This window comes from Lycorma delicatula, chromosome 4 (genome assembly GCF_047948215.1).
Source record: "Lycorma delicatula isolate Av1 chromosome 4, ASM4794821v1, whole genome shotgun sequence".
Lineage (NCBI taxonomy): Eukaryota > Metazoa > Arthropoda > Insecta > Hemiptera > Fulgoridae > Lycorma > Lycorma delicatula.
Window position 1 is genome coordinate 177,619,126 of NC_134458.1, and position 1,153,433 is coordinate 178,772,558.

At 30.3% G+C, this 1,153,433-nt stretch overlaps 10 protein-coding genes and 2 long non-coding RNA genes across 24 annotated transcripts in view; 6 read left to right on the forward strand and 6 right to left on the reverse strand.

The window, feature by feature from the left end:
* Nucleotides 1–34,977: 34,977 nt before the first annotated feature.
* Nucleotides 34,978–82,757, reverse strand: Hyccin (PI4KA lipid kinase complex subunit hyccin). Its single transcript, XM_075362077.1, has 9 exons — nt 82,650–82,757; nt 74,598–74,867; nt 67,736–67,870; nt 60,687–60,812; nt 58,989–59,206; nt 53,000–53,131; nt 42,947–43,077; nt 36,679–36,795; nt 34,978–35,988 (listed from the first exon to the last, which is right to left on the reverse strand). The coding sequence occupies exons 2-9, from the start codon at nt 74,745–74,747 to the stop codon at nt 35,513–35,515; spliced, it is 1,485 nt and encodes a 494-aa protein (XP_075218192.1). The 5' UTR covers nt 74,748–74,867; nt 82,650–82,757; the 3' UTR covers nt 34,978–35,512.
* Nucleotides 82,758–82,992: 235 nt separating this feature from the next.
* On the forward strand, nt 82,993–106,726 carry geminin (geminin DNA replication inhibitor). The gene is made up of 5 exons (XM_075364758.1): nt 82,993–83,172; nt 84,036–84,163; nt 87,317–87,414; nt 101,208–101,380; nt 102,575–106,726. The coding sequence occupies exons 1-5, from the start codon at nt 83,113–83,115 to the stop codon at nt 102,602–102,604; spliced, it is 489 nt and encodes a 162-aa protein (XP_075220873.1). The 5' UTR covers nt 82,993–83,112; the 3' UTR covers nt 102,605–106,726.
* A 3,376-nt stretch (nt 106,727–110,102) lies between these two features.
* Nucleotides 110,103–121,672, forward strand: LOC142324108 (uncharacterized). Its single transcript, XM_075364764.1, has 5 exons — nt 110,103–110,316; nt 111,038–111,219; nt 116,890–117,034; nt 119,621–119,778; nt 121,449–121,672. The coding sequence occupies exons 1-5, from the start codon at nt 110,215–110,217 to the stop codon at nt 121,531–121,533; spliced, it is 672 nt and encodes a 223-aa protein (XP_075220879.1). The 5' UTR covers nt 110,103–110,214; the 3' UTR covers nt 121,534–121,672.
* A 16,734-nt stretch (nt 121,673–138,406) lies between these two features.
* Nucleotides 138,407–261,258, forward strand: HPS4 (Hermansky-Pudlak syndrome 4 protein). Of its 4 annotated transcripts, XM_075364760.1 has the most exons (14): nt 138,407–138,603; nt 153,299–153,391; nt 191,753–191,987; nt 200,066–200,296; nt 203,935–204,029; nt 205,957–206,026; nt 210,064–210,231; nt 212,588–212,997; nt 215,489–215,718; nt 227,253–227,378; nt 234,207–234,568; nt 243,582–243,814; nt 246,385–246,586; nt 248,088–261,258. In XM_075364760.1, the coding sequence occupies exons 1-13, from the start codon at nt 138,545–138,547 to the stop codon at nt 246,560–246,562; spliced, it is 2,490 nt and encodes an 829-aa protein (XP_075220875.1). In that variant the 5' UTR covers nt 138,407–138,544; the 3' UTR covers nt 246,563–246,586; nt 248,088–261,258. The 4 variants fall into 4 exon arrangements, with proteins under 4 accessions (XP_075220875.1, XP_075220876.1, XP_075220877.1 ...); XM_075364761.1 differs by lacking the exon at nt 227,253–227,378; XM_075364762.1 differs by lacking the exons at nt 138,407–138,603; nt 153,299–153,391 and adding an exon at nt 180,394–180,528.
* A 10,370-nt stretch (nt 261,259–271,628) lies between these two features.
* On the forward strand, nt 271,629–656,900 carry Picot (putative inorganic phosphate cotransporter protein picot). Of its 3 annotated transcripts, none has more exons than XM_075364767.1 (9): nt 271,629–271,931; nt 605,506–605,690; nt 614,332–614,580; nt 617,358–617,445; nt 627,559–627,785; nt 628,693–628,842; nt 630,313–630,445; nt 634,345–634,586; nt 635,744–656,900. In XM_075364767.1, the coding sequence occupies exons 1-9, from the start codon at nt 271,859–271,861 to the stop codon at nt 635,915–635,917; spliced, it is 1,521 nt and encodes a 506-aa protein (XP_075220882.1). In that variant the 5' UTR covers nt 271,629–271,858; the 3' UTR covers nt 635,918–656,900. The 3 variants fall into 3 exon arrangements, with proteins under 3 accessions (XP_075220882.1, XP_075220880.1, XP_075220881.1); XM_075364765.1 differs by lacking the exon at nt 271,629–271,931 and adding an exon at nt 438,606–438,798; XM_075364766.1 differs by lacking the exon at nt 271,629–271,931 and adding an exon at nt 475,974–476,153.
* Nucleotides 444,433–475,561, reverse strand: LOC142322983 (uncharacterized). The gene is made up of 3 exons (XR_012755988.1): nt 475,424–475,561; nt 448,612–449,074; nt 444,433–444,658 (listed from the first exon to the last, which is right to left on the reverse strand). It is a non-coding gene; the product is annotated as an uncharacterized LOC142322983 (long non-coding RNA).
* A 17,508-nt stretch (nt 656,901–674,408) lies between the features above and the next one.
* Nucleotides 674,409–782,445, forward strand: Prp8 (pre-mRNA processing factor 8). 2 transcript variants are annotated; one of them, XM_075364770.1, is made up of 43 exons: nt 674,424–674,524; nt 678,293–678,467; nt 683,771–684,085; nt 688,813–688,981; nt 692,818–692,982; nt 695,320–695,535; nt 696,308–696,520; nt 698,093–698,218; nt 704,142–704,247; nt 707,445–707,592; nt 710,115–710,277; nt 713,846–714,063; nt 716,580–716,806; nt 717,711–717,920; nt 724,734–724,850; nt 726,997–727,203; nt 728,996–729,159; nt 732,045–732,171; nt 732,663–732,855; nt 735,211–735,398; nt 738,009–738,247; nt 739,576–739,722; nt 740,776–740,926; nt 744,720–744,896; nt 748,116–748,352; nt 751,620–751,810; nt 754,089–754,224; nt 754,340–754,509; nt 756,705–756,852; nt 758,594–758,722; nt 762,638–762,798; nt 762,894–763,085; nt 764,117–764,311; nt 766,344–766,515; nt 767,797–767,910; nt 769,693–769,866; nt 771,640–771,833; nt 775,098–775,313; nt 775,576–775,741; nt 775,935–776,138; nt 776,714–776,838; nt 778,927–779,081; nt 781,866–782,445. In XM_075364770.1, the coding sequence occupies exons 3-43, from the start codon at nt 683,791–683,793 to the stop codon at nt 782,018–782,020; spliced, it is 7,200 nt and encodes a 2,399-aa protein (XP_075220885.1). In that variant the 5' UTR covers nt 674,424–674,524; nt 678,293–678,467; nt 683,771–683,790; the 3' UTR covers nt 782,021–782,445. The 2 variants fall into 2 exon arrangements, with proteins under 2 accessions (XP_075220884.1, XP_075220885.1); XM_075364769.1 differs by lacking the exon at nt 678,293–678,467 and having other exon boundaries at nt 674,409–674,524.
* Nucleotides 782,446–794,864: 12,419 nt separating this feature from the next.
* LOC142324111 (G-protein coupled receptor Mth2-like) lies at nt 794,865–877,524 on the reverse strand. 4 transcript variants are annotated; one of them, XM_075364772.1, is made up of 5 exons: nt 876,690–877,524; nt 805,980–806,058; nt 804,362–804,570; nt 798,150–798,315; nt 794,865–795,799 (listed from the first exon to the last, which is right to left on the reverse strand). In XM_075364772.1, the coding sequence occupies exons 1-5, from the start codon at nt 877,450–877,452 to the stop codon at nt 795,313–795,315; spliced, it is 1,704 nt and encodes a 567-aa protein (XP_075220887.1). In that variant the 5' UTR covers nt 877,453–877,524; the 3' UTR covers nt 794,865–795,312. The 4 variants fall into 4 exon arrangements, with proteins under 4 accessions (XP_075220887.1, XP_075220886.1, XP_075220888.1 ...); XM_075364771.1 differs by lacking the exon at nt 876,690–877,524 and adding an exon at nt 873,435–874,325; XM_075364773.1 differs by lacking the exon at nt 876,690–877,524 and adding an exon at nt 836,365–837,156.
* Nucleotides 877,525–918,054: 40,530 nt separating this feature from the next.
* LOC142324112 (G-protein coupled receptor Mth2-like) lies at nt 918,055–1,060,111 on the reverse strand. 3 transcript variants are annotated; one of them, XM_075364775.1, is made up of 5 exons: nt 1,059,060–1,060,111; nt 957,047–957,125; nt 931,514–931,698; nt 929,667–929,832; nt 918,055–923,020 (listed from the first exon to the last, which is right to left on the reverse strand). In XM_075364775.1, the coding sequence occupies exons 1-5, from the start codon at nt 1,059,847–1,059,849 to the stop codon at nt 922,651–922,653; spliced, it is 1,590 nt and encodes a 529-aa protein (XP_075220890.1). In that variant the 5' UTR covers nt 1,059,850–1,060,111; the 3' UTR covers nt 918,055–922,650. The 3 variants fall into 3 exon arrangements, with proteins under 3 accessions (XP_075220890.1, XP_075220891.1, XP_075220892.1); XM_075364776.1 differs by lacking the exon at nt 1,059,060–1,060,111 and adding an exon at nt 1,016,290–1,017,075; XM_075364777.1 differs by lacking the exon at nt 1,059,060–1,060,111 and adding an exon at nt 988,752–989,537.
* LOC142324113 (uncharacterized) lies at nt 938,387–965,043 on the forward strand. Its single transcript, XR_012756218.1, has 3 exons — nt 938,387–938,574; nt 962,460–962,548; nt 964,492–965,043. It is a non-coding gene; the product is annotated as an uncharacterized LOC142324113 (long non-coding RNA).
* Nucleotides 1,060,112–1,079,644: 19,533 nt separating the features above from the next.
* Nucleotides 1,079,645–1,131,740, reverse strand: LOC142324114 (G-protein coupled receptor Mth2-like). Of its 2 annotated transcripts, none has more exons than XM_075364779.1 (5): nt 1,130,774–1,131,740; nt 1,089,687–1,089,765; nt 1,087,513–1,087,697; nt 1,084,838–1,085,003; nt 1,079,645–1,080,863 (listed from the first exon to the last, which is right to left on the reverse strand). In XM_075364779.1, the coding sequence occupies exons 1-5, from the start codon at nt 1,131,654–1,131,656 to the stop codon at nt 1,080,488–1,080,490; spliced, it is 1,689 nt and encodes a 562-aa protein (XP_075220894.1). In that variant the 5' UTR covers nt 1,131,657–1,131,740; the 3' UTR covers nt 1,079,645–1,080,487. The 2 variants fall into 2 exon arrangements, with proteins under 2 accessions (XP_075220894.1, XP_075220895.1); XM_075364780.1 differs by lacking the exon at nt 1,130,774–1,131,740 and adding an exon at nt 1,113,314–1,114,331.
* A 20,705-nt stretch (nt 1,131,741–1,152,445) lies between these two features.
* The window catches only part of LOC142324115 (G-protein coupled receptor Mth-like), a 16,515-nt gene continuing 15,527 nt past the window's right edge, over nt 1,152,446–1,153,433 (reverse strand). Inside the window, exon 2 of the mRNA XM_075364781.1 lies at nt 1,152,446–1,152,770. Coding sequence (XP_075220896.1) covers nt 1,152,727–1,152,770 — 44 coding nt within the window. The 3' untranslated portion in view covers nt 1,152,446–1,152,726. The remainder of the gene's footprint in view (nt 1,152,771–1,153,433) is intronic.

Consider the following 1,153,433-nt stretch of genomic DNA (forward strand, 5'->3'; position numbering starts at 1 on the left):
TACAAACCAACTATTCCTTCTCCTCCAACTGAAAGACATGTTTTGATTGCCTTCAAGAGGAACAGATGTGTTACAAAAAACTTTCAGAACAGTTAGGATGCAAAGCTGCCTAAAGGAAATGCACAAAGGCTGCTTCAAAATGTTGTGAGGCATGCAACCTTACTTATCGTATGTCTTGTTTTTTTGAGGTACATAAAGTAAAATAAACTGCCATGAATTCAATAGTGATTTATTTGTACGAGGTTTATCCATAAAGTGAAGACCGCTGGGAAATTTCTGTCCTTATGATGGCGAATCTGTGTCGTTCATGGTCACGCTAGTTATGTACACACTGCATTGTTGTCTGTAAGTTGTCGCGTTGTAGTATCTTTGATTACGTGTGAATTATTTCGTTACAAAATGCCAGAAGAATCGATGTTGCCGCCGACGTGAAATACGCGGAGTCATACGTTTTTTAAACCATCAAAACGTTAAGCCGGCCGAAATTCATAAGCAGTTGGTTGCTGTGTACGGTGTAATGAATAAAAGATTCGTCCGAAAATAGTGTGATAGGTTTAGAAATAACAGAATTAATATGCACGAAAAGAACGTTCGGCGAGACCCTCGATAATCACAGAGGACTTGTTGAAACGCATCGATGATGAAATCAGAAAAGATCGTCGCTCAACGATTTCGGACCTGATCGTTCTTTTTCCAAATGTTTCAAGAGCTGTTATCGATCGCATTGTTCATGACTATTGAGGCTTCAGAAATGTTTGTGCACGTTGGGTGCCGCAAGTCTTAACGGAACGTCACAAAAGAATCCGAATGGGATCTGCTTTGGAATTTTTGACGCGCTATACAGAAAAAGTTGATGAGTTCCTTAATTCAGTTGTTACCGGCGATGAAACATGGATTTCGTATTACAGGCCAGAGAGAAAACGGCAGTAAAGTGAATGACAGTCATCCTCAATCACCAAAAAAGGTTAAGCTACAGCCATTTGGACGCAAACTGATGGCCACAATCTTTTGGGATTGGTTTGGCATAAGGCTGATTGATTGCCTCGGCGAACGACTATAAATGCAGAAGCCTACTGCAAAAGTCTACGTAAGTTAAGGCGCACCATTCAAAATAGGCGACGTGGGCTGCTGACTGACTGCGTGCGTCGTCCTACTGCACGATAATGTACCTCCACATGTGGGTCCGATACGTGATTTAACGAGAACATTTGGATGGGAAATTTACTATCACCCACGATATAATTCAGATGTAGCTACTTCTGATTACCATTTGTTTGGAAAATTGAAAGAATTTTTAAGTGGTAAGCAATTCACGTGACACAAAAATGCTGTTAATCAATGGCTAAATGGACTGGTGACGGAAGAATACGAGGGTATATTGAAACTGTGTATCGCTACGAAATAATCTGGAGATTATATAAGGTTTGTAGTTTAAGAAAAATAACCGTTTTAAAATAAAACAGATTTTACTTTAGACATAATCTCTCGTATAACTTGTTTTCTTAATTTTTTAGGAACATGAAAGCTTATATTTCATATGTAACTACTAAGTATGTATTATGTCTTTGTATACTGTTTTAAAATTTTTGTAATTTACAATCTTGATAAAAAATATTTATATAATCACATAATTACTGCTATTATTATTTTATATTATTGTAGAAATTGCCTATTTATTGATAAAAATATCTAATAAAACTAGTTTTTCAATTTTATGTGAGACACATCAGTTTAGTCCTACTATTATGTGCAAATTTGTTAATTTTACTGTTTTTTTAAATACACGATCAGTCTCTCAACTAAAAAAGTTCAATTTCTTACACATAAAACGCTCATAGCATCCATTATAAATGTGCGAGTGTTTTGAGCAAAATGGTGAAAATTGCTTTAGGAGTCAACCTATAAATGAAAATTAAATCTTGTGTGTTAAGATACAATTTCTTTAATAGTAGTAGAAGAAAACTAAATGTGAAATTGAGTATCACTTTACTTGCTCATCAGACTGTAAATCAATAGTGCAGACTGGAAATTATGCTGTCTTGACAATTTTATAACTGTTTCTTAATTTTTGCACATTCCTTAAACAATTTTTCATATCACAGCTCAATTGATTTGAAGTAAATAAGGTCTAATTTTATTCATGATAGAAGGATTTACAATTTACATAATAAATTATTTGGTAAAACAATCTTTACATTGTTATTAATGATAAAAAATTTTAAAGAGCTGCTAAGATTTTCAAACTTGATTTTTTTAAATGTTATTGAGTACATAGGTATAAATTTTTATTGAAAAAACAAAATTGCGAAGAGGGAAAATAAAGCAGAGCATTTGTGCCTTGATTGATGTTGAAAATCAGACCAAAACTGTAATATATATATATATATATAGATTTATGTAGTAATATAGATTTAGCTTAAATCTCAACTTTTTTAGTTAATGGGTTTTCAAGATATGATCTTGAAAATTGTTCAATAATAATGTTGAATTATCTTCTGCTCCTAATTTTGATAACTTATTCATCTTACTAAAGCTTGATTGATGTTGAAAATCAGACCAAAACTGTAATATATATATATATATATAGATTTATGTAGTAATATAGATTTAGCTTAAATCTCAACTTTTTTAGTTAATGGGTTTTCAAGATATGATCTTGAAAATTGTTCAATAATAATGTTGAATTATCTTCTGCTCCTAATTTTGATAACTTATTCATCTTACTAAAGCTAGACTTTCTTCTATAACCACTATGTAAAAAAACAAAGTGAAAAGATTTAGGATTCAAATATTGGAGGTGGGGTCATAAAACACGTGATTTAGATTTGCAAAAGATGACTTTGATTTTTGGACTGATATGTATAATTTCTGATTATAGCAATAGAGCTATAGCCAGGAAAATAAAATTCAGTATATATTCTATAATATAATTAACATTTTTTCTGTTAAAAATCCTTTGTCATATATATATATATATATATATAATTAATAATTGCTTTTTTATATTAAAGTATTATATAATAATAAATTTATTTTTTAATATTAATCGCATATGAACATACAAAAATTGTAAAGTTAATTACTAGATTATATAATAAGCATTTTTTAAATCCACAGATTCATTTATTAAAATACTTTTTCAAGTATTTTAATAAAGTATTCAAGTATTACCATAATGAGGGTAATGTATTGTCTGCCACTTTAAAGTGATGGTGAATCCATGGGTGTGAAAAGTGCTTTTTATATAAACTGTTATTTTCTCATAAATAAGTTTGCTACTTTAGCGTGGTCATAAGTTATTTCTGTTAACAATTAATAATTGTTACACACTAGACAAAATGTTTAATAAATTATTTTTTTTTATTGAATAGTTAATGCCCTCCTTTCTTTTAAATTCTGTCCAATATTTAATTTAACACAGCTTGTACAACAAAATTAGTTTTTAATTATTTACTTTTCTTCTTTTTAATTATCTGTTACATCAGCTCATTCATTGCATGGAATTATGTTAAACTCAGAAAGAATATCATAATTGTTTTGTCCAGTTTCTCAGTTTAGCAGACCAAAATTAATCAGATACATTGATCTTTCTTTATCCAGTGTCAAATCTATATGAGGACAATATAATTTAAAAAGTGGTAGAAAGCAAAATAAATTTTAAAAAAATCAGTCGATTAGATGTAAAGTAAATCACAGTATAAAAAATTCTGACTGCAACTTAATTCAAAAACCCTTAAATCTTAAACTACTTGAAACCTTTTTTTTAAAAGTATGCAATAATATTAAACTCTGAATACAAGACAAATTGCAATACACATGCTTTTAGCAATCAATGAATAAAACTAAATATGCGATAGGTTTGATGCAGTTCTCCAAGATTCCCATCTAGTTCCAGTCGTCTCATGTTGGTATACCCTCTACATCCTATATCCCTAACAATTTGTTTTACATATTACAAATATTGCCTGCCTGCACAATTTTTTCCTTCTGCCTGTCCATCCAATGTCAAAGCACCTCTTCCAGGATGCCTTTAAGTCTGTCTCTTCTTTTAACTATATCTTTCCAAATGCTTATTTCATCAATTTGCCACAACACCTGTTCATTTATCACTTTATTCATCCATCTGATTTTTAACATTCTCCTATAACACCAAATTTCAAAAGCATCTAATCTTTTCTTTTCAGGTACTTTGATTGTCCAAGCTTCACTTCCATATAAAGTTATGCGCCAAACATATACTTTCAAAAATGTTTTCCTGATGTTTAAATTAATTTTTGATGTAAGCAAATTATATTTCTGACTGAAAGCTCATTTTATCTGTGCTATTCATCATTTTATATCGCTCCTGCTTCACCCATCTTTAGTAATTTTACATCCCAAATTACAAAATTCTTCTACCTCCATAATCTTTTCTCTTCCTATTTTTATATTCAGTGGTCGTCCATTTACATTATTCCTACTACATTTCATTACTTTCGTTTTTTTTCTTGTTTATTTTCATGCGGTAGTTCATCATCCATGCCATTCATTGTTTCTTCTAATTTTTTTTTACTCGCAGCCATAATTAATATCATCAGCAAATCATAGCATCATTATCTTTTTACCTTGCACTGTTACACCAGATCTAAATTGTTCTTTAACATCATTAATTGCTAGTTCTATGTAAAAATTAAAAAGTAACGGGGATAGGGAACATCCCTCTCAGACTTTTTATGGCTTCTTTCTTATGCTCTTCGATTATTACTGTTGCAGTTTGGTTCCTGTAAATGTTAGCAATTGTTCTTCTATCTCTATACTTGAAGACAAATTTTTTTAAATGCTGAAGATTTTATTCCAGTCTATGTTATCAAATTCTATAAATGCCATGTGTGTTGGTTGGCTTTTCTTTAATCTTCCTTCTATTATTAATCTGAGGCCTAAAATTGCTTCCTTTGTCCCTATACTTTTCCTGAAACCAAACTGGTCTTCTAATTCTTCTTCCACTCTCCTCTCAATTCTTCTGTACAGAATTCTAGTTAAAATTTTTGATGCACGAGTAGTTAAGCTACATGTTCTGTATTTGTCATATTTATCTGCTTCTGCTTTCTTTCGTATCATGACAATAACACTTTTTTTGAAGTCTGACAGAACTTCCCCTTTTTCATAAATTTTACACACCAGTTTGTATAATCTATATATCACTTTCGCATCTGCTCTGCACAGTAATTCTGCAAGTATCCCGTCTATCCTAGGAGCCTTTCTGCCATTCAAATCTTTTAATGCTCTATTAAATTCACATCTCAGTACTGTACCTCCCTTTTCATCCTCTATAGCACCAGTTTCTTATTCATTTCCTCCGTATAACTCAATATATTCCACCCACCCATCGACCTTTTATTTTGTATTATAAATTGGTGTACAATCTTTATTTAACACATTATTAGATTTTAACTTATGTACCACAAAATTCTCCTTAACTTTACTGTTTGCTCTATTTTACCAATGACCATTTCTTTTTACACTTTTCTGTAATCTACTCTTCCGCTAATTTGCACTTCCTGTTTTAGTATTTTTTAACTGTCGATAGTTCCTTTTACCTTCTTCATCACTAGCATTCTTATATTTTCTACGTTCATCCATCATCTGCAATATATCGTCTGAAATCCAAGGTTTTCTACCAGTTCTCTTTGTTCTGCCTAAATTTGCATCTGCCGATTTAAGAATTTTCTTTTAACATTCTTCTATATTTCCTACCTTATATTTTTTATTCACACCTCTTGAGATGTCCTCCTCAAAAATCTTCTTTACCTCCTCTTCCTCAAGCTTCTCTAACTTCTACAAATTCATCTGACACCTTTTCTTTGGGTTTTTAAACTCCAGTCTACATTTCATTATCACTAAATTATGGTTGTTATCAATGTCTGCTCCTGGATATGCTTTGCAGTCAATGAGTTGTTTTCTAAATCTTTGTTTAACCATGATATAACCTATCTGATACCTTGCAGTATCACCTGGCTTTTTCCATGTATATATTCTTCTATGATTTTTAAACTGGGTGTTGGCAATTACTAAATTATACTTCATGCAGAACTGCTGGTCCCTTCTTTCATTTCTTTTGCCCAGCCTGTAGTTACACAATATTTCCTTCCTTGCCTTTTCTGATGCTTGGATTCCAATCTCCAACTATTATTAAATTGTCATCCCCTTTTAAGTGTTTAATCAATCTCTTTGTATATACATTCTACCTCATCATCATGGGTACTTGTAGGCATATAAACATTAAGAATCATTGTTGGCGTAGGTTTTGATTTTATCCTTATTGCAATGATTCTATCGTTAAGCTTTTTGCTTCCCTATCTTCTTGTTCATTACAAAACCAACTACTGCCTGTCCTTTATTTGAAGCTGTGTTAATTATTCTAAAATCACCTGATCAAAAGTCGTTCTCCTCTTCCCACCAAACCTCGCTAATTCCTACTAAATCTACATTTAACCTATCAAATTTCCTCTTTAATTCTCTAACCTACTACCCTTTTTAGACGTCCAACATTCCACACTCCAACTCATAGAATGTTATTTTTTTAATTTCTGGTGACCCCTTCCTTAGTAGTCCCCACCTGGAGATCTGGATGGGGGACAGCTTACCTCTGGAATTTTTTACCAAGGAAGACGCCTCTATCTTTATGGAATGAAAATGCAGAGCTACATTTTCTTGGGGAAAAAAAACAGCTGTAGTTTTCCATTGATTTCATCTGCGCAGTACTCAGAAGACTGAGTGATTTTGATATGGTCGTTTAAGCTGCTGCCCTCTTTCAGAATCATTCTTTAGTTTGGCTCTCAACAGATGCCTCTCCGATATGGTTGCACCTTCGGTCCACCTACTCTGTATCACTGAGCACCCAAGCCTCCTTACAATCGGCAAGGTCTCATAATTCATATTGGAATATTAAATATGTAATTGACACAAATATGGAAAAAAATAATCATCCTTATGGAAGTACTGTTTTTCCTGTAGATGAAATAAACTACAATCATCCATTATTATTTATAATTTACATTGTAATACAGTTAAAATCACCTATACTTTAATTCTGAGCCTTTAGATCCTACAGAAAATTTTTATGTTAATTATTGCAGATGTTAAATATATAGATTAGGCTGTACTGAATTTTCTGTTTCAATCTCTGTTTGAAACAGAAAATTCCGTACAATATTTATTACTATATAAAGTGATTGACTAAATAACTATCGTGTTCCTTATTCTTTCAGATTCTTCAGCTTGGTTCAATACTAGGCTGAGGAATACAAACAAATTGCGAGCAGATATCATTGGCACTTGAAATAGATTGTAATAGATGCCATAAAAACTTATTACGCTGATGAAAATTATGGTGGCAAATTTTCTTTCTGTTATATAGTAGTCCAAACAAATATTTCTTATTATAATCAGAACTTATGAAAAGCTTAAAAAGACTAACAGAAAAAATGGATATATTAAACATGGATTTTATTAGGAGTTTTAAAATAGTGGAATTATTGCTTTTAGGTAGCATCACAGTAAATTATTGTTTTGTAAAATAACAATTCTACCTGTTGCTGTTATAAATGTTCAACAAGTTCTGTTTGAAAAGATAGAAAAATTGCATAGATAAAACAGACCTAACGTTCTATTAATAATATTCACATGGATGACAATCCATGTAAATATTACACTACTTTATTATATTTTTTTTTAAGTTTCAGATTCCTCACTGTAATCACTGTAGGTGGTTAATCTAAATCTAATTTTATCAAAATTGTTTTCTGTTTTAAAATTTTTCAAATTTATTATGAACATATATGCAAATTCTGCTGTCCAGTACTGGAATCAACTGTAATTTCAGTTGAAAACAATTTAAAAAAAAAAATTACACATTATAAAATTAATGTTTTAACGTAGTTATAGAATTCAATTCCAACTGAAGATGTGGGATCCTGTGAAAATTGATTATTAGAAATTAATATTTCCATTTCAATTATAACAAACAGAAAAAGTAGAATAATGTGCGAGGAAAAACAACATAATATACGAGACATGTATAACAACATTCTTCTCACCAAAGAGGTTCTCTTTGATGACAGATGATAATGCAGTCTGTTAGTAAAATCAAATTTTATTTTTCAAAAAATATGTAACTAGTATTACACTATTTAACTATTATGATTAGTTATACACATGTATAAGACTAAAATTTGTTCTTCTTTTCATGGACAAGGAATTAGGTATTATTCTGAAAAAATGAAAAAAATAAATAAATAAATAAACGTAAAAGATGACATCACAAATTTTAATATTTTATACTGTGCTACAGCAACTATTTTGCTTTTTACCGTTAACCTTAATAGACAAACTAACAATACTAAAAAAAGGGGAAAAACAAAGCCCAAGTTTTGTGTTACATGTTCTAAAAAGTAAAATAATACAGAAATAATTAAGATAAACTCAGATTTTTTTCTTATACTTCATCAGTCACTTGCCCAATATGATGTACTTTTCAGGTCCTCCTACAATACAATAATCTCTTTTTTCAATAATATATGTTTTATATATATTACAATTTGAACTATCTGGTTTTGTAAAACTATAAACAAACTGTAATCGTCTGTAAAATTACATTACCAAAATTATTCCGTACTTTACATAATGCTTGTTTTTTTATTCAAAGTTTCCCAAACTCCACATTACAATAATATATCATAAGAAAATAACAAAATCATAAAGAAAAATTATTTGAAATAAAATAAAAATTGTATAACGGCATAAATAATGCCTTTAATAAATATTCAAATATAATTTCACTATAATTATACGAACTTGCCTTCTGATGCAATTTTATATATATATATATAAAATTGCATGTGTGTGCACAAGAAAAATTTCCTGAGAATCCGCCTAAAAGAATAATAGAGGCATTTAAGGAATAAGTTGATAAAAGAATACTGTAAACAAGTGTACAACATAACAAAAACTACCAAATAAATTAAACCAAAGTACAGCAGTAATCACCTCCATTTACAGTCTTATTTATGTGAATTCACTAGCATGGTTTTAAAGTCAATTCACTGGTGTCCAACTGTGAGGGACAAAATCATAAAAGCTTATATGTTTTTTAAATATATTCACATATAAATTTGTTAAATGTGTTGCAAGAGAGCTAGGTCAGTTATAGGCCTCCTATTAGAAGTTGTTAAAGTATAACGAGAAATAGAAATAGCCACTCTTGCACATTTTGCCTATCCACAATGGATTCCTTAAGTAGCATGCACTGGAGTTCAACAATCTAACAGGCAACAAACAATACAAAATTTTAATTGAACATTACATACAGTGGTGGCTCGCGTATAGGCACTGTGGAACTGCAGCACCCCCTAGTTCCACTTGATATTTATAACACTTAATATGAGTCCTTTTTTAGATTATTTTTTTACACTAGCACAATATACAATCCTTAAGCTTAATGTCAGTAGCCATTCTTCAGTTTATGAAAAAGATACAAGAATTTTTGTATGGAATTGTGCACTTCACAGTTCCAGAGAGGGGGAGAGAGCACTGTCACTTCCACAGTGCCGATCCTAGTGTGTTGGTGGAAGATAGTTTATTTATTACTCCGTGTGTGCATGGAACGTTCCTTGTTTGTTCCCTTTTCTAGTTTAGTCGGTGGAAGGAATATGGAAGTGGTTTAGTTGTTTCTTCAGTAGTGATCAGAAAGATGGCGGATAACAAAGGCTTTTTGATTGCCAAATCTGTCTTTAACATGCTGGAAGGGCGAAAGAAAAGATAATTAGTAAAAACTAATTATGTATTTGTTATTGGACTAAGTGTATAGTTTTTAAGAACAATGTGCTTAAAAACCGTGTACCATATTCTTGAATGGGATAAAGTGTAGAATTGGATTATTATCCTGCTTCCAGCTATTCTATTTGATTCATTTTTTTTTCGGTTCTTTTATTTTACAAAAAAACTTTAACCATGGCCTTGAAAAGAAAGTCCTAGAAAAAAATTTTCTGGAGCAGCATCACCATTAATTTTAGGTATGAACCATCACTGATTACATATGTACACAAAAATTGCAGTAATAATATTATCCAAAGTGGTAACAATCCAAATTAAGTTAAATTAAAATTTTGAAAATGGTGAAAAATGTTAAAGTTGTTGCTCTGTTTTACATACTAAACAGACTTACAATACATATGAGATGTCTCCGTACATCTCCTTATAACTATCACTGTTGGAGTATGCAGGTACAATGTTGAGGATATATTAGTCTTGTTAGGGTGCATGAATGATGATACAATACATATGGCAAAGAAGACCTTACATAATGAATCTATTTTATGAATGCTCTAACAAGGCCCCCCACCTCATAAAGCAACAATGCTTAATCGGGAAAATGTGTCTGGAAGCTTTAAAGGCAGGCTGTGTAGACTGAGCAGTTTCCAATTAAATTTACTTGTAAACAAATAACCAAATTTAATATACTGCAGTCAATAATACATGATCATATTAAAAAAAAAGACTTGAACATGAAACCATTTTGACCAACTTTTGAGAGTGTATTATAAGATGGAGACTTGGAAGTGTGTGTTGCACAGCTTGCTGTACTGTAATAACACATCTTAATATATACTATGTCTACATAATGTGTCCCACACAAGTGTTGTTTTCAGATGAATTATGCAATTTTTTGCAGTTCAGAAGTGTGGTTTTCTGGGCTAAGGAAAATCTTCATTTTGTACATGAGCTGGAAAGGAATCCTCCTCATGTGTTATGATGAGGGTCAGGATGACATTGTGATAGTTATTTGGACCATATTTTTTTTAAAAGAGTTTATGAAAGGTAATTAGTATTTGCAAATCTTAGAAAGATTATTAATAAACACTGGGTAAATAATTTGTAAGAAGAAATGTATATATGCTAAATGTTCAAAATATATTTGTGTATGGGTATGGAACTTCTTGAACGTACTATACTGTTAAAATAATTAAAAAATTCATAATTTTTTAATAGAAATAAATTAATTAAAGAAGCTACACACAATTAAAAAATGATGAAATATGCAATATCACAATATTAAAATTTAATACAGTTGATTGAGAATAAGAAATGTATCGATATGAACAGATACAAATATGCAAACCAAAGCATCGTCAATATTTATTCAATCAGCTAAAACTTGACAGTAACAATACTTATGAACAAAAACACTGGAAGTTTATCAGGATAAACTAGTCTGATAAAATAAAAACAATATGATATGACAGAATATTAAATTTATCAGTGAGGCTGCATGCAACAAATGATGAAGGTAGTGGTTCAAATTTTTAAAATTATGTGAAGGTTTTATTGATGAAAATGGCTACTTACCCCAACAAGTTGATACACAGATAAAAACAGATTATACTGGAGTTATATAATGGATTTGAAGTAAACTATGATAAAAAAATATTGGAAAAGCAGCAATTAGAAGGTGAAGGATTTAGCGACTTAATTATTTCCATTATAGAAGAACTACAATCAGAAGATACTAATCTTATAATAGAAGTAGAGGACATGAAATTTGAAAAAATAAGGCTTTAGGAAAGAAATACCTAATATATTTATCAGTGAAAAATAAAACAAATAATTTCTATGATTAAAATTGACACTGATATAATGAAAGAAATGGCTGAATTCCTGGAAGCCTAACTTATTTGCAACAATAAAATATAATAGCTAATCAGTGGACTGAAGCAACAAAAGAAGATTTAACAAGTAAGAACAACTGATAAAATTATTAGCAAGTATTAAAATTATAACTACTTCAACTTTATATAAAGTTATATAACCCTATTTATGGAATTTTCATTTATATCCAAGTTTTACAGAAGCAATCAACCATGTGAATGGGGTGATTACTGTGTGTGTGTGTGTGTGTGTGTGTGTGTGTGTGGATAGGAACATGCTTATATATATGTATATATACACATACCATGTTCCTCTTGTTTAATGGCAGTAGTTGTCTAATATGAAAGAAAAAAAGTAAAACAACTTAAGGAGGAATGGGCATATAAATAGGATAATCAAAACAATAGCAAAACGGCAAACATGGAAGGAAATTCATCATATGGCAAAGATAAAAATCACGGTCTTAAAGAAGCAAGGAATAATCAAGATAAGGTATATTATGAGCCGGCCTCCATGACGCGAGTGGTTGCGTCTTGGCCTTTCATCCAGAGGTTCTGGGTTCGAAACCCGGTCAGGCATAGCACTTTCACATGCTACAAATCATTCACCTCTGAAGCAATACCTAATGGTGGTCCTGGGGTTTAAAAAAAAAATTTAAATCCCCGAAGTGATATGAACAAATATTACACATTCTGGTGGCTGCTCTTTAGCATTCATTACTACTTTTTAAATAAAAAAAACAGCTATACCGATGAAAAATGAAATAAATTTTTTTATAACAATTTACATACTGTATAAAAAAAATTATTTCTCAAAGAAAATATTATACTTCTGTATAAATAAATATTTATTATTTTTTTTCTAATTAAGTAAACATAAATTAAAAAACCAAATACAATAAGATAAAGGGAAGAACCTTCACAAAAAATGTACAGCTTCACAGAATTACTCGATTAGATTTTTAAAAATAAAATTTCATAAAAACTTTGTCATAAAAATAACTACCAGTATTTGATAAATAATATATATAACCTTGATCACAATAAATAAATAGTAATTTGGACAAAAATCTTATTTCCTATGCCAATAATTAAAAAACAAATGCAAAACCTACAAGCTCTACAATCAACATGTCATAGGAGGCTACATTTTAAGAGGTTATATTAAGAGCACTTTTTCAAAAGACCGATGTACTTTTATCTATAAGGTACAAAAAGAAAAGCATACAATGAAAAAAAGAAAATTCACATAAGACACCAAAATATATATATGTGTCATGGACACAAATTGTTATTTACATTCGTCGTTCAATAAATTGTTAAATACAATATTTACAATATGTAAGATATATAATATAGTAATCTAATATACAATATTTATAATAACCACTTAAAATTTAAATCACTTATTTTATTGCTCAATTTATAGTATTAAACATGGATGAAAAATATAGATCTTTATAATAGTAAAATACAAAATAATATAAAATATTTTTTAAATAGTTTTATCACTTATTAATCAGACAAATACAAAGATAATTATATAACATTATATATAGACACGTATCAACAAGATATAATACATACACAACTAATATTTAAATTAATAGACATTTCACAATATAACAATTATTTCCAATTTAACAAGATAATACAATATAATAAATTTTCAATATTTATATGTATATTTAAATATCCAATATAAAAAGAATAACAGCAAGAATAAATAAAGATGCGTAAAAAAATAACAAGCAAGTCATGCCTTGATAAATACTACTTCTGAATATCTGTTCTCAGTTAAAAATATATTATCATAATCAAATATGATAATATAAACTGCTAAGATTTTAATTAAAAAAACATGTTTACTTTGAACCAATTTTAATCATTTTAAAACTGAAAATTTAAAACTTTGTATGAAACATTTTCTTAGTATATTTAAAAAAAAATTTAACATCATTTTCTTAAAACACTTTATTCATTAAATACTAAAATATAAAATTGGGATCTCTGTAAATGATTCCCTGATCAGACAACTAGGAACTTTTTATAAAATCCATGACGTTTATTTGTTGCAATTTCTTAAAAAGTGTCTATAATTCTATTAACAATGATATTTTCTAAACACAAGAAACAATTAAAATTATTCATCAATCACAGCAAGGCAAATTATTTCCCAATAAAAAAAGAATTTCTGCATTTTAATGAAAGAAACTATCAATAGTTTTTAATATAAGACTTTATTGCTAGTAATACAATAAACTCATCAATTATAAGTGCTCCTTCCATCAACTGTACCTGTTGTGAAATTTTTCATTTTAATAATCATCAAAATATAACTAAGAATATCAGATTAACGATAATTAATACAAGGAGCTTTTACAGATTATTACACACTGATATAAAATACTTTGATCAGTTTGCTGCCTAAAGGATCACCAATGCTATTCAAACATGCTTGAATACTAACTGTACATTATTTTTTTCCCTGCATGTTGGTACAACTGTTAGAAGGTGCCACATGAAATTGCACATCATTCCTTCTTGCAGTTAGCTGTAGGCAGCTGTCTGAATCAGTTGCGGTGCGTGTGTTAGAAATAGAGAAAATAAAGTATCATGCAGTGATAAAATTCGTTGTAAAAGGTTTGACACGGACTGAAATTCATTCGAGGATTGTAAATGTGTATGAGGACTCTTCTCCTTTAATTTCTACCATAAAGAAATGGGCAACTGAGTTTAAACGTGGCCATGAAAGCATCCAAAATGATCTATGTGAAAGACGTCTGAAAAGTACAACCACAATGGAAATCATTGAAAAAGTGCACGATATGATTTTGGAAGATCTGCATATGAAGATGCATGAAATTGCTAAGACTGTAGGGATTTCAAACGAACGCGTCAGTTAAATTTTACATGAAGAATTGCACATGAAAAAGGTTTGCGCAAGATGGGTGCCGCATGTGCTCACAGCAGATCAAAACTGCATTTGCACGACACTTTCTGAACAATGCTTGGTGTGTTTTACAATAAACAAAATTGATTTTCTGCATCCACATGTGACAATGGATGAAACATGGATTTACCATTACACATCAGAATCAAAACAACAATCCATGCAGTGAACAGAAACCGGTTCTTCAGCTCTGAAGAAGGTGAAGATGGTGCCATTGGTGAGAAAGGCCATGGCATTGGTTTTTTGGGATGCAAGAGGAATTTTGTTAATTGACTATCTTGAAAAAATAAAACAATAACTGGGGAATATTCTAACCTTCTAATGAAACTGGACGCAAAAATTCGTGAAAACAGACCTGGCTTGCAGAAGAAAAATCGGACAATGCACCTGCCCACAAAAGTGTCTTAGCAAAGACAAAATTGAGGGATTTACACTACAAAGCGCTAGAACACCCACCCTATTCCTTAGATTTGGCTCACTTGGATTTCCATTACTTACATCTCTTCCCAAAACTCAAAATCTTCCTTGCTGGTCACAGTCTTTCGTCTAATCAAGAAGTGGATTGTGGCTGAAGGTGGGTACTTTAGAGCACTTCTGCAGGATCACTACAGAGACGGGATAATGGGGCTGGATGAAATGTATTAATATTAAAGAAGATTATGTTGAAAAGTAAAATGTTTTTGAAAACATAAATTCTCATTTTCACTATCAGACTGAGAACTTTTAAGACCACCCTCATACTTAACACATCTGCAGTCAACATGTCATTAATTTATAATAATTTTCATCACAACAAATTGCAGATTGTTTCATTTAGGAAGCAGCTTATTCTTGAAATGTAGAATGTTTATTAGGCTAGTTAAATAATCATCACACATGTATCAGAGGATAGTAAAGAATGACAAACAAATTCTAGAAGAAATTACAAAAAAAGACAGCAAAACAGAAGAATAAAATGTTTTAATTGTTACATAAAACCTATAAATAAAGCAGATGGTTGTGCAGAAGTGCAAAAAGCTTATCAACTTAAGTTGGTGATTGAGAGAGAAGTGTTTATGAAAAATTCATGTTTTACTAAATATTCTACTGATTTAAAAAGTAAATAACTGAACTGGATAAAAAATTCTTTTTTTTAATAATAAATTCATATAATTTGTCATAATAAATTTATATATATATATATATACACATTAAATTCATATAAATTGTTGGTAAAAAAAAGAAAAGAAAATCTGCTATGTTTTGTCTGTAACAGTTGGTAATATTAATTAAAAATGTAAACTTATACAATGACAAACTGAACTAAATTTCTTAAGATTGGTTTCAAAAACCTCAAATCTTTTATTGTAAAATTTAGTTTGGTTTATTATTGAAAAGTTTATAATAGTTTTTTATAAAATACGCACTAAATAAGAAAAATAAAACTTATAGAAATTCAAATAGTAAATAAAACTAAATATGTAAACAAAGATGATCCTCAAGACATGAATGAAATGTTACTGTGACACAATTTTTGTATTTAATTTAAGAAAAAATAATGTACAATGTTTTTCAAATAGTTCCCTTTTTTTGTCTCAGGCAAAAACTATTTGTTTATACCATGGTTGTAATATGTTCCAAAGATGAATTCTTAAAATTTGAAAATGTTTTATTTTCATTAAGATTATTCTTGCTGTTATAATTTTTATTAATTCAATAATAATTTTTATTTATTTATTTTTTTTTTCTGTAGTAAGTTAAATACCAAATGCAGAATTAAGTAAACAGAACTCAACAATTATGAGACAACTTTTGATCCTTAGATTATCACATTAATCTTGATTTTTAATTATAATTTACTTACAATTTATGTAGAAAAAAAGGTTTTTGGTATTTTTTCTAATATGCTTATGCCACTTTATTTTTTATATTTTGATTACTTGGAGTTTAATTCATTAAATTCTAACATCTCATTCATTATAATTGGCTTTATTTTCGAGATTTTTATCAACAATTAGATTTAGTATACTTTTATTTCAAACAGATAAATGATAATATAATTCAATGGAACTGATGTGTAAGTTAGGCAAATGTTTATGCAACCCTGAATTCAATAAACCTACTGAAGTAGGAAATTTGCTTTTAGGTTGGCACTAATGGGTGGGTTAGTAATGTATGACCTTATAGCAATAACATATTCACAACAATTAAGTAATCTGTCCTTATTTAGAAACTACATATAGATACAAGTTACTATGATGATTTTTTTTATTAAACTTTTATAATTTATCAAGCAATAATAAATGTGGTTACGTAAATAAACAAACCTTGGAATGTTTAAAAACTAGATTTGAAATAGTAGTCTACAATATGGTGATACACAAGGAAAGGCAAATGAAAATAAAATGAATTAACATTTTTAAAAACATTGGAATTTGTTTTCTATATTAAAAGTATGAAAAATAAAATAAAAATGTAAAAATAATACAGAATCTAGAATCTTGCAGGAAAAATTTGGAGAAACTTTATGGAACCTACAGTTTCACAAGTGTATCAGTTGTTCATAGCTTACCATTCAGTATAAATTCATTGATGTGCAATAAAAATGGAATCTAACAAAGTTTCCTGTTGCTAATAAAATGGATCCTACAGGTATACCAACTGCATTCCAAAGATCTTACGTATGTTGAACAACTCTTGATTGCTTAAGTATAACTAATAATTCAAGATTACAGAGTGAAAACAAGATGGCATCTTGGTCAATATATACCAGGGTAACATTGTTAATATTGGTCAAAATATAATCAAAATAGTCTATACTTTATACCAGCTTCATTATGTACGATAGTTGTAAGAAGAGAAGGTGTAAATAGGTAATACAATTTTCATGTAAGATGTGATGGGATACTAAGAGCATTGATTTTTCTGGAAAAAAAATTAAAGCGACATGATTATTGATATGGAAAAAATACCTCAGCTTTCATTATTAGTTCAACAATGGTTGAACAATGAGATGAATCAAAATGGCTACTGACTATTGCTAATGAAATTTGAATAGTTTCATAACCTATAATAAAAATATACGTGTGAAACCAATTTGAAAATCATTCCATAATGTAAATATTTGTATATTTTTCAAAAGTCAATCATATAAGTTGATCATTAATAAATTATATTTACATTAAAATTTAATGATCATTTCAATTCAAATTGAATATATAAATAGCAAATGAATTAAAATCACTGGCACTGCACATTTGTTTGTAAGATATTCCTAGTAATAATTAATCATAAAAATTAATTAAATAATATTATCAACATTAATGTTAATTTAATTTTTGACTATAATGTAATATTCTTAACACCTGATGATGACTTTCAAGAAAGCCGAAAGAGCTAGAGCTTATCTCAATGTGGTGGTAAGGTGGATTTTAATTGTTAATATTATTTAATTAATTAACATATCAGCAGTGCCATGTTTGATAAATTAATTAATCATAAAAATTAAATTATAATACAAAAGTATGACTGAAGATGCTGATGCTTTTGAGATCAAAAGGTGTCTCTTAAATGGCAAGTTCTGTTTACATTATTATTTACATTCAAAAGGATATAATATTAATGTTTAATAATTTAAAAACTATACCTTATCCATGTACATATACTTCTAACAACTGGTAACTCAACTTATATGCTTTAACTATATTCTTTATAATAATAATATTAACAATTTAATTTGAATTTATATACATAATAAAGTGGTGATGTAACAATATATCTGTAACAATTACAATGTATTATACCCTAATAAATTAACACTTTGAGGATAATTAATTAATAACCTGAATATTATGAAAAGATAATATTTTTTCATAATTTCACAATAATTATTCAACTGATTCTTAATACATTTAAGATAATACAGATACATAAAGGTCTGACATCACAGGGAGGGAGATATTTCAGTCAATTTATTTTTTTATATAAGTAAAGGAATAAAAAGAAAAACATATAAATAACATTATTATTATTAATATATTACTATTTTATTATTTTATAATATTCAAATTAATGAATCCAACTAGACAACTTAAAACATATGTAAGGAAGGTATTTTCTTTATTATTAAATCAATCTGCTTTTTCCTTTAATACTGAATTAAATATTTTTAGAGAGATATTCTATTCTTAAATGTCAGTAAAATCTAAAAAATCACTTGTTTGAAATATTAAAAAATATAAATTAATACTTAAAAAAAACCACATTACTTGTCTAAATGTTCTATGCTTTCTTAGCTTTCATAGTTTAAACTATGTTTATTGCTACTGTAACAATACAGCCAATATAATAAGTGTTATTTTTAAAAAAATTATTTTAATAAAACATTCTTGTATACTAATGACTGTGAATTCAATAATTAATGTTTATTTCTAAATTTGCTATGTTTTCTAATTGGTGTTCTAAATTGGAAAATAGACATAAATGATGAATTCTCAGTAAAGAGAGTTATAAGAAGGATATCTTATTTAATAAACTTAAGAAGGGATCATGTCATTGTAATGGCTATACTAAATAGTGAATTCAATTATGAGGAAGATTTTGAAACAGTAATAATGCCTTTTCTACATGATAAAGTTTTTCTATATAAAAGTTTGATTTAATAATTTAAAAATATCTTCCTCTTGTTGCTTAGATGTATTTCATTGATTTGATTGTAAAAATAGTTTAGAACTGCAGTATTAAATTGAATGTCATGAAAACTAAACACTGATGATTTCCATAAACAATTTTTTTTTAATAATAATAATGTTTTAATAATATTTAGCTTTTAGTACAATTATCAGTATGCACTTTTTCTATAAGTTGTAAATGGTATAAAACAGTATTAATAAAAAAAAAACAAGTTCTTTTTTGTTATTCAATCACATCTTTATAACACAATATCAATTTCAAACTAATATAGTATTTAAAGATTATGCTAATGACAGGTTAATAACTGTAAAATGAGGCATTACAAACACAATATAATAAATAAGACAATAAGATGGCACTTATAAATATATGCAATGAGCTTTTACAGTTTTCAAGTTATTAACAGTAATAATTAAAAAAAAAACTGTCATGATTTTTCACGAAAACAAATTTGTAGATAAAGGGATTAAGAAATGTAGGTTCTACGTGTAATACAATAAAAAAAAATCTGACTCAAAGTCAGGAAGGCCCTTTCCCAACTAAGTCACTTTAAGAACTTTTTTCTACCCATCTGCAAAATTTGTTGGTTTGAAAACAATGATATAGAGTAATTTACAGCTCTCTGATCATTTATGAGTCTGGCAATTGAAATGTTGGAATTAAGAAGTGTGTTAATTACAAAACTCATAGTATTTATAATAAAAAAAAATTGTTATAAGAAATAAGTAATGATATTGAAAAGAAGTGTTTGAGAATGATTTTCTTGAAATTACAAAGATTAAAAGAATAAAAAAATTGTGAATTCTAATCCTCAAAAGTGTCCATAGAATTCTACATCCTAAGATAAACAGTTAAGAGGTTTGAAAAAAAAATTCTTATTACTTTAGTAATATTGTCTGATAAATGAATCACAATAAATAGAAATTAAAGTTTAGCATCAGTAGTTCACACGAAAACCATCTTCACAAAATTAAATGAAATGTACAGCAACTAGCAAAGAGGCACACAATACAATGTTTTGAATATTTTCTAACATTATATATATATATAGTCATATATTTACATAATTACAATAAAGAAAATAAAAATTATATACAAACAATAGAAAAATGTTATATATAAGTAGCAACTAGATTTCAGATTCTTAACCAATTCTGACAGTTGTTGCACTTCTATAATAAGAAAAAAACAATAAAAATAATGAAACATCTTCAACATCTCACACAGAGGTTGTAAAGAATATAGCTGCCGCTATCGTTTACAAAGAATGACAAATTATCGTTAGGGAGCTTGCCGCATATCTAGACATTTCAGTTGGCAGCACGTTTTCGATTTTGCACAATGATTTGGCCATGCGACGCGTGTCTTGTAGACGGGTGACATGCCTGCTCACACCAGAGCAAATGCAACATCGTGTCAAGACCTGTTATCGCGGGGTTTGGTGGGGAAGCAAATGAAGAAATGAATCAAATCATAACCGCATATGAATCTTGGATGTATCACTACGATCTGGAACTGAAACAACAAAGTTCTCAACGGAAAAGAGTGCAGTTGCCACCTCTGAAAAAGTAAAGATGAGTCGCAGTGCTACTAAGGTTATTATATCTTCTTCGATTCCGAGGGTTTTTAGTACAATCATACTGTCCCTCAAGGCCAGATAATCAAGGCAGATCATTAAAAAATCAGTTTTGATCACAATGTTGTGTCATTTTAAAAAAAATGACCATACAAGAACATTAACAAAATTTTACTGCATCATGACAATGCACAGCCCCATGTCGCTCAGACTGTAGTTGATTTCCTGAACACTCACGGCATCGCAACTGCACCACACCTACCATACAGACCAGATTTGGCCCCCTTTGACTTCTGGCTGTTCCCCGAAGTCAAGTTTCTGCTCAGAGGAAGGAAATTAAAGACCAATCATGAGGTCATCAAAGCTGTGGAGGCGTACTGTAAGGAGCTCGAGAAAGATGGTCTGGCGTTCATGTTTAAAAAGTGGCAGGAACGATAGGAATAATGTATTAGAACCAAGGAGGGTTACTTTGTAAAACAGCATGTCGGTTTGAAAGGCTGAATAAATATTTTTTTCTGTAGAGTGTTTCTATCATTACTTTTTGAACAGCCTCCATATAAATATTAATTTAGTAAAATAAATTCTTTTTTTGTACATATAAATTTTGTTTATGCTTTTAGAATATATATATATATATTTTGTACATTTTATTTAATAATATACAATGGTCTTCTTACTTTATACACTTATTTTACTGATGTTTAAATAGTTTTATTACGGAAAATTGTAAAATCTTTAACCCAAAAAAATAGTTTCAACAACTACAGCAAAAGATAATTATTAAGACAACTTAAAAGGATTCATTAGGACTGATACAAAAAAGAAGCATAACTATAAAAATTCTCAAAGCATTAGCACCAATGTTAAATACAATTTAACAACTTGAACAATTTTAATACAAATTTTTAAAAGAGAAAAACAATTTTCTCTTCTTAAATAAAAAGGATAACTATTTACAGTAGAAATTAGGAATGTTTTTATGAAAATATAACAAAATAAAACTTTTGTAGTGGTAAATTCATAATGGCAAAAACACATTTTGATTAATTCATTAATATATATTTTAATATAAAAATTACACTTAATAAACAAAAGACTTTAATAAATGCATTTGATAATGAGAATATTTTACATTTAAGTCAAAGTACATCAAAATGCTGTTTATATAATAAAAATATGAAATTCTAATAATTTATTTTAATATATAAAATAAGAACAAAATTTTATCCTATCATAATTTTAACAGTGTAAATTCATTAACAATCTCTTTCTATTCAAAGAAAACTGCTTATAACTTTATTGTGGAAGAGTTGAGTCACTTTTTGTTATCACTTCCTAAAAATCTAATGTTTTTTCCAATAGCAGTATCTTTAAACACAATGTATAATAAATCTGTATATATATATATACACACACACACAGGGTGATATTTAAGTATGGGAACAACTTTATACAGTATATCTAAGAGGTACTTGGAGGCAGAAAGAAATGGTGGTTATACATAGTTGAAAAAACTGCATTATAGTGGGTTTTTAATGTTTGTTCACCATCTTGTATGTGACATAATCAATCTTAATTAAATGTCTTTGTTATCGTGTTACAATAATTCAAAGTTACAATGATGAAAAAATTGTGTAAACAATAAACTGAGGTAAAATGCGCTGCTTGAACAATTTTGTTGCACTTTACATTCATAATGCATACAATAACAAACTTTAAACAGTGCTATATAATTGATAATAATAAACAATAACTAATAATTAATAACACAACAAATTAAATGGCTATATCAACTGATTTTATTTTCTAAATAAAAATTAACTTCTAGTGTTAATATCAGCTGATATTTGTTACTTATAGTAAATGAAACAAATAAGCTGGAAATACTTTAAAAAATTTCAGATTTAGTTGAATAAATCAGCTGTTAATTTAAAACAATCCAGTTTGTATTACACTGAATCAATGTCACTTATTAACTCCTAATTTCAGTTTTTACTTCAATGTATTTGTAATAGTAAAATTGAATAGTGCCAGTAAAAATTAAGTTGTAGGCCTAGTGGTTCAAATTTGTTTTTTGGTAAAAGTTTTATTATTAGTTTCTTCATTCATTTATTTAATTTTATTAAATCTTCAAATAACAATGCCTTCTTAAAGTGAAACCGAAAGAATAACTCTGTTGATGATATATAGGTACGGTGACAGAGTTTGGTCTTACAAGTATGCGATTTATTTAATAATAGATTTCCAAACAGAGAATCAATAAGTAAATAAACTATGATCAAGATAGTAGAGCGCTTGAAGAAATCAGTACTATAAGGAAATGTCCTCTTACCAGTAGACCAAGAACTGTCACAACTATGTCATTAAACGTATTGCAGACCTTTGTTGAAGACCTTCATCATTCATCGATTTGGAAAACTGGTGTTCAACATGACATCAGTCATTTTTCACTCCAAAAAATTTTTAAAACAAATAAATTTCATCCTTATAAGCTACACCTGGTGCAAGAACTTTCGTAAGATGAATTTTACCGCCCAGTTGAGTAATGATATAATAATGCAAAAATTAGACGTAGACGTAAATTTTTCTAATTCAATAATATTTACTGATGAAGCAATTATGTTAAATGGCCATGTGAATAAGCAAAACTGTCAATATTGGAGCAATAATAATTCCAGATGGGTGTTGGAAGCTCGTACACAGCACCCTCAGAAAGTGAACATTTGGGCAGGAATAGTTGGTCATTGTATTATAGGGCCTTTAATTCAGATGAAAATTTTACAGAAGATGCTTATTGTAACTTGTAAGCTGATAGGATTTTACCAAATATCTGAAAAAAATGTTGGATAAGAATTTAGTAATAATGTATGGTTTCAGCAAGATAAGGCACCACCTTATTATCATCTAAGGGCACAGCAAATTTTAAATGAACAATTTCTAAATCGCTGGATAGGTTGTAGAGGAGCCATAGAATAGCCTGACAGGTCCCCAGACCTGTATCCTCTGGATTACTTTTTTTGGGGTGTCTGAAATAAGTTTACAAAACAAAATCTACAGACACTGATGAATTAAAAAGAAGAATAACTGATGAATTAGCTCATATACAACCAGTCATGATACAAGTCACAAACAGATATTACTTGAGGTCAGCACACTACACTGCCAAGCTGTAGAAGGGAAGCATTTGGAACATTTATTGTAAAATTGTATGTTTTCAAAATTTATTTCATTAGCAATTTACGATCAAAAACATTTTTAAAAAGTTTTAAAATAAATATTGTAATATTTAAAGTAAATGATATGAGTTGATAGAGCCATTTAATTTGTTCTTGTGTTATTATTATTAGTTTTGTTTATTATTAACAATTTTATAGCACTGTGCTTGCAATTCGATAATGAAGGCATTAACAGAAAAACAGGTTTCACCACTGTTTTTCTTGTAAGATTTTAAATCGAAATCATGTAATGTTTGTCCACATTCCTATTCAAAAAATTAAATTTGATTATCGCAGATCAAGATTGTAGACAAAAATTAAAAACCCACCATAATGCATTATAGAACCTCATTTCTTTCTGCTTCCAATACCTCTAAGATATATATATAAGCTGTTTCCATACTTAAATATCATCTGGTATATTTTAAATTCAATTAATATAAACCTAATAGTACATAATATTGAGATAATAAGATAAAAAAGAGAAAAATTAGATAGCAACAATTTGTTAATAGTCAAATCAGATAAACAATTACACCAGTCACCATGGCAATTGAAAAATATAATAACTTAATGAAACAATATACTCATATTGTTGATAATAAATTTGAGGAAATTAATGACTAAACTAATAAAAATTTCTTAAATAAACAAAAAGTTTAATAAAAGAAAAATTCAGACCAATTTTTAATTATAACTATAATTTAAAATATAATTCTAGATTATATCCTTTTGAACTGAGTTGTTAACTGGACTACCAAAAATTGTTAAATTAAACATCCTAATGTGACTTTTGATCAATTTTAAATCTGCCCCTGTTATATTCAAAATAATACATTAAATCTAATACATTAAATACAAAATATGATTATGAATAAATGAAAAAGTTTATATGTAAATAAAAACACTAGAATGATTAGTTATGACATAACTAACATGTATCCTAGCATACCTATAGACCATAACATAAAAATAATAAAAAACAAATTACAAAGCAACCAAGAATATCCAAAATTTATTAAAGCTATTATTATCTCAATATTTTGTACTAGGTGGTTTATATTAATTGAATTCAAAATATAATTTAACAGTACAGAGGAATACAATATGAATCTTAAAAAGATTAATTTAAGTAAAAGTATACATAAATAAAATTTTATATGAAAATATGATTACGAGTTTTACTTGTAATTAATGATACTTTTGTAAACATTATGTTATTTTATTATTTTTAATAAAAATGTAATGTGATAAAAGTTTTCCTGAGAGGAACTTTTTAAAATAAATAATACATTAAATTACAAAAGTATTAGAGTAGTACTTCCCATATCCGCCTCTGTATAACAAATTCCTTAGTATATCCAACCAACACAGTACTTTATGTAGCTCCATATTTACATCTATGCTTAAACTTGTCTTAGTGCTGAATCACCACAACTGATTATGTCATACTATTTGACTTTATGTTTAGTATAGTGTACATTGTGAAAGTAATAATAGCAGAAATTATATCTGCTATTGTTTTTTATGTTATTTAGTACCAACATAAGCACAAAAATTAGTATTAAAAATTCTTAAGTTGATTAAAAAAGAAAATGTGGCTATAGTGATACAATATTTTTATGTACATTATACTGCACACTAAGTCTGAAGAAGTTAAAGAAAAAACAATGGTTTTGTACAAGAAACTAAGGGGAATATGAAAAATTCACAGCAAGTGAGGGATAGGTTCACAAGGTGGAAGAAGCGCCATGGAATTTGACAAGAGGATATTGTTGGGGAAAGATTGTAAGATGATGCCGCTGCAAGCAAATTTACGGTAAAATTTAAAAAGCTGGTTGAAGATAACCTGAAATCCAACCAACTGTACAATATTGATGAGACTGCCTGTTTATTATTGTAACCAGGATTCTACCTGGATAGACAATCTTCTTAAGAACTCATTTTACAATTTGTATAATTAGTTGAAAAGAATCTAAAAATCAAAAAAATTTCATTTAATGCTCTTCTTCTTTTGGATAATGCACCTAGTTACCCAAAAGAAAATGAATTACAAAAAAGAGAAATTAAAGCAATATTTCTACCAGCTCATATCATACCTCTCATCCAACCTATGGATCAGGGCTTACTGCACAGCTGAAAAAAAGTGGAAAATATATTTGATATTTTCTTTAAACAGCAGAGGAGAGCTACGACCTTTTTAAAGCAATGAAACAACTAAAAACATTAAAGATGTGATTTACATGGTCACAGAAGCCTGGTAGTAAATGACTGAAACAACATTAAAAAAAAAATCATGGGGGAAACTGTGTCCAAGTGTGGAGCCAGAAAACAATTTCCACAGAAAATGAAGCCGGTGATTATGACATAATGGCCCAAGATCTACAAGCTATATAGAGTATTACTGAACACAGTGACATAATAGAATGGCTTACTGAAAGAGATGTTGATAAGGCTAACTTAATGAAGAATTTAATAATAATCAGATAATTGCTAAAGTTGTGCAACAGGACCCAAACAATGAAAATTATGAAGAAGACGCCCAAAGGTTTCTCACACAGAAGTCAAGCTTGCATTCAATATTGCTCTAACTAGAACAGCACACTATTTCAACACCTACGGATATTTTATGGGCAAATAAGTTGAGACATAGCAGCCAAATCCTAGGATGACAACTTTAAAACAGAAAATTAAAGATTTTTTCCATTAACAATAAATCTGTTTTAAAGTACAGTTAATTTTTTATTATGTTAATAGGCTATAATCGAGATAAAGAGTTTTAACATGTAGTGTTTTTTAAACAATTATACAGTAATACAGCACTGTACAGCATATGTATTGTATTTTACTTTTATTATGAGTTTTCTTTTAAAAAAACTACAATATTTTAATCTGTTGCATCAGTATTCATCTCTTCAATAATAATAATAATAATAATAAAATATTTTGCACAATAACATCACGTAAGTAAAATCAAATATTTTTTCCTTAATTTACAATTCTTTAGAATACCATCATAATAAATCCTGATTTTAATTTTCTTTCCCTTTTAATGACTTTTTTACTCCTTCCAACACTCAACAATATGCCAACAGCCTGAAGAGAAATTCTAGACAGCATTAATTTCAGTAACCTATGGGACTGGATTATTAAACATGAGTTTAGCTGATAACATTATATCTTTATTTCACATCTTTTTCCAGTACTGGAAGGTACTTGAAGGTAAAAACAACTTAATATATTCCCTAATGGGACAATTAAAAATATAAAAATTAAATGTTTGTGAATCAAATTTAGACAAGGCTTTAAGTGATGTTGAGGGGGTTGAGACTAAAATGAATAACAAATTTCAAATGTTTAAAGAAGAACTGGAATTAGATTTAGTCAATAAGAATGTTGGAGAAGTGCAAGTGGAGATGGTACCAGAGTTCTACAATGAGCACAGGGAACCACATCCAAAAACATTTTTAGATCATCTAAAGATGAATTTTAAACAAAAAAGATGGAAATGGGAATACAAAATTGCAAGTATGAGAAGATATTTTAAAGGAGAATCCGAACTTTGGTTTGAGGCACACTATAGAGAATGAGAAGAGTTTGATGAATTTAAGGTATCATTTTTGAAACGATTTTGGTCAGAAGAGAAGCAAGAGGACTTAAGAGGCAGGATAATGGGGGGTAGTAAGTTTATGGGTCATTACCGGGATGTACATAGTTACGTAGTAAGAACTTACAATCAGTCACAATATTTGGATCCGCCTATGCCGAATGCCACGTTTGTAAGAAGTATTACAAGGCAGTTACCAGAAAATTTAAGACTAGTATTATTGGCAGCACGGCCTGAAAATTTAGATACATTAGAGAACCTGATTATGGGATGGCAGGAGGACCAGAAATTTAATAATAGGAGTGAACACAGAGGTTTTAGATATAATGACGAGCAAAGTTATGTCAAACATGATAACTATGAAAGGTATGATAGGAACAGAGGAGGGAAAAACAGACAAGGTATGGAAACAATAATGCGCAAAGTAGTAATAGAATTGATCAAAGCAGTAGTGGAAGGATGTATCGCAATGAAGCTCAAAGGGAGTAAGAGGAGACGGAGAGCACCAAAATACGGGAAACGGGGTGAGACAGCATTGAGGGAGGCCTGTACAATGTTGTCAGAAGGTCTTAGGCCTATTAAAGAAAATAAGAGTAATAAATCGTAATTCTGAAAATTAGTTTTAAGTGAATGTTAGTTATAGTAATATTAGTATTTGTTGAGTATCAGAATGTTTTGTTGTTATATCTAATATAACTGGTGCTTTTATGAAGACAGTGAAATGTAATCTATTAAAGGTTATATAAAAGGGAATTATGTAATTTGTTTGTTATTAAATATTAAGTCAAATAAACCTATAATGTAATAGAATTAAGAAAATATTATGTACCAGTAGATTAGATGAAATCTGACTTTATAAAAAAGATGTTGTCAACCTGTAATAGAATGAACAGAAGTATTTGTTTGTAGAATTTATTACAAATTTGTTTTGTTATGTTTTGTAATATGTATTCTGTTGAGATTGTGATTAAATTATAAACTGAAGATGATTAACATATGTAAGTCTTGAGATATTGTTAGTTATACAAATGATTTTTATTCAAGGATTGTTATGTAAATTTTTTATTATTTCTTGTATAAAAACAAAATTTGGTTATTTTATTAATTTTTTTGTTGTTCTGATTGGTAAGCCATTCATCAAAACAACAAAAAAGGGGGGTTCTGTAACCATTCTAAATTTTGTTGGTTACGAACGATATATATATATTATGTCGTAAAGAAAAAAGTTTCAATATTTTCAAAAGTAGTTAATATTCATTTGGCTTAGCTGATATTAAAAACAGAAAATAGGCAATAGTATTATATTATTTTAATAGTTAAATAAACGTAATTAGTTTGATAAGAAATTGTATTACATAACTTTGTTTTTTGATGTATGACATGGTCTGGATAGCCAGACGGTGATGTCATCGTGGACTGGTGTGAGCATATACATTCTCAGAAAAAAGTGTGTACGTAGATATATATGAACGGGCGTCTGGCGGGGAAAGCCAGACTGACATTCTTTGTTTTCGGGGCTAGTGTGAATTTAGCAGTCATGGAGTAGAGACGTGATTTGAATTGGCTCGCACGGAAGTGGTGATGTGTTCTTTGTTCGATGAGACAGGACAGTGAGACTGGGTAAACAGGTGTATTCGATGCGAGGTCATCATTATTTTTATATGTGCAGGAAAGCAGGAAAGTATCCTTATGTATATGAAGAGAAAAATTAATGATATGATTCCATATAATTCTGATATAAATAATATGTTTAACTAATGTTAAAAAAATTATTTTCTTGTATTGTTAATGTTAATTACTTTATTTTATATTTTTTTAAATATGACAGACTAGTAGTGTGGAAATGTGTTTTCTATGATTCCATATATATGATTCAAAATAATTTTGATATGCTTAATATGTTCAATTTATGTTAAAAAATTATTTTTTTTTGTATTGTTAATGTTAATTATTTTTTTATTTTAATAATATACATGTGATCAGACTACATAGCCCTAGTACATTTTTTCGTTGTTTTCCCCTTAATTTTAATTGTTTTGTGATTGAGCTTTTATTTTATATTGATTCTACAATGAGCTTTTCAAATTAAATTCTTTTTTTTTTTTAATTTGGAAGCAAGTTCACACACTGTTTATTCATTTATTATTTTAAATCCTAACAAATATGACATTTTTTATTGTAAATTTTTTCAAAAATTTAAATTCTTACTTATGTATTTTAATGGATATCTTCTTTCCACATTCTTTAAAGTCTAACTTTTGTTTAATGATTGGTACAGTTTAAATTACTCATGCATACTGTTTTAAATGAAAATATGTTATGGCTGTTATTATTCTTATTCTTAGTATAATCATTAGCTATTTACTCTAAATAATAATAATAAATTAAGTGTTATTATAAGGAGAAACCAAATCTTTAACGAGTATCTTTTTTCTAAGTTCTTAGATATCATAAAGTCTGATTTCAGATGAGATTTCTGTGAAACAAATGCTACTTGCTTGAGTCCCAAGGTATCATTTGTGATAACCAGCTGAAATTTTTGGCAGACTGAAATTTTTTTTTTTGGTTGGAAGTCACTATTTACAAGGTAAGTGTACAGGTAAGTCAATAATTCATTTAAGTTTTTCAGTTTTAAACTTTTAGGACTGAAGAGGTTATGTTGGCAATACCAATAAGTGCCGAACGGAAAAGAGGTTGGCTGGCAGATGTGGAATAGTAAGTGAACAAATATAACATGACTGTTGTTGTGATTGCAGTAGTACTATTGTGACAGTTTATGCTTTATCAGTGTTTTGCTTTAAATAGAACATTTTTAATTACTGCTGGACTTTGTGAAAAGATATCCTAAGCTGGTATTTATAGGTAGACAATTAGCCAGAGTACAGACAGCGATGATGGGTCCTTGGCTAATTTGATTACAAAAAAATAATATGAGTCTTAAAATTAGTAATTTTGACTTAGACCTAATGGATGTAGATGTGAGTGACAATGATGATCATGATTTAGATCCAGATTATTTTCCGGCTTGTGATATTGAGTGTTGTAAGAAAAATGTTTACTGTCATTGTTATATCTGCAGTCATGTTCTGTTTAAAGATCACATAACTAAAAGTTCTTGTGAAGATGGCCATAAATTAGATTTTTTTAAACAGACCCCTGAAGAAGCTATAGTAATTAAAAAAACATACCAAAGACCTTGTATTACAAATAGAGATACAAAATGACACTGAAAAAACTTCATCTAGGCCTAACAATAATGCTATCAAGTCATATGGCTACTAATTCCACAAATGATCAACAACTTAATAGCTGTGAAATAGATGTTTGCAAGAAAGAGGCTTATTCCAATTGCCTACTATATTACTGTTATCTTTCTTATGATCATCTTGATAAAAGTGAAATTAAAGAAAATTGTACAGTAACTATTAACCCAATAAAACCTAAATCAGGAAAGAAAAGATCACCTAGACCAATCAATAATTAAACTGGTATGCTGCCTGAATCATTCGAAGTTGATGGAAACAGAAAGGAGAGTACCTCTGAGAGTATTGAACTACAGAAACCTAACAAAAGAAATAAAAAAAAAAAAAAAAACAGCAAATGGGCAGAGAAATAAAGGTTAAGAATATGTTAGTGTTATGACAAATAAAACCGATCCTGTTAGAAATAAATGTAAAGAAAGGTTAAATAAAGAAGTTTGTAAAATATTTGGTCATAAGTGTAAAAATATCTGATAAAGAAAGGAAAATAATTTAAAGACATTTTTTGGAAATCGAAACCTACAGCTTCAGAGAGGATATGTAGCGATGTATGTAAAACAAAAAGACAAAGAAAAAAATAAGCAATAAAGAAGACTCTAGATGAAGATAAACTTTAAAGCATTTTTTGCCGAAAGAAAACTGTGAAATGTTAGTTTGTAAAAAACTATTTTTAAACACATTGGGTGTTTCTGAATGAAATGTTTATACAGCACTGTTGAAGATAATACAATCTAGCACTACAGAATGGGAGTCGCTCAGCAGAGTTAAAAAACTGGGACAAAGCTATCCGTGAAGCAATAAAGGTGCATATCAACAGATTTCCACACATGAAGTCACATTATTGCCATTCATTTACTTCAAAAAATACTTGCATCCAGACCTACCTAAATCTGTATAAAACAGTGAATATGTCAAGCAGCAAATGTAAGTCAACAAGAATCATGACTAGTTACTATACCTACAGAAATGAGTTTAATGAGAAGATGAATCTTGGTCCCATCATCCTAAGAAGGACCATGTACACTTTGTAATGTGGTGGCAATGGGGAAAAAACGAAGAGCTAGAAAATTGATATCAAAGCCACACTGCTGAAAAATTGGCAGCAAGACAGATGAAAATTTATACTGAAAGAAAATCTGGTGGATGAAACATGCATAAGTGCCATTTTCAATTTAGAACAAGTTGTATTGCTACCTGTAGCTGTAAAGAGTCAGCTTTTCTATCACAAAAGACTTATTAAGTACAACCTTTCAGTTTACAACATTGGGAAAAAATATTATGTTTGTTTTGTGTAGCATGAAGGCTTAAGCTGAAAGAGATCTTTAGAGATTGCCACATGTCATTGTAAGTTCCTTTGTAAAGTTGACTGTAGGAATATTGTAAGGGAAGTTTTTTGTTCTCTGACAGTTGCTGTGACAGAAAAGAATTCAGCCACTGCCACAATGTTGCTTCATGCTGTAAGCACCTTTAAGATATATAACTTCAATATCTTTAAAATTTTTTAAACTTTCCTGTACTTTCTTTAACATGGTACTTTTCTGTACCACAGACAGAATTAGGAAGACTCAGCATATAGTGCTATTCATTTAGTATTGAGTAAAGCTGGTACCATATTCCTACCTGTCCAAAGCATGGGAAACTTAGATTTCAGACTTTAAGAGGCAAGCTAGAAAACTTAAGAATCCTTTTCGTGTGGGATGATGACGAAGATGAGAAGCTCAACTGGCCTACCATGATAGAATAAATGGTTTTAAAAAAAGAACCAAACAAAATCTTTTTTGAATCAAACCATCTAAGTGGTGAATACAGAAGTTTGACCAATCCAAGACTGACACCCCCGTGTGAAACCAAATAGACTTTACAAAGAAAACCAACCTCAATTAAGCAAAGAAAAATATGATGACTTGATGGGACTCTGTACTGGTGCAAAGCCTATCAATAGGGGAGAAGAAAACTTGAATTTCAAGTCAATGGAATTTAAATCCAACTAACCTTTTTTGATAGTACTACAGTGTTTTATATGTTTCTGTACTTAAATAAAATAATTATTCAGTTTTAAAAATTATATTTTCTCTTTTTCCCCAATGTCTTTTCTTATATTATTTTACATTTTTTTCTACAAAAATAATTATTCTGTGGGATAACACAAGCTAAATAAAAAAAATGTAGTGACTTAGTACTGTCATTTTTTTATACTGCTGTATCTGTTTTAAAATGCCAAGGAAGAAGAAAAAAGAGAATTTGAATCTTGAACATTACATTAATGCCCATATCTTTAAATATCTTAAGCTAAAATTTCCTTACACTACGGTTGCTTACATAAGAATTTACAAGTTAAAAATATGCTTTTCCTTAAATTGCTCTCCTGAAAAGTTACCATTTTGCAGTTATGACACTATCTATTGTTCAACAAAATAGCGGGAAGTATTAATTACCATGCGTAAGCTTCACTTTTTTTTAAATTGATGTGGTCTTGTTAATAAGGTAAATTTCATAAGTTTTTCCTCAGTGAAGTGCTTGCCTTTTATGACTATACCATTACTGTTTAGAACTCAAAGAAGGAGAACATTATTTATATTTTGTCAGATAGTATTTCTGTATAATGTATCAATACTGTACTATAAAATGTAAGATACAAAAATTTATTTTATGACAATATTTTATCATTGAAAAACAGAATTGCAAATATAAAATTTTATGTATAAAAATCACACAATAATCTTAACTATATTGATTTTGATAATCCTTCTGACAATATATGAAAAGTATAGAATCTCAAGAAACAAAATGCTTGTTTTACATCTATTAAGTTAAATAAAATTACCACATTTTAAACAGTACTTGGTTAATATAGAATAGAAAAATTTTAAATTTGATTAACATTACAAAAATTAATCTGGATACAACAAAATTCATTTGTACAAATTAAGTCTGTTTAGCCTAAGTACACAACCACATAAAATTGAAATTGTATATAAAGACTACATAAATCAAGGGATTATTTCTATAATTTATTTCAATCATAAAAATAGTTTCTCTAATTATAATGTGTTACATAAGTGAATGATTTTTCATTCACTTGAAAATACTTCATTTAAATTACTATAGTAAAGTGCTTTTAGCTAGTACTAATAAAATTAAAAAATCAATCATAAAGAGAAAATTAAATATAGACTATAAATTTTTATCATAAAAACAACTTAGATCTTATATAAGAAAAGTTCTATAAACTAAATCTAAAAATTAATGCAAGTACACTGTTACCAATACATAGAATACAGGTGTATGGTTCATTAAACAATGTGCCCTACTGATCGTACCATAAACTTAAAAACAGTACACACTCTTGATTGATAATAATGAGTGATTGTGTGATTGAACATACTTTTAAGGAGTAAAAGAACTGTCAACAGAAATTCCTAATCTAGTACAATTAGCAGTTAAGCCTGTTTTGAGTAAGAGCTTATATAATATATATATGTAGATGTAACTTACCTCAAACACTTCAGAATTGCTTTCCTTGGTAAAACTTTTGTGGTATGGTTTAGTAATTTATTTAAAAATTTAATAAATAAATTTGATTTTAAACATTTATCCTTAGAAAAATAAAAATAACAACTGAATCACTTCCTTTAAAACTACACTAAAAACGAAATCTCTATGAATGAAACCATGTTAGAAATTGCAACAGAAATTTTGTTCAGATCACACTTAAAATACTACCATAAATATATATGGTAGTATTTTATATACAAACTTGATACTAGCCTGTAATCATTATTGTTAACATCTTTATTGTAACTTCTTTTAAAAATGATTTCCATGTAGCTGAGATTGTAATAGTCATCTAAACCGATATAAATATTACTTCTTCAACAGACAACTAATTTTTACAGAAGCTATAAATCTCTTCTGTACGTTCAAAATTTTCTAAATTTTGATGTAAATATTGTAATGTAACAAAGTATATAAAATAAAAACTACATAAAAAAAACTGTACCTAAGAAAAAACTCTATACCAATTCTACAAACTTGAAATGTCTTTTTACATGCAAACTTATTCAACAAGACAAAAACACAGCTTAAGATCAGCATAATACTGAAATGTAATAGGAAATACAGTTGACATTATACCTATAATGAATGTTTTAACTACCTTCACATAGAAAATGTGAGATTCCAATAATTAAATTTTACTGGTTGTAGTGGAAATAATTACATGGTAAAATAAACAATGAAAATGTTGATAATCTGTTTAAATAATAGGCTTCATCAGATTATAAACTATATACTCAAGGCCATGAAATAGGTGAAACTGATGTCATATGCGCTCTTTTAATAACGACAATATGACAAGATTAAGGATAAGCCTACAACAAAATAAAATAAGTGATTAATTGGAAAACAATGGTCGACATTGAATTTTGGATGTCTGTTTAAAAGTGGTGAACATACGTTGATTCTAAAGTCCGAATCAAGGTATATGTTAAAGAAGAACAAATAGTAAAGATATTATGAAAGGGAGAATACAAAATGCTTCTTTTTCATCTTAAACAGTGCTTATTTGTAGAGATCGGCTGACATCAAGATCAATCACAGCATTATTACTGTTACTGATTTGCTGTAAATTCTTTTTAACATTTACTGGAGTCAACATATCAGTAGATCCATTATCACTAATACTTAGTGAACTCATTTCAGTGCCGCTAATGTCACAGTTTTCTTCTGGTTCTGATATATCACCAGAACCATTAACCACCAGACTACTACCTGAACTAGGTTTCCCTCCTCCACTGGCATTTTTATTACTATTACTGCTACTGTTGCTACTAATACTCGTTTTAATAGTTAACTTCTCTTTTGTTTTCTTTCCAAAATTTACCGCCATTTTTGGAAGACTTCGTCTTGTTGCAACTTCAGGAGTAATACCAACAACAAAATTTCCTATATTACCATCTTCTCTTTCTTCTGTAATTGAACCTAAGCCTCCATCGCTATCTTTAGGAACCTGAATTGGAATGTCATCTAAAAAGAGAGAATAGAATAATATTAAGTTACAAATAAATTTAAAAAAAAAGAAGGTGATAGAAATTAAAATCTGAATTGGAAAGTGAAGATATTTTTACCCTTTTAGATGTATTAAGTGGAAATATGACTGCCTTAATTGCTATAAAACATTCTCAAGTGAATGGATTTCTATAAGAGAAACTCAACAAGATTTGGGCATGTGGTGTGAATCATTTAAAAAAAAAATTTACTGTATTTTACTTACTGAAAGAGTGTTGGAAGGCATTTTTACTATTTTGGACATAATTAGCAAAAATAAGATTGCTTTTAACATATGAACTTAGCTTTTATAGTAATGATTTTGATAAATTATGCTTCTCACAGTCTGTTAAATCACTGTAATCAGCTTATGTCAGTTACATTGGAGAGATCTAAAAATCACAGTGTTACGCTTATATAAATATTGGGACAGACCTTCATTTAGTGAGCACACTTCCTATTCTGATCTGTAGTTGCTAGCATGACTTAAGTAATTCTGTTATTGGTTGCACACTAATACATTTATACAAACATCTTGAAAACTATAAGTATATGCAAACCATAAAAACAATGGAAAACTTTAACTCCACAATACAATTTGATTAGACATATCAACGATTGTAAAATATTCTTCTTAAATAAAAACTAAATAAAATTTCAAAATCATACCTGGTAATTTTTTAGTCCTGAATGATGCATTCGTGATCATGGATTTTGAAACGGTCGTTGTGTTTGTTGCCGGAGATATGGCCATACTTATACCCATTGGTGCATCACTGGTTTGACCTATTAAAATAAAAAAACAATTTAGATACTTATATTGTTTACACAAAACAAAAACTACACAAATATTAACTGAAATCAGTGTTCATTTTGAAAGGATGGAAACCATACGTAATCTCAGGGCCAAAGGTTTTTCTACACTATGATGAAGAAATATATCCAATAATGGACAGAAGTAATAATATTAAACTGATTACCATATGTTTTTCAGGGCTGTCTATCTTACAGATTTTCTTTATTCTAATGTTTTCAGCAAATTCTTCTTCTTTAGGGTGCATAATCATCTCACCAAACATAAAACCCAATTTTCTAATAATGATTAATTAAAATAACAGGATGATCATCCTTTAGTGTTATTGTTGATAATTTTCATTTAAAATAATGATCTATCTACAATGTAGAAAGCAGCACCTACTTTAATAATACACATTTACAGATCATTTTTATTCATGTAATAAACTGAGTTCCTTATTAGATAGAATTTTTACTTGAATCATGATCATCATGAAAATACCAGTATTCAAATGATTTTCTTCTGAGAACAGACTAAAATAGGCAATCATTTTTATACATCAATAAAAATTACCGTAAGGTTTTCTATATTCATAGAACACTTTTTTCAGCATCATCATGTTTTTTTATACCTCACTTTATTACAATATAGAACTCACAATAAAAAACCTAAAAATTGCTTATACAATTTTTATCTAAACACTGGCTAACTTCTGGCAGATTGGTAGCATCTCTGTCTTTTATCCTGAATAATCTGGATTTGAATCCTATTTGGGTTTGGAAATACATATGGAATTTTCACATACAATTTTTCAGGTTTGCTATCCCCAATAAAGATGGTTCTCAACTTTTCTTACTCAGAATGCCGTTCTAATCACAATATTTATATTTCAAGATCATGTGAGCCAGAACAATCCAGCTGCATTATCTACCTCACTAGCTAACACAAACAAAGTAAAGAATTACATTTGTTAATGCAAAGCATATATATGCAGAAATATGTTCATAAAATATTTCTCTAGGTAGTAAACAAAGATATGTAGTAAAGTATTAACAGTGACAAAAAATATGAATAATAAATAAAATGCTTCCTATTAATGTAATAGGCAGCATTTTCTGTTCCTGAAAATATATGTATGCACAGCTTTTAGTACCAACTCTTAGGATTAAGCATGCTACAAAATTAAACAATGCAGTCACCAGCTTTAGAATTATGTGGTGCATTTTGTTCTTTCAGCATTAGGTTGGTTGCCCTGCAAGTTGGGTGTTGCTCAGTAATAAACCAAGACATCAGTTGTTGAATTGTGACTGAAAGTTGTGGGAAATGGAATGGTTCTTTCAGTAGAGGAATGCATTTTTCTCATTGAACACATCTTTTGTGAAGGTAACAAATATACTGATTTAGTATAGCACAAGTTTTCTGAAAAGTTTCCAATACTCCTGTTTCTCACAACAATGCAGTTGAACTCTTATTGAAAAATTTCAGGCAACAGACTCTGTTGAAGATGCTGATCAAAGTGGAAGACCACCTAATCTAAATGAATAGAAGCTACTTAATATTTCAGAAGCCACACCAAAAGTCTATCACAGTCATTGTGTAAGTTAGCACAGCAGTAAGATATTGGAATTGCTACTACAGATAAAGCTGTAAGAAAAGAACTGAAACTTTTCCACTACAAAATAATGGATGTTCAAGAACTGAAACCTTCAGATCATACCAAAATACTAAATTACTATCAAAGGTTTAAATGTTTTATTGACTAAAATTCTGTAGATATCCTCGACGTATGTTTTTTGTATATGAAATGTGGTTTCATCTGGGAGAGTATATTCACAAAATACACATGTCTGTAGTTGACAACCACAAAAAATCTTTACACAAAGCGAAAATTAGAGTCTGGTTCAGTGTGAGCATTGTGGGTCCAATCTTTTTTAAAAATACAGTTAACAGTGAAGAATACAGAACAATTAGTTTAACTAGTCATGTATCAAAAATCTTAACTAGAATTCTATACAGAAGAATTGAGAGGACAGTGGAAGAAGTGTTAGGAGAAGACCAATTTGGTTTCAGGAAAAGTATAGGGACAAGGGAAGCAATTTTAGGCCTCAGATTAATAGTAGAAGGAAGATTAAAGAAAAACAAACCAACATACTTGGGATTTATAGACCTAGAAAAGGCATTCGATAACATAGACTGGAATAAAATGTTCAGCATTTTAAAAAAATTAGGGTTCAAATACAGAGATAGAAGAACAATTGCTAAAATGTACAGGAACCAAACAGCAACAGTAATAATTGAAGAACATAAGAAAGAAGCCGTAATAAGAAAGGGAGTCCGACAAGGATGTTCCCTATCTCCGTTACTTTTTAATCTTTACATGGAACCAGCAGTTAATGATGTTAAAGAACAATTTAGATTTGGAGTAACAGTACAAGGTGAAAAGATAAAGATGCTACGATTTGCAGATGATATAGTAATTCTAGCCGAGAGTAAAAAGGATTTAGAAGAAACAATGAATGGCATAGATGAAGTCCTACGCAAGAACTATCTCATGAAAATAAACAAGAACAAAACAAAAGTAATGAAATGTAGTAGAAATAACAAAGATGGACCACTGAATGTGAAAATAGGAGGAGAAAAGATTATGGAGGTAGAAGAATTTTGTTATTTGGGAAGTAGAATTACTGAAGATGGACGAAGCAGGAGCGATATAAAATGCCGAATAGTACAAGCGAAACGAGCCTTCAGTCAGAAATATAATTTGTTTACATCAAAAATTAATTTAAATGTCAGGAAAAATTTTCGAAAGTATATGTTTGGAGTGTCGCTTTATATGGAAGTGAAGCTTGGACAATCGTAGTATCTGAGAAGAAAAGATTAGAAGCTTTTGAAATATGGTGCTATAGGAGAATGTTAAAAATCAGATGGGTGGATAAAGTGACAAATGAAGAGGTATTGCGGCAAATAGATGAAGAAAGAAGCATTTGGAAAAATATAGTTAAAAGAAGAGACAATCTTATAGGCCACATACTAAGGCATCCTAGAATAGTCTCTTTAATATTGGAAGAACAGGTAGAAGGAAAAAATTGTGTAGGCAGGCCACGTTTGGAATATGTAAAACAAATTGTTAGGGATGTAGGATGTAGAAGGTATACTGAAATGAAACGACTAGCACTAGATAGGGAATCTTGGAGAGCTGCATCAAACCAGTCAAATGACTGAAGACAAAAAAAAAAAGAAAAAAGTTAACAGTGATCATTATTGTGCTGTTTTAACAAACTTCATTAGTTATAACAGAAGTGGAAATCAACCATGGCTGGTTCCAACAAGATGGCAACACAGCATACACAGCTAACAAGTCACTGACTTTTTTACAAAATTTCTTTGGTGAATGAATCATTTCGAGTAGTTTGTGGCCTGCATGATCTGATTCCCCAGATAATTTTCTATGGGAGGGCAGCAAAACAAGCAGTGTTTTGCAACAGACCATGCATGATTGACAAACTAAAATCGCAATAATGGCATAAGTATAAGAAAATTCTAGTACACCAGAAAATAAATAAATTGAAATGTGTGTATTGTTGTATTGATGCTGGAGGAGGACGTTTTCAATTAGATTATTTTAAACATTTTACATTTATTATTTACCTATCAATTTACTTCTGGTATAGAGATTATATTTACAATATTAACCATATACTTAACTTCATTAATCATTTATTAACTTCATACTTTCATGTATATAAATAATGCAGTGAATATTATTTTACACAAAAATATATTGTTGTTCACATAAATTTTACAGCACAGCAGGTGTACAAATATGAGTAGCACCTCATTCTGACAAATATGTAGTTGAAAAGGTAAGATGTGTTTATAACTTTTTATGTAGTTTTTACAAATGTCAGTTAATAGAAAAAAAAGAAATAATGAAATACATAAGCTTTTGACAAATACTATAGGAACATATAACGATCACTAGCACAGATTCATGATTTTTTTTTTCAGTTACAGCTATTGATTATATATATATATATATATATAAAAAGGTAAACATAAAAAGCTTAGGGTTCAGTTTTGTAGGAAAAAATTGATAGCACATGAATCTGTAATTAAGTACAATTATAAACCCCTTGGTGGCCATAAAAAAACTGGTTTTCAACTTTTCCAAGTAGTAAATGACATGAATTCTATTATTTAAAAAATGAGATTACAAATAAGGAAATTTTATTTTAAACAATTTAATATCTTTTAATATTCTTTGATTAATCGTAAAAATTTTTCCAGCTGATTAAAATTAATATATTACCATTAACATAAACTTATTAAAACTCTTTGAGGCATGGTAGTACTTTAATTATACCACCTTTTTAAGATTTTTTCCTCAGCAGCACGGTGGTATATGTATATAACCAATTAGCTGAGCAGTTCCTATGGTTCTTATGAGTCGATCCCGATCGATCCAGCCATCTTATTTATTGTGCTCCTCATATTAATACCATTTTGAAATCTTGATTTTCAAGGTTACGCGAGTGTGTATCCTAATACCTGCTATTATTTGTAATTTAAGTGACAAAATTGGTTGGTGTGAATATAATTCCATGAAATATACGTACAAAAATGTAAGTACTATATACTTATTTCTTTTTTTTACTATATTTACTTCAATAATTATTATTAAAAGTGGTGCTATAAATTCTATAACACCATGCAACAATGGTACTTCCTATATAAAATTAAATTTATGGTTAATTTTCTATGAATTTTTGTGCTACTGTACAAACATGATTAATTTTTTATTTTCTTTTGCACAGATTCCAAGATGAATGGTTTTAATGATTTTGAAATAGCTGTGCTTCTTGAAGAAATACCTTCCAATGGAGAAAGGCCAGTCAAAAGGGGTTGCAAAGTGTGGATGCTTTGTTGTGAAAGTGGATATAATTATAAATTTGATGTGTATACAGAAAAAAGAAGTAACATTATAGAGAAAAACCTTGGAGCAAATGTTAAAAGGTTGATGGAAGTACTAGATGGTAAAAACCATAAAGTTTTCTTTGATAATTATTTAAATAATTATGAACTTAAGTTTTATATTATGCAGAAAAAGATATATGCATGCAGTACTGTACGGTAGAAAAGAAAATGCTTACCTTTTCTGAAAGCTGATAATGAGTTAGAAAGGGGTTTCTTACATAGATAGAGTGGAAGGTTAGTGATACAGGAATCCTTGTAAAATGGAAGGATAATAGATCTGTTAACATGCTATCTAACTACCACAGTCCATTTGATGTTAATGTTAACAGAAAATCTAAAGAAGGCACAGTACTTCAAAATCATTGTCCTTTAGCAATAAAAGATTATAATGCATAAATGAATAATATTGATAAATTCAATCAACTAAAAAAAAAACTATGGAATTGACAGACACAGTAAAAGGGGGTGGTTACAAATTTTTTGGCACTTAGTTGATGTTTCCATTGTAAATAGTTATCATCTGGAAAGAACTAGATGTTGAAAAATGTCTCTAAAAGATTTCAGATATAGTTTTTCTAGTAAATATGTTCATGCTTCGTTTGTCACCGGCCGTCCTTTGCAATCGCCTAAAGGGCCAGCACTCATAAAGAAAAATAGACCACAAGTCCCCAGAAATATAAGAACAAACAGCACCAGTCATCAACCTGAAAGAGGAAGTTATAGGTGTGTATTGTGCAGTACAAAAGCCAGACAAATTTGGACAATGTGGATGTGCACACAAGGCCCAAGTATCTCTTTACCTAAGCAAAGCAAAAACCTGCTTTCAATTATATCATAATTAATATCTATAACTTTTATTTTTAATTTTTAAGTGTTATTCTTACAAGATAAATTAGAAATTCATAATATCTTATGGGTTTTGTCATTTTTTATTCCCATAGTCTAGATTGTTCTCCAGGCATGGTGGTACAACTATACTACCTCTGATAAGGGTAAGTGACTGTGATAAAAAATATTTTGCATGATATTACATGTTCTTATACCAATATGACTTAAAAAAAGTAAAAAACATAATCTTCAATGATTTATTAAAATCTGTGTCTCAAAGAGTTAAATAAGAAAAATTATACAATATTTATTTACTACTATAAGAGAAATTCAATTTACCACTATGAGTCATTTGGGCACAATTTTTAATGGAATTTGTAACTAATAAAACATCAGTATAACACTGGTAACAAGCTCTCTGATGAAGATCTTCCACTGCCTGTATCGCAACGTAACCATAATCATTAAACCTTAAAAAAAATATTAACAAATATTACTATCACTATTTTAGCTAACACATTTAAAAGATAATAATAAAATTAAAATCATATAATAGTAAAATTAGAAGCATATTTGAACAGTTAAACAATCATCATCATTAGATACAAAAATAAATGCATCTATATGATTTTTCAAAATTGAAATGCACATCTAGTTTAGATTATTTTTTTTAACTTATGTTAAATAACAAAATTAAAACCTGGCCTGATTTAATTGGGGATACTAAGAAACTATACAGAACAAAACAAAAAACAAACATCAGAATAAATAACCGCAAAAGTAACACTGATAATATAGCATAAATAGATTAAAAAAGGATACATTAAACAATTAAATTATTATTCCATCAATTCTCAGTGGTAACCATCATGGACAACAAAAAAATTCAAATTAAAACAAAGTGCAATCCTTAAAAAGTTCTATATAATAATTAATTACATAATAAAATATACCTGTCAAAGAGTAATATTCTTTATACTTTATGTAACTTTTAAGTCACAATTGTTTTATGTGTTTAATTTAAGACATTATTATCAAACCATACTTTCATCTAAGTTTTAGTTTAATCAATTTCATATAAGAATGCACTCCTCTTGCTTTAACTGGTGTCATCTGCATATAAAAATTTATAAATACATTTTGTAATTTGGATTTGGGTGTTTTATGTATACAATTTTATTTCAATAACCATTTAGCAAAGAACTTTTCTCTAGTTATCCTAAAAATAATTTTATTCATTCTACATTACAGTACACTAAACGGTCTCCATTTTCATATTGATGACTTATAAATGTTAAAACAGCTACTCATTCTCACACCAACTTGATATAAACTGTTTAAACTTCCTGAAAATATCAGCTGTTTACTAGTTAAAATCAAAATCACAAGTTAGTTGCAACAAATTGCAACTAACTGCCGCTGGCTCTGAACAGTGGGTGCGCAAATGGATTGTGAATCTAGCGAAATTCTGTGCAAGTGACGTGTCATGAGAAAAAAATGCGGCGTTCAATTGAATAATGGTACACCATCAAATTTTATATGCCACTCAAAAAATGTAGGATGGAGACTTTTAACATGTTGCAGGTAGCGTTTGGATAACGAGTACCTGGAAAGAACACAGGTTTTTACTTGGTACAAGGCCTTCAAAGAGGGGAGAGAGGATGTGTAGGACGAAAAATGCATTGGTTGACCATCCACAACCAAAATGTGGATTATGTGCACAACCTTTTGAACATGATCAACGTATGAATAAGCAATTAATCATGGATGAGCTAAACTTGCCGAAAACCAAAGTTCACAAAATTGTGACGAATGAATTGGGCATGCAAAATGTGAGTGTAAAATTGGTGCCAGAAATTCTGACTGACCTCAACAAAAAGACATGTGACAATGTGTGACAAATTGTTAGGGTATGTGATAACAGAGCCAGACTTTATGCAGCGTGTGATCACAGGAGATGAATTCTGAGTCTTTCAACAGGGCAAACATCACAATCATTCAGCCTGAAGAAGCTTAGATGAGCAAGCTGGATGATCAAAACAATGCTTTTATTTTGTTCCACGATTCAAAAGGGTCATTCTCAAAAAGTTTGACTCCCCATGTCAGTGAATGCAGCTTTTTATGTCCAAGTGCTGAAAAGACTTCAAAAAACACATTGTTCGCGTCCATCTCAAGATCTTCCAACAGCTGGATCCTCCACCATACAATGCATTGAGGACCCTGTCAACGCATACTGCATTGACAATGAGGGAGTTTCAGACCTCAAGAAAATGCCAATGTTGCCACAGCCATCCTACAGCCCTGACCTGTCTCCCTGCAACTTCTTTTTGTTCCCTGGCTGAAAAGAGATATGAAAGGATATCGATTTGCAACTGTTGAAGCTGTTTAAGAGGCTGTGATAAGGAACCTCCGCAACAGGAGTTCTTGAAAACATACCAACAATGGAAAAATTGGTGGGAGTGCTGTGTGGCTGTACAAGGAGCCTATCTTGAAGATAGTTAAATGTATTTGCTCATATCTTCAGTAAAATGAGTTTGCCACTATCAATCTGGTTACTTTCAGAACAAACCCTGTATGGGTTTGTTCAATAATATTATAATATTTAGAGACATTAATTTTCTTAAAAACCATAGAACCTTTTTCAAGCATATTCATTTTATTTTTCAGTCTAATTCAACTTCTTACAGTTTTGCTAACATTCATCACAATTTTTTTTCAATCATCAAATTATTTACTGAAACATTCTCTTATAGTTAGTTAAATGTAAATATAATGCTTCTAATAAAATAAAATGGTTATAAAATTAATTGTTATATTATAATAAATTATGGAAGCTCATAATATAAGATAAATAATTTCATACAATTTACAATTTTGGATTTCATCTATACAGACTGCAAAAATCACACCATTCATTCTGAATTTTTATACAATCTATTATCTAAAAAAACAACATATATTTAAAATGTTTTTTATATGAAAACTCTAATAGAGGTGTGCAGATTTATTACATTGCTTCTAGTAAGTTCTAAATGCAGTGTGGCTCCAATATCTAATAGAAAAAATTCACCTCACAAGAAAACTATAAATTATTACACTCCTTACAGCAAACAATTTATTTAAATATACATTTTCTATGTAAAATATTAGGAATTTATAATCCTTTGCAATGTCAGACATTAAGGATATCTTTTAAAATGATTGTTTTCTAACATTTACAATAATCAATAAAAAATATATATATATATTAACCGCTATGCTAAATTAAATTAAAATTAATGAAATTTAAATCACCGAAACACAGTAAATAGATAAATTAAACTTACCAAATTAATATCAAGAATCAATTTTTGTGGGATCCTGCATTTTCAGTTGATGTTTAATTCTATAATTACATTAAAATCAATGGTTTTTTTTAATTTAAAATTTACAAATAGCTGAAATTGTTAGTGCTTTATAATCTTGAAGTTTGTTATGGATGAACATGTAATTCTGTTGCCCAGTACTGGAATGATGTAATATTTAAACGCTGCATTTTCTTTTGTTGATATCATTTTTGCCAATTCCATGGAATATCAAGGATATAGGTTCTACAAAGATATACCTTGGAGGCGGGTGTTGAAAAGTCTTCCACAGTTTAGAACAGGTTTTTTGGTCAGCCTCAAGATAATATACTCTGTACAAGAATTCAAGTCGCAATCCCCAAGTATCTCAACACACCCTAAAAGCATCTAATAAAATCTACACCATAACAGATGCCCATGTCCCCACTAATACTAAAACCAAATCTCTAAAAGACCGTAAAGAAACAGAAAAGTTCTGAGATCTACTCGACTATACCATAAATAACATCCCCAAAAATCACATTAAACAACTAATCGGAAACTTCAAAGCTCAATTAGGAAGAAAAAAAAGATATCATGAAATCGTTGGAAAATGGCTCATCCAAAAGAGAACAAATGAAAACATGACAGACTCATCAATCTCTCACCTAATCTAATCTTGAAATCCTTATATTTCGAGAGTAAACTAAGTATTGTTTATTACTCAAATGTTTACTACGTAGTCAAAATTAAAATTAAATTCACTCCCCAAAGGAAGGAACAAAACCAAAATCCTAAAATTAAAAGAAAAACAGACTCTATCCACCTAATCATTACCAAAAGCACACTAAAAAATAACAATCATGGATAAACTCACAGACCTATTCAACAACCTCAAACAAATAACAGAATTCTCACCAATAAAACCCTGTAAAAAGCATCAGTGGTGAAACAATGGCAACAAAACAGTACAGAAGAGATATCAAACATTGCTCTTAAACCAATCTTTCTAATAAAACAAAGAAAAGAAACAACCTAAACCCTAAGAATAATAAAAAGACAACACCACAAAGATACACTAAAATCAACAGAAGAAAAATTCAACAAAACACAGTTGGGAGACTACCACAAGACCTTCAAAAAAGAACTCAAAAAATACATACTCCTAACCCTTGTAATGAAGGATGAAAACCATAATCTGGCTCATAACAATAAAGACATGGAGATCCTAGTTAAATATTTCAACAAAATCCTGAATTTCAAAGAACCAACAGAATTCCTAAACCTTGACACCAGCAATCCAATAACAACACCACTGGAAAACATCAATCCTACCACAATAAAAGAAATTTACCAAGCACAGGGTGAGATGAAGAATTACAAAGTGGTGGGTGAAGATCAAACTTTTGTAGAGATCTGGAAACATGCAGGAAGATCAGCAAAGATTGCCCATCACCAACAGCTTATCAACATCTGGGATCAGAGAAGAACTGAAAGAACACTGGATGACAGCCCTCATCCATCCACTACACAAAAAATCAGATAAAACAGACCTTAACTACTACAAGGGAATCTCACTTCTAGACTCAACATACAAAATTCTTTCAACACTTATTCTTAACAGGATCGGTCTACAACTCAAGAAAGAACTAGGAGAATACCAGGAAGGTTTCAGACCCTAGAGGATCTGTCCAGATCAGATCAGGAGTCTCAAGCTAAAAATGGATTAAAACAGAAAAAGAAGCAGAGACGTGGTGATTTTGTAGACTTTAAGAAAGCATACAATTGACTTCAAGCATCCACAGAGAATCTCTACTAAAAATTCTAAGACATTGGACTACATCCCAAATTAATTAACAAACATGATAAAACTGATCCTCACAAACACAAAGTCAAAAGTGAAATTCAGGGGTGAAATCTTGGAACCATTTGAAATCAAATCAGGACTGTGCCAAGGTGATGGTTTCTCACTGCTACTATTCAACTGCACTCTGGGAATGGTAAGAGGAATGGCTCACAAAGGACCCCCCCCCCCCCGAAAAAAAAAAAAACTGCCTTGGTTTCGTTGACAACTTGGCACTGCTAGCAAATGAAATCAATGAAGCTAAAACACAGAAATGCTTTGCAAAACATTAAATAAAATTTACTTCAAAATATCATTCAAAAAGAGTGAAATATGCCCCAAAAACCAACACAATTAAAAGAAGTAAACATAAATGGTAATAAAGTCAAAAGAGTAACCCAATTTAAATACCTCAGAAAAATATGTGAATCAAATATAAATTGTAAATTATTTTTATAAATTTATTGATAAATAATATTCACAATTTATACCTTCATCATTTCCTATATAGTCTCCTGCATGATCTACACACTTTTACAAACAATTTGGAAGCTTGAATACTCCTTGTTCACAAAAAGTTTGAAGACGAGTCATCAACCAACTGCGCACATGCTCGCTCCTTGACATCAATCGTTCCTCTCCAAGCAATTCTTTCAAGGACGCAAACAAAAAAATAGTCGACAAATCTGGACTATAGGGAGGGTGGTTGAGGGTTTCCCAGTGCACTTTTTCCAATTTATCTCTTGTCAAAATCACAGTGTCTGGTCTGGTGTTGTCACGGAGAAGGGTGACATTTCTGATGGGCATATCTTGTCTTTTGTTTTGGTAGGCAGCTTTTGTTGATTGTAGCAGCTGGCAATAGTAAGCCACATTCACCGTTTGTTGATTGTGGAGAAAATCAATGAGTAAAACTCCCCTTGAGAAAGAAAAAAAAAATTGCAAGAATTTTTCCGGGCGACAGATGGGTTTTGGCTTTCACTGGGCAGCCCTCATCCTTCCTTCCCCACTCCTTACTCACCATTTTTTGACTCAAGTGTAATGACAGACCCATGTCTCATCACATGTGATGATGCGCCTCAAAAAATCGTCTCTTTCTTGCTGAAATCAATTCAGAAGTCTCTCACAAATCTCCAACCTGACCTGTTTTTGATTTACAGTCAACAACCTCAGAACCCATCAAGCACTAATTTTTCTAAAGCCAATATGATCAGTGATAATGGATTGAGCACTCCCATAGCTGATATAAACTTCTGACATGATTTCTTCAACAGTGAACCACCAATCAGCTTCAATAAGCTCTTGAATGGCACAAATGTTGTCAGCTGTGAGACTTGACCTTGGGCGTTGATCATGATTTTTGTTTTCTAAACTTTTTTGCTTTTCCTTAAATTGTCTGGTCCATGAATACACTTGGTTCTGGGACAGTGCAGGCATCCCCAAACTGTACCTTTAAGGAAGTTAAAATTTTTATAGGTTTAACACCTTTATTAGTCAAATACCTTATGCAACAGACGAAGAAACATCTTGCTCACTCGTGGTTGTACTGAAGATAGAACAGAATGGAGGAGGCTAACCAAGCTGGTTCCCCTCTCTAACATACTGAACATTAACCCCCCACACCACCATACAACTGTTTGCAACTGCTTGCTACATAAATAGCAAAATTACCACTTATATTTGATTCACCTTCGTAATAACAGGCAACCTAAATGAAAAAACCTAATCCAAACAAGAATGAAAAAATAGCTAAAGCACGAAAATAAACATTGTATACATCAGTAAAAAATGTCTATCCATAAACACAAAAATAAGACACTACAACACAGTTATAAAACCAGAAGCCACATACATATGCAGCAGAAATACTCTTCCACCTGAAGGAATAATCAAAGACCAACAGACTCCTGAAAATCGAAAAAAGAATTGAAAGAACCTGCATCAACAAAAAAATACCAGAAAGATGAGCAGTGGTGAATTGTGCCCAATAGTCATGTACAAAGAATTAGAACCCATCACCCATCACTGTAATAATGCGTAAGAAGAGTCTAGGATTCTTTGGATACATCATGAGGATGCAAGATCCGAAACTTCTGAAACAACTGGTATAGTAAACTCTCAACTCGAAAAACACAGACAGAATGCAAATGGATCAGAGAAATAAGAAAGGATCTGAAAGAAACTGGTCTTGCACCAGAAGACACGAGACAAGATAAAATTAAATGAAAAAATTAAGGACAAAGACAGTCTCTTCACACTCACAAGAAACTCAAACATGAACATTTTCAACACCAGAAGGGGCACGAAAATCGCAACGTATGAAAAAGTACTGGGAAGAACAGTCCCTTCAGAGACTTTGATAATGGACTGACTAAAATGATCCTATGCAGATATAAAAGATTGAAGTAATAAAAGTATGCTATTTTACAGTCTCTAAGGAAATAATATAAATAAAATTTATAATTTCATAAATATTTAATTTATTGACACCATTTTCATTTATTAGATAGAATGTGAATTAGTCAGACTCTAGCAGAATATTCAGGGTGGCTGAAATATAATGCACACTAAAATTTAACAGGAAAACAAAATGTTGTACAAAGAAACAAGTGTTGCCATCATGTAGTTTTCTGCTCCTATTACTAATATACCAAAATTTGTTGGCTCACTCCCTTTCAGTTACTGCTGGTTGTCATTGTTATGGCGTCAAGTACACCTGCTTTGTCAATGCATCTAAAACGAGCAGGGACTGAATTTTTAACAGTGGAAAAGTTATTATTAGTGACATTCATCAACTAAAAGTTGTTTATGATGATGAAACTACTGATCAAAGTACTGTGATAGGAGTGCAATAAAATTTTGTGCATCAGAAGCTGGTAAAGCGATTATTGAGCATGAACCTCACAAACCTCAATATGTGGCTGATAAGTACCAAATGAGGTGGATGAATTGATACAAAATGACCAATTCATCACACAACACATTGCCACCATATAGGCGTGACGAAAGAATGATTAGGAGAGATCATTTTGCATCTGGTACTGTAAAATCTGTTTGTGGTAGGTGCCACGAAACTTACAAAAAAGAATAAACAACAAAAGAAATATTGTAAACAGCTTCTGAAATGTTATCAAGATACTTTTTCAATATTGTGATGGGAGAAGAAACTTGATGCATCATTATGACCCAAAAGAAAAAAACATGAAACACTGATACCAAGTCATCACAATAAAAAAAATTTAAAAACACAACCCTGTGCAAAAAAAAATCTCCAGTGCTCTGAGATTATACTAACACTATGTAACTGGAAGCTGAATCGACAGTAAATTCTGTAAAAAATAAAAGAGATTTTAAAACAACTTAGGAGAAGTGTACGCCATGTTTGACAATCCACAGAGCCAATAATTCTGCAACATAATACTGCCTGATCTCAAACATTGTGTGCAACCAGCAACATTCATGAAGCTGAAATTTGAACCTATTCCAAACCCTTTATATACTAATCAGATTTGGCTGCCTGTGATTTTCACTTCATTTCACAATTAAAGAGGGATATTAAATACATTCATTTCACCATAGATGATGAACTAAAGGCTGCAGTGAAGTCACAGATCAAGAAAAATTATTAGCATTCTTCACTGAAGGAATGAGCAAATAGGTTCAACATAGGGAGAAATGCGTAGCTGTAAATGGTAACTATATGAAAAAATAAATGTAAGTATTTGTATAAAATAGAATGAACTATTATGTGATATTTGTTTTATTTGTCTATCTTTTTTCATTTGTGACTTATCTCATTTACAATGCTAAGAGCAAGTTACATGCATTACATTTCAGCCACCACTTGTAAAATTATATTTTTAATTTAACTGAAGATTTTGGAAAAATGTAAATAAATTTCTAATAGGATGTTGCAGCAAGTAACATTAAAAGTTCAAAACCAAAGTAAATTATAAAAATCCAAGCACATATGAAACTGCCAAAAAAGATGCGATGGGCATCTCAAACATTCTTGATAAAAGTAAATTTGACTATTAAAACAGGTCAGATTTATTTTTTATAACCAATATCAATAAATATGTAAAAAAAATATTATTTGTAGAGAAGCTTCTAGTAATAGAAAGTGCAGAAATAAAAAAAAAAAACAGAAAAATGAAGAATATAAATTAATACATTTAAAAAGAGAAAAATCCAGAAACAACAAAAAGAATTTCTAGAACGGTATAGAAAATAAAAACCATTACACTTGAATGAACAATAAATCTGTTACTGTTATGACAGGTCAAGTCCTACACCTGGAGCAACAAATATTGCAGAGGGTCAATAACAAATTGGACAGCGTCAAAAAATTTGAAGAGTGAGTGCAGTAACAGTCAAGCATCAGTCAAGAGAAATTCCATTTTGGGGTAGTATTATTTAGCGAGTTACGTATGAGAACCCGTTTGGTAAGTCTGTTGTGAACAGGAGACAAGGTGTCATTATTCACTGATAAGTGTAAGCTAGTTTTATTTTTGTAAGTAGTAGAAAAAAATAAATATTGTATAAGTTTATTCCTAATTTTGTTATCCGACTGCCATAAGCACTTCTTAATTTTGTTTTATTTTTTATTACTTATTGTAATATTCTACGCAAAGTCAAAATTGTTGTTTGTGACCTATATAATTTACTTATTTTGTAAATGGTAAGTTACAGAGTAAATAAATTGCATTAGTAAAAATTTTAGTACATGTAACCTTTCAATATTCTTTGTTGAACCAATAACATGAGACAATAAAAACACATATGCCTGCTAAAACATCAGCAGGCATTACACTGTTACTTTAACTTAGGCATAAATACCACTCTTACAAACTGTCTACCTGTAATTCTTTCTTGTAGAAATGTTAAGATATTTACTACTCTCTACACCTAATGTAAATCATCTATGTTATATTTTGCTTTGAAGTCATGAATAACAACTGAAGTCATGACTACTATCATCTTATTTATAAATGATAATTTTGTTTTACTTTTAAAAAGGTATCATTTCTGTTGTTATTCAAATTCTTTTAGTTTATACAATTGCTCTACAAAAAAATAAAATGTATTAAGATCTTGACTATAATTAAAGAAACAAAGACCAACATCAAGAAACAATCATCACTTCACGGTCAAGATATTCCATTGTGTTATAATAGAATTATTAATGTTATAAATATCAATTGGTTATTAATAAGATAATATAATTACATTGCAAAATAAACACTATGCAAAAGTTCAAGTAGAAGTTGCGGTGTAACTGGAATACGAGGAAGCACACGAGGTACTTCATTACTGTAAGATACTCTTTTACCAGGTTTGTTAAAACCTTGAGTTACAAGCCTGAAACAAAGTCAAAAAATAAATTAATCTCATTTTTAGTTTATAAATATATAACCAAAATATATTACTTACAAAATATTCAGGAAAGGACAATTACATTTTTGGTAGATATGAAATGTATATGAAAATTAACAAACAAGAAAATATTTCATCAATGTTAAGGCTTGTAATCAAGTTTATTTCTTCTTTATTTTGTTAAGAGTCCTGTGATCCTGTAATTTTCTTCCTTCTCACAATATATTAATTGTTGTACATGTACTATATTGTTCAATTCAGTTAAGATTTGGAATGCATTTGTTCATAATGTAGAATCCTAACCATTAACAGTCATTTATCTTATTTTTCAATTAAAGTATGATATATCAATCTATTTTATAAATCAAATGTACGTATTAACTTAATTCATAAAGGAAATTACAGGGCACAGGACTTCTAAACATTCTATTTATTTATTTGTTCTGAAAATAAATATCAATCAATCTTAAAATATTTTCTTTTACATTCATTTAAAGAATCAGCATTGGGGTACTAGCCACACAAATGAGCATAATAATTATTAATAAATCAATATTTTAAATTTAAAAAAAAAGGGAGATGAAGTGTGATTTGAACTGAGTCTCTTCCCCTTACAAGATCCAAATATTTCATTGATTAAAATTTAATTTGGCTATAACTATGGAACCAATGAAAATAAGTACCACTTATGATATATCATTGAAAAGTTGTCAATGAGAGCTTATTACTGCAGTTAAGAAAAAGTCCAAAATCCACATTTTTTTGGAACTTTTGGTTGTCAATTGTAATCAACAAGGGAAGTACACAACTAGATGTTCCAACAGTCCTAAATACAAAATTTCAACATCCTACGGCTAATCGTTTTGAGTTACGTGAGATACATTACGTATGTATGTATATGTACATACATACATACATACATACAGATGTCATACCAAAACTAGTTAAAATGGATATTTCCATTGAAATCTGAAAACCGAAATTTTTTGCGATTACAATATTTCCTTTACTTCATACAAGGAAGTAAAATTACAATATTACCTAAATGTTATAAAAAGGGTGGCCAAAATAATCTTGAATTTATTAGAACTAAAAATTAAAACTTGCTACAACAATAATTAAAAGATTTGAATTTAAAAACATAAAGGAATAAGATTGAGTTAATCAAATAGTTTAATACAGAAAACACACTAAATATGATAATGTAATATAGTAAGATCACAATAGCAATATACACTCAATGAAAACAATATTTCTAATATATGTCTTAGATCTAAGTTTCTAGTATCACTACCAGTTTTTTGCATATTTTTGTTTTTAGGCCTACATACAGACCTTTTGGCTCCCAGGTGTAATATGAATGTTTACAATGATACATTTTTGTATACAGCTATAATAAATAAATAAACCACACATAACATAATAAAAAGGGTAATCAAAGTAAAACATCATTAGAAACTCTTAAAGCAAGTGAAAATAATTTTAGAAAATTTCATACTGTGATATAAAAAGTTCCATAAATAAATGTTAGTCAATGGAAAGATATTTTTCTTCACCACAATCAAAAATGATCTTTTTTTCATATCCTTACAATACAACTGAAAAGAAAATTTTTTTTCTCTAAAAAAAATTATAGTTAAGAAATTTTTAAAATCTGATTAGGATGTATTCTGATAAATGTATTCTCAGAGAACCGAAGTTAAAGTTAGGTACAGTTTAATTAATAACTCTAGTATTTAACAGAAATACAAATTTTAATGTTGTACTAAACCAGTGATTTCTAAAGTGTACATTCTTACAATGGAGCTAGCTTCTTACAATGGAGTACATAGCAAACTGTATGAAACCCCATATAATGCATAACTCCATTCTACCAGATGCTTTAGATACGGTGAACATTATGATTGATGATTCTGCTGGGAAGCTTCTTTTATAAGTGCCTTTGTCAGTAACACCATTAATTGCAGAACACAGCTCATAACAAACGACCTCAATGATCAATTAATGAAGAATTAAAATGACAAGAGAATTTGGCTTGCAGCTGGATGAGGCTAAAAAAATAATGGTGCTCACTTGAGTTGACGTATACAGTTTACAGATGGCAATAACATTGTAGAAGACCTCTTCTTTAAAAGTTATCACTCCTAGTGCAATGATTCAAGATTTGTTCGAGATCCTTGATACTTTTATATTTTTAAATAGTTTGGAGTGTGCATCAGTGTCTATACTGATGGTGTTCATTCTATGTCTGGCAATTATGGAGGATTACAGTCTTTTATTTGAAACAAAGCCCCTGAAGAAGTACTGTAGACCCACTGCATTATTCATAGGGAAGCAGTTGCATCAAAATATCTGAGTCCTACATTGAACTAGGTCTTACTAAAGGCTTTTTACTTTTATACAGATTTGAATAGCAGATCATGGATACTGGTCTTATGTCATGTACTTTGGTGGTTGGGTTTCAATTAACCTCACATCTGAGGAATGGTTGACCTGAGACTGTACAAGACTACATTTCATTTACATTCATACGTATCATTCTCATTCATCCTCTGAAGTAATACCTTATGGTGGTTCTGAAAGCTAAACAGAAAAAGAAAAGGTCTTAGAATATACAGTGAATGTAGTAAACTTTATAAAAACTCGCCTGTTGAAGGCAAGACTTTCCAAAAAATTATGTAAGGATATGGGTTCCAAACAATGTCTTTCATGTACAACACTTTGCGATGTGTTTCTTGTGGTAATGTATGTTTGAACAGAAAAAAGATTTATATTTTCTTGATGATGTCTGGTATTTTTCATAGTAAACATTTTGTGAATGAAGAGTTTTAGGTAAAACTCATATTTATGTGACATTTTTGAAAAGATGAATGCTTTGAATCTCTCCCTGCAGGAAAGCAACATGCACCTTTTAAATCAATAAGAGAAAATTATTATAAATCAGAGGTTTTTTTACAGCCATTATGGTCATTTCCTATATCCTAATCTCCAAGCCTTCCTGTCCTAAGTCGCTTTGTCCAATAAACCACGCTCCTCCGTACTCTTCACCACATCATGACCCCATATCCTCTGTGGTCTTCCTCTCTTTATTCTGTTTGATGGCTGCAATTCCCAAACTTGAGTAGGCAATCTGTCTGGACCCATCCTGCACATATGGTCATACCATAGTGCCATCTAACTGCTACATTCTCTATCAAAGATGATGTGAAATTATGATACCTTCATAATTTCTCTTACTCTATCACTTCTGTTTTGATCCATCAGTGTAACTTGGCAAAATCTCTTCCAGTACATCATCTCTACAGCTGTCAGTATCTGTTTCATTCTTACATGTAGAGTCCATAACTCAGATCCATATGCCACACTGCTTTCAACTAGTTTTAAAAATATTATGTTTAATTTTCATTGGGATATGGTTATTCCATAAAACTGAATGCAACCCTCTTACAATTCCCTTCCCCTTTAAAAAAAAATTATGTCAGTATCTGTTTCATTCTTACATGTAGAGTCCATAACTCAGATCCATATGCCACACTGCTTTCAACTAGTTTTAAAAATATTATGTTTAATTTTCATTGGGATATGGTTATTCCATAAAACTGAATGCAACCCTCTTACAATTCCCTTCCCCTTTAAAAAAAAATTATGTATTAGAGAAAAATGAACAAAGACAAAGGCATGGAATACTACCCCTTGTTTCACCAATTTTAGACCTCCACTGGAGTTGATTTCTCTCAAGGTATGAAATCCATTTTCAAAGAATCATAAATCATCTGCTTTGAGAAATATCTTCAAAATGGTCATATTGATAAATCTGCATGAATTCAAGATCCATTTATGCCATTGTTCCATCTGAATTTACTGCTGCATACGATGAGTATATGGTTGAATTGTCTTGTGACATACATTGCAAATAAAATTTAGCAGCACGGAATTAACTGAATTTCAGGTATTAGTAAAAATATATGCCCATTCCTAAATGGTGAAGTTCAGAAGATTTTGATTCCATTTCCAACTTCTTATTTGTGTGAAACTGGCTCTTTGACAAAATCTAAGTATCGTGTGAAAATAAAAATGGAGAAGGAATGAGGATGGATGTGTCCAGTTTAACTCCACGATTTGAGAAAATGTACAGCAATCAATAGGCTCGTCTATTCTACTAAGTTATTAATTGAATTTGTTCAATTACATTTTTTTGCAATCTAAAATGTGTTTTATTTATTTTTACCAAACCCTTATAAAATATTATTAGCTATTTTGCGATGTGTACTAGTTAGAAGAATCAAACATAGCCAACTTGGGAAAATCTGGATTCAGCAAAGATTCAGAGAATCAAAAACATTTGGGAATAACAGCATTTAAATAAATTTGCTTCAAAATTATCCCAGAATAATTTATTTTACAAACATTTAAAAATTTGTATTTAAAAATTTCACATCACATTTCCTTCAAAGTAGTATCAATAAGCTGCTGCATATTAATAATATTCATAAAGGTTTTGAGAAGAAAAAAAAAAATATATATATATATATATATATATATATGCACATTACTACCATACTGTCATGCAACTAACAAACTAGTTTGTTTACAATTTTTCAGAATGCTACATTCTGACTTCATCCTACAGATAATCATTCATCATCAACAGTTCACTGCAAATAAAAAAAATATATCCCCCACATAACTCTTTCCTTTCTTCTGACATAAACAATATTTTATGTTTGCAAAGATAATTTCCATTCTGAAGACTGATGTTTTGTTTACAGATCATACATTATTACAGTCTTTTATACTGTAGTACTGCTCAGAAAACTGTCTGATCAGCTATAATGTTTCCTGCTAAACCCATTAAAGGTTTTTCTTTCTGTCTCTGGTCAGCAAGCAACATTTTTGGATCAATGCTTTGACAAACAAAATGCATTTTTTAAAAATAACTGTAAAGAATGATGTGGCTTCTCATTCTAAAAATTGAGATATTAAAATTTTTTAGCTATTTTCTCAACAGTTATCCTTTATCACTATGAACACAACCACTGCTCATTTATGATAGATAGTAAATGGGTATTCCTACAAAATACCTATAAACACAGGTTTGCCTCCATTCTTAACCTGTGTTTCTTTCATTATCATCTTACCATAGACTTTTTCAAATACAATTTTTTGAAGCAAAATACAAAACTTTCTATTTTTTTGGTCTACAAAGACAGACATTTTGAAATGCCATGATTAGATAAATACCCAGCTGTTGCTATCGTCAAGGAAAAAACAAGAACAAAAGTTAGTCACAATATGTCATGAACACTGCCGTCTAAAACAATAATTTCATTCAATATTACAATTTCTAACTCAATACTGGATGTAAGATCTTTTTTAAGCTGCTGTATAAAATTTCATGCATAATCTAATGCTTTTATTACAATTTTCATACCATAATCTATATTGTAATTATTATAAATAAATATAACTTATGTATTATTGTCCCAACAATATATTAATATTGAACAAGTTTTTAGAGGACATGTTTTTTATTCTCAATTGTGCTTTATTTATCATCAATAGGTAAACACTGTAATTCCCTTTATAGGTATCACAATTTTTAAAGAATATTACAATACTTTTTCTTGAAAAACTTAGAAAAGTTACAGGAAATCATAAAACTATTTAAAATAAATTTAATTTCTTTAAAAGAAATATGATTAAAAACTTATTAATATTAATTCTTAGCAAATGAAAAAAAAATTACATTAAAATAAAAGGATTTAAAATGGAAACAAACTATAATGGTAACAATAATTAAAATATTGAAGAAGAGGTAAAAAAAAAAGAAGAAAATACTAACTTGGATGCAACTTTACAGAGTTGTTCTAATGCAATTTTTGGCAAAAGACTGAGCTGCTGATTATATATAAATAATAATGCAGTGGTAACTGTTAATCTATTCTGGGCTACGATTCTTTCAACTTGAGGCAGTGGACCCCATCTTACTAGTTTCGTATTACATTCTTCTAACCTTCTCAATGCACTCTCTGTCAATGAAGCAGGTGCCAAACTCATCGGCTGAAAGTAATATTTTACCAGTATTAATATATTTAAATAACAATAAAAAGAAATGAAAATGAGTATAATTGTAACTCTATAAATTCAAGATGAAGGCAAAGAAAAAAACTTTAATAGTTTTTATTATATTCTATTTTTACAAAGAGCTGCAGATGTAATTTTTAAAATTTTGATAAGAAATCATGCAGAATAATTTCAAGAAAATCATCATTATAACACACCAATGTGTCAACTTTATGTGGAATATGATAAAATAGATATGACGGTCGTAACTAATTTCTAAGAGGGAGCTATTTATTTACAAGGAAATTTTTAGAAGAGTAACAATCCTGTAACCTTTAGGGTGTACTGTAAACTAAGTTTAAACAATATCTGGAATGCAGGTGTATTATTGGTCTTTAACTTTAGATTTTATAACTAATTTTCACACAGAACTATTACAAATCGCAGAATGACATCAAAGTATACATAATTAATTTATTACAATAAAAGTAATGATGATGACATATAAATATTAAAGACTAAAAGTAAAACTTAGCAATCCACTACAGTACAGAATCTAATAATATTTCTTACCTTATTATTATTTCTTCATTTGTTCATTCAAAAAGTGCATTCGAGGATTTTCCCTTGTCATCAATTGATCAAAAAATTAAAAATCACACATTAAAAATTAAAATCATGGGATATGTAGTGTAAAATATGCAGTAAAAATTAAAATTAAATCTTCTTAACATAAATTTTTTTTTCAATCTTTAAACATTTCCTATATATGCCTGTGGCCAGCCACTACATTACAGGTACTGTCTGTAGTTTTAAAGTTTTTAATTTTTTGATCAACTGACAAGAAAATATCCTCAAAAGCGCTTTTGATGTAGAAATGAAGAAGTAATAATAAGGTAACAAATATTATTAGATTCTGTACTGTGGTGGATTAGTTAGTTTTACTTTTAGTCTTTATTAAATTAATATACATAAAAATTGTCTCTGTAGATCATGCAATTATTAATTTAAAAAATCCTCCACTAAAGCTATCTAGAACAAAATTAACATTCAATAGAAAGTAACAGAGGAATTTCATCTATAAAATTAAAAAAAGAATAATCAGAAACAATGAACTTTTTAAAAAAAACAAGGGTTGAACATTAAAAAAACAGAACCTGCATCCATTTTTGAATTCTGTTAATAAAATATATATTTTTATTTCTCTAACTTCAATATTTAGTATAACCTTAAATCAAAACTTACCAAAAGGTTTGTCCCCAACATTCATTAATCAATGCACTTCATTAGTTCTCCAATAAGGAATATGTTTAGATGAAATGAGAAATATATATAATTTGCTACCTAAAAATCCTCAAGCCTATATTTTTAAAAACAACAGATTTCAGAAATAAATATCTTACTACATTTAAATACATATATAAGAAACGAATATGAAAAAGGAAATATAAAAAAGAACTTGAATTATTAACAATACCTCATGGTAGATAGAAGCCTGTGCAAGAGATGGTAAACGAAAAGATAACACTTTTGCTTGTCCATTATCATCTACTACCTGAGCATTATACATTCCCAACAGTAATGCTTCAACTGCTCTACAATTCTGAAACCAAACAAATAAATAAAACTGATAAAACATAAATTAAATTACATAGTTTCAATTAAATTTAAATAATCTCGTCAAACAATAAATTACATCAAAGAAATCCTTGAGAAAAATCAAATTTTCACCCAACTAGATTTAAGTTTCATTTTCAAATTAAAAACTTAGAAGCAATAATATTTTTGGTGACATAAAAGTAATTATGTAACTGCTAGCAACTTATGTATGTATAATGTATAAATGTTCTTCATGAGTAGAAACTTCCTTTTTTTAATTTCCTGTACAGAAAATATATAATACCTCCACACACAAAACAAAATTAATAAGCAGATGTTCATTCTTTGAGCCAGGAAACTGGTGTGCTTGTTTGGGACGGATTTAGCACAATGTATAACATTTTAAGTTTATTCAAGCTTTTGGAGCAACACTTACACACTGCTGAAGTCATCACCTTTATTTAAAAATACTTCCATTAATAGCAAGCAAGATAAATTTAAACAATATCTGGAAATCAGGAGTGTTTATTATTAATATTTTACTTCAGCTTTATAAACTAATTTTAAACAAAATTATAAATTGAAAAATGACATCAAAATACACATAATTACTTTATTACAATCTAATAAAAGTAATGACACAAATATATATTTTTTTAATAAATATTATACACATCACTATATCAAATAGATTATTTTATAAACAAATATTGAAATCCACCGGATACAGTTCAAAACTGAACTATATCTGGTAGATTTAAATATTTGTTTTTAAAATATATATAGTAAGTATTGTTTATGGTGACATTGGATATAATGAAATATCAGATATAGTGACCAGAAACTTGTCTCTTGGTTGGTTTGGTTTGCTGTTAATACCAGTAAGTATCGTTTTTTTAGTGACATCGGATATAATGTCATATCGGTTATTATGACTTATTTTCTCTACTGTAATGCAACATTTTATCACTTATAATGAAGGATGGAAGTGACTCGTCAGTAACATAGTAAATCTATATTGTAGCTACAGAAATATTTTAATGGTTAAAATGAGTCACCTTTTCCTTTTTACCTGCATATATACTATAGTTCTTTTTTTCTTATCTTCTTCCTGTACCAGATTATTGTAAACTAAAGCAGTAACATTCAGTTGTTATTAATCTTTTGCTGTGAGTGTATCATATCGTGCGGGTACAGTATTTATTTTATGTATCCGTGTAATTTATTTAATAGTGATTTAATTATGACTTCACGAAAAGCATTCAGGATAAGAGGAAAAGGCGCACATTATCTGGCGGTTAGAGAATGGTGAAATTAATAAGGATACTGCCCAAGAATTAGGTGTAGGTCATTTGACAATATCAAAGATATTGAAGTACTGTGAAAAAATTAAGAAAAATTTTGAAACAAATTCTATGAAATCAAAAAAAATTACGGCCTGTCAACATAATGATGTAGACCAAGTTCTGTTAGAATGGTTTAAATACTAGAGGGCTAGTGATATCGCTATTAGTGGCCCTATATTGCAAACTAAGGCGAACGATTTTCTGAAAAATTCAGTAAACCACGTGAAATAACTTCAGCTTGGATACAACGGTCCATCAGTGTCATGATATTGTGTCAGGAAGAATAAGTGGCTAGGCCACAGCAGCTCCAACCGGTGTGTTAGAAAAATGGCTAGAAACAATTTGGCCAAAATTAAAAGAGGGCTATTTAGACAAAAAATCTAATGCTGATGAATCCAGTCTTTTTTTTTAACTGTCGCCAGAAAGAACCCTTCGGTTTAAAGGTGAAACGTGTTCAGGGGAAAGTTATCAAAAGAAAGACTAACAGTACTAATTGCTACAGCTGGAACTGACAAAAAAACTTCTGGTTATAGGGAAAAGTGCTATATCACAATGTTTTAAAAATTTGATATTGCTTCTTGTTATGTATGAAAGTAACAAGAAAGCTTGGATGACAAGTGATATCTTTATGTCTTGGTTATGAAAATGGGACTGTGAATTAAAGATTGAAAATGACAAAATACTGCTGCTCATTGACAACTGTCCGGCTCATCCACACATTTAAAATCTTTCGTGTATAAAGTTAAGCTTCTTATCGCTGAAAACAACAGCAGTCTTACAGCCCTTAGATCAAGGTGTGATCAAGTCGGTAAAAGTCCACTACAAAAAACACCTAATGTGACAAATGATACAAGATTTAAATAAAAAAAAAAGGAAACACAAATAGCTATTCTGGATGCTATAATTTATGTTAGAAAGATCATGGAATGAGGTTTTTCTGCTGACTGTAAAAAATTGCTTTCGACATGCAGGAGTTTTACCACAGGCTGGTGAAGTTACTGACGCCGCATGTGAAGAAGAATCTTTGGCAGAATGGAGCAATAGTCTACAAAACCAATCATTGTCAAATGCATTGTTTGAAGATTACAAAGAAGTTGACAAAGATTTAGAAATGTGTGAAACTGTAACACATGATGTAGTGGCTTCAGTAATAGCAGAAATAGATGGGGACGTAGGTAATGACAACAAAGGTAACGATGAAGACATCAACCTGCCAAATTTCCAGAAGTTTTAGTGGCAATGAAAACCGTTTGCCAGTTTCTCAGTTTTACAGAAATTGCTAATGAAGAAACAAAGAGTATTTGTTTTCATTTAGAAAAGAAGCTTCAAAAACTGTATTACAACACAAAATGTATGAAACAAAGCAATATAACTGACTTTTTGTAGAAAAAGTAATTTTTACAATTTTTCTCATCTTTTACTTTACCATATTTGTACTTATATTGCATATTTTTGATTTTTATATTATTTTATTATGGAAATTATTATTATTATTTTTAATGATTATTATTTTACTGTATTACATTGTATAGATGGCATATTAAAGTAGTATCACTAAGCTTCCTGACATCAGTTTTTGTGACTATTGGTTATAATGACCTAAAATCATCGGTTCCTTGGTGGTCACTATAAGCGATATTTATTGTGTATATAATCTTTTAAAAACTCATATTATTCATTAATACATTGACCAGTGTGATAATAAAATTCAAACCACCAAAACAAATTAAATAAATAAGTTAAAAACTTACCACATTAATTCCAAGAATCGATTAAATTAAAGAATATATTAAATACAAGAAACAATATTATTGTATGTCAAACAAAGGGTTTTTACACCAATTTATTGATTTTCACCCCAGATTTCTCAAAACTACTGAGATACAGTTCTGGAACCTATTTTATTCTATCTGTCAAATCTATCTGTATTTGTCAAATACCAGAAATTACTAATTCTCCCCCTTAATTAACATCCTAAAAATTTCAGAACTTTATTTCAATGTGGTAGCTGAACTCTGAACAAAATCTTTCACTAGCTGTTTGCAAACAAAGCGTTTTAGAACATATGTTTATATGAACTTTTTCCATTATTTTCATGACGTTATGAAAGTCCTGGGAGAGCTTCGTAACACAGCTGTATATTTTATTAAACAGAATTCTGTTTAATAATATATATATATTTTTGTTTCTCTAACTTCAATACTTAGTACAACCTTAGTTCAAAGCTTGTCAAAAATGTTTCAGACACATCCCTTAATTGTGGCACTTTATCATTGATTAATACAGCTATTAATGAAATTCTGGTTAAGTGCTTTTGATGTGTGCTATAAACAAACAAATATCTATTATTCATGAGTGTATTGTACCTTGACCACAACTACCTAGGACATGTGGCCTTCATATATAAACATAAAAAAAGAAATACTGATGACGTGGACTTTATACAGATGATGATCAATTAATTATTCTATGTTTTTACCTCAAAAACAAGTTTGCACTCAAGATAGTGGAATTCATGATAATTTTGGCCAGTGATGGAAAAAAGGAGTATGAGATAAACAAAAATAGAAATCTAATGCATTTATGTAAATTTATATGGTGAAAACAGCATTTGAAGTGATTTACTTGAATAAATTAACCGTAAGAAAATAGTCTCATAGCAGCAAAATAAATGTTCATTACTGAATTAAAATATTAGTAATAGTAAATGTTATGAGTTATTAAGAATTAAATTTATTATTTTAAAATACATTGCATATAAGAAAAAAAAAGTTAAACACTGCTGAACTTCACCATTTGCAACCTGTTTTTGCATCAAATCAAAACAAATAAAACTTAACACCCCAACATTAAATCTGATGTGGGAAAACCAAAGAAACTGCTTAGTTCATACATTAGACACACATCTCCCATTCTTTATTCTGTACTTCTTGCAGCAATGAACATCAGACAACAAGGTTTATAATATTAATATTGTTTATACACATTATCCTTTATGACATCCACTTTATTCACGAACATATATTAATTGGTATTCCACCATGAAATAGAATTAATAAAACACAGAATACTGCATATTTGTACCAACAGAATCTAGACTTCTCCAGTGTACTCCAACTGATATATATTCTATGCTTGGTTTTACTGTACCTCCATTTCACTACAATGCATACGACTAATAATACGGAGGGGGGTCGCTAGCACCACCTCTGGCAAATATGACAACTTAACAAAAGAGGTAGCGGTGACGCTACCTCTATAATCTTTAAAATAGGTTTTTTGACACCTTCTGTACCTTCAAATTCATTTTATTAAATAAATAAGAATGATTTTGGATATATGAATTGTGTTTAAGAATCCTAAAAATAAAGATGTAATCTTATGCGAAAACAGTTTTTCATTAGCATTCTTGTATTTTTATTGGAGTGCTTCAAAGTTCCACAGTAACTACTCAAAAAATATTCAGACTTCAGAAGTGGTCCAACCAAGATGATCAGCTGATCCTGATTGGTCAAGAACAACTCAAACAATTTTCATCAAATTTTAACATGTATATCTAAATTCAATGAAATTGATGTAGTTTGGAGATCTTTGGGCCTCAAAATTTTTATATATATCTAAAACACATCCGGTCAAGTATTTTTCATGATTTATTCAATATTTATATTGTACACTGTTCACGCATACAACCATGCTTTTTCAAAACAGAAATTTGTCTCAAAATTTATTTTCAAAATTAGTGATCATTCTTTTTTTTTACAAAAAAAAATTATTTAGGAGAAAGTTAACTTTATCTACATGGATCTCCATCTTCAACTCTACACAAAAAATGAAATCAAAACACATTCAGTTACTTAAACTTTCATTCAATCATTTTCCTTCAACATAGTTTCATTTTTATCCAAATTTATTTTCAAAATTAGTGATCATTCATTTTTTTACAAAAAGATTATGTAGGAGCAGGTATGACTATGGTCTGCACTACATGGAACTCTGTGGACAGTTCCATCTTCAACTCTATGGAAAAAAATGAAATCAAAACATACTGTCAAGCTTAAACTTTCATTCAATCATTTTCCCACTACATGAAGTTTCTTTTATATCTCAATCTAAGACAATTTTGCTAGATACAATTCTATGTCTAAACATATTTATGTTGAGGTAATGTTTTTTCAAACCATTTATATATTAGATCTCAACAAAAGAGATGTGATGAAAAAAATATCACTAATTATTTTTAAATGGTATTCTTAACAGTATTTCGTATCCTACTGAATTCATCCTGTAGAATTTGTTGTAGGATAAAAACAACAATATGTATCTTATTTAGAGTGGTACCCCTACAGAAAAAAATGGAATCAACCAAGTAACCCACACTGTTACGAAATTTATTTTCAATCAAAAACACACAAGACTTCAACCATACTAGACTGGTCTGCCGAAAGAGATTTCAGAGTAAGTTATACTCTTATTTGGAAATAACTGGGTTGCTTAGATATGTGAAGTTTTTGTATTATAGTATGCGTTTAGAATTTTTGTATATATTTTATATTTTCATTTAGCAATGTAACTGATAAATGTGGAAAATTCAAATAATTCTAACATATGGTAGCCACTCCGATCTGACACTGATTTTATCACCTCTGTTAACTTCAGATTGCATGAAAGTTTGTGTATACCTGCTTGGACCAATATTTGTCCTTTTTTTAACTTCAGGTAAGCTCCATTTAAAATGCACAGGACACAGAGCAACCTAATTACCTGAATAAAAAGCATTTTTTTCAGTGAGTGCATTTCTAACATAAATCTTCTTGAAGGTGAAAAAGGTACGGAAGCACTGTTAATGAGAGAACTCATCTAATCCGATTATGTACAAAATTCAAACTATTCAAATGAAAAGATAAAAGTGAAAATCAGTAATTCATTAAAATTCTTAGCATTGTTGGTTAAAGTTATATTTTTTAGATGTTTCAATCTCTTTCAGTGGACAGGTCAAGTATGGTCAGATTCCCGTGTGTTTTCAATTGAAAATAAATCTAGTAACGGTGTGGGTTACTTGGTCATTTCTATTTTTTCTATAGGGATCCCATTTTAATGAGACATATTGTTTTTATCCTACAATGAACTCTACAGGATGAATTCAATAAGATATGAAACATTATTAACAATACTATATAAAAATAAGTTGTGATACAATTTGTTCTTCACATTTTTTTGTTGAGATCTAGTACATAAACTGTTTGCAAAAAACATTACCTCAACATATATATGTTTAAGCATAGAGGTATATGTAGAAAAAATGTCTTGTATCGAAATATAAATTCTGGGTAAGGGAACACATATGTGGCAAGCATAGTTACAGCACAATAAAGTTGGACATGTAAGTTTATGCATCTTATTTTAATTACACCAGGTGCATATCTCTTTCCTGATCACAATAAAATTGCATTTCACAAAAATGAATTTATACATGTATTATGGGTTATCTGAACTAGAAAACGTAAAAAAGAAATTCAGCACAGAGGATATATGTAAAAAAACTTTGTATCATGTTAATTACAAACAATAATTTTTACTTCACCTTTTTCTCTCCATGTGCAACTGCATTAAGATATACATAAATAAGTGTTGGTAAGAATAATAGTGTGAATCTCTGTAGGTCAACTTCTTCTGACCGATAGAACACATACAATGTCTTGCACACATCTTCAATCAACTGAACAACACAAAATAGTATGTTAATTTAGTTTATTTTTCTTTACTTGTTCATAACAATTTACACAAAAATTATATATAACATACTCAATAAACATATACAAGCAAATACAATAAATGTAATTCACATATTTTATATTATTAACATATATTTTAATGAAATTAATCTTTTAAGATTCATCTTATCTTTCTGTATTGTTAAATTATATTAATATAAAGCACACAGCATAGAATATCGAGATAAAACTTATCTTACCTTAATTTTATCAGGAGAGTACTTTCATGGGATAATAGAATTTAAAATATAATTAACATATACTTAAAAATAATCCTCATAAACTGTACATAATGATCCAATAAAAAATCATTAATAAACAGTTCTAATAGTGTTGCCACTATCAACACATATAAAACTAAAATAAAAAAATATGCAAAATAAATTGATGATAATTTAATCTCAGCAACAGTTTAACAACTTTTACCAAAAATTATCCGAGTGAATTTCTTGTATCTCTTTATAAAATAATAAAATAAATTTTTTTTTAAATCTATAATTTTATAAAAATAATAGCCCAAATGATATCAGCCAATCACAAATTAATTTGTTGCTTGATCATAAAAAAAAAATAATTAAAAATGGGATTTTTAATCTTCCTTATTTTCACTTATTTTTTTAATATTAAATTCACATAAAAATTCATAATACATGGTTATTTATAAATCAACCTCCGATCTGGAATTACTAATATAGCACATGCGCAGTGTTAATCAGCTATGCTTAAATATCATTACAGTTGCCACTTTGTTTTGTATCATTCAAGTAGTATATGATGAAATATAGAGGCAACTGTTGGAACTCCCGCCAGTTGTGGGATACATAGCATTATTTGTTTTTTGTATGCAAAAAGAATATCTGCAGCTACAATCCATAATTGGCAGTGCATAATTTATAATAATCATGTAATGAGTGACGGTTTTAGAAGAGAATGGTACAGGAAATTCAGGGAAAGGCGAACTATTCTACATGATAATTAAGAAAGAGGGTGACATTCCATTGTGAGTGATGAATTTTTTCTGAATTTTTGAACTTCATGCAAATTTTCTTCAAATTTCAAGGTCCATTATTAGAAAAAAATTTGGTTTTCATACGTATTGTGCACAAAAGGTACTGAAACAACTTACAGATACAAAGTAGAAAAAAATAGAAGATACCAGAGAAACAGGGATGAATTTCTTGACAGTATTGTTATTGTACATGAGACATGGATTTGTTCAAAATAACAGCCAAACAATGGATACAAACATACTTGCCAAACAAGCTCAAAAATTCAAATAAGCCAATTTGAACAAAAAATTGTGGCTGTGTTCCAAGGCTGTAAGTAATCTTGTTGACAAAATTTATTTAGCTGAGTGTAACAATAATCACAAATGTTTATTGTAAAATGTTGACAAAGCTTATGAGAGCAATACAAAATAAACGATAAGGGAAGCCAATGAAGAAGACTGTTTTTTTGCATGACAATGTATGGCATCACAACACTGCTTGCACTAAGGGTGTACTAAACACATGATTTGGCACCATCTATCTTCATCTGCTCACAAAACTGATGAATTGGCTGGCTACTAAACACTTCAAAAGCAATGATGATCTCATAGGTGGGTACTTGGGCAGCACCACTCTTTGACAAGGAAACAGACAAGTGGATATAACAATATGACAAATTTAAGCTGGGACTAAGTTGAGGAGTAAAAAGTATGTATATAACTTTTATATATAGTTAGTTTCTTCAGTTTACTTCATTTTTATTACTTGACTGCATGTTAGTTTATGTTTAGCCCTCCTACTTGATATTTATCCAATCAATATGTAACAAAATTAAATTTTGATTTAGATGATCAATTTTAATTTAATAACTAATCATAAGCCTTAAAAGCTTTCCATTAATTTATAATAAAAGTTTTATTGACAGTAAAATGGAAAAACATATAAATAAAAAATAAGACTATTTAATAATTTTACAAAACTAATTTTCATCTATTTTGAGAATTTCCCCCTGTGTAGATAGCTGTCTCGCTCCTGAAAATTTTAATATTAAGTTGTACCCAAATAGTAGTTCATTACATGGAATCTTAGGATTAAAAAGTCAATGTATTTTACAGTATTTGTGTTCAAATTAGCCATTTTAGACATGGATTCCATATTTGAAGGTAGCAAGTGAAATAAATTTTTCATTCAAAGTTTTTTTCAGAAAATAACCGACCAGTTTTAATTACGCACCAATGTAGATATTTAGTGATGTGTGGTTGGCAGCATTGTGTTCGGCATAACCTTCACCTTAACCACATGTTCTTGGATTGTTGATATCTCATTTAGTTTTCATGTTATTGTTATTTGAGAGCAACATGTTTAAGTGTTAGTAGCAATTTTTATAATGTTCGATTTTCAGGAGCAACGATACAACACAAGATTTTTGCGTGAACACAGGGAAATCTTTCACAGTTGCAACTTTTGAAACAAGCTTATGGAGATAATGCTCAGGGTTGTATGCAACATTACGAATGGTTTTCACAATTTGAAGTGATCATTAATCCATTGAAGATCACTCTCGACCAGGAAGACCTTTGACTTTAACTGATGACAACCACACTCAGAAAATCAACGATCTGATGCATGCAAATCGCTGACTGACTGTCAGAGAACTTGTAGAAGAAGGTAGCATCTCAATTGGATAATGCAGTGACATTTTGACTGAAATATCAACATGCCCTAAGTTGCAGCAAAGTTTGTTCCTAGTTTGATGACTGAATAGCAGAAAGAACATCAAGTGGACATGTATTGGCAACTTCTTGAACAAGCCAGTGACAATGAAACATTCATGCAAAAAATCATAACGGGAGACAAAAGCTGGATTTACAGCTACGACATCGAGAAAAAAGTTCAAACATCAAAAAATCTCACATTGCACGCTACTAACACTTATAACACGTTGCACTCAAATGATAACACAAAAACTAAATATATCAACAATCCAAGACCATGTGGTTACAGAAAAGGTTATGCAGAACACAATGTTGCCAATCGCACGTCACTAAATACCTCTGTTGGCGTGTAATTAAAAATTTTTGGTTATTTTTTTTTTAACAGATCTCGTACATTACATTCTTTCTTAGCCCTATTTGTAAAAATTGCAAGGCAACACTTAATAGTTTATTCCATTCTTAATATTTATGTTCATAAACAATGTTTATTTCATAACACTATAACAAATTTTAATTTTTCTACAACAATCACATGATAATTTTGTTAAAAAAAATCCTTTCACACATCCTCAAATCACTAATAAATCAGAATGTGTTTGTTACCTTCTATACCATGTTGTTATTTATTTATATTCTTTCAGTGTTTAGTTTATAGGGGTTGAAGACTTAATCTACATATTTTTTGTGCAATTAAATTTTTTTTAGTGAAATATGATAGTTATTAAGAAAACATGTGCATGAAAAATAAGTAGAAAATGTCTATGACAATGATAACCAGAATAATGTTGGGCAGGTACCACTAATAATAATAATAACAAACCTAACTTTTCTCATGTGAGATAGTGTTTTTTATTTAGTCTAAATAAAATAAAAAAATTTAATAAATAATAAAAAAAATATATAATAGAAATAAATTAAAAAAAAAAGATTACTATATATATTAAATTTGAAAGTTTAATATATAATAAAATTAATGTGGCTTAGACAAGTTTTTTTTAATCTAATTATAAACTGCACATAAATTTAGTTTGTTTTCATAGGTTAAAGAAATAAAAACCATAAAGTTAATGTGTTATAAAATTAAATATAACATAATACTATTATAGAATTTTTACCTTTACTTTGATGGGCTACATAGTATGTCAAATGAAAAATTTCAGATTAAGACCCTGTGCGACTACAAAAGTTTATATAATTAACTAGGTCATACAAATGCCTTAGATAGTGTTAAATACAATAAAAATGAAATATTGCTCTTCTTGTAGTCATAATGAAAGAAAAAATACTAAATTAAAAAAAAGATTATGCTATTTTTTAACAACATTTTTTGGATATTTAATTTATTCATAATGTGAAAGAAGTACAAAAAAGAAAAGTACATCAATTAAAAGAAAAATGATTGTTTCATAGGACGAACACTAATAATAATGTTATAAAATTTTATACAAGAGCTAATTTTATTAAAATAAATGTAGAAAGGTAAAAACCTGATAGCAATATGGAAATAAAATAAATTCCATTTCTAATCGTTCATATATACGGAATTACCATAAGAAAAGGTTGGCAGCAATTACAAGACGATTTCATTTGGATCTAAACAAAAACAATATCTGTACATCTTTTTCCCACACTGGGTGCTAGCAACAGTTTTTGCATGAAAATCATAAAGAACTAGCCAAGAGTCAGTGAACAGATTTTAGCAGTTAGAATAAAAAAATATTCCTCCAACAGAGGACATTTTTATTTACTTAAATAGTGTTATTTATAAGTGTAAATGAAACATTTAACTTTTACAAAAAGTATAATTGGGTTGGCTCATATCAAAAGGATACATCAAATGGAATAGTAAGCAAAATGGAATAATTTTTTTATTATTCTTTTGAGGATAATGGCCTTAGAATATTATCCTGAAATTTGTTGCTGTGGATATTATTGTTGTTATCATCTAAGTAAACGGTTGGGGGTTTCTTCTGGTTGTGTGATCTCTTTATAATACTATTGCTATACTTTGGTTTGTTTCAAATACAGCTTACACAGTGCAATCATTTTATCATGCACATCATGATAATAGACAATATAATTCCACTATGGACTATAATACAGAGATACTTACATTTAATTTGATTCATAGGATGTAGTTATGCACTCCTGGTAATGTCTTGCAGCAAGTGTCGGAAATGTCCACCATTCTCCTGAACTTGGGTTCAAACGGAACATATTTTCTGAACCCTTCATATGACACCAGGCTAACTGAATTCACCTCTGCAGTAATGGCTCAGTCCAGGTCTTGTGGAGTATGAGTTTGCTCGATATACATGTCCTTTCAAAAAACCCCAGGGAAAGGAGTCTGGTGACAATAAGTACGGGAAACAAGGGGGCCACATACTTTTTGAGATCATGCAGTCACCAAACTTTCTTCCAAAAATTCCATGGTGTTTTTGGATGTATGGCAAGTTGCCTCATCTTGTTGCAGGTAACAAGAGCATTCATCAGGCTTAAGAAGTTTCAAATTACATAATTATATCCTAGTATGCTGGATTGTTAAGGTTTTGTAAAAAAAAAAAAAATCGAGTCCACTATTCATTATCGAGAATCACACATCAAACTTCCTACCTTCTGTGAGAGGATTTAGTGTTGACCAATATCTCTTGTTCTGATGATTGATGTAACCGCTAAGGTGAAAATGCACCTCATCACTAAAAAAATACATTATGCAGTATGCCCATTCCATTACTATCCACCTGGTTGATAAACCACCAGCAGTACGTCTGGGGATTTCAGTTCCTGTATGCAATGTATTCAGTATGCATGTAGACTTAATTCCTTTATGGCTTTTCGTGTACTCCTGTATGATATTCCTGTCTGCGATGATAATTTACACAAAACTTTCCTTGGAGACTGTTTAAGTAATGCACACACTTCTTCCATTTTCCCTTCTGTCAATACTGAAGCACACATATTCTTCTTCTTGTCAGCAACACTTCTGGTCTCCCAAGAGTGATTAATGATTTGTGTTACTGTTGAATTGTTTGGGACAAGTGCACCTGGAAATCTAATACAAAACTGTTCTTTAACAAAGCAATATGACTTACTTTGAAGTACGCCTTGACAATAAACACCTGCTGCGCTATTGAAAACAGCATGATTATTCACACCACACCACAAGTGGTGTAATCACAAAAACCCATATGTTCTGTGTGCACAAAAATGATAATTCCATACTGCATGCTGATGCCACCTACCAGTAGGTTAGCTAACTATGTAGCCAACACCTTTTTACCTTTCTTTTTCTGTTTAACCTCCAAGAATTATCATTCAAATATTAATTCAGAGGATGAATGAGGATGATACGAGAGTGTAAATGAAGTACGGTCTTGCACAGTCTCAGTTAGACCATTCCTGAGATGTGTGGTTAATTGAAACCCCACCACCAAAGAACACAGGTATCCACGATCTAGTATTCAAATCCGAATAAAAATGCCTTTACTAGGACTTGGACAATGGAACTCTTGGCTTCCAAATGCAGCCAACATAAACTAACTTTAAAAAATTGCTAAACGTGTTTACTCAATGTCAGTATGCTCAAGACAAATGATGTGCACAATAAAATAATCACACTGTATTTGTGCTACTATATTTGCTTGAATGTATAAGACCCAAAATTTTTTTTGTGAAATTTGTTGAATTCTTTTTCAATTTTCAGAAAAATTACCTAACTGTTTTTATAGATTTGATGATTTGTAACTTGGATTTTTTTTGTAACAATAACCTACCTTGGGTTGTTATGCAAAATTTAATGATATTGTTTTCCAGATAATAATTAACTCCTTTAAGAGAGTGGAAGATAGTCTCTTGAGTTGTTTACCTTTATAAAAAATATGTTAACAGAGCATGAAAGTCCTATTGTTAAAACATTATTTCCCTGTATAAAAATAAAACATTAAATTATAGATAACTATTATACTAACATGTGAAAATTTGTGTCTCTCTTCTAAAACCGTATAGATGGCAGATATAACATCTTTATTGCTATGAACAGTACTGGCATATGTATGTAACTCTGCAGGAGTTAAAGCTTCAAAATCACTCAGCCACTCTGTAACTATTTGTTCAGTCATATCATAGCACCAATCATTAGCCACATAGCCAAACAAGAGACAATTATTTGATTACAGGATGCTTGTTATATAAAAAAAAATTCAATGCGACTTCTACTACAGCATATATCAAAACTAAATCTGAAACAAAAAATTAAAACATATTAATACAATATCTCATGACATTATCTCTAAAAAAAACTCGTATAAGAAAACTAATGGATAGTAGCTGAACTGAGAAAATCAAAATCCAGAAAACTCTAATCAGCAAAATGACAGTTTTCATACTATTAAAAATTCCCTATTAAAAAATTTGTATAAATAAATACCTCTCCATATTTTAATTTTTAAAAAAATTTTGATGTTTATGCAAAAGAATTAAATGTAGCGGAAAAAATAAACTGTTAAGTGAAAAAACTTCTCTTTTTTTATGCACGTATATTGGTTTCATCTCTTTTTTACTGATTGTAACACTATTCTGATCATGGGTTTTTCTTGATCAGACAGCAAACTACAAGGAACTATTGAAATTCAAGCTGTTATAATGTACTTCACTTTAAAAGATTTAACCCAAACAGACATACAAAAAGAGTTGGATTCTACTTTAAGAGATTATTTCCCTTTGTTTACAATGGTGGGAGCAGATGAAAGTGTGCCAAAGAAAGTGAAATTGGTTCTATCTACAGAAAAAGTTATGGCTATGAACATTTTTTAGGTTTCTCGTGGAGTAGAGCTCACAAATTATCAGGAAAAAGGCAGGACCATCACCAAGGAGTATTACACTTCACCACTGGAACTGAAGGATGCTATACAGCTAAATGTTCAAGTCAAAAAAAAAGTGCTTTTTCATCATGATAATGCACCTGCATTCAAGTCTCTGGTTGATACTTGAAAACTCAGTATCGGGAAGTAAAGGTTAATTGGGCTTATGCTTTAAAATGATTCCACATGTACCATATTTGCCAGATTGACTCCCAGCAATTAGTTGCTCTTCCTAAACCTAACGCGCTGTATGAAGTTTCACTTTAAATAATGAGGTCAAAGCTGAGACAACCACATATTTTGCAGAGTTGGACATATCCACACTATACTGAAGGTATTAAAAAGTTGCTGATCTAAATGCAGCGAATTGAAAAATGACTATGTTGAAAACAATTAAAAAAATATTTTTTTTAAATCTTGTGTTTTCTTCTGTCAGGCCAAGAACTTTCCAAATGACCCTCATACACTCTTTTTTAAGTTCTTTTGTAATGTTAAGTATGCATGTATGTTTTTAAGTTCTTTTGTAAATTTAAAATGGCATAAAAGGCTACCACTGAAGAGGAAAGAAATTACAATTAGCATTAATTAATAGTCAAAACAGCAACTGATAGGCAGAAGTATCTGTAAATTTACAAATAAGAAATAGGCATATAAAATTGTTATTTACATAACAGCTAAGTTTCCATGACCTTAAATGAATACTAATTAGCAAAGAATCAACATTTATATAACCTTGTTATAGAGTAATGAATATAATTATTAAAATAATAAAATAATAAAAAAGTAATTATAGTGAAAACACAATATAAAAAAAAAACAAAAAAACACCTGGTTTATTTACTTTATAAAACCAGTTTGATGCTGATAAAAAAAGCAGTATTTACAAAATTATCTGACCAACCAATTAATAAATATAATGGCATATTTTAATAAATAGCATAAGATATGGTTAAACCATCAAAAAGAAAAAACAATTGCTTTATTAATACAAAGTGTACATCCAATTTTTTTTTTTTGGGGGTGGCAGCTATTGCACAGGTTTTGTTTAAGTATGTTAGACACCTCTTTTGAGTTTATGGGGCTTGATTTGTAGTGATACGGGAATTCCTTTATAAGTAGGTAAATTAAGTAAAATTGATTTGTCATGTATTTATATTCATTTAATATTTTGTTTTAGAAAAATTTAGTTTTATAAATTTTACTTTCAACTTTTCCTATTTATTTATTACTTTTTGATATATGCCTAAAAGAAGATAAAAAAGGTGAATATTGTAGTTAATATCTTTGTATTACATTTTGTTTATAATTAATCTGCTATGGAGTATGCATCCATTTACCCAATGTAATATTTATTGTAGTTTGTGCAATTTAATTTGCATATTCCTCTGCCATATTTAAACAGTGTTTTATTAGTTTCTTTGTATGAACTTGGGTATTTTGTCTCTGGTTCTAAAAATAATTTATTTCCTGAAAACAATATTATTTAAATTATGAACCATTATTTTGTATTTATTTAAAAATCTGTATTTTGTGAAGTGTCAGTGCTGTGCAGTTTCTTCCAACAAGGTGGGTTTTTATGTTTTGTATTTAAGTAGTAATTTGTTTACTAGTATGCCATATTCATTAACTTACATTAGATTGTTCTTCCTTGCAGTTCTTAGATGAAACATCAAAACAACAATCGTGTAGCAGATTTTGTTATAGATTATAATTTTATCTAAGCCATTTATACTAATTATATATATATATATATATATATATATATATATATATTGATTATTCACTCTTAAATTAATTTGGTTAACTTAATCTTTTAGGTTGTATTACCAATTCACAATATTTATGATTATATTCATATAAAGATCTTGACAAGTGATCAGTTTTCTACCAGCTACTATATTAAAATAATATTAATGCAAAGAAGGCGTAATATGTTTGTATTTTCCACATTTACAACAGACAAAAGCTAAGGTTTTGCCTTATTCATACAACATTTATAAAAATTTTTCTGAACATTTTATGATTTGTCTTGTTAAATTTAATTGGTTTTGTTTCACAATCAAATCTTGTAGATAATTTATATTACAATTATGTCATTCTGCAAGCGATTTCAAGTACAGGTTTTACACCATCAGTAAAAGAAAAAGATAGAAAGGATATCTGAACACACTCAGCACAGCACTGTAAGTCATATACCGATCACCATGGCAGAGCCCTATTTACAAGCATAAACATCTAAGGCAATTAACAACACCAAGCCATCACAGTTGACTCTGGATACTTGTCATGTTGAACTCTGCATGATATAGTTTGCACAAACTATTACCAGCAAAACATTTTTTTTTTTTTAATATTTTTGATTAAAATACCTAAGCACTATTATGCTCAACTTTTTCTGTTGTTTATTTTCAGTAAACTCTTAATTTTTAATAAAACAATTAATTAGTTTTAATTTATAATTTTTTTGTCCCAACAAAATTTAACATGAACTGTAAACAAAAATAAATCAATTTTAATTTTTATATATCTATAAAAATGCATTCAGTCCAAGACACCTGTTGTGAAGCTTAAGGTTAAACAGCAATCAAATATTTAACTTATTTAAACTTTCTATCATTAGTCAAAGTTATTTTCCTCGCTTACAACTGCATCTACCATTTGTGTCAAATATTGTCTTTCATAAAAAGATTCAACCTTTTTTCCACAAAGTTGTAATGCATTTCCTTTACCAATCAACTTTTCAGCCACTCTGTTTCAACTCAACGTCACACCAACCCAATGATGAATCCACTGCTCAATTAATTAACCAACGTTTAGCATCATCCACCACTCTCTTTTGATACTAGTAAAATACAAAATGAGTTAGTTGTCTATTTTCCAAAATTATCAATAAAGAAATAACATTAGGAGTAGCACTATCCTGTACTCTACTTAATTTTTTTGTTGAGTATCCAGCTGCATTCTTTATTTCCATTTCTGTTCTCACATTGTTCTTTATTTAGTTACTGATTATCTGGCTGTATTCTTTGGCTCTCTTTTTTTCATCTTTCTGTTTTATTCCTCTCTTCTTTGGGATGTACATAACTTGTTCATGTCATTAGTGACTGAAACAGTCATTGTTCAATTTTCAGGCTGCTACAGTGCCTGAAATGGGTTAAGCATTTTTGACATATTTATTAAAGTTATTCTGTTCTCTTTAGATATAAATTATTATTTTTCCGTAAAATTATAATTTTTACAAATTTTTTATCTAACTAGTATTTCTATGAAAAAAATCTTGATTTTTGGTAAATTTGAGTAAAAGTAACCCTATTTTCACTGGCAAATAAAAAATATATTATTATACTCTTATACTTATTTATTCAAAATGAAAATAGAGAAAAAACACCATATTTACAGTGTATAAATATAAATAAAAATAACAGAAACACTGGGGTAAAAACACAAATTTAAAAAAAAAAAAACAATTCCCAGTTCCAGGTAGTTACGAACGATCTTCACAACAGCACAGTAAAAACAATTCTGGATGATTAAATAACACTATTGAGATACTATGTTGTTAAAAGCTATAAACATGAATAGGGGATTAGATGCAAATTGTGTAAATTTTTGACAAAAAAAAAGGAAAATTGTGGGCCAATTTAAAAAAAATTAAAAAAAGGATGGCGAGTGAAACAAGGATTGGTGTGTCACTGCTGCTTTACACTTGTAATACAAATAAAAAGAAATAAAATAAAAATCTAAGTAGAGTACTATCCAAGGAAAAGGAAATTCACTGTCAATCAGAAATCAAAACTGAGTAAGAAGAAATTCTGATTTATAATGAAAAATTCAGTTAGAGAAATAAGAGTAAAACACAAGCAGTGAAATGAGACAGAAAAGAAGCCAATGATGTAATTAAATAATAAGGTGGAGGACCATAATACTCCACGAGTTGTAAAATTATACTATTTAAGTAGTAAAATTAAAAAGGATGTACAAAACAGGATCTGCTAATATCAAATATGGTTCTAAAAATTGTAAAGATATTCTTAAAAATATTTGAATGAAGTGTAGCACTTAGTGGTATGAAACATGAACAACAGGAAGGGGCAAATTAGTAGAGATCTTTTTTGAAACGTTTATTACAGGATGATATTAAATTAAGTGGGTTGATAAAAGTATGAAATGAAGAACTGTTAAGATAAACAAAACAGGAGAGTAAAATTTTGTAATGGATGAACAGTGTTGAATGGCAATTCTGTTATGAATTAAATATCAAAGTTTAGTTAATTTGGTAATAAGGAGATAATTTTTCTTTGTAACGGGTAAAAAATTAAAGATGAAGACAAAGCTTGGGGAAAAACAAAAAAAGGAGATAATTGGGGACACATGATGTAGCAACTAATTATGATGTAGCACAGAACAGAAAGAAATTGAGAATTGTGGTACTCCTCAATTATCTAACTGACATTGCCAGATATTTATGAACTTGTGACATCTCTCAGTCTTGAGAAATTTATTCTGTGTTAGTATTTTTAATTGGATGACCACTTGAGATTAATTAGTTAGCTTGCCAGAACAAGAGATGGCCTATGAAAATGATAACATATGCAAAATAACCTATTATCTATTATTAATTAAGGAAATTTACAATTTAACTTAATTTACACATGGTACTACTCACTCATAAACAAGCTAATGAATCTTTCACCTGGTTTTTAATTTGAATCACAGAAAAAAGCTTCTCAAATCGTCAGAAATGTCACAAATAAACATATAAATGTAACAAATTATATAATGCAGAATTACCATGTCATAGTGCAGGTAACTTACAATGTGTTTTCTCATACTAAGAAAAAAGGCTGAAATCTTTTCATTCACTAAGCAATTGGTACTACTAAGAGAAGTTAATGTGACCCACAGCTAATAGTAACTTTCTAAATTCCTGTAATTAACATAATACCACGTTTAAGCAGATTTTCTTTACAGCAACACCAATCTCAGACTAATGAATATTAAATCAAAACTTTTAGAAGAAGTTGAAGTTGAAATGAAATTTTTTGGTATACATTTCTAAATAAGAATAAAACTAATTCTGCAAAATGAGATACCAAAAGCCTGCTGGTACTCAAACCCATGATCAGTTGAATGAGGATCTGGTTGGTAATCAAACACATAATCAGTTAAATGAGGAATTGGCATGTAGACCATAACTATACTTATAAATTTACATCCTGTTAATTACTCACATACATAAATAAACTGCAAAATTATAGGCTTAAATAGTTAAAAAATTACTCATATTAATGGAAAGGGTTAATATTTTCTAATATACCAGGTCATTCAAAAAGGACTTTACAACTTTAAAAGTATACAAAATTTTATTTAGGTAACTTGCAGATTTGGCTAAGGTCTCATTTCACAGCAAAACAAAAAGTTTTGCCATGTAACTCATTGGTACCGAATTTGCCCCCAGTGTTGTTAAAAATGTACATATTTAATGGTGCAGGAATGCTCACTGTGTATTTTGTTACAAGATTTGCAGTCGGCAACTGCAGTTCAAAATAATTTTTGTAGAGTACAATAGGGAGCCTCCTAGTAGGAATATTTACTTTTTGGACCTGCCTCAAAAAAAGTTCCATTGAGGCAGGTTGTTCTGTTTAACATACAAAATCACCAGGACACCCTGAACCTGCTGCGCTGCATGCGTCCCTGAAGCTGTTGCAATACGACTCTGAGAAAGCTTTGCATGTGGTCCAAAGGAATCAACTTGATGTGTCACGTAAGACTAGCATTCCACATACGACTGTTTTGTATGTATTACTTAAATGATTGCACTTAAGGCTATACAAACTAACCATGGTACAACACATTACAGATGATGACACAGTTCCTCAGCTGCAGTTTTATGTGGATATGATGGATATATTTGCAGACAATATATTTTTGGTGATGAATCAATGTTTCACATCTGTGACTACGTGAACTCCTATAACTGCCAGTTATGTTGTAGCAAAAACCCTCATGAAACTTTGCAGCACATTTGTGATAGCCCTAAGGTCAATGTTTTTTTGTGCTCTAAGTAAACAAAGACTGTACAATCTGTTTTTCTTCCAGAAGGCAACCATAAATGGTATCATTTATCTCGACATGGTTCAAAATTTTCTAATTCCTATTAGACGATGATGAACAAGATGGATGCCATAACAAACTCATTACTGCCTATAAGACCAACATTTTCTTGATACTTCACTCCCAGGCTGATGGATTGGTTGTGAAGGTCCAATTGCTCAATCACCTCACTAGATCTTTTCTAGTAGGAATCTTTTTAAAGATCAGGTTTACCTTTGCCTACTAACTTATTGGGCTAAAACTTTGAATTAACACCGCAGATGCAGAGGTAACGGCCAGCTAGCTAGCTAGTTTGAAATGAAATTGACTTCAGGTGGGATGTATGTCACATTACAAGTGGAAGCCATATCAAACCAAACTGAATGTTGGCTGACAGACTTGTGTTTTTCTATAAATGAGACCTCAATTGAATCTGTAAGTTATCTCAATAAATTTTCATATGCTTTTAAAGATGTTAAGTGGTTTTTAAATCACTGGCATTTAATGACACATTACCATACATAATTACTAACTTGTACTATTCATGGAAAAACAAAATAAATATATATTTGTAACACGTTTTCAAAAAAAAAAAAAAAAATTTAATTTTTTTCCTACAGTGAAAGTGCTCTATTCCATTTAAGTGAATAGAAACATATCTTGTTATATCTACAATACAGCCAAAGATATAAAATTTTAAGAGCTATCACAAAATGTACTTTACAAAATAAATGCAAAGTAATATTATTTTGCTGGCATTACTAATAAAAACAAAGATTTGTTCTCAAACTTGAATGTCATTTAACTAAAGAATAAATGGTAATAAATAATCGGAATACAAATTCATTTTTATAATTGTTTTCTTCCAAAACTGGTAGCAAAAAGCGACTTCTCATTCGAACTCAATCGTAGAAGTTGAAAGTCACTCTACATAGTTTTATTTATTCGTTTCTGAAGCAAACGTCAAAAAGGGTTAACGCCTTTTTTGAATAACAAAGAAATACAAAATACTATTAAAATTAAGCAAAGTTCTGTAAGAATTATAAAATAAAATCTGCTAAAATTTACCTATAGTTTCAAATCCTGATCATCAGCCAAAATTGATTCTCTGTACTCGAATGACAGCAAACCTTAATTCCCCACCAATACCGAACTCTATCCAGCTATAAGGACATCTTAGATCACAACCGACCAAATATCATCAAAGTAGAACAAAAATATTTAATCCAAAAAAGTACGTGAAGTACACTTATAAATTTATAATTAGGAGTTATTACTTAAAAATATATTCTGTTATCTGTATGAAAATATATCTTAATAAGTTTTTGTTTACCTAAAGTACAGATCATGGTATGATTCTTTAAGTTTAAGTTGGTACAGTGTTTGTTTAAATATTAGTCACATGTTGTAAGGTTCGCGGCATTATAGCATTACTTTCTGATGTTTTGGTTAGAAGTTGATCTTAACGTTATTGCTGCTTAAAGTTTTTAGATAAAAATAATTGTAACTTGAAACATATTGTACTGGTATTATGAAGATTGTTGTTTCAGAGAAAGTGACTGATTCTGAACCCAAAAATACACAAAACGTGGTAAGAGAATAACTTATATTTTTATGATTATTCAAAAATTTATTTAAACGTAGCCTTCTTGAAGCATAAAAATACTTAATTTTATTAAATTGACATTTTACACAAATCATGTACTATAATTTATTTAGTAACCGCTTTTTAACTGCCTCAAAATGTGCTTCCGGATACTTAAGCACCGTTAAATTACTCATTTGTAGTGTTCGAAGTCGTAAAAGTTTACAAAAGGAAGATTCTATCAAAATTTTTATTCAGTTCCTTTTTCAGCAAGTCTGACTGAATAAGAAAAACTTCTCCAAATATTCAGAACTTGAGCCATATATAACTTATAATTTTATAAAGAGTAAACTTTTACCTTTCCCAACACTATTTGAGGTAATCCTAGTCAGGATTTTGCTTCATTTATTACCCTTTTAATGTTCTTGCACTTAAAAGGATTATTCCTGTGTCTTTTTTATTGCTCAGTCATTCAGTATAATCTATTTAAATTTATAATTCAACAGTCATGTTTCAATATGCCTTATATATAAAAAAATAATTTGTGTTAAATTTTTTTCTCATTTACTTTACAGTTTTCCTAGTTAATTATAAGTGTAAATAATTTACTTCTCATATTATTTCTTCCTGAAGCTATAATTATTTCATGAATATGAATGAAATAATCATTTATAATGCCAGTCTTGGAAATCTATTATTAAAAGCAGTTATAAGTTTTATTTATCTTTGTTTAGGGTGTTTTATTTTCATATTAAAAAGAAAAAAATTGCACTATTGAAAGTGTTAATTAATTTTAATTTCTAGATTTATTTTTAAATTATACACATTGCATTGTGTACTTATCTTTCATTTTTGTTTTTTTTTCCTAGGAAAATATGAAAACTCGTAAAACTTTGCACCCATTACATCCTTTACAAGAATCTGCTGTTAATAAGGAAAATTTAGTTGGTGCCGGCAGAATGCCACCTAGTGGAAAAGATGCAGATAAATCTCACAGGTAGCCAACTTATGAAATAAAAGTTATATGATCTTGTATAATCTGTAGGGGTGTTTTTTTTACACCACCTCAGGATCACAATGATTAGAATTCTTTTTTGGTGATCCTTTCTTCTTTATACTGACCATGCTAGGCTTTTTAAGACCTTTTTTCCCTCTGAAATCAATATTCTTTCTGAAAAGAGATTGTCCAGTGTATGTTCTTTTGACATCTTAAGCAGTCTCTATGCATTGAAATTATTTGGTTTTAATTTTTTGTTTTCAAAAAAGTTAATCTCCTGTTTTCTATTCTATACAGATGTACGTAAAATTCTAATTTCTTTTCCTCAAAAGATATCAATTTACTCACAGTTTTTGTAAAGATCTTTTCTAAGTTTATAGTTTTCTTCCTCTAGAATCGCACCATAAATTTTTCAAAGTACCTTTTTTTTAATTTTTCTAATTTTTTCTTTTTTTGAAGAAATTCAAGCATTCAGGTCATATAAAATGTGGGAAAAATTACTGTCTTGTAGTTTCTAAGTTTATCATTTTTCAGTATTGTTTTTTTTTTGTGTGTATAAATTTGTGATGTTACATGATATCCTTTTTCCATTTTTGTACTGTTGCTTTCATGCTTTCTACTTCTAGAACATTAGGAGTGACTACCTCAGGGTATTTAAATTAATGTTCTTTTAATATTTTTATTCTTTCTTTTTTTCTGTTTAGCCTCTGGTAATTACCTTTCAGATAATACTTCAGTGGATGAATGAGGTAATATGTATGAGTGTAAATTAAATGTAGTCTTGTACAGTCTCAGTTCGGCCATTTCTGAGATGTGTGGTTAATTGAAACCCAACCACCAAAGAACACTACTACCCACCATCTAATATTCAAATCCATGTAAAAAAAAACTCACTTTGGTAGGACTTGAATGCTGGAACTTTCAACTTCCAAATCAGCTGATTTGGGAAGACACGTTCACCACTAGACCAACCTGCTGGGTTTTAATATTTTTATTAAATGTTTTAATTACATTGATTGAGCTTTTTGTGTTGGAAAGCCATTTTGTTTTTTATGATATTAGTAATCCTATTTTACTTGCTCAATTTTCTAATTCTACTACTTTAGTTTTTCTTCTGAGTTTGCAAAGATTACTAAATTATCGGAAAGTGAGATAATTGGTCAACAGAGATTTATTTTTAATATCAGTTTTTACAGAATCATAGATATTTAACTCTCTTTTAAGCTTCTTGATCCATTCTCTTATAATTTTTTCCAAAGCATTATTAAACACTATTAGTGAGACCACCTCTCAGTCGTACACCAGTTTTTATTTCATAAGGATCAGAAACTGTTAAGATTTTTGTTAATGTTAATTAACAAAATGTTCATTGTTAATGAACATTTAGGGTGCCAACAAAATATTTGTTTGAATTTGAGTTTTGAAGTTAAGCTTCCAGAATGCTCGGACTCCTCTTTTAAATCGAGTTTAGCAAAATCCAGGATGACAGGTTGAATACTTTTTGAGGTAGTATTCACCTCAAAAAGGTATTAATAAAGGTATTCACCTAATAAACGTATTAAATTCACTGTAAAGTGAATTTTTAGTACTTGCAGGTTTTTTCTTTAAAAAAACTTCATTGCTTACCATTGAAGTGTTAATTTGATAATACTCCCTGTGCAAGAAGAAACAACAGTAAGACTAGAATTTTCAACAGCTGTCCAATAAGGGAAACGAGCACTGACCAAAATTCTGCCCACTACAGAACAGATGCATTTAGATTTTGATTTGTGTTTTAGTCTGCAGGCTGTATTTTATTTCCTACCTACCCTACATATCTGTAAAGCCTTCCCCAATCCAACAACTGGTAGAGGAATACCCCCCCTAGGAATTTACAGGATTTTATTATGAAAGAATTAAGTTTTTTTATATTTTTGTCAATAATAGTCAACAAAGAAAATTATTTAATACTGTAAACCTTTGAAGTGACAAAACAAGGCTGATTTTATAAATGAAACATTTTAGTAGCTTATAAGGCGATTTTGAAAGTTCTTAGGTTGACATTGAAAACAAGATTTTTTCATTCAAATTTTTTAATACCTCCGGTATTAATGTGATTTGTCCAACAAATCACATAACATAATAAGTGCTTCTCTCTGCTTTGACCTCATCATTTAAAGTGAAACTTCATCCACAGAGTCATTTCTTCAGTTTTGGGAAGAGGAGAAATAATCATTGGGAGTCAAATATGATACGGTACATTAAAAACATTTCAAAGCATAAATAATGGGTGTTACCAATCTCGCATACCTTTAGTCAGCCATCATTTAATACGGGATTATGAATCTTTGTGACTATTTCATCGGCATAGTGGGTTTTGAGCATCCACTATGTTCATAATCTTGAATGGCTATAAGACTATGTTTAAATTCAGCAGCCCTCATTTTTGTTGAAAATGAAAGTAAAGAATCCTTTAAAGAAAAAACTAATTCTTTTTGTACACCCATCGGAGTTAAACCCTTTAAAACAAAGTACTTGATAACAACTTTAATTTCAATTTTATCCGTATTTCAGAAAATGTTAAAACTTGTTCGTTTTACACAATTGCCACAAACAAGTAACTAAATGCATGTGTCTGAAACGTCACAGCATGCTATTTAATGAATCATACTTGACAAATATCACATTCATTTTTACCTATTTCCCCCATCTGTATGTTAGGCCAAGAAATCCAAGGTACTCCAAAACATTTTCAGTCATCATTGCAATAGTCTTCTCCATCTGGAAACATTTTTTAGTAAGTTATTCAAAAATGGGTTAAGTTTGCTATTTCTAAAGTCATTGTTTTAAATTAAAAAGGGTAATGTTAACGAAACGTAACTAGATTTTTTCTTGTATTCCTAATGGTTGTATAATTAAACTTAATAAACTGCTCTGCTTTTTCCCCATTGGAAGCTTTATTGTGAAGGCTATTTTGATGTATTTAATTAAAATATTTGTTGTTTAAAATTAGTCGTACTATGTTCATTGAATACTCTGTTTTTATTGGTTTTGTTGTGTGTAAATTTTATCTTGTTTAGATGTATTTTGACCACATATATTGTTGAAGTTTTCTTTTAGAATGAATATTGGCTAATATAACTTATTGTTACTGTGTAAAATGCACTTTTGCAGAAAAATTGCAACTCCATCTTCTGTAAGTAAAATTGAAAAAAAGAAATATTCGTTGAAGACTGACAAAAAGATTACTGGTGAAGATCTCACATCACAAGGTAATGTTTTAATGTAATAGTACAAAGATATTGTCACAAAATTTACATCTTATTCTTCAGACAATTAAATTATAGAGAATAGTAGCCTATTGTAATCCTTATTTTTCTTTATTAATAAATTATTGTAGAATTTTTCTTCCTTGTATAGATCTTTTTTTACATTAACAAATAGTGATTAAGAATTAAAAGATTTTTTTTAATGTATGTTAGTTGCCATAATGGTTTTGGGTGGTCCAGATATAAATCACAATTATTGGCTCTTGAAAATGGCATAGCCACTCCATCCCAGGCCTCCTAGGGAAAGTAAAGAGTAAAATGATTTGTCTTTGCATTTGCCTCTTTTTCACTAAGCCAAGTACATTATAAGCGTATCAGTCCACCGGCATGCTAGAAATGTTCAGTCTAGTAGTGACCCTTTATTCTGTTTACCTCAGGGACTATTTGTTTAGTGAATGCTGACAATGTCTTTTTCTTTAAGACTTTGTGGATTGATGTTCCAACGGACCTAGCCTCTGCAGTTTTTTTTTTCAAACTAGAGACAGCTACTGAACCTTTTATATCAAACACATACACAATACCACAAATACTACGCAGTTTACAACATATACCCTTACAGAGCAACACAACTTCTTAGACTTTCACTCAGTGGTATTGTGACACCTTACAAAACGCAACCATATCCCAAGGTGGAAACTATCATGCTGATAAGTGGATGGCTGTATATAGTGAGTCTCGAATGATGTCCTCTGGGCAACTGGGCAAACCCAGTTGTATTTGACTCGAGCCTCCATGTGTGGGCTCTGCGGAGGTGATCCTGTATTTCCACAGTACTCATGGGACCAAAATTACTAGTTCTGAAATAATCCCTTTGATGGTTGGTGGTTCAACTGAAAAAAACCACCACAAGATGTCATGTGAAAAGACCTTGCTCACCTTTGTGTGATGAGGATAAAAACTCTATATAAAGTAATATATTAAATGGTGATGTATCTGTATAACAACATCAGATTTATAGTTCTCCAAAACAATCAGGAAGGTTGTTCACATCAAAAGGTCTCACCTTTTTTCATAAAGTAACTAATTCAAGTGATTCACTGAAAAACGTCAGTAAATTAAGAGATGGATTGGTATTGGTCAAGACGTTTAGTGATGAACAGAGTTGATCATTCTTGCGTCTTACCAATATTGGTGGTATCAACATAAAAGCAGTGTGCCACAAATCTTTGAATACCAGCCAAAGAGTTATCTATGCTGGGGCCTTTTAGAGATTGATATTATGGAGATTGCCAATAACCTCCATCCACAAGGTGTTGTAGAAGTGAAACATCACAGCAGAGTGTAAGAGCCTAGTCCCTCTCTTGTATGAGGATGAATCAGATTTAAACGGTAATTTTACTATTCTACACAACAAGCAGTTTCGAGCCAGATGGCAGAGTAAGGAGTTAATGTTCAGTGTGTTAGAGAGGGGGAACCAGCTTGGTTAGCTAGGCTCTGTTCTGTCATCAGTACAGTCATGAGTGAGCAAGAGGTTCCATCGTCTGTTGCTCAATGTATAATCATAAAACTTTTAATTAATGAAGGTGTTAAACCTGTGGAAATTTTAGCTTGTCTAAAAGTACAGTTTGGGGACTCTACGCTGTTCCAGAACTGAGTGTATACATGGGCCAGACAGTTTAAGGGTGGGTGAATTTCATTTTCTACACTTTCAGTGTAGTAAATGAAAGTCATGATCAACGCCCTAGGTCAAGTCTTGCGGCTAACAACATGCGTGACGTTCAAGAGCTTATCAAAGGTGATCGCTGATTCACTGTTGAAGAAATCATGTCAGAAGTGGGTATCAGCCATGGAAGTGCTCAATCCATTATCACTTATCGTCTTGGCTTTAGAAAAATTAGTGCATGATGCGTTCTGAAGTTTGTGACTGAAAATCAAAAACAGGTCAGGTTGGAGATTTGTGAGAGACTTCTGAATCGATTTTGGCAAGAAGGGGACAGTTTTTTGAGGCGCATTGTCACATGTGATGAGACATGGGTCCATCATTACATTCCAGAGTCAAAAATTGCAATAAGGAGTGGGGAAGGAAGAATGAGGATTGCCCAGTGAAGGCCAAAACCCGTCTGCCAGCTGGAAAAGTTCTTGCAACAATTTTTTTTGACTCAACATGAGTTTTACTCATTATTTTTCTTCACAATCAACAAACTGTGAATGCGGCTTACTATTGCCTGCTGCTGCAGTCAACAAAAGATGGGGTATGCCCATCAGAGATGTCATCCTTCTCCAGGCCACACACACTACAATTTTGACTAGAGATAAATTGAAAAACTTGCAATGGGAAACCCTCAACCACCCTCCCTACAGTCCAGATAGGTCCCCCTGTTACTATTTTTTGTTTGTGCTCTTGAAAGAATCTCTTGGAGGGGATCAATGAAGACGGTTGACGACTTATTCTCAAACTTTTTATTTTTTTATTTTTTTTGTCTTCAGTCATTTGACTGGTTTGATGCAGCTCTCCAAGATTCCCTATCTAGTGCTAGTCGTTTCATTTCAGTATACCCTCTACATCCTACATCCCCAACAATTTGTTTTACATACTCCAAACGTGGCCTGCCTACACAATTTTTCCCTTCTACCTGTCCTTCCAATATTAAAGCGACTATTCCAGGATGCCTTAGTATGTGGCCTATAAGTCTGTCTCTTCTTTTAACTATATTTTTCCAAATGCTTCTTTCTTCATCTATTTGCCGCAATACCTCTTCATTTGTCACTTTATCCACCCATCTGATTTTTAACATTCTCCTATAGCACCACATTTCAAAAGCTTCTATTCTTTTCTTCTCAGATATTCCGATTGTCCAAGTTTCGCTTCCATATAAAGCGACACTCCAAACATACACTTTCAAAAATCTTTTCCTGACATTTAAATTAATTTTTGATGTAAACAAATTATATTTCTTACTGAAGGCTCGTTTAGCTTGTGCTATTCGGCATTTTATATCGCTCCTGCTTCGTCCATCTTTAGTAATTTTACTTCCCAAATAACAAAATTCTTCTACCTCCATAATCTTTTCTCCTCCTATTTTCACATTCAGTGGTCCATCTTTGTTATTTCTACTACATTTCATTACTTTTGTTTTGTTCTTGTTTATTTTCATGCGATAGTTCTTGCGTAGGACTTCATCTATGCCGTTCATTGTTTCTTCTAAATCCTTTTTACTCTCGGCTAGAATTACTATATCATCAGCAAATCGTAGCATCTTTATCTTTTCACCTTGTACTGTTACTCCGAATCTAAATTGTTCTTTCACATCATTAATTGCTAGTTCCATGTAAAGATTAAATAGTAACGGAGATAGGGAACATCCTTGTCGGACTCCCTTTCTTATTAGGGCTTCTTTCTTATGTTCTTCAATTGTTATTGTTGCTGTTTGGTTCCTGTACATGTTAGCAATTGTTCTTCTATCTCTGTATTTGAACCCTAATTTTTTTAAAACGCTGAACATTATATTCCAATCTACGTTATCGAAAGCCTTTTCTAGGTCTATAAACGCCAAGTATGTTGGTTTGTTTTTCTTTAATCTTCCTTCTACTATTAATCTGAGGCCTAAAATTGCTTCCCTTGTCCCTATACTTTTTCTGAAACCAAATTGGTCTTCTCCTAACACTTCTTCCACTCTCCTCTCAATTCTTCTGTATAAAATTCTAGTTAAGATTTTTGATGCATGACTAGTTAAACTAATTGTTCTATATTCTTCACATTTATCTGCCCCTGCTTTCTTTGGTATCATAACTATAACACTTTTTTTGAAGTCTGATGGAAATTCCCCTTTTTCATAAATATTACACACCAGTTTGTATAATCTATCAATCGCTTCCTCACCTGCACTGCGCAGTAATTCTACAGGTATTCCGTCTATTCCAGGAGCCTTTCTGCCATTTAAATCTTTTAATGCTCTCTTAAATTCAGATCTCAGTATTGTTTCTCCCATTTCATCCTCCTCAACTTCCTCTTCTTCCTCTATAACACCATTTTCTAATTCATTTCCTCCGTATAACTCTTCAATATATTCCACCCATCTATCGACTTTACCTTTCGTATTATATATTGGTGTACCATCTTTGTTTAATACATTATTAGATTTTAATTTATGTACCCCAAAATTTTCCTTAACTTTCCTGTATGCTCCGTCTATTTTACCAATGTTCATTTCTCTTTCCACTTCTGAACACTTTTCTTTCGCCAGTTTGCACTTCCTATTTATAGCATTTCTTAATTGCCGATAGTTCCTTTTACTTTCTTCATCATTAGCATTCTTATATTTTCTACGTTCATCCATCAGCTGCAATATATCGTCTGAAACCCAAGGTTTTCTACCAGTTCTCTTTATTCCGCCTAAGTTTGCTTCTGCTGATTTAAGAATTTCCTTTTTAACATTCTCCCATTCTTCTTCTACATTTTCTACGTTATCTTTTTTTCTCAGACCTCTTGCGATGTCCTCCTCAAAAATCTTCTTTACCCCCTCTTCCTCAAGCTTCTCTAAATTCCACCGATTCATCTGACAACTTTTCTTCAGGTTTTTAAACCCCAATCTACATTTCATTATCACCAAATTATGGTCGCTATCAATGTCTGCTCCAGGGTAAGTTTTGCAGTCAACGAGTTGATTTCTAAATCTTTGCTTAACCATGATATAATCTATCTGATACCTTGCAGTATCGCCTGGCTTTTTCCAAGTGTATATTCTTCTATTATGATTTTTAAATTGGGTGTTGGCAATTACTAAATTATACTTCGTGCAAAACTCTATAAGTCGGTCCCCTCTTTCATTCCTTTTGCCCAGCCCGTATTCACCCACTATATTTCCTTCCTTGCCTTTTCCAATGCTTGCATTCCAATCTCCAACTATTATTAAATTTTCATCTCCTTTTACGTGTTTAATTGCTTCATCAATCTCTTCGTATACACACTCTACCTCATCATCATCATGGGCGCTTGTAGGCATATAAACGTTAACAATCGTTGTCGGTTTAGGTTTTGATTTTATCCTTATTACAATGATTCTATCGCTATGCGTTTTGAAATACTCCACTCTCCTCCCTATCTTCTTGTTCATCACGAAACCTACTCCTGCCTGCCCATTATTTGACGCTGAATTAATTACTCTAAAATCACCCGACCAAAAGTCGCCTTCCTCTTCCCACCGAACCTCACTAATTCCTACTATATCCACATTCACCCTATCCATTTCCCTTTTTAAATTTTCTAGCCTACCAACCTTTTTTAAGCTTCTAACATTCCACGCTCCGACTCGTAGAATGTTATTTTTTAATTTTCTGGTGACCCCTTCCTTAGTAGTCCCCACCCGGAGATCCGAACGGGGGACTATTTTACCTCCGGAATATTTTACCAAGGAAGGCGCCTCCATTATTGCTATGTGAAAATGCAGAGAGCCACATTTTCTTGGAAAATAAGCAGCTGTAGTTTTCCATTGCTTTCAGCTGCGCAGTACTCAGAGAACTGAGTGATGTTGATACGGCCGTTTAAGTCATTGTGACTCACGCCCCTAACAACTACTGAAAGAGCTGCTGCCCTCTTTCAGGAATCATTCCTTAGTCTGGCTCTCAACAGATACCTCTCTGATATGGTTGCACCTTCGGTCCAGCTACTCTGTATCCCTGAACACTCAAGCCCCCTCACCAACGGCAAGGTCTCATGATTCATAGAGGAGGAAACTTTTTATAAGCAAGGAATATTGAAGCTTCCAAATCATTGGCAAAAGTGTGTAGATTGTGTCAGAAATTATATTGAGAAATGATGGAGGTATGAATTGTCATATTATTAAACAAAAAAATTTATTAAAAAAAAATTCCTGTTTATATTTGATTCACCCTCATACTAATGTTCAACCTTCCTGTACCACCAGAGAAAATAATAGTAGGTTACCTGTCAGTTTGAGTACGACCATTCATCCCTAACCCATGATGATTTCCAGTGTCAAGGGTATGGCCACACTGCAGCACCTTGCACAAAAACTGCAGTATGTGCTCCAAGTACTAAAGATGTTCACAACAATACTAAATGTCAGAAGGAAGAAAAATATACTAACTATGGTACATAATATTCAGCTCATTCACGAGATTCAGTTCAGATATTATCTGATCTGGTTGCTTCGCTCACAGCCACTATTTCCGAGCTTACTAAGAATTCAGACATGAATTCTTAGTTAGAATTCATGTTCTAACTAAGAATTTAGAGTTTTATTGGAAAGACCAACAGTAGTTTACTGAAAACCACTTTTAGTTAGTTCACGACCAAATAAAATTCACACTGCACCAACAATGCAGCAAACTACCAAGATCCCTATGAAGGAATCTTAAAAAATTGTTGCCTGATAAGGAATCTCCAGCCTCCCCACCACCATCTCGAGGTCTCTTTGAGGATATGGAGGCCATTGAAATAGCCGAAGAAGCAAAGCACTTCCTAAAAGTTATCAATACCAAAAAGAAAAACCAGATAATATTTGACAAATAATCTGCAAGCAGTTTTGTATATAAAAAGAAGAGTATTTTTATGAGTACAAATATTATTCATTGGAATGTTTGTAGTCTCTGTACTCGCTGTGAGGATATTGAAAAAATACTAAAGGAAGAAAACCCTTTAATATTATGGCTACAGGAGATTCACCTTTGCCCCCAGGATGATGTGTCCTTTTGTGGTTACATTTGCAAAAGATGCGACCAACAAACTGAGGACAGAGGATGTGAAGGTGTGGCTGTTTTCCTAAAGAAAATCGTATTAGCCACCTGTATTTCACTAGTGACAAACATCCCTGCAGTCTCAGTGAAGATATTGACCCCTTTTAAAATGAGTATCTGCATCTTCCACCAAATCCCGATATTGTCACGATGATCTGTCCAGTCTGTTTTCACAGATTCCTTTACCTTCCTAATAATTGGCAATTTCAATTCCCATCACTATTCATGGGGCTCATAATCATGTTCTTCATGATGCTCATCATCATCTGCACTAGTTTGTGCTTGCTACTACTTCCGACTGACTGCACCACATCCTTGTGGATTGTATCTGTTATGTGGCATTACATCGCAAGTTTAAGCTGGGGGGCTAACATTCAAACTATTCTAGGGGATGATGAAACAAAGTTATCTTATGTTTTATGATTCCTTAGGGCCGTCTGTTTATTTTCAAATATATGAGTTACTGTGTTTAAGCTATTTATGCCATTTGCCATAAAGCACGTGGTAATGTTATTATCTTTATCACATGTATAGCGTGATTTATTTTTGTGTTTTTATTTTGATCTTAGCATATGCTACATGTTTTTCCATTTTAAGGTGTATTTTAAAGATGTTTTTGTTTTTAAATAATTTTTAATTGTGAATTTTTTTAACGCCATAGTGTTGTTCACCCAGAAAAAAAAATTCTTTGTTCTTCCCGAGGCACTGTAGTTGATTGATTGAGGCCAAAATTAAATCGCTGATTATTGTGTTGTACACATTTTTGACATCATCAGGTACATTTTTGTACATTGATCTGTCCTTTTGTTTAGCATGCCTACTCCCACAACTTACCTGGAATGTTTTGAAAAACTTCTTTGGAAGCACTCACAAATTGGTTTTTATCTCATTCGGTAATAGTGATTTGCCTCGGAGTCATTTGTGCAGATTGGTAGTTCGGAAAGTGGACTGGATCAGATACAAAGGTTCCTTTTGCCAATTAGACAGGAGTGGTAGCACAATCCACCAACTTGCCAAGTTTACACAGCTGATACTCATTAACGCAAATAAATTTATCCTGTTAACATCTGGAAAGCCAAGGAGGCCTGTTGTTCCTTGATGGGATGAAGATTGAAGGGGTGCACATTGCTTTATGTAATATCATTCAAAACCCTACTACTGAATTGGTCTGCGATGGCTGTATACCATCGAGTGTTTCAGAGTGCTAAATGGAAATCATTGCTGAATTATATCAATACCATTTCTCAGACAACTCTGTCATCAGTTTGTGGAGAAAAGTTTTGATTAGGCCAATTGGCCCAATCCAGACATGGCTGTGAAAAGTTCGGCTGCCAACTGGACTGAAATACAACAGCATCCTTGTCACTGCGCCAATTGATGTGGCATACATGTTTGGAAACTCATTTAGGTCAGTTTCACTTACATCATCATACTGTCCTGAGTTTATGAGGTTTAAGTTGCAGGTAGAAAATATCCTGTTTGTTATTGGAGACTCGTGAAATGAATTAAATGTTCAGTTCTCTTTTGATGAGCCAAGGTATGCCTTGAATAATTCCCATGACACTTCCCCTGGAAATGATATCAGACTCAATATATTATCTCACATACCAGATACTGCATTATGACATCTTTTATCTATAATAAAATATTCTCTGATCAGGTTTTTCCAGTATCTTGGTCAGAAGCATTGGTAATTCCCATACTGAAACCTGGTAAAGATAAATTGTGCCCTTCAACTTACCATCCTATCTCCTTGACCAGTACCCTGTGCAAAGTGATGGAATAAATGGTAAATCATTGTCTAATGTTTGGTACCTTGAGAGAAATGCCCTAATTGCTCTTGAACAATTCGGTTTTCACTAAGGTAGATTGTTTTCATTCATGTATTTGCCTTGGAATCTGTCATTCAAAACGTCTTCCTACTTTGCCAATGCCTCATTGCTGTATTTTTGGGTATGTGAAAGGTGTACAACATGGCGTGGTTGGAAGAGAGGAATCTTTAAATACACTACATGAATGAGGTATACAATGGAATCTCCTTGCATTTATCAGGGGTTTCCTAAGTAGTCGGTCCTTTCAAGTTCAAGTTGGAAATTCTGTATTCAAAGATTTTACACTAGAAAACAGAATCCTATGGGCAAGTGTCCTAAGTGTTACCTTGTTTGCCGTAACATAAATACTTTAACAAACTACTTGTTTAAAAACCTATTATGTGTTCATTATTCGTAAATGATTCAATTTACGTTCACTGTAGAACTTAAGCTACTGCCAAGAGGCTGCTCTAAAACAACCCGTTTAGAGCCATGATGTAAAACGACTAGATTCACATTTTCTTCAGAGAAAACAAAATGTATTTGTTTTTCTCACCTGAGGGAACATGTTGACCTTCAACTATTTTTACATGATGAATCAGAACACAAGTTAAACCATGTACTTGGGTTTGATTTTTAGGATTGTTGTTTGACTGATGACTAATGTAATACATTTAAAAGAGCTGAAGGTAAAATGTAGACATGCTGAGAGAGTTTATCTAATACTCGTTGGGGATCTGATTGAATAAGCATGTTGCACATCTACCAAGCTCTGGTTTGTTCCTGCTTAGACTACGGCTGCATGGCTTATTTGTCTGCACGGGCTACTGCTCTAAAGATGGTAGATGCAGTCCCCTTGTTTATCCGTCATCCTGCAGGTGTGTTTTGCTCAAGCCCTGTGAAGTCTACTAGTGGACAGTAGTGAGCCATCTCTTTGGAATAAATGAAGTCAAATGATCTGTTCCTATGTAGTATGGGTTAAAGTGCAATCAAATCATTCTAGCCTTGATGCAGTGTTCTCTAACCCATATCTTAATTGATAACAAGAATCGCCAATATCTACTGTTTCGCTAGTCATCAGAGCTCAGCACATTTTCTTAGCATTAGTATTCAGTTACCTCCAGTTCTTACTGTTAATCAATGTTATTTTCCTCCTTTGGCAGCTTTCTCCTGTAAATCTTTGCTTTAGTCTTTGTAGATATAAAAACTGCACAAATCTGGTTATGCAAGAAAAACTTTATAATATAAATAACTTAAATCCTGGTGCTACAGTTTATACAGACAACTAAACATGATAATTCTATTGGTAGTGATGTTCTGAAATTATATTTTCTATCTAGCATTATGTAGTAACAGTCCTTCTAACATTATGTGTGTTAAATAAAGACTGATAAGTACTGTAATCTGATCATACAGTCTTATCCAAATGCTTGCTGAAGCATTTTAAATGTCTGAAAGTTTTAACAGAGTTTGAAGCATAATTTAAGACAATTATGTTGTTCAAAATTTTTCATTTTCGCTCTTAAAAATTCAATGACAGTGTAATACATATGTTTACTCCAACTGTTGTAGCTCGAAAACTAAAATTGGTAACATAATGCATCAGATGATGTGTTCGTAAAAATTCTCCACTTGTTGGAATGCACGTCATGTACTGGTCGGTGCACTATTGTAAAGATTGCCCTTTTTTCAACACGTCTCATAAACTGACAACACCCCAAGCAGTTATAGAAATTTTTATTTTCTCCATGATCCTTTTAAATCCCATTAATTTAAATTTTTAAACTAATAATATAATTGTGTTACATACATAATAATTCAGTGCAAAAAATAATTACTATTTTTATAGATGGGCTTTTTGAAACCAGCCGTCACAAAATTAAAAAAAAAAAAAATTAATGGCAAACAAAATTATCTCTTAAATATATAGAATGTTGAAATTGCAATTCTAGGAAAGCATGTGAAAAATGTACTTTTTATGTGAATTTTACCAAATTCTAATGAATTATTAAAATAAATTCCAATTTACCACTTTAATGCAGAAAAAAAGAAGTTTTAGTATGCTATTAACTCAGTTTTTTTCTTCAAACTCGTTTGTATTGTTACTCCACAACTAGATTATTCTTTTATTTTGAATACTGTTAGTCATAATTGTTAACCATAACATATTAACATTCAGTAACATCATTTAATGTAAAAAAAATAAATAAAATAAAATAACTTTTTCCACTTAACTGTAAACTGAGAAGTCTGGCAAAATATACGACTGAGAAGTCGTATATTTTGCCCAATTCTGAGGTTTCATCATTTAATAAGCATAGTCAACTTCACAGTTTCAGATTTTTCTCAATGTTGTGCTTGCTAAAATAAATTGCCCTACGTGTAAGCTATTTAATAGTTCATGAATATATTTTTTAATTAATTTAAAAATAAAGATAATATTTTTCTAATTTATTTTTGTTATCATTACAGAAATGTAAACTTAAAGAAACAAGAAATATTAAAAATTGTGTCACTCTGGGAGACTGGTGGTGGTTTTGTATGATGTTTAAAATCATGCTTATAATTAAAACATCTTGCCATTAGTTATCATAGAGCAGTAGAGTTGTGCACATTTTGTGTTTGCAGTCAACATATTTTACAAGCATTATGTTCTATAATCATTGTAAATTAATTGTTAGTCAGTATAGAATTTGTTGGAAACATGTCTAGTCTGAAAAGGAACCTGATGAGGTATCATTCAAACTGCTCATATACTAGATAATATCACTGCTGCTGTAAAAATCCATAATGTTCAGTTTATATGTTGAAGGATATTGTCTCTATATTTAAAGTTCTATGTTTTCATTAACAGACCCTGAATATCAATTGATGCCCATTTCTACATGAATGTCTTGAGATTTGTAAGAAAACATTTTACTCGTGGGCCCAGTGAATTCCTGCTTAGTTACACCAGCACCTATATACAGCAATGAAGTTAGGATGCTGTGTACTATTGTCATGGTATAGGGTCACAGGTCACCAATTTTTTTTTATAATGATATGATTCTACGACTACTACAATGTCCATTTGGCATTTTCTCATATTGTAAATTTTTGTTGCTCACAAGTCTGTGAATATTCTACATCTGATGTCAACAAGATGGAGCATTGTTGTTACATACACTATGAATATTGATAACAGCTGTATGATAATTTTTTTGTAACCATGTAATCTAAAAACAGTGACATTTTATGCCTTTCAAGATCTCTTTAGCTGGCGATGTGCAGTGTCTTAAGAGCAAGATGTAGTCAGTAATGATCTGACAGAAAATGGCATAGATAAAAAATTAACTTAAAATATTATGTTGAGAAATTTGAAATGTCCTGAAGAGACTGCATGAGTTCTGCACAGTCATTTGAATATCATTTTCAATAAATAAATATTGATATATAAATCATCAATAACATGTTTTACTATCATTTTCATGAAGAAATGTATTTTAAAATAAGAGATGGGTTTTAAAGCAAGGTCCATTTTGAATTTTCCACCTATATATGTGATATTAACAGATGGCACATATGTAGCTCAGTTATTTCATTTAATGGTAAACTGTTGGCAACAACTGTTTAGTAATTTTGTTGTTTATATTCGTTCATTTATAATGAGTGTTACAATTCATGATCCAACCAAGTGTGAAGTACAAAGAGTAGTCTTGATTTTTTCTGACAAAAAACAATTTTGTTGCTGAAATTCATAGGTTATCTTTATATCTTTGACATTTATAGCCGAGATATTATGAATGACAATAATGTAAGACAATGCCCTTCATTTCAAGAACGGCAAATGAATGTTCATGGTGAAGAACATAGAGGCAGGCCGTCAATGATTATTGGATGATGAAGTTGATGAAAAAATTGAGAAAACTTGGGGGCTTCACTGTATCACAATTGTCTTTGATATTTCCAAATTTTTATTTATGAACTGAAAAATTGGGTTATAAAAGACTATGCCAGGTGGATGAATATGTTAACTGACACATACAAGGGAAAAGTCTTGCTGCAGCACATGATTTTTTTCTACACCGAAGAAGTTCAGATGTGAAAAATTGGTAAAACATCTTGTGGCTATTGTTTCTTAGGACAAAAAAATGTCTTGCTTGTCGAATTCAGTGATCGTGAACCTACTGTGAATGTCAGTATGCATTGCAAAATATTAAAAAATCTTAGAAGAGCTATAAAAAATTAATGACATTGGATTTTGTTTTTGCACGACTATGTCTGGCCACACACAGCAAATCAGACAGTGAGGCAATTGAAAAAATTTAATTAGAAAATCTTCAACATCCACGCAATAGGTCTAACACCTCCCAGTTATTATTTTCTTTTAAGCCACCTTAATCAGTGGCTTGATAAATTGAAAAATGGCATTACTGCATGGTTTAAGATTGATAATAACATTTCTTGAAGAGGAATGAAGAAAGTAGTGAAACGCTATGAAAACAATGTTGAAGTTGAAAGTAACTATGTAGAAAAGTAGTAAATAAGTATAGCTTTTATCTGTAAGTGACAAATTTTGTTCTTATTTTTCTTTTTATTTCAAACAAACTTTGCTTTAAAAACATACCTTGTACTTTCTTGCTGTATCAAAATACCCTATTTCTTTGATTGTTTGGATAATTAAAATTATAAGTATTTTAAAACATATATGCTGATGGAATTTATGTTAAAATTATAGTTTACTTATTTAAAAAATTTGCTATTATATTAAGACATAGTTTATCTATTACAAGTCATGCCTATTACAACTGGAAAATGTCACAGTGTATTAAATGCTACTGTTTTTTTTCTGTTTCTGGTATAATATCTTGCTGGTTGTTTTCTTATTAATACAAATAATATTTCCTCTTACCAACAATTTTTAGTATCAGTATCCAAGCACTTTCAGAGTCACTTCATCATCAGGGATTATTTGAAATTATTAATTTAATATTCATGTATATCATTTTTTATGTATAATTATAAATAAATTAAAGTTAAAATTGTTATGTTAAAAACAAACAAAAAATATTGTTTAGTTAAATTTTTTATTTGTAAAATTATTAGTTTATTCTGCAATATCTATCTTGTCTTAATGCAAACAGTAGTAGTTGTAAATATTTTAATTCTGGAATTTCACAAAGTATGTTCAGCTAAATTTGAAAGCATTAAAAGTATTTTTTTTGCCAAATTTATTTTAATTCGTTTCAGCTGGTCCTAGTGACCATTACTGGGAAGTTGTGGCTGAACGGCGTCGTGTTGCATTAGAAAGTGCATTGCAAGAAAACAGAGAGTTAAGTGAACGTATTACTCTCCTTGAGGAAGAAAATGAACAATGTAAACAGTTATTAGAAGAAAGTAAATTTCTTCTTAAAACATTAACGGTAAGATATTAATAATTTTTTATTTAAATCTTAAAATGATGTAAGTATATTGTTTAAAAACATCTTTGTTTTCAATTTACAGCTATAATTCAGAAAATACAGTTGCATTTGTTTTACATTAAGACAATTTACATCGGTAAAAAATATAACAACAATCTTTTGGAATACTTATCAAAATTATGTAAAAAAACTTTTAACACATATCAAAATATGAAAACTTAGAATCTAACATACTAAGTGGTGTAGCAGAGTTACATTACAAACAGTAGTAAGCAAGTAACTTATTAAGATCATATGTTTTGATCAAAAATTAAACTGTTCCAAACACAATCTGAAGAAAAATAAATCTTCAAAATTACTGTTTAGTAGAGTTCAACATAACATTGTCCATTAATTTTAGCCTAATAAAAAAGGAGAGAGAAAAAAGTGAAAGTATGCATAGATTCCAAACTCAGCAGCTGTGCTAAATAAATATTAATGAACTATAAACACACATAAAAATAATATTAGCAATAACAGTTAGTGAAATTTGATATTAATAAAATAACAAGGTATGTATATAAAAAATATATATATTTATGTGTGTGAGATAGTTAAACTTTTTTAGATTTACTGTCAGAACAAAAAATGCAGCATTAGCTGTGAACTTAGCATTCCACAGGCTGCACTCCTATTATTTACATGTTTTAGCCTTTGAAATTAGATTTAGTGTTGTTCATGCATCGGGCTTCTCCAGTTTCCAATCTAATTACTCTGTTTATTCACCTGAGAGATTCTTGATTCAATCCTTCCCTCTTCAGAGCCCAATAGTATCATAAATTTCCGTCAAGAGCACAAATGAGTTCCAGTTTCCTTGCGTGCTTCAGGCACAGCCACATTTGATGTGACATGGCCTCCAACAAATTCATTATGAGGTAAAACCACTCTTGCCAATAAGCAATGTTGACACACTTCTATTTTTCTTATATATCTATGTGTTCATATCCTCTGTGGACAATCAACCTTATAAATCTTAAAATACCTTATCTTTAAAGATAGACTTTTTCTTTTGCAACAAATTCCATAAATACATTTCCGCAAAATCATTTATTTGTTAAAATAAATTTACTTATCTTTTGTTATAAATAGTAAATCAAAATTTTTATTGAATTATTCTTTTGTGCAATAATCTAACTTGTGAATATCTATGTTTAGGAAATGTTAAATTCAAGTGAATCAGATTAGTCATTTGTAAGCGATACCAATGAAGATATCATAAGGCCACGTGATGAATAGCTTTTGTTTGTTAGTTTGATTTTAGTATTGTATTTAATTTTTATTTTTAAATTGTTTAATTCTAAATATTAATTATGCATTTGTGTTGATTTCTTATTTTGATGAAAACAAAATAAAAATATTTGACTTTAGAAGTTTTAAAGTCATGAAGTATCAGCCAAAAAGTAATACATTATTAATATAGATTATAATTCTGTTTAACAAGTGTTCATATTGTATACTCTGCACTTAAGAGAATAAAGTTTACTTCTAAACAACTAATTATCTACCTTATACAATACTACTTAAAAGTCCATGTCTGTTGAGTTTAATTTTTCTATTCCCCTTTTTTTTTGTAACTACTTATTGCCAATTAATCAACTGCTATTACCTTAATCTTTATATCAGCAAACCTACATTCTTTGTTTAGCATTGATTAATACTTAATGAGGAAGATTTTGTTTTGTAAAACATTTTCTAACTGTTAAGGTAGTTTCATCACAGAACCAATTATATAAGAATGGAAGACTTAATCCATGGATTTTTTAAAAATAAATAGGCACTGTATTTAAAAAAAAAAATTTTTTTTAGTTTTTTTCCGTTTGTGTTGATCAAGAAAGTTTCTCTTACTTTATTTTAGTTATATCCAATTTTCAATGCTTTTCTCAGGCTACCAGGATTTTTTTAGGTGACTAATTTTAATAGACTCTTGTCAATTCAACGTTCTGAAAATGCAAATATTTCATGAGCATACTGACCACTGTGCCAAATAACCTCAAACAACAACAAAAACAACCACCAAAGACAATAACAGAACTTAGAAACTAATACTAATAAAAAATATCCAACTTTTGCGGTATTCCACATCATCTGTTGGTACAAAATTCCAAAAATACATCAACAAAAATAAAAAATAAGTGAATAAAAACTAAAAACTGGAAATGAAGTTTATGTTTTCTAAGTTTTTAGTTTTTATTCATTTACTTTTGTTGATGTATTTTTGAAATTTTATACCGATTGATGATGCAGGATACCACAAAAGTTGACTTTTGGTAGTAATTTTCTAAGTTCTGTTACTGTGTTAGATGGTTGTTTTTGTTGTTATTCTTTAAATATGTTTGTTCATGGTGCCTGTAACTTTATTCTGATTATATTCAGTTTCTGGATTTCATACAGTTTCTTCTGTTTGAGCGCAGTCGCTGAAAAAGCCAAACTGAATTCTTCATTATAATCTAAATTCTCTCTGTTGTTTGTTTAATGTTTTTGCATATATCATTTTCCAATTAACAGGTTTCATTTTATATATATATATATAATACTAAGAACCTAAGAAAAGGCTTCTGATATATTTACAAAATTATATATTTCCTTATATTTTTTACTATGTCAGCTACTAACTATTGGTTTTTACTGCTATTAACTATCATCTTTCTGTTTCATTGTGATCCCTTCTCTAGTCCATTGTAGCTTACACCTAAATCATGTGCTGTGTTTTTAGTAGTTCCTCTATTATCAAGTTGTATCAAATCTTATTTGTAATGAAATAACTATTTCCTGTTACTACTCATGATGTAAAAGATTAAATTAAATACTATAAAAAAAAAAAAAATATTTAAAACAAATGCAATAAGTAAAATGTTTGTCATAAATATTTAAAATAGTTAGCAGAAAGTGTAGAATTGAAACATATACTGACTGAGAAATTTGTAGTACACAACTAATAGTAAAATTTTATATTGATTATTTATTCAATTGATCTATTTATTTAGACTACATTATTTGCATTTTATTGCTTATTTTCTTTAATTTAATTGTGTACATAACTTATATGAGCTTTTTTTGTAGTCAACAGCTCCTTTATGTGTGTGAAAATATGTATTTTTATTTCATTTTCTTTTATTTAACCTAATAATCTTTTATTTTTCCTAATATTTTCTTTTATTTAAGTGATAGAAATATGCAAGATTATTTATTTATGTAATAGACTCATAATTAAAAATAATAATTTTTGTTTGCTGCATTTTATAACTAAGTAGGCATATTTGTCAATTATTTAATCTTTGTATTTAGTTGAGTAATTCTTCCCATCTCATTCTAGAGTTATTTTAATAATTATAAAGATTTTTTTAGCACAGGAACAAATCTTTGTCACTTAATACAAAGATGTAAGCATTTTGCTTGTAGGCATGCAATGATTCATCATGATGTAATAAGTAATACCTGACTAATATTAATTGTATAAAAAAATCTAGAGTAAAACTTAATGTTGATGTAACTCTGTTAATGTATTATTTTTTAAATGTTGGTAAAACCCTTTTAAGACCAGTGTTTGTGATATTTCAAAACATTGAATAAAGAACAAATGGACTGTATACAATGAAATGACTGAATGACAGACAGTATTGCACTACGACGGCACACCTCCGTCTCTCATGAAATCACAACGCACACTGAGACTGTACGCTGGGCCCCCACCACAACAATCATACTTATCACACAACTACTCACACACACACACATGCAATAATAATATCTAACAACCAGCCTTTTTTTTGGTTATGTAATTTTGAAAAAGATTTTTTTGTTTATGTTTTCAATATTCTACATTTTATTAATTTCTTAAAACATATAATATTTAAACATTTTAAATCTATAATCAATACGTGTGATTTATTAAAGCAATAAATGTCAGACTTTTTTTGGGGGGGGCAGATTTTCTATATTTTCAGTTTTCTTATTAAGTATTCCTTAGTTTTATTCATAGTATTTGATTCTGAACAAACTTGCATACAGCCTTTCTTTATTTTATTGTATTTATTATGCTAAACTCATAATAATTGTAAAGAAATGCCATGAAGGTAATTTCTGTATTTTTATTGCTACTTACTTCTTTTTATGTATTTGACCATATACTTTTTTAATTACCAAATTACTAGAATTTCAGTGGGCTTACTGTGCTGATATGAAATAATATATCTGTGTTTATTGAAAAAGACAATGGGAAACCACTTTGCTCTTCACTTACCCTAGTTAGTATGTATGTTAGGGGATGTTAATATGGCCTTTTCTAAGTATAACAGATCTCTTAGATCAGGTTGCCTATAATTGTTTGGTTGTGTTATCTGAGAAAAACATTTTATTACTAAAATATAAAACTTAATGACACTGTTTAAAATTTCCAATTTTCTTCTAAATTATTTTTGAAAAGTTTGAAATTTTAAGAAATATGTGTACATCCTCAGATATTTTGATGTCCATAATTATTGTGATATCTACTGCACATATTTATAATCTTAAAAAATAATTAAGATTATAATAACATTATAATGTATTTAAAAACAGATTGTGAAGATGCTATTAATTCACAGTGGAATCATTCTAAACAAAGTTTTCAATCAAAAATCTAAGCTTAGTCCTGTTAAAAAAAAACTGTTTATTTCCAATTATAAATTCATGTTTAAAGTAAAATAACAGCTATTATAACATTGTAAATAAACCTAAAACCTGTAGAAATAACAGACTACTATAAGTATGGATAGAATAACTACACTTAAAAAAAATGTAACACTAAAAATAAAAAATCTTATAGATAATAAACTTTAAATATTTTTACACAAATATAGAAAGAATTCAACCATATATTGTAAATGCAAACATTGAGTAAGTATGTTAACAAAAAAAAAAGAAATGTAACAGATGTACAGTTGATAAACTTAACTAGTAAAAATAATTTTTTCTGTATGTTGTATAAAATAAATTTTGTGCCACCTAGTGGAAGTAATAAAAAAATTACACATTCACAAATATTTCTATTAAAAACATTTTGTAAAGTACTGATATCACAAATAAGCATAGTTTCATCTATTGAAATATTGTCTTAAAAAGGTAAGTGGAAATATAAATTGTATCATTTGATATATGTGAATTTTTTTAATTGCAAATAAAAATCATCTTTACAACCAAAATCAATAGTTTGAATTAATTGGTGAATAGTAAAATGAGATATTTATTAAATGTTTACTTAAATGTTTTTTTACTAACTGTGTGTACAGTAATTATGTATTTAATAATGAAATAAAAAAATATATTTTATTACTTTTTTTTTTTTTATAAAATTCATTCCCATCCTTCCTTTTTCCAGTTTTGTCTGGAGCTAAAAATTATGAATCGTTTTTATATGTTTAAAGCTTCTTGCACTTTGACTGTATATTTATATGAATGATAAATGTTAAGGTTTATATCATGATCCTTCATCCTTGGTAGAACACAAAAAAAAAGATCGTTAAGTTTCAATATCTTTATGTTTTCATATGTAGAAAAAAGAAACAGTTCTTCTGTTTAAATCACCAAACAGAAAAGAGTCAACATTAAGAATAAATACAGATAGAACAAGTGATGAAAAGGGAATATAGAGAGCTATAAAAGGCTAAATATTGCATAATATTTAAAAGTATCTCTGATTTACCAATCCTGATCAGTACATAAAAATACATTATGTAGATTACATCAATATAAGATAAATTATAAATACAGAAACAAATTATAAGTAAAAATTAGATATGTTTAAAGTCCATATTATTTTTTTAATTAACAAACACATGAAATAATATTAAAGTTCATACATAAAATATAAACATATGAAATTATTTTGAGCACATATTTATATTTATGCACATGTTGAACTGGATGCAGATAGTGGATTTTATAATTTGTGTTATTTAAAAATTCATAAACAGAATAATAATATTCCTGTAAAAGAAAATATTTTAATTGTATTTTATATAATTGTTGGGAAGAATTTTCAAATGATTCAGCAAATTTTTTTAAAAATGGCAATGTTAGCACAATAAGGCCCTATCTTGTAAGCCAAAGTATTGTGTTGAGTTATTAAAAAACAATTCCATTGTCTGCTTTGGTGAAGGTGGTAATTAATATTTTTTAAGTATAAGTGACCATTCTTTTTAGTTAAGATTGCACATTTAAGAATAACACAAGGATAAGTTACCATATTTAATTTTCTAAATATAGGTATACACAATTCTTTTTTACAGGTACCAAATAATGATTTGACAGCCCATTAAAAACTCATTCAGGTTTTTTGAGGGAGCCCAAAGAGAAGGCATTATACTTTATATGAGAATAAACAGTCATAAGCATATAATAATGATAAGTGTAGCATTTTATTAAGGCACTGTGATTGCCTCATTGTAGTAATGAGTTCAGTTTGGTCCATTCCACTAGAACTTCATTATGTAATAAAATACCCAGAAATTTTGTTTTGTGAGCAACAGAAATGCTATCATTAATGGGAATTCATCCGCAAAATCACCAATGTTATGTCTAACTGAGAAGCACAATCCAATTGTTTTATACATAGATGATTACAATCCATCCAGTTAATTATTTTTTTGAGCTGCTATCATACAATTTTCAATTACTTTTTAATAAAGTACTGTTAATTCAGAAATAGTAACCCAAAAGTTGAGTTTATAATAAAAGTTATAAACTATTACGTCATATTTCATTGAAAGTTAGAGTGCTTAGCAACTGGTTTGTTAAATATTTTCTGCCAACAGCAATAAAATTTAACTATACAAGTTAATAAATTCTGCTACAGATGGTGGCCAAACTAATGCAATAAAATTAGAACCAATCAGAAATATATGGTTTCAGTAGTACATTCATTAAAAATAATAATAAATTGTATGGCTTAAAATATTGAAAACCTGTAATTTCTGTCTGCTAGTCATATACACAATAATAAAAGTGACAAAAAATTGCAGATTTTTAATAACTACTTCTAACAGTGGTAATAAGAGACCTGTCTGTAGTCCTAATCTGCTCAGGTACACCAGCTTAATGGTAATAGAGAACTACCGTCAATTAAAACACCAGATATTATAAAGGGGATGTGAAACTAATTTTATGCATACACAATTTATGGGTGTCCTTAATTGGTTTAGATCTTACTTATCTAATAGGTAAGAAGAAAGTACCAAAAAATTTTTCTAATTTTCCTTAAGAATTGGAATTGAATATGGATTCACTGTCAGATTAAGATCAAGTTTTAATGATAGAAATGACTACTATGGTCATTAGTCTCTAATAGATGTCAGCACCTTGCAGTTGATCTATGAAAACCAGTTTAATATTAAACTTGTTTTGCTTGTTGGTATTTTAATCTTAACTGATACTTGGATTTTCAGATGTTGAAGATTACCTTAAATATATAATTAGCTTATTTTTTTAAGTGTCTGAGATTGCTTAGCCCTTTATACGAAGTAAAAGTTGGCAAACTAGAGAAGAATTATTACACTTGTTTTAGTACAAAACTTTGTGCACAATTATTGACTGATCAAATGAAAAGGTTAAAACTACTGAATTTAGGGAAAATTAGTGACTTATTAGTATTGACATTACAATTTAAACAAAACATATGTAGTCAACATTTTTAAGAAAAAATACCACCTCTAAACATTCATAAATTAACTTTCTAATGCCACTGATAACAAAATCAAATAGTAGTACATTTTATTCATTACTTACTTAATTTAATTTTTAAGTGCTCCATGAAATGGTGAAATTTAAAATTCACTTTTATTGCCAGTGTAAATGAAAAGGCTAATTTTAAATTCATTTACAAGAAAACTAAATAATTTTTTTCTACATTTTTTTTAAAAACGTTTTAGATAAAACAAAAAATCTGATGTGGACAGCACATGAGTTCCTTGTACGCTTATTAAATTACATTTTTTTTTTTAAATGAAAAGTATATAAATTTTATTTCATTAATAACTTGATTTTTTTTTATTGAAATATTTATTGTAATTTTTTTACAGTCAAGGTTAATAATTATTAATAAATCAATAATTTAAATTAAAAAAAAGAAGAGATGAAGTCGCATTTGAACCGATATGCCTTCCTCTTGTCCAAATATTTCATTAATTAAAATTTTATTTTATAACTGGAACAATGAAGGCGTATTACTGCAGTTAAGTACATAAATAAATTGTTTTTGGATTTTGGTCCAGTCGATTGCAATCAAAAGAGGAAGTATACAACTAAACGTTACAACAGTCCTAAATTCAAAATGTCAACATCTTACGCCTAATCGTGTTTGAGACATGTGAAATGCAGACGTCACGCCGAAATTAGTAAACATAAATATTTCCGTTGAAATCCGAAAACCGAAATTTTTCGACATCATATTTCGTACAAGGAAGTAAAAATAAAATCTGGTTTCATTGTAGTAATAGGGCTGGGTAACAATGAGAATTTTGCAGCTGACTACAGTTTGCATAAAAACATTTTTCACTAAATTTGACGTTTAGAATGAGCAATTAAAATTTTTTAATGAAAATTTCACTAATTTTTTATAAACATTATATGAAGTAAAAGTAAAAATCAATACTGTAGGTAAATATTACAAGACGAGGTTGGAAGGGTTGGCTGAATTGAACATTTTAGCCTTATTATTTTTAAAGGTTATGTTGTTTACGGCGATTGTTAGAGGAGGGTGAAATAAGAATTTTTGTTTGTTTACAGGATTTTTCTTTCTAAACAGAATTTTGTAGGAAAAGATGGTTACAAACACAGAGGATGATGATGATAGTCAAGAGGATGCCATAAATTACAAGGTCCAATACCGAAATTTGAAGAGGAAGCTGAAATTTCTTATTTATGTTAGTAATCTCCCGTTTTTTAACTTTATATTTTTGACGGTAATTACGATGCTTTTAAATTTACACGCCAAATTTTTTTATTTACTATCACTTTTTAATTTTCCCAAAGTATATTCAGTTATCAGACATTTACGTATTCTGTGATGTAATTAAGTTAAATTATACTTTATTATGTATTTGTAATTAAAGTTTAAGTAAAAAGTAGTTCTCTCGATTATTCTTCATGAACTTTAAATAATTTACGTCTAAGACGTAGCGCTGAGTTGGAAGGTCGATGGTTAACACTTATTTTTATGAATCAAACTATTTTTATTACCAGTTTGGGATCATGGATAAGGTTGCAGTATATAACTATTTTTTTTCTTTGCAAACTTGTCGGATAAAACTATATGGATGATCTAATTGAATGTAGTGAGTTTCCGAAATTATAAGCACGCTCGACTTTAATGGTAGAGTTGTACTTTCGGTAGGTTTCATTCTTGCTTCTTTAATGTTACACCAGAACATTAGAGAAATATAAAAATGCGAGTAATAAACACGAACAGTCTTTTAATGTTAGAAAATTCATCAAAAAAGAACATTAGGTTCAAGAATTGTGATCCCAGTACTGCCTAATTGTTAAACGATTAAAAATTTGAATTAAACAAAAATATGTAAATGGTATTAAAAATCTGATTGTTTTACACAAACCCATTTTTTTTAAATTTACATACAATTTCAGGAGAATGAGTGCTTTCAAGAAACTCTTCGTTCTACTCAGAGGCGATTGTTGAAAGCCAGCAGAGACAGAAGTTTTTTGCTTGATCGGTTGTTAGCTTTGGATAAAGTTGAGGGGTCTTCGAGTGAAGGTGAAGAAACTGAGTCTTCAGATGATGGGGAAGTTTTGCGTTCAGATGCAAAAAGGTATGCTTCTTGCTTATTTTTTTATTTTACCCAATATTAAATAATTTTTTTTGGATATTACAAGATGCCATTTGTTTAAAAATAATATTCAGTATTAAATTATTTACTTTCAAAATACTTGAACTCTTCCTTCTAAAGTTCCTTTGGAGCTAAATAGCATATTTTCAGTGGAAAAAATAATAAATATTTTGAGAATGCATGAACTTTAGTTTATTTTACTATTATAATTATGTTAAGTATTATATTGTAATTTACTCACTTCACACTTAGTGTTATTTTTTTATTTTAAAGAATGAGATTAATAATTATAAAAAAAGAAAAGAAAATTATATATTACTTAATCACAATAGGTTTATTGTGTGTATATATATATAAATATATATATATATTTTTTTTTCCAGATCAGTTATTGTTCGTATAATGAATTAAAAATCATTACTGTATGTTTTATTTTATATAAATAAATATTAAAATCCCAGTAACCCAGTTGAGTTTGTTAGGTACAAATTTGACCTGTTTCTTTTATAAAAATTACTGATTTGTTGATGTGGAATATGTACAAATTGAATTAAAAAATTGTTTTGCAGATTTGATCTTTTTCTATCCATTGTGTAATTTTAACTTATCATAATCAAATACCAAGTTATGTAAAAACTAACATATTTTAAGGAAGACTATTTAATAATGTTCAAAATTGTACACTGTACTTAAAGTTTATTTACAAAACACTTCATGTAGTGTTATTAATATATAGGTTTACAATTGTCATCAGTTGAATGATTTAATTGTTACATTTAAAGAAATATGAACTTCTTGAATATAAGAAAGAGCAACAATCAATAGTTTAAATAGTTAATTTAAAAAAAAAAAACAGATAAAGTATGTGAAATAAAACTATAATAGATGCAACCCCGCAGATCTTCACAAATAACTACAAGCTTCTTGACACTAAAATTTCTAGTACTGAATTAATGTTGAAATACACAAACAAAGTTCAACCACAGTCAACCGTTATCCAATAGTTTTAAAAATATCATTAACTCAGTAGGTAGTAAAGACAGCAACCACTTTTTTTATTACTTTGGAAGTTGTTTAGCAAATTTGATTGTTTAATCTTTAAGAAAACCTTATTATATAATTCATACTGCGATAAGTACATAAAAGAAAATGAAACTGTCTAGAAATCTTGTATCTGCTTAGAAGGGTCAGTAGAAGGAGAAAGGAAGTGAGGAAGAAGTAGGATTAATTTAAAAGATGAGGTGAAGACTGGAAATTACAAGGGGACAAAGGAGAAGGTTTGGGACAGATATGAATGAATACAGTGGTGGCGTAAGGGAACTGCCACTAGACAGAATACCAGATGATGGTGATTATACAATGTAGGGTGAAGAAATGCAACGTCTTCTGGAATGTAGTGTTAAAGAACTTATGTTGTTTAATTAAACAATTGACTGTTTAATTAATTTTATACTCTATTATTTTCAATCATATGATCAAAATTTCCACTCATTTTATAGAACAGCATGAGGACTTTACTGACAAGTATATTACGAAGAAGCACATGCATACTGATAAAAGATGTAAAGAAATACATTTATATACATAACTTAGACATTTCATGAACCACAATTTATGTAATGAAAGTAACTGTATCAGATGAGCTTTAAAAGTAGAAGTTCAGTAAACAACACTGTAATTTAAATTTTAGGTAATAAATACAAAATAGATTAAGACATAATATAGTGGCAATAAATCGTTGTTTTAAATAATAATAAAAATATTAATATAATTGACTTCAGATATCGTATGTGCATGTTCCAAGTTAGTTTATCATCTAACTATAACACCAAAACGTCTAACAGATTCTGTCTGTTAATAGTGTCATATGGATTAACTAATGAGAATTCAGTCTGTTTATGATATAATTATATATGATATAATAATATAATATAATTATATAATAATATAATTATATAATTATATATAATATAATAATATAATATAATATAGGAAAAGGGAAATAAGGATAAGGACAATTTTAAATATTTTGTTTTAGATTTATCTATTGCAAATTTATTATGAAAAAACCAATGTCCTAATAAATTTAAATCTTTGGATTTTGGTAAATAAATTACAACCATCATTAGATACATACTAATTAAATTACTCTATCATTCTCCAATGATGATAGCTAGTCCACATAGCTTTTTTCCAAACAGATCATTAATATATATATATATATATATATATATCTGTAGCATAGATGAGAAATAAAATCAGGATTAATACTGGTTCTTGTGGTAATACAACTCTAAAAGAAAATTTAACTTTTTGATTCTTCCACTCAACTCATTGTGTCTGGTTCTACGTAATTTTTCCAACAATATTATGTGGTTGACAGTGTCAAATGTTTTATTTATATCAATAAAAAGCCTTCAACCTTATTTCAATATAGATTTTTCAAAGTACTACAAATTTTACTCATAAAATCATTAAATACAAATTCAATACTCATTATCTTTGAAGCCAAACTAACTCAAGTTGGGTTTGTTAAAAAATTTTAAATTGTTAGTTAAATCATTTTTCTAGTAATTTGAAAAACCTAATAGCAGAGATTTAGGCCTGCAGTTTCCAGTGTCTTGTCTTAGAGCCACCTGTATGAGGTACCATGTTTGCTGATTAAGGAGTCTGGAAATATCCCTGTAGATATGGTAGTGTTGAAACATTCAGCTAAGATAGATGTAACTTTGGTAGCAATTTCTTTCGTAGTTCAGATGACACCACCAACAACCAGTGAATTACAACTTTTAATGATTATATGAGTTTTAATGACTTATCATTTGTAACTGAATGAAGAAGAAGAGTCTTGTCAAAAAAAGTCTGTAGAATGCTGTTTCTGCTCATTGGTGGCTTTTCCAAGTAATAAAACTATCCTTCTAGATACACCAATAAAATATTTAAGAATATTACTGACTTTAGCTATGAAACCCTAGAATTGGTTATAATTAATTTATCAGTTTGTATGATTGCAAGTATTTTTAAAAATTCTCCATTTCTTCCTAACAAGCATGTTACCAATATTTTGAAAATAACTTCAACTTTGCTTATTTAATCTAATTACTAATTTATCTTTAAATTTTCTGCACTTGCTTTTCAGTTTCAAATTATTTGGTTTTATTTAGCATATAGAACATTTTATTATTTTTAATTGCTAGTAAATATTTTTCTTGCGTTATGTTAATAAATTTGTATATGTAATGTGTTTAGTTATTATAGTCTGTAAGTAATTTAATTATAGAAGTTGAAAAAAAATTCACAACTAATACACATATTCCTTTTTCTTCGTCTGATTGGATTACCTTGGATTTTGGTTTTGCCATGGTTTTACTGTATTAGATTGTTTATTTTGACATTTAATTAAAAATACAAGGGTCGTTGGAAAGTTCTTGGCCTGACAAAGAAAGCATAAAATTTTTCAGAATTTTTTCCACATAGTCAGTCACCTTGCTCCCACAGTCAGTATAATGTGATTTGTCTTCTATACAAAATAAGTAGTTATCTCAGCTTTGAGCTCATCATTTGAAGTGAATCTTCCTTCACTTAGCCATTTCTTTAAGATTGGGAAGAAGAGGTAATCACTAGCAGCCAAATATGATGCATGTGGAAGCACTTTGGTCATAGTTTTGCAGCAACAACCTGTTGCAGACATGTGTGCAGGTGCTGCATTATAATGAAAAAGCACTTCCTTTTTGCGCAGATGTGGATGCTTAGCCTAAATAGCATACTTTTATTGGTCCAGTAGTGATCCATTTTATTTCCTGGTGATGGTCCTGCCTTTTTCCGTAGCCAGATTTTTCTAGACCATAGCCATGATTTTTTTACAGATTGAGCTATTTGCTTTCTTAGGCACACTTTAACTTGCTCCTATTCATTGTTTGGACTGCTGCTGTTTGTCTCTTGCATGGAATAGTGAAGCTGTGTTTCATCTACTGTTATAAAACAGTTCTGAGGAAACTCAGTGAATTTGCATTTAAATAAATCATAATTCTTTGAGAAGTGTTCAGTCAAATGTGTTTTTTTGTCAACTGTTAATAAACGAGGCATCCATTGAGCGTAAAGCTTTTTTTTACCTAAAACATGATGCAAAATATAGTGATCACGGTTTACCGAGATGTTTGCAGTATCAGCAAACTTGTTTACCTTCAGTTGATGATAATTTAATATGACATTGTGAAGTTTTGTGATTTTGTCACTTGTAACCCTGTTTTTAGGCATCCTGAGCATTTTTTAAATTCCACCACGTATTAAGTATAACCATGTTTAATTTCAGTAGTTCACTTTTTTTACCATCAAAAATGAAAGGGAAGAATTTTTAAAGAGAACTAATTTTTCTTTTTGTATCTGTCAGGATTAACCATTTAAAACAAAGTAATTTATAACAGCTCAAACTTTAATTTTATATATTTTTTTTTCAGAAAATGTCAAATTTTTTTGCTTTATTTGATTGCCACAAACACGCAATTAAATATTGTAAACTTTGAATCTTCATAGCACACCATCTAAAGAATCATACTTGACAAATATCATAATCACATGGTTATACTTGTGCCATCTGTTTCAAGCTTTCCAAATGACCCTGGTATAAGAATTGCAAATGAAACTGAATAATTATAAATGGGGAATTGAGTAAAATTATTTTGTAATATAAATTATTGTGTTCCAATTAAGAAGATGACAGACTAAATTTTGACATTAGAGGCATTTTTGGGCACTTTATTTCTTGGTAGCACAACTTATGCAGACTACATGGCTGTCATAAGTCTGTAATTTCTTATTAGTTTGTTGGTGGAATCCTGATCAGCTGGTTTAATAAAAGTGCTTGTTCATTGGCCCCACTAAAGTTAGGCTGATCCTGTTTGTCTCTCAGTTCTTTGTATAAAAACTTGAAATTCAATTAAAAATTTTCCTGTTGATGGTGTATATCCATGATTTTATATTGTTGAACTTCTTTCACTATCCTTAAAAAGATGTTATAAGTTGTGCACAGTGTGGTGCATTTTTCTGGATGTAACATAAACAAATAACAAAACTCCTATAGAATTATAAGATTGTACCATTTCATTTGTATTACAACTTTCACTTTCTTTAATGTTTCATCATCCTCATTTAAATGTTATGCAAGATCATGCCTGAGGTTATCAATAAACAGAAATAAGAAATTTGTTATAGAAATTTAGTCTTGGGTAATATTATATTTTACTGTATTTTTACACTTTACTGTTTCAGTTGAGAGATCTTTAGTTTTACTTGTTAAAGCAAGAGAAGCGAGCAACAAACCTATACAAATTAGTAAAGAGACTTAATACGTAACCATCTGTGAAGTAATATAGATCCTTGCATACACATTTTTATTTCTTAAAGTTAGAAGAAACAAAAATGAATAGTAGTTATTAAAATTTGTGTCATTTTCTCTACTAATCATTGCCAAAAAAATAATAAAAATATTGCTGCTTTTCTAATGTGTAAAACATAATTAAAAATGTCACTGTTAATAAGACATCTTTACTTTACAAATATAAACAAAATTACTTGATTTTAAATCTGTTTATAATTTATATAATCTACTAATCTACAGTTTTTTCAATAAGTTGACCAAATTATTATTTTCAGGAAAAAATTAGACTTCGGCTCACATAGTTACACTGCACTCATTAATTCTGGAAGTTCATCAAAGACTTCCAGTGTTAAGAAAAGGAAACCAGTTGTACCTAAAGTATCTAAGACTCAGAACAGCAGTATTCAGCAACCGCAGCCGGTAATGCAAACTTTTATTTGAATGCTTGGGGTTTTATGATTAATTTACCACATAATTCAAAAACTATGTATAGAAATATAGAATAGAAATCTTGAAACATAAAAAATGCTATGCCTGATCAGGATTGATAAAAAAATTAATTGTATATTCATTTTCATTATATTAGTGTTTGATGGTATGCTTTAAAGTACCACATCATTACTAGATGAAAGTATTTATTTTTTACCGGAAAAGATAAAAAGTGGTATTTCTAATTTATCTTTATTTTAAATGTGGATTGTACTCAGAAATATTAAAAGTATTTGTATGAATTTTATAATAGTATTTTTGTCTTGTAGGTATAAAAACAGATATTTTACTCAATATCTCTAGTAAAATATTGTGGATATATATATATATATATATACAGGGTCCAGCATATAAACCTGATGATTTTTGAGGGATAATAATTAAACTGTGTTTCGTACTATTAAAATATTTATATATCAAATTAAGATCAATTTTTGCGATTTATAGTGAATTACTTGCATAGATTTTTTTTTATTTGAATATTATGTCATCCAAATGTTTTCCATTACTTCTTACACACTCACTTAACCTCATTCTCAAATTTGGCATTGCTCGCTCAATCATCACTTGTGGAACTGCTTCAATTTCTCGTTGAATGGCCTCCTTGAGTTCTGCAATTGACTGTGGTCGACTACTGAAGACTTTTATGTTTGAGATACCCCAGAGATTTAATTGATTTACCTTAAAAATAAAACAAAGTAAACTGAATTTCATTAAGTGTGAAAAAATTATACCATTAAAATTGATATGCTTCTTAACTAGTTTCTGCAAATTTGTGTTTGCTCCTTTTGTCGCAAAACATCTTCACTTACTTTATGAGGGTAGCAAGATTTCAAATTAAAATGATGTCTTACTTGTTAATTTTGAGTTTGAGCCTCACTTTTCAACCCCATAAGAAGTAATATAATGGAGTTAGGCCTAGAGACCTTGGGCCCAAGTTAACATGTCCTGTATGATCACTCCATTTTCCAATAAAATGTTTGTTTAAAAATTCTGTTACAAGATGAATTGAATATGGAGGGGTTTTTCATGTTGAAAATATATGTCCATTTATTTTGACAGTGGTGTATTTTCCAGTAAGTAAAAGAATTCTGTAAAAATATTCTTTAACTTTGTTGATGTTGCAGTATGAAAAAACCATTTACTGTCAATCATTCCAAACTCTGCTTCACTGAAAAATCTATACTTAAAATTTGTATCTACAGTAGCATGTGAATTCTCTCCACCGACAAAGATTTCAGGTGTAGACAACATTATGGGTAAAAATACTTCATTTGTGAACAGTAATTGTGACACCATGCAGTGATTCACATTAAACCATTCACAAAATTGAAGTTGTGCAGTATATTTAATGACTGAAGATGGTGCACTTTCTGCATATAAAATGGAGGCGATTGATAAAAATGTAATGTTCACTGTACATGATTTTTTGGAGTATTAATTTGCTCTGGATATTCTTTGCAGAGTTGTGGGGGTGCTATATTCAAGTGCATGAAGTATATTTTCAACCTCATGACCAAGTTCACTTCGAGATGAAATATTAGCACTAGGAAGAAGTGCTAATATTTCACCACTTATTCTCTTGCTAAAAATCCTACTCAATATTTTATGGTCTGAAACTCTGCATCTAGGATACCTCATCGTTATTCTACAGTTGAATTGAATTTAGAATTTCCATTGCAAAATCGATATGTGTAAATTACATGCATATTCAGCATGAGTAAATAAGTAAGTGAGGCATTGTTGAAATTGAATATTAGTTTTTATAACAAACTAAATTTAAATTTTTAATGTAAATCCAACATAATTCAAAATTAAATTTTTGTCAGATTAAAAACAAAAATAATCACATTTCAGACAGCCAAGTAATTACCTACCTATGTAATACTTTAAGGAGTAGAAAACAATGGATTGCATTCAAATAAATTTCAATTCATTTGACTAACTGAATCAAACTAGTTAGTTGATTGAAGTAGTAAAATTTAATTGAAAATGTTTTATAATAATGAACTGATTTATAAATAAAATAGTTTTATTAAATTGAATTCTTATTTTTTTCTATTACTTTGACTTTTTTTCTAATTTTAATTAGAAGTAAATTTACAAAACTAGTAGTTAACATTTCCTGAATTTATTTACATCAATTTCTAAAAGTTAAATTCTCTACATGTTTTGAAAAGGTTTTTTTGTTTGTAATTTAACAAAGTTAATTTTTGTTAAACCTAAAAAATTGTGTTTTTGAGTTTCACCTTCTGAATATAATCAAAAGTGTAATATTTTCAAATTGTATGTGGCATTAATATAATTTTCTACAGTATTTTTAGAAATAAGCTAGAGTAGAAGTTATAAAGATGGTCTGCCATTAATTTTTCCTATTCTTACTGAATGCTCATTTATTTATTGATGTTCTTTCATTTTTCAGTAGGAAATGTTTAAAAGTTAAAAGCTAGCATGTTTATGTGAGTTACTTTTCACTCTCAACTGTTCTTATAGATATTTAATGATCTTTATTAACAGGTCCAAACAGTTGTTGCTTCCTCCGTTATTGGAGATAGTCATGTACTATCTGATGAAGTCGAACGCCACTTGGATTCTCGTCATCGTTACATGGATGTTGATAAGGCACCTGCAACTGTACCCCCTGAAATGTTCAGCAATGAACCATCTCTTGATAGGTAATAATAATAAAAAAATATCTCTGATTATATAATTCATTAGGTAAAATATTGTAATAAGCACTTCTCCTGTCTTAAGTGAAGTTTTTATTTCAAATGAAAAAGAGCTGAAAAATATGAATGAACTATTCAAAGCATCTACTTTACAGTTGCTTTAAAAATATATGAACTTAAAAAATAAAGATAAAAGAAAGTGAACATTTGCCATTTCTTACGCTGGGAAATGACAAATTAAGTTCTCACAGTTGGTGGTCACAGTGTATGTGACCATGATATCATGAAATATTTTGATAGTTACTTTTTAGGGATGAAATGGCACATAGTCAGGTATGTTTGGATTTTTTAATATATAATATAACATTTATATTCTTTCTTGACTTGAGTTCATACAGCAAGTGCTGACCATAAGTAAGATCATATTCCAGACTAAGTCTAAAACACCTACAGAATGTCCAGTTGGAGAAGACTTCTAAATAAACATTTGTTTTTTGTGATGAGGCTGAAGCACAGGATATTAGATATTAGAAAACTACGCCAAATAATTCCACCTCCACATTTATTGAAAGTTTCTGAATACATTACCATTCTTGGTAATCTTGATCTTTTGATAATCGGATAATCTTCCATCTTGAGCTTGTTGGATTAATGAAAATAAAGTGCATATAAAAGTACATATATGATGTATAACAGCAGTTTAAGTTCTTAGTTAAGTTGTAGTAAATTAAGTCATGTGATAAAGCAAAAACTACTGTCAAACTCATGTGAAATCTTTTTTTATATATAAAAAATGGTGTAGAAAGATTTTATTTTACCATAAGAAAAAACTTACAAAAATATTAACTGATTTACAGTGCTTTATGTTTCTGTTAATATATTTTTTATTTTGACCAAATTATTTTATTTTTTTTTGTTTCATCTTCTGAGAACTTGCCAGTAAGTGGTATAACATTGAATAAGACTGAATGTGTGTTCACCCATGAGATTGAAAAGTGGTCACAGTTACCCAGAATCTTTATTACCTAATGTGACAATAATGACAGCTTTACTAAATTATCAATCTATTTATAAAAAAATAAGTAAATAAGAACAAAAAAGAATTCCATTATATGCTAATGGTATATGTTGCATTAATAAGTAATTTTTCATCTGATAAAGCAGTATCTGTGAATGTACTGGGAGAAAAAGATCTGTAAATATTATAATTAGTGATTTATGTAAAATATATTTATTATGAAATATTTTTTGCCTTAAAGTAAACATGAAGTAGAAAAATTATTAAACATATTTTAAATAATGTGTTCAATCTCATGTGTTCACCCATGAGATTGAAAAGTGGTCACAGTTACCCAGAATCTTTATTACCTAATGTGACAATAATGACAGCTTTACTAAATTATCAATCTATTTATAAAAAAATAAGTAAATAAGAACAAAAAAGAATTCCATTATATGCTAATGGTATATGTTGCATTAATAAGTAATTTTTCATCTGATAAAGCAGTATCTGTGAATGTACTGGGAGAAAAAGATTGTAAATATTATAATTAGTGATTTATGTAAAATATATTTATTATGAAATATTTTTTGCCTTAAAGTAAACATGAAGTAGAAAAATTATTAAACATATTTTAATATTCCGTATAAGTTTTATAAACTTTTTTCTTTTTCAGTGAATCAAATGAAATTTGTGAAATGGAAGCGTCACCATCTAATATTGGTGATGATTGTCTGAGTGTTGATATGATACCTGAATAAGAACTGTACCATGAGTTACGTATTACAATATTTATTATTACAAATTTATTGATGTGTTTCATTGTAACTTGTGTTCTGTTCATATTTATTTATTGTTTATATAAATTTAATATGTAATTAAAAAAAAACATGTAATAAATTGTGTTCTTTGTTTAATATCCCCACACATTCCTAGAAGGGTCACTATTAATGGAGATTATTATTATAACTCTTAGAATCACCAAGTTGTCTTCATAACATCAATTACACTGATTACACTGGTTTGTTTGAAAACATTTTTAGAAATGATACACATCAAGATTTCTACAGCTACAGAAAAAAAAGCAATAATTAATTTTCTCTTGAGAAAAGCTATGATTTGCAAAATAAAAAAATAAAATTAAATATAAAAAATATAAAAAAGAAAGAGTATATAAAAAATTAAATCTACAATTTTAAATTATTAAAAACCTTTAAAACTGTGGGATTCCGTTAGTGTAAAAAAAAAATTGTTTAAAAATGTTTCGTTATTACAACCTTTGTTTTAAAATATTATTTTTAAAATCTTTCACTATTTTCAAGATATGTATGGAAAACTAGTCATAAAAATGGTGACATTACCATATTAAAAAAATGATTTTCTTTTTTGTTGGATTAGGTAAATTATTCACTGCTGTTATTCTAAAGAGATCAAAAATCTCTGTTAGTAAAAGTTCTGTTCTTATAGAAGTGTAAGCTGTATTTAGAGTAGCTTTACTCAATTACTGAAAATGTAACATAAGAAAACAAGAAAAACGAAAAAGGAATAAAAAATAAATTTTTTTTATCAGATGAGTAGGAGGTGAATTTTTCACAACTATTAATAGGCTATCATATTTTTTGTTCTGAAGTTTAATGCAGTAAAGAAGTTTTAAGTGGCAGTGAGGTTAAGTCAATGTGTTTCTTGTATTAATTTTTTTTATTAAGGATATATTGGATTATTTGGAGAATATAATTTAGAAAAGCAATTGAACATTACAACACTACTATTTCCAGATGATTTAGTCATAGTTGCATCAACTCCAAAGTCACTACAAGATTTAATAATTTAAAATAATACTGTGAATTATTGGAATACAAGAAAATAAAAAATTATGGTATTCCATTAGAATCATTCAGCAATTCATGAAAGCTGTTTTATAGTGATGAGGTTTCAAAATATTAGACGAATATGAATAGTTTGATGTAATATTTATTCTTTCATTGTTGTTTTTAGAGCTGGTTTGCAGACTCCATGTGTATATTGATAAAGTACCTTTTAACCAACCATAATTTGTTCAGCATTGCTCCAGTACATTTCTTCCTTTTCAGTAATTTGACAATTAAGTATAATCGATTAAAACAACTAAAAATATCCCCTAACTGACATCTAACGTTAGAGATTCATCCATGAATTAAAAATAGATTGCTTTTTCGAAGTAGCATTTGTTACTGTAATTTCCAGCTCTATAATAAAGTTCAACCAGTGACTTGCTGGTGTCATATGTTCTGCAATTAATTTAAAAAATCTTAGCATCCTTCATACCATTCCTGATTCGATTCTAATTTACAAAGAGGTTATATTGTTTTCTAAAAATTATGCTAGTGTATTAAAGTTGAAACCGAACTGAAGCCGCCTCGATTAAGCAGATGTTAAAAGCAACAAATTATTTTCTGTTATTTACATGAGAATTGTAAATATACTTGATGAGATAATGTCTGTTACAAGAGTACCAACAGACTCATGTGATGTCTCAAAAGATTCTTGCCAACATTCGCGTAAGTCTTGGTGAGGTAGAATCAGTTTATATTATTGTTTCCCATCTGAAAATTATCATCTGATTTTTTTATTTTAGAAGTAAAAACTGACTTAATATTCAAAATCACTCATAATTATTCATGACTTATTATGTAGAATAGATTTATACTGGTCAACTCTTCTTATGTCCTGTCGCCGAATGGCTTCAACGGCATGTAATTCATAACCTTGTGGTGGCCCTGAAAAGGGCTGTTTTTTTGGTGTTAGCTCTGAGAAGAGCTGTTGGTTCTGAAAGATGGACTCCGGTGAAGTCGGGGAGTTGCAGCTCGTCCATTGAAGTCTGATAGGACTTTCCCTCAGTGGCAGTTTGGTCCCCACAGTGTCGGTTGCTCTTCGCCGAGGCGGTTCTCCCCAAGAACTCCCACACTGGGGCGGCTCCTGCTGCTGACTTCACCAGCCAGGGTATTTGAAGCCTGGCGAGCTGGAGCGGGAAGGTAGCGTCCATGTCCAGTGGTTCCCTTGGCAGACTGGCCAGGCCTCCTGCTCCGATTGGGATGCTGGCATCCACTGGGGGTCCCACGTTGAGCCGGCTAGGGAACTTTTTCTATCTGCTTCCATCTTCTTCTTGGTCTTCTCCAGATGGTGGTTGATGATGAATTGCAAATTCACTCTCGTGCACACTCTTATATTGGAGCCTGAGAGTAGTGGGGCTGCAATGCCGCTATGGTGGGAGAACTGTGCGGTGGGAGTGATGCTTGTTTGTATCAGTGCGTCCATATACTGTGCGCCCGTTCGCATCTTGAGTTGCCATACCGTTTCGGCCGCCGATATTAAATTAGGCATATATGTGGTAACAGTCCTTACAATGGATCCAAATAATTCACCTACTGAACCGCCAACTTTTAAGTTAGTGTCTAATATTGTGAACCTTTTTTTGCTGTAATTACCCACAAAATTGTAGCTGATGTCCATGGCAGAATGGTAATGTCTCTGTCTTTCATCTGGAATATTCTGGATTCAAATCCTGGTCAGAGTTGGATTTTTACACACCACAAAATTCATTCTTAGTATCAGAATTTGTAATTGGTCAAAATATCTGTATTTAAAGAATGAAAATTGTTTATTTGCTTATACAAATTTTATCTCTGTCTTTAAACTATTATTTAAAAAAACAAAGGTTGTCGGCAGTGAACAATATTATTCATCCTTTTTAGTCAAATCTGCCTTGTTTACATCTTACGATTTCATTTCAATCTTGTGTGTTTTAGCACAAATATATTTTTAGTTTAATGAGGTAATTCATTTACAGACGTTTACTTGATGAGCTTTGTAAATTTGCTCATCATTGTATTCAGCGTAGGGATAAATCTTTTGTTGATTGATGCCGTACTAGTGTCAAGATTAGAAAAACAGAATCACAACATATATTTGTAAGCAAATGCATACCTATAAACTATAAAATTGTTCACTGTGCACACTTATCATATATGAAAAAGAGACAAAAATATAACAAGAAGACCAGGAAGAAAATGAAATGACATTATTTATATCACCAGAATAGGTAGCTGAATAAAAAAGGTTCAAGACAAAAGAAATATGAATGAGATCTACAAAAAATAAAACTGTGAAAATAATTATCAAAATCATAATTAATCAACTATTTGTTATTAATTAAAAATAAATAAATGTATAAATTAAATGAACATAATAAAATTAATAATTAAATTCAATGCTAAAAAAAATAATAAAAAATTATAGTCAACTAGATATTTTAATGGCAACCTTTGTCATTCTTCTAAACAATGTGCCAAAGCCCCATCGCATTTTCATACAGAAAGTTTTGGGTTCACACCCTAGTCAAATTAGGTATTTCTAATTATTTACAAAATTCATCACTCATTACCATCATGCATTTTATTGTCAGGCATTAACATGATTTTATTTTGGGGAAAAAAATAAGGAACCATGTAACAATACTTGTAAATAAAATTTTATGGAAGCTTAAAAAATGAACAGTTCCATAATAAAAAATTATAAATTTTGCCTCTTTTTTTTACCTTGTTAATGAATAATCTGAAACATCGATGCAATTGGAGCATCAATTTTTAACAGTACATTTTTTCCAAACTAATAAAATGTTTAATCACAAGAGAAAATGTAAACCCTGGTTTACAAAAATCACATGATAAAATATGTAGTTATCTTTATAGAATTGTTAAAAAGTTATAATTGTAGAAGATATGTTTGGAAAGGAATACGAGTTTTTTTATCATATAAAAAAAAAATAGCACATTAGTATCTAAAACAGTTTATCCATATGAGTTATAAATTTAACAATGCTGTAACAACCTAGAAATTATTAATAAATAAAGCTATTAAAAAAACATATAATAAATTTGCTAAAAGTGCTATGTTTGTTTTACAAGTGTAATCATTTAGCCTGTACAGTAGATATAATAAAGCTATACATAACAAGGCAACTGGAAAAGAATAACGGCATTCTTTACAATGCTAGTAAACATTTAACTACATTCAGTTCATTTGAACAGCAAATCTTGATTGCATTCATTATGTTATTAATATCATTACTATTTCTGTTCAGTATTAATGTTGACTTTTATGCATTTAGTTCTAGCACCCACCTCTGTTTACAGATTTTCCACTTAATTTTTCAGATATTGTGTTATAAATTTATCAGTAAATGGTAGTGCAAAGTATGTTAGTAATAAAAAAACATAATTTCAAGGCCTACATCATAGCTATTTACTAGAATTATACTGATCATAAACCATAAAAAATTAGCTTTAAAAGTGAGAAATTTAAAAAACATTTTATTGAACCTTGTTTATTAAGCAGTTCACTGTTGCTTGTTACACTAAAAGAAAGCAGCTTAAAAATCGAGATCGATTACTAAGTCAATATGATTTACTTAATATTAGAGAATAAGTTAGAAAAAAGTGCATTTTTGGGGAGAGAGAAGTAAGAAGCAGGATAAACAAAAATAAAAATTTGAAGGTTGTAATGAAAATGTCTCTTTACTTTGTTGATGACTTTTAAGTAATGCTATTTAAAACATTTTTTTAAAAAACCCTGAATTTTTTTTGGTCCTCTCAAAGAGCGGCACGGCAGCAAATTTAGCTGAAAAAGGATTAGGTTTTGAAGGCTCTATGATTTTATAAATCATACTTCACAAAAAAAACTTACAACATAAAAATGAAATAAACTATAGAAACTAAATGCTAAGTTACAGCTTGAAAGATTCTTTCTTTCTTAAAAAATTATAGATAATCAGAAATAATTGGAAATGATACTTTAAAATCCCATGTAAGTTAATAATGGAACTTGCAAGTTAAATGCTTGTTCTGCTTTCTTTGAAGTTTGGAGAGCAGTTCATACCAATTGGGGGCTTCGAATGAAGTACAAATGGTATAAAATATTATTGGTAGATTTTAGAACGAGGTTGGGCTGTATTTTCATAGATGATGAATGAAAACAATGCCTTCTAGCTTATTGAATAATGGTTTAATGAATTATTGTCTTATATAACTTGACATAACTACGTATAACTTGGCATATAAAAATAAAAAAAATATACAATTAAATAAAATATTAAAGCTAATGTTCATCCGAACAAAGAATGGAGTCCATCTGGACTAAGTGTATGACATGACTGCCTTGGATCAGATTCGAGCGCCGAAATGCTAGTAACTATGAGTAACACTGATTGTCCATCCGGACAAAATGAAAAAAGCGACCAAACTGCGTGGGATTCTAATGTAGAATGCTAGTACGGTTTAACTTTCCGGTGAGGGCTAGCACCCACTAGATCGCAGCACCGGACGGCCCAACATGGAACAGAACAATTATGTTGAGAGTCCAGCATCTCTTATTGTTATCTATGATTGGTGCCTATAGGACTGTCTCTCGAGAGGCAGTCCTTGTTGTTTCTGGAATTAAGCCCATTGATATCCTTAAAATTGAGCACCAGTTACGTGTTATGCTGTTAAGAAGGTAGACCAACTTACCTCTGGCGCATAAAAGAAATAGACGACCAAAGTTTCCAGTTATGGCAAGTCAGGTGGACTGAATCGTCCAATGGTCGTTACAAACATGATGGTATCTTTCTTGATATGAGAAGTATCCAGGTAGTTAGGTGGATTTCCCCCAATCAGCATATTACACAGTTTCTTTCTGGACATGATGCTTTTTGAGATAGATTGGACAGATTTGTTTTGATTAATTCAGGCTTGTGTTCGGAGTGTAGGGCCACTGATGTGTGCCATGTCTTACATGTCTGTCTCAGGTATGAAGCTGAAGTACCATAGTAGTTAGAGAGCTTGTGAGGATCAATTCTGGTTTTGATCTGTAAGCTAATTGGAAAACTGAAAGGGAATGGAATGTAGTTGCTGGCTTCCTTAGATTCTTAGCCCTGCAGAGTGAGTCTGATATTATTGATTTATAGATTGAATAGCAACCCAGGTGGCTAGGGGCCTGCGTGGGTGCTTACTTTGCCAAGGTAGACGTTTTGGCATCGAGCCCCAATTAGCTAAGATATTCACTTTTAGGATGAGATGAATGTGTGGAGAGCTCTTTGATAGAGCTGTGATGTGGGAGGGTATAAGCCAATGCCTGCACCCTTCTTCTGACCTTGCTCCCAAAAATGGACCATTTCTATTAAAACTCATTAAATACATCCAACCAAGCGAGACTTGTGGCATGCAAGGGTTGCACATTTAAAAGAGTGGAAAACATCCAATGAAGAACTTCTTCCTGGTCACAAAGAGGACTGGAAAACTTGAAGATCTCTGAATAGGTTTTGCTCAGGTATCACAAGACACAGGACAAACGTACAGAAGTGAGGTTTTACTGTGGACTATGTTGTGTGTAACTGCAGTGATACGCAGGCTACAGCTCATTTGCTTCAGTGTCATATTTACTCAGCCAAGTGCATACAGAAATACTGCTTGAAGTGTCAAAGAATGCACTTGATGTCACTAATTTTTGGTGCACTATTGTTTAATGGCCTGTGAACTGTGATGCGTGTATTATACTTTTGTTTTGATTTAAACCTTCAAATTAAATTTTTGATGTAATTTTTTTGTTTATTAAATTTAGATTCAGCTTAAAGTAATTTTAATTAATTTATTTAATAGTATTTTATGTTTTAATAGTAATTTTTATATGCTTTTGACAAAATAATAAATAAACTACTGTTCCATTCCTAGTTTGAGCCAGCTAGTGCTGCGCTCTAGTTTTTATTAGCGTTGGTCTGTGAGTCGGTTTCATACTTCCATTCGAGTGAAGAATCCCATCCGGTGCAGTCATGTGTTCTCTTAGTCTAATGTAACTTGTTTTGTATAGTATTTTAAGTGTGTCTAATGTGACAAAATTAAATTCAGCTATCCTAGAACAACATGGTTTTATCATTTCATCTGAATACCAATACAGTCCATGCTAGCTCTAAAGACTTAACATCAATTTTTGGTCCTCCGGGCCAGATGTTGTGGTATTTATAAGCAGTGTTAAATAGCATTACTTAATGTTTCATAAGAAATGTGTGAACATTAATTTTATCCAACAGTGTACATTCAAGGATACAAGTGGCATTACTAGGAAATGTGTAAAATCAAATACATTTTAAATAGCTTGTAACATGCAGTTATGCATAAGATTATAACAATAGTGGTTATACATTGTGGGTCTTCAATAATATCGGATTTGTAAGCTTCACTGTGTTAGAACTGTACTGCATACGCGCACTCATAGTCACAGTTCATATTACATTTATTGTTTCGTTTTTGATCTGAAGCAAGGCCAGTACCAGCAGATGACAGTATATCAAGTATATTGGAACAACCTTATTCACTCAACTTCTGATTATAAAATATAATTTAATAATATTACTTTATATTCAATATTATTTATTTTTAATAATATTATTTTATAATAATTCAAATTATAAATTTATTTAATTATCTCTGTCAATATGGAAGACTGGAATTCCAGTAAATCCATTTTGACAGTCAAAATGGATTGACTGGAATTTAAAGATCTAATTAAGAAATGAGGTATTATGAAAAATTGTATAGCAAAATTAAAAACTTTCATTGATCATTTTAATTCTGAATCAGATGATTATGAGCTGTTCACTATAAAATTTAATAAGCTGTTAGAATACGAAAAAACATTTTTTTTTAAATTCACTCTGGAATAGAATTGCATAAAGATGCAATAGATAAAGACTTAGAGGATAGAGACATATATGATAATATTTTTGATAAATTTAAATTAAAACATAAAAAACTAGAAAATCATTTCAAAAATTCAGATTTAACCGATTTAAATAATATAATTAACAAACCCAATCAAATTACAGTAAAACCTATACAAATTGAGCCCTTTCATGGTGATGTGAGAGCTTGACATAAGTTTTTTATCTTTTTAATAGTTTAGTCCGTAACTGCAAGGAATTGTTTCATGTTGAAAGATTTTACTACCTTACAAATTTCTTATGGGGTAATGCTCTAGATGTAATAAAGAATTTATCGGTAACATCTGAAAATTATGAAACTGCAATAAAATTACTTAAAGCTCGTTATGACAATAAACGGCTAATTTCAACTAAACATGCTATAGAAATTATTAATTATTAAACCATTAAAAAAGGAAAATTCTGAAAATTAATCCAACTTCATTGATCAAATTAATTAAAATATTAATGCATTAAAGAATCTAAATTTTAATCATTTAGAATTTATTATAATAAAATTAATTACTCAAAATTTAAATTTAGATACTTTAAAAGGCTGGGAAGAAACATTAGAAGATAATGAATTACTGAAGTTTGAACAACTTATTTCTTTCTTAGAATCTAAGCATAAATTACATGAATTCACCGACATTATTCAAGGTAATGAAAAAACTGATTTCACAGGCATTAATATAAATAGACTTAATAGGTGGCAGCTTATACAACAAATATTCAAAAACTTTTGGAAAACCTGGTCAAATGACTATACATTCCTTGCAGCAGAGGAATAAATGTAAGATCTCCAATAATAACATTTGTGTTGGCAGTGTAGTTATAGTGAAATAAAGTAATCTCCTTCCACTAATGTGGAAATTGGGAATAATTGTTAAGGTATATCCAGGTGATGATGGATTAGTTAGAGTAGCTGATGTAAAAACTAACAATACCATTGTAAAAATAACTATTAATAGATTAGTTATTCTTCAAAATTCAGATGTTTGTAATGACCTGAGTCATGCCAAATTTAATGAATGAAATTTTTTAATGTTATGTTCATTTATTTGTTTATTTTTAATTTTATTTTCTTTTGGATTTGTATTTAAGGTAACTTCAATTTCTTATGTACTTTCAAGATTTTTATGTAATAATTTTTATATATTACCTTTGCATTTTGTAATAATGTATCTTAGAATTATAATTTATTGTAATTATAATTGGTGGGCAGTGTGTTCCATTCGTAGTTTGAGCCAGCTAGTGCTGTGCTCTAGTTTCTATTAGCGCTGGCCTGCGAGTCAGTTTCATACTTTCATTTGAGTGACAAATCCCATCTGGTGTGGTCATGTCGCATTTCTTGGTCTAATGTGACTAGGATGCATTCGAGTGAAGAATCCCGTCCAGCGCGATCATGCATTCTCTTAGTCTAATGTGACTTGTTTTGTATAGTATTTTAAGTATGTCTAATGTGACAAAATTAAATTCAACTATCCTAGAAGAACATGGTTTAATCGTTTCATCCAAATACCAATGCAGTCCATGCTAGCTCTAAAGACTTAACAACTACTGAAAGGCCTGCTGCTCACTTTCAGGAATCACTTCTTTGTTTGACCTCCGCAGATAACCATCCATTAAGTTGGTGCAAAGGCATAGATGCTTCTGTATAATAATGTATAATAAGTAAGTCAGATTACTGACAGATGGCGAATACTAATCTTGAATTTGGAATGTTATGCTGATTTAACATATCTAAATGCAAGATTAGTCATCATAGTGTTATCAGATATGTCCTAAAACACTATATGTCAGATTTAGTTCCTTTTCATTTAAACTTTATCTAATCAATTACATAAGATTGCTGTAATGACATGCATCAACTTATATCATTTTAGTAAAAATCTAGACTCATAAGTAGACATAATATGGAGGTGCTGTTCAGGATCATAAACTTGGTGAACTGTAACATGGCTCATTTGCCTTTTCATATCATCTCCATGAATCCGTGTACCTTTAAAGAGGATTTTTTTTGTTTCTTTATAATCCTCTTTTTTCTTTTTAAAAAGATGAAGGTTGCCTTTATTACACAGTTACTATACTTATAGCTCACTGTTACTTTATGAGTTTACTATTATACTAATTATATTTTAATGGAAGATGTTAGTTAAAACCTTACAAAGAAGTTGTAAAATATCCTTTCATCCAGAAAATTTCCTTATTTCAAAATAATTATTTACTCTTCAGTAGTATATGAGAATCAATTTGGTGAAGGAATCTTAATGTCTGTTCTGATCTTAAAGCATCTATTGGCTGTATGTATGTATAGACTACATTACATTCTCTGGACGAAGACAGAACATAAGTTTCATTTGTTTTAAATCTGATTTTGCTATTGTGTTCATACATTTAGGTGTTTTTGATTAAGTTTAAAAATTTCAGCATTCTATGTTCTATAATTTTTAATTTGGAAAATGTACAAATGTAGAAAATATTGCAATGCTTTTAAGACTTGCTGCACTTATCTTAATGGCATTAAAAATTTATTCATGTTTCTACAAGATTTTACCCAATCTTAAATTTGTTGATATCTTCTCAATTATTTATAAAGACATATGAACAAATTGTATAATTTCATAAGATTTATTCTTTTTATAATTATATTGACAATTTATGTAGGATAGGCACTATGATTTCATAGTTTTATAATAGGCATTGAATGTAGAGGAAACATATTTGTTAAATGATTTTTTTTAAGAGTAGATTTAAGAATTTGTACAAAAAAATTTGTTAAAAGATTGTTTGTGTAATATAATAACATTTTGAGTTAGATAAAATATATAAATTACGTATGTTAAAATTTATTTTTAATTAAAATTATACAATCAAAATGTGTAGTGTTACATGTAAAAACATGAGATAACATAAGTACAAAGTATAAATGAAGTAACTAGGGATTTTGTGCATCAGTTATACAAAGATTATCAAGGCATTCTGTTGTAAAAATTACATAATCAAAAATTTTTTAAAATGCTATTTTATTGTAGCAGACAATAATGAATGATAGAAATTTCTTTTGGTTAGTTTCCAAAAGTAGCAAGAATATTAAACAGCATACAAAATGGTATCAGCCAATAACTACGCTGAATTATACAGCACTATCGTATTGTGCAATATCTGGCATATGTTAATACTATCCACACTGCCTTGCAGACAATATATTACATAAATTACAAAAAGAAATCAAAAGCATACTTAGTAATAAAAAATACATAAAAACCCTCAATACCTTCAAAATTACAAGCAAATACCAAAGATCATTGGACAAAATATATACACAGAGGTACCCATGATTAAACAAATTAAACTTTAGTAAATGCACTAAATACTACATCAGAAAGATTGAGCAAATATTCTACCGTAGATAGAGGAATTATTTACAAAGCATTGAAATAGGACACATTTTCACAGATATAAAAAGACAAAATTTTAATAAGTTCATGGAAATTAACATCTCAAATGTTAGAAAATATGAAATTTATAAACACCAAACTTCTCAAAAAACAATGTATTAACACAGAGTTAATGTATTTCAATAAAGGGGATTTCTCCAACTTTTCTAAGATGAATGCCATTAACATAAATGCTATCAATAAATCCACTGAAAGAACAACATAATTAGTACTAAATGCACTAATAGCTATTATCATTTTTATAATTGCTAAAAGCAACTTAATGAGACTGTTCATCTCAGATATGAAATACTCAAAAGGAATATGTCATAAAATTAGGTGTAATCTATCATGATAAAAATTAGAAAGGGATAACATAACTTTCCAGCCTTTGCCCTTGACAGATTTTTATTTCAAATAAACCACAAGGTTTTTTAACTTTTTAATATTAACAGCTTAAATTATGGAATATTTCAAGTAAATTGTAAAAAAAGATCAAAATGTTAGGTAAAAAAAAATTTGAGTCGAGTTGACCCCTTGATCAAATGACGATTTTACCATAATGATTACTGCTTAAAATGATAACTGAGAAAAAAATAAAAAAATGTAGCAAAAGATATTGGGTTGGCAGTTGAACCCCTTGACCAAATGACATTTTTGTCATAAAATTATAATATATTTACTCGTAATTTAAGGTACAAACTAACAAAAAACAAAAAAATAAATAAAAATATTTGGCTACTATTTGATCTCATTGTTCAACAGCTACCTCATATAACATTTTTTATAACAGTGCAGCTTGAAAAACAAATAAAGTATCAGAGATTATAAAAAACACAAAAACATTTTGTTGCTCCCATGAGATCCCTTTTTGAAAAGTTCCCATATCATCTATATTATTACAGTTGGATTTTTAATCTTGAAAATTGAAGTTTAAAAGAATGTTTTTTCTAAGTACAGGTCTCCTATTTTCAGCCCGCTTATTTTTTGAGGCTTAAAAGTTTACTTATTGGAATAATTATGTATATCATTAAATTGGCCCAATTCAGTGCCATGTCATTTAACAACGCTAGAAAAAGTTATAGTCTATTAAAAAGTTATAGTCTATTTAAAAAATGCATGGCTATTATGATGCTCCCTTGTTCGATGGGTCAAATATCAGCCCAAAGTTGGGGAAAATGTAAAGCCGAAAAATTTGTGCAGAATTTCAAGTTTTTCAGATATGAGGCAAATATTTATAAATAGCATTGAATATTACCCCATCCTTAAATCTGATTGAATTAAAAGTTTGCAATTTTAAATGACAATAAGTACTTTCATTATACTAAAGAACCAATTTTCTATGATCTCTATTTAAAAAGCCAAAAATTAAAATTGATGAAAATTATTCTTCCCACTTTTTTTAATTTTGCCACAATTCTACCCACACAAATTATTAACTGTAAATTAATAATAATTTTATCAGTAATTATAAGACCAGTCACAGGAATAAAACAACATCATTAAAAAAATGATATGTCTCATATAAAGAAATATTCTGAGACGTTTTCAAACAATTTAGGTTGAACCAATCCAGAGATATTAATCAAAATACAGGCAACACATCTATGTGTTGGGTTTTGGAAGATGTATATTCATACATCTTCCAAAACATTTTCATTCTTGTTATATGTATAAAAACAATTGTTTAGTTTATTTATGTGTTGGTATGTTATGTGCGTAGTGATACAAACCAAAATGAAATACAATTGAAATTAAAAAAAAAAAATTAAATTCGCACAAGTATTCTAGCCCAAAATAATTTTTAAATCGCTTAATATGTATGTTCTAATATGTGCTGACCTTGCCCAGCTGACAGAAGTATGTATTATACAGTATAATAACTTTGTAATCAAGGAACTGCATATTTTGTTTCTTATTTTGCATATTTTATGTACAAAACACCACAAATTTTGTTGCAATAATGTTATGATTCTTTATTGTCATTATTATTAAATTTTTAATTTAAAAATTATTATGTTGAAATTTTTGTATTGACATTGTTTAATAAATCTAATCAAATGTATTTAATGTAATAAATAATATTTTATGATAACTGCAGCCCATGCTCTGATAACAACTCATCCTTACTATTATTATTATATCATTAGTCACTCTTTACTATTATTATTATTATTTTAGATCAGGTCTAAACAAAATATTTTTATCGTGGCCCAAACAAAACTGGATGAGATTTAACCACAATGCATGACTAATGTGTAAAAAATAAAAAAAATGCTAAGTTTAAAAAAAATATTTTTTTTCTTGTTTGTATATATTACAACTGATATAAATTACATTTTGCAATAAAATCCTGATAATATAATGTTATTCCCAACAAAATTATTTTTTATATTATTTTGTTGATATAATATCTTTAAAAAATTAGATCATAATTGAGATAATGTTTTCAAAAATAAATTTTATTTTGGTATGAAAGAGTAATTACGAAATTACTTTTTTTTAATAACATCAGTAGATTAATCTCAGTATTTGTGACAATTAATGGCAAAAGAATATAACTTTTCCAAAATAACTAATAAAAAAAATTTTGGAATAAAAAATATTCCCAGATAATTTTTATTTGACAAATAATATAGTTAAACAATTCAATAAATATTATTTACCACTGGATTATTTTTAAAAAACTGAATTATTTAATACATTTTATAAATAATAAAACTTACTTAAAAGTTGACAGCAATGTTGAACTTTCTCAGGAATTGCATAAAGCTTAAAATTTAACATTCAACAGTGAATAAATTGAACACTATTTTTACATAAGTCCTGGTACTTTTAAAACCTATTCTACTCGTGAAAATAATGGAAAATGTTCATATAAACATATATCCTAAAATTCTTTGTTTGCGAATTATGGCTAGTGCAAGATTTCGTTCGGATTTGGGCTACCCCCGGTAAAATGAGGTCGTACTGAAATTTTTAGGATGTTAATTAAGAGGCGGAATTAATGATTTCTTATGATCTCTGACCTGAAATATTTAATAAAATAGGTGTCAAAACCATATCTGCAGTAGTTTTTGAGAATTCTGAGGTGAAATCCGATAACTTGGGGTAAAAACACTGTTTTTTTTTATGTTTGACGTACAACAACTTAGTTAAATGGATAATAAACGCCCTTGTATAGAATTTAATTCTGAACAAAATGGTGTACGATAAGTTGAATAAAACAAAGAAAAGTTTAAAAATTAGAATTTTATCTAGAAACAGTACATTGTAAGAAAAGTATTTATTTAATGTTTGGTGATGTGAAAAATTTGTAAAAACAAAATTTACTGTTAAAAATTGCTATGAAAAGATTTTAAAAAACTGGAAATTATACAACATTTGTAAAATAAAAATTACTGAGAAAATAGTTTTTTTATTAATGACAGAAATAGAACAAATTATTTGAAAAAATATTATTTCATAGTTAGCAATAAAATAACAACAGCTGTCAACAATGCGCAATACTGTATTAGTGTTTTTAAATAATTTTGTAAGGTACATTAATCATATTGGGTTCTGTGAAATGCACTGTAGTTAGCGAAAGATTTTCTGCAAATTTTAATTTGAACGTTAACGATTTGCTATTGAAGTAATGCCGTACTTATTTACAACATGGAGATACGCTGATATGGACTTCATTCTGGGTGTGTGTAATGATAATGCTGCAGTAGAATATGAAATATGTTTTCCGAATAGCTGAATTACAAATCCCAGAACAATTACCGCGACTTTTCGCAATCTTCAGGAAACAGGTTCACTACCTAATATTCGTACCAGCTGCGAACAATCTACCCAATATAACGTTATTGTTTTTGAAATTATCGGTGCGGTTCAGGGCAATCCAGGCGTCAGTACACGACATCTTTACAAGCGGATCGGAGTTTTACAATCTATGTTTTGGAGGACACAAATAAAACAAGTTTTATCCTTATACACAGCCAGTTCAACATCTACACCCAAGAGACCCGCTTTGCTTGTAGTTCTTTAACTGGTGGAATACAAATCAACTCTACAAGTATATTTTGTTTACTGACGAGGCAAATTTTATTCGATATGTAGTCAACAACTTACATAATGAGTATACATGGGGAGATATTGAAATAAATAAACTCTTGAAACTGTGGAAGGCAATTTTCAGCACTGATTTAGCGTCAGTGTATGGTGTGGCCTTCTTCACAATCAGCTGTTTGGACTGTTCATATTACCTAGCTGCTTAAATGCTGAGATCTACTTGCACTTTCTTCAAGAAGAGTTGCCTCAGCTGCTTGAAGATGTTCCTCTAATGCTGAGACGCAAATTATACTTTCAGCACAATGGCATGCCTTCCCACTTCTCAAGTAAATCTCCCTGAGAAATGGATTGGTCGTGGAAGTCCATATTCCTGGTCATCAAGACTGCCTGATCTAACACCTCTAGAATTTTATGTTTGGGGTTGTATGAAAAATATTTTATATAAAACAAAACAAAAATACATCTTTGTTAGGAATTAATTGTCCACATTATGGATGCGCCTGAGCAAGTTAAGGACAGCCCTGAAGAACTAAAAAGGTAACAAGAGCATTATAGTGTGTCAAGAAATATGTTGAAAATGGCAGGCTCATTTTTGACTATTTATTGTAAACTGGTATGAATAATACACTTTGGGTCGAGTGTACTGTTTCTAAATAAAATTGGAATTTTTCTAACCTTTCTTATTTCATTCAACTTATCTTACACAATTTTGTTCAGAATAAAATTCTTTAAAAGTTTTATGTGTTTATTACCCATTTAACAAGGTTATTATTGCACGTCAAACATAAAAAAAACAGGGTTTTTTACCCCAGATTTCTCAAAAATTACTGCAGATACGGTTCTGAGACCTATTTTATTTTATATTTCAGGTCAAAAACCATAAGAAATTACTTAATCTGCCCCTTAATTAATGTCCTAAAAATTTCAGTATGACCTCATTTCAACAGGGTAGTTGCAATCTGAGAGAAATTTTTCACTAGCTGTCACTCGCAAACAAAGAATTTTAGGACTATATATGAACTTTTTGCATTATTTTCACAAGTAGAATAAGTTATGAAAGTCCAGGGAGAACTTCATGATACACTCTGTATATATAAATAACATTAATTGTTATTATTGATGATGACTGAATGTACTATTAATAACTGAATTCTTTCACTGGTAATTATTTTATCACTTTTCAAAACTGATTACTGTAAATTTTTAAATTAACAAATAATCAAACAAAGATATTACTTATTAATTAAATAAATTGTTACTGCCATTAATGTAATATTAAAGCTGGAATACGTAGATTAAAACTAATATATCTCAGTTGTTAATGTATAAATGATAAGTTATATCAGTATATTTATTTGAATTGATGCTGAAATTTACATTTTATAATTTTAGTCTCTTTTCCTTTAATTGAGTTCATGATTTATTATTGGTGATAATAATGTAATATATTATTTTGTGTTAAAATAAAGTGGCAGTGTTAGAATCATTTTTATTTTTAGATTTTATTTTATGGGTAATTTAAATTCACACACTTTGGCACCTCGTGAAGCAAGACATTTCTTTAGAAGGTAACATATTATTATTATTTTACATGTTAAATTCAACTAATATTCAACTAATATAGACCACCTAATATATATAATACAGAATATTAATATATATATACCACCTAAACAAAGATACTATAAGAGAAATTTTATAAACACTGAATTATCCAATGCACATTTAAAATTGCAGAAAAGATTAGGACCACTCATTTTTGATTATATAAGTTATTTAATTGAAATTAATATGGAAAAACACAATATTCTGTATAAGGTGGTTTATTAAGAGAATTAAAAATATAATTTAATAGTACAGAATAATAATGTGAATTTTAAAAATATTAATTTCATTAAAATAATTATTGTTATTTTATTTTACAGTTAAAACCATACACGCAAAAATTAGTATAAGTGAATAAAATTATAAGTACTAGATTAATGTGTAAAAATTTCACAGGTCTGCGATGGTAAAATTGTCTGTAATCTATCTAGTGATTTCAATAAATTTTTTGGCACTGAAAATGGGAAAAATATTTTAACAATTTGATCTCATAAGTTTTTTTTCAATTTGTCATGTTTTGTTCTACCGGTAGATGTTAGCATATTATAAATGATCATTTTGTAAAACTGTTATTTAAATAAACAATCATAATTTTTTATTTATTTATGTAAATGCAATTAGTTGATATTCTGAATAAAAATATCTTTATCTATGCTAAAGAAGTTAAAATCAGTAGTAGATCTATAATATAGCCATTTTCATGTTACTACTACACGTCTGATCATTTACCAGTTACTTATCTGCCTCCCCACCATCATCAATCTAACTATTCACCTTACCCATTACCACCATCTGCTATTCTAGACAAAAAATTCAGTTCACTAACTTCTTTAGAACTGTGGTGTGCATTTGTGCTATTAGTTGGTGGCAACTTCATTCATATAACTTATAGTTTTTTTTATATTTTTTTATATATAATTTTTTTATTTACTTATATTTTCCAAGTAACTAAACTCATTATGTCTTATAAGTCATTTTATTAAATTAAATCCCAATGGCATCAAAAGTTCTGTCAATGCGCCCGGCTCTTTTTGCTAAATTTGTGGAAACTTTACTGTAAAAAAACAACAAAGAAACATTACAGAATTCATAAAAAAATATTTTGCATATTTTTGTATAAAATTAGGAGCCTAAGACAAATTCTGAGTTCCACATAAGGTTTGTTCAGTGTGTGTTGAAGAGCTCTTTGTCAGTGGACAAAAACAAAAAAAAAAACATTGTTTCCACTTTGAATAGAACCAAAGCAGTTTTTCAGTTATAGTTTGGAGAGAACCAACCAATCGTAGTGATGATTGTTACTGTGTTGTCCATGTATAATATAGAGATTCAATTTAAAAAACAGAAAGGCCATTTTTACCCAAACCTTTGATCACTGATATGTCCTATATCTCATGGATCAGAAGTATTACATGAAAAAAAATCAGATGATCTATGTAAAGAAGAAATGGCTTCACAGGCCTGTGCTAATGAACTGAATCATGAAAATTATAATTATGATCCTGGAAGTGATGAACAAAACCTGTTCAAGCAATCTGAATTAAATGGTTTGGTGAGGGACTTAAACCTTCCTAAGGATTCCACTGAACTTTTAGACTCGAGATTAAAGGAAAAAAAATTGTTTGCTTCTGGCAGTACTTTTTGCTGGTTTAAGAACAGAGAAAAAGACTGTTCAATATTTTTCTCTAGAAAATGCATTAGTTTACTGTAATAATGGACTTCGACTCATGAAACAATTTTACATTGATCAAAAATGTCTAATTGGAGACAGCTCATTGATTTGTCGAAAAAAAGTTTTAAGGCAGTTCTTTTGCACAATGGAAGTAAGTATGTTTCTTTACCAGTAATGCATTCTGTTCATTTTAAAGAGCGTTATGAAAATCTTGAGTTACTTTTAATTAAACTTCAGTGTAAGGATCAAGGTTGGACAATTTGTGGTGATTTAAAGGTTCTTTCTTTGTTAATTGGACAACATAGTGGTTATACCAAGTATCCATGTTTTTTGTGCGAATGGGATAGTCATAATAGAAAACAGCGTTATAATAAAAGAGTGCCACCAAGATAAACCGAAAAAGTTAGTATGAAAAATATTGAAAGAGAAAGTTTGTACAGCCAAGCAAAGTTTTGCTTTGTTTGTTACATAGTGAACTAGGCTAATGAAGCAATTTGTGAAAGCATTAAAAAAAAAGTTGAGTGTTTCAAGAATCTTTGTAGTTAGTTTCCTGGTTTATCAGAAACAAAGATAAAGAAGGGTGTTTTTGTTGGGCAAGATATAAGGAAGCTTTTGAGAGATGAAATATTTGAATTTAAAATGGAGAAAGTAGAAACACAAGCTTGGAAAGCCTTCAAGGATACAGTTACAAATTTTCTTGGCAACAAAAAAATGAATGTTATTAAAATATTATACAAAATATGTTAGAAAAATTAAATAAGTTAGGCTGTAAAATGAGCCTAAAGATGCATTTCTACATTTGCACCTTGGCTGCTTTCCTGAAAATCATGGTGCAGTTAATGAGGAGCAGAGGGAAAGATTCCATCTAGACATGAAAGAGACAAGGAAGATGGAATATGAGTATAATAACCGATTAGGATGTTAAAAAGGAAAGACCCACTGTGAGACCATGGAAGAAAAAGCATCAAAAGAAAAAAAAATGTATAAGGAAATAAAATGTGTTTTACTGTTTGTTTTCATTACTTTTAAAGATTATAAAGTACTTTTGTGTCCCAGTTCACTTGTAAATAAATTCTAAACTTAATTAAAAATTGGCTTTTAAATTTAAAAAAAAATTGAAATCTTTTTGTGAAAATTTGTTATATTGTTGAAAAACTGAGGTCATTTTTGGATTCAGCACCCAAAAATACATAAGCATTGGCTATAAAATTGAAAACAATTTTTTGATCATTAAAAAACAGAGGACTGTGTTACTAGTAATAAACAGAATTCACATAATCTTTTTTACTGAAACATGTAACTGGACTGATATTTAGCATGTATTTATATTTATATATTTATTTACATTTGATGTATAGTTTCTGTATTACTGATAAAGTAATGCACTGAGTAATACTGTTTTTCACATTTAAGTTCCCTTTTAAATTTGTTGTGATTGTTACTTCTAGTCTAACTATCTTCAGAAAGCTGGGGTGACATTAGTTTCATCCCCTTATAAAACGGATTATTTTTATAAAGAAAAAGTTTGCAATTTTCTGTGTAGGTTGTATTGTGCTATCTTATAAGACAACCATGAGTTTTTCTTTTATAACTTTAACTTCCACTGATTTAGCCCATAAGACAGATTCAGTTATAAATAAACATGGCTATGTTATTTTCCCTAAAGTATTCTTTACTTTCTTTCTTTTTCTGTTTAGCTTCTGGAACCACCGTAAGATAATACGGTGGTATTATGAGGATGATTTGTATGAATGTAAATGAAGTGCAGTCTTGTACAGTCTCAGGTCCATTCCTGAGATGTTTAAATATTTTTTACTTAACACTTTCTAACTACACTCTATTGCATTAACATTTTTTTAAAAGTTTATTGATGTAAACACCCTAGAATAGAATGAAATATGGAATGAGTGTGTAAAAGAATAACTATGTAATACATATTACTTTCAAATGATTTAATCAGCCCTTAATCATTAAGTTTATGTTTTGTGCTTAAATAAAAGTAAATATGATATATTGTTTTGTGGCTAAACCAACTTTTTTTTCTCTATTGTCATTTTAAAAAATTAGATAATGATTTAGAAGATTTTCTAATCAATTTCTTTAAAGTTAAATGAATATCAAATACTTATCTGTCGATGATCCCAAAACATAACAATACAAAATATTGTTAATATTAAAACATAAAATTGTTATTTTATTCTTTACTGATTTTAAATAGTTGTTTGATTATTATTACATAAATTATTTTTATATAATGAAATGGTCTATGACCAGTAAGTAGTATTTTTTAATAAACTTTAAGAAAATCAATGAGATTCTCAGTTCAACTTATTAGTGTTAATTTGTTGTGATATTGTTTTTTAAGTGTTTAAATCATTGACCAATTATCCATGTTTACCAATTCTAATGATTATTTTTTACTTTGTTGAGGTAGTTCCTCTGGTGTTATTATTCTAACAATCATTATTTCTTCAAAATAATATAATAAGTAAAAAAATTTTTAAAGTAAAAATTACATATGGTTACACAGTCAGTTTGATGATTTTTTTTACTTGTTTATAATCATTAATATAATCCTGAAGTCATTTTGGCATTCAAAAATTTTCACATGAAACTTTTAAGGAAATTAGCTAGAAAACTTGAAGTAAAAATAATAAATATTCTTGCATTTCAGGCAATCTTACCTCATGCTCAGTAGTAGTTACTTAACATTGCTTATATTCATCCCTTTTCTTTTTTCACAAGTTTCAGTCCTCAACTTTTGAATATGAGTGACTTGTTTTCATTCAGGTAAAATTTTAGTGTAAAAAGTGTATTTGTAATAAAATATACAAATTTAAAATAAAATAACCCTAAAATAATAGAACTAAATTCCAAAATCCCATTAAAAATTAATATTTTCAATTTGAGGGGGTTGGTGATCCTTCAAGATGAATACTAGATCAGTTTTTTTATGTTATTTGCAGAGTCGTACACTTAACAATTCCTAACATAAATTCATGCAATGTAACATAATTATTTTAAGAATAACTCTTCATTGCTTATTATTTTTTTCTCTTTTATTTTATATGGATCACTTTTGCAATGATTTTTGTTTTATCAAAATGTATGATTTAATCTTAAACTTAAGATTAAAAAGATTCTTAAAAAATTCTAAATACAAGAAAAGTGTGAATTTAATATCTCAGTCACTGATAAATTTCTTTAACATACCTTTACATTTTTAATTTTTTAAGTATGTTTTTTCCTGAAATTTCCATTTTCATATGTTCTGATGGAACAGATATTTCTGTGAAAGAACTCAACACAGAGAAAAAAAGTTGAAAATAAATGAACATTTATTTTCTTAATAATTATATTCTTTTGCCAAGATGTAGTTAGTTAGACTGTTTATTAATGGTATATATAGATTAATCTTTTATTCTAATTAATATATAATAATACAGGGTGTCCCATATAAAACGCAACCCAACCTTATATTGGTAGGTATTGAAATAATAAAAAGGCATGTGTAAATGTAATTTTTATTATTACCATCCATTACCTTACTTTTAGAGTAAGTGTTGGAAGTGGCCGCCATCTTCTTGAATATAAGCTTCAATTCTTTTTACAGCGTTTCTTGCAACTTTTTTTAAAGTTTGTGGCTGGATATTTAATACAGCTTGTTCAATATTGACTTTCAATCGTTCAAGTGTTCGTGGTTTGTTGCTGTAGGCTTTTTCTTTGAGGTAACCCCATAGAAAAAAATCCGCCGCAGTCAAATCTGGAGATCTTGGTGGCCACAAGCCTCGACCGATAACACCATTACCAAAGAATTCCTCAACGAAATCAGAAGTTGAACCTGCGTAGTGCGATGTTGCACAGTCATGTTGTAGCCAGCAGTGTCTGTCTTCCTCTTCCAAGAGTGCGATGAACTGAAATAAAATATCCTGATATCGTTCTGCATTAATGGTGTACTCGAAAAAAATAGGACAGATTATTTTCTTCCGCGATATCGCGCACCACACGTCCAACTTCTGCGGGTGTAATTGTTTTCGTGATAAACGTGGGAATTTTCAGCACTCCAAATTCTACTGTTTTGGCTGTTTACGTAACCATCCAAATGAAACCGTGCTTTATTTGTGAAAAATAACGAATCCATAACATTAATTCCCTCACCCAAAAATCGACGGAACCATTGACAATATTGTAGCCGTTTTTCTTTGTCGGGCTCAAGAAGTCGATGAACCGTTTGAATGCGATAAGGTCGTAATTGTAATTGTTTGGTCGCCCGATGAACAGTCGATTTAGACAAATTAATTTCAGCAGACAAACGTCTCATCGATTTATTTGGCGAGGCGAGTAATCGGTCTTTGATTTCAGTGACTGTATTTGTATTCAACACTGACGCAGATCTTTTGTGTTCCTTATTATTAACAAAACCAGTCTCTCTAAATTTTGCAACTAACCTTAATACTGATGTTTTGTTAGGAGCTAGTTTATCTGGGTACTTATGGCGAAACAAATCTTGCACTGCAACCACTGATTTCGTACTGAAGTACGACTTAACAATGAAAACACGTTTATCTAGCAAAACACCATCTTGTCTCTATCAATACACTGAACGTTATGATTGCATTGTTGTTACTATCGGTAGTGTTCTACTGCGTCGCCGCGATGTTCACATGTTGGACGAGTCCATTTCAGTAACGAGTAAGGGAGTAAGCTTGACTTTTTAAATTTCATGGATGAGTGATTGATGGGTTGCGTTTTATATGGGACACTCGGTATCTTTATATATAAAAATGTTAAGTTCGTTTGCGTACGCTTCAAAAACTCAAAATGTTCTGCACCGATTGAGCTCAAATTTTAGCACGACATATAACCCGCATAAAAGATTGTTTTTATCTATTTTTCGGGTTCGAGAAAATAGTTTTTTTAACGGTCAGCTGTATACCAGTGACTGTGCCATCTGCCGGAAGCGAGGGGAGCACTCGCCATACTAGCTAACGACAACCTCAGTCGCATGTGAAACAATATCTGTTCCCAATTACATTGTTTATTAACAAAAAAAAAAAAAAAACGTATCCAATTGCATCTGATTCAGATTATTGTACAATCTGAATATAATATTCACTTTAATCGAGGTACTTTTGTGTGATCGTGTCGTGACTGAGCTGCGCCTTTCACCAAATCGTAAGCAGAGGTTATGTTTTATATGAGAGATGGTCAGAAAAAATATTAATTTTTTATAATTATTATTTAACTATTTCATTTAACTAATATTTTACTTATTTATTTAAATTCATGTATTTAGTTAATATTATTAATTTTTAGCCACTTTTCAATACTGTCTGTCCTGTGTCTCATTGTTGTCGAGCGGCAGCTATGAGATCCACGAGAGATAGGTGAAAAATGTTTAAATACATTTTTTTGGCCTTTTCAAAATGAAAATTTTTCGTTATTAAACATTTTGTCCTTTCTGTCATGGTTTTCAACCTAGAGCTGTGAGAGACATAAGAGGTTATAATCCCTTCCTTCTATTCCAGTGAAAACCAAAATAATGCCTTGCAGAAAATCGAATCTGGGCCGTCGCACTCGCCACACAGAAGGATCAAGAAGACGCCTTTCGAATATGTCTGAGGAAGAGCGGGCATCCGTACGAGAGAGGAACAGACTAAGCGCCAACACAGTAACAGGAGACGATCAACTGAAGATGGCGGGAATTCGGCAACTATACACATGAAAAATGGCGATATTGATGTAGACAACCGTTGGGTCGTTCCATATTCGCCTCTGTTGTCAAAAACATACAAAGCCCACATAAACGTAGAATATTGCAATTCCGTCAAATCAATTAAATACATCTGTAAATATAGGCAGCGATATGGCAGTTTTAGTGTACAATCAGAAAATAGTAACAGAAATGCAGTACGAGATATCGATGAAATTGCACAATACCAGGCTGGAAGATACATAAGCAGCAATGAGGCTGCATGGCGAATTTTTTCATTTCCCATGCATGAACGCAATGCAGCTGTGGTTCACTTAGCAGTACATTTAGAGAATGGACAGCGTGTTTATTTCACAGATGCAAATGTGCAACAAAGAGCCCTTAATACACCTGGTACAACTGACTGCTTTTTTCACCTTATGCCAAGAAGACGCTTTCGCCAGAACACTGATGTATTCAGAAGTTCCCTCTTATTACACGTGGAATGTAACTAAAAAAGTATTCGTACGACGCAGACGAGGGGAGCCAGTCGACGGTCAACCTGCCATTTTCAGAGAAAATACAATTGGTAGACTTTATACAGTGCATCCCAATCAAGATGAATATTTTTCCTTCGCATGCTATTGGTAAATGTGCCTGGTTCTAGATCTTTTTAGCAATTGAAAATTGTTGACGGCGTCACACATGCCACTTTCCGCGCTGCGTGTCAAGCTCTGAATTTATTAGAAAACGACCAAAAGTGGGATATATGTATTAATGACGCGTGCAACACTGCACATCCAAACCAAATTAGCGCATTATTCGCAATTATATTGACCGCTTGGTTCCCTTCATCTCCCGCAGGGTTATGGGAAAGATATCGATCGTATATGGCTGAGGATATTTTGCATAGAGTACGCCTAGAAAATGCCAATATGACCATGGAATTTACAGAAGGATTTACAACGAAGCATTGATAAATATTGAAGACAAGTGCTTAGCTATTGCAAATAAAGTTCTTAGTCAATTGGGAATGCCAGCATCTACCCGAGCTGCGATTGCTTCATTTGATGTGGATTTACGCCATGAACAGAGTTACAACATTGGTGATCTTCAGTCATATGTCCAATCAAACATTCCCAAATTAACGCGTGAACAGAAAGGCATTTATGATCGCATAATGCAAATGATAAATGACGGAGTTGGGGGGACCTTCTTCTTGGATGCGCCAGGAGGAACTGGGAAAATATTCCTCATTAGATTGATTCTAGCAACGGTTCGATCAAAAAATGACATAGCCTTAGCTCTTGCTTTGTCTGGAATAGTTGCGACATTGTTACCAGGTGGAAGGACTGCGCATTCAGCTCTGAAGTTGCCATTAAACATGCAATTCTCGAGACTCCCACGTGCAATATTTCCAAAGCATTCTGTATGGGAAAAGTATTACAAAAATGTAAACTCATTGTTTGGGATGAATACACGATGGCACATAAAAAATCGCTTAAAGCTCTTGATCGATCGTTACGAGATTTGCGTGGAAACGTTCAACCATTCGGGAATGCTTTGATATTGCTCGCAGGAGATTTTAGGCAAACATTGCCTGTAATTTCTCGATCGACACCAGCAGACGAAATAAATGCTTGCCTGAAATATTCAACACTGTGGCGACACGTACGTACATTGCAGTTGACTACGAATATGCGTGTCCAGTTGCACAATGATCCATCACCTGAGGTATTTTCACGACAGTTACTGGACATTGGAAACGGACAGCTGCCAGTCGATGAGACGTCTAGACGAATATCATTTCCTGATAATTTTTGTAATTTAGTAACATCGAAAGAAGAACTGATCGAAAAAGTATTTCCTGATATTCAAATTAATCATAGAAATCACGATTGGCTCAGTGAACGAGCTATCCTTGCCGCAAAGAATAAAGATGTCTATCAACTTAATAATGTTATTCAATCCAGCATTCAAAGTGAGGAAATTACATATAAGTCGATAGACACCGTTGTGGAAGCAGATGAAGTAGTTAATAATCCAACGGAATTTTTAAACTCACTTGATCTACCAGGGATGCCACCACACATATTAAAATTAAAAATAGGTGTGCCAATTATCCTGTTGCGGAATTTTAATCAGCCAAAACTCTACAACGGCACGCGACTTGCAGTTAAGAAATTGATGAATAACGTAGTGGAAGGAACGATTTTAACGGGGCCTTTCAAAGGTGAAGATGTCTTCATTCCTCGAATACCCATGATCCCGACCGATACACCATTTCAATTTAAAAGACTGCAATTCCCAATTCGATTGGCATTTGCAATCACAATCAATAAAGCTCAAGGTCAATCTTTAGAATTGTGTGGTTTAGATTTAGATGCGGATTGCTTCTCACATGGACTACTGTATGTTGCGTGTTCCCGAGTCGGCAAACCAGATAGCCTTTACATCTACGCAGACAGTGGAAAAACAAAAAAAATATTGTATATCCACAAGTATTGCAAAATTAAACTTCTATGAAACGTATGCTTTGTTTTGTTTCTCATTTCTCATCCATGCAACCACAATGTGCCATAGCGAAGCGTGGCAAGGTACAGCTAGTATTATATAAATCACAGCAGGAGTGGGTATTTAAGCTGTACTACAGATAAAAAAGGAACTGCCATTTGACTGGATAGTCAAGGGAAGTAGTAGTAAAACTTTTATCACAGCAGTATCACAAAATGTAATTAATTATAAAATAAAAAATAGATATAATTAAAGAAGATATTAATTGCCCTAATAAACATAGTTTTTGAAATGAAAGTTTTATTGTGTTTCTAATGTAACTATTTATGCTGAATTCAAAAATGTAATCAGAATTTTTCTGTCATCCACAGTTTTTAAGTTTTGCTTTTGCAGAATTCTACATATTTTTTAAGGGATAACTTATGAACATAAAGGAATATTTTAAATGCTTAACAGAGGGTGGGTGCAAGCATAACATTATGAAGGCAATAGCTGTATACACATGATGATTGACTTACTTTAGGTTCTGACATGTCAGCACAGAGCAGTCCGAGTCATACAATCAACACACCAACATTTTTTAAACATTTGCTGTGTATGCACATACTCTGTTTTCATTCTCTTTTGTGTGATGTATAGTTCTTGTATCAAGTTTGTTGTGTTCGTGTAAAAATATGTCAAGGAATTTAGAGTGTAAATAATCCAAATAACTTCTGTTATGTGTGTGGGGATTTGAAATTTAAAGAACAATGATGAAGTTTAATTCTGCTAGTATGAACTGTGTTATGGCTATAAAACTGGGTCTCTCACAATAGCTGTTTGACCTGTGTGAAATGTCTGACAGACTGGGCAAGGGTAATCAGCAGATGAGTTTTGCCATTCCGTTGGAGTGGCATGAATCACAAGGCCATTTGTCAGACTGTTGTTTGTGTATTACAAACATAAAAGGAATAAGTAGAAATTGAAACACACAATGCAGGAACTGAATTTACAGTCTGCTATAAGGCCAGTGCCTCAAGGGAAGAACTTACCTGGACTGCATCCTCCAATACAGAAGATGAATCATAATATGAGGTAACCACTGAAGTTTGACATGAAGACTGAGATGATTTTACGTTTAAAGCAGAATTCTCTGCTAGTAAACCTCATCTGATGACTCAAGGTGAATTAAATGACCTTCTTTGAAATTTGAACTTGTCAAAGAAACAAGTCCAGTTTTTGGGATCAAGGCTGAAATCTTCACCATACTGTCACTAAAGTATGTTTATTTCATAATCATCACGAAGAGTTTCAAGTTTTATATTCTTAAGAAGATAGTTAAGTATACTGTAACAATATTTGTGTTCTCATGGATGCACTTCATCATGTATATAATGCTTGAGAAATGAGACTGTTCATTGATTCTTTGAAAACTAGTTTAAAGGCTGTCCTTTTGCACAGTGGTAAGAAATTTCTTTCTGTGTTGTTAGCTTATGCAACTAACATAAAAGAAACAAAAAATTCTGTTACAAAAACAATTTTATAATAAAAAATTCAGTTCAAGTACTGTTGAACTATATATTGTGATTAAAATGTTATTGCGTTATTAATGAGTTTGCAGCTTGGCTACACTAAATTTGTTGCTTGTTGTGCAAATGAGACAACAGGGACAAGACAAATCATTACATTAGGAAGGAATGACCAAAGTGTAAAGCATTTATCCCTGGACAGAAAAATGTTTTACATTTCCCACTAGTTAAATGATTCTACTTCCACTCCATACAAAATTAGGTCTTTTCAAAAACTGTTTTTAAGGTGATACATATAAATGGTGTTGAATTTCATTATTTGAAAGAAAGATTTCCTTATGTTATTCTAAAATAAAGGAGGGGATTTTTGTGGATGCTCAAATAAGAACTTTGATAAGAGATGAACAGTTCAAAGAACTGTTAAACCAAGTCAAAAAGTCAGTGTGGAAGTTATTTAAAGTGATGTTCAAAATATTTAGGCAAATCAACTAGTGTGACATTGCAGATGATTATTAGTCATACAAAGATGTGGTGTGTAATATGGCCTTAAAAATTCATTTCTTGGATTCACACCTGAATTTTTTTTCTGGAAAATCTTGATACCACTAGTGATGAGCATAAAGAATGCTTCCTGCAGCAAATCTCAGTCATGGAAAACAAGTACCAGCGACAAATATAAATAAACAAATATAAAAGGAACTCTTTTAAATGTAATTTAAATAAATCTGTGGTAAAATGTTTTAAATGGTTTGGTAATTTTATTAAAAATAGCAACAGAAGCATATAAGGCCCTTTCTCATAAACCAAAATATTTTCTTGTGTTACACAAAAACAGCAGTGTTTGATAGAAGTATAGTTATTTTCTAAGAATAAGTCAGTATTATTCTTAGTAAAGTTTGCATATTCTTAAATATACACATAAGAATAAATTAATATTTTTAGTTTTCGAAATATCAGTCTATATGATTCATACTTATGAATGCCAGACAATGATCTGCTAATTTATTTTTGTATCTTGAAAACTTGCTTTGACTTTCTGAAGGAACTGTTGTGAGGATATTATACTTTAGGTGGGATTATTGTAAGCAAAATAAATATTTAACAATGGTGATAAAGTTAGCATTCTATTAAGGCGCTTCAAGGCAAAAGAGTAGAGTTTGATTTTATTACATATGAAATCAAGTTGATCATCCCAAGAGAATTTGCCTTCTAATATTACACCCAGAAAGTTTGCTTTATGGGGAACAGAAATGCTATCATTATCATTAATGAGAATTCTATCTACATGATTAGCAATGTCTACCTGAGAAACACAATGAAATAGTTTTATTCATATTTAAATGGTTGCCATCCATCAAGTGAAAATCTTTTGAATTGCTAATATAAGATTTCAAGTTCTTTCAAATTTTATTATTATGTGTTGATCTAAATAAAATCAATAATTACCTATAAAAAAGTCACATTGCAGAGCAATAAATTGTAAAATCTGACTAGTTTCTTGGCTCTAATAACATAAACAGAAAAGAATTGCTTCTGGTAAAAAGAATAATGAATCTCCCATTCTCTGGATCGTTATACCTCTAAAAAAAATTGAGGTCCTGGGTTCAAAATATTTTAACCCATCAAAAAATATTATTATTGGAAATGCCATTGAAAAATAAAAATGAAATATCATAAAAACACTCTTCTTTAATTTATGTTAGTTTTAAATTTTGTAAACTTCTGATTGACAATCTATAAACTTGAAATATTCTATTATGCTTCTTGAAATTAAATGTCATCATGATGGTAAACATTGTCAGCCCAAATGTTGTCAATAGTAGGGAATAATACATTACATTCCTGGAAGTATTTGATCTATAATCGTTTTAATTTATTTATATATCATTTTTTATATTTTACTGAAATAATTTTTAACATTTATTAATGATCATGTGGAGTAACTAAAAAGTTTTTAACTGATTTTTTGTTTAAATGGCTCCAAACAAACATTAGTTTACAATGTTTTTTTTTTTATAAAACTTTAGGGCAGAATATCTATCATAGGCTTGAATTATAACTTTTTGTAGTTGATGTTGGGGAATTTAGCTGGTGAAACCGAACAGATTAAGGCAACAGTTGATATTGGGATATTTGTGATTTGTTTCTATGACTCATATGTATAACCTAAAAAATTATTTTCATACCACTACTGCCACTGGCTACAATGAATACACTAGATACTACATCAAACAGAATCATTATAGATAAAAAAGAATATATTTTTTGCAAATCACCTTATAATTACAAGATTTCCACTATTGAGTTGAAGCAGTGTTTATAACAGATTGTTTAATAATAGAAAGGAATACATTAAATTGTTGCTGTATGTTATCTACCTCAGTATGTCTTATGAATGTGATTTGTGTAAACCTCATGAGAGTACAAGTCTTATCAGTCACAGTTTTTTCTCTGAGAGTAATTTTATTCAGGAGAAGCTAGTTCCTGTATTGAACGGATTGAACCGTCACTTGTAGGACTAGATATCATCTGCATTTTGGAAGGTTTGGCATGCTGATATTGAACAATATCAGTAAAGATAATTCACTCCTCAATTTTTTTTGTAAGCCTGCATTGGATATAAAATATTCTTGAGAATGGCTAGTTGTTTTCAGGACAAACTTTTCACTCATATCAGATTGTCTATATCGTTATGGTTATGACACTTCTCATACACATACAAGATATTAAGCACAACTTGAAATAGCAATCAAATTTACATACAATCTGTAACCTGTAGAACCTATGAATTATATTATTGTTAAGTCAATATTTATCTGTTTTTTATCATATTATTTTTATAATATTTATTTTATTTTTGGTACTTATGTGTTGTAATGGCGCCACTATGGTTGTTTTAATTTTTTATAATAGGTCTGTAAATGAATGATGGTTATTGGAATCTGTTAGGATTAAAGTAGAAACACAAAACTAGAAATTTAACTATTTATTCAAATTAACCGAACCTAACGTAACCTGCAAAAATCTAACAGCTTCCTTTTCACAACATGGGAGATACCAAACTCTTAAGTTCACACATTTTACTTATAAGTTCACCATTAACTTTAACAAAAATGTTTATTCTATTGTCTTACTGATAAGAAGTAGAATGTAGTTATTTAACTCGCCAACAGTTGCGCTGGTTATAACCAACCAAAAATAGTGACGCCATTATAATACAAAAGTACCTTATTTTTTATTTAACTATTATAACATCTTAATTTTTTATGTTTAAGATTTCAAAAATATAAACCATGGGTTTTGGATATCAGTCTTCAAGATTCTTATCGTTTAACAATCACACAAAAATTTAAATCAGAAAATTCAAGGTAAATAAAATTATAATTATTTATAATCTTTGAAAATTATTCTTTTACTTTTGTGAGAATATTAAATCATCAAACCAGTATGTTTTATTTCGGATCTATAAACTTTGCTTCTCTGTCTGTATTAAGTTTTACACAAAGCAGAGTGTGCAACTGTTCATAACACTATAAAGAACACATAACATCGTTGTTGAATTACAGATAATCTCATGGAAACAACCAGACAGCAACATTAAAATCTTACACAGAAACAATGAGGGACAAAAACTAACCACACAAACAACTTAAAATATAAAAACCCAAATAAAAATTCTAAAAAATAAACAATTTAATTATTTATTCTCATTGAATCATGAACAACAAACAATTTTTACAACCTAATCTAAACACTAATGACATATTCAAAAGCACAACACTCAGCGCTGCCAGTGGTGCTGTCTAATAAGCTTGATTTAAAATAAAAGCTTGCTAAGGTTCTAGTAAAGCTATTACAATGTTTACCTTAAAGTAGGTTGTACTGTAATCAGGCAATTTAAAAATATCTCATTCCATCTAGAGATCATTAAAAAACTATTTTTCAAAAATCGCAGAGAAAATGTTCATAATTTGTGTATAAAACTGGATCCACTAATTCATCTACAATGTAGCGAAGACAGTCAGTCCTTCACTGATTCTGAAAAGCATTCATGAGAAGTTTTTTTTGTTTCACAATCTCACTGAATGATTTTGTTAGAACCAAGTAACCAATTCAATAAACAGGGATATATGTGTTAAGTAAAGAGGCCAAAAAAAAACAGAACCAGGTAGAGCTTAATGTGCACATCCACCAGATTGACTCTAGCTTCTCTGAGTAGGTCTGCAACCAAAGCTATTACCTACCAAGCAAGACAAATAACAAACATACAGTAAAAAAGTACTCAGAATGTTAGCATAGCTCCTGTAAGCATCTAGTCAAAATCCCCAGAACATCATTGAGAAGGGATCAGGGATAATGTAACAGGATATATAGTGAAAAGGGAGAATCATTCCATAGAAAGACTACAAAACAAGAAAAACAACCCCACCTAACAGAGTACTTAAGATTACACTTATTCTGCTCACAATTTCTTAGGAGATTAATATATTCTTATTCAGTAAGGGAGCAAATAATTACTAATTTATGATTTCAGCATCCTAATAAATTGCCTTTCATTTGAAATTAAAATTTTTATAACGACATATTGAGCCAAACTGTAAATAAAACATTTTTAAATAAGTTACTTCAAAAAAATTTTAGTTCTCAGAAACTGGTGGTGTTTACATATTGGTGTCAGCGAATGTTATTAATAGTGATTTATTTTCAATTAGCCAAATCTTTTAAAGACACGATAAAAAAATATGTACGATTTGAATTGTATCTGCTTATGTAGTATCTCTAATGTTGCATCATCTGTTGTTCTGTCTGGGGGCACGTTCCTTACACCATTGCTGCCTCCACTCATTTTTGGTCCCAGGCCTTCTCCTTCATCTGCTTATAGTTCCCAATTTTCGTCTCACCTGTTAACTTCATCCTTTTTCTTCCTTGCTTCCTTTCTCCTTCTACTGATTCTTCGAATACAGATGTCAAGATTCCACTTTCTCTTGGTCACATGTCCTAACCAGTTTCATCTTCTTTTGGGTAATTCTCTCATTAGTGCTCTTTCTTCTTTAATCTTGTTCATTACTCACTTTATCCATCCATCTTCCTTTCCTCATTCTTCTCCATACCCACATCTCAAAAGCCTCAATCCAACTCTTCTCCCTCTTTCTCATCATTCATGCTTACATTACATTTGGCTGACCTCTTCCTTAATTTTGTCCAAACATTTGCTACTTAGTAATTCCCTCTGCTTACTGAAGATTTGCTTTGATATTCTTCCTTTTATTTTCATTACTCTCTTCCAGTTCTCTGTCACCATAGTACCCAATATCTGTAATGCTTTACTTTTTCTATTCGTCCTTCACTTGTCCTTACTGCTAAATCCTCTTTGTTGTTTACTTCCATTTCTTTAGTTTTTCCAACATTTATTTTCATTTCACACTCTAGAGCTATTAAAGTCTTTGAAGTATGTGTATGTCAAAGATAGAATTATCATATCAACAACAAATCTTATGCATCTTAGTTTTCTCCCTTCTATACTTACAAAATGAGAAGCTGTTTTAACTCTGAAACATTTTACAGAAGAAGCCAGCATCATAGCATTCTCTAGTACTTTTAGAGAGGATATTTAATGTAAGTTTATGTATTTCATAATGTTCAAATATATTAAGGTTTGGTCCTTTTTTGTTTATGAAAATTATTAATGTTTTATGAACTACTACAAAAACATATGACAGCAATGTATTAAATCCACAGGCACAACTCAAATTGCACAAATTTTTCAGTTGCAATTAATATGTGTCCGTCTAACACAACAAAAAACCCCAGCAGTAACATTAGCTGATAGCAGTCTGAAAATGATGCCAGTCACTAAGGATACTCACAAAGATGATTGAAAAAATTTGAAGTAAGCTTTTTTTATGCATGTTACAAAAGTTTAAATTTCAAATCAATATTTTTGCCAAATGTCTCGGATAAGAGCATAACATAAGAAATTGTTTTCATACAGACTTTAAGAGCCACCTGAGAACAGGGTCAAGTTTCTCTAAGAAAAACCTTCCTCCATCTTCAGAAATGGATGAAAGAAGGATCTAAATTGAACTACCAGTTGAACCTGAACTGTTAACTTTTGAGGCAGAATGCTGCTTAGAGTGAGCCAGATCAATCTTATGTTTAGCTGCTGGGCTTCATGATTTGTATATATATATATATATCTTAAAAAATATTACATTACAATTTTGCACTATCCATATTTTAATAACACCTACTACCAGGTTAACAAAATTTAAGGAAAATAATTTATCTAGTAATCAAACAAATTTGTACAACTAGAATAACCACCATGTAGACAGAAATATATATACTCATGTATCCCTCTCTTTTCATAACACTAACAAACAATGAAAAACTGATAAAAATGGACTTGATCGTTAAACACCAGTGATGTAACAGGTGTTTTCCTGTACATTAATTATGTTTGTTACTTTATTTAGCTATCTTTTATAGTTAATTAATTAAAATTAACTGAAATTAAAAAGCTGAATGATTAAAATAAAAGGGAATAATGATTTTAGAAAAATGTTGATTATTAAAAAAAAAAGAAGATATTACTGTCATCCTTTGTTTATATATATTTTTCTGATATTCACACAGCTATAATTTGTGATAATTTCTTGCAATTATAACAAAAAAGGTGACAATAAAATTTTAATACTTTCTTGAAATTGATTATTTATTCTTATACAAAAAATCTTTTTTGTCTGCTTCCCCATCACCAAAATCACTTTTCAAGAATTTAAAAAAATGTTTTGATATTTACTATGTTAAATGAAAAAAAAAAGTAAAACAAGCATGCATGCATGTACTGAGCTTAATATAAAGTCGGTTATATTTGCAAAATTTTGAGAAAATTGACCCCACAAGCTATCTATTTTCACCCACATTACCCACCCCCTGGAAATATTGATCCCAAAACTTTACCAACAAACTCCCCATATGCACGAGTCTCTACAAAATTTCATCAAAATTGGTTTACCCAGTCAAAAGTTCTTAAGCTTAAAAAATGTATATGTATATATGACCACACTTTTTTTGTTTTTTTTGGAGTCCTCGGGTGATGAAATGCCAAAAAATTCAAAAATACCTGCACCCCATTTTTAATTGATTACCATACTATCCTTCTTACAGCATAGCTCTAAGCTATGATGCCAGGAAAGTAAAAATTGAATAAAGTTTACTGCAAACCACAATAAGTTTGAAGAGTAAGTGATTGAAATAGGAGAAGGAAGAAAGAACAAAGGAAGAAAAGTGGTGCTGGAAGTACTGTACTATGTACAAACATTGTTCTGAACTGCTACTTTTCAAATAAAAGCATAATGTTTCAATTCCGGATAACTCATCATCGCTTGCATCGTCACCGTAAGTATTTAAATCACAATAATCATTTTGTCAAGAATGCGCTTCTTATATTTAAACTTTATAACAAAACAGATTACCAAACAATGTGAATTCTGTTTTTGCCGTTGTGTAAAACAACATTTAATTTGTAATCTTCCCTCTAACTCAGTTATCGTCATAGATAATGGTTCATACCGTAACGTACACTGAACCGCGCTCCGAATTCGATCACGCGAAAATGAGACAAGAACGATTGGCTTATACAAAACAACGTGTCATTTACGAGTACAATGTTGAAACCACAATTGTTCAGTTTAATAAAACTGTCTAACCCGAATACAATATTATTTAAAATCGATTATATTCTATCGATTATATTCCACGGAATTAAATCCGATTGACAAAATTTGGGCGGTTTTAAAATAGTACGTCGCGAAAAAAATACCAATTTTAAATTAGATGATGTTATTCAATAAATGAATGAGCAAATTCATTTACGAATGCCGAATGTAAATCAAAGTGCGATATTGTCAAGAAAATAGAAACACCTTATTTGTGTAGTGACAGAAGGACAATCAGGCCCTCGGCTGGCCCCAATCTCGCTGCGGGCAGTTTCACATTTGTGGGCTTGCCCGACAAAATAGCAAACATCAGCGAGTAACTAGATAAATTAGCTTAGCTAATTTTATTCACTTAGAGAAGCATTGGGGAAGGTCTATTGTAGTCTCGAGCGTCTATGGGAAAACTCCTCTACTTCCATCTTTCATGATAAAGCGAAATTACAATATTACCTACGGTAAACTTATTGTAATCCAAAGAAACAGAATCCGTTAACAGCAGAAAATGAAAAAATTAAAAACTTGTGATGACGCCAATAATATTTGTAAACAAAACACAACACGCTGTTTTAAAAAACTGATATAATATACTAATACAGGCACGTAACAGAAGTACTACAACGGCGATGAAGCAACTGAACGAATGTATACTTCCACCGCCAAAAATGTGTTTGTGGAAACGCTTAAAGGACAGTTATTGTGGTTTACAAGCTCTACAGTACTTTAGTTCAGTACAGTACCCGGTAGAGCGAATGAAATAATGAGCTGTCTTCGATATCGATACATGATAAGGTTTAGCATTATGGATCGATTATAGTTTTGTAACTGAAATACGTCTTTCCAGGTTGCTACGGCTAATGCAAGCGTTTGCAGTGTTATTTGGTTACCTGCAAATGCGTTATTTAATTCTGACGTATAAAATAAGTATTTTACACAGAATTCTTGATGTTCATAGTTCTTAATTTGTAAATTTTAATAAAACTTTCAAGGATAACCGGAACGCGTTTGTTGTATTTCAGTGTTAACCTTTATTTTATTGAAGCTGTTTCTGATTGTATTATATTATTAGTAAAATGCCTATTTCGCGTTTATATGAGGAAAATTTGACACCAATAAAACCGTTTCCCATAGAAGTTTTAGAAAATGTGTTATTTTATTTAGATTTAGTTTCACTCCTGAGAGTGAGAAGAGTTTGTAAAACATGGGATTCCGCCTATCAGAATTTGTTAAAGCATAGAAATATATGCGAAGTATGTTGTAGGAGAGAAATCCCAGAACAGAGCTTATTACAAATTGTTGAAAAGTTGTATCCCATGTATCCAGTTAAAAAAATTGGAATAATTAATTGGTTTCTTGTTTATAAAAGTTGGTTTCTGTGGTTTAAATTTGAAAAGTGGAGTGCATTATCAGAGGTATGCCTAGAAGACTATTGTGACATAAAATGTATGAAACTTTCAGGTAATTGGGTAATATATGGTTCTGTTCGACCTGGATGTATTCAAGCTTATAATTTAAGGACAGAAGAGAAAATTGTTATTTATAATGGAATGCCTATTAAAGACTTTTGCTTATTAAATAAACCAAGTTGTCCCAATGAAGAATCAAAAATATTTCCTAATGATAAATTAATATTTTTCTCTGATACTTATGTTATTACTATCAACTTAGATGATATTGCAGATATTTTAAATGGTTCAAGGAATTTAACTGTAAATTATCACAATAAAAAAGACTTGCATTTGTCTTGGATGATTCAGTGGCTTTTTACTGTTAAAAATAGCTTCATTAATAAAATGCAATCTCTTGGGCTTTCTGTTAATGCAGCTGATGATAATTGGTGTTCAAAGGTTTCTATAATGCAAAATGTTAGAATTTATTCCTCGGGTGTTGTTCAGTTACTTCCCCTTGAAAGTGAAGTATATGATTCAGATGATTATTGTGATGTCAGGGAAGAAATTCGTCATTGGTTTCAGCTAGATTTGAATGTTTTATTTGGAATTGCAGTTAGAGTTTTTCATGTTGTGTTTTTTATTGTAGGTGATAAAATCAGAGTTCTTAAACCTCCTGATGAGCTGCTCATTATAAGAACAGCCTCATTGCATTGTAATGTACTCTTTCTTGGAAATAACAAAGGCACTATATTTGCATACAAATTAAAAAGTCTGGAAGATATTCTTACTATTAATTTATCAAAATATACTTGGAAATACAAACTCTGTTCTGAAGAAATTGTTTCTATCGAAGTGTATTATGGAGAAGAGCATAATCATAGTCTAATTGTAGCTTCTCAACACCATATTTATAAGTTATTATAAATTTTTTTATATGGGATTTTTTGTTCTATTTTCTCATGACGCAGGTTTCTTACCATATAATTTTCTTAATATTGGCTTTGCTAGTTATTAAGGAAGGTGTATTTAATACATTTATTAATAACATAAAAGACAGATTCTAATGACTGAAGTTAAAAGTTGCTGCTGCTTTTATTTAGTGTTCTGTTAATACTGCATTTATGTTTTTTATAATACACCTTTTTAAAAGTTTTTCATACCTTTTTTTTTAATTTGTTAAATTTTTCAATACGTTTTATCCTACTCTTTATAAAAAGAAACAGTACATTTTGAATGCATCAGTTCAAAATAATGGATGGTAAGCAGAATTTTAAAAAAAAAGAATATTCAGTTTTAATAATTGTAGGACTGGGAAAAAATGATAATTATAAGGCAACTGTTTATTTAATTGCTTATTTTAAAAATGAAACCAAAATATCCTTGTGTTTGTGTGTATGTCTGTATATATATATCAGTTTTGATTTTAAACTTACCTGTTTGATCTAAGATAATTGGAGAACAACCAAAAAATCAACAGCATGATTGTAAATGTGAAAAAGATGTTTTCCTTCTTTACAATAGTTACAAATGTAACTGTTATATTGATAAATATATATTTGGTTATTAATAATTTTTTTTATTGTATATTTTATAGCATTATTTTTTTCTCTACTTATAATAAATGCTAAATATGAGAAAGCTATTTTAGGAGACTATAACAAATTTATGTATATAGGATTGAGAATCTGACATGGCTGCCATGATGAAATTTGTGGAGTTGCTTACATTATAATTCTTTAGTTATTAGAAAATGTTGATATACAATTTTTAGTACCAAATATTGTGATAACTCAATTTGAACTTGATATATAGATTTTTCATTAATAAACACAAAATGGTGGACAGAACATGAACAAAGGAGAAAATCTTATTTTTTTATAAGATATATTTTGATTAGTAGAAAAAGAAAATGTATAGCTAGAGCCTACCATTTTTGGTAAATATGTTTATATATATTTTCATATACTAGCAATTATCATCATCTTTTTTATTTTTTGTAACAAACTACAAATTAGTAATTTTCATATCAGACACTATATTTTATTAATTCTTAATATAATTAATGTTTTAATTTATACTTTATTATTATTATTACCTTGATGCTGGCCTCTGACAGGATTTGTAGCATCTCAGCCTTTCATCCGGAGGTCCTGGGTTTGAATCCCGGTTAGGCATGGCATTTTTCACACACTACAAAATTGTCATTTCATCTCATCCTCTGATGCAATACCTAATGCTGGCTTCAGAGGCTAAAAAAAAAATATATTACTGTGATAGCTGTTTTATAATGGTACAGAAAATTATAAAAAAATTTGTCATTTTAAATGTAAAGTTTTCTGTTTAAATATTAAACCAAGTTTTATTTCATGTTATACCATACTTACTAACTGAACTTTTTTCTTTAATTTTCTTGTTTTTATTTGATAAATCAATATAAGTGTATATTTAACTATTTTTTATAAAAATTCAAATAATTCATTAACTTCAATATGCTAAGTGAATTATTTGAATTTTAAATAGCACAGTTTTATTACATTTTAATAGCAGTGTTCAATACCACTGTGCTATTAAAATTTAATATTAAATGAAATACACTCATAAGCCACCAAAACAGTAAATAGATAAGTTAAATTTACCATATTAATTCCAAGAATCGATTTTCACGGGTTCCTATATCTTCCGTTCTTATTAAACTATATAATTACATTAAAACATATATTTATAATTTTGTTAATTTGTTGAAATTGTTTTCTTTTTTGAAAAGTTTTGAAATTTATTATGGACAAATTCTGTTATCCAGTACTTTGCTTATTCGCCCATAATAATTTTCAAAAAAAAGAAAACAATTTTAACAAAATTATAAATAAATATGTTTTAATGTAATTATAGAATTTAATAAGAACTGAAGGTGCAGGATCCCTTGAAAATTGATTCTAAGAATTAATATGTTTAGTTTAACTTATCTATTTATTGTGGTTTATATTTCATTTAATATTAAATTGTATTTATTAAACTAATTGTATGTAATAAATTAATTTGAAATTAAAGATTTATTTTTTTGTTTTTATATACAATATATATTTTTTTTATATTGATGTTAACTTTCATAAATTGGTGTCTATCTAAATTACCGTACATGTTAGTAATCAGTCATTTAAAGATACTTGGAAGAAGCTGCCTTTAAGGGTGAGAGAAATTTTCTTGTCGGGAATACCATTTTTAGAATATTCTAACAGAACATTTTGTTATATAAGATTAATTTTATTATTATACTTATATAATATTACTTTTAAAATAATATTTTGTTGTAAATTATCATTAATTACTGCGTAGAAGAAGATTTTGTTAAAGAAAAAAATTGTGGTTCAATTTAACCATACTTTCAGAATCAGTATTACCCATGACTGTTCGGATTATCAACTATGTATTCTATGTGACTAAACAAGCTAAACGTTTAGCTTTTGTTTGTACAAATGTTATAAAATGTTTATTTACAAAGAGATTTAACTGTTAAGTTTAAACAAAAATATTAGCATTACAATCTGTTCATGGCTTATTAGTCGTTCAGTGTTTGAATAATTTTATTTTTCTGTTTTGAACTTTTTTGCAAACTTTTCCTCTCTATAATCAATTACTTATTAATAAAATATAAATAGCTTAATTAAACCGATGTTACTGTAATAAGTTATAAACAATACTGATACTGTTTTCTTTTTATTTAAATTTTAACTGAAATCAACTGCTATGGTCATTAACCGCAAGTACAGCCAGCAACCACAGCTACAGTGAAACTGCACCTACCATAATTTAACTTGGTGGTCCGTGGGTTTATTAATGGGTGACCTATAAAGAAGATTATTATACATTATACATGGCTTTGGCCTTTTTTCCTTATCTCACATTCTTCAATTTTGTGGCAGTGAACTGTCTGAACCTTCCAGGCAGACCAAGTTTTGTGGCCAATGAATTTTAGAATATTTCCTTTTCAAAGATAAAAGATCAAGAATAATGAAAAGGTAGAAGGCTACAGTAGACTTGCTAACTTCTCATATATTACCACTTGGGGATAGTCACTTCGTCTTTATTGTTGCCAAAGTTGAATTAATGAATCATACCTGAGCATTTGTATTGAGTTCTTCTCTTTCATTACACTGTAAAACACTGAAAGGTCTTATTTCTTCCCATGAATTTAATGTCATTGTGTTCAGTTTTGATTTTTGTATGTGATGGTAGTATAGAAAAAATGTTAATTAAGTAGTAAAATGATATGTTAGTTATGTGTATGTTAGATATGTTAATTAACTTTAATCATGTGTTATGTAGTAAAATGATATGGAGATTAATAATTGTTACTAGTAATAATAAATGTTAATATTTAATATATATTAATATTTATTTAATGAAAACATTTTTGTTGAAAAAAGCTTATATCTTTAAAAGTATTGAATTAATGTTAAATCTATTTTGTTTATTAACTATATCATCACAATCATAAATTTTATAAAACATTTTTAAAGTACATACATTTATTGATAAATTAAAATATCTTTCCTTTTTTTTTCTTTTTTTATTAAAAAGAAGTGTTCTCAAGAGGACTTATTAAATTATTTGCTAAATTTAAAACAGAATTAAAACTTGAAGTGGAGAAAGCAATTAAAAAATAAATTAAACTTCAGACAGATATTCTTACTATTATCTTAAAACAGAATACTGAAAAAATAAAATATTTGAAGACCAACACAAGTGCTGAATGAAAAACTCCTTTTTCTTGTAATCAATCTTAGGATTGGTTGCAAGTCTTCCTCCAGGCAGTTCAGTCATGTGCTAATCAATTTGTTTCCATGTATGTTTTACACTTAACATCCTGCAAGGTATGTTCAGTGTACCCTAGTCGTGGTCTTCCTCTTGCATTGTTTTCTTTAACTGTGCCCTATATTATGGTCTGTAAAAAACTAATATGCCTTAATACATGCCCTGTTCATGTGTCCTGCTGCTTCTTTAATAAACTCCATAAACATGACACTTCATCATTCTTTGTAACTCTTATTCATTGGCTATTTTCTCCTTTCATGTAATCTTCAACATCTGTCAGTAGCACCACTGCTTAAATGCATCTATTCTCCTTTTCCCTTTTGCTCTTATGGTCCGTGCTTTACTGTCATATAGGAAAACACTCCATATGAATGTCTTCATCAATTGCTTTTTCAATTTTTTGTTTATATTGTTTGAGGCGAATATCTTAATTTTCTTATTGAATGCTAATTTTGCTCGTTTTATTCTGCTAATAATCTTATTCTCTAATATAATATATCTTAATCTTATTCTGCTAATAAGGTAGGTGCTTTCAAGATAGGTGAATTCCTTCACACACTCTAATCTACTACCAATATCTTTGTTTTATCCGTATTTATTTTCATGTTTTGTTTGGATAATATGGTGTCATTGCTTCCTACTATCCTTTTCAATTCTGTTTTATTTTCGGCGAGTACAGCTATATCATCGGCAAAACTTAATACAGTTATTTTTTCTCCTTGTATACTTACTCCACTATTATCTCCTAACTGCATCTACTATCTCTTAATTCATTTATTCGTAGTTGTGAATATGCGTTGAACAACATAGCTGACAGTGAGTGCCCTTGCCTAACACTTATCTTTATCTTTGCTTCCTGTTGGTAGTCTCCACACCTCACAACTGCCACCTCATCCTTGTATACTTTCCACATCACCCAATGATACTGGTAATTAACTCCTATCATTCTCATTATATTAACAAAATGTCTCCTTTCTATCAAATATTTTTTCAGTCAATAAACGCAATGAATGTGTCCTTATTCGCTTCTCTGTTATCTGTCTTAAAGCTTCTTGTGAACCTTTTTCCTTCCTGAAGTAAAACTGATCTAAAAGTATACTCTCCACTTTCCCTACTAGTGTTTTTAAGATTATTGCTGTGAGGATTTTTGATGCATCGGGTATAGGGCTTATGGTACGGTACTATTCGCATTTCTTTGCTGAGAGTTTTTTGGTATTGGAGTGATAATATACATTTGAAATAGTCAGTCAATACACCAGCTTCATAGATTTTGCAGAGTAACTCATACATTAGATCCTTACATTGTTTCTTGCTGATTTTATTAGTTCTGCTGGTAGTTCACCAACTCCAGATACTTTCTTGTCTTTTATGACAAGGTTTGAACTGTTTGGTCAGTTTCACTTCTCAATATACTATTGCCCAATTCTTCAAAAGTTCACATTCTCTTCAACCTACATCACATCTTTCATGTCTGGTCCATCATATAATTTCTCTTAAGTATTCTTTCCATCTCTTCCTATTCATAAGCTATAGAGTTTTCTTCTTTCAAAATTCTATTGCACGCAATTCTCCTATCCCCAAAAAAGTGTTTTATAAGCTATTTCCAGACTGTTAGCTTAATTAATCCATGAACATCTTTGCATCATTCCTGTAGAAATCTCTCTGGCTTCCTTTGCTTTTCTATTAATAGCATTTTCTACTTTCCTGTATTCCCTTCTACCTTCCTCTGTTTCTGTCCTCTTTAGTTCCCTTCTGTGCTCTGTCATTTGGATCAGTTCTTTTGTAATCCACTCCCTTTGAATCATGCATTTTGGATTCCTAAGCACTTCCTCTGCTGTTTCTGATTATCACTTTTTGATCGCATCTCATTTCTTTTCTACAACTCCTTCACGATAATTCACTCTCCTTTCATCTGTCTTCTTTTCGTATTCTCTCTTTATAGATGAAGACGTCTCAGATTCCACTTGCCTTTTTCCTTGCTTCTCATTAGTCTTTTAAATTTCAGACTTCATTCACTTATAACCACATATTTATATCAGGACTGAATATGCTGTATAGTCTTTGACCTAATTCTTAAATCAACTTTGACCAAAATATAATCTGTCTGGTATCACCTTAGGTGTCCAGGAGTTATCCAAGTGTAACATCTATGTGGATGTTGCTGAAATAAAGTGTTAGCTACTATCAGTTTGTGTCTTGAACAGAACTTTACCAAACATTCTCCATCTTCATTTCTTTTCCCATACCACATGACCTGACCACTCCTTCCATTCCCTCTCCCACCACAGCATTAAGTCTTCCGTAATGATGAGATTTGAATCACTGTTTACAAGCTTAATGCCTTCATTCAGCTCATTATAAGCGATTATCAAAACATCCCCAGTCCTCTCTTCAACATCTCCCCCATCCCTCCCTGGTCTAGACTTTCCTCTATTCCCATGTGTATCACTTTATTTGGAGTGGGTAGTACAGACTACCCACTCCAAAAATCTCTTTTCTGCAATTCCAAGAAGATTCAGTTTCATCTTATTCATTTCTAGTTTTAGATTTTCAAGCTTCACATTGAAGCAATGTGCAGACATTCCATGTTCCTCATCTACTACCTGTCTCTTTCTTAGGTTTCTGCCTTGTTAGAGCTAGATCTTTAGTAGTTCCCAACTAGAGATCTGAATGGGGAAATATTACTTCGAAGACTTTAAAGCATGCCTTCCATAATTTCAACTGCTGATACTTTGAATATCCTTATGGACTAATGGAGTGGTTTCTTTCCTTTTCCATCCTACACTGTTGACCCTTCAGTTCATCCGTCTTTGAGGGTATTTCCCACCTCAAGGGGAAGATAGTGCCCTCTCCTTCATCTGTCCTTGTTTGAGGTCATTGGCACTTGATAGAGACACTTATCCCCGGAGACAATTAGTCCCTGCACTGGTCAACTGTTTAACAAATATTGCCTCCTTAAACAGCAGGAAATTTTATTTGGCAAACTTGTAAAAAATAGTAATCTAATAACATTGAAGAGTTGAAGAAAGTTGTGGCCCTCATTTGAAAACAGCAGTCGCAAAATCTTTTAAAAAATTTAGGAATACAGCTACAAAACCATAACATTAACAGTTTTTTAAAATGTTTAAATGGGATAAAATGGCAGCAGAGAAATGTCATCCAATAATTTTATTACTTTTTTCTGGCTGCATTAAATATGAGATTTTAAATAAATGTCTAAACTTTAGGGGAACAAAAATTTTTTCAGGAAGGAAGGGTCTTAACCAGAATGAAAGAAATTGTCATTTTTATTGGCCCTATTTTATAAATACCTCCATAATGAGGGCAGGAAAACAGTATTTAGAGAAAAGATAATTGGTAATGATTTTTTTTAACATAGAGAAGGCTACAGCAAGACTGCTATTAAGTGGTGACCTTGATAATAATTCTCAGGGTTATGAAACAGTCAAATGATAATAGAAAATTGAAAGGGAAATTAAATCCCATATTGCAAAAATAGGAAATTGCAGAGCCAAAACAGTGACTTGGTTATTTCTTTACATCCATGCACTGAATCAGTGAGATTGAATTGCCTCAACAGAAGTACTAGTAGGTAGAGTAAAGGAGGGACAGGGTAGCACTGAATTATTTTCTATCTCATCAGAAGGTCAAGATTTGATTGTTCTAGGTATAAACATTTTGTTTTGGATTGTTAACCTCTGTATCGGTATAAGTAGTCTGGAACAACTCGTGTATATTCCTATATGTGAAAAACAATCAAGCTTTATTCAAGCTTAATCAAGCTTTATCAAGTTTTATTTTAAATTGTTAAATCTGATTAAAGTAAGAACAGAAATTTTAAAATATAACAATGAAAACTGAAATATGTTTTGTAAAATAATTTTAATTATTGGTGATGAACTACTGAAAAATGGTATTTCATATTGCAAATTTGGCCTAGAATGATAAGAGTAATTTTTTTTTTAGTATGTGGAGAGAATTAAGTCAACTCCTTTGTAATACACATCTAGGAAACTGAAGATAATATTATTATTTGGAACTGAAGATAATATTAAAAATTGATATCATCAGCTTTGCCATATCCCTTGTTATATGGGATTCCATTGTTTATGTCCCAATTTTCTTTGAGCTTCATTATTTCAAACCATTTCCTTGTTCTTTCTCTGGTCAACTTACCATTTTCCTTCTGTCTTGCATTGAAAACCTTCTTTTTTTTCCACTCCAACTTCCAGATTTCTCTTCCAACATACTTAAGTCAGTTACAATATATGCTGTAGGTTTACCTACTAGTCACTTGCTTAGTTATCACACATCATATTGCTTATATCTCTCCAGTTCACTTACCTATAAATTATTTTAGGTCATTCTCTAGCCCTTTATCCTTCTCTACAGTTTATCCTTAGATATTTTGAATTTATTAGCAATCAGTAACTTTTCACCATGTAATGTTATAAAAAAAAAAACTACTTTTCCTTCAATATTTTTTGTTTGTGTATCTTTGTACCTCTGTAATTCTGATCCATTTTAAGTTTAAAATTAACATTTATAACATATTAACTTGTGCATATGTACATGTGTTCTTTTGATATTTTAAACTGAAAAGTAGTTCTGTTTTTAAAGATTAAGTCAACTAGAATTTCCAATTTTGATCATCATAGTATCATCGTTAGTTTTTCTGCTCAGAAATCTTCTCATGTTTGGCCTTCTCTAGATATTGTCTACAGTCAGGTATCTTTTTGTTATTTGTTTTCATTAACATTATTTTTTATACAATGCTTCAGTAAACAGTTTCTTCTCATTCCAACCCAACTACCTTTTCTATATCTTAACGTACTTGATATCCTTTGGTCTTAGATTCATTTTAGCAATTGCTTATTTTTCACCCCAAATTCCTAGACTATATCTTCCATTCTGTATTTTTAGCCAATTGTAATAAAACACAATAACATATTATAAACTTACAGAATCTTTATGTTAAAGATTCTCTAACATTGATGTTATAAATAAAACATTGTCCTGTCGCTTTTTCTAAAACAATCCTCTCAGTTGTGTATCACTATTACAAGCTTAGTATCTGTTATTTAACTAAATTAAAAAAAAATAAATAAATTGTAAACTAATCATTTTTATGGTCATACCAAAAACACTCTTATTATGCACTTTGTATTTTTTTCATTTCAGTTAACTTTGTTCTATGTTATGAATGTGTAGTATAATTATTCATTTTTTCCTTAGTTTAATTTATAACTGTTGTGTAATATACAAGTTTGTAATTTTAACTATAAATATGAAAATAAAACAATTAGTGTCATGAATACATTGAAACTTCCTTATTGTACTACCCTGACTAGATGACTAGATGCCACCATAATTAGATAGCTTCAGCTGTACACTCAAACACCCCTACCTACTGGCCAAAACGTCCCTTGTGCCTCTTTTTTGAAACATCATTCTTCCTTGTAATGTAAAACCTTGTAGACTAGTTATAACAGACCTCTTGACTCATAATCAGATATACCTGTAACTCATTTCAACAAAGTGGGAAGAATAGGAATGAAGACACTAGGGGTCATCTATAAAATTTTGTAGTTGTGACTGGAGTAATATAATCTAAAAAATTTTAATTATGTCTGATGATACTTGTTTTTTATTATAAACTATTCCTATTCACAGATCAGAATATATCTGTTTTAACAATGTATCAACAAAATGGTGTTCATTTTTGTAATATTAGATTTATGAATTTACATCAAATTTTGAGTTTTTCTCTTGTACTAATTGTTATTTTTAGTTGCATGTGTTACTAATACAAATGTAATTTTTGCAAATCATCCTGTATAAAAACCAAAATTAAACATATTGAGTGGTAGCATCTTTGTCTTTCATCCAGAAAATTCTGAGTTCATATCCCAATCAGACTTGGAATTTTTCACATGCTACAAATATTTTTATCATATCATATTCCTCCTATATACAAGACTTACTTAGGCGTATGTGATGAATAATCATCTAATATATATATTTTTTATTGAGGAAACATTCAAAGTTTGATTTAAATTCATAAATATAGTGCCAAAAAAATGGACAGTAGTTACTTGCATGTGTATCATTGAAACTAATTTTTTTTGCAGAAATGGTGGAATGAGGTAATGCTTAAATTTATCAATAACAGCAATTTTTTTCTATCCCTGCCATTATTATGTCATGACAGGATACCTGCTCTTAGTTTAAGTTAACTATTTTTATCAGAATTAGCTATAACTGCACAGGCTCTGCCTACAATCAATTTGCGAGCAGTTGCTTGGGAATATGGTAATTAAGAAATAAAACAATAATATTACAGCACAACAGGTTTTTTGATTAGTTTCTAATAACATTTTATAAAAATGATATGTTGGATGTCAGCTGGTGGGTGATATGAATTAAAGTTGGTAACTTGAACAAATATGGTTGAAAATTTAGTCCCTTATAGCAGTTCAAACTATTGAGAACATCATAGAAAAAAAAATAATGGAATTGTTTTTGTGTGTATAAAAGCAGATACAATTTTGATAATGAATGATATTCATACATTGTTGAAACCTGCACAAAGAATAATCAAGAAAAGATTTAGAATTTCTTAAAAAAATAAAAGGTGGGCAGTACTTTTTTAAAATATCAAGAAATACAATTATAATCTGTTAATATCAAAATATAATAATAAATTTATTAAACAGAAAAAAATTTTGTATTGAAAAAGTGTACATGTTAAGAAAAATGTTATGTGTATATGAAGAAATTAATAAACACATAAAAGGGGATGAAAATTTAATAATAGTTGGAGATTAGGATGTAAGTATTGCAAGGAAGGAAGTATAGTGGGTGAGTACAGGGTGGGCAAAAGGAATGAAAGAGGGGACCGACTTATCGAGTTTTGCATGAAATATAATTTAGTAATTGCCAACACCCACTTTAAAAATCATAATAGAAGAATATACACATGGAAAAAACCAGGTGATACTGCGAGATATCAGATAGATTATATCATGATTAAGCAAAGATTTAGAAATCAACTTGTTGACTGCAAAGCTTACGCTGGAGCAGACATTGATAGTGACCATAATTTAGTGATAATGAAATGTAGATTGGGGTTTACATGAAGAAAAGGTGTCAGATGAATCAGTGGAATTCAGAGAAGCTTGAGGAAGTGGAGGTACAGAAAATTTTTGAGGAGGACATTGCAAGAGGTCTGAGTAAAAAAGATAGGTAGAAAATGTAGAAGAAGAATGGGAGAATGTTAAAATGAAATTCTTAAATCAGCAGAAGCAAACTTAGGCCGAACAAAGAGAACTGGTAGAAAACCTTGGATTTCAGATGCTATATTTCAGCTGATGGATGAATGTAGAAAATATAAGAATGCTAGTGATAAGAAAGTAAAAGGAACTATTGACAATTAAGAAATACTACAAACAGGAAGTGCAAACCAGTAAAAGAAGACTGGATTAAAGAAAAGTGGAAAGAGAAATGAACATTGGTAAAATAGACGGAGGATACAGGAAAGTTAAGGAAAATTTTGGAGTAAATAAATTAAAATCTAATAATGTGTTAAACAAAGATGGTACACGATTTATAATACGAAAGGCAAAGTCGATAGGTGGTAGGATATATTGAAGAGTTATACGGAAGAAATGAATTAGAAAACGGTGTTACAGAGGAAGAAGTGTGAAAGGGGAGAAACAATACTGAGATCTGAATTTGAGAGAGCATTAAAAGATTTGAGTGGCAGAACCTGTAGAATTACTGCACAGTGCAGGTGAGAAAGTGATTGATAGATTATACAAACTAGTATGTAATATTTATGAAAAAGGTGAAGTTCCGTCAGACTTCATAAACAGTTATAGTCTTGATACCAAAGAAAGCAGGAATGGATAAATGTGAAGAATACAGAACAATTAGCTGAACTAGCCCTGCATCAAAAATCTTAACTAGAATTTTGTACAGAAGAATTGAGAGGAGAGTGGAAGAAGTTTTAGGAGAAGACCAATTTGGTTTCAGGAAAAGTATAGGGATAAGGGAAGCAATATTAGGGCTCAAATTAGTAGTAGAAGGAAGGTTAAAAAAAAACAAACCAACATACTTGGCATTTATAGACCTTGAAAAGGCATTCAATAACATAGACTGGAATAAAATCTTCAGTATTTTAAAAATATTAGGGTTCAAATAGAGAGATAGAAGAAAGATTGCTAACATTTACAGGAACCAAACAGCAACAGTAATAATGAAGAAGAACATAATAAAGAAGCTGCAATAAGAGAGGGAGTCCGACAAGGATGTTCCCTATCCCCGTTACTTTTTAATTTTTAGATAGAACTAGCAGCTAATGATGTTAAAGAACAATTTAGATCCAGAGTAACAGTATAAAGTGAAAAGATAAAGATGCTACAATTTGCTGATGATCTACAGGAACTGACAATCTGTGCAGTAGTAGACAAAAAGACAGTGTTCATTCAACCAGGATGCCCTTACTGGTGGATGAATACATGTTACGTAGTAATTATTTTTACTTCCTTGTACGAAGTAAAAGAAAACTTTTTTTTGATGTCCTACGCAAGAACTACCGCATGAAAATAAACAAGAACAAAACGAAAGTAATGAAATGTAGAAATAACGAAGATGGACCCTTGAATGTAAAAAGAGGAAGAGAAAAGATTATGGAGATAGAAGAATTTTGTTGTTTTGGAAGTAGAATTACTAAACATGGATGAAGCAGGAGTGATATAAAATGCCAAATAGCACAAGCGAAACAAGCCTTCAGTCAGAAATATAATTTGTTTACATCAAAAATTAATTTAAACATCTGGAAAACATTTTTGAAAGTATATGTTGGAGCATAGCTTTATATGGAAGTGAAACTTGGATGATCGGAGTACCAGAGAAAAATAGATTAGAAGCTTTTGAAATGTGGTGCTATAGGAGAATGTTAAAAATCAAATGGGTGGATAAAGTGACAAATGAAGAGGTATTGCGGCAAATTGATGAAGAAAGAAGCATTTGGAAAAATATAGTTAAAAGAAGTGACAAACTTATAGGCCAATATTAATTCATCCTGGAATAGTCGCTTTAATATTGGAGGGACAGGTAGAAGGAAAAAATTGTGCAGGCAGGCAATGTTTGGAATATGTAAAACAAATTGTTAAGGATGTAGGATGTAGGGGGTATACTGAAATGAAACGACTAGCATTAGATACGGAATCTTGGAGAGATGCATCAAACCAGTCAAATGTCTGCAGTCTAAGAAAAAAAAAAGGCATGTCAAGCCAGTTATTTTTACATGGATTTGAATGCTAGATCATGGATACCGGTGTTCTTTGGTGGTTGGGCTTCAATTAACCACACATCTCAGGATTGGTCGAACTGAGAATATACAAGACCACACTTAATTTACACTCATACATATCATCCTCATTCATCCTCTGAAGTATTATCTAAAAACGGTAGTTACCGGAGGCTAAACAGGAAAAAGAAGAGAGAAGAGAGAGAAGAAAAAAAAAAAGGAATCGATAAAAGAACTAATGCAAATTTCTTCTTAAGAATAAAAAATTAATTTAAAAATAAAGGTAATGATATATTTACTGTTTAAAGTAAATTCTTCAACCTTCTTTGTCTCTGTGCAAATTTCCCTTCAAGGCTTCTTTGTTTCTTGCTACCAGAACATCATCTGTATATGCCTGTACTTGAACCATTCTGTTTATGATAATTCCTCTCATATCAATGTTCTCCACTGCCTTTTGAAGTGCCAGGTTAAAGAGCATAGCTGAGAGCACATCCTCCTGCCTGACTCTGCTGTGTCAAACTCTACTCGTTCTTCCATCGCTCAATACCACACCTACACTATTGGACATGACCATTCTCGCCAACGTTTTGGGAATACCGTAACTCTCTAGAGCATTTAATACTTTAACTTTACTCAGCCTGTCAAAGGCTTGTCTAAAGTCAATAGATAACAAATGTAACTTAAGTCATGTTCATAGAACTTCTTTATGGTGTGCCATAGCACAAATATTTGATCTATGGTACCTCTACCAGGTTTAAATCCACACTGGTATTCTCTATCTATTCCTTCCACCAAAGTGCTTAATCTTAATTAATTAATTGTCAGGACTCTAGAGAAGACTTTGTAGGCTACATTCAACAGAGTAATGCCTCGGTGATTGGTGCAGGTCAACTTGTCACCTTTCTTGTATATAGGGTACACCAATCCTTTCCTCCAGTCTCTTGGCATCTTCTTCTCTCCAAATCAACAGGATCAGTTTGTGTATTCACCTTGCCAGTTCCTCTCTACCATACTTCCACATTTCTGCTATCATTGAATCCTCATAGCTGCCTTCCTGCTTTTCAGTTTTATCACCACCTCAATAACCTCCCCAAAGGCAGGCTCTGGCACTTCTTCAGCTGTACGGTACTCTGGTACCCAGTCTTCTACTTTCTGGGTATTTTTATTCTGTGAGCACAGCTGTTCAAAGTGTTCAGCTCATCTTTCCATTATCTTCCTTTCCTCTGCTATTATGTTTCCTTCCTTATCCTCATTCCCTGACATTAGTCCAGTATCCAGTATTCATTACTCTAATAGGTTTGTAGAATCTTCTCGACTCATTTGCTCTATTGAGTTCTTCTATGCTTTCTAACTTACTTTTCATGTACTCTCTCTTTTTCCTTCTTATTGCCGTATTAGCTGCTCTCCTAGCCTCTTTACTGAGTCCTGTTTCTCTCTGGATTATCGCCACTCTAAGCTGATTCTTTTTTAACACCATTTTTCTACACTCTCCAAACCATTCTATATTCCTTCCCATTCTTCTCTCTTCAATGGTCTCCTTTGCTGCTTTTAACATTGCCTGTTTCGTGGCATTCCACATCCTATCTACATCACCTTCTTCTCTCTATTTGCCTTTGGGCATCTTCGAGTTTTCCTTTCAGAGCATTCTGATACCTTTCCCTCCTTCCTCATCTATTAATTTCTCTATGTCCCATCTCAGTCTTCTTCATTTTAGTCTTCTATTAGTTATTGACATCTTTTGCAAAACTGCAGCTCTGATCATAAAATTATCACAAGGCCCCCAACTGTGACTGATCAGAGTGATGATCAGAGTCACAGTTGGGGCCTCGTGCTGTTCTAACATTTTCTATGGAGCTTGCATATCTTTTGGACACCAGCAAGTGGTCAATTTGGTTGACCATATGAGTTTCTGGCATTTTCCAGATACCCAGGAGTATCTTTTTATAATTGTTGTTGATAAGATAATTATTATTATCTTTTCTGCTAAGATTACTATAGTTTCTATGTTTAGTACTGCTTACCTTCCTTTCTTTTTTTTCCTGTTTAGCCTCCGGTAATTACCTTTCAGATAATACTTCAGAGGATGAATGAGGATAATATGTATGAGTGAAAATGAAGTGTAGTCTTGTAGAGTCTCAGTTCGACCATTCCTGAGGTGTGTGGTTAATTGAATCCCAACTACCAAAGAACACTGATATCCACGATCTAGTATTCAAATCCATGTAAAAATAACCGACTTTACTAGGACTTGAGTGCTAGAACTCTCAACTTCCAAATCAGCTGATTTGGGAAGACGTGTTCACCACTAGACCAACCTGGTGGGTTTGCTTACATATCTTACGCTTCATTTTTTATCACTTGTTGACACATTTTGAAACCACTCCATTGCCTATACTTACTATACTGGTACTTTTAAGTTTCTGTTAATCTTTAGTGTTTAGTCAACACCCCTCCCTATATTTGACATTATGCCTTATCTGACCTTCTTCTTATTTGTTATTAATGGTTATAGTTATCTTTTTACTTTATATATTTCCTGTTTTCAATAAATTGAGGTTCTTGAAAAGGACATCCACTTGATTGTTGATCTGTTCATTTATGATCGTTCTATTGTTACTTATTAATTAAAAGATTTCTAGATTTTCTAAAATGTTCATTCTTCTTTTAACACATTTGTGAATTAATTTCATTGATTTTTAAATTTTCATTTGGATACATGTTTCTTTTATTATGAGTTTCATTATTAGAATAATTTTTTTTGATTTTTAAAAGATCTCATGTGATTGTTATATCTTAATTTTAATGTTATTCCGTTTGTTCAGTGTTTGTTGCATTGCATTGCATTTACATTTTATTTTGTAAATACCTTTACTGTTGTATATATCTTTTTCTTCTATGTTACTATTAAAAATCTTTTTTAGTTTATTATTTGTATTTATAACCATTTTTATATTGTATTTACTAAAGAATTGTTTAATTGGGTAAATTTCTTTTCCAGTAAATGTTAATTTACTCCATTTAAAGGTTTCTTTCTTGTTTGATGTTTTAATTTCATTTATTTTTTATTTTTCTCATTTCTTTTTTATATGCTGATTTTTTTAATGGTAATTTATATAGTCTATCATGTATCTAATTTTTGCTCTGTTGGGTGATTTGAATCGTAAGCTGTGATGTTATATGTAATGGTTTCTTTTCTGTATATTTCAAAATCTAGATTACTATTATTTCCTTTTATTGTTAGATCTAAAAAATTAATAGTTTTGTCTTTCTCTTTTTCCATTGTATATTTAATGTTATGGTGGTATTTGTTAATTTATTCCAGAATCTCTTCTTCATTATTATTTATTTCTTTTTTAAGTACTAATAGAGTGTCATCCATACATCTAATATATTCAAAACATCTGTATTTTTTCATGATAATTGATATATTTTCTTTTCTTCCATATTTCAGATGGATTTTTTTATGTTCAAACACTGTGCTGGCAACTTGCCAGCACAGGTTGCTTCTGTGCCAGCATTCTTCTATTCTCATTGCTTTCTTCATGGAGTGTGTGCTTTCCTACTACTTCTGCTAGAAAAGGTTCCTTCCCTATTCTCGCGTTAAAATCTCCCAACAACAACAGCATATCATATTTTGGAATTCTGCAGCACACCCTGGCCAGATTTTCATAGAAGATTCCTTTTTCCACCTCTGTTGGCACAAAGGCTGAAGTCATAGTTATATTCCTGAATCATCCTTTAATTTTTGTTTTACATATGTGCTCAAAAGCCAACAGATGTCTTTTCACTTTTGCATTTAACATGAAAGCTATTCCACACCTGCCACATCTTTCTTCGTTTTCATTGTAATACAGGCTATAATCCTTTTTGTCCAGTCTACCCGTTCCTCTTCATCTGACCTCTCGTAGTGCTATTATATCAACATTATACTTTATTTCATCACCTACCTACATAATTTTCCCTGCTTTTAACATTTCATATTCCAGGATGGAATATTTAGAGTATGTTTCCATTTCCAGTCTCATTTTTTTGACATGTACATTTTTGTTATGTATAGTTCTAAAACTAATCAAAGGCTCATCATTTGGTTTCATAGCAGTTTTCTTTTCAAGGGTAGAGTTGGTAACACCAAGCCCAACCTGGAGAACCAGTGGAATTTCTTTTAAGAGTTCCATTCTCATAGAATTCCTCTCCAGTTTACATAGCTGTACCTACTGTAACTACCCTGGATTTTAATGGGTTATCTCCTTATGCTCATCCGCCCCTTCCATTGTTGGGAAGTATTCCTCTTTTACCTTCAGGGCCGTTGGCTATCCTCACTAGTTTTTGTCCACCCTGGGTATTTTATTTCCCTAGTACACTCCAACTAAATTTGGCGAGCACACCCCATCTCCAGGGGCAGCCCCTGATAGCTGATCCAACAACAGCCATCAAATTAACTTTAATTTGATTAAAGTTAAATAATACCACAGTGGTATTCATAACCAGTACAATAAAGAATGCATTTTTTATGCACATATTTTTTTTGAGCTAGGCTAATTACAAAGTTGTGAATGAATATGCAGATGTTTGAATAAATTTTTGGAACTATAAAAAAATATTTTGATAGTAAAATCATTTTACAGTTGATACACTAAGTGAATTTGTCAACGCAAATCAGCTGATTTCAAAGTCGATAGTTATAAGGTTCAAATCCTAGTAAAGGCAGTTACTTTTATACAGATTTGAACACCAGATTGTGGATACCAGTGTTCTTTGGTGGTTGGCTTTCAATTAACCACACATTTTGGGAATGGTCAACCTGAGACTGTACAATACTGTACTTCATTTACATTCATACATATATCTTCTGAAGTAATACCTTATATTGGTTCCAGAGGCAAAACAGAAAAAAGAAGAGTTAATACAGTTAAAATGTCTCTTCATTATTCTTATAAGAAAAGAAAAACATTCTTAATTTATTAAATTTTTTTATGCTGTAAAATAGTTTATTTTCAAGTAAAATAAACTTGAACGTTTATGTATTAAAAACAGTATTGAAGAGTAAATCACTACTTACCTTATCACTTTTTGTGACATGAACTTTAGTGCTTTTTGCAGCAAACATCTTTGTTCAGTAATTATATACAATTAGGGACGCGCCTCTGATTTTGATGAAATTTGAAATATATCATATTTAATTAATTATTATTCATTACAATTGAAATTATTCGTCAGAACCGCCGTTTCACCTGAGTTACATCCCTCATAAGTTAATATATCCTCACCAAAAATTTTGTAATTCAACACTATAAGTGGTAATGTGAGTCCCTAATTTTATATAATTAACTTTTTTTTCTCAGAATGTAGAATTAAATGAAATTAATATCCCATCTACATGAAAATGATTTTATTAATTTCTAGTTACTTGAATTGAATAAAACGAATTCTTCAACTAGATTGTAAGAGCCCCCAATGACCATGAAAGAAATTTATCAACATTATAAAGAAAAGTAGGTTTCCCTCGTCTGAATAATTAACGTGAATAACAAACTGGTTATATAGAGTGTTTCACGAGGAATCCGCAATACTTTACAGGCGTATTCCGCTTATCAAAACAATGAAAAAACTACATATAAACATATTTCTAGAAACGATTCGTTAGCGAGTTACGGCTAGCAAAAAATTACGCCGTCATGTTGGAAACATAATTCTTCGCGTTACCAGTGGAACATCCTCTAAAGATATAGGAAGCTCATTTTGAAGAAAATCTAGGTAGGCCTCACCACACAATCGATGATTAAGGACGTAAGGTCCCTAATCACAATATTTCCTACTACACCGCACCAGACATTTATCGAAAACCGAAATTGGTAGTTTGATTGTGAGGTGGCGTGCGGATTGGTGTCATTCCAAATATGATTGTTTATTGAATTGTTTATACCATTACGTGTAAGTGTTGCTTTATCACAAAGAAGTATTTGAGTTTCTAATACATTGTTACGCAGTAACTAATGGCAGAAATTAATTCTCTGATTGTGATCGCGTTCTTCTTGATGTACAGGCTGAAGATGATATGGATAATGATGTTCATGACGTAATGTTCTCCATATGCTAACACGCGGAATACGTACAAGCGCAGAAAATCTTCAAGTACTTGAAGGACTTCACTGTAACAATATCTGTTCGTGTCTTGCGTTCCCGTTCAGAATGTAATACAAATGACCCACGTTCTCTCAGATATCTGTAAATACCTGTCTGTTAGAAATAATTCGATTAGTAAGTAAATCGTATGCGATATAACTCAACAGCTTCATAAGCATTACCATTGCAGAACCCGTAGACAAATTGTATATCTGCTGTTCCTCGTTCGTAAATTTATTCGGCATTTTTTACGGTTATTGCAAATCAAGATTAACTTAACACAATAAAATAAAGTGAAATAAATATGAACGTTATTACACCAAAAATACTTAGTACCTAACAATTTCTACTCTTCTCAGTATTATTTCACTTGAACTTCATACCGCAGCACAAAACAAAACATTAGTTCAACAATGTGTAAAAACTACAGTTCTGCTAGCTAGTTATATTTAGTTGTATTTGGTTTTCAATAAAAACGAATGTGAACACATTGTGCTCAGCGTTCATTGACATTGATTACATCACTTTTTTAGGAATTAAATTATCTACAAGTTTTATAGAAAACGTTTATGCATTTAAAAGTTGTTTTTTGGACCCCTAATTTTGGGTTTTAAATCAGATATCTTAAAAACTAAAGGAGATACAGTTGTGAGAACTATCTTACTGAATTTTTCATGTCAAAAACCTGATTAATTAATTTCGCCTCTAAATTAACGTCCAAAAATTTCAGTACGACCTCATTTCACTAGGGGAGCTGAGATCCAGGCGTAATTTTTTGCTAGTCGTAACTGGCTAACGAAGCGTTTCTAGATCTCTGTTTATATGCAATTTTTTAATTGTTTTAATAGGCGGAATACGCCAGTAAAAATTTGCAGATTCCACGTGAAACACTTTGTATACTTTTGCAAAAGCAGCACTACATAGTAACTAGTAGCAGCCTAGTGTTTGTTCTCGGAGTTAAATGAAGCATTTGTTCATATGGCACGAGTCTTCTGCACATGTGCTTTTTTAGTGTTGAAGATAGGTTGTCAAAGTTGTGTTCTTGTGATTGAAAGGTTATACAATTTTAATATTTAGTTTTATTTCATAATTATAACGAGTATTCAAGTGTCATAAGCTTGGTTTAAAAGATTGCTGCCAATGGCAAAGTAAGTTCAAACGTATAGCGTCCTGTAACTTAAATTTAAGTTTTTTGCTGAATTTTGACGTAATTTTTGTGTTTGATTACAGTAAAGAGATAATTTGTAAATAACGTTAACATCTATTTAAAAGAAATGCTCTGGTAATTATATTTTTAGTAGATTTTCACAGTTTCATTGGTTATGTCGTTTTATTTAATGTTTAATATGTTAACTCCTGTTTTTAAGATTTAGCAATAATGCACGTATTTGTTTTGTAAAATCAGTTTTATATTTTAATTTACTTCTGGTCTTTTTCATAGCTTAAATGAAGTAATATACTGTAGTTATGTAATAAGAAACTGTGTTATGTAACAAAAATCCATAATTTTTTAATAACCATCATTGCTGAGATTTTAAAATGTTTTTTTACTTTAAAAGTAAATCTAATTAGAATGAATGAGTATATATATAATAACGATAGTAATTTGTGTATATTTATTTTCTCTTGTGCCAGAAAATTAATGTTATGTTGTGTATTTTATTTGAAGGTATTTGTTTAATTATGCAGTTGTTATTTCTTCAGTTACTGTAGCGTTCCATATTAAATTATAGTTTATTGTAGATTGTCATAAATTGTATAGGTTGCGTATAAAGCAAATTATATTTTGTAGTTTTGTGCAGTATTAGTCATACATACTTTATAAATTAGTTGAATTCTTAAAAGAATAAAGGGCAATAGGCGCTTAAATAAATAAATCTATAACTAATTAAATCCGTATTATAAATAGTTTAAATATTTCTTACAACTTCAATTTTTGTATTTAATTTTATTATTTCAGCAACTATTTTCTATTATTAGTTGTAATTATATTAATCAGTCTTTGTTGAATCTGTTTTGAAGAAGATATTATACTAAAAAATACACATTTTAGATGTGCCTGAAAAATTATTGAATAAGTTGGTTGCAACAGATTTGTTGTGGATGTAGTGTTTGCAGATCATTTTACGTTTCTATTGATGTTTTCTTTGATTATGTTCAAATGCACCTGCTTATAATGTTATACAAACTGTTTCCCTGATTGCATTCATTTATCTAGCTTTACTGTGAAAGTTAATGGGTATTACATTTTTTAGAAAAACATGCAATTATGATGATTTTATTTATTAAATGTAGTATACAGTTTGAATTGGTGGCTGTGATGTTATTTTAATATAGTTTTTAGAGCTCTCCCTCCTTCTTAATGTAATCATCACGGCAATAAGCTTATAAGTTCTTGAATATTATTATTTTTTTTTATCCTAGTTTTGAGTATTTTCTGAAATTAAGCTGGAAATATTTTCTAAAATATTGGTCATTTTGATTATATGATACCTTTTTGAATAATATCCGAAAGTGTATTTAGCTGAGATAAACTATTTCTGTTTCATCTCTATTCTGTTCATGAGTTAATGTGTTTCTATTAACATTTGTGTAGACTCACTGCATGCATGTGTTTTGTGTTAAAACAAATATTTAACATTCGGTTTATTTTCCATTCGGTTTAAAATATTAATTTTTTAATATTTTGTCTTCATCCATCATATTCTACAGATAAAAGTTAATGTAAGTTTTAAATATCTTTTCATTTCCTATGTGTCCTTTATTTAATACCTCACAGTATAAAAAGATGTTAAAAAATTGTTATTTCTTTTATATTGATTATCTGCTTGTTTGCATGTATATATGTTTGGAAGAATATCAATAAGATAAACATTGAATATCGTAAGAGGAACATTGAAACCATCTGGGAATTCCCGAAATCACCAATTGATTTTATTGATCAATATGATGCTCATAATATTATGTTTTATCAAGATGTGGTGTATCTGAGTGATACAGAGTGCTTTCTTAAGACTAAGCAAACTTTATGTGATAGGTACTTCAGCCATTAATCTTATATGCAATCATCAGACAAGGAAAAAATTGATGAACATCCATGGGCAGCCTCTTTATCAGATATCAAAACTAAACTGGCTCCTTCAGTCCCAACATCCTCAGCGGAGGAAACCTAACAGTTGGATGTATACTAGAGAACCAGTAATGAGAAAAAAGAAATCAAGGATAAGGAAAAGAGGTGAATGATGAAGAAGGACAATTTTCCTGACAAGATAGTTTGCCATCTTGTTTATTATCTCCTACAGAGTGTTAGCATTTGTTTTCTGCAAAGAGGTAGACTAGTTGAGGCCAGGCTAGTTATACGGGTGATCATAAATTATTCAGCATATTTTCTGTGTTAATAAAAAAAAAAACAAAGCAGTATACTTACCTGCATGTTTTATTGTTGAACAGGGAATTTCAAACAGTTTTGTTTACATTAGTTATTAACTTAAGACAAGTTCTACATGAGCAGCTTTTGTGGTATGTAAAATATCTAGACGATATTCGATTTCACGCCACACATTACAAAGATTATCTAGAGTTATTCCATTAATTACACATTTGATTCTTCTTTTTAGTTCTTTGATGTTGACAACCTTCATTACGTAAGCCCTGTCTTTGACAACCCCCCAAAACAAAGAAATCGAATGGCATAAAATCAGGGATTGAGGTAGCCAGGGAATTGGTCCATCATGGCCAATTCAATGTCGAGGAAATTATTCATGTAGGTAAACCTCAGTGTGGTAGTGTACCATCTTGTTGGAAGTGAACGTTGAACTACCAATGTTCAATTTGTGGTACACCTGTAACATATATAGATAATGAGCACTAATCGTTGGCTCAGCAAAGAAGAATGGTCTGGTCACCTCATAAGTAGTCAATACTCACCAAATGTTAATTTTCGGGCTATCATGTTGTGTTTGTTGAATGGCATGATCTTAAGAAAGCTGAATTAGGTGTCTGGTAACTTCCAGAATATTATATAAACCAATCGAACATTAAATATATATATATGTATGAGTATATATATATATATAAATGGCAAACAACTATAATTTAATACTTTGTATACAAATAGTATTGTATGTGTGTGTGTGTGTGTGTGTGTGTGTATATATATTTCAAGACCCATATCCCTCTGTACTAATATATTGTATATATAATCCAACTTCATCCACCTAAGTACAACAATTAAAAAGTAAATAAGATGATACTTATATTATTTTTTCATAACTTTACCATAGCCCTTTGTGGCAACCTACATTTTCAGTTGTGATTTTTGTTTTTTATGTTTATGTCAAACTACATATTAAACTCTAGACATTTAAAATATATATAAACATTTTTTGATAATATATGTAATTTATTTTTTTATGAAAATTAAGAATTGAAATAAAACAATTTTTAAAAAAATTACAATTTAAAACTTTTTTAAAATTATATATATATATATATTATATAAATTATACATACACTCACCCTCACCCTCACCCCCACCCGCACGCACACACACACGCACACGCGCGCACACACACACACACACAGACATACATACAGTGTCCCACAAAGAAAGAGAAAAACTTTCAGAACATGTTCTATTGGTGAAAATAATGAAAAAAGTTCATATTAACATAGGTCTAGAAACGCTTTGTTTTTTGTTACGGCTAGTGAAATATTTCACCTGGGTTTCAGCTCTTCTAATAAAACAAAGCCATACTGTAAATTTTGGGATTCAAATTAAAGATTACAGTTGGTGGTTCCTTATGTAATTTGGGCTGGGAAATAATAGGTCCTGGAACTGTAACTCTAGTAGTTTTTAAGATATCCGCTGTAAAACACAAAATCGGTGTCAAAGAACAAGTTTTTTTACATTTGTAGTACAGTAACTTTGTTAAATGACTAATAAATGTGGAAAATTTAGTAACAAGACTTGTAGAGAATTTAATTCTGGGAAAATTAATGTAAATACAGCCCATAAAAAGTTAATAAAAACTCTTGAAGTTTTTTATTGAAATAAAAATCGGTTTTTTTATTGAAGAAAAATAGATGAAAATCATATTATTCTTTCTGTACCTAATGAACATTCTTTTTAAACATGCTTTGGTGTTTCAGGACTTAACGAATGAATTGGTCATTTCCAATGTGTTTATTTTCTGTTAAACGCCAAGCAAATCATCGTGTTAATGATGAACATCGTATGATTCAGCATATTCAGTGTAGTCCAGGCACTAGTATATAAAAAAAATTTATGTTGCGCTCATTTGTCAAAAACAAAGTGGTGAATCCTACAGAAAGAAAATCTTTATCCTTTATGCTTGCAGAAGGATCAAATTTGCAGCTAACAGATTACCCCCCACCGGTAAAACTTGTGCCATTGGCTTCTAGACAATGCTGATAAGGTAAATTCAATTTTATTTACTGATGTAACCACTGTTATGAGAAATGGAATCTTCAGTTCTAAAAATAGTCATTTATGGAGTGAAGACAATCCACATGGTACTGTGGAAACAAGTTTCCAACATAGATTTCACATTAATGTTTGGTGTGACATTATTTATAACAAAATTCTGTGGCTGTTTGTTTTCAATGAAAACCTTATAGCATAAGTTCATTTCTTGAAAAATAATTTACCAGTTTTTTTGGAGGATGTACTTTTACAAACCAGATTGCAAATAATTTTTCAGCATGATTGTACAATGCCGCATTTTTATTTAGTAGCTAGAAATTGCTTAAATGCTCAGGTGACTGTGGTGACTTCATATATATTACTTCGGCCAATATATTACTTCATTTGGGGCTGTATGAAAACAATAGTGTACCAACAAAAAGTTAATAATAAAAAAGACATGATTAAAACATGAAATGCTATTAAGTTTACACAAAACAATCCTGAGATGATACGGAAATCCAGTGGAAATATTTTACATCAGGCATAGTGCTGTGTACATTGTGAAGGAGGAGATTTCAAACAATTGAGGTTTGTTATTCTGTTAACATTTATCATTTCATGTATTTTATTTTGTTGTTTTGCTATATTAAAAATAATGTTTATTAGGTACAGAAAGAAACGATTTTCTATCTTTTTTTCATCTATTTTGCTTCTCAATAAAAAACCGATTTTTAAAAGTTTGTATTTACTTTTTATTGGCTGTATTTACATTAATTCTCTCAGAATTAAATTCTTTACAAGCTCTGTTAAATCTTGCACATTTATTAGTCATTTGACAAAGCTATTGTACTACAAACCTAAAAAAACTTCTTTTTTGATACTGAATTTTGTGTTTTACGTCAGATAACTTAAAAATTACTGGAGTTACAGTTCTGGGACTTGCTTTTTCTCAGCTCAAATTTCATAAGAAACCACCAACTGTACTCTTTAATTTGGGTCCCAAAATTTACAGTGGGGCTTTGTTTTATTAGAAGAGCTGAAACCCAGGTGAAATATTTCACTAGCCGTAACAAAAAAACAAAGCGTTTCACCTGAGTAATGGATTCTTTACAATTAAGAAAAAAGTATGAGAAAATATTTATGAAAGGAATCCAGAAGGGTACTGAAAAGGGATTTTTTCTCTAGGCTAACAGGACCATTTAAAAATCGTGCTTTGTAATATTGTAAGTGGTACACCTGTAACAGCTGTTGTTTGATGAGAAGGGTTACTGGACCAGAGTAGGAATTTATGAGAAAATGTAAGGCGCGGATGACATGCTTCAACAGTTAAGAAATGTTGCGGTTCTACAAGTCAGGATATATAAGACTGCGTGGACCAGCGGAAAGTCAGTATGAAGCGAGCGCTGCGAGGTGTTCGACGTGATTGTGAAACTGTGTTATCGTCAGTGTGAAGTAACAACATGCAAAATGATGTCTCAAGCATTCCAGTGTGGATAGTGGGTGAATATAGGAAGTTGTTTGGTGAATTATTGCTAGACAGCTGTAAAAGTGATAGTATTAAATTCATTCATAGATTGTTAGGGTATTTCTATTGTAAACAGCAAAGTTATTTACAGTAAATGGAATTGTATGAACCTTAAACTTGTCTAATCTTATCTGGTTATACTAGTTAAAGGTGTTAATGTTAGTGGTTGTTATAATGGCTTTAGTCAATTGGTCTGTATTCTAGTTTTTATGATTTAACTACTTAAATAAAATCCTGTTCTTATCTGAAATATTATTTTGTATGTAATTTATTATTATTGTTTGTTGTTTATTATTTTCAGTCTATTAATATTGTCATTATTATTATTATTATTATTGATTTGTCTATTTTCATAAAAACTAATAAATTGTAAATATATAACCATTGTATTTGTTAGTCTCTCAATATCCTGGTTGAACCGTGAACACGTGACAATATATATTAAACACACTGTTCACTGTATTTTATGAGATTTTATACAGGTGGGTATAGTTTTAATCGCCACATATTACTATGATCAACTGTAATATATGCTTAAGTACATGTTACTTCTGCAATGGTTGAAGTTGGTTATAATGGTATAATAAAATTAATCATATAATTTTAATATTGCTATAATATTCTTAATGCAATAAAAATAAATAAGAATATACATTATGCAGTTAAACGATTGATTACTCACCCTAAAAAGAATAGAACTGAGGGCTGTTAGAGGTGATTTTGGGAATAATTTAGTGTTGTAGTTGGTACTTCATCAATAGAAATGTAAATGAAAAACATTCCTCCCTCTTTGACAGATATTTGCCATGCGTACTTAAAAAATGTTAATCTCTTTTTTAATATAATATTAGGCAACAAGTAAAAATCTTAAGATAGATTGGAAAATAATCCTGATACCTTAAGTTCAGAAATATAAAAAAAATATTCATAAAATAAATTTATTTATTAAATTTAATTAAAAATTTGTTTGCTTACTGCTTTTTTCTCTTTTGTCCCCTTCAGGTGATTTTACAAAAATCTTTAGAAGTGTTTTTTCTTTAATATGATAATAAAACGTCAAATTTTAAAACTGTGTGGCCATTGTTTATTACCTTAGTAATTGAAAAGAAAGAATTAATCTGCTGATAGAAAATGAAGCTTATCATTTTGGTACCATGTTTAAATATATTTTTTGTGCAAATTAAATTTTAATTGTTTAAATTAAATTTATTATTTCCTAAGCCAGTCTTCATTTTCAGATTTTACTTGTTCATTAATTATATACATTTTTCTCATTACTGTTATTTATATTTTCTTGATTGTGAGGATTTAAATTTATTGCTATTGGTTTTTTAAAATAATCATGTTTTTAAAAATAATTTTATATATATATATATAAAATTATTTTTATCTTTATATATTTTTTTATATATATATGTCTTAGGTATCTCAGTTAGACTACAGTTTTGCCATTTCAGTAGTAAAAATATTTATTTTAAATGAAAATTATTTTAATCCATTAAGTAATAGAATAAGGTTTCTTATAATATGCTCAATTTAAGAATGTATGTTTTGTTGTAACTTAACTGTTGTAGGTTGCCTGACATAAAATATAAGTTGTTTCTGTAAGACATCACTGACCCAAATATAATGTTGCATATCAGCTTGTAAAGCCCTCCTAAATGCAGATAATATTCACCCAAACACCTTCATTCTGTTTATCTGAGGTCTGTATAATGAACATAATTACTTCAGAGAGGAAACTTTGATTACTGCTAATTGTAACTTAAATGTTTTACAGCCTTAAGAAAGTCTGGGACAATTGGTGTAAAGCAACAGATTAATAGTATCCCATTCTTTGAGGTGAAAAAGTCATTATATAATCATTTTCAAAGTCTGTTAACTACATTCTTTTATCACTTTGTTAATAATTTTCAATCAATATTATTTCTATTAATAGCAATAAAATACAGGTAAAAAATATAATTACCTTTTGTAATAGGTTAAAAATTAAAAAAAAGTGCTGATATCTTAGCAGCTTGGCATTACAGTTAATCGCATCCTATACATCCTAAATGGTTATGTAGCACCTAAAAAATCTCTGAGAGTAATATCCTGGGAAATTGAAGGCTGTGAAATAAACTAAAATACCAGTTTCCAAACTTACACTGAATGAATCAATTTCCACAGATTATGTAAGTTAAGAATGATGGGTGTAATTAACTGCATTCTGTTGGCATTATTTTTTTGTAACTAATGTCCATAGTGGTCAGTACCACTTGAACAATTAATTAAAAACTTTTTGAAATATAATGTGAAATATATCACCTCATAGTGGAAGCATGAGCAATATTAATGTTTTATTTACTGTGATTTTATTGGAGAGAATATATGTACAAATTACATTTATAACAAAAATATAATGTGAAAGTCACGGTGCAGTTTTAATTTCTGTAACTTTTAAAGGAAAAAAGATTCAGATATCAAATAAATCTCAAGTTAATGGGTACTATTTTAAAGTTTCATCTTATATCCGATGAATTCAATGTGAGCCCTGCGAATTTCTTATACATATCATTGGCGTGTATATATTCCTGCTTTACCTGCTAAATATATCAGAATTAACAGCTGAGATTACCTCTGTGATTCATTGTTTCAAGTAGTAGCTTCCATAGATTTGTAGAATGTATACATTTTGAAAAACCCAAAAGTAGAAATAGAGAAATAAAATCCTGAGGGAACCAAGACCTCTACCTGTTCTGATCCATCATTGAAGTGCGCCATTGAGAAAATCACAAACACAGTTTGCATAGTATGGAGGAGGATTATCCTGTTGAAAGGTGACATCTGTTAGCTCCTGTTTGGTGAAATACAAACAGCAAACATTTCTAAGTAATTGTGAGATTTTATGATAAGTTTCATTATAGAAAAATTGATGTGATTACTTGTCTCACCTGAGTACAGCAATCTTTACATTCAAGGAATCATGTTTTTCATGTTCATTTTCTGTGGTGCTGGTGCTAATATTATGTGTGTGAATATGTCAAATGAAATACAAAAAGTGGCTTTGACACTGTCCAGTCTTGTCTAAAAACCTTTTTTCCAGTCACCATCTTGACTGCTGCAAGTGGCATTACCCACATTTATTTTGTTTACTCATTCCTCTGTCACTGTATTTCCTACTCAAAATTTTATAACACTATGAATCTTAAAAATATCTTTAATTTGGTGCTTGTTTCACGTCTCATACTTGTTTCATCACTTTTCCTTCCAAAGTTTTCAGAAATTTAAAATTGCACTGTGATTTTTATAAAGATGTAGAAAACTATACAAATTGCTCAGTTATTAGGTTACAAATTAACTTCTGGAGAATTTCTTTCAATTTATGTTTATTTTGTATTTATATTTTTATAAAATTAACAGTATTTATTAGTGAGTAGTAGTTATACCAATTAAATTAATGACAGGTCAACAAAAAAAAAAAATTTGGAACTGAGATAAAAGTAGGTGAATTAGAATGCATTTTTTATGCTGAATCTTAAAATGAAATCAGTTTTTCTTCGTCACCCTCAGATTTTTATTTATGACCTTTAAAATATTGAGAAGTTTCTTAAATAAAAGAATACAAGAATAATAACAATTATAATTAAAACCTTTATTTTGCAGATATTTCCATTTATTTTAATTTATTTTTTCTATTTTCCTTTTGTGTTCAGTAAAGTTTTCTCTTTTTATTATCCAGCAGTAGTCGCTCATCATAGATTCATCCTATTCGCCTTGATAATGTTGTTCCATTTGCAGTATATCTTGGTGGAATCTTTCTGCTTGTTCATTGCTGATTTCACGCAAGTTTAAAGGGAAAAAGTTCAAATGAGAATCTAAAAAATGAATTTTCAATGACATTCTGCAGCCTAAATTTTTGTAGTGCACTAAGAGTTCATTTTTAAGCTGATCATGGTTTTTTTAGCTTTCTTGTTTCCAAGAAAACCAGTAACATCTTTAAATAACTTCCATGCTGCTAGTTCTCTAGGGTTCAGTTTCGTGTCAAATATACTTTCACAAATTAATCTTCTTATTTGTGGCTCGATTAATATAACGTCTTTTAATTTGGCTTCACTTAATTGTGAAAAAACCTAACCTAAATATTTAAAGCCGTCTTCATCTTTATCTAATGCTTTTACAAAATTCTTCATCAGGCCCAGTTTTATGTGTAGAGGTGGTAAAATAATACGATCTACTTTGACAAGGGAAATATTGACAACATTTTCCCCTGGGGTAAACTCATTTCTTTTTGGCAAGTCTTTAACTGCACAGTGTTTATATGTAGCCTGAGTATCCCACAAATGCAAGAAACACGTATATTTTGTAAAGCCATTCTGGAGAACAAGAAGAAGCCCTATTGCTTTCAGGTCAGCAATGATTTACCATGAGTGTCATCATACTTAATAGCTTTTAAAATATTTGACATAGTTTCATATGTTTCTTTCATTCCTACAGCACGTGCTACCAATATAGAAGAAACTTTATTCAAGTTATGCAATAACACTGTCTTTAAGCTTCTTTTTGATGACTCTTATAAATAAACACCTATCATGAATAACATATTCAATGTCCAGTTCAGACATTAGCCCCCTAGAATTATGGCAGAAATAAATTAAAACATCTCTTCTAAAGTATTTCAGTAAATTTTCATTTCAATTTCTATATATTGAAATTTTAATATTCTTGTTTAATAAATTCCATTCTTTAAGATGTAAACCTAGGAGTTCTGTATGTCATTTCGACAAATACAAGTCACTCAGTTCTGCTTGTGTGATGAGGTGAGGTTCTGTATTTGATTCTTCTGGAATGTAATTAATATTTAATGAAGTTCAGGATTTATCGGTTGAGACTTCTGGGTAATCAGAAATTTCTTTCCAAGAAGTAGACCGAGCAGAATCACAAAATCAACACCATGAAGTACTGGTCTCATAGGTGAACAAACATTTGGGTTTGCAATACGGCTTCTATTGTTTGAATTGAAACCAGTAATATTTGTTAAGCAAAAATAGCAATTGTCATAATGGTTAGTAGGTTCTCGCCAAATTATAGTAAATGATCTTTCCCCAAAAAAAAAAAATGCCAAAAGGCAAATCCTCTTATGTATTAACTTATTTGTATTGTTTTTTTCATGAATGATGGAACAAATAAATTTAAGGGGTTATGCTTATGAACATTACGTGATGGGTTGTTTCAGAATACATATTTAGATTCAGCATATAAAATACTATATAGAACACCTACTCCCTTTTCAGTTCCAAATTTTATGTTGTCCAATGTAATTTATATTATTTATAACTTTTTTCCTAAAGTAAAGGCGTATTATACAGCATTTTTTAGTAATTAAAATGGGGAAGGAAATATATAATTGTGATATGTTGACTGTTTTATTTGTTTGTAGAGAATTAATTATTGCATTTGTATACGACCGTGAAATTTGTCAAAGAGAAGAGGATGATCCTCAACAAGCTGTACTTTATTTTTATCCAAGCTGGGTAACTGATGAACAGAGATTAATATTATGTGGTCAGTTAATCGGTGTTACACATTTTATTGAATCTACATTTTCTCCACCCTCTATTCTATCATTACAAAGTGGAAAATTTTCAATTAAAATTTGTGGACGTTATATTATGGTAAGTTAAATTATATATTATTTACATGTTAAATTATGCTCTAGATCCGACTTACATGTTAAATTGTGCTCTAGATCTGACTGTTAAATAATAACTTATTTTATAATTTAAGTCCATAAATAATAAATTCTTACCTTTTAATTTTTTCTCTTTTAATAAAATCCCATTCAGCTTCAGTTGTCTGTTGCCTTAATGACTGTAATCACAGAGCATATTCTAGCAATTTAACCTGTTTCTTGACAGAAAATTTCATTATTAAATTTATTATTAAATTTTATTATTAAATTTCATTACTCTCCTTTCTTTACTATCACTAAATATTCTGAGAAATACTGTGTGGGTTTTTGTTATGTACACATTCAAAAAATTAAAATATCTTTAGTGTTTATGATAGTTAAAGAATCTTCAGGTGAGCTGAGTTAAAAATATTATTTATATAGAATATTTAGATAAATATTTAGACAAATATGAACAAAAACTTTTGGTATTGACTTAAAAAAAAAAATTTATTTTAGTGTTTTTGTATATATTATTATTAAGAGGTTGAATTTTATTGTTATTAATTATTTCTATTACTTTTACTAAATTACTATAGCAGACTGATAAAAAAAGGTATTAAATTGATTTGTTCTGAAAATTATTAGTTATTTCAATTTTTCCTATTACCTTTTTCAGTGGATATCAAACAGTTTTTATTAAAAATGGTTGTATTTAAAAAAAAGTTAAAATAAAGTAAAAAAAGTACAGCATTAGCAGATACTGTACGTTTGGCAATAATGTGACTGCTGGAGTGGATGTATATAAATAAGGATTACTTTTGAAAATCACAATAACTTGCAATAAAAAAAAACATGCAGTTTTTTTCATATGCATTAGTTTATAAACGTGTTTATTGCTCTTTTGGTAATTTTTTGGGAAATACAATTTATTATCAATCAAAATTGATAATAATTTATTAGTTAGTGGTCAGTTGAGGTACTAACTTATGTAGCGAATATGCAAATAAGTCTGTGTAACTGCTAGGCGGCTAAATTGACTAAATGGGTTTCCCGCATGTAAACTGGAATCTCATTGGTAATAATATATATTTATCTAAGCATCTATAAAGTATTTATCATATTTTTGGACATTGCATTTTATTGTATTATATTTTTGTAGATCTCATTTTATTGTAGTAAAACTTCTATTATAAATTTATTATTTTTTTTTGTTTAACTTGTATTGGCTGGCACTGACTTCAAAAATAGTTATTTGTTGTAAATACTTTTATTTTAGTTGTTAAATAAAAATATAATTATTTGTAAATTTTTTAGTACTATTATTCTTTGAACTCTGTTTTTATTTATTTTTTAAAAATTATTTATTTCACAATTTTTAATGGTATCTAGTACCAATATATATTATTTAATATATTATATTATAACTATAATATATTATATTTAATATATATGTATATATATATAATAATTATTATTATTATTAATTTATTTAGATTAAATTTTCTTCTATATTCTATTTTTTTTTCTTTATTTTTCCTCTGTACGTTAAATGAGTATACAGAGTGATTCAGGAGGATAAGGCAATACTTTGACAACTCATTCTAGAGGCTAAAAATAAGAAAAAAGTCCATAGGTTCGAAAACGCTTCGTTAGCGAGTTATGCAGGGTGAAAGATTTCGCCCTAGTTTCAGTTCCTCCGGGTAAATTAAGGCTTTCTGAAATTCTGGTAAGGTCAATTAAGGGGCAAATTCAATTGTTTCTTATGGTTTTTGGGCTGGGAAATAAAAAAAAAAAATAGGTCCCAGAACTGTATCTCTCTTAGTTTCTAAGATATACCATGTAAAACGCCAAAAATAGGGTCAAAAAACACATTTTTTTATGTTTGACGTACAATAACTTGTTAAATTGGCAATAAATCATACATTTTTAAACATAAATTGTAGAGAATTTAATTATAAGAAGATTGGTATAAATAATGTCAACAATTTCACTTTTTTTAACAGACTTGATTTTTATGCACTGTAAAATGAATACAAAATTACACTTCTTAACAGTTTTCTGAAATTTTTACGATAAGAATTTGACATAATACTGCAAACACGATTGATCAGCGAAAGGTTATTTAACACATTACCACAATTAACTGACAACAATGAGTAGTATTTAAACAAATTGTGATGGAAAAAATCATTGTTGCCAACATGTTTTCCGTAGGTCTAAAATTATTGTACCTACTAGACACATCTGTTTTCTTTTTTTGTAACATTTTCTTCTATGTTTTCGTCGATTTTGTTGTTAATAAGAGTCAACATGTTTAAAATTTTATTTGTTTTCAGTTGACATTATTTACATCAATCTTCTTATAATTAAATTTTCTACAATTTATGTTTAAAAAATGTATGATTTATTGCCAATTTAACAACTTTATTGTACGTCAAACATACAAAAATATGTTTTTTGACCCTATTTTTGGCGTTTTACATGGGATATCTTAGAAACTAAGAGAGATACAATTCTTGGATTTATTTTTTTCGATTTCCCAGCCCAAAAACCATAAGAAACAATTGAATTTGCCTTACCAGAATTTCAGAAAGCCTTAATTTACCCGGAGGAACTGAAACTCGGGCGAAATCTTTCACCCTGTATAACTCGGTAAAGAAGCGTTTTCAGCGTTCATATGTTTATATGAACTTTTTCTTATTTTTAGCCTCCAGAATGAGTTGTCAAAGTATTGCCTTATCCTCCTGAATCACTCTGTATACTCATTTAACGTACAGAGGAAAAATAAAGAAAAAAAAATAGAATATAGAAAATTAATCAGATAAGGGAAATCCCATGTTAATGTTGGAAATCTGCTGTAATGTCAGAAATTTATCTGCAGGAATTTGAGAGTAGAATAGTCTATGGCATAAATCACGTATATAAAGTTTTATTATGGGTCAGATACGTGGATGATATTTTAGATATATATGAACCAATTATATATAACGAACATGAAGAAATTTTAAATAAATTAAATTCATATCATAAAACATTAAAATTTACATATTAAATGGAACATAATAGTAAAATAAATTATTTAAACGTAAATATTAAACAAATAAAAGCGATCAAATAATAACTGGAGTATATAAAATACCTACCTTAAATGAAATCATTATAAACAAGAATTCTAATCATCCTTGGTCCCAAAAAATTAATATTTTTAAAAACTTGATAAATAGAGCAATAAAATACATAAACGATAAACAGGAATTGTATCATGAAATAAATAATAAAAAAATACAGCTATAAAAAATGAATATCATACGTCATTGATTGATAATATATATAAAAAAATATAATCCAGAATTTTTCAATAACACAAACATTACTACATTAATACCTGTAAATAAAAATAAAAATAGTGAAAATATTTATATAAAGTACTCTTATACAAATAAAATTATAGAAAACTTGATTGATGTATATAATGATAAAAAATATAAGCCTGCTTATAAACCTGATAATCATGTAATAAAACATTTAAAATATAATAATAAAAAAGTAAAAAATAAATATGATTCTTCCAGTATTTATAAAATAAAATGCAACAATTGCAAAAAGATATATATTGGTAAAACAAATAGGTCTTTAATGATAGATTTAATGAACATTTTAGATTATTTAAAAATAAAAAAAATAGGTTTCTCAAATGTAGCTGACCATTTAATAAATAATAATCATAATATAACTAATTTAGAAGTAATCGAAAAAGTAAATATTGAACATGAAAATAGTAATTAAAAATTAGAAATTTTAGAAAAATTGTGTATGCATATATATATGTAAATTCAGCCTTATAAATCTGCAAATAGAATTTGGTGGGGACATTCTTATAAAAATTACTTAAGTTGGCGCACAAAAATAAGATATTGATAAGTGAATAGTTATTGCAATACTTTTTCATTCTCCTGACTGAACAAATACTTGTTCAGAATTTTTAAATTTTATTTATAACAATTTTTACGAAATAAAAGTAAAAAGATAAAGTTTAATGTGTAAATGTAAACAGATGAAGAATTATTAAAATTATTACTGAAGATGGGCTTAGGCTCGAAGGCCCAAAAACGTTTTGAACATAAAAAAGTATAGGTAAGAGTGTTCTATGATTCTGTACTTTGCGGAGGCTGAAAAAATATATTATTTATATAATTAAAATATGGGTAGAAAAATCAGATGGGTTGATAAAGTGACAAATGAAGAGGTGTTGCGGAAAATAGATGAAGAAGGAAGCATTTTGAAAAATATAGCTAAAAGAAGAGACAGACTTATAGGGCACATATTAAGGCATCCTGAAATAGCTGCTTTAATATTGGAGGGACAGGTAGAAGGAAAAAATTGTGTAGGCAGGCAACGTTTGGAATATGTAAAACAAATAGTTAGGGATGTAGGATGTAGGGGGTATACCGAAATGAAACGACTAGCAAAGATAAGGAATCTTGGAGAGCTGCATCAAACCAGTCAAATGACTGAAGACAAAAAAAAAAGGGTAACCTACTAAATGTGCTGCTCAAATGAGTCAGTGACATTTAACGTAAAGTTGACAAGAAAGGAATCATTGTTTAAGGAAAAATAGAGGAAGAAATACCATGAATATTTCTGCAGAGACTTCTCAACAATGAGAATGTAGACTCTCACAAATAAGAACATACAACAGTCGATTCTTATGGAGTGAAAGTCTAGAGAGTCATGCTTATCGTATCAGTTTAATACACAAACATTTGTCAAATGAAATGCAAGAGCAACATTCTCACTGCCTTGGCTTGATATACGAGGAAGAAGAGTTACTGCAAGCTGTACTCAAAATTTCATGAGGAGACTGTTGGTCTTAAAATGAAAGATGTTGATGGTTGTGTGTAGCCATTTTGCCAGTTTTTACAACATTCCAAATGACAAAGGGATATGGAAATGTTGAATGCAGACTGGTACTTCTAATATTAAGCTGCGGTGTAACTGTTCACAAAGTGCAGGGTACAACTCTTTGATAGGGCAGTGTTAGACTTGGCAAGAAAAATTTTCCTGAGGGGCAGATTTATGTTGCTGTTAGTTGAGTTAAAACTTTAGAGGACATCGCCTTGTCTGATTTGGATACAAACAAGTTATTAAGTAGTCCACATGATGAGAAAGCTGTGACAGTAATGATGAGGTTGTGTAATCTATTCAATTTGTAGGTTTCATTATTGGGAGTAGACATTTGGACAAGGTTTGCAACTACCTGGTTAAAAAGTGTTTATAATAACTATAGAATATTATTTATTGTAAAATTATAATATTTAACTCACTTCATACAGAGTGATGTCTGTTGGGATAACAATTCCCATATATTCATCCTTGTATGAATATTTGTCTAAAATTGCAAAATTAGAATTTATTATTCCATAATATAAATACAAATATTTATATTATAATTTTTCAATTAGGGATAGTACACTTTTTCACCATTTTATATAAATATTAAATGTAGGTTTAATATTTATGTGGAGTTAGAGGAAAGTAACCAAGAAAAAAAGGAGTGATCATTTTAAGGAAGAAAAATAGAGAAAAAATGCCATGAATATTTCCACAGAGACTAAACAATGATAATATAGACTGTTATTAATATCTTAGTCATACAGGGAACAGAAAGTAACACTGTGCTGGTTCGAGTGTTCAGGAGTGTTGAGCCATTCGGTATATTTTGTATTTTTCGTAAGATTATCATTGGATTTGGTTAAAATTTATATGGGACCACTGCACATACTCTAAAAAAAAATATCAAAATTGGTTTACTGATGTCAGAGTTATTGTGTAACATATATATTGTGTGTGTGTTTATATATACACAATATACATACAAACACACACACACACACACACACACACACAGTCAAATTTAGAACCTTATCCTTTTTTGAAGGCAGTTAAAAATAGTGAACAAATTCACATTTATATGTTTGTGTGAATGTACTTCTATCAACAGGTTGCTTGAGCGCATTCTTAGAAGTTATTGTACTCCTTTCTGTTGTAAAATAATGGTGTACAATGCCTTTACTCTTAATTAAACAAGCAAAGTTAGATCCTTTTTAATTTAGATCTTTTGGAATCTTATATGTTTGTTTATAAAAAAGTATTGTCAAATGCATTTTCTGATTTTTATGAAATTTTGCACTTTGGTCATAACTATTGTAGCAATTTTTTTAACGAATTTTCCATTTTAAAATGATGATCACTATCTTTCTTAAATGGATAAGAAGGAGAGGAGCTGTAAGGGGAAAGACTAAACACATGGTTTCCCTTCCACTCCTGATGCAAATCTGACTGATCCAATGTGACCTTTCCTTAAGACAGTATTCAATGCTTACATCACAACTGACTGTAAGTCTTATTTTCATATATCATATCTATTTGTATATTAAACTGTCATACTATCTAATTTTTCTGGTTTCATTCACTTTTGTATAAGGGTGAATCCATTTGAAGTGACCCAAGGGTGGTTGCTTGCTCAATTCAAAAAAAATTGAAACTTACCCACTTGTTTCCTACATGTTTCAGGACCTTAAAACTATCTTTTTAAAATTTTTTATTTAAGCAGTTTACCTGTGGTGGCCATTTTTCTTACAGTGTGCACACCTATTTTTGTGGTTGTAAGGGTTTATGGAAAAAATCATAACTAAAAAACTATTGATTCTGGAAGGATGAAACAAAGAAATTTATTCATATTTTCTAAAGGTAAACAATTGGTTTGGTGGTTTATTTACCCATCTCTCTTCTTTCTATGAGAAAATTACCAATAAAGTTGAACATGAAAAACGATGAAATTTCATGTTTGGTAATTTTTTCAAGAGGCATGGATGGCATACACAGTTTGAATTATTTTTTATATGTAGGTATATGTTAGTTGTTTTACCATAAATAATATTAATGGTGATATACTTGCCCCTAAATTTTTATGAATTTTTGAAAACTAATTTAAAAAAAAAATTCAAATTTTGACTTCAAATAACTCTGATGGGGCTGGTGATAAAAATGTAAAATTTGCACAATTTACAGTGTTTTTGTAGATGTTTATGGCAAATAAAAAAGTTTGTTGTATATTGTACTAATAAAAAAATTATAACCTCTCAAAAATCATGAAAACCTGTTAAAAGTGATACCAGTTTAACTCGCTAAATAAGTGCTCCAAGGGGGTTTCTTGCCTTCTTGTCACTTGAATATTTTTATACTTATTACTATACTCATAGTTGAAATAGAGTTGTTTGAACCGTTCGACAACTGCTTGTTTGAATGGTTCATATTATAACAGGCACCTGAAGTCATTTCCAGTCGGAGAATTCATGTTGCAGCACACTCATTTATGCTTGTTACATCATTTATCTTTGCAGTTACAGACTGGTCAGTCTGACATTAGTCAGTGATCTGTTCACATCTTTACCGAGTGTCTCAAATTTCATCCTGTGTTTGGAAGTGTTTATTAAATAAATAAGTTTTACGTAATAATATTATATTTTCAGATTTTAAAATCAGTTAAATTTTTATGTTATTTTCAAGTAATTTCATATAAAACAGTGGAAGAACAATGTTCCATAGGAATTTATGTGAATGAAGAGTGTCATAAAACAGTGTATGCTACAGTGTCAAAAGAACTCATTAAAATTTATGAATTTATTGTTGAAAACCAACAACTTATTTTTTTATGTGTTAATTCAGATGTCATTAGTGTTTGTAAATATCAAGAAAAACTTTCAGCATATCAAATTAGATTGAAAATTGCACTTTGTACTTTATTTAGTTTTCATCTTTTTAATCTGGTTTCATTATATATCTCAGTTGTTTAAATTCTATTCAAAATGAGTTAGACCTATGTTCCTAGAACTACTAGAAGTGTTAGTTACATGTGAGCCTAGGTGTTTCCCTTGGAGTATTGTAAGGCTGAGGAATAAATTTATTCAAATTTCACCAATCATGACTTAGAAACAATAATCACCATGAATATATGTTATAAAAAGTTTGTGTTATTTTACAAACTGTTTTCCATTTTTTTTTTTTTTTTTTTTGTAGTGTGTTGGCACAGATCGTAACATTCCAGATTCAGTTCTTCGTGCTCGAGCAAGTATATTATATCAACTTCTTCAGTTCTACCATGGGAATTTTGAGAAGCTTATATCAAATCATTCATCAACCCATCAAGAATTATATGAAAAGCTTAGTAGCATTTTTGAAATTTATTTACCGATAATGATTTTTGCTGGTAACATATTCAGCACAATACCTGTACTTACTTTACCAAAGGTTTGTTATAAATTATTATGTAAGCTGTAATCCTTTTTTTTATACAAATTATTAAATTTTATAAAAATAAAATTGTATGTATGAATATAAATGTTATATATTAAATCATGTTATTGTTTGAAGTTTTCTTTTTTTTATTTAAGATGCTACCAATAATTTCAAAAATAATAAGAATCGTATTTAATGTAACAGTTGGGAAATTTCAATGTATCAAACATATTGCTAATTTAATAATTAGAATGAAAAGAAAAAAGGAAACAAAAACTTTTTGTTAATCTGAAAACTAAAAATCAGACTTGTATCATTTATTGAAGTTATTACATGAAGTGGTCATCTAAGAATACTTCATATCTTATTCAAATGTAGATCTGTGCATTTAATTAAAAAATTAAGTTCAAAATTAACTAAAAATATCCAAAAATAGATTGCAGCACAAGATAATTATCTAAACTTTTAACCAAAACTTATTCATTAATCATCATAAACACAAAAATCAATTACGGAAACACTACAAATGAGAAACTAGCATAATTAGATATGAGGTCTGTTCAGAATAACCGAACATTCTTCATTAAGCACCATTGGAGATATTTAGTGACAAGCGGTTGGCAGCATTGAGTTCCGCATAACCTCCTTTGTAACCACATGTTCTTGGATTGTTGATATCTTGTTTAGTGTTCGTGTTATTGTTATTTGAGTGCAACGTGTTTAAGTGTTAGTAGCAATTTTTGTAATGTGCGATTTTCAGGTGCAATGATACAACATAAAATTTTACGTGAAACTGGGGAAAACTTTCACAGAAAAATTTAAACTTTTGAAACAAGCTTACGGAGATGATGTTCTTGGTTGTACACAATGTTATAAATGGTTTTCAGGATTTAAAAGTGTTCGTCAGTCAATTGAAGATGACCCTCGACCAGGAAGGCCTTTGACTTAACTGATGACACCCACGTTCAGAAAATCAATGATGTGGTGCATGCAAATTGCCAACTGATTGCCAGAGAACTTGCAGAAGAGGTTGGTATCTCATTTGGATTACGCCATGATATTTTGACTGAAAAAATTGATCGTTCATCAAGTTCCAGCAAAGTTTGTTTTTGGTTTGATGTTCAAACAGCAGAAAGAACATCAAGTGGACATTTGTTGGCAACTTCTTGAACAAGCCAATGATGATGAAACATTCTTGCAAAGGATCATAATGGGAGATGAAAGCTGGGTTTATGGCTACGACATTGAAACAAAAGTTCAATCATCACAATGAATTGGCAGAGGATCTCCACACCCCAAGAAAGCACATCAGTCTTGATCCAGTGTCAAAGTAATGCTCTCTGTTTTTTCGATTTTAATGGAGTTGTGTATTTTGAATTTTTGCCTCAAGGTAAAACAGTAAATCCGTGTGTCTATCAAAGCGTTTTACAACAGTTATGTGAAAAAAATCCACAGAAAGAGACCAGAGTTATGGTGAGACAACTCGGGGTTCCTTCACCACAACAATGCACCTGCACGCTCAGCTTAGTCAATTCATCAGTTTTGTGCCAAAAATCAGATGATTGTCCTTCCTCAGCCTCCCTGTTCTCCAAATCTGGCTCCTTGTGATTTTTCCTTATTTCTGATATTAAAATCAGTGATGAAAGGACACCATTTTGAGACTGTTGATGATATTAAAGCAAATTCATCATGAACCCTAAAGGCCATTTAAGTGAAGCTATCCAGGACTGCTTAATGAAGTGGAAACACCGCTGGAAAAATATATGAATAGGGGAGGGGAGTACTTTGAAGGGGACAAGGACCAGTAATCTATAAAATTAATAATGAAGATTAAAAAAAAAAAAAGTTCGGTTATTTTCTGAACAGACCTTGTGCAGTAAAACTTATTTTCCATAAAGTTGTTCTTTATCTCTATCAATTGACATAATTATTCAGTAGATGATTTAAAAATCAAAAATATTCACAAAGTTCATCATTAACAAAGTAAATATAAAGAAAGTAATCATTAATATCAATGTTAATGATTATCTTTCAGTTTGCATGTAGGAAATATTTTCTGTTTCATAATAATTTTGTTCAATTTTTAAACTGATAGTACTGCTTCCAATATTTGCTGGATGTTAAGAAAGTGTCTTTCTCAGCCATTTCGCTTACCAACATGCAAAATTTCAGTTTAATATCATGACTCATTTTCTCGTACAATTTGATTTTTTTTCCCCTAAAACAGCTTAATCAGATTGAGTTTAGTCTGCTAAAGTAATAATTTCAACATATTGTGACTGTCATAATCCAATATTTTGTCATAATGGTACTTTTTGTAGAGGACATATTTAATCACATTAATTCATGGTGTTCAGTTTTTAACATATCTCCTGAGCAAAGAATATCTGCTATGTAGCCAAACAGCTCTTACAGTACGTACTATTTGTGTTTGGTGCTTTGAGTAATTTCATATCATGATAGTGAGTGTTATCAGTTACCAAAACTGAACAAGATGGATAATTTGGTATTAACTTTGTTTTCAGCAAATTGTTGTAGTTTGAAGCATTAATTTCTTCCACTATTCTCCTTGCTTTGGCCAGATTTAAAAATCAAAAATGCATTCAGAATTTTTCCTTCAGCATTGTTGGCATGTGTCAATAGCTTTCATCCTTTGAATACCGGCATTTTGTAACCGTTAATTGAGTCATTAATCCATCCATAACTTTTTTCATGTTGCGTAAAATGGGCCGACAGGCCACAAAGGTCAACTTAGGTCAACTTTTTGAACATAAGATTTCTGGATTTATTTAATTTTTGATGTAAATGTTCATTGTTGTTTATTTGGTTTGACTTTTTAAAACCAATCCTCATCCTAATCTGCAGTTTGAGCTTGGCTGAGGCATTTCAAAGGTAAGCATTAATGAGAAGGTACTGTCAAAATATTTAAAAAAAAAGTGTTGTTGATGAGTATTGAAAATTACTGTTTATAAATAGAAATGAAGACCTCAAATTAACAAAATGAAAACAAAGTGACTGGTTTCTTGATACCTTTGACATTCTTTTGCAGTAAATTATCCCCTCCACTGTATAATTAGCAAGCCAACACTACTTTACATCCCCAGGTAGAAGTATTGCGCTTCTAGTTGTAAATGCTTTCTATAATTTGATGAGTAATACACATATACAAATATGTTAAACTTCATATTATTATTCCTTTGTACTGTTAGACTATATTTTAAATTCTACATAAACCACCTAATACAGAATACTGAGGTAAGACATAAAAGACACTGACGCTTGAAATAAAAGTAATAAAATGAACAATGAACTGTGTTATTAAATAATGTTCATTACACTTCTGTAATGAACATTCCATGTAATGCATATTCATTTTTATTTTAGTAACTCAGTATATTGTTTATTTTTTAAAATTTTTATTTAATGTGGAGCTTAATAAAATGAATTCAATCATGACTGAGGATAGTGCTGCGATATTTTGTGAGAAAGTTTTAGTTGGAAAATAATTGGTAAAGTGATATTGTAAGTTTGTTGTAATTTCTAGTTTGAGTAAATATCATGATTAATCATTGATTTTATTTTAATTTTAGATGAATCCATTTTGTAAATGCATTTTTACATTATTAATGTATAAATAATAATTGTTTTAGAGTGGAAGTAGCATTTTCCTTGAAGCTAGTCAGATTCTTCAGTATTTCCAAAGGAAACCTGGTATTCTTGGTGGAATCATATTATATCAAAACAAGTAAGTAAAATTTACATATTTGTTAATTTTTTTTGTATGTAGCTTATTTTAATGCTTAACTAGATTTAATTTGAAATAGTAATTAATTTAATAATTGTTATGTAGCTGTAAATTTTTTTAGATTTAGGCTAAACTAAGGACCTAAATTAATATATGTGGTTGAAACTTTGTGTCCTACCATTAAATTAATAAGTCTGAGTATGTAGAATCCCAACTGAAAAAATTCCATGAAAGCCATACACCAACTATATGCTACAAATTAACCTTAGAACTATTGGTCTGCTAATTAAGGTGGAATTGGTACAATTTGAATACGCTGATGATTAAACTTTCATGGTAGAAAGAAGAAAAATATAAAAATAAGGGTTGTATGCAACTCTGCCATGTATGTAATTGATTTTTCTAAACGTTTTTAGAACATTCTTTGATAATGTAATCCATTGATTTAGCCCAAATCCAAATTTAGAGGCAACAACAAAACTGAAGGCCATAGAAACTTTAACAGCATTTTGAAGCAGATGATGACCTCCTAAGAAGACCTGACAGAGACAAAACTTGGATCTACTGCTACCAACTAGAAATCAGGAAAGCAAGTAAGGAAGGAATAATGCTATAGGTTCTCACCAAAACCAAAGAAATTTGTTCATTAGCATTGGCAGGAAAGAATTATATTGACACTCTTGGAATAAACAAAGATTAATCTTGTAACATTATATACCCAGGGTGACACTGTTAGCAGTGCAATGTATGCAGTTAGTTCTCTTATCTGCATCCTGCATCCTGTAATCAAGTTGAGACAATTGGACTATTTAGTACGGTTGTTATGTTGCAACTGGACAGTGCTTGATGGTACTGCCCATCCCAGCTTAGCAATTATCCAAGATCTGCATGTTAAGAGTATTCTACATCTGCCATAGACAGCAGACCTTGTCCATGGTAATTTTCATGTCTTTGGGCCACTCAAAGAGAGGTGGAGGCAAATCCTTCAGGTCTGATGTAAGAATGAAATAGGTAGTTTGATGTTCAGCTACACTCATCCAAAAACGTTTTCTAGAGGTATCTTTTTTCCTTAGAAGTGTTAGAACACTTAACTCACTATATGACTTTGTAAAAAAAATGACATAAGTGTAACCTTTTGTATTCAGTAAATTACAAGATAAAAGTTATTTAGATTTCAATTCAGCTCTTTCTTGTATTTATCACTCTAAAACTGAAGGTAGAGGTGTAAGAACCAAAAATGATTTTTTTCAACTTATTTTATTAAAAGGTTATAAGTTACAACTTTTAATTTATTGAGTATGCATATTTATCAATTCAATTAAACATTTATTCTATTGGAAATTTATTTATATGTTTTTTGTTTCCTGTTTATCTAAAATTTATTTATGTGTGTTTTTTCGTTTCCTGTTCATCTGAAATTCAAACTGAAAAAGATTATAAGATACAGAATTGGTCGTTATATTGATTTATACATGTAAAAACTTATATATGTAAAATACTTGTTTTACTATTCCATTTGATTTATAAAAATTCTTTACATATTAGTGAATATGAATCGCTTATGAAGAATGGAGACTACTAAAGAACTAAAAAGATAAGGGTTAGGCCAGAAAGGGATGAAGATATCATTGGTGCAAGGGACCTGTGCCACGTAGAACAACAGATGATGGTGAACTACTTATTACAAAGAAAAAGATGTTTCAGTTATGCATCATTATATATATATATATATATATATATATATATATATATATATATATATATATATCCTTAAACAATATGTAAATTAAAAATCATAATTACATCTACATATAACGTATATTGATTTAAGGCCTAGTCCTAAATGTATTAATTATAAACTATTTCTAAGTACTCAGTTATTTTAAAATATTATAAAATGTAATATTAATATTAACATTCTGTTTAGAGTTGTTGTGTCTCAGTTGAGCAGTGAATTAACCAAAACACTTGTGATCAGTGATCCGTATAGAATAAAGGTATGTTTTATGTTTGTTCAAATGAATTCTTAATTTTTTGAGATTATAACTTGTTTTGAAGAATCTTCATTTTCTACTAATTTATCAAAATAATTATATCTTTAAAATGCTTGTACGAGGTTCAGCTGATAAATTTTGCACATGTATGCATAGCATGGGAATAAAAAGAGATATTAGAATGAAATAAAAAAATGATGAATAAAAGTACATTACCTTAACTATAAAATGCAATATTTATTTTTCAGTATAATCCCTAATTACACATACACTTTTTTCAATGTGGGACAGTTTTTGCATTCTGTCACCAACAAATTCTGGCGGTCTTTCTCGGATCCAAGTGGTCACTGCTTCCTTCACCTCATCGTCAGTGGTGTAATGATTACCTTTAGGATCCCTCTTGAGATGAGGGAAGAAATGGAGCTAAATCTGGCAAGTATGGTGGCGGATGCAGAATAGGCTCAAACTTCAGCTTGCGAAGAGCCTCTGTAGTGGCATGCGCGGTACCCATCATGCACAGATTTTACGGTAACCCAGTTGCTCGATAATATAGCCTACTCATTCTTTAGATATGCCTAACTGAATAGCAATGCATTGCTGGGTGATTTGCCGGTCACTTTGAAATAAATCATCCATCTCCTTTTGATGTTTCTCGTCAGTCACAGAAACTGGTCATCTGCTGCAAGGTACATCCTCAATTGTCGCTTTATTAGCTTCACATTCACGAAATTTCAATACACCCACCTATTCACAGTACTCTTGTCAACAGTTTTACTACTGTAAACCACTCTTAAACGATGAAAAATATTTGTAGGATTCACATTTTCTGCTGTTAAAAATTCAATCACTGTGCACTGTTTTAATTGTGTTGACTTATTGGCCATACTTGACTCCACTTTCACTAGTACTGAAAACAAACCAGCAAATGGATTTCAAATCATTATTGCAGGTTTGTATTGGGTGATTTTAGCAATCATGTGCTGCCACGTCCAACTCGATAGTACCTTTTGTCTCCATGTAATACGCTAGTGTGCAAAATTTATCAGCCGAGCCCAGTATTTCATCCAGTTCTTGTTAAATAACATGTAATTATAATTTTGACAACAGTGATTTGTTTACCATACTGTATACAATCAGTTAACTAATTGTAAGAAGAGGGTTAGTAATTCATATTTTATGTTTGAGGTGTAAAATTTTGGCTTAAAATATTTAATTGCAATTATATTTAATGTATACCATACAAATGAAAATGTTAATATAAAATTTACTGCATATAACAAAGTGGAAAATGTGATCAGTATCAGTAAAAATAATACTAATATCTTAGTACTATAGTTTATTTATAATAAACTATGATGGTGATTCTGTAATCACTGAAATTTTTATTGAACTGCAGGTGCAGTTTCTGAACTGTGCCTTATTTATCCTAAAAGTGTGAATTCCATTTAGGGTTATTAAAAATGTACATGTTTTGAATAAACAACTACAAGGATTGAGTCTTTCCATGCATACATTCTCCTCAGATAATACTTTATATAACTTGTGTTATATATTATAAATAATTTTTGTTGTTGCTTTTATTAATCTTAATCCAAGAGGACATATAATAGACATTAATTTTGAGAGAATCCAAGAAGACATTTATTTTGATTATCTGAAAAATAATTCAGTTTATTAAGTAATTGGGACCTTAAAAAAGACAAAAGCTCTATGTAAATAAACATAAGCATATAAATCAATGATAATAAATTCATAAATTCAGTTACAGGCCTCTTGACTATTTGGCATATCCTGCAACTAGTTTTAGGTTATGCCACAGCAAGCAGGCAGTGTTAAATCATTTGATGAATTGAAATTAAATGGAAAGAAGTTTTTATGTTTATATTTAAAATGTTAGAATGAACTATGATGGTCATTGATCATTAAGAAATAAAAGTACGGAGAATTGCACCTAGTGTTCATAACTTTGGACTGGGTCTACAGGAACTAGTTCATTGAATGTGGCATTGGCTGTTTACATTTTACCTTTATTCACACTTTTTTCAGTTTCCAAATTGTTGCAAATGCATCAGGTTCTAAGGGATGCAGTTTACCTCTGACAGTGAAATAAAATGAAATCCAGAAAAATTAAATATATCGCAAATGAATTTTATAATATGATTTTCAAACAGAAAAAAACAGCATAATGGTGTCTAAAACCCCCCTCATAAAGGTAACATATACTGGTAAAGTTAAAATATTTAGTAAATAATCAGTAACTTTGTTATTTTGTAGTCATAGAGTGATTAAGCATGCAAAAGTTGAGGTTTTGATATCAAGGTGGCCAAAACAACTGAACAAATGACGGACAAGTCAAAGTAGGAAATGAAGATTTTGAGCTAAAATACTGAATTATTAATGTATAACTGGTAATTCTAGATGATGTTTATTTTTGTTGGCAATGGTTTTCATTTTAAACAAATTTTAATATTTTTTGAATTTAATTATGCATTTTTTTTTGCTATGAATTGCGTTAAAAGTGATTTGTTATTACTTAAAATTAGAACAGAGCCGATCGATCATTCAAGCATCCAGAATACTCCATAAAATTTTGCAATGAAATTGCAAGTATCAAGTCTTACTCTGTTAACTGATTTTCATTAGCTAGTTCATGTGTTTGTTGATAAAATTTATGTGTGGATGTGGTTATCAGACATTCCATTCCAGTGATATCATTTATCATCCTGCAAATGATATCACAGTACCAAGGATGAAAATGATAAATCTGTAAAAGATACTGTTTTGAGAACATTGACTGTAAAACACCTGTCTGTTTTATTCAGCCACTGTTACAAACAGTTTATTATCTTAGAAGACAGTGATATAAATGCAAAAAAAAACTTTATATTTAAATGCTTTGTAAATGGGACTCGTTTGTAGTTTTTTGGAATCTATATTAGCAATATTTTTATTGGTTGTGTTTTCATCTCTTTTTTAGATTTAAGTGATCACCAATCCTTAGATTGATGAGACATCAATTCATGAAATTGTTATAACAAGAGATTACATGTTGTGTTTTTGTACATCTGTATAAGAACCACATTGACAGAATAGTACTAGAGTAGGTTATGGAGTAGGCTACATGGAATAAATCAGGTGTATATGTAAATAGTGACTATCTGTATTATTTGTTTTCACATGTAGTAATATTTTTTATTATCATCTTCTGAATAAACTAATTTAATGTCTTTCATTATTTACTTCTGTTCAAAGAATTCTGTGTTTTTGTAGACATTATGAAAAAATGAAATATAAATTTAGATCTAGTTAGAAGACTACCATTCTGAAAAGTTTTATAGTTTGTTACAAAAGTTTAATACTTTAAATCTTAGTCATTCGTCATACACATTGTCCTAGTTTCTTGGGCTTTCTAAGGTATTAGTAAATTATCTTTTTGAATTTCATGTTCTTTGTAAGCAGACTTATAAGTTATTTGGTTCAGTATAAAGTATTACTTATTTTAATTACAATAAAAGATGTATTTAGATGTCTGGAAAATTAAACATGACTGTCATATTTAATTAACACATTAATATTTTATGATGAGGACTTTTGCACTTGAAAATATTTGAATTGATAGAAGGAAATCTACTAAAAAAAATAGCATCAGAAGTTTAAATATGAATAGGAAGTAACCATTATATTCTTCACATTGATGTGAAAATAAATCATCATAGTAAATTTACTGTTCCAAAAATTTTGCCAGCTCATTGATCAATGATGTTGAATAAGTACCTTTTATACCATATAACATCTCTGGAGCCATACTTTCCAGAGAGAGTATGTTCTGCCATACTCTCCTGATTCGGTATCAGCTGGTTTGTTTATTCTGAAATTCTCTCTAAAAAGAAAGTTATACAACCTTGCCAATGATGTCACTGCCTAATGTAAAACTAATATAAATAGTTTACTAAATATATTCTGGGAACTTTGTGGTCCCACCTCATATTTGTTATTTAAAATATTCAAATTAAAAAACTTAGATACGCATTTTTTTTCAGACCCCAGCTTCTACTGTTAAAACACCATTTCATTTACCATTCAGAGTTCAATTATTAAATGTTTTTTTGACATCTAAACAGCTCCAGGAACTTGTAAATCAATCACAACAAATGTCTTCGGCTTTGAATTCTGTTCCTCTTTGGCAAGCCAATGATGCAGCTACTAAAGTATGTATTGTTTATTAAAAAATATACTAAATAAATAAATTATCATTGCAAAATAAATTACTTTTTTATGATTTAAGAGTTATGTTTTGTAAAGTATGTGTTATTTTACATAATATAGTAGTTTTTAACTGCTTATCTTATTATCATAATTAATCATTTAAGAATCATTAATATCATGTACTATATGTTCATACGTTTGAACATAATTTTGTTCAAACATTAAACATATGTTTTTAATATTGGTACTGTTTACAACAGTGATTGTATTTTTAGGTAATGATAAGTTAATAATAGTGTTAATAAGTAATCATAATAGAAACAGAATAATATTGTGGCATAAAGGTGGTAATTTTATGTAAAGTATTTATATATATTTTTTGAGAAAATTATTAATTTCCTGGATCACAAACAAATAGCATACTGCCTTCATTTACATCATTATTTAGAAAGGGTACCAGTCTCTAGATATTTTTTGCTACATCCTATGTACATTGAAACTCCTTGGGGTCATTTTGTTGTTGGCTAATGAAGAAAAGTTTTCAAATTCTTTTATCATAAGAATTAAAAAAAAAATTCTTTATGGAACACTCATGGAAGGAATAAATAGGTATGAGTTACATTGGCACTCATTATCATCAATGTATGTGAAATCAGTAATAGAAGATTTAATAATTAGAATTTGAAATATAAAGTACTTCTTTAACAATGAATATAGAACTGGTAGTATATTCATTATAATACAAGAATACCTCACTTTTTAGTTACCAAAAATAACAAATGTATATGGTAAGAGTTTATCTCAGTTTTATATATTATACTTACTTAATACCATAACTCAGAAATAAATAAAATATTGATAGATATTTCTGGGTTAAAAACCCCCTCAAAGAAGTACTAATTCTAGCAACTAACTATCAAAACATGAAGCAGAGTAACAACAACATACAATAGTATCCACAAAACTCAAATTCTTGTCATGTAATTAAAAAAAAATGCATTGACTACCAAGTATGTCAAACAGAATTGAAAAAGAGAAAATTATGGAATTTAATAGGCATGTTATCTAATTGATTTATATTATTACAAATTAGGTAATTAGTAATAAAAAAAATTCCTTTCAGCATGCTGGAAGGCAGGGTAGATTTAACCAGTGCTAAGTAGGGGATAAAAAAAAATTCCACCTTAAAGTTAAGAAAAACTTCAAATTTACTCAATACGACAATGGTTGCATTTGAAAAACCATTTCACATGTTTAGCATATGACAAGCCCCATCTTACAATTTCAGCAACATTTTGGTTATCCTTTGCTGTAAGGGTTGGTCATATCAAAAATTGTTTCAGACAAGTTTTAGGTAATGTTTAGAGGACTAACAACCACTTTAAACCGATTCAATACTGTGCCTATTAAAGAAAGGTATGTTTCTTTTTTGCCTTCAAAACCCAGTTTTTTCAACCCCCTGGGCCAATGGTTGGTGATATAAAAAAAAATTTACTTAGGTAAGTTTTAGGTCCTTATCCAAAAAATAGTAGGAACTTTAAATGAATTTGATATTTTACTTAATAAGAAAGTTATAGTTATATTTTGTTTTTTCGAAAAGCCCCCTCCCCCATTTCCACTCCCGTGGTATGATTTTGGTCATTAATGAACTTGATCAAGATTTTGGGACAAGTTATTTTTAAGGAACAATTTGAAAGTGATTGGCGCAAAATTACGGCAGTTTATCATGTCCACAAGAAAGTGAAATGTATATAAACCTTTATATAAGTTTATATAGCATATATAAACTTTTGAGCTGACATTGGTTTTGGGGGTCTGGGGGATGTGAAACATAAAGATATGTTGAAATTTTCCAGAAGTCGAATTATGGTACCCTTTACAATAGGTCGCTTTCTTATGAAATCTACCTAAAAGAAAGGGTTAAGTTATCCCATGAAATTGATGTTCACAGCTGAACTTTACAATTATCCCTAGATATTCTTGCCACCATTCACAAGAAACAGAAAATGAGTACAAAAATAGTTTCTTACTATAATTTTTTTGTGTTTTTCTTAAAAAATTAAAAAAAAAATGACTTCTGCTCAGAAGTGTTAGTTAACTATGGTTTAAAATGACATTAATGCCAACTGTTATTAATATATCAGGATGAGTGTCTGTCCACATTAATGATAAATTAATAAATAGATGGTTTCAGATTAATTTTAACTGATAATAGTTATAAATATCAATATTATAGAAATGATTTTGTTCAGTTAAGTTCAAGAGATGTAATTGTGACATGTTATTAGAGGTTAATTCTTTTAAGAATATTTTACTAGTATTTAGTTTTAAAAAAATCCATATTTTCCTTTTTTGTAGCAAAATCAAACACAACCAACACCAATTTTACCTACAAGTATGTCAATGAAACGTGATATGTCAAGGATTTTTACTGTACTCGAAGAAGAAGATGATGATGGTGGTGGTGGAGGTGGCGATGGTGGTGGTGGCGATGGTGGAGGGGGAGGAAAGAATAACATTGATTTTCAAATGAAAACTACACAGAAATATCCAAGTATTCAGTCAGCAGCAACATCAACAAATATAGATTCAAAAGCAGTTCCAGATGTAGTAAGGGATGCAATGCATGCACGATGGATATCTAGGTTACAGTCCATGACGCCAGCCAGTTTTGTTATACCAGAAATAAATGATAGATTATTTCCTAATTTAACTACTGATAATATACCGAATAGAATTGGTGGAACTTTTAATCTTATGCCAATTAGGTATGTTGTTTATTTTTAAATTTACGTTTTGGTTTTAGATTAAGCGTTTCTTTGCTATCATTATGTTTACTTATATAATATTAATTACAGATGAAAGTAATAATTTAGATTTTGAGGCTGTTTCATTAATGTTTATTGATAATGAAATTATATTTTGTTAATTATACATAATTTCTTACCAGTTTTTTTCCTAGTTTCAAACCTTTTTGTTTTTCCTCAAAAAAACTGATTTAAAAAAATGGTTATTTTTTTGAAGAGATTGTTGTTTTTTTAATGCCAATTTTCCTGAAAAATTATTGTTATGTTTATGAAAGTTTATTAATTATCTTAATTATGACTGAAATTAATTTGATAAAATGAGTAATTATGATTAATGTAAAAGGTAATGTAAAAATGCCAAATTATAAATACACAGTTCACAACACAGTAACAAAAATCTTGTATTAAAATGTTGAGATCAATATTACAGAGAGATTCACTAATTGAGTCAGGAAACTTAAAAATGAGGTATTATTAAAATAGTAATTATCCATAAAACTGCATTTAAATTAAAAGGTATATGGGTGAAAACTTCATATTAAAAAGTGTTTGTATTCAAAGTACAGTAGAAATTAAATGATTAAGAAACTTTGGAATGCAAAGCATTGTAAGAAGGAAGGTATAAAATACTAGGTCTATTAAGAAAATAACCAAACATTTTTAATTACATGCTTATAGAAATATTTAGTGCTGTGTGGTTGGCAGCATTGTGTTCAGCATAACCTCCTCTGTAACCAAATTTTCTTGGATTGTTGATATCTTGTTTAGTGTTCGTGTTATTGTTATTTGAGTGCAACGTGTTTAAGTGTTAGTAGCAATTTTTGTAATGTGCGATTTTCAGGTGCAATGATACAACATAAAATTTTACGTGAAACTGGGGAAAACTTTCACAGAAAAATTTAAACTTTTGAAACAAGCTTACGGAGATGATGTTCTTGGTTGTACACAATGTTATAAATGGTTTTCAGGATTTAAAAGTGTTCGTCAGTCAATTGAAGATGACCCTCGACCAGGAAGGCCTTTGACTTAACTGATGACACCCACGTTCAGAAAATTAATGTTCTGGGGCATTCAAATTGCTAATTGACTGCCAGAGAACTTGCAGAAGAGGTTAGCATCTCAATCGGATCATGCCATGACATTTTGACCAAAAAATTGATCATGCATCAAGTTGCAGCAAAGTTTGTTTCTTGTTTGATGTCCAAGCAGCAGAAAGAACATCGAGTGGGCGTTTGTTGGCAACTTCTTGAACAAGTCAAGGACAATGAAACATTTATGCAAAGGATCATAATGGGAAATGAAAGCTGGGTTTTGGTTTGAGACAAAAGTTCAGTCATCATAATGGATTGACAAAGGATCTCCACGCCCCAAGAAAGCACATCATTCTCGATCGAATGTCAAAGTAATGTTTGCTGTTTTTTTTTCAATTTTAATGGAATTGTGCATTTTGAATTGTGCCTCAAAGTAAAATGGTAAACCATACATACGATCAAGGCATTTTACAATAGTTATGTGAAAAAATCCGCAAAAAGAGACCAGAGTTGTGGTGAGACAACTCATGGTTCCTTCACAGTGACAATGCACCTGCACACTCAGCTCGGTCAGTTCATCAGTTTTGTGCCAAAAATCAGATGACTGTCCTTTTTCAGCCTCCCTACTCACCAGACCTGGCTCCTTGAGATTTTTTTCTTATTTCTGAAATTAAAATCAGTGATAAAAGGATGCCGTTTTGAGACTATTGATGACATTAAAGGAAATTCATCACAGACCTTAAAGGCCATTTCAAATGAAGCTATCCAGAAGTGGAAACACTACTGGTAAAAATATCTGAATAATGGAGGAGAGTACTTTGAAGGGGACAAGGACCAATAATCTGTAAAATTAATAATAAAGATTAAAAAAATAAAATTTGATTATTTTCTGATCAGTCATTGTATGTACACTTATAGAAGATCAAGTGAATAGACAAAAAAAAGCTTTTCTTTTGCTATCTATCAATAACTTTTTTTTTAGTAAATTAAGTAACAACCTCTTGTTTTTTAAGTGATTATAGTCATGCATGTTCTTATGATTTATATAATTATTAAAAATAAAGTTAATATTAATTTTTTTCTATTAATAATTTATTTATTTCATGCTTGATTAAGTACTTGTAAAGATTAATCTATTCTCACTCTTTTAGTGAATGAAAACAGCATGTTAATAATTCATGATATTAAAAAATTAAATAATAAAGAGTTAAGATCAACGTAATACTTACAAGTACATCAGTGTTGTACCACTTGCTATAAATGTACTCTACTTAATATTAGCTTGCCTTGATAAAAGAGTTTAAGACTAAATGATTTTTGTAATTTTTATTTTATTGAAGTTGTGTTGTATTTTATATGTATTTTTTGTGTGTAATGTATTTTATATAATTAACTATTATTTATTTTTTTGTGTTTTCTAGATATTATAGTTTAGGGCTCCCTCAAGTTAAAGATGAGTGGTGTAATAGAGAAGATTCTACATCACACAATTCATGTGAATTAATTAGGCCATATTATAACAGTATTTCCGATCCAGTTAATCCATTATTCCGTTCCAATGGATTGCCTGCCTCAAAATCATTATATCATGATAGACTGACAGATCACTACAGGCATTTTGATGCGTTATTTATTAAGAAAACGAATAAATGTGAGTGGAAATTTTTATGATGTAATTTTTTAAACTATTTTAATGATTTTTAATATGCATTCACCGCATATTAAAACGGATCAAATACACTATTTTTTAGATGTGTTTTCTTTAATACTGACGTTTACACTCAAGCGCTGTATTAAATATTGTGGTCGGAGCATAAGCCTCATTTGTGCACCGCATTTCATTTACGTACTAAATGATAATCAGATCCTATTCATTTCCCATCCGGAAATAATACTTTGTATCTATCTAATTTATAAATAAATCAACTAATCACAGCACAGCTTATGTATAGTTTTTTTGCTTTGTTTAGCAGTCGGTTAGTTTATACACTGTAGTTGTTAGATAAGTTAAAATGGTGGAACTTTTTTCTACAGTAAAATATAAATAGTGAAACTTACTTATTCCATTTATCCAGAAATAATGTTAAATATTGCTGTTTTACATCAAATTAAAAGTAAAATAACGGTCCATTAAAAAAATTGGTTTAAAAACTAACAAGTGCACAGATCAGATATTTAATGAATTTTTATCACATAGACACTAATTTGTTAGTCATATATCATTTTAATTTTTTTATTAACAATAATTTTATTTGAAAACATTATTATTTAATATGTTGTAGCGACAGCTTATTTGTTAAAGATGATTTAGTAAGTGTAATAGATAACTTGAATTAATTTGGTTGATTATAGAGAATTAACTCATTAAGATAGGTAAATAAAATTATATAATATGACTAGTTTATTTGTAAATACTAGAATACTATTAGATTATTATATATATTTTTTTACTAATATTAATACAGTTAACTCCTCATAATCTATGAGGTGTGGCTTTTAAATAAAGACTAATGCTGTAAAATATTTTATTTTAAATTTATACATATTTAGTTATTATGCCTTTCAATATACACCTTGCCTCTATCCCTACAATGCTCTATGTGAATTTTCCATTGTTTGAAACAGTGCTAGAAGTCTTCTTCTTTGAGTTCTTTCAATGACACCTGCCGCTCTTTCTTTCACAGCTTCAATGATCTGAAATCTTGTTCCTTTTAATGCAGATTTGACCTTGGGGAACAGATAAAAGTCACATGGTGCCAGGTCAGGCGAATAAGGTAGATGGTCTAACACTGGGATGTTATACTTGGCTATAAAATTCTTGACAGACAATGCAGTGTGAGCTGGTGCATTGCCCTAATGAAGACCTGTCAGGACTGTTCTCATGAGTTGTTCTTCCACAATTCAGGTCGTTTTTTTCTTATTTTTTCATGGAGTTGAGCAAGGACCTTGAATAAAAACAAGAATAGTTAACTGATGATAAGATTGGATCAGATTATCAATTTTTTCAATATTTTTATCTGTTTTTGACATGGAAGGGCAACCCAGGTGAACATCATCTTCAACGTCTTCTTGGCCATCTTGGAAATACTTAAACCACTCAAAAACCCATGCACGTGATAAACATTCATTACCATATACAGGGACATTCACGGGAACCGGATGATTTTTAAGTGGGTTGTACTCGGGCGTTCGTGGTGGGAGGGGCACATGGCTGGTGTCTGACGTTTCCTTTGTTCATAGCATTTACATTTTAGTTGTTGAGATGGAGCCGTGGACGCTAGACCAACGCCTGTACGCATATGACAGTTTTGTGCGAAATGACGAATCCGTAACTGTTGTTCAACAAGATTTCCGCCGTCAGTTTAATATCCATCGTAATGCAAGTGTCCCTTCTCGTAACACAATATTGTGATGGGTAAACAACCTTCGAACAAGTGGTTCAATATTGAAGAAAAAACCACCGGGTCCCCGACGAACTGCTAGCACTCCGGAGAACTTCGAACGAGTAAGGGAAGCCATTGTCAGAAGCCCACGCTGCTCTATTCAGAGCCATTCAGCAGCGCTTCAAATGAGCACAAGTACGGTAAGACAAATTCTGCATACAGACCTGCATTTCCATCCTTACAAGATAGCCGTCGTGCAGCAGTTAAACGAGCAAGATTTCTTGCAGCAAATTACAATTTTGTCGACAAATGCTTACCATTTTTGAAGAAAATGAAAATTTGTTATTGTTAATGAGTGACGAAGCCCATTTTCATCTGAATGGCTTCGCCAACAAACAGAATTGCCGGAATTGGGCAGAAAGAAACCCACATCAGCTTCATAGCCCAAAGGTAACCACTTCATAGCCCAAAGGTAACTGTCTGATGTGCGATGGGAAAGGTCAGTGTTATTGGACCATATTTTTTTGAAGAAAATGACGCTGCCGTAACTGTAACAGCTGATCGTTACATTGCGATGTTGAATACGTTTTTCATCCCTGAGTTACGAAACCGGGGAATCGATTTTCAAAATGTGTTATTCCAGCAGGATGGAGCTACAGCGCACACAGCGAGGGCAACGATGGCTGTTCTCCGTAACTTGTTTCTGGGACGGATCATTTCCAGATTCGGCGACATTCCTTGCCCCCCTTGGTCACCCTACTTGAGTAGTTGTGATTTTTTTCTGTCGGGGTTTCTGAAATCGCATGTGTACGGCAATAAACCGCGTACATTGGAGGACCTAAAGATCGCAATTCGTCATCACGTCACCCAGATTGATGTAGACATGCTGCAAAGAATTGAGGCCAGTTACCGTGAAAGGCTACAACAATGTATTGCCCAAAATGGACATCACTTGCTGGACATAATTTTTTGTTCATGAGTGTAAGTAACAAATGCTTTGATTTAACAAGTGTTTCAGTACCAATAAAATTTTTTTAAAGTAAATATTCAATTTTTTATGATCATTTTAAAAACATCCGGTTCCCAAGAATGACCCTGTACTTTTTTTTAATAAAAGATAAGTTTCAGTAGCAATTTTTCCAAGTTTCATATGAATTTCATGACAGTTCTGTGCTCTAATAAAACATTTATCATTCTTTTGGCAAAACAAAAAAAAAGCAGTCATTATCCAAACGAAGGCCACAGCCAGACTAATATGTCTATAGAAACTGGATTGGCAACAATTGAAAAAGAAGGCTTCACACTACACAGCTAGCTGTTGGTCATATGAATTTGGTGCATGCGCAGTTCTTCTATAGCAGCATTAGTCTTGTTATTTAATAGCCACACCTTGTATGATAACATGGTAATAAGGTAGAAGAGGATAAACTAAAATTTAAAAAAAAGTTTAATTAATCCTAATTCAGTTTTTAAATTATAAAAAACAAAAAAGTGGTAAGAGGTATTAAAAAAGGATAATTTATTTATAAAAAATCTACTATATTCTTCTTACTTTGATTTAGCCATTAATTAATTTAATTCGAGGTGTGTTTTTAAGTAAGTACCATTTTGATATATGTTGACTGCAGCAAAGCTATTGCTGTTTCGCACATATGCACTGAGTAACTACATCTGTTGGCTTGCTATAGACACCTATAGATTGGCAATCTATAGACACCTATGATTGTTACTCTTTATTTACAGTTTCCTGTGTGTGTTTAAAATGCCTGTGACTGTGGATAGTGCTGCCAGTTGTGAAATACATGCTGTAATTTGTTTTTAAATACAAAAGGTACGAAAGCAACCGAATTTCATTGATAGATTAGTGAAGTGTACAAGAATAACGCGATGTTCAATGGAATGATGAGAAAATGGATTAGGGCATTTAAAGAGGGCTGTACACAAACTTATTGATAGCCATCTGTCATTACTGATTACCTGGTGTCAAGAGTTTAAAGTCTGTGATAGTAGATGGTTTACTCATTTTTACTATGTAAATGAATTTCCTTTAATTTCATGAATTGTTTTCTATGAAATTGTGTACGTCCACTTATATTATCAGAAGTTATTTTCATGCTCAGTACCAAAATTGCACACCGAGTTGGACTAAAATAAAGGTCATTTCATGGAATGGAGACACTCAACATCTCCCAAGAAAGTGAGGTACAAGCAAACAATGTCAGCCTGGAAAATCACTATATTTTGCGATAGACAGGTGGCCTTTGCTTGTTGATTTTTTGCCTTGGGGTGAACGATAAATGCAGAGACATATGTGAGACCTTGACTAAACTGTATCACGCAATCCAGAACAGAAGGCATGGGATACTCAGTATGGGATTCGTGCTGTTTCATGTAAATGCTTGGTCACATGTGGCTTATCACGCTCAAGATCTCATTGCATCATTTGGCTGGGAACAAGTTGATCATCTACCATATAGTCCTGATGATCTGGTGCCCAGTGACTACTACTACTTGCATTTAAAGCAAGCAGCTTTAAATGCAAGTTTTCTACTTGTTCTTGCATTTAAAGCAGCAGCTTGGTGGTCAGCACTATGACAATGATGTCAAAACAGCTATTCAGGAATGTCTATCTTCTGAGGCAGCAGATTTCTATGAAGCTGCTGGATTACAGAAGCTGATCACATGGTACAAGTGCCTTAATGTAGGTGGAAATTAATTCAGGTTTTCAGGTGAATATAGATAAAAAAAATTGCTTATTACTTTTTATATCAAAATAGTACTAACTTAAAAAACATGCCTTGTACGTATTTCCTCCCAGTATGTAACAATTTTTTTGCATGCCATCAATGAAAAATTCAAGTGTCTATTCTTGATCCATGACTGTACTGTTTACTTCATCATGTGTTGAATTGACTAAGGCTGGCAATTTGAATTTTTTTCACCTGAGGTATAATTTGTGTTAATGTTACATGCTCTGCTTTTTTTTAAGGTTACCATAGTGCAACTAACTTTGAATCATCTGTCATAATATTTAAAAAGGATTTGTTCTCTTTTTCATGAAACCCAATTCAAAATTGTTTTGTTATCCTCCAACATACACATTTACACGTTAAACCCAATTCTTATTGAGATCAAGTTAATAACATGACTAACTTTCATTTTTTAGCCTGTTTCTTATGATGTATCTGTCAGAATGCAATGGTATTACTTAATCTCTTCATCAACTTGCATTTTAATTTTTTGAATCTGTTCAAGAAAATTCATTACTCATTTCAATTACTCAGTTCAAGAAAAATTATTACTCATTAATTCACTTTGCTACAGTTTTGTCAATTTTAATAAACATCTGCAGCTACTCTGATAAATGGATTATATTTTCTCACAACCCACTTAATTTCCTCTTTCTTGATTTCTTGTTTCCCATTATTAGTTAAGAGGATTCTGATCTGACTTTCTATGCCTTCCATGCTGAGACTGCCATGATCTAAAAGAACTAGTAGCGCATCCTTAATATTTGATTGTAGGCTGGACTGACTGGGGACTGTTTCATTCCAGTAGCTACAAACAAGCCTAATGATTGAAGTGCCTTTCAGGTGAAACCAGGCATCCTAATCACCCCCCCCAAAAAAAAAAAAAAACTTGTGAGTAATGATGAATTTCAATAGGAGTAATATTATCAAAACTTTCAGTAAAGGTCAATCACTGCATTTTTAATTTAATTGACAGTGACAGTATTTAACATTCCACTTCAAAACATACTGATCAAAAACATCTATAGTAACAAAACATGCTATGACATGATTTCAATTGCAGGATATAGAGATGACATCAATACTTTTAATTTTTTTTTGAAATAGGAGGGCTAATGTCTCTTGACATCATTAGGAATTTTGACAAAGGCACACTATGGTCTTTACATTAGTGCAAAAATTAGTTTTCTACCTTCTTTTCTCAGCCTCCTGTATTCTCTACTTTACTCTGGAGATACGTTTTGCTATAAAATCACTTTTTTCCATTGCTCATTTTAATTCTTCCATTGATATGTATTCTGATCAGTATGTAATTTGCGTACATTACAGGTCTTGTGCTTGCTGTTAACTATTTCATCGTTGGCTTACTAATTGTAATATAAGCATACATTGTGGTAAGCTTCATCTTACATTTTATTCCCCAGTTAGTACGTTATAACTATAGGACAATGACACTTCTCTAATGGTTTCTAGATATTTTATAATAGTGGATAAATCAAACTAGCCTTCAAATGTTCAGACTAGCCCCTACAGTTTCAATGGTATTAAGTATTTAATGTTTAAATATTACTAAAACATTTTATGGATTTTTGGATTTTGTTTTATAAAAATTGTATGTCTTTTGTATTCTTTTTTTAATATAATATGAAACAAATTGAAAAAGTTGGCTTACAGTCTGATTTAGTTGTGGTGTGCATTTCCTTTATTTTCAAGTCAAGAAATATAGGCCAGTGAGAAATATGCTGCAACGATCAATAAGTTATAACCAATTAAAAATTAACAGATGTAAATCTGTTATTTTGTTGGTGTTTGATTGGGATATAGTTGAGAATTAGGTGTATTTATTCCAAGCCTTATTTTTTTGTGATGCAGGTTTTATGAAAATTGATTGAGTAATTAATAATCATTTAGTTAATTTATTGTAGTTTAAAAATAAATTATAATTTCAATTTTAAATTTTATGTTTGAAATTATTAGTATGGTGTTGGGCTACTTTTTGTATATTTCATTCATCCACCTGGTTTTTTTTGTATAGTTCTTTATTTGGTTGAAGTTAAATTTTATTAATATTTTGTATCTCATATAATGAGTCAGTATTTTTTTTATTACATAATAACATTTTTTTATTATTTTATTGTTTAAAAATAAATAATTTTGCTTTTTTGTCTGTTCCTTAAAATTCTTATGCTGACTATCAAAATTTCCCCTAAATTCCATACCTTTATAAATGTTTAATATCTTTTCAGATTTCAGTTTGTTTCTAAAGCCTTCTTTCCAGTTAATTTTGCTTTAAAAAAATTTATCTGAAAATGAAAAACTGAACAGTTAACTCATGGAGTTATGCAGTTCAGTATAGACTGATTGTGAGTTACACTTAAAATGTTATCATTCTCTGACACACTGACAAATTCTATAATTATGAACATTTATTATTTTTTTTTTTTCAGATTTTATTAATCCCTTGTATTTATAGATCATGTTCATGATGTACTGAAAATACTTGATAGAACTACTTAATAATTATATAGGCCTTTGCAGTTTTTTGTTTATATATACATCATGGTCAATAAGAATAACACTGATAAACATAATTTTTGTTTCCTAACATGCGTTACATGATTCTAATTTGTTTTTTTATGCTGAAAACGAATATGAACTCAGAATCTTACTGTCACCCACCATTTTTGAAAAATTTTTTAATTTTAATTAAAGGATTTTTTTTTCATTTTTGAATGTATAGTTAGCATTTTAAGCTTTTGTATTGTATTCTGTTAGCTCATTTTTTATTGTTTTAATTTTGTTAACGTAATTTGTAAGCTAAAAATTAAAAGTAATAAACAAAGAATTAAATCATATCATAGTCACATATTATGACATCATATCTAATACTGAAGAGTGAGCCTTCTTGGACAAGAATAATCATGTCTGTGCAGGTCAAAATATGTAGCTGAAAACACAGCTGCATTGTTTGTATTAAGCACTGGATTTAGAAATGAATTAACTTTGTTCAGTCTTATTGCTGTCTTAAGTTTGTTATCAGTGCAGTGTCATAATGCCTCGAAACTGTGTAAATGATGTGGATGCCTTTTGTTATGTATGTGGTGAATTTAGTGTAGATCAAATAGAAAAAAACATTACACCTTTAATTAAAAAAGCATATCATTTGTTCTTTGAGTGTAAAATTACCTATTTTAATAGGATAAGATGTGGGGTCCTCATATAGTATGCACTAATTGTTCTGTTTATTTAAGAGGATGGCTGTAAGGTACATGGAAGGCTTTGCCATTTGGTATACCTATGGTTTGGCATGAACCAAAGGATCATGTAATGATAGTTGTTGATTTTGTTTAACACATGTGTCTGGAATTTCTAAAAAATCTAAACATACTGTAAAATATCCTTCACTGCAATCTGCAATCAGGCCTGTGCCTCACAGTGAAATTATTCTCGTTCCTGAGCCACCTGTGAATGTATGTTTCAAAAGCAGTGATGAAGAATCAGGCAATACTGAAGAAGACAATAATGATTTTGATTTTTAACTATCTTCCAATAAGCCACATCTTATATCACAAGGTGAATTAAATAACTTTGTTAGGAATTTAAAATTTATAAAAAAATCAAGCTGAACTGTTAGTATCAAGACTGCAAGGTTGGAATTTACTTAAAAAAAAAAAACACAAAAAATTTTGGGCTTTCGAAGCTGACAAAAAGAACTTTCTCAGTACATTATTGATGAAAATAATTTGGTTTATTGCACAAATATTGATGAGCTTATGACACTAATATTGATGAGCACTTGACAAGTTCATAAACCTGAGGACTGGCGCCTTTTCATAGATTTGTCCAAGTATAGTCTAAAAGTGGTTCTACTATACAATGGTAACAAATATCCTTCGATACCAATCACTTATGGTACTAATTTGAAAGAGACATATAATGTGATGAAAAATGTTCTTGAAAAAATAAATTATAAAAAACATAGCTGGAACATATGTGGTGATTTGAAAGTTATAGCTATTTTGTTAGGGATGCATATCGGCTATACTAAGTACATGTGTTTTCTTTGCGAATGGGACGACCAAGCTAGGGATAAAAATTATGTTCCCAAAGAGTTGAAGAAATAAGACAACTTAACTGCATATGGGAAAAGTATTACTCATGATCCTTTAGTTGAACCCAAAAAATATCTTTACTCTCTCACCACATCAAGCTAGGACTAATGAAAAATTTTGTAAAAGCAGTGAAGAAGGATAGTCCTGGATTTTTGTACATCAGGCAGAAATTTTCGAATGTAATTGAAGGAAACATTTAAAGAAGGAATATTTGTTGGTCCTCAAATAAGAGAGTTGGTTAAAGATGATGTATTTAACTCAATGTTAAATAATGTAGAAAGTGCAGCTTGGTCTTCATTTAACATTATTAATCAACTTCTTACTTCATACAGAGGTATGGGATGTAATATGTCTTTGAGAATACATTTCCTCCACTCACATCTAGATTTTTTCCCAGACAACCTTGGAAATGTAAGTGACAAACACAATGAACATTTCCATCAAGGCATTTCGATGATGGAAAGCCACTATAAAGGGAAATTGAATACTATCATGCTAGCCGATTACTGTTGGAGATTAATTTGGGATGTGCCTGAAGCTATTTATAAAAGAAAAGTATTAGTGAAATCATTCTAATACAGGTATGGCCGTGAAAATTATAAATTTTACAGATTTTAACTATATTTTCCCTTAATTTTTTTTGAAGCGTAATTTATTTAAAACTAAGGATGATAGAAAAAATGTATTTTCAAATCTGTAATGTATGCAATAAAGCAATTCAAGAAGTGGTATCACACTTAGAGAAACATTACATTTTTTTTTTGTCTATCAGTGTAATTAGAATATTTTATAAAAGTAAATTTTAAACACATAATAATAAAAAAATATTTATTTTGAATGTATAAAAATTAAGAAAATAACTTTTCTACACATTTACAATTTAATTAAACACTTACCATAACAAATCACTAGCTTTTCTGTGCAATCATAATTGAAATGAGCAAGTCAGTGACAGGTTTTTTCACCCTGTGAATTTATTATCTGTCATTAGCGAACCATATAAATTTCATTTTTATCCTCCCTTAATAAAAATTTTATTTTATCCTCTCATCATCAAACATTATTATGCACCATTTCCTCACAGTACATTCATTGATAACCTCATCCCTTCTCTTATTTTCATTTATTTCTACTGGGCATATTTTTCTTGCTTTTAAAAAGTTGGAGATCAGATCAATTTTCATAAGTGGCAATATTTTGTATTTATTTTTTTTTGCATATTTTAAATAGAAAGAAAACCAGTAATGATGTACTTAGTTATTAAAACTTTGTTCACATTGGGATGATAACAATGAAAACCTTCATACAACCTCATATTAATGGTTTGGCAATTGTAACTCCACTAATGAAGGAACTGCATGCTAACTTATAAATTTGAAAGATTACTTCTTGTGTTTAAAAGTAATTCATATTAGTTTTTTATCATGTGATTAATATACAATTAAACTATATACGCGATTAGTATAATAATTTTGTATTATGAAATTGGTGATTTATGTTTACAGCTACAAGGATATAAAATGGTTTTGTTTAGTTATAACTGTAATATACTAATATGAAGTCTATTGACCTGCCTGCATCTTTTTGTTTCCCCTCTCCAGATAACTGGGATAAAATGAAGTGCTTTTGTATAGGACAAATCTGTTTGGCAATTTTTTTTTAATCACGCTTCAAATTTGCTGTTGCATAAAAAATTTTAGCTTTCAGTTGATTGCAGTGCCTTTTCATCATATCACAGAAGAAGGTATCAGATTCATTAAAAATAAAATTTCCTTTCTAGGAAACAATTTTTCAGATTTTATAGATATTATATTAAATTGATTGCAATATGGTCATGTAAGAATGCCTTACAAAGTTGTAAAGAATATCTTGTTAAACTCCAAAATGAGTTTGCATTCCTTGTTGCAGAAATGTTTTTAATTTTATTTTGATGATTTACACTCTTGGAATGAATTTTAAGAAAAACTTTTAAGGCCTAAAGAAAGTCATATTTTAAAACAACTATGTAGAAAACATTTGGGGAACTGAGACTCAGTAGTAGATATCATACTCAGGTTATCTCAAATAACCAAACAAAATTCCCGTGTTGAGAGTCAGTGAGTATATATGCATTATTTTATGACAGAAAGAATATATATTTGTTGTTACTATATTTGCCCCACTCTGTCTTCTGGCTTTGCACATACAAAGTATCTGAGGTACAAATATCACTATTCTATTTGCTTTCTCTGTGATTAATAATCTCTGCTATGAACAGAATAGTTATTTTGAGTGTCATCTGCATTTAATTGGCCTTGCCATACTGAAGTATAATAGTTTAATATTAATAATGTAATAGTTATATTCAGTTTAATGATGAAGGCAAGGCAAAAAGTAAACTGTTTCATTCTCCACATTCCATGTAAGCCAGACATAGTGATTTTTTGTTCACTTTTAGTGTTCCTCATACTTGTATTGATTCTCCTAAAGCCAGTTTTGATTTGCCACCTAACATATCACCAGAACAAAGCTGGATAATTGAAATTGTATTACTCTTTAAAGATTACGAAATTCAGTTGACACATAGGTGCAAATGGATTATTGAGTTGGCTTTTTAGTATCTAAACATCCTATCACAGTATACTATCCCCTCTGTTGTACTGTTAGCAATGTCTACACTACTTCTGACACCTCACTTATAACTACTGTGTATCTATGTATTTATGCATTCTAAACTCTGACAAGTAATAAATATATACATAACTGAGTCCATAGCAAAAATGCCTATTATGTGTATTGCATTTTAATCACAATTTCATTATAATTTGAAGAAAATATTAACAAGTATTGATAATATTTCTGTTAAATTTATTATATATATTGGTACAAGTTAGTAGTTTGTTTTTAACCTCATCCCAGTTAATACCTACTTTTCTAATTTTATTTTACTTAATACGATAGCTGATAAACCAGAACAACCAACTACAGTTAAATTTAAGGAAAATTCTGAGGAAACATCAGTAAAACAGGAAAAACTAAAAAGAAATCTTAGTTTGTCACTGAATACTGCAGCTTCAACTGAATTTGGTATTAACAATTTAATAACTGCATGCAAATTACATGTGTGCATGAATTTATTAATTTTGCACTATTTGCATGAAAATGTTTGAATGATTTAGCCATGGTATTTTAAAAATTAATATATTTCATTTATATAATATTCAAATATTTTTAAGTATATTATACAGAATATTGTAGTTCAAATAATTTTATATTTATGTATGTATTTTTCTATGTTATATTGATTGCTAGATTTTATTTTGTATCTGCTTTAATATTAAAACAGTCAAATAAGCGATGGTTGATAATGATTTTGTAGCATGTAAAGTTTGTTTAATAGTTTTGAATTATTTTTCTTTGAATAGTGGTTGTTATAATTTGAAAATAATCTTAATGGCTAGATTATTATGCTTAATTTTTGTTGTCATTGTTATTTCATGTGGTTGTCTTTCTTTATAAAAAGTTTCCTATTTTAATGTCAAACAGGATTCAACTGTACAGCTGAAGTTATAATTTAATACTGTCAGTTCCTTGATTCTGTATCACAGTTTTTCTGTTGTTAGGCAGAATTAAAAAGCCATCTGATTTGATAATCTAGTTATGTAACAAACTTTAGGTATAATAAATACATGAAAAGAGATGAAGCTGGCTGGATGAAGCTGCTGAACTGAGATCTGAAGAATCTCAGTTCAGCAGACCTGCACTAAGTTTCCAGAAACTTTTACAATCATCATACAAATTAATTAATATATTATCATGTAAATCAGGACTTTAGTTCTAGTTATTTTTGTTGAAATACTGATTGATGTATTTTATCAGAATACATCCTAGCAGCAGAAAAATTTAATAAATATTTTAAAATACTAATTTAATTTTCATGATATTTTCTTTTTCTGTTGTGACGATTTTGTTCAATATGTTACTACTTTTTATCAGACAACACATAATCTTAAACAATAATCTTTTTGTGAATTTATATTTTAATATGTTAAAAACATAATTTATGAATGATAGACGTAAAAAACTTAAATTAAAAAAAATAATACACTTGTAAGTAATTCTTGTTAGTAATTTATATGAGTAGAAAGAAGGCATGGTAAAGGAACTGGTTGATATTTGTGAAAGAATTATCCTATTTATTAATTTTGGTGGTCTGATTTTAAAAATCGATTGTGAGGGATTATTATATGTAAACATTAGGTAATAGGTTACACATTATATGTGTTAAATTTTAGGTTAGTACATCTTAATGCCAGTTAGTCAAGACTAATATGTAGTCTCTTTAAGAGTGAAACTGAAATCATATATAGTAAAGGGTTCTTGAAGCTTAGCATTGTGTAAACTGAACCTGCTCCAGCTGATATTCTATTACACATTTAGTGTAATATACAGTTCGCTACGGAGTCGTCTATATATTTATACATTATGTAAAATTAGCACTACTAATATTTATTATTATTATCATCATTATTATTTCATTCATGTTAATATTAATTTTAATCATGTTGAGGATTGATACTAAATAATATTATATAATTAATCCATTTTTAATTGATAATGTACAGATATACCTGATGAAAGATTTTTTTTATTTCTCAGTTAATATTATGCTGATCCAGTGATGAATTTAATGAAGTGTAATTAACTGAAGTTATACAAGTGTTAAAATTAAAAATCTTAAAAACCCATGAAGCCCTTTTGAAGAAACATATCTACTGTAGTGCCCCCTGGTGGCTTATAATTGTAAAACTAAATCTAAGAACCTGCTTGAGGTGATACCTATGTAATATAATGAGGTGATACCTATGCATGCAAAAAACCACATCAAAATTGGTCCAATTGTTTAGAGAAACATATCTACTGCAACGCCCCCTGTTGGCCTATAACTAAAACATGTTTAAGAACCTGCTTTGAAGAAATACCTATGTAATGCAAAAAACCGTATCAAAATCGGTCCTATGATTTTTGAGGAAAATGGTGACACACACACACACACACTCAACCTCTTCTTACCCCAAACGCATATACCGTCTCTGTTCCTTCATGGGTAATAAATTGTTTTATAAATTTTTAGAAAAATAAAACGCTAAGTTACTGCACATTTTTCAGAAATTTAAATACTACATAAACTTTACAAAAATAAAATAAACACAACACTTTAGAAACTAAAGTGGTTGAACAACATCATCTACATCGCTAAAATTTGAATTTCCCATGTCATCACTTTCACTACCACTATCATCTTCCAAAAAAATATGAAAAGATTCTATAATGTCAATTATGTGCTCCTGTGTAATATATTCATCTTCATTTTTTTTATACTTTTTCACAGTAAGGTTTCCAATGCAATACATCCATTTTTGGCATTTCATTGAACATTGTTAATGTCAAAAGTGATATTATGGCTTCCAATGTATCTTACTTTGGACCAGACCATTTCAGTGGGGTTTAAGTCTGGGTGGTACTGGGGTAGTTTAACACTTCATATAATTTTTTCTTGGTAAGTTTTTAGAATATTATACATTTTGTATTTTTCTTTGTTCCTTTTAAGTGTGTAGTTAAGGTTGGAATGCAATAATTTCATAACCAGTCCTGCATTTCTTGTTTTCTTGTATTGGATGTGGGTAAATTTTTGCAGTGTTCTGTAATAGGATGTGTTGTCTAAAATTATTATGGAATTTTCAGGAAGATTTTTCATTAATTTTTCTACAGCTCATTTTAAGTAATTATTCGCATTCATTGTCTTGGTAGTTGTCAGTTGTTTCATGTGCTTGCTTTCCAGGTTAATGTGTCTGGAATAAATCCCATTTTACTTCCACCATATATAATAATCAGTCTACTGCCTTTAAAAATTGGAGTTAGTAGTACTCCCCTTGAAGCATTCTTCCATGATTTCATTGAGGTATAACTTGACAAAACATATGTTTCTTACAGTTATACAGTTTTCAGTTTTTTCCCGTTTGAAACCCAATTGTTGTAATACTCTTCTTAGGTTTCTTTTACTTCCTGAGAATCCTGTTGAAACCTTCAGATGTACCAGCAATTTTTGAATGGTTGGCAACTGTTTTTCTTTGAGATGAAATTCATTTATGGTCCTTCTCACTATGCACTTGTCGAAATCATTTAGGCCTGGCACTGGTTTGTCACAAATTTTATATTTTCTTGGTGTACTGAAAGAAGTAGAAGCCTCTGATAGGTTTTCTTTTAATTTTTTTAATAACTCTTTTTTTCTATTTACCCTTTGAACTTTCAATCCTGATATTTTATATGTAGTTGCTGTTATTTCTTCATATTTTTGAATTGGAATCATATGCTTGTTATCATTTCCAACTTTCCAAATTTAGTTGCTTCTTCTTTCATGAATTCGTACACATTATTGATTAACTCATGAGCTTGCTGATTTAATTTTCTGTGAGTCACAGTGGATTTAAGTTCATTCATTCTGCTTGCAACTTCAGATCAAATAAAAATTTGACCTATACTATATACACACTACTATAAATAAAAAAGCAAAATGTAGCATTGGCGAAATGCACTCAACAGATGAACAAAATAACTGAACATTATTATTACTCAAAAAGCTTTCAACTTTGATGTATTCTATAAATAGAATAAATATAATATTTGAATTTATTTTGTATATAATGCTTGCTATCAATGCATGTGTTTACTGTTAGTCAGTTAAATAGAATGATTCATTTATTGCAATAACATACTTACATCCCAACCCCGTAGGGAGAAGACACCTACCTTGTGACGTTACTGGTTGCCACACCACCCCCTCCATTCCAAGCCCTGAGGGGCTTTACTGGAGGTCGTCTTTAGACCCTCTAACTGATTACATCTCACAGTAATCAGCCAGGCCTCAGTCAGGATGCCACCGATGTAAATGCCTCGGCAGACATTTGCATCAGTAAAATATAAATCAAATTGTGCCTTCACATAGGCCTCAAATGGACATCTTCACATCCAACTTAACATGATTCCCTCAAACTAACTGACCGAAACCTCGGAAGTGCAAACCCTGTGCCTAGTAAAACTTATACTTAAAAAATTGTTTCATTTAAAAGGAAGTGTTGACTTTACATTTCTTAATTTTGTCAACATATACATCATTTGTAACTTTTAATTGCTAGGCCATAAATTATCATAATTACATTTATAAATACTTTTAACATTTTCAAACTATAATTAAAAGTGCAGTAATTCAGGATAATTTTATTTTAATTGAAATTAATATTATAAAATAAATTATTAAATTATACTTAATATCAATTTGGGATAACAATTTCTTGGTTAAGTAAATGTACTTTTAATAGAAATTTTAAAATAATTGAATTGAATCATGAACAGATTTAGTTTTGCATTTTCTAAACAGTACGAGAAATGTTCTTAGAATCATTGAAATACAGCATATTAGCTGCTTGACTACAAGCTTCAGATTTCATGTCCGCTACTGTACAAAGCTTTCTCATCATTAAATTTTATTACTTTTCCTGATACATGTAATTAGTTTTTATTTGCTGTAAAAGAACTGCTAAATGCTGTAATTTTATAGATAATAATAACAGCTTATCAAAACTGACTCAGCTGTAGTTTTTTACCTAAGAAAGTAAAGAATTTAAGAAATTTTTTAATACTTCTGAAATTGTTTGGTCAGTATAAAATATGATAGTGATAACAGTTTTATTTAAAAGCATGTCATCATGATATGGAATTTTCTCCTTCTTTCGTAACATTCGTAACTATATAAAACAACTAACTACTAGTTTTACTACTGGTTATCGTGTTTTGTTTATCAGCTTTTGTTGATGTCATTTGATGCTGCAAGATCCTAATTTTATTCTACCATATAAGAGTAACATGTAGGATATATCCATCCTGTGTTAAATATATATTTTCTTTAATTCTCAAGCAGCTGTTAGCTTTATTTTATAATAAGCAGGTCCAAGAAGGGAAGGGGGATTGTGTTCACTTACATTATCTAGCAGGCAGTTTTTTTATTGAAGCTTAATGGAAGAGTGATCTTGTGGAGTTGTTCAAGCAGTCTATTTCCTATCCTATTATTCTGAGGTTGTACAGAAAGCTAAACTAGTAATTAAAGTGCCTAGTGGATAAAGTCTGGCCTTCTACTTTTATAGACGATCCCGTTAGTCAATAGAAAATTTTTATCATTTTGAATACATTTTTATGTGTGCTTAACTGAAAAGAAAGCCTTCACTAATCTGTACCATAATAAAAAGTGACAAAAAAGGAATGGATGGAAAGAAAATGTTAACAATATATTTGTTTACATTCAAAGAATAAACTATTGTAAACAGTTATTGAAATAAGTTTGAAAGTAGAAAATACTCAGAACTGTTTGCAAAATTCTATTTGCAAAAAATGAATAACACTATGTATTTGCGACTGGCCAGCGCCACAGCAATCACCTCCATGTTCCCCACATACTACTCGAGCATTTCAGAACAAAATGGCAATTGACTGTATGTACACTATGTATTTGTCACACACAATGAGACAAATATTTAATTTAGCTAATGTCTACTGTGCATGCTATGTTGCTATGAAAACTAGTTTGTAATTGCCGACTGGAGGTTAGTTTACAAATAGCCTGTGTAACAAATCTAATAGTATGAAGTGGTAGAGCAATTAGTATCTTGTAAAAACATATAGTAAATTTAATTTAGAAGGTTACTTACTGCCCTTTTCCATTTTGGAGTAGATTGGGTGTAAATAGTTATTATTCATAGGTATTACTAAAAGATATATATATATATTGTTGCCAAATGGCTTCGATGGCATGTGACACTTACTAACCTTATGGTGGCCCTGAAAAGGGCCGTCTTTGTCTTCGATTAGCTTTGACAGCTCGTTGTAATTGCTAACCTTAGGGTAGCCCTGAGAAGGGTTTTTGTCGTCAAACAGCTTCGACAGTTCATAATCCATAATCTTGTGGTGGCCCTGAAAAGGGCCATTTTTTGCATTAGCTCTGAGAAGAGCTGTTGGGCCTGGAAGCTGGTCTCCGTCAAAGTCTGGGAGTTTCGGCTCATCCATTGAAATCCGACCGGGCTTTCCCTCAGCGGCAGTTGGTTTCCCAATACAGCGTGGCAGTGGTGGCTTCCAGAGCCCCGCAGTGTCGGGTCGGCGTCGGTCGTCGTTCGCAGGCGCGGCCAAGGCGGTTCTCCCCAAGCGATCCCACGCTGGGCTGGCTACTGCTGCCAAGTTCGCCGGCCAGGGCGATTGAAGCCCGGTGAGCTGGAGCGGAAGGTAGCATCCGCGTCCAGTGACTCACTTGTCGGGCCGGCCAGGCCTGCTGCTCCGGTGGGGATGTTGGCATCTGCTGGGAGGTCCCACGTTGAGCTGGCCAGGGAACTTCTGTCTTTCTCCATCTTCTTCTTCTTGGTCTTCTCCAGGTGGTGGTCGATGATGAATTGCATTCACTCTTGTGGTGCATGCTCTTTTATTGGAGCCTGAGAGTGGTGGGTTTGCAGCGCCGCTATGGTGGGAGAACTGCACGGCAGTAGTGATGCTTGTATCAGCACATTTGTATACTGTGGGCCAATTTGCATCTGAGTTGCTATACCGTGTTTGACCGCCGATATTGAATTAGGCATATATGTGGTAACAATGTGTGTGTGTGTGTGTGTTTATACATGTGCACACACATACTTCAAAGTAGTAGTAAAACATAATGAAGAAACTTTTGACATGATTTTTATCAGCTTTATACAAACTTATATAATTTTTTTCTGTTAATTAAATCTGTTGAATGTATCTTAGTTATGCTGATAAATGTTTGTAATTAATAATTGTTTCTCTTCTTATTTGTTTTCTAATTATTTTTTTATATAGGTATGGTTTCAGCATCAGATATGAAACAAAGCATTAATCAAGGTATACCATTAACACCATTAATGGCTAAACTTTCTGTATTAGCTAATGAAACTCAAACACCAATGACAAATGCACCATCCACTTCAACACCAAAAAGTTTAATAAGTAATAAACCATCAACATCATTCTCAAAAAACAAAAATTCTAAAAAGAATAATAGAGATAAAAATATTGATAATAATGTAGAAAGCAAAGATAATAAGGAGGAAAATTTGGAATTAAAAGAAGCTGTATTATTTGTATTTGGTGATAACAGTACATCATTAATGTTATTAATGGAACCACCAAGCAGTCAGGATCCTGATCAGATACACTGTCTTGTAAGTATATAATGTATTTTAATTCTTTAAAAAAAGTAAAAAACATATTTTTATATGTTTGTAAAAAATATTTGACACATTCATTGTTGCTGTGATGTTAAGTATTTAGACCAACTCATTGAAATGTCCCATTTGTTTCAAAGAATAAAAAATAAATTGTTTACTATAGGAAACTGAAAGAAACTATTTAAATATAAAGGAAAATCGTGGTGGAATTAGCGTCTCGGCCTTTCATCTAGAGGTCCTAGGTTTGAATCCCAGAAGGCCGTGGCATTTTTCATATGCTACAAAATTCCATTTCCATATGCCAAGCACAAGCTTATGTGACAATATCATCAAGAAAAAAAAAATATTTTAAAATTGTGTATAGATGGACTTTAATTTTATTTGTTAATTTCTAAATACATTTCATATAATTTGTTTATTATTTTTGTCTTTTATATGTAACCAGTATTAACGGTAATAAAAAGTATCATAATAAAAAAAAAATCTGATGTGGACACTACATGACTTCCTTGTACGCCTATTAAAGTACATATACACATTTTTTGCTATCAGAGGTTAATAATTATTAATAAATCAATATGTTTAAATTAAAAAACAAAAAATTAAAAAAAAAAGGAAATAAGTCTGATTCAAACTGATATGCCTTCCTCTTGTACGATCCAAATATTTGATTAATTAAAATTTTATTTGGCTATAATTCTGGAACCAATGAAAATAAGTACCACTGTGATATATCATTGAAAAGTTCTCTTAGGGCTGATGACTACAGTTGAGAAAAAGTCCAAAGTCCAAATTTTTTTTTGGATTTTGGGCTTTTTTAGACACTTTTGGTCCAGTTGATTGCAATCAAAAGGGAGGTGCACAACTAGATATTACAACAGTCCTAAATACAAAATTTCAACATTCTACGTTTTTGAGTTATGTGAAATACATACCCTTATATATCTTCCTTTCCTTCGTACAAGGAAGTAAAAATAATAAAACATACTTATATTTGTATCTGAAATTATGGTGCATTCATTTGTACGTACTACAAACACAATATTTTTAAATTACTTAGCACAATAATCAATAAAAATGACTGGAGGTTTCATTTTGTACTATGGCTAGGGTTGGACTTTTCTTGACAACTACTTGCATTAAACTTATGGCTGGATTCCCACTAATTTTTTAATGTTTTAAAATTAATGTATCATATTTGAAATGATACTTATTAGTTGACAAGGTGAGGTGCGTATTTAGAAAGTTTACTAACTATTGCTGTGTACATTCATATTCCAGTGGTACTAGTGAAGTAACTGCGACTTCTGCCATGAGATTAGATTAATGTTTTAAACATTATTGTCTATATTATGGATGCAGACGCATATCATGATAGTGGTACATAATATTATATTATTTATTAGGCTTTATTTATATTAATTTCATATTAATTAATTGATGTCATCTTAATCTCAATGTTTAATAATAAAACATCAGTTTTTCTTCTGTTTAATTATGGCTATTTTTGTATAAATAGTGAATTTTATCTTTTGCCCTGTTATTTTATAATAAGAGCAATTGTTTTCTTAGTCATTGTACTGACTAAACACATGCATGATTAGAATATATTGTACTAAAAAAAGTATATACTTTTTTTATTTACTAAGGTAAATAAAGTATAAATTTCTTACATGAATTGTTTTGGTTTAAGTAATGATATTATGACGAACTGAGATGGCCGAGTCATAGAATTATCAGTTAAAAGTTTGAAGTAGGTGTGTAGTTATAAGCTTTACATAGTTATGTGTTATTAGTAGTAAAAACAAATATTTTCTGTTCTTTGCATTGGAAATTGCAACAGTTGTTACTTAAAAGATGTCAAGTGAACATGGAAAACCTCTTCGCAGTCAAGCATGTCATCTTGCATTTGGAAATTGCAACAGTTGTTACTTAAAAGATGTCAAGTGAACATGGAAAACCTCTTCGCAGTCAAGCATGTCATCTTGCATTTAACATTATTAAGTTCATAGACAAAGAAAAAAATGGATTATTGGTGCCTCTTGTGAAAGTGATGGAATGTGCTTATAGAATGCTAAGCTTAAGCTGGTCTACAGTAATTGGCATCAGGAAAATTGGATACAAAGGAGAGGCTAGTGGTTGTCAAAGAAAAGAAGAAATATACTCCTCATACTAAATATGAAATAGATGATTTTGACAGATATGTTATTAGAAGAAAATTTCTTAAATATTTTGAATTCTAAAAGGAAATACATCCTATATGAAAATTATACAATTTTTGTCACGAGGAACTGAATTTTACTGCTAGTTAGAAAACACTAAGGAAAATTATAAAACATATGGGTTTTCAATTCAGGAAGTGTAAAAACAATAGACTGATTTTGTGTGAACGAGATGATGTAATCGCAAAACATGCATTTTTTCTTAGGTATCTGAGAAAGAATGCAACTTCTGAGTAAAAGAGACTGATCATATACTTAGATGAAACGTGGGTGCACACAAATTATACAGTAAAGAAGTGCTGGCAAATTGACTTGCTGACTTGTACATAATTTCAGTAGCAAACAGAAAGAAAGAAATTTACTGAAAATATATAAATATTCCTTTTCAAATGATGTACTTGGCCTAGGTGGATCAAATTAAAGTGTAGTTATGTAAAATTTAACATTTATAACTGGTTCAGAATTGTAGACAATTTGTTGTAAAGGTATGTCTACAGTATTAATTAGAGTGATGTGAAAATAAAAATATATGTTAATAATCATTTAATCTAAACATCTAGCTTAATTATATTATAAAATTTTGAAAAGGGTTAAAATTCAACTTAGAAAAGATAGAAAAGTCAAATAATCTTCAGAATATTGTAAAAAAAAGAAAGAGAAATTTTAATGATGAAAATTGGTTCAGTAATTATTGATATATTTGAGTTTTAAAAATAAAAAAAATAAAATAAAATTTTAATTGAAATAAGTAGCATTTTCAAAGAAATAAGGATTAAAACCATTAAATTATTTATTGTGTGAGAAAGTATCATTAAAATAGATTATGAATTCTTTGTGAAAAGATTATGAAATCTTAAAAAATGACAAATACAGAATATATATATGTATATATTTATTGAAAGTGAAATATTATTGCTATTAAAAAAAACTAAAATAGAAATAAAATTTATAAGTGTTAGAAAAAATAAGACCTTAAAATGCATCATGTAAATGTGAATCTGTATATTGTAATATCCTGTTTTCCATATGAATTATATAATTTAGATTCTGTTTCGTGGTAAAATATTATGGCTTATGTCTAAGATTGATGTGTCTCTTATAGAGGTTTAAAACTGTATAAATTTACCATTGTACAGGGTGCATGCATTCTGTACCACACACAAATATAGTAGAAAAAGTCCTTTTACCTCATTTACATCTCCTCACTGAAGTACTGAAAATTTTCAATTAATAAGTATCTATCTCTGGTGCTACCTGATTTTTTTTTATCTAGCTTTAAAAATATGATGTGAACTGTGTTAAGACTCACTCTCTTTTTCTTCGTATTAATTTATAAATTCATAAACTGTCTCGTTCTTCTTACTCTTTTCTAAAAGTAAATAAATTTGTATATTCAGCTAGCCTATTGTATCAGCTGATATTTTATATCTAATTCATTGTTATTATTAAAGCATTGTTCAGTCTAAATTTAATCTCATTCTGTCATGTACACTTTCACTAACAATGTAATCTTTTAATATAACAAACTAAAATTTAAAACATGTAATGATCATTATAACTTATTAAAATTAATATTTAATCATCAACTGGACAATGTCTTTTATTTATTACAAAATATGAACCAGCAAACTTAATATATAGAGTAATTACACCTAACTGAGGTACTACACCAAAGCGGTTAGTTATTTGAACAAACTGTGATAATTTTATATTTCCAGTTATAAAACATTATCATCTGAAATTGACAGAGATGGCATAGGACATGACTATATGACATTATATGCTACTTTCGTAGAATGCAACCTCAGTGGTTCCCAGGATCCGGCAATGCCATGCCCTGCGTGGGTCACTCACTCAGTAGGCTGGGACTCAGTTTTTTCTTTGTGCCATAGCTCAAACCAGTTCCCCTAGCCGGGTCTCCAGTCTTTTCATTTTTCGCCTAAACTAAAGGGGTCCTCAGCCACTCATCGAGAATGGTCCATCTCAGCAAACCGCCCTCTCATGAGCAGGGCAGCTCTTGTATTTCCTTACCTCCAGTATCAGTTCCCATTCCACTCCCTAGCGTCTCTCTCCTTGATTTGTATTCTGGTTACCATAGAGGCTACTTTATCCCATTCATGTTTTCCTTTTAGCATGTACTGCACCATGTTTTCCAGATGCAATTGACTTATCCTAAATGAGTGCCTAATCTCATCCCATCTATTACATCTGTGCACAGAGTGCTCTACTGAGTCAGTGTCATTACAGTATCAGCAGTCTGGGGGTTATCCGCCTACCAAAATGATGGAGGTAGGCCCCAAACTCACCGTGTCCAGTTAACAATTGTGTAAGATGGAAGCCCACCTCTCCATACCCCCTGTTTATCCATATGCTGACTTGGTATATTATCCTTGTGGTCTTGCCTCCAGTGTCTGATGTGCCTGCCATTCTTCAAGCATCTGTCTTTTAGCTTCACTTCTAGGTATCCCTCAGTTAACTCGTTGGAGCATCAGAACCCTAAGCCCGACAGAGGGTATTCACATTATGACTTCCACTGTGTTTTTTGATACCATCTTATATGCAGACACAATTCATATTGCTGCTCTCCTCTGCAGGGCGGATACGTTATTTAGGTTCTTCTTCTTATCAAAGGCCTCGGCCCATGCTGGGACCGCGTATAAAATAATTGTCATTGCAACTGACAGAATCAGTCTCCTTTTTGATGAACATGGACCCCTGTGACTGGTCATGAGCCTGCTTAATTTACCAATCACAACCTCAGCTTGCTGTGTTACCCTATTCAAGTGTTCCGTTTATAGCCTACTGGTTTGCAACCACACGCCTAGATACTTAATACATCTAGGTGTGGGGATTATCCTGTCACCTACTCTGACTCATATTTCTCTGATTTTTTCCAGCCTGTTAAGGGGACCGCTGTTGACTTATTAGGCGTTAATGTCAACCCTCTTTCTTCAAGCCACCTTTGTATACTATCGACCACAGCTGCTGCACAATCCTCTACTTCTTGTTCTGCGTCGTCTTGCCGGCGACTTTGAGAGCCAATTGGAGAGCCAATTTGTCGGCGTATGCTATCAGTTCGGTGTTCCCTTCAAACTCCAGTCTCAATACTCTGTCGAAGGTGAAGTTCCACAGGCTCAAGGACTGACGCCTGTGAAACCCCTCCGAATATCTCTACCGGAATTTTGCCCTCTTCAATACATACATGTGTTTTCCTCTGGTGCAGATAAGAGTTTATTATGCCCCTCAGATAATTACTAATATTCCTTTCTTGTAATGCTTCGTTGATTACAGGATAGGAGAGACAGCCAAAAGCGTTCCTGACGTCTAGGAGGGCTACTAACGGAATCCTCCTTCGACGCCAAGTGCCACCCGCTCTATCTGCAGACCAGCTAGTTACGTATTGTAAAGCATCTACCGTGGACCTCCACTTCATAAAACCGTATTGTCTAGGGGAGAATCTAACCGTCGTTTCTAACTCTGCCAATAACTATCAACAATCAGTCTTTCAAATAGTTTACCGATCGTGTTTAACAGATAGATTGGTCGATACGTGACCTCCATCACTGTACACCTCTTCTTAGGTATCAGAACCAGTCGTGCCTCTTTCCAGCACACCGGGAAACTAGAGACCTCTAGGGCCTGATTAAAGGCGTCTAACACAATCTAGGGGTGTCTGGCCACCATTTCCTTGACTATTTTACCTGGAACCAAATCTGGTCCTGGACTCTTGTTGTGATGTAATGTCACCACAGCAACCTTGAGCCTCCCCGATCGTGAATCTCGCATTGTGTTCAATTGTCATCTCTCGCCATCCTGACTCGACTACTGGGAAAAGTTCCTCTACAACTCGCAGCGCCACCACACTAGAAAAAATGGGGCTGGTCGTCCAAATCGGTCCATAACCATTTTGTAAGCACCCTCCAGGGGTTTTCTTCAAGATCTTCCAGCAGTTTGTGCCATGGTCTGACTTTGGCATCCTTTATTCCATTTGTTAATGCCTTCCTGGCATGGCAGTAATCTCCTCTTAACCCCTCGTCAACCCTACCGTTCCTCCTAGTATCTCGCTGCAGCCTCCTCCTCGAGGCAAGTGTTGCAGCTCTCCTCGAGGCTATGACAGAGGACCACCAATAGACTTTACGTTTACCCGGACCTTCCCTTGGTCCAGTACGTTTGCATACATTTTCTAAGTATTACGATAATCTTTGTGGCGTGATTTGGATATCTCCACAGAACGTACCCGAAACCTCGTTTATGACATCTCTTGTTACTCTGTAGGCTTCCAACGTGGAACTTATTATTTAAGTTTATTTATAACTTATTATTTAACTTATTATTAAGTTATTAGTTCAGGTCGAACTAGTTACGTATCTAACCATAACTGTGATTGCGTGGTGGTTCGTGGCTAATTCATGTTGTCTCACCATCCAGTTTCTTATATTCGGCACTATTCTTTCGGTCACAGTCATCACGTCCACGACCGAGCCACTACCTTGGGCAAAATAAGTGGGGACACGTCCCCTGTTGCATGCGACGAGTCCCACCGCCGCAAACATGATCGCTGTCAAGTATCCTTGACCTGTGGAAATCCTACACCCAGTTCTTGATATTCAGAGTTAAGTCTTTCATTAAAACTGTAAGCTTCCGGCTTCTTATCAATTCTTCTAGCTCGTCAATAAATTGGTGAAATCTTCCTGAATTTGGAGAAATATAATCCGAAATTAAAACTTGATCTGTTAACTCAATTGCAACAAACCCGTTTCTTCTAGTAACTCGTGACTGCGAACTGCCTCGAAACATTAAATATGGCTGCATCAGCATTTCGGTCAACTTTTCAAGTATGGGCTGCTACTCTCCTCAAATTGGCTCAGGAAATCAACTCCATCGTTCACTGCCATCCTCCAAATCAGATCATGCGCTATGGCACTACGATTTGCATTATATTCATTTTGTCGGTCGTTTACAGGCCCCACTATCGGTCCCAAGGCCCAACTGTGTTACATTTCAGACATTTTGGGAGTTAAGACTGTTTGACGGTATGGAGAAGATCTGCATATGTTCTACCCGATGATTTAATAGCCAGTGTAGTACTATCTGTTACTGTCGGAGTCGCTAGCTTTATCGCCGTAACCATCTCGCCTTGTACTTTTGCCGCCACAAGAGGTGTTACCATCCTGATATTTCCAATCCGCCCTCTGAAGGTATATATCAACATCCTTTTTACTGCTGCTCCCTGCTTTCCTTCCGGAAGCACGAATGTCGGTGACGGAGACTTTTCTACCACCTTCTTGACTGCCTTCAGAATAGCTCGTAATACTCTCCTGAACCCTCTTCTAGATCATAGAAGATCTTGTATTTCTCTCGAATAGATATGTCCTCGTTTCTCCCATTATTGATTTTTCCTTTATTATATCATCTGACATAATCTCTGGGGTCTGTGCAGCCATAGAACCCCGCCGACGTTCTATGTTTCTAAATTGGCAGATAATGCCCTCAGCCGATCCAGCATTGGGCACCTGTTGTACATACATTGACAGGTCAGTTGGCCACCTCATTGTCGCGAACCCAATCAGTTCTTCGTCTGCTAATTTTTCTTCTAGGATATTTTTCATATCGATTGTACGTGGTTCGTCCATCTGTGTTGCCTGTGTTACTAAATTTAATACAGTCAAAATTTCTAACAATGCCTGCAGCTCACTAAGTATTGATTGAAGTTCTCTCTCATGTGTATTGATAAAGTCGCTTAAACCAGTACCATGATTCTGTGTGAGTATGTATAGCGCAAGGCCCAGCCGATTTGTCAATTCCTTTAGGTTACCAGGTGGAGCGTCTTCCTCTTCCGTAAACCACTGTTTGACTTTCTTCCTTCCTTTCTCTTTTATGGCTGTTTTAGGAACGTTAGTCCCGGCCGAAGTTGCAGCTGATGGTTCATCCTCCATTACGTTTTTCTTTCCTCGTTGCCACAGGTGAAGTTTAACGTTTTTTAACTGTCACCAATGTTTACTACGCTCGATTACGCGTATTTTGATATCCCACGTGATAAGATTCAGGGTCAAAAAAAGGTGGAGTGGGGTGGTTTGTGGGGAGGTAGAATGTATAAAGTCAAAAAAGGGATAAAAAATTGGGGTGGGTCCTAAACTGTATCCCCTCAAAAATTGTGGGGAGGGGGTCAGGGGTTGGAGGGACATGGGGGGGGGGGATTTGGGGGTAGGATGGACAGGGAAGGAGATGTAGGCCAAAAGGTGTTTCCCCCTATATACAATCTAAACACTTAGAATATTTTACTTACCAGTAAACTTGGTAAAAATTTTCAAAGTCCTTGTTTACAGCATTGTCTTTTTGTACTGACTTGCAGAGCAAGAAATCGATCAATTGTAGACCTTATTACCATAAGCAATAAGGTCAAACTCACAAAAATCGTAATAAAAAAGTAGTCCATTGTCCAAAAATCTCGAAAATCACAAAACGCCCACAAAAATTTAAACCACAAGTTCCAATTGTACAAATCAATAAATTCTAAAAAAAATCTGCCCAAAAATACAAAAATTGAAGAACAAACTGTCAGCATGTCTGTCTGACATATTAAATATTTTGTTACACACTATGTCATTTAATTCACAACAGAGTATTACATACATGAAAAATGCTATCCAACTTTGCTATGTAGTGTTTATGATATGATAAAATGAAACTATAAAAAATTAAATCAAATGAAGTGAACTACATTCTCATTTTACTTTAATATATTTCTATATTTCTAAAAATATCTGTTGATTTAATTTTTACAGTGGGAGTCATGTACTAGCTTGCTTTCAGAACTAGAATCAAGGTTACGTAACTGCATGGAGCATTGTCCTAACACTGGTATGTCTGCAGTCGACTCATATAGCTTTCTGTGTGTAGAACCAGAATGGGGTACTACACAGCGGGGTGGATCTTGGACAGCCCCTCAACTAGAATTATTAACTACATTACACAGTGATTTAAATACAAGTCCAAATATCACTGATTTCATTGTCAGGTAAAATACCGATTATGTATTTTATATTCTCATAAATTTTAAAATGTAAAAGGATAACTATAATACTGTGTGCATAGCCTATTTCTTGGTTCAAAACTGTTTCCAAAGGAAAAAAATAAAATTGGTGTTTTTGAATTGACTTTGATATTCAGATGTCTAGAGCAAATAAAAGGGATGCAAAGGGGTGTAAATAGACAATCAGTTTTTAAAAGGATTATAAATAATATTATATAAATCTGCCACCCAGACATATGTACCTTTATCATCATAATGCTACCTTTAGGCAGCAGGTGTACATTTTGCTTAAATCCACTTGTACAGCAAGATCAGATTATTTAGAACTGAAAGAATGGAAGCAGCTTATCACTGGAAAATGATTTTTATCATCTAAAAATAATCTACAATTTGTTGCGTTTTCTCCAGAAGATCCAAAACCATGAAAACAGGGGTTCATTGCAATGAGGAACATTCAGATTTTAGCATGAAAAGTTCTATTATTGATCAAATTGTTATTGATTTTCATTATATAGTTAGCATAATCTTCTAATAACTGACTGCACAAATAATAATCTTCATGCCAGCTAGGTGGAATATTGAAATTGCAATTTTACTACATTGCCAATATACATAAATCGTCTCTTCCTTACCTTTTACCATAAAATATTTTAAAAAATTACACTTTCTTGTGGAAATGATATGTTGGTTGAAGTTTGTAGATCTGGATTAAATTTTTAAAATTGACTATTTTTTCAACTTTTTCAAAAGTTTTTAAACTTTAATGCTAACATTTTCATTTTTAGAAAAGTAATAAATCATGTAATAGAATGATTTTTATCCAAAAATAAAAAAAAAAGTTTTAATATTTTGAAAAGATAAAAGATGAATTAATTAAATAAAAAAAATAAGTCAATTTTGAAAGATGTAGAGTTCATCCTGTGAAATTTCTGATTCCAAAGGCCAGATATAAAACAAAAGATTAATCTGAATAGTAATTAAGACATTTAATTTTTTGAAAATAAAGTTTGTTAATGTTTAACTAGTTTTCTTGTTATATAAAAAAATATTCCTTTCTTAATATAAAAAATAAATTACCATTATTAATAATTTTATTTGATATTTGAAAATAAACTTATCTTGATGTTTACTGATCCAATCCGTTCACATAAATTAAAAACCCATACTAAAAAATATAGGATATTTTAAAAATTTGTTTGCTTAAAAAAAGTAATTTATTCTGATCTATCAACACAGATCGGACTGAAATCTTTACGAGTGATAATCCTCTTCACTGACATCATGGCTAGAGCTGGACTGTTGGAACCAGGGAGGATTTGTGAAAATGTTATAAAGAAACTATCGTATTTAAAATTAAAAATTATATTGCTTAAATGTAAAACAGCAAGAAGTAAAATTATAACTTGTAAATTATAATTTTAAACTTATAAAAAATTCCCTTTTTTGGAGGTTGCAATATGCTGATGGTGAACAAAAATAAAATAAAAAATTAATAATAAAATATAAAATTTAATACTTATTAAAGATTCAGTTCGCTTAAGTTACTGATGCCTTTGTTAATGATCTAATTGTTGATAGGGAAAAAATATATACTTAATGATATTTTTATCTAATTAAAACATTATATTACATAATTTGAAAACTGTTATAATTGAACTTACAGAAGAATGAAAAATATGAAATTAATTTTCAGAAAATTCTAAAGGCAATGAGATTTTCATTATGAAATCAGCCCAGTAGTTATTGAAATATTCAAGCTTGAAGTTTAAATAGATTTTAATTGTAATCGATAGCATTTTGAAGCGATAAGGTATAAAACTACATGCAGAAACATCGTTATCGTGTGGAATTATGTACAGTTAAAATGGGAATTAACTCTTTCTTTCTCCAGTAAAAAATTGAAAACTGTAAAAAAATGACAAAAATGTTTAAATTTGACCAGTTTGGCAAGTACTCAACCTATAAGAAGAAGGGAAGTGAATTTTGAAAATTGGTCCACAGGTTCAAAAGTTATAAGAATTTAAAATTTTTAATGCAAACAAAATACTATTTGACCTTTTATTTATTTAATAAAAAACCATTGGACCTTTATACTTCGTGATTGAAAGTTCCAAAATATAAATAAAATTTATAAAAAATTAAAAAGATGAAGTACTGAAGGCTAGCCAAAATGAAATACTTCAATAATGTCAATTTGAGGTTCAAAATTTCCAAATAGCTTTCTGGTTTAACAAGATTTGTAACTAGAGATTAATAAACATAATCTTAACATTACTGAAACAGTTTAAAATATTAATTATTAAATTAAGTTGTAATGCTTAATTTTAACTTAGGTTAAATTACTTTTATCAGATTTTTTTCTTTTTGTTTGGTAAATTCTGTATGTTAAAAAGTAAAATTTTATTTTTTCTCAAAATATTTGAGGTCACAATACATTGAATAATAAATTACAAGAAATTTTCCTGAGTAAGGTGATAAATTATATCCATGAAAATCTATATTTAAATTATAGTTATATGTGTATGTAAATAATTTTATTTTATTTTGTTTTATAGATGTGATGAAAGCATCGTTTATGCTTATCAGTGTGGTAAAAAACAAGTGTTTTATCAACAAAGTACTGGTGGTAATAATGCATTATCTGGATTACCTACACCATCTGATTTGATGGGAGTTGTACCGTTAAAAGCAAGAAGACGATTAGAAAGAGATCATAATATTATTATCTTATAAATCGTACAGTTCAGCTTCATCAAGGTATATTTTATTAAAATAAAAAATATTTTTTCTTGTCCACATTTAACTTTTCCTATTTATTGAACTTATTCAGTCTGAAATTGTAAGATTAAATACTAATAGCAAATTAGTATATCGATAGACAACATGCTGGTTGCTGTCTTTGCACGTCCTTAGCTTGTAAACTGTGATAATATTAATTTTCCAGTTCATATGCTGAATATATGCAAATAACGCATTAATGAGTGATCCAAGAACATGTTTGTTTACTAACAGTATCTGCTGTTGGAAATATATTTTAATATTTAGAATTATAATCTATTAGTTTTTATTCCAGTTGATTATGCATTTTTATACTTAAAATATCCTTTTAATTTTGTATACATTATGTAATGTATGCAAAAATATTCCTTGAATTAAGCTTAAAAATGTGTTTTGGTTGTTCATTTGACGTTAATGTATTGTTGGCTTCTAATTAACAAAAAAAAAAAAACTGTTATTCATTATTTTAACAAGCTTAGTAGTACTGTCTGCGTAGGTAAACAAATTTTTATTCACATGCATAAAATATTTTTATTAGTGATCAATAATTTATTTTATATCCTCGTAAAAGGCCGTTGTATAATTTAAATATTGCTAGTTTTATTACAATTCATTAATTTTTTTTCTGATTACTAATTTACCTGATAATAAAATGAATTTAAAAATAGAATATTTTTTATGACATTAAAAAAGATAATTCAATTAGAAGAAGGGTTTGAACATATGATGGTAATGTAAGTTTGAATGTATGATTGTAATACAAACTCAAGAAAAAGATCGGATAGACGATCATACCTGGTATCGGGTAGGGTGGAATATGTTTTAAAAAAGGTGATTAGGAGATTTATTGAGAAGACAGCATGCTAGTGTATAGTTTCTACAATCTTATTATTTAAGATTTCAAGATGAAGTTTTTTAATAACGGCTGGAAAACATGATCATTTAATATTATAGTGCTGTCCATATGCTTATTGAGACATGAGAGTGTATATCAAACATATGATGAAGTTCATGAAATGACTAGTTCTCAAAAAAATAAAAATAAATACTTATTTCTTAGTTGAAAGTGTAAGTGGATTTTGGAAGCGTGGAATAAAATTCTAGATGATCTATTTAAAAACATTTTTTAAAAATGCACCTCAAATGTTGTAGTAAATATAAATGAAGTGATGATGATATATTTTGGTAAGTGAGAAAGATACCAGTTAAGGATTTAAACATAGTAGTTTAATGTTCAATAAAATTATATAATAAACTTTTAATAAAGCTTAGAATAATTATTAAAGTTTACTTTTAAAAATTATGACGATCATAATAAAACTTTTAAATGCTGTAAGTTGTTTTATTATTTATAAAATGTTTGTATTTAACTCTTATATATACTTATATATATATATATATAACTCGTATATTTTTTTTATCTAGTTTCCTTTTTGATTCCTTTTTCATAAATAATTTTAATTTCTTTATTTTTTTCTAGGTATAAATTTTAATGCATTTGATAACTGGTTGAACAACTTTTTCTCACAATTCAAATATGAAAATTTTTAAGCTAAGATGAAGGAAAAAGATCAAAAACTTTCTGATTTTTAAAAATATTTTAATTTTAATCTGGTATGTATAGTTGGTATTATAATAATGGGATAGTATGCTGCATAGTAATCAATAAGATCCTTTATAGATTTCATATAAAAAGTAATTTATTGCAATAATATTCTTATTCGTTGGAATACTTGTACATAGTCCATAGTATTTATTATTCTTAATTTGGTATTATTAGAAAAAAAATAATGTTTTCAATAAAATAATACTTAATATTGTAGTTATTCTACAAATATTGATATTTATTAAAAATAAATTTTTGAAATTATATAACTGACTTTATTGTACTACACATTGGAAAATGTTTAAAATTAAAAACAAATTTTCAGTTAATACAAAATATTACTTCGATCATGGCCAATTCTGATACTTAAGTTATAATTTTATGAGTAACTGAGAAGTTTTACTTGGGAAATTTTGGTTTACACAAAATTGCTTATTAACAATTAATTTTTTTCTGTTAAAGATGTACATAAATCCATCCATATATGCCCAAAAACATGTCTTAGATTTAAAGATTACTTTCTTCCTCCAGGTTAGAAAGAAAATACAGTGTATGATATGTCTTGTACAGGATTTTGTTTTATTGTAATTGCTCTAGATATGATTAATCAAAACTCCTCCTTCTTGTAAAGTGGGTGGAATAAGGAGTGGAGGATAGATAGAATTTGGTTAATCTGCGGTATAGAGGATCCTGTTAATCAAGTGTCTGTCTTAAGACAGAACGATAAGCAGCTGTGGAGAAAAGAAAGGAGCAGTTTAATTGGAGCAGGTGATGAAGGTGATATAGGGAAGGAAAAATTTATTTTAGTGTAGTTGATTGACACCAACCTTGCAGACAAACAACACTGTAAAACTGGCCCAAACAACTTTGGTGCTGATATTGACTGGCAAGCAAAGTTCCTATGTCTTCTCAAAATGGATGGCAGACCGCTACTACTCACTTCTTACAGAGCTTCAAGCAAAACACAACTTCTAGTTTTTCCCTGCATTGCGTAGGTTTTGGTGGAACTGTTTGTCCATGCAGCAAGTAGAAAATTTTGTATATCAATCTGTGCCTACTACTTTCTAATAAACTGATTATAAGTAACCTAACCTCATTTCCGTAAGTGTGGTTTATTCATCCCCAAATTCATTATCTACTAAATTGCCATTAGTATAAATCTGAAGAAATTGAAACTGGATTTACATTTCCTTAATTATCTTTGTTTCACTGCTTTTCAGTTACATGGCATAGCTTTTGAGAAAAAAGCTATGCCATGTAACTGAAAAATTAAGATTTTATGTCATTTATAAATGTAAGATAGGTCTAGAACAATAAAACTGGTAAAAAAAAATTAATTCACATTGAGATAAGATAATCTACTGACCATTTTCATTTTATGTTAAACATTTTTCTAGTGTAATTTAATTAACTAATATGACATATTATTTTAACTTTAATAATTAATGAATATTTTAAAGCGTAACCAGCACTGAGTAGTAGTTAAGCAGCAAAAGTAGGACCTCAAAACCCTGTCTTATATAATCATACATAATTGTTATTATATTCTCTAATAATTTTATGAGCATAAAGATAAGTTAAATATCAGTAAATGAAAAGAAAATAACCCTAAAATCAAATAACTGTACCTCCTACATGTATCATATCAATTATAAATTTATGGATTGCTCATTAGACTAAGTAGAACTTATTTCCTTTTTTTTAAATAATTTAATTACTTAAATTTTTTTTAAAAATTGTATTTGTATGTAGTCTTTAAGTGACAAAATCCAGATTATTTTTAGTATGTAAGAAATTATGTTCAGATGTACTAGATAAATACACAATGTTTTATTTATTTCTTATTGAATATAATTAAAGAATTTTCTTTTCCATATCAAATATTTTATTAATCGCTATGTAAAATATGAAACGTTCTATAATTTCATATAGAATATGAAATATCATGTTGCAGTAAATCATTTGAATATTTTCATAAGGAAAGATGTAAGATTTGTTAAGATGTTTGTTTAATCTCCTTGTTTTTTTTTTATATTAGTTTTTAATTGAGGAACTTATCTAATAATTCTTCACTGTTTGCTGGGATTATGCTCTTTGCAATTGAAGCAAATTTCTAAAAAAAAACAAAAATCATAAATGGTGAGACTAGAAATATATAGAATGAAGTTTAATAGGTTTTTTACCTTAGCTGTGGGAACATACTCTGTAAAAATAATGTAACTGAGAAGCAATTTTTAGACTTTTTTTTAATTTGTTAAAAATGGTTTGACTATATTATTGATAATAAACGCAGTATATTTTATCTTAAATTATTCCAAATAATGAAAAATATAAATATTAAAAAAATTGTAACATGTTTTTGTAAAAAATGAATCGTACTGTCTCCTTTAAAGGAGGTCCATTGCACTATGTACCTACCTCAATTCTTTTTTATTTGGGTAATGGAAAATTGCTAAAAATCTGGATTAAAAAAAAATAAAAACAAGTAGATCTGCCAACTTAAAAAATTATTATTTTCTAAAATTAATTTTTAGTTTTTTGCAAATCACTATCATTTATCTGTATACACCCATTCATTCTCCCCTCCAAAAAAAGAAAGAATTCTCACTCTTCTTTTTACAGGTGTATCATGTAGTTCTCCCTGGACTTTCATAACCTATTCTACTCTTGAAAATAATGGAAAAAGTTCATATATATTTTAGTATCATATGCCCTAAAATGTTTTGCTTGTGAGTTATGTCTAATGATAGATTTCACTCAGATTTTTAGCTACACCAGTGAAATGAGGTCATACTGAAATTATTAGGACATTAATTAAGGGATAGAATATTAAGTGATTTGTATATAATTAAGGGATATCTTATTATTTTTGACCTAAAAAATCAAATAAAATAGGTCCTAGAACAGTATCTGTGGTAGTTGTTGAGAACTCTGGTTAAAACCAATAAATTGGGGTAAAAACCCTGTTTTTTATGTTTGACTTTCATAACATAACTTTGTTAAATGGGTAACAAACACGTGAAACTTTTAAACAAAACTTGTAGAGAATTTAATTCTGAACAAAATGGTTAAGATAAGTTGATTAAAACAAAGAAAAGTTAGAAAAATTTTAATTATATTTAGAAACAGAAACAGTACACTAGACCAGTGTTTCCCAACCTTTTACACCTGCAAACCGGTGATAATAGGAAAAATATTTCGTAGACTGGCATCAGCCAAAAAAAAAAAAAACTACATTAAGTAGATATTTCATTTATTAAATATAATGTTATAGAAATATAATTTTTAGTTAGTGCAACATTTGCTGCTCCTTATTTTTTAATAAATTTGATATACGTAGCTGCAGGTTTGTTTCTGCGAGATGAAGCACTGCATTAACATCCAGTAGATTTCTTTGGTTTTTATTGCTGACATAGTTGAAAACCTTTTTTCACGTAAATAAGAAGATGAAAAAAACGACCAACAATTTGGTAGCTTTATAACAGAGTGATGGAATTTTTTATCAAGAGATATCCAGAATTGAGACAATGATTGCATTTTATGTCTTGACACAAGAGTAACTTCAGGAGACAATTCAACTAGTACTTCCTTGTCATGAAAATCAAGTGGGCAAGAATTTACATCTTCCAAAAAAGGATTATTACTCTAGAGGTTACCTTTTCATGGATCTTCAGTTTCAGGGAAATACTCATCCAGGTAAGTCAAAATAACATAGAAGTTTTTCCCGTAAGTCTTTGTCGTCTATATCTCACGAAGCAGAGTAAGATAGCACGGATACTCATGTCAGTTGATTCAAGTTGAATCACAAAACATTTTGATTTCTTGATCCCTTCTACAACTTGTATTTCTATGTCAGTAGCCATGTCAGCAATTCTTCTCATTATAGTGTTATTCGAAAGTGGTATAGCTTCTAGTTTTTAGCTGCTTGAAGACCTAAAATTTCTTGTACAACATCTAAGATGCAAGGCTTTAATAACTCCTCCCCAGTTGTGTATGGTTTTTTAGCTACACTCGAAGATAAACTAAATAAGATGCATAAAGCAGAGATTTGTTACTAGTCCTCATTGTTTTTATGTGATGCTTTTGAGCTGACATCTGGTTACGTAATCGTAAAAAAAAAATCCAGTGACTTATCAGTGTAGTCTCTATGCTTTGAATGCAAATGACGAGTCAGTTTGGATGGTTTCATAGCATGATTTGAAAGAATTTTGTGGCACATTACAAATAAAGGTCTTGGTGATACTTCACTGCCAGGAGCTACAGCGAAACCAAGCTTTAAATAATCTTTATCATAATGCCTAATAGAGTCTTCTTTTTTCTTTTTGATTTCTGCTATACATTCTGAAATATCAACATATTTCTTTTTCTTTGTTTCTTCTAAACTTACAGCACTAGTACTTGGCATACTTTCAGGGCCAGCATTACCTTTCTCTTGAGTAATCCTTGTCAGTAACTATATAAGAAATGTTAAAAGAATTTGCTACCTGATCTTTTTTTTCATTCTGAGTTTTAAAATTTCATCAACAAAAAATTTGCTTAACACAAAAGTTACAAAAAATACAAGTGTGATAAAATAAGATTTATTACAAAGACCAAAGAGAAAGAAACTGCTAGCAACTTGTTTGTATTCATTCATTTTTCAGGGCCTGCACACTTTGTCTATATAATTGTCACATGCAGCCACCCTGAACTCATTCGAATGTGTTAGCAGTGCAGTGGTGTTATTCATTGAAAGAATTGTTGAATCGTGAACATGTGAAATATTTAATTATTCCAAATTAGGATGTATATTTAATATGTTCTCTTTTGATGTATACACTTGTTTATGTATTTAGGTTTATGTTTGTGTAAAGTAGTTGAGAGGTTCAAATAACCTTAGAAAGGACATTAAAATTTTTAAATTTTTTGTGGACTGGCACTGGTCTGCGGACCAGTGGTTGGGAAACACTGCACTAGACCAAAGTGCATCATAGATAGTTTGTAATAAGTGTTCAAAAATGAGCCTGCATTTTCAACACATTACTTGGCATGCTTCTGTACTACTTTTGTTGCTTGTTTTAGTTCTTCAGGCCTGTATTAAGTTGCTCAGCTACATTCGTAATGCGGACAATTAATTCCTCTAAAGAATGTATTTTTGTTTTGTGCACTATATTTTCATCCATCCCTAGATGCAAAAATTTAAAGGGTTAGATTAGGTGATCTTGGTGGCCAGGAATGTGGATCTCCACGACCGATCCATTTCTCAGGGAAATGATGATTTAAGCGAGTGAAAATGACACAAAAGAAGTGGGGAGGTGCTCCGTTGTGCTGGAAGTATACTTTGCGTCTCTGCGCTAGAGAAACACCTTAAAGCAGCTGCGGCAATTCATCTAGAAGAAAGTGCAAGTAGACCTCACCATTTAAATGGCCAGATAATATAAATGGTCCAAATGGCTGTTTGTGAAGAAGGCTGCACCATACATTGATGCAAAATTGCTTTCCACCGTTTCATGAAGATTTACTTGTTGTCAATTTGTATCCACCAGTTGCAGAATCCAAGTGAATCGGACCGTCCCTGTATGTAGATGTTGAACTACTTGTTTATTATAAGGATAAAACTTATTTTGTTTAAGTATCCTGCTAACCATTGAATGTGAAACTCCAATCCACTTGGAAAGACATCCTGTACTGATGCCTGGACTGTGCTGAACTGCATCGATAATAATGTCTTCGGTAACAGTGTCATGTTGGACAGCTCATTCATAGTTGGTATGAATACTAGGTAGTGAACCTGTTTCCCAAAGATTGCAAAACGTTGTGCTAATTTTTTGGGGATCTGGAATCCTGCTATTCGGAAAACATATTTCATATTCTACTGCAGCAGCTGTAGCATAAGATTAATGTGTCTATTGCCCAACAAAGTTATTGCACATCAAACATAAAAAATAGGGTTTTTTACCCCAATTTATTGGTTTTCACAGCAGATTTCAAAACCTGCTGCAGATAAGGTTCTGGAACCTATTTTATTTAATTTTTCAGATCAAAAACAATAAGAAATCACTAATTCTGCTCCTTAATTAACCCTACAAGTGCCCATTAATAACAGTCTGTGTTGCCAGCTCAAATTTATCTGTTTTTTAGCCTTCTGATTATTTCTTTACAACGTTGTTTATAGCAGCACTGTAAAATATAAGATATCAGATTATTCAAAGAGATTTCATCTTTCAAAACACTTAAATATCAGTAAAATAAGTAAAAGACTGTTCATTAAATGTAGCAATAAACATAAAAATTCATGAAACATACAGAAAAAAATAAGATTTGAGTACTCAGAGAATTATCCATAGACAGCAGGAATTTTCCAAAATATACATTTTGTTTTTTATGATTTTTTGTGTTTGTCTGTCAAAGTTTCATTGCAATAAATTGATATTAGTACAAGTTAGAAGCAAAAAACGTATCGCACTACAACATTCAGTTCACTACACTACTTGCCACTGAACAGAACAAAATACATTTATACTAACTTATAGGCTTGTTCAATAGAGTTGCACTGTTTACATTTTATTTATATTAGGATAATTAATAAATTTGTTAATTTTATTTCAGGCATTTTTCTGCCTTTTGTAACCTAATGGATCGTAATAATGATCTAGTTTTTGCCAGCAGTTGTGATGGATTCCTACATTACAACTTGGATCCCAAAATGTTGACCTATTTCTTTTATTTTCTGGACCACAGACAATACACTTTCTTTCCTGTCTATCTGGAAGTTTAGCAAAAAAATGGTTTTTTGTATCCTCGCTAGATTTTAAGTTTACCAGAGGTCCAGGTCTGAGAGGCACATCATCCTCATTATTGCCATAATATATTGCTTCAATAATATCCACTAGGAAATCATATCGGGGCAAAGGATTGTCTGTGTTACTACAGTAGATGATGTACATATTAAGAACTGCTTCATCGATTATATTTTAAATACTTTATTCCAGCACCTCCTTATACCACAGTTAGCAACATGATAGATCTTTTTGTCTTTTACATCAATACCACCCATGTTTTTATTGTATGTATCATGGATGGTTTTTTTATCCCTTTGCCAAATTTAATTTTATGTACTTCCATCTTTGCCACTTCAGCACAGGAAAGTGCTGCCACTACATCCTGTAGTTCCTCGACCACCTTTACCTGACTTGAGTTCCTGCAACTTTTTCCTGTTCCCGACTTTAAAAAAACAGCTCAAAGGACACCATTTTGGAACAGCAGAAAACATAAAAAAATAGTAACTGACCATCTGAAGGATATTCCGGTTTCTGAGTTCCAACACTGCTATGAAGAGTGGGAAAACCATTTGAAGCGTTATGTTACTTCCCAAGGGAACTATTTTGAAGGTGATAGAGTATTTGAAGATAATTGGATTGTAAATAAAAAGTTTTTTTGAACCAGTCTCAATATCTTATTTACAAACCTCGTATGATTCTAAACAAGTCATAAATATGAAGTCTATGACTTAATATGAAGTTTATTCTATAATATTTGTGTGTATGAAAGTGTTTCTTTATATGCATATGTTAATATTCTGGAGTCTATAGCTAATTATTAGTGATGTACAATCTAAAATAAAATTATATGGCGTGCATTGCAGAATGCAATCCTATCAGTCTTGTAACCAAATGCTACACAGGTGTCAAAGGGCTGATTTTCTTGAAAAAAAGAGTTAATCTTATGTGCTAAGGTGATTTTTCTGTCTTTATTAAAACTGTTTGTTCCATTATTCTCTCAATGTGAATCGTGATTTTCAGTAATATTTTTCCAAGCCATTTATAGTAATGATTTTATTTCTTTATCTTAATCTTCTATATTGTCTCAACAGAGTCTTATGATGTAATTTTTCCAACATCTGGTTATTAATAATTTTTTTATTGTACATTAAATAAATCTCAAAAATTCATGCTAATATGCCTTCTTAAAAGCATCTATAATAATGCATTTTCTAGTGGTTTGTAAGTATTGTTGTATTTAGTGGAAAAAATATTATGTCCACATTCACGTTATAAAACCTTATTATTCATTTTTCATTTTATAATTCTTTTAATTGTTTTACAAAATTGTGTACCAACAAAATCACAAATTAAAAATCCACAGATAGTGTGGGAATGCTATATTTTATTTTTAATTTAATTTGATGAAAATCTGTAATGACTGTCTATTTATACTTTAAAAAGATTTTTTAATTTTTTCAGGCATTATATAGTTCTATTAGAATAAAATTGATGTAAAATTTAAAATAAATAATTTTAAATATATGTATAAAGAAATAAGCACTTATTCTAATTATTTGTGAGTACTTAAGAAAGTTTTGATAAGGTAGAATAATATCATTTTATTCATTACATACCATTTCAAGGTTGATATATGATATCTGACAGTGTTTCTCATTTTGTGAGTATTGATGTTCCCTATACAAGCCATCCCTTTGGTAAATAGAGTGAATGTGTATGTTATTATTGAATATTACCTTTAGTGAGCTCACCTTGGTGTTGTATAAGGGTATGTTGGGCTTGGTATGATGTTAAAATAGTGCAGTGCCATAATAAACTCACTTTACATAGGATGCTTGACCAGTTTTTTGTTATGAGTCATATGTTTTTTATAAGGTTGATTTACCATTCTGTCTATGGTCCTAAATTGATACAAAGAAGTAACATAATGTACTGTAGATTGAATTAAATCTCTTTTGTACATTGTTATTTATTTTTTGTATTTTTAAATAGTTATTAATCACTCATACCTAACTTATAATGGTTATTAACATTTTAGTTTCATTCATTTATTCATAGTGTTCTGCCATTAGAGCAGGTCCTGTCACAGCTGCTGCTCTCTACCTTGTTCTATCCTTTGCTAACCTCTTTGTCTCTGCATATTTTCCCTTTTCCATAATCCCATCCATCATTTGAAATCTCTTCCTTCTTCCTTTCCTTCCATTTACCAAGTCTTCTATCGCATCCACTAATAAACACCTTCTCTCGTACAATGTCTAGCCCAGTGTTTCTCAGTGTGTGGGGCATACCTCCTTAGGGGGGTGTGATAACACTAAATGGGGGTTTTGAGTATAATGAGAAGAAATTATTATTATTAAAAAAATTTATTAATTTACTGAAAGGAAAGCAAAACAAAATACATTCTGACAATAAATAATAAAATACATATTTACACTGATATAATACACTTATAAATAGGATTATATTAGCACTGTACAATGTATTTAATAATTAACTTATCAATACTAAATTAAAAACAAGTTTAATAATTATTAGTGACTCCCTTGAACCTGTCTTGCAGAGCAGTTTTTCAAAGGAATGTTTAATATTAGAAATACACTCTGAGTTCTTTTTCTACATTTAGCTGAAATTCATATTTCATCTTCAAAGCAGTCATCGAAGAAAATCCTATTTTGCAAAAAATTAGGATGTTGAAAATGGTAATAGTGTACAAAATGTTCTTGTTTTCACTGCTGAAAACTCATCATCCACTCCTGGCCAAATTCAGAGTGATTTAGTACTAAATTGTCTTTTGATTTCACTACTTGCCATTAAGTCTATGAAGAATCCTTCTTCTGCAGTTGAGAGCCCTTTGGGAGTATTTTGAAATGGATTCCTACCCTCTTGTAACTTGCTACCTAGTAGCCGTCAGCAAAAAAATACATTTTAAAATTCTTTGCCAGCGTGTCTAAATGATTTTCAGTGGTTAGAAAAACAACTTTCATATGTTGTTCTTCAGTCTTGTAAGTCTTAACATATTCATCCACGTTTGCAAACATTTCTAGAGTCTTTTTGCTTTAAATTTCTGCTCTACAATACCAGTTTTTTACAAAAACCATTTGTCACTTGTGTACAACATATGTGTATTTGCTCCTTGGAGTTGAAGATTCAAGGTATTTAATTTCTCAAATATGTCGACAAAGTAGCTTAGTTCCATCACAAATAAACCATCTCGAAACTTCTCAGCTTCTGGTCAGTTTTCCACTTCTAGAAAAATGGCAATTTCATCTCTTAATTCCTAAATCCATTGCAAAAATTACCCACGTGATAACCATTTTGCCTCACAATAAAGTAGTAACACTGAATGTACTGTACCCATGTCTTTACAAAGTGCAGAAAAGATTCTTGATTTCAGGGGGTCTCATTTTTATATGATTTACTATGGTTATAACCATTATTAGCACAATATTCAGGCCAGGACCTATTTCTTTGGAATCCAGAGTTTTTTTGTGGATCATGCAATGTATCTAGACACTCTGCGGAGATTTTTGTTTCAAAAGTACTTGTTTAGTTTGGAATCTTCTAGACATTGAATAAGCACCATCTGTGTATATTCTAACTTAATTTTTCCACTCTATGTTTGCCTTGTTTATAAAATCATTTAAGATAGAAAATAATGCGAGTGCTGTTGCTATGAATTCTATTGGTTTGCAGAAAAGTAGTTCTACTACTGCTGACATACCATCACAAAATCGAACATAGGCAATGAAATGAGCATCTTTATTTCTATCTGCTGCCTCATCAATCTGAATTGAAAACAATTTTTCACATAACTTCTCGAAAAGCTGATGCTGTACATCTTCAGCTATGTCACCAATTTGACGGGCAGTGGTATCATTTGATAGAGGTGTGGACTCTAATTGTTTGACAAAATTATCTTCAAACATAGTTTCTACAATCTCAATTGCAGCTAGAAAAATAAGCTCTTCACCAGTGTTGTGAGGCTTTTTACATCTGGCTATTTTATATGAAACTTTATAAGAGGCAAGTAAAGCTTTTTCATTCACAGAGAGTTTTTTTAAAATGATGTTTCCTTTTCTTATGATTTTAATTTTAATTTGAAGAATTCTCAGGTTTGTTAATGTACTCACCATGAAATGTTTCCAAATATTGTTTAAGTTTATTAGGTTTAATGCTGTCTGCTGCCAAAATTTTTAAACAAATGACACACAGGGGCCTTTCTTCTTCATTTACTTCAGTGCTGCTAAACCTAAAATTTAAGTGTTCTTGAGAATATTTTCTTGATTTTATTTTCGGAACCACGCTTGTTTGTGCACTTGTTGATGCTTCACTATCGTCTAGTGCTTGCTTACGACCACTTAAAAATTTATCCATGATTCTGTATAAATCTATTGTTGTGAACATTTAATACCTTGAATTGCAATTAACATTCAAATTACAACATACACATTCACAATAGATTTGGCTGGATTGAACGAGGTGCAGCATTTATACACGTTTGTGCAGATAGCCACGCAGACATTCCAGAATGTTCAAGACAAATCAGAACTTCTCACAAAGCTGTGAGAATGTCTGATATGGTGGACATAAGACAGAGAGCAGTAGAGAGGCATTCATTCTGGTTTTGTCAATGCAGCAGATCGGTGTTGCCAAATATCAATAAATATACTTATTCTTGGTAATTTGTAAGGTTTATAATTAAGGTTGTAGTGTAGCTTTAGTGTCAAAATACATTATTATTGTATACATTGTTATTGTATGAGAGGAGGGTGCAATGAAAATTATGATTGAAAATTGGGTCGCAAATACTGAGAGGTTGAGAAACACTGCCCTAGCCAATTCCTTTACTTTTATTCAATTACATTTTGCATTTTCTTGTTCTCTCCGATTCTCCTTAATACTTCCTCATTTGTTTAACTTTCCACACAGCAGTCTTCCCTTCTTATTAAATGCTTGTTTACTTCTTGATGTTCTTGTTTTAATTTCTACTGTGCAAGTCAGGTCATCTCAGTTAAAAAGTCCCTAAGTACTGAAATTTCTTCATCTGCTCTAAAATTTCATTTCCTTTTTTAATCTCAATCCTCTCCTCATTTCCACCTCATACCATACATTTTGTCTTCTTTTTGTTGATTCTCATACCCTGACTTTCACAAGCTTCATTAACAAGTCTTCAATTACAAGTCTTAAGCATGTCATTTGATTTACTTGGGCTCTCCATCAGTACCACTATGTCATCAGCAAAACTTATATATTCTGTTCTTCTCCCCCTGATCTTTATTACTCTTTTCCCATTCAGACACTATCATCACACATCCTGCCACAACCAGATTGTGATCTGAATTTATATCTGCACTTGGATAAGCCTCTGTTTAGTGGTAACTTTACATTTTGATATTAATCTTATTATTCCATACTGATAGGTTTAATTTTTAAGTGATAAGGTGATATTATAAGATTAATTAACTGGGTTGGGTTGTGTGCCAAATACCAAAGCATTTATGCTATTCTACATAACACCTGTCTTTTTTTTTTTTTTTAATGTCCAGTATTTGGGAGGATGTTAAGTGTTAGGGTGGCTATTGGTTAAAAAGTTATTGTCTTAACTGTAGTGCAATATAATTAATTCCTTCCAGTAGCATTGCTAATTTTAATTAATATGTATTATATCTACTTTCTATTGAAAGTATATTAATTATTAATTGCATATTAATTTATATTATGTAAGTAATTGTTATTTAATATTTTTATAAATGTACAAGATTAGCTTATTATTTTTTTTGCTTTTAAGTGTATGAAGTAAGGTAATGGTATGTTGTATTTTAGTGTATTCTGTGAATATTTAGTGCTAGTTGTTAGAGATGATTACTTATAATGTATTACACTGAAATACTTAACTTTAGATGTGTTTATTTTGTTTAACTTTTTTCACGTTAAATTATGTTAAAAAGTATTAATTAAATTGTTTAAAAAAATTTTGTCAATTACAGGACAGATTGTTTGACATTCTATATACTAAGTATAAGCAAATTGTGTAAACATAAAATAACTAAAATAAGTAAAAAAAAAAAATTGTTGATAAATTGCAACATCTGTCTGATTGTTTAAAAAACTGTAAAACAAAATATAACTGATTATAATAGAAAAAATAATTTGGATTTAATTTAATTCTTTTCATTAATACAGCCAGTCCAATTATCCAAATTTATTCACTGTAAAACTCCATGGATATATGAAATGGATCTATTCAGTGTATGAGAAATAATCTAGCTTGACATGGAGGTTACCATTTGTAAAGGTTTATTTTAGTTTTAATTATACATAATCGTAGTATAATAATGGTAATGATAATATTACAATTAATATAATTTTTTTTTTGTAATTGTGTTATCTAGTCTTTTTCTTAATATTTATTTTTTTTAACTATTATTCTTTAATAGATTCAAAAAAAAGAATTTTAAACTATAAGTTATAAATTGGAAATCAATAAATGGTCAAAATCTTCAAAAGGTTTAATGTAAATAAAGTACAATAAATAATAATATTGTTTGCCAAATGCTCCTTTAAATATTAAAAAAAATATAAATCAGTGAAATTGGTTGTAGCCCAGTTTTGTTTGTAACAAAAATTAGTTTATTAGAAACAAAAATGTTTAAAAATGTATGTAATAAACAGAAATTAGTTGGGAAAATTAATTCTGTCAATAATGATGCAGAAAGCTCATAGTTAAATGATGATAGGGATTAATGTCTAATTGCCTTTTACAGATTTAAATTTATTAAAAAAATTTTTATGAGCATGTACGACCATAAGAACCATTTATTTAACTAATTGTTTTATGTATTTTATATCTCAGTATCCACTGACTACATTTATTTAATATTCAAAATGGCCATTTAGTTCAATATTTTGCCTAAAAATTATATTGTAAATGGCTTTAGAGTTTTACCATTTTCTTTTTTCCATTAAGAATATGAATTCTATTTTTTATTTCTTTTCTTCTTTTACACTTTTATTACAAATTTATACATTATTTCTCAAATAATATTTATTTTGATCATTACTGTTAAAGACCCTTCAATACAACTATAAAAATTGAACTTGCTACAGAATAAATTTATTTATTTAGATATAAAATTTCTTAAGAATATTAATTTTGCATTAAACAAAAAAAAAAAAAATCCATTGTATTTAAATTTTCTAACATTAAACTAGAAAAATACTGTCTGAAACTAGATCAGTAGATTCAATCATTTATCTAACAATAAATAACTATCAGTTAATATAATTATTTTATTCTTTTTTTGTTTTATAAACAGTATTCTGAATTAAAATTAATCAGTTTAAAATTATTTACAATATTTGTTATTTAATAATCATAATAATAATAATAATAATAATAATAATAATAATAATAATAATAATAATAATACTAACCATCAATATTTTTAAAAAATTATGTTTATATGTTAATATACATAGTAATATGACTTATATAAGTAACAAATGCGCTTGTGTTTTATAATTTATTTTTAAATGCCATTATTTCATTTACATTCATAAATTAAATTTGTTATTGATTTTTTCTTTTAACTAAGTTGATTCTTTTCTCCAAATGAAAAAGCATTTTTAATTGAATATAAAATTTTGTGTTTAATATTTTAATATATTTTTTTAGAATTTTAATATTTTGTGTGTATATATATATATATATATGTGTATGTGTGTGTGTGTGTGTGTGTGTGTGTGTGTGTGTGTGTGTGTGTGTGTGTGTGTGTGTGTGTGTGTGTGTGTCTGTGTGTGTGTGTGTGTGTGTGTGTGTGTGTGTGTGTGTGTGTGTGTGTGTGTGTGTGTGTGTGTGTGTGTGTGTGTGTGTGTGTGTGTTTTGAAGGTAACATTTTTTATTTATCTGCTAATCATTTAATCATTGAGGTGCCATTGTTGCCAATCAGGTGTTTATTACCTTGATCAGTGCTATTGTAGCTAAAAGTGTATTTTAATAAAGAAAGTGAAGCTGGCAATGTGGTTGTGAAACTTTCCCCATTGTATTTTTTTTCTATTTTGGCCTACTGAGAACCATGTGAAACAACATTCTCCATTCATTTCTCTTTCATCTGAGTGTTTTCTTTTCTGATCTTCCAATAGTTCAATATTTCACTTTTTTGCCTCCTCTCTTCTGACCGGATATTCTCTTCTTCTAGTTTCTCTTCTTTTTTCTCCTTCTCTTGGAACCCTTGAAATTTTGCACCAGTTTTCTGAACATTGTTCTATATTGTATTGTTTCTTCAGATATTTTAATTTTTTAGATCTTTTTGAACCAGTGAGGTCCATTGATTTCTGTTATTTTTGTTGTAAATGTGGTTGAAGATTTTTTGAAGAGCTTTTGAGAGGATTTTGTAAGTCATAGATAAGAAGGAAATCCCTCTATAGTTATTTGTATCTATTTTATAGATCTGATAAAACCCATTTTTCTTGTGTAATGGGTGTACAAGTATTAGTGTATTTTTCTAATCTTGTGGCATTTTTTTCAGTTTACCACATCTCTTCTAAAATTTTTTTCACTTCTCTTGGTTGCTTTCCTGATCTTTTCATAATTCTACTTTGATCAAGTCATCACCTCTTGCATTGTTCTTTAATTTCTGATGATTTAGTCTTATTTCAATTTCATTAGGTGGTTGAGTTTTTGGTTCTGATGATGGCTTCTGGAATTGGAAATTTCCTCAGATTCTTGGCAGTTGAATAAATTTTCTGAAGTATCTTGATTAAATTTAGCAGTTGCCTTTTTTGTTAAGGCATAATTCTCATCTTTATCCTTGAAGTAAAGGCTAGGTGGCTTGTATTTGGTAAGTTTTCCTCGATTGTTTTGTAGAAATCCCTCTTGTTGTTTTTCATGAAGTCCTCTTCAATCTGTTCAAGTTGATTCTTATACTTAATTTTAATTGAATAAGTTTGGATGATTATTTGTGGATTGCTCTAAATCTTAGATAGTTTGTGTTTGTCTTTGAGGAATCCCATTTTCAACAGGCTTTTTATCTTTAATTTATAGCTTCTTCACTTGTATCATTCCATCTGATTTTCTGTTTCTTTTTAGAGGGCAGATATCTTTTGGTTTTTCTGTTAGTTTAACCCTCAGTTCCCATTTTTGGCTTTACTGTATGACAGTTTTTCTTTGAAGTTGAATTAGTTTCTGGGTTGTTTCTTAAATTTTCAGTGTCACATCTGATTCTTTCGTAGTTTACCTTTTGTTAACTTTGGTTTTGGGATAATCTTATCTTATTTGTTGAGAGTCAGTGATCAGTTTCAATGTTTGCACCCTTTTTGACTTTGACATTTTTGATTTTTAGAATAATTGGCAAAGTGGTTAATTTGGAATTCTAAATTTGGCTGATAGAAGACCATGTTTTCTGTTGAGCTTTGCTTAAGAGGTGTGCATTAATTTGAGGTTAAATGCTTTACATTAGTTAGTCTTACCCAGTTTTTGTTTGTTCTTTTATGGGCTGGGAAGTTTCCTATGGTTTTCTGGTATTTGTTTTTGCCAATTTGTGTTTTAAGATCAAGTAAAATTTTGGTATAAATTTCATTTTCTAACAGTTCCCAAAATTGTACTTCTTTGTTTGGGTCTCTTTTATTATCTTCATTAACTGTAGTATGGTTAGTTATTAATGTGTAGCTTTTCCACATTTTATTGTTAGAAGGGCCAAATGGAAGGTAAATAGAAATTATGACTAAGTAATATTTTCTTGTTGATTATAAGGCTGTTCCCAAACATGGCATATTTATCATTATTCTTTTTCCAGTTTTCCCTTTGAAATTCTGTAGCTTTCTGAGGCTATTGTGTTTGGGGGTACTTATGAATCTTCTTTTTTGATGTGTGAGTACTAAGATTCTTGTTTATCTAAAATGTTCATTAGATCGTTATGATTTATGATTTTTATCAGGGAGTCAGTGTTTAGTATTCCAAAGAGATATTTGTCCTTTGGTCTTAATTTTGATGGTGAATTTCCAGCAGAAGGTCTGAGATTCTTTCTTGCATGTTAGTTTTTCCTCTCCAGAATCTGATAGCTCAAATCTGATCATTTATTGTCTTGGTAGATTCTTGTTTCCAATTACCTCCTGGAGCAAATATCTATTCCGAAAGTTTCCATCTTGTGTGTTTGTTGCTTGAAATTTTTTCTTTAAATATTAGTCTTTCCAATGTTACAACTATGGTTGTAAATGGTAGAGTTTTTCTTTTCTTTAGTTCAAATCCTCAACCTATAATTCATGATTATATGTTCATCAGACCAGCTACATCAAACAAAGTAGATATCAACGCATATAAATGTATCCATCCATACATCAAAGCAATGATGTTCTCTGAATCAAGTACAGAAAAAATAAAATGAGTTAATTAAATGTTAATTTACTACACTTATTTCCTTTTTCTTTTTTAGTATTTCAGAACTTTTGTTTATAGTTTTACCCAGCTTTCTGAACTATAATTATCTACAGAGACCAGTTCATTGAATCTGTCTTCTACCATTGACATTTTACCTTTTAACTTTGTTGCTCCATAATATATGCCAAGTGCTTTCGATCAGCTTGTAAGGGGATTTTTCATTGATTTGGTGCTTGTTGAAGTACTTATTCTTTGAACAGACAAAACAGAATTTTAAACTCCTTTTGTATTTTTTTATCCTTTAAAGGTCAAGAAAAAATTTTAGTCAGGTCAATTTAACTTAATGATAGGAAATCTCATATAATTTTTTCATATGATTTCTTAATTAATATCTGTACAAAATGTATACTTTATGTTCAGCTGTTAAAATATTCACAGAAACTAACTAATCATACATGGTTTTAATCTTTTCGGTTTTATTTCAAACTGCGCTCCTAATAATCTCACACATTTGCCTTATTTCTGTTTTGTTAGCACATCCCCTCCTTTTTTATGTACTTTCCTCCTACCTCATATGTTCTTTTTGGCTGTTGGGTCCATGACACTAATAATTAATTTCACTTCTGATACACATTGTATTATGTTTCTATTTATCATCATATTTTTTAAGCGATGTGTAATATATATTTTACAATATGTTCCTTGCTCAACCTTGATCAGTATTGTGATATTCTCTATGTTTACGACACATGTTTCCTTTCCTATTCAAAGATCACATTGTACAGTTTGTCAGTAACTGATTTAAAGCTTTCTAAGTTTTTGTTTAATTCACATTCATCATGTCATAAGTCAACAGAAAGTGTTTGACCATCTTTTATTCTTACCACAAGAAGAGACATATTCTCTTCTTGCTACAGATTTATTAGCAAACCTTTTGTGGTTTACCAAAGTGGAACGCTTTATTTGTTTATCCCCATTGTTGTTTTACATATCAAGTTAAGAGTTTATAAACTCTTGATGCTTTACTTTAGTGTAAATATTTATGTTACTGTTGACCATGCATTATTTTTAGGTTTGCAGTTCATTCATAAATTAAATAGGAAAACAAAATTATTTAACTTATTGATTATTTTATTAATCATTTTTTCCTATTTGAAACGGTTAAACAAACAATCACAATCGTTTTACAGGTAGTAAAATGGGAACCCAAAATTTCTTAAAGATATTGCTGGAGTTATTTAAATATTTTAAAATTACTTAAACTATATTCCTATTAAAGAGATGAAGCTGATTTTAGAATTAGATAATGTCTCGATATTATCAATTTTAACAAATTGCAAATTTTTAATATTATCGTGCTTGTTAATGGTTTTTTTCTTATTTTTGGCAAAATAAACAGTTACTGTTAAATTAGGATATTGCCATTTATTCATATAAACATAAAGTAGAAACTCTCCTCCTATAGAATAACTTTGTTTTTTTTTCAGTTATTACACAGTAAAAAAAATGTGAAATGTTATAAAGAACATTTTTTGCCTTTAATGTTGCTGTCGCTCGTGTTCTAACACAATGTTTTATTATTTTTTTTAACAGCTAAATATTACTAATTATTTGAAAATGTAATTATTTAAATAACATTTCTCATAGCTTTCATAGTTATCTTAAAATAAAATGGATTGTCTTAGCTTTAAGTAAAATTTATTCATATTTTTATAAAACAAGTTTATTTTATTACTCAAGAAAAAAATTACTCAATGGTTTTCTGTTTTTTATCATAAAATTGTTTAAAAAAACCATGGTTTTGTATCAGGATTACATTAGAATTCACATTATCTAAAAAAAATTTTAAAAGTATCTTTTTTCAATTTTTTTCATTTATAGTATTTAATTCACATGGTTACTAATAAAGGCTGTAGTTTAAAACTTGAACCAATATAGGAAAGCTTATTAGATTAGAAATTTTTAGTGCTTCATTTGTTCAAAGAATAATTTTTATTTTTTTTTAAATTTGGCAAAAAATCTTTTCTTTAACATAAACTGCAAACAGATTTATATTAACTCTGTTATACAAACAATTAAAAAAATATTTAAATAAATATAAATATATATTGTATCATTGTATTGGGTTATTCCCAAAAAGCTACGGATTTTCATGTAAACTTTATTTTGTCCATTTTCCCAATTTTAAAGCGTTTACAGTAAAGAAAGAAAAAGAAAATTATATGGAAACTTATTTAAAACTTTTGTTTTTGATTTTTTTTGTTAGATCCTTATTTTTTCGAGTCAGTCTTAAAAACAGTATTTTTTTATAAGTGGAATCAAAAAATGCAAAACTTGTAAGATTAAAGCTCTTTCATTTTAAATATAAAAGTAAAGAACAAATTGCAGCAAATTTTGAAGCTTTAAAGATGTTACATGACGTTTTTGCTAAAAATCAACAATTTTTGAGATGTGCAAAAACAGAAAAGAGAAGAAAGAAAAAAGAAAAGAAAGACAGTACACTGTTAAAGTTGTTTTTGTTTAGATGATAATTATCTTTTCTGCTAAGATCACTATAGTTTCTATATTTAGTACTGCTTACCAGGATTTTAAGATTTTTAAAATAATAGTTTTCTTATGTATATTTTTCTTTTTAGTGAAATTTATTTTATATTGTTGTAGATCTCTATTTTCATAGTTTTTCATTGTTATATATTAAGTTATTGTTTCATATTTAATATTACTTTATTTACATTATAATTGTTAAATCTCATCTAATACATTACTTACATAATTCCAATTAATAATTTATATTTGTTTAGTAATTTAATGCAAAAAAAGTAAATCAACATCCCTTTAAGAGAAAAAACATCATAGAATGCAATTATTTTAGAAGAAATATAAGAAAATTTAAAAGAAAATGAAAAATATAGTGGCAAAATGTAAATTATTACATTTAACTGTTTTAAGTAATATTATTTTCTTTTTAATAAATAGATAAAACGAAGCAGGTTCTTAACCAGTAACATCAAAAGAAATGAGAACTCTTATATTTGTATACTGGAAATAATAGTTTTAAAAGAATGAATTAACAATCAGCTCTTTCTACAAAAATACCTATATTATTAAAGTTTAAGAAACAACTAGGTTCAACGGAGGAAACGTTTTTTTTCGGCAAAGGGTGATCCAATCAATTTAGAAGCCGGGTCAGATTATAAGATTAAAATGATAGATTATTTGATGATGTTTGAATCACTAGACAGTGTACCGACATGTTACCTAAAGTAATGCTTATGATAAAAGCAAATATCCAACTTGTTTGGGTTCATTGTTGATGAAGCAGGTTTCCATTGTAAATGTATGTACATAACCAAAATTGAAAAAAAGCAGTTATTGTAAAACTTTTCTGGCTAAAATTATATATTAAATCATATAAGATTTAATGAAAATTGAAATTTGTAATTTTTTTTAATTTATGGGGAGGGGAAAGTTTTTCAGAAAAACTTTTTTTCCAAATATATCACTTGTACTGAAATGTAATGAACAGATAAGAAGGAAAATTACCCTTATTGAGATGACAATCACTATTATTGTATTTCCCTCCACCCTCTCAAATTAATATTTTAAACGATTTAATGATATTAATACGTCATAAATGCAACTATAATAAATTTCAAGTTTTTATATCGTTACTCATTTGAACCCCTTTTAAAATATTTACCAAATTAAAACTATGACATCCCTAAAAAACATGCCTACACTGATAATTAAAATTAATAAATTAACAATATAATTTATAAAACTAATATTCATAGGGAAGAGAATGGTTTTTTGTAAAAAAAATTATTTCACATAATAATTCTATTGAAAAGGTAAGAAAAAATTTACCCTTCAAAAATTTTTATAGAAATATAATGTCCACTCAATGGATATTTTCAAAAATTTTATGACATCAATCCCAAGTATGTACAAGTCATCGTTTCGAATTAAAGATTTTTACATTACCTACTTTCTAAGATTTTAAGAAAAATATGCGTAAACGTACATGCGCACATATTTTAATAAGTAGTTTTTTGCCAGATATTGACGTTTTAGGGCCCTTTAAGTCAGAAAGTACCAGGAAATGGACGGGTTTGAGCGCGTAATACTGAGAGCGCGGTGGTAGAAAAATGTCGTGGTGGGGATAGTTCTACTCACACAAGACGCTATTTCAGTAATAATGGTGCCGTGGAATTTGCAATATTGGATGTTCATGTATGACAATTTTGTTAGAAGTGGCGAGTCTGTTAGGGCTGTGCAGCGACTCTTTCATATTTAATTCAATCTTGGTCGCCATGGAGCTGTTCCGAGTCGTAATGCAATCCTCAGATGGGTGGAACATTTAAGATGAACCAGAAACATTATTAATAAGAAGCATAAAGGTCCGAGATGCAGTGTAACAACACCGAAAAACATAGCAAGGGTAAGGGAAGCGCTAGTCAAAAGCCCAGGACGTTCAGCTAGACGACATGCTTGTGAGTTAGCAATCAATCGTGTATCTGATAGACAAATTTTACACAAAGAAGTAAGTTTCCACCCGTATAAAATTCTTATTGTGTAACAGTTAAAAGTAGTGAGTCTGGTGCGCTGTTGGCTCTTTTTGCATTATCGGACCGTATTTTTTTTTTTGAGGAAAATGGCAGTAATGTCACTGTTAATTCGGCTCGATACACTCCCATGCTTCAATTTTCTTCAGGCCAAATCTGCGAAGACGAAGAATCGCTTTAAAAGATGTTTGGTTCCTGCAGGATGGTGCTACAGCACACACCACAAACGACTCTATGGAAATTCTTCGTCGCATGTTTCCTGGACACATCATCTCACGTTTTGGTTCGTAGCCTCTAATAACTCCCGACTTATGAGTTTGGAACTATTTTCTGTGGGGGTACCTAAAAGCCGTGTCTACAACCACAAACCCCGCAATTTGGACGAGTTAAAGAATGCCATAATTCAAAATTACTACATTTCTCCAGATATGTTGGCGAGTTTGATGTAGAATTTCGAGAAGAGACTTAAGAACTGCATTCAAATTGATGGATGTCATCGCGAGGACATTATTTTTTATAATAATTACATTCAAATGGCAAATTGAGCTATAATTTCGTGTCAATAAACATAATTTAACTGTAAAATTAACAGAGTATTGCTAATTCAAAAACCTGTGTCACCTGTATATCATTTTGATGAGTCATTTTCAACATTAGATATTCTACTTTTGCCTCTGTTATATTCTATAATAACCGAGAAAGTAGAAGTACGTTTAGTTTCAACAAAAGACCAAGTTTTTTTTTACACAGAATAGAATATATAACTGACTAAAGCTCTGCAATATAACTTGATAAAAAAATAAAATTAAGGACAATCTTCTTGCTAAGTCTCTTCTATTCTACGACATTAAACATGATTTTAGAAATATTTCAACAAAAAAGATTAAATTGGTGAAATGATACGTGGAAAAAATTTAGTTGCTTTCTTGAAATCGAATCTTAATTCAACTGATTTATGTAAAAAAAATTACAAGTGTGCAATATTAAGAGCTCAATTTACGATCAAGAGTTGATTAAATTGTTACAGCAAGAGGGTGAGTTTCTGTTGTAAATCGTGGTACCACGCCAAATTTCATAATTTTATGTTAAAAACCTTTTCCTAAGATACAAAGCCAAATAGAAGCCAGTAAATGATAATACACGTTTTGATACCAAGAGTTTTACTGCTTTAAATTTTGTTTTATTTGTGGGAACTCTAAACTTCGAAAAATACAACAAAAAATTAATCCAAAGCAGTCATATTCTATAGCAGCCGACTGAAGTTAAAAAATTACTTTAAAAAAATGTTTATAGGAAACGCAATTTTTAAACAAGAATTATTGAGCCAAGATATTACTAAAAATGTTTTTATTTTTATTGGTATTACGAAAATAAATTAAAAATTCGGATCCAGTTTTATTTAATTAAACATTAAAAACATTCTGTTATTGATACTTTTAATAAAAGTATACGTAGGTCGAAAAATAACAGTCTTTTGTTAGGTGTGACTTTTTGATATTGTTTAAGTTGGCATTATATTTGTAACATTAGTTAAAACGATGCATAGTTTCAGGTAGGTCACTGGTTAGTTTTGCTCGTCAGAAGGAGAGAGAAAATATTCTAAGTGGGGACAAAATAAAGAGATTGTCGCTATACAAAAAGATTAGAGTGGGAGAATGTATACACACAGCTGAGTTCTGCTTGCTATATTCTCCAGTAGTTGTAAATACAGCGCGCCTATATAAAACGATCGTCTGCCTTCGCTTATTCGTTGTACACGTTCAACCGGCTGCGTGTTGTTTTTGATCGGTCTATTGTTTTTATTAGTTTTCGTAATCGTATTTCGTAATTTTATTTTAACTTTTTTATTACTTAAAAATAAATTAATCTTTAATCGGATATAACGGAGTGTAATTTTAAAATAACTAATTTTTTTTTATAAATTTTAATTGGACGATTGTGAATATGGTTGTCAACAGGTTAAATCCGATTGAAAATGGAAATGATAACAGAAATTCTCAACCACCAGAATTAAAAGGTAAATTAAACTATTTTATCTTTTGTTGTCATAGTTTGGCGTAATTATATTCTTTAACAATGTAGTAGATGAATATGAAATGTTTAAGATCGTATGTGGGTGTTTCATAATTCATCGTGCAAGTTTTTTTTCTATTTAAATTTGAATTGAATAATGAAAATTCTGTTTTCGTTTTATATTAAATAAATATAAATATCCTTATAAAAAGTTTGGTATAAATATCATTATAAATATTATATTATATAATCATATTATATATTATATAATATTATATTATATTTACATAAATATAATTTTATAAATATCCTTATAAAATTAGAGTTTGGTCTTTATTTATGTAATCGAAAATACAAGAGATTAATTTTGGTTATTTTACTGTTGCGGTGAGTATTTTACGTAATCATCTCCTCAAAGGCTGATTTAAATTTAAATAGTATTAAAGAAATGATATCATTATTAAGAATTAATAATCTTGTAAATAAATATTACTACGTTACAAAGTAATGCTGTAATTATTAGTTCGCCAGGTTCATAATCAGAAGGATTTAACAACTTGTGCCCCTCGTGGAGTACGTGTGTGGGTGAATAAGTAACTTTTTTTTCTTCTGAGTAATAAATAATAACAATAAGACAATAGTTTTGAACAATATTGTTTCTCTTAGACGTTGTAATAAACCTCCAAACTTATCTTCTTTATTATACGTATATGTATTAATTAACATTTAAAATATAATATTTCATCTTAGGGCTACTACTAAATTTCGAGTTTTCAGGATAGAAATCTTTATTTAGGCGAATAAACGTGATTAAGTTCATTGAAAATTAAAAAAGTGATATGTACATACATTTATGTTAAATAACCTTAGTAACTTGGCAGAAAAAAATATGTAATCTATTCTTAAAAAGAAAAAAGAAATTAAGTTAACGTAACCTCGACTCTACGAAAAAGAACTAATTATGCTTCAGTCAACATTTTTACTTTCGCAGTTATATAGTTTACTATTTAGGGTGATTCAAAAGGGACTTCACAACTTTAAAAGCATATAAAAACGTATTGAGATAACTTACAGATTCGGTTGAAATCTCATTTCATAGAAAAATACATCAATTTTGTCACACAACATTCATTTTGGTTCGATATGGCTTCCATTTGTAATGCGACATACATTAGAAGTCGATTTCATTCCAGACTGTAGCCAGCAAATCTGCAGATGCAGCGTTAATTCGAAGTTTTAGCTCAACAAGATCAACAGACAAGGTTGTTGTATTAACCCGATCTTTAATGAAATTCCAAATGAAAGAATGTAAAAATGAAAGGGTGAAATCAGGAACGAGGTGGCCATGCAATTGGACCTTCGCAACCGATCCACCGAGCTGGGAATCGAGTATCAAGAAAATCTCGGATTTTTAGGCGGTAGTATGGTGGTGCCCCGTCTTGCTAACAGTAATGGCGTCCAACTTGGTCATCATCGTCTAACTGAAGAATTAGAAAATTTTGAAGCATGTCCAGATAAAAGATACCATTTACGGTTGCCTCCTGAAAAAAGAAGAATTAGTCTTTGTTTGCTTAGGGAACAAAAAACTGACCTTAGGGCTATCACGAATGTGCTGAAAAACTTTCTTGAAGGTTTTCGCGACCCCATATTCGGCAGTTATGGGTGTTCACCTTGCCACTGAAGTGAAACGTAGACTCGTCACTAAAATTTCACTGTATAAGAACGTATCGTTGTTTGCAGTTCTATCCATCATTTCCACACAAAACTGCAGCCGAGTAACTTTGTCGTCATTTTTAACGTGGTGAACCACGGTTAGTTTGTACGGCTTCAAGTTCAATCGTTTGCGTTAGACGCGTCAAACAGTCATTTGTGGAATGCCAGTCTCTCGTGACGCACGTTGAGTTGATTTCTTCGGACTATCTGCAAAGCTTTCTCCGAGTTTCCCACAACAGCTTCAGGGACGCGTGGCCATCCTGTTGATTTTGTGTGTTTATCAGAACAACTTGTCTCAACGAAGATTTGGTGCCAAGAAAAATTTGTATGCCTACTAGGAGGCTGTCTACCGTGCACTCTGTATGAAAATTACTTTGAATTGCAGTTGCTGACTGCAAATCGTGAAACCAAAGCACACGGCGAGCACGTTCCGTACCAGTAAGTGTATCAATTTTTAACAATGCTGTTGCTAATTCGGTACTAATGAACTTTGCGAGTCAACTTGATTTGTTTTGCAATGAAATGAGGCCTCAACCGAATCTGTAAGTTATCTCAATAGATTTTAATATGCTTTTAAAGTTGTGAAGTCCTTTTTGAATCACCAGGTATAAGCGGACGTAAGTTATAAAGTTAAATTTGGCACGCCGGGTTTTTTTTTGTAGATGTTATCGTTTCCATTACCCCTTCCCCTACAAAAATATACAGTTCTAATAATGAAAAATTCCGGAAGGTTTTATGTATCTACGTATTTATTTATTTCAAAATTTTACTTAAAGGTTAAGCAAATTTTTTTCATATAATTTAATGCTCCTTAAGGTTGTTAAAATACTTTGTAATAGTGATTGGTCTTACTCAAACCTTCATAAATGAGCAGGAAACAAACGCCTTTTTTGGACTTGATATTACATTCTTATATTAATTATATGATTCCATTATAATTTATTTATTCAGTGCTCAATCTATTGATACAATGTCATTAGATTTTTGGCCTTCCAGTACAATGTTCCATCAGACATGTTTCTGTAATCGATCAATTCTTACATACTCTAAAATGTTCTCAATTATATTATTGTAGTATTTATTTGGGAAATTTCATTCAGGAGTAGGGCATAAGCCTTTTTTTTCCTGGTTTTTAATAAATTTATTTATTCCGTTAAATACTAATACATGATCACCTCTTTCAGTACTATTAGTTAGTTGTGTAAAGGAAAAAATCGGTAGAATTACGATTAATTATAAATACAGAAATTAGGTTATAATTATTATATATAATAATATATATATAATAAATTATTCCTATATTATTTATTTGTTTGGTTAACTTTTTGTGATACTTCTATTTGTTTACAGTCTTCCGTTACGAATTGATCGCCCGAAATTTTTTACTTTATTACCGTTAAATGCTACATACTGTTTTTATTTTCTTGTTTAACCTCCGGGACCACCGTTAGGTGTTGCATCAGAGGATGAGATGAATGATTTGTAGCGTTAATGAAAAATCCCATGCCTGACCGGGATTCGAAACTGGGACCTCCGGATGAAAGTCCGAGACGCTACCACTCTACCATACTGTTTGGCTCTAGTAAGCTTAACTGGCCGATTATTACCAAATCTTTTACTATAAGAACTACTTGCTGTCATTTTCTCGTTATTTTATTTACTATCTTCTTAAATTATCTAATTTTGTGATATGAATTCTTTAAAAATTATATTTTATATATATATAAAATACTTACGATCTTTTTTTTTATTGTAATATTTCGTTATTGAATTTTTTTCTCAAAGACTAAAAAAAAAACAAAGGTTAACCTTTTCTGATTAATTTTTAAGCTAACACGGATTTATATCCATGTAAAACATTCATCGAATTGTAAAAGTATGCCAAATTGATTAATATAACTTTTTTTAATGTTCTCCTTCAATTGGAAAACCAGCAACCTAAAAAGGCGGAAATTAATCTAGGACTGTAAGAAATGAAAAATAAAGATATTTGGGAGTTTAATAATAGGAAATATTTTTGAATTATTTTTTAACGTTTCACAAGAGCATAAAAAAGTTTGGTAAAAAATATGACTACTTAATTTCTAGTATTTTTTAAATGAAAAATTTCAGTAATGAAGTGAAATTCCTTATGTTAGTATCAAATTGACTGGGAAGTAAAATAAGACCACCTACTAATTTTTTCCATAATTATGAAGCGAATTATTAAGCTGGAAACTCGTCGTTAAAGATAACGCATGCCAAGTGTAAACTAACATGCATAACGCGCAATTAATTACATATTTAAGTACTTATTACTTACCAACTTTTCAGGGAAATGTTGGAACAGTTCCAGTTTCTTTCTGTAATCAATGGAAATAGCATTTCTGTCATTCCTAACGTGATATATATATATATATATATTTCAATTATAATAAATTATATATATATATATATATATATATATATATATATATATATATATATATATATATATATATATATATACGTATATATTTTTAATACACTGATTACATTCTGATCTGAATAAACTATTTATTTGTACAGCTCTAGTCAGCATAGGGTAGGCATTAATTTATGAATATAAAAAAGAATTGCTGTTACTATTAGCCTGGAAGGTTCAGGGAATCTACGGGAACATTTTTATTATGATAAGAATTACTTTAATCTTAATTAAATTAAACGAGGAGGTCGCTCTTTTCACTTTCGTGGCAGAGTGATAGCGTCTCAGTCTTTCGTCGGGAAGGTCGCGGATTCGAATTCTGGTCAGGCATGCCATTTTTCATACACTAAATAATTTTCATTCTGTATTCCTATGCAAAAGCTTCAAGTTAATGGGGTAAATTAATCATAAAAAAAATTAATGCATGTGTATATTAAAAAATAAGTGGATGTCTTACCGTATTAATTAAAAATAGCAACGAAAAATGTTTATAATAAGAATTTTTCTTCCCGTAAAACGAAGTAGTAAGTATAGTAAGTATTGCTATTCGTTTGTTTTTTATCAACTTTAAAAATATTATTCTTGTTTTTCAAATAGCCCCTCCTGAATTTATGTTATTAACATCGATTAACTCACAATATTTACCGGGGGCCTTATCCCTTTTTGGCAAAACAAAAAAAAATTATATATGTATATATATATATATATATATATATATATATATATCATTGATCTTCCAATTAGAATACACTTTTTAAAATTAAAAAAATGAAATTAATTAACCGACTTTAAAATAGAAGAAGGTTCTCATTTAGATTCATATATTACTTTTTTCGCTCATGACTAATTTTTTTACGTTATCGTTTACGATGTTGCTTACTATTTTGTAGTGGAAGTTATTTTCGTAGTTCTATTGTAAGTCTTCACATATAATGTGCGGATGATTTTAAAAAAGTTAACGGTCAACCTTTTGGTTTGAAAATATTTCTCTCGTTTTCACTGTAACATTCATTTCCTCGAATACAATTCAAGAAAATTAATTGGGTAAAAAATTATACTTATTTTCTCTCACTGCAAAAAGTCTTAGTTCATACACAGAGTAATCTCTTAAAATCATTCTGGGCGATTCTTTTTTTATTTCAGGGTAATTTTTTTTATTTTCATAAATACAGTTTTCTCATCTTTACGATACTTGAAAGCGGAATTTTTAAAACACGTGCAGTAGTTTTTATAGGCCTTTGTTAGTTATAAATAAGTAAAACATTTAAAAGAAATAGTCTATAAAAATATAATTAAATTGGACGTCACTTCGGTATTTTCTTTCCGTTAAAAAAAAAATCAGCATTGTTAAAAAAATGAGAGGAAAAAACAAGTAATTTATATTTTTTGTAGGCACCACATTCAATAATAATCATTAATGTACCTAATTAAATAGTATTAACAGGTTTTAAATTATAACCTTGTAAACAAGTAACGAGATACGCCCGTATCGGCGTACGACTATTAGCTCACGGAAGCAAAACTATGTAACCATTACTTTTTATTGTTTAATTTTTCTTGGCTGTTACTGGCATTAAAATTAAACTATAAATAAATCGACGCATTTTGTGGCATTCGAAGCGCATTATCAACTTAAAATTAAGTTTTGAAAATTAATTTCAAAAAATATTTATAAAAAAAATGAAATATTTTATATTGTTTTTGGAAGATTATAAGGTCCCCGTTTTTACTTGATAACGGAGAATCGATCATAAAATAGAACGTTTAGTGTAGTTACTGGGTAGGAAACAAGTAGAGTCCTCAAATCGGACTATAGATAGAACCGTTCCTATCATCAATCCCTACAAATACCTAAGACAGTCTCTTAAATAGGTCCAAAAATTCTTAACGTGAAAATGTTTATTTACATAGATACACAACAGCTAAATGAAAAAAGCCGTCAATGAATTGCATAACTTGATGTTTAATTTTTCAAAAATGAAGTTATAATAATCAAAAATACGACAACATTCATATAGCCTAAAATATTAAACGAAAAAATGATTTTTAAATATCCAAAAAAATGAAAAATTTAAACTTAAGTAGCCGGCAGAATGAAAAGAAACAATGTACAAATGTGTTAAAAAAATATTAATTTAAATTATTCAATTTAGCCAGCTTATTTTTCTTCATCGATAAATTACAAAAAAAAAAAAAAAAAAAACATATATCGTAATAAATTTTAATGTTATTGATTTTTTTTTAAATTGTTTATATTAAATTTAAAATTACTTGTTAAATTATATTTAAATATTATAATTTTATTTTTTTCAAGCAAATATATTCAACAATATTAACGAATTACCAAAATTCTTAATATTAGTATTTTTTTTTTTTTTTTAACCTCCGGGTCCACCGTAGGGTATTGCTTCAGAGGATAAGATGAATGATCTGTATCGTGTGTGAAAATGCCATGCTTGACCGGGATTCGAACCCGGTACCTCCGGCTTAATATCAGTATATTAACATCACAATTTCGAAAAATATGTTTTCGACTTTTTGTAAATTTGGGGGCTCATGAATCAGGGGTTTTAATGATTTAAATATTCACAAATAAATCGAATATTCATTTAAATAAATCGAAATCGAGATTTTAAAAAAATCGTTTTTTTTTAATTTGGGAGCTCCCCTATCAGTGGAGGGTATTAGGCTACTTAAGTGACTTTGTTCACATTGAAATATAACATTAAGTAAAACGTTTTAGTAGTTTGTGACCTTGGTAAAAAAAAAACTTTAACTTTTGCAAGAAAGATATTTTGCTAAATTGCCCCAATAAAGATTATAAATTTTATTTGGCTAAAACACTCTTCCCCATCCTTGTTCCAACTTTTGCAAAGATTTAAAACATTCTTTTCTTCCGAAGGTTGTACCTGCCTACCAAGTTTGGAGAAAATCGGTCAACGGGACTAAGTTATAAGACCAAATATAAGCTAACATATTCACGTACGGAGGTCGCCTTTTAAGTTTTTACAAATAAAACGACCACTAGATGGCGCTATTAAAATATGACATTACTATTGTTGTAAAAATTTGACTTGTAATCGCGAAAATTTCGGTTTTCAGATTTTAATTTAAAAATTTTTGCAATCAGAGGTTAATAATTATTAATAAATCAATATATTTAAATTAAAAAAATAGTTAAAAAAATATATATACGTATATGAAGTCGGATTCGAACCGATGTGTGCATGGTTACGGATCCGACACATTCTCACTTACATCGCATATCTACTTAAGCGACATGAGACAAAATTAATATATAAAATGCTAAGGGACTTTTTAGGATCATTTTATTTTTTGAATATAATTGAATATTGCGTGTTAGTATTTTGTGATGAAGACACGTAAACAGTGTACTATTCACACACGCAATATGGTTCAAATCGGTGTCCCGAACCCCGCCCGTGTCTTCCCCTTGTTAGCTACAGTAATATGGATCTTAGATGCCTTATACTGATTTAACTTTTTAAAGAAAAAGGTCACTATAGTTATTTTCTTTCAGAATTAGAAATAATCTGCTTACGAAAAACAATTTTTTTTTAATCGTTAAGCACGATCTTAGTATATTAGAATAATTTTATTTCCAAACCTATCTTGTTTTACCTTTTACACATTCTCAAAAACTATTATCTGTAGAATATTGAAATTTTGTATTTAGGACTGTTGTAACATCTAGTTGTGCACCTCCCTTTTTGATTGCAATTGACTGGACAATCTACATTTAAAATAATTGAATGTTATGTCGGTAATATTATATCTGATTATTTAATGTTAATTGAAAATTATAATCTAGAAACGTATTATTTTTGGATTTTCTTAGCAAACCCTGCAAAAAAAAATTGTATATTTAAAAACATCATTCTATTTAGTTATTTGATGGAACAATAAATACAATGTTATGTTGGTATTAAGAGTACATTTTTAAATTGTATTCAATTTAAAGTGATTGTTGAAAATTATTTTATCGATTACCGTTGACATTTGAATTCAAATAATATATATATATTTTTTAAATATATTAAAGAATTGGAGGATCATATCTCACTTTCAAATGAAATAACTTTAAATGAAGTGCAGCAAAAAATGTATATATGTAATTTAATAGGCGTACAAGGAAGTCATGTAGCGTTCACATCAGATTATTTTTATTGTTACAATAGCTCAGAAAACAGCCGAATAGTTTGTTGAAAGTGACCATTTAAAAACAAAAAATCAGTTTTGTGAAAAAATGTAAATTTCACGTGAAGATTTTTATCGGATGATTTTTTACGATCTTCGTAAGGGCCTAACTCAACAAAAATGCCTCGAATCGCTTCGTTCAACTTTTGGTAATAAATCGCCATCAAAAAAGACTATTTACAACTGGTTTGCAGAACTTCGTCATGATCATGCTTCCGTCAGCGTTGAATCTGAAGGTCGACAAAAAAAAAAATCTGTTCCCGATGGATTTTTCCTAATTTGACCGTAGCTCAAAACAAGTTCGTGTCAATTGGTGTAAGGAAACGCTCAAAAAATTCGACCGAGGAAATGCAAAATCCGTATACAACATCGTAACAGGAGACGAAACTTGGATATATTCGTACCAGCCGGAAACTAAGCAACAATCAACCGTTTCGTTGTTCCAAGATGAACCGAATCCAACAAAAGTAGTTCGTTTGCAAAGCACTTTCAAGAAAATGATCGCTGGTTTCTTCGGATATACTGGACATGCAGCAACCGTTGCTTTAGAGGATCGAAGAACACAAGGATCAGAAGAATACTGAATGGTATACAACAATTTGTTAGCAAAAATTGGGAAAAACAACGGAAAACGTGGCATCATTCTTCATCATGACAATGCCAGTTCTCACATACTCGCACAGCACGTCAAACAATTGATTATTTGACGGGAAAAACCAGTAAATTAATGTCTCATTGCCCGTATTCACCTGATTTATCGCCTAACGACTTCTTTTTGTTTCCTAACATCAAACAAAGAATGCGTGGACAGCGATTTTTATCGCCTCAAGAAGCTGTTTTATCCTTCCAAAACCATGTTTTTGAGGTACCAACTTCAGTGTGGAAAAAATGTTTCGAGAACTGGTTTGAACACATGCAGAAGTGTATAAATCTTAAAGGCGAATATTTTGAGAAAAAAATGAAATGATTTGTACCAAAAAACCTTTTTTCTTTCGTTGTTTTTGTAAAAAACTTAAAAGGCGGTCCTCGTACATATATTTACGTCCGTGTAACAAAAAATATATCTTTTGGTCTTGGGACCTTGGGATAAAAAAATGTTTTTCGCAGACTATTTACAATTTATTTAAATATATTTTTTCCTTAAAGCACAACATTAAAAAGACAAATTTTTCTAGATTTAATATTTTATTGCTTATTTCTTTTAATGTAATTAAAATAACATCTTAATGTTAGATGAAGAATCTTGAGTAACGTATAACAAAATTTTTATTTGTTTTTACTCTTTTATATAGTACGTAATGTGATTTGATTTTTATGTAGGCAGTTATTCTAAAATGATAAAAAGTAACAAACGTAAATTGAATATCGATTAATATTTCCATATTGAAATTAAAAACTTAGTTTCATCTTTCTTTTATAGGTTTCATGAATTAATTAATATGATATTGTGCTGAAAAAAGTATATTTTTCGTCGATGTATTAATTTTTTTACCGACTTTTCTTCGAAAAGTACGATGTTACTTTATCTCGTGGTGGGCGTGGTAGGTGAATATGAATTTTCTTTACGTTTTGAGACATAAGGAGTTCGAAAATACCATTCACTTAAATTGTAGTTTCCTTATATATTTGTTTATTTATAGGATTATATATAAAATGTTGTGGATCGAAAATCTTCAAAACTACTTGATCGATTTCATTGAAATTTAAATATCTATCTTAGATATAGTAGTGCATCTGAAGTTCTGTGCATGTGAAAATGTTATTTTCACATACATAAGATTGGTCGAATCGTTCTTGAGTTACACTTAATTTAAGGTCGAAAAATTTGAGCGGGGAAAGTTAGTAGCGTGGTTCGTTATGATGCAAGTTGTAACGTTGACTTTTCTTTATCTGCGACATCTATTGCAATATTGTTCGGCGTATTCAGGTAGCCTTACCTGCTTTGATGATCGTGATGACTGGGTATGTGTTTTTTATCTAACGGATATGTTGACTGTGTAGTGTATTTTTCATACGCGCTTATGCAGTGAGTCACAATGTTGGCAAGTTGAACGATGCTTGTGTGTAGGGTCTACACGTTAATCGAACGTTTGTAGTGCGTTGTATTCTGAAAATCAGTGCCGTTTCTGACTGCGAAATATTGAGGGCGTCGAAATTATTAACTTAGTACTGATTTTCTTGTTACAGTTAATTAAAATTATTTCGTTATTATTATTTAATTTGAGTATAGTCTTATTTTATTCTAATTTGTTTCTTGATTGTTTACTTATTGATATGTGTGTTTCTATTTTTCTTATTTATTTCTTAATTCGTTTTCTTTGTAAAAGTTTAGATCAGTATGAGTTGATACTTTTTCAAAAGGAAACAAAAACTTATTATTTGGAAATAAAACTGCACAGGAGCTTTTTTTGTATTCATAAATGCAACAGAAAAAAGTGCAATAAAATATTTTCATTAGAATTATACTTGCTTCTAAAAATTGTACACGAGTCAATACAATATTCTGTATTGTAAGATATCGTCAATCGTGAATAAATCATGACAATTGATTTTTTCAATGATTACTTTATTTTTTAGAATTAAAAAACATTCATAATTATTAAACTCGTTATGCATATTATTTAGCTTGTTAAAGTTTAATGAATTTATTTTTTTTAGATTAAATCTGTAACAATGTTGCTAAACTTTCTCGATGTTTGAATAGAGCTTAAAATTATATCTTTTCGGTGATAATTTGAAAATTAACATTAAACTTTGGACGCTAATTTTTTTATCTTTATTTATTTACGCATTAATTTCCTTAATTAATGAAAAATAATTAAACAACGTAACATTCGAAATATATATTTTTTAAACAAGTGAATAAATATATATATTTTTAAATTACTCAATATTTTCTCTGTTTTTCGGTTTCTGCACCGCTCTTTATACGTTTTTGTATTTAAAAAATATAGAAATATTTAAAACTGATTATTGTTCACTAGTTGAACAGATTGCAACGTACACATTAAGAAAATAAAAAAAAGTTAAAGTAAATTTTATCTGAGTCGAAATAATCATGGAACTCAAAGAGGTTAAACCTTTGTCCAATTTTTGGATTAATTTTTTTTTTTGACGGGGGGTTGAAGAAATTACATTTTTTTGCTGTAGTATTAAAATAATATATAAATGTATGTATGTGTGTGTATATATATAAAAATGTCTCTCTCTCTCTCTCTCTCTCTCTCGCTTACTCTCTCTCTCGCTCTCTCTCTCTCTCTCTCTCTTTCTCTCTCTCTCTGTGTGTGTGTGTGTGTGTGTGTATTTATATAAAAATATACTAGTGGCTACTCGTGGCTTCGCACGCGTACTTCACGTGTAGCTTGAGTCCTTCGACGCTCATTTGATTGATCTTCAATCTCGGCAGCTCTGGATTCTTCATAAGTTTTCAGTTTGCGGGCTTTTTGTGACTTGTATGTTTCTCTATAAAAAGAAAATAATAAAAGATTAATCGAAATTGGTGCAGTACTATTTGCTGAATGAAAAGGTTTACACGTTTCACAAACATACATTTTTTTTAAAAATTGTATTTTTTCTTCACTTTTCGAAAAATGAACGTATTACATCGGGGTTTTTGAGGCCTATATATTTTTCTGTAAAAAAGAGAGAAAATGAAGGAAAAGATCCATCGAAATCGGTACCTGGAAGACCCATCTAGAAGATGGGTCTTCTATTCCAATTCTTATAAAATTGAATAGATTCAAGGCGCTCCATATGCAATGATTGGCCGCATCGATTTTTACGAATATACACATGAACATATTCTAAAGATACTAAATAAAATATGCTACTATACACATACACATGAGTGCATAATTACTTATTACTTTTTCATTTTTGGATTCGTTGGTTTTAGAAAAATGTTGAGAAATATTAGTAAAAAAAAAATCTGTTATTTAAAATGTACACCCAGTACCATACTTCCCCTTAAAATACTTTTTTTTTTACAGTAAGTAGCCCTTAAAAGAAAAATTAAAAAATGAACTAGCATAACAGTGCGTTTGTCGGATCGAGCTTATAGAAAAACTTCGGCTACTGCAGTATTAGCTTACATCTTCAAATTTATGTTGCAGTGTTTGATGCTTAAAAGAATTTTAATCGAGACTCGATGTTTAATTATCATATTTTTGGTGAATTGAGTTTAAAATCTTGCTAATACAGAATGTATAGATAGCTTTTAGTAATTATTAACAGTTACCGTTATGATTACTGTAATATACAGGTACCTAACCGATCGTGGTTAATGCTTCCTTTAGAACATTTCGATCTAAAAACCGCAAACGGCAAAGTATTAATCATATCCTAAATACGTAATACATTCCAAGATTAGAAAACATTACAATCAAATAACAACAATCAAAATTTGATAACAAAAAGTATATTAAAATAGTTTTTTTTTCAATATAGGATTCATTAAAAATATAATAAAATATGTTGCCATGAAACTGATGTTTATATTTAAAAAAGTATTATGTTATTATTATTATTATTTTTTTTTTTTTAATTAAAAGCATCAGTATTTTCTCAAATTTGTCAAACTGATAAAGTAGCTTTTATTTAACAAAATTCATTTTATTAATTATTATGTAAAAAAATAAAAAATAAAAACCACCTTCAAAAAATAATAGTACTAAAATGTTACAAATCATTATATTTTTATTAATTAATTAAAATAAAAGGATTTACAACAAATAGCTATTTTTGAAGTTGGAGCCAGCCAACAGAAGTTAAACAAAAAAGAAAAACTTGACAAAAAAGTATACGTATATGCATTAGCGAACTCGAGATGAGATATTGTCGTGACAAATCTATACGCTCTTGAGATCCCATTTCACATGTGGGAATCCCGTTTAGCCGTCTAGCGGTCGGTTGAGGTACTAACTTTACGTAACTGTATGTTTAATATTTTTGTGGTATCTAGTACCTATATATATCTATATTATATTTAACGCCAGTCCAGTCTTTATTCCAGTCTTTAATGGAATATTCCGACATGGCCGATGCGCATGATTAGGGCCTTTTTCGGAATATTCCAACGTCAACTTTTTGTCCAGTTACAATTCGTTCTGTCATAATATTCCGTCGATTTACGTATTTTATTTTAGTAGTACTCTGCAATGATAGATAACACTAGTTGTTAGTTTTAATACCATGTAAAGGATTTTCATGTGTATTTGATAATTTTCAGCTGACCCGGCTGTGTAATTATTAATAATAGTTTAATTTTGCAAAAATAGTTATTTGTTGTAAATACTTTTAATTTAGTTAAATAAAAATATAATTATTTGTAACTTTTTAGTAATATTATTTGTTGAAGTCGGTTTTTATTTTTATTTTTTATAAATTATTTTATAAAACCTCCTCCTGTACTGTGCGGACGGTTAGCGCCTAAGGGTGTCGAGCCATTCGGTTTTTTTGTATCATTCCTAAGATTATCATCGGATTTGGTTAAAATTTATACGGGACCATTCCGATAGTATTCTCTTTCGATTAAAAAAAATTATCAAAACCTCTTCACTAACGTCGAAGATATTACGAAATATACTCTAAAGATCGTTTTTTATATTTTTTTAAGATTATCATCGGATTTGGTTAAAATTTATATGGGACCACTCCGAAAGTATAATCTTTCGATTAAAAAAAAATTATCAAAATCGGTTAACTAACGTCGGAGATATTGCGTAAAATATATTAAAAAATCGTTTTTTTTTTGTTTTTTCTTAAGATTATCATCGGATTTGGTTAAAATTTATATGGGACCATTCCGAAAGTATACTCTTTCGATTAAAAAAAAATTATCAAAATCGGTTAACTAACGTCGGAGATATTGCGTAATATACATTAAAAAAATTGTCGAATTGCTAACCTCCTTTTTTGAAGTCGGTTAAAAAGGAAAAAAAAAATGTTTAAAAATAATGTTTACTTTTGCTGATTTAATAAGCTAAACATCTTTTAGAGCTTTGTTACTGTATTAAATAAATATTAGCAATTTTTAAACTTAAGGAATATTTTACAAGGAATCATAAAATATTATTTACAATTTACGTACAAAAACATTTTTTAATCGAATATTCTGAAATATTTTTTAAATATTTAGTACTTTGATGAAAATAGTCAACATTTAAAGAGCGATTGTCTTGTAAAAAATTATAATACCGATAAAAAATAGCGGATTTTTTGTACGCGAGAGAATGTCTTTATTGCTACAAGGACAGTCGTCAGTCATACTGTAATGTAATAATACCATTTAAAGCTGTCAAAAAAAAAAAAAACTATTTTATAATTAGTATATATAATTAGTATTTATTTTACACATTAAAACTGTAAAAAAGTTTATATATATATTTGATTACATTTTAAAATTTATTATTATTTACTGTTTTAATTAATAATTCGTAGGGAGAATATCAATAATTTATAAATGGTAGATTAGTAAAATCAATTTATAATATTAATTTTTTTTAAATTGAGTTTTAATTATTAAAGATAGTTATTTACATTGTATATCCTCATCCGCAAGCTTGGAGCTTATGTGAAAATAACGATTATTATTATAATAAATACTGGTCCCATAATAAAAAGTTAATCTTTGTTTTTCTTTTAAATATTATACACACACACACACACACATATATATATATATATATATATATATATATATATATATATATATATATATATATTAATCAATATATATATATATATATATTAGTCAATATATGATTATCTACAGTAGTTCCATTATGTAATATACAGTGTTCAAAAGGTTATGGGAAACTGAATGTCAATAGTAGTTGAAAGCGGCCTCCATTATGCGATTCACATAGTTGATTACGACGTTGCATATCATGTAACGATTGTTGAGGAATTGCAGCGACTGATCGTTCAATTTAGCTCTGAAATTCATGAATGGTGTGAGGATGAGTTTTGTAAGCAGAATCCTTAAGTTATCCCCACAAGAAAAAGTCAGAAGGGGATAAATCAGGTGATCGAGGGGGCCACAACCCCTTCAAAATCACCTGTCCATAAAAAAAAAGTACTCTTGCTGAAACCACGTGTACTCTAGCCGGTCTCCAGGTATAGTGTTTATAACTGTTGCACCATCTGTATGTAGCGCTTACTGTACACTGTGCCATAAAAGAATGTCATGAAGATTCGCTTAAGTGACATTGCACATCAAACACCCACTTTTTTTCGTGCAGCTGATGTGGATTTTCCGTAAACCAATGTAAGTCAATATTATATCACTTTTATCTCAAAGGACAATGGATATCACCTTTTCTGCTGATGGAACGGTTTTCGCCTTCTTTGGAGCACGTTTCCCGACTGCAACCTGCTGTTTTGGACTAGTCCGTGCTTTCAAGTAGATTGTAATATATCCATGTTTAAACAGCTCCAAATCATGCTTAAAAATGTGTATTCGTTCAAATGCTAGATCAGTTGTTAGTAAACACAGCGTCCATCTTTTGAACGAAGTTTCCTCATATATAAATAGTGTAAAATATGATGTAATCTTCGTTTGAGATGCCTGTCGTCTTAGCGATTCCATACACTTCCATTCTTCTATATCTATTACCGTATCAGGAGTTTCTCAATATTCTCTGTTGTAACTTCAACTTGCCGTCCAGAATTTTCAGCGAAATTTGTGCTCGTATGACCTCTTCGAGAATGACCAGACCATTTGTAAACTGTTCTAATCGTTAGAGATGATTCATCATAATGTTTATTCGTCTTGGCTTTAGTTTCATTTGCAGTTTTACCTTTCAAAAATTAATGTTTGATCAGCACACAAATTTCTGTTTCGTCCATTTTTCAAAAATCACAATGCTTCGTCGACTCGAACGACTGACAACAGAATTATGAATGTAACCAAAACTTGGTGTATGTTATTAGCGGAAATGCTAAAAATTAATTATGACCTTAATAATGTACTACGTACGAGCATCATCTCCTGAATTTGCACTAACATAAAAAAAATCTTGGTATTTTGTGTATTGTTTCAGTCTTCTTTTGTTTTAAACAATTCTGTTGTTTTTAATTTGCTAAACAGGAAAGTAGTATAGGGTGTTATAGTTTCAGCACAAAAAGTAAATTGCAATAAAACAAGAAGTATGTGTAATAGAAAAGGAATTTTTTTTATTATGAAGCTTACAGCATTACATTATGTTAGAAAAACAATATCATTCATATGGCCTCCACGGCTTTGCTTGACATATTCAAGACCTATCAACAAAATTTGTGTTCAAAAAAAACTATCATTCTAACAACAAAATTTTGCGTAACTCTCGCACAAATCGGCTTGAATTCCACTAATAATGCGTCAAATACTTTCAAATCAAATGGTTTCAGGTCATCAATCGTTAGTGGTTTGTTGCTACAGACTTGTGACTTTAACATAATCCCAGAGAAAAAATCTAAGGGAGTCAAATTTCACGATCTTGCTGGCCGATTAACATTACCATTTCGTGAAATTATCGAAACGCCAAACCTTTGATGTAATAACTGAATTGTTTCAGCAAATGTGTGGTACGTGACACCATCCTGCTGAAACCACATCTCGTTCAAATCAAAATTTCTCAAATTTACAAACAGGTAATCACGAATTATAGTCCTGCAGTGTTCACTATTTACTGTAACAGCATCTCTTTACTCATTTTCGGAAAAAAGGATCAAATGATGCCACGAGCCCATAATCCACACTAAACAGTGATTATTTTCGAATGTAATAGTCGCTGTTAAATAATTTTTGGATTGCAATCATCCAAAATACGGAAATTTTGCTTATTTACAAAGCCATCAAGCCAAAAATGACCCTCATCTGAAAGATGATTTTTTTTTTATGAAAATTTGGATCCACTTGGAGCTGCTGTAGAATTCACTCCGCAAACTGTCTACGCAAAGAACGATTCCGTGGCTTTAATTCTTGAGTTAATTGAATCTTATATGGGTGTAGACCAAGATCTTGACACAGCATTCGCCATATTGTTGTTGAAGAAACGCCCAATTCCAGTGAACGATATGAAACCGATAAATTTCGATTTTCAGTTCACCAAACGATGAATTATGCTTTTTTTGGCCAATTATGCACACCATAAATATCACGAAGTGCACGAAACATAGCTGTAACCGATCGCAAATTTCGTTAATACATTTTTATGATTTCTAAACGTTGTTGAGACGTGTAGCGTTCTATGATGATTTGTTATAAACTATTGTAAACAAACAATGGCTGAAAAAAAAAATCAACGTCACCACAGTCTGTCAATTTTTTGCGTTAAATTTGAAAGACTACTTATTAGCAGTAAATGTTGTCACTCTGCTGTTTAATTGCTGCTAAAGCAGAAGTGAATTATAGGTTTTTTTTTCTAACCTTCTTTAAAGTAAGAAAATTATTATCAAATATTTAAGGAATCATGGAGGAAGGTGGAAATTTTTTTTTAACACAAGGTTACATTTTGAAAAGATTCATACGGTAATTTTCACGTCGAACCAGTACATTCTAATACTATTGCTGTAGCTTACCAATCGTCCCTTTAAATGTAATTTTTATTTATTTTACCATTCAGTTTCAGCAGTATAGGATTTTAAACACGTTATAATATGTTAAATAAGTTAAATTAAGTTTGGTGTTTTTTTAAATACCATATTTCAGATTCATATTATTCTAAGGAATAATGGTTTTCACCAACTACCGAAGAGTTTAAAATAGCCATCCACGACTTAAAAAGTGGAAAAGCGTTTTTGACTGCATCCACCGGCCGGCACTTTGGAAGGCATTGGAGACAGAGCTCATACCTCCAAAAGTTATCAAGCTTCTCCAGGAAAGCTAAAATAGATCGTTGAGTCAGATACGCATTCGAAATGAGCTATCTGAGTAGTTTTCCATCCGGTCAGGAATCCGCCAGGGAGACGTTGCCTCTCACTCCTCTTTAACATCGCAGTTAGTTGACTTCATAATGCGACGAGTTTTCCTCGGCAGAAGAGGAATTCAGTTTGGAGAGGATAACTTACAGAGAGGTTAGCCGATTACAGTGGCGTGTTCACCGACAGTGATGCTGAGGATAAGACACATGTACTAACAACAGACGGCTCACACGCCGTCGTCCAACTGGATGGTGCAAATTGAACAACTACAAGAATTCAAATATTAGAGCTCACTGGTCCAGGAAAGAGAAAGCAGAAGGCATCGCAGTTCCAAATGCGATGCCTACGGCAGATCATCAGAGTCTCACTTCGCGATCACATCCAAAACGATGATATCCGCCATAACTGCCAACAACAGTTAACAATTGAGGAACGGATTCAAAAACGAAGACGCGATGGTTTGGTCATGTCTGCAGAGTGAGATGGAAACTGACTACCACACAAACTCCTCTGGTATGAACGACCCACCCGTTGGAGAGGCTAACAAGCATCTCCAACGTGGATCAAGCAGATCGATAATGATGTAAAAAACCGCAGGCTAAACCTTAATGAAGCCAGGAAAACGACCATGGATCGCCATGCATGGAAGCGTCTTGTTAGTGAAATCACAACCACCGGCACTCACAGCAGCGTGCGGGCTTAGCAGTCGATCCAATCTAGACGCCAGTTAGGGATTAAAAAAGGAAGAAGGATTCAAAGGTTCTTATTCTTTCAGTAAAATATTTATTACAATTCGAAGTATAAGTAATAAAACGTTCGCTGATTATTTTAAAAATTCAATTATGGTGTTGAATTTTTGTCGGGTAATGAAGGATGCTTTAATAATAAAATATTTCAAAATCTTATCTTCAACCATTTTTGTTTGGTCCATATTTAAAATTAATATAAATTTAAAAAAAATGAAAATGCTGCTTAAATAACTAACTTTTTCCTTTTAAGCTTGTAATAATTAAACTAAGGTTAGTAAATAACAGTTTTTTTACTATTTTATAAAGAAATAAAATTCCATATTCTACTAAATCGGAGGGAAAACGTTTGCGGATAATGTTTTTTGTTGCTTTGCAGATTCTACTATTTTTTCTTTTGGTAAAGATAAAATAGTTTAAAGATACTACTCTCGCTATAGGAGTTTAGAATTGTTACAAAACGATAGTTAGATCTATCGATTGTAGTAAGTACAGCTTTTAAAATATCGTGGTGTGCAAAACAAGAACAACTAAATCTGTTATCTTTACTAAATCTCCAACTAAAGTAGTTTTATTTTTTACAAATAAGAAGTTATTTAAAGCTTAGGTAAATATTAAATACCCAAGGGAATATAATTTTCACGTTCTTCTCTATAAGTTCTTCTATATAAGTTTCACGTAATTCTCTAGATCTTCCTGCCACAGCACCCCAAATAATGTAAATTTAAACTTATTTTATTTAGTGCCATAGGATTTTTTAATCAACAAAATTTTCTATTTAATTTTCTTAAAAATCTCTTTCATAATAACTATGTGATGTTTTAATTTTCTAGCAATTCAAGAAATTAGAAAATTAGTAATAAGTTAGGGAGGGCTTTTTATAATTGTAATGACAAAACTATTGCAAAAAATGTTAGAAAACCAGTCTTAGACTTTTATGTAATCTTTTGAGATAACCTGAATAATAACAAATAAAAGTAAACGTTATCGAAAAGTATTTTATATGAAAGTTGTTTTAACTTTTAAATTAATAATTATTTTTTTATAATGGGATATTCAAATATGAAAATGCCAATATAAAACTTCTGAAGAAAGAAATGATAACCCCAGCATATTTTTTCCCAATATTATGTTACCGTTTGAGTCAAGAGTTAGATCAAATCTAACAGTTTTATTAAAACCAAATAAGCGTTAAGGAGTGATGTCTAAACTGCAGCCTGCTGGACGGAAATTATATAATTATATTTATTTTAAAAATTAATTAAATTCCATTACGTACGTACTGAATGATTACTTTTTTATTACTTAACTATTAATTATTATTTATTAAAATATATATATATATATATATATCTAGGTAGTTTACATTACTTCAGTGACCGAAATACAGCATATAACAAGTATCCGTAGTTTTTTGAATATTGAGATAAGGTAATCACGGTGACCGTATCACATTAACCCGTTGACCTATTGTAATCAAAATTTAATGGCCTTATTGACCCATATTCAGAAGTTATCGACAAAATTTCATAAAAATTGGTTTATCCAGTCTGAAAATGTAAAGAAAAGCCGTAACTGACGGAAAAAAGTATATATATATATATATATATACCGGGTGATTCAAAAAGGATTTCTCAGCTTTAAAAGCATATAAGAATTTACTGAGATAACTTAGATTCGACTGAGTTCTCATTTCATAGAAAAACACATCAAGTTTTTCACTCAACATTCATTTAGGTTTGATGTGGCTTCCATTTGTAATGCGACATACATCCCACCTGAAGTCGATTTCATTCCAGACTGTAGCCAGCAAGTCGGGTGTTACCTCTGCAGCTGCAGTGTTAATTCGAAGTCTTCGCTCTAAAAGATCAGCAGGCAAAGGTGGTTCTTTAATGAAACTTCAAAAGAAAAAATCTCGCAGGGTGAAATCTGGGGAGCGAGTTAGCCATGCAATCGGACCTTCACAACCGATCTACCGACCTGGGAATCGAGTATCAAGAAAATCTTGGACTTCTAGGCGGTAGTGAGGTGGTATCCCGTTTTGCTGATGCTAATGGCGTCCAACTTCGTCATCATCGTATAACTGAGGAATGAGACAATTTTGAACCATGTCTAGATAAACGGTTACCTGAAAGAAGAAAGGGCCGTATAGTCTTTGTTTGCTTAGGGAACAAAAAAAAATTGACCTTAGGTCTATTACGAATGTAATGCAAAGTTTAATGAGGGTTTTTGCTACCGCATATTCGGCAGTTGTGGGTGTCCACCTTGCCACTAATGTGAAACGTTGACTACACTAAAAATTACATTGTCTAAAAATGTATCGTTGCCTGCAATTCTGTCCATCATTTCCACACAAAACTGCAGCCGAGTACTTTTTTCGTCATTTGTAATGGGTTGAACTTCGGTCATTTTGTACGGCTTCAAGTTCAATCGTTTACGTAATACGCGCCAAACAGTCATTTGTGGAATACCAGTCTCAAGTGACGCACGACGAGTTAATTTCTTCGGACTACGTGCGAAGCTTTCTCTGAGTCGCTCCAAAATAGCTTAAGAGACGCGTGGTCGTCCTGTTGATTTTGTATATTTAACAGAACAACCTCCTTAACGAAGGTTTGGTGCCAAGAGTAAATTGTGTGCTTACTAGAAGGCTTCCTGCAACCCACCGGGTTGGTCTAGTGGTGAACGCGTCTTCCCACATCAGCTGATTTGGAAGTCGAAACTTCCAGCGCTCAAGTCCTAGTAAAGCCGGTTATTTTTACACGGATTTGAATACTAGATCGTGGATACCGGTGTTCTTTGGTGGTTAGGTTTCAATTAACCACACATCTAAGGAATGGTCGAACTGAGAATGTACAAGACTACACTTCATTTACACTCATACATATCATCCTCATTCATCCTCTGAAGTATTATCTAAACGGTAGTTACCGGAGACTAAACAGGAAAATAAAAAATAAAAGGAGGCTTCCTGCAGTACTCTACGAATATTACGTTGAACTGCAGTAGTTTACTGCAAGTCGTGAAACCAAAACACACAACGAACACTTTCCATACCAGAAATTTGTATCCATTTTTAACAACACGGTGACAGCGCTGGTGGCCAAATTTGGTACTAATGAACCACGTGAGTAAAAACGTGATGTGTTTTTCTATGAAATGAGACCTCAACCGAATATGTAAGTTATATAAATAAGTTTTTATACGCCTTTAAATTTGTAAAGTCCTCTTTGAATAGCCGAGTATTAGATTTGTCAGCACCAACTCTTAATAAAATAGTCCGAATAGATAACTGAAGTGGCATATAAATGTAATGGCATCATATAATTTACCCAAGAATGTGATCTTAAGTCCAGAAACGACAAAAAAAAATTATCCCCACTCCTTTATGGATATTTGAATATAAACCAAACGTCATCAGAAAGTATCTAAGCTATCTATGGAGCATTAAAATATGTGCGATTAACCACCTTTTGAGTGAAATCTTGAGATACGGGACCTATTTTCCCGTATTTATTTACCTCCTTTACCAATTGCGATCAAAAATTAAATTACCCATATATAGAATTAATGGGGAAAAATTTCATCCAAATCGATACATCTAATCTGGAGTTATCAAATACATACATTCCTTCTGGAATGTATATATTTTTCATTGCTAAAATTATGTGTTTTAGTTAGAGTGTCATGAAATGTTATGATCTGCAAAAATCACGACATGCAAAATTTGAACAAATTAGCTTTCCTGGCCACGGTAAAGTTATGCAATTCATTTTTTAAATTCAATCATTTTAATCACTATTTGTATCTTTTGTTTTTCTCCAACCAGTTTTCCAGCTGCTGCCGAGTCTGTGTGTGTATAGGTAAACGCAGTTACCGCTACCGGCTGGCCAGGCCTGACGTAACTGCAATCTAAGTGTAAATGTATCGGTAAACATATAGCCTTGATCATAATTCAGGTCGACAACTCCTGAGACACGTGGTTAATTGAAACCCAATCACCAAAGAACACGGGTATCCACGCACTAAATCCGTATAAAAGCAAATCCATATAAAAGCAACTATCTTTATAAGGAGTCGAACTTAGAGGTCTCGACTTCGAAAATCAACTGATTTTGCGATGACGAGTCTGACCACCAGACTATCCCGGCGGATTATTTGTATCTTAATGATAAAATAATTCCTTTTATTGAAAAAACAATAACCGAAGTTATGAAATTTTTTTCACATTTTTATGCAAAAATGTTTATTTTTAATTTTATGGTTCGTAGTTAAATTAATAAACTGATATTTCTATACTTGATGAGGACTTAATGAGAATTGAGCTGTGGGACTATTGTTTCATATTATCATGAAAAATGATAAAATGTTTTTGATCATTTGGGTAAAGCAATGGGGTAAAATTAATTTCTAAGAAAGTAATCCCTAAGTGGTGATAATAAATTTAAAACAGAACCTTTTAAATTCTTTAAAAGGTACAAAGATATACCTATAATTATAAATACCATATCGACTAGTTTCGGCGTGACGTCTGTACGAACGTACGTATGTATCTCGCGCATAACTCAAAAACGATTAGCCGTAGGATGTTGAAATTTTGGATTTAGGACTATTGTAACATCTACTTGTGCACCTTCCCTTTTGATTGCAATCGACTGAGTGAAAAGTGTCCAAAAAAGCCCAAAATCCAAAACATTCGGATTTTGGACTTTTTGTTAACTGCAGTAATAAGCACTCATTGAGAGCTTTTGAACGATATATCATAAATGGTACTTATTTTCATTTGTTTCAGAGCTATAGCCAAATAAAGTTTTAATTAATGAAATATTTGGATCTTACAAGGGGAAGGCACATCGGTTCAGATCCGACTTCATCTCCTTTTTTTGTAACTTTTTTTTTTTAATTTAAATATGTTGATTTATTAATAATTATTAACCTCTTGTTTGTAAAAAAAGTTTTACAATAAATAATAATTCAAAAATGACAATAAAAAAAAAATACCATAACATATCTGAAGTTATTAATGAAATAAAATTTTATGTACTTTTCATTTAAAAAAAATGTTTATGTGTGATTTAATAGGCGTACAAGGAAGTCATGGAAGTTCACGTCAGATTTTTTTCTCTTAATTGTTCATAGTAACTCCTTGGTTTTTGAACTTAATCAACCAAGATATAAATATCAACATTAACTTAACGCATTTCAAGCCCTGAGTTTCTGTTATCTAAAGTACTGTACTCCAAAAAGAATTCGTTAAATTTATTTATAATATTTAAATCTACGTTTGATACTAGTAAATTCTTCCTTTGTAATAATCTGCTTTTAGAATCGCCCTTACAACGTTCAGCCATTGTTATTTTACTGTTTAAATTTAAAAAAATTCTTCTACATTATTATTTTTATATTACGTTCTATTACATTAACATTTAACTCACCATTACTTTTTGTCCCTTTATAAAAAAAATTCTAAAACGAATTTGGGTCATAATTTAATTTTAGAAACTGATGTGCTCAATGTTATATGAATCTCTACCATCCTTTGATCCAAAGAATAAAATTCCGTTATTGTATCCGAATCATGTATCCTACAGCTTCTTGTCTCAAGGCAAGATTCACGACACGAGCCGTATCATAAACTCCTATCGTTGCTTCTTGCAACAAAATAATATGGATACTCGTTATAAATACAACAGTTGATCTAGATTTTGATGTAATGAAAATCTAAGTATATCATCATATTTGATATTATTTTATTAAATGCTATAGATTAGTGTAATTTATAATGATTTTGCCCCGATCGAATGCTGTTTATATAATCGATTGAAATTTAATTTCTATAAACCGATCATGAAGTGTTTTATGAAAAGATATACAGTAAGCCCTTGGCGTATTACTAGTGATCGGCCGTCTCTAGATCTACGTAAAAATGTTAGAGTATTAATATAATCGATAATATCGGTAGAATATCGGTAGATAGTCGAAACGTTCATTGTTTCAGCGGAGTAAGGATTGAAGAATTCCTGGTGCTTATCGTTCAGAGCAAGTAGAAATCATATACTTTATAACCCAGGGTAAACTGTTTTTCTCGATCATCTATTAATTCAACCTGTCTTTTCGGACAGCGGCCTCTGTCTTGTACCTTTGCAGGGTAGACTTATCCTCTTACGTCATTTAACAGGAAGTCCAAGGACTTCCTGTTAAATGACTTGATGTCCAAGGACTTCCTATCGTTAGCCAAGGCTAACGTTAGGTTTGGTGCCCGTAATCGGTTGCTTATGCAAAGAGCTGATCTATCTTGAAAAATTTGCTGAAGTCTGAAGTCGGGGACCTTACCTTGTGGTAGATCCCGACTTGGTTCCACTCCGACAGAAATCCGTTGGGCTCGGCAGAACTTCATTACAAGCGGTCGTATGGGGATTAAAGTAATGCAATTAGGGAGGTATGTAATGTTCTAGGGACATTCTCATTTGTTGTTCCGTACTGCCGTTATGTAGGGATAAAACTGGTACGGGTGTACTTTGATTGATTTATAGCTACGTAATGTAAACGGATCGGCCAATCAAAGATAACTTATGTTTTCGGAGATGAAAAACTAATACGAACAGTTTTTCTTCCGCAACTTACAACGTTACGCCGTACTACCGTAATACTTTAAATTATTGTAACTCTTTTGCTATTTTTATATAATAATAGTAGCTTTCGTAATTATTACTTGTAACTTTATGAATAGTAAAACTATTCATAAAATATTCTTTTTCAAAAATATTAGAAACTGTAATTAAGGAGATAAATGAATTATCAATTAAATAATTATACAAGTATAGTATGTCGTTTCTCTTATCACAGTAGTCTGTTCTTGGTCATTGTTAGAGACGAATTAAAGTAGTTTATATGTAAATATAAATGCATACGATATCAGTAACTATAACATTTAAATGACAGAAAATAATGTTACCTAGTGAAAAAGTGTTATTAAGTTGTGATAAAAATATTAAAACTGCAGTAAAAAATTTGCAGTTGTGTAACCTTAAAAGCAATATATTTTATTAAAATGCATCAACTCTGTTTCATTTTGCAATGTTTCCTACAAAAGCAGTAAACTGGCTATAATAAGTTCCGTTCGCTCTTACACAAATAATTACAGTTACAAAAAAAAATCTGTTATGCAAATTCAAATTAAACTGGCAAGGTTGAGGTTGTTAATTCACAATTCTATAAATGAAATAATTCATTTATAATTACAGTATTTTAAATACGATTTTATTAAAGTAAAATTTAATAAATTATTTTTATTAATAATAAATATACATATTATTGTTTTTATTTTCATTATTGTATTATAATTGTTATTGTGTAAATAAATAAAATATAAAAAACGTAATTATTATTTTTACTGACTTATTATTATTTATATATTTTGTTATTTATTTTTTTAAGAAGATTTAATCTTTTTTAATAAATATATTTATAATTTTTTTTGGGAATATACCCCTTTTCAACGGACTTCTGAAAAGAACGAAGTATTCAATTCGATTTCTATGTATAAATATGTAAATATCCCGAAATGTGTTGGCCAAACTTTTAAGGAACTGATTCAGGACGTCAAAATAAACTGAAACGTTCTTGATGAACAAATCTCCTATCTCGCCTCATTTTCCTTCTATTTATATATATATATATATATATATATATATATATAGAGAGAGAGAGAGAGAGAGAGAGAGAGGGCCTTTGATATTTAGATTAATTATTGTGTGACAATTGAAGAAAATTACTTTTAATGGTAATGATAAAACATAAGGTATTTTTGGTTTTAATAAGTGGATTCTTTTTGTGTTTTTTACTTCCTTGTAATAAGTAAAGGAAGTATATGATCGCGAAAAATTTCGGTTTTCAGATTTGAACGGAAATATCCGTTTTGACCATCCCTGAATCCATTTTTACTAGTTTCGGCGTGATGTCTGTACGTACGTATGCACGTATATATCTCGCATAACTCAAAAACGATTAGGCGTAGGATGTTGAAATTTTGGATTTAGGACTATTGTAACATCTAGTTGTGCACCTTCCCTTTTGATTGCAGTCGACTGAACCAAAAGTGTCCAAAAAAGCCCAAAATCCAAAACATTTGGATTTTGGACTTTTCTTAACTAGTAATAAGCCATCATTGAGAGCTTTTCAGCGATATATCGTAAGTGGTACTTATTTTTATTGGTCTCAGAGTTATAGCCAAATAAAATTTTAATTAATAAAATATTTGGATCTCACAAGATAAGGCACATCAGTTTGAATCGGATTTCACCTCCTTTCTTTTTTTAATTTTAATACATTTTTTATTAATAATAATTATTAACCCGTAATTGTAAAAAAATGTTTAAAATAAATAATAATTCAACAGTAACAACAAAAAACATTTTCTTCCCCTTTATATTCATCTTCTTGCCGTTTTTTTTTGAGATATATTTCTTCATGTTATCTTTCTTCTTCCTGTATGATTGTTTCTTTTTCATTTTTAATTATTCAACAAATAATCCAGTAATAAAAACTGAATATTTTACACGTAAGGACGAAATTAGCATTTGTAACCAGTACACAGGAGTTTACTGAACGGAATAGTTTAATTATTACTAACTTTTATTTATACGATACACCAGAAATCTAAAACCTCTGTTAACCAGCAACTCACGAAGATACGAATAATATTGATCTAGTAATACGATTAATAAAGGGACTTTTACTCTATCCTAATATTTCATGTAAGATTGTTGAATTAATAATTGTATAAATATTTGATGTTAATAAAAACTAATATTTCAGCAATTGTGTAACTGTCCACTGTATTAAAGAATTGGAGAATCGTATCTCACTATCAAATGAAATAAGTTTAAACGAAGTGCAGCAAAAAATATGTATATGTAATTTAATAGGCGTACAAGGAAGTACGCTGGTGTCCGCATCAGATTTTTTTAAATAGATATCTATTTAATGATAAGTAGTTTTAGTTTTTAAGTTAATAAGAAAACTAATCAAAATAGAAATAAGTGAATTAATAAAAAATAGAAATAAAAAAAGTAAATTAATAAGAAAAATTAATCAGCATACTTATTGTCAGTTGGATAATTTAAATTTGGAGTCGACCTGAAAAAGTCGAAATGTAAAGGTGATTTGAATATTTGAATTTTTACTTTTTTTATCCATTTTTTTTTTTTTGAAATCCAATTCTATTTTTATTTATTTACTTTGTAAATTATGTTGTTTTTACTTTGAAAATTTAATTGCTTTTTTGATTCAACTAATTACGATATTATAACTTCTAGCGAAGGCCTGTTCTTTATTTATATTTCTAATACCCAAATTAATCAATATTTTCATTTATTTATTATTTAAATTTTTTTTATTTACAGTGTATATTTAAAACGATAATATTTTTTTATTATTTTACTACAAACGAATTAGTTATGTAATTAATTTTCCTTAAAGCGTAAAAATTAACCGTTTTTACAGCATATAGCAATGGAATAAATTTAAATATGTGGCAGTGTTAATTCAGTCTCAGATTTCAATGCATCACTTAAAAGTTAGGTTACTCTAATGTCAATTGAATCCATCAATCCGTTCTTGTTAAAAGGTTTTTTTTTGTTAATTATTTCCATAACTTTATTTGTATTCTTTTTCAGTCTGTATTGTGATTCTAATTAGCTGTAATACAGCTTTATTATATTAAAAGTAATTAACATATATACTTGATGTAATGCAGTTACGATGAGTCATAAATTATCTTTTAAACCATCTCCATTGTATATCTTGTAACGTGATAACTCTGATGTAGTTATCGATGGTGATGAATAATAAAAAAAAAATGCTGTTGATTTCAGAGCACAGAAATAAGTTTTTTTCTCTCTAGCTAATCGGTAAATAATTAGTTGTTAATTATTTAAGGTAATATGGAACCCATCGCCACCTGAAACATAGAATCACCTGATTCCAGTGCGTTAATCGGTATTTCATCACCTCAACAATGAAGTAAAATATTATTTTGGGAAATGAAAATAAATTTTTTTTTTCTATTAATATTCTTTGAATTTATGTGTAGCAAAAACAAATAAGGAAATATTCTACACATTGTATAAAAGTAATAAAAAAATAATTTTTGACGAACTTAACAGAACATACGTTGACACTTGCGTTGTATCAAACCTCAACCGGAAATGCCATCGATAAAAAATCATAAATTTCCTCATTTATAAAAATGAAAGTTATCGTAGAATACATAGAGATACCAGCCGATCAGGGTTCGCTCGCTCTCCCGACCGTCTAGCCCGCGGGGCCCCGCCCCCCTCCACCACCGACGCGTTCATTTTTCTCATGGTTGTGAGAATATTGAATATTTTACAGATCTTATTCACGAAAAAAAAATTAATCATTTTACTTCATTATAAATATAATTACTTCGTTAAATATAATTAAGTAAAAGGATTAATTTTTATTTCTTTAATGAATAGCTTTAATTCACAACTTCACCCCCAAGGGGGCTAGGGCTTCGATCTATGGCTTTATACCTTCCCTGGGATAATACGAACGTATCCTGAACATTTTAAAGAAATCTATTGGTTAGTCCTCGCCTGATGCTTTTGCAAACAAACAGGCAGATCGACAAAATTTCACATTTATGTATAAGATAAATCTAAATTATAAATTACGGTTAATTTCTTATAGAGTTAATTTTTAACGTATAAAAAAGAAATGACACGATCTAGCACCGGATGGAAGTTGATCACCAGTGTCGTTATTTTCCGATTGTATCCGGAAAGTAGTTTTTTCCGGTTATGTTTCCTCGAAAGCTATCAGTCCTCAATAATAAAATCAATTTTTTCCTTAAAAAAAAAAAAACTTTTTCAAATTAAATTCCAAATTTGACTGTATAAAGACTTGTTTAAAATATTTTATCAGTAATAATGTAATAAAAAAAAGAAGCAGAACTGAAATCCTCCATACAGATATAAAACTGAAAGCACTCATAACTAATTCTCTTGTGTCTTGATCGATATAGATCTGAGATTTGGAATAGTTATTCCAAATGAAATCCTCAGAAAAAAATAGTTTCATTAAGATTCTCTATAGAACGTAAAATATTTATCAATCGGGCAAAAAATCTATTCTTCTTGGTGAAAATATTTTTTTGGTATTTACACATTCAGGACACATTGATTTTTTTTTAACTAGTGTGTCTCCAAAGAGGAAAAATTTTTTAACCTCAGCTCTTTTGGTGGAACATTTTTTTTTAATTTACACGCTTACAATGGATTTAAAAAAAAATCAGCAAATAAGAATTGGATGTGAATCAACTTGAAAATTGTCATATTTTATTAGGGTAGCCGGCGAATGTACTCCTCTTTAGAAAATACTTTTTACGATATACTAGCTGAGGTTCTGTTTGTTGGTTTTGAGTTTATTTGTCTTGTCGTACGTGCTCACTTTTTTATTTTAGCTGCTACTGGCGCATAGTGGACCAATGGTAGTGCGCCGGGCGGCTGTACACGGCTCCCTCCACGACTCTCTCCCGTTAGTAGCAGTCCGCTGTCAATTAATTTACAGATTATTTAATTTAATTTCTAAGCGTTTATTATTTTTATTTATATTTTATATTTTTATTAATAAAAGAAATGGATTATTAGTTAATATTTACTAATAAAATTGTGACACAAAGCGGAACAATGGTGGTGCGCCAGGCGGCTGCACACGGCTCCCTTCACGACTCTTTTCCACTGGTAGCAGTCCGTTGTCGATTGATTTATAGGTTATTTAATTTAATTTCTAAGCATCATTATTTTTATATTTGTCCTTTTTTTACTTATTGTTATTTATTAATTTTATTTATTTAATTTTATTTATAAAAAAAAAAAGAAAAGGATTATTAGTTAGTATTTAGCAGTAAATGCTTACTTGATCGAACATACTCCCCGCCAAAAATATCATATGATTTTTTTTCTTAAATGTCTATAAACAATAAATAACAACAGTAATAATAATTATAAAATAAATTAATAAAAATTACTACCGTAATTCATTCATTCAGTATCGTAGCAAATCTTAAAACACAACTTTTCTCGATACAAATAAATCGATACTGAAAATACTATCGACTATCCATTTCGAATCTTATATGTATGATATTTTGGCCTTGTAGTTATAATTAAGGAACGGGATCCTATATTCAGTTATATTAAGTAAGGATTCCAACGCGGGGTCATACATCTAAATCAGTTCAGCCGTTGAGCTGTTACGGTGGAAAAAACAAACATACATACACCCTAAAAACATTACACTCATTTTTGGGCAGTCGTGTAAAAAAGCGTTGAACGCTCATCGTTATAATTAGTGAGAAGGTTTTGATTTTCTTTGAATGGAATTTTTAGTATATTCATTTTTTACATGGTAATGTTTGTTTAATCATTACAGCCATTTTTAATAGTAAACACCCGACCTTTTACTTTTAATCGCATAAACCAAACGTTATTTTGATGGTGTAAAATAAATATATATATATTGTTTTACTTTTAGTGAATTTTAAATATTAATATTATTTAATATTTTGTTAATAAACCAATGATTCTATGCCATCATACTTTCAGTATATTTACTTTTTATGTTGTATATTATTTCATTACTAACAAATTAATTGGTGTTATTAAAGACTGATTATCCTATTGTCAGCGCACTGACCGTTTCAAAATAATTGTAAGTCGATCGGATTATTGGAGAAACGATTGAAAAATTTAAGTGAAAGTTTTAATCCGAAAAGATAGGCAGTTTATATTATTAAATAAAAGCGAACAACATTTTTTCGCTGAAAAAATAATAAATTTACAAGTTAAGATTACCAAAAAAAAGTTTTATTAATATATTTATACCTCTGCTAAAATCGTCATAATTTTTATATTGAGTACAATTATCCGTCTTTCTTAGCTTCGTCATAATTGATTCGTTTCATTACTCGTAATTTTTGTAATATAAAGATTACCAAAAAAACTTAAAAATTTTTGCCTACTCGATATTAATATACCAATTTTCCGCCGAGATTTATTTTCTCGTTTTTACATTACTGTTAAACCAAGTATTTTTTTTTTTTTATTATTATTACATTTTAAAATTTTACAAAAGCTGTCATTAGTTTATTTGTTTTGCTGAATGTGCTTTACAGATCCAGTTTAATTTTATGGGTTTTTTACGATAGTTGTTTTGTGTAGTTTTGGCTACATTATATATAGGTCAAGATAGGTTATTTATTTCTTGTTTAAATTTAGCATATGTTGTCAGCTGATGTTATGCAACATATGTATTTATAAATTTTATACTATCCAAAAATATAATAAAAAGATAAATTATTTTTGGATATTTTTTTCTTTCTTTTTTTGATGAGAAATGGATCTTTTTAGCTAATGAAAAAATTAAATCTACAAGGATTTGAATCCTTGTGCAGAATGTTTGGCAAAAAGGTGAAGTATTACCTCGCCACGGATGTCGGCATGACAAATAAGTTAAATTATATCATAAAAATGTAATTCTTAAAAAATATTGGATTTTTATAATAGCTTTGTACAATAAATATCGCGATTTATTGACTGTGAAGGAGTTATTCTATTAATCATCAATCGATTCATTTCTCATCGATTGATGAATAACATCAGTTATCAAAAAAATTAGTACATATGTAAAATTATACATAGCATTATATGCGACGAGTATGGATGGAGCTATACATTGTTGTACATTAATTTACTAATCGTTAAGTCACAATGGTTCATTTCTTATTCATAATTTTATTTTTTACAAATATAGGTTACTATTACAGCTTATTGTGTAACTTTATTTAGAATATTAATGAATAATTGTTTAACGCAGACGATAGTCACAAACATATACTCTCGTACAAGTATGTCATTCCGATTATTAAAACTTTTATATGAATGGTATGTTTACAAATACAAGTAAATCCTATAATTTTAATTTTTAAAAATGACGTAATGATAAGGAATACTTTTTTATTAAAATTAAAAAAAACAAATCTGCTTTAATGAATTTGTCAAAAATCCGTCTTATGGATATTCGGAAAAGTAAATCCAAAATAAATTTAACGTAATGTTTTCTGTCTAACAAAAATACAACTTTTCGATGTTTTTATCTGAAATAAAACTTACTAAAAGGAATTATCTTAGAATGTAAAGAAAATGATAGATAGAATGTCCTTAACAAATTAATGAAAATTAAATAGTAAGAACAATGTTGATCTAACCGCCACGAGTATACTTTATTTTTTCTTAGTTCTACCCTCGTGTAAAGAAACTGATTTCACGGAGGTACTGCCTAGTCTATAACAAATTTCTAAATAATGTTCCGCAGTTAATGTTTCTGTAATGGGGCCGACCACTCTTCATCGCAAAATCGTACTAAACACAAACTTTTTGAGATTTCAATGATCTCTCTCAATAAATTGAGAATGTTGTCTGTAGGATTCACAGAACTAGATATCCTGTTATTTACATTGTTAATATATCCAGAAATAGAAGAAATTATGTTGAATTTGAATTAAAAAAACCGTCCAAAACACACACGATCTCAAATCAAACGTTCTAATCGGCTACAGTAATGAAGTCATTTGATAAAATCAGGTTCTTTAAGTATGCACGCTTCGAATTCGATACTGGTATAACTTGGGACTTTATGCAGCTCCGATTGAAAAACCAGTTTGCCGAGAAAATCTTACGACTTGACAAACATAAAAAGTCAGATGAATGTCGTGCAAATTGCAATTTTATAATTCTGACGGACAACCGCTACTTTTACGCTCAATTACATTTCCTGTTTCGTAAAATTTATAAATTAAACGAAAAATAATCTATTTATTTGATATTGCATAATGTAATTAATTAGCCTCAAAAACATTCTAGACTGAGTATTTAAAAACAATGTTACCCTATAAATATACGCCAAGTTTGTGAAAATGGAATTCTTTTGTAATCTTCGAAACTACTGATTGAGGCAAAGGGACGACGAGTCACGTAACGTATGAATTTTGATATTGTCGCAGCAAAATACCTGTTTCGTCGGGAACTATATAACAACAAACGTACAAGCTAGGAACGGCATCAGTTCTGATTTGCGTGACTTTATGAACGCTCTGTGCAATGCGTTTCTCTCTAGTCCCAGACATACTGCACGCATGGCGCATACTCATTGGCGATTGTTTGAGGAGCCAATTAGAAAATATTTTATGATGTCAATTTATTTAAAGGAGTATAAAAGTAATAATAAATATGATTTAATACCAAACCTAACGGCGAGTAGATAGATAATCTGTTACCTTTAATATATTGCTTAATTTACATATTTTTGTGAGTGTGTGTTTTCGTTTCGTGTTATCTTACGAATGATACATTTTATAATTAATAATATGTATACAAATATAATAAACTTAACTGAAAATTGTACCGCATCGTGTCTTTCTCAGCGCACTATTAAATACTTAATCTTACCGTGTTTTTCAATAAATTTATTTTTTATTGCTTTCCCTTCCGACATTTTATTTAGAAAGAGATTTCAAAAAAAAAATAAATGGAAATTAAAAAGTAATCTTAAGAACGTTGCTAAACTTTTCCAAGATATATCTTAAGATTAATTAAAGATTTAATGAAAGATGTTAAATAAGAGATTAAGATTTATTAAAGATTAATCTTAAGATTTTATTAATTAAATATTATTTAAAATTACGTGTATGCAGACACGTAATATTACACGCGTCAAGATTAAATAATTTTAGATTACTTGACTTCGAAAAATTATATTACTGAATGTGTAGATTTAATCCTTTTTTGAGAGGCTTTAATTTTTTATCTTGTAAAACATAATTCGAGAAAATTAATATTTTATGGAGCTCTTAATAATTAAAAAAATTTAATTATCGCAAATAACACACGGAATTTACATCGGTGGTCTGAAAAAATTCAAATGCTGTAGTCGAATCAAATTTCCAGCAACGATTGGGTGACGTTTGATGTGGCACGATCGATAACCAATTAATAGGCTCTTTCATATTAGAACAACAGGTCACGGGGAGAAATTATCTGACATTTTTAAAACAATGAATTTCTTACAGTGCTTGAAAATTTCTGATTGGCCAAACGAATTAAAATGTACTCTCAACTTGGTGGAGCGTCGTAAATTTATTTAGGAGTTAACATCGAAGATATTGTAGGAAGTAATATGATGATGCTATAAAATATCTTGTTGTTTCTTAAGAGGCCCGTGCATCTGTATTCGACTATTTAATAATTATTGAAATATGTTTTTTTTTTTTTTTAATATTGTATTACAATATTAAAGTTTTTTCCGGACGATGATAACGTGAAAGCGTTTTTCGCCCCTCCCCCCACAAAAAAAAAAACATTATACGACTGAAGTAAGAATTCTTAGATGAAAAGTTTACTGGTAAAAATGGATTACAGGCTGTTAAATTAGATACCTAGATCACCGGATCTTACACCCTTAGATTACTGTTTATGGGGATGGAGGAAATGCTAGGTATACAAGCAAAACGTAGACACACGTGATGAACTGACTGCTCGCATTCTGAATGCTGCTGCCCGTATCAAGGAACGCGAAAATATCAATAGGTTGGCGGCAGAAAAACTATCTGCCGCCAGGGGAAACTTGTTGAAGTGCATCGATGTCATTGGTAGAATTTACGAACATTTATTGTAAATTAATACAATATAAACCACAGTGAATATTTTAATTGTTTAAAGTTCTAAATTTATTGTACTAAATTCAGCTGTTTTTTATTTTTACAAATTCATAACATTTTTCTGTTGTCTTGTTTTTAATAATAAAAGTTAATTTTTTTTTTTTGTTTTTCATTGACTTTATTACATCAATCTCCTCAGAATTAAGTTCTTTACATGTTTTGATCATAAAATTTACGCATTTATTAGTCATTTATCAAAGTTATTGTACTTCAAAACTAAAAAAGTGTTCTTCGTCACTGAAGTTTTGTGTTTTACGTTGGATATCATGAAAACTACGGGAGATAGTTCTGGGACCTGTTTTATTCGAGTTTTGAGGTCAAAAAACATAAGAAACCCTATAAACATATGAAAAATCAAGTTTACCCCTTATATAATGCCTTAAAAGTTTCAGTATGACTCATTTCATCGGGGGAACTAAAATTCAGGCGAAGTTTTTCGTTATCCCTAACTCGATAACAAAGCGTTTACTTTCGGACAAATGTTGTATGAGTTTTTCCTTATTTCAAGCTGTAGAATCGTTTTCCAAATTATTTCCCTTTCTTCGTAAATCACTCTATAAATTGTATATACTATACTATAATTGCCCGATAATGAAAAAACATTTTTAAAAACTACATAAAAAAAGACGCGTGAAGATAGTAAAAATAGCTCTTCTAAGCAGTGATCAGTTAATGATGTCCGGTTTCTCTGGTAACAATGCTTACAATATTGTTAATTCAGAAGATTTCATGCAGAGATACACGCGTAGATTTTGATTTTTGGACTGTTGGTTTGTTTCACCCAGAACTGACGAATGGAGGGTGGATTAAAAACCGATTGTTAGACTGAAGGACCGATTAAATACCGTAAGCTTGTTACACTCGCTAGATGGCAGTTACAACTCTCATTCTTCCTCTTTTCTCTCTCTCTCTCTCTCTCTCTTTCTCTCTCTCTCTCTCTGTGTGTGTGTGTGTGTGTGTGTGTTAGAGGCTTCTCAGTCACATCATTGACCTATCAATTTGCGTAAAGTTATGCCAAAATTCTGGTATATAAGAAATTTCTGTGCGATATCCCCTTTCTTTCGGCTTTTCTTACGTATTGTTTGTAATACCATTTCTTAATTTCCTTTTTACGTAAAACGTAAATGAATATACAGCTCATCAGTTTCCAGCACTTAACAAATGTGCAAAAAAAGAAATAAAATTTCCCCTCGTCGCACCAGTTAGCAACTGTAAAAAGTACGATATGAAAGTAGTTACGACAGATAGAACTGACGATTGATGTTCGTTGTGTAAACACTGTTCGCTAAAAATAGATCGAAGGAATAAATTGTTCATATGTATGGGACCTAAAATTATTTTTGGCACTGGCTAAATCTTTAAACATCGATATTGATCGATATTTACGTATTGTACTTCATTTTAATTTTATTGCAGAACTCAATTTCTTTAATTCAATTCAAAACAAGTGATCACAGAATTCTACTGTTCACAAAATTAACAGTTTTTTTTTCTGATTGTATAGTTTTAATAATTTTTCATGATTTACCTTGATTTTAGAACCATTGCTTCATGTATTTATTCTATGTAACTATTTTTCGTAAAATATTACATCGTTATTATTTAAAATATATTTTTAAAATTTTAATTTAAGAAGCAATAACCTCTTACCTATTGGAAAACACTACATTAGTAAGAATGAGTCCTATTTTAAAGCAAAGATCTTTATTATAGTCTAATCAATTTGATGACGGTTGGAAATAGAGATGATAATTGTAAGGGGAAACAAAGATTAAGTTGACACATGCAAATTAGTTAAATGAAGTTGCAGGAAGTATTTAACTTCACTGAAATTATAAAGTAAAACTAGATAAAACCGATAAACTTCGTGATGAACAATTAAGTTAAACGTAGACCATTGAGGATACAATTTTTTTCATTTGTATCAAATACTCTACAGTCTGAAATGATTGTTTTACTAATAAGTGTGTTTTTAAAAGTTTTTATTTCTTTTTGATCAGTAAGACAATTTATAGGTTCTTTTTTTCCCTTGGTGAATAGAGTTTATTGCATCGCTAAGCAAACTTGACATAACGGCTGTTTGTCAACCGGATCTGACGTCACTAGTATATTATCTTCTTATGATAAATAGACTATTATTTGGTCTACAGAATATTCTGTACGTGATGCCTTTCAATGCTATTGTCTTTTTAACATCACGTACGTAGTGTTTGATATGACATTTAGTTGATATTACATACACATAATACGTACTCCAACACGTGCTCTGTTATTAACATAATATTTATGTTAAATGGTTTCTCCTTGATTTTCAGTTTGTTAACGATTAATTATGTTATATTAAAAGAACATATCTTCTATTATATAATGGTACAACATAACCTAATCGTATACATGCAGGACCAGCAAAAGAAACTGTACTTCTCTTTGTAAAATATCTCAATATTAGAAGGAGTAGTTAAATTTGCCTCGCCTGGATAAACGGTTAATTTGTCACATTATATGTAAAACGTATTGTTTCTCACAGAAGAAATACTTTAACTTGTTGCCTTGTACTTATTTTTCCAACCTCTTTTATTATTTTTACGCAAATAAACCTTTTGATTTTCTCTTATAATTGCTTGGAACAAGTCATTATTTCATTCTTTGTACAAGTAAATGATCTTCACAATATGGCTAATCTCTGTATAAAAATTTGTGAAAGTGTCACCTGAATTTTGGTGGGCGTACCATATTGATGAGCAGCAGTATAATCGGTTCAGTGAAGAAGACAATGAAAGACAGCCTCACTTCTTACTTTTCTTAGTAAAAAATATAGAACTGTTGTTATCCCTGAAAATAACTGGTGTCCCATATCAGATCGTCTACGAATGCCAGTTTTGACAGCTAATATTCAAATTATTTTTTCTTATTTTTTAATGCACGTTTTTATGATTATGAGGGGGTTCTTGAGGAGAATTATTTAATCATAAAAATAAATTTTAGTGTTTTTTTTTTTTTTAATTTTCATGAGTAAAATATCTTTTACTTGGTGATTTTAAACTAATTTTTCATGAACGTTGTCAGTGAAAATAGAACCAAACATTTCCTTTTTTGTTATTGTTCCTGTTCCTATAACTGAAGTGTTTTCATTAATATTTTAATCTTGTACATTCTTCATCTTCCGAGTTTCAAAAATAAATTCATCTTTTCCTAGGTCGATCCGAATCTCTTTTACGTGGTAAATTTATGTTGTAATTTTTTTATTATTATCTATGTGTTGAATTTTTATAGCTTGAGAACGTGATTAATTTGAATACTTCGTCATAACAAAAAAGATTTCCTCATTAATTATTTGAGGGTTTTTTTATCAGTTCATTGGTAATTTGAAGTATAACATATTTTTTTATTGTTTAATGAACCTCATTTTTGCTTTATTATTTTTAACCTCATAAAGTTCATTATTTTTATTTTTTTAACTGTATTAACATAATTTTCCACAATCTTATTTTGATAACTTTTTAATTATTATTAAAAAAACAAATCGAATCGCCCAGTATTCTTCCGAGTACCAGTTGTTATTTGTTGCTAGAACGAAGACAAAATTTTAAAAAAATATTTCTTACGAAAAATTGTTAAAAATTTTACTTAATTAATTTCTCCCTGAGATATTTTACTAACATACAACCACAGTAGGTAAATAAAAAAAAATTCGTGCAAGGTAGAGAAAAATTGTGTAAAAATGTGTTAAAAAGTATTTAAAGTAAAAGTATTTAAAATGAAAGGAAAATTCTAATTCGTTTGTTATAATAATATTAAAAAGTAAGCATTGAATCTCTATGTAAAAATTAAAGTTTTATAAATTTAAAACTTTACAAGACTGTTTTATAAAATTCAAACCCTATCATTTCCTTTATTACTGAATAATAAGCCTAGTAATCATTACGGTCGAAGGATTTCTTTTTAAGGCATTTCTTTGGATGTATTCATGAAAAATTAAAAGCAGTCCATGATAAGACAAGCCTAACGTTTTTTTCAATTTTGTATAGTATACAAAAAGGTAAAATGAAATATCTAGACAGAACTGAAAGCCTGTTCTTCCTAAAAATGGCATTACTTTTACTTCTGTAGACCAGTATTATGATGTATTAAACCACTAAAGTACCATGTAAAAGAATTTTTTAGCTTCCGTTTCATTCATTATTTATTTTTAGTTGCGATATAAAGACTATTGTGTTACAAAATCAACAAAGTTCTTATTTTGTTCAAAATTATCTCTTCTTTTGCCTTGTGATCAGCTTGTATATACATATTCTATTATTAGAGATATTTACGAAAAACTAAAAAAAATAACCGCCTTTTGTTCTAAACACACCATTGGAAATTGTGAAAAATGTTTTTTTTAGGAGATTTTTAAATAATTTGGAATTCGTTATTGCGCTCGGTCATGTTTATATAGATATTTATGTATAAGATTTTTTCGTCCGCTCTATCGGACACAAATCTTAACCGATTTTGATGAAACTTGGTGGGATGAGGTAAACCTATCGGGAATAGAGCCCTATCGGTTTTCAAGCGAATCGGTTCGCAGGAACCGGGGTTGGGGCTAAGAAACTTACTTTTTGGGTACGTTTTCAAGGTTAACTAAAACCGGAAATCCGCCCTTTTGACTAGTTTTTTAAATATATTAATCTATACAAAAAAAAAACCTTATGCAAAAATTCAACGGGTTTAGAATTTTTGTAAGGTTACATTCGTTGGGGTTTAAATTAATAAAAGTTTCTTACAGAATGTCGTTTATTAAAAATGATTAATTAAAGTTCACCAAAACTGGATAAATCTACAATTAAAAATCATCGTCAAATGTAATAATAATATTGGTTGAAGAATCGTTCAGATCCAAGCGGGTGAAAGCAATCTGTAGTACAAATAAATACACGTACATACATTATGGTTTACAATATAAATATTAATAAACAACAATTTTTTCCAGTGTAATAACACATAAAGTGCCGGTTTATTTTTGAAATATCTCTTTTTTATTGTCTGTTTCGTTCTTTTTTTCCTCACTTTCTAACGTAAATTAACTTATTGCATATCAACCTTGATTGTAATACATAACAGTAGTAAATTATACGTATTCAAGGATATTGAGAAGAATGTATGAATAAAATAAAAAGAAAAAATAAGAATTGAATAATAATAAAGTGCAGTATTGTAGTAAAAACGATAAATTCATGCATGAAAACATCTCAGTTAACAAATTACCTATTCATTATATCCGAATCAGCTAATTTATGTAATATTGCAGATTAAGAAGTGTTATTAAGCTGTCTTTATGTATTATTTTTTTCCTTAATTTATATAGTTTTATGTTTTATTTTATGTTTTATTCATATACACAAATAAACTGAATTACCCGCTTTTTCTCTTGATATCATTATTTGTTAGCTTGTATTACCCAAAATATAGTGTTATCGGTCAGAATTTCTCATATAATAGTTTCAGTTCAGTAAGTATTTTAATTCTTGTTCCTTGAAATATTTTGTTGAAACGTATTCACCAGCGATAAAAAAAAATTCAGCGTCATAGTATCTGAATAAGTCTGTATAAAAATAAAATTAACTATTCATTTTAAACCCTTATCCTACTCCTTCATTATAACGTATAAAATTTATTTTCCTTAAACATCTATTATGATTTATTTTGTAATAAAAAATAAAAATTCTATGATTTTTTTTTTAATTAACTACAAAATTAAATCAAACAGAATCCTGTGCTAACATGTTTTGCTTTAAATACTCGTATTAAAAAATTTAATTAAAAAAAAATCATAGTATTTTGAAGTACTAACATGAACTTTTTTTAATTAATATATCTACTCTCTTCCTTTTGTAATAAATATTGAAAATTACTTTCGCTTTGATAACGCATTATCTAGAAAAAAAAAGAAAAAAAAAAAAATATATATATATATATATATAAAATTTATACTCAATAATCCGGAAATAAATAAAAATTAAAATAAAATAAATACAATTTTTAATGTATGAAAGAGTTTATAAAACTTTCATTTATTTATATATTTTTTTAAATGTTGATTTTTAAAAAAGTAAATATTTTGGATAGTATTATTTATTAATAAGATTAAAAAAAATGCATGAATAAAATTTCAGGAGACCGATTTTCTTTGAAATACAGGAAAAGCTTGTGAAATATAGACACTAATATTACCTATAAGTGCATTTAAGGGGAAAACGGAGCATTTTTTACTCAGATTATAGCAGTACATAATTGATCAATGATTTTACAATACCTAGTTTAATAAATATATATTAAAGCAAAAAGTATTTATTCTCAAGAAAGTAAAGAATCATGCGATTACAGGTATCGAATTAAATGTTTTGCCTCTGAAACTGAAGAATACATTGTTTATTCTAAGGGTATATAGAGTGTGTTCGTTTTTTTTTTATTTCTTTAGAAATTAAATTAAATTTAAATTACGGAAATCCGTTCATTTATTTACGTTTCGTCGACTATGAAACGATTACATTTTACGTTCCGCCAATAAGAAAAGATTTTATGGAAGTATGAATCATTAGGCGAGCGGGACACCCCCAAAGAGTCGCTTAAAAACACGAAAAACCGATCAGCATCGTTCTAATCGATAATTTCCATTTTAATCTGTGGTTTTCGAGGGATTAAGAAGTTTATTTTGATCTAGAATTGGGGTAACATTGTCAAAATTGACTTCTTAGCCAAAAATGAAAAAAATCTATTTTTGAGATTTTTTATGTTTAACTAGCTGTATCTCAGCCGGATATTAATATTTCTTTACGAAATTTTAACTGTATAATTTTCTATCAATTCTTCGAAAAACAAGACCAGAGAAAATTTTCCAAAGCATTTTTGGGCTGAGTTATGATTTTTTTTTTAAATTTTAGGTGCATTTTCACGAATTAACACATTCAGTTGCAAAACTCGAGTGACGAAGTTTTGAATTTTCACTTTCAACCGGTACAGTATTAAAATTTAAGATATGAAGTTTTTCACTAAGTTTCAGCTCTTAATATACCATAAAAAAAAAGTTATGAAAATTTAAAGTACATCATCCGTAGCGCGGGCGGCGAGCGCTCGAGCGCACGTGAGCTACCTCTCGCGCCAGCTATTTGCACACGCGTACCGACTGATTAAAAAAAATACACATTACTGAATACTGTGTTGTAAGGAGTATTTTTATTTATTTTCATTGCTAATAAGACTATTTAATATCAAAATATACATTATTATATCTAAGTATTACTGATACATTTGAAAATTACTTTGAATTCAAGAAGCAAAGCAGCTTCTTCTGTATTTGCATTTTTTTTAGATAGACGTGTTTCGGTATCGATAAATTATTCAAAGTTTGTTTTGACTTTTCTTTTAGAACATTTATTGAAATTGAGTTTTTAATGTTTATACTTCTACCATCCGGAGTGTGCATTTATTAACTTATAGTCCCTCGCGGAAAACCGTGCGTTCCTTGACAGGTTTTACCGACTCATCTATGTAGCGTTACAGAACCGAAGTAGTTTTTTGGAGTTTTTTTTTATTCTTCTGTCGCTTACAAAGTGAAACAATGTGATAAATCTATACGTAATTTATTGAATAGATTGTACTTTGTGTGGATATAAGTATACGTTTGTGTTTCTTTCGTTAAACTGAACGTATAAATATAATCAAATAATGATTTTAATAGATATTTTTTGGCTCTTTGATAAAGATAGATAAATGGACCGATGAAGTATTCTATATATAATCAAGCATTTTTATCAATTACATTAATAAATAGTGATGCAGTTGAACGATAAATAAATATTTATAACGTAAAAGTGTAATTAAAATGTTATATTTGATTATTTTCGACGTAGATGAATTCACTTATAGTTTATCATGAAAATATGAACAATTTAACTTATAGCGGATTTATATGTAAAAAAAAAATAATAATTGTTAAATATATAATTTGTTTATTTTGTATCATAATAATGAAGATAACATGTCAAAAGACAAAGTAAAAACTCTGAAGATGTCCAATCGAGCAAACGCGTGTGCATTTTGGGATCGTCTTCATTTAATTGGTTGGATTTACGATTTCTTTGTGGAGAAAGAGAAAATCCGATGAAAAATATAAAACGTACGATTATATTACACAAAAAAGTCAAGATATCAGAGAAAAAGTGCAACGTGCTGCCGGTATTCGAAGTGGTACGGTTCTGCAAAATTTATTAGCTAGTGTAACGAATTTACACAATTGTGTAAATTCGTTACACTGGCTAATAAATTTTTATCGCTCGTTACTACGAGCGATATCATGTTATTTGTCACGCCCTTACTGTTGTGATAGTACATCATCACTCTATTTTACTGGAAAAAGACGTTAAAAATAATGTCAAACAAAGATTTAAACAATCTCGCCATTCTAAATAATGTACCTTTAGAAGATGCTTTAAATATTGTCAGCACTTTCATATTTTTTATACGATTCCAAAAAGAGTTCAAACTCTATTTGCAATGCCATCAGTTTGTTGAGATACAATTTAGCAATAGAAAAAAATTCTACCGTAGATAAACTGCTGCCTTCTAAGCCAGTACTTCACAAACATGTATTTAGAGCCATTTGGCAGATTAACGAATGGAAACAAGTGACACTTTCGAAGATAACTTCTAAAGATTGTAAAAGAACACGGATGGATAATCGATAACGGAATTTTGACATTTGATTATTACGAGAAGGTTTCAGCAATGGAATATTTAAAAAGATTATTTTGTTCCTATAAAGGCAAAAATGCATGCACAACAAATGCACATCCTTGCGTACAATCGAATTTAAAATGTGATATCTGCACATATCAAGATTCATGCACTAATAAAGTAGAAGTTGATGAAGAGATTAACAGGTAACGAAAAAATTAATTATCTATTTACGAAGTAAAAGACATTAAGAAAAATTGTACATATCATTATAAATATGTATAAACGTGTTAATGTTAATGCACTATTAATACAGTATTCGTGAATGATAAACTTTTAAGTGAATATATTTAGATATAATTATGTAAATTTTGTTATTAAATAGTGTGATTAGCGATGAAAATACATAAAAATACACCTTAAAACAAAGTATTCAGTTCTGTATATATTTTGTAATCAGTCGGCACGCGTGCGCAAACAACCGGCGTTCGAGTGCTCACCGCTCGCGCTACGTTCGGTGTACTTTTAATTTCCATAACCTTTTTTCTGTGGCATTTTAATAGCTGTAAATTTGTGAAAAACGTCATAACATCTTAAATTTCAATACTGTACGGGTTGAAAGTGGAAATTGAAAACTTCACTCAACTTTTGCAATTGAATGTGCTAATTCGTGAAAATGCACCTAAAATTTAAAAAAAGTCATTACCTACCAGGAAAATGCTATGGAAAATTTTCTCTGTTCTTATTTTTTGAAGAATCGCTTGAAAATCATACAGTTAAAATTTCGTTAAGAAATATTAATTTCCGGCTGAGATACAAACAAAACACAAAAAAATCATGAAAAAATATTTTTTTCAGTTTTGGCTAAAATGTCAATTTTGACAATGTTCCCCCAATTCTATATCAAAATAAACTTGATATTCAGATTCAGCACCCTCAAAAACATAAAGTAAGATGGAAATTAGTGATTAGAACGGTGCTGATCGATAATTTGTCATTTTGGTGGTAGTTCCTGCTCGCCTACATCTATATACGGTATCATTACTCGTATTTTTCGTTTGCTTTGGTTTACTTTACCAAATAAGGCATAAATCATGTTAGGTAACAAATATCTTTAAGGGTTAAATCTATAGATTATTATAAATAAATTATTATCATATGAAACAAAGGAAGTACGTAAGTACGGGTTCGTTAATTCAAAGGAGTTAAAATCAGTTAGTTATATTACGCAACTGTAGTCTAGTAACGGTATCGTTTAGGCCTACATTCAATTTCTTTTCATTGTAAGTTCTTTGAATAAATTAAATATTATCCATTTGTATAAAGCTATAAATATACTCTGCTTTCATATCTTAATATTATTATTATTAGTATTATGATCTAATTTAGCTTTTGTACGTTGATAGTTAATAATACGCGGCAGTTGCAATTTTAGATGTATATTAACGGATGAATGTAAATTGAATGATTTTATTATTATTTTTATTATGGTTTCAATTGATAATTAATTATTCCTTTTTTCCTTTATTCAATTACGATACAATAATTAATGTTTTCTTTACATATTTAATTCTGTACGTAAAAATGGGGCTGATAGTAAATAATTAGCAACACCAATTACAGTTTATAAAAATATCAGCTGATCAATAGAAAAGAGTTATATAAGATCAGAAATTGTTAAGAAGTGTCTTAATGGTGTTAAATATTTCATTTAAACGGGTGTAGTTATCAACTATAAAAGTGATATATAAAGTAATAATACAACTAGGAAATTTAGGAGTTTAGGTAGATTTCATAAGAAAGCTACCTGTTGTAATGGGTACCATGATTCGACTTCCGGAAAATTTCGACATATCTTCGCGTTTCACATCCCCCAGACCCCAAAACCACCGTCAGTTCAAAAGTTTATATATATATATATATATATATATATATATATATAAACTTGAGTGTTTCTAAATTTCTAAAATGGTAGGCTGGCTATACTTTTTCGGATTCTACATGTAAACTAAACAAAAAATGTTCTTAGGAAAAATGGTAATTTCTCCTTCGTTCTCCCACTGTCTGCCATTTTGTTATTTTTATATAATAATTTATATCTCAAGTTCGGATATCCGAATCACATTAATATTTGATAAGCGTCTTGGTAATAAAGTTTTAAAATTAGCAAAAAATCAGGACTTAAATACCTTCGCAAATTCAAAATGGCGGCCATTTTTTTCAATCCGTTATATCTCCATAAATATTAGTTTTATCAAAATTTATGTTATTTTTTGAAATATTAATCCTTTTATTTTGAAGAAAATGACATTTAATTTTTTTAAATCGGTTTACAAATAGTCGAGTTATGAGAGAAAATTGATGTAATTTTGTATCATTATTGTTAGGTCTATTATTATGAAAAAATTGTTACTTAATTTGATACTAATTTACAGTACTAAAATTAACAATAAATAAAAACAATTAATATTTCATCGAATTGAACGTAAAGTGGAAGACATGAAAACAGACACATAATTACATCAATTATATATATACTTATATATATATATATAATTATATATATACTTCACTTTCTTGTGGACACGATAGCTGCCGTAATTTTGCGCCAATCACTTTCAAATTGATACAGACAATATATCGACCTAAAGTCTCGGTTGAGTTCGTTAATGAACAAATTCGGACGGGGGAGTGGAAATGGGTGGGGCTTTTTCGAAAAAAAAATATCGCTATAACTTTCTTATTAAGTGAAATATATCGAATTCGTTTAAGGTTCCTACTATTCTTTGGGTAAGGGCCTAAAACCTTTATATGTAAAAGTTTTTTGATATCACTAACCATTGGTCCAGGGAGTGGAAAAAATGGGGTTTTGAAAACAAAAAAAACCATACCTCCCTTAATAGGCACAGTATCGAATCGGTTTAAAGTGGTCTTTAGTCCTCTAAACGTTACCTAAAACTTTTGTCTGAAACAATTTTTGATATGACCAACCCTTACGGCAAAGGATAACCAAAATATTGCTGGAATTGTAAGAAAATGGGGCTTGTCGTGCGCTAAATATGTGGAACTTTTTTTCACATGTAACCGTTGTCGTATTGAGTAAATTTGAAGTTTTTATTAACTTTAAGGTGGAAATCTTTTTTATACCCTACTTAGCACTGGTGAAATCTACCTCCGCCTTCCGGCGTGCCAAAAAATTTAATTGAGAAATATCTCAATTTTTGATGATTTTATTATCGGTGCTACATATCTTGTGCAAAAACTCACACTACCTGTACTATAGAAAACCATATAATAGTATCTAACGTGACGCATACATATAGAGTATCAGAATTCCCTTTGTCCCTGCCGGACAGCGAAAAAACGTTTTTTGTCAATTTTCAGACTGATTTTTGTGTCTAAAAAATTTTTTCAACAACACCGCGAAAACAGCTGCATCGATTGCAAGAAGATATATTTAAATCGGATTAATAGTTAAATGTTACGGGCAAACAAACATAAAAAAAATATACGGATCGAATACATACCTCCTTTTTTGAAGTCAGTTAAAAAAAATTCATTTTAAAGTTATATCTATTATACTGTGTACCTTATTTAGTTTCCCGTACATTTACTGTTTAAATCACGTTCATTTTTCGAGTTTATTTACTTTAAATATTTACATCGTAAAGCTGCCAAAAAACAATCATACAAAAGTTCTTTAATAAAGTTTTATTTATATAAATTCTTGAACTAGGAATTTAAAATTAAAAAAACCCAATCTGTAAGCCAAATAAAAAGCAATTTCCCTGCAAGAGGTTATAATAGAACATAACCAAGTAGCCGAGGTAACTCTTGGTTACTCAATTCGAAATGACAAAAAACGTTTTGGTTTAAAGGTTATTTCAAATTTAATTTTGGTCGGTAGACATTTTTTCGGAATTCATATTAATTACATTTCAAAAAACTGGTGAAAACCCTCATTGAAAATTTTAAAATGAAAAAATAAATTCAAAAAAGTTGTTTCAAATTGGTCCATTCAAATGCTTTTAATTTTTTAATATTATTTTTTTGAAAGCCATCATCAGTCTGAAAATATTTTTTTTAATCTCTCATCAAAATTGGTTGGAAGGAGTAGAACTAGTTTGACATTAAAAATATTTTCTTTATAAGTTATTTAACAAATTAATTTTTTTTTTCTTTTGGAATTTTTCCTTATCTCCTTCCTCAGCCAGTAATTCGAAAAAACTTCAATCATACCGATAATCAGGCTCTCGCCACTTATGAGTGGTCAGTTTTCCCCTTGACCTCTAAGTTCCAGGGTGTCCTGTATTCTGGCTCCCTCCAAGAGCTGGGCAGTCGAACATCATGTGGTCGTTCGACTGGACCTCCCCGAAGACGCACAGCTCATCAGCTGTCAGGCGGAACCAAAGCAAATATTGGCTCAAGTTCGCGTGGTTGAAGAGCACCTGGGCACCCGTTGCCCTTAAAAACAAAGGAGATGCATACCATCTCCTTCCCTTAGTCGTGACGTGCCATTCTTGCTGCCATGCATCCATCGCGAGGCTGTAGAGCCTCCTACGCAGGCGGGAGATCGGCAACTGTTCGAAATTTAAAACCGGTGCATTGAGATCTTCGTTCCGCTCCGGTACAGGCCCGGCTTGTAACCGCACCCCAAATATCTCGGCCTCTCTGCCTCTTCGCAAATTCCACATGGCTGAACTTTCACCATTAAATCGATTGGGAGAGCCTTCCCCAATATGATGGTAGCCTCGTAGGAGGTTGTTTTAAAAACACCAGTGCATACAATTAAGGCTCTGCGCTGGGCACTCCTTAAATTTTGAAGAAGTGCTCTATTCATATCCAACCTATGCGCCATAATGGGTGCCGCATAAAGGGTCATGCTCTCAAAGACACCATGTACATTTGACGGCCCGACAACCCATAGTCTTTCCGAGCAATCCTCCTAAGTTTGTGCATCACTGTGACGGCGTCCGCCGCTACTTGCTTAATGTGGTTGCTAAACAGCAACTTCTCATCAAACAAAACACCTAGGTACTTATGAACTCTAACTCGGCTGATTACACAGCCTTTATACTTAATGTAGGGGTTCCGACTGTACGATAATTTGTCTGAACCATTGAGAAGCATGTACTTCGACTTGGGTACAGAAATCTTTAAATTTTGCATGTCCATCCAGCCTTCTGCGGTTGACAAAACCGCATAAAATAATAAAAATAGTAATAATAATAAACAGAGATTATATACTTGTACAATACAGAATTTAAAGTAATCGTTAGGATTCATTCACAGGTAGATAAATAATGATAACCAGAATTCAGTCCCATTGACAAAAGACAGAGTGACCGCTAGTCTTGACACTTTTAACCACTAGTCTTGTATTAATAACAGTAGTACAATAGATAAAACAAGTATAAAGTTCTTTAACGGCAAATACCTTTGCTGTTCATAAAAAAAACGACCCTAACAGTTTATGAATGAAATCTAGTACATTATCTCTTTCACTTATAGTCTTACAGTAACTCACCGAATTATTTCTCGTTTTCGTGTACCAGGATTACTTGTGATGTCACCTTCATTGCGCCAACTTAGTTCACTTTGAAATTCGAACCTTCACTGACCTCCTCGCAGAATACTTTTGCTGACTGACATCGCAGATTCTCCTCGCGGAATTGATTTTTAACTGGTCTTCTCCGGAGTATTTGTATTCCTAGCCTCTTTACCTGCCGGACCGGACCCAACTTGAAGCGTGAGAACGATCGGCCGAGCCCTTTCGTTCCCATGCATTCCTAACCTTGGTCCGGTAATTCTTCTCTCGGAACGAACATCTGTTTAGAGTATCAGTGGGCAATATTACAAAAGACGATTTTTAAACGGACCTGTTACCTTTACTAAAAGGGTTTCTTTTAGCCTCTTTCTGGATTCCTTCCATTATTATATTTTCTACTGCTTTCTTCGTAATTGGCAGGAATCCGTTACTCAAGTCCTTTTACCAGTCTTGTTACACTATAATAAACAGATTTATTAAAAAATAAAAATAATCCGTCTTACATAAATACAGTTACTTTATAAATTATAATAATTAAGATCTTATGAAATGATCGTTGATGTAAACAACTAACTGCTGGAAGACAGTAACACTCTTAAAACTTGACTAAACAACGTGTTTGTGGTCGGAACATTTTAACAAGTTACTCGGTGTTCTGTTCTTCCATTCATTGATCATCCTCTCGCTCTACAAAGTTGATTACTACTATTTTACGATACTTTACATTTTTTCTTCCGGCAGTTTACCATCTGTCAAAAGCTAATCAGTAGGTTAATGTCTAAAATTACTATCGTTAAACTTTTACTCTATGAATAAACAGGTTTTAAATTGATTTTATTTGTGAATAGATAAAACCCTGATTTATCTAGCATAAGCGTTTGAGGTGTATACGTGTCTACTTTCTCTGCTTAACGTTAGTAACTATTCCCAATTTGTTCTACATACACTTCCGTTTTATTTATTTATTTGATATGACGAGATTTCTTTTGATTATTTCGTTTCCTTTTTACTGAGTAATTTTTCCTTTTGAAATTTTTCTCTTAAAATTATTCTGTAATAAATTGTTTATCTTAATAAAATAATAATAATTACATTAAATTATCACTATTTTAACAACAGACCAAACCAGATTTAATATATACTTTTTAAAAATTCACGAAATTAATTTAAAAATTCACGTGTTACTTTTGCAGCTATTCTAAAATTGCTACTTTTCTTATTCTGTTGTGCGTGTTTTTTTTTTTTTTTACCTTAACAACAAGATATATAAAATATGTAGCAGTTTTCTATCTATGGCCATACCTACCGTTCATTGTTACTACTGTTGTGCTGAATCTGGTATGAAGTTATATTAAGTAATTATTGGATCTTGAGGATGGATTTTAGAAGTAAAAAACAGCGGTTTTAATCGAAAAGTCTAACTAAATGCATCTTCTAATTGCGTTTAAACTATAATAGATTCGAGCTCTTCAAAATTTAATGGAGAAATAATAGTATGGTGATTCACTGAAGAGACAAGATTCTTCGCGAAGAGTAAAAGTTATGAGGATTTTATGCGAAATATATTAGAAAAAACGATCGAAAGATCCATCGATTTCCGTTTCTTTGTTTGATTTTGGGCCCGTACAAGTTTCCATACCTCTCCTGTTTTCTCTTTGGTTTCACGGTGGTAAAAATGAACAGGTATATATACTTTTGCGGGCATCCTGTGTAATGACATTACAGTAGATGAATGATAGAGAATATGTACCCAGGCCAAGGGGATCTTTCATATATATACCGCCCGATTCATCCTGATTTTAGCTCTGCAATCACCACTTATTTTTGAGTGCGATCACTGCTCTTTCTAGCAATACCGAACTGACATAATAGCATCAGATGGATTCTGGTAGATTTCAGACTAACTGTGTTATTAAAAAATCTAAATTTATTTTGATTGCAAAACATAATAATAATTAGAGTTTATTATATTAAATATAAATGGAAATAAAACTATTATTAGTATTATTATCCGATTCCTGATGTGCCTTAGTGCCCTAAGAAAAAATTTAATTCATCCGATCGGTATTGGCAATTAAAGTTCACTTTGTACTCAGTATGCCCCTAGTATAAGTAATTAATCAAATTTCGCATACGAGGCCAAACAACTGAGCCGCTTATTGCAGAATTAGGTATCCCTGATTGGATAGGGCTCCTGATATCCCAAGATTATAAATAAACAGACCCAATTCAGGTCCTACACATTTTTATACCTACATTCTCGTACATATCTTCATTTCAAAACAGAAAAGCCAGTATAACACCAGTTTACGCCGGAGTGAAAACCGTCGCATTTTTAGTCACAAAAACAATTAAAATTTATTAACTTGAGTTTTGAAAATTTAATGAAGACATTTTGTTTTTTTTTATGGTAGAATCTAAGTATTTTAAACCGTAGCGATTTTCCGTTTAAAATGTTATGTATAACTAACTGTATGTTTATCGTAGTAATCGTAACGAGTTAATATTTATTTGACATTGAGTTTAACGTTTACACGGGTCGTTAATGCAAGAATAGATATGTTTGAATTAAATATATTTTTCCTTATTTTTTTACATTCTTCTAACCGTTCGTGTAACGTGTAATTAATTTTTAGTTTGTTAAGACCAATATTTTTAGAGTTCTATCAGATTCTGTTTGATTTTATGATTATTACATTAATAAGACTGTTGTTTAAAAAGAAAATGTATAAATAATTCTTCTGTTTTTTTTATTTTTCTGAAGGAAAAAATTTCATTTTGTACATTACGCAACCGACTGCAATGTTAGTCACGTGTCAAATTATTGGATGAAGTTATTTTCCTTTCCTATATCGTAATTCTCCGACCTCAGGCTCTTAAAAAATATGGGAATTTCTCGTATTTTAGGAACTACAATTAGGGTAAATATTTTTAAATTTATTACATTTATTGTTATAAAATGACTCCCTTCGTTCAAAAATAAAAATAATACATAAATAAATTTTAAAGATATAATTACAATATTTATTAAAATAAATAAACGATTAAGTTAATTTTGAAGGACCGAGTGTTCATCCTAAGGGACTTCTGGTACTGTGCAAAAGCTAGGTATAAAAAATTAAACGTTTGAATATTGTTTATGTAATTTAGTATGAATACCTTTTGTTAATCTTTAACCATCTTGCTTATTGTTTGAAGTACGTATTATCTAATATAAAAATACATAATAATTTTGATGTGATGTAATATTAAATTAAAATATAAAACTAAATAAACTTATTTTGATATTTTCTGTTCCTATCCTTTTAAAGTTAATGTCTTCCTACATGCATTTAAATTAATAAATCGCACTAAAAAAAAAAAATTTTTTTTAAAAAATTATCCAGAAAAGTTCTGGTCTTTAACTTTATGTCTTCAATAGATGATAACTGAGATTAAAGTCATACTTCCACGACATGATAGCTGCGGCCGGACTAAAGAACTTACACGGTAGCTGGTGTTCAGTTAATTGGTTTAGAAAACTACAGTTTTGTGAAAATATTAATTATATGACTACCGTATTAATTAAAAAAATACATTGTTTAAATAGATATGAGAAGGATTAAATTACTGAATTTAAAGAAAAATCTCCGTTTTGGATGATGTAATACGCTGATGATGGACAAAAGTAAAGTAAAATAAAAATACTAGTAAAATATAATACTTATATATTTAGACAGAGAACGCGGATGCCTCAGAGATCTCTTTTCGGCCCTTGCTTTTCTTATTGATTATTAATGACCTTTTTAAAAATGTTAAACCATTCATTGTACCTTCACGTATGATACAACTTAATCTATATCTTAAGATAATTATTTAAAAGAATTGAGAATTCTACAATGGCGGTTCAACAAACTATTCGCTGGATAGATTATAACAATCTGTCTATAAATACGAATAAAATTGTTGCATTGTGCTTCTCAAGTAATATTGTGATGGCGTGTATAGAATTCCCATTAATGATAACGATTATACTAGTATTTCTGTCGGCCACAGAGCGAAATTTCTGAATGATTTATTTGGTAACAGTTCTCGTGGGATGATCAAATTGATTTCGTTTGCAATAAATAGAAATCGTACTGTTTTGCTTTGAAGCGCCTTATTAAAACGCTAAGTTTGTCATCATTATTAAATATTTATTACACTTGCATGTAATTTCGTCTAACGTAAAATGCTACTTCTTGAGGCTTCCTCAAAAAATTACAAGTTTTTAATATATAAAAATGGGTTGACATCTAGTGCCTGTAAGTATGAATCGACCGATATTTAGGAAATTAAAAATGTTAACTTCTTCTTTCAAAAAAATAACAATAGCCACTCCTACCAAATCAGTCAACGAAACTGTTTTCGTATAAGTCAACACGTACTTAAACTTAAGAGAAAGGGCCTTTGTAAAAGTTTATTATAGCTTATTACTTTCGCTTTCGGCGTATTTATAAGAAAACGGACCTATTATATTCTTATTTTATAACCTATACCGTTCGTCTTCTTTGTAGCCAAATTTTGAAAACATTTCATACGCTAGTAAATTTGTCAGAGTAACACTATAATTGGCTAAACGTTGTTAATCGTTTCACGTGGTCATATATATAATTGTTGCATATATCCTCGATCTTTTCAATTTAAATCGTTCAGTTATTAAGATTTTCAAAGGGAAAAATATTTTTCACGGGGATAATTTATATTTAAGACATTAAAAACGCGCGTTCATAAACCGCCATGCTGTAATAAAAATTAACTATCGTTTATTTAGTTATGTTTTTAATATAGCGGTCTGATTTTTCTCTTTCTCTCTGAATATGAATTAAGTAGAAGAGAGAATTTAAACCGCAAAACAAAATAAACGGATTTCTAAATTCGATAATTATAGAAATTAACATTTAACATCGATTTTTTACCGTGAAAAAGAATAAACATTAAACATTAATTTTCTATAACGTACTTAGCAACGATACATTGTAATTTCATATTAGTCACCGAGTAAAGTAAACTATAATGTCGTCTTTTAGCCGTATCTTTCTGGTCAAATTCGTGTATTAAAGCGATTCCTTAAACTGTAAAAATGAATGTCGAAACAATTTCCCAAAAGTTATATACTACGTTTCCTAATAACATCCTTTTTTAACCGGGTCCACCGTTAGGCATTCTTCAGAGGATAAGATGAATGATTTGCAGCGTGTGTGAAAATGCCATGCCTGACCGGGATTCGAACCCGGGACCTCCGGATGAAAGGCCGAGACGCTACCACTCGCGTCACGGAGGCCGGCTCCTAATAAAATCCTAACAAGATAATTAGTTAGGTTATTGTATTTGAATTGCTACCGACCGATCACCAAGTAGGACTATATATCTTAATCATGTCGGTCCCGCTTTAAAAACGTATCGAGATTAGTGACCGCTCACTCGGGTTGTGTTTGCGGCATGAATACAAGATTTAAAATTTTTAGAGGTGAAAATTCGTACCTTAGCAAAAACTAAAAACGATACCATTTTTAATGTATTACCGACCCGTTTGAAAAATCTCCTCGTTAATTTATTAAAGTACAATTTCTTTTTCGGAAACAAAAAGAATCGATGAATTTTTATATAATACTAATAGAAAAAAAATAGATTTTCTGCATCTGGTTCAATGTGTATATAATTATGTATTCAAAATAATTTTTATTAGCGGCTTCTGAATTGTGAATTATTTTGTAGTAATATTTTATATTTAATGCATGTACCTTAACATTATTTCGTGTGTTATATTTAAATAATTAATATGGATCTTAATTACATATATTTTTTATCTTATAATTAATGTTATACTCGTATTTATAATTTTTCTTACAATGACGTAATCTGTAAAATGTATTATTATGTACCGATCAGAATAAAAGATTTATTTATTTACTGTCGATGATTCAGAAAGTCCGGACTACTGCTCCTAATTAGTAATGCCTTTGGTAATGACCTTACACTGATAGAAAAATAAAAATATTCTCCAACGGTATTTTTTTTTATCAGATTAAAACATTTTACATTATCCTATTACAAAATTTGAAAAGGTTAAAACTAAATTTTTAGAAAAATGTTAACCATCAAAATAATCTAAAAATTAAAATCTAAACAAAATAAAATTGGAATGATAGAAATCGGTCCATTAATTATTGAAATATTTAAATTTAAAAAAATTAAAATAATTGAAATATAATCTTAATTGGAATTAATTTAATTTTGAAGGTATAAAATATAAAGTCAAATATAGAACGTATTTGCGTAGAAAACTATTTACTAAATTGAAACGGTTTAAATGAATTATAATCTCATTCTTTCGTTCAATAAACACATTTGGAAATTTAACTGCTCAACAGGTAAGTAGTACACGACGTTATAAAAAAAGAAAACCTGAATTATGAAAATCGGTCCACGAGTTCAAGAGTTATAAGGATTTACAAATTCTAATAGAAACAGAATTATTTGATGTAATTTTTACTGAAGGAAAGAACATTGACCTTTATTCTATATTCTTGAAATAAGATTAAAACAAAAGTAAAAATAACAAAATACATAAACAATGATAGAAGAAGGCCAGCCAAAATCAGATGCTACAATTCCTACTAGTTAACATTTAATCACAATTTTTTTTTTTTACTTAATTTCGTAATTTTTTGGGAAAAGCTTATACTCGTATGTATCAAACATAGCATGGTCATGTTTTTTTCAGAAAATTTGGTAGATACGTTTTTTCGTTGTTTATCTAATAGTCTTTTTATATACAAATTGTTTTACTTCCTAGATTATACAGACCAGTACTTGTTATGAAAAAATTTAACAAGTGGTGGTTGAAAAATCGATCGAATTTTATAGTAATGTAATAACTTTATAGGTTTAATGTATTTTTGAATTAGAGGAATCCCCAGTACTTACACTAAGCGCTGTTTAACTTGACGTAAAAAAAATTCGTAGAAAAAAAAATTAGACCGGACATATTAATCCATTTTTTCTGTGTAAAATATATAAAACGTCACTTGCACTCGTTTTCTTTTTCTTGACGTTAAAATGGAAAAGACGACGATTATTTAAAAAGTTTTTAGAAAAGTAAAATCTATAAAAAAATAACGTACGACGATAAAAAATTGATTTTGTAGCGTATTATTCATCTAATTCTTATTTATAACTCTGTCGAATACCAAATCTGTTAAACTATTTTTAAAACGCCCAAGGTGGTTTTAGAAAAATAAGTCCATTCCGGGATGACGGGCATTTTGCTGTTAATTTGGTATTGTTGGAACGGTCAATGTTGTATCGCAACGTTCGAGATATCGCTGTAAGCCGACTATCGAATCGAGGATGAGAATGATGATGTGGACAGTTTTTATTCTCCTTTTGTAATTGTTCATATGTTTTAATAAATAAATATTGTTTTATAATTTAAAAACGCGTGTATTCATTTTAATTAGAGATATAACAGTCGCTGCATCAAAACTTCGACTGCAACAGTTTGAAATTGAAATAAGATGATAGAGACGCGAGATGAACGTAGATTTCAGGATACTTCATGAATTAAAAAGGCATGCTTCAAAGGCAGTTTTTTTGGTTCAAGTAGTCTTGTAACATATTATGTATAAACCATTTTTTATTATTAACATGTTCACAAATTTTTCATACTATATTATTGATTTTTTGAACTCTATGTATTTGAACCCTATGTAGATAGTGAAAAAGGACGACCAACTTCAGATAAAACACATTACAAAACGAACGATCCCCACTTCAGAAGAAAGCAAAGGCCTCGTCAATGTACCGGGCGCCTATTCCAACCTTAATCCTAGAGAGATCGGGACGTTTTTAACTCAAATTAGAATAGGACATTGCTGATTAATGATTTTCCATTAAGAAATTTAAATAAATACTGAAATAAAAATTGTTTTAACCCACCGGGTTGGTAGTGGTAAACTCGTCGTCGTAAATCAGGTGGTTTCGAAGTCGAATTTCTCAGGTTCAAATCCCTTTTATTGGGAAAAAGTTACTTTTATTGGGATTTGAATACTAGATCGTGGATACCGGCGTTGTTTTGAGGTTGAGTTTCAATTAATCACACGGCTTAGTAGAGTAGTCAACCTGAGTTTGTTCAATAGTATAAATTTACCGGTACAGTTAGATTACACCGATAAGTCTCTAATGACTTTAATTGTTGATGCGACTATTACCCCATTCGGTCGTCCTAGAGCATAGACCAAATGTCCGTGCCAAAAACGGCTACTGTGCCTCTGAAACAGATTTGCGACCTCGTTTTCCTAAATGCTCCTAATGAGCTCCTAACTTGCATGAGCGGATTAAGCAGGGTGCCGTACAGCACCCGCTTAAGTGTTCCTACCGCTCACTTGTCCACATTAAAACTAAATCGGGGAGGCGCACCCCTTGTTACAAATTAAAACTATCTAGTTACATTAAAAGACGGCAATTTAAACCGCCACGCCTCGGTCGCTGTCAGCCAGCTAGTGCCTGTCCACCAATTAAAGCGCTTGGAGCTTTACTGGCTGGTGGCCAGCCATTATTTCAGAGAAAGACTTCCCACAGCTGCGCTATAGGAATCAGTAAAATCCAATTTAAATTAAAAAATCTAACGATGACGGTTGAACATTGCAACCTCATCGAGGAACTCCCACACGGTCCGACAATGCGGATCTCGCCACATTGACTCGTTTATGAGCGGCCAGTTTTCCCCCTGACCTCTAAGTTCCAGGGTGGCCCGGTCTCTGGCCCCCCAAGATCAGGGCAGTCGAACATCAGATGTTCATTCGACTGGACCTCCCCGCAGACACACAACTCATCAGCCGCTAGGCGAAACCTGAACAGATATTGCATCAATTTCACATGGTTGGTGAGCACTTGGGCACCCGCCGCCCTTAAATATGAATTCGAGGCATACCAACCCCCAGATCCTGTATAAATCTATACAGAGATCTTCACTTATTCGTGGTGTGCCATTCATGCTGCCATGCCACCGTCGCGAGGCTCCATAGCCTCTTCCGCAGGCGGGAAATGGGCAACTGTACGAAATTTGGACCCGGTGCATTGTGATAGCCGTTCCGCTCCGGTTCTAGCCCGGCTCGAAATCGCATCCCAAATACCTCGGTTTCCCGACCTCTTCGCAACTTCCACATGGCTGCTCGAACTTTCACCACTAAATCGATTGGGAGAGCCTTTCCCAATACGGTGGTAGCCTCGTAGGAGGTTGTTTTAAATACACCAGTGCATACTATTAAGGCTCTGCGCTGGGCACTCCTTAAATTAGTAAGTAAAAGTATTAAAAAAAAGAATGTTTTTCTGTAAGGAATCAAAAAACCATTTGTAAACAAATAAAGTGTTTAAAGGAACAAGTAAACCAATTCCGCAATTATGAGGTACGTAAAGGTTATAGAAAAAAATATTTTCCAGTGTGTAATTGAGTGGAGATGTATATAATTTCTTTCTAAAGTTAGTTAATGTTTTAGAGAATTCTACCTATATGTACCTCTATCCTTTTATTTCGGCGTGCTGTAAAACTGCAAAAATAAAAGTAAAAAATTAATCTTTCTTTACAAACTTGGTATAGTATTTTTGTCTGTAATTAATTAATTAATTTTTAAAAAACTCTTGATTTTACGTGAAACAATGATAGACTATTTTCTTTTTGCTATTATTATTATTTTTATTTGTTACAAGAATACTAGTTTTATTGAATGAATTAATTAATAAAATTATTTCAAAGTATGATGATTAATTTCATAATAATATTTATATTTTGGAAAAAACTTCCCTTCTTCGTTATAAACCTTTGCTGAATACTAAAAACTTCGCTTTAAATGTTTTTTTTTTTTGTATTACGAAATATACTACAGCGGAGGATGATGAACTGCAAGGAATTATATTATATTTACTATTTTAATAAGGAATGCAAAACTATTTCACAAATTAATTAGATTGCAGTTGCTACGCTAATCACATTTTAGTTTTACCATTGAATTCCTGAGTAGTATTGTATCATTATACTCGTATTATATGAACACGATTCAGAATAATATTTTTACTAAAAAATAATGAATAATTTTATGTATATAGTGATATATTTATGCAATTATCGATTTATTTAATTTCAAATTTAAATATTAAATGTTTAATACTATAGATTTATATGTTATAATTTTTATATACTGTGTTATAGTGAAACATAGGTTAATCCGATGACTTGTGTAAAATAGTGATTTAAACAAAATTACTGTAATTTACTCCGTTTTTTGCAGGTATATAAAAGAAATACTAGTATAATTATATAGAATTAGCTATTACTACATTATTTTTCAAATATATTTAAATATTTAAGAAAGTATATGAATCTTAACTTTTTCGTATTAAAAGAAACAAATCGAGTTAAGTATTTAAAAAAAAATTAATCAGTTATATTTCATTATTGAGATTTATTTCATAAAACTACAAAATTACCCATTTAACTTATTAAAATGTCCTATTAATTATTTAGAAATTTTGTCCTTCAGTTTTTTTTTTTTCAGTTGTTAATCATTTTTACTCTCCTGGCTATATATTTATACTGTATAGCTATAAAGTATACTATATAAAAGAAAGTTTGCTAATCGGAAAAAAATTTTGAATCTCTTCACGTAACTGAACAATCTACGTACGCATTTCCATAAGATATGTGGGTCTTAACGGGAAAAGTTTCTTTTTTAAATATCACCAAAAAAAGTTAAAGGATTGAAATCCTGGCTCAAAGGTGGCCTAGAGAAACCTCCATTGTGGCGGCCCGGATAGCGATTTTAAATTACGCAATTACCAAAAACTGAATTTAAAAAATCCCACACAACATAAGCGGTGCGAAGGATTGCACCATCTCGCATAAACCTCTGAGTACCTCTAAGCAAATCAGTAGCAAGCAGTTTGGGTAGAAATCATTCCTTAACATATCCAAATAGCGTTGAGAATTAACTGTATCGTCGTAAAACACTGGCTCTATCGATCTCTGACTGGATAAAGCTACCCAGACGGTTACTTTAAGCCCATGTTGTTGTTTTTCACGCACGATTTGTGGTGCTGCTCGCCCAAAAGGGGACATTCTGTTTGTTAACATTTCCATCAATATGAAAATAGGCCTCGTTTGAAAACCAAGAGTTGAATCTTTCCCTTCCGACCGCTGTCCAAACTCCAATCTTTTTTGCTTGTTAGGTCGTGTTACTTAATGCAGAACAGTCGATTTGCATGGAAACAACTTGAGATCACTGTGTAACATTCTTTATACTGTACGACGAGATATTCCCAATTCTCGTGAAGCTCGTCGTATAGATTTTCCTGGACTACGTTGCATGACCACTAGAAGCGCTTCGATATTTTCCGGAGAACGAGCAGAAGCTGCTTTAGGTCGTTTCTTTCGTTTTATGCTGTCTTCTTCCGCAAATTTACGGTATGAACGGAGAATGGTGTTTATTGCTGGAGTCCTATCCATCGAGTGTTAAAATCAGCTCGAAACTGCCAACGAGTCACTGTAACACCTTTTGATTCACCATAAAGAAGCAAAACTTTATCGCTCTGTGAATTAGACAAACCTCCGTGATCGGCCATAGCTCGACAATAACTGATGTGTTCCAGAGTCAAAAACGAATATAAAGACTAGGCGACATCTACCGGTATCTTTAAGAAATAGGAATTACGTATGCACAATATTAAACACCAGGTAAAAACACTTATTTATAATCGATTTTATAAATGTGTCAACTTGTGCGCCACTATATATATAATTTCAGATTGTTTGATCTTATTCAAAACAGCATAAAGATATGAAGCGCAAAACAGCCTATTTTCTTTTTCTATCGATTCTGGACTCAAAATCACATTCTTTTACCAATTAGTTGGTTACATTACATTAGTTGTCACTTTGGTTATGTGTTTGGGTGATTTAATTGGTGGTGAGGTGGAATAAGCCTAATTTTTTTTTCGGGAATATCTACAGACCGAATTAACCGGTTTTTATGAAATCTTGTTCCATGATTTCTGAATACGAGTCATTAATGTCACTTAATTTTACTTACAATTATAAAAGGATGTAGAGAGATTAACACTAGTTAACACATCTTAATTAACAAAAATAAATCACTTACCAAAAACTACTTTTTTTTTGTATCATTTTTTAGGTTTGGTCACCATGGGTCCAGTGTCTCAGAGTTTTATTTAAAAAGTAGAGTAATTTTTTTACATAATTCTTTACTTATATACTTTATAATTACGCTTAATTTTTTCCTAAATACTGGTAGTCTTATCTACGACGAAGCCTTCGGTACACAGAGTATAATTTTCCCGGTTAAGCCGAGAAAGTGCAACTTTTTTTTTTCTTATGCAACTACCCGGGTTTTTTCAATTAATATACTGTTTTAGTCAAGAATGATTATTTTAAAAAATTTGCATGTTCTTTTTGATAAGCCGAATAAAAATATGTTGTTTTTTTTAAGATTAAAAATAATCTTTTATTTATTATTATAACATAGATAGAATTGCTTATTAAAAAAGTGTAAGTAGAAAGTACTTAAAGATCGATTGAACATTTTTTTTTTTTTACTATACTTTGTAGTTTCTTTGTTTGAGATTGTTGAAAATAAATATTATTTAGAGTTCAGATTAATGTATTAAGTGTGTTAATATTTATTATGTTAATAAAAAAGACTTTTCTTTTTTAGTAAATAATGATAAAATTATATAGTATTTTCTTTAATAAATAATATGTATATATATTATTTTAAATTATAAATTAGATTCTAATTAAAAAGCTATGAAAAAAATAAATAAATAAAAGCAATGAATGTGTGTTTCAGGATATAAATCGACCTCTCTATTTTTATTCGTACGTTTGGTTCATCTCTACTTATAGCATCTCTCAGTTAATATTTATCATATTTTAATCAGTACAGTAAAATTTATTCAAAGAGCCATAAATTTTATCAATAATTTTTAACAGTAATTATGTCAATTTGTCCTACATGTCCAAGAGTATGTCAAAAAAATAAACAGTATTTACAAATAATATTGGTATCACAATACACAACTAAATATTAAATACAAAAAAATATTTTAAATTTAGTAACATTTAGACAATAATTGTTTGGACTTAGAATTAATGTGTATATGATAGAAAATAATTAGGCTAAATTAACTTTTAAGTAATAAATAAATCTGGTTTGACATTTGGTAATATATTATGATTTAAATAAATCAACAAATAAATAAATCAAATAAAAATCTATCAAACAGCAAAGGTCAAACGATGAAGTGTTTTCAAATTTTATTACCTGAAATAGCCTTGTTATTTAAATAAAATAAACTTTTATTTATTTTTATGATTTTGAATTTATTTTAATCTATTAGAAAGTAAAAAAGGATTCTTAGTAAAAAAAAGCAAACGTTTCTTTGAATCAACTTTTTGAGTAATTTCATATTGTTCTTCAGTTTTTCTTTCCTTTTCTTTGTTAATTTTTTTAATTCTACATAATTACTAAATTATACTCGTACATTCCAGTTATCTATTTTTTATATTCAAATCTTTATTTCCTTTACAGTTTTATCCTCTACAAACCCTCCTATTACGAAATTAGTTAAACCTTAATATCCTGAAGTACGGCGTACCGCCCTAATTTGTATTTGCAAAATTCTACCACAAACTTCTTTCCTCTTCTTTTTTTTTAAGACTTCCTCACTTCGTTCTTTATCAAACGACCTAATTTTCACTATTTCTTTTTAACGTCACATTTAAAAGGGTATTATTATTTCCTTTATGTTTTTCCCATCGTTTACGTTTCGTTACCATAAAGTATTAGTAGCTACGGGTTGGCAAGAAAGTAATTTCGATTTTGCAATGTAAAATAATAATCTATTTTTTTATTCAAAGAATGAACTTTATTCGGTTATATATTTTCCATTTTGTTCGATAATCTTTTTCCATATTTCTGGCAAATCATGATTCCGTGCTCATAGAACTTCTATTCTGGTCCTCATCAGCAAAAAACTGAACCGAGTTTTTGCGATTTCAGGTCATCATCATAATTAGTGAAAGTTTTACCATTCAAAGAATTTTGCAAACTTTGAAATAAATAGTGATCTCATGGTGCAGGATCAGAGCTATATGGTGGGTGAGACATCACTTTCCGACGGAGCTCCAATAATTTTCAACGAATTACCATAGATGTGTGAGGAGGCCTTGCATTATCTTGATGGAACACGATTCCATTGCGATTTGCCGTTCTGGCCGTATTTCTTTGATTGGTTACTCCAGTTTCATTATTCTTGATGGTAAACGTCCGAATTGATCGTTTGGTTCATTGGAAGCACTTTTATAATCCCACCAAATTGACAGCATGATCTGTTTTTGATGCGATTAGTTTTCCGTATGGCTTGTGCTGGTTCATTACACTGGGACCGTGATCGTTTTCGATTGATATTATTACAGACGATCCATTTTTCATCACCAGTGATGATTCGTTTCAAAAAAGGGTCAACTTCAATCGCGTTTGAAACGTATATTACAAATACTGATTCGTTATGTTAAATGAATCTCTTTCAATTCATGCAGAATCAAAATAACGAGTTTTTTTTAACGAGTGCAAGACATTCGATATTTTCAATCGTTGTATGCGATACATTTAACCTGTCTGCAATTTCTCACAGTTATATGACGATCCGATTCAGTTACGGCTTTGATCTGATCTTCATCTATTTCAGTAGATCGAACAGAACATTGGTCATCTTTGAGTGAAAAATCTTCAGAACAGAATTTTTTAAACCGATTCTGATACGTGCGTTCTGTTAGGCGATCAACGCCATAAACTTCACAGAACTCTTTGTGAGCCTTAGAAGCTTTCTTGTCTTTACGAAAATAAAAAAGTAAAATATGTCGAAAATGCTCAGTTTTGCACTCCATGTAAAAATTGATCATAAACTAGCAGGTTCAAACAAAATTAGAATTTGCGAATTGATTTTAAAGTATGCTAAACGTGACAGCTATCAAATGCCAAAAGAAAAAGATCATAACGTTGACGGAAGTTTTTCAAAACAAACATAAAGCTATCTATCTGTGAAAACCAAAATTGCTTCTTGCCAACTCCAATACAATCCATATAAATATTTTTCAAAATCTTTCTAATACTTAGATCTATATTAGGTATTAGCAGACTTCTTTTATTATAAATAATATTCGTACTAGTTTTGCTGGGTTTTTTTTATGTCTGCAATAAAACTACGCGACCCATAATTTCTTCTAATTAATTTTGGTTCTTATTTTAGTTTCTGTCAAATGAATAATGTCAAATCTGACAAATAATGGTGAGATTACAACATAAAACATTGATAAAACATTTTTATTTTCTTTTCATGGATAATTTGCTGCTGCACTGTCAAATTTATCGTTCGGTTCGTGTATTAATTTTTTATATACAAGTTGAAAAGTGATGAAGATCCTAGTCTCAGTCTTTTTTAACTCAAAGCTTTTCTTTCTGTAATATGGCAAATTCAAGGATGACTCAGGCGTGATCTTATCAACAATTTATTGAATATAAAATAATAAGCTCTTATATTTCTTCACCTTTTATTCTTATCCTTGTTATTTGATTTTAGTACAGATTTTCTCCAAGCCGTTTTTCATATATTGCAGTCCAGTTTTCTTTAAAATACTAAATATTTTGCTCCATTTCAAATTATTAAGGTAACAACATTTCCTGATCTATAAAAGTCACGTAAAACATCCTTTTTCATGACGTGTAAACTTTTGAAAAGTGTTTCTGACCGGCTGTTAGAATATAGGGTGTCCAAAACAACCGTTCCACCCCTTTTAAAACGACAAAAACTGGGTTTTTTCGAATGACTCATTGCTTCATATTAAGTAAATTGGGTATGCTCCATCGATTGCTGATATTAGCTTTCGATTCCCACCGGAAGTGAGTTAACCAAACCGGAAGTTCATTTTTAAAAAATAGAACATGCATATTTTGACCACGGATTTGGATTCTACGTTGGAAAATACGTAAGTTTTGTTTGAAACATTTTTTTATCAAAATGAAATTTTTTACCTCTAAATGACCTTTAAAGTTGACCTCGGGTCAAGTCACTATGAAAGTTCTTTCAACTTTGAAAAACGAATTTTAAGGGTAACAGCAATGATATCTACTAACCTTAGACCGAAATCATTCTTTCGAATAGCGATATTTTCAACTTCTGGCTCCTGTCGGAAGTGGTTATTCAGATTGGAAATTAAATTAACTTTAAAGTAATTAAATTCTAAACCTGAAAATGGTTTTTAGATATTTATATGAAGAGTTTGCAAGCCCAAATCTAGTGAGTATATCGTTTATTATAGTCTGAAATGGGAAAAATTTGCAATCATTATTCAAGTTCTTTTTACCTTTCTTCACTTCTTTCAAGTTTAAATTTCATAAAATCTAGAAATTAGTTTTTAGATATTCACATGAATATTACACATACCAAAGTTCAAGTTGATATCTTCTTCATTTATTACCAGAAATTCAGGAAATAGTAAATTTTATTGTTACTCCATTTTAACCTTTTAAACTCCTAATTTCAAAAAAATCATTTCTTAGCTTGCACTTACACCGTAAGAAGAAGGTGTACACAAATTTTCATCAATTTATCTTCAGTAGCTTTTTCCTGGCCGTTGATTGTGAATCACTCACGATACGTTGTTTTATATAAATATTCTTGTATACATATACTTTTATTAAGTTATACTAGCCGGGAAAGTCATGCAATACTTTGCCAGCTTTTTTCAAAAGAAAAATTTATGTAATAAAATGAAATTTAACCCAATAACAGAAAATTGATTCAAGAATAAAATACGACATCTTTCAGTAAAATATATTATGACAACTCTCGATATTTTACCGTTATTATGAAGCTACTGATTAATCTTAAAACTCATCAGTAAAATTAGAATAATTCTCTTAAATAAAATAATTTACGAATATTTTTAAATAAAATGTATATATATATATATATATATATATATATATATATATGAAAAATTTATGAGTGTATACCAACATTGTTCTAACTCGCAAAGTTACAATAATGTTCATGAATTTTATGAAAAAAATAAACTGTACAATTTTTTTCAGGTATTTGTCTGGCATTCTGCTTTAAAAAATTACTACACAAGATTTATCAATACACCTTACAATTACACCTTGTAAGTTATTTTTATTTTTAATTTTTGTCTTTAAACTAATTATAATTAAATGTTTAATTATAAAAAGCTTAACAGTTAAATAGTGCAATTATAGTTTGAATGTAAAAAAATAAACTGACAGTGAATTACGTAATAAATTATTATTATTATTATTTTTATGGGTGCTTGATTGGTATAAATATGTTATTTTTTTTTGCCTCCATTTTCAAGAGTGAATTGTAATTCACTCTGAAAATGAGACATGTAGTTATTCTAAATAATAAGTAGCTTACCGCGCCAGACTTACTGGGAAAAATGAAGAGTAAAGTAGTTTTCTACTCCCTTTTCAGTGGGAAGTATTAAATATATCCTGTTCAACATCAAGCCTACTAAATATCAGGATCTTGATATGTGTGTGTGTGTATATATATATATTATAATTATTATTATTAGGCTCAGAGAAAAAAAAACCCTTGGCTACTTACAGCTCAGTTGCTTTATACGGGTCATATTCGTAAGAACGGCAGTATCAGCTTTGCTTTAAGCGCTTCATACACGAAGGAAAATGTTAATGTACGTTTTTCTTGGAAAAAAAATTGCATTGTTATGTACGCTGCGTTATACTGTTGAGGAATTTCATTATCTATACAGTGTGCATATGAATATACAAAAAATATTCATAACGGATTTATATTTAAAGGAAGAATTAATGCGTAATATTTTCGTTGAATTTAAGCCTAATTTGTTTTTTTTCTTTATGATTTCGCCGGATAAGCTTGGAGCTTGTCCATGGAATATGAAAATGGAATTTTTTAGCGTGTGAAAAATGCTTGCCTGACCGGGATTCGAACCCGGGCCCTCCGGATGAAAGGCAGACACGCTACCCACTCCGCCACGGAGTTCGGCATTTTACAAGTGTTTTGTAATAAATTCTAGACCCGTTTATGAGAATGTGGCTGAATAATTTATAAAGACTTTTTTAATGTAATTTGCTTGTCAGATTTTTTTAGTCTACATGTAATTGATGTTTTAGACGCGGTGTTGACATTGTGTTCTAGAAACTGATATAGTTGATGGTCAGTCCGTTCTTCTTTCTTTTCTGCCTAGAAAATTTGGCAATATTGATAAATTATTATACCAACTATTCTTATCTTTCCTTTTAACGATCTTCTCTCATTAGAAATATTGTATTTTAGTTTTTTGGAAGATGTATATTTCCATATATTATACAATTGTATGATTAGGCAAAGATTTTTTTTGGGTAAGCTCGAAACCGTTCTTTCAGGTGATTCTTTAATATCTGTAGAAAAATATTAATCATCAAAATTTAGTAAGCTCAGCTGACTCGCAGGATGGGAATATATATTGCTGGACTCGCAACTGGCTTCATGGTATCTCTGACATCGGGTTAAATACCCCTTCAACGTGTACTATAAGCAGACATTCCAGGTAAAACTACTGTTCATCCTTATGTTTACGCTTTCTAAACTTTGACGAATAATCATTTATTTCATAATATATTTGACCTAATAACTGATCAGTAATATGATGCTCCTACCATGTCCTGGTTGAAGATACACTAATTTCTTGAGATGGATGATCTCTATCTGAAGATAAAACTCTAAACACTTCATGTTGATGAGTTATCTCTTTTAGCGGTCACTCTGCGATAAATTTCTTTTAAGCTTACTTACTATTTTTTCCTTCCGTTTGATGCAATTTTACTCGGTGGTATTCTGTTTAGTTTTCGCTAAATGCCGCTAATATTTTGCAATTAAAAAGCTTTTTTTTCTCTAATTTAAACATTAGATATTTATAGTAAGTGCTAAAGAAACGATTAAGTGAAATTAAAAAAATAATTATCTTTTACAACATAATTTAAAGTGTAAAATAAACAACTGAGGTAGAGTTTTTTATTTTTTGAAGTTTCGCTGTGCAGTTTTTAATAAAATGGTCGTTAAAATAGTGATAAACTTTAAATAATAACAACTTATTAAGTACTTAATACTACGGTTAAGATTTACAGCACTAACGTGAAAAAAATGATTTAGTAGTGAAGGGGAAATGTATCTCTGCTTGTGTGCGAACCAGTATTTTTATAGTACTACAATAAAGATAGTATTTAATGCTGTAAGGCTGTGTGCAATACCTCACTTTTTATAAAATGATGAGGGTTCATAAATTAAGTTATTCATAAAGTAGCACTTTAATTTTTAAATTAATTTTACGAAATGAGAAGTTTACGTATGTGTGTGTGTGTGTGTGTATATATATATATATATAAGACTGACTTAAGTACCAATTCATCTCATGAGCAAGATACAAGAAGTATATTACCGTTAAAAACTTATCTCTTGGGCGTTTCTTCAAAAAGACAGAAATTGATTTCAAGGTATTTTTCAAGATTATGATAATTAATCAGCATCCATAAATAATAATCATGATGACTGATATTTAATGAATTAAACATTTTCAGTTTTCCGTACTATATTAATAATAAAATAATAATCCAAAGCCAGAAATCGGAACTATTTTCACTTTAACATAGTGCAATATTTCGGCTCATGAGACTGGACCTATTTAAATTAACTTGCATTTTTAGCGGATGTCTAAAGAATTTATAGAAGTCGACGCCCGGTCAAATTTCCGAGGGGGTGCTTGAGGGAGATGGGCCCAACTTTTCTTTACGTTTTTGAGTCTCCTGAACACGATTCTGCAATATTTTATACATATGTATGTCTGCATGTATGTGTATGATTTTTCGTCCGCTCTACGGAACACAAATCTTAACCGATTTTGGTGGGGTGATTTTTCTGGGCGCAATTTTTAACCGATTTTGATAAAACTTAGTAGGATGATGTAAACATAGTAGGGATGGAACCCTATTGATTTTCAAGCGAATCGGTTCGTAGGAACCGGAATTAAAGGCAAAAAACTTGTTTTTTGGGTACGTTTTCAAGGTTTTCACGTTGTAACTTGAAGTGACATGCTAGAAAGGCAAATTTGATGTTTACGTGCCACACCAGGAGCTGGTTTCCCAGTGATCAAGTTTGAACAAAGTTTGACAAAACATCAAGTTTGAAGCCCAAATAAAATTTTTACGAGCTGGTTTCTCAATGATTAAAATTCAAAATGTCATGTTTGAAGCCAAGATCAGGTTTTTGCGAGCACCACCAGGTGCGAGCTAGTTTCGCTATAGTTCTTTAGGTTCACAATAATCCAAAATATGATCAAGTACGAAGGAAAGGGGTTGGTGTCCAAAAAATAAGTTTTGAAGTAGGGAGAAATACCCAGTACCGTACAATATTATAAAACACAAGATATTAACATAGCATGAAATGCAAAAACGGAAAACACCGAATGAAATGTAACTTTCAAAAATCATTACGGCAGTACAACATCCTCTCTTTCTTAACTAAAACCGGAAATTTATCCTTCTGATGCACTTACTGCAACAGAATTTTTCTTAAAATTAATCAACCTTATTAAAAATAAATATTTATCTGATCGGTACGTAAAAGTTCCTTTTATAAACGTCAGTATAAGATAAATTATAAATATAAAAAATAGATGTGTCCATATTAATTGTTTAAATACAAACACATGAAATAATAAAAAAAATATATACTACAAAATAATTCACAATTGAGAATAAATCTTGGTAATTAGTTTGATCACAAGTTTATATACATGTTGAACGGGATGCAGATGATTCGTACAAATCGCGATGCAGGCGTCTTGAACGTACAGATACCAAGGGATACTACCATTAAAGGTCGCTTGGCAATTGCAGAATATTGTGTTAATGGCGTTTGGTGAAAACCAAACAGAATACCAACGAGAAGAAACGGATCAAAAGGAAGGGAAAGAAGATGAACAGTAAGAAATGTAAAAGAAATTTATTCCAGAGTGATTGCCATAAAAAAAAGCTCTTGCGCAAATCTCCGCAAAATCGACTTTAATTTCTTTAGTTTTTTTTTAATCAGTATTATTTAAAACAGAGTAATATTGTTTCCGTAATAGAAAATATTTTAAATAAATTGGTGGGAAGATTTTTCAAATTTTTCAGTAGTTTATTAAAAATTGAAACAGTAGTATAATAGGGCCACTTCTCGTAAGCTGGAAGTATCGTGTTGTTATACGAAAACAGTTGTATTGTCTGGTTTGGTAAAGGTGGATATCATGGTTTTTTTTTAATAATAAATGGCTACTGTTATTAGCAAAGACTGCACATTCATAAATATAAACAAAAGGATAAGTTAAAATTTTTAATCTGTTGTATATGCACAATCTCGGTCTACGTGATTTATACGTATGGACGCCAGGTAATGATCTGATAGCTCATTTTTGTATCTAAAAACTCGTTCTGACTTTTTGTAGGAACCCCAAGACATAGCGTTTTACTTTAAATGGGAATATACGTAAGCATAATAAACATTTAATAAAGAAAGAAAAAGTTAGCGTTTTATTAAGGCGCTTTAGAGCAAAGTAGTAAAGCTTGATTCTGTTACGAACGAAATCAGTTAGATCTCCCACGAGAATTTGTTATCTAACAGCCAAAAATTTCGCTTTATGGACTATGGAAATACTATCTTTATTATTACTGGGTAAAAAATATCTTTGCATTATTATATTTAATAAATAAAATATTTTCTTTTCAATAACCGATATTAGTTTGTAAATGTAAATAGTGGAAATGATTTCAGCTAATAAGCTGAAATCATTTCCATTAATATTTTATAAAATTCTGTTTATACTGATTTTGTTTATTTAATACCTTCACATATTTTCTTTACATTATAGTTATATTATTATATCATTATTACTTTCACGGCGAAAGTAATAATGATATTAAAGGGAAAGTAGGTGATCATCCAGGCAAAAAAAATATATATATGTATGTACGTACGTATGCGTGTTGCACTGCTTTTGGCCTTATATCTCACGATTAACCAAACCGATATTCTTCAAATTTGCCTCAAATATTATTATATGGGACGTTGATCGTATTATTTTTTTCTAAAATTCAATAACTTGGGATATCACAGTATCGCAAAAAACTAATTTCGATTTTCTTCAGAGATATTTTAGAGAAAATCTTATTAAAGTAAATTTGTTACCTACAATGCATTTGTAAATAATCTTAAAAACCAATTTTTCAAATTATCAACCCTCCCTGTTAAAATTGAAATATATATATTTTGCTCGTTTGCCCTATCTTCCTACGATTTAAATATTTTTAAAAAATGTTTTGAATATTTATACTTCATATATAGAGCTATCAAAAAATGTCTACAATTTTTTTCAAAAGTATACACCTGTACCTAAAATGCAGAAACGTTTTTTGAAAATTTCCTTTTTGTAGTTTTAGCCTTTATTGAAGGGGGTGTTACATTTAGAGAAACCTTTACCGAAGTAAATTTGTTAAGGTTAATCTGTATATGTATTTTTTTCGAGAAATTCAAATAAAAAAAATCAAATAATACTGTACTAAGCTTTATTCTTATTTACTCTTCACGTTATTTCATTTTTCACTCTGTCCATTTAATCTTCACCAGCAGTTTTATTATCTCAAATAATGCTCTCTCTCTCTCTCTCTCTCTCTCTCTCTCTCTATATATATATATATATATATATATATATATATATATATATATATATATATATATATATATATATAGAGCATATTAGCTCTATAATTCATTATAATATATATAAATGGTAAAGCTCATTCGTGGAAACTGCCATGCCAGATACGGCCATTGTTTATATGATAGAGCTCATTGCTATACAGCAAGCTCTTCGCTACTCAGAACATTTCTGCGAAGAGAGATTGCTTATATGTTCCGACTCTTTAAGCGCACTAACTGCTATTCGTGTTTTAAGTACTCCTGACGTAAAAAATACTGTATCTTAATTACGGAATACATATTTATGCGTATCTGTATGTACAATGGCTTTTGTATTTTAGAAACAGTTAAACTTATAATCATAAAATTTACTGTCTGGTAGCTTGTTACTGCGGGATCGATTTAATAAAATATTTGAGAAAACTGAGTTTTTGATACGCTATAAAATTTTCATTTCATATTACCACGCCCAACCTTCGAACTTAGGTGGAGAAGAATTTATCGTAAAAACGTCATACTTAACTTTTTGGTAGAAGATTTTCCATTTATAGAAAAAAATAAAGAAGAAAATCGTATCTTTTGCGAAAAATGGCTTTCGTACATCTCTTTACCCCTTTTTTGTAAAAACGTGTATTTTTTTGTTTCGATCATCAAATATTCACGCTACAACATTTCCATTGCGAAATCGATACGCACAGCGCAGTCGGTAGGCTTGAAAGCCTGTAACAACTGTAAACGGTACGGACACATATGTAAGCGTTTTCTTAAAACATTCCGCACTGTCATCAGTAGCATTGCTAGTTCGCGGCCAGCCTTTCTCATAGATTTTTTAGGACTATGCTGGAAAGACTCCCTGACACGTTCAACATTTTCTTCAGACACCGCAATCGTTCCGTACTCTTCCCTTTACACAGACTAACGACTCGGTTCTTTCAAACTGATTATGCCATCGACGAATGTAATCACTCGGATGATTACCATAAAACTTGCTATGTAACGCATGTTGAACTGTAATTACCGATTCCTTTAGCAAACTACAAAAAACAGAATTCTTTCTGTTCAGAAGGCGTCATCTTTGCTAGCGGCTCTATCAAGCGGAAAGATAGGGAATCAATCTACGGCCATGCTTGCAAATATGTCCTTTTCTCTCTGTTTCATTCTAGCTTTGAATCAACACTGAACATCTCATTCAAGAGATATTAAAACCGCGATATTATTTTTGTACACCCGGTATATATAGTAGCAACGCTAAAAAATTTAAACATGAAGCAAAGTAAAAATGGAAAACGTAAAGGTGTAAAATGTAGGAAGAATGATGAGAAAAGAAAACGTTTTTAATGTGTACTCATTAATGAATCAGGCTATAAACAGAGTATTTATTTTTATTTTTAAAAAATAAGGAAATGCATTTTGTAAACTAAATTTTTCTTTAAAGCTTTTTATTCGTTTAATAAAATATATTTTTTTTAACATACTAAAATAAGATTAACCTGTAATTTGGTAAATATTAATCGCTAAAATTTAATTTTTAAACATAAATTCATTCAAAGAATATATTTTACTAAAGTGAGAGAGAAAGGAAGAATGTGTCAGAGAGAGAGAGAGAGAGAGAGAGATATTATTCCTGTTGCTATTACTTGTAATTAACGCTTCCTTGCGTGAGCTTTGTTTCAGTTGATCTTTAAACGATTTAATTTCAATCTACTCCATTATCAGTTTAGCTGACATAAAATTTATATTACGAAGTATTGTGTGGGTATAAACAGTTTGAGTTAGGATGACTCATTAATTATTGGAGATTTTTTTATTTTATTTTTATTTTTTTAAATAAATATGACTATCGTGATTCATATATCAGTGATATATTTTTAATTAAAACCACATATGTATTTTTATTTAAATTTTTATCGATATAAGACCAAATAATAATGTAATATTTAGATTGTTAAGATAAATTTAAGTGTATTATTATTTATATTACACAGTTATATACTTTAATTTTAATTAATTAATAAAATTGTTACTAGTAATGTTTACATATTTTAATCAAATAAATATTTTGACCTTCATTCTAATCGATAAACTTAGGTCATTAGTTCATAGAGTTTAATGTATCGGTTAGTTTATATAAAGTTTTTAACGATTGTTAAATTGGAAGTAATGAGAATTCACATTCCTTTTTGTTTGCGAATGAGTAGGTAGTGCTGACTAAGGACGAGAAAGATGTAAAGTACATGATAAGTATGCTTATTGAGGAGTATGATACGTAGGGACTGGAGGTTATATTAAAAAAAGAACAAAACATATAGTAGTTGGAAATACAGGACAGGATATTGTTGTATTTAATATATTCACTGCGGTTCTATTTCGCTTTTAACTTACGTCATGGGCTTTTTCCATCTACACTGTGTTTTTATATTACTGTTGTTTAGTTTTTAAATTCGTTTTTTATTATTTCTTTTTAATATTTGTATGTTTACTATATAAATATCGTTTCCGGTCACTGATAATGACACTTTGCTGTATGCTCAGGAAAAAAGAGGATATTGTTACAAATAAAGGAAAAATATAATTAGTTGGTTAGTTTAAATATCTGGGTACTATTCTAATATCAGATATAAGGGCAGATACTGATATTTTGGAAAATGTTGCTAAATTTAGAATGATCACGTAGCTCTTAATTCCTACTTTATGAAATTTTCGGATATCAAATAATACAAAGAAGGAGAGGAACCAAAGCACAAGGCAAATAGATATATATACTTTCTGTCTGTGACGATGAAGATGAAGTAGGAGCTATAGGAATTAAACGATATAAATGATAAAAAATGACGGTTTTCATAATATATTATGTAATTTATTTATCGTAGCGACGGTTTCCCTCATATAATTAAAGACATAATGGTTATTCTGACCGAAAAACTCAAGAAATTACATCCAGAAAATACCGTTATTATAATTGAAATTGGGTAGTTAATAATAAATTAAACTTATATACATATATAAAGATAATTACTGATATAGTTTTGACAAAAAATGTCTTAAGTTGGTAAAACTGCCATTATTGACGACAGTATCGATTATTGTGTCACGTAAACCAGTCTAGCAAATGAACGCTAGTTCTGTGGATAAGGCTTTTTATGTTTTGGAATTTCAAAGACACTATTACCTTGGTGTAGTGACATTCCACAACGAAGAACAATGAACCGCATCTACAAGTCAATCCGTATATGACCAGAATAAAGAATTTCAAAACAAGGGTGTTTTATTTAAAAGGAAATAATCTGTAAGATTGATCGTGTCATAGGAACAAGTCGATCACGTTCATGCCGCATACCTAAGTAGCCCAAGTAGATCGAATACAACGGTGAATTTCAAAATTTAAATTATTCAACCGGTTGTGTGGAAACGTTTGAAAATGACCCCTGTATAAATTGCTATAAATATACAGTTTAAGTTACGATAGAATCCTACGTAATTATTTTCTGTGTTTATATTCAGGAATTTGTCGTGGAAGACGATTTCCTTCATCGTCTGATTTTCGGTAACAACTGTATTTTTCACATTATGTGGAAGGAGACATAATGTAAAGATATAGGGAACAAAAAATTCTATAGCAACTATGCAGCATATGTGTGATATTCATCTAAAGTAAATGTATTTTGTACCATATCATATGAAAAGAATTATACCAAAGTTTACGTATCGTTTTTTTATTTATTTATTTATTTTATAAACAAACAGTAACTGGAGAAATTTATCTCTTGGTGAGTAGCTTTTACCTCAACTTCAAAAAGACTTTTATTCTCGAACAAGATGGAGCTCTACATCTGACTGTAGAGATTCCAAATTCATTTGGATAAGAACCTTCCGAGACGTTGAGTTGATCACTCGATAGAGAAAACATGACGGTGTATCGTCGCTTTCCAAGAAGTCTTCGGACTTAACATCTAGTGACTACTTTTTGTGAGGTTTTGTGCAAGTGTGCTGAAACAACGTATCACAACATCTGTTGCTAATGTTAAAAAAAGGAATGTGCTGCAACATGTTTGAGACGAGTTGGACTACCGTGTTGATGTCCGTAAAATGTACATGCTGAATACTAATAAATTTGTAGATGTAGTTAAAGAAATTCCCCGAAAAATTATGTAAATAATTATTTCTTTGTATAAATGTTTAATCTTTTATAAACTAGCAAAATGTCTATTTCATTTATAGCAATTTTATATAATAAAAGAATCATATAATACAGTAAATCTCGGCAAAATTACTGTATTTGATTGCGTAAGGTGCCGCTGTATAAGACGCGAAACAGAAAATTACGGGTCTAAATTTTTTAGAAAATAATTAGCATGTAAATATTTTTGTTAATTTCAATTTATTTTCTTTACAATAACAATAATTATCATTAAATTGTTTTACTACAAATAGAGTAAATACAGAAAGTTAAGTTAAGTGACCGCGTTAAGTGCGTTTGTATATCACCTCGTTTTTATATGACTGACAACGTTTTTATATCTGTTTGAAATACAATTCATGGAAACGAACCTACCTAGCAGATACTACATAAAGGTTTGTAAATGTTTTTTTAAGGATATCTGAAAACAAAATAAATGAGTCTACTGTAACATCATACAATCTGTGCGATCTTTAAACGCAATTAAAACACTAAAAAATCTGAACAAGGACATCATTCCAATTTTTATCTAATTTTCATCACTATTTGAATATTCTTTTTCAGGATATCGGAGTCCGTACTGCTACGTGCGAGCCCTTGGGATATTGGTATCGTGGGTCAGGCAGTACCTGAATTCCCGGCCCGGGTTAAATTTTTGGAACTTTCGTAGCAGAGGATCCACGTAAAAACCCTCGTCTAAGAGAATCTTTCTTCGAAATCGAAGAGAAAGAAGAGCGTCGAGTTTAGTGAAGAAATAAGATCGATTAAACCACGTTTTGATCTAAAGGTGGTGGTTCTATTCCAAAATATTTGGTCATCAAGAGAAAAGAAGGGAATTTCTCGAAGATTATTCCTTTTGTGATAGCTCGAAGCGTCACGGAAGCTGCAGGCGGACCCGTTAATGAAACAAGGAAGACTGGTATTGGACCGTTTGTAGAAACAGTCACAATCAATACGACTTCTTAAAGCTACGAAGATGTGAATATTAAGGTTACACCACATGGGACGTTAAATACCTGAAAAGGAGTGGTCGTCTGCAGAAACTTACTAAAGTGCACGGGGATGAAATCATCGAAGAGCTTTATGAACAAGGAATTATAGCATGTAGACAATTGAACACACGACGCAATGGAGAAGTTGTACCCTCCGCGTCGCATGTCCTGTCGTTCAACAAGCCCAAATGTCCAAAGGAAATAAAGGCTGATTTTCATCGATTGGATGTTCGTCCGTTCATCCCAACACTATTGGGGTGTTTCGCGTGCCAGATCATTTGGACATACAACAATGCTATTTACAAGAAACCAAATGTGTGTGTATGTGGTGAGCCGTTTCACCCTAATGACCCGTGCAGAGATCCATCGGTTGCGTCAATTACCATGGAAATCACTCAGCAAGATCACGTAACCGTCCAATTTACAAACAAGAGGTAACAATCCAGGAGGGGAAGACCTACAAAGGTCAGCTACTACTATGCTAAGAAGATTGTGAATAGCAGATCGCCGAAGATAGCGTCTTATGCTCAGGTCGCTGCTGCTCCAGCAGCTCCTGTAGCTTCTTTTAAAGCAGGAGACGTAATATCTGAATAGGCATCAGAATTAGCGAAGATGGTCGAACGAAAAGAAGCGAAAGAGCTTACGTTCTTCTTTTTTCTTTCTCCAGTCTTATATACGATTTCGAAACGTCATATTTACGGTGTGCTGAATGATTACCGATTTCCTCAGCTTGGCGAAAAGTTTTAATTTTTCATTAAATGAACACAATCCTTTTAAAGAATTAATTTGTATTAACTCGCCAAAAGTGTAAACTGAACATGCATTCAATCTTTGATTGATTAAATGGTATTGAATCAATGCATATTTCGCTGAGATTACAAATAAAGAAAAGAAAGGATGAATTCTTTTTTTTATTGAGTACAATTATCTACTTTTCTTATCTTCGTCGTGATTTAACTACGACGAAGCTAAGAAAGGTAGATAAATGTACTCAATATAAAAATTATGACGATCTTAGCAGAAAAAATTATATTTTAATAATAATTAAAATACATATATTCAATTTAAAATTATATATATTCTATTCTTTTGTAAGAAGCGAAAGCTCAGAGAAGATCTGAGTCAAATACAAAGCAAAAAGTTCAGATCGAGAAAAATCCTATTCAGGGATCTGAGAAACCCGAAGTAAAGATGCTAGAAGAAATGGATTCTGAAAAACCAATAATGAAGCCTTCAAAAGCACAGAGGCCTTTCGAAGGGCCTTTCGTGTGGAGTGAGTACTTTTGCTGCTCCACACGCTTTAGCGGGGAGTGCATCTGATGCACTGCTGACCGCACCATCGGAGCCGGTATCATCTGATGCCGGCGCAGGAGAATCCGTGATTTACTGCGGAGGATCAGAAGAATCCATCTCCGAGGCTTCAAACAACCGGGACTTCGACATCGAGGCCTTCAGGAAGATGAAAAAAAGATGGCGACAGATTTTAAGAAGTTAGTTTTTGACTCGGTTGTTGATTTAATGTTTTAATTTAGTTTTTTTTACTTTGTGAAAACATTTTGTTAGGAATGGTTTGTGCGTTGTAAGTATTTTAACGTGTTTTTAATGTGTTAGTTTTAGTTTTTATAAATGTTGCATATTTAAAAGGATTACCAAAATTATAAAATGAATTCCGGTATTTCGTTATTAGTAAATTTCAATTCACTGAAATATCCTAAATATTTAAAGGATAAAAAAAAAGGAAAAGGAAAAAGAAGAAAAAGAAAAAAAATTATTTACTGTACTCATGAATTAGAAATTATTTAAGTAGAATACTTATTCTAAAACAAGATAAGAAAATTATGTATGCCATTCTTTTTCCTTAAAGCAATTATCTATTTAATTAAAAAATTTATTGACTTTAATACGATAAAATTAACATTATAATATAATAAATATTAACCGTAAAATTTAATTTCTAATATTAAATTCATTCAAGAATATAATTCGCTGATGAAATTACTCTGCAAGAAGAGTATTACACTAATAAAGCGACGGAAAGTAACCTAATTACTTATGTTTTGTAGCGCTAAACACAAGCGCGCAATCTACGTTATTGATTTAAACTTTTTTTCTTTACTTAATAGTACATATTAAACTGTTACAAGAATGTAAACAGGAGTTGAAGAAACTTTACAAAAACAATACGTTGAACTCGGTAAAATTATAATGATGCAAGTTTATTGACTGGAATGTATCTCGTATCAGGTCGCCTTCAACTTTTTGTTTATAGCACTTAACGTATACAAATGTTATCTTCAAACCTTACTCTGTATTCAATAGGCCCATTTTAATGACTTATTATTTTTGTCATTGAAATTTCTCCGGTAGCCCAATACTAAGTTTCTTACTGTAACATTGGTATATTTTTTAAACGCAAAATTACTCGAAAACGATTAAAAGATATATACTTGTTTGTAATCTTAATTACTTAATGTTCGTTTCTTATAGCGTAATGATGTTCTGATATTCATAATACTTTTCCAAAAAAAAATTCCTTTTAAAAAGTGTTCAAAAGATTTGAGATAATAATTCCGTTTTAAATTAGGTAATAGTTAACTAACATGCGATTCTTCATTCTTTTTCTTATTTTTACTAACGAATCTTTTTGCCATACACCGAATTTATTTTAATTTTTTTGGAGGGTTACGAATATTTAATATAAAAATCTAACTAAAAAAAATTGAAAAAATGATCTTCAAAAATAAAATCGTTTTTAAAAACATAAAAAAACTTGTTAAAATTTCGACTTTTTGAAATTAACATTCAATTAAAAAAACTTTACCAACCTTGAACCTTGAACCGAATTTTGAAACTAGAGAATAAAAAAACATTTTTTTTTTTAAATTAGAAAAGCATTATTTTTACTTGGCAGTTTTTTAAAAGTGGTTATTGTATTTATACTTAGCCGGGTCAGGGCTTCCTTATCTCGCCTTTTCCGTCTAGCCAGGGGTTGCAACAAGCTTTCGTATTTATAAATTAGATATATACTCGTATCTATTTATATATTAATATTATAAATCTTATTACAATATACATATTATAGTATTTATATAATATATACATAAATGTATTATATATATATTTATATCTTTCCTGGTTATGCCGGTTAAGTTATCCAATTCTTTAACGAAATTGAAGTTTTTTTTTATTGAATTGAAAAAAATACTTTCTGGCGTATTTCAGTTGTTTAAACTCTATCTTTGTGACAAAATAATTCCTTTTTATTGAAAAACAATAATCAAAATTAGGATTTACTTTTTTTCACATTTTTATGTAAAAATATAATTTTTAATTTTATGATCATAGTTAAATAAATAAATAATAAGAAAAAATTGATTATTTCTATATTTGTTCAGGACTTAATGAAAGCTGAACGGTGGGACTATTTTGGGTTTTTGTTCTTTTCCAAACATATACGTCTTCTGTAGAGTCTAAATTATTTAAAAATATCACTGATAAACAAAAAAAGTTTTTTAATGTTTCTCTAAGTGTGATACCATTTCTTGAATTTCTTTTTTGCGTACATTACAGATCTGTAAATACAATTTTTCTATCACCCTTAGTTTTAAATAAATTACGCTTCAAAAAAAATTAAGGGAAAGTAATAATTGAAATCTGTAAAATTTATAATTTTGCACGGCCATACCTGTGTTAGAATGATTTCACTGATGCTTTTCTTTTATAAATAGGCTCAGGCACATCCCGAATTAATGTCCAACAGTAATCGGCTAACATGTTAGTATTTCTCTTTATAGCGGCTTCCCATCACCGAAATATCTTGGTGGAAACGTTCACCGTGTTCATCACTTAAGTCTCCGAGGTTGTCCGGGAAAAATCGAGATGTGATTGGAGGAAATGTATTTTCAAAGACATATTACATCCCATAGCTCTGTATAAAGTAAGAAGTTGATTAACAATATCGTGGTAATTGTCGGATTTTTGTTTGCTGAGAAAATGTTTGCAAACATCTTTAAATGAAACCCAAGCTGCACTTTTTACATTATTTAACATTAAGCTAAATACATCATCTTTGACCAACTCTCATATTTAAGGACCAACAAATATTCCTTCTTTAATTTTTCCTTCACTTAAATTCGGAAATTTCTGCCTGATGTACAAAAATCCGGGACTATCATTCTTCATTGCTTTTACAAAATTTTTCATTAGTCCTAACTTGATATGGAGAGGGAGTAAAAATATTTTTTTGGGTTCAACTAAGAGCTCATGAATAATATTTTTCCCATTTGGAGTTTCTCCTCTCTTCCACTCTTTGGTAACATAATTTTTATCCCCAGCTCGGCTGTCCCATTCGCAAAGAAAACAAATGTACTGTATAGCCTAACTGCATGCCTAACAAAGTAGCTATAATTTTCAAATCACCACATTTGTTCCAACTATGTTTTTTATAATTTATTTTTTCAAGAACGTCTTTCATCACATTATATGTCTCTTTCAAAGTATTACCATAAGCGATTGGTGTCGAAGGATATTTGTTACCGTTGTGTAGTAGAACCACTTTTAAACTATACTTGGACGAATCTATGAAAAGGCGCCAGTCATCAGGTTTATGAACTTGTTCCAAGTGCAACATAAGCTCATTAATATTTGTGCAATAAACCAAATTATTTTCATTAATTAAGTACTGAGAAAGTTCTTTTTGTCGGCTCCGAAAGCCCGAAACTTTTGTATTTTTTTGGAAGTAAATTCCAGCCTTGCAGTCTGGATCATAACAGTTCAGCTTGATTTTTTGATAAATTTAAATCCCCAACCAAGTCATTTAATTCACCTTGTGATGTAAGATGTGGTGTATGAAAGATAATTCAAAATGAAAATCATTGTTGTCTTCTTCAGTACTGCCTGATTCTTTATCGCTGCTTTGGAAACATGCATTCACCTGGCTCAGGAACTGGAATAATTTCGCTGTGAGGTACAGACCTGATTGCAGATTTTAATGAAGGATATTTTACAGTATGTTTAGATTTTTTAGAAATTCCACACACTTGTTAAACAAAAGTAACAATCCGTTACATGATCCTTTGGTTCACGCCAAACCAAAGGTACACCAAACGGCAAAGCCGTTGTGTGCCTTTCAGCATCCTCTTAAATATACAGAACAATTAGTGCATACTATATGAGGACCCCACGTCTTATCCTGACCACCAATTTTACACTGAAAGTACAAATGATATGCTTTTTTAATTAAAGGTGTAATGTTTTTTTCTATTTGATTTTACGGCAAACTCATCACATTCATAATAAAAGGCATCCGCATCATTTACACGGTTTCAAGGCATTAGGACACTGCACTATTAGCAAACTTAAGACAACAATAAGACTGAACAAAATTAATTCATTCGAAAAATCCAGTACTTAATACAAGCAATACAGCTGTGTTTTCAGCTACATGTTTTGACCTGCACAGACTTGATTAACTTGTCCATGAAGGCTTACTCTTTAGTATTAGATATGTCATAATATGCGACTATGACATGATTTCATACTTTGTCTAATATTGTTTATTTATAGCATACAAATTATGTTAACAAAGTTAAACAATAAAAAATGAGCTAAAAAAATACGATATATGGGCTTAAAATGCTAACTACGTTGAAAAATGAAAAAAAAATGTTTTAATTAGAATTACATTTTTTTTTAAAAATGGTGGGTGATAGAAATATTCTGAGTTCATATTCGTTTTCAGCATCAAAAAAAAGAGTAGCATCATGTATCTCATGTTAGGAAACAAAAATTATGTTTATCATTGTAATCATGCTATGAAAATTTTACGTGATCATTTCAGATTAAAAAGATTGTTTTTAATTACTATGAAACATACAGTAGTTCTATTTCAAAGTAATATTAGACTTATTACTTCTATTTCAAATATTAACACTCATACAATTTGAGAAATTAATGAGCCCTCCGCCTAGACCGAGTAAAGTTAGGCCCGACAGATACAAAGCAGTTGACTAGAATTAAATATTCGATTGTATAATGTCTACTTTAGCTTAGCTTGTAGTTATATTTTAGAAAATGACAACAACGTATGTTAGGAATAAAATAAAAATTGTTTTTTTCTTTATTTACCAAATTGTACAAAACAAAGTAATTATCCTACACAGAAAACTTTAAATTTGAAGCAGTATTTATAACAAAATTAAAACAATATATTTTTTTTTATTTAAAAATTTTTATAGAACACATTTTACGAGTATACATTAACATTTCAGTTTGAATTAATAAAATATGTTTAAGTTGCTTTACAACAGTTAATTTATTTGAGTTAACTTTGAACTCATTTTACTTACTCTTAAAATTGATATGACCAGCTACATGATCCATCTGAACAGCTACATGATCCTAGAAAGAACAGGAGTACTATAAATGCTCCAATTATTATCCAAAACACTAGTTCCATTCCTTTTTGTAGGATTGTATTTCGTTGATCAATATAATTTAACACTTTCGAAAATGTTTTCTTAAAAAATTTTGTTTAACAGTTTCTATCGTTTTAATAATTTATCATGTTAAAATGGTTACCATAGATAAATTTAAAAAAAAAAACAAAAAACATGACTAGACATATTGTTATTTGTAAATTTGAGATTTAATGAAGCGACATGATATCTGGTATCTGAAAAATTTTCCCTTAACATATTTTTCTCAATAGTAGATTAATAGGATGATCTAATTTTATTTTATAGATAGGGTTTTTGTACAGCTCTGTGTTTGCAAAATAAGAAATGAGTTCCTAGAATATAAACTGAAGAGGCTTTCTATTTTAAGTAAATAGCTGTTCAGCTGCTTACAATTGTTCGATCCTTATAGGCGCCGATGTTAATGCCAAGTCGTTTTTTGGCACAGTGGAATCACTGATTTTAGTGTTGAATTGGTTGAAGGTTTCATAGCGCAGCATGATTTTGAGGTCTTTAATGTTACAGACCAGTTGGCCATCTACGTCAGCGTGGTCGATGGACGGATGGCCTTTTGCGGCACTAATATTGATATTACCATTGGCAGAAATATCCTGTTAGGATCCTGGTCTGTAGTTGATGATTGCTGTAGCGATCATCGACTAATACTTTTTGAACTGGTGGATGGACTGAACGATGTTCATGGAAGGCATTTTCCTGTTTCGTAGGGGCGCTTCCTGCGCAGGAGGGCCGATTGGCCTAGATTTTCTAATTTTATTGAGTCCGAGCCTGGACGAGCTCTCATTAGATGACCTTTTCTTCCCTCTACTCCTCTACGTCTAAGTAAAATTTTACTTCTGTGGTGGTAACAGCTGCTGGTAGTTCCATTCTCCGGGGCTCTGGCCGGGAACTTGTAACAGGCTGGTGGACTCGGGGTTTGACTGTGATCAAACGGTCTGTGGTCTATTCAGGAGAGCCGCACAACGTGAAGGCGACAGAAAGATTGGCGCACGGCTCTACTTGAAAATTATTGCAGGGAGAGGGCCAGATACTATCATTATATTAGGTCCTCTGAGCGTAATTCCTAGCGCTTATTTGTTCAGGAGCAAGGAAATAAAGATCCTTTGGGGTGTTGTGTAGGAAGCGTGGAAGTACTTTTATCAGCCCTTTCGACTCAGGATGGTGTTGTGATGGACGAAGGTCGTGTCTTCCACATTATGTTAAATGATTTGCTTCCTGATGACACTGAGGCTGGTGAGACTGTGTGTCACCAATTTGTCCGTCAAGAAATTGCTGAGTTCCATACTGAAGTACAGTTTCTTGAGATTACCGAGGTGGAGGTTCGTCAGGTGGTCTGTAGTATGGCACGACATAAAGCCACCGGATATGATTGTATAACGGTGGAACTCCTTGTTCGCTCGTTGCCCGTGATTCTCGGTGTGGTGTAATCTAAATATTTTTGTATTTAGGTGTACATGTTTGTATTTTGGGTTTTTAACAGGATACTTTCTGCTGGATATTTCCCAGCATGTTGGAAGCATGGAGAATTGATATTGCTTTTTAAAGGTGGCGACAAGGACCCTACTGTTAGTTCTTTTCGGCATTTGACTCTCTTGCCTGTAATTGGAAAGATTTTTGAGAAAGTTTTGTTTCTCCGTATTATTAGTAGGTTTACTACTGAGCACTTATTGATGGACAGCCTTTCGGCCCGGCAAGAGAGAACGGAGGACGCCATATTGAAGGTGATGGATATTGCTTCCTCCAGTGAATGTAGGTATGTGCTAGGTGTTTTTCTGGATATATCCGGGGCTTTTAATAACGTATGGTGGCCCTCTGCCTTGTTTCAGATGCAGAAACTTGGTTGTACGTGGAATGAAGTAAAGATTCTCTCAGGTTATTTCAGTCATCGAACCGTCGCCCTCCGTGATAGCAGCTCGGAAGTAGGGAAGACCCTATCCAAAGAGTGCCCGCAGAGCAGTGTATTGAGTCAACTTCTTTGGATAATTGAGTTCGATTCTACGTTACGGTTGAGATTGCCTAGTGGTTTCCGCATTATTGCTTACGCGGATGATGGGCTATTGCTGCTTCAGGGGAACTCGTAGAACGAGATAGAACTCCGAGCTGCACGGGCAGCTCGGAGTTCTATCTCGCAATCCAAACTTCACAAACCGAATCAACGCCAGTCCAATAGAATCACCCAGCAGCAAAGGATGCAAGTCCGTATACTGCGAAAAGTAGGGGGGTATTGCACCCTCCAACATCCTTGCGTTCCGTTCCGGACAGGGTCAGTAGTTTTGCACGTTCGAGTTCGGTGCAGCAGGCGATAACACCGATAACAATAAATGTTTGTAACTACGACTGAAGCGTGCGTCAAGAGTATTCCATTTCGGACAGTGGTAGAAAACAATAAGCCGTTCGGTGAGTTATTTGTAGATAGGAGTGAAAGTGACAGAATTTTATTCAATCACAAAGTGTAGGGTAGGTCTTTTGTAAACAGTAAAAGTAATAATACTTGCAGAAAGCGAATTTTACGAATTTTAGATTTTTCTACTGTTATCTTGTTGTTAATGCAATATTAGTTTCTTTCAGTCATTGTAAAGCGTTTAGTAAATGGGATTGTACTGTGGTACTTATAATTTAATTAATATTAAATCAATTTAGTCTTTATTTGAATTACTATTTTGTATGTTATATACAACGTGACAGAAAAATCTGGAACTTTTGAAATACGTAGTGGCAGCCAGGTACAGTTGGCAGCACTGCTTTATGCGAAGGTAACTTTGACACTAGGTCATCATGGAGCAATGGAACGCCTACAGCGTGCTTTTGCCATAAAAATGTTTTCAAAACCGATAGTTTGATATGTGCACAGAGGGAATTCAAAAGTACCCGTTTTTTTTTTTGTCACCAATGTGTATTTATTATTATTTATTTTATTTTATATATGTTTGGAGTAATCAATTGTTATCTAAAAGAAATTTTTGCGTTTTTTAATCTCTCAAAATCCTTGTCGTACTACGAACACGCAATAATACGTATAATAGAACTGAAGTTAGTATAAAAAAAGGCTATTTAAATATTAAAAATTATAAACGACTTATTTTCAAATTAGTGGAAATATTCTTCCAAAGAAAACATCTTAACTGGAAGTACCGTCACAAAGTTTTCTGTAGAGTTTTGGAATTTAAATAAAATTGTGAATCGAGTGGTAAAGGTGAATTTGTAAGAAAAAATGAGTTAAAATTTTGGGTGGTTAAAAAAATGTCATTTTTAAAACCATTTGTATAACATTTTTTATATTTGGCTTATTATAAAATGTACACTTAGGAAAGATGATATGCTACATAAAATGTAAATAATTTACATAAAATTTGCATTTATCATAACGTTACACTTGCGTTACGTTTTTAACATACTGTAGTATTATAACACTCCATATGAATAAACTTCTTTTATTGACTGCCTAAATATACAGCATTACCAGGTAAGGTATGCGTATTGTGTAATAAATTTTATTTTAACCTTCTAATTTTTATTCATGTTAAGGCTAAACCTTGTAAAACTTACTGAAAATAGGTCTACGCTTCTTTAATTGTCTCGTCCATACTTAACGGAGGCGTAATATATTTAGGAATGTTTTAATCATTCTAATTATTATTTATTTATTTTTTTTTTTTACGCAACCGGTAAAATAGTTAACCCAGTCGTAATTTGTACTATTATTTATTTATTCTGAAATCAACACATGCTTATTACAGCAGCCAAATTACAGTCACTTACGAGAAATAAATTTTGTAGCTTATGAAAAATAAATCCCATCGGGATTCTAACCTAGAACCTTCCAGAAGAATAATATCGGGAAAGAAAAGCCGGAAGAAAAGCAAACTCCGTGCGGAGTTTAGCGGAATGGTAATATTTATTTTTTTTTCTTCCACTCCTCCGGTGAATCCCTCTCCTCCGAAGAAAAAACGTCAGGGGGTAGAAAAAGAAAGTGAAAATTCATATAGCGAATAATTAATAAGCTAATAGTTATTGCACACGTCAAACAAGAAGTAAACAGAAATAAAGAGAGAAAAAACGAAAAGTGTAATTTTAAAATTCGGGTTTTTTCTAATCTATTACGTGCATTGGTTTTTCATAGCAACGCCATCTTATTAACAATTGCAGTCATAGATCTTTAGAATTGTCTTCAGATTCAATTTAAACCTATTAACATCGTACTCAAAGAAATAGATATTCCGATAGTCAAATGATGTTCTGATATTAGGAGTTGTATTACGTTTCTTGCTTAAGTTATTACTTCTGTTTTTCCTGCATTATATTCATTTTTGAATATAAATATATTCCAATCGTCAATTAATGTTCTGATGTTAGGAGTTGTGTTACGTTTCTTGCGTAAGTTATTAATTTCTGTTTTTCCTGCATATTCATTTTTGAATATATATATATATATATATATATATATATATATATATTCTTTAACATCATTAACGATGTTAAAGAACAATTTAGATTCGGAGTAACAGTACAAGGTGAAAAGATAAAGATGCTACGATTTGCTGATGATATAGTAATTCTAGCCGAGAGTAAAAAGGATTTAGAAGAAACAATGAACGGCATAGATGAAGTCCTACGCAAGAACTATCGCATGAAAATAAACAAGAACAAAACAAAAGTAATGAAATGTAGTAGAAATAACAAAGATGGACCGCTGAATGTGAAAATAGGAGGAGAAAAGATTATGGAGGTAGAAGAATTTTGTTATTTGGGAAGTAAAATTACTAAAGATGGACGAAGCAGGAGCGATATAAAATGCCGAATAGCACAAGCTAAACGAGCCTTCAGTAAGAAATATAATTTGTTTACATCAAAAATTAATTTAAATGTCAGGAAAAGATTTTTGAAAGTGTATGTTTGGAGTGTCGCTTTATATGGAAGTGGAACTTGGACAATCGGAGTATCTGAGAAGAAAAGATTAGAAGCTTTTGAAATGTGGTGCTATAGGAGAATGTTAAAAATCAGATGGGTGGATAAAGTGACAAATGAAGAGGTATTGCGGCAAATAGATGAAGAAAGAAGCATTTGGAAAAATATAGTTAAAAGAAGAGACAGACTTAAAGGCCACATATTAAGGCATCCTGGAATAGTCGCTTTAATATTGGAAGGACAGGTAGAAGGGAAAAATTGTGTAGGCAGGCCACGTTTGGAGTATGTAAAACAAATTGTTGGGGATGTAGGATGTAGAGGGTATACTGAAATGAAACGACTAGCACTAGATAGGGAATCTTGGAGAGCTGCATCAAACCAGTCAAATGACTGAAGACAAAAAAAAAAATATATATATTCTAGGTCCTACATCCCCGTCTGGAGAAAACACGCCGAATTCACTCCAATATCCTTCCCTATGCTGCAGAAACCGATCGTACCCGTACACCGAGTGTTCTGGGGTGCCCTCCACCCCGCAATAATCGCATTTCGCAGAGGGTCTCAACGTCCGCGCACACAGGTATCCTTTAAAAGACCCGTGACCGGTAAGGAACTGGATCAACTCTTACCCCCAGTTCCCCATGTTTGCGTTCCAACAACCTCTGAATATCCGGGATTAATTTGTAGATACATCTGCCCTTCGTGGACTGATCCCATCCCTCCTGTCACCTGCGATGCCTCCGCATCCGCCTTTCTTGCTCACCTGTACATCTCCTCCCTCTTCTAAACGAGGAGATCCAGTGGTGCAAGTCCGGCCACTACGCCGACGACATAACCCGAGATGATCTTGTACCCGTAGCATACCCGGACCACTGAAAAATCTGATAAGGATATAGTGACGTTTAAGCTCTTTTTCCATAGACCTTAAAATATGAACTTTCCTCAGTAATAATTATTACTAAATATAAATTGTTGAATTTATTATTACAAATGTATTTATTTATTTTATAATTTATGTTAAAAAAGTTATATATAATAAATGTTTTTTATTTTCTCCAACCAATTTTCCAGCTACTGCCGGATTTGGGTGTATGTGTGTAGACAAATACAATTACTGCTACCGGCTTTCCAAGCCAGACATAGCTGCTGATGTAGTCATTGTAAGTGTAAATGTAACGGTAAACATGTACTCTGGAACAGGTTCAGTTCGATCACTCCTGAGACGTGTGGTTAATTGAAACCCGACCACCAAAGAACACCGGTATCCACAGTCTAGCATTCAAGTCCATATAAAAGTAACTGTCTTTACAAGGACTCGAATTTTAGAACTCTCGACTTCGAAAATCAGCTGATTTTGAGTAGCCCGAAGGGTATAAATATATATATTATCTCAGTCATTGAAATTAAAAAAACTATTTTGTTGTATCGGTAAAAACCATTATATATATATGATTATATATTATACTCAGTATAAATGTTAGTAAAATATATTGATAAATTTTTACCTAAAAAGATTTTTGTAAAAGTTTACCGTTATTGTTTGTGATACAGAGAAAATTTTTCAAGTTTTATTTATTTATGTGGGAATGTTAATTTTAATTAGATTAAAACATTAATTTTATTTAAGTATTTAAAGGTTCAATTAATATCCCTACCTTAAGACTAGTTGTAAACTCTTCTTTTTTTCTGTTTAGTCTCCGGAACCACCGTAAGGTATTACAGGATGAGGATGATTGAGGATATGTATGAAAATGAAGTGTTTTTTTGTACAGTCTCAGGTCGATCGTTCCTGAGATGTGTGGTTAATTGAAACCCGACAACCAAAGAACACCGGTATCCACGATCTAGTATTCAAATCCGTATAAAAGTTAGTGCCTTTACAAGGATTTGAACCTTGGAACTCTCGACTTAGAAATCAGCTGGTTTGCGATGACGAGTTCACCACTAGACCAACCCGATGGGTTAATTGTCTTAAACCTTTTTTTTAACCTCCGGGTCCACCGTTAGGTATTGCTTCAGAGGATGAGTGAATGATTTGTAGCGTATGTGAAAATGCCATGCCTGACCGGGATTCGAACCCGGGACCTGCGGATGAAAGACCGAGACGCTACCACTCGGGCCACGGAGGCCGGCTTAGTTGTCTTAAACTGGATACAGCAAACTGCCAAATTATAAGTGTATTTTTACAACCGTTTGTGAAACAATATTATTGCATTTATTTTATTTTTTTGGGGGTTTGATTACTTTAACTTAAAATCAGTGCAACGATTTTTTGTATAAAATGCTATCCCTTTTGATATATTTTGAAGAATATAATTTTAATGCTTTATTTTCACGATTCCGCTCTAAAAAAAAATTACAATAAAATTAATGTTCCACTAATTTTTCCTTTTTCTGATTTTATTGGACTATTAAGTTGTCTGATGGCAATTTTTAATTGTAAACAAGCTTCATCTTTGGTTACAATATCTTCCGCTGTATTCTTTAGTTCCCAGTTATTCATTTTTTAATCTATTACTTTGTTATTACTTGGAAAACTAATTACAGATATTCTTTATCTTTTAACTAATTAGATGTAAACATTGAATTCATCGAACAGCATGACAAAACGTCATATACTTTTTAATTATCAATAAAAATGTTAAAGGAAATGTTACTTTAAAATTATGGAATTGTTTCTCCAACCTTTTTTCGATAATAATTATCAGCATCTCCAATTAAGCTGTTTTCTTTGGAAGAATTTTCCATTAATTTGAAAGCATGTTGTATATAATTTATTTTAATATTTAAACAGAGGGTTGGCTTTTACCTACTTCAATTCCATTATATTGTATATTATCGAAAATGTCATTTACAAGAACGTAAATACTGTGCGGAATCTTTCTTTGAAAGATAATTCAGCATCTTCGAATTTTATAGTTTATTGTTATTATTATTATTTTAATATTAGGTATATTGCAGATGTATCTAAAATCATCTTTGCACCGTATTAGCAAATATATTATGAAAAAATTATGATGAACTTACCTTCGAATTATTCGTTTTTTTTCAGTTATTAACATTTGTTGAATTATTTCACCAAAAAATACAATTATTCTAATAGTTATTGGTTTCTTTTAATACTGTAATTTAATTCTATACTTTGAATAAAACTTTATTCTCTGGGAGCTAATAACAGATAATTTGAAATTTTGCACGATGACTTCTAAACACATTGGTCTTCTGAGTCATTGGTTCCAATTGATGAAGGTGATGGGGTGATACGGTTACCATGGTTTCCCCAGTAAAGTTATGCAACTCTTAACCGGATTTTTTTTATTACTAAGCTTTATTAATTAATAATGAAGCAGATATATACTTGGTTTTATAAAAAAAGAGGATTTCTGATTCGTCATTACATAAGTTGTTTTAATATAATAAATACTTCAATATTTAGCATTTACCACAGTTCATCTATTTATTTATTTTTTAACATTTAATGATTAAGAATGACGCACCTATCTTGATTTGTTACTTTATTTCATAAACACGTTTGTTAATTATTTTTTACGCTTTTTAGCGCTACCGTTAATTATAAAATCCTGTTTTTTAGACTGTTTTTGTTATAGAAACCATTTCTTTTAATCTATATATGTATAAGGCCATGCTGATCTCGTGAAATAGTGACAACGTTTCGGCTTTATCCGGAGGTCCCTTTTTCGAATCCCGGTCAGACATGGCATTTTTCACGCTCTATAAATGTATCATCCTTCGGTAACTGTAAACGGGCGTAAGCCTGTTGTTACTGAATAAATAAATATCTATGTTAGTTAATCGACCCGATACTATAGTTTTCCTTTTTAGAATGCGCCATCTCATCATTTTATAACCGTTAATTATTTTGGATGAGCATCTACTTATCAAGTTCGAAAGATCAGGAAATGTAGTTTGGCGTGTACCGGTAAAATATAGTAATTCAAATAAAATTAGTATAGTCATATAAATGCTCTACCGATTCATTTATTCTGGTCTCCAAATTGTAGCTCACCGTGCTTCATTTATCATTGCTTCCCGTTTCATTCTTTTACACATCCGCGGTTTACTTTCGTGTTTAAAACTGGATGGTATTTCTACGACCTGTTCTGCTATACTTTTAACTATTTCTGTAAAGATTCTCACCATCGTAATATATTATAGTCCTATCAGAATCAAGAATCGATTCTAGTTCTGATGATGCGATTTTAATAACTTATTATTATTATTGCGCTTATTCAGATTAGAACATTTAATAAATTATTATTTAAAATTTAATAAAACTGGCGACACTGTAAACAATAAATCACTATTTAAAATAATTACTGGGCTTATGTAACAATATTGCAGTTTCGTGGATAAAAACGTAAAATAATAATAATTTTTTTCTTAAGCTGTTTAATTTAATTTGTACTACTTAAAAAAATGAAGTAAAGGTGATTCGCTTACGTAGATGTTCAAAGAAAAAGAAAATTTGAACGGCCTTGTAAATCTGTCATGTAAGGCTTGCTGTAAAACTAAATATATAGTTTAATGATTTATTTATTTTTATTTTGTTTTTTCCCACTCCTTAATGTCTTTTTTTTTTTAAATGATTTTATTATTTTACGGTTTTTAGCAATTTTCTTTATATTTTCATTAATTATTTATTTATTTTTGCGTATGTCGTGAATGTAAACATTTTCTTAAATCATTTAATTTCTTATTCGTTGTTAATTCTTCCGTACAGATTTATAATTTTTTTTTATTTCTTCGATCTATGTATATAATTTTAAACTTTTAAATTTATTGCTGTCGTTCAGCATCCTCTTTAAGAATTTTAATTACATAAAAAATAATAGCCGTATAAAAGTTGGCCTACTTTACCTTACTTAGATTATATCTGGCAATCTGTTGGTAACATATCTATCAATCGGCTGAATCAGGGATTCGGAAGTTGGTAGCGTCGCTAATCTGAGTCTTTTAATATTAAACTTCGATAAAACTAAATATACCCCGGTTTCCACGAGTTTAAAAGGACTATAGAAAAAGTTACAATAATAAATGCAGGGTGTAGCAGAAAAGGCTGACAAGTTTTAGAATAATATAATACAGAAATTACAAAGAGCTAGTTTTTATTCACGGGCTAAACTTTAAGCCACGGAAAATAACACCTTGTAAATGTCTGTGGTGTGTACATATTCCTAGGCTGTACAGTAATCTGCTTTTTTATACTTGAAGTGGCAAGGATATTGGATAATTACCCTTGTTAAAACCAACACGTGTTCGGAATACTTGTTATCTATTTATATAAAATGGATTTCGTTGTCTGTTGCTCTTTCATGCAAAAGGTATTCGACGGTTTGAGCTGAAATTTTTCATAAACATAGTTTTTACACGTGAAAAGAACAGATTATTCTTAAGAAATGTTTCACCGTTTCAAGAATGTGGCCGTTTTAATTGCTTGCGGTAACAACCAGATTATCTTCCACGCTGATATTCAACTTTACTACGGCCAAACCGAATTCAGAAACCACTTGGAATATTTTAGATTAAGTTTTCTATAAAAAAGTTCTCTGTCTTTTTCGATATATCTTACGGTTATCGATAAACATACCTTTAAAGGTGCGACGGTGTACGGAGAATAGTCTTTACACTTGCCCTTCACTTTCAAGGGCCTCCAAAAAAAAAGTTGCTTTTTCGATTACAGTAAATAAGTCGCTAGGAAGACGCTTCATGTGGCTGGTCTTCACTCGGAAAGTCAATACTTTTTGCGTGGACAACTGTATATGGATTGTTCCAAAGTCCCCTGTGGAGACAATCTGTATTTGTAACTTCAGAATAAAAAGCTGTAAATATTATGTATAGTCAGCCCATTCCATAGATTATGTTGTTCACAAACCGCTTCACGAAAAAATTAAAAACATAAAAGAAAAAAGAAAAAAAAGAAAGAGAAATGAAGTTTGGAGACCTCCTCGTGGTATTTGTAGGGTAACGTTTAGAACCCTGCAAATTTTTTTTTTACCCGTATGAAGGACATTCTGAAACCTGCATCCTTCATAAAGTTTCAAGTCCTGTGCCGGTTAACAAATAATACACATTTTTACAAATTGAACAGGTTTTAATTGTTATTTATCAATATTATTCTCACAAGCATGAGAATAATGAATGATGTAGGTGTCCAGCGAACTAGATGGATGGTTGGGAAGGGAGACGGAAGTCCTGTGTGGCATAATATATATATGTAATATACATCTCTATGAGTTACTATATATCCGACACGGAATTCACGAAAACAGATTATGCAAGACTGTAGTACCCTGATCTTAAGGGAAAGGGAATTTATTCCCTTTCATATCTTTAATCTTTACTTCAATGAAGAGATACAGCAGTAAATGAGTCAGCTACTCTGTTAATTGCTTCGGGAAAGGTGGTAGGCAACTGACATCTCGATTCCCCCCCGAGGGGAGAAGATCCCACCTCATAGCGTGTCCGGCCCCTACACCACCCCCTCCATTCCTAGCCAGTAGTGGCTTTAACGGAGGACATCTTCTCGCCCTCAAACTGATTGCGCACCACAGCTTTCAGTTCAGGGCCCGCAGAGATGCCACCGATGCAAATGCCCCGAGGGACATCTGCATCGGTAAAGTTCACCCCGAGATAGTTTTGTGTGTTTATGCCTTCAGAAAGAAGACAACGGACACCTGCAGCTACCACGTCGTCCTCAGGAACTAAGCTAGAAGCCTAACCGCGGAATGAAGACCCCGCGCCTAGCACTAACTTTATTGAGCCAATTATCGAATGTCTCAGATCCGAGCATACTACCACTATAACAGAACTTTCCCACTAAAGTTTAACACAGCGAAATTTAGACCTTGTTCCCTTAAGAACCCCGCTTATTACTCGAAATGAGTTTCTTACTGACTCCGCTCCGGTCTGCCCGGGAGAGGAGAATTAACGCCTACTCCCACACAGCTCCATCGCGGAGTCCCGCGTGACATTCACCATCTTTCGTAACCGCCGCCGAAATGCCGCTGCATACCACCGAAGCGGCACCCAGAGACGCCCCGCCGACAGTGTCGTTAGCTTACAAAATGCCTCCGTCGAAGCGCGACCGCACTTCCGGGACAAGGATAACCATGCCCGTTGGCAGTGGCCGCAACTCCGCCGTCGGCTTTACTCCAACAAAATAACACCAATTATTCTAACCGAGGCACGCTGCCTTAAGGGCCTACCTTCGGCCAGTCAACTGCCCCGGCGGTCCCTAGCCACCCAGGTTCCTATCACCTACTAAATCCCTTCGGCAGTCCTGCTCAGGGCGAGGAAGCTAAGGAAGCCAGCAACTATAGTCCACTCTCTACGAGTCCTCCAGTTGACTCGTAGATCCAAAACAGAATTTACTCTCTCGAGTTCCCTAGTAACTCTGGTACGCTGAGCTTCGTACCTGGGACATATGTGTAGGACAAGGTCAACGGTGTCATCGACCCTACAGTCCGGACAGAAGCCGGAATCAACCAACCTGAACCTAGCCAATTTATCCCTAAAGGCACCATGTCCGGAGAGGAACTGTGTCGTGTGCCGATTGGGGGATACCCAGCTAACCGCTCGCAACTCTCTAACATTGGGGAATATATCATGCGTATAACGACCTGTCAAAGAAGTATTCCACCTATCTTGCCAAGAGTCGAAACCTTGGTCTTCAATCTCACGCATACGCCCAGAAGTAAGAAGGCCTCCCTTCTTTGCAATATACCGCTGGCTAAGTTCCGTAGCCGAAATATCCACAGGTTTGATGTCCGCGATCACAGTTACTGCCTCTCGCGAGACAGTCCTGTAACCACCGACAACCGCTAACAAAAGAAGACGCTGGGCTCGTAATAGAATGTCCCTATAACATTGGTACCGCAAACGATGAGCCCAGACGGGCGCAGCGTACAACATAATGGCCTCGCAAACATCTTTGTAAAGAATCCGCATGGTACGGAAATTCAACCCCCAATCGGGATGGACCACTCTACGGACGCCGAAGAAAGCATCAACTGCCTTCTTCGCCACATAGTGCAGGTTCTCCTTGAAGAGAAGCCTCTCATCAAGGATAACACCCAGATACTTTTGAAGAGTGACATACCTAATTGAACGGCCGTCCATCACAACCCGCGGATGGCGAGTTGCAGCTAGACGGCCCTTCAAAAACATCATAGTGGTTTTCTCCGCACTGAAAACCATCTTATGCTGAAGACTCCACAACCGCAAAGCCCTACATGCCTGTGCCGCTCTGAGCTCAATCTCAGCACGCGAACCACCCTCAACCAGCAGCAGCCCATCATCGGCATAAGCCACAACGCGACAGCCACCGGGCAAACATAGCCGCATGAGAGAGTCAAACTCGATGGTCCAGACGAGTGAACCTAATACACTGCCCTGTGGACATCCTTTTGACAGGGTCTTTCCTACTTGCGAACTGCCATCACGAAGGACAACAGTTCTTTCGCTGAAGTAACTCGAGAGAGTCCTAATTTCATCCCGCGTGCAACCACGCTTCTGCAATTGAAACAAGGCAGAGGGCCACCACAAGTTATTAAATGCCCCGGATATGTCCAAGAAGACACCGAGTACATATTTGTACTCACTGCCAGAAGCCAAATCCAGGACCCTAAGAATCGCGTCCTCTGTACTCTTACCGGGTCTAAAGCCATACTGGTCGTCTATCAGCATGTGATTCGAAGTCAGCCAGTAGGCTGACTAATATTATGACTATTAATGCGGAGGTAAAGTACCTTCTCGAAAACCTTTCCAACAACTGGTAAGAGCGTCAGAGGACGGTAAGAAGAACTAACGGTGGGGTCCTTGTCGCCACCTTTGAATAACAACTTAAAATTCCACGCTTCCAGCAAGCCGGGAAATACCCGGCGAATAAACACCTATTGAACACCCTAGTCAATGGGCCAAGAATTACAGGCAGGGTGCGAACAAGGAGCTCCACCGTAATACCATCATATCCGGGGGCTTTGTTCCTAGCCAGGCTACAGATTACTTGGCGGACTTCCGCCTCAGTAATCTCCAAAGACACAGAGTCTGTGTTGAAATCTACTACCGCCGCTCGAACTCTCCGGTGATACGAGGTCTCACCAACCTCGGTATCATCGGGGAGCAGATCGTCCATCAGAAGAGATAGAACACGATCTTTCTCAACTACAACGCCGTCTTGGGTCGAGAGAGCCGACAGAAGATTATCCTTTTTCCGCTTGTGACCAAGTACTCGATAAACAACACCCCAAGGGTCCTTATTTCCCTGCTCTTGATCAAAAGAGCGCCAGGAATCTCGCTTCGAAGTCCTAATTCTATGAAAATACTCGTTCTTTTTCTGACTATCGTCAGAAAAGGAACGAGTCAGATCATGGCGCCGGTCAGGATCACGCGCACGCTGTGCGGCTCTCCTGAGTCGGCCCACGGCCTGCTTTATCGCAGTCAAGTCCCGAGTCCACCAACCAGCTACTCTCTCTCGACCCGTACTTCGAGGGATAGAGAGTTCTGCGGCTTCAACCACCGCAGAAGAGAAATTCTCTGCCAGGATATCTAAAGGGACCTCGTCCAGGGTACGAGTGAACACTCGCATCCTGGCCGCAAGAATGTTAGAAAACTTGGGCCAATCCGCCCGCCTGTGCAAGAAGCGCCCCTGCTGAACAGGGGCGTCCGCCCTAATGACATCGCGCAGCCCACCTATCCAATCAAAAACTATGAGACGATGATCGCTTTCGCAATCATCGACTACAGACCAGTTCAGAATCCTACCAGGGATATCCTTACCTATGGTAACATCAATGTTGGTACCAAGGAAGGTCCTCCGCAATGCCACCGCGCCGGCGAAAGTAGCCTACTCGCCGGCGACATTGAACACTTCAAAACGGTGCTGCACGATGAAGCCTTCTAGTATTTCACCGCCGTCATCTGTGATCCCACTGTGCCAAAGAAGCGATTTGGCGTTCGCATCAACTCCTATAAGAATAGGACGACCCGCTATCAGCGGATGATAATTCTATCCCATCTTTCCAAGTGTAAGTCAGTGGGATCTCTGTACTGAAAGTACGAACTAACCACAACTAGGTCGAAACCATCCACAGCAAGCTTAACAACGACGTGATGCGTGTCAGAGGCTTGCCGTATAAAGACACTATTTATAGACGTCCTGCACAGTACGGCGGATTTACTTTCACCAACATGGAATTTATTCCAGCCTGAAAAACCTGGCAGGTCACCCTTGACAACGTACGGGTGTTGTAGAAGTAAAACATCGAGGCTCCGCTTTTCAACGACGTTACCTAACTCTACTTGGACCGCATAGGCACCCTGGGCATTGAGTTGACCGAAGCTAACCATCGAGCGAGTTGAAGTAGACCTCAACCGCTCTCAAATAACTGCCACACTCCCTACTATTGATGGAGTGCCTATGATTCTTGCGTAACCGCTTGCAGTTAACGTAAGTCGGAGCCTCCTTCTTTTGCGGACAATCGTCACGCTTGTGGCCCTCTTCACCACAATGCGCGCAGACCGACGCATACTTACAAAACTTGGCCCTGTGGCCAAACCTACAACATTTGAAACACCTCTGCACGTCAAGGTATACCTTGACACGACAAGAGGCAAAATCAACGAAGACCCTACCCTCGGACAAAAACTTCTGTTGGAGACCAGCACCTAATTCAAAAACTCCGTGATACCGAGAGGCATCACGCTTTCCAGTCTTGAAGACTAGTCTGCACTGCTCTTTGAACGAGGCCTCGTCCAAATCAGTATTCTGCTCCCGAATGAGAGACAGAACTTCTTCATTAGAGAGACTCCGCTCGATGTCATATATAATGACCCGGGGCTTCCTCAACCGCTTGGGGTCCACCTTAACCTCAAGCTTTTGTACCGCAGGAGAGTGCTTGATGACTTGGACCGTCTCCTTATTGTCCGCAACAACAACTAACCCTCTACTGGTCTCCTTTATATCACGAATTCTAAGCCGATTCCGATCACCACGAAGGGCTTCCCGGAAATCGCGCTTTAAGTCCTGACTCGTGGTCTTCGAGCCCTCTCCCTTATTCACAAAGATTACCTCCGCCTTCTTAACCGCCTTGCTGGCCTCGCGTTTGGTTTTCAGGACCTCAGCGTAGCGCCTGGGCTGCACTGGGGCCTGGACAACCACCTTGGGAGCCTTGACCTCGTGGGGCTTGGAGGCCAAGGCCTCAAAACCCTCACTAGCCGTCTTAAAAGCCTCAACTTGCCAAGTCGAGGGAGAATAGTTTTCCTCGCCCCCGAACTGACTCCGCCGGGAAGTGTCAGAAAATCTACTAAGTAGTCCAGGTCCTCCTGGACTACTTTCAACAACACGGCAGAACTGCCAGGTCTGCCCTTAGAATTCTGAAGGCCTCTACTACAGGGGAGGACCGCACCTGGGTAGGTGCCCCTGTATCCATCGCTTCGCTTACCTCGTCCTCTGAGGAGCTAGTCGATGGAACCGGCGCAGGTTTCCTCTTCCGCCTGGACTTCTTCACCTCTTGGAACTCCGACATGGCCGAAGATTCCCTAATTCCTGTTAACTAACGAGATTCTCGCTGTATTCCTATCGTACTAAGTTGGGCAAGCCCACAAGTGACAACTACCCGCAGCGAGTATGGGCAGCCGGAGACCCTTACGTTCTCCTGTCACGCTTCGCACCTTTAGCCGCTACTGGATCGGTTGATCGAAGCACTGGAAGTGCAGCTAAAAACCACTGATTACTGCCCTCGCTCTGACAAGAGCGCAGAAGTACTAAAAGGCACGGCAGTCGTTGCCACCCTTTTCGCCCCGATGAGGCAGGCACGCACCGAATAAACCTCCGCTAATCACTCCGCAGGAAGCCACATATGATAGTCTATAAGAATATGTGCAGTGCGAATACACATCTAACAGCAAGCCTCGATACTGTCGGCGGTACACACTCAACCAACAGCCAAGAAACACCGAAACCAAAGTATATTCTCACTAATCACTCGGCACACAAAGGGACCAGAGTGATGGTATGCAACTGACAGCTATTTCCTTAGAATAGATAACCTCTTCAGTTTATATTCTAGGAACTCATTCCTTATTTTTTAAACCGAGGGCTGTACAAACAGCATATCTAAAAAAAAGTCAGATCTTCCTACTAATCTACTATTGTGAAAAATATGTTAAGTGAAAAATTTTCAGATGCCAGTTACCATGTCTTCATTAAACTTCAAAGAACTTGCAAATAATATAATGTCTAGTTTTTAGTTTTTTTTTTTTTTTGTTTTAATTTATCTATGGTAACCATTACAATAATATAAATTATTAAAATAATAGAAACTGTTAAATTTGTTTAAGAAAATATTTTGGAAAGCTATGAATTATATTCAACAGTAATACAGTACTAAAAGAAGAAATGGAACCGGTGTTTTTGGCAATTATTGGGGTATTGATAGTAGTCCTGCTCTTCCTAGAAACATAGCTGTTCAGATGGATCATGTAGCTGGTCATATCAATTTTAAGAGCAAGTAAAATGAGTTCAAAGTTAACTCAAATAAATCAACTGTTGTGAAGCTACTTACGCATTTTTTATTCATTTAAATTGAAATGTAATGTATACTCATAAAATGGTTCCATAAAAATTTTAAAGTAAAAAAATATTGTGTTTTAAATTTTTTGTTATAAATACTGCTTCAAATTTAAAGTTTTCTGTATAGAATAATTACTTTGTTTTGTACAATTTATTTAGAAAACAACATTTCATTTTATTTCTAACATATGTTGTTATTTTCCAAAATATAACTGGAACTAAGCTAAAGTAGAAATTACATCATCGCATATTCAATTCTTGTTAACTGCTTCGTATCTGTTGGGACTGACTTTATCCAGTGCAAGCAGAAGGCTCATAAATATCTCAAATTGTAAGTGTTTATATTTGGGTACCATTTTCTTAGAATTTTTGTATAGTAAAAGAACTATATACTTCAGATTCTCTAAATATAAGGTCTATTTCACTATGAAGGTATATCTCTAAAGTGCATGTTACTTGCTAGTTGACATAATTTTAATCAATATTACCCTTGTTCACCAGAAATGAAAGTGTCAAGTTGGATAACAAATAGAGTAAGAGAGGAGATGCTAGATAATCTAGGCCTTAATATTACTCTGATATAGAATTACTGTATGTTTCTAATAATTAAAATCACTCTTTTTAATCTGAAAACATGAAATCTTCATATCTTGATTATTTTAGATATTTTTCATTCTATAGAATAATCAGTGCATCCTTTTTTGGTTGTCGGGTGATTTTAGTATTTGGAGGATTTTTGTATTTGTATGTGGAGAATTTTAGCTGTTAATGGATACATGCTTAACGTTCTCATAAAGTATTCTGTCAATTTAATGTTGACAATAAAACAATTATGCTTAGGCATTGCATCGATGAATTGTTTAGGAAGATTTTTCAGTTTCAGCACATATAATGTCACAGCTTTTTATAATAATTAAGTTCTTGTGATTGTCTTCTAAGTAATATATATATATATACTATATGACTGTTGTTAGTTACAACTACTGAATTGAATAATTAATGATTTTACTTTAAAAAACTTTCCGAGTAGTTTTAATCCTTGCTTTGTATTTTATAATTCTATTGTATTTAGATCTGACAGTTTCATTGAGATTGTTAGCATTACATTTTGAATTTCCACATCTGTTTCATACATTAGAAAACATATGGATCAGAACAGGCAAGCTCCATCACTCCGAACTATTCCTCACAAAGTGGTCCACATTATTATTGAAAACTGACTTATTACCTTTAAAAAGTAGTTAATGAAGGGAAAACTAATTAGGAAGAAAAATGTCGAAAATATTACTAAGTTAGGAAAAAATAATATATTAATAAAATACTACTTGTAATGTAGTACTGTCAACAATAAACATGGAGAAGTAGAGCAATATTTCAGATCAAGTTAACATCAGGATATCAGACGGACTGAGCTGCAAGTTGATCAGATCGCAAGGGTGATACTTATTCCATAGAGGAAGCCTCTACTAATCATAGAGGCTAGACTTAAGTCCCTTGCTGCTAGGTCTTTCTGATTATCGGGCTGGTATTTAATTATTTAATGGAGGTTGTATGTTATGTGTATTTTTAACGATGGATGGAATTTGGAACTGCGATCCAGACCTTGTAGATCAGGTTTGAATTTTTATTTTTGTTTTTACTTGGGTTATTCCTTGGAAGATTAGCAAAATATTTGCGTCTTTCTCCTGGCATGATTCCCCTTCAGTTCATCCACTGGAGTCCTTTTGGTCTAACAGGAATGCACCTGATGAGACCCTAATTTTTGGAAGGGGCAATCCACTCCCTTTGCGGAGGGAATCACATGTGATTCCCTCCTGTGATTCCTCTGATTCCAGTGGAGGGAATCAATAATTGTAAGATATGGAAGGAAGGAAGGATGAATGATGAACGTATGTTTTGTAGATTCTTCTTCACTATTTTCATCTTTGTCTTAATAGCTTGGAAGACATGGACCAAATTTACTATCGACTTTCTTCTTCTTTTGCCTGACTCCGTGTTTTTGGTTGTAAATATTTACAACCCTAACCTTAGAAAGTCCTACCCTGAGAAGGAATCACAATGAAGTGTGTAGGCCTCTTCGTCCTCTCCGTCGGACGGCTGCTTTGTTTCTTCTACAATCTTCATCGCTGTCTTTCAGAGGTCTTCATCATCTCTTTTAGGATAGAGGATTGTGGGGAGGACTCGCAAATAATATTGGGTAAATTCATTTGTGAGGATGTAGCTATTGCCTAATGTTTACCGTATACAGAAAACAACCATCAACATTTTCTTCTAGACACACGTGTATCTAGGAAGAGTTAGCTGGGACCGCGAGGGCAAGAAGGTGTCTTTGACAGTGTGATCACTGTTGTCAAGTCTGAAGCACACATAAAACCTGAAACATAAGAAAAGGAAGGGGAGGTGTTCTGTCTGGGGGTTGGCTGTTTTTTACATACACTCTATTCTACAGCCCTAACCTAGAGGGGGATGACTGATGACAAACCTCAGTCATCCTCTAAAATCTTACCTTTTGGGTAATCTTACCTTCTGACTTGGAGTCTTTCGGTGATTTCAGTCGGTTTTAATCTCTTACGTCATCTTAAAAAAAGGGATAGAACACTTGATATCGAAGCTCCCGGCCTGGTCTAGATTATCCGATTTCTCATGGCCTTTCCAATTACTGTGGTTCGATAAGGGGAGCGTATCCCACTATCTGTGGGATAGGATCCTCACAGCAGATATTTCTGGTGATCGGACATGGCAGCCCTTCTAAAGAGTCTCCGTGCTTGTGCAGTGTTGGTCTTTAGGCCGGCATCGTATTATAATGTGGCATTTCTGACGAACCTCGATGTTCCAATTATCGTTCGCAATACGTTTTTGGACGTTTCCAACTTTTTCTGGAGAGCGGGTCACATCAACGTCCGCCATGACGTGTAGGCGTAGATTAGAATTGGGGGACGTATAATAAGCAAATCAATACCTTCGTCGTTAAAGGGAAGGAGGCTTTCGCGGTTAAACAATGGGTGGGTATGGGGAGGCCTGGCCACCTTTGCCTTTTGGGTCACAAAATTTACATGTTCGCCTAAGGTAAACCATTTATCCAAGACCACTCCCAGGTACTTCACTTTCGTCGATATTGGGAATTTTCTGCCCTGAAACTTCCCATTGCCTGGCCGGAGCGCGTCGCTTGTATGTGAACAACACGGGCACAGATTTCTCTCCTTTGACCTGATTCTCCACCTGTCAACCCACGGCTCCACTAAGTTCAGCTGTCTTTAGAGTCTCGCTACCGCGTGTTCCACTTTCTGGGATTGGTTACATGCCTTATCGTCGGCGTTGACCCTTTCCCAGCGTGGCACACACAAGGAGTGAAAACACAGCCTCCTGAGGAACTCCAGTGGTTATTGCTCGGATGAAGAGGATAGCGATTCCTCCACGCGCACGGTGATTCTTCTTCCCCAGCAGGTATGATCGAAGCAATCTGACATGACGACCTGGAACTGTCGATCCGGCTACTTTGTATAAGTAGGTCGTCGTGCCAAACTTTGTTGAAGGCCTTGGCTACATCCAGAAAGCCGGCTTGGTTACCGCTTTCCTATTTAGGCCGTTAACAATGCTGTCGACGAGCCGCACCAGCGGGGGAGTTGTAGATAGCTCTTTCGAAACCCAAACTGTTGAGGCTGGATTTCCGGCCCCAGGTACCATTGGAGTCATTCGAGTAAAAACCCTCTCGAACAACTTCGATAGCAAATCGGTCTGTAGTCTCGGCGGTAAACTTTTCTCTGGTTTCGGTAAGCATACGACCTTTGCTGTTTTCCGGGAAGCTGGAAAGTATCCTAGGTACGGGATCGAAGAAAATAGGATTGAGATGGTCGCTATAATAGCCGGAGGCTCGTTTCAGTATTCTAGGCTTTCATCCCATCTATTCCCGGGGATTTGTCAGTTCTTGTATCCTTAATAGCCGCGGTTATCTCTTCCTCAGAGACACGGTCTATTTCGCGGGGTGTGCTCTACCTATTGGAAATAATCGTCGAGAAAAGTTTCTATCCGGGATCCGTGATTGTCATTAAGGTCGGAGCGTTTCGGGATGACCTGGTCTTACGAAGTGAGTGGGCTGCCTTTTCTGTAGTACTGTACATAAGAGCATTACTGATGGTTGATCGTGTCGTCGATTTCCTGTAGGTGTTCATAAATCTTTGTAGCGCCTCGTAAAGCCATCTCCAATTCACCGATCTTTTGGATATAGGGGTCCAAAAGTCGGGCCCAAACTTGGTTCAGTTTCAGTAGAACTAGTGAGTGGTCGGAGCTGAAGTTGTCTCCGTTAGTTTTTGTCGCATATGGGATTGCTACCGTCCTCAGAATCGCGATGTCGAGTACATCCGATCTCCACTGACATCTTGCGGAGATGAATGTGAACGTTTATGAACCTACGACGATTAACCCGCGGTCACGCGCCCGTTCAGATAGCATTCTGCCACTGGCGTTTACTTAGTTTGCTATTCCACAACATATACTTAGAATTGAGGAATACATATGAGTACGAAGGGCTCGTCCTAATTCTCCAGTAAGCATTCAAATGGCCGCCGAGTTCGGCCTGTTCTACGCCGATCAGTGGGTATACCGTGCCTACATGCATATAAGCTACATGCTCGCAGGTCTGCTCCATTACGACGGTTTGCATATCGACCTGCGTGAATATTTTTCGCCTGTGGACGTGGATAGCTGGATTCTCTGCTGGCGGGATAACGCTGCAGTGGAACAGAACCTAAGGATGTGGGGAAATAGATATCCCCTTATTCGTCGCAGAGCCTGGACATCAATCTCTTGCTGCTGGGTCTTTCCTAAAAATACCAGACCAGTATTTGCTTATTTAATGGCGGTTATATATTTGTTTTTTTTTTTGTAGACGAAATTTTGAATTACGTTCCGATCCTTACAGATCAATTTGTAAATACCATTACCTGGGTTATCCTTGGGAGACTAGCAAGATATCTGCGTCTTTTTTTCGGCGCAATTCTCCTTCAGTCATCCACTGATGACCTTTTGATGCTGCTAGTGCCTTTCGGTTTACCAGGAATGCGCCCGTAGGGACCCTACTTATTGGAGGGAGCAAGCACTGTAATATCGCCGTAGCGACAGTCGCTCGCGCCTTTTATAGCCCCTTTATATCGCGTGCGCAGAAATGTGGGGTAGTAAGTCTTTCTAAAAGATTCATTTCACCTTATCAGTTCTAAAGATTCTTTATTTAGGGGTTGTTGTATGCCTTTCTAATCCCGTTAGGGGATGATATTCGGGATGGTTTTTATTCCATTTTACCTTTTATACTTATATTGCATACTTATACCAAATTTTAGTCCTTTGTCTTATGGTGAAGAAGAAAAGCTATAAATTTCATATTAAGGAGTTGTATACCCTTTTTACCCCCTTAGGCGAGAATTTTTACATTGGTTTAATGTAGTTTTTCTTTTTACAATTTACTCGATACGTATGCCAAATTTCAGCCCTCTAACTTGTCGGGAAGATGGAGAACTAATATTCGGTTTATAAGGAATATAACTCCCTTTTCACCCTCTTAGGTATGAATTAAGGGATTTTGTAATTTAATCTTGTTTTTAAACTTGTACTTAATACACATGGCAAATTTCAGCTTTCTAATTTTTCGAAAAGTGGAATCCCGTTTATAGGGGATACATCCCCAATAAACGGGAAACCCCTACAACTACTAATTAAAAGTTATTCTAATTTATTTTTATCTTTCTTAGTATCTGAGGAGTACTTCTGCGGTAGTAGAATTATATCGTAAATATATAAAAAAAGTTGTAACTACATAAGACTTTTAAAACGCTTTTTATTTATTTTTTTAATTTACGAGTGCTGAAATTTTATTTTACATGAAAATATCTAAACGTGAAGTAATATCGGTAAAACTGCATCCGATTTCAAATTTATTTTTACGTAATAGAATTATTTTTAAATTTCTACATAATTGTAAGATACGCAATTTTCCGGTCACAGGATACCGCACATGAATCATATTCTTTTACTGTCATTTTATGCATTACACATTAGTTTACTGTTTTTGTTTTGTAAGATGCCGAGCATGTCTATATTTCAAGTACGTACCGATCTCATCTGTTTTTTTATTATTCCAATCCTTTTTTTTATATGTATTTTTATAGTCACGCTCTTAGGAAATTCATATGATGAACGACCAGTTCCTTTTCTCTTCATAATCATACATTGCTAACACTAATGGAGTGATATACTAACCAGATTAGCATATATGTAGTTAATACAATTTATATTTTGACTGAGTATAAGGGAGACCCGTGAATTGACGATTCTGTTCCTGAATACTAATATCTTATTTCCTCTTATTTATCTTTTCTCCCTTTCTTCTTCTCTAATTTCTCTTCCTCTTTTCCTTATTTTCTTTCCTTTTTCATCTCACTTTTTGTGTTTTCTTTTCCTTCTCCATCATCATATACTCCAATTTCTCATCTTCTTCCCATTTTTATACTATCCATGTTGTTTCCAACATATTTTTTTTTCATTTCTTCCGCTTTCTCCTTCCAAAGAGAAAGTAGATCATGTTGGCCTTTTTTTTCTTCTTTTATTAAGTAGTCCCGTTATCATACTTTTTCACATTCTGTCCTTCAAAACCGTTCTCCTCTGACCTTTGACTGTAAATTGTTCCCACCTGATAACTATCGGTTTTATAATGTATAATTAATTAATTTCTCATTATTGTACAAAACTCTTCCCACCAAGTACATACGACAATAAATCTCATATATATATATATATATATTGCAAAAATCCTTTTACAGAAATTGTTAGTTAATTATCGATTATTATTTTAATCAGTTATAATTAATAGTATAATTAATCATTTTAAAAAATTGTTTAATTTCTTTCATTTTTTTTTTGACGTCTATCTTTTTTCCATATTATTAAATCGATCATTTTTTTCAAATTTTTATAAGTACTGTCACTGTGTTTTATCCTCTCTTCTGTAAAAAATTATTATGAAAATAATATAAAATTATTATAAATCATTAAAATTAAACTTTTCATTTTTTTTATTCTAAATTAAATCAGTACACTTTTTAAAAGATAACATTAAAAATGTAAATATTTAATTATTATTTATAACTTAATTTTAAATATTTGATAAATTTACCTTTATCTAGCAATAAAATTAGCATACAATATAATAATACAGTTTAAATGTAATTTTTGAATAATATCTTTGTATTTAAATAAATTTTATTATCAATTTTAGTGACACTTTTCTTTTACAAACGAAAAATTATCTGTAATTTGTATTTAAATTATTAAAATAACTTAATTAACATTCTAGAATATTTTTTACTACACAATAGTTTTTTTTTTAAATTACTTTTTGCGTTGTAATAGTTAATAGAATAAATAATGTTTTAATATCTAAATAAGCTGTACATTTCTTTTTTTTATATCCAATAATATTTTATGACTACTAATGCAAACACAACAAACTTGTGCAATAAACTAGCACACTAGAAGCAGCAGTTGGCTAGGGGCATACATTCAGCTCACGTATTGTACGTGTTTCTTTTTTTTCCTTTTGTTTTTATTATTATTTTGTTTCTATTTCAAAGGATGTTTTATTACTAATTTTCTTGTCAATACATCATGGTCGTATATATTAGTAACAGGTATATCAGTAAATACATCGTTTAAAATAAATTTATTTTACACGGTTATAAAAATACTATTTATAAACTGTTTTATTCATAGCTGATGACATAATCCCTATTTATTACACAAAAAAACATAATATTTGTTTATAATATCGGTGGTATCTTATACACATACCGTATAAATCCATATACCACGCGCACCATTTTGTCTGTAATGATGGTTGCAAAAATAGCCTGCGCCTCGTGTATGGATTTTAATGTTTCACATTGATGATATGTAATCATTAAATTATATATATAAAATTCAACCCATACAGAGTTGTAATACAAACTGATCTTTTCTGACTACGTACCTACATCAGTGAAATAAAATAATTTAGATAAAACAAAAAATTGGCTAAAAGCAATTACTAATATTAGAAAACTAAAATCTTATCTACGGGTATGCAGTGAATGCAAGCAGGAAGTCAAATTCAGAGATCCGATGCCGATCGGCGAGACAAAATTTGCAATATTTTTAAACTTAAGCGCGCATAGTAGCGACAGGCACCGATGTCAACTTCCAGGTTGTCTGAGTCAGACGTTTTGTCGGAATGAAATGTTCCAGATTCTGGTTTCAGATTCGGTACTACAAGGAAGCGTGGACATTTAATAAGTGCACTGTCTTTTTTTAAGTGGTAAAAAATATATTTTAATAATTGTATGTTTTTGAACTTTTTGGGAAAGTGTTTTTTTGTTTTTATATAAAAACTTTATTAAAAAAAAAAATCTATAGGTATATAATTATCATATTCGTAACAGAATAAAACTGTAAATTGTAATATTATTGTGTGCCATAAATAATGGATATTGAAACTCTTAATTTCTAAAATAAGGTTGAAATCGGAAATTTGGAATAAAAAGCTTAAATTGCATTCCAACAGAATTGTTGTCGATCGCTGTCGGCAAGAAATAGCCAATGATATGGGTGTTCAAGATAAGTAATAAAATAAACAATAATTTTTAAATGTGACAGTACTTGCAGTAATATTTCTTTCTGCAATCCTTTTTTATTATTATCAATTGAGTAATAACAGAGTATCAGTTAATTGCAGTAAATATTATATTAATAACAGTTGAGCATTACTTTAAACAATACAGAATATTTTTTTAGTTTTAGTCATCATATAAAAAAGGAAATTTTTCCATGTAACAACTAAAAATGTTTCTTACACCTTTGGCGTCAGTCGGAAGGCTTCCACGTCTCTCCCAACTCCCAAGCTACTGATTCACCATCAACAGTAACATCGATTAAGCGCCTGTGAAACCCTTTTTTATCTATAATGATATTATGTAAAACACATTTGAAAATTGTTTCAGCTAAACCAATTTTTGTTTTAATGGCTTTCGAAAGAATACGCCATTTTGAATACAAAATTGCAAAAGCGCATTCTACAGATTTTATTGCCGTAGACAAGCGTTTGTTAAAGTTGGCCTTTTTTTGTCAAATTCTTGTTTTTATATGGTTTCATACGGTAAGGAAGCAAAGGATAAGCCTGATCTGCCAAGATAACGTAGGGAGCTTTCACATTAACGTGAGAGAGAAAGTCAGGTTCATTTTTCAATTCCAGTCGGTTCCATCTTTAACACACAACTACACGTACCTACGTATGTACGTAACGGCGTCATTCCAACCGTAAATTGAACGTAAGGAGAGAAAAAATTACTCACGATAAAGGGAAATCTACTCTGCTTCCGTTTTACGAGACCAGTAATCCTTTGTATAAGGCTCTTGCATCAAATATCGTGATACTTATTAAAAGTCATGTCCCAGGTATTTGAGGAATATATAAAAACTGATCTTATGCAAATCTTGCAAGCTTTATTTCATCATTCATATAATATATTTTTCGACAAAACTTCTTTTTATTTCGTTAAAAGGTTAAATTTTCAAATCACAGATTAGGGTATCGTTATTATCTTAACTTCATTATTAATAAATATTATTTATCAAAATGAGGTATTATAAATTATTTTAACATTCTTTTGTAGTCGATTTAAATACTCATAAAACTTATATAAAATGTGTACATAAATTCAAAATTATTACTTAAAATTTAATGAGAAAATATATTAGGTTAGCTCTGCAGTAAAAATCTGGGATTTTATTACAACTGTTCCTGATTCGAATTCTATTCTGGCCAGTTATTTTTTAACCTGATGATTGACCCTCTCAACCATAAAAGAATTTTAAAATTCACTAATTAAGAAAGTTACAGTCAGTGGAGGATGGTTTCAACATCACCCTTGTCTGTACCGTTAGCAGTGAAGTGAAGTAGAGTTATCTGAGAATTATATCTCTTAATCAAATAAAGAGAGATTTTTATTAAAAAATAAATTTTAGTGCGATTAATCTATTTAAAATTCTTTAAATATGATAAAACATTCAGTTTTATTAATTTTAATAATTAAAGATTACCGTCAATAATTTTTTTTAAAGAAAAAAGTTTAAAGATCAACGACCTATTAATAAAAACACAAAGTAAATTTTTTATAGAATTCGAAACGTGATCTTAAATAATTTAAATGCCAACAAGAAAGTAACAACTATAGGCTGTATTATATTTTTGTTGACTCATTTAAATTCTATCTACATTCCAATCCAGGTGACTAACAAATCGTTAAAAAAAACTAACAGATTAATAATCAATAAAACAGTTAATAAGAAATTTTTCTGTAGAGTAAACAAACATTGTAACTATGTAAAGAAAAACAGTAAATTGATTCTTCAGTTCATTTTAATAAATAAAAATGTATTTATATATATTTCGTGTGTGTTGTACATTAAATACCATAATTATAATAGTTTTATAAGTCCTCAAAAAGTCACTTCCGAAACAACCACCACCCGTTCCAGTTTTACTAGAAAATGTGAAGATTAAATACAGCTTTCCGTTCTCTTTCTTACCGCGACAAATAGCTATTGCAAATCATTATACAGAATAACCCACCGAAATGTAGGTAAAATTGAACCTTACAAATAGCACCTTCATTTTGTACACAACAGGACAGAGTGTATACTGAACATCATTATTCTTGGAGCAACGTAGTCGGATGTCTCTTGTACTTCAGTTATTTTATATGATCTCAGCAATTAGAAAGTTCAAGACAGATATTTCAGTAACAAGTTGATGTATTACTTTCTATATATATATATATATATATATATATATATATATATATATATATATATATATAGGATGTTAATAAAGTATGGGAATCCTTAAACTGCTTTCAACCATTAAAAGTAGAAAAATTAAATTTAGCGAATCATCTTGTCTCAAAACGGTCTTCATCTTCGATATCATACTGTCACATCCCAAGCTCTCTGGAACCAACATGGGAAGATAGCGATTCAAAGATTTTAAATGGAAAGAGTAGGATTGTGAGAAATAATTTTAAAGAGCATTGAAAAAGAAGACTTTTAACATAAAAGCCTTCTGGCTATATAACGCTAACCAAAATTGCGGTCATTAAATATTTTTCACACCTAATAACAAAAGTGGACCACAGTACACCTGAAGTAGTTGTTTCATACCGAAAAATTGATCGTTTTGAGATATGAGCAATTGTTAAATTTCGTTTTTCTATGTTTAACGTTCGAAAAGTAATTTAAAAGTTCCTATATTCATTACCACTGTACGATTTTTTGATTATAATTGGTTAAATTGCTTTTAATTTTTTGTAATTTTATAAAGATCAAATATAAGTATTAAAAGTAAAAAATAACAATAAACTATATGCGTTTTGATTTTTCTAATGATGTTTAATTTTTATATCGGTAAAAAAAAGATGGCAATGCATTGTTTCACTTTCCCGAATCCGCCGGTCAAGTCATAATTACCAAAATAAATTTAATCCCAAAAGTTCCCAAATTTTGAATAAAAAAAACGTTTGATTTTAAGGGGAAAACTTCTTACTTAAATTTAAATTCTTTACTTTATAGGGAAAATGTATTTTAAAAAAATTAAAAGAATTGTTTAAAAATATTGAAAAAATAAAGTATAACTTTTGTGAAAGTAATGAAAAAAATGTTTTTCATTTTGGATCCCGAATATAATTCAGGTGCCAAAGCTACTTTACTTTAAATAGCCCTTTAAGTTATGAAAAGAAATACAAAAAAAAAAAATAGTAATAGTAAAAATGAAAAGAGTTAGACCAAAAATTAAAAAACAAAACAAACAGAATATATCATTTTTAAAGTTAAGGAATAAATTTCCACAAAAACTTTTCTAAAAACAATAATTTATAGTTTAAGCTTTACAAATTTTCTTAAATAAAGTTTTCTATAACTCTAACACCCCCTATAAAGCTAAAAAAATTTAAAAAACATGCGATTAGTACTCCTAAAAAGGTTGTATTCAATCTAAAATTTAGGTTTTAATTAAATAATTACATACAATTTTAGTATTTAATAACTAACCGATTAAAAAAAAAAATTATATCTACTTAATAATTTATATCTATATCCCTAATTTCATTATATTGGATGGTTTATTTAATACATTTAATCATATGTAATGTAGTCAGTTGTCAGTTAACGTCACTTCTCAGATGTTAATTTTGTCAGTTTATTTGTGTATTTTTTGTTTCTTTTTAACAATCGTTCTTTGTAATACTGTCAATGGCACATCTGCAACAGCTGTTGTTTGATGAGAAGGGTGACCGGACCAGAGTAGGAATTTATGGGGAAAATGTAAGGACGCGAACGATAATTCTCACGCTTCAACAGTTAAGGAATGTGGCCGGTTCTGCAGGCCAGGGTATATAAGACTGCTCGGACATCAAGGAAAGTCGGTATTAAACGAGGAGTATGAAGCGAATATAAGCTAGAGGTTTGGTCGTCGCGATTATCAATCAGCGTGTAGTAGAACGAGTAAAGTGACGTCAAAAGCATTTCAGTATGGACAGTGAGTGGATGCAGGAAGTTGTTCGGTGAGTTACTGGTAGACCATAAGTGCAAGTGATCAGGTATTAGATTCATTCTAATATGTTAGGGTAGTTTTATTTGTAAAGAACAAAGTATATGCAGAGAATGGAATGAATGAACTTTAGATTTGTTTTATCTTGTTCATGCAACATTAGTTGTTAATATTAACGGTCATTATAATGCATTTAGTCAACGGGACTGTATTCTGGTTTTTATGATTTAACTACCACCTTTAAATAAATCCTGTCTTTATTTGAAATTCTATTTTGTATGTAATTTATTGATTTTTATTTTTGTCGTAGTTATTACTATTATTATTGTTTGTTGTTATTAATTTCCGCTTATTATTATTGGTTTGTCTTATTTTCTATATTCTTAAACTAATAAATTATTTTTATATAAACATTGTTTAATATCTTGATGTAGCTGCGAACACGCGACAATATATTTCAACTTTAAGAGGAGGGGATTGATTTTTTGGAGCATTTTTTTATTACTTATAAACTATTTTTATAACTTTTAACTTTTTTTATAACTTTATAATAAATTTACTTTAATAAACTTTTCTCCAAAATGCCTCTGAAGAAAATCGAAATTCAATCCTGAGATAAAAGGCCAAATGCAGTGCGACGTGCAACGTACATATGTGTTTTTTGTCTAGATGAAATAGTTGAACCCTAAAACGTAAAGATTTGCAAAAAACCCGATAACCCATTTTTGACATGACTGCCATTCATTTTCCTTTAATATAGCTGCTATTCTTGCAATATTCCCCGGGAAAATAAAATGAACAACATAGCAAACTGTATTGCCCCACAAAAATTATAATTATGCCTGTTGTAAGCTTTTGGAACTATTAATAAAAATAATATCTTAGAGATAAATATGGTAGTAATGTTACAGCAGATGTAGTATATTATTAGTTACTATGTATATAGAAGGTTGATTCCGAATTGGTTTACAATTTTTTAAATTTATTTTCTTGATGTTTGAGCATAATTGATTTTTTCTATATGTTCCATAATTAACGATTTTCCACACGTGTGATGAAATTGTTTTATTACGTTTATTTACGTCAATGGTTTTGAACGTTCCAAGAAAGATCATTTATTACAACTAAGAAATTCATTAGTAATTATTGACTGTTTTATTGTGTTATTACCTGTACAGAATCTACTCGCTATTTTTAATTATTTCATCAAATTACGTTTATAATAATTTAATTTTCTCATAAACAGAAAATTTGTTTTAATATTAAATAAAAAGTTATACCTCTTTTAGTTTTCTCATTTAATTTAAGTTTTATATAAAATAACGAAAAGTCGGTCTTCTTGCGCAGAACTTCGCAAGAATGTTTTTTAGTTAATTTTAGATTTTTTTAAAAGTTATTACATCTTATGTTTGTTATAAACTATAAAAAATTATTCCGGTTTATCCAGTCGTCCATTCTGATAAGTTAGAAAATATTATGAAATCATATGTTTGTTTTTTATTGAGAATTTACGTCACATTATCTTTAAAAATGTAATACCGTGTTATTAAGTACTAATTCTGTATAAATTTATAAATAGCTTTTTTGTAGTTGAGAGTTATTTTATTAGGAAACAACTATAATTATAATGACATATCTACATTATAATACCTGCTAGCAATAGTTTTTTTTTTTTAAGGACAGGAAATATAACCTTGAAATCTTCAACATGTTTCACTCGCTAGTTCTCAATGGGTTTTTTTTCATGAACCTTCTATCATCAATAGAATTGCTTTCTTCCTAACATACTATTACTTATTTTTTTTAAGATATCGCAATAGCTTTAATATTAACCAATTTTAACCTTGGTGTTTTGTATCATGATCTCATTTTTATTGATCTGACCTTGATTTGAAAAAATAATAGTAATAAAACTATTTTAAACTAATAATTTTTGAAAAATAATAGGAACATAATTAGACATTACAGAATTTAAGATTTTTTACTGTATTATATGATACCTTTTTTTTCCATGTGTATTATAATTTACAAGTACATGTATACAGATTTGAAATTAAATTTATAATTGCAAGTATAATTGTAATACCTGTTATATTTATTTATTTTTATTCTTTCCTAAACCATGTAAAAGCTTTGGAATAATTACTTTAAAAGATTCACAGACTTCTTTTGCTTCTTCCACGCGCCTCTTTATTTCTTTATTTTCAGCCTTTTCCTTTTTTTCTCTCATCTCTTTTTCTATATCTTCCACTTTCTTTCCCCTCTTTTCTTGTTCTACTCCTTTTTCTCCCATGATCTCTTCTTTATCCTTCTTCTTATTTATTTTCCTATTCCCTTTTTTCCTTTATTATATCCTCCCTCAATTATCCTCAATTGTCTTGTTTTCTCTAAAAATTTCAATCTTTCTCTTTCGCTAAATACTTTCTTCTTTTTGTTATATACTTTTCCCTTTTCTCCTCTTCATTAAAAAACTATCTTCAAGAAAATATTTAAAACTAAAAGTAGATGTCCATTTTTTCGATTGATAAACAATCGTCAGTGGATGCCCGGGAATTTGTATTACAAATAATAATAATTAACAAATAAAAAGTACTTATGAAATACTAACAAGTGAATATTTCTGCTAGTGTTTATAATATAAATAAAAAACAACTGTTGACCAAAGCAAGTTAAAAATTCCGTTTTAGGCAATTCCAGTGGAAAGTATATAGTTAGGTTAAAAGTAATATAAACAACTGATATCGCTGTGATCTAACACACGGCTACTTAAATTATGTTGGATTGGAAAAAAGTTTGTTTCCGAAAAGAGAGATAGCACGAACTTTAAATTAATCGAAGAATCTTTTTTTAAGAATACACTAATTCCTCAGTATCTTTTGATGATGATTATTTACCAATTGAAATTGCTATCTAGCATTAAATTTTAAGCAATCAATTTTTAAACAGCTTTTTAGTGTTTTGTTACTATGCAAGTAATATTTTAGTAACCGTTTAGTAGGTATAGCTTCTTATGATAAGGTTTGAAAACAACTCTCACGTTGTTCAATTTGTTTCAAAAAATATATTTTTGAAAATTTAAAGGTTAACTATGTTAACTAATCTTAACAATTTTAAGATTAATTATACAAAAAACCCTCGTTCCATAACCTCTCCCACCCGTGCGCACGCACAAACACACAATATTCATTGTCGTAATTAATTCCTGGAAAAGTACTAATTTTACTAATTATACTAATACTATTTATACTAATTTTCAATACTAGAATTAACAATAAATAAAAACAATTAATATTTAATCGAATTAAACGTAAAGTGAAACAGTAAGGCATGAAACAGAGTGTGGGCGTTATGCGCATGATCTTTTCCCTAATGTTGTTGATTTGCAGGACGCCTCTTGGGTACACTCGAACAAGTATGTGACGCAATTTCTTTCAGGGCATGGCGCTTTTCGAGGCAGACTACAGGAATTCGGCCTGGCGGACTGCGGTATGTGTCCGCAATGAAGATTGTTGGACGATGCTTATCATGTTATATATGAATGTGCTAGGTATGACTTAATGCGCACGGAGACCATTTGTCGGCCTGATATTATCGGGTCGACACGTGATCTCCGTGTTAACTGAAAAAGCCGGGGCGAATGGGTGATCGTAAAAATGTTTATTGCATATTTGGCGAAAGAAAGGATCGCTGAAGAGGTGTGATGTTCGCTTGGACTTTCCTTCTTTGTTGTTGTTATTTTGTTGCTGTTTTTGTTTCTGTTTGGTTATAGAATTTGTTTTTCGTTGGTTATGGTTTTATGTTAATGTTATGTTAACATTATTTATTGTTATGTTTTGTTAGTGTTTTTGTGTTGTGTTTTATGATTCGAAGTGTCGAACTCATTTTTACCTTTTGGGTAGAGTTCAGTTCCCTCGTTCTTAGAAAGTCATTCAGTCTTGTTTGAGACTTGGCTACATGTGTTTTGTTTGGAATTTATGTTAGTAGTACACCGATGGGAATATCGCTTGTGGCATTCGTATCGGTGGCATCCTGACTGAGACTTGACTGAATGATGTCATTGTCGAGGTACTGAAGATAACCTCCAGTAAAATCCATAACGGCTAACGTACAGAGAGGGTGGCTTGGCGACCGAAACCGTCACATGGAGGGTGTCTTCCCCTATGGGGTCAGGATGAGGTAGGAATATTTGCTAAATTTTATTATGTTTTTAGTGTTTCACTGTTAAACAGTTATTTAAGAGATAGGCCTACTGCATACAATTTTTGAAACTAGGCGTGAGAAATATATAAAAGCCGTCGTTTTGGTTTAAGTTGACTTAGCTCAAAATCTTTTACCTCAATTTTTTTCAGTACCTTTTAAAATTATGTGTTAAATGCGCTTCATTTTAAATATTTGAATTGCTCCCTCTGCATGGGAGCCACGGGTGTTAAGAGTTTCATATCTCAAAAGAGATCGTTTTTAAATAGGAGCATCTGCCAAATTTCATTTTTTTATTTTTTATGATTTTATTTTTATTATTTAAGGAGTCTCATACTTTACTAAGATTCTGAATGTCTATACATATGCTAAGCATTGGGTTACACAATCGTATCAGTGGATTGTATAAATTAATCACCGCTGCAAATCTCTTGGAGCTGAAAGACCTGAAATTAGCACGATAAAAATTAATAAACGATGAATTCTTGACTTCCACTTACTTACTTACTTGAGTCTAAAATTAATTTTTAACCGTTTCATATTAGTAATGTCGTCTATAACCTATTGTTATGGCATCTAATATATACATCTTCATATATTTGTGCAACTATGCTTTTACATTGAAATACAATGAATTGATACATAAAAGGAAAATATATAAATTATTTTAAACATCTTAATTTTCATTAAAACTTATTTTTCATACATAACTCATCGAAAGCGATAAGCAGTCGTATGAACTGGAACTGGTATTACGTTAGTTGAAATACAGAATATGTTGTGTATGTTTAGATTAAGATATATTGAAAGTAATGACTGTTCCGTAATCTGTTTTTCCAAAAATTTCGCAAACTGCGGAACTCAAATCAGATCGTTTTATTTGCATTGTTTTTTTTTTTGTTCCATATATTGCTCGCTGCTCCTCCATACGAGTAGTTTTAATAAAAATTGAAAAGTTTTATAATAATTTAACCACTGTCCACGTTGTTACCGACAGTGAAATTTGAGAAATAATTTTTCAATTTTTAAAATAGGATACCGTTTAAATTTAGAGGAAACTGGTTCTTTTTTATTACGTTAATACATGAATTACGAATTAAAAGGATATATGAAGATGGGGGATTGAAATAATGTGTAAATTAGCTAGATTATTACCTATTCTAAATACTAACAAAATTCATTTAATTTAATTTCGTTTTATAGGTTTTAAAATTACAGTTTAAAAAAATTTGGCAATTATAAACATGTATCAGTAGAATTACTAACAACATTCCAATGAATTTGTCAAAAATTATTTTAATTAAAATATAAAGAAACCATTAAAACCATTAATTTTGTCAGTCTATTAAAACTTTAAACAAATTAATGTGTTTTACAATTAATAATTGATAAGTGAAAAAAACATGCGACTATGACCATGAAATAATAACATTACAAATTCTAATTTATATACATATATTTAAAAACCTACATAAATGATAAGAAAACGATAAAGAAAAAACAATACTTTTTTAGTCCTTATTTAAATATTACATTTTAGAAGTCGGCGACTTTTAAAAAGCCGAATTTTTAAAACTTTTAGGAATTAAAAGATTATTAAAGTATCTTTTAATTTTTAGTAACGATTTTATGTTTTATTTTTAATTAAACCACTCCAAAATATAAAAAGTATTATTGAAATTGTCTGTTTGATAATAAATAATGCTTGAACATATATTAAAAAAATACAAATGGGTCAAATTGTGAAACTCCACCATTTTTTTGTTTGTTTTTTTTTATGAAAGTGGGTTTGTAAATATAAAGAACTAATTATTAGAATTTTACAGTCTATTGTTCTATCATTGAATAAATTTTATGCAGTATATGTTTGCGTTTAAAATTAGACATAATGTAAAAGAATATATTATATATAAAGTAATTTTACGGGGATTTACTATTTCATAAAGCTGTAGTTAATATATATTCTATTGATGTTCCGATTGGTATCGGACTTTGATCAATTAATCTCAACTGACAATCTTGACAGTATAAAATCGACTGGAAGAAAATTAATTTTTCAGTTGTTTTTAAACTTATTTACTTGCTGTCATTTAACATTAGAGTTTAATGAACGTAGCTTTTCTAGGGCTTTCCGTCTGAATTAACCATAGTTATTGCAAGCAAGCAAGCAAGCGAGCGCGCGCACACACACACACACATGATCCCGCTACAACATTTGCTAATGGAAGATTAAAAAAAATATATAATTTCTTTATTAAATAATGTTCGACAACGAACAGAAAATACGTGGATGAGGTACTACTATCTACTATCCATTCTGAAGCCCATTAGTCTCCATTAGTCCCAGCCCCTTTGAGTCGTTATGTCGGACTTACCATAGTTTCCAGATTTCTCCAACTTCTGTTTCCCTCACTTCAGCCAAAAAAAGGCCCATAAACTTGCCGTTGAGATATTGAACAGAAAACATTTCATTTTGGGGAGCCCCTTTCGCATTGTAAGAGTTTATGAGACTTTTTTAATCCCCAGACACGGACATTACGTATGTTAACTTATCTACCAAGAGAAATCTTGATTTATCTTTAAACACAGTACGATCAACAAAGCGTCTACTTCATGAAATACCATTTCCATTGTGAAGTAATAAGTACAGTGTATTCAGTAGGTCTCAAAGCTTGTAACAGTTGTAACGGTTACATAAGTAAAATGGTTGCATATGTAAGCGTTTCCTTAAAACATTCCAAACTGTCATCATAGCATTGCTAGCCTTAAATCAGCACTGTACACCTCATTCAAAAGATATTATAACTAATTAAAACCCGATATTCTTTGTGTACATCCGGTAGGTTTTAAAAACTGTACTAGTAATGTTACAACTTTGTCGATGAGTTTGATAAAAATAACTCGCTTCATAACTTTGGTAAGAACATTCAAGACGGTATTATTTTATTTTGTTAAACCTTTCTACGTAATCTGTGCTATTTTATCTTGATACTCAAATTGTTACTGTTGTTCAAAAGACAAGGCGTCAGGATTTTCTCGCGATAATTAATATTTTTTATCGCCCATATTGCCCCGAAGTATTTTATCATATTTTTTATTATCATTGTTGAGCTGAGAAATTTGGTTTTCACCTAATTTTTTTAAAGTGACTATATTAAATTATATATATATATATATGAATACTTACTTAGTATATACGTACACATATAAAATTATATACACTCTTTAAGTTGCTTTTTTGTAAAAAAATTCAGGATGTTCAGCTCGTCGTCGTGCATTGTCTTCAAATATTCATCATTATAGTTTTCAAAATTTAATGTTGCAAAGATTTTCATCATTTTAAGTCCTCTTACAGAATGACTTAATTGAAAGTCAAATTTTCGTACTGTATGAATAAAATTATTTAGAAAAATTTATTTCTATGAATAATGGAAAAATCAGTGATGACCAGGATGAGGCTGTAGGATAAAGGCATCATTCACTATCATATATATTTATTTCGTTAAAAATAATTTTTTTCTCTTGTACTGATTGAAATTATATCGACTTAACCTACATCTATTGTCTATGTGTAAAATGACAGTGTATATAAACAAATATCTTATCTTATATTTTTTAACGATGAAACTTTTGTGTTTCCATGTTTCAAATGGCTTTTAATAAATTTTAGAATTTGCAGAAGTGAATAAAATATCTTGGTTTTGCTGAGAAAGATTGACTCCTTATACAACAAAAATGTCAATAGGAACTGTACGAAATATATTTAGTTAAACGAAAATTTCCAAGGACGTTTACAATCCCTGATTTCTGGGGTCCCCTGAATTGACAGAGCACATTTTTTTTTTTCAGAGGGGTTTTAAAAAAAAAACAACAACGTAATCTGCTATTATTGAGAAAATTAAAACCAAAATCAAAGAGAAAATCAAAAATCTCTTTTTAAAATAATTCGTTTGACGTGCAGGATGGGATGAATTGCTGTACTGGCAACTAATTTCTTGCTACCTACAATGTTCTGGCTTAGTGCAGACACTATTGTATTATTGCTGTTGACAGCACTACTTCAGATACTCCTAGTTTTAACTAATACAGATCTACGTGTTTATACTTTTTAAACTTTTTCGAATAATGTATTACTTAGTTTCTTTATCAAATCCGTATCATATTAATAATATTAATATTTCAAACTGAAAATAATCGGTTGAAGCTTATACCTATATCATTTTACGTCTAAATGATACGGGTTGGTTCAAAAATGGCCCGTATCTCATATGTAGCATAAACATTATTAATAATGTGGTACAAGTATAAAAATTTAAATGTGAACGGACGTTAAAAGAATGCAATAATATTTGTGAAGAGATGAAGGTCATCAACTGCAAAATGTCATCATCAAGACTTGTTAATCGTTCAGTTCTTAATTTCATATTGTTTTACTATTCAATGTCAGGAATAATTCTATTTAAAATGTGTATTCATTACATAACATATAGAATAATCAATTTATGAATTAAAACTCTTTAACAATAATTAATTACTAAGTCTATTGTTTTATCATCGTGCATATTTGATAATTATTTTGTAATTTAACGTAACTTGTTACTTTTGTACTTAACTTGTTATATTTTTTAGAAAAAAAATATAACCTCTATTATACATTTAGGCGATAAAAAAGTTCAAGGGTTATTATAAATACAAGCAAATTTAGATAATTAAATAGTAAATATAAGTTACAAGAAGTAGGTTTATAGTATAAAAATACTTGAGCTGAATTATTTCAAAGGTGCAAACAGCCTTATAGTAGTATTAAATACTATCTTTATTGTAGTATTATAAAAATCTTGGTTAATGAACATCGCTCCCTTATACATATGTTTACACGTGAAACATATACACACTCTATCTTCCTTACAATCATTTTTTGGTACTTGAACGTTGTACGGCTTATACATGTGCAGAATACTTCTTGAAATATAGAATTTATCAAGCATGATTTCATTGAAAAATTGTAACTGAAATTTTACATTTAAAAAATAAATTTTTTCTACTTGCTCATCTATCTCTAAAAGATTCTAAAAATTATCATAAAAAAATTATTATACATTTAAAAAAAATTCTTTTTCCCCTGAAATTGTTACTTAAAAACTTATTTCTTTTAAAACAATAAAAAAAAAGAATTGTTCAAATCTATCAACTTGATCCCTATAGCATTTTTGAAATACAAAAAACTGTTACTTTGTTGTTAAAAATTATAATCTCTTAAAAGAAAACAATTTTCTTAAAAAAGAAAATTCTATATAATTCAATTGTTTTCTGCGCATTGAAGTCTATCACCAACAATCAATACTGAATACTTATGCAAAAAAATATTGTTTTATAGTATGCAGTAAATCCTTTTTACTTCCTTGTACGAAGTAAAGGAAGTATTGTAATCGCGAAAAATTTCGGTTTTTAGATTTCAACGGAAATGTCCATTTTGACCATCCCTGCATCCATTTTGACTAGTTTCGGCGTGACGTCTGTACGTACGTGTGTATCTCGCATAACTCAAAAACGATTAGCCGTAGGATGTTGGAATTTTGGATTTAGGACTTTTGTAACATCTAGTTGTGCATCTCCCCTTTTGATTGTAATCGACTGGACCAAAAGTGTACAAAAACGCCCCAAATCTCAAAATATAAATCCCAAAAATTTGGATTTTGGGCTTATTGAGAGCTTTTCAATGAGATATCATAAGTGGTACTTATTTTCACTGGTTCCAGAGTTATAGCCAAATAAAATTTTAATTAATGAAATATTTGGATCTTAAAAGGGGAAGGTACATGGTTCGAATCAGACTTCATATAGGTACATATACGAGTATTTTTTTAACTTTTTTTTTTAATTTTTAATATATTGATTTCTTAACCTCTGATTGTAAAAAAGATCTTTACAATGAATAATAATTCAATAACAATAAAAAAAAAATGAAAAAGTCAGACGGTATTAGTGAAGTAAAATTTTATGTACTTTTCATTTTAACTCAGAAATTTTACAGAGGTTAATAATTATTAATAAATCAATATATTTAAATTAAAAAAAAAAGTTGCGTTCAAGGAAGTCATGTGGTTCCACATCAGATTTTTTTAAATTTTAATAATATATTAAAAAAAATGTTTAAAATATAAAATTCTTTGTATGTATGTACTGTATACATTAGCAGAGTATTACACGATAAGATCAGCCCTTATATAAACCAAGTATTCCATTAGTTAAAACCCATAGAAAAATAACTGAAATAGTAACATAACATATATTTGGAAACGCGTTGTTTTAATTTACTTATTAATAAAGTCATATGATAGGATTAAGACGAGGGTATTTTGGTGAAGTTATCCAACCAAATGGAATAGAGTAGGAAGCAAACATCGTCAGGATCAATAAGATTCTAAAATCCTATGGCTTAACGAAGGACGTGTACAATAAGAAACTGATCTCAATGACGGGCAAAATCAGGCACTACACAAAGGTAATCCAACCAGGAGTTTTATTCGCGGCAAAATGCGTAGCTCTGAACCGCGGAGCTACTTTACTGGAGTTAGATAAAATCACGGAAGGAGAAGACTGGCATTCTACGGACGTCTGACAAAAAAGTATTCAAATAGGCTTACGAAGAGAATTTTTAACAAGTGTAACGGTGACAAGACAAGACAACCATTTAACAAGTTAAATGTTTCAAACAAGTTAAAGAGAACCAAAAGGTAGCAAACGTAAAAGTGACCGATTTAAAAGACAGAAATGTGCTTAGGAAAAAATCTTAGAATTCAAAGGGATCGAGAAGGAAAGAAAGAATGCGTTAATCTAAAGCGATCGGAAGAAAGAAGGAAGCGGCACAGTGAAATAATGAAGGAGTATTGGAGAGATAAAAAACTAACCAGAAGTTAACCTTTCTATGTGGTCCTACAGTGATCGGTGTCACTCAAAGAAAGAAGTGCTAATTCTAATAAAGAATCAGCGGAGTTCTGATTTGTTTTCTCAGACTTTTAATTAGGATATCTTTGTATTTTACAAAGATATTTTGAAAAAAAGTTTAAATTAAGGAGTTTTCTTGAGAAGATAAGAAAACTTCTTTCTTGAAAAAATCTTTGTAAAAATACAAAAATATCTTGATTAGGAATTGAGAAAAATTAAATACTGTTAATATTTCATGAGATAGAAATTTTGTTTGCTCTTGTAAAATCATTACGAATGTTTCTTAAGTGAATCTACACCTATTGAATTGAGACACGTATAAGTAATACATTAATTTACAACAGTAAAAAATAGTTAATTTGTTACTTTACGCAGTTTTTTTAAATCTGAAATCTCGGTAATCTTGACATGTAATAATATATTTAATTCGGTTAAGAACAGCTTACATTTATTGACTTCGACAGTAAGCCTGGGATGGGATATTTTTAAGATTTGCTATATGGATATAGCAATCCATATTTAAGATGGATATAGCAAATTTTAAGATTTTTGGATATGATTTGAGTATCTTGATCATTTTTAACCATTATGGTTTTGACTATTAAACAAAATAAACAGTGAATATTTTAAATTCCAATAATAATAACAATGATAAATATAATAGCAACATATAAAAGATTAATAAATATTGTAATGAACTGATTAAATATGAAGTAATTTGAACCGTATCTTTAAAGGACACGTTTTATATATCTACATAATACATTGTATCTTATATTATAAGGTTTGTATCTTATTATCCTTCCGACAGGAGATCATTTGTGTCTATATTACTTTAAACTTTAAAGGAAGGAATTTTGCTATTATGTTATTACAGACAATAAAACTACTAAACCCCTTCCCGCTATTGATGCTGCTCAATTCAAAAGATAGTCACATGAAGTTCAAAGACCCCTGCAATAATTTTTCTTTGTTTATTTTTTAAAGTATTAACTTGTTTCTTTTATGTAATTTTATTTTTACTATGAAATAAATTTAATATAAGATGCTACAAATTTTCTTTATTTCGTCAACACCTTTTTTTGTTTAATATCTATTACAAGAAGTTTTTAAATATATATTTTTTTACGATTTCGATCCTATTTTTAAAATTACAGAAGTGATTAATTGTAGTTAAATTCAGATCAATAATCCCTTTAAATAAAAAAAAAAACAAATTAACAGATATGTATAAACAATACTGAGATCCGTTTCAAACTTTTTAAAATATTTTATGGCTACACAGGTTGTATTTTAGTTCTATATTTAATAAAATTTATTACCAGTGTAATAGGGAAATTACTTATTTGATATTGAAATTATCTAACACTTGTTACCGCATGAGCTACGTACAAAGTTAAGGAAATAAAATTGCACAACTAACCATGACACAACGCTTTTTTTAAATAAAAAAATTATTTATTTTTAAGTACTCTAAAAAACTAAATTAAATTCTTTAATTCTGTTCTAGGAACTTTTGATAAGTTAAGCATTGCTTAAATTTATTAATAAAAAATGGTTTTTTGCATACGGTCTTTTGATAATAAATCTTTATAAATGCGTTTATAATATGCAGTAAAAATATTACACCATATTATTAAAACTATTTTTGAAAAAAAAAAAACGTTTATTGCATATTTTATACACTTGTGACTTTGTTCCGTACATATGTCTTAAAAGGTAAACTTTTTTTTAACATGATCAAAAATACAATTTTTGTAATATTAGTAAACCACTTTAATAAAAAAAGTATAAAAATGAGAAGAGATTTAACAAAGGATTTTATTTCTTGTTATTAATTAGAATGACTAGATGGATGGGAATTATTTTTTTCTTAATTTCTTTTTTAATAGAAAATTACCTAAGAAAGAATATTTTAAGATATTTACGCCAAGAAAGGTTTACACTTCCCGCTCAAAATTAATAAAAGGATTGCGGATAATGTGTGATTCTTCCATCCTAAAGTATTTTCATGCTAAATTAGATCAATCGTCAGTAGTTGCTGGTTTTATGTTTATTACGCGTATCTACATTGAGGATGACCAAAAGAAAAAAATTCAGCAATGATTCGAATAACTTTCCCGACTACGCCGTATGTGTTTTTTATTTGTTGAGATTTTTCAATTCACGTAGCATCTAGAACTTTAGCTACTAGTAAGAGGCTGCTCCAAAATACAATCACCCATTTAGAATGGTGTAAAACGACTTGATGTACGTTTTCTCTGGTGAAAACGAAATGCATTTGCTTTTCACGTTTGAAGGAAGATGTTGACCCTCAACTGTTTTTGCATGATGAACCAGTTAAACCGTGCACACGGGTTAAATTTTTAAGAATGTGTTTTGACCAACGATTAACGTGGGTAACACATTTAAAGGAGCCGAAGACAAAGTGTCTGAAAATGCTAGACATGCTGAGAGTTTTATCTAATACTCGTTGGGAAGCTGATCAAGTACGCATGTTGCGCTTCTGCCGAGCTCTCCGCTTGCCGAGTCCAACCATTCGGCTCCACGCAAGCCGAATCCAAGCTGCGCTGGATTACGGCTGCGTGGCTTATTCGTCCGCTCGGTCCACCGCTCTTAGAAGGCTAGATGCAGTCCATCATTCATTCATCCGTCTTGCTACAGGTGCATTTCACTCAAGCCTTGTGGTAAGTCTACTGGTGGAAAGTAGTGAGCCATCCCTTTGGAATAGACGAAACCAAATGTTTTGCATTTAAGTAGCTCATATTATAGCGCAGCGAAATTATCCAGCTTTTGATGCAGTGTTCTCTGATAGCATCTGATAGCAGGAGCAGCTGAGATCTTCTGTTCCGTTAGGCATCAGAGCTCAGCGCCTTTTGTTAACTGTAAATATACAATTACCTCCAGTTCTTACTGTTGCTCCACGTTAATTTGAGACAATATCAGTTCAGGTTCCGCCTGGCAACTGATGAGCTGTGCGTCTGCGGTCCAGTCAAATGAACATATGATGTTCGACTGCCCCATTCTTGGGGGGGGGGGGTGCAGAAATTGGGCCACCCTAGAACTTAGAGGTCAAGGGGAAAATTGGCCGCTCACAAACGGCAAGTCAGTGTGGTGTGAGCCGCATTATCGGACCGTGTGGGAGGTCCTTGATGCGGTTGCGTTGTTCAACCGGTATCAGTAGTTTATTAAAGAAAAAGGCTCCTATCGAGCTGCTGCAGTAGGCTACCTTCGAGGAATGGTCGGCCATTGGCCAATAGCTCCAAGCGCTATAAATGCTGAAGAGGTACTTGCTGATATTCAGCGACATAGGCGTGGCAGCGAATTGCTATCCTTAGATTTAAGTTGACCCGATAAATTTTATATTTATTATAGTCATATATTATAGTATAGACGGGGTGCGCATTCTCAGTTTTTGTTTAATATATGACAAGTGAATGGCTGGACAAAAGCTAATGGTGTATTTAACAAGCTTATACGGTACACACTATTAGGTTAGCTCTAGGAGCTAAATAGGATATTGGTCGCTTAAATTGTTTGAGGCACAGTAGCCCTTCGTAGCAGGGACATTCGGTCATATGCTGTAGGGCGACCGAATGTGGTGGCGGCGGGAGAAATGCCAGTAAACCAATCCGAAGTACTTTGAGGAATGAAACAATATTATGTACTCTTTTATGATTTATCAGGGCCGTCCGTTTATATTCAGATAGTTAATATTCAGTTGTAGTTTATACCATTTTCCGTATAGCAGTGGTATTTTTATTGTTTTAATTTAGTTTATCGATGTAATATCTCACTGAAGTTTTATTTCACTTTTTGGATTTTTAGTTTATCAATTAATTTTTAATACTTATTTACGTATTATATAAATATCGTGTCCAGGCGCTAATAACGATACTTCATTGTTTCCAGGAGAATGAAAAAAATTGACTACGCCGGTCAAGTTTCCCAAATTCAAGAGGGAGCATTCGGGTACAATTAATTTTTAAGAAAGTTATCCTTAAATGATGATAATAAATTTAAGAACAGAAAGTTTAAAAATTGTTTAAAAAATACAGTAGCTGAAAATTTTCAGCTAATTTTTTTAAAAGAAATACTAAAGAGTAAGGATTATCAAAAAATTAATTTTTTTACATTTTAAAACCAACAGCAAACTTGCGAGAAGGATTTAAATTTAAAATAAATTTTTTTAAATTAATTAAATAATATTTTTCGTTACCATGGACTATTGGAGTGGAATAAGCTAAAACATTTTATAATGGTTTGAAGGCCTATTGATTTGAAACATATGGATGCAAAAAACCTCGCATCAACTCCTTTTCTGAAGCAAGATATAACTAAAAAAAATAAAAAAAATATGAATCCATTTTTTCAGGAGGGGGTGAATATTAAATAAAAGTTTCTGGTAATTCGTGATTTTGATTAAAAAAAACCTCAACCTGTAAGAAAACGTTTTTGCTAAAGTGGTCCGGTAAATATTTGAAATTTTATCTCAGCCAAAACAGCTCTATCCATTTTTCCAATTTTTGCAAAAAATTTAATACATTCTTTTCTCCTCTGAAGGTAATACCTGTCTACCAAATTTGAAGAAAATCGGTCAATGGGTCCAGAGTTATAAAACCAAATAGAGGTCAACATATACATGCACAAAACATACGTACACATTCATTATTGTCCGTCTGACAAAAATATTTTTTTTTACACTAGGGAACATTGGATTAAAAACGTTTTTATATAGATTACTTACAATTCATTATTTTTTCTGTTAAAGGATTTTTTAATGTCTACTTAAGGCATAAAACTTAAAAAAATATCAAATTTAAAAAAAATTTTTTACCGCTCTATATACTTTCTCGTTATAACTAAAACAGCATATATCGCTATAACCGAGAAAGTATAAATTCACACTCGCATATATATTGCTGTTAATTACAGCATTTTACTTAATTAATTTTTTACTTATTCATTATGTTCACTATTTCTCACAGAATATTGTCTCATCCCATAAATTACATCATATTTCCGGAATCCTGTTAAAACTAGAATGATATTTATTAAATAATAATATTTAATTACGCGAGTTTTTTATTTTGTAAATTTGTTCGTATAATATTTAGACATGGATTTAATCATAGTAAAACATTTTCTATCCGGTGTAACGTACAAGTAAACGATAAGGTTAGCTTTAAATGTTCTTATTGGATCCATTTTAAGTAATTCGTTGATTAAACACATCCTTTTGATCGAAAGCAAGATATGATATAAAATTTAAAAACATTTCTGAATAAAGTTTGTATGTCCCTGAAATATTTGTGTTACTGACTTTACCTTTATTATGCAATAGATTATGGTTGTAAGTTTTTATCTCTGATTGTACTTGCGACAGAATAATGTGAATAGTTTGGAAAAAATAAGGTTTATTTTTTTACTTAGACGAAGTTTTTCATATATGGAAATATATTACGGTTCAAAATACAGCTTTAGGTAAGTTTTTATAACTGTTATTTTTTTTAATTCTACTTTGAAACAGGAGTTTGTTGATCTCATAATAAATAAAAAATAATAATATCTAAAACTATATTTCGATCTGATATATTCACACTCTATGAAGTGATAAGTTTATATTAGTATTTCTAACGCTGGATGAGATTCTACAAAACGGGAAATACGAAAAAACAAAGATTGTCGCGTATAGAATAATATGGAGAATGGCCATGACAAAATCTGCCTAATTGCCCAATAACAGACTACACTAAATGAATGAAATGAAATGTCCCGAAAAGAGAAGTTGCTGAGTTTGAACTTTATACTAAAACACATCAACAAATTTCTATTATATTTTTTCTTCATTTCCGGATTTCGCTAAAGTCCTTTGTACAACTCACCAGTCGGTGGTAAGGTCCTAACGGGTGTAGTAGGTTTGAAATTTTATTTCTATCTTTGTAGTTGCTGATCTCGGGTGACTCCCTTACTGAATTCATTCTTATTCTTCCTTCGTTGATTATGAATTTCAAGTGAGTATTACGGTGTATTTCCACGTATGAGACTAATGTCTCAGCTGTATAAAATACTATAATTGGTAAAGTAACGTGACAGATTAATGCATTTCTTTCATCGAGGAAACTTATATATTAATTATTTATTCTCAGTATCCAGTGGGGAAAGATTACCTTGATAAATTTAAAATAAGAGTCAATATGAATGCAAATACTTAATTTTATTAATATGGATAAGGTAAATTATTAACGAATTTTAAGAACTAGAGGGGGCGATTCGTGTAACTAGTAACAAAAGCGCGGCTTACGTTTTTATTTGGTAATAGTTAATTCATGTTGTATTTGGCCTTTCACATATCAGGCAGGTGTCTTATTACGGAGGATGAATTTTTATAATTAATTTTATGATGTATCTATTAGTTTAAAGTTTAATTCGGGCCGTTTCTTATTTTAATTAATTTTTTCTCTTAGTCGCTTGCAATAGATGCTAATGGTATAAATAATTTACGTGTCATATCTACATTTTTTATTTCTTTTAACACATAATAGATTTAAATTACAATAAAAATCATAATTAAAGTGAGCTTTCATTTTTATGATTTTACAGTTTTCTTAGTAGGATAAAGTAATAGTATATCCTTCTGGGTGCAGGAAAACTATATCAAAATAGCTGATAAGTTGATGCAGTGAGTATTTAAAATCTTTATTATCGGATTTTAAAAATTGAGTTCATTTATGATTAGTATAGTAAAGATAGATAAAACAGAGTCGTGTGGTTTTTTTGTTACTACAAACGGTATAGCTATTCTCAACAGTAAAATGAGTCATATATCAGGTTTACTAGGAAAAATGAGGAATGAAGTCGATTTAAAGTTTTTCACTAAAATCAATAGTTTCTGGGAGATTTGCAAAGAAATAAGTTTTTTTCATCCTTTTAGGACTGCATTAAGGAATGAGGTACCAAATATTTTTACTTTTCTGGTATCATAGCTCTAGAGTTGTGCTATAAGAAGGAAGGTATGGCAATCACTCAAAAAATGGGTTTTTGGTTCTTCAACGTTTTCATGACCCAGGGACCCCAAAAACAAAAACGTTGGGAGTAATGTTCGTACGTAGTACGTATGTTCGTGTGTTGGCGTGTTTGAAGCTTAATAATTTTTGATTGGTTTAACCGAGCTTGATGAAATTCGGCCAGAGATACATGAGGCAATGTACATGAGACAATTTGTTGGTAAAGGTGTGGAGGTCAATATCTCCTGGAGGTGGGATAAATAATTTCTTTGGGGTCGGTTTTCTCAAACATTTGCGAACATAATCCCACTTTATATTAAACTCAGAGCATGCGTATATGCTTATCTTACCATTTGAAAGGAAATTTATATTTTTAACCGATTTTTTTTAATTTCTTCCTAGGCATAGTAACTGTACAAACGATAAAAAAAAATTATGGGGTTGGGGGTAATATTGGGAGAACGCGAGCCGATAAAAGTTAAAAATTTACTTGTGGAAGTTTTAAAACTCTTTTTGTTTATTTAAACTTTGAATAATATTGCAATAAAATTTCATTATATTTCACCCCCACTCCCAAAAAAATCTATGTACTTCTGATAGGCTGTAGATTTTTCAGTTGAATTTTTTTAGTTTCTTCCAATTAACATATTAATCGTAGACTAATTAAAATATTCCCTTGGTAGCTGATTTTTTTAGCAGTTGCAAAACTGTAAAAAGTGAAAAAGATATCGATTTAAAAAAAAATTGTTTTTTTGTTCATGTATAACAATTAGCCACTATATAACAATTAGTAACCAATGCCAGGAAAGTATAAAAACTTTGTCGTCTGATTTTTTGACGCATTTTAAGGTAAAGAAATGTTATATATATATATATATATAAACTGGATTGTATGCAACATAAAAAACTTGAAATATGCATGAAAAATGCTTTAAATATGCATGAAAAGTTTCAAAATATGCAACTATAAATAATAAAAAAATAGTAATTTTTAGTTTTTTATTTCAAAATCAGCGTACAATTAGTAAGTAGTTGAATAACATATCGATAAATTCGATAATTAACAATTATTTATTTAACATTTTGTTACTTTTGTAAACATAAACAATCAGAGGTACTGTTCCGCGGCTGCTAAGAGCGCTTTAAGTCCGTGCAGCTAATAAGTTTTAATTAACCACACATCTCAGGAATGGTCGAACTGAGAATGTACAAGACTACACTTCATTTACACTCATACATATCATCCTCATTCATCCTCTGAAGTATTATCTAAACGGTAGTTACCGGAGGCTAAACAGGAAAAAAGAGGAGCTAATAAGTTTGGCCGGCTTCAACGTTAGATTTCATTTATTAACTAGGCACCCTACCGAAAAGTATTGTAAATATAACGAAAATATGCATCATCACTAGATTTTAAGGAAAATATGCAATAACCGGGGAGAATGGGCATAATATGCAAGTGCATATGCAAATGCATGTAATCCGGTCTCTAGTTATATAATACACCAATTGTGATTCATCCCAGTAATAAAATTATGATTTAGTAAAATCTCCATTCTAGACCTCAAAATTGGCTAATTTTATTTCTGTGCGCACGCCTGTGTAGTTATATGGGTTGTTTGAATAAATACACGATATGTAAAATGTAAAAGATCTACCGATTAAGTTTCATTCGACCATAAATTTCACAAACATCAAAAATTGATTAGCAGCCAACGAAATATTTATGTAAGTCCAAATGGACTGAAGCAATTACAACAACGCAACATGCAAATTATGGAGAGATATGTTAAAGAAAAAATGGAAAAGTTATTAATAATTTTATAAGATTTACATTTTGTGTGAGAGTGTGTTTTACGTTACAACATATCTAAGAATTTTTATCGTTAAATATTTCCAGGAACTTTTTTATTTACGTTTATTTATGTATCCTTTTTTGAACTTTGAGGTTAATATTCATAGTAATTTACAGAAAAAGGATTTTTGATTTCAAAAGCAGATAATGTTAAAACTGTAATCAGAATTTTTATTTATAACAATATTATTTTTCTATTCTAAAAAGCAATATAATTTAAAAATCTTTTTAACCTACAGTTCATAGTTTTTTGAAACTTGGCCAATAATAATTATAGTACTCTGCTGTATTAAAAAGATAATTTACGTTCCAGTCACGTTTTCTTTTCTTTTTTTTTTTGAATATATTATTTTTTGTTATATTGTATGTGACGGGACTTAAATCGCCTTGAAAGACACTCAAGAGTCAAGTAAAAGAAAAAAATAATAATTATAACCTGTTTCATATTCTTTACATGAGAATATTTTAATGAAAGACATAGTATTATTCCTTTTTTTGAATGTGTTACTCATTAATACATTTAGTTTAAATTTTTAAGAGAAAGTTTTAAAGATTTAGTTTCTTTTTCTTAAAAAAAAATAATAAAAAAAATTAACTGTTTCTGTAGTTTTTGTAAGTAAATAAATAATTCATGTTGAAATAACATAGATAATCAATGAGAAACGTTGTTATGTGTTAAAGTTTTATTTTTACTTTCCTGTGTATATCTCTATTACTGCTAAAGTAGTACAGCTTTAAAGGAAAAGTATACCGATCGGTCGGTACATTTTGGGTACCGAGGTTTTTTAAACGTCGACGTTTTAACAAACCTTCTTTCCAAGAAAACAAACAAAATAAGATTTATAAAACTTTCTAGAAGATGTGTACATGTGAAAATGTGTGAATGTGTAGTACGTATGGATGTGTGTACGTCTGGAAGATGTACAACAGTACGTGTGTTGGCCTGTATTCTAATTAATATGTCCGGACTGGTTTAACGTAAATCCTTCGAAAAAGGCTCAAAAACTTGCTGTATATTGGGCAATGATGGAATTAAATTACGAACAAAACTTAAAAGGAAGGAAGTATAGTTTTTGCCATTTTTTATTTTTAACGTAGTGGTCGTAAAGAATTTAGTTTATTACAATGAATCTACATATTAAGTTTAAAATTGCAAAGTTTAAGTCGATCGAGTTTAGGAATGGAGGATATTCAATTTCTAAAACGTTTTTGGTTCTTATCTTGAAAACTGATTGACCAAGAAGTAGACTTTTTTTTTAACAAAAGGTCCAATGGAACCCAGCTTGAAAATTTTAAAATTTGTTGTTATATTTAATATTTCATCTGTTTTTCAAGTTGTAGCTGTTATTAAAATTTTATATGAACTAGATATCGAGCAAGTGGGGTCAAATTGGACTTAAATTTTTTTACTGAATATTTTGACCGTTTTCGCAGTTGTACTTAAAATATTGCATAATTAAGTCAGTAATATTTAAAAATCCTACGTTCTCCTATTTGAAATAAAAATCTGTCAAGGGCGAAACCGGGAAAGTTATGCAAACTTTTGCCGGTTATTCTTCATGTTTATAGAAAGTACTATTCTCATTTTAAGATATTTAACTTACTACCTCATCACTGGTTATGTATAACTTTAATTGTAATATTTAGCCAAAGATTAGGAATTGATTTTTTTATCTTTATGATAGAGTGGTAGCGTTTCTGTTTTGCAATCCGACATACAGAAAATTCCGGGTTCGAATCCAGATCAAGCACAGCATATTTTACCTGCTAAAAATTACTCTTAGTAGGCTGACGTCAGGAAGATTAATTTGGGAACAAGAAATAAATATTAAAAATTAAAAAAACACGACTACCAAAAAAAAGCATTGCGTTTAAGTCCATAAAGTGTTCATCTATAAAGTCTTACAACTTTCCTTGTGTAATGGGTGAATTCATGCAATTTTCCATTATTTATGGATGTTTTCAGTTTTAAAACATTTGGTAAACTAAAAAAATCCCAAATTTTTTTCTAGAACATTTGGCAACATTTATTTTTAATTTTTGATGATTTAACTTTTTTTCATTCAATAAATTTTACAACTAATAATTAATATTATATAACTGTAGTTTCTAATCATAAGTAAGTTATATTAAAAATTGTCATTGTTTTTTTATGTTCCAGTTTGAATAAATACAAGGACAACGGTATCCGTTCAAATAAACAACTTAAATAATCATTGTTTTATGTCATAAGAAATAAATAAAACCTATGAACCATAAATAACACATATATATTTTTTAATTTTATTTTTGAACCAGTGACCTGAAAAATCATTCATTTATGCAGATTAATAATTAAATTATAATAACCTTTAAATTAAACTGAATTATCATTGATTACATTTTGTAGAGGATGTTTATTTCCTGCAAATTTATTTATTTATTTTTTTTTTTTTTTTTTACTCATAAAAACATATATAATAATTTTATGTTTACAAATCTATTTATAATCGCAATTTATTAAAATATATTTTCTTAAAACCGATTATTTAATTATCCTTATAAATAACAGTTCATATTAATTACATTTGATTAAACTGATAAAAAACTTGGCTTATTTATAGATTTATTTTATAAATAGTAAAGAAATTTAATTGTATTACTTGGTCTATTAATAGTGTTTTTCTTTTAAAATTTTTCTATTATTATTATTTTTATAATACAAAAAATTAATAAAATGCAATTTATTTATTTATAATTTTCAAAAAAAGAATAATAACCGATTGTAAATATATTTTTTATATTTAATTATTACGCGTTTCATTTTATTTATAAAACAGTAATATACTTATTTTCACAGCTTACTAAAGACACTGTTTATAATTTATTATTTTTAACATAAAGGGATTGATTCATTAATTTATTGCTTTAAAATGTTTGGTCGGGTGAAAAATAAATAGACTCCAAAAGTATTGTATTATTAATGCAGTCATAAATGAAAATAATGTATATATTTGTAATAGTTTCATAATTCTCGCGTCGGTAGCACGAGCGAGTTGTAGCCTATAGAGACAGCACGAACAGTAGCAAGATGTTCGGTCACTTTACTGTTCAGAAGTGAATTTAAATTGATGTACGCTATGTGTGAAATTCAGCGGTCGCTTTGTAAAAATGGCTGCTTACGATGTAAAGGAAGGAATGCCGCGTTCCGTTCTGAGACTGTGTGTGTTATTCAAAACGGATTTTCAACGGTCATTCAAAAAATAGTTAACGTAAGTTTAGTTACTGATGCAAGGAGGTCGGTCGTCGGATGCTGAAAGAATGCATACTGCCGATTGTATCCGGCTAGAAAAATATGGATAAACCTTTAAACCTTTTTTTTTATACAGGACTGGACACCAGTTCATTTTATTCTTACCGTACGTATCAGGCAGGATCAGAATTTTCGAGATATTATGTGGAACGATAAGGTCTTCACGAACGGCCTAAAAGAAGTATAGAACATTATATCCATGACTTTCCGTATGGAACCGGACAAAAGAAGCGTATGGAATGAGACCGTGCATCCTAGAACAATCGGAAGCGCGATCAAAGAGTTATTCTAAAATAACGGCAGCCCCGTGCGACGGGGCTGCCTGAAGAAGACTGGATTTCAACCCCGATCGTTTGAGTAATCTGGTAAATGTGCCTAAATTGAATTTTACTCGATACTTCCATATTCTCATTAACAAAGATACGTGTAAACCTTACAGCGATTTTATCCGAAATATAAGTTCAACACTGAGAAAATATTAATATACGGCATTACACATACGCATCATATATTATTACGGGCGATTTTAGCGATATATAATGAAAATATAAAAAACGAACACAATATTTACATAAATGTACACATCTTTATATCTTACGTAGATTATATATATTATTACTAATAAATTAAATTTGTATAACAAAAATTTTAAATTTACACACGAACTGGAAATAAATCGCGCTATTAACTGCCTAAATATAAGCATTGAAATAATTAACTACAAAATCGTGAATGATGTTTATAGAAAATATAATAATGTTTATACATAATTTACAAATATTCAGTCACACCACCTTAGATACACAAAACAAATGTTTGTAAAAATATGATCCGTAGATGGAATGGAATGCAAAGGTGGCGGGAGTTTCACAAATTCTCCCTACGAATCGCAGTGCCTGGACAGTGTCCCTTGCTGCTGGATGATTCTATAATCGGGCGTGTTTAAGGGTTTATTTTTAATGACGGGTCTAAATTTTAAGTTTTGTGTTATTTTACATTTTTAATTTTAAGGACGAATTTAATAGCATTCCAATCCGTTTTTACCAGCGTTCTCGAACCCATTTTATGGTCCGACCTCGGAAGGCTAGGCTCTTGAAACCTGTCCTCCAACGTAATTCCCCTTCAGACCGTCTACTGAAGTCCTTTTGGTGCTAACGCTTCATAGGCTAGCAGGAATACGCCACAACGGGGCACTAACTCTTTGGAGGGAGCAATGCGCCCCCTTCTCCGGAAGGAGTCGCAATTGCTGGTTTAATTTTGATCCGTAGAGCATTTATGTATACAAATAAGAATGAAAATAAAATGAATAAAGAAATAGAATACATAAAGGAAATGACAAATATAAATGATTATAACAATGATCCAGTTGATAAATTATATACCAAATATATAAACAATTGTATATATCTCAAAAACCACACTTAAAACCACAAATAAACCCACTGGATTGGCCTAGTGGTGAACTCGTCGTCGTAAATCAATTGATTTCGAAGTTTTCAGTTTCATGTCCTAATAAAGGCATAAATTTATTTTATACGGATTTGAATACTAGATCGTGGATACCGGTGTTCTTTAGCGTTGGGTTTTTCAATTAACCGCACGTTTCAGGAATAGTCGGCCTGAGTTTGTTTACTACACAGGCGACACTTTATTACATTACAAGTGTAATGTAATTGTACACCGGTACAATTACATTACATTTAAAGTCGCTAATGACTATAATTTTTGATGCGTCAATAAAAAAACAATGATAACTATAAATATATATTACATTTAAATATAAAAAGCATAGTAAATAAGTCACCGATATAGTTTATAAAAATAAGTACATTTCGTATAAAACAGGTAAACCTATAAAATATATCTTTTAAAATAATGAAATTAATAATAAATTTGGACTTTGTGGCACATATTAAATTAAATGCAATGAGTGTGACCATATATTTATAGTAAAAACCAACGATCTTTCATTAAGAGGTGTTCATTATTTATAAAACAGGTAATAGTAAATTTTCAAATGTAACTGATCATCTTATAAAAAAACATATACAATTACTAATGTACACAATAATTTGGAAATAGTAAAATTAGGTAACAATAATATTTTTTTTAAATTTATTTCTTTCAATTTACATTTTTATAGGATCCCTAAACTGAAACAACAGTTTGTCAGGGGGGTTTCCACATAATAATAAATACAGAGTTAAAACAAAAATAGAAGTAATCCCATTGAAAAATAAAACAATACAAAACTCTTAACTTATGAATAATTAACATAAACAAAACAAAAAATCTTCCTATCCTCATAAACATAAATATTGTGCTCTTCAGTTCTCTCATTCATGTTACTTTAAAATAATTAAATAGTTAGACAAAAATTAAGAATGTCGTCCTTCACCTTCTTCAAAGAAATGAAATTTAGTGTTCCCAGTGACAAATCTGAGAACATTTTTGAGACAAGATACGACAAAGTACGATAGCCATACTTATTATGAGACCGGTGTATAAAATATGGTGTGTTAAAAGTTTCGTAGTTCATATTTTTTATTTTTAGAAAGTTTGATGAGAAAAAGTTTTCCATTATAATATTTTGATACAAGAGACATCTGGTTGATAGAAGATTCTATGAAAATCTTGGTTATTTGTTGAAATATGTATATTGCTATAGGCTTTTAGAATAATTCTTATTACTTGTTTTTGAATGGAAAGGATTACATTTAAATGGCAATTTTCAGCATGTCCGCAAGCAGTAATACCACATCTTAAGATTGACTCAAATAATGCGTAATATACAATTTGTAAAACATAATTAGGAAAACGAAACTGTTGGTGATATATTTTACATTGTAGACTACGCAATCGCGCAGAAATAACTAATTTGCTTAGATCAAGTAAAAAAATTCATCAATAATAATACCTAAATACTTGTGCTCAGATTTATAAGCTACTACAGGGCAATTCAATGAAGGTGAAAAATTTTGCAAACAAACACAAGTATGTGTTTTTAAAAATAATTTTTCTTTAACTATTGATTCTGGACAACGGATGTGCATTGCAGCCGTCTTTTTTCCGTTAATAATTAAGCCTTGATCATGAACCCAACGTAATAATGCAATAAGATTTTTTTGCATATGAACTATAGCGCGTTCATAGGACGCATTTGCTATGACCAAAGCAACATCATAGCAAACTGATATAACGTACAAAATTTTAAAAATTTGTCGATACCGATTACAGTAATTAAATATAATAAAGGTTCTAAGATGGACCCTGAGGGACTCCGGAATCTATGTGAACTTTATGACTCGGTTTTTTACTATAAATAATAATTTTTGTATTATAAATAATAATAATAATAATAAATAAATTGATATTCTCGAAAAGTATTATATCTGTAAATTTAAAAATAAATATAAACTAATAAATAAACAAACAGAATACGATGGTTCATTAATTGATAGAACCGATATCATAGTATCATAATATTTCAGTAAGGAGTATCACTCAGTGTCATACCGTGGTATGGGATAGAGATTTTTACAGCAAATGACAGCACTATATGCGGATATGTTTTTAACTGCTGAAGTATTGACTTCGAAAGCGCTACAGTTGCTAAGCGTCTTCTTACTTTTTAATGTACTGTATTTGGTTGTTTTGATTTTATTATTGTTTTAATTAATATATATATATATATATATATATATACATAATGTTTATATTGAAAGTATAAAGCTTATCGTCATTTAGCTTGCGTAATTATTTTTCTCCCGTTTTCCATACCCCAGTTTTATGCAAATTATCTGAGATAAAAGCAATACTAGTTGAGCAACTTTCTCTGAGAGTAATGATATTCATTATTTAGCCAGTTATTTGAGTTGAATAGAGTGTACGAGTCGTACAAGTCGCTTGTATTAAAATATTGGCTTCAAAGTTTCGGTGGGCTTGATGTTCTGATTTGTAATAGTATATTCGGCTCGGTGAAAAACACAATAGAAAGCCATTTCATTCCTCAATTATTTTGAGGAAGTACTTGTTATACCTGGTATAACATATTTTTTTTCTTGGGAATGATTATAACATTTTCAAAAATGCCTGCCGCTTCAAATCAGATTGTATACAATCATTATGCGGTTGTGGACAACTAACACTATAACAAAATATATATGTAAGGTGGTATAAACATAACGGGTTTTCAACGATCTGAACATTCTTAAAAATTTCATAACCGTTCCCAAAGAGAAGCGATATCCCAAACTCGGTTCATTACGGAAAGTGAAAAATTAAACGGCTTCCCGTTACATTCTTGACTGTCGCGATTATATTGTTATACTCGTACATCACTCTGATAACGTCACCAAAATACAGATGATACTTTCATTCTGTTCACAGAACTGGCCGCACAATGAACATCAGTGCTATTTTTACATCTTATTTTAGAATATAATACAGATAAAATAATGTTATTTTTGTATTTATTTAACTGGCGCCAGTTTGAAATGTTTGACTACTTAAAAGGAATATAAATTTTTAAAAGTGTAATTTACATGTTTTATACTCGTACTTCCACACATGTAATAATCATTTCTGTACGTAATTAAATATAACTTTTAAATTTTTCATTTGAAAACCTTGCTAACTAAACCCGAAATTTCTATAATAATAGAATTATTTCTTTTAATTCAAGTTAACTATGAATATTTAAATCGGTTTATTTAGATGCGATTCATTTGCATCAGAATTTCAGTAATCTTTGCTCATGTTATTTATTTATAGCCATTAATTACCCTTTAACATACATTCAAATATTTGAAATAGTTAGAAAATTTAACGGTTTACAACCGTTATACGAGTATATCATATTTAGGACAGCAAGTTCATCTAATTAAAATTATCCATTAATCGTTTATTATATTACTATAAATGAAATTACAGTAATGAAAAGTATTATTATTAATATTTGATAGATTAATAAATATACGTTCTGTTAGGTGTTGTAATAACTTGACATGAAACGTAAGTCGCTAATGAGAATGGCATAGTAAGTCTCAAGAATAATAATTATAAGCCTATGTAAAGCTTAACATGGAACATGAAGGATGTAGTGGACTTTTTATTACGTTTTTTACTAAGCCGAATATACTGTTGCATATCGATACCAAAATATAGCTTACCAAAACACAGTTGATATTTCGACTGTGGTGTCATCGCCGATCTCTGTGACAGAGTGGTAGCATCTTGGCCTTTCTTCCGGATGTCACGGGCTCGAATTCCGGTTATGCCTAGCATTTTTCATACGCTAAAAAATTCAATTCCAATTTCCCATGTACAACCTTCAAGTTTAGTGGCGAAATCATCAAGCTAAAACAATCTTTACTCGATAAACAAAAAACTCCCCTCTATTAATATTTCTTGTACTCCTGATGCTTCACATAATTAAACCTTTTTTCAGGTGGCTCCTTAGCATCTAAAGAATAAAGATTTTTTTTGTGACATATATTTTAGATGGTCAACGAAAAATCCTTGATTTTTCCTACTTTTAAACTGGTTAAATGGCATCTCAATTTCTTAAACAATTGTGGACATTGGGAATGTACAGTGACAGGAGAAGACCATAAATTACATCTTTGGATCGGGTGTTAATAAGTAAGATAATTAGACCTTTTCCCTTATTTTTTACATTCAAAGGTGGTGGAGTGGTAGCGTTTCTGCCATCCACCGGGAAGATTCTGCGTTCGAATCCAATCAAGCTTTGTTGCGATTTTCTTTCGCAACAAAATTCATTTCTTAGTAGGGTAATTAAGCTTAGGCCTGTAGTTATCGTTAAGAGGATAAACAACACAAAATAATTAACTTTGTTATAAATATATATATATATATATATATACATACAGAATGTATCACGAAGTTCTCTTGAGACTTTCATAACCTATTCTACTCTTGAAAATAATGGAAAAAGTACATATAAACTTATGTCCTAAAATTCTTCATTTCCGAGTTACGGGTAGTGAAAGATTTTGCTCGGATTTCAGCTACCCCGGTGAAATTAGGCTGTACTGAAATTTGTAGGACGGTAATTAAGGAGCAGAATTAGTGATTTCACGTGGTTGTAAACCTGAAAAATCGAATAAAATATGTCCCACAACCGTATCTGCAGTAGTGTTTGAAACATCTGGTGTGAAAATCAATAATTCGCGATAAAAATCAGTGTTTTTTATGTTTGATATACAATAACTCTGTTAAACGGGAAATAAACACATAAAACCTTTAAAAACCCTTCAGAGAATTTAATTTTGAACAAAATAGTGTAAGATAAGTTGAATAAAACAAAAAAGTTAGAAAAATTTTAATTTTATTTAGAAACAGTACATTACTACATTTGTCAGAAAAATACTAATTTAATGTAAACAAAACCAGATTTTCTTTTGGTGATGTAAATTTGTAAAAACAAAATTTACTGTTAAAAGATTTTTTTAAAAACTGAAAATTACACAACGATTGTAAAATAAAAATAAATAAATAATAATTACTTAGATAATGATTTTTTTTTCTTAATGACAAATAAAATAAACTATTATTTCAAAGTTGAAATAAAATAATAACAGCTAATCAACAGAGCGCAATTCTGTATTAGCGTTTAAATCATTCTGTAAACTACATTTAACATCATAATCTTTCTGCATAGTACATTTATTCTGTAAAGTACAGTTCGTTCTGTGAACTGTGCCTTCGTTAGCGAAGGTTTTCTAAGAATTTTAGCTTGAACGTGGTCGATTTGGCATTGAAGTAATGCCGTATTTATTTACCGTAATATGGTATTCATTTTTTTTTTGCGTGTAATGTTAATGTTATAAATGCTGCAGTAGAATATGAATGACGTTTTCCGAATCGCAAGATTCCATTTCCCAAACAATTAGCCGAATTTTTGCAATCTTCGGGAATTAGTTTCACTACCTAGTATTCGTACCAGCTACTACAAACGATCTGTCCGAATGACGCTGTTATTGATGAAATTATTATCGATTCAGTTCATCGCAATCCAGGTGTCAGTGCACAACATCTTTCTAAGGGGATCGGAGTTTTCATTCGGTGGTTTGGAGGACTTTTAAACGAAATAAGTTTTATCCTTATCATAAACTGTCAGTTCAACATTTACACCCAGGAGACGGTCCACTTCGCTTGGAATCCTGCAACAGATGGAATACAAATCAACAACTCTACAAGTATTTTGTGTTTACGACGAGGCAAATTTCACTCGAGATGGCGTAAACACTTTACGCAATGAGCATACATAAGCAGAAGTATATCCTCGCGAAACGCTGGAACGCAGTTTTCAACACCGATTTAGCGTCAACGTATGGTGCGGTCTTCTTCAAAATCAGCTGTTTGGACCGTTCATATTACTTTGCCGCTTAAATACTGAAGTTTACTTGCACTTTCTTCAAAGAAGAATTGTCACCGCTGTTTGAAGATGTTTCATTAGCGCTGAGACGTAAAGTATATTTCCAGCACGATGGCGCGCCACCTCATTTCTCTAGTTCAGTTTCCATTCACTTAAATCGTCATTTCCCTTAGAAATATATCGGTAGTGGAGATCCACATTCCTGACCACCAAGATCGCCTGATCTAACACCTTTAGATTTTTGCGTTTGGGGATAGACGGAAAATATTGTATACAAAACAAAAATAAATTCTTGTGAGGAATTAATTGTCCCCATTATGGATGCGGCTGAGCAACTTAAGCACAGCCTGAAGAACTAAAAATAGCAACAAAAGGTTTCAAAAGGATAGATTTCAATTAACCATACATCTCAGAAATGGTCGACTTGAGATTATACAAGATACTCATACATATCATCCTCATTCATCCTCTGAAGTAATACCTAACGGTGATTGCCGGTGGCTAAACAGGAAAAAATATTCCAAGAACCAATATTTTTATGTTTTGCCGGTTATTAACCATTTTTTCTAATCCACCATCCAAGGCTCTTTTCTTGGAGTTTTTAACAAATTTATATGTTAAAATAATTTTGATAGAATGCAACCTAAGAATTTTTCTGTCAGTATTTTTATAACTTGATTTTTAAATTAAGAAAACCTCGTTTTAAATACTCTATTGAGAAATCTGAGACAAAATGTGTTAATTATATATAATTGACGTTAATATATTTTCTTGTTAGCACTATGTATTAGGAAAAAATATTAATCTTATATGGACTCTATTATCTTTATAATGAATTAATTAACCATTATAATTGTCTGAAATAATTATTTTTAAGCTTTGAAGATTTTTAAACATAAAGAATTATGTTTTAAACTATTTTTTCTCTTTTTTGACAGGTACGTGCTGCGATTGAATAGTATCTTCTTTATACCTGACTTTATTAAACTTAGCCTACTATAAAACCTTTAAAATGTAAGTATTCTTTGCTAACATTAACTGATATCTTAATTTATTTTGACTTATTCGTATGATTCAGACTGTTATAAAAATCATTCTTCTACATTGTGAATTATAGGGTTAGCAAGAACGTGAATTAAATTTACTGGAAATAATAAAAAGATTGAAAATTGGACTTTATAGATATGTAATAGAAAATTATTTACGTTCTTATTTATTTATTTGCTTGCTTATTTTCTTTACTACAAGAACGACAATGTAAAAGAATATTTTTCAAAGATTAATCGTTAAAAAAAGTTGAAAATATTCAATCCTATTTGTTTTTTGAATTTTTTTTTAATTTACATCCGAAATGACAATATTTTGAGCTACTAGGAAAAAATTATAATTTTAAAAAGAATGTAAAAATGTACGTCTAAGATGAAGGTTGGAAGTTATTTCCACATTGATGACACTTAGTTTTGAAGAAAAAAGAAACCTAATGAATAACTTTGAATTAAAAAGATAATAAATAAAACCTTCTTTAAAACTAGATCAAAGCAGTAGGGAAATTTTGAGAAGTTATGGTGGAAGCCCTGATAGCCTTCAACTCAAAAATTTGTGTGAGCAGTTCCAACACCAGTGTTTGTATTGTTGCTGAGGTGTATTTACTTCTTGTTCAGTGTTCAAAATAAAACAAAGTGTGTTTTGTGTGGAAGTCTGGATTAAAGTCCGTAATTTTAGTTCAACGTGTATTTCGACGTAAATATGAAAAACAGCCACCGCATAAACATAATATACGACGTTGGTTCAAACAGTTCGAAGAAACTGTATCTGTTCTCAAGGAACATCAACTGGCAGGTAACGAGTATCAAGACGAAACTGTTGAACGAATTAGACAACTGCAATCAGAAGTCCTAACAAATCCACCTCTAGTCGAAGCCTAGAGTTAGATATTCCGAAAACAACAATTCACAAAGTTTTACACAAAATATTGAAATTAAACGTATAAAAACCCCAGCAAATTCAGGAGTTGAAACCTAATGCTGGAGAAATACGTTTCAATTTTGCTATTGCAATTTTCCACAAAATTAATGAAAACGAATCATTTTTAGACGATATAAAAAATTTTAAAAACTATTTTTATTTTTTAAAACGTAATTTATATACTTTTACATTGTACTTTTTAGTTTTACTTATTTATTTTTCTTTTAATGGCTGGGCTGTAGATAAAAAAAATTCCGTTTATTAGAAACGTATGTCTTTATAAAGATTTTTAAAGAATTACGGAAAGAGACGTTTTAAAATTGCTACTGGCATGAGATAAATCTATCTAGATGTCAAAATACTTCATTTTAAGAAAAATGAAGAATAGCATTTTAAGAAATGGCTTAGAAAAATATTTCATTTTTATTTTACTTCGTTATTTTTTAGGAAAAAAATATCTCACCATCATCAGTGAGATACTACGTACTTAAAAACTTAATTATTAAATTATTATATACAGAATACTATTAGAGTATTATTTAGGGAAGCTGCCCAAACTGAATTTAGTACACAAATATCAAGGACAAAGTAACTTAAACATGTTACTATATCCTTAACATGGATACAGTGAGCTTCCAATCGAAACCTATAGAAACATCGAAAAGTATGTTTAATTGAATAAAGGACCTACACATTCATCCGAAGAACTGCTCCAAGATTTTCTCCATTCAGTGCCAACCCAGTTCATTTAAAATCCCTCAGGGAATTAAATAAATCAGATAGAAGCAAAAGGCTAATGATTAACAATTTTTTGTTGATCTGGCCAAATATACTTCGAAAAAATTTATTCTCGTCCCGTACTAAAGAACAACCCTTGAAAAGAGTCAGTTTTTCTTGAAAATATAACTTTTTCCCCAGAGTTATCGTACTGTTTTATTTTTAAGCGCCTTGATAAAATACTAAGCTTGACAGCACTATTAAATGTTTATTATGTTTACGTATATCTCCGTCTTAAGTACGTACAATATCATCTATTGGGATTTCCACAACGGTCTCACGTTAATCACATCTATTTTATATTCTATAATTGATTGTGTATTCTTTCATCCATTACTCTGATCAAGATTTAATCACGGTTACCCTTGATTCATCCAGGCAAATGGTTTGAAACCCACCGGGTTGGTCTAGTGGTTAACGCGTCTTCCCAAATCAGCTGATTTGGAAGTCGAGAGTTACAGCGTTCAAGTCCTAGTAAAGCCAGATATTTTTACATGGATTTGAATACTAGATCGTGGATACCGGTGTTCTTTGGTGGCTGGGTTTCAATTAACCACACATCTCAGGTACGGTCGAACTGAGAATGTACAAGACTAGACTTCATTTACACTCATACATATCATCCTCATTCATCCTCTGAAGAATTATCTAAACGGTAGTTACCGGAGGCTAAACAGGAATAAAGATAGGCAAATGGTTTGAGAGTTAACGTTTTTTTCTTGCCTGTGGAATAGCCTACCTACTAAATTCCTGATATGATCTGTATAACTTACTACTGACTCCGATCAGTATAAAACAGTTATTTATTTTAATAAAAATAGGCTAAGGTATTCTTTTTCTTAATTTTTTTTTAATTTTACGTAATTTTTTTTTCAATTTTAACTTTTTTTTTAATAAAAGCAGTTTTTAATTAAACTCATTTGTTTTATTTAATATTTAAACCATACTCCTAAAAAATTAATTTCGATGAATTTAAATCTTAAAACTGGGGAAAAAGTAGTACAGAGTGAGTCTCTTAGAGTGTACAAAAGGTATAACGGGCTTGTAAAGCAATCTAATACCTATTAACTTTGATTTACAATAATGAACAAAAGATAGATATAGAGAATTAAAAAAAACGACTGCCAAAAAAAAAAAAATCCTTTTTAATATAGAATAATTACTAGTATAGGACAATTAAAGAGCGTACGGGTGACAATTTTGTATATAGTATAATATTGTTTTCAATTTTTTTAAATTTATTTAAACATATACATATACATTTTTATATAGCCTATGACACTCCCGGTAACATAAGGATTCCAACGCAGGATTATATATCTAAATCGGTTTAGCCGTTGAGCTGCTACGGTGCAACAAACATACATACTAGTATATAGTTTGAAATGCGCTGGGAGTATGTAGTTTGAAATTCGCTAAATGCAATTTAGAATACATCGGTAAGACTAATCGAAAAAGATCGATTAGAATTAAAGAACACACCAACTGTATAAATAAAGGAAACAAAGAACGATGTAAGTTTGCCAAACATATCGTGGAACACGGTCATGATTATGATCCAAATAATTTTATTAATATCCTTGAATACTCAAATGACTTTTATAACACAATATCTTATAAAAATTCCACATCTACTCAAATAGCAACAAACTGATAAATGAACAAACAAATTTTGAAAACGATATTTTATTCAAACAAATTTTAAATAATAATTATGATTTGTATGTTGGCCAAACTGCTTTTATACCACAGACATAACAATTGAAACGCTTTTATCGAACAAACGTACAAATGTATGACTTATTTTATAACTTGACGATCGATTATTATATTTATGGAAATTTTATTTTATTTTAATTTTAATCTACATCAAATTAATACGTGAAGTGAATACTTATATACAAGTTTATCAGATGTTCCTGAAGATGGAAAAGAACTTCCGAAAGCGGTAGAACATAATATTAATTACATTGGTTGGTAAGCGGAATTATAATTTATATATTTTTAAACATACATACATCCTAAAAACATTACACTCCTTTTTGGACAGTCGTGTAATAAAATGAAAGAGTAACTCTTACAATTTTTCCCCCACACGTGTTCAATATGTGCACTTTTTGTCACGCGGCACACATCCAACCGATAGGAGAGTTCGTCCCATATTTTAAATTGGCATTTCTGGAGTCATTCGCTTCAATCCTGTGCATCAAATCGAGTAGATCAGTAGGTAGCGGAGACGCATACACAAGATTCTTTCAAAATATTCTTCAGACACTCTCAAGGGAAGAACACGGGACGACTCTCGGTCGTCCCGTATTCTTCCCTTAACACAGACACCCAGTCGTTTCAAACTGATTATGAACTCGACGAATTGTATTGTCACTCGGAGGATTACAATTGAAACGTTCTACGGGACCCACGTTGAATTTAACTACAAATTTAAATTTAGCAACTGCAAAACATAGAAGGCTTTTTGTTCAGATATTTACATATCTGAACAAAAAGTTCATATGTCGCAATCTTTTCTAGTGGTGTTATCAAGTGGAAAGATACTGAATCAATCTATAAATATGCGCGCAACTAATGTTGGTCTTTGATTCTAGCCTTAAATCAACTTGTACACCACATCCAAAAGATAGAATAACAAGTAAAACCCTGATATTCTTTTTCTAACACTAGGTATATTAAGAAGGAGATTTACCCACCAAGAAAGCATAGTTTAAAACTAATGATTTCTCCTAGTGTATTAGACAAGTTCTACTAGGAAGCAAATCCATTTCGCCTTCAATTCATTGGAAGATCAAAGTGGGAACAGTTCATTATACAAATCAACAATTTTGCTTTAATCAACTTAAATGTATTGGATGAAAAATTATCTTTTCGCAAAAAAATTAAACTACCAGAGAACAGGTATATCGTTCCTAAAGACAATCTTACCCATTTGAGAGAACACGTAAAAGTGTCAGATTAAACTGTACACCATTCACCTAACCCCCCCCCCCTCAACTACTAAAAGTAACCCGAAATTTATATCTTATATTTTTAAATTTTTCGACTTACACTTTTAGTATTTTTAATATTTTTAGGGTACTTCAAAACCTTAACAGAATTCAAGAAGGGTGATTTTTTACGTACAGTAATAATTTAACTTTGATTTATGAACGGTTTCATAGCCATCATTATTTTAGGCCAGATGGCACTAGGCAATACTCACTTCTCAAAATAACATATTCGTTCTTAATAGTAACTAGCAACTCATATCCGATTTACTAAAGTAAAAGTGACAGTAAAAAAGAATCAGATGGTTTGTTGATATTTTCTTCATTAAACCATATTGTTATACATCATCACACCAAGCCTACTGAAACTCAAATAATATAATCACAAATAGCGATATCTTGTTACTGTTCATCATATGGTTTGGGTGCATAATAAACATCATTACTGTCAAAGACAGCAACACTGATTGATACCATTGCAACCGTAATGAATTATCAAAGTTAAAGTTTAAAACAACAAATTAATTTATTCTATCTGAGGAAAACTTTGCACTATGTGTAAATATGATGATTACTCAGTATGAGGTTTTTATCATACCCGAAAAAGTTAAAATTTCTTTTGAAAAAAGAAAGAAAATTTCTTTTAATTTTGATGTCATTAATTTTTTTTAATGATAAATACCAAATATTCCAGCTAGATTTAAAATTGTATAATTGAAGTCTGCTAAAGTAGACAGTTGTAATCGGATGCATTGAGCAATATAATTTCAGGAAATAGTTTATTCTACTACAAAAGATCTTTAGTAATATAAACAAATGTTACGTAATGAATATATTAATGTTTATATTATTATTTTTATTATTATCATTATTATTATTATTATTATTGTGTTACCGTTAGTGAAACAAATTGACTATATGAAAGTATTTTATATATATATGTCAGGTAATAAGTAGCCGAATGGTGAAAGTATAGCAGGTCTTATGTAGTAAACAATTGACAGGTACTAGATAGCACGCGAATTATTTTATTTCAGCTTATAATAATATGTTTATCATTGTTGTTAATGAAATGAAAGGGTTAAGTTTGAGGTCATTGAACTTATATTTAAAATACAATAAGCAATAAAATTTTGTTATTTTTTTGTAGAACTATTTATAAATTAGGCTGTTTAAAAAGTAAAATTTTATATATATTTTACCGTATGATTATTTGATAATAGAGAATGCACGTAATAAATTCTGTATTGTAATAATAATAATGCATTAGTTACGCTTTTTTTGTTAAATTTATCAGTTTTTATAAAAAAAAGAGTATGTATATGATTAACAATATAATCCTTGTTTACTGTTGCAATTTTCTTTAAAAGTAAAAAAAAAAAAAAATTCCAAAAAACGAATTAATCTTTTTTTTCTTATTTATAAAAACTTTGAATCTCTATAATGTAAAAAATCATGTTTTTTTTTTTTAAATAATTTTCTTTGTATTTCTATTATATACAGTATCACATTATGTAACAATGGAAAATTATTGACTATATAAAAAGTAAACTCTCCATCCAGAATAATTTTTATCCCTTGAGATTTTAATGTGGTTTACTTTAAAAATATCGATTTTAAAAACTTCAGTATATATTTCGGGTTAAAACTTTCACTTGCTCCATAATTAATAAATCTTGTAATCTGATCGTATATAACAATACATATATCACGTTAAGAATTAGTAGATATGATCTCCACACGGATAAAAAAGAAACTGCCCCAGCATTTTCCTGGATTAATCAAAGAAAAGCACGATAATACCTTGTTCAGAGCAGCATTACAGAATACAGAGGTTGTTATAAAGTAAGAAAAGTATTTATGATTAAAGCCCATTTTAGTTATATAAAATCTAATCATGTGAAATTATTTTATTTTTGTATAAGATTACGGGCATCAACTGCTTTGGTCATTTAGCCCAATGGAATTTTTTAACGTATGAAAAATGCCACGGCTTGACCGGTATCCGAATCCGGTACTTCTGGATGCAAAGCCGAGACGGTAAATATAAAAAGTAACTATAAAATAATTCACATTTCAGAAGACGTTACTGAAAATTATTTAAGCACAAATTTACGTTTATGTTGAACAGGATATAGAAAATTAGGTGTGTTTTTTTATTTTTAATTAGTATTATAGTGACAGTAAAACAAAACAGATCCAGAGCTCAGAGAACGAAATACTGAGAAAAGTGACCCAACCGCCTTGGTACGTCAGGAATTCTGAAATACATCAATACACGGTTAGGCTAAACAGACAAGTAAATCCGCTTGCTTTGAACCTGTTAGACAGCGGTGATGACATTAGAAAATTGAAAAGGATTCATGTGCTGGACCTTAGTGATGGTCATTGAAGATACTTTATTTTCGTGTTTTTTCCCGTTCTATCTTGTTACTTTTTTAATTTTTTTTTGTTTTCTTTTGTTTTTGTAGTTTAACGCTGTTACTGTTTGTTTATTATTGTTTGGCGTTGTTTTCGTTCGTTCATTTACCTACCTCTGTTTACCTTCTATTTGACAAAAAACATCGGATGCGAATTTAATGTGCTGGTCGCATATGGTCCATATATTAGACAAATTATAGAACCCATTGATGATAGTGCTTTTGACATAATGAGTGTTTATTGGATCGTAGTTGTTACTATAAGTATGTTTATTAAAATGGACGTTTCTGTTATTATAATCTTTTACTTCTTTTTTTCACGGGGGGTTATCATTAGATGTCCCTCTTTCATGCGATACTTTAACATTATTTACTCATGGGTTCGGCGGAAGCAACCGATTGTAAATTTTTGTTTTATAGCAATAAAAATTAGTATTATTACAAATTCGTCAATGAATGTGTGTGGGTGGATGGACGGATGTGTGTGTGAAGCTCTCCAGCTGGGAAATTTTAGTTTTTACATTTAATAGAAAGACCACATTATTTTTACTTAATAATATTTGGATATTGAAAAAGATTTAGTGATGAAATTTATTTTTAATACAGCGCGTTCGGAAAGTTCCTGTGTACTGGAATTATGGAAGTGTAATGACGGCACTTTCTTAGTTAATTAGTGTGTATTTTTATTTCATTATTTTACGGAAACGGATATTACAATAACTGGAATTGTTCATAAAAGGTGTTGAAAATAACCTTCTCCATCAATACAACACTGCACACGTTTCAATTTCTTTTCAAACACTTGAAACTTTTCAAACCAGCTGATGTACTGGAATGTCTTGTATGTATGTTGTTATTGCGGTTTTTAGTTCGTAAATCGTACGTGATCTGTTGCGATACACTGCTTGTTTCGCAACAGTCTGGGGGAGTCAGATCGGATGATTGTCCAGGCCACAAACCTCTCGAAATGATTCGGTCACCAAACACATTTCGTAAAAACTCACTGACATGTTAGCTGTACGCGCTGTGGCGTCATCTAGTTGGAACCAACCGTGATTGATTCCTACTTCTGTCAACTGATTAATGAAGCTTGTTAAAACAGCACAGTAACGATCACTATTAACTGTACTTTCAAAAAAGATTGGACTCACAATGCGGGTTCCCATACCGATCCAGACTCCAATTTTCGCTTCGTGTAAAAATTGTTCGTGTAATTCATGGGGGTTAGTTGTCGACCGCAGTCGTGTATTTTATGAATTAATGTACTCTCCCAGATGAAACCAAGCTTCATCTGTAAAAAAAAAACGTAATGTTGAGGATACCTACGGAATTTTGGTCAGTAAAGAATTTAAATCGTTGACAGTAGTTTTGTCATTTGGCACGATCTGTAAGTTGCAGTTCTTAAATATACATTACTGTGTCGGAGAAAAGTTGTAGTTCTGTTCTTACAGTTTTATGTGCGATAGGAAGTCCGATTTCTTGCTGCTGTGCTAACTTACTCATTGATTTTGATGGACTTTTGACCATAGCATCCAAAATATCAAGTAGCTACTGATGATTTAGTTTAGGTGGACTACTTTGATCAACTTTTTCAACGGAGCCTAATATTTCAATATTTCGTCTTCATCGAAATTTTTCGATAAGAGTTCGAATTACATTGCGGTGAGGAACAGGAGTATATGGAAACTTTTCAGAAAACTTGTGCTTCACTAAATCAGTATACTTGTCATCTTCACGAATTACGTTTTCAACGAGAAAAATGCGTTCCTCTACCGGAAGAACCATTACGTTTCTTGCTGCTATTGATTCCGATAAACTAAACGAAGCATGTTCAATCACAACTCAACTGGCGTCTTGGTTCATTACTGAGCTAGCCCAACGAACCCACAGGGCAACCAAACCTAACGCCGAAAAAATAGAATGCACCACATAAGTCTAAAGCATACTGCACAGCGACTTACCGAACGTACTGTATTACCGTTTAGTGTGTGGATAAAGTTTATTTTGTTTTTTAATTCTATGGACAATCATTTTTATTATCTAGAATCAATATCATACATAAATGAGATTTCAGGAAATATAATTTAATTTATAGTAAAGAAAGTGCTGAAATAGACTTTTTTTATTTACTGTTTTTGTTTTTTTTTAATTTTGATTAGAAAAACGTTAGTGAATTAAAAAAATATTATTTTTAAGAAATTTATTAAATTATATTTTATTATTATTATCAATTACTTCCTTCAAGCTTTTCGTCTCGTTTCGACCACTCTATAAAATTAATTTTTTTAGACCTAATAAAATTTCGATCGTTATTTATAAATAAATTTATTATAAAAATAAACGTTTGTATAATTAATAAAATATTTATATAGAAATAAAGACCGAAAACAAATGGATAGTTTATACCGATATTTCTTTGAGAAATTTATCTTAAAATTAATTAACATTTTGAGAAAGCTATGATGAATCCAGCTTCGCATTACAGGGAGTAAAAGAGCTGGTAAAATACTGCATGACTTTCCCGGCTATTAATAATAAAAATTATAAGATTTAAAGCAAAAAAAACTCAGAATATATATGTTTTAGAGGTGGGGAGTAAACTTTAAGAAACAGAATTCTCTTGTTTCAAATTTTATTTGCAATCGGTTGCATTTTTAAAGGATCCTTAAGTAAATGTAATTATATCACACATAGAACAAATTATCCAAAAATAAATATTAAGTGTCAAAATGAAAACAGACACAGAGAGGAAAGGAATGAAGGACTGATGAATGCACAACGCTCAGCGGGTGTAATTACACTATACTAAGGTCCAGAATGTACGAGTATATTCGCTTACGTCTTTTAACATCCTCACCGTTGACTAGGAGGTTTACGGCCAAGTGGTTAGCGTGGTCATTTGGTCGAAGTTCATATTTCAAACTGAAACTTTGTATTTCTTTCTTGACGTACCGCAAACCCAAATATTCGTGGATTTCACTGTTTTTAGCACACCTTAACTATACACCTCATTGGTTTGTTCTGAAACCGCTGTATGATTTCAACATTTGAATTGCTTGCCGTGCTCCATAGTTGGACGCCATACATCTGTATTGGTTTCAAAATTTATTAATTCTCAGCATTAACAAATTTGCTTAAATAAAGTTTTCTCTAAATCTAACACCACCTTCAATAAAGGATAAAATATGAAAAAGAAAGTTATCAAAAGCCCTTTTCAACATTATAGGTCCGGGGTCTACAATTTTAAAAAATTGTAGTAATTTCTTGATGGATACTTTTGGAAGCCATCAATTTCTTTTGTTACTTTTTGGATAACAAACTTCCAAAAATTTTTGAAAAATATTTAAACCGAAGGGTGATAGAGAAGAACAAAAAACATATATTTTAATTTTAAAAGGTGAGGATTGATTTTTTGAAAAATACTTTTTTTGGATTATTTATATATTGTAGGATTATTTATATATTTATTGTAGGGATTATTTATCTATTTATATATTGTTGTTATCTATATATTGTATTTCTTTATACATTGTAGGTAACAAATTTAATAAAGTTTTCCATAGAATGCCTCAAGAAAATCGAGATTAGCTTTTTCGCAATATTCTCCCACCCCGTTAACGAATTTTGAAAAAAGAATAGTATGATCAGTGCCCCATATATATAAATATTTGAGCAAAACTTGAAGAAATTGGTTTGATCATTCCTGAGATATAAGGCCAAAAGCAGTGCGACACACATACATAAATATGACTTTTTGGTCTAGATCAACTAGTTGGACCCTAAAACCTAAAGATTTGCATAAAATCTGATAATTCATTTTTGACATGATTGTTCAGTATCATATATTATTTCCTCTATATTTCTTAAAAGTAAATTTAACTACTGTCTCGTCTTCTGCTTTAAAGAAGGTTGTATATTCAGTTGGCTTAATTACAGCTGATATTTATTATATTTTATTATTTTTCACTGTTTTATTCATCTTGTTTATAACTACAGAGATTCATGATCATTTCACCTCATACATCATAAACATACAACAATGTAATTGATATTAAATGTAATATACTTAAATATGTAAACGTTAACAAGAAACATTAAGACATTATTGAACAGGTGTAACCATTGTATTTTATTTGATATAAAATGATGCTGTGGATCATTAGATCAATGCATTAGAATAGCGGAAAATTATCGCAGATGCTATTCAACTTACATTTTGGTCCTCCTCTGTGGATCTGAAGATTTATGTGATATTACTCAAATTTAATGCTTAATCTTCAATATTGGATTCAGATTAATACATAAAATAAAGAATTGATCAAGTTGTCATCTTACGATGAAATAGAGGTTACGACACCTTATCTATACAGTATTCCCGTAATATTACTTTATTTACTCTTTACTTAATTTAGAGTATTAAGAATTTCATTATTATGGATAAGGAACAACTGTTAAAACAGAGAAGGACTGTTAAAGCTACATGAATCTGTACATTCACTGATAAATTTGATGTCTCAACGGGTGATAGTTACACCCTACAAATCAAGTTGAGAAATCTTCTTGATTTACAGAGTAAATATGAAGTTATATAATCTCAACAGAATTTGATTCTTTCAGCAGACTATATTCAAGTTGAAGATGATTTCTGTTCCATTGATTGTAGATTGCAATATCTGATAAAAAATAATAATCAAAGTACAGAAATTCAAGAAGTCAGTGTAAACACAGCAATTAACCAATTGCAATTGCAGCCAATCAATATACCAATATTTAAGGGTAATGTATTAGATTGTCAGCATTAGTATAGCATCGTGGGTGATCTGGTGCATAGTAGAAATGATTTGACAAAAATTGCATTACCTACATTCTTCTTTGAAGGATGATGCGTTGGCCATTAAGAATTTGCCTGTTACAAATGAAAACTATATCGCTGCACTATAGCTATTAAAAAAGAGATTTGATAAGTATATAATCACCTTTCATAATGCTGAACGAAGTTTAAAATTAAATTCTTTAAAGATTTTTTGAAATGTCCAAATTTATTTATGAAGTGTCTTATGTAAATGCTTTAGAGGTACTGCAAATGCCAATTAACATATATGGATTCATTGTTCAACTTTTTGTTCAACATTTGTTCAACTTCAAAATTAGATTACAACACTTCTAACAAACAGCCAATGAAAATGAAATTAATTATCCACAAACCTGCAAGGCTATTCAAAATGATATCTACGTCACTGACCTTATTACAGGAACCGACAGCTTAAATGGAGTCGTTCAACTAAAAACCAGTATTTCTAAACTATTACTACAGTATGGTTTTACATTTCACACATGGTTTTCTAAAGTTCCATCAATACTTCCCTTGATTATAACTCTTCCATTCTGTTTCTTCAAGAGCATTATATATGTACATTACGAATTCTATGGAATAACACCTCGACATGTTATTTTACCAAATTATTTCAATGATGTTAACATTTGTACTAAACAAAATATTTTATCTATCATAGTTGGTGTTATTTGATCCACTAGGATTTTTGGTCGTATTATATTCTTAGACATTTTATGCAGTTATTATGACAAATTAAAATCAACTGGGATGAAAGATTACCCAAACCAATACTATCTCAATGGGTCTCTTTATATAACCGGTTATCTTCAATTCAATCAATCAAGATAAATCGTTCTATAAATCCCAACAATAAATTTAAGGGTTAAGTCAATACAAATACATGGTTTTTCTGATGTCTCTATAAAGGGCTATGGTTGTTGTATTTATATATGAATAGTATTTGCCAACAATACAGTTTCATCAAATTTACTATGCTCAAATTCAAAATTGACCCCTCTTAAACAGATAACTTTACAGATACTGGAATAATGTGCTTGTTTTTTACTTTCTCGTTTGTTGGTAAAGGTACTAATAAGTTACGGGTAAATGTTGATGAGATACATCTATACTTATTCGACAATTTCACACTGTATTCGACTCATAGGCAGCCATCCATCTGGAAGATATTTGTAAGCAACAGAATATCTGAAATTAAATAAAATACAGCAGTTGCTAACTCGCATTATGTCAAGTCTTCGGACAATCCTGCTGACATATTATCTAGAGGTTGTTCCCGAAGTAAATTAATTGACATGTCACTTTTGTGGCATGGTCCGGTTGGCTTTCGCAATCTTCATAATCTTGGTCAAATAACCATAATTTTATTTTTAATAACTGCAATTTGTACACAGATTGTTTACTGGAAAAACTTAAAGCTATTTCAATGTCATATGTGTATACAATTCTCTTTGATTATACCCAAAGGTTCTCGTCTCTATACACCTTCCTCCGTACATTTAGTTTTTGTTTCAGATGTATTCGTAACATTAAGTCAAACCAATTAGAATGAATTTTTGATCCATTATCTACACAAGAACTAAATCGTACTCTTACCTTTTTCTTACTACAATTCCATTCTATATACTTTCGTAATGAGATAAGTAGTCTTAAACAATCAAGCTATTGTTAGACAAAGTAAACTTGTCTCTCTTGAACCATTCTTGGATGAATTAGATTTACTTTGTGTAGGAGGCAGCCTGAAACATTCTCTATTATATTATCATGTATTATATTATAACATCCTATTATACATCCAGATGCTAATTTTACCAGATTAATCATTAATGATGAGCATTTAAGATTTTTAAATTCTGGCATTCAGCTAACACACCACTTTTTATGTCAGAGGTACTGGATATTAAATGCTAAAAGAATTATTTCATCAGTCATTCATAAATGTTTTACTTTAATTTTACTGTATCGACCCAAGTTCAACAACTTGGTCATTACCATCCATTAGAGCAATGCCCTCTCAACCTTTCCCTGCTTGTGCAGTAGATTCCGATTATATGTCATGGCGGGCAGAAATCTAGGTTCTTGAATAAGGCTTATATTGCACTTTTCATTTGCCTTGCTACTAAGGTCATACATTTAGAATTGGTAACTGATCTCAATTCACAATCATTTATTGCAGCCTTAGAGATTTATATCTCGTCAGGGTACGCCTATTCAAATCTTTTCTGACAATGCCTCTAACTTTCTAGCTTTGCTAGAAATATCCTATACAATCTATATCAACTCTTTAAATCAGATAAATTTAGAACACACATACATTCATTTTCTACTAAACAGGCTTATGTTGGTCATTTATACCACCCACTTCTCCCCATTTTGGCGGTTTCTAGGATAGCGCAATAAAAAGCATTAAATCTCATTTACGTTATGTAATTGGACAAAAAATTCTGAATTTTGAGTTATATACAATTTTAACTCAGATTGAACCTTGTCTTAATTCTCGTCCCATTTCTTGTATTTCTACAGACCATAAGGGATCCAGAACCTCTCTCCAGGACATTTTCTTATTGGGTGTCTAAGCCGCTGGCAACATATTCAAAAATTTATTCATTCTATTTGGAACAGATGGTCTAGAGATTATCTGCATTACCTACAACAACACAACAAATGCCATTTTCCTTCCCATAATCTTTAAGTAGGATCTAGCTTTGATCATAGATGATTCTACTCCCGTGCTTTGGAAGTCACTTTTGGAAGTTGTCACTTTTAACGTCATAATAAAATTTATATTATTTCATTTGATTTGATACTCATTGTAATGAATTGTTATTATAACTTCAGTTGTTTGTAATCTTCTAATGTAGGTAACATGTTTTGATTATTGTATGTTATTTATAACCTTAGATGCCTATTTATATTAATGTATTTGTAACATTGCCATATTGCTCCCGTACTTCTAACTCTTCTATAGACTAATTATTATACTGCATTTAGATGTACATACATATGAAGCACATACAGGCACATATGCAAACAATATATATATATATATATATACATCCAACATGTATATACACATACATACAACATATACATATTACACTGTAAGATTATTTATTAGATGCATAGAAGCACCTAGATGGTTTATTCATTGATTCATGCGGACTAAGTTTCCCATGATATTTACTCATACTCTTATAAATATCATGATAATATGAGTAATAATCATGATTGCCATGATGCCATCTTCAATGGCATCACGATTACTCTGGCTATTGAGAATAAACATTCACTCCAATGGAGCCCCATGAACAACATTCTAGAAGAAGCCATAAATCTACATTATGCTAGGTGCAAGGAATCCAATAATATCATGATTGCTCTGGCCATTGGATGCACCTTCATTCTGATTCACAAACACACCACACAAAGACATCCTATATCTATTTGATTTTAGGTATCAACTGATCAAAATGATCAGATTATGGATTGATTAATTTATATGATCACTTGTTTTATAAACCAACTTCAATTTATTTGAGCATTGTTTATTCATTTATTGTTATATAGTGTGTGTTTCATGTAATTACTGTTTGAATTAACCATTAATTCAACACTTATTTGTATTATAATATAATAGCAATATGTGCATTACTACTTTATTTTGTAACATTATGGTTATATTTATTTTGTACAATTATATGTTAATATAGTATTCATATTGTTAATTAACACCAATACACGATTGTAATTTATGTGTTATTAACATACATCATTGTAAATAATTATATTATTTATATTTTTATGTACAACTTTGAGATTGCTAATCAAAACTGCTAATGTTATGTGTTATGTTTATGTTATTTTGTTATTACTTACAATATTCTTCTATAACATCAAGAAAAAGGATTTTTTTTGCAGGCAGTATGTTCAGTATCATATATTATTTCCTCTATATTTCTTATAAATTTAACTACTCTCTCATCTTCTTTACTGTATTGTTCACTCATGTTTATAACTACAGATTGACCATGATCATCTCACACATCATAAACATAACACAACTTAATTCATATTAAATATAATATACTTAAATATATAAACATCAACAAGAAACATTAAGACATGATTGAACAAGTTAACCGGTGTGTTTTATTTGATATAAAATGTTACTGTAGATTACAGTATTAGAATAGCGGGCAATTATCGTGGACGGTTTTTAACTTACAATGATCACTATACTTTCCCTTTTAATATATTCTAGTACAGTATAATATTATGTAGTGTAATATATTCTTTTACTTTGCCAGGAAACTAAATCAGTACATTCCTTCGAAAAATTCAATCAATCGACAATTCCATTACTCTTCGAACAGTAGTTTCAATACGTTGATCATATACATATCTCTTTTTAAGCGTTTTCTTTCTCACATGTTTTATACATCTCAAGGCTAATTTCACCTTTTTAGACTGTATCAATTTAAAAATTTTGTTACAAATTTTGATTCATTTATTTTACAATATATATTTCACACTAAATGAAAAAATAAGCATGAGTAATACCTTATATTCATAAAATTTAACACGCCTACTTCTTTTCACAATTTACAACGCCTACTATATATATATATATATATATTATGACATATACTATCATACAGACTTGTTAAATTATTAAGTATGAAGGACTTTCTTGTATCCTTCCTTGTCTTTCCTTCAAAAGTCGTACTATTCATTGAGAATATCATTTACCACGTTTTTGTCCTTCTTTATTAATCTATGTAAATCGGTAGTTCTCAAGTAAAATGTGAACAGGAAGGGTGTGACGTATTGAATGAGCACAATAGTAAGTAATAATCGGTTAAAAAATATTTTAAATAGTTATGTAATAACAAAAAAAAAAAACTAACCTTGTAAGTAAATGAATGTGGCACACTTTTGTGTGATTATTTTTTAAATGTTTAGTTAAATATTCGGTTAGTTAAATTCAATCTACATTACACATTACTTTCACTTTTTTTTACTAATCTAATATTTGCTGCATTCTTCACCATCAATTAACGCAATCGTTTCTTTTATTCCAACATACATTTATTCTTCAGTTCCTTCTGTTTCATAATTAACTAATCCTACATAGCTACAGGCATTTGATCTATCTATTTAATTATATTAAGCGTAAGTCCACCCATTAAAGTCGTTCTTTACATTACATTCTCTCCTAAAACCTTTCTTTATTTCTTCATTTATGTCTAATTTTCAGCATTATTATTTTAAATAGAATTAAATATTATTTCCTTACAAGATAGAAGAAAATTCTGCTCCATAAAATTATTTTGAAAGTATTAACCGTGTTTAAATTTATTCATAAAACATTTACAAATTTTAAAAAAGAAGACAATAATTATTTTAAAAATAAAATGGAACCAACAGAGTCAGAGCAGAGTCTATAATAACGGTTCAATGTCAGTTTAGGTAGCATTTCAGGATTGATTCACCATTGGCTAAGAACATTCGTCGCTGGTATAAACAATTTGAAGAATCCGATTTTCACGGTTCAAACGGCGTATGTATCAGCAGGTCGAGCGCTAACTGTTTAACTTATCGGGTACACTCTTGATCGACTGGATCCTGATTATCCGGAAATTAAGTCTTTTAGCCCTACGTTTTGATTGCACTCACTCGCCGTAAAATGTGCGGATCTGATATTTCGCTAAATACGCTCAAACGTGTGCGCTAGCGCAGCTGTAAAGTATAAACTTATGAAGACTAAAATGTTGAAAATAAAAGATATGTAAAAAATTATTAAAACGCTACTCTTAAATTAAACGCACTAAAATGTAAAAAATAATTTTAGGACGGTATTCCAGAATGGATTTGACAACAAGCTTTGATGGTGATATGCAAGAAATGTGAAAGGCATAGCTTCAAATTAAAAATTTGGTCTTTTTGCCAATTTTTTCTTATGTGTGATGAATGGCCTAAAGAGTAGGGTGCAAACACGCATAAGATAAATTTGGCAAAAACATCAACTTTTTAATTTGAAGCTATGACTTTCACATAATCTTACATATCATTATCAAAGCTTGTTGTCAAATCCATTCTGAGATACCGTCCTAAAATTATTTTTTACATTTTAGTGCGTTTAATTTAAGAATGGTGTTTTAAATTTTTTATTTATTTATGCGATTGTTTTTCTTCATAAAATAATGAACTATAACCAAAAAGTAAGCGCCGGAATGTACCGATCGTTAGCGGAAAATCCCGATTCGTTAGTATCAATTTATAGTGTTAAATTTTTAATTTAATTTTCGTTATATCGATTTTCATCATTAAAAAAAAAATATTTTTACACAAGTGATAATCAATTTTGGACACCTAATAATCCCACTCCGAGACGCCGCGCCGCCCGCCAAAGCAACCCGCCCGGAAGGCCTGGCTGCGGAGGCGTGCCGTAGGCATATCTGCAGTAGTATTTAAATAAAATGATAAACATTTTAAATTAAATTATCTATGTAAGCCGTGCATCAGAAACAACCCACAGTTGTCAGCTTTTTTTTTGTAAAAAAATAAATACGGATTTCAGAGTTAAAATGATCGCAACATTCTGTAATCGTCGTAAAAATAATCGATTAAATCTGTGATCAGCTGGTATTAATTACGTCATTCAGGTAATACAAAGAATACAAAAGAAAAATTCTTACAACATTTTCATTTACTGAAATAGTTATTAAAATCTGACAGATTTATTTTTAAAAATTCAAATACAATATTTACCATACTTAGCAAATGAATAGCTAATTAGGTATAAATTTCGTTAATTTACCGACATGCGTGTTTAGTAACGCTAGCTGCAATTCATTAAACGCGGTATAATTTTTTTTCGCACGTAATGAGTCTTTCAAAAACAATTATGCCGTCTCCAAATATTCGTTGATGAATGTTCGGTTAATCGGTGAATATTTATGTTCAAACATTCGTTTGTCAAACGTGTGTTTGTTTAGCTGAATATTTGTAAACCATTATATTTGTAAAATGTTCTACTTTGATATGTGTTAATTTATCTACTCCAGAAGGAAAATATTCGTGTTCGGTTACAAATACCGCTTACGATATTATTCGTGTTCGGCTACAATCGTTTACGATTATTATTTATCCAGAAAAAATTATGTCATCCAGTTATAAATTTTTAGCCACACATACAGTAATTGTGTATGAATACCGAATATTTGTACGTGAATACCCGTGTGAAGCCATCGGTACTGTTTGTCCACCTCTTTGATATTATCAGAGCTAAAATTATGAATCGACGAATAAAATTTATACAGCAGTTTTCTCAACTTCTAAAAATGTAAATCGGCTTTTCAAATTATACTATTAAAATATTACCCGTGTTCGTGTATTTTTTTTTGTTTTAGAATTTGACATGAATAGTAAACATTCTGTTCTAAAATGAAAATAATTATTTACTATAGTAATTTTAATTTATTATTCTCTAATTTACTTAATTTAATTCTTATCACTTCAAATAACAATATAATTCATATTGCCAACTTAAACATAAACTTTGATTTAATTTATGTTAATATTTTATTATTATTATTATTATTATTATTGTATTATTTTTATTAAACATTTAAATTATTATAGTAAACTTTATTTGTTCTTCTTTTTATTTTATATATATATTTTTATTTGCTACAATTACTGTTTTATTTTTATTAATTTTTTTTTTAAGAGTATTGTTATTTTAACCTTTTTGTTTAGTATTGTATACATATATTTTTTTTAACGTTAAATGAAAATGTATAGTGACGTATTCTTTTATATATGCACACAAGTGTTAACATTGGCATCATACGTGTCTCGCTTTCTATACATTACGTATCTAACCTATCTGTTTAATTATAATATTTACAGATCATAAATTTATAATTTTTAAATTGATATATATATATATATGTTAATGATTTCGTGATAATTTATTCAATAATAGTATTTTGTTTGTACCTGTTAATTAATTAAAATTATTTTATAATATTATTGTTATAAAATTATAATATAATTCTTAATTATTTTCATCGCGTCTATTAACCTATTTTTTCGTGTTTTTCTTTTTTTTTTAATTTTTCACTAATATTAATAAACTGAATAATTTTTATTATTTAATTTTATTTATTTTTAATTCGTAGAATTTATAATTATATAGCTTTCCATTGGTAGTGATTTATTGCATTTGTTTAAGATTTGTCAGTGGTATAAATTTATGTTATTTTAATCGAAGTTAATAAATCGTAATTTATTTAATATATAAATATGGAAGATCTTCCTACATATGGTACAATCGATTTAGGAAAAACTAATAATGAAGTTTGTGTTATAAGTCGAAAATCAATATGCGCTGCTATTGAAGACGAAGATGAGACTTTATTTTGTCGACAGGATATTCAGAAAGGTATGTTATATTTATATAATAATATTATTTGTTATAACGTAGTACCCGGTGAATCAAAAGTGATGTATTGTTTTAATGAATAATACATCACTTCGAAAACTGGAATTAAAAATTATTCATTTATTTATACATTGGAAGCATTTCGAAATACTATCTTTAGCATTTAGGCAGTTATATATTATTTACAGCATTTTCTATACCGTTAAGTAATTATAATTTGCGCATTTTTGGTGAATTTTTAATAATGAAATAATTTCTCATAAGATATAACAAAGCATAGTAATATGTGTATTAGGAAAAATAATATTGTAAAATAATTTAAAAACAAAATAAGATTACGGGATGAGGGAGATATCAAGGGGAAAATATATTACGAAAAAGACTGATTTCATTAAATTTTTACTTGTTTTTTGTTTATTAATTGTAATCCTTGTTCTGTATTTTCGTGATTGAGTTCATGAGAAACAAAAGGGATTAGAACCCTGGATAATTAACGTGAACGCATCCGAACTGCGGTAAATAATTCTCTATTTTGTACTTTTATACATGTTGAACAAAGCTTTGCAGAAATTCTGATATTTCTGAATACCAAACTCTACTAACATTGATTCAACAATTACTCGAAGTTTCCATACTTTAAATAAATGATAATATGGCATCATTAAATAACACGTTCCTGATTTTTGTTTCACCCGGTGGACTGTTATATATAACGTATAAAACAAATTATTCCTTCCAGGATTTTTGTATTTACTGATATTTTGATTTCCGTATCGTTAAAAAATATCGTAATTTCTACATTTTTAACATTCTGCATTTATGATTTTTAGCTGATGTCCCCGTGGTAGAGTAATAATATCTCTGCCTTTCATCCGGAAAGTTCTGGGTTCAAATCCCTATCGGATTTGGCGTTTTTTCGCACGCTTAAAAAGTTCATTTCACATTAAAATGGAACTAGGTTAACTGTAATTGACCACAGGCATGTCCGGTACCGAAATATATATATATATATATATATATTATTACTTTCCCGGAGAATATAGCCAGAAGAGTTACATTAAAGGGGAAAATATGGTGATTATGTCAAAAATGGGATATCGGGTTCTTGAAAATCTTTACGTATTAGGGTCCAATTAGTTCATCTAAACCTAAAAAAAACTTATTTATGTAGCTGCGTACTTATGTACAATTGTCCAATTACATCTCAGGATTCATCTAACCGATTTTCTTCAAATTTGACTCAAATATTTCTAAATATGGGCTAAATATGGCAATATTTTTCTAATTGATTATATTATTTTTTTTCAAAATTCGTTAAGGGGGTAGTGGTTATCGCGAAAAAATCAATTTCGATTTTCTTCAGAGTAATTTCAGATAAAAATTTATTTAAGCAATTTGTTACCTACAGTTCATAACCCAAAAAAAACAATTTTTTCAAAAGGTCAGCCCCACCTCTTAAAATTTAAATATAAGTTTTTTTTAATTTTTTTGCTGTATATACAAGGATTATGAAGTGATAAGATCACTCCATAACCCTCTAATAAATATAAATAGGCAATTTATAGAAGACAAGATAATGTTCTTAAAAGAAGCTGTAATTTGTAAAAATTACAGTATTAATTTTTTATTAATTTTTCTTAAAAATATAATTTTTAAGTTATATATATATATATATATATATATATATATATAACTTAAAAATTATATTTTTAAAAATTATATTTTTATATATAAATATATAAAAATATTTATATATAAATATTTTATTTATATATAAAAATAATATATAATATATATATATATATATATATATATAAACGTTAAAATAGATAGTGTAGGATCAAGTTTTTGTGTCATTTTCTTTTCGAAATTCATTTAGACTATTTAAACATTTAAACTATGAAATTTTATATGAAACGATGGTATTGCATTACCTTATTTTATAACTAATGATGAATACAGAGATTTGAAAAGACTATTATTTAGATCTATACTAAAAAAAAAAAAAAAAAAAAAAAAAAAAAAAAAAAAAAAAAAAAAAAATAGGTTTATATTAGATCTATAAAACAAATTAAATTTTTTTTTAGAAGCTAATAGTTATAAATTAAATCCTTTCCTTGAAAATATCCATAAAACAAAAACCAGTTATTTATAGAAATCTTTTATTTACTTACTGTTTCCTATTCAGTGTCTCACAAGAAACAAAAAGAATTTCAGGATATGTTTTACAACTGTAAATGTACTTAATATAATGTTATTAAAATACTGTTTTATTCCATATTTCTGTTAATTTATTTTAATGAGTGATTTTATTTCTAGATTTTTTCAATACTGAAATGATCCTTGTTTGTGTTCAAAATTTATAATATTTTTCTACTAGTTGCAGCTATTTTGGCTCCAAACATATTTAAAAACACCTCAAATGTCATTTTTATTTTTTTTATTTATTATCATAAAAATGAATATTTATTAAATATTTAAAAATAAAACTGTGTTTTGCGACATCAATTTTTTTTATGTTACAATTTCAATACATCTTCATTTTACCCTTGGAAAAGAAATCAGGACGAAATCTTTTCAAGCTAAATTCGAAAACGAAACGTATCCGTAATCGTACTTATATGAACTTTTCTTTTTATTTTCATTTGTAGAACAGGTCCTGAGATTTGTTCGGGTTTCTTCGTGGGACACTGTATATGTTTTCCTCTTTTTCGTTTTCTTCGTTAAACGTTTTTCACAGAAATTCCTTTCTTCATCATAATATATTAAAATATAAAATGTTACATTAAAAATATAAATATACACAAGTATCCTTACCTACTCCTCTGTCGCTGATAAAAAATGAACAATTCTACTGCTGCTACTGCAATATGTGGCAAACAATGAACTATTGTTTATTAGTACGTATCATAATTTGAATAATTTATATAAAATATATTATTCCTCTAATCCATTCATCGTGTTCAAAAATTCAATTTGTACATTTAAATATTGTACCGATACAATAGTTTCATTAACTGCCAGCAAATTGTATTTTAGCATAGTAATTCATTTTACTTTCAGTGAATGAAATAGCAGATCTCTTATTTACAGCAAATTAAAATTTTTAATCGTGTTTTTAATATTTTATTTTTTTTAAATCCTTTTTGCAGAAGTAAAAATCTGTGAAAAAATACTAATGGAGATTTTTAAAAAGAATTAAATGAAAAAAAATCTTTTAATTTAACGAAATAATTAAATTATTTATATGTTTGGAGAATATTTTTTAGATCGTTGGTTTACTTGGTCGTTGGCTATATCGACATTTTTATACTATTTATAGTCTTTGTAATGTAACTTATTATTTGCTATTTCTGCTCGTATTTTCATGATTTCGGGTGTGTACTTTGTTTTGTGTTTGTATCTATTAGTGTTAAATATTTGGTCTAAGTTTTTGTTATTTAAACAGTCTTGTACGTATAACCCTGTTTTTTGGGGTTTTTTTTATTCAATTAGGTTATTCCTGCAATTATTAACTGTTTTTTTTTTTTCATTTTAATTCTGTGATTTTTGTTTTTAATACTTGTGTTGTTACCTTTGATTTACAATTTTTTTTAAAGCTAATTTAAAAGATTTTTATTGTTCGGTCGATATATATTTTATCACTTGTATCAGGTATTTTTTATTACGGTCATGGTTAATGTGATGGAACACATTAACCATGTATTACATGGTTAATGTGATGGAACCTTACACAGAAAAGTATTTCTGTGTAAGGTGTTTCTGGTATCTTACACAGAAAGAAAAATTTGTCTTTAACTTTTCAAATATTGATCTAGTTCTTTATTTATTAATTAAATTTCCATTTAAAATTAAAAGAGCCGGCCAACATTCTGGCTTCGGCATAAAGTATTTTCAATCCAATCATTTTACGCTACTTCGGAGCTCATGCATCAGGGGGCTTTTATTAATGATTACAACATTCATTAAAATTTACATTTAAAAAAAAGGGTTTCGATCTTTTTTTTAAACTTGGGAGAGCTCCCTTATCAGGAGAGGGGTATTAAGTTATTTTAGAGACTTTATTGTTAAAAAAAAATACATTTTGAGCATTGAAAATCTGAAATTGCGAAAAATTTTTTTTTCATTTTGAAGCTCCCATACTCAAGGGAAAGCATGTGGTGATAATGTTAAAAAAAAACTTTTTAAAATTGCTTTAAAAATAGAATGATACAGTCATAATTCTAAATAAAAAAAAGTTATAAATTTCTTGGAAGGGGCTGAAAATGTTTTGCTAATATTTTTACAAGAAATACTAAAGAGTAAGGGCTGCCAAAAAATTAAGATTTTTACACTTTAAATTCAATGAGTAATTTACGAGATGAAATTAAATTTAGAATTATTTTTTATTTTTTAAAAATTAAAATATTTTTACCAAAGACCAGTAGAGTAAAACGGGTAAAAAACTTTTATAATGGTTTGAAGTCCTGTTGATGTAGAAAATATAAATGTAAAAAACTCCCATTAACTTCTTTTCTGAATCAAAATATAGCTAAAAAAAGAATGTATAAAGTTATTTTTTGGGGAGGGGATGAATACTACATAAACCTTTGGTAATTTATCATCTTGATAAAAAACTATTTTAAGAAATGTTTTTTGCTAAAGTCCAACAGTTAGTACCTGTCTATTAAGTTTGAAGAAAATGGGTTTTCGGGGTCCAGAGTTATAAGACTAAATACAGGCTAACAAGTATGTACGCACAAGCGTACTGGATGTCTGACAAAAATAAATGTTTGTACTAGGAAGGACAGTAATCATTTTTTTTTGCAGATTATCTAAATTTATTTATATATATTTTTTAATGTTTCCGATTATTATTAATGATTATTATTATTAATAATAATATTATTATTTTTAATGAGGACCGATTATTATTTTTACCGATCTACATACATTCCCGTTATAGCTGTAGTAGCATATATCGCCATAGCTGGAGTAGTAAAATCCCGTTCGTTGATTAGTTGAACTATTTCTTAATTTTGCTTATAAATTAACATAAGAATGAATTACACACGTAATGCGTTTATAATTAAAATACACAACACTTATAAAATCACAATACTATTTTGATTTTTATTCAAGGGACCAAAATGCCCGTCTAAAATTTTACTAAATAAGTCTAAAATTATCGGAATTTCATCGGCGAACTAAAGGTACGAGGTCAACTCGCCCTTTATGTTACACATTCACACTTATTCCTCCGCTTGGTTGACGCCCATTACAACTCTACGCCCTGTATACAGGATTCTAGGTAGGTCTGCAAAATTAACAGATTGGTTCTTGGTGTAGTGTTGGTTCTGTAGGTGACTATGGAATCTCAGGATGTGATTGCCATAAATCTTGGTTTATTCAAATTATATAATAATAATAATTATTATTTTATATTTTATAATTATATTTTATTATATATTTTATATTATATAAAACATCAAATGGTAATACAATACACCAATAAATAAAAAAATTTTAAAACATGCTTTATCTTTTTTTATTTTTTCTCGATTATTGAGATCAAGAAACGATGATTTTATTTATTTCATAGGAAAATAATAATCTGTATTTATTATACCAGAAATAATAACAAACAGTAACAACAATATAAGTAATAGCAATAATAATAATAAATAGTATATAATTTTTCCACGGTATTTTAATACCTTGGCGCACAATAAATTCTTTAATGTTTTTATAATTTTTACTGATTTAACAAGTCCATTATAAATCTTTTCAGACATCATTTTTTCTTTATATTCTCTTGAAAAAAGTTACTTAATGCACAAATATGAACACTTTAAATAAATAAGTTAAATTGTGAAATTACCTGTAGAATAAAATAAAAGTTACAATTTTATTAATTTTTTCGCAGACGTTTTAAAAAATTATCTTTTTATGTTATTGTGTGATGACAGAGGTAAAGGATGTGTGTTTGCATTTCCTCTTGCGCACACCGAGCGCATGTAAAATGCAAAGCTGTTACTTTCTTGTTAACGTTATTCTATTCTTATATTTTAGTACAATAAATTATCAAAGTAAATATTTCGTCACAGTTTCTTACTTTTTATGTTAACAAAGTTTTTTTTTAGATTTATATAATTCTTTTTTTTTTAGTACGTTAAGAAAATCTATTTTAAAACAAAAGGAATTCACGATTATTTATCAAAACATTTCAGCAACATTTTAAAATATTGCTGATACATTTTAGTGCAATAAAAAAAAAAACTAAAAATACGTTTAATTGTTTAACTTTACCTTTACACTAACATTTATGTTTCATTCCATTACGAATTTCCTTAATTTTGTTTTATTGAAATCTTTTATTCTGTATCGACTTACGTTTTTTTACAAAATTATTTTTGTTTTCTAATTATTTTTTCACGGATCGTAAATTATACAACTTTATCAATTTCTGTATTAAATATATAAAATAAAAAATAAAAATACAATATTTAATCAAATAAATTTTCGTTGTTGATTTCATATATAATCAAATTATTAATTTTTTTTTGTTTTAATTTTTGACAAATCTTTACCGATTTTCTTTAGATGTAACAGTCTTCTCAGGTGGAATGTCGTCTTTTTTTAATAATAATCTGAATAAGATTCTTGCTTTTTTTTGCGAACAAACCATCAAAGGATCACGCAAATGTTTGCGTGATCCTTTGATTCGAATACCGTCAGACTTGGCGTATTTCATTCGATTTACCCTAACTTATCAGAAGACAGAAAATGTATGATTATTATTGCAGATTTTGTTTTTTATTTTTGCAGTAAAAATTACATCAAATTTATAGGTCGGTTCTAAATCATCAGAAAACTTGGAGATTAGAAATGCTTGGCTGGACTGCTAATAATTTAAACTTACATTACGTAAATACGGTCAGTAATATTTCCTTACTAGCTTATTGGCTAAATGTTTTTGATTAATCTACGCCTTTTTTTAACCTGAATTTTCATTTCTCAAGTTTTGGAACTATTGTGAAGTAATTGGTTATCGAAGTTCTTTATCCTTCCCCTTGGAGGAGAAAAAAATAACAATTAGCGAGATATTCTTTGATTTATGTTCATGACTGCCGATCGGTTTAAACCTATCATTATACAAACACAGAATCTATAACATTTGCTTAAAATCACATTAGTTTCTAGCACATCATTAGTCTTTTAATAATTAATTAGTAAATTGCATTTTTATGTCCGAGTCTTAGCATCGTTACTACGTACAAAACCAAATACTTACCCTCTTGACGAAAACTACCGTGTAATTTCATCATTTTATATCATATTACGTAAATACGCTAGATAATATTTTTGTAATGTGTGACATATGTACGAGGGATATTTCTAAAGTAAAAACCGTTGGGAAATTTCTCTCCTTAAGGTTGCCAAACCTTTGTCGTTCACGGCCACGCTAGTTATGTACACACTGCGTTGTTGTCGTGTTACTGTCTTTGATTAAGCGTGAGTTATTACGTTATAAAATAAATACGAAAATTGATATTGCCGCCGACTGTGAAATACGTAGAGTCGTACGTTTTTTAAACCATCAAAACATTAAGCCGGCTGAAATTCATAGGCAGTTGGTTGCTGGGTACGGTGATAATATAATGAATGAAAGAAACGTCCGAAAATGGTTTGAAAAGTTTAGAAATAACAGAATTAATGCACATGATGAAGAATGTTCAGGGAGGCCCTCGATGATCACCGAGGACGTGTTGTAACGCGTCGATGATGAAATCAGAAAAGATCGTCGCTCAACGATTTCCCACCTGGTCCTTCTTTTTCCTGATGTTTCAAGAGCTGTTACCGGTCGCATTGTTCATGACCATTTAGGCTTCAGAAAGGTGCCGCCGGGTACGTCGGGTGCCGTACGTCTTAACGGAACGTCACAAAAAATTCCGAATGAGATCTGCTTTGGAAGTTTTGATGCGCTACACAGAAAAAGGTGACGAGTTCTTTAATTTGATTCTTACCGGCGATGAAACTTGGATTTCATATTACACGCCAGAGAGAAAACGGCAGTCAAGTAAATGGTGTCATCCTCGTCACCAACCAAACCAATAAAGGTCAAGTCACAGCCATTTGGACGCAAACTGATGGCCACAGTCTTTTGGGATCGGTTTAACATACTGCAGATTGATTTCATGCCACGAGGAACGACTATATAAATGCAGAAGCCTACTGCAAAACTCTATGCAAGTTACTGCGCACCATTCAAAATCGGCGACGTGGGCGGTTGACCGACGGCGTCGTCCTGCTGCACGATAATGCACGTCCACATGTTGCGGGTCCGACACGTGATTTACTGAGAACATTTGGATCGGAAATTTACTATCACCCACCATATAGTCTAGACTTAGCTCCTGATTACCATTTGTTTGGAAAATTGAAACAATTTTTGAGTGGTAAGCAATTCGCGGGTGACGAACTTAAAAATTCTGTTAATCAGTGGATAAATGGACTAGCGGCAGAAGAATACAACGAGAGTTTATTGAAGCTGGTGTATCGTTACGATAAGTGACTTAATTCATGTGGCGATTATATAGAGAAGTAGTAGTATAAGGAATGTAATTTAAGAGAAATAAAAATATTTATAAAGTTTCAGAATAATTTTTTTACAGTGAAACAGTCTTTACTTTAGATAACCTCTGGCATAATCAAAGGTTATTTTTCTCTGCCTTTAATAAACATATCCCAATAGATAAAATTCAAGAATATACTTCTATTCAATGATTTGGTAGTCACTCAGAGTAACGTATAGGAACATAGGTAGAATCGTCAATTTAAAATTGCAATTGATCGCTAAAAAAAACTTTATATAAATATCTATTATTGGTCAGACTACCGTATTTCTTAACGTAAGAACCGGACACGTTCTTACGTTAAGAAATATAAAACGCGCTCTCCAAAATAATGGTCTAATTTTTTGGAAAAGAATAATTAACATGTAAATGTTTTTTTTTCAATTTATTTTACTAGCCCGCCAGGCTAGTCTAGTGGTTAACTCGTCGTTGTAAATCATTGTTTAACAACTGATTTTCGATGTCAAATCCTAATAAACGTTACATGCTTTTATACGGATCTGAGTACTAGACAGTGGATACCGATGTATTTTGGTGGTTGGGGTTCAGTTACAAGACTACACCTCATTTATATGTCATACATATCATCCTCATCTCATTGGGCCGTGAAGGAGTTTCTTATTGTTCACTAACTGAACAGATTGCAACGTTCACATTAGGAAAACAATTTTGTTTTACTTACAATAAAAATTGAAGTTGTTTTTAAATACTATATTTTATAATATAGCGAATTTTGTTACGAATTATATGTCTGTATAAAAATTTAATTAACAAGACAAGAAAACGCATATATTCTAGACACTTCAATGGAACGATAGAAATGATTTACGAAAAAGCTGACAATATAGTTGTTTCTGATGGACGGCTTACACATTCATAATGTTAATGCTATTATTTAATGTAATGAATACAACTTAATTAAAAATATTTATCATTTTATTTAAAAATAATATTTTTTCGTTTATTTAATTAAATGATTCTAACTAAAGCGCGCGCGCTTACCGTATTTAATTTGCGCGGCTGTGGCCTGGACGGTTGGCACTAACTAAACTAATGTAATTTCACAACTTACATAGAATGAATTTCGCTTGTGCGGTCGGAAAACTGGTGTAGCCGCAAGGCCTAACACACCAGGTACCGATCGAGTTACTTTTTTTTCACTTTAAATATTATTCATTTATTTAATTCTACCGCTCACCTGTAACGTCACAACATAGCAGACTACTGACTACAACAGCGTTTTTTTTGGGGTGGAGATGCGATTTTTCGAATTTATTTTTGCAGATATTGTTACTTTTTAATCGTTATCAAATGTGCCTAAGAAAAATATGGTCTTAATTAGGCGAAATATCAAGATACTAAGGGTGATCCTTGCTCTACAGTCTCACCCCCTTGACGTTTTATGTTGATAATTTAGTCAATGTCCCATATATATAACTAATCTGAACAAGTTTGGTCAAAATCGGTTCAGTAGTACTGGAGATATAATGTACACGTACATTAACATCCGGAAAACTTCCATCTGGTTTTTTTGGTTTCTTAGGTGTCAAAACGTCAACATCCGGTGAAAACCGCATATTCCCCAATTGAACCGATTACAATACTTTCCCTTCTAGAGCTATAGCTCTGCTATAGCGCTATCTAGACGGAGAAAGTAAAATCTGAAACAAAAACACAGTCTTATTTTAGGAACATCATACGCATTAAGAATTATTAAAACGCTAATAAACCAGTAGGACGTCTTAAATATTTTTAATTTTCATTTCTATCTGAATCGATTTCTTCAGAATGAATGCGATAATTTTCGTTTTCATTAGAAACAGGGGATTTCGACCTCAAAAATCAGAAGTGTTACAACCAAACAACGGGTGGTAGGAGTAAACATGCCCACTAGGAATGCGAACTTGTTTTGTTTTATCTTCTCGAAGCCTTTTCTTTATATGTCCACGGGAATTATCCAGTAACATACTTTTCAATTTTAAAAGAGCACCTGGATGACATTTCCATACCTAGTTTACACATTCTAATATTAGCACGTTGTCCACCCGTTTGTCTCATTGGGATTTACTCAGAACATTTACTTTGGTATTTAACTGGTAATTTCTTTCCTTTGAGGAGTTTTTTTTTTAACAATAAATGGCAGAAATGTTTACTACCTGCTAGTATTGTGTGACAATATGACGTACATTGCTGTTTCTCATAACAGTAAAAGCGTAAGTGGACAGTTTGACCTACGATTGCATTAATTATTGAATCTGTTGACATGTCAAAGTAAAACGGGATTCGATTGGCATTTTCTATTTTCTCAATTAAATATTTGTTTTCTTCTTGTAATTGAATTATATGTCTAAAAGGCCAATAAATTTTTCTCATCGGCATTCGGCACACCTTGGTAAATGGACGTAAATCTTCTTACGGATAATATTAGTCCAGTGTTTGACGGTTTTTAGTTCAGAATTCTGAACTAAAGTTGTATAGTGCCGATGAGTGCTTTTACTCTGCGAGTGGATGAGAACCCCTTATCGAGAGTGAAAATTATTACATCTAAAATAACTGCAGTAATCGATGGAGGAAAAATTATAAGCAAAAAATGTTTACGAGTCCATACGTTTTAAGTTAATAGTGATTGAAAATATTGATTTTTTTATCCAACCGTTGAACGATTTTTCACGAATTACTCAAAAACCTTACGTTTTATCGAAAAAATTATTATGGTAAAAATAAAACTTATAAAATAACAAAGAGATTGGTTTTTATTTTATTTCTGTAGATGCAATACGAACAGAGTTATACCTCGTTGAAGGTAACTTTTTGTTCACCGAAAACTGTAGTCGAACCTTTCAAATGTTAAATAACTGAAAATTTTTCGAGGAAAACTTATAGAATAGTTTTCAAAGTACCTAAAAAGGCCTTTAAAATTAGCTTTGTTAAAAGTCATTAGCATGAAAATTAACGGAGTTATGATGAAAATAAAATAGTTGTCTCGCTTTTTTGGAGAAAAAATCAGCAATGAAGCAAATGACTTTTTTCCGCAAGAATTGGAATTGAACGTAATCCTTTTACAATTTACTTCATATAAATACTTACAATATGTTCTAGAAGTTTGACCGGTTTGGTATGTCTAGATTTGAAAAAAGGTTGATTCAAATTTGTAAAGTTTCTGAAATTTCTTAAAATTTTTTTTTTTCACAATAATTCAAAAACTAAAGAAAATACGTAAAAAATACTAGAGTACAAAAATTTAGTTTTTTTTTTACTGACATTTTTTTTCTGTAGAATAAAAATTGATTGAGAAATCATCGTTAGAGGTTTGCATTTGAGTGCGAGGACCACCTTCCCCAAGCCCTTTAAACTCAAGAATTTCAAAAACGAAGGGCTCAACGAATCTGAACTTAACTTGTCTTGTAGCCTTGAAATTCCCTGCAAAGTGGTTTTTCGGGCGATTGGATAGCTTAAAAATTAAGGAAGTTATCGTTGAAAATCCAGTCTCATTTTTTCGGTGAAATTTTCGGAGCATGTAAATTTTTATATTCTTGACAGTTTCGGAGCATTTATGAATACGGTGTTTGGGACGTTGCAATAAATTATAAATTGTATTAAAAACTCTAAAAAGTTTATAATTCATTATAAATGCACTATTAAAACATTTTAAGCTGTTGTAAACTAAGTGTTTTTTTCGTCATTACGGTGGATTCTAAGGGTTGCAACGTTGTAACACATCATAAATTATTTCAGAATATGGAACAATGTTTATTCTACACATTTAAATGATTTTGATCGACAAAACATATCTATAATTTTAACTATTTTTTTCATAGTGGTTGGTTATTAAGGGTAGAAACGTTGCAATAAATCATAAATTATATTATAAACGGTAAAGGTATTTTAATTCATTAAATTAATTAATTAAGGGGTAAATGCACCATTAAAACATTTAAAACTGTCGAAAACTAATTTTTTTTAAATTTCATCATAAGGGGTAGTTTTTAAGGGTTGAAACGTAGTAAAAACATCATAAACTATATTCCAAAACATAAAAGAATGTTTATTCTACATATTTAAACATGATTTCAATCTATAAAACGTTTAAATCTATGGTTTTTGAATTTTTTTAACAAGGGGTAGTTTTCACCCACAAAAAACAAAGCACACATCAGGAACATATAAATTTTGAAGCGGAGGGTTAGATAAGCTTAATTAAAAATTTTCATGAAAATCTATGTTGGCCGAAAGAATTCTGAGGTAATACGCTATTTTTATAGTCAAACACTGGACTATATATGCTTATTCATGAAACGACATAGTCATCTACGATTTGCTTTCTGCTAAAAACCATCATTAGTTCCTTCACTATTTTTTTTTTTGCCTTTAATCGTGCTGTCTTTTTGATATGTTGGGATAACAAATCTTTCCTAGCACCTTCCTTGAATATAAGAAGACTTTAGTCGTTGAAAATTATATATTCCGCTGCCAGATACAATAAATACAATCATATGAAATATATTTTTACTACTTATCTTAATATTTTATTTTTTTCCAGTCATTTATACACGATTTTCGGAATATCATATCCGCAGAGCTGCTGCACAGTTTTGTCAGCTTTGTTAATATCGTTCATTTTTTGTCGATAGTAAATGAATGCAAATCTTTTACAGAATTCATTACGCTATTAATAATTTTGCCGACTTGAAATCAAAGGAGATTGGCAGTGAATAAAGACGTTCGTTTAAACAAGTCGTATTACCACATTATACCACGATGTGTAGTGGAATGCGGATGTAGGTCTCCATTTGGAAATCCCTACGTTTCACGCGCTCCCATAAATTTCATGTTGATTAGTAAGAAAAAGGTCCGCATCAGATACTGCATATAAGTTTGAATTAATGATTTTGCAGAATTTTGGATCAACAAAAAAATACCAGTGAGAAAAGAATTTATAGTCAATACGATATATATGTTTAAATTTCTTTAACAGTGTTTAAGCTATTTTTTAGTTTCCAAATTATTTCAACGACGGTTTAATACAGTCTTTTCTTTGTACGTGATGTTAGGTTTAATGAATTATTAGAGTTATTTAATTGCACCTCTAGTAAACAGTTGTGTTAAATCAAGAGTACAAATCATCTTATTGATTAATCTTTTTTTAAACGATATGGTACATAGATTAAAAAAAAATCCCCCCTCACTCTCTAACAATGACGTGTAAAAGAAAAAAAAAACAGCTTTCACACAATAATAGTATCGATGTAGATTTGGTAAGATAAATCTGTTTTCTCGTATTCCGCCTTTAACACTGTTTAATATTCCCCAACACGACCACAACAGTCAAACCAATATTTATACAAGTTTTTCTTTCTTTCTTAAATCAGTTATGTCTATAATACTTTGATTTTTAATAAAAAGGAATTTTCTTTTACCATGCATTATCTTGTTTTTCCTGTTTAGCCTCCGGGAATTACCGTCAGGTATTACTTAAGAAGATGAATGAGGATGATATGTATGAGTGTAAGTGAAGTGTAGTCTTGTACAGTCTCAGGTCGACCATTTCTGAGAGTGTGGTTAATTAAAACCCAACCACCGAAGAATACCGGTATCCACGATCTAGTATTCAAATCCGTATAAAAGCCTTTACTAGGACATGAACGCTGGAACTCTCGACTTCCAAATCAGCTGATTTGCGAAGACGTGTTCACCACTAGACCAATACGGTGGGGGTTTACACCATGCATTATCTGTTCCAAACATTTTTTTATGGCTGCAATGCAAGTAAAGCACCTGTGATACAAGAGTAGTCACCGATCAGAGTCCTTTTGTGAAAGTATTAATGTTCATTATATAGACAAACAGTATAGTGTACATAGTAATAGTATTAATATTTAATATGACTATATATATTCGATTAAGTAAAAAAGAGAACGGACAAATTTCATTCCTTATTTTGTTTTGTACGATGATATGGGATGATGATGATGATTATTATTATTCTTAAGGGAAAAATGCAAGGTATGGAACTTAGAAATGGATTATTTAACAGAACAGCGTACCCAATATCCAAAACTTTTTCTATCCAAAAGTCGAAGTATTGTATAAAGAAAAAGTTGCTGTAATCCTATGGAAAAGATTAATGCTGAGAATTTATCTTTTTATGATTTTTATTAATTAACATGTCAACCTGCAGTTACAATTAACGTTAACGTATCAAAAGATTAAGTTACAATTACAAGCACCATAAACTTAGAACAATTAAACAACAGCTATTAAATATTGGAAATAATTTAAAAAGAATTTATTTATAAATTTATCGGTTTATTAATAGTACATTTAAGAAACTTAACGTTTTAATGTATTATTGCATACATAAAATCTTTATTCTAGTTTTAATATGATGTATCCAGTTCAAAATTATATTATGGTTTATTTTAAGATCGGTTGGTTGGTTCTCGTGTGATGCGGTAACAAAGAAACAGACAAACTTTATACATATAATTTCCGAATAACCGTGATCTGTTAGATCAAAAGTGTACCTGATGAATGCAAAAGTTAGACTTCAACGTACTAACCCTATTTGAATTTTGAAAATCGGACGATTGTTTGCAAAGATAAATAAGGGCACCCCATTGCACCTCCCAAAACAACGCCCCAGGGGCACCCCGTTTGTTACCAGTTGATGGTGATGATTGGTCTAGCCTCCCACGAGGTACTCGCATCACTTCACCAATCTAGCCTCACACACAGTCCCCACGGGAAGACCATTATTTTTAAACGGAAAGTTTTTAAATTTATTTAATATTATTTTATTTAACGTAAATTTAATTCTATTATTTTTTAATATTACTCGATTTATTCGAATCATTCAGTTCAAACCCAACTCGCATAGTGATAAGAGACTCACAGTTCATTAGTTTGTGCTTCAACCGGGCAAATCTCCTCTATTACATATACATATTTTGAAATTTTTCGAGAGAAATCTATCTGAAAACCTTCTCAGTTATGCCAAGAAACATGGGTAAAAATTTGTTTGCGATTGATCGAATAGTTTTTTGTTTATCCCAACAGACACCCTCTTCCTGTTTACATACTCGTAATAGTGTAGATAAACAGTACTATTTCTATGATCACGCTCAGATTTTCTGAATACCTAGAAAACTAAAATTTGGTATTATTATTCGGAGTAGGGTCTCCATGTAACATAAGCAAACATTATTTTTGTGTACTAAATTAAAAAAGAAAGCCTACCTAGGCCTGAAGGAGAGATGTACACGATTTGAGCCTCATTTTCTGCCCTTCACTATAAAATTCTAGCAGTGTGACTCGTAGTTGACGCGTTTCAAAATACCTCCGTTCTCGAAATTATTTTAACACTCTTATCTAGGTAGTAACTGGAGTATTAAAAGTATATTTGAGAAAGGAGGTAACGCGTCAACTATAAATGTTAGAGTGATAATGCTAGAAAGGGCAGAAAATGACACTCAAATCAATATTATGATCCTAGCGGAAATATGAAATGTAAAATTTTAAGTCGCTTTTATACAGGTATCTTGTGTTATAAGTTTCACCAAATCGTATGAAACGGCAATGCCGTGAGTGCAATGCCGTTCGCTCCCTCCTTCTCTCTAAACTTTCAAGCACATTTTAGTACATTAATTCGTGCGGACGAGAGGAAAATGAAAAAATATTATGCTATTTCCGTATAAAATAAAACATATATGAAGCCTATAATTTTAATTTATGTAATGTTTATAATAGAATTACTATATTTATTGTAACAGAATTAATTATACTTCCTTTAGTTAGTATACAGTTACATTAAAATATTTACAGTACCGAATTAAGTGCATGTATTTTTTTAAAAATTCGAATATCTTTTTTTATAATGGAATGAATGATTTTCGAAATGAACTGCTTCTGATTTTCTGTTGTGCTTCAGCAACTTATATTCCTCGATCAATTTCAGTTCCTCTCCGCTGTGGTTTTTTCACTTTAATCTTCCGAAAAATCATTTTTCCTCGATGATATTCCTATTTGCTTTCAATTCTTACCGTTCTTCGTTCAGGAAGATTTATTTATATTAAAACGAGAAAAAAAGTTTTTGTAACTAAACGTACGAATCGTTCCAAGACTCATTCACAATATCTTTAAGATCAGAATATTTTAAAGTAACCTTATTACACGGAGCATTCTCTCCATCTGATACATCTTTTCCTTTATCTCCAAAGAAAAATTGTTAACCAAAAAATAAAACTACAACTTCTGGACACATACACTACAAATTGTGTAAAACGTTTTCTAAAGCAGCTTTAGATAAGGCTCATCAGTTTTTTGATGAAAATCTTAGGAAACTACCGAAAGACAAGCAAAGTCTAACCGAGTGGTATTGTTTACAAACCGAAACACGTAGAATCGCATACCGGAATTAAACAAGTCTCGACTTATCTGACGTTCGGGTAAATGCTTAATGACATATTTATTAACCCCTATTGTAACAACAATACACATATATTTTCATATGTTTTCAACAGTATAGATAAATTGGAAATGCATCGCATTTTGTAAGGTAGTACGCATGTATTTCATGTAGGAAAGAGTATTTTTTTTAATTTACAAATTTCTTCCTCTCAGCGGCACGGATTAGTGTGATCAGAGGAAAATTAAATTTTTCATGATAGAAAATCATTTTAAGGGGCAGCACGTAAAACTCTGACTTTCAAAAATGAGGACTCCCTAATTATGTATTTATGTATATTTCAGTGGCAGTAAATGAATATGCAAGTCTCCGGTCTACAAAACGTGCCCGTCATGTATAAATTATTATACATGACGGGCACGTTTTGTAGGCCGGAGACTTGCATTCTGAAAAACATCCCATCGTGTTCTAGAGAAATTCGTGTCGCAAAAACTATAAACTTTTTTAATTTCACGGAATCCTTAGGTATCTGTTATGTAAGCGTTTTGTGTTGCCGGTGTGTTATCGACTGTAGTTGCGATTCGTTTTTTGGGCTGCGGTTTATACCCGGCATTTTCTGTAAAGAAATGCTGTAGTATTTTATAACTATTATCAAACAAACCTCTACTTGGTCAATGAGGCAGAACAACCGCCGACTTTCTCTTCCGTGCTGGGGGAAAGTTACATCAACGTCACCTTGGTGACGGGCGATTTGGTCAGTTGTACCAGTAGAGGGACCGTCTACCCCGAGGTCAGTGTCAGTAATCATAGTCTTATAGTCTATGACATCGCTTACGGAGGTGATCTCAGAGCTCCAGATTCAGGTCGCTATAACCTAAGGAACCTACATCAGGGCTGGCTGCGGCGCGAACGCGCAACTACATTACAGGGGTTGGAGTGGCGCATGGAGCGCAGCGAGCAGATGGAATTGGTGGCTGAGCAGTTTGGCCGGGCCATCAAGACTGGCTGCGACAGAGTCCTACAGCGGCTTCGGCAGTAGACGGAGTCTTGTGCAGTGGCCAGTCCGCTGATCAAAGAGTGCCTGGAGCCGTCATGACTCCCGCTTCTGAGGGACCGTCTGTTACCGCAGGTGGTAACTCGGGAAAAGGTGGTGTTCCGCTGACCTTAGTGTGCTGCGCGCAAGAATTAGATCTGCTAGGGAACGGTACCAGCGTTGCGATTGCATCGATGATGCGCACGCGGAATATCTCCAGATCTACCGGAACGTTTGTGGAAAATGTGTTTATGCCATCAAGGAAGCCGAGCTCAAATGTTGGCAGGCCTCCATACGCGTGATGCAGGGAAACCCCTGGCAGCTCACAAAATCATGTTACCGGCCAAAGCCATTGCACGTCCTACCCAGTGTTCGATTAAGGTTTGGTAGTAGAGACCGCACTTTAACACCTGTGGCGACTTATCAGGTGTTCCTTGATACTGCGTTTCAAGATTTTCCGGAAGGTGAAGCAGAGTCGACGTTCGGGCGTGGGTAACACCCTTCCCTGGCGTGCGGGCTGTGGATTCCGTAGACATTGACCGGGTTGTTTCTTGAATGACTCTAAAAAAGACACCGGGGATGGACCAGCTTGATCCGGATATTTTTCACCATCTGCTGCCAGTCGTAAGAGAGCCACTTGGCAGACTGTTCTCGGGGTGCCTTAGCTGGGGTGCTCTCCGACTTGTTGGAAAGGGACTTTGGTGAGGGCACTCTTAAAATCTGGAAAGAGTCCTAGTGAGGTCAGCAGTTATCGACCCATGAGCCTCTTGCCGGTTTTCGGCAAGTTGCTTGAAATGCTGCTTGTGTAACGGCTGCGGGAAAACATCGATATGAACGGTTTTCTAAATCGAGGCCAATATGGCTTCATGGAAGGGGTTGGTACAGAATATTGCATTTTAAATGCACTTGCCGAGGTGGAAAGCGCCGAATGTAAATATGTCTGGCAATTTTTATTAACATAGAAGCAGCATTTCCTTCCTTGTGTTGGAGTTCTGTCCCCTGTAATTTGGAACACCGCAATGTTCCCGCAGCCCTTGAGGCCGTTATGTGTGACTATTTGTCTAACCGCACGGCTTTGTTTAAGGATGGGGGCCTAGTTGTGGAGAGGTTCGTGACCAGGGGAAGGCCGTAGGGTTCCGTTCTCGGTTCTCTGTGTGGAACCTGGTCTTTGACGGATTTCTGCGATTGGCATTCCCAGAAGTGGTCACGGCCCAGGCTTTCGACGATGACTGTCTCTTATTAGTTCGACATAATTCACGACTGCAGTTAGAAAAAAGACCGCGAGCAGCCTTGTCAGCTGCAGAGGGCTGGATGGACAGTCTAAATTTAAAAATCTCTGTTCCCAAGACGAAGTATATGCTTCTGAAGGGCGCAGACAAATTATCGTACAGTCGTAACCCCCACGTTAAGTATAAAGCCTGTGTAATCAGCCGAGTAAGAGTTCACAAGTACCTACATGTATTGTTTGATGAAAAGTTACTGTTTAGCAACAAAACAAGTAGCGGCAGACGCCGTCTCTGTGATGCACAAGCTTAGGAGAATTGCTCGTGGGCTGTAACTGTGGGCTGTAGGGCCGCCAATTGTACATGGTATACCGAGGAGTCTTCGAATATGAGCACTTACGCAGCACCCGTATGGGCGTATAGGTTGGAAAAAAAGAGGGCACTTATTCTAAATTTAAGGAATGCCCAGCGCAGAGCTCTCATTGTATGCACTGGTGTTTTTAAAACAACCTCCTACGAGGCTACTACCGTATTGGGAAAGGCTCTCCTAATCGAATTAGTGGTGAAAGTTTGGGGAGCCATGTGGAAGTTGCGAAGAGGTCGGGAGGCCGAGGTATTTGGGACGCGGTTTCGAGCCGGCCATGTGCCGAAGCGGATCGGTGATCACAATGCTCCGGATATAAATTAATTTCGTACAGTTGCCCAGTTGCCCATCTCCTACTTGCGGAAGAGGATTCAGAGCCTCGCGATGATATACCACGACTAAGGGAAGAGGAAAATTGGCCACTCATAAGCGGCGAGTCAATGTGGCGTGAGCCGCACAGTCGGACCGTGTGGGAGTTCCTTGATGCAGTTATATTATTCAACCGGCATCATTAATTTTCTTCAGGGAGGACTCTAACCCCATTGCTGGAAGAAGTTACCCTTGAGTAATGTTCGACCATCGATCTGCAGCTCCAAGCAGCTATAAAGGATGGACAGGTACTTGTTGGCATACAGCGACCAAGGCGCGCAGCGAATTGCTGTCCTTAATTAATTAAATTGACGAGATAAATTTTTAATTTACGACGCTTATATATTTTATTATAAGACGAGGTGCACGTATCCATTTAGAAAATATATGACATGTGAACGGCTGGATACCGTTCACGCAATTGAGTTTGCTGTAGGAGCTACTAGGTACTAGGTCGCTTAAACTCTTTCAAGTTACAGTAGACCATCGAGGTACGAACATTCAGTCTCATGCTTTAGGGTGACCGAATGGGGTGGTGGCGGGAGAAATGCCAGTAAATCCAAATAACAGTTATGAAGTGACGAAATGTCATTCCATATCTTCTGCTATGTCCATAGACTGTACTTTTGAGATCTTTAAGGAAAATCTCCAAACGATGAAGGTATCATCAATCACATCGTTTGTTGAACTGGTGGTTTAATTTCAAGAAGTGATCTAAAGCCAGATTCTGTGCAGGGTTTAGCATTTTCTTTCTAAAAAGAATATGGTTGTAACTCTCAAGTAGGTGCACATAAAATGTAAGATTAATTTATGCAAATAAAATTAATTGTGTAATTTTTAAAATATTTTTTCTATTTATCATCTAGGCTATTAAAATACAGAGTAGCTTTACTCTACAAACATAGTCGGTGTCAATTTGGGGGTAAAATATATTATTACTCGTCAAAATTTAGAATGTTCAGTTGACGCGCAAAGTAGGGATGGACTGCATTATCGACTGGCTTCTTGCTACCTACGAGGTCGCGTCGCGGTACACTATTCTCACCAATGTGTTATTAGCAATGCCATACTACTTCAGACACCCCAGGTAGAGCTACTGGACATCTTCGTCTTTAAGCTTTGAACATTGACAAGTACCTACTTCTATCGAATAATCTCTCATCAAAGTTAAATAAATCTCAGATTATATAACTCCTTTATATTTAATCTTTACGCATTAAAATTATCCATTTTTTGTTAGAGAATACGACCTACAATGAACAAACAGAACTGAACTGTAGGATTTCAAACAGATAGATACCGCCCGTTCATCAGAACGAGACATGTTTTTCAGCAAGCTATTGCAATTCTGGGAGCTGTGAAATACTCGGCATGCAAAAACAGACTCACTCATTTCTGTTAATGTATAGAGTGGACGGCAATTGTGCGATCAGTGAAAACCCTGCGTAAAAGAGACGTAAAAATCTGAAATGGATGTTTCCTTTGTAAGATACTACTTACTAAAAAGGTATTTTTTTTCATTAACTTTAAGGAATTGAAAATGGTGTAAAATGATAAAGGTCAAACGATTAAGGGGCAAATTAACAATAATTTTCCTCTTAAGTAATAATCTGCGAAAGGCGAAACTCTCGATAGCCAACACTTTACTATCAGTTTTTGCACATTTGTACGAATAAACGGATAAAAATACAAGAATTTCGATTAAATAAAACTTGATTTATATGAATTATCGGCAGAAAACAAAGAACTGACACCTTTTCCAAATGGCCCCGAGACACAAATTATATATTAGACAGCGTATATATTAGACATAATAAATTTTTTAACAATCATCCCAAAGCTTACTGACCAAGTCGTTTTCAATGCGAAATAGTAAATTTGATTACATTAGTCAATAAAAATACTACCTTTGTCAGTAATTACGATCCACGCGATAAGCAATAGATTATATATAATTTTTCTGAAAATAGTAATTAGCAAATAAAAATTTTATTAAATTTGTAAAGAAACTGACAACTTCCATGAAGTTTACTGAAAATATTTTAATTTTTTTTTATAGTAATGAATGATAAAATTAAAATTTATTTAACTCATTATTATACCGTTTTATAAACAATTAATTTAAATAAAAAATTTAATTACATAAAATTAAATAAATTTAAATTACTTTCAACGTGTATACTTATAAGAAAAATATATAAATAATTCTCATTATCCTAGTTTACGCTGTAATTTGTAATTTTATACACTGTTATTGCTAGACAATATTATAATAATTCTGCTTCCTTTTATATAATTTGCTTTAACACCAGCAATTTTCATGGATTTGTGAAGACTATCATTGTGATAATTTGATCATGCGTGAACATTTACTTTATTGTCATTTTCATGGTTAGTTTAATTTCATTGTCATTGTAACAAATACTGTTGATAATCTTTAACTGCATAAACTGCACAGTACAAGTTTTTATTTTTTATTTTAAATAGTTGCTGCGCTCTATTAGATTAAAATGGAACTATCTTGTATGTTACCTTGATAATTTTAAATGTAGTATTGTTGTTTAATATCTTACCCGTCATTTATTTTCGGTCTCATACATTTTCAGTCACTTTATTTTATTATTTATTTTTAGGCATTCAAGCAGTTCTCATAAAAGTAGGTTTTTTTTTGTCTTCAGTCATTTGACTGGTTTGATGCAGCTCTCCAAGATTCCCTATCTAGTGCTAGTCGTTTCATTGCAGTATACCTCCTACAACCTACATCCCTAACAATTTGTTTTACATTCCAAACGTTGCCGCCTTCGCAATTTTTTCCTTCTACCTGTCCCTCCAGTATTAAAGCGAATATTCCAGGATGCCTTGAAAGTCTGTCTCTTCTTTTAACTATATTTTTCCAAATGCTTCTTTCTTCCTCAGTTTGCCGCAACACCTCTTCATTTGTCACTTTATCAACCCATCTGATTTTTAACATTCTTCTAGCACCAATTTCAAAAGCTTCTAATCTTTTCTTCTCAGGTACTCCGATCGTCCAAGTTTCACTTCCATATAAAGCTACGCTCCAAATATATACTTTCAAATATGACGTTTAAATTAATTTTTGATGTAAACAAAAAATATATTTCTGACTGAAGGTTCGTTTCGCCTGTGCTATTCGGCATTTTATATCGCTCCTGCTTCGTCCATCTTTAGTAATTCTACTTCCCAAATAACAAAATTCTTCTACCTCCATAATCTTTTCTCTTCCTATTTTTGCATTCAGTGGTCCATCTTCGTTATTTGTACTATATTTCATTACTTTCATTTTGTTCTTGTTTATTTTCATGCAGTAGTTCTTGTGTAGGACTTCATCCATGCCGTTCATTGTTCCTTCTAAATTTTTTTTTACTCTTGGCTAGAATTACTACATCATCACCAAATCGTAGCATCTTTATCTTTTTACCCTTACTGTTACTCCGGATCTAAATTGTCCTTTAACATCATTGCTAGTTCTATGTAAAGATTAAAAAGTAACAGGGATAGGGAACATCCTTATCAGACTCCCTTCATTATTATGACTTCTTTCTTATGTTCTTCAATTATTATTTTTGCTGTTTGGTTCCTCTAGATGTTAGCAATTGTTCTTCTATCTCTATATTTGAACCCTATTTTTTTTAAATGCTGAACATTTTATTCCGGTCTACGTTATCTACTAATCTAGTCTACGTTATGCATTTTCTAGGTCTATAAATGCCAAGTATGTTGGTTTGTTTTTCTTTAATCTTCCTTTCTACAATTAATCTGAGGCCTAAAATTCCTTCCCTTGTCCCTATACTTTTCCTGAAACCAAATTGGTATTTTCCTAACACTTCTTCCACTCTCCTCTCAATTCTTCTGTACAGAATTCTAGTTAAGGTTTTTGATACATGGCTAGTTAAGCTAATTGTTCTGTATTCTTCACATTTATCCACTCCTGCTTTCTTTGGTATCATGACTATAACACTCTTTTTGAAGTCTGATGGAACTTCTCCTTTTTCATAATTATTACACACCAGTTTGTATAATCTATCAATTGCTTCCTCACCTGCACTGTGCAGTAATTCTACAGGTATTCCATCTATTCCAGGAGCCTTGCTGCCATTCAAATCTTTTAATGCTCTATTAAATTCAGATCTCAGTATTGTTTCTCCCCTTTCATCATCTTCGACTTCCTCTTATTCCTCTATAACACCATTTTCTAATTAATTTCCTTCGTATAACTCTTCAATATATTCCACCCATCTATCGACTTTACCTTTCGTATTATATATTGGTGTACCATCTTTGTTTAACACATTATTAGATTTTAATTTATGTATCCCAAAATTTTCCTTAACTTTCCTGTATGCTCCGTCTATTTTACCAATGTTCATTTCTCTTTCCACTTCTGAACACTTTTCTTTAATCCACTCTTCTTTCGCCAGTTTGCACTTCCTGTTTATAGCATTTCTTAATTGCCGATAGTTCCTTTTACTTTCTTCATCACTAGCATTCTTATATTTTCTACGTTCATCCATCAGCTGCAATATATCGTCTGAAACCCAAGGTTTTCTACCAGTTCTCTTTATTCCGCCTAAGTTTGCTTCTGCTGATTTAAGAATTTCCTTTTTAACATTCTCCCATTCTTCTTCTACATTTTCTACCTTATCTTTTTTACTCAGACTTCTTGCGATGTCCTCCTCAAAAATCTTTTTTACCTCCTCTTCCTCAAGCTTCTCTAAATTCCACAGATTCATCTGACACCTTTTCTTTAGGTTTTTAAACCCCAATATACATTTCATTATCACCAAATTATGGTCGCTATCAATGTCTGCTACAGGGTAAGTTTTGCAGTCAACGAGTTGATTTCTAAATCTTTGCTTAACCATGATATAATCTATCTGATACCTTGCAGTATCTCCTGGCTTTTTCCAAGTGTATATTCTTCTATTAAGATTTTTAAATTGGGTGTTGGCAATTACTAAATTATACTTCGTGCAAAACTCTATAAGTCGGTCCCCTCTTTCATTCCTTTTGCCCAGCCCGTATTCACCCACTATATTTCCTTCCTTGCCTTTTCCAATGCTTGCATTCCAATCTCCAACTATTATTAAATTCTCATCTCCTTTTACGTGTTTAATTGCTTCATCAATCTCTTCGAATACACACTCTACCTCATCATCATCATGGGCGCTTGTAGGCATATAGACATTAACAATCGTTGTCGGTTTAGGTTTTGATTTTATCCTTATTACAATGATTCTATCGCTATGCGTTTTGAAATACTCTACTCTCTCCCCTATCTTCTTGTTCATTATGAAACCTACTCCTGCCTGGCCATTATTTGAAGCTGAGTTAATTATTCTAAAATCACCTGACCAAAAGTCGCCTTCCTCTTCCCACCGAACCTCACTAATTCCTACTACATCCACATTTATCCTATCCATTTCCCTTTATAAATTTTCTAGCCTACCAACCTTTTTTAAACTTCTAACATTCCATGCTCCGACTCGTAGAATGTTATTTTTTAATTTTCTGGTGACCCTTCCTTAGTAGTCCCCACCCGGAGATCCGAACGGGGGACTAGTTTACCTCCCGAATATTTTACCAAGGAAGGCACCTCCATATTTGTTATAAGAAAATGCAAAGAGCTACATTTTCTTGGAAAAAAAGCAGCTGTAGTTTTCCATTGCTTTCAACTGTGCAGTACTCAGAAGACTGAGTGATACTGATATGGCTGTTTAAGTCATCCTGACCTACGCCCTTAACAGCTACTGAAAGAGCTGCTGCCCACTTTCAGGAATCATTCCTTAGTCTGGCTCTCAACAGATACCTCTCCGATATGGTTGTACCTTCGGTTTAGCTACTCTGTAATCACTGAGCACTCAAGTCCCCTCACCATCAGCAAGGTCTCATGATTCATAGAGGGAGTAAAAGTAGGTTTGTGGCTTAAAATTTTTCTTACAATCATTGATAGGAGAGAAATTCAGTTCTAAGTGTAAAATGAAAATAAATTTAACAAAGGTGGCAGAGAGCAGGATAATGAGAAATTAATTTTATAACATGAGAATGCATTATATTAAAAGTTTGCAAAATTTTTTTATTTAATTATAAAAGGTAAACCAATTAAGAAAGAGGCCAAAAGCAGTCTCGTAAGATAGGAAAATTTTTAAATTAGATTTCGGTTACAAAATAGAGAAATTTAAAAAAATAAATGTTTTAAATATTTGCATGGAATGTAATGTTTGACACCATGATGATTTCATATGAACAACTATTGAAGGTTACAATCAATTAATTATTAAAATACAAAAAATCATAGATTATAATGCAGTTTCCCACAGATTTTATTTGTCATTTGGCTGTTACAAACTTTTAAATCTATAACTGCCATGCATCAACCAATAGTCCAAAACAGTAGCAAGCTATGCAAATATGAATGTACTCGTACATGTTACAGAAAATTAATAAAAATATATATATTTTTTCTTTCAGGAATTTATAAGTTTTCAAAAAATATAATTTTAATTTAAACAAAATTATTCCTCACTACATAAAGTTTTGTTTTTTAAACTTATGTGTTCAAGATGGAGTATTAGTTAAAAAAAATTCAAGACACTGATATTTGATTAAATAAATTTTAAGTAATATATTTCATAAGAATCAAAAATTTTAACTAAAATTCTGTGCAGAAGAATGGAAGAAGTGTTAGGAGAAGACCAACTTGGTTTCAGGAAATATATAGGGACAAAGGAAGCAATTTTAGCGCTCAGATTAATAGTGAAGGAAGATTAAAGAAAAACAAACCAACATACTTGGCATTTATAGACCTGGAAAAGGTGTTTGATAATGTAGACTGGAATAAAATGTTGAGCATTTTAAAAACATTAGGGTTCAAATACATAGGTAGAAAACAGTTGCTAACATTTACAGGAACCAAACTGCAATAGTAATAACACTTATAGACAAAAAAATATTTTTTTAATGTTTCTCTAAGTGTGATACCATTTATTGAATAACTTTTTTGCATACATTACAGATCTGTAAATACAATTTTTCTATCACCCTTAGTTTTAAATAAATTACGCTTAAAAAAAAATTATGGGAAAATATAGTTAAAATTTGTAAAATTTATACTTTTGCTTGGCCATACCTGTGTTAGAATGATTTTGCTGATGCTTTTCTTTTATAAATAGTCTCAGGCACATCCCGAATTAATGTCCAACAGTAATCGGCTAGCATGTTTGTATTCCATTTCCCTTTATAGCAGCTTTCCATCACCGAAATGTTCACCGTATTCGTCACTTACATCTCCGAGGTTGTCCGGGAAAAACTCCAGATGTGAGTAGAGGAAATGTATTTTCAAAGACATATTACATCCCATAACTCTATATGAAGTAAGAAGTTGATTAACAATATCGTGGTAATTGTCAGATTTTTGCTTTCCAAGAAAATTTTTGCAACTTCTTTAAATGAAGCCCAAGCTGCACTTTCTACATTACATAACACTGAGTTAAACACATCATCTTTGACCAGCTCTAAAATATTCTTTCTTTAATTTTTCCTTCACTTACATTCGGAAATTTTTGCCTGATGTACAAAAATCCAGGACTATCCTTTTTCATTACTTTTACAAAATTTTTCAGTAGTCTTAGCTTGATATGAGAGGGAGTAAAAATTTTTTTTGGGTTCAACTAAGGGCTCATGAATAATATTTTTCCCATTTGGAGTTAAGTTGTCTCGTTTCTTCCACTCTTTGGTAACATATGTTTATCCCTAGCTCGGCTGTCCCGTTCGGAAAGAAAACACATGTACTTAGTATAGCCTAACTGCATGCCTTACAAAATAGCTATAACTATCAAATCACCACATATATTTGTTACCATTGTGTAGTAGAGAACCACTTTCAAACTATACTTGGACGAATCTATGAAAAGGCATCAGTCCTCAGGTTTATGAACTTGTCCTAAGTGCAACATAAGCTCATCAATATTTGTGCAATAAACCAAATTATTTTCATCAATACAGTATTGAGAAAGTTCATTTTGTCGATTTTGAAAGCCCAAAAGTTTTGTATAAATTAGTAAATTCCAACCTTGCAGTCTTGATCCTAACAGTTCAGTTTGATTTTTTGATTAATTTAAACCCCTAACCAAGTCATTTATAATTCACCTTGTGATATAAGATGTGATTTATCGGAAGATAATTCAAAATCAAATCATTGTCTTCTTCATTGCTGCTTTTGAAACATACATTCACAGGTGGGTCAGGAACTGGAATAATTTCACTGTGAGGTACAGGTCTGATTGCAGATTGCAATGAAGGGTATTTTACAGTATGTTTAGATTTTTTAGAAATTCCAGACACACTTGTTAAACAAAAGTAACAATCAATTAAATGATCCTTTGGTTCATGCCAAACCATAGGTACATCAAATGGCAAAAGCTTCTGTGTACCTTTGAGCCATCCTCTTAAATATACAGAACAATTAGTGCATACTACATGAGGAGCCCATATCTTATACTGATCACCAGTTTTACACTGAAAGTACAAATGATATGCTTTTTTAATTAAAGGTGTAATTTTTTTTCTATTTGATTTTACAGTAAACTCACCACATATATAACAAAAGGCATCCACATCATTTACACAATTTCGAGGCATTATCCCATTGCACTGTTAACAAACTTACAGCAGTAAGAGAGAACAGAATTAATTCATTCCTAAATCCAGTGCTTAATACAAACAACACAGCTGTGTTTTCAGTTACACGTTTTGACCTGCACAGACATGATCAATCTTTTCCATGAAGACTCACTCTTCAGTATTAGATATGATGTCATAATATGCGACATCCTTTAATTAAAATTTAACAATTTTTCAAAAATGGTAGGTGATAGAAAGATTTTGAGTTCATATTTGTTTTCAGCATCAAAAAACAGATTAAAATCATGTATCGGATGTTAGGAAACAAGAATTATGTTATCAGTGTAATCGAAGAGCATAAAAAAGAAGCAGTAATAAACAGGGAGTCAGACAAGGATGTTCCCTATCCGTATTACTTTTTAATCTTTACATATAACTAGTAGCTAATGATGATAAAAGAACAATTTTGATCTGGAGTAACTGTACTAGGTGAAAAGATAAAGATGCTAGATTTGCCGATGATATAGTAATTCTATCTGAGAGTAAAAAAGGTTTAGAAGAAACAATGAATGGCATGGATGAAGTTTTATGCAAGAACTACCATATGAAAATAAACAAGAACCAAATGAATGTAATGAAATGTAGTAGAAATAAGGTAGATGGACCACTGAATATAAAAGTAGGATGAGAAAAGACTATGGAGGTAGAAGAATTTTGTTATTTGAGAAGCAGAATTACTAAAGATGGACAAAGCAGGAGCGATATAAAATGATGAATAGCAAAGGCAAAACAAGCTTTCACTCAGAAATATAGGTTGCTTACATCAAAAATTAATTTAAACTAAACACCAGGATGACATTTTTTAAACTATATGTTTGGAGAGTAGCTTTATATGGCAGTGAAACTTGGATGATCGGAGTGTCTGAGAAGAGAAAATTAAAAGCTTTTGTAATGCGGTGGTGTATGATAATATTAAAAATCAGTTGAATGAATAAAGTGACAAATGAAGAGGTGTGGTCAACTGATGAAGAAAGAAGCATATATATAGCTAAAAGAAGAGACAGACTTATTATAGGCCACATCTTAAGGCATCCTGGAATCAGTCCTGGAGTCACTTTGATATTGGAGGGACAGGTAAATTTTTGTGCGTGCCAGCACAAAAATTGTGCTGGCAGGCAACGGTTGGAATATGTAAAACAAATTGATAGGGATGTAGGATGTAGGGGGTATACCAAAATGAAATGACTGGCACTAGATAGATAATCTTGGAGGGCTGTATCAAGCCCTCCATGACCTAAGACAAAAAAAATTTCATAAAAAACATTTTTAGAAATTTTAATGTAAGTCCTTCCTTTCCTGTAACTGTTGTATTGTGAAGTATTAGAAGGCCTTTTTCAATAAAAGACTTTTACTTAACTGGGATCAGGGCCAGCCCTAGCATTTTTGCTGCGATGGCAAACCCCAAAAATGCCACCACCAAGCTTAAAAAAAAACTTAAAATTAAAAAAAAACAGTCATAAATGAATCATGTTAACCAGAAAAATTACATATAACTGAATTAGGATAATAATACTAATACAGATTTACAAAATATCGTTTTATTGAAAAAACTTTTACATTTTTAACGACCTAACTACAACAAACTTATAAAATAAAAAACTAGTACCTACTGTTTTCAGAGATAATTTACATATACTTCTAAAACAATAAACAAAACTAGCACAATAATAATATTATTGTACTAATAAATAATATTATTTTCTAGATTCATGTAATCGAATATTTTTGTGAGTTGTGTTTATTTTTTTTGCGCTCTAGTTCGGGCAGCTTTGCCACTCCTAAATTTTGCTGCCGTAGGTACTACCTATGGCAGCAAAATTTAGGAGTACCTTGCCTACCACCTAGGGTAGGTCCTGCTGGGATCTTAGTCCTAGTTTGGGCTTTTTGTACAGCCACTGAATAGGAAAAATATATTCCCTGGCTAGTCTATAAGAACAGCCCACTTACATACATACACTATATATGCTGTACCTCAAGGTTCACACTTCCTTAACAAGTATATTGAGCATCTAGTCAGAATACATCAAATATCACTAGGTAGGAATAAATAAAAAATAAGTTGAAGATAAGGATAATTTAAAGGGATGATGGTAACCTTCAGAGGGATTATGATATAAGAAAAACAACCTTATCAAAAGAAGTAGCCAAGGACTCTCTGCAGATAGAGGCCATTTATCCCATCCATAATACCTAAGAGAAAAAATTACTAATCTATGAATTTTGCATTGACCACTTTAAGATAAAGCTTGAATCTGTTCATATGGGACAATCTGATCTAGCGTGGGCTTGGACATTGTAGAAATTGCATGCCAAGAGAAACAAATGGTAGCAATCTTTTCAGATATGTAACATGTTCTGTCAGTTCCTCATGGAGGTTACTTACCTGGTAAATTGTAAGTACTGATAAGCAATGGAAATCTGAAAATAATAAATCCTAAATCATGTTTATGTTAATGAACTAGTGCATATATTTTGTTCATTCATCACCTTTATATTGTCGGCAGCTGATAACTTCCCTAAATTTCTAGTGAAGTCTACAGAAATTATATGAATAGACCCCATATGGTTTTTTGAAGCCTTTCTACATAAACTGTCAGAAACTTTTTTTTAAATTCTTAATAAATTCAATGTCAGTGTGTGAGTATTTTAAAATTAACTTTCAAGACAATTCTAGTCTTATAATGAATGAACTATTTTGTAATTCTGGTTAGAATTACAAGGATATCAGCCAACTAAGTAGACAACTATTTACAAATTTACCTAAAGATAATTTTTTATCCTTTTGTGCAGATTAAAGTCTTTCAGATCTCAACTGTCAAATTGCAGTATTATCATTTATTAACCAAACCATGTGGGAGACATGATTAGTTTTGTTCTTTTTATGGATTTCAGTAAGATTTCTATGTTGAGTGCTGTTTACCTTTCTTAGCTTCATTCCTTTATTATATGTTGACATATTTCAGAATAACTCCATTTTTGAAACATTACAGGTTTGGCCTTTCTTAAGCTTTTTGTGATCTCAGTAAACCATTCAATTTAGTTCCACATTTTTAACTGATGAAAAACTTAGTAGCCATGGTATCAGAGGTACTGCTTACAATTTATTAAAGTCATACCTTACCAGCCATAAACAAGTGGTCAAAATTTCATTTTTTTATAAAAATACACTTGTGAAATTTATGTCCTCACTTTGAGATGTAGAATATGGAATGTCACAAGGAAGTTTTTCCCATCTCTTTCTTTTTATTAATGAACTGCCTCAAAATTTTGAACCATTCATTGTATCATCACATATGATACAACTGTACCAATATCTCAAGATAATTATTTAAAAGGAATTGAAAACTATATGACAGCAATTCAAAAAATTATTCACTTTGATTGTAACCATCTAACTTTTAAATGTGGAAAACCGTTTTGCTTTTCTGGTAGATTTAATACAGCTGATTGTAAAGGTAGAATTTCCATTAATGATAGTGATAGTATTTCTGTTTCACATAAAGTGAATATTCCGTTTATTTTATTAGATGACAAGTTCTTATGGGATAATCAAAGTGATACTTTTGGATTGAAATCAAACCACACACTTTGTAGCACTGTAATACAATGTTAATCTAGAATACCAATTATACCTCTGAACTCCATCAAAAGATCAGAACTAGTTTTCAGGATACTAAGTGGGTGTCAGATCATTATCTGGCATTCATAAATATGAATTTTGTAGACCAAAATTTAAAAATTGAATATATTATACTTAATTTTAACACTTTATGCAATAATTATGGATGATGAGTAAACTGCTAAAAAGAATAGTTTCTTATTCTTAAAAAAAAAAAGGTTTCTACACAGAACTGTTTTTATGTAATTCAACACAATACCTTGGCTTACAAGAAGGATCATATATTATGCCTCCATTGGCATTTTTAATAAATTATCTAACCTTTTAAAAAATTCTTTACACCAATTTATTTTAAATATAATTAAAAAATTTTCTTTTACAGAAAATTATTCTGTGTATGAATTTTTAAATAATACTAATTATTTTCTTTCTCTATTTTCCCCATTTTTCAAAATTATTTGCCTTTCCTGACTATTAATAATAATAATTAAAAGAATTAGACAAAAAACAGAACATAATTTTTCTTTAGAAGGGGGTTTAATAAATTTTAAGAAAAGGTTTTCTATATATATTCATATATTGAAAAATTTCCATAAGTAAAGTTTTCTCAAAATCTAATATCGCTTTAATAAAGGCTAAAATAAGAAAAAAATATTTCAAAAAATGTTTCTATATTTTAGGTTCAAGCCTATAATTTAATTGTAGACATTTCTTGATAGCTGTATATATGAAGTATAAAGTTTCAAAAACTGTTTGAAAAATATTTAAACTGAAGGGAAACAGAGCAAAAGAACATAAAACATATATTTTTATTTTAAGAAGGGGGTTGATTTTTTGAACCTGATCAATGCCCCATATAGCCAAATTTTAAGAAAATCGGTTTGGTCAATCCTGAGATATAAAGCCAAAAGCAGTCCGACACATATATATATACACATGTTTTTTTCTAGATGAACTAGGTAGACCCTAAAATGTAAAAATCTGGAAAAAACCCGATACCCCCATTTTTGACATGATCAAAATACTTTCCCCTTTAGTATGGCTATTCTAGCTATATTTGCTAGAAAATAAATAAAAAAGTATTGATATATACATGTTGAACATGATACATATATATATATATAAACATATAAGCTCTCAAATAATTTTCAATATAATTTAAATAATTTAACTCTTTCTGAAATGTGAATTATTTTTTATGCTTTTATCTACATATATTTACTTTAACATTATTTTTTGTTTTTATATTTTAAATAATTAGTCAATCTAATTTTTATCTTGATGCTGCTCTGATCAAAATTTTAGCACTTGATCCATCCGGGTAAATACAAAAGCAGTCTGTGATTCAGGAATTGTAGCTTTCCTTTTTTTTGTCTGTGGAGTAGCACACTATTGAAGTGATTTATATAATGTGTTATGTACCCATCAAAATAAATGATTCATGTATTTTTACTGAATTTAAATACCAAACCATACTTACTTCAGTTAACATTCTGATCTATTAGTGCTTTCACGTAATTTTCTGTTAATAATGATGAATTTATTTCCATTAACAGAACATTTTCCAAATAAATCTGTTAGATTATCATGATACTTGAGTTACTAATCAAATATCTTTCTCTGTGAATAGAGTTTCAATTTATTCTGTGAATAAAGTGAAATTATCACTTTTAGGGCTGAACATTTCTTGCATTTAAATGGACCTGTCAAGTTGATAAGCAATTGCATTTTTGGCTCGGTGAAGAAGGCAACAGCAAATCATGTTACTCTTCATTTTGTTAATATCTAGTACAGAATGGTTGTTATTTTGAGAACAGCTGTCATGGTAGTGACTTCTTTCTCATGTCAGGTCATCCAACAATCCATAGGCATGTCCACAGTGGGTGTTGTGGCACCTACATGCATTCTCAGAGGGGCGCCAAAATTAGGTACTGGGTACTGCTCTACTGCTCTTTGGATAAGACATAAAGAACAAGTGATGGAAATGGGACACAAATGTATTTTCAACAATAGTAAAGGAAAGAATTTGTAAGGTCTTAGCTGCAAAACTTGCCAAGAATCTTTTGCCAATGTTTAGGTAGCTGAACCATATTTTAACTGATTTAAAGAAGTAGGATAATTTTTTTACTAAAACTACAAAATCCAGTAACCACAGATCATGAGAGCTATTTCCAACAGGTTTTTTTTCGCATTTTAAAACAATTACAGATATTTAACATAAAATTTTCTGACCAGCCCCTACCGACAATTGAGCTTTTATTTTATATTTTTAAAAAGTTATATTAATAAAAATTTACATAACATTTATAAATAAATAATTTGTTTTACATTTTATTTTATATCTATTTGATAGTTTGGCTTTGGTGTCAGATGCGTTATCAAAGACTAAATTTATGAGAGGGGGGCGTCTGCAGGCAGCCTTGGCACCCACTTGAAAAAATCCTGAACATGCCTATGCAACAATCATAATGTTATAGGATGCACTGCATTCTTTATATTTAGTCAACCGATTTCTATTACAAAAAGAGATTTTATTAATCCCTTAAATAGTCACAAGACAATGTTATAAAATACAAGTGATGACCATTGCTTTTTTCTATTAGCAATTCACCTATTAGGTTTAATGCGCATACTGAACAGAAAAAAGTGTCCTCTGATTAATGAATAGACCTCTGCACAGATCACACCAATAATTCACATACTGTACAAGTCCCAGTATGTTAAGTATGCCCCTTACAGAGTCCAACCTACATCTATTGAACCAAAATTGGATAAACGACACCAATGATAAGGAGAAGAGATGTATGTTGAAAAAAAAAATCTACCTGTGGAGGAAAACCTATGCAAAAGGCAAAGGTCAGAGAAAAGGTAAAGTCCTCCTTCAGCTTTAAAAACCGATTCAGCCCTCTTTAAGTAACAATCTCTCCAACTGAACAAGTTTGGGCTTTCCAAAGGAAAAATCTCTCACATTCATAAAGAGTGTGGAAGTATTCAACTAATGAAATGATTTATTAATTAACCTACCTGACTTCCCCATAAATTAAATATCCTTCCCATAAATTGACACAACCATATTCACAGGGAAATTGAGAGCTAACTGAAAATTATGTAAGTAGTGTTTCAACATTATAATATATAACACATGAGAAATTTTGTAGATCTGATCCACAGTCCATAAAGAGATGTGGAATATGCCAAAAATTGTAATGAGAGATGGTCCTTTCTAGTTTTGACAAATTTGAGGGGAAAATGTAAATAAAGAATATTGTAAAATGAATATAATGTTTGATGACAGTTGATAAAGCTGTCAGTTACACTATGAGTGAGGCACAATTACACTTTTTAAGTAATTTTTAAAAAATTGCCAAATTATCAAGAAACATTTTTTTAAGGAATTACAGAACTTAAGAGGGGAAGAATTTGATATGCTTTTTCAGTCAATTGATATTTCTGATGTTAGCCAACAAAGTTTGCCAGGCAAACATGAATGGTAGCATATTAATTTTTTCTCTTATTAATGTTGGTTGAATGTTTTTTAATGTATATTTCGATTTTTAAAAAAACTGATAAGAAAAAAATAATGACCGTAATAAATAAAAAAATGTATTATAGATAAAACAGTGCTTAATTAGAGTTCATTTGAAACATAATTTTCCGCTGGTGATGTTGGGCCTGCACAATGTATTCAGCAAATACGAAGTTCGTAACTTCGTGCGAATTGTAGGACAGGAGGGTGTACCGGTATTTAACATTTTTATATGTGCATTTACAGAAGAATGAGGATCGTAAATAATGGTGAAATAAATGATCTAAAGAATGTCGATGTAGTTGAATGTGAGTGCACGCGCTTGTGCCTTTGTCGGGAAATATCATAAATCACTATAGTTGTACAGATATGACTCTTTGTTACTTATTTCCTTCCCTTTTCGTCCAAACTACACTCACGTATCAGTTCCATTGAACAATGGAGGGGGTGTCACTCGATTACTTCCAGGAACAAAGCCCCCACTGAGTTCCCCACCCGAACAACTAAAAAAGTGCAATTTGGTCAGGTAAAATTAGGTGAATCGAATGGAACATATGAATTTTTATTAGCTAACAAACGGATTAGGTTTCTTCTTTTTTTAATAACATGTATTACATGTATTTTTATTAACATTGCATTTTTTTTAATAGATATTTAATATCTGAAGTTTGTTTCTTTTATCCTTACATCTATGTTAATATAAAAATCCTTTAAATATGCAAAATATAAAATTAAATTAATCGTCACAAACATTAAAAGATAGTTGTTTTACCTTTATCTGTTAATAACGTGAAAAATTGTTTTATCTGCTATTTTTTCACAATATTGAAGTCACAAGCTTGTTATTCTCTTTATAGTTTGAACTTTTATTTCAACTTTTAAACAATACTTATTAGGTTAAGTAGCTAACTGTTACTATTTTTTTAAGAATATGCTGCACGTTTTGTAAATATTATTCTTTATCAAAGAAGATAGAACTTTGTATAGAAATCTATAACGGTTGCCTCTATTTCATTTAAATAAAGATTTCACCTAAATGAAATCATTTTATTTCATAAAGTCATTTTATAGCTGCTTTGATATGAAGAGTATACAAAAAATATTAATATGAAGATTTATATAATTAATTGAATTTATTATGTTCATTTCATTTCGTGATGAATTGAGAAGAGACTTTTTATTACACTGTAGGGAAATTTTTGTTCTGAATGATTCCCTCACCTCCCGCCAAATACCACGTGCTCATTGTATGAGGCCGGTGCTGGATATTTTACGTTTTACTTATGGTGGAAGGGGAAGCCGGCTGCTAAATGCAGATGGCGCCAGTTGTGGCTTGTTATTTTAGCGGACAGTCGTGCTCGCCAAGCCAGACTCGCTAGTCTGTGTTGTATATTTACGTAGGATGCCAGTCGATTTGAATAAAAATGGTGACTCCCGTGGTAAGCACGTGCTCGTCTGGGCTCAAAAAGATTTGGATATACAAGAACAACCGACGAAAAAAGGTATAGTTTTTATTTTTTAAATTTAACTTTTTTAAAACATATTGTATGTTTTAGGTTTGTACTATAATATATTACTTTATTAGTATTAAAATGCAATGCATAAATTATCAGTGGATTTATGACCTCGTTTATACAGTATTTTAGTTATTATTACCTTGTGAATTACTATTTTAATAGTTAAAATATGATGTTAAAATTACAACGAAAGATTTTTCAAACGATACTATTTTACATATATTTTGCATCTTTTCCTTTAATGAAAACTATACTTTAACTTCTGCCTAACCAAATACGGTACTACCGCGTTTTTGAAACTAAACAGATTGTTGATTTAGGTAATAGTGGAACTTTACAACGAAATTTACTTTTAATTTTTGCATTTTGAAAGACTTGTTTTTGCAAATATTAAATTAATACTTCTAGTAAATCATGTTTTTGTTATAAAAATAAATTCTTTGAATGCGTTAAATATGTGGTCCATCTAAGTTAAACATTAGTTTAAACATAGTTTAAACATTATTTTTTGACCCGCACGGTAATAAGTTAACAAAATTCAAATACATTTGTATTTACTAATAAAGTTAAGATTTTTTTTATTGACCGTTTTTTTTAGATAGCATTTATTTACGTACATCTACTTTGATCAATTAAGGCTTGAGCTTAGGTAATTAACGTGTTTAGTCTTCATAAAATTTATTTTTAAGTATTGTAGATTTTTTATAGTTTCCATTAAATTATTTAAATAAACTAGGCTTCTTTATATTTTTTATATGCAAGTTGTATTTGTACGAAATAATGAGACATGATTACACTTCGTACTGTTCAAAAAATGTATTTATACATGAGTGCCTATTAATTGACTTAGACTTATTTTTGTTCAATTCATAGAATGTGTTCATTCAGCATTATTTTTATTATTGTTTTATATACAATTATACCACTACTGCGATATAAATACAAATTATGTTGCCCGTTTTTATTGATTGTCAGGTAAATATAATTTTGATGAAAATATATTCTGGTTAATAGATGAGGAACAAATGTTAAAAATAAATTTATTACCTTGAAATATTGTGTAATTGATTGATAACTTTTCGCTTTAATTATATATAGTTTTTCGGTTTAATTATATATAACTTTTTAAAAATTATTTTAAATGTAATGAAAAAAAAAGAAAAGAGTAACTATAATATCCAGAAAATTAATGTTTGTAAATTAAGTGTAGTTATTATTTCCCCGTTCCAGATAATTAATTTTTTTTACGCTTTAACTAGATTTATGTGGGTGAAAATGTTAAGCAATATTTCAAAAACTATTATTTTAATTAATGTGATTTATTGATTATTGAACTGTAATAATAATATTTTTAAATGTATAGTTATGTAATTTTTTTTAGTTTAATATTTAGTGACTAACATTTTGAAGATTTCATGTTTCTTTGTGAAATGAGATTACAAAAACGTTTAGTTTTAAAAACGTATTTGTATCCCTCAAATACGAATAATTAAATTTGTAGGTTTTAGGGAATTTAATGTTGCTAACAGTTTAGAAGTCCCCACAGAAGTTATTATTTATTGCAACAAATTTTGAAATACCCAAAACTTTTATTTCTACATTTCTGTTTGTTTAATTAAAAATTTATGCAATCATAATTTTATAAAATTCTGAATAATATCAGGTCCGGGATGGAAGGGCAGGCGTGCGCGCGCGTCTATTCTCACATGCATAAAGGGAACTTTATATGCAGCTTTATATCTCATCTGTATTTATTATATTGGTTATAATAAATTGGAATTATGTTCAGTTTTTTAAAGAACTGCTATCATCATTGCAAAACTTCCTGAGCTGAATTTAACACCAAGTTTTTAAACCAAGTATTTGTTAAGATTGTCTTTATTTCCCTTACAAAACTCAATAAATCTTTATTTTTTAATTTTATGAATTACACATTGTAATACCATTAACTGCATCTCTTGCTTCCCATCTCACTTCACTTGTAAGTAAATAAAAGAGGATTGTAGAGGTAAGGACAAGGGAAGGAAGAATAGAAAAAGTGAACAGTTACAGGTATTTTGGGATTACGGTGACAAAAATATAAAAAATTAATTTACATATTTCAGCTTTGAGATATACAGATTTATTTTTTGTGACAATTTGATTTTGAAATATATTTAATCATCCAATGAGAAAATTTTGAGCTAAATCAAAAAAATTTCACTCAGTGGACAACATAAATACAATTGCTATCACTAATGTAATATTATTCACACGATTAACAGTGTTACATTACCTGAGAAGCATAATACAATGGATTTATCCGTAAGTTAAATAAATACTAATCCACCAAAAATAATATCTGAACAGCTAATAAAACATTTTATAGGCCACTAAACAATTTTCTTTGAGTACAGATAAAGTTAAGTGTTACCTATGAGCAGATAAAAAAAATGATTCAAGATTTTGAGATAGATCGTTAATAAATGTTCAATGGGTTGAGGACCATAACATGCATGGCATTATGTGTTCTCCAGTGAGGACCTATAATATACACATTTATTCTTACTATAAAAGATGAAATTTCAACTGCATGTATTCTTTCAGCAACTCAAATGAGTTAAAAGTTAACTTGTCACTAGAGTAGAATTGTATTGAAAGATAATGCTAAAATCGTCACTAGGCTTGACACTGAATTTATTAATAACTTTAAAGAATTTATGATAGTTTTTACTAAGGTTTTGAAAGAGTTGTAGTATGAAAGTAGTATATAAATTATAATTAATATAAACTTTAGATTTGAGCACAGAATTGTACAGCATTAAAAGTTAATTAACTTTAGACAGATTTCTTGAGGGCAGGAAAAAAGATTCTGAGTATTCAGCATTCATTATACCAAGTGTAATATAATGAATGTTGAATACTAACTGTACAGTTAGTTGTTCCAAATATGTTGTTAAGTGTTCATAAAGGTTTTGTTACTTCATTTGCAGTTTTATGCAGTATTTAAATTCTGTCATAAAAATGTTATTATGAAATAAACAAGTATTATATAGTTTTATATAACTATATTATTCTTACAAATATCTCAATTTTAAGTCAAAATGGATATTTTCATTATTTTTGCATTAAATAATTATAAAATTTACAAAAATTTTGACAGCTGTTGAATGAAGAAAACAATAAAAGTAGAGAAAATATTATATATAGCGATTAAAAGTAATCTAAAAGTCTTATAGCTTAATACTAACAGAATTTCCAAATAAAAAGTATAGTCAATAATTTTTTTAATTGTGGTCTATGATTGTAGTAGAATGTTGGGTATAGTGGGTCAAGGAACAAGTTAGTTTCCTTGTACATTCTTACAAAATTGAGGATGCAGATGCAACATCTCACTTAGTACCTATATCATGCTGGAATGATTTTGAACATTTTTCTTATTGAAGCAGAACAAATAGAAATGATGTATTTGCATATTGTTGTGTAATAATAATTAATGTGTTTTAATGATACTGGCCTTTTAAGTGCATAATTCAGAATAATAGAAGCATTAGAATGCGTTAACACCTTGCACATGAACAAGAGAAATAAAAAATCCAAAATCAAACAAGCAAATCACTTACGTTTTCACACACAGTGTAAACTCATTCATGCAGACTGGTAAACTAAAAATAATAGCCAATCTAATGGACCGACACAAAATTCTCATTATGGGACCTTAAGGGAATAAGAAACACTGACCAGGACGCCATGGAGTATCAAGGAATATAGGTTCTACAAAGATGTATGTGGGAAGAGAGTGATGGAAAGTGTCCCACAGTTTGCAAACAGGTGTTTGGTTAACCTGAAAAAATAATAAACTCTGAACAAGAATTCAAGTCACAGTTTCCAATCTCAACACTCACCCAAAAGCATCTAATAAAACGTACACCATTATAAACTGCTCGAGTAACATATCTACACATTACTGTTGTGATCTATACTATTTATTATTATGTATCAATCAGAATAAAACATTTTATTTATTATTCTGTCTATCTGTATTAAATTGCGACAAACATTTGAAGGCTGTTTTTTAAGATGTCACAATACTTCTTTCTTGTTAGTGATTTTTAACTTTTATAAATATTACTTTTACAGCATTTCTTTCTGCTTCAGATTTTCTAGAGCTTATTATTTTTTTTTTTTGTAAGTATTGGATTTTACTGAAGTAGCAAAAAATTTTTTATCAGTCAACTACTTGAAGAAAATTTAATGGGATCGTACATAAAATGTTCTTTCAGATCATTTTTGGATCTATTCTACCAATTTGTTTGTCAGTGGTGCTATATGTGTTGTTTAACATTATTGTCTTGAGAAAGTTGAAAAATCTATTTATATTTTGTCATATAGTAAGTATATTTGATGCATGTTATGTTATATTTAATATATAAATTTTTATTTTCAAATTTAGTTAGTATGTTAACTAACTGTCTTATCTGTTATCTTTATCTTATTAGTTCAACTATTAACATCAATTATTACTTAACTGAAGTTCCTTCAGTGCTTGTTTCATGTCAGGTTTGTATTTTCACTGTGACCTAAACTATGTTTCATGATCTCTTAATAAAAGCTTATAAGAAACAAAAAATTTTTATAAAGTTCATTTTCTTTCAGTATGTTGATTCAATTACTTAAATTTATGTGTAATACTGAATATTGGACTATTATCTTGTGTCTAATTTCTGCGAGGCAATTTGTGAATGTTGATTCTGTTGCGTGTGTAGTTTGTATAGTTCTTTGTATCTTTTGGTTAAATGTCATCTGGTCTGTCTGATGTTTAATTTGTTTACTCGGCTAGATTTTGTTTTCAGTGCGTGTTGTATCTCTTTTATAATTTTGAAAAACAGATTAACCTTCTTGTGATAAATTGATGATAGTTGTGTGCAAATATTTGTTAGTAGTTTATTTTCTGTAATTAATTGAATTATTGATTCTATTTTTATAAGTATAGGTGTAGCCATTAATGCGTGATGAATGTTTATTTTTTAATCTGTATGACAAAATACGATAATGTTTAACAAATATTAAAAATTGATTATAGAGCTTGTAGATTAATGGAAGTAAAAGTATTTTTTTTGAAGCTAATTATTAAGCTTCATTAAAATAATGTGCCCAAAAAGACATTTTGAAAGAATTTCAACATAATTGAAAGTAAGTTTGTTTATAATTTTTTATATCTAAAACTAGATAATTAATCGTTTTAAGTTCTTACTCTTAATTATCAGTCGACATATATGTGCCTTTTTAGAAATAACTTACGTGAAAAAGTTGCTTGTTTGTTTCTTGCAGCTGGATTAGATGCATCATCTTAAATTGTCACTTGTTAAACAGTTTGCTATGTTGAAATGGTATTTTTTGTACAACGGGTTTTATTTACATTAGATTTAAAGGAACTGGTTCAGCCCTGATTCACAAAGTTTTTGTGTGTGTTCTATTTACTCAAACTCAGCTATAGAGTTGAAAACTTTGATCTTATATTGAAAAGAAGGAAAACTTGAAACATTTAATTTCTTTTGTTTTGAATTTTAACACGTTCTCTGAAAAGATGCTTTCCAGTTCATGGACTGTCAGGTTCTGTCAGGACTAGGTCTTCTTTATGGAATCCCATAGTTTTCCAATGAGACCTGAACACTACCGTGCCTATTAGAAAACAGATTACTTTCTTAGGACAGTATTATATCTTAATAATGAATCTGAGAAATTTTTATAAGGTTCCCGTAAAAAAAAACCTTAATTTTTGTTGTAGGTAGGGTTTTCCAATATTTATTAATCTTATTTGAAACTGCTGCTTAACTATATACAACAAATTTTTTTTGCAACAGTTTCAAATCATACTGTTTTGCTTTGAAGTATCTTAAAAGTTCGTTTAATATTTATAATTCCTTTACACATTTTCATCTGAAATCTATTTTATCCCAAAGTTTCTTTTAAGGTGCAAAAATGGTTTTCAGATTACTGTTTGCTGCTTATTATTATATGATTGCTGCCGATTGATATTTTATCTAAGAATATGTAATTTTTCTTGTATTTATATTTAAAAATGTGCTATTATTTCTTTAAAAAATATTTACTTCTATCAGACTAACAGCAGAAATATTTTTCTGTAATACAGAAACATTCTTGTACAGAAAAGAAAGGGAATTATTTTTTTTGTTGCCATTCTGTATGAATTACTGACCTATTTAAAAGAACTTAAGCTGATTTATTTTAAAATAAAAAGAAAAAAATGTTCTTTTTTATGTAAAATAATATCACAATGTTGAGTTAAAAAAAAATTTTTTTTTTGCTTTGATTTTATTTTAATTTGTATCCATACATTAATGTATATTTATTATTGTATCCATATTTGCTTACTGTTTTTTTTATACATTTAACAATTTGTAAGTTTAAAGGTGCTGTGGTCAAGATTTTATCCGTGGTTTCCCTTGATCATTGCAAGCAAATGCTACAGCTCCACTCCTTTTTTGTGTTTAGATTTATACACCTATTTGTTTCTTATATGTTCCAATTAATATATAATTATTCTTTCTGTTAATTTGATTTTCATGTCTTATTACTTTTACCACCTGCCCTTGTTTTATTGTCTAACTAAATAAATTTTTATTTAGTAAAAAAAGTAATTTTCCTTTGTTTCTTTGTTCGATTACCATTTATTTTTAAATTAAATAATTTACATTTTTTCTATGTAATTCATTGTTTATTACGCACTGTTTTTTATGTTATAAATTCCATGAAACAAAAAAAAAAATTAGATGAACGTTTTTCCTGTTTGGTAATTTGCCAGTTTGTGACACTATATTTCGTAAACGTTGTGTCATTCAGTATAAATAGTGAAGAAATAATTTTGGTTTTGAAGGGCCGTGTTGTGGCGCGGCGTGAGTCAGTCATATTACCGGTTTGGTTTTATGTATGGTCAAGTACTTAAAAAGATACACCCTGCGAGTTGGCGAGGTCTGTGTACAATAACCTGACGTAGATTGGAATTCTAGTTGAATTTTTTCTTTTTATTGAAAACTTTTTTATTTTGTTTTCGTTTCTTAATATTAGAATAATTTTTAAACGGTAAATTTCATATTTAATGCCTTAAGGAACTATTTACTGTTAAATTAATAAAAGGTGAGCGAAGTTTTTTTTTTAAATAAAAAACTTCCTTGAACAATATATATGAATCTTTTATCCAAAATGTTATTACTGATTGTAATTCAAATGTCGATCTCTGTGGTAAAAAAAATGCTGTCTGCATTTCATCAAAGAAAGGTTCCGAGTTTGAATCGTAATCAGACGTATCATTTCTTTTCCACACGCTACAAACTTTCATTTCTTATTCCTTCTATTAGGTTAATTTTTAATCGTAAAAATCCCGCCAAATCAATTTTGCCTAATCCTAACAAAAAATTAACTGAAAATGGCGTAAAAAAAATTAGTCATCATTCGCATAAAATATTTTGGTGTGTGACATTTTCTATATGTACAAGTTTTAGTGGTAAGTGTGTAAATAATTATTAGTTAGGGGAAAATGTTTACTTTCCTTTTCATATTTATTAACGGAAGAACGATTGGCTCACTAGAATTTGATACTACATATTAGAGGTTTTTCGTAGAATCTGTTTGTTCAAGGCCGGATATGACTATCCAACAGCTGATTGTCAGCGGTAACGATTACGCAATATTTACGCTAGGTGTTAATTCCGCGTATGTTGACTTTTTGACAACTTCGCTCACTTCCGGTTTGAGAATTTACAAATGTGGGAGGGATTTGACCTTGAAATATTATTCAAATACGTAAAATTGTCGCCTGATTTCAAATTATTTATTAATTACTTTATTGATATAAACTTGGTAAAAAAAATGTAGGAGGTTACAAATAAACCTTATAATATTCTTTAAATCTATTGAGGGATGTTGGCTAGGTCTATTAAGGAATTAAATTGTGCGGAATCGACTCAATTGACATGTTACAAGTGGCGGCTACGGTTGTTTTCGAGACTAGTCCAGCATCAGCCAACTACTCACGGTTTTGAGGTGCTAGATGCTATCTTCGTTTGTGTTTTTTTTTTTTTTTTGGAAAACAAACTTATCCAGATGGTTAATAATTATCATGCAGTATAAAATTATGAAAACCGGGTAATCAATATGCTTCAAAGCACAAGAAGAATGTTTCAGAGGTATCGCGTTGATTACTGGTATACATAGCTCAGTATACCTTATAACGTAAAAAGGGAACTAATAAAGTTTATTTTCATATGTCCAATCTTACTACGAATTAATTATTTTTAACAACAGAGAATCGTAAAACCATTCGCTTATTAACAGAATAGCAACAAGATTCATAAATATTTCGTGTACATTAGGTTATTACTCGTCAAAGTTTAGAAAACATAACCTCGTAGATGCGCAGTAGTTCTTCTACATGGTGTGTTGAAGAAACTGTTGACTCTGTTAATACGAGTAGTACAGCGGAGGGAAGTATGAATAGCGATCCAGCAATTCATCATCTCCATACTGCCCGTCGACTGAGATTTTTGAACTTTGACGAACTATAAGATTGTAGAAAATGACAAAATATGTTTGAGGAAACTTCGATCATTCAACTTGTGTTGAATGATCGAAGTTCGTTGAATGATCTGATGTGCTTCGGAATGATCTATTTGCCTACTGAAATAAGATCGTGGTTTCCACAGAAAAAAAATGGAGGTTAACGAAAAAATACTTATAATCAACCAGTCTGAAAACAATATATAATTTCGAGAGTATATCAAAAAGGTTTTGGATACTTTTACACCATAAACTAAAAACAAATCTTGCACATCTACATAAATTGTAAAATATTATTTTCAGTATTGTATAACAACTTAAAAAAAGTTCAATTTAAATATACTGATAGTTCATTTATGACAACTACGTATGGGTTGTATTCTATATATACGTATTTATTTATATACATTTGAGAATGTTTAAAATGTATCGAGAGTTAGAGAATGTTGAAGATAGAATCTTTTTTAAAATTGTAATGATCATGGCTAAAAAGAAATCTTTCTTCCTCAATTTCTAACTTTCATTTATAAAGATTATATAATATCCCTTCAGTGGTTTGTTTTTCATAAGTTGCTACGAAGCAACTTATGGCACTTTAACAGGTTGACTGCCGTGAGACATCAAATGGTGTCTTCAGTGTAATGTTACACTTAAGGTGCAATATTATTATTGTTCATTTTTAATTTTTTTTTTTTTGTATTAAATTGCATATTATTTAAAGATAAAATTCTGTATATTTTTGTGTTGTATGTAGCACAGAAGTTTTTCTTTAAATTTGAAAATCATCAAATAAAAGCAAAATAAACAAAATTAAAGTGTTGTAATAAAATGTGAATTAATTTTAGTTGTTTACTGACAAAGTTTAGTTAGATTTAATATTAAATATTAAATTCAAATTTAACTTTAAAAATCTCAATTTAAAGTATAATTCTCAATAAAATGTTATTTTATTACAGAATAGAGTATCAAAATAAATTATTTTGAGTATAATAAATAAATTACAAAATTATGAAAATACAGCGTAGACCATATACAAAATTCTGTTTTGTATCTTAGTCTTTCACTTTCATCTTTACTCCTCTTCCTCAATTTTTTTTTGAAATCATATCATTTAATATGGTTACGTCACTGTTCGTAATCATTTTTACCTTGGTTTGCATATATATCTTCTACCGATATCTTTTTTGGAATTTATATTTCACTTTATTCTTTCGTTTACCCAAATCTTCTTAAGTTTTTTTTCCAGTCTTTTTCAGGAGATTCTCATTTCGTAGTCGTATCTTTCTTGTCTTCTCCAATTTATTTATGTACTTTATTAATTCTGTTTTTTATTTTATTATTAATTCATGTCCATATATCTGGCTGGTTGGCTGAATAACCGTTAGAAACGGAAGTGGAAGTGAATAGAGGCGTTTAATCAGTGTATTTTTGTGTAATCTATTCAATGTAATCAGTATATTCTTCCAACTTGTGTTGGACAGCAGCTTCCATATACTTTTTCCATTCTCTCCAATCCTCAATTGATTTATACGCGTGGGGCCTTAAGTAGGAGGTAGTGCACTTAAAAAGTAGATTTGAAGATATAAAAATAGAAATTTCTCGTGGAGAAATGCATACATACAAATTGTATTTTTGGTGTATCTGTATCTGATTTATTTGAATTAGAGAGGAATTTCTTTGTGCAAAATATAAATATATTTGTTGTCGAAACGTTTTCTATTTGCTCTCGTGTTAATATTTTATCTTTTTAAAATAATTCCAAAATCGTTTTTAATTTATTTTTTTTATAATTTTTACTTTCTCGGCAAATTCTAGTTTGAATAGTTATATTAAAGGGGAAGGTATGGAGATCATATAAAAAATGAGGTATCGGTGTTTTTGCAGATTACGTTTTAGAGTCAAACTAATTCATCTAGACCATCGATTCCCAAAGTGGTCCAGGTGGACCCCCAGGGGTCCACGGGAGACTCGACGGGGGTCTACGTTGGCGTGAAAAAAAAAATGGGGGTTCACAATTCGTAAGCGAAATTGGAGGAAATATGGTAGAAATGTAGCTGCAGGGGGTCCACCGGAACCAGCAAAATTTTGAAAATGGTCTATGGGAAAAATAAGTTTGGGAACCTCTGATCTAGACTAAAAAATGTATGTATGCTTGTCGCACTGCTTTTGGCCTTTTATCTCAGTATTGGTGCAACTAAAGTCCTTAGTATTTTCTTTAAGTTTGGCGCAAATATTTCTATATATGGGGCATTGATAATATATTTTTTTTAATTCGTTAAAGGGGCTGTGGGATATCGCGAAAAAAATTTCGATTTTCCTCAGAGACATTTTACATAAAATTTTATTAAAGAAAATTTGTTACATACAATGCATGTATAAATAATCCAAAAATAAAATTAAAAAAAAAATTAACCCCCATCTCAAAAATGAAATTACGTTTATTGTTTTTTGTTCCTTTCGGTTTAAATATTTTTCAACGGTTTTTTGAGTTTATACTTTATATATATAGCTATGCAGAAATGTTTACGGTTTTGAAATTATAGATCCCGGACCAAAAATGTAGAAAAACTTTAAAATTTTATTTTTCTTATTCTAGCTTTTATTGAAAATGGGGTTAGATTTAGAGAAGATTTTTCTTGCAGATTTGTTAAGCTTGACATATATGTATGAATATTGTTAGAAAAGTTTTTCTTAAATTTTATTCCTCGCTTCAAAAAAAATATACGTTTTTTTTTGGTTCTAAATTTTTTAATTTTTATTATTAGCTTAGAAAGTTTGCCATACTTTTCCAGCTTTCTTTTTTATTTAAAAAATAATTATTTTCGAATAAAATTAAATTAATTATTTTTTATTAAATATGCCTATGGTAAAATTTACTGTTATTAAATAAATGGGCTTATTATCATTATATATATATATATATATATATATATATATATATATATATATATATATATATTAACTGTAGATTACATGTGAGACGGCCGTCCGCATGTTAAATTAATAAATAAATAATTTTTTCTGATGAGGAAAATCTAATTTACCAAAAATAAATATAACCTCTATTACAAACTGATTATAAGCATAGTCTACTGCAATTTAAAACTTTTAATTGTAGTAGAAGATTGTAATCGCTTCTCATAATCTAAAATTAATGTTAATTATGTATGATTATAAAGCCTCTAATTATTGTTATCTCTCTTACGTTTGATTGATTTGAGTAACCTATTTAGACAACTATAATAATTTTTCTCTACTAAGAATGTAGTTGGATGATAATTGTAGTGCGTGTGAGCGCGCGCACACACACACATATAATGAATAAGTGATACAACTTTTTTTTTTTACATTAACATTTCCTTTCTTTTTTCCAGCGTAATAATATATTGTCTGGTATAATTTACTCGCCTTTTAAAAAATTATTTAATGTCAAACTTTAAGTTTCGATTTGTAAAAAAATAAGTTTGATTTAATGGACTATTTGCACTAAATTAAAAACTTCGAGTTAAAATGTATACGTAAGAGTATGATATGTTTTATGTATATATTCATGTACGTTGACCTCATTTTATTTCATAATGAAAATTTTGAGGATGAAGTTTAATGCACTTTTATTACTGTGGTACGTGAGCAGGTAATTTAATTAAATATAATGTGCTGACGCTTCATGCGTTAAGATTATGTACTTTTGTGTATATAACTTATGATTAGATAGCTAAAATTTTGATACTTATTAATATAACAATCCATTAAGAACGAAATAACTCCAAAAAAGATCAGAACATTAGTTATTAAAATTACGATGTATTTTCACAGTTGGACGGTGAGTAATGTCCCATCTTTTTGAGAATCAATAACTAACTTTAATTTCGTAAAAAGATTGTTCATAGTAACGTTCAATATAGCCGAGATGATTTATGTTGTACGAAGCACGAGTTGTGTGATAACAAAGTTGATTTAATAATTGTCTTTTACAAGCAGTTTATTTCTTAATGCATTTATTAATCTAACAAACTATTAAAATAGTTAACCGTTGTTATTGATGTGCGTTTAAGATTTAAACTGATCTCGGTTTTTATTTACACAGTAGAAGACGGTTCTGCATGGCAACACCTTGTTTCGTTGTTAAAGTGGCAGTAACATGACTTTAATATTACATACTATAAACGAGAAAGTAAATGTTTAGAAAGAGATGGGTTATAATGTCGATAAACTGCTGAACATTGAGATTAGTTACCTCCTCCCCTCTCGTTCATAACACTGTATTTTTGTTATCTGTTACGCACTCGTAGTTAAGTACAATTTTGTTCTTGCGGGATAGTAACTTATTTGGTGTTAATTTAAAATCTATTATAAGTAATAAAAAAAACTTATAAAATTAAATTCTTGTTTTTTATTTATTACATGACAATAACATTTGTAATGATAATGCCTACTATGTAATGAGAATAACATTGTTTTATTTTATCATGCATTTATATCAACAGAGACATTATATAAACAAGGTGCTGTCGTTAATTAATATTTATTACACGTATCATTTTTTACATTGATTGCTATATTTCTGTTACTTGTTTAAATTTAAAGTTAATTTAAGACTTTTTTTGTCGTGTCTTTTTAAATAATATAAAAAAAAATTGTATATTTTTTATTGAAACTGTATTAAAATTTAAAAGGTAGTAAATGATTATAAGTCGGGCTTTTAAAAATTAAATTAAGAGATTTTTAAAATGTTATTACTCATTTTCGTACATATGTAAAGTAAGTTTTCCTTTTTGAAGAACTCTTTCTGTTATTATTTATTTTTTGTATCATTATCTTCAAATAAAGAAAATAAACTTAAAAATAATAAATTTATAATTATAATTCTTGTAGTGACTAAGTTGACTTCGGTTCTTTTTATTTGCTTGATGATATCGTCACAAGCTTGAAGCTTGTGCGTGGGATATGGAAATGTAGCGAATGAAAAATGCCGTGCCTGACCGGGATTCGAAACCAGGATTTCCGGATGAAAGGCCGAGACGCTACCACTCGTGTGGTAGCGTCTCGGCTGGTTTAATTTATTACCGGTTGTTTTTAATACACAAATGTAAGTACCAGCAACCGTTGATAATGTTTCAATGGTTAAACACAAAAAAGCGAAATTTAACAAATACTACCTTAAAATGACACCACCCGAGGTGTACTGCAGACCACTATTGACTCTAGCTGTGAAAAATATTAAATGGCCGCAACTTTGGTTAGGATTGTCGTAGTCTAAAGATTTTTAAGCTAACGATTTTGTTTTTTAATGCCCTTTAAAATTATGTTTCAACTTTACCCTTTTCATTAAGAAATGTTTAGTCGCTCCCTGTACGAACTTTGGGGTATGGTGGTCTCATACAGAAAACTAGAACATTTCGTGGTAGAGGCATTTGCTGAATTAATTTAAGATTAGCGTTTGAAAAGTTAAGTATACTGAACATAAAGATACTTCCACCGAAACCTACTAGAAAAATAAACTAGGAAAAGATCTTCTATATTTCTGAATTTGTGGATTCATTTTTTTATATGTAAGTATGGGACAAATCTCGCACAAAACGTTCTTGTAGTTTCATTCCGTACTACTAACATTTCAATCTCGTTGAACCACGCCCTCTCATTTTCTTTCAATCATCATTGTTATGGAGTCGAGTTCTACTGTTATGTCAACGCGTCTACAACAAGGATTTGAATTCAGTATCGCGACGAGAGACGAAACTTGGGTGCATCATTACGACTCGGAAGAAAAACGGCAGAGCATAAAACACCGGCACACTGTGGTTCGCCGCAGTCAAAAAATTCAAAACACAACCCTCTGCAAAAACATTCTCTGGACAGTGTTCTGAGATTTCAAACACGTGCATGCGACTGCTTACCTGGAAGCTGGATCGACTGTAAGTAATGTGCGATATATAGAGATAGATTAAATACCTTAGGTAATGTATGTGTCGTGTTGTTCGACAACCCATTGATAATTCTGCTACACGATAATGCTTGGTCCCACACGTCTCGTGCAACCGGTGAAGCTCTTGTGAAGTTGAAATTTGAAAATATTTCAAAACCTCCATATCGCATTTGTCGCCCTGTGATTTTTTTCACTTCTTTCCACAATTAAAGAGGGATATTAAGGGCTTTCATTTCACCATTGACGATGAACTGAGAGACGCAGTGATGTCATGGATCGAGGAAAGACCGCCAGCATTCTTCATTGACGGAATTAGAAAAGTAATGCGTCGGATGCATCATCATTGGGAGAAATGAGTATTTAGCGACTAAATGGAAATAGCAAATAAATTGTACTTTTACGCCATATTGTTTCTGACCATACCTTTACATTTGCGAGTTAGGAACAACGATCCATTCATTTCATTTCAGCCACCCCTCGTATGTTATAAAAATATATTTGTCCATTTATTTTCCTCTGTTAATTTATGACGTATAGATACTTAAAATATAATTTTCGTGAATTAAAGAAAATACCCAACGTAAGAAATTAATGAATTTTTAATAATTTCATATATTAAGGTAACATTCCAGGAAGTAGTAGTTTTTAATAAAATAGAAAACTATAGTAATAGATTTTTTTATTATCTAATAAGCCATTGAATATTACTTATCAAAGTTTAGAAAGCTCAGTTGACGCGCAGGATGGGGAAGGATGGCAGAATCGGCGACTAGTTTTTTGCTTACATCTTTTTATTTATTTATTTTCTCCATTTAGCGTGCGCAAGTGATGGAACTACCGCAGTCTCCGGCCGTTATACCGAACAGAAGGAGCAAAGATGTTGGTATCGCTCCTCGGAGCCATGCAGGCCCTAAAGGGTCGAAGCCAACACCCCGGGATGTGTGGGAGTTGGATTCACCAAAAGGCATGCACAGTTCCCAGACAGGTATGCACTTTAATAAGCGGGGATGCATCGGACAATATGTTCCTCCAGTCCCGTCCGCTTCAATGCCACCAAAAGGTGACGGTTCCACGGAGGGGTGTCGCGCACGGGGGATCTTATGTCCCGGGAGCGTCATTACCGCCTTCCACTCGCGCTTGTGAAGACAGACGACGGTTCCGCTGTCAGGCTGACCTCTCTCCCGGGTCAATCGGCCCCACAACGCCGTTCCTCGATACCCAGATCTTCATGATGTCTTCAACGCATCTTGGAGGATGCCAGTGATACTGGCATCTTCTCTCTTTGCGACCAGTGCTGTACTAAAAACCAAATCATGTGAAGCACGCTTCTCGGTCCTTACATCGTAATATTTCGTGGACAAAATGTTTAATTAATAGTATTGAATGCCTCGTCCGACTTAGGCATTATTTTGATAATTATGCTGGTGTTTAAAGGCCCAGTCAAGTGCTATCTTTACGCTTCCTTTCTGGAACAGTGGAACATAACATGTGCCAGCGAATCCACCAGTAGGTAATAGGGACACCTGTCGTCTTCTACACGTCTCCTCCGATGCAGCTATGTCTTGAAACAGCCATAGCCCGTAAGGAACTGCGAGAACCAAAAACTCAGCTTTCCAGTCTTCCTCCCGAACCACGGCTTGATGTCCCTTATTAACTCGAAAATCCACTTTCCCGTGTCAGAGGTGTTACATCTACGTATGCACTCTATTTTATGCGATATCCCTATCGCAGCCTCCATAAATCAAATCGCTGTTTTCATTTCTGTCAGCGATGACTTGTAATGTATCTGTTGAAACTTATCTGTAGCACATCGCTATCCTCAGGGCCATCTTACGCTTTACATGTTCCAGCAATCGTCCATTTCTGGCTGACTGCAATGCTCTTCTACACGCAGGTACAGCGTGTAGAAGACACCCTGTTTGTTTGTAACAAACAGGGGTTTGTCACGCGACCATGTAACTCTTCCTATAGCGAGGCCCTTCGACTTTGATGAGTAATAATTATTACTCATCACTTTTAAATTATAATTTAAAAGTGAAAAATTATTTTTCAATTACTATCTTAGATTAATTAATCAAAGTATTGTTGAAGCTGTTTTTTATTCACTCTATTTTTGCTTCCTTTTTTTGCGTGGGGGAGATAATTTAATTGGTTATAAAATTATTTGTTTTTAAATTGGATTTGTTTAGGCGTTTGAAATGATTTAATCTATTTGACATTTTATTAACATGTTTAAAAATATGTTAGAATTTTTAATTAAACGTACAAACAAATAACACAATGTGTGCTAAGTTCGAGATTTTTCCTTATTGATTGGGTGAAGAGAAATAATTAATCTTTCCTCCCTCCCCGCTACGAATCTTTTATCAGGCTTAATAAAACATTTTTAAGGTAGTAATTTTAGATTAGTACGTATTATTATTTCTGTAATAATTATAACCTTGAGGATGAGAAAAAGACATTGCAGTGTTTAGAAATATATCGGTGTTCTTGTTAGTTATTATTAGGTCTATTGCACTTGAGTCTACTCGTATGGTATTTATTTAATAAGTTACGGCTACTACTTCTTGACTTTGTGAACTTTGACATCAATTCAACCATTATATTCTCTATATATCATTGATTGACATTCATTTCAAAATTGGTTATTTATATTAACGGTTAAGATAAAATACGGTATTAACAAAATTTAGTATGTTCATAATGTAGTTCAAATTTTTTTTTCCAAAGATCAATTTAGAAATGTTTGTTTGATGTAGTATTTGTTTTGTTAACCTTAATTCTAAAATTATACTCTTATTAATCATTAAACAAAGCTTGATCTCTTTGATAATTAATATAGTAAGGTATTTTGTGTTTAGCTTGTTTATTTTGGAAGTTCTGTGTAATTTTTGGAACAATTAAACGCACTTTAGATTTCAAGTAGTTATTATTTTTTTAATTATCTACCTCTGTAGCGAAATGACAGTGTTTTTCACTTTTCATTTGAGTTCGAATTATAGTCGTGGAATTTTAACATTTCCCATTTATCTATACCATATCTTTACATAACATCTTTTTGATTTATTTGATTAATTAAAAAAATTCCATTTTAACAAAAAAACATAAAATAGATAAATCTAATTTTTAATCTGTGAATGTAAAATAAATACTCAACAAAACAATAATTAACAATTCAAATAAAAGCATAACAAATTTGTAATTTTTAATTATAAATCATAAATTAATCCTTTTAAATTAATTTTAAATCTTCACACTAATTTCCACTTAAACTTTTCTATTTAATGACTATGTTGGGACAATCTTATAGATGGAAGGAGGAAGTAACCACTATACGTTTTCTGGGGGGGGGGGGGGTGTAATGGGAAGTTTTGTTGTTTTCTTTTTAGGTATTGCTTCAGAGGATGAGATGTAACATTGCTTTGACGGTCTCTTGCTGGCGGTTTTTATGATGATATTGTGCTCATTTTCTTTCAACTTGTGCCGTACTCGGCCGTTATTTTTCTGGTTTCTTTTAGGATTGCTTGTGCCTCTCTTGAGTGTTCTTATTACTTCTCTTTATTTACTTATTGCGTTCATTTACAAGCAATTTAAAAAAATAAACAATAAATTGGTGGTATAAAATCATGTTTTGTTATAAGTTTTTATTCTAGCAAACAAAATAATCGGTAGTTTGTTATTAAAAAGTGCAAACAATCAGTGATGCTTATCAGCAATTTTAAATATTTATATGATCTGTAGCAGTGTATGATTTATTATTTGTTTATGATAATTTAAATTCTTAACTTTATTGCGTTTTTCCTCATGCATATATTTAAGTCCTCTAATAATTATCTTCCTTTTTTTTTTATTGTCTTAATTTATTTAAGCTGTACAAAACTATGCTATACAAAAAACATTAAAATTTATTTTTTCTTTCATGTATACTAATATTCTTTATGATAAGTTCCTTTATTTCTCTGTTACTGCTGGAGTTCTTATCTCTTCGGTAATTCTACTTTTAATTAAACTATTCCTAGATAAAAATTAAAGATAAGAAACTTTCTAATTTAAATAAAAAAAAATTTTAACTGTTTTGTAATAAAAAATTGTAATGATTTATTACCTATTAAAATCAAAAAGGTATTGTTTGTTTTATGAACAATAATAATGATAAAAAAATCATCGTATTTATTACACAGGTTTTAGTCACCTTGTAACCTCGTCTAGATTATATAGTTTCGAAAAACACGTCTTTCCATCGTGGCATTGGTAACCAGAATTAATCATTCTGCAAGTATAGTATTGGGGTTAATTTGTTTAGTCTTTTTTCCCCTTTTTTCTTTAGTATTTTATTACGTAGATGTTACATGGCGCTGTTTTCAGTGAGTAGTTGTAAAGTTTAAGTATATTCCTATATTCCGTTATTGTTATTTTTTTATAATATAAACTTATTTTTACAACGCTTGAAGTTCTTCGAGATATGAATTAGACATTTATTCACATTTTAAAAATTCCCTGGGAAATTTTTAATACTGAAAAAAATTCATAATTTGTTTCAGATCTAGAATATTCCTCATCTGCGTAAGTGATTGGTAACATATTTATATGCGATCTGAAAAAATCTTACTATAATTTTCTATTAATTTTATATCGTGCCTAGAACCCATTCATATTAATTTTGGTTTATTTAATGCCTTAAAATTTCTTTTAACTAATCGATACTGTTTTTTAATTAATAAGCCAAAAATAATTTGGTTGTTAAAAGTATTGTAACTTAAGTCAAATACGAATTACTGAGAAATAATTTTTCAATGGATCTTTCGGAAGTGATTAAGTACTTTCTTCATATGCGCTACTGTTGTTAATCGCCACCGTTTTTCTAACCGTAAGATGAGAAAATCTTATACTTTAATGAAAAAATTTGGAGAAAATCTTTTTTTCGAATAATACTTCTTATCTTTTGTTAGTGTAATATGTTGTTTTCTTCAAATTTAATGTATTTTTAAATCTCAAATGTGTAGTTCAGACGTGTTGAGATCTTTACTTTTACATATTATTTACAAAATGTACATCTAGTTAATGTTTTTATTTATTTGCCATATTTCTATGAAGTAATTTACAAAATTTGATTTTCGTGTGTAGTGACGGGACTTTGGATAAATGTTCGTCGGTTCAATCATTGTGTCGTTTCCAAAACTATAATCGAATAAATAAAACTTAAAAAAAAGAAATACGTTAATAAATACTCAAACAATTCAGGAATGTTGAAAATTAACAACTGATGTAGTGATGCTGGTATCTATCAGCTGACCTTGGGTTTGATTCCCGGTAAGGGTGTGGCTTTTTCTTTATCTGTTATCCTAATTCATTTCATTTTCCTCGTAGAAATACGTGTAAAAAAAACATATCCGAAGTCATAATAAAAAAAATGATATCTGACATTCTGGACGCAAACTCATATACTGGTACTAGCAGTATATACATATATTACAGTATTAAATTTAACAAAACCAATATGTTTAAGGAGAAAACATAACATGTATCGAACATATTGTTTGTATATAAAGAGTTTGTAAAGTAACTTTAGAAGAAGAGTATATAGAGTTTTATTTTGTTGTATAATAATTTATAAACGATTTGTTTAGTAAAAGTTTAAATGTTAGTAAAAATATTGTCACGTTTCTTCATGCTTATCGCTTAAAAAAATATTAAAAAATCCCGTATTTGCTCGAATAAAGGTCGATGTTTTTTCCTACGTTTTCTCCTTTTTTTTAGATTATGGGCGCAGCTGCTGTTACTGTTACTAGCCCAATGGAAATTTGTAGTGTATGAAAAATGCCATGCGTAACCGGGATCTACGGATGAAAGGCCGATACGCTACCGCTCCGCCGCGGAGATCGGCAACATAAAATGGGGGATCGACTTATATACGGGGCCGACTTACATTTGGATTCGACCGGGCTTTTAAATCGTTTCGTAATTTATTTTCGTTTCTATATTCGTGGTGTGGGACTTATTACAATTTTTTTTTATATTAATTAACTACTTTCAGTTATTACCTATTATTATAAATGAATGTACGTAATTAAGAATTTCTTATTTTCATAAAGGTAATGGCTTTTTAAATTAGAATGTATGTAAATTATAAACGTAGAATTCCATTTTTAAAGAAAAGAGGTGATTAAATGAGTCTACGTAACCGGTGAATGTTTTTGATTTTCCCATTTCCGTGAAACCATTTTTTTTTTATTTCATTAATTAAAATTTTTTTCCCCGTTTAAACATTAAACAATTACGTATAATATTATAAAACAGTATAATAAAATATTAATATAATAAAAAGCATGTATTAATAATGTTTTATGTAATAATGTATAATAAAAATTAATTTCTCATTGGTAGTAAAATTTTATTTGGTGGGAAAAAACATTCTACCAACGTTTTTTCCCTGAAAATTAAATTCAATAGTGAGGGGTCGACGTATATTCGAGCAAGTACGGTATGTAAGCGCTTCAATTATACTCGGAAGAGTAATATTTTCTTCAAATAAAGGGAGTTTTATTTTCCATAGTGTAGGTAATTAAAGTAAAAACCATCTTGAAGAGAAATAAATTGACTGAAATTGCACCCCTTACCTTCCTTACTCGCACACTTACTTAACATATTTTTTTTAAATCAAAATAAATCATAATTTTAAACTGATTATTTTCTTGTTCATGTTGGTGAAACTGCCTTCTACCATCTGCCTTTTTATTAAAAAACCTTACACACACACACACACACACACACACACACACACACACACACACACACACACACACACACACACACACACACACACTTATACTTGAGAGAGAGAGAGAGAGAGAGTGTGTGAGTGTGATTATCACTTGCGTGACTAAAACAATTATTTGATACAAATTTAATAAAAATTGGTACAGCCGTTCAGTAGTTAAAGGAGCGCAAAATATTATGCTATACTATATGTTCAATTAATATCTATCCCTAACCCTCCACCAAACAGCAGGATAAAAAAAACGAATTTGTTGATCAGGGATAGGTGGATGTTTGGATACTATTTTATTTTAATCTATTTAAAGAACTGTGTGGTTGATAATGTAGCATAGTCACCTAAGCGAATACGGATAGTGTTACTATTACATTATACTAATTATAGTAAAAATTTATTTATATTAATGTTTTTAAAATGAGATTCATCGTAAAAAACTTTATTTTGAATTTAACATTTTACGGTTTTATTTATTGTTTTTATTTTTACGTGGCCTTGAACCTTATTAATCATCAATTACTTTTACTATAATACCTTGTACTAAACTTGTGTACATACTGACTTGACTATAAACTGATAGAATAATGTCATTAATAAAAGAGGTCATATCATTAAAAGTAAGGTGTTATTACTCGTAAATAGCGACTTAAATAGTTTTTATACGTTCTTTACATTACTGTACTGGTGTGTACCTATATACATTAGTTTAATATAAATACTTCTGTCTTTCACTTCTATTTTTTCCTTGTATTTTTAATTTTTATGGTATTCTTTTTTTATTTACTTAACTATTTGTGCGTTTGCGTGCAAGAATGTACGTTTATAGTATAGCTTACAGAATATGTAGTGTGAAACAATTACTAAAAATGTGTCACCGTCATTTGATTCGTTACATGCAACCTTGAACAAATAATTTACTTCTCTTCCTCCACTTCCCTGTGTGTGTGTGTGTGTGCGCGCGCGCGTGTGTGTTATTTAAATGGAATACGTAATAATTTCGTCGGTCTAAATGTTGCTTAATGTACAGCTGCTACATGAAGCCTAGACATGACTGGAGTGGTGTAATCTGTAAATAGTTAACATATTACTCGCCAAGAAGACCAAACCAGTCTTTCGTTGTAACTCGCTGGCTTTTATTTTAATGGTAATACTGTATTTACTTTCCCAGTATTGTACAAATAATAGATGTACGTCGTATATATTATGTGCGCTTAATACATTATGATTGTACGTTTTCTGCTATCGGTCAGTTAACTGGTTTAACGCGTTTCTATTCTGCACTATTCATTTAATTTCAACGTTTTTATTGCGTATTTTTGTATTTGTTTTGTAGTTTTTTCCTCTTACAGTTTTTTCCTTTTACCCGGAATTTATTGTTAGTTTATACTGCGGTAGGTTTTTTTTTTTTTAAACCAGGGCTGAAGTTACTGAATCTGTTTGATGTAAATGAGATATTATTCTGCTATCCGGTTATGTTCTTCTGAAATCGGGGGCTTTCGACATCATTAAAATTTACAATTTTTATTTCTATAGTCGGTTTAAGAAATATTATAACCCGTCTTGAGCTGATTAATTTAGCTTTAGTTTTGGGAAAATTATATTACAGATGATATGTTAATATATTTATTTAATGGTAATTTTATTTTTTTCAGGTTGGTAGATCTCTATATTGAATGAAATATTAAACTCGCAATTAGTAATTTTGTGAGTATGTTTATTTTTACTTTATTTTAAAAATAGCCGTATTTTAATGTTTCTTATTCTATTTATACGACCAGCCTTTTTATATCATTTTTCAGTTTCGTATAAATATGTTTATTTATTTGCTGTTGTTACAAGAGGAAATGAATAACAAATATTTCTTTTAACTACGAGAATACTGGTTAACCTCAACCCTTTACAGATTTTTACTTCTTTTGCCAATTTTTTTTTTCTTTTTCATTTCTATTAAAGATTTTTAATAAGAAAATGAAAGTTTTATTATATTTTCTACACACTCGTATTTTACTCTCCTTGACCGTTAAAGTATGCAAGAATGCGCAAGTATTTCCGATTATTATCCCTCCTTCGGGTTTTTGTATTTTTACATTTTTAGTTGTGATGAGTTCAAAAGATGTGAAATTGTTGATTAAAATTAATTATCTCTTTCTCTTATCTTATATTTTTATATCTCAGTAATGTTTGATACTTATGTAGTAGGGGGGATGGTTGTATTAATTTTCTTTTAAATCGCATTTAGGTGGTTTAGAAATTGAAGGAAGTTAAATTTAATGAAATTTTTTTACAGATTTACGTTAGATTAAATCTAGAACTGGGACCTTTTTTAGAATGAAAATTCGTCGAAGCTTATAGCCGCCTAAAAGGGTACTTTTTAAAATTTTGTAAATAATTCAATTTATCAATATGAAATTTCCAAAGTTATTTTTCTATGAATGAGATGGTATAAGAACAATTCTTCAAAATGTTTTTCTGTATCAAATCCTGATGGGGGGGGGGGTTCAGGAAACTTCGAGATAGTTAAGTAAAAGGAAAAAAGACTAGCAAAAATTCGACGTTGCTGCTGAAATAACATAATTAAATATTTGTAATTCTAATTGCTATGATATTCTGCAAGTCTTCAGGTATCTAGTGTGGTCTTTTTGACTCGAAATCCTCGGGCAATTGCGTAACTTATTCGTGTAATGAGTGTACTTGTAGCTTATTTCATCCACGGATCACCAGGCAGTCCAAGCTGTATTGTTATTTACAGCCCAATAACTGAAATAGTGGTCGTAGACATTATCGAAGAGCTGTTTAACGTTTAAATATAAATGATTCGGATGGGCCTTGATGGAAAGACAGGCTGTAACCGTCAAATGTAGTACTAATAAAATTAATTCACTGAATTAACAATTTTAAAGTATTTTTAATGATAGAAGCGTCCCCCTGAGGGACAGGTGGAAGTAGTTGTTTTAGTAACTAACTAGGTGTCAAGTGTTTCCAAAGGTTACTGTGCATAACGACTGAATAGTTGGCTGATCTTGAGCGGTAACTCGTTCAGTCAGGTCCTAGGAAGGAGGTTCACTGCATTTTAAACATTTTCAACGTTGCATTGTAAACAGTGGGATTGGGGTTGGATAAGCAAAATATAAATCACAGGCACATCTTTGATTAAAATGTATACTGTTTTTTTTTCTTAAATCTATCGGTGGGTGAAAATTATCTTAACTATCGTAACAATTCTGGTTATTTCCTTCTTTTTTTCGTGTTTAGCCTCCGGGAAACATCGTCAGGTATTACTTCAGAAGATGAATGAGGAGGATGATTGTACGAGTGTAAGTGAAGTGTAGTCTTGTACAGTCTCAGGTCGACCATTTCTGAGATGTGTGGTTAATTGAAACCCAACCACCAAAGAACACCGGTATCTACGATCTAGTATTCCAGTCCGTATAAAAGTAACTGCCTTTACTAGGATTTGAACTTGGAATTCCCGACTTCGAAATCAGCTGATTTGGGAAGACGCGTTCAACACTAGACCAACCCGGTGGGTTAAATGGTTATATTCTTACCATGCTGTTTGCTGTTATAAATAGTTTTGTTATATGATTTGTTATCGCTTTAATTTTTACCACTAATGTCTCAAATGGAGACTTACTCAAATTCCACGTTGGTTTTTAGTCATTTAATCTAGATATATGACCATTTCTAATTTATGGGTGATTATTTTTTTAGGTAATGATTATTTTATTTAATTTGTTGATTTCTTACAACCGTTTTATCATTTAGATAATTATTCGTAGTTTAATAAAATGATTGATTACTTATTCAAGATTATACAAGTACAACTAGTTCATATAAATATTCATGTTTGTAAACATTTTGCAGTAATCAGAATTATAAAATAAAATTGTACACTAAAGCTTGTGATAATTTTATTTTTCCAGTTGCATGATTTTTACTTGTTATTTTGTTATTATTTAAAATAAAAATTTATTTATATTAAATGTTGATATTGAAATACAGTTTGGGGAACGGCAGCGTGTTGAAGTATCATTTTGTGACCGTAATTACAAATATATTATAGTTAACCGAGATTTATGAAGATAATTAAATGCAACAAATTACCAGTTAAAAATATGTTTAATGATTTTTTTTTTACCTCTGCAGTTGTTTTCTCTGTAGAAAGCTTTTTACCTCTTTTTATGATGGGGGAGTTTGAAATAAGTTAAAATTATGTAGTTAAGCCTGAATATAGTCCTTATTCTTTGTATACAGTCCACGGGTAATTTTAATCTTTTTTACGGCTTGAATATTTTTCTATTTCCTGTACAAGTTTGGAACTAACAGTAAATATAACGATACAAATACCTACTTAATAAAAAGGTGTTAACAGATTAATAACACCCACCGGGTTGGTCTAGTGGTGAACTTGCCATCGCAAATCAGCTGTTTTCGAAGTCGAGAGTTCTGAGGTTCAAATCCTAGTGAAGGCAGTTAATTTTATACGGATTTTATAGTACTGGATCGTGGATACCGGTGTTCTTTGGTGGCTGGGTTTCAACTAACCACACATCTCAGGAACGGTCGAACTGAGACTGTACAAGACTTCATTTACATTCACACATATCATCCTCATTCATCCTCTGAAGTAATACCTTACGGTGGTTCCGGAAGCCAAACAGAAAAAAAAGAGATCTGATAACAATTTTCAGAAATTTTAAAAATTATTTCAACGTGGAACACGATCATACACCTTACAAAAGAATTCTGTTCTAATTTAATTTTAGATTGAAAAAAATCAACTGAAACTAAAATCATATTAATGCAGATTCAGACATTCCTATGAGATAATTTCCTCACTGTTGTAAGATAATATCTATTCTTTAGTACAAAAAATATGGCGTAATAATAAAAACAGCCATGCACATTTATTAAGAAATGTGACTGTCTTTTGTATGTAGAAACTCATTAGAATGAGTTTCTATATACAAAAAAAAACCGCGATTTTATAATTGCAGCTGTACAAATAATTTATCTACTTAATAAAGCACATTTTATGAAGAAGAAAAAATCCAGTTTATCATTAAAATATTTCGAATCCTTAGGCAACGTTAGGAAATCCAGGATTCTCATGAAAGAAATATGTATGTACCCTCTCAAGAGAATTCTTGAAATATTAATATTTCGTTAACAGATATTTAAAAAACACTTAATTTAAAGCTATTAAAATAAAATCACCCGTTCAAAGTAAATTATAGGTAATTGAAAATAAATTTCTGTTTAGTAACGGAGATAAAAAATCTCTAGTACAAGTGGTTCTAGTTTTCTCAGGAAGTATTGATTCTTACGGCTGTTCATTCTGCAGCCGTATGATGTCATATATTGGGATGAATATTACTACATATTTGGTTTGGCATGCAATTATACTGGATGTACGAAAAAGATTATTAGACTTTTAATTTGGTATAATCCCTCTTTGATAACGTGTACATTGTTGATTTAAGTTTAGAATCAAAAAGCAAGAAGGTAGGTTTTAGTTGAGCGCATGGCTGTACTTTGATTCCTTATCTTCCCACTTGAAAGCGGCACTAACAAAGATGGGAACTCTTGAACAGAGACTCTTCCTCTATTTTGCAGTTTTCTAAATGCGAATCATTTAGTTCAACGTGCGTTCCGTAGAAAGTTTAATTGTGTGTGTGTGTGTTTAATTTCCCTCGAAGAGATAAAAAAACATTCATCGATGGCAAAATCAGATTGAAACAACGGGATATCTGTGTTGGGGGAAGAGTACGGGATGACCGAGGGTTTCTGAAGAAAATGTTGAACGTATCAAGGAATCTTACCTGCGGTAATCCTAAAAAATTTGATAGGAAGGCCGCCCGCGAACTACCGACGCTGGTGATAACAGTGGAATATTTTAAGAAAACGCTTACATAAAAAGCCGTTAACAGCTGCGGTAGTAGGCTTTGCAGCCTACTAACACACTGTGCGTGCCGACTTCGTAATCGAAATGTTGCAGCACAAAGACGGAAGACTTTCTTGATCGTATTATGTTCATCATAGTGGAAAATTTAACGTGCACAATATTCGTATTTGGGAGGAGGTCAGAAGATTTCCATGAACTCTTACTGCGAAAGATTTTCCCTAAAAATTAAATATTTTCTATGCGATATCCCGACGGCAAGTTTACGGGCCGTACTTTTTTCGCTGACGCAAACGCAACAGAAATATGCGCAACGAGGAGGATCGGTCGAATGACGGTTTCCTTAACCGCTGGATCGGTCGGCATATATCCTATGACATGCGGTGGCTTCCAAAGTCGCCCGCATGTGATTTTTCCCTTCGGGCTTTATAAAGGATCTTGTGCATTCATCTAAGTTACCTACTGATGTATCTGATTTGAGGCACAGGATTGAAGAGGCTGTCTTTCATTATTCGAGACGTGCCAGTTAAAGTCCGGGATGAACTCGGTTATCAGTTGGATGTGACAGTGACGAAAAATGGACACTTGTGTAGAAAAACTGTAGGAGTTTCTCTTTCATTTCTTTTTTTATGATTCATTACTGTAAGTCAAAATTAAGTTAATAAATTTCTTTATAACGTCGATATATATATTTTTTGTACACTGTACAATAGTAGTATGGATCGATGAAAGAAGACAGTTAAAGGAGTTTATTTCACTACTTAACTTTTTTTTAGTAAACTTTGTACGGGAAGCTTAGTATTCTTGTGAACGGTTATATCATTTGGATGTAACTCGTGTCTCGTCGCTTACAAACCGTTAAAGTTATAACAAAGTACTGTTCTTATTAATAAACTTCATGAATGGATAGGGCATCGAGGAGCAATTGAACGGCCGCCGCCACGTTCGTGTGATTTGACTCCTGCGAATTTTGGGTACCTAGCTTTTTTAAATTCAAAAGACCTTTTCTTTCTTTCTTTTTCCTGTTTAGCCTCCGGTAATTGCCTTTCAGATAATACTTCAAAGGATGATATGTATGAGTGTAAATGAAGTGTAGTCTTGTACAGTCTGAATTCGACCGTTCCTGAGATGTGTGGTTAATTGAAACTCAACCGCCAAAGAATACCGGTATCCACGATCTAGCATTCAAATCCGTGTAAAAATAACTGACTTTATTAAGACTTGAACGCTGGAACTCTCGACTTCCAAATCAACATTCAGCACTAGACTAACCCGGTGGGTTAAACTCAAAAGACCTGAACGGCTTCAAGCTGTCAATTGAAAACTCTGTTGATTTTAAAAACTGGACAAAACTTTTTTAAAGAAACGTGTTATTCATTGTTTAAACGTTATTCGAATCCATAATGACAGGAACACTTCCTCTAATTTTTATTAAATATAAAATAATTAAAACCTTTCATAATTGTTATCTTATTAAAAATGAGTGAAACCGACCGTGTTACCTCACCTAGCACATATTTTTATTTGGAAATTTACCTCACAAACCTTATTATTTTATGTTTTATGAGGAGAGTAAACTAAGTTTAGAAATATAATCAGAACAATTCAGAATAGGAAATCTAACTGGTTAAAGCTTATCTTAAATGAAAGTTTGATTAAAACACTGATGCTAAGATCAGTAGCGTTTAGAAAAAAAGAGGCCGGTAAAGAGTAAAAATTAGTTTCCCTTTTCGTTCGTTAACATTCTGGTGGTAACGTTGCTGTTATCAAGGTTTTTCCTTGAACATTCTGAATCGATTCTTTTATTTATCCTTTGTATAAATAAAGGAATTTATTTTTATCCTTTGTACGTGAAATAGCACACACCACTCCTGAAGTGACATGTGTTATTGGTAATTTGTTTCATTATAATCCAAAATGTGGATTTAGGATTTCTAAGAAAAGGGATGTGGATCCTCTTTAGCGCTTTTCTGTTGTTACAAAAAATTAGTTTCTTTTTCTTGAGAGTTTTAAAAACGTTATTAAAAGTAAATTATTAATTTTATTTGGTTTTAACAAGTATGAACACAACATAGATAAGAAAGCATTTACAGTTTTTTATTTTAACTCGCCGAAAAGAGAAATTTCTATCGTCCATTAATGATATTTTGTAGATGATTGCCGTTCCGTCAATACACATTCAGCAAGTCTCTTACTGAAGTCCCCCATTACTCTTTGAAACATCTGTAGGGGAATTCTGGGGATTTTGGAAGCCCAGTATCGGAAATTTTGCTTGTAACAGATCCTGACAAATGAAAATGAGCTCATCGCTCATCATTAAATTGTTACAAGGTCTTGCCTTTTATTTATTAACTATAGTAAAGTTTGACAGAAATTTATCCCGTTTTCATAGTCACGTTCGTGTATTGCACGATTTATTTGAATTTTTTACGGGTGAAGTTTGAGGTCATCGTGTAAAATTCGTCGTATACTGCGGTCACACAGTCCGAGTGACACAAATGGCGCCTCGCGGATCGGCGTGGACGTCGCTCAAATGTCCGTTATAGTCGCGATATTTTCGGGTGTACGTACTGTTTTTACGCTAACACCTTTCTTCTTTAGCGTAGAATCAGCGGCCTCAAAGTTCGTACCCATGTCTTGGATGGCATGGCCTGATGAACAGATCATTGTGATCAATTGCGTAATGTTTTCGAAATTCACGCTGAGCGATTACGTAACTGTCACCGCTTTTGTATAATACATTCACAGCAAAGGCATGTTGTTGTTCACTCCGCTGATCCATTGCAACTAAACGCCGTTGAGTCAGCTACAAATAGGCAATAGTAGTTTCATCTTTAGTCATGGTCTCTGAAAAAGTGTTACAAAATCATTGCCGCTCCTGTATATGTTGGCATGAAAACGCTGGGTATTACTATTTAAAGATACTTAAAAAAATGTGCTACAAACCTTTCGTATTTTACTTTTGTGACAAAAAGGTTCTAGTTTTTTTATTGGTCGGGGAATCGATTGAAATGGTTCCAATTTGAATTTGCGACAATTTTCTTTAGAAAAATGGGTATTGAGGAATTTTTAAAAAATGTACTCTTTCAAAACATTCGATCAATAAAAAAATAATTAAAATCTGCCTTGTAGAACTCTAGAATAACTGTGTTCAAGTTTTTGCCTTCTATATAATAGAATAATAATCTTTTCTTTCTTTTTCCTGTTTAGCCTCCGGTACTACCGTTTAGATAATACTTCAGAGGATGAATGAGGATGATAAGTATGAGTGTGAATGAAGTGTAGTCTTGTACATTCTCAGTTCGACCATTCCTGAGATGTGTGGTTAATTGAAACCCAACCACCAAAGAACACCGGTATCCACGATCTAGTATTCAAGTCCGTGTAAAAATAGCTGGCTTTACTAGGACTTGAACGCTGGAACTCTCGACTTCCAAATCTTCTGATTTGGGAAGACGCGTTCACCACTAGACCAACCCGGTGAGTCAGAATAATAATCTAATCAAATCGAAGTATTTGCCTACGAAACGTTTCATTATTTAGCCTTAATTTTGATGACGCCTTCGTCTTGTTTATTACAAGATACTGATTGTATATTGTGACCACGATAACATTTCAAAGTAATTAATTCTTGAATGTTCCCTCATTTAATTTATTCACAACTATAAAAATTACTTCAACAGTTTATACTGGTTGTCTCATAAATTTCAGTCCATAAAAAAATAAAATCTTTTTTATGAAGGTCATGGTATGGTCTATCAGGAAAAGATACAAAACATAAATCATTTCAAGGAACCTATCACCAACGCCATTACAAGCATAACTACAGCAGTGCTAAGCACAGTTTCATAAAATTTATTTTTCGTATGCGAGAAGACTTATGGGACATTCTGTATGTATAAAGTATTAATATAACGTACATCTTTTTACTGTAAAACTGTGCATCATGTCTGCAATACCTGTGTTAAATACAGTGCAAAATAATAATCTCTAATTAAGAATATTCAAGCAAGTATTTGTACTTAACATTGTATTGTTGAGTAGAAAATTGTATATTCATAATATTAAATGTCTGTATTTTATATTTCATCGTTTAGCGCTTGTTATCCTTTCGATTTATATATTATTAAAAAAATTATATATTTTGTGTGCTAATTATTCGTTTTGTTATTGAAATTTATTTGTAGTTTGAATTTATTATTTTTATTTCAGTTGTTTTCTTTTTTTCAAAAATAAATGATAAACGTAAATTGTAAATGTATATTTAGTTTATTGTCAAGGTGAAGTATTTAGCTTGTTATGTATTGTTAAAACTTATGTTAATTCCTTCTCTTTTTTTTTGATTAAGTATATTATATATATACTTTTTTTTTTACATATAAAACTTGATTTTCCTAGGAAATGATGTAGCCACTTCAAAATGTTATACAAAGTTGTAGATAAAGATTGATTTTTTTTTTTGTAAAGTAAGATACGAGTGATATATTACTACGTATTATAAACGTTACTAATTTAATAGTGCATTGTCGTCAATTTTTAATAATATCACTGTTAAAATGTGTGTGTGGGCGTGCGCACACACATACACACGTATCACGAAATTCTCCCGGGACTTTCATAACCTATTCTACTCGTGAAAATAATGGAAAACGTTCAGATAAACGTTTGTCCTGAAATGCTTCGTTTATGTCACGGCTAGGGAAAGATTTCGCTCGGATTTTAGCTACTCCGGTAGCTAAAATCCGAGCGAAAAGTACTGAAGTTTTAGTACGTTAATTAAAGGTCAGGATTAGTGATTTCTTACGGTTTTTAACCCGAAAAAACGAATAAAATAGGTCCCAGAAGCGTATCTGCAGTAGTATTTTTAGAAATCTGGAGTGAAAACCAATAAATTGGGGTAAAAATCTCTGTTTTTTATGTTTGACCTCCAGTAACTTTGTTAAACGGGTGATAAACACATAGTACTTTTAAACGTAACTCGTAAAGAATTTAATTCTGAAAAAAATGGTGTAAGATAAGTTGAATAAAACAAAGAAAAGTTATAAAAATTCAAATTTTATTTAGAAACTATACTTTATTGCATTTGTCAGAAAAGTACTTACTTAATGTAAACAAAGACCAAATTCTTTTTTTTGGTGATGTAATACATTTGTAAAAACAAAATATACTGTTAAAAATTGTTAAAGAATTAAATAAAAATTGATTGTACAATAATTGTAAAATAAAAATTACTTACATTAATTTTTTTTTTAACGACAGAAATACAATAAATTATTTCTTACGTATTACGTAATTATTTTACAGTAATTACGTATAATGTACTTTGGTAGGTACTGTTTCTAAATAAAATTTGAATTTTTATAGCTTCTTTTTGTTTTATTCAACTTCTTACACAATTTGGCTGGGAATTAAATTCTCTACAAATTTTGTTTAAAAGTTTTATGTATTTATTACTACCCATTTAACAAAGTTATTGTACTTCAAACATAAAAACGGGTTTTTTAGCCTAATTTTTTTGTTTTCTCCCCAGATTTATGAAAAATTACTACAGATACGTTTCTGGGACCTATTTTATTCAATTTTTTAGAACAAAAAATCGTAAGAAATTTCTAATTCCTATTCCTTAATAAACGTCCTAAAAGTTTCAGTACGACCTCTTTTCACCGTGGTAGCTGAAATCCGAGCGAAATATTTCACTAGCCGTAACTCGAAAAGAAGCATTAGAATATATGTTTATATGAACTTTTTCCATTACTTTCAGGAGTAGAGTAGTTATAAAAGTCCCGGGAGATGTTCGTGATACATTCTATTTATTTAAATAACAACTATATATTTATATATTTCGTTAAGGCAAATTGATTTTAGAAAGGCACGGAAACATTAAATGAAATAAAGATTAACCAGTTTAATAAAATATGTATCAAGTATAACTTTATTTACCGATATCCTCTTTTAAGTTTGAGTTTTACATTCGTCTTTGCCTATCCGTTTCGATGTTGGCTGTCGGTATGACATTTTCACTTTGTCCTCGGATGCTGGTATAAGTTCAGTTGTTGCCATCGAAAACTACATTCGAAGATTTTTTTAAGTCGGGTATCTTTTTTTATCCGCACTTCTCCACTCGATCAGTTTACATTCCAGGGTAATATTCAAGGGCTGATACGTGTCATTGTTAAATATTTAATTGGATCAATTATTATTTCTAGCTTTTTTCCATTCTTTGTTACATTTCACCGTTACAAATTTTATCCGTGAAACTGTTAATATTCTGTGATATAACCACGTTTCAAATGTTTAAAGCCTTTCTATTGTTGCTTCCTATCAATATCCATAATTCCAGTCCGTACGTGAAAACTGAAAATTTATAATTGCAAAACAATTGTAGCCATTTTGATACAATACATTTCAATACCTTCTGACCAGTTATCTTCAAAAAAGTTCCCCTCTTGTCATTCCCGATGACTTTCAACGTACCTGTTTATCTAACCTAAATTTCTCAGTCCGGGATGTCACAAATTTTTTTGGTCACAGATTTGTTTTGCTAACGTTGGCGCTTAATCCTTTTTACTACTTTCTACCACAATATCGATTTTTAGTTTGTAAACTCGTCATATTATCGGCAAAATCATGTGTTATCGGCTTATCTGATATTTTTCAATATTTCTCCATTTGGTGTAATCCCTGGCTTTACATCAAGAAGGGGTTCTCTAAAATAATCATCTTAAAATAGAGGCTAAATGACAAAGAGGGATACATGTCTGTTCCACTCCTCGGAAATTTCCACCGATTCATTCTGCACTCGTATACTAGCTTTTTGAAGATAATAGTAAGTCGCAGTACAGATTTAGCGATAACCCTCAAATTCTCCCCATGTAAATCAATACCTTGAAATATTTTGACAAATTTTTCACGTTGAACTCGATCAAACGCCTTTAGCAACTTTTTATATTAACTTCAATTAGAGTTTTTAAATATTAATGACTTATAAAATAAATAAATACATTTTTAGAGTAACTGCAAAAATATCAAAATGCTCAGTAAAAAAAATTGGGTTCGATTTGACTTGACTCCCTTGAGCAAATGACATTTTTAATTTAAACGTTTTACTGCAGTAGAAGTATAATATACAAAAAATAAAACTTTGTTGTACGTAATTTTGGATCCCTATGATTTTTTATCGTCAAAATTATTGTGTATTTACAGTATAATTGTTGAAAAATCAACATTTTTGTAAAAAAAATTTTACCTAATTATATTTGGACACCGTTGCTTGGTAAATGTATTTATTTGATAAATATTTAAGTACGGATCCCATTCCTTGTTTTCAATAAGCGGATTACATTGCACTTCAGTAAGTATAATGTTATTCTACAAGGCGAAAATCTTTTCTGTTTATTAAAAAAAAGAAAAAAGTATTTAATGGTTATATGAAAGTACAAAATTTCAAGTACCTTTCCCCTCTAACTGAATTTGAGCACCGTTTACCGGTAATCTACTTCATTCCTTACTCTGTCGACCATGATTGGAGAAATCACTTCCACGTCTGTTATTAATTTTTGGGACAGGTACTCGAACGAATAGATTTTTCTTTGTTTACGATAGCTTTTACGTAGCCCCAAAAGAAGAAATCCATCTGCGTCAAATCGGGACTTCGCGGTAACCAAGCGATGGGAGCTTCTCTGCCTATCCGACCTTCTAGAAACCTGTTTAGCGCAGTCTGCACAATTTCTGCGTTACTTGGAGGGGCTCCATCTTGTTGGAAAATTAGACCTTCCATATTTTTAATCTTTTGAAACAAATTTCTCTAACACGTCTGAGTACACTGTACTCGTAATTGTCTGCTCATTAAAAAAATGACCCAAAAATCGATTATGCTTTTGTTGCTCGGGACAAATCTTTTTTTACAACAATCACATATTGTGTTTTTGCGAACTAGTACACACGCTCTGCTTTTTCTTATGGCGACCCCAGGGAACTAGAGCCCGGATTCATAACAGAGTGGCCTGTGCAACAGTCTAAAAACAGCAGCTATACGACGGGAATGAGGAAACTAAAACTTAATGGTGTCGCTTCAAGATTACGAATAAAATATTACTGAGGGTGCTGCAAAATTCGGACATTCGATATATATATATATATATATATATATCGTATATAGAGGCAATTTTCAACTTTTTGTCCACGAGTTTTCAAAGTACATGCCAAACAATTTTTAAAAATAATACCTTCATCCCCAATTCCAAAATCTGATTTACTTACAACAAATTTTGGAATTTTAAATAACTAAATAAGTATTTTCATCTTGCTGAAGCTCAATATCCTACAACCCCTAAACAAAGAGTCAAAAATTAAAAATTGCATAAATTACTACCCTATTTTTTAATTATGTCCAAATTTAATGCAACAGTGGCTATATAGAAATTTTTTGAACCATTTTCGAATAAAATACGTCGGTTCAGATCGGAGGTATTCTTCAAAATACAAGCTGATTCAAGTACATATATCCGAAAATTCCTATAACGTTTTTCTTGTTTTAATAGGTGGTTCTTGAAACGACGACATTTTCAAAACTCCTGATACCCAAAATGTTGCCCGATCGTTATAATTTCCCTTTATAGCTACGCTGCTTCAGCAGTAATCGTGCTAAATCCGGGAAAGTAAAATATTTTCATTTATTAATGTTTAAAATGAAATTGTACACTGAAAACAGGTCTGTGGTACATTGCTTTCACTTAGTATATATTGTTAATAACAGAGACGTTAACAGAGGCTATACATTTTTTATGGTTGATACAATACAAATTGTTTATCGGGGTTAAACTTTGTAGTAACTAAATGCTGTTGATGTAAAACTACTGAGATCAGTTATTTGAATGCTGTTTGTTACTATTACGGTATAGTTCAAGGTCAGTCAGCTGATATAATAGTAGTGCGATCTTACAAAAGCGCTAATCGCAATTTCACGTGTCATACATTGAATAGTATTTTATATGAATTTTTTTTAAGATATAAAATCTATTTTTATCTAAAATTTTCTTAAAATTCCCTGTTTATTGACTGTAAAAAATTTTTACAGTCAGCATTACGTTAGCATTTCAAATAATTTTAATTGTATTTACTTAGTTTTTTCCAAATTTTTAACGCATATATTGCACTTATTATTTTTTAGATACATATTTTTCTGCTAATTCAGCAATAGTAATATTTGTTGTATAAGTTTACATAAATTGAAATAAGATTAGCGATAAGATCTTCGTGTTAAGCGTTTCTTTTATTATTATTATTAGAATTACCATGTACAGCGTACTTCCTTGCGTGTTTATAATATAATTTATGAAACGCAGTATGTGGCTAGTAACATGAGCGTTCTAACATATATAAAACTAGTCTGACCACTTTTTTTCATATAACCCTTCATTATTTTGTATTTTTTTTTTGCGATGTGTTAAAAAAATTGCATAACAATAACCTTATTGATTTTTATACTATATACCAACCAGGGTTGGTTCTGTTCGTAACAATATTTTTAGTGGCAGCTGTTTCAAAATTCTGCTTTTATAAAAATTATTCCACATTTGGCAGATTTTGCTTATTGATTTTTTTTTATTGTTTATTAATTTTTTTCCGTTGAAAAATCTATGGGTAACAGAAACTGTCTGACGGGGAATGTGCAAACTAAAATTGATTTTTTTTCTCTTGAAGATGACGAATTAAATATTATTGAGTGATGCAAAATTTGGAAAATTAATTCTTATGCAAAATTCCATATATATATATATATATATATATATAGAGAGAGAGAGAGAGAGAGAGAGATGTTAAAGAGGCAGTTCTTAACATTTTTAGTCAACGGGTTTTCGAAATAAGAACGAAAAACTTAAAAAAAAAATTTGTATATCCCCAATCCTAAAATCCGATAGACTTACAGAAACATAGAATAAATAATGAGTTCGAGAATAATAATGATGAATAAAAGATAAGAAATGGTAGCTCTGATTTAAAACCGAATGTGACGAGGGGGTGTAACCTATCTCTACACTGCTTTTAAATTTGTATATAGAAAAAGCAATGCAGGAGCTGAGAATAAATAACGTTAAACCAAATATGTAATGAAATATACAATAATAGCAAAAAGGATTATGAAGAATTAAACATTATGATAAAAGAACAAATTATACAAGAAGTGGGAGAATTTAATTTTTAAACAGTCAAATTAGAAAGGATGGACGAAATGTATCCTACATTTTATCTATACTAAAAATATATATATCTATACTAATATGTTATAAAAACGTTTATCTGTATTACGTTTTATAGTAGTTCATTTAATAATAAGAAAAACAGAAAGGAAAAAGTAGGTTTACAGGAGAATGTTGAAAATTAATTGGATTAATAAAATAAGAAATAAAGAAGTTTTAACTCGAATAAGAAAGAGAGAAATTTGTTGGAGAATGTGTATAAAGGTAGGAACTAGATCGATGTGTTATAATACAGTATTAAGACATCCAGGTTTAGTTAATTTGATAGTAGAGGATGTAATCTAATAATTAAGGATGATAAAATCATTGAGGATGTCGTAAAAAACTTAACGTTAAAAGGTTAAAGAATAGAAAGGAATGGAGAATAGCATCACGTTACTGATTACAACCGAAAATGGGTTCGAATCCCTTGAGCAGATAGGCGTTTATCACACTTGCCAATTACATTTATCATGTAATAATTATAACTGTATGTGGTTTTTGAAGTGAAAACTTCTTTAGGTGCGCCACACACTTTCGGATGAGCATTGTCTATGCTCATCCGGGGTGCTACAGGTATTTCAAAACATAGTTTTCATTATGCTGCTAATATGATTTCAAATTTTATATATTCATGTATTTCAAACGATTACGATTGCCATAGAGGTTTTCACTTCGGATATTCGGTCTTAAACACACACAATTATTTTTTTTACATAAAACAATTGATCAATTTCTTCTAATTAAAATTGATCTTTAAATAGGTTAGGCAGATAATTTTCGTCAAAGGACTATTACAGTAATCTAATTTATACAAAAAAAACCACAGACAATTGAGGATGTGAAAAATATTTTAATATTAATAAAGAATGTAAAAGATAAAAATGCCTCAAACTGTTTAAATGACTAAGAAAAGGAAGAATGATGATTAAATATGAAATATAACCACTAAATGAAAACAGGAAAGCTTAATCAATAAATTTTCTATTTATTTTATTTCCACTTATTTCTCAATAATGAATTGATACCTATTGCATGATATCTTTGTATTGTTTAAGGATTAAATAGTAATCCGATGTAAAAGTTATATTCGTCATTTACACGTGAAGTGTTAGTACTCGTATGTAAAAATTAGTTATACAAATCTCTCTCTCTCTCTCTCGCTCTCTCTCTATCTATCTATATATATATATATATATATATATATATATATATATATATGTGTGTGTGTGTGTGTGTGTGTTTGTGTGTTTTTGTTTTTAACACCATGGCCCACTTATAAAATATAAACATTTATATTAAGTTAAAGCGTATGTTTTTTAATCAGTAATTGAATTAATATTGATTTTTTAATTTATTTTTATTTTATTTTTTTATAGATAACAATACTAACATTTTAGATTGAATACATTTATTATCCTTCTCCCTCTTACTTAATTTATTATGATAGTTTGTGGTCGGCGGTTCCAAACCGTCTTAAATCAGACTTTGTTTCAATGAAATATTATTTATTTATCTTTCCATAAAATCTTTGTAATTATTTTGAATTATCAATTTTTAAATAATATATTTTTTGTATAGATTCGATTTTCTTATTTCATAATAAAGTGGATTTATTTTTTTTTAACGTGAAACTTAATTCCGCTATTATAAGTGATAGTTTATATAATTTTCGGTATCTGCCTACGATAATTGGTAAACTTAGCTAAGTTTACGGCATCTTTATTTTTATAATTAAATTTAAAAATATTAATATAATACCAATATAAAAACCAGTAATTAATATAACCGATTAACCAATATAATATAGATTTGCCGGTTGCAGCACAAATTTTAATGAATTGATTTAATGAACTGTGAGCTTCTATTACTGTGTTAGCTGGGTTTGAACTGAATGATTCGAATCTATGGATTATATTAAAAAATAATAGTATTACATTTACGTTAAATAAAATAATATTAAATAAATGAAAAAGATATCTGTTTAATAATAATGGGCTTCCTGTGGGAACTGTGTGCGAGGGTAGACCGATCATCACCATCATCTAGTAACAAACTGAATACTCCTGAGGCTCTGTTTTGGTGGGTACAGTGGGGTAATCTTATAACTGTGCAAACAATCGTCCGATTTTCAAAATTCAAACGGGGTATTTGTTAGTAGGTTGAAGGCTAGCTTTTGTATGTATCGTGTACACTAGGTCTAAAAGATTACGGTTATTCGGAAATATTATATCTTCGTAACCGTTTCTCCGATTTTCAAAATTCAGAAGGGGTATTTGCTAGTATAATACAAAATCACGATGAAACCTAACCGGAACAAAAATGAACCGACATACTCGGAAAAATCGAGTGGCCTGCGCTACGCCAAGACCAACTTGAGCCCGGCGAACTCCCACAAACGGTCTTTGTAGAGTTTGACGACAGTACGATTAGAGGTAATGCTGTCGGCATCGGATTGAGGATCGAGCCCATTATTGTCGAATTTGATGATTTAGGGGGACAGGGCAATGTCAACGGCGTATACTGCTGCTAATATTTTGCTGGGTTGTGACGGTGCGTAAACTACAAGGGACTACTCTAGATAGAACCGTCATAGATTAAGCACTCCCATCTTTGCGAAGGGCCCAGGCCTACGTAGCACTGAGTCGCGTGAGACAATCTGAGAGTTTAGCCATTAGTAGTTTGAATCGCAGAAAATTTCTGTATGACCCGCACGATAAAAAGTCTCTCGAGGTACTGAAACGCTTGAGAAATCTGTAAGTTTAGATTTGTATACGCCGATTAAATAAATAAATAAATTGAAATGTTTACAGTTTACTTTTTTGGCTCAGTAGGTTAAATCCAAAAGTTTTCGAATAGTATATTTTTCGTATTGATCACTAAAACGTATTAAATAATTGAAACTATTATAAAAATTAAAAACACGATTGCCAAAAAGGGAAAAAAATCGAGCTAAAAAAAAAAGATAACAAGGTATGGAAATAAAGGGCTAAACATCGTTCGCAATATTTAATTATATAAAATAACACTGATAGACAAAAAATATTTTTTTGTTTCTCTAAGTGTGATAACCATTTCTTGAATTGCTTTTTTGCGTACATTACAGATCTGTAAATACAATTTTTCTTTCACCCTTAGTTTTAAATAAATTGCGCTTAAGTTAAGTTAATAAATTAGGGGAAATATAGTTAAAATTTGTAAAATTTATAATTTTGCATGGCCATACCTGTGTTAGAGTGATTTCGCTGATACTTTTCTTTTATAAATATCCTCAGACACATCCCGAATTAATGTCCAACAGTAATCGGCTGACATTTTAGTATCCCATTTCCCTTTATAGCAGCTTTCCATCGCCGAAATGTCTTTGTGGTAACGTTCACCGTGTTTTTCACTTACGTCTTCGAGGTTGTCCGGGAAAAACTCCAGATGTGAGTAGAGGAAATGTATTTTCAAAGACATATTATATCCCATAACTCTGTATGTAGTAAGAAGTTTATTAACAATATCGTATTAATTTCGTCGGATTTTTGTTTGCCAAGAAAATTTTTGTAAACTTCGTTAAATGAAGCCCAATCTGCACTTTCTACATTATTTAACATCGAGTTAAAAGGATCATCTTTGATCAACTCTAAAATATTCTTTCTTTAATTTTTCCTTCACTTACATTCGGAAATTTGTGCCTGATGTACAAAAATCCAGGACTATCCTTTTTCATTACTTTTACAAAATTTTTCAGTAGTCTTAGCTTGATATGAGAGGGAGTAAAAATATTTTTTTGGGTTCAACTAAGGGCTCATGAATAATATTTTTTCCCATTTGGAGTTAAGTTGTCTCGTTTCATCCACACTTTGGTAACATATGTTTATCCCTAGCTCGGCTGTCCCGTTCGCAAAGAAAACACATGTACTTAATATAGCCTAACTGCATGCCTTACAAAATAGCTATAACTTTCAAATCACCACATATATTTGTTACCATTGTGTAGTAGAGAACCACTTTCAAACTATACTTGGACGAATCTATGAAAAGGCATCAGTCCTCAGGTTTATGAACTTGTCCTAAGTGCAACATAAGCTCATCAATATTTGTGCAATAAACCAAATTATTTTCATCAATACAGTATTGAGAAAGTTCATTTTGTCGATTTTGAAAGCCCAAAAGTTTTGTATAAATTAGTAAATTCCAACCTTGCAGTCTTGATCCTAACAGTTCAGTTTGATTTTTTGATAAATTTAAACCCCTAACCAAGTCATTTAATTCACCTTGTGATATAAGATGTGATTTATCGGAAGATAATTCAAAATCAAATCATTGTCTTCTTCATTGCTGCTTTTGAAACATACATTCACAGGTGGGTCAGGAACTGGAATAATTTCACTGTGAGGTACAGGTCTGATTGCAGATTGCAATGAAGGGTATTTTACAGTATGTTTAGATTTTTTTAGAAATTCCAGACACGCTTGTTAAACAAAAGTAACAATCAGTAACATGATCCTTTGGTTCATACCAAACCATAGGTACATCAAATGGCAAAAACGTCTGTGTACCTTTGAGCCATCCTCTTGATTATACAGAACAATTAATGCATACTACATGAGGAGCCCATATCATATCCTGATCACCAGTTTTACACTGTTATTTAAGTCGGGTAGGTTAGCTGGTAACGGCGGCATATACACTGATCCTTTATAAACCCCCGAAAGAAAACAATCGCATGAGGTAAAATCGGGTGAACGTGAAGGCCACGGTAAACAGGCCCTGTCATCTGGTCTCCGGCGACCGATCCAGCGGTTGGAGAGAATTTAATTTAACCGATCACGTACAGCGTTATGCCAGTGAGGAAGCACACAGTTTCGTTGCCAAATAAAGTCCTGTGGTTCGTATTGCAGTTGAGGAAAGAGCCATAGTTGTAGAGTATCAAGATAGTTCATTCCAGACACAGTTGCTTCCGCGAAAAAGAACAACCCGTAAACTTGCCGTCGAGATACGGAACAAAACCATTCAGTTTTGGGGAGCGTCGTTCACCATGCAATATTTTGTGAGGATTTTCTGATCCCCAGATACGCACATGAGTGTTTACTTTTCCTTTAACATGTAATGTTGATTCGTCACTGAATACGACACGATAAAGAAAGTCTTCATCGTTACGGTGCATCGTTTAATTTGTGAAGCTAGCACGCAAACTATAATCTTTCTTCAGACCTTGTAACAGCTGTAAACGATATGGATCCAGTTGTAAGAGTTCCCTTAAAAACCTCCACACAGAATTGTTAATTCGCGGCTAGCCTTCGTAAGGATTTCGTAGGACTATGCACACAAGATTTACACGTTCAACATTGTCTTCGGACACATTCGGTCGTCATGTACTTTTCTTTTTACAAATACAACTAGTGGTTTCAAATTGTTTATACAAACTGCGAATGTTATTTTAACTCGGGGATCACAACGGTAATTACAGATTTACAGTTTGCAAACTGCAAAATGCTGTCTGTGGGATCACCATCTTTGCTATAGCGCTTTCAAGCGGAAGGTACAGGAAACAGTTTATGAGCTTGTGCACAGTTAAAACTGAGTTCCTCTTTCATTCACTTCTAATTAATTAATGTTCGTGAAACTTGAAAAATATTAGATGGCTTTAAACCTCGGTATTTATTTTGAAACAGAAGGTACAAAAAACTTCTTCCACATTGTTACGCAGCTCTTCATTTTTTGCTATCGCCGTTGAGATGCAAAGGTCATAATTATTTCTCACAAGGAGTTGACGGAAACGATTATATGGTGGCCTTGAAACAGGGCGGCTGGTGATGCTTATAAACCGTGTCGATACAGCGATCTGGAAAAAGTTTTAATTTATGAAATTGCGCACTGGAAGAGCAAAATGAGCTTGAGCCCCCTGTTGCTGTATCCAAGGGTACGTTCCACGGTACCCTTCCTTAAAGTCGGGGTATTAACCGTTTTTCTAAAATTTGCTAATGATAATCATCAGTTATTTATTTTTCAAAAATATGGTTCATATCGAAATGTCATACTTGTTCATGTCATGACGTGTGGTGGATTTCTTTTCGATTCACGCAGAAAATTAGGATTCTCTCAGAAAACTAGGATTCTCCCAGAAACACATTTTTGGGTGGTAAACGGCGCATAAATTGCACATTCATAATGCAATTACATGTGCGGTATATCGCATCAGGAAATCATGCTAAAAAAGCACGGCAAGCTGCAATACCCTGTTCCATGTCTCCATCTAATAAATCGTTCACAAAAGTTTTTCGGAAGGGGTTTTATATTACAGTTTTTTTTTTTTTTTGTATGATCATGAACGTTTAGATCAGGATATCAACTGCGGTAAAGGAATTATCCCTTAGGAACCGAATATTGCGCAACATTGAAAACGGTAGCAACATGCTAATCGCAGGGAGAAGTTCGGGGATTTCTTGGGTGTACTGTACTTAACAAAGTAAAAAAAAAAAAAGTTTTTAATTTTTTAAGAAGTTTGTGTCAGAGTAGATGGACGCACCTAATTGATATTTGAAATATATGTTTTCAACAATTTCGAATAAATAATTATGGTGATGTTGACGCTTTTAAATTAAAAAAAAAAACTTTTTATTTGAACAAATGACCACGTAATGTTTGTCCGCAAATTTTTATTCAAACAATCTGGTTCCGGTGTAAACTTCTCTACATTGAGATTCTTTAGAAATATTTTTGAAGTTGTTTTTAATCTTCCGGTAAATTGTTTATTTTTCTATTTTTAATTTTTTGTGTATAAAACAATTTATAATTATTTATATGTAAAAATTATTGTAGATTGTATATTAAAAAAAAAAAAAACTTGGAATTTATAACAGTTTTGTGTCACTAAACCTAATAATAAAGGTACCAGTGAACTATTTTATTGAACTATCTACATTAATTCTAATTATAAAAAATCAGTTTGCTCTTCAATCAAATTAAAGATGTAACCAGTTGTTAATAAAATTTATTATTTCTGTAAAATTAAACTTAGAATTCGTTTCATTACAGTTAATAAATAAGTCTATAATTATAATCACGCAACACAGTATTCCGGTTTCACGATATGGGGCTAAATAGTTGGAGGCGTTTATACTTACAATTTTTTTTTTTATCGTACAGCAGTTTCAGTTGTGGAAGTTAAGTCATTTTTTCAAATATATTAGCAACAGAACATTATGCTTCGTAAAATTTAATTGGCATCTAAATATTTTAATACAACTTGAATCGTTGATGTTATTACGATTTAAACGGGATGTCGTGTAAATAACAAACTTAACAAATATGTTTCCTGTGCGGTGTATATATATATATATACACACACACCACACACACATTTATGATAACAGAAGTAAATTGGTTTTGCCAAAATTGCTTTTTCTTTGGCATCTATCCCAATTTATACAGTTCACGTATGCTAAGATTTTTTTCGGTAGCGGTCAGAAATATCTTGGGAAACATTGCCCCCTACATCTGTGATTTTTTTTTGTTACTAGCTTATATATAAAATTAATCTCCAGTTATATTTCTTATTAAATTTTATTTATTACTATTATTATAATGTTATATTAAAATAGTCTCTCCATATTTTAATATAAATTAAAAGGAAAAAAATTAAATACGTTCTTTTTCCACTACAAAAAAAATCGCGTCAAATCGTAAGATTTTTTAGCTTCCCCGCAGAAAACTTCTAATTTATTTATTACTAATTTTTGTAAGATTTTTGCTGAAGGAAAATTTTGATGCGGTAGTAATTTTTTACTAGCTTTGAGAACTGGTTTATTTTTTAAATCTACTTTTTGTATGTATGTTTTTTCAGTATTTTATTAATACGTTAACCTAACTGACAACTTAAAATAGGATAGGTTATGATGATAAACACGGTTGAAGTGGAAGTTACTGCTAGTGATTGTGTCATTGAGGTATTAAGTTTCCCGTCTTTCCCTTTTTTTGGTGAGTTTGTTTTATGTTTTGTTGATGTTAATTGTTCGTATTGTTATGTTACTGTTTTGTCTTAAATTAATTTTATTCTATTCGTCTCCTGTTGCTACCCTAGTAGGTTATATTCAGTTTCTCCGTTATTTTCCGATTGTTTTCGTTCCTTTTGTTGTGTAATATTGCTTGGTATTCTAAAAACGTTTTAGAAGTCATCGGGATTTAATTTGGTTTATAAAAACATTTATTTCGGTATTAGATTTTAGCAGCTGATTATTTTTACAAATTGGGCTTTAGTGAAACCGAATGATGTCTGCTACCGACACCACGATTGTGGCTGGGGATCACCCCACGGAGCATGCGAGTGGTGGGGGACGAACATGGGGCGGAACAACTTGGCGCCCATTGCTGTGGTGACATTAATGATTCAGATTCGATGCGGGGCGCTTGGTTACCTCGTTCTAAGGCACGTGATTCGCGCGCGACCTACAGTGTCTGGGACGGAAGACATAACGAAGAACAATTAGCAGACAGGCGGACGGACAACGGCGACTGATGATGAGGTCTGACATACAACTACAGAAACGGGTCGGGATGGGCCTGTGTAGTTCGGCTTCGTCTGGCAGTGAAGACCATATTGTTGCACGGAAATCTAGTCGCGGAGTTCAGGAGGGGTCGAACTCGAACCCTCACTTTCCGACGGACCGGGCTCCGTGTATGAGGTGGACATGGAGGAGAAGGATGACCGAATACGACAGAAATCAACGATTAAACGGCCCATACGCAACTCCCCGCCATAGAAAGGACCGGGAAGAAGGAAGAAATTGAAGTCGAGTACAGGGGCCTCTTGTTTGCAAATGGGGCAACAGGAAGGGACCCCAACCAGGCCCGCCTTTTTTCTATTATAAAAAAGGCGGGCCGGGTTCTGATTTTTTAACACAATTCTAACTCCAATGTGTTCCTATTATATCCCCAAAAGAACAAATATTTAAAAAAACAATGTTTGAATATACTGAAACAATTTATGTATAATTCTTTATGATAGTAATGAAAGAAATTGCTTTTATTTTGGGTCCGGGGTATATTGTAGGAGGCAAAACTATTTAAATTTTAGTTGCTCAAAATAAATTTAATAAAAAATTAAAATTTGGAGCCAGAAAACAGAATATATTTTTTAGAGATGGAATAAATAAAAAAAAAATTGTAGATTATTTATGTGCATATAACATTAACATATACATTAGTTTTCTCTAAATATAATATTTCATCCGATAAAGACTAAAACAAGAATGTAATAATTTTCAAAAAACTTTCTTATATTTAATACACGGACCTTTAAAAGTCCGTTTTTTTTTAATAATTGTGGAAAGTAGTGGACATTTCTTGATATCTATATTTATATGATGTTTAAAACAGCAAAAACATTTTTGTAAATGAATAAATATTAAAATCGAAGGGCAAAATACATTTATTTCAATTTTAAAGATGTTATTCAATTTTAAAAAAATTGCCGAAGTAAAGATGCTCTAAAGTGTGCCTCTAAAGAAAATCGAAATTGTTTTTTTTTTGCGATATTCCCTCATCCATTGAACGAATTTTGGAAAAAAATTATCAGTGCCCTATATATAGAAATATTTGAGCGGAGATTGAAGAAAATCGGTACTGTCAGTCCTGAGATATAATGCAGTGTGACACATACATAATACGACGACCGCCATACATACATATATATTTTTTTTTGGTTTAGATGAACTATTTGGATCCTAAACCGTAAAGATTTACAAAAAAACCCGATACCCAATCTTTGACACCATACTTTTCCCGTTAATATAGCTATTTTTAGCTACGTGTATATCCGCCAGGAATATATATATATTGTTGTTTATGTAAAAATATTTTCATTAATTTTATCTAGAAAATACTAAGGGATCACCAGACGCGCGTTGTATAATTTTAATCTTAATTTTTAACATAATTATCTTAAAATCAATTTCCCATTAAAGGTAAATTAATTTTGACATTCTTTGTTATAAAAAAAAGAAAAAAAAATATTATGGGCATGGATTTAAATTGCAACCTTATAATCACGTCTATTTACAATCTCTTGCAACTGCACATCGAGGTGGAAACACGTTTGTAATACGATATTTGCAACTTCACAACAATACGGTCAATGATGCCCCTGTTTTCCCCCACCAGTTATTACTATTGAAGGTTGTCTAATACGCATTAACCGACCCATTCATACATATCAACTCAATACTGCTTATTAATTCATGTAGGGTTGGCTTACAGCTGCTCTTTTATTTCATTTTATTTATTTATTTTTTTATCTTATTCTTAACAAAAATTCTTTAAATTTATTTTTACGTAATTTAAAATGAAATCTACAAAAAATAAATACCGACTTCAAAAAATAATACTATTAAAATGTTACAAATAATTATATTTTTATTTATGAATTAAAGTAAAAGTATTTACAACAAATAACTATTTTTGAAGTTTGTGCCAGCGAACACAAATTAAACATAATTACGTAAAGTTAGTACCTCAACCGACCGCTAGGCGACTAAACGGGATTCCCACATGTAAAATGGGATCTCAAGAGCGTATAAGAAAGAACGTCTCACGATCATACCTCATCTTGAGTTCGCTATAAGAAACTAGTTTGCTATAGAAAGCAACACAACAATAAAAGTTCAAATACTCAAACAGCAAAAAATATAAGATTCCCTATCGATTATAAAAAAATAAGAAAATAAGCCCACTAAATAAATGAATCAATTATTTAAGGCACAAAAAAGGATCATATATATTTGGTGATAATATATAAGCATCTATAAAGTATTCTATCTTATTTTTGTATGTCGCATTTTATCGTATTAAATTTTTGTTAATCTCATTTTATTTTTTATCAATATTTCATTGTTTGAATCATAGGTATTTTTTATTTAACTTGTGTTGGCTGGCACCGACTTTAAAAATAGTTTTCTTGTAAATAATTTTACTTTAGTTAATAAATAAAGATATAATTATTTGTAACTTTTCAGTACTATTGTTTTTTGAAGTGTGTTTTTATTTTTATTTTTTAAATTATTTTATTTCACAATTTTTTGTGGTATCTAATACCTATATATGTATAATTATGTAATTAAACTATGGTTAGGCTTACTGAATGCGCTGGTCAAATGAGGCAGCGACATGTAAAGGAAAGTTACCAAGAAAGAAGTGATCGTTTAAGGGGAAAAAAAAAAGAAAAGGAGTAATTGTTTAAGGAAGAAAAGTAGAGAAAGAAATGCCATGAATATTTCGACGGAGACTAAACAACGTTAATATATAAACTGTTATTAATATCCTAGTCGTACAGGGAACGTAGCAACAAGGTACTGGTGGAGCGGTCAGCGGCTAACGGTGTCGAGCCGTTCGGTTTTTTGGTATTTTTTCTAAGATTATCATCGTATTTGGTTAAAATTTATATGGGACTATTTCGAAAGTATACTCTTTCTATTAAAAAAAATATCAAAATCGCTTTACTAACGTCGGAGATATTGCGTAACAATACATTAAAAAAAAACAAAAAAAAAACAGTCGAATTGATAACCACCTCCTTTTTTTGAAGTCTGTTAAAAAATGACTTTTTATTTCTATAGTTTAAAAGAAAAGGAAAGTTGTAACACTGTTGTATCTCACTTTATTGTGAGCGCGCGATAAATTCAAAATTTTATGAAATTAAATACTTTACTGTTTTCAAATAAACATAAAGAAATTATTTTTAGGACTTATGAAAACAAAAAAACACGCGCGCGTGCACACAAACACACACACACACACACACACACCTATATATATATATATATACACACACACACAACGTTCCGTTTCCAGAGATATTAGTGTTGGATCTGTGATATTCCCGATTTCATTAATGTAAACATACATTTAATGTGTGTGACAAACTGTAAAACATTTTTAACTACAAGTTGAAGTTGTTACCACATCTATATTATTTAACAATACTTATTACTCACGTATGTAAGTAAATTTGGCAGGATATATAGCAAAGAATATTTTATCTGCAATTCATGAATGAGAGTTGATTTCGATAGAGGTTTAAAATCGAACGTTCGTATATATTCATTCGCTTTTTATGAGTGCTAATAGGATGTTGGGATATATTGTACGGCCTTCTAAATATCTCCGCGACACTGACATAGTTAAATTCTTACATATTTCTTTAGTTAGGAATAAATTAGGAATGTACTTTTTTTAATAAGGAATATTTTTATCTGTCGGGATGAAAGGGTGCAGAATAAATTTTTATTGTACGACGGTCGTATAAGATTTGTATTAATACATGAACAATTTATATGCAAGACTTTATTATTTTTGAACGTAGAAGACCTTAAAATAATGAAAAATTTTAAAAAAATCCATATTTGGGTGTTTTTCCAGACGTTACTTTCCCTCTGTTATGTACTATATAATAATTCAGTAAATTTAAAATTCATATTTGTGTAATTCTAATTTTTTTATTTACTTCCAATTTTTTTTCTACATAACAATAGTAATAAACATTAGTTATGTTGATAAATTGCTTTGAAAGCAAAATTAAAAAGATTTTATTGTGATTGTAGTACTTATCATGCCGTTTGTCATTCTGTTAAAATATTTCACGACAATGCTATTTAAAAATTTTTATTTTACGACCTTGTAATTTTTATGTTTGATTTAGTTAACTGTGTATTTGTACGTCTGCTGTCTTTTTTATATCGATTACTTAAAAGATGTTTATTTTTATTAATGGCAATTCTTTTTTCTGTTTTTAAACCTCTCTTACATATCGTTATTACTTAGTCAGAAAATAAATTTCCTATAATATTTATTACCGGGTAGACAGTGTTGCGTACAAGTAGATTGACGGCGCGGGAAAATAAAAATTGAGGTTATGTCCTATAGTCTCCTTTTCTGAACAGAATTTTTTATTTATACATCAATTCATTAAACTCACCGTAGTGCTATCGTATATTACGTTCACTCGGACCGGTTGTTTATTGAACATCATTATGTTCAGAAAAATCTGTTCTGAATAGTGCACTTTGTATTTCAGGCCTTAACTGTAAGAAATATTGAGATACAACGATTATGTTTAATTTTTTTTTACGTCAAATCCTGTGTAAAACGTTTGAAGTTAGGAAAAAAGAACAAGATTTTTAAACTACAATTGTCATAGAAATTTGGCTATTATCATAATAAGAGAAAATTTTTCGGCTGTAGAATTTAAGTATAACCTTGATTCGATTTTGGTCTATAGATTATATGCAGATAGGGTATCGTGAAACTAATCATCTACGTAAAAAAAATTATAAGTTTTAAAAGAAGCCAAAATTATTACGAGTGTATGAATATATATATAATTAAAAATTATTCACGGATTAGATAATATGTTAAATAGCTATATAAGTTTACATAGTTCTTATAATTTTCATTAAAAATTAAACTAAAGTAATTTAAACAAAGTTTTTTCTTTGTTGTAAGTTAATGAAAGGAAATAATGTTTGGTAAAAATTGTTTGAAAATTGAATAGGCAATTTTTCTTTTATTCAATCTGTCTAATGCATATTATTAAATTTTGTTATAGAAAACTATATTTATTCATTCAAATGTAGTAGTGTGAACTATTTTCCTTAATTAAGTTAGTATTGATTTTAACAATATAGAAAAAAATATTAGTATTTAGCAAAATTTACATTACTTCACTGAAATTAAAAAAAAAATAAAAGTAAATCTATTTAAAAATATTCTTAAACCATTGTTAATTATGTAAAATAAAATTTTCATGGATAAAATTATACATTTTTAAACTCATTAAAAAACTAGAAATAACTGGTTTTTTTAAATAAAATTTTAATTACTGTAAAATTTCATTTATTATTAGAGAGCGAGTCATATGGGGTCAAAAACAGATGTGTCCATTTTGAATATATATATATCTAATGACCGTTTGAACATTTTTTAGGTTGTCATATCCAGCATAGAACAATGGTTTTTTTTCAAGGTAAATTTTCAAGTATTCTAACTTTCAAGACAGTTTTTCTAGAGTAAAACCTATATTTACTTTTCCACATTTTTTTGTTCACTGATATTTAAAATATTTTCTGTATATATATATTTTTTTTTTTTTGAAGAAAAATTGCGTTTTACTTTCTTTGTATCACGTAAAGTTGTGTGTTATTTTTGGAAAAAAAGAATATTATCTTAAAAGTTTAAAATAGCTTTTTGGGTATTTTTTTTGCATAATTTGTATTGTACTAAAACAAATAATCATGGATGTGATTCTTTTGTAACATTCTACCCTTTCCTCACTAAAGTTGTAAAATTGTATAATGTGGTAACGCCATTTACTAAAATAGTAACACCGTATACTGACTAATCGTACGTATATCAACATAACCTACTCTCGCTTCGCTCTCTAATCTCGTCTAATTAACGTTAAAAATGCAAATTATATACAACTTATTAACAAAAGGGATAACTAACTAAGTACAATAATGTTAATTATTGTTATTTTACATCGATTAAAAATAAATTTTTGATTTTTTTTTTTTGTTGTGAAATTTCGAATAAGTACCCCACAGGGTTTATAAGTTAATTTTTTCGGCTTTCAAAATTTTTTAATTTACATAGTTTTTGAATGATAGAAAGAGGTCGCGTCTTCGTCATATCTGTGTATGTTTAAATACGATGCGTTCGGAATTAAAATTTACACAATTACAGCATAATCAGATAAATATGAGAGAAGTTTAAGTATATTCTATCATTCAGATGCTAAAGTATCTTAAAAGTATGAATTGTTTAATAAATGATTTTAATAACTGCCTTTTCATTTTCTGATTCTACGTATCAAAATAAACATAAAATGACGATTTTTCCCTTTGTTTTCTCCGTCTGTCGTTTCTTTTCTATAGATTGTAAAGAAATATTTATATCAAGATCTGATTTAGGAATCATTATTACAGGGGTTTTAAAATTAATATTGGGGTTTTAAAGCTATGTAATATTTCTCAAACTACACGTACGTTGATTAATTAAACATGAAGAGAAAGAGCAACTCAAACAGTTTAAGCTGCGCGCAAGCTCATAAACTGTTTCCTGTACCTTCCGCTTTAAAGCGCTTGTAGCAAAGATGACCACCTCCCAACAGGAAGCGTTCTGCGTTTTGCAGTTTGCAAAGCGTGAATCTGTACCGTTCAACGTGTGTTCCGTTGTGATCCCCCGAGTGACAATAGCATTCGCAGATGGTATAAACGATTTGAAACCACTGGCTGTATTTTTAAAGAGAAGAGTACAGGACGACCGAATGTGTCCGAAGACAATGTTGAACGTGTAAGAGTGTTTTGTGCGTAGTCGCAGGAAATACGCTAGGAAGGCTAATCGCGAATTAGCAGTCCAGTTTCGTCTGTGTGAAGGGTTTTAAGGAAACGCTTACAACTTCGTTCATATTGTTACAGCTGTTACAAGCTCTGAAGCTTATAGATTTTGATTTGCGTGCTAGCTTCGCAAATTAAACGATACACCGTGACGATGAAGACTTTCTTCATCGTGTCGTATTCAGTGACGAATTAACATTTCATGTTAATAGAAAAGTAAACACTCATGTGCGCATTTGGGGATCAGAAAATCCTCACAAAATATTGCAGGGTGAACGAGACTCCCCTAAACGGAATGTTTTTTGTTCCGAATGACGGCAAGTTTGCGGCCCGTTCTTTTTCATGGAAGCAACTGTATCTGGAATGAACTATCTTGATAACCTACAACTATGGCTCTTTCCTCGACTGCAATACTTGACTGAACCACAGAACTTAATTTGGCACAAGATGGTGCGCTTCCTCACTGGAATAACGCTGTACGTGATCGGTTGAAAGAAATTCTCCTCGATCAGTGGATCGATCGTCGGGGAGCAGATGACAGGGCTGGTTTGCCGTGGCCTCCACGTTCGCCCGATCTTACCCCTTGCGATTTTTTCCTTTGGGGTTTTATAAATGATCAAGTGTATGCATCACCGTTACTAGCTTACTTACCCGACTTGAGACAGGATTGAAGCAGCTGTCGCATTAATTACTCCAGATTTGCCGATTAAAGTATGGGATGAAGTGTCCTATCGGCTGGATGTCTGCCATGTGACGAATGGTGCTCACATTGAACATTTATAGGAAAAATAGTTTGAGTTGCTCTTTTATTTCACGTATAATTTATCAAGGTAAGTAAAACCTAATAAATATTGCATAACTTTAGAACCCCGATATTCGTTTTGAAACACACGGTATTATTTGGTATACATGCTTGCATCGGTAGTTCTAGCCGATGGCAACACACGCTCTTCAAAGATTGATATCAGCCGTGGAGAAAGGAACGAAAAAATATGGAATGAATATAAATTGGTTGTAAAAGTCCGGACTAAGAGATTATCTGAAAGCTATGTATAGAGTATCATGTATGGAAGAGAAGCGTGAAACGATGAGAAGCAGGGCTGAAGCTTTTGAGACGCGGGTATAGAGAAGACTGGAGAAAGTAAGATGGACGGATAAGTGAGAAATGAGGAAGTAATGGATAAGGTTGAAGAAGAAAGAGCGCTTATGCGGGAATTACACATCAGAAAAGGAACCGGTTGGGGCATGCGGTAAGAGGAAGTAGAATCACATCACGATAACTACGTCGGAAGGGTCAGTGGAATAAGAACGGAAGAGTTAATGGAGAAATTGAAAACTACAATGGGAGGATGGAAAAGACTTGGAATATGGATGGTTGGAGATAACCAGTGGCCTAAGGGCCTCCTGCCAGGTGAATACCAGATGATGGAGTTTACTTCAATTTTCTTAAATTAAATATACATTTCTTAATAAATAATGATTTATGGTGTAAAACAGTTGAATAATCTTTTAAATAGCTACGTCAGGTTTTTTTTCAATGTTTTATATTTCAGTAATCGTTAGTTTTATAAAAAATGTATTTTATTATATAAAATGTTATGCCTTCATTGCAAACAAAATACCTTATTTTTGAAATTCGATCGACAAACAAACGAGTTCTTGCAAAAATTGATGGCATAATTTTCTTTCACGGATGGTTTGACCTGGCCGTCAGTGAAACGATCCTTCCAACCGTTCGTTTGCAAGTTTATATATACCTTTAATTGTGTTTTATGGTAACCTAAGACAGAGTACCCTAGTACTAGATGAAATCTATCTACTCTTATATTACATTTTACAGTTTTTACAAATCATTGTAAGTTATGATTTTTTTCGTGTAGTACATTTAATAACGAACATGCTGTTCAAAAAAAATATTACTTTTTATCTGATATTTAATTAATTATTTAGATCATAACGAATAAAACGTGATAAATTCGACGAAAAAGTAAAGAACGTATTGAAATGTGAATAAATAACTTAACATTACTGTTATAAATATATTTTGATTTTATCGAGAAACATTGAAGTTCACGGTTATAGATGCGTGAAATACACTGTTAATTCATTATAATTGTGTTGTTACATCATAGTGAAGTGTTACGTTCTATCTGCCAATATTCGCGTAGTATTTGTCTGAATAGCTTTTATGATTAATTGTTATCTTAGCCGTTTTATAAAAATAGATTTATTGGAACCGGATAGTGCAGTTATTTTTGTGTATTTCCTGATGATCTTTTTTTTTCAAATAAAACTTCAATGCTTTTAAGTATAATTTCTTTTGAAAATTAGTTTTTATTAATAATTTATAGATTAAACGTCATCTTTCACGTAATAGTAATTCTTATTAATTAATTCTACTGTTCTTTGAATTTCACTAGGTCACGGTCATAACAACAGATTCATCTTACCTTGAAGTAAAAGTCATACGAGTATGTAAAAGCGACTAGGCATGAACGTTACGGAATGAACCAGTTGTCAAACGTTTTCGATACACCCGCGCATGCACGTCACGCGATGCAGTTCATCTGCATATTAAATTTATTGTTATTAATCTAAGATTTGAATCGCAGGGGAAATCGTCTAAATTTATCGTAATTTTTACTATTATTAGTCTGTACACTTATTTTTTTTAAATAATTATAAATGTACTACCAAAACTAATGGCGCATGAAAATTATTTTTTTGTTGTCCGATAGGTCATAATCGTTGAGTTTTCTCCTTGATTTGTTCACGTTTTACAGATATTTGAAGGATGTATAATCAAATATAACAATATTTGATTAAAAACCGCAGAAATTATATTTTTTTTAGAAAATTTAGTTTTACCGGTATCTTAAATTGGAAAAAAATAGTTTTCTGTTATTATAATAAGTTGAGGATTAAAAGTATTATCTTTAAATGCGAAATTTTGGATTGCTTATTATTATTTCTGTTTCTATTAATGATTATTATTTTTTATTCTGTAGTCATATATTGACAGAATTAATCACAGAAGGCTGCATGCAAATTGTCCGTTGAATCGTGTTAGCTCGTGCTTATTGTGTAAGGAGTTATTGAAAAAACTGATTTTGTAAGATTACTCTTGTCAACACAGTTGAAATAAACTATTTATATTAATTTGTGTCCATCTTTTTTGTTGTTATTTTCAATTAAGTCAATTACTGTCGTAGACATCTCATTTTGCTGTAATATAATTAATAATTGTTACAATTAATTTTTTTTTTAATGTTGTTAAAAAAACATATACGTGTTAGTAAATTTATTACATCGACATTAAACAGGAAAAATAGAATAAAAATATAAATTCTAAAAATTCGCAGTTTTTATGAACGATTTTGAGTATATTTTTTTAAAAAAACGTCAAAAATTTTAACTCCGGTTATAATTGTATTGTAGAAATAGGATTTAAATCGGATAACTCGTAATGTTTGCCAAACTGTAATTATTGATGACTTATCAGATCAATTATATTTAAAGCGCAGTAAGAAATTCAAGTAAGACTGACAGGGCTTCGGCAATACGTTACGAAACGTTCAAAGAATTTGGCAATGTCGGACGATGTTGTGTTCTCATAACGGAAGTGATATAAGCCCTGCGTTCATCAGCCGTTAGATTTTACTCTGAATATTATTTTTCATATTTGTTAAAACGTATAGTTATGATATAACGATCGGCGGTAGAACTCTTTCATTTTTGTATTGAATTTAACAAATTGAGCTCTTCAGTGGAAACTACTTACAAAAAAACAGTGTTGAAAAAAAATTATCGATCTTAATTAAGAAGTTTTAGTCTGTGCCAAAAAATAATCGTATCTTAAGTAAAGTTTTCAGGGACGCGGGGCATCATTTACTGATAATTGACATAAGAGGTGGTATTCATACACATTTTATTTTATTTTTTTTGTAAATAAAGGTATAACAAGGTGTTCGAGGGGATAATAATAAAAATATTTTATCGGAAAATCAACGTAAAATTAAAATCTTGAGAGACAAAATATAAGTAGAGTGTGACGTCAGCACCGGAGGGGAGACCACGTGTTTAATTTATACAGTGGTGGCTCGGTGACGGAAACCTCCCCTTCATCTGACATCTACGAAAGATAGCCGCTGTTTTGAAACATATTTTTTTATTAAAAACATTACGTATACGTCGTTCTGTCTAATAGCAAGTAACCTTACTGAGAAATTTCATTAAAATTTGGAAACTGTGTTTATCTGTAAATGCATCATAAACACAAAAGATTGAGTTAAAATACGAACTAGCTTTGTTAAGTCAAAATCTATTAAAGCTTATTATTTTAGCCCGATTTCACACCTATATACTTTGCTCTAATGATCTTTTTTTTTTTACAGGAGTGACAGTCATACCGTGGCGGTTTAGTGTCTTACAATTTTTTTCCTTCAGTAAAAATTTAAAGGCTTCCTTGTTATCCGTAAAATCCTAAGCTAACTTCAGACGTTCGTCGTAATAATGTACACAACAGACTTAAGGAAACTAATATTCGATAACGTTCGTAATGTAGAGTATTTTATAAATCTATAGTAAAATATTGAATAACTTGTAGATAAAATGGAATAAATAAACGTGTATAAACTGGAATTGCAGTAGACTAGACAAATCTGGCGGGGAAAATAAAGAGAACCCCCTAAATTATATTATTTTTGTAATATTTCATGGTTGTTAAAAAATAACGAGGGGCTTAACTTTGTAAATGCGATTTTATGCATTTTGTTTTTGATAAATCCGTTCCTTTTGGTATAAAGATAAATGCAGTAATATAGTGGTGTGTGTATAGATATCTCGAATATTTCTTAATATGACCGCAAATAAAGAAACCTTAATTTTTAATATTATATTTCTTGCTTGATTTACAAAAAAAAAGGATTAACCACAAAGTTCTCCATACATTTACTTCATTACACGTATACCTTTACCTACATATGAGTACGCTTAAAGTGTAATATCTAACAGAATTAAAATATTATTATTTTATCGTAACTTAATCATTATATATATATATATTTTTTTTTTCTTTTCTTGTATAAGAATACATACAAAACATATTCGTGGTTAGGTCTAACGCACAAATAAAGTGCGACCTTCCCTATTTACAGATAAAATAATAGTTGTTTATTTTTCTTTTCAGGTTTGTACATCTTAGCAGTGGATGAAAAGTTAATCTATTATTACGTATTTGCGTGAGTATGTTAATAGTTTATAAAAAATGTTTGATTATATATAATAATATTAATATAAAATTAGTATATAATATTTAATAATTAATATATAACAAGGAGTATAGTATATAATATTATATATATATATATATATATATATATATATATATACGTGTATAAAAATAGTTATTTTTATTATAAAATCGATTCTACTATATAGTAATGCTAATTTTCCTGCCAGATCTTTTTTGTTACAAAAAAAATGAATACACATTTTTTAAAAAAAACTATGTGTTATAGAAAAAAATACGTTATAGAAAAACCTTAAGAAAATAAGTTTTCTTTGACTATAAAAATAGATAAAAGATTTCGTTATAGACGTCGCAAAACGTATAAACCAGCGCGTGCGTATGAAATAAGCGCATTTCTTTTAGAATGTATTGTGTGTATATATTAGACCGACATACGAGTATACTATATTGCAGATTAAAATTAAATTAGTAATGTTTAATAATAATAATTTTCCGGATGTTATAATAAATAACAAAAGGGAAAGTATTTTTTTCTATTGTTCTAGAAATTATTCATTTGAATTTTTGCGTTTCTTGATTTTTTTTGTGGCCAACTAAAATCTTTATTATAATATTCTGTATATACACATTTTTCTATACAGAGTGTCCGGGCTAAAGATATCCAAAAGTAATGGCTTATATTTAGAAAACCAGTCGTAATTTCTTAAAATTAGGCTCAATCGAAAGGAAATATCTCCAAGATTTGTTCTGTTACTCTTAAGATCACAGCGGAATACGCATGCTCAGGCAAACCCTCTCGCATTACAGTTGTAATCGGCCGTAGTCAGTCGAGATGTGGACTTCACAACGGAAGGTTCAGTTCTTTGTTGGAGGAATTTCAATCGGTTACACGTGTTCAATGACGTGTACGAACTGAATTGTATATCGATCCTCCTACATCTAAGTCTATTCGTCATTGGGATACGACTTTAAAAGAGACTGGAAGCTTGGTTTCGTAACTAGAAATCATCCAAAAGTTTCGATTAGTGACGAGACGGTGGATCGTGTACGCGGTGCATTCACCGTCAGTCCCGTAAAGTCAGTTAGGCGGCGGGCTAGTTACGAACCGCAAATTCCTCGTTCTAGTGTTCACGACAAGCGTCACCGTTTGCGAACGTACATGTTCAACTCCTTTATCATATTAAACCAAATGATCACCCCCTGCGATATCAGTTTGCCGTAGCGGTAACGAATCGTGTCGAAAACAAGCCTAATTATCTTGATATTGTTATTTAGCGATGAGGTAAGCTTTCATACGTGCGGGAAAAGTTAATAGACACAGTTGTTGAATTTGGGATACTGAAAACCCTGCGGCTTGCCTTCGCATGCGTATTCCACTGATCTTGAGAGTGTACAGAACAAATCTTGGGAAATATTTCCTCTCGAATGATTCTATGTTTAAGAGATTAAGACTTCCGGTTTTGTAAATATAGGCCATTACCTTTGGATACCATCAGCCCGGAGACTGTATATATTGTTTTTTTTTTACATACTTTTCGAAGAAAAGTACGGTATTATTTTCGGTCGCTGTGTGGGATTGGGAGAGTGAAATTGAGTTTTTTTTTACGGAGTATGAAAATACCATTCACTTAAAATGTAATTTCTTTATACAACACACACACACACACACACACACATCTATATATATATATATATATATATATATATATATATATATATATAAAATTTGTGGCTCGAAAATTTTCAAAACTACTGGATCAGTTTCATTGAAGTTTAGGTATGCTGTAGTAGTTTATGTAAATTTATGCTTGTAAAACTTTGATGAAGATTGGTTGAATCGTTCCTGATTTACGCTAAATTTAGGGTTATGTTGATTTTGTACTGGTTTATTTTCATACGCGCTTATGCAGCGAGTCACAACGGCGAGTGATTTGAAAATGGTTTTTGAATGTTTGGTATACTCGTTAATCAAACCTATGTAGTGCGTTGTACTCTGAAAATCAGTGAAAATTCTGTTTTGGAATATTGAGGGCGACGGAAACGAAAAGTCTGGTTTTTTTTGGAGGGGTTAGTAACTAAAGAATGGTTTTACCTGTAATGGTGAAATTTTGTTTGCTAACTTATGTATTAGTATTAAGCTTCGTTATTATTATTCTCTGAAAAAAAAAATTGTAGTACATTTTATAGTGGGGGGGGGGGGGTAGAAAAAAGTATAAAAAAGTGGGTGTATGTTAGTCTAAAATTCAGTTATATATCTTTAAAAAAATACAGAATCTCAATTACAAGTCCGTATGGTATACTTCGAAGGAAAGAATGAATTTTTTTTGTATTCACACCCTTTCCTATTGTAGGAAAAGATGATTAGCAGCAGTCACATTGGACCGTTGTGTAACTTACAAATCTCTTCTTTAAGAAAAACGGTGACTTTCGTTTAAGAAAGATTTATTCAGTCTTAATAAAAATTTGAAAGGTTACATTTCCTGAATAAGAAAACCCCTTTAAACGTTTGTTGGTGATAGGTTACTCAATTTTTGTTTATTTATGTACTATTGTGCGAAGGTTGTAGTTACCCGTAGATGCAGATTTAGGAATAGTAAATAAAAGTATTTTTTTCTTTCTTGACCTGGAAATCGACTTCTCAGTAGCTGAATGTCCACGCACCCCGCATAATTCTACCTTATTAAGGTATAAAAATTTAGCAAAGTGGTTGGGAGATATTAAGGATTGTTATATCCTTTAGAAGATAGACATTTCCCTCGTAAAAATTAGAAAGAATTAGCAGTGGGTTATTTTGTTAAAACTAATTTCCCCACTTCGCCAGTAATTTTTTATTCTAATTATTGAAACTTTTAAAGCTTATACGTATTGATCAGTAATATTTTCATTATATTTTATCTAAATCGAGGTATTTCCACAAGGTGGAAACAGTTTTCTATAATTTTCTTGATTAAAGGCTGAAATAAAGCGAGTATTAAAAATACGATTTTTTTAATAATATTTCAGCGTAACAATTCGAAACTTAATTGTTTTTTTTCTGAAGTATACTAGAGTTGATATAGGTGTTTTTTCTTTCTTTATTCAGTTATTCCCTAAAATATGTCTTTTGAACTTTTGTTAGCTATTGTAACATGATAATATAATTTTTATTTAATTAGAGAATAAACAAGTTCCTAATCTTTATTCGTATGCCGGGAAATTTAAAGGTCACTAGTTTTATTTTTCTTGTATTAAATATATATATTTTTTTGTTAATTACACACACACACACTTACTTACTTTTAACTGTCCTTTCATTATAAATAATTTTGTCGTTGTTTCTTAAATTAAAGTGCAAGATGGTTTCTGTCTGGATGTGCGCACGCGCGCGACCAGATTTGATAACGAGGTCAAAACTTTGAAATTATTGCAAAACACATGGTATTACTTTTAGTAATTTGTTGAATTCTTTATTATTTTTTATTTTTTTTGTTAATTTTATTTAAACGTTTTTATGACGTAGTTGTGTAAAACATGCAAGATAAACATACGGTCTAATCCAGTTTGTAACTTTTTTATTAATATTATTTTAATTTTTTACATCAATCCTTTGCCGGGAAGAAACATCGTTTATATGTTTATATTTTTAGATTTTCTTTGACGTTTTCCATTAATTTTTTTCTGTTCGTATGTTACTTATTTAAAAATAATTTCGATGGAAATTTCCGATTTCATCACAACATTGTGTTTCTTTTATTTAACGAGTAGCATATTTTTAATTTATATATTCTGTAAAAATGACTCCGCTACGCTTGGTATACTTTTTTTATAGTGTTTAATTTTTATTCCGGCTGATGGAGTATTCTGGTATCGAGCTGATGATTTGTATATGAAAAGTTCATTAATTGGATGCCAATAAAAATAAGTGAACTGTTTAATTACGGAATATGACACTTAAAGTACTTGTACGTATTCTTTCTAATGATGGTTTGGAGGATAACAGGAAATGTGTGTGCGCGCGCGCACACACACTTTCTATCAGCAACTCTCACTTCTCCTTTTGGATGTATTGAAGGTACAAATTTTGAATGTGTTTTTCGGTCTCGTCTTGCAAGTAGCGGGTATTCATTTTGAGGAGATTCAAAAGCCTACTCTTAGAAAGATAATTCAAATACTTTACTATTCTTTTTTGTACATGAAATTTTTTGGCAAAGATATTGTTTAATTTGCTGGTAATTTAATAGTGGTGTTTAAACATTATTCACGTCTTCTATAATATTGTCGGTAATCATATTTAACCTTCTGTCAATTGTAAGGAAAAACAATAAAATAAAATGTAGATCTGATAGATATGAAAAATTTAATAAAAATTGGGTGTTCAGTCCGGCGGTAAAGTATTAAGTAATCTAGTTAATGAAAATGTTTTAAATTTCTTTATTTAAACAAACAATCGGCGACGATGTTGATAAATTTTTCCCGGCAAATGACCTGTTAACCACATTTACAATGTTTTATTAGTTCAAAAGGCCACCAGGAACCACTTTTATAAGCTTCACGTTTATTTTATCTAAACGTGGAGCTATCCCATTAATAAAATTTTTTTTTATAGATTTCCAAACTTTGTCGGGTGTTATATTATCTGTTATATCCTCTTTTCCTACCCGTGCTAGAAACAATTTTTTTTATTCATTTGATATGCTTCATTATTTTTTTCCTACTAAAAAAGGACTTCATAATAATATTTCGTAATTTATAGTTTATTCTTGTTATAAATGTAGATGGAAATTAGCTTATCCTGTTAAATGACATTTGAAAAAATTTACATTTTTTATGAACAAAAAAGATTTCAAATCGATAGGTCAAAGTGAAAGATTTTGAAAATTTCAAGAGTGGTTGTTATTTATTAAAACATACCCAATTGTTAAAGGTGTAGGCAGTTGGAACTATATTAATTTTAATTGAATTTTCGGAAAATATCGGAATCCGGGTGGATTTGTTGAACGATAGAAAATACTTTTTTCTTGTTTTTGAATTTATTAACAGCCGAGAAAAATGTATATTACTTTCATTCTCAAAATAGCAATATTTGTTTTATTAACTTATTTTTTTGGTAAGGTTATCGTTGTAAAGTGATTCATATATCATTAAAGAGAATAGGTGGTCCTATTTATAACATTTATTTGATTATTTTGTCATTCATACGTCATTAAAAGACGGTTGAATCGAATTAATTTATTAATTACCATTTACATTGTATATGTCCTTATCAAAAATATAACTTAGATTTGGATTTTTAATTTTTTTTGCCCGTATTCTGTTATGACATTATTGTTGATGGAATTTAAATTGTTTCTCATGTTAAAATAATTTACACTAAATCGCTATAAACGAATATAGAAGTAGATGTGTGAATTATAGAGTGCACTAAATCTCTATCCATGTATCTCATTTCTATTATTCCGATCAACAGAATTATGCACGATTATATTTTTAAATACAAACTTGGAAATACTGTTATATTTAACTATGAAAATCAGCACATTATCATTAAATTTACTGGATTAAAGATATACGTTATTACAAAAGCTGAACTGTGTACTACAGCCAATAAATTAATAAAATTGTTAATTAATCGGGTTTAAAATAAATCGTTCAATATGGTCTGATTATGCTATCTGAAAAATACAATTTGGTAGTAATATGTATGACTTATTTTTCATTTTCACTTACAAATACCATGTCGTACTTAGCAGAATTATTTGGGTGGTTTAGATTTTAAAGAAGTGTTTTTTTAAATCCAATTAAACAAATAATAAGTGTATCGAACTAAAGAAAATAAATATGTTGTTTGATGTTCACAAATTACTGAAGAAAAACCACAACAGCTGTTTGGCTATACAGTATTTTCTTCAGGTGATACATATAGACTACAATAAATAGATGTATTCAGTTTGCATCACCTGAGGAAGTTATTGTGTACCGAAACAGCTGTAGTGTTTTCTTTTTAAAATAGTTTTGTGAAAATCAAATAACATATTTTGTTTATTTTCTTGTTGGTATGATGGATTTTCATCAGGTAACGCCTTCATCCATCGATTAATTAAAAATATATCACTTATTAATTAGATATTCAATACCTTATTGCAATTCAAATGTTTCTTTCTTATAGGATTTTCTATTTTTTTTTAATCTTTTAGCGATACAACAAAGTAAAGATAAACATAAGGCTGTATGTAAGTAAAAAAAAATTTCAATTCTCCTTGACGGGTTGTTGCTGTTGTTAATCTGCAATATGAGGACGACGTTGAATTGAAGTTACGAGATTGTATCTTGGCTTATGGTTCGTCTGCTGTGGGGTACACTTGATTTTACTTTTTCATTCACATGTGTTAAATTCTACGCATTTGTATGTAGGTTTTTTTTAGTATGGGATTCTAGATGAATAAAATCATTCAAATCTCACAATACAGTAATGATGTTGCTTGCTAAAAAAATTGTATTTGTTCTTTGGAGTAGGAGATTCTCCGTGATTCTATTTATAAGTTACTTTCGGTCTCAAAAGTAAAGATTTTCTCTCTTTGAACGTAGAAGAAACTGAATAAACATTTTCCCATGTAATCTGTTATAAAGAGGCAAGGAACCCGTTTACACCCCGTTTTTATTTTAATTTCTTGTGAAATTTTCGTTAATTTCTGTAATATTTTTATAGTCGTTCGCTGACTGATTCAAACGATCTAACGAATTAACAATTTTTACGTTGTAAGGGGGTAACAGAAATTCTCAGTCGCTGAACCGTTTTCTTTTATTTTACGAAATGATCTCGCTTAATTCTACACTATTTTCGACTAGTATAATATTGCGAAAGTTTCCAGATATCTAGTGCAGCTTTATTCATTGGGTGTGGGGGGAGAGGGTCTATTGAAGCTGCGTCTCTTATTCATATGTTGAGGCATGTCTTACAGACAGTAATGAGAAATCATTACTATGAAACAGTAATTAGTCCGGTTCAGCCTTGACCAATCTATTCCTCGTACGAAAAGTCAAACACAAACTGTATTCCATCGTATTGTATCTTACTGAAATACTATACGTATGGCACATATTGACCGGTAAATTTTGTGATCCAATAAAATGGTGATTGTGGAATTTCCAGATAGCTGCAGCACCTGACAGACGTGTGTTTTTTATCATATTTATTTGAAAGTCACAATTTTGCGATAAATATGTTGAGTTCAAACTACACTGTCGACTAAAAAATTATTAAGGTTAATTATTCTCACTCTTTAGATCGTACCCGTGTAACCGATTTGCCTCTTCCCGTCAGTAAATGATTAATGAGTGAGAAAAAGCTTTAATTTGTACTATTTTGTTATAAACATGTCTGAATGTCATGTATTAGTGTTTTATTACGGCTTAAAAGGATCAAATTCTCATTTGAACCATCCTTAAAACTGAATTTTTTTTTACGTAATTCTACTGTTTCTATTTTCTTATGCGTAATGGTTTCTTATTGTTTGTGTTTATGTGAGAAGTGATGGACTGATTTATACGATAAAGACTTTGATTCTTTTCCATTGCACTTGAAAAAAGTACGATAAAGACTTTTGATTCTTTTCCATTGCACTTGAAAAAAGTAAGATTCTTCAACGGCTCACCCTATTTGGAAACTAATGACCTGGATTTTAAACAAAATAATTCCATCTTTAATATATTTTTTTGTATAGTCATTTTCCTCGTTTTTTTTCTGGGGTTTGAGCGATGGGAGTTGGTGAAGTTTTAGATTGATACTTTCCCGATGTCAGTTTTGAGTTCTATACAAAATCTTTTCTAAGTTTTTTTTATTAATAAATGTATGTTTTACTCTCTATTAGTAAGAAATTGGGGAATAGTGCATTTTCTACTCGCCATCTTTTTAATATTTGATGGATGGGCCAGTTCCTTTCACAGTATTGTGAAAATTTGTAAACTCTTTCCTATTTTTTTTGTTCTTCATAATTCTCTCTTGTTTCTCTACATGTTTTCCACAGTTCTTCCTGGAATGCTTACTATATATAAAATAACTAATATTAGAAAGTAGGTTCATTAAATAAGTAATCAAATGTGTAAAATTTTGGTTTAAACTTTCTGTAAATTCACGGGTCAAAAGTTAATAGATAATTTAGGAATGTTAAATTATTTATTTTTACTTGCCAAGTTTAAAATTAGATGGTCAGTTTTGTAAATTATTTCCCGGAAATATGATATAATATGTAAAACGTAACAACATCCTGTCATTAAGTGCGGTAGATCGTTTTTTTTTTAATTAATTTTTTTTATAATTAATTTTACTTAAAAGTTTTAATAAAAATAAAAAATAAACAGAACTCGCCAAATAAAAATATTTAAACGGTTAAAATTTTTAAATTATTATTTCTTAGTAATAGTATGCGTGTTGATACCTGTAACGTGACGCCAGTAATACTTCAAGTACGTCATATTATGCAATTGTATAGACGGTTTCTTTATGTTAAAGTTCAGCAATATTTTTATACTTGTTATTATACTTAACTGAACGTCAAATTGTAATGCATTTTTTTTCTTATTTTTTTTAAGCAGTCATAAAAATTTATTTGTATGTACGTTTTTGCTAAGTGCTATATTCATAAAATTGCTTATTTGGGAAAGTGAGAAGCAAAGTGGCTTCCATTTATTTTTCCTGTTAGAACCGAGTAGTATACCGATTGTCAGCTGTATTAATTCCTCTAAAATGCTTGTGATATTCACCTCCTATTAGCAGAATGTTCTTCTAATTATAATCATAACGACCGGTTGTTTAATGACCCCTCAGATACCTTATTTGCATCTAAGTTAAAGAAAATACCGGGTCAAAAGTGTAAAACAACAAATTTACCCTTCCTGTGAGAAGCAGTGACTCTATACAGGGTATCATCCACTCGTTACGGGAAATTTTTACGTATGTACATTCATTTCAGTTTCTGTCTCGAGTATCAGATTGCTCTAATTCGGTTTTAATTGTTTTCTTAGGACATATTTTTGGCCAAATGTTACTTTAAGCGCCTTTAAACATTATCTTAATTATATTAGTATTTTTTTCTTGCGGAAAAGCAGCGAGGTAAATTTTAGAAAAATTTTGTAATCTCAACTTTTATACCGTATTTACACGGGTGATGGATGCACTCGCTAATCATTACCACATCACGTGATTCGTGCACTCCGTTAATAAAACGAAGTAGGCTGCTGGGCGTTCGCCCAGAACTTTGACAAACTTTCAAACTATCAGTTTATTTGATTGGCAACTTCGGACACTTGAGCATACTACGTTTCAAAGTATTTAAGATGCATCATTACTTGTAACGTAATAATAAGATTAAATACTATTCACCTGTTTAAATCCGTAAATTAGTATCTAGAATTTGGCTTTGCTTGTGTTGTAAAGGTTGGTAGTAGTTGGTTATTTTTAATTTGCTGCCGACTTAAAAAAGCAATCGTAGAAGAGAATTTAAAAAAAATTATCTTTTAATCTTTAGAGCGGTTTTTTTAAGTCGGTTTTATTAAAAGTTAATAAATATGTCGTAATCGTCTGTTTATTTTACGAAAGGGGTACGGATGGCCGCATAAAAGACGCGGACTGTGAATGCCCGTGAACCAAATGGTTAAAAGTCTGATTTTTTAAAAGTTCTTCAGTATAAACAGACTAAATTAGTATAACGATTTTAGACATTGTTATTGAATTTAAATTTCTTTTCTTATCAAACTAATTTTTTTTCTTCACCTTCGACTTTTGCAGTATGCTGGGGTTTTCCATCTTTCATCTTTCCGCTATTCCCTATTTTGCGCTTCCTCGCTTCCCCAGCTCGCTCTTTCTCTCTTCTCCATTTTCAAATCGTGTCTCAGCTGTTATATTAAGAGAATATATTTTTACTGCTAGCGGTATTAACTAAATAATTGTATTTTATTGAAATTGCACGTTTTTTTTTATGACGATATTAAAGTGTTTACAATTCGATTACGGGAATAAAATCTTTTGTAACCGTCTATAGGAACGTTGTTTTCCAATATTTTTCAAACTTTATAAGAGAATATCTCTTAATATATTTTGTGCGCATGTTATGAACGCAAGACCATGAATAAAATATGTATGTATTTATTCTGCTGATGATTTGGTATATTATTTTTAGATTGCTACATTAGTCTTTATAACAATTCGTATCGTTGGATTTGTTCCAGTGGTACTTAAGTTTGAAAAGTTAACACGAGGGTTTTTTTTATTTACTATGTACTTCTTGCGTAATATATGAATTGCGTAAGGAATGGATTATATATATAGCCATTCATTAAAAATTTTACAATTCTTTTTTTTTATTATGTTACTATTGTTATTTAACTTATAATTACGGGTGAATTGTTAAAATTGATAAGATATTCCGCTTCTCGTAATAGTCTTATGATATTAATATATCAGTGTTTATGTTATTTTTTTTATCTAATTGTATTCAAACTGCAGTCTATTAATTTCAGATATTACTATTATTTAAGATAATATTTATGAAAATACATTCGAATTTTTTAACCGTAAAATTATTTTAGATTTTGTACGTACCAGACAAGTCACATACCGTTGCTCGGCAATAGAAAGGCAATCTCGACTAAAACGTATTGAGTAGTTTTCAGTTCTCAGATGGTAGTACTATCAAGTAAGCGTCCTCTGTTTAAATTTGTAATTTTTGATGAAAGTAATTAATTTAAAAGTTTATTTTCATTGACTACAATGTATATTTTTATAATTTTCTCATCGGGCTGGTCTAGTGTTTAACCCGTTGTCGCAAATCAGATGTTTAAAAGCTAATTTTCGAAGTCGAAGGTTCTGAGGTTCGAATCCTAATAAAAGCTAGTTAGTTGTTTTTATACGGATTTGAATACTACGCAGAGGATACCGGTGTGCTTTGGTGGTTGAGGTTTAGTTAATCACACGTCTCAGGAATTGTCGGCCTGAGTCTGTATAAGATAAAAGACTATACCTCATTTTCATGTCATATTTATCATCCTCATCTCTTTGGGCCGTTGTGGGGAGGGGGTTGCTTATTCACTAGTTGAACAGATTGCAACATACACATTAAGAAAATAAATATATATTAAAATAAACCCAAAAATTGGGGAAGAAAAATACAATCTTTGAGAGAGTAGTGGAGCCCCCAAATATTCAAATTATTTTGAAAAATATACGGGTTGTTTTAAAATATGAGAACTGTATAGTGTATCCTGGGTGGTAAAATACTGAGAAACCACAAAAAAAAAATGTTGCTTTCTATCGAATCCTTGCCGGAGTATTAGCATATCAAGTTTTTCACACACTACAAATTTGATGTATTACAGTAATTTTTACCATACTTAGCGCTGCTGTAATAAAAATTTCCTAAAAACGAAAAAAGAAAATAGCTACAATGAACAGAAATTTCTTGGCATAGAGTTTAAAATATAAATTAATTTCCAGTGATTTACAATATAATTATCGTTACCCTTACAACTTAATTTTTATTTAATTCATTTATTGTTTATTTTCTTGTAAAAAAAAAAAAAGTAACATTATAAAGTAACATTTTTACACTCGGCGAATATAGATACAATCTTTTAAATTAATTCTTTTTTTGTTTCGGATCACTTTTTTCTAAATAAATTTTTCCTTAATTTTCTCCACAGAATATGGAGCTATTAAAATAAAAATAAAAATTTATTCGAAATTAAGGAATTCTGTTGCTTAAACCTTATTTTGGTAATCACCATAATCAATAAAAACTTGATACTTGGCTCCCAAATTCTTTTTTTAAATTCTGAAAAAATTTGCCATGATTCTACTACTTTACTATTAAAATAATACATTCCTTTCATCTTGAGTCCTTTGTAATTGTATTATGTAAGTAATAAATTCTTTGATGCCTGTTTTCTTTTTTATATTTTTTTGCTTTATTTACTGTTATTTTGCTAGTTCCTCGTCTACTGTTCAGTATTATCTAACTAATTTTTAGTTTTAGGTAATACAAGTATATCATTACCACTTAATTCATATGGAATCTTTTTTTTGTTTTATCATTCTTTTTTCTGTTATAATCGAACTTTCGTTTAATTAACAACTACAGTTGAGTGTTTGTTGATCTTTCGTTCGATAGTTAAATTGATTAGATGGATAGCCATTTTATATTCAGAATTACATTAATGGAGCGCATTTAAATACGTCGTTAGGATTAAATAGCTATTTCGGAGTGATAGCACCTGTTTAGTATTGACGTAAAACGAAAGTATAAAACATATAAAATAGCCGCGAACCACTGTTTTAGTTATATCTTCTATTCTAACACTCATTGCTTCTATTTCTTTTTAAAGTACTTTCTTCTGCTTATTTGTTCTAGCCAAATTTGTTGACCCTGCCAAAAGGTTTTTGATTACCTACTATCATCGGTGTAACTCTGATCGTCTCGAACGTAATCTTACAGTTAACGAATGAAATCGAGTTACATCTTTCTTCCGTTTTACAGATGTATGTCATCGCTCGGCATATAAAATAACCGATATCAATAAATTATGGATAAGACTTTAAATCTGTAATAACTTTTCGTATTTTTACGTTTAGTACAACTGTCGGTTTTATTTTGGCTTAGTGAAAGTTAATATTTTTATGATATTGATAGGTTGTCTCAGTTATAGAATAATCTTCGGTTTAGGAAAACACTTCTTTTTTTTATACCCTTGTGATATACGGAATTGAAAACAGTTAGTATGAATAGTTTCTAAAAAAAAAAGTTTGTATTAAAGCCTAATCTTATGAAGAAACTATATTGTGGTACAATAAATTTAAAGAAACAGAAAATTGTATACAAAAAGGACGCCCAAAATTTGAAGAAGATAATGTAGAGCGTGATGTAATGAAACTATCAAGTTTAGTATCTTATAAATTTTAAAAAAGCTGATTTTTGAGAATGAATTATCTCATAACACGACACCTATACTGTTTTTAAGGCATAACAAATTATATTGCTTAGAAATTTCAACTTAATAAGTGATATTTATATGATCATGTTAACTGAACAATGTCTACGTGATTCATTTTTGTGAGATTATTTCGTTGTAAACAAATTATTTATGAACAAAAGTTTTTTAAATATTATTAAAAAATTTTCATTACTTTATTTTAGTGGTGATTAGTTTATCTTAATCGGTTGTTGTCGAATGAAAATGTTATTTTTAAACTTTGTGTTAATCAGATTTATTATAGGAATTTTATTACGCTTTTCTTTTTATAATTGCATCATTTTTGTTTGAGCTAAATTGTTCTGTAGTGAAATTGAAAATAAAGGGCTTACGTATTCATGAATTCGATTGTTAAATTTAAGGAAAATATTACATTATTAGTGTACAATTATTATACACTTATTGTTACTAAATTCTAAGTTAACTGAAAATTATTATTGTATTTGCCGTCCTGATTAGTAAAGGAATAAGTCGTTGTTTTTCGCCCCAAACGCCGGTTCGAATCCCGGCTACACTAAGGCATTTTTTCATGCTTAGAAAATTAATTTCGCATAATAAAAAAGACAGTAAGGGAGGTTTAATTTTCTTGCTTTTCTGATTAGCCTCCGGAACCACCGTAAGGTATTACTTCAGAGGATGAATGAGAATGATATGTATTAAGTACAAGTCTTGTACAGTCTCAGATTGACGATTCCTGAGATGTGTGGTTAACTGAAGCCCAACCGGTATCCACGATCTTGTATTCAAATCTGTATAAAAGTAACTGCCTTTACTAGGATTTGAACCTTTCACCACTAGACCTACCCGGTGGGTTAAGGGAGGTTTAATTAGGCGCAGGTTTGTAGTTGTCCGAGAAAGAAGAAATAGATTACGAATGATTGTATGAGTTTCGTTGCAAGTCTTTATAGTGATACTTCTATGTGCATGTGGATTTGAAATATTAAAAAAAAGTGGAACTAAAATAATTTGTAGAAACTTCTAATGATTTTAAAGAAAACTAAATAACACAATTTATACTCAGTTTTTAAGCCTTAATTTTGCCGTACGAGACTGATTTTTACATAAGTACGGCTTCGTACCTTTTTCAGATCTGTATTATAAATATTTCAACTTAGGTTGATTTTCGTTTAACTTGTTTTTAATAGTGTTTCTCTTCAGGCATTAAATTTATAAAAAAAAACCATGCAAAAACAACGCAAAAAAACCCATGAAGATATAATGGGTGTATGTATCTTCTATATATTCCCGTTTATAGAAGTGATTTTTACGTTTAAGGCGTTTTATACGTAATTTTTAATTTTCATCTTTATTAATTGATCTAAGTTGTTAATCGTATTTCATTAAATTAAGTACAAAATGTGCGAGTTGTGCCCTGTTTTCGGAGTTGTCAGTTGTTATATTAGTTTTTACGGCTTGTAACCTTCTGAACTGGTGGTAAAATTGGGTTTTATCCTGGTCATTTTATAATGTTTTGTCATTAAATGGTATAAATTGTGATTGCGTAAGAGCCACCACTGTGTATATGACCCAGGTGCGCTTCCACCGAATAACCTTGATAACGTTATAATTCCACGTTCCCTGGTTTATTCCTTCAAGAAATAGTTTGTATTTCGAGGCATTTTTTCCATTATAATGTACAGTCATTTGATAAATATTTTTAAGATTTATGAAATTTCGTTCTTTTACAATGAAACAAATTAATTGATTACGTCATTTAAACAATGCGATTAAAGGTATTAGTTATAGTTATATGCATTATTTACTTCTATAACTGATAACAAAATGTGTCATCATTTTTTCTCTATTTGATAAATTTACATCTGCTTTGTCATCTTCGTAATATATATATATTACGTAACTTTTGTAATGTACTTGTTACTTCTAATATAAGCACATTATATACCCTCTATCTCCCTCTCCTTATTGTGAATCCAATCTATAATGATCCCCCTCCCCGTAATTTACTAATAGTAAGTGATTGATGAATCGTACAAAAAAATATATTAACACCATAATTTGTATGAAACACTTTAACTATACGATTCAGTAATAACGTATTTAAACTACAACTAAATTATATGTTTGAACATTATTTATACTCCTGTAATCTTACATGGAGTGGTTCAAAAACTTTAATACATCCACTAAAAGTGGTTCACCAATTCATTATTTGACGTTATCTAACAGTTTTTTCTTACATCTATTTTGCATACAAAATACCAGTTTAAGGAGACAATTGATTTCACTTTCTCTGAAATTATTGATGTTTACTATAGCCGGTCTGTACGATAAGCAAAATAAAATTGACGCATGTAATGCTGATTGTTACTTGCTACTTGTAGGAGTAGGTATGTTGATCTGAAATAGTATTTAACTTAATCAGTTAGATGATAGAGATGTCTGTTCAAATCGTTATGGATCATTAATAAAAATTGTGGTTACATAATTTTATTTTTCATTTCCGATATTTTTTTTTAAACGGATATGAACAAAAAAAAAACAAGGAAACATATGTTGATAAACATTCCAGTTCCTGACCCACCTGTGAATGTATATTTTGAAAGCAGCGATGATGAATCATGCAGTACTGAAAAAGACAAACAATGATTTTCATTTTGAATTATCTTCCAATAAGCCACATCTTATATCACAAGGTGAATTAAATGACTGTGTTAGGGTTTTAAATTTATCAAAAAATGAAGCCGAACTGTTAGGATTAAAACTGCAAGGTTGGAATTTACTTCAAAAAATACAAAAATTTCGGGTTTTCGAAGCCGACTAAAAGAACTTTCTCAGTACTTTATTGATGAAAATAATTTGGTTTATTGCACAAATACTGATGAGCTTATGTTGCATTTAGGACAGGTTCATAAACCTGAGGACTGGCGTCTTTTCATAGATTCATCCAAGTATAGTTTAAAAGTGGTTCTACCACACAACGGTAACAAATATGTGTGGTAATTTGAAAGTTATAGCTATTTTGTTAGGCATGCAGATAGACTATTCTAAGTACTTGTGTTTTCTTTGCGAATGGAACAGCCGAGCTAGGGATAAACATTATGTTACAAAAGAATGGAAGAAACGAGACAACTTAACTCCAAATAGGAAAAATATTATTCATGAGCCCTTAGTTGAACCCAAAAAAATATTTTTACCCCCTCTCATATCAAGCTAAGACTAATGAAAAATTTTGTAAAAGCTATGAAGAAGGATAGTCCCGGATTTTTGTACATCAGGCAGAAATTTCAGAATGTAAGAAAGGAAAAATTAAAGAAGGAATATTTGTTGGTCCTCATATAAGAGAGTTGGTCAAAGATGATGCATTTAACTCGATGTTAAATAATGTAGAAAGTGCAGCTTGGGCCTCATTTAAATACGTTTGCAATAATTTTCTACGTAAACAAATATCCGACAATTACCACGATATTGTTAATCAACTTCTTACTTCATACAAAGCTATGGGTTGTAATATGTCTTTGAAAATACATTTCCTCACTCGCATCTGGATTTTCCCCCGGACAACCTCGGAGACATTAGTGACGAACACAGTGAACGTTTCCACCAAGACATTTCGGTGGTGGAAAGCCGCTATAAAGGAAAATGGAATACTAAGAGGCTAACCGATTATTGTTGGACATTAATTTGGAATGTGCCTGAGGCTACTTATAAAAAAAAAGCATCAGCGAAATCATTCTAATTCAGGTATGGCCATGCGAAATTATAAATTTTACAGATTTTAACTATATGTTTCCTTAATTTTCTTTGAAGCGTAATTTCTTTAAAACTAAGGGTGATAGAAAAATTGTAATTACAGATCTGTATGTACGCAAAAAAGCAATTCATGAAATGGTATCGCACTTAGAGAAACATTAAAAAACTTTTTGTCTATCAGTGTAATTATTGATTAGTTGGCGTAGCTAACGGTCTTTAGCAGGCTTATAGAGTATTTAAGTGGTCTGTTTTTTAGTTTTTATTTACAGTCGTTTTTAATAATTTACTCGATATTTACATTGTAGTATTACACACACCATTTACATAGTAGTGTTACATATATGTTCAGTTGGTTGTGTGTATTCATTCATCTTAAACATCAACTAATGCGGAATTATCGCAAAATCATAACTGCCTGCTGTTAGCATTTATTACACGGAAGTTATACAAGAAGGGGACGATATTCATTGTGGATAGACCTACTTTTTTTTATTTGTCGTCGATAAACATGAAAACCTTGAATAAGGGTCCATAGGTTTGCTAGCGACCTTATCAGACTGATTTTATCACCTTTGATATCCGTGTTACCGAAACTGGAGTTTTGAAACGAGGGTATTTTACTCCTTTCCTTATTAGATATAAATAAGCAGGTTACACGATTCGTTCTTATAAAGTTCTTAATGGAAGTTCTTAAGCTAATGGAATTGTATAAAAAAAATTTTAATTTTTTTCCTGATGTCTATTTTTATTTTCTCGTTATTTTGCTTACTGCTGTGACGTCTTGCGTTCACTGAAGTATTGCACTGTTTTAGTAAACAAAATGACTAATTGATTATTATATATATTTGTTAAAAGTAATTGAAAACTAATATTAATGTGGTGTTGCGGTTATGCGATATTTAATTACGTTAACTATGTAAATACATTTCCCTACCAATTATTATAGACTTTATATTGCTTTATTCTTATTTAATAAATTTATAAAAATTAAAAGTTTTTGAAAAACTAAGTGGTCCAATGGAATCTGTTGATTAGTGTTGAAACCACGTTAAGCCGATCGGAATGCGTGTGATATTTATTATTTGTTATACACAACACTTCGTTCTTCAACACAGGGTTTGAATTTTCTAATAAACTTCACAGTTTTGTAAAAAAATAAATTTTCTTTATGCCTTTTATATGCCGTTTGCTTTACCTTGAGAAAGAGATTCTGTTAAGCAACAAATTAGCTGTCTACCCTTCGTTCATGAAATAATGCATCGTATACAGTTCTACTAAGTAAATATGATTACCACTTCATAACAGTTCTTTCTATTAATTCTACGTTTTGTTACCATAGCGACGTAGCCAACCCGTGAAATCGTTCATAAGGAGTTACAAGCTGACATTTTATCGCACTAGAACGCTAAAATTTTATTTGGTTCGATTTATATTCATGCCTATAAAACGTTATTTCATAACGTATTTGTTTATTAGCATCAACATTACATTGAAATGAATAGAGGAAATTATATAATTATTACGTAATATTCTGATTAAAACCAAAGTTTTCTAAGTATTTGAATTAAATAATAATTTTAAACGTTGTGAATTTCGATTCTGTTTTTTTTTTTTAGTATGATGCAAGAAATTTGTTTGATAAACGTCTGTCATTTAAGTGACATATGATTCATTTTGTGATTATGATAATAATAACCTATTACTATTTAAGTATCTTTAACTAATATTTATCTTCTTAATTGGGGAAAAATTTAAACGGAACTACTTGCTTTATACATAGAAAAAGAGATAAATCTCTGAGAATTTATAATTTATTAAATTACGCAATTATATTTAGTTCGAATGAAATAGTCGTGGAGTGGTGGAAATATGTTAGTCTATGCATATTTTTGTTAATTCTTTAAGCTGTGTGCATACCAGTTGATAGAATACAAAAGATGTGGTATGAGTGATATGTCGAACACGAACGAGCACGAACAGTGGCAAAAAAAGAGTGACCTTATTTAATTGACAATCAGACACGAAAAAAATTCACTTTATTACTAAAACTTTTCCTTGAAAAAATAAAAAAAATAAAAAACTTCAAAGTGAAGTATCCTTTTTTAAAATTTGTTTGTACAGTTTAAGCAACGTACAATAATTTTAATTACAAGAAAAACAATTTTTTGGCGAATTGTCTAACGAGCAACTGCTAACAGAATTTTTTTTATTCTTATGTTATTAGGGCATCGTAAAAGTCAGTTTTTTCATAAATGTCATTTCATATTCGTCAAAGTAATATTTAATTTTAACATAAATCATTTCATGATAACGTTTCTCCTTGTATGCATGGGTTGGGTCGGAGCCTTTGAAGTAAATGTCATTCTTTTGCGTTCATAAGTATGAATCTTGGGTTGAGACCGACATTTTAGAAAATTAAAAATGTTCAACTTGTTCATATGTTATATTATGAAAGTGCCAACTAGAATAGTTTCTTATTCATTAAAAAAAAATAAAAAAAAATATAGCTATATCTTACTATTTTATTTAAAGAGATCGAATCGTTATTTTCCTACATGTCGTTCCAACCCCTTTACTGAATTTCTTGTTCAGCATTTTACCTCTGCCTCAAAATATAATGTAATAATCATGCCAAGTTTTTTTTTAAATCCATTGTACCATTTCTAAGTAATTGTCTAACATACCCTATAATATGAGATGCCAGAACGACCTTGCAATCTCAAAGATCTAGCCGCAGTTACGGTGTATAACATTAGAAGTAGAGCGGATCACCTTTAGCATTAAAAGTATAGCATTTAAAGATTTGGTGAATTTCATTGGTGATTTTTCTTTAAATGTCTAGTTTGATTTCTGTTATTTGTGATCTTCCTTTGATTATCCGACCATTGTTGTTTTATTAAGAAAATTTACTTATAGAAGTTAGCAATAATTTTATTTCCAATATAAAAGTTGTAAATTTCATACAATTTTTGGGATTAAGACGAAAATTATTACTACTATTTTAGTTATCCATATATATCTTTTTAATTATTAGAAAGTACTAAAATGGATTGTTTTATTAATAAGTAATAATTAAATTTTAGGGCTGTGGTGCTCTGTTTTCTTTATGTATCAACTTAGTACATCAAACATTAACGGGGTCTGATGCTGTTATAGATGTATAAGTAGAATAGCTACCCGGGTGGCTAGGAGCCCTCCTGGGTGCTTACTTTGCCAAGATATGCGTTTTGGCATCGAGTTCGGTTAGCTTAGGTATTCGCTGTTAGGATTAGAATGGATGTGTGAAGAACTCAGCGATGGAGTTGCTGTTGGAAAGGTGTAGACATTGACCTCGCTCTCGAAAGCGGACCAGAACACACACAAACACACACACAGAAAGAGAGAGAGAGAGAGAGAGAGCGAGGGGGGTATGTTTTCATCAGAGGCTTATTAAATTTGTGAATCTGTTTCTTGGTTTTTGAGTAAATCAAGAGGACTTTCTTGACAATATTGTAGTAGCGATCCATACTTGTTTTGTAGGTATGAGGATAGGTGAGTAAAAACTCAATCAAGTAATGATCTGAGTGCATAGTCTTATTGAAGTTAAGATATAGGAAGAGTTTTTGTGTGAAGCCTTCGGTGCTAGAGGATCGCGCTTCCGCGAATCGGCTAATTTGATAGTTAAAGGTTGTAACTTATGGTGGTCGTGGTTACTAATGGTAACGACGACGTGGTTAGTTATGTGGTAACTAATTAGGTGGTCGTGGTTGGAAGAGGCCATACTAAGACGATAAGTAGGTTTTCTAAATACACCGATGGAAATGTCTGCCGAGGCATTTCCATCGGTGGCAGAGGCCTTACAGAGGCCAAACTGATGACTTTGTTGTATCACGTTTAGAGGGTCTAAAAGACGACCCCTGGTCAAGCCCGTAAGGGCTAGGAAAAGAGGGGGTTGTGTGGCGATTGGAATTGTCACAAGGAGGGTGTATTTGCCTACGGGGATCAGGATTAAATTTTGAATACAATTAAAAAAGGTGGAAGGTTAGATTTCATGTTTTTTTTGTATATTGGTGGTAGAAAATTGAGCTTTAGTGTGATGAAAGTACTTAAAGTAATTTAAAATTCCCAAATTTTAAGTTAATCGGATTTAAGGGTGAGGGGATTTACAACATTATTTCTAAACAGTTTTTGTCTTGTATATCGAAACCCCTTTGACGAAAAAAGTTGACATTGGCCCAAATATTCGGCTGTGTGTATGCCAGCTTTTGTCTGATTTTCGACCATATTTAATTGGGGGCTTTTTTTTTTAGTTAACTGTGATTTTTTTTTAACCTTGTTGAATAACATTGCACCTAATTATTGAAATTAATAATTACTCCAATAAATAGAGCTTTAAGTAAAAAATAAAAATAAAAAACTTAGGAGCAGAATGGAACCCGTATCTGTTTTTCCCCTGATTGAAAATCTCACTGTATTAATGTACAGTACATAGATGTCATGAAACATTTTTTTAAAAGGGTTCCCATGGGAGCCGACTTAATTTGAATTTTTTTAAAAATTTGTATAATTCTGATACGTTATCTGTTTTTCAAGTTTTGACTGTTCTTAAAAATAATATATGCTACAAAAAACAATAATAACAACTGTATCTGTTGAGCATGGAGTTCAAACCGTGCTTAAAAGTTTTTACTGAACATTTTGATCATTTTCACAATTGTACTTGACTACTGAAAAATTTAGTCATTACTATTAAAAAAGAACTGTACGGCGTATTTGAAATCAATATCTCTCAAGGCCAAATCGGGAAAACTATGCAATTCTTCGCTAGTTTTTTTTTAACCAAACGTTGCGCGTTGTTATTGTAAGCACGTGTACATATTGCATAACATTTTTAATATTTAAAAATCGGTTTAATGTCCTTTTTGTATCCTGAAAATTTGTTTTTATATTTTTGTAGTTTAATATATTTAATATCTGTATTTGCAATGTTCTGTGCTCTTTTATGGCACCGAAACGCGACTTTTGAGAAATGAGGAAGGAATATTGTAAGATTTTGAAGAATCAAAAAACCGTCAAGCTTTATATGCTTATAAATTAATCAGAAAGAGTAATCATTGATGAAGTGTATAAGAGTGTGGAAAGGAAGGTAGATCGCCCCCCCAAAAAACGAAATCACGCTGACTTAAAACATCTATTTACGTTCAACGATTTTATGATTATTATTCTAAACAGAGTAAATTATATATGGGCTAGAAGAAGGCTTCGACTACAATCTTTAGAAGCAAGTCACCAAAGATGCTGGAGCTGTCAATTGTAAGAGTGAAGCGATTGGCTTGTGATAGATTAAGATGCACAGCTCCTAACCAATCATTTGATTGAATTGATAAGAAGATTATATTTTAGGCTATTATTATGCAATAAATTTGATAAAGTTGTATATTTTAGAGTAGTATAAAAGATTAATAAACATTGTTTTTTTAAGGGTGAGTGAGGTGTTTTGTCCCGCATTTTTCTTATTAGAGATGAAAATGTTTTCGCTTCATTAGAATATATTCACCTAATCAAAATTTAGTAAAATAAATATAATAAATTGTTTTTCATTTTAATCGCATCAACAATCAGAATCGTAAACGACTTAGATTTACAAAAAAAATTTACAAATAATAAGTAAAATATACAATAAATTAAAAATTTACAATTAAACGTTGAACATTAAACTAATAATTTAGCGTGAGAAAATTACAAATATTTAATCAGTATTTCACATTAACTGTTACTTATATTAAAATTTGTTAAATAAAGTTCCTCATTATTATAATACATAAAATTTAACGTCCTTCATGTCCATGAATCATGTTATCCTCTCGACTATTCTCTTCTTCTTCACGTTTTGACTTTCAAGTTTAATTCCTGACGACTAGCTTCGAATTTTGGGTAATCTAGGAGACGATTATATTTGATCCATCGCACATTACATATCTCAGTAAGATCGAGGAGACCCTCAAGCTTAAGTGAATCTAGTGTGCCCAATCCTTAGTCGTGTTAAAATGATTTGATCTCAAACACAGCGACGAATAGTTCTTCAAACACATTTTCCCCAATTCCATGTAGGATTGTGGTGGACTTAACCAAAATTTGTTTCACCTTATTTAGTCTATTGCGGGTTTCCCTTATGAAATGGTTCTGACTTATCGAATCCACTCGAAGTCTGTTTAATGTGGCTTTCTTAGCCGCTTCATCAGCCTGTTCATTACCACGAATGCCATTATGACTTGGAACCCAAACAAATACCACCTTTTTGCTTATAAATATTTTTGTTTTTTGAAAGTATCATAAATTTTCTGAATGATTGATTCTGAGTTCTGCAGTATAAGCTTTGGAGCACACTTTTAGAGTCTGTTTACTTATTATAAAATTCTTTTTAAATTTGCTATTTTCAGTATTTATAATTTTTTTCTCTATAAACTATAAAGCTGGTTACATTTTCATACAGATCTTCTATCTTGGAATATTGCACCCTCTAGTAAATTACCTACCTCCTCATCCGACTTTTATACATGGTTTTTAGTAGCAATGCGTTATATAACATTTGTCGTTTTATTCTTCATGAAATACGGATAATCCGTTCGCGAGGTGGAAAACAATATTAGTGCGGACACGATCAAATACACACGTACCCGGCGTTTTTGGTTTTATTTTAAAATGTAGACGTTAAACAGTCTGATTAAAAAAATATAAATAATTATCTCATGGTAGGGGGAGTAAAATTTCACTACTGCTATAAAAATCAAGAGAGTTAAAAATTTATAATCTTAGTTTCCATAATTAGCAGTAATAAAATGATGTAATTGTTGACGGAAAAATGTTTTACTTTTCTTTGAATTATATTAGTAATGAATGCTACCGGAAGTTTGTTATCTGTATAATAATAAAAGTAACTTTTTTCTCGTGATTAACTAAATAAAACACTTGTAATTTCATAACACTAACGTAACCGGTAAAACGTTCACCTTTGTTGTAGTAATAATTTATTTTTAAAAGAAACGTGTGTCGGTAGTTTGTTATCACGTTCATTGTAATTCTATATTTATAACGTATCTAAGGCTCGAAAATTATGATATGTCAGCGTTATGAAATACCATAAAATAAAATTATATTTATTACTGATGCAGGACGTAATGGGCCGAGCACATACACTTTTGATTCATTTATACATCGTTTTAAAAGCATATAATTGTAAGATTGTACTTTTTTTTTCTCACTGGTTAGATAATGTCCTGGTTTAATGCTGTTCCTCCATTCTTTTCTATTCTAATCTTTTAACTTAAACATATTTACCGCATCCTGCGTCCTGAGTTATCCGTTTTATATATTAGTCTTTGTCTTCCTTTGCGTTTTTGTACCTTCCTATGCGTTCCTCTATTACCATTTTAACTAAACATGGATGTCGTAATACGTCTCTTAACAACTCGATTCTTCTTAAGACCTTTCAGCTTGAATCAAGTTAAATTTTCGACGTCCTTCTGCAGCATCATATATTAAGGCCCTCTATTCGTTCCTGTTTTCCTAGTATCCAAGTTTCGCTATCCTATATGCTCCATTCCACACAGATATTTTCAAAAACCTTTTTCTGTTTGTTAGATCTGTATTTAATTTTTTTTCTTAATGTGTACGTTGCAATCTGTTCAGTAAGTGAACATAGAGCAACCCCATTCCTCATGATATGAGAGATGATATGTACGACATGTAAATGAGTAGTATTCTTGTACAGACTCAGGCCAGTCATTCCTGAGACGTATGGTTAATCGAATCCCAACCACGGAAAGTAATGTGTGTCTACTTTCTAGTATTCAAATCCATATCCTCGTAAAAGCAAGTAACTTTTATCAGGATTTGAATCTCAGAATCTTCTGCTTCGAAAATCAGCTGATAACCTATTTTCGACGACGAGTTTACCATTTGACCAGCCCGATGGGCTCTATATTTAATTTTAGCCGATATCTTTGTAGTTTTAAGTATAATAAAATAAGAATACTAAATGTCCCGCAGTCAAATGATTGAAAAGCTGAATTTTATATTATCCATTGTTTATTTTGCGTAGTATAATTTATTTTCAGTTTTTTTTTATCCTTGAAATATTTGTGGTATTAATAAGACCCTAGTATGTCAGCGTTTACTGAAGAAGTATGGTCCTGATTCCCGGTAAAAGCCGATAACTACATCACATTTACAGATTACGAACTCGTTAGTTAAATTCTTTTTTTGTCTTCAGTCATTTGACTGGTTTGATGCAGCTCTCCAAGATTCCCTATCTAGGCCCGTCGTTTCATTTCGGTATACCCCCTACATCCTACATCCCTAGCAATTTGTTTTCCATATTAGTTAAATTCTAAAAATTAATAAAGGTTTGTTGTGGAACCTATCCCGGAAAAACAACGCCAAGGACTTTTTTTTGCCCCCAAAAATGTTAAAACAATAAGATTTTTGTTGCAGAAAATTTTATTTGTAGGTATAAACTGTTTTTATTTTTTTTTCTGGATAAACCTTTAGTCGTAAGACTATCAAAAGACATATTTTCTTGATTTATTAGTCTGTGTCCGAAATTCCTTGAAATCCGATTAACTAGGTCTTCTCCGTAATCCGGCATATCTGCAGCTCCGTATACCCCGGTCTACTGATATTTCACTGCTATACAATAACCTTTGTAAAAAGATGTCTCCAATCTTTTTATTTATAACAAATGAAGAATTACGGTTATAAAGAATTTTTAAAAAGGTAGTATAAAAAGTTTAATTCTCTTTAATCTTTAAAAACAAATCACCGTTACCCAAAGGAATTATAGTTTATAATTACCGGTATAAAATACGTTTTAATTAAAATATAAACAAGAAAATAAAAGAGGTGTAAAATTATATATATATTTTTTTTTGCTTTTACAAAGACTATAATAAAATATAACATTTTAAAAATATTGTCTCGGTTGTGCGCTTCGGGCGTAATAATTGACTAATGCACGTCCGATCACGAAATGGATTTACTCACGTCCTTCATCTACAAGTCGACATAAACAGGATTATATACTTTTCGAAATAAAATTGGTTTGTACTCTGTTTTATCGATTGAAAAGATAATACATTAAAGTAATTACACGATGTAAGCTGGGGTGGTGAAGCTCAACAGAATACAGCGATTTGCTGTTCCAGTAATTACTACAACATTATGTTTTGTACAGATACCAGGTGTATTAAATTAAGCCAATTTTATTTGATATGTTCATATTTCTGGATAAAATGCAAAGTTTTGTAGCGTTTATTTTAGTCCCGAAGATGGACGAAACAAATATTAACTTCGGTAACCGGAAGCGGAAGAAGATAAAATTTAGAACAAACTGAAAATGTGGTTTTTATATAATTTTTTTTTCTGGAATGATTAACCATAATTCACTTGATTGTTCTGACGCTATTCTCAATTTTGTTGTTTTTTGCGGTAATCCTTTAATTTCCAGTGTAATTATTACATCATTCTACATCCTCAATTATCTGCCTTATAGACGCCAATCTTTATCTTCTTTGTAGTTTTTATTCTATATTTGTTAATAAGGCTGTTGTGTGTATGTGTACGGCCCACCGCTTAGTAATTCTGTGTACAAGGTTCCATCTTAGTCTTCCCCTCCTCTATTCATCGTAAGACCTTCATTTCATGTTTTATCATCCATTTAATCTTTAGCATCCTTCTTATGTAAAAACACATTTTAAAAACCTCTGTTTTCCTATTATCCATGCGGTACCATAAAGCGCTGCACTCCCCGAAAACTGTTTTAAAAAAATTTCTCTCTAAGTTTTAAATCTACATTTGATAATAGCAGACTTCTTTCCTCAATGAAAGCTTTCCTAGTCTGCTTTTGATTTATACTTTATTTCATTCGTTCTTTGAAAAATTAGCTTTTTAAATGGCGAAATTCTGTAAATTAAGGTGTATTATGTTACCTTTAATAATACTAATTCCACATTATCCTTCTTTATGTTATATTTATTTACCTTCTTAAAATTAATTCTGTTGTAGGAATAAACTCCTGCCTTTATTTTTTCCTTGGTTATTTACTTTATCAAATTTATTTTTCGGTAGTGTATTGTTTATTTAATACAGGTGAAAAACAATGTAAATTGGTTACATCCTTTTCTTACTCCTTTTCATTTGCCTTTATCGATCTTTAATTTTATTATTATATTTGTGCAAACCTTCTATATATTTCACTGTAATCTGTTTAAAAATTTTTAACGTTTTATTTCATTCTACATTGCCAAATACTTTAAAAATTTATAATATCATTCTTACGATCTAAAGCTATTAATATATATTGATTTACTATGTGTGGAAAGGTTTCACGTGCAATCACAAAGTTTAGTGTGATATTCCTTATGGGAAGATTACATTTTTTTATCAGTGGATAGGGCGTTGAGATGATCGTGGGTGGGTGTTGTATTTTAAGGAGAGATTTGATTTAATGAAAGTGTTACTTCTGTATGAGTTTTACTGTATCAGACAATAATTTTATCCGAAATAATAAAAAACAATAACGATTTGAAAAAGCCGGCAGTCAGTTTTTTTTTTTTGTTTAGTTCAGCCATTTTGAGCTTTATTTGAATCTTTACGATGAAATAATTCCTTTTTATTGAACAACAATACCCAAAATTATGAATCTTTTTTCACTTTCATACGTAGAAATATTAATTTCCAATTTTATGATACATAGTTAAATAGATAAATACAAAAAAAACTGATTATTTCTCTACTTTTGGGGGACTTCAAAGTTGAACGGTAGAATTACTATTTTGTGTTCTTGAAAAATAAAAAAAAATTTTTCATTTCGGAGCTCTTACATTCAAGACGAAGCATTTGGGTAAAATTAATTTTTAAGAAAATAAACCCTAAGTGGAGATAATAAATTTAAAAAATTAAAATATGCAGCCATAATTGTAAATAAACAAACGTATAATTTTCCATGAAGCGGATGGAAATTTTGGATATTTTTTCCAAGAAATACTGTTAGAATAAGGGCTATCAAAAAATTATTATTTTTAAAAATTTTAAATGCAGTTGGTAACTTGCGAGTGGATTTAATCTTTTTTTTTTTTTTTTTTAAAAAAAAATAAGAAAATATTTCTTGTACCACAGATCGTTGGAGTGGGATGGTTCAAAAATTTTATAATGGTTTTAAAAATAAAAAGCCTAATGATGTAAAAAATGCGAGATGAAAAACTCCCATTAACTCCATTTCTTAAGCAATTTATAGGTAAAAAGATAAAATTATATGCCATTTTTGGAGGAGGGGGAGAAAATTATGTAAAATCTTTTGGTAATGTGTGATCTTGATAAAAAAAAAACTTCAGTTTTTGTAACAGATTTTTTCTGCTGAAGTGCCCGGGTAAAGATTTGAAATTTTATTTCGGCCAAAATACCCAACCCCCTTTTCCAATATTTGCATTAATTACATCTTTCCCCCGAAACAAGTATCTGTACTAAGTTTGATGAAAATTTGTCGACGGGGTCCAGAATTATAAGACCAAATTCAGACCAACATACGACCGTCCAACAAAAATAGAATTTGGATTTGGGAGCAATGTAGTAAAACGGTTTTTTAAAAGATTATTTACAGTTTATTTAAATATATACTTCTTTTAAATGTCTCCTTAAGAAACAAAATTTAAAAAATACCAAATTTAAAAAAAAAATTACCGTTTTTTCCTGTTATAGTAGCATATTCCGCTACTATACTATACTGGGAAAGTAAAAAACACTTTTTTTTTATTAAATACGTTCTGAGGAGGGTGGAAATAGTTTTAAAATCGTAATTTAAAAAATGGATCTTTAGTAAACCACCAGGTTATCCATTATGTAAGGTTTGCAGGATTTCTTTTATGAGATATGATACTAGTCAACAAACATTTTTTTTTCGTGTATCTGGAATCTTACATTGTAATTTTAACTAATTTTTGGGGTGCTGAATTCAAAACTGTTATCAGAATTTGTGTAACACGTCACTTTTTTTTTAGATACATACGTTTTAGACGTACGATTTATTTACCAATAAATGCGTAATCGCGTTTAGGTGAAGGGAATCAATATTTTAAAAAAAGAAGATTATTTATGTGTATTCATTTAAAATTTTGTTAAATCAATTCAACTTTTATTTATTTAAATAGATAAATTGAAATATATTAATACAATTTTAAAATAACAGCTTCTTAAAAACTAATAATCATTGGAAATGTCTTTAAAATAACAGTTAAAAGTTTAAATCATTGAAATTGTCTTACCTTCAATTTTTATATATTGACAAACCTTTTCGCTTGTACGATGTTTGATCAGTTTCTCTAAATAAAAACCAATAATAGTCACCCGTCATTCCAGGAACCCATCTTCTTTGGTTACAATGCTCCATGGTCAGAATATCCTGATAGAAACGTTCTCCTTGCTCATGCTGAGAGAGCCCAAATTTTCGGGAAAAAAGTCTAGGTGGGAGTGTAGAAAATGAATTTGTAACGATGTCCTACATTCTAAACGTTTGTAGTTTTCTAACAGCTTATTAACAAAAAAAAAACATAGTTTTGATGTTTTCTATTGACTAAAAAACCACCGACAACGTCTTTGAACGACTTCCATGCAGCTAGTTCACATTCGTTAAGTTTATCATCAAAAGTGAGTCCGTAAACATTTTTTTGATTTGCGGACCGATAAATATACCCACCTTCAGCTTACCGTCACTCAGTTTAGGAAAACTTATTTTTAAATGATTAGATCCTGGTCCATCTTTGTCTAGTGCCTTTACAGGATTTTTCACGAGTCCGAGTTTTATGTGAAGTAGCGGCAGTTTGATCTTACCACTCTCAATTAGTGATAAATGCTTTACGGTTTCACCAGCCACAAACTTCTGCCGCAATGTCCAGTTCTTTACTTGGTAATAAGTTTTTGCATCACGACTGTCCCAAACACAAGAAAACAAGAATATTTTGTAAACACACCTTGTAAACCAAGAAGTAACACAACAACTTTCAGACTGAATAAGATTTTAAGCTCTGTAGTAGGCAACAACAAATACATGTCTGTATGATGAACATCATACAGACATGTTTGTATACATGTCTACTTCCCACGGTACAGTGTATTAATTTATTTTCTTCTTTCTTTAGCATGTATGTATGTTGTTTAAAAGTAAAAATACAGAATCAATTCTTAATCGTAACCAGAAATTGATCAAAATGAGTTTTTTTTATAAAATAATTTTACAGGTGGTTTACGATTTACGTAAAACCTTTTCGTGATAACACAGTTTCAATAGCGTATTTGAAATCAGCACCCAAATTACAGTGAGAAAAGTTGTGTAACATTTTTGATACCGGTTTATTTTGTTGGTTAGTGTTATCATTTAATAAAAAGAACCCGATATTATGTTGTAAGATGGAGTTTTATTCGTATGTGTAAGAAGAGTTAGATATGAACTGAAGTTAAGTATTTGTATGAAATACTGACATTAATAAAAAGGTAAAAAGAAATTCTGGAGGCATTTAAAATGTCGATATGGAAAATATTAAATGGACAGACAAAATGGAAAATTAACTAGTAATTTGTAGCTTTAAAAAGAATAAAAGCTTTTTATTCAAATAATTTTAGAATAGCTATTCAGCTAACCGGCTGAATTTGGATCAGAGAAGGGTTGATTAAAGTAATATTACAAGGAACAGTAAAAGTTATAAATGAAAGAGATCAGTAACTCAAAACGTTATCTGGGAATAATGAAGAATTAAATATGAAGTTGGCGCAATGAAATTGTTTCAGGACAAATAATCCGAACGTCAAAATATAGATGTTCACAATTTTTCTACTTTGTCTTTTGTAATTTAGATAATTTATTTTGCATTTGGTTTTTTAAATTATCAGAGTGAAACTTATTTTCAATCTTAGAATAATACACAAGTAGAAGGGTAATAGTTTTATCAATATTTTGAGAAATATCCCAGAATATTGTCATTTGAGATGTTCCGATTTACATTTTATACCATAAGGTAAGCATCCTTGCCTTACCTTTTTGGTAAGATTAAGTTTAATTGTTAGCTTGTTTTTTATTTCTACTCTTACCCATGTATAAATTCTTAATCTCAAGAGTTAAAAACCGGTTGATATCCGTCATCAGCAATTGTTGGAAAAGAAATCCAAGCCAGAAATATGAAGCTTTACATTTAGGTCTACGGACTGTAAGACAGAGTAGGACTAAAAAGAAAAGGATACGCTGATGTAATGCGTTGTTATATTTAGCTGAAGCATGAAACGTTAATAAATGGTGTAAAGACATCTTATTGATAACATAAATAAATATTCTAATGCGTTCCATTCAAAAAATAAAATTGGATAAAATGGAAAATAGTAAAATAAATAAAAAATGAAATCGGTAAGGGATATTTTGGATATTATGTAATGAAGGTGTATGCTTGGAACATATTATTAGGAAAGAAGGAGAAAGCTTACCGAAAAGAGTAATGGAAGGATACCTCAGGAAAAAAGAAAACGACGACGATGTGGGCATAAGGGTAAATGGATGGACGATAAAATAGATGAGATGGCATCTAGACGATCAGATGTTAAGACTGCAGAGATAAGAGTCATTGGAAACAAGGGAGGACACAGCGAGAGCTATAGCAATTAGCAAAAGTGATATAAAAGGAAGAATTATCGAGAACTAGATGAAAATTGTGAGAAAGTTTGATTACCTAATTATATAGCGTTGAATTCTAGTAAATTATTTTTTTAAGTTTTTATTTTTATTAAACCAACAGTAAAATTTGCTGAAATCTACTTTAAGATATATATTTCCGTTATAAAATTAGAATTGTGAATGCATTTGTAACTAAAATACATGTAACAGATGAGTCGGTTGCAATTGTATTTAGATTTGACTTCTATTTGACCGTCACGGTTTGAAGACTGGAAAAGAAGAAAAACAAGATGTATTAACAGAGTAAGAACGACGTTAGTCGTGTAACAAGAAAAAAAATTGATGTTTTGAATATCTAACTAGACAGTACCGCCCGTAATTTTCTTCAGCAACTTTAGTATTTATTTAAACAAGATTGTCTGCTTTATTATTGTATGTAATTTGTTTTTCTATTTAACAATATTCTGTTGTGAAATATTATAATGATTAATCATTTAACATTTTTTTTATAATTATTTTTATGATATTAGTGTAATGCATTTGAATATATTGTATCTATTTATGTGCATGACACTGTAGTTCGAAAACGATTGCTCTGTTTTTCATCGTCATAAATGATTTTCCCCCGTCATAGTCTTGCAGTGGCCCTACGTATATACTAATCTGAAAATTAAGAAAACTTGTAAATCATAAACATTATTATTTTCAGGTAGAAAAATTACGATTTTTAAGCGCTTGCGCGCACATATACAGAGAAGAGAGAGAGTAAACGGGAAAAAATTTCATGAAATATACTTTTTTTATTTTAGGGTTATAAAGGAATAATTGTTCAATTTTTATTTATTTAGTATTTTTTTTTTTATATATATATTACATGTTGAAATAAAAATTTAAAAAAAAAAATGGTTAGTAGAATTTTCATGAGGTCGAACTCGTTGAAATGTTGCTTCCTCGATATTTCCCGCTTCCCTTTATAGATATTTTCCCCCAAAAAAGATATCTATTGAATCAATTCCCATGATATAGAAATCACAATGAATTTCATAATTTTAAGTTAGTTCCTGAAAGCTTCCTTAAGGCTGTAAATACAGAATTTTATAACAAAAATATTAATATTTTTTTGGAGTCAGAATATCTGTAAACCTCGTAAAATACAATATCTCGTAGGATAATTTTTTGTCGTATAGTTTTACTTTATCGTATTCTGAAGCAGTTTTAAGTAATGGTTTTTTTTTTAAACAACGTCATAATCGTAATAGTTGTAGAAGAGTAGACAAATCACTCCCGAAAATGGTATAGCCATTCCGAAGAACATCAAAACATTTCATGCCAGGTTTAACTAGATAAAATAAACAGTGAAGTAGTTTCGCATTGTCGTCTTTATCATATTTAATATACTATCGCATAATAGCATCCAGCCCGTAGAAATGCTAGTAATATTCAGTCTTTCAAGTGATATATCTTCAAAGGAACTGAGGAGATAGCGATTGTTATTGCTTTCAAAGAAAAGTTACAGGCTAATGCCACTTGTGTCATATATTTCATAGTTATAAGAAATATGGATTATAAAAACTGGAAAATAATGTAGCTCTCTTTGTGGGGAAATAATACATTTATATATTCTTTCCATTCGATAGGGAGTGCTTAAATAATTATTAAATTAAATAAAATTTATTAATTAGAAAAAAATTTGTATGAATTAAGAATGTCTTTGAACATCTCGATTCCCCCCGAGGGGAGAAGATCCCACCTCGTAGCGTGTCCGGTCGCTACAGCACCCCCTCCGTTCCTAGCCAGTAGTGGCTTTAACGGAGGACATCTTCTCGCCCTCAAACTGATTGCGCACCACGCTTTCAGTCCAGGCCCCGCAGAGATGCCACCGATGCAGATGCCCCGAGGGACATCTGCATCGGTAAGGTTCACCCCGAGATAGTTTTACGTGTTTATGCCTTCAGAATGAAGACAACGGACACCTGCAGCTACCACGTCGCCCTCAGGAACTATCCTGAGGGCGACGTGGTTCTAGCTTAGTAGCTAGAATCCTAACCGCGGAATGAAGACCCCGCGCCTAGTCTCAACATTGAGACATTCAATTACTGAATGTCTCAGATCCAATGTCTTTGAACAGTCGGTAAATGTTTTGTTAGGTAATAAACTGATTATGTATTTTTTTTTTTAATTATCCTTTTTTCCTTGTTGGTAGCCAAAAAACAGCCAACTAAATTTGTGGAAGGGATTAGGTCATGATTTTGAGAAAAGACTGGCGCCACTATTGCCAACGTATTTATATTTTTGACAGTTTCACGTATGACTGTATTTCTTCGAAAGAATATCCGTTAGAAAAAATATAAAAAAGTACTTTGGCCAAACATTTGTTTTCTTAGTAAAGTTAGTTTTTTTTATCAAGTTCATAAATTACAAAAAAAATATTTATTTAATATTTACCTTCTCCTCGAAAAATTATTTTGTATGTTTTTTTTTAGCTACATCTTGTTTCAGAAAAGAATTTAACGGGAGTTTTTTTGCACATATATTTTCTATATCAATAGGCCTTCTACATCAGTAATGGTTTCTACCCACTATAATAAATTTGTGCCCTTCCCACTCCCATTGTAGTAACAAAAAATATTTTTTGAATTTTTTAAAAGTTAAAAAAAAATTTAATCTATCGCAAGTTACTAGTTATATTTAAAATTGAAACAAAAATGCATTTTTGATAGCCTTTATTCTAATATTTCTTGAAAAAAGAAGCCTAAAAATTTCCTTCCCCTTCATGTAAAATTACATACAGCTTTGTTTATTTAGAATTATGACTGTATCTTTCTATTTGTTAAACAATTTTAAAAAGGTTATTTTTTTAATTTGTTGTCGCTTTGAGATTGTTTTCTTAAAAATTTTACTCGAGTGCTTCTTGAGTATGGAAATCCCCAAAATGAAAAAACTTTTTTTGAAGTTTTAAATTTTTAACGCTCGTTATGTATTTTATTAAACAATAAAGCAACTAAACTATTTTAATACCCGTCCCCTAATGGGAGACCTCCAAAATTTTAAAAAAATCGGATATTTTTTTTAAATTTTGATTTTAATTTATTTAAAATCAATCTTGTGAATTCTTTAATCGTTAAAAAAGTCCTCTAATGCATGAGCCTGCAAGTGTTTTTGCTGGGAAAGTATTGCAATTCATTATCGGCTTTTTTCATATAGAAATTTTGAGGAAATTGTGGATGGAACATTGGTGAGCAAAATGCGAACCATCTCTATGGAATTGAGTACATTAATATTGTATTTACTGACACAATGTGCTTCTTAATAGTCTTAAAATTACGTAAGTTTATTTTAAATATGTATTTTATCAGTTATTGTATCATTTCGTATAGTTTTATCAATTTTGCTCTGATCAAATTACTCGTATCTTCATTACCATCAAAATCATTTGAGATTCAATTTTTTTAAAAATAAATATTACTATAATGATTCATCCATAACTTTACCATATGCTTTACAATCAGTCTCGGACTGAAGAACATAATGTCTCCTTATTTTTAGACGAATTTATGTAAGTGAATTATATGTCGTTCAGTTCATATAAAAAAATTCTTAATTTGGTTATAAATGGTTTTGTTTAAACGTGGAATGAAGTGGCTGTAAGCATTGACGTCATGCATATGGGAATGTTATCTTGATCAGATGACCTTGAAGGAAAAATTGTATCCATAACTAGTATTTTAGATTTTTGTAATAATGATTTAGTTGTCCGTTCTCAAATGTAGTTTTGTTTAATCTTGAACCAGATAGCTTTGTCCTTTGAAGTTTCTATGTAATATACTTTTTACATTATATTAAACTATTTTTTTTCGACTTTTAAATATTGTGCTCTTAGAAGAAAATCTTTGCTTTCATTATACTATAACAATTTAAGCTGTCTTGTTTTTAATTGTATCCATAACTAGTATTTTAGATTTTTGTAATAATGATTTAGTTGTCCGTTCTCAAATGTAGTTTTGTTTAATCTTGAACCAGATAGCTTTGTCCTTTGAAGTTTCTATGTAATATACTTTTTACATTATATTAAACTATTTTTTTTCGACTTTTAAATATTGTGCTCTTAGAAGAAAATCTTTGCTTTCATTATACTATAACAATTTAAGCTGTCTTGTTTTTAATTGTATCCATAACTAGTATTTTAGATTTTTGTAATAATGATTTAGTTGTCCGTTCTCAAATGTAGTTTTGTTTAATCTTGAACCAGATAGCTTTGTCCTTTGAAGTTTCTATGTAATATACTTTTTACATTATATTAAACTATTTTTTTTTCGACTTTTAAATATTGTGATCTTAGAAGAAAATCTTTGCTTTCATTATACTATAACAATTTAAGCTGTCTTGTTTTTACTAAGCCGTTCGATTGATCTTATTTTAAAACATACTAGTTTTAAATCATCAAAATTTTATCATATATCTTTATATATGCGTGTAGTACACGCAATGAAAATTTTTAAGAAGTTTCTTAAGAAATATTATGGGCAAATGTTATAAATACGATATTTTACTCGGATTTTGATCAGTATTATTACATTTTGTAAAAGAAATGGATTTGTAAGCGCGGGCGTATAGTTGTGCTGTGAGTATTACCAGTGAACTTTGATAGACATTATAAATTATAAATGAGATAATTTTTTCTTCATTTTTATCAAGTTCATTTTATCTTCTTTGGCAAAAATTTATTATAACGCGATCAATTATTTTCTGTAATTTATTTATTAAAATGTTCATATCAATAAAATTATTCTTAATTATCGCTATAAAAAAATAATTATTGTAATTTTTTTTTTAATATTTATTATGTTGAATAAATATCCAATTATATTGATTACTAGATTATTTACGAATCAGTATACTGTAAAAAAATAATGAATTTTGATGACTGTAATATTTTTTTATTGTTATTAATAATGTGTAATTTTCAGGTGCAGTTTTTTTTTATGTGCAATGCAAGTTAGTGATTGACTTTTCCTTTAAATTTTAATCGGAAAGTTGGTTATTTAATCGCACTACAGAAAAAAAGAAAGATTGCGGAAAACCCGTGTGGCACCGATCTGTATTATATTTGTGCTTCAAGATGAGTTAAGAAGCCTGGTTCTAAACTCTTCCACCAGCATTAAACATTTTAACCGTTTGGCTTATGGTAGATCCACCAGAGAGAAAACAGTCACGTTATCAGAGATGCAATGGCCCAAAAGGTCCCAACATTCTCATCGATCTAACCCCAACAGAACATAAAATTACGAAGAAAGGCTCAAAAACAAGGAAAATGAATGGGCTGTTAGAAAAAGATTGATCTAACCTAGAAGGAACTGCTAGTGATGTTATGGTTTCCCCATCGTCACTTCTTGAGGAAACCTCTTATGTCCTTTCCTGTGAGTTAACTTTTATTCTGTCTGAAATCCTTTTGAAGATACGATCATTTGTGCCCGGGTAGAAGTAGTGGTTCAGTATACGCAGTTTTTCATCGAATTGCGTAAATATATGCTACAACAAAACGTTTCTTTCAGAACTTAAAAAGTTGCCAGAGGATTGGTACGAAATTCCTTAATGAATAATTTCACCCTTGGCCGGAGTTTGTGGCATGACGAAGTATCGGGTTGGACTGTAAACCATCTAGCGAAACCCCGATTACAGGTATCTTCATTGGCACAATCCTACAATTAATAAATTTTTTAAATAAATCAACTTCGTAACATAACCTAAGACTCGAGATAAAATAGTTCACTAATTAAAAAAATTAGATCTATACAATGCGTACCTGAGAACAAAAAACTAATAGGCCGTTCCACACAGAACATAATCATCAAAGATATAGCCTTAAAATATATACACTGAATAGCTCCGATTACATAATGTTTTACGTTGGTCAAACGGAACGAAGCTTCGAACAAAGGAACAGCAAAAAGGTTTCCCTAGCAATGCATGTACAGTTAATATATAGCGAGTCATCTCATTGATATATATCAATCAACGATGACTGTAATTTCGGTATTCGACATTAAGAGAGAAAAAAACCATATCTTAACAGAATGTTACAAAATTAACAAACATACAACTATAAACATGAACAGACGAAGTTCGAATCCAACATACATTTCGAAAAGTCTTTTCAAAAAAAAGATTTAAGAAAAAACCGCACATCGTTTACATCAGTTGGCCCAAAGGTGAGGAGGACAGCAACACTCAATAACTGAAAATATTTGAATAAAATCTGGCTTTTTTTTTCATTTGCCATTTCATCCATCGCATTTTCGCATTATAATACGTCCGAGAAACTGTTGGATGTCTTAGGGTAAGAAAACTTATTCTAAGTCATTTCAGTTATTATTAAGTTTATTGTTGCTGCTAAGAAACAAGAATCGCTCGGACAGATTCAAAAATTATATTTGGGGGTTACTGGAAGATTCGGTTCACTGCATCTTTAATATAGATGTAGCGGAGTATTAAGCTATTTCAATAAAATTAGAAATTAGGTAGAAATCAGGATTCAGAAAAAGGGATGGATGATTAAAAAAGGATGATATTCATGGTCGCTGTACCAGAAAGCAAACCTATTCGTATCTAAAATGCTAATTCCAGACATTGGATATCCATCTCGCCCATAACCTTTGGTAAAATCGGGACAATTTTTTTATTCTCCATATCTTAACTACATTTTTGTGTGTATAAATCACTTAAAATATGTCGTACGACGTACATTTGTCTTATTTTAATAATCATACTTTTTCGCATAAGATGGTACTTATTCTTTTGCTTATTGAAGTAATTGAATGTGAAATATACACATATTGTGCAATGTAACCGTTTGTGTGTGTGTGTGTGTGTGTGTGTGTGTGTGTGTATGTGTCGTACAGGTAATTATAAGACTGCGTTATCTTAATTGATTTGTTTCCGTCAAGTATATTTTATTGTAAGTATTAAAATTTCTTCGTGTGTGTGTTGCTAATACAAAAATGAAACAGTTTACTTAGATAATAATTTTTTTTTGACATTAAGTGGCGGAATTGTAAAAAAAATAATATACATTATCTGAGTATACTCATAGTATGCAGTATTTATATTAGTGGTTTTATATTGTGTTTTATTTATTTACAGAATTGTTTTGTTTTTTTTTCCATCAACTTCGTAATAACTTAAAAAAAGAAAAAAACAAGTTCAAAAGAATTAACTTATTTTTATAAATTTCGAAAAAAACAATTTAAATCTGAAATAAACTATAATCTTCTAATTTTCATTATTACTTATTACTATTTTATTATTTTTTTGCTTATCTTTAATTTAAAGATTATTTATTAAGTTATTGTTTAATAAACAAGTTAGGTTTTTATCATCATATATCATTTGATTGGTTTTTTATATTCTCTTTAAAACAAACATAAATAACAACTGTTGTTATGTTGTTACTGAGTGAATACAACAACTTATGTTGTATGAGTGAATTGTATTTGGAAAACCATTGAATCAAAAACGCCTAAATTGCGCAATAAAAATTATAAAAGATTAATTATTAGACTAGCAGTGCTCGCCACACCTTCTTTGTCGGTATCATCTGATGCCGGCAGCAATACATCCTACGTGATTTACTGCGAAGGATCAGAAGACTCCATCTCCGAAACCTTAAATATCCTTGAAACATAGATGGAGGCCGTCAGGAGGATGGAAAAAAGAAAGAGGAAAAGATGGCCGAAGGGTAAATCTAGGCGATAGATTGTATAATTGTAGTCTTTTGACGATTTTTCGTTAAGAATTAGTGAGAATTTCGGGATTATCACACCCGTTTTAACAAATATGACAACATTTCTTTGAATTAGAACTATGTCTCAAAATGGCAAAGGCCCTTACCCTCTGTTATTTTGTGTTCTGTTTGGGTTTTTAATGTCTTATGACTAGTCTATTTCTGGATGATTTGAGAAGACTAGTTTTTTTATACTAGTTAAGTGATTTATCGGAAGGGAAAGAAATTTTTTTACTTTTTGTTGGGAAAATGGCTAATGATCGCAGCAGTCATTGTCAGGAACTCTCAACAAAAAAAAGTTCGCTCATGAAAATGTATATCACGTAGATTAATAGAAAAGTGTTTGCGGAATGAAATAAGGGCCACCTTCGATGTGTCACTTTATTTTGCAGTGAATTGTTGAGCTTCAAATTCTTTAGCATAGAAGATTATTTTACTTTTTCCCAGCACCTTGACGATCTCTCTTTTCCATGCAAGTCGCAAAAGTTTGTTCGCATTGTAATTTATAATTATAATAATTTTTTGTCGTGTAATTAATTATATGTGCGCGCGCGAGGTTTATAAATCGTAAGTTTTTAATACGAAAACAATGTAATTTGTTCTGTTATACCGCATAATTATACCTAGTTTTATTACAGATTTTTATGTTAAGCCATTAGTTTACGTTTTTAAAATTATTGAGTCGGTCATAAAAAATTAAAATTGTTTCTATGTTTGGTTTAAGGTGAAAAGGATCAGAATAATTAATTTGTGGCCATTTATTTTTTATTACTTTTAAACTTATAAAAATATTCATGCTTAATTATATGACTCATCTGTAATTAAATATAATTAAAGTTATTAATATAAATATATATATACAAATTAATTAATTTATAACGTTACTGAACTTTTCCATCGTCTTTATAGTGCAAAAAATAAAAACAAGCGTTTAAAATTTTATTGATGTTAAAAATTAAATGATTTTAGATTAAACCGTTTTGAGATATAAAACAAAATAGAGGAACAAAAACGCACAGATATTTTTAATAACAACTTTGTATTTTAAAAATTGTAAATTTAAAAAAATAAAAGCTTTTCAAGTAGAAAGGTTAAAATAGTGAAAGTTTTATAGACCTTTTGCATTATAAAGGAATACTTTTACAAATGAAGGATTTATCCTTAACGATTTTTAATTAATTTAGGGGGAATTTGTCCCCTAACCAATCTTCTTGATAAATTCGAAAAACTAATCCCGTTTTAATAAGGTAAAAAAAATTGAAGTCAGTTGTTTGAAACAAGTATAAAATCTTAATGTGTATAACCTAGTTTCAAACTCTGTTTTATATTAAATCGGTTTGAATTATGGAACTTTTAATTTTTGTTTAAAAAATTTATAAAAATCGTGAAACACTATATATATATATATATATATATATATATATATATATGCGGTGGGTTTGGCACGTTATGGTATCCGATTGTATTATACTCGTGCTGAGTGAAGAAGGATGAAAAACCAGTTCAGTTTTTCATTTTTTTTATTAAGCCTGTTATTGAATACAGAATGTTGTTCTTGAGGAAGGGTTATGTCATTTTCGGACTGTGAGATACGAACAATATTTCTCATGAGGCCAAATCAATCTTGCACATATAAAGATCTTTTAATGAAAGATTTTAGAATTTTTGTACTTCAAATGTGCAGCTCGTGCAAGATCTTGCGATATAATAAAATTTGAGGGTGCCATTTTTTGTCGAAAACATTGTTTTCTTTCTGTTGTATAATAGCTTGGAAAGGAATGAAGGAAAGTGGTGAAGTATGTTTTTTTTTCAATAAAACTTTTCCTGCGATTGATTCTCCCTTTGTTTTATTATGTTTTTAATATTTGCTTAAACCCAATAAAAAATAAATGCAATTTTCTTAATCCTACTTTTTCTTTCGCCGATTTTTTTTTAAAGATTTACTCTTGAGTTTGTATTTAATAAAATATTTAAATGAACAAGAATAAATTAAATCAAGATTTTTATTTGAAGAAAATTCATAGGAAGAAAATTTTAAAGCGGGAAACTGTGTTGCTGTGATTTTTTTTTTAAATTTAAGATATCATTTTGGAAAAAATTTCTTGAGATAAAAATTGTAAAATAAAATTACAAATAATTTTCAATTTTTTTTTATTGTAATTTTTTGAAATTTCTAACGTGGGCTGTCGCCACCCACTTTTGCGTGAATATTTTCTTATGATTTTTCCTTTAGATTACATACGGGAAGATCGTAGATAAATGTTTAAAAAGGACGAAAAAGAGACAATGAATTGCATAACATTTTTGAAAAATTGCAATTCATTTTTAAAAGAATCTGTCTGTATTTTGAAAATAAAAAGATAGCCACAATTCTAATAAGGTTGTAATTATCAAAGAAGGGTAAATCTTTAATCTTTGGCTATTTTTTTCCTAAGAAATACTAAAAAGTAAGAGCTATCAAAAAATTAAGATTTTTACATTTTAAATGCAATGGGTAAACTTGCCAGATGGATTTAAATTTTTAAAAAAATATAATTTTTTAAAAGTTAAAAAAAATATTTTTTGTTACCACAGACCATTGGAGTGGGATTGGCAAAAAAAGTTATAATGGTTTGAAAAACTTACTGATGTAGTAAATGTAGATTAAAAAAAATTCATTTAACTCCTTTTCTGAAGCACGATACAGCTAAAAAAAGAAAATTATATATTCATTTTTTGGGGAGGGGGTTAATATTAAATAGAAACTTATGGTAATTTGTGATCTTGATAAAACAAAAAGACTTAAACTTTTGTAAGAAAAGATTTTAGCTTAATTGCTCCGGTAAAGATTTGAAATTTTCTTTCGAATCCCTTTATCAATATTTGCAAAAACGGTTTAATACATTCTTTTCCCTCGAAAGTAGCTTACCAAGAAGAAGAAGAAGAAGAAGAATAAGAAGTAGTTTTCCTATCCACAAAGTAGAAAGAGAATATCGGTCAACGGGAGTTGACCAAATACAGGACAACATACATACGCACCAAGTCTATGTAGCAAAAATAGATTTTTTGAACTTGAGTGCATTGAAATAAAAACTTTTTTTCGCGGATTTAATTTTTTTTGTAATTTAAAAAAATGTTCCCTTAAGAAACAATACTTTTAAAAAATAGATATATGCTGGTATAGCGCACACCTATAGTTATAGGGGAAAGATAGATCGGTTAAAAAAAAAATTAATTTCGATTTCTTTAAATGAATGTTAGTGAATATTTTATTTATTAAAATGCCCCCTGATGCATGATCTTCAAATTTTTAAAAATAGAAAAAATATTTTTTATAATCGTAATACCGATTAAAAAATTTAGTTTATAGCTTTATTTTATTGAGTATCTTGGCTTCAAAAGTTAAAATTAAAAGATTTAGATGTAATCAAAATGGATCTAAATGTATATTCAATTCACTGCCCGCTTTATTAAATTTTTTTGACCGATATATGCACGTTCTCCTTGTAACTATAGGTGCGCTATAGTAGTATACGTACGAGTATATCGCTGTAGCAGGGAAATTAGGAATTAAAATAAAAAAGAAGAAAAATCAATTATATTGGAAGTTTATATTTTGTATTAATAAAATAATTGTATTAATATTTCTTTGACCCGGTACAAGATTACATCTCATTAAACACGCCATATTCATCAACCTCATCCGTCCCCCCAAGAGGTTGTTTATTGTCAAGTTGAACAGATTGCAAAGTAAAGATTAGGAATAGAAAATATTTTTTTGCTTTTTTCATGTAGAAATACCTTTGTGTGAATCATGAGGTTAGATGATAATGTTTATCCAATGGAATATTTTTGCTTTGGTAATTTATTTCTTTTGTATCTAAAAAAAATAATAATATTACGTATTTCATAATTTTTTTGTCTTAACTTTCAATTATTTATTTTTTAATTTTAATTTACTGTAATAAATTGACCTCAGCGTCGGTTTATCATATAGGTTAATAAAATATAATAAATAGCTTTGTTGATTTTAATTAATAAATAAAAAATAACATTTGTTGTACAGATCTGTTTTCTTAAATTACTTTAATTGAATATTTTTGTAACATATTCAAAATAGTGATACCTTTATGATAATACTTACCAGATTTTTCGGGATAGTTCCAAATTTAAACTCATTTTTTTCCCCTGGCGTTCTCTTTAAATATTAGGCATCTTATTCTTATAATAACATTTAAATAAGTCTGTTTCTATTTCAACTATTTTATGAAACGCATACAACATTTTAATGTACGCATATAGTTAGTGAATTTATTTTTTAAGTTTCTCAAGATCTGGGTATATTACTCTTTATTAACAGGATACTGAAAACTTATGATTTACTATTGTCGTTTTAATTAAAATCTGTTACACAACCGATGTCATATTTATTTCACTTTATTTTATATCTGATTAAGAGGAAGAAACTTTTCAAGTTTAAAGTTGATAGTTCTAAATTTAGCCAGAACAGTAAACTTAACGTTGTGTGTTTTTAATTATATAAATAATAATTAAACAGTTTATTTTTGTTAGTTTATGGAAATTTTTTTTTAAAACAGCCCTATCCTGATCGAGATTATTACATAAATTATTTATTATGCTCTATTAACAAGAAAAGGTCTCGTTTATCTGTAATAGATTCCGATTTAATAAAAGCGTACAAGTTAATATCCTGATTGTCGTTATCGTAATCCGTGATTAATCTTTCAAAGGATATGACGTCAGTTTGTTGTAATAAATGATTTTATCTTTTATTATAATCACACCAGGAAAACTTGCATAATAATTGCAGATGTTAAAGTAGTATGGATAATCAATGTATCTTTAACTGACAAACTTTATTTTTTTAAAAAACAAACCGTTCAGGCCGATGTCGGTCGACAGATAATTAAAATTCGACATATGCGTATTTAATCGGTATTAACTTTTTTTTTTACTCCATCTTGTACATTTCATATAAGTTTCCTGACAGGACCATAATGGGGTAAAATTATTTCCGTGATGGAGTTTCTGCCTTTCGTCCGGAAAGTTCTGGATTCTATTTTTAACTCTAAACCGAAACGAAAATTATGAAATATCGTCGTTTTATGTCAATAGCGTGTGCAGATGTTTACATAAAATGTTCGTAATTTGTTAGTTTCAAAGTATTTGTTTTAAATCCCATCCTCGATTCGTGAAATTTTTATACGGCCCTTCCTGTACCTTAAGTCCTTTAACGGTTTACACGGGCGAGGTTGTTCTTTTAAGAATTTCTTTGTTGGTTTTCATATAGTTCTTTTAATTTATGAAGGAAAACATTTTTTTTATTGCAACTTGTATTTAAAATAACTAACTCAAAATCACTGATCAGTTCTGTTGCGTTCGTGGTTGAAAATGCCACCCGAGTAATTGTGACGTTTATACTGTTTATAGAAGGGTCTTGAGTTATCTTCTAGGCGGTGTTTATTTGACTTGGTTGCTATTCGTTTACGAATTGATCGTTATTTTTTTTTATAATTCGCCTATCCCTATCCTTGAACCTTTCTTTTTAATTTCGGATCCTGTGGGTATTGGCCGGAATTCCTGCCTATGCAAATTCCAGAGTCAGTGCATCTTTTATGTGATAATATAGGCGGCTAGCCTATGCGGATATTCTATTTAGTGACAAAATAAAAAATAAGCTATTTTGCTGAAGTGTCTTATCGGGTAAAGCTAAATCTTTTTCTACTTCCAAATAAAATATGAAATAAAAGCACCAAGCACCCTTTTCTAATTATATAATGGAAAAAAGTACATGCTAACGATACACTAAAAATTTCTCGATTACCCTTTTTCGTTCACCCTTATGAGGATGTTAACAATTAATTGAACCGCATAAAAAGTGACGGGATATACAAAATTACAAAAATTATTTTGAAAAATTCTTAATAGTATAAAGTTGCAAATTTTGAGTTCTTAAACAAATTTAATCGTAATGAAATTAATACATTGTAATTAGATCTATCAAATATTATGCATCTTCTTAATTTAAAATACATATATATCCCGGGAGATGTTGGACAAACCTAAAGGATTGATTCAGAACATCAAAGAAAACAAAATCGATTACATTAACCCCCTCCCGCTTCATTTTCGCAACGTTCATTTTTTTTTAGCACCTGATATCTACAAAATAAATAAGTTTGAAAATGTGGTTTTCCAGTCGGATTTTTGTTCTTATTTTCAAAAGGTTTTATGAAAATAAATTTTTTGAGTTTAATTATACATTTTTATAATCTTACGAATCATAAAGGTTATTATTATTACATATTAAATTTAATCGTGTAGATACAATGCAATAGAATTTTTTTCCATTTTATTATTTTATTTTTACCTTCGAAGGTTATCTTGTTCTTGAATACCCTATATATTATTTCACTTTTTTATTATTATTTATTGTTATTTTTATTATAATACTCGTATTAATATTTATGATTAAAATATTTTACATTTTCGTTTAATTATGCTTAACGATTATTTTTAATTATTATTATTATTATGAATCTATCAGCCTATTCATGTCTGAGTTAGATTGATATTATTCATTCAAGAACGCTTTTAAAAAAAACATTTAATTCTAAAATCTCTTAAAATTAATTTCGTCATCAAAGTGGACACCGTTTCTTAGCGAAAAGTTCTTCTTTTTTCACGGAGTTATTTGCACTACTCGACCACATCCTTATTGAAGATGGTGATATACCTAAAATTTGATCGAAACTTGTTATCCGTAGTCTACCCGTTTGTTAGAGGAAGCTAGGATCTGATGAACTAGTCATCGCAAATCGGTTGATTTCGAAGTCGAGAGTTCTAGTTATAAGGATTGAATACTAGATCGTGGATACCGGTGTTCTTTGGTGGTCCGGTTTCAATTAACCACACATCTCAGGAACGGTCGATCTGAAATCGTCTTCATTTACACTCATACACTTCATTTACATTCATACACATCATCCTCAGAAGTAAAAGCTTACGGTGGTTCGGGAGGCTAAACAGAGAAAAAAAGAGAGAAGAGGATGTAGTTAGTAAGTAATAACTTATTCCTATATGAGAAACAAAACGCTAATATTAAATTTTAGTTTTCGACCAGCAGATAACGTTTCATCTTTAAATCTTTCATGGTTTAATCTAAATGAATCGACATGCATACCCAAAACAGAGTTGTTTACGTTACGGTATCTTAAAACGTATTTGACTGATGAATCAATAAGAATGGCCTATTTTTTCTTTCATTCTATTTTGGCTTGGGGATCAAAGCTTGGGGAGGGGCTGCTTTATAGGCAAGGAATGTATTGCAAATTCAAAAGAAGTCTCTAAAAATTATCAGTATGTCTGCATTAATAGCATTTGTAAGCATTTATTTTAGTTTTAAAAGATCATGACCCTTTATTCTCGATAGTATAATTAACCGATGTATAAAAATAATCTGTATTGTAAAATGTAGTTCAGATGTTCACGGTCTTACCAACAGAAATAAAACGAATTTCCTAGTGCTCTATTATAGATTGGTTACATTTTGTAAAAATTATTGTGTATTGTGCCTCAGATATTTTAATTAACTACCCGAAAGGATCCAAAATTTAAATTTACCCTCATTTAAAACAATCAGTGATTAATATCTAAAGTCTTCTGAAGTAAATGAGTTTCTTGCCTGCTTCCGTGATCTTCCTGTACCGTAATGTTCGGTACATTTGTTTGTGTGTGCGTGTTAGGGATGGGTGGACAGCCCCAGTCGGGAGGGCCGACATGCCGAGGTGTGCCGGTTTCATTGATCGATTAGGGACTCCAAGGGAGATTTCGGATGATGGGTGCCTATGTGTATATATATATATATAAATCAAAAAAAAAGGATTGCTTAACGTGGATGAGGGAATAAATAATCAAAAGATCCGGCTGTGACTGGCTGACCTGGCATGCCGGACGTACTGTGGGTAGGTGGGGAGGCCATTTCGCGGCGAGGACGCGCTCCTGGGCTCTGCTATACTTAACTGGATGACCGGCCCAGGATTGTAGGGGGGAAAAAAAGTTCGGTAGTCAATTATAATGTTGACAAAATCTAACGTTTTATTTTTCAAGATAAGTGAATGGATTGAAATTTTATAACAAAGAAATAAAAAATTGTAGTCTGCTTCCAGATCTTGTTATTAAAAATTAGTTTTTTTTTTCTACGGCTGTATTATAACGTTTGAATTACGCGGCTGGAAGCTATATCTTAATGAGGGTCACTATGAAACAGATTTTCATTATGGTGCAGGTGTTCAACCGATCAAAAGCCTCTCTTTTAACTCCATTTTACTCTTTTCAACCATTGACCAATCAGAAGCGGTTATTGTTTAATGTATCAACTGTTTTAGTAGTTAGCAAACAATAATTAATTGAAAGTACGTCAATCGCTAACTTCTACATTACACTGTTTCTCCTTTTGTTAATTATGTTGAATTCTGAGGAAAAAATGTCTAACACTGATCGATATTAAAGGAAAAGCCGAACTTACGAGTAATAACCTATTGCTACAGAATATATTGTTTAATGTATGTTTTGAAAATTAAAAAATATATATCCCGTAAACAATGTATTTTATCATCTATCTAAATCAGTAATCCCAATATTTTGCTGTAGAAAAAATACGGTACGCAACTTACAATAATTGCCATTAATGCTCTGTTGCGAAGTTTACGACACTCATGAAGACTCGTGTCGTTGTTTCACATTCGTGCATCAGTGGCTGTCTATGTACGCTGTCGTTGCATAATGTACTATTATCGTATTGTAAAGTTTAACCGATTATTTTTATGTTATACAAAATTTTCGTTCCTGCAAATATTAAATTCTTAAACTTTACATCCCGTTGATTCCAAACGTATAAATATTATGGTTACTTGTAATTAATCTTTTTTAAATTTCGGAGATTGTTATGATAAGGTTTTTTTTAAATATTTATGATAATTGAAAATGTGAGTTTAGTGTTATTTTTAACAGAATATTTATTATAGTGCATTTAATGCGCCCATTCATTCTCAAAAAGGTGTAAGTAAACATTTATGTATATATGCATATATGTTTACTTAAACATATATGTGTCTTGTGCCGGCGATTAAACAAACATATATGTCTACTTTTTTGACTTTTAATTAATTAATATATATATATATTAATTATATATATATATATATATATATATATATATATTAATTATATATATATATATATATATATATATATATATATATATATATATTATATATATATTTGCTTATGTTTATATGCTAAGTAAATGTTGGCGGATCTTCACCTGTATTCTATTTTATTATCGTTATTTCTTATCCTAAGTCCTAGCCGAAATAGTAATAATAAATATGGTAGTCAAGGTTTTTGTAACCTGGCCAGTCCCCCCCCCCCTTTTAACCCCCACTCTTATTCTATTACTACGCTAAAAAGAGACTACGTATAATTGACATGCCATGAGATGTGATTTTTTTTTCATTATCTCTCTCCTTGCGTTATTTATATTTATGTTTTATTTTATTTTTGTGTGCTTATTAGATCAGTGTTTTAATGCATTCATTTCGTCTATGGTTAAGTTGTTTAAACTCCTTGATCTTATTATTTACAACCTGATTTACTGTTATTTATAATTAGAATGTACTATTAACCTATTTTTTTAAGTCTATGGTTTTTTTTTCATTTAATTTTTTTTTATATAAAAATTGCCAACATGTTATTTTTATGTTATGAATCAGAAAATATGTGTAGAATTTTTTTTTAACAGGTGTATAAGATGTAAATTTATTTTAATTTTATATAAATCATAGTTTTTTCCGTGTAAATTATTTTATTTTAATATATTGAACCGTAACGGAATAGAATTTCAAGGATAAAAAAAGTATTTCATTCAGTATAATATGTACGCAATTTTGTTTAATAACGCTGTTCAACCAAAATAATAGATTATTATATAAAATGCTTTTATTTATATATAAAAAAAAAAGTCTAATTTAAAACCTTACCTAAATCAGTCGTTTTAATTTTGTTTGTACATCAATTGCGATTCATCGATTAATCTGTTGATCTTGTAAATTTCATTTCCGTGTAAACCGTTGTAATTTTTAGTTTGTGTTTGTGTAGCAGTGGAGAGGGGTCAGAATCGTTATCTTACGTAGAATCCAATCTGTATACTTCAGATTTTTTTTTTCTTTTTTTATCCAAAGAGAATTTATATTTCGTCTTAAGAAGGCAAATTAGTACGTGAGAAAATACCGATTTTTATATTATGATATTCAACATTGCACGTTAATGTGACATGAGATTAAAAGAGAACTTTTGTGGGAAACGATTGGAATATGTAGAAAAAAATATCTTTCTAACAAACAACTTTTACTTCCAAAAGCCAACAATAAAGCTGCTACTACTACTTTTAGAATTTTCTTAAAACAAATGAATACTCTTTTAGACACTGAGGAATTTTGGTTCACAAGTCTTGTGCCGGTGGTTAGCGATAGTCTTCCTGTCCAGGAGAGGTGATATAGTTCGACTGGATCAGTTATATTTTAATACTTTCTCGATTTTGTCCTTCGTCAACATTCTGGTGTATTAACAACATATCCTCGTCTGGGAATATATGGATGTAACAAATTCGTAAAGAATAAAAGAAATACAGCTGTCTACGGACTATTAATCTAGAAAATAGCAGAGGATACGTGGAACCGTACGTAATATCATACTTACGAATAAGTTAAGAAAAAATAATTATATTAATTTTTTTTTTGTAAGATGAGAGAAGTACCTTAAACTTTTGGGACTAAAAAACATTAACTTTTTATAAAAGTAAATTTTTAGCTCGCGAAGAAATAAAATTATTAGGATAATGATTGAGCTGGGAATTCCTTATATGTTGGTCAGAATGATCGGTCTGTGTGCCTTGATGATACTGAGAAAACAGTGAAAATTGGAGGTGAGATAACGAAATGTTTCGAGACTTGTACGGGTGTGAGGTAGGGAGATACCGGTGTAATCCGGTATTGGAATAAGTTTACAAGAAGGTTTGTTGGGAAAGAAGCTGAATTGTTTGGAAGAAGATTGCATTTGCTAACGTATGCTGATGATGTGGTTATGATTGATGAAAACGAAATTGAATTGGAAGAATGTTTATACCTTTTAGGAAAAGTGTAAAAGCAATGATTCTATAGATAATTGAGGACAAGACGGTAACATGGTGGTTACGAGTGGTGGTGGGGCTGGAGAGGGGATAGTTGCGTTTGGTCGGAAGCGATACAGAAAGAAATGAGGTTAATTATCTGGGATGGATGATCAGGTATACGAATGAGGGTGAGCGAGAAATAAGGAAGCGATTAAGCGAGGGGGAATAGAGCCATGTATGGGTTGAAGATGGTGTTGAGATCAAAGGTAGTTTCTAGAGCCTCTAAACTGAGAATATGCTGGACGGTGTTATGTCCGATTTTGACTTAGGATGTGAAATGCGAGCGCTTAACTAAATGACAGAAAAATTAACTAGTATTATTTAAAATAGTGTCAAAAAGAATTTTGGAACCTGTGAAGGATCGAACAACACGGGAATAGAGGGTGAGGACGGATAGGGGTTGGTTGAGATGTACAATGATGATGGAATTGTGAGGGTGATGCGGATTAATATACAAGATGGGCGGGTCATGTGGTCACAACGGAGGAGGACAGGATAATTTCAATGGTGATAAGTCACAGTGAAGAGGAGAGTTGTAGAAGAGGAAGTCCTAGACGGAGATGGTGTCAGGAAGGATTTAAGTGATGACTGGCCGGTGGTGGCAAAGGATAGGAAGAGGTAGAGTAGGGTTTTATCGCAGTTCATGGATCCGCGAAATCTATCAAGACCAGGATAATTTAATTTATGTAAAAGTAAATTTAAAAAAAAACAGTTTGAGTAATTAGAAATCTGTCTTGGGTTACTATATAGAGAGATGGAGGGGTATGTCCATCCGTACCGTATGAATTTCTTTTTCACAAATTCTTTTTGTGAATTTTTGTTTTCTACAAATATTCCTTTTTTTCTAAAAGGCTTTTGATGTAGCTCCATACGAAGTTCAGGTATCCTTTAGGTAGCATTTTAAGTGCAATTAAAAAAAAATCTTCATTTTTGTTTTGAGGGAGGAAATTGTCTGTAGCTGATTAAACTATACCTTAAAATTTAGCATTTCATCCAAAATTAAGCACAAGAATTGTATAAATAATTTTGTTTGAGTAATTTTCATCAGCAGTTATAGTTAATAAATATAGTCCCTTATTTTATCCAAGTTTTTAGTCTCGGACATCAGGAATACGTTGTTATGTTGGGACCAGCATCTGTTGAACTTTTTTTTAAATATACGGTTTAAAAAATAAATAGACTTTTAAAAAATATAACTTAATGTAAAATCCGCCCTAAAAAGTAAAAAATAATTTTACTTTCCCGTCTAGATTGCGCTGTAGTTGTGCTTTAGCCCTAGAAGGGAACGCATTGTAATCGATCCAATTTGGGCATATACGGTTTTCACCGATTTTGACACCTAAGGAACCCGAAAAACCGAATGTTAATGTACGTGTGTTCGGTGTTGATCTCTAAATCACCTTATATCTCCACAACTACCGGACTGATTTTGACCATACTTTGTCAGATGGGGCATTGATGCCATTTACTTTTCAACTTAAAAGGTCAAGGGGGAGAGGCTGTAGAGCAAGGTCACCTTCAGCATCTCGAGATTTCGCCAAATTAAAATCATATTTTTCTTAGACACATTTGTTGACAATTAAAAAATAATATTTGTAAAGAAACGTTTTTTTGGAAAATCGTACTCCCACCCAAAAAAATGCTGTTGTAGTCGTCTGATATGTTGTGACATCACAGGTGAGATGTAGAATTAAATAAATTAATAATATTTAAAGTGAAAAAATGTAACTCGGTCTGAATGGGTTTCGAACTTGATCGCCCGGTTGACTCTGTAGCTGGTGCGTTAAGCCTCACGGCTACACATGTGTGGTCAGCTTTTTTAAATTCTTCTTAAATTTTTACTTTTAGAATTTGAAATTTAAAGAATTAAATTTGTTTTGTAGTTTTGGAACTTTTTTAAATTATTAAATTATTTTTTTATATTTTAATTATGGGCAAGCTTACAGAAACGCTACCTTATGAAAAAAAGCGATTCCTATGAAACAAATCTTAAAAAGTTCCACTTGGATTAAAAAATAAGAAAATGAATGCAGAGAAACGATGTAGACAACCACTAAGCGTAAGCCAACGTTATTTGGAATGCGGAAGTCTGTAATATTTTAATAATATTATTAAACTTACACTAATCTGTATTAAGCAAAAATAACAAAGAAGATAAAGAGAATATTAAGTTGAAGTAAATAAATATTATGACTACTTTTTTTTTGTTTTCAGTCATTTGACTGGTTTGTTGCAGTTTTCCAAGATTCCCTATCTAGTGCCAGTCGTTTCATTTCGGTATTCATCCTACATCCCTAACAATCTGTTTTACATACTCCAAACTTTATCTGCCTGCACAATTTTTCCCATCTACCTGTCCCTCCAATATCAAAGCGACTATTCCAGGATGCCTTAATATTTGGCCTATAAGTCTGTCTCCTCTTTTAACAGTATTTTTCCAAATGCTTCTTTCATCATCAATTTGCCGCAACATCTCTTCATTTGTCACTTTATCCACCCATCTGATTTTTAACATTCTCCTATAGCACCGCATTTCACATTTGATTTCTTTAATCGGTTCATATTTATATTGCCACGCTTTATTACAGTATTTACATACTGTGTCTAATTTTGTCTCCATTGTAATAAGTTGTTAAAACTCTAACGATAAATTATCATTATCAAAAAAGCTTTTTCTAAAAGTTTTCGGTGTTGGACAATGGTGGGAATATGTACTACATTTCCTTTATCTTTCAAATTAAACAGCAAATAAAGCCTAGATAAATAATTTTGCATAAGGATGTTCAAATACATCGGTTCATTTCTTACCTTACAACACCATATACGTAAGTAAACGAAAATTCACGTAAAAACATAAAACTTTCCTTTAAAAAAATACATATTTTTTTAAAAATCAAACAAAAAAAATCATAAATTTCTTTGGATATGTATGTAAAATTATTTTTTTCCTCGAATTATTAAATTCGTAACTTCGGCATACCAAGGTAAGATTAATTCCTTTGATACTTTTACTCGTAAAATAATATTTAATTAAATTCTTAACCAAAATATTTTACTAGGTTCGTAATATATTTTTACTGCCCCTGAATTTCATTATATTGACTTTTTTAATATATTATTTTCCGGGAAATAAGTATTTAAAAATGCATCTAATTGGTATCCGGGATTTTGTTTAATTGTTTGTACGTATTATTTAAAATAGGATTGTTTGAATTAATTTTTTTTTTTTTAATATTGCAAATTTAGCAGAACGAATATTGTTCATTGTGAAGGTTGGCACATTACAATATTATCGGCCTTGTATTTGAAAGGAGGAAATGAGTTTCCGCCCCGTGATGTTTATATGGAAATTTAAAAAAAAAGGAAAACAATAAAGGTATTTTGAAAAATATAATGATTCTTTTTATTTATTTATTACTGTTATTGTTTATATATATATATATATATATATATATATATATATATATATATATATATATATATATATATATATATATATATATATATATATATATATATATCAATTTGATTACTGGGATCTAAGAAAATAATGAAGTTTTTTATCAGTTTAAAATATTTTTAGGGCCTATTAGTTAATTTCACGTATTATGTTTTGTGAAGTTCATCGTATGTTCTAGTTGTATATTTAGATCAAAAGTGAATAGTTAGTTATTAACGTATTTTCGTCATGTATAACGCTCTGCAATAAATCTGTTAACTTGGGAATGAAAACGTATGTAAGCTATATCTCAATTTGGCACCGTTACGTAGATATATGACCTATAACACGTCGTATATTATAGAGACCACAAATGTCATATATCGTGACATAAATAACTTATTCATTTTTTATATAATTTAAATACTTATTTAAAATTTTGTTTACAGTCTGAAACTTTGGACTTTTACTTGAAATTAGGACTTCATTTTAACAAAAAGCTTAAAAAATCCCCTAATCGGAAAAGAGCTTTGTATGCTATATTTCAAAATAATAGCCAGAATAACTTCTTTTTTTTACACTTTTACTTAATAATAGATAGTTAATATCTAGGAAACACTCTTGTAAAAAAAAATTACAACAAAGATAAATAAAATCATTATTTGTTATTTTTTTATAAAAAAGGCAAATCAAAAAAATAATAAAACTTTATTAAAAAATCGACCAGATTAAAAATGTTTAATTCTTTAAATTTTGACTTTGATAGTACAAATTGCTATTAATATCTCAATAACCCATAATTTTGACCCGAATTAAAAAATTTGAATTTCAAAGAAAAATTATTTTTTACTTTTTATTTTGGTTTTTCAAGGTAGTAATTTTTGTTTAAAATATAGATTGGCCTATAAAAAAGATATGATTACAAATTTGTACCTTACTGTCATTGTTTATTTATTCTTATATAGTGTAAAAATGATACATAAAAAATTTAACAAATTTTTTTAAAATTGTCAATTTAAAAAAAAATCGAAAAATCATTTTTAAACTTATCGGCTCCCCTATCCCCCAATATTGCCCTCAGAGTATTTATTAGACCACTTGCATTACCAGTACATTTGGGAAGACATAAAAAATATGCAGTAAATAAGAAGATAACTTTTTCGATTTTTGGGGAAGGGGAGAATTTGAGGACAAAATGTTTTTTTAAATGGTAAGATAAGCATGTGTGGATGTTCTGCTTATATAAAATGGGATTATGTATGCAAAAAATTTGAGAAAATTGACCCCAAAGAAACTATTTTCCCCACTCTCTGGAGATATTTACCTCAAACTTTTACCAAACAAATTTTCCTATATACTTAGTCTTTGTGCCAAATTTAATCAAGATCAGGTTATCCAGTCTAAAGTTATTAAGTTTCAAACATGTCAGTTAACATTCATACATATATACACATGTACATATGAATATTAGCCCCCACCCCTTTTTTTTGGAACACCCCTGGACCATGAAATATTGAGAAAAATGAAACTCATACTCCATTTTTTGAATGATTATCATACTTTCCTTCTTGCAGCAGAGCACTAGAACTATAATTGCTATGCTGCTAATATTAAAAAAATAAATAATGAAAGATGATAAAGTAGTGCTATAATTCTGTAATATTAATTTATATTAAATAATGATAGAAAAAGATAAATTATATCTATTTTTAAATCATCTGTGTAGTCCAATATAATTTTCCATTAAAACATATACTTAAGCATCTAGAAAGGTCTTACAATAAAACTATCAGATAAACTGCCTCCACAAAATATAAAAGAATCATAAAACGTGAAGATTCACGTGAATCTTTCATTGATAAATTTTCAGGTTAAACGTTATAAAAAGTACATGCAGTCTGATTTGAGACTTGAAAAAATTAAGATTTAAGTACTGAAGACTTAAAAAATAAGTTAACTGTACCTTGTTCTCTTGTACATAAAAGTTATAATACTGTTGTATTAATCTGTTACCTCCTTTTATTGCTTTACACTTCCTATCTCAGTCTTACTTATGGTTGTAAATTGACAAGTAGAACACCTGTAGTTATAAGAAGAATTAATGAGTATTGTTTTATCTGAACATAATCATGTCCAGTTTATAACCAGTCTTTACATTGAATCAAGTGATGGTGCATGCAAATACACTACAAGTATAATATATTCTGTTTATAAAAAACAATGAATGCAAACATTATTCTCTTCCCTTTTCCCTAATCTTTTCTATTGTAAGGCTAACACAAGTTGTTTGTTATTTCTTATTATAAACTGTATGCCATTTTCAGAAAAATTTGATCTCATGTCCAGTTGATTCTACTTCTATTCATCAAAAAAATTTTAAGGTTTGAAAGTTATTGAATAATATTTTAAACATATGTTGAAAATAATTTTTACTTCCTTGTACATAGTAAAGAAAGTATTGTGATGGCGAAAAATTTTGGTTTTCAGATTTCAACGGAAATATCCATCTTGACCAATCCCTGAACCCATTTTGACTAGTTTCGGCATGATGTCTGTTATATATCTCTCACAACTCAAAAACGATTAGCAGTAAGATGTTAAAATTTTGGATTTAGAACTGTTGTAACATTTAGTTGTGCACCTCCCCTTTTGATTGCAATCGACTGGACCAAAAATGCCCAAAATAAAAAAATTTGGATTTTGGATTTTTTTTACTGCAGTAATAATCCCTCATTGGTAGCTTTTTAACAATATATCATAATTGGTACTTATTTGCATTGGTTCTAGAGTTATACCCAAATAAAATGTTAATGAAATATTTTGATCTTACAAGGGGAAGGCACTTCAGTTTGAATCCAACTTCATCTCCTTTTTTTAACTTTTTTTTATTTAAATATATTTATTAATAATTATTAATCTCAAATTCCAAAAAAAGTTTTACAATAAATAATAATTTAATAATAACAATAAAAAAAAAAGAAAAAAAATGTCAGAACTATTAATGAAATAAAATTTTATGTATTTTTCATTTTAAAAAAATGTCCATATTTAATTTAATAGGCGTACAAGGAAGTCATGTAGTGTCCACATCAGATTTTTTTTATTTTAGATAGATGGTGGCTCTCCTCCTCCATCAAGTTAAAATAGATTTTGAGTGCTTAAAATCAAAATAGGAACAACAAATTTAAGGAAATATAACAAATTTATTTGTATATTGTAAAATCTGTTGCTTATTAACAATTTCTTCATTATGTAATTATTAAACAATAATTAATTGGAATCATATAAATTTTAAAAGAAATAGAATATATAAGTTTGTGCAGTAAATCACATTATTTTACTCTGTGTTTTCTGAATTTTGTAAGCATCTTGGCCTTTCATCCAGAGGTTCCAGGTTTGAGTCCTGGCCATGCATTGTATTTTTCACACATTATAAAATCGTCATCATCCATCATTAGCTGTTATATGGTGTCAGTTGGTTGTTGAAAAAGTAAATAAATATCTGGTCTGTTTACAATCTTTGTAGTGTCAGAGCTCACTTTGTCATTATCATATCATGATGATAGAAAAAAAGTTATAATAGTAAAAAACTTTCAAATAAAAAATATTTTTCTCAAAACATATTCCAATAATGAGAGTTTTAAATAAGTAATAAAGATGCACTTTTTTATTTAGTTCAATTTTTTGGCACGTTACTCTGTACTGACTAGTCACCAGAAGTGAAGCCAACTTAAAGGCAATGTTTATATAATATTAATAGAGATTTTTTTCAGTAATATGTATAAAAGTAATTACTCTGTGTTGAATCAACCTTGACCTTAATTGTTTAAATATTTTATATTTATGACTGTATGTAAATGTACCTGCATTTGTGAAATGATTAATTTTAAATGTGCTATTTAATTTGTATAATTTCATTTAATATAATAAAATGCTATTCTCTGTGGCAGAGTGGTAGGGTTTCTACATTTCATCAGGGATTTCAGTGGATAACAGAGGTCCTGGGTTCAAGTCCCTCATCAGGCCTTGTATTTTCTTATGTGTCAAAAATCATTATTATCCATCAGCACCTGTTATTCGTGTGTTAATGACTAAATTAGAGTTTTACATTAATTTTAATTATATACTTTTCCAGTTTAAACATATAGAGAATTTTTAGTCCATATCACTTTTATAAATTATAAACAATTTATTAAAATTTTATGTTTAGCTTTAATAAATTCATATAAAATTGTCTTGCTTCAATGTGAAATAAATATCTTGCATCAGTCTGTACTGTAATTAGTATTCAGTGAATAAAATTATATAATTCATGGCTGTATGTGTGTATGTATACACTCCCCCCCATACACACACACACACACACACACACACACACACACACACATATATATATATATATTACATACATAGAATAATATGGAATATTTATTCTCTAGTTGCAAAAGTTATAAGATTATTAAGATGTATAAAGAAAATTTAAGAAATAGACGACTTCGTCAATGTATGTTCACAGATAATTGAAAAAAAAATTTATTGTTTTTTCTTTGAATATTTTATTACTACACATACTTTGTTTTAATTGCATTCTTAAAAGCTAAAAATAGTTATGAACTCTGGTTATTATTATTTTGTTTAGTTGAATGTCCCCCTACAGAGTTGAGACTAAATTTGTAATGTCATATAATGCATTCCTTCTTACAGAAAGATTCATATATTAAATGATAAACACATATTAATCTGTCATAAATACTTGTATTTCTTTTGACTATAATACATGATAGCCATTCAATGTTGACAAACTTACATAATTAAAGAAATGATCTTAATAAGAAGTATGGTAATAGTTGAAAAGCCAAATAAATATTTGGAACTATTCAGACACAACTTGGAGCAGTGTGAGAGATTAACCAGTTGAGATTTCAACTCCTTTGCATTCTTCTGTTGATTATTGTATTCAAGGAAACAGAGTAGTTACAGTAGAAAGAATTATGAATGTTGTAGTGCAAATACTTGAGTAGTTCATCCAGTTGTTACTCATGACAAAGAGATTTACCACAAAGTGAATTCTAAAACTGCTTACTGACAACCGTAAAGAATCCAAAATTTGCATTGTTAGGGAACTCGGCCAACACTATTTGATTGATGGAAATGAATTGGAAGAAATGGTGATATTATGAGGCTCTGAACTGGAGCAGTGTAGTAATATATACAGGTGTCTCACAAAAAAATGAAAAGAATTTCATGAGATGTTATAAAAGTGAAAATAAAGAAAAATGATCGTACAAACATGGCTCCAGAAATGCTTAGTTTTCAACTTATAATGTATAAAGCTGTATGAAATTCTTGGAACATAAATTAAGGATAAATTTGATGATTTCATATGATAATTGACCTGAAAAATTTTATAAAAAATTTCCCAGAATGGTACTTGTTTGTAAACTGAACTAGTAATTTTTGAGAAAATTTCTGTAAGTAACAAAAAATTGGTATCACAAAACACAGTTTTTTAGGTTTGTCATACAATAAATATGTAAATTGCCAGTAAAGAAAAAAATTTGTAGAGAATTTAATTTCGAGAAAATTTGCGTAACTAACATCTGAACATGAAGGAGAGTTTAAGGATTTGACTTTTATTAAAAATCTGACCAAAACTCAACAGAAAATACTGCCTTATAGTTTTAAACCAAAACAAGAATCACTTCACTTTTGGAAAATATCATACTATAAATATAGAATTTTTTTTTTAAAGAAAAAAGTAACATAAGTATTGTACTGTGATTAAACATTGATTTTTGAGATTCATAATTGTTCAAAATGTCACAGAGCTCGATAACTTCTATGATTGCACCATTGAAATCGGTTAGTTATTTTTTATTACTTTAATGCAAGCATGGTGACAGAACTGCAAAAGATGAATCTCTCACTGGCAGTTTAGATGAACTTAATATCAGAAATTATTGGAATTATCCATGTTGTCATTATGTAAGATTATCTATTAAAGACATGTGAGGGGCTGACATTAAGAATATCTTAAGCAGTGAATATGTACATATGAAAACATTTTCTGCAAGGTGGGTGTTATGTTTATTTAGTCACAGTGTATCTAAACAATGAATTGTGTATTAATTCATTACTGTAAACATAGATGAACTGACCGGTAGAAGCTAGTAAGAAGTGCTCCAAAAATTTTTAAAGACGGTAGGCTGTGCCTAACTGGTTTCTTTTGGGATGTGAATCGAGTACAAGTTATTAATAATTAAGGCATAGTATAGATTGTCTTGAAAAAGGAAAAAATTATACTGATAGACAAAAAAAGTTTGTTTAATGTTTCTCCAAGTGTGATACCATTTCTCGAGTTGCTTATTTGCGTACATTACAGATCTGCAAATACAATTTTTCTATCACCCTTAGTTTTAAATAAATTACGCTTCAAAAAAATTTAAGCGAAAATAATAGTTAAAATCTGTAAAATTTATAATTTTGCACGGCCATACCTGTGTTAGAATGATTTTGCTGATGCTTTTCTTTTATAAATAGCCTCAGGCACATTCCAAATTAATGTTCAGCAATAATTGGCTAACATGTTAGTGTTTCATTTTCCTTTATAATGGCTTTCCATCACCGAGATATCTTTGTGGAAATGTTCACAGTGTTCATCACTCTCATCTCCGAGGTTGTCCGGGAAAAAATCCAGATGTAAGTGGAGGAAATGTATTTCAAAGACATATTACATCCCATAGCTCTGTATGAAGTAAGAAGTTTATTAACAATATTGTGATAATTGTCAGATTTTTGTTTGCTGAGAAAATTTTTGCAAATATCTTTAAATGAAGCCCAAGCTGCACTTTTTACATTATTTAACATTGAGGTAAATTCATCATCTTTGACCAATTCTCTTATTTGAGAACCAACAAATATTCCTTCTTTAATTTTTCCTTCACTTAAATTTTGAAATTTCTGCCTGATGTACAAAAATCCCAGACTATCCTTCTTCATTGCTTTTACAAAATTTTTCATTAGTCCAACTTGATATGAAGAGGGGGTTTGGGTTCAACTCAGAGCTCATGAATAATATTTTTACCATTTGGAGTTAAGTTGTCTCGTTTCTTCCACTCTTTGGTAACATAATGTTTATCCCTAGCTCGGCTGTCCCATTCACAAGAAAATACATGTACTGTATAGCAACTGCATGCCTAACAAAATAGCTATAACTTTCAAATCACCGCATATGTTCCAGCTGTGTTTTTTATAATTTATTTTTTCAAGAACGACTTTCATCACATCGTATGTCTCTTTCAATTTAATGCCATACGCGATTGTTATTGAAGGATATTTCTTACCGTTGTATAGTAGAACCACTTAAACTACACTTGGACGAATCTATGAAAAGGCTCCAGTCCTCAGGTTTATGAATTTGTCTTAAGTACAACATAAATAAGATCATCAATATTTGTGCAATAAACCAAATTTTTTTCATCAATAAAGTACTGAGAAAGTTCTTTTTGTTGGCTTTGATAACCCAAAATTTTTGTGTTTTTTTGAAGGAAATTCCAGCCTTGCAGTCTGGATCATAACAGTTCAGCTTGATTTTTTGATAAATTTAAATCCCCCAACCAAGTTATTTAATTCACCTTGTGATATAAGATGTGGTGTATGGAAGATAATTCAAAATGAAAATCATTGTTGTCTTCTTCAGTACTGCCTGATTCTTTATCGCTGCTTTGGAAACATACATTCACCTGGCTCAGGAACTGGAATAATTTCGCTGTGAGGTACAGGCCTGATTGCAGATTGCAATGAAGGATATTTTACAGTATGTGTAGGTTTTTTAGAAATTCCAGACACACTTGTTAAACAAAATTAACAATCGGTTACGTGATCCTTAGGTTCATGCTAAACCATAGGTACATCAAATGGCAAAGCCTTCCATGTACCTTTCAGCTATCATCTTAAATATTCAGAGCAATTAGTGCATACTATATGAGAAGCCCATGTCTTATCTTTATCACCAATTTTACACTGAAAGTACAAATGATATGCTTTTTTAATGTTTTTTCTATTTGATTTTACAATAAACTCACCACATACATAAAAAAAGGCATGCACATCATTTACACAATTTTGAGGCTTTATGACACTGGACTGTTAACAAACTTAAGACAGCAGTAAGACTGAACAAAATTAATTCGTTCCTAAATCCAGTGCTTAATACAAACAACGCAGCTGTGTTTTCATCTACATGTTTTGACCTGCACAGACATGATTAATCTTGTCCATGAAAGCTATCTTCAGTATGAGATATGATGTCATAATATGTGACTGTGATATGATTTAATTGTTTGTCTAGTATTGTTTACAAATTATGTAACAAAGTTAAATAAAAAAAATGAGCTAAAAAAATACATTATAGGAGCTTAAAATGCTAACTGTATGTTGAAAAATGAAAAAATCCTTTAATTAAAATTAAAAAATTTTTCAAAACTGGTGGGTGATAGAAAGATTCTGAGTTCATATTCATTTTCAGCATCAAAAAAAATATTAAAATCAATTATTGCATGTTAGGAAACAAAAATTATATTAGCAGTGGTATTACAAAATTTTATGCAGAATTGTGGATCAATTGATTAATGTAATCAAGAGAAACAGCCATGTTTAAAAAAAAAGTTAATTTTAACAAGATTAATGGTCCACCCCCAGCTCGCCCAGATTATTAAATAGTAATTTAATAAGTAAAATTTCATAAACTATGCATGAATTGACTCCATTTATCATATTCTTGAAATTTTTTTACCATATATATTTTTTCCTGTTTCCAAACAAAAAAAGAACGATTTGCCTGAAATATATTTACATGAATCAATGTAGTTCATGGATAAAATAATAATGGAGTAATTAACTTAAAAGGGAAACTAAAACAGGAAAATTAAAAAAAAAATGTTTTTCCAATGAAAACATAGCAGTTTATTACAGAAAATGATCAAACATTCATTTTATAAATTTCAAAATTATAAGAGGTTTGGGACCTATAGAGTCAAGTAAGTAAGTACAAATGTATGTAAGTAATAAGGTAAGTTAATGTAGCTGTATGTGTGGGAAGTAATTTCTCCCTTCTACAGAGGAATTATTTATTCTAAAGCTATATTTTAAAACAACACAGTAATAGAAAATTTTGAATTAGTACGGTGGTAATTTTATTTACATAATTAGCATTATTATTTTGCTTATTTCAAATTGTTGCAACAAACATTCATGTTAAATAACCATTTTCTTTGACATTTTTTATTATAATTTTGTTATGTACTTTTGCGTTTTTTAACATTTCATTTATTTAGTGGCATTTGTAAGATTCTTTTAAGGAAATATGCTGATGAATTTTACTAACAATTTTTTAATGTTTAAAAATTAGTATGAATGTCTGTGCGACATTTTACTTTTTTATTATAAAGTTTACTATTATGTTTCACATTATCTGATAGATTTCATAATTATAGTATTGCAGTTTTTCAATGGACTATGGCAAAAAAACTAATTTTTCTTTTCATAGTGTGTAATTTAATTTTTTTTTTTACCAGTATCTCAAAAATTCTTATCAAGAATTTTAACAAGTTTGCACTGCCAGCTAATAATTCCTGTTTTATTTTCAGACTATTTTATGAATTCACAACAGAGTGTTACTATTTGCTAAAACTCGCTTGGATCTTCTGTGGTCTCTTGTTCTCTGAAATAATAATTCTTAAACCTTACCTATCATTGTATTTGATTTTATATTTCAGGATCAATCTTATGTACAGTTTTTTAATAACAAGTGGTAGTTTGTGGATTAATTATAAGAGATTTTTATAATATAATTTAGGAATGCTATATCTCTAATGTGTGAATTTTTAAAATAATTATGCATGCTTTTTTTAATTAAACAAATTATTTTCAGGGTTCCTGAGTAAGATAGTAAACTGCATAATTGCATCCCTTACAACCTGGTAGTTCCTCAGTAGGAGGAATATTTACAGGCTGTATAATTGTAAATACTTTTAAGATAAAATAACTCTTGTATTTCTGATTATTTACATATGTTACAAACATCAGAAAATTGTTACAGATATTCTATAGCACCAAATTAATATATCTTTTTGTGGGAAACAGTACTTATATATATAATACAATGTCTCCTCCATTTTAGTAATAGTTTATTTTTTATAAAATGTTCCAACTTTTGAATTTTTTAATATTGCTACTTGAAATAATTGTTTTATCATTTATTTCTAAATTTGGGATTGGATTTGGAAGGGTTTTCAAACTTTATCAGATGTTTAGTGATAATCTTCTCCACACCTTAAAATTATGAGTTTTATTATCTTTTTACTTTTCTGCTGTGCCAAGTCTGAACCTTTTCTATCTTAATTTTTGTTAAATTAGAGTTATTATTGGGGTGGAAATAATTTTCAGTTTCTTTCTACAGTAGAGGATAATATCCAAACTTTAAATAATTTGTACAAATTTTTCAAAATGTTTTAGTTAGACTGTAACTACATTTGATAGCTTTAAAAGTATTATATTGCAAGGGATTGAATTTTCTGGTGTTTTTTTTTCAGGTTTAACAAAAAGATCTGTATAAGTTTTTTAGTTATTTTTTTTCTTTTGTTGAGAACATAAATAAATTAAAGTAAGCACTATTAAAGGAATATTAATAATTTTCAACTTTTTAATTGAGGGTAGGGTTAAATGTTAAAGTTGTAAGATAATATTGTGAAAGTTCAGTGATATTAACAGATTCATAAATATTTTCCTTATTTAGAATTGATTTTAAATAACAATTTCTCGGAGACATAATTTTAATTCTCTAAAAATAACTTAGAATAATTTTCTTGTTGGGACTAAAATGTAGCATTTTAAATGATATTCTTTTAAACTTAAGTGGATTATTTTTAATATGTTGTAATTTATTAATTGTTGTAATTTAATATGTATTACTCGTATTATTTATAATTTTTTAATTATTACTCTCATGTTGCAACACTGTGTGTGTGTGCGCGCGTGTGCATGCATACATATATACTTACTTACTTACCTGTCTACAATTATTCAGTTTTTAAACATATATCTGTTTATTAAAATTTTTATGTGTTATTTGTTTATTCATTTTACTTCATTATTCAACCTAATATACATTATTTGTACATTGTTTTCATAGAAAATAAATTACATTTCTGTTTGATTTCTTATCAATATTTACTAGATTTATCATTATTATTATTATCAATATTCAGGTGTATTATTTATCATATAACTTTAACCTTCTTGTCAGGTGTCAGTTATTATTTAAATAATTACTCCACATTTTTAGAAATTATTTTAAGTAATTTATGCTATTTATATAATCTGATTTCTATTGTTCATTAACAAAGAAAAAAATGTTAGCTATTAAACATGATGTATTCATAATGTATATAATCATTTACTTCACCTACTTGGTGAAGTTGAAGTGTCTCAGTTTTTCATGTAGATAATTCTGGATTCGAATCCCAGTCAGACTTGACTTTTTTTTAAATAAAAAATGGAGAAGAGGCTTGATGTAGTTTTATTTTATGAATATACAGTCGAACCTCTATGTAACAAAATCTAGAATCCCGGGAAAAAATTTGTTTCATAGAAGTTTTTGTTATATAGATTTAACAAGAATATGATTTGATTTTACAGTTAGATGTTTCTGTCTATATATATGTATATATTCTATATAGAGGAATAGTATATTTTCCACAACATTTTGTCACAACAGAATAATTTGACTACCCATGTGGGTCAATTATATTAGCCCATACAAATATTGAATAGGCTAATATAATAGGGGCTCAATGGGAAAACATTACAAATACAATTATTATTTTTACACACACACACATGTGAATATATATGTTCGATCAGATTGTAATAAATTTATAATAAAAAATATTTTAGGGAAAAATGATAACAGATCAAAAGAACTCCATTATGAGTGCTATTCATGAAATTTAGTTATTAAAGCTTTTGTTCGGGCATGATGTAATGTTATCAAAGAGGCGATAATATTAATTTTATTCTAAATTTGATTTGTTTTGCTTCATTAATTCTTCACTGTTGTATTTGGCACCTGATTAATATAAATTAAGAATGAAGAAATGAAAAATTTTATTTAAATGAATATCATAAATTTTAATTATAAAATGGAACATTAAAATAACTTTAAAATAATCTTTACCAGTCATTTCTGTTTTTCATCTGAAAAAATCTAGGTTTGAATCTTAATCAGAGTTGGCTTTGCATATGTATATATATAAAATGCACACTTCATCCGTTGCAATGTATGTCTTCTTTGGTCTCTTGAGTAACGCTTGTTTTATTTTATTATGCATTTTAACTGTTGGCACAATTCTTTGTTAAAATATTACGATTATTTTTTTAGTTAAGGAAAGCAAAACTTTGTTCTTATTTTGAAATGTATTGTATTCCTGCCAGAATCATTATTGATTAATGATAATGTAGATCAAGTCACTCTGAAAAACAATACAAAACTTCTGCATTATTGTAGGAATCTTTCTTTTAGAAATTTTTAAACGTATTAATGAATGTTAGATTTCATAAATTTGCTATTTTTGTAATACAATTAAACATTTAAATTTATAATAAACAACATATTTTAGTTATTTACATTTACAGATGTTCAATCTATTTTGATAATTAGCAGATGTTGGTAGCAAATAAATTGTTTATTTAGTTTGAAAGACATAAGGGAACAAAATACATAAATCAAACTATAGAATAAATGTGTCATGAGATTTATTGCAATTTTCATATATTGATGTATGCATGTTAAATATACAGAAAAGCGATCAGGAACGTCATCATTACAACCATCACCAATTCCTTCATTACTTTTAGCGTCATCAACACCTCTAGCACTCATATCATGTATCTCTTTCTTTTCATAATCAACAACTCCATCATTATCATCATATACTTATAACCTTAGAAGATAATTTTTTAAAAGAAGTAATTGAAATTGTTTGTAAATGTTATTCATTGCTTTAATTATAATTAAATAAATAATTTTTTTTTTGTCAGAAGAGTAGGGAAAATATTTTATAGGCACATGTGGTCTTGTAGCCCATAGTGGTGTGGGACTCACCCTGGCAGGCCTACCCAATAAAACCCCTCCACCTCTACAACATGCGATTATGTGCCCACTTTATGGTAGTATCACAGCACCCCCACGTGTCTTATTTCCATCTGCACCTTCATTTCTGGCCTCACACCTCGAACTTATCAAGATCCTGTGATATTTTTTTAATCTTTTTGTTTATTTTTTTTAACCTCGACCTTGTGGCAGGGGACCTCCCCAAGAAGAGCGACTCGGATGTACTTATTCTCATCCCTGGACATCTTCCGCCAACTTGGTTCGGACGATCTTAACTGACATCGTGGAGACCGTGTGCCACGATCGTTCGGTCTGTAGCTAGTCCCAATTATGTTCTCTGGTGTAAGCACGCCGAATTCTCTCTGGCTTGCTTTCCTTTGCTGCAGAAACCAATCGCACACGAACACCATGTGTTTTGCGGTGTCCTCCTCCCCGCAGTAATCGCATTCCTGGGAGGGTCTCAGCATTCGCGCGCATAAGTGTGCTTGAAATATCCGTGACAGGTAAGGAAATGTGTCAACCCGTACCCTAGTTCCCCGTGTTTTCGGTACAGCCATCTCTGGAGGACTGGGAACAATCTGTAGGTCTATCTGCCTTTTGTAGACTGATCCCGTCGCTCCTGACACCTGCGATGCCATCACATCCATCTCACTCACCTGTGCATCTCTTCCCTCTTCTGGGCGAGGAAATCCAGGGGCGCAAAGTCCGGCCACTGCGCCGGTGGCATCGCCTGAGATGGTTCTGTAACCGCAGCATACCCGAAGGGAGACAGCGCGATGTAGCAGACGGGCTCCACACAGTACTTTCAAGAGCATCTGCTGGGACAAGACCCTCCGCTTCGATGTGCGGGCCAAGACTCCCGATGTTGGCCATTGTCCGACCGATCGGGGCACCGTTTCCTCGGCTTTAACCGTCACTTCTTCAACTTGCCTATGGAACGAAGCGTTCTTGTCTATCCACACTCCAAGGTATTTCACTGCAGAGGTGGGGTGGACTACCATCCTGACCCCCGTGGGGGAAAACACCCGCCTTGTGACGTACCACACCACTCTCTCCATTCCTTGCCTTGATGGGCTTTACCGGAGGTCATTTTCTAAACCCTCAGTACCTGATTACATATTTCACTCATCAGGATGGCGCTGATGCAAATGTCTCGAAAGACGTTTCCATCGGTGTTAAAACCCATCAACTAACAAAAGATATTTTTCAAACTACTTAATCGATTCAAAAAAAAACTGATAACAAAAAAAAATGTATAAATTGAGCTATAACAAAATATTAATCTCATACCCTCAAAAATTGTTCGCAACATCGCAGTTTTGACCTGCCATACCAAAATAACCAAAATTACCAATCAACCCACGAACATACCCACCAAACAACCGGGCACAATTTCCGAATGCGCCTACTCTGACGGAAAAATACTCAAACGGGTAGGGACCCGTTTGAGTATTTTAACGGATACTCAGGATACATTAACCTCTGCGGTCCTTTCGAGCCCCAAAAACCTTAAAAATCTTTGAATATTGCGCCACTCATCTTTAACTTTCCAGTTAGCCTGCAGATCCAAACTTGAACCAATACCCTCAAGCTCCCTGACCACCTCTGCACGCCTTAACTCATATTTTGAGCAGACGTACAGTACATGATATGCATCATCCAATACTAAGCATTGAGAACATTGACCCGAGTCAGTCTAGCCAAATCGAGCCAGCCTGTCCCGAAATGCGCCATACTCATAAAGGAACTGAGCCAAATGCCAGTTCGGGGAGAACCACGCGACCTCTCCCAACGCCCTTTTGTCTGGAAAGAGACCGTGCGTACACCGTCATTTTTCATCTCATTCCACCTGTCTTGCCAAATACCAAAACTTTCCTGCTCTATTTCCCGAATATGCTGCGCAGTCAGTTCACTCGACTTCTTTTCACTGTAACCTAACTGACGTTCCTACGCAAGGACGGACGTCAATTAGTTGTAACATCCGTAATAACTAGAACTGCCTCACCTGAAATAGTAGTCCCCCCCCCCCCGGTCCCAGTATGTAACAGGAGACGCTGAGCCCGCAACAAAATATCACGGTAGCTTTTATACCGCAGTCTGTTTGCCCAAACAGGTGCTGCGAAATGCATAATCACCTTGTCGTGGTACCGACTCTTAATGAAATCGGGGTTAGCTTACGCCTACCCGAGACTACGATCACTTAGGTCTTTTCCGACGAAAAGTGACGCCCGATCTCCTGCAGGCGCGAAAAATAATTTTTATCGCCTCGTTCCCAGCGTCCGTCACCCCCGACTTCACCGTTATCACGAGTGCCAAGTTGTCGGCGAACCCGGTAAAGGTTGCCCCAACGGGAAGCGCGATAGACTGGACTTACATCATACGCGATATTCCACAGTGTTGGCTCCAGCCTGGGGCCAACACTGCAATGTTTCACAGGATTCATTGCTTTTTCAGCACTGAACCCTGTGGAACATCGCAACTCAATTTGATCCGTACCTCTCCCTCGGCGGAACTACCCAACGCCGATCTTTCGGAGAGGTATAATAAGTAATATTGAATTAAATTAAATTGTTAATGAGAATAAATATTTAATCAAATTTAAATTTACTAAATGCATGCTTTAATTACAATTGACGTTTAATTATAATAAATAAATAAGCAAATGTTTTTATTGTTTATACCTATTATTATAATATAGGCGGCTGTAACTACTGTGTAACTTTGAAAACCGGAGAATTAATATCTTGGGCCTACTCTTCATGATAATGTTTTATACAGTCAGTATATAAAAAATTTTTAAAAAATTATAGTATTTTATCCTAATTATTATCAATTAAGGCAGGTTTGCACAAGTTATGTTTTTCAATTGTTTTACCACCTTGCATTTGTTACTCAGAATTAATTTTTTAATACGTATGAACTAATTTGTTTGTAAATTGCAATTAGTTTTTCAATATTTTATTTTGTGGTAGCCCTTAAAATTTCTTCTGTGGTTGTACTTATATATGTATTTGTGTATTTATTTTAAAAATTATGTAATTTATATTTTCAAAATTTTTGTTCTTTTATTTAGTTATTTCTCACTTAAATTTTACTTCCATCATGTTTAATTTATTCTCACTTTGTTTGTGGTATCTTTCCAACCCATAATTGTTATTTCCAATTATTACATTTGATGGTTTAAAGATTTGTTTTATTATTTTGACTAAAAAGGCCTAAGTTGCTTTCTGTTTTTTTAATAAAATTTTGTATATTTTTCCATAATTCCAAAGAACGGCTTTCTGTTTTGCTTATTTATTTTTTATGTAGATAATTAGACTGTTCGCATTTTAAATATTAAAAAGAAAAATAAATTCAGTTATTCCTTTTTTTGTAATTCATCCAGTTATTACATTACCATTCCTAACATGGTATGTATATTCTTATTAAATTAACTTACAATGCGACAAAGCAAATTAGCCTAAAAAGTATTACTAATATTTTGTTAATAATGAATGGGTAGTTGCACAACTGGCTGTAGGTTGAGGCGGAATTAATAGAGTACTAGAGAAACCATTGTGTAATGGCATGTGATGATTGCCTTCTCAGATGATTACAATTACTGTAAAACAAAAAGAAGTTAATTTTGTTCCTTTTGGTTCGAAGAGATTAACTATTTTTATTACATAATTTACATTTTTATTATTTTTACTAAAGGGAGAATTATTTGTTGGTAATGTTATAATATTATAAAATAAATTTCAGGTTAAAAGGTTGTATATTCTTATTTCCAGGGTTGGTGTTAATATTATAGTAGAATAGTGTACATGATTACGGTTTATAAGAAGTTAAAAAATAGAATGAAGCAGATAAATTTAAAGTGATCTTGAACAAAATTTAATTGAAATCTTTATTAGATGTGGAAAATTACAAACAAAAAAAGATATATATATTATTGGAATTATTTGAAGTTTAACTTTGTTATTACTGTATTAAACATCTTTATAAGATAAATATTGACTAAGCATTTCATATTCAAAAGTAAAACATGTTTACAATTTTATTACTGATTATTCTTTAATTTTCTTTACTGATATTTGAATATCTGCAGATGTAATACATGCAGGTTATGATTGTAATGATCAGTAATAGATTTAATCTTTTTTGTGATTGAATTTACTACTACTATTATCTTTTTCTCTTTCTTTTTTTGTTTTATTTTACATATTTTTTTACTACATGTATTGATTTACATTTATATGTTTTATTGTGTTTTTCCTTTATTTAAATTAATAACGTATTTTTTTACTGTTACAGCATGGTTTGGAACCAGACATACGGTGACATTCCTTTTATTTCTTGGTATGGCAAATGCGTATATTATGAGAACAAATATGTCAGTAGCTATTGTAGCTATGGTTAATCAGACTGCTTTGCCTAAAGATCCATCGGTTGTTGATGATGAATGTGGTGAAATAACATATAAAAATAAAACAGATGCTGTAAGTAGTTTGAATTTGTATTTTATCTTCTATAATACATAAATAATAACAAAACAGTAACAGTTTATTATCATTATTTTTTATTACTAGTTTGATAAAACTGTAATTTATTATTTTAACACGTAATCTTTTTAATGAGTTGTTTGAAAGTAAATCTCATTTATGTTTTAGATTATTCTATAATGAGTTTGCTTTGATTCTAAAAATGGAAATCTTAGATCAATCTAATGACCTTAAAATAATATTTAGAAATTTTTTTTATAATGAAATGAAAACTTAAGATTTTATTAGAATATTAAATTTACTACTGAAATTATACTGTCTTGCTGTAGGCTGCAAATTAATTACAGTTTGGATGATTGGTCTCTCATTCAGTCAGAACGATGTTTTTTGATGCAGTGCTGTTTAATTAGTTCCCAGTACCTGAAGTAAACTTGTAACATGAGTATTCACATCCAGTAAAAGTAACTACTACCATTATAATTGGATTTGAATCAGGGCTGTGCAGCTTTGAGTTAAGTTAAATTTTTTTGCACCGATAATAATGGTAATAACTTATAATCAATAAAATTATATAAATTTTTATCTATAAAAGATAATAAGCAATTATATAGTTTAATAAATTTATATTTTAAACAACATACACTTATTGGCACATTAGATAAAATACAAGAAAAAAGCCTAGTGACAAATAGTACAAGCACAGTCAAATGAAAACCCAACAAACATTTATTGATAAACTCATAATTCTGGAGTAAAAAAATTAAATTGTAGTTGTTTCACCATGTTTAAATAAACATATAACCACAGATTTAAAGATTAAATATAGAAACTCTACTCAATGACTGAATCAATCTGGACTGTCTCGATAGAAATAGGACAAATACATGTATTAACTACATATTATTAAATGTGACAATTTAACAGCCGAATAGTGTTGTCCATGTGGTGATTTGGTTAGAGACATTTGATTAATCATATGTTTATATCTTTTTCAGTTGATGTGTGTGTAAACTACAAGTCAATAGATTGTTAGTTGTGTAATGTTATAACAGTATATATGTGATTATAAACTTTCTCATAAAAATTAGTGATTGAAATTTAGAGCAGTGCCTTTACATTAAATTTTGTATGAAAATCAACAAAACTGTTGCTAAAATATTTAAGCTGAAAAAAGTAGTATATATAGATGCTGTGAAAAAGTCAAGTATCTTTGAGTGGGATAGGAGATTCAAAGACTGGCAAAAAATGTGAATGATAACTAGAAGGGGGCATTTAAAAATAAAAATTATGAATGCAGGTGTGAACAGAGTGCAAGATTTGGTATTGCCTGAGTTAAGTCTGCCGTTAAAGGCTGATGAAAATGTGTTAACAAGGTTGCTTCCCATTATTCCTCCTGTTTGTTTATTGTTTATTCTTTATTCCTGCTTTCTTGGGCAGTGCTGTTAGAGTCAGCTACTCTGATTCATTCTGTGGTGCCATTGTCACAACTTTTAACAGGGCATCTTCTGTTTTATATTCTAGACACAAAACTTCAAATTAATGTTTGTGGTAAAGCTGAGCTTCCTACCATTATTCCTAATCAATTAAAGAACAAAAAAAAACATTCTAATCGAAAATAAAATCTGTTTGTCCAAATTTTAATGTTTATAACAATAACAATTGTTTTATTATTTTAAAACTTAACTCAAATGTAAATGAAACTGCAGGTACGCGCAATCAGTGGAATGGTTGTTACTTTTAAGATAATTCTTGTATTTAAAAAGCGATTAGTTTGTATAAAAATACCACAGACTTTATAAATTTTATAATTTCAAAGTCTTTCAGTATGCTATATCAGCAACAGATTTTTTATCATATAATTCCTTGATAAATTTTTTGAGCAAGACCAATAAGGAAACATCAAACATAAAGGAATTTTAGAATATGATAAATTATCTACAATTTGCTCCTCAGCAAAGAGAATGGGTCAGCCATTAAAAGTAATTTGAAATAAGTGGGTGATAATTTGATTAATAAATAATTACTAAAGAGAAAATAAATAAAGAGAAAAGTAAAGGTTGGGATATTTTTATTTCCAGTTTTCATTATCCAGGGTAGTCATATCATTTATTGAGATATTATATCAATCATCTTTTCAGGTGAAAGCTAACAACTCGCTAAAAACTATAAGATAAATTTACACTGAGAGTATACATGTTTAAGTAAAAATGAAAAAAAAAAAAAATTTTAAAAGAGATGTTTATTGTATTTCAGAATAAATATTTTGAGTTAAAGTAAAGATTGTACATAAATATATACAAATCAACCACTATTTGTTAGATGAAAATCTTAACAGTAAATTTCTTCATTTTCAAATCTATAAAATCACTTGTTTGATAAATTTGTAAAAAAATTAAGTGGGAAAGTATCATCTTTTATATTTGCTTGAAGAAGAATTGGTAGATTGAATAGTAAAAAATTAAATAACTACTTTATTATGAATATATTTTTCCACATTTTAGATATGGAAGTGTCCATTTAACTAAGTTTATTAATAGTTCATGGTTTTTTGTTTTTTATGTAACATTTTAGCCTGGAAAGGAATATGCATATCTGTAATTATAACACAAGGAATAAAGGAAATATTAAAATTCACCAACCCAATTTATATGTATGTTACGTGCAAAACCAAAAAAATTGTTATAAGATGACCTGAAATAAGATTGAAATCTTTCCTGAAATTTGAATAGCCATTCTCAAGATTAAAAGCTTCCCGTACTTTAAAAAAAACAGTAGTTAAAAATCATAGAAATTAATGTTAAAAAATTAGACATTTTTTTTAATTTAAACTAATATTTTTTCAATTTATGAATTCCTTTTCTTATAAAATTACTCATTACATTTACATTTAAGTTTCTTATTGTGTTGGTGGTCATGACAGTGGTAATAGTAGTATCCATATTAATTTTATTCTATAGATTTTTGTGCACCATTCCTTTCCTTTGTTAAAGCCTGTAGAACTGGATTTCTTTTCTAAAAATAAACATACATTTTCAAGACAATATTGTTGTTTATATAATTGTTTTTTACACATTGAACCTTTTATTGTAATTAAATTATATATAATTTTACTCTCCACAAAAATAGAATTATAGAGTAAGCTCTTTATTATGTAACTTGCTTAGCGTATTAGTTTTTTAGAGAATATACTCATCACCTGTTAAAAATTAAAAAAAAAAAAAAAAAAACAAAAACAAAAATTGTATATTATTATAAGTAAAGTGTACGGTTAGATAATTAAGTAATTATGTCCAGTTAATTGACCTATTGGATCTATTTTTTAAAGTATAAGTTGTTGGAAATGAAAAGTATATACAGTTTCTTTGGTCAGTCATTGGTATTTTATTGCTAAAAATTTTTGGATAGAAAACTTCACATTAACGGATAGGCACCTCAGCCATTATGGTTTTGTTCGACTCTTATATAGAAAACAATCCTCATTCAGTTCTACTGGCTGCTAGAAGATAGCACAGTTGAAGTTAAGATGGTAATTAATACCATTTCCATGGTATTTGTCCAAGGAAACAGAGATGAAAGATATGGAAAGAGGAAATTATAGGAAATCAATCAATTCAAATCCTGAATTGATTGATCTTTACTTTACATCTTTACTCACAGGAATTACTCTCTTACATGTTCCAGGTGGGTCTATCTGGTTATAAGGTATGTAGTTCACCATCTTACTCCTCCCATCTGTAATAATTTTATTTATCAAATGAAAATTTTAAATTGTTTTAATTTTAAATTTAAACTATTTACTTTATTATCTCAATGATTTGGGCTTATGCATTTGAAAATGAGGAAACTGGTTATTTACAGTCTGTCACTTACTGTAGTGAATAGTAATCATTTAATAGAGAATAAATTTATGTTCATCTTAAGGAAATCTTAAGTCAGTTTAAGAAAGTAGCAGTAGTCGTTGAATTGGGTATTAAATCGGGTTTTCCTTTCTTTACAATTTCAAGTGATGCAATTACAATGGGATAATGAAGAGAAACCAGACTAAAAATAGTGAGACTGATGTAACAGTGCTAAATTATTTTTAATTTATTAACTTATTCATGATATATGTGGTAATTTGCATTTGAAATTCTTACTAACACTAGTAAAGTTCTAACCTTTAATAATTGAATGTGTGTGACAGGTAATAAATTATTTTAATAGCATGTCAGATTATTTATAATTATGTTTCTTTCTCTACCTACCAGATTAAAAGAAAAACTGAATTGTAAATGTAAATATTATCCTAGGTTAATATTTATGCGTATAACTTCTATACATTTTTCCTTTCAATTGTTTACAACAAACCATTATACAAGGTGTGGCTATTAAATAATGAGATTAATGTTGTAAAATATTTTATTTTAAATTTATACATATTTAGTTATTATTCCCTTCAATATACTCTCCTCTACCCCTACAACGGTCCATGTGAATATTCAATTGTTAGAAACAGTGCTGTAAGTCTTCTTCTGTGAGCTCTTTCATAACGTGTGCTGCTTTTTCTTTCACAGCTTTAACAGTCTTAAATCTTGTTCCTTTTAATGCAGATTTGACCTTGGGGAACAGATAAGTCACATGGTGCCAGGTCAGGCGAATAAGGCAGATGGTCTACACTGGGTTGTTATACTTGGCTAGAAACGTCTTGACAGACAGTACAGTGTGAGCTGATGTGTTGACCTGATGAAGAACCCATGACTTGTTCTTCCACAATTTAGGTGGTTTTTTCTTTGTCAATTTTTACAGTTTCGGCAATCGTAAAAATAGTTAACAGACAGTCAGATTGAATCAATTACCAATTTTTTCAATATTTTTATCTGTTTTTAACGTGGAAGGGCAACCTGGGCAAACATCATCCTCAATGTCTTCTCAGCCATCTTGGAAATGCTTAAACCACTCGAAAACCCCTGCATGTGATAAACATGCAGGGTTATCAGTAGTGTGGTTTTTCCAAGTTTCATATGAAATTTCACGACAATTTTTTGCTCTAATTAAACACTTATCATTTTTTTTGGCAAAACAAAAAAACAGATGTTATCCAGATGAAGGCCATGACCAGACTAATATGTCTACAGAAACTGGAGTGGCAACATTCGAAAGAGAAGGCTTCACAATACACAGCTGTCAGTCGTATGGATTTGGCACATGCTTTGTTCTTTTGTAGCAGCATTAGTCTTGTTATTTAATAGCCACACCACATATTATCTAATTTTTCCAAAAAACCTAACAAAAATTTAACATATACTGTTACAAAAAAAATTATTGAATATTTTTAAAAAGATGGGGTTGAAAAATATACTTACTGAATAACAATTTTCAAATCGATTTGGACTTTTTTTAAACTCATGTGGGAAACTTTCCATTATAGTGTGAAGAATTGTTTAAAATAGTCTGAGATAGATACTTAGATAGAGAAAAAACACTTTTTTCTGGACAGAGTTTAAAGTATATCTGGTAACCAGCAAATTTTATTTTAGTTAAGATTCAGTAGTAAATTAGGTTTGGGTAGTAATTCAAGATTAAATTGACTGATAATATGGTATTGTGAAGATCTGTAGATATCTAGTGCAACTTTCATGGGTGTCCACAGACAGCAGTAACCCCTATTCATATAACAAATATACCTTTAATACATTCATGAATTACCAAGCCATTATACTATATTGTTAATTAGAACCACCATACAGGTGGACTGCGATAGTACCAAGGAGCTGGTAGTTTTAATAAAAAAACTAGTTTGGCTGGTCCTTGAAATATCAAGTCAAATTCCTGCATATAGAGGTAGGTATTTAACCATTTGCACATCACTATGACATCAACAAGAGGAGATGTTAACATGAATAGGATTAAAAATGCATGGCTAGGAAGTGAATAGAATGGTTTTGTGAAGTGAGATCTGTACAGATGTATTCACAAATCTGCTATGTATTTGTATTTCTAAAAAGCCATTACACGTAATTGTTTTCACATAAACAGTACAATACTTCTGTTTATAATATATATATAAAAGTAAAATCAGTGAATTTTAGCCATGGTGACTGTCAAAGTGTGAGCAGATGTATTGTCCTGATGAAAAACACTTTCTTCTTCTTCAAATGTGGTTGTTTTTTTTTTTTTACAATTTCTGCCTTCAGCTTGTCAAATAATGATGTGTAATACTGTCCTGTTATTTTTTTGAAGATAATTGATAAACAAAATTCTGTTACTATCCCAAAAACAGTCGCCATCACCTTCCCGGTTGATGGAACCGTTTTCAGTTTTTTCAGGTAGATTCACTTTTTGCAGTCCACTGTTTCGACTGTTGTTTTGTCTCAGGAGTGTAGTGGTGGATCAATGTTTCATGTACAGTTATGAATCTATTCAAAAAATCTGACTCGTTTTGCTTAAACTGTTCCAGCAGGGCCTTGGAAATGTTCATTCGAATCTGTTTTTGGTCCAAAGTGAGCAAATGCAGCACCCAATGTGTGGATAGCTTACGCATATCCAATTTTTCAGTTAATTTATGACAACACATTCTTTCAATTTGCCCGTAGCCTCTGTTACCTCTCTATCCTTAGTTCATCGGTTGTCCAGTACCATTTGGTGAACTTTTTTGATGATATTGGTGGTGGTTGCAATCCCAATCAAGCTGGTATGACCATGTTTAAATTTAGATGCCCATCTTTTCGTGGTGGCAAATGATGGGACGAAGTCCCCGTAAACAGTGTCTAAATTGGTATTAATTTGCATAGGCATATTACCTTTCAAATGCAAATATTTAATCACGGCACAATATTAGATTTTTTCCATTTTCACAAAAACACTCCCAATTGATTATCAAACAACAAATGAGTGTCCAAAATGGCTGAAATTTTAATGAGTACCTTTCAACGCATGCATGAATACATACCCTAACTTTTGTTGATGAGTGCTGCCATCTTCATGTTGAGGCTCAAAACTTTTCAGACAATCCTCATGTGTATATGTATATAAAATTATACTATTATTAACAGATGTTAATTAAGATATTTTCTGCAAAAATTCACCAGGTTTCTGTAAAGTATTAGTAAACTGCTGTGTTGGGTACCCTTGGGTCTGAAATTAAACATGGGAGAAATTATTTCAGTAGCAGTCTTTATTATAACTCTACCTGTCGCTTGAATTACATTCATTAGACTGTAATTTCAGCAGAAGATTGTAATGGAGTTATGTCATATGTATGCAACACCACAATATTGGGTCATCCATCCAATTCAATGTCTTAGGAATGTTATTGAAAAAGATTTGGGATTCAATGCCCAAGCCTTTTTCACCATATTATATGCAGTGAAAACCAGCTTGTCAAAAACTCACTCATGTTTGATAGCATATCCAGTGCTTGTGATGGTACGGATACTTAATTTTGAATTAATTTATCCAAACATTTACTTTTTGACTGTTCCATATGGTCTTGTATACAATCGTATGGTTATTTAAATCTCCCCATGTAAGAATCAACTTGTGTATTTTCACCATATCACCAATATAAAACTTTACCTTGTCTGAAAACTAGGTTTAGTTCAAATAGCCATTATTACATTAATTCTTCACTGAAAACTCAAAACTGTTATGGAAAATAAAACCACAATGTTGGACAAATTTGGTGTTGTTATTGGTTTGAAAATTTGTTTGTTATATTATATATATATATATATATATATATATATGCAAAGCTCTATGGATTATAGGTTAGTCTATTTGTAATTCTTGCAAGGCACAGCGATAAGATCAGTTTGGACTGGACAACTAAACCTAGCTCTGATGCCACATTCTCTGTCACTACCAGCTACTTTGTGATTGATCCTGTCTCCTTGAAGTATTTTTACATGCAATTTATGCTTTTCACATCACTTTACACAAGAAGCATCAATCATTTACAAAACCACATTAAGCTCCAATGTGTTTAACTGGAAAGTCTTATTGAATTGTTTTTGGAGATCTTGTCTCTTAATATCATGAAATCAACTTGGCCTTTTTTGGGATTAGAAAACATTTTGGTTTAATGAGCATACATTTTTCTTATTTAGTCAGGTCAACATCAACCTGGAATAGAAACAAGAAAACTTAGGAATTAAACTGTAAAGTACCCTAATATTCAGTACCTGCGATGGTATATTTATTATAACACTTTGTTATCAGGAACTTAGGGAAAGGTACTGTTTTCATAACAGAACCTATTTTCTTTTTAGAAAATTATGTAATGGTCAAATTTTATAAATAACCTTGTAGAAACAGTGTGCATATGTACACACACACACACACATACACAAAGACATTAACCACAACATGATAATTTGACATAAACAGTATAAAAAAAAGTTAGCAAGACAGTTAATTTATTATTCGATTACATACTTAAAAAGTTACCTAAATTTTTATAAGACAAGAATTAACAACAGTGCTACCAGAAAGTCATTAAGGAAGATGATGATAATTAGGTCTGAAAGGCTTTTGAAAGAAATTTTAAAGTAGATCATTCATAGTTTTTAATCTATTTTTAACTGTTAATCATATTTTACCATTTTAAAAATGTTTTAAAAACTTGTTTAATTTAAGTAATGATTTTGTTAAATTTTTTCAGCATCTAAATTTACATGATGGAGAATTTGTATGGGATACCAAAAAACAAGGATGGATATTGAGTTCCTTTTTCTATGGTTATGTTCTCTTTCAAATACCATTCGGAATAGTGGCTAAGAAATATGGAGCAAAATATTTCTTAGGTGTAGGAATGCTTATTAATTCATTATTTGGACTTTTAGTTCCTTACTCGGCTAGAATGGGTATCTTTAGCCTCATTGTGATACGATTTATTCAAGGTTTAGGAGAGGTAAGAAAGTTGTTTATTTTTTATTATATTTTGTGTGTTTTCATTTTTATAAGTGGATTTTGTTGATCTTGTTATTTTTTTTAAGTCCTTACTTTGAGAAAGAGTTGTTCTCTTATATTCTAAAAGAAATAGTAATAATGAACAGAGTATTGTAATAATGGAGCTATTTAAGGTGGAAACTAACACATTCATCATAAGCCCTGAAAATCTAAACAAATGAATAACATATGTATTCAGATCTGATCGTTATATTATTGACTTATTTTCAAGGTTTTATTTTTATAAAAGTCCTAGTTATAAGTGTAACTAGGACTGTAAATAACACTGTTAATATGGAAAAAGCCCTAGGCAAGAAACAAATAATGAATGCTTATTGTAGTACACTTTATATTTTGTTAATTTTATCGCATGCAGAAATCTAAATCAAAAACTTCTTGATATTTGCCTCCCTCACACACACTGTGTATATATATATATATATATATATATATAAAATACACATAGAGAACAATTGATTATTTACATTGTTTGTTTTACTGCTTAATTTGGTAAGAAAATAGAAGTTCAGTTAACTTTGGTATGTATATTACACTCTTTGAATAGTCAACAGCAATCTATTAGATGTAATGGAGTGCTTATTTAAAGAAGAAATATTAATTATTTTAATTTGTACACCACATTTCCCTTCATCTGCTCTTATTTTTGCCATCATTGAAGTGACAAAAAAATTCAGAAATTTTTTATGAAGAAAATTTGTACAATTTATTTAATTTCAAGTAGTTCATTGGCATCACCAGTATGATCCTCATTATTACAGTCTCGTTTTCATTTATAGCAATTTGGTCTTGATGGTGGTCAATTGGATAGTGTTCTATTTTGTTCAAATGATATAATGAAAAATTTACATTAGAGAGTAGTTACTTCTGTTATAACAGAAATCATAAAGATTGTTTGCATTACTATCTTTTTGTTTGTAGTCATCAATAAGTAAGTATGCTTAATCAAGGGCTGATTATACTGGATTAAAATACAGTAGAAAATCAAATATCTAAACATTGATTATCTGAAAATTTTGGTTATTCAAAAAAAAACTGTATGGGATATTACTGCGCAGTAACTTACTAAATGTTCTCCCTGCAGAGATGACACAATCTATAATTATCATTTTTGATGTGAGAATTAACAGCAAGAAAATGTATTTCTACTGCTTTTAAATATAGAAAAATGTATGATTTTTAAAGGTGTATTACTTTTACAATAAAATAAAATTATACTTGTTACCATAAAGGGCACTCCTCAGTTAGACAATGGATTCAGATGTTGAGTGGGTAAATTTTTTCCGCCCTAGTCTTTTCAAGAAAATCTATTCTCAGAGAAAAATTTCTCTTATGATGTGTTAGTTTAATAAAACTTCCAAAAACTCTTGTAATTGGTGAGAATGACTTCTCAACATTTTTACAATTGACGTTATGTACATTTTGTTTTTTCAGTATGTAACCACTTGTTAAAAAGTAACTTATGGATAATAGTCCAGCACATCATATAGCATTTTCATTTTTGTGTTGGGAAATTTAAAAAAAAAAAAATTAGTTTAATTCAACCTCTTCTCCAAGCTGTAATTCATTCATTTAATGCTTATTATAAGCATGAATTTCGACAATAACTTCAAATTGCAATGCAATTTATTATGATAGTGAAGTCACCAGTCTTTTTAGTTTTTAGAAAATTTCTCCCAAGTAGGAAAGTAAGAAACAGAAAATAAAAAATTGTTGTAAGCAATATTAGTTTTCAATTTTGGATTTTTTAATATAAAAAATTAATTTCTGTTATTTTTTTATTATAATCATAATTACTGTATGTAGGACTAAATTATTTACTACTGAATTTTGACCCTCTGAAAAACACAGAGTGTTAAATCTCATGATATGAGATTAATGTTTAGCCTATTATACTTAATAGGCTAAACATTAATCATACATTAAGTATGACAATAACATTAAACATTAAGTAAATATTATTTACTTAATTTTTAAAGTAATATTAGGTAACATATTAGTAATATTCTGTATGGTGTTAATTATTATAGAAATTAGACTGTATTCATTATAAAGTGTGAAAAAGTTATTTATATGGCGGTTGTTCCTATAATGTAAGTTTTACAATCCCTCTTGGATGCTGTAGAAATATCTCTCAGATATGCTGTAAGATAATAAATCATGATTTTAGTATTTCACAAGTAATCATTGTTATATGCTCTTATACCGATTGACTCTGCTGTAAAGTTACCAGTCATATATTCTCCAAAAAATTAATTTTCAAAACATTCAGATCCTCAATTGATTCAGATAATCAATTCTTAATATTTGCATTATAATGCATACAGTGTATCGGTACCAGTAAGCAACACAAAATTAATTGTATCCTTAACATGAATTATTATTTTCTATCATCTTATTACATGGATATAAATGGAATATATAACAGAACATTTGTATTTCCTTAACCCTTGTATTTCATGGATTTTATTGTACAGTTTACAAATAATTTTGATTTATATGACACAAGACAGCTCTGCATTTTTCCATTAGCCAGGTTATTTCATTATTACAGAGAGGGAGAATTTGCATTAAATTTTCAGTGAAATTCACAGGATTGAAAAATTATTCAACATATATAGAATTCCACCGTTGGAATGGAAAGTAAACTTTCAAATTTTCAAAGTATACGTTTTACTATTTATGTGTTATGGAGTTCAGTTATTGTTTTCATTATTTTAGGGACCCATTGTTCCATGTACGCATGCGATGTTAGCGAAATGGATTCCACCAAATGAAAGAAGTCGTATGGGAGCTTTTGTGTATGCAGGTAACACATAATCGGTCTTGTCATTTTAATTATTTTATATTTAGGTAATCGATGTAAAATTATAAGTAAAGATAGTTTTTATTTATTTAATTGTTCTAAATATTGATGTTATGGCTTTTATTCAAGTCATTTTTGTGTTTTCTTTTAAAAAAAAAATCCTATTGAGGCATCAAATGTGAATCTTTCGTGCAATTAGAACATATTTACAACACACAAGTGTTTTGATAGTCTTTCTATCTGCCATAAGTTGCAGATTGTATGCAATTCATATATTTTATTGAATTTAAAAATTCTACTACTTGTAAATTTTATCTACTAATCTGTGCTTATAATTTTTAATGAAAATTAATAAAGGTCTCCAAAACTTTGATCGATGTAATATTTTTATGACTGAAATTTATTCATGTAGGTCATTCTGTCGTTGGAAATAATCTGTTTCCTTTGTATTAAAAAGTAAACTGATAACCGTTGGGTTTAAGTGATATTGTTGTGTTAATACACAGCTGATTTCCAACATGCAAGTACAATATATATAGAGTTGATATAAAATAGATTCAACTTGATCCACGCAAGTACAGAATTGAATAAACTGAAATGACACTCGGGTTATTTTTTCAATGTTTCTCTACATTTTAGAGATTGTATGAAAAAGTAAGGTGTCATTTTATTTTATCCAATTCTGTACTTGGCTGGAATCAAGTTGAATTTGTTTTATATATACAATAGTTATTAGTACAGAGGTGATATGGGTCTTGAAAAGATCGACTTTAGAAAGAAAGAAAAAAAATATATATATATGTATGTAATGTTATATATATATATATATATATATATATATATATATATATATAAGAATATATATATATGAGAATAAGTTTGTAATAAATATATATATATATATATATATATGTTTATTACAAACTTATTCTCATTCAGAATTTATTCTGAATATGCTAATGAAAATTACTTTGTTTTAAGTTTAAAATATGTTTTTTTTACATCATTTTTGTTTCTTGTTTAGTTTATTTCAAAAAAGTTTATATTTAACTGGATTGAAATTAGTTACACACAATAATTCAAAATCTTTTACTTTTATTTTAAGAGAATAAGATTCTGTTTTTGTTACCTTTTCATATAAGAAAAGTTTGATAATTATTTTATCAAACTTTTCTTCCCCTTATCAACAATTCTATTAATCAAATACTTATTATATATGTGTCAAGATATGGCTTTTTTTTTTTTAATTTAGACATTTCATTTAGCAAAGAGTTACATTAAAAAAATCTAGTGCATTTTATAACCTTAATCTTCATTTTGTAACTTTTTTTAATACAGAAATATATATTACATTCAAGTCCCACTTATCCAAGATAATGTAGATGGAAATTTATTTTAGAAATAAAAAAAGAAAATTATAATATGCATATTAATGATATAATTTTTATGACAGGCAGACAATGTCATTCTAAATTATTTCAGGTTGTAAAAATTAAATTTATTTTATTTTATATTGATATATAAATTAATTACATATTAACAAATAATGTAACATGAGTGAATTCTAGAACTTTTGTACATTTAGAATTACACTTTTTCTTTTTAATGAAATTAATCTTTTGAAATCATTTTATTAAGTGCGTTCTCAGTTACTGATAGTCCATCTTTATTTCATTTACAGTCTTACCAGAATGCTATTAACTGAAATGTTTCAAGCATTATGAAACTATAATTTTAAGAATGCAGTTTAAAATACCTTACCCAAGGGATCAAAGATTTTTTACAAAATATACCATGATTTTTTTTGTGTTGTATCTAGTTTCCTAACTTTAATTACTCAGACTTGTGTTCCTATATTAAGCCTAGTTCTGCTTAAAAAAAATAATGTAGTATTATTCTTTAGTAATAATTACTAAAATTTTGTTGGGCTATTTGTTTAGTCGCTGATCAGTGAAAGTTCAGCTCGTGTAAGTGTTTAGTTAATTTAAGCCTATTCAAATGTTTTGTTAATTATATTTAAATCTGTAAAGAAATTTATGATCCTATTTAGATTCTTTTGGAACATAAAAGTTTACAAAAAAAGTTGTTTCTAAAACAGATGACATTAAATTTAAATTACACCAAAATTATAGAACTTCTTAATGTATGACTGTAGTTATGCATTAAGAATAAATTATCCATCTCCGTACATTTTTCATCATTTACCTCTTAGTAGTAGTTCTTTGTTGGCATCATTTAGTTAGGAAAAAAACTATTTCTACAGCTGTTTTTGCCTTGTGGAAAATCAAATTGTTATTTTAGTTAAAGTAGGTTATTATTCCTTGTTTGTGTTTGGGTAATAATAACTTCTCACCTTGTTCACCTGTGAACTGTCTCTTATCAAGAGAGTAATAAGAATTTTTTTTCTTTAAAATAAAAATTGTAATTAACTTTTTTCATGGACTTTGTATTTTTCACAATCCAAAAAATCTCTTGTAAAAAGATTATAATAATTGGGCATCAGTACAGGTGGAGGCCTGTAGTTGCTGAAATGAGTAAATAATGGAATCTCAGATATTCTGATATTCTTAAATCTCTGATAAATGAGACTTAAATGTAATCACATATTCTGTTTTACATGTCATTCATTTTTATTACTTGTGATATTTGTAGTTTAAATTTATTAGTAATGAACAAGTTTTTGAATTTGATTTTCTTTTTTTCTGGGATGAATCATTCATTTTTTTTTTTATTCCAACATGAGACTTTGTTTATTAGGTTAATATACTGCATAAATGATGGTACCCATTTTTAGTTAGATGTCATTTTAAAGATGTCTTTTGTGTAGTGATAACTATCAGAATTTATTTAGTAAAATTATAATTATTAAACTTCTTGTATAATGTGAGTATAAGAAATATATAATATATATTTCTTTATAAAGTGAGACCTCATTCATAATGAGACAAACTTGACTTGGACTTAGTGTGTAAAATGTAAGACAACTATTTTCAGAATAATTTTTTTTAACTAATCTTTTTTGTGAAAATACCAGTGTGGTAACTGAAGTTTAGTAAAGATTCTACCTTATTTGTCAGTATATTAATTTAATTATAGCTACCATCTTTTATCTTAAAGAAATTTGAAGGGATACTTTGGCAGATTTGTTTGCTTTTTTCTTACACAGTTGTAAGAAGTTTGTTAAAAATGAATACAAAAAGAAAAAAGCTAAAAAAATTAAAATTTTTATTCTTTCTTGTATATATATTCAAATCCCCAAGAGATTAATTAAATATTTCATATATATGTATAATCCAACAGAAGAAAAGAGTTTCCGAGTGTCCGTATTCACATATATATATAAAATATTTAATTGTCTTTATTTTTTAATGAAATATAAATATTGATACATACAACAATTTTCAAAACTGCTTTTAAATACCATTCCTCTAATATTGCAGCTGTTCTTTCTGAATCCTATTATATTCTGTTTTATTATTTAGAAAAGAATTGAGTTCATGTTGATTGAAAAAAGAAAAGTGAATGATTGCATAAAAAAATAAGTCAACCATCTACAAAAAAAAAGAAAAAAGTCTGTGTTAAACTGGTTTTTTTTTTACATTTAAATATACTCTGAAATAAAGGAATAGAATCAAACAATAGAGTGAATGCCTATTATAAGTAATGCTCAGTTGTATTTTATTATGTTTTATTTTTTAAATTTTGTTTAGTTATTTTAATTTATAATGTTTAATGATGTATGTATTGATTTTGTTTTAGTGGGTAATTAATTGTAATTATGTCATTCAATTCCACAGGTCAGATGTTTCACTAAATTATTCTTAATTTTTTTTTATATACTTTTAAGTCTTTTTTTTTCTTAATGTATTCTGTCTTATTTAAATTGTTATTATTTATAATCTTATTGAGGAATTGTTTAACCATTATAAGAAATTTCCTGCTTCTAATTTTCACATATTATTTTTGTCTTTGGTAATTTTTTTTTTTGTTCTTGGTAATTTTAGCCCATTTTTTCCTTATTCTTTTTATTTTTCAGTTTGATCATCATATATTTTTTTTATACGTTTGCTTAGTTCTTGGAATTTTAAAAGAAATAACTACTTGTACTAATTCATACAATATATGTAAATTTAATTTAACTGTTACAGTTAATTTCAAGCTAAATATGCGTTATCTTCCAGCTACATTAAATAATTACCTGACTTATTATGTTGAAAATCTTTTATTTATGTTACGTAGTTCAAACAGATCATAAATTAAATAGTTAAATATCATAGAGCATTTTATGTTCAAGTAATTATTAAAATTTAATATGTTTATAATTTTTCCCTAACAGTTAGTTTCAATAGCATTTTGTAACCCCTTTTTTGCTTTATTTGACCGTAATAGTTTTATGTGCTGTGAGATTTGTCTTTCATACAAGTTTTAAATCCAACCATACCTAAATAACTGTGCTACTCTGCTTGAACCATTAGGTTAATTTGAGCAAATATTTAAGTTTCCTACTTTTTTCTCTTTTTCTTTTATACAACCTCAAAAATGCATTTGATATGTATTCTAATGAGGAAGATGAGATAAATGAAAAAAAAATGCTAAACCTTAGTTGGGAATCAAACCCGAGACCAAATGATTTTGAAGTTAACGTGCTAACCATTACACCATTTGGTCCTTAAACTAGTCACCACGAAATTCAGATGTATTTAATTAGTATTAAAAATTAATCCACAGAGAAATATTATTTTTTAAAAAGGAATTTTTAATCCAATTTTGTAAATTTATAGCAAGATCTTTTAGCTAGTTAGTTAGGTAATTAATTTTACACCTCGACTTGAACTTGATATGTACCTACTTGTTTGAGAAGGATTATCATTTTGTAAGATTGTTTCTATTCCTATTTTCCAGGTGGAACAGAATAGAACAGAACACAGATGTATTTTATCCCCCTGTTAATCCCAGAACCTGGACATCAGTCCCTTGTTGCTGGGGTCTTTCTAATTATTGGCCAGGTATTTAGTTTTTAATGGCGGTTATATATTTGTTTTTATTTAAAATGGGCAGAGTTTTGGATTATGTTCTAGTTCATTGTAGATCGGGCTTTGAAATGGTTTTTTACTTGGGTTATTCACTGAGAGATTAGCAAGATATTTGCATCTTTCTCACAGCGTGATTCTCCTTTAGTCTGTTCACTGAAAGCCTTTCAGTCTAGTAAGGATGCACCTGATGGGGACTTACTTTTTGGAAGGTGGAATGTACTCTTTTTGCTGAGAGAGTTGTATTTTTTAATTGAAGTTAAACAGTACTTAAATTACTTATTTATTTTTAATTTGTATGTTTTCAGAGTATTGAATAAACAAATGTTTGTTCGTTTTTTAGAGTCCAACTTAACGTAACCCTAATATATGTATTTTTTAATTCAACAATCTGGATTAGTTAAAAGAAAAATTATGAATTCAGGAAAATACATCCAAAAACCAAACATTTAACTTTAGTACAAAAATTAAACTAACCCTGTTGGAATTCAGAACGTTAAATTTGCATAAACCTTGATTGATCTATGTGCAACTTTCCAAGGCCTTGACTGATTGATTGTGATTTTCCAAGGTGTTTGAAGACCTTGGAAAATGGAAGCCCTAAATAAGTACGTTTAAAATATTCTCCCAAATAATTCTCAGTATGTGAACCGAAGAAAGGAGGGGATATGTGATCAACCCATAAAGAATTTTCGAATTCTTTAGAGATTACAGTAGTTTATCATTTTGTCCAGGGCTCATTACACCAAGTTATTTTTTCCTCAGTATGATTGATTTTCCTCAGTTTTCTTCTTTAACTCTAATCCTTGAATATCATTGTTCCACTAAATTCTTACTTCAGTGTTTTACTCATTCATCCCACACTATTTGTTTTCTTCCTTCCAGATTATCAAGATCCTTTCATATGTTTACTTAGTATTATTTTAGAATAAATTTTAATTAACTTCATTGAGCTAAGATATTTTTTGTAGTAGTAAATAACATTTTGTTCTTTCTGTAATTCAATATAAGTTGTTCAAATGTTATATTTATTACTATTGTTTGTGATTATATTATTATTAATTATTGTATATTTATTATCTATATTGTTTTTATTTTGTATGAAAATGTATTTTATTGTTATGTAATAACTGTTTCTCGTTTAGTTTTCAGTCGTTGACCCTTTTTTCTATTAAAAAGAAAACACTAATTAGTTATGTAACTGCATAATTGTTACAGATTTAATCAATTAATCTTTGGATTATCCAAAGATGAATAACTGGAGAGATTTTTAAAAAATTTGAGAAGAACGGTAGCTGTTTTTTTTCAGGTACATATACACTATTTTTGGCTGTAAGTGAATGCCAACTTATACATACCTATATATTCAATACATCTGTAATTTGTTGTTTTTGTTATATATTATAATAATTTGTTTATATATATTTCTAGTAGTATTTTCCCCCCTTCATATCATTTATTTTTTTTTACGTATTTGTTTCTAATGAAACAAAATAAATTAGATTAAATCTACTTTAGGTAGTAAATATTCAAATTAAGGATTGACTGAAAAGTTCGTTGCTTAGCATGGTATTGACAGTAGAGTTCAAAATTTTGTTTTTATTATAACAAGTATGATTATTATTGTTAATTTCAGTGCAGTTGGAGATAAACTATTTTGTCAAACTTTTTTAAACTATTTATGTTTCTGTAGTTTTTTATTAAAATCAGTATGTTTTCTCAAGTATTGAATGAGAATTAGATTAAATAATTTTATTACAAAAAGTGATGTTAATTAAAATCAAACAGATAAATCCTAAATGTGATTCAGAAAAATATAAATTGATGACAGTAAAAAGGGCAGACTCTCTATTAATAAATAATATATATAGCTGTGCCAAGCTGTTTGATCCTATTTTATCAATTTTTTGTATATAAAAAGTCAAATATTTTCTCTATATTTATTGACTAATACTGCTATATTAATATTTTATTACATTATTGTAAATTGATTGAAAAATAAGGTTACATATTAATTAGAAAAAAAAAATATTTTAGATGCTTATCATAAACTAAACATCTGATTTAGATGATTTTTCTTGTATATAAAATATATGCTTGTATTAACCCCTTCAATGTATAGCTATGATAGTAAATAGGGCCCTATGCTTTTGTTCAAAGAAGTACAGCTTCTAGACACCAGGAATACTACAATTCATTATTAACCTCTGTTAATAAGAAATATCTCTGTCGAGTGATAATGTAGGTCATTACATTATCATTCTATCAAGTGATGATAAAAAGTAGAAATCCAAAATGATTTTGTAGATTATTTTTGTAGTTGAAGTTAGGTAACCTTATTAAAAAATCTGTAGTGTAGATTGATACATGATAGTGAGGAAATATCTCTTATTTTCATTAGAATTAAACTGCATATATTTGCCTCAATAAAACATATTCTTTAATGAGAATAGCAGAGTTGGATTTATGATACTCAGTGGATTATATGTAGTACAGTTATTTCCTTTTTTGTGCTTGGCTTAAAACTTTTCTGTTGATCCTTGTAACATTGAAATTGAATTTATATAATGGAGTTTAAAGATATTGCATATGTTGCTTTGTTATTATATTTGTTTTTTACAGTTACGGTTTTAATTTAAGAACCATGTTTATGTTTGGTGAGTAGTACTATAAAACTTGATTTTTTATGCTTATTATGTTATACAATAGAACTCAAAATTGTCTAAATTAATTGATGTTCATACCCGTCAGAATATATGGAAATTCAGATTGAGTAAAAAATTTGTTTTGTTATCTTTAAATTGGAGAAACTTAATGTAGAAATAATAATACGTATAATATAATTACATACTTATAAATTTACAACTAAATAAAATGAATTGTATGTTATAAACTATCATAGTTATACTCAACATTACTATTTAAATATTTGATTTAAAATCCTAACAAACATGAAAGAAAATATAAAATAATTAAAAAAATATATTCACTTTAAACATTTTCTGAAAAATGAAATTAGAGCACAAAAAAAGTTGGAACAATACAATTTGAAATTTCTTTTGTGATGAATGTTATTAACCATGTTTATTACTGTCTCGAGAATTTTTTGTTCACTTTTTTCAAAAACAGTCATCATCAGTTTTTTGCAATCATATCAAGGTACTTCATTGCAAACAACTGTCATTCCCTGGTTGCTGTTGCAAAGTGTGTTGTATTTTCCACATAGTGATAAGAGTTAATCTGCTATGTTGATTAATTTCATTTACAGAATATTCTTCACTTACAGGTTCTAATTCTTTAGAATTTAATTTCTTCATCTGCCATAATTTTATATACCAGATCCAAGTGATATTTCAGGCTTTCTCTTACACGTATATCTGAAATAACTAGTAAAATCTATGATGTTTTTTAAACAAAAATTGATTTACATGTAGAGTCTCATTGCAATCACTGATTGAGGAACATTTAATTTTATCTGTTTTTTTTTAAGGGAGCTTTTTTTTACAGAATTCAATGAATCTGAGCACATGGAATGTAGCAAAAGTTGGATGGAGGTTCAAATGATTACTGCTTTCTTCCTCACTAACATCTCACACTTACACTTTTTATATTTTATAGAAAAGGCTTTTTGTTACAAATTGATTCAGATAATTTGAGTTCTATTGTATAGTGTGCGCAATATCATGGATGATATTAAAATTAATCTGTCCTGAAATTTTTTGTAAATACAAATAAATCATCTTGAAGAGATGGTTAATCTCATTAATTGTTATAAAATAAAATAAAAAAATTATGACTACCATAAATTCCAGAATTTAAGTGATTAATGGGAGATCTAGTTTAGTTAATAATTGCAGTGATGATTAGGACCTGCTTTTCACTTCAGGGAAGTAAAAGTTACAGCCTGAAGCTGAATGCTCTATTTATTATTTCATCTGTATTTTACTAAATGAATAATAAATAAAATTGTATTTTTATTCATTTAATATCATTTTATTTTTATAGTTTGTATTCATTATTTTTAAAAGTGAGTGTCAGATACTATTTTTTTTAAGTTAAAAGCTGAATATTATGCAAAAAATATAAACAATAGGGAAGCAGAAGTTAAATACAGCATCGACAAGAAATTTGTTTGTGATGAAAAATGAAGACCTTTTCAAAATACCTCTTTCAAGATATGCACTTATATTCATTTATAAATGATTATTGTAACTGGAATGTCATTCTGGTTATAAAATATATTTATATGTTTATAAAAGTAACTTATATACATTTATTCTGTATAGTAACATTCATTTGTGCTAATAACTTATTTATCTGTTTATAAAGTAATTACTGACTGATGCCCAGTTATTGTAATAATATTGTGTCAAAACACTCCTGAAGTTAACTACACTCCTGAACTATTAAAAAGCAAACACTTTCAAACATGCATCATCAGTTTGCACTGTCTTGCATGTCATTTTATATTTACTCTTGTCAGCTCAATAAGACTGGTTTAATACCATTGATTTAAATGATTAAAGAATGTGTAAGTTAATCACTGAGATTTGAGCTAAACTTTCTTAATGTAATTTAATTGTATTTATTTTAATTTGAGTTCAATGTTTGTCTTCTGAAGTATGTAATTTAGACATACTGTAAATTGCAAATTATTTATTAGAAGTTTAAATTTAGTGCTAGAATTTTATGGTAATCTTTATTTAAATTGTGGGTTGCTTTGTGTGGTCATAAGTTATTATCATCGTTAATATTTTGAACTGTATTTTTTCATTATATTAATCTATATTGATTACTTTTTTTATATTACATTGGTGTTTATTAAAAAAAAATCTGTATATTTAAATTTCTTTCCTTGTCTAAGTAATAAATAAATCTACATAAATTCTGTAAAAATATAATTATGTTAAACTAGTTATTTATATTAATAAATGGCATTCTACTCTATTGTTCACATCATCTTAAAAATCTTCTTTTTTTATAATTTATGTAATACATTATTGTCTTATAAATATAATTCAATTGTTTTTTTGTTTTTTTTATTTATGATATTAATTTAATGTAATTATTATTTATTTAAAATCAGGTGCACAATTTGGAACAGTTATTTCTATGCCTTTAAGTGGTATTTTATCAGAATATGGTTTTGCTGGTGGATGGCCATCTATTTTCTACGTGTTTGGTATAATTGGAGCTGTTTGGTCAATAGCATTCCTGTTTATTGTTCATGAAGATCCAGAATCTCATCCTAGCATAGCTGAAGATGAAAGGAAATATATTTTAACTTCAGTATGGGGAACAGCTGGTGTTTCTGTAAGTTTTTTCTTGTTTGGATAATTTTATTTCAATCATCTGTATTTTTTTTTCATACAGTAGAGTTCCTTTAATGATACATACTCATTCTGCTCACTTTGTTATTGGAAAAAAATTTCCTGTTTATAGCTAGCTGTCAGGGAAAAAAAATTTTCAGTGAAAAATGTATTGTATGAATTAACAATACTGATTAATATTTTGCAAATAAAACTTTCTGGACCAGAAAATCACCTGCACAGCAAGCGGTGACAATTTCAATTTTCACCTGGCTTCTAAATCACTTGATCTCAACAATTCTTGTTGAGAGTGAAATTTTTCCACAATCATTTATTTTATCTACCTTAATCCCATGTAAAATATATAAAATAAAATTTTCTGCAAGAACATTGTAAACAAAAATTACTGCTATTTTCTTATTCCTTAACTGCCTTTTATATGCAGTGTTCATAATTCATGTAAAATTTTAAGGGGAGAAATAATAGGGCAGGTTATCTATCAAACAAAAAGTTTTTAATGTAAATGACCACTGTTAATTTATACTCACATCTCTTTTTATAATATGTTGGTTTTATTATTAAAAAAAAATTAAACTTTGCCCTACATTATAACATTAAATCAAAGGTCATATGTGATGAAGTTCATTTGTCCAGTATTAATAAAGTTTGTTTTTAAATTTTAACGATTAACTGAAGAAACTTTGTTTTCTTTTCTTGCTAAGACATTTTTTTAAAGGAAAATATATTATATTTTGTTAACAAGATTTAAATGGTAGTAGAATCAATTTTAACTTGTCTGGAAAAATATAATGAAGTTACATTAAAGATAATCTCTTATATCAGATGAGTAAAAAGTGTATAATTTATTTAAGACTTGTAATTATTAGCAAATTGTATGTTTTTTTTTTTAGTCCCCGCCAATGCCTTGGTCATCAGTTATTAAATCATTGCCATTTTGGGCTATTCTTATTGCACATATGGGTCAAAATTATGGTTATGAAACATTAATGACAGAGTTACCTACATTCATGAAACAAGTACTTCATTTCAATATCAAGGAGGTAATTATTTAGATTAATTTTTATTATATTAGATTTTTAATTTATTATTGAGTGAATTTTTTTTTTCTATTAATAAAATGATTAAAAGTTTATCAATTAAATCTATTGTTCAGCATTATTGGTATGATATTACTGTATGTTCTTATTGAATAAAAGTGTAGTATTCTCAAAGATCAGAATTTAGATGTAAACAATATCAAGATCTGAAATGTTTGTTGTCTTCATATATGGGATATCTGACTAGATTTTGAATCATCTTAAGTAGTAGTAAGTTATATTTTATAAACTAAAATCTTAATCATTGACCAACTTGTAAAATTCCTCTTGAGCCCTAATGACAGGACTTCAAGCTCTGAGATCTAAGATCAAGTGTATAGCTCAGGATTCATTGTTTAATTCTACACTATACTTTATGTGTTTTAAAATGACAAATGTTTGAAAAAGTAGATATACAGAGTCACCAGCTCATACAGAGTAAATGCGAGATGGACTTGATGAGGAACATGTGTGGAAGGGAATGAATTGACAGTTCATTGGGCTTTATCTAGTGTATGCTTATTATAATGCTTCACATAGATGTTGCATGCTTCATGGACAATTAAAAGAGAGGTCTATGTGCTCTCCTGTAGTTCTATGGATAGAGACAACTTTAGCGTATTACCATGTTGGCAATTTTATATTTACTAACTGCTTCTGAGGGTATTACCCTTTTGAGTCCTCTTTTTAAATATATAGAACATAAAACTGGGTTGATAAATATGAAAATAAATATTTGGAAACTAAATAACATTTTACTTCTGGAATTATACATTTTCAAACAAGAAAATGTACTTTACCAAATCACATTTTCTAATAATGTACTTCATTAAGAAAATACAATGCTTTGAGGTTATACTCGGACCATTTCATCATATGTATCTTATTCTGATAACCATCAAATTGTAAAATTTCCCTTAACATCTCATTGAATAAATCTAAGCAATGATTTTTAACTTTGAAATGCCAAGAAAATTCAGACAAATAACTGCCTAATATTTCTGAATGAGTGCTGTATATTTTTTATTTTTCATCTTTGCCAAATGCCAAAACCATTCAACTTTTTGATTATGTGCTTGTGTTTCCTGAACAACAAAGTCAGCTTGTGATTAACAGTTTGGTTCTGTCACCAGCAAAATGTGTTATATTTCATAATGTATATGTTGTATGTTACAACGTCTAGTTAAATTTTTATCTGTTGAATATAAATATAAATAACAGTAAGCTGTTAAATGGACTAAATAGACAAAAAAAAATCCAAATAGGAGTACAGTAACCTCAAAGTACTAAAATAACCAACCTCTTCATATGAAACTCCCTTATTTTCATAAGTTTTTTTATTAATTAAAATAAGTTTTTATTTAACTTTTAACATTGTACAAATTTAAAACCTATTTACTTTTTTAATAATAAAAATAATGTGCTTATTTTCAGAATGGAATACTTTCAGCATTACCATATTTAGCTATGTGGTTATTTTCAATGGCAATTAGTTATGTAGCCGATTGGATGATAGAACATGGTGGATTTTCACATACTATTACTAGAAAATTAGCTAATGGCATTGGTAAATAAATTATAATTAGGTATAAATGTTTATAATTTAATTCATTACAGTCTGCTAAAGTAAAGATGAGGTTTATTGAATAAATTATTTACTGGCTAATAAAAATATTTTATTCATTGTTTATTAATGCTGACGTGATTCCAGAAAACTTCATTAACCATCAGAATGGCAGAGATATCAAATGCGGCAAAACTAAGGTTTTATTCTTACCATAGGCTTTGTTTTATTTGATATGAGTGGTAATATATTAAGAAAACTAAAATTTGTAAGGATTATTCTAAGCAAGACTTTTCCAAACACATTAATTCACTTATTTCAGTTAGTGGGACCACCATAAAAATTTTTGAATTAAACTGTTGAAGAAGAATTAACTATAAATTAATTTTTAGATAAGTTAAGGGTCTACTAGCTTCATATGAAATTTGTGGAATTATTTAAATTATTTGCAGTTATAAGAAGTTATCAAAATTAACTTGTGTTAAGTATTTGGTGTTTTTAAATTGTTATTGACCATGTAGCATTATGTCAAGTAGCAGAATCGCTATATTTAACTTGAAAGTGCTTGTGTTGATTCCTAATTCATATAAAAATATGCTGTTTTTTAACCCATTAATAAACTGCCTTTTTTATAGCAATTTATTTTTTTTTAAACAGTGTTGTTATTTTGTTTAAGAAATTAACTTTTTCTATCAAGTTAGTGGGTCTTCATTTGTTAAAGGTTGCCTTGAAAAAAATTATTAATTGGTAAAAAGTGGCTAATTTGAGTTACTCCATTATTGTAATAGCTACGTTGAGCAGATTTTCAATATTTTAAATTATATGATGAATTATACATGTGATAAAAAAATCACATAGTTATTTTTTTATTAAGATGTTAAGATCTAACCTGCTTTCTAATCTGAAATACTTGAAACCAATGCTACCTTTAAATTAGAAAATCTGTAATTAATTTAAAACCACCCCGTTTCTAAATATATTAAAAATTGTGTAATCTGGTTTGTTGGATCTCGGCAATTGCATTCTAACTCAAGTAATACTTAAAGATAGTAATATTTAAATACTATGTGCGGATCCTCAAATTATTTAAAAGACTAATTTGTTGTGACTTAACAAATTATATTATTTATTTGTATTTAAATCCCTGCACAAGTTAACTGTGCAGGGATTTAAATACAAATAACTAAATTAAACTAAAAAAATTACATGATTCATTTACTGTTGGAAAATTCCAAATTCTCTCCTAGTATAGATTTCTGTAACTGTATATAAACATTTTTTTTTTTTAATTGGTCTCGCTAACGATATTAAATTGGCAGATAACTTATTAATGAATTAAGTTATTTATGAATTTGAATTTTGGTAATATAACAGTTTAATTTACAAATTTTCTAATCGGTCAGTTTAAAATATGTGTAATTGATTTGTAATATTGTATTATACAATTTGCCTTGCAATGTACTTGTGTATTAATTATGTTTTGAGAACATGTAATTGAGATTTAAAATATTGTGAATTCTCCTTATTTGTAATTTAATTATATTCATTTATCTTTGCCCCACATTTTTATGTATTCACAGACAATGTGTTGGTTTAGGTACCTGATAATTATATAATGGTGTGAATATTTTAATGACAAAATTTTTAATTTTCTATTAACATATCACACTAAAAAATAAGAATATAAACATCTAACTTCCTTGAAATAAAAAAAATTAAATTATATTCTCTTAAAATTGAAACCATTAAATTAATTACAGTGTTATAATTGAGTACATTTGCACACAACATAATATTAACATTTTCAGTGTTAAGAATGGACACTACCAAAGAGTATGCTTACATTTGTATTATGAAAATCAGTATAAACCTGACTTTTTTTTTACATTTATTTATAAAGGAAACAATTTAAAAAATATTTATTGCTTTTCTATATAGCTTCCCTGAACTTCTACACCATTTTTCCCAACATATGTGAAGTTAGTGGATCCCATCTTCATAAAAAGTTAGAGCACACCATGACCCCAATTGTGCACACTCTATTTTGTTGTCGCTCTGGAATTAATACCCTTCTATTGCCTCCTTCAATGGCCCAAATGAAAAAAGAAAATGGGGAATCTGACTGTACAGAGGATATTTTAATGTTTCATAGCAAATATTTTCCAGTTTTCCTGATTATAAATGGTTGTGTGATGTCTGGCATTGTTTAAAGGACAATCACATCTCTGATTGACTGGCAGTACTTTTTCTTTCTGTTGGCAGCTTTCACTTGTCCAAGAGTGGCAGTAATATGCAGCATTTTTCAGTGTGATGTTATGGAGAAGATCGACGAGGAATATGCCTTTTCAGGCATGTAATTGCAAAAAATGATTTCTCTTTCATTAAAATTAATTCAGAAGCCTTTGGTAAATTTCCTGTTGTGCCTGTTTCTGATTTTGGGATTAAAGTCTTTGAATCCACCTCGCACAAACTTGGCAGAACTCTTGCTATTTGTGGTAATGAAATAGACACTTCTATAACTGATAACCATTTCCTCTGAAGCAATTTCATCAACCATAAAGTCCTGATTGTCTTCAGTGAAGTCATGGATCAATCAGTTGTTGTCAAAGGACACAATTTTTCTTGAATGTTTGTTGTGACTACAGTTTCACATCGTCCTTCAAATTTTCTTGCCCAGTGATACGTTTGGGTACGTGATAATATCATACCCCCAAATTGGACATCCAGTCTAGTAAAAAATTTAGGAGGGTTTGATGCTCTCGTTAGTAAGAAATTCATAATAATACATTGCATAGCCGTTGATGAAATTTCTTGCTCTGACATGACACTACTGACCAGAGAGACATGAATGCTGAGCTGGTTAGAGCATCCAACCCCTTCCCATTTTTCACCATCAACATCTCTCTATGCCAGCCTACTCAGAAGTCAGGAAGACAAAAGTCCGATTTATATTTGACTGATGCTCATTCACTAGTAAAATTTCATCAAGTTTAATTCATTGAAACCAATATAATCACCTGAACAGAAAGTTTACTAGTACATAGTTAATCAGCATTTTTTAATGCGCATTGTAATAATAATACTGCATTTATCATACAAATTAGTATGCCTGCACTGGTACTAGGACTGACAACTACAAGGTCTATTCAGAAAATAACCAAACATTTTTAATTACTCATCAGTAGAGATATTTAGTGGCTCCTTGGAATTTTTCTTTATTTCTGAAATTAAAATCAATGATGAAAGGATGCCAATTTGAGACTATTGATAACATTAAACCAAATTCATTATGGACCTTAAAGGCCATTTCAAATGAAGCTAGCCAGGACTGCTTCACAAAGTGGAAACACCACTGGGAAAAATGTATGAATAGAGTAGGGGAATACTTTGAAAGGGACAAGAACCAGTAATCTGTAAAATTAATAAAAATTAAAAAAATAAAGTTTGGTTATTTTCTGAACAGACCTTGTTTCTAATCATATCTTATGTAATCTCCACTCCTTAGTATGTTCTCTACGAATCCATTTATCGGAAGTTATTTTATATGTTGTAATTGAAAAATATTAATTTTAGTGAACAGGTTTTAATTTGCTTTATTGTAATAATTCATTGTATCATAATTTTATTCATTATTGGGCATGTGAGCAAATGTTTATTTGAAAACCAATACTTGTTTCTTTTTTACATTTTAATATTGCTAAAAGGCTAATTAATTATATAGTTTTTGCATTGTAAATAATTGTGTTGGGTCTTAAAATTTGTAAAAGTGAACATTGATCTAGGCTTTATAAAACTTGTGATTATCTGCAAGTTATTATCAACCTTGTGAATATTTAAATCATGTTAAATTTTTAAGAAAAATAATTATCAATAGAAGTCTTAATTAAATTTATTTTTAATAGGTCAATATGGACCAGCTATTGCATTAGTGGCTGCATCATATACAGGTTGTAATCCGTACCTTACAGTAGCAATTTTAACAATTGGTGTTGGTTTTAATGGTGGAATATACTCTGGATTTAAAGTGAATCATTTAGATATTTCACCAAGGTTTGCTGGTGTTTTAATGTCAATTACAAACTGTCTTGGTAATCTTGCTGGTTTACTTGCTCCAGTGACTGCAGGAAAGATTGTCCATCAACGGGTGTGTATTAAATACTTTTTTTTTTTAATCCATCATTAAAATATTCTATTAGTAAGTTAAAATTATTGACATGATATGTTTCTATGTATGACAAAAGTTGGTTTTCCAAGAAAAGCAAGGCAAACCAAAAAAATAACCAATAGAATAATAAAAATGTTTGGGCTAATGACCATAGCAATTGATGCCTAAAAAAAAAATTATTCTGATCAGTATATTATAATATACTTTATAAACCATGTCAGCAAACTGTAGGTCTGCTATTCCATGTTTAAGAAAAAATAATTGCTTGGACAGGTCAAGGTAAATACTTAATAAAAATATTCAGTTAATTATAAAAAAGTAGTTAAATCCCTAGCCACCGTATTAATGTTTAAGAATGATAAGTACATGGAATAAGTAAAACTAATATATGATAATAATTACAAAAGTTAGCAATTTAGGTGTATTTACAAATGTCATTCAGTAATGTTACTAATAACTGTAGAAAATGATTATTTATTCAATAACAGTGAAATGAAACTAATGCTACTTTTCAACTTAATCTTCAGCTGCATTTTTCACTTTTCTATCTTTCTGTGAGCTTTCTTCTTCAAGTGGTAAAGAATTGTTTACGGTAGAGTCTGAGCAATTCTTGATCTGCTCCCTGTTGCCAGAAGATTAAACAAAAAAGAATCTGATGGTACGAGATTGGTTAGTTTCAGCAGTGACCGTTTAAATGGTCACTGCTGAAACTAACCTTCAAAAGAAATCTTAAGATAAGAGTAAATCTCTGCTTAAACATATTTTTTTTTTAATGCAGGTATCAGGGAATGAAACTTTTAAATTACTCTACTAGGAACGGAGGTAAAAAATATATTTTTATGTATAATTTTCTACACTAATTACTGGCTTTCTTCAGTTGAACTGAAGTTCACTGTAATAATACAGAAAAGAAAAAACTTAAATATGGTATAAAAGGTGTAAAATTCAATTTTTTCCATTAAGTAGTTTTTAAAAAAATAACTTTGAAAAGAATGACTAGAATTTTTTTAATGATGCATACTGTAGCTGCATTTCAGAATGGTAGTATTGAGTAACAAATATCAGCACCCATTATTTTTATAATTATGTTACATTATTTAACCAAACATTATATTTACATATTTTCTAATTTTCAGCCGACACAAGCAGCATGGCGAGAGGTTTTCTTCATATCTGCAGCAGTGTATGTATTTTGTAATACAATTTATCTAATATTTGGTTCTGGCGTACGGCAGTCATGGGATAATCCTAGCACAGATAAACCAGTCCAACCAAAAAAACAGGTCGATATTGAAGATACACCACAGTGATATTAAATGTATACAAATTATTAATTAAGATATATTATTTCATAGATTTAGTTAATATTTAATTATTATTTAATAACTAATAATTTATTAGGTACTACATACAAGTAATTTAGCAGTTGTCTTATATTTATTTAATATTTATATGCATATTTTGTAGAAGTAAAATATTTGTATATAATGAGATTTATATTTGATATATATTTATATATATAATATATTTTAATTTCTATATTATAATGTCAAACTGTAAATTTAAAATAGTTATTTGAAATTGTTTCATGTTTAAATTATAAATAATTTTTAAGGTACTAATTATTTTTAATATAAATCAACTTATTGATTAGTTTTAAATAAAGAATAAAATGTTCATTCCATTTATATTTAAATATTTGATTATCAGTTTGTTTTGATGAAAAATTAATTAATTTATCAATGTTTCTCAAATAATTTGTGTAATATAATACAGTTACAATATTATTTTGTTAATTTTTGTTTATAATATGGTTATGTAGGTTCTCCATTTAAAAATCTCTCCCCACTTTTTAATTAGAATTTATTCAGTACAAGTATACATTCATCGAAGGATAAAACAGTATCATCTTTGATATCCCAGAGTGTGTTATAACAACTTAATATTTCTGTATATCGATTGATTGTGAAAATGTCCTATTTGATTTATTTTCACCAGCTATTTTTTTGTTGAATAACAATTAAAAATGAAATCAAATTATCTTTGTAACCATTATTTATTTTTGTGTCCTCTATAATTATGGTTAAAAAATTTCAGGACTAAAATTCAGGATACTTTACAAATTCCTTAATTTCAAATTCAGGTTCATTAAAAGGAATAAAAACAACTATTATATCTTGCTTAGTTTCACTTCTGAGAAAAGATCTATCTAGGATTAATAGGTCAGCTTATATATTTCTTCTTTGGTGAAGTATGTAATTGAGTATTGAAGCAACAACAGACCTGCTGTAGGATTTATAGAATGGAATTGAAGCAACAACAGACCTGTTGTAGAATGTATAGATTGGACCTGCAGTAAATCAAAAACACATAGAACATCCAATCAGAAGAACCATAACAGTTATAAAAGAATAATTATAATAAAATATTTTATATTTCATAAAGCAATTGGTATATGAATATCTTATTTATATTTCATTAGACAGCATTAAAATTTTGAATATCTTAGAAATTTGGGTGTTATTTGTTATAAGAACTTATTTATACCAAATGTGGATATTCTCATTCTCTTCTCCAAGCCCATTTTTCAAGTGTTAGTAGATAGCATTTATAGAGATTAAACAAGGGGTTGAAAGATGCTGATTGGAGTTAAAATGGTTGCTTTAAATTGCATTATAGTAAAATAAAAACTGGGTTCCCCAACATGTATATAAATTACATCACAGCTTAGAACACCTTCTACAGATCTGATGACCAAATTACAATTCAGTTTTACTATTATAAGGTACATAGAAAACAAAACATTTTTATTTCAATTTCACTCTTTTTTTATGAATTAGATTAATTCTTTCTGTAGTGAAGATTTTGAAGGATAATAGAACCATACAATAGTACAGTTGTAGTTATTAACAATGATCGGTGTTGTTTTTCAATTGATGTCCCAAAAATAAATTATTGTTATACATTTGTAATCTGGATCAGTTGGACATGGAGTACCTAATATTTGGCCAGTTTATTTTTTTCTAACAAGTTTTAAAGGAAAATATATTAAGTGAACATTTAATCCTTAAATTATTGTGTGTTAACTAGTATTTAATTAATGTAGTTATTATTATGTATTTAAGTTAGTTTATATTAGTTTGTATTGTTTTATGTTAAATAGTTACTGTATAAATTATTTGTAATTTATATTTAATTTTTGTGATTTTTGTTTATATAATTTATAATTATTTTTGAAGTTACTATTATAAAGCAATAAAATTAGAGGGAGATTTGTTTATATTTAATTTTTTTTGTTTAAAATTTATGTGTTAAATAATTTTCCCTTATATCAAGAGAGAAAAGTTGTTAAAAGTATTTAGAAATTATTTTTCTGTAAAATGTAGTTTGTGATATAATTGTATTAAAAGTTGTATTTGTTTTTTTATGAACACTCTTTCTCAGTGTCAATATATAGTTTACTTCTTTGGTATAGTGGCTTTGGGGCTTTTTATGTTTTGGTTGGTAGGTACATCTGTTCTGTATCAAGAATATAAGCATACTGGGATAGTGGGAATTATGTCTTAAATAATATTAGGATTGTTGGTTTACCTTTATGTAAATTGCTGTATTATTAATGTGAAAAGTCAATGAAAATAATATGAAAAAGCCAGTGTAACTATATAATAATTATTGTCGATGTAGCTGGTTAATGCTTATAAAGTATCTTGACAGTTACAACAATTAACTTGTATAAGAAATATTGTGAATGATAGATGGCGAAAATCACTGTATCAGTTTTTGTATTGTAGTCTGAAAGAAACTGTCTTTCTTAGTTAGTGAGAATTTTTACCATATTATTTATAATTTACTTCATTTCTATCATATCAGTATTGTACAATGTTACATTCACTTTGTTATTAATAGCATTACTTCTCATAATCAAGACTATATTAAAGATTTGCTAGACATTAGCAATTTAAATTAAATAAATGTTGCTTTTATCATTTATTTTAACCCACATTAATATTTAAAAAATGTTAATACAACTTACTTTCTGATATTTTTCTTCTGAAAGACCTTTTTTGATTTAATCTTGTAATTTTGATCCATTCCTTAAACTGATTTACCTGTTGCATCGTAATTAATGGCATCCATTGTAAGATTGAAATACTTCTTTGAAGTATGTAATCAAATAATATATTTGATTTATATTGTATTTTTTAGATATAAATGTTTATATGGTTCAAATCTGGTGAGATTTTGGTTTTTATGATGTACTATGTATAAAATCTTCATGTTGTAATTAATTCCTTTATATGTATATCCTGTTTCTAAGAGATGATTCTTCAGTTAATTGTGTTGTTTAATCTCTATAAACATTCTTTTTGTATCTGTGTCAGTATAGTATAACATGTACTGCATCAAATAATCTGGTTGCGTATTTACTCAGAGATGTAAAGAACACTTACAGGCATTACATTAAAAAAAAAAGAATCAATTTTAGTGAATCATCTCAGAAACAGGACAAGTATGTAAAGTGTTAACCCTTTGTGGTCGGACAGCCAGTATATCTGGCCATAGCTCGCTCTTAGCTAGTTCAGAATATTTGCGGTACTAGCAGTGCTCACAGCTCGAATGGCCAGCAGGACTGACTGCCATCTTGACTGTTTTGCCCCACTAGCTCGGAATTATTTTTCAGTCATTCCTAAATATTTACATAAGGCATTTAATTTTTAAAAAAATGTCAATATAATTTTTATTTATTGATACACAAAGAGTAGCTTAACATAGTTTTGATTTAAGTTTTACTTTTCTGAATATAACATAACAAAATAATATTTAAAAAGAAACATTGTAGTATAAGAATATTGTCTAACACATTTGTTTAACTTCTAGCTAGATCGTGGTTTATTTTTCAGAATGGTATTTTTCAAAGCATTTGCCCATTTGTAGTCCAGGGTGTTTCTGACAGGTCTTGTAAAAAAGTTTGCTTCGTTTTCTTTCTTCTCCAGGTCTTCTGTCACTGCAAACAGTGCAGTCTTTTGTTAAAAGACTACGCTGGGAAACAAAAAAAAAAGATTGGGAAATGTAATACACAATTAGTTGAAAGGCTGTCCGATAGGTTACAGCACTAGTCACAGAACACAAAGTATATAATCACAATCACATCAAGTACACTGTTTCTATAGCAATATTTTTTGAGTAGACAGTACTGCTGGCCGTCTGGATGTTCAAGGAACTTTAATCTGGCCATCTGAGCTGTGAGGAATGCAATTGTGCAAACAATTCTGACTTGACAGGTAAAATGGCTACAGCCAAAACTACTGACCACCCAACCCCAGTGAACTAATTTTAAATCCATCATCTGACCACAAAGGTTGAAAACAATTGCAAATTTTACACAATGTAAAATAAAAACTGTTCTTGCATTAATAAAAGATTTCAATGCAGTTAAAAATTTTCAAATTTAAAAATACATTAAATTTGACAAGAACAACACATAACCCCCAACTGAGATTTTTTAAGCAAAATAAAAATGAAGGTTGTATTATGTATACGTTCTAGATACATTCTATTCTATTGCAAAGTGGTAATATATATTCCTTCAAGTAATTTATAGAAATGCTTTTTTAATTAATGTTATTTCTTCAATTTTTTTTTTTATTTTGTGGTTTTTCATGCGTAGAGTTAGATTTCCACTAATCTGTCTACGAGTTAAAATTTTAACTCGGAAATAATTTTTCTGATTATTTAAAGGTAAAGAAAATGTACGATAGAGTTAAACAAAAATCCTACAACGTACCAAGATTTAACTGTCAAGATTGTTTAAAGTTTTTCCAGTACAAAGTCATGGATAAAATGTTAAATTGTATGGTTTTATCTTTAAAATATTTGACAATGATTAAGAATTTATATACTAATTAATTTTTAAATAGAAATGTTCTAATTTCATAAAGTAAAGATGTAAATCATGTTTAAAAAACTTCAAAATATCTGGTTTAAAAAAAAGTTACTTTTAAATTATGGAGCATTAAAAATAAGTAAATATACATTTCTTATTACTCTGCAGTTTGATTTCTACTTTGTTCAGTGCTCTTGTATCAAACTGATAACTGTAATTGTATGTTAAAATAATAAAGATGCATTCATGTACTAAGTGGATATCATTCTGTAATGTATATATATATATATATATGCTTTTATAAAAATTTAAATAAGAGAGTAAACCTATATGATTGTATTATTTAGCTATTTATTACTTGCTTTTTACGATTAATATTGACTTGGTTATTTCTTGAAAAATTATTTTTTTAAATAGTTAAGTATCGTTTAAAAGTCTTATAAATTATATTAATTTACACTTAACCAAATTCACTTTTTCGGGAGAAATCTTAACACTTTGAATCCAATCTATTTTGGATGTACATAGTACAGGCTCACCTGAAAAAGTTGGAAGTTTTTGAAGCCTATAAAAAGTTATAGAAAATGTTTTCTTTCTGAGGAGAAGATAATGCCCCTAAAAAAAAAAAACATGTAATATTTTATTTTAACATAAATTTTGTTATCATAAGTATTCATAGATTTAAAAAGCCTTAAAAGTATCACTACTTTTCATGATCCTTTCCATGCTTCTTTCAACAGAATAAAATAGCTGCTTTCGAAAGATTACAGTCATCCATTTATTGTGTTCATTTGACCTAATTAATAACCAATGAATAATTTGTTTTTTGTCATTCATTTAATCTATTTTCTCTTTAAACAACCTCTTACAGAGTGAAAGAACTTCATTTCGACTGTTTGCATTTTACTTAATTCTATTTGTTTGGTTAGGAAGGATTTACTCTTCTATATCAGTTTTTGCAAACCCTCATCAACTTTGTAATATTTCAGTCATGTTAAAATACGTAGTTGAAAACAACTTATAGTTGTTTTCAACAACTTTTGCACAGATTGCTTGAAAGCTGTTGTGAAAATTAATAATTTGGACTGCATTGTATTTAACAAATTAGTCAATGTATTTAAAATATAATTTGTGCCATAGGAATTTTTCGGTGGAATGCCAAAAATGTTGATTTTTTTTCTAGCATAAATTTAATTTAATTTTAATTACCAGCAAAGTTACGAAGCACTAAAGATATTTTTAGGACAACTAATTTATTAATAGGTTGTTTAATAACACTTAAATATTTTTAAAAAATTGTAGTGATCATTATGTAAAACAGTATCATGATTTTTAATGCCACCTTCACTTGATTTATATCTTGGTTTGCCCTTAGTTTGAATAAAATTTGTTAGTATGAGAAAGACCAGCTAAATTGAACTAAACAACTGTAAAGAAATAAAAAACAAGAACACATGTAATTGATTTTAATTCAGAAATAAATAGCATGTCATATCAGACCTATATACTTACACTTCAAAGTGTTAAAGTGTGCTTATTGTTTATACTAATTTAAATCCACAGTAATGTTGAGTGTATAAATCTCCTCATTTCTCATGTAATGTCTATAATAAATATGTTGATGTTTTACAGTGTGAGATAAACTAATTTTAACACTCATTATTATTTTAGTGGATTAATGTTAACAGAAAAAGTGAATAAATAAATATTATATATATATATATATATTTGATTGTTTAAGCAGTATTATTTAAAAATATTGCTGTATTTAATGGTTAATAAAACTAAATTATTCGAAAGAATCCTAATTTTATGATATATTTTAGCCTTTTTTCATGTAAAAACAAATGTTAGTGTTTAAAAATATTTTATGCATTATGTTAATAAGTTTATGAATATAATTAAAATAAAGTGAAGATGTTAATAGTTTATTCATACACAGAAATTTTTTTAATAGCTTTATTTATTTTAATGATAGATTAACATTTAAAATAAATGTATTACCAGTTTCCAAATTAAATTTTCATTACTTTGGTTTAATATAATTTTTTATAACATTTCTTTTTGATATTTAGAAAAGAAATTAATTTATTTACATGATTTACTGTAAAAATGGTATTAATCTATAGCGTAAAAAATTGTTTCCATAATTGATGATCAAATGAAATCTGTTTAATAGATTATTCATTTATCATCATTCCAGGGGGCTGATCATCTACGAAAGTGTGGTGGTGGGATGGAGACTCTCAACTGGTTGTTGAGAAAAGGAGAAAAAATTTTGAAAACAAATGGTTTTGGTCTGGATGTAAAAAATAAGACTATTTGTGATTAATTTAACTTTTTAAGGGCTTTGTGTCCATATAATCCCATCAAAAAAAAAAATTATATGATTTTCTCATAATTTTAAATTTTAATTGATTTGTTGAATGTTATATAGTACCTTGGTTTTAAGTGTAATAGCTTAAAATGTCACTTCTTTTATGAGTACAGCTTATGTATTTCCATAGCCTTCCAGTTAGTTATCAGGCTGGTATAACTGCATTGGATTGATCATGTGGTTTAAGTTTCCTCATTAATCTGTTGTAGATTAATAACTTTCTAAAATTTCTGAGTTCAAATTATGTTTGGTTTCTATTAAATTACAATATTTATCATTTTAATTATAGATTACATCACCAAATTGACTTATCAATTCTTTTTTATGACAATATTTCAAGTAAAATAAAGTAATTTGATATTTAATTTTTTTTATTTTTAAGTAAATAAATTTTTTTAGATTAGATTAAAATTATTGTTCTTAAGAAGTAATAATTTTCTGCCCAGTACTGATCCATTAATTTAATTGGGCTTTGATTTTATGCTTATAAGCTCACTTCCTATGTCCCAAGTTTGTTTGAGTGTAATAAACAAAATCACATTTTTAAATATATCAATTATAAAATTATAAAATTTATTACTAAAATTAGTAATAAATAAAATGTGTGAAATAATATGAAATTAAAAAGTAGGATGCTGTAGAAGTAAAAGATAAATCATGAAATAAAGAAATTATATAATTTTTTTTTATAAAAACATCCTTTAGTTTATTCTTTTCTTATTTTTCAAATTTCTTTGAAAGGTCAAATTTTACTTTAGTGTGTAAAATTTAAAATTGTACAGTGAACTAATAGGTTAACTAGAAAGAGTTAGGTTATCTGAACTACATTTCTTTTACATAATTGGGGATTCTCACAGGTTTTGTATTTGAGATACCACCACTGTTACTGCTCCATCACTTAAACTGATAATTTTCTGCTGTTCACAGGATTTTAGATTGTAGGGAAGAAACTTTAAATATTTTGTTGTGTAGTTTTGTTTTTATAAAAAGAAAAAAAACGAGTGTTGCTCTAAATGTGTACAAAAATTTCCTCTTAATGCATTAAATTTGTTACTTTTATTTTACTTTATATATTTAACAGATTGAATCTGTTAGTCATGGAGGGATTATGAAATCCAGTTTTACCCTACTGGCAATTAAAGCTTAATACTTTTGTATAGTCACTGGACAAGAAAAAGTCCCTAGTCATTTTACTGGTAGCCTTCCCCACCAGATCACACCAAAGATATATTTATTCCCTTTATAGGCATTATTAATGCCTATAGTATTGTCTGTGTGAGCCTAGCAGGGTCTGACTTTCACTCGTAGAACACAAAATGAAACATAAAAGGTTTGATAGATAGGAAAATAAGTGGTTGAAAAAAAGATGATCATCTTCCTTTGAAAAATTCAAATGGTTTAAATAATCTTGTCTAGAGAAAAGTCTTAGAACCCTTCTGAGAGAGGATAGAGGGTATCCCACTTACAGTGCTACAGGATATTTTTACTCGGATAGAAGCATCACATTACTGATAAACAATTTTGTACTGACCAGCTTAAATATAGGGTGGTTGTTTCATTTCCTCTAAAAATTGAAAAAGTCATCTAAGGTCAAGTACAGGGATTCTAAAGGAACAATCTTGCTCATCCCTGAAATTATGTGGTTTGTGTAATTATCCAATTGAACTGTAAACCATTCACCTAGACTGTTGGTAAACAGATCATTCAACAGATTCTTAAATCTACATTTTGGAACTGATAATTCATTAAAAAATAATAAATAAATCTTATTATGTTTTGTTTTAGAAATGTTTGTAATATTAACTTATTTAAATTAAAATTATAATTAACTATTTTTAATTTCTTAGTTAATATTATTATAATTACTTTGAATTCCCTGTGATTATTAATTTTTAATAATATTCTATTTATATAAAGTACATAATGTAGTTAAAAGTTATATTAATATGTAGTTAATAGAGTTATGATTAATATTGTACGTTGTTAAAATTATCATAAAATTAATTTTTTAATATAAATATATATTTTTATCATGTAAATAACACCAAAATTATACCGTGGCATATAATTTTAGATCTGAATTTTTTAGTTTGTATTTTAAAATCGGTCATAATAATGATGTCTAGTATTAAAATACTTAAAATATTAGTAGTTTAATACGTTTTGTATTTAGTAAGACAAAAGTTACAGCTGTTACTAATTAATAACAAAAATAATGTTATTCGGAATCTGATACCATCAAGGAAATGTTCTTTGAAAACGTTTTATTGAGCTGACTAAAAATCTGGTAACACCATATTGTTTATTATCTTCATCTAATATTGTTGGAATTCTTGTAAAAAAAATTGAACTTAAATATGATTAACTTTGTTCATGAGAATTTAAATGTTAATGTTACTTTTTCTGTAAAATAAAAAGGAGATTTTTGTACTACAGAAATATAATATTTTGCAATAGTTTTTCCATACATATGAGTTCTGTAACCTTTATTGTTACACCTTTGAACCAAAGGGATGCTTATTCTATTGTTTTCTTTTTGTGTTTTACACTCATAGTATTTATACTTAATTGTTATTTAAACAATGAGAATGTCTACACTGAGGTTTAATCATTACCGTCAACCATATTAATACCGTATCGGATAACGTTTCTTAGCATACAATATGTAATAAAAATTTTTCATTATGCCAGCATTGTTTACTTATTGATTTATGTGACAATTCCATTTTGTTGAATAGTATTATGAAATTAACTAAAATTTAAAAATTATTAAATAAAGTAACTTCTTTCAGAGTAATGAAATGCTTCTTCTGAATTACCTTTTAAGAGGTAATACAACTTCACCAAAAAAGCTGCTGCTTAAATGGTTTTTAATAAAACAATGTGCATCCTAATAAAAGATATCCATTTTATATAATTTTTTTTTACATTTTATTGTGTAACAATGATGTTAAAGTATTCAAAGATACAAAGAAATATTCATTTATGTATTTGATAAAGACAAAAAATTTATTTCTGGGAGATGATGTAAAATAGACACATTTAAATGCAGTGATTTCAGCTCAAGACTGTGTATCAAAGCATATTAAAAACTGGCAGTGAAAAAGTTTTAAGATAAATTTTTAGTTTTTTAAAATTATTTTTATAAATTTAACAAATACCTATTGAAGTGCTGTAACTCATAACAGTAACATTTACTGTTACTATTATAGTAATAACAACTTTTTTAAATATTTTTTCATTATTTTTCTATGTTGTAATTGTTATTATTGTTATAATTTTCTTTGACGCTGTCATAACTCAATTCAAATTATATCAGGAATATTTTTAATTTGTTATTAACAGTTTTACTTGTATTTTTTTGGGGGGGTTTTTTGAGCAAAAAAATGCTTCAGCGTTATCGCCCAGAAAATGATTAACTGAAGGAATAACAATTGTGTGTATATATGCAACGTCATACATGATGGTCATTAATGAAGTGATTTTCATTGTTTTTTATCCCTAATAATTATCAGGTGCATATGAATATAATTGGGTTCAGTAGATAACATAAATTTTTCCTTTGCAATTTATATTCAGTAATACTTTATCGTACCAATTAAAAATATACTTTAACCAACTTATCTAAAAGTATCATTCAGATTAGATAAAAGTATAATAAAGTGGGCACTGAAGGTTTAATTATTATTCAGTTATAAGCTATTTTATTATATTTATTACTGTGAATATTATTGCTTTTTTATTAATTAAAGTATTTTACTTGATATAATGCTTATTGTATTAGTTTTTTTTTTTTTTTTTAATGAGAAATAAATAAAATGGAATAAAAACTTTTCATGTGTCAATTATGCTTCACAATTGATCTAATACAAACAAAAGGACATGTACAATTTTTTTTTCATAATCTATTTCTTTCATATTATTTATATATCAATTAGTTCATTTTTTAAAGAATGAAAGTTTTATTCACTGTAAAAATTAAACTTTAATTTGTCATTCTGTAATAGATTTACATATGACAAGAGTATTTTTAACTGGTTTTACACCCAATCTGTCCATCATTTCATTGCTTTGCTGTATAATATGCCTTGGGATTTTAAATCAGTTTTTTAAACCTTTATTTACTAAAATTGTTTGATTCATATAGCTGAAAATTACTTAACAGAATTTAAAGCTGTGATACTTACTATTTTATCATGTTATCTCTAAACTGTCATTAGGAACAACATTCTTACTAAAGCTCAAGCTCATTTTGGGAAAAAATGGTATGATAAAAAAAAGATATGTACAATGTAAATTGGAGCACTTTCCATCAATTTATGCTCAATGTGTAACTGGACAACTTGAAACACCAAAGAAGCTACAATGAAATAACAACACATAAAATTGACTAAACAGAACATGTGATGGGAGCAAGTCTTTTAAATTCTTTTAGGATTCTTTTAAAGTAAAGACTGTATGTTGATCTTCCTTTGATGAAATCAGTCAGGTGTTCCCCAATCATTGAATCAATAAATATTTCAAGGCGTTTTTCTATTACCGTTGGAGTATTTGTCACCTTTGTTTGTGAGTAGGTATGATAATAGCCTCTTTCCATTCCTCTGGCATAATTTCTTTCTTCCAGATTTCCACTCACAGTTTGTACAGATGCTTAGTCTCGCTCTCCTAGACTGCTTTCAATATCTCTGCTGTTATACCATCTTCACATAGGACCTTATTGTTTTTAAGTTCTCGAATTGCTTCCTTTACTTCTTATGATGAATTTGGGATCCAGGGCTGTACAATTAGGTGTTCCAAACTGCTCCTCTCGTCTCCCTTGTCTTCTAATACAGTAGCTCTGGAAAGTGTGCTCTTCAAACTTAAAGAACTTGACTGTTTTGTGCCACTATCAGAACCTTTATCCTTTACTCCAAGCATTTGGTGTGTAACATCTCCTAAAGAATCTGATGGTGAGATAAAAGTTTCTTGTATTGTTAGCAGTGCAATCTTCCTAGATTGGATAAAATTATTATTTTATCAATAATTCTTATTTTTTTCTTACGTAAAGTTCTGGTAGTTTCTCTGTGGTCTGACCCACAGCTCTTTTTACCCTAAGAATGTCTGTTGGTGATTGTATGACTGCAGTCAACAAGGACGTGGTTTATTTGGTTCTTTGTGGTACCATCTGATGAGTATCAAGTCTCTTTGTGGATTTTTTTTTTTAAAACATGCTAACCACTTTCATATCTCCAGCCAAACTGAGAAATCTGACCCCATTATCATTTGTTGTATATGAAAGGCTTTCTCTCTCTGAAACATGCTTCTGTAAATCTTCCTTCCCTATCTTGACATGAGAGATGTTCGCACAACCCTTACCTATACCTTCACTTCCTCACCACTGGGTCTGGCAGTATGATGTTTCCACTACTAAGCAGAGAATACTATGTAGAAGTATTGACCTTTGGCAGGGTATTTTATATATATATTCTACTAGCATCCCCATCACGGCTTTGCCTGTGCTATATGATTACTTGCATTTCTCATTGCAGTTACTTCAAGTAACCAGAAGCAGGTACAGCCAGTCGCATCGCACATAAAATAACAGTGGCAGTGACTGTGTTGTCACTGTTATCTTGAACCATAAGTCGATAAGCATAAAATTGCATGTAGGAAACTGTTTTATTTTGTTCATTATTATTTAGCGAAATATATAATAACCATTTTCACCCTTAAAAACATAAGGGGATATTGTAAACAATCATAAGAGCAATGAAACTGACACATGTTGTATATATCTCTAGCTTCTTTATCTTCATCAACCAGTAAAACAACAACTTCATTAGTAGTTGGAGCATTATAGTGACCCCTATGCTAGTTAACAGGTATATAATCAGCATGGATTATTAATTTAAAATCTTCCACATTAGCCAAAGGTCTGTTGTCAATATTGCATTTAAACTCTGATCAAATTATTATGTTCCAGCAAAACTTACTGGAGTGCTGCTATTAGTTCCTTCAAGTATGAAGAGAAGTTTGATCAGCATCAGAAAGAAAGTAAATTTGTAAAAATTGGTGATCGACATAATGTGCTGGAAATAAACTTCCTATACAATGGTAGACCTTGAATTTTAAACATAGACAAAATTCTCCTCTACAATTTGTTTAGCACCAAAAGAAGTCATCTGAATGAAATAAAGTGTTGTATTTTCTAACATTATCGAGAAAATGTTTTGACAAAGGATAAGATTCTAAAAATTAACCTCTTGAGAGGTTCTGGCAGCTCATTAAGTGTAGGAAGTGCTTTCCCGCCAGAAAATCACACACCAGGTGCTTCATCTTTACATTTTTTTGCAAAACAATAAAGATTTACAAAACAAGTTTGTAAATCTTTAATCTTTGTAATCTTTGGATTATATTAATATAAAGATTTACAAAACAAGTTTGTAAATCTTTAATCTTTGTAATCTTTGGATTATATTAATATAAAGATTTACAAAACAAGTTTGTAAATCTTTATATTAATATAATCCAAATGAGGATCGTATTCAGAAACAGATCTGAACTTTAAAGTGGCTTTCCTATATTGTATAACATTAACTGGACGTACATCATAAGAAAAAGTAATTTCGCTTTGTTGAATTAATCAATTGTTCATTTGGTATAATGTCAGAAGCATGATCTCATTTGAGAAAGTCGAGCCTCATGTAAACGCAATGTAGACATTCACCTTGCATTGTAGTTTTTCTACCAGTATTTCTTCTCTTCTGTTTCAGCATGATTTTAGTAAAAGAACCCAATAAATGCCACCAAAATAGATCTAGATACTGTTCAATAATTCAAAAAAGATATCACCAAATGAGTGAACAAATATTTATTTCCTATCACAGAACCAATATACCATATTATCTAAGAAATCGAATACAATTGCATTAACCTAAAATAGATTATGAAGCGCAACATCTCCATCAACTAGCAAGACCCTATATATTATGTATGCATGCATTGAAGCATTATCTTTTTAATGTTTTTTCAACATGAAATAAATATCTAAAGCCTTCTCGGTTATGCAAAGAAACATGGGTCAAAATTTGGTTGCAATTGATAGAGTAGTTTTTTTGTTTATCCCAAACAATCAAAACCCCTCTTCTTTATATAGTAGTATAAATGTAGATTTTAAGTTATAATCGAAAAATAATTATTTTTTATTTAATTCACTTTTTGTCATTCTCTTACTTTGTCCGTTGTAGTTTTAGGGGTATTTTACCTTTGAATCATTAAGAATCCTTAATTTTTTTTTAAATGATGTAATCCTGGAGTTGTCAGTACCTGTACTATCAAAACAGAGTTCCTGAGAGGTTTTTATTTAATAATTTGAAAATTAATAAAAGAACATATAACATAAATAAGTTAGAAATAACATATTTAATCAAAATAAATTGCCAAAATAGGATTAATAAAAATAAAAAAATATAGAATCATTTTCTACACTCTTCTGTGGTGACATTTTGATCCTGCAATGTGAAATACATGATCAGAAAATGTGCTAAATTAATCCAAATTAAGTATGTTATGATTATCCTTTATTCTCTATAAAAACTGGTGGAGGGGTAATATTAATACAACTAATTAAAAATAACATGCTAATTTACAGTGCACTAAATTGAATTATCATGGCACTATGAGGTGTGTTATTTATTAATAGTTCATAAAGGTATAAATTAGTAAGGCCTGCAATAAGTAGATATTGCAGGATAAATTTATGTGTATCTTATAAAACCATTCTATAAAAATATAGTTAAGTGTGGAAATTAACTTTAATTATGTTTCTGAATTTAGCAAAAAAGAAAAATTATTAATTTCCATTTTTATAAGAATTTATATCAACTGAATCTTGTGTCAGTTGATTTTTTCATACAAAATGAGAAAAATTTGATAAGAATATTTTTTGAATATCAATTGGAATAGTTGCTAAAGTGCCGTTCAAAATGTCTAAGTTGCTCTCAGCAAATCTTTTCGAAATTGGGTTATTTATGGGAAAAATTTATTAAACACACCTACAGCTGTTGGCTTTTTTCCTTGTTTAACATCCTTCCATGTTAGTATATTGCTCATTGTAATGTTCCAGCTGTTGGAGAACCATGTGGTTGTAAGGTGTGCCATTACACTATTCTCTTACCCAAGGTCTATTTTTTTTATTTTAAGAAAGAAGTTTCATAATAACTTTTATTAGTCATTGGCTACCATACAGATTTGTCGTTCATGATGTAAAATTAAATGAAATTATTTTAAAAAATCTTGTTTAATGGACAGTAGTTATGTTTATAAAGTTAAACTGTTGTATTTACTTGTTAAAAGACATCAAGTATGCATTCTATACAAATACAAAATAATTTATACAAAATACTAGTTTTTAATAATACTGTTTTAAAATTATTTTTATTTTTACCTAATGCCACACTGCATTCATTTGCTTTTGTATCATTTTTATTGTTACATCAAAAGATCACTGAAGATAAAAGAGTGTTTTTTTTAATGCAGCATTAAAAAACCAATTTTAAAATTAAAAATATTAAAAATGAATTTGGTTTGGTTTTTCAATAGAAATTAATGCATTCAGTTGTCTGTTATCCATTCAGTTGCACAGCATATTTTATTTGGAAGGTTCTGAGTTTGAGTCCAGGTTAGGCTTGGAATTTTTTCACTTATTGCAAAACGCACTTATAAAAAAAGAAGTTAGGGTAGATATGGGCATAGACCTGTATTTATTACTAGAGAAAAAATAAGTATTTCATGATACTGGAAAAGTGTATAGTAGTTATTTAACATAGCAAGAAAACAGTCATTATGAATAATAAGTAAATTGATGCTGAATTAAAACTATTTTAATACAGCTTTATCTTTTACTGAAGGAAATTTTTATTAATTTATTTTGCTTTTTCTAATATTTTCACCCAAAAAATCAATAATTAGAGTGAGTATTCACCATAAATTCTGACATGCAAGATAAAATATTTTGGGATCTAGAATATAATTTAAAAAAGTAGATAAGTTGTATTATAAGGCTTAAATTATCATATATTTTTTTAGGTTTGTGAATTGTAACAAAAAATTTAACATAAATATTTTAAAAAAGGATTTTTTTTAATATATATATATATATTCTTTTTTTGTTTGGACCATCACATTAAAACAACATCTTTACTCTGCTTTTTGTTTCCTGTTCTGCCAGTACTCATTCATTCTCTGACTAATGTCGTCTCTTTATACATTTTTTCTAAGTTGTGGCCAAAATGTCTTATTTTTACAATGTCTAAATATCTAACTTTAGATATTTTTGATTTCTTGTTATCTTTTAGTTTTAATTTAGAAAGATGATAAATATTCTTTTTGTTAATTTGTATTTTTAATATTTATGTACAACAAAAGATAATTTCTTCATTGTTATTTTTATTATAAGTTTGCTAAGGTTGTTTTTGTTTGTTTTTTAGTGCATACAAATGGTTTAATAATTTTGACACTTCAAAATTAAAATTAGGTGTTCTCACACCTAAATTGCATATGTATGAAATGCAGAGTTATCCTTGTAACCTCACACGAAGTAATGATAATTGACCTACACCCAAGTTAACAAAGTTACAAGAGCAAAAAATCTTATTATAAATAGTTAGTTGTTAATCTGTTTATGCCCATTTGGCTATCTAATTCAGTTAAATATGCTTTTTATGATTACATAGTACATCTTGAGCAACCTTTTTTTTATAAAATAATGTCTTCATTATTCCACCAGTCAAAAATAAATTTTTCATTAGCCTTGTACTTGGCTCACCCTTTATTATCTGTATTTTTTTGTGAAATTACTGCTTTTAACATAAAATATCTTATTTCACATAACTAACCAGTAAAATTATTAAATGTAAAAGTAAAATCATGATCTATCAAAAAAAAAATTTTTTTTTTTAATAATTTTATAATTTGTAGGAAAGGGTTTCTAATAGCAACTACACTTTCAGGAATGTTTACTGCGTTTTCTAATGGTCTCAACCTACCACATTTGGTGTTACTGTCCATCAGTGAAGTAAGCGATTTAAACTATAGTGATAACACTATAGTTTAAATTTAATTTACATGGCAGATCTCTCATTAATCAAACAAAATTCCCATCAAAATGAAGTTTGGCTTTTACGTTGGAATTTATAGTAATTACTTTTTTTTTATGATTATTTATAAAAATGTAACTTAATTTATAGTTTTAAAAATATCTCCAGTCATACTTCATAATTCTCAAGATATATTCCTAAAATTTCTCGTTCACAAAATGTTTTTAATTGGGAGGCATACCACCCTATCTATAATGTTAAATTACAAGATTTTATATTCCTTTTCCTCAACATCCTGTAATTCAATTGATCTGAGATTTATAAAGCATAGTTTTTGAAGCAATTTAGGGAAATAGTTTTTTTAAATTTTGTATTAGAAGTGAAGTTGTATTAAAAAAAAAAAAAAAGGCTAAAAAACATGATTTTCAATTTCTAATTTTTTTGTTCATAAATGCTTGTAATTTTTCTTCACTCAAATATTAGTGTATGTAAGTGAGAATACCCAAAAAAATCATTCCTATATCTTTCTTAGACGTTGAGAAAAAAGTACATAAGCCAAAAAAATAAAGTTTTAAATACATAGTTTTTTACCTGTCAATACATTCCTTAAGTATATGATGAGCCTGCAGATTGATCCTCTTCTTCTAAGACATCTAACACTGTCTTACCCTGCTTTTTTGTCAGTTCATTCAGTTTATGATCAGCTCTAACAATCCTTCCTCTTATCAAGTGATTTTATCACCTGGGAACAATTGATACCAACAGTGATTTTTAGTCTTTTCAAAACTAAGCATTTGATAATATTCCCTTTATTAAAAGTACTTATGGCTTCATATATACAAAGCTTAAGTGTTTGAAACCCAACAAAGACGGTTTTTGGCACTCATGCCAAAAATTACGCTGTTGAGTGATTAATTAGGGTTCTGCATTTTACTTTTTATGCACCTTACCAAAAGATCTTTACCTGTTAGGTTATTTCGTTCATGAAAACAGCTGGTAAATGAAAGTACTTTGATTTTATGATTTACCTTCTGCCTTGGCTTTTTGAAACCAGTTATCAGCACCAAAGTTGAACTGAAATGGAAAAACTCCACCCACACTGCTTTATACATTAAATTTTCAGTATTAATATTAATTATAACTGTCAGTCTATTGTCCATTCAGAGAACTGCCATCACTAAATTTCATCCATCTGTACCTTAATTTTAGATTTCTACGACACTTTCCCATCATCATTTCCTCTGTATATGAAAAAGATTTTAAATCCCCAATTTTAATTCATGTATCGCACATTTCAGGTAAGTAACTGCTCATAAATCTTTGCTCCATTGATCTCCCCCCACTACACCATTGTAGTTTGCCAATCAAGAAATTGTGTGTTCATTGGTCAGTCTTTCTGCACCTACAGTGTTTGGTCATGATGTGGTCATTTTACCTGTGTCATGCTTGTTGCTGTAACGATACCATTGAGCGACATGAAACCACATTTCTGCCTTGTACCATCAGTGCTATACCTACTTCCTTCATTCACTTGAACTGCTTCATCTACAGCTTCCAACATTACATCTTCACAATTATAAACAGCATGTTTAATAATTTTATACCTATTGAATCGGGATTTAAGAAGATTTAAAATCCCACTCAATATGAGAGCAGAAATGTATCCTCTGCCTATCACATTTATATCATATTAAGTATATTCTCTATCATCACAATTGGTTTTAATAGAGGATGAGGAGAAAAAGCTTTTATTAGCACCACAGTTAAGAGTTTCAATGTCATGACCAATTAATTCTTTTGGATAAATTTACTTTCAAATTACCACCACAACCCCGACATGACCGAAATAACTGTTTTCATCATTTGCATTCATGAATTCAATATACTTGTGCAGAGATTCTGAAGTCATTTATCTAAAGAGCTTCTACTAAAACTTTTACTTTATCAGATTGAAGAGTAGTTGATATATTTCCCTTTTCACTAGTCAAGGTTATGTTTTGATACAAAATTATAAATATGATATAGAGAGCTATATAAATATGTTGTTTTATGCTTTTTAAAACCTTTTGTGACCTAGGCACACGTTTGTAATTATCAAAACAGGAACTGCCAACCCAACATTTCAAAACTATGTCAAAGACAAATTATGAAGCACATTTATTTTGAAATATGCAAATGTCGAATAATTTTTATTAAATATTTAAAACTTTGTATAGAATAAATTATACAAAAAAATTTTTTTTTGAGTACAACCCCTTCCATCAGTTAATTACAAATTCAGTTTTATGTCAACCTGTTAAGCCAAAAATTTAATAATTTTAAAACTATTATTTTATCAACATTCCAGTGTGGTATGATTTACCTTATGTATAAATTTATATATATAAATTTTATCAAAAATTAAACTGATACCCTAGTAAAAGTAGTAGAAACAGCATTTACATAAGTGCTAGATTTTTTTTCAGGTACATTTAAGAACCAAATAAATATTTATTCTCAGTTTTTAAAAGAGTATTACTAGTTTTTAAATTGTAAATTTATTAAATATTTTTAATTGTAATAAAATATAATGTATTAGATATAACTACAGGGTTTCTACATTAAAATATAGACCACTAATTATTTTATTCATTTAGGTTTATGGCCTGCTCTAAAAATTTAGCTTTTAGTTTAAATCAATTTAGAGAAAAGTACTTTTCAAGAAGTCTTGTTGATGTGTACAGTTTAAAAATTTAAGAGATTTGATGATCCATATAAGTTCAAATTAATTTTTTTGTAAAAAATTCACAGTCATTAGAAATTATTCTACTATGGTTGTAGAAAATTGTATATATATATATAACACTTTTGTATACAAAGTTATTACACATGTTACACAAGTGATGTACAATTTTGATCTTTCATGTTTTATTATGGATTTTTTTTTTTAAGTTAAAAAGAAGCTGTTAAAACATCTTTTTTACATGCATTAAAATAATACAAACAAAATATATATAATGTGGTTACATTTCTTGTATGACTTATCATTATGTGTAATCATGTGTATTCTTCAGTATACGAAATTACTGAGATCTTGTTGGGTAATAACCAGTAATGGTTATGTATACAGAGGTACATTTTGCATTATAATTAGTTTAAAGCACGATTTATGTGATAAACCCCCCCCTCTCAAAGCTTAATATCTGTAATCATATTGATAAATTTTTAATGTAAAGTTTTTAAATTTTAATTCTTGTTAATCTAATATTCTGATGAAAATTTCTACAAAGTATTCATTAACATTGAGAAAAAATGCTACAAGATTTTATTTTATAAAATAAATCCTATAACCAAATTTTCAATTTTTCCACTCTCATACAAGGTAATTGTAAAAAAATTGACAGGGAACAGAAGTTCCTTAAACACTGCAGAACATTATTTACAAAATGACCATTCTACACCAACAGCCATGTGATTGCATTATGTTAATCTAATAGTACAAGTACAAAGAAATGTAGCTACAGTCCATTGAACAGAGGTGTAAATATTTTTTAATACATAAAAAAATTGATTTTCTACTTCAAAATTATGTATTAGCAGTTAACACTGAATTGCATGTTTATTATGTCTTTTTAAACTTTTTAAGATGAAAATAGTTGAAAATACTATGTATATTGTTTGTTAAATAATAAGAATAAAATTTATTTAACTTTATAAAATTATGTATAAAGTTTTAAAATAAACCTTTGGTATTTTGTGTATTATTACACAATTTATATGAAATTAAATATTCTATGTGTTGTTTTATTTGGCGATTTGGTTTATAAATTTGGTCCTATACTTCTTTAAAAGTCTCACTTTCTATTGTAATGAAAATATCTATAATATTGTAATCAAATAACTACTACAATTATAATGTCAAATATTACAGCTTGTGGTCAGATATAAAAAATTATATACTGCTTCAGAATTATTCATTTTTTGTTACCTTTTTTAAGTGTAAATATACTTACTATGCATCCCTTAACATTATTATTTAATATAAACAATACTTCATAAAATAATTTGACTGTTACATTCAGTTTACAAAATATATCTAAAATGCATTTTATGTCAAGGTTTTGAAAATTATCCATTAACTGGGAAAACAATCAGACTCTCAAAATGACTCAATTTATATTCGTTTTAACAAGACCTTTGGAATCAAGGCTCTGAATGATAGCTTTTTAGATGTACTTCAAAAAATTACTTTTGACTTGCTTTTATATACAAATGTTGGAAAAAATATTAAAAAATAGGTCTAAATTAAATTCTGTAAAAAAATTCATAAGGTTTTTTACACAGTGTTTTAGGAAAAACTATGTATTTGTATTCTCAAATACTAAATTCTTAAAAAAAAATATAAAAATATGTATCCTTGGTTTTCAGTATTTTAATTATCAATGTATCAAGTGTAAGTTTTTATTATTATTTTTAAAAAAATTAACTTTATTTTCATTGAAAGTTTGTGATGAAAGTAGTAAGAAAATTGATGCATATTTTTAAAAATTTGAATACAGTTATTTTGTTATATAGTTATCTATGAAATCTTTATGCTGTGATTTTCCTAGTTCTTGCTTTTTTTTATCATGAACTGGGATTTTGCCTCCACAGTAAGTAATACTTGTTCACTTCAAATGAGATGAGTTTCTAGTTTTTTCATGTGGTGATGTCTATGCAAATCTCTACTTTAATACTTTACATTAAGATCAAACTCAGTCAATTAATGACATTTTTTAATCCACAAATCAGTCATGATTTTTGGATTACTTTGAGACAGAAGATAACAAATTTTCCAAAAACATCTTGATAAAAATAGTAATCAGAATGACAATAAACAAATATTCATAGTAACCACAACCACAACAATAATAAATGTCAATAATAACAGTGATACAAAACAGAATAGAATTAGTTCTTTCACTGCAATTTATGAATGAAATTTAGTACATTATAAACAGTAACTCACTGAACCATTTGTTTTCATATACTGGAATTACTTGTAACGTCAAACGTACTACAAATTCATCCCTTCACTGACCTCACAGAATCTCCTTAAAGATTGACATCTCTTCAACTGGTCTTCCATGGAGTATTTGTACTCTTCTACCTGCCAGATCAGACCCAACTTGAATGAGAATGAGTGACAACAACCCTTCCATTCCCATGCATTCCTACCCTGGTACAAGTAGGAATGATACAAAACCTACATCGTTTAACGAGGGATTAAATACATTAGAATCATGAAACATTTTTCATTAGTATAAAATTCCTTTCTTCATTCTACCATACAGTTTCTATGTAGCTGTCTATTATATGTATAATGATTATATGTATGACAGTATTTGCCGTGAAATTTAAACAATGTAGAATTTTGTTTTACTTGAACAGTTCATTTCAAAATTAATTTTCAAACCATCATAGACTTGAAACCTACTATTTTGCTGCTCAAGAAGAGCATATCCTACAATTTGTTACTGGCATGTAAACAAACTTATAAACCCTATATGTTCTATCTAGATGTTCTCAGGGTTTCAATCCCTCAATAAATTGAAGTTTGCACTAAGACAAAATTAATAAACTATTGTAATGCACATTTGGCTCTTTTGAATAACAGTAACAAACAACCCTTTTAGGAATGGTTTAAAGGAAATGCTGTATGTCAGATAGTTGGAGTCACTTTCAGGGCCAAATTCTAGCTTTTTCAGTTGATTTCCAAAATGTTCCAGAATTTTCTTTTTTACTTCCTTGAAAATAACTAAATTACAGCTTTCTCTCTGGGAATTACTGATTATATACTCTTTATATACTAATGTTATTACAAACCACAAGATAAATATTTTAATAAGATTGTGAAAAATGGAAAGTATTGAATTAGTAAATCCTGTGCAAGTAAATGTCAAATGTCATACCTATTAAATCAAACATTTAAGGATGATAAAATTTTTCTTTTGATTGTAATGCAATGAATGAAGCAAATCTTTGCACATAATAAAAACAGCGAAAATCACCTAATGCTTGATACAAAAAACTATGCATTGGATAAATCAATATAGATATAAATAAATTCACAGTAAGAGAATATCTGTTAAAACAATGTACATTTATAACATTTGATCATAAATCTGAATATTAGATACATTGTAATGTATGTCAAATTAATACAAAAGTACAAATCCATACAAAATATAGAAAGCAATTCTGACAGATGGACAAGGGTAGTATTTTCTTCTCTCTAGCTATTAGTATTCAAATGTCTCATTACATAAAGGTCATTGAATCTAATCATGGCAGAAGTAACTCAATTTACTTAGGAGGCCTCAAGAGTATTACTGGTCTTCTGTTTTGACCATTTCTTATGACCTTTCTCAAAATATTTTCACATGATTTTGTTTACATCATACCTTTAAATTTTTTAAATCACCTGCAAAATTTTTAAAACTGCTTTCATTGCTCTTGTTTACACTCCCAATGAATAATATTTTATAAAGCTAAGTTTGGTTAGTCATCAAATGCTAAGGTGATCGATCTTTTCAAGACCCACCTCTGTACAGAGAAAAATGGGAAAAAGAGATAAACTGAAATGTTAAATTTTGTTAAGTTTTTGTGGGTAGAGATATTTTGAAAAATTTTACTTACAGTTTTTTGGCCCATATTCAGAATATATATTTTTGCAAATACTGGGGGGTGGAGTTGAAATATTTCCAAAACTATTTATGGTCCAATTTGGCTCATATTCAGAACATATATTAGTCATACAAAAGCAAATTTTTGCAAAAAAGGACCTGCTTGGTAGCACAGGGGTAGAGATTTCAAAAAATTCTTTATATAATTGCCTGAAAATAATTTTTTGAAAAATGGACTCTAGGTGGCGCTGGGAGGGGTGGGTCAAGAAATTTCAGAAAATTTTTATTGTTATTATATATATATATATATATACATATACTGAAATCTAGCAATTGCTAGTTCAAAACAAATTATATTCAATTATTTAAATATACAATTAATGTAAAAAATTACAATCTATTATACATTTTTATAATGTTCATGATGCCTTATGCCTTAAGATGTATCCATTGTCCAAGACAACCATGATGCCAATGGAAATTATGTGTACATTATCTAGGGTAGACAGACTAAACCTCTAAATTGATTGTACCTAGCACATTTTTTTTTGTGCTAGGTACACAAAGAAGCCTTATGGATAAATCTGGATGCATGGCAAGAGCAATCGTGAACTCACGAAGTGTTTGTGGAAGTCCAACCTCAAGCAAATTATGGTTATACAATCTTGGTGCCTCAATAAAGCTTGTTTATGTTGTATGAATGTATGTCTGTCATACAACAGTCTGTATTAATATAGGAGTATGGGAGCAATATGAAAACCAGAGGTTTCTTATGTATGCATCTTACAATATATATTAATACAATATTTATAAAAATATAATAAGTACAAACAAATGAAATAATATAATGCAGAACCAAAATAGCGAACTGGAATAAAATATCAATATCATTATCAATATATTATCACTTATAGTTATTACTTAGACCATTTAATTCAATCGCTTATGATAATTTAGTTTAAAAGACCGCACACGTGAAGAGCCTTTAGTTCAAAAGAGACAAGTAAACATTCCATCAAAATGTCTTATGATAGTGGTTCTGTAACCAGAATTGAAACTGGCTTCTGTTTGGTACAACAGCATATAATTCTTGAAGACAAGATTGTCTGTCCTATTAAGCAATTATTTTGGCCTTTTGCAAATCATATGGTTAAAAGCCTCAGATTCTGCCCACCATAGTGAATCACAGTTAGTTGAAGCCTCAGACTGACCACCATAATGAATTATTTATTAAGGCTTTTGTGTAAGCAGAACATATGAAGGAATAGCGTGAGAAAATGATAGCTGAAAGTTTATCCAAACTGTAATGACAAAAAAAGATACTACTCTGTATTAACACATTCAGCCAATCAATTCAACTGATAACATGTCTCCTGTAATTGAAATGCAATTTCAGCATATTATACATTTATATCAATGAATCTTGATTTAACAATAGCAAGGAAACTAATCTAACAGATCTATTTGTAAACCAATAGTTGCATGAAGCCTTGATGGGCAAATCAATCTACACTATTAACCATCCAGTAGAATAAACTTCTTTTGATAATTTTGTTATTTAAATTAGATATTATATTAGGAATAGAATCATAAGTATTTTTCTTGTATTTAAATACATGTGAATTAAATTACTATCCTATATTCTTAAAAGTTGTTTTATAAATTTCTTTAACCTTGTATTAAAAGGTAATGATGCTGTGTATGCTTAGCAAGTTGATACTTAGAAATACTGTAGGACATAATTAAACACTAATTAAAGGTGGTTCAACTAAATATAGTGTGAATTTCATTTTGAGAAACTGTCGAAATCATTTTCAGCAATTAAATCATTCAAATAGTTTGACAGTTCATTATATAATTTATTATGTTTCTTGTGTAAGAAACGGTAGCATAGTTTGTGTTCAATATATACTGTTGTCAAACAGATTTGTGGATAAACAATTTCATTAATGCTTTCTTTCTATAATTCATTTTTCCATCTTATTCACTAGGTCTGACCTTATAGAGTTATTTTTAATGCTTAATGAGTTAGTGTCCTGTATTGAATGATTTACTAATAGATCTATCAATTACTTTGACAATGATTAACATTACCCAAAAAGTTTGAGTTGTTGCTGTATTTACTATGAAATTTTTAATTTTTACATTTTTCTTAAATCATTCTATTAGCTTGATTGAATGAATCAAAGTAACTGATATTCATGGAACTATGATTTTCATTACATTCTAAATTATATTCCTCTTCATCTATTTTTAGAATTGTTTATAATATGTATTTATATATACAAGAATACTGGACATATTGAACATCATGAATACTGTACTGAACATTATGTATGATGAAATATGTACAAGAAGCTGGCCAAATTTAATAGTTTACTGCAACAATGAAAATATGTACCTAACTATATTCAACTTTGGTAAACTGTTGATGTATCAAATTTGAACTGTTGCAGTATCTGAGCTTAAATTAACATCTCACTGTTCATGATTAACTTGATATGAACCATGGTTTATAAACTCTCCATATGAACCATATAAACTCTCAATAGATACTTCTCATATAACAATTGGCATTATTGCAATTGCATGGATTAGAATTAATGATTTCTGATTTGTACCTTAATCATCCTTTAACTTTTACAACTCAATTGAGCCCATTCATTTCATTAGATTTATCTAATGAATAAATAAATAAATAAATTTGTTCATTAAATAAATATTTATTTTTTATTTAAGTACAAAGATTGTTTAATAATTGATGGTTTTCTACATTTAAAGTCCACTTTCCTAGAAATAATTGTCACATACAGTAGGTAACAACCTTTAACTAGAAGTTGTTTCAAATCTTAAATTTTGAAATATAACATCAGAATCCTCTTCATTCATTTATTCTTCATTAAATTGAGCAGTTTTATAAACATTTATCGGATCAATATTTTCTTACAATACATTAAATGAAGTACAGGCGATGCTAAATCTACCACACTGAATTGACTACTTTATTAGTGATATTTAATTTCATACTTTAGTTAATTGTTATAGAGACACCAAAACCCTAAGTTAGTAATATACATCAATAATATATATACACAATAAATCACAAATCAAAACAACAGTAATTAAATATAAAATTGATTAAAATAATTTACTTTGATAATGTAAAAATATCCATTGTTACATACAAATTCCACATGTACAGATGGCAATGTTAGCAATTCCTCTTACTATATAGTGTAACATTGAAATTAAAGAGTAAACTTAAAAACTAGTAAATGAAACAATAATATATATTAACATAATAAATATAAGCAGCTGGGTAACCACGCCAGCAACATAATAACAAACTTCTTTATATTTATAGAAAAGAAATATATTAATATTGAAAATAAAGTGGAGAAGAAAACATATGGGATTGACCAACATTACAGAAAACAATACTAATAATATAACACTAAAATTAAAATGAAACTTGAAAAACATTAAACTTGTGAAATTAATACAATACATTTATAAGATATTTATACAAAAAAAAAAAAAAATACTGATAACAAATTTTAAAGTTATGGTCTGTCCTTAAATTTAATTTCATAGAACATACATTGTATTTCATTGCTTTTGTACTCTCCCAAATCTTGCAGTTAGATTATCATATAACATTACTCTTTGAGCAAGTATTAACTATTATATGTCTTTCTTCAAGTGACGTATCTAAGGAATTATTTTTATTATCACCAAAAAGAATTTGCACACAAAGTTTTTCAGGAAATTCTGTGATTCTGATTTTGGTTACAATTTTGTATAATTTGAAGGCATTTACAACAGCCGAATTTGTTAAAAGTTCAATGGCCACTTTTTTGTACCACATACTTTCTTACTGGAGATGAGTATGATGCAATTTGATCTGATATTAGATTTTGTTTCATTATACTCAAGAATAGTTGTAGGTGTTTATATAATGCCATCACGCCTTTATGGAATATCAGTCATAACTGGAGCACTTTTTGTTGTAAGAAATAAGACATCATGCTTGTCTTTCCATTTTCCTATTATCACATTTACTCTCCTGACAAAACATTTTGCCTTTTTTTAGTTTTAAATTAACCAAATGCCTTTGGAACATGCAATCTCTTACAAAGTAGATATATGTTTCTCTTCCAATTAGATATATGTATTGGTCCAATAACTTATGTGCCAAATCTATGCTAATATTATCAGTTACCAATGTACGCCCATAATTAAACAATGGTGAAACAATTTCTAAAATGCTAGAAGAAAGTGCTTGACCAACATAAATTTTGATTACAAAGTGTACTCACCATCAGTACAAACTTCAAACAATTTAACACCATAATTGTGTTTTTCCAGGCAAGTATTGATGAAATCTAAGTCGACCCCAAAATTGCACCTTTGTTTCATCTAAATAAATATATATGTCTGGTCTATACATTTTTTGAAATCTTGTATTTATTAACTTAACCAAAGTAAATATTTTGTATAATTTATCATTGTCATTGTTTGCTTCATTATCAACAAAATAACTTTTTAGGTTATGTGAAGTAATAGCCCAATCAATTCTAAAGCATAACCTTACTTACTTTACTGTAATTTTATTTCTTATTTTGGTTTAGGTACTTTTTTCCAAAAATAATCAACTCACATAAATAATTATCAATGATAGTTCTTGTGGTACCATTTTCTTTCTTGTTGCATTGCTTAGCACATGCCCATAAATTTTTAATATTTTGTGTGTAGGCACCATATCTGGAACTACAAAATTTTCACTATGGTTTACTGTATAATGTTGGAAATCGTAACCCAATAAAGGAATACTATCATAGGCTTTCCACTTGTCAGACATTATTGTTGAACCTTTCTCAATGCAATATGTTATGATGTTAAGCAACATTTCTGTACCTGGGAGGCATACAACACCATGTCACAATTTCATCTTTCTGAGATGTAGCTCATCAAAGTTTGATTACTCATTTCTTCCTTACTGGCTCTATTAATTGAATTAGTTTCTGTATGATTTTTGGTGTTTGTTTCACTATTATGGTCAGCTTTAACACTCTAATAGACTTTTATAATTTTGTTTTTTATTAAAAAAAGTGGACATGGTGTTTTATGCCTCTAAATTAATATCTCGTTATTTTTCACAAATATTAACACAATCTCCTTAAACATTTTAAAAACAAATTGTTTGTAAAATTAACAAGACAAATTTAATTATTGTTTCATTTAATAATAAATATGAGTATAATACAGAATAAATTTAAGGTAACCTTACATGATAATGTATACAAACTTATTATGAAGATTAACAATTTATTGTTAATCTTTTATAGTTCAGATGAAAAACGATTTAAGAAAATTAAAATTATGAAAGTATAACAAAAAAATTAATACATAGACTGTTATAAGTAGCAAAGAAATAAATATGCGTTAAATTTCATTATTTAAGAAAAGTTTATCACCTTTTTCATTGTAAGATTATAAAGTCCTTTCTTCTAATTTAATGGTTTCTTTCAACCCAATGGTTAAGTAAAAATGTGCTTTGTCAATTTAGAATGATTAAAAAACTTTGTGCATCAGGAAAAACATTAGAAATTTCATTAATATAAGCTATTAATTCTAAGTACAGTCGTGAGACACATTCAAGAAAAAAGGAAAAAAACACAAGAAAAACAGTAACACATCTTCAGTCTCTATCTTCATCTGGGTAGTTGCTGGCACCATTATTGTGTTTTAAGTTTCTATAGAACATATGACATTCTGTTAGAAATGTTTCTGGTAGAAATGGTAGTAGTGAAATATCATTGTATTTATTGGTAGAAATTGGTTTTTGAATGTTAGAAAAATTTTCCAAGGTCGCCGGTAATTTAACATTGTTTATTCTAATATTTCTCTTAAAATTTATTTTTCTGAACTCGTTTTCAGTAAAAGAAGTCTTAAAATAGAGTGTACCAATGTCTTCTTGCCGAACTTGCAGATGGGCACTCTAGGATAGTAACACTTGTTCTTAATTTTCATCAACTTTTCGGTGTATCAAAGGTGCATCTTTTGTACAAAGAGATTTATTTAAAGTCCTTGAAATCTTGAAGTTCCATGTTGTGTACTGTAAATTTAGTTGAACAAACTGTTGCCAGTCCCATGGAGTGACAATAGACAATGCTTTACTCTTTTTCCTTGTTCTTTCGATAACTGCATGAACAGTGTCCGCCTCCATATGAGTGTGTCCTTTGAGTAAAAACCTTTGGTTGATGGTTTTAATTTTTGGATACTTGGTTAAAATAAAAAAAAGCACGTCACAATTTGTACATTCTTATTCTGCCCGTAACAGTTATCTGACCATATAGTTAATTGTTCTACTTGTGAGTTAGGAATGACATGGTCAGCCCACTTTAATATGCACGAAGCCATTTCATTGCCTCCTATTTTGCCTTTTGATGATCCATCAGATGAATCATATAATGTGAAATTCAATGTCCACAATTTTCTTTTATAAAAACTGACAGTGTTTGTTAAAAAAGGTGTAGGAAGATACTTCTGTAAGTCACCAGTGAGAACCTTGTATTTTGGGTTACTTTTAGACAGTTGTGTGTCGGTACTCTTTAAATCATATCTGGTATTAGATTCTTCTAAATGTGAATCATGATCTTTCTTAATTTGATCTTTTTCTTCGTCATTCAAATTACCCTTCAATTGAGCAATGAATGAACCACACGTATCAGTCTCAGGTGATTTGAACGAAATATTAAATTTGGTATTAAATACATGATGATAAGTGGATTCAGTTGCAATATGTTCAGACCTGATGTTATTTTCAGAACAGTACAGCAAGAACAACTGGTACATTTTCACAACTGTTAGTTCTTATCCTACATATTGTTTTGCAGTCCTCTCTCTGGTGTAATGGCTCTCATAAGCCGGAAAAGAGGAAATGTGACTGATGACAATATCAGTCACCTCTTCTGGAGTTTTGTTACTTGGGGTATGGTTTACCTCTCATATCTGGTTTGATTAACCTTCCTTGCTGTATTTTTTCATAATGTTTACAACAATGTTTCATGTTTTTTCAACAATGTTTGAAATTGATAGAGTATTCAAGAACATTACCTTGCACACCATTATCTTCACATTGTTTATTTTAAAATAGTAAATTAAAGAATTTTCCTTTGGCCTACTACCATAATTTTTCCTAGAACGAGCAATAGGGATGCTTTCTATGCAAGAGCTCACAAACTGTCTTTTTAAGTCATTGCTTTTTTCAGCATCCCAGTACAGATTAAAAATCTGTAATCGATCATTTTCTGAGATTTTTTAACTACATTGCATCCTACAAGAACATGCACCTTTCATAGTTCTTGCTTTTACATGCTTACCCTTTTTACTGATGTACTCTTTCCCTGCCGCATAATTTTGTTTTTGTTACCTTCATTGTCTGATGTGGCTACTTTCAGGTACATAATTCTTATCAGAATCAGTATCATCATTAAAATCAGCATCATCATCGCAGCTTAAAAATAAATCATTTTGTAAAATTTGTATGGTTGATTGATGGTTACTTATCAAACTATAACTAGCCTCTGATGAATGTGAAACTTTTTCAATTTTACTAGAACTGCCTTCATCAAAACAGTTTCTCAAATCGCTTGCTAAAGACGCTTTCTTTTTTATTGCAGACTGATTACAATCAACATCACTTCCTGAAAAGAAAATTAATCTTATTAATAATTGTGAAATTAAAACCAAACCAAAATAAAGTTGGTGTTCAACTAACATTATTTTAGGTTATGTAAAATAACCTAATATGTTATGTAAAATAACATGTTTTAGGTTATGTAAAAATTTTGAATATTTAAAAAAAACAATATCTCCATGGATTCTTAGAACCCTTCTACCGTCACTAATATAGTACTGGTATAGTTATATATAATAGACTAAGATGCCTTCTTAAAAAAAACTTCCATAATATGATGAATCAATTTATATCAAGTATAATCTATTTACAAGATAGGTTAATTTTTTTGTATTATAAAGATTACTTGTAGTAGATTTGATCTTAAAAGAAGATTGAAACAGTAAAATTTCAAATAGATATAATTAAAACTGTTTCAAGTTGTACATAAATGATATGGATTTAATTTTATGATGTATAACATAGCCTATAACAAAAAAAAACTACTTACCAATACTTGTAGCAGTAGTCATTAAACATTAAACAAAGAAAAATAGCCCTAAGAATACCGTCAACGTACACCTTGGTGGTCACTGGTGTGCCCGCCGTTAAGCAGTTATCTAGAGCCCGAATTAAGGTAGCCGAAGGCATGAATAAAGACGAAGCCAATAGGAAACTGTATGAAGAATGGCAAGAAAGACGGAGGGGCTCAACAAAAGGGGAGTGAACTAGAAGGTTATAAAGATAAGACCGTGGCTCGGGAGGAGGTTTGGTGAGCTGAGTTTCTGGCTCACCCAATTCCTGATCGACCACGGGTCCTTCAGGGCTTACCTCCATGCGAGGAAGAAAGCAGAAAGCCCAGAGTGTGTATACTGCACTGAACGTGACACAGCAGAACATGTATTTTTTGAGTGTCACAGATGGGAATATGAACGTCAAGAATGTGAGGCAGTGGTAGGCCAGATAGGCATAGACAATGTAATACAAATAATGTTAATGGGAATAGATGAATTTAATACCGTGGCTACGTATATAACAAAAGTCTTAAAATGAAAAGAAGTGGTGGTGAGGGGGTGAAAAATAGCCCCTCGTGGAGTCGCAGTTCGTTCATTTTTACATGGATGGGCTGCGAGTTGTAGAGGGGGGACTTCAGTAATCCCTGAGCAAGCAGCGTGTGGTATCAGTGCCCTGAATGAAGGTTGCCAGCAGGGTGGAAGTGAGAACAAGTTAAGGTGAGTGTAGTCATTATGTTATCTAGTCTACTAGTTAAATTACAATCAGTCAATTAAAATAAGGAGAAGCAGTCCTGGATTGTGATTCAGCTGTCAGAGATATAGTCTAGACATGGCAGAGATTGTCCCATGAGCAAGGATATCGGAGTCCTTGCTGTTATGTGTAAGCCCTGGGATGTGGTGTAACGGACAGTATCTGATTCCCCGGCCTGGGTTAAATCTGTGGGAGATGGCTGACTACGGGGAACCCAGGCAGAATGAAAGTTCCAGGGCATGCCCAACCACCTCTCTGCCCGCCGCACCTTACGATACATTGACTGGCGACTGGCTCTTTTTTTTTTGAAATATCAACTTTCACAATTTCTAGGGCAGAGGGTCCATATAAAAACCCTCGTCTTGGAGAGCCTTTGTCTTCACAAGTGAAGCGAAGGAAGAGCGTAAAGTTTACGAAAGTAGAGAAAACGGAGAGGCAAAGAAAATTGGAGTTTTGGACATTGAGAGTACACCAAATATCTCAAAGGGTGTTCTTGTGTACAAGAACTTGTTGAACTGCACTGAAGAGAAAATCGTCAAAGAACAAGGCGTTATTAAGTGTCGACCAATAAACACACGATGAAACAGAGTTGTATTCTCCATATTGTATGTCCTGACCTACAACAAAGAGAAGTATTTGAGAAAATAAATGCTGGATTCTATAGATTGGATGTACATCCATTTATCCCGATACCATTGTGTGCTTAGGATGTCAAAGATTTGGATACACAGTTACATATTGCACAAGGAAACTGATCTATGTTTATAGTGAATCCAGATGATTCTAATCCTGTAGAAGACATCCTGGTGAAGATACCAGTCACTACACCACTCTCTGTTCCTAACCCTGATGGGCTTTACTGGAGATCTTTTTTTAGACCCTCTAAAACCGATAACACAACCAATTACTACCAGTTTGGCCTGTCAGGATGCTGCCGATGCAAAAGCCTCAGTAAACATTTCTGTCAGTGTATTTACACTGACTTACTATCGCCTTCCTATGGCTTCTTCAACCATGACCACCTAACATAAGTTACAACCTTCAACTATCAAATTAACCGATTTGTGAAAGTGTGATTCCCTCACCTTCCTCTGACTCCAAAGGTTTCACACAAAAACTTTTCCTATGTTTAACATCAGTTAGACTATGCAATCAAAACATTACTTGACTGAGTCTTTTAAACACCAAGGATTATATTCTCATAGCCACAAAACAAGTGTTCATCACTACAATGATAATTTTGTCCTACAATCCAATTTACTTAAAAATCAAGAAACAAATTCACAAATTTAATAAACTCCTAATGAAAACATAACCTATCTCTTTCTGTTCTGGTCGTCTTTTAGGAATGAGGTCAATGCCTATACCCTCCCCCATCGCAGCTCCATAGAGTTCTCAACACATCCATTCTCATCCTAACAGCAAATATCTCAGCTAACTGGGCTTGATGACAAAACACCTATTTTGTCAAAGTAAGCACCTCGGTAGGCCCCTAGCCATCCTGGTTGCTATTCTATATATAGATCCATAACAGCAGACCTGCTCAGCCATCCTCTGCAGGGCTCATAATTTCGTTCATATGTATGATCCATGTTGGGATCCACCTATTTGTGTAAACTGTTATGGCCATCATTTAGTAAAATCACAAGTACTGTCCAATGTATAAGGAAGAAGTAGCAATTTAAGAGGTAAATACCATTCAAAAGGTCAGCTATATTGAAGCGAAGAAAATTGTTCAAAATAGATTGCAGAGTGTAATATCTTACATACAGGTTGCTGCGGCTTCTACAACATTTTCAAACTGAAAGATGTGATTTCAGAACTTGCACCAACTTTAGCTAGTATGGTTGAGCATATTATTAATGAGAAATTTAATAAATGACCAACCAGAGAAGACAGACCAAAACTGGTATAGAAGACAATAGACCCACCGGGTTGATCTAGTGCTGAGCTCATCATTGGAAATCAGCTGATTTCAAAGTTGATAGTTCTGAGGTTAAAATCCTAGTAAAGGCAGTTACATTTATTTGGATTTGAACACTAGATTGTGGATACTACCAGTGTTCTTTGGTGGTTGGGTTTCAATTAACCACACATCTCAGGAATGGTCGACCTGAGACTGTACAAGACTACACTTTATGTACATTCATACATATCATCCTCATTCATCCTCTGAAGTAATACCTTACAGAGGTACCAGAGGCTAAACAAAAAAAAAGAAAGGTAGAAGACAATAGATCTAGACTAACAAAAGAATTCTTCCCCACGAGGACTAAGGTGAAAGAAAGTGAAGCCAAAATAGTTAAAATACAAATTAAAATATTTCCCATTCAGGGAACTGAAAAGCAAGAGATAAAGATATTAGAAAAAGAAGATGTTGGATAACAAACAATGGAGTCCCAGAAGGGCAGAAAGGGCAAGCATTTCAGTCGTCCCACATATTTAAGTGGGGGTGCACCAAGTATCAGCAGCAAAACATCTGCTGTGATTAAAATTGGAGGATTGGAAGATTCCATGTTTGAAAACTCAGACACCCTGAAAACAGGGCTGAAGGAGGCCATCAGGAGATTGGAGAAAAGAAAGAAAAAAGGATAGCCTAATGGTCTTAAGCGATAGGTAATATTTATGTAGTTTATGTTATAAGTTTTTGACAAATTTTCATTAAGGATATTTTAATTGCATTATTATTACACCTGTTATGATAGATATAAACATTTCTTTAAAATGGAAGTATGTTTTTAAGTGGCAAGGACCCTACACATCCTTGTCACCTTTTGTTCTTTTGGGGTTTTAAGACAAATCTATTTCTGAATGATCTGCCTGACAAGATTAGTCTTCTGACAAGGTTGCAATTTATTTTACTAGGAAGGGAAAGATTTTTTTGTTTTTTTTTTGTTTGGGAAAAGGGCTAATGACCACAGCAATTATGCATATAACAAAATAAATAATAATAATTTTCATTAACACCACATGAGTTTTGAATTATTTTGTAATTTATTTTATATTTAGTACCTTCTTGATATTTTCCTTAACACTACCTCATTTATTTGTATTTCAAATAATTAATATGGACTTTAATTACATCTATTTTTTATTTTTACAATTATTTGTGTATTTTATTTTTTATAAATTTCATTTGTTTTTTTTTTATGGATCTTTGGTAGAGACCTTCAAATAAAAAAAAAAAAATGTTGTGTAATCAGTATGAAACCATACCAATGTTATTGCTTAATGAGATCAATTTTTGTTGTACAATTCATTTTTGAGTCATTTTTTGATTATTGCCCAAAGATTTTCAATTGGGTTTAGGTTTAAGGAGTTGTCTAGTCATTGGAGCACTTTAATATTTTGCTCTTCAAAACCTTTTTCCTCTTTTTTGGCACTATGTCATGGCGCCAAATCTTGTTGGAATATTCCATTGTCTTCTGGGGATTTCTTCTGAAGTTCTGTCACAACCCTTTCCTTCAGAATCTTGATTGATATATCCATCACTTTTCAACATACCATCTACTGGAAGTAATGAACAAGGACCTTCAAATGTGAAACAACCCTGGTCCAATTAGCATCTGCTTTGGCCCACCAGAGCCATTTTTTTTCACATTGTTTGTATTAAAAGCTGCTTTTTAGCTGGCCAATTAGCTTTCCATCCTTCTTTTTCAACCACATTTGCTTTTCCTTTGAGGTGAAAAGGAACCGGTTTCAGTTTAAATTGTTTTAAAATAGAATTCACCATTCTTAGTTCAGCATTATATTCAAAAGGTATTTATCGCTTTGTCATACTGGTATGCTCAGAAAGAGAAACAATTTTTGAACGCATTCTTAGAGTTATGTCCATTATTATAAATTGAAGATACACAAAACAAAAAATAAGAAAATATAATTTTATTATAAAAAATGAAAAACTTTCATAAAACACTACAACATCAAAATTACTAAACAACCAAAGCACAATAACCTCACATTACAAGGACAGCTTAAAGAATGGGTGTGGTCGAGCAGTGTAGCTACAACATAGAAATAGATAAAAAATTCCCTGTGTTCAGATTAACTTGCACGCTACTGCATATATTTGTATGAGTGTATAGATCATGTTAGGGATGGATAGATGTGTCACTCATATATAGAATTGCTCGGAAGTTCTTGGCCTGATTCAGAGACCAGGGTGATCATACGGCTATGATATTTGCCAAATTTGTGCTTTGAAGTTTCAGATGTATGCATTTAGTTGCTTGTTTGTGGTCATGTAAAGCAAAGAAGTTTTGAATTTTTTTGAAAAATGGATAAAATTGAAATTTGAGCTGTTATAAAGTAGTTTGTTTTAAAAGTTTAACCCTGACAGAAATACAAGAATAATTAGATTCCATTTTAAGCTATTCTTCTCCTTCCATTTTAGATGATGAAAAAAGGAGCTGTTGAATTTAAACATGGCCATACACCCATTCAAGATGATGACTGTTCAGTATGCCCAAAAACCACTATGACTTATGTATTTGTTACAAACATCTTCAATCCCATATTAAACAATCGTCTACTTAGGTATGCAAGCTTGCTGACTGGAAAAATCTCAATTGACTGTGTCCATTACATTTTATACAGTTTTTGGTATGAAAATATTCTCTACTCGATGGTTGCTATGTTTGTTAATGCCAAACAAAAGCACATTAGACTAAACAATTCTGAAGTGTGTTTAGACTTATTTAAACAGAATACAGTTGAGATTGTTTTATGCTTTATAGCGGTCGGTAATAAATATGGATTTACAATTACATGCTAAAGACCAAAAAGTGTGTGTCAGCAAGTGAAAGTGCACCAGAGAAAGTAAAAATGTTTCCACTAGCAGGAAAAGTCATGGTTATGATTTTTTTAGAATTCTCATGTTGTAGTACATATAGAATGCTTGAAAAATTGTATGGAAGTCACTGGGAAGTATCACTACTGGACTAATTGAAGGGTACACATCTGGCCAAAAAAAAGTGCCCTTTCACACAATAATATGCCTGTATACATGTATCAGATTCTTACGCAAAACTACACGACTATGCTTTGAAATGCTTTCACATGTGCCAAATTTGGCTCCCAGTGATTACCTGTACTTCCTCCTTCAAAACCCGAAGATTTGGTCATTGGATGAAGATTCAGTTCAAATCATAACATCAAAGCTGAGCCAACTGGTTATTTTGCAGTTGTACAAATCATCCTATACTGATACACAATTAGTTCGAAAGTTGGTCTAAATGTATAGAACTGCAAGGTGATGTTGAAATATTAAAAAAAATTTGAATAACGTTTTTTGCTTTGTGGATGAAAAACTTTAAAAATATTCTTCGTCTAATTTTAATATCCATTTTATTTTTGACAACTGCTATTAAAAAAAAAAAACAAGTAAATTTTATTTTTAAGTCTCATTAACAGAAGATCTTCAAAAACTGTCTATAATTTCTTGAAATAAAATGAGAAAAGATATACGTACTCTATGAAATTATTATAGAGATTTTTTTTACATATTTCAAGCTTCACAATTTTAAACTGGAGCTACTAGCTGTCTTTCGGAGATTAATATAAAACGGATTTTAATTAGCTAGCAATTCGTTTATACTACAGATCTTATTTCTACGTTATAGAGATGCAACATTTTTCTATATCCATTTGTAAACATAACACTAAAACTTTTAATAACGTTGTTTAGCTTGCAATAAAAACATGAAATTTTATATGAATGATGTCAAAGCTTATAGCGTCTGTTTATAAACTTATTTTATTATTACTTTTCATAAACTTATTTTTCATTTGGAATATTTCTCAGTAAATTAACACATCATCATTATTTAATTAAATTATATTTTAAATTATATGGTATTTCTTAGTCGTGGCAGCCCTGATGTAAGCCATGCAACACCTTTGGGTTACGTTTATTTTGCGCATGGTGGTCTGTTTTTTTTGCGATGTGATATTTTAAGTATTACTTGTATTATAATTCGTTTATAAATAGGTAAGTTTTAGTTGAAAGAAATATTTAAAAATAAATTGCTGTGTACAATTACATATATACTGTTATTTTATCATGGTACTATTTTATTTTATGTTCACGAGTTCATTGGTAAACATTTAACCGAGCTCGACCCTTGGTTGAAGAGAATTTAGTAATAACTGAAATTATTGGCCATATAATTATTAAATTATATCCATAAATAATAATAAATTTGATATTTAGTAAATATTAATCACATTCACTTAAAACCGTGTAACTTCTTAGAAATGTTGTTTGTGTTAAAACCCAACGTAACTTTAACCCAAACTGGAACATGTAACTTAACCTAACCTTTGATTAAATTAATTCTATGGAAACTGGAATTTTAAATAACTTATTCACAAAAAGTATTAGGAGTTTGTTATATAAAATTTAAACTTATAGATGCTTATGCCACAGTAGTTTTTCATATTTCCTGCCGATCATTTTATCGTCGGATCAGTTTTTTGAAATTTAATTGAAAGATTTCCTTTAAAAAAATGTATATTTTTTTGACTTTTTTAATAGTATTCTCCAAACTAACCACCTTTTTTGCATCCTCTTTTAAAGTTAACTTGAATATATTTAAATAAAAGCTGTTAAAAATTAATTTATTATCACTAATCTTATTTATTTTCTTCATATAGTTGCATTATTATTTTTTATTATTATTTTAGTAGTACATTAATATATTAACTAACTATTTTTATAAATTTCTTGTTGTGTGTGTTGCTGTAATCAAGGTTTTGAGTTGCATTTTGTTATTTGTGGATGCCATTTCTGATGTGATAACGTAATAAATATAATGAATGTAGTTGTGTAAATAATATAATTAATTTTTAATGTAAATAAAGCATTCATATATTTATTAACTTTTTTTAATAATACATTCTTAGTGTCGTTAATTTACATCCTTAAAAATAAATTATAAGGCTGAAAATGATATTTCATAAATAACTTGAAGTGTAAACATGAAGTGAATTGCCTTTGAGTTTATCTCGCAGTATCCTGAACACAGTTTCTTATCTAGTACTCGATCATGCAATAGTTCTTCATTTTATTGGTATGCCGGAAGTGAAAGCTGTACGAAACTTAAGAATCATTGTGTGAAATGTGTATACTGGTTTTTAATATTTTTTCTGCAATGAATAAAAATAAAATGGCACTGATATGATATTTGTAATGGGTCTAGCAGTTGCTTGCTTTGATAAATTTTTAGGCTCATAGAAATCCTGATTGCTGTATCCAATTCAAAAATATAGCAAAACTAAGGTTGTTTGTAATAAATGGGGGTTGTATTTTTGGGTTGGATAGCAGTGTCTTATTCTTTATGTTAACTTTTAAGAGTAAATGAGTGTTTATATGAAAGTCAGCAGTAGACAGTAGTAGCTTACATCCATATTATCTGTATTTTTGTACAATATTGCATACAGTAGTCATATCGAATGTGGCAAAAGTATCTTTAAGATTAACTTTTCTCATTACTTTTGAAGGTAATGAAACTGGAAAATTCTTTTATGAAGAAAGCTTAAAATTAAAAATTGAATTTATTCTCTATTTTTAGATTTTAAGGGAGTCTTTTCTCAAATATTAGCTTTTAATTCTTGTAAAGTTTGATGTTTATTAACTTATAATATTTCCAATAGGAAGTTCCACAGTAAAAGGTTTTGTGCATTCAAATTGCTTGATTAGCTAGATATCTTAAATCACAGTTTTTTTATATTATGTCATTATTTTAAGTGTTGTCTTAAGATTTCCTTTATGTTCTTTATTAATGTTATACTATCCTACTGAAACCAAACATTGACATCTTGTAGTAGTATAATTAAAAAAAATTATTAAAAAATTCTTGAGGTGTTGCCCTGTATCATTAATATTAATCCTTTTGAATAACACCATCATTGTCCTGAAAAGCGTGAGGTCCAATTATTTTTGCAGCTGTAATGCTTAGACAGTTGCAAAGATGTTTGGTCACTGTTATGGAGTGTTAATCAATTATAAGGATTAAATAGTTACATGAATGTAATGCTGTACAGGAAACTTGTGAATTTTATGTACCTCCAAAACTGATTGCTGAGTTTGTTCATTATAAAGCCTTTTAAATTAAAATGTTCTTTACTAGTCATTGTAAGATTTGACAAAAACTTTCATTATTCTCTACTTCATACACCTGATAATACTCTTTGCAAGGTAATGCAGTATTACCAGGATTAAGTTTTTTACTAACAGAATTTTATGAGGATGGACTTGCAAATCCTTTTTCAAATTTTGTTAAAGTGTATAGTCCAAGAGCTACAATTGAACTATTGTCTTCTGGTTGATGTCTGAGTTTTTGGTAAAACTTTTCCTTATTTGCACATCATTTTTAGCTCGTTCGAGGTTAACCTCGGATGAGCTCGATAGCTCGTCCAAGGTTTCCTTATGTCCATCAAATTTCAAATAGATCTGAATTGTTGTTTCTAAAGAATAAATTGTTGAGGATAATATTTACATTGTGGAATCTTCTAAATGCTTTTAGATGATGAAATAATTGACCAATTAATTTTAAAAGTTAGAATTTTGTTTCTTTAAGCTATTGTGTATCTTTTTATAGCTAAATTTATAATAAATAAAATAATATTTAGAATATATTCATAAACAATCAGCTTATATTTTTAATAATAGAAGTACATTTGCTGCTCTGTAGAAAAAAAATTGTAGTTTTGAAAAGTAATATTGAAATTGATGTTTTGCATTTAGCCTCCTCTGTGATTGTTAGGAATTCTTTTTAACTGAAATAAAGATGCAAACTAATTATTTCAGCCATATGATGTAGAATAGCCCTTTTGAAGAGAGTTTTGCTGCGATAAAAAGAGTCTTTGTATCCAGTTCGTGCAAATTTTCTTTGCCCGTAACTAATTCAAAGTATGTTGAATTAAATGCAAAGTGAGATTGTCTTTAGCTTTGAGCTGCCCCAGTAAAATGACTGGTATATAAAATAGCTAAAATTTTAGTAACTGTAAATTTTGATATTTTCATTTAATTTGAGTAACTGTAAATGAATAGAAATGGTAATAGATGTTACATTGTAGTTCTGAAGAACCCTTCACTTAGTATCTGCACAGTTACTATTAAAAATATTTTTACCGATAAAATATTTTGTGAGGTCAAAAATTGTCAGTTTGCAGCTAAGTACTATCTTTGAGTCAGTGGAACAATTTTTATTCATGTACTAGTACACATACCAAATTTTTAATTTGAGACCACCACCTTACGTTACATAACAACCAAAATCTACTGATGAAAATATGAAATCGTTTGTCTAGACCAGTGTTTCTCAACCTGGGGGTTGCGACATCCCACTACAAATTAAAAAAAATTAATCTACAACTTCACATATAAACAATTCAATCATTTTATGAGAAAAAAAGTCATTTATTTGAAACATTTACTTACATTTATAAGTACACATGTAAAAAAAATTAATTATCAAGAGGTTGCATTTTTATTTTATTTAAACATTTTTCCATACATGGATCTATGTTAGAAACAGAAAAGCAAATTTGTTTTTAATTGATAAAAGTATATTCCTATATATAGTTTTTAATGCAGCCATAGACAAAAACCCCTTTTCACAGAGGTAAGATGTGGTGAAAGGGATTAATATTTTCAGTGCTTCAGTAACTAAATTTCCATATTCACTTTGACGAGCAAGCCAAAACGTATCTCAATCTTAAGATATGAATTGTAGTTGTAACGTTTTATTGGCAGAGATTTTGATGAGCTGGTTGGGATTCTCAACTGATAACTTACCAGCTGCAACAATATTTTCACTAACTGGATTCGGTACCCATCTCTTTAAGAAATCATCAATATCTTCCGGGAAATATTCCGCTAACTAAATTTTTATCTTATGCGAATGTATCTTCATGCTGTCTAAACTTTGGTGAGTAATAGTGTATTCTATCATTAATTAAAAAATTAAGTAATTTTTATTTTACAATTGTTTTGTAATTTTCATTTTTAAAAAAATTTTAACAGTAAATTTTATTTTTATAAATTTTTCACATCAACAAAAATGAATTTGTTTTTTATTTGCATTAAATAAGTACTTTTCTAACAATTGTAAAATTAAGTGATAAACATTGTTTTTAAATAAAATTATCATTTTTCTAATGTTTCTTTGTTTTATTTAACTTTTCTTGCACCATTTTGTAAAGAATTAAATTCTCTACAAGTTTTGTTTGTAAGTTTTATGTGTTTATTTACCCATTTAACAGTGTTATTGTACGTCAAACATGAAAAACAAGAGTTTTTTTTACCCCTTGTTTCTTGGTTTTCACCCCAGACTTCACAAAAACTACTGCAGATATGGTTCTGGGACCTATTTTATTTGATATTTCAATCTGAGTGAAATCTTTCACTAGCTGTAACTCATAAATGAAGCATTTTAGGGCATATGTTTATACAAACTTTTTCCATTATTTTCACAAGTAGAATAGGTTATGAAAGTCCTGGGAGAAGTTTGAGATAAAACACACTGTGCACGCGCGTGTGTTTATATTGTTACTTATTTATATTACATGTGTATGGAGTAATGTGCTGATGTAGTGAAATTCCAATTGGCATTTTAGTAATCAGTATTTTTTATTTGAGAAATTTATTGTTTATAACATAACTGAATGACCTTTTTACATCATTATTTCTGTGTAATTCCACCTTATAGATTATGTTATGAAAAGTGTAATTATAGTGTAAACTTTATTGTAATTGTTAGCAATGTAATTGGAAGATTTGGAAAGAAATTTTTTGATGTCTTTCAAATACTTGAACATGACTTATTTTAACATTGTGGTTTATCTTTTAGGAGGAAATGACTTGAATGACCAACCCCGATTTGGAGTACTCTTTAAGACTAGGGGTTGGTGTCCCCATGGCCCTAGCCTCTGGAGCTTTTCTTCCCATTGCACACAGAGCTTTAGAACACTTTACACATATACTACACTACACTACACCAAGAACACTACATAACAACGTTCTACGCTGTTTCTTCTTATATTTACACTCTATGGTATTGTGACATCGTAGGAAACTGCAACCGTAACTCAAGGTGAAAACTATTATGTTGATGGGTGAATGGCTCTACGTAGTGAGTCTCGAACGATGCCTCCTGGACACCTGAGTGAACCCATTTGTACTTAGCTCTAGTTCTAATACGCCTGCACTCTACTGGAGTGGTCTGTTAAATCGCCGGTACTCATGGAACCAAAATTACTTGTCCACAAGAAAATTGTATGATGGTTGGTGATCTATCCGAAAAAACCACCAAAATCAGTCTTGTATTTCAATCTATAAGCAAAATGAAAAGACTTCGATAAGCTTAGTCTGATGAGGATATCAATAATGTGGAAAACAAAGTGAATGTGACGCGCCTCATTCACAGATTAAAAGCGTTAGATTCGTTGTTATGCAAAATATTCAGGAAGGTGGCTCTTCACAAGGTCTCGCCATTCCTGATCAACAGAGTAATAACAGGATCATGTGGTTTACCGAAGAACATAAAAAAATTAAGAAGTGGATGATGGATACTAATTGAAGCTTATAATGATGAGGAGAGTTGGATCGTTCTTACATATTACTAATATGGGCAGTATAAACATAAGTGTGGTGTGCCGCAAAACTTTATATACCAACCTGGAAGTAATTTTTTGCAGAGACCTTCCAGAGATGGACGTAACGTTAAGCTAAGCTTCAAACCCAAGCAGTTGTGGATGTGAAACATAAAATAGCATAGCGGAATGGAAGAACCAACATCTCTTCTTATACCTAACTTTCAACATTCAGAAAAAATAAAAGTTTTACGTGTCAGTTCAAGTACGACCTTTCATTCCCAGTCCATGGTGATGTTTCAAGTATCAGGCATATGGCCATACTGCAATTTCTTGCTTGAAAAAAGACATGTAATCGATGTTCTAACGAAGGCCACAGTGCCACTAACTACCAGGAAAACTAAAAATATGTGAACTGCAGCGGATCACCTACAGCTCGCTCCCGAGATTGCCCAACTTTTAAAGAAGAGAAAGCAATTCTCAGAATCTGTACAAAGCAGAAATTGATCTTTTCCAGGCTCATGAAGAGAATATAAAAAAATAATGAACTCTCGTAACCTGGTTAAACCCTATGCCTCTTTTGCCACTGCAACATCAAGCAAAGCTCCTCCTTTAAATGTAGGTAATCAACAGTGTGGATCCTGCATTGATCTAAAAAAACTTGTTCAGATGTTATCCGATCAAGTTTCTTCAGTTACGGCCACTATTTTTAAGCTTACTAAGATGAACAAAATGTTGGTAATAGCAACCAGTGAAACCATCAGTTCGATCCTTCTGAAAGTTCCTGTCTGGTGAACTGCAGGCTTACATGGTACTTAGAGAGAATGGCCTATCTCCAAAACAGTGTGGTTTCCACCAAGGACGATCTTCCATTGACCATTTAGTGTCACTGGAAGCAGCTATTCAAAACACTTTCCTACTCCGCCAGCGCCTAATCGCTATCTTCTTTGATATCAAGAAGTCGTATGACACACCCTGGTGACATGGCATTCTAAACACCCTTAAAGAATGGGGAGCAATATGCTTGCTTTTAATGACCAAACTTTCTGTGTTCGTGTTGGAGATTCTTTATCGGGTAGCATCACCTTGGAGAATGGAGTGTCTCAAGGAAGTGTATTAAGTGCCACCATGTTTTCTATAGCCATCACATCAACAGTATTACTAAATTTGTGCAGTCACCTGTTGCAAATTTTTTATTTGTTGATGATTTTGCTATATATTACATCCTGTTTGACAGCCACAGCAGAGACTCTCCTGATGTGTCGTTTTTAAGTTTATTTTTTGATAGCCGTCTTACGTGGGTCAAACTCATCAAAGAGTTAAAAACTAAATGTTCCAAATGTCTAGTTATGCTGTGAATCCTTAGCAACTCCAATTAGGGAGCTGACCGGTCATGTATGTTGTGTTTTTATTATTCCTTAGTTCATTCCTATTAAGATTATGGTTGTGTTGCCTATTCTTCAGTGCGTCATAGCCTGCTTAAGATGATATAGATACTTTACATCATTCTTTTCTTCGTCTTACTACAGGTGCTTTTAAATCAAGCCCTGTCACCAGCATACTTGTTAAGTGTGGTGAACCACCGCTTTGGGATAGAAGGGACTAATTTCTAGCATCTTACTTTGCCCGTTTTAAGAACAACTGAAATCGCCTGGCTTTTTACGCAGTCCTTGCAAATCCTAATATACAGAGGTATGAAGACCATCCACATTATACTGCACCTATGTGTTTTTACCCAGTGTTTACTACACCTTATTAATGTTGACACACTTATTTTTCCAACGTATCTCTGTTTATATCTTCCGTGGAGAATCAACCGTATAAATTTTGTGTTTGACCTTACAATATAATAAAGAATCAACACCACCTATCGTCTTAAAGCAAATGTTTCACTATATTCTCTCCAAGACAAACTTAATCGCAATAGTATACACAGATTGATCGAAACAGAATGATACTGTTGGATGCGCATTTGTTGTTAATGATAGAACCTATATATTTGGTTTACCTAATATATGAAGTATATTTACTGCTGAATTATATGCTATCAATAAGGCTTTGAATATCGTTAACCAAAAATACTCCCACATCCTTATCTTCAGTGACTTACAGTGTTCTCCAAGCTTTGGAAGATTTGTTTTTTAAACATCCTTTTGTTACTGAGATCTATAATACAGTCGCTGAGTTTAACCACTGCAACACACATGTGAGTTTTTGCTGGATCCCTAGCCATATTGGTATTATAGGTAATGTGCAGATTCCGCTGCTAAAGCCACTTGTAGTCAACAGTCTTTCACCATTCATGTTACTACATGTGATTTTTTTGTGTAAAACATGGTCTTCAAGTGAAATGGCAAGGTGACTGGACTGCTACAGTGGATAATAAATTCCACCACATCAGAGGTAGCCCACTGGGCTGGTCTGGTGGTTAACTCGTCATCACAAATCAGCTGATTTCAAAGTCGAGAGTTGTAAGGTTCAAATCGTAGTAAAGGCAGTTACTTTTATGCAGATTTGAATACTAGATCGTGGATACCGGTGTTCTTTGGTGGTTGGGTTTCAATTAACCACATATCTCAGGAATGGTTGACCTGAGGCTGTACAAGACTACATTTGATTTACATTCATACATATCCTCATTCATCCTCTGAAGTAGTACCTAATGGTGGTTCCGGAGGCAAACAGATAAAAAGAGAGGCATATTAGAGATACTGTGTTGCTATGGAACTCTTCATGCAGAAAAATTTGTTGAGAGGAAGTGATCGTCTGCCGATTGCAGTTAGAACAAACAGGAGCCACTCACAGGTTTCTGATGTCAGGACAAAGCACACCAGTATGCATACAGCCGCTGGGCTATGCACCACATTCTTATGGGTTGCATATGTTATGCAGCCTTACGTTGTAAATTTAGATTGCCGAGAAACATTCGATGAATCGTGTGCAATTATAAGGATATTTTAGACCAGCTATCATTATTCCTGCAATGTGTCAGAATATTAGACAGAATTTAATATTTTTTGCAGTTTTAATATTTATAGTATTTATTATATTTTGTTTATATTGTTTAATATTTTTTGTTATGTTATATTTATAATATTTATTTGTTTCTAATATTTAATATTGTTTTACTGTGTTGTTTTTGTTTTATATTAGTTGTATTTAATATTTCTGTTATCTGAGAAGAGGACTTTTACACTCCTGTTGGACTTCGTTAAATTTTATTTAGGTTTAGTTAAATTTTATATTTTATTTTTTTTTATGTTTGTTTTTATCTTAAATAAAAATATTTTATTTTAAGTTTAGGTCTGTGATCTATTTTTAAGCGAGTCTTAAGTGATAGATTAACTGCGATACAGTAAGTTTTTGTTTATTCAGTTTTTGTGTAGTGTTACTTTTTGTTTTTATTTTTCTGTTTTGTTTTTATTCCGGGTGATTGTGCGAAAGGGTTTTTCATCCCCTTGAAAAAAAAAAAATCAAAGACCCAAGGTAAATAGTTGAAGTGACTGGCTAAGTTTATCCATTGATCATTTCTGTGTATGTCTTGTCAGGACACTTTTAAAGTTATACAAGAAATCTTGCTTAAGGATGTCTTACAAATATTTTTGTGTTTTAATTTGTAGTTTGTTTTTTTTTGTTCTAGTGATTGAATAGAAAAAAAAAATGGCGATTCCGCCATATTTGCTGCCACCAAATCCATGGATGATGGTGCAGCAACAAGCGCATGCACAAATGGCTGCAGCCCAGGCGCATGCACAAGCTGCTGCTCAAGTACAAGCAGCTCATGCGCATGCTCAGTTGCAAGCTGCCCAAGTTCATCAGTTGCAGCAAGTACAAGCTGCTCAGCAGCAGCAACAACAACAGCAGCAGCAACAGCAACAGTTGCAACAGCAGCAACCAACTGTACCTTTGCCCAAACCTCCAGAGGTTATATCTGAGGAGAAGCTTCAAGAAAAAGGTTGGAATTGAAGAATTTGTGTTTTATTTTGGCTATTTTTAATATTAATGCTAATCTAAATTTAAATTATTTTGAATTTTGAATTTTTTAAAATAATGTAGAAGTATACTTTTTGTTGAATATGGCCATATTTTTTTAGGACCACTTTTCATGTAGTTTCAGAAGATAACATTCAATTTTTATTTGGATACTGAGTTATTCATGTTTAAAAATGATGAAACTCTGTTTGTGTATCATTTCAATTATTCTGTGTTATAAAGATATATCAGAGTAATTGTGAACTCTGTAGCAGTAGTTGTTACAGCATCGATAGTAAGGTTGTTTTTATAAAAAAAAGTTTTTTTCATTCACTGCCATGGATGCATTGACATTCAATGAAAAATGTTACCAACATGTTATGGGTTCACAGACACTCAATATATAATTTAATATTAAATTTCAGTGTTATATAACTGTAGCAGTTGCATTAGTCCCTTTCAGACTACACATAAAATTGTTCAGAATTAAGTGGGTTTTCTAAGTGCTAAACAGAACTTCTTTGATTTCTTCTACATGCAGAAAATAAAAAGAGGAACAAACTTGATTTACGATTTTGTTGAAATGGTGTGTGGTACACAGTTTTTTTAGTTTGGGAAGATGAAGTAATCGCTTTAATCCAAATATATAGTGCATTTGGAAGCATAATCATGAAATTTTGTAGCTAAAATCCGAGTTGTTTGTGTAGTTGCATTATTGTGGTGTAAGAGCACTTTGTTTTACTCAGATGTGGAAGTTTAGCCTTTGGCCATCTCTGTCAGACCGAGAACTTTAGAAACAAAATACAATTTATTAAGTTATTTTGCTTTTAAGATGCATTTCTGTAAAATAAGTTATTTAAATATATTATATTTTAAATCTTCCATTTTCTTTGATTATTTGTCCAACTTGTTTTGATGTTGATAGGTTTCTCTGAGATGTGACTCTTGAAATTGCATTTTATTGCTATTTGTATATTCACAAGTACTTAGAATCTTATTATTTGATATTCATGATCCAATAAATTATTGTTTTCTATATTACTGTTATTAAAAATATATGGACAGTATATTTTATATTGTCTTATGAACAATTAATTAAAATACTTTAATATGTCTCTCTTGCATAAAATCATAAACTCTAGTTTTAAAGTTGTTATTTACATTTAAATTGCTTATTCTTAATAGTATTTTCATTAAAATCTTCAGTGAAACCTGAAACTGTTTTGTTATTTTCAGTTAGTTTGACTAAATGCTCAAGATATCGGCAACTTATCTGTTACCATTTGGAGAACAATATACTCCTAACGTTATCACTTGTTTTTCAGTTTTCATAATTTAATTCAAGCAGTTTCAATGTAAATTTTGGGCATAAATTTACTCATAAAATTGATAAATTTTTCTTCTACTGTTGTTAGAATACAACATCGTACTGTTTATATATGGCTACATCTTCACTTTTATGGAAATATTTAGGTTAATAGTAAACTGATAAATAATCTTAATACTGAAATATTCACATATGTTTCAACCCATTTTTGTTGCAAACCATGACGTTGTTTAAGGTTATCTTTAAAGATAAATTGGGTCTCATGAAAGAAACCTGCATTTTTAATATCCCCAGTAATGTCATTCTTAGACTTTTTTCATGATTGATTTCCATTTAAATAATTATAATTTATTACTTGTAAATCCATATTCTGCCGAGGTAAGTTTTTTAAATAGTGTATCTATAGTATTATAACCAGTATCTTACCATATTTGTTTTATCGTGCTTTTAAGTAACAATTTTTATTGAAAGTCAATTTTATCTATTTAATATTTTTTTTAATTTTTATTACGGTCTCATAAATTAAATGTGATAAGGTTTTGTTGTGATGTCATGACATCACAACTGTATCAAAAAATAAAACGATTTTCATAGTTTAATTGAAAAAAAAAAACATCTATTTGAAAAAATCACGGGTACTTACGTATTAACCCCACCGCAGCTACAGCTTTATTTAAAAACGAAGTAGTCAGTCGGATTTTGGTGGAAAATGGGTCGATATAGAGTTTAACATAGATTCAAAACAGTCTCTTTATTAATTTTAATAAATGGTTATTTATATTTATTTTATAAATATAATGTAACCAAACTTAACCTACGCTCACTTCGCTCGCTAACCTTGACTAATTAACAGGAGTGTTTTGATTATTTAAATAATACATAATTGCAATAATTACTGGATTTATTAAATAAATACTCAAAAAATTACGGTGTTAATTAGTCAAGGTTAGTGAGCGAAGCGAGCGTAGGTTAAGTTTGGTTAAATTATATTTATAAAATAAATAAATATAAATTACTATTTATTAAAATTAATAAAGAGACTGTTCATTTTCCACTGAAATCCGATTGACTACTTTGTTTTTAAATAAAGCTGTAGCTGCGGTGGCGTTAATACGTAAGTACCAAATCACGATTTACATTGCCACATCATGTCTGAAATAATGATTCATCCTTACATTTTCAGTTGAGTCCAATTTTGCCCAATTTTTGTTGTCTCTTTATGTTAGTTTCTGACATTCCCTATAAATCAACTGTTGTTTCTTTTGTACAAAACAAAGGAATTTTACACCAAAATAGGCAGTTCAATGGTCACAGCCATTTGATGGTATTAAGCTAATCTGATTAAGTTGACAGATGGTGGAGTAATAAAAAGGAATGCTATTCCTTTTTCTGAATGCTATTCAGCAATAAAAAAAAAATGCTTAAAGATACATGTTTGGAAAGCTTGAAATTGGCCTTATATAATTTTATTTTCTTGATGTACGAGTGGATGAAAGAATATACTATGACAAAGTTTTGCTACAATGAGTTGGGGTTGTCACCTGACACTGAAAGTTACACAAGTGAAGTCTGAGCTAATGTCGTATTTCAAAATTCTGTATCGATTTAAGTTGAAATAAAAGAATCCTGGTTTTCATGAACGAAACATGAAGTTGGCTGTGTACTCACAATGGTGGGTGTTCAGCAGTATATGCTGCAAGGATTGCAAGTTTTATTTTGGTGTTCAGGACAGAACTGCAGAAAATTTGCTGGACGTAATCAGAGCATGCATGTGGTGTAAAATTACTATCATTTCAGATGTCCTAGAGATATTTTTAATTTGATAAATTTCAGACATCAATTGACTAATCATAATGAAGATTTTGTTGGATCCTGAAACTGGGCTGAAAATCTTGGCAGTCTCTGTTAAACTTTATAGCAGGCATGAATGTGAAACCAGTCTAGAACATTGTTTGCTAAATTTTCAAGTTCATGTGGAAGCATTGCAACCAAGGAGATGATTTATTTAAAAAAGTATTAGAAGATATAGTGGCTTTTTGGCTACCTCTATTCTAATGCTTTTTCTTAAGTTATGGTAGTAGAGAGTTTTTTTTTTATTCTTTGCATTCATTTAGTATTCTGTGGAAACTGGCTATAAGGTAATTTAGATAGGTTATTCACTTATAATTATGATAGTGCAATTTCAGAAAATGTGGGCATCTTTTACGAAAAACCTGATATATTGATTAAATTCTGTTTATTTAAAATATATTGTTTATTTTGGTGTAGTGTTGTGTATTCTTCAAAGGGTTGTAGTAAAATATTTTCTAATAGTTATTAAGAAACTTCTTCAGCAGCGAATAAGAAAACCTCATGAAACACAAAGGATTTACATACATGTGAAAATATAAATTGCATTAGAGCTGCAATGCAACAAAACCCTGATTGGTCTACTCAGCATCATTCAGTTTCATTTGGCTTGTTGAACACCAGTATTCGAAGGATTACATAAGAGTTCATCATATATTCATATAAAATTCATTTAATGGTGATATTAAATGATTTTCAATGTGCTAAGGTATTGAATAACGTTTCCATTTATGTTGATGTTGAATAAACAAAAACTTGCATTATTGGCAACAAATAATTTTAATGAAACACATCATAAGCCACTGAATCATATTAAAATTATTGTATGGTGTGCAATAGCATCCTTTAGAATAACAAATCCATAATTCTCCAGAACACTGATAAGAATGCTGTTACTATCACATTAGAGCAGTGTGTCCAAGTGATTTAAGAATTCTGTTACCGTCAAATAGCATAGAAATTGAAATCTTAGATTGAACTTAGATTATTAATTTTGTATGATTAAATGCTATTATATTAACTGCCAATTTAAGTTAAAAATTAATTTTTTAAATGGATAAGACAAATATTGAATTTTTGAAATTGCCAGTTTTATTTGATCACCTGATATTTATTTATAGTTTTATGGCAGAAACCAAACTAATAATTTGGTCATTTGATATAATCTGAGGAAAATGATAAAAAATATATTACTGTTATTTTACTTTTCTTCCTGGCTTTATTACAAAATCATCTTCAATAAATTTTTTTATTTTATCAATGACATTCTAAAATTTAGTAAATGGGCCTTTGGTTAAAAATGATTATTATCCTTTGAAGTAACTTAAATATTTTCCAGAGAGGGAAGTTTTCTTCATTCTATGTTGTGTAGAATGTATTGTATTTACTAATCTTTTAAAGATTTAAAAAATGTTTTCTTATACATGAAATGGTTTATATATTAACTTTAAAACCTTAATAATAAGTATTTTTTTTATAACTAAATGAAAGAAATCAATGATACTACTTACTATTAAGTAATTAAACTCTTACAGCACAAAAATGGCAACAGTTGCAGTCAAAAAGATTCTCAGAAAAACGGAAGTTCGGTTTTGTTGATGCACAAAAAGAAGATATGCCTGCAGAACATATAAGAAAAATAATTCGGGACCATGGTGATATGAGTAGTAGAAAATATAGACATGATAAGAGAGTATATTTGGGGTAAGTAGAGTTTAATTTGTATGTCAACTTTTAAATTAATGTATGTAGATTTATTAATTTAATCATAAATTCAGTCAATAGGAAGGAAGGAAGGAAATTCAGTCCTTTCAGTTAAAAATAATTAGAAAAAGTACTTAGTTTTATTTATTTTCATAAGAACTGATTTTATTTTTAATTTTAGTTGTAACAGTGCTGTCTATAAAGATACTTCTGGTATCTTTATAATCTTCAAATCGGTGGTAATATTGATTTAAAAAATTGGCAATTTTTAATGAAGAGGCTCTGTAAACAGTGCTTATACTAGATCATGGATACCAGTGTTCTTTGGTGGTTGGGTTTCAATTAACCACACATCAGGCAGGAATGGTTGAACTGAGACTGTACAAGACTACACTTCATTTACACTCATACATATCATCCTCTGAAGTATTATCTGAATGGTAATTACCGGAGGCTAAACAGGAAAAAGAAAAAATAGGATTGTTTTAAAAACCAATTAAACAATTCACAATCAATTATGATCAAATACTACTTTCTGTTATATTTTAATTTTATTAATTCAATTGAATTAAAGTGAAATGAGTTTATTAAAATGAGGTCATTAACAGTTCAGTTCATAAAATTTAATATTTAATGAGTGAGGTAGGATTTGAAGTCCTGATTTGTTAGAATTTAAATCCTAAGGATAAGAAAGCTATTAATAGTGCCTTGATTCTAGGTTGTAGAGTCAAAAAATAAGACCAAGTGATAACTGAAAAAGGTAAGTATAAAGTATAATATAAGTAAAGTAAACTTAAAATTTTTTTATAGTACAGTGTGTTCTGACTAAAGAGGCCTCATCGCTTAGTTTAGTTTATAAATAATAACAGGTCTTTCAAAAAGGATGCAACCCCTTTGATGACGTGAATTTAATTAAAAAATATTAATGTTAAATATTTATTCAACATAAAAAATATTCAAATTACCTTTGTAACTTTAAAATAGATGTTCAAAATGATTTCCTGTGATCCTGATGCAGGTTCGTACATGTCACATATCATTTGCAGCCACTTTTCACAGTGCTTACTCAGTAGTGTTTGAAATCTCGCTTTCAATGTTAGCCTTCAATTCATCAAGTGTAAGATTGTTTTTAAAAACTACACTTTTTAAATACCCCCAAAGTAAATAGTCTACTGGTGTAAGATTTGGGATCTTGGAGGCCATAAGCCTTTTGTTATCAAATAAGGCTAAAAAATTCCCGTAACATCCAGTGTTTCATTAGCAGCAAGACACATTGCATTATCCTGCTGGAACCAACATTCCTGTTCATGTAAATCTAATATGGCAATAAACTGTTTGATTAAGCTGTGATAAACTACACTATCTATAATTTATCAAAAAATAAAGGCCCTATTATACTACCAGGAGATTGCACACCAAAACCAATTTTACATGCATGTAATGGTTCATGAAACATGAAGATTTTCAGCGTTCCATATTCAGCAGTTTTGGCTGTTAATGTAGCCATCCAAGTGAAACCATGCTTTGTCGCTGAAATAAACATGATCCAAAATTTCAATACCGTTATCATCAAATCGAGAATGAAACCAACGACAATACTGTAAATGTTTCCTGTGGTCTATTCTTTCAGTTCTTGAATGACATCAATGCAATTATAATTGTATGCAATTAATGCAATAAACATGCAATTGTAATTTTTTAGTAGCCCTGAAAGCTGTAGGTAGTGAAAGCCCAGCCTATGAAGATAACTTTTTGAGCAATTTGCTGGGTAAGCGAGTCAAACGTTCTTTCACATCCTCCAGAATTTCTAGTATTAACAGTGATGGTTGACGATGCTTTTCCGATCATGTACACTCGCAGTCTCACAAAATTTATTAATCAAACATGATATTGTCAACTTAAATTTTATCCAAAACTTGTCTTTCACTCATTTATAAGATTTATGAGTGCAATAATTCTCAATAATAAACACACGGTCATCCCTGGAAAATGACATACATAATTAACACAATAGAGACAAATTTATACAAGATACAGCAATAGGCATAAGAAGGACATTTCAACTGTTACAAGCTGCTAACCTTGAATAAAGTGTTGAGCACGACATGTAGGGAGAAATAAAATTTACCTACGTGTGACTTTTCTACCTTCTTAATCGTAGGGTTGTGTTCTTTTTGAAATACCCATTAGTTTGTTGTCAAACACTTACTAATTTACAGAAGGTGTTGAAAATGACTTTCATCCAGTTGTCTGTACATGTCAACGTGTTTGACCATGTTCCTGGATACTCTTTTTTAGCTGTACCCTGTCTGTTTCTTGGATGGCATTGGTAATGTTAGTTTTTAATTCGTCCTATAAACAATTTCTTTTAAGTGACCTCAGAAAGAAGTCTGGATTAGTCAGATCAGAGAATATTTGTAGCCACAATTCTTTAGAAATTATACTTCCACTGAAAAAATCCTGTTGCATCTTTATACTAGAGCCAGCTGTGTAGCAAGTGGTCACGTTTATCCTCTTGCAGTAAGGCTATAAACTGTTGAATATTTTCTTGGTATAGACAGAAGCATCCACAATTTTTTTCAAAAATCAAGGGTCCTATTATTCGTCGCCTTGAAACAACACACCATATGCCTATATTTTGTGGGTGTAGGGTGAGGGAGGTTCAAAGAAAATGTGCAGATTTTCAGTTCCCAGGTCTGGTAGTTGTAACCCACCGGGTTGGTCTAGTGGTGAACGTGTCTTCCCAAATCAGCTGATTTGGAAGTCAAGAGTTCCAGCATTCCAGTCCTGGTAAAGTCAGTTATTTTTATACAGATTTGAATACTAAATTATGGATACCTGTGTTCTTTGGTGGTTGGGTTTCAATTAACCACACATCTCAGGAATGGTCAAACTGAGACTGTACATGACTACACTTCATTTACACTCATACATATCAATCTCATTTATCCTCTGAAGTATTATCTGAAAGGTAATTACCAGAGGCTAAACAGGAAAAAGAAAAAAGGTCTGGTAGTTCTGACTATTTATGTACCCACCAAAGTAGAACCACACTTCATATGTGAAAAATAATGTTTCCGCAAAGATTTATGAGGGTATCTTGTAACTGCCACTTTAATGTCCTATGTGATCTGTGTCGTTAAAACTGATCTGTGTCAGGCATGTTTCTGATTAACACCAAACCTGTTTACAAAATTTTTTTAACTAACTTCTGAATAACACTTCACTGGTGTGCTTCCTTTTCAAATTTCTCCCAGAACCTTTGCTGACACAGAATATGAGATTTCATCTCTAAATAAATTTTCATCATGAATACATGTTCTTCAACAGTTAACTGCTTTTTAACAAACAAACACATGATTACACAATCTTGTACAAAAGCCACTGCTCAACACAGACTGGCAATACTCAAATGTGCAGGCAATAAACACTGTCCTCCACTCCAGCACCAGTTCTACAGATCTTTCCTATTATTTTACTTATCTTACACTAATATGTGCATTTTATCAAAAATATACATATAGTATTACTATGAGTGATGTGGCCTCTTTTTTTAAGTTGAACATTCTATATAAGTATTGTACAAAAGGTTTAAGATCATTTTGATGGTAGATTTGGGTAATATAAAACTAATTCTGATAGTAGCGATGGTGGATTTTCTTTATTTTTGCATTTATTAAAAAAAAAGAATACTCCTTTAATGTTTTTCCTCTTAGACAAAAATTCCACTTTAAAAGTTTGCTCAATTATGTGCAAAAGTCCCTGGGTATCTTTTTTTGAATCTTTGAAATTTTTGTGATGTATTACTAAATGCTTTAATTTAATATGTGTTTCAGAGCTTTGAAGTATATGCCACATGCTGTAATGAAGTTGTTAGAGAATATGCCTATGCCATGGGAACAGATACGTGATGTTAAAGCTTTGTATCATATTACTGGTGCTATTACATTTGTTAATGAGATACCATGGGTTATTGAACCTGTATACATTGCTCAGTGGGGGTAATTATATCTTTTTTTAATATTTTTTTAAGTGATTTCTTTAAGATTTCTTTCCTTTGTTTTAAATGATATATTGCTAAAAGTTTTGTAATTGCCCATGTTTGCTTTTTCTGTGACATCAATTTTATACTTGCATGTTCATTTAAAATTATTTACAGTTTCTTTCAACCAATTAATATGAGACATAATAGAAGATTGTGTATTCTCTGTTTATTTTTGACTGTTGGGAGGCCGTCTAGGAACATTCTTCACTGTTACATAATCTTGTTACAAGGATTAACTTGTTAATAGTCATGCAGAAGAATAGTTCAATGTGTACTCCTGTTTTGATAGTTTGTGATTTATTCTTTAAACCTAAAGAGTCTAAAACCTTTGCATGCAGATGCTTTTCCAGACTTGTTCCTTAATGGAACGTTACCAATACTTCCTGTGTTTGACCATCATCCAATGAAAATTAAAAAAAAATGTGTTCTTGTAATTCTTTTGAAATATCTGAAAATCTTTAAAGCTTTTATAGCTACCAATTAGGTACAAAAATGTAAATCTGCTAAATTTTTACTTCAACTAACATTTTTAGCTGTATAAAACATCAATACATTACATTTTAATTTTTTTATCACTTAAAGTTATAATAAATTCTCTAAATCACAGACCAATAATATTCCTGGAAAGTAATGAAAGTTGCATTCCATTCATAAGCAATTAATATTTTATAAGTGGTCTCTGTTTTCATAGATATATTCTGTTAGATATTCCGTTAAGGTACTTATAAAAAAATAAACTAAATAAGTTTCATAATGAGGAATACGAGGGTCAATCAAATATAAACTAAACTTTATTTTCATGGCTTGTGCATGATCATGAGTCGGAGGGATACTAATGATGAAGATGAGTAGAGAGGATGGACCCATATACTACTGACCCCACCCTCATATATACCAAAGTCTATGATTGGGGTAGCAAATTTAAAGAAGGGCATGAAGCTGTAGAAAATGGATTACAATAAGCGTTCAAGGACAAGTATGATAGATGACAACATTTGATTGATCCATGACCTCATTGAAAACAACTTGCACCTTACAGTCAATGAAATTGTTTCAGAAATAGATATAAGTAATGGAAGTACCCATTCCATTATCCCAAAAAACTTTGGGATCTACAAAGTTTGTGTGAAATGGGTTCCAAGACTTGAACCAAAATCAGAAATGGATCTGACAGGAAATTTGGCTCGGGCTCCTAAATTTATTTTGATCAAAGAGAAATAATTTTTTGCATAAGTAGTCACATGTGATGAGAAATGGGTCCACCAAATGAGACGTGGGTCCTATTGAATTGAAATAGCTGAGTATGGAGTGGAGAGCCTTACACTGTAAAATTGAAAACACGTCCGTTAGATGAAAAATTCTTTGCAACCATCTTTTGGAAAGTCATATTAATCATCAATTTTCCCCATGAATATTGCATTGTGAGTCTTGCACACTATTGCCAACTTTTGGACCAAGTTAAAGCAGCCTGCAGGGACTAAAGGCATGATCAGCCAATTAGAGATGTGATTCTCCTTCATGATAATGCCAGACCTCATACAACTGTTAGCACTCAGGATAAACTGAATGAAATTATCTGGGAAACCTTAGGACATCCCCTTGCAATTTCTTTTTGTTTGGGCCATTGAAGGAGGCACTGGGACTACATTGATTCCAGAGCATCAAAAAAGTAGAGGCTGTAACAGCCTTTCAACATTTTATAAAGGGATCCACAAGCTCCCCAAATGCTTTCTATGAAGGTTTTCATTGGGAAAGATTTATAGAACTTCAGGGAGGCTACATAGGAAAACAGTAAATATGCTTTGTGCTTTTATTCTGTCCTAATAAATGTTCAAAAATAAATGTTATATATATATATATAATCACTTGCTCACCTTTGCTCGCTAGTCAAGGTTAGCGAGTGTAGGTTAAGTTTGGTTCGATTATATTTATAATTATATTTATTTATTATATAAATTTAATATATAAAGTTAGATTATAATTTTAATTTATTTATTTTCTTCTGTCAGTGGTGTTTTCTTTCTAGCCGATTTGTAGTTTGGCTGTGGGCATCTTCTTGAAAAGTACCAAATCTTTAATATTTATAAACCGTCAAAGCTGATGGTCTATTCACTAAATATATGTTTTAAATATTTTTGGGTGGTACTATTGTCTTAGAAACATTAAATTATAAAAAGATTTTGTTTATGTAACGGTTGTCAAAACTGAAAACTGTCTCAAGATAGAAGAATGGTTAAATGGAATAAAATTCTGTATCTGTTTTTAATAGTATTATGTTTTATGTTTGTTTTAGAACGATGTGGATTATGATGAGAAGAGAAAAACGTGATCGAAGGCATTTTAAAAGAATGCGATTTCCCCCATTTGATGATGAAGAACCTCCGCTTGATTATGCTGATAACGTTTTAGATGTTGAACCTCTTGAAGCTATTCAGATTGAATTAGATCCAGATGAAGATGGAGCTGTTATTAAGTGGTTTTATGATCATAAACCACTTGTTGGAACAAAGTATGTAGTTATGAAAAAAAGAAATTGTAAAATAACATGGTATATAGGGTTTCATTGAAATCCTTGTAGTATTTTTTTTGTGTCTGATTGGTTACTGATTGATGGAGATAATAGTTGGAAGTATTCATCTTAGAAATTTAAAATATGACATATAACCCCACAACTGTTTTCTGTGCTGACAGCAAAAATATAAATAAATTGTGACGCTAGAAAATAAGGTGAAACCTGCAATAAGGATGAAACATCCTGGTTCTCAAAAAAATTCTTCTGCATGATAATACTTTCCTCTATACCATTTAGACATGGGAAGTTAATTAAAAAATTTGGTTGGGAGGTACACCTACCTTATGTAGTACCACCAGATTTTTATTTTTGGTCCAAGTTTTGGCAACAAAATGAGCAGGTCAAGAATACTGTACAAGAATGGCTCAGACCTAAAGGTGGACAATTCTTTAATTCTGTAATAAGAAAGCTCACAGAAAGATGTCAAGTGTCTAATTGTACCCGAGATTATGTTGAAAGTGCATTAGTTTTGTTGTCATTGAATAAATAATTTTTCTTCAGTAGTTAGTCTTTAATTATTTATTTACCCTCATAGAATATAATTCAGATACATTGCATTCTTCTTTCAAATACAACGTGATTGTTGTTTGTTAATAAAAGTTGTGTGTTTTAATAGGAAGTGTATTTAAAATGATTTATTAATTTAAATTGAACTTTAATGAGTGGGTTTTAAAATTTAACAAATCTGTTTTCTTTTTTTCTTTTATAGGCATGTAAATGGTTCTACTTACAGAAGATGGAACTTGTCCCTTCCACAGATGGCGACACTATATCGATTAGCTAATCAGCTTCTTACTGATCTTGTAGATGATAATTATTTTTATTTGTTTGATCATAAATCATTTTTCACGGCAAAAGCATTAAATATGGCTATTCCTGGTGGACCGAAATTTGAACCGTTAATTAAAGATTCCAATCCAGCGTAGGTTTTTTTACAGTATTAAACTAATTTAATTTTAATTAAAATATTTAAGTAATTATAAGTCTTACATTGAAATCTGCTTGTTGCAGGCTAATTCTTGTATTCTGTTAAAAATTAAAAAAATCTAGAAGCTATGATTGGAGAACATAATTTAAGTTTAATAAATTTTTATCTATGTGCATAGTATTTGTGTTACAAATTGTTTAAATTTACTCGGTTAAATTTAATGAAGGGATAAACTTTCGTGTTAACACATTTGCTAAGCTTATCTGTGATTAATATTTATGGTAGTACATAGGGCTATGTTGGTACAATAGAATACCGCGGCTCTATTTTTATATTCCTATTAAGCTACTAATTTATTTTTTTCTCTTAACTGTCCCTTACAGTTATCAGTATTATTTTGGTTTATAATATAAGAAAGTAATTAAATATTGGTTAGCACAATGGAGGAGAGCTTTTATGAAGTATAAAAAAAAGATAAATTTACTCATCAACTATTAAAGATTTTCTTAAAATACTTATACAGAGTAGAGTACTTGTACTAGTAAAATGTGGGTAGAAGAAAGCCAGAAAAACAAAACAATGCTTTGGAAATGTGGGCTTACAGGTATTATAAATTAGATTGGTTGGTGGACAACTATATTAAATTAAGAGGTCTTATGATGAATTAGAGAGAGAAGTTTTTCAGGATATTTTTAAAAGTATAAAATTGTTCAGTTGTATATAAAGGCATTCAGGGTTAATGTGATTTTAATAGGAATTTTAAGTGGTAAAAATTATACAGATAGTCAAAGATAGGATTATTAAACTAATTATTGAGGATGTTCTTCTGCATAGCTAGTGAGTTAGCAAGTTTCTTGTCTGTTAAACAGAAATCTTAGGGTATAGGGTGATGCCTTGTCTAGCAGGTCATTTTGTACAATATTAATTGTGATATTGCACAAACATCATTTAAGTAGGAACTAGTCGCATTTCTTCCTTAAACCAACTAGCACTGGTTAAAGAGAATATATTGAGACAAATTGGTGCAAGCTAGAAAGGAGTAGAGGAATGTATTAAATCAGGTAAGTGATGATGACAAAAATTCCTTGTTTTTCTAGAGTTTATATAACTTTATATGAGTTCATACAATTTTTTTTTGTATAACTTATGTAAATTTATGAATTAGTTTTTAAAAATTTGCGAGTGTATAGACTATTTTCTGAGCTATGTTAAAATAGAGTTTTATTGCCTATTTTAACCTTCAGTCAGGGAGTTGTTCTGCTGTACAACACTTTGATCTGCCATGTGTAGTTAGTGATAACATTTAGTACATGTTTCCGTGGTTTCATTACTTCAGGTTTTCCAACTTCTCATTTATCATCTTTTATTAGTGGAGAAGTATAATCTTCAGTATTGTCTACATTTGCCCAGTATTTTGTTAAAGAAAAGAAATATGACGTGGCAATTCATTCATCATTGGTGTGTTTGGTTGGATTCAGGTTTTAAGGAATCATTTTCTTCTGTTTATTTATCATATTAGTGATCTAATTTGTGTAATCTTATTTGGTTACGTATTTTTTTTTTCAGTGATGAAGACTGGAATGAATTTAATGATATAAATAAAATTATAATTAGACAACCCATTAGAACAGAATATCGGATTGCTTTTCCATATCTTTATAATAACCTTCCACATTATGTTCATCTTTCATGGTAAGAAACCTTTTTATTTTAATAAACAGAATAAGATTATTTTGTTTATTTATCTATTTTTTAATGCTTTATTTGTATTATTAGAAAGGTACAACGAGTTAACCTGTATTATTGGATTTAAAAGTAGTTTTTATATATTTTTTCCCTACGTTGACTGTATTAGGCTTATTATTGCCTAATTTATTATTTGTGATTTGGTTTTTTCTATAATTATGTTTCTACGTAAGACTACTTTTTTTAAATTATATTTGGCTTAACAGGAAGTATCATCTGTTAACTTACAACTACACTTAATATTTAGAAAGCAGTCCCACATATAAGCTTTTCAATGCCCCATTATCAGTAATCTATAACCTTGCTGGATACTGTGCTCTATTGCATGTATATTAAAGGTTTCAATTCCTTAACCCATATCAATGTTTCATGTAATAATGAAGAAACAGTTACAAGGGTGCTTCCTAACTATCATTTAATACTATAAGAATTTTGTTAATATCAAACAACTTCTTCCTGTGATACTTTTATTTCTTTGCTGCTTTTATAAATGGTATTTTGATGAAAGATAACTGTTCTCATTCTTTGTGTTTTGTAATTTTGCTGATTACCAAGAAGTTTTGTTTCCATATTGTGGTTTTTGTCATTGAATTATGTGTGTAAATGCTTGATGCTTTTATTACAGTAACAAGCCTTACATCCTTCCATCGTATTATATTATAAAATTGAACAGGACCTCATTACATTGCTGTTTTTTAAGCTTTTTATTAGATTATAGTTACATTTGCATTTATAGTTTTACAGGCAATGCTTATCACAGTTTTTTTTGCCTAAAAAAACTGCCTTATTTATGTGATTGTTTTATTTTTGAGTTTGGTGTATGTTAAAAGAGTTCTTACATTTATTGATAAAAATGTTGACAATATTTAAAGCCTTGTGCACAGCATTTAAATTTATTCATAAGTCCATAGAATGCCTTATGAAGATGGGTTGGGATTGTGATTCAGTTTTGTGAGAAACACAAACCATGGATTTTGATGTGGTTATTATGCTATGGATTATGCTTCATAGAAAGTATATGGATAGGGGATAGGGTTCAGTAGTAGTAGAAATGGGTTAAAACTGATGTGTGTGGTCAGTAAAGGGCAACGTGTGAAACATTACTATGTATATTAATTTTAACTTAAATTTTTTGTAGTCTATATTTACTCTGTATGTAATTCTAGCTAATTACAAAATATAAACTTATTCAGCCACTCCACAAGTACAGAAATAAAGAACACCTCTTAACTTACTTTTCTCTATCTGTCAAAGCGCTTTTAGGCCTAAGCCTATCTTCAGTAATGTTTTTTACATTTTTGATAAGTTAAAATTTTTAGAACAAATATTTGTTCAGTCAATAAAATTTTTTGTAAGTTTTAAAACATTAATACTTAAAATTTCCTTAACATTTATAGAATTTTAATACAGTACTGTACTCATTATTTATTTATTTAAAATTTCTTGTCAATGTATTACCAACTTGAATAATATTTATAAGGATGTCCCCATCAAATTCTGTGTCCAGATTCATTAGGCTGAATTTACGTTTATATATGTAAAATCTTTCTAAAATTTAGCATTTTTTAATACTACTTTCGTGTTCATTATTTACTTTAGATAAACCTTTTTTTTGTTTTTGTATGCTGTATAATATTCTGTAAATCTTTTGTAAATGATCTATTGGCTTTGCCAATATAAATATTGCATTTGTTACATTTAATTTTGTACATGCCTCTTATTATTTTAATATAATTTTTAAGTATTTTATGTGATTTGGTTTATATTCTTTTTTGTATTTATTTTTATCATGTACATAATTATTTTTTCTCTTATTTTATTTGTGTAATTGTATTTTAGGTATAAACTATTATTAATCTTGTGCTATTTTGTTGCTGTTGTAGTATAATTATTATGGTATTATTTATTCTGTTTTTTATAAAATTTTTGTATAATTTCATCATCAAAACCATTAGCTATTTGTTTTATTTCATATATTGTTTTAGATATTGAAATCAATATAAACATAAACAAAATAATAGAAACATCAGTTTATAGAACACCCACAACAGATAATATTATAATACATTTAAATTCTAATCACCCATGGTCAGAAAAATTAATACATGTAAAAAATATGATATTTAGAAGCTATTCATTCAAACAGAATAAAATAAATAGCAATATTTAATAGTTTTGATGATGAAATTATAGAATATTGGTCGTGTGAGTAATAAATGTTTTATAAACCATTTATACTTCTATTTATCCTGCCATATTTTCTAATTTTTCTTCTTCTGTACATTTCTTCCTGTTTAGTTTTAATGTACTTACAAATAAACAGCTATGCTAAATGGTTATTTAAATAAATTATAAAACAAGACTATGCTCAAAAACTGTTTTCAAAAATGTTTCTTAAAATAAAATTATTCCCTTTTGGTCATTTATTTTGAAGTGTAATTTAGTTTTACAGTTAATTAATATATTTAGTTATGTTTTTGTCAATGTTAAAATGTGAAAGGTAGGTAAGTAAGGCTTTTTACATTTTTATTAATTTTTATTGACATAAAGTAATATTGTGAATGATATTGGTTATTAGTTATTTATTTACTATTAACTGCTTTGATTTACTAACATATATATATATAAATTCTGATAAATAAACCACTTAGTGCAGAATATTGAGATAAGACATATATTAATTTTTTATGAAAGTACTTTTGCAGGAAACCGCATCCTCGGTCATGATTGAAATAATGCTGTTATTACATAATAAAAATCCAAAAAGAAAAATTATGAAAATAGCATTTTAATTTAAACTAGTGCTGCTATCTGTTGCAGTTTTTATAAGACCATCTCCCTCAAACACTGATGGTTTATTAAATTGAAATTTTGTTTGTATTTTTATGTGTAATATTTTCTTAATAATTTAATTTTATGACATATTTATTAATTTCTAATATTTCTAAATTTGTGTTAATATCAGAAACAGAATATTTATTTTTTATTAGATGGTCTGCCATATTAGATAACCTAATTTATTAATTTTGTAATTTCTGTAATGTTAAATGACATTACAGATTACTTACCCTCTATAAAGGTTACTTTTTTTCAAGGTCTGAAATAAAAACCCGCGCAAAAATCGGATGAACCTTTGCGCATATGTGTTGTGCAGCGTCTCTAGTATGGCCTTCAATCACGCCGAGTCACTTCGTTTAGTTCTGAAAACGCAGCTAGCACGTAAACATGTCTACAACAATAGCATCTCCCGCCAAGTGTGAAGTGCGTATGGTAATTCGATTTCTTCAGGCTAAGGGGTATAATGCAGCTGAAATTCATAGATGAATAAGTAATGTGTGCAGTGAAACTTCAATGAGTGACAGCAAAGTGCGACAATGGTGCAGGAACTTTAAAGCTGGACGTGCAGATGTTCATGATGCTGGCGGTCAGGGAAGGAAGCGAGTGTCAACCGATGATCTCGTTGAGCAAGTGGATGAGGCAATTGGAGAAAATCATAGATTCACAATTTCTGTATTGAGTGATTCGTTTCCTGAAATTTCAAGGTCAGCTCTCTACACCATTGTGAGTGAGAGACTTTAGTACCGCAAACTGTGTGCGAGATGGGTTCCCAAGATGCTGTCTGACCATCACAAAACAATGAGAATGGAAGCCTCCCTAACGTTTCTCCAGCGCTACCACAATGAAGGAGAAGATTTTTTGAACAAAATTGTAACAGGGGACAAGACATGGGTCTATTTCAAAACTGAAGAAATAAAAGAACAGTCCAAACAGTGAATGCATTCTCATTCTTCCAGCAAACCAAAGAAGTTCAAATGAACCTTCTCCAACAGAAAGTGTATGGCTACTGTGTTCTGGGACCAGAATGTAGTTCTCTTGGTGGAATTCGTAGAACATGGCACGACAATCACTGCCGCCTCATACTGCATGACTCTTTAATGTCTATGAAGTACAATTCAGAATAAGCAGAGAGAAATGTTGTCATCAGGCATTGTCTTTCTCCATGACAATGCTTGGCCGCATACTGCAGCTGTAACAAAGAAGCTCCTGCAGCGTTTTCGTTGGGAAGTGTTTGATCACCCGCCATACAGCCCGGACTTGGCTCCATCTGATTTTTACCTCTTTGCTCACATGAAACGCTGGCTAGGAGGACAACATTTTGGCATAGACATCGAGCTGCAGACCAGCGTAGAAACATGGCTGAAAACACAGGCGGCTCCGTTCTATGATGAGGGTATTGGAAAGTTGCTACCACGCTACAACAAATGTCTAAATCGGAGTGGTGACTATGTAGAGAAATAGCGTAACTATGTAAGTACTTATTACAAATAACAAATTTTTTATTTTTACTGTGGTTTTAATTTTGTGACCGATCGGACCTTGAAAAAAAATAACCCTCGTATTTGATTTTTCTGTATAAAAAGCATCACAATCATTACATTTAATTTTATCAATTCCACACTGATTGTTTATTTTACTATTATTAGTTTTATTTTTTAAATATTTTATTACGTGGTTATAATTTTTAGTAATAATTTGAATAATATTAATAGATAGTTGTTCTTTAATCAGTATTAATTCTTTAATATTAATAAAAATAGTATCATATCCATTTTCAATCACTGTGTTTTATAAAATGTAAAGTGATTGAAAATAGATGTGATACTGCTTTAATGAATAATATTTATAAAAAACAACTATCAAAACACAATAACAAAATAGCTACCCTACCTTACAACCAATACATAATAAGACACAAAAGAGTGAAAACACATTCATAAGTATTTATACACTAATAAATATCATTGAATACATTGCTAAAACTTACAATAAAGAAATATTTAAACAAGAATACAGATCTAATGACCACATAATAAAGTATTTAAAAAGTAATAATAAAGTAAACAATCTGTTTAGAATTTATAAAATTAAATGTAATTATTGTGATTGTATTTATATAAGAAAAATTATTATTGATGGAGGCAGTCTTATAAAATCTGCAACAGGTAGGTAGCACTTATTTAAATTGATACACAATTCTCATTATTTTACTACTTTTAAGATCTTTATTCTGCAATAATGGAATTATTTCAATTGTGACTTCGAGGCTGTGGTATCCTGCTAAAGTATTTTCAAGAAAAATTAAAATAAGATAGATAGGTCTTATCTCAATATTCTGTAGTTATTTTATTTAATAGATTTTAAATATAATTTAACAGTGCAGAGGAATAATACGAGTCTTAAAGAGAATAATTTCAGTGAAATATATATGTGTATATAATAATAATATATATTTAAATTTGTTAATAAAATTTTTTTTTTTTAAACAAAAATTCAAAAAATTTTTTAGCTTGTCTTGGCAACAAACATTAAAATTAATAAACATAATTTAATTATGTTAATCATATAAGAGATATTGAACATACATTTTCAACAAAAATAACATGCAGATAGTAGAAACAAATAATGATAAATATAATCTTTTACTCTCGAGAAAATACAAATAATAAATAAACATCAACAAAAATATAATTAATGAAATGTAAATTTAAACATAATTAGATTAGAGGAAAGAACATTTCATTTAAATTATTAACATTTAAATTAAAAAAATTATTCAAATTGCGACACTAATAAAGTTATATTATTTGCTTCAGATTGTAAACATACCTCTCTATATCTTATTTTTCAAATATATTTTTAGTGTAATGTTTATCTTTTAATATATTCTGATAAAGCAGAGATCTTATTCTGAAAGCACTTAAGAAAAAGAAGAGAGAAAAAAATGATTAAACAATAAGTAAATGATAATTAATTTTTATAAATAATATATGAGGTTAGATATATTTTTGTTCATCATAACTTTTTCCAGGTATCATGCACCAAATGTTGTTTACATCAAAACAGAAGATCCTGATTTACCTGCTTTCTATTTTGATCCACTTATAAATCCTATATCACACAGGCATTCGTTAAAGGTAATAATTTTTTCTTTTTTTTTTTTTGTTTATTATGTAGCAGTAATTCTCAACCTTTTTAGTACCACAATTACCAACCCACCGGGTTGGTCTAGTGGTTAACGCGTCTTCCCAAATCAGCTGATTTGGAAGTCGAGATTACAGCCTTCAAGTCCTAGTAAAGCCAGTTATTTTTACACGGATTTGAATACTAGATCGTGGATACCGGTGTTATTTGGTGGTTGGGTTTCAATTAACCACACATCTCAGGAATGGTCGAACTGAGAATTTACAAGACTACACTTCATTTACACTCATACATATCATCCTCTCTGAAGAATTATCTAAATGGTAGTTACCGGAGGCTAAACAGGAAAAAAAAAGAAAAGTACCACAATTACCAAAAAGATATAATGAATATTTCACGACACCCCCCCCCCCACCATACAACACCGATCCAATGATGAAACCTAGTTAAAATTATTTAGCTGCGTGAATAGCAACAGCTATACAAACATGAGGAATTTATAGGTTTCAACTTGATGTGTACATGCTCCTTGTAGTTTGGTCTGCATCAGTGTGTGTGCGTCATGTTTGAACATGCTTATGATTCCTTTGCACGTCATGCTTTCAACAGTATAAATGAGGCATAAGGGATTGCAGAACGTCAGTTTAGATTCGAATGTGAAGCATGCACCTGGTGGCTTTATTTAAGTTTTTAAAAGTGTAGTTTCATTGAAAATAATATTCAAGGTTTTGGTTTTTAGTGCGCAGTAAAAAACTGTTTAACTGTTTTTTTTCAGTTAGATTCTTATGCAAAATGAATAAATTTGTGAAAAAAATGATGTGAGCCATTTGCATCCAGTGAATGTATTGGTAAAAAGGCAAAGATTATACAAAGACTCTTTTTAAATTATGGTTTTACCTGATTGGATGGATAGCTGCAGTGCATTGTTTGCTTTTAAGTCCTCTCCTGTGAAAGCATGAAGCCATCAGAATTCAACAAACCCTTTGAATTTTTTGAAAGAATAAACATACTTTGAGAAATCAACAACCTTCTATTGTAAAGCAATCCATACTGATAAAAGTACACGTAAAGCATCGTATCTTGTAGCATAGCAATAAAAGTAGGTAAGATGTCCAAACTCCATACAATCGCAGAAAACGTAATATTGCCTGATGTAGTAGATATGACCAGTGTTTTAATAGGTGTGGAAGAAGCAAAAAAATTGAAAAAAATCTGCTTCCTAATAACACAGTCTCAAGGCGAATTGACAACATGGTTGCTGATGTTTGTGATCAGATAATTCAGCAAGTGAGTTCAAGTGAATTTTTTAGTATTCAGTTTGATGAATCAACAGATGTGACAAACATTTTTCAGCTATTATGTTTTTTGAGTTATGAATGTGATATGGACAGATTTTATCAAAGAAAATATGTTGTTTAGCAAATAACAACATAATACATAATAATACAACATAATACACCTGGTTGTGCAGCAAGATAATGTCTTATTGATGTTTTTTATGAAACTACTAAAAACTATAACATAGACTGGATGAAATGTATTGCAGTATGTAGTGATGGTGCAAAGGTAATAACAGGAAAGAACAATAGATTTCTGTAAAAATTATAAGTTCGTCTTATACCAAGCTCGAATTGATGCAGTGCTTTCTTCACAGATTTGCTCTTGCCACAAAATATATGCCTGAATATCTCAAACAAATTCTTTGTAACACTCTAAAAATTATTAATTTTATTAAAAGTCGACTATTACAGAATAGGCTGTTTGCTTAAACTATGTGATAAAATGGGCAAAATGAAAAACTTTTTTCTTTTCCATACAGAAGTCAGATGGTTATCGTGGGGGAAAGATTTAACTCAATTATTGGAATTGTGAGATGAATTTATAATATTTTTCCAGGATAAACAAATACCTTACTGTTTTTACAGTATAGTGAATGTATGTTGCTGTTGGCTTAATTAGCTGATGTATTTAAACAACTTGAATGTGAATCTACATGGACATGATAAAAACATTTTGTTAATGAGAGACAAAGTTCATGATTTTGTTAAGATGTTTGATATCTGGATTATTCAAACAAAAATTTTGATATGTTTCTACTCACGTCTGATTATATTGAGAAAAATTTGGATGAAAAAGACTACTATTCACCACAGTTTGGATAGCATGAAGATGTATTTACATCAGCTAAAAATTCAGTTGGTGGAGTATTTCCTGGAAGATAACTGGTTTCTTGAAGAGATGGATACTGAATCCATTTAGTGAAAACATAGCAGTCACCAGTTGAGATTCACAAGTAGCCCACTGAAATGTCTGCTGATAGAATGTTACAATTACATCTGAAGATTTAGGTATGTTTTTGCTTGCTTATTGTAATGAATATGGAAATGTAAGTCACAGAAGCATTGAAAATAGTAATCCCTTTTGCCATGTCTTACCTCTGTGAAAAGGAATATTCATTTGTGGTTGTGCTAAAAACTTAAAATATTTGAATTATCTTTTATCACTTGAAAACAATTTGATTTGTGTGTTTCTAATATAGATCCACCTATGGAGAAACTTTAAAATAAACAGATGCAACTATTTCATCAATTTATTTTCTTTACATGTAATAGTAATAGGAAATATTAAATATTAAATTCTATTTTAAAATTTATACTATTAAGTTATAATCGTGTAACATTTATGCTACTGGGTAGAGATTGTGCTTATTTTTTCCCATGGAAAGGTTTCCATGGGAAACAAAATTTCTCAGTTTTACATAAAATGCCTCTATCTTTTTTAATATTTGATGTATGTAAATTATCTGAGGTATAAGCAATACTAGTCAAAGTTACTTTCTTTAAGAGTAATGATGTTTATTTTAAAGCTAGTCTTTTTGAAGAGAATGAAGTTATTTCAACCATTTTAGGGCTGAATTTCACTTGAATTGTGGTATGCTTGGTATACTATTGAATAACAGTATATTTGAATCCGTGAAGACGGCAATTTGTTTAAGTTGTTATAGGGTGTTTTCAGAAAAGTTGTGATAAGACAAAAGAAGTTATTTGAAACCAATCATTACCAAAGTAAGAAATTTTTTGCTAGAAGGAGTAGAAGTAATGGTCAAAATCTTAATTAAAATATTTTTAATTATGCGTAATTTTATGCATGCGCAGAAATACAGAATTTATGATACCTTTTCTTTGCATAGGTGACAGAACCTCTTCCTGATGATGATGAGGAGTTCGAATTGCCAGATGACGTACAACCATTTCTTCAAGAAATTCCTTTATATACAGATAATACTGCTAATGGCATTGCATTACTGTGGGCACCTAGACCATTTAATCTTCGTTCAGGTATTTTCTGTAGATATGAGAATAATATGGATAATTACCAGATTTATCTTTTCATGAAATAATTTCCAATCAATTTTGCTTTGTTTTAGAATTTTTAATAAATTGACTATTTTACTTGATATAGATGTCATTTCTCACAGTTATCTTGAAAATTTTGTAAATGTTAAAGGAAATATGTTAAATTTAACTGTTACATTCACTTAAATGTTAAATTATCATCAACTGATGTTTATAGAATTCTGTATACATTTTCATTTAATCTTTTTTTTTCCATAAAAGTACTTTGTTATTAGTGTTGTATGTGAAATGTATGTAATTTGATAGTATTAAGCATTTTATTACTTAAAATGAGATTTCATTGCCTAAGATGGCAGTAATTAACTTGTGACATTTGTTAAAGGCATGAAGGCAATTCAATTAAATAGTGTTTAGTGATTTTTTGAGTTTATTTTTGTTAGTAAGCATACTGAGTAGCAATTAAAATTTACATATACAAAGGAAGTGATAATGAAGAAAGGGGGATTGGAGTCCAATGAATGCTGGGATAGTTAGATCAGTGATTGAATACATTTAGATATTTTGGTGTATATTTCTTAATTTTTTGTTGGGTGGTAGGTTAGTATGAACTCACAAATTAAACTTGCAATCAGGCTGTGTTGCATAACAGTGCTGATTACTATCCATCTTTGGTGAAATTTTTGTAGTAGTTCAGCAAGTGCATTCTACAATTTTCATATAATTTTAATTTATTTTTTGTTTATATATGAATTCATATAAGTGACATTACAATTGTAGAGCATTTCAGGTATCTAAAAGTTAGATTATTCAGCTTTAGATAATTGGTTTAATTATATTCAGAAATTAATAAATTTTCACATTTGATTCAAATTATATCATGTGAAAGAGCTTGTTCTTAAAGTATGAAAGGTGTAGTTTAGTTGTCTACCAGTAGATAATACCCATAGAGTGAATAACTTCTTAGACTTAGAATTAGTTTGAGGAAAGAACTTTGTTCAATTCTGCTAGTTAGAAATCAGAAAGGTGATTGTAATTATACAGTAGTGTGCAAATAATCTGAGCACAGATGTTATTTAATGAAAATTAGCTTTATTTAGAAAAAAAATCATACATGTACAATATTTGAATATCTAGTTATTATTAATATCTCCTCCTTTGTTCTCACTTTATGTACATGATTTGGTATCAATTCAACAATTGTACTACACATTTTTTTGGCCTCTTCATCATGAAACCTTGCTGGTATTGTTTTAATGAAATCAATTTTTGTGGTAAAATTCATTTTTGAGAGTAGTTTTTTGACTATTGCCTAAAAATGTTCAATTGGGTTTAAGTCTGGGAAGTTACCTGGCCATGAGAGCACTTTAATGTTTCATCCTTCAAAACATTTTTCCATGTTTTTGGCAGTATGGCATGATGCCAAATCTTGTTGGAACATTCCGTTGCTTTTTGAAATTGTCACAACCCTTTCTTCCAGAATCTTGATCTATCCAACACTTTTCAACATATAATCTACTGAAAGTAATGAACAAGGAGGGCCTTTAAATAAATGTAAAACAGTATATTTTTTCTGGGGATGTTTAACTGGTTGTTGGGTATGAGTGGTGATGTATTTTCATCTGATGCTTTTTAACGTATGGAACCCTTTGCCATGAACATAAAAATGTGACTTGTCAGAAAACAACATTTTTCTAGTCTGCTTTGCTCCAGTTAGCATGTGCTGTGGCCCACAATTGCCTTTTTTTCTTGCATATTGCTAGTGTTAAAGGTGATTTTTAGTTGGCTGACGAACTTTCTGTCCGGCTGCAAGAATTTTGTATTTAACTTGTTAGTGTAAGTGAGGTTGTTGTTTTTTTGGTTATTTAGCAATTTTGATGTTATAAATAGTATTTTGTGAAACTTTATTTCATTTTTTATTGTGAAGTCATATTTTTTTGTTCTGAGTGTCTTGAATATATAATAATGGATGTAACTCCAAGAAGGCATTAGAAAATTGTTTCTCTTTCTGAGCATACAAGTATGACAACAACAACAACAGCAAAAAATAGCTTCTGACTGTGGTATTGGACTAGGAACAGTGAATGCTATTTTAAAACAATTTAAAGAAACTGGTTCCTTTTCATCTCAAAGGAAAGGCAAATGTGATTGTATAAGAAAAACTACTCAAACACAGAATCTGTTATTAGTTAGGAAAAGTAACTTGATACAAAATTTCTGCTATGGATTTAAACATAGAATTAGCAGCCAATGGAACAGATTTACATGTGACAACTCTTAGATGCTGACTTCTTGCAGCTTGACAGAAAGCTTGTCTGCCAGCTAACAGTTGTCACATGTAAATCTGTTCCATTGGCTGCTAATTCTGAATCGGTACCTGAAGTTCTGGGAGTACGTCCTGGAACACTGTATAAATTTATTGTTATCTAGTAGTTAGTATAGTATAATGAGCCTAAAAATGATAGATTTATGTTTTATTTCATATTTCTTATTTCTTATACCTACAGGTCGATGTCGTAGAGCAATTGATATCCCATTGGTGAAGACTTGGTACAGAGAACACGTTCCTCCTGGTCAACCAGTTAAGGTCAGAGTCAGTTATCAAAAACTTCTGAAGTATTTTGTTTTGAATGCTTTAAAACACCGACCTCCGAAACCACAAAAGAAAAGGTGAGTTCTTAACATGATTATGTGTAAGGCAAGATGTAGAGAAGTAATTTTTTCCTTTTCCTTTCTGAGTTTATGTTAGTTATTTTGTATTCCTAGGAAGGTTTAATTACAGGGTTGTATTTAATATTGTTTTAACAATTAAAAGTTTTAAAAAAGTAATAGGCTGTTGTCTATAATTAAAAAAGATATGTACAAGGTTTTTTAAAAAAAAAGACCAAACTTTTTAAATTGTACTGCCATTGTTCGGATGGCATGTTCCAGCCACTGTGCGCACCTAGTGGCATATCTTGGTAACATATTGCCTTTTATTGGGTTCTGATCTATGCGTTAGTTTTTGAGTAACTACTAAGTGAGTGAGGTCGTGCATTAGCTGCTCATCAGATTAGTGAAAAAGCAAAAGTTAAGGAATTGGGGGAAAAACACATCTGTGTGAAATGTTGCTTAAAACATTAAGATGTTCTTGAGGAAGTTGCTTCTGGTTTTGGATTTGTAAGCAATTCCTGACCGATTTCAACTTGATTCAGCTTCTGGTCATCTGTCAACAAATGTGGCATGAATTTTGTACTGATGCAATGCATTGTAAGTTTTTCAGTTAGGATTTAATGGCAAGATCTTACATTTATGCCAACTGCTTTAGCAACCTCATGGATAGTTAAACGCAATTTTGATGAATTACAGAGTGCTCTCTCTGAACATGTTGGTTGTCTGTTGATGTGGAAGGTCATCTGGACCTTGCATCTTCAGCAACTGAACTTCTGCCCTCTTTAATAGTCTTAAACCAATTATAGCACTGTGTTTGGTTCATGTAATCATGCTTGTATGCTTGGTTAAGCATTTGGAATATTTCTGTGAAAGTTTTCCTTAGTTCCACACAGATGGGTTGTTTCTCCAACTCCTTCATTTTTGCTTTCTCACTAATCTGTACCACAGATTAGCTTATGTACTACCTTATTCGGTAGGTAGTTACTCAGATCAGAAATGCGTAGATCAGAAACCCAGTAAAAGGTAATATGTTACAAAGATATGCCGCTAGGTATGCATGTTGGCCCGAGTACACCATATGCAGACACATAATTTAAAATGTTCAAGTCTTTTTTTGAATAACTGTCATATACTTACGAAGCAAATGTATTATATTAAATTATAATTATTAATGTAAATTAAATTTATACTATTATTTTTGTCTTTAAAGATAGCTTATAATCTTTGTTTTTTTTCCAGTGTTTCCTGTAGCTTTTTTTTTAAGATATTTATCAAAATTAAATCTGATGGGGAAAAATATGTACTATAATATTATATGACAAATTCAAAATAAAGATAAAAAAAATATTACAATATGGGGTATTAACTCTAGAAGTTGCATAATAGGTTTTATTAGGTTGAGAAACATTTAAATTATTAAAGATAAATAATGTTGATAATGTGTTTGTTTCATGTTTGCCTGTGATTATTTTTTATTGTACTTTAAATAGATTATACTATTTTTATCTAGATAAGTTTTACCTATTCTTAAGTTTATTTAGAGGTAGTTCATGTTTTTGGTTGAAATTAGTATGTTTGTGTGTTACATATACATGTATCACAATTAAAGTTGTAAAATAAAACTTCCTTTTCAATAGCCTTCTAATCTTTTCTCACTTCTGCTCTCTATCTCTTATCTATCTTACCTTGGCTTTTCCCGTCTTCTCTGATCTCTTTGTTTACCTGTACATAACTTTTTTGCTACTTAGTACCTCACCATTCTAAGAGAATTAGCAGTAGCATGAAATCATATTTTTAAATGCATATTATAAGTGCATATATTATAAGTGCATATTATAAGTGCATCATATTATAAGTGCATATTACATGTAAATTAAAATTCACAGTATGTCTTTTCTATGATGTTCATTATAAAAAAATTCAAATTTAAACGTTTCATCTACTGTTTCTTTAATGTTATCAAATTTTGCGCTTATTATTATTATTTTTTATGACCGCATTATCTAGTCCATTATCCAAGTCTGATGGGACCTTGTGGTCCTCTCAGTACTTTTTCATATGTTCCGATCTTCGTGCCCTTTCTAGTATTGCAAATATTCGTGTTAGTTTTTTCTTGTGAGTGTGAAATAAGTGATTTTTTTCTTAATTTTGTTGTTTAATTTTATTTTATGTGTGGTGTCTTCTGGTGTAAGGCCAATTTCCTTCAGATCCTCACTTATTTCTCTGATCCATCTGCATCCTGTTTTGGTGTTTTTTGAGTTGAGATTGTACTTTACCAGCTGTTTCAGAAGTCTTGGAATCCTGCATCCTAATGATATGGCCAAAGAATCCTAGTCTCCTCTTACACATAGTATCGGTGGTGGGTTTTAATTCTATGTACACGGCTTTATTGGGCACAATCCACCACTGCCTGTCTTTCTGGAACTATTTATTGATGCAGGTTCTTCCGGTTCTTTTGATTTTTTGTAGCCTGTCTTTGTTCATTCAGCTGGAAGAGTTTTCTGCTGCGTAAGTGGCTTCTGGGTTTATAACTGTGTTGTAGCATCGTATTTTTGCGTTTATTGATAGGCATTTTTTATTGTAACTGGACCAGGTTAATTTTTGAGCATTAGCTAGTATGTTTCTTCTTATTTGGATCGAGGTTTTTTCATTTAGGTTGTTATCATTTCTCTGAGGTATCTAAATTGGGTTACTATTTTGTTTTTATTACCGTTTATGTTTAGTTCATTTAATTGTGTTGGATTTTGGGGCATAATTTCTGTCTTTTCGAATGATATTTGAGGCCAATTTTATTGGTAATGTTTTTTGAAATTCTAATATCTGTGATTTAGATTGATCGATGTCATTTGCTAGCATTGGCAAGTCATTCGTGAAACCAAGAGAGTTTGTTTTGATTTTTCAGCTAATTTTAACTTTTGGGGAGGCATTTTTTGAGCCATTGTTTCATTACCATTTCTAGAGCATAGTTGAATATTATCAGTGAGAGCCCATCACCTTGGCGCAGTCCTGTTTTGATCTCAAATTGTTCCGAGAGCTTGCCTCTGAATATTACCTTCAACTTAATGTTTGTGAGGTCAGTTTTATCATGTTTATTAATTTGGTATGTAGTATGAGTTGTCTTAGAATTTTTAGTAGGGATTCTCTATGGATGCAGTCATAAGCTTCCTTCAAGTCTACAAATTTTATCACCATGTCTGTTTCTTTTCCTCTTGTAATCCATTATTAGCTTGAGACTCATAATCTGGTCTGGACAGTTCCTTCAGGGTCTGAAACCCTCCCTGGTATTCTCCTAGTTCTTTCTTGAGTTGTGAACTGATCTTATTGAGAATCATTTTTGAAAGAATTTTATATGATGTGACTAAGAATGGGATTCCCCTGTTAGGGTATATTTTATACTTTTTATTTGTGTAGATTATGCATTTATTATATAGAGAATTATTTCATGAAACAGGGGGGGGTTGTGTTTATAAAAATAGTATTTACCTTTTTAAATTGATTATTTTTGATTAGTTAATAAGTCGTTATTTTTTAATATTAATCTTTTTACTTAAATGAAAACTTTTAACAATATTTTAACATTTTACAGGTATTTATTCCGTTCATTTAAGGCGACAAAATTCTTCCAAAGTACAACATTAGACTGGGTAGAGGCAGGATTACAAGTTTGTCGTCAAGGTTACAATATGTTGAATTTACTTATTCATCGTAAAAATTTGAATTATCTTCATCTTGATTACAATTTTAATTTAAAACCTGTAAAAACATTGACTACAAAGGAAAGAAAGAAGTCACGTTTTGGAAATGGTAATTTAAAGTGTAGTAATAATTTTAATTCTTTGTTTTTAAATTTGTTAAGAATTGCTAAATTTAGTAATAAAAATAAATTAAATAAAAATTATATCTGGAAAGTGTTACTATGTTGCTTCATATTTAATTTGATGCATAAGTATCTGGTGGAATAATACGTTCAGATCTTGTGACATTTCATCATATGTTTTCTGTTTTGTTATTAAATTAAGTATTGATTTTATGTATAATGTGTAGGATCTGCAACAAATAATCCACTATGTGTTAAGTTTATTCGTGGGGATGGTTTCACCAAAATATATTTTTTTCATGGGATTTGTTATGTTAGTTGTGATGTTTGTTTTGAGGTTGTTTTGGATTGTATATTTTTAAAAATGTTTCTGCTAATTGAGGAACTTAATGAACACTAACTAAACAATGTGTTAAAACAGATAATATTTTCAGAGATGAAAACAGTGTGTATTATCTTTATTTCAATTTAAAAAAATACTCTTTTTGTCAGGAAGTAAATATTTTTAATTAATTAAAAAGAGAGGTTACTTTCTTTATTAAAAAAATCTTGAAAAATTACAAAAATATTAAAACAGCACTTTTTAACTGAAAAGTTATTAATTTTCCTAGTTCATGCAACTTTATTGTTAAAAATCTTGCTAAAAAAAAGGTTTTTATTGATCATGTAAAAATTATTACATATATATATATATATTTTTTTTTTTTTTAATATATTAAATTTTATTAAATAAACCACCTAGTACAGAATATTGCGATGAGACGTAACTTAATTTTTTGAGAAAGTACTTTTGTAGGAAATTGTATCCTCAGTTATGATTGAAATAATCGATAATTTTTTTTTGTAAATGAGTACATAGAATCACTCGTCCACATAAAATTTTGATATGGAAGCAGTATTTTGATGATATTTTCATTATATATAATCCAGTAATAAATAATGAACATATAATATTAATCAAATTAAATTTTTATAATGAAAATTTAAACTTCACATTTGAAATAGATAATGATATAATATAATGAAATGGATAAGATTGTTAAATTATTTAGATATCAATATTGAAATAAACAAGGACAACCAAATTGAAACATAAGTAGTAAGCAGAAAACCTACAATATATAATATAATATATATGTTGTAATATAACAATTCATAAAAAATCAAACCACCCTCAGTCTCTTAAAATTTAACACTAAAATATGATTAATAGAGCAATCAAATACACACATAATAACAAAGAAAAATTAAATAATTAAATAAATATTATAAAACCTATAGCGGTTAAGATTAGGTATGATACTACTACTAATTGGTAGTATTTATAAAAAACAACTATCAAAACACAATAACAAAATAACTTCTTTACTACTAATACATAATAAGACATAAAAGATTGAATAAATATACATAAAATATTTATACACTAACATTATCACTAAAAACATTACTAAAATTTACAATAAAGAAATACTTAAACCAGCATACAAATCTAATAACTAATTAATAAAATATTTAAAAAATATAATAAAATAATCATAGAATTTATAAAATTAAATGTAATCATTTCGATGCTATTTATACAGGAAATACAAATAGATCTTTTAAAATTAGATTTCTTGAACATTATAGAAATTACAGTAGTAATAAATTCGGTTTATCTAATATGGCAGACCATCTAATAAACAATAAACATTTTATTTCTGATAATAATACAAATTTAGAAATATTAGAAATTAACGAAGATTACAAAACTAAATTATTAGAAAAGTATTACTTGTATAAATACAAACAAAATTTCAATTTGATAAACCATCAGACAGTGTCTAAGACTGACTTTTTATAAAAACTGCAACAGGTAGTAGCACTTGTTTAAATTGATATGAAATTATCATTAGTTTAGTAATTGTTGTTTTTTTAATTATACAATGATGGAAAGCACTTGTTTAAATTGATATGAAATTATCATTAGTTTAGTAATTGTTGTTTTTTTAATTATACAATGATGGAATAATTTCAATCATGACTGAGGAAGTGGGATCCTGCAAAAATACTTTCATGAAAAATTAAGGTAAGATATGTCTTATCTCAATATTCTGCACCAGGTAGTTTATTTAATAGAATTTAAATAAACTACCTCTTAAAAAGATTAATTTCTGTAAAATAGTAAATTTTCTTAATATAAACCACTTAGTACAGAATATGTTAAAATACTGGCATGCAGATGCCAGTCTAAGTTGGAATTTTAGTTTACAATTTATGCTATCTTTTCACTTTCAAATTGTACTGTCAAAAGCAATGTTAGTAGAGATAAATATATGTTTGCAGTGATTGGGTAATTTTTATTACCATTGCCATTCTTTGTCAATTGATGATGTTGAAAACAGTTTATATATGTATAAAGTTGATTTTTTTTTTTAATTGTTTAGTGCAACTTATTCTTTGTTATTTTATTATATAAATTATGTACTTGATAATTAATATTTTTTTAAAAATGTTTCAGCATTCCATTTATGCAGAGAAATTTTGCGACTGACAAAATTGATAATCGATTCTCATGTTCAGTACAGATTGAACAATGTTGATGCTTTCCAGTTAGCTGATGGTTTACAGTATGTATTTGCACATGTTGGGCAATTGACAGGAATGTATCGTTATAAGTACAAATTAATGAGGCAAATCAGGATGTGTAAAGACTTAAAACATCTTATTTACTACAGATTTAATACGGTTAGTATTAAATTTAGTGTTAAACAGTGGAATTTAGAAAAAATATTTCTTTACAAAATCAAATTTTTAAAAAAATTTTTATATTGTTATAAGTGACATTATATTATCAATTGTAATTGAAGGCTGTAGACTCTGGCAGTTTTCCAAAATTATAAGTAGGAAATTGGTGAGAAGTGTATAATGTAGCCCATGAGCATCTTGTGCTCTTTTGTGGGTGTAACATATTTAAAGCAGTTAAGGAAACAGTCAGAGCTGTTTTCTGAGAGGAATGATATCATTATTGCATTATGGATTTATTTTTTCAAGAAACAAAGTCTGTTAAACCTTTCACTCCAATAGGTGTTCAGTTATTAAATACAGTTATTCTAATTCTATTAGAATTTCAATTATATTATATCAACAAAAATAGCAAACATTTCAAAATGAAAACTTCATTTTTTTGTTGGTGTAATTTGTTTGAATTTAATCTTAATCTTTTTATATTTTTAAAATAAATAAAATCTTGCTGGATAATTTTTGAAATTCTGTATATAAAATATTGAGGAAACTATATTTAAAATTATCTTACTACTCAATGTTAATAATGTCATATTGTATATAATCTATACATTAATTTGTTGATTTTGATGACATATGTATACATATGAAAAATGAAGTACATGTGTAACTACAACATTTTATGATATGGTTTTCAACATCCATGCTAATTCTTCAAATATATATTCCTGTGGATTTGTGATACAAAAATAGTTCTGTATTATAAACTATTTGTAATACAGTTTCAATTTGATATAATTAATTCATATGTGTATTGTCATTTTCATTAAAAGAATATTTTATTTGCTGTAAAATTGAAGTAATTAAAATTGTTATTATTGTAATTGTATATTAATTTAAATTACAGGGGCCAGTTGGTAAAGGACCTGGATGTGGTATTTGGGCGCCTGGATGGAGAGTTTGGTTATTCTTTATGAGAGGTATCACTCCTTTGTTAGAACGCTGGTTGGGTAACCTGCTTTCACGTCAGTTTGAAGGTAGACATTCAAAGGGAGTTGCAAAAACTGTTACAAAACAGCGAGTTGAAAGCCACTTTGATTTAGAACTTCGTGCCTCTGTAAGTATTTACTTTTTTAAGTCTTATTAGTAAGTACAAATGGTATATGTAAATAAAAGTGTTTATAAAAGTCATTCATTTTGGTGTTGTATGTACTCATAAAAGATAATAACTGTTCATAAAATCAGTGTTAGTGTTATCAACATGTAGTTTTAAAAGTAAATTTTAATTAGTTTAATTTTAAAAAGTTTAATTTTCTCTGATGTTTTCATATAAGTGGTTCATGTTAGACTTGGATATATTTTGGTTATTTTACTGTGTACTGTGTTTTAACTCATTTAAAAGTGCATGAAATGTTACAATTAACCTTTTAATCCCTACGAATGAACCAGTAATTGGTGCCATATGTCTGTATGGCGATGTACATACTGGTACATTGCAAATGTACCTTCTTCCTTACTAAGCCCCTTCTTCTTTAGTAAGACCGTACATGAATGTTCGTTTTGTTAATATTAGTAACACACTCTGTTATGAATTTAAGGTACTTTTTATTTACCAACGATAATACATTCAGAAGGCTGTGTTTTTTGTTACTTTCTTGAATTGTATTCAATGTGCTATCTGAGAGAAGCGTTTAGGTTATGTTATCTATATATATAAAAATCAATGTTTGTTTGTCTGTCTGTTTCAACTTAACTTGAGAACTACCAGACAGATTTGTCTAAAATTTTGCACACCTACACTTTGAAGCCCTGTGGTGAACATGGCTAATTTTTTTGGACCTCCGACATAACGGTTGCGAGTTATCGGCATTAAAGTTACTTTTTTCCATTTTTACAACATTGGATTCATCTGTTCGCATGCTTTAAAAGTTAAATTTCATGTGATTTTAGTTTGTTTTTTCAATTCGATGCGGATTCGAGTTCCAGTTTTGACGACACTTTAACGATTGTGATAATAGCAAAGTACTTTTTTTTGTAGATTCTTTATATTGCTGGTAGGAGATTTAAATCAGAGGTGGCAGAGAAATTAGGTTTTTATAATGGCCGAGTCGTATGAAATTATTTTTAACGTAGGCTATCTATATTTTTCATGCGATTTGGCGTTATCAAGTTAGACAAATTTAATTTTTCGCTAACATTCTTTTTCAACATTGAATTGATCAATTTTGAAAAGGGCTGAAGTTTTAATGTTAAGTTATTCCTAAGTTTCAATTGATTTAGTGCACCTGCTTATGTAATTTTTACGATTCATCCATTTACAATTTTTTACAGCTGTTTAAAAACATAAATAAATAGCTTCTTTTGTTTGTCATGTATGTGTTACTAATTTAAAGTGTGTAAAGTATTTAACTGCAATTTTTTAAATTCTGTGATTTTTTTTCAAAACATCATACCATGCCTAAAAGTCATTCTTCAATTGGGAGAAATACAAAAAAAGCATGTATGATGAAAACTGTTCGTGCAGCAGAGACTGAAGATGAAAGACAGTCAAGATTGGAAAGCGACTGAATACACACAGCCAAATCCCATTTGACTGAAACAATTGAGCAACGGGAAATACGTTTAGAAAGCGACCGAATACGCACAGATCAATCCCGCTCGACTGAAACAACTGAGGAACAGGAAATGCGATTAGAAGGCGTCCGAACTCGCGCAGCTAAAGCCCGATTAACAGAAACAATGGCAGAACGAGAGGAGCGACTATGATTGACACGATCATGAACTGCTCAATCTAGGCGGGCATCAGGCATTGAATTGAAAGAATGCGCCTATCATTACGATGCCAACTATGATTATTCCGCTCATTCAAGTGTCGCAATTGGAAAAATGGACAAAGAGTGCCCATATTGTTCTGCACTTACATTCAAAAACGAATCACAAGGAATCTGCTGCAAGCAGAAAAGTTAAATTGCTCAACATTGATTTGCCACCTGAGCCTCTATTGTCGCTTCTATCAGGAACCACAAGTGACATTTTCCAGTTGAAAAAAGAACTTTGGAAACCTGGAAAACCAAAGCGCGGCCTGGCTGGGAGGTCCGGCGAAGCTGGGCCGAGCGGTTAGTTCCACATATAAGTAGTGCTTAGTGTTGTAATGGCTAAATCTTTTATTTGTGATGATCAAATAATTCTGTATCTAATCCTGAATCAGACATTGAAGATTCAGGGGAAATTAGTGGTAATGATAGTATTGTATTAGGTGCAAGTGATAATGACAGTTCTGATGCTGATGAAAATGAAGTAGCTGTACAGGTTGGACTGTACAGCAACTTTGTAAACAGATTATGATTTGTAAATAGCGATCAGTTTAGTGTATAAATAAAATATTCTGTGTTTGGAGTAAGGTAAGTTGATTTTATTTTTATTAGAAATTGTACTTGAATTTTGTATAGATGCTATTTTGTTATTTGGAATGTGGCATTTTGCTCCAAGGGGGCGTTGTTATATTGGCTAAATTTACGAGAGTTGTTCAATAAGTCCTTAGAAAAAGATAAATAAACAAATTATTGTGTGTAGATTTTTTTTTATTTTCCAACATAATATCCTTTTATTTCTAAGCACTTTTCCAAGCATTTCTCCAACTTTTTTAAGCTGTCCAAAAAGTAGGGTTTCAGAAGGTCTTCAAAATAAGCATCTGTTTGGGTGATGACCTCCTTGTTTGACATGAACTGTTGCCTGCCAAGCCATTTTTTCAAACTGGAAAAAAAAATCACTGGGGGCCAAATCCAGTGAATATGATAGATATTGTAATAATTTGAACTTTAATTCCATAATTGTGGCCATCGAAACTGCGCAGGTGTGCACCTGTGCATTGTCTTGATGGAAGAGGATTTTTTTCTTTTTCAATTGATGTTTTTTCTTGATTTCTTCGGTCAACCAGTACAATAACGATGCATAATACTCTCCAGTTATTGTTTGTTCTTTTTCCAAGTAATCAGTGTAGATGATACCGCGTGCATCCCAAACAACCGTGGCCATCACCTTGCCAGCCAATTTCACCATCTTTGCCTTTGGAGCCCATTTGCCTACAAAAACTCACTATTTTGACTGTTCCTTTGTCTCTGGATTGTAGTATTGTATCCATGTTTCATCCAGTTATGTATTGATGTAGAAACTTGTCAGGATTGCGTTGGAAAAGCGCCAAAACAGCCTCAGAGTCGACCACACAATTGCGCTTATTCTCCACTGAGAGCAAACACAACACCCATCTTGTCACAATTTTTTTTACACCTAATGTTTTGTGAAAAATTGAAACTCATTTACAATTTAAACTCATTTACCCAATTGTAAACAGTTGCGAACACAGGAGCAGATGTGCCATGAACTTCATCCAACTCAGTTTTGATTTCTTTCTGTGTTAAGCCTTTTAAATGTAAGTGTTTAATCACCACTTGAAACTCACTTTTTTCCATTTTTAAATAAACAGTAGCTTGTTGCTTTAATCGACTATGACAATGAAACCATGTGATGGATACAGCTGTAACTTTATTTGCATTCTAGCAACAAATGAAGCTTACTAAAGATACTTACTAGAAGCCATTTTCGATACTACGAACACCATCTCTTGTATTTTTTAAGAACCTATTGAATGACCTTTGTAATATGTTTAATAGGCAAAAATATTTTACTTATCAACGCAACATTTATTTTGTAATTAGGGATTCCACCTCCCCGTGGGTTATTTGTGACCTTTTGTATAATTATTTAATAATATACACGCCCAAACCAAGTTAAAAAAAATTGTAGAAATCTGTTACTGTTAGTGCAAATTACATATTTAAAAAAGTTAAGTATTATTAAGTAAAGTAAAGTATTGTTGCACAAGGAGAGATAACTTCAAAGGGAATGGTACCAGATTTTAATGTGGTACTTTTTTTATAGTTCTGATCTTGGAAGCTTTTCATTATAACCAATATGAAATGATTGTTTGCTCGATTGAGTTGTTAATTTTAGTAATTTTGGGTATTTGCGCTGGACATTTACTATAAATTTTATAATTTAATTATTGGGAAAAAAGTGTAAATATATATTTTTTTCATATTATAATTAATTTAAAATCTATCTATATATATATATATATATATATATTCTTTTTTTTTGAAAACTCAATTTATTTTCCTATTGATCACTGTGCTAATAAAATTTAATATTGAAAGGAATTTAAAACCCAGTTGGCAGTAATGACATTAGAACAAAGGAAAATAACATTTTAAATTTTACATCATTCCAGTACTGGACAGCATAATTTGCGTATTCATTCACGATAACCTCAAAATTGATAAAATATTACAACAACATTTACAACAAATTCAAAATTCACAAATTATGTAAACAATTTATTTTAGAGTAATTATAGAATTAAATACAAAGTGATGATGCAGGATCTCCATGAAAATCGATTCTTGGAATTAAGTTGAACTTATTTATTTACCGTGTTTTGATTGTTTAAATTTCATTTAATGTTAATACATAATATGTATTAATATTATTAATACATTTTTGCTTTAACTGGAATAAAATTTTTATTTTTGTATTTCCTCAATCGATCTTATCCTGGTAAAGATGTTTGAAACCTTTTATTAGCTTGATTTTATTTGTGTGTATGTGCGCACGCGTGCGTGAGCGCTAAGTGACTACTTTTAAAGTAGTTACCTTGTTTTATACCTTCATCTAATGGGATAATTTTATTTTTCTGGTCCATAATATATTGGTTTATGTATTTTTAAGAGGTTAATACCTCTCTAGAATAATAATTATCAATTATGAAAAACACATCATGTGCTAATTAATATTAGTTAAGGTCTTGGATCTTTTGAAGTAAACTGACAAGTAATAAATAATTTTTATTGTTACATTGTGTGTGTGAGGAGGTACCCAAAAATAACCAGAATTGTTAAAAAACAAATTGTTTTAATCACTTTTACGTGCTGAAGTTTAATATTTTTCAAGGTACTCTTTATGTGACTTAGTGGAATTGTCCTTTTGGTTTTCCCACTGCTGGAAACAGTTTTGGAATTCCTGAATAGGAACATTGCACAAGACCCCTGCAGTGATTTATCGTTGATGTCCTCCAAGATTAAAAATGCTTAACTTTTGAGTTAGTTTTTTATACCGAGGAACAAGAAAAAAGTTACACTTAGCAAGATTGGCTGGATAGTGAGAATTTGGGGCAATGGCCATCTTGTTTTGTTTGACAGAAATTGTTTGACACAGAGGGTGGAATGGACAGGGCATTGTTGTGTGGCAAAAATTCATCACCAATCTGTCACATTGCCAGATGACTTCAGCACATCCAGGTAGAAATACTGATTCACTGTTTTTCCAAGAGGAACAAATTCTCTATTAACAATCCACCTTAAAAAAAAAGTAAAAATCAACATTGTCTTCACATTTGATTTAGTTTGTCATGCTTTTTTTTTGTCTTTGTGAACTTGTTGATTTATAGTAGCTTGATTGTTGTTTCATTTTTGTAACATAACTAGCACCAACTGTCTTTGTTTGTCACAACTTGAGAAAAAAAAATTGTGGACATTTTTGAAGTAGGTCATTGGGTCCTTCAAACCATGATACATGTTAAAACAGCTGGCTTTTCTAATCTTGATCAAATAAGGCACAAATTTTGCAGAAACATTTTTTAACAGATGATCAAATCATCTGTTAAAATTTGGGTGATGGCAAGAACGTAAGCTGATTTATAGATCTCTTCAGTAGTCTGATGACGATCATGGTAGATTGCATTGTAAACATTTTCAAGATTTTCATCATTCTTAAGTAAGGGAGGTCAATCAGATCTTTGTTTGTCTTTTCCCCTTATCTGAAATTTGAAAATTAATTGTAGATATGGGTTTTTTTTTATACATAAACCTTCCTCTTTAAAAGCATTTTGAAATGATCACTACTGTTTCAACAGCTGTTTTCCCTTAGAGGAAACAAAATTTAATTCAGACTGTCTGTGTTCTTTATGATCATCCATCACAAAAATTACAGAACATATTTAACAAGCACTAAGAAAAGCAGACATGGAGTGCCTTATGAACAATGTAGAGCAGTGCCACTTAGCAGACAGTCACAGAATATAAGCTTGCTACACCTAGCAAATTTGCAGCTACATCAGGGTTACTTGCCATGTTCATATTCTGGTTATTTTTGATTTGATACCCCCTTGTGTGTTAGCTTATTGACCTCTAAATGTAAATCATCTGATTTTTTTCTTGATTCCTGCCACATTTGTGGCACTTTCTAATTTTATTCATCTGTTTTTTATCCTTTGAATAAATCTTGAGGCTGTTTTAATGACATGATGTTAGTTAGACAATTAAACATTAGAATATATGAGGTAAGGTAGACAAAAATAAGACTGGCTCAAGTAACGAGAATTTAATGCAAAAAATCTCTTTTAGATTAAAGGTACACTCAAAATTTAAAAGAAATTCTTAAAGATATTTTTATAAATTGTATTTTATGCGGTGAAACATGGAAAAATACAATAAAACTGCAGTCTTAGAATAAGTCTTTTTAATTAATGTTTTAACTAATGTAATGTCATTTGTTGGAAACGTTAGAATAAACCAATGTTAGATATGATGCCCAGATGAAAAAGATTTATTAGATTCAACATTTATTAATTTGTTTGAGACTTATATCTTGCTTCCTTTTGTAACACTTTCATTTATATTTTTAACATCTATATATCTACCATTAATTCAGACTTTAAAAAAAAATTAGTTTTAATTGTAGTTATTTGAGATCTCAATGTTTATAGTTCAGTATTGATAAAAAGAATTATACATATAGACATAGAAATTATCCTTTTATATAGTCCTTATAGTTAGGTAATATGGGTTATAATTAGGAGCTAATTTCTATTTTTCAGGTCATGCATGACATTGTTGATATGATGCCTGAAGGCATTAAACAGAATAAGGCCCGTACAATATTACAACATTTGTCTGAAGCATGGCGTTGTTGGAAAGCAAATATTCCTTGGAAGGTATGTATTTGATTGAAATAATAAATTATGCTAATATTATTGTAATGATTATTTAGTTTTTATATTCTATTAATTCTTACATTTACTTCATCTATATTGTAAGGAACAGTGTATAAATTGCATGTTGCTTATTGAAGTTCTTTATAAGCTGAAGTGTATAGCATGAGTACAGATTTATGTTCAGAGATCTTTAGCTGAAGCTGATGTAAATAAAAAGGATATATGAAGAAAATAGTTTATAAAAAGTCATTCATGTAGCTGTTTAAATTGTAAGTAATATTTATTAGTAGATTGAAGCAGTAAGTATCGAACCATAAAAAAATAATGTAAAATTATTTTAACATAAGTACAGAAAAAACTGATAAAAATTGCACAATATCAAAGAAAGACTGGTTGAAGAAGAGATGCAGTAAGATGGAGAATAAGATACTGGAAAGGAAGATGTGGCATATAGAAAAATCAGAAAGAACTTTTAGGAAAATGAAGATGAAGTGTATTACTGTCAGAGATGTAGGTTGATGTTAATTGTTCAGAGGAGAAGAATTAAAAGATTGCTGGAGCACAGAAAAAATGTACAGAAGGAACAAGTTATCTGATCAAGCACTATGGGAGAAAAAGAAATAGTTGATTTCAGAGAAAAATAAAGCTAAAAATGTACATTATATTTGCTGAAAATGTACTTGACAAAAAGCAAAAATGAGTTAAAAGAAATTAATATGAATGATATGGATTTACTGTTGGGAGAGAAATTCAGTTTGAAAATAAAAATTCTAAAACAATAGTAATGAGATGTGTCAGAATGGAGAGTAATGAGGAATCAAATATTAACATAGGGGAACACACTGTACCAATTATAAATATTTTTCATTTAGGAAGTAAGAGTATAAAAAAGGATGTATGATGTAATAGACAAAAATGAACTGGCACAAGTAAGGAGTATTTAATGCCAAAAATCTCTGCTAGTTTAAATGGTAGACTTAAAATTCAAAACAAATTCTTAAAAATATATTTTTATGGATTGTATTTTAAGTGACAAAACATGGAGAATACAGTAAATGCCAAGATTAAGATAAGATGACTTAACATTTTTACAAGGGGACATTGAAAATTAGGTTGAAGGTTGGAAAGTGCATATTATGATAGGAGAGAGATTGTGGCATGGTGAGAGAGATTGTGGCATGGTTTATGTTGAAGTTAAAAGATGAGCATTGAACAGAAAGATCAAAAGAACATAAAGCCAATCGAATGCCTGATAACTCAAGAACAAAAAAATTTTTTCATACAAAAGACTCTTTTCATGAGGAAAGATGTTAATAAAAAAGGATTTTATCTTTTCAGACTTGTGTTTTGTTTTTTACTGTTGAATTATTTTTGTTGCACTAAGTTCATTTTTGTTATGTGGAGTTGTCTTTTCTTTATTATGTTTACTTCTGTTAATGTTAACAATTATTTTATTTTTTAATAGTGTCTAAGTGATCACTATTGTCATAACCCCTAAAATGTATCATGCATTATCTAACTTTAGTAATCACAGGAATTAGTTGTTAAATGTGACAGGCCATTGATGTCCCTTTTCTTTTTTTATTTCTTGAGATGTCCCATTCGTTTCAGTCATCAACTGATAAGGAGTGAATTTTTAAATCATATTTCGAACCTAATTCTGTGATTAATTATTACAGAAAATATTGTATATGACATAATGCTATATGTTGTATGATTTAAAAATTTTAAAAATAACAGAAGTTGAATACAATTTCTATTTCTACAATTTCTACTTCTGATATTAAATATGGACTAACCCACTAACTGCGTTAGTGAAAAAAGTATCTTAAGGTATTACCACTTATTATGTGAAAGAAAAACAAATAAAAAAATTGTTTGAACTGTGATGTGCATTGATCTGCATGATGATTTTATATACGTATATCCTACATCAGAAGACATTGGCCAAATAGTGTTAGTAGATTATTCTGTGAGTACAGTGATAGGAGATTACGAAGTTAAATGCAATCTTAAAGACTTATCATCCTACCAGATGAACATGTGTGTAATCTGTATGCTTTTATTATTATTATTTTTTTAAAATATGAAATTAAGAAATTATCTATCATACTTATTTTTAATTGTTAAATGTTTTGTCTTGTAGGTTCCTGGATTACCAACCCCTATTGAAAATATGATATTACGTTATGTCAAAATGAAAGCTGATTGGTGGACAAATACAGCTCATTACAACAGAGAAAGAATAAGACGTGGTGCTACAGTTGACAAAACGGTTTGTAAAAAGAACCTCGGTCGTTTGACACGTTTATACTTGAAAGCGGAACAAGAACGACAACATAATTATTTGAAGGTAAGTAAATGTATGATATAGATTTGTTTCGTTTAGAAAATTAAAACCTGTGTAAAATTCACCAATTGTAGGTAAAATCTATAATAGGAATTTCAGAAAATAGCATAATTTTAATTCCTTGAAAAGGTAAATTTCTTAGTACCATCTGTGATAATAATGATGGTGATAATATTGGAGTTTATTGTTGGAATCTTACATCTAGTTTATGTGCTAGTTTTGGTAATTGTATGCAATATGTAGTCTATTACACTCATACCTCAATACTATGGATCTTCCTTCAATGAATTTTGGAAGCAGTGAACAAAATCTGGAGCAGCCAACTCAGTTTAAAAGTCCCATGTGGTATGGATGGATCTGTGACAACACTGGACAGGAGCTGTTGTTTTGAGAATTGACTGCTGGTGGACAGGCAGTCATTTTGTTTACGTCAGGGTAACAACACATGTAGCTCATTGTTCCATGGTTTTTGCACTTTTTTTTATGTACTGTTTGAATTATAATTTTATATAACCATGCCATCTGGAGGAAAAGTAGAAAGATATTTACAGTATGTAGTATGTATGATATGGTACACTCAGATTGGATTGTGTGCTTGATTAAAGTACAGTACTGTATTTATTCCTCTTGTCTTTTATACTGTAATTATTATTAGCTGCTTCTAATGTAATCTAATCAGACTAGGTTAAAGAGTGGTCATTCTTATATATAACATTAAATCAGTTTAAATAAATCTGAAATTCCTTGTTCTTATTAACTCTCCGAAATTTATCTTTTTATTTTTTTATTAATATTTTTTCAATAAGTCATTAAGTTATTTTTTAATAATTTCTTGTGAATTACTATTGATTCCTATTATTTCTATATTATTTGCTGTTTATACGAGAAATGTGATTGTTGTTTACAATTAGAGATGTTGTCAACGTTGGAGAAATTGTTAATAATCGTAATTTGTAGTAACCATCATACTCAGTAAATTTCTTACTATCTGATTTAATAGTTTTATCAATGTGTATATTTGATTACATTTGTTGCATTTAATTTTATTAAATTTGTTATAATCTTGGGGCTATCTTATAATGATTTTTAGTAATTTTTTTTTTGTTTAAATACAATAGTGTATTAAAAAAAAATGATTAATTTCAGTTCTCCAAAGTGAATTATTTGGATACTTATAAGTAAAAGTATATATATATATATATATATATATTTTTGGTACTGTAAACAAAAAATAATATCAAAGTAATAGAACTCAAATATAATTCAAAGTAAAATTTACATTGGAAAAATATTACTAGAAAAATTTTGAAATGAATTTGAGCTAAATGATAAGAAAATAAAATTTCTGGGTAAATACATATTTATGTATTTATATATATATATATATATATATTTATACACACACATATATATACATAACTCTTTTATACAATACAGTTATATACATAACTCTTTTTTCAGAGTTAAATATACTTATTTAAACTGGCTGAACTGATTTAGTATAAATATAAAGCCTGACCATTTTTCAACTTATGGTAGGTAAGATCTTTAATTTAAAAATTTTACATTGTTATATTCAGCTAGTTCTTCATATTTATGTGTTTTCTGTATTAATGGTTTATAATTGCTGAATTTGGATTGAATTCCATGAAAGCACACGGTGATTTTATTCTAACTGTGTTTTGGTTGTGTAAATTAAAATTCACTGTATAAAACAGAACGGGTTTGGCGTAGAAGTGGAATATGTTAGAACAGTTTTTTATCCTATTAACATATTAATTTTACTTTATTTCAGGATGGTCCATACATTTCACCGGAAGAAGCAGTTGCTATCTATACAACAACTGTTCACTGGTTAGAGTCACGTAGATTTGCACCAATACCATTTCCTCCATTGTCTTACAAACATGATACAAAATTATTGATATTGGCTCTTGAAAGATTGAAAGAAGCGTACAGGTATGTTGTTTATGTGTACTGTTTCATTCATAGTAGATTGATGTTGAACATTTCCTAAAGAAAAATTATTTGTTTGTTTTTAATGGTTACATAGTAGGACTTGGTAGTGCTGTAGGTGATCTGGCACATGAATTAGTCACTTGTTAGACAGAAGTAGCTGTACTTATTAGTTACAAACTTATAAATATCTTATTCCAGGATTATTAGGGAAAGTGAAGTGTGAAATGTTTACCTTTACTGTCTTGTCCCGTGAAGGTGATATATATAATTAGGGATCCACCTCTGATTTGATGAAATGTGGAATATACCTTATTTAGGATCTAAGTTATTTATTACAATTGAAATTATTCGTCAGAAACGCCTTTCACTTGAGTTACATCCCTTGTAAGTTGCACATACTATCCCTAAAAATTTTGTTATTCATCAGTGTACAAGTGTGTATAATATATATTGTATATAATTTTATTTTTAAATATAAAATACTATTTTTTTATTATTTATTTTGTTTTTTTTTATGGAATTCACAACACTTAACTCGATGTAATGTAATTTTTGTAGCATATGAAAAATGTCATGCCTGACTGGGATTTGAACCTGGGACCTCTAGTTGAAAGGCCGAGACGCTATCACTCGCGCGATGGAGGCTGAAATATACATTATTTTTGGTCAAATAATTATTTATTGTGTATAATTATGGACTCTGTATAACAATCTACCAATCTAATATTTAAGGTTAATCAGACGAGGTTAGCAAGTGAAGCGAATATTAGGTTATGTTTACATCATATAAAGTTCAGTTCGTGGAATTGTTAGTTACCTAATCTAACCTAACATAAACTTAAACCTTAAACTTAACCTTGACCTAAACATAAATTAACTCAATTAAATTTAACTTAAACCAGTTACATACTTCATAAATCATGTGTATTATATATAGCGTAACTTAACTTAATTTAGTCTTAAGTGAATCTAATCTTATTCTTAACTTAACTTACAGACCTGACCAAAATTATTTAGTCTGAAAATAATGAATATTACACTTGTACAGTGTTGCATTATGAAATTTTTCGTGTGGATACTATGTAAATTATGAGGAATGTAACTTGGGTGAAAGGCATTTCCTCTAAAATTCAGGTGATATTTAGTTCTATTTTTTGACATCTTCACTCTGTTCAACACAGGGCCTAGTTATACAATGAAGATCATTAATCTTAAAGAAAGCAGCTATGATTGCTGTCTCTTGATTTTTCAGTTGCTTCAAAGCCATAATATTAACTGTGACATAGTGTAAAGCAATAAATTAATGATCTCTTTTCTTTCTGTGAGATACAATGCATTTTGTGCAGTGTCTGCACTAATGGAGAAGTCGTGTAACTTTTTTAAATTAGGCATATCAAGAAAGCCTAAATGTAAATTGCATAAATGTACGCGTAATATAAATTCATCCCTTAAATACTGTTAAGATTCATTCAGTTTCTTGTTTAATAGCTGAACTAGATAAAAATGAGATACGATCACCAAATCACAATGTTCAGTTCATTTTTATATGAAATGCAAAGATATTATGGAAAGCACATATGATGATGAAAAACTGGACATTAGTAATGAAAAAAATTTAATTTTATATATATAATGGAAATTTAAATTTCACTGACTTAATATGAAACTTAAAACACTGAAATTTATATTTACAGTAATGCATTCTAGGTGTAGAATAATTTGAAACTGTTTTTAATGGCTATTACTGTTTTAAATGTTTATGTAGGCATATGGTTGCTTTTGAGATGGTTGCTGCTACATCACATTAAAAAAGAAAGTGCCAGTTGTGTTAGAGCTATTGCTCTAACTTTTCATTCTTTTTTGTTATTACTATTTCCTCCTGCACATTCTCTGTAGATAGGCTCTATGGCATTGCTCAAGCATTGGCTCGTCATCTTATCTTCCAGACACTCTCTTCCAAGGGTTGTGAAATTGCATTATTTCCTATCTCCAACAACTTGATTTTATCTTCTTGAGTGTTTTTTGGGATTATCTTATCTTTATAGGCTCAGTGGGAGCGGTAGATGTACTTGGTTGCAGCTTCTAGCATTTGGCCTCCTCAGCTTCCTTATGTCTCTTACACTCAGCCTTGGACATTTTGTTTTTTTTTTATTCCTTTTGATTCATTGTTTCTTCTCATTTTTTTTATGGTAGGCTTGAAGTTTCTTTAAATCAGGATATTGAGACATTTCAGAAGCTTTCACAAAGTTTTCAACTATTTTATAATTTTTCATCTATCAAGTCAGACTTTGTCATAAATATTGATAGATCTCAGGTCGACAAAGCAAATAACACTTCATGGTATGTGCTATCATGTTGCAATCCCAAGTTATAATTTTACTGTCTGCACCGAGTGCCAATTTCATCACAAAATGGCAGACTCATGTCCTGCTCACTATTGCATCTTCTGAACTTAAACATTATTTCAGTAGACTCTCCAAAGAGACTACTTAAGAGAAGAAAAAAAGAAATCTTCCTTTCAACTTAGATGTTATATTTTTGTTAGCTTTTATAGTTTTGATATTGTTAGAACACTGATGAAATATTTTTTGGAATGATGGATTTTTCTGAGGGATCCAATATTGCAATGAAAGAGTAATATTTTTTGACATAAAATATGCCTAAGCATATTTTGTGTAAAACAAATTTAGTAATCTGTCTTCCATTTATTTTAAAAAAATAATATGAAATGAAAGTTACATTTCTAGTAATCTTTATCAAATGATTAGAAGAAGACTGGTGTCTATTTTGAAGTAGTGATTGCTATAAGCAGTCTTGACGCTATATAAAACACAATTATTCCTTTATGATAATTCTGATTTTATTTTAATTTTTCTGTATTTTAGTGTAAAGTCCCGGTTGAATCAGAGCCAGAGAGAAGAATTAGGGCTAATTGAACAAGCCTATGACAATCCTCATGAGGCTCTATCACGTATTAAACGTCATCTGCTGACTCAGCGTGCTTTTAAAGAGGTTTGTCATTTGTTAAATGCTATATTTGAGTATTTCTGTCATTTAAACTTTATTTATGTACTGCTTTTAGCTTTATTAAAATTTTTTAAAAAATTTTTATTAGAAAGAACATGATAACTTCTTAAGTAACATTTAATTTATTACTTAAACCACTAGTTAAAAAGTATTTTAATTCTTATAATAATTATTCTCTGTTTTAAATGCTGTGATGAAACGCGTAGGGGTCTGAATTCGACTTAAATATGTGGGTCGATAACTTATACAGCAGAATTAATTTGTCCGAGATGAATTCTTTCTCTGTATTAAGTTAAGAAATTGCATGCTTCTGAGCATTATTCTAATTGTTTTTCATTTAATTTTTATTGTTTTAGATGAATTAAATATTGTAATCATAGTTTAATCTTATAACTTTTTTAAGTTTGTTAATTTTTTCATAATAACCTTGTAAGTTTATTGTGATCTAAATTTTTATGGTAATAATATATTTTTAGGTTGGTATTGAATTTATGGATCTTTACTCACATTTGGTGCCAGTATATGATGTTGAACCACTGGAAAAAATAACTGATGCTTATCTTGACCAATATTTGTGGTATGAAGCTGATAAACGACGTCTATTTCCACCTTGGGTGAAACCATCTGATACTGAACCGCCTCCTTTACTTGTATATAAATGGTGTCAAGGTATTTATTTTAAATTTATTACTATTAATGTTTTATTAGAAGAAAATAATAATATTTTTACTTAAATTGATTATTCTGTTATTCTAAAAGAAAAAAATAAGTATGTTTATTTGTTAACCTGTTGACGCTGATCTCTGTATTTTGTACGGACTCAACTTTCATGTTATGTCGCTGACCTCTGTAAAAAATACAGTCTAGTGCATGATGTATTTCGCACTGCCCACATGTCCTGAAGGTCGAAGTTAGAGAGAATTTGACTGTAGGATTACAGCTGATGTAATGAACTTCAGTTTCATATGTCAGTAACCCTATTAACATCATTTTTATTTACAGTAATACATTATTATTACTAGCATAAACTAAGACATAAAATCCCAAACACCATCTATTATTATATGTTATTCTATCCTTGTTAGTCTTTAAGTTTCAAATAATTGTAGAAGATTTATGATCAGCAAATATAGCAGCATGTTCATAAATTACACAGTACTTTATAGGGCATACAGATATTCCAAGGATGCATGTATTTTCTTATAAAATCTGCATGACACTAACAAAGCTTGCCTGAAATAAATTTATTTGAAGGTTGATCTTCAGTTGGATGTGTGTAAACATAGCGAAAAGCATGTACTGTATTTTCTTTTCTACATAATACTAATGATAGCGTAAGGCTGTAATAATTTTTTCGTATTGTAGAATTGAATAGAATAATAATAGATCGAATGTAGAATTGTTCATGCATTATATAATTAATATTAGGGATAAATAAAATTAGTCATTTATATGGTAATTTTGAATAGTTTTCATAGGATAATAGCAAAAAATAAATAATAAGAACAGAATAATAGCCATTAATTAATGATATTAACAATCTATGTCCTTTTCTGTGCATAATGGTAAAATTTCATAAAAATCCCACTTTTTTGGCTGTATTATAGAAGTTTTAACAAAGATGTGCATTTTGTACTGAAATTTTTTAAATCTCCTCTGTCTGGACTGTGGTTAGGGCATTTAAATCCTTTGGCACCGAAGGGTTAATGAAATTGTTTTTTTGTGGAAACCAAAAGTGAAGTAGATTAAGTGTTATGTTGTGTTATATGACATCATGTATATATTGTTCAGATAATAATTTTATTTTAAAATAAACAAGAAAAATCTGTAATAAAATTACATAATGTAATCTATGTTACTTAGGAATTTATGCATTAGAACAGTGCAGTGTTAGAAAGGAGCAAATTGTTAGCTTATATCTTGAGATGGCTCACGTAGTGATTCTTAGCAAGATTCAGAAACATTTTTTACAGAAATGTAGATTTCACAGTGAAGTTTAGTTTGCATCTATAAGAATCATTCTTGGAATAATGTTAATAAATTTTTTTTAATATTGTAACATAATATATTACTGGGAGGACTAGTAATAAATATATCAGTATGAAGTTTCTCTTCATACTAGTTAAACTAGTTATAGTTTAACAACTTATAGTTAACTATAAATAACATAGTGTTAGCAGCATAGTACAGGTTACAGAATTTTATTATTTAAGTAGTAAAATTACAAAGGATAAGGTAAAAAATACAAATAAGGTCTACCTTACGTTAAATAACGTAGATATAAAAAGCAGTTTGGTTCAAGCAAAAGTAAGCCTTGATGCCGAAAATACGTTTCCAGTGTGAAATAGTAGGTCTAAGAGTAAGGAAAAAATCATTAAAAATGTTTGTGTAGAAGGTATTGTTTTGCGGTACTGAAACATGGAAAACCAGAAAGGAAAATAATAGAAGAGGTCTTTGAAATGCTTTGTTACAGGATAATATTAAAAACCAATTTGTTCTGAAGTTTGAAATGAAGAGGTTTGATAGGATTAGGAAGAGTAGAAGATTTATATGTGTATTTAGAAAAAAACAGTTCATATACTCTGTTTTATATTGTTACTTGCTTACTCAGCAATTCCAGAACCGGAAACTTCATAGGATTTCCAAAAGATATTCATAGTTTTCTTTAAATTCATCAATTTTCTTCTTGATGCTTTAATTTATTATTATTTTTTAAAATTTATTCTATGTTATGGTTGTTTTTCAAGTAGTTTTGGGAACATCTAAATGCTATGATGAGTGGCGCAGGGGTCCTGAAATCGACCAGTAATGTGGGTCGACAGCTTATATATATGAATCTGTTTGTCTGAGATGAACATTCTGCTATATGTTGCTGGATAAAGCCTCTACTGAGCATATGCACTTATATGTGTTATTTTTTTTTGTTTAATAAATTAAACAGTTGTTATAAATTGATATGATTTACTGAACTTAAGTTTGTGTATTGAACTGATATGTAATATTAGTCATTATTTATGGTTTCAGGTATTAATAATTTACAAGATGTTTGGGATGTAACTGAAGGAGAATGCAATGTTTTGCTAGAATCAAAGTTTGAGAAAATATATGAAAAGATTGATTTGACTCTACTAAATCGTCTTTTACGTTTAATTGTTGATCATAATATTGCTGATTATATGACAGCTAAGAATAACGTTGTAATAAACTACAAGGTATGTCATTGAAAACTTTTATCACATCCTTTAGATTTTATGTTTGCAGTTGTAGGTATTAATGATGTATTAGGTAGAAATGTAGAAGTATTTTCATATCAACAGCAGAGGTTGTCAGACATTTGTCAGTGAACACATCACATTCAGTTGGTGATAGACAGTATATTATACAATAAAATGTGTTACCTAAAATGATACTACATAATTTTCTGATTATAACTTAATTTTTCTATTTGAACGTTTGGGAATGTTGATGGGATTTACTACTATTCATACTTCTTTTTTTTTTTACTTTGTTATGTTAGTTTTATTTATGCATTAGAACAGTGCAGTGTTAGAAAGGAGCAAGTTGTTTGCTTATATTTTGAGATGGCACACTTAGTGATTCTTAGCAAGATTCAAATAGAAACATTTTTTACAGAAATGTACATTTCACATTGAAGTTTAGTTTGCATCTATAAGAATCATTCTTGGAATAATGTTACCGTTTTTTTATACTGTAACATAATATATTACTGGAAGGACCAATAAATATATCAGTATGAAGTTTCTCTTAAACTACTAGCTTAAACCTACTACTAGTTTAACTATTACTACTACTACTACTACTACTACTACTACTACTAGTTTAACTAGTTGAGAACAGCTAGTTTAACTAGTTATAGTTTAATAGTTTAACTGTATTAAACAATGATCATTTGTTTAATATTTTATATTAATTTTAATTACTTATAATTAATTATATTACTTTTCTTCATTATATTACTTTTTCAGAGTAAAATTTCATGTATTATGAAATCCATTGAACCTGTAACATTTATGAACAAGATTAAACATTTTTATGAACTAGATATCAAGAACTTTTGTAGGTATACTAAAAACATTTAGTTCTATCTGAAAATCTGGTTTATCCGTGTTGAACTTTGTAAAACTAACAAATATTTGGAAAACATTTTTCTTTAAGCAAAATAAATGTTCAATGAAATGCAGTAAAAATGTTATTTCCAATAACAGTATAAACATAGTATTTTATCATTTTATATTACATACATCAAAACTGCAAATGATTTGAAAATACATATTTTGTTTATAAGTACAATGTAATTTACAGATTTATATATATATATTTTTTTTGTATCTATTATGTGGCTGCTGTTCTAGTTGATGTGATTGTGCAATGAGTCACCTTATTCCTGTTCAGTTGTACCTTTGGCCAATCAGTGTCTTCTTTAATATGTTATGTGCAGATTGCTTTTATTTTCCAAGTTGTTATTTTTATTTGTAATTAATAAATTCAGTTATAAATTCAGCTGAAAGAAAAAAAAGGTTGTCATCAGCATCCAGAAAAGGCTGAAGGCCTTTTCTAGAAGGCCTTTCATATTGATAAAGATGAGATCGTTGTTGATGATCAGTGGTAGGAAATTAATTTCTGCAGTTTGTAAGTGGAAGAAAAATTATGAAATATCAAAGATTTTCTGCTAAAATGATTTCTAAATATAGTACTAAATCATATTATATTTATATATAATGTTATTCTAAATTATTACATAATTATACATGCATTTAGATAGTGGAATAATGTGTACGAGTATATTTATTTTTTATTTAGAAAATAATTCAGACAGTAATGATAATTTCTACTACAAATAACAATAGAAAAAACTTCAGTATAAATCCATTAATAAAGTATAGTTTTTCAGTAGTTTAGAGAGTAGTCTTGTCTTGTGTGGTGAAAAGACATTTAATCCTTGATTGAATTAGTTATATTTTAATATTAATAGGATCGCCATTTTGTTATTAATTTAACAGTTTCAAATTAACAGAACTGTGTAATAGATAGCTGGGGACCTCTAGGTTACCATATGAATTAAATCCCAATTGTGATAAGTTTGGTATTCTGTAGTCTTAATAAAATGTACCAATAACTTTTTAACAGTTGCTTTAAAAAGGGATATTGTCCCTTTTTACTTAGTACTTCAGTTCTTGGAAAAATAAAATACCTAATCAATAAAATACCTCCACATATATGTACAGTATATATGCTTTATATATTTGTGCTTAAAAAGCACAAACATTAGAATGCTAACAAATTCAAACAATTATGAACACCCATAAATACTACAGCAGAACAAACAATCCTTTTTATGCTTATGTTTATTGATTGCATATTTCATATTTATAAAACCATTTATAGTCATATATAACATTTTGATTTAGGTTGTTTGCCATAAAAATGCCTGGTAATTAAATGGTCACAGATTTATAGTGTTCACAATATTGCTGATGCTTTGTTTTTCTTAAAAAATATGTCTTGCATATTAAAAAAAAAATTATTAAAAAAGTCATTGATTTGTATTTGTATTTGTAAAGTTGTGATTGGCTTGTTCTCCATTGATAAAAAGATGAGTTGTCTGCTAACTCAATTATTCATCTAACATTGTTCTAAAAATTATGATATTCACCTAAGTAAAGCTGTGAGATGTATATTATCTTATTTAAATAGTTATTATTCTAAGTATAAGGATTTCTGAATTAGATATTAGGATCCTCTATTAATTTTTATTGTTTTTTTTTTTTGTAACTAATTATTGAAATTATTTTTTGTTTTAGGATATGAACCATACAAACAGTTATGGAATAATTAGAGGTTTGCAGTTTGCATCATTCATTGTGCAGTACTATGGTTTGGTATTGGATCTGCTGGTGCTGGGTCTGCAAAGAGCATCTGAAATGGCAGGCCCTCCACAAATGCCTAATGAGTTTCTTACATTCCAGGATGTAGCTGCTGAAACGGCTCACCCGATAAGATTATTCTGTAGATATATTGATCGTGTTCATGTTTTCTTCAGGTAACTTAATGGATTTTTCTTTCATTACTTAATTTTATTATTTGATAAAACTACAGAAATATTGTTGTACTGACCAGGAAAAAATATTATTATACAGGGGTTTATTGTAGAATTAAGTTAAATTCTACCTTGAAATATGTGATATATTGTTTATTTTATTCTTAATGATCCCATGAAGTGTAAATAAATTCATTTAATTTTAAAATAATATACATTATATATAAAAAGCAAATTGCAGTAGTACATTTACTACGATTCTGCCCATTTCTCAATTATCTTAATGGCTATGTTACTCGTGCTCTATCATTAGCGATGAGTTTGAAGCTTAGCAAACCTCGCCTCTTAACCTTGAAAAGATTAAAGGTTAAACCATAAAAATTAACCATATAAAGGTGGTCTTATATTATTCCTCAAAAGGTTTTCTATTAACACAAGTAATTTTATTTCATTATTAAAATTTTATATGCAAGTAAGTAAGAAATTAAAAAATTGACTACTTTTTAACAGAATTTAACTTTATGGCAGTGTGAAATGCACATTATCAGCTAGCTACTTTTCAAGTATAGATATTTCAGTCACGAATTGAATAAAATAAGGCCACCAGTAGATAATTTACCATCATGATGAAGCAAATTGTTAGAATGGCACCAAAATTATTGGGTCATCTGAGGGAATAGAATCTTTAAAATTAAAGTGACAGATACCTGCTAATGGTTAAAGCAGTATTAATAAAAGTGGTGTATGTTGATAATCAGTATTTTATAATGCTGGGTGCAAATACAACTTGAGTGAGTTGTTGCATGGTAACAGCATATTTGTTTTTCCTTTGTTGTTTTTTTCATAGTAAAAGAAAGGCTATTTTTGATGATAATAGGTACTTTGTTTTTCATTAGAGTTACCTCTTAATCTTTCATTGTAATTATTTCAGTTACCTAATTTCATTTGTAATAAATTAAAATTGTAAAGCCTTTGTTAGTGTGAAGCTTTGAGCTTTTATTGTTAATGTCTTTGTTTATAAAGTGTGTGTGATATGGTGAGAAAAAAACAATTTTTAAAGGAGAACATTTGATTAATCAATTGTTAAAGGAAATTGAAGCTGACATTAATTTTGTACTTGTAGTGGTATGTTTTCGATGTTTTAAATCTACATTATAACCACATTAACATTAATTACAACTGTGTTTTTTCTATTGAAGTGTGTATCTATGTTTGTCTGATTGAAATTAAATTATGTTATATGTCTCGGTATCATATCTTCTTGAATAAAAGATGTCTTTCAACTGGTTCATTACAATAATTTAATCATCTTTGTCTTTGCATTTTTTTAGGTTCAGTGCAGAAGAAGCTCGGGATCTTATACAGCGTTACTTGACAGAGCATCCTGATCCAAACAATGAAAATATTGTTGGTTATAATAATAAAAAATGTTGGCCTAGAGATGCTCGTATGAGATTAATGAAGCATGATGTTAACCTGTTAGTATTGTACTAGTATTTGTATTTTTTTTTAATGTTAAGGTCTATCTTGAGGTTAGTATTATTAATTGTCTAACATTGTTATTAAATAATGTATAAATGGAAGACTATTCCTAAAATTGAAAGTTGCTTTTGCAGCTAAAAAAAATATGTGTTCCTTTGTGAAATGAATCAATTTCTTTCTTTCACATTTTTCTGATTTCTGTGGAATAATTTTCACATATATAATTTTAATTTAGATCTTTGATATTTTTTTACTGTTATTTATTTTTTATGTGTGTATGAAACTGTGGCAAATTTATGATTCTTCAAATAATTTTTAGAAAATAAGTCTGTATTTTATTATTTTAAAACAAAATCACATTTCTATTCTTAAACCGATAATTGGAGAATCTAAAGTGTGTTTAACTTATCTTTTGAATAATTTTGTATGTGTGTGCACATGCATGCGTGTGTGCTTGTATTAAGTGGATGATAATTCAAAATTTCTAAAGTTTTAATATATGAAAAATAATTGTTAATTGATTGCTCATATCATTGAGGATGAAAAAAGTATACAGATAGGAAAAATATTGTAATATATATAAATATTTGTTTTTATTAATTTCTTCATTCTAACTGATATAATGTGCAGTTACGTTTTTGTTGAATTTTTAGTTTTTTTGAAAATCTTTGTTTATGTATTATAATGTCAAGGTTAAATGAAATTGTGATTCTTGAATTCTTCCATCTCAGTGGTTTTGAATTTAAAAGTGAATTTGTCTTTGAGATGAGGATAAACATCTGAAGTTGCACCAGATATAACATTCCCAATAAATAGTTTGAATTTTTGACTTTTACTACTGTCCCACTGTATAGTCAAAAAGCAAGTTTCCTTTTTGTTTATTTTTATATATTCTATATTTAAAAAATTAAAGATTATTAGAATAATAAAAAAAGATTTAACTTTTAGATACAAGCCAATATACATATTAGAGTGAATACTTGCTTAGAGTGCATATATTACATGATTATAATTATTTATTTTTCATTTATCTATACCTTTTTTTATAGTGGTCGTGCTGTATTTTGGGATATAAAAAATCGATTGCCTAGATCTACTACAACAATACAATGGGAAAACAGTTTTGTCAGTGTTTATTCTAAAGACAATCCAAACTTATTATTCAATATGAGTGGCTTTGAATGTCGCATACTCCCAAAGGTATGTTATTTTAGTATTGTTGATTTTTAATTTTATTTTTGAAATTGTGTTCAGTGTTTGTTTGGGTCCTGGGGAGGTCCTAAATATCCCTATTAGAGTAGACAACCTTGTCTATATTTTGATAATGTGAAGAGAACAGAAGAAGAGAGGTGCAGAGTTGGAAAAAAAGGAAAAGATTGGAAATGAAGGCTGCAGAATAAGTGGCATAATGAAATGGAAAAATGTACATGAATGTTTGAGAAGAAGTCTTTGAACAGATATGGTAGTAGGATAGAAAAGATTTTAAGGTCTATGTTTTAAGCACGCCTGTCTACTATTTGGAAACTGTCTAAATAATGATCCTATTTAAATGTTGGGTCATTCTCATAGAGAGATTTGGAAAAAGTGTATTAATGAATTTAAAAATCATGAGGTTCCACCTTTAAGAGGTACAGGTTTACTAAAAATCACGCAGTTAGTTAATTCTCTTTTTATCTTATTAAGTCTGTAATGCTGACGGATCATATTAGTATACTGAAATTACTTCATAATTATAATTAAAAAAACTTAAAACAAAAATAAAAATTTATAATTTTGTTATAATTATGGTCTTATCATAATTTAGATAATAATATTGTTTCATGTGTTTGGATCAAGGATTTGGGTGATTTTTGATAGCAAATTATCTTTTCATATTGAATTTACTGTATCAAAAGCTGTTAAAAATATTGAAATATTTAGGACACTTTATTTTTCTTTTGTTTATCCATTCTTATTTATTGTTCTATTATATGGCATCCACACATTGCGATCCAAAAGCAGCTACTTGAAAAATCTTGTCATTCTTTTTTACATTTTTGGCATTTAGAATTGGTTCTTTGATGCGTTATTCTGATCAAAGATTTTACAAACATCTCTATTTATTAAAGAAACCCAGTATTGAAACTGCTAAGGAGAAAGAGTATCATTTTTACGCATACAATTTACTTAAATCATTATAATTGTTCTGAATTACTACAGTTATTCAATATTTACATACCTGGTTGTTATACATACCTGGTAATTATTAAGAGGTAATAATTATTATTTTTACTTGTCTGAGGGTGTAATTTGGTTCTCAATTATTATACATCTATCATATTGTAATCAACATTGTGGCTGGTTTGATATTTATAATTCTAATCTACTTTCAAGTAACATTTTGTGATGGAATGATTTATTTTGTATAATGTATACCTTACATTATTTATTTTATTGCTAAAATTTAATTGTATCAGTGCGATTTTTCCCGTTTATTTGGAAATAATAAATAAATAATTTTTACAATATAATTAAAAAAAAAACTTTATGTTAGTTGTACCTCCTGGCGTGATCTTGTGTTCATTTCTTATAGAAATATTTGTAAAAATAAAACTTAAAATGATTTTACATTTTAAAAATGTAGTAACTTTCAAAATAACTTATTACTTTAGCCATAACATTGGCGGGTGGACTCCTGTCAGAGACTGCCCTCAGAATTTTACAGCTTGAGGTGGACTGCCTGTACAAGGTGTGGGAAATTGGAGGACCTAAAAAAAAAAATAAATAAAAAATAGATCTGATAGACAGAAAAAAGTATGAGGATGTGCTAAAATTAAATACATTTTTCCTTATATAAAGAGGAAGAGGTTTTTTTTGTTTGGGATAAACAAAGAAACTACTTGATCTATTACTACTAAATTTTACCCATGTTTCTTGGCATAATGAGAAGGTTTTTGGATATATTTCATCTTGAAGAATAAAAAAAAAATATTATTCATCTTGAATATATATATATATATATGTATATATGATCTATCACTACTAAATTTTTACTCGTGTTTCTTGGCATAACTGAGAAGGTCTTTGATATCATTTTGAAAAAAAAAGTATATGTGTATATATATAAAACCAATTTATAGATGTTTAAATTTGACTTGAAAGGGGATGAAGAAAAGTAAAAACATTTTTGAACAATTATTGTAAATTTCCCCAATCCTGACTATAGTAAATGAGGTATTCAGTTGATTTGGGTTTGCAGAAATTCTACAGATAAATATTTAAAAACCACTTACGGGTTTTTTTAATTCTGATTTTTTTTAAAAGGGGTGCAAAGGTATACAGCACTGTGGCACAACCATCACAGCCACTGCCATTGCCACTGATACTGTATGTGTGACTGGTTGCAACTACCTCCGATTACTTGACTAATAAACATAAAATAAGAAATTGACTGTAACAAGAAATGCAAGTAACCATATAGCGCGGGCAAAGGTGCGACCGGGAGCTAGTAAAATATTGAATTAAATGGTTATTAATGATTCAGTACTATAGATGATCAAATTAAAAATTAGACATCAGTGGTAATTGATTAAACTGAATGAAAATAAAGTTGGTCTTTATGATCTTGTTATTTTATCAAAATATTTTTACCTATTACATTTATAAAATTTTGAAAAGGGTATTCAATCTCATTCATCTTAGAGAAAAATGAGTAGGAAAATTAATCATCAGAATATTTTAAGTGTAGTAAAATTTGAATGTAAATTCAGGCCAGTAGTTATCAATATATTTGGGTTTGAAAATTTGAATAAATTTAATTAAAGATCTTAATTAGGTATTTGTGTGGATAAGGACTAAAAATCACTTATTAAAGTCCCTTTTTTACTATGAGAACATAGCAGTTAAATAAACTTCTTCTCCACTGTAAAATAAAGAAATTCTAAATGTGGTAGATATTGCATTTCCAAGTTATTATTGTACAGAATACATTTTATAAGAAAGATCCAACTTGAAATTTGAAAATTGGTTACTGATTGAAAATGTAAGCATTTCTAAATTCCAATGCAAAGAAAGAATAGTTTGATCTAATTATTAAACAAGATATTAAATATATATTTTGATTGAAGGCTAATTCTTACAGAAGTAAAACCAAAATAGAAATAATAATATGATCATCTGGAAAGTAGTACACAAAAATTTACAAACAGATTTTTGCACCAAACATTTTATTTTACATAATCTATTTCTATGTAGTCATTAAGTATATCTCTGTCCTTTTATTATGATTAAAAAATTACAACGCAGCACCCATATGGTTTTTTTATTTTCATTATTAAGCCTGTGAGGAATCCACTTTGCAAAGTACAGAAATTTTTTTTGTACTCGAGATGAATAGTGACAATTTTAAGTATAATAGTATATGAAACAAATGAAACATTTTAATTTCATTGAGTGTGACATCCTGTTTGATGTTTTTGTTGACATGATTCAGCAAGTCATTCTTAATGACAGATGGCCAATCAGTTCATCCATCATCATTGATGCTCTCTCTCCTTGCATTAAAATCTCGACCCCCGTCACTGTAATGATGATTCATCCATTACATCTCTATAAACTTTTTTGATTTGACACTGAATATCATATAGTCATATTTCTTGGATTAAAAAATTGAATTGGAAAACTCACTATTTGCTGTTTTCCTTATTGTTTTAAATTCGCATAGAAGCAATACATTTGTAATGAAAGAACACAATGATAATTCACACAAAGTAGACATGTGATTGAGACTGGCTGTGTAGGAATGGACATCTATAGGCCACTTGCATGGTAAGGATGCTTGAACGGGAATTACTTTTCATATGATCCTCTAAATTTAACGTAGAGAGACTGATCAGGAAAAATAAGAGATCGTAATATATTTTCATGTTACAACTTCAATAATAAATTTGTGTCTTGTCTAATTACTTTGAAACTAGGTAGTTTCATTTCTTGATGGTTGACAAATTTATTTTAGTGTCGAACAACACATGAAGAATTCACACATAGAGATGGTGTATGGAATTTACAAAATGAGGTGACTAAAGAACGTACAGCTCAGTGCTTCCTTCGTGTAGATGATGAATCTCTGCAAAGGTTTCATAACAGAGTACGTCAAATACTGATGGCTAGTGGATCTACTACTTTTACTAAGGTCAGTAGATTATTTTTCAATCTATTTATCTGCATAATTAATAGTATTTTATTTTACGTAGAATTTTGTTTGATAATGTTTCTTAACTATTATTATGGTTGTGTATGAAATTCTATACATTCATGAGAAGTACATAATTTTTTTTTTTTATTGCTTGTACTGATCAAAACATGGCTTTCACTATTTTATATAGATTTTTAATACTCCCTTTTTTTCTTATATTTGAAGATGTGTAAAATAACTTTCCTGAAGATATAAAGAAGTAATGTACTTAATATAATTTGATTTTAGTTTATTTGGTATTACAATAATATTGGGTGCAATAGGTATTGTTATATATTTACATTATAAATATATAGTACAATGTAACTGTATAACAATATGTTGTTCAGAACTTTCCATTGTTGGTTACATATTTTTAAAATGTGTAATCATTACGATAATTGAATTGAATCGGCCTTTTATCTGGCCAACATTCATTATATTTAAGTATTATAGTGATATTGCTTGTTAATATAGGTCAGACTAAGTTTTTTGAGGTTTTTTTAACTTATTATTTTAAGTTTTTAGGTATTTTTAAAAGTAAAACCTTAATACCTTTAAATAGATCATGGAAATGACAGAACGTTTTTTTAGCAATTTCAGTATTCCTAATTTTCTTGATAAATGTAATCCTCACATAAAATTGATTATTCTATAAATAAATTCACTTAAATTTGTATTCAAGAGACTGATTAAGTGTGGTTACAATATCAGTCATTTCTAAGTTTCTTATGTAACATTTGAACTAATATTTTAATATTACATAATGATCTGATCTGATTTTTTGAATTTCAGTGTTTACCATGAATTATTTCTGTTGGTTTGTCATTGTTTGACTAGATGATCCCAATTAAGTTTGTGATTTCTGTTTCCTGAAATTGCTAATGTATTAGTACAACAGTTTTCAACCAGTGGGATTGCAGCAAAGACCTTTACTTACATCTCTTTACTTGCATTCCTCTTCCTCATGTATAGTTTTCCTCTTTATACATGGTTCACTTCATTGTTTTTTATGTGCCCATCACATTCTGTATTCTCTTTTCTTGGCCTTTTCCCTTTGCTTTCCCGTTCTACATTCTTCTCATCTTACTTGTTTCACTCATTCTGTAAACAAGGCATACCACTAATGGAATCTATATTATTGAGCCTTTCTTCACTTTTCTTTTTTTAGGATTCCTCTTATCTCATCATTTCTGATATGCGAGGTGTGTTCAAATAATGAGAATTTTTGTTTCTTGGAAAGAATTTCATCTACATTAATGTAATCCCTCTTCAAAATAGTCTCCATTAGATATTGTACACTAATGCCAGTGCTTTTTTTAATCCCCCGAAACACTTCTGGAACTTGATCTTTGGAATAGTGTTTAGCTGTTTCAGCTATTTGCTTTCAATCTCATCTATGCTTGTAAAATGATGGCCCTTTAAGGTTCTGTTATTTTTGGGAATATAAAAAGTTACATGGCTATTTCTGGTGAATATAGCAGTTTGGGTTTCATTACAGTGTTGATTTTGGCTAAAAATTGATGAACAAGCAATGAAGTTTGAGCAGGAGCATTATTGTGGTGCAAAAGCCATGAATAGTTTCGCCATAAATCCGGGGGCTTTTTTGGATTACTTCACGCAAACTGCGTTGAACTCCTTATTGATTGTTTGACCTTGTGACAAGAACTCATGATGCACTATGCCATTAAAATTGAAGAACACTGTGAGCATAACTTTCTCATTCAATCGTACTTTTGTCGAGCTTTTTTCAGTCTTGTGATCCAGAATGCCTCCACTGGGACGATTGAGCCTTAGTTTCAACATCACATCCATAAACCCATGTTTCATCACCTGTTACGACACGTTTCAGTAGTTCTGCATTGTTGTTGACTTCATTTAGCGACTCCTGGGCAACTTCCATTCACCGCCGTTTTTGTTAGAAATTCAACAATTTTGGAACAAATTTTGCTGTCACGTTTCATATCCAAAACATCTGTAAAAATTTCATGGCATGAACCAGTTGACATCCTAACATCGTCAGCAATTTCTCTGGTAGTAATTTGTTGATCATAATCATTTCTTTCACTTTTTCCATGTTTCATCGTGTCTTGATGCGCTGGGGCGTCCAAGGCATCCGTTATCTTTAACGTCTTCACAACCTTCGAAACACTTATACATCTTGTAAACCCTTGCTTTACTCATAGCAGACTCAACAAAAGCAATATTTAACATTTTAAAAACATTACTACACTTTATTTCATTGTTATAGCAAAATTTAATACAAATTCTCTGATGCATTATTTATACAAATAAAAAATCATAGATCGTACCAAATCACGTGTTACCCTTTTGATAGTTAACAACAGACTAAACATCTAATACGGCTAAAAATGTACAGATAGATTTCAGACATGTTTACCAATACGACGACGAAAAATCTTGAAAATTGGACAACTCTTGAAATTTCAAAATTCTCTTTACTTTTTGAGCTCACCTCGTACATTGTTGCTCTTCTCATACTTACAAATATTGTGCTTGAATCTTACTTTGCTGCTTGTGTCTTGCTGCCTGTGTGTTTAATACTGTTTATCTAGACCGGTAAGAAGAATTCCTTATACTTGTTGCCTTAACCTACCTATCACATTGCTATGGTAGTGCTACGCATGCAAAGCATCTGAAATACAAGCAAGGTTAGTGTGAACAGCTTTCCTTGAGAGTAATGAGATTTAATGGACAAGTAATTCTTTGTTGTAAACAAAGAAAACGTGTATCGCTTATAAATCTGAACATCATATCCATTTTGGTGGGCTTTATCATACTGATGTGCAGAAGTATATTCAGTTTATCCAGTATATCCAAAAGGCAATGAGAAACCTCTCTTATCTTTTTTAAGTCTGGTGAGTCATTGATGCCTTTTATTCTTGAGGAATTAATGACTTTTTCAAGAATGATTTGTGTCTATGTTAAGTTGTTTACAACTTATGTTGTGACGCATAATGTATAATTATAATTTTAGGATAATGGCTTTCTACACTTGTAAGAAATCTTTGTAATGCCTCAGTTTTTAATATGTTTCATCTCTGTTCTCTTCATTATTTAAGCTTGTTTAATGTTAGCTATTTCTGAGGCAGTAAATATTTAGGCCTGTCTTGTTATTTATTTGTTAAAATTTTTTAAATAATTGTTTAATTTCAGATTGTAAATAAATGGAACACTGCTTTAATCGGTCTGATGACGTACTTCAGAGAAGCTGTTGTCAATACCCAAGAATTGCTAGATTTACTTGTAAAATGTGAAAACAAAATTCAAACAAGAATTAAGATTGGTCTTAACTCAAAAATGCCTTCCAGGTTTCCTCCAGTAGTGTTTTATACACCTAAAGAACTGGGTGGTCTTGGTATGTTATCCATGGGACATGTTCTTATTCCACAGGTAAATTATTTGTTAAAAATATTAAGTTGTATTCACATCTTTATAGAAAGAAATACTTTAGTTTCAAAACTTTCAGTGCAACCATGGTGCGAATAAAATAAAAAAATTCAATTAATTTTTTTTATTTTTCATGTTTTCCTTTAACAGCATTTAAAAGTCTTTTATCGATGAAGTAGAAAAATTATTTCTGTATTTTAAAAATTAATTGTGTGGATGCATGGTGCTAGCAGGATCATTAATGACTAGTATGATTCAGCACCAGTGAACACACATATTGTGGCTGAGTAGTTGCCAACAACACTATAATTGTGTTGAAATCATTGTTATGTTTTTTACTATGCTGTATTTACATCGTAGTTGTAGAAAGATGCATGTTAGAATAAAATGAAGCTAAAAATCTATCAGACTATCTTTATTTAATATGGGAACATATCTGGTCATTTGGGTTCAAGTCATCCATGACAGGAAGTTGTTAGGTGTTATTGTTGATATTAAAATAATCGGGATTTTGGTTATTTGTGTACTTTCATCATCACTATAACAAAATTTATCATCATCAGTTTTCAAAAAATTTGCTTTTATTATTCTTGTACAACAATAAAAAAATTTAATAATATAGTAGTTTCTCCATTTTATTAGTTGTTTGCAACCAATAAACATTTAAATTATTATTACTTAACTCTCCGCATCCGAGTTCAGAGGTAGGTGTACGTTAAAAATTATTTAAATGTAAATAATACATTACATGTAATTGGCAGTTTGTAATAAATTTTTATTACAAACGCTCTTTTTAAAAAAATATCTTATACAGGATCTTACTTATTTTATAATTAATTTTAATATTTTAATGGTAAAAATCTGTTATCTCTCCTTTTACAAACTATTTTTAAAAATAATAAAAAAGCCTTTAATTATATTTTAGGTCATACTAACATTAAGCAAATTTTCTTATTGTACTAAAGGTAGATGAATTTTAAAAGTGTACAATTTACTTATTATTGACAGTCATAGTGTAATAGAGGTACTATTTATATCTACTTTCACCCTTTGTAAATTTGAATTTATTAAAAAATATAATTACCAGTTTTAATACAATGCCCTTTGATTTATCTGTTTTTATTTTGTCGTCTAGATATCGCTTTAGCAGAGCTATAGCTCTAGAAGGGAATTGTAATCAGTCCATTTGGAGCATATGCAGTTATTACTGGATCTTGATGTTTTGATACATAAGGAACTGATGGCAATTTTCCAGATGTTAATGTTCGTGTGTGTGTGCGCGTGCGCATGTTTGGTATTGGCTTCGAAAGCATCTTATATCTCCAGACCTATTGGACCAATTTTGACCAAACTTGGTCAAAATTCTACTTACTTCTATATATGGGGGATTGATGCCATTAAGTAAAGGTCAAAGGGGTGAGGCTGTAGAGCAAGGTCACCCTCAGTATCTCAAGATTTTGCCTAATTAAGGTCATATTTTTCTTGGCACATTTGTTAACAATTAAAAAATAATATTTGCAAAAACTTTTAAGGCATACTGTGTCAATAGTACCCACTGTAACCACAAGGAATGGTAGTGTTGCAGTTAATCATCTTATTAGTCCCTTTTCCCTGTGGGTAATTCCCTTTTCCCTTGTCCTCTTGGACCGGGAGATTCTAAATTCTACAGGTTGCCAACCAAATTATTTTTTACACTTTAAATACTATTTATTTTATTTTAATTTAATACAATTATGGGCCTGATGTACAGAGGTTGGACCCACCAACCACTCAGTTTATATTTCAGAGGTTGGTAGGCCTGATTTACTGCTGTTATAGTTATTTGCTACGTTGTGACATCACAGGTGAGTGGTAGAATTAAATAAATGAATAATACATAAAGTTTAAAATGTAACTCGGTCTGGCTGGTCTTGAACTCAATTGACTCACCCAGTTGACTCAGTACCTGCAAAACAAAGCAAAATTTGTTCTATGTAAGTTGTGAAACTGCATTAGTTTAGTTAGTGCTAACTGTCATCGCTAGTACTGCCACACTCGTGTGAATTAAATATGGTATGCGGGCATGCTTTATTTAGAATCATTGAAGTAAATAAACAAAAAAATATATTTAAATAAAATAATAAATATTTTTAATTAAGTTTTGTGGGTGTAAGCTGTGCATCAGAAACAACCTGCAGTTGTAGGACTTTCCTGGAACACAGCTTTAGCTGAGTGACAGGAAAGTCCTACAAATTTGTAGTCAGCTTTTTTTTCAGATAAATTTAATTAAGATTACATTACTATGGGGAGCAATTTAAGAATAAATGTTTAATGTTCATATTATGTTAAAAATTAACAGTACTTTTTACAATTGATTAATTTCAATTTACCTCAAAATTGTGTAAAATTGTAAAATTATGTTAGAAATAAATTTTCTAGTATTTAGTATAATGCATGGTATATTAGTATGCATGGTATTTAGTATAATGCATGGTATATTATATCGGAAATTACATCTTTCTGTTCAAGTGATACTCTAATCATCTTGTTTAATCATAGAAAAAATGGAAAATGTACTTATAAAAACCGTTGTATAAATTTTATAACATCAGTATGACCAATGTAATGGATAAATTAAATTGGTATATCTTTTTATTAAATAAAAAAGCTATCAACAATAACTTCAGCTAGAATTATAATGCTTTGACAATTTTCTTTGATGATTGCTAAAAAAATTAAATACCTATAAAGTTAATAAAAAGGATTAATTTCTTGTGGAATAATACAAGAACTGTTGAACTTAATTTAGTACATCATCAGCTGAATATCAGATAAAATTATGTAATTTATGTATAAATTGCCTAAAATAAATTATTTTATAAATAAAATTGATTATAATTATAAATTGTATAAAAGGTGAGCACACTTAATTAAATGAAAATTCACATGATTATCAGTAGAGTGATAGAAATGTGTATTACATTATAATATGTGTCTATGAGAGATGTGAGCTTACTGCACTTTGTAATTTATAAATATTTTGGTTATCTGGCTAAGTTGGACTGAAATGATGCATAAGTGTTCCTGGACAAACCATGAAATTTTTTTTTACTGATTTGAAGGTTATTTAAATGAGCATATAAAATATAACATACCAGTGGTTAATCAATAAAATTAGTTGAGGAATTCTATTTTAAATTTGGGTAAGTCTTATAAAAACTGTTAACTTTAGTTCTATTGTATTTTTTATATTTTTTATTGAGTTACTGTATTTATTGTTTTCAATTTCAGTCTGATTTACGTTGGTCGAAACAAACAGATGTTGGTATTACACATTTCCGTTCTGGTATGAGCCATGATGAAGATCAATTGATTCCGAACTTATACAGATACATTCAGCCTTGGGAATCTGAATTCATTGATTCTCAACGTGTATGGGCTGAGTATGCTCTTAAACGTCAAGAAGCAAATGCACAAAATAGGTAAGTTAAATAATAAACTATTATAGGTCTTTTATTTAAACTAATATATTAGATAATGTTTGTTTTCTTTTTTAATAAGTTCGTGAAATATGATATTATATGTTAAATGTTATTATGTTCCTGTTCAGAAGAGAGTGCATGCTGCATATGTATGTTGTTAATCTGTTAATCAGATAGTTAAAATTTTCTAGATTACCTGGTGTTCTTGTAGATACAGTTTTTCCTAAATAATGTGAAAAAGAACTTAACAGTTAAAAAAAATTTTAAAAACTGTATAAAACTTGATTCAAATTTCATTTGCTTTGTCATCTGAATTTGTACTAAATTTCATCTCCATCATATAAATAAAAAATCTGTTCCTGCAACAGGATCAGGGGCAATGAACTTCATAAAAGCTTTTGTTTTAATAAATGTAGTTTAAAACTGTGAAAAGTTTTTCAACCAAAATTTTTAAATCCAAATTAAATTTTTCAAACCCAAAAATTTTGTATACCTGGAAATTTTTGGATAGTATTTTATAAAAAAACTGTTTTTCCAGAAAAAGGTAGATTCCCTGTCATGTAAGTGCAGTCAGTAAGAAAACTTCCTGAGAAAGTTGGTTTTAAATTGTATTTTTATTTTTAGGAATTTTTTGCTTAAAAATATGTGAAATTGAATAAGTTATTTGTTAGTGGAGAGATGGGTATTTTTGGCCAATTAAAATGTTTTTTCTAAACATCATGAGCAAGTAATTATTAGATAGAAAACAGGTTTTTTTTTTGTTAAGAACATGATTAGACCATAATAAATATTTAAAGATGTAGCAGCTGTAAAGAATTAAAAGAAATTCATTCTTTTAAATTATAATCTCTAGTTAAAAATAAGTCCATTCAGCTGATTCTTTTAAAATAGGCTTTGCCATTTATTCTGTTCAGACTTAAATTAAAATAATGGGCTAAATATTAATGGGACCAATTTAAACAATGAGATTTTAATAAAGAAAATTAAGTATCTAGTTTTTGTTTTCACTAAATTTGCCAAATTTATGCAACTGGAAACACTAATGCCTATTTATTATGTTTTATTTTAGAGTTATATTAATTATGATATAGTGTGGGGAGGAGCACTTAAAAATAATATTTTATTGATAATGGGTTATAAGAGAATCTTGGGAATTTTCGCTATACCAGTTCAATAAAAATAACCTATCTCTCTTGACTGTTGTCAAGAATATTTTGTGTTTATATACAGGTACAATTTAGATATGGAAATCAAATGAATAACTTCCTTAAACGTACAGAGATGTCCAAAATATTAAACTTAATGTCATTATTTTTAAAAAACATTTCATAAAAATTACTGTATGTTATATTACATATTGTATTATGTTAATATGCAGTATGTCACCATTTTGTAATGTAGTGGTATGAATATGATAGAGGTAATTTATACGTAGCTTTATTAAAATATAACGGTGCAGTAAAAATATTTATAAAATCGAGGTTTTCGTTATTTGAGGTTCGTTATATAGAGGTTTGATTGTATTATGATTGAGAAATTAAGAGTTGAATACTCTCAGTCTAAGAACATATCCAAAGTATCGCACTGCCTAAAATGAATATTGCCATGAATACAGCCATATTGTTGCTATAAAAGGAATTAATGATATGCCGAATGATCTCAGAGTACTTATGGATGGAAAACCTACTGAAAAAGAAAACCCAGAGAGTGGGTAGTAAGAACGTTGCACTGTAAGAATCTGAGAAACTTGTAACTACACAGTGCACGTTGTGAAACTAGATTTGGCGAAAATTCATTCCATAACAATATATTTTATAATGCATACTGCATAGGATGTAATCAATGAGGATATTTATTTGTTATCAGTGTTGTATTTATCTGTTCAATTTTATACAATAACCTGTTTTAATAATAGATTTTTTTTAAAATATATTACAAGCACTACCTTTGTACAGGTAACTTTATAGTACACAAATATAAATGTACTGGTAAAATAAAATAAATCAGTTTTGTGTGAAACACTAACATAGGAAATAAAAGATGCCTTAGAAAGGTGTGAAAGATGTAGTGTAACTTGCAAGAGGTAGTGGTAAAATAATCAGAGACTGGCTGAGTGGTTCCCTGAGTTTTAAGTGAGTGTTATTAGTGTAACACTCAACATTGTGATTTATAATTAAAAATGATTGTATCGTACCCACCCTACTTTAGAAAACGTCAAATCAGTTTGTTTATTGTTTTTGAATTTATTGTTTTATAACTCTTATTTTACTGTTTGCAGACGGTTGACATTAGAAGATCTTGAAGACAGTTGGGATCGTGGTATTCCACGTATAAACACTCTCTTCCAAAAAGACAGACATACCCTTGCATATGACAAAGGTTGGCGTATACGTACAGAGTTTAAACAATATCAGGTAATTATTTTTTTTTCTATTTTTATATTTACTTTTAAGTACTTCATTAATTTGGATCCATGTTTAAAATTCATTTACTGGTATAATAAAATAAATAATGACTTATTTTTAATAGGTTCTAAAACAAAATCCTTTTTGGTGGACACATCAGCGACATGATGGTAAATTGTGGAATTTAAACAATTACAGAACTGATATGATTCAAGCTCTTGGTGGTGTTGAAGGAATTTTGGAACATACATTATTCAAAGGAACATACTTTCCAACTTGGGAAGGTCTCTTCTGGTATGTTAAAAATCTTTTTTTTTAATTCCTTTTCTTAATTGTTATACCATTCTTTGTTAATTTTAATTTTTCTTTTAATTAAATATTGTTATTTGTTGTTATTCTAATGAATAATGACAAGATAATTGTTGCAATTTTTTTTAAATTGCTTCAAACAGTTTCTTGGAAAACATTTTCAAACTTAAACTCTTGATTTTATGATTGTATATTATGGCAGTTAAAAGGACAGTATTGCATGTAATACTGCCAAACTTCCATGGGTGAAAATTAATGAATTCTTTTCAGTGTAATTTATAAATATTTATCAGTAACATTCAAGAAAAAAAAATTAAAAAATTGTTTAAATATATAATAAAATATTATGTATGCACTGTTGAATCACACATCACATGTGAGTGATTTATAACTTTTTAAATGGTTGAGCTTATTTTCTTTTTCATTTGGAGCTCTGAATCAACAAAAATTCTTCAATGATTTTTTTGACTTCAAAAAATATAAACTTCTGCAACAATAAAATGAACCAAATTTTGTATTAAAATGCTTTTAAAACTAATTCAAATTGTTTTGAGACATCTTTGTGATCATTTTCATTGATTGGTGCTGCTGTTCTTACACTAGTGTAGACTGATGTTATTGCTGGTGATTTTTTTAAATTTGGCGGACATATTTAGAATGATAGAAAAATGTATTTCATTTGAATTGTGTTGTTCATTTAATATATTTTTGCTGTTTGTTTCTGTATGTTTATATATTTGTTCAAATTTGGAAATTTTTTCCTTTTTTTGTATGTTTAGAATATGAAAGTTTTCAGCATTAGTAGATTTGCTGTTATTTCTTTTGAGATGGTTGATTTTCAAATTAAGCAAGATGTGATTGCTGTTAGCAGTCTATTGAAGGTTTTCATTTCCATATTGCAGGGACTATTTTTATTTGTTAAATTTTGTCAAGAATAAAAATAGTTTGTAATGCTAGTATTGTATTTGTGTAAATTTGTGGTTAATCAGATGGTTTTTTAATTTTTAAAAACAACTGTATGTAGTTATAAAATATAAAATATTTCCATTAAAAAAAGAAAATTTGACATGTGTTAGTATGATTAAGTTTAATATCATTTGGAGGGCTCTCTCTGTGATGAAAAAATATAATTTATTTCAGATGAGTACCCTAAAAAATAATCTTGTATCCCAAAATGGAAAGAAAGTAATTAGGAAATAAAGAATGTATTTTCTCAGAAGCTGTTGTAATGAACTTTTAAAAAAATTGTTACTTAGGTATTTTTATGATCTCAAACTTCATACATACTGGTAGAACAACAATGTTGAACTGACTGAATGGACTAAGTATGTGCTTATAAGCTACCTGAAATTGAACTGAATGTATTATAAAATTTATTGGGCCCTGCAGTGTATTGGCATCTGCTGTAGATTTTGAAAAATCATTAAACTAATTAAATGGTTCTTACAGAAGAAATCATTTTTTTATTTTCTGATTAACACAAATAACTTGTAAAAGATGGAAAGTATGTGTGAGAGTGGGCCTTGTATACAAAGGATATTGTATTTAATAGACTTATTCATTATTTAAATTAGGTCAAATTTATCAGCTATGTTAGTTTTTCTGTTTATACATTTATGAATAAAAATAATGCTCTTGATGTTCAGAAATAGGACTTCATATAAAAGGTTTTATCATTTGTCTGTAGTTATGGTCAAGTTATGGGGGTTATCATATTCAGAGAATACAAAATGTATTTGAAAATTCTATGGTTCTCTGAATTTCTGACCTTCAAAAAAGTGGGCATTTTCAAGCATTGTTTGGTTTTTAAGCATCTAAGTAATTAACAGAACACTTGTAGGCTGTGTGATAAACTATCCTGATTGTTAAATAATCCTAGATGGTGGATATGGTCAATCCTGGGACATTTATAGACATTCTGGGGTTGATCATTCCATCTTTGTTATCTTCCATCTGTAATTATCTTTGTTTTGTGTTTCCGTGGATAGATAGCATGCGAACTGAGTCAGCTGCTATGTTACCACAGACTAATGATGTGACTATTTTTGTTGTTGTTAAAGCTGGGCTTTAGCCTTTGCTCATATATAAGTGTATGTTGTTAGATATGGCCATATGTTTACCCATGTGGTCAGCAAAATATCGTAACATGCTAATGTTTATTTATTTTTTCAATATTTCAGGGAGAAGGCATCTGGTTTTGAAGAGTCTATGAAATATAAAAAATTAACCAATGCTCAGAGATCTGGTTTGAATCAGATTCCCAACAGACGATTTACATTATGGTGGTCACCGACTATTAACCGTGCTAATGTATATGTTGGTTTTCAGGTAATTTTTTTTTACGGCCTCATTAGACCAGTAGTAATTTATTCTGGTCTCTGATTTGTTTCTTAACTTTGGGATTTTTAAGTTTTCTTGTTTCCTGTTTTATCCTATTAGATCTTGCTTTTCTTTCTGCCTCTGAAAAAACCCTCTCAATAAATATTAATTTGTTTTATCTTTAGTTTAATAATTTTATAATTGTAATGGCTTTTTTAATAATAATTTTCAGGTAATTATTATAGAGATTTAAGAAAAATTCTATTTTGTAACATTTGAGTTTTATTTACATTATTACATCATTGAATGAATGAAATGTTTTATAAGTTATTTTCTAATTGCTAAAAAATCTGATGTGGACACCACATGATTTCCTTGAAAACGCCTATTAAATTACATATTCACATTTTTTGCTGCACCTCATTTAAACATATTTTTTTTGAAAGTGAGATATCCAATTCTTTAATAAAGTGGACAGTTACACAATCGGTAAAATATTAGTTTTTATTAACATCAAATATTTATACAATTATTAATTCAGTAATCTTACCTGAAACATTAGGATAGAGTAAAAGCCCCTTTATTACTCTTTAAATAAATGAAAGTCTTGTATCTATCTAATCAGTAAAGGCATCTAAGATCCGTATTACTGTTGCTAACAAGGGGAAAGCACATGCTTTGGGACACCGATTTGAACTATATTGCGTGTGTAAGTAGTACATTGTTTACGTGTCTTCATCACAAAATACTATCATGCAATATTCAATTATACTCAAGAAAAATGGCCCTAAAAATTTCCTTAGCATTAGTTAACATAATAATTTTGTTTCACATTGCTCAAGTAGATATGTGGTTGTAAATGAGAATGTCTGATCTGTAACCTTGTACACAGTTCAAATTCAACTTCATAAAAAATATATATTTTTTTAACTTTTTTTAAAATTTAAATATATAGTTTTATTAATAATTATTAACCTCAGATTGTAAAAATTTTTTGAATTAAAGTGAAAAGAACATAACATTTTATTTCACTAATAACTTCTGATTTTTTCATATTTTTTTGTATTATTATTATTATTATTGAATTATTTATTGTTGAATTTTTTTTACTATTAGAGGTTAATAATTATTAATAAATCAATATATTTAAATTAAAAAAAAAAGAAAGTTAAAATATATATATATGAAGTCTGATTTGAACCTATGTGACTTCCCCTTGCAAGATCCAAATATTTCATTAATTAAAATTATATTTGGCTATAACTCTGGAACTAATGAAAATAAGTACCACTTATGATATATCTATGAAAAGCTTTCAACGAGGGCTTATTACTGCAGTTAAGAAAAAGTCCAAATGTTTAAAAATTGAAACTCCCTATATACATATTTTTGGCCCAGTCGATTGCAATCAAAAGAGGAGGTGCACAACTAGATGTTAACAGTTCTAAATACAAAATTTCAACATTCTACGGCTAATTGTTTTTGAGTTATGCGAGAGATACATATGTACATATGTGCAGACATGCTGAAACTAGTCAAAATGGTTTCATGGATGATCAAAATGGATATTTTCATTGAAATCTGAAAATCAAAATTTTTTGCAATTACAATTCCTTTACTTCATATAAGGAAGAAAAAGAGGAAATATTTCTTGGTTGTTTAAAAATAATTAAAATATCTGTGTGTTTTTCATGCTTTGTCATAAATGTAATGCAATTATTGACTTTAATCACTAACTTTTTATTTTTAGGTACAACTTGATTTGACTGGTATATTTATGCATGGTAAAATTCCAACATTAAAGATTTCATTAATTCAAATCTTCAGAGCTCACTTGTGGCAAAAAGTTCATGAATCGATTGTAATGGATTTATGCCAGGTATCGTACATTAACTGTTTTATAAAATACAAGATTTTTAATCTGCTTTCTTTCAATGAGTTACAATATTATTTTTTATATTTGAACTTTCTTATTTCAAAATTATTAAAACTTATTTTATTTTTATTTCAAAAGGTTATTTTCATTAGGTTATTTTTATTTCAAAATTTTTAAAACCTGTTTTTTTGTTGTATAATCCTCTAAGTGATCAATGATCCGTCATGTATGAATTTCTTAAATGTGTTTGTTAAGAGTTTCAGTTGGCTATCATGATAAAATATGATCTGGGATATATCACCAATTTTTATTCTTGTATTTTTAACTCTTATAATGACAAAGGTACTAATGGGAATTATTTAAGGTATATATAAGGTACCAGAAAAAATCTGGTTATATATATATATATATATATATAATATCATACAGTCCAGTGTTTGACTGTAAAAATAGAGTATTACCTCAGAATTCTTTTGGACAACATCGATTTTCATGAAAATTTGAAACTCTCTGCTTCAAAAGTTATATGTTCCTGATGTATGCTTTCTTTGGGGGGTGGTGAAAACTATCCCTTGTTAAAAAAATTCAAAAACCATAGATTTAAATGTTTCATAGATTGAAATCATGTTTAAATATGTAGAAGAAACATTCTTTTATGATGTGGAATATAATTTATGATGTTTTACTATGTTTCAACCCTTACAAACCATCCATTATGAAAAAAATTGTTAAAATTATAGATGTAAGTGTTTTGTAGCTCAAAATCATTTACATGTGTAGAGTAAACATTGTTCCATATTTTGAAACGTAATTTATGATGTGTTACAACATTGCAACCCTTAGAATCCACCCTAATGACAAAAAAAAAAAATAGTTTTTAACAGTTTAAAATATTTTAATGGTGCATTTATAATGAATTATAATTTTTTACATTTGTTTTGTGTAATTCATTATTTATTGCAACGTCCCAGACCTTACAAACTGGCTTTGTGTTTAAAATTCATCATGTTTATTTAAAATTAAAAACTAAAATTAATAAAACGAGTAAAGGAGAGAAATAAAAGTTTTATGTTTATTATAATAGCATGTTTTATTGTAACTCTTTGGATCTTCACAAAAATTGTAATCACTTTTGATCTCCTCTTCTTGGTCAGTTATTGGAGGACAATTGTCCCTGGAGCAAGTTCTACACTTACGGTTACAAAAAGTTCAACTTTTCTGCAGCCACGAGTAGCAGCACGTGTTTATTCTTTCAGTTTTAGAAATGCACCGACTACATATAAAAGAGATATACATTCACATATATACGTGTACAATATACCTATGTACATTTATGCACACAAAGTTCTATTGTCCATCAGCAGGTGTGCTCCGTTACTTTTCTTCTGTCTGTACTTTCATCTCTATATATATATATTTATATGTGTTCACATGTATTTATAAATGCTTCAAATCTGTTGAGAATATAAAAATTTACATGTTCTGAAAATTTCACAGAAAAAAATGCGATTGGGTTTTCATCGATAACTTCCTAAATTTTTAAGCTACCCAATCACTCAAAAAACCATTTTGCAGGAAATTTCAAGGGTTACAAGGCATCTAAAGTTCAGATTCCTTGAGCCCTTTGTTTTTGAAATTTTTGAGTTTAAAGGGCTTGGGGAAGGTGTTCCTCGCACTCAAATGCAAACTTCTAATGGTGATATCTCAATCAATTTTTATTTTACATAAATAAAAAAAAAACCAACATTTTTAGAAAAAAAAATTGTTGTATTCTATTTACGTATTTTCTTTAGTTTTTAAATTATGAAAACAGAAAGATTTTTAAGAAATTCAAAACATTTTTCAATTTGAATCAACCTTTTTTTCAAATCTAGGCATTTGAAACCAGTCAAACTTCTAGAACATGTACTTAAATAAAGTAAATTGTAAAAAATTACGTTCCATTCCAATTCTTGCGGAAAAGTCACTTGTTTCATTGTTGATTTTTTTCTCCGAAAAAACAAGACAACCATTTTATTTTCATCATAACTCCGTTAGTTTCTTTGGTAATGACTTTTACCAAAGCTAATTTTAAAGCTCTTTTCAAGTACTTAGAAAAATATCCTATAACTTTCCTCAAAAAATTTCCGTTTTTCCATTAAAAAATGTTGAAAGGTTATTTTAATAATAGTTTTCAGTTTTAATAATTTCCATATTTGTATGATTACAATATTTTCTGCCTAACATTGAACATTTTACAAAATTTATTATTTTATTTAATGTGCATCCATCAGTACCTTCATGATTTTGGAGATAGAGTAATAAAACATCAATGGAGATTTTGTTTGACCATTAACTTTTTTTTCTGGAAATGGAATTATTAATATCAAAAAAACAACTCACCCTTGTTGATACAATTATGAACTTATAACTTTGCACTTATTGATTAAGAAGACATGTTTCATTTACATTTTTTAAAAAGCTTCTGCTTCTACTTGTGCTTAATTTATTGAAGATGGAATTAACAAGACTGTTCTCCAATATAATTTTACTGTTTTATTGAAATCAGAATAAACTAATAGAATAAACAGATGGTGAATTTCCAGTAGTTTAAAAACAAAAAAAAAAAATTATGTAAGGTCACTTTTTTGGTTACTATTTCTTCAAGGAAAGCAATTGTAAACTGTGGATTTAAATTTCATAAATTTATTATTATAAAATAAATTTATTTTAATATATTTAGTAATTTAAATTTGTGATCATATCCTTTAATAAAACATTTAATGTGACCATCGGCTGATTCAATTGGCTCAATGTGCAAGTGTTACGTGCTGTAAAATTTTTACATGCTGTTGTAAAAGTAAAAAAATACAAAAAAACAAAAAAAATTACAAAAATATATTTGATTACATACAAATTTAATAATTTTTACATTTATTTTTTATTTATTAGATATTTATGTAATTTATTTTTTACTTTTCAGTGCATTTTTATATTTGTTAATATATTATATTTTTTTGTTTAAAATTCTCAGTTTGATTTAATTCTTATTTTTTACTTTTTAGAGGGTTTTTCTAATTTGTTTTCTTTTTTTTTATTAATGTTAATATTAATATTAGTTGAATAATAGCTTTTTTAAAAAATAATTTTTTATATGTAATCAAATATATTTTTGTAATTTTTTTTGTTTTTTTGTATTTTCTTAACACTAAAAAAAAGTAAAAATATTTATTTTTACACATCGAAGTTACATACGTGTACCAAATTTCAATCATTTTCATATGATAGTTCATGAGAAATGAAAATTTTCAACTAAATGCATGAATTTAGCGTAGGGGTAGTGCGTGGGGGTGGGTCATATCAAATTCCGACACCATAGTGCTATATTGTCATCGAAGTTACATACCTGTACCAAATTTCATTGATTTTCATACGATAGATCGAAAGATATAGCAGTTGCAAGATTTGATTATTCTTAAAGCGAGTTAAATACAAGCTTTTAAAAATAAAAAGTAATATCTTGAAAGTACCAATTTTTTTTCTTTCTTCATTTGATATTATAAAATTCATTGGACAGTTATAAATTTGTAGGCATAATGTTTGTGTTTTTGTTGGTATATCTTTAGAAATGTTATTTCATTTCAGCAGTTAATTGTTATATTTCACTGTATTCTTTTTTCTGTAGCCAACTCCTTAGTACTGTCTTATTTTTCAATGTGTAATTAAACGGTGTTTTAAATTCTACTTTTTGAAAGTAGTAGATGTTTTAAATTAAAAGTATAAGTTACATTTTTATGTAAATTGCTTTTTTACGTGTTCACTACTGCTTTGTTTTTTTTAAACTATTGTAAAATAATTATAGTTACAGTGAATTTTGCTATCAGTATAGTTAAAATATAATTAAAACATAATTTTATACCTGAATTTTTTTTCAAATAGGTTTTTGATCAAGAATTGGATGCTCTAGAAATTGAAACAGTACAGAAAGAAACTATTCATCCACGTAAATCATACAAAATGAATTCATCTTGTGCTGATGTACTTTTGTTTGCTGCTTATAAATGGAATGTTTCAAGACCATCACTTTTGGCAGACTCAAAGTATGCTATATTCTTTTGTTATTATTTTGTAAAATTTATAATTACAGTAATTTTTTTATGTTTAATTTATTTTCACTTCTTTTCTTATTTTTTAGAGACACAATGGATAATACAACAACACAAAAGTACTGGATTGATGTTCAGCTAAGATGGGGTGATTATGATTCACATGATATTGAAAGATATGCTCGTGCTAAATTTCTTGATTACACAACTGATAATATGTCAATCTATCCATCACCAACTGGTGTACTTATTGCTATTGATCTTGCTTACAATCTTCACAGGTATATGGTCTTCATTTATTGTAATGATACATTCATATATAATTGTTATAAAATCAAATTTAAATATTTAATTGTATTTATTATAATTGTACATGTGGCAGAATACAAAAAATTAATATCAACTAGAAATATTCTCTGAGAAGAGAACTTGTTTTGTTAAGCAGTCAGCTTTTTGTGTATTCATGTAGTTTAGCTAGAAAAAAATGTCCTATAATACTGGGTGTCCTAGACCAGCCATCCCCACGCCCTTCTAAAATTGAAGGAAGTTATTTTTTTGGAAAATGTAAAAAACTTTGATCACAAAGTCAGGGGATGTATTATTTAAAATTCAATATTTGAATTTTAAATAAAGGTAAGAAAAATTTCCAGTTGCAACATGTTATTGGGTGTGGAATTGTATGTTGTAAGTATGGAAAAAATTTGGTAGATATATTCTGTATAATTACTGTGAATTTAATTTTAAAAAAAAATATTAAGGTTCTTATCTTTGCGTGCTAATTACAATTATTTTATGGTTATTGTAGTGCACATGTTACATAAAATATTTTTGTCAAAATAAATTATGAAAATATGACTCATTGTACTAAATTATGGTAGTATAATAGGTTAATATTATATTCAGTAGTATATTCATTTTATTCATGACAACCATTTTGATTGCTAAAATACATTATAGTTTTGACAAACATGCTTAGCTACCATTGTAGCGTATGAGAAATCTATGGAGCAACACACTGGTGCCAAAGTCATTGCTGGTGTCTGTATAAAAATTATATATTAATTGACTGAGTTGAAATCTATTTGATGGTGATATCTTGGTGTGAAATAATTCCTGTCATAATTCATGGCTGCGGCACTAAATCTATTAAAAATTTTGCACATTCCATATATGATGTTTTTATTTAATAATTGACATTCAAAAAAATTGTATTTATCCAGTAAGGAGGGGGAGGCTGTTTCTCTACGTGTGTATGTTACTTCTATTGGATATTTAACAAGTAATTGATGAATAATTATGAAATTTGTTTCAGCGCATATGGTAATTGGTTTCCTGGTTGCAAACCACTGATACAGCAAGCTATGGCAAAAATAATGAAGGCAAATCCAGCTCTTTATGTATTACGTGAGCGTATTCGTAAAGCATTACAGTTGTACTCATCAGAACCAACTGAGCCTTACCTGTCTTCACAAAACTATGGTGAACTGTTCTCCAATCAGATCATTTGGTAATTATGATAAATTGGTTAATTAATCAAATTGTGCTTATTATAGCTATTGTAAATGTAAGCGTAATTATCTGATTGTTCTTTATTCGTTCATTTATTTGTGTAGGAAAGCAAATAAATAACTAATAATTAATGTTATAAAGTTTAGGAGCTATAGTTTAATAGTACAGGTAAAATATTTATTCTAATGAAAAGAATAAATATTTTTTTTATTCTTAAAGGAAAAATGAAAAGAGCAGAAAAAAGAAAACTGTGATTTTATGTTTTTATTTTATTATATCTTGTGTTGATTAGACCATTCCAAAGACATCTTAAAGCTAGACAATCGAACTATAATAAAAATTATAAATAGAATGGAATAATAAAACCAGCATAACATATGCAAAAGAAGCTTAAAGAAATACATTACCTCCTCACATCATCATAGAAACTAATTTATAATAAGAAGTAAAATATCCTTAAGCGCTAGTGAATTTTTAAAATAACTTTTAGTAAAAGTGATGTTACATGTCTTCATATTTGTTTTAGGTGAATGTTGTATAAACTGATGCTCTGACTTAAACATTTTTTTTTTTTTTGAAAGAACTTTCCTGTTAAAATCTTTTTCCAAGATATAAATTTGGAGAATATATACTAAAATTACTCGTAGTTTTAAATTGTGTCTTAGGGATGTAGTATTGTAAATGATGTGTTTTAGTACACCATTTGAAGGTTGTAAAATGAAGAGGTGCAAACAAATATGCACCATAACAACATACTACTGAACAGTGCGAGTGTGAGACTCACTCAAACCAGTTATATTTTAATGCTAATGGCATCTCTATTCTCTCTTCAGCCATTATTCTGTTGTTTGGTTCTAATTATGCCATTTCCCTTGGAGTTCATGAATATAAAAAGGTATTAATTATTCAAGTTTAGATGCGTAAACGTATAGATATGCAGTATTTCTGCCTGAGGTAGTTTTGGGTTTGCTAATAGTATAGTGAAGGGAGTATTGTATCATTGCAGGATGTCACAGGTAGTAAGAAATTAGTCTCAGATTCAGCAATCCATCCCCACCCTGTGCGTCAGCTGAACTTTAAACTTTGATTATTAGTGCAGTCATTTATGGGCCGGAGTTTTTCTAAATATCTGGAGACTTCTTGATTGTCATTTGAATGAATGAATGAATCAAAAACCATTTTCTTTAATATTGTTGGAGTCTTAGAATTTCAAAGATGTACAGGCTAAATGTTTTAACTTGTCCTGTGTATCCATATAATCATTAAGTTTACCTATTAACAGAAAATTGTACTGCCATGTAAAAAAAAACATAATGTAGAGTAAACATCATTTTGAATATATCTGATCTTAAAATTGAAGTGATAAATTGGTTTAGTAGACTAATTTTATGGAATGAAATGATGTACTTATATTATGTTCATTACATCTAGTACAATATAACTGCTATTAAAGATAAATAATATTTTGGTATTTTTAATTTATTCATAAAAATGAGTAATAATATATATTTGAGAATAAAATTACTAATTCTGGTAATCATCTGTGCACAAAGTTATCTTTTAGTTCCTTAAGCAAGTGAAATGAGTCCTTATTAATATTAATGACAATTTCAATCAGAAAATTAGTTTTTGCAACAAGAAGTCATCATAGAGAGTTTGCCAAATAATAACTGTGTAATACTAGGATTTAAATTGGTTATTCAATATATTGGTAATCCACACTTTTCTTTGCTCATATAAGTTCTTTTGTATCTTGTCTGCACATATTTCAATGGTAGATTTTGATGGTATTGTAACTTGGTTTCCCAAAATCAAATTTATCATTTACTGGTTAAGTATAATTAATTTCATGCTAGTGAGTAGTACTTGACACTATAAGAATCCTTATTGGGTTCATTTGTAATTAAAAAAAATTGTGTTACATTACTTGTACTGGAAGTAAACATAATAATAAAATTAATGACGTAATAATGTTATATTTTTAACTTGGATGAAAGTAATTTAATTGCAGCTTTACAATTTTTTTTAAGGTTTGTTGATGACACAAATGTGTATCGTGTTACTATTCACAAGACATTTGAAGGTAATCTTACAACTAAACCAATAAATGGTGCTATATTCATTTTCAATCCTCGTACTGGGCAGCTGTTCCTTAAAATTATTCATACATCTGTTTGGGCTGGACAGAAACGTCTTGGTCAGGTGAGGATTTCTTTTTTAAATTGATAAATACATTTAGGGTAACTTATTTTTTCAGATTTAGCAAATGCAGCCTATAATGCTCAATTACAGTTTTATTTTGTTTCATGATGCTTGATTACAGTTTTATTTTGTTTTATGAAAATTAATTTTGTAACAACCCGGCTGTGATTTGAACAGACAATATTCACATGAAAGGTACTACAAAAAAGTAAAATTTATTTTGAAAACTAATAAAACCACTTTAATCCAGCTTTCGAGCAGCATCTGTATTGTTGCATGAAGGAACAGGGTTGGCTGTTTCAACTTTTATTATTAGGTGAGAAGCAATTACATTTTTTAACTGAAATAATATTTAGGTGATATTCTTAATTTTTAAGATTAGATCTTTTTAACAATAAAAGAATTAATTACACATGAAAAATTAAATTGCAAACTGTTATTTACTTAATTTAAATAAAATTCTTCAAGACTGTTAGTTTAATTAAAAGATTTGAAAAATGTAATTATTTTTACAATTTTTAATAAATGTAATGACATTTATGGTCATAATTTTGATTTAAATTAGTCAGAATTTAATTTTTTTGTTACTGTTTTTGTTTGTCTCGCAAAGCCTTAAAATAATGTACCACATGACTGTTTGCCCCATTTAAAACTTATAAGCCACCTCTGCCCCTCCTCACTCTCTGAAGGCCTAATCTCAATATTGGGGCTTACTAAGTAAACCTCTTATCAGAGAAGATTCCCAAAAAGAGAATCAGGATACCTCAAATAATAAAAAAATTAAAGGGGAGCATACAACTATAGTTATGTAAAACAAACTCATTGTTTACTATTTTGGATTGAGCAATCGGAATTTAATTTTAGTTGTATCATTTTTTTGTCTTGTCAAGCTCTTTAAATGATATATCAAATGACCATTGGTCACATTTGAAATTTTTGAGTTGTCTGCTGCTCGAAACTAAAAAAAGAGTGAAGTATATATTCACTGAGTAGGCCCTCAGTACACGGAAGAACACTGCAAACTGCACCCAGTTATCTCAATTATAAAAAACGTTAGAAGGGGTGGTGTAAGTTACTTTTCAGCCACCTGGTATATAGATATTAATTTTTTTAATTTTTGTCATAACAATTCTGCTAAACTTAAAATTTTTTGACCATAGATCCTTCCATAATTAAAATTTTTGTTAATTCAGACATTGTTTCAATTAGTCAGATTGCCATGAATCTGCTGTATTTGGATTTTTATTGGTGTTAATGATTTAAAATGTTATAATTGTTTAGCTTGCAAAATGGAAAACAGCTGAAGAAGTTGCTGCTCTTATCCGATCATTACCTGTAGAAGAACAACCAAAACAAATCATTGTTACAAGAAAAGGAATGTTGGATCCACTTGAGGTAAATATTAACCAATTTTTGAAATTTTTTTTGGTGCTTTGTTAATGCTTAAAACCATACTTCAACTTATGTTTATTATATAATGGGATAAATTTGTTTTACTGTCTTTCACAGGTAATTTTTCAACTGTATTTTCATTTCACCAATTCATAACTTAAGTTTGTCAAATTTCTGAACTTGAAGTTTTTGAAATGTTTGTTCCAGCCTTCAAAAGATTTCTGAAAATTAGGTTATTTGGGATATTGTGTAGTTCTTTAAGTATATCTTTATCAGAATCAGTTGACTTGAAAATATCAGCCTTTCAACATTTTTAATTTGGGAAAAAAAAAAGTAGAAATAAATTCATTGTAAACAATGGCCTTAGAGTAGAAAAAAAGCTGTTGACATGGTTTTAATGTTGCCACTCTTTCTTTCAATTATATTGACCTTTTTGATACCCATTGTGATGATTGAGCCTTCTATTTGAATATTTTATCCATAGATCTGTCACATCTCTGATAATAACTTGTTTTATAAAAAAAACGTTTTTAACCTTTTTAGCTTAGTCATAACCTCTTAACTCAAAATGCCAAAAAGCCGAGGCACAAATTTGACTGCATACAACCTGTGCCAAACTTTTGTATTACAATTTCATGAGTCAATTTTTGAAATGTAACAACAAATTAACAACTACGAGTTTTTAAATAAACAGACAAAATTAAAAAAAAAAAAAAATTGTGCAATTATAGTAATTGTCTTTAAAAGAAAAATTGAAATAAATTCCCACAGTTAAATGAAGTTTAATATTATTTCCTGTAATATTGCTGGCTTTAAATTTGTTTAAATATCTCTACAAGCACACCTATTGAAGAAATAACTTATATTTGATGGCTGTTGTTGAACTTGTAGTTTATTACTCATTTATTTGAACTGATTCAAGCTGTTCATATGAAGTTAATAAAAATGATTCTAAGAAATAAAATATCTGGAAACAACTCCTTCATATTAGTGACTTATTATGGGGTTACTCTCTGTTAAAATTAAAAGCTGTCTAGTTTACTCTAGGTAGGTCTACTATGGTGGCTACATGTTATCTGAGAATGAGTTATGTGCTTTTTAAAAATTATTTCTTCTCCATCTCATTACTCTGCTTGGAATTTTTTTCCAAATTCTATAGTGAAAATAAAAAAAAATTAATGTTGTTTTAACAGTCTAATGAAGAAACCTTAGTTTTAAAAGCTGGGGTCACAGAATTAGCTTGAATACTTGAGTACCAAAGGTGTTGCTAATGAATTCGGGCTTTTGTTCAAAAACAAATCATGGACTTGTTAAGTCTACCTTGATTATTGGATTTTTACTATATGTTTATTGATGTTTTTTTAGGTATCCATTATAAATTTAATCTTACAGATAATAAATTTTATTTAGTGACTTGACAGTTGAGATTTTAATGAGTTTGAGATACTCAATGCATATCCTGAGAATACTTATTTATTTGTTTACATTTTGCTTCATTTATTGCAATTTTGCAAGCAATTGCAGTTTGAATGAAATTCAAATAAAATTAAATTAAAATTCTACTAAGTAGAGTAAAAAAAAAACAAGGCTATTTTATGTAAACACATGGATCTGTTATAAAAGAGATATAAACGATCTCTTTTATATTAGCAGCACTAATTTAATAAATTAGTGCTGCTAAGTACTTAAGTAATTTAAGAAATTAGTGCTGTTAATTTCCTAAATTTTCTCTTTTGTAGATTAGTAATATAAATTTAGTGTTAATCTTGTTTTACTTTCATACAGGTACACTTGTTGGATTTCCCAAATATTGTCATTAAAGGTTCTGAGCTGCAGCTACCGTTCCAGGCATGCTTAAAAGTTGAACGATTTGGTGATCTTATCTTAAAAGCTATTGAACCTCAGATGGTGTTATTCAACCTTTATGATGATTGGTTAAAAACAATTTCATCATACACTGTGAGTAATCTCATTGGTTTAAGGTAGTAGCTTTAGTTACTATTTAAAATAGTAGTTAAAATAGTGTTAATGATAGTACCAGTTTAAAGTAGTAGCTTTTATCATGAATTCTGTCTGTTGCATCCATTTTGTTAATTGCCCACATTAACTGGCTTCTGTAGACTACAGTGCATTAGACAAATTATGAAACATGCATTTCAAGCCATTAACAAAGAAAAAAATTACCTGATTTTCTACATTTGCCACAAAAAACTGACTTTGAGACCGTGTATCTCATGCAATCTACAATGATTATCCTTGAGAAATTTTTTTCTGTATTTTTGTTGTAAACAAATTTCTGCCTTTCTACAGAAGGGATACAGGAGCTCAAGAAGTCTTGTAAAAAATTGTTACTTCTATTTCTAAAAGAGTTATAGCAAAGTAATTATTTTATAAGGAAATAAAGGAAAGCTGACAAACTTTTAGTGCATTTATAGGGGTTTCCATGACCTTCATCATCAGATTATATAATTATTAAATACCCATAAAAGTATATGGTATAGCACAATTATTATGGTTAGATGCTTGTTTGGAAAGTAAGTATGGCTTCCAAATGTGGCTGTTAAACTGCTTTGTGATCTCTGCACATGTACTTGTACAGAGCTCTTTCATTTATTTGTTTTGGACACTTAGAAAAACAGATTTTGTTTACAATTTGCACTATTTAAATGTTGAGAACAATTGAAGGAACTCCCAGCTGTGGAATGAACCTATTCACTTTTTTGAACCCTAAGAATGTGAACTCCAACAGATTTATCAGCAGATTAGTGAAGTTTATAGTGAAAATGCAGTGAATGAAGGAATGACAAAAAAATTGTTCACCAGGAAAACTCATAAGTCTAGAAATACAGTGGGGTGACCATCTGTTGATTTGCTGCATTTTATTATCAGAAAAATTCATGAGAGTAGATACTTTACCTTTTCATCACTTTCTCACGCCTTTCCATAAATGAGATAACTATCCTTTATGAAATTGTGACAATTATTTTAAAGCATTAAGAGTTTTGTTCATGCTGACACCCGTTATAAATGCAACTTCCTAACAGAATCATTTCACTAACAGAATATTAGTGAAAACTTTGTTGAAAATTAAGACTTGTAATAAAATTGTTCAAAAATAGTTTGTCATTATTGTTTAATAGCCTAATAGGACTTGTCTCTGAATATACCTTATATTTGTATAAGTATTATACACACTTGATGCTTCCTGAAATAACTCCTGAATTAAGTGAGGTAGGTATGATGAAACTTTATTATTTTGTTTTTGATGGCTGTTAATATTAATACTTTGATGGTGAATTTTGTTTCATGTATTTTTATAAATTGAATACACATCATTACAGTCACAGTTGCTATCAGTAAAATTGTAAATGTAACTGAGTAAAATTGAAACAACTAATGACTTCACTTCGGAAATAAAAAATTATGTCTGCACAAAATGTATAGCTCTAACTCCATCACAAGATGTTTAGCTGTCTAGAAACTGAGATTCCTTGTTACATATAACATCTTTTTTGGTATAAAAGCCATAATAGTTGCTTTTAAATCCCACAAAACAACTTATTATGGAAACTTTTGGATTACCATAATGATATTTTTGAAATCAACATTACTTGGCAATTTTCATATGGTTTGGGTTGGCTGTCATCAGTTTTTAAGTACAACATGCTTTATGGTAATGTTTAATTGGTAAACATTTGTTGATAGTAGAAGCTCATGTATATATTTTTTCAGGCATTCTCAAGGTTGATTTTAATCCTAAGAGCACTACATGTAAATACTGAACGTACTAAAGTGATACTGAAACCTGATAAAACAACCATTACAGAGCCGCATCTCATTTGGCCAACATTAACTGATGAAGAATGGATTAAAGTTGAAGTACAACTAAAAGATCTCATACTAGCTGATTATGGAAAGAAAAATAAGTAAGTTTGAAGTATATTTACGTTCATATAAGTAATGTTTTTTTTTATTGTGAGGTACGTATAGTGGGTGCCTTAATCCTCTTGCAGGTAGGTCTGGGAAAAGGCAGGTCCAGTCTTGCAGTTAGAACATCCAGCAGTTAAAATGGTTAATTGTACCCAGTATTTATGAAGTTAAAAAAAAAAATGTTAAATTTTGGATGAAGTATTCATGTTTAAAGACACTTCTGAGTTCTGTTTTTGACTACTATTTTTTTCTTTTTCTTATGTGTAATACATCATGAAAATTACTTATTGCAAACCTTTATATGAATTTCAAATTTTATGGAAAAATATTCAATATTTCTGGTGGCCTAATCCTTTCAGTAATTTGATGGGTAGGGTAAAAATTTAAAACCAGAAAACTGAAGATGCATCTATCTGTAAGTTTGAAAATGTACTATTTAAAATTGCCATTGTGGGTCACATTAAATGTATGGGTTTAATACATTTTTTTTAATACATGGGTAGTAACTAAATGCTTTTGTTACCTTATTCTGCTGTTTTGTTTTATAATAAAGTACAGTAATTTAACAGCAGTGAAGGTTAAATCTCCACTGATAACTAAGTAAAGTTAAAACTAGATTTTAGCGAAACGTAAAACGTTTCTTATCAATTAATTTTTTTACTTTTATTTTCTTTTAAATTTACTTTTATCTTCAGTACTGCATGGGGATGTTTAACCAGAGAAATACTGGCTACTCGCATTCATACTACAGTTATGAAAAAAAAAAAAAACAAATGTGAGGATTTCTGACAAATTTGTCTGATGGGTTAAATTGACACATGTTCCTATTTTAACTGTTGTTGTTTTGCTGCTTCTTTATGTTAAAATTATCATAATTTATAACCTTTAAATCATTTAAACTTTAGTTATATAAAAAATTAAATAAAAATCAACCTTACCAACAAATTTATATTAATTCTCAAGTACTTTATCATTTGACCATCTTCAGGAAAGACTTTATCTAATTTAAACACTAAATTAAAATATGTAAAATAAAAATTATAAAATATTAAGGTCTTAGCAACTGATTGTCAATGTATAAAATTAATTATGTAAGAATGTCTCAGTTATGAATGGTAATGGTTGGAGGGAGATAATCAGGTTAGATAATTGATAATTATTTGTTTAAATAGAATATCATCCTAGAATTTGGTTTGTTCATTGATTAATTTATTGTTATAATAATATATATGAAATTTTTCAAGAATGCTGGTTTTATAAAAATCATTTAAACTTAAATATATAAATAAATTTAAACTAAAAAATAAAATTTATAAAATAAATTTATTTATACTTACTAAAATTTATAAATAAACTTAAATTTATAACATTTAAACTTTAATTCAATGGTAGTGTCCTTTTGCCTCATCCAGAGGTTCTGGGTTTGAATCATAGTCAGGGATAGCATTTTTTCACATTTTGTTAAGGAAGAAATCTGGTCATAATAATCTATCAAATTCCATTTGTCTACAGCTGAAAACTAGGGAAAATAGTCTTTAAAAAAATCACTTAGAACTCACTTAAAAAACTCACTTCAGATTTTATTTTGTTGTAAACCTGATAAGTCAGAAGCATGAAGAGGAGTTCACAAGGTGTATTTATGTTTTCTTGCCTAGCTGTGAAGTTTTCAGTAGTTAAGAGATTTTTATATAGCAGTTGCTTTGATCTGTATATACAACATTAACAGTTCCACACCTTAATCTAATGTAGTTAATTGTGTTCATTTTTCCTAGAAATATTAGAGTCCTTTGAGTAAACAGTACCTTACTAAATGACTGCTTAATAAGCAAGCTCCTTCCTCACCTTTAATCCATTATAAAAGAATATCAAAATATCTTTATAAATGTGTAAATGTATTGATTACACATCATAAAAAAACTCAAAACATTTCTCTTGGCCTATGAAGGTCAGTGTAAAATCTTGGCTTTTGAAACATTAATAGTTATTTTTATTTTGGTGGCAGTCATTTGAAAAGAGCATACTTTTATAATTGAAGATATTATCTGATGTTACAGGATAAAAAAATTAATTCATAACTCTTTTTGCCCCATAAGGGATCTTAAATATCTCTTATAGGTTATATCTGCTTTTTTGGTTATATGGAATAGATGATAACCATAAAATGTCAACTATCTGCAGTTACCCAAGTTGCTTGGTTGGGCTTGGTTGCCATTTTGTTTGTCGTTAACTTTATTATTAGCAAACATTCTTATTGAAGTCATTGTACCTAAAACTGCTTTTGGTTTTCTATGGGAATTGAGAACCCCAACAAAGTCTTGGGGAATATTTTGATTGTTTTTTTTCTTTTCATTTTTGTTTTTGTTTAATTTTACTCAGGTTTGTTACCTTTCATATTAAAAATTGAAGGTGGTCTATATCAACTGTCAGGTGAAATTTCTTTGAAGTAACTCCACATCTTGCTGTACTTTCATGCTAATTAATTCCAACAAGGTGATAGCAGAATCCATCTAACACTTTCTTTCAAGAAACTTACATAAAAACAGAATAAATATATTTATAGGAATGAGAAGAAAGAAAATAACAATAATGAAGGGAAATAAATAAGTGAATTAGTACATGTTTTTAGTGAACGAGTAGGATAGAAAGTAAGGAACTGGGATTTCACTTACGTGTCTTTGTAAACTGTTTTTCTTGCCTGTATTTATCATTACTCTTTGATACCCTGCAATAATTGAAGAACTTAAATTAGTGATTTCATACTAGTACATTAAATGGCCAAGGAATGCAAAGGTCATCTGCATTATTAGACAGAACTTCCCAAATTTATAAGCAAAAGTGTGATTTAAGCAATACATACATGGATCCTGAGGGCCATGACCAGTGAAAGCATATTTTTAGTTCATAACATTTTATTTATTTTTTTGGTCGATTATATTGTTGAATATACTATATCCTGTAGAAACATCACATTTAAAGGATATAATTAATCATCTAGCCTAGAAAAAAGATATTCCTTTCTTATTGTTGATGCTTTGAAAATTACTGTTTATTTGGTATTTCATTTTTGAAGAGGAAGATCTTGAATAACTTTGTTAATATTATGATTTTTGACTTAAAAAGAATTAATACGATCCTATTTGCAAAAAGTGGAAAAGTTTAATTTCCTCTATATTAGGTTAAAATTCCTGTATATGATTAGGTTAGGTTATTCAGTATGAAATTATCTGTTTAGTTAATTACATTGTTTTTTTTATTTATAGTGTAAATGTAGCATCATTAACACAGTCTGAAATACGTGATATTATTCTGGGTATGGAAATTAGTGCACCGTCTGCTCAACGACAACAGATTGCAGAAATTGAAAAACAAACTAAAGAACAGTCTCAATTGACAGCTACAACAACACGTACAGTAAATAAACATGGTGATGAGATTATTACATCGACTACTTCAAACTATGAGACACAAACTTTCAGGTAATACATTCCATTTTAGATATCAGTATGGTATTAATATTAAATGATTAGCTCCTGTTTGCATTGTATTAGTTATATTAATTTATTTGTCATTTGCATACATTAATAGAGAATTTTTTTGATGTTAATTAATTTATCACAAATGTTGTAAGTATGTTAGGTTTACCCCAAGCCACATCTTTATTTCTACTACAGTGTGGTTTAAAAAGAAAAAAAAGATTAATTTGTAGGAGTATGCTTGTAATTTTTTTTTCTTTTTTAGTTCAAAGACAGAGTGGAGAGTAAGAGCTATATCAGCAACTAACCTACATTTACGTACAAATCATATTTATTTATCATCTGATGATATTAAAGAGACTGGTTACACGTATATTTTACCAAAGAATGTCTTAAAGAAGTTCGTTACAATATCAGATTTAAGAGCTCAGGTAAGTTGATTTTTATCATAAATTCTAATTAAATTTTTAATTTTAGTGTACTGGTAATTTGTAAGAGTATTATAAGGTATTTAGTTTAATAAATCATAAAGTGAATGTATGTTCTTATAGATTTTGTGATTATACCTTCAATGTACAGTATATACCAATATATTTTTATTTATTATTTTTATTCATTTTCTAGATCTCTGGTTTTCTCTATGGAATTAGTCCACCAGATAATCCACAAGTGAGAGAGATTCGTTGTATTGTAATGCCACCCCAATGGGGTACACATCAGACTGTACATTTACCAAACCAGTTGCCGCAGCATCAGTACCTTAAAGAAATGGAACCACTAGGTTGGATTCATACACAACCAAATGAACTACCACAATTATCTCCTCAGGTGTGTTACTGTCTGTCTTTAATTACTTTTATTATATTTTTTTTATACGCTTAAAAGGAACTATTGAACTAAGATAGTGTAAGAGTAAGTAGAATGAATTAAAAAAAAATTATTGTAGATTCCATATTAAATATGAACCTACCTCGCTTTTTAAGTTGCTTGACTACTAAAGTTATTTAGTTCAGGAATGTGAACTGATGTGTTTCCTTTAAAGGTTTAAAAAAGTAAAGTTGTATTTGTTATCAAAATTTGGAGCATAAATGAAATGGATTTATTCTTTGCAACTATGAACCATTTTTTCCTGTGATGGAATTACAACTTTAAGAAAATTGTTTGATGTTGTTCTGCTCCCATCATGAGTTGTAGTCTGGGCATTAAAAGAGCTTACATTTATCAAAAAGCATTACAAAGCTAGCAGATATGATTTATAGTTTATTAAATTTTATTTCCCTAAATATTTTCCTTACCTTTTGTATTCTTTTAAAAGTGAAATTATACATTATAAATTTTACATAATTAAATCTTTATTACTCAAATTTAGTTTGTATTTCATTTGCTCATTATTTTATTTGTAGGATATCACGACACATGCAAAGATTATGGCAGAAAATCCGTCTTGGGATGGTGAAAAAACAGTTGTTATTACTTGTAGTTTTACTCCTGGATCTTGTTCTCTGACTGTATACAAACTAACTCCAAGGTATGGTTGTAATATTTAACTATTTGTTTTAATTTCTTCTAACAAATTATTTAATTTAGTTGTATAACATTTTTTAAAATTATATTAATATAGAAACTTGTCATTGCAATAGTTTACAGAGTAAAGTTGAAATTTATTTTAAGATTGTGAATCTAGAGTATAATTTTTGTTTCAGTGCAATAATTTTAGAATAGTTTTTCTTGATATATTTAATGATAAATGTATAGTTTAAAAATAATTGATGTCAATGATATGTATTGTTTTATACAATCAGTTATAAGCATAAAATTAGTTTAAAACTAGCAATCTGAGTTGTTTGTTTCAGTGTTTTACACCATTTTTAATCCAGTTTTATGCTTTCAGCTATGAATGAAATGATATGATTTTTTATCAATAGTTATTTTAATTTTATTAATGCTGATAAAAATATTATTTTGTAGTCTTTTTATTTAATTTCTAATTATTATTATTTTTCATTTTTGTTTTGTTGTATTCTTAAATATATATATATATTTAACATATTGACCATTGTGGTAATAAAATTATATGAAGTATAAACCACCAAAATCTTTGGAAATTAATACGGCAAGTTTAACTTATCTAATTACCGTATTTTGGTGGGTTATATTTAATGTAATATTAAATATATATATATATTTTTTTAATGTATATCAATGTTTCATAATCTGCTGATGACTGTTTGACTTGCAAATTGGTTGTCTATTTTAGATTTTAAATAGAGTAATAAAGATTATGTAATCTGTCTAAAAAAAAAAGTTGTGAATATATATATATATATATATGTAGGTGGTTTAAAAAGTGTGTACACTGAGAGTTGGCAAAACTGATGTGTATCAAGGACATTTTCGGTTTGTAAAATCTTCTGGAAGAACAAACAAATTTCCCTTGATAGGTTTGTTTGTCTCTGTGTTTGACACCCATTTGAATCGTGAAAGTCAAGTGATTTCTAAAAAAAATGGATGAAAGAGTTTCACATGTTGATTAAACATTACTTTATGAAGAGAAAATTGTCGGCAAACTAAAGAAAAATTTTCTATGTATTATTGTGAATCTGCACCTTCAATTGGAACAAGTGGTCTTAAAATGTTTGAAGTACTCATATGAGCACAAGTGATGCAAACATTCTCGATGCCCTGTACAGATCACTATTCCAGAAATGATAAAATTCATGATAATTCAATTGGTGTATTCATGATATATTTAAATAACTAAATAAATAAATATATAAAAGTTTTCAAAAGTTGTGGTATTACTCTTTGCTATTAGTATTTAATATATCCATATAGTTATTACTAGTAGATTTTTGAGGCTCTTTTTGTTAGTCTCTGCGTTTGAATGTGTGTGCGCGCACATGTGCATATTTTTTATGTTAGTTATATTTAAAGTACCTGTTATCTGTATTTGTTTTTTTGGATTTGAGAAGTGAAAAACTCCTTGGTTGTTTGCCCATAGAAAAAGTTAACAGCATATATCATGTGCATTACTCAGTTTAATTTCATACTAAAGTGTATTGAGTTGACAGTGCAGAAGGGTTGAACCTTAGTTAACTTTGTTGAATCTCATTACACTGTTACAAACTCATAATGATATATAGTTACTCTTTTGAAGTGTGTTGTGATTATCATTTTATATTTACAGTAATTAGAGTAATAAGATTGAAGAGCTTTATTTTCATAAAATCAGATTGATGAGTAGATATTGTTACAGAAAAGAAAGACAATTGTATATAAAGATTTTGATTTATTAGTTGTAATTCAAAGACATTGATGTATTGGTTATAATTCGAGATCTGAAATTCATTACAGTTAAATTCCAGTTTGATTATGGTTGTTTGTGATTTGAAAAAAGAGGTGTGTAAACCAGTGATCACCGCAATTTTATATTTATTTTAAATTTGTATATTAGGAAAGCAGTTCAGTGAATAGTATATATTTTGATTGAATTTTATGTATATGATATAACGTATCATGTTGTGTTTGTGTGCTATCTCTTTTCTTTTTTCCTTGCAGTCATGAGAAAAAAATGTAATATACACTTTATAATCTTATTTTTCATTTCTCTTTATAGTGGTTATGAGTGGGGTCGTCAAAATACAGACAAAGGTAATAACCCTAAAGGTTATTTACCAAGTCATTATGAAAAGCTTCAGATGATTTTATCTGATAGATTCCTTGGCTTCTTTATGGTTCCTGCTCAAGGATCTTGGAATTATAACTTTATGGGTAAGTATTTGACTAATGAAAAAAAAAAATAGTGAGTTTTTACAGCTTCTGTTTTTTTCAAATATTTTATTAATGTAGATAGAATGTTTGAAAATGGAAAAATAAATTGTCACTTCATAGCAGCAAAAAACAACAATGTACACAGGAAAATTCTATTTAAAAGATCAGCCATAAAATGGTTATTTAATGATAAAGGGATTTACTATGAAAATAACTATGTGACATAATCTGCAATGTACATTTTTAATGGTAATGTAAAACTAACATTATCTCTGGTGATGTGTTGTGAATGAGTGGTGCGAGATGATACAGAAATTTCCAGATTTCAATGTATTTAATCATTATATATAACATGTATATAGTGTTTTGTTTTCATTAATCACAATTAAAACGGAGAATGTATTACGTGAATGAAAATTTGTTATGTATTTATGTCTAGGAAAAGTACTGCATTTTATCAATGATAAACTTCATTCTCTATGGCTTGAGTACAGTACAAAACATTTACTAGTATGATTTTTTTTTTGTTTCATATATATTTTTTTGTTATAAAATTTTATATTGTTATCTGGATAATATTTCATGTAATTTATTAACTGAAATAATTTAATAGATATCTTTTTGCGGTATATACAATTATAATGTCTGGAGTTTTAGTACAGAAATGTCAAATCCAAATCTGTTTTGGTCACTATGATGATACTGCAACAAAGATGGACCACTTCAAACATATATGTATTCAATGCTAAATACTTAATACATTTTTTTAAAAGAATCTTATGATCTTTTTAAAGAAGAATATAATTACCTTGTCTAGGACCTTCATTCATTTTTTCTGATTTAAAAAACTTGCTTGATTGACTTTTAAGGAACATGATAAAGTTATAAGTATATCTTCAGGATTGGTGTAAACTTATTAGAAATAATAATATGGCAAAGCCCCTTAAAGGTTCCATGATATATTAATTTATTTGATTTCCATATTATATGATTCATTTTGACCTGATAATTTTAATATATTGATTGACTGATCTATATTGATGGAGTGTGAGCTGATCGTGAGAATATGTACACTTGACGTTCTCCTGACATTCTGCAAATAATGATGAATTCTTTCTAAATCTAATTTTCCAGCCACAGAAATCTAGGTTTTTTAATTGCAACTCATATACTGTATTTTATTTAAATTTTGTGACTGATGAAAAAATGTAATTGGTTACAACTATGTTAACCCTTCGTGGACAGAAACCCATATATGGGCTACCTATACTTACACTGGAGGACGGAAACCCATATATGAGTCTCAGAATGTGACCGGCTATTTGTCTTCACATACTTACATAAAAATTCCAAGAGATGGCAGGTATTCTTTCAATCATTTTGAGACAGGAATTATTTGATACGTGATTGGGAACCATTTTACTTCATTTATCAGATGAGTTCTATTATGACTGTGTATGTAACAAGATGCGCGCACTATTTTTTTCGTGTTTTTTGCTCATTTTTAAGTAATTTGTTTACAAAGTGTTCCTTCCAAAACTTCATTTTCGGCTTGTTTGATTTGAATTCAAACAAAATTTTCAAGACAAAAATTCAGAAGGAAATGAATTAAAATATTTATATTATTATTGTAATAAAACTATATTATACTATTCCCTGCCTAGGTGCGCTACTTCTTCAAAATTGCTGTTTTTATATTACCATCAATGTTACTACTGTTACTATTATTATTCAGTGTCTTTTTCATGAAAAGAACTGTGTAAAACATAGCTAAAATGATCACCTATAGTTTTCAAATTCTAGTGTGCTCAGTGAGACTTGTGCTGTTTTCGCATAAACTTTTTTTCGTAAGATAATTAAACAGTGTTCCTTAACCTCAGTAGTGGTAGAATTCAGCAAAAATCACAATGTATATGTTGTTTGTGTGCATGAATACATGTTTTAACTTACTTTAAATAGTTTTTGCATGAACATTTTTTTGAAAATGTCTTCCGTTAATAGCCATAAAACATCGCTGCCCGTGAAGGGTTAATATTCATAAACTGTTAATGTTTGGCAAAATGCATGTTAATTATAACAGAGATTACAAGTTATTGTATTATATTTATGAATTGCTTCATTAAGCAGCTGTGAGCTCTTTCTTTTTTGTAGGTGGCTTTTCAGTTAAGACTAAGGTGGATGGGTCACTATATTGCTCAGATTCTGATTGTTTTTTTGTGAAATCTCTCTATCAATAGCTTTTTATTATTTCCGTTAAAATGTTATGAAATTGTTTTTCTTTCTTTTACTCATAATTAATGTGCCATACTTTTTGTATACAGTATATGGAGGTACCAAGGGCCTGGGCACCTCTATAATTAATGTCTGTACTCAAATTATTGTCTTACGCACAAATTATTAGGTTTTCCCAAAAGCAAAATGTTCACAAATACATCATAAAAGAGTAAACAATTATTTTATAAATAGAGTGGGTATTTGTTGTCCTTTATTTCTATCTTTTTTTTATTATTTACCATTATGCTAGAAATAATTTTTTTTAGTGAAATATAGTTTCAAGAGTGTTCCTGAAAGAACTACAGGCATATTAGGTAAAACAAAGCTGTTTGTTTCAAAATCAATTTCTCTTATAATATTAATATTTCTTTAGATATCTATCTTCAAGAAATCTGTGATTTATCTCTTTTTTAGTGGTCAAAAACAAGGCCATGTTTTTGCACAAGTTTGACATTCATTTATAATTTAATTAAAGCTATTATGACAAATATCTTATTTTTTTATTTTTAGGTGTTCGTCATGATCCGAACATGAAATATGAATTACAACTAGCAAATCCTAAGGAATTTTATCATGAAGTTCATAGACCAGCACATTTCCTTAATTTTTCATCGCTTGAAGATGGTGATGGAGTGGGAGCTGATCGTGAGGATATGTACGCTTAATTTGCGGCATAAATGTGATGGATATTGATTAATCATATGTATTATGCTGTCCACTAATTGCATAATGATGTGTGGAGTAATTAACAGATGGATATGGACTCCTATGAACTGTAAAATAGTTTTCATGATGGATGTTGTGGTTAATATTTAATTTTTATTGATATTTTATATAATATTATATAGATTCCTAAGTGAGATTTTGTTTTTTGTTTTTTTAGTTTTTGGTATATTCATATTTCATTATAAATATTATTATAACTTGTATTATGTATAAAAATTAATTTAATTTACCGTACGTTGCAATGTTTGATTTTGAATTATAAATTTAGTTTAAATTAATGAGACTTTTTAAATAAATATAGTTAGTAAATATTAATTTGTATATAAAGTAATTAAAATTAAATGATTACGTTGTATTTTTAATATACCGTAGATTTATTATGGTTGATAATAAAATTTAATTTTCATCCATATGTGTAATTTAATTATGTAAGTATTGTGCAGAAAGTAATTACCATTTCTTTATTCTGACCACGGAGATGTTTTGTATGTCTGTTCCTATTCAGCTGGTCAGTCACGTATCTGATTAGTCTTAACGAGTTCTCACTGCTTTCATTACATTGATGTTATTTTCTGTACATGTTTAAAATGAATAAGAAAATAGACTGCTATTGTGTCTATTGTGTGTAAAGTGAGATCTGATTTGATTTCTTAATGGAAGAAATATGTAACCATTCAACAATCATTGTCAAATCATGGAAGTTTGTGAATTTGTAATGGATGAATCATCATACTGTGATGGTATTAAAATTTTAATGTAGGGAAAGAGAATATCCATGATGATGATGAAGGAACCGGTGACTTTTTTATCATTATGGATGAGTTGCTGCATCGAGTTAACAAATTCATCAAATAGGATCGGTGTATCACATTTAATGAAATTAATGGAAATTTTTCATTAGTTTCTTGCGCCATTATCATATCACATTATACATTATCATCTGTACATATAAAATTCTCTAATCTCAAGTACAAATAAATTTTTCCAAGAAGGTTCCTCGCTGGTTTAGAGGTGAACACAAAAGAAATGTGTATGGGTTTTCATGAAATTTAAGAGTGAAATTTTTGATAATTCAGCTGCTTATAGACCTGACCTGGCCTGTAGTGACTATCACCTTTTTTGAAGAAGTTTTAAGAGTGGTAAAGATTTGAAGAAAACAGTAACAGCTTACCACAATGAACTAGCAGCAGAGGAATAGAGTATGGGAATACAAAACCCCTCAGATGGTAAGATAAGACCATAAATATAAATTGTGATTAAAAAGAATTGTAGCTTAACATTTTAAATTATGTTTTAATCTAATTCCACACTAAAACATTCTTGTGAAGCAAAATTATCTTTAAAAGCAGAAGAAAAAACAAAGCAATGAGTGGAAAAATTAATTCTGCAGATAACTGAATTAGGAGTTATAATATACAATATTCCAAATTCATTTTTTTTTTAAATTGCAACTACCTAATTTGCAGAATGTCCAAATATTTAAAAAAAATGTATTATATATTTTTCTGGCTTAAACTGAATACTTATGTGGTTTGTTTGGAAAGCTTTTTTTTAAAAAAAAAACAGCATTGCCAGTTAAGTGATGTAGTATAGCGGTGTCTTTAATGATTTACTCTTCCATTAGTTGCATTATTCCACTATTATTCATTGAGCTACAGCTGTTTATTCTTGTTTGTATGTTTGTTTTGTTATAGTCAATTATTTCAAGATGTTTGGTATTCATGAGTAGTAAATTAAAAAAAAAAACTGGATAAAGATTAGAAAAACATTCATAGAGGAACCATTAAGTGATGAAAAAAGTTTATGGTAATTATTACCCAAGTCATATTTTTATTATGAATGGTTCAGAATGTCGCAGGTTCTATGAATGGAGAGCCCTCAATGTCGTGTAATGCTCATATTGCATGTGCTTGTAAAATTTTATCAGTTTGTAAACTGAAATTTAAATTGTTTATCCCAATCATCGGATGGTAGATCAGGAAATAGCAAACTAGTACTAAATATTAGTATGATCATTTCTTGATATTCTCTTAAAAAGAATGCAAAGATCTTATGAAGAAGAATGAAAAAAAGAATGCTAAGGGTCTTTGCAAAGATTTTCCAACATGCGAGCATCTATTGCTCATTCATCACCCTTTTCTCACTGTTTTTGGCAGACAATTATGCTTCCTCAAGACAAATGTCTTTCCATCTAGCAGAGCTGTCTTTTTTCTCAAACTGAAATCTTGTGTATAATTTTTTTTTTTAAAACTTGCTGACAGATTTGCATAATCTCAAAATACCTACTGGTGTGTTTCCATGTGAGGAGTACTAATTATGGAGTGCTGTTTACTGAAAGTACTCAAAAAAGAATTTGTGTTTATAAAAAAAAGTTACATGGTGTTCCATCATAGAAGAATGATTAATCAGTTGTGTGGTTCAGTCAGGTATGATTGTATGGTGTAATACTGTTTATATAACGTTGATACTAATGAAATAAATGTTAAAACATGAAAGTCATCCAGAAAGCAGAGCACCCATTTTATGATAAATAAATCCACTGACAAAGATTTTTTTAACTAAACTTTTTACTTAACAAAAACTAAGCAAACCTTTTACATAACAGATCTCATAAGCATTTAGTAAGCCAGAAAAGCATAAAAAGATCATAAAATATATGGACTTAATGAAAATTAGGTAATGTCTGCAATTTTAAAAGAATGCAATTTCAGACATTTTTGCTTCATCAGAATGTTTTGTGGAATTCCCAGAACTGCAATCTTTTCATCCATTGTTTGTACATTATACTGCTTTATATATTTTTCTCATCCTTTATGTGACCTAAGTTACCTGAAGGACTGACTATTTGTCAATATAATTGTAGATTTTGTTTAATTTTTATTATTGTCAGCATATTATTTTAGAGAAAGTAAAATAATATGCTGACTCTTTCTCCACCTATCCTACAAGAGTTGATAATAAGAGAAAAATGACAACTTGTTCAATGATAATGAAACTAATGCTAATTTTCAACATAGTCCTGACTACATTTGGGCCCTTGTCTCATCTTTCTGTGAGCTTTCTTATTCCAGTAGTAAAAAATTGTTTATCGTGATATCAAAATCATTCTTGTATTAAATCTTTGACTTGTTCATTGTTGCCAAACTTGGTGCCACATAAAAAAAAAACCTGAATGTGTGAGATTAGGACTTGTGAAGCTAGATGTAGCACCTCCCAATCATATAAAAATAGGGAACCCTATATTTCTCAAACCCTGAAATTAATTTCTTCAATTCAGTTCGTAGGATTTTATTGGTTTAAATGAAACAGGTCTTGAAATTTAAGTTAGTTTATTTGTTAGGTTGCAGTTCATAAATCATACGTCTAGAACTTCTCATCTCAAATTTGGATATTTTAAAATCATGTGCTAGCTGATTTGGTAATTTAAAAAATGTAAAATTAGTTTTTTTAGGTTAAAAGGATGTTTGATTATGAAATGTATTTGTTTAATTCCATTCGATTCAGTCTTAAAATATGGGAATCAGAATATAATGCAATAAAACCACTAAAAATGTTGCACAGTAAGGTCCTGAAAATAATTTTTGGTAAAAATATTGGATATAGCACAAGCATATAATACTGTGAAAGCGAAACACCAAATATACTAAATTCATATATAATTGCTTCTATTTTGGAATGTAAATTGTTGCTTCATATCAGTAAGTGTGAGCTTAGCTATTAAGATGCCAGTGGAAATTACAGTTTATTTATGCACCTGTACAAGCACCTATCCCGTCAAGCTAGCTGACCGCCAACATCCCACCACAGCAGCAGGACCCCCAACATGTGTTGGCTGTCTTTATAAGCAAGATACCAATACTGCAAGAGTATTCTCTTGCAAACTACCACTAGGAGCAGACGAAGAAGATGGAAGAAGTTCCCTGATCGGCCCACATGGGACCTCCTGGCAAATGCCAAGGGAGTCACTGGATGTGGATGCCACCTTCCTGCCCAAGCTAGCTAGGCCTACCCACAGGAGCCAGCTTGAAGTGAAATCGCTCGGGGAGAACCACCTCAGCCATGCCATTGAAAGGTGACCAGTGCAAACCTGATACCCCAGGGCTCTGGGGGCCACCACACTGTAGTGGAAACCCAACTGCTGCTTAGGGGAAGTTTGGTCTGATTCCAATAATTGAGTCACAAGTCCCCAACTATAGCTGAAGTTGACAGCCCTTCTCAGGGCTGTCTTGCCAAACAAACTGCCCTTTTCAGGGCTATCACAGAGTTATAAGGTGCCACGTGCTGTCGAAGCCATTCGGCGACAAATTATATCGGAGCCTATAAGTAGATCTTATGATGCCTGACTAGAGACAAATCAATGGAGATGTTATGGTTCTGAAATTCAGCACTGCAATGGGATTTAGATCATTCAGACGTATTAACTTGTGGCAAGTTACCAGAAGGTATAAGAAATACCAATATGAAAATATTAACGAAGAAATTAAACAAATGTTGCATTGAAGATAATTTTAAGGATTGAATGAAATGAATTTAAGTATGACTTTTGTTAATAGAAGTTTGTGATTTTAATTAATGTGAAAATTATTTTTCTTTTTTTAACTCTTTCTATTTTGTTTTTTTTATTGTTAATAAGGAAGTTATTAAGTTTAATGAGAATAAATATAATTATATAATAATATAAATTATGAACAAGCTTATGTACAAGCTCAAAAGAGCTTCTCTAAGCAGCTCGAACACATTTGGCTGTGAATTAAATGTTTATACTCATTTATATATATATATATATATATAAAAATAAATTTAAATATTGTAAAGACCTAAAAAATTATTGTGATGACTATACTGGTAAATATATTTCTAAATATACATTCCTGAGAGTATATGTAGTCATTTTTTATAGTGTTTTAAACTGATACAATTGTTTAATTTTTTTTTGTATTCATTTAATAATTATGTTTCTATAATTAATTCATATATTTAAATTTATGAGTGTTTTAAATGCTCAACTACAGTATGTATATATCTGGTAGTATCTAACTATGGAAACAGCTTTATACTGCATATCTGAATTTGGAGGCAGAAAGAAATTGGGTAATACATAGTTAAAAAAAAAGTCTGCATTAGGGGGAGGGTTTTTAATTTTTTCTGTCTCTTGGATCCACCATATTGAAACAAACTTAGTAAGATGGATATGTGGCACATGATTTTGATTTAAAATTTTCCAAGAAAAAATAGTGAACCTGTTTTTTTTGTTAATGCCTTCGTTATTGAGTTATACATTCAAAGTTGCTTTTTTTTAATCTTCAGTCATTTGACTGGTTTGATGCAGCTATCCAAGATTCCCTATCTAGTGCTAGTCGTTTCATTTCGGTATACCCCCTACATCCTACGTCTCTAACAATTTGTTTTACATACTCCAAATGTGGCCTGCCTACACAATGTTTTCCTTCTACCTGTCCTTCCAATATTAAAGCGACTATTCCGGGATCCCTTAATATGTGGCCTATAAGTCTGTCTCTTTGTTTAGCTGTATTTTTCCAAATGCTTTTTTCTTCATCTATTTGCCGCAACACCTCTTCATTTGTCACTTTATCCATCCATCTGATTTTTAACATTCTCCTATAGCACCGCATTTCAAAAGCTCCTAATCTTTTCTTCTCACATACTCCGATCGTCCAAGTTTCACTTCCATATAAAGCGACACTCCCTACATATACTTTCAAAAATCTTTTCCTGACATTTAAATTAATTTTTGATGTAAACAAATTATATTTCTGACTGAAGTCTCGTTTCGCCTGTGCTATTCAGCATTTTATATCGCTCCTGCTTCGTCCATCTTTAGTAATTCTACTTCCCAAATAACAAAATTTTTCTACCTCCATAACCTTTCTCCTCCTATTTTCACATTCAGTGGTCCATCTTTGTTATTTCTACTACATTTCATTACTTTTGTTTTGTTCTTGTTTATTTTCATGCGATAGTTCTTGCGTAGGACTTCATCCATGCTGTTCATTGTTTCTTCTAAATCCTTTTTACTCTCGGCTAGAATTACTATATCATCAGCAAATCGTAGCATCTTTATCTTTTCACCTTGTACTGTTACTCCGAATCTAAATTGTTCTTTAACATCATTAACTGCTAGTTCCATGTAAAGATTAAGAAGTAACGGAGATAGGGAACATCCTTGTCGGACTTCCTTTCTTATTTCGGCTTCTTTCTTATGTTCTTCAATTATTACTGTTGCTGTTTGGTCCCTGTAAATGTTAGCATTTGTTCTTCTATCTCTGTATTTGAACCCTAATTTTTTTAAAATGCTGAACATTTTATTCCAGTCTACGTTACTGAATGCCTTTTCTAGGTCTATAAATGCCAAGTATGTTGGTTTGTTTTTCTTTAATCTTCCTTCTACTATTAATCTGAGGCCTAAAATTGCTTCCCTTGTCCCTATACTTTTCCTGAAACCAAATTGGTCTTCTCCTAACACTTCTTCCACTTTCCTCTCAATTCTTCTGTATAGAATTCTAGTTAAGATCTTTGATGCATTTCTAGTTAAACTAATTGTTCTGTATTCTTCACATTTATCTGCCCCTGCTTTCTTTAGTATCATGACTTTAACACTTTTTTTGAAGTCTTGACAGAACTACCAAAAAACCTGTTTTTGGTAAATAGTGAACTTGTTTTTTTGTTAATGCATTCGTTATTGAGTTATACATTCAAAGTTGCAAAGATGGAAAAATCATGTTAACAATAAAATAAGGTAAAACGTGTTGCATGAACATTTTACATTCATAATGAATACAATAACTGTAATTAAACATACAAGATTAATACTAAACAATAACTTATAATAACAACACAACAAATTAAATGGCTGTATCAACTGATATTATTTACTTTAAATATTAAAATATTTATTTTAAAATTTTAACTAAATGTTTTCAATCGTAAATTATTAATTAAATAAATTTTGAAAGTATACCATTCTACAATAAATGTTCAAAATACATCTCTACAGCTTGGCAGTGTGCTAACCTCAAGTAATATCGGTTTATAATTTGTTGTATCTGTCTGCTGGTACATGAGCAGATTTGTCAGTTATTCTTCTTTTCAATTCATCAATGTCTGCAGGTTTTGTTTTGTAAACATTTTCAGGTACCCCAAAAAAAGTAATCCAGAGAATATAGGTCTGGGGACCTGGCAGGCCATTCGATGGCTGTACGACCTATCCATCGATTTGGAAATAGTTCATTAAAAATTTGCCGTGCCCTTAGATAATAATGAGGTGGTGTCCCCATCTTGCTGAAACCATACTTTTTTATTTAATTGTTGTCCAACATTTTCCAAGTTGCATTAAGCATCTCCTGTAAGATTTTCATCTAAAATAAAAGGCCGTACAATACAATGATCAACAACAATTCCTGCCCAAACTTTCACTATCTGAGGATGTTGTATTTGAGCTTCAAACATCCATCTGGGATTATCGCTCCAATATCAATAGTTTTGCATATTCACATGGCCATCTAACATAAAATTTGCTTTATCGGTAAATATTATTGAATTAGAAAAATTTGCATCCATCTAATTTTTGCATTATAATATCACATTACTCAATTCGATAGTCAAAATCATCTTCCAAAAGTTCTTGCGCCAGGTTTAGCTTAAAAGAGTGAAATTTATTTGTTATAAGAATTTTTTGAATAGAAAAATAACATATGTTGGACAACAGCTTTCCAAATCGATGAACGAGGGTCTTCAACAAAGGTCTGCAATAGATCTAATTACTTTGCATCAGCTGTGACAGTTCTCTTGGTCTACCAGTGCAAGTAAAATTCTTTACATACCGGTTTCTTCAAATCACTATACTGTCTTGATCACAGTTGATCTATTTATTGGTTCATTGTTTGGAAATCTATTATTTATTGCGTACCTCTTGTAAAGGCCGAACTCTGTCACCTTGTACATCATCAACAGAGTTACTTTCGGCTTCCTTTAAAGAGGGCATTGTTATTTGAAAATGTAATCTTTAATAAAACTATATAAATGAAAGAGGAAATTAATAAAAAACTTTCAACAAAAAACAAACTTGAACCACTAGGCCTACAACTTAATTTTGTCTAGAACTGTCAAACTTTATCATTACAAGTATGTTGAAGTAAAAAAGTGAAATGAATAGTTAAAAGTTGCATTGTTTCAATGTAATACTAACTACTGTATTGTTATAAATTAACTGCTGATTTACTCACCTAAATTTGTAATACATTTTCTAAGCAAGTATTTCCAGCTGATTTGTATCATTTATGATAGTAACATATATCAGCTGATATTAACTCTGGAAGTTAATTTAATTTAGAAATTATCACTTGATATAGCCATGTTGTGTTATTATTATTAATTATTAGTTATTTATTATTATCAATATTATAGCTCTGTTAAAAGTTTGTTATTGTATGCATTATGAATGTAAAATATAATAAAATTGTCATGCAGCGTGTTTTACCTCGTTTTATTGTAAACATGATTTTTCTATCATTGCTACTTTGAATGCTTATAACTTGCTAACAAAGGCATTAACAGAAAAACTGGTTTCACCATTACTTTTCTTGTAAAATTTTAAATCAAAATCATGTCATATACGTCCACCTTACTATATAAAAAAAAAGTTTGATTCAATGTAGCAGATCAGAGATGGTGGACAAAAATTAAAAACCCACATTAATGCAGATTTTTTTTTAACTTTGTAGAACCCAATCTCTTTCTGCCTTTATACTACCTCTCAGATGTGCAGTAGAAAGCTGTTTCTATGCGTAAATGTCATTCTGTATATATATCTAGGGAAATGGGACCTAAATATAGTGTTCCAGAAAAATTTGTTTGTGGTTGCTAAAATGCCTTAGCTAGATGAGTGGAAAGTAAAGTGGGACTTGAAAACCTACCAAACAACTATATTATTGTGTTTCTTATATCTGCTGAAATTTGTGGACGAGGAACTCAACAGCAGAAAACTAGAGATAAATACTAAAATAAAAAAAAATATTTTTATTTATAAATAATGAAACCAAGAATTACTGCATAAAAATATATTACTATATATTCAACTTATTTTACTTTTATTGTTAACGCAATGTTAATAAAATCTATATTTATTAAACTAAGCTACAAGATAAATCTTAATTTAAGCTTTATGTTTGAAGTTGACTCCTGTTCTTATAATAATAATTATTCAATAATTCTGATTTCAGATTCTTGATTTATATACCAAAATTTACAGTAAATGTGGTAAAAGAGATAGTTTAAAATGTATCTACAATGTGCATTCCAAAATATTAGTTACATTTACTAATATTAATTGTTAATCTTAATTAACTCTTTTTAACTGCTGTTAGATGAGTTACGTGATTAATTGGATGAACCTTATGTTACAATTACATCTGTAGTTGACTTATTTTAACTTCTATGTGGTACATATGTGATCCTCAACTGAATGCGCTCAGAGTGCTGTGGTAAATTTAGAGGAACTGTCGCTCAATGCTAAATCATTTTTATTGACATATTTTGTTGCTTATCTAATTTTGTAACAGAAAATTTCACCCAAATATTATTATAAGTACACATAATTGAAAAAAATGTGAGGTACTAAAATGTACCTCATAGCACTGGGGACCAAGAAAATGAATCTGCACAAAGTAACTGACATGTACTTAAATGTTCCTCACAAAAATTACTAGAATGTGTGAAAGAAATATGCCTAATAAAATATTGAATTATCAGCTTTAATTTTAAAAAAACATCCTATAATTGTAAAAACTTATTCATAGTTCAACACAATTTTACTCAATAACAAAAACTTTAGATTGATAATTATTGAGTAATACAAATTGTAATGTTTATTTTATAATTTGTTCATTGTTCTTCACAACACCTTTTTTTACACTTAATTTAATGATCTTTAAAAAAACATTGTTGCAAACTGCAATAGGTTTGAAAAGTTCCCGAAATAAATTTCTTTTGTTGATACAAGTAGTGCTATCTCGGAGAACCAACAAACTATGTAGTATGATGTCTGATGAGTGTGTGTACAAAATTTGATCACGTTTCGTCACTCCAGTCTCGAGTTATATTCAATCGCTTATGTTGTGTTCATGTGACCTTGTGCGAGCTTGCGACATGGAACAGAGAAGCACAATAAAGTTTTGTGTTCGACTACAAAATGTTTTCGTTGAAACTTATTCTATGATATAGCAAGCATTTGGTGATGAAGCCGCACCTTGTACTACAACTTACACATGATGGAATTGGTTTAAAGATGGTAGAGAGTCGTTGGATGAAGACGAACGAAGGAGGAGGCCATCAACAGCTGTTCACAACGAAAACATTGCAAAAGTGCATGCGCTCCTGCTCAAACAACCTCATTTTACCCTTTGGGCTACAGCAGAAGAACTAAACATTGGTAAAGATGCGGCACTTACAATTCTAACAGAAAAAAATGAACTGCCAAAAGGTTTGTCGGCTTGTTCCACACTTCTTGACCAAAGAACGAAAACAGGTGCGTCTTTCCTGCACTCAAGACTTTGTTGAAACTACTGATAGCAATCTGAATTTTTTGCAAACAATTGTAACTGGGGATGAAAGCTGGTGCTTTGTGTATAATTCGCAAACGAGACGTCAGTCTGCTACTTAGTTGAGTCCAGGAGCACAAAGACTGGTGCAAGTCAGGCAGCAAAAATCAAGAGTGAAATGATGTTAATTGCATTCGTCGACTCAGAGGGTCTGACTCATCATGAACTTGTCCTCACTGGTCAAACTATGAATTCTAAATTGTATATGGAAGTAATGAAACGCCTGATACGTTGCATTTGTCGAATCTGGCCCAAGTACTGGGATCTGGGCAGTTAGACTCTCTTGCACGACAATGCCTCGGCACACATGGCAACAGTTTTAACATATTATGCCGTAAATCAAATCACCATCTTATTCCACCTGACTTGGCTCCAGCAGATTATTTTCTTCCTGAAACTTAAGTTGAAAATGAAAGGCCACTTTTTCGACGACATTCCAGTCATTCAAAGGGCTTGCACTGAGCAGTTGAAGGCGATTCCACAAATTGATTTTTCCAGAGCGTTTGATGGGCTCTACTGGCGCTGCAATGAGTGTATAACTAGAGAAGGGTTCTATGACGAGGGGCTGATGTGAGTAAATTCGTTTATTTTTAAATCTGTATTTTTATTTAATTTAGTTCGGGAACTTTTCATATATGTCTTGAGGCAAACATTGCAAGCAGTTTTTACATGTTTACAATGGCTCTGAGCATACTGTATTCCTTTACTTGCTGATATTTCCAAGTAACAACGTAAGTAGCATTTTCTTATTTTTGTTGCTGTTAAGATATTTTTTGTTTGGCGAGGTGATTCAGTTGTAATTTTATAAGTCAAACAATTTATTAAATGTTCTCTATAGTCTGTTATCCTTTTATTTCTTCCACTGACCTTTTTGTATATAACAAGTGCATGGATGTGTTTAGTAAAATTTCAGTTATGTTGAAGTTAGTTTCAATTATTATTTTAGTAAAATTTCAGTTGCAATTTTACAGTACCACTTGACTGTCTTTCACAGAGGACTGCTGTTAGATGACATCTGATCTAATAAATCCTTTTACTTGGTTATATTGTAAAACCATTTCTGATTTCCTTACAACCTTATCCATTTTCTGTATATCCGTAAATTTGGTGTGGAACTGCACGTAGTCAACATCAGGACATCATGTTCTCCTTTTTATAACTTTGCCTGCGTTATAGTTCTTGGATTTAATTTTGATTTGTCCTTAGGATGCTGTGCTATAGGCATTTTTTGACAAAAGTGTATGTGCCAAGTCTATACTGATGTTCTAGTTATCAACCACTAATAATCTCCCAAAATCAAAATAACTGTCCGTTAAATTTAAATTGATATCTTTTGACACAGACACATTTGCTGGGTTATTAAGTTTTTTCCTTTCCAGCTTAAAACTTTGAATTTTAAGGGGCAACAGGGCTCTGAACATAGTTTGAAAACCTTAATCTCATATTGATATTGTTCTTGTTTGTTGTACTGATGAAACACAAACATAACCAAGAAATAGAATCATCGTTTCGTCTCTACATTTGTCTTTGTAAGATATAAATTTCAAATCAGTTATATAAATTGAACCTAAAATCATCTCTTGAGAAAAGTTGTTTTTAAATAAGGTATTCCCCAGTCTATATTGAAAGAGTTATAAAAATGATAAAGGAAGAAATAAAATTAAAAAAACAAATATTATGAATGATCAGTACAGGAAGTAAAAAGCGCCATTTAGTGGCATGGCACTTGTGACCACACCATGCAAAATCATCATAGCACGTAACTTGTTAAAATATCCTTCTTTTGTGGCAGTAATGTACGTTTAAAAATATAATTGTGTGCTGTTGAGTGAAAAATTTGTATGTAATTTGAAGAAATTTATTTTTTTAATATCTACTGAGTTAACCAAATCATATCTATACTGTTATATAAAGAGGAAGGTGGGGGTTTGTTCGGGTTAAACAAAAAAAACTACTCCATTTATCGCTACTAAATTTTTACCCATGTTTTTTGGCATATCTGAGCAGGTTTATGGATATATTTTATATATATATATATATATACAGTAGTGGAGGTTTGCAGTAAAAGCAAAACTTTAATGAATTGAATTAATGAATAGTGAACTGTGAGTGTTGGAAGTTGTTAAATTGAATAATATGTATAATTATAAAAACAATTATTTTATTTTTTAATTCTTTCTTTATTCTAGGTAAATACAAAACAATGTATGTATATATATTATAATAGTGCTATATATATATATTATATATTTACATATCACACAATTTTATCAATTTCTATTTCAAGAATCTAACAATTATGTTTGTTCTGTGCAGTGCAGGTTTCCAATTCATCATGGTTTCACTGTTAACAGGAAGAAAGGAATAAGGCAACTCATAATAATGAAGGATAAAATGACTGAAGTCCATAGTCTGAAGTTTTTCAGACTAAATGTATTTGTGTAAATGTTTTTGTTGACCACTCAACATGAATTAGTCATTGAATTAAAATTGTTCAATGACCACTCCCTAATCAACTTCTCCTCCTTTTCTTTTATACATAACATCGAAGTATGTGTAAGAGATCACATTCTAGAAACATTGGTATGTTCTCAGTTCAAGGACAAGGGTATTTACTATAAATCAGGAGAATCTTCTTCTTGTATCGTTAACGGTTTCATTTTTCCACCATCTATTTCATCAGACATTGAATTCTTATGATAAGCGATCAGTGAATTCTTACGTATTTCTGATACTGATGATGTTGAAGTTGCTACTGAGTTAAGACGCTGTAAGCTTGCTACACTATCAGCCACTGAATCCTTACGTCTCTCGGCTACAGAACCTGACGTACTGGAGTATGTACATCGTCTGGATAAGAAATTGTGATCACTCCATATTTTTACTGAAGGACAGAACTTATTATTTAGTTTCCTTAGAATCCGTTTTTTCATAACAAATATTACAAATATTAATAAGCCTCGTAAACTGTTAAAAAAATCTACTATGTACCACAAGTCATTATATTTAGTTTTCGGATACATTTGGATTGTCACAGATGATATCACTTCTAGTATCCATGGAACTCCCATTATGACAAATAATTTCATGTACACCATATATCTAAGAAACAAAAAAAAAATACTATTTTATGTCATGCTTATAAAATTAAAGGTATGTTTACATTTTTTATGTAACTGATTAAAACAATTGCATCAGGTGTGCCTTTTTTGTTACCATGAATTTTGGTTGTTGCCTCTGGCACCTGTACATAAGTACAAGTATATGTGTTGTGGGATTTTTAATTTTGTATTTAAAATGTACTACTTGATGACATTAAATGTCTTAGACATTATAGTTGTATTAATAATAATAAATCTATTATTAATAGGAATATTATGGTATATCTTACTATAAGATATAAAGATAAACATTTTAATTATCAGAATGCTTTAACAGTTATTTGACATTAAAAATTAATATTACAAATTAATTATGGGAAAATTATTAGTGTTGTGTAAAAAAGAGAATATCAAAATAATTCTCTTATATACATATAAATATTATTAAAACTTTTTTCTAATTTTTACCTCTCAGTAAAAATGAGTGTTGTAATACTAGAAAAAAACTTAGAACAGTTGTAAATGAGGTCAGTGAATATATCCCCACTAATAAATAGGCAATTGAATTCAGAATTGTTTAATTTCACTAATCTACTATCTCAAGTGGGACAAGGATTAATCCTTAAGTAAACAAAATCTGGCTTTTATTACCATTTTAACAAACAGTAAAAATAAAAAAAAAACTGTATAAAAACTACTAATGTAGTTCTAATGATGCTTTCCAGTAAAAAAAAAGGTAAATAAGAAACTATATATAAGGAGTTCAGTAGTACAGCTTAAGGACTTTAAATTCAGTTCATGTTTTTATGTTAATTTATGAATTGAGATATAGTTAAATTATAATAAAAATAATATAATTTTCTGAACACTACTTGATAAAAAACTGTTCAGTATATTAACATAATTGTAATAAGATTTTTTCTAAATATCTAAAAAAAAAATGGAATTCATTTAAGGGAAGGTTAATTGCTTTAGTAATTGGAATTTATTAAACATGACAGAAAAATCAGCAAGTGGAAAACTTTTTGGTCACAAAGTAATTTATGCATATTATGCAAATGAATTATTGGGAAAGTTCAAAGTATTTTTCTGTCAAAAAATCATTGAATTGAACTACCCATTCCTTTATTAGTGATGTAAGTAGCTCAAATTATTAACACTAATGACAATACTAGCAGTAGGGATGCATAACCTGTTTTATTTTTATTCTGATGATTCTGGATTTTGATAAGCTCATATCTTTACCATTAAGCATAATTAATTTAGTTGCTAATTATGAAGTAAATATTTTATTCAGAAGTTTGAAGAAATTTGACTGTAAAATATTTGCATGTTTATATATTATTATGTGCATGAGTACTAAAACTACACAAAAAATAGGATTTTTTGCTCGCCAAATGACATAATAGCCAAACAATACCTCTATATTGTTTGGTTATTTTGACAGTCAAGAGGACTGGTCTACAGACTATTGGTCAGAGTACTGTTCAAAAGAGTAATGTAGCAAGTCAGGTAGCTGTTTGAATGAGGATTATAAATAATAATCTATATATTAGAAAATATTTGGTAAAAAAACTAAACAAAGTTAGTTTTCCTGCAATTACTTAGTAACAAATTTAGTTGCAGACTTTGTTGGGGTCTTAAAGCACTCATTACATCAGGCCACCTTAATATGCATCGTGCACCAACTATACTCACTCAATTATGAGAGAAGCTTTAAGAGAACATAACTTTTCTCACACTCATACATATTTTCCTGCAGTGGCATTCAAATTGAGATATTTTAGCAACTAATTAAACTATAGGGTTTCTATGGGTCTTAATTCACCATGTCAAGTGCCATCAAGTGGCACACATCGACTTTGATCAGTTTATCCCTAAAAACGTTTTTAGGGAACGTACACATTTCCTAATTAAAAATATATTGAAACCGCCATATCTTAGCAACTAATTTAGATACAGAATTTGGCTGGGTATTAAAATATTCACCACATCAAGCCTCCCATTTCTTTTATGTTTGATTTTCTTTTAAACAAAGATTATTTCCTATACAGTTAGTACTTTTTATGACATCAACAAGGTACAAAGCAAAATCTGGACCAAGTAGGAATCTACATACTTGAATCATTTTTCCATGGACAAATTGTACATTGCCCTATCACATGCAAAATCTTTTAAAAATGTGAAAGTGGAGATGAAACATAAGAGTTGATGAACAGCTAATGTTGTCTGGAAGGAAGTCTTATGAACCACAAATTAAATTATTTGTTATAATTTATTTTTACTGGTGCTGTGGAGCAGTACAGGTTCCCTAGTTATAAATAATAATTAAAATCTATGAGCCGGCTTACCTTTTATATTCTCTTTCTGTATGCCTCCTACTGTTTTTATTTTTTAGAACTTTAGTTTGTCTTGAAAACCCTATTACTTTCTTTATTGTTATCACAAAGAAAAATATGTTAGATAAAAAAAGAAGTAATAACGGTCCATAAAAATACAGCCAGATTGATTTGTACTCTGTAACAAAAATTTTATTTCTTTTTAAATATAATAATTACTCTAATTATAAAAAAGAGTCATTTAGTGTAATTATTTTTCTGTATCTTCAGAAATGCAACAGATTATGTTTATAAAATGTGGCAGAGCTGTTATATTTCTGCCTTTCATCTGGAAATTTTTTGTTACATCCGGTCAGGCATGGCATTTTTTCACATGCTACAAAATTCATTTCATCCATTAGTAACTGTTATTAGGCATCAGCCTGATGTGCTATATAATTAAATAAGAAAATAATTTGACTATAAAATCGCAGTTCAACAGTATTAAATTTGTTATTGATTTTTTGTAGTATTTACAATATTCAGTGTTCCTAAAATGGTGGGCTTGCTATACTTTTTTGGATCCTACTTGTAAAATTAAACAAAAAGTATCCTTATGAAAAATGGCAATTTTTCCTTCGTTCTTCCCCTGACTGCCATTTTGTTATTTTTATATAAAAATTTATATCTGAAGTTCAAATAGAGGAATCACATTAATATTTGGTAAGCCTCACGGTAATAAAGTTTCAAAATTAGCAAAAAATCAGGAATTAAATACCTTCACAAATTACAAAATGGCAGCCATATTTATTTTTCAATCCGTTATATCTCTGTAAATATTAGTTTTACCAAAATTTATGTTACTTACTAAAATATTGTATTAAGCCTTTTATTTTGAACAAAATTACATTTTATTTTTTAAAATTGGTTAACAAATAACCAAGTTATAGCAGAAAATTGATGTAATTTTATGTCTGTTTTCATGTCCTCCACTTTACATTCAATTAGAATTAAATATTAATTGTTTTTATTTATAGTCTAGTATTCTAAGTTGGTATCAGATTAAGTAATAATATTTTCATAATAATAGACCTGATAATTAAATAAAACAATTACCTGTGATAATCTTACATTAATTATTGTAGAGCATTAGGTGTACTTAAACAGTTAACAATTGTTAAAAGTTGTCAGAGATGTTCAAAGTGTATACCATTAGAAATTACATAAGTCTCCAGTCTTTTTCTGAGAAATTGTCTTTACCGTTCAGAAATTCTGGGAGTATTCTTAATTTTTCGAAATTCATTTTGGATCCTTTGTTGAAGATCCTCAATGTTGAGTTGAATAATCAATAATACGTTTCAAATGGCTCCACAGGTAGATTTCAAGAGGGTTTAAGTCAGCTGATTGGGCAGGCTCCGCAGCCTATTCATTTTTCATGGAAAGTTTCATGCAGGAAATCTGATACTAACTGAAATGTACTGTAGCTCCATCATGGTGAAACTAGATATTTCCTCTTAATTGTAGAGGTAGGTGTTCCAAAAAATGTGGAAGATTTTCGATTAAATGAGCAAGATATTTTTCTCCATTTAAACAATTAGGTAGAATGACAGGACCCAAAAGATTGTCATTAAAACTACCTGTCCATATTATTCAGGGAAAATCTTTGTTGATGGCTACTTTGGAAGTTGTCATGAGGATCTTGTTGCTACAGATACGCTGGTTGTGATAGTTTTGAACACCATTCCTCTTGTAGTTTTGAACACCATTCCTCTTGAAAGAAGCTTCATTTTTACATTGCTAACATGATCAACAGTAATAGTGTCTTGTGTAAAATTATTCAAAAGTGAAAAATTAATATCGATTGTTTTATTATTATTTAATATTAAATGTTAATGTGATTACTATATTTGAACTAGAGATGTAAATTTGTATATAAAAATAACAAAATGGCGGATGGGGGAGAACGAAGGAGAAATTGCCATTTTTCCTAAGGAAACTTTTTGTTTAACTTTACAAATAGAATCCGAAAAAGTATAGCCAGCCCACCATTTTAGAAACACTCTGTATATACATACAGAGTGTGTATATATGTACATGTGTGTATATATATATATATATACACACATTATTTACCAATGGAAAGACTGGTGAGAAATAGAATGAATGGAAAGTGAGAAGTGTAGAGAATAGTGCAGTGCTAAAACATATGTTTTTATAGATATGGAAAAGTATTCAACCATGTCTCAGACTGCATAAACTAAAAGAAAAATGAAAAAACCAAAAAGAAACTGGAATAAAATATTGTTTAAAGAATTGTGATGAATCCAAAAATGATAATGAAAATAGATACACAAACTGTGTAGTTTGAACTAAGAGTTTAGTAAAGCAAGTGTTCGTCTTAAATTCAACCTAGTTTATTATGCATTCCGAAGATATGATAAAAAATGCTCCAGAAAATGAAGCTTAGGAGAAACAGTAATAAATTGTATAAGGTTCTTTTATGAAATGGTGTTTTAGGAGAGGAAATGGAATGGGATATTTAATAAATTATTAAAAAATTTGGAAAACATGACAGAATAGGGAATAAAATGGATATTAAGGAAAGTGAAGTAATATGGATAAGAGACCTGCAACCAATTATTTTTTTTAAAAAGAACAACTGAATGAGTACAACAGTGCAGGTATTTAGGTATGATGTTTACAGATGCTAACAAAAGTAAATATGAAACGACTAGAATATCAGTGTTTAAGGTAGTGTTTAATTCAAAGAAATGGTTATGTTGTAAGATTGAGTTAACTTAGACTTTCTAAGTGCTGAATTAGATGTGAAACACTGGCTGTAATAAAAAGAGAAAAATAAATTTTGGACATGGAAAAACTCGAGGAGATTTAATATACAGAGTAAAAAAGTGAAGAAATAATTGGAAGAGTGAATGAGGGTAGAATTGTGGTCAGAACAGGATATCTAATTTGCTTAAACATATTAAAATAGAAGAAGGATTGATAATTGTATAATGATGATTTATATACAAAAAGTTATGAATTTTCAATTTTGTTATAGTTGATTTTAGTAGATAAAATAACAATTTCATTTAAGTAATAGATAAAATCTTGTTAGATTTCTTGAAATTTGTTCAGTTGTTTTTTCTACCAGTTAAAAACATAAAATATTGTAAAAGTTGTTAGCTATAATAGCACAGTGTCATTATGAAAGCGAAGTATTGTAAGATCTAAAAAAATTATGTATGTACATACAGTACAAAAAAATTTACACTAATTTTAATGGTGTATTTGAATTTCTTTTATTAAATTATTGTAGAATATTACATTATGCTAACATAATTGATTGCATTTCTGAGGACATGTAAAAATTATAACACCAAATGTTTGTTTACATGTCAATTCAGCATATTGCAACTGTTTACAGGCAAGCAAACATGGATTAGTTTGTTTCATGTTATCTTTGCTTACTGTAAGTTAAAGAATATTAACAAAAACACAATGAATCAGGCAGAATACTTTCCACCTCACACTCTCGCTCACCAACGGATTTTATTATTGCTATCGCTCCACATTGTATAATAATTTATCCCCAAAACATTGTCCAGTTTTTTTCCATTAGCTTTGATATAAATTATAATAATGTCTAGTACACAGACATGTGCATGTGTGTGCGCACACACACACACACACACATATATATATATATATATATATATATATATACACTAGGGCAAGTTAAAAATTATCTTCACTTTCCCCGTATCACACCTTCAAGTTTGTCATACTGCCTTCTGCCCATGTGTGTTTAAAGTTTGTACAACTGTGGTCATGTGCAAAATTTGATGCCAATTACATCATTTTCCTTCTGGCTGTTACAGTGTAAACATGATCCCCTGTTCAGCTAGCAGTTTGCATCAAGGAGGAACAATGAGCATTGATCCGATTTCTATAGTCTGAGGGTGTGAAAGGGAATGCAATTCATTATAGACTTCTATCATTATTCAGGGACAGTGTTTTATCATGTAAAAGTGTTTTTTCTTAGATGAAGAAGTTTAAAAGTGGCTGGACGAGTGTGATTTTTGAAGAGAGAGCAGGATGCCCGTCAACTTCCACCAAAGACGACAATATTCAGCAAGCTCGAGAGATGGTTCTGGTGAGTTACAGCTATGAAGTAACATCTTATTTGAATATCAGTCATGGTCCTGCTTATGAGATCATCCACGATGAGGTTGGCTTGCGTAATGTCTGTTTGCAACGGGTACCAAAGCTATACACAGCTGGGCACACCATTCAAATCATTAACGAGTTGAGGTACCGGAACACCCTTCTCACAGCCCAGATCTTGCTCCCAATGACTTTCATATGTTTGGGCCGCTCAAGGATGCTTTACGAGGTTGTTGTTTTTCTACAGACTTAAACATGCAGGAAGTGGGACATAAGTGGCTTTGCGACAAACAAAAGACGCAAGCTTGTGGATCTCTGGACCAAGCGCACTGACAAGGATGGTGACTACATAGAAAAGTGTGATAAAGTAATGTGCATATTGAACCCTACCTTTGTGTAGATAGATTGTAGAACATGTAATGTATTGCTAAGAATAATCCTGAAATGATTTGAATTATTAAGCATATTCCTAGAAGTGATCCGAAGTTTCATCATAATGAAATGTTTGATGGTCGTGGCAGATCAATTAAGAAGGAATTTATTGGTCTTAATTTACGTATAGATTTAAACATAAGTTTTTTTTAATGGTCCTTCAAATGTTCTTACAATGTTGTTTACTGAAATTATTGTGATAATTATGATTATTATTATTGTTAGTGTAATACTTATTTTTTATATTCTAAAATATTTTCTTGTTGATTTTTCTTCAGTTAGTTCGGTTATTATTTCCTTTGTTTCATTTAATTTAATAATTAGTTTACTTACTATTATAGTTATTATTCAGATTAAAAAAATTTTTGTTCTTGGTTTAAATTTTTCATTTGATGCAATTCTTGATTTATATATATGAATATAATTAGTCCTCCTACTGTTGTTAGGAATATAATGTAAAGATATCATGATGATTTAATTATTATTGAATTATTTCTGCACATTAGGGCTGTTTGAAAAATTAATATTGATCCTAGTGATATAGGTTGTTTAAGTATTGGAGATATAATAATATTTGATAAAATTATGTATTTTGTAAAAATTCAGTAAGTATTTTAATATAAAATATTAGTTTTGGATACTAAAGATGATTCTTTCTTTACTGATTTTGTTTAGATAAATTTTTTTTAAAATTATGATTTACAAGATCATTGTTTTTTTTTAAACTATCCTAAACTTACTTATGATAATTATTTATTTTTTTAGATTAATTATTTTTTTATTTGTTCGTAGGCATTTTCTTTTATGTCTTTTAGGGCTTGAATATCTATTACTTTATTCTTTTTTTTTTATTTTTGGATTTATAGGTTATTTTGATTTTGACTATTATTTTTTGATTATCTATTTGGTTTTTGGGGCAATTTTTGACTTGCTCTTATGTATGTGTTTATATATATATTTATTCCACATTAATTATTAAAATAATTAATGAATGAACAAATGTCCATATATATTTTATCAATTATTTGGGTATGATAAATGATTCTTTTATTTATTAATACAATTAAAATAATTATACAATTAATACAATTAAAACAATTAATACAATTAAAAAAAAAAAAAAAAAAAAAAAGGCAATTTTCATAAATTGCCTTTTATTGTGAGTTTTAAAGTGATGGGCAAGAATGTGAGCTTTAATAGAATACCCATCAATTTAAACATGATCAAACGTTTGACCAACAAAAACCATGCATGTTTTGCCGCCTTCTCTTTTGGGTAATGGCAAGAAAACTGTGCAAGATACATAAATGAGTAAATTTGTAAGCAAAATAAATATAAAACTGTTCTATCTTTTAAAGTTGTTTTAATATCAGACTATAAATAAATTAAATTGTTGGGGATGCCAGAAAGTAATACTGATCAATCCCAATCTAAGCCGATACTTTTGTGTATCGGTTCTGTTCCTCTGCTCCCATCTACCCATCATTAATTTTCCTTTATACTTTTTTCTTTGAATGGAACTTGGAAATTATGCTAACCTTAGATCCCTAGTTCAAACTGTGGTGCTATGTTACAGATTTTGTTTGATTATTAAACTATAAATATGGATAATTTATTTGAAACTACTGATATTAGTTTTTTCTTACCTAAAATCCAGCAAGTGTTTTGGCCAAATTTTGGTTTTATAAAAGAAAATGTTTCGGAAGTAGCATCCTCAGGAATACAATCCATTAAGATTAATATTATTAAGAATCCAAGAGCAGTCCCCCAAGCATAAATAGAATATGCTATAAATTTTTCTTTATTTTCTTTCAGTCTCACTGAACCACCGCTAGAGGAAGTTGGTTGCATTTTTCTGAAACCATAAATACCAATCCAATAAATTGTGTTTTATTAAATATAAAAAAATATATTTTATTTATGGTTAACACATTAACCACAAATTAATTAATGTAGCCAGTAGACAGGAAAGAATCTTATGGACAAATCCATATGGAAAGTGAGTCCCACCAAATTACATAAATATATAAAAACTCTGTAGGTTTTTCATACCTTTTATCACAAATCTGGATGATGGATCTGACTTTATCAGGATACAGGGGAGAAAAGGATTACTTTCTGTTAGAAGGACTGTGAAATGATACAAAAAATTTATCTGGAGTGTCCAGGTCATGGTGTTAGTCCTTCCCAAAATTTCTTGCATGTATCTTTGCCTAGAATGGAAACAACAGATTATTGATCAAAAACATTTTGTTGACTGGCTCAAATATATGCTGTAAAAAATTGTTTTTCTTTTTTTTTTCAGCAGAATGCTGACAGCAGGCTCAATCTTACATAAGGAAGACTTTCACTCATTCCAAGAATTCTGTAGTATGCAGAAGTATCTGCTGGAACCATATATTGTTCAGCCAGATCCCTGTTAGAGAGAAACAACTACTAAAGTCAGTAGATTAAAACTTAAATTATGATGACTACATTAATAGTAATGTAATTGGCCTCAGAAGATCTCTCTCCAAATACAATTCTTAAATTCAATTCAACATATTCAAAGAATTTTCAATTTAATTCAAAGATCCTATGGTCTTAACTAAAATACAGAAATATAATTGTAGTTTGTATTTTTATAATACTATAAAAATAATTATTTATTATAGTAGATTAATGAATTTTTATATTTAAAATTAAGTTACATTAAATTATGAATCAGGATTATGCTTGAGTACTACTAATTTAGGATAGAGATTGATTCTGTTATTACATAGCACAAAATGGAGTTGCCTAAAAGATGTGAAAATTAATTTTTTAATATAACAATAAACTCAATTTACAGATATTGCTCTAAGAACTTAAAGGTATACTGATGTATGCAGTACTGATATCTGTAATGCAAAGGGTGAAATTAATTTCTCATTTCATAACCAAAAATACACCTTTTTGTCCGGTCACTGTTTACTAACTCATCGGCTAAGATGTAGCAATTGCAAATGGGTCACCTAAAAAGTTTTCCATTGCACGTCAAAATTTTAAATCTGAGCCAGACTGAAACCAATAGTTGCTGAAAAATTAAATATCCTGGCACTGAAATTACTGCCAGTAGCAAGCTAGGCTGTAGTCAGGCTGAACAACACTTTGGGTGAGATAGTCGAAGGTGTAATTTTTTGATTACAAATATCAATTGTTAATAACAAAAATATTAGTATTATTAAAAATATTACTGTAATTAAATGAATTATATAAAAAACCATAAGAAAATTATATACTTACTTAAATACCCACCATACATCAAAACACATTACATTTAACCACAGGAATCCAGCAAAAAATGAAAAATAAGTCATATAACCTGAAATAAATAATATTTTTTTAAAATTTATATAACTGAAATACTTGCATCTCTATTAAAAAGAATTTTATTAGGAGTTTATATTATATTTAACGAAACTATTATGCTTTTAAGTATGAGTGTAGAATAATTTTTTTGAAATCTCATTTTGCAGTACTTGTACAAAAAACTTATTAAAACTAAACAAAATCAAGGGTTCTGAGAATTAATTCAACACTGCTCAACCTAGGTAGATGAATTTTGGAGGGCACATTACTTTCATAACGTAAGGACCCACTAAGGAAGAATTCTGGAAAATTCAGATTATAGGGTATGAAAAGTAGGACAAATTTTTAAGATGAAAAATCTATATTTCAGAAACCAAAGGTGTTAGTCTGTGAAAATTGGTATTTACAATCTTCGTTAAATACACAGACATATATTTTACAATTTTCAAAAAATCCAGTTTGGAGGGGCAAGGGTACGGACAACATTTTGTATGAAAATTTTAAATCTCAACAATATGTAATGAATAATGATTGTATTCTGGAAGATGATTGCAGTCCACTTTCTTCATCGTTTTATCGTGAAATTTGAATCAAAATATTTTGTCGCAACCATTTTTTAGTGCGCACGTGAGTTTTGTTTAACTAATTGTGTTTTTCAGTTTGTTAAAGTTTTCAATATCCTTAAAATTCCACGCCCTATTTGTAAATGTACACGCGTACGAAAACAAATTATATTCGGAGCACTTGGCGAATCAGATTTACAAAAACACTCGTAGTACAGCGAGTGGGGGATATTGTCAGTAATGAACATTTATGTTAATTAAAGTCGAAGGATACAGGATGTAATTCAATAAATCAAGGTCGTATGAAGACATCGGAAATTATAAAAGTTGGTCATAATGAAACTACTAATATTTTTTCTGTAAAAGAATCGCTTGGTGAATAGAAACTGTAATTAAGTGGTTCGAAGAACAGAAAAATATCAATTTGGTTAAAAAATATACTGTTTAAAGAAATAAGTCAAATTTTACGAAGTAAACTATAAAAAACAGCGCTCACATTACAAACATAAAAAAAAATTGTATTTACTATTATTACTGACAACTAAATTACAATCTTAGGATAATAAATTTTTTCAGGTTTTTTTTGTTAGTAATTCTAAAACATTATTGTTTACTAGACTTATAAAATTAATTTTTTTTGTCAACTTAAATTTTTTTTAAAATTTATAAATTTCCTTTATAATACACTGGTCTACAAGTGTTTTGTTACACAAATAATTTTGGCTTATTCTAATATATTTTTTTGACACTGAATCTAAATATGATCTCAAAATTTGTCTATATTGTTTTCAGTTTTTTGTTATTGTCACATGTAAAAAATGAAAATGATTAAAATTACTTATTTCTCTAGTAAGACAAAAAACTTGCTAAGATTTGTTGCAAGTCAAGTTTATGTTAATAATGAATTATGAATTTGTGAGAATAGGAGATAAAAAAATGAACCATATTTATAAATGGCTTAGAGTAGAATAATTTTGAGGAGTGACTAGTATGGTAAGTCCCCGACAGGGAGTCTTATTCTTTAAGACTTGGAGGTTGGCATCCTCACAGTCGTAGCCTTTGCAGCTTTTCTTCCAACTACACTTAGAATTGCAGAACACTTTACACTATACACATACGCTACACCAAAGAACACTACACAAATTACAACATATACCTTTCACAACTACACAACATCGTACACTATTTCTTCTTACACTTACACTTGATGGTGTTGCAGCACCTTACGGAACGACACCGTAACTGAAAGTGGAAAATATCATGTCAATGGTGGATGGCTCTATGTAGTGAGTATCAAACGATGTCTCTGGTTACCAGGGTGAATCCAGTTGTATGGAGTCCTAGCTCCAGTATGCGCTCTGCTGGAGTGGTTCTTTAATCACTAGTATTCTTGGGAACCATTTGGTAGTTCCAAACAATAATCTTTCACTGGTTGTTGGTCCACTTGAGAAACCCAACAAACCAGGGAGTTTGAAGAGTCTTCGACCAATGTTGTCAGCCGAAGATGTGTCAAACGAAATAGATATTAGAGATGTACCAGAGAGTGGTAAGTTAAATGTAGGTTTCTTGTTGCTAAATACAATGTGATAGGTATAAATCCTGTGCAAAGGTTTCTCCCCTTCTAATAAATAAGAGCGTGATAACAGCCTGAGGGTTTCCGAAATCTGTTAAGAAGCTTAGGAGTGGTGCACTACTGATTGAAGTATGTAGTGAAGACTAATGTCGAAAATTCCTAGCCGTTAAGAATATAGAGAAAGATGCAGTGATAGTAGAGCTCCATAATACGCTGAACATCAGCAAGAGTGTAATTTTTTTGCTGTGACTTGGCTTCTATTGAATTAGTGGAAATATCAGAAGAGCTATCACTGCAGGCTGTCACTTCTGTGCATAGGATTATGAGGAAGGAGAATGGTGTTGATGTACTGACTTCCTCACTTATTCTAACCTTTTCTGTTCCTGATTGTTTGTGTGCCTACCTACCTTTTAGTTCGTGTGCGACTGTATGTACCAAACGCAAGACGCGCTGCTTTCAGTGTCAGGATTTTGGTCACACCAAAATTGATTGCTAAAAGGAATAGCCTTGTGCATGTTATAGCCGTACGGCACATGAACAGCGCTGAAGAAGAAAAATGTATAAACTGCAAAGGTCCACACATTCGTCAAGGTCCTGGGAATGTCCCCTTTACAAGGAAGAAAAGGCTATATTGAAGATCTGTACCGAGTAGAAAGTGTCCTTCCCTATGGCTCATCGGGAATACAGAAAATCCCTCAGCTGTACAACCTGGTGCTAGTTTTGCACCATTTGTACTATATATGTACTGATATAGTACCATTGTACTATATCAAACAATGCACAGAGAGAAAAAGAATGGGCATCGTGTAAAGAACTGATTAAATTGGTTGAAGTTTTGTCAGAACACGTAAAGTTCCTCACAGCTGCTATTACAGCATTGAGTACTGGCAAGAAGGTACCTTCTACCAGAAAAACTGATGGTGGTTTATCTAAATCCACATTAGTCCTTACACAAACACAATAAAGTTCCTGCTGCACTAATTACGCAGCAAATGTAAGATCCCTGTGAAGGGATCTATTAAAACATCATCGTCTGGAATGGCATCTTCATCATCCCAGTTTTCCAAGTCCCCTCCACCATCTCGAGGTTTCTAAGAGGATATGGTAGCAAATGAAGTGCCCGAAGAATCAGAGCACTTCTTTAAAGCTGTAAAATCCAAGAAGAAAAGCTAGATTGTATTTGATAAGTAATCTGCATTTACATTTTGTCATCCTACTGTCCTGAGTTAATGAGATATAAGTTGCAGGTAGAAAGTGTGGCTTTTATTTTTGTAGATTCGCAAAATGAATTAAACATTCCTTTTTCTTTTGATGAACTAAAGTATGCCTTGAAGAATTCTCGTGACACTTCCCCTGGAAATGATAATATTGGAATCAGTATGTTATCATATCTCCTAGATACTGCACTACTACATCTTTTGAGTATCTGTAATAGAGTATTCTCTGACCAGGTGTTTCCAGATTCTTGGTCAGAGGCACTGGTGATCTGCATATTGAAACCTGTTAAAGATAAATCATGCTTCACAAGTTATTGTCCTATCTTCTTGACTAGTACTTTGTGCAAGGTGATGGAGCGAATGATAAACTGTCATCTAGTGTGGTACCTTGAGAGAAACGCCCTAATTGACCCAGAACAATGCGGTTTCCGCCAGGGTAGATTATCTATTGATCACGTAGTTGTGCTGAAAGCTGCTATTCAAAACGTCTTTTTTTTTTTTGCCAAGGCCTGGTTGCTGTATTTTTTGATTTGCAAAAGGCATACGACACGGCATGGAGGAGAGGAATCCTAAATACACTTCATGATGGGGTATACAAGGTAAACATCTAGCATTTATCAGGGGTTTCTTCAGTAGTTGGTCCTATCTAGTTCTAGTTACAACAACATTATCTAAAAGTTTCACACTAGAAAACGGAGTAACTAAGGGAAGTGTCTTGAATGTTAATTTGTTTGCCGTAGCTACAAATAATATAACAATGGTGTGCAGAAACCTATTATGAGTTCTTTCTATTTATGTCTCTATTTACGTAGCATGTAAAACGTTAGCTACAGGTGAGAGGCTGCTTCAAAACACAATAACCTGCTTATAATCGTGGTGTAAATGTACTGGATTCACATTTTCCCGGAAAAAAACAAAGTGCATTTGCTTTTCCCGGTTGAGGGAAAATGTTGATCCTCAACTGTATTTACTTGGTGAACAAGTTGAGGCATGCACTTGGATTTGAATTCTAGGAATGCGGTTTGACCAACAACTAACATGGGTAACACATTTGAAGGAGCTGAAGGTAAAATGTCTAAAAATGTTAAACATGCTGTGAGTTCTATCTAATACTGGTTGGGGTGCCGATTGTATATGCATGTTGCACTTCTACCAAGCTCTTGTCTGTTCCCATTCACACAACGGCAGCATAGCTTATTTGTCGGCGCAAGCTACCACTCTAAAAATGCTCGATGCAGTCCACCATTCACTTATCCGTCTTGCCACGTGTGCATTTTGCTCAAGCCCTGAGGTGGACAGTGGTGAGCCATCTCTTTGTAATAGATGGAAGCAAATGATATGCTTCTAGGTGACTCACATTAAAGTGCAACCAAAACATCCAAGTTCAATGCGGTATTCTCCAATCAGCGCGTTAATCAATACCGAGATCTACTGCTCCGCTGGGCATCAGAGTTCAGCGCTTTTTCGCAGCTCTAAACATACAATTACCTCCTGTTGTTACTGTTGCTAATGTTATTACTCCCCTTAGCAGCATTCTCTTGTTAATTATTGCTTTGGTCTTTTTCGGTGTCATAAAAAGAACATAAATCCGGTTATCTTACGAAAAAATTTTATAATATAAAAGCGTGAATCCTGATGCTATAGTTTATACGGACGGTTCTAAAAACGTTAATTTTGTTGGTTGTGCTTTTGTGGTCGGCAACAGAACATACAAGTCTGGCTTTCTCAACATCATCAGTATTTTCATTGCAAAGCTGTAATTAAAGTTCTAGTTAAAATCTTAACTATAATTAGCCCAACATTTCGACATGTACTTGTTTGCTAGGATTCCATGAGTGCCTTACAGGCGATTAGTGATGTGTACTCCAGACACTCTATTGTCTATGAGATTCAATGAGATTTTGCAAATAACTTGATGTAATATAGCTGTGAGCTTCTGCTGGATCCCCAGCCATATTGTAATTTCAGTCAGTGAGCGTGCCGATAGTGCAGCAAAAGAGACTTGCTTCCAGCCCCCTTTCACCAATCGCATTTTTTTTAATGATCTTGTCTGTTTTCTGAGGATGGTTGTTGATGATGAGTGGCAAAGTAAATGGAATGCTACTATCAGCAATAAACTTAGTCCAATTAAGAACTCTGTTTCACTGTGGGGCTCCACATGCAGAAATAACTGTTGAGAGGAAGTTATTATTTTGCCATTTGGGAGTAGGGCACACTAAGCTCACTTATTGATATCTAATGACTCAAATAGATGCACCCATTTGTGATCACAGTGACTGCCAGTTGGTATCTTATGTTTTATGATTTCTTAGGATCTTTTGTTTATATTCAAATATTTGAATTACTGTAGTGTGTTTCAGCTATTTATGCCATTTGCTATATAGCATAATTTTATTATTTTAATTGTGGTAAATAATGTAATGTATATTTGTGTTTTTATTTCTCTTTTAGTATAAGTTACAGGCTTTTTCCTTTTAAGATGTATTTTTACGTAGCTGGGTTTTAGTTTTTAATTAATTTTTGTCTTTTTTAACATTTATTTATTTATAATAAATATATCGTGTTCAGGTGATGTGAAAATATTTTTTTCCCAGAAAAAAAGCATGATTAGTGGAGTGACTATATGGTATTATTACATCATAGAATTATATCGATACAGACTGTTTACTATGACCTTATACCTTCTAGCAGAAATAAGTTTATTGTAGCGATATGACTTAATCAATTGCCTTCATTAATGACATCATAATCAATATAGTCAATTCAATTGCTAGTTTTACTGTGGAATAACTCAGATCAGAGAATAAGTTATGTTCTGCCTTCATGCGAGTACCATCACAAGTTTTGATCTTTTCTTTTATTCCTATATTTTCTGATAGATACATGTATTTTTTTGTGCTTCAAACATATTGTTTTTTTTTTGTATATTTTGTAATTTATATAAAAATGCTGCAGAGTTGTGTAAATTGTTTTAACAATTTTTGCAATAAGCGTGGTGAATTAAATTTTAATCTCAAAGAACAGGTATTACTCCTTTAGTTAAAAAAAATCATAACTCATACTCTATTTTGGGTGTAAAATAGATAAGGACATGTCTTGAAGTATATATATCTGCTGTAATTCTTGTGTAACTTTACTCAGCTCTAACTGGGAATTCTTGACATATGCCCTTTACTGTTCCTGTAGTACGAAGAGAGCCTAAAGCCCACTTGACAAACTGTTATTTTTGTATTATAAAAATAAAGTCAAAGCATCTCACAAGTAAATTCAAGAAAAATGTTGCATATTCTAGACTTCCTTCAGCCATAAGATCTATTTCACACAGTGAATAGAGTTATCTGTTGCAGTTCTGCCAGAAACAAGGAGTTTAGAAGAAAATGCTGATTATTATAAAGAAGACTGTGGTGATTTAGAAAGTAATGAAGAAGAAGATCCAAGTTTTCAAGGTGAGTGCACTAAACCTCACAAAATTACTCAAACAGAACTTAGTGATCAATTTCATAATCTTAATTTGTCTAAAATGAAGTCAAAGTTACTGGCTTTAAGGTTAAAAGACTGAAACTTCCTTGAAAGTGACATTAAGTATGGTTTTGTTTCCAAGAATTTCAACACTTGTTCTCTTTATTATTATTATTATTATGATGCTTTTACGGCCATCATGGGACCACTTAAGTCAATTTTAGTTGGATCTTTTCTGAGAAAAGCGTGTTATTTTACTCTTTCGAGCTGCCCAGTATTTCTTCATCCGTTCAGATCTTGCTTTCTTTTCTTCATCCGTAAACACCCTCTTCGTTGTATTTTGTAGTTTGTCTGTCTTTTGTTTAAATCTAATGCTCTTATCTTTTAGCTTTGTAATTTTTCCAGTTTTATTCTGTAGGTCAGTCAGGGAAATTCCCAATTCTTTCATATCTTCTCTAATTTCTTTGATCCATCCTACTTCTAGCTTTTGGAACCAGAGCTTTTCAATGATATTTCTTGACAGTCTTGTTTGCGGTGTCCTTATGAGATGACTGAAGAAAGAGATTCTTTTTTTCCGCATAGTATCAGTAACAGGCTCTATTTCTCGATACACCACCTCATTTGGCACAATCCACCATTGGCCTTCTTTTTGGTGTTTTTTATTGATACACGTTCTGACAATTCTCCTCTCTATTTTCAGAATTTTTTCAATTCGGTTTTTCTGAGTGATTTTGAAAAGGGTCTCGCTTCCGTAGGTGACTTCTGGCTGTACTACAGTTTTATAATGTTTAAGTTTTGTTTTAGCAGAAAGGCATTTTTTGTTATATGTTGACCAAGTTAATTTTTGGGATTTAATCATTTTATTTGTCCTGTTTTGCCATGTCACTTTTTCATTTAAATTATAAGTTATTATTTCCCCTAGATATTTAAATTGTTTTACTATTTTAATTTTCTGATTGTTTACCGTAATGTGCTCTATTACCAGAGGATCTATGGCCATCAGTTTTTTCGAAAGAGATATGAAGCCCTATCTTTTGTGCTAGGTTTTGAAGGCTCATGATTTGTGTTTTGGCTTCTTGTATATTATTTGCTAAAAGAGCGAGGTCATCTGCAAATCCTAGGCAATTTAGTGTGATGGAGTTTTTCTTAGTACCCATTTTTATATTTTTGGGATTTATTTCATACCATTTTCTCATGACAAATTCGAGGGCGCAGTTAAAAAGGAGTGGTGAGAGGCCGTCTCCTTGCCTCAATCCAGTTTTTATGTAGAAGGCTTGAGAGAGTTCACCTCTGAATTTCACTCTGGACTGGGTATTGGTTAAAGTTAATTTTATCATGTTTACGAGTTTAGGGTGAAGGCCCAGGTTTCTCAGAATATTCAGCATGGATGGTCGGTGTATACAGTCATAGGCCCTTTTAAAGTCGACGAAGGTGATTATTAGTTGTTTTTTCCGTCTTTCATATAAGTCCATCATAAGTTTTAGGGATATTATTTGTTCCGGGCAACCTCTCCATGGCCTAAATCCCCCTTGGTATTCCCCAAGTTCCAGTTCAAGTTGGTCTTTGCATCGGTTGTATATGATTTTCGACAGGATTTTGTATGTGCAATCCAGGAGAGATATGCCTCTGTAGTTTTCCGGATTAGTTTTATCCCCTTTTTTATGTAATGGTTGGATGAGGGCTGTGGTCCAGTGTTCTGGAAGTTTTTCTTCGTTCCATATTTTCACGAGGCATAGATGTAGGGAAGTTTTGACTGAATAAACTGATGAGTGTTTCCAGAGTTCTGCGAAAAGCTGGTCTTCTCCGCTTGCTTTGTAGTTTTTTATTTCATTTAAGGCTGCGAGAACTTCTTGAATTGTTGGCGGGTTGATATTTACCGGTGAAGTTTTAACTGGAGTTTCAGTGTCAATCTCAAAAAGCTCTGGGGGGTCGTCACAGTTGAGGAGTCTATTGAAGGTTTCTGCCAAAATTTCAGCATTTTCTTTATTGGTGTGGGCCATATTTCCTTTTTTTCCTCTCAGCATAAGGGTGGGTGGTTCATATCTTTGAAGAGCCTGACCAAAAATTTTATAATAGTCTCGGAAATTAGTTTTCTTGGAACTTTCTTCTATTTGCTGAATCAAGTTTTTTTGGGCTTGTCGTTTGGTTCCTCTTATAATTTTCTGAGTTATTTTCCTTTGTTTGGTAAATTCATGGTTAGATTCTTCAGTTTTCTGGGTTTGGTGGTTGATCCAAGCCCGGTGTCGGTCTTTGACTGCTTTGTCACATTCTTCATTCCACCATTGGTGTTTTTTTCTTGGGTTTATAGGGGCTAGTTCTTCAGCTATTTCTTTCAGTTGGGATGTCAGTTCTTTTAAATTATTAGTTAATTTGATTTTTTTTGTTGTTTCTTCAAAGATGGCATTGTTTATTAATTTATGTGGATCATAAGCTCTTTTGTTTTTAGGTTGGGATTTTTTCTTTTTATGCGGGGTGAATTTTATTTTAACTAATTACTTAATTAAGTAATTTTACCATTACTTAATTAAGTAATGGTCCGATCCAGTATCTGTTCCTCTCAAGACTTTTACATTATAAATCTCCTTGTGATAATTCCGGTCCATGCAAGCATGATCCAGTTGCCATTCTCCTTTTTTCCAATCTGGGTGTTTCCAAGTCTTCAATTTGTTTGGTTTTCTCATAAAATAGGTGGATTTTGAGATCATATTATGGTTTCTGCAAAATTCGACAAGTCTTTGGCCGTTCTTGTTAGTTTTCTTTTGGGCAGGCCATTGTCCGATAATATCACGATATCTTCGTTCTTTACCAAGTTGGGCATTAATGTCCCTTATTAAAATCTTCGTGTGGGTCTTATTTATGTTGTTTGCAGTTTGGTCAAGAAGTTCCCAGAATTTGTCCATCTCTTCTCTATCTTTTTTAAGATTGTTTTTGTCATTGGTGGGAGCATGGACATTTATTATGGTGTAGAATTTATTGGCTGATTTTAGGGTTAAGGTTGAAATCCTGGGGGAGTAAGACTTAAATTCTACGACTGAGTCAATTATTTTAAGATTGATTGGAAATCCTGTTCCGAACTGTGGGCAATTCTTCATCACACGTTTCCCGGGGATTCCTTTGTAAATTCTGTAACCCTGAGATTCAAACGGCTCTCGATCGGTGTTTCTCATTTCTTGAAGTCCTGCGATTTGGATATTTTGTTTGTCCATTATGTCTGTTAGAGTTTTTAGTTTGCCGGGTTGAGTTAGAGAATTAATGTTGTGAGTGGCAATTTAGTTTATTTGCTTGTGTCTTATCCTCAATTTTGAAGTTGTGTTGTTTTTGGGTGTTTCCAAACGCTCCGATTCATTGTTATCTTTTAAGCAGCTGCCCACCGGATCCGAGTGCAGCCTTCTCTGGTATTTACCAGACGGTGGATTTTTTCTTAAAAGACCTTCCATATTTGACTTTCAAAGGCAAGTCAGCCTTGGGTGGGAATAAATTCCCGAGTTACAACTCTGGATGTGATCCAGAGAGGTGATTCCGATTTAGTTCACCAGTAGAAATCTCCACGTTTCTAACTGGTTATCCAGACGAACCAACGTGGAGGCGCAAACCGATTTTCTTAATTGAGATTTTAAGTATGGAGAAAGTTTAAATCGGTTCCGGAATCATTTCGTCCACTTGTTCTCTTTACAAGATAATATAATGTATTACAATGCTGTAAATTCTTTACTGCATCTACTAGACAATGTCACAGTCCTATGAATGGAAATTCTTTAAGATTATTCTAACACGTGTTTGAAATGTCTTCCTTCACAATGGAAATGAGAAATCATCAATAACATTAAAAAAAAACTTGCCGAAGAGAGAAGCATCCATATATGGGTAAAAAAATGTTATTTGACAAGCTCTTATGAATAAGAAGAATGTGTGTTTTCTATTACTCAGAAAACTTGGTTTGATGAAAAATTTTGTCAAAGCAATGGAACATAATGTCTAAGGTTTCTTATACCTTAAGAAGAAGTTTCGAAGATCAGTAAGACAAAAATCAAAGAAGGAATATTTGTTAGATCAAAATAAGTAAGCTAATGGAGGATTTGGACGTTTGAATGAATCTGAGTAAGCAGTACGGTTATAATTTTGAAATATTGTTAAATCATTCGTGGACAAAAAGAAGGCTGAGAATTATGTAGAATTGGTAAAAAACTTACAAAAAACAAAGATGAATACAAGAGATAACTAAAAAAAGCAGATAATATCTAATTAAAAATAATAATAAGATAATAGAAAATAAGATGAGATAATATCATAATATATAAGCTTAATTCCAAAAAAGTCAGGTTTTCTTTATCACTCCAATCAATTTGGTTTCATTCAAGATTTAAAACAGCACATAAAGTACAAGTAACAGCACATAAGTAGAAAAAAAAATTCTTTATAGACCAGTTTTTATTGAACTTGGATTATTCATAAACACTGTGTATGATACGTAATATTACTATTTATTACTGAACTATTTATTTTGGGAACTGTGTTTCTATTAAAATTTTTTTTCTTTATCAATAGAAAAAATAGCCAGGATTCACCACAAAATAGCAATTTATTTGGTAATCTAAGTTAATGCGGGTATCCTTTGATGTTGCCATCATATCTCCCTTTAGTTTTGATGTGAGTAAAGATTCTTAAGAGTGTAATTTAATTTTTTTTGTCAGGATTTTTACATATGTACATTGTTTTTAAAATATTTAAAAAAAACATCTTTTCTTGATGTGATGAAATTATTATCAGTTTGTTTATTGTTTGTGTTGTTTATGAGTAAATCTGAGGTTTACATCCACTTCGATAATGCATTTCCTTTGAGGAAGGAAGTTTTTATTCCGCAAAATAATTTGTGATTCTATTCATAGATCATTTATTTTTAATTGTATTGATTTTTTGTTTTATTTTTTATATAATTTATTAATCATACAGTGTGATAAATAACTAAGTTATTAGTGGACTGTTTATATTTAATAATATTAATTTTAAATGCATCAAGGTTATTTAAAAAATTATTGTTATTACTTTTACTTTCCTGGTATCATAGTTCTAGAGCTATGCTGCAAGAAGGAAAGTATGAAAATATGGAAAACGGTCAAAAAAGGGAGTATGGGTTTTTCCTCATGTTTCATGACCCAGAAACCCCAAAAAACAAAAAAAAAAGTGGCAGTTAATGTTTGTATGTAAGTACATATGTACATGTTTTGGGGTGTTTGAAAATTAATGATTTTTGCCTGAAAAAACCAATTTTGATAAAGTTTGACACAAAGACTCGTGTATATGAGGCTTTTTGACAGTAAATTTTAGGATCGATATCCCCAAGGGGTGGGGTAGATAGTTACTTTGGGGTCAATTTTCTCAAAATTTTGTAACATAACCACACTTATATTAAGCTCAGTACATGCGTACCTACATATCTTAACATTAAAAAAAAAACTTACCTAAAATTCTCCCTTTCCTAAAAATTGAAAAAGCTATCTTTTCTTTATCGCATATTTTTTAACTGAACTTTTTTTTTATATCTTTGTAAGCATAGTAGTTGTGCCAGTGGCTCAAAAAATATATTTTGGGGACAATATTGGGGAGTGGAGGAGCCAATCAAAGTTTCAAAATATCAAATTTTTAAATTTGATATTTTGATACAAAATTTATGTATCATTATTTTTCCACTATATACGAATAAATAATCAATCCTGGGAAAGTATAATATTGTTGTCACCTTTTTTTTTTTGAAAGATATATATATATATATTTAAAAAAAATCATTAAAGGAAAACACAATCTTGTACTCAGTAACAGAGCACTTTGTTATTTAGATAGTAAAATTATAAAAGATGAACAAAATAATACAGATATCAAAAATAGATTGGTCCGAGCTAGGATAGGGCTTTCTGTAGAAAATAAATCTATTAGTATAAAATGTAGATATAACATTAGAAGAAATTCTCAAAAATATATATATATATGGAGTGTAGTGCTTTATGGTTAAGAAGAAAGTAAAAAGAGTAGAGACCTTTGAATCGTGGTGTTACAAGAGGAAGCTGAAAATTAGGTGTGTTAAAAAATTAAATTAAGACCTGTAGGAGAGGAGAGAAACGTCTGTCAGAATGTTGTAAAGAGAGAAACTAGGTGAATCAGTCATGTATTAAAATGTACAGGTTGGGTAAAAGGTAAAAACTGTAGAGAAAGACAAAGATTGGAAGATATAAAACAGATGATTGAAGATGTAAATGTAGTAAATATTTACCATAAGTTAAAAGATCAACGCAGAATGGAAGGAATGAAGAACACCGTGAAATTACATAACTGAGTGATGTCTCCAAGCAAAAAATACAATAATGGGAAATTTTATTTTTAACATACTTGAAAAAAGGAAGGGATTATCAATTTGTTCTCTTTGTGTTTATTTAATTTTTCAAATACGTTTTAATATTTACTTTCATGGTGGAAACAGATCAATAAAAATTTTTAATTTTGTAAAGAAAGCATCTCTGGTGGTCCTGTTGTAAGTTTTCGATTAATATAAAAGGAAGATTTTTTGAATAGGAAATTATGTATGCTATGAAGTTAATTGATTTTTAAAGAAAAGTAAAAGTAATTCCTTTACCTGGCATCATAGATCTAGAACTATGGCGCAAGAAGGAAAGTATGGTAATCAGTTAAAAAATGGGGTATGGACTTTTTTCATTTCTCGAAATTTCATGACCCAGGGACCCAAAAAAAATTATTAAAAAAGAGGTAGAAAAAAAATTAAATTATTTTGTTTTATGTGCACATACATACGTGTATGTATGTATGTATGTGTGTTGACGTATTTGAAGCTTAATTACCTTTGACTGGATAAACCCATTTTGATGAAATTTTGTACAGAGACTCGAATATACAGGGCAATTTGTTGGTAAAATTTTGGGGCAAATATCTCCGGTGAATAAATAGTTGTTTGGGGTCAATTTTCTCAAAATGTTACAAACATAATCCCACTTTATAATAAGCTCAGTACATGTGTGCATGCTTATCTTATGATTAAAAAAAATTGTCCTAAAATTCCCCCTTCCCTAAAAATCGAAAAAAAAAATCGTTTTATTTATTGCAATATTTTTTTAACAGAATTTTTTTATGTCTTCCTAAACATATTGGTAATAGAAGTGATCGAAAACAAAACTTTGGGGACAATATTGGAAGTGGGATGCCGATCAAAGTTTTGAATTTTTTAAAACTTTCTTTGGTTTATTTAAAATGTTAATAATAATATTACAATGAAATTTCATGATAACTTACACCCACCCACAAAAAAGAAAAAAAATAGGTAACTTTTTACTGGTTGTACATTTTTCAGTGGAATCTCTGTTAGTTTCTTCCATTTAACATAGTAAGTCTAGAAAAATAAAAAAAAAACTTCTTAGGAGGTGATTTTGAGAGTTGGGAAAGTAAAAAAATACCGATTTTTTGAAATTCTTTAACTTTTTTGTTTTATTTAAAAACATATAATGATAATTTTGCAATAAAACTTCATCATAAATTACTCCCACCCCAAAAAAGAAATCTTAGGTAACTTTTTCAATGTATCATTATTTTTCTACTACGTAAGAATAAACCAATACCAGGAAATCATTTCAACTTTGTTGTCAGCTTTTCATTTTAAAATTACTGCACGTTAAAGATTGTTTACGCGGATTATGCAATATAAATTTGGGAAAACAATTACCCACGTATTTTAATTAAAAATAAAATATGTAAAATGAAAAACGAATTTCCAATATAAAGTCAATTTAAAAAAAATAATTAAATGTATATTAATAGTTTTAAAACTTTTTCTTTAAATTGAAATTTTACTTCTAAGTCTGATCCATAATACATGTTGTTGTTAAGTTGTTGAAGTTTATTTTTAATTTAACGTCGATTTCAAAATGTCACTCTTGAAGAATTAAAAAATTATAATTTAAAAAATTTTTAGTGAGGTTTTCTTTTGATCAGTTTTAGTATTTTTAAAAGTACGAAGGAAATTTATACTTTTATTAGTATAAAGGATAAATGACTGATTTTTTTATTTTTATTTAGGTACAATATGTCTGAAGCATTGGTGAGCGGATGTAAATCAACGCGATGCTTACAGAATGTCAATATTGTTTATATCATTACTAATAAAGAGAATTCTTCCTGCAAATCAGTTGATGATCTCATTCAGTAAAGTTATATTGTTGTTTCTTTTTGAGCGGGTGTGTTGTTTCATTATTACTATATTTTTATGTTGGTGAAATTATATAAATAAATTTGGGTGATCTCCTTTACAACCATCGCCAAAATTGATTGCTTAGTAAATCGCTTGGGATCAATCATTCTCATAATAATCTTGGAAGTGGTTTTTCAATTTTTTTTTCATATTAACGAATTCATTTGTTTACGTTTGTATTAAAAAAAAAGTTAATATTAAAGTTTCAAAGAATTCATGTTTTTTTCTACCAACAAAAGTTACAAAAAAAAAAATTTCATACCACTTTTAAACGAAAATTGATTTTTTTTTTATACAAAAGAAAACAAAAAAAAAATTTCGTTTATGTTTTCCTAATTTATACGTTGTAATCTGTTCAACTAAGAACTATAAGAACCCTCCCTTGGTCCAATGAGATGATGATGATACGTATGACGCGTAAATGAGGTTTTCATTTACCATTTAAATTTTTAGTTACAAGTAACTAAAAATTTAAATGGTAAATTGTACTGTACTTGTAATTGTATTTTTTCATGTTTTACTTGAGTGGTCATTAAAAATTTTTATATAATTTCAAAATAACTACTCGCTGTATGATCAGAAAAATTAGTTTCTTTCTCACCACTGAGGTCATCGATCGTTGTAAGTAGGTTGCACTTTTACAGTGTACTAGATCGAGAGTTAAAAGAAAATAAGAAATGTGTATTGCTTTTTCTCTTTTCAATACTACGTATTAGAAGGAGATGTCCATAGTTAACGTAAATAAGTACCCCTACGTAACAAGCAAAATTGAGTTTTTATATTTAATCCAACAAATTTAGTTTTATAATTAGTTGACATGACAGATTAACAATAAAAAATATTCATTAATATTTACAAAAATTAAAATTTTGTTATAACTAAATACACATTTCGATTGTTAATTAATATGCAGTATTGTTCTGTTTAAAATCGTATCGCTATTCGGATCCAGTTTGTGTGTTTTATTTTTAATTAAAGTTTGACTTCTCAAAAATGTGTTTAATTTTAATAGACGTTATTTACATCAATTTTCTCAAAATTGAATTCTCTACAAAGTTAACTAGAAATTTTGATTTGTTTATTGAAAATTAACAAAATTATTTCATCCCAAATCTAAAAAAGTGTATTTTCCGTCAAAATTTTTTCGTGTTTTACCTCGCTTTTCTTAAAACATAACTAAGAAGTGATCTGGAATCACTTTTACTCAATTTCTTAGATAAAAAAACCATAAGGAAACATCGTATTTACCCCTCGATTTACAGCCCAAGAATTTTAGTACGGTTTAATCTCAAAGAGGGAGGGAGCAGAAAGCAGAGCTAAATGTTTCGCTAGCCGAATTCACTAACGAACCGTTTTCTGACCTATGTTTGTATGGACGTTTTTCTTATATTTGGCCATAGAATCATCTACCGATTGATTGCCGAGCAATTTAAAATCACTTTGTATATATATATTTTTCCTAATTTTCCCATAAAAATAGTAAGCCAATAAAATAAATTGTTTTCAAATAATCCTTGTAGTCAATTTAATGTGTTAAAATAATAATAATAAGCAAGCTCCCTGCGGCGCAATGAGATAAGGATGATATGTATGACATGTAAATGAGGTGTAATCTTGTACAGACTCAAGCCGACCATTCCTGAGATGGGCAGTTAATTGAACCATCGTATCCATTATCTAGTATTCAAATACTTATAAAAGGAATTAACTTTTACTAGGATTCGAACCTCAGAACCTTCGACTTCGAAAATCAGCTGTTAAACAGTGATTTACGACGTCATTATCGACTTCTTCAGACAGTTATAAGTAATTGTATTATTAAATATTATGGAACTAATAACATGTAAACACTTCCGGGACGAATACTGATAAATTGGGAAATTTTCAGCGAAATCGGTTAAGTAGTTTTTGAGTTATTAGGACACACACAAAACGAAGATTGTCTTTTATAGGTTTACTTGATTTTACAACGGTGTCAAATAAATGCGCAAAGCAAAATTTTCTACCAACCCGGTGGGCTAAAAAAGGATAGACACGTGCACATATTTTTAAATTTTGCTTTGCGCATTTATTTGACACCGTTGTAAAATCAAGTAAACCTATAAAAGACAATCTTCGTTTTGTGTGTGTCCTAATAACTCAAAAACTACTTAACCGATTTCGCTGAAAATTTCCCAATTTATCAGTATTCGTCCCGGAAGTGTTTACATGTTATTAGTTCCATAATATTTAATAATACAATTACTTATAACTGTCTGAAGAAGTCGATAATGATACAGACAACGATCGATATAAACAATGACAATCGATACCTCTCGATTCATAGAACGACATTAAATTTAGCAAAAGAAGTTTTAGGTTACTTATTTATACTTTTTTTTATGAATTATATAGTAATGAGATAGGTGAGTTTTGAACTGTGGTAATCATTCTGGTAATAGCGAAGCACTGCCGGGTCCACTAGTAATTAACTAAGAATATTTCAGCTTTATTTCATTTTTTTAAAGATAAATTTCAGTTACGTAATAAAATTGCACAAACTGTTTGGAGAATAAAATAATTTTTATTTTATCGCTATTGTAGAATGAATACTTCAAACTCATCAGGAAAATATAACGCTCATTAATAACCTGATAATACCTCTCGTTCGCATTCGTGGGCTTTTAGAAATTTACTTCTGAAGTAGTATTGAAGCTCTACTCTCTTTGTGTGTGATTATTTGTGTTTTGTCTTGGAATTCTGTATGGAGTAGATCTTTTTTTTCACGAAATCTTTGATTTCTATTTCTGACAACCTAACGTACTACAGGTGTAAGTCGGTCCCTGATTAGTTAATGTTAGTAGTTTTTAGTGTTAAGGATCTAGTTCGTCGATGTGTGATCTGTGGGTGGTTTAGATGGGGTGGGGGGTGGGGTGGAGTTACTTTTCACATGTCTGTGAACCTTTTATTTCCTTTTCATTTCATTATAAAAAAAAAATATATAACGAAAAACAGTTTAATTAATTTTTTATAAAAAATACTTTTTTTTGGAAAATTTACTGAAGTTTTTACTGGTTGTAAAGTATAAAAATTGTTGATATGAATAGAATACTCAATAAATAACAAATAAATATTTTACTGTAATCATTATAAATCAGGTCAGGAATGGACATAAAGTATGTGGTTCTGCATAACAAAAGAACTCTTTAAAGAATGTTTGTAAGAATCTAGGCAGTGTGGAAAATATTGATCTAAAGCACTGTAATAGAATTCAACATTAAAAAAAAATACAGAAAAGTTTAATTCTATAATAATACATAAACATAATAAATACACAGAATAACGATGGAAATAAGTGAAGCTGACCTCCTGGGTGGAGTGATAACATCTCTGCCTTTCATTCAGAAGGTTTTTGATTCAAATTCCGTTCACTCATAAACTGACACACAAAAAAATTTATTTCACATCAACAAAAAAAAAAAAAAACAGTGTGTTAGCATCTAATTGGACGGTCAACTTGTCATTGTTATATAAATATACATACATGTAATAAATAAATAAAATCAGAACACAAAATAGAATAATTTTTAAAAATGGATAATTAAAAATAATTTGAGTTAGTTTTTACACGCTTCACGTACGTGTAAAAAAATTAAAGTTTGTTTAATTATTATTGTTTTTTAAACTTCATCACAAAGTAATATTGTTTATGTAAAGGAAAACTTTTTTATCTAATTTTAACTAAATTGGTGGGAAGATATTTAAATATAACGGCAATTTATTCAAAATGGAAACGGTTTCAAAATAAGGTTCAAAGGACAAATATTTTATTTTATTACGCGAAAATACTTCTGTTGCCTGTTTTTGATGGAATATTGCTATAATGTTTTGTTTGTTTATTGTTTTTTTTTTTTTTTTTTTTTTTTTTTAATAGGAATAAATCATTTTACTTCGCTAGCATCATAACTATGCTGTACGAAGAAAAAATAGGGTAAGGGTTCTTTTGCACTTCTTGACGTTTCATTACCTTACTCAGGGACCCCCCCCAAAAAAAAAAGTGGGGGTAATGTTTATTCATACGTTCGTATGTAGGTTTGTGGGCGTGTTTGAAGCTTAATAGCTTTTGATTGGATTAACCAGTTTTGACGAAATGTTTTACAGAGAATCGTGTACTAGGGAAATTTGTGGGTAACAGTTTGAGGTCAATAATCTCCAGGAGGTGTGGTAGATAGTTACTTTGGCGTAAGTTTTCTCAAAATCTTGCAAACATAACCCCACTTTATATTGAGCTATATTAAGTATGCACGTAGTATATGCGTGCATACTTATTTTAACATTTGTAAAAAAACTCCATAAAATTCCGCCTTCCACAAAAATCGAAAAAGCTATCTTAAAAAAAATATGTAATAAATAAAAAGATAGCTTTTAATTTATTGCGTATTTTTTAACCGTTTTTTTTTTGTCTTCCTAGGCATAGTAGTAGTGGCAGTGATCCCTCCAAAAAAAGCTTTAGGGACTATATTGCGGGAGAGTCGATCAAAATTTAAAATTATCGGCTTTTGAACTTTTTAAAACTTTTTTGGGTTTATTTTGGTTCATTTAAACTTTTAATAGTAATAATATTATAATAAAATATCATTATAATTCCCCCCCCCCAAAAAAAAACTTCGATAACTTTTTATTGATTAAACATTTTTCAGTGAAAATGTTCAATTAATAAATAGTAAATGTAGAAAAATCACAAATTTTCTTGAAGTTGATTTTGGAGTTGGGAAGCAGAAAAAATACCGATTTTTTAAAAAAATTTTTAAACTTTTTTGATTTATTTAAACATACAATAATAATTTTACAATAAAATTTCATCATAAATTACCCCCACCCAAAAGGAAATCTTGGGTATCAGTATTTTTCCACTATGCAACAGTAAATAACCGATGCCAAGAAAGTATTATAACTATGTCAAATTTTTTTTAATTTTGTCAACAAAGTAATATTGTTTCTGTAAAAGGAGAGTTTTTAAAATCTAATTTTAAGTAAATTGGTGGGAAGATATTTAAGTATAATGGCAATTCATTAAAAATGGAAACAGTGGCATAATAACGTTCTTTCTTGTAAGACAAATTATTTGTTGTATTACGCGAAAATAGTTCTGATGTCTAGGCTTGATGGAATACTCTTATTTTTTTTCTTTTCAGGAATAAATCATCTTTATTCAAATGATGGTCATCCTTCAGAGTAAATCTATTTAAATTTTAATATTTTTTATTTAATGATTTCCATTCAACAGGATTCATATTAACGGGTGACAAATCTGATAGCCCATTTTTAAATTGTGGATCTCATTTTGATGTGTTTAAGGAATATTTAAATATAATGTTTTATTTAAAACAGATAACAAACACTAGTCTTAATAAAGTGCAAAGCAGAAATAAGCTTTTTATGTTCGTAAATTTATTATAAACAAAATTTAATTAATTATTGTAATAATAATTAAAAAATATATGTATTAGAGCTTAAAAACTTACCCAGAAAAAGACATATTATATTCGAATTTATATCTTCTACTGATGTTAATATTCCGTATATTAGGTAAGCCACAAAAAAACACCCTATGTGACATATAACGCATTTACCGATTAAATTTAATAGTTCTGGTAAAACAGCGTACACGATAATTGTTACAAAAAACGATGCGACAGAAATCCATAAGGTTATCGTAATAGAAAGCTCAGGTGGTTTATTGAGACATACGAGAGATGTTATTCCCTCACGTATCTCCTTTGCTGCATCGACGCAGTAATTATTTATATCATTTTCTTTATTTATATATTTTCTATATTCGCCTGGAATTTTATCGAGAAGAACAATTAATTTACCATCTTCTGAAATATCAAAATTGTTTGTAGGAAATAAATCACACGACGGGAATCCTCCGTAAACAATTTTAAATCTATCTTTCTCGATACCGTTCTTTGGATTTATCATATTTACGCTAAACGTCCCGTTTGCAGTACATTTTCGATTCAATTTTTCATCAAATATTACATATAGGCCGTTATCACAACATTTACGTATGCATGTATCTTTTACACAACCGCTAGTCGAGGTAGCGTTTATTTTCAATTCACTTTGTGATGGATGAGTTTTGTCGCTTTTATTTATTATAAAAATCTCTATTAATAATATTATAATTATTATGAAAAATAAGACTATGATATTCATTCTGAATACGATGAATTATTTTTTTTAAAGTGTTCAGTAAAAGAAAAAATATACGTAACATACGTATTCCTTGCGCTACACGATTACACCCGCAACAGTTAATTTAATATTTTTCTATTAGACAACGGTTTATTAAATTAAAAATTATTCTCTTCAATATCCATTTACTGTTATATACACACGGGAGGGAGACAGATCTATCCCTTCCACGTTAGTAGGTGTCTGATGTACGAGTACGTCATCGTCCGTACGGGGGAGCCTTCCCTAGAGCCAGAGTCGTGGCTCCCTAACCGACTGTCCTGTACTATTGTGTGGAGTTCGTACTGAAGTATGCATTAGCTGCCACCTATGATTTCGATTATGTTAGTTTTGTTTTTAAGCCGTCTATAAATTTTAAAAATCTAGTATTTAATTTAAAATTGTACTGTTTTCTTTTTATTATGTTTATAAAATTCATACCGGAAAGCTTTATCTAGATAAATAAAGAAATTAATAAACCCAAAGGAGTAATACAGCCAAAAAATTTCTTCTGAACCTATTACATGTATCACCTTTTCTGTATAAGTTTCTGATGCACTTTTTGTAATTTCCATTTACTAAACCCTTGTCGTTCTGATACTGTTATTTTCATTCGGATGAAATTTTAACGTATCGAACATCTTTTTTTTGAGTTATCTACAGCTTAATGGAACTGTTAATAGTACCGTTTCTCACACCCTGTAAATTATTTTATTTTTATCTTCTAAACTTTTTTCCCCATTGCCTCTTCAACACTAACCACTCAATGTTAGGTCAAGAAGGAAATAAGGGTGATCTATTCGTGTCTTGTCCTTTTCAACGTAACCGGATCGACTACTTTATTAAGCCATTTACTTCGATAATACCTCGTTTTTACAAACGGCCATACCATTTTAATCTTTCTCCTGTTATATTCTTGTATCATATCCTCTATATTCCTTGTTTCACTCACTCTTCTCATAATCTCTTCGCTCCTCTTATGTGCTTTAATCTGGATTCACGAATACTTCATCTCAAGAAATCAATCGGGGTAATCAAGATCCTGTTTTTATTTCTTTCTGTATTTTACCACGACTCGCATATAAGCATACTTTTTTGGGTGAAATTACAAGCTCCTATTTTATTCTCTTTCTACATTTTTTCTAACGTAATATTGAATTTAATATCTAAGTAACATTTTTTCCTCGTGCAATTCTGTTTTCTTTCTTACTTAATTTCACCCCTAAATATTTACATTCGAAGCATACTTCAAACGTTTTGAACTTGGATTTTTAAATTTCGTCCCGGCATCCCTATCTGTAAATGTTCTAAAATCGAAAATTATTATTATTATTATTCTTTCAAGAAGTTAACAAAAATATTAAAATAAACTTATAGGTTTATAATTTTATAATCTCGATTAACGATTATTCTTTTTTTATAGAGGTTTAATTTTCGCTACTTTCAATCGTTCAGAATTTATTTCTTTTTCAAGCAAGACATTAATTAAATTTACTAATGAGACTAACATTTATATTTCTTTTCAGTATTTTAAGACAAAATTTGTGGGGCTTAATTATTTAATATACCTCTTCCTTTGTGACCGATTATAAAACTATTATAGAACAATTTGAGAAATTGTCTTAAAATTTCTCAAATTGGAAATTAATAAGGAAATTTTAGTCTTTGTTAAAACGTCAGCCCCTTATTTTGAATAAGTAGCTGGAGGTTTTAGAAAAAAATAACTTTCGGTAAAAAATATTATTTGTAAAACAAGAAAAACATTCCGTAATGTTGTAAACATTTGCAACATTTGAATTACAATCTGCGACTATACTAGAAATACAAATGTACTCCAGGTCATCCAGTAATGTCGTTTTGGGTCTCTCCACTCTTTCAGGTTTATCCTGTATCTCACAACTCCCCCTTAATCTATTTCAGCGCTTGATATATCCGTTTTCCTTTGGCCGTTTTTTTAGTAGACTATTAGAAATAATCAAAAACAAACTGTATCAATCTTTATAAACATCTATATTATTTCACACAACTGATCTGCGTACCTTATTGGAGAATTGGCATAAATTGATCTGTAAAAGAAAGTAGTGGCGGAACCACCGTTAGATATTGCTTCAGAGGATGAATGATTTGTAGCGTGTGTGAAAATGTCATGCCTGACCGGGATTCGAACCCGGGACTTCCGGGTGAAAGGCCGAGACGCTACCACTCGCGTCACGAAGCCGCAGACTAAATACTTTGATCTGCGTGAAAAATAAATAAAAATAAATTTTTTAGGATAACTAAAACTGAAAATTATTGTTATCAAATTACCCAAAATATTTAAAGAAATTGAATTTAATGGATATATTTAAAAAGATAATCGGTTACCTAAGAATTATATTTTTAACTGAATACGATTGAAATAAGAAAAATAATAAATTTTAATATTGAAAATCATTTTATTTAAAACTACTGATCCGTTTATTTAAAATATAGTAACTTTTGTAACAGAGGTTTGGAAAATGAATTTGCTACGGTAAAGGAGATTTTATTACCACCAAACAATAGTCGGATGGTAATTTCAATCTCAATCTAAACATAACTATGGATATTATATTTTCTCCATCGATAGTTCAATCGATGTTAAATTATGACTTCTTGAATGTTCTTTTTGTTATACAAAGATTAGTCATAAAAATCAAGAAGATTGTAAATAGTAATTGTAATTAACTGCAATTATATGAAAAGAGCTTACTCTAATGCATTTTCATGGCTGTAAAAATATAATACAATAATAATTTTAGGAATTCAAATTTCGACCTTTCATCTGCGGTTCCCGGGCTCGAATCCCTGTCAGGCGTGGCATTTTTTATACGCAATAAAATTCCACATCCATACTCCTACGTATAAGCATCAAAAGCTTCGGCGGTGATCGATTACACCGCAGTGTGATGATAGATTTAGGAGCGGTGTAGTCTTTCATTATCTCTAATCGGTTATTAAAAATTTTGTATAACAAAATTTTAGTTTTTTATAAAAAAACCCGACTTATTTGTAGATTTTCAAAGCAGAGATACTTTTTACTTTAAACTAGTTTTAATAAGAATTAAAAAAACATTTTTGCTGTAAGAATTATTAGACGGTAAAGCCTATAAACGAGCATCCCCGTAAACGCCTCAGTAGAGCGAGAAAATGTAAAAGGTTGGTTATTAATTTGACGTTTGGGTGAGGGCGCTGAACTTGATGGTATATTGTCACTTATATAATGGCATTTAGTAAACATAGAACAGCGGTCAGATGCATATTAAATTTAAAACATGAATAAAAGAGCTGAAAAAAGTGTTAGAACGCCAGAAAACATTGATAGAGTTCGAACTGCCATAACCCGCAATCAAAACGTTTTGCAACTAAATTTTCGTTAGCAATGAATATCAGCGAACCATCGAATCCTACGGATTTACTAATCTTATAAGGACGTTTTCACCCCTATAAAATTGGATGACGTTTGGATAGAGAAGAAAATTTAATCCATTGTATGTTTATGTCAGATTATTATGACATAAACATACAGTGGAGCTTCGCTCATTTTCACCTGAATGGTTACAGAGATAAGCAAAACACCCGATATTTTAACGCTGGAAACCCGCTTCGGTTACATGGAAAACCGTTGGATAGTCCGAGGTGACAATATGATGTTCACTTCTGTCATTTGGCATTATTGGATCATTATTTTTTCAAGACGATCGTGTGAAAGCTACAACCGTTACATCAGGTGGTTACACAAGCACGGTCACCCCATTTTTAAGGCAAGAATTAATTCGATTTCCACAAATTACGTGGTTCCAGCAAGAGGTACCGCAAGTAATACTGCGGCTATGTGTATTAAGAGAACTCTTTCGAAACCATATCACATCCAAAAATAGGGACATTGTTTAGTCGGCTAGATTTCATAATTTGTCCGCATGCGACTTTTTCCTTTGGGGACCGCTCAAGAGCAAGGTGTATGTCGAGCGACCGCAAATATTAGTGGAACTAAAATGACAAATTCAACAAGTTGCACTCGTTACACCGACAAACAGTGGAGAATTTTCGATTAAGACTATAAGAGTGCGCATATCGTAAAGGCCCACCTGTCAAGTATTTTTAAAAAATAAAATGGCTTGTCTTAATAGAAAACTGAAGAAACATTCGTGTTAAAATAAAAACTTATCTAAACAGGAGTTTTAAATTTTCCCGTTCACTGACGTACCCTTTTTTAATTAATAAATAGTTTTTATTTATGACCGCGGTAAAATAAAACTGTAGGTCTTAAATCCTTTTTTCTTTATCGTAGAATTTCAATAACTATGGTGGTGAATAATTTTCAAATACGAGTATTTTAGTAAAATTCTCTTTTTTGATTTTAGTATCAATTTTGAGCCGGATTTACAATAATAATCTAAAAATATTTTTCCCCCTGTTTCTAATTTGCCTACATCAATAATGGAATGATATAGTTTTATCTACTGCAGATATTCAATGCTGCCTTCTATGAACATATTTTTTTACGAAGTTAGTTTCATCTACCTTACCTAAACCCGTTCTCTGCTTTTAGTAACTTTCTTAAAAAAATAGGTTTTAGTATTCGAGTTTGTATTCAGTTTATGTTGTGTTTGCTCATTAATGTTGGTTTTATTAAGTGACTTCAAAAAGGAGGCGTTCTAAATTCAACCTACAATAGTTTGTTTGTTTGTCCGGACATAACTTTTCACAAAGTGCACCGATGAACCATTTTCTTAAACAATCAGGATGATCCCACGACGGTTCCACATCACTAACAAGAGGTATTGGACCATTAAAAAATGTATTGGGCGAAAAATTCTGATCTAGGACGTATTTATTGCTTTTAGAAAAGCTTCTACATTGAATACATGCCTTAGATTACTTGATACTTGACGTATTCTCTATGAACGAGTATGTCTTTCATCGGCTCTTTTGTTTCGCAATATTTCACGTTTAACGATCTCTTACAACAATCAATCGAATTGAACGTTGTTCAGGAATTTCATTACAAATACGTTTATGAATCAACAAAATACTGTTTAATCTTTGTTCGTAAGTTTCATCTGAAAGGCGCTTGCGGATCAACTTTTATAGACCTCTGTCCGTATTTCTGCTTTGAAGAAACTAACGAAACTAAAAAGAATAAAATAAAAATCTTTGAAGAAGACTGAAGACTTCAAAAAAATTTTACGCTGAAAAGAAAAAAATAATTTTTTCGAATATGCCTTCAATACAATACATGAAATCTGTTTTTTGAAGTTTGCGCCAGATTTTAGGAATTAGCCTGAAAACTTAATTAAATTAAGTTTTTTATAATGTGTATCTCGTGCACTTGTAAGGAACCGGCTTCAAAAAGTATTTAACGACACCAGTATAACGGACCTGAGTAATGGATTCCATCCGATTAAGAAGAAGTATGAGAAAATATTTATGACGGAATCCAGAAGGGTACTAGAAGGGATCCTTTTCACAGGCTAACAGGTCCGTTTAACGATCGTTCTTTGTAATACTGTCAATGGTACACCTCCAACAGCTGTTGTTTGATGAGAAGAGCTATCAGACCAGAGTAGGAATTTATGGGAGAAAAAAAATAAGGACGCGGACGATAATTCTTACGTTTCAACAGTTAACGAATGCGGCGGTTCTGCAGGTCAGGGTATATGACTGCTCTGACCAGGGGAAAAGTCAGTATGAAGCGAAGATAAGCGAGCGCTGCGAGGTGTGTTCGACGCGATTGTGAGACACGTTATCAATCAGCGTGCAGTAACAAATATAAAGTGACATCACAAGTATTCCATTGTGGACAGTGGGTGAATGCAGGAAGTTGTCCGGTGAGTTATTGTTAGATAATTGTGAAAGTGACAAAATTAATTCCGTTCATAAATTGTTAGGGTAGTTCTATTGCAAGTAGGAAAAATATTTGCAGTAAATGGAATTGTACGAAACTTACACTGGTCTAATTTTATCTGGTTGTTAATACAATACTAGTTGTTAAAAGTGTTAATATTAGCGGTCATTATAATGTCTTTGGTCAATTGGACTGAATTCTGGTTTTTATGATTAAACTAACAGTACAAAATCCTGTCCTTATTTGAAATACTATTTCATATGTAATTTATTCATTGTTATTATTATTGTTGTGGTTGTTATTATTGTTCATTGTTGAATGAAAACAACATATTCATAATAATCTACTCATAACAATGAATATTGTCATTATTATTATTGATTTGTCTTATTTTTGTATATTCTTAAACCAATAAATTGTATTTATATAAACATTTGTATTTATTAGTCTCTCAATATCCTGGTCGAGCCGCGAACACGTGACAATGTCTTAAAGATTGTATTGATGGCGTAATGGAAAAACAAATTTTTCTTCTTTTTTTAGTCGGATCAATTTTTTCACATTTTAAAAAATTTAATAACGTTTTTGTATAAATTTAATATAGTTCTAGTAAGTTGAAACAATGATTTTTATTTGCATGTTTTGGTTAAAGTCTTTGTGTGTTTGTACGGTTTTGTAGGAGGGATGATTTGCAAAGGTAAATTCTAATGTTGTGCGGTAGCGGACTGTATGTATTCCTTATATTTGTGGAATGAATGAAAACAACTTCGGGAATTTTTTAACCAACTTGAAGGGAAAATAAATTTCCAGAAAAAAAGACGTATACTGTTATTCTTGATATACAGATAGTCGGGGTACTACCGGGCATCATATTGTTTTGATTTATACTAATACGAGTATTTCTTATTCGGCTTATCTAAACAAAAAAAGTTTGTTATTTAACTATTGAAAATAACGATTCATAACTGAAATAGCAAAAAAATTCTAAAGACAGTTTATAAATGAAATATCATTCATCTAAAAGTATAAAAAACCTGGTGATGTCAGAAAAACAGATTAATTATTAGAAACATTTAAAAAAATACATTTTGGGTGGTTAACACAACTCTAAAATCGAGTAATACGTATTTTATTATTAGTTTTAAGTAAATAAATATTTTAAAGAGTAATAAATAAGTTAAACAATGATACAAATATATCAAGCCGATCTCCCATCAATAGAGATATTACATCTAAATTTTCAATCCGGAAAGTGCTTGATTCGAGTTCTGATCTATCTTAGAATTTTCGCCTGTAAAAACGAAATCTATTTCACTAAAAAAAAAAAGATGAAGGGTGAATGGTAGAGCTGTAATTTAGTGTCATTATCTGTGTTTTGCCGATCTCTGTGGTGGAGTGGTAGCGTCTCGGCCTTTCAACCCGGGGATACCGGGTTCGAATCCCGGTCAGGCGTGACATTTTTCATAGGTTAAAAAATTCCCATTTCATATTTTCACGCACTAGCTTCAAGCTTATATTAATCATCCAAAAAAATAAAATAAAATAAATTCTATTTTTCATGTAAATACAAATATAAATAAATACAAGCGGTACAAAAAATTCAAATTATTAGAATTTTAAATAAAATTAATTTGAATTAATATTATTTTTGAACAGTTAACGTATAGAGAAAATTTAGGTTTATTTAATTATTATTATTGCTTAAAAAATGGAGAAGGAGAATATGTAAAACTCTTCTTTCGAAGGCCGAAATATTGTGTGATATTTCGCAAAAATAATTACATCGCATAGTTTGAGGAAAATGAATACTATTAATTCTCTTTCTAGGAATACATGACTCATTTCTTTAAAGCTTGCATACATTTAAATATAAACTCATCGAACGTTGGAATTTTTAATTTACATTTTTGACAAGTTCATTAATATTTAACATAAATAAAGAGAATTTAAAACTGGATATAAATAGTATAATTATAATCAAATTTAATATAATTAGAAAAATTATTTATCAGATAAGTTTTTTATTTGTCAACTAACCGGTCAGAGGGCTCTACCTCACAGGTTCTCCCCCAGTGTTCATTAAACTGATGCTTGTGAAAATAATAATGATAAATAAAAATTAAGTTTGTTCAATTTATAAAAACTGTCAGTGTATTGTAATTTCTTCAGAGCAACAGTTTGGTCAGTACCTGTACTGAAGTTTCGGGTCCTGATCGGAAACTTTGAGTGATCTGAAGAATGTGTGTCAAAATACATGAAAATAGATGGAAGATAGGCTTCCATCTTTAAAAATACAGTTACAGGTGGTCACCAGTCCTTCGTATGGTAAAAATGTATTTTGGTCGGTTCTTAGCGTTACTCGGCGAACAGTAGCAGTTGACCGTACTTCGTTTCTCATTAAAATATTTTTTTTTTTAAACAAACTAACAGACAGTCAGCAAATAGTCAATAATCAAACGGGCTGCTCGTTTATTTAAGTTTGAAAAACTCATATTTTTTTGAGAAAAAGATTATTTAAAAAGAATTTATTAAATATTACTTAAATTATAATTTTTTTCGAGATCATATTTCATAAAATGTGGTAATTAAGCATATCGTATGAATGAATCTATTTACTGATTTGCAAAGAAAAGAAACATCTTTTTAATAGCTTAAAATTAATAATGAAGACAATTTAATAGTGTACAAATTTAATAATAATAATAATAATAATAGGCTACTCCGTGGTGGAGTGGTAAATTCTCAACCTTTTCTCCGGAAGGTCCCAGGTTCGAATCCCGGTCAAACCGTATCGTTTGTAATATTTTCATTCTACATTACCACGAGATGTAGTTCAGCGTAGGAATATAGTTCATTCCTACGCTGAACTCTTTTTAACATTACTATTACATTTTTACGGTCGATTAATACTTTATTCGACCTGATGCTTCGAACTTATGCGAATTAATGGTAAAAGAAAGTGTAAATGTTACACTTCGTATTATAATTTGATTTTAATATTTATGAAAAAATATGAATAAGTATGGAAGATGAAAAAAGGGCAACCGGTTCTTTACACCGGTTTACATTTAACGATGATTTTCCATCTAGCTAGTGTAATCTTTTTTCACAAGGATACACTGCCTGTACCACTTAATAGACTAATAATAATAAAAATAGAAATTAAAAACTTACCCAGAGAACAGCATATTATATTCGATTTTATATGTTTTACTGATGTTGTTATTACGTAGCCTAAGCAACCTACACAAAAACTTCCTATATGACACATCAAACAATGACCGTTTAAATTTTTCAGTTCTGGTAAAACGGCGTAAACAATGAAGGTTATTAAATAAAATACGACAGAAATACCCATTCCTACCGGGATAGGAGTTGTAATCGTATTCAGACATACGCGTGCAGTTATTCCCCAAAAATCCTGTTTTGATATATCGATGCAGTAATCGTCTATATCGTTTTCAGTATTTATATGTTTACTATACTCAAGTGACTCAGAAGAAGAATTCACAATTAACTTACCGTCATTTGACAATTGAAAAAAAATTGTAGGATACAGTTTTTTACAATCTGGAAATCCATGAACTATCGTAAATTTATCTTGATCGATGGTGGTGTTGGAAGGATAAAAATCTTCTAATGAAAATTGTACGTCTTCAATTATTTTTGTACATCTGTCTTCAGTTTCTTCCAATAAGATATACTGGTCTATCTCGCAACACTTACGTACAAAAAACGTATTTTTGGCGCAATTACTGTTCGGTGTATTACTTATTTTTGGTTCATTTTTTGACGGATGAATTATGTCACTTTTAATTAATACATTAATATTCATTAACAATATTATACTTATTATAAAAAATATGTTACACGTTATGAACATTATATTCCTTTTTACGATTAAATAAAAAAACAAAAACAAAAAAGCATCTCATAATTCACATCGACACTCACTTCGATTAATCTAACTGAACGTTATAATTTTTTATTAGTATTCTGATTAAACAGTGTAGCCAACAAGATAAACGAAAAAAATTATTTTATCATTTTTGAAATTAACCTTTTCCTTTCCACAACCACAAATTGCGAACAGAAGTTGTAAACAAGATGTGTATAGATTTCCTATGTGCATGACGTAATATTAAAAACTACCATTCCCTATCGAATTAATTCAATATATTGAACCTGTTTTAGCTATAGTGTATATATAACATTGCATACGACGTTATATATTATCACAATTAGTATGGTTTTATACATCCTTAATTCTGCGAAAACATTTTCCTATGTAACTTATTTTTATCTGAATTTTATAGTTTGTTAAAAAAAAGATGTACAAGAGTTTTTTATATAATTTGTCATGTACCAGGGTGGGGTAGAAAAACAGACAATTTTTAAATGGTTATTGCCCGGGTTGGCGAGGTGGTGGGTGGTATGGTAAGAAGACTCTGCTCCTACTAGCTGCCATTTTACACATCGTGGAACTGTGAAACGTTATGCACAGCGCTTTCGTTATTTTTCAAAAATAACGATTCTGTCGTGTTCCTGCAGAGAAAATTCCTTCAATGTTTGTTGGCCCCACGGTCCTGGCCTTCTCGTAATACGATCGTATTGCAGGTGGAGAATTTCATCAGCGGGTGGACGGCAACAGCATAAAAAAAAAAAAAAAAATATGTGAAGCGATTGAAGCTAGCCTTCGGCATTCTGGGCGTCGACATTCCTCCACCCTGAAGATTCCTGATGGAACTGTAAACAAAAAACTGGATTTTATCTTGAATTTCCACCTTTAAAGACTGGTGGTTTTTCAAGAAGCGACGCCTTGGGATCGAGAACCACAACGAGCTTTCATAGAAAACTCAACGTTGAAAATGATGACAAAACAGTAATTCACATGAGTAACAAAGCCCGTTTCCACCTTTCGGATTTTGTCAATAAACAGAACTTCCGGTCCAAACCCAAGACGACTTCTTAAGAGTTCATTCGTCCACAACAGTTTACAGTACGGTGTGGGATGGTTAAGTCTGGGGTGATCGGCCCGTGTGTTATTGAAGAAGGTGATCAGAAAGAAGATGTTATACTCCGATGTTGCAGTGCTTTCTTGCTCCAGAGCCTCATAGAAATTGCATAAATCGTGCCGAATCGCGGTTCCAACAGAATGGAGCGACTACCAGTACGGTTAGGGTTTCGATGGAAATATTAAGGAGGATGTTTCCGGAAGTCTAATTTCCCTATGTGAAGACATCACCCGGTCGGACTTCCTGTTCACCCGATCTTCGATATACGATTTTTTCTTATGTTTTTATTTAAATTACAAAGCTACGCCGGAAAACCACGTTAACTACCTGAACTAAAGGCAGCAATTCAACGTGAAGTAGCAGCTATACCGGGATGCGTGCTGCCAAATCTAATGAGAAGTTTCAGTGACCGATTTCACAGTGTGTAAACCAAAACGAGCGACATTTGAAAATTTGGTTATTCAACAGTAATGGGATACATGTGATTACAGATCTAGCACTTGAATAAAAACAAATTCTTCGTAATTACTGTGAAATATAGTTCTTCTAAAAATGGTTAGGATATTCTACCCCACTCAGTGTAATAAATTAAAATCATTTACAAAAATAACATTAAAAATGATTGTTAATTCTTCTTGAAGTTTTTATTTTATTTTGAAATCGGTACTATATTAAAAATTAACAATTTTTTAACCCTAAATTTAGTGCTGATTGTAAAAAGCTGAAATTTAAAAAACTTAAACGTATTATTTTTTACTTTTTAGTACGGCTTTTTAAAGATTATACTATTACTTTTAAAATTTTTATTGCTCTTTAAAGTTTTTATTTTAATTTTATATAAAATATTACGCAAAAGCCTACAAAAATGACACCGGTTTGAAAAAAAAGCCTTTTTAATAAAAAGAAAAAGATAAGAAACCATTGTCTTTATGAGAGTAAGAAAATGAACCCTGTTTTTATTTATTAAATAGTCTTAATTTCTTGAAAATAAAATATGAAATCTGTGTATTTACTTTGGATCTCTTACCGAGAAACTTGGATTCCACTGTAACATGGATTCCCGGGTTCGAATCCCGGTCAGGCATGGCATTTTTCATACGGTACAAAATTTAATTTCCATATCCCACGCGCAACCTTCAAGCTTGTGCGGCGATATGATGAAAAAAAGCCTAACTACGCCTGAATAGTCTTTTTAAGATTATATAAGTGTTAGTTTTATTATTGAAAACATAATAACGGAATATAATCCTTTTACAATATTTTTAACTTGTGCAAGGACATAATCTGTTTATAATTATACTGACTGTACGACGTGTAAATCATATATTTTCCGTCCAATTTAATTTTCAGCAATAATTCCTGTAATTATTTCATACCGCTATATTAAATTTTTTTCTCTTTACCAAGGGGTAACTTTATAATAACAGTTACGTAAATGAATTTTAAAACTATATACTTTTGATAATTATCTAGCGACAACAAAACTTGATTTAAATAAAACGTTTAGAAATCAGCATTTTGTAAAGACATTTTTAACATCAGGTCCTTAGATACGACAAATAATACATATAATATTTGTATTCATGGATTCCTGTCCTGATTGTTTATGCTGGGTTTAGGAATTTTCAATGAACTTCTGTTTACTTAAACCTATAGGAAGACACTATTCTCATTTTTATAGTGATTTACAGTCAATAAATCTAGTCGTTTCAACATGTTTCAATCAGAGGAAAGTATAAAAGGATCGAGGGTGTTTTATGATATAATTCGTGCGATGATGTCGCTTTAAAACTGGTTAACACTCACGTGAAGGAAATAGGTAATTTCAGTTCTGTTATTAACTGGAAATGAAACCGAATCAATTATTTAATGGATATCATTGTGTATAGGAAGTTCATGTTAATGAGACGTTAGATACTCTAACAAAGAAAGGAACACTAATCTTCTTAGTAGTAATTCTAAACGATTGTATCACTTAAACGAACGATGTATTAATAATAAATTCAAAACGGAAAATTATAAAAATCTGATTATTTAGGATAAGTAGGAGGAAAATACTAGATCGTGGATACCGGTGTTCTTTGGTGGTTGGGTTTCAATTAACCATACATCTCAGGAATGGTCGAACTGAGACTGTACATGACTACATTTCACTTATACTCATACATACCATCCTCTGAAGTAATACCTGACGGTGATTGCCGGAGGCTAAATAGGAAAAAGAAAGAAAGCAGGGGGAAAAGGCGGATCATGTAATTAAGACATAAAAAAACACTTCCGAACAAGAATGGAATTGGTGGGAGGGGCAGCATCAGAAAAATTATCTATGACTTTCTTTCAGAAGATCTGCATAAAATTGGAAATTGGGGTCTTTTTCACAGTTTGTAATATGCAATATCGTTTTGAATTTTTAACACCCAAAGAACTATATGGAATTAATAAGTTATAAAATTATGTCTAACAGGCAATCGTACCGGGAAGCAAGGAAAATTATTAATGGAAATTTATTTGAAAAAAATTGAATTTTAAATGATTCGTTAGATTTTATATCTTCTTTGTAGGAAGATTTCATAATTACACGGTGATCCATTATTATTCTTACAAAAGGAAATTCTGCTAGTGCTACTACATTTACTTCTGAAGTTAAACTTTTATTTTAAAACAAAGAATTTATATATATATATATATATATATATATATATTAGAAACTGTAATAGATTTATTAAAACTTCCAAACATAAAAACATTGTACCTATGTTATTTAACACAACAATTCATAATACATTATCTAACTGTTACCCTAAACTTAAAATCATAAGCTGTCAACAATATTTTTAAAAAATTCATGCACATTTGATTACGTGGTTTAAAATGACACACGGTTGTGAAGGTTATGATTGTCAAACCATTTTCTGAATCGACGATCGTATACTTGTGCTTGCATGTTTTCTGTTGTAAAGTACCTAAAAAATGTAAGCCCCGTATTATTTATAATCAGAAACTACAACACATTTATATTATTAATTGTTGTACATACATTTTTTGAATTATTGAAGAAATGCATGCTGTGTTTCCACGCTAAACGTTATGTTCTAATCGGTTGTTGTCATTGTGAATGTAGGTGTGTGACTTTTTAACATTATTTTTGTTGAGGATTAAACAATATTTATTGCTGACGAACGGCTGAAAATAAAATAAAATCGGTCAGGATGACTAATCCGAAGAATTTTTTGTTGATATTAAATTAAATTTATTAATTTTTTTTGTGTTTATAATTTTCATTGTAAATCGAACTTTAGAAAAATAATTAAAACAAAAAAAAAAAAAATGATACTATTTTTTTAATTTTTTTTAATGATACTATTTTTGCTAATTTATCGCAGACCACTTAATTGAAATAATATTGAATCATATTTTAATTTTATTATTTAAGCATACCGGGCCATTTTCCTTAGAGATTTGTTCGCCTGCGTCCATCCGCGCTATTCGCTTTTAACCTGATTAGGCCGAACTAATGTAATGAGATCTCGACGGTTTTAATTATAAAATATTAATTAAATTATAACTCCTCTAATCTTGTAATTTATGCGCAACTGATATAAACACTACCCTTAGAGGAAAAATGTAATTTTATATTTAAAAAAAAACAGTTAAAATAATTTTAATTAAATTAACTTAATTTATAAATCCTCATTTACGTGTTAAATAATAATTTAAAAACCCATCAATAAAAATGAATATTTAACCTTTCTAATTAATTATTACTAAGAATACCCGCTTTATATACACATTGCTTTCAAATATTTATTTTCCTGATTATCCTTAAAAATTCCAGTTTATTATTTTATCTACTTTTCAGCTGATTTTACGGTATTAAATCAATTAAACTAAATTATCACATGATTATTTAAAGTTTTAAAAAACTGCTTTCAAATATAAACATTGATCAATTTAATATTTAAAACACTGAATTATTAAAAAAAAATTATTATTGTTATTATTTCTTTCTCTATGAAAAAGGCGTTTTATTTTCAAGGCAACTGCAACAGAGAACCGAGAACTTTTTTTATAGTTGTGGGAAACTGTATTAATTATTCTGAAAATTCTGAACGATGAACTCGATCTCCTTATACAACAAGGGATTGTTTACAGGGATGCTGTTGGATTTCTAATGATTACGGAATGTGACAATCGGTATTATCGAGACATGGGTGTTATGGATGTAATGGGAAATGGCCGTCTCCAACTCCCCTTAAAAACCATAAAGCATGCTTGTTTCGGACCTCAGTCTCGCTCGGTAGACCTGTGTGCCGGTCCGACGCTCCGTGATGACTAATTTCATACGATCAAGTACATTAACTTAGTACTATCTTACAGGTTGACTTTCGTGGTGGAGTGGTAACTTCCCCATTATTTTTCCGGAAAGAGCTCGGTCACGTTTAAATTTTCTTTGATATGCCATAAAAATTATTTGTCTTTCTTAGGTACAGAAAGTGTAATACGATTTTCTTCTATTTTTGGTCTGTTTAGCTTCAATAAAAAAAAAAACGATTTTTAAAAGTTTTTATTTACTTTTTGTTGGCTGTATTTACATTACTTTTCTAAGAATTAAATTCTCTACAAGTTTTGTTACTAAATCTTCCGCATTTATTAGTAATTTAACCTGCTATTGCACTACAAACGTAAAAAAAAAAATTTCGACACCAATTCTGTGTTTTACGTCGGATATCTTAAAGACTACTAGAGTTACAGTTGTGGGATCTGTTCTATCCAATTTCCCAGCTCAAATTACATAAGAAGACACCAATTTTACTCCTTAATTTGGGTCCCAAAGATTACAGTAGGGCTTCTTTTTATTATAAGAGCTGAAATCCGGGCGAAATCTTTCGCTAGCCGTAACTAAAAAAAAAAGCGTTTTCAGCTCTATATTCATATGAACTTTTTCCATTATTTCCACCAGTAGAACATGTCCTGAAAGTTTCTCTGTTTCTTCGTGGGACAGTCGGTACATCAAGTACATAATTATTTTATTCGGATCTGCACATTATTATAATATATTACTTAGATATCTTCAGGAAGGGGTAAGATATGCTAGTCCATAGATAAAAAACAATTGCTCCATCATTTGCACGGACCGAACAAGGGAAACAGCGCCTAAATCTTGATTAGAATCTTGACTGGTCACATTATAAAAATTCATTATAAAACAAATATAAAAATTATTAAAAAAATATATAAAAATTATTAAAAAAAAATAATTTAGAAAGAGTTAATAGAAATTATTTGAACACATGTTATGATGCAGAAATTAGGGTTTGTTTTTAATTCATATTATTTAAATATTCAATAAAATATTATTAGTTCTGTAAAATAAAATGGGAAAATATTTTAAATAGATTGGTAATTTATTAGAAATGGAAAGTGAAGTTAATAAAGTCATTTTTCTGACACGCCGAGGTATCGTGTGAGAAAAACAGTTACGCCAAAATAATTCTATTTGAAATAATTTGATAGAGGTTGATATTGTGAATTCTTTTTTTTTATATAGATAAGAATTTTTTAGCAAATTTATAAATATAAACGCATAGCTATGTCAGATTTTGTAATTATAAATCCATTATATTTGATCTTATAGCCAATTTTTGTATCTTGAAATCTGGTTTTCATATTTCTAACGAGCTGAAAATTTATGTAAGTACAATAAATATTTCAAAAACGGTAACAATCTTAGCGATTTATTCAGACGTTTCAAATAATAAGTGTGATTTTGCTCCAGATGAAATCGGTTTTATCGTCCCACGAGAAATCATTATTTATCAACACTAAGAAATATCACGCGAAGGGAGGATATTTTAATATCATTAGTAATTTACTATCCACGAAATTAGCAACGGTCCGTCAATCTGAGAAGCAAAATGCAATAGTTTTATCCATATTTAAAGTTAGATATTCATAATCCACCCAGAGAATGTTTTTTGAACTGTAAACGTAGACATTTTTGTAGTTCTTTTGAATACAGTAATTATCTTTTTCAAAAATGTAACGTTGAATGGTTTGTGGAAAATCACTGTGTAGTCTTGTACAGTCTCAGGTACTAACGATTTGTCTAAAATTATATTTGTGTTTTGAGGATAAAAAAGGAAAACGCATTGATATTAGTGCTGTGTTAAAAAATCACAACTTAAGAAACAGCTAAAAATGTTCAGGACGCGGCGGGCCTTGGGCCCGCCTTTTTGCTAGTATACATAAATATATAAATTATAATTCAATATAGATTCTATTTTTAAATAACTGTAATTAAAAACTCTTAGAAATTAAAATATAATATTATTTGCTGCTCAAAAAATATTATAATAATAAATTTTAGTAATTCAAATTATTGTAATGAAAAAACCAAAAATCCAGGATAATAAATTTTATGCCAAAACGAATCCAAAAGAAGAAATCTTAAATAATGTGTTAGTGATAATTTTTCAGTCTTTACAACGTAATGTTTTTTTTTTCAGTATTGTTATCTTTTTTTTGACAGCATCTGATTTTGCTTTCATATTATGCAAACACTACTTAATTATACAAAAACAAAATGTATTATTAGTTTCGCAATACTTTTGTTCATAAGCGTTTGTGCCATTTAATAGAGAAAGATTTATGCAGAAAAAATATTAGATGTGTAGATGACATTGTAGCATCTTTCATGGAAATTATTTTTAAATGATTTCAGTATTCTATTATTTTAGAAAGAAAAAATATATTCTAAGATATATAAAATTTACACTGAAATTTCTTCTTCATATTGGTAAAAAAGGTTTTAAAGTAAAATTCATTAACAGATCTTTCTGTTTGTAACTCTGCTAACATAAAAACCTCCCTAAAAATATTAGAGAATTTAGGAAATGCTTTTTAACTTCAGGATTCGATGAAGGGAATATCCTGATATTTATTTCCCTCTGATAGAGAGGGGGCAACGGTTATATTAACAAATACTAGTGTATACAAGCGGTTAACCCACCGGGTTGGTCTAGTGGTTAACGCGTCTTCCCAAATCAGCTGATTTGGAAGTCGAGAGTTCCAGCGTTCAAGTCCTAGTAAAGCCAGTTATTTTTACACGGATTTGAGTACTAGATCGTGGATACCGGTGTTCTTTGGTGGTTGGGCTTTCAATTAACCACACATCTCAGGAATGGTCGAACTGAGAATGTACAAGACTACACTTCATCTACACTCTTACATATCATCCTCATTCATCCTCTGAAGAATTATCTAAACGGTAGTTACCGGAGGCTAAACAGGAAAAAGAAAGAAAAGTATATACAAGCGGCTAACAAGGAGGACAGATTTCCCCTCAGTATAAGGAGTTACAAGTGCCAACATCTTCCTCAGAGGATGGATGAGCACGGACGGGTACAAGGCACTCTATCGCCCTGGGGTGGGAAAGTTCTCCTAAAAGTGGAGAAACTTCTTCAGAAAATCTTTGCGGAAAATACTTCTTCATAAGTATTAGAATAAAGAAGACAACGGAAAATAACTGTATTAAAAATACCAGTGATAATTCCTTCCATTACACTATGATGCTGGTTTCTTCTATTAAATGTTATTGAGTTGAAATAGCTTCTCATCGGGATGTAAAGCTATTTGTTGCTACTGGAGGAATCAACAAATAATGTTAAAGGACTGCAAGATGTTCGTTCCTATATGAAAAAATGCTTCTGTTTTTAAAGACAGTACAGAAAGCGAAGGTAGTTAAAGATATGGAACTTCGAAAAACTAAAGAAATTGAAGAGAAAACAATGAGAAAAATCTTGCTAAGGGGAATTAAAGAAAGCAAAAAGGAAAATGAGAACAATAAGAAAACTTGAATGAGAATAAAAAGAGCATAGTACCATAGTAAAAACCATAGTAAGACCGTAGTAAAAACAACAGAGGAAGAAGTATAATCCACCGAGTTGGTCTAGTGGCGAACTTATTGTAAATCAGCTAATTTAGAAGTCGAGAGCTCTAAGGTTCAACTCCTAGTAAAGACAGTTACTTTTATACGAACTTGAGTACAAGATCGCGGGTACCGGTGTTCTTTGGTTGTCGGATATCAATTAACCACACATCTCAGGGATGGTGTCCTGATACCGTAAATGAAGACTACACTTCATTTACATTCATTCATATCATCTTCATTCATCTTCTGAAGTAATATACGGCGGTTTCGGAGGCTAAACAGAAAAGGAAAAGGGAAGAAGTATATGAAAGAAGGATACTCTGTAGGGTATATGGAGTATAAAAGAAGTATATGAAATATCTTATGAAGGAAATAGAGCCAAGAAACTATGGATTACAACAAAAATGCGAATGAAAATGGAAGAAAGAAGGTACTATAAGAATAAGACGGAAAAAAGAAAGAACGTTGTATTATAAATTAAACAATTATTTAAGAAGGGAAACACAAAATACTAGGGAAAGGTATTCATGGAAGAATGCAGTGATGATGAGGATCAAGGAAAGGAAGGGCATTACGATAAGATGAGTAGGAAGGTGAAGAGAAACACATGGATAAATGGAAAGGTAATGGTAAATTGTGAGGGATTGAGGATAAGGATAGTAAAATGCTACACGAAGAGAAAGGTGGAAGAAATACATGAAGGACTTGTATATGAGAAGCGAGAAACTGAGGAGCTAAACATAGAAAAGGAATAGAAGTTAGCTGAAGAGAATCCATCGATTTTAAAATCGATGGATTCTCGATCGATGAAAAACAGAAAGCAATTAAAGAAATGAAGAATAAAAAATTGACTTTAGTAGATCAACTTCCCTCGTACTTGTATAAGCATTATTCGTGATACCCAGCGTGAAATGAGGACCTACATTTCATGTGGGTGTTATAAATATATATATATATATTAGATATCAATTTAAATTACCGCTAGATCTTGATCTTTCAGATTTTCACGGGTAAAAAGTATGCGTTAACCGCCAAATTATTTCGACAACAATATTAATCCAAACAATATTATTAATCCAATAATAAATTAAATAAGCTTTTCATAAATAAAATATTTTTATCATCATGTAATAATTTCTATGAATATTTTTTCAGTTTTTAAAATAAGGAAAGAAGATAAATAAAAAATTACTAAATAGAAATAAGGAAATAAAATCGACAGAATGTTTTAAAATAAAATATAAAATACTTAAGCAAAGAAATATTCTTGAAGTACATATAAATGTAAAAAAACAAAGTAGGAAAAGTGCATACTTGGCAAATCATATCAATTTTCCTTAAAGAAGTAAAGATAATAGATTATTTTAGCGATAAGAAAGCATCGAACTTTCTATATAAGATATGAATCCTATATTCAGAACAATTATTTATGACACAATATATTATTAAATAATATTTTTGAAACAAAGACACGTTTAAAAAATATTTATTTAGTCGTTTTTAACACTTTATTAACACATTTATTTAATCTTTTCCCAATTTCTAAATTTAAAATGTTTTACCTATATATATATATATTAATGTATATATGTATAAATGTATATGTACTTGTATATAATGTATATTTATATATATTTCACGTCTTGGGGTGGGTACCGTCTGTTCAAACAATTAACTTATACATTTGAGGCAACTGGATCCGCATTAAATTAAAAAAGGAAAGAAGCAGCAAAAAGTATTAGAACGCCAGAAAAAATTACCAGAGTTCAAAACGTTCTGTAACTAAACATGCTTTAGCATTAAATATCAGCATATCACCAAACCGACAATCTTACATAATGACTTTATTTTTCACCCCTATAAAATTTGATGGTGATAAAAACTTATCCATTACATTTTTATGTCGGATTAAGCTCATTTTCACCTGAACGACTATTTAAATTAGCAGAATAATCGATATTGGAAAGTTCAAAATTCTCTTCAGTTACATGAGAAACCGTTGCGTAGCCCAAAGGTATTGTGCTCCGTGCAATGTATAGCACACTTTCTCGTTTTTTGGCATTACTGAACATTCTTTTTTCAAGACGATCGAGGGAACGCCACAACCGTTACTACAGCGCGTTACACAAGTACGGTCACAAAATGTCTCAAACAAGAATTCCAAAAATTACGTGGTTCCAGCAAAATGTGCTTTAAAACATTCTGCTTGTATGTATATTGCTGTTTTAAGAGAACTCTATTTGAATCATATCATATCCAGAAACAGGGACATTGTTTAGCCGGCTAGACTTCATAATTTGTCTGCATGCGACTTTTTTCTTTGTTGTCTGTTCAAGAACAAGGTGTATGTCGAGCGACTGCAAAGGTTAGCGGAACTAAAATGAAAAACTCAAGAAGTTGCACACGTTACACCGACCATATTACGGCGAGCAACGGAAAATGTTCGATTAATACTACAAGAGTGTGCAGATCGTAATGGTGCCCAGCTGTCAATCGTTATTTAAAAATAAATAAATAGATAAAATTCCTTGTCTTATTTAACAGAAAACTGAAGAAATATAGTAACGAACTAAACACACCTTAGGAACAATATAAAAACTCGGGTGGTGGTTTGAACTAGTTACACAAACTTTTGTGTTGGAGCTATCAGGGCTATCAACATAGCTTCCCAAAATTTCCCTACTGCCTTGATCTTTTTAATTCTTTTTTCCTGTTTAGCCTCCGGGAATCATCATCAGGTATTACTTCAGACAGTGATATGTATGAGTGTACGTGAAGTGTAGTCTTGTATAGTCTCGACCATTTCTGAGATGTGTGGTTAATTGAAACCCAACCACCAAAGAACACCGGTATCCGCGATCTAGTGTTCAAATCCGTATAAAAGTAACTGCCTTTACTAGGATTTGAACGTTGGAACTCTCAACTTCGAAATCAGCTGATTTGCGAAGACGCGTTCACCACTGTACCAACCCGGTGGGTTCTACTGCCTTGATTTGAATTACAGAAACTCCACCATTCTTTTATGAAGACTGTATTTTATGTATCAATAGGAATCTATCCAATATTTATTCTTATTTTTGAAGGGGTATGAAGACGAAAAGAAAGTGCTAAACTTTTCCCAGAATCAAGCTCAGGACAGTTGAAATAAGAAGCCTGCATATTGAACTTTTTCTATTAATTCTAACGGTGATTTCCATAAGAAAACAAGAGTTACGTTCTTGAGCCTAGAGTATTTCTTAAAAGTATACACCGACTGTATACAATATTGAATTTCCTTTACAATATTGAAACGACTCACTTAAAAAACTTCACCGGTTAATCGCAAAATATTCTGTTTCTATTCGTAGAAAATAGAAATAACAATGCATTAGAGGGATGTGCAATCCATCCAAACCATACGACTAGTCTTATGCTTTTTTAATGATATTTTATGCAGAAAGAAGGGAATCATTTTAAATTGTTTCTATTTGTCATCAATAAAGCTACTGAAGAACAATGTACATATTCTTAATCTATATAGATATTCTGGTGACCTTGCAGAATCTAACCATAAAAACCATTGCCTTGATTTCAGAACTCGACGACATCAACCTAAATTTTTTATTTTATGGTCTTAGTCATACTTTATATGTATTTTAACTAAAAATTATACGCCTTATCATTTGTAGATTCATGGATTCGTATTTCGAACGGAGAAAAGCATTAAATAAACTGAATTAGCATTTATATCACATAAATGCTAATTATGCATTCTCGAAAGTGTTTCATATTTTGCAACAAACAACTTTGAAACAAAAAGTCGTACGCCTTATTCACTTCATTTTCAATCTTATTAACCTGATTTTTATGTCAAACCAGAATGGATTAAGACACGAAGATCAATAATTTAGTCGACAAGTTTTAATCGTACATCATCAAGGGTGTAGACATAACGAAACTAGGACATCTATCTGGTGAAAATCGCACACTTACACTTTTTAACGTTCAACATCAGCTCATTTTTCAGGTACAAAGTCAAAACATCATTCAAATCTTTATGGAGACATACGAGGGTCGTTCAATAATTAAATAGACAAATGACTGTAGAAAGATTATTATTTATTCAATGACAATGAAACTAACGCTATTTTTCAACAAAATTTCCAGTTACATTTATGCACTTGTCCCATCTTTCTGTGAGCTTTCTTAATTTGATATAAAGAATTATTTCCGTCGGTGTCTGAGCTATTCTTGACCCGTTCCTTGCTACCATACTTAGTGCCATGTAAAAACTCTTTGAGAGGACCAAAAAAAAATCTGTTGACACAAAATGGGGACTGTAAGGTGGGTCTAGCAACGCCTCCCGACCCAACTTCTGAACGCTTTCCAAGTCTTTTGAGTTGTATGAAAGTGAGCGTTATCATGCAGAATAATTATGCCTTTTTGAGAATGAACCGGGACGTTGCTCCTTATTGCGGATTTCACTTTATTTTCTAGAATGTCACAATATTACACACTGCTGACTGTGCGTTGTTCTTTCAGATAACTTGGGCTTTTATAGTCCCAAAGCACCGACTGCATCGTTTTACCGGCTGACGCGTAGGTTTTGAATTTTTCCTGGCTGGTAAACTCGGGAATGTTCCCGTTCCATACTGGAAGTTTGGATTTCGGCTAAGAATGATGAATTCGATATTCAACACAATTTATTATGCTAAAACAGGAAATGAAAAGGTAAAAAAAAGTAATGCTAAAAAAGCATTGCCTTCTGCTAAACACCGTTATTTAAATTCCGTAAAAACGTTTTTTCGGGTGTCTCTGTTTTCGAGGTGACTATCTCGTAATCCACTAAGAACATGTTCTACGGTAATTCAGCTGATCATGGATATTAGAATAGAAAATATTGGTACTCGAACTAAAAATTTCAGTCATTTTCCAAATTTTTATTCGTTTGTCCTTGCGAATAAGTTCATTAATGAAATTTTAAAGCGTCAGTACCTCCACTGATTTGCGCTACGATAAAAATCGATGACACTTGTTCTCCCCGATTTAAACCGTTTGATCCACATATAAAAATTTGAATGGTTAATACGCTTACCATATTGTTTTAACATCCGCGAATGGATTTCGGTCAGTTTAACATCCTCAGAAAATAAAAATCTTATTACAGAACACTGTTCTTCCACGGTACACTTTTCAAGCGGAGAAAAAATTTTGAAACAAATAGAAGCGATTTTAATAAAGGAGGTTCATTTCAAACAGATTATATTTTTATGTCAGGAGTACTTGCTGACTTGAACGCCAGACAGTTTCAAGTTATTCTACTAAACATCTTTTCCACTGTTTCCATTTGTCTTTTTAATCAATGAATGACCGATTAATCATTGAATGACTGATTAAACAGTCATTCTTGTAGGTTAGTACATTACATTATCGATTATTATCAGTAAAATTTGGTATCATCAGCATAAATTAAACAACTCGATTGTTGAAGACGTAACGGCAAATTATTAATAAGTAACAGAAATAATAAAGGAACTTGGTTACTACCTTGTGGGACACCTGAACCGTTACAGAGATTTCTTGATTTCTTGAACCGGGACTCAAAAAAATTTAGAAATTCATTAGGGAAACCGATTTCTAACATTTTTCTTTTCGAAAATCCAGATAAATAGCATCCATATGAAAATAACTTATTTTCTTATGGAGAATAATAAGAATTTCTTATTGAGAAACCAACTGGGTGAAAGTAAGGAAGTTAGTTATTATAGATTTGTTAGGAAAAATCCATGTTGGCTCGCTGAAATATGGCATTTAAATTTATTAAATGATTTAGGTAAACAATATGCTCAAAAACCTTAGCTACAGAATTAAGTATACAAACAAGTTTATAATGAAATTTAATTTTTATTACTGTTACAACATTTATGCATATGAGTCGGTTTAGTTGATTTACTATTCGATAGGAAATGTGCCTGTGATAAGAAGAGAGATAATTGAAAATAAAATAAAGGGGATTTACTACCACTTCCACGCGCATTCTTTAAATATGTAAGAAGGAATTTTTCTGGTCCAGCTGATTTTTAGGTTTTAATGCCCGGATCCCGAGTTTAATATCATCCTTTGTTATCTGAGACATCTCTATAATTTCATTAAAAACATTCAATTACAAATATCGATATTGAAAGATATATCAACCTCGATCTCCGCTGCAGAGTGGTAGGGTCTCGGCCTATCATCCGAAGATCCTGGATTCGAATCTCGATAGATCAGGCGTGGCATTTTTAATATTCTACTCAATTTTAATTTCATATTCCCCATGCACAAGCTCCGAAGCTTATATGGTGAATTAAACATAAAAAAAGGTATATAATTATTATAATAGAAGAAAAATGATCGGCAAAATATTGTGTAATTTCCTTCCCAGACACAGAACCCCATTTCTAAGCCGGTATATCTGTGGATCATATCTTGAGGTTTTCGTACGATTAATATAATTCCGGAAACTTTTTGGATTCTTCTTTGTATTCTGTAGGGTAATATTTATGTATTGATTACATGCCAGAGAAATACCATTTTTAACCTCCTTATGGATTTCCCTAATTCTGTTTACATAGTAAAATGAAAAGTTTTTATGTTTTGTAGGTTTAGTTTTAAGTCTACATTTTTGAATAACACGCCTATTAAACCGAATAGGGTACCTTGAATTAGCTTGAAATAATATAGATTAACTGCTTCATTAGGATAATTGAAATTATACAACCTCTCCCACGCTGACCTTTTTTCGTTGTTATATAATAGTAGAAAATTTGGACTTTTAGAAATAAATTAGATACTATTACATAGGCATAATAGGTTTAAGACTAGGAAGTAGGATTTCATCAGCCATTAGCAGTAAAAGGGTAATCGGGTTTTTATCGTCCGATACCACAGTTACCAATACCACAGTTAGGTATTGCTTCAGAGGATGAGATGAAGTGAAGATTTTGAAGCGTGGGAAAATGCCATGCCTAACCGGGATTCGAACCTGGGACCTCCGGATGGAAGGCCGAGATGCTACCACTCGCACCATGGAGGCCGGTTACATTTATCTTACTTAGTTAAATTTAATGTCCTGTTATTTATATTTAACACATTATTAAAAGAGTCGAGACCAAGCAACGCCATAAAATTTTTAAGCTGCGTTTACATTATATTACAAAATGTGTTATATATAGATTTTCCTGTTTTGTACACTACTTATAAAAACTTCAATCATACCTAAGTTCATAAACGAAATAATGATTACATTTATATTCTTTTAAGTCATTCAATATATTATTAGTATTTTACCGCTCCCTTGCACGAAGCATAGCTGTAACCCAAACACCTTAGCTTGAGTTTTGAAATATATAGAACGATACACCTGGATAAGATTCTTTTTGCGAAGACATATTCTTGCAAGTTAATAACCTAAAAACTAAAGTAATTATCTATAACTTATAAAATTCTTATACGTAACAAAGCAAAATAAGCACTTAAATCACGATACATATAAGATGTTAAATGTTTACATAACAGAATTTTTTGTGATATAACTGCAGCTTTATGCAAACTTGGTACATAAATTACCCCCACACCTTCTCTGTTGTTTACCTCAAAAATGTTGTAAACTTACAATTCACATATCTTAATAGTAAAAAAATCTCAACTTTGTACGATAAATCCCATTATTGAGGTACATAATTAGTTCTGTGTATAAACTACTTCACCCTTTTTAATTGTTTCAAACATTTTAACATCGGTTTCATTTTGATACCCAATTAACCGTGCAAAATTAAATTTTAAAATTAGACATAATTTTGAGATATTAAGTCATTTTATGTAAAACAATTTTATTCTGGGAGAATAAACTGATAAATAATCAATAAAGCCTGAAAAGCTCTCTTTCCTCCAACGTTTCCCTTGTTCTTGACGTTGAAGCACTAATATGCTCCTGCTGTAGAACATTTTTCGTTCCCTTTTCTGTTTTGGTTCCCTTTTTCGAGCATGAGATTTCAAGCACACTTCCGTTTTGCCAATACGTCCATGATCGGCGTACTTTCTGTAAATTATAGCTAAAGCCACTTTAGGTATACCATGATAGCTCTACAGTGATTTTATTATCATCTCGTGAGGATTTTAACTGCAACTCGCGTTGTAAATTTATTGCAGCTCGAGTCTAGGCGTAGCGCTTTCGGTCAGCAGCTAACTGAGAATAATGCAATTCAACTGTTTCAGAGGACCAAGATACTCTCGTTATTTTAGCAGACTTTGAATAATAAGAAAAGTTTTAATATACGATAATATATGAAGGCTAAAAAATATAATAAAATATTTAAAAGTTATATAGATCTGAATGAACTCTGAGATCTTTTCCTTTACTGTGGTGACAGAAATATAGTAAAATATACGGGATCCATGATATCGTACTACCTGCTTCCTTGACTGATTTTGGCCTATATTAAATGTCATCTATGCTCCATATACAGAAATCATCGTGTTTTTCCGAAATGGTCCGGAGATATCAAATAAAAAAGACCAATGTACATATATCCTTCCTGCTTGATCATTATCTCCAATCAGAATTATCACGATATTCCTAATAGAGGTAAGATATTAAAGAAAAAAGATTAATTCCTTGTACTCATTATATTTCTGTTTCCACGGTAAAGGAAAAGATCTCTGAGTTCAGGTCTATATAAATTTTAAATATATTATTATTAATTATTATTATTATTGTAATTAGCTTAAGTTATCACATTTAGCGATTTTTTATTTTTTATTTTGGTTGTCGACACTGGATTGTCAAAAGTTAAAAAAAATTCCTTCAAGTAAAAGAAGTAACCTTTCTTATAATTCAAAGTCTGCTAAAATAATGAGAGTATTTCGGTCCTCTGAAACAGGTGAAGTGCGTGATTCTCAGTTACTTGCTGACCGAGAGCTGCAGTAAATTTACAACGCGAGTTGCAGTTAAATTCCTCACGAGTTACATCATGAGATTTAGCACGTTATTGTATTTATCACGAGATGATATCTTCAATATCATCTCGTGATATCTTCAATATCATATTAACTAACAGGAGCATATTAGTGTTTCTACGTTAAGAACGAGGGAAACGTTGGAGGAAAGAGAGCTTTTCAGGCTTTATCTATTATTTATCAGTATTATTCTCATAACCATGAGGATAACGAACACCCAGGGGCGGAACCACCCGGTTACTTTTATTATAATTTTTTTACTGGAAGTTTGATTTTTATGAAATTTTATACGATCATTTCTGAATATCGGTCATTGATGCTGTTTAATTTAGATTACAATTGATCATCGTAGATCGCGTATCTCAAAATTTTACTCAAAGCATAGAATAAAATTGTTTTACATAGGTAATTTAATATCTCAAAATTATCTCTAATTTTAAAATTTAATTTTGCTCGGTTAATTGTGCATCAAAATGTAACCGATATTAAAATGTTTGAGACAATTAAAAAGGGTGAGGCAATTTATACATAGGTCTAATTGTGTATCTCAATAATGGAGTTCATCATACCAGGTTATTTATATCATTTTAGATATATATTTATTTATTATATATATATTATTACACAAAGTTATTTATTTATTTTTCCCTCGTAATTCAAGTTGGTTTCTTTTTTAAATAGATTTTAACTCACAATAATTAGCTCTTTAAAGATAAGATTTTTCCTTTGCAACTCATACTACGGTTAATTAAAAGTTTGCGAAACGCACATAATTAAATTGACCAACCCCGAATACCAGAATGTATGGTACTCCATCGCATTGTAATTATTTTTATACGTTATAGGATATAGGGCCGTAAAAAAAGGTGGATAAAATCCTATTCCAAATATTTTATATTTATTGTAATTACTTTTCTCAAGAATTGGGCTTTATATGTCTCTTGTTTAACATGGACTGTGTAAGGTCGTCTTTGTGTGTGTGTGTATATATATATATATATATATATATATATATATATAAAATAATTGTATATTTTTATATAAGTTCATTAGATGATTTGCTTTTCTTTCATTATCGTATCTATTAGTATCCGGGAATTCTACCACAAAGCCTTATCATTTCCGTATGAGTTTTGTCTCTGTGTGCTATTTCATGTGAAACGCATATTGCGGTCAATGAAATGATGGTTTTTTGCAATTAAAAAAAAATCAGTGGTTTTTTAATCAGTACCTGTGATAAGTTAGAAGTAACTTTATTTTTTCCACGAATAAGTAAAACAGTTTCTAAAATTGATTTATGGACGTAAAACTGACGTAAAATTACTCATTTTACGTATATTTTTATAACAGTACTTATACTATACTTAATAATTTCACAATTTCAGCTATCAAAGGGATAAGAAAAGAATAGCTCAGAAAAAAATTTCTTTAAAATTAGTAGTGATCTCAACCGTTAAGCGAGAAAAAGTATAGTCCTATATCAGATATTTTGACAAGGTATGTGTGCTACATTCTACTGCAACGTGAAGCAACTGTATATAGTTAATGGCTTATTATGTATACGTATCTAGCCAGAACCTGGACCCTTGGGGTTCAGGCAGTCCAGGCGAATCTCGGAGCCAACTCAGGGGCACCTCAGGACCTCCCGGGGTCAAGGGCCAACCCCATGGCCGCAGAGCTCGCTTCACCACCATTCCCAATTTGCTATAGGAGGATTGGCGTCTTGGACACCCGCAGTGCTTGCTTTGTTCGCCATTTCCATCTATCCAGAGGGCTCTACCCCCTGGACCCCCGCACTCTACGTTATCGTTATGGTTGTGAGAATAATATTGATAAATAATAATTATATTATTCAGGCTTTATAGAAACCTGAAAAAGAAACTAAATTACAAAAGATAGAATAATAGTAACTGTGGTAACTAAAGTACACACACCTTTGACGACGAAAAATTCATAACTTATTTCTTTGCCATGGTAGCAGAAATATAATAACGAAGTAAGGATTAATCTACTTTTTCCTTAATGAATATCTTTAATTCACAACTTCACCCTCCTTGGGGGCGAAGAAATAATGAATATTGTTAATATCTTAACCTTCAAGGGAGCTAGGGCCTCGGTCGATTGCTTAAAACCTTTCCTGGGATGACACTAAATGTATCCTGTAAATTTGGAAGTAAACGGTCGGTTACGTGATATGATAACACATACAATATATATATATATATATATATATACATTTTCAAATAACCGTGATCTGTTAGATCGAGAGTGTATCTGATTCATGCAAATTTTAACCTTCAACCTACTAACAAATACCCAGTTTGAATTTTGAAAACCGGACGATTGTTTGCAGAGATATTAAAAGGGCACCCCATTGCACCTCCCAAAACAGCGCTCCGGGGTCACCCTGTTTGTTACCAGTTGATAATGATGATTGGTCTAGCCTCCCACGAGGTGATCGCATATCTCAACACTCTAGCCCCACACGCAGTCCCCCCGCGAAGCCCGTTATTGTTAAACAGAAATTTTTTAAATCTATTTAATATTATTTTATTTAACATAAATAAATCTATTATTTTTGTAATATTATTCATTCGATTGATTAATATCCCTCATTCAGTTTGAAACCAGCTTATTAAAGTTTATGTTTCAACCGGCAAATCTTCACTACTACATTTAGAGATTTTTCGAGATGAAGTATATCTAAACACCTCCTCAGTTATGCCAAGAAACATGGGTATAAATTTGGTTGCGTTTGATCGACTAGTTTTATCCCAAACAAACAAAAACCCTCTTCTTTATATAATAGTATAAATGAGAAAAATCCTTTTAACTTCACTTATTAGCTGCATTCTTCTTTTGCTTAAAACAGAAAAGGTTTTTTTTCAGGTATCTATGTTATATTATAACTTATGTTTATTATGTTATGTGTTAATTAATACAACTTAATCAATTACCACAAGTCTGCGGTGGTTGTGTTTTTTTAGTTTTTTATAATTTATTCTTATGTATTTTTTAGCGCTGAATCCGAAAATAACTTTCATTTTTTTTCATCACCTCAGGATTTTTCACAAATCGCAAATTTCAGAATTTGTAAAAAGTTGAAAAATACGAAAATGCGATACAATAAAACAGATACAAATTTTTTTAATAATAAATTAATATAATATTGTAACAATACCGGTAATTTATGTTTGATTTGTTGTTATTGACATGTAATATATTTTTTTTTTTTCTGAATTTTTATGGGCATCGACTGCTAAGGTCATTAGCCCTCGTCACAATCTTTAAAAGAAACTACTATCACCATCTGGATCGTCATATGTAAGTGTGTAAAGGGCCCTTACATTTTATTTAAAAACACAAACTACACAAAACATTTAAGACATAAAGACAAGGACAATCACAAAACACTTATGGGGTGTAAAGGGCCCCAATATTAAAATTTGAGATAGGTTCCCAAAAGACCATTAAATTAAAATTAAAATTAAAACTTATCCTACCATATCTTTCTTTCTTTCTTCTACGAGTCTCATTTATAGTTTGTTTAAGCACCCTCGGGGCGACCAGAACCGCCGTTGAGCAGTATATCAGTCGCGCCAGGGTGCCGTGGCAGTTGAATCCTTCTTATAAACAGGCTATAGGCATGCACAGCGTACACCCACAGCCTCGCGCCCTCAATCCACCCTTGAGGGTCCCCCATGCCATCATCGGACACATCCCGACTCACTGCTCTTGAATGCAGGTGAGCCAAAATAGCCTAGGCAAGAGGGCTACCTCCCGTCACTATACGTGCCACGTTTCGAGACTCCCTTATGTATATATGCATACATTTAAAATTAAAATTAAACTTATCAATACCATTTTTTCTTTATATATATATATATATATATATATATATATATATATATATATATATATATATATAAGCTACCGTTTAGAGTTTCTTTTGTCACAGCTTTAAACTTTCATTTTTATAGACTTTTAAGAAGTCCACTGGCGTGTAAAAATGCAACTATATTTTCTTCATTTCCATTATCCAGATCAGCAGTAATATTATTTCTAAAACGGAACCTCTTTCTGAGGTCCTCATATATGGTACACTCTTCTATAAGATGCTTGATTGTCAGTGTTTTATTACAAACACCGCACATTGGTCTCGCTTCGCCGGTTAACAAATATAAATTTGTTAATCGCGTATGACCGATTCTAAGTCTGGTCACCGCTACTTGTTCACGGCGAGTCAACTTATAGTCGCTTTTCCATTTATAAGGAGAAGATTTTACTGTGTTTAATTTTGTATTTAATCTCCTCCATTCAGCATTCCACTTGTTTTTTACTATGTTTGTTAGACGGTTTTTAACATCTGCCACTCTTACAGGAAATGCATCCAAAACATCGCAGACTGTTGCCTTTCTGGCAGCATCGTCTGCGATTTCATTACCTGTAATACCAGCATGCCCCGGAGTCCATACAAATACGCATCGCTGTCCTCGTTGTTTTAGTACATATAAAATGGACAGGATGTTTGCAATTAGGACATCCTTAATGTTCTTGTTCCGAATTGCGACGAGTGCACTTAATGAATCGGAACATATTAGCACTCTCTCTTCGCAATAGTGTTCAGTGTAGCGAAGAGCTTGCTGAATTGCAGTGAGTTCTGCCGTGTAGACACTGGCCACATCTGGCAGTCTCCAAAAGTGGGCTTCTTCATTTACATATATCGAGCATCCAACACCATGTTCGGTTTTAGAACCGTCAGTATAAATTCTAATATGTTCTTCTTAACTACTGACGGTTGCCAAAAATTCCTTTTGGATGATCACAGCTGGTTTCTTTTTTATTTCTCCTTGAGAGAGATCCAAATTTGTATTTACCGCTGGCAAGAGCCATGGCGGTATTTCTCTAGTAGAAATTGCCAATGTATCTGGAATGGCAATTTCATATTTATTTCTTAATTCGTGGTACCTAATTCCGGCTGGTCTGGAATAGGTAGCACGACGTTCGTATAATGCAGCCATGGGATGATTCGTAAACAATTTATTATTTATATGAGCAGGGAAAGCCCATATATTTGCTGCATATCTTAACAAGAGGATCTCTCTTCTATAATGTAGTGGCATTATTCCGGCTTCAGACATCAGACTAGCGGACTTGTGCGGAAAGCACGTGTTGCGTATCTTATTCCGCTATTATGAACTACGTCTAACTTTCTTAAGTGCGACTTTCTAGCGGATGAATATACGATACATCCGTAGTCTAGTTTAGATTGAACCAATGCTTTATACAATCTCAATAATGTCTCTTTTTCTGAGCCCCAATTTAAGTTTGATAAACATTTTATAATGTTTAGGGCTCTTTTGCATCGTATCACTCAAGTCCTGTATATGTAATCCCCATGTAAGGGATTTATTCAATACTAGTCCTAAATACCTTACGCTGTCTTTATATTGTATTGGATTATCATCAATTGTCAACGCAGGACTTTGATGAGGAATTCTCTTCCTACAAAAGTGTACACAGCACGTTTTTTCTGGTGAGAATTGGAATCCATTATTCCTTGCAACTTCATTTAGAGCATTGATCGCTCGTTGCAATTTGTACCTCACCATAGCAGTCTTGTTGCTGGCATATACGATTGCCAGATCATCAACATAGACGCTTTTGCTGATTTCTACTGGAATGGCTAATATCAATTTATTAATGGCAATGGTAAACAAGGTACCGCTCAACGGCGAACCTTGCGGTATGCCATTTTCCAAGATTCTTTCACATGAATATTCATTGTTGACGCGTACTTGGAAGGTACGGTCATTCATGTAGTTGCTGAGCAGTATAGGCAGATTGCCACGAATCCCATTCATGTATCTGGAGCATTATACCATGACGCCAGGTCATATCAAAAGCCTTCTGAAGATCAAAGAAGACTCCGACACAATGTTTCCTTTTAATAAAGCTGTTATATATAATGTCCTCTAAGCTGATCATTTGATCAGTGGTAGAATGGTATTGCCGAAAACCTGCTTGATACGGTGATATCAGGTTTTCTTTTTCCAAAACCCAGACGAGTCGATTATTAATCATTTTTTCCAATATTTTCCCCATAGCACACGTCAGAGAAATAGGACGGTAGCTATTGGGGTCTGTTAAATTTTTATTTTTCTTTGGTACTGGAACAACATGAGCTTTTTTCCACTGCTGCGGGTACGTTCCATCCCGCCATATTTTATTATAAAGTTCTAATAATCTACGGTTTGCAGTGGTATTCAGCTGCCTGATGATATTATAGTGGATTTCATCCGGACCAGCAGCTGTGTTACCTGATTTTTCCAACGCTTTCGCGAATTCTTCCATTTTAAATGGTAGATTATATGAGTAATTATACTCAATTCTAAAATTTAGTAGACCTTCGAGTTCTTCTTTTTTGGTTCGAAAACCTTCCTCGTAGTTGGCTGTTTTGCTGGCCTTTTCGAACTGATTGGATAACAGCTCTGCAATTTCATATGGAGTATCTTTTATTTCATCTTCATCTTGAAGGCTAGTTATGGGAGCAAAATCATTACGCCCACAAATCGCCTTCACTTTCCTCCAAACATCCGATGCAGTAGTAGTTTTGTCGATGGATGACACGTATTGCTGCCAGGATAGTTTTTTCGAATCTATCATAAGACGTTTTGCATACGCCGTGTATTTCTTAAAGGCAACAAGAGTTTCTATACTAGGACGCTTCTTAAAGGCGTTATACGCCCTTTTCTTTCTTTTTATAGCTTCACTTATTTCATCGTTCCACCATGGAACGGGTTTCTTTGTAAGTTTCCCAGATGTTTTGGGAATATATCTCGATGCCGACTCAATTATTGCATTTGTTATGGCGTCGACATCGTCTCCGATAACTCCAGTTGTTTCTGGGAGTATCGTTCTAGCTGTGAAGCTCGTCCAGTCTGCCTTATCAAATAACCATGTTTTAGAGACGGGATATGTTTTTCTTGTAACATCAGTTACAATTTGCAGCGGGAAATGATCGCTTCCATGCAGATCGTTTATGACATGGAAGCTGTACCTCGGTGCTATCGATCCGCTTATAAGTGCAAGATCTATACAGGACGTCGATCCATCTCTGGCATTGAAAAAGGTTCCTGATCCGTCGTTTAAAATAATAAGTTCTGAATTCATCAGGAACCCTTCCATGTAATATTATCATTCCTACTATTTTCCTGATTATTATTGTGATTGTAATTACTATATTAATATTTGCGTTCATTAATTGTTTTATTATTGTCACTTATTATTATTATTATTATTATTTTTTTTTTTTTGAGGTTTTTAGGGGCATCGACTACTTTGGTCATTAGCCCCATCCCACTTCAAAAAAAAAATAAAAAAAAGGGTTCGAAATTTCACATTTTCATGTGTCAAAAAATGATCAAAATTTTACTTTTCTTATAACTTCTGATCCAATAAAATCACTTTCTAGGCTTTCCTTTCGGCCAACCTTTTTTACGTTTCTCCATTCTTCTGACGGCCTCAACCTCTGATGACAGCGTATCTGAGGCCTCAGACATGGCATCGTCTTCCTCTATTTCGGATGCCAGTGACGTTCTTCGGCTGACGTCAGTTGATGAAACTTTCGCCGGCGCTGTTAGCATCTTTGCTAAAGAATCTAAATTAATGCGCGATGATGTCTCCGCGGCGGATGAGCCGGACTCTATCTCTACTGCAGTACTGGGTCCGGCTGAAATAGATGCTCTCACCGAAGCTGGTCTTTGCGCTTTGGGAGGCTCTATTGGTACAGGTTTTATTTCATCTGCGCCTGGTGCTTTTTCTATAATAACTTGCACCTCTGTTTCCGCAGATTCAGGTTTTCTTGTCACAATTTCTTTAGATTTGTGACTACACGACGGAGCGATCTGTTTCTCTTTGTCAGATAAATCAAGATTTTTAATTCTTACACAAGTTGGTGATTTTACAATCGCAGATTTAGCTGGTTTTTTAAACGGCGCTGGTGTGTCTCTCATGTCAACGGCGTCAGTCCGGGGATGAGCCTTCTCATCTTTACTTTGTTTTCTCTGATGAGTCGACTCAATCTTTGAATCAATGATTCTTTCAATCATCGTCGCAAGACTTGGTGCCATCGTGTTAAGCAACTGCTCCACATTAATTTTAGATGTGGAAGGGGCAGCCGCTGCTTCTGCATAAGAAGTCGATGGTCGTGGTGTACGCTTATTAACAATCTTCTTTGCTTCAGGATAGCTTACCTTCTGAAGCGTTTTAACTTCCTGAATTGCTGTTTCTAATTTATATGTAGGGCAGTTTCTTGAACGACAATTGTGATGCCCTTTACAGTTAACGCAGGTTGGAGGGTCTTTACATGGGTAACCCTCATGTGTTTTCTCTCCACATATACATATTTCCTGCGCTTCACATCTTGCTGCTGTGTGTCCGAATCGTTGACACTTAAAACATCTCATCGGCTGCGGGATGAAAGCTCGTACATCAAGCCGATGGATGCCAGCTCGTACCTTTTCAGGAAGATTCGGCCTATTAAATGTCAGAACATGCGAGGCCGAAGGAAGAATCTCACCATTTCTTCTCATAGTAAGTCTGCGACATTGAGTTACTCCCTGACTCGACATTTCTTGTACAATTTCTTCTTCTGTACAATTAAGAAGATCGCGACAAACAACAACTCCTCTGGATGAGTTCAGTGTGCTATGCGGTTGAACAGAAACCGCAAATTCACCGATCTTCTTCAACGCCAAAACTTTCTGGCTTTGCATGTCGTTGATGGTTTCGACATGCAATCCATTAAAAGTTTTACGAATATCCTTGACAGGACCACCAGCACAATTTGCAACTTCTCTTGCGATAAGGAATGGACTAACTTTTTGAAAGTTTCCATTCTCCCTTGTAATAATTAAAAATCTTGGCTTTGGTGCGCTATAGCCAAAAAGACTTTTCTTTAATTCTTTACTAATCCTATCAGCATCTTTCTTTATGCTATCAGATTCTTTACTTTTTTTCCTCTTCGCTTGCGGCGAATCGGAGGTTTCTAAACGAGGGTGTTTACGTGCACCCTCTGCCACGTTTGAATGTTCAATATTCATGAACAGTGGATCCCTTCTGTAGCAAGGCTAGCCGCCGGGGTACACCCCCACTCCAGGGCTACTAACCTTGGAGGTCCTATCCGGTACTCCGGTGGAACCGGCATATGTCCTGGCAGAGAGCGGATGCGCAGTCTCTGCACTGACTCCAGGCTCCTACTCACCGAAGCTTTCAGAGCTCCCATGCACCGACATACATGGGCACCATTGCTACATGCTTGCCATCGCAGGGGGCATGTGGACAACGGAAGGGTCTCCGTTACACCTGCAATAACATTGACCCTGGCCGCCACATCGCCAGCTCTAAGAGTGGTATGAATCCATTTCCAAAATCGTTTGTTATTCATTTCCTGCAGGTAGCCAAAAATCCAGTCCGTTTAGTGACCTGAAGTTGGAACCAGGTCAAACTTAACAATGCATAACCGAGGAATTTACTCGGAACCCCGTTAGCCAGCTATATGTGATGTACAAAGGTACAGCTGTTGCCGCCCTGGACGTGGAACATAGATGTTGTGTTCCGGACGTGGGGATTATCTACCTCAGGGCATTATTATTATTCACCATTAAACTGTAATCATATAAACATTCTAAATTGTCAACCTCTCAATATCCTGTTCGAGCCGCAAACCACGCGACAACATATTCACTTTTTTTGGCTTATATTATGTATTCTTATAGCTAAACAGTTAAGTGGTCTGAAGAGGTGGTCGGGGGGGGGGGGGGTCATTGACTCCTTAATTTCTAATGAAAATTGCCACAAAATAAGCCCAATTTCTATTACAGTGAATTTTTAAATTAATTAATTTTTATGAGGTACGTCATGCCTTTGGAAACCACTTCCCCTCTTCACCCTCCTTAATGACGAAGTACGTAAAATACTTAAAATTTTATTCCATGTGTCTAAGTTTCTTTGGACGGCTTATACTCTGCTTCGCGATTTTTCTTCTATGTTCTCTATAGGGTTCATCTCGGTGTAATATCCAGCAATAGTCTGCCATCATCGTAGTACCTCCTGCCATTTTCCTTGATATCTCCTTTCCATTTCTTTCATGTTCTGATGAAATCTTTTACCCGTCTCTTTGCTAACAGCACCCAGATTTTCAAGAAAATAGTCTACATATGAATTTAGGAAGTGAACCTTCAAGCTCATGGAACAACCTAAATTTTTGTACTTCTGCAGCATATTCTCAACAATCGATTTGAAGTTCGGATCCTTCTTATTACCCAGAAACTTGGTTACTACGTGTTTAAAGGCTCCCCAGGCATCTTTTTCTGTAACTTCCATTTGCTTCTCAAAATTACCATCTTTGAGAAGTTTTCTAATGTCAGGACCAGTAAAGACACCCTCTTTTAGTTTGGCGGTTGATAATACTGGAAATTTGTCACAATGTTTTAAAAACATTTACCTTCTTTTGATTAGGCTTTGACAGATCGCTTCATCAAGCCTAACTTGATATACAGAGGTGGAAGAACTTTATTCGGATCTATGAGAGCATTTTGGAGCACATTTTGGTCGCAGGTTCTAATGCAACTCTTTCTGGCCAATCTTTCCTTATCTAATGATTTTTTCTGTCTCTGCTATCCCATTCACACAAAAAACAAGGAAACTTTGTGTATCCTCCTTGCTGTCCTAGGAGCATCGATATTATTTTGAGATCGCCGCACGTAATCCACTTATGATTGTCGTATTTGATTTTATCGAGAACGAATTCCAAATTATCGTAACCCTGTTTTAAATGAACAGAATGCCCGACAATATTGACGGATACGTATTCCCATTGTGAAGAAGGACAACCTTGAGGCTTCTTTGGGTTGAATCTATGAACAGTCTCCAATCGGTACTTTCGTACGAAATGTTAAATCGAGTTAAAAGTCCACGTACATCAGTGTAGAAGACTAATTTTTCTTCTTTCAAAAAATATGGAAAAAATCCTTTTTCTGTACCTGAACCAGAAAAATGAGGTGACAGTTGCTAGCAGGTTCTTCTCTTTAAGCCTCGAACCAAGCAATTCTTCATTTTCTTTGGTCAGATGTAAGTCTCGAACCAAATCGTTTAGTTCAGACCATGAATAAAGCTCTGTTGCGCAGCTATCTACGGGTTCGTACTTCTCGATGTTATCTTCATTTAAATAACTTGTGGAACCGTCTATTTCAGCTAAATTTTCTGGTGGAATTAGCACTGGTACGTCTGGGCCATGAGGAACCGCGCGTAAAGCGGATGGAATATTTGGAGACAATTATTCTTTTATACTAAAACTTGAAACCATGATCCATGATCACCAGTGTAACAAAAGTAACGATCAGCGGTGTAATCTCGTGGTTCTCGCCACACCATTGGAACCCAAAATCTGAACGCTTCTTGTGTTGTCTACCGTCTAAGTCCTTCAACACACGTGTAGCAAACGTAGTGGGGAGCCAAAGTTTTGTCTTGATCTTCTATTTTCACTCCGAAATACGTGAGGTACACTTGTCAAACAAAACTTGTTATATTTCTTGTTTGCTTTTCCACCATTAACTCACCACAAATGTAACAAAAAGAATCTGCAGAATTTTTGCGTCTCTTGAAGCCATTTTGAAAACGCAAAGTTTGCTTTACGGCCTGAAAATATATTTTCCACCCTCAAAAACGTGTTTCATCACGGAGGATGGAAAAAAACTCGATTTACGCAAGCTGATGGTTGAAACAGCACTGATAATAGTTGCATGGTACATGAGTGAAGCGGGTAGCTGCCGATAAACGCGTTACGCCTTGTTAAGTCTTGTCACAATCTGTCAGGCAAGCTCTCCCACCGTCTCGTCATTTTTTCAACCCAAAACCCCCCTCCCCGACAACCTCTTGACCAGTCAACTGTTTATATACAAGAAGCATAGTATAAGCCAAAAAATGAAAATATTATATTAATTTATTATTAAAAAAAAGTTTTATGTCTATTTTATAGTATCACATTTTCGCAACTTTTCAACTTTTTACAAATTTAAACTTTGCGATTTGCGAAAACTCCTGACGTGATGGATAGAAATGAAGGTATTTTCGGATTCAGTGTTAAAAAATACTTAGGAATCAATTATAAAAAATTAAAAACATTCCACAACCCAAATTTTGCAGGCTTGTGTTATCAGCTGAATTTAGTACTATTTTATTGTAATGACCATTGAATGCTTTTGCTAAAACATGCGTATTGTAAACTAAGGATTTGTTTTTGCAATATATTTTATGAAACAGGCAAAAATGACCATAAGTTATTTATTATATTACAAAATGACGATAATATTCTCAAAATTTTATTTTTTCGTTTTAGATCCTCTGTTTAATTAGCATAAAACCAAGGCGGAAATTTAGAAATCACTTTTAACTATCTTATGGATACATTTATAAAAACAATTATAGAGAATTGGATTTAAAATTGAAACATCAGTGAATGTAATCTCTATTTTTTAAAGACGACCCCGATCGAAGTTTCATTTCAATAAATTAAAATTTATTTTCTTGAATTACACTTTAAAACCGTCTCATACACGTCCTTGTATTTTGATGACGGAAAGAAGTAGCAAAATTAACTAAAAGCGACGGATGATGACATTTTCAGACTCATCAATAGAAACCTTCCTACAAAAAAATGCCACCAAAAGGTTTGAACAGAGAATTTATTGCAAATAATATTATAATATAGACCAAGTTAAACATTTTACTTAAGTTAACCGTTTCACTTTCCCCAAAAATTCCAGGTACAGCTTCCTATCTTAAAAGTAAATGACTATCACGAATGATTTGTGTATTATTTCAGGGTGGCTGTATATTTTTACTGCTTTTCAACTTTTTAATCCCGCTGAGTTCCTCGGCCTTGTTAAAAGGTAAGAAGATTAAAACCGTTATATCAGATAAATTTAAGTCTCCTAAACTTTTAATATTAGAATCAATAATATCATCGGTTACTTGAAAATGAAACACACCAAATTACTGTTATTGGATAGAAATAAACTAACCAGAAAAAAATACTTTACTATTAAATAAAAATTTTAGTAAAGTACATTTCTAGTTAAAAGAACTGAATGTTTATTGCGTGAAATTTATTGTGTTCTTTATTATTTTATGTTGATTTTTTATCGCTAAAAATTTAAAAAAATATAAATAGAATATATAAAAATAAATTTAATACATTTATTTAATAGATGAAATATTTATAATCTAGCGGATAAAATCTAAATTCAGTAGAGGAGAGATTCTCTATAATACTCCTCCTTATTTTCCTTATTTTCTTAGAAAAATTTCATCTTTGTCTGTTTGATAAAAATACTATCCTTTATCGAATCAGCTCAGCGTTATCAACATTAGGTTGAAGTCATGTTTTCGGTAAAAGAATATTATCAAAATTCTCCTTGAGTTGAAAATTATAAACGTCATTTTTTTGTCATTAAAAACAACTAAAGTTAATACGTTCGTTCTGATTTATCGTTAACAGAGAAATAAAAAAAAAACAAAAAAAAAAAACATTATAATAACTGTAACAATTTAAATATTGTTATAATACATACGAATAAACTAATAGAAATGCACCGTATTAAAAAGAAACATACCGGTAGTTGCAATATATAACACTTAAAATCTGGATTAATGATCCTTCAATTTAAAAATTAATAATTTTTTCCCAGAGACAGGCAAAACGTTATCAAATATAAATCTAACTATTTAAAACAAAATGGCTACCACAAATATCATTACGTTAATTAGAGATTAGAAAATTAATTATTAAAATTTTTCAAATACTTCTTTTAATTAAACTTACTGTCTTGAAGAATTCTATTTAATTTAAATAAATAACAGTTTACAGTTTAATTACTTTTCACGCGTAATTAATTCTATATTTTATTTTAAAAAAGTCCTATAATTTCACGAATTAAAAATATCGCCTATTAATTTTTTTCAGTTAAAAAATGTTATTGCTTCTAATTTCTTATTAAATGTTCAAACTGCCCTCCCTAATCCTCCATTCAGTAATACAGACGCTGCTCGAAAGCTCTCACATTGTTAAAAGTTTCTGGTGAAATCTTCCTACTTTCTGTATCAATGCATTACTTTAATTGTTCGAGAGAAGTTGGCTGTGAGCTATAGACTGTTGATTTTAAATGCCCCCACAGGAAGAAATCAAGGGATTCAGGTGACCTGGCCGGTCATTCAATATTACCATGTCGACCTATAACGATTTGGAAACTGCTGGTTCAACGTATTTCTCACATTGCAAACGTAGTACAGAGAAGCATCTCTGGAAAAACATATCTCTCATGAATAAAGGATGTCCGTTTTGTCAACGAACTGCCTCAATCAAGTCATTGAGAGCTGGAATTATCTGCTCGTTCAGCAAAGCGTAGTACATATCACCATCTAAGTTACCGTTAATGACAAATGGTCCAAGAAGTATGTTGCCTATTATTCCAGCTCGTACATTTAACCGCTTTGGATGCTGGGTGTGACTTTCAAGATACCAGTGAGGGTTTTCTTGGGACCAGTAACTACAATTATGTTTGTTAACAGTCCCTTAAAAGTAAACGAGGCTTTATCGGTGGACATGTTGAAGCAAGAAATAATTCTTGCTTCATCTCTGAGTCAAAATTTCACTGAATTCAACTCTCCTATCAAAATCATCTTCAATAAGTTCTTGTAATAATTGAATCTTGTATGGATGGTATTTATGGTATTTTTTTTATTGTTTTTACAATGTTATAATATTTCTGTACTAGGTCGGCCAAGCTTTTTATCATCTACCAGTGCAAACGCTACCAGTGCGATGAGATTTTTCTATTAAATTTGCGACTGCGATCCTGAAAATTGTATGATTAGTATGCCGCTCATTAGATGCATTAGCTGTACCTTTATATGTTTTTATATAGGTTTAATTAAAAGAAGTATTTGAAAAATTTTAATAATTAGTTTTTCTAATTTTTTATTAATGTAATGTCATTTGTAGTCGCCATTTTAGTTTAAATAGTCAGAATTTAATTTCTTGATACCGTTTTGCTTGTCTCGGAAAGACCTTTAAAACAAGTATCACATGACCACATGTCCCATTTAAAAGTTTTGAGGCGTCTTTGTCCCCCGCCCCCGCATTAAGGCCGAATACTCTTAATTGGGTCTTACTGAGTTTCTCTCTTATCGGAGAAGATTTCCAAAGAGAGAATCGGGATACCGCAAAAAAAATGATAAAGGGGAGCATACAACCGTAATTCTAGCTATATCAAACAAACCCATTGTTGGCCGCCATTTTGGATTGGGCGATCAGAATTTAGTTTTAGTTGTACTTTTCTCATCTCATCGAACGCTTTAAAATGATTTATCAAATGACCGTTGGTCCAATTTGAAATTTTTTATTTGCCCTCCCCCGCAAAGGAAGATTGCCGCAAACCGCATTCAGTTATCTCAGTTATAAAAAATGTTGGAGGAGTGTGTGTTACTTTTCAGTGACCCGGTATGTATTATATATTTGAATAATATATATGTTAACCTCGCTCATTTTGTGCCGAATTTAAAAATATCGAACTTTAGAACGAAAATTGGTTAATAAAATTAAAATAAAGTACTAAACGGAATCTTTGATTGCAATCAATCATGTACTAATTAAACAGTACCATAGAAAAGTTACCGGTAGGAAATTTCGATGTCTCTTGAAACACTCTATTTCAGTAGACATCGGACGTCACAGGTTAATTATTGTTGAGATACTTCCACTATACCTCGATGGCTTTTGAGGGCTTCTCAATTTTTTTTTTTAAGTAAGATGTCCGAAGCCAAAACCATAAAGAATAAGTTTACCGTAAACAAACATACAATTAAACACTCAACAGTTTACTAAAAAAGCATAATGCTGTACATAGTAAACAAATTTTAGGCTGAAATGTGAAGTAAAATGGAAAACGCAAAGTATATAACGCGTAGCCGCTGATAAACAAATTGGAAGTAGTGGTTGAAGTCACGAGCGGAGGGGAAACCCCATTTTGGTGGCACGGTGATGGAAAATCTACTTCCACCACACTATCTGACCCTGCGTGAGAATAATAGGAGTGGGTATTTTGAAAAGGTGCTGGACCCTAAAGTGAGATATTCATTACGCAAAATATCATAGAAAATCATACATTACTACTTTTTAGGTAAGATTAAATATTTCTTAAAATTCGGAAAACTGGTTTAACCATCGCGTCACAATCAAACGATTTGCTAAAATTTCGATAGAACTGGCCTTGTTTCACTCGGTTAATTGCGATTACTTAGATAATTAAATTAACCGCTTCCTTTTTTTATAAACAAATTTTTATCTTTTTTATTTTAATGAGCCCAATTACTCTAAGAAATTAATAAATAGTAAGTAAATCAGGCTTCTAATGATATCTGGCAACTGTAATTTAAACTTTGGCTCTAAAAACACGATATTTTTCATAATCAGTGCATTATAATGCAGAGATTCCAGTATGCGGAAATCCTTGTATTTTTTATCTAATTTTTTCTTCTGTGTTTCTGTTTGGCCTAACTTTCTATATTTATTGAAAATAACCATATATATATATATATATATTTATATAACACAATAACATACATACATATATATATATATATATATATATATATATATATATATATATATATATATATATCGGGTGATATTTAAGTATGGAAATAGCTTTATACTGTACATCTGAGATGTATTTGGAAGAAGAAAGAAATGGGGTTCTAGATAGTTAAAAAAATTTGCATTATGGTGGATTTTTAATTTTTGTTCGCCATATTGAATCTGTCTTATTGAATCATACTTAATTTATTTAAATAGGAAGGTGGACACATGACACACGATTTCGATTAAAACTTTTATTAGAAAAACAATGGTGAAACCTGTTTTTCGGTTAATGCCTTCGTTATTGAGTTACAAGTATTCAAAGTTGCAATGAGGAAAAAATTGTGTTAGCAATAAAACGAGGTAAAACGCGTTGCATGGACAATTTTATATTCATAACGCGTAAATTTAATGCGGAATTTATTCGTAAATTAACAATCGCTAACTGAAGGATTGTAGGTTACGTGGCAAGTTATTTTTGTTAATAACTAGCCGCTCACAAGAATAATAAGAATTCTATGCTAGGTTTACTAGAGAAAATGTAAAGAGAAAGAATTTCCCGTTAAACTGTTCTTCATTGAGCCGATTACGCTGTTAAACATTAGCATGCTGAGTGAAATATAGAAATGCAGATAGTGACACTTTTATCCTAAAAGAATTCTCACGTCAGTTCTTCACAAGGACTGACATTGTTATTTAGAGAGAAAGTTACCTCTGATTAATACCACTTTTTGATGCTTTATATGCATCAAAGTCATCAATACAGATCGGAACAGCTAGTTTAATGCAACAGATTAATGTAATCCCTTTCCGTGAGTTCATTAATGAAAATTTTGTTTTCTAAAATTCTGATCTTTGAAGAATTTTGTCATGCATTTAAAAAACAACAAAATACAACTCTGAAGAGAGGCTTTTTAATTTGTACTCTCAATATTCTTCAACATAAATGTTCTAGGTTTAAATTAATCGGCTGAGAAAATGGGTATGAAATTAAATTTCACTGCGGTAGATTCTTTACAGAAGATCTAACAGCCGGCTGACCGAAAATAATCTGTGTACGTTGATTACTCTTCTCCGCCCGGTGGATCGCATAATAATAAATTTTTTAAAAATGTACTCTATAATTTGAACTTATTATTTAATTATTAATTACATTAAATTCGTAACAAAGTTAATACGGTGTATTCTATATCTCTAGGAGTTTTGGTTATAAAAATATAGTAAAGTATAGAATTTAATGATTTGGATGGTGGGAAGAAGAAGGAGAGGAAAATCTCGAGTGTAGTGGAAGGATTATATGCGTAATGTAACTAGAAAACGAGAAAAGATCCTGAATTAAAATTAAGAATACGGCGCAGGAGAACTGGCCGACGCCCAAAGAGACACAAAGGACGCTAATGTAATAAAAAAGAAAAAAGAAAGCAAACAAGTTCTCAGAAATCTATATATGCGATTTGCATATATGTATTTGCGATTTGTATATACAATGCATTACATAAGACAGATTGAGTTTAAAAATTACTAAAATTTATCATTACTTTTGGTCAACGTAACTATTATTTAATACAGTTTTCATTTAAAAAAAAAAAGGAATAATAATAAAAATAATTGCATAAAAACTTACCCAAGGACTTGCACAAAAAGTATGAAAACATTGTTTTCTTGTCTGAAAATTCGAAAATTGCTAAAAACAAATATGCAGTGAAAAAACACCCTACGTGGTTCATTAAACATATACCGTTCATATTTCTTAATTCTGGCAAAAAACAGTACACAGCAAACACAAGGAAAAAGAAAATAGTCGATATAGTCAAATTTTCTTTTATAAACATTTTACTATTAGTCTCTTCATCTTCTATAGTATCTAAAACGCAAATATACGATTGTAATTTGTATTCTTCTTTATCTGTTGTAAAATAATCGATGCAGTATTCCGATAGATTTTGTCTAGTCCCATTTTCCAATAAATTACCGTCTGTCGCCATAACAAAATCTTCTTCTACATAGGCATTTGATCCTTTGGGAAATCCATAAAGAAAATGATAATTATCTTTCTCAATTGTTGAATTTTCAAATTTTATATCGTTAATTGTAAACGTTTTATTTGTTTTCACACACGATATGTCATCTAAAACTGATTCTCCTTGCGGGCAACATTTTCTAATACACGATTTTACTTCACAAATACATCCTCGTAAATGACCTTGCTTATCCGTCCAAAATGTACCGTTTTTATATACTGTATCATCCGATTCTAAGAAAGTCCCATTAACAATTTTTCCATTATTGATTATAACACTGAAATCAAGTTCACAATTTTGTGAATCGATTTCTTTGGCGCTCACTGTCAGCGATATGTTTATAATTAAAAATAACCTAAATATATTAAACATTTCAATATTTAAAATTTTATCCTTCTAAATAAGTATTTCCCTTTTAACAAAACATGTTTCTAACATATTTCATTTGCTTCAAAACCTTTACAAAATTTTCCTTGTACGTATTATACAAATATTGAAACAGTTTCACCAACCTTTCACAATACAATTATCGACCGACTTCCTTATTTTTATTATTATCATTTCATTTCCTTTTTGTCATATTTATCATACGTACTTCATTAAAGAGTAAAATTTTTATTTTTTTACTTTATTCCGTAACAGCTGATCGATCAAAAGTATATCCGTTTATATTTTTTAATTTTCTGAGATTCCACCTTATTCTGAGTCAAAAAATATGAACCATAAGGAAAAAAAAGTTTGTATGTGTTAATATGTCGGATGTATTTTGTTTTATATCTAAGAACTTGTTTTAAAATGTATTGTGCAGGGACTAGTTTATAATGGATTAATTTTATTTTGGGGAAAAACGTCAGTTTAGGTGGATTTAAACAAAAAAGCTGACAACAAGTTGTTATACTTTCCTGGCATTGGTTATGTGTTCTGTATAGTGGAAAAATAATGATGCGTGAAAATGTATCATTATTTTGAGGTGAATTATGTTAAATTTTATTGTAATATTGTTAAAGATTTAAATAAACTAATAAACGTTTTAAAAAATTATAAAATATTTATATATTTAAACTTTGATCGGCTCCCCTGACTCCAATATTCCCTCCAAAGTTTTTTTAGGCCATTTGCACTGCAACTGTGCTTACGAAGACACAAAAAAAAAAAATTCGGTTAAAAAATATGCAATAAATAAAAAGATAGTTTTTTTCGGTTTTTGGTGAAGGGGAAAATTTGGGGGTAACATTTTTTTTAAAACGGTAAGATAGCATGTATGCATGTATTGAGCTTAATATAAAGTGGGATTATGTTGAGAAAATTAGACTGAAAGATACTATCTACCCCCGCTGGAGATGTTGACCCCAAACTTTTATTAATAAATTGCCCTATATACACAAGCCTCTCTACCAAATTTTATCAAAATCTACTTTCAGTCAAAAGTTATTAAGCTTCAAATGGTAATACGTACGAATGTTACTCTCCATTTTTAATTTTCTTTCGGTCCCCTGAGTCCATCAAAAAATAAAAAAACCATATCCCATTTTCTGACTAACTACCGCACTTCCTCCTTGCATCATAGCACTGGATCTATGATGCCAAGAAAGTAAATTATGATATAACTAATTTTTTTATTAATTAAAAATAATAACTGGAACAAATGCTTTTACTTATTCTAATTCAAGTATCGCATAGTTGTGGTGTGAAATAGAACAGAATAGATAAACAAATGAGTGACGTAATTCTAACACTAATATTATTCAAATTACAAAAGTCGGGTAACTTTTGATTAACGATATAAACACAACAGCGCATTTCAGTCGGTATTACAGTTATCATCAATGGAAAACAGCTCTAGTGAAATATTATTAATATTGTAATAAGTCCGGTATAGCGGGCCTGAGTAACGGATTCCTACCAATTATTATGAAAGTAATAATTAGTATAATAATTGAAGGAATCCAGAAAGGGACAAAAAAGAAAACCCTTTTTGTAATGAATAGGACCGTTTTACAATTGTCTTTTGTACACTGCCCGCTAACACACAATGAACACTTACTGTACGGTGAGAAGAGACCTTGTTTGGAATTCATGGGAACAAAAGTCTCGGTCGACTCTTCTCACGCTTCGACTTGGGTCCGGTCCGTAAGGTAAAGAGGCTAGAAGTATAAATAGTCAGGGTAGACCAGCTAAAAAAGAGTTCTATTAGAACCAGCTTGCGAAACGTTACGGCGAGGAGAGGCTGCAGTTGTGTGGGTTCAGCGGAGTTCTGCAAACCAGTCCAGGGACACGTTACGACGACAGTCCAGCGAGGAGAGTCTCAGGTGTGTCTGCGAGATGAGACAGCGAGACGTCAATTTAGCAAAGCGAGTCCTGAATCCAGTTCGATACGAGTAAGGTAACGCCACGAGTAAATCCAAGTATACAAGAAATACTATCGATGAGTTACAATAAAACTATAAGTGTATGAGTGAAAGTAATAATTAATATAATAATTGGAAGAATCGAGTTACAGTAAAACTATAAGTATATAAGTGAAAGAAATAACGCAATAGACTTATAAACTTCATAAACTGTTAGTTTATGTTACTGTTAGTTTAGTTAGAACTTGAATCAATCGATATATTAATAAGACAGTTACATTCAATCAAACTGACTTAACATTACAGGATAAATTTATAAAAATCACAGTATTCCAATGACAAAATTTTAAGAAATAAAATAGATATTTTTATGTAGAAATCGTTACAGAAATAGAAAACATTTTTGAGCAAGAAGACGTTTATGTATTTCAGGTACACCGGTATTATTTAAACACATAACAGTCCTCATTTTCTTCAATAAAATAATAATAATAAATTGTTAAAACTTACCTAAATATTTGCATAACCAAATTGGATATGATGTTTCTGCTGCTGAAATTTGCACAATTGCTAAATGAATATATGCCATAAAAAAACACGCTACATGTATCATTAAACATATGCCATTTAAGTTTCTTAGATCTGGTATAAGACCGTAAGCTATAAATGTTAAACAAAAGAATACAGCTGATACAAGCAAACCTTCTTTTTGAGTAGTAGGTCCTGAATTCATCCTGGTCTCATTGTTCGGCATTACACAAATATATGCCTTCATTATGTACTTTCCATTGAATCGTTTATAGTTTTCGATACAATATTCCGACACATTTGCATTGTGACCTATACCTATTATCTCTCCCTCCTTTGACATTTTAAAGTCTTTTTTACTTAAAGAACCGTTACAAGGAGATCCGTAAATAAAATGGTATGTATCTTTTTTATTTTCTGAATCGCTAAATGGTATTTTATTCATAAAAAATTGTTTCTTTGTTTCAGAACATGTTTCATTTATAATCGATTGTGATGATGGGCAACATTTTCTAATGCACCGTTTTATTTTACAAATACAACCTCTTATATTGCCTTGTTTATCTTTCCAATATGTACCTTTTGGATATTTTGTGCCGTCATTTGTTATTAAATCATCATGAATAATTTTACTACTTTCAATTAAAACACTAAGATCTAATTCACATTTTGGTAAAGAAATTTCTTTACTTTGCACCATTATTATTACATTTATTGTTAATTGTATAGTAAGTGTTTTATACATTTTGAACACCCACTTTTCTCCTCTGTTAACAGTTTACTAAATGACACAATGAACTATTGCATAATCTTTTCACCGCATAAATTATTTGGTTTTTTTTACATTATATTAAATTAGATTTCCTGAACGGATGGAAGATCTTGATAACAACAGCTACAGTTTAGCCAATATTACAACATAAATGTATGTGTATTCAATGATTTTTACTGTTATTTCCTTCCTTTTATCATTTATAATCGTTAAAATTAATATTTTGCTTTACGCAAATAAATCTATTTAATGTGTTTAATAATATTTTTTTGAAGACAGTTATTCATTACATAAACTTGAAGCTGAAGCGATTAGAAATATCAAATGAAATTATATAGTGTATGAAAGAAAGATTGCCAGCCTGACCGGAATTCGAAGTTGGGATCTTCCGAATAAAATGCCGAGACCATTCCACTGTTAGTATATTTAGATAAGTTCATATATTATATTCGAATCTTAAAGTAAGTTAATATAAATTATTATTATAATGTAATGTTTTATATATGTATATAGGTTTATTCATACGTATATTTTACTGTGAATGTTATTCATAATTCACAAAAAAATGTAGTTCACCAGTATTACTGAAAACAGACATCCCACAATAAAGATTCTCGGATTCCTTATATCATAACTGAACTTCTAAGTTACCTGTTGCCGTATTTTCTTGTTACATATTATATGTAGAGTTCTCTACATATGTCTGTTTAAATGATGTTAATTACATACCAGAAAAATTATCTGTCTATTTAGAAGTGAATAATATTTTAAGAAATATTAAAGAAAAATAAAAGGGAATTAAAAAAACCAAGTAAATGTTTTAATATATTTCCAATATTATTTTGCGGTATTTAATTTAAAAAAACTGTTTTATTTATTTTATTTTACTTTAGACATCTAAAGTAGGGGTGGTCTTTCTGCAACTCTTGCTTGGTTTACACAACACGTACTTCAGGGAAGGTTCTTCTTCGGCCCGTTGGAAGATCGCGCGGCTGGTGCTAATCGGTAAAGGAAAGGCAGATCCTAAATTACCGTCGGCCTAAGATTTTATGCATGTTGGACACTACAGGTAAATTGCTGCCCAGCAATCTTTCGGGCAGGCAGCATGGATCCCGGAGAGGGTACTCTGAGGTGATGGAGACTGAAGAGAGGGACAAGTAACTTACCACGCGGCTAGACAGTTGATCATGCTGATGACGTTGAGTGTCAGGAATGCCTTTAACTCTGTCAGAAGGTGCGACATTTTGAACGCACTTGAAGCAATCCGAATACTTCCTTGTCATGATAAGGAACTATCTGAGCGATTGGCGACTGAAGTGCGGTGCACGTAAGGAAATGAAAGCGAGGGAGGTTATCACTGGGATTGCTCAGAGATCTTCGTTGGCCAATTCGCTAATTGGCAATTCGAAATGTAATGAATTTTCAACAGGCAGAAGGCTGTTGATGCCCCATAACACGTTACATCCTTTTCTTCGGGGCTGAGGTATAGGCGAATGCTGGCGGTAACAAGGTACAACACCCGCATGGCGGCCTCTTTTACTGCGTAGAGGAGCTCTGAGGATTGCTATTTCGTACATCCTGACCCCCCCTAAGAGGAAGACACATGCTTTGTGATGATTCCGGTCGCCACATCCCCTCCTTTGCTAGCCCTGATGGGCTTTAGTGAAGATCTTCTTATTGACCCTCATACTGATTACTTATCACAGTCGTTATCTAAGCCTCTTGTCAGGATGCCACCGATGCAAATGCTCCGGTAGACAGTTCCATCAATTATTTTAACTCAGATTTTGCCTTCGCTGTAGGCTTTTTCAGACATCTTCGTTATTTTGCCCTACTTTGTAGTCTTCACAACTATTTAACTGAGTCCGCGGAAGCAAAAACCACGCTCCTCACAAATTACCGAAGATGTCTACTTAATAGAACACAAGTTATTCTGCAATGATAAACTTTACGGTTAATCGAGTCTTAAATAAATATCAAAAGGCCATCTTTTATCACATAAAAATTGTTGATCGCACAACTGGCAATTTTACAGCAGTCTCAAGATTCACCAATTAATTAAATTACAAAATTAATAAAGAAAAGAAACAAAAAATCGGAAACTCCTCTCTACAAATATCCAATCATTCCAAGGAGAATCTTCATTGACTTTAAATAAACTAAATCTCCGCTCTGGTCCACTCTCGGAAGCGTGATCAACACCTTTACCCTCCCGCTGCTGGTTCGTACAGGACGATGTCGGCGGAGGCCCAACTCTTACATCCTCCATTAGGGTCGATGGGGGTTGATATGATCCCTAACGACCTGCTTGCTCAGAAAAGTAGAGAAATCTACCAGCGCAGCCGGTAGACTAGTGAATTGGGAGCAGCTGGGCGTACATGGGAGCAGACAATGGACAAATGGCAGCAGAGGTAGGACTTTGCCGTATCAGGAAAATGGATCAGATGTCTCGTTAAAGACCTTAGACCTTGAATGAGTCAAATGACTGGTAAGATGAATTTTTATCTCTCTCAATTCCTCACAAGATATGGCTAATCCCGCAAGCACTACCATGCTTCGGGGAGAGTTAGCACTCCCCAGTACCGGATTGCACGAAAAATCCGGCCAAAATCTCTGCGTCGAGCTGTGCGGGAAAGACTTCGGTCAGAACCGTGCAGGGAGAGCAAGGCAGTGGTGGGTGAGCCAAGGCTGAGAGGCCTTATTTTAGGTCTATCAGTTTCTTTATTATTTTTATTTTTTTGCGAAGTCCAGGATGGTGGAGTACAGCGGTGCAGTGATCGGCTCTGTCCCGGAGGACTCCGGGGCGAAGTCTCACTTGAAAGGGTCTAGCTTGGGATCCGAAGGGATAGAGCAGACGAGGATATGAGGTCTGCATGAGCCAAAATATCCTCAAAAAAGGAGTCAAGGAATTTGGTCGATTTTAGACAGCTGGTCGACTCGTACCTTTCTGAATGTTCCTTGATGGTTGTTGAAATGGCGTTGAAAAACGAAAACCTCCAGGGCGCAAACCGAGCCCTTGATTCAATCGTTTCTCGACTGTCGGGCAAGATGGATCAGGTGGTGGAAGTAATTAAGGACTTCAAACCGGAAACGGGGAGGGTCCTTGGCAAGATCTACACTTCTCTGAAACGGGTGGAGGAGAAGGTAAAAAAGCCGGTCTCTTTCGCTGCGGTAACAGCCGCGCCGGGGTCTAAGTGGGCTAGACCCCCGCCGTCAGTCCAAGCGCCGGCTATCAAAATTAAGCGGGGCACCATCAAGGTGGCCCCTGTGACGCCTGGTCCGGGGGCTTCAACTGCGTTGACGGAGCTGACCCTGAAGAAGGTCCTGGACCCAGGAGAGGTTTCAGATTTCCCGGATCACAAAAACAAGGGACCATGGAGTCGTCTTGGTAGTTGTTAATGAGCAGCAGGCGAAGCGGCTGCTGGAGGCTGACATTCTTAGGAAGAACGGGCTGAAGGCTCAGTTGCTGGCCGAGCGGAGGCCGCAAATATTGGTCTACGATTTGCCAAGGGCAATGGGGGTAAAGGAGCCCGAAATCCTCAGGGCTATACACAGCCAAAATCCTGTGTTGGATATCTCGAGGACTTCCTCAAGGGGACCAGGTTCGGCAGTTGGGGTGGAAAGAGGCTCCAAAGAGCCACTGGATAATTGAGACCTTGCCAAAGATCCGGCAGGCTTGGTGGCCGGTGGTCGGCTGTTTTTTGGGACCTCTTACAGGGTTGTCGACCATACAGAAGTACCCCCGTAGAAATGCCAAGCAAACCAAATTCCCCAGTACCGGTATACTGCAAGAGTGAAAAAAATGACGTGTGTCATTTTCAGCAAAATTAAAAATGGAAAGAGAATACTTTACATTGAAATTTCATTGAATTTGGTTGCTTTTTACTTCCTTGTAAGAAGTAAAGAAAGTATTGTGATCGCGAAAAATCTCGGTTTCCAGATTTCAACGGAAATATTCATTTTGACCATCCCTGAATTCACTTTGCCTAGTTTCGGCGTGACGTCTGTACGTATGCATCACCTCTGGCACCTCTGGTACTGGCATAACTCAAAAACTGTTAGCCGTAGAATGTTGAGATTGTGGATTTAGGACTATTGTAATGTCTAGATGTGCACTTCTCCTTTAAATTGCAATCGACTGAACTAAAAGTGTCCAAAAAACCCCCAAAATTTGGATTTTGGACTTTCTTAACTGCAGTAATAAGCCGTCATTGAAAGCTTTTCAGTGATATATCATAATTATGTATGTATGTATCATAAGCAGTACTTATTTTCATTGATTCCAGAGTTATAGCCAAATAAAATTTTAGTTAATGAAATATCTGGAACTTACAAGGGACATCGGTTCAAATCAGACTTCATCTCCTTTTTTTTAAATTTAAATATGTTGATTTATTAATAATTATTAACCTCTGATTGTAAAAAAAGTTTACAATAAATAATAATTCAATAATAACAATTAAAAAAAAATAAAATATGAAAAAATGTCAGAAGTTATTAATGAAATAAAACTTTATGTACTTTTCATTTTTGAAAAATTTGTTTTTTGATTTTTATAAGGAAGTCATGTGGTATCCACATCATATTTTTTCAAAATGAAATCGCTGTGCTGATGTACAATTTATACAGTGATTCAGTTTATAATTTTCTACTCAGACTATACAAGATACATGGATCATAGGCTGCAATAAAATATCCTGTTTTTAGCACATACCTAATGCCATTGTGTCATATCATTCCCCCTCAACATCCAGTAAATACGCATTGTGCATATTAACTTTCATAATGAAATGATACACAAGAATTATTAGACCTTCTTGATTTATAAATGTAAATTAATGCAAGTTTATTATTACTTAATGCAAATAATAAAATATTTTAATTATCGGATATATTATTGTATTGATAAACTGATTAGTTTTTCTGGATGTAAATTTGAATACTTTTTTATTAAAAAAACAAAACAAATGTAACATATTAATGTGATTATCATTCAACTGCATAAAATCAAATTTTATTTCTTTTATTTTATTTACTTCCTCATGATAAACAGAATATACTATACGTTTGGTATAATTATAAATACTTTAAAAAAAAAAAAAAAATAATAATAAATAAATCAAACTTTCTTCCTTTTATTATTAAAAACAATAATTGCCTGATAGTAATGTAACCAATACACTAAATATTTAAACAGTGGTTGCATTCATTTAATAGAAGAAGAAATCATTTGCAATAATTTTTCAATGACTACCTTGGTGGCATATTTGTCATCAAGCCACAATTTTTTTTCATTTCTTAAACTTTCTTTGTTTAATTGATCACAGTTTACATTATGTTATACTTTTAATACAATGTCTATATTGATATATCAATCCTAACTGACCACCCAATTATAAAAATGCTATTTATTATTGAAAGCTAGTCTTTCAAGTTGTGCCATTTAACCCAAAAATACAACAAAAAAATTCAGTTATTTAAATTACACTTTTTTAATGTTAATTTGTTTTTTCAGTTAACACTTTAAGAACATTTAAAGCTCAACTACAGCTTCTATTCTGATCTATATTATATATAATTAAGTTTTGATCTGAATTAGGCACAATGAGGGTTCAGATATATAAAAGATTTTCATAGCTGTAATTCATTTATCAAGTAAAATGAAGTAATTTACAATACTTTTCAGTGCAGCTTCCCTTACCAACGCAATATACTTGCTCCAGTATTTGGAAGTTTCTTCAGTCTAGAAGAGAAGAAATCTTTTAGCTTTTATGTTGACTTATTGTAATACAGAGTCAATAACCCCTCCTAGTAAGTGTTGAATTTTTTCTCCTAAGAATTCCTTCACTGGACTGAACAGGTCCAGGTGATGCTAAATCTGGCTATATGTAGGATGGGGAAGCATCTCAATTCTAATCTCTAATCTCATAGTGAGAATCAACATTGTTCTAAAGGAAATGACCAAAGATTCACTGATTCTTTTCTTAGAATGAAATGCTGGCTTCAGTTTATCTTTTAAAATCATATCATAGAACTTAGCAGTAAAGGTTGCCATTATTTTTCCCAGGTGAAAATGTGGTTCATGCTTTCTCTGTTTGAGATGCATTTGAATATTACTGTTGCAATATATACTTGTATCGCCACAGTATGACACTATTGCATATTTGCTTGTTTAAACTATATGTGAAATACGAATAGTATTATTTCATTACAGGTTATGATGGATGGAAAAATTACTTCTATTCTGTTTTACAGCAACCAATCTTTATTTGTGTTAAGGCCTAAAAAGGTAAAGAATCTCCCTGACATTTACTTTGCTAAATTTGGGTTGATGACTTACTAACAATTAAAAATACAATAATATATTCTGTACTATAAACGATATTCAATTGGTACTGAGTTAATAAATGTGGTATTATATATTTTTTTGTTCATACCTTTCAATTTCAGGATTGAAATACACACTGAATTATACTAAATGGTTGTGGAAGTATCAGAAGAAAGAAGAGAGGAAAGATGCAGTTTATAATGTTACTCAGAACTCAAAACTTGATTAATTAATTTGGTTTGTTTTAAAGATGATTTATTAAATTAATAAATTTAGAGATTACTATGAGGCATAATTTAAAATAAATTTAAATTTATTCACTGGAAATTATTAAAAAAAGTTGAAATTGGCAGTTATTAATAATAAAGGATAAAAATATATTTTTATAAAATAACACAGTTAAGTTCAATAACTGTTTGTAGAAAAATAACATTTTTAACTATTTGGACATTCAACGCCAAACAATCATCACCACTTGATATTAAATTTAATTAATCAGAAATAAATATAAAAATAAAATAAAATCCAATATTTATAAAGTAACACAAAAGATCTTAATTTATAAAATAAAATTATAAAATTAAAAAAGTATAAGTTAACTTAACCTTTCTTGTATGAAATGTTGCCACCAGTTTTCATGAATTTGTGCAACAGCTTTTTGGGTTTTGGCTTGCACGTTTTCATTTACCTGATAAGCATCTTTAACCCAGGTTGGATTTTTTGTACAGCAAGTAGAGACAGTGCTCAGTAGTAAGAAAAGATTCGACTGTAACTTCATAGATAAAATGTTGATGTGATGGGAGGCTAGTGTAGGTATATAGTAATTGCTTAACAAATGACTATTGAAAATTTCTTCAGATCTATGGATATATGGAGTAATTAATTAGAAATAAATGATGGATATAATATAATTGTATGAAAATAATGGATTTGCAGGACCCTTTGCAACCCTAACCCGATGAAACCTAATTAAAACTATTTAGTTGCATTGTTAGTAACGGGTATGAACATGTATGCATGAAGTGCACAAACAGAGCATTTTAGAGGTCCCCACTTGATTTGTAAATGCTACTTGTAATCTGGTCATGTTCATATGAGTGTCATACATGGATATGGTATGTTTGAACACCTTGTGCTCTCAACAGTATAAAAGAGGCAACCCGCCGGCTTGGTCTAGTGGTGAACTCATCATTGCAAATCAGTTGATTTCAAAGTCGAGAGTGCTAAGGTTCAAATCCTAATGAAGGCAGTTACTATTATATAGATTTGAATACTAAATTGTGGATATCGGTCTTCTTTGGTGGCTGGGTTTCAATTAACCACACATCTCAGGAATGGTCGATCTGAGACTGTACAAGACTACACTTTATTTAGTGAATGATATGTATGAATTCATGCATATCATTCTCATTCATCTTCTGAAGAAAATCCGCTGGCTAAACGAAAAATAAAATATAAAAAAAATATAAGGGATTGCAAAATGTCAGTTAAGTTTTGAATGCAAAGTGTGCATCTGGTGCCTTTATTTACGTTTTTAAAGACATAGTTTCATTGAAAATAATATTAATTTAGGATTCGGATTTTAGTGTGTGTCAAATGGTGTAACTGTTTGTTTTTTTTCAGTTACTTTCTTAAGAAAAAAGCATACATTTGTGAAAAAACGAAATGAGCAATTTACATCCAGTGAATCAACTGGTAAAAAGACAACATTGTACAATGACATCCTGACCCCCATAGGGGAAGACACCCGCCTTGTGACGATCCCGGTCGCCAAACAACCCCTTCCGTTTTTAGCCGTGATGGGCTTTACCAGAGGTCGATTTTTAGACCCTCTTAACTTGATAACACAACACAGTCATTAGTGAGGCCTCTCTCAGGGTGCCATGGATGCAAATTCCAGGGCAAACATTTCCATCAGTGTATTTACACGTCCTACTATCCTGATCCTTGGTGAACCTTAGAAGGTGATCCTATCACCTTTGATTGCACAATGACAATTGTTTGAATTACGATTTTCCTCATTGGATGAAAAGCCACAGTGCGTTGTTTGCTTTCAAGTTCTCTCCGATAAAAGCATGAAGCCATCAAAATTAATTCGACGCTTGGGAACTAAACATCCGGATCATAAAAGCAAACCCTTGAAATTTTTCGAAAGAAAATTACACCTCTGAGAAATCAGCAAGCTTCTATTTGTAAATCAAGCCATACTGATAAAAGTACACTTAAAGCTTCAAAAAAATTCCGCTTTCTAAAGACACAGTATCAAGGTGAATCGATGACGTGGTTTGATGAATCAACAGGTTTGCCAAATACCTCTCATATCTTATGTTTTGTGAGATATGAGCGCGATAGGTACAGATCAACCAAAGAAAATATGTTGTTTTGCAAATCAATACCTGGTCATGCAACAGGACAACGTCTTTTTGATGTTTTTTATGAAACTACTAAAAACTATAACATAGATTGGACAAAATGTATTGCAGTATGTAGTAATGGTGCAAAGGCTATAAAAGTAAAGAACAGTGGATTTCTGAAAAAAAATTAAAAGATCGTTTTGTACCAAGGGTGAAATAGACGCACTGCTTCCTTTATAGATATGCTCTTACCACAAAAAATATGCCGAAAAATCTCAAACAAATTTTTTGTAGAACTGTAAAAATGTTTACAGAATAGGCTGTTTGCTAAACTATACGATGAAACGGGCGAAAAGAAAAAAATTCTTCTTTTCTATACAGAAACAGGAGAAAGTGTTAACCCGGTTATTGGAATTGCGAGATAAATTAATAACACTAGTAAACAAAAAAAAATTTTTTAATGTTTCTTTAAGTGTGGTACCATTTCCTGAATTGCTTTTTTGCGTACATTACAGACTTGTAAATACAATTTTTCTATCACCTTTAGTTTTAAAGAAATTACGCTTCACAAAGAATTAGGGAAAATATAGCTAAAATCTATAATTTTGCATGGCCATATCTGTGTTAGAATGATTTCGCTGATGAGTTTCTTTTATAAGTAGCCTCAGGCACGTCCCGAATTAATGTCCAATAGTAATCAGCTAGAATGTTAGTATTCCATTTCTCTTTATAGCGGCTTTCCATCACCGAAACGCCTTGGTGGAAACGTTCACCGTGATGGTCACTTACGTCTCCGAGGTTATCTGCGAAAAATCCAGATGTGAGTGAGGATATGTATTTTCAAATATACCATATATGGTATATATACCACAGCTCTGTATCAAGTAAGAAGTTGATTAACAATATCGTGGTAATTGTCGGATTTTTATTTGCAGAGAAAATTTTTGCAAACGTCTTTAAATGAAGCCCAAGCTACACTTTCTACATTACTTAACATTGAGTTAAATACATCATCTTTGACCTACTCTAAAATATTTGTTCTTTAATTTTTCTTCACTTACTTTCGGAAATTTGTGTCTGATGTACAAAAATCGGGGACTATCATTGCTTTTACAAAATTTTTCATTCGTCCTAGCCTGATACGGAGAGGGGGCTAAAAATATTTTTTGGGGTTCAACTAAGGGCTCATGAATAATATTTTTTCCATTTGGATTTAAGTTGTCTCGTTTCTTCCACTCTTTGATAACATAATGTTTATCTCTAGCTCGGCTGCCCATTCGCAAAGAAAACACATGAACTTAGTATAGCCTAACTGCATGCCTAACAAAATAGCTATAACTTTCAAATCACCACATATGTTTCAGCTATGTTTTTTATAATTTATTTTTTCAAGATCGTCTTTCATCAAATCGTATGTCTCTAAAATTAATACCATAAGCGATTGGTATCGAAGGATATTTGTTACTGCTATGTAGTAGAACCACTTTTAAACTAATCTTGGACGAATCTATGAAAAGGCGTCAGTCCTCAGGTTTATGAACTTGTCCTAGGTGCAACATAAGCTCATCAATATTTGTGCAATAAATCAAATTATTTTCATCAGTAAAGTACTGAGAAATTTCTTTTTTTCGGCTTCGAAAGCACAAAACTTTTGTATTTTTTTGAAGTTGCAGTCTTGATCCTAACAGTTCAGCTTGATTTTTTGATAAATTTAAATCTCTAATCGAGTTATTTAATTCACTTTGTGATATAAGATGTGGCTTATTGGAAGATAATTCAAAATCATTGTTGTCTTCTTCAGTACTGCTTGATTCTTCATCGCTGTGTATTAGATGATGCCATAATATGTGACTATGATATGATTTAATTCTTTGTCTAGTATTGTTTATTTATAGCATACAAATTATGTTAATTTTGTTAACATAAACAACAAAACAACATAAAATAAACAACAACATAAAATGAGCTAACAAAATACAATATAGGAGCTTAAAACTAAATACAGGAATCGTCTTATGTTGCTTGAAAACAACTTGTGTGTTTCTAACATAGATTTACATAGGTAGAAACTTTTAAATGAAAAACAGACATACCCATCTCATTAATTTATTTTCTCTACATGTGTACTTATAATTGTAAGTAAAATGTTTATAATAAATGACTTTTTTTCATAATATGATTTCATTATTGTTTATGTGCAAAGTTGTTAGCTAAGGTTGAGAAATTAGCTAAAGAAGTAAGGAGTGGGGTACCCCTTCCATATCAACCCAAGTTGAGACCGCGAACTCAGGCTGAGAAACATTCCTCTAGAAAATAAATGACAAATTTATGGTGAAAATCAAAGGAATAATTTTGTACCATTTTTCATTTGCTTAAAAAAATATTAACTTTAATTACTTGTACAATTCACCATTTATTTGTAGTCCACTAATATTGATTTATATAGAGAAATATACTTGTTATTGCAGTTACTACTATAAGTGTACAAAATATTACAATTATTTTAACCTTTATAATAAATTACATTAAAATACTTCAATCTGCATTTTTGGAGAAATGTTTCTGAAACTTCTTTCTTTATTTTTGCATGATTAAGTCCAGAATTTGACTACATAGTTTTGATATAAACTTTTATATCCTGTCTTTTTTATCCTATCTTTAATATCACTACACTAAAAATAACTTTTTAATACATAATATTTTTTATTACCGTTTTAATAATGGTGTATAATGTTTAACAACTTATATTTATTTTCCTGTTTATATAGTTATACTGTGCAGCTATACATAATCTACATAAGGGAATTGAATCAATTCAAATATTACATATTAGGTTTTTGCAGATCTTGATTTTATAACCTTTTCTTACAAAAAAAAAAAACACAATTTTAGCATTGCATCAGATTCATATACAAGTTGGCTTACTTTTTGCTTGATACTCCAGAATGAAAGGACTGATTTGAATGAAATTGAGTGCAATGATTTCAGTATATGGAGCACTGGTGTCACTTATTTTGGTCACAATAGATTATGGGGGCAGGAGATATGCCTTTTTTAATATAATTTTTTACTTTCATATTTATATGCTTAATGTTACACTTAAGTTTCCTCCTATGAAGTAGTCTGTCGAGAGTTAAGCCACCTATAACCAGAGCACAACAAGCTCAGAAAGTTATGCAACTCTTTATTGGTTTTTTCTTCAGATATAATTTTGACAGTGACTAAAAAAACATAATAATAATCATAGCACTTTTATTTTGTTTTACTGCATCATTACTAATAAAAAAGTAATTATTTTATTATTTTTGTTGTAAAACTGTATTCCATTTAAAACAGAATTATAAGTCAGTTAGGTGTGTTATTGCTACGGATATAGAGAAGAAATACAAGCCTTTTTCAACAACAGTGATCAATCTATACCAGTAATACTAGGAAATATGAGGAATGAAATGGTTTTCTGTCACTTTTCTTGTATGCTGAATATATTGTTTTATATTGGATGCCTACTGAAATGTAGATAAAATTCTCTTATCCTACATATGTGTTCTGGAGTAAAATAAATTTATGTAAAATTTACACAATAATTTTAATAAAAGTAATTTGGATCCATCAACATAAATAAAACCTGTAAAACTCTTTTGAGTTCAGAGAATATATTGGGATAGAGGGAACAATCCTGGGTAGCTGATTCCTCATAACAGATTTTATATAATAGTAATGGTAGATTCAGTCTATCTAGGTGTAAAAGATTTTCATTATGAGAACTGTTTCGATGACTATATAATAAACTTATATAACAGTTTAAACTTATATAACAGTTACAAAACAATTTGCAAATCATTTCTATCTTACTTCTCTAATTGAAGAACCAGCATAATGAGGCTAATAGATGATAAATAATAAAAATAATAATAATCCAAGTAATCTTACCTGAATGCTAGCCAGATGTCTAAACAAATCACATTTATCCAGAAAAATATTGATAAGCATATATTACAACCCACCAAACTGAAAAAGGTTTAAAGTTATTAAATCTTAAGTTTAATATAAACAATATTCTTTAACATTGTAAGTAAATTGATAAATTAGTTGAAAGTTGAATTGTAAAGAGAATATTTTCCGGTGGTTCTATCATTTTATTTATTTATTAACAAGGAACTCAAGGATTTATTTGAAAAATAAATAAATATAAAAAAGTCTAATGCATTCAGAGCACCAGAATACTTATTATTATTTTTCTGATTCAGTATATATTTATATTAGATTAAAATATATATAATATAACAAAAATAATAGAATTATATACAATATATATTGTGTGAATAAATACTTGTAACTTTCTTCAATGATAAAAATAAGTAAATAACAGAAGGAACTTGTTAATATGTAATGTACAAATTTTTATTTTTATGTGGACATTATGTTATTTTTGTTTTATAAATATTTTTTTAACATTATAAATATTTTTTTTATTTCATAACTAGACCTTTTAGAACTTTTTATTTATTTATTCATTAAACATATATGTACGTATGTAGTTTTATATACATACATACATACATATTTACTTGTTTTTTTCTTTTTTATGCAATGTATACTAACAAAATTTCTTAAGTTGTAGATTTCTGACAAGCACCAATCTTTTAGTATACATGTTGAGGAGGCGGCAAGAAAGGGCGAAAATGTGGTGAAGGCGCTCAGTAAAATGATGAGGAATAAAGGCGGTCCTCAGACGGGTAAGATGAAACTGTTGGCCAGTGTGCACTCTTCGGTGGTGTTATATGGAGTTCCTGTATGGCTGGGAGCGTTGTCGAGGGCCAGGAATGTAAGGTGTTTGGTTATGCAACAACGTAGGCTAAATATATGTATCATCGCAGAGTATCGCGTGCGATCAGCGCCGAGGTGGCATCGGTTGTAGCTGGAGTACCGCCCATAGACTTACAAGCACAAAGAAGAGCTTCAGTAGTGGCTGGACGGGATAGAAAAGAAGCAATTGACGGTCTCTACATAGCTTGGCGTGACAGATGGCGAGATTCGGACTAAGGAAGGTCGGCCTATGGGCTCATAAGCGATGTCAGGAACTGGGTGGAGCGAAAGCATGGTAACCTGGGCTACGAATTTACCCGGTTCCTGTCTGGACATGGATGTTTTCGGGACTATCTGTACAGGATGGGCAGATGCCATACAAGTTGCTGCCATGATTACGGTGGACTGAATACAATAGAGCATGTGATGTTTTTTTGTACTATATGGCGCAACTTAAGAGTAGTGCTCGAGGATCAGGATGTGGAGAGGGCCAAAAATAAATTGAGGTGATGCTCAGCAATAGCGACAAATGGGAATGTATGTTGATTACGATCACATCAATGATAGGAGAGAAGGTCAATGAAGAGAGGCGATGACAGGCTGAGCAGATGCGTATCTGTAGAGATGTGGAGTTTGATAACGGGTGATCAAGGGAGGCCAGCTCCTGGGGTTGGGCGGCGGACACTCCAAGGAGCCCCCGCCGCACCACAAGGGCGATCGACGAGCCCCAGGGGCTCGTCGATCGCCCCTGGGGACGCCTTCCGGTCATACAGATTCGGATAGTAGAGTGCCTGGGTGATCATGCAGAGACTGTACATACCATATGACTTAGAATACGGCACCTGCATGATATGAGGGGAGGTTTTTTTAGCGGGTGAGAGTTCTACACTGCTGTCAGTGCAGGCCTGACGGTGGCTGGCAGAGCTTTTTCCTCCCCCTACGGAAAAAAAACATACTGTAAGTATTTGAACTAACAACTAAGTAATTGTTTGATATCTATGTTTAAATTAATTTTGTAAAGAACAACTATAAATATAAATTCTAACAAATAAAAGTCAATCGATGAATGAAACTAGTTTTTCTCCAAGTGTCAATCTTATATTGTTCCATAGTTCAGTTATAAATTATATAATATCTAATTGGATTTTTCTAAACATCCAACCAAGCTCAGTTGAAATTATTTTAGAACCAAATGAAGATTGGGAGACCCAAGAGTACAGGCATACAGTACGTATTTATTTTATATATATATATATATATATATATATATATATATATATATACACATATCTTGAGTGTAATAATAGAATCGGCATGCTAAACCCATTAAAATCTAGATGTTAAGCTCTATTAATATCACTTTTACTGTTCATCAAGGGGATTGCCTGTATAGTAAACATTTGCAGTAGTTGTAACCGATCTGACAAAACACACAAGTCATTCATGATGGCATAACTTTCATTCATGAGGACTAGCAAGTATCTTCTAACAGGACTACAAGAGAAACTGAAGATTGATTTCCCACTACCATCTTTATTAAGTCGATATGCTGTTGCCTATCAGCCTGTCAAGTCAACCAAAATGTAGGTGGTAATCAGTCCTACATTTGATGCTATTATTCTTCTCATTACACATATAAACATCATTACCTTCCAATGAAGCAATCCTGATCCCTGACTGGACTACTTTCAACTCTAATACATTACACACTTCACAGTCATAAAAAAAGATTGGAACATGTAAAACAACAGATAATGTACCCAGATCTGAAACCCAGTTCTAAAATTTATTTTAAAAATAAAGATTTATAATTTATTCTTCTTACCTCTAATTACTCGATCACTAATCACATATTTTTTTATAATGTAAGCAATATAATGTGTAAAAATCATTGTTATCTGGGCTAATAAACATTTTCCAGGTAAATCATTTAATTTGGGTAATATGGAATATATATAAAACATAATCGCTAGAAATATTAGTGTTATTTCAACGGATATCATCTGTAATAAGTAAATATTGAATTATTAATTTTTCCCATCTTCCCTATTACCTTTTTTCCTTCTCTCTTTTTTGCAAAAATATTTCTTTTCACGTTACTAATATATATTCTGCATATGAGCCAAATCAGACCATAAATACAATTTACTGAAGTATCTCGACCCCAGCACCACCTAGCGAGACCATACTAATTCAGAAACCTTCACAGGTGTGGACACAACTCACCAAAGTTTCATCGCAATTAGATGAATGGTGTAGAAACGCATATGGGACAAACATTCATTTATATATATATATATATAAAAGATTGGGAGACCCAAGAGTACAGGCATACAGTACGTATATATATATATATATATACACACACATATATATATATATATATATATATATATACACATATATATTTAAGATAGTGTTGTGGGAGGTGTCAGAAAAATTTAAGGGATTGATTTAGGACACCAAAATTAACAAAAACGTTTATGTGGGGAAAACAGTCAATCTCACTTAATTTTCCCTCTATTTTAAATTATATACATTTGTTTTAATTTACTTAATACATAAATTAATTTCATTATTTCTTTATGGTCTTAGTCAAAAAAGTGCTTTAATATCTGTGTCAACTTTTGTTCATGTACTTGTGAATGCAGTAAACACTGTATACTGTACACTGTATAATGTATACATTTTTCTTTTGTCAGATGATTAAATCACCAAGTAAACTAAATGCTTCTTTTTGAGATTTGAATCCAGAACTTTCCCAATGAGTCAGAATATGATGCTACCACCAGCTATGCATCATTTATCCCTTCAAAATATTTAATTATTTTAATTTTACATCAAATAACATAAGCAAGTATACAGTTCAATAGTTTTAATTACTATTAATATTTTGCTTTTGTAGATGAAGTATTTTAAACAATATATTTGCCATGTCTACAAGAGTGAATGTCTGTCAAAAGATTCTTTTAGGGGTAGGCAATGTAGAAAATTGGTAACAACTTTTCCCTTTAGGTGTATACTGTAAATCCATTATGAATCTTTTGATAAGGTTTCTAACAGAAAGGATTCAGTTATTATCATTAATAATATTTCTGAAATAATAACCAACTCTAAATGAATAATAATTACGAATCGGTATGAAATTCCTTTGATATCCACTGAAATTTTTTATTGATAGTGGCAATGAATATCAAAAACTTCAAATTTGTGTTATCAGGTTTGAAGAGGGACTTGTGTCTCTCTGCTTGATGCTTGATCTACTTTTACCTTTTGAGTTATTCATGTTCTGAAGTTTTTTAATTCTTTATTAAACAATTTTTGGAAATCTTTAGCTTACTATGGAATAAGTAATTTCTCTTTATAATGCATAATATCCAAAAATAACCTTTATAACGGTTGAAAAAAGCAATCATAAGAAAAACTGATATCTTGAAAAATTTAAAAGGCACATGTTATGTGTCATGTTGCCTAAAAAATAGGATTGCTTCATTTTTTAATGACTTCATTTTCTATTATTAAAGATAAAACGTTTTTTGTAAAATAACAATAATATGAAAATGGAAAATTATCCTTAGTTTTCCATATTGAAAAACAATTACTTCCATTTAGAAAGTTTTATGAGCAGTTTTCATTAGTCTGGCCTTACATTCAAAATTTCTGACAACATATTTTTTCAACCATGTTTACATTAATGTTAATGTAAACATGGTTGATGTTAATTTGATGTTAATTTTCAACCATGTTAATTTGTTCCAACTCGATTCAAAAACATCTCAATCAGTTTTGTATTAGTTTTAAAATAGTTATAGAAATATATTTTTTATATAACTTAGCAAAAATCTCAAGTCTAGTGAATCTTGGCCTCATGACAATTCTTTCTGTCTGTAGAAATAAAATTTTTACTTCCATTTTTACTCTTCTTTTTATTTAGTCTGAAACAAATAAAGTGTACAGAAGTAATATAGTTTAATTTTTTTTTTACAAAATTCCTTTTTTTATTATAAGAAGACTGATCAATAATAAAAGTAAAACATCATGATATGAGTTTGGTCATTGTTTAGTTTTTATTTTAAAAATTAACTTTAATTTGATAAAGTTGCTTGCTCCTTTCCTATGTTTGAAATGGAAGAGTAGACTTCTGTGAAAATTCAGAATATTTGGCTCTTCAGTATAAAAGTAGTATTGAGGTATATTTACTTGAACAGTAGGTATTTTCTTTACTGGCTCCCACATTATGGAAGTAGTTAAATACTAATTAAAAAAACCATGTTACTACTAAACCCGTTTTAATTTTAATTTTTCTATCATGAAATATGCTGAGAACAGAGAATGAAGTAGTATGTATCATACTTGATTGCATCGCAAATAAGTTTTTAAATAGGTTAAAAATGAATTTCCTTCTAATTTATGTACGAGGGCGATTCAGAAAGTAAGGAACGTTTCCACCTGACGCCGCCAGGCGCACGCCAATTGCGTATATATTGGTGTGCTCGTGCTCGGCACCTCAGACCCGACGTCACGGACAGGAGTCCGGAAGAGAGCCCAGCGGAGATGCACCGTGGAGGGCAGCGATCAAAGAAGAAGTGGATGAAGAGCTTCTACTTAACCTTTTCCTACATAACTTACAATTAAATTAAATTAAATCAGCAATTGCGATTCCCTCCGGAGAAGGGGGCGCATTGCTCCCTCCAAAGAGTTAGTGCCCCGTTGTGGCGTGTTCCTGCTAGCCTGTAAGGCGTTAGCACCGAAAGGACTTCAGTGGACGGTCTGCAGGGGAATCACGTCGGGAGGTCAGGTTTCAAAAGCCTAGCCTTCCGCGGTCGGCCCATAAAATGGGTTCGAGAACGCTGGTTAACAACGGATTGGAATGCAATTAAATCCGTCCTTAAAATTTATAATATAAAATAACAGAAAAGTTTTAAATTTAGACCCGTCATTAAAAAATAAACCCCTAAACACGCCCGATTCTAGAATCACCCAGCAGCAAGGGACACTGTCCAGGTTCTGCGATTTGTAGGGAGAATTTGTGAAACTCCCGCCACCTTTGCATTCCATTCCATTTCCGGCACTTCAGTCAGCGTCCAGCCGTGACAACGGGAACATCTCCGCATTGCCCGTTTTTTTTTTATATACAAATTTGAAATGTGTGCTGCAATCGAAAATCCCGTCAGTTGTGAGGTGCGGTCTGTGATTCGTTTTTTGTTGGCAAAATACTTAAAAGCCAATAGAAATTCATCGGGAACTGTGTGAAGTGTACGGTAACAACGTAATGAGTGAAAGTTCTGTCAGGAAGTGGTACATTCAGTTTAAAAATGGCCGAACAAACGTTCACGATAAAGAGAAGAGTGGACGTCCGAGCATTGTGACTGACGATCTGGTCTCCAAAGTTGACGAAAAGATTCGTGAAAACCGCCGTTTCACAATAACTGAGCTTTCTCTGTTTCCCACAAGTATCACGGACTTTATTGTTTGAAATTGTTTCACAGAAGCTAGGCTACCACAGATGTTGTGCAAGATGGGTGCGTCACTGATTGGTTGAGATCACAGGCGGCAGAATTCTATGACACAGGAATTTCAAAGCTTGTCCACCGCTATGATAAGTGCCTGAATTTGTATGGTGATTATGTTGAAAGGTAGTATTTAGTCTCTCTTTCACATGTATATAATAAAAAGTTTTTCTTGTACTTGGTTTTTTAAAATTCCAAAACGTTCCTTATTCTGAATAGCCCTCGTATTATATTGATTTTATGTTTAACTAAATTCACTAAGGCTATTCCAAAATTATCTTCTTCTTAGCTGTTGAAAATGTTCTGCTAATTAACTCAACAAAGTGCAACTATACCAGCCAGCAGCGTCTACAATCCTGTTGAATACCTATCTACAATGCTATCATCCATTCTGCAGGGTGCCAGCAAAGTATCAGTTAATAAAGGCTGAAACCTGACATACCACCACTCCCATCAACCATCAGGAATACAGTACGATTAGTCTTTTTTAGCAGAAGGAAGAACAACTTCATTGAGATCTGTCAATGATTGTTTTTTTGTTATGAAATTTAGGTATAAGTATGTGACCGTATTTTAGTGATACCTTATGATAGTTACTGTTATGAACACATCAAAAAAATAACATTATTTATGTAAAAACTTAAATTCAGTACAAGGAAATAAAGTTGTAAAATAAAAACACATAACATCAATAAAATTATAATTAAATAATGATTGCACATTATGATTAATTATTAACCCTGTTACTTGATGTAACATGACAGATCCGTTTAGCTGCCAAAGAATTTATTTAAATTATAAAAAACATTTTTCTTTTTCAAAGACTTTTCTCTTCTCTTAAAAATTTGTCCAAGAATCTAATTTTTTATAGAATTTGGAATTTATTTTTGGTAATGTATTTCAGTGAAAATTCATGAAAAATAGTTAAATATGTGTCCTTCAAATTTTTCAACTGAATGGTATATTTATACACATTTGTATGATTTGATGTCTTGTGATTTTTTGTTCAGGTGGAATCTTCAGAGAGATGACATTTTCTTCAAATTCAAACTTCTTACATCACCACAAGCTGTTGATTGAAAACTCATTTATTTGACTTTATAAATTGGACAAAACTTCTTGGAAAAAATGTATAATTCTGTAGTTAAATTCCACCATGATTGCTATGATCTTTTGAAACATTCATTGATATGTATTAAACATGTAATAATAAAAATCCTTTTTTACCAACTTTTTATTTTTAACTAATTTTTAATTAATTTTTAGAGAAACTGACTTTTGTCCAGTCGATGTACTGGAACGTATTAAAAAAATATATTTTTGAATTAGTAAATTTTGACCATCAGTTTGTGAGAAAAATAGATCTGTCATTGAATTAGAGTGAAATCTTCATCAATTTTTCTTAATTTTACAAATTTTTTCAATTTTGAGTATGTTATGAATAAATGAATAAGCTTTTGAACTGATGCCGTACAACGCTAAACTCATTCAGTTTTCAAGTTGGAGGACAGAAACAATTTTCTGCTTTTTTTTGGATTCATTAATGAATAACAATATGCTGACTGAATTCTTAAAATATATAAAAAAGAATCAGTACTGTAGTGAATTATGTGATATAAAATAAACACATACTCATGTTCATATACATACACACATATATATATATATATATATATATATAAATAGATGTTTTTAAAACTGGTTATGATTACCCAAATTCCCTAATATATGTTTTATTATTTTTAACTTATAAATTTTTTTACTCCATGTTCTGGTTCAAAAGGAGGTTCCATATTAATGGCGAAAAATGTGCAGTCGCACAGTTTTATGGATACTTATTGATAGTTAAACCTTACTCTGTAAGGTTAAAATATAAAAAAAAAATGTTCTACTTCAAAGCAGATTATCAGTATCTAATATTTTACATCATGTTGTTTTGGATATTTTTATACTGAAAATTTTTTTGATAGGCAGTGGCAAGACTGTTTAATAACTTAGATTCTGCTTTTGATTTTTACCACTTCTTTTTTATACATTGAACAAGGATTTGAAGAACATATTGTTGGTCTATCAACTGTGAATTTGGTACAATCATCGGCTGAAGCTATATGTAACTTCTGATAAAATATATAATTACAAAATAGAATCATTTTTTTATAAGTACTCAATTACTTTTCAGTGCCCTGGACACCCACAGGCTTGCTTTGGTTGCCATTCCCATTTACCCAGAAGGCTCCATCCCTTGGACCCCTGCACAGTATGTTAGCCTCATGGTTGTGAGAATAATACTGATAAATAATAATTATAGTATTCAGGCTTTATAGAAACCTGAAAAAGAAACTAAATTACAAAAAGTAGATTAATAGTAACTGTGGTAACTAAAGTACACACACCTTTGACGATGAAAAATTCATAACTTATTTCTTTGCTATGGTAGCAGAAATATAATAACGAAGTAAGGATTAATCTACTTTTTCCTTAATGAATATCTTTAATTCACAACTTCACCCTGCTTGGGGGGTGAAGAAATAATGAATATTGTTAATATCTTAACCTTCAAGGGAGCTAGGGCCTCGGTCGATGGCTTAAAACCTTTCCTGGGATGACACTAATGTATCCTGTAAATTTGGAAGTAAATGGTCGGTTGCGTGATATGATAACACACATACAATATATATATATACATTCTTTTAAATAAATGAACGTCGTTTCATAACAAATGAAAATTAAAAATAATTTTGGGAAAGAATATTTTTCTCAGTCCAGGACAGAGTAAATGAATGGTGAAATTATTTAGAGAGGGTCATTACAGAGTTAAAAATGAACCATTTGTGGGTCAAGAAGCTTAGTTGATGAAAATAAATGACTGGAAGCTATATTATGTATTTGAGAAAATTATTAAATTAACATAAGAAAAACTTGAAAATAAATGTTGCGGGTGTAGAAACAATTATAAGATATTCTCTAAAATTTAATAAATTGAGTGGTAGGTGGGTTCTCTAAATCCACAGCCTGAACAAAAATTTCAGTTACCATCACAAAACTTCTAAAGCAATACAAAAAAGATAGAGAGAAAATTTTTCAGAGTTTATAATAACCTGTGATAAAACATGGATATAATGTAATATTCATCCTAAACTTAAAATGAGGCATATGGTGATGACATTCAACTAAAAAATCCGTAGGGATAATAATTATTTCAATCTTCTTTTAGGATTCATAGGGAATACTTGAGTTTCTCGTAGAATAAGTAACTATCACCATGCAATGCTAAGCTATGATTTTAAAAGATAACGTGAAGTGTGGAATTCATTGTTGGAAGGGAGTTGTCAAATTTTCTGTTTAGTTTTTCAGAATGCTACTTTATGTATGAAAATGCTACAAGAAAACTGAGATTTGTTATATCGGCCCATTTAAGGAATGTTTTGGAGGGAAGAGATTAAAATTGTCATTGATATTGTTCAAATGTAGGTTACCATGCAAATAAAAGACTTCTTTTTTAGGGTTGAGAAGTTGTGTATATTGTGCTGTAACCATCATATTACAGTGGCAGGAGATTATACTTAGAAATATGTGTATGATTTTTCAGGGCATTCAATAAATAGATTACTGTACAGGAATTTTTTACAAGTATAAAATTCCTGTTCATATTTGAACTGCCCTTATAAATGATAAAATGTTAATAAATTTGAAAATAGAAAAATGCTCAGAAACTGTATACAAACATGTATTTTATATTTTCAATAAGGTTTAATATAACTGTTGTTGGTATAAGTTATTAATAGATAAAATGATATTTGCCATTACTGTTTGCCTTTAATAAAGTATATTTAGGACAGTTTCATTTATTCATTTGTTTGTAAAATTCACTCAATTTCACATGCCAATTGGCTATACATCGGGTAGTATGACATTTTATCATCTAATTCTCCTGGCAAAACACAATTATGTTTGTTAAACTTTAACTGTTTAGCCGATTCATTTGCTATTACAGTTGCTATGCTTTTTATAAAAATGATCACCCAATAGCAGTACTTTACAAATAGTCCTTGATCTTCATTCAAATTTATTTCTTTCAGCTCGTGAACAGAGATCTGGAATATAATTTTATTTATTAAATGAACACACTCATACATGCTCATTTAAGAAATTCAGTAGTTTTTTTACTGTTTGTTTTTCTTTTTAATGAAATATTGTAGTTTTTTAAAAGTTTCCAAGTTATGTATTTTGCTATACAAAATATATGTACACAGCCAGCCTTATTTAGACCTACAGTTTCTCCTGATACCTACAATTGTATGCTATTATGTAACAGACATTTTCTGTGATTACAAAGAAATTTTAAATATTTATAAAATATTGTATATTTTTTGTCTTTTAAGTAGCTTGACAAAATGCGATAGCATTTGAAAATGATAAAAAATTACAAACATAAATGTAAAAGAAAACACTTAAATAGAAAACTGGTTACAACTGACACTTATCTGAGACAGATCTGACCACCCCACAGGTGGAACAAGCATAACATTTTCATGCTTATTTACATCGACTAATACTTTTATCGATTAACAATTATGTTGAAGATTTCTGTTCTTTATCGGGGCTTACATACCTTGCAGCATTAGTGAAGCCCTCATTTTCTAAATTATACCTGGTCAAAGGGGGGGGGGGGGTCTGTCTTTTATCTATCTATTACAATCCAGAACATTTCCTTACATAAAGTGTTTCTTTTGTTTTTTCTGTCTTTTTGCTCAAGTGGGAATTACCTTGACGAGTAAGTTGAATTAAGGGGCTGCCTTATTTTTTTTTTTTTTAATGCTTTTATTTATAGTCACATCAACAATAGCGACTACATTAGCACTACATGAACACTGATACATGTAGTATTATATAAAACAACAAAAACCATAAAAAACAAAAATAAACAATAAAGAAGTAGGAAAAAGAAATAACAAACATAGACAAGTGACAACAATAAATACAAAATAAAATATATAAATCAGACAAAAATCACTAAATCGTTACATTCTTGCTTTTGAAACAAAAAAATACACAACATATAAAAAAAATGATAATTTTGCACAGCAATCCAGAGAATTGAGCGATTAAACTGAAGTGACTGCACTAAATATTATATCGGGCAGATTGGAAGCACTCTATTGAGCCACAGATATAAAGAACATGTACAGGCACTGCTCACAAGGGAATCAAATTTGCAAATCACTACTTACAAACAGGACATGTATATGGACATCAACCACAACATGTATAGCACACAAACAAAGATATCAGGTCACGGTATTAAATCACAAATGGAGATACAGCTAATTTTTTGTTTATTTATTTTTTGACTTAAAAATATTGTTTTCGTAAAAGAAAATTTTTTAAATTTTATTTTAAACGATTAGCAGGAAGATTTTTCAAACGGTTTTGGCTAGTTTATTAAAAATGACAACAAAAGCATAATAAGGCGCCTCTCGTAAGCCAAAGTGTTTCATTGAGTTATACGAAAACAGTTCTGTTGTATGTGGAGTTTCGTAAAGGTGAATATTGTTATTCTTTTAAAAATAAGTGCCAATCCTTTTTAGTAAAGGTTACACATTCATAAAAATAAACACGATGATAAGTTACATATTTAATTTTTAAATATAGATTTACAAATTCATACTTATGGGCCCTAGATAATGATTTGAATGCCCATTTTTGTGTCTTAAAGCTGGAACAAAATAATGAATACTTGAAATTATCAAAACTAAAATTTTCTGAAGAAAAAACAATTTAAAAAAAAGTAATATCTGAAAACTAGTTGCTTCCCTTGATAAATTTGATTATAACCACTACAGCAAGTCTATGACCAAAATTTGTTAAAATTGCCATCTATAATGTGAACTGCTATAGAGTGAAAACTGACTAGTTGTTAAATTATAAAAGTTAGTGTTACAAACGGTAATAAATATATAAATATTTTATGAAACTCATATGAGCAGTTTCATGAAATTCAGGTTTGAAATTTAAAAAATAGCAGGCGGTATATCATATTAAATTAGAAATAGCTTTTGCAATCATTGAGAAAATGTATTTAAAAACTATTATTAAAACAAAAAATTAAATAAAACAAAAATAAGGCAAAATTAAATTATCCCATCCCAAATTTTTGTTTATCATTATTATTACTGTATTATCTTTTTGCTGAATATTTGCCTAGCAAATGTCTGGAGCTGGTATCCTACTGTTTTTTTGACTCTGGTTTTGATTCAGTGCACTGTACATGCCTCTTTTTTCAACTGATATATATATATATATATATATATATATATCATTTACTACATCATTTCCATTGATTGTTTTTTTTAATATCGTACAAATGAATTAGAGTTGTTTGGTATAAGTGGTCTTACAATTTTAGCATGTAACCTTTTTTATCCTGAATTTATTTGTTTAATATTTAGAGATACATTGCTTAATTCATATGAAAGAATTATTTATTTATTTTATTTAGGGTTTTTTGAGTCAAAATTTAAAAAAAAAAATTGTAAATTAATTTGTTTGATACTAATGGTGTTAAAATCGTATTAAAGTTTAATCATAAAATTTAAAATTGCTCTTTTATATATTTTGCAGCTCTTGTGCATATCAATGAAAGTATATATTGTTCAGATTCATGTGTTTTCTTCATACTCTTGATGAATGTAAACATGTCTTGTCATTTTCTTTTTTCTTATTTTTTAATAATGAACCAGCTGAGCTTAAATATTACTAGTCAATTATTAACTTCTGACCTTACTTTCCTTTAAAATGTGAACTAAAAAACCATTATTAATTTTATGTCATTTGTAGCTAGACAGTATTTAACGTAAGTTTAAAAATGTGTATTTAACTAAAGTATGAAACTATTGTGATTTAATTTAATAATTCAATGTAAATTTAAAAATAAGTAGGAAGTGTAAATTATCCATAGTTTATTTATCTGGCAATTACTTTGTGTATGCTATTACCACAAACAGTGTATTACATCGTGGCTGGAATGGCTGTACATTGATTTTGATCCTCTGGGCCAGATAGTTAAAAAATATGGATAGACCAGATACTGATTGTCAGTGGGTGACAAGCCTAAGATTTGGCTCATTTGGTGAGCCGTGGCTCACCAAATGACATATATTTTATTAAGTTGGATAAGTTGTTTAAAATGATAGAAGAAAAAATATCGAACCCTTGTCAGGGATTAAACCTAAGACTGGATGATGTAGAAGCCACTACACTAATTTTGTATGAACATTTTTCCTTAATTCAAGCTCTAGAATCGGTTCTCAAATCTTTCCTTCTTCCTGAATCAGTATATATATATATATATATATATATATATATACTTTTTTTTAATTTAAATATATTGATTTATTAATAATTGTAAAAAATTTATACAATAAATAAATATTCAATAATAAAAAAAAAAAAAATGAAATATCAGAAGTTATTAGTGAAATAAATTTTATGTACTTTTAAAATTGTGTATCTGTAATTTAATAGGCATTATTACATATGTGTATATGTAATAGATTTGGTGAAACATCTGATTCTCTCTTCCTTGCTTTATTAATATACATAATGACTAATATTACATATATAATTTCTATTGTGAGACAAAAGTCTCCAGGGTAAGCAGTAAAACAGTAAAATTTAAATTCAATTTGGTCTCATTGAACGGAGTGTAATTCTGGAGTTCATTCTATCTTCCTTCTCTTGCTGGGTGTTTCAAACGTCGATCTTCCAACTGCCTATACTTCTTTGGTCTTCCTCGTTTCTTGACCGGCGGGATATCAAGAGCCATTATCTTTTTTGTAACACTTGAAGGGTGCTGAGAATCAACCTTTTCTAACCAATCGTTAAAGCTCTCTAGAGATTTTCTCCGCTACTGACTCTTTTATTTGAAGGGAGCCTCGTATTCGTTCGCTTCTGATGCGGTCCAACTTAGTCACACCAAGAGACATTCGACACATTTTCATCTATGCGGTCGTGAGTTCTCGATGTCTAACCACAGTAGTATACATTCGGCTCTTAAGTTTTGGAGGCATATGCTTGTAACAAAGAACAGCCGAAATCTGCTGCCACTTCAAACATGCCACTTCAAACATGCCACGGTAATTGGATGATTCACATCTTGCTCACAGCCGCCTCTTTGATTCAATATAGATCCAAGATACTTAAAACTTGTACACTTCGGCATAACTCGACCGTTGATCATAATGTCAGGCGATGGCGCTTGTGCGTCGCTGAATGGCAAGAACATATATTCCGTTTTGGATTCACTGATCTTCAGACAGTGACTTTCAAGTGCACATTTCCAGCGATTGAAAACATCCTGCAGCACCGCAACACTTTCACTCGCGAGACCCGCTTCATCAGCAAAAAGTACGCTCAGCAGCAATTCATCCATGATGTGCGTTGTCAGATAATTAATAACAATGTTAAAGAGCAGTGGGCTAAAGCACGCTGCCTTGGTGTACCCCCATGTTCACATGAAAAGCCGTTGATGTTCCTGCCATGCATCTCACCCTTGTGGTCGCATCGCGATACATGTCCACAATGATTTCAACATATCGTTCTGGAACACCGTGACTTCTCAATGCCGTCCATATCAAATCTCGCGGCACTCGAACGAAACCTTTCTCAAGGTCTATGAATATCATATGCAAATTCCTAGCAGCGTCTCTAAACTTTTCCGCCAGTATACGCATAGCTTGAATTGCATCCACTGTTGATCAGCCAGGCACGAAACCACATTGATTAACGTGAATTTTTGACAGTACAATTTTCATCAGGCGGTTGTTAATGACTCTTTCCCAAAGCTTCATAGTGTGCGACAGTAGTTTTATACCTCTGTAATTGCCGCATTTTCTGGAGTCTCCTTTGCCCTTGAAGAACGGCAAGAGGAAGCTTTGACGAAAAGCCGCAGGCATCGAGCTTCCGTTTTTAGTTTTGTTGAACAAAAACAGAGAAAGAGGATGCCGATCGCTCCAACAGACTTCCACAGCTCTGTGGGCACTTCGTCCGGTTCCACTGCTTTACCTCTTTTCATTTCTTTCAGTGTAGCTTCGACCTCCAATTCGGTTATGTCTTCCACTTCTTCGCCTAAGACGGGTTCACAGGATGGGTATTCGGTTCGTGGGAACTCCTCGTTCAACAAATTATCAAAGTAGTCTCTCCATCCCTGCGTTATGTCGTGGTCGTCAGTAAGCAGCCTGCCATTTGCATCCTCAATAAACTTAGGTGAAGTTATTGCTTTTGCATTGTTTCGACGCTGTGCCGCCACTTTAAAGATCATCCCACCGCCGTCCGGAGATTCGAGATCTTCATAGAACTTTTGACATGCAGCAGCTTTGGCTTTAGCTATTTCTTTTGCCGCGGCTTTCTTCGTTTCAACTTTTTGTCGTCGTAGCTACTCTTTTTCTATTGTTAGTAGTGGATCACATTTCGACCACGCCCTAATGCTGCCCTCTTGGCCGCCACTGCCTTCATGACAGAGTCATGAAGGCAGTCATGAAGGTTCTTTTCAAAACCAGGCTTCTCTTCCGTTTCTCAATCGACCTTTCGATACTCCAAGCAGTTCTTTAGCTTTCAACAAACAGACATCTTGGAAAGCCTGCCACATCTCGCCAGCATATAGTTCAGCCTCTGCCTCAACAACATCATGAATCCAGTCTTGCAATTCTGTCAGAAGCTGCACGCCCTGTTCAGTATCCAGTCTTTGCCATCGAATCTTTTCCACTTTAACCGACTTGTCTATAGTTCGAGAGGCAGCCGGAAGGCGCATTTCAGTCAGTAGCAAACGATGTTGATCCACAACGTCCTCTCCCAAGATGACTTTACAATCCCTTACAAGCTTTCTCATGTCGGCAGTGCACAGATGGTAATCGATCTGGGTCGTACGGCCCCCGCTGCTGTAAGTGACCAGGTGACGGGGCTGTTTTCTGAAGAATGTGTTCAGTATCGCTAACTCATGAGCCTTGGCAAGTCGAAGTATCTCATTTCCCAGCTCATTTCTGCAGCCATATCCGTAACCACCATGTCACCTTTTATCGCCTTGATTTTGTGTGCCGACATGTCCGTTGAGATCCGCATCCAGAAACACCCTCTCGTTCTTGGGGAGTTTTTTAAGCAAGTTCTCCAGTTCAAGCCAAAAAGCCTCTTTCTCTGCTGCTGGACATCCTGTTTGAAGTGCATAGGCACTGATGATGTTCCAAATTCCCCTGTCGATCACCAACTTAATGCTCATCAGGCGGTCACTGACTTTTTCAATATCGACGATGTTGTTTTTGTTGCTCTTGACAGAGTATGATGCCGACTCCATTTCGATGATTCATGAGCCCGTGATAGTGTAGTTTAAATTTCTTTGTGTTCGTATCCAAAAAACGGGTCTTGTTTGCTTGGTTACGCCACTTTGTTTCTTGGACACACAGAACATCCAATCTCCGTCTCTTCATCACATCCTCCAGTTGGTAGCTCTTTCCGTTCATGCTACCCACGTTCCATGAGCCAATGCGCAAAATCCTGGGTCCAGTTGGATGCTTCATTTTGCTCGTCCCCGAAACGTCTCGAACTCTGATCCGTCCACGAGTGGACGTCCCGGAAGGCTAGTGCCCGGCGGGGTAGTATTATTTATTAAAACCATCATTTCCATAAAGTATGAATCCATTCTTTTGAACTTGTCTGGATTTAAAAGGTTTTGTTTGACGTCTTCATGTTGCCTATAATCAAACTCAACCTTTCTTTTCTTTCCACCGGTGGTCTCTCCAGTCGTGGTATGGGTTACCACGACTTGGGTAGGCTTCATGACGCTGTTGGGATCAGTGCTTAAGGTGTTAATGACGTCGGTGAAACATCTGATTATTTAATATTAATTGAAAATTATAATTTAGAATCATATTTTTGGATTTTGTAGTTTAATTTCTGTTTAATTTTATTTTATTATTCTGGAATTTCTGTTTAGTTTTATCTACATTAAATTTAACTACAGAGTGACTGAAAAATAAATCCTCACAAGAACAACATATACACTGAGGCACACATGCTGATCTTTAATAAGTTGTAAAAGATTCTTATCTTTTAGTTCATTACTCTGATATTGTCGAACATTATTCTCCCTAAGTCAGAGTTGATCATCATTTCGTTTGTTTTTTGTTGCCAATCATTTAATCACTCTTTGGTTTGATATAATTCTTCTGATTTTAATTTGTGTACACATTCTCTAGTTTTCAAATTTTTTCTCTTTATATTCATCATCTTCTCTTAATCTTTTTATTCTTTCTGTGGTTTTAACAGTTTCTTCCTCTTCATATTCATCTTCTTGTTGTTTTTTTGAGATATACTTCTTTATGTTATCTTTCTATTTCCGGTATGATTGTTTCTTTTTTTTATTATTCACCAAATAATCTAATAATAAAAAATGAATTTTTTACTCTGTAAGGATGAAATTAACATTTGTAACCAGTGTACAGGGGAGTTCACTGAACGGAATAGTTTAATTATTACAAACTTTATTTATACGACACACCAGAAATCTAAAACTTTTGTTAATCAGCAACTCACAAAGATACGAATAATACTGATCTAGTAATACAAGTAATAAAGGGACTTTTACTCTATCCTAATATTTCATGTAAGATTGTTGAATTAATAATTGTATATATATTTGATGATAATAACTAATATTTTAGCAATTGTGTAACTGTCCACTTTATTAAAGAATTGGAGTATTGTATCTCACTTTCAAATGAAAAGGTTTAAATGAACTGCAGCAAAATATCCACATCAGATTTTTAGTCTAGATGAACTAGTTGGATCCTAAAACATAAAGATTTGCAAAAAACCCAGTATCCTATCTTTAACGTAGTATATACTTTTCACTTTAATATAGCTACTCTAGCTATATTTCCTGGGAAAGTAAATAAATGGAACATTTGTTTTTAGAAATTAATCCTTTACCGCATGGATTACTTAGAAATTAGGACTATGTGAAATGAAAAGAACCCAGTTACATTTTAAGAGGTTTTGATGCCACTCTGAAAACTGGGTCATGGCCTTGGTCTTTGTGCTGGTCCTGCTCCTCGACAACTCAAAATGAATGCTTTACTGTTGTACACTGTTCCAGTTTTGCTTGATGTAGTACTGAATTAATTAGGATATAGTATTATATACTCTAATTAATCTAATTATCTGATTAATTATTTGTTTTATAATGTATCCAAGTCTTTGATTTTAGTTTTCCAATACTAATTGCAAGCTATAAACTTTTGTACTTTAAATCCTTTTAGGTTTCTCTTTAAATATCATCTGAAGTAATAAGAATATAAAAAAATTATAAAACCAATAGCAGAGCTGCCAGACCACTTACAAATCTTTGGTTTCCCTAAATCAGACTATCAGCTGTTCAATATTTGAATTTGTCAGTAAGGAAAAAAAATTATAGTGTGAGTAATTGTTAGGTTAAATTTAAAAGCATAATCTATTATACATGATGTATAAAGAAAATTTGATTATTGGTGTGGTAGCAGCCTTAAAAGCTCACATTGTTTATTTAATAAGGATATTATACTTATAGAAAGCAATCATTTTTTATTTTGAGAATAATATAATAATAAAGCAGCTAACTTTTCAAAAAATTAGGAACTTAGCTATATGTATTTATTTTCTAATATAACTAAAATCAAAATTCGTTATAAGATTTTCATATCAGTTTTCTAAACTTGTAAAAAGTAAATATGAGTATGTTCAGTAAAGTATAAATTATACTACAGTTTTTTGTTTATTTCTTTCTCATAAATTTTACAATTTATAGGATAATTGGACAAAGGAGACTACATTTTTATTTTTATTAAATTATTTTTAAAATAAAAAGATATAATTATAATAATTGAAAGAAACCATGCTAACTATATATAAATTTAATATTTAAAAGAATTAATTATACAATTATGAAGAATTAACCCTTAATAGTTATTTACATTTTTTTAAACTACTTTATAATTTACTATTTATTATTTTAATTACTATTTTATTAGACCATTGAAATAGAATATACATTTCTATTCTGGAATAATCCTTAAAGTAAGCAATTAAAATTATTAGAACAGAAATTAATTACTAATTTTGGACATTGATATTTATACTTTTTAATTTTTAGTATATTAGGAAGCCCAGGTTTCCTGATAGGTTACAAGTTTGGATTATTCTGCTAACCCTGATTAGAAAAGTTATCGCTATACAAAAACAAATTAGGAATGAGAGGCAGGTTAAAGAAAAGAAGATTACCTTAAAAAGGTTCTACCTCTGGAACACGGTAGTTCAACATCATACCAAATGGAATTTTTGTCACAAAATGATAATGATTTTGTCATTTATCTGATGAAAAGAGAAAACAAAGTATTTAACTGTTCTTCTAAAAGGGGTTATTAGATATCAGAATATAGATGATATAAGTGCAATTCTGTTATAAATAATATTATGGGAAGCCATGACGTTTGTGTAATTATAGTATGAAAGCTTAAAAAAAATAGTTAAAATTTACTCAGTGACCATTGTGCCATTAGGAAATATTAAAACTCAGTTCGATGAGAACATGAAATTAAAAAGAGATCTATATGCAAAGACAGTTACATAACAAATTATTTACCTTTGATGAATGCTGATTGTACAAACTTTTTATCATTGATAACATTTTAAACTCAAAGTTGTGTACATTTTTTTGCAATGTATTTTCTTGTTATTTTTTGGTTTCATGATGTCTAAGTATGGATCCTATGAGATAAAATGCTTTCATTAATTTGATGTGGTGCGGATTTTAATTGTAGTAACAATTTCATATAAACTGCTTAATTGATTCTTAAGTGAATAAGTGAAATTTTTGTAAGTAAAAAATTAAGATTTTGTTAATACCTGAAATGATTAATTTATTCTTTTTCAGAATGAAAGAATTAAAAAAGGAAAGTTTAAGCTGATAGTAGATGAATAAACAAATTCTCATTAAATGAACATCACAGCCGTGAGTGAAAAAATGCGAGCAAAAAGTACTTTATGATAAACTTATTTTTCAAAAAAGAATATAGTTTTTAAGGAAAACAGTATTATTTATTAACATATTTAATAATATGTGTGATTTAACATTGTTTGTTTTTTTCTATTTCTTAAAACAGAAAATTTGTTATCAAAACATGGAATTTCATTAAGTTAGAAATTATTGATGTAATTGCTGCACTACAGATAGTAGTTATTAACGTAATTGTTGTGCAAATAAAAACAGTGCACTAGGTCTATAGGGGACAACACTATAAAAAAAATAACGCGCCGCTTGCTGTACCTTGAAGCTGATATGGAAATCAGCAAACAAATTTTTCAATCACTTATTAAGCTGGAAAGAACTTTAAAGTGTAACCTTAGTCCATCATAAGTTTATGCTTATGTTTTGATCAAAATTCTTGTGTATATCAAGGGCTGTTGTATTTAATTAATTACAAAATGTCCAATGTATTGTACTCATTATTAGGCTCCATAAGATCAATTTGAGATAGTTCACAGATGTTTTACTCCATTCTGAAGGATATTTTTAAAAACATTCAGTAAAATTTAAATAAGTAAAACTTGGTTTAGCTTAGTTGTTTATGTTATGTGTAAAATCATTATTCATTGTGAATATAAAACCGTTTTTTATTATAAATATCAGTTGTAAGTAAAAATAACATTTATTGTATTTAGTTATATTTCAATGAAGATCAAAAATAGGGTAGGCCATCTATAACACATTACCACTGTGAATATTTGTTTATTCAACTACATATGCACTCATAAGTACTGATTTTGTGTATATTATAAATCAAAGCATTTTAAGTTCATTTAATATTAAAATATTATCATAAAATAGAACTTCTTAAAGGAAATATAATTTATTATACAAAATTTTTTAAATGACATAAAAATGATGTTCATTATAGCTTAATTTGTACATTACATATCAGTTTAAGTGACTATTTAGGAGCAAACAAACAAGTATGTTAAGTTTTCAGAAATCTGTATAATAAATTAAAACAATTAAATGGATACATTATGAACAATGTACTGAAAATAACACACGACAAAAAAATGAAAATAGTTTTGAATAATTATTCAAATATGTTACTTGCAACATGTCATATATCCAAAAAATCATGAAATTTTTGGAAGAAATATTTGGTGATTGCATGATCTCAAAAGGTCTGTGGCCCCCTCATTGGCCTGTTTATTGTCCCCAGATTTCTTTCTCTGGGGTTTTTTGAAAGGATGTGTCTATCATGCAAACCCATGTACTCTATAAGACTTGTATTGAGCCATTACTGCAAGATGAATTTCATTAGCCCTGATGTCCTATGAAGGATGTCAAAAAATATGATGTGAAGGGTTTGGATCTGCCTTCAGGGAAAATGGTGGACATTTCCAACAATTGCTGTAACCAAAAAAATGCATAATATTCGAAACGAAGAAAATCCACGTCTTATTTTTTGTTTAGAAACTTGGGTAAATCAAAACCACTCGAAAAATTATATTTGGCAAAATTCGTCAAGTACTGGTAGATTGAAGGTTCCTGTCGGTAAAGGTTGCAGTTTAATTTTATCATGCTGGATCGGCCAGGTATGGTTTTATTAGTAATGTCAAACTATTGTTTTAATCAAAGAAATCTAGCGATTTACATGATGAAATGAATGCAGAGGATTTTAACGATTGGTTCACGGGTTTGCTTTGTGGATTAGGAGGATGCGTCATTGACATGGATAACGCAAGTTACCATTCTAGATATAAAGAAAAGGTGCCGACTAGCAACGCAAAGAAATCTGATCTAAGGGAATGGTTAAAATAGAAAAACATTGACCCTGATTATTCAGTCACTAAGCTTGGGCTTCTGAATATTGTTCAACAACACAGTAGAAAATACAAAATTTACGAGGTTAACAAGTTGGCAGCAAGTATGGGTCACGAAGTGGTACGCCTTCCGCCATACCACTGTCAATTTAACCCAGTTGAACTTCTGTGGGCCCAGATTAAAAGAGATGTTGCTAATAGTAGCAATACTTTTAAAACAAAAGATGTTAAAGTGTTGCTGATGATGCCATTGAACGTGTAACCACTTACGACTGGGTTAGGTGCGTTAGTCATACTGAGAAACTTGAAGAAGACGACTGTCAAAGAAGGCCTACGAGAAGAAACAATGAACCGTTATATTATAAATCTCCGTGACTATGAAGACAGTGGACCTGACGATTTGTCAGAGTAACTTTCTTTATTTTAAGGTTGTAAAATAAACTAATTTGAACATTTTACGGAAATTTTGTGGTGAAGTATGTTTACTTTTTTAATTTTTAATATACAGTGCCGTTTGTATATCAGTAACATTCATATTATTTAATTCACATGGATTTAAGTGATTATTTATTTAACCATCTTTCAGTGAATAAGTGTGAGTGATCAACATCGCAGTTCCAAAGATCTACATCGAATTTTCCCGATACAAAAGAAAACTGTTTTAGCAAGGTTAGTAATTTACTAAATTTATAACGGTTATTTATACTTATTTTATATGAAATATTTTTAGAATAGGCCTATAAGAAATAAAGGTTGATTAATGTTCTTTTATCGTAACTACTTTCGGGACGTTGATTTATCGTTCACGCTTTGAAAAAATTTATGTATATCTTTTGTAATTCTACATTATATTTATGCCTACAATAGTATTAAGTAGCTTACATGAAATAATATTATAGTACAACCAAAACTATGCAAAAAAGTTATTAATTTTACAATTATTTAGAATAGATTTTTTTATTCTAAGATATGGATTCAATTATTACGCTATGAATTGTATAGAAACAACACAGTGAGCAACACATTGCTTACTGTTTTAAACAGCTTGTGTGAGAGAGCATAAAACTAAAGAGTAGAGTTTAAAACTTCTCTCACAGGTTTTTTTTATTTGATGATTTTTGAAATCTGAGGGTATACTGTCAAAAAGTAGAGTATTCAACTTTGATTTTTTTTTATTCCTCTCTCTAAGCCTTTTGGTTGCAAAGTTAAAGTAGTTTGAATACAATCATTTTTTTATCATAAAATATAGGTATTTAATTTTAGTTCGAAATATCAGTGAAACATAATTTTTGCTCTTATTTTTTAATCAGCCATCGCCTTCCTAGTTCGCCTGAACGCCCCCAATTTTCTGGGATAGTCCCGGCCTCGTCGTATTCCGTTTACTTCCAACGGAGTAGAGTCCCATTCCGCCTCCTGTATGACAGCGGTTAAGCTCCTTTTAGCTACATCCACATCATCAGCGCTATATCAAAAGGTAGCTCTTTTCCTCAATCCAACTACGATACGACTCCAGTCCATTCTATTCTCACAATCATTGTATTAACTGTTAGAAGTATAGGCTAGTGATCTGACGTGGAATAGTAGTTATTTTTCACATCAGTATAAAGAGGCGATACTTCCGAGCCGACAAAAAATCCAGCAAGTCAGAAAACTTCATTGGAGCTGAAGGTCGATTGAAATCCAGAGATAACGTGTAGTCACATCCTTTCGATAGTCACCTTTAGGAACCTTCCGCGTGTAGTTGTAAGCCGTGATCCCCAGAATACATTCTTCACGTTCGTTACTTCTCGCAATGAATCTGTACCCAAGTGAGCTAAAGAATTCACAAAACATGTAACTAGTTACCGCGTGACGAGAGGGGGACAGTAGATTCCTGATAGACTGGAATCGACCGGGTTGGTCTAGTGGTGAACGCTTCTTCCCAAATCAGCTGATTTTGGAAGTCGAGGTTCCAGCGTTCAAGTCATAGTAAAGGCAGTTACTTTCATACGGATTTTAATACTAGATCGAGGTTGCCTCATTGTGGGCGGTGCTGAAAGGAGGGAGCTGACTGCCGTAGCTCATTTCTTACCACAATCTCAGTACCCCCCTGTGCCATGCCATCTGGATGGTCGATTGTGTACACTATACACCTCTATTGTTCAAATAGTTTCTTCTATAACTCGGCATGCGAAGCAGAACACTTGCTACTGACTGCTACAAACGTAAGACTTCCAAATGATATTGCTTGTATTAATTATTTATTTTAAATTTTTATTATTAATCTTTATTCTAATTTATCTTATTTATTCATTTATTTTTGCTAATATTTATTTATTTAAATCTGTCATTTTTTTACGTTTATAAATATAGTATGAATTAACGTTTTAGTTAAATTAATTTTATGTTTATTATAGTACAAACTTAATATCTCTGTAGTATTCATAACTTTTTTTTAATTCATTTAATATAATAATAATAATTTAATTTATTATAATATAATTTGATTATAATGATTGTAAGTTTTTATATTAAAAATACTTTATTCATTTATGTTTTTTTTTTGTACAATTTAATATTTTTATTTTTTAGTTTTGTAGGCCTACAAAGTTCAAAAGAATATTAGTTGTTGGTGTGCACGTGCTGTTTAGTTTATGAACTATCACTTATCGCTTTTTCTCTTTTTTGAATATCTTTTTATTTTTTGCATAGTTTTAATGTACATTAAACAATAGTGTAAAGCTATAAAATGGTAAATATATCAATTTTTTTGTCTTCAGTCATTTGACTGGTTTGATGCAGCTCTCCAAGATTCCCTATCTACTGCTAGTCGTTTCATTTCGGTATACTCCCTACATCCTACATCCCTAACAATTTGTTTTACATATTCCAAACGTTGCCTGCCTACACAATTTTTTCCTTCTATCTGTCCCTCCAATATTAAAGCGACTATTCCAGGATGCCTTAATATGTGGCCTATAAGTCTGTCTCTTCTTTTAGCTATATTTTTCCAAATGCTTCTTTCTCCATCTATTTTGCCGCAACACCTCTTCATTTGTCACTTTATCCACCCATTTGATTTTTAACATTCTTCTATAGCACCGCATTTCAAAAGCTTCTAATCTTTTCTTTTCAGATACTCCAATCATCCAAGTTTCACTTCCATATAAAGCGACACTCCAAACATATGCTTTCAAAAATCTTTTCCTGACATTTAAATTAATTTTTGATGTAAACAAATTATATGTCTGACTGAAGTCTTGTTTTGCCTATGCTATTCGGCATTTTATATCGCTCCTGCTTCGTCCATTTTTAGTAATTCTACTTCCCAAATAACAAAATTCTTCTACCTCCATAATCTTATTAAATTGTTCTTTAACATCATTAACTGCTAGTTCCATATAAAGATTAAAAAGTAACGGAGATAGGGAATATCCTTGTCGGACTCCCTTTCTTATTACAGCTTCTTTCTTATGTTCTTCAATTATTACTGTTGCTGTTTGGTTCCCGTACAGGTTAGCAATTGTTCTTCTATCTCTGTATTTGAACCCTAATTTTTTTAAAATGCTGAACATTTTATTCCAGTCTACGTTATCGAATGCCTTTTCTAGGTCTATAAATGCCAAGTATGTTGGTTTGTTTTTCTTTAATCTTCCTTCTACTATTAATCTGAGGCCTAAAATTGCTTCCCTTGACCCTATACTTTTCCTGAAACCAAATTAAGCTAATTGTTCTGTATTCTTCACATTTATCCACTCCTGCTTTCTTTGGTATCATGACTATAAACTTTTTTTGAAGTCTGACGGAACTTCCCTTTTCCATAAATATTACACACCTGCACTGCACAGTAATTCTACAGGTATTCCGTCTCTTCCAGGAGCCTTTCTGCCATTCAAATCTTTTAATGCTCACTTAAATTCAGATCTTGGTATTGTTTCTCCCATTTCATCCTCCTCTTCCTCTATAACACCATTTTCTTAAACTAATTGTTCTGTATTCTTCACATTTATCTGCCCCTGCTTTCTTTGTATCATGACTATAACACTTTTTTTGAAGTCTGACGGAAATTCCCTTTTTTCATAAATATTTCACACCAGTTTCATCCTCTTCAACTTCCTCTTCTTCCTCTATAACACCATTTTGTAATTCATTTCCTCCGTATAACTCTTCAATATATTCCATCCACCTATTGACTTTACCTTTCGTATTATAAATCGGTGTACCATCTTTGTTTAACACATTATTGGATTTGAATTTATGTACCCCAAAAGTTTCCTTAACTTTCCTGTATGCTCCGTCTATTTTACCAATGTTCATTTCTCTTTCCACTTTTGACACTTTTCATTAATCCACTCTTCTTTTACTAGTTTGCACTTCCTGTTTATAGTATTTCTTAATTGTCGATAGTTCGTTTTACTTTGTTCATCACTAGTATTCTTATATTTTCCATGTTCATCCATCAGCTGCAATATATCGTCTGAAACCCAAGGTTTTCTACCAGTTCTCTTTGCTCCACCTAAGTTTGCTTCTGCTGATTTAGGAATTTCCTTTTTAACATTCTCCCATTCTTCTTCTACATTTTCTACCTTATCTTTTTTACTCAGACCTCTTGCGATGTCCTTAAAAATCTTCTTTACCTCCTCTTCCTCAAGCTTCTCTAAATTCCACCAATTCATCTGACACCTTTTCTTCAGGTTTTTAAACCCCAATCTACATTTCATTATCACCAAATTATGGTCGCTATCAATGTCTGCTCCAGGATAAGTTTTGCAGTCAACGAGTTGATTGATAGTTGTCGGTTTAGTTTTGATTTTATTACAATGATTCTATAGCTATGCATTTTGAAATACTCTACTCTCTTCCCTATCTTCTTGTTCATTACGAAACCTACTCCTGCCTGCCCATTATTTGAAGCTGAGTTAATTATTCTAAAATCACCTGACCAAAGTTGTTTTCCTCTTCCCACCGAACCTCGCTAATTCCTACTACATCTACATTTATCCTATCCATTTCCCTCTTTAAATTTTCTAACTTACTCCGACTCGTAGAATGTTATTTTTTAATTTTCTGGTGACCCCTTCCTTAGTAGTCCCCAGCCAGAGGTCCGAATGGGGGACTAGTTTACCTCCGGAATATTTTACCATTTACCAAGGAAGGCACCTCCATCATTGCTATATGAAAATGCAGAGAGCTACATTTTCTTTGAAAAAAAGCAACTGTAGTTTTCCATTGCTTTCAGCTGTGCAGTACTCAGAGGACTGAGTGATGTTGATATGGCCATTTTAGTCGCCCTGACCTATGCCCATAACAACTACTGAAAGAGCTGCTGCCCTCTCTCAGGAATCATTCCTTAATCTGGCTCTCAACAGATACCTCTTCGATATGGTTTTACCTTTGGTTCAGCTACTCTGTATCACTGAGCACTCAAGCTCCCTCACCAACGGCAAGGTCTCATGATTCATAGAGAGAGAATATATCTATAATAGTGTAAATATTTAATATTTATAATAAATATTTGTAATTTTTTTTAATTTCACATGAATTATATAACTGGCAAATAATATACAAAAAGAAAAAGGTTAATGAATGATGAAATTGGACTGCCAATGAGTAAAGAAAAACTTTACTTAATTTGTTTTTTGGAGATTTTATGCAACAAATTAGGTTGAGCTTGGGATGTGGTATAAAGGTATTTGTATTGTAATAAAAACACTACTTATTTATTTATTTATACTTTTTAATCATTTATTTATTACATAGAATAGTGCAGTATTTTATCTGCATAAGCTGTTGTAATATACTTATATTTATATTTCAATGAAATATCTTATCTTAAAAGACAATAAACATGGTAAAATTATTAAAATTACAAAGGTACTTTTGTTTTGTCAATAATAATAATTTTCTTAAACCTAATATTATAAATAAAATATAAACAAATGAAAAAAAGTAACGTTAATACAAAATCTAACCTCTGTCATTACAAAATAATGTTTCATATGGCACGTGATCAAATAGATTAATTTACTTTTATTATTTACAATATATTTAATAATTATTAATAAAAAGAATATAAATAAAATATGTAAATATTTATTGATTAATTTTTATAAGACTATGACAAGCAGAAGATATTGTGCCAGCAAGGTTTGTTGGCTTGTTTGCATAACATACCTCATCAATCTAGAACAGTTTTATGAACTATATATCAAATGATCTATCCCAGTATTTCAAGTGGCAGTAAGTATACAATGTTTTGAAGAAATAAAAAAATAAAAACAAGATAACATATAGTATAAAAAAACCAAAATCAAAACTGTTTCAAATTCATCTTTTGATGAAATGGAAAATAAAAGTGATTGAACAGAGGATTTAAATATTACAGCATCATTCATCTAAGTTAGTTGTAAAAATAAAATAATTCACGTGGACGATATATAATAAAGATTTTAATAAAAATTAATAAAGATATTAATAATTTAATTTAAAGTTACTTAAAATGTTTCCACTAACATGATATGTGTATTAGCCAGCCAGTTGATATACTTCAGTATATCAACTTTAGAGGCTTTAGAGGCTGAATTTTCTACATCAGCTGGTCTCTGGTTTTATTTCTGGCAAGACTATCATTCTCTTCACCAATCATTTTAACTATCATATCTTCCTCAGTATCCACAATCAAAATAAAGTAAATCATTCGATCAGTTTAGAGGACCTTATTTTTTTGTTTTTCAAATTTCTTTTTAGAAAATATTTTCATAGAGCATTAATTTTATTTATGTTTTACCAGAAATGTAAAAATTGACTGTCAAGTGACAAAATAAACTTAACTTAAAATGTAAGTATAAAATTACCTATAAAATAAAAAAATAAAGCTTAAAAGATGGAAAATATGACTGCAATTTTAAGCCAGAATCTTCTAGATGAAAGACAAAGATGCTACTGCTCTACCACAGAGGTAAGTAGGTTTTGTATAAAGGTTAAACTCAGGATAGTTAAATGAAAGTCATCCCAAAGGACTTGCTATAAAAAAACATTGTTGGTTTATAGTCCTCTGTAGAGCTGTAGGGAACTCCTGCTGACAAATTCCGCATGAATTAATTAAACTTGATTTACTTATAAACAGCTAAACTTATAAATTATCTGTGAACAGTTTTATATACAGGTTTCACATTTGGTTGGCTAAACCATCACCAAAATCCTTTCGTGTACTCATATACAAACTTATTTAATGTACATCTTAATTCCTTCCACCTTTTATAACTAATTTTCAATCACAATCAATTAGTATTTAGGAAATTGACAACACAATTAAGTCTTACTTCAAAGAGAAAAGTTCTATTTATAAAAATCATAAATTTTTACTGAATAACTATTTTATAAATTTACTAAGTATTGTAAATTCATCACTGAATGATGCTAAAACATTCATTAGAACTAAATATATCTTTCTAAGTTAATATTTTTATTTTATTATTGAATTAAATATTAATAGAAATGTAAACATTGAATCTATCAAAACAATAAAACAGCTGAATGGAAGTATTATCTTGGAAAATAGTTTGTTCATTTGTAGTAGAAATATTGTAATTGCAACTAAAAGTTCCATTTTTGATTTTCTAAGTCTGGGATTTGATAGAACCAATTCAGTTATGTTTTTAAAAAAAAATTATATTTTAATCATATTAAAAAATATATATATTTTTTTAAACTGTAGATAACTCATTTATTCACAACATTGTAATATAATAAATAAATATATTTTTACCTTAAAGTATTATGTTTAATTAACTATACCAATTTTAAAATTAAGAATATGATTTCATTTAAATGTATTTTTTTTAAGTTAACATTTATTACTCAATAGGATAATGTTTTATTTAGTTTGTAATCTTACAGATTGTGGAGAATTTTCTAATTACCCTTTCTATTGTTTTTTGAAAATTTGTTTTATTGATCATGCATTATGACACATTATCTTAAACAATATTAAAAAATATTCATATATAAGCATATTTAACAAAGATGCTAGCAAATCAAAAATAATACTTTCCTTTAATTTTAATATTAATCTTTACTGAAACATAGTTTTGTAATACATCATGCAACTGTAGCGTTCAAGAAAAATCTACAGATTTATCATAATTTAATTTCTTTGCTGATATTGGACATATTCATCTTTCATTAATTTGTATTATTTTATAAAAGGGTTAACATTTTTAGTTTCAAATACCACTAGGGTACTTGAAATATAACAAAATTTTATAAGCAAATCTGAATTTATTCAATGATCTATACAACCAATAGAAGGTTTAAAGATGTTACTCAACACAAATTTTAACTACTTGAAATTCTTGACATTCCATTAACAGTTTCTACCTATTATAGTAATCAATAATTTAAAAAAAAATTCTATTTACAAGTGAAAATTACAATAATACCTACTTGTGTTTTTTTTCAATTTATTGTAAAAATAGAGAGAGCTTATGTCATGTAAAAAAGAGGGTTATATTTTGATTTACTTGAACCTATTTATTTATTTACTCCAAAAAGGTGATGTTCAATTATAGTTTCTTGATTTTTTTTTCTTCTTCCCCAGGCCGCATCTTGCAGTTAAGTATTACACAGTCTAGGGGAGTGTCCTTTACTTTAACAGGCCTCTAATTCTCGGCCCACCAGTTGGATCTCACTTTGCACCTGCCTCAAACCCCCAGAGTAGGATCCACCAGGCCTGGCTATGCAGTCCCTGGGTCCCCACTCTGGGAACCAGGACTTGGTCTTTATGCCAATGCCTCTAACGGGGCCACCCTGATTAGGGCATTCCCGCCGGAACTCGGTCTTTTTCGCTCGGGAGTGCAAGAGTCCCCGTGCCTTATCGCTAACACACACGTGTGAATGGCAGCTTCGTAGATGGCTGTCCCTCATCCCCGAGCCCCCTGATCCTTCTCCTGAAGAACCCTCACTACGAACCCTGCAATGGTATCAAAACTCTTGGGGCTCTGGAACATGGTGGTGATGATGTTCTCCATGCTGAGCAGTCCGGTAATCCCCGAGCAAGCGAGGCGGTAATCATCCCACTGTGGGCATCAGAGTTTCTTGATGTTAACTGAATTTTATGTCACTCTGCCACAGAAGTTGACAGAGATTGTCTCACTGTATCTTAACTAAATAGTAAAACAGAACTAGCATGTTTTAGGTATTATATAATATTAAATATGAATGTATTTTACAAGTTTCTATTTTCAGCTACTTTCAGCTTTACCTACAAAACACTAAACTCATATATTAATTATATTCTCTTAATTTATTTTCACTGCTTATCTATAAACAATTTTCTACCTACCACTACTAAAATAAACTATTCATGATCAATTTTTTTATTTACCCTAGCTAAAAAAAAATCTAATGGAAACATCTTCTTTGATATTATTTATGAGGTACTACCTCTAATGTTTTATCACTAATGGTAACATTAACTTAGATTTATTTATTTTTTGTTGTCAGTAACAAAACTGAAAAGCTTATTTATGCCTACACTAAATGTAAAAATATATGAAATCCATACCATCTGCTTTTCATTGCTTGGAAAAAATAATAATTTGTACTTGTACACTGCTGGTTTTTCTATTTCTCAAGTACATTTTATCATATTTAGCTGTTCACTTTAAAAGTCTCATCTTTATTTTCAGCTTCTTTTCCTGATTAATCTAGCTCAGAAATTGTAGCAGACAACTGTCCTGCTAAAAAAAGTCTGATTTAATTAACGTATTATAAAATTGGGTTTACATTCATCATCTCTATCTTCATTGTATTTTGTATCACTTGCATTTCAAATCTTTTTCTTTCAGCTCTTGCATTATCATGTTCAGTGAGCCATATAATATAAAATTATTCATTATGGTGAAATCATAAAACTTTGAAATTGTGCAGCAAATACCATTTGAGCTCTTTCTCCTTTCTACTTAAATTATCATTTTCTCCAACATACATATCCATTACAGTATCAAAAAATAGATGTATAATACAGTCCCCTAGTGTCTATGAACATTTAAATTACAAAGGAAAAAGAATGACCAAATATATTATAGTCATTAATTATTTAATTTAATTACCTAAAATAGAAAAAATGTGGTTAACATAATTTTAATTGGTTATACTCTATTTTTGTAAAGCAACAGACATTAAATGCAAATATTCAAAATAGTGAATAGTAATTCCACAAATAATGAGCATTTACTGTGTAATAAATCTTAAAACTTATAAGATTTTAATAAATTTAAATCCATTAAAGCTGAACTCCAATTTTTTTTATTTACATTGGTGATTTATTTATACTCAGCATTGATGATTGGGATGATATAGATTTCATTCGTACATTTTCCGACATTGTGGATGTAATTGATGTTTGATGAGTCATCATGTTAGATGATCTTGTTGATTGACTTTTGGTTCTTGACAAGCCAGTATTCGGTAGAAATTTCATATTGGGACAAAACCTTAATTTTAATAAACGAAGTATTCTTCTTTTCCAAACAAATATAACAAAAATTAGAACACCTTGTAATGTGTTACTTGCATCTGTTATATACCATAGATTTTTAAGATCAGGATAAAAAAATGACATAAGTTCAGTAATCCAATTCATTCCCATTACAATGAATAGTTTAACGTATAGAAGAAACCTGAAAAAAAAATAGAAGTGATCAAAAATGTATTTTTTTATATCATCAAACTATGATCAGATCAAAGCAAAAAGGATTAAAGAAAAAGTTCATTAATTTCTCTTAAAAGACAATTACACTTAAAAGAAAAAAAAAACAATTAAAAGAGATATTGCACTTAAATATATTTTTTTTATAATCTAATACTATTTTTATTTTCAAAGTTTATATAGATTGTTCCAAAAGTTCCTAGGTGATTTTAAAAATTAATAAGTTTTGATATGGAGTGATTCAGCATTGAACAAAGAGTCATCATTGTGGAACTTATTTTGAAAACCCGTGACCAACTACTGTGACTCGAAGAGCCTATTGCAGATGTTTCATTATAAGAAATGCGCCCTCTGAGATGACTGTGCAATCTGATTACATGGTGGGGATTAACAGGAGTCTTTAATAGACTTGTCTCGAACAGGTAGACAACATTCTGCCACTACAGAGCAGAATATTTAACATATGGAGACCAGCATGGAAGAAGATGCAGGAATATCAGTCAGATGGCATTCTGCTCAGCTGAGATTTTCCGAGTCAAGTCTTCACCATATTCTGAGGCATTTGTGTGTGTTTGTCTATAAAATTAGCTTGTCCATCACTTGCAACCAGTAGATTACCAAGAACAGCTTCAACATGCTGTTTATAGAGAAGAAAGAAATTTTCTCATCCAATTAATCATGACTGATGAGGCTTACCTCTATCTGAATGGGTTCATAAATAAACAGAACTGCAGATTTTTACTTTACAGCACATTATCAGTTCTTACTTTTCTTGAAGATGAAGGTGGAAATCCTGTAACTGTTATTGGTGAATGGTATAAAGCCATGCTCCAAAATTTTTTATGTCCTGTGTTACAAAATATACTAGAGATTTTATTCCAGTAGGATGGGCCCCATCCTACTGAGATGAGATGTGGCCCACATCTCATGTGGCCAGGCTAACAATGAAGCTCTTAATTAAGATATTTAATGAATGAATCATTTCGAGAGGTTTGGAAATTCCATATTCACCACGGAACCTGATTGTGACAGCCCCAACCTTTTCCTGTGGGGTTGCCTCAATAATAGGGCTTACATCAATAAACCCAGAACCTGAGAACAGCTAAAAGAGAGGATTTGAGCTGAAATCAGGCTTTTAAATGAAGATATTCATGAGACTGAAAATAGTAGGCATTCGTTTATACAAATATTCAAACAAAGATAAGATTCTTGTCTCCATAAATTATACTAACTTTCTGTACAAATCATTTATGTAAATTAAGATTCTTAAATAGGTTATTGGCTTTGAAATTCCCCAGGAACTTTTGGGAAATTCTATATAATCTATAGACATAAATAGGGACACTATGACTAATTTATTCATATTACTTGTTTTTATATTAAGATTTGAAATTTAGCTAAAAATTTGAAATTTGATGCAGTTACACCTTATTCTGTAGAAAAGAAAAAATAAGCGAAAATTGCAATGAAGAACAACCACTAATGTATTAAAATTAATAGAAGTTGAAAAGGGGTTGTTTAACTGGAAGCCTGGAAACTTAAAACTAGTAGGATTATTTCCCTTAGGTTGTAAGCTAACTTTATGAAGGAGTATGAAAAGAAGAGTAAAATCAAATTACCCAAACCAGTGTATCTATCTCTAATTAAAAAGTAATACTATAATTTTTTGGATTAATTTTTTGCTCAATGAATTAGTCACCACAGAAGCTTTTTTTGGAGCTTGTACAAAGGAATATGGAAATGGAATTTTGTAATGTATGCAAAAATTCCAGACCAGGAATCAAATCTTGGACCTTGGATGAAAGGCTGAGATACTACTACCACTCTGCTACAGAGATTGGCAACTTATTTCCTTTAAAAGAGTTAAATGAGACTATAATATTGTATTTCCTGATAACTACATTCCTTCTATAACTCTAGTGACAGTTATTTTAAATATAGAACAAATAACTGATGATAACCAACATTCTGTGAAAACAAATCTCCAGTTCTCCCTTTAAATATACCCTGAAAAGTTGAAGATTAACTTCATAGTGGTCATATGTTTTACAATTCAATCTTCAGTAGAGAATACATCAAAACTTAAAATACGCACAGTTACTAGAAAAAATTCTACAAAAACTTATTTTAGGATTCCTTTCAGTCAATTCTTCAGAGTTTGAAATTTGATAAAGAAGTACTGCAGTAGTTTATTATACGACTATACTGGAAATATTTAACCTGGCAGCAGTGCACTATTGAGCTATTAAATTTATTACATAAATGGGAAAATTCTAATTTAATCACCTGTGATTAATTCCTCAATCTCTCAAAACAACCAAAAAGCTAAAATTTGTCATACTTGTTACTAACGAAATCTTTAGGAAAGGAAGCAAAAATTAGTTTTATTAACAATTCCGGAATAGTTAGATAGGGTATTCATTTGATTAAAAATTTAACATTTGCAGAATTGAATAATAGGCACCTTCAGCTACTTCTAAATATGCAGTGAGACCGTATTTATACAACAAGGAACAGCACATTATCTGTCACAATTAGAAGAATTGATAGATAGCAAATATCTTCAGGCAGAATGAATTTTTCATGACTTTTTAGCCAGATAACTTTTCTGATATGAACTCTCATGTGTCCTGCAGTAAGTCTGGTAGGAATTAAAGATCACTTCTGTTTGATAAAAATATGCCTAATTTTGCTTTTAAATTTTTGTGTTGGTATGAAATTAGTGCTAACATGTGCTTCATACTGTTTTTGGGATCATTAAGTAAACAACTTAAAAAAAGGTTTTTTGGCTACAAAAAAAGTCATTGAATAGATTATAGGAAAAAGAAAATGTGGAAACGTAAATGTGATCTTTGTGTAGTGATCCAATAATTTATTGTTTTTTTTTTTTTTTTTTTGTTAGGATTAATTCAGCGCATAAGCTTAGCATGGGACTGTGGTATATGGAATTTTGTAACATGTGTCAAATGCCATGCCTGACTGGAATTTGAACTAGGACTTGAAAAGCTAATTCAAGTCCTAGCAGCAAGCTAATCATTCTACCATGGAGGTCAGTAATTAATCCTCAATCATTTTTTCCTTGTTTGCAGCTATTTTAAATGCAAGCCATCCAATCTAGGGCCAAAGTTCTTGGAGAAATTATTATAATTTATTAGTAGTTTCTGTGATAATAAAAATTTGTTTATAAAAAATGGTAAACCAGTTTTTAACTGGAAAATTTTTTACTATATTAAAAATTTCTTCTTACTAGTTATAGGTTTAGAGTTTGATTTAAGTTCTGACTCTCTTTGTATTCAATCAAAACCTAAACTGACAACGATTGTTAACGTCTATATGCCTACAAGCGCCCATGATGATGATGAGGTAGAGTGTGTATACAAAGAGATTGATGAAGCAATTAAACACGTAAAAGGAGATGAAAATTTAATAATAGTTGGAGATTGGAATGCAAGCATTGGAAAAGGCAAGGAAGGAAATATAGTGGGTGAATACGGGCTGGGCAAAAGGAATGAAAGAGCGGACCGACTTATAGAGTTTTGCATGAAGTATAATTTAGTAATTCCCAACACCCAATTTAAAAATCATAATAGAAGAATATACACTTGGAAAAAGCCAGGCGATACTGCAAGGTATCAGATAGATTATATCATGGTTAAGCAAAGATTTAGAAATCAACTCATTGACTGCAAAACTTACCCTGGAGCAGACATTGATAGCGACCATAATTTGGTGATAATGAAATGTAGATTGGGGTTTAAAAACCTGAAGAAAAGGTGTCAGATGAATCGGTAGAATTTAGAGAAGCTTGAGGAAGAGGAGGTAAAGAAGATTTTTGAGGAGGACATCGCAAGAGGTCTGAGTAAAAAAGATAAGGTAGAAAATGTAGAAGAAGAATGGGAGAATGTTAAAAAGGAAATTCTTAAATCAGCAGAAGCAAACTTAAGTGGATTAAAGAGAACTGGTAGAAAACATTGGGTTTCAGACGACATATTGCAGCTGATGGATGAACGTAGAAAATATAAGAATGCTAGTGATGAAGAAAGTAAAAGGAACTATCAGCAATTAAGAAATGCTATAAACAGGAAGTGCAAACTGGCGAAAGAAGAGTGGATTAAAGAAATGTGTCAGAAGTGGAAAGAGAAATGAACATTGGTAAAATAGACGGAGCATACAGGAAAGTTAAGGAAAATTTTGGGGTACATAAATTAAAATCTAATAATGTGTTAAACAAAGATGGTACACCAATATATAATACGAAAGGTAAAGTCGATAGATGGGTGGAATATATTGAAGAGTTATATGGTGGAAATGAATTAGAAAATGGTGTTATAGAGGAAGAAGAGGAAGTTGAGGAGGATGAAATGGGAGAAACAATACTGAGATCTGAATTTAAGAGAGCATTAAAAGATTTAAATGGCAGAAAGGCTCCTGGAATAGACGGAATACCTGTAGAATTACTTTGCAGTGCAGGTGAGGAAGCGATTGATAGATTATACAAACTGGTGTGAAATATTTATGAAAAAAGGGAATTTCCGTCAGACTTCAAAAAAAGTGTTATAGTCATGATACAAAGAAAGCAGGGGCAGATAAATGTGAAGAATACAGAACAATTAGTTTAAGAAAATGGTGTTATAGAGGAAGAAGAGGATGAAATGGGAGAAACAATACCAAGATCTGAATTTAAGTGAGCATTAAAAGAGATGAATGGCAGAAAGGCTCCTGGAAGAGACGGAATACCTGTAGAATTACTGTGCAGTGCAGGTGTGTAATATTTATGGAAAAGGGGAAGTTCCGTCAGACTTCAAAAAAAGTTAATAGTCATGATACCAAAGAAAGCAGGAGTGGATAAATGTGAAGAATACAGAACAATTAGCTTAACTAGTCATACGTCAAAAATCTTAACTAGAATTCTATACAGAAGAATTGAGGGGAGAGTGGAAGAAGTGTTAGGAGAAGACCAATTTGGTTTCAGGAAAAGTATAGGGTCAAGGGAAGCAATTTTAGGCCTCAGATTAATAGTAGAAGGAAGATTAAAGAAAAACAAACCAACATACTTGGCATTTATAGACCTAGAAAAGGCATGCGATAACGTAGACTGGAATAAAATGTTCAGCATTTTAAAAAAATTAGGGTTCAAATACAGAGATAGAAGAACAATTGCTAACATGTACAGGAACCAAACAGCAACAGTAATAATTGAAGTACATAAGAAAGAAGCCGTAATAAGAAAGGGAGTCCAACAAGGATATTCCCTATCTCCGTTACTTTTTAATCTTTATATGGAACTAGCAGTTAATGATGTTAAAGAACAATTTAATAAGATTATGGAGGTAGAAGAATTTTGTTATTTGGGAAGTAGAATTACTAAAGATGGACGAAGCAGGAGCGATATAAAATGCCGAATAGCACAGGCAAAACAAGACTTCAGTCAGACATATAATTTGTTTACATCAAAAATTAATTTAAATGTCAGGAAAAGATTTTTGAAAGCATATGTTTGGAGTGTCGCTTTATATGGAAGTGAAACTTGGATGATTGGAGTATCTGAAAAGAAAAGATTAGAAGCTTTTGAAATGCGGTGCTATAGAAGAATGTTAAAAATCAAATGGGTGGATAAAGTGACAAATGAAGAGGTGTTGCGGCAAAATAGATGGAGAAAGAAGCATTTGGAAAAATATAGCTAAAAGAAGAGACAGACTTATAGGCCACATATTAAGGCATCCTGGAATAGTCGCTTTAATATTGGAGGGACAGATAGAAGGAAAAAATTGTGTAGGCAGGCAACGTTTGGAATATGTAAAACAAATTGTTAGGGATGTAGGATGTAGGGAGTATACCGAAATGAAACGACTAGCAGTAGATAGGGAATCTTGGAGAGCTGCATCAAACCAGTCAAATGACTGAAGACAAAAAAAAAAAATTGTATTCAATATGAGTAAATGAGATATATGTAAACCTGAGATATAGATCTGTATCTGTATCTGTTTATACAGTTTTTTCAGCCATAAATCACTAAATACAACAAGCTGGGTATTGAAGTCAGCCACATTAGTATTTCCACATGAAGTGAGGAGTAAAGTGGATTCTTTGTGGCTTACTTCCAGAACTTAACATATTATGCAAATCAGCATGCTAAGCCCACCAAAATTCAAACAATATTCACTCCTACAAATCACTTCTTTACTCTATTCATCACAGGGTATGGCTGTTTAGTGAACATCATTATGCTTACAAAACAGCTTTGACCAGTGCCTCTTGTACCTAAAATGCTTTCCATGCATATCACGAGTAATAAGACAGTCTGGGATAGGTAGTTTAAAACAATTAATGTAATCCCTTCTGTTGTTAAAAAATCCATTATACATACTGCTTGTTTGGAAACTGTATTTTCCAAATACAATATTAGTCGTGCAGAACTCACCAACTGAGAAGCAACTTTTGATTCTTAGATCAAAAGTTGTTTCTCAGTTGGTCTTGATTTTTTATAATTTACATAAAAAAAAACTACTGCATTTGATTTTGAGCTGATTTGACTCTGAATACAATTTATATTAAAGCTGTATTGATGTTAAATATCTAAAATAAATATACAAGATAGATATTATATTCTGAATTACCTTTGTCTTTCATGTTCCTGGTGGCGTTTACTTTCACCATGATTTAATACTTTAGTTTCTTTAGATATCTTACATATTTTTATTGTTGTCATCATGAAAAATATTAAATTTGAACTTAAGATAAAAGCAAGCGGTAGATAAAAGTAAACTAGTTTTGCTTTATCAGCTGGAAAAAAGAGAAGAATTGATTCATCGTCATTTATAAATAAATTTACTTTACTATTATTTCTCTATATTAATCAATTTGATATGAATCTTTAAAATTAAATTAAAATAATAACAAAGTTAAGAAAATGATGTTATACAATTTTAGTGAAATCGCATAATTAGAAACACTAACTTAACAAATTAATTGACACTAATTTAACAGATTATTTGCTCTCTTTCATTTTTCTCTATCAAACAGCGTTCAATTAAATCTTTTTGTTTCAAAATTTATATATGATACAATTTATTTGAATAATTAACTTTTAAAAAGTCATAATTTAATTTTAATGATTATTATAACTAAAGGTAATATTGATAAAACTTCTGTTTTATCAATATCACCTTTATAACAATCATAATCATTAAAATGTTGAAAATTTCTGATTTGTATTTGAATCAAGATTAAATTCAAAATGTGATTAACAAGCAACAGCAATTAATGATGAGATGCCAGTAAGAGAGTTAGACATGGACGCACAAAACCAGTATTGAGGGATTCGATTTATTCAAACCAACAATAGTGGTTTTTTAAATACTTCAAGGTAGACACAGTCATGGTATTAACAGTCATGGCACAATTAGTCCAACTTACTAAAGGGCTGCATAATTGCTCTATAAAGATTTTCCAGAAAAAAACATCTCCTTGAATTTAGAAAGTAAGTTGTTTTGTCATCTTTTTAAAAAGTTTAACCATATTTCCTTGTGCCTAGCAATGAATTCAGTTGAATTACCAGATTATTCTTTAAAAAGAATGAATACCCATATTTAAAAAATTACTTTAAAAATTATTAGAATACTTATTATAAAGCATTGTTGCAAGTTACTGTACGTGTAATAATGTTATAAATTACTTTACATGATGGTTTGTTTTATTAACTATCCAATAAAAAGCAAGATTAATGGACTCTAAATGGCTTCTTCAGGCAAATTTACAGGTGGTTACATATAAAATTATTCATGAAAATGATTAATCCATTATTTAGCCAATAAAAATTTAACTAAAATGAATTAAAAGAACTGGTACATAGTACAGTCACATGTTAATTCCCAGCAAAGTTATATTTTCTGACAGTAATACCCATAGTCAGTGGACTTTGTTATTAGACTATAATGAAAGTTTTGTATATTGATTACCCTTTTTCAAAAGGTCTGAAAGGGCTTGATCAACAGTATGAAACTGCATCCCCTTTAAATTCTTGCAATACGCTGCCCATGATGGTTACTGATGAAAATTACATATAATTATTGATTTGTAATGACAAAATAAAACTAATTTATTTATTTCAAGGGTGATCTTCCTTACGAAACAGTAGCTTTTGTTCCAAGAATGATTAAAAAGAAAAAAAAAACATTATTACATAATAAAAAATGCATTTTTTTATAATCAGTTTGATTTGATTTGCCATTAATATTTAATAAGTTTGTATAATTTTAACTAAACAGTAAACTGAAGAAATGATAAGTTTTCTAATAATGATATGAATAAGTACACTTTTTTATTCAGTTTTATAGTACAATATAACATGATTTTTTTTTCAATCAATTGTTATAGATTTAAAAATATATAAATGCATTTTCATTTCTTACCATATATTTATTTTCATAGATCTATTTACTACAACATTCATTATGTTACTTACTTCTGAAAAAACAGTTTTCAACACCCAGTTCAGGTCGTATGTAGTCTTTTGGAACCCATTCCATATCCATTATGACCAGAATTATAAATATTATTGTTGGTGATCCCCATGAATATATTGAATACAATCGAAATTTTTTCCTTTCTATTTCTTTTTTTGAACTTGCTGCTGGATGCCTGTATCCACTGAAACATTATAATTTTATTTTTTATAATAATAAGAAACATTATTTCCACATTATTTATTACAATACATACAATAGTTTATCAGTGTCTGCAATATTTTACTTATTACTTATATTAGGAAATCATGTATTAGTTTTAGCGTAAGATCTGGAAATTAAATTAAACATATACAGCTACATTAGAATATATTTTATATCAGTTTGATGATCTGAGAAGGAAATTAATATTTTGCTACTTCCTCATTTACATTTGTAAATTAATAATCTAACCACATAAAGAAAAAATTTACAGTTGGAAGTCTTGGGTAAGAGGCCTCAGTTCAATTAATTATGAAGCTTTTACAATATTTCACAGTGCCCCTGTGAAGAGGCCGCAGCTCCCTGGCGCACTGTGGTGCACAGTTTGGGAATCACTGTTCTAAAGTATAAAAAAATATATTGAGTAACAACATTCACAAATTGTAATTATCAGAAAAAGATTTTAATAAAAATTATGAATTATTTTTTATTTTAATTTTAGATATTAATAACTTTTTGGTAGAAGATATATTATACAATTAAATAAACAGAATTGCAACTGATTTGTTTAAAATATAACAGAGATTCATCACTAACACCAACATTCCACCAGTTCCAGAAACTACATTCACTCTTTGCTGTTTGGTTGATTTATAATCTTACAACCAATGTATTAATGTTGTAAAGCCAAGCAAACTGTAAAATTGATTGTGCTAAACAATGGATCCCTGGCTAGTGCCTAAAAAATGAATGAACTTGAATATTGTTTAATTTTCACAGTTGGCTCACCCCCTTAATAAAAACATATTGTGCACAATAAATTTTTTTTAAACAATTTTTTTTATATGGACCTCCACATAGCATTAGGAACCTTTGAAACATGAAAATAAAATGTTTAATAGTTATAGTTTTTTACCCAGATGAAATGCATTTAGTTCTATCTCAGTTGATAGCTATTAGCACTACAGGACTTTACCCCACTGAGGCCACCACTGAGGGTCTACTACTAATATGCCACAACAAGAAGTGACATGGATTATGGAGTATGGGGAAAAGGCCTTAGTGAGCATGTGCATAAGAAGCTATTACTCGTTCTAAAAGTGTTAGTCAGGAAAATGCAGTACTAACCACTTAATAGATTGTCATTCGTTGTAAAATTAAATTTGGGTGTAATGTAGTTATCGTGTTTCCATTACTAGTGTTGTGCTTTGACTGTAATTCTGTGTATTTATGGTTAATTTTAGAAATATGTACCAGTAGTGTTAAAAAATTGTAATTATACAACTTTTTTTGTTAGTTTTAATAATTATGATGGGAAAAGATCGAATGTTCGAAAACAAGGTAAAACAATTTTCAGCTCTGAAAGAGAAATAATTGCTCACATCATAGATTGTTGCATGGAACAGAAAAAATTAAGTAGGATGAAGATTCCTCCAACTAAAGCGACCAAATGAGCAGCAAAATATAGTAGTGTCATGAAAAACTGTGACTGCTATAAAAAAAGAAGTTTGTGCCAGTAAATGTGAATCATTAACAATCTCTGGGAAAAAAAGGAAGCGTCCTTATACCGTAATGCAGACATTGATAGTTTTGATCAGGTTGTTATTAGAAATATAATCAAAGATTTCTATGCCCGACAAAAAGTTGTCCAATTTCAAAACTTCTTCTGGCCTTAAAAGAAAAATTGGATTTAAATGGAAAAGAACCACCCTCCAGAAAATTTTAACTTTCTGGAAGTGGGCTTTAAATCAAAGTTCTGTGCTTCAAAGCATAAAGTGTTAGTGGAAAGACAAGATGTAATTAATTAAAGATGTACATACAGAAAATTAGGGAAGTTAGAACAAAGCAAAAAAAAATATTTTTTTTATATGAAATTTGGGCTGATACTAATTTAAATTTTCAAAAATGTTAGCAATGTAGCCTTGGGAACACTTAAAACTACCAGTGTGCCCAACAGACTTGTCATCATTCACACCCTGATGGGGAATCTTATTCTTTAAGTCTTTGGGGGTTGGCGTCCCCACAGGCCTAGCCTCTGCAACTTTTCTTCCCACTACACACTGAGCTGCAGAACACTTTACACTACACACATACATTACACCCAGAACGCTACGTAATTTACAACATATTCCCTTACACAATTACACAACAACATCCTACACTATTTTACATTTACACTCGGTGGTGTTGCGACGCCTTACGAAACACAACCGTAACCCAAGGTGGAAACTATCTTGCCGATGATAGTGGATGGTTCTATGTAGTGGGTCTTGAATGTTGTTCTCTGGACATCTGGGTGAACAAAGTTGTATGTAGCTCCAGTACACGTGCGCTCTCTCCTGGAGTGGTCTTTTATATTGCTGGTACTCATGGGAACCATATGGCAGTCCCTAATAAAACTCTTTCAGTGGTTGTTGGTCCACTTGAAAAAACCAACAAAATTGGAGATTTGAAACGACTTCAACCGATATTGTCAGCTGATGATGTGTAGGGTGACAAAGTGATAGAGCCTAAGTTATCCAATGTAAGATTTCTACTGGTGAAATACAAAGAAGAAGGTAAATCTTTCTCTAAGTTTTCCCCTTTTTTGACTAATAAATGCATAATAACTTGTTGTTCACCGAAATCAATAAAAAAGCTCAGGAGTAATTCCCTGTTGATTGAGGTGAATAATGATGAACAGAGACAGAAATTTGTAGCTCTTAGGTATGTAGGGAAAGCAGAATTGATTGTGGGAGCCACATAACATGCTAAAATATCCAGCAAGGAAGTTAGGGTACGGCATCTTTTGCCATGCTTGGCTGATATTGAAATATCAGAGATATGTGAAGAGTTGTCACCACAATCTGTCACGTCCGTGCAGAGGATCATGAGAAAGGAGAATGGTGTTGATGTGCCAATATCCTCACTTATCTTAACCTTTTCTGCTTCAATTGTTCGTGAGAGAATAAGAATTAGCTATCTCACTGTCCATGTGCGACCAGATATACCTAACCCAAGATGCTGCTTTCAATGTCAGGGTTTTGGGCACAACAAAATTGGTTGCTATTGGAGCATTAACTACTGGTAAGAAAAAGGATACTTTTGGTGGAAAGACTGACAACATTGTACCGAAATCAATTTCAGTTAGTACACCACCAAACAAAACTCCCCCTGCACCAACAATGCAGGAAACTACTAAGATCCCAATGAAGGGATCTACAAAAAAGCCATCGCCTAGTACGGTATCTCCGGCCTCCCAGGCATCCAAATTCACACCGCCATCTCGGAGACTGTAAGAGGATAAATTACTAATTGTACATTATTTGAATTTATCAATATCACAGGGTCATGAAGAGAATTTATGAATCGGAAGCTCAAAAAAGGAAGAAGCAAAAAGAAAGAGAGCTTGACCTAAGAAAAGGACAAACAACGTTAAGCAGTTTTCTGAAAAAAAAACTGAAGACCAAGTAGATGACAATTCACTTTGTAGGGAAATTTCAGGTGAAAATAATCTCCCAGGCTCATCACAATTGGATACTAATATTTCTACTGATCCAAATTATATTCTAGATACAAGTAACAGTAATAGTCGTGATTACACTGATAACTATGTGAAACATATCCCAGGGATGTTGCATTATGGCCAAACGCGATAAATGAAGGTTTTAATGACTTCTTTATGCGTGAAAAACCAAAAAATTTTGGCGATATTGAAAAGCTAAGTCGAAATTTCCAAAATGATGGTAAATTCATCGTTCGATCTTTAAAGAACTTGGATTTTTACCTAACCAAGGCTAACTGAACAAAGGAAAAACGAGAGTGGCTTATATTTTCGGAAACCATAAAATCAGTTTATTGTTTCGTTTGTAAACTGTTTTATTTTAAGTCCAACAATTGGTTAGTGGATGGGTGTAACGATTGGAGCCCTCCGGGTTGGTCTGATGGTTAACTCGTCATCGCAAATTAGCTGATTTCGAAGTCGAGAGTTATAAGATTAATCCTAGTAAATGCAGTTAATTTTATACGGATTTGAATACTAGATCGTGGATACTGGTGTTCTTTGGTGGTTGGGTTTCAATTAACCACACATCTCAGGACTGGTTGATCTCAGAGACTGTACCAGAATACACTTCATTTAGATTCAAACATATCATCCTCTGAAGTAATACCTTACGGTGGTTCCGGAGGCTAAACAGAAAAATAGAGTGTAACGATTGGAAACATATCACTGATATTCTAAGAAAACACGATGAATCCAAAGTCTAAAGAGAAACTAACTGTGTTTATGTAAAGCGATTGAAAAACGAAGGCAGAATTGACAACGAAATGTTAAAAGCATATGAAAAGCAATCAAATTATTGGCGTAATGTTTTAATGAGAGTAGCTGCAACTGTTAAATTATTATCATCGTTGGGATTGGCTTTTCGAGGACATGATAGTAGTTCGGGAAATTTTTTAAGCTGCTTAGAATACCTCACTACTTCTAATGAGTTTTTGAAAACTCATTTGGAGAATTATGGTAAATGTGGCCAAGGACAAGTAAATTATCTTTCCAATACTACCTGTGATGAATTTATACATTTAATGACTTTTAATGTAAAAAGTACAATTTTTAATGAAATCAAACAAGCAAAATACTTTTCACTTATTATTGATTCAACCCCTGATAATAGTCACACTGATCAATTGTCAATTATAAGATATATAGACAGAGAAAATAACATACAGGAACAATTTTTATCTTTCATTCAAATCAAAAAGCATGATGCTAGCTATTTGGAAAACATCGTCATATCAAAATTATCAGAGTATGGACTAGATATTCAAAATTGTAAAGGTGAGTCTCCAAATGCAGCCAATATGTCCGGAGTATATAATAGTTTGCAAGCCAGAATTAAAAATCACAGCAAAAGTTCATTCTTTGTACCCTGCGCAGCTCATAGCCTAAATTTAGTGGGAAATTCTGCAGCAGATGTTTGCTCAAAGGCACTTAAATTTTTTGATTTTATTCAAAATTTATTTGTGTTTTTCTAGCCTTCAACAAAGAGGTGGGATAGTTTGCGGAATGCAACTATCAAGGGAAATATTACACTAAAACGAATTTCTGCAACAAGATGGTCGTCGAGAGCAGATTCAATTTTAGCTGTTAAGTTAAATTATTTGTCAATTAAAGCGACTTTATTTACAATTTCTTATGATACTAATGAAAACCCCTTAACAAAGTTAGAAGCTGAAAAGCTGCATGAACAATTCGGGAACTTTGAAACCGTACTTTTGTTTTTTGTATGGAATTCCATACCGCAGACATTGAATGCAACCAGGAAAAGTCTGCAAAATAGAAATTGTGATTTGCAAACTGCAGTAAATCTTTTAAAAGCACTATCGCTTTATATTTCCGAAGATATTCGAAACAACAAAGGTTTCTTTAATACTATTGAAATCGAATACTTCTCTTTTACAAACAATATGAACCATGAGTCGCAGAAGAGGAGAAACGTTAAAAGAAAATTACAGTATGACGAAAATAGATGTTGCTGAGAACGTGCAATTATTTCCGACGCCGATTGACGTCGGAAATTCAAACACGTATTGCATCTTATCAAAATATTTTAAATTATTTTGTTGTTTTACGAAATGTTAACTTGAAAGAATCTTCATCAAATGAATATGACGAATATCTTAAAAACTTAATGGAAACATATACAAGTGATATTGATAAGAACGTTTTTAATGAAAAACTAGCCCGCTTCTTGGAATTGGCCAGAAATTAACATTTAAATTCCCCATTAGAAATGTATGAAACCATACAAAGAGGACTTACTTCAATATTTCCAAATGTTGAGGTAATTTTAACAATATTTCTAACAATTCCAGCTTCCGATGCATCGGCAGAACGTTCTTTCAATGTCCTTAAAAGAATTTAGAACTATTTAAGAAATACTTTGGTGGCAGAATAAACTGTCAAACTTATTCATATTATCTATTGAAAGTGATGTAACCAATTGTGTTGATTTTAACGAACTAATAAGTAATTTTGCGGCAAAAAATCCCGAAAAGTAAATATTTAAATAAATATTGAAATCATCTATGCATTAGATTATTATAATGCTCTTTATATATCAGTATGTGAAATTGTTTACTAAATATTTGTATTTTTATGTAAAAGGTTTTCATGGATGAAGAAGAATTTATTTCACTTTTTACGTAATAATAAACATGTAGATGTTTTTACAGTTGTTTTATTTTTCCAACGTGAACGTTATTTAGTTGTAAGTAGTTGTAGCGCGTTTAGTGTAAGATAAAAAAGGATTTTTTTTTCAGGAATGATGATTATAATTCGGGTATACAGTAAGAATGTGTGATTTTATGAGTCAATGTTTTTAAAAAAAATTTAGTCTGTTTAGAGACAGACAGAATATTATCTCAATCACTCTAACTCTGATGTTACTTTTCATAACGGTATAAAAGTTCTGTTATGGCGAAGCAAGTAAAACAATGTATAATACGAACTTTACTACGGAACAGTTCTAAGAATCTCTTTATACTTTTATTTATTCTATGAAAATCTGTGCAGATTTTGCAATGAATAAATTAGACTTATACAGAATTAACTGTTATTTCTTATAAAGTTTTATTCTCTTTGTTTGCTACTCTTTCTTTCTAGCCTAAGAAAGTGAACATTAGTCATAATTGTAGTTTAAGTATAGCATTGCAATTGATCGATATATTTAAGAGATGACAGTTATTTAAATGATTCAGAATGTAAATCGATTAGTGAAATAGTGAATGTAAGGAAGAACTTGATAATGTTGGAAGTCAAGATAATAAGAATTCGCTACACAAGAAAGATAAATATTAAGTAACTGACAACATTCGGGTAAGCATCAGTAGTGAGATTAGATTACTATTAGCCGTGGTTAGTTTGCTTTTTATTTAAAGTAGTGGGAAATGCGTTGAGAAATTACATTTTAGAAGTTTATTTTTTGTATTATCGAGCATCTTTTATTTGAAAAAAAAATTACATGATTATTACAATTGAACTGAATTCGAAGGGTTCGTGTGAGAAAATTAATTTATCAATTAATAAATGCTGCACCAGTATTTGGACGCGTTTTACAAACCTCTGGATGTGAAACTTGAGTACTGCTCAAATCAGTTAATTAATTATTGGTTTCGACAATCTTAATCGGTCCCAAATAATGGTCTAGTTACTGTTGAGTTTTTTTTCGCGCACGTATTCTGAATCACCATTTTCTCTTTATGTAATGTGATATTTTTAATTTTAAAGAAGAAATTGTAATGTTAATCTTCCGTGTTTTGCTTAACCGAAACTGTATGTATGTTCGTTACAACAGGTGACTGCCCTTATGAGTGATGCATTTGTTGTTACATGATTTATATTTTTATACGGTCTGTTAAATAAAATTTCGTGTACGAAGATTTAGTACTACATATTTTGCAAAATAATTGTTACTTTCTGTTAACTACTGCTTTGATATGTTTTTTTATTTAAAGTTACAGGTTAGATATTTTCCTTGGTTAAGAACTTTGATTCATGTTATGCATTAACATTCTAATCAAGAAAAAACATGAACGTTCTCAGGGAAAATGTATATTTTGCAGTAATCTTTTCTTGCTAATTTCACTAGTCATTATTTTTACAAGATAGTACTTACATGTTTTTCATGATCTAATACATGAAAATTAAATATCATATTAAAAGATATGTACATAAACAGAAAATATAATATGGATGTTTTTAATTTCTTGTTCAAATGATACTATAAGTTATATATTTTTTAATTTACTTAAGAAAACATGTTTTATGATAAAATATTATGCTGTTCATACTTATCTATTCTTAATTGTCATAATTAATCTTTGATTTTGTTTTCATTTCTTAGTGTTTTTAAATTTTTTATAAAATTAGTTTTTTGTGGATTATATTAACTGTAAAATGATTAAGCGTGAGATATATTCCTGTATCAAGGTCAGTGTACTACAGATTTATTACATAAATGAAATAATTTTTTTTGAAAAATGGAACACATTCATTCCATTCTTTTGAAAAGAATGGAACACATTGAAGGTCATTTCAGTTACAGTAAATTTTATGATAAATAAAGGTGGAAGACATACATTTATTTTTTTCAATGGGGAAATTACGGAAGTGGTAGCTTTATGTATAGAAATAATGATTAGTAATCAGTTATCATTGAATGTATCTAGTTTATTGGTTTTCCTTTTGATAATTTGTGTGATATCATGTTTTTTTTACAATTTTTTTTAATAAGAGTTATAAAATTGAAATTTTCAGTTCTGAAAGAAAAAATCTACTTCGTAGAATTCAGTTAACAGTTTCCATACTCCTGATTCTTTGAATCAATCCTTAAATTAGTTTATATATTAGCATTAGCATGCAATATTGCATTGATTAATGTTTGTCTTGCATGCAGTATTTATTAAAGCATAATGTGATTATCGCCAGTAAGTTAAAAGTATTTTTATAAACGTACTGTATTGAAGATTAATTAAGTTGTGATATTTAACAATATTAGTTTTTACATTATATTTTAATTTAAGACCTTGTTGATCATAAATATGCAAATTATAAAGCTCTCTCTCTCTCTCTCTCTCTCTCTCTCTCTCTCTCTCTCTCTCTGTATGTGTGTGTGTGTGTATATATATATATATATATAAAACAAGATAAATATTTAATTAGAAAGTTGTGTATAGTTGTACATAAATATTGTAGGTAAATGATAAAAAAATGCAGTAATGTGTAATAATGTTACTGCTGCTTATCTTTGATTAACATGAATTGTTTATTTTTTATAGTACTAATGTTTAGTTAACACCTAATTCACACCCTTTAAAGAAGTAAAAAATTTTAAGTTTTCTTTTTTTACTGATACTAATATTTGAATAAGGGATTATGTATTAATATCTTAACTTGTAAAGTTCTTTATCTATTATATTTTTTAACATTTTTATATTATCTTTTATTACAACATTTTACACAATATTTTTAGGAAATTGTATTCTGTACTTTTTTTTATATGTTTATTACGATAAGTATAGATTGCCTCACAACAGATTGTTAGCCTTATCACAATTTGGCTTGTGTTCCACTTATTAGAGACAGTTTCATTAATTGAAAACCAATAATTAAATTACATCAGATAAGTTTTTTGAAGATAACAGCATTTTGACTTCTCTGATACTATTTTCTTTTCTCTCCTATGATAATCTTTTAATTCCATTTACACAACCTCTATTATCAAATTAACCAAACTAGGATGTCTTAATATGTGATCCATCAATTTAGTTTGCTTCTTTACAAGATTCTGCCACAACTTCTCTACGCTGTTTGTTTTAAAAAAAGATTTCATTCCAAATTCTGTTGTTTCAACATTCTTCTATAACGCCGATTTTCAGTAAAATCGAAGTCATCTAAATATTTGACTTAATAGTAACATTAAACAGAGAATTTTAATACTGATATTTTAATATGATGCAATAAATTTATTTGATAAACTGTTATTTAAGTGAAAGATGATTAATTTTTGGATAATAAAAACAGCCTAACTATGATTTAATTATCTTTTCCTAATACTTATTTTCTTGAATTAAAATATACTAAAGATTTTTATGCAACCTTTTTTGTTACTGAAACCTTTTAAGCTTATTTCTATTATTTTTACCAAAATACTTATTTTTACATAGAAGATATATTATCACCGTTTTACACTATAATAGTAGTAATATTTGAGTGTGGGTGTGTATTGAAATCAACATTTATATATATATATATATATATATATATATATATATATATATATATACCATTTATTTAAATTAAATTTTTTGTAGTCCATATTTCCTCTGTATGTAAATTCTGCTAAGAATATATATATATTTATTTATTTTTAAAATGGTGGGTTGGCTATACTTTTTTGGATTCTACTTACAACTAAACAAAAAATATCCCTAGAAAAAAATGGCAATTTCTCCTTTGTTCCCCTGTCTGCATTTTGTTATTTTTATATAAAAATTTATACTTCAAGTTTGGATAGAGGAATCGTATTAATATTTGGTAAGTGTCTTTGTAATAAAGTTCTTAGAACTGATTAGAAAAAAAATCAGGACTTAAATACCTTTGCAAATTACAAAATGGCAGCCATATTTATTTTTCAATTCATTATATCTCCATAAATATGTTTTGTCAGAATGTATTTTATTTGCTAAAATATTAAGTTAAATATATGCTAAAATATTATGTTTTAATATATATATATATATATATATGTGTGTATGTTTAAGAGACAATTATATACATATGCCAGTGTTTGAAATCAACAGCAACAAATTTAAATCCTTTACACTTGAAAAAATATTTATAATAAAATACAGCAATGAAACTATAATCAGAGAATAAGTAAAATTTGAAAAAGATGATTTTCTTTGAAAAATAATAAAATACATTAAAGTTATTAAAAAGTGTGTAAATTACTTTTAAAGATATATGTAATAAGAATTATGGTCTTAGTAGAAATAAATATGTAAATATAAATTGAATATATTCTATTATTTATTACCAGTTATGTTATTATTAAATAGTAATTATAATACAACTTGCAACTTGAAATCCTCAAAAAAATATTCCGTGAAATAAATAGATTTAGATTTAGATTTATTCTGTGAGATAAATAGATTTTTGTCATAAAGAAAGTAGAATTGCAAATGTAAAATTTCTTGTTATTATACGTAGCCTAATGCTTATTAGTGTAAATAAATGAAATAATCCCTTAATGAAGAAAAATATATATTTTATATTTTCACATTGAAATAAGTTGGTTACATTTTTCAGTAGAATGAAAAGTTTCACTTAATGTTTTGTAATGACAAAATTGTTATAAAAGCAAAGAAGTAAGCTTTCAGTTATTGAATAAGTACATTCTTTTTTTGTCCTTTATTATGAGAAAGTTGATATTTTCAGTCATATTATATCACATCCTATGACTAAAAAAACAGATTTAATAACAGTTTTAAATTTGAAATTAAATGTATTTAAATTGTGTGATGCTTTGTTCGATAGTATGACTGTATAATTTTCACTTTACTTTTTACCAGTATATTTCTATAGGGATTGATTTCAACCCATATATGGTTTTTTAATAATTAGCCGGCCCTACTAGCCAAAACCCTTGAACCCTTGGGGCTCAGATCAGTCCAGGTGAAACCTGGAGCCAACTCAGGGGCCTCCTGGAGCCAAGGGACCTACCCCATGGCTGCAGAGCTCACTTCACTGGCCATTCCCCATCTTCTCAGAGGGCTCCACCCCTGGACCCCCACATTGTATGTTATCTACATGGCCATGAGAATAATACTGATAATTAATAATTATAGTATTCAGGATTTATAGAAACCTGAAAAGGAAACTAAATTACAAAAGATAGAATAATAGTAATTATGTTAACTAAACACCTTTGATGATGGAAAATTTATAACTTATTTCTTTGCCATGGTGGCAGAAATATAACCATGAAATAAAAGGATTAATATATTTTTTCCTAAATGAATGTCTTTAATTCATAACTTCATCCTCCTTGGGATGAAAAATAATGAATATTTTTAATATCTTAATCCATAAGGGAGCTAGGGCCTCAGTCCTTGGTCAACGGCTTAAAACCTTCCCTGAGGTAACATGAATGTGTCCTGCAAACTTGAAAGTAATCACGTTGGTTCTCACGTGATGCAATAACAAACAGACAGACATACTTCATATAAGTATAATCTGTTATAATAACCATAATCCATAATCTTAATCTTAATCTTCAGGTAACCATAATCTGTTTCTAACAGATTATGGTTACCTGTATCAGGTACACTAATGTATGCAAAAGTTAGCCTTCAATCTACTAACAAATACCCTGTTTGAATTTTGAAAATCAAATGACTGTTTGCAGAGATATTATGAGAGAACCCCATTGCACTTTCCAAAACAGCGCCTCAGGGGCACTCCTTTTGTTACCAGTCATTATTGTTAAACAAAAATATTTTAAATGTATTTAATATTATTTTATTTAACTTAAATTTAATTCTATTATTTTTGTAATATTATTCATTGATTTGAATCATTCAGTTCAAACCTAGCTTACACTGTGATAGAGACTCGCAGTTCATTAATTCAATTCATTAAACTTTGTGCTTCAACTGGTAAATCTTCACTTCTACACACACATATAGAACAATTTTTCTATATATATAGAAAAATTTTTCTAAATGAAATATATAAAAAAAAACCTTTTCTGTTGTGACAAGAAATGTGGGTAAAAATTTGGTTACAATTGATAGAATAATTTTTTGTTTATCCTGAACAAACAAAAACCCTCTTCCTCTTAATACAGTAAAGTAGATATATGGGTTAATCAGTATTTAATAATATGTGGGTTTTATCAATAATATTTACTATTTTTATATGTTTTTATGGATATAAGTATACATGCTAGCACAAGTTTTTTAAGACAAAATAAGAAATGATGGTAGATGAAGGATAAACAAGGGAATACCCTTTGATTAATGCTAATGCATTCAAGAGTTTTTAGAAAGTCGTTAGTTTTTAATAAATGTTCAGAAAAACAAAAAAAAATATATTCATACCATTGATTTGTTATGAAAATTTACATAATTCATAAATATTTTGTTGTAGATTCCTGATTAGGAACTCTACAACAAAATAATATTTCATTAAGTAACTTACTTAACTTTACTTAAGTAAGTTACTTGTGATTAAGTAACTAACTATACATAAAATATATTTATCTTATGTTGCGACATAAGTAACATCAAGACTGCCAGTGTTGAAAAAAAAAATAAATAAATGAGTTTAGAAGGCCATTTATTAAAGCACCCAGGATTATTTAACTTAGTCATAGAAGTAAGTGTATAAGGTAAAAACGTAAGAAAAGACTAATATGATAATGCATAAAACATAATTATGGATATAAGATATAGTAGGTATATTGATAAAAGATTGGTGAAAAGTAGCAATAGATAAGTTCAGTCCAATCAAATAACTGATGAAAAAAACATACACGTGAAGGTAAAAAAGCAATCTTCATACTGTTTAAAAGTAATGTTTTTTTTTTTTAATTACTATTATTAATTCATGTTAATTTTTAGGTTTTAATCTCAAAAAAAAAAAAAAAAATTGAATTCACATATAATGGAATACTAAAAGTTGCAGGGCTGACAGAATCCCAACAGCAGCTTGGTTGTTTGTTTCTTTCTTATCTTCATTATTTATGTGTTATTCTTGATTATTTTTTAAAAGTTTTCAGCAACCTCAGTTATATTAATATATGTTCATAAACGTTTGTGAAGAAGATGAGATTACACAATGACAAATGAGAATATTCTTTGATTTATACTGCCAATTAAACCTTTGATTTTTATCAAGTGGTAAAAACTTATCTGTTTGATTAAATATTCCAAATATTTCTGTGTAATGATATTCCTTTACAGAAAATATATGTGTATCGTATTACCACTGGGAAATGAAAATTATCGAGAAGTGATGATTATTGAGATGTTTGCCTTCTTGAGATGATGACTGTTGAGAAGTGATGAAATTATAGTTCGTCCATTGGAATATATTTAAACATAATCTGTCAGTAAAATTTCAATTCTAAATAACAATTATATTCTTTTTTCATGGTCCAAAACTAAACATTTTTTAATATGCTTTTTGATTGTCTAAAATTAAAAGCCTTTTTAATCGTCAAATAAAATTGTGATCATAGGTTAGATTCTACAAACATTGATAAAAGTAGTAAATATTGAGATTGTAATGGCCTGAACAGAGCTAGTAAAGGGATCTTTGTCTTAGGACACTGATTACATATAAGTTGTTTTTTTGGCTTAGCAGATTACTTGTGAAAGTTCTTAGAAATTAGAAGTGACTTTTCCATTTTTAATGAATGCATAATGACTATTGTTGAACAGGAAATATTCATTGCCTTCTAATATTAATGGCTTTTTTATGACTTAATGTTCTATTGTGATGAGCTTCTACTGCAAAAATTATAATTTAATCTAAATTGTAGTCGGCATGTAAAACACAACAAAAACCTTTTACTTGTACTATTATTTTTAAGTCTAATTCAGATCCTAAGCAAAGCAATAAACTATCTAAATCTTTCCAACCAGAGGAAATTACTCTGTAGATTAATCATTCCTTTTGATTATTGTGCCTGTGTAATACATCCCCGTTTGATGTATAATAACATCTCTTGGGCCTCTTTCAAAAAGTCAAAATGAACTTTCAAGATTCAAAAACGGGATATCTTTTGTTTTATACAGTCACAAACTTGAATCTTATAAACAGATGATTAATAAATTAAAAAACTATAATTTATCCTTGTTTTTTTAAATTTATAATTGTGTTACCTCTGTTAAAAAAAAAATCATTATTCATTGTAAGAGAAAGAGGGTCTTACATATTTCCATTAAGTAATTAATTGTTCGTTAAAATTTATTCCTTCTAATTTATAATATTTTCTTTTACAGAAATGATATTCTATCAATATGTTTTTATAAATATTAATATTTAAAAAAGTAATTAAAAAAAAATCATAATTTTCTGCATAATTGTTATTAATTTTGTATTTGTTATTTATAAGTATAATAAGGACGCAAAAAACTTCTGAGTTCTTAAATTTATAATTAATTTTGTAATTCTGCTCTGCTCAAGGTTTTACCATTCCCTTGATCCATTCAGGATAATTAATACTGAGGTAGTAAATTTTTTTTATTTATTTGTAAGTAGCATACCAACTCATTTCTTAGATGGTGTTATGCACCAATTGTAATTATGTTGTCTTGTGTGCTATTATTATGACCAATTGTATAATAAAATAAAATATTTGTTTTTTCACTATTTTTTTTATTTCCTTATCCTCCATCAAGGATTCAATGGGAAATTTTGGCAGCCACCACCTTGGCTACATCTATAATGTTTCTGTGGCACCTTCTAGTAAACTGGTGAGGCAAGTCTGTTATTTTTATTTTGTAAAATGGTTAACAGTTTTACTATAGGACTGTGTGAAGATGCTTGTTTCCTACCCATGAATTGTACGAAAGCCAAACTATTATGTGATATGATTACTGGTTAAGGCCAAGGCTCTTAAAATTCTTAAATTCTACTCTAGATATAACTTATTAACACTCAAGCTGAAATGGTTGGCACCTTCCTTCAAACTGTATATGTAGGTTGCAGCTATATTTGCATAATACATTTGTAGGTGGTAAAGCCAAGTATAAATCTGATGATTCGTTTGTAAATATCTTGTGATAAATAGACAATTACAGAATTCTTTTTTCTTTCAATTTTTGTTGTTTTTTTTTTCTAATTTAATAAATATTATGCAATATTTTTTACTTCCAAATGTTTATAATATTACATATGATTTGATTTATTTTAGTAAATTCGCACTTTATTATCATACTGTCTTAAAATTATTCTAAGTCATTTAATGTGTACAGTTTTTGAAGACTGTTACCATCATTCACTACCAGAATTTAATTGTGATGAAACCAGAGAAATGTTGTTTTTTGGATCTCTTTCTTTCCCAGGAAATGATTTTGCCTTCCAATGATTTTGCCATGACCAGTCTTCTTTGTTTTCTTGATTGTGTTTAAAAACATCAACTTAATACACTTTTAAATTGTTTTGAAAGTATAACATAGTGACAGTTATTCAATATGATGTTAAAAAAATGTTTTCCACTAACACAGACATTTCACAACTTTTAGCAAATATTTTATGAAACATGTAAAAAAACGGATTTTGGTTTATATGTTGTATATAAAATTTACATCTTGTGGTAAAATCTTTGTGAATGTCCTCTTCTCTTTATGAGATTATTTGTAAAGATTGATATTATTGTGGTAATTGCCTGTATATATTTTTTGTATCTGTAAGTAAATTGGTGTCCTGTCAGTCTTGTATGTTATAATTAACATGATATTACTTTGTTTACTTCTAGATTGTTGTGTTTTCTTTCTTTATGATTTTGCATACTTTGTTTGTTTTTTTTGTAACCTTTCTCCTGATAATGTTGACATTTTCAGCAAGGATAAAGGAAGAAAGTGATCAACTCTTAGAAGGATTCCCTCTGATTGGGTAGTTTACCATTTTGCTCAGGACTATTATCGCTTATTTATACATCTAATTGCTCATGATTGTAACAGATTGATTGCTAACAGATCATAGCATATCTGTTAGTGTGAATGGGTAAACTATTGCTTTCAATGTTGTTGAGTCACTTTTTTGTAGGCAAAGAAAAAAGGAACAGAGTTCAGCTACTGTATTTTTTACTCATTAAACTGTTTTTTTTTTTTTTTTTTTTTTTTTTTTAATAAATGGTATTCTGCACTTAAGTACAGAAAAGATTAAGTTACATAATATACTGTCGAAAATGAAAGAAGTGGTTATTTAACAGACCCAAGATTACTTGAAAAATATTATTAAAAAAATTTGATTTTTACCTAAATATTAATCCATTTTTGTGATGGAATTCAAATAACCATTCATCCTTTTGATAAATGATTGGATAACAGACATCCCACTGTTAAAATAAATTCTACAGTATGTACATTGCTTGTTATACATATGACAAGTTTATAAAACTTCTGATTTAGATATTACAATTATAAAAAAAATTGAAGTTGGCAGTATATTATCTGTTTGTTCATAGTACAATTTTATTTATTTACTTGTAAGCTACATTAAACATTTTAATAATATAATGTAATACAGTGTTATAAATATTTATTTTGCTTTTTGTACTATTTGCTCACTTATCATTTGCTGATTATTTTTATTGAAATAACAATCTTTACTGTTTATTTACACTTGTAAATACTTATACCAAAAGGAGATTAAATTGGCATTTTTTCCGATTTCTTTGTTGTCAAAACATGTTGTATACCTAGTTGACCAAGGATGCGGTCTGTGTGATAATTCATCTATTATAACATTTTATCTGTGTACATTATTGTTAACAGTTTTATAATAATCTGCAATTATTTTTAATTTTTTATCAGTAACTCGTTGCTTAATTTAAAATGCTTATAAGTTTCGTTGTTTTTTCAACTACTTTTACGAATAATTTATATGTAAATAAAAATATACCATGTCAAAACTGATCAATTACTGAATAGAGGTACAATGTTGTGCTTTATTGTCTTTGCCATCATTATGTTGGTTGTAATTTATGGAAAGTTGTATGAACATGTAGCATAAAAATAACATATCTGATTTATGTAGTAAAGGTGCATAAAAATCTCAACAAAATGAAGTTTGAAATAAATTAAATTGATGAGCTTTATTTAATAATAATTCTACTACTTAATTGTACGTTTGTCTAAAATGTATTGAGTCTTTTGAGGACAAAATTGAGAATAAATTTATTGTTATTAGAAAATAAGAAAATAACATTATGAAACCGCATATGCGCCATATTTTTTTTATGATCTGCCATTTTTCTGGCAATACCATAATCCTATCGCTATAGACCTTCTGTGTTTCTGGTCAAAAAATTTTGACACGTGATTTTAAGAGGCCTCTTTTCAAACTAACTTAACACCATTTAGGGAGTTCTGCAGAAACTGAAACAAATCATAGTCTAACAGTGTTAAGACTGGGCTGTTTGTTGAATGCATTAAAACTTCCCATTTAAGTTATCTCAATTTCTAACAGTTAGAAATGTATGTGGGTCCGGTACTGTCAGCGTGATGTACTATACCCTTTCTGTTGGCCAATTTAGACCATATCTTCTGAATTGCTAGATGCAGTAACACTAATTGTTGACAGTACAGGTCTGAGTCTATCATTCTGCCTGGTGGCAGCAACTTGTAATGCATGATACCTTCCAAACCCACCAGATGCAAAGCAATAACCTTCCTGGGCATCAATGTGGGCTTAAGACTGTGGAGCTTCTCCTTGCTTCAACCACAATATTTTTTGCACATTGTTGTCATAGGTTATCCACTTTTCATCACTCATGATCAGCAGCTTCAAAAATGGCTTGATTTTGTTACATTTCAGTAGAGATTGACAGATAGAAATTCGATCGAGTAAATTTTTCTGAGTCAGATCATGTGGCACCCAGACATTGAGCGTATTTTAATAGCCAGCTTTCTGTAGATATTTAACACTGTTTGGTGATGTTTAAGTCATCGGCGATATCATTACTGTTTACGTGTCGATCTTCCTCGACTTTTTAAGATCATTTATTTTTTCTGTGATTGGTTGCCCACTGCAAGAGCATCTTGGACATTGGAATTTTCAAGACAAAAGCGACTGAACAATCTTTTGGCTATTGCTTTTGACAACATATCTTGCCCATAAACAGTACAAATTTCTTCACAGGCCTGTGCAGTATTTGTGCTTTTATTGAAGTAAAATTGTAAAATGTAGTGCAGTTTTGTGGAAAGTTCACTCATCTTCATGGCGCAGTACTTTATACCTGAGTATAAGAATTCCAGCACTTTTTGCACATCTACTAGCTTCAAATTTGCCAGCTATCAAATGACGTTCAGCTTGACCATTGTGACTCTGTACTCTGAGGTTTGGGATGCTAATGCTATCTTGTGCGCAAAAGCCTCACTACTTTTTAGACTTCTTCTTATTTCATTAATTTTAAAGTAAATTTAGTTGTTGAAATTGTTCCTTGTTAGATTTTATGAAGAGTGGAACAGAAATTTCATCCTTGAATTTAGCATGTTACCTCAAAATAGGGAATAGTCTAAGGGTAGATCTGCAGGCTGATTTATACTCCGATGTGCTGTATCAGTTGCCATAACATGCTAGCATGTCATCACAGATGGAGTGAAGATGGCAGATGACACAGTTTCTATGGTATCTAGCCATGGAAGAGGAGATAAATAGGAAAAGATTGATTAATTCACAGAAGGATTTCCTGGAATTGGGTAATTTACTATCATACCACGACAATTTAAAGTTTTCTTTATATGGTGAATTTTTAAAGAGATCTTTTGCAATAATTAAATACTGGAAAACTGCTTAATACTAAAATTTCTTTTATTGATAGTCATTTAATTGGTTTTATGCATTTCTCTATTCCTTTGCATTCTGCACAAACCTCTAATTTCAACATGTCATCTACATCCTATATCTTCGATGAATCTGCCTTTATATTCCAATTTTTCCCTTCCTGTAACATTTTTATTCTGCGTTTCAAAAATTACAAAAACAAAATTCACAAACCTAGATATAAATCTAGTACATAAGGAAAATCAAATTTTTACAAGATTCTCCCATAAACTTCTTCATTCTATTATTACTCATGAAACTTTTTGATACATTTAATTTTCAACATTACATTTTAAGGCCTCTTTTTGTTTTTATTGCTTCGCTGTTGTACATAATTTTCTGCCATAAAGCACAACATATAAATATTTTTATGAACATGTTTCACATTTTTAATTTCACATGATAATAGAAAAGTTTTTTTTTGCTGGATCTGTTTTGTGCCAGTTGTCTGCTTTTTGAGTTATCTTCTTTATTGTTTCCATCTTTTGTAATTTTACTCCCTTAATTCAGAAATTCTACAATTTGTGATGTTTTTTTATCTTATTTAGTGGAACATCTTCCTTTTTATCATCTACTCTATACCTGTACTATTATATAAAGAGGAAGTGGGTTTTTGTTTGTTTGGGATAAACAAAAAAAACTATTCCATCAATCGCTGTTTCTTGCCATAACTGAGAAGGTTTTTTGCTATATTTCATATTGAAAAAATGTATATATATATATATACAAACTTTAATGAATTGAATTAATGAACTGTGAGTCTTTATCACTGTGTGAGCTGGGTTTGAAATGAATGATTCAAATCAGTAGTATGAAAAATATTACAAAAAAAGTAGAATTAAATTTACATTAAATAAATTAATATTAAATAGATTTAAAAAATTTCTGTTAACAGAAATGGGCTTCCCATGGGGACTGCGTATGAGTCTAGAGTGGTGAGGTATGCAGGCATCTAGTGGGTGGCTAGACCAATCATTACCATCAATTTGTAACAAATGGGGTAATCCCATGGTGCTGCTATGGGAGGTGCAATTGGGTGCCCTTATAATATCTCTGCAAACAATCGTCCGATTTTCAAAATTCAAATGTGGTATTTGTTAGTAGGTTGAAGGTTAAAATTTGCATGAATCAGATACACTCTCGATCTTACAGATCACAGTTATTTGGAAATATATATATATATATATATATAAAGATTGTATGTTTGTTTGTTATCATATCATGCGAGAACCGACAACACAAGTTACTTTCAAATTTGCCAGATACATTTGTGTTATCCTAGGGAAGACCGAGACCCTAGCTCCCTTGAAAGTAATATTTATTATTTCTTCTTAGCTCCCAAGTAGGGTGAAGTTGTGAATTAAAGATATTCATTAAGGAAAAAATAGATTAATCTTTACTTCATTATTACATTTCTGCCACCATAGCAAAGAAATAAGTTATGAAGTTTTCATCATCAAAGGTGTGTGTACTTGAGTTACAATAGTTACTGTTATTCTATCTTTTTTATTTTAGTTCCTTTTTCAGGTTTCTATAAAGCCTGAATACTATAATTATTATTTATCAGTATTATTCTCACAACCACGAGGATAACATACAGTGCGGGGGTCCTGAGAGTTGAGCCATCTGGTTAGATGGGAATGGTGACCAAAGCAACCTGTGCGTTATATATTATAATAATATTATAATATAATTATAGTCAATATGACTGCAGTGATTAACATGATAAAAATATTGAGTTTAATTTTTGCCTATGATTTCATATATGTTTATTAATGTTAATTCATATATGTTAATTAATATTTAATATTAGAATGATTTTTTATAACAATTTTCATTAAAAAAAAAACTTAATTGTACATATTTGTTCTGTGTTTTACATTAAGACTTTAACCTGGTTGTGGATGAATGTATAGTATAGTAATCCTTTGCTATTTCCAGACTTTTTTTATCCATGAATTTGTGTACTTGAAGTTTTTTGAATGAATAAAGAGTAAAAGGTTATTAGAAATAATATAGATTGTGTATCCAGATTGTGAGGTTTATTTCTTTTACTAATATATAAAGACATTAATTATAACTATTTTCAAAGCATACTATCTGCATTGAATTTCTGAAAGTGATTCAAAATAACTGAAATTTACCATTACCAAATCTTTGTAAGATTATTATGATATATCAGATTGCTATTCATCATAAATGATTCAGATAAAAAGTAAAATCATTCAGTTTGAAAACTTGTGGAAAAATATTATGGATGCAGTTTACTTCTATGGAATAATGGATCGGACGGTTGATTGAATGATAATGGTCACCCTATCATTCACAATTAGCAGAGAGGGATTTCAAGAAATTCAATCCTCTAAAATCGCACATCTTGTACAATAAGAAATGGATCTAGGCACAGAGTAAGATCTAAAGGAGATAATAATGCAGCATTAAAATGATTTAATTTTGGAGATAACCAATTGAAATTTTTGGTTAGACAAGAGTTATAAAAAAAAGTTGGGAATTAGACCTATCATGAATTGAAGTGTTTAGTTTAAATGGGAACTGAAACTAATAGCACTGTATAAGGAAGTTGCAAAGAGCTTGAAAAAATGTACAAAATTAAATGATGCGAGATATTTTCATATTTCAGTTAAAAATCTAACAAAAGCAGAATTTATTTATAGTTTTACAGTTAGTTAAGGTGAATATTAATCTGAAATACAAAATAAAATCATTAAAAACTGCTGTAGGTTCCATATTTATTTTTATGAAACTATTACCTTTAGTTAAAATTAAAAGTTTTGTGCTTTACAAAACAAATTATCTTTTTTCTCCATACATGAAACTGTTTTCATTACATTTACCAAAAATTATTGCAAAATAATGTGAATAATTATTAAATATAGTTTGCATGTGTCTTTTTTTTTGCGTGATGTGTTTTTATAAATGAGAATTTAAAATTGTTATTTTTAATTATCTAATATTCACTTTAGGTTAATTTAATATTAATTAGTTTTTCTTTCTTGATTATTATAAGAAGGGAAGCATGACTATAGGACAAAATTTCCACCATTTTTCATTTTTCTAAGTTTTGAGTTTTACAGTTCAAATTTATATATCAATAAGTATGGTGCTCAAGCTCAATGCATGAATGTATGTTTTTGTCTGTTGGCCTATTATTTGAAGATTAAAACTGTGGTATCACTTTCTGTGTTCAATTCCTGAAAATAAATACCTAAATTTAAGTTGGGATTATTCCTTAATATAGGATAATTATACTATTTAATTTCAGAACCAATTGGCTAAGGGATTGGGGAGTTCTAGTTTGTGGGGATACTAAACCAAAAAGAGGATTCATTTTTAAACAACATTACTTTTGAACAAAATTAAATAGAACGTTCCAAAAATTACAAAAAAAAGATACGTCAAACTGAAAATGTTGATTTTTAAAGTATAAAACATTTTTATGAAATCTCTATAATATTTGTCGTTTTTTAAAATATAAATTAGACAGATTAAAACCTAAATATATTTTTAAAGTTGTGGGAAAAACTTTAGTGTAAAAGTATAAGAAATCAGAGGTTAATTTAATAGAAAATTTTACTTTGTGAACATTTAAAAGGATATTAAATGGAAATAAACCTGAAATTAGTCAGGCTAGTTCAGCATTTTGTTGCAGGCTTTGTTTATCTTTATATTAAATTCTAATTTTATTTTTTTTAAATATTCTGTTTTATTTTTTTTTTTTAATTTCAAAATACATAAAACAATAATTGCTATTGTTAACTTAAAACATTACTTAATAGATTAGGAAGTGACCAAACTACTTCAGTTAATATACTTAAATAAGCTTGACTTGTAAATACATGTATAACCTGAATTAAATTATTCATGATAAGTTGACAAAATCATTGCTAGAGGTGCATGTTTGAACTAAAAAGTGAATTTTTAATTTTTTTATTAGATAAAATTATTTACCAGTCATTTATTCACATGAAAATTGTTGAGAAAATTTGATAATCATAATTTCCTTGATCTTTTCTTAACATCTCTCAGAAAAAATTTTGATGCTAAAAAAAGCTTATTTAAAACAACAATTTAAGAAAAAAGTCACATTTTTATGAGTTCCTTTTATATATAATTTGTAATTTTGTTAAAAAAATTTTCCTTCAGCTTTATTTTATTAATTGAAGGGGAAATTTCTCAAATAAATACATTAATGTTCATAAATCACTTTTAAAAAGTGATTTAAATGTTCATTAAAAATGTTCATAAATCACGGGAATTTAAAAAATTTTTAATATTTTCCTTTGATTAGACAAACTGTAAGTGGATTCGTAAAATTCAAATACCTGGTACAGATGATCACATTCTGCTTGCAGATATGTAAATGCAATATTATATAATATGAATTATTTGGAATTACTTGTTGATTTATGTACATTATAAATAGCAATATGCTGATGTCTCATTGTAATTACATAATACTGTATTGTCTGCTTGTATTTAACTCGTCATACTGGTTATAGCATATTACCGGTTTTATGTAACTTGTAGCTTATATGTATTTTAATAACATTGAATATTCCTCAGTGACTTAAATTATTGCCTGTAATATAATAGTACAAAATTCTTAAAAGGCCTTGGGTCTTTTTTCTTTTAGGTAGAAAGCTACCTATTATAATAGGTACTATAATTCGACTTCCAGAAAATTTTCACATACCTTTGCGTTTCACATCCTCCAGACCCCAAAACCACTGTTAGTTCAAAAGTTTATATATTTATATTTCACTTTCTTGTGAACACGATAACAGCTGTGATTTTGTGCCAATGATTTTCAAATTGATACATAAAATATAATGACCCAAAATCTTGGTTGAGTTCGTTAATGAATAAAATTGGACCATGGAATTGGTAATGGGAGGGGGGCTTTTTTTAAAAAAACAAAATATCACTATAACTTTCTTATTAACTAAAATATCAAATTCATTTAAAGTTCCTATTATTCTTTGGATACGGGCCTAAAACTTATTTACATAAAGTTTTTTGATATCACCAACCATTGGCCCAGGGGGATGAAAAAAATGGGGTTTCGAAGACAAAAAAATCATACCTCTCTTAATAAGCACAGTACTGAATCAGTTTAAAGAGGTTGTTAGTCCTTTAAACAATACCTAAAACTTTTGTCTTAAATAATTTTTGCTATGACCAATCGTTACGGCAAGGGATGACCAAAATGTTGCTGGAATTGTAAGAAGATGGGGCTTGTCATATGCTAAACATGTGAAACTTTTTTCACATGCAACCGTTGTTGTATTGATTAAATTTGAAGTTTTCCTTAACTTTAAGATGAAAATCTATTTTATCCCCTACTTAGCATCGGTGAAATCTACCTCCACATCCTGGCGTGCCGAAAGGGATTTTATTTTGTTTATTTTAAGTTCCCTCTGTAAAAAGAAATGTTGAGATTTATTTTTAATAAAAACTAAGATTAGTCTTTCTGTTTATTTTTAAATATATATATATATATTCATCCTGATGTTCAACTGTTTATTTATAATAAATGCACACACACATACAAATGCTGTTTATATTACAGCATTACAGTACTGTAATGAACTTTTTTTGATCAACAATAAGTAAAAACTTGTATGTATTTTTATAGGTAATAAGAACAGATATTTTGCCCTAAAATTCCTTTAGTGTTGCCTAAACCTAAGAATATAATTATTAAGTTGTTGGCAGTAATGAATAAGTCAAACATTTATTCAGACTGCTGTTAATTCATTATTTTAAAAAAACATTATTTAAATTAAGTATATTTATATTTTCTGTTAAAGATATATTTACAGATTTAAAAAAAGTAATATAATGCATGTTAATATTATTGTTTTATGGTTATTGTTATCCTTAGTAATTTGCTTAATGTGTGTTTCATAATTGAGATAGCTTATCTGATGTATAAAATTACTCTAATTTCCATTTAATCTAAACGTAGATATTACCTTGACCTTTTGTTTATTGAAATATTCTTTAATTAACAGACACATAATTAAAATTAATGTCATCATGTATAATACAGAAATTTATAAAATAAGAAGAGGAAAAGCCGTGCAACAATTTTGAATTTTAGTTAAGTAAACTATTATATTAAATTATTTATTAATAAAATTACTGAAAAAAATTTTCAGCTTAAAATTAGAGCATTTTATATATTATTTTTTACGAATGTACTTACCTAAACACCCACCATATATCAAAACACATAACGTTTAACCAAAAAAAACTTGAAAGAAATGCAAATATTACGCTGTATGCTGAAAAAAGAAACAAAAATAAGTATATTAATATTTTGTATGCTTTGTATAACATTTTAAATAGATTACTTTCTCTTTATGTAATTCCTTGAAATTAATTTTATATTTGAAATCTGGCTACAAATTTTCCATTTGTCATAATAAAAGTTTTGAGGAGTATAAAAAATTGTTATACCAAGATCTATTCATTAATAAAAGAATGTGTTCTGTATACACAGATTATCAAATCACCAAAGAACATTATGTAATACGTTGGGGCGTTATCCAATGCCTTAACAATGATCATTTTATACCTACAGCAGACTGAAAGGGATCAATGATTTTGCATGAAATTTTATTGGAACTTGTAATTGTAGTACAGTCTTATTGATGCTGTACATCTTTTTAACAAGGAAATAATCGGATAATGTATTTAAACAATCCCAATAACTGTGGAACTAATTAAAACTAGATAATAAATGCCCTACATAAGTAGCATAGATAGATATAAAAACATGTGCTTCTAATTCTTTCTCTAGCTCAACTAATTGTAATATACGTTCCGCTTTTGTTAAAATCATAAATTGTATGTTCTTAACATACGTAGCATTAATTGCATCCTGTTTATTTTATATCTGATCTCTACTGAAATAATTATCATTGTTTTTTGATGAAACACAATGAAGGTGAAGTTTGTACTCGTATTTACGGGTTTGAAAGAAATGTAAAAGCTTACTTAAGTAATGTGATTTTTAAACGACTCTGATTTATTTGTAGGTTGATCAATAACTCCCTCCTTTTTCCATATCCCTTATTCATTCCTCAGACAAGAATCGGTCTAGTTTACATTACCTACTGTATCGATCCCATTTGTGATGTTTTGTAGCCAATTTCATGTAGTAATGAGGTAGCTGCTTCTTTATTAATGATTTTACCTTTGGGGTATGTGGGGATGAAGAAACCTAAGGATGGCAGTGAATACTGTAAAAAGATGAGCCTCCTCTTTAGAGAATCTGTATCATTTTTACTAATTTTGTGTGATGTTTTACGATCGGTTGAAATTGTATTTTTGAGTTTGTAAATGTAAATGAGTTTGTGATCGATTAAGAAAGAATGCGATACAGGTAAAACTTATAAGTTGTTGCTACTAATAGTTAGTGTAGTGACCGGTGGATAATTGCTGGTTTGAGGTGTGGTATGTGTCAACAGCAATTTAACTTTGACACGAGTTGTATCAACATTTCCATAGAGTTTTTATATTTATATTTTAACATTAATTACAATATTTATGTTCTGGCATTATGAATTTGTACATACTTTTATAATACTTAATGTCTTAATGCGGTATTCGTGTACTTAACCTAAGTTATGTCGGTAATAACCAACTATCCAAACTTTGAATATGTTTAGAATTAAATGAGATAAAAAACTCTAACAATTTAATTATATGTACAAATGATAACGGGTGAAACATTTTATGGTTTCTAAGCTACTCTGTGAAATCTATTGTAATCTTGTAAAATAAGATTAAGTTAAAAAAAATTAGTTTATTATTTATTAAAATTCTTTTAACCCTAGAACACTCATCTGATCCTGTACTCCTTCATTACTCATTATATGTAAAAATTATATTATTTTATTTTAAATCTCAACTCTAATATGAAGATGGATTAAAATGATAAATATAACGCTAATATAAAATAGTATATTTTAAACTTAATTACAGTCAAAGACGTTCATTACAAGCATTAGTATTAATAATTAAAACATTTAAATTGAACAACATTATAATTTTAGAACTTCTTGTTAATAATTTAAGATGTAATAGTAAATAACTAATAATAACATATATAATTACTAATGGAACATACATTTCTTTAACATTTTGAGCAAACAACTTTATTTTGGTGTTCACGATATATGAGATTCTTACATGTGGCACAGTAGATATTGTTGGGTCATTCGTTTTTTTGTGTAATGGAACAAATAACAATATTTTCTTGGTCCTTCTTTAGAATCGTTTCCTTTTTGAGTAGATGGTCCTTCACCACCTGAACTTTCTTCAATTATTCCTCAGGTTTGATGTTTTAATGTCGGTGATTGCTATCTCCTAAGTTTCCAATCGGTCGTTAAATGTTCATATACTTTCAGTAGAAACATTCGTCTGAACAACGTTTTTAATTTATTTGAAATCTTTTTTACAAAATTTGACAAATAAATGACATGCATTAATTACGCCGATGTTGACCATATCATAAAAAAAACATAAAGGTCACCTTTTTGTTTTTCGTTCACAGTTCGTTTTGTGGCATTGGCACATTTTGATGGCCCCTTTCGTCTAATTATAAGTTTTGATTATTTCAGGTTTCCCGGAAATGTTATCAATCGTTGCAGCTTCATGCGTTGAAGAAACTAATGTTACAAGTTTGTTCTCTTTTGGTTTATAAGAAGTAGCAGTTATGTAATTTTCAAATAAAACATGCTGTAACATGATTTTCGGTTTTCGTATTTTATATTTATAAGTTCTGAAGGCAATTCCTTTTTATTATTTTTTTTATTCCAATCATGGTGAGTCCGTAGTCATCCAGAAGACGTTTCACGAGTGGCAAATTCGTAAATCGATTATCAGTGGTTATGTTTCTGTGAAATTCTCTTCGCATTTCACTAACACTCCACAAAATAGACGGCGGCAGAGATATTTGCGGGAATAGTGCTTTTGCCAACATAGCGGATTGCATTTATGACGTATTTTGTAGAATTGTCGCACATCATTATTGTTTTAATTCCGTACTTCTCTGGTTTCGATGGTATGTATATCCTAAAGAGACACCGACCACGAAAACCTAGTAATTGTTCATCAGTAGTCAAATATGAACTCGGTCTGTAATGCGTTTGACGGGTTTTAATAAATAAATCCCACACTTCTGAAATAGGAGCAAGTTTGGTGTTTTTCAATCTTTCATCTCTGGTGTCCGTATCTTTAAACCTCAAGCAGTTAATTATAAAATTAAACATATTCTTCGGCATTGTTCCAATAAATTTGTTTCTACATAATGCGGTATCAAATATTATATTAGTTGATAAGTGGTTTATTTTTAGAGCTCCAGCCAAAATTAAAATCCCAAGTAACCCGTAAAATTCTTCTTAAAAATTTCATTTAATGTAGAATTTTCTTGACCACGTAGTTAAGTTGTTGCCGGCGAATTTTTTCATTCGTGTGGGTTATAATTATGTTTATATCATCAGGGAAAGATAAAGACGAAATTTCCAGTGGCTCTTCCAACTGGTCCGGGTCGAATATATACTATGTTCTTTTTGGTTATTTTTTTCCCGGTTGCGTCAGAAATAGGATTTTTTGCCCATACCCGTCTTTTCCACAAGGATTGTTTGCACATCCATACTCATCTTTTCCATAATATTTTTCTTCTTTTAAATTCAAGACTGGATTGGCATCTTCCATAGAACCTGATCTTAGTTTTCGTTTTTGTTTGATCTTTTCTTTTCCGGTTTACATTTGTAGACGTCAAGATTTATTGGTGGAATAATTGGATCATCTTGAAGCGAAAGTTCATTCTCCAGATTCCTCAGGATTAGAGTCTGGATCTGCATCGGTGTAATCTGAATCTACTTCACAGCAGTCTTCAACCTGGCTTCCAGGTTCACCTTCTTCAAACAAAATGTGGTGGATTTCTTCCGCAGTTTCTACGCGACATAACTCTTAGAGAAGAAAAGCGAGATATTGCATTTTAATATATAGATAGATACATATCCAAAACATTATTCATCAAAAATACAATTAACGCCTACTTTACATACATTATTACTCGTTATACGTAGAAAGTTTAACTGACATTGCTCATTATACGTAAAATTTACATACAAAATCTATAGGTTTTACTTACTCATATGTAAAAAAAGCGTACTTACTTTTACAAAATCTTATCTGCTGAAGATAGCACGTGACTGATCGATGTTCACTACGCACTGTTCACGTAATTTTTACGTAGATGAATGTTTTAGGGTTAAGAGATGTTAAAATTTACTATTTTATGTATGTATCCTGGTAATATAATAGTATTTATGAAGTTCTCTTATTTCGTTCGTTTCATTGAGGAACAGGCGGTATATTCGCGAGTACTGTTTTGTTTTTGTAGTACGTTAACGATTTCAGTGACTTTCATTGTGCTTCCTTTCATATATATATATATATATATATTGTATAAATAATACAAACTAAGTTGTTGACATAGCTGAATTCTTTCTAATAAAAGTATTATCTAGCAATATAGGCCTACAAAAAAATGTGAATTTTTTTCGATTTTGTACATATTAGGTTAAACCGGCCCACATTATTTGAACGAGCGCTTGTTTATCGTTCGTCAGTGTTCTTTGAAATAAAATTAACAAGAAGAGCGTCAAGGTTGTATTCGTTCACGTACGAGTATGTTCGTCTAATGGGAATTAATATGTTAATATAATTTTACATAATTGTACGTTCACGTTTTGAGTAATAATAATTACTGTTATTGGAAAAATATTCAGTATTAAAATTAAGAATATCTTACGACTACGACAGTTGGTAACGCGTAGGTTAGTAATGTGGATAGGCCAGCTGCTAATCAGTTATTTTTTTTATTTTTCTTACAGGAATGCAACAATGTTTTCTTGTATTAGAAGTATTGTTTGCTTTTTTAAACATAACTTTTTTATCGTAGAATATTTATAACAGCCGATTGAAAATTAATGAAGGAGAATGCAATAAATATGATATTCTTTGTCGTATGACCTAGTAGGCCTTTGGCGATAATTTGTAATTATGATGAAACGTGACGATATTTTGTTTACTGATGGATTATCCTTATTTACGGTACGGTAATATTACCGTAAATAAAGACAATCCCTTAACTTGCATCGAGCGAAATGTCAACGCTTGCCGTCTGTTCCGAAGCGCCGGTACGTGAAATGCAACTACGCTTTTACAAATGTTCTGTATCAACTGTAACACTGTTTTTATACGCTTAGCTCCTAGACGTATAAAGGATGAAAAATATCGTGAAAAGTTAATTTCTAGTCGCCTTGCTTCCAGTTTAATAATCGTATTTTTATCATTCACAATGTAGACTGCGTATGATAATTACCTTGATCGCTCATTTTTGCAATTTAATTGCAGGATTAGCTGCTAGTACAGAATTTTACTGAAAGATTGCACTACACAACTGCCCAGTGAATGAAAGTAACCAATATAAGTTTCAATATATATATATGTTTTGAGACTTTATAAATACAAGCAAGTACTATCTTATAATCACCTTTATTTGTAAATCTAAATGTCCTTGTTTTTTTTTGTTTGTGCAGATGTTTGCTTACAATTGAGGAACACCTTGATCGATTTGAATGATTCTTAAACCATAGTTTCTACTGAAATATGAAGATGGATTTTTGAAGTAAAAATATTAAGCTAATCTCTTTTATTGGTAAACAGTATAATGCTTACGAAGTACTATCTTAAATGGATAGTGTATAGTTTTGCAATTTTTTCTTGTACAAATATGTACAAGAAAAAATATGTGTACTATTCTCAATATATCAGCTTTTTAAATAGAAAATTTCATGCTTTTTGTAATAAAACGTTTCATACTCTTTAAGTAAATCTTCTTGTAATTAAGAAGAGTATTATTTCTTTTAGCAAGTATTGTGTGGTGTATAATAGGCCTTTTTAATTAGTTTGTCTAAAAATATAATTGCCAATATTTCATTTTATTTTTATGTTAACTTTGCGTTTCATTCATAAGTGTTGTTATTTTGGTTTGTTACCATTATCTCAATTTGTGTCTGTTTTACTTTTTGGAGTTAAGCAACTGCAAAACATAATTATTTGATTCCAGAATAAAAGGTACCTTTTTTTGTATGTTTCTTCATTTAACTCAAACTGGTTCAGCAAAATTGCCAAAAATGAAGTTCCAGATGGATTCATAGGTTTAATTTCAGCACTTACCCTTTCAATCAATGTGATACTTTCACACTAAATTTAAAAAAAATACTTGTATATTCATTTTGATGATATAGAATTCCGGAATTATCAATCATTAAAGCAAATGACAATACAAGTAATAGCAATAATTAAATTTTGAAGTTTTTACAGTCACTATAAAATTTACTTTTACTCACTTAATGAATCATTTTTATTTTAAAATCATTTCGGTGAGTGAATGAAATTTAAAATTAAATTTTTCAAAAAGAAGTATAAATCCAGTGTTAAAAAAAAAAATTAAAGAAAAAGTAAACTATTTTTCCCTGTAAAAATACCATGACCAGATTTGAACCCACAACTTTCCTGATGAAATGCAGAAATGCTACCACTCTGAAAAGTTGGTGGTTGACAGAAAATTCTTTGGAATAATTATTATATAAAAAAATTTGATTGATTGCTTGAAGAAAATTTAATATAGATATGTCATTTCAAATGTTAAATTCTGGATTTTATCTTATGTGTATGGTAAAATTTATTTTACTTGGCAAATTGGCATGAGTCATTCCCAAAAATATGGCAGGCTTATGGGGAAAAGTGAGTAGTGAAATAATAAATTTTGGGACAGCATTCTGTTCACCAGAGCAAATATATTGTACATCAGCATGCCAAACCCATTGAAATGTAAATGATACGGTTGTACAATTTATGCTTTCCCTTGTCACAAGCTGTATAGTGAGTATTATTACTCTCAGAAAAAGCAACTGAACAAATGGCTTCTGTACTTCAGATGTTTTATGTACTTGAAGCCATAAGTAAATCTGTTAGATATTGTTAACAAGCGAATTAATGTTACACCATTCTGTTGTGAAACATTTTCTTATAAACATTGTTTAAATTGAGCATGGGTAGTCACTGTTTTATTATGTACAATAAATGAATCTGTGGGCAAAAGTTTTATAATATTTTTAACATTTTTATCAAACTTGATCTTTCTGTTTAAGTTATGCGTAAATAAAACATTTTTTTGTATGTAAAAAAGTTGTGCTTTGTAGAAGCAACTAAACACATTTTATTTATATGTTGTATTATACCACGTATATACTATATACGTGGTATAATACAGTAGTCCTTGAGAATAAAGCATCATCGGAATTCTTGTATTAGAGACGAATCGTTTTCAGGTTTTACGTATTGTTTGATTTTTTCCACATATATTATTGTTATTGTTGGTTGTTAATTTATTTAGTAAAATTAATACTACCTTATTATGATTACGTAATTATTATATTAACTGTGAATTATTCATAATCTTATATTTAAGTTATTATCTGTAGTTATGAAAGTCAGGTAATGAAGTGAAATTTAAATAGGTTTCTTTTTGTAATTATATAATGTTGTTTATGTTCTTATGGGTAGAGAAGCCTCCAAAAAGAAGAAAGAGAGATAATAAAGAAAGAAGAATCTTGAAGAACAACGGAAATAATTATGCTCGAACAATCAAAGGACAGGTTGGATACTGATATTACAGGTCAGGAGATATAAATACTGCTGGGGACCAGCGGAGTGACAGTTTTAAAGTTTGAGTTTGGTTTAGTGTGTGATAAAAGTGTTCAGTGTGCAAGAGAATTCAGAGTAACAAACAAGTAAAGAGTGCATTATGAGTATTCAATTTTGGACAGTGGTTGATAACAAGTAGCTGTTTGGTGTATTGGCTGTGAATTTATGAACAGAATGAAAGTGACAATATTCTGTTATAAATAAACAGAATATTGTCACTTTCATTGTGTAGGGTAGTTCTTTGGTAATCAGCAAAAGTGAATAATTGTATTGAGTGAATTGATTATTTATTTTTGTCATACTGTTAATTCAATATCAGTTTCTGCTAGTTATTATGAAGTTTTTTAGTAAATTGAAATTGTATTGGTATTTATAATTTAATTGTTATTAAATTAATTCTTTTTTTTTAAATTTGAGTTTCTATTTTGTGTACTTTTTTTCGTGTGCTATCTCTCAATATCCTTGTTGAACACACTTACAATATATATATATATATATAAATAAATTTTTTTTCTCTACTCCATGTTTTCATTCAGCACATACAACACATACAGTTGTATGTACATAAGTCTATCTAATCTTAATGTATATACCAGATACTTGTTATATTCAGTATATGTTTTCATTGTCTCCAAGGTTGGGTAAAAGAGTCCTAGTATTATTAAACATGTACTATCAATAGGATTGGTTTGTGGTATTATATTTTAAGATTTATATAACCTTATCTTTATAATTCCAAGTAAAGATTAAAGCATTTTAGTAATTTTTTTTTTTTTTTTGCTAAGATTATCTGATAACATTGTTTAATTATTAATGTACAGTTAGGAAATAATAAAAACATATTATTTTGTATGATAATCTGTTTTAAAATTCTCTTGTTTTCCCTTTTATTTGTACCTGAACTATTCAGAATGTTATGAAAGTCTATGATTGCTCCCTTTAGATTGCAAAACTGAATTTGTTTATATTGTGCCCCATATTAGTTGGTAACATGAATAAACAAACAAATGTATAAAGGAGCAGTGGTGAGTTACTCAAATTAAAAATATTTATTTATAAATGTAGTGAAGCCACTATCAAAAACTTATTTTCAAAATTAAAATTATATTTGTAAATTTTTATACATTTATTTTTATCAGTATTTTTTTACTAATTAAAGAGACTACTTGCAGAAGTAACTAAATTGTTGATTAGTTTTTAAATAATAAGAAAAATTGAAACTGAATTTCTGAATTAGTTTAATTATACATACATATAAATTAAAATAATCTTCATCAATGCCTTCAGAATTGTTATTTATTTTGTTCTTGTTTTATTTATTAAATATTATCTTCACAAATTCGATTTACTGTTATTTCATGTATATTACAGATGGTTTGTTTTTGGGGAGGAGGGTTATAATGGAATTAGCTGCTAGTATCATTAGCCACACTTAACCAATAAGAACACATGTGGCTGAAAAACTACAGATCTAATGTGATATCATTAATCACAAAATCTGTAGTTAACGGCTCTGAATAAGAACAAAGATGTTATGAATGAATGCATTCGCTAGACTCAGCTACTCATCTTTCAGCCTGTTCTTAAGACAGGCAGGAGAAACAATACGGTAGTGTTCATTCTATCGCTCATTGGAATTTAAGTTATTAACGTGGATTTATAAATCTTTTTATTTTATAATTGTGTATTTTGTGGTGATTATCTGATCAATGTTTTACCACCAAATACAGATTTTACCATTTGTAAATTGTTTCTTTTGTTTTTTTCATTTTAAAATTCAATGAAAAAAAATTATATATTATACTAATATAATATAATATTATAATATATAATATTAAATATATATATATATATATATATATAAATGAAATATTATAAAATAAAAAGCATTAGAGGAATTTCATCAATAAAATTATTTACTTTATATATCTACTGTGCCAGATAAGATGTCATCTAACCCACCAGATTGGTCTAGCGGTGAACTTGTCATCACAAATCAGCTGATTTCGAAGCCAAGAGTTCTAAGGTTCAAATCCTAGGAAAGGCAGTTACTTTTATATGGATTTGAATTCTAGATCCTGGGTACCGGTGTTCTTTGGAGCTTGGGTTTCAATAACAACACATCTCAGGATTGGTCGACCTGAGACTGTAAAAGACTACACTTCATTTACATTCATTCATATCATCTTATGAAGTAGTACCTTAACAGTGATTCCAGAGGGTAAAAAAAAGATGTCATCTAATGATGAATCATCCGCTGAATTTTCTGTGGTGCAGTCTTCATCAAACCTAATGATGAAATTATTTACAGTTTCGTACAAACTTAATCTTAATTTTTATTTCAGATTTTGTTATGGTTTGTGTTATTTTTCAACATGTCATTACATTGGAATACCCTTTTTTGTATGTGTAATTCTGTATTTTTTGGGTTCTATTGAAGCAATTATTTCAAATTATTATATTAGGATTTTCTTCTGTTTAGTAGTTGGTAAAAAACCTATAAAAAAAGTTTTAATTTTATTTAATATGACTTAAGGTTTATGTGAATAGAGCAAAAAAGAATTCCAAAAACCTGCCTTGTTAATTGCTGGGAAAAATACATTATTCTATTATTTCTCCTTTTTCCTGTTTAGCCTCCGGTAACTACCGTTTAGATAATTCTTCAGAGGATGAATGAGGATGATATGTATGAGTGTAAATGAAGTGTAGTCTTGTACATTCTCAGTTCGACTAGTCCTGAGATGTGTGGTTAATTGAAACCCAACCACCAAAGAACACCGGTATCCACGATCTAGTATTCAAATCCATGTAAAAATATCTGGCTTTACTAGGACTTGAACGCTGTAACTCTCGACTTCCAAATCCAGCTGATTTGGGAAGACGCGTTAACCACTAGACCAACACGGTGGCTTCTATTATTTCTCCTACCAAATTTGGACATGTTTAGATTGATATTTTTTAGTTATAGACTTTTCCAAGTGACAACAATTTCATTCAAGAAGAGCTACTTTTTAAATATTATTAAAAAAGAAACTGGTACATGTTTATTTTGATAAGCTGGGTAAATAAATGTATGTAATAATAAAGAATAACCATTATTTAGTTGCATGTGAAATTATATTTGTAAACAAAAAAGGTGATTAAGTAGTTTGCATACTGTGTACATTAATTAATGCAAGGAAATGATTAGCTGCGACATTGTCTTAAAACAGCAGTAATCCACAATGTAATGTATATTTTCATTACAGTACTTTATTCTTTACACTGTTAATAGCAGTTATTACAAAAAAAAACTTATTCTCCAATAATAATAATGGTTATTCTTGATTAATGTATGTATTTTCTTATTCAGTTCATCGAAACAAATGAACACAACAGTTATTATAGATCACCCATATTTAAACAATATTTTAATTAATTTAACTGTGTACTAATTATAAAAAAATTTGGGAACAAAGTTGCTGAACTTTCTGAGCATTTGCATAGAGCTTATAAAATGTAATTCTTCTACCAGTACTGAAATTATTAATAGATTACAAATTCTAATAATTCTCTATGTTTATATATAAATTGGGTTCCCTTTTCAAATTATTAGTTCCCTTTTCTAAAGCCGTAAAGACAAACCATATGTTTGTCTTTATGGCTCACGTATGTTCATGAATGGGCTGGACAGAGGGATATTGATTGTGAATATGTTGGGAGTGAAGAACACTCCAGCCACCTTGGCACTTGTTTCTTTCTGGTCAGTAGTGTTATGTTTGAGCAAGAGGTTCTATTGTCGGTTGCATTTTTCATGAATGAGGGCATCAAATCTTCTGAAATTTTGTCTAGACTGCGTGCATAGTTTGAAAATGTGACATTGTCACATACCCAATCTAAGATTGGGCTAGCAGATGTAAAGGAGTTTAGCTGGTCACGATAGGCAATCGTGGACAAGTGTGGTGGATCAATTCGTGACTTCATTGAAGGTGAAATCGCTTCAGAGTGGGTATCAATCATGGAATTATCACAAAGCATGCCATTATCACAAAGCACCTTGGTTTCTTTAAAGTCTGTGAGATATTTTACCCAAAATCAGAAACAGGCCCGACAGGAAATTTGCCAAAAGCTCTTTGATCGATTTTGATGAGAGGGAGGTATATTTTTGGATCGAATAGCCACACGTGATGTGACATGGGTCCATCATTATCACTTTCGAGTCAAACTTTGCGAATATGAAGTGATTTAGGAGTGAAGAGCCTTACCCTGTAAATGTGAAAACGTGTCCATCATCTGGAAAAGTTTTCACAGCTGTCTTTTCAGATCAGAAAGGCATATTCATCTATTTTTTCCACGAATGTCGCACCGTGAATATTGTATACTACTGTCAACTTTGAAACAAAGTGAAAATTGCCTGCAGGAAAAGACACCTTCAACCAATCAGTGTTGTGATGCTCCTTTATGGCAACGCCAAGTCTCATACAGCAATCTGAATAAATTGTATGAGATTTACCGCAAAACCTTAGAAAATTCCCCCTTCAATCTCAATATATAACCGTGGGATTTCTTTTGTTTGACCCATTGAAGCAGGGAGTGGGAAGACATCGATTCCAAAGTGACAACAAAGTAGAGGAGTCTGCGTAGCATTTTATAAAGAAGGGATTCACAAACTTTCTACTTGCTGGGAAAAACTTGTCGATCTTCTGGAGACTATCTAAAAAACTAGTAAATATGTTTTGTAATTATTTTGTACTATTAAATTTTAAAATCCAAAGTTCGGTTTATATTTGTCTGACCCTCAAATAACAATTCTCACTTGTGTTAAACCAGATTGATTTGACAATTTATTTAACAGATTTAACAATAGTGTTATGCAGGATCGTACTACAGCTTCTGTTCTTTCGAAAATGACATCTCATTAAGCATCTCATGCCAGGCTTAACAGAGATGAGGAAGTGAGTAATAAATAGTTCCCATTATCGTCGTTTTATTTACTGAGAAAAATATACCTTTCTTTCTTTTTTCTTTTTCCTGTTAGCCTCCGGTAACTACCTTTCAGATAATACTTCAGAGGATGAATGAGGATGATATGTATGAGTGTAAAGGAAGTGTACTCTTGTACAGTCTCAGTTCGACAATTCCTGTGATGTGTGGTTAATTGAAACCCGAGAAAAATATACATATCAGCATGCCAAGCCACCAAAATACAAACTATATTCAGCCCAACAAGTTTTTCTCAGAGAAAGAGATTAATTTGTTTCTCTTGTACTTTGTGTATACATTACAGCCATAAGAAAGTTTGAGACACATACTATAATGTAATAAGTGTAGCCCATTCTACAATGAAAAAAATTCTTTTTATAAATATTATAATAAATAGCGAGTATATTAAGGTAGATAACAATAGAGGTATGAAGATTAGTGCTAATTTTACAACTGCTTTAATAAAGTTTATAAAAATTCATTATTATTTTTCTTTGATAAAAAAAAACACACACTGTAAAATCCAAAAGGTAATGATAATAATTTTACTAATGGTGAAAGATTTACATTTTGTAAGCTCTATGCAAACACCCAGAAAGTTCAGCAACCTCGTTGCCAAATTTTTTATAATTAGCATTAAACTCTATTAAATTATTATTAAAATAATCTTTATCTCATTTCTCTGCATTATTTTTATTAAGATTTTAACATTTGTGTTTCATTCAGGCGGCTTTTTCATTGGGGCAGGTTTTTTAATTTTTTAAAATTTATATTACTTTTAAAGTTGACGCCAAATTAAAAGTTAGTAAATTATTAGTAGTTTTTTTTTTTTAAATTGATGACTGATTTTTAAAAGTCAATTATAAAGAAGAATTGAAAAATTACTAATACTATTTAATTTTTGTTACAGTTTAAGGTATTAATTAATGTTTTCTAAATTAAAAAAATTAAAATCATTTATAACAGTATTTTATAGTTTATTATTTTATTATTCTATAATAAACCTGTTTACATGAAATAGACTGAATTTCATTTTGCCTTGTTTGTAGAGTCATAAGATTAAGTTTACTTTTTTTTATGTAGAGGTTTTAATATTGTAAACTTTTACAATTAGTGGTAAAAATCATCTTGGAACAAATGAGCAAGTGTACGCATGTGTGTTTACACACGTGTTTATTTAAGCTTTAGTACCATATTTATTACCTAATTTATTGGCTTTGAAACGGACAAACAACTGTACGTAGTGTTTACACAGTTTTAAACGAGTTTTACGATTCTCTATTCCTTTGTTTTTCTTTAAAAAAAAAAAAACATTTATTAAATTAAATTTTCCTTTTGAGATTTACACAATATACTGTGGAATTTATTTTCATAATTTTTACTTGTTAATGTGTCTTTTTTTGTATTTATGCGTAATTTAGTTAAGGGAGTTCTTTTTTGCGACTTCCTAAATATGGATTTTAAATGTTATTCTTTAAAAAAATTAACATTTAAAAAAATGTATTTAAAATTTAAATCTTATTTCAAATAAGATTTTTTTTTTACTTGTGTGTAGTTTAATGAATATCAAATAATATTGTTCAAAAGTTTCGTTAAATAGGCTTTTGCGTAATATAATTGCAGAATTGAGATAAGATTTTGGTAACGTGTTCATTAGCATCAATGTATCTGTTTTAGTTACATCGTAGCTTACAGTAAAAATTTAAAACTTCAGAATATTTATCGCGTTATTCCAAGTAGGTTTTCTTATATCCTTTGTTTTCCTAATAAAATCTGAAAACATTTTTTTGATTCTAATTTTTTACGTTTTTAAAAATATTTTTCATTTAATCTTTTTTAAAATATTTTTAACAGACTTCAACAAAAAGTGGAGGAGCATTTCAGTTCGTTTCATAATTTGTTCATTTTTATTTTACCGGCTACAGCTCTATTTCTACTGCAGCAGCACAGCTATAAAGGAAAAGCAAAAAATTAGGAATCGGAAAAAATTCGGGTATCGGGATCGAGAAATGATGACATTTCAAGAAACTCTTAATTAAAAAGTTGTATAAATTTCCGGAAGATGCGAGTACATACATGTGTCGTACATACATACATACATACCAGCATAAAAATGATGCTGGTCAACAAACTGGATACCTCCAAACTGGATCAACAAATATTTTTCGAAAATAGTTCTTTTCTATACATTGATAGTATTTAATTTTGGACAAAATAAAGAAAACGTAGGAGGGTTTTCAACATTAAACATTTTTTATACAGTAATCGTAAAAAAATTCAGTTCAACTATGATGAAAGTAATTTAAAGTTCCAAATTAAGTTAATCGGTTTTAAGGTCAACATTATTTCTAAACAGAGTTTGCTTCGTATCTCGAAAAACCGATGACCCAAAAGGTTTAAATTTGACAAAAATATATGGCCAAATATTCGTGTTATTGTACGTACCTGTACTCTTTTTTAATAATTTTTTTTTTTTTTTAGCTTTGTTGAATAACATTGCACAAATTGAGTCAACTTATTCAAGAAAAATAATTACTCCAATAAATAAACTTTTAACCTCAAAAAACTAGGGACTGAATGGGACCCCTAATTAAAATATCAATTATTTTAATTTTCAAGATAGGAAATCCAACTGCATCTAGTATTAACGTATATAAGAATTTTGTTTTTAAAAAGAGAATCACATTGGACCTGACTTAAGAATTAAATCTTTTCTGTAGCAGTTGTTTATATTTTTTTGAAATTACACACACATTTTTTTACTGAAAATTTTGGTATTTTTTGCAATTATACTCTAAATATTACGTAATAAAGTCATCAATAACGGGTGACACAAAAAGTTCTTCACAATTTCAAAAGCATATAAAAATTTATTGAGATAACGTACAGGTTTGGTTGAGGTCTCGTTTCATAGAAAAACACATCAAGTTTTTCACCCATCACTTTGGTTAGATATCGCTTCCCTTCCCTTTTGCAGCTGATTACATTCCAGACTGTTGTCAGTAAGTCGGGCGTTACCTCTACAGCTGCGGCATTGATTCAAAGTCTTAACTCAAAACTCAACAAAATCAGCAGGCAAAGGTGGTGTACAAACCCGATCTTTAATGAAACCCCACAAGAAAGAATTTAGCGGGGTCATATCTGGGGAGCAAGGTGGCCATGCGATTGGATCTTCACAACCAATCCACCGACATGGGAATCGAGTATCAAGAAAATTTCGGACTTCTAGGCGGTAGTGAGGTGGTGGTCCCGTCTTGCTGATAGTAATGGCGCCCATTCTGGTCATCATCGTCTAACTGTAGACTGTACGGCCCTTCTTCCAGAAGGCAATCGTAAATGCTATCGTTTATCTGGACATGATTCAGATAAACGATACCATAAATGGTATGGTTAAAAAATATGGTATCGTTTATGTGAAACAAAATTGTTAATTTTGCTTCATAAACGATACCATTTGTGGTTGCTCCGTACAATTTACCAACCCGTACTATATACGGTTGCCTCCTGGAAGAAAGGCCGTACATTCTTTGTTTGCTTAAGGTACAAAAAACATTGAGTTTCATGAGGGTTTTCGCTACCCCATATTCGGCAGTTATGGGTGTTTACCTTGCCACTAGTGTAAAACATTGACTCATTACTAAAATTGCACTGTCTTAAAATGTATCGTTGTTTGCAATCCTATTCATCATTTCCACACAAACTGCAGCCGAGCAACTTTGTCGTCATCTGTAATATGTTAAACAACGGTTAGTTTGTATGGTTTCAAGTGCAATCACGTGGGGATAGAGGAGCGGTGGTCCATATTAAGGACGTCGATGCTGACATCACAGACCAGGAAATTAATGCTGCGATCTCGAGAATAATTGGCGAGGTTGATGATTTCAGGGTCACTTCGGTGCGTTCAGCTTTCGGTGAGACAAAGAACGTGACTGTAATCATTACTTTTCGGACGGCGCGTAAGCTAATCGAAAATAGGATAGTGATCGGTAGGGTCCACTAACGGGAATACATTAGGGATGACATGGAGAGACGCTATAGATGTTGGGGCGCTGGACATTGGAGTGCCGATTGCAGTGGTCTCAATCGAACGGAGTTGTGCTTTAACTGCGGCGGAAAAGGACATAAATCAGTTGAATGCCGAGAAAATATGAAATGCCTGAATTGTGGAAGTCAACAACATCGCACCGGAGGCTGGAAGTGCGATCAACACAAAAATGATTAAGTTGGTTTTAGCTAAATCTAACCGAAGCATTCTCTCCCATAATTTAATGGGGGAGCTTGCCAGAAAACATGGGGCGGACTTTATGATAGTTTCTGAACTTAATAAATATGTGGTTGTCGGGAATAATTGGTGTCCCGACAAGGAGCGAGATGTGGCAATACAGGACGTGAGTCACCGGCTAGAGTGCTAGCTATTATGCCATTCACCCGGTATAGTTGCACTAGAACTGGCTGAAGTAGTACTGGTAGGGAGGTAAATAACGCCGAACTGTGACCTGATGGTATATGATGAATTTAATGGGAGGCTTCATGAAGTTATAATCAGGTATTCGAAGAACATTATAATGGGTGATTTAACAGTAAGTCGGTAATAACGGGCAGTTCTTACACCAACCGTAGAGGCGAAATACTGTCGGATGTAATTCAGCCGGTCGGGTTATTTTGCCTTAATGATGATACCCTGATTTCCTTTGAATCGGAATTTTGTTCGGTTTATTTATTTATTGCTGTTCTTTAACTGTGTTCATGGTTTTTTATTTATGACATTTGTTAATTTATTTTCTGTATGATAGTTTTATTATACTCATCGTTGTTTACTTTTTCTGTTTTTTGTGGGAAGCGGATTTTAGGTCAATATTTCTTTTCTATTATTATAAGATTGCTTACAACTGTTTTTTTTTATTGTGTACTTTTATGATTCTCTTCTCTTTCACAAAATTAAATAGTTTCCTTATTTGAATGGTAGAGCAGCATTCTTTGTTTGTAATAATCTTTCCAGTGTTTACCCGTAAAAAAGAAAACAAAAAAATAACCCTAATCTTTTGTTTACCACAGAAACTGGGTGTATACTATAAAGTTAATTTACTAAATTGGTTTGTTTATTTACACGTGAACATTTTCGAACAGAAAAATGTAATACCTAAATAATTTCCATACTTCAAATAAGATCGCTTAGAAAAGTAAGTAAAGTAGAACATGGTCAGATTTTATTTATGCAATTTTATTTAGCATGTATCAAAGTAATGTGTTATTAATAGATATGAGAATAAATGTGAGTCTAGTTTTTCATGTTTTTACGTGTAATTAGGTCATAACTATAAATATTTATTTCTAAAAACGGCAAACTATTTCTATAAAATTTATTTATCTTATATGTTTTATAATAAAGTGTTACTTTTGTTAGAACTACATAAATAATCTTTCAAACATAAGTCCGAGATATAACGTAGATACGAATACTGTTATTTACAATTAAAAAAAAAAAAAAAATAAAGATAAAAATTATGTATTTTGTTTTAATAGTAAATAGAACGTTTTTATTTTATATGCAGTTAATTTTTAATTCAAAAAGTAAGCAAAAATATCGATTTATAGTATTTACATATATGCATTTATGTGTGTATTTTACATAATATTTACATTTTATTTTATTTGTTTTATTAATTTTGTTATAATCTGTATCGATTATTATATCAACTAGTAATAAATGCACATCTGATTAATGGCGATTTAGCCAGTAGAATAACCATTTGCAAAACTAAGAATCCTTGGTTCGATTTTCACATATATGAACTCCTATTAGGTCAGATTTTCTCGAGGATTACGGAGTTAAGTTTAAATTACTTGAATATCATTTTTGGCCTCCATTTAAAAACAGTAGTTTAAAATATAGACTGTCGCCCACGGGTAAAAAATATGTGACATATACAAATAGTTCAAGGTCAGTTTAGCTGTGATTCACCTTGAGTTTAAAACATTCAAGGTTTGATGAAACCTTGAGTTTTTTTTAATCAACGGAACTGTTTTTTATTCTCGACCAACATAATTTTATCAAGCAGAACGTTATGTAATCAGTAATTTTTGTCAAATATCGTGTGATTCGTTCGAAAATTAGATTTCTTTTTTAATTTCATTAATTATCGCATAACTGATTTTTTTTAGTTGAGGTGAGTCCTATTATATAAGTGGGATGTAGATGTGTCCTTTTTTTTTTCTCTTTTTCGTCCTATTATCTCCTCCTCTACGACAGTTTAAAAAATATAATTGTGCAGTAATATATTATATAGTTATAATATTTTACCATGAAGTGTAGACGTACTCTTTGGGCTCTGGTATTATATCGCAGTTTGTGGGTACTATTGGTAGTGATTAAGCCTGTCTGTGACGAGAAATGCAACTACTTCCTTTATTAAATTAAGAATTAGAAATAGCGATGTTATTACCGTTGATTTTAGGAAAACTGTTATTACTTAAAACCGAATTTTGTGATTTTTTGAAATGTCAAAAAATTAAATTTATTTAGATCTCTATGTTTTATGATGTATTTTTTCAATCTTCTGGAATTGTTTGTTATATACAAATGTCTATCCCAAATAATTTTACTTACATCAAAACTGGCAAAAAAACAATTCTATAGTTTTCAAAAGAGCCAAAGACCTACATGTTGTACTGAAATCAGATAATTTAGTGTTGTTATGTAGTTAACATTTTTATAGATTTTTACGAAATTTTATTATTTGGAGATGGAGTGATGTCTTCAAAGCTATTTTCATGCCAGAAGAATACGTGCTTATGCTATGGGTAAAATTTCAGCGAGTTTCGTTTACTGTAAAATACCTATGTATGCCTGAACAGAGAAAATTCACTAGTATAAAATACTACTGTATTCACTAGTACACATTAGTATTCGCCAGTATAAAATACTGATTTACCTTCTGCAACCTAAAAGTTGTTACTCATTTTAAAGATCTTTGTAATATTTTCATCTATATTTATCCTGTTACAAGATATGGTTGTTGACCTTTCATTTCCTTTTTTTCTTTTCAGCATTTTCTTATTTAATTTTTTTAATATAACCCAGTATATAAACTGTTATTACGAGGAAAATTTGGTATCATTTTTATAAATGAATTTTTGCTGGTTTGTTAAGGAGGGTAGCCGAATAAGGCACATACTTTCCCGTGCTTGCCGCATAAGGCACATTCGAAAGGTTTCTAACCTGCGTAGATGAGCGAAACTACTTCTTTCAAACATGCGGAGCGAACCGCTTCCTGTCAGTTTTTTTTTGCCAGCGGCAAAGGGAGTCACTTCAAACATTTTCGTTTGTTTATGGACGGTTTTTCTGTTCGAAACGCGGTAAAAAATGAATAATAAGTGTATAATGTTAATTTATCTCTATAGCTTGAGTGAGTGCTCTGCAAATAAAAATTTCCTGATTATTACAAAAGATCGTTTCTCGAAGACGTTTAGGGTAGTGATTTAGTAAGTATATTACAAGCTTGTGTAGCTATCTCCACTGGCCAAGAATCTTAAGACGTGTTCAAAAAGACGAACAACCTTATGCTATCTTATGGAAGAATATTTCCTTCTTTTGTTGCAGGTTTAATTGAGGAAACATGTGTTACACAATGCAGCAGAGAATATTCATTGTCTCCCAAAACATTAGATGGGCCAGTTATACCCAGACCCAGATTGCCTTCACAGAAACGTATGTGGATGTACCAAACAAGTTCTCCGTTAAGCAGCTGTACGACAAGTTCCAAGAGACAGAGAATGTGGCAGATGCAGCCAGAAGTGGTCAACCGAAAGTGCTAACACCAGAGAAGTTGATCGACGTGCAAGCTGCTATTCTGTTAGTCCCAAGAAGTCTGTGCGACGCCTATCTAGCCAGTCTCGTCTCTCCGTTCGTAGTGCTCACACTTCACCACGCAAACGTTTAAAGATGCATCCGTACAGAATTAGTGTTGTTACCTGCAGACACTGGAAAACGTGTAGCTTTCTGTTAGTGGTTCATGTTATCTGTAACGCCAGATGGGGAAGGACTCTTGATGATTGGTTTCGGTCTGACGAGGCACGGCTCCACCTCGATGAATACGTGAATCCACACATTTAATGTACGAAAAATCTACATCAGCCGCATGAGTCTCCTCTGCACGAACGAACAAGTGGGTGTTTGGTGTGCAGTATTCCGTAGGCGAATGTTTATGGCATTCTTTTACGGCATAATGAACAGCGAACGCTATGCTACAGTGAACAGCAAACGTAGACTTGATGATAATACGGCGTAGCATTATTAGGAAACTGAAAACACTCCCATTAGAGGAAAGGAAGCGTTCTTCTGAAGAACTAGAATAAGAGATCGCACAAACATGGCAGGAGTGGTGGGATCGGGCCACGAAGGGTACGTGGACCCACCGCCTTATTGGGGACATTAGGGGGTGGTGCCAGAGGACCCATGACACGCTGAGTTTTGAGAACGCAATTCCTGGCGGGTCATGGGGGTTTCAGGTCTTGTATAGATTCGGACTCGATCAATCTGAAAATTGTCCGAGGTGCGAGGTGGAAGAGAACCCCCCCCCCCCCCCACAACATGTTTACTTTTTGTGTCCGCGATTCGCCATAGAGCGTAAAGAGATGCCCGGCAACCTGAGACGTGAGCACATGTTTCGCCCTGAAGATGCCCTACGAGTCCTATTACAAGGTGAGGCACAGTGGAAGACTGTGAAAAGATTCTTCAGGAAGGTCATGAGGAAGCTCCAATTATATGAGGAGTCCCGCAGAGGAGAATGGCGCCGGAGGGCGCGGGGGCAGACAGGTCCTCGGCTGAATGCCTAGGTTGTCCCCCGCACGTGTGGGGGTTGCCTGGGTGCGATGAGGCCGGGGACACTCTGCTCGTGCGTCTGATGGTGGCTACTGGTAAGTGGTGTGACTATATAAGATTTCTGTCTTGACGTTTGTGTGGGTGTGTAATGCGTGGGTGTTGTGGATGTTAGTAGCTTGTCCTGTTTCTGTAAGTTCTTGTGTGTTGTTGTTGTTGTCGGTGTATGTATTTGAAGAGCTGTATGTGTTGCTTCCAGTAGTGTTGTTTGTGTGGTGAGTGTCATTGTTGGATTGTTGCGACTGTGTATATGGGCAATTCCCCTTTTTTCTGATGAAATGTTTTATAAGCAGTCCCAGGAAGGGGGAAGCCAGGGGTGGAGGTTTAGTACACGTGGTTTCAGCAGGTCAGTGCTACGGCTCGTACAGCCAACAACACTGTGATTTTATTGGACAAGTGATTTCGAAGTGATTGTGGCCCCCTCGGTCTCTTGATTTACCCTCTTGTGGGTTTTTCATGTGAGGATACCTTAAGGATGCTGCTTACAAAACTACTCATTCTCACACCGTTCCCGAATCGCAGAGCGAAATTGAACGATGTGTCGTTGCAATTCCTCAACAAACGTTACAACATGTGTTTAAGAGCATGCAACGTTGTATTCAATTATGTGAATCGCTTAATGGAGGCCGCTTTCTACAACTAATGTAACTTTCTCATTTTTCCATAAGGTTGCATCACTTTTTGAACACTGTATTATAGCTAATTTTTCGTACAAAAATGGCTTCTCGAAAATTTGTGTCTATTTTATTTTCGTCGGTTTCATTTAATGTGTTGTAATGTATCGAAGTAATCTGTCGTTATTCGGATAAAATTTCTTATTGTGCTTTCATTTAGTAATGGCATGTCTTTTAACAGTTACTGACGCAGTGAAATAGGGTTCACGTGCAGTTGTTTGAGCTACAATCTATATTTTCGTTTAGTTTTTTCTCTTTATAAATAAAAATAAACGCAGCTGCGGCACGTAGACTGTCCATCGTGAATCTTTTCGAATGACTGACGAACAAATTGGATTGCTTGCCGCGTTAGACAGTTCGATTTGTCTACTGTGTTCGAACTTGCCTCGCGCGGCAATCGCGGGTTTTACCTTTTGATAAAACATTCCAGTTGCTGATTCTCGGTATTACTGTTTATTTTTTGGATAAACTCATTGGTTTTATTATTTTTTTCGTTTGTTATTCTAAAATGGTTATGTATCTTGCATCTTATTTCAGTACCGCAGCTAAAATTACTAACTTATTCATATTATCTGGATTGGTTAGTTTAATCGTTAACAATTAGTAGTAATATTTCTTCCGCTTTAAACACGATTGCTCTTAATGCGAATGGAAACCGTAGTTATGTCTATCTGAATAATAATATAAATATTTTGTTGTATAATTTAAAGTTTATTTTTCTTTATTATTACCATTATTTTTTTACTTAGTAAATTATCAGGAATGTTAATTTAAAGAAATGAGATATGGTATGCAATATAAACTCTCAAAATCAGGTTTTATCAGTTTATTGAGAACTGAAAACACCTTTATTTTGACTAATCTATTTTTATAATTTATTTCGTTGCTAAATATAAATATGTATTATTAGATCTTTAAGGATAATATATTCCACTTTTCTAAGAATAAGAACATTTTCGATAGTAGTTTAGCAAATAAAGCAATTCGACAAATAATGACAAATGTTTTACTAGGAAAAAGAGATTCAGGAATTTCAACTATTAAAAAAATACATTACCTCTGTTACAAAGGCGTATAGCCAATTGTTTAAAAGAAATTGTTATTAATAGAAAAAAGGAAATCTGTAAGAAATTATAGCTGATGTACAGGTTTTTCCGTTTAAATGCATGAGTTGTGTAGGTGTACTTGCCAACGGGCTGATGTAGAATCCAGTTGGACTACTATTTGTACATACGGCAAACATCGTAACGATTCGTTTTTTATTTATTTTTATTTTTTTGCAAAAAAAGAATACAAACTATTGTTTTTTACATGCTTATTGTATATTATTTTCGTATAAGAAGATTCAATTTTAACCACCCAAATATGAATAAAAAGAAAAAGAAATAGGTACGATAAATGTAATATCTATATTAGTATAATTACTTTTCCTGTTTAGCCTCCGGTAATTACCTATCAGATAATACTTCAGAGCATGAATGAGGATGATATGTATCAGTGTAAATGAAGTGTAGTCTTGTACAGTCTCATCTCGACCATTCCTGAGATGTGTGGTTAATTGAAACCCAACCACGAAAGAACACCGGTATCCACGATCTAGTATTCAAATCTGTGTAAAAATAACTGATTTTACTAGGACTTGAACGCTGGAACTCTCGACTTCCAAATCAGCTGACTGTAACATCTCAACTACACGTTCAAGTTGTTTCAATTTGAAAACGCTGTATTCATAAAAAAATTCGTTCCACATTCATTTTGTTTGTTTATTATTAAGAAAGATGATGTGGCATTTTAATTATTTCATAATGTTACTCGAGAACGGAAATAATTTATCTTAATAGCTGTAACTTGTAAAGTTCTTCAACCTGAATGATGGACCGAACTACATTGACATATAAAGAAAATTTTAATGTGATTTTTATATATGCAATAAAGTATTTCCTCGAGGACATCTCTTTTTATTGCGTATGGTATGTAATCTTAAAGAAACCCTATACCAAAAATTAAAAAAAAAAAAATTTTCTCTATTTGATAACTATAAAATGTCCAAATATAAATGTTAAAAATTCATGTTGTAACAACATTAAAATAAAATCCGTTTTAAAAAAAATTCGTTTGTAAAATGTTTATGAATTTATCCCTATAAGATAACTGTACGCTTTACCTTTAATTGTACGGGGTACAATATACGAGAACGTATAATAATTGATGTAAAGATAGAAAAATCGGAAGTGGTGTTAACGTTAAATATAGTTTTTTAATGTAATAATTACTTCGGTTATCGTAATTAATGGTTTTTTTTTTTTAATTGAGGAAACCACAATTAGGTCATATTTAATAGATTTTTTTTTTAAATTGAAATATTTGTGTTCAGATTACGAATAATATTTAATTTTTAATTACGAACTCTACTACAAATCTACAAATTTTAGATTAGCATCAATTATAAGTAATTTTAACTGATATTTGATTTCTTACAATTTTTACGTATTGCTTTGAAGAGAAGTACCTCGCAATAAAACAGATTCATATTAATCCTTGATTTCCTCGTTTTTAATATATTAAAATCAATTTTGACCGTCTTTAAAGAACTCTTTCTCTTTGTGTGTTCATTTTTTTGTAGACTGACATTTCTTAATTCGAGCATGGTTTTATTTGATTCTTCTTTTAATTTATTCTTACCAAATTTTGGTAATTAAAACCTCATTAAGTTGTACGGAATTTCTATGATCCCCTCTCCTAAATAAAAAAATAAAAAAAAGTTTGTTGTTGCTTTCCATTTTCTACCTTCTGCACTAATCATAGCTAAACTGACATAAAGGTTTTTTTTTTATTACATCTTATATTTTCTTTTTTGTGATTCATGTATTCTAATGTTTATCCTCCTCTTAAGTTTTTATCCTCCATACAACCCTTTATTCCCAAATTAACGAAACTGGATATCTTAATACGAGAATAATTTTTAATGTAAGAATCGTTTGCACACACTAACAAGGCAGATTAACATTTTGGAATGCAAAATGCTCGGAAACGTGCGATAATTTATTTGTGACATCAGTTTTTACTTAGTTCTACGTTCTTCAGTTCGTTAGATAATATTTTTCCTCACCCGTATCTGTTATCAATCACCTCAATTATGAACTGCAGTACGTGTTTTGTTTTTAAAACTGAAAAATCCAAACTGAAATTCATCGACTGCTAGAGGGTGAACGAAGAAGATATTATAAATTAAGGCAGAGGTGCATAAATGATATCACATTTTCCGATCGAACGAAAAAAATCCAAATTAACTACTAAAATTTTGTAAGGCATGGCGACTTTTTTTATTAGCAAAAATACATTTTTTGATCGGTTGATTATCTGCCTCAATAGGAATCTTCCAAGATGCTGCGAAACCTTTAAAAAGCTGTACGGAACCGTTGGCATGGTCTGCTCACTTGTGTGTGGTGGGGGGGGGGGGGTCTTCTCCACGATAACATAAACTCATGGAAATTATTGGAACATTCTTCTTTTGACATTAATTTTTTTCTGAAATCAAACGAATTTTTGAGCGGAAAACGCATGCATACCGATGATAATATCCATTTATCACCGAATGGTTTAAGGAATAGGCAGAAGAGTTTTTGAACGAAGGGATTGTTAAAGCTGATATCCCGATATGACAAGTGAGTTTTTAACGAGGATTACGTTGAAAAATACTTAGTCATTTTAAAAACGAGGATTTTGAATTAAAATACATTTTTATCCGTTTATTACAATACGATTCTTATATTTGTAAAATTACTTACATATGTGGCTTACTAAGATAATTCTTTTCAGAATATTTTATCTAAAACTTGACAGAAGTTGTGTATTAAAATTCATCTTTATTTCTTACTTTAACAGTACATTTTATTTTTGAAATTCTCCAAGAAAACTTTTTTCCTTTTCCTTTTCTAGCTAAAACGTCGTTATTAATTGGTTCGTTCCATATATATATATGTACGAGTATCTTTTTAAAAATCATTTTAATTTTAAGATCTGTGTACTATACTATAGATGATTTCTTCTTTTTTTTTGATTGAATGTTAACTTTTTATAACCTGTCCGTATAAAAATATCTGTCCTTATAAACCCAGGAGACGAGAATGCTATGTCTTGTACTTGTAAAAAATTAAAACAGAGAAATAACATAAAAAGGGAATGCGAACGACTATGAGCTAGGTTCTCTGAAATGCGGAAATGTTATTTACTTTATTCTATATTTTTCAAATAACTTTCTTGAATATTCTCATGAAAACGTTTTAAATATCGGAATGTCATTACGGTTTACACCGTTCTCTTACGATTGTTAACTAACAGAAAAGATAAAAACCTTCAAGTCGTATATGTAGATAATATATTTTTGTTTTACTCTTATTTGGAGAAAACTTAGAATGGAACCACTAACGGAACTTTCTCTACAATATAAATAATGAGTCATCGTGTTCGATGGATCTGGTGAAGAGTAAAAGGTTTAAAAAATTGTTTAAAAATATATACGGGTCTAACAGAGTAACTTATCCTTTAGTAAAAGTAAAAAATTGGAGCCGGCCTCCGTGGTGTGAGTGATAGCGTTTCGGCCTTTCATTCGGAGGTCCCGGGTTCGAATCCAGGGCAGGCATGGCATTTTTGTTTTTAAAATCTTCGTAAAATTGATTCCAATTTTAAAAATGAAAAAATATTTAACTTTTGATTTTCAGTCGTCAAGATAAACTTTTTATTAATATTTATTTTTGTTAAATTTGATGTTAGCTGGGCAGAAATATTTTCCCGGATTAATTAAAAGCACTCTTTCTAACAGAAATTTATAAACTTGTCTAACTTTGTTATTGTTTCAAGCTGTCGATTTTAAATTTACACCAATAATTTTTTAATTTTATCAAGAATGTTTGAGTTAATATATCTCTTTCATTAAAAATAACTGTATTTATTTACTTTTTTTAATATCAAGAGGGTATTTTTTTATGAAAAAACTCTCTCATAAAAAAACCTTAGGCTTTAATTTTTATTCATATAATTTTAAATGTTATAGTTAAATTTATAGTATGCTTTATAAGATTACTATTTAATTATGTTTTAAAAGATATCTTTAGACAAGAGTAACTTTAGCAAGTTTGATAATTTTTTTTAGGGCCCAATAAAGATGCCTTCTTTTAGTTTTGCATCACTTAACTGTGAAAATAGTTCTTTGAAGTACTTGAAATCATTACGTTCTTTGTGCTCAGCTTTAACAAAGTTTTTCATAAGTCCAAGCTTAATATGGTCGGGTGAGAGAAGCACCTTTTTTGGATCAACGAGGGAAGCATACTTTATATTTGAAGTACATGATTCGAAATAAGTTCTATGAAACCAATCTTTCTTAATGGAATGTTCTTATGTTACCCGTCTGTCCGTAGGCATAAAAACGAGAATACTTTGTAAAATCCCCTTGAAGCCGTAGCAATACATCTATTACTTTTAAAGCTCCACAGATATCACACTAATACTGTTCATATTTAACTTCATTTAATATGGTAGCCAAGTTTTCATAGTTTTCTTTCATTGTCACTGAGTGAGCTAAAGGAATAGATGGTGTTTCATTTCCATTGTGAAGTAAGACTGCTTTTAGGCTGTATTTATATGAATCTATGAAAATACGCCACTCGGAAAGTACACGTACCATATTAAGCTCATTCATTAAACCGTCAATATAATGTCAGCCGCATAGCGATCCTTCCATTTTATAAAAACTAGAAATTGTTATATTCCATTTTCGATAAAGTGGAAATACTTGTGGTTCTATTCAACAGGTTCCACTGTTGAAGTCTGGGACCAAGAAATTTAGTTTTTTTTTGTCTTGACAAACCCAGATCACGTAAAAAATCATTTAATTCGTTTTGAGTTATTAAATGAGGCTCACTGGTGATTGGTTAAAATTGAGGGTCACTATTTGTGGTCTCAAGAAGTTATGAATTAGATCCTGATGAAGAATTGGAATCATCGGGAAAAGTACCTTTTTTTCAAATTTAAAGGCGCAATCGGCACCGATTGCGATTTCCTGGCTGTAAAGAATGGGCCTTAGTGCTGAAGGCAAATTTGGATATTCAATTTTTACCTTTCGCTTTTTTGAATACCCCTTTGTTTTAGTAATGTAGAAGTAGCAATCACTCACTTAGAAGATTTTCTCCACATCCCAACCCCGTAGGGGGGAAGACACCCATCTTGTGACGTTACCGGTCGCCACACCATCCCCACCGTTCCAAGCCCTGAGAGACTTTACCGGAGGCCTTCTTTAGACCCTCTAACTGATTACACCTCACAGTCATCAGTCAGGCCTCGGTCGGGATGTCACCGATGTAAATGCCTCGGCAGACATTTGCATCAAAATACAAATCAAATTTTGCCTTCACATAGGCCTCAAACGGACATCTTCACATCCAACCTTACATGATTCCCTCAAACTAACTGACCGAAACCGCGGAAGCGCGAACCCCGCGCCTAGTCCAGATTTGACAGCACCGTTCGTGACTGTGAATGCCTCAGAAAACGAACGAGTTTAAGGTTAAATCAGTGCTACACTCATACCAACCAACATTATGTCTTACGCAACATAGAAATTCAGACCTACACCCAAGGAAGTCGACCAATTTAGGTCACCTAACAAGGGGAATGCAACCTCATTCCAGTCCGCGCAGGAGCCGGGGACAAACCCCGCACCCCCACCCGGTCTCATCATGGTGTTTCGCTGGCATTACCAAGTCACGATCAGGACCGCCACTGGCGGAGGGTAGCCGCACCCCCGGTCGCACGGGTTAACATACCCCGGCGGCACGGCCACCACCACCACCAACACCAGCGGGAGTCCCAAATCGAATGACAAACAATACCAATATAACCGTGGCACGATGCCAATGCGGCTTCCTCCAACCAATCTAATCCCTAAACTGGAACCCTAGCCATCCGAGATCCTACCACGACCGAGTACCTCGATTAAACTCCCTCTGTAGATCTACACACCGCAAGGGGACGAAGAAAACCAGCCACTATAGAACACTCCTCGCGGATCTTCCAGTTAATACGGAGATTGTGAAAGGAATGTATTCTCTCAAGTTCCCTAACAGCTCGTGAACGTTCGACCTCGTATCGTGGTTCTCTTCACACCATAGGAACAGCAAACGGAATACAATTTTTCTTGCCGTACATCCACTTCATTAAATTTTTACAGCAAACATGAGCAGCCCAAATTTTATCTTTATCTACAATTTGGCACTTAAAATATAAAAAAAAGGTTTTTTTGACTTCCTGAGATATAGATTTAGTCAGTTACTTTAATGTAAATCTTCCATATATATATATAACAAAATTTATTCGCTGGAATTTTGCAAGATCGACGACTAGAACTTGCCGTTTATATAAAATTTAACAAAATCACTAAGACGTTTAAATGTAAGCAAGACAGATTCAAACTAAACTTTGAAGAAACATACAGTCTTTAAAGGCTCGTAAAATGCAGTGGGAATACGCAGTAAAGCCAGATGTAAACAATTCCAGGTAATTCAGAACAGGTTAACAGGTAGAAAGGTTAAAAGGGAACTTGGAAATGGGACGTGGTAGGAAATTTATGTGAACAGATATTTTAATAACTATTAAAATGAAACACAAGAAGAGCATTTTCATTAATGTTACAAAAATCATGTCAACCAGTGTAATTGAAAAGTTATCATTACGTGAACAATAATTAACACTGCTGAACAGTAAATAAAGAAGAGAAAGCGCAAATTATAAATAACATATTAATATCCTGAGAGAGTTTAAAAAAAAATAAAAAAAATTGTAAAGTGTATAGTAGAAAACTGTTAGTTTTATTTTTATACGAGCATATACAATGTGATTTACAAAGAATGTAACAAACTTTCAGGACATGTTCTACGGGTGAAAATAAAAAAGAAAGTTCATTTGAACTTAGGTTCGTAAACAGTTCGTTAGCGAGTGTCACTATCGCTAACAAAACATCTATTGAGGCGGAAACAATTTTCAGCAGTTTATTTAATTGTTTGCAGTTTGGTTTTATGATTTGTATTTGTATTTTTTATTTTACTGAAATATTTAATTATTTTGTTTTTAATATTGAAAATTTCGTTTCGTTTATACCTAGTTAAAATCTACCATATGTGTTTTTAACAAATTTCGAAATTTCTTTCGTTTGTATTTAGTTTCTGCAGACTTTATTCATAAAATTTTATTCGGAACCGAATTCTCTACAAGTTTTATTTAAAACTTTTACGAGTTTATTACTGTTTTAACAAATATATTTTTACCCTAAAAATAGACTAGTGTGTTTTTCAACGCCAATCTTTTGCCTTATACTCAGTTTTTTCGAAAGCTACTAAAAATATAGCACTTGGAGCTATTACTTATACAGTTTTCCAGATATGTCAGATTTCATATAAACCACCAATTTGGGCCCAAAGATTTACCATCTGGGTTAATTTTATCGAAACCGTAAGAAATTAGGACGAAATTTTTCGCTAGCCGACATTCGCTAACGAAGCGTTTCCGAACCTTTGTTTATATGAATTTTCTTCTTTATTTTACTAGTAGAACCTATCCTAAAGGTTTGTTACATTGTTCTTCGTGAATCATTCTGTATATATATAGTTTTTTTTTGTATATAAGAACGTTTTTGTATGGAATAATTAGAACTAGGAGCATTCTTTTATATGCATTGTGCTTGGGAGTATTGTTTATTTTACTTTTTCATTATTTTTTTAAATCGAATTAAAAAATAATTTGAACTCGACCAATATATATATATGTATTATTTATATATACCAGGTTACAGAATAACAGCGTAACGACATGATGTCAACAGTACTTTGCAGAGGTACCAAGGCAGTTGTTTATAGAGGAGGTTCCTCAATAGACTGTTACATTTTTATATAACAAATTTAATTATCTACGATGATGATTTGCAAAATATTTTTATTCATTTGTTTTGTTTTCTTTGTTTAGTATTGGTGTATTACACTATTATCATAAATAACCTGTTGTGGTTCTGTTATTCAAAGAATTTTGGCGCGAAAATTCAAGAAAAATAGATGTAAATGTAGAATAAATTTATCGGTAACTTAGGATAAAGATATTATGGAAAATGAAATGTATGTATGTATTTCTCATTTCATAAAGGAATGGTTCACGTTTTGTAGTTGTCTCTTTATGATAATTATTATTTTTTTTGTTATAAAGTTTTAATTTTCTTGTGAACAGTTTTTTTTTTCATACGGGCAGCTTTTTTTTTTGTTTGTCCTTATTTAAATAAATAAATATAAAATTAAATTAAATAAAACCGACTTAAAAAAAAAAAAATAGAAATAAAATTAAAAAATAATTTTTTAATCCTATTTTAGTGTTGAATTTTCGAAGTCGGCGCTAAATTGATTGACTGTTACTTTTTAATTTGGTGCCGGTTTCAAAATGAAGAAGTTAAGGGATAAGTGAAATAATTCTCTATTTGATATTGTAATATTTTAAGGTTAAATATTCATTAATTAAAATACATTTCTTTCATATTAAAAAGTAGTATATATAATGAAATAAACACTCACCAAGAGGAACGCAAAATATATCCGGTAGAGATGAATATTCTTCTAAAGCTATAACCGATAGGAGAAAGTATCCGATAGCAAGACTTAAAATATGGCACATTAAACAAAATCCATGAAGATTTCTTAATTCTGTTATTACTGCATACACTAAAAATGTTGGAATTAAAAATGCAGCCGATAATAACATACCTATCGGGTAATATGTAAATTTAATCGACTTTTTTATTGGTGGAAAACAAACGATCGCTAGTAGTTTTAAATTGTTTGATTTAAAATATTCTAAACAATAATACGACGAATTGTTTATATTATTTGCTTTTAATTCGAGTAATGAACCGGTGTTTAGTATTTTAAAATGCTCATCATTTTCGTCAGGATCCAATGTATATTTATCTGAACTACATAACGGAAACCCTTCCAATATTTTAAAATTATTTTTTAATTTATTATCATCATGTTTTGAAGAACTATTCAAAATAAATGATTTTACATCATCCATAAAATACGATAAAGAAATATTGCTTTTGTGACACGTTTTATTTTCTATTAAAATGCTATTTTGTGGACAACACTTCGGTAAACATGAATTATTTATGCAAAATTCTTCACCGTTATTTTTGTCGATCGATCTATTAATTATTTCTAATTTATTATCAATTATTAATTTATTTTTATTAATTATAGTTACAGTTTCATTATTAGTATTAAATGTAAAACATTCGTAATTTTTAATAAATACAATTAAAACTACTAATAAAATTAAAAAAAATTCCTTTGACACCGTCATTCCGGCGATTCTAATTGAACTGATATAAAATTCTCAACTGGTTATGTTTGTGCAACTTATTTATCCAGTCTGGCCAACATCATAATGCAAAAATAAATTAGAAGACTAACAGTTATGCTAATCTTAATTTTTGTCTTAGTCTTTTATAATTATCAGACCATTTTATTGCTACTCGTTTAACGGTATTAATTTTTCTTTATCTTTATGATCTAATTTTTTTAATGATGCTTGTGATAAGAATATTATAGTAATTTATGAGTTTTTTCTTTGTTTCCTATTAGTTTAATTTTTATTCTTAATATTTTTGTGGTTTGGCGTCTATACACGTCGAGAATATTTTTAAAATGTCATCGTAAAATACTTTATTTGCTATTTATATATTAAATTAAATTTAAAAAAAAACTTTTTAAGGTGTATTTAGGGGATGCTATACATAAAAAAGGATTGGATTATATAAAAATCGTACCAGCTTTTTTTTGGATTTTTTTAATAAAATATAAATATTAATAAAAAAATAAAATTAAAAATATTGTTGTATCTCAGAATGTTTTTGTCATTTTTATTGGTGTTTTCCTCTCGTCAAAATAGTGAAAAATGTTAATATAAACGTGCTTTATCTTTGTAGCTATAGGGACCAAATATTTCTGCCATGTTTTGTTCTAAAGGTCAAGAAAGCTGCGCTGAAACTCTACTGGATACAAATTAGTGAGCAAAATTAGCAGTTTTTTACGCAATCTTAATGAAAAATTGATTTATAATTTAAGCTCATTAATTTCCTTAAAAATAAAACCGTCGTAAAAGTAAAAAAAATAAAAATTTTATAAAAAAATAGTTTTAATCATTATACCTAATGTGTCGTATATCGTCATCATTTCAGCCGTATCGATCCACTGCAGCATGAAGGCCTCTTCAGCAAGTTTCAAACAAATACGGTCTTGTGCGATCTTCTGCCAATTCGTTCCAATACTTGATAATATCATCAATCCAACGAGCCTTTAGTCATTTCCTTGGACATTTAAAGTCTAGCGTTATCCAATCAAGTGCTAATTTAGTCCATCTTCCATCAGTTCTTCTTGCTGCATGGCCTGCTCACCACCATTTTAATTCTTTTACTTTCATGATGATATCATGTCCTTTCTTCTGTTCTCTGATCCATTTATTTAACCCGTCTGGTAATTCCAAGCATACATCGTTCCATTTTTCTATGTGCTACTCGCAGCTTCTGTAATGATTTAACGGTTAATGTCCAAGTTTCGCTTCCACAGGTAATGATGGCAGGATATATTGAACGAAAACTTTCCTTTTAAGGCAAAAGGGGTGTTTATTTTTGAAAATGATGTTAAGTCTTCGAATGCCTCCAATCCAAGCTTAATTTGTCGTTCAACTTCTTTGATTGTATCCCTCTCAATTGACATCCGTTCGCCGAGATAATGATCTTCTGTTCGAATTCTTCTCCGGAGACGAGAATTTTTGTTTTCTCGGCAACCTTGTTGAAGATATCCTGGCTGGCTCTTTTTAACTTTCATCCTTAGACCGTAGGGTTCGCCACTACTTATAGTTTCTGTGTTTTTTCCGGTTCTTGTGAGAAAAGAACTACATCATCTGCGAATCTCAGATGATTTAGTTAGGCGCCATGTATTCGTATGCCCTCTTCTTCCCATTCCAGCTTTCTAAATACCTCTTTGAGGCAGGCAGAGAAGATCACAGCTGATATAGTATCGCTTTGTCGTACACCTTTTTGTACATTTATCTCTACTTTATGTTCGTTGACACAGATGGCAGCTTTTGCTTCTTTGTATTTCGATTATAGCAAGTATATGTAGATCGTGTTTACAATCTGGTTATGCAATGCAATTATTATGGTCTGCGTTTTTATCGAATCAAATACGTCTTCGTAGTCAATAAACGCAATACATTTAAGGGCATGCTATACTGGTGTCTTTCTATTACTTGCTAAACAACATGGATGTTATCCGTTAGGTTAAAACTGCTTAAGAAGCCTGCCTTCCTGCTTCTGTGATTCATACAATGTTACTAGCGTTCTTTTTGTTATTGTGGTTGGTGAAACCAACTTTGTATATAACTGTGAGGAAGCTTACTGGGTGGTAATTCTTCTGGTCTTCCTGAGTTCCTTTCTTGTGTAGAAGAATCACACCAGCAGTTTTCCATGCATTTGGAATCGTGTATATATATATATATATATATATATATATATATATATATATATCGTTTAGGGTATATAAAATTTTTAACGAATTAACTTCAGCTTAGTTGGTACTTATATATATATATATATATATATATATATATATATATGTATGTATAACGTAAAGAGAAACACATTTAAATTATTCTAAGATAAAAAAAACGAAAAAATGTAAACAAAAATTCCAAATATGTTCTCCGAGTCCTCTTAATAGCTCGGAAATTAAAATAATTAGAATGTACGTTCTGCTGTGTTCTGGTTAAAAAAAGCAGTAATAGGTTAAGTTTCGATAGGAAGAATTATATTTTAGAATTTTTTTATTTTAGAATTATATATTTTTTCTTGTATTTAAATAATACCCGAAATTTAATGTATGTATTAAATATTAGTGTATTAAAAATGACAATTTAACAAACTCTACTACATTTGTTCATATTTTAATATATTTATACTAATATATATAATTGATTTTATGATTCGAGATCTTTATCTAAGATTTGTGATTTGATAAAAAAAGACGATATTTCAGATAAATTGAAGTAGAATTTATTAATAGTAATTATATTGATCACGTGATAACAGATTAGCCGACATTATACATTATGATTTAATAATTTATCATTTGTGAAATTGGTTTGAATTAGCGTGTTAGTCTCTTGGGAAAATTCAAAATTTATGTCGCGCTGGTGGTATATAAACATTAAATTTACTCGTGATTTAATTGCAACTAATTCTTTTATATCATGATGTTTTATAAATATTGAACTTTTACCTTCATCTTGTACAACTGCCAGGGTCACTCAAGGTCTGTGCTATTACATCCGCTTTCTTGCTACAAGAGTATTACTCGTATTTTGCTTACGTGTGTAATGTATTCATTCAGTTTTTATTACCAGGAAACCGGGAATAGTTCGTTTTTAGAATGACCACCTCAGTGACATAGATATAAATTTGCTTGCTTTGTTGCATCAAAGGGTTTCAGGTTCGATTCTCGTTTAGATTATATAATTATGACGAATTAACTAAAGCTTAATTGTCACTTGTAAATAACATGTAAAATAATTAATTATTAAAAAATATACATTAATTAGTTACAATAAAGATTATCCTGGTTAAAATAATTGTGTATGCACAGTACGCGTAACTATTTTTTCTCAGATAACTTAGAAAAAATTGATTACAAAAAATTCTGTTCATGAGTTTTTCCTTTTTTAGAAGTATTAAAGATTATATAATTTTAAGGGATACGATACTTTGCCTTCTTGAAAGTGAATTAAATGAATGTGATTTGGCTAAAATGTTTTTAGTTTTAAATAAATTGTATCTTTTTTTTAAGAAAACTTATTTCTTAGACTTTTTTGGACTTACTCGAAAAATAAGTCATTTAAGCAAAATTGTAGAACATATAAAATTAATAGGTTATTTTTTATAACGATATTTACTTCCTTGTACGAAGTAAAGGAAATATTGTGATTGCGAAATATCTCGGTTTTCAGATTTCAATAGAAATATCCATTTTGATCATCCCTCAATCCTATTGACTGGTTTCAACGTGACGTCTGTACGTACGTATGTATCTCGGATAACTCAAAAATGATTAGCCGTAGGATGTTGAAATTTTGGATTTAGGACTGTTGTAACACCTAGCTGTGCACTTCCCCTTTTAACTTATGTACTTTTCATTTTAAAAAAATGTATATATGTAATTTAATAGGCGTTCAAGGAAGTCATGTTTTGTCGGCATCAGATTTTTTTTAAAAACATCTGATGTGGTACATAAAATTCTATTTCATTAATAACTTCTGATAATTTTTCATATCTTTTTGTTGTTGTTATTATTGAATTATTATTTATCGTAAAATTTTTACAATCAGGAGTTAATAATTATTAAAAAATCAATATATTTAAATTAGAAAAAAAAGTTAGAAAATAATATTGAAGTCTGATTCTAACCGATGTGCCTTCCCCTTGTAAGATCCAATTATTTAATTTGGCTATAATTCTGGAACCAATGAAAGAAGTATCACTTAGTATATATCGTTGAAAAGCTGTCAACGAGGGCTTATTAGTGCAGTTAAGAAAAAGTCCAAATTCCAAATTTTTGAGGGATTTTGGGCTTTTTTAGACACTTTTGGATCAGTCGATTGCAATCAAAAGGAGAGGTGCACAACTAGATGTTACAACAGTCCTGAATCCAAAATTTCAACATCCTACGGCTAATCGATTTTCAGTTATGCGAGATACATACGTACGTACAGACGTCACGTCGAAACTAGTCAAAACGGATTCAGCGATGATCAAAATGGATATTACCGTTCAAATCTGTAATCCGAGATTTTCGCGATTACAATACTTCCTTTACAATGTACAAGGAAGAAAAAATGATCATTCAATTTGTTAGTACCTTTTTATGATTAAGATTGTCAGTGATTAACGATTTTCTTGGAAAACGAATATTTTCTTAGAAAAAACTATAAAACTAATTCTTTAAGGTCAAAAGATTATTCTTGTACTTTATATTATTTCGTTTCATATTTGGTGAAAATTGTCAATAATTGACCGTTTTAAAATTTAATTAGAATATAATCTTTTACGGTTAGTAGCTTTTCAGAAATTTGGATCATAATATCAATTTTGATCTAAGAAGAACAAAAATAAAAGTAAATTATACAAAGTTGAATAAACTTAATATTACATGATTTGTATAATCTTTATTTTGGAAAGAAGATGGAAAATATTCTATATGTAGCCGTATTACTTTCACTTTCCCCACTTTTTCGAAGATGGATTGTATTCTTATCGGCCCCTATAAGTTAAGTAACTTTTGAAAAATAAATCGCAGACCTGAACGTCGTTTGTTTTTTTCGACATGATGCTTTTCTTATCCTAATAAATTTTTAGTTTATATATTCAAATTTATTTAATCTGAATGCCACAGTTATTTTAGATTCAGTACACAGTTTCTTCTCATTTCCACCCTAAAGTTTAAGTATTATTAATGCAAACACTTGTTAAAAGATTTATGAAGAAATTTTTCAGGAATTTTATAATGCTTTTACAGTCTATTGATAAATTACAGAACGTGAGGGTCTCTTGATTTTACTCTTGAGTTCTGTGATTTACATCGTTTAGTTCTTATAAAAATTATTAATTTTTCTGTTAGAGTGTTTGGTTTTATAGAAGATACGAGTATATCAAATGGCTGTGGCGCTGACGTCATTCTTTCGAGAATCGATTACACGGTCATACTTCCAGTATCTTATGAGTGACCTTGAAAACATACTCTTAAAATAATCTTGAACCAACTAACTGATTTAGAATTATTGGGATTTTATATCCTACAGTACGAATTTCTATAAAATATTTAATATTTGTGTAATATTTTCACTACACTTTTTAAATGGTTTGACTAAAAAAAAAAAAAAAAAAAAAAACTGCGTTCGGATTAGGCAAGTAAATATGATGGCGTATTCAGTTCACGCATACTTATATAATTCTTGAAATAAATTTGTATCTGTTCGACGTATATAAGATATGTGAATTATCTAGTAGTAGGTAATTGGAAACAAAAATTTCAGTAGTTTAGGTGTTTTAAATCAAAATTTGCGGTTTCTTTCGAGATTGACTACATTTGTTTACCTTTTAATTCTTATTGAAAAAAAATTAAATGTGTTCTATTTTGTCGGTAAATTAATAATTTATTATCTACCGTTTATCAATTATTTATGTATACATCTTTTTCTCTCGGTCTACTGATGAAGAATGTTTAGCAATCGAAATGACGCCTAGTTTAGATTTTAAGTAACGTTTTTGTTAACGGATTTCCAGTTTTGCAACAAACGATTTTCCACTTAGTGGAAAATAGTGGTAATTAGTCATTACCAAAGATAAATAGTATCCAAGAAAGTAATTTCCGTAAGAAAAAAAAATTATATAAGGTAAATAATTAGTTTTGCGAATAATTACATATTCGACATACACGGTTAAGATAGGGTTAAGAAAAATTTATTTTCAAATTTCATTATAATAATAATTTTAGCCATTGTAGCGCAATTTATAAACAAATATTTAGATATAAATTGAGAAGATATATAATTAATTTTTCTCTTAGAGTGGTTTTATAGAAGATACGAGTATCTTCTATAAAAAATGAATGCAATGAAATACACTTTTTGAGGACATACAGAGCTTTTTTGAAAACTATTGAATCATAGGTCTGCTTCTATATAAAATAACAAACAATGTAACGGTAAATAAGCTAACATTGATTGTGACTTTAATATACTAATTAAAATTTTAAAATTGTTAACTGAAACCATGAGGAGGGGTGTAAAAAAATGTCATATTAATTTTGATTTAATTTAACGTATATTTTTAAATCGTCTGAGATTACAAATAATTAGTATTTATATAAAGTTACGAACTCACCTCTAATTTTGATGAAATTCGGAATATACCTTACCTAGGACTTACAGTATGTAATTCGTTGCAATTGAAATTATTCGTCGGAAACGGCTTTCAACCGAGTTACATCCTTCGTGAGCTACACAGTACCCGCACCCGAAATTTAGTTATTTTGCAGTATACACGTGTAATATACATTATTTGCTCACTAAATAATTTTGTTTCAGTTAAATTTACTTAAGAATAAGATTTGTTTAAAGTTAAGTTGAACAGAACTTGAATTGTGACTTCATCAGTTAAATGACGGTAAGTTTCTGTTAAATTTATAAATTACTTACCGACCTAATCTAACCTTAACTTTGATATAAACATAACTAAACTCGATTAAGTTTCACTTAAAAAAAGTTATTTACTTCGTAACTAATTATATTGCACTTAACGTAACTTAATTTATTCTTAAGTGAATCTAATGTCATTCTTAAAGTTCACTGAAACCAAATTATTTAGTCCGAAAATAGTATATATTATACTTGTACAGTGCTGAATTACGAAATTTTTGTTGAGGGTACTGTGCAACTTACGAGAGTCGTAACTCGGCCAATTGGCGTTTCCGAAGAATAATTTCATTTGTAACAAATAACATGTCCTACATAAGCAGTATTCCAGATTTCATCAAAATCAGAGGTGAGTCCGTAATTTTATGTAAAATATTTTTGTCGTCATTTTCGTTAGGTAAATATAAGCCGCAAATAGGATTTGGTAACGTATTGAGTTTTATAAAAATAGTATAGTATACTATATTATGAAGAGTAATAGCTTAGGTCATAAGATTTATGGTAAAAATTAATACGTATATTTTTATAAATATACGACACAACGTATATAGTAAAAGCGTCATGGGTACTATTCCGGATAAAACTATTCTTGCATAGTAATTGAAAATTAGAAGAAAAAAATAGTAAACAAAGAAAAGATTCGTAATCGATGTAACCATTTAATACCCGTAGCAAATTATATGGATGATTTTTTATATATTTATGAGACATGACAATACTCTTATCATACGTGATTCATACTAAAAGATATATCATTGATCTATTAATCTTAATGATATAATTTGTAATTATGCACCACATCAACAATCTTCACAGGTACTTACGTTTCCGGGAGTGTCATAGGCTATATAAATATGTATATATGTTAGATATGCTTATGTATATTATAAAAATCTATGTAGTAGTGGAGATTTGCCGGTTGAAGAGTAAACTTTAATGAATTGAATTAATAAACTGTAAGTCTCTGTCACTGTGTTAGCTGGATTTGAATTGAATGACTCAAATCAATCGAATGAATAAAATTACAAAAATAATAGAATTAAATTTACGTTAAATAAAATATATTAAAAAGATTTCTATTTAATAATAATGGGGTTTCCGTGGGGACTGCGTGTGAGGCTAGAGTTGTAAGGTGATGCAAGTACCTCATGCGGTAGTACCTCATGCGAGGCTAGACCAATGTTACCATTAATTGGTAAGAAACGGGGTACCCCTGGGGCGCTGTTTTGGGAGGTGCAGTGGGGTGCTCTTATAATAAATATATCTGCAAACAATTGTCCGATTTTCAAAATTCAAACGGGGTGTTTGCCAGTTAATACAAACAAAATCACAATGGAACCAAACCGGAACAAAAGAGCAATGCTTTTTTGCCAGTCGTGTTTTTTAATTTTTAATATTTATCTCTTATTTATTTTACATACTATTAAAATTACAGAGAGACAAAAAGTATTGCAAATATAATTTGTTTCTTTTGCCTAGTTTTAAACAGAATAATATTTTAGACTGGGTGCTTTTTTATTCAGATGATTTTGTAGGCTTTTCTGATTTATAAAGCCCTACATATATATATTGTTTTATATACTGTCGCGTGTTCGCGGCTCGACCAGGTTATTAAGATACTAATAAACTAAAAACTTCTTATAAGTACAATTTATTACTCTAACAACGAATAAATTAAATAAATAATAATAATACATAGATATAACAGTATAAAATAGTAATTCAAGTAAAAAGACAAGATTTATTTAATTAAAGTTAAATTATAAAAACCAACATACGGTCCAATTTACTAAAAACCTTATGACAGATAAAGACCAATATTGCATTAACTACATGATAACAAAAAATAATACCTTCACTTCCACAACTGTTTACCAATAACTCACCAAACAACTTTAGCATTCATCCACTGTCTACGCTGGAATACTCGTGACCTACTCTTTATTCGTTCTTACCACACGCTTACTGATTTCGCCTTCACCGCAACTGCGTCAAATTCGGGCTGCGAAACTACTCACTATCATCGCCTGTTATTACGATTAGGAGAACCCAGCCTCGCAGAACTACTGACTGTTTCCTGGCACTATTTATATCACCTGGCCTGTAGAATCAGTACCCGCCCCATCCCTTCAATTGTTGAAACGTAATAATTTTCATCGTCTCCGCCCGGAATAAATTCTTATTTCGGTTCGGTAACCCTTCTGGACGAACAACAGCTTTTGGAGGTGCCATTGACTGTATTAAAAAACGGATTGGTAAATGGACCTGTTACTCTGAGAAAAGAATCGCTTTTAGTTCCTTCTTGATTCTTCTTTTCGTTATTATTTTCTCTTTATTTTTTCTCAGTTGGAAGAAATCCGTTACCCTGGTCCGTTATATTGTTTCTGTTACATTATATATATGTAACACTTGTTTGTGTAAACGTCGCGTTTATATGTAAAACTCCCCTGCACTAGTCGATATTTATTTGAAAGGCTGTATAAACATTCATGAATGCGTAGTGAGATAAAATGTTTTAACTTACGCCCCTTTTTCGTGCAAACTTGTTTGTATAGACAGTAAATATCTCATCTCTATATAATTCAACAAGTTATAGAGAAATACTTCCTGAAGGTTGTTGGTAAGATAATTTATAACATACTTTTACGTTCATAAAAGACGGTGAATATGTTAAAATAACTTGTACTTGTATGTAAATATTTACATCTTCATTATATATATAATGGTGCCGAAAAGTAGGTATTTATTGAATGAAAGATGTATATACATACGGATTTATACGTCTAGGGATTCCACTTGTATAGTAAGCGTATACAATCATGTATAACTGTAACTTTTGTCCGAGTCGTCGAAGTAATTCCTTAAAAAAATTGTTACTCATTTGTGTGGTGTATGATCTATGTTTACTATGATCCATTGTTCTTTTTTTTTTGTTTTTATATTTTTTTTAGTTCATATTTATTTTTTTTTACCACGCGCGGCATGAAAAGTTTCCTAAAACATCTTTTTTTAGTAATCTATTGGACTGTAGTTAAGTTATAAATCGTTATGGAAGATTAAATCAAAAAATTATTAACTAAAATTTCATGATTGAATCTTACACAGTTTTAGTAAAAAAACTTAAGAAAGTGAAACTTGAGGCAAATAAAGTTATTTGTCATTAAAAATACTACAATTTTTTTACATTTATTTTATTTTAGGTGATGAATTAATATTACAACAGCACTAAACTTTTATACAACTCGATGGCTGATTTTCCCAATACTGTACTTTTAGGGGGTAAATCTTGTATATGCCAATACTAGATGTACTTGTTTTTATATAGACACATGTAAACACAATGCTATGTATGTACAAAACACGAAATAATACAAAGTTAAATTAATTTGTTTTTAATATCTTAAGGTATTTCATTTATGACTGACTTGTCCTTGCATTTCTACAACATGTTATTGCTCATCATAGATTAGGAAACTTAGGAAACGTAACACATAGATGCGCAGTAGTTCTATTATAGTGTCTTAAGTAGTGTTGGCACTGATAATGGTACAGTGGAGCAGAATTTTCATGAAATAATTATTTATTTATTGTTATTCGTCTAGTGCAGAGATATATTTGTTTTTTTGAAAATAAAAGTTAGTCATAGAAAGCTGTACGCCTGATGAGCCCTTTGTTCTTCACCAGATAGACCTATTTTAACAGATAGTTTTTTATTTTATTTTTGTAGAGATTCTGGTCGTCCCTTGTAAGGTTTTACGAAAAAATAAATTTTCTACAAAGATAATTTGAGATTTGTTTCCCTTTTTTGCTGTCATTTCTTATTATTTAATTAATATAAGGTAATGAATGTACCATTGGATGCCATTATAATATTAAAATTATTTTCGCTTGAAAATTCAAGAAAATTATTTACAGAACTTATATATATATATATATATATATTATATATTGAAAAAAGTAGTTTATATTCCAAGGATAATTCAGTCTTAAAGAACGGTGTTCGTTCAGATTCGGTGGCAGTCCTCTTTATGCAATTTTTATATTTCCTTTCTTACTTTCGGTAGCAGTCTGTATTTGTGTTCTTCTGTATTAATGTGTTTTTAATTTTATTAAAGTGCAAGTTTCTGGTTTTTATGTTTCTTATGAGTGAATTTTTCATACCGGCGTATACTTTGTAATCCTATTAAAATTTTAAACAAAATAAATTAATTCTAAAAAAAAAAACATTAAATCGATAAGAAGGATTACTGAACAAATTAAAAGAATGATAAATAATAATTTTATAAATTATTTTAAATTTCTACTTTTTGAAGTTGGCGCCAAATTAAGGATTAGTAACTTGTTGATAATTTTTTATTTTTAATTTGGTGCCAATCTCTATAAGTCCAAATTTTATGAATTTAATGTGTTATTTTTTAGTTAATTGTACAGTTTTTTTTTTTTTTAAGTCGGTTTCATATTATTTTTAAGTTGATGTTCTGAATATTCTATTTAAAAAAGTTCAGTGTTACCCTATAAATCACCTTATATATCCAGAACTACTGGACCGATTTTGATCAAACTTTGTTAGATTACTTCTATATAAAGGGCATTGATGCCATTAAATTTTCAACGTAAAAGGTCAAAGGGGTAAGGCTGTAGAGCAAGATCACCCTCAGCATCTCGAGATTTCTTCTAATTAAGGTCGTAGTTTTCGTAGGCACATTTTTTAACAAATAAAAAGTAACAATATCTGCAAAAAAAGGTTTTTGATAATCGCACCCCTACCTCAAAAAATGCTGTTGTAGTCGTCTGATATGTTGTGACGTCACAGGTGAGCGGTAGAATTAAATAAATTAATAATATTTAAAAAGTAAAAATGTAACCTCTCTGGGTCTCGAACTCGATCGCCCGGTTGACTCGGTATCTGGTGCGTTAAGCGTCGCGGCTACATCAGTCAGCCGAATGTACAAGCAAGATTTATTCTATGTAAGTTGCGAAATTACATTAGTTTAGTTAGTGCTGGCCGTCGCCGCTAGTACCGTCACACCCGTGCGAACTAAATACGGTATGCGCATGCGCTTAATTAGAATCATTAAATTAAATAAACGAAAAAAATTTTAATAAAATGATAAATATTTTAAATTAAGTTGTGTGTGTATGTATGTGTAGGCCGTGCATCAGAAACAACCCACAGTTGTAGGACTGATAGAAAAAGCTGTCAGCTTTTTCTGTTTGATTGAGATAGTCTCCTTCTCTAATGCACAATAAAAAATTGGTAATTAAGTTTAAAAAAAAACCAAGAATGCTTTATTAATATAAAATTAGGCGATTGTTTTATGTTACTAATTTAACATTATTTAATTTAAAAAATAATAAATAAACATAAAAATATAATAATCCTCAAAAAATTACTTATTATTATTATTAATGAAATAGAAGAAAAGTAATTGATTGTTCAGATATATAAAAGAGATGCAGTACACAAATAAAATAAGGAAGTTGTTTTAAAGGTAAAATGATTTACAAATAAAATGAGGAAGATCTTGTATTATTTCATTAATATCAAGAGTAATTTATACCTACGGTAAGATTATATACAGATATAGATTGTATTTGCTTTTGATAAAAGTAATCTTACACTAACTAGACAAACAGGTTTCTTATTTTTAACAACAATTATTAAATTTATTAAGTATTTATTCCTATAATAATGTTTACCGTTTACCTAATTCCACATTTCCCGTTTAACATCATTCCATAAATGAATTTACTACGTATTATCGCATCATCAGCAGTTTTTCTTTGAAATTCATAATACAACGTACCAGATGGTAGAAACGGCATCGTTAATTGAATGTTAAAATTTAAATGTAGTCCAGTCAAAATTGGAAGTCATTATTATACTTAATATTACGGGAAACTAGGTGCATTAAAAAATTATGCTCACAGACTATTGTTTGATACCCTTTGAAGTACAATCGACATGTATCAGAATCACGGGGTTTTCCCCCGCTTATTATTGATATTGCAGTACCATAGCTGTAAAGGGAAAGGATAGCGATCGGCCAATCGGCCAAAATTTTGGATATTGGGGGTTTTGCAGTTATCAAAGCTTTAAGACCCCCCTTAATTAAAAAAACAAAAAAACAAAATATGCTTATAGAAATTTCCGGAAGATGTATATATACATGTGCATGTTTGTATTATGATTAATATCTCCGGATGGCTCAACATAAATTCTTTATACGGGCCAGTAATGGCATCAAATTTTGGACACAATTAAATAAAGGAGAGGGATAGTTTTCAATACTTTTTTTGTATAGTGGTCGTAAAAAATTTCACCTTCATTACGATAAAAGTTATTTAAAATTTCAATATTTTAATCGGCCGTTCAACATTATTTAAACAGATTTTGTCACATTTCACAAAGAAGTTGAAATTTGACAAAAAATTATGTATATATATATGTTTCTAAAATGGTGTGCTGGCTTTCCGTTTTCGGATTCTACTTGTAAAACTAAACAAAAAATATCCGTAGGAAAAATGGCAATTTCTCCATTCTCCCCCTGTCTGCCATTTTGTTATTTTTATATACAAATTTGTATCAGAATTTCGGATTAATGAATCATATTAATACTTGGTAAGCGTCTTGGTAATAAAGTTTTAGAATTAGCAAAAAATCAGGACTTAAATATTTTCGCAAATTACAAAATGGCGGCCACAATTATTTTTCAATCTGTTATATCTCCATAAATATTAGTTTTATCAAAATTTATGTTATTTTCTAAAATAGTAAGCCCTTTATTTTGAACAAAATGACATTTTTTATTTTTTTTTATTTTATACGTTAAAATTAAAATTTGATACTAATTTACAATACTAGAATTAACAATAAATAAAAACAATTAATATTTAATCGAATTGAATGTAAAGTGGAGGACATGAAATTAGACACAAAATTACATCAATTTTCTGCCATAATTCGGCTATTTGTTAACCGATTTAAAAAAAATAAAATATCATTTTTTATAAAATAAAAGGCTAAATATTTTAGCAAATAACATAAATTTTGATAAAACTAATATTTACGAAGATATAACAGACTGAAAAATAAACATGGCCGCCATTTTGTAATTTACGAAGGAATTTAAGTCCTGATTTTTTGATAGTTTTACAACTTTATTACCAAGACGCTTACCAAATATTAATGTGATTCATTTATCCGAACTTGAGATATAAATTTTTATATAAAAATAAGAAAATAGGAGACAGGGGGAGAACTGAGAAATTGCCATTTTTCCTAAGGATATTTTTTGTTTATTTTACAAGTAGAATCGGAAAAAGTATAGCCAGCCCACCATCTTAGAGACACTGTGTATAGTTTTAATTTGATTTTCGATCCCATTGGAAAGGTATGGCGTATATATTTTTTTTTTGTTTTTAGTAAAACGTAACTTTTTAGCATTGTTGAATAATATTGCACAAAATCGAGCCAAGTTATTGAATTAGATAATTAATTCAGCTAATAAACTTTAAACCCCAAAAATAAGAGAAAATGGAGAAAATAAGAGAATGTTATCCGTATTTAAAATATAAATTTATTTAAACGTTAATTTTTCAAGATTGAAGATTCAACCGTATCTGGTTTTAATATAGATAACGTAGGAGATTATTTAAAAAAAAAAGAGTATCCAACCTTAAGAATGGTAACATTTTTTTATTATTTATGATGCTTTATATGTTTTTCAAATTGTGGCTGCTATTAAAAATAGGGTAGTTATCGAGGAAATGGTAAAATACGATCTACTTTTTTACGAAAAAATTGTATTTGTTTATTATTATTAGTGGATTCGGTAATACTTCGTTATTGCTATATTTGACTGTATGAATAAAAAAATTTTGTATTTGACAAATTATATTACGAAAATAATAAAATGTACAATATTAATTGTATCTCGAATAAATAAATAAAAATTATTGCAATGCTCTGGGATATACGATGTTTTCGGTGATTCAACTTGGAGCATATATAAAAAAAAAACGCTAGCTTTTTCTACATGTTTTCCTAAAAAAAATCTATTAATAAAATAACCTAAAACTTCTTTTACTAAATTTAATGTCGTTGTATATAACGACAGATATCGTCCATATCGATTTTCATTGTCTATATCGATCGTTGTCTATGTCAATATCGACTTCCTCGGACAGTTATTACGTGTGGATGATCTGTGTTTTTACATTTTCAGTGAATCTCTTTTAAACGGTCTTCAGCATATGGAATTAAAAACATGTAAAAACTCCCGGGACAAATCATAAATTGTGAAATTTTCAGCGAAATCGGTTAAGTACTTTTTGAGTTATTAGGGCACACACAAAACGAAGATTGTCTTTCATTTATATAGATTATTTTTTAATAACTGTATTCTAAATACAATGTAATTGTGATGATAACAACGTAATTCGGTTAATCGGGTCAACTTTAAACAAAAATGTTTTAATAAGAATTTTAATTTTTTTCTCAAGTTGTTTAACAGTCGATTTTCGAAGTCGAAGGTACTGAGGTTCAAATCCTAGTAAACGTCAGATGCTTTTATACAGATTTGAATACTAGACAATGGATACCGGTATACTTTTTGGTTGGGGTTCAATTAATATGTCTCAAGAATGGTCGACATGGGTCTGAATAAAAGATTACACTTCATTTACATGTCACACATATCTTCCTCATCTCACTGAACCACGGGGAGGTTGCTTATTGTTCACTAGTTGAACAGATTAACGTACGAGTATACATTAGGGGGAAAAATCTTTTACTTTTAATTCTGCACAATTTTTAAAGTAAAAAGTAATTTTATCAGTGGGGTCAAATCAGACCACAATTTTTCATTGAAAATTTTGTTCTTTTTTGCAATTGTTTGTCAAATCTGCTTCTTGTACCCGGTCAACCAAACCGATAAAAATACTATTTTCACTATTATTAATATTGATTATATTCATTAATAACATATTTAATCATATCATAATTTTTATTTTCATTTATTATTTTAATTTAACAAAATTATTAACATAATGACACTAAATATTGTTTGATTTTTTATTTGTGAAAGCCGAATGTTTATAATTTTTGTTTAAAATTAAGTAAATTTTACTTAATTTAATTCTATTGCATTATTTTCATATTAAAATTTTATTAAACGTAAGAGACAGCGTAGGGAAAATTTGTAATCCTTTGACGGCTTTTTCCTTAACAGTTGATTCATATCAATCACGGAAGAACCGTGTTTACTGATTTTTATAATTGTTAATGAATCCTATGAGTATCTTATATATAACAGGTATGTGATTTTTATTAACTTTTCGAGGAAGAGTATTACTTTCCGTCGCATGGTGGGAGTGGGGTGGAAATGAATTTTCTTTACATTTTAAGTCACGAGGCGTTCGAAAATACTATTCACTTGAATTAGCTTTCCTTATATATATATATATATATATATATATATATATATATATATAAAATTTTGTGGTCTAAAATCTCCAAAACTACTTGATAAATTTCATTGAAATTTAGTTTGTTAGTAGTGTATTTAAAGTTGGGCTTGTGAAAGTTTTATGAAGATTGGTCGAGTCGTTGTTGAATTACGCTCAATTCAAGGTACAAAAAATTTGAGCGGGGAAAGTTAAAAGCCTGGTTCTTTATGATACTGCAAATTTGAACGTTGAGGTTTCTTTATCTGCGGTATGTGTTAACAATATTCTTCGGCGTATTCAAGTAGCGTTACCTATTTTGACGATCATAATAACCGAGTATGTATTGGTCTGGGGCAAAAGGAAACGAAATAAAATAACGAAAAGTCGGTCTTCCTGCACAGATCTGTGCAAAAACCTTTCTTATTTACGTAGGGTGGATATCTATGATAACAGGTCAATTTATTATATTACGCAAAATTGCATTTTTACCTAACCTAAAAAAATACAGCAATATAATAAAGTGCTACTGATATCCGATAAAATTTGCATAAAAATTCGAAGTTTTCGTCTATGCATTGTTTTAAAATAAGTTGAAAATATAATTTTAAAATGCTTTATATATATTTTTCAGATTTAATAAAATATTATCTTCGTTTTACTGTAGCTAGTATTTTTTATTAACGTATATTGATTTGATTTATTTAGATCTCAATAATATCAATTAACTTCCTTAAAAGTGTATTTAACCTTCTTATAATACCTATTATTAACATACAAATAATACGATGTCCTGTATGTGTCTGAATTAATTTTTAATATATTTTTACCAGAAAATCTTCATAGTTTCTCTTCAGTTTAAATACGCATATATAACGTGTGGTTTAAATCTGACCCAGTTTTTAACATTTTTTAATGAATTAAACGTAATAATAATAATCTATATCCTGTTATAAATAGGTTAAATTTAATTGTTTTTTTTTATCGTCTTTCTGTTATATTTAGTGTCGGTAAAGTTTATAAAATGATAAATTAAAATTTATTCAAAGTGCGAATTATAAATAAATTAGAGTACGAATATAAATTAATGCAGCGCATTTTTCTTGTAAAGGATAAAAAATTACATGATCCATTCCACATAAGTTTTGTATTAATGTAAACTAACAGTTCTAGAACAAGGTTACGTTAACACAATCATTTCTACTGTGGCCGACAGACTTCTGTATGTATCGTGTCTGATATTACCAGGCGTCAGAAACGATAAAATAAATAAAGACAACCGACTGATAAATAAACAGTAAAATAAATTAATAATGTAAATAAACAGTTTAATATTTATACTGAAGAAAAATTTTAATATGATATGTATAATGTAATAGTATTAGGATATCCGAGCTAATGATTTCAATCAACTCAAGGACACAACCCCAAATAACTATTAAAGGAGAGCGATTTTTTTCATCAGTTCAAACATAAGTGGGATGAACTTTTTAAAATATTGCTTGACGTTTGACCTTATATTTTTTGCTATAATTATTTTATAAGTGTTCTCTAGCTTTATAAGTTAATTCCTATACAACGATTTCATAAATAAAAGCACTGTATATTTCTTTTGAGTCTTTTTTTTAAAACTCAACATATTTCTCATGAAAATGTGATTTAATAATGTAATTTTTATGTATGTTTGGGCTAATTTTCTTTATTAATTTTACAAAATGAAATAAAAATTGAATTTCGATCCCCGTGGTGGAGCGTGTAGCCTCTCAGACTTTCATCCTGAGGTTCCGGATTCGAATCCCGGTCAGGTTTGGCATTTTTCATACGCTACAAATATTCCATCTCCATATGCCACGCACAAGCTTCAAGCTTATGTAACAATATCATTAAGCAAAAAATAATATAAATAAAATAATAATAAATTAAGAACTCTTAAAATGGAGAAAACAAGTTGAGCATTGTTACCTTCATACGTTTGCAAAACACTATCTTACCGTTTCTCCAGTGATTTCAGTAACTTATTTTTACTTTTTTGGTTTCTTGAAGCTGAGTTTATGTATCTTTAATTCATTCTGAAGTTATTTTACTTTGTCGAAACAAAACTATGTTGAAAATTAGATTCTATTTCTGGAAATATCAATTCATGCGTTCGATCTCAACGTTCCAAAATCAAAATGAGAATTGTAAATGGGAAGGGGAACAGTTCACGGACAAAAAAAAGAAGAAAATTCATAAAAAAAAGTGATCTTGTATATCACTATTTGATCTCCGGAAAAGTAATAGAAGAAAGCAGAAAACTTTACTACCCTTATCGGATTTATTAGCCGAAAAAAGTTAGGACTGAAGAACACGCGCCGAGCATAAACGAGACTTAAAATTTTATTTTTCCTTGAATCTTATCGTAACTTTATAATCCTAATCTTATTATAACCTTTTATTCATAGAACTGTTGTTTATACCACTTTCCGTGCCAAAATAAACAATACATATTTGATATTACAATAAAGTATAAAAAAAAGAAACCTACATCGAGTTATTTAATGTTTCGATAATTAAACATTTGTTTGATTACTATTACTTACAATAAGGAGTGATACCTTTAAAATTTATCGATTAGGTAACGTGTATGATTGTATATCATGTTCGATAAACCTGCTGCAATTAAAATTTGGTTTTAACATTTGATTTAAGGTCTGCGTAAATAGCAGCGGGGTTGGAATGTTGTATTTTAAGAAAATCATTACTATATTCTTCAACTTAAACACTAGCAAAAATGGTATCATTTTTTTTTTACTATATATCAGTTTACATGCAGATTTAAAATTTCGAGAAACTATAAGAAAGAAAACCGAGATCGAAATATATGTAGTCTCAACAGTGAACCCCGACTGGGGTTCACTGTTGAGACTACATATATCCAACAGATCACGCAAACTGGCTAATTTGCGTGATCTTGTATCATGTCGTAATCATGGATGAATAATTTCTTAATCATCTATTGGGTTGTTGTTGTTAACATAATACATAATAATTATTACTATTATATTTTCTGCTAAGATTACTATAGTTTCTATGTTTAGTACTGTCTACCTTACTTAGCTTCATTTTTTTGTACTCCAAGTCAGTACAATAAGTTTTAACAATGGAGTGGTTCCGAAACGCGTCAATAAGTGATGAAAAATGAAACTGAGAAAGGTAAGCAGTACTAAACATAGAATCTATTGGGTTAGTGGAATGTATGATATATATTTATTATGTGTATTTTTTTCTATTAAAATTCGTTGTCACCAACTGGGGTATATATGACTGTCTGCGCATGTAGAATTGGGGTCGGAATGATACGTGACTGCTAAGTTATCAAACTCTTTCCAAGCGTTAGGCAGTTCGGATAAGCCTTAGCTCAATAAACATCAGAGAAAGACGTACAAAGGTGTAGCGACTCTGAATCAGGCAGAGTATTTTTAAAATAATGGTGCTTTTAGTCTCGTGCTGATCAGTATTTAAAGATATTGCTACAGGTTTCACTTCCTCAGGCATCGTGGTGACTATCCTGACAGAAGGAAAGCCTTCTTACACGGCTATCATATTCGTACTTATTCGTAACAGGCTAGTTAATGCCAGTTAAAGTACAGCAACTTCTCTCAGCAGAATAACATTGCGCAAGGATTTCGTCTGGGATGAATACACTATGGGGATTGAGACTCTGCACAGGATATCCAGGACATTTTCAACAAAAAGACTAATGGCCTGGATGACGTTCTTTCTGGCTGAAACCTTCCGGCAAACGCTGTCAGGCTTTCTTTAGGAAAATAAGCATATTAGGTAAGGTCTTCCCAAGTTATGCCACTCAGATGTAAAATAGCTACCCTCTTCAACATAAAATTCAAGTCCACCTTAAATGAACCTTAAACAGTGACCGAGTTTCGGTATTTTTATGGCAGTAGAAGATGGCGTGCTCGAGGCGAAGACGAGGGGAAAAATCACATTTATGAGAATTTTTGGAAAGTATTTAAAGTGTTAAGAACCCGAGAATTAAAGATATGTCAGGGCTATGAAAGAGGGTTATCCTAAAAAAAATGAAAAGGTGCTCGAAATGAATAACCAGTGTCGAAGACTCCCGAAAAACTAGTGAGGTGTAGCTCAGTGGACACACAGTAGTGCACATCCTCCATTTCCCAGGTACCCGTCCATACTGTCCTACCGCAGCATAAAGTTATGTCGTCAAAACTACCACCACTCTACTACAATCCAAGGCTCTCACCAGCAGTGTTATAGAAGCGGTTACGAACTGGACTTTACAGTCTTCATCCTGCGTATCTCTTTGATACCATCGGACTTGCAATTTCATTTTAAAAGCTTTCAATTTCCTGTGAAGAAGATTCGTTTCTCTATGATGATAATCTAGTTATAAAGAGCTGTTATCCAAGACGATAGGTATGGTCTTGGTGGGCCGACTGTTTCTCGCAATCACTTGTCTGAAACCTGATCCAGAATCAGCTGGAGGGACGACAGCCTGGTCATCTTGCAAATGTCATTTACAAAGAAATCTTACAAAATGATAAACATGCTAAATGATATATAGTTTTACTTAGTCTATTTTTTTTACAGTGACTCGATACTAAAGTTTTTGACTCAAAACTAAGTTTTAAACAATATCTCCCTGTATTTCAATTAGATCAAAACTTATAATTAAAACATCTGATATTTAAATTCCGTAGAAAAACATGGGCCCGATATTTGATTTTCAATATCGATTTGCTGAAAATTTCTAGGTCTGATTATTAGTTTGACTAATTTTTCATTATTCTAATTAGTTACGCATTAAACATTTTTTACAAAGAATTTTGCTTAGCTCTTCATGTTATTTAATCAAATGAAATACCTTCCTGCTATTCTCTTTAGTTCAGTTTTGCTTTTTGCTTTACAGACATATAATACAATTATCCTTTCTATAAAAAAAATTATTCAAATTGTCTTGTTTACCTATTATTTACAGTTTTTATTTAACCAAAATAATGTTTAATCCTAACGAAGTAATTAATTCTTTAATATTTTCCATAGTGAATCTGCACCGATAAATGAGGTTACGCAAATTCTGTACAATAAATTATTAGCTATTGAGAAGTGTAATTTAATATTTGAATGAAATGTTCATTTATTATCTACTGATAACGAAACATTTTGAACCACACTGTCGTTACAGTATACAACTCTGTGAAGTAAAATTCAATTAGTCTTATTAGTTGTATTATCAACTAATAACAGTTTTTAAACTGTTTGATTAACTTTTAAATAATTGCAAAATATAAATAATGAATGTTAAGAAAAAAACGACCACAAATTAAATTAAAATCCGTAACAAAATAAAAAAACCCATAAAAAACCAAAATAACTTTTTAAAAAAAATATGTAGAAAAGTACGAAAGGGAATCTAAGCAGGATTATCATCCTGGTATATCTTAGCGTATTTTTAATTTTAATGAAAAAGATTGTTAATATTTTTTAGATCAGTTTTTCGTGCAACGGCTTTTATTACTAATAAATTGATAAATCTAACAAGAAAATGCTGACCAAGGTTTTGGTTCTGAGGCGAAAGTGAACGGTCCGGGGGAGCCTGGTTTACGCCTCCTTAATTATAATCCATTATGATTACAAAATTAGTATTATTAGATATCTGTCTACAATTAATTCTGTTCTATTTCCCTTACGATAGTATCAATCGTTCATAGTACCGGTAGTTTTTTAACACAAATTAATGAAAGTATAGATTCACTGTAAAACAACTATTTATTATTGTAAACAGAAAATTATACTTTTTACGTAAGGCGTACCGTCTGTGTTTGTTTCTTCCATTGGGCGTATTCCCTCCACGTGTTGAATAACATTGATAACATTTTTATCTCAAATAAATTGAATTGAAGTTTGAAATAAAATACAGTTAATTTTATTTACATATTGCCATTTTTAAATCTTGAATTCGGCCTACTCGGTTTCAAATATTTAATTATCTCAAAACTTCCGTTTCCTTCGGAACACTGACGCATAATAATAAAATTAAAATATTCTTTAAAAAGTATATTAATACTTTTTTAAGTTATATCCAGTTTTTTGAAATGAAATTAATTTTATATTTTTTCAAACAGATTTATATAATTTAACAATGTACTGAAGTTGTTTCTGGTTTAATACAATTTTATGTACATAATTAAGATAAGATTTGTTTATCTGGTTGAATTAATACTTATTAATTGTCATTACTTGCATGCGGTGAGCTGTCACTTAATTGTAAGTAGTAAATCGTAATTTATTTCTCATCACATATTTGATGTATTCGTTGAATTTTTAAGCTATTTTCTGCTATTTAATTAATGTAAAGCTTATTCAATTTTGTTACTCTTTTTTTTTTTTTAACAAGGGCAAGTATTATAATGGATCTAAATATTGAATGCTCGTTTTTCTCTTTTCTCGACATTTTGAGATTCCCTTTGTAAAAAAAAAGGATAAAAACATTAGAGTGAAATTTATATCATCTATTGTTTTATGTGTTTATTGGCGTCTACTTTAGTTAATGTCGGTAAAAAGGGTTAAGCGGTCAATCATGAAATTTGATATTGAGATTCTTTGACGAATATGATGATACTGGTGCTATTAAATCTTTATAAAAATTGCACAAAGTGGGATAATTCCTGATATCTATTAGTACTATTTTAACGAAATGTTTATTAGGGGAACCTTATGAAGGATTTTGAAATTGTGTGTTAGTATAAAAATCCTTTTTAATTTTCTCCTAGATCACTTAAAAAAAATCATTCCAAATGATAGGGTTTGAAATTAAAAAAAAAAAATGGTTGATAAGATGGAAACTGTAAACTATAACATTTTTAGGGAGGTTCGTTTAGGAAATATTTAAAAAAAAAACAATTGTAATATTGTTTCGTGTGTAGTATTACAAATAAGCTATGAGAATCTAATGTGCTAAAAACACTACGAAATATTTTTATTCTAACTTCTTTCGAGTTGTAACTTCCCACCATTTTATCTGACTATTTTATAACATCTAATATAGTCACCCTTTGACCCCCTTTGGGGATCTAGGTAAACGGTTTATATAGTTAAACTATATAAACCGTTTAACTATATAAACCCCACAACCTATATAAGCCCAACCCCACAACTGTGGGTTGAGCTCCCACAGTTGTGGGGTGAGCGAATATTTTCGTTAAGAAATTTCATTCTCGTCTTAGACACTGAGTCTTTATTTCAAGGGAAAATAATCTGTTGCAGCATATATTAATAGTGGTCTTTTCAAAATCGCTGAACAGTAGTATGTTGTTTCTATTCTTGGTTAAGATACCCCGAATTTCCACAGGAATGTGAGAGGGATGAATACACATTGTCTTGAGGGGGGTTACGAATCCGTTAAATGGGATTGTTTGTCTCGCTTTGCAGTCCCTTCACGGGTAGTGACTTTATAAATTTCACCCCTTTCCTTAGTTTTGATCCATTAATCTTCCCGCAATTTTATGTGGATTTTTATTTTTTCAATTTGTATTGTTTGATGGTACGGCTCGACGTATTGTTCTGTACAGGGATTCTGCTCATATTCACAATGTGAGTCCAGAAAACTCAACACGCGGTTAAGTTGCTTATCGGAAAAAGCCTACGAATACAATAATGTAATCAATCCCAACAGTGCCGGAGCTGCTAAAAAAATGTATCGTTATTAAACAATATATCGGACTGGTGCATATTTTTTAACTCTTTTCTTTCTATGCGGAAGGTAAATAGAACGGCTCCGGCTGAACCATTTATATTTAATATAATGGTTTTCATCGGAACTTGCCTCGGCCACCTTTCTATGGCCGGGTTCTAGTTAGATAGCACAATCTGGCCTGGCAATCCATGTGTGTAACAAGAAACAAGTGTATTCATTACACGAAAGTTGCTATCTAATATTTACGAATTCTACAGTAGCTTAATACTTCCGTAATGTTATACGAAGTACTGAAAGTTTAACTGTTTATGAAATATAAAACCAAATAAATATTAACACACACGCGCGCGCGTTAATATTATTATTATTGTTTTTAAATTAAAAACGTTAGTGTTAATTTTAAGAAAAGTATTAAAATTAAGCTTGGAAATCTTTCAAAAAGTAAGATATATAAATACAAGCGAATATTTGTTTATTATTTTTTTTAAATACGAGTATTAGATTAAAAATATAAAATGTAAAATTATAAAAGGAAAGAGTTCTGTTGACTTAAAAACAACCAATTTTGATTAAAAATAGTAAAAATTTATTTATTTAGTTTTACCATTTTGGATGTCTACGCGCGCGCTCATGTACAGAGTGACAGAGAGAGAAGTTTGAAAAATACCCATTTTTTATCACTTTTTGCAGTTTAATATGTTATTGATATTGATAAGTGGATCCATAATGTAAATCTAAAGGAATATTTTTTTTTTTTCAACTGATTTAAGAAAAGTGTTCGTGTTTTCAATTCCAACTCTTTTTTTCTTTTATATATATATAAAAGACTATATAAAGACTCTTTACCAATAAACTGATTTTAATTATTTTTTAAATTTTATTTTACATAGGAAAATATGTACTACAGTGAAACCTCTACAAAATGGAAACCTCCTCAAAACGTACTGTTTCTCAAGTTCTGATATATTTTTATAGAACTAATCTCTTCAAGAAGGAAAACTCCGCAATACGGAAACGGAAAGGAAACATAGATTTTACTTTTAATTTTACGTATTAATCTTGTTCCATAAGACGGAAAGGAAATTATAAAAAAAAGTGGTCAAACATCGCTCCATGCTGAAGATTAAGTGAGTATAGATAACCGAAGAAGGATTTCATTTCAGACTGTAGATGAAATTATTTTGTCTGAAACTAGCAAGATTAACGAAATCTCAGAAGAAGAAGGATAAGGAGAGGACATACAAAAAAAAATAAATAACTTTTAATGCTTCTCCGAAAATGCTTTCGGAGAAGCATTGGTACGGTTACACAGCTGGAAGAATTCCAATTCATATAAACAGCAATGATTTGCGACAGAATATGTTAAACGCTAGAAATATTATTGAAAACAAAAGTTCCAAGAGTAAATTATTGAAACAAAATTAGACTTGACTATTTTAGAATTAGTGTGAGATCATCTTGTGTTTAAAGCTAAGTATATATCTTCTAATTAAACGTAACAAATGAATAATTACTAACTTGTAAAAAAAAAAAAAAACACTCTCTTTTAGTGTAACTGAACAATTTTTGAAAATTAGTGGTTGATTTTCTCTATATGCAATACAATTTCCCGATTATTCTAAACGTTTATCCTTGTCTAACTTCATTTTACATTTGTATAATTCATAGCACAGACCTCATGATAAATTTGCTCGATTTTTAAAAACTGCAAGACGGAAATCTCTTCAAAACGGAATTCTTACTCGGTCCCGTCAGATTCTGTTTTGGGGAGGTTTTACTCTATTATATTACATTTCGAAGAGGAAATTTCGGTAGAAAGTGTAAGTTTTCTTTTGATAACATAAATGGAATATCTTTTAAACGAAAGATTACATTATATGTCGTGGACGATTTAAAGATATTTTTCAATTTTCTTTTTGTCGTCATTGCTTAGTATTAAATTGATAAAGTGTAATGTTATATTAGCAGTTTTATCGCGAATGACATTTAAGGATATATGGATAGCGTAGTAAATGTACATGTTTAAATAGATAGTAAGGCTAAACAATCGCATTCCCGAGAGTCTTAGCTCACGCTTAATAACAGTCTACGTCGTTTCGTGCATTCCTTTTTTTATTTCTATAAAGTCGTTGATACCTCGTGTTTTTGGGCATTTTGCAGACGAGTTCCTTTTTTTCATCCCAGCAATACTTCTTGTCCTATCCTTATGTCCTATCTGGATTAAAATTAAAATAAATCTTTTAATAAAAGTAATTTCGACTTAAAAAGAAAATTCATTTTTAATTCTTCTATAATGTTTATTTTTTGAATAAGTGAAAAATTAACCTTTAGTAAGTTTTTTTTTTTTTTTTTTTTTTTTTTTTTTTTTAATTTAGAACAGATTTTCAAAAGTGGGCGTTGAACTTTTTTTCAGTGGCTTTTAATTTTTTTTTTAGGTTTATTTTATTACGTTAATTTAGGTAAAATAAAAATTGGATTACGCCGATAAAATTACAGATTTCAATAAACTATTTTTCTTATATAAATACGGATGTGGTTTTTTTATGTGAAGAAAAATATATACAATAATATTTTTTAAGTAAATGATATGATTATATAATTTGATATTAAAATAATTACTTAATTTTAAAATATTTAATATTGCTTACCTAAAGGAAGGCATAAACTCTTGTCGACTACTACTCCAAATTGTTGTAAATTTAAAATTGATAAAATTATATATCCAGTAGCAAGCATTGAAACATGGCACATTAAACAAAGTCCGTGAAGATTTCTTAATTCTGATAATATTGCATAAACGAAAAATGTAGAAATACAAAAGACAGATGATACAAGCATTCCTATCGGAAAATTTTCTGTCGATGATGAGAAACATACTAATGCGATTACTAAATTGGACGATTCAAAAAATTCTAAACAGTAATTTATAACGTCAGTTGTTTTATTTGTTTGTAAATCCATTAATGAACCCGTATTTAATATCTTAAAATAATCACCGTCATCCGGATCTAATAAATATTTTCCTGCATTACATTTTGGAAAACCTTTTATTAAATTATACATTTTTTTTATCGTTGTATTTTTTACGGTAGAATCTGTAGTCATGTACGACTTTACATCGTTTAAAAATGTTAATGATTTGTAATCGTTCTGACATGTTTTATTTTTGCTTAATATTTCTTCTCTTTGGCAACATTTCGGTAAACATATACCGTTTAAACAATATTTGCTAATATCAATGAAGATCGATCTATCGATTTTATTTATTGAACAATCTTCAATGTTATAATGACTCGATTTATTATTAGTTACATATTTATCATTTACGTCGGTGCAGGTGTTATAATTTATTAATATCGTTAACTTTATATAAAAAATGATACAGAAGCTTTTACAAAACACTAGCATAATAATATCGACGGTGACACTGCACGCACGGATTTCAATTTCAAACTGGTTGGTTTTCAGTTTTGTTTACACAGTCTTGCCAACCTAATATTGTATAAAATTAGATGGAAGAGAAGTAGAAGGCGTGTTCATCACGCCAATTCACTCTCTTTTTTTTATCTATTGTCTTTATAACCGGACTTTCCATTCCCTTTTTTTTATTATTACTTTACTCGTTCCGTTTCCTAGGATCGTTCATTCATTATTATCTTTATTCGTTTAATTATCTAGTTATGTTTTTTAATTTAAATTGTATGATGACATAACAATTAAGTAATTGAGAAAATTTATTTAATATTTTAAATTAATTATAGAATTAATTGGTGTCGCACACGCAAATTTTTAATAAAAGAATTTGCAATTTTATTGTGCTATTTCATGATTAAATATCATATTTACCGATCTATTAACAGAATTACCTGCAATATTTTTTATAGTTTATCAATTTACGTAAACAGGAGTCTTGTTCAAAATAAAATAAATTTAATAAGAATCTTCCAAAGATGTTGCTGAAATTGTTTAGCATTTGCGTAGAGCTTAATATATTTTTTTCCTGTATAACCTATATCTAATTTTATACTCTCCGCCATAAAGTGAGTGGAAAAACCCTTCTCTCTTTATAAAAAAAAAAAAAATAATAATAATAATAAAATAAATATTATAATTAATCTTGAAACCTTATTTATTCTCTTGTCAAAAGAATTATAAAAAGACGCATTTTGATTTGATGAAATAATTGAAAAAATACGGCTAATTTTTTTTTGAAAGATTCATTATCTTAAGGTACTTAAACATTTTTTTAAAAGTTCTTATATCACACATTTAAAAATAATAGAATTGGACTACAAAAACCGCAGTCAAAATTAAAAATATTTTAATTTTTTATTTTTAAAGAGTTCGGCGCTTTATTAAAACCTATCAACTTAATAAACCTCTAATTTGACGCCGATTTTAAAAACTGATATTAAATCAAGTATTATTGATTATTTTTTATTATAGTTTTTTCTAAGTCAGTTTTTTTTACTTATTTTTATTTAAAACATGGCTATCATGAGGCTTTCATCGATGTCTGAATCCAAAAAAAATCTTTGGAAAGAAGAAAAGCGAATAACTGTTTCTTGATTAAGAAAAAGAATGAAGAAAATTGTATAAAGACGCTACAGAAAATCTGCTAAGGTCCTCTGAAATTTGGGAATGTCTACAATAAAAATTGTCTACTACCCAGTAGAGGTTGTTTACTGTACAACATATAACCGTGTAATCTCTTTTTTCTGAATTCTTCTCCGAACTTACTTTCCTGTACGTTAAAACATTAAAATCCTAAGTTATAATACTCTGAAATTATTATTAAAAAAAATAAAAAATGAAGTTATCGGTATCATCGCCAAACAACGATTAGATCGTACGACCGTTCAGACAATTCAGCGCTATCGAGCTCTGTCAATATTCCCTTTCATTTTGTTTATTCCTGTAATGTGTTTCGGTCATTTATGCGCGGTTTAATTGCTGATTTTAATTATTCTATATTGTCTTTCTAAATTTTTAAGTTAGATGTTTACCTGAATTGCTTACTGTAGTAATATTGTGTCCGGGCGCTGATAACGACACGTCGTTCTGCGACCAGGAAAAAATCTTTTATTTTGGCTTGTAAGTTAACAGATTCTTACATCCTCTATACCACATCCTCTTTACATATTCTCGTTAATTATTCCTGTTTATAATATTAACTAAATCATTTATTTTTGTTATATTCATTCCCTGGTTAATATCATTTCTGAGTCTGCCATTATATGTAAAACCGTTAACAGCATATAAGATGATTAAAAACAGATGATGTATTGTTATACAGCTGTTCAAATTGAATAAAGTAAGTTAATAATTTAGTCATAACCATGACTTATTATCTAACTGGTTTTTAATTATTTTAGTTCTAATTATCATCTCTTTTAGATGGGGGAATGGGCGAGTAATACTAAATCAAAAGCGTTTATCTCTTCGTGGGACACACACGCGCGCGCGCACACACACAGTATATATATATATATGTAATCTCATTCCAAAGAAACTTAGCTTTGGCACCGTAGTCAACATTATTTCTTGATTTAATTAAGATGCACTTTTATAAACTTTGCGTATCTCATGAACGCTTTTTTTCACACAATTGAAAGGTATTGTTTTTAAAAAATATAATAAAAAATAAACTTATTTTATTTCTGTTTCTAAATGTGCTTATATACCACATTTATTTTACTTTTTATTTTTTCAGTTATTACACCAGATTAATAATATATTGTTAGTACACTAGTAATAGTTATTAATGTATCGCAAGTTACAGTATATTGTAAGTTACTAAATTACTACTTTACGGTGAGTTTGAAATTTTTATCCACCTTCTTGAATCCGCCACATTGGATCAAACTTTTTTTTTAGAATAGAAATGGACATGTAATACATGATTTTAATGTAAAAGTTTACCTGAAAAACGACGGCGAAAACAGTTTTTCCATTAATGGTTTCGTTTTTTGAATTTTAAGTAACCAAATTTACAAAAACGGAAAAATTGCGGTAGTCATAAACCGAACTAAAACACCTTGTAGTAATTTTTTTACTTCTTATTACCTCAGAATTACACCCAATTATAAACTTTAAACAGTTAAACAGTCGGAATTGATAGAACAAACAGCCTTCTTTTTCAGTGTGATAAATTAAAAAGTTATTTATGCTCTTTGAACCGAGATTATTTCCGTATTTATTTTATTATACGTTATCTAAAGAAAAAAAAATAGTGTAATTTTTTATTATTACTATTTTTTAAACCTATTAAAGAATGCCAGATCCATAACCCATTCCATTCTTTAATAAGGGACTTTTTGTTTGACGCATGATAAGAATACCTTGGATAACAATATTTTCGGTTATTGTATTTTTAAATAGACTAACATTTAATCGAAAAGGTTCTACAGGCTTAATAATGCTCCGAATCATAATTGAATTTAGTGTAATATGTTCAGAGTAAGAGCTATTCCAGCTATTGTTTGTAGCTGTGAGATTTTATTGCAGCGTGTACGATTGTGTTAATGCAGTAATGTACCGGGTGACTTGATTTGTTACTCTTCACCGGTGTTTATAATACTTTATCATCTATCGTGTTTTTGTCAACAGTGAATAAATGTAGCTGCCATGCAATTAATTCGTAAATAACTCGATTTAGTCGGCGCCAAATAATAAATGAATCATTCTTATATTATTTACTGTTTATTTGTACGCGTAACTTTTGGGACAGTCTATTACAACGCCACGCGTTTTGTTTATAACGGGATAGCTCTTAAACTAATCGATTATACCTCACCTTTTACCCACATAATCATATCGTGTGTTTAATAGATAGTTTTCTTATAGACCATCATTTTTCATTTGTTTAGTATATTATTTGTATTATCATAGGATGGAACTAAAGGGAATATCAGAGAAATTAAATTCCATCTGGGAAAAATAACCTTTTACACGTTGATTACGACGTGATACATTTATGAGTCATATTTAACTGCACGTATAGCTGGTGTAAACCCTTAGAGACGCAGCTTAAAATTTATTTCTAAGCCTTATGCTACAATATTAAATTGCTTTTCAATGCATTATAATATATCTTTCTAAAGTTATAACCTCAGAAAATAGCAGTTTATTTTAACTTGATTTTATTTATTTTTTTAGTCTTATATAAAACGATGTTTTTCGATAAGAAAAAAACAAATTAATTATCTTATTTTACTTGTAATCTTCAGTTAATTATAACATTTTAAAAATCATTCTACTTTATTTTATACACATTACTACAGTTTTTGTAAAAATTCTGAAAAATTAAAATTCCACGACATAAATTTTTATGATTAGTTTTGATACATGTTTATTATTTAACGATGTTTACATCCATTTAGAAACGAAATTTTTAAAAGAGAAACGGAACCAAATTTGAAAAAGCAGACTCAAAAACTTTATAACGGTTACATTTTTGACACCAAATTCACTATGCGAAATTCAAAATTTCATAACAAACTATTATCGAAATATTTAATTAGTCTTACGTGTAGTCTAGCTCAATTTCTTTAATCGACTAATCTCAGAATTAACTCTAGTAAATTAAAAAAATATGTAACCTATCCTAGCCGATAAATTACAAATGACACTTTTACGGTACATGAAAAAAGTGAAAACAAATCTTTTTCTGTCACCTTTTCAAGTTAGGATCCGATAGGTGACAACACGAAGCAAAAGTCTAAAAGGTTATTAAAGGTAATTACGTATAACATTATTCTACTCTGTAAAATTTGGAGATTCAGGATCCATGGTGGCTGTGTTTCCTTTATACACAATTATAACCAAAATAAATGGCAACATTGATCTATATTCAGAAGTTATAGTACAAAATTTCGTAAAATTCGGTTCATTCAATTTGAAAATATCAAATTAAGCGATAACTTACAAATAAAGGAAAAAATGGCTTTATCCTCTCACCCTTAAATGAAATAACCCAAATATATAAACCGAAGTGGTATACTAATGTTAGAAAATTATCTAATTAGTACAAGAATCTGACCACTACCTCCTTATGGGGGTTCGAATTCGACCAAATACTATTAGAAAATATCTTACCTATCTATGGGTCATTAAATTATATGAAAAATTTACCTACCCTTGATAAAAACTTTGAGCTACATGACCTATCAAGTTCCGTACATACGTAAGTGCACGCATTTTTCCGGAGTTTCTCAATGCTAAAGTGAGTGTTTTCTGGTTGGAGAGGTCATTAAACGTTAAGATTTACAAAAATCTTTACATGAAAAACTTGAGTCAACTCAGTGACTCACCTTGAAGTTTCTGATTTAGTTTTTTTATTTAAAAAACTTATATTACTAATTAATTTTCATCCCCTACTGTCATGAACCAAAAACGTAAAAAATATAGTAGAAAAAATAACAATTTGGTTTCAATAGGCAGTCTTTTATACGATTTAATTTATCGCGTGACCTATTATAAGAGTTAGATGTTCACGGCGGATACTCAGAGTGGAGGTCTTTCCTTCCGATGTTTGGAGGATCCCGCAGAGGTTTGTGACGGGGCCCCTGCTATGGGTTATCGCATATGATGGTGTTCTTTGACTTCAAATGCCGGGGGGGACCGAAATCATCGCCTATGCCAACGCAATTGCGGTTTTAGTCGAAGGTCGTACGGAGGATGAGCTTGAGGCATGTGGTAATTCGGCTTTGGTAGCTAATGAAGGCTGGATGGATGATTATGGCCTGGAACTGGCGCCAGGGAAAAGTGAATACATAACCCTGACTGGTAGAAGAAGAGTTAGATACATCACTTTGAGATTGGGGGATCACATTTTACAACCCAAACATAAGGTCAGATATCCGGGGGTCACAATTGACCAATCTTGTAACTTTAGTGTGCACGTACAGGAAACTTGTGACAAAGCAGAGAGGACTCTGAAGGCCCTGAATCGATTAATGTCCTCCAGGGTTGCATCAAGGGCCTCTAAGCGCAGGGTTATCATGTCAACCATCACTTCTGCCCTGCTGTACGCGGCCCCAGTTTTTCATGGGGCGAATAGAGTTCAGGGAAACCTAACGAGACTGGAGAGAGTCCACAGGAGATCCCTACTGGGTATAATATCAGCGTACAGGACGGTCTCGTACGACGTGGCATGCGTTCTGGCGGTCGTCCCTCCTGTGGACTTGTAGATTAATGAGCGGGTTCAAAGATACGCCGGCAGGGATAAGTCCGAGGCGAGAGGTAATACCATCAGTAGTTGGAAGGACAGATGGAGAGCTGGAGGATGCTCAGAATGGACTAGAAAACTTATCACTGACCTTGACATGTGAACCAACAGAGGGCATGAAAATGTGAATTTCCACATTACCCAGCTATTCACGGGGCATGGGAATTTCGAGTCGTTCCTGCATAGGATTGGCAGGCGCAACTCCCCTACGTGCATGTTCTGCCAGGCTCAAGACACAGCGGAACACACCCTGTTCCACCGTCCAGAGTGGTGCGTCCACGTACGGAAGCCGGTATCGTTGATCTTCTACCGGAGGACCTGCTGTCACACATCCTAGACTCACCCAGCAACTGGATGACTTTCGACGAATTTGCCACGGTTGTTCTTTAGCGTAAGGATGCAGAGGGCAGGAGAAGGGGCTATTATTACTTTGTTCTGATAGCCTAAGTAGCCAAGAGCCAGAAAAAAGAGCTTAACCTGTGAGCGAGGGGGAAGGACAGCCTTCTGCGGGCCGCCGTTCTTCCGTGCTTGCATGAATGGACGGTGACGATGAAGCACGGGGACTCCTGAACCCCTGAGCTCAAAGACATCTTCCGGGGCTGAGAATTACTTAATTGCTGGACCGGCCGCGGGAGGGGAAAATCGATGAGGTATGAGGTTTAGTCAGTAGGACGCAGCATTCATATGCACATTTAATAACATCTTGTGGAACCTGTTATTAAGCCCGACACTTTTCCCGTAAATGGGGTTCCTCAGACTCATCGGAAAAAAAAGACAAAAAAAAGATGTTCAACAAAGTAATAATTTTTTTTAACAGTTTGTTGAAAATAAACGGTTTATTTACTACAAAATTGTTATGGAAAAAAAAATTAAAAACTAAATATCTAATTAATATAAGTAAAACAAAAATACATAATTAAGAATCTGTAATCTGAATTAATTTGTCTGATTAATTTGAAAAATAAACAAAGATTACAGTACAGTCGCCGCCAGTGGCCCAAGTGGCTTGGTGTGGCGACGATTACTACCCAACGTATCATGCATCTTGTTTATTCTACTATGAGATGACTAATAATCGTGTGCCAATGTTTCAAAGAACAGTAGTATAGCAATGCATGTTTGAACTAAAAGAGAATCTGGGCTTTATCTGATAAGTGTATCCTATCGTGATATGACCTTTTTTTACAATTACGAAATAGGGAACAATGTCGCCGGACTCTGCCTCGGTTAATCGGGCTGGTCATCCAAGCTCGCCGTTACGTGGAGGCTACTGTACGTGTGTGTACAAATATCTGTATACTAGGTTAATAATTCCATTGTTACAATGTGGTTAATTTATTGACCATACAGTATAAAGTTCGCTTTTTTTCTACCCCTGTAATAGTTAACTATTTATTACCCTGTAATAGGTAATGTAAAAAATTATATTTATGTTGGCATGTAATTAGTGACTTTTTCATGCAGTACTTTAGAATAATGAAAATTTTCTGGTATTTATTTCTTAATTTTGTAATATAGTAGAGTAATTAATTAAGGGCGTTGTCTTAAATATTTCAAACATGGTTTTATAATTAATTTATTGAGTTATAAATTATTTAAAATTTTATATTCTTTTTGTTTGTAAAATCTTTGTTATATATTTGTTTAAATTTGTAAAATTATTGTAAATTTCATTAATTAACGTTAATTATATTGGTAATATTTTTTTTAATTTTGAAAGAAATATCATAGTATAATCATCAAAAGTAATTTTAATCCTTAATTTATGATTGTAAAAAGAGAAGTTATCAAACGAATTAATAAAATATTATAATACAGTAATCATTCATGTAACAATGGTGGATGATCATCATCAAGAATAAATTTCGTTATATTAAAAATTCTGTATTGCCTTTTGAATAGACAGTTCGAAATAATCGCTGTGAAGTACTCTTTATTTAGCTAACCACATATGAGTCGCACCACCAGGTTGAAGTACAAATTCCTTACTTTATGACATGTGCTCCAATGTTTCTTTTAGCTAACTGCTACATAACGGTTTGTGTACATCGTGCTGTAAATGTTGTTGAAAGCGAGCTTTTTGTTGTAATTGTAACTTTATACATATACGCTTTGCGTACATGCTTGCGCGTGCATGTGTGTTTGCGTAATAGATATATAACTGTTTTGAATGCATGTATGAACTAAAAGAGAATCTGGTCTTTATCCGATAAGTGTATCCTATCGTGATATGAGCTTTTTTTACAATTACGAAATAGGAAACAATGTCGCCGGACTCTGCCTCGGTTAATATGCAGAGCCGTCGTTAAAAAAAAAAAAAAAAAAAAAAAAAAAAAAAATACTAACTAAAACACAATATTAAGGTTCAGTCAATTTAACATGGAGGTAAGGATTCTGGCTTTCTCCAGTACTCATCTCAGTCGCCAGTTTGAATTTTTGTGCAATCACCGGGTAGTTAACAAAGAGTCGTTTGAGAATTCAAGCAAAAAAAAAAAAAAAATGAGGCTTCCCACCTCAGTGAGCCCCAATAAAGAAGTAACTTTCTGCTCGCTTTTGGAAGATGTAGATAGTTCACTATACAATACCACGGATGGAGCTATGTCCATTGACTTAACAAACTTTGACATTCATTCAAAGAGAAAGGAATAACGAACAAGGAAAGGGAGAAAGCAAGAGAGGACAATTAATCTCTGATCTGATTAGTTTGTCGTCTTTCTCAGGACCCAAGGACCCATTAACTCAACCAGATTTTACATTTTTTCTACGGATCTAATGAAATGTAATAAAAATCCACGGAACGTTATCGCGGACGAAACGAACCAATTGTGAGGGAAGGTGTGGGATTTAGAAAGAAATGATTTGCATAATGAGGTCACCAAACGAGTTAAACCTCTACGCAAAGATTTCTCAAGATCTATTTTAGGTTGTGAACATCTGTTCTACCCCGATAAAACAAATAATATCTCTTTATCACAGAAAAAGCACTCTTTTGAGTTTCTAAATGTGATCTCTATGAATATGATTTATAAAAATTATTTATTTTTAACTCGTGAAATAGTTTGGTAAAACGAATCCTATAGAAGTAAAATAAGTATAGATTTTCCCGTTATGTGGTGGGGGATTGGGAGCCTCGTAAAAAATTTAAAAATCTTTCTAAGAAATGTTTTCAAATTGAATTCTATCTCCTTTTTCTCTTAGGGAAATATGACAAAAAGCACCTTAAGAATGTGAATAAAAAATAAACAGTTTTGGCAAATTATTATAAATCTCTAAAATTCTATTTGCTTTATGAAAATGTTTAACAAAATACACCTTTAGCGGTTAAATCATGTCACAGTCCCTTTAAATGTTATAGTCCCTTAGCGGTTAAATCATAGTCCTTTTAAAAATTGTTTTTCCAGCAAAGTTTTAAGAAAATTTATTTAATTTTGTTTAAAAAAAAATATTTCGAAAATATATTATGAGCGTATAAAATTCAAAAGATTTTAAGAAGGGACGAATCCCTTATTTATTTTAAACAAAAGTTAATAATAGTTTAAAAGAAGATCGGTGCCCTTGTGCAAAATTAAACAAAAAATAACCTGCAAAAGATTATAACAGAGTTTTATGAATTAATTTTTTTTCTCGTGATTTTTTTTAATGTTAATTCTAACCTAACTATTAAAGCTTTAAAAAAATATTTATTCACCTTTCAAATTTTAACTTAAGACATAGCTAAAATTTTTCCCGAAGCTAAAATAGTTTTATTCTAAAGGTTTCGTAAAAATCACTTCTCTAATTTTGCGTGACTTCCAATAAAACAGACACAAACAGAAGTAAAGGGCTTATTTAGAACTTGCTTTCATGAAATCACAAAAAAAGTAATCTGTACTAACAAGAGAGAGATGTTTTTCTGTTGATTTGTTTGATAAGTTCAGGATCGAATGAACCGATTTGAAAAGTTTCCTCACTTTTTAAAATTTTATTTTTTCTGAGTGACAAGACTTAATAGGAATTACGTTAGGAGCCCCTAACCCACCGGGTTGGTCTAGTGGTGAACGCGTCTTCGCAAATCAGCTGATTTTGAAGTCGAGAGTTCCAACGTTCAAATCCTAGTAAAGGCAGTTTACTAGGCATTAACTATACGGATTTGAATACTATATCGTGGATACCGGTGTTTTTGGGTGGTTGGGTTTCAACCACAGACCTCAGAAATGGTCAACCTGAGACTACACAAGACTACACTTCACTTACACTCATACATATCATCCGCTGAAGTAATCCCTTACGGTGATTCCTGGAGGCTAAACAGAAAAAAAAGGTTATAGCCCCTATAAATTGTTTGATTATATTTTTATTACAATTCGTAGATATGCAGTATTTTATAAAGTGTGGGTGAAGTGATAAATGAAAAAATAAAGAAACTGAACTACTCGCGACAATCGGCAGTGTATAGCATGAAGTGTCACAAAACAGACCGTGTAAGTTGTTGGGGATTATTTGGTGCGTAACGATGACAGTGCAGTCCGAAGACGAGACAGAAATGAACTCGGGTCATGTAACAAAATTCGAGTAACGTTCATACAACAAATCAATACTTTAAGAGGGATTACTGTGTCAATAATTTATCAATTTTTACGGGAAATGTGTTGAGATGCTATTGTAGATCGCAGCACCGTAGAGTATCGGCATAAAAAAAAATTAAGGAGACCAGAAGGCGTACAGCAGATGAGCCACGCTCTGGCCCGACTGTCTACTGCTGTAAACAACACCACGTTACAGACAAAATAAGCGTTGCTGTTGTTATACAAATGTATACAGTGATCGACCAAGACCGTCGCATGACAGTGAAAGAAGTCGAAAATGAAACCCAAATACCAAACACTACATACACCACATTTTAGCGGATTATTTGCACAAAAAAAAGATCGCACCGCGATGGGTTCCATTCAGACTAAATGAGTAGCAAAAAGCGACGAGTCTCGAAATTGCACGAGAACTGTTTACACGTTTTGAAAGAGAAGGCGAGTAGTACTTGAATCTAATATTGTTATTAATGAAAAACGGATATGTGAATTTCAACCTGAACTGAAGTCACAAAGCAGTGTTCGGAAGAGCCAACAGTCTCAGAGAACAAAGAAACTGTAGTCAAAGGTGAAGGAAATGATGATTTTCATTTGCGACAAATAGGATGTTATTGATACGGACAGAGTGCCAAATGGTGGTAGTGTGACTGCTACTTACTACAAAAACTTCATTCGGAAAGTTTTGGACCGAAATTTCGAAAATTGGAACCAGAAAAAATCGACAGCGGTGTTTCAGTTTTGCATGACTATGTGCGTCCACATTTTGCTTATTCTATCGTTGATATTTTCGTCGATTCTGCATGTGAAACGCTTTACCATCCACCACACAGCCCTGATTTGAGTCCGTCGGAATTCGATCTCTTTCTAATGCTGAAAAAACTACTCTGAGGAATTCGTTTTAGCAGTTTGAAAAAGTGGCTCCCGTGACCCAAGAAATTCAATATCTCAACAAAGATCGTCTCCTGAAAGGAATTCAGAAAGTATCAGATCTTTGACGAGCGTGATTTACACATGCGGGGATTATATTGAAGGGCTGTAAACTTGATTTGGTATATAAATAAATTTTTTCTTTGAATCTGATGAACTGTGCATTTTTTTTTGGGACAACCCTCGTATTTATGGGACACCACTTTGACCGATTTTTTAATGACATAAAATTTGAAACCACTTTTATAGAAACAAATTTATGTTTAAATGTTGACTCAAGGGATTGCCACTGCGTTTAAAAAAATTATTCAAAATATCATTTTGTAATTATTTATTGTTATGTAAATATTATTTACTGATATTGTGTGTGAATAAATGTTAGTAATATGCTACCACTAAGCAAGTGAAATCGGCTTATTGCCAGAAGCATTATTTGTCATTGTTCAGAAATCTCAGTTATGCGCGGGATAGGGTTGAATTTCAAGACAGGAATTGGCTTCTTAGCTATGACGTCCTGTCGCGGAATCTTGTCTCTTCCACTTTGCTATTAGCAGTCCCAATACTACTTAAGCTATCTTTCGTAGCACTAATGCGCATCCACGTATTAACGCTTTTTAGTCTTTGATGAGTAATGTTTGTGTTATCGATGTTGAATAAGCATTTATAGTTTATTTCTATGTGTTTTGCAGCCGACTGAATTATATATACAGTATAAATTACAACACAAGTATGTTATTCTTAAAAATGTAAATAACAATTTTACTTTTATTTTTTCGTCAATGAACTTCTAATGATTTTCGTTGAATTTTAATTTAACAATAGCAATTTTCTTTTATTGCTATTCATTAAAGAATTTAATAATATAAAATTAGGTTAATTAGGACGATAGAGAATATCTGCTTTTTCTTCTGTATTTAAAAAAGTAAACAATTTGTTACTAAATTATAATGTAAAGATTTCAGGTATTTGATCAAAAACGAAAAAATCAGTTATTTTTAACTTGTTATGTATCTAGCAACAGTTATGTGCTAGATTTTAAATTTAACAATTCCTGATTGCATTTTTAGATAAGTAAAATACTTTAATTTCTTTTTTTAAGAAATGCCGTATCTCTACCGTATTTGTTTTTTATTTTTTATAAATCGATAAATAAATAAATATTATTAGTTAAATTTTATTGTTTGAATTATTGGAACTATTTATCGAAGGATTTTAATACTGTGAGTGTTACAATATCTCAGTATTATTTTACGATTTTTTTTTGATGTACGGATCTTCGTTTTTACAGGTGGAATTTAATTTCATTACACTAAGGTATATTTTCAATTTTTTTTCTAATTTAACTATGTGTTAACTTCGTTAATAATGATTATTTTTATTATTTTACATCTCTTACTTTCAGTGTTATTTTTATTTATGAACTAGCTTTTATACCCACTTCGCCCGGGTACAAAGTCACTTTTTCTGCTACTGAAATCAACAGCAAAATGTATATTTTTTCTTTCCAATATTTATTTATGTTTACAGGTCATGTTATTGATGAGAATATGTATTAGAAAAGTTTACTGGAAGAAAAATGAGAATAGTTATTTAACTATCAAAGTAGTTTTGTTTGAGGGTTGAATTTTGTAGTTAATATAGCTTACTTATAAACAATATTTGTCGAACTAATGAACAAAAAGAAAAACGAGTTAGTTATCAAGTTACTTCGAGGCTGATGTAATGTCCGTTCTGGTGCAGTATAGCTTTTTCTTGCTCGCCCGCCCGGCTCATGAATATAATCTTACGTTATTACATCAAAATACTTTTTTTTAAAAAAACGTTTGTGACATAATATACAGAATTTACGTTTCGACACATTTTGTTTATAGATTTCTATGACGAGAAATCGATTATAGAAAATTCAATTCGATACCATAATCAATTAAGAAATAGACCGACATTGCAGTTTTTCTGGAAAGGTTTTTCGGGTTTCTGCTGTTTTTGTATACCTAGATCTTACTCTGAAAAATGGTAACTGACAGGAGATTCTTTTTAGTTTTTTAATAGATGTAGAACCGTATAGGTTAGAACGTCTGCGTTTTTTGTTTTTATCGACATTCACCTAAACTATAGGAAATACTGGACCGATTTGTATGATTCTTTTATACATTTTTTTTATTGAAATAGAGAACGGTTTAAGCCGTAAATTTATTTATCCATATAACTCAGTTATTGGGCGAGCAGTAAGGTTTAACCTTAGGGTTACCTTACAATCAACCTTAGGGTTGATTGTTCAAAATCTGGTCGAAGCTTTTATTTTTTAATGCTAAAGATTCTTCTATACTGTCACCAACCTCAACAATATTCTATTGCTGAGTTCTAATTTAAAACATATTTTAGCTCTCTGGTACCTAAATGTAAAGTGCTTTAGGTACAGTACACGGACAAAGGATGCATCTTTCAGGGCCCCAAATCAAAAGAATGTAGTAGATTTCTAGACATTCGGAATATACAGCAAATCAGTCAATCAATCACGGTTCAAATTAAGAGCACATCATATTTTAATCTTGTGATATTTAAAAACATAATAAAAAATATTAAATATTTTTATTCAATTTATCCAAATTACGTAAACTCTTTTATAAGTACCTAATAGAAAATGTATTGTTTTTTTTTTTACTTCCTTGTGCGAAGTAAGGGAAGTGTTGTGATCGCGAAAAATTTCGATTTTATAAATTTCAACGGAAATATCCATTTTGACCGTCCCTAAATCCATTTTGACTAGTTTCAGCGTGACGTCTATACTTACGTATGTATGTTTGTACTTATATATCTCGCATAATTCAAAAACGATCAGCCGCAGGATGTTGAAATTTTGGATTTAGGACTGTTATAACATCTAGTTGTGCACCTCCTCTTTTGATTGCAATCGATTGAAACAAAAGTGTCCAGAAAAGCCGAAAATCCAAAAATAATTAGAATTTGGACCTTTTCTCAACTTCAGTAATAAGCCCTCATTGAGAGTTTTTCAACGATATATCATATGCGGTACTTATTTTCTTTGGTTCCAAAGTTATAGCCTATAAAAGTTTAATTAATGAAATATTTGGATCTTACAAGGGGAAGTCACATCGGTTCGAATCCAACTTTCTTTTTTTTTAATTTAAATAAATTGATTTATTAATAATTATTAACTGATTGTAAAAAAAATTACAATAAATATTAATTCAATAATAGCAATAAAAAAAGAAAAAAAAAGAAAAAATCAGAAGTTATTGAAATAAAATTTTATGTACTTTTAAAAATGCGTATATGCAATTTAATAGGCGTACAAGGAAGTCATGTGGTGTCCACATCAGATATGGCGAAACATCTGATTATTTAATATTATTTGAAAACTATAATTTAGAATCGTATTTTTTTGTAGGAATGAATTATTTCTCGTTACGCGCGCTATCTGTGTAATTTATATGTAATTAATTTCTTTTTAACTTCGTTTAGATTACGTTTTTTATCATGTTTTTATGTTTATTTAAAAATTAAGACACAAGCTACTAATTTACTTTCATTTTTATTAAAAAGAAAAAACAATTGTAGAATAAAAAATTAAATTCACTTTTCTCTTTGCGAAACGCTTTTCTAATTTACACACAAACAAAATATTTAACGAATGAAAATACAATTTGAAATAATTTTCCTAAGGTACTTCTTATCTTTTGTCATTTCGATCAGGGAACGTGGGGGTTCCCTTTTTTAAAAAAATAATTTTTTTACATGATTTACTGGCTAGGGAAGATTTTAACGAAAAATTCTCAGTGATGAAACTTTTCTAAAATTCAAAATGTGTTTTCCTTTTCTATTCATGCAGAGAGAGTTTTTTTTAGTCTAATGCTATTCTATTAATAGACTTTTTGTGTAAAAAGTATTAAATAAAATGAAATTTTAAACTTTTTTGTGTGCATTTTTGTTAATTTTGACTGAAGATTTCATTTTCCGGATAGTAGATAAGAACTGTTACCGAGTATTGCAGCTCGTAATAGTTAAAATATATGTATTTTAAACTGAAGGAAAATATTCATAATTGTAAAAAATAACCTTCTCCAACTCCCGTATTTTGATATTTCTTTGCTTTACTAGTTTTATCTAATCCAAAATTTTATCAGTCTTTTTTTATAAAAATCTTAAAATAAATTTCTATATGGAATTTTTAAAACGCATAACAATTACATATACATGTATAATGAGCAAACACATAATGTGTTATGTGTTAGAGCCATTATTTCTATTCAGTTTTATTATTATTTTTGTTAAATGAATAAAGGAAGAGAAGATATCGAGAGGGAAAAATATTAACCTCAAAATTTCCTAACGATTAAATATTTGCATGTAAGTTGTTTTTCTCCCCTAATGTATGCTTGTATGGTTTTCGTATTTTCATCTGTAAAAAAATGAAAAATCTATATATATAAAAATGTTATGTTCGTTTGTGTACGCTTCAAAAACTCAAAATGTTCTGCACCGATTGAGCTCAAATTTTAGCACGATATATAACCCGCATCAAAGATTGTTTTCGTCTATTTTTAATAAATCTATCTATCAATTTTTAATTTGTACAGTTTTTTAATAAATAAGAGGCTAATAAATCAGATGGAAATGTAAACAAAGGAAAACCAATCAAATCAATGCAAGATGGCCGCTGTCAAACACAACGACCAATCACAAAGAGCCCGTATGGCCGTTGCCAATGTAAACAAAATCACAACTGATTAAGTAACAAATTTCTTTGAATTATATTTAACAGCTAAAACATCTGTATTTTATTAAAAAAAAACAAAAAAAAAAACTCCAAAACAAAAAGAAAAGCCACCAAGAAGGATGACTTACAGTAAATAAATTAAAACACCCAACTTTCTTATAGCCCAGATAGACTTAAGACTATGCAAACAAAAAAGTCGAAATAACCAAACACAGAAAATAATATCCCTACATAATGACCAAAAAATCCTTTGTTAGGTTATTGTTTTACATATATATGACCAAACAATCGTTTTTTGGTCATTTAGCGTTCTTTGCTATGTAAAAGCAAAGAACAAAATTCACAAATAGTAACACTGAAACCACACAACTAAGTATTCGTTTTTTTTTGTTTTTTCTAACCACCGTTATGCATTGCTTCAGATGATATGAATGATTTATAGCGTATGAAAATGCCATGCCTGACCGGGATTCCAACTCGGAACCACCGGATTAAAGTCCGAGACATTACCACTCGCGCCACGGAGTCCGGCAAACATATTCGTTAGGAGCCGATTAAAAACACGACTTACCAATATGGCGTTGTGTGTCAAACCAATTTTATACGGACTATAATTACTTTTAATACGCGAAACCCTTTGCGATGATTGAACATTAACTTAAACCTCTTCAAAAATTATTCCTTTTGAACTAAGCCACCTTTTGATATCATTGTTTTTCTATAACACGGCTGGAATTATTTTCGTTTAATGATAAGAAGCGTTGTCGAAGACAATAACCGAATTCTCTTCTAAAGGACATAATACACCGCTAAACTATTTCTAAATAATTCAAATTCGTGTAATTTTTTTACGAATCGCGTTTTTATCAAAATCTCACCTTTTTCTCAATTGACCTGCGGGGTTTTGTTTTCTTTGGAGACCGTAATTCATTAGTAGATTCATACTCAAGAATCACGTTTTACACTGAAGCAGCACAACTTCTACTTACGTTAGCAGTTTATTAACATCTGAAATCAACGCCGTTTGATTATTCTGTAATTTGTAAGCATTACTCTGCTTTTGTAAGCTTTTAAAATGATGTGTTTTTTCGCACGACTTAAAGGCTTTTTTTCGCAGCCCACAAATCTTTATATAAAAAAAAATGTTAAGTTCGTTTGTGTACGCTTCAAAAACTCAAAATTTTCTGCACCGATTGAGCTCAAAGTTTAGCACGATATATAACCCGCATCAAAGATTGTTTTTATCTATTTTTCGCATCAGTCACATACCCGCGACCGCGAGAAAACAGTTTTTTTAACGGTCAGCTGTGTACCAGTGACCGCGGCATCTACCGGAAGCGAGGGGAACACTCGTCATACTAGCTAACGACAACCGCAGTCACATGTGAAACAATACCTGTTCCCAATTACATTGTTTATTAACAAAAAGAAAAAACGTATCCACTTGCATCTGATTCAGATTATTATACAATCTGAATTAAATATTCACTTTAATCGAGGTACTTATGTGTGATCGTATCGCCTTTCACCAAGCTCTGAATTTATTAGAAAACGACCAACAGTGGGATATATGTATTAATGACGCGTGCAACACTGCACATCCAAACCAAATTCGCGCATTATTCGCAATTATATTAACCGCTTGCTTCCCTTCATCTCCCACAGAATTATGAGAAAAATATCGATCGCATATGGCTGAGGATATTTCGCATAGAGAATACCAATATGACCATGGAATTTACAGAAGGCATTTACAACGAAGCATTGATAAATATTGAAGACAAGTACTTAGCTATTGCAAATAAAGTTCTTAGTCAATTGGGAATGCCAGCACCCACCCGAGCTGCGATTGCTTCATTTGATGTGGATTTACGCCGTGAACAGAGTTACAACATTGGTGATTTTCAGTCATATGTCCAATCAGACATTCCCATATTAACGCGTGAACAGAAAGGCATTTATGATCGCATAATGCAAATGATAAATGACGGAGTTGGGGGGACCTTCTTCTTGGATGCGCCAGGAGGAACTGGGAAAACATTCCTCATTAGATTGATTCTAGCAACGGTTCGATCAAAAAATGACAATTATCCTGTTGCGGAATATTAATCAGCCAAAACTCTGCAATGGCTCGCGACTTGCAGTTAAGAAATTGATGAATAACGTAGTGGAAGCAACGATTTTAACGGGGCCTTTCAAAGGTGAAGATGTCCTCATTCCTCGAATACCCATGATCCCGACCGATACACCAATTTAATTTAAAAGATTGCAATTCCCAATTCGGTTGGCATTTGCAATCACAATCAATAAAGCTCAAGGTCAATCTTTAGAATTGTGTGGTTTAGATTTAGATGCGGATTGCTTCTCACATGGGCAACTGTATGTTGCGTGTTCCCGAGTCGGCAAACCAGATAGCCTTTATATCTACGCAGACAGTGGAAAAACAAAAAATATTGTATATCTACAAGTATTGCAAAATTAAACTTCTATGAAACGTGTGCTTTGTTTTGTTTCTCATTTCTCATCCATGCAACCACAATGTGCCACAGCGAAGCGTGGCGGGTAGAGCTAGTTATAAAATAATTGTTAATTACAAAAAAAGAAAAATTAAAGAAATTAATTTTTAAAGAAATTCAACACCTAGTTTTTAAATGTACAACACCCAGGTAGAATTCTCTTATAATAAAAATAAAGTTTTTATCCTTTTTTCCCAAATACTTCTTTAATTTAACGATAAAAAAGCGATCTGTTTTGTTAAAAAATTTTAACATTTCAAAAATATTAAATATGTACTATTACATATTAAAAAATAATATTATATGTACTATTAATAATAATTTTACAATATTATATGTACTATTAATATTAAAAAATATTAAATTATGTACTATTACAAAAATAATTGAACTTTAACATAATCGTTACATCGGTATTTATAAATTTATAATTTTACGATTTTTTTTTATTTCATTCCATAATTACACATTTTATAAATTTTTCAAAAATAAAATTTATAACTTTTAAATTTAGTAAACATTTTTAAAATAGAACTTTATAAATAATATATAATTTTTTGTATTATTTCTTTAAAAAAGTGTGAAATCGATTATTCTTTTTCAAAATGGTTCCTTTATTTCGTTCTTACAATATTTAAAAAGTATTTTACATTAAACTTCAAATGTAGCCTAACCATAAAAATTGGAGATTTTTTTCTTTTTAACCTTCTGCATCGATTTGTCGTCTTCTTCTAGAGTATATTTTTTTATATCTTCGAAATGCATATTAAAAATGGTCGGTGAGAGACATCTTACCTTTACTCTTTTACCTAGGCCAAACTATTCAATTTGAACAGTAGAATGTATTCTGTATATAATTCAATGATCCTGGCTGGGATTATATTTTTTACTTTCCTGACGAATATAGCTAGAATAGCGCTACTAAGAGGTAAATATGGTGACCATGTCAAAAATGGGATATCAGGTGTTTTTTTTGTAGATCTTTATGTCTTTGGGTTCAACTATTTTATCTAGACCAAAAACATATTATATATATGTGGGAAGTATGTATATATGTGTGTCGCACTGCTTTTGGCCTTATATCTCAGGATTGACAGAACCGATTTTTTTCAAATTTGGCTCGAATATTTCTACACATGGGGCATTGATCATATTAATATTTTCAAAATTCCTTTGGGTGAAAAATTCTTTAATCGCGAAAAAACAAATTTCGATTTTCTTTAGGGGCAGCTTAGATAAAATTATATTAAAGCAATTTTTTTACCTAAAATGTATGTGTAAATAATCCAAAAAGTCAACCTTCACCTCTTAAAATTGAAATGTATGTTTTTTGTTCTTTTGCTCTATTCCCTTCGGTTTAAATATTTTTCAAAAACGTTTTGAAAGTTTATACTTCATATATAATGCTCTCAATAAATATGTACAATTTTTTTTTTAATTTAGAGACCTCGGACTTTAAAATTTACGTTCTTGTTTTAGCTTTTATAGGAGGGGAGTGTTTGATTTAGAGAAATCTTTACGTAAAAAAATTTGTTAAGCTTAACCCACTTATGAATATTATTAGAAAATTTAAAAAAAAATTATTTGCCATCAAAATATACAAAAAGACGAAATATATATATATTTTTAGAGTCTTTTGGCTATTACTCTTTCAATTTTTATTATTAATAGCCGGGGAAGTGAATTAATATTTTTAATTAAAGTAAATAACTACTTAAATGTTTTTAGTTTTGTTAATTTTATCCCGACCGTAATCTTAGTTATGAGTAACAAAAATATTCTGAAAATAAATACCCGTGATTCATTTCCTGAATAAAGTTTAAACTACGTATTTTCTTATTTAATCAAACTTATCATATTTGGGGGATGTTATATAAATTCTTTTAAAGGATGTACAATTATACATTGTATGTGATAACTATGATGACAACAGTAATAATAACGACAATAATAATAGTAATAATAATATTCTAATTATTATTATTATTATTATTATTATGTTTTATTTGTAAAATATAAGTTTGAAATAGAACAAGAAATGTGAGTTTACAATTAAGCTCACAGCCTTTTATGAAGTTTAATCTAAAAATTAACAAAAGATTTTAAATAAGTAAACACATGAAGTAAATAATAAAATGGATTTAAATGTATTACCAGAATGAAACTGTTTTTTATTATTTGTTTTTGGTATTTGTCGGTTAGATTCGTCACATAATACATTAATTTCGTTTCACTTGTTATCTATCTATATAAGTAATAACAAATCACAATTTATATTTGAGGTTATTTCATTGCCAAACCTACGAAAGTTTGCAATATTAAAAAAAAATCTTTTTTTGTAAAATTGTAAGTCAGAAGACTGACTTTTTATTATTTTATTTTGTATAAGTTTTTGTGCAAGAAATAAAGAAAGCATAAATTAAATGAGAAAACTAAAAGAGGTACAATTTTTATTTAATATTAAAATATATTTTCGGTTTATAAGAAAATTGAAATATTATAACCGTAATTTGATGAAATGATTAAAAATGAGCAGACCCTACGTATAAGCGCGTACGAAAAATACACCAATGCAAAGTCAAAAAATGTAAAATTGAGGTTATTTTGCCTCCAACTTAAAATTGAGCGTAATTGAAGAAGGCGACTCAACCAATCTTCATAAAATTTTCACATCGACTATTAAAGTCAATTTAAAATACTTTTTAAAAAAACGTTACGACAAACTTTACGGATTGACTCAAAAAGTCTCTAGTTTTCTGGTTCGAGATAAGGATAAAGAATGGTAACAGTTCGTTCGATATCTTCAACCGTTAAGGAATTCGTTAGATTTCCTAGTAGGTTTATCAAGTAAAAAAGCAATTAAAGAATATTTGAAAAATTGACTTAAGAAAACCTTCAAATTAACTTAAAGATCATTAAAATCGACTCGATAGAATTCTGGAAATAAGCATGTTTTATAAAACTCCTAGTATTTTATGTAATAACGTTTGTGAATGAAATGCATTTTTTTTATTCGTATAAGAGAACTGTTAATATTTTAAAGTATAATTTAATTTATTTTTCACTTTCCATTTTTTTAACGTTCCACATAATTAGCATTACACCTCTATTATTTACAGTTTTTTTAACATAGTCATCCATAATTCTCTTATAGAAAAGACATTCATTTTACTTTTTTTGATATTTAAATTTTAAGTTTAACTGATTGGTTATGTAGGAAATTTATATCAAAAGATGTTCTGTGATGGTGTTTGAATTCTATTTAACTTTACTTAATGCAGCTGGTTTAAACAGGGTATGAAGGTTATATACTTGTTATTAAGTAATTTAATAACAATTAAATGTTATTTAATACAGTGTTATTTTATACAATTAAATAATCCGTCGCTAAACAATTGTTTAACGGTTGATTTTCGAAATCGAAGGTTCTGAGGTTGAAATCCTAATAAAATTTAGTTAACTTATACGGATTTGAATACTAGACAATGGATGTCGGTGTACTTTGGTTGTTGGAATTCAATTAACCACAGGTCTCAGGAATGGCCGGTCTGAGTCTGTACAAGACTACATCACATTTACATGTCATACATGTAATCCTCATGTCACTGGGCGGGGTCGGCTGGTGGGTTTCTTATTGTTCACCAGTTGAAAAGATTGCAACGTTCACATTAATAAAAAGAAAAGATACTCAATAAATTCATTTTTCAAAATATAATTGAGTTTTCAGAATATTTTAGACAGTATAGTCTCGAAAAGTAGTATTAAAAAAAACCTGATAACGAAAAAATTATGAATCTATTAACGTTTTAAAAAATTAAAAAAAAAAAAATGTTTGAATCGGAGGTTCCTTTTTTTTAATTACTGTAATAGCGTGAATGCTGTTTTTGATGTAATTACATTTTTATTATCTAAAAACCCGAGTAGGTAAAATTTTAGAAGTCCGTTTTCTAGAAAGAATAGAAAATACCACAGATCTCATCAGCCGTTACCAGATTATATAACTATCAAATTTCATCTAAGATATTAGGAGTAATAACAATTTAATATTATCATTCTTTGTAACACACAAGCTATTGTATCTTACAAAAATTATTTGATTATAGGTCACCGTACCTGAACTATACAAGTAAGTAGAGAGTAATACAAAACTGCTACCTACAACTCTATAAACTTCATTAAAGGTTATTAGTAATTTTTAACTAAGGGTGTGTCGAAAACTACGAGAAACAAAATGATTCTGGAGGGAGACATCATTTTACATGAAGCGATATTTTCTCTTGTTATAGAACTTAATAAAAAAAGCTGAATTGGAAAACACTAAATTAGCGGTAATAAAAATTTCGAATTTTAGTAGTCGGTGCCAAATTATTAACTACTAACCCTCAATTACTAACCCTTAATTTTCCACCGAATCAAAAAACTCAAAAACCGAAGGAAGAATTGAAAAAGCGTTATTTTTTCCACTATAGAATGTTTTTGTTTCACGGCTATTTTTTAATCTTATTTTATTATACAGTTCTTAGTTATATTTTTATTTAGAATAAGAATTGTAGGCATTAAAAAAGTTGCCCACGTTAAAACAAGTCGTCTTGTTTTAACAAATCAAGTCTTGAAAGTCTTGTTCAAACAAATCATCTGCCTTGATGAAGATATTAGCCGAAAATATAAATATATACCGAGCATGAACTAAGGGTCTAGTAAGCTGGAACTATGTATTACAATTTTCCCGTAAGTTTTCCAAGGAATTTTTTAAAATTTTAAACGTGAAAATACTTTAAACATGAGAACAATTTCTTGTTGTATACTATTAACGCATAAAAATCTATCACTTAGTAAGGATGACGATAAAAAGAAATAGCTACTTTTAATTTACGTAGACAATGTAACTAATTGATTAAAAGTCTTTTCGCTTTTGTTATCTGGGAAAAAAATTTTACGCGTGACCGTTACAAGAACTTCGTCTAAAAAATATTAAAAGAATCATCGAAATCAATTTATTTGGTATAAAAAGGCTTAAATATAAGTAAAAAAATGAAAATAAAAATTATGAATATTATTATTATTAAACATAAGTTATTAACGTTTGTAATCATTGTTATTATTAATATTAATAATAGTGAAAACAGTGTTTTTATTTGTTTGACCGGATAGGAAGTAAATTTAACCCACAACTGCAAAAAAAGATCAAAATCATAAGTAAAATTCTGGGTATTATTTGTCTTTGTAGGACAAATTACGTTTTTACTTTAACCCTCCGAGGGTATGAAATAAAATTATTAAATTGCTAAATATTTTTCTACTCTATCCTCACAAAAATGTTAAATTGTCAAGTGGTCTCAGTTATCTCTCGAGTCAGTCTTCCTACTGTTGTAGACGTATTCATGTTTTATAGATACATTGCATGCTCACACAATTCTTGCTTTACTGGACGATTGTCTCGTGGCTGGGTCGAATGCGACCCAACCATACCCTTTAAGAAATTTGTTTGTCATTATTTTTAGACTATTTTTATTTTACCTTAGGTGTCTGATATGGCGAATAAGGTTTTCTTTTTGGACCGATGAGGAACTGCTGTCTGAATTGCGGAGGCAACAAGAAGAATCAGACTCAGATTTGGAGATGTTCTTCATGAAAACTGTTCGGAAACAGAAGATGGTGACTTAGAAAACGATGATAACGAAGACGAGTTTGAAATCGATGATCATGTCATTATGGATACAGATAGCACGGAGCCTGAAATAGATATGAGCGAGGAAAATCGAAATTTTGAAATTGGAAAAGGCTGCGAAACAATTTGGAGTAATCTTCCCTTTCTTGCACTTATAGCTAAGACTCGAAGTGCTAACATCACTTCACATCTGCCAAGGCCAGAATGTAAAGTTCTTGGAATAAATGATGAACTAAAAAGTTTTTAATTGTTTATCACCGATCAAATGGCTGACATGATTTTGCTTCATACCAATAAACGTATTCGTGAATCAAGAAAAAATACACCAAAAATGAGTCATTTATCCAGCCTACTGATAGTTCACAAGTTAGGGTTCTGATTGGATTGTTGTTCATGAGCGCAGTACTGAAAAATGCTGGACTAAACACCAATGACATGTTTTTTCCAATATTCGGGTTCCCAATAACGAGAGCCACAATGAGTCAAAAACGATTCTTATTTCTTTTGACAGAAGTAAGGTTCGACAACATGGCAACCAGAGATGTTCGGAAAGCCAAGGACACGTTTTCAGCGTTTAGATAGTTTTGGGAATTATTTGAAAAAAATTGTGCTAAACTCTACTTACCATCGGAGTACGTCACCGTAGATGAAACGCTTCTAGGTTTTCGAGGGCGCTGCCCATTTAAAATGTACCTTTCAAGTACATACCCGATAAATTTTGTTTTTGCCCGATAAATATGGGCTGAAATTTGTGATGCCAGAACTTTCTGTTTTTTGGTGGGATTCCTTATGTGGGCCGAAAAGCTTCTAAACAAAAAAGTGACGTGCCAATTCCAGCTCAGTATATTTTGAAGCTCACTGAGCCTCTACATGGCAGTAACAGAAATTTTACTGCAGATAATTGGTTTTCCTCGTTTCAATAGACCGATCTAAAAAAATTAACTTATGAGAGAACTCTTAAAAAAATAATAAATTTCAGATTCCTCCTTCAATATTGTGCAATGAAAATGTAGGGTCGACGCGATTTGCATTCCAAGATGGCAATGATGATATCATAAAAAGAAAAAAACCAAGTAATCTTGATATTGTCAGTGCATTTTACGGGGGAAATAACGAGAGTACTAGAAAACCTGAGGCAATAGAGTTTTACAGTATGACAAAGGAGGGCGTAGACGTTTTGGACAGGCTATGTCACGATAAAACAACAAAAAGAAATAGCAGGTGATTCTGATGAGGAACTTTTACGGTGTCTTGAATATAGCTGCAGTAAACAGTCTCATAATATTCAAATTGAACAGCAAAAAAGAACCCATGTCCTCATTCCTTCTGCTCAGATTTTCCGAAAATTCTTGCTCGTGCCTTGACAACGGCAGTAATATCTCAGAGAGTAATGAACAAGCATCTCCCAAGAGAGTTACGATATAGTATTTGTTCTATTTTGGGAAAACCCTGGAGGAATTGGAAGCAGAACAACATTCTTCAAACACTGCTCTTCAGCAAAAGAAGAGAAAAATATGAAATATTGGTACTTGTATTGGAAAGGATTGAGAGAGCAATGAGACTTGTCTAAAGTGTAATCGGTCTGTTTGTGGAGAGCATAAACGAGTAATGTGTCAAAAACGTTTTAAAAGGTGTGTAACAGTGAGACCGATTAGTTTATCCATGTAGCGCTACTAGTATTGATTTGTTCGTTTTATTATTTATTTTTGTTGTTAGTTTTGGAAAACTTAGTTACACAAAATGTTACTAGTCCTTTGTCTACTAAACTAGCCTAATTTTACGGTAAGTAAGTAATTTTCAACTTGTAATTTTATTGTTTTTTTTTAATCACAAAAGTGATTTAGTATATAATTCTTTATTCGATTTTATTTTATTCCATGTTTAATGGGGGTGGTTCGGATCCGACCCAAGCATACTCTTGACGTTCCGCCACCTGAGCATACATTTGGAAGCTAGTATTAAAAGTATTATAGAAAGAAATTTAAAATTCGTCGTAAATAATTTTGGGTTCCAGTTGAACCCCTTGACCGAACGATGTCATCAAAATGATATCGTATTTATCGTATAATTGCTAAAAAACTAATATCAACATTTTTGGTAAAAGGATTTGGGTCCTACTTCATCCCCTTGCTTGATGGATACTTCATATTAAAGATAACAGCCACAACTTAAAATCAGATAAAGTAGCAGAGATTATAAAAAAAATAAAATGTTTTATTTTGTAAATCGTGCCCCTTGTAATCCCTTTTCTTTTAAAAAAATTTCATTTTGTCTGCATTAATGCTAATAAAATACAGTTTTAAGTACTAGATACTACGTTAGTAGATACCGATAAAATCATTCCTAAAACTTCGGAACCGATTGGTTTAAAACTTTGAAAATTTAAATAGCGTAATAAGTACTTTCAGCATAATTAAATTTAGTTTTCTACGATCAGTAAAAAAAGGTATAAAATTAAACACTACCGTTTTAATTTTTTTAATTTTGTAAAAACATTAATGCTATCCATGTCCCTTAGTTTATATGTTTCGAGTAATTTTCGAAGAATTTATGTCGAGCCAGTCCGGATATATTTATCGACATACAGACCAACACCCGTATATATATACGTAAGTCCTTCCCGTAATCCTGTATCTTACTAACGGAGAAGATAATGAAGACCAGCGGAAGACGAAGAATGGTGAAGAAATCCAGCGTCGTCTGAAGGAGAGAATGATGAGGCCTGCTTTCTCCACAGGCTCACATGTTTTTCTAAGGTTACGGCTGTAAATATTTACAACGAACAAGCACGGAGAATCAGGCAAAAAAAAAAAAATACAGAGTAAGAAGGACGTTCCACGACAGCGAATTCGGCTAGCTTCGACTCAGGTGATGTAGGAAGAAGAGTCTGTAAAACCTAGATTCACTATTTTTCCTTCTCTTATCTTATAATTATTAGCCTACAGATAAGACATGGAACCCTCTCTGCGAAGGAGTGGCAGTGCACCCTACAAAATCTAGAGCCCCATCAGGCCCGTTCTTACTTACTTCGCCGGACTGAAGAGGAATCGCGTCGAGAGAAACACGCAAATATCTTGTTAATATCCCAAGGAATACTTTCACAAGTGCAATCTACAAGGATCGGAACGCGATCCCCAATTCCGTCCATTTAAAATAAAAACAAATAAATAACCGTCATTAAAAATTAAATATCCGTCTGATAATTAGAAAGACCTAGCCGCAAGGGACTATTGTCGTCCTCTGCGATTAATAGGGGGATATCATATTCCCCTATTAAGCGCGTTCCTTTCCGTACGTACATACATTTCCTGAATTTTTCTATAACGTTTTTGTGTTTTTTTTGGCATAAGAGTCATGAAAAGTGAACACTTGCAAAACCCCCGATACTTCAAATTTTGGCTCTGTACAGTTATGAAGCTACAGCAACAATAGATCTGCATCTGGGAAAGTACAAATTATATACGGATTTAATTGAGAATCTCCTCTTTTTTTAAAATCTTTTAAAAATATAATTTTATTAACAAACTGTATCGTTAATTTTATCTCCAGATAAGTTTCTTATTAGTTTTAAATCCGATTAATGTATAAAATATTTTCTAAAAATAATTGTAAGAATAAATAAACTGTTAAATAAAATTAAATATTTTGTGTGATATACTCGTACGTGATTTTTTACCAACTTTTTATAAAGTTGAAAAAACATACGCACAACTTATTTAGCTAGATTATTTTTTAAATATTTACCATATAGATTTTTTTATGCCAGCCACTATTTCGAAAACGAAAATTAATCTAATACAAAAATTATCGAAATTATCGTACAATCACGTCGTTCGGTAGAATGACGCAGGCGAGAGTTTGTCCGATGGCGTAAACACCGAAGACTTGTTTACTCTGACCCACTCGCAAATCGACATTACAACATTTTTGAAAAAAAAAAAATTTTGATGAAATAAAGCTACATATCATCGCAGAAATAGATGATCTTACTGAACATCTATTTTTTAATAGATTTTCATTAAAAACATCTATTTTATGTAATTAATAAAGGATTTTTTTTTTTTAATAATCTTCGTAATTTCGCGTTTTTTAATTTTAAAATGTGAAATTTTTATTCTAACCTTGATGTTTTTCTCCTAAATCGTTTACAAATCGCGCCGCTAGATAGCAGTACTAGATAGCGTACAAAAACTTGATAATGTATACTTTAAAAAATAAAATTTAAAAGAAAATATACTACAGCTAGTTTTAATACTAAATACTCTTATGTAAATGAAAGTACTAAAGATGAAACAATTTTTTTAAGTCCCATCACTTCATTAAAAAAAATAAAGTATTAGTTTACAAGAGATTATAGTAGTTTTATTAAAAAAGGAATAAATAAAGAGAAATAAAGTGGTAACATTTTTATTTTACAATTAGAACTATTTGGTGGCGCTGGGGTCGTGATATTTCGAAAAATTGTATTTATGGCTTTGGACTGGATTTGGCTCATATTCAGAATATATATTAGTTACGTGAAACGATATATATATATATATATATATATATATATATATATTAGAAGAAGGAAAGATTCTTAGTTAAAACTAATAAAAATTATTTACGGACAATAATGTCACAGGAACGATTAACAAATCTGACACTTTTATCTATTGAGCACGAAATATGTGAAAAATAAACTGCTGTGATTTAATGAAATATTTTACTGAAATAAAAGCCTGGAAAATTAATTTTCATAAAATAGTACGAAAGGTTCATTAAAAAAAAACAAAAAAAAAACATAAAAATAAATGAAAACAAACATACAATCTTAAATTTATTTACACTTTTTGTATTATAATTTCCACAATTTTGTTTAAATAAATTTTTGAAAAGTTAAAGTTAATTATTTTAGTTATTAGTTTTCTTTTTACTAATACTTAGGTTAGTTGTAGAAAGGACCGGCAGTTTCAAATTTGCCCCATGAGAAATGAGAAACAAAACAAAGCATACGTTTCATAGAAGTTTAATTTTGCAATACTTGTGGGTATACAACATTTTTTGTTTTTCCACTGTCTGCGTAGATGTAAAGACTATCTGGTTTGCCGACTCGGGAACACGCACATACAGTTGTCCATGTGAGAAGCAATCCGCATCTAAATCTAAACCACACAATTCTAAAGATTGACCTTGAGCTTTATTGATTGTGATTGCAAATGCCAATCGAATTGGGAATTGCAATCTTTTAAATTGAAATGGTGTATCGGTCGGGATCATGGGTATTCGAGGAATGAGGACATCTTCACCTTTGAAAGGCCCCGTTAAAATCGTTGCTTCCACTACGTTATTCATCAATTTCTTAACTGCAAGTCTCGTGCCGTTGTAGAGTTTTGGCTGATTAATATTCCGCAACAGGATAATTGGCACACCTATTTTCAATTTTAATATGTGTGGTGGCATCCCTGGCAGATCAAGTGAGTTTAAAAATTCCGTTGGATAATTAACTACTTCATCTGCTTCCACAACGGTGTCTATCGACTTATATATAATTTCCTCACTTTGAATGCTGGATTGAATAACATTATTAATTTGATAGACATCTTTATTCTTTGCGGCAAGGATAGCTCGTTCACTGAGCCAATCGTGATTTCTATGATTAATTTGAATATCAGGAAATACTTTTTCGACCAGTTCTTCTTTCGATGTTACTAAATTACAAAAATTATCAGGAAATGATATTCGTCTAGACGTCTCATAGACTGGCAGCTGTCCGTTTCCAATGTCCAGTGACTGTCGTGAGAATGCCTCAGCTGAGGCATTCTCAACATGGATCATTCTGCAACTGGACACGCATATTCGTAGTCAACTGCAATGTACGTGCGTGTCGCCACAGTGTTAAATATTTCAGGCAAGCATTTATTTCGTCTGCTGGTGTCGATCGAGAAATTACAGGCAATGTTTGTCTAAAATCTCCTGCGAGCAATATCAAAGCATTCCCGAATGGTTGAACGTTTCCACGCAAAACTCGTAACGATCGATCAAGAGCTTTAAGCGATTTTTTATGTGCCATCGTGCATTCATCCCAAACAATGAGTTTACATTTTTGTAATACTTTTCCTATACAGGAAAAGTATTACAAAATACTTTTGTAATTTGAGAGCACCTCGTGCGAGGCTACACCAAACATCACCAACTGGAGAAAGGGGGTGCCCCTAGGACGCTGTTTTGGGAAGTACAAAAGGATGCTCTTGTAATATCTTTAACAATCGTCCGATTTTCACAATTCAAACGGAGTATTTGTTAGTAGGTTGAAGGCTAACAATTTGCATGCATAAGGTACATTCTCGATCTAACAAATCACGGTTATTAGGAAGTGTTAGTATATCTTTGTAACCAATCTTCCAATTTTAAAAATTGAAACGGGGTGTTTGCTAGTATAATACAAAATCACGATGGAACCAAACCAGAACAAGAAGAGCAATGTTTGTTTGTCAGCAATGTTTTTTTCGGCAGTCGTGTTTTTTTAATTTTTAATATTTATCTCTTGTTTGTTACCAGTTATGCTCTTTGCGTCGATGAATATTTAATTTTATAGACAGTTAAATTTACAGAACGTATATATATTTTTTTCCATTAATTTTTTTTATGGAAAATTCTGATACTTTATTAGTCGTGAATAGAAAAAAAACTTTACAAGTCAGAACAATAGGATACAACTATATTTTAACCAGTGATTTAATGTTCTACTGAACACATTTATTAAATTATTGTTTGTTGTGTAATAAGCTTATCTTTTTTTTTGTTTATTATCTTTATTAATTAATTAAGTTAAGAGATATGAGCAATCATACAAACTTTATTAAAATAATCGTGAAATGAATTTTGATGATAATTCAATATTTTATTCCCAAAAAAACTTGTAATTGTAAGCGTAATCATTATTTACTTTATTAATAATAATAATAATAATAATAATAACAGATGGATTATATTCTTAATTATTGCAAAATATAAAATGGAATTGAAAATAATGAGTCATTAATAAAAGTAAAGATAATATTCAGCCGATAAAAATTTGTTTGTTAATCACGTTATATGTTTGTCGATTGGTTTGAAGTTTAATGATTTGCTTCATATTAAAGATACAATATTGAGAAGTTTTAAATTTAGGAATAAAATAATTTTTATTACTTTATTATTAAATTATTATTATTTAAATTACTTTATTATTAAATTTAAATCTTTTCATTTTATAAAAAAAAAAAAAAAAAAAACGAAGGAAAACAACAAAAAAGTATCCTTTTGACTTCCTCAAACTTACTCTACTTAATTTCCGTGTTAAAAGTGAAAAAAAGGATTTCTAAGTAACTGATGTTTCAGTCACGAATGAAAAAAATCATTATTTTATTAGAGCTATGTTGCAAGAAAGAAAGTATTATGATCAGTATGATAATGGGATATTGGTATTTTTTTGCATTTCGTAACGTTTTTTGATTCAGGAACCCCCAAAAAACAGAAAAAGGTGGGGGCATGTTTGAAGCTTATAATAACTTTTGATTGAATTTTGACCAATTTCGTTGAAATTTGGCAGAGACCCGTGTATATGGGACAATTTTTAGGTAAAAGTTTAGGTTAATTATCTTCAGGGGTATATACACAGGAGTATAAAATTTCCCATTCCCCAGAAATTGAAAAAAGCTATCTTTATATTTATTACATATCTTTTAACATATTTTTTTTCAAAAACGTCTTCCTAGGCATAATAGTAGTAGTGCAAGCCACCCAAAAAACCCTTTGGGGGCATTGTGGATGGGGGAGCCGGACAAACTTAAATATATCGATTTAAAAAAAAAATTAAAAACAATCTTTTTTTTGGTTTATTTAAACTTTTAGTAATAATTACAATAAAATGTCATCCCTTCCATCATAAAAAAAAAAATCTTTGGTAACTTTTTATTGGTTGTACATTTAAAAAAAATGTTTTTCTTTGCTTTCATTTAACATAGTAAACGAAGAAAAATAAAAAAAAATTCTTTTAAGGTAATTTTGGAGGTTGGGGAGCAGAAAAGAATAAAAAAATTGCGAATTCTTAATATTAAAAATATTTTGATTTATTTGAACATATAATGATAATTTTATAGTAAAACTACATCATAAATTACCCCTTCCCAAAAAAATCCTGCGTAACTTTTTTTTTTTAAATAACCGTTCCAGATTGAAAAACATATTTCTTGCAAAATGACCGATTACTGGAAAAACCATTGGTCGAAAGATGCTCAAATTTTACCAGAACAAAGAGAAAAGAACAGTTATTATTAGACGCTTTTTTTAGAATTTTGTTTTGCTTCACATGAATGTGAATCCTTTAAAAAGAATTTCAGTTATGAAACTGCATACATAAAAAAAAGAAGTAATTGAAATTCAACAGTCTTTATATTATGAAGCCTGTTTTAAATTTCAAACATCGCTGAAAATATAACGTCTTTAGTATAATGGGAGTTCTACGATCAAAGTAATAAATTTATTCTCAGTTAATTTAATTAATCTAGATTTATTTTTAAAAAAAATGATACCGAGTTAAATTTGTATTTTTTACCCTCTAAATTACTTATATTGAATTTAAACAAAGTTTTAAACTGTAATTTCTGATTGCGATTATTAATTAAGAATATCGGGTTGCGTTGCATGTAAATGGATATTTTGTGTTTGTAAGAGAATACAGGAATTTGTAAACTGTAAAATCAGCTTTTGGAATGAGGATATTAAATGGAACGTACTGTTATGTTGACATAGCATAACGATGTAAGAGGTAAGAAATTACAAAGCTACGAGAATGTGTGGGTAGAATGTAATCAGTTACGTGACCTTGGGTGGACATTAGAAGGATCATAAAAGGGATAAAAAATTGTGTTAATCCGCTTACAGATTGTTAAAATTGTGTGATAGAGAGTGCTGATAAACGTCTGAATGTACACAGATAAGTGATAGGAAGGTTTGTAAGCAAGGATAAGTTGCAGGAAAAAATTAATAGTTTTTAAATACTAGTGAATTAATTTTAAAATTATCTCTTTTTTGTTATTTTTCTTACGGAAACATTTTTATTTTGCTCAAATGATCATTTATGCTTGTTGGAGATGCATCCGATGTAGACATTAATATGAAAATATTAATATCAAATTAAAAGATCAATCTATGCCAATTTATCTCTATGCCTTATTCTAGTGGAACTACTTAATTCAGTATATAAAAATCTACAGAGTGCTAATTTGCTCTCGTGGGGGTGATCCGCAGATTAAACAATAACATGAGATTTAGTAAAACGAATAATAACTTTCTGAATAGGTTTATATTGATATCGAAATTCAATATCCCTCAAACCATCAAATCTTTGATAAATATCTCGTCGTCATTCCCTTTAATTTTTTTTATCAAACTAATGTGTTTTTACATGATAATAATACAAATTGAGCTTTTATAGACAATGACGTTAAATTTAATAACTTTTTGAAGAAGTGGATATTGACATCGACTACGATCGATATAGACAAAAACATCAAATTTAGTAAAAGAGGTTCTTATTTATTTATCTACATAATATATGTTTTTTATTTATTATTTATACAGCAGTGAGATTGGTGAAGTTTGAACTGAGGTAAACGTTCTAGGAATCACAAAAAAGCTACAGTTAACATTTTTTAATGATGGGTTCAATAGTTTTCGCGGTTATCGGAAACATACGAGTCTTTTTATATATATGTTACCGTGAAAGACTGAAATTGGCGAATGTCAATATTCTATGGTGAATGTCGACACATACCAAATACGATATTGGTATCGGGTGATTTTTTTTTAATTTCTACTTATCGTTTCGACCCCCACCAGAGCTCATATGTGTTTGTCGACATATACCGGCAAAGGTCCGAGTAAGTAAATATTTCGGTCTTTCACCGACGTATTTCGTATGTGTCGACGTTCACCGGAGAATATCGGCGTTTGACAAATATCGGTCTTTCACGGTGACATATAAACGAGTCTTTTATATTGTCTTTTTATATATAAAATTAAATAGTAGTGAGATCGGGCACACTACTAACTGTAACTGTTAATATCAGCAATTTAAATAAAAACAAACGTAAGTAATAAAAAGAAAACACTCGAGCCCTTTTGATATTATGTCATCATCGGGAGAAAAAAATTATTTATTTCAGTAAATAGTCAGATTATTTATCTACCTTTGCCAAGTAACCGTTCATAAATCTATATTGTTTGGTGACTTGATAAATGTGGAATAAATTGCTTGACTGTTCGCTAAGACAGCTTTTTAAAATTCCTGATAACGACATTGTTTTGAAAGCGCTCGAATTTTTTTTATGAGTTCTGTATAGTATTATGCTTTTAAACTGTTTTTTGCTATTACTTTTAATTATGTTAAAAATGGTTCACTTTTTATTTTGGTTTATTTTGATCGGTTTTTTTAAATTTATTTAAAGTCAAGAGAATAATAAATTTCTAATTCTAAAAATTTGATGTAATCATCATGTTTAGTCTTAAATCATATTGGCGATCTATACCAAGAAAATATTATTGTATGCAGGTGGTACATAAAACAATGTTTGTTTCTTTGTTTGAGCCTGTTTTTCTCCAGTACAAGTTCACAGACGCCAACTTTTTTGAAACAGATATTTCGTTCTACGAAATCGTATTCGATATATCTTTTAAAATTTCTACGAATTAAATAAACATCTTTTTAGTACGTTTTCAAACTTACAAAATGGCGGACATTTCAGTTGTATATTTCATTAATAGTGTACTAACTTTAAATAAATATACTGATGACATTGTAAAAACACTTTAATATTTACGTTTTAAAACATATACGTTTGAAAAACATCTTCTAAATACATTATAGTGCTTATTTAAATGCGTTTAAAATAACCAAGTTAAAAGGAAATCGTTTAGCGTGTTGATGCCCAATTCAGAAAGTGAAAATAGTCCGACTGAATTTCAACTCAAGATCTAGTTTTCTCCAAACATATTTACGTACATAATGATTGATACGTGGGGTTAGTTAGTAACTCAAAGAACTATTGAAAATCTTCGAATTTTATAATTTAAATTAATTATTCTCAAAATTTGATCTTTAAACTGAAGTAAACACTTTTAATTTTTTTAAATTATTTAATTATTTACACTTTTTAAAATTGCAATTGTTAAATTACAGTTTAAAATTTTAGTGCAAAGTGTTTTTCTATAATTACAGCTTATTCACCGTCAAATAATTAATCGTTTTTTTTATTATCCTCGCCAAATTTGGATGATTTTCGAATAATGATTTCCTAATTACCCGTCATTTATTAGTAATAGATATTTTAGTTAGGCGTACTTATTTTTAAAGGTTAAAAATAAATAAATAATTACTTTAAAATTATAAATGTTATTTTCGTTTTGGTAAGCAGAATAAGAAAATGTGTATAAAAATTGAAAATAATAATATTAATTATTACGTATTATATTGCAGATAAAACTGTATGTGTAAATAAAAATTTGACTAATATTTTGTATAAATATAGTATGTGTACAATAAATAACCTTCATAAGACTCCAAATTTTACAGCAGTTTATTATAGAAGTAAATAAAAACTATGTAATGCACTTGGTTTTCAGTTCTACTATTTTGTTTCTGTTATAATAATGTTTCATTTTAATGATAAATATTTCTACATTTTGAAACAAATAGATCTACATCTATTCTTTTTTTATTATTTGAAAATTATAAAAAGGCCGATAACAAAGAAATCGCTGATCCATTTATGTCGAAATTGAACGAGGAAAATGATGGCAAATTATTCGTTTTTAGACAATTGTTGGATTTATTTTTAATTTTTTATGCGCATTTCACACGGTAGTTAAGTTAAATTAGAAAAATTTATATATATATATATATATATATATATATATATATATAATCATATATTCATTTTAAACTAGCAGACCCGGCAATGCTTCGCTATTACTAGATTTCAGTATATGTATAGATTAAATGAACACAGTTGAAAGTTTGATAAAACATTAACAAAATGAACATTACGGAAATTCACCAAATTTAAACTTTCCCTTTTTCTCGTTTACCCTTTCCCTTCCCCCTCACCGCCTTTCATGGCTCCTTTCCCTTTCCCATTTTCTTTTTCTCATTTTGTTTTACCATATCCCTTTCCCCGTTTTCCCCCTTTCCCTTTTCCTCCCCCATTTCTCTTTCTCTTCTCTTATCTATCTTTTCCCTTTCACCTTTTCTTTTTTTCGCCTTTCCCCTTTCCATTTCCTTTTTCCCGTTTTTCCTTTTCCCAGTTTTCCCCTTTTTTTTCTTTTTTCCATTTTCCTCTTCTTCCCTTTTATTTTGTCAGATTTTTCCCCTTCTCTCTTTTTTCCCCGCGCGTATTTACACTTTTATAGTGTAAACTTTTATAGTCTATAGCGGACAAACATATCAGATACATTGAAATGAAATCGTAAAATATTTAGTATAGCGTGTGTTGCTTTTACGTCCAACAGATAGCGCTGTTTTAAAAAAAAAAAACATGTTTTTACCTGTCACAGGTGCGACATCTTAGGTTAGTAGGTATATAAAAACCCGCGTATTCGAATGCAACGTTGTGTCAAAATTTCAAAGCAATCGGTGAAGAACTTACGGAGATTTAAGATTTTGAACAAACGAACATTTTTTATATTTTTATTTATATAGATTGTATATTTTAATATATATACATAAGTGATGAGAGATAAAATAATCTTCATTTTTTAGTGTTATTATAACTCAAATAATTATTAAGCTTTAAAATTACTGCCCAAGATAAAACTAGACAAGCAACAAACATTAAAGTTATCCCTGGGTATGTGTAATTAATTTAATTTGGTGATTCTAGATTAAAATCATTTCATCTATGTAAAACTTGTCAGTGTATCAAAGAAATTTAGAATTAATATAGAATATTCAGTTTAATATTAAGTTTAAGCGACTATATATAGTTTAAATATGAAAATAAAACGGTTATTATTTCTACTGTAATAAGGATATTTGAAATTTCTTATGGAAAAAAATTTGTCATTTGCCTGTTTTTACTATACTGTTTATTAAATAGAAACGATGCACGCTTTACAAAGCGTGCACTTAAATAAATTTAAATCTTTTAAGTGGTTTTTACAGAACGTATTTGTATTAACTCGAATAATTATTCCAATCACCCGGTTTGAAAGTATAAAAATTGTATACGACTGGTAAGAAGATATCACCAAATTATATTTCTGTAATAAGCCACTATACTAAATATTTATTGCATACCGTCAAACACGTGATTATGTTGAATGGTATTTTTATAAATTAAAACACCGTTTAAATGAACTTTTTTTACAAAGTCTAATTCGTGGATCCTTAGAAGGAAAAAAACCCCCCAAATCCTTTCATCCACTTATCCGATTAAAGAAAAAAAGAAAAGAAAAAAGGGGGGTTTCAGTAGCTAAGTATTATAATAGCTTAAACAAGTTTTAAATCTGTTAATAATTAAAAAACATGATTGCCAAAAAATTTTTTTAAAAATAGGATGTCCAGATCATTACACGGTAGTGTAATGTGGAAGTGCGGAGCCCCTAAATTTCGGACCATTGCCATTAGATCCGTGAAGGCTTTATGCCAATATGACTTCTTTCTTTTTCTGTTTAGCCTCCGGAACCACTGTAAGGTATTACTTCAGAGGATGAATGAGGATGATATGTATGAATGTAAATGAAGTATAATCTTGTACAATCTCAGGTCGACCATTCCTGAGATGTGTGGCTAATTGAAACCCAACCACCAAAGAACACCGGCATCCACGTTCTAGCATTCAAATCCGTATAAAAGTAACTGCCTTTACTAAGATTTAAACCATAGAACTCTCGACTTCGAAATCAGCTGATTTGCGATGACGAGTTAACCATTAGACCAGCCCGGTGGGCTATGCCAATATGACTGAGTGCCTCGAATGTTACTATCACAAGGTGAATGTTTTGAACAACATTATTAGGGTCAACTCCATTTAGGCGTAAGCGACCATAAACAGAGACTTTTCGCTGAGCTTTGTAACTTTACAGTTCAGAGGGCGTAAAACAGTTACTCGTCCTTTCGTTATTTATTACCCTTGATTGGTAGTAGTCAAGTGGAGTTATAGGCACTGACCATATTCTCTAAACTAATTCCTATCATCTGGAAACAGTTTGACCCATGCCGATTCACGTCAATTGGTATTACTAGTGGTAATGATTTCACCGTCATATATATTTTCAAGTAAATCGCCATATTCATAATCCACCAATATATTCAAGTAATAAACTAATTTTCGTAGTCATTTGCAACAGCTTGCGCTTTCCTTTCAAACATTGTTTTTTAGTATAACATAATTATAGTGTGCGAGTGACAATTTTGTATGTAGTATAATTTTTTTCAAATTTTTAAAATTTATTTAAACATACATATACATATTTATACAGCCTATGACTCCCGCTAACGTAAGAATTCAAAGTTGGGATCATACATCTAATCGGTTAAGCCGGTTGAACTGCTATGGCGGAACATAGATACATACATATGAGTAAATACTTCCTAAATACATTACACTTCTTTTTGGACATTCGTGTAAAAAATCAATTTCATAATAAATAAAACTATCCTAATAAATTAAAAATAACGGATTATTATTTCCAATTTTAATTTGTTTAAACAGTTCTTGTTTTCAGTTCATTTAACAATTTATGTTTTTATACTTTGTCGTAAATTAAAAACTACAAATAAAAATTACACTAATATTTTGCCGACTCCAAAAATTGTAAAGTTTATAGAAAAATCTAAAAACCATTACATTATTTTTTTACATTCAGGCCAGCTATGTACCACGTATAGGCCTTTCATTCGGAGGTAACGGGTTCGAATCCCAATCAGGCATGGCATTTTTACTAGCTAAAACATTGCCATTTCATCTCATCCTCTGAAGCAATACCTCTGTGCTCCCGGAGGCTTTAAAAAACGTATAACTTTTTTCCGATCCTCAATCCTCCCGATTCTTCATTCTACGTAATTCTGGCTGCTTCCCTTCTCTCCTCTATGTAGTCCGCCGCTCCTCTTCTGTTACTATCCTACCGCTCCTCTTCTGTTATTATCCTGAAAACCTTCAAAAATTTGATAGTTTCTCTGCGCACCTTCTGTCCAGAATTGTTTGTTCTTAGATGTCCAACTCCTCAATTTCCTTAATCGTTCTCTCCATCCACTGGTTTTTATTTTATTTTATTTTTTGTTACAGAAGTAGTTAAAGGACAGTTTTATTTAGCTTTTCTCCATTCATTCGGTGTAAGTATCCGAAGTAGTTGAGCCTTCTTTTTGTCATTGCATCTTCTATTTTGTGTCCATTCCTTCTATCAAAATAAAATAAAATAAACAAAAAATGTTAATTTCACAAATTTAAAAAACCAACATTTCGCTATATAGTATCTTCCAGTTATTCTGTTCTAACATCTGTGGAAAGTACTGTGCACCAAAATAGCTGTTGAGGTTTTTTAACAAATTTTGAAAATCAAATAATACGTTTTGTTTATTTTCTTTTGTTTTGATGGATTTTCATCAAGTAACGACTTCATCCATCGATCATTCCTTCTATTTTATACAGTTCTTCTGTGGGTCTCAATCCACATTCTTAATCCTTTGATTAGTCCAATCGTTTTCACAGAATGACACTCTATTGCGTATAATACTTATATCTCTCTACTGTGCAGTAATTTTTATTTTTCCATTGATCGAAATCGTTTTTTATTGTAGATTTTTTTAAACAGTTTATATGTTATTTCTAATCTCCTGTTTCTTTTGCTGTAGTGATTTTTTTATTATTATTTTTTTTTTTACACTGTGGAGCGATTTTATGTTGAAGACGGTTTTTTTACAGTCTTGTTTTTATATAGTTAAAATTTTAGTAGGTAATTTTTTTTTAAGGTTTCCTAATAATTTTATTGAAACTTCGAGAAAATAATAAAATGATATATGTATGTAAGATATACCTTTAGGATATATATTTTTTTATTTTTGATGAAAATATCGTCAAATTTTGTATCTGTATTTGAAGATTATTTAAAAGAATTGAAAATTCTAAGATATCAGCCCAAAAAATTATTTACTGGATGGATTGTAAAAACCTAACTTTAAATATCGATTAAACCGTTGCATTGTGCTTCTCAGGTAAACGTAATATTATTTATTGCGTAAATAGAATTCCCATTAATGATAACTATAGTATTTCTATTGCCCACAAACTAAATTTCTGGGTGTTTTATTAGATGACAAGTTCTCGTGGGATTTCAAATTGATTTCGTTTGTAATAAAACCAAACCGTACTGTTTGTTCTAAAGCGCCACCTTAATAAAAGGCTAAGCTTATCATTATTATTAAATATTTATTATGTTAACACTTTTTTGGGACTCCTCAAAAATATATAATCGATTTTCAAGATATGAAAATGGGCTGTAAGCCCATAAATATAGTGTTGACGATATTCAGAAAATTAAATATGTTAACTTTTCCTTGTGTTTATATTTATGAATGTGCAAGTTACAAAATGAATAGTCACTTATTCTTCAAGAATAAGAGCATTCACCGATACCAAATCAGACAACGGAACTGTTTTTGTAAAACTTAATCCAATACTCCGGCTTGTAAAAAAGGCCCTTATTATGCTTCGGATGCCATTTTTAATTAATTGCCCAACTATTTAAAAAATCTTCTCACCAATTTATTAAAAAAAAAAATTATAAGATTCTCTTTTTACACGCCTACCCAAAAAGGAGTGTAATGTATTTAGGATGTATATGTATGTTCCACCGTAGCAGCTCAACGGCTGAACCGATTTTAATGTATGATTCCTCGTTGGAATCCTAACGTTACCGGGACTGTCATAGGATATATGTTTAAATAAATTTAAAAATGCGAAAAAAATTATACTGTATACAAAATTGTCACTCGCACGCTCTTTAATTATTCTGTATTATTAATTATCCATATTAAAAGTAATGTTTTTTTTTGGTAGTCGTGATTTTTTAATAATTTTTTATAACCTTAAAATTATGTTATGTGTTTGAATTTTAAATAATTAATTTAAAATCAATCGATTAAAGTTTATTAAAGCGTATACTTTAATCACATCTACAGAATATCTCATAAGTTTCCATATGTAGGAAAAATAAACATTTTTTTATGTAAATAATTTTTATTTATTTTTATGTATTTATCACTATATTATTCATTTTTATTATTATTGTTATTTATTTTTATGTAATCCATGTATGGAAACTTACGGGACATTCTGTATTTTTACCTTATAATTTATTTTTATATTTATAAATTATCTTATAGTTACTATTCTTTGCATTATTATGTTCTTCTATAAAAATATTTATTTATTCGTTTATTTAGAGAATGCACTTTTTCATTAAAAAGGCTTTCATGATTAATTATAAAAAAAATACAACTGGAAAGACCACTTCCACTGAAAAATTAAGGAAGAATAATTATTGAATTCGATAGATTTGTTATAGAAAAGAGTTTGCACGTACATACGGTTTAAATTAAGAACCTCTTTTTTTGAAGTCGTTTTAAACTGTCATTCTGTTAATAAAAAAATTAAGTCTTTTCATATTTGACCTTTTTTTTGTTGGTTATTTTAACATCCGTTCGACTTAGTTGTAGAATATAAAGATAATATAGATATATAAATAATTACTTACATAAAATTAGGCATGTATTATGAGATATACTTGATTCTTGATCGATCTGTAGAACAGCTAAAAATAGATACGCACAACCTAATGAAGCCACGTGATTCATTAGACATTTACCGTGTAGATTTTTTATATCGGGTAGTAACGCGTAAACTAAAAATGTTGCAAATAATAACACTACCGAAATTAACATACCGCAATACGTATGACGATAATCTTCAGTAATCATATCCACTGAATACAAATTATCATCGCATATTAAAGCTACAATTGAATTATCTTCTTCGTATAATTCCATACAATAAGTCGATGCACTGTATTCCATGTTTGTTTGCTTTTCTAATATTGAACCTGTATCTAAAATTTTAAATTCATCTGCTGAAGAAAAAGGATATAATATAAAATGATCCTTTGTTTCGGGACACGGTAATCCTTGTAGGATATTTAAATAACTTTCATTAACGATAATCGTGTCGTAATTTTCATAATTTTTATCGTTATCTTTTTTATATATTTTGATATCATCAAAGACTGTTTTTGAAGTACTATAATTACATACCCGATTTTCATTAAATATTTGTCCGATCGGACAGCATTTTGGAAAACACGGTTTAATGTTTATATTACAATTTTTATTGTATTTTGTTAAGTAATCTGTTCTGTTTATTACTTGCATTTCGTCATTTACGGTAGCATTATTATTCAGAACGAAACCTGTGTGTCGTAATGATTGCACTGTTTTATAACATAAAGGTAAAAATAAGGCGCATAACACACACGCATTGACGAAGTTCATCGTGTCTCGTTTCTCACACAACTGTTGTGGTTAAAAGGTTTGTTTGTTGTCTTATCTTCGTCTCCTCGCTACACTACTCTCTCATCCCCCTATTTCCTAGTTTTCTTTTTTCATTTTGTTTATCTATCGCGTATAGTACTTGTCTCACACTTTTATTTTATAAACTTTTCTTGTTATTCATCTACTCTTTTTCGAATTCTAAACACTAGAAATTAATAATCAATTTTGTTGAAAATAAAAAAAACCGTTCGTTCTCGGTAAACTAAGATGTTATAAATGAAATAAAAGATAGAAAAATTTTTTACATTAACATCCTTTAATATTCTAATCGTTTGTTTATGTGTCATTTCCGTTGTAGATATTTTTTTCAAAATTTAGTTTTAATTTTTATACAAAAGATTAAACATGCTAATAAAATAAAATTGCGATAAAAAAAGATTAAAACAGTTCCTTTTTTTATCTTTTCTTGTAAATTACGCTACCATCAACAACTCTATTGATCATCACTTAGTCACAAAACATATTTTTTTGTAAAAAAAAAAAAAAAAAAGTTAAAATACAATAAAGTATGCCTACACCTTATCCCAAGCAATCATCTTATATAGCAATTATAATACTGCCTGTCCTATTAGTGTGAAAGTGAAGGTGTTCTGTTATCTCCCTGTCGCGCAGACAGAAATCTTCTTCGGTAATCTCGGCAATGATTAAATGAAAAAAATCCGGCCGACACGCCGGTCCTCCGAACCCATGCGAGCGTGTATCTCGGTAAAAAATATTTATCTCGGTAAAAAATGTTTATTGTAAAATATCGACAAAAAGCTTCGGATAACGATCGAATTAACGGAACAAAAACACTGAAGAAATATTACAGACGTATAAGATTCGGGACTCAAACGTATAGATGTCAGAACTCTGACTGCTAGGTGTTTATAATTTATATAATAAAGTTTTATAAACTTATAAATTATAAAAGGAGAATTGTAAAATCTACAGCGAGCAATTGGTCTTTAACATGAATAAAGTTTTTAAAAATAATACAGAATTCGGAAATGTACATAAATTCACTAATAAGGAAATCCCAAATTGGCTTTACAAGAAATATCAACGACCAAGTAAATAAAGGGGTTCATAAACTCACGCGACCCAAGTGTAAAACAAAGGATACTCACATTAATCGTTATGAAATCTGTCTGGTAATTTTAAAAAATAAATCAGATGGCGGCCTTTTCTTGTGGGAAAAATAATTGCAAAGTTTTTTTATTGTAAACTATAGCAGAAACACAGCGGGAGATTTTTTGTTTGGAAGATGGTTGAGATTTGTTTTAAGTAAAACATCAGAAAATGCTGTGAAGTTGTTTTTTTAACAATAAATGAAAGAATATGCAATATTAGAATTAAGGACAATTTAGGAATAAATTAGTTTTCTTGTGACTGCAGAAATTGTGGAAGAGAGTATGGAGGACAAGTTCTTTGAAATGCTAACAGAAAATCCAAGTAATTACCACTTTATGGTCTTAAAATTAGAATGGGAAACATCTGTACTTAAATAGGAAGGAAGGAGTTACGGAAGGATGTTGCAGGAAACTAAATGTTTCATGAAATGTTTTATGATAATTGGATCACAAAATTGAACCTAGAAATTACAAGATAAATGGAAATTATCAACATGTTTTTGTCAGAAAAATATGTTTATAAATTTACATGATTCTCAATGTACAGGAAAATCTATAACTAAACTGATCATGTGTTAATAGATGATACATGTAGCAGGAATTAAAGTGTAGGAGGAGCAAAGTATTCGTTTGATGACGAGTCCTAATGGAATTTATCCAAAGAATATCTGTAGAAAAGGAGATATAAAAATAACTGCGAAACATTTAGCAGAGAAAAAATGTAAGGCCACTGAGATAGTTCAGAAATTTAGGATTAAACTAACAATCATATTCCAGTTGCCGAGAAGAAAAATGAACAAGAAAAATTTATTTATTTAATTTGTTTTTGCTATGTCAATTTGATGAGATAGCAAAAAAATAAAAAGCTAAAAAGCTAAAGAGGTATGATCGAGAAATAAAGTGGTGAATGTTAGAGAAAACTTACAGAATGTTTAGGAAAAAAAGACAAGTGGATAGATAAATTTCTTGACAAAACTGAAGATCATTCACTAAATAGTTCCAGAGATTTCTATTGTTTACTAAGGTTGTTTAAAAAAATTATTCATCAAATGCATATCGAGTCAAAAGATAAAATAGTTCAGATTAATCATGCAAGAAGACAAGAATTGAAGATTTGGGATGAATATTTTTACGAGCTCTTCAATTTATGAGGAACTCATCAAATTTGTAATTACACTGCTGAAGTCTTGACTCCTTCCTCGGAAGAAGTAATGAATGCAATACACAATCTACTAAAAAAAAAATTAATGTGGACACCAAATGACTTCCTGGTGGACCTGTTAAATTACATACACATTTTTTTTTTTAAATGAAAAGTACACAAAATATTGTTTTATTAATAACTTTTGATATTTTTTGATATTTTTTTTTTAGGAGTTAAAAAAAAGAGATGATTTCTGATTCGAACTGATGTACCTTCCGCTTTAAGGACAAAATATTTCATTAATTAAAATTTTATTTGGCTATAACTCTGGAAACAATGAAAGTAAGTACCGCTATATATCGTTGAAAAGCTGTCAATGAGAGCTTATTACTGCAGTTAAGAAAAAGTCTAAAATCCAATTTTTTTTTGATTTTGGGCTTTTTTGGACACTTTTGGATCAGTTGATTGTAATCAAAAGGGGAGGGTGCACAACTACATATTACAACAGTCCTAAATTCAAAATTTAAGCATCTTATGGCTAATCGTTTTTGAGTTATTTGAGATAGATACGTACATACAGACGTCACGCCGAAAATAGTTTAAATGGATTCAGAGATGTTTAAAACGGATATTTCCGTTGAAATCTGGAAACCAACATTTTTCGCGATCACAATACTTTCTTTACTTCATACAAGGAAGTAAAAAATCAACAAATCTTTAACGGGTAGTTGAAGATAGTGCTCTGAAATTAGGAACAAAGAACAGCACAAAAAATTCAACAGGTTGATTTTATATGTATGGGAGAAGATATTCATTACTAAGAAATAGAAGGAAGTAGTCATTATTCCTATTAAAAAGGGGAATAAACAGGATTGCAGTAACTACAGCGAGCAATCACTCTTCAACAACATGTATGAAGGTTTTAAAAATAATATAGAATCGAGAAATTTTCATAAATTTAGTCATAAGGAAATAATAAATTGGCTTTTTAAAAAAAATATCAAGGAAGAAGTAAATACAGAGATTGTAAACTCCCACGACCCACGTATAAAACAAAAACTAAGCAAACTATTTCCCCTTTATATGTCACAATAAATGTTCCAAATGTCTACCTTCAACATTATCCATGCAGGCTTCACAACTAATTTCTTCATGTTCAGCACAACTTTCCCTGGAGTTGCTGCCCTATATTAAAGATGTTGCCTTCAATTTTTTTTTTTCGGTTCATCCAAAGTGTGAGGGTTGTTCTAGAAAATAGTATCATTCAGATGACTCCATAAATAAAAATCTAATGATTAAAGATCTGTAGATCGTTGAGGCCTTAGTCTGTGGGAAATTAAAATCATCATCAAAAAATTCATATAAGAATTATAGTAGAATTGTTAGAGTGGCATGTAACACCATCTTGCTTGAACCAGTAGTTTTGCTCTTCAGTTTAAATCAGTGCTATGAAATCAGTAATATAATTACTGAAAAATGGCAGTTAATGTTTTTTGTGATAAAATGGGTCTGATCACTTTGTCGTGAATTGCACACCAAACGTCAACTTTTTGTGAATGCAATGACTTTAATAATAAATTGGGGATTCTCTGATTCTTATTGTTAACATATTCAGAAAGGTGGAACCACGTTTCATCTGAATAAGAAACATTGTCCAAAATGAGCACATCATCTTTTTTTTCCTAATGTGTACGTTGCAATCTGTTTAACTAGTGAACAATAAGCAACCCCCCACACTGATCAATAGATTAGAATGAATTCAAGGTGTAGTGTTGTACAGACTCAGGCCTGAGATGGCCTCAGATTCCTGAGATGTGTGATTGATTCCCAACCACCAAAGTAAGCCAGGTATCCACTGTCTAGTATTCAAATCTGTATAAAACCAACTAACTGTTACTAGGATTTGATCCTCAGAACTTTCTACATTGAAAATCAACTGTAAAACAACAAATTTGTGATGATGAGTTAACTACTAGTCCAGCCTAGTGGGCTACATCATCTTGAATGAAACATTTGAACCATCTGCAGCATCCCAACCCCGTAAGGGAAGACATAAGACCCATCTTCTGGCAATTCTGGTCAAACCGAAATTGTCTGGTAAAAGTCAGGTTAAAATAATTTTGTGCACTGGTCAAATTCGATATGAGCCAAACTTCAGTTTTTTTTTGCAGCCTTCTGAACATCGACCAAAAGTCCAGTTTCTCCAAAAGATTTTCTGAGTGATTTTCCTGGAAAATGTAAAAGTGATTGAAGTTGTGCAAACTGTCATCATGTACCATTGATGGACCAATCACTAGGGTTACGATAAGCTACATTTCCTGTTTATTGAGAAAATTAATCATAAAAACACTCTAGCCTTTTCTGAATAAGATTGGACAACCTTGTGATTAAATAAAATTCCAGAATAATCATACGCTGTGCTTGTAAAAACAGCAAACTTGCTAATCTGTTGCTAAACTACTTACACAGTTGGAGGAGAATGGGTGATATGATCTATCCATTTTGACCTTTGAGCCTAATAGTCTGAAAAAATATCTGCCTAGCCAGGAACACTGTAACAATAAACTTACAACAGTGGGATCAGTGTCCATTTTGGGTTGCATGAATTATGAATGCTCTGAGTAGTTGCATCATGTACAAAAATCAATAGATAAGTACTAAGATTTCAATGAAAATTATCTACTGATCTATTTCAGTGAAGGAGATAATAATAGAGAAAGTGGAAAAGTCTGGATGAATGATAGATAATCTTGGCTAATTTATAAGTAGTAACACCAAATTTAAAGTAAAATTAAATGGAAAACTGTTATCAACCTTTAAGGTAAATTTGGGAGGTAGATAAGCTTACCTTATCACCACTACCATTCAGTATTGCACCAAAAGAAGCTCTACAGAGATCAAAAGTTATGATAAGATGATAATATTTTTATTGCATTAAAAAGGATTTGATAGCAATTAACATCTTAAAAATTGGATTTTTGTGTAAAATGTTGTCACTTTTTACTACTTAGACCTACAAGCTTAACATTTTTTGTCTGTTTTGATATTATTAATCAACCATATGCTTATTTTATGACTAATATTTCCTTATTTTATGTGATTTTATTTGCTACTTACAATATAATTTTATTATTTAAGTATTACTTTATGATTTTATTTATTATTTTTTTTACATAGAATGTAACTTTCCAAGGCATTACTTTTTCAGAAATGATAAAAAGGAAATGTTTTTTCATGGGATATCCTTATTGGAAGCATATTTGAAAGGGGATATAAATAATATTTGCTGGAAAGAAAAGAAGGAATGATTTCATTATTTAAATTTTCAAATACAAATTTTATATAGTACTGATATTTTCTTGTTGGTTTTTTTATACTAAAAATACTAAAATAAAAAGAGTTAATGTTTTATGATATTACAATGTAATAGAATTTATTTGTATATCAGTGAATGCTAGTGGTTGAAATTATCAGATTGATGATTTTTTTTTTATACATTAATATTTTTGTCTTATCCAGCCAATGATGTATAAGTACGATGAAGTTCCAGTTTAAAATACAAATTAATTGTGTTATTTCCAGCATACAAATTATATTACTTTAACAGTGTATAAAATATATTCCTCAAAGGCATATATTTTTTTGCTACTTTGAAATTTAAAAAGTCTACCAGCATAAAATTGTAAAATTAGTAGCGACTTATAGAACATGCTGTGTATGATGTATCAAAGAATTTCTAAATCTGTTCGCCGATTTAGAAATTGTTTGTTATTTTTGTTTACAAATATCTGATTGATTTGTATTCTGAGTTCCTTTAACACTGTTATTTTTACATCAGTATCTTATATGTATGTCATGTTTTTAACTGCCAGTCTATTATGAGAATGCTTAAGTTTATTGAATGTTCAGTAAACCACGTTACATATAAAACTTTGTTGTAATTCAATTCGTTTAGAAAAGTAATTATTCAGTTATTGTATTTATTTGTTCTGTTTTAAATAGATTTGAGTATGATGCAAAATATCATAAATCAAAGCATATAATGTATCTCTCTTTCTTTGCCCTCTTTCAGTCCTCTCATACCGTTGTTAACAATTGCATGGATGATTAGGCATAATAGAAAAAAAACAAAATTCTTTTAAATGTATCACTTATAAATTGCTGATGTTATAATTTTCTATTAATGTGTTTGCATACTTAAAACTTGCATTATTTGTTGTAATAATATAATTACATTTCAGTCCGGTGGCAAATCTTGGCTTATTTAAATCATTTTGTGTGCATACATCTGTTATGTTGGCTTCTATTTCATTATTATTTACATATAAATTTTGTGTTATTTTTATTGTTTAGGCTTACATTAAAAGATATAAGAAATTTTTAATAATTCATAGCTAAACATAAGAAATGCTTTCTATTTTATGAGATTATGAGGTTTTCTACACAACACCTTTATAATTAAATAATTTGATAAGTCATCTATTGTCATACTTCACCAGAATAATTATGAAGTATATTATATTAATTAATTAAGTACTAAGCTGTGTTAATTAATATCAATATTTTTCTTTGGTGATAACAGTATAACTGTAGGTTATTACTTTATTATTTATGAGTTAAATTTATTTACTTTTTCTACATTTTTCTTTATATTTATTATTATATACATTTTCATAATAATTTTTGTTTATTAGCTTTTTTTTTATTTCAGAGCTCCTTCTCACCCCTACACTTTGCTGTCTACTTCCATCCAAGTGTGACTGAAGCAAGTCATGGAAGTGCGGTAATCTTATAGTTTACAGTGTTAGTAACTATCTAGGCTTGGTTTACTGTATCAAGATAAATACTGTACACTGTATTTTGGTTTTAAGATAATAATCAATTTAATTTCAGAGATATTGTAAAAATTTACATACAAACATAATATGTAAATACAAATATTTTCAAACCTTCTAGGAAAATCTTTTTACAGGCATTATTAATTAATAATTTATCTGTTTCTTTCTTAAATATTTTAACATTTTTATTACAAAAAAATCAGTTTCTGTCACATTCTCATTGAAAGTTTCAGTACATTGATAAATTGGCATTATACTGAAAACATCATGAATCAAAATTGTTTATATCTCCAAACATTAATTGAAGATCAACTATTTTGAATAGTATGTAACAGTTTGTAGAGTAATAAAAATTTGAAAATCTTGATCTGCTCTGATCAAGCTTTTTACGACTTGTAAAACTGTATTTAGCTTAAATTCTTAACAATGTTTTTCATGATTTACAGGAAGAACAGAATTTTGTTATTCAATCTATTTTACCAATATTCTTAGCTCAAGTACTGATCGTACATCAGACTGATATAAACATACTATGGTAGTAATTTGCTGAAAGTAATGACTTATCCATTTAATTAGGCCAACATCTTGTCTGCCTTTACCATACAGTTAGTACATCGAGAAAATTACACTTTGTTAAGTCTTCATTCCAAGCTCTATTTCAAATCATCTAGCCCTTCTCTGAGATTGATGAAATGAATTCTCTGCATTTCATCATCCCCAACAAAGCAACTAAACTTCATAGAAAGGGTTTTATGCATGTAAGTAATCACAACCATATTTTGACTACTTTTCTTTTATTTATTTATTTATTTTTTTGTCTATTTTTATTTTTCTTAACCCATCACAAATGCTTTATTTTTATTGACCTGCAGTTTAGCCTTATTATCTTGACAATGTATCATCGAAGATAGCTTCAGATCATCAGTGTTAAATATAAACAGGATTTACATCACAACCTCAGTGATGAACAAAATTAAGAGTAGGGACCTAATATTTGATCCTGAAACGCTCCTGATGTGGCATCAAACTCCTCAGATATATTACTCAACATTGTAAGCCTAAATTTTCTTTTAATTAAATCCATAAAATCAATGGTTCATCTTTAATACTATACTATTACCATTAATATCGGCTGGTTGTACATGCAGCATATAGTCCCCACCATAGGGTCTCAGTTCATACACACATATGCTCTCTCACACACAAGCTGTTTAAAGCAGTAAGTAATGTTTTGCTCACTGTGTAATTTTTGTACAATTCATAGCATACGCTACACAGTGAAAGTACGGCACTGTTTTCATGTTAACTTGTACACAGTCACGTGGAGTAGTAGGAGAGTTGGGTCATAGTGGGGATGACAAGGCAAGTAGATACTACTAACAAGAAGTGAGGAAAGTCGCGTATAAATGGTAATGAGTATAACTAAATTATTCATAACTGACAGAAAAAATGAAACTATGTTGTGCTAAAATGTGGTTTTAGAGCAATTGTTACAAAAAAAATCAATACCATGCTTATTTTTTCAAATAACTTGTGGTTGTTACCCAAAGCAGAAATTGATCAATACTTATTAACATCACAGATTGCCCTTTTTTTGCAACTGGTTTAATTAATGAAATTTTCCAGGTGTTTAGATAAATACCATTCACTAATTTCAGAATAAATTGACTACGTAGGACTGACACAGTGTATTATCGATGATTCATTTAATTATTATTGGTGAAATACCATTCATAATCAGTTCTGGGGTATAATGTCTCCATCCTCATTACTATTATTACAAACTTTTTATTATGTACAGGATAGTAGTAAACGAATTTTAAGTATTGACAAAATGTTGACATTTACATGTAATAGAAGCTTACCATTAATTCTGATCGAGTTAACAATTGAGTTTTTTTTATATATCTAAAGAAGCTACATGGATGAATATTAAGTATACATTAATAATTACAAGCTTTGTTGCCACTTTTTGTTTCTTAAGAAATTTATCCCTTTTTCGTAATGTTAAAATTTCAGCATAATTTTCAATTATTCCAGTTCTTTTAATTCTTTGATGTCTTTGTTCTTTTGGATAACTTATCTAATCAGTTTAGAAGAAAACTGATCAAGCTGTTTCTTACTTTGGTACTTTGCAGTAGAAACATGCTCATTAATAATATTAATTAAGATACTTTTTGGTATAATACAATCTTCATTTACATTCTTAGAATCATAAACTGAGTTCCAGTCAGTATCTCTAGCTGCTTTCAAAATTAGCCTTGCTCTAATTTTAGATCCTTTTCATAGACAGTCACATAAATTGGATAAGACAATACTACAGATACTGTAGTTTATCAAGTGATTATAAACAATCTCAAATCTTAACTTGAACTTTTTGCATTGAGACTGTAAAGAAGCAAATCTAAGTTTGGATTTCTCATGAATGGATGTACAATTATATTGGTTTATACTAGTGCTGTCAATTAGTTCAAGAAGTATTTCATTCTTTTTCTTGGCATAGAATGGGTTATCATCATAAAATTCTAATCCTTCCACTTGACATTAGGAATGTGCTATTCCATCATAGTCATTCTACATTAAGCAGCTCTTAAAGTAACCTCCAGCCTTCCAGATACATCTGCAAATCTGCAAATGTTGCACTGGGGAATTTTTGGATGGAAACAATAATCACCCACAAACCATAAAATGAGATGTATACATTTAAGATTTATTAATATATATATATATATATATATATATATATATATATATATATATGTTGTGGTAGTTAAGAAGAATTTTTTTCTGTCTCAAAGCAATTTAATTATATCAATAAATTATTAAAAAATGTAAATGTGTAAGTAAAGGTACCTAGGTATAAGTAACTCTCGACTTCCAAATCAGCTGATTTGGAAGTCGAGAGTTACAGCGTTCAAGTCCTAGTAAAGCCAGTTATTTTTACACGGATTTGAATACTAGATCGTGGATACCGGTGTTCTTTGGTGATTGGGTTTCAATTAACCACACATCTCAGGAATGGTCGAACTGAGAATGTACAAGACTAAACTTCATTTACACTCATATATATCATCCTCATTCATCCTCTGAAGAATTATCTAAACGGTAGTTACCGGAGGCTAAACAGGAAAAAGAAAGAAGGTATAAGTAAAGTATCTAATTATAATAATAGTGTGACTGCTAATGACAAATAATTTAACAAATTTAATGAATTCCAAATGAAATGTTTCTTTAAATTTATACATACAACATATATACACATAAATATATGCATAGACTCTTGTTTAGAGAATATTTAATTTCTATATTTATTACTTTTTAAAACTTATTTTATCTTAAGACTTTATGTCACTCTTTAATGACTATTCCCAAGTATCTCTCTAAATATCTTATTGAATTAAAGATAATGTCCATCCAGATCAATTAATCAGTGAAGTATTTCTTAATCTTAATTTGAAATACCACTTGTGTATCCCTCACTCAGGTTTTATTTTATGTAGTTCATGAATCATCGATCCATGGAAATTGAAATTTTTTATGAGAATTTTACTTACATCCTACGTACCTACCTACCAAGAAACCTTTTATAAAAAATTCAACACCTAAAGTACAATCTTTTGCAACATCTGGTTGTTCTGCAGCCAGTCAGACAGCCAATATAAAGGACATTAAAGGACAATTAAAGGACATTTTATGGTTTTAAAAATGAATGCTTTATAATCAGTTTCTATTTTTGTTATTTATTCACAATGAAAATTTAATACTTGTACCTTAATAATGTGCAAATAATAATAAAGTATCAAAAGGAATGTTAAAGCTAAAATTCACTTTTGTTAATTTATACAAAAATTGACTTTCAGAATGGTTGATGCTGTAAGAATGAAAGATGAATTTTTTTTTAAACTAGATGTAACATTTTGATTTTAAATCTATGAAAAGTTATGGTAGTACTATTTACTGCCACTATGATTGTCGTATGTATGACTATACTACCATACTAAGAAGTTTATTTTATAAAAATTGTTTTTATTGTTAATAAAATCAACTCATAATGGAAGATATGGTATATGGATTTTGATTGTACAATTATTATTATAAGCTATGAAAAAGAAAAGTTTTGGGGCAACTTTTATCTTATATACAATAAAATCAATAACATAAGTGGCATCAATCAATAAATTTTTATATCAATGTTATTGGAGATTCATTCAACAGTAGTACTGGCATGGAGTGTATATATATTTACTCATCAGAAAATGATTGTGATGATGATATTGATGCTATTACATTCTCATTCTTGTAAAATCACCATTTTTGAGATAAAAAATGAATGTATTGTACTATATAATAAAAATCATATTATTGAATTTACAAAAAAAAGTATTATTAAAATAAAACAAATACTTTTTTTGTTAATGGAAAACTTTAATATATTAGCATTAAGTCTTCATGTATTTAAAGTTCATTATAAAACAAAAAGTTTATCTAGAGTACATGGTGTTGTAATATTATATATGATCCAGAATTAGAAAATACTGCAATTTTGCTATATTAAAATAATGGAGGGTAAAATAAAAATATGGTATCTTATCCATAAAAATGTATTATCTGCTAACAAACAGGTATGTGGTTCACACAATTCGGTGAATGAAAGGGCATAAATTAAATCGTTTAAGCAGAAAGTAACAGTGGTAATTAGTATTTTAATTAAATATATATAATATTTCAATTTTATTTTTATTGTTAAATTAATTGATATTTTTTTAATTTTTCATAAAAAATAGATATATTATCATTGATGTAATGGTAGTTGGAAAATAATGTGCATATACCACAGTTTATAATAGATGGCTATTGCAGATTATTTTTAACAATTCACTTCTCAGAAGTACACGTACTGCACAGACATTAACGCTTAATTTTGTAAATGTGAAAACATTTAAAATGTATGCAATATAGGTTGTAGGCAATAATAGATATTAGTTGTTCAACATAGAACTTTAAAAAGAGAAAAGGACAATCATAAAATAAAATTGTTGTTAAATTGTATAATTTTTATCTATTAAATGTTAAATAAAACTTGTACCCCTTAACTGTTGTGATAAAGGCAATCAAAATAGGCAATCTAAATCACCTTATACTATGATCTAGTATTTTCAACATTGCTTTGCTTTGATCATCTCTATTTGAACATCCCCAAAAAAAGATTACATTAATTTAAAAACCTTTTTTGAAAAGAGAGCCAAATTTTGTAGCTATTTTTTTTTATTTTTATGGCTTTTCGTTTAATGATGTTTAAAAATTTAAGTTTGCACAGTTGTTGAGTTTTAATTAGTATTTAAATCATCATAAAATATCGCATATTGTACATTAAACATTTTCAAAAAAACGCTTTTTCTTAAATAAAAACAGATTGCTTCAAAAGAATATTTGAAAATTTGATATAATAAGTTTTAAAATTTACCATGTTTTAATTTTTCCCAATTACTACTTATTTTCAGTAGAAAAGATTTATGATTATATTCAAGTTGTCAATTATGCATCAATTGTAAATAATGAATTACATAAAATGTTAAGCTAAAATTAAGATTTAAAAAAAGTAATAAATAAATTTTAAAAAAAACATGGTTTAAGCAGAGTTTATGCATATACATATATCTATGTACATATTCTGTGAATTTAAACAAAGGTTATATTTGAAAATCATTAAGTTCTTCCTATTTAGCAAGTCAAATTGATATAATTAAATTAAGTTATTTATTTTTTTTTATCAATTACAGATACAGAGGGTAGTACAAAGTTCTCCTGGGACTTTCATAACCCATTCTACTTGTGAAAATAATGGAAAAAAATTCACATAAACATGTGTCCTAAAATGCTTTGGTTGCGAATAATGGCTAGTGAAAAATTTTGCTTGGATTTCAGCTACCCTGGTGAAATTAGGTTGTATTGAAATTTTTAGGACATTAATTAAGGGGCAGAATTAGTGATTTCTTATGGTTTTTAACCTGAATAATTGAATGAAATAGCTCCCAGAACCATGTCTGCAGTAGTTTTTGAGAAATCTGAGATGAAAACTAATAAATTGGGGTAAAAAACCCTGTTTTTTTATATTTGACGTACAATAACTTTGTTGAATGGATAATAAAAACATAAAACTTTGAAAAAACTTATAGAGATTTTAATTCTGAACAAAATGGTATAAGATAAGTTGAAAAAAATAAAGAAAAGTTAAGAAAAAATTCAAATTTTATTTAGAAACAGTACACTAAACCAAAGTGCATTGTACCCCATATAATTAATGAACCTTACAGAATGATTTAAACACTAATACATTATTATGCATTGTTGATCAGCTGTTGTTATTTTATTACCAACTTCGAAATAATAATTTTTCAAATTAAGTTTTGTATTTCTGTCATTAATAAAAAAAATATTATTTGAGTAGTATTTATTTATTTATTTATAAATAAATAAAAAGTTGTGTAATTTCCAACTTTTGTTAAATTTTTTAACAGCAAATTGTTTTTACAAAATTTTCATATCACCAAAAAAGAATTTGATTTTTGTTTATATTAAATAAGTACTTTTCTGACAAATGTAGTAATGTATTGTTTCTAAATAAAATTCAAATTTTCTAACTTTTCTTTGTTTTATTCAACTTCATTTCATTACAGCATTTTCTTAAGCGAGGTTTAACTGGAGTTTGTACAAGTTTTATTTTAATGTCTTTCTTTAAAATACACTTTCCTTTAAACATAAAGTACTGTTATTTTGTGATTTATTTTCATTTAAAGACATTCGTATTACCTCTTAAATACATCTCTTAGTAACTCTTCACAAGGATATTTTTTCTTGTAATGTTTATTACTGATAAAATGATTGGTTGTTAAATGGATTGTGGTTATTTCAGTTAACTAATAAGTTCAGTTTAATAGTTAATAGCTAAAAGTTAATAGTTAATAGTTAGTTCAGTTTAATAGTTAATAGTTTCAGTTTACTAATAAAAAAAATGAGATAATACTGATCAGAAAATGTTAATGATTATTATACTTTCTTGATTTTTTTAACTGATTTGTAATATTATCTTTAATGTTTCCTGTTGATTTTATGTATTTAATTTGTTCAAACCATTTTCAAAATTTGATCAGTATTTCATTAAAAAATGCTTTGCACTTCACATATCGATATGTAATTCTCTAACACTGGTAAGTTGAAGAAGTAACATATAACATGTTAATTCACCACAGAAAGGAAATTCATTAGTTTATTAATTTGTTATTTTATACTGTCAATAAAGTTTAAAGGTATCACAAGCTTTAAGATTCAATTCACTGATTATAGCTGCTTTCTGTTTCAAGTAATGATGTTCGCTGTACAACCAGGTACTTTTGTAACAGAGTGAAGTTGTCATATGTAGAGCTGAATATTCCTTGCATTTTGGTATTATTGGAACAAAAAAAAAGAATAAACATTTTTCAGTAGTAATTAGTCTTAATTGTAACTTTTTTCAGTATACTAACTGTAATTTAATAAATAAATTGTAAATTTATTTGATTATATTGACTGTTATATTGTTTTAACATTTTTTTTTATGTTTTGTTATTATTTATTTAATTATTAATTTTGATTGCCAATTTTCCTTTTATTTTAATTTTATTGGATTTGGGTTTTACTAATAAATGGAAACATTATTCATGCAATTATAAATTATATAATTAATTTAGGAGTATTAGATTTGCTACAGTAGCATGTAAATTAATTCGAACACAGATGTTATCTAATAAAAAGTAACTCTATTCAGAAAAAAAATAATACCTGTAAAATTTGTGAATATCTAGTAATTAATATGTTTTTCCTCCTTTATTTTTAACCATTTTACATACATTATTTTGCATCTATTCAACAAATCTACTACACTTTTTTTTTATTTCTTCACCATGAAATCAAACAAATATTATTGCTTTAATGAGATCAATTTTTATGGTACAATTAATTTTTGAGTTGTTTTTTCACTATTGCCCATAGATTTTCAATTAGGTTTAAGTCTGGCAAGATGGCGCAAATCTCATTGGAACACTCTGTTGCTTTGTGGGAATTTGTTTTGAAGTGTGTTACAACCGTTTCCTTCAGAAATTTGATATATCCATTACTTTATAACACACCATCTATTGAAAGTAATGAACAAGAGCCTTCAAGTGTGAAGGAACCCAAAAACATTTTTTTCTGGTGATTTTTAACTGATTATTGGGTATGAGTGATGTATTTTCATCTGATGCTTTTCTAACTAATGGAACTCTTTGTCCCTGAACATAGAAATCTAAGTCATCGGAAAAGAACATTTTTCCAGTCTTGTTTGCTCTAGTTACCATGTGCTTTGGCCCTCAAAAGCCTTTTTTACACATTGTTGGTGTTAAAAGCTGCTTTTTTACTGGCGGACGAGCTTTACGTCTAGCTGTAAGAAATTAGCACATGTAAGAAATTAACAGTTGACACATGTAAAACTGTTCTCCTGGCTGCTAATTTTCAATTTACGTCCACAGCAGATAATTTTGGATTAAGTTTACTTTTTCTCATTAATAACCGATTCTGTGATGAAGCAGTTTTCCTTTTACGGCCACATTTACCTTTCTTTTGAAGTGAAAAGGAACCATTATCCTTAAATTGCTTTAAAATAGCCTTCACTGTCCTTAACCAACACCACACTCAGAAGCTATTTGTTATTGTGTTTTACTGGTATGCTGAGAAAAAGAAACAATTTTCGAATGCTTTCTTGGAGTAATGTCCATTATCATATATTCAGGGCACACAGTACAAAAAATATAAAAATATGATTTTGTAATAAGAAATGAAATAAATTTTCACAAAACACTATTTCTAACATGAAAATTGCTAAATAACCAAAGAACAAAAACCTCACATTACACAAACAACTTAAAGAATTGATGTGCTCAAGCAGTGTAACCTCAACATGAAGTAAACAAAAAATTCCCTGTGATTGGATTAATTTGCATGCTACTGTATTTTACAGATAAAAAAAAGGCACTATTTCAACATTCGTATGTAAGAATTTCATAGGAAAAATTAATCAATAAAAAGTAAAAATGGTAACACTCCATCATATTAATGCATAAAAATAATAATTATGGGATATATGGTGATGCTAATATGTTAAGGTAATAAATAAAATCTTTACAAAATAAGAATTTCTAAGGTGTTGATAGACATTTGAATCTATAGTAATGTAAATGTTGATTAATTATGCAAAAATTCAAATTTTTCACTAAGTATTATTTAAAGATTCCGCACATAGAAAGTATAGAACCTTATGTAGCGATGGGGCTTGCATTTTTCTATGACCCTGAGAGCTATGCTGGCAGTAATTAACTATTGGTAGAGCCTCTCAAACTCAAGGTCAATGGTTAGAAGCCAGACTAACAAGTACTCCAAAACAGTAGCTATGTCAGACCCAGCAAGCCGTTAGTATAGTAAAATTGCTTTCAAACATCCAGACAAGTTTCAGAACTGGACAGGAAAAATGGATAAATCACCAGAAAATGTCAAAAGTTTAGAATTGGAACACTGAATATTTTAACTTACTAACATTTTAACTGGGAAAACTGAAGAAGGATTTGATGATAATAAGAAAGAATGAAAGATAATTATGTACTTAGATGTCATAAAGATTGTAGGTAACAAGACATAAATTACAAGTCACTTTCAAAAAGAGAAACCGTAAAAGTGAATTGAGGTAGTAATTAGGAGAAAATAGAGACGAGAGATTGTGGAAGGATAGAGAGTGCTGGAGAGACTTAGTCAACACTCAGACTCAGTAAACAGGAATGGAAATTGGATATTTATATATTAATATTTATATTATATTTAAAGATTCATCAAGAGAATAATACTGTTTTTGTGCAAGCAGGTCTTTTAATTTTATTTTTAAGTAATTCTGTCAGTGAATTATTTAGATTATTTTTTCAATTTATTAAAAATAGTAACTGAAGAGCAATAAAGTTCTTTCTCATTAGTCAAATTATAATCTGTTAGTCAAAAATACTTATATGATTTGATACTCATTTATGTATCAATAAATGACTTTTTGTTATACAGTGTATAAAATTTGGTTTATAATTCTAAGATTTCTCAAGGTTCAAGAAACAGAAGATTATTTGACCTTCACATACCATTTTTAGTATATGGACTGGTGAAGAGAGAGCTTTGTATGATCACTATTTATTCCATTACCATATTTTTTTTCTGTTGCCTTGCTTCTAAGATTTACTTATGATGTGTTTGATCCCCTACTTTTTTTAGGTTGTTTTCCCTTACTTTATAAATACTTATATTTTCCAGAAAATATTTTTTTTTTTGATGTTGTACAAAAAAAAATTAATTTGTAATTTTAAATTTAATCTAAAATAAAATTACAAAGCTTAAATTTAAAAAAAAATTAAATGACAAGCGTAATTGATTTAAGTATTATTTTCTGCCATTCTTAGCATTGTCACTCTAATTTTGTAGTTGATGTATTTTGGAGTACCTCCATTCTCAAAACTACTTTTAGCACTTCAAGTGCTAATAACAAATTTAGATAATCCAAGCGGAAATATGAAATATTGGGGAGGAAAAAATATAGTTTTCATTAATTTTTTCCCTTCTCTTCTTTTTTGTTTTTCATAAAATTGTCACAGATGTATTCTTTAGATTCCTGATATTAGTTCTATTATTTATTAAATTTTTACATTTTAATGAGTATAATTTCTACAACAATACTCTTAATAACAATTGTTTAATTTTTAAAAATTAATTTTATAAGTTAACTTTACATGTTTTGACAGTGTAGTAATTTAATTTATCCATAATCTGTATGTTTTAAACTTGTATTTTTAAAATTTTTTAATATTTTTCATTATAGTAATCATGTAAGTATATTTTATTCAAAATCAAACTTATTTAATATTTTTTACTGGTGTTTTCTGTTTTGAATAAATAAGTTTCACATTATTTTAATTTTTAATTAAAAAAAAAATTACAATAAAACAAATTTGGTTGGTAATATCAACCAAATTTTTTTTATTATAAAGTTTATAAAATTACATAATGTTTGAAAAACAATACCATTCACATGGCTTCCAAAGCTTTGTTCGACATAGCCAACTCTATCAACAAAACTTTGCATGAGTTTCAGACAAACCAGCTTGAATTCCACTAGTAACATGTTGAATATTTTTTTTTCAAGTTATCAGTTATAAGTGGCTTGTTTATATAGACATGTAAATTAACATAATCCCAGAGAAAAAGTCTTAAGGGAGTCAAATCACACAATCTTGGTGGCCAATCAACATTACTATTTCATGAAATTATTGATTCACCAAACTTTTGATGTGCTAGTGAATTGTTGTTATAATAACAACTGCTGCATGTGGTACCATCCTGTTGAAACCAAATCTCATTCAAATAAAAATTATCCAAATTTGCAAAAAAAATCACGAATCATTGTTCAATAGCATTCCCCACTTACTAAAACAGCATCCCTTGCTCATTTAAAAAAAAAATGGCACAATGATACCACCAGCCCATAATCTACACCAAAGAGTGATTTTTTCGAATGTAATGATTGCTATTGAATCATTTGTGAATTGGAATCATTCCAAATATGAAAATTTTGCTTGTTTACAAAGACATCAAGCCAAAGATGAGGCTTATCTAAAAAGATGATTTTGTTTGATGAAAATCTGGATCCATTTTGAGCTGCTCTGGAGTTCAGTCAGCAAACTGTCTGTGCAAAGAAGGTCCTGAGGACCGTAATTTAATCCTTAATTAGTTAATCTTAATTCTTGAGTTAGTTGAATCTTATATAGGTGTAGACCAAGATCTTGGCACAAAATTCACCATGTTGTTGGAAAAAGGCCCATTTCTTGGGAACGATGTGAAACATATATTTAAATTTTCATAAACATTTGCGCTTACAGTAGCAATATTCTCTTGACTCCTTGCATTTCTTTAGTGAATTGGTGTTTCAACATCAAGTAGAGAGAATTCTCTTTGAATGTTTTGGTCAATTGATGAGTTATGCTTTTGTTTGGCCAGTTATGCATACCATAAAATATCAAAGTACAAGATACGTAGCTGTAACCAGTTGCATATTTTGATAATAAATTTTTATGACTTATAAATGTTGTTGAGGCATGTAGCATTACAGGGTGATTTGTCATAAACTACTGAAAACAGATGATGTTTGAAAGATTTTTTTAAAGAATCACATCACCACTACAATCTGTCAATTTTTTGTGCTCAATTTGAAAAATATCTTACAAACAAATGCTCTTTAATATCTTTTATTTAAATTGCTATTATATTTTATTTATACTTATTTTGTATTATGTTTTATTTATTTATTCATGAAGAAACTACAGGTTACAAATCAACTACATTTACTGTAGCTTTTTTTTGGGTAAGAGATCAATTCTGTAGCATGTAAAGTTTGCCAAAACTGACTGGGATTGATCCTGAAAGTGTTAACCAGTGTAATGACTACATTTTAATATAAATTCAGGATAGAGACTATTTTTCTGTTTGTTATTATTAAAATGGCTTGGCAGAAATCTCTTTAACTCCAATAATGAGATGTGTTGCAGTTATTCTTCAATTAATTTAGTTTTATTCTATCAGAATACAACATAAATAGTTTTTGGTTTATAAGACTAAAACCTGTTTCCTAGTGATTCTTGTACTACTAATGTAATCTCACAATTCAGTTAATTGCAGTCTTTCATCAGTCAATGAAATCAAAATGACAATAAATCTATAGTGAGACTGTTCAAAAACACAGTTTTTTTAAAGATAAAATAATACTAAATTTATTTTTATAAATATTTTAAAACTATTAATATATACAAAAAAGTAAAAATATATTAAATATGTACATATTCAGAGAATCTTTAAGTGAGTGTACAATATATAATTAATTTATAATTACCTGACAGATTATTTTATATTTACTATTTGTATAATTCAAAATTTTAGAGATCTTCTGTGTTAAAATATTAATATTTCTTGATTGCATAGTTTATATTTGTAATATCTTTAATTAATCAGTCTCTAAAATGTATATTGCTTAACTTTACATAACTTAACCTAACCTTACTTCTATATTTAGTAAAAATATAAAACTTATAAATATCATTTTATGAGGATGTCATTTATTATTAATAAAGTTCAGTTTTAAATATTTATAATTTTTATACACATATAAACATGCATTTGTGTGTATATATACATTTTACCATAACTAAAGCTATATTTACTTAGCTGGATGATTGTAGCATACCATACAAGATCTTAACATTTTTCCTCTTTTAATCTTAGCTGATTTTAACCAATTAATCAATTGGATCTAATCATCTTCATTCAGTTTTTTCTAAAAACTGTTCATTTTTAGTTTTTTAATCCACCTGATGCTAATTAATTCTCAGAATTATTTAATTTTCCTCACTGATATTAGAAATTGATTTATCGTCAGGTATCATCTCTAGTTCTTGACTTGCATTTCTTGTAGAATTTAATCCAGCTTTAGAATCATTTCTTGTGCTGGGCTGTGATGTACTTGTTGTTGCAGTACTATAAGGTGATGTTGCAGTAGATTCTCTTCTGTATGATGAGAATAGTTTGCTTTTAACAGCTTCTAAATAACGTTTTTTACAAACAAATATTATAAAAATTGGTATGCCCTGTAATAAATTTATGCAGTCACATATTATCCATAATATTGAAGGCTTCTCATTAAAAATCCAGGATATGGGTTCTGTTACCCAAGTTATACCCATAACTAAAAATAATTTAAAGTATAGGTTTAACCTGAAACAAATATTATTATTATTGTCTTTGTTATTAGTATTGTTGTTTGTTGTTGATACTATTATTCAATTTTTATTTAATTTATTAATGAAATAAAATTAACTTAAAAGTACTTTAATAATTTATATCTAAACAACACACTTAATAAAATATTAAATAATTTGATTACATCTATGTATAAATTGTAGACTAACTACTGTTATAGCTATAACAAAATCTTTATCAAATCTCAGAATTTTAAAGTTGATAGATTTCTTATTAAAAAATGAAAACAGTTAGGGTTATAAGGCCAAGTGCATTGGACACTTTTTTAAGGTTCATATTTAATATTGGTGATTTTGATTTAATATTGTGAGACTTACACACCTTGTTTGAATTAATAGTGATATAGAAAAGAGAAGAGGATTGAGATTAAGATAGGAAATGAAATTTTAGAGCAAGTGAAGGAATTTCAGTTCTTAGGGAGCTTTATAACTAATGACATAACTTTCACAGTAGAAATTAAAACAAGAATATCAAGAAGTAAACAGGCATTTAATAGGAAGGGAAGACTGCTGTGTGGAAAGTTAAACTTACGTGTTAAGGAAGATATGAATGACATGTTTTATTTGGAGTGTGATGCTGCTGTATGGAGCTGAAATATTTGGATGATGAGAGAAGCAGACAGAAAATGAATTGAGACTTTTGAGATGTAGGCATAGTGCAGCATGGTAAATGTTAGGTGGAAAGACTATTTAACGAATGAAGAAGAATTAAGGAGAATTGGAGAGAACAGGAAAATAATGCTAAAAGCGATTGAATATAGGAAATTATAGGAATTAGTGGATGTGTTAGAAGGCTTGGTGAATGGAAGGAAAGCAAGAGGCAAGAGGAAGGAAGAGATTTCAAAAGATGAGATAATGAAAAAGGGAAAATATGCTGAAACAAAGAGCAAAGAATAGAACAAAGTGGAGAGTAGCAACCATGACAGGAATTGTCCTAATGGCAGAACACTATGAATGAATGATATAGATTTAAAAGTATTTCTTTACATACAAGCATTTTCATAATAATTTACTTGAGTGATCAGTCTTGAGACCATTTATTATCGATGTCAACGGTTTACACTCTTAGGGAAAGTAATTATATGAAATTTCATGTTACTTTATTGTTTATTCTGTTGAAACTAAAATAGGGTTAGTTGACCAATTATACAGTATGTTGGTGGATAGTATCAAATGGAACACAATTGCACAGATGGCTGAAATTTTTGCATTAGGTACCTTGAACCCTGTTCTTAGGTAAATCTTATATATTTTTAAAAGACAGCACTTTTTAAATAAAATTTAAGCTATTTAATGCTTAGTTATTTAAGACAATATGACAAACAACATCTGGGTGAAGTTATTTGCTTATACTGAAGTTACCCAGTAATTTTGTTTCCTTTCTGATAATTGCAGAATAAGCTAGGTCTTTCAATCAAAAACTAAAGTCAAAATACTTTAATCAAAACTTTTTATAAAAAGTTTTTATACTTAGTGGTGAAAAAATTTAATAAAACACTATGAAGTATTACTTCCCTTTCTTACCAAGAGGTTGGATAACTCTTTGTCTACAGTTCCATACTTAAAAGGAACTCATTGAAACAAAATATCTTTCTTATTCTGTTGGATGCCTTTTGCTGTTGATTTGTATAAAGAATCACATGGGTCTGTCCTATGTAGAATTTTAAAGACTCTATTCCACTTCTTTGGAATTGTAAGAATCACACAATATAATGACTTTTTTAAATTTTTAGTACTTCCTTTCCAGCTGCTTAATATGGATTTGAATACTAGATCATGGATATCCATGATCTAGTATTCAAATCCGTCCACCAAAATCTTTGGTGGTTGGGTTTCAATTAACCACGCATCTCAGAAGTGATCGACTTATGACTGTACAAAACTACACTTCATTTACAATCATACATATCATCCTCATTCATCCTCTGAAGTAAGACCTTACAGTGTTTCCGGAGGCTAAACAGAAAACGGAAAGAAAAGCTGCTTAATAGGTTTAAGAGATGCTAAAAACAGAAACTGATTTTAGCTCTCATTCTTCTCTTCTATCTGATAGGCATTGGTTGAAGTATTTATAGTGTAGTCTAGCACCTTCAGTTCCATGGCTATTTATCAATGAATCATCAAATATATTAATGTAATAACTCATTTTTTAAATTGAAGTTGTTAATTTCTGTTTAAGTTTTATTAATATTCTTCACTTCTTAGGGTAAATTAGCCTCTCTTAATTTTATAAAATACAGTAAATCTATAATTAGTTTTAATGTGAGGTCTGATGGTTATTCCTCAAGTAATAAAGTTTCAGGCTTTCTGAATTAGTAATTATTTATCATTATGAACACTGGTTATAATTGTGAATACATGTGTGTTTATTAGCTTCTGCTACTAAAATACTGTTGGATATAATTTGAAACTCTTTTATTATAGCATCTTATTGTTATTTAAACTGCTTCTACTAAATTAATAATAGTTACTAGCAATTTTTTTTTTTATTGGGCAGCAACCAGACATTACTGTAATAGTGGATTAAATGAATTTTTATTTTCAAAATGATTTATAATAGTATTATTCTAGGAAAGAGAAAACATTTCTGAGTCATTTGGTATAAAAATCACAATTCAGGAAATCTGACTTATTTTAAGGAACTGATTCAGAAAACTGACAGTATTTTACTAGGGGTTTGTCCTCCATACAATGTTAATGAAAACAAAAGTCTTTACTCTTTAGAAGAAATTTTAAGAGATATTGACTGCTATGTTTTATTGGCCATTAATGAATACCTACATATTTCATTAAAACTGTACTCAAAATAGTTTATCATTGGTAATACAGTAACTGGTTTTTTAAAGGTTTGGTCACTGACATTTTACCTTACTTCACATCCTTTTTGGTGTACTTATCTTTGAGATATCTCAGATGTCATTAAAACTGATGGTTTTTAAAGCATTAAAGTGATGGAATTTATTGTTTTATCCATTACTCTTTTACTTCTGTTAATTTAGTTGTAGTTTTGTGAACAATTGGTTGATTAGTTTCAAATTTCATAAATGGTAGTCTACAATGAAGTTCAATTAATATAGTGAAAGTAAAATAAAGTACAGAGTGTAATGAATTATTAATAGTAATTGATAATGGAAGGTTAGCCCCTGCTAATAATAACCTTCTTGTATTACTAATACCTTAAGTACAGAATATTATCATATTCTGTATTACCACCATTTTATGTTTCCAGCAACAATGGACATTCCTGATTAATGATTATTGTCAAGGAGATACTTCAATTACATTCCAGTTTTTTCTTCAGTATTTTTCAGTTTTTTAACTGTATTAAGAAATAGTTTCTACAAAGAGCACCCACCAGATGGTAATATATGATTAGCTGATGTGCGCTTCAGTTCAATTAGCAAGAAATAAGTATTGCATAAAATATTATATAAAAGGTTCAAAGTTATTAAGGAAAAAAATGTTATATAAAGCAAATCCAATAAAAATGTAGAATACAGCAAACAAATTAACATGAAATATAAGCCTGTGAAGAAGTGCATCAAGCCGGTTGACTGATAAAAGTAAAAACAAAATATTCTTATTCGACTTCAAAAAGAATTAAATTGGCTGCTTCAGAATGATAGAAAATTTGATGAATAATATTTACTCTAAACTGATGTTACTGTGAGAAAAACTAACAGTATATTCAAAGAATGATTAAAGAGATCAGTTTTCTAAAATCAAATTGGTTCTGAATTTCAAGAAGTTCTTTAATGTTTAACTGTTTGATTAATCTTTTAGTTAAAAAGTCAGTTCCTAAGGTGATATGATTCTGATTTATTTTTAATATTTGGTTGAATTGACATACAAAAACATCTCAAAAACTAAAAACTATAACCACATATAAAAAACATGAGTTAACAAAATGGATGTAGATGAAAAACTCACCTTTCTTTTTCTGCTGAATTATTTATCTGATTTTCACCAGTTCGTAAGACGTTTGTTTGCTTTTTATGTTTGAATAGTTTTAAAGCTGTAGATGAAAACATGATTACATTTAATAAAAGCAGCAATATTAATGGAAAGAAATAGAATAACATTTTGGATTTATTATCTGAAACAGTAAAGAAAAAGAAATATAATTTTTTTATTCAGGTGGTACTTTTTGTCTAGAAATTCATTAGGCAAAATAATAAAGCAAATTTTTAGAATTCCAAACCTGTTGCCTAAATGGAGAATTTTTTATCAGTAGATGATCTGTTAAATAAATTACCACAATACTTAATTTTTCTAACTTCACTTACTGCCCATCAGAGAAGGAGCATACATATAAAAAAAAAAATAGTTATAAAAAAAATCTTTTTGTTGGTAAATTTTTAGTAAACTGATCTAAAACATTTAAAAAGGAACTTTCTAGAGACAGTGAGACTGAGCTATTTATACATCAGTTGAATCCTTTGTTACAATTTTGGGAACAAATACTTTCTTTAAGGAAGTTTGGTTTTCTTAGATAGTTCTCAAGTATATTCAGGTTTACTGTGTCATACACTTGAACAATGACACCAAAATTTGTTTAAAAATTATTTTAATCAAGTTAAGTAGAAATCTGAAGAAATTTTTTTATGGTTATTTTCATCTTTCAGTGAGAAAAGAATTATTTACCTGATAGTATAAGAAAAATCTACGTATACTATTTTCTTAGCAGAAGTAAAAATATTTTAATTTAAAAAAAAAATATTTTATTGTAACTTTTAGCCACTATCAACTACTGAATTTCAACTAATTCACTTTTTCAGTTTCTTTTTCTTCCACATCTCCTTCTATCATTTCACAGTGATTTTCATTTCTTTCTTCTGTCCAGATATAATTATTCTGTTGTTTTTGTTTTCCCTGAAACCTGAGATGTTTTGTAAATCCTTTCTCATTGGTGAATGTTTTGTAATGTCTTCTTGTGTTATTTTCAGATTTTTCATCTCTTTCAGTTTTTCTGATCCAGTTGTTATTGGTTTTTAGATTTTTGAAGTTTGTAAATATCCATTTTACCAGCCTGTTTGGGTTCATTTTTTGTAGGTACTGTAGAAGGTGATTCTTCTTTTTCTGATTACATCCAAAATTTTCTCTACGTTCATGTACAGTTTGTTACTGTGTCTTCTTCTTCTGTATTCTTCTCTGTCCTTGATGGACTCTGGGACTTTTCTGAGTATTCTTTGTTCTTTTATTTATAGTTTATTGATTAGAAGTTTCTTGTTAAATGTCAGTCATTCAGTTGCATTTATAGGTTCCTAACAAATGACTGTAACATAGTGTCTAGTTTAGTGTTTGTTGATATTGATTCCTTACTGTAGGTGTTCTTAGTTAATTGATAATGTTGTTCCATTCTATTGATTCTTGACCTGCTAGCTACTTTTCAGAGACATTGGCTTCAATTATCTCCCCTAGGTACCTGGTTTTATTAATTTTCCCATATGCCATTATTAGTTTTTTGGGGGCTGATTAAATGTTCATCATGTAATTTTATTTATTGTTAATTTTTTTTAAGTATTGAATTTCCCAAAATTTATTCTATAATCAGGTTCCCTGATAAAATCTTGTGTGTTTACAAGGAAATATTACTTAAATTTAACAATTTAATTTTTTGTCTTCCGTGGTGAAACAGCAGCATCTCTGTCATTCATTCGGTGGTTCTGGATTTGAATCCTGGTCAGACACGTCATTTTTTATTCACCACAAAAAACCCATTTCATTAAAATATTTTTCTCAACGCACCAGTTGCAGGTTGCTTGATAGTTGGTTGATGCCAGAAAATACTTTATGTAATTTTAATACAAGATTTGGCAATTTTATGCTTTTATTCTGAACTTTATGTTACAGTATTTTCACGAATAAGATTTATTTGGCTTTTGAAATTAGATCTTACAAGTTAGGTTACAGCATATTTAATTTTGTTTGCCTAACAGTTTGTTAGGCAAATGACCTGTTCTCAGCAAATGGCAAATAGTTTATTCAGTTTATCTGTTTTCATTAACTTAACGTTCATTAGAATGAGCTGACAGCCATGTTTGGTGGTTCAATGTGTTTGGTAAGCAGTTAACTATTGGGCAGAAAAAATAGTTTGTACTGAAGTGAAACAACAGTTTGTTTTTTATGAGCAACAACAGTTTAGCCAAATTGTTTAATATTTTCTGACACATCAGTAGTCAACAGTACTGTTTTCTGGAACTCACAACTATTAAAATTACACACTTACTGCGATGATGTTCAAGAACTGAAATAACCAGGTAAAACATTTCTGATTAGTTTCCAACTTTTGTTGCTGAGAGTAGGATTGAGATGCTAAATTACTTATTTTTTTAATAATCAAGCTAACTTTCATCAGGTTAACTATGTCACCTGTCCAAATAGCAGAATATAGTACGGTAAAAAAAAATATATAGTTCACACTATTAACTAATAACATGCAAATCATTAACCATAGAACTGGCAGCTGTCAGTTGATTATAATTTAGCTGTGTAGTTTTTAATTAATCAGTATATATGTGGAAGAAAGATGTTCTTTACCAGTGGATAAAATTGTTATAATTTATTTAAAAAATTATTAATTAGTGTAATACACATTAAGTTACCATTTATGATGCAATATTTAACTCCAACCATCGGCTTATATCTATTGCCATCTGGAAGTACTAAATCGGCGATAAAGGTTGCTGTACAAATAATCACTGGACATCCCCATGCGTACAAGCAATATTTCATGAATTTTCGCCATTCCTGATATTTTGTCATGCTACGAGCTCGTAAAGAACGTCCGCTATAAATAAAAGATATTTCAAATATGAAATTACATCGTCAAAGAGTTTGTGTATGTGTGGGTGTTTCATGCTTGAAAGTGCATAAGATTTTAGGCGAAAGCTAAGTCTATTTTTTGTTTTCTTTGTTGTTAGTCATAAATAGGGAGTTATTATTCCTCTTTAATATTCTGAAAATCATGCGAAATTTTTAAACACAATGAGAAAAAAATGTTTGACTTCGTTATTATTTCTTAAGCGTTGAATATTCAAGTCTGAATATTTGCGTAATTTTTGTTTTTCGTTTAGAAGGAATCAGACGGTAATATTATAAGGATATTAAGGTAATTTTGATTGTATTATTAGCCTTTATTTTATTTTTGGTAATAAATCTGTCAAAAGAGTAGAAGTAATTAGAAAATTTTTATCAGAAATATCTATAGAATTTAAGACGGGAGCAGTTTTAAGGACAGAGAAAGTATTCTCTCTGTCATTTATAAAAAATCATTCCTCAGAATTTCCAACGACAGAGCTTCACCCAAAACTAAATTGGCACCTGAATTTAAATGCAACCGGTGACGCGGGGACATACAGCACTTGCATCCGTAAAGGAACAATGCCGTATTGTACCGATGGTCTCCTTACACCACTATTCACTTTCCTTCCGGAAAGTGATAATAAAACCGATGATAATAATGTCTTTAGGATAGAAATCTTTAGATACAGCCCGTCCTCATGAAATATAAAATCCGACCTTGCCATCAAAATTATTCGATAATCTAATTAAAAAAATGTTTTATAATAGTGGTCAAATCTCTCTGACGGCTTTTACCAAACAAAAAGACTTTAGAAGATTTAGGTGGCCTTTCGTTTCTTTAATTTAACGACGGTGAAGCCGTCACTGCCAAGGGTTTCCTCTTTCCGTTCGGTTTAACAACCCATGTTTTTTTCCTCAAACGGTAGTGTTTTTTTTTTTTTTTTTTTTTTTTATATTTCCAAGATAGATGCTGAGATTTATGTCGTACAGAGGCGATTCTCTTGAAAGAATTGATTTTCTCTGTCACACTATATTAGAGTAGTCGGTTACTTGAAGTCGTGCGGCCTAAGCCTCCCTTTTCTCTGATGTCGAGAGACTGAGATCAGAATGCCGGAACAGCCCTTACAGCCTAACCTTATTTGGGAAAAGAAGAAGAAAAACATTTTGATGGATCATTGAAACAATAAAAACGCTAAAGGACTAAAAACACATTATCTGAAAAACGCGAATAATTAAAAATACATTTTTTAGTATTGCTTATTTATTTTTTAAAATAAATAATACCTAATTCAAGACAAAAAAAAATTATATGAAAGTAAATTAAATATTAAGCGTAATCTAAAACTTTTAACATGCAGATAAAATTATTAGATAAATTAGGTTAGGTGGCTCTTTTACAAGTTTAGGATTCTTGGCATATTTTGCCTTATACCCGGCTTAGAATGGTTTATTGTACATTTGCTCAGGTATTTTTCTCATATGGCATCATTTTGGTTTGGTGGAATACTGTTGACTGTGTACTCCAGCCGCTACTAATTACTCTTAACTCCTTATTAAAAACGTGTCTGGTTAAACCGTATGTTTTTCCTAGTAATTTACTTTATTCTTTGTTTGAAGTTGATAATTTTGGAAGTTTATATATTAAAAATATATTACATTATGTTGGCAAGCAATAAAATTATAAACAGATTTAATCCGGCTTAAAAGAGCTGCACTTACACAAATAATACCCATAATGCAATATTAAAATTTGTATAATTTCAATATGATTAAATTCAGCAGCGTTTCAAAAAAGCTAATCGTCAATATTTTTTATAAATCTATATTAAATCTGTACTCTGTTTATAAAGCCAAGCATTTTTATTATTTTACGGCGTAGTTACACATCTAAAAAATATATTTTTTACATTTGTATCCATAAATTAACTTTTTTTTATTACTACAATATATATCTATATATATTTTAATTTATTACCTGAAAACTTGCCAGATGTCATAACACATAGCATTTAACCAAAAAAAATTTGCTAATAACGTGACGTGGGCAGCGTATCCTGAAAAAAAAATACCAAATTTGTTAGTCTTAAATAAATATAAATATTGTAGCCTAGTAAACACAATGTAGTTACTGGAAAATTAATCTACTTATTCATGACACATAAGAATTAGTGTTTGTCATTGAGAAAACAAACTAGGAAGACCGTGAATTAATTGTGTAGATGGACATAAAAATGAAGATTTGAGGTAATAACAACTACCTCCAGGTGATGACATAATGGTTTTATTTAAAATAGGAAAGGTTACTTGTAAAGTAACTCGGAATTGTACAACTTTTTTTGAAGTTTATTAAAGATAGAAAAATAATTTAAAAAATAAATAAATGGTTGGCCATTAAAAATCCTCTAATCGTAAATTATTTGTGGGATTAAAATAAAAATAAAGTAAAACGTTTTTTATTGATTGAACTTTTCACATAAGTGAAAAGTTATGTTACACAAGAGTTCAGTTAAAATGGATTTACGCGCAAACAAGAAGATTTACTGTTACTAGCTGCGGCACTTTTCAGTACTTAAATTATTAGCAAAGCGTCTTCCTAATACTACACAGCGACCAAAGCAATCAAATCCGTGTTTAATTCAAAAAATGATGTTTAGATCTGTGCAGTGATTCTTGATATTAAAATTTTTTGTCGTCCAATATAAGGTGTTTTATGTATTCAAAAGTTCACAATTGGAAATGTGATTCATTGCTCAATAGCAAATCGATTAGCGAATTTTGTTAAAGTTTATATAATTTAAAAGTTTTCGATAAATAATCATACGATTAGCACAGTCAGAGTTATTTATGGTTGTACTTTGAATATTATATGAATACTACATAAATCGTTATGAAAAATCCATGCGCGATGGTCAACAAACCGAGTGAAACTGAATCATAACGGGCAGACCGTTTGGCTTCGTAGAATTTCATCTCTTATGACGTCTACGTTTTTAAATATACGTACATTTTTTGTTTACTAGAAACTTTTTGTTTAATGCTGAACCGGTTTTTTTCAAATCCTGAAACAGATTTTAATGACGTGGGATGACGCTACCGCATCATTCCAGTGGATATTAAACTGGCGTCGAAACAACCATTAAGCAGTCATAAAACGTTTTACTATCTATGTAAAATCTCTCTCTTTTTCTGTTTAGCCTCCGGAACTGCCGTAAGATGTTACTTCAGAAGATGAATGGGGATGATATGTATGAGTGCAAATGAAGTGTAGTCTTGTACAGTCTCAGTTCGACCATTCCTGAGATGTTTGGTTAATTGAAAACCTAACCACCAAAGAACACCGGTATCCACGATCTAGTATTTAAATCTTTATAAAAGTAACTGCCTTTACTAGGATTTGAACCTTAGAACTCTCAACTTCGAAACCATCCCAATCCCGTAGGGGAAGACACCCGCCTTGTGACGCTTCCGGTCGCCCCCCCCTTCCTAGCAAGGCTAGGAAGGGGGGGTTAGCTAGTTCGCTAGCTAACCGGTTAGCTAGCGAACTAGCTAACCGAGTTCGCGGAAGCACGAACCCCGCGCCTAGTTCTACTTTTACTGAGTTCTAATTTTACTTGTAAATATCTCAGATTTCGAGGCAAATTGAAAATCAACATAACACCTAAAATGTTGTTCGCAACAACGAAAATTTAGTCCTAGTTTCCTTAGTGAATTCAACTTCAGTTCATACCCCTGACTTGGTTAATTTACGGACTCCGGTCTGGTCTACAAGGGAAAGGCGGACAGAACTCTTACTGCCACTCAGCTCCATTGCAGAGTCCCGCATGACATTTACTTCACCTTACTACCATCGTCGAGATGCCGCTACAACTCACGTCTGCATGGGAATCCATGCCCTCGGCAGTACAGTCGCCATCCCGCTGACAGTGATGTTTGCTCATTCAAAAACTGCCCTCGTCAAAACTGTGCTATGGGTTACCATAAAGCCGTGAGCTCACGGCTTTATGGTAACCCATATCCTCGGCAGTGCAGTCGCCGTTCCACCGACAGCTCACATTCAAATAATAATCACCACAATTTCTATCTAACTATGGCTCGATGCCAACACGCCTACCTCCGGCCAATTAACTGCCCAAGCGGTCCCTAGTCACCCGGGGTGCTACTCTACTATACCCCTTCAGCCGTTCTGCTCAGAGCGAGGAAACGGAGGAAGCCAACCGCAATAGTCCATTCTCTGCGAGTCTTCCAGTTGCCTCGCAGATCAAAGAAGGAATCCACTCTCTCCCTAACAATTCTGGTACATTCAGCATCGTATCCGGGACAAACGTAAAGGACATGGTCCACAGTGTCGTCGACCTTACAATTCTGGCACAAGCCCAAATCAACCAAACCAAACCTTGCCAAACTATTCCTAAAAGCACCGTTTCCTGAAAGGAATTAAGTTGTGTACCGATTGGGGGGAGACCAGTCTAATTGCTCGTAGCTCCCTAGCATTTGGAAAAATACCATGCGTGTATCGACCAGTAGAAGAATCGTTCCACCGAGCTTGCCAAGAGTTAAAACCTTGGTCTTCGATTTCTTGCATACTCCCAGAAGTAAGAAGGCCTCCCTTCTTAGAAACATACCGCTTGCTACGTTCCGTAGCTATCACTGGGTTTAATGCCGATGATCACAGATACTGCCTCTCTCGAGACAGTTCTGTAGCCACCGACAATAGCTAACAATAGAAGACGTTGGGCTCGAAATAGAATATCCCTATAACATTGGAATTGTAAACGATGAGCGCAGATGGGCTCAGCGTTCAACATTATGATCTCACAGACACTTTTGTAAAGAATAAGCATGGTACGATAATTCAACCCCCAATCGAGATGTATGACTCTAGGAACAGCAAAGAAGGCGGCAGTGGTCTTCCTTGCGATAAACTGAAGGTGCTCCTTGAATTAAAGCCTCTCATCAAGGATGACACCTAGATATTTCTGAACGGTGACATACCTAATCGGAAGGCCGTCCATCACGACTCGTGGGTGACGAGTCACGGCTAGACGTTCTTTAAGAAGCATCATAGTGGTTTTCTCCGCACTGAAAACTATCTTATGCTGAAGACTCCACAACCTGAGAATCTTGCATGCCTGTGTCGCCCTGAGCTCTATCTCGGCATGCGAGTTGCTCTCGACCAGCCGACTTCGAAATCAGCTGATTTGCGATGACGAGTTTAACTACTAGACCAATCCGGTGGAGTATCTATGAACAATGCTTTAATCGCAAACGCGCTGTCTAGCCGTCCAACATTAATAAAATTAAATACAGTAGAAAGAACTGTATATATTATTACCGAAAATATCCGAAGATTTGACCATCATATCTTTGGGGCTACGTTATGCATTTTATACGTTAGGTACCAATTGATAACGGCGTCCCTTTTCGTTAAGCGACAACGTACATATTTCTATGTTAATCTTAGATTCGCTTAGCTAGAATTCGTTATTAATTAGAATTCAAACGTAAACAGTACCAAGTAGATAAATAAAGAAATATCAGCGCTAAAATATAATTTTATGGGCAAACATCGATCTGTGATGTTGTTTACATAAAGGAAAGCTTTTAGATTTACAAGTTACACAATTCCATTCACCGTAAAAGACTTGTTATGTAATGAATATCATTACTTTCAGAAAAAGTATTAACTCTTAATAACATCTGTTGCACCTCACGTGTTTTTATGCTTCGCATATGTGTTTGTATGCTTCGCAGCCTCAAGAAAGACTGGAATGGATACCGTAAAATAAGAAATTAATATACCCATTCCTTTTCAAAAACAATGTGTTGCACTTTCAACTGAACAGGAGAAAAATTAAACGGGTTTAATTAAAACAAGTTTATTATGAATAACTGATAATTTAGGTAAAGCAGTGTTAATTATTACATCCTTGTACGAAGTAAAGGAAGTATTGTGATCGCGAAAAATTTCAGTTTTCAGATTTCAATAGAAATATCCATTTTGACCATCACTGAATCCATTTTGATTAGTTACGGCGTGACGTCTGTACATACGTACGGATGTATCTCGCATAACTCAAAAACGATTAGCCGTAGATTGTTGAAATTTTGGATTTAGGACTGTAGTAACATCTAGTTGTGCACCTCCCCTTTTAATTGCAATCGACTGAACCAAAAGTGTCCAAAAAACCCAAAATCCAAACAGATTTGGATTTTGGGTTTTTTTAGTCAAGAAGAAGTCCAAAATCCAAACAAATTTGGATTTTGGACTTCTTCTTAACTGCAGTAATAAGCCCTCATTGAGAGCTTTGAATGATATTTCATGAGTGGTATTTATTTTCATTGGTTCCAGAGTTACAGCCAAATAAAAGTTTAATTAATGAAATATTTGGATCTTAGGGGAAGGCACATCGGTTCGAATCAGACTTCATCTCCTTTTTTTTTAATTTAAATATATTGATTTATTAATAATTATTAACCTCTCATTGTAAACAGATCTTTACGATGAATAATAATTCAATAACAAAAAAAAAAAAAAAAATGAAAAATATCAGAAGTTTTTAATGAAATAAAATTTCTGTACTTTTCATTTTTTTTTAAATGTGAAAATGTAATTTAATAGGCGTACAAGGAAGTCATGTGTTGTCCACATCAGATTTTTTTTTATTTCCAACCAGGGTACGAGAGTTTAAATATAACAGCGTTATTCGTGAAAAAGCGTAGATTATTCTGTATTTACGGAGAGATTCGCTTGATTTTCGCAATTGGCTAAACAAACAATTTTTAAGAAATGCGAGGTGATAACAGAAAATAAAATAAACTAAATGCTAATAACTTTGAAGTAAATAACATAGAAATAATAAAATAAATTAATGTGCATATGTGTTATGTATAAATTAATTTATTAAGCCAAATGTAATAGGAATAAATGGAATTTTAGAATATCTGAGAGAACGAACTAAAATAGAATCGTTCTAATGATTATTGTATATACTCGTATGTATTTTTTTATTTTTCAAACAAGTAAAAGGCATTGAACAAAGTTGTAATAATCTTTAAAAAAATTCAGCATAACATAGAGGTTGAGAAAAATAAACAGATATTTCGTGATTTCTTGTTATTTTTAACATTTATACATTTCTAACTCGTTTATCCGAATGATGGATTTTGTTAATGATTATTTTTCCTATAGATTTAAATTATCTGTAACTCTTGGAAATTGTTCGACTTTTAGAAATATGAATATTTTTTTAATCTTTTAACTAAAAGTAGAAATATTATTTATTATAAGAACGGAAATTTTTTTACATTTAAAAAATTTAATAATCAAAACAAATCTTTCCATAATTATTATTTATTAAACTTTTTAGAATTTAATCTTTGTATATAAATAGATTTTAGAATTTTACAAGGTTAATATTTGAACAATGGACTGGTGATAAAGTTGTGAGAAAAATCTGCAGAATAATTTAAAAAAAAACTTTTATACATTGATTGACACATCAATACATGAATTCAAAAAAATTGAGTTTTATTTACATATTTTTTAGACAGTGTATATATATATATATATATATATATATATAGTCAAGTAAACAAGTAAACGGGATATATATCCTGTTTAAATAAGGTAGTTTAAATTAATATTGAGCACAATTCTTATGGTGTGTGTGAAAAAAAATAGTTCTATAGAATATATACAGTAGTATTATTTTGAAATATGTATGTATGTATGCATGCATGTGTGTATCTTACGCATAACAGTATGACAAGGTCATTTGGCAGGTTGAATTAGCTTTGATAAAATGACCTTTCTTGTACTGTAAGATATAAAAGTAATAATATTAAGACAGGTTTACAAGAGTTATCACACAGATAATTTTGGCTTAGTCTTATGTATTTTACTACATTGAATCTAAAAATTCGTACTAAGGGTGTAATTTGTTTTTTACCAACTATTCAAATCAAAAGTACAGTATTACTTTAGGTCGCATGATGAGTGATGAAAATGAACTTTACATTTTGAGGTTTTTAGAAGTAGAAATTATCATTCTCTTAAATTGGGGTTTCCTTATATATATATATATAGAGAGAGAGAGAGAGAGAGAGAGGTTTAAGTATAAAATTTATGGCTCGAAAATCTCCAAAACTACAAGATAAATTTCTTTGAAATTTAGATATGCTGCAGTAGTCTATATGAAGTTGTGCATGTGAAAATTTGAGGAAAATTGGTTGAGTCCTTCTTTTTTACGCTCAATTTAAGATGAAAATATTTGAGCGGGGCAAGTTAGAAGCGTGATTCGTTATGATGCTGCAAGTTGGAACGCTGACGTTTCTTTATCTGCTGTATCTGAACCAAATTAAAAAAAAAATATTAAACCAAATTAAATTATCGAAAAGTCGGAATGAATTTAATGTTTTCATTTTTGTTTAATTTGAATAAAAACTATATTTACTTAAGTCTACTATAAGATTTTAACAGAATTGAATTATAAGATTTTTAATGTTACTCTCCTATGGAAAAGTTTTTTTTAAATTGAAACTTAGAAGTAAAGTTATGAATTTTCAGCGGTGGGTAACGGTAATTAGAATATATAAGTTATTGAAAGAAAACGCCTATAAAACAGTGTGATATTACGTTGACTAAACCCACGAAAGGTCTGCCCTTAAAATTCTTTTTTCTTTTTATAATGGTCATTCGTAAAAATTGAGAATTGTTAAAACAATGTATGTTCTCTATTAAGATTAATCACATCTAAAGATATGTTGAGAGTAAGTGTTTATATTAATAAATATGAATATCGGAAGGTACTGAATGAACCACATTTATAAATGGCTCATGGTAGTATTATTTAGAGAAGTGACCTTCAAACTTTTACTGTGACTCATATTTTCTTGAAAAAATTAATTTACCGTAGTAATATGATTTAATTAATAACCTTTATTAATGACATCATAATTGAGTCATTTCAGTTATTATTTTCACTCTGGGATAACCCGGACCAGAGAATTAGATTCGTTCTAGCTTTCATGTGAATACCATCGCGAGTTTTTGCTTTATTCCTACTTTCTTTGATAAAAACGTGTATTTTTCTGTGGTTCTTACATGGGTTTTTTATGTTTATTGTCAGTAATTTATACAATAATGCTTCGTAGCTGTTTAAATCATCCTAACAGTTTTTAATATGTGTGTGGCGAATTAAATTTTAAATCTCAAAGAAAAGAAGCCGAGACATATGCCCTTTTGCTGTTTCTATAAAATAGAGACAGCTTAAAGACTACTCGACAGACTGTTATTTTTGTGTCATAAAAACCTAAGGAATCGCAAAAAAATTCAAGAAAAATGTTGCATATTCTAGTCTTCCTTCAGTCATAAGATCTATTGCACATAGTAAATAGAATTTCCTATTCCTGTTCTGCCAGAAATATGGAGTTTAGAAGAAAATGTTGACTTTAAAGAAGGCTATGATGGTTTAGAAAGTAACGAAGAAAAAGAGGGTCCAGATTTCCAAGGTGAGAGCACTGAACCTCACAAAATTACTCATACAGAACTTAATGTTTAGTTTCGTGATATTAATTTGTCTAAAATGCAGTCAGAGTTACTGGCTTCAGGTTAAAAGGTTAGAACCTCCTCGAAAGTGACATTAAAATATATTTTTTTCCTTGTTAGGTATCAAGAATTTTAGCAACTGAAGACCACAGGGGAAGAAACTGATAAGTCGATTTTTTCAATTTTGTGATTTAGCAGCTCACTAACTTTTAACTTAAGTCATAGTTTTATACAGTGGAACAGTCAGGGGAAAAATATGATAGGTCCCAAGATATAATTAATTTTAAAAACTATGTACAGGGGAATAACATGACGTGTACATGTAGTAAAGGAGAAAAATCTGATAAATCCAGGTAAATTTTGTGGGTTGGTAAACCTGGACCAGCTGACCAGCTGTGTTTATTAGTTTACCGAGTTTCTGAGTTTCGTGAGGTTAGTAATATGAGCTTGTTTAGAGTGAATGTTTTATGTTACTTTAAAATAACGCTGTCATATAGTGAATTGTTGGATGATAATAGCAATAGTGGCAGGAGTAGTTAGAAAATAAAAAATTTTAGAAGACTCCATGATGTTATGAAAAAAATTAAAAATACAATTGCTCGAAACAGATGATCCATGCCACTGTTCTAAAAAAATGCTTTGAATTAATAGCTAAGGAATAAAATAAAAATCTAATAAAGAATATTAATTGTTTGAAGAACAAAGACGAAATTAAATTATATTTAGCTAGTTTATTGTTTTCAGTACCATTTCAGCGAAGAAGACCAAGGAAAATGAAAATGGTGGCTATTTCCGAGATTGTGCGGTTTGTTATCTTGTCAAAGTAAAACGGGAAAACAATGTACACAATATAGAGGTATGTAAAACTGCTTTTACATCGTTGCATGGAATGTCGAGAGCTAAAGTCCCGTGATGGTCTTGTAGTCAAATTAAAACATACCAACGAAGTTCCTAGAGTCTACGTGGAAAACGTAAAAACCGCTCAAATAAAATGGATAAAGAATTTCAAAAAAATAGTTCATGAGCTTATTTCCTCTTTCCAAACTAGAAATAACTGTTACAACTTTAAAAAGTTACAGAGAACTTATTTAGTCGAGGGTTTAAATGTTTGATATGTTTAAGGAAAAATACTCCCATGTATTTGAAAAATACCCCAAGTTTTGTTATGAAAGTTATCGATCTATTTTCAATAGCGATTTTAAAATTTCCGTTAATTATCCGCAATCGGATACTTGCAGCATTTGTGATAAATTCAATGCAGAAAAAAGCAAAGAATATGAAAATATGCGGGGAAAATTATCCGATGGAGAGAAAGATAAACTTAATAATGACATGAAGGTACCTGACGTTAATCGCCAACTGCATTTGAAAAAGCAGGAAACTTTTTATGTAAGGAAAAGAGAGGCAAACAACGTGCTATGAAGAGCCCCCACTAAAGAAACGGTTACCATGGATTTTAGCAGGAATTTTCTATGTCTCAACCTTCAGACCAGTGATGTCTATTATAAGAAACAGCTATCCGTTTATATGTTTAACATAAATGTACTTTAAGCTAGTGCTAATAATTTTTATATATAACTAGAAACCATTCAAAATAAAGGTGCTTCTGAGGTTTGCTCCTTTCTTTTGTGTTCAATGTTCTCGATGGAACTATTGATGAACTACAAATTTATTGTGACTCCTGTGCTGGGAAAAATAGAAACAATACTCTTATAAAACTTTGCCACTACCTGGTTCATGACCTAAAAAGATTACGTGTTATCAAAATAAGTTATCCAGTCAGAGGCCAATGCGATAAGAACACAGCTCTTAATAACAAAAAAGCTTGATGTGAAATTCCTGAAGATTGGTGTCGGGTAGTTGAATGTTCAAGGGTGAAGCCAGCTCCCTTTGAAGTAGTTAGAGTTGAAGATGATCCTGCAATCTTTAAGTCCTGTATAGAATTTTTTGATTTTTTTATGAATAGAACCTTTCTTTCTAATCAGACCTGTAAGGGAACTTTTAATTGAAAATCAACATCCAGTACTAATAAGACATCATCTTTCAATGGGGCTTGGGAACAAATTGCTTTGAAAAAAAAAACATTGAGTCTAAGAAGAAACGTAAACAAATACATCTACCGTTTCTGTAAGTAGAAAAGCAGTTTAAGGAGCAGGCATTTGAAAAAAAGAAAAAAATGGTTTTAGAGCAAGTAAAAAATATGAAAAAAAGGACATTTCATCCTCCCCGAATCTGGTTATGAAGGTAAGAGCTCTGCATTATTTCTAAAAACGTTTTTTAAAGCTTAAATAGCCTAAATCTTTAGTTATTAGATTAACTTAATGAGCTTATGCTGCACTTAGGACAAGTTCATAAACCTAAGGACTGGCGCCTTTTCATAGATTCATCCAAGTATAGTTTAAAAGTGGTTCTACTACACATCGGTAACAAATATAAAGATTGTTTTGAATTAATAAAATTACTTACTATATTCCTTAATGTGTGTAAGTCAGAGTTTTTGAAGGAGTTTAGGTGGTTTTCTTTATACTTAAGCAGAGATTTTTTAAAAGCAAACTTATCAATTTTTTTTACAAATTTGCTGCCAGTATCTGTGAAAAAGTGTAATGCCATTCAGTCACTTAAGTAATTTTTTGGAACGGAAGCTAAATTATATTTTGAGAAACTTCCCTATGAAAAAAGTAAACTCATAGTTTAAGATGTTGAAGGGTAAAAATTTAAAAAACTATTTTACCCAACCAAATGTGTAAAGTAATGTAATTCACCAAAAAAGATTTTTAAAAGAGCAATAAAAAGGATTTTTCAATGACTGTAATGTGTTTTATTTTAGATATATTAGACAATGTTGCATAGGAAAGCAATTATAAGTCAGTAAGCCCCTCAATGCAAGGGAAAAACGTGATAAGTCTGTGTAGGTAATATTTTTTAAAATAATTTTTTTGTATTATACAATAAAATGTAACAATTAAAAATATAAAGTCAATATGTGAAAAATAATATGAAAAATATACTTATCAATATGTCGTATGTGAAAAAATATTAAAAAATTTCCCAACATGTGTTTTTTTTAAGTTACGTTTTAAACTTTAAAAATGCTCTCCTGAAAAATTTACAAAATGTGATTTATCAGATTCTTTCCTTACGGTTTTCAACTGTTCTTACAAGAGAATGCAGTGTACAATAGTGATGTAAATTTTTTATTAGATTCTCTAGAATGATATCACAATCATATGAAATGGAGGTTATTTGTAGAATCCTCTAAAAACCTGTTTGAAAGCTGTCCTCCTTTACATTTGAAATGAGAAAACATCAATTCATTTTGCTAATGCAAAACACAAATTTTTATACAGTGTATAAAAGTAGATATCACAGGTCTGAATGTTGGGACATGGAAAATTCCTACTATAATCCATGTCAATTGCTTCTTTAGTGGAGCTCTTCATAGCACGTTGTTTTTTTCTTTTTTCCTAATATAAAAAGTCTGCTGCTGTTTCAAATGCAGTTGGTGATTAACATGAAGTACTCTCATGTCATTATTAAGTTTATCTTTCTCCACCGGATCATTTTCGCCACCTATTTTCATACTTATTATTTTTTTTCTGCGTTGTATTTATCACAAGTGCAGCAAGTATCTGATCGCAGTTAACCAAAGGAAATGTTAAAGTAGATTGATAATTTTCATATGCAAACTTTGGGTATTTTTCCTTAAACATATCAATACAATGCGTGGCAATATGAAAGTTTTACTGACAATGATAAGATATGAGAAGAATCTTGACAAATTATAGAGATTAAAAGTGATAGCGATTTTATTAGGACTGCAGCTCGGTTATACTAAGTGTTGTTTCTTATATGAGTAGGACAGTAGAGACAGAAAAAACACTACACTAAAAAATAAATATTTTACAATAAATAAAAAAGATTGAAGAGAGAAGCTCTCATCGCTGGAGAAAAAATGTTATTTACCAAGCTCGTGTAAATCTGAAGAATGTGTATTTTCCATCATTATACATAAAACTTAGTTTGATAAAAACTTTTTGTCAAAGCAGTGGATAGTAATGGCCAAGATTTCTTACAGCTTAAGAACAAGTTTTCCAGACAGAACAGAGAGGTGAAAATCTAAGAAAGAATATTTTTTGGATCACAAATATGTTAAGCTAATGAAGGATTCGGACTTAAAGGAAGTTTGAATGAAATCTGAGAAAACAAATAAGGCAACCTTGTGTAGTCCCATAAATCGTAATAAAAACATTTTATCAATTTTCCAATCCATCTATTTTGAGATTGGAAGATAATTTCGTTTAATATATTTAAATATTTGTAACTTAAATCCTTGTAATAAAGTATATTTATCAGCATCGCCAAACATAATTAATAAAAAATAAATAAACCTTTTTTGTCTTATCTCCGTTGCTACCTAAAGCTAATTTATATTTAACTAGCCTCATCCAATGTCAAATATCCTCTTAGGAAACCGGTTTGATATTGTTTTAAATGTTATTTTTAACCAAGCACATTTAAAGTTTTTGTTGTGGTATACTATTAAAGTGTTTAATACTTTATTCAGGAATGATATTCGTCCTTCATCACGAAATTATAGTTACAAGTTTCATCCAGAAGGTGTCGAGTTAAAATAATAAGCCTGTCGGTAAAGCTTAAAATTTTTCGTATGCCACAAATTTTCATAACATATTCTCACACAAAAGTTTTAAACTTACGTTATTTTTTATTTTACTAATGTGTACGTTGCAATCTGTTCAACTAGCGAGCAATAGGCAACCCCCCCCCCCCCATACAACTGATCAATGTGAGGAGGATATGTATGTCATGTCATGTAAATGAGGTACAGTCTTGTACAGACTCAGGCCGACCATTCCTGAGGTGTGTGGTTAATTCAACCCCGACCACCAAAGTACACCAGTATCCACTGTCTAGTATTAAAATCCGTATAAACACAACTTTTACTAAGAATTGAACATTAGAACCTTTGACTTCGAAAATCAGCCGTAAAACAGTTGATTTACGACAACGATTTAACCGCTAGGTGGGCTGAACTTATGTGTGGAATTAATAAATTTAAGAAAGGTAAATAAATAAAACTTGAGTTTAAAATTAAACGTAGTATTTCCCCCATCCATAACATTAAAAAAAAGAATAATAATAAATCCGGGAGAATTCAAAACAAAAACAGATTATGATTTTTGTACTTCCTAACATCAACTTTAATACATCAATAAAATTATTAGTTTACTGTATATTTTCTACCCAAGACATCCTGTAATGAATAGTACTATTTTATTTCCCGATCGTTTTTTTAAGAATCTACTGAATAATTAGTCAAATTATCACTGCTAATATGATCACCATATTGTTTAAAAATATTTTTTTATGTCCGTTTAAGGTTTCCATAAAAGTTTTGGAATATCTATATACATATATATATATATATATATATATATATATATATATATATATATTTTTAATCTATCAGCCGCAAACGAGAAGTAATTTAAAAATCTTTGCTTACATAATTTTTTACACTTTTTTTTTGTTTTCATATATTACCGTTTAATTAAACCAACACAAATATGATACATTTTTAAAACTATTATTGTCATTCCACTTTCCATTAAATCTCTACAGAAACTGCTTTTCCCCATTCTTATTTATTCTATTTAATAACGTAAAAGTTATTATTTTTTTTAATCTTCTAACCATGTTTATTTTATAATAACCACGTGGTAATCTTTGTTTTGGTCTAATTAATATGGTCTGGCAAACTTAGAACGTAAGCATTGCTAAATTACTCAGATACTTCAAGATTGCAGATCAAGTTACCAGCGAATTCTGACTTAATAAAAATTAGTATAAGATTTATATTTAAATTTCGAGAATGGTTCATCCTATCTGTCATTTTTTAGATCTTGTTAATAAGTCGATTGCGTTATTTTAGTTTTTTTTTTGTTGAGATGACAGGCATCGAATGCTTTAGTCATTTGGCCCTATGAGAATGGAAATTTGTACCGTGTAAAAAATACTATGCTTGACCGGGATTAGAACCCAGGGAACTCCGGATGAAAGGCTGAGACACCTTACGCAACCACTCCGCAACGGAGATCGACTATATTTTAATTATTTCTATTTTATTTAAAAAATAATATATTTTATTAACAATGACATTTTTTTAAAAAAGACAAGATAAAAAATAATTTGAGAAAAAGTGCATATTAATATTGTAATACTTTTTGATTCATTGAATTTCAAATTTTTTAATTTTGGGCCCAATTATTGAGTAGTAAGCTGATGATAACAATTTTAATTTGGAAATATTTCTAAAAGAAACAATTTTTGTGATAAATTTGTCTTTTTGTCTTTTCAACTGTATAGAATATAAAAAGGGAGTTACTGCTATTAAGTAATAAATCACCCATCTATATATGTATGTATGTAATTTTATTCATGGGATCACAAAACGTTGAAATCCGGCAGAAAAAAGCTTGCAAAATATGCGTGTAAGTGTGTTTATGTTATCGGGTTGCGATAAAATTGAATCTTTTTCGGATGACGTTTATATGGATCATTGATGATACATATTCTTGAAATATATTTAGGGTGAGGAGATGAGGAGGATAGGGAGTGCTATCTATCCAAAGGGTGTAAAGATGTTCAAAGATATATTTTTCTTTACTTGTATTGTTTTTGATGTTTGCAAATTTTTCTTTTTTTCAAAAAACCCTGTCCTTCCCTTAAATACTTTTAAATATATGAATTTCAATCAACGGTGGCGTTTACTAATTTCTATTCTGATTTAGTAATTAGCTGTTTATTTATAAAATATGCTTTAGCATTTTTTAAATCTATTTTTTTCAAAATTTTTAAAATCAGTAGTTAGAGTAACAAAACTCAATTACATTTCACGTCTCAGAACTAAAATAGCATCTTTAAACTTTGTTGGCTGAATGAATTATTTGACACTGGGGTATCTTTCTCCAATTAAAATACCAGATGAGAGAAAGTTTTTCCTTATTTATTATTATTTCGACATAAACAATATTTGCAAAAATTCGTTTTAGAAAACCTTCCTTTCCCAATATAATTTCAAATATACGAATTCCAATCGTGGTGGTTTCCACTAATTCTATCACAATTTTAGTACGAGGATCATTTGGAAAGTTCTCTGCCTGATAAAGAAAACAAGATTTTCAGAACTTTATTTACATTTTTTAACGTAGTCATCTTACAATTATATTCTTTTAGACCAACCACTTTCAAAGCCTTTAATATTCTCAATAATATCCGATTTGTCCAACTCTGGAAAATAAGCGTTGATCTTATAATTTGAAGTAAATCTTCACCCAGCGAGCCATTTCTTTAGCTTTGGGAAGATAAATTAATCCGTGGGAGCCAAATCCGGTGAATAAGGCGCATGTGGAAACATTTCGAAGTGTAGGTCATGGAGATTTGCAACAACTTGAGACGTGTATACTGGCGCATTATCGTGATGAAGAGCACTTTCTTTTTGGCTAGATGCGGATGTTTAGACTGTATAGCACCCTTTAATCGGTCCTGTACTTAAACGTAATACTCCTGAAACGTAATGGTCTTGCTTTTTTCCAGATAGTCTATGAACCGTACCATGAGAATGATTTTTCCTTCAGATGGAACCGTTTTCGCTTTCTTTGGCGCACTTTCACTTGTTCCCACTTACTGTTTGACTGTTGTTTGGTCTCTGGCGTCTAATGGTAAATCCGTATTATGTCCATCGCTACAAAAGTCAAAGGAACTCGGCGGAATCGCGTTTAAATAAGTCTACATGAAGTTTTCAGTCGAATGCGTTTTTGGTCGACTGTTAAGAAACGCGGCATTTATCGAACGGAAAGTTTTTTCGTATTCAAAACATCGGGTAAAATATAATGGACAAGGTCTATCAAAATTTTTACGATGTTAGCAAGCTCGTGCACCTTCAGTCGGTGAACAATTAATACGACATTATGGATATTTTTTTAATGGTTTCGTCTTTCGTAACGGTTTTTGGTGGGCTTTCCGAGTGTTCATCATACTAAATGGATGTACGACCTTTCTTACCGTCTAAAACGAAGGGGAAGAATCCTTTAAAGTGGAATCTTTTAATGTTCGGGGTTAAAACATTTAAAACAAAATACTTTACAACAGGTTGAACTTCAGTTTTATCTATTTTTAAAAAAATTCCAAAAATGTTTTGCTTTACTCGATCGCCACTAACAAGCAACGCAAGCGTCTGAAACTTCGCCGCACGCCATCTAAAGAATGGTACTTGATAAAATTATTGTCATGTGGTAATACTTGCCCCATCTCTTTGTGAGGCTGAGAACTTTTCAAACGACCCTGGTAATTATTAATAATGTAAAAAATTATTTATTATGCTAAAGTTTTTATTTGATTAATTTCTCGTGAAATGTAACGGGTAAAAATTTCCTGGAAACATATATTTTGTATGTGTGGTTCACTTATGCGATAAATTTTTAATTTAAAATAATTTTTTGATGGGAAGTGGGGAAGATTCTCCCAAATAGTTGAGAAAGTTACGAAAATCGGGCTCGCTTTTTTATTTTAGCGTATTATTTTGTAAAAGTCTTTAAATGTTTCCGAAAAATGTGAATAATTTAAAAAAATTATTTACTTTTAAAAATAAATTTTTTAACATTTTCCTGACAAATAAATTATATCAATTTACGTAATTACCATGGTTGCAATATCACTTCAAATATATGTGAATCGTTATAAAGAATAGTCATTTAAATTTTCGTAGAAAGGTGAAAGTTTACTGCAAAAAATAAATAAGACAATTGATTACATGTTGATGTTTACACAACAATGTGAAAAGAATTGTCTACTCATTTACGAGTTCTGTAATAAAGGATCCTGTTCTTCTTCGCTCGAAAAGATAGCGTAGTTTGTTAAAACAAACAGCATAACTGTTAAATATCATAGGAATGATTATTTATATATAGTACTGATAAAATTTCTATAATTTACTTGAAATTTGCAAATACCTTTTATAGTAATAATTGAAACGTTTTACTCTCGCTGTTAATAGCCTTCCGATCATAATGTAATCATAAGTATCATCATAATGAAATGGTAGTATTTTCTGCGAAATGAAGAATATGTCATATGCTAATATATTCTTTCATAAATCCGTACAACATTTTATATTAAACGTTTTAATGGACTTCAATTAAATTTCAGTAAAGGATAAAAAGTAAAATTATGGATAAAATTCGTATAATAAAAAAAAAAGTTATTTGCCTTATTATTTCTTATATAAATAATCTTTTCCAGTGACAAAGTCATATCCGATTAGATTAGTAGTTTTAAAGTTACATAGTGATAATTAGGCAACTAGAATGCTTTTAAATGATAAAAACCGTTTCAATACGGTATTACTGTAAAGTGAAATTAAAAAACTAATGTTCAAAGACACATCGAAATTTATTTCGATTATAGAATTATTATGCTAGATACCTTATATGATTACGTTATCTTTCTTATCTATTTTACATGTGGCAACATCGTAGCTGCTTGATTCGTTAATTTCCCAAAATACAAAAAAAAAAAGATGGAACGTTCATATATGAGTGGTTAACATATTATATTCTAACAGAAAAAAATATCATTTATTTACTTTTTTATGAGATTACTGGCATCGACTACTTTGGTCTTTTGCCCGATGGAATTTTGTTTCGTATGAAAAAAGGCATGCTTGACTGGAATTCGAACCTGAAACCTCCGGATGAAAGGCCGAGACGCTACCGTTCTGCCACGGAGATCGGCGAATGTTTATTATAGTATTTTAAAAACTGTTTTTCGTTTTTAATTCAATTTTTTATTTGAAAATTTTATTTTGGGTAAAAAAATTGGTAATAAAGTTTTCATTCGTTAAAATTTTCTCGTTTAATTAGTGAAATTAATTGTAAATTCATTACATTGTCATTGTTGAAATATTGAATAATTTAATATATAATGACCTGTTACACTTAATGTTGGAAATTCCCCGGGTAATTACAGTCATGTGTATGATATTTATATTGCATTTTATAAACAGCATTAGTTCATTAGTAAATTGACTGAATATTCACATTCAACCGTTATTACATTATTACCTTGAAACTAATTAATTTCCTGTTCGTGTGTTCCTGTATTAAATTATGCTTTTAACCGAAATTAATTTTTCCTGTAAAAGAGATCTGTATTTTGAAAAATTTAACTTATATCTGTAAAGTATTCTTTCCTCTTCTCCTCCTCAACTAAAGTTCGGTAGGATTTGTAGTTTTCTATTCAAAGCCATTCTCTGAAATTCCTTACAATGTATTCTTTCCTTCATTTCATCCACGAACCCTTGTCTACGTCTTTTACGGCTTGTAGATTATTTACAGCCGGTTTTACGAAAAGGGAGGCTAAAGGAGAGATGAAGAACGAACAATGAGGATCGACAGGCTATCACGGACTCTTAATCCGATCCGACATGAATCCAACCGAGATGCAGTATTGAAGACAACCCGAGAGAAGAAAGTTTCCTAACTTTGTTTCACCAACCAACCATCCTCCTTCCTGAATCTTACAATTATGTTACCGCCAACTCATGCAACTCACTGGAAAGGGGAGCGCATTGCACCCTCCAAAAACTAGGGCCCCCGAAAGGCACATTCCTGCTAAGTCGGAAGGTTCTAGTACCGAAAGGATTTCAGGGGACGGACTGAAGGGGAATCATTCCGGAAAAACGAAACTCATACGCGGGTAGTCTTCCCAGGTCCGCCCCGGTCAAAAAATTTCTTCCCGATCTAAAGGATCGGAAAGCAGCAAATAATTCCATCCAAAAATAAAACGAAAAAAATATAACCGCCATTAAATAAATAATTACCCGCCTGATAAAAGAAAGATACTACAGCAAAGGACTGTGGTACAGGTTCCGCGTTTAGTAGGGAGATACATAGATCTCCCACTATCATTGCGTACCGTTCCGACTGTCTACGAGTTCCTTTCTCCCCCCTATCAAAATAATAAACCAGCTGGAATATCAAAGCAAATGGTCGTTCATACTTTTCCAACTTTTTGTTATTGTTAATAGTAATGGTTTTTTCACCCATTCTTTTTTACCTACTCGTTTTCTATTCTATCTGTCCTAGAAACCTTCTTCCAACACCACACCTCGAAAACCTCAAGTTTATTTTTTCTGTTTTTCTTATGGTACATTTCTAGCAGGTACATATACAAAATACTTCAGATTAAATTTTTCAGTGTTTTCTTATCAAATTTACTCTTTGACACCAGAAAACTTCTCTTTTTGTACAATGTTTCTTTAGCTTACGCTATTTTACTTTTAAAATCTAATTAAGCTTCCTCCATCCAATGAAATATTCTTCCCAGGTATTTAAATGTAGTAATTTGTGTTAGTTTCCCCCCTTATAACCGTATCTTAGTTTTTTGTTTCCCATCTCTCGTACATTTCATAATTTTTGTTTTTTTTCTGTTTATTTTCGGTAAATTTATTCATTAGAATCATATTCATATTGTGGAAGGCGTCTTGTAGTTCTGGTTCATTATTACCAATTAATTCAAATTCATCTGCAAATTGAATATGCTGTATTACTCGCCATCTATCTTTATCCTTATAAAAGTGTTAAGAAATGTTATTTTGTCCTTTTTATGTAATCGTTAAGTCAGTTATATCAAATCATCATAACATAATAAATATAAAATTCGTTTTTGCATTGCTCAGAATTAATTACAAAATGCACAGTACCAAATTTATATTGAACGTTAGGAGAAACCACAAAAAAAGAAAACAAAAATAAACAGAATTAATCTTTGACAATCACCTCATAGAAACAGGACGTATATACAGTATATAATAATTTTGCTAACATCATGTAATGTTACCGCCTCAAGCCCCATAAGCCATTATGTAATATTTACTTACCCACATTTTATAAATTTCATAGAAACAATACAGATCAAGATCTCAATGTTCTATTTGACACCAAATTGAAAGGATATCTTATTCGATTAAAGACTGGGTTATTTGATATCTCACTAAAAAAGAAGCTTTAGTGACTAATTACTAAATTTTTGTGATCATTATTTTGATTTGCATCGGTGTATGGAACACTGAGATCGGTCAAGAGGTTCCTGTTTTTTTATGTGAGCACGGTTATTGTGATTAGAATAATTCTGGTCAAATATGTGTTGTTTTTATGTATATATTAAAAGGTTTGCTTAAAAAATAAAAATCGATAAACAGATCTGAGTGGTTATTTCACTAAACTTTGAGAATAGGCCGTTGTATAAATTTACTCCATTATTGAGCGATAAGTAAATCTTAAACAGAGTTTATTTTAGAAAAGGGCTTTTACTTTTCTGCTTTCTATCTGATAATCATGTGATTCTCAGATTTTTTACGTGGAATATTTGTTAATAATACATTTTTATGAAAAAGAAGTAATTGAAAATTAAAGTAACTTTTCGAAAGTATTTCGTGTATCGTAAGATTGCAGATAAATTATATCTGATTAGTTTTATATTTTTTATTTAATAATAAACTGAACTACACTGTAAATGAAATTAACTGATTAAAAACTGAATTATTTTAATAAGAAAAGTCAAACGTTGTGATGATAATAAATATATTTCAGTATTTCAGAGCTATTGTGGAATATCATGATAAGATATTCCGTGTATTTGAAATTAGTCGTTTAATGTCCCTTCTGTCATCAATTCTTCCTTAATCCAGCAAATAAAGAAATCAAAGGTGAAAAATATTTTCTAAAAAACTTTTTTCAGTTTTTCCATTGAATTTTTTGTCTATTATTATCTTATATTACAATAAACATAAAAAAATCGATTGAAAAAGTTAGTATAAAATGCTAAATTAACACTTTTACGTTTTTCTTAAATTTCTTTAGTCTGTTACAATTCACCACGTTGAACTGGTAGCGTCTTTAACTTTTAAACGAAAGATTCTGTGTTTAATTCTCGATCAGGCTTAGCTTTTTTCACACATTACAATATTAATTTCTTATAATCAGGAGAAAGATAATCAGTGATCATAATTAGGCCTGTAGTTATCGTAGAAAAAACATAACTCAAAAAGCAAAAATTTAGTTTGTTTTACGTAAAATGTGGTTATGTCTACACAAAAGTTGACTGTTTTGAAAGAAAAAACTATTTACAAGTAATGCAAAGACAAAAACATATTTCTTGATAAAAATAAGAAAAGGAATCCGGACAGAAACGAAGTAATGTAAATATATATGTTTCAAAATGTAAGCGATGTAATTGTCGGTATCTTCGCTGAAAGTAATAGAATAAATTTAAAAAAACTATAAAAAAAAAACAAGTTATACTATATACTCGTACAAATTAATTATTTTCATGGTCAAAAATTATACTATATACAGAATTGTCTAATTATCCTATATTAAAGAGTAATGTTTGTCAGCAATGGTTTTTTTTGGCAGTCGTGTTTTTTAATCTTTAATATTTGCTTCTTGTTATTATTACTAATAAGTATTCGATTTATTATTTTGACGATTCGATTTAATTACCATTCATAATTTATTCATTTTAAACATTGATAATGAGAGTGTAGGAAGTATCCATATTAGAAAAATATTGTCCAATATTTAAATTATCAATAATAAATTAAACAGTATTGAATCTATAGTTCTCGTAATTCATATTATGTTTCAATATCAACCATTAACGAATTATGTCAGTTTTATCAACAGGAAATAATAATCTCAGTACGAAATTAGTTCAATGTATAATAAAATCTTTATCTTACTTGTATTAAAAACCACATCCTAAAAGTTATTCAAAGATCCTGAATATTGTGTTTTTAGATCTATTATTATTATTACTACTATTATTATAATTATTTATTTATTTGTTTATAGAAACAGCGTCACAATTTTAAACGATATTAGATTAAAAGTACAAACGTCTTAATTGTTGTTAAATATACATGAAATAATTAATATACATGAAATAATTGGGCTTACATAATTAATCACATTATGTTGTCATTGAGAAGTATGAACCGTAATTACTTGTTTCACAGTAAAGATTAAATATCCAGAATAGCCCACTTTATTTCTCAATCAGTTGCATGTTAATTTATGAAATTTAAATTAATTGTGGCAAGATTTTTATTTTTAAAAAGATGAAAGAAAATAAAGAAAAATTATAATTAATTTTTTTATTTCCTCAAATGTTTACACGTTCTGAATCGTAAAAATAAAAACATTAAATAATATGAATTAACTATTATTAATTAATTGTCTGATAACCTCTTTTTGCATGTCAAAGTTTGGTGTTTTTGGAATAATAATTTTTTTACTTATTGACCATTCTCAAAGTAATTTATATATTTCATTTATCCCTACATTATTTTTTAATATTACACCATGTCTGCTGTGACAATGGTTACACACACATATACACCCACCCACACACACACACACACACACACACACAATATATATACACATACATATACATATATATATATAAAAGTGTGTATGTGTGTGTGTCTGTCTGTCTATTTTTTTTATTCCTTTTTTATAAAAAAACACAATTATTTCATTTTTAATAATTACAATTTGTGACTGAAATAAATAATTATAAACTATAGCATTTTTTGTTGGGGAATACACCTTTTGGATGTTTTTTTTTAAATCTGTTTTTATTAATTCTATTCTTTATATACGAATTTATTAATTTAAGTTTTACCTTATTTTTTTTATTGTCTGAGGAACATAATTTATAACACTCCGCATACGGTCATTACTCTTAGTTAAAAAAAGTTTTCCCCATGTGTGTATGCTCTGATACTCTCCGCGAAAGAAGTGTATTTCATACAAAACAAAACTGGGATCCTCACCATACATATTCCTACAAGACCGAAAGACCTTCAGAGGGCGGATTAAAAGGAAATCGCATCGGGAGAAGAACCCACAATTTTTGTAACCTAGAAATAACTCCAATAAGTTTAAATGATTCATGTTCTAGAAAAAGATCGGAACGCATATCCAAACTGTGTCCGTATAAAAGAAAATAGACATAATCTGTACCCAACATCTAATTAGAATGATCTTGCAGCAAGGGAAAAACATCAAAGTTCTGCGATATGTAGGAGAGTAAAGCTTCCCCCGACCACTTGCGTTTCGTTTCGTATTTTCTGGTAATCAAAAAAAAATCTGAAAACGATTTTAATAATATTATCTGTTGGAAATAATAGAAATATAATTATATCGCCTTATTTTTGCACCTTTCACACAGACGTAAAGTTGTGTTAGGTTAAAAAAAAAATAGTTAAAGAAGGGCGTTTTTCAATTATTGTTTTATATTAATTTAAAATATACTTACGATTCTCATTTTTCATAAGATGTTTTCATAAGGGAATCACCCATATTTAAACATCTCACGATGTTTGAAAAAAAATTAATTTCCTGTTTGAATGAAACTTTTATTAATATAAATCCCGAGATCTCCGTGGAGGGATTTGTATTAATCCCGCCGCCTCTCGGGTTTACATCGCGAGGTCCCGGTTTCGAATCGCGGTCAGTCATGGCACTTTTTGTATTCTAGAAAATTTTTGTTTCATATTCCCACGTAAGAAGCATATCGATCTTCTGTGGTGAATTAATTATAAATTTAAAAAAATGAACAAATTTTAATAAAAAGAATGAACTACATAAATGGCTACTAGAATCCAACACCGTAATATACTATTTACAAAACGGTGAAAATTTAGTACTAGATACAAATTTTGATTTTAGCATAGTACGAATAATAACCATTATTAAACGAATTAATAAAAAAAATTAACATTTACGTAGTAAAAAAAAATAAAAATTAAATTCTACTCTTTCAATTTTTACGCGTTTATTATTTATTTTCTCAACAAATTTTCTTTAAAGAACTTATAAAAAGATATTAAAATCTCTATTTTTTTATTTTTTATTATTATTACTACTATAATACGATATAAATAAATTAATGTTAAAAGAAAAACTTACCAATAATTAAGCAGAATCTGAAATATCTTGAAATGCCATTCATTTTTAAATCGAACAACAACAGATTACTTACGATTACAGTAAATATATAAGCGATCAGTATTTTACCAGGTAAATTTTTTGATGTATTTCCATTAAAAAAAAACACACATCCGGTTATAAGAAAAAAAGGGAGCGATATAAATAGACAAATCGATTCTATATAATGTTTTGGTGATATTACCACATACGGTTGAAAACAAAAAATTACTGAATAATTTTCTTCGTTTTCATTCATAATATCGGTACAATAATTTTTTGTATCTAACACTTCCAGCGACGGATATGTTCTCAATAAAGATCCGTTCGTAAAAAGTTTGTAATCATCAGATTCGATTTGAAAAGCTATATTTGTACCATTACATGGCACACCGTATATTATATCTTTCATTTCCGATAAATAATAATCTTTTTCATCGTTTATATCATTTTTAATTAATTGAAGAGTGTTTTTTTGATGTGATTTTACATTACGATTATCTTCATTATAATAATAATAATCATCGCTAGGTTTTACGCACGTTTTATTCAAATATATCTCATCTAAATTACAACATTTTCGAAAACACGGTTCATACTCGCACTCACAATTTATGCCGGTAACGGAATCACAATAATTTAAATCGCATTTCACTGATTTTATAGTTATAATTATTAACGATGAAAAAAATATAAAATTACAATTATTAAAAATGTACATCGTTATCATTAAATAAAATATTTATATTAAATCAGTTGATTGAATTGAAACAGAAAAACAAACTATTCTATCAGTGTTGTATACTGTTTAACATTTTAAAGTATAAACTGAAACTAAAGTCGATAAATCTTAGATATAATATACTCAAGTAAAGGTTATATTTTTGTAAGGAACCGGTTCTGACTTGATGTTACGTGTTGTGACTGCGCAACTTATATAACTTATGGGAATATTTAATTAATTCTATAATCTGTTTGTGTTGGTATTACTGTCTCGCCTTGATTCTCTTTTAGAAATGTATTTGCTGGAAATTTTTTCCTTGTTTTAATTTGTTTGCTCTAATGATAGTTTACACTTATTATGACTTGCTATTATAAATACGACAAAAAATTTTATTAATCATTGTAAAATACGTAAATTTATCTTCCAATGTTAGGAAATATGAATGAAAATTAAAAAAAATTCTCACTAACACCAAAACTTTGAGGAAGTGGAAATATAAGGTTTCTCTGTTTAATAAACAGCCGAAAATAATTTTATGTGCGGCTATCATGTCACGATAAGAACATACTGTGGTACGAGTCGTGACATCATATTCTGATATCGAGTTTATACACAATGAATTAATCTATTAAATTACTAGTAATCGCTGTAATATTGCACTTTACATATTACGTTATTCTTACTTTACTATAATTAACACGTGATTTATCATAAATTGTAAAATTTAGTTGTATGAAAAAACGTAAAAAAGAACCGGCAAGGAAGTTCGAATTTATGTAGGAATCTCCTCATTCTACATAAAAAAAATGAAAATTTATTGGCATCATTATTTCATGTCTCCAAATTTTAAGTTTTTATACTTAAAAATTTGGAGATGTAAGTATTAAATAAAATTCATTAACATTTCACTTTTTTTTAAGTATTTATCAAATTAGTACTTTAACACTCATAAATCATACCTTACACCGATTACAAACCTGTTAAAATAGAATGAAATTATTAAAACCAGCTCTGGTATAAATTCGTATATTTGAAATATTTGGGATGGAGACATGATTTCTGAAAATTTTTTTCATAAATATTACTTCAATAGGAGAAATAATAAATAAGTAAAGAACATTCTCCTCCGTAATTCTTTATCAAGATAAAATGCCTTGATATCATTCTAATTTAATGAAAACCAATTTTCAACAGTTCACTTAACTCTGTTTAAGATATGCAATGTAACTCCCCCTCCCGACAAGAGGTTGGTGAGGTGGTTAGGTTTAGTCGGTAGGCCGCAGGAATAAATAAGCACCTTAACAACATTTAGCGGAACCTGTTGCGAGTCCGACACTGTCCGTAACTAGGATTTCCCCTCTTCATAAAAAAAAAAAAAAAAACATGAAATGTAACCGAATTTGGTTACTCTAACTATTCCTTTTGAAATATTTATTTATCAAAACTATAGTTAACGATCCTGAAGACATTTTTTTACAGATAATTAACTGTTAAATCTCAAAATAGAATTAATTCGTTAATCTGAGGCGTTGAAAAAACTCCTTTTTTAAGTACTACTTATCAAAAAGGCAATTAAAAGATTAAAAAAAATAAATAAATATTTATCTTTGGAAATTTGGAGATATCGTACCCTTTCCTTTCTCTTTTTCTGTTTAGCATCCGGTAATTACCTTCAGATAATATTTCAGAGGATGATATGTATGAGTGTAAATGAAGTGTAGTCTTGTACATTCTCAGTTCGACCATTCCTGAACTGTGTGGTTAATTGAAACCCAACCGCCAAAGAACACCGGTATCCGCGATCTAGTACTCAAATCCGTGTAAAAATAGTTGACTTTACTAGGACTTGAACGCTGGAACTCTTGACTTCCAAATCAGCTGATTGGGAAGGCACGTTCACCACTGGACCAAGCCGGTGAGTTCGAGATATCATACCCGTATCTCCATATCTTACAACATTATCGATTGACTGAAGAATTTAATAGAACCAATGTGCCATACATAGAAGTAATTCCGAAAAATTTATTATATTACTACCGAACCGTTTCTGAGACATTAAGTGGAATAGAGGCCAACACAACACACACACACACTCTCACATATTTTTGTAAGGGTCCTTTGCCGAATCTTGATGTTTCATTGCCCCGTGAGTCAGAAAAAAGTAAATAACTCGGTCATTTTTGTTACGGTAGCAAATAGTTTTCTTCTATTATATATGTAATAGGAAAGTAAAAAGTACGACATATTTATAAAAATATTCAACAATATTAATTTATTAACTGGATATTTCGAAATAAGTGTTAAAAGATATTTTATTTTAATTCATAACAGTTTAGTTGATACTAGCGAATGCACGGTGAATTGAATATATTGATTGTTTAAAAACATTTTAATATAAGTATCAAAATATTATAAAATTGTTAGAAAAATGCTGAAAACACGAACATTGCAATAACTCGAGACCTAATTGATCTACCGGCACGGGCAACGGCTTAAAACAAATCAACTAAAATCTTCTAAGGCATCACTCAAAATGTTTCTTCAAATCTGAGTCGAGATATGAGCGAACATTGGTCTCCCTACGTTATAACATGGTAAGAAAAATGCTGAAATGCTGGTCGCGAGGCGGCCAGGGGGCGCAATTCGCAGTTCCTTAGTATTTATAAAAATTATATCGTCTAAATGTTTGTAACAAATTTGTTAAAAACTAGGAAACCGTTTGACCAACCGTTTGATTAATGCTTTCACCCCTGCACTCTCAAATGGGCTTTGATTAACTTTTCAGCGTAAATCTTTAACCAGCAGCAGTTATTAGATAAGATAAGCAGTAAAGTTTAATTTGATAGATCGTGTCGTATTAAACAGCGTAATTTTTCATGTAATAATATTCTAAATCCCTGACTTAATCATATACTGTTAGAAAAATGGTTTGGACAGATAAAATTTGGAAAGTGGACTAAATATTATTTTTATTTTTCATTAATCATCGAATAACATGTTTTCGAGGTATAAGATAATTAACAGGATATTGTATTTCTCGTATGTTCTCATAAAGAATTCGATTTAAGAGGAAATGAACTGTTCATACGAGATGTGGCTGAAACGTTATGCACAGTCGCTCATGAAACTCACAAATGAAAAAAAGTAGTAAAATGAAACAGATACGGCAGAAAATTACGTTTTATTTGCTTCAAAAACTTACATTTATTTTTCTACGCAGCTATTTATAGCTTTTATAGCTACATATTTCTCCGAACGGTTAACCAGTTATCTCATTTCGTCAGTGAGGAATTTTGGAGATCTTTCCTTGATGTACAACCTCACTGCGACCTTCGATTCATTATCAGTGGGGAAGTGAATACCCTTAATACTCTTTAATTGCGGAATAAAGTGGAAATCATAGGGCTCCAAATCTGGTGAGTATTGAGGGTCGGGAATATTTTTAAATTTCAGCTTCACAAGAGCCTCGGCAGTTGAACGCGATGTGTGTGGCTGAACATTATCGTATTGTATAATTATCATCGGCTCCGAGGATCATCAAATATGACACACACGTTTCCCAACGAGGTGTTGTATCTCTATGCATCGAACAGAATTTACAGTAGACTTGGCTTTCAGATGAATCATGTACACCTGTTTGGAATCCCAGAACACTGTCAACAGAATTTTTTTAAGAGGGTTGTGTCTTGAAGTTTTTTGATTGAGGTATTCCGTGTTCTGACGTTTTACTTCTGGGTAGTAATGTTGTACCCAATTTTTGTCACCTATCACAATATTGAAAAGTAAGTCATCTCCCTTGTCACGATAACGTTTCAGAATCTATATACAAAATTCCTTTCGTTGTTTGTTCTTTTCTATGAATATTGCGTGCCACCCATCGCGAACAGATTTTATTGTAGCGCAGTCGTGCAAAATGTGTCGTACTCGATCTTTCGTTATGCCTATGCGGGTGGCGATGTGTTTTTGTGTAATGCAACGATCATTTTGAGTCGATTCATCCACCTCCTTTTGGTGCTTCTCATTAGTTATAGAATCCGGTCGAACAGCGCGAGGTTCATCCTCAATATTCGTTTTACAAGGAAGAAATTTTAATGCCCACCTATTCACTGCACTTCTATCTACAGTTTCATCACCATAAACGGTGGCTTTTAATCGACGATAAGTGTCTCTATAATTCACTTTTCCGGTTTTAATAATTCAATCATTGCTTGTTGTTTTAGAAACGTTTGGACCGGACTCCATAACAACGATGACTGACAGAAAATAAGAGGGCGTGAGTTAACGAGTTTTGGGATGTTAATAGTAGCACAATGAAACTACAAAATAGCACCTGTCGCTTTTTGTGTGAAATTTTGTTCTTCTGTTACGTTCCAGTGTGCATTTCATTTTAACCATCCCTCATATTTTATTAGGTTACATATTTTTTAACTAGGAAATTATTTTTTAATATTATTGTTTGAACAATGTACAAGTATCGATCAAGAGCACGTTGTGTTGTACGAAATATTTGCGTTACTGTTTTTGTAGCGTTGGTGGTAAGCGGACGATTCTGGCACAACCATGACGTTTTGGGTCGTTGACCTTAAGTTTTACATGCAAATCACGTGCCGATGAAATTTTTTACTTACTATTTAACACTAGGGAGTGTTGAACAACATGCCAGGGAATCCGACTATTAAAAATATAATTATGTACGCAGTGTTGGCAGCACACCGACCGGTCAGGGAATCCCAACTATAAAAATGTTACACCACACTTTACGTTGACCGCGCACTAATTCCCCAACAATAAAGATATATAATTAATTATCTCGGATTCTTTCTCACTTTACCGATCAACGGAGTGTATGCCACTGAAGTATCTTAGATCAACAAAGAGTAAGCGGTCGTTCTAATTTTAGTACTTTTATCGACTTCAATTTCAGTTTTCTAATCAGTTACACCTATTTTTACTGGCTCCTTTTGTCTCGAGCAGTCCATCACGTACAGCTACTAAATGTCACTGAAATTTGAAAAAACTATAAGCGAATCCGTAGTGTTTTTTTTTAGACTTTTGAAAATCTATGAAAACTCTTAACATTTCACGTCGATTACCTTTTAAATCTTCATGCGGATTACTCATTTGAATTCAAAAACACGTTTATATTTCTCAGTTTACATGAATCGAATTTCACCATATCTTGACAGCACTATTCTTACTATCCTTCTGAAAATTGATAATATAATGCGACATCTTAGATAATTTTAGATGATCTTTGATAAAAATGAAAATTTTGGATGATACAATATTTTGATTTTATATATATATATTTAAATGGCAAACGCCGGATAATATTACATAAAAAAGATACCGGGATGGTTAAAAAAACTGTAGTAAAACCTTGATCCGAATACTATCGAAAAGTTCTGAATTAATTAGAAAATAAAAAATATAGAAGTCCACATTAATAATTTAAAATACAAACACATTAAATAATTTTTAGGGTACCCGGTACCTTGTATCTCGGTAATGTTATTTTTTCTAACTGTAAGACCCATTATCTTAGGACACAATAGGAATTCAGCAGGGAAATTTTGCACAGTTCTTTAAAGGTCTTTCTTTTAGCTACTAAGTTTTTTCATAATTTTACTACAAACATTTTTTCACTTAAAATTTTTATTCAATTTTCCTGTTTTTTATGGTTTTTTTTCACAAAAAGTTATGCATCTTAGAAAAATATACCATTAGGTCCTAAAAAAACAGCTGTATCTTACATACACAAACTACTGTGAAAATCTAATTTTCCTACTTTAAGAGGTTCATGAGACAGTGGGTCTTATCGTTAAAAAAAGATGCAATTTTCGAAAAACGATTAAAAGCATCATTTACCGCTGGTCAATGCATCCCAGCACCATATTCTGGATTGTTTAGGTATTTTTCCTCATCCTCCTTATATTCTGGTTGAGTACTTTTTCTGTTTTTATTAATTCCATGTAAACTATTTTTGCTTCCTTATCAGCACTTTTTATTCAACGATAGTCCATTGTTTTTAACACGCACGTTTTCATCCGGTTCTATTCTAAACTTTTGAATAACTTTAACACGTCCTGAATTCTCATGATTTTATGTTAAGGCAGCATCATAAGCACCACAGTACAAAGCTTTCAACTCAACAAAAATCCCGTTTTGGTACTCTGGATCGTAAAACATTGTTATAAGATTCATTGGTGTTCTGCATGAGACCATGCAAATATTTTTTTTTGAAGAGTAGTATCAGCAAGTCTTTGAACAATCGGTTTTATTACTGTGGCAATCGGTTTAGGTATAGGTGATTTATGTTAATATTGTTTTTTTTATTTATTTTAGTTAGGTTATATTTACACCACGTATTTTCATTATTCGGACAAAAACGATGTGAAGGGTTTTCATCTGTCGAGGTTTTATGAAAATACGAGTAAATAGCCCACATTGAAAGCTTTATGTATTCTAAACTACGTGTATTTTCTCTTATAGTAACACCGTAGTAGCCCTGAATTTCATTGATAAGTTTACGAGGTGCGACAATAAAGTAATGAGACTGATGTGAAAAAAAATGTTGCTTACCGTTTTAGTCATGTTTAGTGTTGTCTCCTTCAAAGTAGTTCCCCTCTGATTGCACACACTTATTCCAGCGCTGCTGCCATTGATGGTAACATTTCTGGAACTTATCTTCTGTAATATCCTCCAAGACCCTCGTCACAGCTTTTTGGACATCTTGGTTGTTTGAAAATGGTGTCCCTTGACCGCCATTTTGACTGTTGGAAATAAAAAAACGTCGAACAGAGCGATATCTGGTGAATAAGGTGGCTGTGGTAGTACTGAAATTTGTTTTGAGGTTAAAAAATGCTGTACTGACAGAGCAGTATGGGATGGCGCATTATCGTGATGCAGAATCCAATTATCAACAATGTTGGCACGGACACGAACTCGTTTACGAAGTCTTTCTAAAATTTCTTTGTAGAAATATTGGCTAACTGTTTGTCCAGGAGGCACCCGCTCTTTATGAACAATTCCCTTAGAATCGAAGAAGCACACAAGCATGCATTTCACTTTTGACTTTGATATGCGAGCTTTTTTTGGTCTGGGTGATTCCTTTGAGCACCATTCCGAACTTTGGCGTCTTGTCTCTGGATCGTATTGAAAAAACCAACCTTCATCATCAGTGATAACACGGCTCAACAAATCTGGATTGATTTCCGTTTGCTCTAACAGATCGGCTGCCACATTGTTCCGTGTTTCTCGCTGTTGTTGTGTGAGATTTTTGGGGACCATTTTTGGACAAATCTTTCTCATACCAAGATCTTCAGTTAATATTATTAGACGAACCGTTTCTCGATTGATGTTGAGTTCTTCTGCAATCATTTTCACGGATAATCTTCGATCAGATCGTACGATTTCACGCACCCTAGTCAAGTTGACATCTGTCCGTGAGGTTGATGGTCGTCCACTGCGGTCTTCATCTTCAACATTCGTTCTGCCTTCACTAAAAATTTTATGCCACCGAAAAACTTGAGCTCTTGACATAACCTCCTCTCCAAAAGCCTTCTGAAGCTTACCGTAAGTTGTCGTCGCGTTTCACCAATTTAACGCAAAAAGAAATGGCATACCGTTGCGCAATATTTTGCGGTTTCATTTCTGTGACGAGAGACACAAACCACGTGTTCACATATTTCAGCGCAACTCACGACTGAGCAGTTGCATCAATGTGCCGCTTGGACTAGAAGTAGCTTATAGACCAAGGTAAAAGATGGTGTGCCAACGCAAGCTGCAGGGTTGCCAAATCCTGCAAAGAAAAATCAGTCTCATTACATTATTGTCGCACCTCGTATCTGTCAATTGACCTTCCCGAAATTTTTTTAGCATCTAACACAACATTCTTCATGTCTCCGCGGAGTTTCCGCAATCGTGAGCCCATCGAATTGAAATATCTCTATTTTTCTGTTTAGCCTGCGGAACCAGGCTAAGGTATTACTTCAGTGGATGATATGTATGAATGTAAATGAAGTGTATTCTTTTAAAGTCTCAGATCGACCATTCCTGAGACGTGTGGTTAATTGAAACTCAACCACCAAGGAACACCGGTATCCACAATCTAGTATTCAAATCCATATAAAAGTAAAATAAAATTGAAATACTAAAACGTTTCATATACAATGCAGTAATAGATTACAAAATCTTCCTATATAAACGATAAATTTACCTTTCACAATAACTAGACAGGGGCAACAAAAAACAAATAATCTTTGGAAAAAACTTCAAATTTCCGATTTTTCGGCTACTGGTGCTTAATAAAAAAAATCAATTTTACCACTAAAAATATTTTTTCTTTATTTTACTGTTTTATATGCATGCATAAAAATAACATTTTAAATGACCAATAATGCAACAAAAATAAAATCCAATTTAAAAAAAAACAGGGTACCGGGTGCCCTTCAGATAAATGAATAAAGATTCTAAATATAAAAAATAATTTAAAAAATACTTCACAATTCAAAAGACATTTATGAAAATTATCTCAGTACATATTTATGTACTCTTTGAACGGGACGAAGAAAATTGAACTTGAAGAAAATTCAGGTTTCAATTAGTATTATTTAAAAAGGTAACGACAGAGTAATATTCTACTACAAAAAAAAAATCGTTTAATTGTATTTTAAATAAATTGGTAGAATAATCTTTTTTAAAAGATTAAGTAATTTATTAAAATTGACAGTAGAAGGTAACGTCCTTTCTCGTAAGCCAAAGTATTACATTGAGCTTTGTAACGTAAACAGCTTTGTTGTCTGGTTTAGTAGAGGAAGCTGTTATTATTTAAAAATAAGTGCTATTCTTTTTAACAATGATTGAACATTCGTAAATGTAAACACAAGAAAAACTTAACAAATTTAATTTTTTAAATGTTAGCCTACACAATTCATACTTACGGGTTACAGACAATAATTATCGTCTTACACCCATTTTTGAACCTTGAAAACTCTTTATGAGTTTTTGAGATGTCCCAGGAAATGACCTTCTAACGAAAATATACTTAAACATAATAAACATTTAATAATGATGACAACCTTAGCTTTTTAGAGAATCTTAAAGAAAAAATATTAGGTTTGATTTTGTTGCAAACAAAAATAGTTTGATCATTCCAAAATAAAGTTTTCATCTTATAAGACACCTAGAAATTTTGCTTTATAGGCAACAGAACTATTGTTTTAATTGATGGGAATTTTATTCACGCGATTAGTAAAGTATTGTCTGCCTGAAAAACACAACGCAAGGATTTTATCTATATTTAAAGATAGACGGTTAAAGTCCATTCAATGAATAGTTTTTTGCCGTAAGAAATCACTAATAGTTTTTAATCAGTGTTTGTTGTTAATCACTGAATAGTTTTTCTATAAAAAATCACTAATTCTGCTCCTTAATTAACGTCCTAAAAATTTCAGTACAACCTCATTTCACCGGAGAAGCTGAAATCCGAGCAAAATCTTTCACTAACTGTAATTCGCAAACGAATGATTTTAGGACATAGGAGTATGTTTATATGAACTTTTTTGATAAGTAGAGTAGGTTATGAAAATCCCGAGAGAACTTCCTAATACACCTGTATATAACAGGGTTGCTAAAAGTAATTTATACTCCCCTCTAAGTTTTTTATAACTGAGATAACTGAATGCGGTATGCTGCATTCTTCCTTGTATCAAAAGACTACTTCAATGAACGTATATTTCACTTTTTTATTTTTCGGCGGCGGGAGTGGGGGCCAACTCAAACATTTCAAACGGAAGAAGTGGTCATTTGATATATCATTTTAAAGAGTTCGATGAAATGAAAAAAATTATACAATTAAAACTAAATTCTGATCGCCCAAGCCAAAGTGGCGGCCAACAGTGTGTTTCCTTTTAACTAGAACTACAATTGTATGCTCCCCTTTAATTTTTTTGCTATTAAAGTTATACTTCTTTTAGCGCGTTAGGAGAAACTGATCACAGTGTATTTTCAGCAAGTTAGGGAAGTTGCGGGCGCCGATAAACACATCATGAAGATTTGCGCAGGCCCAAGTGGATTAGTTTGCACGCATATGCGTGTATTGTCTGATTCAGTCAGTCGTTCAATGCAATTAAGTGATTAGCACGTGTTATAAACATAACATATATTGAATATTGAGTAGTAATAAATATATATTTATATACACGGATGTCTGAAGACGGATATTTTAAACTGTGAATATTGTTGTTCATACTCATAAAACTTTATTTATATTACAGAGTATATTTATTTTATTTTTTTTTTTGTCAAAATTGTGTATCAAGATTTGAGGTTATATTTATGTAAGTATTTTTTATGAGTAAAATTATATTTTTTAATGACATAGAAAATAGCGCACATTAAATAAATTCTTGATTTTGCATAAATAATTTTAAATTTACCAAAATCAAAATTTTTGATAATGTCGTCTATCGATCATTTGATCGGTTCAAATTTGTTTGAATGCGTAAAAGAGTTCTTTTTTATTCACGCCAAAGAAGTATAATTTATTACGGGCCTACATAAGAACACACGTACTTTTTTCTTTTATTAAATTTTAAACCAAAAATTCTCCTTGCCATGAGGAGTTTTTCAATGCAATCCGATATTATTAAGTACTAAATCGGTAATATAGAAACTTATAATATAGAAAGAGAGAAAGAGTTTGTAAGAGCTGCAGAAAAACCATTGCATTGTAACATAAACAAATTAATTTTTTTCTTAATTCAAAGTCAATTAAAAAATCCACCTGTAGAATTGATAAAAATCAATTTTTATACGATAAGTAAATGAAGTTTATTACACGAAAAACGTACAAGATTTTTCCGGCATATTTCACGAAGAAAAATAAATTATAAAATTGATACTAATTCGAAATTCAGAAGATGAAATAAATTAACATTTGAATCCGATTTGCCCAGTGTATTACTCTATTCATTAGCGAAGCACGGTTACCGGGTAAATCCATGGTTGTAAAAATAAAATGAAAAAATGTCAAGGTCCCATAAAAAACGTTAACGATTGGAACCTAGTTAAATTTAATGAAAACCCCTAAAATTAAAAAATAAACAGTAAATTTTTAAAAATTAAGTTATTATTTTTGTATTGCAGCACATGTAATAACGTTGTAATTAAACAATTTTGTATTTCATATAATATTTTGTTTTTTGGTACAAATTAATACAAACGCTAATACTCACGGAATAATAGTATAAACATTCAGGCTGCATAAATAAACTTTGGAAGTAATGCAGTTATTAAATAAAACGTTCAGTATGGCTTTCTGTATTTCTAGAATATGCAAACTGGAACATTTTTAATTTCTTTTTAATATTAATTTTAATATTAAAGTGTGTAATGATGTTAAAGGTTTCTTTAAATAACGTAAAAAAATGAAAAGATCTTAAATAACTTAATGTTAATAGAATTATAGAAATGTTTCTTTGGAAATCTTCTCCAATAAGAGAGGCTAACTCAGTAAGCCCCAATTTAAAGTATTCGATATTCTTCAGGATGGGCGTGTAGCAGGAACTGCTCAAGAATTTTAAATGGGATATATGGTCACGTGATACCTTGTTTTAAAGTTATTTTCGAGACAAGCAAAACGGAATCAAAAATTAAATTCTGACTATTAATTAGAGTTTAAAAAATTAATTATTAAAATTTTTCAAATACTTCTTTTAATTAAACTTGCAATCTTGAATTTAAAAAAAATCTGATATGGACACCACATGACTTCCTTGTACGCCTATTAAATTACATATACACATTTTTTTCTAATATAAGGTTAATAATTATTAATAAATCATTTTATTTAAATTAAAAAAAAAAAGTTAAAAAAAGGAAATGAAGTCGGATTCGAACCGATGTGCCTTTCCCTTGTACGATCTAAATATTTCATTAATTAAAACTTCATTTGGCTATAACTCTGAAACCAATGAAAATAAGTACTACTTATGATATATTGTTGAAAAGCTCTCAATAAGGGCTGATTACTGCAGTTAAGAAAAAGTCCAAATTCCAAATTGTTTGGATTTTGGGCTTTTTTGGACACTTGGTCCGGCCGATTGGAATGAAAAAGAGAGGTCCACAAATAGATGTTACAACAGTCCTAAATCCAAAATTTCAACATGAGTTATGCGAGATACATACGTACGTACAGACGTCACCCCGAAACTAGTCAAAATGGAGTCAAGGATGGTCAAAACGGATAGTTCCATTGAAATCTGAAAACGGAAATTTTTCGCGATCACAATACTTCCTTTGCTTCGTACAAGGAAGTAATAATTAAATAATAATTAATTTACTCATTTTTAACATTAACATTTTATTTTATGAGAAACTTTCAAGAAAGACATTTTTATTTCATAAGTTGCCAATATCAACAGCTGATCAACAGAGGTATATAAGTTACATTTTTCATAATTTATTTTCATTGTTGATTTTGTGATAAGTACCCTACAGATTTTGAAGTGTAATAGTATTAGTATTATTTCTTGGTGTGGTTTTGTGTTTTTTTATTAGTAAGCTTAAAAATTTTTAAATTACAAAGGCCAAAAAATTAAAAAAAACATGAGAAAGATTAAAGAAATTACAATTTAATAATCTCACTAGAAACCTGAATTTGTTTTTAATCTAATAAAAAGCCTTATCTTCAAAAAAATGGACTCTTGGGTAAAAATCAATGCTTTTTTTTATTCAAGAAAGGATAGAAATAGTATTTTTATTTGGAGAAATAAAAACATACTAAGGAACAGCTAATCCATTTAATACACTGAATCCTAATCATACAATTTCCAGGATTGCAGTCCTAATTTATTAGAAAAATTTCAACGCACTGGTAGTGTTTTAGGTGATAAAAAAACCTGGCCTACCCAGTACAGTTTAAGTTATTGAAGAAGGAATATTAGCAGAAATTTCTATTAATAATAAAAAATTGGCAAAAGTGATTAGATGAAATAATAATTTATCTAGATGGTCAGTGCAAAAGGTACTAAAAACATGTAAATACTATCCATATAAAATTCATTTATTACAAGAACTTTTTGAAGGTGATTTTAATAGAAAAGTTGAATTCAAATTTTGACACAGAGATGAACAGCAAGATTTATTTTCTTGCTTTAACATATCATCTTTATTAATGAGAGATGTGTTTTTCCAATATATGGGGTTTCTTCGCACTATGCTCACAATGTGAGAAATGCATTGAACCAGCAGTTTCCAATTATTGAATAGGTCGATTTGGTAGTATTGTGTAGCCAACCAGGTCACCTGACTTAAATCATCTTGATTTCTTTCTGTAGTGGCATTTAAAATTAACCATTCATAGCTCACAACCAACTTCTCTTAAAGAATTAAGAGACTGCATTGAGAGAACGTAGGAAGATTTTGCCTGAAACTTTTCAACATTTTAGAGAAGCTTTCAAGCAGTGACTGTATTACTGTGTGGAGGATCAAAGAAGGAAGTTTGAACATTTTATAAGAGATGAGAAACAATAACATTTTTTAACTGAAATAATTCTGTTAGATGCTATTTTTAATTCATGAGATTTTTGGATTTTTAAAAATAAAAGATGCAGTTAATTACTCATGAAAAGTAATTAAATTGCAATCTGTTATTTACTTAAATTAAAAAAAAATTCTTCAAAACTATACTTAATTGAAAAAAAAATATTTGAATAATTTTAATAATTAATTTTTTCAATTTTTATTAACGTAATGATATTTGTGGTCTCATCATTTTGGTTTAGTGAGAATTTAATTTTTTGATTTCGTTTTGCTTGTTTCGAAAAGATTTTTAAAACAAGTACCATATATCCCATTTAAAATTCTTCAGCAGCCCCTGCCCCCTGCCTACTCTGAAGGCCTAATACTATAAATTATGACTTACTGAGTTAGCCTCTTTTATCAGAGAAGATTTCTAAAGAGAGAATCAGGATACCTCAAGTAACAAAAGAATTAAAGGGGTGCATACAAATGTAGTTCTAGCTATCTGAAACAAACATATTGTTGGGCAACACTTTCGCTTAGGCAGTCAGAATTAATTTTAATTGTATAGTTTTTCTCATCTCATCAAGCTCTATAAAATGATTTACCAGATAATCATCGGTTGTGTTTGAAATGTTTGAGTTGCCCCACCACCCATCATCCAAAAATGAAAAAGATTGAAATATACATTCACTTAAGTAGTCCCTCGATACAAGGAAGAATGCAGCAAACTGTCAGGTTAAAACTTAAAGGGGGTGTAAGTTACTTTTCAGCCACCCAGTATATAGAAGCTCTTTTAAATGATTACCTTTTGAATGTTTCAATATTTTGTGGCAAATCATTAATAAACAACTAGAAAAGCAAAGGACCTACATTTATTTTAAATGTATATTCATATCAAAAGATAAAATTTCAACTACCTGTTTAAGGTTGGTAAGGTACAACAATTTTAATTACTCTTCTATGAAAAAATCCTATCTCAGAATTTTCAATGACAAGGCACCCAGAACTGCTTTTCCGTCCAAATTTAATGATACCTGAGGCATGTGTACATTTGGCTCATGAGAGCCAGATTTCAGTCCATAAAGGAAAAATATAAAATCTTACAAAAAACCATGTTTTTCTTACTCCAGGTTCTCTTTACACCAAACCATTGAATTGGCAAAAGATGTCAGTTTTAACATTCTTTGACGGTTAAAAATCTTAAACTTTATCACAGCACTGAGAAGCTGCATATTCATGACCCAACACCAATTACCAAACTAACCATTTATATCCAATTCGAAATAATAGCCTACATAGAATGAATCAATAATTCAGAGTAAAATCATCAAAAAGTAGCGGACAGGGTGATTGGAATAGAACAGAAATGAATTAAGAAATACTTACGCTTGGTAAGTGGAATATAAACTCTCTTACTGGTAAAGAATGTGAAATTAGAGTGAGAAGACTACATTATCCAAATAAGAGAGAAAACACTAGGCAGGAAAGAAGAAGATTAGAAATGAATTGAAAAATGTAAAAGAAATGGCTCCAAGGACCTTACACTTAAAGAAAGAGATAATATATTTTTAGATCTGCTGACTAGGTCACGTTTTGTTACATGGTCTTCTTTTGAAATATTAACTATTAGGATTATAAATAATAACTAGTGGGGAAAAATAATACATTTATTTTGTCAGGTTGTGTTTTATTCACAAAAAATTATAACACAAAATAACTAAACCTGCTTCTTGTAATTTACTTGAAATTTAAGTTTAAATTTTGTAATTTACTTGCAAAGATGGATTTTTAGCAAAAAATCAATTGGATATAATACATTTTGATACAACCCTACATCTTTTTTTATTTCTAACTAGTAATTGGGGCTTCAGTCTCATTTTGTCAAATTTGTATTTTACTTTACTTGTTGACAATGTAAAAACTTCGGGTCGATTGAAATAAACAACACACCTCAGTTTTAAAGAAATCTTATGATTCACTATCATCAGCAAATAAAGAACCAGTCAAAAAAAAAAGTGGTATATAACTTTGTTTAAATTTAAAGTATTAATATGACTATGAAGCCAGGTATGACTACATTTAATTGTCTCATATCTGGTTTTCCATTTCATTTTAAAATATATTTAAAACAAAAGACATAAGAACACTGATCACCAGGGCATTTAACAATAAATATTTCTCAAAGGAAAAATTGTTTGAAGAATGTACTACAAATGGAAGATCAATAATGAGGTGTCAAATAACATGCAGGATGATCCATAACTTCTTAGTTCATCTGATCGCTTCAAGTTCAAAAAGTCAAATTGCCAAAAGGTCTGATTCAATTAGTATGAAATCCAGCATTAAACTATTAAAATAATATTAATTTAGAAAGAAAATTTTTCGGTGAGAACATGCTTTACAGCAGCTATGTTGTTATGTAAGATTTCTTCTTCAAAGTACGAGTACAATAATCATAAAAATGTAAATATTATTGTGAAAGTAACAAAATAAATTTCTGAGATTTTTACGTTAATGAAAATTATAAAACATATAAACAACTTGTAAGTCTGTGATCACAGTTTTGTTACCTTTTAAGATATTACTTTTATTTAAATTAATAAATATTTGTGTATTCATAAAAATGGTTGAACATTTAAAATTTGTTTATTGTAATTAAAATTCCTAAAGACATTGAAAACAAACATGACTTTTTAAAAATAATTCTAAAAACAATATTAATGTTAATAATTAATGAAATCAACATGACAGAGTCGTAGGATCTCAGACTTTCATCCAGAGGTCCTGGTTTCAAATCCCAGTCAGGCATGTCAAAATTCCATTTCCATATCCCACACACATGCTTCAAGCTTATGTGGTGATATCATCAAGCAAAAAAAAAGAAAAAAAGTTGTTGTAAATAAAGAAAAATCACTATATTACTTAGCATAAGTTATTACAATTTATCGCTGTTTATATGTTATTGATGTCACTAAATATGGTACAGAGTAATCATAAAATTGAAATACCCCAAAACAGGCTCTGTAAACAACACCAATTAGGAGCTGAATAAATGCACTGGGAAAACTATGAAAGTACATTCTATAAATTTAATAATTTGTTTATTAAATATTTATATCATAGTTCACGGTGAAAAAAAAACTGGATTTATATTTATTGATTATAAAATAGAAAATACTATAAGTTCTTACCTAGAAAGATACAAGCTGGATTCATTTCATTTTTAATGTATGTCGTTATTATGATTTGTATTATAAACATAACAAAGGTATTGCCAACTAAACATTTGACATATTTGTTTCTAATAGTTTTTCTTTTTCTTTTTCCAGTCACAATATATGTTAATATAAGAAATGGCATTGATATAATCATACAAACTCGATATACAATTGATCTAGTTTTTATGTTAGTATGATTAGATTGAATAAATTCATTTGCAGACTGTAATTTTATACCATGCTTTATGAGAATTTTGGTTTTATTTTGTTTATTTGCATTTAGAGAGCACATTATAGGCACAATTCTGTTGAATTCCTGATTCCATTCGATGCAGTATTTATCTGTATCTATTATCGAAGATTTATTTTGTGAATGAAGCAAAAGACTTCCATTTTTTAAAATATCATATTTATCTGATTTAGAAATAATTTCATGGTTTTTACAATTAGTATCATTCATTAATAGATATATCATTTCAAAATGATGATCATTAGGTTTTAATTGTGTACTCAAATCAGAATAATTATAAAAGTCTAAATCTTCAATTTGAAATTGCTTTGTACTTAAACTACACAATCCATTTTTATCAACTGAATAACCATTATTACAACATTTTTGTATACAAGGTTTTTTCAAACACATACAATGTCTAATTATACTATCTTTAGTAAATATTGTTTCTTTTGATGATTTAACATTACCATTTTGTAAATCACTTCTATAATAGACACTCCCATTAACACTTGCTGATTCTTCACAAGGATAACTTTGGCTTACTATCACCATTACAGATAAAATTACTGACAAACTTATTGTAACCTGTAAGTCTGAACACAGTACATTTGATAACATCATTTTAACTTTTGGTATTACACTTGATTCTAATTTTTCACTAATACTTTTATGATTATTTTTTTTTTTACTAACATCTTTTTATAACTAAGGAGAATTTAGTAATAATCAGGAACTGCTATGAATTTGTGCTATTGATGTGTTATATTATTGTGTATTTTTGAACAATTATAACTAATCTTGTGGTTAGTCTTTCCTGTTACATTGAATTTATTTTCCTTCTTCAGTGTATAGAATCTATAATGAATTTACCATATAAAGAAACATAATTTGTTAAAGCCCAATTAAAAATCCACTTTCTATATACTTGTATGCATTAAATAGGAAAAAATTTATATCAGAATTATAGAAAGAAATTAGTATAAACCTTTTTAACATCATCTAAAATTAACAAAAACAAAGTTTAATTTTTCTGATTGTATTAAGAAGAATAAACACAAATTTTAAAATAATTTGAGGGTATTGGTAATATTTTATAAAATTGTAAATACCATATTCTTAAAAAATACCTATAACAAAATCCAATAATGTAATAAAAATCTCAACACTGTAAAATAACTGGACTGTAATACATCACTAACAAAACACAACTATGTGAGTAACATCACACTCATTGTTATGAGTGATTCATACACAGAATAAATCCAATTAAAAATAAAAATCAACATAAAAACAGATAAAAAAATTCATCTCTCTAACATATAAAGAAAGACCCAAAGAAAATAGATTACAAATTTAACAAAGAAACTAGGTACAAAAATTTGCATACCTTGATTTATTTTTTAAAATTAAGGTTTTATATGTAAACTGTGCTTCTCTTGCTACACTATGTTCTAGACTTGATAATCAGAATTCAGCATAAAACAAAGATATAATGAACACTTAAAAGCTTAATATTGTGTAATAGCAACATTAATAGTTGAATGAGTCAACTATCTCATTCATGAAAATCATCAATCTATCAAAATTTTACAACTTTAAAACTCTGCATGTTCACAAAAAGGGTAACATCTTAATAAACATACATTTTAAAATATAAGAACAATTAAATATAAAGAACAATAAGATAATAAATAAACACGATTCAAATAAACATTCTTTTTAACCACAGATTAGCACCAATCAGCTGACACCAGAGTAAGAAACAACATCGGCACTATTTACTAATGAAAGCTAAAAAAGTAAATGAAAGCATTATGATTTGAGATTTTAAAATTATATTTTATAAATAAGTTTTACATAATTCTAACTGCTGACCATCATGGACAAAAACATTTAAAAACTAATTCATTTATAGTAAATGAACAACTCAAATTAAAAAAAAATGCCAGCAGATGTTTGCATACTTTCTCGGCTTTGTCCTTGACAGGTTTATATTTCAAATATGCCATAGGGTTTTTAAATATTAATAACTTAATTATGAAATATTTAGAGTACAATGTGAAAAAGATCAAAATGTTCAAGAGAAAAATTTTGATTCAATTTGATCCCTTAATCAAGTAAGCAAATGAAATTATTTTCTTAAAAAGTATTCAGTATGAAAAAAAAAAATCAAAATTTTTGGTAAAAAGATTTGGATCCCATTTGACCTTGCTCGTACCTCATATAACATTATTTTTTAATAATAGCTGTTGCTTGGAAAAAGAGTATCAGAAATAACAAAAATTTTTTTTTTTTTAATTAAAAAAAAATTTGTAAATCCTTAAGCTGGGTTTTATGGGACCTCCTTTATTTAAAAGTTTCCATACTATCTACATTAGTATTAGATAGAACTGATTTTCACTCTTGAAAATTTGAAATTTAAAGTAATTGATATTTTACGTATGGGTCCCATTCAGCCCCTTTGTTTTTTGAGGCTTAAGAGTTTATTTATTGGAGTAATTATTTACTTTATTAAGTTGATCCAATTTATGCAATGTAATTGAACAAGGCTAAAAAATCTGAATTAATTAATAAGGAAGTAGAAATTAGAGCTTACTAAAAAAAAAATTGCCTTCTTGTCCAATGAAGTTAAAAATCAGACCAAAGCTGGTGTTTATATATATAAAATCATATATTGCATATATGGTGAAATGATGATATGTATACATATATCATTTCAGCCACTGTCAATCCAATACAGGATTAAGGCCTGTACAGCACGTTTCTAACTAATGTAGTTTTGTGCGATCTTCTGCCAATTTGGGTCAATGAACTTGATAATATTAGTTTAACGAGCCTTTGGTCTACTTTGTGGGCATTTAACAGTTTCTAATTTAGTTCATCTACCAATAGTTCTTCTTGCTATATGGCCTGCCAACCGAGATTTTAATTCTTTAACTTTCATGATGATATTATGTACTTTTGCCTGTCATCTGATCCATTTACAGGTCTTTCTATCCCATCTAGTAATTCCAAGCACACATCATTCTATATTTCTTTGCGCTACCTGCAGCTTCTGTAATGATTAAACAGTTAATGTCCAAGTTTCGCTTCTACAGGTAAGGACTGGCAGAATGCATGATTGAAAACTTTCTTTTTAAGGCAAAAAGGGAGTTTTCTATTAAAAAGATGTTAAATCTCCTGAATGCCACCCAAGCTTAACTAGTCCAACTTCTTTGACTGTATCACTCTCAGCTGACATTCGTTGGTAAGGTATATGTAATTCTCTACATCTTTGAGCTCTTCTTCAGAGACAAAAAGCTTTCTTTCCTTGATAAACTTGTAGAGCATGACCTGGCTCTTTTTAAAGTTCAACCATAGATCGCAGGGTTCACCAGCCACCTGTAGTTCCTGTATATGTCTTTGTAGTTCTTCTGGTACTTGTGAGAAGAGAACTAAGAACTATGTCATTTACAAATGTCAGGTGATTTAGATAGGCGCCATTTATTCATATGACCTCTTCTTACCACTCCAGCTTTCTAAATACCTCCTCGAGGCAGGCTGAGAAGAGCATGGATGATATAGTGTTGCCTTGTCATACACCTTTTTATACACTTTTCTCTACTTTATGTTCATTGACAAATGGTAGTTTTTGCTTCTTTGTATATCAATTGTAAGAAGTTTAAGTAGACTATGTGTACACCTGGTTATGTAATGTAGTAATGGCTTGCATTGTTACTGAATCAAATGCCTATTCATAGTCAATAAAAGTTATATATAGGGGCATGGGGTATACTCATTGAGTCTTTCTATGACTTGCTGAACAACCTGGATGTGATCTATTCTGCTAAAACTGCTTTTAAAGCCTGCCTGCTCCTTTGGTTGTGATTCATTCAGTGTCGCTTTTTTTTTCTATTATCCTGGTGTAAACCTTGTAGATAACTCAAAGGATGCTTATTAGGAATAATTCTTCAGGTCTTCTTGAGTTCCCTTCTTGTGTAGAAGAATCACTTCAGCAGTTTTCCTGGAATTCAGAATCTTTTGGTTTTTGAGACACATTGAGTACAGTTTTGCAAGTGCTGTGTGTAACATTTTGCCATCAGCTTTCAGCATCTAGCAGTAATATTATCTATTCCTGAAGCTTTCCCATTTTTTATTGATTTTATAGCCTGTGTTTAATTTTATAGGGATCTTTAATTTTGACTGATTTTGGTCCTTGTATAAATTAGAATACAATTTTTCTGTTATTTCTAATAGTTCGTGATGTGTTCCGCATATGGAACCATCTTCTCATTTTAATCCAAAAATATGCTTTTATTTATCAGCTTACATTTTGCTCTATTAATTTCCTTACCTTCTTTCCACCTTCTTCTCTGCACTAGTTTCTTGTTAAAGTGTAGTGACACGTTTCTTTCCTGGATGTGTTTCCGTATGGTCTTATAGAGTTCAGCGTATTCAATTTTATTAATAAAATTTCCTAAATTCTTCATTGTCTTCCTTTTTTCATTAGACTAATAGTTCCAGTTGAAATTTTTAAATCTCGATGATGTTTGTCTGATAGTGCTATAGACTTAGCCGAATCAAGTATACTGTTGACAATTCCTTCAATGTGTTTTGACGTATTAATATCTTCCAAATTGTGTAACAGAGAGCACTGATTCAATAGATTAAGCTCAAAACAATATTACAATGTTATTTATTAATAGCTTTTCAGTGTATATTTATACATATATAAATATATATGTAAAACCCATTCATACTATAAAATATATACAAGTTTGTTGAGCCATTTATTAAGAGTTTATATTGATCTAGTCCAGATATATTAATCAAAATACAGGTCAACATACATACTTATTTACATTTATCTTCAGAAATCTCTATAATCTTTTATTGACTAAGAGAGAATCTTAAACCATTAACATTTGCAAAAGTCTTGATTCCCAAAATGTTGGCTGGTCATTATTCTTTTCCTTTATAGCTACACTACTTCAGATGCAATAGAACTATAGCTGGAAAGTAACATAGAACGGAAAGTGTTCATTTAACTTAAAATAATTAAAAACCTTTATTTTTTAAACTATTGTAATACAAGAAAGTAGATCCTAAACTTCTAACAGCAGTTCTAAACTTCATCAATAGATTTGCACAAATAGCAGCACAATAATTCAATTTAATCTGCCTTGATAGAAAATAAAATTATTGTCCTAAAAGATCTGTTATGTCATTTAATAATGTTTCTTAAAACAGTGATCACTATGTAAATGCTTATAAGAGAATAATTAAAAAATATGAGAAAAGTAAGCAACACTTTTTTTGGTTTTTAAATTTTTACTATATTTTGTCATACTGATCACCAAAGTAAAATCAGTTTTAATGTAATCTTTTTCTTTTATCCATTCCCTAACAAATGAGCACTAAGTATAGAGCAAAACAAAAGATAAATCTAATCCTAACTCTCAGCTCCAATTGAATTATTACTTGGGGAGAAAAAAAATTATTTAATAAAGAAAAATTTTTTTTTTAATTGAAATCTGTTTTATCCTGTTTATTTTCCACAAATTTATATTATTGCATTTACTAAACTCAAATTGTACTTTCTTTGTGAATTCATTGAATAAGCATGACAAAATATAACAACTCTAAAAAAAAGGTTATCCTAACAACTCACTTTCAAGTTAATAGAATTTTTTTTAAATTGCTTTCAGAGTTAAATACCTGCATATGATGTTCTCAGTAGTATTGTTGTTAATGGTACTCATCTTAAAAAAGGCTTAGGAATCCATTGAGTAAGTAACCAAACATTATATTCTGTTTGTGTTTATTCATTTAATTTTTTATTTTTATTTAATATGATATAAATTTCATGTTGTTCATGTTGTTAAGATGTTGGTTTTAATTTAATATGGATAAATCAGCATATTGTGCATAATGTATTTGTAAACTGATTCTGCTTCTGTGAGGTGATTTACTGAAGATGATTCTGTTGTGTGCAGTGCCTGTGTGTTTTTCTTGTATCTGTGGATAAATGTGCATCCAGTCTGTTTGATATAATATTTATTGTAATCACTCAGTTTAATTTTAAAATCTTTGTACATTATGCTTATCAGTATGCATTTTGTTAGTTTGTTAAATGATCTTGTGTGTTTAGTTTGTAGTTTTGAGAGTGATACAGTAACCTTCTTTCCTGATTATGTTGATTATTTTTTATGGCTTTTGATTGATGTACATTAATAATATATTTTTTCTAGGTGTGTTTCTATTCATCTTTGGATTTTTATATGAAGTTATGAATACTGTAGATGGTTTAATCCATGACAGCTGTTTTATTCTACTGAGTTCTTCAGTCTGATCACTAGCTGACAAAGGTGTGCAAATTACAAAATATATTTCAGGTGAGAAAGCTCTGTGTTTGTGCTATGTTGACTAGTAAGTAGGACATATTGTGGATAAGTCAGATCATAATATGTTATATAAATATTTCCTAAACAAATTAAAAAATTATTTTCTTTTGGTTTTAACATTCAGTTGAAATTAAAACAAGACAGTTGTAGCAATAAAAATTAGATCATAAGACTTATCCATACTGCACATAACATCTCTGGAATATTCAAAATCTCCCCTGCATATTTCCCAGAATATGCAGGATAGGTAGGAATTGTCAAGAAATTGATATCCTGAAAATATCATTCAATATATCAAACATATCCTGATATATATATGCATATATTAAGATTTCTTTGTGCCAGTTAAGATATACTCTAAAATAATAGCATCAAGAATGACTGCAATAGTGAAAGTAAAATTGCTGGAAGAACAGAATTGTTTCTGCAGAGGTAGATCTTGCATGAATAAAGTTTTTTCTTCAAAAATTATCAAGAAAAGAAGAGAATATAACTTGGCGACACATACTGCATTTGTTGATCTATTTAAAGTTTTTAATAGAGTTAATAGAAAAATGTTGTGGGAAATTTTTTCTCATAATGTGCTTTATTTTTACTTGGTAAAATTAATCCACTGTATATATTACAGGGCATTTATTCAGATAGTTAGTGGGAAAGAAATAAGATATATAAATTCAGGTATCCATCAAGGGTGTTCATTATCACCTATTTTGTTTAATCTTTATCTTAATAACAAGACCCGTTTTTGGAAGGAATTAGCTTCCAAAGAGATTTTAATAAATGCCATATATGTAAATTGTTTATTATTTGCAAAAGATAAATCTTATCTGAAAGCAAGGATTAGTTAAGTACAATATTTTTAAATTTTGTAAAATTGTAGAACAGGGTAATTGCCAGGTTTCAGCTTCTAAAACCAATTTTTTTAGTTCTAAGGGAAGGAAAAAGGTGCAGATGCCTATTATCATTTCCATGATAATAGGCATCTGCATAACACACTTCAAATCTAAGGAAAAATAAAAAGTCCTTAGTAAATTATTTTTTGGAAAAGAAAACTTCTTTATGCGTGTTGTCAGAATTTTTTTGTAGATACGAAAGACATGGGAACATGGGAAAAAAATCGCTGACTTGTAATCAAAATCTGTAACATAATGCAAGACGCTAAGCATATATATATATATATGAAAAAGAAGAAGGCATAGAATGAGAATATATATATATACGCATATATGAGTGCGTAGTATAATATGTAGTAGCAGAGGATGGGAGGTGGGAGAAAAAACTGCTGCTGATTCACAATAATTCTACCTCTCTATCGCTCATAATAATAAAAAAAATAATTGTTTAAATTCAGTGTAAGTGTAACATATAATATTTATTGAGTTTGGATAACACATATGAAGACCTAATTTATATGTATTAAAAAATCATTAACCTTGAAAATATTGTCGGTAAAGATTGCTGTTATTGATAAAAAATTACTTTATATGAAATATTTTGGTCTGCAATTCTGTGGGGGTGAATTTCGCTCGCGCTAGTATCTCAAGAACGGTCGCCACTAGATGCATGGGACTAGGACCTAACATTTCGGGTGATCGCAAAGCAACCTTTTGATTAAGCCTTTCAAAATCGCGTTAAAAATGCCTTATGACGCACCGTTTTTGAGATATGTCCTTTTTTTATTTAACGAAAGATGTGTCTGAGAAATCCTGTTTCTTATGTAAAATATAAATAAAATAACATCAGCTGTCAATAATTAGCTAACACAACTACAAAAAATTAAAAATCTACAAAACCCGCTCTTGCTGAAAGCGGGTGATGACTGATTGATGATGACTTTAATGATGACTGATTGATGCAGAACATCATTATAAATTTACAGCGTTAACTGAGTAGCTGTTAGATTATAAAAACTAACAATAATTTTGAAGTTAGAATCGTAAATAATGATCATTGCATATATTAAATAATGATCAGTGATATACACATATCGCTGAAAGTAATGATGACCTACATCGTCATCATAAATTTAAAATTAATCATGTTGTTTGCAGTTAAAACATATGTTTTACTATGAATTTTTCAGTAAATCAGCTGTTTCAACATGTGAACACACATTCATCATTGAAAGTAACCGTTCTTTAATGCATTCGAATAAATATGTGAAAAGAGACGTGGAGGTTTAATAGTCAATTTCTTTGTTGTAATTTTTGGGGCATCTCAAACCCGTGTTTTACTATGTATTTTGCAGTAAATCCACTCTTTCAGCGTGAAAATTTAACTACAAACAGGGGATAATCATGGAAAACATACGTTCAAATTGGTTCTAGGGGTCAAAGGTTAAAGTGGCTATTGAATGTAAACATTATATGCTACTTGTAATATATATTAATTTGAAATGATTGCGATCCCATACAAGTTTTCACTTCGACCGTGCGGTCTTAAGCACACATTTTTTTTGTATAAAACAACCAAAGGGATGAGCATAAGATAAAGTTGAAATAATTTACTAGTGTCTAGGCAATTTATAGAACCGCACATAAAAATTGCAGTTTAAGGTAAGTAGGTGTAAGTTTCTTACATTTAAAAAAAATAATTTCTTGTTATTTAAACAGATGCGCCTATTACAATTTAACATAATGGCAATAATTAAAAATGTTTGTTTTCAATTTACCCTTCATATCAGTTTTATCAAAGAATCATTCTTTCTGAACATAACCAATATCATCTATTATCTTTGCCCTTGATATCAGTATTATCAAATAATAATTCTTTCTAAACATAACCAGTGTCATCTATTAACTTTAATTTGCTTGCTTCACAATGTTAGTGTGTTAAAATGATGACAGTAAATGTTATTTAATATTATTTATTTTTAATTAAATAAAATTTTATACATTTTACTTAAGTTATGTATTTATTAACCTTGATTAGTAGTACTTTTATTTCTTTTTCCTGTTTAGCCTCCGGTAATTACCGTTCAGATAATACTTCAGAGGATGAATGAGGATGATATGTATAAGTGTAAATGATGTGCAGTCTTGTACAGTTGATTAGTAGTATTCATTTCTTAACACTCATTCTTACTAAATTTTCAAGAAAGTATTACTGTACACTCATATGTCAGTGTGGTATAGTTAAGAATTCCAATTATGGTATGACATTAATATTTCATATAACATCCATATTACAGTGTGTGGTTTTGGTAGAATCAATTTTGGATGTTTTTGTTTTTTAGACTGTAAAATTGTAATATCTTGGTCATCCTTCAGACTGACTTAGATAAGTATAAAAAAACATTTTACCAGAAATTATTGCATGCGTTTAGAAAACAGGAAAAATTTTTGCTTCAGATTCACTGGGTTACATTCCTTGAATAATGATGTTATACATCTTGTATAATGATGTTTCACATAAAGTGTCTTACATTCAACTAAAATATAAACCCATCTGATTGTACAGTAAGGACTGTAATTGTTTCATGCTGAAAACATGCTTAGATGTTCTATTAAAAACACAAACATGTGTTTGAAATATTCTGTATGATGTTTCATGTATATTTTGTGAAATAAAAATGTCATGATCAATTTGTATATTAAGAATGTCCCCTGGAATGGCCTGCATTTGAAGCTATATTCCTGGAATAGCCTGCATTTGAAGCTATATTCCTGGAATATTAATGTCTTGAATCTATGAGATATCCCCATGATAGAATGGGATTTGTCAGGGTACATCCTGCTAGGACATCTGTTGTCTATTATAGTCCAAGGAGTATAATTGAGAAGGATCAGAAGGGGTATAATTGTAAGGATATTAAGGAACTTGAGTTAGAAAAAGGAAGCTGATTAGGCTGATTAGACATCTAGTGAAGATTGTTTTAAATAATTGTAATATGACTTATTGAAATTGTAATATGACTAAAAAGATATATACAATTAATACTCAATTATCATATAATAGAAATAAGATCTGTAAGTGTAAAAATAAAGTTAGAGCTGTTTGGAGTATTATGTATAAAGAAAAAAAGAAATGATCATTCCCAAGAAAAAAGTTAAATTTTTAAATTTTCAGAAAATATTTTATAAATGAAATCTTAAAGCAACTTAACAATGATTTACTATATCTCTGGCATTTGTGATGATATAAGCATTCAAATGAGTGAATCATGAACTTCTTTTGGAAGTAGTTTATTTTTGTGGTATAAGAGGTATGAATAAATATTGAAGTCATACTAAAATAAGTCTAACTAAAGGATTGTGCTAATCAATTAATCTGAATAGTTCATTTAAGGAACATGGTTATGTTCTTTAAATGACAATTGGTCTGTAGAATTCCACTGGTTAGTGAAATTCTGCAGACCAATTGTGGAGTATTTTTTTTAAATTTTTTTTAATAAATAAATGATCTACTGTGTTAAATTAATTAAACATTAGTAAGAATGTTTGTTGATGACATAGATTACACCATGATTATTTTATTTATTTTGAATTTTATGAGTTACATTTCCTACAACCTATTTAGGTGTGATTAATAGATAATATTTTTTTTCATGAAAAGTCCATGTAATTCAATTAACAAAAACACTAGTGGTATAAACTATTGGTTAAACCAGTGGTAAATAATATTTCAGTACCTAGAATTGTTGACAAAACTACACTTTTATCCACATATTATACTCTGACATACAGAGAAACATTTTTGTGGGAAATTCAAGCGATGTTATAAAATTGTTAAATTCAAAAATATAACAAAAATAGCAAATTTGATAAGATACTAAAATTTGTGAAAACCTTCTTGTACATAATAAATTTATATTAATTGCTATCCACTTTAGTTTGAATATTTGGGACTAATTCCCATTATTATGCATAAGACACATACGTGTATTGTAAGGAACATTGTCCTATCCTATAAATAAGACATCATCATAACACCAGCAAAGCGTATATGCAGACTACTAAAAAACATTTTAATGCAACTCAAAAAGTAAAGATTATTATTCTTTTTTTTTGTGGTAAGTATTACTACTTAGTAGAGGAGCTTATAGAAAATTAAAATTTTAAGTGCCTGTTAAGGGGAGTAAAATAGAGTTAGCCTTAACCCAATATTATTCATAATTTTAATGAATGACGTTATAAAGCAGTACAAGCTAAATGGAAAAATAAGGTAGGATTGGGGAACGAGGACAATATATGAGTAGATGATGATTTATGCTAATGATATGGCTCTGGTGGCATCTGAGGAGAGAGTTGCAGTATGCAGTGATGGAATAGAGAAATGACTTTTGGGATAGGGGACTGATTATGAATATTACAAAGAGTAAAGGAATGCATTCATCAAGAGCAAATGAACAGGCTGAAGCACTGAATATAAAGTGGGAGAGTTTTTCTTTAAAACAAATTAAATGCTTTAAATATACAGATTTGATTAATAATTATGATGAGAAAGTAAATAAAGAAACTAAAGAGGTCAGAAAGCAATACAGATTATCATCAGTTGAAAATATAGTTACCAGAAATAGGGAAGTCAGCACAGGGATGAAATTGAGGGTATTTAATATATTTTTGTGCTGAGCTGGCAAATGTAGTGTTGAAAGTCTCCCTCTATTGGATAAATAAAAACATTTTGCTGTGTTGTGTCAACTGAGGTGAAATATCTTATATGAGTAACGGTTCAAATAAGAAATACCGTAGTACAAGTTCAGCTGTAAGAGAGATCTCTGGTGGACACAGTAGAGAGGAGGATATTAGGATGCTATGATCATGTCATGAGATTGAAATGAGATAGGATAGACTACCCCAAAAATGGCTCTAGAGACTAGACCAGAAGGCAGGTGAGAAAGGGGAAGACCAGGGATGGAGAGGGAAGAGTATGTGGAGGGAGATGGCAACAAGAAAGAGAAGAATGTGCAGGAGATTAGACAGATGTCTATGGATAGAAAAATATATAGCAAATGGTTGATAGATCCCAGCACTTAGCAGCACAAGATAGAAAACACATATTACGTCTTTACTTGAAAATTTGTATTGAAATTATTATGATATAATAATAATGATGATTAATAAATTAATAAATAAACATAATTAATGGTATTTATATAGGTATGTTAGTGTAGAAATTGGTTATACTGGTATATAAAATGTAAATTTCAGGAAAGAAGGTTAATGTGCCACTTTCAATTGCAAGCAACATACATAAAGTCATGCTACAAATTAATAATATACACTGACAGACATAGCAACCCAAGAGTATATAAATTAAATAAAATCACAGATAAGGCAGAACATGAACCAGAAAGAATCAACAGCACCCAGTTATCCAACATCATTGATCTATGGGAAGAGATCTGGGAAGTGATTTATTAAGTAGCCTTGATTGTTGGCAATTATTTTCTCTAACGAAAAAAGAACCATGAGATTAATTTGGAGGTTGTAAATGAGCAATCAGATCATGATATTACTGGAAGTTGAGATGATTATTATTGCTGATATAAAGACTCAGCATTTAGTGAAACATAAATCTCAAATTTTGGTTTATTTATGTCATGCCTGGGGCAGTTCATGGAAATATTATTCATCATACATACACAATATCATTGTAAAGGAGGAAATTTATGGATTTCTTAAGAGAAACTAAGATTATACACTGTTAAACTAAACTGTCAAATTGTACACTTTTCTGACAGGCACAGTTTTGCCTTTGCCTAGGTCAATGGTCTGGTATATTACAAAAAACTGGTATCTGAAGTTAGGGTGTTTTCTAGCTGTCTTTGTAGTTGTCAGTTGCATTTTGTTGGACTTGTGCTTTAATTGTGATCATTAGAGCATCTAATTTTCTCATTAAGTATCATATTGAGGGTTGGTAGCAGAAAAAATGTCAGTAATTCAGTTACCTAATACCCTTGTGTCACATTTTTTTTTATTTTTAAGATACTATTCCTTGAGATGATTATAAGAAACTATAGGTTTAAAGGGATTTAATGTTTTGCTTAGAATCTGAGTTTATTTTTATAATACTTTTAGTAATATAAATTTATTTGGTTATTTATCAAATAAGTAATTATTATTATTGTTCATATTTTACATAACATAGAACATTAAGTTATTCATTCAAAAAATGTTCATCACTTAGGAGAGGTGGATGCAAAAATGTAAATTTTCTGAGATCTGTATAGATTTATATGACATATACTCATGTATAAGTAAATAATTGATTGTATGAGTATCTATAACAATCAATTCTTGTTATTCTTCCCTCTATATTCTAGCCTCTTTGGCTTAATATGATATATTCACTTTATCATATAATATTAATAATATTATATACATTTCCAAATGTGACATAACATCATATGGTTGACTATTGTCTTACCTTGATTATTTGAAAAAGAATATAACTAGAACAAAATTTAAGTAGTTCAGATTCATAAATTTTAAGGTATGAGAAATGGATTATTTTCTTTCAATTCTACACAATGACATATTTTAGGTTATTACAATAGTTTTAAGAAAACAATTCATGTCAGATGTAAAAAAATAAAAAGTAGAAAAAATGGGTATTTTTCAAAGTTTAAAATATTAATTTTTAAACATTTCTTTCCAACTAAATAGCAGCAGAGATTTTAAAAAGATTACTAAAAATGATATTTACCTGTAAAATATTTTTTAAAGATTATATATATCATTTATGCAATTTGACATCATTTTGATTTTTGTACAAATTGTTATCATTAGTCTTCAATATTACTTAAAAGTACAAATTTCAATCATACAGTACCTTAGCATACATACCTGTCAAAAGAAAAATCCCTGATTACCACAAAAAAAATTGAGTACTATGTATAGATAGTAACTATGAATGTTTTGCATGAGGTGTGCAGAGAAAACAACACATGCACAGAATGTATGTTTTGCTGTCTAACAATCTCGTTTCTCTCTTTCCCCTTTTTGTTAACAATTTGCTTTGAATTACTCTACCTAACAAATTTTACTATATTAAATTAAAAATAGAAAACACTCAAAAACAATTTTAGAAAAATCTGATATCAGTAGGGACTAACATCAAATATCCTTTTGCAATTTTAAATTTGTTGGAATTTTTTGTGAAAGTTTTTTACCATAACAGTACAAAATGATTTTTCCTCTCTTAAACATTTTTTTTAATTGGTTGAAGAATCATATTATCTCTGAAGAATTTTTACCTTAATAGGTAGCAGGTGTTTATTAAGTTGTAGTAGTTATTCTAATTGGGAGTTAAAGAAGGTTTAGGCTGTTTATAAACTAACTTTTAATTTTCAACTTAGCATGTACAAAATGATAGTACACATTCTTCATTCAACTGTGATTTTTATTCTATAAACACAGATAGAAATACTCTTTCTGTAATGTTTCATCATTATTGTTTTGTGTGTTTTTTTTTTTAGTTATTTTTTCTTTTATCAATATTAGGTTTTTTTAATTCTAATTCCTAAGTATCTTCTAATAATAATTATCTAACATTTGAAATAGCAATCTAATTTTAAATTTTAATTAAATTCCTTTTTCTTGTAAATGGTTTTTGAATATTTTCTATTTTCAGATTTATTTCAATAACTATTTATCACAGTTCTTTCTTTGAAATTAAATTTTCCTCAAGTACATTCTCAAAGTCATTTTTTATTTAATATAATACAGTTGTTTGCATTTATTGAATAGAAGATATAATCATTCAGCCACTGTAAAGTTGTAGTAGTAGTGGTGATTGTGTTGGTGTGTTATATTAACACTAACTCTTTTTACATTCATAGTTACCACAGTAGAACTATACTTAACTACTAAAACAAAAATAAATGAGGCTCATAAACTAGATTTTTGAAATGTTTATAAATGTTAATGAAAAACAACTCACTTTCTAAATGCTTGCAATTGTGCTTACAGATGATCTTTTTGGAGCCACTATATTCTGTTCCTTCTTCTGTAGCATTGTAACACTTTTATTAATTTGCTATTTTCAGATGATTAGGATATCTGTTAGTATATAAAATAATATGTATGATCTCTGTTCATTTAGTGTGCTAATGCTATTACTATCAATTAATGTGTTTGTAAATTTTTTTAATAGTTTAACAGTGATGAGTTTTATGTAAGTTTTTGCTATTTGTAAAATGCAGACAGTCATTAAAATCATCTTTTGTATATTAAGATTGATTCTGGTTTTATTAGTATTGCTTGTATATTTCTCTATCTCTCTCTCCTCTGTGTATGTGTGTGTGTGTGTGTGTGTGTGTGTGTGTGTGCACATGCACACATGTGCAATTTAGTATTTGGTGTAATCGCTGAGATTTATCTCCTTGGTTAGTGTGTTAGTAAGTTGTGTGATTTTGAATATTATGTTTGTGGTCTAAAAGCACCTGCTTTTAGGAAAAAAAAACTTTTTTCTGAAATTTGGTTGACTTATTTTTTCATAAAAAATGTTTGGCACTAGTTGTTTTTGATTCTGTTCTGTTTTTATGTACATTTCCTATTAATGTTTATGTCTGGCTATTAACATGTACTAGAATTTTACTGTATGGATTTCTTGTAGATTTCATCAATTGATTCATATGACATTCCAAAAGTCTCCAGATATCTAATGTACTTCATTGAATTGAGATCTGTAGTTGGCTTCATTCCATATAGTGAATGTATCTTGTTACATCTCTGGATTATCAAACTAGGAGAAAGGCTCAAAGAGAAAGGATTTAGAGCAGTATGACAAAATACCGATAAATGCCAAATGGAAATAGAAATGGTTGAAGTACCAGAATAGCACAGTGTGGGGTTCTTCTAAACCCAAATTTGCTTAAAAATTGATCTGTTTAAAATAATTTTTTAAGCATAATTTTATTTTTTTGCTTAAAAAATAATAGAATAATAAGTAAAATAATGTTGATTTAAAAAGGGGAATATATAAATTTAAAATTACTGTTTTTATAAGAGAGTATTATACAATATTTATTTAATTTGAAGTTAGTGATAAATAGTTATTGAGATAACAAACTCAAAATATATACTGTCCCTGAAGCATAACACACACACACACACACACACACACACACACACACACACACACACACACACACACACACACACACACACACTCACACACACACACACACATATATATATATATATATATATATGTAGAATAAAATTTAGTTTTATTATTTAAAAATAACCTTACTAAATATTAAGTTACAAATAACAATTTACTATATGATAATAAAGATGATGATAATATTAAAAATAAATAATAATAATAATAATAATTGTTTATTAATTGTAATCTAAAACAAATGATTTGAAATTTATTTATAAACAGGATTTTTGTTTTTTAATATTTAATTTTTGTAACTGTCTGGTGTTAGTGTTGTTATTTATTTCTTACTAGAGAAAATTAACTACTCATAATTCAAACCAACTCCTGCCAATGATTTCCACACTAACTCAATTATTTTTAATCATATTTAAACAAATAAGGTGTTATTTTCATTTGTAATAGAACACTTAAGATGTTTTCTTAATAAAACCATTAATAAAAAACACAGTTATAGAAATATTTATAGTTTAAAAATTAGTATGGCTTTAATTTTAAAATATGCGAATGAAAAACTTTTGTTCGCATATATTTTTTTTTCATTGAGAATATCATTTTAAACAAACAGAATGGCCAACAGGTGAAAAAATAACCATTTTCTAGACATATTATTATAGAATTCTTTTTTTAATTTTGATGTAAGGAATCTTCTCTCAAAATTTCTTAATGTATTTCAAGAACACTGATATATTGAACTGGGCATATCTATTTTCCCTCTTGAGATTATATTACCTCATAATAAACTATGTTACAAAAACAGTTCAACCATTGCCTTGTTTTTTTTGGGTCAACCACATCTGAGATTGCCATTATTTGTACTTTATATGAATTCAGTATTCTGCACTAAGTAGAGATAATGTATATTATGCATTTTTTCTTGACAGATTGGTATGTTAATTTTTTTTATCAAATAGCTTTACACTATCATTCATGTTTACTAACTCACTTTACTATCATATTCATGGTCATTATCGCGGCTATAATGTAATTTAAACATCTGACATACAAAAAGTACTAAACAGAGTTCTTCTTTTTTTTTATAGATATTTCTTCAGAGGATGAGATGAATGATTTGTAGCGTGTGTGAAAATGCCATGCCTGACCAGGATTTGAACACGGGACCTCCAGATGAAAGGTCGAGACGCTACCATTCACGCCACGAAGGCCGGCAAAACAGAGTTCTTTGCATGCAAGTAATGACACTATACACAGCCTGTGTTAAACAGATTGAAGGTGTTATTTGTTGAAACATCTTCTAAATTTTGGTGGATTTATCATGTCAGTGTATGACAATATGTTTTTCTTGGTGAATAAGGCAATATGGAACCATTTCACTCCTCACTGTCCTTAGTAAACCTGGCAAAGGATGCTTGTTGTCTTGATAATGATTACACCATTTTTAGGAGGGACTTGTATCTCATGTTTGGTCTGCTACAACTAATGTGGACTACTTATATGTAACATACAGTTTAAATCCGATTAAGATTAACAGTAGCTACAAGTATCAGTGAATTTGAAGTATGATCCTGCAGGTGGTTTAAATATTATGATTATTATTTTTTAAAAGAAAAAAATAACAAAAACAAACAAAAAAAGTAATTCATAATAAAAAATAAAAGATAATATTATTTTCAAGAAAATTACTTTTAAAATAAATGTTCTATTTATACATGACTAAAAAGAAAATCGTGAGGGCGTGCTTTCATTAGCAGATTTATAATTAGAGTGTAAACCCATGCTTTTCTTTTTAGTTCTGCATAAACAACACATTTTTTAATGTAATTTTCTTGAAAACAAAATTTTTTTTACTTTTTAATGATGAATTGTTTTTATTTATTTATTTTTTGTAATCAAATTTTACATTAGTTATATATATAAAATTAGTTTAGAGCATATTGCCTATACTCTAAACTAATTATTTCATGTTCTTGTGATGTTTCTAGTGCCTTACATTCTAGATGGCACTGGCATTGACTTTACAAGTGAGCTTCACAGTCTTGATGTAACAGTCGTGATGCAATACATGATCTTGTGATTTCCGCTGACATCGAAGTGCCAGTTGAACTTCACATTATTCTTGTGTTTTGGTGCTCTCAGTTGCACTTTGTATAGATTTTGAATATTCAATCTTACCCACTTAACTTCTTTATCTTCATTTGTTTTCTTTTCTTGGTTCTTTTGACATGCTTTCTCTACCAGTCTCTTTTGCCGAGTTGCTGTCTCTTTGTTCATCGTTGTAGAATTTGGTTTGTTTCCTTTCCTACATGATTGCCGAGTTTCGGTCTCTTTCGACACTTCTTTTAAAATAATTTCTGAAGAATTACATTCCATTTTTATATCCTCTGCTGATCTGAGTTGTTTGAAATCATATTTGAAAAAATTAAATTCTCTTAAGTTATAAAAATATCAATTTTTTAATTTTTTAATTGTACAAAAATAAGTATTTAAAATGACAAGTAAGTTTTTATTTTTAGTTGTGTTAGGTCTTTCCCAAAGAAAAACATGTTTATGTGCTGTTTTACCCTATATTATAACCTGCAGAAGTAGTTTCCATTATTATTAATGATACCAGTTATTTATAACTAGATCAAATGATTAGTGTACATATATTTTAAAAGGTAAATTTACACTATTTATATGAAAATCCTCTTCAACAGCCACCTGATCTATTCATACTGAATCCACAGTCAAAATCAACTGGATTGATAGCTACATCTTATTGATTCAGCTCTCTTCCTTAAGATGCTCCCCTTGTATCACTGACAACTTATTTATAGATATTCTATATATAAAATATAGAAATGTATGGAATTAAGAATGGAATATTGTATTATCACTCGACTTATGCTGCTGTGATAAAATTTTACCATTTTATGACATTGAGAAATGAGTTTAATTAAGATTGCAAGATTTGAGGACACGGCTGAATCATTGTAAAGTTAAAGAAAAGCATGTAATAAGATTTTTATAATTTGTGGTTAAATTGTTGTTTTTGTCAGAATTTGTGGTATAAGCTGAAACTTATAACCATGCACTCAACACAAATGCAGCCAAGATCAATAATTCTATTTTATCATTAAGTTTGTGGTTTGGGTCTAACCACTTGGTTGTTTGTGTGAACATGCATGATCACAAGTATATATATATATATATATATACTTGTGATCATATACATGTGTGTGTGTGTGTGTGTGTGTGTGTGTGTGTGTGTGTGTGTGTGTGTATGTGTGGGCTTGTGTATGATTTTTTAAATAGAATATTCTATGCTTATATAATAAGTAATAAAGTTAACTGACAAGCTGGCAATATAGAAAACTAAACCTATTTGTGTGGATCTGACAAAAGTAGTGCATTATCTTCTAATGAAATTGACTATTACACAATTTCTTTTGATGAGTCATTTATGGTTTAATTATGTATTGTGCAGTATTTGTTACTACTTTCAGAAACACCACTCATTAATTACATTACATTATATATATATATAAAATTATTATTATAAAGTTAAAATATGGGTAGACCTACTAAACATGCTGCTCAAATGAGTCAGTGATGTTTAAAGGAAAGTTGCCAAGAAAGGAAAAACAGAGAAAGAAATTCCATTAATAATTTCTGCAGAGCCTCTCAACACTGAGAATGTAGACTTTCACAAATGAGAATATACAACAGGTGATTCTTACGGAATGAAGGTCTAGAGAGTCATGCTCATCGTGTTGGTTTAATACACAAACGTTTGTCAAATGAACCACAAGAACAACATTCTCACTGCCTTGGCTTGGTATACGAGGACGATGATGAGACTGTTGGTCTTAGAATGAAAGATGTTGATGGTTGCGTGGCCACTTCACCAGTTTGTACAACATTCCAAGCGTCAAAGGGATATGGAGATGTTGAGCGCAGAATGCTACCTCTAATATTAAGCTAGGCTGTAATTGATCACAAATTGCAGGATACAACCCTTGACAGAGCAGTGATAAGACCTCGAAAAGAAAAAATTTGCCAAGGGACAGATTTATGTCACTCTTAGTTGAGTTAAAACTTTAGAGGGCATCGTCTTATCTGATTTGGACGCAAATAAGTTATTAAATAGACTATATGATGAGAAAGTTCTGGCAGAAATGGTGAGGTTGCATAATCTATCCAATTTATAGGTTTCACTATTGCAAGTAGACATTTGGACCAGGTTTGCAAGTACCCATTTAAAAAAGTGTTTATAATAACTATAGAATATTATTTATTGCAAAATTATAATATTTAACTCGCTTCATACAGGGGGATGTTAGTTGGGAGCTTGTTGTATGACTATTTATTTACTATTGCAAAATTAGAATTTATTATTGCATAATATAAATATTTATATTATAATTTTGCAATAAGAGATAATATACTTTTAAACAATTTTATATAAATATTAAATGCAGGTTTAATATTTATATGAAGTTTAGAAGAAAGTAGCCAAGTAAAAAAGGAATGATTGTTTAAGAAAGAAAAATAGAGAAAGAAATGCCATGAATACTTCCATGAAGACTAAACAGCGATAATAAAGACTATTATTAATATCCTAGTCACTCAGGGAACAGAGTAACACGGTACTGGTGCAAGTGGTCAGCGACTAAGGGTGTTGAGCCGTTCAGTTTTTTTTGGTATTTTCCCTAAGATTATTATCGGATTTGGTTAAAATGTATATGGAACCATTCCAAAAGTATACTCTTTCGACTTAAAAAAAAAAAAAATTCAAAATCAGTTTACTAACATTGGAGATATTGTGTAACGTGTAAAAAAAAAAATACAGTCACATTGATAACTTCCTCCTTTTTTGAAGTTGATTAAAAAGGAAGAATCTCTGTAAGAACTTACTGAAAAAAGAATTACTGGAATAATATTTAAAATAACCAGTAAAAAATAAATAAAATAAAATATGAAAGCAAATTAAGTATTTATTTAATAATCATATTAATACAAACTGTAATATTATCAAACATTACTTTCTCTCACTACCATTATTATTATAATGATTACTAATAGAAAAAACAAAAGCAAAATCAATTTGAAATAATAAAAGCACATAATAAAACCAATTTGATATAATAATTATTAAAGTTAATTATTATTCTTTTAAGCAAAATAATTTATTTCATTTAACTTCTATAACTTTTCACCTTGGTCAAAAGCTTTAAAATAAGGATTTTTTTTTTGAATCAGATGTTTGAGGATATCCACTCACTGCTCCAGAAAAGGATACCTGTTATAAAACATATTAACATTAATTATTATGTTGTATAATTCTGCTACAAGTCCATTAGACTGATTTTAATTTCACAAGCCTTATGTTAAGTGAATTTAAATATTTGTGAGCAGAATAAATAATGGAATTCTTTTTTTAAATTACTTCTTTATGTATAGGTGTTATTTATATGTACATGATCTTTGTAGTGCTGAATTTACATGTTGATTGAATTTATTAACTAGCAGACCCGGCAATGCTTTGCTATTGCCAGATTTAAATATATATATATATATATATATTAAATGAGCACAATTGAAAGTTTGATAAAACATGAACAAAATGAATATTACGGAACTTCTCAAAATTTAACCTTTCCCCTTCCCCAATATCTATTTCCTTTTCCATTCCCCTTTACATTTTCCCCTTTTCTTTTCCCCCTTTTCATGTTTTCCTTTTTCCATTTTACAATATTCCCTTTTTCCCATTGTCCCTTTCCTTTTTCCTTGTTTCCCCCTTTCCTATCCTTTCCCTTTCCTTACCCCATTCATCTTTCCCTTATTTCCCCTTTCACCATTATCTTCCCCCTTTTCCGCCTTTCTTTTTTCTCCTTACTGCTTTCAATTTCCTGTTTTTCCTTTTCCCCGTTTTTCTTTTTCCATTTTCCGTTCTTGCCTTTTA

Excerpts from the sequence above, each read along its gene's own strand:
- Hyccin (XM_075362077.1), bottom strand. The coding sequence starts at position 74,747 with ATGACTGAACAAATAGTTACAGAGTGGCTGAGTGATTTTGAAGCTTTA. Across the intron at positions 59,207-60,686 it reads AGGCTTCTATCTACCATGAG|CCGATGAGTTTGGCACCTGC; the intron begins GTATTGTTAATA and ends TATTACTTTCAG. Across the intron at positions 43,078-52,999 it reads CATAGTGTTTATTTTGCAAT|GTTTAATGATTATGGTTACG; the intron begins GTAATTATATTA and ends ATTTTTTTTAAG.
- geminin (XM_075364758.1), top strand. The coding sequence starts at position 83,113 with ATGAAGATTGTTGTTTCAGAGAAAGTGACTGATTCTGAACCCAAAAAT. Across the intron at positions 83,173-84,035 it reads CCAAAAATACACAAAACGTG|GAAAATATGAAAACTCGTAA; the intron begins GTAAGAGAATAA and ends TTTTTTTCCTAG. Across the intron at positions 84,164-87,316 it reads GATGCAGATAAATCTCACAG|AAAAATTGCAACTCCATCTT; the intron begins GTAGCCAACTTA and ends GCACTTTTGCAG.
- LOC142324108 (XM_075364764.1), top strand. The coding sequence starts at position 110,215 with ATGGTTACAAACACAGAGGATGATGATGATAGTCAAGAGGATGCCATA. Across the intron at positions 111,220-116,889 it reads TTGCGTTCAGATGCAAAAAG|GAAAAAATTAGACTTCGGCT; the intron begins GTATGCTTCTTG and ends TATTATTTTCAG. Across the intron at positions 117,035-119,620 it reads GTATTCAGCAACCGCAGCCG|GTCCAAACAGTTGTTGCTTC; the intron begins GTAATGCAAACT and ends CTTTATTAACAG.
- HPS4 (XM_075364760.1), top strand. The coding sequence starts at position 138,545 with ATGGGTAATTTAAATTCACACACTTTGGCACCTCGTGAAGCAAGACAT. Across the intron at positions 204,030-205,956 it reads ATCATATTATATCAAAACAA|AGTTGTTGTGTCTCAGTTGA; the intron begins GTAAGTAAAATT and ends CATTCTGTTTAG. Across the intron at positions 212,998-215,488 it reads TTTAATCTTATGCCAATTAG|ATATTATAGTTTAGGGCTCC; the intron begins GTATGTTGTTTA and ends TGTGTTTTCTAG.
- Picot (XM_075364765.1), top strand. The coding sequence starts at position 438,660 with ATGGAAGATCTTCCTACATATGGTACAATCGATTTAGGAAAAACTAAT. Across the intron at positions 614,581-617,357 it reads TTATTCAAGGTTTAGGAGAG|GGACCCATTGTTCCATGTAC; the intron begins GTAAGAAAGTTG and ends TCATTATTTTAG. Across the intron at positions 628,843-630,312 it reads TTCATTTCAATATCAAGGAG|AATGGAATACTTTCAGCATT; the intron begins GTAATTATTTAG and ends GCTTATTTTCAG.
- Prp8 (XM_075364769.1), top strand. The coding sequence starts at position 683,791 with ATGGCGATTCCGCCATATTTGCTGCCACCAAATCCATGGATGATGGTG. Across the intron at positions 695,536-696,307 it reads AAACCACTTGTTGGAACAAA|GCATGTAAATGGTTCTACTT; the intron begins GTATGTAGTTAT and ends TTTCTTTTATAG. Across the intron at positions 735,399-738,008 it reads ACGTTGTAATAAACTACAAG|GATATGAACCATACAAACAG; the intron begins GTATGTCATTGA and ends TTTTTGTTTTAG.
- LOC142324111 (XM_075364771.1), bottom strand. The coding sequence starts at position 874,203 with ATGTTTAATATATTTAGGTTATTTTTAATTATAAACATATCGCTGACA. Across the intron at positions 806,059-873,434 it reads CTTTTTGTGCAAGTCCTTGG|GTTATATGACTTATTTTTCA; the intron begins GTAAGTTTTTAT and ends TATTTATTTCAG. Across the intron at positions 798,316-804,361 it reads AAACACTTGCTGGATTTTAG|AGTACAAATCAATCTGGCTG; the intron begins GTAAGAAAAAAC and ends TTTTTGTTACAG.
- LOC142324112 (XM_075364775.1), bottom strand. The coding sequence starts at position 1,059,849 with ATGAACTTCGTCAATGCGTGTGTGTTATGCGCCTTATTTTTACCTTTA. Across the intron at positions 931,699-957,046 it reads GATATATGGTGGGTGTTTAG|TGGATACAGGCATCCAGCAG; the intron begins GTAAGTACATTC and ends ATAATGTTTCAG. Across the intron at positions 923,021-929,666 it reads CAGGAACATGAAAGACAAAG|GTTTCTTCTATACGTTAAAC; the intron begins GTAATTCAGAAT and ends TTTTTTTTTCAG.
- LOC142324114 (XM_075364779.1), bottom strand. The coding sequence starts at position 1,131,656 with ATGATGTTATCAAATGTACTGTGTTCAGACTTACAGGTTACAATAAGT. Across the intron at positions 1,089,766-1,130,773 it reads TCCAGCTTGTATCTTTCTAG|GATACGCTGCCCACGTCACG; the intron begins GTAAGAACTTAT and ends TTTTTTTTTCAG. Across the intron at positions 1,085,004-1,087,512 it reads TAAATATTGCATCATAAATG|ATAATAAATCCAAAATGTTA; the intron begins GTAACTTAATGT and ends TTACTGTTTCAG.